The sequence below is a fragment of the Peromyscus eremicus genome, chromosome 3 (genome assembly GCF_949786415.1).
Source record: "Peromyscus eremicus chromosome 3, PerEre_H2_v1, whole genome shotgun sequence".
Taxonomy (NCBI): Eukaryota; Metazoa; Chordata; class Mammalia; order Rodentia; family Cricetidae; genus Peromyscus; species Peromyscus eremicus.
The window spans coordinates 107,959,790-109,024,789 of record NC_081418.1 but is presented as its reverse complement, the minus strand read 5'-3'; the positions used below and the strand labels follow the sequence as shown (position 1 = coordinate 109,024,789).

At 40.4% G+C, this 1,065,000-nt stretch overlaps 3 protein-coding genes, 2 long non-coding RNA genes and 1 pseudogene across 5 annotated transcripts in view; 5 read left to right on the top strand and 1 right to left on the bottom strand.

The window, feature by feature from the left end:
- Eogt (EGF domain specific O-linked N-acetylglucosamine transferase) overlaps positions 1-15,366 on the top strand; it is a 33,737-nt gene extending 18,371 nt beyond the window's left edge. Inside the window, exons 11-18 of the mRNA XM_059258261.1 lie at positions 2,977-3,069; positions 4,473-4,544; positions 4,632-4,718; positions 5,744-5,812; positions 9,260-9,321; positions 12,704-12,823; positions 13,865-13,967; positions 14,455-15,366. Coding sequence (XP_059114244.1) covers positions 2,977-3,069; positions 4,473-4,544; positions 4,632-4,718; positions 5,744-5,812; positions 9,260-9,321; positions 12,704-12,823; positions 13,865-13,967; positions 14,455-14,601 — 753 coding nt within the window. The 3' untranslated portion in view covers positions 14,602-15,366. The remainder of the gene's footprint in view (positions 1-2,976; positions 3,070-4,472; positions 4,545-4,631; positions 4,719-5,743; positions 5,813-9,259; positions 9,322-12,703; positions 12,824-13,864; positions 13,968-14,454) is intronic.
- A 412,026-nt stretch (positions 15,367-427,392) lies between these two features.
- On the bottom strand, positions 427,393-940,662 carry Tafa1 (TAFA chemokine like family member 1). Its single transcript, XM_059258260.1, has 4 exons — positions 940,545-940,662; positions 545,794-545,934; positions 433,474-433,598; positions 427,393-427,620 (listed from the first exon to the last, which is right to left on the bottom strand). The coding sequence occupies exons 1-4, from the start codon at positions 940,660-940,662 to the stop codon at positions 427,603-427,605; spliced, it is 402 nt and encodes a 133-aa protein (XP_059114243.1). The 3' UTR covers positions 427,393-427,602.
- LOC131907231 (uncharacterized) lies at positions 454,880-461,803 on the top strand. The gene is made up of 3 exons (XR_009378333.1): positions 454,880-455,026; positions 459,228-459,306; positions 461,528-461,803. It is a non-coding gene; the product is annotated as an uncharacterized LOC131907231 (long non-coding RNA).
- LOC131907523 (U6 spliceosomal RNA) lies at positions 506,219-506,319 on the top strand (annotated as a pseudogene).
- LOC131907232 (uncharacterized) lies at positions 805,055-812,188 on the top strand. Its single transcript, XR_009378334.1, has 5 exons — positions 805,055-805,150; positions 807,219-807,402; positions 808,693-808,781; positions 810,419-810,515; positions 812,089-812,188. It is a non-coding gene; the product is annotated as an uncharacterized LOC131907232 (long non-coding RNA).
- LOC131907229 (nuclear pore complex protein Nup50-like) lies at positions 883,196-884,946 on the top strand. Its single transcript, XM_059258259.1, has one exon. It carries the CDS (start codon positions 883,400-883,402, stop codon positions 884,711-884,713), a length of 1,314 nt encoding a protein of 437 aa, XP_059114242.1. The 5' UTR covers positions 883,196-883,399; the 3' UTR covers positions 884,714-884,946.
- Positions 940,663-1,065,000: the final 124,338 nt, after the last annotated feature.

Genomic DNA, 1,065,000 nt, shown 5'->3' with positions numbered 1-1,065,000 from the left:
CTTGGTTCCTTTTCTCAGTGCAGCAAGTTCATCTCCTGCTTCCTCTGCATTGCCTTGCAACTCCCAAGACCTCTCTTCCCCTTCTTCTTTACATTCTTTTTTTTGTCTGCAAGTCCCGCCTAACCTCTGCCTATCCAGCTATTGGCCAGTCAGTTTCTATACTAAACCAGTCACAGTGACATGTATTAACATAGTGTAAAGGGATATTCCATACTCCCCTCTTGGTCAAAGAAGTCCTTGCTAACTTCCCAGTCAAGTTCTTCGTATGAGCCGCTCTGCTCAGTCACTCCAGAATCCAGTGCATAGAAGCCTGTGGGTTGCCTGGGGAGAGTACTACATGACGGTATTGTTCACAGTTGAGTTTTTGTTAGCAAAGCCTTAAAGTCAGTGGTTCTCAACCTGGGGTTCATGACCCCTTTGAGGGTCAAATGACCCTTTCACAGGGGTCACCTAAGACCACTGGAAAACACAGATATTTATGTTATGATTCATAACAGCAAAATTACAGTTATGACGAAGCAACGAAAATAATTTTATGGGTGAGGGTCACTACGACATGAGGAACTGCGTTAAAGGGTCACAGCATTAAGAAGGTTGAGAGCCACTACATTAAGTTAACCAACACTGGTACTGCCACAGTGGGTCCCGAGGACCTAGGCCGTTAAGATGTTACTTCACAGAGCTCAGTGCTGTGACTGTCCCCTTTAGGTACCCAGCACCTGGGCAAAGCTGTCAGCCTCCTAAATCATTTAAGGCCACTTCTGATGTTGAGGATTTGGAACATTTTACTATTACTTTTTTTTTTTTTCAAGACAGGGTTTCTCTGTGTAGCTTTGCGCCTTTCCTGGAACTCGCTTGGTAGCCCAGGCTGGCCTCGAACTCACAGAGATCCGCCTGCCTCTGCCTCCCAAGTGCTGGGATTAAAGGCGTGCGCCACCACCGCCCGGCTACTATTACTTTTTAATTATAGGAATAATAACTCATTATCATGAGGTCAGACATTACGGAAGCATGTGAAGTTTTCTTTTAGTCTCTTCTGCACCCTCCAATTTCATTGTCTCCCTGGGGGGCAGGGGGAAGCAGTTAGCATATGTGTAAGTCCCTTCAAGACTTTTTGTCAGAATAAATATAAATATATCCTTAAGCAAAAATTTATCAGAATTTGTATAAAGATCTCTATGCATATCATTTGTATAAAGATTTATTTATATCATTATATAAAATATGCTCTGAGATTACAAGGGCATCTTTCCATGTCCTTTTTTGAGTGGTGGCAGCATTTTTCCATTTGATGGATTTCCTGCATGTGTTCATCTCTCTTCACCCCACACTTCATTTGTTTCTGATTCTGAGCTATCTCCTGGATGCTATAAACGTCTTTTCCATATGCAGTATTCTCCCTGTATCTATGGGGGATTACTGCCAAGGTCCACTCTGGACACCCAAATCCTTAGATGTTCAAGTCCTCTGTGTTAAGCGGTATAGAATTGCATGTGACCATGCATATCCTGCTAGATGCTCCGAAGCTGCCTCTAGGTTGCTTACATACCCCAGTGCATGCAAACAGTTGTTATACTACAGTGGTAAAGAGAAAAGGTTTGTAGATATTCAATAAAGACACAGTTACTTTTCTGAATATTTTCTACCAGTGTGAGTGAACCGTCAGATCCAGAGGGCTGACTGTGTCCTTGTCGTCACACTCACCCTTATTATTCCTGTGGGCAGAGTCCTACAGTAGTGTTTCTGAGGCTCTGGGCATGTTCAAATTTGAAATCTGCACAGGAGGATTTTCTGGTTTGTTTATTTGTTTGTTTGTTTTTTCCCCCTTGAGGAGTACACAAGTATTCTTCAGTGTGAGGTGGGAAGTTGCCCCTCCCACCACTGTGCTAGATAATTTGAATTTGTTTCTAGATGTGGTTATTCTCAAGTAATTCACAAGTTCCCTGGGAAGAGGTCAGTCAGAATCACTCTACTTTATTATTAAAATTCCTTTCAGATGTACCTTATTTTATCTAGAGTATTTTGTCTCAAGAACCTGTATAAAATTACTTCTTTTAATTGCTCTTTATTTATTATTGAGCAACAGCACAACAGTTTGATTGTAGATGGTCATGAAGGGCTTTATTGGACTGTTGCTGGAGAAATCACTTCTGTGTCACCATATCTAATATCTCCATACCTTTGAAATATCTACACTAGAGGAAGCATAAACATTTCAAAATCTTAAAAAAAGAAAAGGATTCCCTAAACACAAAGAGACGTAGCATAACGGACAAGTGACTGCAGACTTTGGAGTCCCATGACTTGACCCTCCTCCGTCCCTTGGCTGAGTTCTTCAGTCTAAGTCACACCATTTTAAAATGGACCGAGCCCCTCCCTTTAACCCGGTAGAGCTCATAATTAACTTCTGTCTTCCAGGAAGGAGATGCATTTGGTAAACTCACTAGGACAGGTTCCCACTGAGAAGCAGCTGTCCTGGAGTAGATGAGCATGGAGTCTGAGACCACAGACTGGGTTTGACCACAGCCCTGTAACTCACTAGCTCTGCAATTTGGGCAAACTATTTGAATTTATATATGGTTTCCTCGTGTATAAAATGAGGCTGAGGACATCAGCTTGCCCATTAGAGTTGCAGGGTTGTTTGCTGAATTAATAGTTTATAGTGCTTAGAACAATGCCTGGGACGTGGGAAGCATCCCAGATACTGTTAGTATTATATGTTGTATAAATGTGATGTTACTAGTGACATTATTAATGTGAATGGGGTATTGTCACGTTATTCATTATTCAATGGGGGAGAATATTCATTTAGTGTTTAAGCTTTCAAGCCATTTGCTTTGAAATTTCTTTCCAAACGCAATCTACTTACTATAATGGATTTTGCTCAGTGAGCATATTATTGTGTGTATAAATGATGTCATATGTATGTGTCCTCTTAAGCACCTGCTGGTGACACTAACTTGTTTCTGCCTTCAGAGCTCTTATGGATATGGTGACCTGTTCTCCGATACCTGGAAAGCATTTACTGATTATGACGTCATACATTTGAAAGCCTATGATTCCAAAAAGGTACTGGAAACCTATTTGAAATGTCTTTAAGTAACTGTCAGGTCCAAGTGACTCATATAATAAATATTTAATTTGAATTTCTCTTGGCTGTTACCATTGATTTCTGGCTTCTCTTTTTTTTTTTTTTTATTATCATTATAGCTAGACTTCTTGGAAATAAACCTTCAATCCCTCTTTCTATAAACTTTCCGAAAATATGAATTTTATTTTCTTTGACATAGTTTGCTAGTTAGACTATTTTGGTAGAAGATGGAAAAGAGTTAGAATTTACTTTCTAAAATGAGGACTGCTATTTTGGCGTGAAGGGTGCACACTTACCATGGTGTCCTGTGAAGGTGCACACTTACTGTGGTGTCCTGTGAAGGTGCACACTTACCGTGCTGTCCCGTGAAGGGGGCACACTTACCTGTTGTCCCGTGAAGGGAGCACACTTACCATGCTGTCCCGTGAAGGTGCACACTTACCGTGCTGTCCCGTGAAGGTGCACACTTACCGTGCTGTCCCGTGAAGGGAGCACACTTACCGTGCTGTCCCGTGAAGGTGCACACTTACCGTGCTGTCCCGTGAAGGTGCACACTTACCGTGCTGTCCCGTGAAGGTGCACACTTACCGTGCTGTCCCGTGAAGGTGCACACTTACCGTGCTGTCCCGTGAAGGGTGGACACTTACTGTACTGTCCCGTGAAGGGGGCACATTTACCGTGCTGTCCCGTGAAGGGGGCACACTTACCGTGCTGTCCCATGAAGGTGCACACTTATCATGCTGTCCTGTGAAGGTGCACACTTACCGTGCTGTCCTGTGAAGGTGCACACTCACCATGCTGTCCCGTGAAGGGGCACATTTACCATACTGTCCCGTGAAGGTGCACACTCACCATGCTGTCCCGTGAAGGGGCACATTTACCATACTGTCCCGTGAAGGTGCACATTCACCATGCTGTCCCGTGAAGGGAGCACACTTACCATGCTGTCCTGTGAAGGTGCACACTCACCATGCTGTCCCGTGAAGGGGCACAATTACCATACTGTCCCGTGAAGGTGCACACTCACCATGCTGTCCCGTGAAGGGGCACATTTACCATACTGTCCCGTGAAGGTGCACACTCACCATGCTGTCCCGTGAAGGGAGCACACTTACCGTGCTGTCTTGTGAAGGTGCACACTTACCGTGCTGTCCCGTGAAGGAGGCACACTTACCGTGCTGTCCTGTGAAGGTGCACACTTGCCGTGCTGTCCCGTGAAGGAGGCACACTTACCGTGCTGTCCTGTGAAGGGGCACATTTACCATACTGTCCTGTGAAGGTGCACACTTACCGTGCTGTCCCGTGAAGGTGCACACTTACTGTGCTGTCCCGTGAAGGTGCACACTCACCATGCTGTCTTCTAAACTGTCTTCCTTCTTAGGTGTGCTTTAAAGAAGCCGTGTTCTCGTTGCTGCCCCGCATGCGGTACGGGCTGTTCTATAACACGCCTCTGGTAAGCATCTAAGATGACCGTCCTACGTTTTCATCTGAAATCCCAGGGCAGGAGCATTCGCTGTAACGTGACCCGCTTTTGTTTCAGATCTCTGGCTGTCAGAATACTGGGTTATTCAGGGCCTTCTCCGAGCATGTGCTGCATAGGCTGAACATCACTCAGGAGGGACCCAAGGTAATGGATGTGCTTTGGTTCTGAGTAGGTTTGGTTATTCATCTCTAATCAATGTCACCTTTGGAGAGAAACACATAACCAAGAGGCAGTGTTTGCTATGATAATGTTGTCTGATCTGGAGTCCTCTGAATTCAGGAGTCAGTAGCCACTGAAAATAAGCTAAAGGGTACTGTAAGAATATGCGTTAGTCTCCTTGTCTTTGTCTATTTCTTTGCCCATATCTCCCTACCTTCTTCCATTTAATTCTTGTTATCCCTGCCAAAAACACTCTACTCTGCCAACCATCGACCAAGTAATAGTGTAATAAACAAGTTTTGTCTTCCATGGCTAAAGTGGATATACTTATGTCTACTCATAATCGACATATAATTGTGCACATTCCTAGGGTGCAGTGTTATACTTTGACACAATATAATTATCAAAGCACTTGTGTTACCTCAAGCATCAATCTTTGTTGTGGTAACATTCCATTCTTTTCTCCTCGCTTTTTGGAAATAAACAACACCTTACTGTTAAGCCTAGTAACTCTACAGGGGCATCGACACAGACCTCAAATCTCCAGTATCTGTAATGTGTCTCTAGTAACCACTCCATCTGTTTCCTTCCTTCCCTCCTTCCCAGCGTCCACTCACCAGTCTATTCTCTACTTCTCTGGTATTCTCCACTATTCTGTTGTATACATTTATGACATCAGCTCTTTTAGCTTCTGCATCTGAGTGAGAGCATGCAGTATTTGTCTTTGTGTACCTGACTCATGTTAACATAATGTTAACATAATGTTAACTCACGTTAACATTTCCCTCCATGCTGCAATGAATGACAGGTTTTTATCCCTTTGTATAGTTGAGTAACATTCCTGAGATAATGGTTAAGAAGTCAGGCTAATAGTCACCATTCTCCAAGTATATCTTCAGTGACTTTCCCCTCTCTGGGAAATTGCATTTGAGATTTGGGGTTCATTTTATTATTATTATTTTTTGTCTGAGAATATCTAATATTATTCTAACTTTTTATTTTGATCGCAGGATGGGAAAGTTCGAGTTACCGTTCTTGCACGCAGCACAGAATACCGGAAAATACTGAACCAAAATGAGGTTAGTGTTTTGGTACGAACTTTTAATATTATCATAATGACTCTGCCTTCCACGGCTAATGTACTATGTTTTTTGTATTGCATTAAACATCTTTATTTGAAATGATTGGTTTCTAGAGATACATAATGGTCGATGCTTACTGCAACTACTGTCGCTAGCATCTCCAAACTCCCATCCCATCCAGATCTGCTTTATTGTAAATGTACACCTGCACCAGCTCTATGTAGAACACAGGCAAAACCAAAGCCAAACAAAACTGTGAGTCCTGTCTGGGCTGCAGCAGGAGGCTGAACATTCTCCCTCCAGGCAAACTAGTAACAACATGCAAGCATGCCTTTTAGGAGATGATTGATGTCATTTGGTACTTCTGTAGCATCCGACAACACATACAATTGGAAGAGATTCCATCCATTTGAATGGTTGAACATCTTGGAAACTGCTCCTGGGCATCCACTTCATTTTAGCAGCACAAGATCATAAATAACATCCGGTCTCATACTGGGCAGATAATCAAGAGAGCCTGGACCTAAGACTGTTCTTCACTGTTGTTCCACTGTGAACCAAGAAGAGGTTGAGTGTACCTGTGAGCCCGGGCCATCAGGAAAGGGCAGGTCAGGGAACATCATCGAGCCAGTGAGAAGGAAGTTTAGGGAAGGCACAGTGCCAGTACCTGCTATGATGCTGGCCTGATACTTTCAGACTTTATGTCGCCTCATCCTCAAAGCACCCAGTTGCTCTGAAGTTATAGGGAAATAGAATGATGAATTCAAGAGATAGGCTCAACATTTGAATTCAAATGAGGTCTAAAATTGCACAAATGTTTTGAGATGAGATTAGTAATTCAGCTCCCAATGGCAAGCCCAAGAGTACTCAGCATGCTGCTCTTCCTCTAAGACAGGTTATGGATTCCAAAGGGTATGCATAACCTGGGCAACAGTACATTGACCACACTGATTAGTGAATAGAGAAGAAGACACAGGTGTGTGTGTAGCCCAGGCTGACCTTGAACCCACTATGTAGGCTTGGCTGGTCTTGAACTCACAATCCTGCTGCCTCAATCTCATAAGTGCTAGGAGTACAGCCTGTCTCCCAGGTGGTCTGGTTAAATGATGGTTACTGCAAACTTGCCCCAGCACAAGGTTTGTTGAGATAATCATGTGTGGTCGGAAATTAGAGAAAGGACTCATTCCAGGACTCTCAGACACTTGGAATTCCTTTGATGTGAGTCCACCTCATTAAATGACTAAATCTCATGCTACCTAATTAATTCTCTCCTGGAAAAAAAAAAGTGATTGTTTGTAGAGGGAAACATCCATCTTGTGACTACACGTGTGTTGTGCAATTGTGCATACATGTGTATAAAATGGAGTCACTAATTAGATTGCATCCGACGATTCATATGTGCTGCTTAAGAACAGAGAGTGTTGTGAGAAGAGCAGGATTTGTTTCCTCCCTCCCTTCCTCTCTCCCCCCCTCTCTCCCTCTGTGCCAGGGATTGAACCAAGGGCCTTCTTCATCTTGGACAGACTCCCTACAACTGCTTCTACTTCCTGCCCAGATCAATGCTTTCTGTGACTGTTGATAGTTGCTATTGCTGTGTAGGACCACCTAGTAGAGATGCAAACCATCACAGAGTCAGGTTACAGTGCTGTGAGGAATGTGCAGAATCAGGATGTTCTCTGATAGCGTATTCCTTGTCCTCTGTTACTTTCTGTCTGCCAGAATGATAGTCAAAGGTGATTTTAGAAATGACATAGAAATAGCAGGGTTTTTTTTTTTTCTGCCAGTACTTCAGTATTTCCAGAGGATGGGGCCCAAACTTGTTGTGGTTTGCTTGAAATGAGACATTGGATGGAAAGAGCCATCTCAGCATAGTGTCTGAAGCATTGTGTATTAGTTATTATGCAGCTCTGTGTTATTCATTAAACGGTGCTGTTTACTAGGTGAGAAAAGCCACGAGGCACCACAAAACCCACTATAAGAGTTTATTAGGGGAAGGAGAACAGAGGAGAGTTCTTAGGCCTATTGAAGATCATGCAGGGAGAGAGAAAAGGGATAGATGGAACCCACTTTTTATAGGCTCCCCCTGTACATGCACATATAGGTTTACGAAGCTATGCCACACATGCACAGAGATTGCATGATCACACTGCATGCAAATTATGTGATCATGAAGCGCGTGGATTATGTAGGACATAAGGCCCTGGGATGACTAAGCTTCTTGCTTGGCTACTGGACGGCACATGTGCGATCATGTAGCTGGGGGAGTGGCCAGGAATTCCAACATTGTGTCACCTCATCCTCAAAGTACCCAGTTGCTCTGAAGTTATAGGGAAATAGGGTGATGAATTCAAGAGATAGGCTCAACATTTGAATTCAAATGAGGTCTAAAATAATAGACATAAATGATGTTTAATGCATACAAATTTTTATCTGCAAAAAGTTAATAAACTTTAGGAGATGAGAGGATGGCACACTGGGTAAAGCGAGTGCCATACGAGCATGAAAACCTGAGTTTTTACCCTCAGAACCCATATATACAAGATCCAGACCTAGGGACTGCAGAGATGGCTCAGTGGGTAAGAGGGCTTATGTAAAAGCCATGCATGGCTGTATGTGCCTATAACCCCAATGTTGGGGAACCGCAACATGCAGATGCCAGGAGCTCACTTTCCAGCCAGCTGAGCCAAAACAGTGAGTTTCCGGTTCAGTGAGAGATCCTGTCTCAGAATGTTAAAGAGGAGAAGGGCCTAGAAAAATGGCTCAGTCGATAAAGTACCTGCTATGCAGGCATAAGGACCTGAGTTTGGATCCCAAGAACCCATGTACAAAAGCCAAGAGTGGTGGCATTCTCCACCATGGCACCCGGAGGCGGGGTGAGCAGCAGGGACAGATGGGTGCCCAAAGCTCACTGACTGACCCGTCTAAATTGGTGAGACAGGGAGAGAACCTGTCTCAGGAAATAGAGTTGAAGAATCATGAAGGAGCAACACTTGTTTTTGCCCTTGGACCTCCGAATATGTACACACCTGCAGGCACACATTCACACATCCACACTGACATGTACGACACACACACACACACACCCCCCACACAAGTTAAAAAAACAGTGATGTAGAAAGTTATGTCCTCTGACTTCTGTTATGTATGAAGACAGGTGAATGCACTTTCATATGCGCACACACACACACACACACACATACACACACACACACACACACACACACACACACACACACACACGGTAGGTGTGGCTGGCTCCAGGGCAAATGAAGTGCATAGTATTTCTGCATAGCAACATGTGAGGCTGTCCTCTGTACACATGGGTACTATATGAACATAAAACACAGGCACAAACAAAACAAATTTTAATTAAAAAACAAACTTTAGGATTTATAAAGGAAAGCAGAAAAGAATAATTCTGCATGTTCTTCTTTTTTTTTCCAGCTGGTAAATGCACTGAAAACAGTATCCACATTTGAAGTCCAGATTGTTGATTACAAATACAGGTAAGCCTCAGCCCGGGCAGATGTTCTCACCTCTAGATTGAGCCCCTCACTGGTGGACACCCTTGGCCCTTGCAGACCAAGATGTGACACCCAGACACTATCATTAAGCAAAACGGGAGTGACAGGGGACTCAGGTTCAGGAGGGCTGCTGAGCTTTCTGAGGTCTCCTGTTCAGGTACAATCTTATTTTTCTGGAGAAATAGTGAATCCAGATTTTCACTTCAAATTTCTGAATTTTTAAAAGTTAGCAGCTAGTATTAAATTTTAACATGCACACACATATATGCATATATCTACATATATAGATATATGCATACACACCTGTACACACACACACACACACACACACACACACACATGGCTTAATTTACCCTGTTAGCTAATGGATTTCAACTTTGAAGACCATTAACTAAAAAAATTTTATAAAGTATTTATATTTCTTTTTAAATTTTGGTAGACCCAAAAGAACATGCTTCTCACTGCTATCTAGTAATTCCTGTTGGTTTGAGAGCAGTCACGCTGTAAAACGCAGTATGTCCTCCAGGTAGAAAAAAATCTAGCAGTGTAAGAAAGATTAAAAGGGGCTGGACAGATGGTCAGTGGTTAAGAGCACTTGTTGCTCTTGCAGAAAACCTGGGCTTGGTTCCCAGTACCCACATGGGGGTGGACCAGCTGTTTACTCCAATTCCAAAGGTTCCAATGCCCCTTTCTGACCTCTCGGGGGCACCAAACACACATGGTACACAGACATACGTGCAGGCCAAACACACACATTAAAAAAAATGAATACATCTAATTTTAAAAATTCAAAAAGAAAGCCCCAAAGAAAAACCACAAAAGTGAAGTTTTCTCTCTGTTCCTCATCTTCCCGTGATCATCACAATCCAAATTTATGACAGTTGATAGTTTTTTTTCTATCACACACACACACACACACACACACACACACACACACACACACACACACCCTGCAGAGGGTACCTGCCATAGATGCACTTCCTGCAGCTACAGAAGCTTGGGAGTGCTGCACTCATTCATCAGCTCCTACTTCCTAAGGGGATGAGTCCTTAAGGATATGACTGTGCGCTGGCCACTGGGCTTCAAAGCTGAGGTCCAGGCATGACGGACAGCGTGCCTCTTGTGTTGAGGACCTCAGACACAGAGTGGAGAAGCTGTGAGACAGCCCCTGCTATTACGTTCCACTGGCCTTCGCTCACCTTACATCTGCAGCAATGCTCTGAGGACGTAACGCTCCCCTGCTCCACACAGTACACTGGGCTGTGGTGGCTTCTTCCATTGGCACACGAAGACATGTGTGGCCAAGATGGAGGCCTGGCATCAACCTGAAGGAGCCAGAGAGGCATCTCTGATGCTGGGCCGTTACCTGCTTTCTAGGCTGTCTGAACATTTTCCCGGTGAAGCAAGGAAAAGTAAATCCATACCTTGTCAGTCTACGGTGATCATTAATAGCTGATTAGCATTGGCATCTGTGACTTCCAGTCCAAGGTGGTTCTCCAGCTGGCAAGTTCAAGGGGTTTACCTCTGTTTACCTGAGCAAACACATCTGTCTTACCTTCCTTTTCTACTGCTGTGGTAAAAATACCTTGGCAAAAACAACCTAAGAAAGTAAAGTTTATTTGGCTCATAATTCTGGCTACAGTCCATCATTTCAGGGAATCCAGGTGCAGGGACTTGTAGTAGCTAGTCACATTGCATTCACAGTCTCCGGAGGAGCAGAGAGCAGTGAACTCATGCCTGCAGGCCAAGCACAGCTTACTCTCCTCTTTTCCTTCAGTCCTGGGCCTGGCCGTGAAATGGCACCACCCATATTCAGGGTGGGTCTTCCCACCACAATTAACCCAATTTAAAAAAAAAAAAAACAAAAATAAAAAATAAAACCCTCACAATCTACCTACGGGCCAACCCAATCTAGACAGTTCTTCCTGGAGACGCCCTTTCTGTGTGATTCCCACAATGGGTCAAATTAATCAGAATTAATCACACCGTCCTTACCTTGGCGCCAGTTCACATTCCCAGGCAAACGGAGACACCTTTTCCCGGTGTGAGACACACAGAAAGATTGTCTTCCTTCCTGTTTCTTTGTTTCGTTTTTGGATTTTTTAAAAAAGCTGATTTAAGAAAGAATTTTCCTCTCCTTCTTAGATCTTTATCAATCTAGACTTTGGGTACAGTGGGGCTGGGAGCATTTGTTCTTCTGTGACTGTTCAGTCCCCCCTCCCCCATATTCCAGTTCTTATTCCTCACTTCAGTACATTTCTGTAGACTGGTTTCCAGTGGACATGTTTGCGTCTGCTGGTGTTACAGGCATAGAGCAGAGCCTGCCGGGCTCTGAGGGGGCAAGAAGGGAGGCGGGGTGGTGGGGTGAGGTATGCAGTGACCTTTTATGGGTTGTTGACATACACCTGTCCCTCTCAGTTTTATAATGGGCTTTTGAGAGGGGGCTTCTTTGGCAGAACGAAGCACACGTAGGCTGAATGCTACTTGTGTCTCCTTTGCTATTACCCCTCCTATGTTCATCTCTGAAGCTCCCCCACCCCCTACATGGTTTCCTATGCTCGCACTCCACTGGTATCTTGACTTTAAAAGAACAACTGTGAAATCGTAGTCTCCTGCAAAGACAGACTACGGCTGGTTGCATCTAAGACCATCTTAGGTTTGTGGCATCGAGTAATGTCACATCATTTATTTTCTTTTTTATGTTATTATTTTCTTTTATGTGTATGGGCGTTTTGCCTGCGTGTATGCCTGCATACTGCGTGTGTGCTGTGACTGAGGGGGCCAGGAGAGTGTCTCCAATCCCCTCGTATTGAAGTTACAGATGGTTGTGAACTGCCGTGAGGTTGCTGAGAATTGAACTCAGACCCTCTGGAAGAGCAGTCAGTGCTCTGAACTGGTGAGCCATCTCTCCAGCACCCCCATTCTCGTTTTTGAAAAGTTCTTTTATTACTTAATGGGAGTAGTTTTCAGCTTGGGCTATTCTGATATCTCTTTAGCACTTGCTCGTTTGCCTTTTCCAGGAAGAGGGAAGAGCAGGGCTTCCTGCTAGCTCTGCGCTGCAGTATTATCTGCCCATTGGAATGGTACCTTTTATTCGAATTCTATCTATTTTTGTAACTATGTTGATATCATGTGTCATGACTTTTTTGATTAATGTTCCCTTGAAAAACAGAAATAAAAGTTTGTGCTTAAAGAATGTGTTAAGTTATCAAAGAATGAATTAAGTTATTGAATACTGAAGTGCACCCGACATTGCCATCACAGCCCAGATGTGGAATGTGACACAGTGTATAAATACCGTCCCAGTGGATCATGAACTAACTCACCCTTTGTCTCGCCTCTCTTGTGTTGTCTCGTATTGCAGAGAACTTGCGTTTTTAGATCAGCTGAGGATCACACACAACACGGACATATTTATTGGCATGCACGGAGCTGGCCTTACCCACTTACTTTTCCTTCCAGACTGGGCTGCTGTATTCGAGCTGTGAGTACAGGTGGCAGCTTTCCACGGAGAGCTCACGAGCCGGGTTCGGAGCTAAGAGTTTCAATGTGGGCACTAGCTAGCCTCATATGCTCCCGTCAAGCTACATCATGGTGGTGTCTGGAAAGGAAAGCAACCTCAGGCTAAAGGGTCTGAGGTCTGCCAGTGCTCTTAGGAAGCAGACACTCCCTCCTTCCCAGTAGCCTCAGTACCACTCGCAAGATGTGAGTCTGTGGTTTCCCGAGTTCCCAGAGTTTCCCAGAGTTCACTACTGTGTGCCTCTCACACTGTGAGCACTCCCCTCCCTGTGACCAGTATAATTACTATGCTGAAAGAAGAACCGGGCTAGGGTGGTGGGCATAGCAGAGGCACCGTCTGCAAAGGTGGATTGCTTACCCAGCATGTATGAGGCAGAGAAGGGGATCCATAAGGAGACCATTGAAGGAAAGGTTGATACGAACTTCCAATACTCTGCACGACATTTTCGAGCTGTTAGTGAGGTAGGAGGTGATTGGGACTTCTGTCTTAAAGAAGTCATTTGTTCTAGAGGAAAGGAGGGGCGGATGGAAGAAAGGAGAAAGGGCGGGGAATTCCAGTGAGATACTGGAGCCCAGGGGACCTGGGGTGGGATTTTGCTTCCTTCATTAAGCAGCTGTTTAACCTTGAATGTGTCACCTCCCTAACTCCATTTTCCACATATGTAAAGATAATATCTTATAAGATAGTCTCCAGCTCATAGGCAGGAGGACCTATTGAATAAGATGCCCACTCCTCGACCTTACTCTGTTCTTTAAAAATTAAGGCAAGGCTCTGAGAATACTCATTTAAATTGTTTTTGCCGTGCTGGGGATGATACCCAGTGCCTTATGCATGCTACCACAGACCTCAGACCTATGTCTGCCAGCCCTGAGCATGTTTGTAAAATTATCTCTCTCTTTTTTGTTATTTACAAACCCTCTAGTAAGACCATATTTGGGGGATGGATTTCCCACCCTAGATTGTTACACATTGGGCAACCCCCTTGTGACACCCCTGTGTCCTTAGGTACAACTGTGAAGATGAGCGCTGTTACTTAGACCTGGCCAGGCTCAGAGGCGTCCACTACATCACCTGGCGGAAGCCCAGCAAAGTGTTTCCTCAAGACAAGGTAACATTCAGTCAAATGGTTTGAAGTCCAGTTATTAAAATGAGAGCCATCACTGAGTCTCAAAGATACACTGTGCTTCTCTTGAATATTGAGGTGTGCTTTATATTTGTAAATTGGAGAAAACCTCCGTATTGTTAAAACAGCTTACATCAGATTATATATAGCAGCCATCAGCAAACAGTAGCTCTATGGTACAAATGTGGCCCACCAATTGTTTTTGTAAATAAAGTTTTATTGAGAGCAGCCACATTTGTCTGCATATTGTCTAGGCTTGCTTGTGTATTTCCTTGGCAGAGCATCTGTGACTGAGAACAGATGGTTGACAGTGCTGAAAACATTATTGGGACCTCTGTGGGAAAAGCTTGCCAGCCTCTGTTGAAAACCATGAGTTAAAATAGTTGTCTTAGCCAAAGTAAAATGATTTCGTTTCTGTAGAGAAGACGTATCCTCAGTGACTTTGGGAATGTGTTCTGGTTTGTCTCTGCAGGGGCACCATCCAACTCTGGGTGAACACCCCAAGTTTACCAACTACTCTTTTGATGTAGAAGAATTCATGTACCTTGTCCTTGAGGCTGCAGAGCATGTACTGCGACATCCACAGTGGCCATTTAAGAAGAAACATGATGAACTGTAGAAATGTTTGTTTACAAGAAGAGAGCGTTTAAACACTCTCACATCCAGACTCACAGGCAAAGGAGCAAAACAGCCTGCCATAGCCTCCTGTAAGATGAACTATGACTTTTGACTTTCCAATATAGCTCAGGCTGGCCTTGAACTAATGATCCTCTGAGCCTCTTGGGTGCTCAGATTACAGGTGTGTACCACCGTGCCTGTCTACAAAATTACTTTTTCTATATGAAAACATACGTTCAGGATGTTTTGTCTTTAAGTCTTCTATGTGTTTATTGTGTCGTTGCTATTTGCCGATAGCGATAGTATTTTTGCACTGAAAAAAGTTACTTTTATAGTTCAAAGTTGGGCCGGTGCCCATTGGTGTAACAGAGCTTTCCTGTCGGGATACCAAAGTTGTCAACTTAAGCAGCTTTAGAATTTATAAGTGTGTTTGTTGACTATAATATGATTGTAATTCCAGAGTGTTCCACCTTGTTGTTTATGTACTTGGATGAATTCAAAACTGATTTTGTACTTGCCATTGTCTGTTTATAATAATGGTTCTAGGGCCTGGGGACATGGCTTAGTTTAGAATGCTGGCCTTGCATGTATGGGGCCCTGGGTTCAATCTCTAGCAACACACATGCTCAACGCACATGCACATCCACACACCAGCATAAGTCTGTGATTCTCAGGACCAAGCTATAAGACTGTGTTATAGATCAGTGTTTAGTCAGCTCCCGGTTATGTGCACCAAGAACCTGAATAAATCAAACTGTTGTATTAATTTGTGTTTACATATCTCATTCCAATCATGTTCTCCCCAAATGTAATGGCAGTGTTAAGAATCCATCAGACCATTCTACAGTACCATCTCTGCAGACCCATCAGCCATGAGAACATTCATGTTGACTTGACATGAAGTGGTAGTTTCCATCAGGCAGGCATTTATAAGCACATACAGCTGTGTGCGCCTACCTCTGGCAGGGGGAAAGTAACCCTAATATTTGTAAAAACTGCAAGGTGGCTGCACGAAGAGACTCTTTGCCTATTAAAGAAAAAAGTAAGGCCATTGAAAAAATAGTAGAGCTGTGAATTACCCAATCAGAATGAAAAGCCCTAAGAAAGTGGCCCTGAGTAAATGGGATGGATGAAGAGCAGGCTTTTCCTTGAATGGCTTCATATCTCCCTGTTGGTGAGCATCCAGCTCAGCAGTCAGAAACCATGGGTTTGCTTTACTGTACAGTGTGATGTTTGCATCTTACTAACATTTGAGTCACCTCACGTAGATGCTACTCTTAGTTTTTACAGTGGATTAAACAAATTGCCCCCAAAAGATTTTATTTTTAAATTTTAGAGAAGTGACCCCCCCCCAAAAAAAAACCCAAAATGTTGGTAACTGTACCTCCTCAGAAGTTTGCTGACTTTTGCTTTCAGGGCTTGGTAACAGAGTTGTACACTGTATTTATTAAAATATCGTTAGAGAAAATAGTGGCGTGTGATAGGCAAGACTTCTGATGGGTTTTAAGATTGTTTGGAAAGAATTGTAACATTAGGAACTGTTAGGTGATGGATGGCTGTTGTTCTCTGTGCAGAGTCCTAAGTGAGCAGCAGGAATGGGGGTGTTCTGTAGGAAAGGGGTGGGAGGAGCATGTTGCCCAAGTCATCAAGGATAAACATCCGAAGACTGCCTCTGGAAAGCTGTTTCATCCTCTTACCTCATTTCAAGCAGCACAGGACCTAAGCTTCCACAGACTACCTGGGACTTCAGTGACCGAGAACAGTTTCATAGTAAAATATATCTGAAGATTTTGCATTTAGACAGAATATACTTTATATAAATAAGAAAGTCATTTAATTAATTAGTTACGGGACTTCTATCATTTTTTTTTTTGTGGGAGCAGAAGGTCTTCAAATTGTTGTAAAATTTAAAATGTAGACATAGCTCTTTTTATTAAGTCTGTAAGGAGATGCCTGGCTTTGGAATAAAGCTTTCTACATTTCATTTAAATATCCGAACGTCTTCAGGGTTTTCTGTGTCTGAATGTCACATCCTTTGCTTTAAAAAAAAATCTGATAGCTTGTACATGATTTAAAAAAGTAATTAGCTCACTGATGAAGGGTTCAGTGCAATCAAAAATTACCTTACATTTATTTAGCAGTTGTTTTATCTGATGCTTCCACAAATGTGGCCCTGCACAAGCCTTATCAAAATGGTGGGAGGACGGTGGCTCCTGATTTCAAGAGCAAGCCAGATGCTATTCAGTGATGTCCCCGAAGGTTCCAAGCCTTGTCATTCCACAGCTGGGTCTGCATTGCATTTGCTTGCCCATGCAGTCCACACCGAGCCAGTCACTACTGTGTACCAGTCACACTTACAGCCTCTAGGAAGACAGCTTAGGTTCCAGGAACTTAGGTTCTGGTAGAGGAGATGGGCATTAAGCAATATTGATGTAGAAAAGCACAGTGTTCCAGACCCTGGTACTGTTGTGGAGAAAGCCAAAGTAAGAAAGGGGTGTGGAGTCTGGGCTTGAGTGGACTTTTGCGTGAGGAGGTGACAGTTGAGTCTAGAAGACTGGAAGGAGGCGGGGGATGGAGGTTGGTTGACGATCTGACAAAGAGCTAACCAAAAATACACAACAGCAAGAGTTAAAGTCCCGAAGCAGAAGCATGTGTGTTGAGTTGGAGGAACAGCCCAATGTAGTTCGTGTGACAGAGGAGTCAGAGGTCACTTAAAGGATAACGCCACATGTTGATAGAAAGGCTCTTGTCTTTTCATTCTGAATGCATCTATACAAAGGAGTAAAGACCTGGCTTTCCCTTGGACAGGGTGACTCTTGATGTTATGCTGAGAGCAGGTAACAGGCAGATGTCTTAGGTCACGTTCTCTGGATCACAGACTCTGGGATGAAGGGTCACAAGATGATGGCTTATTGTGTGTGGATTCTCATGGTCAACACAGGTGAGGAAGCATGGGGTCCAGAAAAGGCAGGGACTGGGCAGGGGGAGACATCACCTGGAGTTAAGTAGAAGGTCTTCAGGGACATGGTAGAACATAGGTTCTTTCAGAGAAGTCCCAGTAGAGGCAGGAGGTGTCACCATCCAGGTTGGAGCCATAGAGGAGGAGAATAGGAGAACCTTGACCAGGGCAATTCCTCCAGCTGTGAGACAGTTATTAGAAGAACACATTGCTGGGATCCGTCAGTGTTCCCCACAACCTGGAGGCTGAGAGCCTGTCTGGAGGCAAGACACACAGTGCAGCTGACAATGTCAGGGAGGGCAGTGTGTGGGCTGGTTCCGTTCTCCCATCAACTTCCTGCCCACTGGAAGTTTGAGTTTAGAGTCTTCATTACATGCCAATTTCATTTTTATTTGTTTAAAAAAGAACTCGTATAGATAATATCATGAACTTCCAACTGTAGATTGTCAAGGGTAAGGAGAGTTCTTATTTTAGGGGGTAATTTCTAGGGTAGGGGCCATACTGGGGCTCTGTTGAGTATTACTAGTTAATTCTCCATTCCTACACTCTTTCAAAAGCCAAAAGATCATTCTCCTATATGTTGAAACAGAGCAGAGAGGAGAAGACGTGTGCCCAAAGCCACTTGGCCAGCAACAGGCAGTTGGATGTAGAGGTTTCTTCGTGAAGGGATTTAACTAGGGATGCTTACATGTAAGGTAGGTAAGCAGGGAGGGAGGGAAAAGTTAATGGGGAACACAGAGAATGGAAAAAATGTCCTAAGGTTTCTTATAATTATCAAGTAGTTTTGTGAAGGTTTATTTATTATGTACACAGTGTTCTGCCTGCATGTGTCCCTGCACACGAGAAGAGGGCACCAGATCTCATTACAGATGGTTGTGAGCCACTGTGTGGTTGCTGGGAATTGAACTCAGGACCTCTGGAAGAGCAGCCAGTGCTCTCAATCTGTGAGCCATCAAGCAGTTTTCTTTGACGTATAGACAATGCAGAGAAAATAGAAAAATGTTTTTCAACTGGAAGCGTGTCAATCAGCCCAGGAGTGATTGCTGCATTAGCTTTTCTCGTTACTGTGTCAAAATACCCTACAAAGGCCACTTAAGAAAGGAGTGAAGAAAAGATTTCTTTTGGCCCAGAGTTCAAGCATGCATCCATCATGGCTGGCAAGTCACGGCCTCAGGAGTCTGAGGCAGCTGGTTGCGTTGTATCCCTGGTCATGAAGCAGACACTGATGAGGGCCACTGTTCAGGGCTCAGCGAGTTTTCTCCTTTATACTCAGCCCAGGACCCCCAGTCCATGGAAAGGTGGTGCCCACTTTCAGGGTGGATCTTCATAGCTCAGTTAAACCTGCCTAGAAACACCCTCGTAGACACAACCATAGGTGTATGTATGTTCCTGGTTATTCTAAATCCAGATATGGTAATGATGGTGAACCATCACACTTGTCTCGGAGTGGAACCAATTATTTAAAGCAAACTACTGGGGATAGGGAAGGAACTCAGTTGGTAGAGGTTTGTCTCGGGCGTGATGATGAATAGCTATAATTTCAGAAGTTGTCGGCAAGAGGCCCAGAAGTTTACACTCTGTCTCAGCTACCGACTTTGAAGCCAGTCTGAGGTACGTGAGACTCTGTCCTAAAAAACACCACTAACAACAAAACATGCCAACCCCTCTCAAGCATGGGATGTTGCCAGAACACTCGAAGACCACTCCTCTCTAGGACACATCAAAAGATGCAGTCATCGTTCTTAGCCAAAGAGAGGCTGATGCGAGCAATTTACTGTTTGTTCTTACTCTCTGTGGGCCGGTGTACCTAGTGGCCACGAGGTGGCAGTCAAGCCCTTCCAAATGGCCTCTGGGGCCTGTACTGCTAGTGAGACTCTCATCCTTCACTCTAGGCTTCTGAGCCTGGAAGGAAGGCCTGACTGCCACTACAGGGTGGTGGTGGTAGTGGTGGTGAGGGTGGGGTGGGGTGGGGTGGGGTGGGGTGGGGTGGGGTGGTTGTGGTGATGGAGGTGGTGGTGAATTCCATTCCTTAAGTGAGGGCACCTGCAGTCACTGGGACAGCTTTCAGGATCACAGGGGATGTATGGAGGATGCCTTTGCTGCTGCCAGCATCTGCATCCTGGGTAATACCTCATCTTGTGAAGCAGCAAGTGCTTGGTGCCCTGTGAGATAGTTCTAGTGACAGAAGCTGTTGGGCAGGATGCATGCTGGAAAACCTGGGAGTTCGGCTGGAAAGTCTGAATGTAGCATGGTAACATTTCAGTTCTGCCTTGAAGCTAAATTCTTGTGTTGGTTTTATCATGGGCCTCACTGCTATTATTTTGTTGGGACAGAATTCTGATTAGACAAGTTCACTGATGGCCAGAAACCCAAGAATTATAGAACATTAAGGACTGCGGTTCAGTGAGGTGGGTGCTAATATTGAGCCCACGTGGGTATGACCTAATGCAGTTCTAAGTGTGTGCTAGTTTTTTGTGTCATTGCTGTGACACACTTCATCACAGCAGAGAAGGCAGGAACATGAGGTGGCTGCTGGTCACACTGTGTCCCCAGTCGGGAAGGAGAGATACTCACCTGCTTTCTCCCTTTTATTAAGTTTGGGACTCCACCCACATTCAGGCCAGCTCCCTCCTCAGGTAAATCTTTCTGGAAATGCCCTTGTAGACATATCCACACCTGAGTTTCTGTGGTGGTCCTAAATCCCATCATGTTGACGAGGACCGGTAACTCTTACACAGTGCTTGCTTGCTGCATTTAATCTTCACAACTTTGGGCTCCAGCTTGGAGGATTGAAAGACACAGTAGTGGTCTTTCATGGTGTTTTTCATTCTTTAATGGTTTTGTTTCCTATCCTGACTCCAGGATGCACTTCAGGAGCAGTATTTATCCACCACTAACATGGACACACAAGTCAGAAGGTCTCAAGCATCTAGAAGATGAGATACTTTGTGACCTTGGTTGTCCAACCCTTAGGAGTTTTGGATTAAAATATATATTTTTAAAAATTATGTGTGTTCTAGTTTGCTTTCTGTTGCTGTGGGAGAATCAAAATAAAACAAACAAACAAAAAAAACCCCTACAACCAAAAGCAACTTGGGGAAGATAGGGTCTATTTGGCTTACACTCCCAGATCACAATCCATCATTGAGATTAATCTGGGCAGAAACTTCTGACAGGAATTTAGAGACGAGAACCATGGAGGAACTCTGCTTGCTGGCTCATTTTCTGATTCATGCTCAACCAACTTTCTTATACAGCCCACGCCTACCTACCTCCAGTTGATGCTATCCACAGTGGGTCATCTCACACCAGCCATTAATCCAGAAATTTTCCTCACAGATATGGCCACAGGCCAATCCAATCTGGGCAAACCCCTCATTTGAGACTCCCTTAGGTGACCCAGACAGTGTCAAGTTGACAGCTGATAACTAATTCCGGCCAAGTGCATAGGATAGAGTGAGGTTGTGCACAAGAGTGCAGTGCCTATGGAGGCCAGAAGAGGACATTGTATCTCCTGGAGCTGGAGTTGAATTGTGAGCTGTAGGACATGCGTCTGGGAACCTCGGATCCTCCCCAACAGCAGTAGTACGTGTTCCTAACCACTGAGCCATCTTGCTATCCCTGGAGCTTTGCTTTTCTTACTTGTAAACTAGTGCTGATACATGTTAGGCAGGATGGATTTAAGGAGGTAAAAAGGAAATAAATCCATGCTCGTTTGTTGCTGCTACACAGCCTTGTTCAGCAAATGCTCTTATTATGTTGTGACTCGTGGATTTATTGTTATTTAGAGGCATAGCACCTGCGGACCATTTCGGTTCTGCTCTTAGGACCTCTTCCCAGGCCTGGCCAAACAAAATTTCTAGGGCACAGTTTAGCTGTGTAGGTTGTTAAATGTCCCCAGGTGTTTCTGATTTAGAGTGAGTTGGGGCTGCTGGCTTAGGAGATATTGGCAAGCTCCTGGGAACAAGTCAGCCCATGGCAAGGTACCTTCCACTGGGTGTCAACAGGATGATATGTTAACCAGTGAGTTGCCTGGGAAATGTTACCTCATTTATCAAGTTAAATAGACTTCATCTTGGGCTTCTCGGTACCTTTGACATACCAGTTGTATGTTGAATTGTGAGCAGGAAGCTGTACTATACACGGCACACATTATTTAACCATGGCATCATTGTCTCAGGGTACACAAATATGGTGTTGTGAGGATCCCCTTGGACAGGTAACACAACTTCCTTCTGGGGAAGAGGACACCAGGTAGTGCCTTCAGCGTGAAGTTGCTCCAGTCAGTTGTACCTTAGTACATACATATACATGTTTATATGTGTATGTGCATATATATATGTATATGAGTCGGTGCGTGTGCACGTGTGTGCATGTGTGTGGAAGCCAGAGCACTTTAGATGTTGTTCCTCAGCAATGCCACCCCGCCCCCCACATACGCACTTTTGAGACAGGGTATCTCTCTGAACTTGGAGTGCATCAATTAGGTGAGGCTGGCTAGCCAGTGAGCCCCAGGCATCTGCTTGTCTCCATCTTTCCAGTGCAGGGATTCCAAGTATGCTGCCACGCTTGTCCAGCTTTCATGTGGATTCCGAGGATCAAATTCGGGTCTTCACGCTTGCAAGGCTTTGCTCACTGAGCTACCACCGCAGCCTCTGCTGCGTGTTGTTGGTTGAATTAACTCAGTTGTGCTATCTGGTCCTTGTTGATAGAGTCAGGATACATAGCTGGACCAAGACCTGGCTAATATGGAGGATGAAAGAGTAATACTGGCTTCTGCTGGGTGTGTTTTTCATTTGACCAAGAGACTGCTAAAGTCCTTTGGCAAAGTCCAGGATCTGTGCATCCCTTTGTATGGGGTCAATTATAAGCCACTTGTCAAGTACCCATGAGGCCATTGGTATGTTCAGATTATAAACTGGGCAATCCAAACAAACAAAAACAAACAAACAAAACCACCCACTGATAACAGCATCGTCAGCCCTGGAGATGTTACTGCCAAACCACACCATGAAATAGAGACTGACCGAAATTGTGGGTACAGGGTCTGGGTTGTCTCACTCCACATTTAACGTCATCTAGATTGCCATAGCTGCAGTGCCATGGGTGATTCAATCAGCAAGACTAGCGTGGGTGAAAAAGGAAAGGGTAGCCATCCTGAGAAATCTGTAAACGAAATTGCAAGGGCCCTGAAATGAATTTGAATCGTGCACAGTTTTGGGCAAAGATCTAAGCTGGGTACAGTGTTAGCCAGTGAAATTAGGCTGATTTGATGAGCATCCGCTGGAAGACAATCAGGAGTCTGTAGGAGATGGAGTTAAAGGTGACTCTTGCAAGTCCCAGAAGCAAACGCAAAGCTAAAGTGGTATAGACATGTAAATAAGGCAGATGACAGGCTAGAACGAGGGCTGCGGACAAGGGCTGCATTGAACAGACCCAAGGCAAGGCAGCCAAAGGCCAGTATTAGCATTTGAAAGCCAGTTGAGGAGCAAAAGGGAAGACTGAAGAGAAGGCCTCACTCCACCCCTGAAAACCTGCAAACTGGAAAGACAGGTGGGGAATGGCTGAAAAGGAAAGCCAGTCCCAATTCACAGCTGGAGCACTTCCTCAATGATAGAAAAATGTAAATGCCCCAGAAAAATATCTTCGTCTATGTATCATTTTTCAAAATTCCGGGTCATATTCTCCAGCGTTCAAGGAGGGAATTGACATGAGGTGCTTTGAGAAGTGTTTATGGATGGGCTCCTGGAAGCAGGATTGAGGGTTTCCTCCTTCAGTTTATGAGGGTGTCACGACTTCTGCTTTCCTGTAAGACTAGAAGATTTGATGATGGAGCTCCTCTGGTCTCTGCTTTGTCCTGTCAGGCATCTCTATGCAAATCAATTCCCGGCCGAAGTCACTCTGTAACCTTATCATATTTACCTTTTACTTGATGCTGTACTCTGGGATTGCCTTGTTTTTGCAATTCAAATAACAGAGTACTGGAAAGAAAAGTTTTATGGTGGATGCTTCTTGGTGCAAACAATAAATCTGGATGACAAAGGAACAAAATAATACCAGAAAGAGGTTCCCACTCATCCACAGCTGTGAAAGAGACCATACTCTGCCTCTTCTGAGGTGCCCACTCCTCCACAGCTGTGTGCTATGGGATAATGCTTTTTTTTTTTTTTTAAGATTTATTTATTTATTACATATACAGTGTTACATCTGCATGTATGCCTGCATGCCAGAAGAGGGCACCAGATCTCATTATAGATGTTGTAAGCCACCATGTGGTTGTTGGGAATTGAACTCAGAACCTCTGGATGAGCAGCCAGTGCTCTTAAACTCTGAGCCATCTCTTCAGCCTGGGGATAATGCTTTTGTACACTGGTTTAATAAAACACTGATTGGCCAGTAGCAAGGCAGGAAGTATAGATGGGGTAAGTGAAAGGGTATACGGCACTGGTTTGGTTGGCGGTGGAAAAGTCATGAGCAGAAGAGTCACGAGCCATGGTTACCAGAGTTAGAATGGGCTTTATTAGAGAGAAGAGGGGATAGGACAGAGAGAGAGACCAAGAGCAGAGAGAGATGCAGCGAGAGAGCGTGGGGGTGCACGTCCTGCTTTTAGGCTTTTAGGCTGGGACGCTAATGACGTCCAGTCATTTTAGTCGCCTGCTGATGACGTAATAAGGATATGGAAAGATAAACAGCTGAGTGCTGTGGAGGGAAGGAATCCATCATAACCATGAGACGTGATTCAGAGTCTGGGATAGAGAACTCAGAAGGTGACTCCCAGCACTTTGGAGCTAACTGTAATGTGTGCCAAGACTCCAATGCTAGCTTGGGCTACATGGATATATCAAACAAACAATCCACTAACTAACCAAGCAAACAAACAAACAAATGGAAAACAAAGAGTAGAGACCGGTATTTAGGTTATACTTAGGCTTATTGAGCTTAAGATTAAGTGACTAATTTTAAAATATGTAAATATCCACATATATGTAAATTCACAGTCCAGACATGTAAAATAGTCACCAGGTAGCCCTGATGGGAAGAGTTTCTTCCGGGGAATATCCCAAAGTCTTTAAAGAAAAAATACATATACATGTATACATATATATACACATGCATATATGTGTATATATATTTTAATCAATTATTTTCATGTGTATGTGTGTGTACTGGCCTACTTGAAGTTTTCTCAAATAGCAAGCAAAACAACTTTGTGACCTGGGGGGGCAAGAGGAGAGCTCCGGGAAGCTGGAGGTGCTGGCTCGTTTTATGTCAACTTGACACAAGCTAAAGTCCTCTGAGAAGAGGGGACCTCAGGAAGGAAAGTGCCCCTGTAAGAAGCAGCCCTTGGAGACCGGAAGAGGACATCGGACATCGGAGTCCTGGAACTAAAGTTACAGATGGTTATGAGCCGTCACGAGAGTGCAGGAATCAAACCGCAGCCCTCTGCAAGAGCAGCAGGTGCTGTTAGTCACTGAGCCCTCTCTCCAGCCCACACAGTTTTGTTTTTTTTTTGTTTTTTTGTTTTTTTTTTTGAGACAGGGTTTCTCTGTGTAGCTTTGCGCCTTTCCTGGAACTCGCTTTGGAGACCAGGCTGGCCTCGAACTCACAGAGATCCGCCTGCCTCTGCCTCCCAAGTGCTAGGATTAAAGGCGTGTGCCACCACCGCCCGGCCAGCCCACACAGTTATAGATGTAGAGTTGCAGATGTAGATGTAGACACAGCCATAGATTCTTAACCTTGGAGTAATGAAGGGATCATCGATCAACTGATATGGAGGCCCACAAAAGTTCCTAGTGAGATCTGAGCTTGCTTTACCCAGCAGAGCTGCAGTAGAGGATGGCTTGACCACATGTGTGGTCACCAGGTGTTTGGAAGGGTCTGCACTTGGCTGTGCTAGGAGGAGGTCTTTTGCTCCACCCCTTGGCATTCCTTTAAAAAGTCCTTTAGAAGAGACGGAAGGGGCCAGTGGATAAGGATCCAGGCTCTCCGGAGCTATCCTGTCTTTCTATCTGTTTCTCTCTCCCCCCTCTATCCTTCTATCTAAAATATTTCTCACTTCTCCCTCCTCAAGAGTACCCTGGGGTAAAAGCGGGAGCGGGTCTCCCACAAACTGAAGTATTTAGAAGTGAGCTGAGACATGAAGGAATCCTGGCAGAATCCAGAGTTTTCAATTACAGAAGGAAAATGACCACGGAGAGAGGGGAAAGGGAAGACCAGAGCTTTTTTATTTTTTTGGCCAACAGAGGTAAATAGTTAGAAGGTGAGGGTGAGACCTCCTGAAACAGCTGTTCCCACTGTGGTGTTGATGACTTAGGCGCGTGGGCAGACAAAGCTCTTAAGTGGAACCTGGTGAGCCATCTCCAAGACAGTCTGACACTGCCTTGGAAATGCAAGGAGAAAGGTCTTCACTCAAAGGGTGAGTACCATATGCATTAATGCCTGTCTCTGTTTCTGACTGTTACTGATGACCCCTGATGAGTTTGTTTTGTGGGACTTCAAGTCCTCACAGGCCATTCCCTAGCATGGCATGGTAGAGATGTGTCCTGCCTGGGATGCATAGATGGTGATGTGTGCCCTCCCTGGGATGCATGGATGGTGATGATGTCTTGGGAGCAGAGTGAAACGTGGGACATGAAAGTTCTATGAGAGCTGTGAGGACAAGACTCCTGAGGCTTTGGTTTGGGTGAATTCTTTTTTTCTTTGAGCCAGAAGAATACTTGGGTTCCTAAGTTGGGGTATAGGAAGTATCTCCCAAGTCAGAGAAACAAAGCAAAAATATCAACTACCACCCAAAACAAACAAATAAACAAACAACAACAAAAACAAAAACAGAAAACCCAAACACATCACATTTCTAAGTAAGAAAGCAGAATACTTGGATGGAATTGTTTTGGATAGTCATGTCTAAATATGTATCTGAATATTTTAAATTCCGACATGTTATAAAATGCAGCACAGTCAGGTCTGACCTTGGTTGATCTTCCAGTCGCTTCCCATTCTTCTTTCAGGCCCCATTGTCTTCTTCAGCAACTCCCGGAGCCCGACTTTATCCTTCTCTCACAGAGGAAAGAGCAGCAGTGTTATTCATCATGCCTGAAAAATGCTGCCCTGAGCCCAAGGGTTGTGTGCGACAGTGATGTCAATGGGAACAATTCATTATTCCATCAAGCACTTGGCATGTCCGTCAATGAAAAAATATGTGCTTTAGAACTGACAGCTCAAAATAGTCTTTTCAGCAATTGGCATGCCAAGATCTTGATAGTGTAATGAATTATTCTTTGAACCTATCATTTCATCACCTCGCTTTGGTCAGATAGACTGTTCTAAAGGGGAGCTGGAAGGGGGAGGATTAAATTACAGAAGTTTTCTCAAATAGCAAGCAAAACAACTTTGCAACCTGGGAAGGCAAGAGGAGAGCTCCGGGAAGCTGGAGGTGCTGGCTCGTTTTATGTCAATTTGACACAAGCTAAAGTCCTCTGAGAAGAGGGGACCTCAGACAGGAAAGTGCCCCTGTAAGATCAGGCTGTGGGCAGACCTATAAGGCGTTTCCTTAGTGATTGATGCGGAAGGGCCCAGGCCTTTTTGGTGGTCCTGGGTTCTATAAGAGAAAGCCAGTAAGCAGCACCCCTCCATGGCCTCTGCATCAGCTCCTGCCTCCAGGTTCCTGCCCAGTTTGAGTTCTGGCCTTGACTTTCCTCAGTGGATGGTGAGTCTGAATATAAAAACCACATAAACCTTTCCCTCCCCAAGTTGCTTTTGTCCATGCTGTTTCATCACAGCAGTAATAACCCCAAGACATTGGATTAAAAGGAATATTCCCCTGAGCAGGCACTGAGATGAACATAAAATTCACAATATATAAGCAAGTATCCTTATTTCCTATGACTCTTGGGTCTGAAATAAAGTTTATTCTCATTGGCCACTCATAGTACTTACTTCCTCATTTGGGCATGGGAAATTTTGAGACAATTTATTACTCTGTTACGCAAGCTTAGTGGACAACAGAGGCCCCGGTAATCTAGGGCACACAGGTGTTTAGGGCAGCCTTGGATCAGACTGCAGGCTGCTTAGGAGACCAGTTTCCCCCTAGTTAGCCTTCACATGGAGATTGTTGCCCAAATGCTGGATATACGGTTTTTCTTACCTTTATGAAGCTAATCAATTCCCTCCATCCTGACTCTTGAAAACCCTGCGCCCATTTCTTCTGCCATGTTTTGATAGCAGCATGAGAAAGCGCACCACTCACTGGCTTTATGGGGACCGCTTAGCACACTGGCATGCGTTTTTGTGTTGACTTCTTTACATGGCACAAAGCATGCTCAGGTTACAGCTGGTCCTATTGCCTTCGTCCTAAAATGTCAGCTTTATCTCTAGGAGTAGCAGCTGCCACATCCCATCCCCTGAATGTGTCTGCACCAAATTGCTTGATGTAAATGGTTATTTTCACTTCTGTTAAATGATGCCTCTCTGTTACAGCAATGGTCATTTGAAATACCATCAAAATAACAGCAGCATTAATTTGTTCTCAGGATTGGCTCTTAATTGTTCAGCCATTGTTTGAAAATAGTGAACTGCCTCATTAATCCACACCAGAATATTAAGCATTTCATTAAAATATTGCCAAGAAAGGAGCATTACTTCAAATCCCCTTTATGTGTCCTTCACAGCCAGCAGTGTTAGCTAGTCTACATTTTTAACTATCAACCTGAAGAAAAATCTGGGCATGCATGACCTTTTAATTTGAGCTTCAAAGAAAACATTTCTTAATGTTATGTAATAAATCAATCATTACTTGCTTAATAATCTTAATGCATGTCTTTGAAGTCAGCAAGCCACAAGAGAGGCTGGGATTTTAAAAAATTGACAACTCTCTGGTCATTTGATGTAAACTGTGTTTTATTGATTAGCTGTGAAACCATATTTGATATTAGCTGCAGGTAATGGTATGAGATCATAAGGAACAATGGAAAAGAAGAATAGATGTGTGCACACATACTTACACATCCATATAGAGCTTCTGTGGTAATAGGGGTAGAGGAAATAGGACTTTTTAGCATTTTAGTATTTAAAATTTATCAGATAATATGAATTTTCCTTTAATTTTGAATTCTTTTTAAATAAAATGTGCATCTGTATTTACCATGATTCTATAAGTGCATTATTTAAAGTGTACATTTATCCAAGTTCTTGCCGCCATTTTTGTCTCCTTGCCTTGATTTCTTAGATCTGAAGAAATTTTCAGTATAGATCTATTTTTGCCCTAAAAAAATATTTTAGTTGCTTATTATTAATGCTCTGTTTATTATACAGATAAAGGAGGCTCTGGGCTTTTATTTCATTTGGAAGATGAGCATCAGATAACTCGGTTGCAGATCCAGGGCTTACTTTAATGACTGACTGCTGAATTACAGGTTTCCTGATTTGAAGTGTATTTAGAAAAAGCAACAAAATGCAATTAATCTGATAGTAATAGGAACGGAAGTTAATATTGGCCTGAAGCTAAATTGCTCATTATAAACATCTAGCCTGAATCATTCACTATCACAAAAGCTTGCTTAGGCTTCCTAAAAATGTCTCCCAGTGTTTGGTGTGCAGCTCAGCTTTATCTCCTTCTTCTTCCAAGGACTTTACCCAGACACTGCAAAGGTCTAGCCTTGGTCAGTAGCAGAGAAGCAATACTGGCCTTCTTTGGGCTTTCTATGTCCCTTGTAGTGGAGCACCACTGAAGGCAGTGTTAACAGGCATCTCAGCTCACAGCCTGCCAGCTGTGTGACTCTGGCATAGCATTGAACTCCCCAGGGTCACTGCTTAATAAGACCTACCTTGAAGGGTCCATAATACCTGCCACATTGTAGCTCATGTAAGTGGCACATTGAAAACAGGGGAGACAGATGTGCTACCATTCCCTGATTTTAAGGACCATCTCATTCATCTCCAGACTCCAGGTGGGCTATTACAAACACTGGCAGAATAACTCTTTGCTCTTTCCTCCTCTTCTTTCTCTGATACCCTTTCCATCCTTTCTGCTCAATAATTAATACTGAAAGGCTTTACTTTGTGGGAAAGGTGCTCCCCAAAGGTTTTGTACGTTGTCTTCTGAATTATTTCACTTTCCTTTTATCTGAACCCTGAAACACATTTAGACAGAGTAGGTTTTGCATGTTATTTTTTCCCCAAGAATATTTATGTGGCTACTACATAAAGTAGTATTTCATTGAAGATGTTTATGAGAATATAGATAGGGAAAAATGACTTCAAAGAAATCATAGTATTTATCAACTCAGATTTAGGCTGTGAACTCCTTCCCAACAGTTCCTCAAACACATATGCATAAGTTTCATAAGCATGGATGTACTTCTCATGCTAGGCTATTCATATGTGCACATATATAAATCTATATCATATGATCATAATATACATAGTTTCTAGTAACCTGATATTTATGAATGGGACTTAATACGAACACTTCACTCTCCATCATCACAACCATATTGACACTAATACTTGTAATGTCTGATGATTTTATTGTGCCAATATCATATGAAGTTAGGTTGCAACTACTAAATACTATTTCAAAATCCTACTGCCTTGAATATCCTTGTATACTATCTAGTATACTTTTGTGCATCTTTCCAGTCATGCTCTTATAATGAATTCTGAGGTCTGACACTTCTGGCCCCAGAGCATGCATGTTTATAGAGCTTTGATTACATACTAATAAATTAGAATGTGGCACTTTTTGATTTCATCCTTAAGCAGAGATGTAAGTATTCCAATACTGAATGTTGTAAGTGGGTGGGGGTTTTTTACAGTGCAGTTGCAGAATGGCATCCACCCAGAAACATTGTAAGAGCATGCGTAGGCAGAGTCTGGGTTTTACACAGGGAAACAATCCTAAGTGCTTTGGTCAGGGACAGTTGTAGCATCAATGGTCGTGACAAGTATCACAGCTAATCCAAAGTATAACAAGCTCTGGAGGGCTGTACCCCACAGCACGAAACTATTGTTCTTGACTGAATAAACCCAATAAAAGAGCAGTGGCATACAGTATTTAGACACCTCAAGTGGCTGTCACTTCTCAAACTAGGTTAAGTGAGAAAGGCTACACAGGTTAATTAAAAGATAACACTATCCAGTGGTTTACAGTGCCTGGGTAATTGTTTCTCCCACTAAGATAAGTGTGCTATGCTAGAAAAAATACACGTGGGTGACAAAAGTGAGACCTTTGTGTTTAAAGCTGGAGGGCCTGTCCTTCCCGTGTCAAGTGAGCATAAACCTGGATGTATAATGAAGCAGTTTCAGAATTCTCTCCAAGCACTGGTTAGCAGTGCTCATCAGTAGACGTGGGTTGTTTGTAACCGTACTAAAAGATGACACTAACAAGCTTTTTAGATTGTGAGTTTTGGACATATTACAAAGATGCCGTGAATAATATAGTTGATATTCGGGTGCCCACTTCCACCTTATCACAGACTCCAGTCCTTGGCCACTCTCATTAGGTCTACAGTCTAATGATTTCTTCACTGGACTGTTTTGAAGTACATCCCCAGCATCATATTGCTTTATTCATCAATATTTTATTAGCATGTAAGGGGATTATGACTGATTGGTCAACTTAATTTTCTGATTGTGCATTATATCTTCAAAAATAGTGGTTAATTATGAAGCTTTCACAAATTATTTGACTTGAAGCCTCAGTTTCCTATCGTGTAAAAGAGATACTTAGATTCATAGTAATATTTTGAGGATTATAGTTTCCAAATAGTATAATATCAAAGCGATGAAAAATTTAAGTACTTATCATCACTAGATCTAGTTTTTGTTAGTATATGACCTATAGAAGCATTAGAAAGATGAGATTTAAGGTGTAGGGACATTAGAAACTGCTGGGGAAGACAAAGGGAAATGTTGCAGGTGTGTTAGTGAAAGATGTGATGGTAAAGCTTGGACAGCTGGTGGCCTGGGCACAGGCCAGGATGTAGGTTTTCTGATGGTCCTACCCACATGCTGGTGCTCAGTTACTAGCAACAGCCTAGAAACTTGGGGAAATGAATATGGAAGAGGAATAGACAGAGAACTGGAGCCTCAAATATTAAGTTCTATTAAGGGTCAAATCTTATCACAGTGATAAATAGTATCACATTGGAGGAGCTGAGCTATGAATGAAGACAATTTTAAAGTCTTGTTTGATGAGCTCTTAATTTCCAGAGATGATGGGTATTCACATTTATATGTGATCAATTCATTCATGTCATCCTTCAGATTTTTTTTGGGGGGGGATTTTTAGTTTTCCTACCTATTTGATCTTATCAAATAAAGATGATTAGATAATTTTGACATTTTGGCTTTAGTTGTTCTGCTTACTGGATAGCTCATATCTTAGTTATGTTTCTATTGCTGTGACAAAACACTATGACTAAGACAACTTATAGAAGCCTATGTCTAATTGAACTTATGGCTTCAGAAGGTGAGAGTCCATGATGGTGGCAGGAACAGCTGAAACCTCACATCTTGATCTATAAGCTGGATGCAGAGAGACACACTGGGAGTGGCAGGAGTCTTTTGAAATATCAAAGCTGGCCCAGTGACATACCTTCTCCAACAAGACCACATCTCCTAACCCTTTCCAAACAGTTCCACCTATTGGAGGCTAAGTGTTCAAACATATGAACCTATGGAGGCCATTTTCATTCAAACCACCACTATCAACTCATTGATGTTGTCCCGCAGAATTTATTTTTTGGGGGGAGATATGATTAGTTTCCTAGTTATCTGATCTTATCAAGTAAAGATGATTTTGACATTTGGTTTTAACTGTTCTATTCACTGATTTGTATTTTGACTGATATCATTTGTTGTGGAATACTTCTTTACACTGTAAAGATGTGTCTCTGCCTAAGGTATCTTCTGATTTGTTTAATAAAGAGCGAAATGGCCAATAACTAGGCAGGAGAGGATAGGCAGGACTTCTGGGCAGAGAGAGAGAAACTGGGAGGAGGAATCTAGGCCTGTAATTTCACCAGCAGACTTGGAGCAAGTCAAATATGCTGTACTAAGAAGAGGTAATTGAGCCATGTGGCAGAATGTAGGTTTAAAAAAATATGGGTTAATTAAGCAATAAGAGCTGGTTGGGAAAAGGCCTAAGTGTGATGATATTTTATTTGTGCTGAAATGTGTTATTTTACTTGTATGTTAATAAAGTTTGCCTGTAGATCAGAGGTCATAGCGAGCCAGGAATAGAAGTCAGGTGGTGGTAGCCCACACCCTTAATCCGATCACGTGGCAGGTAGAGTCTCTGTGTGTTCAAGGACACAGCCAAGCATGGTGACAGGAGCCTTTAATCCCAGTGCCAACCACAGAGACCTGGAGGTCTGTATAGACAGGCAGTGATGAGGAAGTCATGTAGCTTGGCTTAGAGCCAATGAGAAGGCAGAACAGAAAGGCAATAAAAGCACAGGTTAGACAGGAAGAAGACTCTATCTCTCTCTCTCTCTCTCTCTCTCTCTCTCTTTCTCTTTCTCTCTCTCTCTCTCTCTCTCTCTCTCTCTCTCTCTCTCTCTCTCTCTGCAAGCTACTGCATGGTGGTAAGCTAAGGCTAGTTGTAGCTATTCGCTATTTCTCTGATCTCTTTGGCTATTACCCTGTATTTGGCTCTGTGTTTCTTATTTAATAAGACTGTTTAGAAATTCGTCTACACCTAAGCTAAGGCCAAGCTTTCATAATTAATAATAAGTCTCCAGGTCATTATTTGTGGGCTGGTAGTCCAAAGATAGTCCAAAAAGAAAGCTTGCTACAATCATTAGTTACCTGATTCCAGCAATAACAACAAAAACAGAACATAGAATTTCAAAATATGGAGTCTCTCCCAATATTTGCATATTTCACATTTCATTTGTAAATTACTTTGATTGCCATGCATTAAAAATGGCTCCAGACACTGATGCAGACACTCAAAACTTACCTCCTATGACTCATCCCCAAAGGATCAAATAGCCACCAAGATGCTCTGATGAATGTTCTTAAGTAAAAGAGTTAATGGCTGATAAGATGTTAATTGGCTTGACTCCTCTTAGATACCATTTGCAATTAACAAGAGCTGCAGTAGTCTTAACTGGAAGAAACAAATAAAATGAGCATTGTATTGGCAGGGTTTGTGAGAGAAATGTGGGCGGTGGTAAGAGAGCATTTGATGTCTTCAAATCAAATCACACAAGAACAAAATTTATAAATCATTTTAAAGAGTTCAGATTTTATCCTCAACAGCATGTCTTCCAACTAAAATGGTAAGTGACATAATCTTATTTGGGTTTCAGAAAGGTCACTCTGGATCATAGGCAAGTGAGATGAGAGGTAGAGGAAATAGTAAGGAGGGGCTTGATGTCTAAGTGTAGAAAAGGGGGGTGGGGGTGGACTGAAGTGGGTGGAAGTTAGCAGTGACAATCCATCAAATGTGGTTGTCAGTTTAATGTTGGAAGGTGAAGAAGGTACAGAAGACAAAGATGGTATTGACATGGATGCTGATTTGGAAAATGGAGTAGCTGACCATGTCACTTGGTAGTAACAAAGATGGGGAGAGAGAAAAGCTTGGAAAGAATGATGGCCAGCTCCATCTTGAGTTCATCAACTCTGACGTGCCTGTGAGTTGGGCTCTCTAGTGTAGGTACAAGACGGGTTTTGAACTTTGTGACTAGGAGAATAGATCTTGCAGGGAGCTATGGTATGAGCAGGATTGGAGATAGTATTAGATCAAGAGAAAATGGTGAACACATAGGTTCTGAGGCCTGCTTGTACCCTTTTTGGTTTGTAGTTTCCCTTACATAATTACAGTATCCCCTTATCTTTAGTTTTTCTGTCCATGGTTTTCTTTACCTACAGTTAACTGAAACTATTAAATGGGAAATTCAATAAATGAAAAGTTTACATATTTTCTATTACAGTATATTTTACTTCATTGTTAGTTATTAATCTCCTACTATGACCAATTAATAAACTTTGTAGTAGGTATGTTGTATTAGTTATTCCAATGTAGATATTGGCCAAGTATCCAACAGAAGCAATTTAAGGGAAGAAGAATTTGTTTTGACTTACAGTTCAGAAAATATAATCCATTTATGTGGGGAAGGCATTGTGGCTGAAACAGCTTGGTCTGTGGTTGCTGGTTGTACAATGGCTGATTTTTACATGGCACCAACAAGGAAGCAGAGAGAGCTCTGGGTGAAAGAGACTAGGCTATAGCCCTTAAGGCCTGCACCCTAAGGACCCAATTTCTATAGATAGACTCTATTTCCTAGGGTTCCATAACCTCTTAGAACACTGTCACCAGCTAGGGACCAAATGTTCAAACCACCTAAGCCCATGGGGGACATTTCATATTTAAATCATAAGACTTTGCCCATGGTCCCTAGAGGTTCATAATGCAAAATGAATTCAGTCCAACCTGAAAGCCCCCCAAGTCTTCACAGCACCAACACTGCCTGTTCAAAAACTCCAAATCTCTTTCACGGTGATCTCTTAACTCTGAGTCTCTTTAAAATAAAAATCCAAGTTATATACTTCCTGGTCCACTCTCCTTTCCTTGTCAAACTGCATATTTTTATATCTTGCATCTCAGCTTTTCACTATTAACCTGTTTAAAATTCAGTGAGCAATAAGCATGTCACAGCCTAAATGTTTTGCTGTTTTGAAATTCCCACCACAAAACAAATTAGTCCATTACTTTTTAATTGAGCCTTGATCAATTTTTCAGGACCTAAGTAGAACAGAGCCAGATTATTTTCCAAAATGCAACAAGAATTGTCTTTGCCCTGGTTCCTTCCAAAAACCTCATAATCCAGGCCTTCACAGCTTACATTTCTTTTGCATTTCACTCTTCCCCACTCCCACCAGCATGGCCCACTAACCTCTACTTATAACAGCTTAGTAATTTTTTCCTTACAGCTCCAAACTCTTTTATATTCCTTTGCAAACCAATTCCAAAGACCTTAGAACCACATGGTCAGGTGGAGCATAGCAACAACCCCACTCCTGGTACCATTTTTCTATATTAGTTATCTTTACATTGTTGTGACCAAATACCTGATGGAAGCAATTTGAGAGAGGAAAGATTTATTTTGTCTCATGATTCAGAGGAAATATAGTCTATCATGTTTGGGGAGGCACGATGGCCGAAGGATCTAGGTCTGTGGTGACAGGAGTGTGGCAGCTGATTTTATGGAGCTGAACAGTAAGCAGACAGAGCTCCAGCTGGAAGCAGGGATGGGATATAACCCTTAAAGTTCACCCTTATTACTCTTTTTTTTTTTTTTTTTTCAGAATTGCTCCCATGTCAAAGAAGGACCCAAAGTGACTGGGCTGTCATGTTAAATATTTAAGATGGAAGAGATTCTCAAGATGACATGGCAGATTAAAGATGGCCATGAATTCTCTGACATCCTTTTTGTTTGTAGCTCTGCCTCTCAAGCTTGAGTAGGCTCTATGATTGCTAACACCAATGCAGTATGGTAGAAGTGGCCCTGTGCCAGTGTTCAGGCTTGGGAATGAAAGACTGTCATCTTCTCTCATTCATGTCTGCTGGTGTGTTTACTTTTAGGGCTTGAGTTGTCCATTAAGAAAATCTGAGGCCAGCGAGATGGCTCAGTGGGTAAAGGCACTTGCCATCAAGCCTGACGACCTGAACTTGATCCCCAGAATCCAGATGATAGAAGGAGACAACTGACTCTTACAAGTTGATCTCTGACCTGCACATGAGTTCAGTGGCACACAGAAACACCTTCCCAAATGTAAATGCAATGAATTGTTTTAAAGGGGGAAAGAAATCGGATTACCTTGCTGGAAAAGCCCCAAGCTAGGGTGGAGAGAAGGGTCCTGCTGACCCTGGCCTTTCAGCTGTCCCACTGACGTCATCCGCAGATGTGAGTGAAGCTATCTTGACACTTTCACCCACCTACCTGCCAGCGGAAGGCCACAGAACAGCCCCTGGGACCCCAGACTATAATACCACCAGAGCAGAGTTAGCGCTCCAGCGAACCTCAGCTGTTTTCCAGTCTCACCAAATGGTGGGAACCTCTAAAACATCTGTTCTTTTAAGTCACCAAATAATGGGATATTTGTTGAGTGACAGGAAAATGAATCAGTGTTTGGTGTCCCCCTCTCTTTGGATCCAACTTTCTGAGACATCTATCATCACTTGTATCTTCTGTGAGGCCCAAGGCCCCAGATGTTGTACTAAGTAAATGTGTAAATGGAGGGTAACAATACTGGCAGTCACTTCTCAGAATTATTTTAGGGCTCAAGTGAGATGACAGATGTGAATGTACTTGATGAATTAGAAAAGACTCTACACAGAGATGGACTTAAATGGAATTTTACAGCACTGTACAATATGAGTTAATTTAAATAGAATTTTATTGTAAAATTGAAGCCTAAAACTGACATAAATATTTAAAATAGTGTTAAATATACAGCGTTAATGAGTGTGCTTATAATTTTAAGTTACCTTAAGATGAATCAGAATTACTTTGACGCTCCATATTTCTCTCCGGATGCTTTCCTCTGCATATCTAGTGTTTTGTCATAAAGGGGTGGATGTTCACTCTCCTCTTCCACCTTACCTTGGTCTAAAGAGCCTTACTTCCTTAAGGAAGCTGAGCAGCTTCACCCTGGTGGAAAACAAGAAAGAATCATACTCAAATTGACACACAGCAGGTACCGACTTCCTTGAATGGTTTGGTTTTAGCCACAGCTGACTAGCTCTTAAGCATTTGTCAAGTTACCTCGTTAGTAAATTGAATTACAAAATTAGCATCTGTTGCTTGGCGTCTGGTGATCTGGTACCAGTTTCCTTCAGGGTAATTGAATTAATTCATGTAATTTAAATGAACACCAATCTTGCATTTTTCCCCCCACTGTGACGATTTTGAAAAGTAGGTGGACACAGAGTTCAAGCAGAGTTGCCATCCTTAGCAGCAATGCTAAGTGTTGGAATGCTTCCTTGTGTTTTTCTTTAGTTTCACTCAAGTCTCAGAGTCAGTTTCAAGTGGAAGCAAAATCAAAGTCTGTTGTGAGTGAGGCAGGTGCTGGGAGGTCTTTTCCCAGACATTCTCGCTGACTATTTCGAGCTGTTTGCTTCTTGTTTGCGGGGACCATGCTGCATTTTGTAGGTGCTGTCTGAGTTTCTTTTCCCATTATTGGGGTGAAATACTCTGACAAAGGCAGTTTAGAGGATGAAGGGATTATTTTGGCTCACAGTTCGAGGCACAATTCATGGGTCCGTCAGGTCCACTGAGTTGGCAGAAGCTGAGGCAGCAGAAGTTGAAGCAGCTGGTCACGTCATACCCATAATCTGAAGAAGAAAGAAACGAAGGCACACATGCTACCCAGTCCCCCGACTCCACTTACACAGTTCAGGCCCCTCACAAAATTAAGATGAACCTTCCCACATCAGTTAACATGATGGGCAACATTTCCCACAGGCACGCCCAGAGTCCCATCTCCTTAGTGATGTTAGATTTTTGTCACCTTGAGAATTGATATTGGCTATCATAGGACATTGACAATCGACATCTACTATCACAGGAAGTGTGACAAAGCCTCTGACTTCTCCCATTAGAGGCCAATGCGATCTTACTTCTGTCTAGCTGTGGCAACTGAAAATGCCATAGACAACTGTCACCTGTGGGCTAGATTTCGCTCTGTCAAAACCCATTGCTGCGGGCAATAGAAGGCATTTCTCTTGCTAAGGAGCAAACAGATTTCCCCTCGTTTCCCATCGCCACTTCCCAAACCCACCGCTTTGCTTTACTGATTATATATGTTTCTGCTTCATCAGCTTATGTCTGGTGCTGTCTTCCAGGGCAGTGGTGTCTTGTTTATCCCCTTGATATTTGTTCTTCCTTAGCCCTAGTTGGAAACTCACATCCACACTTGAAGGTGAGTTTTAAAAGAAGCCATCCTTTAAAAGGTCATAAAACACTTGGCATTAGGTTCTTAGAGTGTGTGATGAATATTTTAATAGTTAAAAATGTAGCCAGGCAGCACAAAGAGATGATTTAATGTTGTAAATAAATCTCTTTGTGGGATTTAATGTGCAAAAGTGGACAGCAATGGCTTTAAAAAAATCATTCACCAAATGATCATATCTATATGATCGGGCACTCTGTGTGTTGGATCCATATCTGGTGAGAGTGTTCACTATATCTTTCCTAGGTATTAGAAGGAGGCACTGAGATCACTGAGTCTCTTAGGACCTCCAACTGTTATTCTCAAAACTAGATGCCCATAAGGCCGACTTGCTGGGAAGAACAGTCAGCAGACCCCCCAAGAGAGAGGCCTTCATCACTTTCCACTAAATAATAATGATGACCAGTAGCTCAGAGGCAGTGCTTACAGTATGTAGGATCAGGGTCTAAGAGTTTCACTTGTGTTAACACTCAACTCTTTGAACTAAGTTCACAAGCCATGGCTTAAGGGTCAAATTTCACTACAGTCTGTTTTTAAATAGCCTGAAAACTAACACAGTTGTTTACATTTTTAAGTGGCAGGAGAAAAAGATAAAAGAGCAATCTTTCTTGATCTGTGAAAATTATATATAATTCAAATGTATTCATATTCAGATCTATAATTGAGTTTGTTTCTTAGTCAGTATTCTACTGTTGTGAAGAGACACCATGACCATGGCAACTCTTAATAAAAGAAAGCCCCAATTAATGGGGCTTGCTTACAGTTTGAGGTTTAGTCCTCTGTTTATCATGGTGGTGAGCATAGTGGCATGCCGGCAGACATGGTGCTGAAGAAGTAGCTCAGAGTTCTACATTGGAACTGCAGGCAGCAGGAAGAGAGTAACTCTAGGACTGGCTTGGGATTTGAAATCCAAAGCCCACCCCCAAGTAACACACTTCCCCCAACAAGGCCATACCTCCTAATCCTTCTCAAGTAGTGCCACTCCCTGATGTCCAAGCATTCAAATATATGAGCTTATGGGGGCCATTCTTATTCAAACCACCACAGTTTGCTTTTGCTGTTTTCTTTCTAAAATAAAATAAAAAAGAGAATGAAATGCAGAGGCCATGAGAGGACAATTGTTATTTTCCTTTATTGCTCTCCACCTTATTGTCCTGAGACTCTCACTAAACCAGAAGCTCAAAATTTTGGGTGTGATGGATGATCAAGGAGCTCCTGGGATCCTCCTGTCTCTGTTCCATAATGCTAGGGGTGCACAGCAGTCTACAACTGGGATGAACAGCTATGCCTATTTACAGGGGCGCTGGGGATTTGAACTCAGGTCTTCGGCTTACACAGCATGTGCTCTTACCAACTGAGCCATCTCTCCAGCTCCTTGCTTTTGCTTTTGGAGCCAAGATCTCATTATATACCTCAGGTTGGCCTTAACTCTCCATCCTCCTGCCTCTGCCTCTCAAGAGCCAGGATTACAGATAAGATGTTTTTAAATCAAGATTTATTGGGGCATAGCTATACCTTTTAATCTTGTTGCCTAGGTCAGTTTTTACACTGCAGCAATGGAATTGGGAGCTTAGGACAGAGGCCCACTGGCCCACTAAGTAAAAAGTTTTTAGTATCTGACTCTTTACCAAAACAGGGTGCTGAGCTAAGTACTCTCTCATTGTCCTCATTTTGCAGAGAAGCAGTTGATTTAATGAGTCTCTTACTAGGTGGCATAGTTAGGATTTGAACCCCAACAGCCAGGCTGTAGCAGTCCACAGTTCCACTATGGCATCCTAATATGGTGACAAGAGAACCTGCTGGTACAAACCTTCTTGCTTTAAAAACAACCCAGCAAAAAGAACTCTTGGGAACCTAGCTCCTTTTCACTCTTCTCTGCATTCGTTCTTCGTTTAGTTTTGTACTTCTCATCTCGAACAGCGATTGCTGAATGAAGTGGAGAACACTTTGTCCTCCTTGGGCTGTGTATATATATACCCTTGAACACTTCTAAAGATGAGTGTTTATAATTCTGCCTTTATCCAGGGGGATCCCGGCACAGAAGGAAGCGCCCCCGAGGTGCAGTGAACCAAGGGTGGGGAGCTGTGGGCGGAGAGCAGCCTCACATACAAAGAAGCCGGTGGGGAGGGAGAAAATGTCAAGGGCACAAGGACAGTTTCTGGGTCTGCTGAAACTGATGTTTTAATGTCTATGTAGAACAGTTAGGAACAAAAAAAAAAAAAAAATCCCCCACAAAACCTCAGCCAGCAGCCTGGCCCAGAATTGGCCTTGCTTCATTCAATTTATCCATTTCAGAAGCTCAAAGGCTGCCCTGGTCTGCCGGGATTTGGAGTCCGGTCCTAGGGAATTGCTATGTGTCTAACCTAATGTTTGGGTCATGATGCCCATCCCCTAGGTGGCTGGTCAAGAGGCACCTGCGCCCCACCCTGCTCCTGGTTCTTTTTCTTGCCTTGTTAAAATGATGCGGGCTGACACCGGCTGGTCTTGAATAGCATTTAGCTCCTTCAGAAACCAACTTGCCTGTGTGACTACATTCCTTCTGGAATTTAGAGGGGTGTTGGCTTTTAGTAGCAGAGGGTATAATGATGCTCATTTTTGAAAATGGCGGAAAGGAAGCTAGGAGTGGGGAAGGCTGGTTCTACGGTATATGCATTTGTCAAAGCCTATCCAACTGTGCACTTAAGATAGCAGCACTTTGCCTCAATTAGAAGGGCATTAAAGGGGAAAAAAATCACAGGGAAAGCATATATTAAAAAAAAAAAAAAAGAGTGAGAGCAGTTAATTACAGCACTTGTGTGAGGCTGGGTGAGCCCAGAATTACTCTCTTGTAATCACTTCTAATTCTTTAGCTTTCTGGAATCAAGATCAAGGTATTCCCTAGAGGGAGGCTTAAACTCACTCCCCCTGTTTGGTGTTCTGCATTCCTTTGAACACAGCCATTCTAAGGCCACATAAGGATAACTGGTATTTATCCCTGTAAATAGTCTGTGTCAGGAAGGTAATCTTCCCCTGCAAGTCTCTTTATTATGCCATGCTAGATTGACAATTAAGGAAAGGTAACTGGGAGCGCCTTCAGACCTTCTTACTTCATCACACATTGGGGAAATCGAAAGTGTAAAGATACGAAATACGGATGTTAAGATAAGGTCTGTGGCTGCAGCTGGTCAACCTGCCGAAGATACAGATTTCCAGTCTTTGATATAAATATTTCAGGATTGAGAGGCTTTCATCTTTCAGTGCCTTCCAAGAGGGAAGATTGGAGACAATCTTCCTTAAAGTAAGCAGCTTTAATCATTGTTTCTAAATCAACTGAGTGGGGGCTGGGGGGGGGAGGATGTAAAAATCCTGTAATCTCAGGTTTAGTTGTAATGAAATTGTCCAGACTGAGAAGGGAACAGATGGATTTTGATTAATTTCTACTAAGACTCACAAGTATCAGGCTCAATATTCTTTATCAACTTGTCAGAGTGAATGTTAATAGTCATAAAAGGATGAGGGAGAAATGCTATAAAATAAACATGAATTTAGAACTGGGTTATGAATACTTAAGGGGAATGTACTTAAAAAATGTGACCCTCAGCGACTTGACAGAAGGACACATTCTTTGAGGAGGGCCAGTAGAAGCATTTTTAATGGTCACTTAACAGTTGAACATATTTATAACTGTGGTGTGATCATTTGACAGGTTTGTATTGTGTAATGATCAAGTCAGGTGCTTAGCAGTTCCAGCTCCTTAAACATTTATCATTTCTTCATGTTGGGAAACTCTGAACTCCTTTCTTCTAGCTCTTTGTAAACATGTGAGAAATTGTCAATTCTAGTCACCCAGTATGCTGTCCCATTCTAGAACATTCTCCCTTCCCCTCTCTTCCTTTCTTCCTTCCCATACTCTACTGACTGCCATATGACTTTCTCCTTGAATGAAACGGGGACTTCAATTTCCACATACTACATATAACCAGAGTTCTAGGACAGAAGTCTTAACTCAGGAGTCCCAAAGGTCTAGGGTGGCTACTAACCCAATGAACCTGTGACAGAGATGACCAATGGTAAAAGACAAAGACATAGAGTTAATCAATGCCCATTTTGATGAGAAACAGAAGAAGGAGTCCAGGGACCCTAAGTTTTTGTTTAGAGTACTGACATGAACTTTTAGGCTCAACTAGAGGAAGATTTGGGGAGAGGGGGCTAAGATGTATTGCAAAACGAGGCAGTCAGAGTCTAAGTGTAGCTTGGGCAGTCATGAGTTCTGGTTCTTCAATGTGGTCTGAAGTACCTGTTGTTTGAGGGATAAAGCCAGCTCTTAGGAAATGAACACTCCTGTTCCAGGATACAGCCTCACTCCCATGGATAACTGGCCTCATTTTGGGGTAGGGTGGAGGGTGGGGAATGGTCTGTCTTGTAAAACTCTGTAGTTCCTGGAATTAAAAATGAATAGGCTTAGGGTAAGGACTGGAGATCTTTACATGTCTTTGGGCAGTATGGAATACACTCTTGTAAAAAGCTGACAGTTATCTTTGAATCCTCAGCCTCAAAGAGAGAGGATACAGGTTCAAAATTGCCAGGTTTTAGACAGACCCTCCTTAAAGTTATCTGTGTGTGGATGTGAACAAGTATCTGACCCAAAGTCAAGGGACAGATGCAAAATGGGAGCACAGCCAGCCAGCTCTCATCCTGCTCTGTTTACTCTAGGGGCCAAGTAAGGCGCCAATGCCTTTCACCACAAGCAGTTTCTAAGGCCTATTTAACATGAGGGACAGTGTGTGATATTTATCTCTTTGTGGATTCAGGGGAAGTTTTCCAGAGATCTTTTCTGAATCAGCCCTTTAAAAACAAGTGTTTTTTAAATGTCTTCCTATTGCCCTAGACATCCACTAAAGCGTGCCACTGCCTATCAACTGCATGTACTTTGATCCAGAAAGCCGGGGAGCTATCCCCAGATTCTCCACTTATGGTTCTAGCATGATAATTGAAAACAAAGATGAACTTTACCAAGACATTCATTTGCAGTGACTTAGACAGTACAGTTGCCACAGTTCAGTAGGTTTATGGGACGATATTTCGGGTGCGAGGGGGTAAATTCTCAGTTCCCACCACCCTTTGTGGGGGCTTCTCATTCCTCCAGTATGGCAGAGAACTATTGCAGACTGACCCAGATGAGCATGGGTTTAAATTTGGCACTAACTTGAAGTTAGAGTCGAAGGTGACCATAGAGGAAAGATAGTCTGAAGTGGCGTGGGCCTCACATTTGCGTAAGGTATGAGGTGTTTACCTGCAACAGAAAATCAATAACTGCTCGTTTTAGATTTAAAAATACTTCTGCTGTCTTGCTGCTTCTCCTTCCCAGCATAATCTCACGTTTTCCATTTCTCTCGGTCTGGTCTGTGAGATGGGCCACAAATTGAGAGCAAATAGAATCCTAAATATAACCGTCAATATCATTAATACCTAACAAATTGCCAATTGTAGGCAGTATTCAGCATCCAAAAATTCTCAGCTCTCCTTTAAAAAAGGGACAAAGCGAGGCTGAGAAGACGGCTTGTGGGTAAAGCGCTTGTTGTGTGGACTGGCTGGTCTTCTGTCAACTTAGCACAAGTAGAGTCATCAGAGAGGAGGAAGCCTCAACTGAGAAAATGTCTCCCTAAGATGAGGCTGTAGGCAAGCCTGTAGGACATTTTCTTAATTCCTGGGGGAGTGCCCAGCCCACTGTGGGTGGTGCCATCCCAGGGCTGGTGGTCCCGGCTTCTATAAGAGCACAGGCTGAACAAGTCATGGGGAGCAAGTCAGTAAACAGCACTCCTTCTTGGCCTCTGCATCAGCTCCTGTCTCCAGGTCCCTGCCCTGTTCGAGTTCCTGTCCGCACTTCCTTCAACAATGTACTGTGATGTAGAAGTGTAAGCCAAATAAACCCTTTCCTCTCCAACTTGCTTTTGGTCATGGTGTTCCATCACAGCAACAGGAACCTTAACTAGGACATTGTACAAATGTGAGGATCTGAGTTCAGATCCCTAGAACTCATATTAAACCAGATATAGTGCTCACCTGTAATCCTTGAGCTCAGGAGAATCCCCATAAGTTAGGAAACTACCAAGCCAGCTAGCCTGACGTTACTTCACTTCAGTGAACAGGAGACCCTCTCACACACAAGGTAGGAGGCAAGGACTGACCAGGAAATTGTCCTCCGACTTCCATCTGTGCCCTCCCATCTCCCACACAGACACACGTTTTGTTAAAGGAGATGAAACAACAAGGTTGTTTCCAATGCTGGAAACAAAACTGTAATCTTTCTGAGAAGAGATGCACGGAAGATGATCTTGTCAGGTGGGGAGGGATGTACTTACACAGAGGCAGGCGATGGGAGTTACTAGTAAACTATGTCTTTAGTCGCCAGAGGTGATTGGTCGACCAAGTAGGTGTCCACTCAGAGTTAGTTGCAGTATTGTTTTCTGTTTTTATCTTCTTCTTGTAGCTGTGACTTCGAAACAACCTCTGTTTAGAGATGGGCTCACTATAATGGAAACATGCTACTTGGGCATTTGATCCAAGGACTGTGATGCTCACTTGACAGTAGCCCACCTTCCCGGCACTTCCTGTTCAGTGCCTGCCTGTTAGGTACATGGGGAAGACAGACAGCATCTGTCAGAGTAAAAAGAGCAATGCCAACCTCCCCAGCCCTTCGGGGCCTCAGTGACTAGGGCCCAATATACTAGTCTCAGTGACTGGGGCCCAGTATACTTTCAGGAGACAATGAAGATGTTTTAATTTCTTTTAAAACTGGAAGAAAACAATGAATGTAATGGACAGAATAGAGTTTTAAATATATATATATATATACATGTATATAGCCCCATGGAGGCAGGAGCTAACAAGGAACTCATGAAAAACCACAGTGCAGATATGATGGAAACTGATGGCAAGCTCAGAAGTTTTAACTTCGGAGAATGAAGTGAAAAAGGGAACCAGGAAGGGGGGTGGGGTGAAGCTTCAGGGGACAATGGCAGGGAGCTGTCTTAGTTTGTCCCCTGAACCCCATGATAAAAGAAGGTACCCCAACTAGCCAAGCCAAGACGGAACCTGGAGGGGCCACCTAACGGTTCAGGCCACTTAGCCGAGCATCTTAGGGCATGGAGTGGGGCAGGCAAGAGGGAGGACTAGATCAGAGCTGGGATACATGTTGTCAAAATGTGACCGGTACAGAGGCTTCGACTCCTCTTGTCCCCACCTCTGGAACTTTCCATCAGATGTAAGTAACTCCTATTTTTAGTATTGATAGAATCCACATGTGAGTTATAGAAGGAGAGACATATTCTGCCTCAAAACGAAAAACAAATTTGGGAGATGATTCCCCTCTGTGTGGCAAATGGTCCAACCTTTTTTGGTCGTTTGCTTCATTTCCAAAGCATGTGTCCTTTGGTATATATATATATATATATATATATATATATGTGTGTGTGTGTGTGTGTATATATATAGTCTGTTTACCATCAAAGCCCAACTTTTCGTTCTGGCCATTGAGGGGACAGTTTAGAGAGGTGGCTAAGAATGGACCCGTGAAGGGATTGCTTAGATAGCTCTGTTATCAGCTACAGGACTGCCCTGTGCCTCCGTTTCTTTGTCTGTAAAAGATAATGATACATGTTCCTAGGACGGTAGGAAGGAGTAAATGAGAGAGCAGTGTGTGATATTTACTATGCCCTGAGCACTCTAAATGCTTTATGTATGCTAATCATTTACCCACACAGAGAAGAGCAAAGATCAAAATAGGAAGAGGGGCTGTTTGTGATAGCGTTAGCTGTCTAGGATATAACTTCACTTTAAACTCCTATTGGATTTTCTTTTATCCACATGAATCCATAAATAGGCCCTCAGTTCAGGGGAGAGCCACCGCTATCCCTATTTCTGTCTCTCTGTGAACATGTATGTGGCGACCACAGGCCAATATTGGGTGCCATCCTTAGTCGTTCAAGGTTCACTGAACGACTTTTGATGAGGTTTCTCCCCCAGCAGCCTGCACAGCACCCTCCAGGACTTTGAAAGCAAGCCCCCAGGAAGGAAGTTTTCTGGCTAGTCATTTCCAGCTTGATTTCTTTCCGTGTGTATTGTGTCTTCAGCGATGGCATCGTACTGTGTTGTCAGGGTAGGGGACTCAAAACAATGCCTATTGTGCTGTTTTGTTGGGAAAATTTCCCAAAGCCAGTTCGATAGTATTTTCATGGGCTGTAACCAAGAAAGTTCCAGTGAAGCAAAGCTCTTAAGATAGTTTAGGCATGTGTGCAGAGCGAAACCTGTATAATCAAGCTAGGAGAAAATGACTGACTGTGTTTTCTGGCTGTGTCTTTTTCAACTTTTGAGCATGCCGCCATCGAGTCTTTTGCTCTTACTTTTATGTTTTTATTTATTATTTTATTGTATGGGTATGAGTGCTTTGCCTGCATATTATACGTCTGTGCAACACATGAGTAACCCGTGGCCACAGAGGCCAGAGGAGGGTGGCACATCCCCTGGAACTGGAGTTGCAGATGGTTGTAAGCTGCCATGTGGGTGCTGGGACTTGAACTTGAGTCCTCATGGAAGTGCAGCCAGTGCTCTTAACTGTGGAGCTATCTCTCCAGCCAGAGGTTCCTTTATTCTTATCACGAATAAACATGACTTCAGATTTGCTACAAAGCTAAGGGGCCAGGTGACTGTGCACATCTATCTTATTTCAAATAGTGATCACAGCCATTGTGAGAAAAGGAGTAATATGTCTTCCTCCTGATACAGGCGGCTAGGGCTCTCCAGAAGGCTAGAATAATGCTTCCCAAGCCCAGCTTGTGTGTCCCTCCAGCCAGCAGTCAAGCCCCGGGGGCTGGTGCTAGGTCCCTGCACCTTTCCCACCGCAGCCTTCCTCCCACATCATGCGCGGTATGCAGGGGTCGTACACCATGGGTTTCAGCTAATATGATTTCCTCCACTTCTTTCATAACATCAGAGAGAAGTTGTTGTATCGTTGTTTTTTAGGGGGGCCTGCCACCCAACTTTCAAATAAATTCACACACAGTCTTATTATTACTTATGAGTGCCCGACCTTAGCTTGGCTTAGTTTCTAGCCAGCTTTCCTTAACATATCCTGTCTACCTTTTGCCTCTGGGATTTTCCTATTCTCTTACTTCTATATCTTACTCTTACTCCGTGTCTTGCTGGTTGTGTAGCTGGGTGGCTGGCCCCCAATGTCCTCCTCTTCTTTGGCTCCTAGCTCTCTCCTTCCAGTTTTCTGCTCCTGTATATTCTCTCTGCCTGCCAGCCCCACCTATCCTTTCTCCTGCCTTGTTATTGGCCAGTTCTTTATTAGACCATCAGGTGGTTTAGACAGGCACAGTAACAGCTTCACAGAGTTTAACAAATGCAACATAAGCAAAAGTAACACACCTTCAAATCATATTCCCCAACAGCAGCAAAGGATGCTGGTATCAGAGCTATGGTGATGAACATAGCTGACAATAATAAATGAGCTTTCTGCATCTCTCTTGGAAAGGTGACTGCCCCACCTACAGAATAACTGATGCAATAGAGATTCATTCTCCCTCCCCCACTTCGTATCAGAGATCAACACTGGGTATCTTTCTCAGTCACTCTCCACTTTAATTTAATTGTCTCTCATTGAATGTAGAGCTCACTGATTCAGCTAGGTTGGTTGACCAGCAAGTTCTGGGTATCCTCCTGTCTCTGCCTCCCATGCCGAGTTTGCAGGACAAATAAAATAGTACCCTTATTTTTATGTGTGGGTACTGGGAATTTGAGCTCAAGTCATCATGCTTATATAGCAAGCACTTTATCCGCTGAGCCCTCTCTCCAGCCCTAGAGGCCTTTCTTTTTAAAAATTTATGTTTATTTTTAATTATATATATTCATATATGTTTAAATTGGGGGTGTGTGCTTGTGAGTGCAGTTGCCCATGGCAGCCAGAAGAGGGCATTAGATTCCACTGGCACTGTAGTTAAAACCGGGCACCAGTGTTGGGAACTAAACTTTAGTCCTCTGAAAGAGTAGTAACCGGGCTCTCTCTCTCATATATATGTACATGTATGTATACATACACATCTGTTGTTCACTTTGGCATTTAGAGCAAATATTTGCTTATGAGTTGTAGAACAATTGTCTCACTATATAATGTGCTTTGGCAACAACAAAATTTGAATTTGTGCCTACTGGCCAAAATCCAGAAGTTAATTCCTTGATAAAGACTCTTGTTAAGAGACCCGCATCAGGAAGCAGGTCCAAAAGATGGGTGGAAGTTGCAGGGACAGAAGATGACATTTCTCTGGGTTTGAGCACACAGCATCTTGGGCCTCTCAGGGTGGGCCTGGAGAAGGGAAGAACATCTTTCAGCCATTTCTCCATGATTCCCATCTCTCAGCACCAATAATGAATGGTGCTGGTCCAACTTTCTCTGACATCCCTGCCGCAGGTCTACTGCCTATTCCCTTTTGCTACATAGTGAGGTTGAGGCCAGCCTGTGCTACATGTCTCCTGCCCAGAAAGAAAATCATCACTTTCCATTTCAAAGCCTGGACCACTGTATTATTTTGGCTATTGCATGGTGGCACATGGGTAATGCTTGCTGGATCCAGCTGGCTGATCTCAGTGAAAGTACGGTGTTGATTATATCTAGTCTTAAGTAATTTCCAATCAATCATATCAATGGCGTCTTTAGATCTTAGCAGTCACCTTGGACCAGTGAGGGCAAGTTTCTCTCAGTATCTGAATTTTCTACCCAAGTCATTCTTCTGGTTTTTCTTTTTTGCTTCTCTTTATTTTCATTTCTGCTCTCTTTGAACAGCTTTGAGGAGGTACAGCTCATTACCACTGAATTCACCCCTTTAGAAGGAAGCTTTGTAGTTTTTAAAACAGAGTAGTAAAGCCATTATTGCTATTTTACTGCAGAATATTTCCTCACCCCCCTAATGAAATCCTAGAGTCATTAATTATCAGCAACTTTCCAGTTCTCCTTCTCCTCATTCCTGGCCACTAGTTTTGTTTCTCTCTCTGTGGATTTGCCTTCTGGGGACATCTCACATAAATGACATTATATCAAATGTCAGTCCCTGCGATTGGTTTATTTCATCTAGCAAGAGGTTTTCAGGGCTTATCCATGTTATAGCATGCATTAGATCATCATTCCTTTTTATTAGTGCTCTGACTGTGTCGTATTCTTTGATTCCAGTGTCTGTGTTCAGATGGCCCTGTGATTTGATATTTAGTTTCTTTACCAAAATGTGTCACCTCTAATGTATCTCATTCCTCAGTGTCCCAAGGACCAACTAACAACAAACTTAGCATTTTGCCAGACTCTAACACCTGCCTACTCATTTCAGCTCTGTGTGACATGCACTTGCGTGACTGGCTGTCCACTGGGAAGAAAGTCGTCTGGAAGCAACAGTCCTGCAGAGACAGAGATGCACAGATTACTCTGATGACTAGGATGCAATGGGAGAGGAAGGATAACATTTAAAGAAGATTTTATTAAATTGTTTGTTTAAAAAAAAGTATAAGCTTGGGGCATGGGCTCATACTGGTAAGACTCAAATTTGGGAGGCTGAGCTAGAAGGATTGTGAGTTCAAGGCTCACCTGGGATACAAAGACATTTTCAAGAACAGCCTGGACTTCACAGTGAGTCCAAGGATAGCCTGGGCTACAGCATGAGTTTGAAGCCATTCTGGGTTACATAAAGAGCTTTTGTCTAAGAAGAAGAAGAAAAAGAAAATAAACAAGAAGAAAAGCATATACCTAAAAAAGAAGTGTATTTAACTGGAGGGAAGGACTGACTTCAGCTGGAGTCTAGGGAATAGTAAGTCATATGATGTTCTGCTGTATTGCTTTCTGGGTATTATTAGTACAGAAAGAAATTGGTTCAAAGTTTATGCAGAGCTTTAAAATCTAAACTCTCTGACCATGTGTGGCAGTGCAGACCTGTAAACCCAGCACTGGGAAGGTGGAGCTAAGGAGAATTGTCCAGGCTTGGCTATATAGCAAGTTCAAGGCTAGCCTGGCTACTCGAGATCCTGTCTTAAAAACCAAGATAGGAGCCGGGCGGTGGTGGCGCACGCCTTTAATCCCAGCACTCGGGAGGCAGAGCCAGGTGGATCTCTGTGAGTTCGAGGCCAGCCTGGGCTACCAAGTGAGTTCCAGGAAAAGGCGCAAAGCTACACAGAGAAACCCTGTCTCGAAAAACCAAAAAAAAAAAAAAAAAAAAAAAAAAACAAGATAGATAAGTTAAAGTAAAATAACAAACAAACAAACACAAGTCAACCCTCAACCCCACCCCCATGTTGCCAAGACTATTACTTGTAGCCCAATGTGTCTCTAGGATGATAGGGTAAATCTTTGCCGTGACTTGTCTCTCTGAATACAATTGAGTTGTTTTCCTAACTGTATTTCAGAGGTCTAGCTTGTTTCTGTATCTAATCAACTCATTGCATTTTTCCTCTGCATGTTATTAAGGCATTCATTAGCCTTCAATAGCACTGTAGAAGTTTGCTTTGGCTTAAAATTGTGCTCAGGGTAGAAGGAATATTTGTACAAATCACCTAAAACGTTATTAAGCTCTACTCTCTCTCCCATTCTCAGAATTTATTTAATCTCATTAAATCTAAATAATGCCTAAGCAGTGGGCAGCATTTTTACTTTTTTTGTGAATCACAACCTGAAAAAGAATGCAGCATTATGGGGTAATGGACACTGGAGGCACTCTGTATTCTGGCTGCTCAGACTTGAAGTCATACCAAATACTTAGATGGCATTATCTAAGACTTATAATGGGCTTGTTTTTCCTCAATAAGCAATTAATTGGTAATAAATCTGTGTTAGAGTAGAAGAGAAGTAAAAACAGACTGTGCCAACTAAATGTGGCTTCAGGGAAAAGAAAGATGCAGATGTTGGAGTTAGTATCTTTAAATATTTACCCTCCAAGGTAGTATTGAGAGTCTCCATTGGTTGTGCAGTCTGGAGGAGGAGGTGGGAGATGTACCATTCAAGGCTCATAACTGAACTGTGCTTTGGAAAACTGAAGCTCATGCAAGATGTACTTAGAGGCAGGATTCATAGGCAAGAATGCTCCTAGCACCCAGTTCTCAAAAATTTGCATCCCATATGTGAATAAGGGATATGCTACATTTTTATGGCTTAGTTTCAGTTTGGGTAGTACATGTATTACCGACATGAGCACAGATGACATGAAGGCTGGACTCTGGAGAGATGGAACATCGGTTACTTTGCTCATGGTTAGAGGTACTAGAGAATCGGAGCCAGCTAAGTGTGCCTTAAACCCCCGAGGGAATAAATACTACACATTCAAACACCAACATTTATGTTTTCTTTGTTAAGGAACTTCCTTGGGAATTTATCCCAGGAAAACCTACCAAGCAGTGTGGGAAGGTGGTCATAAAACCACTCCCAATGATGGGGAAACATTGTAAATCACCTAAGTCCAATAATAGGGGCTTTGTCCATTAGATGTTGTGGCCATATTGAGGGGTATTATCCCTCTATGAAATCATGACAAGTTGCTAGGCAAAAAGGATTGCAGAACATATTTTATTATTTGTAAGTTGTTTGCTAGACATCCTTTATGTCAACAAACTTTTTAATAAACTTAAAAAGTATAGATTGTGTTGAAGTATATGCATACGCACACACTCACCATACACACACCCATATATATTGGTTTATATATATATTATATTTATTATATAATATATATATTTAAGACAGAGTCTCTCTACACAGCCCTGGCTTTCTGGGAACTCACTATGTAGACCAGGCTGGCCTCAAACTCACAGAAATCTACCTGCCTCTGCCTTCTGAGTCCTGGGATTAAAGGTATGCATAACCTTGTCCAGCATGTGTAGCAGTATTTACCTGTGTGACCTCAGGTTTTGATTTTATAGAAATAAAATGCAATCATACATAGAAAAAACAGGGAGTAGATAAATATTAGCAATCATGTGTAAGGGGAGTATGGGTCATTTTCTATTTGGGGGATAATGTCCTGTAGTTTTGAAGTGGTCTGTATAGATCATAGATAGCTTTTTATTAGTATGTATGTCTGTCATCTATCTATCTATCTATCTATCTATCTATCTATCTATCTATCTATCTATCTATTTATCATCTATCATCTATATTTTTGTCTCATTAACTTTCAATTACAGGTGACTTTTGTACCTTCATTCTCAGTGAATATGTGAGTGTTACACTTGGGAGTTATTCTTGGTATTTTAAGGATAAGTTTTAGGGATGTTGCTAAGCACCCTGCAGAACCCGGGGTAGCCTTGCACCATAAAGAAATATCTAGCCAAAATGTCAACTGTGTCAGGATTGAGAAACTCCGAGCATTCCTCCCAGGCCAGACTTCTACTGTCAGGTTCATAGAGCTAACAGTGACATCTCTGCCCTGCCCCCGACTCTGTTACTTTCCTCTAACTGTCTTGTCTGTTCAGCCTATTCCATCCATATGTTGCTGAGAAGGAAGAAGGGGGGGGTGCTATTTTTTCCCAGCCTAGGGTGGAGGGTATGCTGTGGCTTTTTGATATTCAGAAGCCCGGCTTCAGGGGCTCAGAAATCCTTTCAAAACTATTATCTCTGGCCTGAGTTTCAGCAGCCTATTTAGAAACTCATAAGCCGTGGCTTTGTGTCTTTGTTCTCTGACTTTTGCTTTGGTCTCGTTTTCCCTAGGGCTGTAAGCATACTGTTTAACTGCTGGAATTGGTTGAAGGCTGAGCAGGAAGAAAGGGTCGTGGAGGGAAAGAGAATTGAAGGGGATATTTAAAAAATAATCTCAGCACATTTACAGTATTTATTATTTAAAGTGTATGTGAGTATGCACTGAGAAGCTTGCAAAATAAAGTGCTGACATGATGGATCACACTTGTGTTGTTCTTCGGTATTTTTCCATGTGGTAGGATCTAGCCTTTATACCAGCAGGGGCAGGAGGACCATGAGTTAGAGGCCAGCCTTCTCTACATAAGGAGTTCGAGTCTAGTCTGGGCTATACAGTGCGACCTGCCTTAATGAAACAAATGAAACAAAATCTCAAGTCTGTAAAATGTTGGCATATTCTAAATTCACCAGAGCAAGTTCACTGAAACTGAGAAGCTCTCCTGCTGGGACTGGGTGCCTTGGGGATCATCATACCTGTGTTGACACCTGCTCCTTTGTGCTTTCCAGGCCCCAGCTCACTCTCTTCAGCCTAGCCCTCTGGGTCTGAGCTAAGGTGCAAGACTGTTTTGGAAACATAAGAACACAAGGGAAATTCTCTTGAAATTTTTGCCTGGTGGTATGTAATTTGTACAAGTTAAAAGAAATGACCTGGTGGAGAGGACAAGCCCCCTAAACCAACCAACCACCAGATAAACTACCCAAAGTCCCTTTTATCTTACTACACTTGGGCACATAGTCACAGTGTGTTCCAAATTCTATTTCAGTCTCCCTTTGCTGATAGAGTGCTGTGTAGCTGGAGAGTTTCTCTCTGGGTCCCGCCAACCCCCCCCCCCCCCAGTCCTGCAGCCCACTTATAAAATAAACACATAGACACTTATATTATTTAAACTGTTTGGCCTAATGGCTCAGGCTTCTTGCTATCTAGTTCTTATATCTTAAATTAACCCATAACCCATATCTATTAGTCTATAGGTTGCCATGTGGCTCTTGGCTTACTGGTACTTTACATCTCACTTTTCATGGCTTTTCATGGCGGCTGGCAGCGTCTCTCTGCCTCAGCCTTCCACTTCCCAGGATTCTCCTCTCTCCTTGTCCCGCCTATACTTCCTGCCTGGCTACTGGCCAATCAGTACTTTATCAATCAATCATCCACAGCAGTGCTCTCTTAGAGTTCTCTAAGAAACAGAACTGATAGGGTGTATGTTTGGATACTGATATGCACATGTATGGATGGATATCATGTTATTCTTTATAAAGTACTGGCTCAGGAGAGTGTGAAAGGCATGAAGGTTTCCCAGTCTGCTCTCTGCAAGCTGAAGACACAGCAAAGCCAAATGCTGAGGCTCAGAGCACTGAGCAGCATACAGCTGATGGTTCAGGTTTCTGGAACACAAGATACTTGATGGTGTAGACTCAGCCTCTCAACAGCCTCCTTCCTTTGTTTGACTTCTTTGAGTAACACTCAGGTGTTCAGAGGGTGCTTTTCACATCTGTGTCTCCTCTGAGATCACTGTACTGTTCATGAGATAGCTTGTCCTCTGGCTTCTGCATATGTAGAGCAGTATACATGCACCTGTACTTACACCAATGAGCACACACACACACACACACGCACACACACACAGAGGGAGGAGGAGGAGGAGGAGGAGGAGGAGGAGAAGAAGAAGAGCAAAACATATAACTTAGAAACTTTACAGTCTGACAAAATTCACATTAAGGGTCATCAAATAGGTCCTGTGGGCCTTAGTCTATAATAAAGAAAATGGAAAAGGAAATCCTTCAAGTGAATTGCCCCAAAGTGGACACATAACAATCTGGGTAAAAGCATCACATGGGTTAGCTGTATGTTGCCTCAATTTTCTACACACATCACAAATTTCCAGGCACTGAGGATTTACTCAGACTGGGAAACTGACTTGGCCACTTCACCTTCCAGAGGTGATGTACCTCAGAAGCAGTGTTCCTCTTGCTCCAACCCCTAATCTCTATAGACTGGCTTCTTCATGTCTTTCTTCACACATTGCCCATGATGTGTCTTCTATTTTATGGTGATTAGTTCAACTGTCTCAATGACATGGCTCATTTCTTGCTTCGATTTTCAAAGTCAGGTGGGAGACGTCTGATTCTCACTGGCTACTTTACCAGCTAGAGATTTATGAGGTTGGCCAGTACTTGCCTTAGGAGCCCAAACCTAATAGGCTACTGCCATGAGGGTTAGGTAATACAGCACATGGCTGGTTGGGCAGGCAGAGCTGTGAGTAACGCTGAGTCCTGCAATGGATATCACTTTCTGGGGTCAACATTACTTTTCCAGGAATTTAGCATGCAATTTTGACATGCATTCTGCAATTCTCTTCATGTCCTGGTCATGGGATAAGTTTGTAAAACAAATTTAAAAATTTGAAGTCAGAGGATAATTCTTATTGCATGAAGCTCACATGGGTACAGGAACACTTGAGTCAGCATGGGAAATCTTCCTTGCCATTGGGAAGAAGCCTTTTTGTAAGAGGTAATGAGTCCAATCCAAGCAATGACAACAGACAGTGCCAAGATATGCAAGAAGACGCGTGTACACACACATGCCCTCCCATGAGTATAGTATAAATAGTAAAAACAAAAACACTGTGTGTGTGTGTGTGTGTGTGTGTGTGTGTGTGTGTGTGTGTGTGTACATGTACGTGTATACACTCATGAGCTGCAGTACCCATGTGGATGTCCAAGCACAGCCTGTGGAATTTGTTCTCTCCTTCCACTACATGCGTCCCAGGGTCAGGTCAGCAGGCTCAGTAGCAAACTCCCTTCCCCACTGAGCCGTCTTGCCAGTCTGAGTACTACATTGTTCGCACTGGTGAAGGCTCTCAGCTCCATTGGTGGACAGCTGTCCCTTCTTTCCTCTTCTAGTTTCTTATTTCTGTCTCTTGCAATCAAGGGTTTTGGCTTGTATGCTCACTCCTAAGGGATGCTGGCATGTGAGCAAAGGACTAATCCTGCATCCAGCTTGAAATCGTGGGATTTGAGGTCCACTGTTGGGTTTAGGGTTCCTGGTGGGAAAGTCCCCAGCCAGGAGTATTCCAAATGTCAGATGTCCGAGTGGAGTCTCTTAAATCCTACTTTAACATTTATGACCTTTTACTAAATAATGTTTTTCTAAGGTAGAGGCAAAAAAAAAAAAAAACCCAACCCAACTCAAGTCCAAAAATAATAATCAAATAGCATGTGGGTTTTGTTGCATGTATTAAAATAGCATAGATGGAAAAAAATTGGAATAAAACTCAACATTTATTCTTCTGCTTTGTCCAAAACTTTGCACTAGACGTGTCAGAGAATAAATAGGGCAAGTCAGACTGGAAGTGGGTTTTTCTCTTTTTATCCTTCCTCGGAGACAACATCAACTTGCAAGGTACAGACTCAGCATTCCGAGAACCCAGGTTCTAAAGATGTTTAAGTCAGTCTGTGTGTGTTGCCATCTCTAATAGATGGATTCTTCCAGAGGAAGCTGAGTTGTGGAACTGATATAGAAGCGGTTCTGCTTTAGTCTGTGTGGGGCCCTGGTTCGGGAAGCTGGAAAAGAAAGAGACATCATGGGTGTGGCCAGACTGCCCACGGTGGGGTGTGAGGGCTCTAGAAGCCTCTGGCTTCCTCAGAATGCTCTTCCTAACAGCCATTTCTGCCGATGGAATCATGACTATATTTACAAAGGTCAATCTCTTTCCCAATTTTGCCATAATCTTAAATCACTACCTCTGGAAATCTCTTTAATCAGAAACTCTTCTGACTACAACCTCAGCTGAAAGAACAGAATCTATGAAACCACAGGTTTGAAGTTCTCATGTAACAATGGACAATAAAATGAACTACAACTATTAACTTTTCCCCTGTGTTTTGGGTTAAATCATTTTACATCCCATCTGTGGGATAAAAATTGCATTTTAGAAAATGCTGGGTTAGTACTTAATTTCAAGACAAGATATGTTACTGAAACGTTACAAATGGGAAGGTATCATAGACTTTTTTTTTTTTTTTATATATCTGGGTGTCGCAGGCAGACTTGATAAGGACATCTTGATAGAATCTAGGATGTGAAAATCTGAAGACCCTATGGATATTGACGGAGAGGGGTTAGATGATCTCTCCCTTACTGTTTTCCCTTGCTGGACTATGGAGCATCGGGCCACCTCTATTTATTACTCACCAGTACAGCAGCATGCAGCAGTGAGTCCGGCACATAATAGCTAAAACAAATGTGTGGAGGAGGAAAGCATGTTGTAAATAGAGTCCATCTGGATCAGTATGGTGGCTCTTGTGTGTTCTTTGAGGCCAGACATTTTGAATACCTTTCCCAGCCATCTCTCAAATGCTGGGTGCGATGTCAAGTACACACAAACAGGATTAGGTACCACTCTATAACCAAAGTAGGTTTGAGCTGGTAATCTGTGATTTACGTGGAGTCATATCTTGAAACCTCAGCTCTCGAGCTTTAGAGAGGATGAGAATAACTGTAAAGCCATTCTTAATTGTGGTACATTACTCACATCAGGAAATTTATCATGTAAACGTGTGTAAGTGAAGAACCGGATGGTATCAAGTACATTTATATTTTGGGACAGCTGTCACCATAACACGTCTCCTGGAATCTTTCTCCTTGTATGCTGAAAGTCTGCATGTGTTGAAGAGCAATGCCCCATTGTTCTCCTGCTCACCCAGTCCCAGGTAACCACCATTTCACTTTTTTGTTTCTATAAATCTTACTGTTCTAGGTACATTGTATATAGGAAATCACACAGCGTTTGTCTTTTTGTAACTGGCTTATTTCCTTTTCCCTTTCCATCTCTAAGTTTCATTCATTGTTATGTGTCTCAGAATTCTCCCTCCTTATTAAGGCTGAATATACTCTATTGTACAAGCATACCACACTGATTACCATTTGTCTGTGAACAGATTGGCTGTTTCTCACTTTTCAGCCACTCTGAATCATGCTTCTATAAACATGGGTGTATACATGTCCCTTTGATAAGCAGGAATTCTAAATGAGCTAGTAAAAGGATCAATGAAAGAAAGAATGAATGACAACCCCAATCTTCAGTGAGCTCAGAGGTCGACAACCAGACTGGGAGAGACGTTGGGATAGACGAGGTGGGGAAGAGAGGGCATCATTTCTTTGATGATTCTACACAAGGCCAGGCCTGATCAGAATCTACTTTGTATCTCTCTATACAACAAACAGCTCTGCTGTTATCTCTAAAAATGTGCTCTGCTGTGGGTTCATAAATCCCTCTTACTCTAATTTGCCCTGAAGTGCTGTTCCTCTCCGAGACATAAATTATTGAAACCCTTGTGGTCAGCAAAGGGAAGGGTAGAGAAACCCACCTGAGCCTTCCAGAGCAAATAGCCAGACTCCTTGTCTGAGTTCCAGAAGTCTGAAACAAGCCTGGCCAAGCCATCCAAAGCAGGAAGTCATTAGCAACTGCAGCAGACCCCATACTTCCTGAGAAAGGTGAGGGATTCCAGCCCCAGCCAGAGGAGCTTTACATCTTGTTCTCACTGCAAGTTCAGTGCGCTTTCTCTCGGATCAGGACTGTGGGGAAGCCGTGAGAAGATACTAGTTCATTTTCAGGAGTTCATTCTCAGGCAGGAGGGAGGATCTATTTGTATTTGTGCAAGGAGGGCCAGAGCTACTGCTTTACACTGCATCCAGCATCCTCTTTGGCGAGGGGCTTGATGCCTTCTCCGTTACTTGGGTAAGGGGTGGGCCTGCTTTGTCTTGAAGAGCTGTCAGGGTGTTTGAGCTCTAAGAAGCCTGACGCATTTCCTCAGAGGATGCTGAAGAGCAGATCGGCCTAACCCAAACAAAAAAAACAGACCAGTTGTTTCATTTATCAAAGTCCTCATAGTTCCCAGGTTGAAGCAAGCGGAAGCCACGCAAGTATCTAGCGAGGGAAGTGAACTTGAAAGTTCAAGGGCTGGGGTAAATAAAAAAAGTGAAAGAACGGCACTTTGAACATTTCAAAGACCAGCGCAACCGAATAGACACGTGCTCTTTGCATTCTTGAAGCTTCATCTGTTTCTGCTCAGCCACCTAGCACAGGCTGCAGGGACAGACTGGCCCAGGAACGTGGGCTTGTTACTTAGCCCTTTTGGTGCTGGAGTTTTTCCAGCTGTGGAGTAAGAGAAATTTACTTTTTCAGATGATGAGCATGAGAGCCACATGAAGCACTTAGCATACTCAGACACACAGGGCTATGATTAATATTTGTTATCATTATTAGTCTCCCAAGGAAAAATCATACTCGAAGTACATGAGCATTGCAAAAAAAATTAAATTGAAGCTTTACTAAATAGAGAGAGAGAGAGAGAGAGAGAGAGAGAGAGAGAGAGAGAGAGAGAGATAGAGAGAGAGAGAATATGAATATGAATATGAATATGTAGATGTCAGAAGAGAACCTTGGGTGTCAGACTTTACCTCTTTCCCTTGTCTGAGCCAAGCTGTCGCTGCAAATATTGGCCTACAAGCTTGAGAGAGTCTTCTGTATTTACTTCTCATCTGGCTGCAGGAACCCTGGAATTCTAGATCCACATACTACTGAGCCCAGCTTTTATACGGGGCCTAGGGATCCGAACTCAGGTCATCAGGCTTGAGTGGCATGTGCTTTACCCACTGAGTCATCTGGCCAACCCAGACAATGGGGAGGTTTTTATAAATAGGCTTAGGAGAGTCAGACTGTCCCTTCACAGGCTCAGTCACAAGCACGTGTGTTGTACACCAGCACATGCCCAGTAGTGTTCATGCCCAGTAGTCTACAGATGAGGAAAGAGAACCATAAAGTTTCAAATCACATGAGTTCCTACAGGCACAGAAGGTGTTGTGAACTGCTGTGTTTAAATGAAAAACAATAAACAAACAAACAAAAAAAACAGAAAGCCCTGTTGGCATGACCTTCAGCTAGTCTTACATTAAAAAATAGTCTGACTCATTTTAATAATACAGACATTGATTGATTTTACACAACTTCATAAGGTGCAAAATGGGTGGCCGGGTAGGAGGAGGCTTCTATGAAACAAATGGAGGACTGTTTCTTGCAAGAGGACCACTGAACTACTGCTGGGGATAGCGTCTGCTTAGATGCTTGCTTGCTTGCTTGGCCTTTCATCACTTAGTTCTTGACTGTTACCATGTCCTAGTGACTTTCCCAGGGCAGACGATCTAAATTAAACCCACCACTATGGTTCTCATGCTTATTTTTATATCCTTTTAAAAACATAGTTGCTCTAAAATTGCCTCTTATATATTGGTTGAATTGTTTAATGCCTAACTTTCCCTGTGACTATAGACAGAAGTTGCGCCTGCTGTTTGTCATAGAATCCCCAAGCCTGGCACGCAGACATTTGATAAGCAGCTGGATGAAGAAATAATTGGGACTCATTGAGCTGCCTCCCCCCCATAGCTTACCTTCCTGGGGCAGTGATTTGGCCACATATCTCAGTTCATAGGGCCATTCTGCCTCTAAGGACTATGTGAGACACATTACATCATTGGACATTTCCCAGGGAGTCCTTTAACTGTACTGTGATAGGAACATGCAAGATTGCAAGGGTTGCTCATGTTTGAAAACCCTCTTAGACTGGTGACAATTTAATAGCATTTCTGTCTTTGCTAAGTCCCAATTTTGATAACAAAAGAGCCAAGGATTGTCAGTGTTTAGCAATCAGTAAAATACTACGATATGGCGTGTGTGTGTGTGTGTGTGTGTGTGTGTGTGTGTGTGTGTGTGTGTATGGTAGGAAGGCACAGGGAGCAGAGTTAAGAGTCTGCCCTGGATGAGTTCAAGCAGTAGGGGCAGAGAAGAATGAATACATTTGGATGCATCTCTGGTAGAACGACACATCGTTTCAGCTCAATGCAAAGTAAAAGGACAAGGGGGCTATTAGCCAGTGACAAAGGACAGCATAGTGTCAGAGAACAGTGATTTTTCAAACTGCATGCATATAATAACCACATGGGGAATCTGGTTTAAATGAAAACTCTGGTTCTGGGGTGGAGTCAGAAAGTCCAAAATTCCAACTTGGTTGCAGAGAATGCAAACCAGGGTCAAATGTAATCTGCACTACTAATTAATGCCACAGTCTTCAGTAGGTTATTCAGCCTTTCTGTGCCTCACTTTTCCCTTCTGCACAATGGAGATCAGACAAAAGAAGTTCTGCAAAGGGATTACTAGTCACGTGCTGCTGGTTGCTAGTTACTTCTGTGAAGGAAGAGGGGAAGGGATTTTGCATGGCTGGGGATGAGGTAGAAGGGTATCAAAAAAGAACTGGAGGCATTTTTAAAAACTCATTTTAAGACAGAATATCCTGTAGCCCTCAAACTCACTGTGTAGTCAAGGATGACCTTGAACTTCTGATCTTCCTGCTTCTACTTCTCAAGAGATAGGGTCACAGGATTGTACCACCACATCTGGTTTTATGTTGTGCTGGTCTGTTGCATGCTTAAGCAATCATCCTGCCAACTGTATTATATCCTTAGCCCCATTAAAATTTTATTTTTATCATTCAGCTATTGACATGTATGTCAAGTTTTCTTTTTTTCGTTTTCCCATGCAAAGACATTATACTTGAAGCCAGATGACTTTTGCCCATGCTAGAGGACTCCTGCTTGCAGACTATTGTGGGTCCTCTGTAGAAGAAATGGTTTCAATTGGGAGCTGAACCCCAAATTCTCCTCTCTTATGCAGGGCTCAAAGTGGCTCTCAGGTATTAAGAAGAATTCAGCACCTTTCTTTCAACACCTGCAGAGTGGTGTCCACAGCGAGGCGCTCGGGAGAGGCGCACACAGCAGTAGGGTGGGGAGGCACCGGGCGCGGAGGATCGGCCCACGTGGACTACGGAGTTTGACAGGGCGCGGGCAATAGGGAGGTCTGGCCAATCAGCGCTGTCCGCGGCCAGCCCAGCTCCTCCTGGTCAGCTTGCTCCGGGCTGGTTTCTGTCTGCACAGCCAGCTAGCCTGAAGACACCCTGGACCGGGTGCACCTGCTGGGCGCGGGGCTGTCTGCAGCCCAGGAAACTGGCTGGGGCAATGTCTCTCCTTTAAGACACTGCGCTTCCTACTGTAGCTTCGGCTTCTCTTTGCAGCAGCACCGGAACTTTCCCTCTTCTTGGTCAGACTGAGATGTTGATGGGCTGTTGCCGGGGTCTTCTGCACGCCAGCGGCCAGCTGAGCATCCTTTGACTCCTGCGCTGCGACCCGTGCTTTGCCCTGGACTCCCGGATCAGACTCCACTGCCCTTTCTAGTCGAGTAAGAATGGGCTCTAGAGAAGAGCTGGCGGGAGATGGGGTTGGAGCTGCCTTGGAACGTGGGCTCAAGCGGTGTCTCCAGGGCAGCAGTGGCCTTTTGGGCTAGTATCAGTTAACTGGGCTCGGAGCAGCCCAGATCACTCTCGCATTTGGGGGAAGCAGGGAGAAGTATTTGAATCTGCCGCGTGTGTCCTAAAGTTGGAAGAGACACTGCCAAGTAGGGATATGTGCCGCGAAGGGTATGGGTGGGGATGGCGGGCAGCAGCCACTTCCAGTTTCGGGGTTCATATCTGCGATTCAGAGACTCTGGAGTCGCGCTGGTGCAGAGGCAGCCACTTGATGAATTGGAGTGAGCCCCAGCAGGGCGAACACTCCATGAACAGGGGCTCTGGCTACACTGGCCTCGGAGTTTCATCCTTTTGTATCTGAGCAGGGGGTCCTTACAGAAGTTAGCAGGTGGGGTGGTTCCAGGATCCCTGATAGCCAGACTGGGCCTGGGGGCACAAATGGTTAACTGGGGAGAGTCTCAGAGTTGAGGCGTCTTGGCTTTGTTCACCAGAGCAGCGCCTGGACCTTTCTCTCTCTCCTGCTTCAGTTGCACGGCCAGTTGCCTCGCACAGCAGGGTGTCTTTAACCCAGGCTTGTCCTTGTGGAGTTGCCAATAGAAAGCTTGGTAGCCTGCACCTGGGGAGGCGGCCCAAGCCACAAGCACCTCTCTAGTGGGCTTGTGTGTTTTTCTCTTGATCGTTGAGGGCTCCACACGCCCTGTTGAGAAAGCTTGGCTGAGTTATGAGTCAGCCAGCAATAGGTATGAGCACAAGTTCACAGACTCTTAGAGACCCAGCCATGTGTCGACCCCCACCGAGATTGAAGGCTCCGCTTTGGTGAAGGGTGCTGATCCCCGAACTCTTTGCTTTTAACTTTTTTTAAATGGCCTTCCATTCAAGAGGAGCAAAGTTAATATGATGTGACAGGCAAAATCCCCGCTTGGCAGCCGCGGCTGTGGGAGAGGAGGTATTTCCGTTGAAGCCTTAGTCTGGTATTTTCTGTAATATCCTTGATACAGGCATAGTCCATCTGCAGACTCAGACACCCAGGTGCACATCGGTGGCTAAGCTTTCTAGCAACATCCTGGGTAGAAAAAACAAGCAAGCAAACAAACAAACAGCAACAAAAACCCAATATAATTTAGGGATGGCAGTCAGACAGTGTAGTTAGTGTTTACCGCTTGGTTGTTCAGGAGCAGATGTTTGCCTTGATTTGAAGAATTCCTCAACCCATTCTTGGATGAGAAGCATTTCTGCTAACTCGAGAGTCACAAATCAGGGGGCAAGTCCATGTCCTTTGGGTTGAAGATGGTGAGAGCACTTTCCAGAATCTCTCCAACTGACTTATGTCCTCCCCAAATGACCCAGTCAGTGGGTATCACTCATTGGTGCACAGAGCTTTCTAGGTGTGGATGTTTCTTGATCAATAGTTTGTTTCAACAGTTCGATCGATAGCTGTGTTTCCCTCCCTAAGTTCCTCTTTCATTATCCCATCTTCCTAGACTTCACTCTCCTCCCTCAGTACTAACTACCCTTTGACTTGTCACCATGTGCTGGGAGACTTGAGTCATGGTTTGATTGGCTGGTGTTCCCTGAGATCTGCAACCAAGTTCCCCAGAACAGCAGTTTGCCTGCCGTGTGAATGGCTTTATTAATTTACCCCGTTGCAAAGTACACCTGCCAGTATCTCTTTGACACTGAATATTCTTTATTGGAGGCAGCCTCTGATATTTTTTAGTACCAGACTGTTTTAGGTTACTTGGATTTCAATATTCATTTTGTGATCCCTTTAGAGGTGTGTATTGTTTGGTTCCAGTTAGAAAAGAACAGATCTGGCCTTTGTCCCTCCCCAAAACACCTCCTTTTGTGTGTCACAGAGCCTTTCTTTATAGCTGTTTATCTACACCTCTTGTTTTCTGTTATACTTATTATAATACTTTGTTATGTAAATGATATGTTGATGCATATGATATTAAAACTGTATTCACTGGGGATTAGCCCATGGGTATGATGTCATCACCAGCCAATCCTCTGCCTGATTAGAGCTTGCATTGACAAAAATCACCTTATCATACTGAGTATACTAAGTAAGGGAATCCTACATTGCCTGTGATAAGGGGATGAAGTCTCTTCTGACACTTTCTAACTCTCAATTACTTTGGTTGTAGAGTTTGGGGGGAATTTATATGTTAAGAGGCTTAGCACAATAATGAAAATTTCAGATTGCAGTTTTATGACATCATTAGAAGTTGTCTAAGTGTATTTTCCCCTTTATCTTTCCTTTCTCTTTGGGAGTTTTCAGCTCATCTGTGGCTCTGTTTCCTTGCAGGGATGAGAAACCATCATAGTAAACCAACTGGCTTTGTGTATCTTTCGTCCTGGACACTGCAGCAACTGAGCAGTGGGCTGAATTGTTTGTGTACAGGTGTTTGCGTCTTTGGTGGTTGGCCCTAGGTCAGTCAGGATCACAAGGTGACTTCAAGTCCTGCAGGTGATCATTCGGTGTGATTTACCCTCACTGAAGATGACTCAGGACGCAAGCTGGGACAGGCAAAGCTGTGTTCCATGGGTTTGGGGAGGGCATCTTAGCTACCTTCATCACTTCATGACTGTTTGATTTGGAAATGTTATTTCACAAAGCCAGTGTCCAGACCTTAGGTAGTTCGGACTTGGAGAACTGTCCCACAGAATTGCATTTCTAATAGCCTGCTCAATTCTCACCCTGCAGCATCACCACTTCTCCCAAGAGACCACTAACTCTGTCTTCCCATCTATTTGATATTTGCGCACAAATAAAAATAACTTTCAGCGTTATGGTCAACATTTAAGTTCAGTCCAATCCCTTCTATAAAGCTTGTCCAAGGGGTGATTTTTTCCCTCTTTTTATTCAAACATGAACTTAATTATGCATTCTGGGTTAAGGAAATATGCAGAGGCTGCAGCTGCACATCTGCAAGGTACCTCTGAGCTCTGCTTTCAGAGGGAGGGGGTATTGTGACTTGATCCCACTGTGGGATACAGGGAACAGAGCTGGAATCCCAGAGTCCCGATTCTCAGCCTGGTGTCTGCTCCAAGAAAGACTTAAGTGGAGTAGTTTCTGTGTTGTGGTGGGACCCTTCTCCTGGCTGTCTCTGCAGAGGAGGACCTTGTGGATTTCTTTCACTGGTTTGCCCCCTGCTTAAAAATCAGGTGCTGGGATGCGACAGCTGTGTGCAAGATGTCAAGATCTTACAGTAGTGGGTCGTTTGTGTGAACACAAGTAATTTTAATCCAGCAGTCTGGAGGCATCGGATATTGGGGAGGACTTGTTTAACACGACAGCCTGACAAATACAGAGAAGATGCTGTGACTCAACAGGCAATGGAGTTACAGGTCAATTGCTTCCTTTTTTTGAAACTGAATATTGCTAGCACACATGTATAAAGTGTCCTGCTTAGAAAAGTATGGTGATTGAAAAATAATTAAGTAAAGAGAAAACATTGAATATTTTTTTGTTGTTAAATAAAAAAAGGCACTGGACAAAATATGGCTAAACTGCAAAGCCCTTGCTCATTCTGCGACACTTTAATGATCTGAAGTGGGACAGCTGACAAGATGACTTGTTTGGTAAAGGTACCCACTGATGGGCCTGACAACTTGAATTTGATCTCCCTGGACCTTCATAGTGGAAGGAAAGAGTTGAGTCCTGCACACACACACACACCCCTACATGCGCATGCACAAAAAGTTAAATACAATAAAAATTATTAAAACATGTCAAGGTAGAGCTGTTAGAGTTATTATTTTATCATTTTAATGGCCATTGTGTTTGCTTGGATTCTTCACTTTCTCATCTGTATCATATGTCATTCAGTGTTCTTTGAAATTTTAGTCCTATTACTTTATTTTTATGTCCAACTTTGCCTGGAAAATCAGGAAAACCTAAGTTTCTTTTGTGTGGTATAGTTACTTGCCTGTGACTCACCAGGCTTCAAATCGGAGACTTTTACATTTATTTATTTATATCTATCTATCTATCTATCTATCTATCTATCTATCTATCTATCTATCTGAGAAAGGGTCTCACTGGATGGCCTAGAACTCATTATGTCGAACAGGCTGGCATAGACATCTATGCCTCACAGACGTCTACCTGCCTCTGCCTCCCGAGTGCTGAGTTTACGGATGCGAGGATGCCATACATGTATACAATGTGTTTTGATCATCTCTACCCCTATTCCCTGCTCCAACCACTGCTCATCCTCTACCATATCTCCTTCCATACTTCATGTCTTCTATTTTAATCCAATGAATTCAGTTAGTGCTGTCTGTATGTGTGTGGGTGTGGGGCTGTCCACACATGGACAACCTACAGGTCCACGTTCCTGAAGAAAATGGGTGTTCCCTCCACCAGGAGCCAACAGCTCCTCAGCCAGGGGTGGGGATACCTAGTGTCTATAACAGGGATCCCGGGACTCTTATTGCCTAGACAAGATTTTGGTTTTCATTACTCATGGCTTTTATGTTGAAGGTTTCTTTTATTCTTTCCATAAATTACAAAGATGATACATGCTTGGAGTAGAAAATTCAAATCCTGTAATGATACAGAAAGGAAGGTGAAAGAGCCCACTCTGCCCTGCTACCTAGACACAGCATCTTTTCACACGCTGATCAGTCTCTTTCCACTACTGCCATCTGCCTTGTTCAGACTCAGTCATCTTGATAAGAGGGGTCCTCATCCCCTTTCCCACACTGTTGGGAGGGACTCTGCTGATGTCATGGCAGGAGAAGGAGGGCCACATCATGTGTTCTGTAGACCTCCTGTTGGCCATGGGGCCTCCTCATGCAGTGGCATTCCCATGAGGCTCAGAGATGTTCTGGATCTATCTGAGGAAGGATGGCAAATCAGTCCAGGGTGCATTGTCATTCTTTTTCATGGCCGTATGCTATTCTTCTACAGTTAGTTATCCAATACCCAAAAGTTAAAAGGAATTTTGAAGGTTGTTTTTCTAATGTATTATTTTTGATTTTCTTTTTGGTGGGGTGGGGCTAAGGATCCAAACCTAGGACTTTGTGCATGCTAGGCAAGCACTCTATCATGGCCCATCCCACCTTTTGGCTTTTCAAAAAAGGGTCTCACAGTATAGCTTAGGCTGTAATGAACTCATGATATAACCCATGCTGGCTTTGAGCTCACAGCCTTCTTCCTGCCTCAGTGTCCTGAATGCTGAGATTTCAATCGTGTGCTATTAACACTTGGCTTGTAGTACATTCATGTTTGCTGAAGAAATCGCGTTTTGTGAGTTGGTATCAGAACAAGTCTTTAACTGATGTTCAGTTTAAGATTTTGAACAACCTGAAGGCTCTATCTTGTACAGTGGGATGTTTAAGGGAGTTTGAAGAAAAAGTTACTGGGGTGCATTCTTTTCTGCATGTATCTGTGGGAACAAGGAATCATGGACTGGGCAGGGGGCGGGGGTGCATAGTCTTCACTGCTCTTTAAAACGTTTGGCAGCCCTTCCTGTGGCAGCGGATTGTAATGTAAGCATCTGCTGCCTTCTCTCTGCTTTCAGAGCTCATTATGTAATGCACCTCGCATCACAGACAGGGCTTTCTTCATCTATATTTTTGGATTAATTCTTTCTCAGCACACACAAACTCTTCTCCCCATCCCCCTACCCCCCACAAATATTCATGCACACACAAATCAAAAAGGCCATAAAATTGGTTACTATGGGCCGGGTCCTCCCAAGATACCAAACTCACACCTTTTTCAAATTCTGTCCTGCTCTTTACAGACCACAGGGTCTGTCAGGAGCACGGAGCTGCATTAAGCAAGCTGGAAGATGGTTCTGCGTGTGTCCCTTGGTACCAATCTCATCTTCCTTATGTGCTGAATTCTCCCCACCTCAAAACTTAGGCACTGATGTGCAGCTGAGGCAATTTAGGAAACTCACTGGCTAACATTGGAACACTCTCCAGCAAGGCTGTGGAGTTACTGCCAGCAAGAATGGGGAGGGTGGGCGGAGTTTTTTTTCTTTTCTGTCTTTATTTTTTTTCGAGATTATAATGTAATTACATCTGTTCCCTCTTCCATTTCCTCCCTCCAAATCCTCCTATATAACCAACCCCCGACTCTCCTTCAAATTCATGCCCTCTTTTGTCCCACACATATGTATATACATATATATTTCTAAATATAACCTATTGAGTCTGTGTAATGTTACTTGTATGTATGTCTTCAGGGCTGACCATTTGGTATTGAATAATAAACTGGTGTGCTCTTCCCTGGGGAAGACTCCTTCTCCCTCTCTCAAGATTCCTTGGTTGCCTATAGTGCTTAAAGGAGGTTGAGGCCTCATAGTATTTCTGCTACCCATTTTGGTATGGCTGTTGTTATCCTTCTTCAGCTCATGGTTAGGCAGTCATGTTGGTGATCCTTTATGGGTGTAGTTTTTTTTTTTTAAAGATTTATTTATTTATTATGTATACAATATTCTGCCTGTATGTATGCCTGCATATCAGAAGAGGGCACCAGATCTCATTACAGATGGTTATGAGCCACCATGTGGTTGCTGGGAATTGAACTCAGGACCTCTGCAAGAGCAGCCAGTGCTCTTAACCTCTGAGCCATCTCTCTATCCCATAGCATAGCTTTGGACATTGCTAGGAGACACAGTTTCCTATCGATCTTCCTGATCTTCTGGATCTTATGCTTTTTTCTATGCCTGCTTCTCCAATGATCCTTGAGCCTATGGTACTGGAGATGTTTTGCAGATTTATCTATTGGGACTGGGCTCCACAACTCTGCATTTTGATTCGTTGTGGTTTTGTTTTGTGGTCTCTGTCTGTAAAGAGAAATTTCCTTGTTGAAGGGTGAGGGCTTCACTTACCTGTGGATATAAAGACAAATATTTAGAGTGTAGTTAGGGATTATGATGGTTTAGTAGATTGGCGGTTATAGGTTCTCCTCCAAGATCCATGACTTCATTAGTCCTGGGTGGTTGGCTAGATTTCCAGTACCAGGCACGATTTCCATCCTGTTCAGTAGGTCTCGAGTCCAACTAGAGAGCTGTTGGTTACCACCAAGGTGTGCGCCACTGCTGCACCCTCAGGGTTATCATGCCATCCTGGTCATTGTTGTGCTTTTTAGGTATCATAGCTGGGTAGGACTTTTGGTTGCTTTTTTTCTTTGGAAGTCTGCATGGTGCTTTTTGTAGCATGAAAGTTATTCTCGGGGAGAAAGTGTTCAGGTCAGTACTAGTTCAGGAGCCTCTAGGCATGGAATCTCTAGAGCATGGAATCTCTATAAATAAGGACTTACCTTCAACAGTGTGGGTTCTTAAGGAAACCCCTTGGTATTGGACTGTACGGAGCAAGTCATATGTCTTTTTCTTGAGAGTTTTGGAAATAGGATCTCACAATGTAGCCTAGGCTGACCTGGAACTCACTTTGTAGCCCAGACTGTTCTCAAAGTCAGCTAGCTCATGGCAATCTTCCTGCCTCAGCTTCCTGAGTTTAGGGATTACAGTTATGGGTCATCATGTCTAGCTTAGTGTTTACTATCTATAGATTAGGGGTTGTGTGGTAAATATTTGTCTATTGAGCTTTTAAAACAAATATTAGCAGCAACAATCGCTAGGATTGATGTTGTTGCCTTGTAATATTGCAAAGATTTTGGGGGGGGGCATTGAAAAAATAGAAATAACATAAAATTGAGCATTTTAACTATTTTCAAGGCTACGTTTCAGTAGCATGAAGTATACTCACATTGTTGGGGTATCATCATCTCTTTCTATGCGTGGCATTCTTTTCTTTGTATGAAACTGAAGCATAACCATTAAGCCCCATCTCCTTACCCGCTGCCATGACTGCTTCGATTCAGCGTTTTACTTTCGGTGTCTCTGAATTGCATTCCTCTTTGTACCTTCTGTAGTGGGGCCACACAATATTTGTCCTTCTGTGGCTGGCTTATTTCACTTAGCAAAATGCCTTCAAGGTTCATTCATGTCGCGGCAGGCAACAGAATTTCCTTCCCTCTTAGGGGGTTGTCTCCCACATTTTCTTAGGTTGTCAATGGGCATTTAGGGTGGTCCTATCTTTTTTCCCCTACTCTGTGTAGTATGTTTATTTTTTATTTCTTTTTTAGCATAAATTTACATATTATAGTTCTTCAGTAGGATAAAAGTCACAGGTATAAGATGGACCAAGCACTTAGACAATACAGTAGTTAAAATGTGTAGAGACTGCTGGTATAAATATTCTTTAATTTTTCCCCCCTTTTTATTAAAGTTATTTTCATATCATATATTTTGATCATAATCTTTTCCCTTTCTCAACTCCTCCCAGAACATCTCCATTTCCCTACCTACCCAACTTCAAAATCTTTCCTGCCCCCCCAAAAACCCCTCTAAAACCCCCAAATTGTGTATTACCAACATGCTGTTATGAATGCAATAGCCGTTCTAGTTCCTGCTTTCAGTTTTTTTTTTTTTTTTCAGATATATATCCACAAGTAGGGCTTCGGGACCTGATGGAATTCTGTGCTTAATCTTCTTTAGCGCTAACATGCTATACTATTCATAGTGACTGCAGCATTTTCCCATGCTAGCCATATTGTCTTCAGAGTCCTATAAAGCAGATGCCGCCGTCAGTGTCCTCCATGCAAGAGGAAAGAAAGGCACACAGGGATGAAGACACTCTGGTAGTCAGTGGCAGAGCAGAGGCAAAGCTTTCAGTTGGTCATTCATTCTTTCCCTGCACAAAAGGCTGACCTGACTCCTCTGGTGCGTGGCCTAGGCCTGGGTGGGACAGGGGAACTAATGAATGTGTTATCTCTGGGACAAGTATTGATCGTCCTCATCCGGACACACACAAGCATTTCATGGTGATTTGGATCCTCCAGGCCAAATGCTTATTATGAAATTGTCATTTTATCCAGATAATAAGGGCCCGCTGGATATAGTCTGTGCCTGTTTAGTCTGGTAATAGCTGCTTCCAGTCCTCTGCCAATGAATAATCACGTAGCCCGGGACTTTGTAAATGCACAACAATTTCTGCCTCTCTCGGGGATGGCAGGGAGAGGTGGGTCAGGAGAGGAAATCATCCAGATGAGCCCAAGGTGGGGTCCCAGGGATGATTGTGGGCTTGCTTTCCAGAAGAACTGGGCAGAGGACATGGGCATCTTTCCCACCATAATCATGGCTTGATGGAGTCGCTGCCAAAGAAGGCACGTTTCGTCACTTGGCAGAATTAACAATTGATCAGTTTGGCAGTTCCCCAGTCCTTTGTAAGCACCCCATGTTTATTCATTATCATGATTACACAGTGGAAGCATCTCTGCTTGATGAGACGAGGAAAAGCAAGAGGCAAAGTTATTTAAATACACTTGAAATTAACGTTTGCACAAATAGGGGTCTGACGATGTCCTAATTTGATTCTAAAGATTTAGAAATAAGCCTGTATCTAAGCAGGGAGGGGGTCCCATGGACTCCTGCTTCAGGTGTGTGAAGTTCGTTTGTGAGGTTTCAGTGCCATCGAGAAGGAAGCAGCAAGGGTTGGAACACATGGGTGCCACATTTCTCCCGGGGGAGTGGGGAGCAGGGGGCACCTGTTAGCTTTGCTGTCCATGCAGGATACCTATGTTAAAAACTTCAAGAGCTCTCGATCAGGGAGGTCACAAGTCAGTGTGTCCCAGTGTCTCCATGAACAAAGCCCAGTAATCATCCCTTGAAGTATTAATCAGGAGAGGAGAAGATTCCTCAGTCTGAAAGTTAAGGTCACCCTGAGAGAAGGGACTGGCAGCGTTCCTAAAAAACTGTTTCTTCAAGACATTTTGATTCTGAATTTACTCTCTCCACATTTACAAAAGACCCAGGATCCCCAGTGTAAACTCAGATACTGGTTTGATGTGCAAATATTTCTGAGCCACAGCATAAATAGACATGAACTTACAAGCCGTTGACTACATCCCTGGATGAGTTTCAGTCTTCATTTACTTAGAAGGAGTGGGGATGAAATAAGTTTAGGCTAATGACATTTTACAAAATGTGAAGTCTGGAGTTTTCCAATCTATTTTATATTAATACTATCAGTCTTCTGCTGTGCACTTGCTCCTGACTGCAGTATTATCGCCTCACTTTTTTTTTTTTTAAAGCCAGGGTCAGTCAGTCTGCCTCTGCCTCTGCCATCTCTGTCTCTGTCTCATTCTCTGTCTGTCTGTCTGTCTCTCTCTGCATAGAGAAGCCAGAGGTTGACATTAGTATCTTTCTCAGCTGCTGCCCACCTCATTTTTTGAGACGGTATCTGTCACTGTACCTGGAGCTTGCAGATTTGCCTAGACTGGCCAGCAAGTCCCAAGTTTTCTCTTGTTTCTACCTTTTCAACACCAGGATTGCTGCTGAGATTGTCTGGCTTCCCCTTGGGTGCTGGGATTAAACTCATATTTACAACAAGCATTTTTCTGACAGCCATCTGTGTCCCCAGCTCAGGAGCCAGGGTCTCTTAACTTAACCCCAAATGGCTTTGACCTTACTACGCAGCCCAGTCTGGTCTCCAATTCAAGATCCTTTTGCCTCATATTCTGGAGCTCTTCAATTATAGGCAGTGCCATCATGCCTAGCTGCCAGTAAGTAAGAAAGTAAGACTCATCTGGAGTGCTTGCTGAACCAGGTCCCCCATCCTTACACCCAGAGCTTGGGATCTAGCATATCAATTATAGAACCTGTAAAGTATACATGTCTCACAGACTTCCATGGGGCTAGCCTTGGGCCATACTCTGAGCAACACCTTGTAGGATAGTGCATTTTTTTTTTTTTTTTTTTTTTTGGTTTTTCGAGACAGGGTTTCTCTGTGTAGCTTTGCGCCTTTCCTGGATCTCGCTCTGTAGCCCAGGCTGGCCTCGAACTCACAAAGATCCACCTGCCTCTGCCTCCCGAGTGCTGGGATTAAAGGCGTGCGCCACCACCGCCCGGCTAAGATAGTGCATTTTTCAGAGATGAAAAGTTTGAGTTTAGAGATTTTCATAAAATGGCCATTTTGATTAGCATGGGATTTAGTCAATTTTATAATCCACTGAGAAGCTTGTCTAAACAGTATGACTCTGAAGATTGATTCAAATTACTGAACCCAAAGCATAAATTAATGTGAATGGAGTCAATGTCCTATGTGAGAAACTGATTTTGATGATGTTCTTCAGTTTCTTTTAGAGCACAAGGTGCACTTGCTGTAGTTGAAGGCTTTGAAAACAACCGTACAGTTGTTTGAATGAATGCGGAAGTGGTTTGGCTGTAGAAGGCACCCGGTCATTTTGTTAGTGTTTGCATTGGCAAGGGAAACATGCCTGCTAGACTTTTGATTCTGATTTAGATTATAGTCCTACCAGCAGGGCGTGTGTGGGAATTTGGCTTTGTTCTGGGTCATTAAGACTCCTCTGGTGTTAAGATCTGATGTGGATTTAAGATTTCATTCATTCTGAGAATAACTGAATTGCTGGGCAGGAACAGGAGATGGACCAGTCGATGGAGTTATGGGACATGAGGGCTAGAGAATGCTTTTGCTGCTTTCTCTTGCCACTGGGAGGAATCAATTACCTTCTGTGTTTGCTTAAGTGAAAAGCTTTGATTGGGGTTTTACTTTGTCTCGCATTGTTTAAAGAATTTCGAAGTTTGCAAACTGAAGCCTCTCTTGAATGTATGTAAAATGCGTGACATTTTTTTTTGACCTCAGGCTATGTCTCATACAGCTCATGCTAGTTTTGAATTTGTGATGCAGTCGAGGATAACTCCCACCTTCCTGCCTGCACCTTCAGAGTGCTGGGATTACCGGTGTGTGCCAACACACGCAACTGTATTTACTCATCTAAAAAATGGGGATTGGTGAGTTTTCTTCTTCCCTCTTTCTTTTCGGAGGGAGTCTGAGGTATAGAAACATGGTGCTGTCAGGAAGCTTAGAATCTGTAACCATCCAGCTTTCGGGCCGTGGCAATCATCTAATCTCCCTGCTCCGCGGAGCTGGGTTTTAGTTTCACGGCGGGTGTGTGGAACCCTGGTCTTCTCTCAGAGTTGTGTTCTGTGTGACTAGGCCAGCACTGACATTTCCTTAGGACCCATCAGTCATGGCTTTTCCCTTGGCGAGGTTTCCTTTGGCCATCTCTGCCCCACTGTCCGTTATATTTTCCGTCCTCTCTGGCTGCCTGCCCTTTGGGCCTCTGTCATCCTCCAGCACTCAGACCTGGACAGTCAGGAGTTGAGGCTCCTGACTCCCAGTTCAGTGGCAGAGAGGACAGAACTGGATACAGTGTCCATGTGAGACTAAGTAATAGAAACTTCAAAGCAACTAGTTTTTTTTTTTTTTTAAACATTCTTTAAAAGCAGATACACATTTTAAAGAACCATGGTGGGGGCGGCTGGTTCACACTGTCACAGTTATTCAAGCAGCATTGTGGCACCAGTGAAGCCACCTGCTAAAATGCAGGACCACAGTGACTCTGTAAGAGCCCCACGGGTCACATGAAAGTTAAAAAGATAAAAAAAGTGGAAGTAAAAGGAGCGTGAGAGAAAATATAGAGGTTGCTTTTCATTCTCTTTACAGTACATCTCTCTCCACCCTCAAACACTGGAGGGTTTAACTTCTATCCTTCTGCACACAGGGAGATGTGTGTTTGTGTATGTATAGTGCACACATGCAGGGGTGTGTGTGTGTGTGTGTGTGTGTGTGTGTGTGTGTGTGCGCCAGATGACAACCCTTGGTGGTGTTCCTCAGACACCAGCCACTTTCTAATTTTGAGGCAGGGTCTGTTGCTGGCCCAGAGATCTCCAGGTAGGCTAGGCTGACCCGCCAGCAAGCAAGGGGTTCCCCTGTCTCTGATGCCAAGCACTGGCAATACAGTGAGTGTCGCTATGCTGGGCTATTTTTTTAATCAGTGTTCTGGGGATTGGACTCGGGCCCTTGTGCTCAAAAAGCAAACACTTCGCCAACTGAGCTCTCTCTCCGGCCCCAGGAAATATTTATTATACATTATATCTCAAGTGGCTCTGAGCCTTGGGAGGAAGAATGGACAAGAGACCTGGGTGGATCTCTCTGACCATGTGAAGTGGATTTGTCATTGTCAATAAATCAAAAGAATCAGGAAGCATATTCATCACTGCGCATTAACATAAAAATGCATTAAACTTTCCTGTTTGTTATTTAAATTAAGTATGCTCATTAAATACAACCTTGTAGGTGAACTTTTTCATTTAAACCATATCACGTAAGATACTGGGTTTCACAAGTGTATTTCACTGATTGTTTTTGAGATCTGTTTACCCTGAGATGCACATGGAGCTTCCTCAGTCCTTTGAATGGTTATCTAATGTTCCCCTAAGAATGTACCTTTTATTCACCTGTTCTTCAGGTGCACTTGCAGATTTCCCCCCATTTCTTCCTACTAGGGAGGAGGGTGTTAGGAGGCTGTTTCTGAACAAGTTCATGCATGACATTAACCAAGATGTGGCATTTATTAGGTGAAGCCTCTCAGGATTACAGGTCTCTTTCTACACATGTGTTAAGGGTTTTCTGGGGCAGAAGTGGAATTGCCACCTGAGAGGATGTGCTTTAGAGCAGGTGTCTGGACAATGAGAGACACACAAAGCCTTTCTCAGTGCATCTTCCCCTAGAATTAAGTATGGAAACTCCAGAAGAGGTCAGGCTCTTGGTATCAGAGGTTAAATCTGTCAACTATAATCCTATACATTATTTTCCGTGTGTGTGTGTGTGTGTGTGTGTGTGTGTGTGTGTGTGTGTGTGTGTGTGTGTACACATGTATTTGGGTGTATATGGAGCTGATAGGTCCATGCTAGGAGGCTTCTACTATTGTCCTTTTCCTTATCTTTTCAGACAGGGTCTCTCACAGAGCCTGGAGTGCACTGTGTTGTAGAATATTATTTTAAGGTGTGTTACTTTTGTTTATGTTGAATCTGTTTAACTCTGTGAAGCTGTGTTACTGTGCCTGTGTAAAACACCTGATGATCTAATAAAGAACTGGCCAATAGCGAGTCAGGAAAAAGGATAGGCCGAGCTGGAAGGCAGACAGAGAGTATAAATAGAAGGAGAAATCTGGAAAGAGGGGTTGGAGATCTAGCAGCCAGAGGAGAAGGAGGACTCCAGAGGCCAGCCACCCAGCTACACAGCAAGCCGTGGAATAAGAGTAAGATACAGAAGTAAGAGAATGGGAACAGCTCAGAGGCAAAAGGTAGACAGGATAATTTAAGGTAAGAAAACCTGGCTAGAAACTAAGCCAAGCTAAGGCCGGGTATTTATAAGTAAGAATAAGCCTCTGTGTGTGATTTATTTGAGAGCTGGGTGGCAGGCTCCCTGAAAAGAGTAAAATAATAATAACAACAACAGCACTGATTTGCTAGTGTGCTCCAGGGATATACCTGTCTGTTCATGTAGATGTGCATGACTGTGGCTGTTCTGTCTCTGACCCCAGATAAGTTTATTAGGGTGCACAATATTTTGGGGAACACAATACCACCACATTTTTAAGATTTCTGTTACACATGACCATATCTATATTTTGCAAGTGGGTGCCAAGGAACCTAAACTCATACCTGCTCAATAGGCACTTTACCAATTGAACCACCTCCCCAGCTCCCAATCTTAACTATTCTTGGATAGAACTTTTTGCAAGGATGAGAATGTGTTTGGATTCCTGCTGCCAGGCAGACCCTGGAGCTCACTGGCCAGCTGGTCTAGATTGGCGAGTTCCAGATCAGTGAGAGAACTTGTCTGAAAAGCAAAAGGGAAGGGAGGAAGGAGGAAAAGGGTGGTGTCCCTGAGGAATGACACCTGAGGTGGTCTCCTTGCCTTCACATGCGCACACACATGCTTACATGCACAAATGTATGTACACACTCATGCATAACACATACACAAAAACGAGATCCTCCCTGTCTGCTATTATAGCGTAAGCCACATCCCCCTCGGCTCTGTAAGTGTGCCTATTATGGATAAGGACTGAATGAAAAAAATGAAACAAAAGAAGGACATGTCTGCCCCTAAAGTATGGAGAAGATTTGTACTGTCGCTATCAGGGAGAAAGCAGGCAGAGGGAAGAGTCCAGGCTGAACACGGCTGGCTGACTAAACCGGACTGTGAGGAGGAGGAGGGGGAGGAGGGAGGGCAAGAGAGGAGCCGCCAGGAACCAAGAGGCAGCCAGAGGCCAAGAGACCACCAGCGTAGCCAAAATGGCTGGATTATTAGGGACCAAACTGGGGAAAGGGAAGCAGAAGCCCAGCCTCTTGGAGTGAGAGGTTTAGGGTAGGGGGTGGGGTGGGAGGAGCCACAGGTACTGAGTGAAGGCTGGGAGAGCTAGCCAGCATCCTCTTTGATGTGTTAATAGACACCTCAGTTAGCCATTGGTCCTGGGTTCCTGAGACCTAACAAAGACCTGCATTTTACATTTTATTTAAGTTTAATCAATGTAGGCTTAACCAGTCGTGTGTGTGTGTGTGTGTGTGTGTGGTGGCTACCCTATCAGATAGTGCAGGGAGAAGGGCATGCACCGTTGTACAACAGGCAACCACTGTGTTTTACTAGTCACCACATGTTTTAGAATTATTTCTAAATATTATGGAGAGATGGAAGGACAGTGTGATGTGTTGAGCAAGAGGCCCAGGGATTTTCAACTCTAGATGGGGAGATGAACCAGGGAACGCAAACGAAGTGGTGTCATTAGGATTTATCAGGTGCTGCCTCTCCTTGCTGGAGACGCCTGTCTGCCCTGCTCTGGTGGGGCCTCTGTCAGTTGCTGCACTGTCCTATGGGGCAGCTCTTTGTAAAGTGAATTGATGGCTATGTAAATACTGCCATTAACCTTAAGCACCTCAGACAGCTCCTTGGGCGGTGTAGTTTTCTTGCCCTTGAAAAAAAAATGCTTGAAGTATGCCAAGACTGTATACCTCCCCCCACCACTCCCCATACACACACACGCACACGCACACGCACACGCACACGCACACACATCTCTTTAATTGGATGAAGCAGCAGCCCTATGCTGTTACAGAATAAGGAAGCCCACGGAGTTGAGGGCATACAAGGACCATATTACAGATTATTTAACTTAATTAATTAATTAGAGAAAGGGTCTCATGTAGCACAAGCTGGCCTTGAACTCCCTATGTAGGCTAGAATGGCCTTGAATTCCTGATCCTCCTGTCTCTACCTTCCAGATACTGGGATCATGGGCACTCTTTGTCACACCTGCCTCCGTATACTTAGGTTTGAAAGTACAAACATTGATTTGTAATCTGAAAACTTTGGTTAAAGGAAGTCTGTGAGAAACTTAGTTTCCAATTGAGTTTGGCATATACTTTAAAATTAGGCTTATGGGGCTGGGTAGATGGTTTAGTCAATAAAGTGGCTGCTATACAAGCATGAGGACCTGAGCCTGGATCCCTGGCACCAACCAGAACAGCCAGGCATGGTGGAGTGTGCCTGTGACCCAGCGCTGCAGAGACAGAGCTCCTTAGCTAGGAGTAGGGTGTTGAAGGACTGGAATGTTGACTTGATCTTGTGTAGGCCGCCTCAGTGGCTGTGAGCTCATCAATACCATAGTAATTCATGTCCAGAAGACACTGATCCTCAGCAATCATCCCAGCCTCTGACTCCTACCAACTTTTTGTCACTTCTTCACTGATGTTCTTTGAGGTGTGTGTGTGTGTGTGTGTGTGTGTGTGTGCCATAGATGTCCACCTAGGGTTGAGTACTCATTCCACAGTCACTTGTGTACCTTGACCAGTTGTGAGTCTCTCTTTACTGACTGCTGTTCAGTGCAGAAAGAAGCTTCTCCCATGAAGACTGAGAGATGTAGTAATCAATGGGAAGAAAGGTAAGTATTTAGAATGCTGTTTGATACCATATCTAGTTAGCAGAATGATAGTAGTAGGTTCTCCACTAGGGCTTTTGATCTCCCAGCCACAGGTTCTTTGCTAGGATTATAGTACTAGGTATGAATCCCCTCCTGTGAAGTCAGGCTTAAATCCTGTAAAACCAACAAATTAATGAAAAAGTGGTTGGTTACCCCCTAACTTTCATGCCACCATTGCACCAGTGGGAGTGTCTTGCCAAGCTGCTCATTATTGTAGCACACAGGGTTCACAGCTGACTAAGACTATGCATACTCTCTTTCTCCTCCAGCAGCTTTTATTATACCTTCTAGCACTATGAAAGGTAATCATCACGGGAGAAACTTGCAGTTCAGTGCTAGCTTGATCCCTTCTTGTTCTGGGACCAAAGTGTGCAGTGTCTTCAGCCACAGAATCTTTATCTTCTTGAAAAATACTTTCAAAAGTAAAGGGAATGGGGACCAGAGAAAGAAGACAGAAAAGATCTCCATCCACTTGGTTGGAGGAAAAGCAGAAACTGTATCAAGAAGCAGCATTAACCATTGACGGTTGCTAAGGCTCTTGTTTTCTCTCCAGTTTCCTCTGTGGCCTTTCTTTCTGTGGAGGGCTGTGTATACAAAATAGAAGGTGGTGGAAGAGATGTTATTTGTCTGTATCATAGCCTTTCCTTAGTATTAGAACCCTGATTTCCAGTAAGGCACACACTATGTAGAATCAAGACTGTGTCTCACAGCTTTTATTGTACCTCACAGCTTTTATCGTACTACAACGGCAATATGACTTATGTGTAGAGTGGAACTTTTGAGGAGTTTTCTGTAATTAAGCAGTGGGACCCTTCCTTGATCCTATCATGGCCTAGTTGGTGCTGCAGCAACCATTTTGGACTGGGGAGTGTCCTTGAGGAGGAAAGACAGCTGGGAAGATAACAGGGTGGGGAGTAAGAAGCAGGTTGAGGCCCCAGGCTTCTGTAGTGCTTGTGGAACTAAAATAGGGCATTGAGAAAATTGTGGGAGTCCAGCTCCACCTTTTGAAGGGTTCTCAGGTGGAGGAGAAAGGGATAAGAAAATATCAGAAAGAGACCTAGATGATGAGAAGAAAGACAGAGACTCAGGATAGCTTCGGGAGGGCCTGGGTCAATACCCAACAGCTTTGTCTTTATTGAAAAGGTTTTTTTTTTTTTTTTTTTTTTTTTTTTTTTTTTTTTTTTTAAATAGCATGCCAAGGGAAGAGGTAAAAGATCTCCCCTTTGCAAGATCAATGCACACCATACAGCCATGTGTAGACCCTTCCAAACACCTGATAACCACACCTGTGGTCAAATCATCCCATTATAGAGCCCTGCTGGGTAAAGCAAGCTCAGATTTTCTGACCCTGAGTAAATTCTCACTAGGAGGATTCTGTGGGCTCCCACAGAAAATGCTCTTGCTAAAAAGCATCAGCCTCTCATTTGGGCCCACAGGTAACTAATGCTACATGAAAGCCTAGTGTCTGCCTTCATTTCATGTTTATACTTTGGCTGAAGGTCACCTTGAGTTCCAAGAAGAGCAAGGTGGCAAGACTCTATCCTGGAGTAAAACCAGATTGGTGCCCTCAGAGATGACAGCACCAGACAGGTTAACAATCTCCAGGACCACTTTCAGGTCCTGAGGAGAGACAATGATGGGTCAAGGATGTGTGGGACCACTCCTTGAACAGGATTCCTTAGTTATGCATACCTCTTGATTGCTATGCTATTTAAACCTAAACTTCATGTGGTACCTGAAGAAGGGCTTGAGGTCACTGGATGCCTTTATTTATTCAAACATTTCCAGTGTGGCAATATTGAGTAAGTCTTCTACCTCTGTTTTACACCATCACTGTCTATTTAATCGCTGTATTGGGTGGGTGGCCAACCTTAGTCTATTGAGACCACTAGAGCCCTGTCATAAATCTCTGGTAATAGTGCTTGCCTGGTCTGCCCACCTTGGGACTTAATTTTTGTAAAAAGCCATTTGTGTAGATGCCTTCATTGCTTGGTTCATTGTTCCTTTCAGCGGGCTGAAATGGTACAGCAGAATGATCGGCAAGGTTAGCTACTTACCCTTAAAAAGCTGGCATAGCCACCACCTGGAAACCCAGGCTACTCTTTTGAATGTTAAGTACAGCTAACTTTAGTTCTGTAAAACACAAGTTCTGGGAAAGGAAAGGGTATGGTGGGTTTGAAATTGAAGGAGAGGTTCCACACAGGAGTGAACGAACTGGAGCCATTTCTGGGGAGGCAAGAAGTGAAGAAAACTGGGTCTCAGGATGTAGGTCAGTGGTAGATCACTAGCTCTGCATGCACAAGGACTGGGTTTGATCCCTGACACTAAAGAAAAATAAGACTTAAAATAAAAACGAATAAAAGAAGGAACAAAAAAAAAAAAGAAGAAAAGAGAACCGTCAAGGGTATTAAATACCACCAGAGATTTCTCCAAATTGCCAATCTGGAAGTTAGTTACAACTCATTCTCAAATAAATTGAAGCCTTCTCTGTTTGATGTGTTTTGACAGGAAATGTATATTTACTGCCTGAAATGACTCGAATTGCTGCGCTGTGAGCCACAGTATTTCATAAATGATTAACATTAAATGGAGGGATCCTCACCCCGATTCTTCAGCAGCATTCCGCAGGAAGGGACTCACCGCTGCAAGGTGTTTACTCTATTTCCTAAAGTACACATTTGCCCTTGGAGATTTTGATCTTGTCTGTCAAAAACAGTTATTGCTATTGCAGACAGAGAAATAGTCATACTCGGAAACGATGAGTGGGTAAATTCAGCATATTTTGGTCGATTCAATATTTATTAAAAGACGATAGAAATTCTCTTACACATATTTTTTCTTTCCTCATATGTTCCTCAAGTTCTTGTTTTTATGAGACAGAAGGGTGAATAAGATTCTTAATTTTAGTATGGATTTTGTATCCAGTGAGCTTCCATCTGCTAAGGGGGAATTGACTCCAATGGAGATAGAATGAAGGGTGTTTCACGTGGAGGAAAGAAGTCCATCAGCTGTATGGAAACACCGACCTCCATCCAACTTGGAGACCAAACAGTCTTTTCTTAAATTACTTTAAAGGTTTATTTATTTTTATTTTAAGTGAATGAGTGTTTTTGCCTGCACGTCTGTGCACCACATTCATGCAATAACCTATGGGGGCCAGAAGAGGGCAATGGATCACATTTCTCAGAGCCCAGATGCACACTTTAGGTTTTATGTCAGATGTCGACCAGGGGTGAATCATAGAGACTCTTGAGAACCATCTCTCAGAGGAGGGATGAGAACCGGGATGTGGCTCTGTGGGGAAGCAACACCAGCAATGATGGACGTCTACATCAGGGCAGAGCTTGGCAAATCTTTTCAGGAAATGGCTATGGTAAATATTCACAGTTTTGCAGACACATTCATTCCTTGGCCTAGAAAAAAGGCTAAGGACAATATGTAAATTAATATGTAAATAACATTTTATGTGTGGATGGTGAAAATTAGATTTCATATATTATTTACATGCCAATAAATATTCTTTTGATATCCCCAAATCATTTGATTATTTTTTGGTGGTACTAGGAATAGAACTCAGGGCCTTGTGCACTGAGCTACCTCAGCTTCCCCCCCCCCAACCATTTGAAAATGGAAAAATTATTCTTCCTTTGCAGATTGTTCAAAAGCAGGCAATGGGCTGGGCTTGGCCTCTGAGCATAATCTGTTCTCTCCTAGACTAGAGTGAAGGCCTGTTTGTCTCTTGTACCAGTAATTGTGCTGATCCAAAGTCTACTGCTTTCACACCTGGCTCACACCCCCTGCCTCTGTGTGTGTGTGTGTGTGTGTGTGTGTGTGTGTGTGTGTGTGTTCACGTGTGAACATGTGTATAGGTGGAGGCCGGAGGACAGCTCTGATGTTGTTCCTTAGGAGAAACAACACTTTGTTGTTCCACCTTGTTTTTGAGACAAGGTCTCTCATTGGTCTGAAACGCACTAGGTGTGGCAGCCTGGCCTGCAAGCAGGTCTCTGCCTCTCCATGGTTATTCGTCACCACCCGTAGCTTCCATGGGTCCTTGGAGTTCTGGGGATTGGACTCGGGGACCTGTGCTCACAAAGCAAGTACACTACTGACTGAGCCATCTCCCCAGTCTCTGTAGTGAACAAAAACAAACAAAACCCCACTTTCTTTATTACATGTTTTTATTGAAATAGACTTTTACTTGGTCTCAAATTTAAGACAGTGCTGACTGTGAAGTAATGAGTTTGGTGTTCTGGATTAATGACTAGAGATGACACGTGCATGTCACTATTTAAAACCACAGATGGCCTAAAGTCATGAAACAGAGTGGACTGATGTAGCACTTCCGTGGAATCTGAGGTATCATGTGCCATAAGTGTCTTCACTGTTGGAATTTGGTGGATTTTTACATATTCTGAATCCATGAGGTAGAAGTTCCAGCCCCACATGGGTCCTTTGTCCCCCTCTCCTCATATCCATCCTCTTAGGTGACCACGTGACTGCAGAGCTTACTTCTTCCTCTGCAGCTGCCCTTAAGTGGAAACACAGAGTGTGTACTCTTCTCCGAGATTTTGGCTCAACACTGGGTCTGTTGTTGCCTGGGGCAGGTTCTTGATCCCTGTGCAGGAGTCTACCGTAAAAGAGTTCACTCTCTCCACCCTTGTTTTAAATGTGGGAGGGTTTTATTTGCGTTCTAGCTTTGGCTGCTATGGGTAAAGAGAGCTGCTATGAACCCTCTTATACATGTTATGGTAGATGTTAGCATGCATTTCTGTTGCAGGTCTTTGTTTTGCAGACTAAATGTTGAGTCAGGTCTACATCTTGCTGGAAGTAACATACGATAAAAAAGAGGAACATAGTTACCACTTATACAGGGCTTATTGTGTGCCAAGAATTGTTCCAGATCTTTCCATCCCCTCTCCTGTTCTGTTGGGATGGGTGGGATTACTGTGCACGGGGGGGGGGGGGGGGGGGGATTTGAGGTGAAGCAGCTTGGCAAGAACATCTTTAAAACGCTGATCAGATTAGTAACAAGCAATTTCTCCAAGTGATTACCACGCCACAGGATCACGTGCCAGGGAGAGGGCACAGGAGGAGCAATCAGTAGTGTAAACTGCACTCCAGCAGCTCCCTAACCCCCAGCTGGGCTTGGAACCCGGGCAGCACGGCTTCCAAGGCTCTGCTTTAACCACTGTACTAAACGAAACCGCCTTTTGCTGACCTGACGCCTCAGCCCATCTTGTCCAGCAAGGCTGTCACTGCCTCTCCAGCTCTAGGATTCCCATTCTCAGCCACCAGCCTTTGCTTCCCAGGCTGTCAGTATTGCCTTCCCTGTCCCCCGTTCTGATTCCTAGTGGCCAGCTTCACTTGGCTGTCCTGCCTGGCCACCAGGTGGGAAAGGGGGCAGACGTAGGTGGCCTTCAGAAAACTGGCTTTGCATGCTGGCCTCATCCCTGTAGCCCTTGGCAGACAACGGAGCTCTTTTGTCAGGCCTCACCTTTAGGGCAGAAGTACCATCAGGTGAGAATGAGGTGGGGAGGGGGTGCGTCCTACTGCACAACGTTGGGTGCAGAAAGCTTTTATTATATGTAAGCAGACATGGTGCAGACTATCAGTTTTGGCTGCTGTTGTAACAAGTAGGGTTAGTGCTGGGAAGTGAAAGATTGTCTGAAAGTTGTCTTCATCCCTGTGGGAGTGACAGATTCTCAGTATCTACCCCTCCCAGAGATGAGCTCCTGTAGTGTAAGCTGGCTGGGGAAGTACTTTGGAGGAAAGCATTCCCGCCCCTAGTGTCTTTGGATACTGGGGAGTCATACTTCTCCCAGCTTTCTAGAACCTGGGGACACATCTTACACCCCTGGGTAGGATCCACAAATGGTTTAACAGCCACCTAGATGTTTTCTTCCGTCCACTTCGTTATTCTCCAGCGCTTTTCTGTAACCCCGTAGAGGTTCTTCTTAGGGCTTTCCAGTGTTCAGACTATCCCAGAAAGGAAACCAAATTTGATCTCTTGGGGCTTAAAAGACCATCCGTGGATCCTGGAGCCACTTGGATAGGAGCCAACTGCACCTTGGGCCTGGCGGTCTGCAGCTGAACCCATTTATTAATTCTCTTTGAATGCGGAGGCACTTGCAGACTGGGAAGTGTTGATTAACAGCATCCTGGTAGCCTGCTCATCTGCTCCAAGTGTTTGAATAGGAAAAGCCAGCAGGCTGGGGGGGGGGGGACCACAGTGCTTTACTGGGGGGTGGGGGCACATGGTTTTGCTCATCCTGTTTTACATTCATGCTACTCACTGTTTTGCATTTAATTAGTGGGCAGTAGTTAAGTCAAGCAGCTAATACTTTGCTTGTGTCCTTGAGCTACGGCAGGCTTTTAATCATGGCTTTCCCTCTTCTGGCCCCAACCCTTTTGCTTTTGATGTACTGCTATTCTGCAAGCAAATAAAAGCCACCGATTCAATGGGACCGGTCAAAGTAAAAGGATATTTTGGTTTTGGGGTTTCTTCCTGTTGTTTAATGATTAAAGGGACCAACACAGGTGTAGAAAAGCAAAATTGGCTCCTCTACCCTTTAGGAGTGAGCTTCTCTTTCATGTTCCAGAAAGTGGCAAACAGATGGGAAAGGATGGACCGACCGATTCCTCCTATTGCGTGCTGATGATTTTGGGTGAAAAAATGGGATAAAGGGTGCGGGAAACATTCTGTGAGCCTGGATCCAAAGAATGAATGAGAAGGATCAGTGATTCTCTCAAACGTGGCAGATGAAACATTGATCCGAGAGTGTGGACGGGAGGGAGCAATGCCCCAGAGGCGCGGTGTGGAGAATTAAAATCATTTCATAGCGCTTGGGCCGATGATCTGGGCACCAGAGCCCATGGCATGGGTAAAAATGTGTTACTACTAATAAGGGCTTTGAGCACAGGCACCTGCAACCTGCAGACGTGCACAAGCCACCTGTGCGCTGGCCCTGGAAGGTTCCATTCATGTCATCTTCCCGCTTTATCTTTTTGGAGGTACTGATGTAATGAAGCCTCCCTCCCCTCTCATGCAAGATCGCAGGCAAACTTGTAGCTGCGTGTCCCTCCTGTTTATCGGTGCTCTGGTTAATTTTAAAAGCCAGGCAACAGATGGTGAGGTTCTGCATACAGAAAACTTTTAAGTATTTGTTGAGCAAATGATTCACGTGGGGATTCTACAATGCAGTGATGTGCTTGCTCTGTGTACACTTTGAGGGTGTCGCCAGTGGTTTCAGCTTGGGAGGGTTGTGTGTGTGGCCATCGGCAATCCAAACCCTTCAGCCTCTTTTACGTTTCTACTTCTCTGTCTGTGACACTGTTTATCATGCCCATCATCTGGGAGGGTGTTTGAGAGGTGTCAATGAACCAGCCCAGGGACCTTGCTGAACACAGTACAGGACACAGGTTGCCTTTATTAGAGTCTCCTTTGCTTTGCTGTCTCAATCAAAATACATAGGGCATGTACATGTCTCAGATAAGATTGTGTGATTCTAAATGAACATCACCATCTTATATTTGCTGTTTCTGTCTTATATGAAGATGATAGTGATATGTGGAAATGCTGCTAAGAAAGTCCAGTGCAGTCTTCTATAGGAAGAAAATGGATTATGGAGGATTAATCGCTACAGTTCATTTTATTGATTGCCTTGGCATAATTGCTTTCTTCTCAAGCATCAATGGTGCTCTCAGCAGCACGCTGTTCAGAATGTGAGCAGCACCCTTTACGCTTTTGGGGGCTGTAGTTACTGAAATGTAAATCCCGAAAAGAAAGGTGGACTTGGACTCTCTTTTGAGGAATGAAAAATGAACTAAGTTTTCAGACCAACTCTTACCATCCTATGTTTTCACAGGGTTAGTAGTTTAAAAGGTAGCAGTCGTGTTTCTTAAACAGTTAAATACTAAGCATTGCATCAGACTTTAGAAGGCTGTTTTGTTTTGGAAACCTGTGGTGGCAGAGTGGAATCTCGCTGTTCATGGGGTTTGTTGCTGAATTAAGTGTCTTAAAGAAAAATGAGGGGATGCGAGATGGCCCAGCTGGTCATGGTGTTTGCTGGGCAAATATAAAGACCTGGCTTAGAGTGCCCAGCATCAGTATAAAACACTTCACAAACACCTAGAACCCCAACACTGTTTATGTTAGTAACCCCCCCCCCCCCAGCCTCCACCCACTCACTCACATATATAGTCCCTGACAATCCAGTAAAACATTTTCTGGTACACTCTATAGAAGAATTCTTAGTGCTAAAGTTGGAGTGAGAGTCACTGATCTGGTCCCCAAGCAGAAGCACAAGGAATGTCTCTCACAGAAGTCTAGAAATCAGTTATGAAGTAAGTGGCTGCTGAATGAGTTGTACTTCTAAGTTAGAAAGTTCTACGGTGTAGGCAATGGCTCAAGGGTTCTTTGAATTTTCTAGCTTAAAAGGTTGGCTGTCTTCTCTTTTAACCCTAAGCCTCCTTAGCCGGATTTGATCAGACTTAGTGTTGTGAGGTTTAAATGCTGTTGTGGAGACAAGTCCAGCTCTGGTTCCATCCTAAACTGAGCTTTTAAGTTACCTGTGCCTGGAATGGTACTGTGCCCTCAGCAGCTTCCCTTTTATAGATAAAGATCGAGAGTTTAAGTGACTTGCAGACGTTACTGTCACAGACAGATATTAGGGTGGCCCCTGTGACCCTCGCATCCTAGCAAGGTCCTAGTATGGTCCTCTCCTTTTGCATTTGAGTGAAACCTGGCTTGTTACTACAGAGACTTGTATGGCTGGGATCTCTAAGCCAGTGCTTTGCTAAGCCGATGAGTCTCTGTGAGGGACTGGAGAAATGAATGACACTGGGGAACTGGTGTGTGAAGGGACAGCTGTGACTGTAGACACTAAGTCAGCCTTTCCACCAGAACCAACTAAAAGCCCCCAGTCCTGTGGTCACAAGGATGAGATACCAAATGCCACCAAATACACATCAGAGCTGAACAGTCACTCGGCTGCTCCTCCAGTCCTGGCAGGTGGCTGGGTTGCAGCTTCAGGGGTGTTCCTGAAACAGCTTCTCTCCTTTCTCTCTCCCCTCTCCTCCCTCTCCTTCCCATTACTTTTTTTTAGGGGGGGGGGGGCGAGAGGAGTGAAAGACATTGTTTCCTGTTGTAGCCAAGGATGACCTTGAACAACTGATCCACCTGTCTTCACCTCCTGAGTGTTGGATTACAGACAAGTACCACTGTTCTTTATTTAGCAGTGCTAGGGATTCACCCCAGGACTTCATGCATGGTAGACAAGCAGCCTACCAACCAGGCTATATTCCCATCCCAGGGTATAGTTCAAGCTGGTCTTGAACTCATGATCTTCCTGCCTCATCCTCCTCAGCATTTTCCTACTGGCATATGCTATCACATCCCTAGCCTTGCTTCTGAACAATGCATCTGAGGACTTTGCCTGGGTTTTGTGTAGTACTTACTGGCTGGTGAGTGGCAGAATTTGAGTTTTCATTTCTTTTCCATTGCCGGGAGACCCCGGCTATTCAGAACCCTCTCAGAGTTTCATGGAAGCTCTCACTGCTGCAGACTTCCTGCCCTGAGATGCCTGGGGTTTAATTCATCAGGGCCAGAAGCCCTGGACTTATTTAGAGAGGGCAGACTTTCTGACTACTGGGGCATATAGTTTGGACCTCAATTCCCTCTACCTGGTGTTCCTTGTGCCCTCTGTGGAAGGTGTCCCATTCTTCTTGATGAACACAAATGAACAGTGTGTATTGAGCAATCCTACTAGCTGTCACCAAGTAGCTTCACACCGTGCTCTCCAGCCTCAAGACCCATGCATTTCTGTTGTTCTCCTTGTTTGGAGCATAACAAAAATAGCCCCTTTGTCAGCCTTCTCATTTTCTGCTGGGCTCAGCTCATCCCGGCCCCTTTTCCTTTTTGACATGCGTATCAGAGGACAGGCGATTTTTCATTTGAAGACTGAGGCATTGTCCCAAACAGATGACTTAAAGGGAACCAGCTGCAAAGAAGGCTATTATACTGGGAGTGACAATGGGTACCTATTTTGTCCTCCACCTTCTCTTTGGACAGGGCACATTAATTGCTTTGGGTATGTTGGGAATTAGAGGAAGATCAATTTCTTCAAACTTTCTTTCATATTCTTTTCTCCACTAGGCTGGAATCATTTTAGTGAAACCCTTCATGCTGGGTGTAATGAAGTCTGGAAATGGGTTTTTAGTTGGCAATAAGTTCTGTACAACATCCACAGTCTTCTCTATAGTCAGGGTCCTTGTACCTTCTAAGCTCCACCATCAAGGAAAGTTCTCTCTGGCTACCACTAACCTCACAGATCACTACAGTTTGGGATCCATGAGGGACTGAACCTCACAGGTTTAAAGCCCAGCTTCCCTATGGAGTCTGTTAGGATCTTTCTGTGTTTGGCTGTGCTTTAAGGACATCTCTATCTCAGATGGCTGTTTTTGCAAGATTTACTTTAGTTAATACATGTAATACATATACAAGTTTTTGACATGATTTTTGATAATGTTAAATTAAAAGCTCTTTGATAATAGCTCTTATTTGCATGCCAAAGCCCCCAAGGCTAGAAGACTCCAAATAATTGAAAATTAAAGAACACCCAGCTGGTGAGACCTTCAGGTGCAATGTCTGGGGAGGGACCTATGACATCAGCACTTGCTTTTCTGATCCAGGAATCAGTGTGTATGGCATAAGGTATGAGAGAGATGGAATAATAACTGTGGATCTGAGGAAGGACAATGGCTGCTTTGAGGAACATCTTGACCACATTGACTTCCACATCTGGTCTACTGTGTACCTAAAACCTTACATGTCACACACACATATGTTACACTTTCTGTTCCTTCTCTACCTCAGGTTGATACCTTACCTTACTTAAGCATGACCTTTCTAAAACACCCCAAGTCTACAGGCAGTCCCTTAATCACAGAAAAGTATAGAGAAAAGGGACTGGGATGGGCTAGAGAGACTCCCAACATGCTGACCCTTTTCTCCTTTGGCGTCATAGAAGCTTCACTTTGGTTCGTTCTCTGCTCTGTTCTGTGGTGTCTGAAGCCATGGTTTGATGTACCATGGAGAAATCTGGATGGAGTAGAGCACCTCCTGCTGCCCCGTGACATCACCAATTTATTACAGAGAGACCTAGATGGGGATTTTTCACTTGGATAAGGCCAACTAAAATTCTGGGTTCAGCAATATGTGGATAATAACTTAGCAAGAAGACACACATGCTACACCACACACACACACACACACACACACACACACACACACACACACACACACACATCTTTGGTTTGCCTAGAAGCCTGTTGGAAGAAAGGCCTTGTGACTGGTACAGAACTCATTATGGTCTAAACAGGAATTGCCACGGAGGTTTAGGATCTCCTGGTTGTCAGCTCTTCCGTTTCCCACCTTAGAGGAGGTTACCCTGATGTGTGATCCTTGCAGCGAACCTGAGGGTTCGTCACTTCTGCCTCTGCATTCCCTTTTCATGTGACTCAGGGCTGTCTCATCTTGTAGAATCTAGCTCTGCTGACAGTCATTCTTTCTTCCTGTGCCCCTTCTTCATGCCCCCTTGTTTTTTTCTCCTGTTTTAACAATATCTTTAATGTTTAATGCTATTTTTTTTTTTTTATCTATAGGGTCTGTAGACATAAAGAACTGCCCTGGCTAACTCACTACAGTGTCCCAGTATCTAGCAACCATTGGGCTTAAAAATTATTTAGTGAATGAATGAATCTTAAAATTCACTGCTGAGGAACGTCCTCTAGAAAGAAAAAGCTTAGGGTCTACATTTGTGGTTGTAGAGGCTTCTGGTACCTCATGGCACATCTCCATAGCCCTTACTGAGTTTTAACAAGCTACGAAGGCCAGCAGGTCCCATTCTGGCCCTAGCAGTCACCAGGTGTCTTCCTACCTTCTTCATGGGGGTCTTCTCTCATGCAGTGGCATGCTAGCACAGGCTGTCCAGAAGTTTACATCCTTTAACCCGGAAGTGAATGCTCCTGAGGGAAGCCCTCAGCGTTTGGTGGGGTACAGCTTATAAATAAATGCCTCTGGCAGACCATTCTGCCAGCTGTTCTCTGAGCATCTCTGCTCTTGTGGGGAAGCTTGGTGGAATCCAGCTACCTCGCTCTTGAACCTGACCGTGCGATCCTGTCCCACATCCTTGTCTGAGGGTCTTGCTATACCAAGGCCCCATTGATACTAATGATTTTGCTTCATTGTCACTGGTCTTTTTCTCCTAGCCTGCACCACAGTCACTTCCGAGCTTTTTATGAATCTCTTTGTTAACGTTTGCCTGCTTACTTTCTTTGCCTCTTTCAGGATGACAAGGGTCCCTTTGTTCTTGGACCTCTGACCCCTGTCATCCTGGAGTTCTTAGAGACTTCACCTCCCCTTTCTCACAGCTGTCCACTCAGCAGCCCGCTGGCCTCAGACTCTCCCGGTTTCCTCCTTGAAGAAACAGCCATGGAGTCAAGCTCATGCCGCTTTCCTGGGCCATGCGTATTTATAGCGCTAGTTGTCCAACTGTGGGCGAACTTTCTGAGGTGCCCGCTTTGAAATAGACTTTCTGAAGGACTTCTGTGGGGGATAATGAGGCCATTTCTACACCTGCAAGTTGGAATACATTACAGGAGAGTGGTTGCAAGAGGCACTTGAAACGATGGGACTCTGTACAGGACAAATTGTGTTTTTTATTTTTTATTTTTTTTTTCCTATCCCCAAAGCATTCTGCAACAGTTTCCTGGTGCTTTTGTGACAAGTTGATGTCTTACATAGAAATCATTACATCATCTGCTGGTTAACTTTGAGGCTTAGTACAGAATACAGAATGGATGGTGACAGGGCTAGTTTATGTGGATAGGAGCGGGCAAAGGGAAGGGGCAGCCTAGACACTGCAAATAAAAGCCTTGCAATTCCTGAAGTGGATGCTCTTCATCCCTTTAGATGTGTGATGTACTGTGGTTCCCTTTGGAGATTCAGCAAAGCTGAATTATGGCTATTTATTTTTTGGTCTGTAAAAGTTTTTTCCCCCCTGAAATTATGTTTATTTAGCACACCAGCACACGCATGTGTGTGTGTGTGTGTGTGTGTGTGTGTGTGTGTGTGTGTGTGTGTGTATGTGTCTCAAAAGACAAGTTGCTGGACATGGTTTTCTCCTTATGCCACAAGGGTCCTGTGGCTCAAACTTGGGCCATCAGGCTTAGTGACAGGTACCTTTATCCACTTCGACAAGTACCTTTATCCACAGGGCTTGTGCCATCCAACCAGCCCTGTTCTTTTTTTTTGAAACAGGGTTTTAACCTGCACTATAGACTGGCCTGGAACACACTGTATAGCCAAGGCTGGCCTCAAACTTGTGACATCACACCTGGCTTTCCCAAGCATTATGTTTTGTGGGTGTGGGTGTGAGCATGAGAGTAGTGTGTGTGTGCATGAGTGTGGGTGTGGGCATGAGAGTAGTGTGTGTGTGCATGAGTGTGGGTGTGGGCATGAGAGTAGTGTGTGTGTTCATGAGTGTGGGTGTGGGCATGAGAGTAGTGTGTGTGTGTGTGTGTGTGTGTGTGTGTATGTGAGTGAGTGTGGGCATGAGAGTCATGTGTGTGTGTGGATGTGGGTGTGGGTTCACTTGCTCATGTGTGTATCTATAGAGGTCAGAAGGTACTCTCAGATGTCTTTATTGCTCTTTGCCTATTTATTTACTCATTTATTTTTGAGTCAGGATCTCTCACAGAAACTTAAACGCACCAATTTGGCTACACTAGCTGGCTCGGCTCTGCCTGTCTCTGACTCCATAACCTTCCAGCTCTGGGGTGACAGGTGTGTGCTGCCCTGCATGGCTTTTACATGAGTGCTGGGGATCCAAACTCAAGTCTTCAAGTTTGTCCACATGCTTTACCCACTGAGCCAGTTCCTCAGGATTATGTCATAGAACCTATAAAGTCAAATGCACCAGCTTCCAAAGAAAGCCAACTGTGCAGGAATTCAGTGATGAAACACCGAAGGACTGTGTGATATGGGACATGGGCCTCAGTTGTTCAGGTCCAAGGTGTACAACTGACAGTAAGTCCATTCCTATGGAAGGTTGATGATAAACACACGATTGAAAGTGTCTGCGTAAACTGTAAGGAAACTGACAATACCTATGGCCCCTGTTTGTGACCAGTTGTAGGGACTGCTCAGTACATGTATGTGTTGTCGATATTTACAGTAGGAGAAAAATAATGAACTTCAGAGATTTGAGGAGTTACAATGTTACTTTTTTTCTTCTTCTTTCTTATCATGGTTCGTGGATCTCTGAATTCTACTCAAAGACCTCAGATTCAGGTCATGCTGAGACTGATAGATAGTTCCTTTCCCCATCATTGCTGAAGATGCACCCCCACCCCCCACCCCATGTCCTTCAGAGTCTGTGCTGAACTCCTGTTTTGTGGAGAGTGGGTAACCTGCAGCATCTGGTTCCCCGGAAAGGCTTGGGGCATGTGGACTGAATGAACACATTGGGTCTGTCATCGTTTCTGGTCAGATACAAGTAAGGAAGCGGGGAAGCTCTCTCAGGATTTCTGCCCTTGGTTCCCGCCCCCCTCCTTTCATCTATTATAGAAATGACCATTGATTGGAAGAACCAACGATGTCTGAAATTACTTATTAGATTGAAAACACTTTGGAAAGTCACTTTCCTAACTTGACTTGTCAGGTTTTCTCAGGTTTGCTGATTATCATCCTGCGCATGGAGTTTGGGATGAGCAAGCTATGCTCTTGTTTGGGCATGTAGTGTGTAAATGTCCAGCAAGGTTACTGTTGCTTCTCAGGTGCCTGTACAGAGACATATGAGCACAAATAGAAAGTAAGAGGCAGAAAGCCAGATGACAACATGCTACCAAAGCAACATTTCTCAACTTGTGGGTTGTGACCCCTTTGAGGGGTCAAGCAGTCCTTTCACAGGGGTTGTGCATCAGATAGCCTGACTATCAGATATTTACAATACAATCCATAACACAGTTCTGAAGTAATAATGACATAACTTTATGGTTGGGGGTCACCACAACATGAGGAACTGTATTAAAGGGTCACAGCATTAGGAAGGTTGAGAACCACTGGACTAGAATGTGTGATGGGAAGATGAAATGGTTCAGTTCCTGGCTGGAAAACCGTCCTGGTTACAGTGAGAGGGAGGAGTGACTGTCGCTCTACAGGACACATACTCTGGGGGATGAGGAAGGTCATGTTCCCAGTGCTCAGCCGGCAGACGCTGCAGTGTGGGTTTACAACCCCGCTTCTCCTCTTGATGGCTGACCCAAGTCATGTCACTGCTGTGCCCAACTCTCCTCTGTAATTGGGGGCTCATGGGACCACCCTTCTCCAAGCGTGAGGAGGATGAAATGAAGCAATGTACAGAAGGCTCCAGAGCCCAGGCATTGTTTGGTTGCAGAAGCAACGGTGGCTGTTCTTGTTGCTAACTGTAGTTCATAGTGGTTCGGGCGCATTTGATAGGGTGCTTTCCTGACTCGTCCCCTTGGAACTTCACTCTTGTGTGGCTGACGGTGTTCACCACCTCGTGTTCTTGAGCATGTGACCTGGGGCTTATGCATCTGATGAACTTCAATTCTAAATTCTGTTTAAAGTTTAGCTGCAGAGAATAGATGGAGTTCTTTGACTGTCACAGACACAATTTCCACCTCTGCTGCCCCTCAGCTTTGTACCCTGCAGAAGGTCACGGTGGAGGACTCAGTTTTCCTGTCTATGGAATGGGATACATTCGTTTAGAAAAGCTCACTCTAACAAGGCCTAGATAGGGGAGAATTATTAGTTAGTTGTTTTTTTTAGGTAGTTAATGAAGTCCTCACAGAGTGGAAGGGAAGTGTGCAGGTAGAGTAAGGGAAGTATGGGAACCGCAAAGAGAATGACCTTCTGGGACCTGGATCCTGCTCTCCTGTCTTTTTCCAGGATTTTGTGCATCTGAACCAGTCTCTGTAAAGTTGGTTTCTTTGTTGTCCTGCATGTGAGGATGGAAAAATGGCCACCCCATACTTCTGAAATGTATTTCTGTCCTCTGCAACTTAGTCTCTGCTGTCATCCAGTCCTAACTCTGCATTCCAGGAAGAGGAGGTGCCTTGAGTGGCTGAACCTCACAGAAACCCCGCTGCCCCACCCCTCTGGTAAGCCTGCTGGGCTTCCAGATGTTTACAGTAAAATTTTAGTTATGAACTGGGTTGAGACCAAAGAATGTATCTCCAGTTAAAAACTTAGCCATTAGGCAGAACCTGTGATTGGCAGAACCTGTGATTGGTAAACCAGAATTTTTAGGGAAGGAACATGCAAATCCTGGCTAAGTTTATGTTTTTAAATTCATTAATTTAGTTGTTGCTTCCGCAAGTATTTGTTGAGGGGCCCAGTGAGATGGCTGAGTGGGCAAAGGCACTTGTTTCCAAAATGACCTGAGTTCAATTCCTGGGACCCACATGATGGAAGGAAAGAACCAATTCTACAAATTGTTCTGTAATTATCACGTGTGCATCATAGTACTTACATGTAAGTGCACCCACACAAAAAATAAATAAATGTCATGAAAAGATTTGTCGAATGCTTGGTGCCTGCCAAGTTCTGTGCTAGGGGTCTCTTAAGGCAAATGCTAAGGGTGGATGTCTACAGCTCATCTTCATAAATGGTGTCTTATAGGGAAGACTCCGAAAAGTGTAGAAATGTTGTGAAGGAAAGAGTGAAATGAAAGATTTTAGCTAGTAAATTAAAGAGTGCTTCCCTGCGGAGATGATGGCCCCCTGGGTAAGAAGGATTATCAAGGTGGAGAAAGACAGAAGAAGGTATCTGGATCCAAACAGAACACTGGTGTGTGCAAAGGCCCTGGGGTAGGAAGGCTAGAAAGGACAGGAACAAAAAAGCAGAATAGTATTTGTATTTCATTGTTTTTCTGCCCTTGGCCTTGGCCGCCAAAGGGAATGGTGGACTTTTAGGCAACCCTGTTATTTTAACTAAGGTTAACAATTCTGTCAGTCATGCTTCCCATGTATAAATTTTTACATTACAGAGTAGATTATTATATCTCAGGTTTTTCTTGTGTTTCTGTTTGGGGATGAGCAGCACACTCATTACCTTGAGAGCAAAATCTCATGACTAGGAAAAGTATATCGTTCCCAGCTGACTGTGGTTAATTTTGCTTTAAAAGTATTTTGAAGTATGCTGTGTCTCCTGTGTAGGGCCATCTGGGATCATTGCCTCTTTTTTTTTTTTTTTTTTTCTTAGACATATGTATTTCTGGAATGTTCCTCTGGTACAGTGGTTCTCAACCTTCCTAATGCTGCAACCCTTTAATACAGTTCCTCATGTTGTGGGGACCCCCAACCATAAAATTATTTTCACTGCCACCTCATAATTGTAATTTTGCTACTGTTATGAATTGTAATGTAAATGGTTGTGTTTTCCAATGGTCTTAGGTGACCCCTGTGAAAGCTTTGTTTGACTCCAAAGGGGTTGTGAGAACCATAACTCTGGTATCCAAATGCTGCTTTGATCGACAGATTTATATGTGAATACCTGGAATCACCACAGAGGTTGCTTAAGACTGGGGTTCTGGTTGTGCAAATGTGAACTGCTTATTTTTGAGATGGAGAATAAGAGGAGTGGGCTGCAAGTTTTTGACCGGGGCCGGCGGTACCAGACCCTAGGAGGGGCTTAAGGGATCCTCTGAGAATGCCAAGGGTCTTTTCCACTGAGAGCTCCAGGGGGCCGCCCTGTCTTAGGAGTGTGTAATGGGTGGTTCATCTGTTCATAAAGGTCATATATGAAAAGTTAGAGGCTCTTGAAAGTCCTCCTCCATCACTGTGGTCAGATGTTGTAAGAACTCCATCTTTTTCAGAGGCTCCAGTTGGCGCCAAGGGTTCCGAGCTGGGCTTCTGGTGTGTTCCACACATTTGGCTCCCAAAGTCTTGGCTTAGCACTTCCTGTTCAGTCTCAAGCCTTTCTTCCTACCGCTTTTCTATTTTTCTCTTTTTTCCTTCCCATGGGGTGAACCCCAGCCTAGTTTGAAATCCCAAGTCTATTGCTTCTTGTTTGGGGTCCTTGCCCGAATAGGTGGATTTAATTTTCTTATCCTCTGTTACATGGGAATGTCAAGAAAACAAATAAACAAACACAACAGCAAGAATCCAATGTCTTCTAGTGCTGAGGCCTAATGCCACAAGGTACAAGTGTGTGTGACCCTATATCTGTGGCTCCGTTATCATAATGCTGGATTCTTCGATTCCTTTCTCTTCTTAAATAATATGTGATGCATCCACTAGGGCGTCCATGAACATTTTTCTGCATCATGTATAGCATGCTGATCTTAATCTTGTGGAAAGTGATTGGTTATTGATCACTGCTCGCCAAGATTGATCACTGTAGAGGCTGTCAAACGTGTGTCCTTGGGGTCCCCTGCTCATCGTGTCTTCCCCTCGCTCTCTAGACCACAGGCACTGGGCTTTCTTCCTCAGGTCCTCATTTACCTCCCTCCAAAGCCCACCAGTCCCTTGTCCCAGCCCTCACCATCTCATGGTCTTCCAGGACATCATCCCTGTATCCCATGGGGGACCCGTTGCTTGCATGTCCTGTGCAACATGGCTTTTGCAGCAGTTTATATTTTGTTATTTGGAAGTAGTTCTTTCTCCTCTCATAGCCTCGCCATAGTGGACATTTTGTCTTACGGGGTGGGTAGAGACAAGGGCGTCGGTGGAGGGATATGATTACTATGAGTCAAACTTGAATCAATGAATGCATATTAGTGTCTTGTTGATGAAGTTGTATCTGTTTCCATCAAAGCAGATTTGAGAGAACATTCAGATGAAAGGAGAAGGGGAGATAAGGGAGAGCCAATCAGAAGATGTACAACTAAAGGCCCCATTCACTAACTGGAAATGGACTGTAAAACTGGCCCTGAGCTTCCTAGTGGCAAAAGCCAAGGGAGAAAATATTCCACTATGTGGTAGACAACATCCATAAGATAAAAGCCAGTATCTGGTGCCCTGATCCAGAGCTTCAGCCCTGTGGGTAGCTTCCTAGTTTGCCCCTGCTTTGAGGGAGCGAAGTATCCAGCAGGCATGTAAGAGGACCCCCTGGCATGAAGACCTGGCTTCATTGGTATCCTCTTCTCAGACAGCTGGTCGAACTCATCACCTTGTTCATCTGCTAAAAATCTTAATATGTACTTAAAAATCAGCTAGCTGGTGGGGTTCGTGTCTTGAGGTCATAGGTAGGTCTGCTGATACCTGGAGAAAGTTAATGACGGGTTGGGGGGCAGGGAGCAGGGATTGGCTAAACCAATAGGGAGGCCCTGCTTCTTCAGTCACCTAAGCATCCATCCCCTTGCAGGCTCACAAACTCCACCCTATACACCATGCAGCAGGGTCTCACTCCCAAGTTCTCTGATTCAATGACCCATGAGTGAGCTTCTCTTAGGTATGTTTGGTAGGCATGCACCAGGCTCTGTGCTGCTCAGAGCACCAGCTTTTCTTTGACTTCGTTGGCACTATCCTGCTCTAAGCTGTCACTCCTCCTTACCTGGACCACAGCAGCAGCCTCTCAGTTTCTGACTCTGTTCCCCGTGTGTGGGATTCCTTTCTCCATCCAGCAGTTGAGTTGCTCTTATGAAAAGCTAAGCCACTTTCTGTTTCTCTCCTACGTCACACTCCCACGTCACATTTAGAATCCCGAACTGTGGTTCAGTTGCTAGAGTGCTTGTCTAGAATGCACGAAGCCCCGGGTTTGACCCTCAACACCACACAAACTGGCTCTGGTGGCCCATGCCTGTAATCCCCAGCACTCAAGAGGTGGAGACAGGAGGATCAGGAGTTCAAGGTCATCTTTAGCTATATAGTGAGTTTGAGGCCAGCCTGGGCTACCTGAGCTCCTAGGTATCCCCCCTTTGTACACTCTGATGTATCTTCTTCTGTGCTCGCTCCGCTCTGTCACCCCCACTTTTTTCTTCCTCCTCTGGTCACATATCCATCATGAGGCTGAGGTCCTTTGTGGTGGTATTGTGTTCCCCAAAATATTGTGCACCCTAATAAACTTATCTGGGGTCAGAGACAGAACAACCACTAGATACAAAGGCTAGAAAATGGTGGCACTCACACCTTTAATCCTAGCATTCCAGAGGTAGAAATCCCTCTGGATCTCTGTGAGTTCAAGGCCACATTAGAAACAGCCAGGCATGGTGACACACCCCTTTAATCCCAAGAAGTGAGCCTTTAATCCCAGGAAGTGATGGCAGAAAGGAAAGATATATAAGGCATGAAGACCAGGAACTAGAAGAATTTGGCTGGTTAAGCTTTTAGGTTTTGAGCAGCACAGTTCAGCTGAGAGCCATTCGGGTATGAGGACACAGAGGCTTCCAGTCTGAGGAAACAGGATCAGCTGAGAAGTTGGCCAGGTGAGGTTAGCTGTGGCTTGTTCTGTCTCTCTGATCTTCCAGTGTTCACTCCAATACTTGGCCTCAGGTTTGATTTTATTAATAAGACCATCTAAGATTTCTGCTACAGTCCCTGCTTAGAGAAGCCAGAGCATCCTGAAGTGCCAAGTCCCAGCAGCCACTTTCTCCCCATGCCCAGTCCCACAACAGTCTGCTTTCTCTATAGTTCTCCTCCCAGTCCACAGTGACCTTACTCAGCTGGTTTATGAAGGTGCCTGTCTCCGTGTACTGGGACACAAGCTGCAGGCCTCCCAGGACCGAGTCTCTTCTCTGCGCACAGGGCACGGGTTCTCATAAGAAGAGCCACTTGAACATGCTTGCTGAGGGCCTCGTGTAGAAGTGGTCTGTTGACCACACAGATGAGATACGGATGACCATGACTGTTAGGCAGCCTGTCCCGCATGCTTTGCTACCCTGTACCCTCTCTATTCCAGTTCAAACCAGAATCAAAGAGATCTGATTGGCGACCACCCAGTAAACAAGCTGCAAGCCTTTCCAGCTCTTCCCCTGTTGTCATCTTTTTTAAAATTTTAATTAATTATTTATTTTGTCCTCTTTTCTGGATCACTGAGGGCCTTGCTGATCTTTCTAGGGTTCAAGTCTTAGTTTTCACTCTCCCCAAAGACACCACCATTTTAACTGACCGTTCCTTCCGCTGCTCCATGCAAGTATGTGGTCTCCAGGTAGCTGGTCGCTTCTGGGGAGACAGAGGTCAGTTTTGTTCCTAATCTCCCTAGCATGTCCTTGCACACTGCGTGAATCAAGTCCACTGTCAGTCCGTATGGGTATTTGGAGTATCTTCAAATCACTTAGAAGGCTTGATAGACTGTCGCTGGGATTGTGTTTTAAAGGTACTGTGGAGAAGCAGAAAATAATGGCATCATGTGACACTTGCCTTTAGTATGGATAGGAATCAGTAGAAATAATTGCCATTTCATTTATAGGCTGTTGCTTATTGATTTAACTTTAAAATGGAGAGTCTATTTACTGTGGCATTGTTATTTAAGTTACATCCTATATTTATTTAGGGATGATTTGTGTTCTGTTTTGCAAATGCGGATTTATTAAACATTAAAATGTATTATAATAGAAGTATGGATTGGCAGTTAACATTAGCAGGCAACAGACTTTCTTTCTTTGTCCACAAGAGGGCTCTCTTGTCTAACAAAAGATAATTTTAAAGTTGAAAATTTAATCGAGGTTTAGATTAAGCCTTTAAGAAGCATTTATCCCACTAATGGATTAAAGTAACCAATATTGTCTGCAACAGGCTTTGTCTTGGCATGCCTTTCTGCTATGGCTGAATTTAGTGTGAGGGTCTTTCAAGCTAATCACACTGTACCAGCCTTAAATGATGCTCTGTGTATCAGTTGCTAAGGCTGGAAGACGCTTACTGGGCTCTTAGTCAAATTCTATTAATTGACAGGAGTTTGGAGAAGCCTTGTGGTCAATTGGCCATTCATTTTCTTTCTCTCTCTCTTTCTTTCTTTCTTTCTTTCTTTCTTTCTCTCTCTCTCTCTCTCTCTCTCTCTCTCTCTCTCTCTCTCCTTTTCTTTTGCAGGGGCTACCTTATAAACAACAAGTATTTAAATCCTGTGCGTGCATGACAGCCATCCTGGAGACTGGGGTGTGGGAGTAACACACCGTCCTGTCCCCGAGGGTCACATGTTTTGCCAGCAGTCTTATCCCCCCCCCCCCCAACTCCCCAGTAAGGAGCAGGAGTTCTGTGGAAGGTGTTACAGCTTCCTTCCGTGTTGTTCATACTCCTGACACTGAAGTTAGGTCATGGCATAGCAAGCAGTTTTTGGATTAAGTTTAGAGCTTGGTGGTCCATGGCCCACCCGCAATACGCTATACTGATCTTTTATGAGGGTAGCTAAAATCCTTGTCACTCTGTTTTGATTATTTGAAAAATGAGAAACGAGAGGAACATTTCCAATTACAGACTAGTCTAATTAAAAGGAATCAAGCCTCTGCAGTGAGGATAATTGGGCCTTGAGAGATTTATGGCTAAATGGCCATTACCGGTCATATTTGCTCAGTCCCAGACCAGGCTATTTCACTTGGATGACGAGCTGTGCAGCTGTGCTGGGCGACACTGGATTTCGTGAGTGCATTTGATTTTATGTCTCTCTCCAGATTTCCCTGTTTCATGTGGTCTGGCCCCCACTGCAGCATTGGTGCTTACAGTAACTGTTTCGTGCTCTTCAGGGTCACCTGAAGGCTAAATGATGTTTTCTCAATAAAGAAAATGAAGGGATTGGTCCTGTCTGCCTTAGGAAGGAGTATCACCTCATGGAGATGAAGACGCGGTAGTTAGAAGGAATTTCTCAGGTCTTAAAATTAGAGTGCAAGCCATACAGGGATGTGGCATGTATATTTAATTAATTTAATTCAGCTCCAATTAGAAGAACCTTCTTCAAGAACTCTACCCCATCATTCAGAACAGAAGGTATCGATAACATGCGAAATTAAAATGCCATTTATAAAATTCTTTAATTTTTAATAGACGCAGTTATTGTCTTTAATGGCTCATTTACAATGTACTTTAGTATGTTGTAAAATGATCCAGTAGTAAATTCTTCATTGATGTTTTTAAGGAAGCCGTAAAAAGGCAATTTGTGGCATGCATCTACCACATATTGGCAGAAAAGTAGGCTACTTTAATGTAGCTGATGCCCACACTCTAATGGCAAAGCAATGCCATGCATCATGCCATAATCATAAATGAGAGCTTGGTGGAGGATTCAACCATGTGATACGGCTTGCATTACCCCCGGTCAAAAACATTGGTAACCTGTAACTTTCATCAGCACCTGCTTTAGCTTAAGGAGTTTAGTAATTCCTGTTTTCTTTCAGAATTAATTTGCTGGAGAAAGGTTCCATTGGCCATGTATTCTTTAGTGGAAAAGCTGGTTGCAAATGAGCAAAGGCATTCAATGCAGTCCTTTTTTAAGCAACTGGAAATGGAAACATCCTCCCTAGTTTTCGTCTGGAGACCTGATGGGTCCTTCTGTGTAGGCAGGTTCCCTTCCAGAGTGTCTGGCGGTTGTTGGTGAGGATGTCACTCAGGAGACTGTCTTTTCCCCTCCATTTCTACTCATAAGACCACTGTGGGGTCCCCAAGCCGAGGTTGTGTATTTATGAACTAGTTTTCCACCTCCATCATCTTCCGTCTTGAGTGGGAACAAGTATGGAAAAGTGATTTAACACGCTTGGAGACCCGGCAGCATCTTGCCTCTTAACAGCAGCAGCTAGCACTCTTCTGCCTTGCACCTGGTACCCAAGGGCTGTGACTAGAAGCCACCGGGCTATCCCAGTAGATAGAGCCCTGGAGGTCAGAGCAGATCTGGTGGCGATCTGTAAACAGCTAATGATCGTGTCCTCAGCACTCTGGGGCTGATACAAGAGGCCCTTTGAGACCTTCCCCACCGGTGGCCAGTGGGAGAGGCAATTCGGACTGTTTACTTGTAACTAAGCAAGACTTTGCCTTGCTAGATTCTTGCAAAAATGCTTCTGAATGGGACTGTGCCAGGTATAAATATAAACACATGCACAGAAAAAAAATCCTTTTATTCACTTACTTATTTTTGCTTTGTTTTGGTGCTGGATTCTTTCACAGAAGCCAACACAGATGTGATTCGGTCTTTATATATGCCACTCGGCTCCGCTGTATTTCCCTTGGAATGTTCTAGAGTTCTGATCAGAAGTGCAGCTGTTTTCAGGCCTTTGATAAAATGGTGGCCCAGACCCCTCACAGCCTGTATAACTCTTGCAGATTTCATTTTCACTCGGAATGTGGAGCTAGTTACCTTTCAATGAATCTGTTGTCTTCCAGCAGCCTTTTACGACAAAGCAGAACTAATGTGTAAGGATTGGTGTAAACCACCACAGACCCAATCCAGGGTCTGCTGATGAAGTCATTCTGTCTCTGCAGACCGAGTCCCAGAGGTCACTGCCTTCAGATGCCACGGAAAACTGCCTTGATTTTCAATGTACTTTAAATTCAAGGGAAGAGCTGCATGTTTTGGGAATGTATTAGTAGATGTATAGTCTAGTATATTTCAGACATTTGGTATCTTGGTGCCATGTGGCTAGGATGGGAATCTTAGATCATGTGCTTCCTAGCTGAATGACATTGGATGAATTTCTGGTCCTTTCTAGGCCATAAGGGGGGATAGGAATAAACCCTAATTTTAAATGGAGCTTATTCATTCATGTGTTTGTTTTGCAGTACAGGGGATTGAATGAAGGGCCTTATTCATGCTAGGAAAATAATCTGCCACCAAACTGACCCCAAGTCCATTCTAATTCCTTTTTAACACAGAGTTCCATGTAGTCCAAGCTTGTCTGGGACCTTGGATCCTCCTGTTTTATCCTGCCAAGTGGCTGGAATTAAAGATGTGCACCTTTATATCCAGTGGGGGTTAATATTTTTAAATGCATTTTGCAACATTTGGGTGTTTGGTCTATAGTAGATCCTGTAGGAGTCTATGTTTTTGTGGGGGCAGGGGGCAGAGACAGGAGAGAGAAACTGTCATGGAGCCCAGGCTGGCCTGGAGTTCATTATGTGGTGAGGATGTCCTTGAACTCATAATCCTCCTGTCTTCCTTTCCTCAATGCTGGTATTACAGACTATGTATTTCACCATGCCTAGCAGTATAAGTTATTTATATAATCAAATACCATTCTATTGTTCTGTTGATTGATTATTGATATATCTATCTATCTATATTTATATCTATAGAATGTGGGTATGTATGTATGCATGTGTGTATGTATGTATATATGTACATATGTATGTATTCATGTACCACAGCATGTACTTGGAGATCAGAGGACAATCCAGTTCTCTCCTTCCTCTGTGTGGGTTCCAGGGATCAAACTCAGGCTTGGCAGCAAGTGCCCTTGCCCACTGAGCCATCTTGCTGGCCCATTAAGAGTATTAAATAATAAAACAGGCAGGCCTCCTTTGAGGGTTTGGAGCATCAACTGCAGTGTTCAAGCTATGGATTCTTTTTTTTTTTTTTTAGTTTTCCAGACAGGGTTTCTCTGTGTAGCTTTGCACCTTTCCTGGAACTCACTTGGTAGCCCAGGCTGGCCTCTGAACTTGCAAAGATCCGCCTGCCTCTGCCTCCCAAGTGCTGGGATTAAAGGCGTGCACCACCACCGCCTGGCCAAGCTATGGATTCTTATTGCTTAGGGAAGATAATGGTGTCAATCATTTTTAACACATCTGATAAATGGAAGCCTTTCAAGTGTGGACCTTATTTTGATGTTTCTGACAACGGAGATTTGAAAGAATAGTACAAAGCACCCCCATGTACTCTGTACCCCATCTACCAGGGACCTTTGTACTCACTCATTTATTCACTAACCCATTCATTCTTCTCTTCTCATCTTCCCTCAGACCCCATCTGCCTTGCTCCTGCATGTATCCCCCTTTTCGACTTTTCCCTTTTTTCTTTCTTTTCCATGGATTCATTTGAAATGAGTTGGAGATATTTATCTCTTCATTCTTTAATATTTCAGGACATATCTTTCAACAAGAAAGGCATTTTTTGAACTTCAATATAATCAAAATAAGGAGTTTGAATGTTTACTCAACATTGTACTTTCCATCCTCTATTCAGATTTTGTAATTGTCAAAGTAATGCCCTTTATCGCTGTTGGTTGTACATGGCTTGTCCTCGGAATGACAAGGAATTCATTTCCCTTGCTTGAGATCCAGTGGATGCTACATCTGCCTTGTTCAGAATAACACTCTTTCTTCGAGTGGGTGGGCGTTGGTCTTTATAATCTAGATAATTTTCTTAAGCAAAGCAGGATGTTGATGTTTCAAATACCCCTAACAGCTGAGTTTGAGCTTTTTTTTCTGGATAGGATCCAGGTGCCTGGCCACTCTGCCCATTTGAAAAAGGAACTGATAGGTGTCAGCAGCACAGGTTTTTAGACTGAGAAAACTCGGGATGGGATAGAGATTGGCATGTGTGCTGGAGGCGGTGCTGCACAAGAGAATCAGTCCCCTGGGAGCTCACCCCGCTAACAGGGAAGGCAGGTAGATCAAGAGAATGGAAAGGCGCAGCCTCTCTATTTCCTTGATAAGAAATCAAGGGCAGGCGGCATTCTTTGCGGCGTAACATGGAAATAAATTAAACATCTGAAGAATAGTCTCTTTGGCCTGGAAACCTCAAAGTTTCTCAGTATTGGGAAACATGAATAGACATTCTCCTCTCTTGTGAAAAAATGCCCGTGTCTGTATAACGCCAGCATGTCAGGTGAGAGATGAAAAGCACAGCCCAGCATCCAAATGCTGTCTCTGACTTCTCAGTGCATTCTGAGAATGACCAGACACCGGAAAACGTTTTTAAACATCTTAGCCTCAATGTCGGCAGCGGCTTTCATCACTGAGAATTCGGAAAACTCTTTAAAAATAAATGAGTTTTGAAGCGGACTGATGGCAATGGAGGTGTTGGCTGGGGGTGTAGCTTGTTTGGTAGAGTGCTTACTTAGCAGGGGCAGAGGCTCTGGATTTGGTCCCTAGCACCACATAAAACTGACTTTGATGCATGTTTGTGTCCACTGGGGATGTGGAGGCAGGACCATCAGAAGTTAAAGGTCCTCATTGTTTGAGGCCAGCCTGGATTACAAAAACAACTGTGTCATTGTCGGCATGACCCCTAGTGGATGCTTGGGGGATGTGCATGGCAATCTGGTGGTCTTGATGATAGTGAGGTTTTGAAGGAAGAGTTGATCATTTTTAGAACTTGCCCGAGTTACAGAAAAATCTGAATGAGTCACCTTGCATCCTAAAATTGAACTCCTGGTATTTTGTCTGGCATGGAACTATGCTAATATATGTCTCTTCACTGACAGTGCATTTTTTTAGTGAATTGAAAACAGAACTCTCAGGGTTCCTTCTGTGTGAAGAAAACAAGATAAACAGTAGCCAGGAAAGGTCACCTTTGTTTCCAGTATGTGAAGAGTTGGCTCCGATAGAACATGTGACGCTTGCCTTTCCAAGAGCAGAAGGTCATGTCGTGCCCTTGGGTGGACAGGACTACAAAGATGCTTCATAAAGTTGGAAGGCCTGGGATACGAACATGCTGAGGAACTCGTATTTACACAGCTGTTCAAAGCCAGTTTCCTTTTGTGGAGTGGACTGTTCCTGCCATACTTCCTGTGACTCTCAAAGGGGTTGGTCTTGAAGTCCATCGCCTGAAAGGTTCTCATCAAACTGGGGGACTTACCTTTAAATTATCTAAGGAAGAGAAATGATCTCACGTGGGCCTGACAGTACGTCTGCAATGGATTCGTGAGGATTCCAAGGTAGTGAGGTGGCATTTCAAAAATCGTTTTGATATCTGCAATACCGTATTTATTAAGTACCATATTCATCAGTTTTTTTTTAGTGCAGGTGACTGTTTTCTCTGTATTTCGGGGAGGGGCATGTTTCCCTCAGCAGTATGTGAGGCGGTGCATTCTAGGGTCCATTTTGTTTTTCAGATGCTTTGGTTTGGAACTGTGTTTTTTATTACATGCAGTGCTGGAGACTGAACCCAGGGCTTTGAGCATGCTCACAAAAGACTCCTGGGCTTTTTCTGGTGCTTGGATCATTCAGTTCTCTCTCTCTCTCTCTCTCTCTCTCTCTCTCTCTCTCCCTCCCCCTCCCTCTCTCCCTCTCTCTCTCATGATTCTATTAGGTGTGAAAGTTCTGGTGCATTTGGGGTGTTGAGTGTCAACTATGGACTTACTTGAATTCTTTATAATTTGGTACAATGAGTTACATTGAAAAGACGTTGTCTGTGTGTCTCCCATTAACATTTTTCAAATAGGAGCCTGGAAGATGGTCTCATGTCATCCCAGGCGTCAGTCACCTAGATCTAGGGATTTAGATCCTCAGACTGTGTTCTGTGAGCTTGAGCAAACTGTATACCCTTCGGGACTGATTGTCTCAAATTTCCTTTTTGTCCAATGGTCAGTGAAATGAGGACTGTGAAACTGTTTATCTTAAATGATTTGCGTCCCTCTGTCAAAAAGTGAATGGGTGTGTTGCTGAGAACATTTCTATTTTAAATTTGTATTGTGTTGGGCTGGGGAGGTTGCTCAACTTGTCAAGAAGAACTAGAAATAGATATCGGGAATCCACACTATAAAAACATAAAGCTTTTCTGGGTGGTGGTGGCACACGCCTTTAATGCCAGGACCCAGGAGGCAGAGGCAGTTGGATCTCTGTGAGTTCAAGGCCAGCCTGGTCTACAGAGCGAGTTCCAGGACAGACAAGGCTACACAGAGAAACCCTTTTCAACCCCTCGCCCCCAATACAAAGCTTCATGTGGTAGCATAGTGCTTGTAATCCTAGCTTTGGGGAGGTGGAGACAGATGTATTCCTAGGGTTCGCTGGCCAGCCAGTCTTGCCTACTCAGGGGCCCCCAGGCCAGTGAGAGACCTTGTCTAAAAAAACCAAAAAGAAGATAGCACCTGAGGAACAACATCTGAGGTTCTCCTCTGGCATCCACATGGACAGACACACACCTTCCTACATACCTGCATACAAATGCATGCATACCTGCTTACATGCATGTACACATGCATGTATACCTGCTTACATGCATGCACACACATGCATGTACACACATACCTGCTTACATACATGCACAAATGCCAACACACCTATTTAGATACAAAAACAAACATAAAATTGTCTATATTGTGTGAATTAGCATTGAATCCTCAATGCCCCTGGCCAACATTACCAATAAGGAAGAGTTTGTTCATTTGTGGGCCTGCTACAGACGTCATAGTAGAAAGCCTATTTTACTCCTGGAGACATTACGTGCTAATGGATCCATGTTTTTCTTCTTTCTGTATCCTTTGAAGACAGGTTTTCCAAGCTGAAGCAGTTTTGGGGAGCTGCCGATATGGTTGGTCCCAGCTACGAAGGGGCAGTTGCAGCCACTCTGCAGGACATGCTGGAGTAACTGTGTTTGACGGGACCCACACCCTGTGAACTCTCCAAGGTAAAATGATTAAAAATGATCGTAGTAGACGCCAAGTAGCCAAGAGCTGGCAAAGCTTTCTGGAAGCCTTTAAAAATTTGGATAATTGTCAAGCTGAGCAGTAGTGGCACACACCTTTAATCCCAGCACTCAGGAAGCAGAGGCAGGAAGCTCTCTGAGTTTGAGGCTAGCCTGGTCTACAGAGCGTGTTCCCGGACAGTCAGGGCTGCACAGAGAAACCCTGTCTGGAGAAAAAAGGGATAGTTGTCATTCCTTTTCATTTTAGCACTGTCTTTGAAATGAAGTCATTTCAGTGTGTGAAACTCTCTGGTACATTCCACGGGGAGAAGAGGAGACACAGGATTATGTCTGAATAGCTCCCCTGTCTACCTTGATAGCCAACTGACATTTCTCTGGAAACCACAGCATCTTTTGGGGGATGAGGTGGGGAGAGTGTCTCACTATGTAGACCAGGCTGGCCCTGAACTCAGAGAAATAAATACCTGCCTCTGTTTCCCCAGTGCTGGTTAGAGGCATGTGTCACCATGCCTGGCACTCACAGCTGTTGTCAGCAAACACTTGTTTTAGGAGCAGAGGAACCTGGTATCTAGAATAGTTCCTGTAAGAATTCAGCTGAGGGACCCCAGCTAGGATTTGGAATGTCTCTCCTTGGTCTTCTTATTTGGGGCACTTGCTTGGATTCAACAGGAAAACAGAAACCATTCTGGATGATGTGAAACAGCAGGAAGTGAATTTAGGGGACTGGTTACACATATGCTTGGATCAGAGATGCTGAGCATATGATCAGGGCAGCCCAGCACTCACTTTGGGGAGCTGGGTTGATGCAATCCCCTCCTGAGTGTGGGAAGTACCGTGGTTAACAGGGGTTCACCTCTTTGACTAGGTTCCAAGCACAGGGCAAAGACAAAGCGTTTTGCAGATGTAATTAAGATTTCAGATAATTGACTTGGAGTTCAATGGCATGTGCTTGTCCTCTGTCCAACTGAGTTATTCAAGTGAATCCTAAAATGGGACTGTGATTTCTTTGGAAGAATAATTATAACAGAGACACTCCACCCATCAAACCTCAAGGGCCCGAGAGAGTTCCTGGCCAGTGTTATAACACGACGATCTCAATTCCAAAGCCCAGGGACATGCTTTCTACTATCCCAAGGACCATTTTTCTGGTTGGGCCTCTAGCTGAGGACATGCCCAGCTAAAACCTTTGTTTTCCTACTTTCTCTCCTGGTCCAGGGGTGGTAGGGAATCAAACCCAGGACTCCAATTTTCTCAGGCCTCCAGCGATGACCAGAAGATCCATGCCAGACTCCCATCTTGCATTTTTGATTTACTGTCAAGTGCTAAGTTTAGTCATTTACTTCAGAAGTCTTCAGCACTCTCATCTTGGAGAGAAACTTGGTTCCTCTCTGCTTTGGAGGGCTAGCATGAAAATATGTCCACATCCTCTGCTTCAGTGTACATGCTAAAGGGGACCTAAGCCCTGGAGCAGCTTGACAGGATACAAAGAAATCGCTATGTGAACCTCAGGCCAATCTGAGATGCTGTGATTTATCAATTATGTATAACCTAAGGGAAGCAAAGGGAACAGAAATTTCCTACTTGATCTTTTTGTTGTTGTTGAGACAGGGCCTTTTGTAATCTGGGATAGCCTTAAGCTCATTATTTAGCTGAGGACGACTGAAAACTTCTGACCCTGCTGCCTTCTCTTTCCTAGTGCTAGGATAATAGGGATGCACCATCATGCCTTGTTTTATGTGGTGCTGGAAACCAAACCCTGGGCTCTGTGCATGCTAAGCAAGGACTCTACCAACTGTGACATATCTTCAGCCCCATGATTAACTTTTAGTGGAATATTCTCTTATACAGAGTAATTTAAATTCTGTTAACCCCGCCATCATTATTGAACTAATTTTTTCAAAGGATATTTTCCTCTTATTCTAGGGTTAAAAATCGAGAAGGCTATAAGTTGGGTTGGCAGGGCCTCAGGCACCAGCCAGTGGGGGTGGGGGTGGGGGTGGGGCAGATGGAGACACATCTCTAGGGAGCTGCTGTTACATACCCTCTTCCACGGAAATGTGAGCCTCAGAGTTCCAGAAGTAATTTTTCAAGGAAGTGGAACCTGATCTTCATTCTGCACATTTTATATGTGGGCAACCAGTTTGTTTTAAGACTAGTGCTAACTAGTCAGGTATGGAGGCAGAGGCAGGCAGATCTCTTTGAATTCAAGGCCAGCCAGGGCTACATGTGAGAATGTCTCAATAAAAAAAGAAATTGTGAAAGCAAACAAAGCAATTGAAGGCAGGATCAAGTTCCTTGGTTTCTAATTTGTAGCAATTAGTGATTCAAGCACAGAACACTGGATTCAAGTGCAGAATATTGGCTGAGTGGAGTATTAGTTCCCTACGGCCACAGAACCAGTCACCTAATGTAGCAGTTCCCAAGAGCTTTGCAACAGTCTGAAAGGCGAGAAGTCACTGCTGTGTGTTGCCTTTAACTTGGACATCTTCAGAGATGGTCTTAGTTTCCCATCTTGACCTAGCTGTTTCAAAGGCAGACTCAGTTGCAGATCCATGAGCAATGTGACATCTCTTTTAAAAGATGCATCTGACTGAAATACGAGAATCAGAAGGAGAGGGCTGGGCTAGAACCTGTGCCTAGGACTCTTTGCTGGGGCTTCTGGGACTGAGATGTGACTGTTCCCAGGCATCTCTGGATTGGCTAGCAGCTGGCATCCTTGAGGGATTTTCTTTTGACTCTGAGTGTTACCTAAATGGTGATCCAGTCCCACCTGTCAGGTTTATGTTTTTCATAGAGTCGTTCCACTGTACCATGGCTGCATTTCTCAGATTGACCAACTGCCAATCAAAGACATTTGTAAAGAGCTGTGTCTGTATCAATGTATACAGAGACTTTTCTTCTCAGCATTTCTTAGACACTGCAGAAAGGCAGCGATTGCTGTAGCTTTTCCATCATTTGGGGAATCACGAGTGCTCTAGAGATGATTGTTAAAGTGTACAAGAGGTATGGGTTTATACAGGAGGTTGCAGTTATACAGGAGTGGGATTATGAAGAGATGAATGGTTGTTCAGGTGTGTGGTTAAAGAGGAGGTCTGTGGCTACACAGGAGGTATGCAGTAACAGAGGCAGTGTGAGGTTATCCAAGAGGTGTGAGCTTGTAGAGGAGGCTTGCTGTTGTGCGGAGGTCTGTGGTTGTACAGAAGGGATATGGAGGAGGTGTGAGGTTAGAGAGGAGGTACTGGTTAGGCAGGAGGAGTGCAATTATAGAAGCGGTGTGCTGCTTGTTACAGAGGACGTATGTGCTTGTACGGAGGTGTGCTGCTTGTTACAGAGGACGTGTGTGCTTGTACAGAGGTGTGTGGCTAGGTGTGAGTTTATACAGGAAGTATACAGTTATACGGAAAGCGTGTGGTTGTACAGAAAGTGTGCACTTGTGCAGGATGGATGAGGCTATACAGGTGTGTATGCTGTAGGCAAATGCTACCCTGATTTTTTGGGAGGGACTTGAACACCCACTGTTTCAGGTTTCTGGGAATCAAGCTGCAGAGTTCTGAGGCAGGGTTGTGCATAGAGAAGGCTTCCTCGGTCCATTGTGGTGATAATCGACACTACGAGATACGTTCCAGGCAGAAGCTAGTAAGCACATAGCAGATGCTCTGACTTTTGCTGCACAAGTCAGTTGAGAGGCTGGAGAGGAAAAAAGTGTTTGCTCATCTTGCACAGGACGTAAGTTCAGTTTCTAGCACACACACAGGCCCTCACAACTGCCTGTACCTCCATTTCCAGGGGATTTGTACTCACACATCTCATACATGCACACATGCACACATCTTTTTTGAAAAAGTTATTTGAAAAGTCAAAGTAGAAAAAGTGAATCAACTTTAATTTCCTTACAATATTTAGAAAGTCATAAGAGTAGGAAGTCAGAATAAAGCACTTGATAGTCCTTTATCCTTGTGAGTGTGTATGTGTGTGTGTAGGTGTGCTGTACATGTGTGTGGTACATGTGCTCATGAATGTGTAAGTATGTGTGCCTGTGTGCATAAAAGCAGAGGGAAGACATTGGATGTCCTCTACCACAGACTGACAGCCAACAAGCCCCAGAGTGCCTACCAGCTCTGCCCCCCAACAGCACTGGGGTTACAGGTGTGTGTGCAGCACATCTGGCTTTTTTCTTGGATGCTGAGGTACCAGTTCAGGTCCTCAGCTTGAAAAGCTAGTGGCAGCCATACTGAGCCATCTTTTTAGCCTCTGATGGTTCTTACCGTTTGCTCGTTTTGTTTTAGAATAGAGGGTACAGCCAACTGTGAACGGAATTATCTTGGAGAACTTTTTTGAAACTATCCATGAATATGATGGCAATTTATTTTTTACTTCTGTTTGTTCCAGTTTTGGGTGACAAGCCCTCCCTCCATAGTCCAGGCTAGCTTGGACTCATTAAATTGCCAATGATGACTTTGAGCTCAGTGATGCTCTCATCTCAATGTCTTGAGTCCTGAAATTAAGGTGTGAGTCCCCATACCTGAGACTTCTTCTTCTTTTTTTTTTTTTTTAAATACTGGCTGTTTTTTTTTTTTTTTCCTGGCCTCATTCTGTGGTTTGTGTAATGAACTGTGTGTGAATCATGTCTTGACCAGAGGGTCTTAATATACAGACAGAGAACCCCCAAGTTCTTGGGCCACATGTGTACATTTTTTGGGATTTATTCAGACATAGCGTGTGTACTCTCTTTGAAAATGGCTCTAGGTTTGTTTCATCTACGTTTTGAGGTATGATGGAATATGACTCCATGTTTTATCAGGGCACCTTTGGCTGTTCCTTGGAGATTCCTAAGCAGACTTTCACCAAGGCGTGGTGTTAACTCAGAGAACTCTTAATTATGAAAGACATTTGTTGGAAACGGAGTCAATGCTCAGTGAAAATGGAAGCTTGATGGCTTTGCAGTTTTCTTGGGGGAGGGAGGATGAAGTCCCGTCTTGAGTTCTTCCCCAGCCCCTCTGTTTCCCTGCCTGGGGCTGGCCAAGGAGCTTGGCGTTCCTCACCCTCACTGATTGGGGCCTTGTTTCTCCCCAGGATGAGAGTGTGTGGTAAGTGGATGCTGCTGTCACACTGGCTGCTTCTGGCCTGTGTGCTAATGGTCTGCTGTAAGCTGACATCCGCCTCAAGCCAGCACCTCCGGGGACATGCAGGTAAGCCCTTTAAGCTCATTTATGTACTGCTGAGATCAATTAATAAAATGCTTTGACTTGCCGGAGTCTACACTTTAGACACAGGTGCTTGACAGGAGCTTTGGCTGCTGTGTAAGTAATGGCAGAGCCACGGACAGACAGGGTGTGATGGCTTACCCTCGAGCAGGGCTGTTCTGAGCGTCTTTGCAAGGGGTTGTCTGGGCTCTCCTTTGAGTTTTAACTCTGACTTTCCTGGGTATGCTTCTGTGTTAGTAGTGCTTTTTCTCTGAATGTCAGGAAGTCTGTAGCACTCTGTGTGTGACTGAGCGTGCGTGTGCATATGCAGGCGCTCTTACAGCTCCCTGAAATTCAGAGTCGGGTTTAGGCCTCAGCTGATACAAGGTCCCAAGAGGACCCTTTCAGATAACATAAGTCCCTTCTGAGAAAATATGCTGAATGACGGACATAATGAAGGAGAGAAGAAATGATAGTGACATCAGCATGGATAACCTCTGCATTGTCATGGCCCTCAAAGGGAAGTGTGTCTAAACCTGGAGAGACAGCCGTTCTGGTGATTTCTGGTGAAATGCATGTCTGTGCATTGCCTTTTAAAGTGAATTTCACAGCAGTGTGTAAAATAACAGGTGTTGTGATGTAATCGTCATGGTTACAAATCATGGTGCTTTGTTCATAGTTGCCCTCCACTACCCTTGTGACCCTTTCACCTCTTGTTATTCTCTTCCTTCTCTGCAAACAGCCCCTCCTGCTTCCCAGTCCCATCTGCATCTCTGCAGGAGCTCTAGGTGTCCTTAAGTCAGGCAACTGAGAGAAAGCCTGCCATTTGTCTTCCCTTCTCCATTATTGTCGCCTGCTCGCTCCTCCTGGTTCCCTATCATCCCTGGAAGTGGTTCCCATTCTGGCCTTTTGTCTGCCTCCTATCCATGATGAAGGAGCCTTTGATCTCAGACCTTCCAGGATGTTGTGTGTCACAATGGGCCCAGGAAACTGGGCCCACGTCACTATGGCTTAACCCCTCTGGTGCATCTGGGAGTTCCAAGATGCTGAGAGATCTTAGTTCCTGACCAAAGGTGGGTTGGTAAAGTCCATAGTGTGGTTACTGGAGGCCACAGCATATGTGGATGAAAGTTCTCACTGGAGTCAGATGTAACATGAGATTTTTGAGCTCGGGCAGTGGGTACGATAGACTCCAACATTGTCAAATGCTCAACATTGCTTTTTTTCTTTCTTTAGTATTGGGAACTGAACCTATCACCTCCAAGCACTCTACCATTGAGCTATATCCCCAGCGCTTTTCATCTTTATTTACAAACCACAGGATACAATTTGTCATCCAAATGCCTCGCCTAACTTCCAGATCACATCCTGGAAATTGCATGCTGAACAAATAAAACAGCACATGTCTGATAAGGATAAAATAACCAAGCCTCTAGCTGGCTCACAACTTACCTTTGTGATTTAGGGGGAGTATTTATTTTCTCACTTCCTTTGGCGTTTTCCAAGCCACTTTGGCTCAGGAGTAGAACACACTTAGCCTAATAGAACACAGATGTATCATCTCTCAGCTGATGATAAAAATTGCCTCCAGAAAAATATTTCCCCCCTTTGCCTCATGCATCTATGTTGATAGACGTTGATATATATTTAAATGTAGGTTCTACATGCAAGACAGTACTTGTTTTGAGCAGGGCTCTTGCTATGTGTTCTGTTGCTATAGAAGTTATTTTTTCCTCATTGATGGGACAGAATATTGAACAAACACAGTGTAAGGGAGGGGGAGGAGATATAGTTTATCAGGCGGGGGAAGCTGGCAACAGGCATGTCTGTGGCAGGGGGAGCAGGAGGCAGCTGCTTGTTCCCATCTCAGTGGCTCAGGAAGCAGACAGAAAAAGGGCTGAAACCAAGAGAGGGCTAGAAGCCCCCACCCCCACTCAAAGTGATCCACTTTCCTCAGCCTGCTCCCATCTTCCAGTGGTCCCACAAGTGTCCCAAAGAGCACCACCTAGTTGGGGATCAAGTGTTGCCGACATAGAGCCAAACACATAGCCTGAGAGGAACCTTCCAATCCAAGCCACAGTGTCACCCTTATTAGCCCCAAACACGAGGCTCAAGTGGTCATCCTGCTTCAGCCTTCAGAGTAGCTGGGACTCCTATTGCTCTTCAACAGGAAGATTGTGAGTTCAAAGCCAGCCTGCATTATACAGAGAGCCCCTGTGTTTCCCCTGGTCCCAAGAAACTGAAGTGTGAACCTTAAACTATGTACATGTCAGAAGTGTAAATGCCCCTGTCCACAGACTTCTGTGTCTGGGAAATTTGATGGATGCACTAGGCCACCCCCAGACAGACACCATGCCATGCTTTTCCCTCCCTTATCTTGACGTGTTAAGGGTGGCTGCAGTTTCAGGCTCAAGATAATTTCTTAAGTCTCTCACAACTCAATTTTCTCCCCTCAAGTGACAGTTCGAAGATGAGAAAAATAATGATTGAAGTTTTGGGGAAATCAGCATAAAATCAATACTACTCAACTGTTGTAGAACATCTATAGGTAGTTGGTTATTGTGCTGTGTGTCTTTTGATGAGTTCATTTAGGGGCCAGAGGGTTTGAAATCACTAATCTTATCTGTTTAATGCACATCTGTTTTCTGGAGTAGAGCTTGGTAAGACATGGTAGTGGGTACATTATCAACAGTTTTCCAGGTGCCACGCTTGGTGGTGGGAGGGCAGAGGGAGGGTGTGGAGGAGAGAGAAAAACTTTGAGGAAGGTGGCTGGGGAGATGGCTCAGTTGATAAAGCGCTTGCCATGTAAGTGAGAGGACCTGAGATTGGACCTCTGTCAGGTTCGTACTTATAAGCCCAGTGTAAGGGTGGCAGAGACAGGTAGATCCAGGAGCTTGCTGGCCAGGCAGCCCACTGGAACCAGAAAGGTGCGGGTTCAATGAAAGCGAGCCTGTCTCAAACAATAAGGTAGAAAGTAATGGTTCCTTGACACCTGATGTAGATCTCTGGCCTACAGCAGGCATGTACACACACCTACACAAACAAGTATATATACCACACATGCACGCACACATGCACACACACACTCATGCACGCACGCAAGCACACTTGAAGAAAACAGGTGTGGTAGTTTGAATGTAATTGGCCCCCACGATCTCACAGGGAGTGATTGGCACAACTGGAAGGCGTGGCTTTGTTGGAGTAGGTGTGGCCTTGTTGGAGGAAGTGTGTCACTGTGGAGGTGGGCTTTGAGGTCTTGTATATGCTCAAGCCATGCCCAGGATCCCAGTCTGCTTCCTGTTGCCTGTGGATCAACATGTTGCAGCTCCTTCTCCAGCACCATGTCTGCCTGCACACCACCATGCTCCCCGCCATAATGATAATGGACTAAACCTCTGAAACTATAAGCAGCCTCCTTAATTAAACGCTTTCCTTTATAAGAGTTGCTGTGGTCACGATGCCTCTTCACAGCAATAGAAACCTTAACTTAAGACAATAAGGTGCAGCCGAACTTCCCATTTTATCTGTGACAATCCTTTTTTCATGCATAATTCCAAAGTCAGAAAATAGACAACTCTATAGTTAACTCTCAATTAAGAGTGGAATTCTTCCCAAGAAAGGCAGATGGCATCTTCCATTCTAGCAGAAGTTGGGCTATCAGAAGGGATGGTAAGGGGGCTGCGTGAGGCCTTGGTTAAGTCTGTTGAAGAAATAGCAGCCATAACCTGGGATTTCTATTCAGATGGGTTCCTTTGGCTTCTCGGTACACAGGCTCCACTTGTGGCCTTCTCTGGCTGTTGGAGGTCCTCTGTTGTTAATCTCTGGAATTTTAATGCCTGTCACTGTATATTTAAATGACCACCAAGGGAGTCAGGGATTATCCCTGCCTCACAGGGACTCCGTTTTGTAGCTGAGGTTTGTTCTACCTGGAGAGTCATCTTTTGTAGAGGCCACATGACTAGCCATGGAGATGTCCACATTCCCACTGTGACCTTCACTCTGTCATGCACCTGCCCAGAGTGAGGGCTCCTGAATCCCATCTTAAGTTTTACTGTTCTGGAGGTCTCATAAGCTGTGGCCCCATTTCTGAAATTCAGTGGGTGGTAAACTATTTATGAATAGGCTGACTAATTTTGTTCATTTGTCACTGTGTGATCTGCTATATAATTTTATGCTGGTGGTAAAAACAAAAAACAAAAAACAAATAATTTAGGTAGGTATGAAAGAGGTATTTTCTTTTTGTTGGCTATATATGTGTACACATACAAGAACATGTGTACACACTTAGAGATACTACCATGCACTCTATTTGAACTAACTTACTCTCATCCATTTAACAACGGAGTTTGGAAGTCTTCTGTTAAGGATGTTTGCTGGCATCTACTCCTCTGTGGAGCATGGTATGTTCTTGTGTATGGGTGTACCGTCAGTTATTTGATCACGCAGTGTGGAATAGTTTGTTGTCAGATGTGTACAAGGACACACATCCTGACTGAGATGAAATTGTGCTAGTGGAATGGCCAAGTTAGTGCATGTGAAGGTGTTAATGAGATTCAGTTAATTGAGACACATATATAAAACAAAACAAATATTGTTCAAACAAAATGACATTTTTTTTTTCTCTCATGAGCAGCAGGTCAATATTCCAGGGACCATTAATGGTGTTTTGGGGCCCATGGTGGGTAGGAACGCTTTTGCTCTCAGGTACAGCTGGCTTCTGCGGAGACCCAGGAGGCCAGGAAGGGCTGACTTGGAAAATAGTAATGAGGGATGCTGAGGAATGAATGGCATTGCTTCACTTTCTTGCCATTGGCTGGGGCTTAGAAATCTGATCATATCTGCCATTAAGGGAGGATTGGAGAATACTGTAGCTGCTGGCCCAGGAAGAAGAGGTGAACATAAGTTTTTGCTGAGCCCCAGAGTGCCTTCCAGAACCTTCCAATGTGTTCATACTTCCAGGGACAGTGCCAACAGTGATAGCTAATGCTCCCGCCAATCCTCTCTGTGACTCTGGGTGCTGTTGTCTTGAATTTCCAGTTACTGTAATGGGACTTGGTGTCTATTTGCACTTGCATCTCTCTCTCTCTCTCTCTCTCTCTCTCTCTCTCTCTCTCTCTCTCTCTCCCCACGATGTAAGATGTTACGGTTCTATTTTTATCCTATATCTGTTTTTCTGTTGGCTTCATTCCTTGTTTACTTGTTGACTCTGGAAGCTCTTGCTAATATTGAGGACCCAGCCCCAGAGGATTGGGATGCTCCTTCTCCTCCAACTCATGTTCCATTTTGTACATTTTCCACCAATGACCACCAGGAGAAGAAAGCACCCCTTACCCTGCAGTGGCCTTGCAGCATTAAGGTTTTTATTTATTTTTATTTTATGTGTATGAGTGTTTTGTCTAGGCACCATATGTATACACCGCCCTCAGAAGAAGCCAGAATCTTCTGGAACTGGAGTTATAGACAGTTGTGAGCTGCCATGTGGGTTCTGGAAATCCAACCGGGGTCCCAGAAGAGCAGCCAGTGCTCTTAGCCATTGGACCATCTCTCCAGCTCTAGGTGGCATTTTCTTACCATTGCAGCCCTCAGATGATGGGGAACTGAGGGACCAGGAGAGGTGACTGCTGTATGCTGTGATGCTGTGAATCTCATCTATCCTTACACCTGGGAGTGTGTCCCAGGACATCTGACAGTGGGATTTAGTTGCAAAGTGACCCACAGGCCCCTGGCTAGGATGGTCCAGAAAGGCTCCTGATTGTATCCCAGGGATAATGGCTAATAGTGGGGTGCCAGGTTATTGTGTCTCCAAACAAGGAATTGATCTGTGACTTAATTGCACTAGAAGAGGCAGTTTATGATGAGATGGTCTACTTCTGAGGGCAGGGAAGTGGGTTGCATTAAAAAAAAAAAGAGTTTATCCCCGCCCCCAGGGCCCATTGTGCAAAGGACTGGGACTTTTATATAAGAGGATGGGTACTTTTTGGCTGATTTGCATAGTGCAAGCTTTTATATGTATATTTTGTGCCATGTAATTCTACACACATCACCATGTATCCCTTGTCTCATTAGCATCTTAAATCTCTGCTGAGGGTGTGTGTGTTGTGGTGTCATAAGAAGTCATAGGTTGCTTTTGACACAGAGTTGCCTGTGTGACCACGCCAGTGGTGTGTCCTGGTTCTGTTCACCTTGGGAGTGTGTCTGTGTGTATGGGGGTGCTCTCTTGGCAAATTGGTTTGTCCCATATGCTAATTTTGCAGCCTTTGATGATGGTTTCCAGATCTCACTCTCTGCCCTGCTCTCCCGCCTCTCCTCAGCTTTTCTGGTAGTTCCTGACAGTGAGGGAAGCTGTGTCCTCAGAAGCCCTGTGAAGAGGTTTCTGGGTGGCTTCTTGATCATTGTGTATAACAAAAGAGGTGTTTTCCAAAACTGTCCACTTGGCAGGCTAAGACAGGGACAGAGAAAGGAGGTGGGGGTGTACCAATGCCTTTGGAAGAAGGCATTGTTAGTTGTGGTTCAGTATTTTTAGTTCAAGAATTGAAAAGCAAGTAGGTAATGGGAGTGAACATGGGCAAAGTACATAAGATCCATCATTTAGTACAATGAGCATATGCTAACAATTAAACAAGAACATTCACCTGATTTTCACAGTTGGCCGTTAGGAATCTTTCCTTAAAGCAAATGACACCCCAAACCTCTATGAGCATCTGGAAGTTGTGCTTTGAAGGAATCAAAACAAACAAACAAACAAACAAACAAAAAACCCACAAAAAAATCTTGGTCCCTCGTGTTTTACCGTTCAGTTTGCCAGCCCAATTTGGCAAGAGAACACACACAGGTCCCTGGTAGCCCGAGGCGACAGAGAAAGGGGAAGGTCAGTTTTCTTATTTGGAAAGCAGGGTTCACTCTGGGGCTTTTTAATCCTCCATTGATGCTCTTCCCCAGCCAATAGCACCTCTTCTCCACAAGAGGGCAGCAGACAGCGTCCTGGGAAGGCTGCTGGCTGGGAGGTGGTGAAACCCAAATGACTAGCGGAATTAACTGTTTAAAGGTCTTGTGAAAGTTTTTGTCCTTCGTAGCCTTGGTAGCATTAACACACAAAGCTTCCTAAATCCATGGGACTTGTCTCTGGACATATCTGAATACTTTAGTGTAGATTTTCCCTTTAAAGACAGACATAGCTGCTTTTCTGACGGAGGCGAGGCAGTGGAGATCTGGGTGCTGTGGGTTTCTTCGCTTGTTTTCAAAGTTGCATTTCCTCAGAAAGTGCTGTGTCTGACTTCGGCTGTCTGACTGAACACTGTGGGGCCTGCTTGGTATCTACTCAGCATGCTCCTCACAGAAAGACTCAGAAAAACTAGAGTACACCTAGCAACCAGGCAGCGCAGGAAACCAAGTACTGGGGGACTGGGGTCCAACATAGCTCCAATTCTGCCCAGTCTTGGCTGTGTGACCACGTCCAGGGCACTGAACCCCTCTGAGCGTGCTTTATCATTTATACAATGAGACAGCCGTCACACCTACCTTATGTCAGGTTGTCGGAATGACTGAGGGCGAGCAGGGGGAAGGGCTAGATCTAGCATAGCAGACATGTCAGAAGTGGACACTGTTTTTGTAGTTAGAGGTACACGGACACAGACTCTGAAAGGTCCTGCATCCAAGGAGTGGCTGGAAGCTGTGGGCTCTCAGGGGAGATGTGATCGGTGAGTTCGAAGCTTTATGGTTAATAAGGAAAAAAAGCTTGTTTATCATTGCCTTGGAAAAGCTGATGAGGATGAAGAAAGTCGCTTTTTGTTTGTATAAACACCGAGTTTCTGCTCAAATTGTAATTAGAGGTGAGTAAAGGCCTCGTTATGCTGGGGAGCAGAGTGGCCCGGGCTAGCTTTGAGTGACTGCTAGCTGCAGAAGGGGGCACCTCACTGAGTCAGGGACTGGGTAGATGCTGAGAGCCACGGAAAGCCCACAGTGCCTTCCCACCTGGGAGCGAGCAGATGCTGCTCAGGTCTGCTGGCTGAGGACACACAGGCAGCAGGCGTCTCTTGATTCAGGCGTTTCAGTCTTAGGGGAACCCGGAAGCCTCTTCAGGGCTCAGACCCATCTTCTAAAGCATGAGGATAGTGAAAGAAACTAAAACTGACCCTCCTGGGGTCGTAAGAGGGGTTAGTTAGATGATGCCGACTGTACAGAGGGCTTCTTGGCTGAGGAAGCCCACAGAAGACACTGGCGGTCTTCACTGGATGGGCACTGCCTTCTCTATTTCAATGGGCTGTTTCCCGGCAGCTCCGGGCTCTTTATGTGGATGGAAGATTTTCGGTTTTTCTGTTGTCTTTCTCGTTTATAAATACCAACACAAAACACTACGTGATGTTGTTTTGGTGCCTTGTGTTATTTTTAACTTCTTTGGAAATCTTTGAAGAGTACTGGCTGCATTCTGGTAGTGTCCCGTCCTTCAGTCAGTCACTGTGAGAACACTCTTGCGTGAACTGGCTCATTTACCCTTTACTCATTCTTATGGAAACTCCGTTTCTCCTAAGATACGAATTGTATGGGTAATAGGATTTCTATTACACGAGAGTTCTTTGGTGAGGCTCTACTCTACTGTGTTAGTTTTGCCAATGATAAGCTGCCTCTATCAACTGTTGTTATTTCAGTTTTAAGAAGTGATTTTCCTGCATTGCTGAAGTTTTGACACTAGAGGGCAGGCGAGGCTTAGAATAGTTAATAGCACCTCGGCACACCCCCTCCCCCCAATGTTTTCTGGCCACTTAAAAAAATACAAAGAAAACAGTGTAATTAATTTCACTAATATGTTTTTAAATCCCATCCATCCAAATAATTATCATGTAAACATGCGACCCTTGTCTCTTGAGTAATCAATGACTGGACGTGGCTAGAGGTGATTAGAGAAAATAATTCAAGTTGATGAATTGGGTTCTTTTGTTATTGTTGTTTTTTGTTTGTTTGTTTTTTGAGACAGTGTCTTACTAAGTAGCCTTGGCTGGCCTGGAGCTTGCTATGTAGACCACACTGGCCTTGAACTCTCAGAGATCCATGGCCTCTGCTTCCTGAGTGCTCGGACTAAAGGTGTGCATCATCGTGCCTGGCTCAGGAACTGATTCTTAGCATTGCATTTTTACGTATCAGAGCGATAAGTATTGATATTTGCCTGGCTTATGGAGTGCCTGATCTGTGTCCCTTCATCTCACTAATTCCTCTTATGGATTATGTGTATTATTTCCTCTTCTTCCTCTTTTTTCTTTTCTCTTTTTCTAAAGTATCTGCTGGATTTTAGTGCCAGATAAGCAGGGCTTCCACCTCATTAAGGAGCAGGGAGATGGTTTGTTCTTAGTGAATGGTGTGTGTGTTTTCTGCAAGATTGTGTTTTTGTTTTTGTTTTCTTTTTTACATTTCATTTATTATTTATTAGTGTGTGTATAGCAGCATTTGTGTGGAGTCAGAGGACAACTTGTGGGAGTTGGTTCTCTCCTTCCACTCTGTGGGTCCTGGGGACTTCACTCAGGTTGTCAGGCTTGGTGGCAAGTGTCTTTACCCACTGAGGTATCACACTGACCTATGCAATACCATGTTCTTAAGGAAAGAGTCATGGTAAAATAATTTGAAATAGGATATGCAGAAGTGTGTGTGTGTGTGTGTGTGTGTGTGTGTGTGTGTGTGTATGAGAGAGAGAGAGAGAAGGAGAAACAGAGACAGAGATAGTGTGTGTGAGTGTGTTAACTGGCCTGGCTATGATGAAGGTATTTTAAAGAGAACTTAGTGTTCTTTAATTTGCTATCAGAATACTGAGACAGTGGTCCTGAGAAATTGAAATTCCCCCAAGAATCTCATGCTGGGACAACAGAAAATCTAAAGAGAAACCTTTTCCCTGGGAAGAGATTTATAATTTACCAGACCATCTTACAGGAGATCCATGATGAGTCATTGATGGACAGGATACACCTTTATCAGGACTGCTAATATATGTGTGACTCTGGCCCTTTATGTAAACCTTAACTTCCCATCAGGACACTGAGGATACAGTTGCTGAGGGTGGAGGGGTGGGCGTGCTCATGGATTTCTTTATCCTTCTGCCCAATGTGGTCACATTGAACAGATCTCCTTTTCCCGGCTTCCACTACGAATGTGGCTGGTTGAATTGTTTGAGACTGTGACTCAAAGTCTGGTTATGGCTGTAAAACTTGTCTCCAGCAATCTTACTTTGATCCATATGGACATTTGCCCCTCAGAGTGAAGCCCAATGATGCAATTTTATTTATTTAATATATTTATTTGAGACAGGGTCTCAATATATAGCTCTGGCTGATGTGGAACTTGCTGTGTAGACCAGGTTGGCCTTGAACTCACAGAGAGTCACTTGCCTTCCTGTTCCCCCAGTGCCCAACAAAGGTACAGTTTGATAGAGACTTCTCCCACCATCTCCCTGTCTCCCTTCCTCCTGCCCCTCGACGGCTGCTTGGCTGATGAGTCTCCACAGCAACAAATTCTATTACATTGCTAGGAATTAAGAGCAAGACACCTCCACTCGGTAGGTAGCTAGTCAGAGTCACAGGCCCAAACAAACACAAGTATCTGTATGGCCTAGCTAAACTGGAAGTCAACTCCAAGAACACAGCAATTTTGTAGTAAACTCTGTGCAATCAAAGTTAAGCTCAAGAAACGAAGAGTTCAGAGACTAAAATCCAAAGAGACCCTGACTCCTCAAGATGTGATGGGTCACCAGCCTTTGGTCTTTGGTACCCTGTTCGCTCCTCCTCTCTGGGCCTTTGGTGGACTTTTCCTGAGTTAGCATTTTCACTCCCTGTCCTTTGACCAATCAGAATTCTCCATATGCATTCAAATTAACCAACCAGGTTCATCTCAACTTCATTGACACACTGGTAGTACCAAGTCGACCCATTTCCCAAGATACAAAAGCTCCTCCAGAGTGCTGCTTGGCAACCGGCTCTCGGGACCCTTCCTGCTGCAGGCAGCTGTCAGCCGCCTTCTGGATGGAACCTGCTTGCTCTTTGTTTCCTGCCTCCATGTTCTTCTCCAAGGAGTTCAACTCTGAACCGGGAAACTGGTAAAAACATGAACAGGGCAAAGGAAGCATGGTGGGATGGTTTAGGAAACATGTGGCTTAGTGATGGAAAAGCATCTATAAACTCTTTGTTGTTGTTGTTGTTTTGGTCTGAAGGGGATGGAGCCATCATATTGGAAAATGTTGAGGCCATGCTATAGTGTGTCTACATCTTACAAGGTGGAGTCTAGAGACCTGTCACTTAGCAGCTGTACTGGTCACTTTTCCGACCCTTAGTAAGAGATGGCGAACTACTGCTTTAGAAGGAAAGGGGAGAGGGAATTCAATTCTTGTCGAATTATTATTATGGCCCATGGAGTGATGTGTGTCCTTCTCAGTGGCTCCAAGTCCTGGCTTACCAGAGGAGAGGCAGGACTCGTCTCCACAGCTCCAGAAGGACTGGGAAAACCTTCTTCCTTTTGTACCAGTCTGGTTCCTCCTGGCTGCTAATGTCTCTGGTGTGTGAGTCTGCCATCTGCCCCTGGTCCTGTGTGATTTTTCGCAGTGGCATCTTGATGCATTCATCAGGAGCTCAGTGCTTGTTCGGAGGGGGAAGGAACTTGTTGCTGTGGTTCTCACCCTTCCTAATGATGTGGCCCTTTACTAGTTCCTCATGTTGTGGTGAACCCCAGCCATAACATTATTTCACTGCTACTTCATACCTGTAATTTTACTGTGGTTATGTACTATAATATAAAATCTGATGTGCAGGATATCTGATATGCAACCCCCGTGAAAGGGTCATTTGACCCTCAAAGGGGTTGAAACCCACAGGTGGAGAACCACTGGTTAGAGGATGTTGACATTCTCTTGTGTCCTCGGAAAGTCCATGTCCAATGCCCTTGGCAAGGTTGGCCAGGTGAAGTACCTGGCAACTGGACATGGTTTATTTGTGTCTTTTCTCCCATGGCAACGGAGAGAGGCTGTCACACTTTCTATAGGGAAGAGTAAGCTTTTAACTTCCTACTGGCAGGGCCTGGTCTGCTCCCTCCCTTTTGGTCTTGGAGGCAGAACAGACCTCAGCCTTTGAGCAGCTCTCTGGGTAGTTAGAGGATTTTCCTTCCTGGGGAAGAGTTCTCATCTTTATTCCTTCAAGCCACACACTTAAACTCATCTCCGCAAAGCCTACAATTTGGGGTTTGAAAAGCCATGGGTCAGTGGCTCATCTGTATGTCAGAGCTTGACAAGGAAATCAGAATCCTTTGTTCTCTGCAAGGAAAATAAAACCACTGGTAAAATGCAGGAAGGGAGGAGAGTGGAGAGGGGGCAAGAAGGAAAAATGAGACTTTGTGTTTTCCTAGGCGTTGCTTGGATGTTTTAAATACTTTGGCCCATCTGGTGGTCTCGGAATAGTTTGCTAGAAATAGTGTTATTGAAGAGGCATCTAATAACACATTTGAAATGATTAATTGGCTGTGGGAAGAGGGTGTTTGCAACAGTTAAAAACAACTCCCCGTGCCACATGACATCTCCGTGGTTAGGGAATGTCTGGAAGCTGGTTGCTGTAGGCAAGTTAAAAGGAACAGACACACTTGACCAAGTTGGGCCTGTTTCTCACCTGGAGGAGGGAGCCCTGAGGTCTCCGACCCTGGAAACAATAGAGAAGTTTATTTTTAGGAAACATGGAGTTAGAACTCAGGTGTGAAATGAAACAAATGGCTGTGCCCGACACTTTCCAGTGAGGAACTCCGCAGAGCGTATCACTGACTTGGTACAGCTACCCCTCAGGGGGCGGGAGCGGGGGGGGGGGTGGCGTTTGGATAACTTAGATTGTTTGTAAGCAAAGAAGTACACGGCTCAGGTCCTTGGTCAACATTTCTGCTTTCCTTCCACCAAGTCAAACTTTAGACACTGGAATGCCTAATCTTCTTCAGATGGATTTGTCCTTTGGCAGGAATTTGCAAGGATAGTGGAAGACGTTTCTTCTAAGAAAAGCTTTGTAAGTTCGGTTGGATTTTAGCTCAAGAAAGGAAGACAGGGGCCTGCTGCTTTTCTCTGTCCTCCAGCTCCATAGTTTTCTTGTCAATCCACAGACTTTCAAGTAAAGCGTGTGCCAGCTGGGGGCAGTAATTGCTAACAAGGGACGGTCTTGGTGATTGAGTTATTGCTATCTAACATATCTCATGGGAAGCAGTGGCCCTGTGTGAAGGAAAAGAGTGGCTTATAACTTTGGGATTCCTTCCCAAAGTTGGAAGCATCTGCAGAGTTGAGGCAGGAGTTGAAATGAATAATAAGCGGTGCTGGTTACCGGAGGAAAGGTCATGGTCATGATAGAACTCAGTTGCTTAGTAGCGGAGAGCTTTATTAGGAGGAAGGGGAGGAGGGACAAAAGGGCCAGGCCTGGGGACGAAAGAGAGAGAAAGACGGTGGGGTGGGGGGAGAGCAGAGCAGAGCAGAGAGAGAGGGTGGGATCTGCATCTGGCTTTTTAAGGGCTCCTGGTGAAGTGGGCTTTCGGAGCTACACCACGCATGTGCTGATTGCATGACCATGCCGCGTGCATGTAGTCGATCGCCAGGGTACACAGATGATGTAAGACGCAAGACCCTTTTGCTTAACTCTTGAACTGCGCATGTGCAGTCGTGTAGCTGGAGTGAGGGCACAATTCTAACAGGAGTGTAGGGCAGAGAGCGAGGGCTAGGAGAGCCCTATGCAAAGGGTGTAAAATTGGTGTATGAAAGAGATCAGCTGGCAAAGAGGAGACTGGAAACCACCCCCTTCCCCAACCTGAGGTCTCTAGGTCTGACCGCCCGCATAGGTGTGGCGGCACTTCACTGTGTGTGAAGATGACCCCGGGTGGAGATGAGATGTTAAGGAGAAATGTGGTGCATGAGATTGTGTGTGGAACCACACTGAATGGACAGTATTTGTGAGAAAGCCAGCCCCTGCTGAGCAAATGACTCAAAAAGCCAGAGCTATGTGAGTCAAAAAAGAAAAAGAACAAAAACCCCCAAACAACAAACCCTCAATTCTCTGCACAGCGGTGCCATATTGATTTGCTGAACTATTCCCTGGCTGTATCTCACGTCTTCCTCCTTGGAAGTGTACTCTCTTTTCTCTTAAAAACTTATTTCTTAAAATGTTATGTGTATGGATGTTTTGCCTGAATGTATGTCTGTGCAGCACATGCCTGCAGGGGCCAGAAGAGGGCACTGGATCCCTTCAACTGGAGTTAGGTATGCTCGTGAGTTGCCGGGTGGGCTCTGGGACTTGAACCATCTCTGGGTCCTCTGGAAGAGAAGAAAGTCCTCCCAACTGCTGAGCCTTCTCTGAAGCCCAGTGCACCGTCTCCTAACCAATGGTCTCCACTCATTCCTTGTTCAGGGACTTAAGAACCCAGAAGCCCTCCTGAGGCGTTGTCTGAACCATGGTGTCTTCTGATGTCAGAAGGGATGAGCAATGGTTTGTTTTCTCAGGAGTGTACGTGCAGCATGCATGCATTTGTGGGTCTGTCTGTGTGTCCGTGTTTCTGTCTTCTTGATTTCTCCAGGTGGGAGCAAGGTCATCTGCTTCTCTTTTCTGTCTAATGGTGCCCTAATTTTGAATATGCTCTCCAGTGAGCCTGACTCCAGACTCGATATGGGACACATCAGAACCGAGTGGCTCCCATAAGCCACTGAAACCTGAACTTGAACTCTATTAATTTCAGAATTTGAGATGATCCTGAAATGATAAGGCTGACATTTACCCATGTATCGTTATGAAAAACAGATTTGCTGAGCAAATATATAGAATAAATATGTTTACCTAGCAGCTGTCATTGATCTCAGGGAACCATCCAGGGCTGATTCACTCAGGAAACATTCATTTAATTCCAACATCAAAATGTTTGTGTCTTTGCTATGCAGAGACCCTGCCCTTGTGACTTTGCACAAAGTTATCCAACTCCGAGCCACAGATTAGTATTACTGGGTGTCTCCTCTATTGCAGAGCGTTTTGGTGAGGTGAAATTGTCGCATCCTGTGTGGAAGAGAGACCCTTGTGCTACTCTTTTTGATTAACAGACTACTGAAACAGGGACCTCAAATCATTGAAACCCAAAGAATCTCATGCTGGGAGACGGAAAAACTGAAAAGCTATGGGCCAGGACACAGTAAGGAGGAAGGAGATCCTGCCTTAGGAAGAGGTTTCATGCAGTCCTGAGGACTCATCCTTCACACAGCCCTGAGAGTTCACCTGGTGACCTTGGCATCTGCATGCTCCTGGCCATGGTTTCTTCTTTGTTATGTATGCAGTTACCACATTGCTCTGAGGTGAAAGTAGTAAGAGAGACTGGTTTGGCCAAACTGAAAAGAAATCCACTTTTTTTTAATACAAATTTCTGTTTCCTAATTTCTTTAAAATACTGGGAAACTAGGCAGCAGGTTTACAGACTCAGACAAAATAAAAGATTTGATGTGTTTGGAACTTAATGTATTTATTTTAGCTTTATTTTTTTCTAAAAAAAAAAAAAGCTTAAGTTTAACTGACATAATAAACTGCATCCTTTTAGTGTTTATAAATTTTAATGTATGCAGATATCCTGAAACCATGTCTATGATAAACATAACGAGTATTCATCCCTCATAAAGTTTCTTGTAACTAAAAAAAGTGGTTTTTGCTTGTTTTGTTTTTAACAGAGGGTGGGCAGTGACAGAGACAGAGAGAAACATAGAGACATATGTGTGTACCATGGAACATGTGACGTGTGTACCATGGAACATGTGACTTCTGTACCATTTATTCTTCTCCCCCAACCCCTCCTGCTGTAGGAGTGAAGGGTCACCAGTACGTACTGCATGTCAGGTTGAAGTGGGTTCTGGGACTCTGAACCTGGGTCTTTGCACTTGGATGGCAAGCGCTTTACCCATTGAGCCCTCTCCTCAGACCTTCTGACATACTTTTAAAGTCTGTCACTTTCGACCCTTCCCCAGACCCTGTGGATGAGTGCTCATTTTCTTGAATTGTGTTTAAGTGGAATCAGATAGAATGTATTCTTTTTTTTTTTTTTACCTGATTTCTTTCTGCATAATTATTTTATAATTCATCCATGCCACTTCAAGTATTAATAGCTCATTTAACAACTTTCTAATTAAAAATTATAATAGACATATTATTTATTTTTTGCTGAATAGTATTCCACACACTATATGCCACACATTTGATTGATTATCTAATCGCTTGATGGATATTTTGATTTTTCTCAGGTTGGGCTATGATAAATAGAGTAACTGTGAACTTTTAAGCATTTATGGGATTTGGCTCTTGCTTCTCTTCGGTAACTAAAAACCAAGGGAACCAAGTGGCTAGTCCACACAATACGTGTGTAGTTGAGTTTAAGAAAAAAAAAAGAAGCAAGAAACTGTTTTCCAAAGTGATATGGCAACCCAATACCACTAGCATGAGAATTCACTTCCCCCAAGCTCTCGTCAGCCACCACGAGGTCTGTAGCTCTATTTTAGCAATTTTAATAGATTGTAGTGATATCATTCTTCAGGTTGATTTGTATCACAATGGCTGAGGATGCTGTATGTCTTTTCATTTGCTTCTTTGCCATCCACCTATTCTCATTTTAAATTTGTAGAATGGTTTTATTTTTATTGTTCGTGTGTGTATCTGCCTTTGTGTGAGCATATGCACACACGTATATGCAGCTGACCATGGGTACTGGAAGAGGGCAGCAGATCCCTCAGAGGTGACAAGTGTTTGTGAGGCACCGGATGTAGGTGCTGGGATCTCTGGTCCTCCTGATAGGGTGGCAAGTGCCCTTAGCTGCGGAGCCATCTCTTCAGCCCTGCCTAGCCTCTTCTGTGAAGTGTCTGTTCAAATCATTCGTCCATTTTTTGTTCAGCTGTGTTGTTTTTGGAAGTCTTTCTGTATTCTCTATGTTTATTTATCAGATAATTGGCTCAGAAATATTCAACCCCAGCCTGTGGCTTGTCTTAGCATTTTCTTAACTACCTCTTTTTGAGAGTAGAAGGTTTTTGCGTTCATGAAATCTAATGTATAAACTTGTTCTGTTACTTTTGATGCCTTTTGTATGTTAAAGATGTTTGCCCCCAAATGAAGATCTCTAAGATTGCTTTCTGTCTTCTTTGCGTTTCCATGTAGGCTTTACATCTAGGTCTGTGATGAGTTTTGAGTTACTTTAGTACATGATACACTTACTACATTTCTGATAAATGAAATTTCGCTTATTATATGAAGAGCAAGAGTTTCTGTCCATCACAAGGAGCTACAACTGAGGCATTGGACAGGAAGAGCCAGTCCCTCTCAGAGCTTGATTTTTCAGAAGCCACACCTGTGAAAGAACATTTTTTTCTAAATTAAACTACATTTGTTCATTTTTATGTGTATGTGTGTATGTATGTATGTGGGCACACGTGTGCTGTGGTGCACTTGTGGACACTTGTGGGAGTTTGTTCTCTCCTCCCACGTGCTAATCCTGTAGATTAGACTCAGGTTGTCAGTCCTGGTGGCAAGTGTCTTTACCTGCTGAGTGATCTTGCTGGCCCTAGACTTGTTATTTTAAAGAGCAGAAGCAGCAGCAGCAGCAAAGTTGTACAGTGTAAATTCTCCTCTTGTTATCTTAGTGAAGTTATTAACAGTATTTGAGAATAATACAACAGACATGATATTCTTTTAAATTCTTTTTAATCTTATGTGTGGGTGTTTTGCCTGCATGTATTTCTGTGTACTAAGTGTGTACCTGGTGCCCAAAGATGCAAGAGGAAGTCAGGATCCCCTAGAACTGGAATTATAGACAATTGAGAGCTACCGTGGGAATCAAACCCAGGTCCTTTGGAAGAGCAGCCAGTGCTCACAATGTCTTTGTGGTCTCTCCAGCCCCTAGACCTATCCTAAGGGAATGAGGCAGTCTAAGAAGCTATAAGGTATTCCCACACTGAATAGTCTGAGTAAGGTGGACTAAAGAGTGCAGTGCTAATTTTTTGATAAAAGTATTTTGCTTTTATTTTCTAATTTTCCTTTTTTTAAAATTCTTTGTGTCTTTCACATCATGCATCTCAATCCCATTCATTTCCTGTCCCTTCTGTCCACCCTCTGCCCTTGCAACCCTCCTCCCCGCAATAAAATAAAATAAAATTTAAGAGGAAAAAAAAAGAAAAGAAAAAAGGAAAAATCTCATCATGGAAGTTGTAGTGTGATATAGTGAGTCATGCAGTAAACCTTTTTATCTCTATGTCTTTATGTGCAAATGAAATGGCTGGGGCAATGCTGGAGAGCTCACCCTAGTAGTGAGGACAAGGGAGAGCTGGAGGATTGACCAACCCTGCAACTACCCAGTCCTGTAACCAGGGCTACCAGTTGGCCATATCCCAACATCCACTTCATCTGTGATCTACTGGGGTATTTGAGGTTCTGCAGACCCAAAACTGCAGGATCTCCACAACACAGGGCAACAACAGGATATCCACGAGGAGTTCCAGTGAGAGTCCAACGTCGATAGTGTAGCAGAAACCAGAGGCCTCAAACCAGACCAAGGGCTCTTTGCATTGAACGCTTGCAGATAAAAGTATTTTAATATGTCCATGTAGCTCTGCAGAAGAAGAATATCAACCTGAAAGCTGCTTTCTCTTCCATACTTTGGAATAAACAGGCTGTGCAGAGATGACCCTCACAAACTGCTCACTCTCTCAGCTGCAGTCTCTACCAGAGCAAAGCATGGCAGTTAATGAGTGGATGAACTCACAGCATCCCACCCTGTTGGAGCACTAGGGGTGGTGTCTATGCCTAAAGGTCCACATGTTTGTGTTAGTATGAATCAGTGACCAGATTGAATAAAATAGCTCTTATCTGTATGATATAATTTTTAAAGCACCTATTAATGTCATTTTGATGGAAAAATATTAAATGACTGAAAAAAAACTGTTAACTTCCTATTGATGCTGTGGCCATTTATGCCATATCATGTGATGTGTCTGATTGGTGCTCCACTGTGGATTTTATTCTTACTACTCAATTGTACTGTTCCTTTGAGCAGAAAAATTACTAGCAAAACGATCTTCTGTTAAGGTTTCATTAATCATTGAGGTTCAGTGGGGCCATGATGGAACTGTTTGAAGGCCAGCGAAGGTATTGGTACAACGAGAAGCCAGCTGAGTTCAATGGTTCTACTAGGAGAAGTCAAATGGCTCAATTTTGTTCCCAGGTCACTGAAAATAGACCTTATTCTGTTTGGCCAGATTGCCAAGGGTTCATAAAATGACATGGGCTATGGGTGGAGTATGGTATATTTGTAGCTCAGGCTACCCTGGAATGGTGGAGCTTGACTCTTTTTCTAGGGCGTTCTGTATTATATGGTATCCCAGAATCCCCCAGAAACGTGTTAATAAGCTGGTGTATCAGCATAAAATAAATATGCTGCAGGCCAGGCGGTGGTGGCGCACGCCTTTAATCCCAGCACTCGGGAGGCAGAGCCAGGCGGATCTCTGTGAGTTCGAGGCCAGCCTGGACTACCAAGTGAGTCCCAGGAAAGGCGCAAAGCTACACAGAGAAACCCTGTCTCGAAAAAAAAAAAATATGCTGCAGCCTATCCTGTGGTCCCTGTGCTGCGAAATGTGTCTTGAGCCAGCAGCGAACATGCGTTAATGGCATTTACCAATTATCTGGGTTCTCAGAGTATTTTAATGTAGTTGATTCCCTTTTTAATCCTACAAAGTTTAATTTTATGTACCTACAGGGTGTGTCCTGAGAATGTTGCAGACTTTAAAATAGGTGAAGAACTGGGTTACAGATAAGTTCTTGGTACCTGCCCTTATCAAGTCCCCTGATGTGGTAGGTAATGCTAGTGTCCTGGCACTAAGTGGCATCTCTGCAATGAGTTCCTTACAGGCAAATAATGGTCACTAAAGACACTGCTCTGTCCTGACCTCAAGTGTCAGCCTTATTGAGCTTACCTCATGACAACTGCCCAGAAGAAGTAGAACAGTCAATCATCCACAGTCAGATGGGGAACCAGGTATTGGGCTTTGTGTGATGAGACTTGGTGCTTGCACATTTGGGTACCTTAGTAAAGCTTTGGAGTGGTGGTTCTCAAGCTTCCTAATGCTGGGACCCTTTAATACAGTTCCTCATGTTGTGGTGACCCCCAACCATAAAATTGTTTTCATTGCTACTTTATAATGTTGCTACTGTTATGAATCATAATGCAAATATCTGTGTTTTCCAATGGTCTTAGTCAACTACTTTGAAAGAGTTGTTTGACCCCCAAAGGGGTCACAACCGACAGGTTGAGAACTGCTGCTTTGGAGGAAGCTTCTTGCTTCACATGTGTGCCCAGGAAATCGGACCTCTAGGACTATCTTTATCTTCTCAATCTGCATTTTCTTTCTTTCTTTCTTTTTTTTGTTTTTGGTTTTCGAGACAGGGTTTCTCTGTGTAGCTTTGCGCCTTTTCCTGGAACTCACTCTGTAGACCAGGCTGGCCTCGAACTCACAGAGATCCGCCTGGCTCTGTCTCCCGAGTGCTGGGATTAAAGGCGTGTGCCACCACCGCCCGGCAGTCTGCATTTTCAACAGGTGGGCTTCGAACCCAGGTCACAGCTTGCTGCTCACCCCCCATACCCTTTCCTCTGAATACATGGTGAGGTATGTGAGGATTTGCAATCTTCCAGGGCTGTGGAGCTTTCTCTGAGGGTGAGCCTTGGTCCAGGGGCCTGGCTGCCCCTACCTTCTGAGAGGGTTCACACAGAATGACTTTCATTCCCTATGTCCTTTGGCAGGCTGTTGGAACCTTGGGCATCCCACCTGGCCCGCCATGAGCACCTTCAGTAGCTTTTATCACCGTGTGTGAGAACCGTTTAAGCCTGCCCTCCCAGGATAGCGCTGGAAGGAGCTTTTGTTTCAGTTTCAGTAGTCTGACAGCCAAAGAGAGGGCACAGATGTCTCTCTTTAAAACATCTCCTTTTGACAGATGAGAGGTGGTGTGTGCCTTTAATCCCAGCACTTGGGAGGCAGAGGAGGAGGATCTCTGTGAGTCTGAGTCTAGCCTGGCTTACATAGCAAGTTCCAGGACATCCAGGGCTACAAAAGAGAGAAAGAGATAGATAGATAGATAGATAGATAGATAGATAGATAGATAGATAGACAAGAAAGTCAATGTATTTTTAAACTAACAGAGAGAACAAACACTGAGTAAGTAGAATATTACTTTTTCTAGGGTAAACTTTCTAAAGTCTATCATCTCAACTTTTCAACACTCAAGTGGGAGTGCTGCCCAAATTAGTTCTCAGCAGTGAATGATCCAGCAAGATCTTAATTGTTTAGAATATTCCATAGTGAACATTCACCCAGATGACTTCTTTATTCCCATAGTAAATGGAGAGTTAGGTAGCCTCAATGTTATCCCGAAACCAACAGCAAACCAAACAAAGCCTGGGTGACCATCATGTGCATGCCACTCTGTGGACCTGTCCAGGAACTCCTCTGGGATGTACAGATGGGAGAGGTTGCTGAGTGCTAGGGAGGGCACATGTTTAATGTCACAAAATGCTGATATATGGCTGACTATGGTGGCCATTGCACTTTTATAGTCTAGAGCACTGGTTCTTGACCTTCCCAATGCTGCCACCGTTTGATACAGCTTATGTTGTGGAGACTTCCAACCATTGAAATTTTTTTGTTGCTACTTCATAACTGTAATTTTGCTACTGTTATGAGTTGTAGTGTAACTATCTGATATGTAGAATATCGGATATGTGACCCCTAAAGGGGTCATGACCCACAGGTTGAGAACCACTGGTCTAGCGTGTCTATGTGAGACTTATTATTTGAAAGAAAGGACTTAAGACACAAATATTTCTTAAAGTAATTTTTGGGTTTTATGTAGTTTTGGGATCAGAGTGTAATCGGTATCATATGCAATTAGCATCTAATTTAGAGACCTGAGTGATGGACTTTCAGTCTTTTAGAAAGTTCTTTACCACCATGGGTTGTTAAGTATCTTACATACATATCAGGCAACACATTTTAGGTTTGTTGTGTTCTCCAAATACTGATGTCAGCACTGAAAGAAGTAGTTTTTTTTTGTGTGTTTGTGTGTGTGTATTTATGTGTTCATGTGTACAGGTACACCTGCATGTTCTCATGTGTGTACGTCTATGTGGAGGCCTGAGAACAATCTTCATTGTTCACCTTACTTATTTATTTTTTTGATTTGTGATATCTCATTGACCTGGTACTTAATAAACAGGCTAGTTTGGCTGGCTATTGAGCCCAAGAGGTTAGGCTTCTCCAATACTGGGGTTATAATCAAGCACTCCCATGTCTTTTTTTAAATGGGATTTGGGGGATCAAACTCCCCAGCTAAGTGGTAGCCATTTGCTACTTGTGTTTAAAATATTACCCTCTGCCTTTAGGAGAGTTCTGAGTGTCCACATTGGTTGATCACTGTCTCGACTAGACTTGTTCCACGGGCTGTAGTCTTGGGGCCACTGCCACAGTAGCAACGTGATTCCCTCCAAGGTTGACGTGTGGCGGGTAACTTCTCAGCCTAAAGTATTTTCATTATTTCCTGAGTCTCAGTCCATTAACCAACTTGGTCAAAAGGCCAGGAAGAGGAATGGCATTCTGGAAACATTATTAGCATTTTACGGTGAATGCTAACTATTGTACATTTACGGCCGATTAAGCTTTGCTCTCTCTGTTTTTATTATGGATTATGACAGGGATTTCAAGACTGAGTTCTGTTAAATAATAAATAGAACCGGCAAGGTCATTTTCTACATGACCAAAGAAATGCTTTGCAGCCAAAGGCATGGATTCAGGAGTAGGTGAAGTGTCTCTAGGGAAGGGGGAGGGGGTTGGAATTAAGGTTTCCATAGGGGTGTGAGATGACATTTGCAGTGAGATTTGGTATGACTGTTTATTCCAGGGATTGCATTTCCCCAAAAATTTAAGGCATAGCTTGAAGCAGAGGTCTCAGAGTGGGTGCTCATGAGTAATTTAGGCCTATCTGTGTGTTTTGCAAGATTTAGATTATGTTCATGGTATGATTGTGTGTGTGTTTCTCTGTGTGTGTGTCTGTTGTGTATACACATGCATAGGTGTGCAGAGGCAAGAGGAGAAGGATACTGAGCACCCTAGTCTATCTTATTCCCTGGAGACAGAATCTCCTTCTGAACCTGGAACTAGGCTGTCAGGCAGCAAGCCCCAGGGAATCAGACTCTCAGCTTCTGCTCACATGGCACTGGCATTACAGCTCATGCATGGCCATGCTTGACTGCTGACATGGCTGCTGGGGATTCGAACTCAGATCCTCATGCTTGCGCAGCAGTGCTATTACCTACTGAGTCATCTCCCCCATCCCCATGTTCATAATTTTTAAAATAGGTTTTTAGTAGAGAACGTTGTTTAAAATAATGGGCTTCAATATGACATTTTCACATGTGCATATAAGATACTTTGTTAGGAGCTGTTTTTTAAAATTGGTTGCATTGCTTGAAAAATAATCATAAAATTTCACATAAAAAAGTCTAGATTGGGGGCACCTCTAGGCTCTTGTTCCTTACAGCCTCTGCCGCAGCTGAGTGCTGGCTGCCTCCTTCAGAAGGGGCCATTTTCATTCTCTGTGTCATCGCCAGGCTTGCCTCCCTTATTTTGCTGACCTCCTTGACCTAATAGTAAAGGCAACTGAGTTTGAGAGCTTTGACTGAAGGTAAAAATAACTAGACGATTTCATCCTGAGGTTCAGGTGTCTTTATTACTATATATCACGGTAGTTAAAAATCTGGGCTCCCGGATCAGGCTTGGGATTCAAGCACTGGTTCTGCCCAGGCTGGCTGTGCGGTTATAGACCTGACTTCACCTCTCTGAATGCTGGTTCCCAACACTGGCTGGTCACTTGGCTCCTTTGTTATGGGCATTCCAAAGCATCTACATGGTTATGTCTGCTCCGCACTGACACACATGAACACAGTAGACGACAACTCTTTTTTTAGGCACAGATGAATTTTCATTGCTTGCAAACAAAACTTCTGTTGGTAAATGTGATGGTCAGTCAGTTTTGAATGTTAACACCACAGGATTTAGGATCACATAGGAGACACACCTCTTGATGTATCTGTGAGGCTGTTTCCAGAGAGGGTTAACTGAGGAGAGAAGACACACCCTGAATGTGGGTGGGGCCATTCCAAGGGTTAGAATTGAAGAAGGAAAGCTGGACAGTGGTGGTGTATGCCTTTATGTTCAGCACTCCAGAAGCAGAGGCAGGAGGATCTCTTGTGAGTTTGAGGCCAGCCTGGTCTACAAAATGAGTTCCAGGACAGCCAGAATTGTTGTTACACAGAGACTCCCTGTCTCAAACAAATCAAAACAAAATCCCCCCCCCCCCCCCCCCCCCCCGGCAAAAAACCCAAACCCAAACCAAAACAATAAAGGAGGAAGGCAGCTGAGTATCAGCATCCATCTCACTCTGCTTCCTGACCGTGGGTAGAATATGACAGCTACCTCTTGCTTGTGCAGCCGTGATGGACTGCTGCTTTGTCAGATATATTGCCACAGCAGTAGGAAAAGCAGCAGGCACAGAAATAAAGAGGATGCCTTCTCTTCCTTTACTCCTCATCAGCTGAGGAAGGTAAGAAATACCAGTTCTGCCTCATATAGGCAGTCATTAAAATGGCACATTGCATAGAGTGCTTTGGCTTGAGAGTGTGATTAATCCTTATTTTGGCATTAATAATAACAAAAGGAGAATTCAAAAACCAGTAGACACCATCCTGCCTTGATGCCCTTCAAAGCAGGGAGACGTGAGGGGAGGCGTGTACATAAAGTGTGCCAAGTGTTTCTGCTGAACACCCTGCTCACACGAGTGCCCCTCATTTCTTTAATATGAAACAGATCACACACAATGCAGACTCCTTTCTTCTGCAGAGTGAAGGAAAACAGGCTCCCTATCACTGGGGACAGCACCTTATTGGAAGTGCTGTTTGGTGTTTGATAAGCAGATGGAGACTCAGGGATCAAGTAGAAATAAAGGGGTGATGGGATGTGATGGAGACAGATTGGTCTGTAGTCATTGCATCCCCCCTTAACTAGAGACAGAGCATAATGTATTGTACTTCTTTAGCTAAGATGACTCCCCCTCACCCCCTCCTTTTCTTCCTTTAAAGGACATTAGCTTGAGAAGCTATTTAGTGCTGACACAGAATGGTATTTCTGAGGGCTCTTCATCTCAGGAGCCACGCACTCAGTGAATACTAATCTTAACTACAGAATGGGCACTTGCTTTCCATGATGCATCTTTAGTTGACATACATTTCTGTGATGATATGTCAGCAAAATAGCCATGGTTTGTGATGCCATTTTTAATTCCAGTGATTTGAAATGATTCTGATGGCAATTAAGAGCATTACCAGAGTGATTCAAGGTTGCCAGCCATGGGTCCTCATTAGCTGGCATTTAACCTCATTTCCTGCTTCTCTTTCCAAATTAGCTCCACGTCTTAGGCATTGTTTTTCCATGTCTGCACAGCTGCCTGTGTACTTATGTGCTCAGTGAATCCATCCTTATCATGAGGGACTGTGGTCCTCTAGACCTGTAAAGCTGTTTGGCATTATTAGTGCCACCCAGATAGCTTTGCATCTTCCACAGTGGCTGTGCAGTAGCCATTTCCACAGACTAGCAGAGATCTTTGGATGGCGTTATGGAAGAAAATCCCATTGCTGCTCTGTGAACACGGGAATCTGTGAACTTGGGAAAGTTAAGTCTAATTCAAGAATAATGCTGTTAACATGCTGACCATTTTAATGAGTTGGTTACTAGAACATTCATGGGGGAGATCCTCCACCTAAATGCGGTCTCATTTGACTTCTTGCCCAGTTCTGAAGGACTACTGTTACCTTATGTTGCCCTGAGATCCAGAGGCCTGATCCTGTGATACACCCAAGGTTACTCAGCAGCAGGTCACAGAGACAACTGCCTCCTCCCAGAGCTCATGGACTTCTGTTCTGTGTCCCACAATGCCTCACCAGCCATGAGCTTATTTCCCACAATGCCTCACCAGCCATGAGCTTATTCCTGTGCTGTGTTTCCTTCCTGCATCTCCCCACATGTGAGTGAGGAGTAATTATTGTTCTTACTCGGTCTGTAGGACAGTGGAAGTTATGACTTGGGTCCAGTGGCCTTCTCTATAATGACTGTTGCCTTGCAGTGAAAGTGGCACCTCCAGAACGTGTTTCCAGGTCAGTGTGTCTTCCTCAGTACCACTGTCTGGAGATTCATTTAATGACAGCTACACATGCAGCCTGCAGAAGTCAGAAAGTCTAGAATCTGAAGATGCTGCCTAATGGGTTGAAAATATAGCTTAAAAATGTAGTCTGAATACATGAATACAGCCCGAGAAGTTCCTGGAAGACATTGGGATTTTTTTTTTTTTAATAAGGGGGAAGATCTGGTACTTGTGTTTAGGAACAGCTTAATGTTTGGAGAACGCTATTGTGAAGGCCCAGCATGGCTCCTTTTCTCCTTTGTGTCTTACCAGCATGCCTTCACCACCGTGATGGGCTGAAGTTCTCTGAAACCATGAGGCTAAGCAAATCCTTCAGCCTTTAAGTTGCTTCTGGGAGGCCTTTTGTCAAAGTAATAAGAAAAGTAACTATGTTAGACATTGGCCCTCTTTTATGAATTAAAATATGACAAATTGTTATAAAACATTCTTAGTTAGAACATATTTTAAAGACAGATAAAGCCAACTTAAATCTACACTCACTTGACTTTTTCCCCAGGCATCACCACAAGCTTTTGGTCTGGTATCCAAATTAGTTAGGCTTTCTTTCATTCCCCCAGTAAGTTGTCTAGCCAGGGTAGGCTACTTTTCTCTTAGAACAGGAAGTTTGGAGGGGTGTAACACAGAACTGGCACAACTGTCTGAGGATCCACATCTTGGTTTCTTTCCGCCTTACCATCCTGGTTAAAGATCTGTGTTCTCCTGGTGGCAGGCAGGATGGCCGCCTTAGCTCTACATACTGCATCTGCTCTCTAGTCCAGAAAGATAGACGCAGGCAGAGGGAAAGGAGCACATATTAGGTGAGTCTGGTCCTTTGTGTCAAGAAAGCAATAGTGTCCTGGAAGCCATATTCACTAACAACAGTTTATCTTCTTTGGATTAAAATGGAGTCACAAAAGTCTTAATTCTCACAGTAAGGCAGATGGGGAGAAGAGATGTTGAGTGGGCATTTTCCAGTGTATGGCTATCAACTCAGGATTTCTACATACATTTCCATTCATTTATCTGTACACAAGGAGATTTCAATAGAAATGAAACGTACTCTTGTGTTAGCTACTTTTGTGTCACCGTGGCAACATACTTGACAAAAACAACTTGGGAAAGAAAGACTTATTTTGCATCAATGTTTTAGAGGGTTCATGCCATGCTGAGCAGAGCATCACGGTGACAGGAGTGTGTGGTAGAGGCTTGGTGGGCGAGAAGAGGAGAGAGGGGAATGTAGGAAGGGATCAGTCAAGATGCACCCTCTTCTATACTTTCTTTCACCAGGCTCTAGCTGAGATCCTTTCCTACCTCCCAATAATGCCATTGGATTATTAATCCATTAAGGGATTAGTCCATTTGTTAGTTCAGAGCCCTCAGGATCTGGACACACCCTCACAGATACACCTGGACACGTCAATCATTTCCTCATCCCCTAGACTGCTCTCAGTTCAATCATACTGGCAATTAATATCAACCATCAGAACTCTAGACATTGGTTGGCAGTTTATGTCTTTTGATCAGTTTGACTTGGTAATTGTGTTTCCCGTCAGTTACATGTTTGTAACTAATTTATTCACCTCAGTTCTATTTTCCTACAGCTCGTGGGTCCTGCAACGTTAAACCTCCTGTTCTTGGCACATTAGGCATTTCGGTTATACATTTTCACTCTGACATTGGATATTTAAATGTTCACTGTTGTAATGCTTATGAGAAGTTGGTTTTCAGAACACAGGGCATGTTCTGTATGAGCAACTGATGGAGTTTCATTGTGGAAATCCGTTTTTTCTCCTGTTATGTCTGGAGCATAATAAGTTAACATGTTCCTGTCATAACACCAACACTTTGCTGATTTTTAACTGTTTGCATTGAAATCAGTCCATGGTATTTTGTTTCCTTTGTTAGTAAAGCACAAGATGCAGAACCTAATTGAATCTGTTGGTGTGGCTGCCTTTGGCTTTGTGGTGACTTAGTCCTGTTGTGACTTAGATCCTTTTGTTTCTTGCTTAGCTCTCACACAGTCATTTGTTACTTGTCCTTGTCAGTGTTCAGGCTGCTAAGCACTCTGTTGTCCCCTGTAATGATTTTTAACTGTACTGTCCATTTGGGACCCAAGGGTATTAGAACTGTGTCTTAACTAAGAGTGAACGGATGTGTATCCACACAGTTACCAGGAGAATGTGGAGGTTTCACGTTGGGAAGCCACAGCTCCTCCTTGGAACGCTCAGTGGAGTGTGTTTTGGTCCTTTTTCAAGGCTGCATCCCAGAAGCTTCAGGTTGTTGGAAATGGACTTTGGCAGAGATGGACTTGTTGGCTAACTTTCTCTGAGAACTAGAAAAAGAAACAAACAAAACCCCAGCATTCAAACAAAAGCAGAGAACATATTCGACAATGTGTTGACTGTTTTAAAGAAGGGAATCGCCCCAGAATTTGAGGCCATTCATCCAGCTGATGAGGCTTTTGTGATGTATTTGCTCTTTATCCCACTTGTACCTGAGATTGTAAGAGTCACAGAACCCAGCACCTGCACACAAGGATTCAGAATGCTCGTAAGAGCAACTAGAAAGCACATTGTCTTACACCCGTGAGTACATCCTTCCGTGTGGTGCCTTCTCAGTGCCACAGGTCACGTCACAGTCTGCTCACCTCCTCCAGGTGGCTTCCCATGGTCTGTGTAGTAAAGTCACTTGTCATCTGCAGGGCTCCATGGCCTTGTCCTGCCTGGTCCATGACATCATCTCTTGACATACTCCCTCTTCTCTATGCTTGCCTACACTAGCACTCTTGCTGTTTCTCAGGGAACATTCCTACCTCTGGTCTTCATCCCCTCTCTCTGGGACACTCTTTCTTTGTGGAACTTTCCTGTTGCTTCAATGCCTCTTTTTCAGATTCTCTCCCGCTACATACTTCTCTCTTCCATATACTGCTTTGTCATTCTTACCTGCATTCAAAATTATCTGCTGTTTGGTTATGTTTTTATACTATTTATTGTTTCACACCGAGAGTTCTCATAGTTATAGTCCCTGAATGATAATGATGCCCATGCACAGTACATATTTAGAAAATATTTGTTAAATCAGTGAATGAGTTCTAAATATGAGACAAGCATTGGAGTCTATTTGTTTTGCATTACCATGCAGGACTTTGATGTGCAATAATAATGACAGGTGAACCTTATATCAGTTGATACATGTTACACCCCAGGCCTTGTTCCAAATGCATTTCCAGCATTAATTTATTATTTAAGGAGTCTTTGAGGTATAAGTCCTGTTATTTTCTTGATGTTCAGAAGCAAGAAAATGGAGACATGGTGATTGAGCAGCTAGGTAAATGGCTTGAGGATAGAGAGTTGAAGAACCAGACTGTCTCCACCATGCTCCTTTATGTTTTTTATTTTTTTGAGATGGGTTTTCTATTTCTAGCCCTGACTGTCCTGGAACTTACTCTGTAGACCAGGCTAGCCTCAAACTCACAGAGATCTACCTACCTCTGCCTCCTGAGTGCTGGGATTAAAGGTGTGTACCTCCACCACCTGGCTTACGTTCTTAACTACTGTGTCAGCTCCTCTTTGCCTCCAGTTGGGCAGTCAGTGAATACTGTTCCAATAAAATGAATAGTTCACAAAAGACCATAGAGTAGGGCTGGGGAGGTGCTCAGTTTCTTATGTGTTTGCTATATAAGCATGAGGACCCACCCAACACCCACCCACTCACCCACCTACCCAAATACACAAACCAACAAAAAACAACAAGGAAAACTAGATGAGAAGATATATACCTGTAATCCCAGCAATGGAGAGGCAGAGAAGAGAGGATTCCTGGGGCTGGCTGGCTAGCCAGCCTGGCAGAGTAAGCAAGCCACAGGTTTAATGAATTTGTCTCAAAAAATAATATGGAGAGTGATTGGGGAAGATGCCCAACACTGATCTCTGGGCTCTGTGTGCATGTGTAGCTGCAAACACAATTATGTGCACACGTGTCTGTACTGTGAAAAATAGCAAGAGAATGGAGACGTAGATCGAGAGGTGCTCCTCATGCTTCATAAATCTGAAGGAGGATAAGAGTTCAAACTCTGAAGCATCTCAGGGGAGGGAGAGGTCAGCTCTCCCCATTCTTCCAGTCCCATTTCAAAGGAGAGATGGAGTTTACCTGGGGTTTCAGAATAGTTCCTTCCAGTAGGCAGGGAAGCAGGGAAAGTGGGGCATCCCATGGACTGAACAAAAAGCGATAAGTCATGCATTTCAAACACCTCTTTCAGCAGACTGTAGGTCAAGGAAGGAGGAGTGACATCATGGAGTGACATCACAGCTGCACCTTCTTGTAGTCAAAACATTAGAGGCTCATGTCTGTTAACTCCCGGAGATTTATTTTTAGGATGTTAACAGGGTGAAAGTTTTTTTTTTCTTCTCTTTGCTTAATTCTGTAGTAGATAATAATAATAATTAAAGCTAATGGAGATAAAAACATTGTGACACTCCAGCCTCATATCTGTTTGACATTGGAAATTAGAGTATTACTCACACAGAAATTGCATTGCCGTGTATATCATTACCGTGTTCTCGCAAAGGAAGCACATGAATCACAATCGACCCTTTGCATTTCCCTTGAAGAACCCTTGGTTTTCCTGAGAAGGGAGCAGAGTTCATTAAGGAGGAATTATTTCAGAATACTACTGGGAAGCAAGTGGAGTCTTAGATCCAAAAGGCTTAACTAGGCTAATCTTGAATATGAGATGAAGTAGTTTTTTTTTTTTTCTTTTATTCTCTTTTCCTTCTTCCTAATACTCACAGGAACCTAAAATCTCAGTATTACTGGTTCTCTCTCTCTCTCTCTCTCTCTCTCTCTCTCTCTCTCTCTCTCTCTCTCTCTCTCTGTATGTGTGTGTATGTGTTTGTGTGTATGTGGCTACTCACATGTGGGTACATACACATATATCTACGTGTGTGTGTGTGTGTGTGTGTGTGTGTGTGTGTGTGTGTGTGAACTTGTGAACCACAGGACAACTTGACTGTTGCTCCTCAGAAATTGTTCAAGCCCCCCATCCCAGGGCCTCCTACTGATTGGGCTAAGCTGGCTGGCAGTACTGGGATTATGAATGGATGCTACCACTCCTGGCTCATTTACATGGGTTCCGGGGATTGAACTTAAGTCTGCAACCTTGTAAGGCAAGTACTTCACAGCCTGATCTGTCCCCTTAGCTCTATTTCCCTTTTTTAGATGATGTAGAGGCCAGAATGAAAAATAATGTTCATAAATTATGTTAATGAATTTAAATGACTAAGGAATCAAGTCTAGTAAACCTGAGAAATTGATCATGGGTGTATACTGATTTTAATGCCAATCCAAAATTCTCATACCAATTCCAAACCTTCACCCAGGGTCCTGGGGACTTGGACTTATTTCAGCTGTAAAGGGAGCAGCCACAGGGACCCTTGAGAGGAAAGATGTGCATCAACTTGGGTGCTGGGCAAGTGCCTGGAAAAAGGTCCTTTGGCTCTGCAGCTGGGCGGGTTCACTTCTTCTCCCTGGGTTAATTACTTTTAAAAAGGTCAGCTCTGGTAAGACAGAAAAGCAGTGGTGGTTCCTGAGTCAAGGCATAGGAGCTGTCAGACTTCCGAGGCCGGGGACCCAGCACAGTGTCACACTGCCTTATTAAATTATTTAAAGCTGTCACAGAGTCAGTCCAGATCCAAAGGGAGGAGACGTTAGACCCCCTGTGCCACCAGAGAAGTGTCAAAGCTTGTGTGACCATCTTTAGTCTGGCACATGGAGTTAACATCCTTCAGATCAATGTATGGATCACAAAGAAGTTGAGAGATCTGAGAAGAAAATATGGGTTTTAAGCAAAAACCCCCTCCCCATAAAACCCAAAGAGAGACATGCAGCAGAAACTATACATGCATTATATTTATCAGCAGGAACACCCACAATCCTATTTCCATGGAAAGAGAGCTTATGCTAGGGCTGCGAAGTCTGTTTATTTAAGGGAGAAATTTTGTTTTTATTTTTTCCCTAGGTATTTTTTTAAATTTATATTTTCCTTGCTGAACCTTTCCAATGAATCATGTTGATTTTTGGAGGGTGAGTTAATGAGGTGGAAAGGGGGCAGTCTGCCTCCCTCCGTGCTTCATGAGGTATGAAGGTTCCTATCCCAAATCTGTCATGCCTCGGGACAAGGTAGAGGGGCTGGGGATCTGCTCTATGGCCTGGGTGTGACACAGCATGGCCTTCACTTTCTCTGGGGATGGCAACACAGGTTATTGCCCCAGTCAGTGATGCTAGATGTAGGAAATGTTAAAGGGCACAGGGAATGCAGTCTGATCTCTCTCTCTCTCTCTCTCTCTCTCTCTCTCTCTCTCTCTCTCTCTCTCTCTCTCTGTGTGTGTGTGTGTGTGTGTGTGTGTGTGTGTGTGTAGGGGGAAGAGGAGGAGGTGAAATAAAGAGATTAACTATGCCTGTCTATTTTGGCTTCTAATCCATGTGCTGTATCATTGACAGGAAGGTGAGTTGACCTGCCAAGGTCCAGAGTGAAAAGACCCCTGCATGTGTCTGTGTCACTGATTCAAGATACCTGCTTCCTGCTGAGACAGGCATGTAGGTCACCGAGAACTCCAGCCACTTGTTTCCAAAGGCCTGAAAAAGTAGGAGTGAGACCATTGTCTTGGATTGGACGATACCTGACTAGCTGGGAGCAGAGAGAAGGTGCTGCTGCCTGGTGTTTCCTCTTAACCCATGCTTAGCATTAGACCAGCATGTGGATCAGGACCTCAGAGCAGGCAAGAGAGGTTAATTCTGTGCATGTTCCACTTAACGATGGAGATGGTGGATTTCAACAGATGCAGCCTGCAGCGGTGGGTGTGGCAGCCAATGGCACAGGCAGTGGAGTCCGAGTCAGTGTGTGGAAATCCTGGCTCTGCTGCTTGACAGCTGTGGAGACATCTCAGCTGCGCAATGGAGGCAGTAAGAGCAAGCTCTCAAAGCACAGTCACGAGCACGAAGTGCATGTTGTATGTAGTGAGATATAGCAAGGGCTTCAGTGTGACAGCGGCTGGCAGCATCCGAGTTCATGTTCTGAGGGCTATTCCTAGCGAGCTTTTCACAAAACGTGGGAAGAAATGTTGGATGAATGGCTTCCGATGGATTTCACTTAACCTTTGGAGGACGAATTGAAAGTAGGCACTGCTGACACCCACGTCGAGTGTTTTCAAAACTGCAGGGCACCCAGGGAATTAATCAGGTGTTCATGAGCAGGTGACTTCACTCTGTGGTGGACTCGGAGCTCCCAATTTGGAGCTGGTGGCCTTTGAGATGCCCTGTCGTTCTCAGACTCTGCTAGTAAATCAGTTGGAGGTGACATGGTATGCCTTGGGCAGGGTCATAGTCAGGTGTTCGTAATTCAGCTCTGGGGCAGGTGACCTTGTGCTGTCAGGGAAGAAGAGGGTAAGAGCAATGACAGACAATAGTGACCCTCATAGTCCTCATGCACATTCAAAGTCCTGTGGGACAATGGGGATGTACCCCCCACCCCACCTCTACCCGGGGGAGAGGGAGGGAGGGAGGGAGGGAGAGAGAGAGAGAGAGAGAGAGAGAGAGAGAGAGAGAGAGAGAGAGAAAGTCGGAGAGAGAGAGACAAAGACAGAGAGACAGAGAGACAGAGACAGAGACAAAGACAACACCCCCCTCCCCACAGACAGAGGTAAGACACACAGAAAGAAAGCCCCAAAGTCCCGTGGCTTAGTGTATGCTTCCTTCTCTAGGATCCTGGTTTGAGCTCGATAGATGGAAACTGAGTGGACCTTGGATCTTAATGCTCATTACTATGCTATTAGGTTGACAGCAGATGTGCAGTGTGTGAGGCACACCAAGTTCCAGGCTGCAAAAATTGATGCCGTTGGTCTGTTTGGTCATGATGAGGCCCAGTGTGGTACTTGGCAGGCCTAGTGGCCCCCAAGGGCAAATCACAAAGGGTCCTCATTGGCTATTAAATGGGCACATCTCCTGGAGGTAAACCAAAAGCAACTTTGCCACTTACTGCAATTTTTCTACACAAATAATCCGCAGGACTTGATTTCTGTCTCTATGTCATATACGTATAATTGTCATCCATGTCTAGATATTGATGGATACAATGAGGGAAGTCTTAATTTATTTTGTAAAGGTGTAGATGGAGCATGCATTTTGTATTAACTGCTGATTTAGACTTGTAAATATATATTCTAAACCCAGTGAGTATCAAGACCTTCCTAGGTGGCTGAGGAGTTCTCAGTCAGCATACTTTTATAAGGCAGTGTCCTCCTCGTCATGGTGGTTGTTGTCATTGTCCTCCTCCTTCTTGACGAGAATGTGTATATGTGTGTAGGTCCATGGCCAACCCTAGGTGTTCCTCAGTTGCCTCCCAGTTTTTGAAACTCGAGACAAGGTCTCTCGTTGGCCCACAACTTCGCCAAGCAGGCTAGGCTAGTTGGTCAGCCAGCTCTAGTGATGGGCTTGTCTCTCCCTCCCATCTCAGCAGAGCTCAGGTTACAAGCGTGTGTCACTATGCCTGACTTTTTATAAGAGAGATCAAACTCCGCTCCTCATGCTTTTGAAGCAAGTGCTTAACATCTCAGCCTCAAGAGCTCCCTCCTTTCTCACCATTCCCCATCTTTCCTTGAGACTCTTGGCTAGCGGGAACAAAGGGGTACTTTAAGTGGAAAAAGCTTGGCTTATAATAGTCCCTCTGAAAGCCACGGGGGCTTTTGAAGAATGTCTCCGGAAACTCTGCATCTTTGTGCAGCTTTCCACTTATCTAGGAAATCTCTCTCTGGCTGTGCCCCAATTCCATGGTGGCTCTGACAAGGATCTGTCATCCCCTTACCCCAGCCCAATGTCTTGTGTCAACTGTAGCTGATGGTTTACCTGACCTTCGGCGCTTCTTGCTTCTTTTCACCTTACATAGTCTCTCTCTTGAGACTTTCTTCTTTGACGGTTCCTCTAAAGAGACCGAGCCACCTTTACAACAGACTTCTGTAGTGAGGATCAGTGGATTTCAAAGCCAGCTCAGCTACCAGATAAATGGAGGTGGGAGAGCTGAGCTACTGGTTCTACATCATGGACTCATGGATCCTACCAGAGGCAAGGGGACACTTCTCCATGCTGCCAAGCTTGCCTGGGTGTTAATGAACTCACATAGCCGCTGGCTTTCTGGAACCTGCACGTGGGAAGGAAGCATTTGCATTTAGCCGTATTGTAAATGCTTAGGTACCTGCTTCCCTATTACTGTTGGGTAGCCTTTGCTGCCCACCTCCTCACAAATTACGTTTGTTTGTTAAGGATTGCTTCCTGTGTTCCTACTTCCCACCATACTCCTTTAATGAGAGTCTTGTCATCTTCCAAGAGAATACTTGTTCATCCTCCACTCAGGTCTCTCCTTAAACCCAGTTCTGGGCCTGCCCCATCCTTCTCTCTTGTCACTTAGAACAGTTTTGCTGTGTTTTTGAAGCAGGGTTTCCTGTATCTCATGCTGGCTTTGAATTTATACCATGTTGCTTAGGATGATCTTGAACTTCTGATCTTCCTTTCTATACCTCTGAGTGTTGTGATGACAGACATTTGCTACTGTTCCTGGACATGCTAGGCAAGTACTCTGCCCATTGATATATCCGCAGCTCCTCTTGTCTTTTTTATGGAATTATTTTTCTTCACAGGACTTAATTGCTGTCTGTGTTTTTCTGCATCTATTTGATTACTCTGTGTGTTCCTCAGCTAGCATCTGTACTCTGTGAGAACCCAGTCTCTTTTTACTTTAAGTTGGAGTGTATCTATATTGTTCTGGCTGGCCTTGAACTCTTGTCTCTCCCTCCCATTTCAGCAGAGCTCAGATTACAAGTGTGTGTCACTATGCCTGATTTTTTTACATGACAGATCAATGATTTCCTGGCCTCAGGTCCTAGGAATGCTGGGATCCCAGGCCGGTGCACTTGTGCCAGGCTGTGGGCAAGGTTTGGTCTTTTTTGTTTGTTTGTTTCTCTACACTTATTTTTTTATTTTATTTTACAATACAATTCAGTTCTACATATTCGCCACGGATTCCCTTGTTCTCCCCCCTTCCGCCCCCTCCCCTTCCCCCCAGCCCACCCCCTATTCTCACCTCCTCCAGGGCAAAGCCTCCCCCAAGGACTGAGATCAACCTGGTAGACTCAGTCCAGGCAGATCCAGTCCTCTCCTCCCAGGCCGAGCCAAGCGACCCTGCATAAGCCCCAGGTTTCAAACAGCCAACTCATGCAATGAGCACAGGACCTGGTCCCACTGCCTGAATGCCTCCCAAACAGATCAAGCCAATCAACTGTCTCACCCATTCAGAGGGCCTGATCCAGTTGGGGACCCCTCAGCAAGGTTTGGTCTTTTTATTTCTACTGCTGCAACCATATCACCTAAAATAGATGTTGGCAGACTATGGCCCAAAGACCAGATCTGATGAGTGACTGTCCTCATCCTACCTTCGAATGAAGCATGAGTTTTACATTATTAAAGGGTTAAAATAAAGAGGTTGAAAAACGTCCCCTGAAGTCCAGCTGGGGACACAACTCAACTAGTAGAGTGCTTGCCTAGCACACATAAGGTCCACAGTTTGATCCCCAACATCACGTAAAGCAGGCATGGAGGCACATGCCTGTGGTCCCAGCATTTGGGAGGGGGAGGGGGAGCCTAGAAGATCAGACATTCACACCATTCTCAGGCATCTGGGGAGTGTGAGGCCAGCTTGCACCAGAAATCCTATATAAAAATTCTCCCAAAGTAAAAACGTATGACAAAAACTACATGGGCCACAGAACTCCAAATAATTTACTCCTTGGCTCCTTAAGTTAAACATCTGCCCATACGTGACCTGGAACAGTGGCTGGCCATTAATCAGGGCCTTTCCAAATGAGTAAATGCTCCTTGGGTCACTCAGTTTTAGATTCTATAAGGGTGATTTTTCATTTCTTAGGTCCTTGCTCTAACCTAGAATAATGTCTTGTAAACATTTGGTGTTCAATAAACTTTCTTGAGTAAGGTCCTAAAAACATAAAAATCCATTCTCAACACTGAGCGCAATAATAGTGATGAAGTATTTTCTTATTGTGGAGAGTCACAGCACTTAACCCGTCCATACCCGTGGAGGCATCTAGGGCCATCACTTCACAAAACGAGGCAGGAGGAGGAAATGTGAGAGATCTAGAGTGCAATGTGGTAGCTATGGATAATAGAGCTTTATTGCATCTCTAAAATTTCCTAAAAGGATGAATGTCTGTTTTTCCACCACAAAAAAATGATAATTGTGTGTAGTAATAGACATTAAGTTTCTTAGTTTAGTCATTCCACAATGTGTAATTATTGGAAAACATCACATGATATACCATAAGCATATACAATTTCTTTCTGTAAATTAGGAAACAATTCAAAGGGCCAGAGAGATGGTTCAGTTGGTAACGGATCTGAGTTTCCTCCCCAGCACTATGTGAAAAAGCTAGCTACAGCAGCAGGCATCTGTAGCTGCAGCCCTAGGGACTTAGAGCCGGGAGGATCCCTGGGCCTGGCTGGCCAGCCAACCTATATGCACTAGTGGGCTCCAGTTCAGTAGTAGACCTTGTGTCAGACAACGGGGTGAGTGATTGAGGAAGACACCTGACCTTAACATCTGGGCTCCACACATAGGTACACACACACACACACACACACACACTATATAAATGATTACTGTACTTGTTACTTACTACGTCTATGACCACAATGTCTGGCATAAAGCAACCTAAGCAAGGGAGAAACTACTTATTTAGGCTCACAGGTTCTGAATCGTCAGTCTCTTATAGTGGGGGAAAGTGTGGCCAGAAAGTGGAACAAAGCATGAAGAAACCAGGGTAAGGTATAGGCCCCAAAGACACACCCCCAGTGACCTATTTCCCACCACATGGTCCTTCCTCCTGCATTTTACCACCTCTCAATAATGTCATCATATTATGAATTGTTAAGAATTTAAGCCTTTCATTAGGTTAGGGTCCTTATGAGCTGATTGTTTCTGGAAATACATGTTCAGAGGCCTGTGTTGCTAATTTCCCAGGAGTTTCTCAATCAAAATTAATCATTTTAAGCATCGCTGATTCATCTTTTGGTGGTACTTTAAGTGTTCAAAAGAAAATAAGCAGGCTGAGGTTGTAGCACAGTTGGTAGGGTGTTTGACTGGCATACACAAAGCCCTGAGTTTGACCCCTAGCACCAGATAAAACTGGACTTGGTGATACATGCTCATGATCCCAGCACTTTGGAGGTAGAAGCAGGAGGATCAGAAGTTCAAGTGAGGCCAGCCCGAGATACATGAGACCCTGTCTTAAAATATAAACAAAGAAAATAGTTGGTAGCATGGATATGAATGTTGCTTCTTGATTTTTACCCAGACTCCACAGGATATATAGTGTACTCTTGCAAATTATTGTTTCTAAGATGGTGTCTTGGCGCCTCCAAAGTTTAAAACTCTTCAAAATATTTGTGTGAAAAGTGTGGGCTTTCTGACTTTTTAGCTCATATTCATTTGGTCAGAGTTGCCGCAGGGAGACCCCAGGAGTTTGTGTTTCCAAGAAATTCCACCTGATATTACAATATCCACTGAGTTGGAGAAATCACTGTTTTGAATTCACTTACTGTCTGAGTGGAAGGAAGGAAGGAAGGAAGGGGAAAGCTGACCGTATTTGTGCAGTGTGGGCCACTGACATCATCATGGGCACATTCTAGTCTAGTGTTTCTCTAGTGCCCATGTCATTTAAACCACACCCAAGGGTCTTGTTAAAGTATCCATTCAGGAGTAGTTCTCAGAGTGACCATTTCTAACAGGCTGCTGGGTGAATCCAATAGGTACTCTTTTAGACCAGAAATTTACCTTTTGCTCGAAGGTCAGATAGTAAAACTATTTGGCTTTCTTGGCCACTCAGCCTCTAAAGTAATGATTTAACTCTGCTATAGTGGTGAGAAAACAGCCATAGCTAATGCATGCATGAGTGGATGTACAGGTGTTCCAATAAAACTTTATTTATAAAAACAGATGTCCAGTTAGATTTAGCCAGACTTCTTTTGTTGGTCATAATTTACTGATTCCTGGAGGTTACGTGACCATGGTGCATGTTATCACTGTTTTTTTTTCTTTCATTTTTCTTTATTAAGAAATTTTCTACTCACTCCACAGATCCCCCTCCTCCCTCCTTCCTCCCCCCAGCCCTCTTTCCCAAGCCACCCTGCATCCCTACATCCCCCAAATCGAGGTCTCCCATGGGGAGTCAGCAGAGCCCAGCACACTGAGCCTAGGCAGGTCCAAGCCACTTCCCACTGCACCAAGACTGTGCAAGGTGTCACACCACAGGCACCGGGTTCCAGAAGCCTACCCATAGACCAGGGACAGATCCTGATCCCCCTGCCTGGGTGCTCCCCAAACAATTCGAGCCAAACAACTGTCTTATGTATCCAGAGGGCATAGTCCAGTCCCATGGGGGCTCCACAGCCACCAGTCCACAGTTCATGGGCTTCCACTAGTGTGGTCTGTCATCTCTGCACATCCTCCCATTATGATCTCCATGTCCCTCACCTGCAGTATCTCTCCTCTCTCTCTCATCAATTGGATTCCTGGAGCTCAGCCTGGTGCCTGGCTGTGGATCTCTGTATCTGCCTCCATCAGTCACTGGACAAAGGCTCTATGAGCATGTCATCACTGTTTTTCAGTTACTTAGCACTTTCCATGTGACAGGTGGCTTGCCAGTTGCCTCTGTTTGTGTTCTCGTGTAACACCCAAGACTGAAGGTCTAGAAAGCTGAAGACCTTCTAAAGGACACACAGCTACCAGGTGGCAGAATCAGGAACGCTGACCTAGGAGCTCCAGTCTGGGTGTTTCTTCTTTGCACAAGTCAGGATACATGGTAAGGGTGTTGACTGGTAACTTGACAGGACCTAGAATTACCCTGGAGACAAATCCCTGGGCATGTCTGTGAGGAAGTTTCTAAATTAGATTAATGAAGGTGGAACACCAACTCTAACTGTGTGTGGGGCCATTCCATGGCCAGGGGTCCTGGAGTGCTTGAGAAAGAGAAAGCAAGCTTACTGTGCTTTCTCTTACTGTGGGTGCAGTTTGACCAGCAGATCTATTCCTGTTTCCATGCTGTCCTTGTCTGCTGCCATTTTTTCCCCCACCTTGGTGGACTGTATCCCTGTGAACTGTGAGCCAGAATAAACCTTCACTTCCTTAAGTTGCTTTCATCATGTATTTTGTTACAGTATAGCTCTTTCTTTGGAAATGGCCTTCCTTTTGAATGGCCAATAGACACGAGCCTCCAGAGGATTTTGCTTAGTCTTCTCTGTCTGCACTGCCTGGGAGACTTCCTGGAACATAGTAGGTGCTTAGTATAATTAAAAAAAATTTCAGTGGTGGAAGACTGAGCATAGATGTCATGCATGAGTAAATATTTATTGAAGGAACAGTTATTTCATGGTTACTTATAAGAAACGGATATTTCAAAGTATTTCACTTCTGATGCCCATGATTTTATATGAAGATTTGAGAGGTGAAATATACAAGCAACAAGACATCCAGTTATACAAAGTAAGTCCTAGAGCCCAGATTTCTCTGCACACTCAGCAGTTCACTGACATGTTTGAGAAGCCCCTTTGCAGGGATCTGAATGGTTGACTTAAAGTGTCTTCCTAGTTACTTTGAGCCTTCCCAGATCGAGAACAGTTATGGTTTGGCAAACCATCCTGGTGCCTAGTGGAATGTGGACAATGCTATAGCAAGACACCCATGACACAGCCCCTGTGGTGTATTAGAGAAATACTCCTAAACACAATCATCAGTCACTTTGCATTCTATTAACGATAGGAAATGAGGGTGTGTGCGTGTGTGTGTGTGTGTGTGTGTGTGTGTGTGTGTGTGTGTGTGTATCTTCTTTCTTCTCAGTAGTTTCTTATTTTAGAACACCTGATGCAAGCTGTAAAACAAAATCCTCAGATTTCTTGGTAAAAATACCCCACAATGGGAGAAAACACACTGTAATTTGGATGGACGTCTTCTGATCCCAAGTGAAAGGGCAATTCAGTGGGCGTGTTGAAAGCATCACAACTAATTCTGACTAGAGGTCAGGATGGCAGGCCTGAAGTGAAATTTCCTGAGGTGCAGATGCTGTGGAATGGTGGAGCTGGCTTTGATCCAGAGGATGCTCGGAGGCAGCAGCTGTAGCAACAGGTCACTGGAGCAGTCAGGTAGATTTCTTTAGCATTTCTAAGCACTCTTGCCCTTAGTGACATAATTATGTCACAAGCCGCTTAGCTTTGTACCCATGTGAGACTGTCACATGGCATCTGGGCTTTGTAGTGACTTCGTATCACTTTGTTTCTCTCTCTGTTCTAGTGGAGCAGCTAACTTGCCGAGTTTTTCTCAAGTGGAGAAAATGTAACTACACAGTTACTAGGTTTATGTATTCATAGTATTTATTATTTATTATGCCTCCTAGAAGCCTGCCAGCAGGAAAGAAATGCATTTATTTCTATGGTGTACATGTACCTCATCCATCTACCCACTCAGGAAATAGTCAAATACTGGCTGTGTATCAGGCACTGTTCTCAGTGGAGAGACAGTGAACAGACAGCAAAAAGCGACTTTGGATAGAGTAAGGAGAAACAACTAAATCAAGGACCTGGGGGTCTAGAATGGGTTTAGGAATGTAGTCTTTTCAAATAGGACCGCCAAGGAAGGCCTTGCCAGGCAGGGGTCATTTGCATGAAGCTCTGAGGATACCAGAAGATAAATTCCAGATGGTAGCCTCTTCAGACTCTAGAGAGAAGGGGAGGGGAGAGGTGGTAAGGGTGAAGGTTAAGGGTGCAGACGCTGCTACACCCCACCCCTTGAGGTGCTTTGCCTTCTCCAGTGGGTGACGTGCAGGAGACCAGCTTGGGGAGAATTAGCAGGGAGAGCAACTGGATGGCTTGGACAGAAGTAGCAATAGATGGAGTAAGAGCTGAGCAGTGTTGTGAGGATTGAGTTGGTAGCAGTTTTGTTTGACAGATGGAAGAAGACTGTAAGAGAAAGAGAGGGTGCCAGTAATCTTGCTTGAGCATCCAAAAAAAGAAAGGACTGTTGTGTCTGAAATAGGGAGCTGTATGGGAGAAACTCTCCTCTCCTTCCCTCTCCTCTCCCCTCTCCTCCCCTCTTTTCCTATTCTCTCCTCTCCTCTCCTTCCCTTCCACTCCTTTCTCTTCTCCTCTCTCCTCTCTTCTCTACATGTGTATGTGTGTTTTGAGAGAGGAAGTGGAAACTGAGGCTTTGATTTTGGGATGCAGTGCATTGAAACGCCTATTAGCCAATCCAAATGGACATGTCCGGAAGGCTATATGGCAAAGACCAGGTTGAGAACGATGGTGACAGTCCTGGCCATCGGCGCTGCACACTTACTTGTTGGGATTTTGCGAACACCATAGATAAAACCTTCTTTTACTTGTGACTGAATTGAAAACCAGTGGATAACAACACAGTCGTAGAAGACTGAAGTTCCATGTTCTTGTTGCTAATAGCCTCACAGCTATTAGACAATGTGGCTTTGGGCCTTTGGCTTTCAAGGGGACTTAATTTAGTTGTGCAGTCTATTAGGTGCAGCTGGGGCAGACATTCCTAAGGTGTCTGAACAGTGGTGGAGTTGGATAGATGTGGATGAATAGACATCTTTCTTCAAAAATGGAAATCTTTAGAAATTATAAAGGACTCATTGGAGCTCATGTCTGGTTGTTCTAATGATAGCACTGAAACAGAGGTGGAAGTAATGCTTTAGTCTGCTGATAGCGAAGGTCTTGGGCCTTAGGAAGCCACGAAAGAAAATGTGAACATTTGCACTCAGGTGGTAGATAGAGGTAGATCTGAAGAGTAAGAAAAGCAGTTGAGAGGCCAAAGGACAAGAAAAGGTGAGACAGGTGAAAAGTCCCAGCGACAGTAGGCACCTGAGGTAAGCTGCTGCTGCTAGAGTCTGGTCGGTGAGAGGAATGCTTCTACTTCTGCCCATGCTGGCTGCATGGCACTGAACTTTGAGGTCAGAGCCTACAAATTTTCCCTCATCTGTGAACTTTGATATATTACAAACTCAGTGTATTGTTTTGCCATGTAAAGCTGGTTCCTCAAATGTCTCATGGTAGGGGGATAATTGTCTCCCAAAGAGACCTTCATGGTGATCTTTGGAAGCTGCAGTTATTACCTTACTTGGCTACATGGTGAAATGGATTTTGTATATGTGATCAAGGAACTTGAACTAGGGAAATGATCCTACATCATCCACTTGGACATGATATGAGCAGAAGTATGGGTGAAGCCAACAGACCTCAGTTGCCTTTTAAATCAGAAAATAAAATCAGTAAGAGGACAAAGGGAGCAAATTACACTGAAATTCTGTCATCAAAGAGTGGAAACAGGTGTGTGCGATAGAAGACATTTGTACTTAATCCACACATTTCAAAAGATGGTGTGGTGGGCCTTATGATTGCAGCAATGTTGGACAGTGGTAGGCACATCTGCAGATGCTGATGTGAGGCCCAGACTTGGTGATTTCTTCTAGTTAAAGTCTCAGGTACAGCCAGCACCATTGCCTTTTGTTGTTTATACTCACTGTTGAAGAAGGGCTACATCTGCAGGGACTAGTGGGCTAGAGAAAGGGCCTTCGCCTAATCTGAGTTCAATACTGTGATCTCTTGAGGCCAGAGTACCTCAGGCTAGAATCCCATGAAAGGGCTTTTGAAACAATCACGGTGAAGCATATGGAAAGCACCAGATCCTAATACATGCATTAAGATCTCGTATTTGGGGATGGTGATGTAGCTCAGTTGATAGAATGTAGCATACGTGAAGCCCTGGATTTGGTCCCCAGCTCTGCATAAATCAGACACTGTAGTGTACACCCACAATCCCATCCCTAGGATGGAGTGCAGGAGGATCAGAGGTTCAAGGTTATCACCAATTACATAACAAGTCTGAAGACAAACTGGGCTAGAGACCTGTCTTGGGTAGTGTTCTACTGCTGTGAAGAGACACCATGACCATGGAAACTCTTATAAAATAAAACATTTAACTGAGGGTTTGCTGGCAAATTCAGAGGTTTAATCCATTATCATCATGGCAGGAAGCATGGTGGCACATAGGCAGACATGGTGCTGGAGAAATAGATGAGAGTTCTACGTCTCGATCCACTGGCTAAGAGGGAGACTCTGGGCTTGGCATGGGCTTTTGAAACCTCAGACCCCTCTGATGAGGCCACACCTCCTAATCCTTTCAAATAGTGCCACTCCTTGGTGACCAAACATTCAAATCTACAAGCCTGGGGGTGGGCATTCTCATTCAATTCACCACAAGACCCCATCCCAAAAAAGTGCTTGGTGTGGAGGCACAAGCTTTTAATCCCAGTACTCAAAAGGCAGAAGCAGGAGGGCTCTAGCTTTGTGAGTCGAAGGCCAGATTGTTCTACTTAGAAAGTTACAGGCCAGGCAGGGTGCACAGTGAGATCCCATCTCAAAAATAAAACAGAGGTGGTGTTTGTAATGTATAATTTTTCAGGTTTATACAGTCTATAATGCATTGGGTGAGAATAGGAAATGATTATTGCGATTCACTTGGGAAACCCAAGCCTTTCTTATGCATTTACAGAGTTTATTCAGGTCCCACAGTTATTTGTAAAGTCACTTACCTGGAGAGAACAGCAACAAAGAAGAAAAGTGATAAAAATAAAAACAAAAAGCAACTGTAGTTTAGGCTATGAAGGTAAACATAAAATTAATTCTACAGGTGGAGCCCCAGGAGTCTAATTGGCAAGAAAGAGGAGGGTTTGTATGAGCAAGAATTGTTGAGACCAAGGTTGGAAAAAGCACAGGGACAAATAGCCAAACGAATGGAAACACATATAACTATGAACCAATAGCTGAGGAGCCCCCAACTGGATCAGGCCCTCTGGATAAGTGAGACAGTTGATTAGCTTGATCTGTTTGGGAGGCATCCAGGCAGTGGGACCAGATCCTGTCCTCAGTGCATGAGCTGGCTGTTTGGAACCTGGGGCTTATACAGGGACACTTGGCTCAGCCTGGGAGGAGGGGACTGGACCTGCCTGGACTGAATCTACCAGGTTGAACTCAATCCTCAGGGGAGTCTTTGTCCTGGAGGAGATGGGAATGGGGGTGGGCTGAGGGGAAGGTGGGGGTGGGGGGTGGGGGGTGGGGACAGACGGACAAGGGAATCCGTGTCTGATATACAAAATTAAATTAAATTATAAAATAAAAAAATTAATTCTACAGTATCAAAGTTCCAAAATGAAGAGGAAAATGATATAAGAATTTTAGCAAAGTTTCCTCTTGGAGGTTCTTCTTCTTCTTCTTATTATTATTTTAGATAGGGTCTTATGTAGCTCAAGCGATTCTCAAACTTACTATGTAGCCAAGGCTGTCTTTGAACTTCTTATCTTCCACCTCCCAAGTGCTGGGGTTACAGGCCTAAGCCACCATGCCTGGCCTTGTAGGTGATTTTTAATAAGTAACAATGGTTTGTAAAATAGTATTGAATAATAGTGGATTAAAAAGTTAAGGGAACTGAGTATTATCAGCGGTGGGACATACAAGTGAGCTTCAGCCAGGGTTTATGATAGTTTGTTGAATTGGGTATCATAGAGTTCCTTTGGTACACATTTAGACTTCAATGTTACTCATAGTTTTGTACATAGTAGGCCTTCAAATGCTTTTATTTAGACTCAGTAACATTTATATTATGTTGATTGTGAATTACATGTTTACAATAACATCAGTATTGGATTTCTTTAGGTGACTCAGAAAGCAAGTTAGAGCAGCTACAAGCAGACAGGTTACTTTGTAATCTGCCCACGCCCACTATATAGAGACAACAAGACTGATACATCTTTGGTAACCAATGGGCTCAGTAGGATTGCAAAATTAAGCTGAGGTTTTCCACAGGTACGTCCCACCCTAGGATTATTGGCAAAGTGTTCACAAATTCCTTTTTAAGTGATGGAGTTGACAGTATTGTCTTTTAATGGAAGACAGAGGGCTGTTAAGTTCGTACCCTGGTTTAAATGTGTCGATATTTTCCCATTTTTCTCTTGACTAGAAAGTTACTTATGGGTAAAACACTCGAAGGAAGTGTGGTCTCTGGAGAATGTGCCTTCATGGCTTCAGTCTTTGTATCAAGATGGAAATTTAAGGTGACAGTGGTTGCTTGTGCCTTTGAGGGACTCTCCAAATCCACGGTGCACATCATTCTGGTCCTGTTTTCTGCAAAAAAAGAAGAAAAAAGCATGTGTCAGGGGAGTGTTTGGGTGTCTCCTGGCTCCCCCATCTTCAACCATCACCTCTTGCTTTGATGCTGACTTTATCTCTGCATTTGCTTCGCGGGCTCCATGTCTGCACTCACAGTAACAGCACAGTGTGTTTTGGTCATAGTTCAAAAGGTATTGATTCTGGGCCATGTTTTTCAGCATCACTGAATGTATGGATGACATTATTATGGAATTTTAAAACGATTTTAAATTGTGGGTATTGAGCGTTAAAACAACAGTAGTGAGGAAAATTATTTACAGAATCCGTTTCCACAGTCTAACAAAGTGCAGGGCTCTAAATTGGCACCGTTAAATGGAGTAGCATAAGAAGTGTTTGTCATTCCCAGTGCTCACCAGCTTTGAAATGGAATCCATCACCCCTACTCCTACTAAAATGTGAAGTTTTTACATTGTTTAAAATTATATATACATCTATAGAAAAACTAATAATGTATTATTTACTTATTAGAGAAAAATTGTGTATAATTATGGTGTACAGTGGGGTATTTTGCTATGTACATCCATCATGGAACGACTAAATTGAGCTATTTAACATACACATTACTTCGCATAATTGCCATTGTTTTATTATTGTGGAGAGCATTTAACATCTCTCTGAGGAATTTTCAAGAATAATTATGTGATCAGCTGTAGTCATTGCTGGCGTGCATTAGATTTCCTGAATGTATTGCTGCTGAGCTGAAATTGCATGTTCTTGACCAGCTTCTCCTCAGTCCCTCCCAGCCTCTGGTAAACTCCATGCTGGTTGTTGTCTCTAGGACCTCAACTGTTTTTTATTCCATGTATTAATGAGGTTATTAGATATTTGACTTATGTGCCTGACTCATATCACATAGCACAGTGACTCTCAACTTTCCTAATGCTGCAACCCTTTAATATAGTTCCTTATGTTGCAGTGACCCACAACCATAAAATTATTTTTCATTGCTACTTCATAACTGTAATTTTGCTACTGTTATAAATTGTAACATAAATATTTGCTATACAGATGGTCTTAGGTGACCCCTGTGAAAGGATCATTTCACCCCTTCAATGTGGTCATGACCCACAGATTGAGAACCGCTGACTTAGCATACTAGCTCTTGGACTTATCTATGTTATTATGTAATGACAGGCATTCTTTTCTGGAGGCCAAATTACATTCCATTGTATATTTCTGGGACTAGTCTCTGTTCATCCTTAGGTTGGTTCTGTATGTAGGAAATTATGAATGATACTGCAAGGAGCAAAGGAATGCGTCTTTTTTCCTCCTTTATTTTTATTTTATAAGTATAGATGTTCTGTCTTTATGTATGCCTTTGTGCATCACATGTGTGCAGTTCCTATGGAGGCCAGAAGAGGGCATTAGATCCTGCAAGATTGGAGTAACAGTTTTGAATCACCATGTGGGTGCTGGGAATTGAACTCAAGTCCTCTGGAAGAGCAGCCAGTGCTCTTAATCACTAATGGTTCTAGCCTCAGGAATGTGTCTTTGAGAGAGATTTCAGTTCCTTGGGATATGTATCCAGGGGTAAGATTTTTGGATCTGACAGCCTGTTTTTAATTTCTCTAATGAACATCTGTAGTTTTCCATAGTAGTTAGACTAATTTACATCTCTCTTCCCTACACCCTTACCAAGACATGGTATCCCTCATTTTTCCCATAATAGTTATTCTAATAGGTTTCCAGCATTATCTCATTTGGGATTTTACCTTTCATTTCTCTGATGATTAATAATATTGAGATTTTATTTGTGTACCTGTTGGCCACTAGGATTTTTTCTGGGAAATGTTTGTTCATGTCCCAGAATGATTTTTCATGATTTTTGTTCATTTCAAAAATCAATTTTTTTTTTTGCTATTGAGTTTTTCCTATTCCTTATATAGTCTGGATATTACACCCATACATTTGGCTTGGAAATGCCATCCTGAAGATATATTCACTCAACAAACTAGAGGTCTTGAGTAAGAAGACTATATTTAGTGCTGAAAACTGGAGGCTTCCCCGTGAGATTCCTAGGCAAGATAAAGATGCCCACTCCTCCCTTTGTCAAAGCCACACTGGAGGTTCCAGCAGAAGTGACTAGAAAAGAGGAAACATGGAGGGGGGGCAACTAAGCCCTAAGAATTTTCTTCTTCCTTTGTTTGCTGGTCACATGGTATTATGCATAGAAGACCTCAAAGACCCCACCCCAAACCAGTTAAACATGACAAATGAATTTCGTAAGTTTGCAGAGTAAGAAAAAATCAACATGTACAAACCTGAGGCTGGGTACTGGTAAAAATGCATAGCCATGAAACAGAGTTCAGTAATAAACCTAGTCATTTGATTTCTGACAAGGAAACCTGTAACACAGAATGGAGAAAGGCCAGTGTTTCTTCACTCAAGGAACTGCGAAGGTAAATATCTGTGTGGAAAAGAGTGGAATGAAGCCCCCATCTCACACCACAGAAAAGTCAGCTCAAAATGAATTACGTCTGAAATATTTAAGACTCTCAAATTATAAACCAGAAGGGAAAACAGAGGGGGAAATCTCTGATACTGGTCTGGGCAGTGGCTTTTCTACTTTCTTTTTTGGCAGTGACCCCAAAGCTTAGGCAATGCAATCAAAACCAGACAAATGGGATTAGATGGAACTAAAAACCTCGGCACAGCAATATCTCATCTTGCCATTTGCAATGTGCAGACTTTAAAACTGCAGAATGCAATCAAATCACATTGGCAGAAGTTGTATTTGGAGACACATAACTTGAAAGCCACATAGTGTTAGAGTGAAACTTCAGATTTACGCCCAAATTCCTTTGTTGTTCTGGAATTGCATTGCCTTGGGAAGGAAATTCCAAACCTGGTAGGACAAACAGATATCATTTGTACTGAGCCATCCTGGGCTTTTGGTGCTTTGACTTTTACTGTCAAATAGTCAAATGGCTATCACTGTACCATCAGACACATGCCACACACATTGTTTAGAGGCATTAGAGAGAATGCTTGTAAGGATTCGCCGATGAGTGAACCTTGTACTGTCCTGTAGAGTATGAGAGAATTCTTAGGAAATAATCACTGACTGGGGTGATTTGATCACCCTAGATATTAATATCACTAGTTTATAATATAATAATATAAATAATTAATAGTTTATTAATATCACTTAGCTTGTTGATGTCACATGTGCACAGTCATGTGACTTGCATTATCCAGCAACTTTTGAGGGTAAGTGGCACCTGCATCTTCTGCTTGGAGGTCGGTGGATGTTCCTGTGTGTTCTTTTTCTTCTATCATGTTGAATAGCAATGTTGAAACAAAGTCCTCCTCTGTCATATGTGCCCTTGAATGAGCATAGCACAGAGCCAGGGGTGTTGTTCACCTGTGGTGGACATTTGGGCCAAGAAGGAAATTGTGGCTACCACCCTCTGAGCTTTGGAAGCTGTTTGTTGCCACCTTGGGAGTTACCGTAAACTGATGCCTGTGCCAATCTTCATTACCATCTCTAGGTTTTTAAAGGAAGAAACAGCCACCGAGTGATATGGACTTGTAGAAGTTGATTTGAATCTTAAGGGATGTAGAGAACTTACTATTCGTAGTGAGAATGGGCTTTGCTATAGAGAAGTCAGAGGAGGTAGGGGTGTAAAGGTGGGATTTGGGACTATCTGTGACCTATTTAGCACACAAAGTAAACTAGAATGGGCGACTCAGCAGGCTTGGGTAGACAGCAAATTATTTGGGGGAGGTAGGTTGGGTCTAGATTGTAACTACTTGATGACAACTTGGAAAGGTTTTGAATAAGAATTCGAGACTGGTCATGTTGTTTCTTAGGACAATGTCTCCCATTCAAGTGCTAACCGGCCATATTCCTGCTTAGCTTCCTAGATCAGACAAATGTGGATGTATTCAGAGTGGTAGGGACAATGTAACGGCAGAAAGAGATTAGAAATGAGATAGGAGACCAGAGGTTCTTTCCAGTATTCTGACCCAGGAGAGAGTGTTGAAGGCCTCCGCCAACTGGGAGCTGCCAAGGAAGGCTGTTTGCAGGGGCTTGCTCTTGTAAGTGGAGATGCTTTCTTGGATGCTGTGCTTTCCCACACATCCTTTCTGCATTCCAACTCCTCAGTCCCTGGCTCTTCTGTGTCAGTAATTTTCAAGCAACTCAAGCACAGTCCCATGCTTTCTTACATTTTATAGCCATCCCTTTGCTAGTCTAGCCTCTGACTCATACATATTATAATCTATACATATACATAATTAAAAACCCCTCTAGCATTATGTCCTAGTGTATTATAAAGGAGAAACAGAAAAATAAAATAATTTGTGGTCCAATATGTAAATTTTCAGCTGAGACAACACTAGTGGACATAATAGCTGGATGTTAATTTACATGGTAACGGCACTCTTATCTTCAATAGAAAGCCATTTCTTAAACCTTCTAAACACATCTTTTGTTAGTGTTCAAAGTAGATGCAGGCTCAAAGCTCTAGTAATTACAGTTTTCCCTTATGGACTGTCCTGCAGGGCATTAAGAATCATGTGGACCTTTGGGTAAGCCTTCATCTTAGGATTCCAGATTGCAAGATGTGATCTTCATGGTCCATATCACCTGGTGACCTGGGTGTTTCCAGATGTACTTCATGGTGATTCTGGCTAACGTTTTGAAATGATTATTCTGCTAGTGTAAGGTTCCTGCTGCACGGTACCACCAACCTATCTGTGAGTTCACAAAGATTCACTGCCCTCTTCAGAACAGATGTCGTGAATACCCAGCTTTGGCTACACTTTCTGCTGTCTTCATCGATTGCTTTCATCTTTTTCAAATTTTAAGGACTAAAAGAAGATAGACCCGCTTGGTGGTGGTGATGACGACTGGTGGAGGTGGTGGTTGTGTGTGTGTGTGTATGTGTGTATGTGTGTGTGTGTGTGTGTGTGTGTGTGTGCATGTATGTGTAGATGGTTTAAAATTCTAGTTCCCATTCCTGGATGACCTGTGGATTAACTGCACTAGAACCTTCAATTGTAGCAAAGGAACACACAGAGATAACATGAGCTGCCTCACTATGGAAACATCTGATGGGCTCAGCACTTCATGTCTATCAACTGAGGAAGGCCACTAAATGCAAGAATGAATTTGGCTCCTTCACCTATTTCTAGCTTCTGGAATAGTTTTTGGTGCCTTTCATTATTCAGTAAATGTTGTTTATTTGGGTTGCTTGTAATAGAGTGTCACTGTTGGGTATGATGGCACACACTCGTAATTCTAGCATTCTGAAGCAAAGGATTTGAGTTTGAGGCTAGCACGAGCTTCCTAGTAACTAGGACCCTGTTTCAAAAGCAAAACAGAACACAACAAAAACAAAAGCAAAAACAAAGGGCTTATGAGATGGCTGAATGGGTAAAGGAACTTAGCCCCTAGCATGGCTGCTTGAGACTGATCTCCAGAATCCAGGTGAAGAGAACTGAATCCTGAAAGTTGTCTTCCAACCTCTATGTGTGCCATGCTGCATGCATGCGTGCATGTGCACACACACACACACACACACACACACACACACATACACACACACATATACACACATGCATGCACACACAAACACACTGACACACAGATGCACACACAATTTAAAAACCAAAGAAACACTGCAGACAGGGTTACTTGAACAATAGGAATGTATCTGTCATAGTCTGGAAGGCTGAAGGTTTTGAGACAAGAGTGTCACTTTGGTTGGGCTCCAGCGCAGGCTTGCGTCCAGGTTACCATGGACAACTTCCCTTTGTATCTTTACATGCCAAAAACCTGAAGGGAAGCAAACTCCCTCAGGCCTTCTGTAAGGGCTCTTGGGCTGGCAAGAGGGCTCAGCAGGTAAGGTGCCTGTTGCTGAGCCTGAGTTCAATGCCCAGGACACACATGGTGGAAGGAGAGAGTTGGAGTCTGAGAAAGTTGTCCTCTGATCTCCACACATACACTATATCCTGCAGGTCCACACATACACACAGTAAATAATAAACAAATAAAAAAATCTAAGAGGCACCACTGACATTTGCTTATCACTAATGTCTTCTATACTCTAGGTTGAGCCCTCTGTGTAAAACAATTGTGATGAGAACTTCGCTTCTAACTAGTCAGACAATAGAGTACACAATATACAGTGTGGATGTCTAACAGGTTGGTGAACTGAAAGGCTGGAGATTTCTTGTTCTTCCTTAGAAATTAAAGGAGTTTGTCTTCCCTTCTCTTCTCTTCCCTTCCCTTCCCTTCTTCTCTTTTTTTTCTTTTTTCTTTTTGAAACAGGGTTTCACTATACAGTTCTGGCTGGCCTGAAACTTACTATGTAGACCAAGCTTATCTCTGACTCACAGAGTTCCACCAGGCTCTGACTTCTGAGTACTGGGAACTAAGGGCTAGTTTGTATTTCTTATTTGCTATTTTTAAAGCAGACAGTATGATGTCTGGAAACCAATACAAGCGCAATCTTCTACTTGTTAGTGAATTTGAGAAAACCATTTTCTTTATGCAAAAATAACATACATACATGTCACAGCCTGAAGTGAGAATCTTTATTTATTTTTTTTTAATTTTTTCCTTTCTGATTACCAGGCTTGAACTATAAGATGAAATACTGCCTAAGTCACTGGCATATTGCTTTTCTACAGTGTTCAAATCAACACATCAAGGACACTGGGTACTACATTTATTGTTTTGGAATTACCTTCTCATGATATGGTATGGCATTTTCTATGTAATTAATCCCTTTCATGTAACAACTGACTCAAAGGCCATGGTCTTAGATGGTGAGTAGAGAATCAGAGTTCACGTTAAGAGCTCCCTAAGGGGTTCAGTACAATTCCTGATGCTTCGTCAAGTAGTGGGCTAGACCTTGTTTTCTATTAATAGTTTAATTATGCAAGCAATATTTCAGAACAAAGTTAGAGAATTCCAGATCTTGCAAGATCCCAAGAGCCCTTTGGGGAATAGACCATTTTTTTTAATGGAGCTTGAGGAACCATGAGCCACAACCTTCGTTTTTACTACTGAATCTGCTGGGGAGTAAACATCGGAGTCAGGGAGGAATGAAGACGTCAGTTTTGCACAGGGTAAAACTGGATCGAAGACAGAAGCTCCCCCTAGGCAGATAGGCCTGGGCTGTATAAGGAAGATAACGAAGTAGGCTAAGGGGAGCCAGCCAGTAAGCTGTGTTCTACTGTTTGTTTATGCTTCAAGCTCCTGCTTTGAGTTCCTGCCCCGACTTCACTGGTGAAGGACTGTAACTTGTAAACCGGCTAGGCTCGTTCCTCCCTCAAGTTGCTGTTGGTCATGCTATTTATCACAGCAACAGAAAAGCACACTAGAACAGTGGAAAAGCCAGTCTTGTACAGGACAGAATTATGGGCAAGTATATGCTACTCTTGTCACTTTGCCACTCAAACAAGTTCTATTTCAATTTAGAAGGGTTAGTGCAAGCAGGGAACGGTGTCAAGCCGCTTGTATAATATCACGGAGAGCAGAGGACTGGCCTTTTAAATTATTCATCTCTTTATTTCTAGTGACTTAGCAAGAATATCATTGACATTAACATAGGTGGATGAATCTCACATGCATTTATTTATTGAAACCTAGTAACTAAGAAAGTTACTACATCTACAAAAGGCGTAACATGTGCTACTTGTAATTTTTCAGGGGAGGACATTTTCCCATCCAATTATTAACCAGACTCTACCCTGCTTAGCTTCCAAATTAGAGGAGATTGGGTGCTTCAGTAGATAGTGAAGGGCATTTTCTTTTTAACTTTTAAAATTTTATTATGTACGAGTGTTTTGCCTGCTTGTACGTCTGGGTACCATATCTGTACCAGTACCTGCAGAGGCCAGAAGATGGCATCCGATCCCCTGAGACTGGAGTTACAGATGGTCGTGAGCCACCATGCAGGCACTGGAAATTGCGTCTAGATTCTCTAGAAGATCAATCAGTACTTCACTGAGCCAACTCTCCAGCCCGTGCAGGACATTTTTTAATAAAGATTGTTTTGGATAGCCCTTAGATAGTAAAGGTGAAGGGAGGAAGGAGAAACAGCTCAGTGCCTAGGAAAGGGTGGGCAGGCACACTAAAGCAAGCTTCCCCACCATGGTGCAGCTCCTCATCCTAATAGCAAGCTGGGGTGTTGGCAGCCATTTTGAAAGGCGAAGGTGTGTGGAGCTCCGTTTCAAGCTCTGTATTGTGAAAGCGTAATTTAATTTAAGGGCTAACTTCTTCCCTGTAACCTTTAAGAGATGAGGTTGCCACATGTGTCGGTGCTGTGTAGAAAATTCTAGACGACGGCTCAGCTGTTGTACTAGGGTGAGAGCGCCTACTGTCTAGCGGAGACTGCCATTTCTCTGTATGTGTGAGACAACCTTGTGTGCTCTGTGTTGTTCAACACTCTCATGCTGTGGCTGTTCTCCAGTGTAGTATGTTTATAAGGCTTACATATTTATGATAACTTCAGACCATCTGCTGCTTGCTACTGTTGGAGAATGGAGAACAATTGTCAGCTTAAACCAAGTCAGACCCAGCACACCAATACACTCCCCGTAGAACTTACTTTCATTCTATTCAAATTGGTTGTTCTAAACTCATATTGCAGTGTTAATCAGTACCACCTCCCTTTAGAATGATATTTCTTGCCACCCACAAATAATTAGCAAAACCAAGCAGGCTGCCTTTTATTTCTAGGCCACTGTTTAGGGCTCTAAACATGACAGAGACTCATTTTGACCTTCAGATGTAGCATGAAAATTAGGATACATGAAGCAGAAGGCTCCATATTTCCTTCCAGTTTGTGTGCAATGCCAACAGATTGGTATGAATCAAAGCGGAATACTTAGACACAGATACCATTTATAAAATGTCAATTAGAGACGGCAAAGCTACATGTCTAAGTTGGTTAAGTGGTTGTATCTATTAGAAGATTTTCTTGAGAACCACCATTACCACCAGAGGAAAACACAATGCCACCCTTGTGTTCTGTAGCAATTTCCTCTGGTATTAAAACCTTCCATCTTGGAGGGAAACTTCTTAAGCCATAGAATACAAAAGGGAAGTGAAAAAAACAGGGCCTTTTAGAATAGGATGTTTACAAGGAGGTAAGACAACAGGATGTTCTAGGCATGGAGAAAACTCCATACTACATGGAAGCTCCATTAAGACAGGAAGAAAACAGAACAGCTCAAGACAGCTTCAGAAAGTCCATGAAATCTAGCAGATTCACTAGATCCCTCCCTCCCTCCCCAAGAGTAAAGACTGCTGAGAGTCACTCTGAGGTAGCAAAGCAGCAAAGGAGACTCAGACAAGCCCAGTGGCCTTGATGAAGCAGAGGACTACCCCACCCCCCAACTGTCTTTAAAAACAAAGACCAGCTGAACCGCCTGGAAGAGGCTCAGACCAACTGAGCTACCTGGAAAAGACACTTCCTCCCCACCTTCCCTCCCATCCAGGTCTACTGCTTTTCTGTCTCTTATTAGAAAACAAACAAGTTTCTAGGAGATAATAAAATAAATAAGATAAAATGAAAAAACTGGAACTGGACAAAACAAAGAGAAGGAAAACAGCCCCAGAGAAGGCACAAGAAACAGAGACTCACCCCTTCATCCATTCAGGAATCTGATAAAAACACTCAAGTGGAAGTCGTAACATCTATGGGAAGAACCTGGTGCAGACTCCTGCATGCCCTGTGTGTTCTGTCTTTGCGAGTTCATACGTGTATTGATCATGTTGATTTAGAGGGCCTTGTTGTCTTGGTGTCCTCCATCATCTCTGGCTTTTACACTCTTTCTGCTTCCTCTTACACAGGATTCCCGGAGCCCTAAGTGGAGAGATTTGATGGAGGCATCCTGTTTAGGGCTGAGTGTTACAAGGTCTCTCACTCATTTTATAATGTCTGTGGGTCTCTGTATTCATTCCCATTTGCTGCAGAAGGAAGCTTCTCTGATGATGGGCAAGGTACTGATCTATGAGTAATAGCAGAAGGCCACTAGGAGTCATTTGTTGCTACATTTTTTCTTAGAACAGTAGTATTTGATTTTACCCTAGGTGCCTGGGCTATCTGGTCTTTGGTTCTTGGTCACCCAATCAGTATCAGGTATGGGTTCCACCTTGTGGAGGGGGCCTTAAGTCAAATCAGATTTGGTTGGTTACTCCTAAAGGCTTTGTCCCACCATTGCCCTGGCATATCTTGCAGGCAAGACACCACTGTAGATCAAGGGGTTTGTAGCTGGGTTGGTGTTTATGCTTCTCTTTTGGTAGCATGGAGGGTACCTTACTGTGCTAAAGATGCTAGAAAGTGGGGGTGAAGGCTCTATGGAGGCACCAGCTTGACTTCTCTGTGTTCAACGAGTGAGCTGTGGAGGTGTTGTCTTCAGGAATGTGGGCCTTGCTGTCAGTTTGTAGAAAGCAACCTACAGTCTTGGCAACAGCCTAGGTTGTTTAGGGATTCTCATAACCTAATCCCAGTAGTAGAAGCTTCATTTGGTGTCAAGAGATAGCCAATTAGGACTCTGTCTCCCCATTATTTGGTGATTTCATTTAGATCACCTTCAAATATGTATACATTATAGGAAGTTTCTACTATATTAGGTTTCCTTACTACCACTCAAATGCCCTTAATTTCAGCTGTGTCTCTCCATATTCCCTCCTTGTCCCTTTCTCTCCACTCGATTCTACCCCCTCCATAACTATCTATTCTATTTCCCTTTCCTAATGAGATATCTCTGCCCCTCATCCCCAGTCCCTTTCTCTATTCCTAACCTCTGTATTTCTATGGATCGTGGCTTGATTATCATTGACTTAACAGCTAATGTCACATGTAAGCAAATATATACCATATTTGTCTTTCTGGGTCTGGGTTACCTCACTCAGGATGATTTTTTTCCTACCTCTATTCATTTGCCTGCTAATTTTTATAATTTTTCTTTTTTGTAACAGCTGAGTAATACTCCATTGTATAAATGTACCACGTTTTGTTTATCCATGTTTTTCTGTTGAGGGACATCTAGGTTGTTTTCAACTTCTGGCTATTATGAATAGAGCAGCAATGAGCATGGTTGAGCAAGTGTCTCTGTGGTAGTATGAAGTGTCCTTTGGGTATGCTCAAGAGTGGTATAGCTGGATCTTGGGGTAGATTAGTTTCCAGCTTTCTGAGGAACTGCCACACTGGTTTCCATAGTGGTTGTATGAGTCTGCACTCCCACCAGCAATGGACTCGTCCAGCAATGGACACTCATTCCCCTCGTTCCACATCCTCACCAGCATGAACTCACTTGTTTTACTGATCCTAGCCATTCTGGCAGGTGTAAGATGGAATCTCAAAGTAGTTTTGATTACATTTCTCTGATGGCTAAGGATGTTAAACATTTCTTTAAGTGTTTCTCGGAAATTTGAGTTTCTTCTTTTGAGAATTCTCTGTTTAGATCTGTATCTCATTTTTATTTGGATTATTTGTTTTCTTGATAATCTAGTTTTTTGAGTTCTTTCTGTGTTTTGTATATTAGCCTTCTATTGGATGTGGAGTTGGTAAAAACCTTTTCCCATTCTGTAGGCTGCCACTTTGTCTAAATGATGGTGTCCTTTGCCTTACAGAAGCTTTTCAATTTCATGAGGTCCCTTTAGTTAATTGTTGATCTTAGAGCCTGTACTAGCAGTGTTTTCTGTTCAGAAAGTCTTTTCCTGTGCCAATGAGTTGAAGGCTGTTCCCCACTTTATTCTGTCAAGTTCAGTGCATCTGGTTTTATGCTGAAGGTTTTAATCCATTTGGAGTTGAGTTTTGTGCAGTGTGACAAGTACAGATCTATTTGGAGTCTTCTACATGTCGACATCCAGTTATGCCAGCATCATTTGTTGAAGATGATTTCTTTTTTCCATTGTACAATTTTGGATTCTTTGTCAAAAATCAGGTGTTTAGAGGTGTGTGGATTTATGTCAGGGTCTTTAATTCAATTCCATTGGTCCACATGTCTGTTTTTATGCCAATACCACACTGTTTTTATTACTATAGCTCTGTAGCACAATTGAACTCGGGGGTGGTGAGACCTCCTGCAGTTCTTTTATTATTCAGGATTGTTTTAGCTGTCTTGGGTTTTTGTGTGTTTGTGTGTGTCCATATGAAGATGAAAATTGTCCTTTCAAGATCTGTCAAGAATTGTGTGGAAATTTTGATGGGGGATTGCTTTGAATCTCGAAATTACTTTTGGTAGGATGGCCATTTTTTTTTTTTTTTTTTTTTTTTGGTTTTTCGAGACAGGGTTTCTCTGTGTAGCTTTGCACCTTTCCTGAATCTTGCTCTGTAGACCAGGCTGGCCTTGAACTCACAGAGATCCGCCTGCCTCTGCCTCCCAAGTGCTGGGATTAAAGGCATGCGCCACCACCGGCCTGGCTAGGATGACCATCTTTTTTTTTTTTTTTTTACTGTTAATCCTACTGATCCATGAGCATGTGAGATCTTTCTACCTTATACTATCTTCAATTTCTTTTCTTAGTGTCTTAAAGTTTTTATCATACAAGTTCTTTTACTTGCTTGAGTTGCCCCAAGGCATTTTGTATTATTTGAGGCCATTGTGAAAGGTATTGTTTCCCTGATTTCTTTTCCAGTTTGTTTGTTATTTGTACTAGGAGGGCTACTGATTTGGGGTGTCGAATGCTGGAGTTTGCCTGTGACTGTCTGTGGTCTTGATGAGATGGTCATGCAAGTTAATAGTTGATAGGGGGCTCTGAATTACAGGCAGTGGTTGTCTGTTTGACACTTGAAAGCCCAATTAGGCTTGCTATTGTTGAAGGGGCGACATCTCTCTTCCTCTTAGATGCTTGCCTCTTGTCATGGCTGTAGTGACAAAGCAGATGTCCCAGTGTTTTGATCTCATCGCTCTGCCTTTTCCTTAGCCTCATTTTCATTCACAAGTTGCCTTAATGATAATTCTTGTCCTCAGTGCTTGGCTTCTCATTAATTTGTCAAATATGCACCTGGCAGAACTTGCTTTTCTGTCTCACGTTAAGTCTGTCAAGCCTTCAAATGCACCCTAATGAACATCGGCAAGAGCGGCCTCCTCCCCATTCTGGTGCAGGGCTTTTCGAGCCGAGAGTCAGGTTCAGAGAAAGGCTAGCAGAGCGGTGACTGTGGACCAGGGAGGTAGAGAGCCTGGCTTTCTAAACTGGGACATTCTCCTCCACACCCTGGGACTAAGTTTTATTTTATTTATTTTTTTATCCCCATAAGTAAAATTGAGGGGCTAGTCAAGATCCACTCCATGTGTTCATCATTTTGAAAGTCTGATTCTGTAGTCGTGGGATGGTGGATCCTGAGGATGTCTGCTTGCTATTCAGCCTGTTCTGCTCCCTGAGGAGCACAGTTACTCTGTGTTTCTGTCCTACTGTGGCTCTAACAAGTGAGCAAGAGCTCAGTAGCTTAAAACACCTCCAGCTGCCATATTCTAGTTCTGCATTTCTTTAAGTTCTTGAGTTTGGGTGTGGGGATGGCAGGCTGCCCTGGAGCCCCATCCTTCCTCCTGCCTTTCCCAGTGCTCGACAGGCTTTCTTCCTTCCTTCTCATGCCTTCTAGGGCTGCAAGAAGGGGTTGTTTTCTCCGAGGATTAAATAATTGAAAGGTGGAACACACAAGGTTTGCAAAGCCAAACTTTAAAGCAGAAGTAAATGAGAAAAGACCCATGTTGTGGCTCATGGCTTTAATCTCAGCACTTGGGAGACAGGCAGGAGGATTTGGTGAGTTCGAAGGCAGAGTAGTCGCCAGTGCAAATTTCAATTTCCGGTCAGTCAGGCTACATAGTGAGATCCTGTCTCAAAAAAATAAAAAATAAAAAAAGTGAGAAAGCAGATCCAGAAACTGGGGAAATATATTCCCTCGCCTTTTCCTCAGAAGGTGGAAATTTTGGGTGAGGGCTTAATCAGAATGGGTGATCTTTTCTTATGCCTCCTCCTACTTGGTTTTACTCAAAGATGGAAGGGTTGATGTGGTGATATATTGTGTACCCTAATAAAATTTGCCTGAAGATCAGAGAACAGAACAAGCCACTAGATTAAACATAGATGCCAGGCAGTGGTGGCACACACTTTTAATCCTAGCACTCAGGAGGCAGAGATTCACCTGGATCTCTGTGGGTTTAAAGCCACCCTGGACTACATGAGATTGACTCAGTCTAGGAGAGAAACAGAGCCACACAGTGGTGGCACACACCTTTAATCCCAGTACTTGGGAAGCACACACACCTTTAATGGCTGGGTGGAGAAAGGTATATAAGGCGTGAGGAGACAGGAACTAAAGGCTTTCTCAGGCTGAGGAGTCGGAAAGGTAAGCTGTGGCTTCTTCCTTTGTCTCTTTGATCTTTCAGCATTTACCCCAATATCTGGCTCAGGGTTTTTTTTTTTATTAGAAGACCTTTTAACATTCGTGTTATAGGTTGACTGGTCAGCAGGCTACAGGACTTATGTCTAGGGCCAGCCAGCAGACTACTCATGTCTGGAACCATGGTGAGGTGGGAGGTGGGAGGTGGGACCGTAGGAAAAGAACTTCTACCTTCTGTTCTCAGGGAAGAACCAGGAAGTTGGGACTATCTTAGCCATCTTAGGACACGTGGAGGCAAAACTACGTCTGCCCAGTATGCCCCTTTTCTGTAACTGGCTGCCCATCAACAGGACCAGCCGACTCCTTATCCCTCTCTTGGTGTTTCCCACTCTGCTCTGGGTGTGACATTGCCGTCTCTCTGACTCTGTCCTGTCCACCTCCTGTAAAAACCCACATGACTTAATGGCGATTCCCCTGGAATCCAGGACTGTCTTTCCAAGATCCTGAACTTCCCCTACCTACCATTTTACCAGGGGCTGTGTGCTGAGTATCTGTGTCTCCTGGAATCCACATGTGTACATGGAGATGCCAAGGGGATGGCATTGGGAGGTGGTACCTCTGAGGAGAGTACACTCAAGGAAGGGACCGTGGAGAGCTGCTGGCCCTTTCCACCCAGTGGGGACACTGAGAAGGCACTGTTTCACCTGGGAAACCAGCTCTTGCCAGACACTGAGTCAGTGCCTCGATCTTGGACTTGGCAGCTTCCAGCACTGCAAGGAAAGAGTGTTATTTATAAGATAGCTCCCCAGTGTCTGGTGTTTTGTTATAGCAACTTGAATGTACTGATTCAGCATGTGAGCCAACAAGCTCACAGGTCCGGGGATGAGGATGCTATTATCTTGAGTGGACTAAGAAGGGGACGTTATTCTGCCTACCACATATGCCCACCACTTTTCTGTTTAAAAGCTTTTGATCACAGTCCTGGGGAGATGGCTCAGTGGGTCAGTGTGCTTTCTATGCAAGCATGAGGGCCTGAGTTTAAACCCTTAACACCCGTGGCTGCATATGCCTGTAATTTCAGCATTTGTGGGCAGGAACAGGAGGATCCTGAGATCTACTTGGCTAGCTTGACTAGCTGAAAAGGGAGCTGCCAGTTCAGAGATCCTGTCTCAAAACACCATCTTACTACTTCGGCCTGAAGATGCATATAACATGGTTGTGTGCACTCCCATACTCACATGGGCGTACAGCTCCAACATGTGTACACACACATACACACACACCCCTTTTGATGGTTCCTTGTTGCATAGTGTGTAAAACAGTTTTCTTTCAAAATTCAAACAGGGTTTATAACAAAACAGATTGCAATTTCATTTTCACCTTGGTTACAATAGGAAGCTCTGCGATATATTTGAGCTAAATTATAGTGATTGTGCTGAAATTTAAATGTGAAAACATTATTCTTTTCTTGGATCATTTTAAGATTTTTGTATGATTTTATTTTACTAGTTTTGCTTCCCTGAGGAACTCTGTTATTGATTTTATTGTGTATATAGTTTTTGTGTGTGTGAAAGTAATTATATATTATAAAGTTCATATATATTATATAATTTTATTTTTGTTTTATTTATATATATATATATATAATGAGTTGATTAATACATTTTTGGTTTTTTTTAAAAGATTTATTTATTATGTATACAGTATTCTGTCTGCATGTATCTCTGCAGGCCAGAAGAGGGCACCAGATCTCATTACAGATGGTTGTGAGCCACCATGTGGTTGCTGGGAATTGAACTTAGGACCTTTGGAAGAGCAAGCAGTACTCTTAACCTCTGAGCCACCTCTCCAGCCCCCATTTTTGGTTTTTTATATAGAGTCTCATGTAGCCTAGGATGGCTTTGAAATGATTATGTGGCTGAGAATGAACTTGAATTGTGATCCTTCTGCTTCTGCCTCAGGAGTCTCAGGATTGATTACAAGCATGTACCATCATGCCTGGCCTTACTCGCTCATTTACTTTTTTCAGTAATCAATATCAAGATTCTATACATGTTAGCTAAGTGCTTTACCACTGAGCAATATCTGCAGCAAGCCCCAAACCTTGTGTTTAAGCAATAGTTCAAATATTGCTCAAATGTGAGTATACCATAAACCACTGAATTATATATACTTGAGATGGTTAGATTTTATGGTATATGTTCATGCTGTTGAAACAACACACACACATCCACACGCGTGCGCGCGCGCACACACACACACGTTGACACTGTCTCTCTTGCAACTACTAATCATAGATTTTTGGATGCATGTCTAATAGCTTCCACCTATCAGTTCTGGTGATTTTCATTTCTTTCACATTTGCATTATCAAAAAATGCTGTGGTTTAGAAAAATGGGCTGGTTCGTAATTCTGTTGAAGAGAAAAAGCAATTGGCTTTGTAATTAGAAAACGCTTTACTTTTAGATGGATAAGCACCTGTTAGAATGACCAGTCTAGTGACTTTCTTATTTCTGCCCCTATCAGTTTCCATCCACTCACCTTTGTGCATGCAGCTGCGGTCTGTGTAGCTCCACTTATGAGGGGGATTGAGTGCGTTTTGTTCTCTGGGAATCATAAACAATCATCCGCTGCTTTCCATCTCTCTAGATATGACTGTTCTAGGAACTTCTTACTGGTAGAATTATACAGTGGATGTCTTTTGTGGGAGTGGTTTGTTTCATTTAGATAATGATCTCACGGTTTATTCACTCTGAAGCATGCATCCCAATAATATTCCATTGTGTTATATATGTGTTATGTTTCTTCTCACCTGTCACTGAACCATGGGTTTGCTTCTAACTTTTAACTATTAGAATAGTACTCATGGATTGGATGTATGTCTATAAGACTTTGCTTTCAATTGCTACATCTTTTAAACTCTTTGAGGAAGTGTCATAGTGGTTGGAAATTTTACATTCCCATTTACAGTGTGAAAGGTTCTGCCTTTTTCAAATTCTCAGTCAATGTTGTTTTCTTCTCTCTCTCTCTTTTGGGTGCTCAGTATTTGTCTTAGTTAGTGTTTCTATTGTTGTGAAGAGACCCCACATCCATGGCCCCTCTTAATAAGGAAACATTTAATTGGGATTTACAGTTTCAGAGGTTTAGTTCATTATTGTCATGGTGGGAAGCATGGTGGTGTGCAGGCAGACATGATGCTGGAGAAGGAGCTGAGAGTTCTCTATCTGGACCAGAAGGCAGCAAGAAAGAAGAGCTTCTAAAACCTCAAAGCCCACCCCTACAGTGACACACTTCCTCCAACAAGGTCACATCTACTCTAAAAAGGCCACACCTCCTAATAGTGCCACTCCCTAAGAGCCTATGGGGGCTGTTTTCTTTTAAACTACCACAGTATTCTAATGAATGTGAGGTACATCTTATTCTGCCTTAAGGTTCATTTTCCTTGTGATTGATGTTGACCAGCTTTGCATGTGTGTCTTGGCTACTTGGGTATTTTCAGAAAAACACATATTCAAGTCCTTTGCATGTTTAAAAATTGTTTTTGTTGTTGAGTAATGAGTGTCTTATATATTTGGATGTCACTCTTGCTTCAGCGATATGATTGGCAAATATTTTCTTTTAATTTATGTAAGGTGTCTTTTCACTTTGCTGATTGTGTCTTTTTAATGCGTATGTCTGTTTCTTCTCTTGTTGCTATGATAGAATACTCTGATAGAAGCAATCAGAGGGAGAAAGGACTTATTTTGTCTGCAGGTTCAGGGAAACACAGTCCATCATGGAGAGGATGACATGGCAGCAGGCAGGGAGGACATGTCAAGATCGGGAGGCTGGTGGTCACACTGGATCCTACTCAGGAAGCTAAGAGTGACCAAGAAGTGGAGCTGAGCTCAAAGTCCACCTCCAGGGATGCATTTCCTCCAGGAAAGTGCTACCTCCTAAAGGCTTCACAACTTTCCCACCATGTGGGGACCAAGAATTCAAATACATGAGCCTACATGGGACATTTCTCATTCAAACCACAATAGTATGCGTGTTTTAAATTCTGATGGAGTCTGAATTATTATTTCTCTTTTCTTGCCCCTCCTTTGGTGTCATATTCAAAACTTCACTGTACAATCCAATTTCATGAAAGTTTCCTATGTTTTTTCCAATCTAAGAAATCTATATAGTTTTAGATGTTATCTTTAGGTCCCTTTTGAGTTATAGTATATGTAAATTTAAAAAGCATTGAGTAAACATCCTTGCCATATTCTTTACTCTTAAACGTACACAGTACATCAATGTATAGTTCCTTTCCATCAGAACCCTGCAGCCAGGCATTTGTTCTCTATAGTTTGTTATCAACTTTCCTTCTCCAGTTCCATCTCCTTGCCACTGACATAGACACCCAAATTCAGGCAGCATGGGGTGTATTTAAGGCTCATGGGACATAGCCCAGGTTTTTATAAACTTGTTCCCATAGTCCCTTATTTTACTTATGTCTCTTTCCAATTAGCAGAGACACATTTAATTTGTCTTAAGCAAGGGGACAAAGTAATGAGTCTTGTGACTGCAGAACTCACTCCGGTTACAGCTTGAGCTTCAAAGAATAGCACTAGGGCTCATTTTTCCCTCTCTATTTTTTGTCTCCTCTTTCCTCTAGTTTGTATTTTTATATTTAGGTCCCATGTGGTGACAAGACAGTTGACAACACCTCCAGTCTGGTCGCATGCCTTCGAGTGTCTGTTGAGTGGGATTAAAGTGCCAAACCTAGTCAGCTGGGTCCCAGTCTTCAACTTCGCTCTAGCCAGGACTTTGGGGTAGGGTTGGGTCCTGAGATCATCACTGTTTGGAGTGGCTGTCTCAGTTTCAGACCACGTAGGTCCCCAAGACTGAGATTGGGGAAAGGGCAATGTATGAAGTGGAGATTTGGTTTGTTACTGGCATCAATGGTAATGGATGCCAGTCCCCCCAAATTGTCAGTTTTCAAAGCCTTTTCCATTTAGACTGCAATCTAGAATTTGTTTTTAAGAATCTAGCTAAAGTCCTTATCTTTTATTCATTTATTAAATTATTTATTTATTGTATGTGTGATGGTATATGTGTGGAGGACGTCAATTGTCAGTTCTCACCTTCCATCTTGCTTTGAGGTAGTCTTGCCCTACAGTACTTCTTTGAATGCTAGGCTTGCTGGCCCACAAGCTTCTGTATTCTTCTCTTTCCACCTCTCAGAGTCCTGACAAGCACAGGGATATATGTGCTACTGTGTCCAGATATTCTGTATGTGGATTCTAGAGATTTGAACTGAGGCAAGCTTTATCATCTGGGCCATCTTTCCTGCTCTAGAACCTTTATCTTTTTGAGTTATTCCTGTTGTATTTTCAACTCAAAGTAATCTCTAATTCATCTTAATAATTATACAACAAACATTGAGAACAGATTGATCATTTCCTCCAAGAGACTCATAATGTGTACATGTGTATTATAGATGCATGTATAACATCACATGGAGGTGTCAGAAGGGGATGAGGAAGTGGATGTATACTCAGGTGGTTTTCTGGTCTATGACAGCTCAGTTGTTCATCTGAGTCTGCTTGTGCATGTATGTAGATAGCATTCATCCTGGGCCTGACTATTTGGGATATTTTCACCTACATGTATAGGGTCAGCTGGCTGTTGGCTGGGAGATAGGGCAACTATAACGTGCTCTTCTCATGTAGCCTGAGCTTGTTGATGTGGTCACTAGATTATCCAGCCAGCCAGAAGGCAAGTGAAGAGTGATTCTAATTAGTCTTAACAATAAAAGCCTGGAGTCAGATGTTAGGGTGAAAGCTGAAGGATGAGAGAAGCAGAGCAGCCAGCTACCAGAGACTTCTTACCTCTATGGAATCTCAGACCTGATGGATTGGGCTGTCTACAAATACTCTGAATGGGCAGCTGAGATCCTGTCTCCACCTGCCTTATATTCCTGTCTCCACCTGCCTAGTGCTGGGATCAAAGGTGTGCACCACCACCACCCAGCTCTGTTTCACTTTTAGACTGGTTCAATCTCATGTACCCCAGGGTGGCCTTGAACTCCTGATCTTCCTGCTTCCTCCTCCCAAGTGCTGGGATTAAAGGTGTATGCCACCACCCTCTATGGTTAACTAGTGGCTAGCTCCACCTTCTGACCTCCCGGTAAGCTTTATTTTTCAAAACACAAACAAAATATACAACAGGCAAGCCACAGTATGTGAGCACTTTCCATATATCCGCTACTGTCTCTGTGGCCAAAGGCAGTCACCAGTCCAGTGCTGGTTCAAGGGAATAGAAGACAGACCACCTCTTGACAGGAGCTATCAATCACACTGTACAGATATAGCAGAAAGGGAGGAAAGCAGCAAGTTTTACAACCCACTATGATGAATTTGTGAGACATGCATGTTTAGACTTTGATGTTTGGCGGAATGCTGGAGATGAAAATGAAGGAAGCATGGGGCAGAGTTATGCAGTTTGTATTTGTTTCCAGCCAGAATACAAATAAGCGTTATGATGAAATACAAGAAATGTTACCCAACACCCAACAGAAAGATCTGTACCTCTGAGGCACATCTTTGTTTTTTTAATCAAATCATGGGATGCTGTAGCCTTTGCTGTTTGCCTGAGTATGATGAAGTTGGGCCCTGCTTGTCCACCTGCTAGTTCGCGTTCTTCATCTCCTTCCAACTGAACTTGTTCCAGTCATTTCCATCCCAGGAAGTCCCATCTAAAAGATGAAAGTCTGTAACCCAGTGCGTTTCCTGTCAGGATACATTTGATACATTTATATTTTGAAACTTAACTTTTTGTTTGGGGGCATTTGTTGGCTCTTATGAATAGATGAAAATGGTTTGCAGTTCTCAGAAGATGGGAAGTGGTAGCATCCATTGACAATCTCAGGTTCACCCAAGTAGGCAGCAATGCTGTGGAATAATCTTTTTGTATACTGTGAAGGTGTATCACTCTTAATTTGTTTAATAAAAAGCTAAACGGCCAATAGCTAGGCAGGATTTCTGGGCAGAGAGGCTGCTGGGAAGGAGAAGGCGGAGACTCCAGGAGAAACAGAGCAACAGGATGGGCAGTGCAGAGATGTGATAATAAAGCCATGATGCAGAAAGTAAATGAATAGGAATGGGTTAATCTAAGTTATAAGAGCTAAGGCCAAGCCTTCATAATTAATATAAGTCTCCATGTCTTTTTTTTTTTTTTTTTTTGTGAGCTGGTGGCCCAAAGAAAAGCCAGACTCCACAGCCAGAAGAGCACAGCAATGGTCCCCAAAGGAGGCTGGGGACCAGGTCTCCATGGCTTGCCCTTAGCACAGAAGTCAAAAGAAGAAGACTGTAATTACATAATTTATTGAAAGTGGGAAGATTTAGAATTTATTTGGTAGTTCTTTGGATTTTGACTTTATTCTCTAAAAAAGATATCCAAACCAGGCACGGAGGTGCACTCCCGTAATCCTAGCACTTTGGAGATTGAGGCAAGAGGATTGCCACAAGTTCATGGTCAGCCTGGGCTACATAGTGAGACTTTGCCTAAAAAACAATTGCAACAAACAAGCCAACAAGCTATCCAGAAATACACCAGACAACTAGACTCCATTTTCTTTTGATCACTTTGACCTGATTTTAAGATGTGCTCTACATTTCCCTGAAACATATGCTTTAGGCTTATTCATTTTGTTCTGAAGCTATGGTTAGGTGGAGCCCCATGTTGGCCCAGCATGTGGCCGAGGAGGCTGCTTACCTCACAGCAGTCAGGAAGCAAAGGAAACAAGAAAACTCTAGGGATGAGATATACCTTTCCAGAGCACCACCCCAGCGAACAACTTCCTCCAATGAGGCCCTGCCTCCTTGTTTCTACCATTTTCTAATAATGCCACTAAGTTATGAATCCATCAAGGGATTCATTTGTGAGAGTGCAATAGAATTATTGGGCCATGTTAATTTATGGGTTTGCATCATGCTTTCTAAGATGTGGACTTATGTATACACTCATGTGATGGTTAGTATTTTGTCAGCATGATGCAAGAGAGAACTTCACTAGAGAAAATGCCTCCATCAAATTGGCCTATAGTAGAGGTTCTCAACATGTGGGTCATGACCCCATGGCGTCAAATGATCCTTTTACAGGGGTTGTATATCACATACCCCGCATATCAGATATTTACGTTATGATTCATAACAGTAGCAAAATTACAGTTATGAAGTAGCAACAAAATAATTTGTGTTTGGGGGTCACCACCACATGAGGAACTGTATTAAAGGGTCACAGCATTAGGAAGGTTGAGAACCACTGGGCCTAAAGGGAAGCCTGTGGTGCAGACTTTATTAATTTTTTCTTTATTAATGATTGATATGGGAGAGCCCAGACCTCTGTGGGTGGTGTCACTCCTGGGTAAGTGGCACTGGGGTGTATAAGAAAGCAAACTCAACAAGCTGTGGAGAGCAAGCCAGTAAGCAGTACTCCTCCATAGTCTCTGCTTCAGTTCCTGCCTCAGTTTCCCTCAATGGAATATGAGCCTTGATATCTAAGCCAAATAAATCTCTTCATCACCATGTTGCCTTTGATCATGATGTTTATCACAGAAATAGAAAGCAAACCAAGACTGTATATGTGTGTGTGTTTAAGTATATGTATATGGTTTTCCTTTACCCCAAGCAATTGGCAAATATAATCTTTTTCATCCAACCAGAAGTCCATTAGCTGGCAACTAAGCTTCTAAACATGAGTGTTTGGTTTGGGGCTATTTTTTATCCATGACAGTGAATGTCTTGAAGGCAGATGTTGGGTTACTTTGTAAAGGGCTGTGTGCAGCTAGTGTGGTTATGGTTCTGTGGTCTTGATGTTCCCTGTGACTTCTCAAACTACAAGGAGAGACTTGAAAGCAAACCTCCCATGTACTCAATTAATTCTCCAGGATGGATAAATGGAGGAGGAATAACACAAATTGTACGGTGTTCTCTTCTCTTGGTTTGTGTTTATGAGAGTGGCCACTTAAGGCATGAGCTCCATGTTCCTACCAGAGGAAATAAATCCTTTTGTACCTACCAAGGTTTGCCCTGAGATACTAGAAATTTTAAGACTGCCTTTCATTACAGAGGGAAGAGTTTGAAAAAAAAAATAAGGGGTCGTGTGTGTCAGGATCCTTGAAGCTTCTCAGGGAATGAAAGGTGTTTATATCCATTGATTCTGACAACTGGCCCACTTTTAAATGAGTCATTGGGACCGGGTGTAAGTGGATTGGCTTTGCAATTCCAGTGTCTTGGATGACACATTTTTTGATGACACCATCAAACACAGTAAGGGTGTATCTTTTGAGTTATTGTGTAGACTGGCAGGTAAAAAGATGGCATTCTCTGAATTTCACTTTACCTGGTTTGGATTCCTTCTTCCTACATCTACGTTTGATTCATTGTTACAGAGAAAATTAAACCTTCGTGGGTGACACAGTTCTTAAGATCTAAATTCCAAGCACAGTAATAAAAACGGCAGCCCTTAAAAAAAAGAGGCTCAACATCTCATTCATTCCTTTCACGAAGATTGTGATTGTTACTCTCCATGAAGTTCAGCTAACTGTTACAGGAGAGCGCAGTGGCTCATACTAAATGTTTTCAATGTTCTCTTGCTCAAATATAAGCTGGAAATTAAAACGCCATTTTTGCCATTTAGCTTTATGACTAATTATTGCCTAAGTAGCAATTGGATTTCTATGTTGGGCGGTTTCACTGTGAACCACAAAATAGGATTGCTTATCTGAAAGTTTACTGCAAAACCAAGCCCTGAAATGAATTGCAAACAAGCAATTGAAATTGGGTGTTTTCAGCCTTCCTACCTGCTGACTGTATATTCTCTTAATTACACAGTCTGCTTGGTGGGGCTTACAGACAAGAGTCCATTCTCCTGTTCTCCATGGTGAATTCTGGGGGCATGTCAGTCACCTTTATACACACACACACACACACACACACACACACACACACACACACACACTATATATATATATATATATATATATATATATATATATATTTTTTTTTTTTTTTTTTTTCCATGAATTTGATCAGGTGGTCACAACTGATGACCTATCTTCCAGGGTAGGATTTGGATATCTTCCTTTGTCCCTGAAATCAGAGAGTGATTAACTTTCTGTATTTGTCTGAGATAAGTCTGAGATGCCTTGCAAAGACAAGAATAATGAAAGCAGAAATACAGGGGAAATGTAATCCTGCCATTACCGACAATCTCAGCCCTTGATGTCATGGAAGCAGTGTGCAGCTGTACAAAGATAATGAAGGGAGCGAGGAGGCTTTTCACCTACGTGTAGATGGCCATCCGCTTAATAGAAATATGAAAGCGTCAAACTCATTTCATTTGAGTGCTTGAGATCTGCTTCAATTGAAGATGAAAGCTTGGAGTTTCATTACGAATGGGAGCTAAATTGTTGCTATTTTCAGAACAGATTCTGTTCGTCCTAAGTAGCATTCTTTTAATCTAGTTAATTTGAAACAGCTCAGATGAAAATTATTGCCACATGAAGAACAGTGATTACCAAATCCCTGGGCAACATTAGGTTGGTTTAGGATCGTGGCAGGTTCTCACCAGCTCAAATCAGGGCAGGAGACAGCAGACATCGGGCTGTTCCACAACTTTGAAATCTTTGAGGGGATCATCTGTGTGGGATGCACATGGCTTATTTTGAATTTGAGATAAACAAAGAATGTTTTCATAGTGCTGGGAAGAGTTTATCATTGTGCTGTCTGTGGTAGTGGTTGCAAGCTTGGTTGTGTGGGAGGGTACCAAGAAAGCTTTTCAAAACTCAGATACCTGGCTGTATCCCAGGCCAGAAGATTGGGAGATGCACCATCAAGTTTTGCAGTTCAACTCTGTCTCTCTCCAAAACTTTCCTTGGCTTTTGAAGTAGAGAATGATTATTGTCGGTGGGTGAGCCCACATATGTAATCATAACCAATGTTCTCAACCAAAATATAAGGATGAGGTCAGCAATTTACAATTTTCCCCCACTAATGACAGGAGGCTATTTTGGTCCACCAACTTCTTATCCCTGATAAGATCTATTGAATAATATGTTATCAAACTGGAATTTTATTCTGTGAATCAGTGAAATGAGCTGGCAAGGATGGGTGTGAATGAATGTCTCTAGGGAAGAACAATCAGATTGCTTATTACCCTCAGAAAGTCTTGAAACTAGTGTAAACTATTGATAAGTCACTAAAGATGGGAAGTCTGGGGGTATTTCTGACAGCCCCCAGGTTTTGTTAAAAATGGCATTTCTGCCCTGGGCACAGAGGTGTGCCCCATGACTGAGACTATGAAGTTTATTTCTTTATTTCTATATTGTTTATATGTGTATGTGTGACTGTGTGAATTTATGCGCACTATGAGTGTGCTTGATGCTTGATGAGGCCAGAGTGTGTCTAATCCTCTGGAGCTTAAGTCACAGACAGTTGTGAGTCATCTGGTGTGTCTATTTGGAACCCTGGTCCTCTGGGAGAACAGTGCATGCTCTTAACCACTGAGCATTCTTGCCAGCTCCCATAGCAGAGGTGATAAACTGGTTAATGTAAATAAGGTGGCCCGACCTTGGCCAAGAGCTGTGTTTTCCCATTTGGGATTATCACAACAATGTTCTAATTTGCAGTTTCTAATCTGTAGAGCTGAGAGGCCGTGGCTCCTCTTTGGGATCCCTTTGCTTCCATGTCCCCCCCAGGACACACTGCTTCCCTTGTTATTTACTTCATTGTCTTTGAGAGTTGAGTTTCTTTCTTCATGACAAGAAACCAAGGCAAGTTATTCCAGGTGTGTTTGACATGTGACCTTTGGCCACATACAGCCCAGGATAGCTATAAATGCAACTCAATACAAAATTGTAAATTTAAATATCAAATTTTTTTTCAAACTTCTTTTCTTTTGGTGATTCAATTGCATGATTCTCAAGTGTGAACTCTGAAGATGATATTGGTGTCTCACAATGCTGCAAGGTTAGATGTACCTCTTTCTTGGTTCTTCTGATAGAAACACAGGAAATTATTGTTGTTCTTTTCAAATTACAGTATATTGAAGAAAGAAATATGATCCTTTGCTGTGTTAGTTTCCTAGAATTTCCATAACGAAATACCGCAAACTAGGAAGCTTAAAGCAATAGAGCGTTACTCTGTCTCAGTGTTGGCAATGCCTGGCTCCTCTGAAACTTCTAGGGAGAAGTTCTTCACTTGGACCATCCAGCTTCTAGCGGCCTCATGCCTTCCTTGGCTCACAACCCCAGCCCTTCTCTCCCTGCCTCCTTTTTAATGTGCTGTGCCTCAGCTTTACATAGCATTAGATCACATCTCACTCAAGTCTGCCATGATCTTATTTCCAAATGGGAGGTTAGTAGTTAGTACATCAGCACATATATGTAACTTATGTATAATTATATATATAGGGTTGCAAATACTATTCAACACTCATGCAGAGTTTGACTGGTGTGACCTGTGTCCCAGAATTCTGTGTGGGAGGAAGATAGGGTGGTGAGCAGATGCACTGATATACATTCACAGTGGCCTTGCTTTAGTTTTTTTTTTTTTTATCATGTATGTTACCCATCTGATCATATCTCTATGAATGTCTGCCTATATGTGTCTACCTTGTTCTCCCAGCAGGGTTCTACACACCCTGGAGCTTGTCATAAAAACTTCAAGAGAAAATCAGTGTGTTTAGGAAATGAGCATAGTCTCCATAAACATAGTTCCTGATACATGTGAGTGCTAAGGTGCCGCCAGGAGAGGAGGTCCTTCCAGTTCCTCAGTGGTTCGGGGCCATGTTCTCCATGTTAGCCCCTTGGTAATCATCACTATGCTGCACAACACTATTTCATGGCTTGAGTGTGTCTGAACACATCAGATTTGAAGCTATTTGCACTGCTGAGTCAAGCGAGTCCCACCTCTGTATGAAAACTGACCTTCCTGACAGTTTACTGTATGACTCAAGTCACTTGAGTATGTATAACATGACTCTTCAACTAAAATAAAAAATGAAGTGTTCTTGGGGTCAGAGAGATGATTCAGTGGGTAAGGCACCTGCAACCAAGGTTGTCAACTTGGTTTGATCCATAGGACCAACACGGTAGAAGGAGAGACCTTACCTCTGCCTTCTACAAGTACACCATGGCGTGTATGCACACAGGTGTACACATGTATAGTAAATACATAAATGTAATAAAAATGAAAAAAGCCTCTATTTGTTAAACTATGATTTTATTTTTAGCCTATCTGATTATACATCTTTTACTTGGTATGATTTGATCATTTATATTTATTATAATGAACTTAGGTTTGGGTTAAGGTTTCTGATTGTGCTAATTTTCTGCTTGTCACCTGGTTCCTGTTCCAACCCTCCATTTGACTTACATGAATAATTTATGGCTTTTTATTTTAATGGATTTTTTATTTTATTTTATTTTTTTTGGTTTTTCTAGACAGGGTTTCTCTGTGTAGCTTTGCGCCTTTCCTGGGACTCACTTGGTAGCCCAGGCTGGCCTCGAACTCACAGAGATCCGCCTGGCTCTGCCTCCCGAGTGCTGGGATTAAAGGCGTGCGCCACCACCGCCCGGCTTATTTTAATGGATTTTTTGATATATTGTGGTGATGTATTGTTTGTTATCTAACAAATAAAGCTTGCCTGAAGATCAGAGTGTGGAGCTAAGCCACGAATTAGCCATAGAGGCCAGGCAATGGTGGTACACACCTTTAATCTCAGAGAGAGATGGATCTCTGTTAGTTCAAGGCCACCCTGAGCTACACAAGATTGATCCAGTCTATAAGAGAAACAGAGTCAGGCAGTGGTGGCACACACCGTTGATCCCAGCCCTTGGGATCTTATGCCTTTAATCCCAGCACTAGGGAGGTGGAGACAGGAAGTGATATGGCTGGGCTGAGAGAGGATTATAAGGCTGGAGGAGGTAAGAGCTCAGCTCCCTTTTGGCTGAGGATTTCATAGAAGTAAGAACTAGTGACTGGCTGTTCTGCTTCTCTGATCTTCAGGCAAGCTTTATTTGTTAGATCACAAACAAAATATCACCACAATATATCTCTGAGTATTTATTTAGGGATTGACCTTAGTAGTATTAGATTTTTAGTGGTTACTCTTAGTAGACTTGAATAATAAGGTATGTACAATCTAAGAGGTTAATATTTTCATTTTCTCAGCAAAATCATTCATATATATATGTATGCATATAGACTCTTTTATGTTTTCTTCCTTTCATGCAATAGTTTCCATATATATTGCTTTTATATGTGTTGAAGAAATCCCACTAGAAGATGATATAATTTTTGCTTTCATAGTCATATATGTCTTTTTAAGATAGAAAGCAATATGACATCAAACTGAAAAGTTGGTTCATAGCAAATATTTCTTTAAATAGGGTATCCAAAGAAGACCTCCCTGAGAATAGAATGCTGGGTGTGAAGACTCCAAGGAAATGGGGAGTCAGACCATGCTATTTGGAGAGAATGTTCTAGGCAAGGGAAGAGTTGGTGTTGATGTTATGAGACAGAGCTTGTGTGAGGAGCTGCACAGAGGCCATTGTGGCTAGGAAGTGAGGGTGTGGTGGTGAGAAAGACAGCCACCAGGGAGCCTGAGTCCTAGAGACTGGACTGGGAAAAGGTGGCTACTGGTGCATGTCATTGAGACTAATGGGGGAGTGCTTTGTTTAAATGTCCACTCTTCCAAGGTTATAACAGATAGCACAGAAAATCACCTGAAAAGCATGAGTCCAGTCTCTTACAGAAACATATGCATGCCACTTTTCTAATTTTGCAAGATTAGCTGGATGGAACATTGAATTACTCTGTGTGTGTGTGTGTGTGTGTGTGTGTGTGTGTGTGTGTGTGTGAGTGTGCATAGGTGCATGTGTGTTGGTGCATGTGCCCATGTGTAAGGCCTTGGCTGTCATTCTCAGGAGCCATCCTCACCCACATTTTGCCGTTACCTCTTGGTCCCAGTGATACTGATTAGTTTGGCTGGCCTGCAAATCCCAGGAACCCCGCCTGTCTCTGCCTCCCCAAGCACTGCTCCACAAATGCATCATAACGCCTAACTTCAAAATCTAATTTGCTAAATGTGGGTCCTCAGGCCTTGAACTCAGGTTCTCACACTCGAAAGGCAAGCGCTTTACAGGTTGAGCTACCTTCCCAACTCTATATTACTTAGTTTGATTTTTAAACTGTGAAATTAATTTTGCTTTTAGCAGCCTGGAGGTAAGTGAAACAATGGCAGGGCTAATATGGGGCTACAGTCAATCTGCTTTTGAGTTTTTTTTTTTTTTTTTTTTTTTTTTTTTAAATTACACACCATGATTCTCTAATGTTTATGGAGAACAATTGTCTGGGCATAGATTGCTTCAGATCTGAATTGTGTTCCTTATGCCTTCTACCATTTAAAACTACTGCTAGGACTGGTGCGCCTTAGTGGACAACCAGGTGAAAGCATTTCACTTGCAAGCATCACTGCCCGAGGTGATTAGATGTGACCCGGTGAGGTGAATCACCAGGCTACAGTTTGCAAGTGGCTCAAGGACGAGTCCCATGATGTCAGTGGGTAGCGGCCCTCCCTCTCCCTTCCTCTTGACATGGCAGCCTTTGGACATCCATCTGGCTTTATTGCCTGAGAGGTTTATTATACTTAGCACAGCATTCTCCACAGCCTGGTGATATAATTATGATGGTTATCCTCTCCTTATCTTCCTGCACTCTCCCGTTTATGAGACGAAAACCCCCGGTATAAATATGTGACAATAAGGGCACGTGCTTTTTCTTCTTTGCAGCCTAATGGATGAACAGCTGGGAGCTAATGAGGTTTTAATAGTGAGTGTGGGGGGCTAGTTGGTTACAGTTGCCGTCTCTGCTGAATACTCTGAGGTCTCCTTGTTTTTCTATTCCCTTTCACCATTAGCTTTATGGATACCTGCAAACACCTGCTTAAGATTCACCCAGCATGGAGCAGACATATTTCTCATTGGATCACCTTGGCCTCAGCCGACTCCTCTTTAATTATGAGGCTCCGTGCAACTTCACGGGAGGTTTTATATCTTCATTTTTAAAGGACTTCAGAAATGTTCCATGGGCTAAAATTTGTATTTGGAACAGAAGCAGCTTCTTGCATGAGCTTCCGTATATATTTTTTGACCCTTTACGGTTTTCTGCTACAGCCTTAAGGGCAAAACAAGACAGCAGCCTTCACCCACTAATACAGTTTCTTGCAGCAGTCGGTCTTAGCTTTGAGTCCCCATTCATCTTCTGTTCCCAAATTTAAATTTCCTCAGACCTTTTCATTTTAAATCCTGAGCACCACATCATTTCTTGGAGCTGAAAAGAAAAATTACCATGATTAGCAGCAACATCTTCAGTGCGGTTTGCGGATCACCGTTTAAAGCTCGTGGTTCACGCATCTGTATTTTCACATCTGCTCTTTGGAAGTTACCTTCCGCTTCCATGAGCAGCTGGACAAGTGTCTCTGCCATTTTACAAAGTAGACAGCCAAGGTGCACTACATTATTAGTCAAGATTAAGTGGCAATCCAAGCCAGCCCATAGGCGTGGTTAGACTCAGTGTCAGGGAGATGAAGTCACCAACTCTCAGGAACAGCCGTTTCCTCACACACATTCGGACTCATGCACTTTTTCTTTTTAAACATAGACAGTATTCTTCACAGCAACCTACAACTTGCTTAACCTATTTGTGCAGGATTGAGGTCAAATAGATGTGGCAAGAACCATGTCAGTCCCCCTTTGGACGTGTGTGGATTGATTGTAGTTTATTTAACTAATCCCCTGAAAGCAGCCAATGATTTTAGTTGGTTTTGTATTTTGGAGGAGTGTTCTGAATAGCCATGCCTGTGAACTCTGTGTAACATATTGTACATAAGCCTAGACAAATTCCTGGGAGTAGAACTTCTGAGTTAAGGGTTATTTAAAATTCTGACGCATATTTTTAAAATTACCTTAGTATTTATAGAGTATAAAAGGAACATGAAGGATTATGCCTTCCCCTCATGACTGCTCCTAATGCTTTGCATCATAAAGCCTTCCTGACTGCCAACCTCAGCTGTTTTCATTTGCATTTCCTTGGTTTTTAGTGAGATTGAGCAGCTCTGCAAATAGTTAAAAGTAGTTTGCATTCCATATCCAGTTTTTTGTTTATGATTATTTTGGGTTCTCAATTACATTTTTTCTTAATTGATTTAAAAATAATTTCTTATTTTTGAGATTATAATATAATTTCATCATTTCTCCCTTCCCTTTCTTCCTCCAGATTTTTCTTCTTGCTCTCTTCCCAATATCTGGCCCTTTTGTTTTCATTAATTTTTGTTACATACATATATATGTGTACATGTATATATTCCTTAATTGATTTTTAAAGCTCTTTATGTATTGAAGAACACATCTCCATATATTCTGTTACAAATATTCCCAATTATTCATATATGTTTTTTGATCTTTCCCCCATTTAAAAACAAAATTTTCCACAATAGTAAATAATTACTATAAACTATACTCTGTAAATCTGAAAAAGCCAAAAAGAAGCAACTTCAAGTCCTGACACTGCCATTTATTAATGAGAGCCACACTTGTTATGTGTCCTATCTACTTATGTATGTTTATGTGTATCTGTTATTTCCCCCAATATTTACTTTATTTTGCAAATCCGAGGCCGAAAACAAGTGTGGGAATGCCTGGAACAGATCCATTCGTATCACTGTCTCTTTCCATTTCATGGAGTCGAACAACCTGTATTTGGGAACTCCTTTTCTTGCTGAGTTCCTTCTCGGGAAGCAGAGTTGACTATGTCCTACTCTGTGCTGTCTTCACGGGGCAAAGGCTCCTGAGCAGGGTGATGTACCTTGGGCCATGCTTATCTACATGGTTCTGGGACTGTATGCCTGTGTTTTGGACATTTACACAAATTTGGACATTCTGTCACTTAAAAATAGAGTTCCATTTGCTTTCTCTTTCTTCTCTCCTAGTTTAAAAAAGAACTTAAAATTCAGTGTGTGTGTGTGTGTGTGTGTGTGTGTGCGTGTGTGCGCGTGTGCGCGTGTGCGTGTGCGTGTGTGTGTGTGTGCGCGTGTGCGTGTGTGCGTGTGTGTGTGTGTGTGTGTGTGTGTGTGTGTGTGTGTGTGTGTGAAGTGTGGGTGTATGAGCCGCAGCAGCACATGTGTGGAGGTCAGAGAACTTCATGCGTTGGTCCTTACCTTCCACTTTGAGTCAGGGTCTTTGTTCTTCCCACTGCATGTGCCAGGCGCGCTGGCCTGTAGGCTCCCTGGGGTTCGCTGCTCATCTCAATCATCTCTTGGACAGAGTGCTGGGATTACGGATGCACACTGTTGTGTGTGGCTGTACATGGCTTCCGGGGATTCAGACTCTGGTTTTCACGTTTGTTCATCAAGCTCTCTACCCACCGAGCCATCTCCTTCACCCTTTCTTGACTAATTTTGCGGGTTACAACTCCCATTACACAGTTGAATTCAGGAAGTGAGAGCAAATATTTTTGCTTTGTTTCTGGTCTTAGAAGGGAGTTCACACCTTCTACAATTATGTACATTTTTTTGTTGTTTTGGCTGAATGTGCCTTTTATGTAATGAGAGACTTTTTATTTAATAAATGGATCTTGAGTTGTTTGTTATTATTATTATTATTATTATTATTATTATTATTATTATTATTATTATTTTGCCCTTTTGAGACAAGGACTCTCTACATTGCCCTGGGACTCACTTTGTAGACCAGGCTGGCCTCAAACTCACAGAGCCTGCCTCTGCCTCCCAAGTGCTGGGACTGAAGGCATGCACCACCATGTCTGGCTCAGATTAACTATTTTTTATGCATTCAATGAGGTACTTCTGCGACTTTCTTTCTCTGTGTTCCTTTTTATAAATTACTTTGATTTTTTAAGAAAGAATTTAATGAATTTATTTTTGTTCAAATTTATGTGCCTGTGTGTGTGCATACGGGTGCGTGTGTGTGTGTGTGTGTGTGTGTGTGTGTGTGTGTGTGTGTGTGTGTGTAGGTCACAACAGGGTGTTGTATTCCTTGGGGCTGGCGTTGGGAGCATTTGCAGGACACTCAGTTTGTTATGTGGGTTCTGGGATCTGAACTCTGGTCCTAATAATTTCACAACAAATGCTTTTCACTGCTGAGCCACTTCTCCAGCCCCTGATGATCTAGTTTTTCATGTTGTACGATCTTTGCATGTCTTGATTATATAAACTTGGTCATTGTCTATTGTTATTTCCATGTACTCTTGGACTTGATTTTGATTAATTTTTAAATGATTATTGTAAAATAAATAATTTTAAGGTCATAAATCATTGGTATTTGGAACACTCATAGTATTGTAAGAACAAACTTGGATGGTATTATAATCTGAGGAGGTAAAACCAGGAGCCACTGAGGGCTTCACAGGTGTATATGTCCTTTTGTGGTAATATATTATATACCCAAATAAACTTGCCTGAGGATCAGACAATAGAACTGGTCACTAGATTAGACATAGAGGCAGACAGTGGTGGCACACACCCTTAATCCTTTCACTCGGGAGGCAGAGATCCATTTGGATCTCTGTGAGTTCAAGGTTACAACTGGAAACAGGGCCAGGCAGTGGTGGCACACACCTTTAATCCCAGTACTGGGAAGCACACATGCCTTTAATTCCAGGAAGTGATGGCAGGGCAGAGAAAGGTATATAAGGCATGGGAAAACAGGAACTAAAGCAGTTCAGCTGAGACCCATTTGGGTGAGGACTCAGAGGCTTTCAGTCAGGATTTGTGGAGCTGGTAAGGTGAGGTTGGCTATGGCTTGCTCTGCTTCTCTGTTCTTTCCGATATTTGGTACTGGGTTTTTTATTAAAAGATCTTTTAAGATTCGTGTTACATCCTTTCCCTGGTAAAGGGGCGGGCGTGTCAAGTGACATTCCTAGGAAACTGCATCTTCACAGCTAGAAGGGAGAAAGCCACCAGCAGTTGGCATTTGGGCTGTGTTCTTGCTTCTCTGCAGACAAAGGCTTCAACCAGATTCCTTGATGAGGGGCACCTCCTCATTCTCATGTCCCCCAAGGTTTCCGTTTCTGCCCTGTCTCGATAATGATTTTCCTTTCATGAGCAGTTCTCCCATAATTTTGTAGTTTTAGTTCTAATTGATGTCTCATATCTAAGTGAATGTTTGCATTTATATATAAGTTACTGATTTGTAATTCTGTTTATTTTGATGTCTTTGGTTTTGGCATCACAGTAGTAAGGTCCACACATAATTAGGTAGCAAATGTTTCCATCTTTTGTGCTAAATTGGTATAATAATTCTTATTTCTCTGGAATGTTTTAGCAGTAAGCCCCCCTTCTGTTTTTCCTTGTGGAATGGTTTTAAACTACAAATTTAATTTTTTTGATGGATCGAACATCATTGGGTCCTGGTGGATCCACTACCACCGCTACCAAAATGAACAGAGATTGGTGAAAGAGAGTTTGTTTCAAGTCTGGGTCTGTGAACACAGAGTGGAGACTGTTTCATAACAAAACAAAAAACTCCACATTCTCAAAAGGGAAAAATTTTTTTATGGGGTCCTGGGTGGAAGATTATCGTATATAACAGTCATGCCTGGTGCCCCTTCAAACAGCATGCCCTTTTACAGACAGTGTGAGCGTCTTGCCATAGTGTGATTTTCTTTAGGCTTCTGTTTCCTGAGTCCCTCTTTAACCCACTAGTGAATGTGGTGATATTTTATTTGTGCACCCCACTAAAGCTTATCTGAAGACCAGAGGAAAAAGCCAGCCACTATATTAAACATAGAAGTCAGACAATGGTAGCACATGCCTTTAGTCCTAGCAATTTGTGTTACAAGTGAATCAACCATGTTGGTTGATACAACAACCATGTTGGCTTTATACTGTTGTGCTATCAGAGATTAAGAATAAGAGGAAACTCTTTCATATTTATCCATTTTTTTCTATCTCTCCAGCATTAAAGATTTATGCTATGGGATAATGCTTTTGTACACTGGTTTAATAAAATGCTGATTGGCCAGTAGCCAGTAAGGAAGTATAGGCGGGATAAGCAAACAAGGAGAATTGTGGGAAGGCTGGAAGGTGTCCAGGGGGCAGTATGTAACGGCACAGAGGTAAAGCCGTGGAACATGTGGCAACATATAGATTAACAGAAATAGGCTGAGTTTAAGTGTAAGAGCTAGTCAGTGGTAGGCCTGAGCTAATGGCCGAGCAGTTTTATTTAATAAAAGCTTCTGAGTGATTATTTTATAAGTGGCTTTGGGACTGCAGACCATGGGAGCTGGGTGGGACCAGGAAAACTTCAGCTGCAGATTTATTCTTTTTATTTATGTGTGTGCGTGTGTGTGTGTGTGTGTGTGTGTGTGTGTGTGTGTGTGTGTGTGTGCGCCACCATGAGTCAGTATGCACCACATGTGCAGATGCCCATGGAGGCTATAAGGCATCAGATCTCCATCATTCCTGGAGTGACAGACAGGTGTGAGATGACATGGGTGCTGGGCACTGAACCCACATTCTCTAAGGAGCAGTGACTACTCTTAATTGCTGACCTATCAGTTCAGCCCAAATTCTCAGCATGTTTTTTTTTTTTTTTTTTTTTTTTTTTTTTTTTTTTTTTTTTTTTTTTTTGGTTTTTCGAGACAGGGTTTCTCTGTGTAGCTTTGCGCCTTTTCCTGGAACTCACTCTGTAGCCCAGGCTGGCCTCGAACTCACGGAGATCCGCCTGGCTCTGCCTCCCGAGTGCTGGGATTAAAGGCGTGCACCACCACCGCCCGGCCGCATGTTTTTATTTCATTGTATAAACCTTAATTTCCATGTAGTGTCATTTTTCTTTTGTTCTGCCTGAAGGTCCTTTGTTATTTCCTATTGTGCTGATAATAATTTCTCTTGACTTTTGTTTGTCCAAGAAACTTTTCATTTTCTCTTTAAAGGATCATCACACAGGTCGCGTATGTTGTAACTTCCTTTGCGGTCACTTCTTTTGATTTAATAATTACCTAGCAGTATGTTGTCTAATTTACAGTTTCCCCAATGGCTTTCTCAGTATTATTGGCTTCTAACTTAGTTAGATTGTTATTTTGGTATCATATGCTTTATAGTTTTAATACCTTTGAGTTTATTAAGACTTATTTTCTGGCTGCAGTATTCTGTATTCAGATAGCTTACCATCTACACCACAGTGACGTGTGCTCAGATGTTGCTGGGCAGCCCTCCCCGCATTTGCAGCCCAGCTGGCCGATATTGTTGCTCCACATACACAATCTCTTTGTTGACTTTGCATCATGGTTCTACTAGTTGCTAAGACAGCAGAGTTACAGTCTCCAGCTGCAGTTGTAGGATTTCCTCTTTCTCTCTTTAATTTCCTCACGTTTGCTTCATTTACTTTTTTTTTTTAATTTTTGTTTTTTGAGTCAAGGTTTCTCCTTGTAGCCTTTGCTGTCTTGGAACTTGCTCTGTAGACCAGGCTGGCTTTAAACACACAGAGATCTGCCTGCCTCTACCTCCCGAGAGTTGATTCAAAGGCATGTGCCACCCACTGCCTAGTTTGCTTCGTTGACGTTTAAACACTCTACAATCTTGTTTGCATGACTTATCTTTTTTTTAAAATCCATTTACTCTCAACTTTTTTATCCTAAATTGTAGATTGTTGTGGAATATTTGTTTACACTGTGAAGATGTGTCTTTGCCAATGTGCCTTTTGATTGGTTTACTAAAGAGCCAGATGGCCAATAGCTAAGTGGGAAGAGAATAGGTGGGATTTCTGGGGGTGGGGGAGAGAACTCTGGGCGGAAGAAGGGTGGGATTAGCCAGTGAGAGAGGGAGAGGAAACAGGAGATACAGTATGGAAGAGAGATAATGCCATGTGTTAGAACATAGATTAATGTAAATGGACTAATTTAAGTTATAAGAGCTAGTTGAAAACAAGCCTAAGCTAAGGCCAAGATTTTATAATTAGTAATAAGTCTCAGTGTCATTTATTTGTGGGCTGATGGTCCCGAAGAGAAGTGTAACTGCAGTGGATAATATGTCTGTCGTGAAACCGCTACCTTTTATTGACGCTGTAGTCCTTTACTGCGGACTGTAACTTCTAATATGTTTTGGTTTGAGTCTAGTTTTGTTTTACTGCTTGCCACTTCTCCTTTTCTGTTCTTTTATTCCCCTGGTTCTTGTACATCTTTTTTTTTTTTTTTTTTTTGTATAATTCTTGGAGTTCTGTTCTAATTTTGCTTCTGTATTTCATCTGCACTTTTGAGGATAAGAGTCTGAATTCTGGGCTGGGAAGATGGATATATGGTTAAAGTGCTTGCGGTACAGGCATGAGGACCTGAGTTCGGATCCCCACAACACATGTAAATGCAGATGGAGTAGTGCGCATCTGCAACCCCGGCATTCCTATGGCAAGATAGGAGGCAGGGAAAGGAGAATCCTGGAAGCTGTGGACTAGCTAGCCTTAAAGAATAGCAGGAGAGCCATCTTAGACAAAGTGGAAGGCAAGGAGTGATGCCTGAAACTGTCCTCTGACTTCCGCATTTGTATCATGGCCAAACATGTGAATCTACACATACACACACACTAAAAATTGGATTCTCGGTTTGCTTTGAACATTGCTCCTCCCTCTCCCCTCTTCCCTTCTTAGACACTCTCATTATGTAGTTCTGGGTGAGCTAGAACTTGCTATGTAGACCAGGCTGGTCTTGAACTCACGGACACCTTCCTGTCTCTACCTCCCAAGTGCTAAGTGCTAGAACTAAATGCATGTATTACCATGCCCAGAGCATTTTCTTATGTGAACCTCATCACTCTGAGTCGATATCTTGGGTGTGTATACAGAATGGGAGACTGAGCTAAGCATTCACGCTCAGACACGGGACACATCTGCTCTCCAGCTGTTGGCTTCAGTCAGTCTCACCTGAAGGTGAGTTGTGTTTGTGGTTTCTTGTTGCTCTCATTATTGCAGTCCCCCACAACCTCCCATGCCTTTAGCGGGGGGGGTGTGTGTGTGTGTGTGTTGTTGTTGTTGGGGTGCTGCCTTGGTCTGTGCTCGACCTGCTAGCACATCTCTTCAGAGTTCCTACTACATTCCCAGCTTGAAAGGCCCATCCATCATCTGTATCACAAAGATGTCCTCCCTTCTTGCTCTTTTCCCCATTGGTTGATGGGAGCTGCTTGTTACTATGCACAACCCCTGTCTTAGATACAGTGCTATTTCTTGGCTCTTTTTCTCCAGTCCCATGCCAGGCAGGCCCGAGATGGTGCTTTCTCGATGCTTCTGCTTTTTCTTCATTTCTAGCTGAGCTTTCCCTGGTGTCCAGAGAGAGTTAGGTGTGGAGAGGGAACCAGTTGCTTCCCACCATAACCGACTCTTGTTTTTATCACTGTAGGATCCTGTCAGGGAATGGACTTTCTTCCCCCTTCCCAGGGTATGTTTGCCTTGGGAAGGAGGGTCAGCTGTTCCCCTCCCCATAGGCTCTTCCCGACTCCTGTCATTGCTGTGACTCTTGCAGAGTGTGTGAGAAGATTCAGGAGAGCATGCGTTCCCTGGCCACCTGTATACCACATACAGGACCTTGGGAAAGAGTTGAGTGCACATCCTACCTCCCCCAGCAGCTTGTGTGTGAGGAGGGGAAGGCTTTCTCAGTTTACATTTGGTCTTTAGGAAATTGTTAAAATCTTGTTGCTTTCTTATTGCCAGCTTTTATGGCAGCCTCACTTCAACAAAAGGCAACTCACGCCCTCACAGGCACTCGCCATCCTCTGGAATGGGACTGCCCTCAAATTCTTTGTGATTCTCTGATGGCCTCACAGGGGTTACAGTTTTGCAATTTTTTGAGCTTTGTTTGTGGTTGTTTTGGTGGGAGCAGCTCTCTTTGCAGATTTCTACATCTTAAGCACCAGTGTGGAGCTCCTGTCTGCCTTTTGATTTTTCTTTTTACCAGTTATAGCCATGTAATTTTTTCCACACACATATATAATTTTCTCTCTTTATGCTTTGATTTGATGTTTTGATTAGAAAGGGCTTCCCTAACTGTAAACGAACAGAAAAGAACTGTGTTTCTTCATATCATGTTTACATTTTATTATTTTACAATTCAAAAATTTAACCCACCCGTGCAACACGATATGTTAATTCACATTGACTCCCCTCCAGGCAGCTATCTAGTGGACCCATTGGTTGGCTAAGAAAGCTCTGCTGTGTGACTTCTCCAGTGTGGGCAGTCCCCAGTGGAAGGCAGAGTGGGTCACATGCCCAGCCTTCACTGTGGGAGTCTGCCTTTTGGGGTTATTTTCTGCTTGAGTGGACAACGCATGGAAATGGTTCCCCTCAGTGTGTGCATTCCAGCATTCTGCTGAACGAGTTCACCAGGCCTTTGTAGAGGTAAATGTCCTCTAGAGGCTTCCTTTTCAGTACAAGTGTCCTTTAAGTTACAGCTGGCATTGTTTTTTCTTTCTGTTGTTAGGGTTTAAACCTAAGGTTTCACACTTGCTAGGCAAGGGCTCTGCCCATGATAGGATTGTGTCTTGATCTACTCATTGTCAGATAAAGATAGTGTAAGTTGAACTTGTACTTGGCAGGGTGGAGGTTCTTGGGGAACCCTGAGGCTCAGGGTCCATTCCTTAGTATCCCCCCCAAAACGACCCCTAGAAGATGCAGTTAATAAATCAGGTACCACCACTGCTGAATATCCTAGCAGAGCAACATGTCTAACAGATCCTGGTTGTTTGTTTCCCCTCATGCTTGTGTGGATGACCAGGAGTTGGTCTGCCCAGTATCAGGGAGGGGAATTGTACTACATGTCTTTCTAGTCCAGGGAAAGATCATGATGGAAAATTCCAAGTAGAGTTTCCATTGACTGAAAATCATCTGCACAGCGTGTACCATCCCAAAGTTACAAAAAAGTAAGTTGAACCATTATAATCAGGGGCTTCCAGCATCTCTATGTGGTTAGTATAGAAGACAGGGTGTGAGCTCTAGCGTTTCTTTCAGGCCTCCCACCCTGTCACAGGCCTAGGGTGACAGTTACAGTTCATGTTATGGAATGAGCCAGTGAAGGCTTTCCTAGTTAGAGGCTTGTGCTGACATCATGGTGACAGCCTAGTTATTCTCTCAGTTCCTTCTTTTGTCAGCTTCTCCCTGGCTCATGCTCTTCTGGCTCAGATCTCTGTCTCCCTGCATCCCTCCTTCCTCTCCATGAGCTCCTCTACTAGGAATCTCTCAACAGTTCACTAAGCATTGAATTAAAATTCAATTGCCCCTATTCTGCCATTTTAGTTTACTTGGTGTGATATAACAAAGAGTGCATCTGGTCTTCGTCCCTGCTTCCTGGTCCAGAGCTAAATAAAACGAAACAAAACAAAAAGCAAACAAACAATAAACCTTGAAAGTTCTAGAATGCATTTTTTCCCCCTTAATGCAACTACATTGACTGAAGTTGGGTCACTTTCTGACCTCAGACTGGAATAAAACACAGGATGAGAGAGTTGGTATTCCCGCTCTCGGGCAGAAAGAAGGAAGCCAGAGGGAATTCCACCTCTCCACTGGTGTCCCATGTTTCAGTAGGTTCCAACCAAGTGTTGCGCACTGAGGTTCACTTGAGTTTCATAGGTGCTAAAGGAGAACACTGAACACTACGTCCTTGGAGAGAGGGTGAGAAAGACGCAGGCCTTGCTCCATAGGATTTCTTTATAACAACTCACCAAGGCAAAGAGCTGTCCTGAGTTGAATCATTCTCGGAATTGTCATAACAAAGGCATCTTGAGGACCCCCAAGCCTTCACTCAGCTCCCTTTGCTTATACAGTTCTTGATGAAACATTATCTTCCTTTGGCCCATCCCTCAAAGTAACTTTTTCCTACAGTGTCACCTGCTCTACAGTCTGCTTGACTCTGGCCATCTTAGAACATGCCATCAAAATCTTTTCTACTTTTCTCACACTAAAAATATATGAACCTTCAAGTCCTAATTTTTTTTATAATATTATTCTTTATCGATTGTTTGGGAATTTCATATCATGTACCCCAATCCTGCTCACCTCTCAGTCTCTCCACATCAGCTTCTCACCCTTGCAGTGTCCCCTCAAAAGACCCCCCTAAAATTAACGAAAAACAAAACAAAATAAACAAACCCCCACCTTGCTCCTCTGTCTTTCCCTTCTCTCTAACCCCTCTCTTCATTCATCCTAGTGGCCTTGGGAACTATGGTGTGTCACACAGTACACCCTTTTGTCCAGTCATCCCCACCTGCAAATGTTCACTGTATTAAGTTATTGGTCTGGTTCAAGGCCTCTGGCCTCTGGCATACCATCATCACCGGACCCTCATCAAAACTCCTCTTGGATATCCTGCTGTTGCCCCGAGGCATGGAGATCCTGCAGCTCTGATTCCACGGGACCAGTTCCCTTCACACTCTCTAGGAGGGCATAGATGAGGTAGATATTAGGGTGGGTCAACCCAAGGCCCAGGATTCAGGCCTGGGTGGTAGCTGAGCTGGTCAGTGTGGGACACTGGGACCATCCCCCTCAGGTAAGGGGTAGGCCACCAAATCTTTTGCTGCAGTGACTAGTGTGGGGCAGGGTCAGCTATGTCAGGACCAGTGAAGGGCTGGCTGGCTCAGCACAGCCCTCGGATTTCAACATGTATGGTTTCTATGCCCCCTGTGGTAACGCAGGCCATGGACATCAACACAGACCCCGGACATCAATACAGACCCCAGCTATGGCAGGGGTGTGCATAGACCCAGACATGGCCCTTGGCAGCAACTCGGGCCTGGACATCACTATAGCCCTGGTGGTAGTGCAGGGCACCCAGATCAGTATGGTCCAGGTGGCAGCATGACCCTTGGACACCAACATGGTCTCAGGTAGCTGACCAGACCCCAGGCATCTTCACAGCCTTCAGTAGTAACAGCAGCCACAGACAGCAACTCAGACCCTGGCTGCTGCAGGGCTGCAGATCCAGACATGGCCCTAGGTAGTAGCTCAGGCTGGACATCACCATGGCCCCAGTGGCAGCACAGGCTACCCAGATCAGCATGGCCTTTGGATACCAACATGGTCTCAGGTGGCTGTCAAGTCCTAATTTTAACTGCTGTTGGAAGTCATTGCTATAGCTGTCATAGATTAAAATTTCATAACAACTAGACAACAGATGTAGCTCATTGCTAAAGCTCTGGTCTAGTATGTGTGAAACCCACAGAAAAGTGATTACAACAATATCAAGCTGAGAAAAACAGAGTACAAAATATAATAAGCTAACAACCTCAAATAAAGGGTATAAGAAGCTTGCATTTGAATAGAAATATTTTTGGATTTTTTGTGTATATTTGTATGTATGTATATAGGTACATGTTTATATATTTATGCATGTGGAGGCCAGAGGTGGACTAGATGTTTCCTTAAGTCATTTTTCATCATGTGGTGCTACTCCTGTGCATCTGGAGGTCAGAGGACAATGTAGGTCCTGGGAATCAAATTCTGGACATAAGAATTGGCAGCAAGAAACTTTGCCCACTACCCCCAGATTAAAAAAAGTGTGGTTCCATGTCTACACTAGAGGATAGGCACCCTTGCAGGCTGTCTTCCCTGGGTTTTTATGAGAGAAAGGTGGATTTGCAAGTTAGTCAACCTCCAATGCAGCTTTTTGTGTGACAATTGCTTTCTTGCATTAGTGTAAGCCATGTATGAAAAATAGGAGCTGAAGAATTTAGTCCTTCATCCAAGAACTTAATGACTGTTTTCTGTAGGTATACATCCATGAATAAAGGGGTTATGTTCCCTGTACTGGTGGAGCCTACTGCCTTAGACAGTGCACAGGTAGGGTTCCTAAGATCAGTTAGATACCAAGATGGTAGTTCTATGGATTTCCACTTTTGTCTTGGAGATTTTCATAGTTGTTAGTAGTTAGTCTTCGCAGGAATTGAGTCTGTGTATGGGGTTGTAGGTTATTAAGTAGATCTGACAAAAGTTGTATTAAGATGCTTCTAATAACTTGAGAATAACCTTGGTATTATAGGGGGAAAGTTACTAAAGTTAGAAATGTGTAGAAAATTTCCACATAGTTATTAATGCACAACTCTTACATATATCTATATAGAGCTGAGATAATAATTTTTAAAATAGTTTGCAATGGTGCAAAGGTAATACTCATTAAATTTTCATCTTTTCCTGGACTGGTGGCTTGTAGCATCCTTTAGTATTGGTCAGTAGCAAAATGATGCAACACACTACCAATGTCACAAAGGCAAGAGAAGCTGTGATGTGTTGTATGTGGATATATATGTGCATGTTTGTATGTGAAGCTGTGATAGTTTGAAGTAAAGTTTTGTGGGTTTGGAAACACTTGGGTGTTCAAGATGATAGAGCTGAAAAGTCATTGCCTTGACTTTCTTTATCCTCCGTTCTCCAGCTCTAGCTATTGTTTTCTTTAATTTCTGTATTTTGTATTAACACCCTGTTTTTGAAAATATACATGGATGAGCTGGAGAGATGTTTTAGGGTGTCAAGGCACTTGCACCTCTGACCTCCACATGCATGACCCCACACATACACACATGCAGAATAAACAAAGAACAGGTACATGCTTTAATTACACTATGATTTAGATAAATGCCAATCTTAAGTCTTCTATGTTAGCACTTTAAAAATATGTTTCCTTTCTTAACTTTCCTATTCTAATTGCTTCATTTATCTGCATGTGAAAATGTTTGTAGCTTATTCACTTTACCAGATGCCCTTTTCTTTCAAAGCCCTTCACACGCTGGCCCCCTCTTTTGGTGTATCTGGTTGAGAAACCGACCCGAGCACTAGGTTTTACTGTTATTTTAGTGGAGTAGCCTCTAGATAATGTCTAAATAGCTGTGCTTATGAAAGTAACAGTTTCAGCATGGAATATGAACTATTTTGTCTTAGACATGGACAGTTTGGCTGGGAAGAGAAATCTTTTTTGATGTCTGACACTGCTGGCTTTTACAGAGTATTGCTTTCGTGTGAGTCTAATAAAATTGCTTCCTTCCTTTTCGTTCATGTTAGTATCCCACCCGTGCGTTCCTCAGCTCCCATCATAGCTTTGCTGTCATAGCTGCTGCCGCATCAGTGCCTGAGGACCATAGAGCTCAGGACGTCTGCATAGGTGTGGCTCCGCCCCCATCCAGTGGACTGAGGAGTGAACTGAGTTTACACTAATTTGATCAGGAAGATGTATTATTTCTTTGATTTTTACTGTGTTATTTGTAGTCATTGTTGACTATGTTGAAAATAGGACACTGGACCACTTGGATTGTGTCTCAGTCTTCTCCGTTAACTTTCCTACTTCCCATATCCTTATCTTCATTATTTTTTTCTGAGATATTCTCTTTAGGGGAATGCATTTCAGCTGTGAAATAGTCCCAGGCATGCTGTTACATTGTCTGGTTGACTGTTCATTGGTTTTCAGCTTCTTCACACACCGCCCCATTCTCTGGGAAGCTGCAGGGCAGAAGGTACCAACTTTGTGTCAGGTCTTTAACCTGGGTTGTTTTTTTTTTTTTTTTTTTTTTGCTTTTGTTGAGTAATCTGGTGGGTGTGTTTGGGAACTGTTTCTGGTTCCCTTACTCTACACAACAACAGACTTAAAGCATTTCCAGTGCTTGTGTGCACATGCGCATTCCTTGTTGCACACAATCTTCCTAATGAGGAGGAACAATAGACCTAGGATCCCTGGCCCTTTGGTGAGAGCCCTCACCTCTTCTTCCTCTTCATCATGAGGAGGAAGGACTGCTGTAGCCTGGAGATTGCTGATGAGAAGGCTGGGCACCAGAAGTGTGTTAAATTTAGAAGTTTATGGATTTTATAATATTTGCATAGACTTGAGACCAATTTTTTTTAGTTAAAAAACAAAAACAAAACCAACAAACAGAAAGGGTGAAATACCCCTAAATCTTTCTCTACAATGTTTTGAATCTGCAACAATTTTAGATTAGAGATGTTCACCGTTTACCGTTGGTGCTCGTAGGTCCTTAGACCTTCAGACTCCAGGACGCCTGTCCCTCTGCCCTCTTGATTTATTTGTTTTGTTTGTTTCCTTTGGTCTCTAGCTTCCCCACCCCCACTTTCATTTTTGAAAGGAGATTTTGTCCAAACCCAGTAGCTCTTAGTGAAAACACTGCATCTCACGGTGTGAAAAGGACGTGAGCAATGGCCACCCAGGCCTCTGGCTGTTTGCCCTTTCCTTGAAGCTCAGTTTGAGTTCCTTAGGGGTGAATCATTCCTTTCCCCCTAGAATCTCCTGTGCCTGCCTCTACTGTCCCAGCCCTGCTTCCCATGCTCCAGACATCCACTAACTGTGCTTTACCTGCATGCATTCTTCTCCACTTCTTTCCTGCTCTGAGCATGGATGGGTCTTTTATCGTCCTGTAGATACGATTTTAGTAGGAGCTTCTAAAAGGAAGGGGAAAAAAATCAGCATAGCTGGTTGTTAAATACGGTGCTGTAATCTTTCCCTGGGATTGCATAAACCTGTGTAGAAACCCGTATCTGCTAACTGCTAAGGAGAGACCTATGGTGTCACAGCAGGGTAGAATGCCCTGGCATTTTAATTCTAAGCTTAGAGCCTTAATGATATGTGTGTGTGTGTGTGTGTGTGTGTGTGTGTGTGTGTGTGTGTGTGTGAAAATAACATTTACAAAAGAAAGTTTAAATAACACCTAAAATACTGTTTAGGTTATCTAGTACATTATGTAGTTCATCGTGGGAGCCTTTTTTAACTTAGAAGTAAAATAGAATAAAATTTCCTAAGGGGAAATGTAAAAATATAAACAAGCTTTTTATATTTTAAACATGCAAATGCAAGCTCATCACTGGTTTCTATGTTACACGCACAGAGATTTATATATTTTTGTCCACTGAGAGGGTTCTGCATACAAATGTAATAGAAAGCCAAATAAGAAATCCACCCAACTGTGCACAAGATGCCAGTATCACAAATGTAGGCACTGCGAGAGACCGGAAAGGCCTTCAACAGGGCTTTTGCCTAAGCTGTATCTTTTAGCTGTGTTTGAGTTTATTCTGAATTTAATTTGGATAGTTTTATAATTGGCCCAAGCAAGTTTCCTTCTGTGTCTGTCTCTTTTATTGCTGATGAACCTTGCAGTTTTGGGAAAGAAGAGGTCATGGGGGCTGGGAGGAGAAGAGCCCACTTCGCAGGAGAAGTCACGTGTCTGCTTCACTTGTTCATCCTCCCATTACGTCCGAGTCCCTTCCATGTCTCTGTAATGATGTCCTTTAGAAACATGTTGCACAGGGGCCCCTGGCTGAGCCTGGGTATAAGATGAATTGCTAAATGGTCTTATTAATAAAAAACCCAGAGAGATACTGGGGTGAAAACTGAGAGATCAGAGGGATAGAACAAGCCAAGCCACAAGTTCTTACCACTAGGAAATTCTCAGCCTGAGAGAGATCTACTTTCTGTATATCCACGCCTATTTGCCTTTCTGTGCCCTGCCATCTCACTTCCTCACTCCACCCAGCTATATCACTTCCTGTCTTTTGTACAGAACTCCAGACCTCTATGGTTAACTAGTGCTGGGAATTAAAGGTGTGTGCCACGACACCTGACTCTGTTCCCAGTGTGGCCTTGAACTCACATAGATCCAGATGGATCTCTGCCTCCCGAATGCTAGGATTAAAGGCATGTACTACCATTGCCTGACTTCTACATTTAATATAGTGGCTGGCTTTTTCTTCTGATCCTCAGATAAGTGTTAATTGAGGTGCACAAATAAAATATCACCACACCTGGGAACTCACTTTACTTGATTTCCTTTTCCTAAATGGCACTGCCGAGCCTAAAACCTTTACATTACTAGGCAGTAGTGAAACCAGAAGCTGGACATAGGAACTGGAGTGTTTAGTGCCGTCAACACAGCAAGATGGGGCCACTCAGATTGTTGGACAAACCTTAAATTTATTCTAGGTTCATTTATTTTATAGGAGAATTGAGAGTTCAAGAAGGCATTAAACTAGTGTTTGTGGGGAAAATAATAATGTGGGTCCCGTGACAGGTGAAAATAAGATGCCAGCTCTTCGGATCCCTAAATACAATGAGCATCAATCTGGTAAGAGGGCTACTGTCATCTTGGTTTTTATTGCCAGAATGTGTTTACTCTTTCCTGAGAAGTGTAGTGAAAAAAAAAATGGATTTTAAAGTATATTTTCTTCCTTCCTTTCCTTTTTCTTTCTTTCCTCTTCCTTTCTTTCTTCTTTCTTCCTTTCTTCTTTCCTTCCTTCCTTCCTTTCTTTCTGGGGATCAAATAAAGAGCCTTGAATTTGCTAAGCACACACTTAACCATTGAGCCACACCCCCATCTATGCTTTATTGTCTTTTTGATTGGCATGTATAAATTATACAATGTTCAGTGTAGTTTATACTTTGCAACAATCAAATCAACACCCTCCAACCTCTGGGTGCTGGCCAGCTTTATGTCAACTTGACACAAGCTATAGTCATCTGAGAGGAGGGAACCTCAACTGAGAAATGCCTCTAATAAGATTAGGCTGTAAGGGGCTGGAGAGATGGCTCAGTGGTTAAGAGCACCAACTGCTCTTCCAGTTACCTCTTCCAGAGGTCCTGAGTTCAATTTCCAGCAACCACATGGTGGCTCACAACCACTTGTAATGAGATCTGGTGCCCTCTTCTGGCCTGCAGGGACACATGTAGGCAGAATACTGTATACATAATAAATAAATAAATAAATCTTAAAAAAAAAAAGATTAGGCTGTAGACAAGCTAGTAGAGCATTTCCTTAATTACTGATTGATGGGGGAGGGCCAAGCTCATTGTGGGTGGTGCCATTCCTGGGCAGGAGGTCCTGGGTTTTATAAGACAGCAGGCTGAGCAAGCCATGGGGAGCAAGTCAGTAAGCAGCACCCCTCCAGGGCCTCTGTTTATCACTGACATCAGGACAGGAACTCAAACAGGGCAGGAACCTGGAGGCAGGAGCTGATACAAACAGTGCTGTATAAGACAAACAAGCTCTTTCCTCCCCAGTTTGCTTTGGTCATGGTGTTTCATCACAGCAATAGTATCCCTAACTAAGGCACTTGGTTAACCATTATTCTACATTCCAGCTGATGTTTCAGTCTCTGCCTATGAAAGAAAACACATAGTACTGGTCCTTATGCCCCTGCTGGTCTGATTCTACTTAACATAAGGCCCCCAACTTTCCACTTTTCTGTGAATGGCAGGATTGTACTCTATTGCATGTATTTTGCTTTGCCCATCTGTGCATTGATAGACACCTAGATTAATTCCATCTTATGCTGTTGTTTGTAGCACCAAAGACATGTATGTTTAGGCTTCTCTTCAGTGCATGTGGATTTCATTTTCTTGGGGTATATACTGAGAAGTGAGGTTGTTATATCAAATGGTAGCTTTATTTTTAGACTTAAAAAAATTATCCCCCACACTGTTCTCTATAATGTTTGTACTGATTTAGATCCTCTCCAATGGTGTGCAGGAGTTCCTTATTCTCCATGTCATTGCCAATATTATTGTTATTTTAATAATAGATTCTCTTGGTTTTGTTTCCTGTTGCTGTGATAAAATACCCTGATGAAACCATGTGAAGGGGAATTGGGCTCACCATTCCAGGGTCCAGTCCACCATCGAAGGGAAGTTAAGGCAACAGCAACCTAAAGCAATTGGGCACATCTACAGTGAAGAGCAGAGACCAGTGTATTGATGGATGCGTTCTAGCCTCAGCTCCCTCCTTCCTTCCCACTCAGTGCAGGGTCCAGCCAGTGAAGGATGCTGCCTACATTCTCACCTCAGTGAACCCAATTAAGAAAATCCTTGGGGTTGGGGATTTAGCTCAGTGGTAGAGCTCTTGCCTAGCAAGTGCAAGGGCCTGGGTTCGGTCCTCAGCTCCAGGAAAAAAAAAAGAGAGAGAAAATCCTTTAGTGACATGCCTACTGCCTGATCTAATCTAGACAGTTTCTCATGGACACTCCCATCCCAGGTGATGCGAGATTGAAGCTGACAAAGATAGTCAACATATAGTTATTCTAACTAGGGAGAGATGGTTTGCTTTTGTAGTTTAGACGATCATTTCTGTGAGGGCTAATGATGATGAGTATTTTTCATATATTTATTGTCTATTTTTGTTTTTGAGATGTGTATTCAGAGAATTGAGCACTTTGAAACTTGATGTTTTGACATGGCTATTAATTCTTTGTCAGATAAAGTTTAGGCATCTATCTTTTATTCTGTAAGCTGTTTCTTTATTACTGTGCTGGGTGTTTCCTTAGCTGTGTAGAAGGCTTTTAGTATTATCTAGTCATAGTTGTCAACGTTTGCATTTATTTCTTGTACTTTTAGACTCTGAGCCAGAAAATCATTACCTGCACATAAGTCTTAATTTCCTTTATTTTATTTGAATGAGTGTTTTGCCTGCATGTGTGTCTGTGTACCCACACAAGCCAGAAGAGGGCTGTAGATCCCCTGGATAATTGTGAGCCATCCATGTGGGTGCTAGAAGTTAAACCTGGGTCCTCTGGAAGAGCAGCTCTCCAGCGCTTACACGTATGTCTTAATGTGTTGCCCTGTGTTTTATTCCCAGTAATTTAAGTTTCTTATAATATGGTCTCTCATCTGTTTTGACTTGATTTTAGAAGAGGGCAAAGGCAAGGGTCAAGGTTCATTCTTGTATACATGAACATCTAATTTGTCAAGCACTGGTCCTTGAAGAAGCTGTCTTTTTTATGTAGATGTTTGACACTTCTGTCAGGAGTCAGTTGGCTGCACATGTGTGGGTTTATTTTTAAGATCTGTATTCAGTGCAATTGGTTTGTTTTCATGCCAGGTCCATGCTGTCTTGGCTACTGTGACTCTGTCATGTGCCTTGGAGTTAGGCATTGTAATGCCTTTAGCTTTGTTCTTTCTGTTTGGTTTCTGGGATGAATTTTGGATTTCTGCCTAGTTCTAGGAAGAATGTCATTGGCATTATGATAGAGGTTGCACTGTATCTATAAATCACGTTGGGATTTGAAAAGTGTTTTAGTCTAGAAACAAAGTCTTCTGTTTTTAATGTGTTCTTCAGTTGATTCTATTAGTGCTTTCTAATATTTATTGTAATGATCTTTGCCCTCTTGGTTAACCTGATTTTTACTTAATTTATCACTATTTGGAATGGGATTCCTTTAATGGTTTCTTTATCAGTCTGTAACTTGTTTATACCATGCTGCTGCTTTTGTATGTCGATTTTATATTCTGAGTGTTTAATGAATTCATTTATCAGTTTTAGTATCTTCTATTGGAATCTTAAGATTTTTCTATGTGGAGAATCATAGCCTGTGCAAAAAAGGGTATTTTGACTTTTCTCTTTCCTGGATGTATCCATTGGTTTTTCTTTTACTTGCCTAGTTGTCCTGGCTCAACCTTGTGTTATTGGATTTAGTAACAGTGTTTCTTGTTTCAGACGTTAGAGGAATCATTTTCAGCTTTTCCCTTTTCCTCCACAGTGTAATGTTGGTGATGGGATTTAGATGGTAGAGTCTAAAACAGGTTAGAACATGATATTCACATCCTTAATTTGTTCAAATAGTTTTTCTTTTTGTGTAGTGGCTTTGATTTTTATCAAGTAATTTTCCTTCATCTTCCGAGACAGTCTTAGGATTTCTTATCCTTCAGTTTGTTGCTGTGATGCTTAGTCAGATGTTGAACCATCCTTGTATTCCTGGGATAAGTTTCACTTCATCATAGTGAATTATATTTTTGATATGCTGTTGAATTTGATTTGCTAGTCCTTTGTTGAACATTTTTGTATGTATATTCATCAGAGATAATGATTTGAATTTTATAATTTTTATTGTGTTTCTACTTTTTGTGCGTTCAATTCTGACCTTATAGGATGCATTTGGAAGAATTCCTTTCATTTAAATTCTTGGGAATAAATTGAGGAAAATTGATGTTAGTTTCTCCTGTAGAATGTTGGTGGAATCCATCAATGGATGACTCCTGTATTTTCTTTATTAGGAGGCTTTTTTTAAAAAGTTACTGTTTCTATTTCACTACTTATCAGTCTGTTTGGGTTTTCTGTATCTTCATGGTTCAGTTTTATCAAAGTGTAAGTCTGTGTGTTCAAATACATATTTTACATATATACTTTTTATTCCATTTTAATAGTAATACCTTCTACTCATCTTTAAATTTATTTATTTGGGTCATTTCTGTTGTTTCATAGTTGATTTTGTTTTTTCAAAGATATAATTGTTCAAACTTGGGATGCAGCTCAGTTGGTACAGTAATTGCCTAGCATGCATGAAGCCCTGGGTTTAGTCCCAGAACTGCATAAAATGAAGAACAGCAGTGCATACCTATAATTCTGGCACTATGGAGGTGGTGGCAATAGTGTCAGAAGTTCAAGGATATCTTCAGTTATAGAGCAAATTAGATGTCATCCTGGGCTTTATGAGACCAAGTCCATAAAACAAACAGAAAAAAAATCAAAGCCTCAAGGCTCATCCCCAGTGACTCGTGTCTTCCATTTGGGCTTCATATCAGAAAGCTCCTACAACCTTCCCAAACAGTGCCACCAGCTGGAGACTTATGGGGAATGTTTATCATTTAAATGGCAACAATGTCATATCTCATGGTTATGGTTTGCCATGTTTCTATTTTCTCATCCCATTGTTAAATATAGCTTTTCATTTCTTCAGTGATCTATCATCCATTCAGTGGTATGTTAGCTCTTTATGTATTTTCTACTTTCTGAAGTGCTTTTTAAAAAATCTTGTGTGTGTGTATGATGTGTGTATGTGTGAGTACAGGCACACATGTATGGACAACTTTGGGTGTTGGTCTTTAACTTCTACCTTGTTTGAGGTAGGGTCTCTCTTGTGTTGATGCTACATATGCCACATTATCTGGCCCAAGATTTTCTGGGATTTCCTTGTCTCCACCTCCCATCTTGCTGTTGGAGTTGGCGTTACAGAGGCATGCTACCGTGCCTGGTTGACATAGGCTCTGGGATTGGAACTCAGGTCACTTGCACAGCAGGCACTTTACTCACTCTACAGAATAAATGTAGAGATTAAAAAGGAAGGGTCGTAGTGTTTTCAGAAGACAGTCGGTGTGATTTAGAATATTTTCAATTTATTGAGAGTTGTTTTGTGGCCTGATACATGGCCTGTTCTAGGGAACTTTAAGGATGAGGAAAGGAGTGAGATCATGTAGCTATTGAGGGACTGCTCTGTAAATGTGTTGGGCACATGTGATCTATAGTGGACCTTGACTCTGACTCTCTTTTGTTGACCTTTTTGTTTTTTTTAAACTTACCTTTTGGTATGGATGATATATACATTGGTAAGAGTCAGATATTGAAATGACCAACTATTACTTTATTGTCTCCCACTTCCGTCTTTAAATCTAATTATATATACTTTCAATTCTCTGATATTAGTTGAGTATATCTTTAAATTGTTTTATCTTGTTGAAATGATCCCTTGCCTGTGAAAAATGTACACAGCATATTTTGGGAGATTGCTGCTCATACTTAGGACAAGCTTAGTCTTTCTCCCTTACACTATTTTTATCATTTATTTTAATTTTTAAAACTATTACTCAGGCTTTAAAGCCTTCCAGAAACTCACAGCAATTGATTTCTGTTTTTCTTTAAAACTGTGACTCAACACAGATCTTGTGAATGGTTTGGTGTCTTAGTCACTATTCTATTCTGTGAAGAGAAACCAGGACCAAGGCAACTCATAAAAGAAATCCTTTCATTGGGGGCTTGTTTACAGTTTCAGAGACTTAGTCCATTATGATTATGGGGGAGAGCATGGCAGGGATGGTGCTAAGGAAGTAGTTGAGAGCTACATCCTGATCTGCAGGCAGAGAGAGAGACACTAGGCCTCGCATGGGCTTTTGAAATGGCAAAATCCACCCCAAGTGACAGACACACTTCCTCCAAAAAGCCCACACCTCCAAACCCTTCTCCAATAGTGTCACTCCCTGGTGACTAAGCATTCAAATATATGAAACTGTGGGAACCATCCTTATTCAAACTCCACACTTAGACTCTTTGTCTTCTTTCTCCCTTCCTTCCTTCTTTCCTTCTTTTATTTATTTATTTCTTTTGCACTTTTCAAACCAGACTTCCATGCTAGTCTAATTCATTCAGCTTTTCCAGAGCTTATTCCACCTCGTCAAGATCATATCCAACCATGGAGCTCAGTAAAATTTCTAAAGTTTCATACAAGTCTCAAGGTGTGTGCCAAGTCAGGGTCTTAAGCCATCTCTGAGCATGGTCCTATTGGGCCTGGTGAACTGGTCATCAAATACCATATGTCATTAGGTTATACTTCTCCTTTCTCTGCTGTCTTCTAGCCCTTCACATTCAGAGAGACCTCAGCTGGCAATAGCCAGATTTCCCTAATGGCTGATATGTCCCTTACTCAAGGACTATGTGTAATTAAATCACTCAGTTTCCTTGTTTCCACAGCACTCAGCCTTATCCCATCCATCACCATGCTCCACAGATTCAAGGGCCAGACTGTGAGGGACTCTTTTATTGTTTGCATAGAAATCTTTCGCAGTTCCTGCAGTTGCTTAAAAGTTTTGTTCTCAATTTCCTGCAGTTGAGATGGTGGTTGTCCTAGGTTCTTATATTAGACCTTTATTAAGATCCCTGTCTGTGTGAGAAATCCTTCTCCCTTCATTTCTACTGAAGGTTGCATCGGAGATGCGTATTCCATCACTTCCACTATATTCTCTTGCTCTTCACTCTCTGATTCTTTCCCGGATTTCCAAACGAGAATCCTTTTGGATTCTAAGAAGGATTTCTCAGCTCAGATCTAATTTTCCTTTGCATCCTGCAGCCATGAAAACTTGCAAGCCAACAGCTCTGTTTAATCCCCTTCTTTCCTACTTCTGGTAAATCAGAGGCAAAGGCAGTGGATGGTCTACACATGCCATTTTCCTGTTGTGCTTTCTCCTTGAGGCAGGCATGCCTTCCAGAAGACGGCTGAGCCTTAGCTGCCTCTCATATCAAAGTCCACAAAATTGACCCCAGAGCAGGCTTCTGATTCTGTCTCAAGTGTAAGTCTTTCAGGGGTTGCACTATATTCTCTAGTACACGAGGGGTTGTAGGAACATCCACATACTCAAATGATGGACCCCATTCATCATGGATGCATGTCATTTCATACAAGCAGAAGATCATCTGCTTTGGGTTCCTTCCAGGTGTGCTCCGCTGATGAGCACCTCAGTTCCAGTTGTGTCCTGTCACCCATCTCAAGGAGTACAATCCAGCACAACAAAGCCACACCATTCCATACCACATTGGGAAAGTTTGCCCTGCAGATGTTCTATCCTTAGAAAGCTCAGACACAGTCTCATCACCATCCGACCACCCCGCCTTTACCCATCTTTCGTTCTCTTGGTCCCTCTTTGGGTACCAGTTCTGTTATGTGACTTTTCCTGCAAAGGTACAAACCAATGTCTATTCATCACCAACAGACTAAAGGAACAGTTCTCGTCAACTCCAGCTCAGTGAACCCGTGATGTTACTGAAGTTCCTTACTGTACTTGGGTGAGAGGTCACTTCAGGAGTGGCTGACTCAAAGGCAGCTGCATCACTGAAAATCTTAGCCCAGGAAGGGAGACAACTCAGGTCCCTGGAATCTCCTGGAGAACTGTCAGGCAGCATGGCCACTTGGGGTATCCCCTCCCCAGAGGTTGCTTACTGCTTTTGTAACTTTGGGGATGGGGTTTGTGACTCTCATTTTGTTTATGCTCCTCCATCTGGAGGGAATGCTTTAATTAGGAGCAAATGTCTACACAACAGTGGGGATCTGTGAGGTCCCAGAGGTGAGAATATGCGGGAATCTGACCACGAGAGGATATGAATTTGGGCAGTGGTTTGCATCGTATATGGCACCTAGTAACAGTAGACTGGCGTTCACAGGAAGACAATGTGAGATTCTTCTCCAAAGCAAAACTACCATGCAGGTTCTAGGTTGTTCCATCAACGGGGCTATAAGCCTGGGATGGCTGTGAAAATTTCCCAAAGCTCAGAGGCCAGGGTCTATGCTGACAGAGTGTGCTGGGATTCTCTCCTGTTCACCTTTCTTTGGTGTCCAGCTGTGCATGTGAGGTGACAGTTGTGGGGGAACTTCATTTCTTCTCCTGGGCTCTTACCCTGACACTCTGAGTCTTACAAGGATCTAGTCTACCCCTTGGTGATAGCCAGCATTTCCTATGGCCATCCACCTCAAGACAAGTTACCAACCTGTTGTTGTGCATCTTTGTGGTAGATGAGGCCAGCATTTCACACCTCTATTCAGCCATTTTGAATTTTAAAATGAACAGTCCAAGATCTGCCCAAGTTCATGGTAAGTTCAGTTGGTTTATGGGTGTAGTAATGATGCTACTTATGATCAGTCTGTTATTAAGCTCCATCCTCACTACGTGTCAGGTACCATTGTCAGCCTTTTACCCATGTCACTGTGTATTCTCACATCAGCTCCCTCCCTGGCTTATTATTTTTCAGACAGGAAAAGCAAGGTGAAAAAATAATGAAATCATTTGTTGAAAACCTCACAGGAGCTAGGAGATGGCAAAGCAGCCAGACAGGAGGATGAGGGCACGGGAGTTCTGGAGAATTTATCCTCATAATGGGTTCTAGTTACTTCTTTGTGATTAATTACCCTCTGCCATGCACAATCGTATTTGGAAGGTTTTCAGATTTAAACAAATCAAAACAGACATCTTTATATCATGTACTAGATTTATAACCCATTGGCATGCTACCATATTAGAAGTATGAATTCACTGTGTATCTGCCTCACCATCTATTCTTTTTTTCTGAGGTTGAAAGTGAAGGACAGACCACATGTGTTTCCTAAGAACAAGGCCATCCTCTAATACAATTTGGTATTGTAGTAATCTATATTGATATGAAGTCAATGGCAGACAGGGGCAGAACTACCAACAGTTTAGGACATAGATCTTGACTTATAATTGGAATTTCGCAGTGTACTGAATAGCATCTAAAAAGCCAATTTACCATGCATAGGAACAAGTTGTGAAAGATTTCTCAGAAACCTTAGTGATCCCAAAGAGATTTGATTTGCTCCATTGTGTTTCTAGTGTGATACCTCTTAACAGCAAGCATTTTATCTCTTTTTAGCCTGTGAAGTGATAATTACTAAGTGACAGGTGTCTGAGACTGCCATAACAAAATATCCTAGACTGGATGGTACAAAGAACAGGAACTTACCTCATCACAGTTCTGAAGAACTAGACTCATCTTGTCACTTCTGATATTTATTGGCGACTTTTGATCTTGGACTTGCAATAGTTTGGTTTCTAGTGAGGGCTCTGTTCTCAGCTTGTTGGCAGCCATCATTTTTTTCCCCTGAAAGCTCATATGGGCTTTATGTTTATGTGAGCATAGACTGAGTTCTCCAGGGGTTCATATTACAAGGACACAGGGATGCTGAGTTGGGACCTGGCCCTTAGGGCCTCAACATTAACTACGTCCATTTTACAAAGTCCTCTAAGCACAGACACATTGGGGTTTTGACACATAGATTTTAGGGTGCCACGGTTCACTGTATGGCAGTTTTGTAGTGTAGAGTACTTATCAAATGCAGGAAGACTCAGCACATTGCATCTCACCACAAAGTCAGCTTATGTGTATATAAAATCATCCATGCCATGCATTCTAAAGTCCAATGTTCCTTTTCTTTTCTTTTTAATTTTTCTTTTGCAATACAATTCAGTTCTACATATCACCCACAGATTCCCTTGTTCTCCCCCCTCCCGCCCCCCTCACCTTCCCCCCAGCCTGCCTCCCATTCCCATCTCCTCCAGGGCAAAGCCTTCCCCACAGACTGAGATCAACCTGGTAGACTCAGTCCAGGTAGGTCCAGTCCCCTCCTCCCAGGCCGAGCCAAGGGACCCTGCATAGGCCCCAGGGTTTCAAACAGCCTACTCATGCAATAAGCACAGGACTCGGTCCCACTGCCTGGATGCCTCCCAAACAGATCAGGCCAATCAACTGTCTCACCCACTCAGAGGGCCTGATCCAGTTGGTGACCCCTCAGCCGTTGGTTCATATTTCATGTGTTTCCATTCGTTTGGCTATTTGTCTCTGTGCTTTATCCAACCTTGGTCTCAACAATTCTCGCTCATATAAATCCTTCTCATTCTCGCTAATTGGACTCCCAGAGATCTACTCGGGGCCTAGTCATGGATCTCTGCATCCAGATCCCTCAGTAGTTGGATGAGGTTTCTAGCACGACAATTAGGGTGTTTGGCCATCCCATCACCAGAGTAGGTCAGTTCGGACTGTCTCTCGACCATTGCCAGCAGTCTGTTGTGGAGGTATCTTTGTGGATTTCTGTGGGCCTCTCTAGCACTTTGCTTCTTCCTATTCTCATGTGGTCTTCATTTACCATGGTCTCCTATTCCTTGTTCTCCCTCTCTGTTGTTGATCCAGCTGGGATCTCCCGCTCCTCCAAGCTCTCTTTCCCTCGACCCTCGCCCTTCACTACCCCCACTCATGTCCAGGCTGTTCATGTAGATCTCATTCCATTTCTCTGTCATTGGGTGATCCCCGTGTCTTTCTTGGGGTCCTGTTTTCCAGGTAGCCTCCCTGGTGATGTGAGTAGCAATCCAGTCATCCTTGTTCCACATCTAGTATCCTGCTATGAGTGAGTACATACCATGTTTGTCTTTCTGAGTCAGGGATACCTCACTCAGGATGATATTTTCTAGATCCATCCATTTCTCTGCAAACCTCATGATGTCATTGTTTTTCTCTGCTGAGTAGTATTCCATTGTGTATATGTACCACATTTTGTTTATCCATTCTTCAGTTGAAGGGCATCTAGGTTGTTTCCATGTTCTGGCTATTACAAACAATGCTGATATGAACATAGCTGAACAAGTGCTCTTGTGGTGTGGTTGAGCATTCCTTGGGTATATGCCCAAGAGTGGTATAGCTGGATCTTGGGGGAGATGGATTCCCAATTTTCTAAGAAATCACCATATTGATTTCCAAAGTGGTCGTACAAGCTTGCATTCCCACCAGCAGTGGAGGAGAGTTCCCCTAGCTCCACATCCTCTCCAGCATAAGGTGTCTTCAGTGTTTTTGATCTTAGCCATTCTGACTGGCGTAAGGTGGTATCTCAGAGTTGTTTTGATTTGCATTTCCCTGATGATTAGGGATGTTGAGCAATTCCTTAAATGTCTTTCAGCCATTTGAGTTTCCTCTGTTGAGAATTCTCTGTTTAGTTCTATAGCCCATTTCTTAATTGGACTGTTGGGCATTTTGATGTCTAATTTCTTGAGTTCCTTATATATTCTGGATATCAGTCCTCTGTCAGATGTGGGATTGGTGAAGATCTTTTCCCATTCTGTAGGCTGTCGCTTTGCTTTGTTGACCGTATCCTTTGCCCTACAAAAGCTTCTCAGTTTCAAGAGGTCCCATTGATTGATTGTTTCTCTCAGTGTCTGTGCTACTGGTGTTCTATTTAGAAAGTGGTCTCCTATGCCAATGCGTTCAAGACTACTTCCTACTTTCTCTTCTAGCAGGTTCAGAGTAGCTGGATTTATGTTGAGGTCCTTGATCCACTTCGACTTAAGTTTTGTGCACGGTGATAGATATGGATCTATTTGCAGCCTTCTACATGTTGATATCCAGTTTTGCCAGCACCATTTGTTGAAGATGCTTTCTTTTTTCCATTGTGCACTTTTGACTTCTTTGTCAAAAATTATTTGTTCATAGGTGTGCGGATTAATGTCAGGGTCTTCAATTCGATTCCATTGGTCCACATGTCGGTTTTTATGCCAGTACCAAGCTGTTTTTATTACTGTAGCTCTATAGTACAGCTTGAAGTCAGGGATCGTGATGCCTCCAGAGGTTGTGTTATTGTACAGGATTCTTTTGGCTATCCTGGGTTTTTTGTTTTTCCATATGAAGTTGAGTATTATTCTTTCCAGGTCTGTGAAGAATTGTGTTGGTATTTTGATGGGGATTGCATTGAATCTGTAGATTGCTTTTGGTAAGATTGCCATTTTTACTATGTTAGTCCTGCCTGTCCATGAGCATGGGAGATCTTTCCATTTTCTGACATCTTCTTCAATTTCTTTTTCCAGGGACTTAAAGTTCTTGTCATATAGGTCCTTCACTTGCTTGGTTAGTGTTACCCCAAGGTATTTTATGTCATTTGTGGCTATAGTAAAGGGTGATGTATCTCTGATTTCCTTCTCTGCTTCTTTGTCCATTGTATATAGGAGGGCTACTGATTTTTTTTGAGTTGATCTTGTATCCTGCTATGTTGCTGAAGGTGTTTATAAGCTGTATCAGTTCCTTGGTGGAATCTTTGGGGTTGCTCAAGTATACTATCATGTCATCTGCAAATAGGGAAAGCTTGACTTCTTCCTTTCCAATTTGTATCCCCTTAATCTCCTTATGTTGTCTTATTGCTCTGGCTAGAACTTCAAGTACTATATTGAATAAGTATGGGGAGAGCGGACAGCCTTGCCTCGTTCCTGATTTTAGTGGAATTGCTTTGAGTTTCTCTCCATTTAATTTGATGTTGGCTGTTGGCTTGCTGTAAATTGCCTTTATTATGTTTAGGTATGTTCCCTGTATTCCTGATCGCTCCAAGACCTTTATCATGAAGGGGTGTTGGATTTTGTCAAATGCCTTTTCAGCATCTAGTGAGATGATCATGTGTTTTTTTTCTTTGAGTTTGTTTATATGGTGTATCACATTGACAGACTTTCGTATGTTGAACCATCCTTGCATCCCTGGAATGAATCCTACTTGATCATGGTGGATAATTGTTTTGATGTGTTCTTGGAGTCTGTTTGCCAGTATTTTATTGAGTATTTTTGCATCAATGTTCATGAGGGAGATCGGTCTGTAGTTCTCTTTCTTTGTTGTATCCTTGTTTGGTTTAGGAATCAGGGTAATTGTAGCCTCATAGAAGGAGTTTGGTAATGTTCCTTCTGTTTCTATTGTGTGGAACAATTTAGAGAGTATTGGTATTAACTCTTCTTTGAAGATCTGGTAGAATTCTGGGCTTTTTTTGGTTGGGAGACTTTTAATGACTGTTTCTATTTTGATAGGGGTTATTGGACTATTTAAATAGTTTATCTGGTCTTGATTTAATTTAGGTATGTGGTACCTATCCAGAAAATTATCCATTTCTTTTAGGTTTTCCAGTTTTGTGGAATAGAGGTTTTTGAAGTAAGACCTGATGATTCTCTGGATTTCCTCAATGTCTGTTGTTATGTCCCCCTTTTCATTTCTGATTTTGTTGATTTGGATGCTCTCTCTCTGTCTTTTGGTTAGTTTGGATAAGGGCTTGTCTATCTTGTTGATTTTCTCAAAGAACCAACTCTTTGTTTCATTAATTTTTTATATTGTTCTCTTTGTTTCTATTTTATTGATTTCAGCTCTCACTTTGATAATTTCCTGGCATCTATTTTTTCTGGGAGACTTTGCTTCTTCCTGTTCTAGAACTTTCAGGTGTGCTGTTAAGCTGGAGAAATCTCACACTAGTGACTTATTTATGTGGGCATTTAGTGCTATGAATTTCCCTCTTAGTACTGCTTTCATAGTGTCCCATAGGTTTGGATATGTGGTATCTTCATTTTCGTTGATCTCTAGGAAGTCTTTAATTTCTTTCTTTATTTCTTCCTTAACCCATTGGTGATTCAGTTGAGCATTATTCAGTTTCCATGAGATTGTAGGTTTTCTGTAGTTTTTGTTGTTGTTGAAATCCAACTTTAGACCATGGTGGTCTGATAGAACACAGGAGGTTATTCCAATTGTTTTGTATCTGTTTAGATTTGTTTTGTGGCCAAGTATGTGGTCGATTTTAGAGAAGGTTCCATGGGGTGCTGAGAAGAAGGTATATTCTTTTTCGTTAGGATGGAATGTTCTGTAGATGTCGATTAAGTCCATTTGAGTCATGACATCAATTAAGTCCTTTATTTCTCTGTTAAGTTTCAATTTGGGAGATCTGTCCAGTGGTGAAAGTGGGGTGTTGAGGTCTCCCACTATTAATGTGTGCGGTTTTATATGTGGTTTAAGCTTTAATAATGTTTCTTTTACATATGTGGGTGCCCTTGTGTTTGGGGCATAAATGTTCAGAATTGAGACTTCATCTTGGTGGATCTTTCCTGTAATGAGTATGTAATGCCCTTCTTGATCTCTTTTGATTGATTTTAGTTTGAAGTCTATTTTGCTGGATATCAGGATGGCTACACCCACTTGTTTCTTAAGACCGTTTGATTGGAAAGTCTTTTCCCAGCCTTTTATTTTTAGGTAGTGTCTATCTTTGAATTTGAGATGTGTTTCTTGTATGCAGCAGAAAAATGGGTCCTGCTTTCATATCCATTCTGTAAGCCTATGTCTTTTTATAGGTGAATTAAGTCCATTGATATTGAGGGATATTAATGTCCAGTGATTGTTCATTCTTGTTATTTTTTGGTGGTGATGTGTGTGTACTTTTCTTCGTTGGGGTTTACTGCTGTGGCTTTATCTATTGCCTGTGTTTTCGAGGGTGTATCTGAATTCCTTAGGTTGGAATTTTCCTTCTAGTGCTTTCTGTAGGGCTGGGTTTGTGGATAAATACTGTTTAAATCTGGCTTTATCATGGAATGTCTTGTTCACTCCATCTATGATGATTGAAAGTTTTGCTGGGTATATTAGTCTAGGCTGACATCCATGGTCTCTTAGTGTCTGCATTACATCTGTCCAGGTCCTTCTGGCTTTCAAAGTCTCCATTGAGAAATCAGGTGTTATTCTGATAGGTTTGCCTTTATATGTCACTTGGCCTTTTTCCTTTGCTGCTCTTAATATTCTTTCTTTATTCTGTACGTTTAATTGTTTAATTATTATGTGGCAAGGGGACTTTTTTGGGGGGTCTAGTCTGTTTGGTGTTCTATAGGCTTCTTGTATCTTCATAGGCATTTCCTTCTTTAAGTTGGGAAAGTTTTCTTCTATGATCTTGTTGAATATATTTTCTGTGCCCTTGAGTTGGTATTCTTCTCCTTCTTCTACCCCTGTTATTCGTAGGTTTGGTCTTTTCATGGTGTCCCAAATTTCTTGGACATTTTGGTTCATGACTTTGTTGGCTTTAGTGTTTTCTTTGACTGATGAATCTATTTCTTCTACTGTATCTTCAACGCTAGAGATCCTCTCTTCCATCTCTTGCATTCTGTTGATTATACTTGCATCTGAAGTTCCCAATCGTTTTCTCAGATTTTCTATTTCCAGCATTCCCTCTGTTTGTGTCTTCTTCATTTTTTCTATTTCCCTTTTCAGGTCTTGGACTGTTTCCTTCATTTGTTTCATTGATTTTTCTTGATTTTCTTTCAGTACTTTATTGTTCTCTTCTAGGACTTTATTGATTTCTTCTAATTTGTTTGCCCTTTCCTCTAGTTGTTTACAGCGTTCTTCACATTTTTTTGTCTTTTCCTCTACACGAGCCTCTAGCTTCTTCATGATGACATTCATAAGGCTATTTTCTTCTGCTTCTTCCAATTTCTGATGTTCAGGTCTAGGTGTTGGAGGAGGGCTAGGGCCTGGTGATGCTGTATTGCTATTCATTTTGTTGTATGTGTTTCTGCCTTGACGTCTGCCCATCTCCTTGTGGTTCGTTCTTGGCCTTATGTGCACACTTGGTTCAGACAGAGCTGACAGATTCAGGAAGTCTCTCTCTCTTGTCCAGATGGGAGCTCTCTTGTCCAAGTTGGAAGTCCGGGGCAGGATAGGAGCTCTCCTCTAGAAGGGAATTCCAGGGCAAGATGGGAGCTGGGGGCTGGCCTCTAAGTCTTCAGGAAGAGGCGTGGGGGCAGGGCGTGGAGACTGCAGGGTCTGCCAGGGGTCTTGGAGAAGGGGATCCTTCCCGGGGGGGGGGCTAGAAGGGAACCTGCCCGGTGGCCAGAACCTGGGGCCAAGTTGGGCAGGTCTTCCCCGGAGTGGCTGGTGCCCAGGGATGGGGTCCGGGGCAAACTAGGGCACTCACCTGTGCTTCAGAAAGGAAGTCTGGGGCAAGATGGGAGCTGGGGCCGGCCTCTAAGTCTCAGGAAGAGGCTTGGGGCTCGGGCAGATGGGCGTGGGGGCAGGGTGTGGAGACTGCAGGGTCTGCCAGGGGTCTTGGAGAAGGGGATCCTTCCTGGTGGGGCTAGAAGGGAACTTGCCTGGTGGCCAGAACCTGGGGCCAAGTTGGGCAGGTCTTCCCCAGAGTGGCTGGTGCCGGGGGCAGTTAGGGGACTCACCTGTGCTTCAGAAAGGAAGTCCGGGGCAAGATAGGAGCTGGGGCCAGCCTCTCCCAATGTTCCTTAATAATAAGATCAGCACTAAGCATTTAGTCATTCCATTAGCTGCATCTTTAGAAGTAGCCAGTCTTCTAATTGGTGGTATTCTTGGCAACAAATGGTAGAAACAATAGACTTCTGATTAAGAAAAATTATGGGAGAAACACCCTTAAATTAGACCGGCCGGGCAGTGGTGGCACATGCCTTTAATCCAGCACTTGGGAGGCAGAGGCAGGCAGATCTTTGTGAGTTAGAGGCCAACCTGGTCTACAGAGTGAAATCCAGGAAAGGTGCAAAGCTACACACAGAGAAACTCTGTTTCAAAAAACAAAACAAAACAAAAAAAATAGGTAGTATTTTGAATTATGGAAGATGAAAAAAGTTTGTGATTTATTAGAAATGATAAACTTTGGAAAATGCTTTGTTATCTTACGAAATAGATGTATGATAGTTAATACTTATTTTTATTTTTGAAAAACATTTACTTGTCAAATCTGTGAGAGAATAGTAATAGTTATTCTTGCAGAGTATTCCACACAAATGACAAAATTTTCTTTGAGTAAAGTTGGGAAATAGAGTGTATTTTTTGGAAAGAGGATGGAGGCCCTCAGTGGAAACAGAACAGAGCTGGCATCTGATTCATAAACTAAATTTTGCTGCATGGTTTCTCAGGGAGAGACATGTAGTATATCCAACATGCCCTTCTTTTGACATTAATTTTTGTCTCATGATCATAGGTGTCTGTATCATTCAACATCCCCCATTTTCCTAAGGGTAGCCCCTTTCCACTTTGACTGAATTGTGGACAGGGATTTGTTTATTTTTTTTTCCAATTCTTGACTGATGTCTTCCACACAACCAATAGCTCTGCATGGTATTCAAATAATTCTTCAATACAACCTTCATTGTCTTTATAAATTCTTCATCTTGTGTAGCAAAAATCCTAAAGTGTCTTATTAATAGAATCAAACCTGAAGCCAAGGTATTGGGGTGAATGCTGGAAGATCAGAGAAGCAGAACAAGCCACAACTTCCTCACCTTGCCAATTCCTCAGCTGATCCTGTTTCCTCAGACTGGAAGCCTCTGAGTCCTCATCCAGAATGGATCTCAGCTGAATTGTTGCTCAAAAGTGTAAAAGCTTAACCAAGCCAAAAGCTTCTAGTTTCTGGTCTTTACGCCTTATATACCTTTCTGCTTTCTGCCATCACTGCCTGGGATTAAAGGCATGTGTCACCATGCCTGGCTGTTTCCAATGTGGCCTTGAACTCACAGAGATCCAGATGGATTTCTGCCTCTGGAATGCTAGGATTAAAGGTGTGAGTGCCACCATTTTCTAGCCTCTGTATCTAGTGGCTGTTCTGTTTTCTGACCCCAGATAAGTTTATTAGGGTGCACAATATTTTAGGGAACACAAAACCACCGAACATATGAACACATGTCTATCAAAGCCAGACCTCTCCCCTTGAGCTCCACACATAAATATCTAAAGGTTTGAATTTCCTCGTGTGTGTGTGTGATCTTTGATCATCCTAAACTCTAAATTTCTAGTGGCACCCCCCTATCTTTCTTAGAGCAAAATGACACGTGAGGCTCCATGGAAGCTGCCCACTCTGCCTTCATTACTGTCCACTAACTTTCCCTTCTCACAGAGCTTCTGTCACTAGTGAGAAGCTTTTCTCACTGCCTTAATTTCTCACTTAACACTCTGATGTTAACTTGTTAAGCCCTTCCTATTTTAAATTGGCTCTCTTCTGGGTTTTGCTTCTTTCATCATTAAAATATAAAAGGTCCGCAGGAAGTTAATCTTTTTTTTTTTTTTTTTTTTGGTCTGCTTTGATGCTGCATTTTCATGTGCCCAGCACACAGGAAATTTTAAAAATTATTTATTAAATAAATATAGTTAAAAAGATAAATGATGGGACTGAAGTGGCTTATAATGTTCATTAAATAATTTAAACCCTATATATCACTTACCACATGCATATGATGAAAGTGAATTTTGAGAGGCCCAATCTGGAGCTGGCGTGTGTAGCTCAGCTTTTCCAACTCTGTAAGTCTTCTCCTCTTTCCTTTCTTACATGAGACGATATGCCCATTCCCATCTCTTATAAGATATTTCCATTTGGTATTACCACATATGGAGCCCAAGGTCACCTCCTTATTTCTCTGCCCTCAAGAGCTAGCAGAGAACCTGGAGGGACACTCAGTAGATATTTGTCTCTCTGAGTATTGACCAAATCCAGCTAATGGCTACTAGAGTCTTTGCTTCTGTACTGTGATATTTCCTGTCTTGAATAAACACTTCACTTTGGGATGGGGTTAGGGTAAACAAATTAAGAACTACATTGGAATGCCAGCCATGTTTTTGCCACAGGCACTGATGAGCCACTGCCTCCCCCTGCTTTCATGTACTAAAATCTTGTATTCCTTGTCTCTCTCCTCTATTCTGCTTCCATGGAGAGAAATGCCAGAGAGACCAGGTCTGCGTCAAATCAGTGTCTTTGAAGAAGATGGCCAGGGCGTGAGACTTCTCTCAGAGGGTGTACTTTCGAGTGGTGAGCAGGAGGAAGAGGAGAAAGGATTCAGCAGGAAAGGATGCTGGGAAAACAGTAGTATGAGGAAGCCTTACCAGTCCACGGCCTCTCTCTGTCCTGACTTTCAAGTGTGCTACCCAGAAGTACTTCTGTTGTACACATGGCTTTGTAGTTTATCCATTTTTACAATGGAAGAGCCTTGCTTGACTGGGACAAATGAATATTTTCCTTGTTGTTTGAAATTTTTCTTAAAGGTCTAGTTAATAATACCCCCCATATGTGTTTAATCTATTTACTCTTCAGATAAAGTTAATCCACCCTCCATAGCAATCCTGAAGCAATCAATTTTTATTGCAAGGATTATCATAACCCCTTTCACAGTGCTATACACATTAACTATTCTGGTGAGTGAGGGAAGAGGCTTTTTGTATTTTACAGCCCTGTCAATATTTTGAGTCTTCCCTTTTGAAAAGAATACATGCAGCCCTTGAATGCAACTTCAGGGGTGTGGAAAAGACTTACCTAACAGTTTCAAGTTTCCCCATTTCAACAACACACTTTATAGAGCATCACATGCCACCTAGTCTATTGTCTGGCAGATCGTTGTATACTGTACATAGGTGTGGGTAAAATGGAAAGAAACGAAAACCTCTCCATCTATCCATACCTCCGCCCACAAAGACAAAGCATGGAGGGAAACTGTCCAGCAACTGACATAGTTCCACAGGCAGGGTCGGGGGGTTTGGGCTTTACTTTCTTTTTGTCCGGTGTCCTTTCAGAAAAATCTCCACTTCTGAATTAGTTTTCTCTTCCCCTAACCCATGCTCAAACCCTTATATCCCCTAAGAGAAGTCTCATGCACAACCTGCCACTCATTACTACATTATTAACATGGGCTGTAATATCAGGTGGGCCCCACCGGTGAGAATATTCCCCTGTTATTGAAGGGGAAGACTTCTCTCTGTTGCAAGTGAGCTGGCTTGATAGAGTCTTGCTAATGGGGTTACATATCAGGCACCAGTCCTGTGCATTTTCAGAGGTAAGTTTACTATGAAAGCCACTAGTTTGTGTCAACCTTCATGTTTTCCTCCATCTTACAACACTATATATCACACATAGTCGTATGACATTCGTGGTGATGAGTTTTCTATGGTAACTCGACTTCCCAAGGGGGCACTTAGATACTTGGCCCTGTAGTGTTCCAGGTGAGCACGTTTCTGGATGAGGTTAGCCTTTGAATTTGTAGTCTTACTAGTTCATTGTTCCCAGTGTGTGCAGGCCTCAGCCAACCCACTGAAGGCCCAAACAGAATACAATGGCTGATGCTCTCCTAGGGAAAAAAAAAAATCAAAGACCTTTTCCTTATTGATTTGCTTTTGAGACGGGAAGTCCTTTTCTGCCCTTGGTCTGGAATGGAAGCATTGCTTCTGGTTGAGTGGCTAGATGGTGAACTACAGACCGCGGACCTCCTTTCCCTGTGTGTGTCCCTTCTGTGCTGCTCGTCTGGAGACCTTGCCCAATGTGGTGTTCTAACATGAAGTGGGCAAACAGCCATAATTAGTGAATTCTGTGTGCAGTGCATGTTGGGTTTTTATGATGACACTTGCTCTGGGAGACTGCAGAGGAATGAAGCAATTTTTACTAGCGATTATGGTTCAGTGTCTCCACTACACACATTTCCAGAAACCATGTGTACCTGGAGCCACAAAAACACCATTGTTGAGTCGGGAAGTATCAGTTGGACACTGACATATGCTGTGTGAATGGCTGAGGCAGAGACACCATTTTCTCCCATCCTGCACAGACTGTAAAGAGGTGAGATTCAAATGCAAGTCATGTATTTATATGACCTTAGGGTGAAACAAATTTTGTGTATTTTGTTAAGAAGTAAAACTGGGCTAAAAATAATTCCTATCTCACAGCATTTTTATTAGATCACACAGGATATTTGTAAAATGTTCACAACAGTGCCTGCCATATTTAATCAAATCTGAGATGTCATCAGTTCTCAGACATACCACAGTGTGGGCACTCCTAAGGATTTTAAGCAGTGCCAATTATTGTTGTAGGATGCTATTTGTTGTATTATTTTCTCTTAGGTTAGAAGATCAAATAATAAGTCTTCAATCCATGGAAGTACAATAGATTGATTAGTATAAGTAAATGTAATCTCGAGTCAGGCAAAATGACCATTCAGGGAGGCCTGGAACAATTCTAAGTTTGAATAGAAGATAATCCATTTGTGTTTGTGCATAGTTATCCAAACAGCACCAGAGCACCAACCAGACCATGTTATTACTGAAGGTCCAAATTACTTGTTAACTTTTCTGAGAAGTTATTAAAGCATATTTCTTTCGTTTTCTAAATGAAGCATAGCGCTGCCTTCATTATGGCCTCTCTAGGATCATTTAATAATCTAGTATGGCTTGCTGTTTGTTGTGGTCGGAATGCTGATGCTTTTGCCCGATGTATGTGCTGACTCTCTAACCGTGAGTGTGGTTGCATTCGGAGGTAGGGCTATAATAGCTCCAATTTCATTTGTATTTATTTTGTCAGAGAAAATGACAGTCTTTAGTTCTGTGTGCTATACCATTGTCACACAGACCAGCTCTGGTTCCTTCTGGGGAGGGGTCACTAGAACAGCTTTGCTTGCAAGTTCATGTACATGGATCTTGGTAACAAAATTTAGTTGCTCATACCTAAGAGAGGGATGTGATCAACAGGGACGGAAGCTTCCTGACCTTTGTTTCTACTGCATACCACTGGTGATGAAAACAAGCATGGTATCCATTCTATTCTGCTGTCTATGGACTGTGGAAGTCAGGTTTGTTATTGTTAGTAATGGGTAGTATGAACTTGTGATACTTGACTAGAACTTGATGTCTATGCAGACTCATGCCATGTATGTGTACTTATACACACGAAGAGTCCAAATTACTCAATTGGAGTAGTAACTAAGCCTATATATGAAGGTCATAGTTTCTAAGTCTAACTGCTTCTTAACAGTCACCAAGGCTAGAGAAATTAGAAGTGGGAAATATATTAACTATTTTCTTGTGGGCCAGAAGCTTAATAAATTGTTTAAGAAAATAGAGATCCATGTAAAAATAATACAGCAATCAAGTGTGAAGATTGTCCTCCTGTGAAGATTTGGAACAATTTGAATATTAATAGAGAATCAGTCTTCTAACCATCAAATTAATGATTGATTCAGGTATAAATCATCAATGGGTTCTAAAGTCAGAGGATTGGAGATTGACAAAATGTATAATAGTTTCAATGTTTCTCTTCTCAAACCTTATATTAAATTATGAGAGAAAATAGAATTTCACAACAAAGAAGCCTGACAGATACTAGATGATTAAAGTTAAGAATGTTATAAGAGGGCATCATGTGTCTCCTGATAGGGTACTCTGCTAAAAGTGAATGATTTGAGCTTAAGAAGACTTACCAAAAAAAAAAAAAACCCACAAAGAGAAAGAACTTGGTAAAGTGACTGCCATGTGTTCTTTAAAAATGTCAAGGTCAAGGAAGATTTGTCAGTTTGATGAATAGGTTCTAATTAAAGGAAGCAAATGGTATGCACATGTTGGGACAATGTAGACATTTTACAACAGCATATATCAGAAAGTATGTATATGATGATGTCATTTTTAGAAAACAATTCACTGATGTACTGAGGGGTGAATGAGTGTCAAGCCTGTAATGTTGACTGTCTAGAGAAAACAGGTGAGACAGATTCTGAATGATACATCAAATGTTGTCACATGTAAACTGGTAAGTCTGGTGAACAATTAGTTTCCTATTGCTGCTCTAACAAGTTGCTATCAAGTCGCTATCAAGTCAGCCCCTCATTCTTGGATGGGAAGTCTGGGCTTGGCTCAGTGTTGCCCCAGGCTCTTAAGACTGAGATGTCAACATCCAAGAGATCAACAGGGCTGCATTCCTTTATGGAGGCTGTGGAGATGAATCAACTTTGGGCTCATTTGGATTATGGGTTGAGTTCATGTCGGATGAGATGGAAATCCCTAGTTCATCCACATGCTGTTCTTCCATCTGCAAACTAGCACCAATTCTTAAGTCCATGCAGGCTTTCAGCCTGTCAACTTTTAAGGGCTTGTGGGATTATATTGTCTCTATCTGGATAATCTGAGACCTGCTCCTTTAAAATCAACCAATCAGCAGTCTTAATTATTTCAGTAACATCTCTGGGGCCACGTCATGAATGTAAAACAGTCACAAGGGTTCTGGAGCTGAGTTTCTGGAGTATTCTGCACCTTTCTTATTAATTTTATGTTAGAGATGTCATCAAATGGAAGTACTACCAAGATACATAGCATAGCAGGTGGGAAAAGATAGAGTATCACTAAGTTCTTGGTATCTTGTTCCGTTGTAATAGCACCTGGTCTGTGTTCTCTCTCGTTACCTCCCAGGCCACCATGTAATCAAGCAGGGTACCTGTGAGGTGGTCGCTGTGCACCGCTGCTGCAATAAGAACCGCATAGAGGAACGCTCTCAAACTGTCAAATGTTCCTGCTTCCCAGGCCAGGTGGCTGGCACAACTCGGGCACAGCCTTCTTGTGTTGAAGGTAAGGGCCTTTCTGGTCAGTCTCTCTGTCATTTCAAAGGGGCTGAAAATCAACCTATAGAAATTCAGGGTGCTTTGTGGGAAGTGTCTGTCCAAACGTTAACAGATATCTGAGCTTCAAAATCTCTTGATGAATAAGGCAAGCCTTTAATAATCTCTCTCAAGAGGGCTCATTTTGTGTGTGTGTGTGTGTGTGTGTGTGTGTTCTTCATTATGGGATGGTTTGGGAAGGCATACTTTAAAGCCACTTTTGCTCACCTGTCTCCAAATGCCACTCAGACCAAGCACTTCTTTCTTCAGTCTCCCCATTGTGTATATGTCCCCTACTTTCTTATAGAACTGGTTCTTGGATTCTCTATGGATACCCAAGTATCTATGGAGGCTCAAGAGCCTTATTTAAAAATGATGGATTGTATTTATTACCTGTGTGCATCCTCTTGTATACTTGAAGTCATCTCTCCTATAATGCCTAAAACAATGTAAATACTACATAAATAGTGATTAGTTTATATTTTATGGAGACAAAATTTTGTATGTTTTCAGTACATATATACTTAAAACAATGTAATTTCCATCTGTGATCAGTTAAGTCTAAGGATGTTTAGTCAATGTATATGGAGAGATGACTATTTTCAGAACTGGCAGTGTGGCCTTTTACTTCCTACTTAACACTACACATTAATAACCCCCTTATTACTAATATTATTTTCATTATTTCTAGTTTTTCATGTTCTAAAATTTATTTTTAAAAAATTTTATGTGTATAAGTGTTTTGCTGCCATGTATGTATGTGCACTATGTGTATGCAGTACCAGTAGAGGCCAGAAGAGGGTGTCAGAATCTCTACGATTTGAGTTTTATGTGGGTGCTGGGAACAGAACCTGGGTCTTCTGCAAAATCAGCACATGCTTTTAACCGTGGAGCCATCTTCCCAGGCCCTACTTTATTGTGTTAACAAACATTTATAAAACATCATTGGAGCAACTATCCTAGTAATAGTTTGGGATCATGTATTATTCATTGATAGTCTCCAAGTCCCCTAGCAGAGTATTGTACCAATAACTTGTGTGTGAAAGAGAATGTATATAAAATGAATGACCATTGATGGTTGTAGATGGAGGCCTGGGATTGATTCTGAGTCCCATGGCTCTTATAGCAGACACCTCATTGGAAACACAGTCCCCACAGGAAGACAACTTGCTCCACAGTTGTCTGGAAGCTTCATGACTCTGACCATCCTAAGCTCAGGAGCCTTTGAGATGTCTGTTGAAAGGTCAGCAGTGAAGACACAACCAAACAGATTCTTAATGCTGCATCTTATTGCAGTCAGTGATAATAACTGACTCCATTTCCCCAAACACAGCCAGAGACACTCCTACATTTATGCATTGGGTGGTCATAGTTTAACAATGAACCTCTCAACTACCTTTAAAGGGGGAAAGTGCAAAGGGAAACTTTCCTCACTCTAATTCCTTATCAGAAACCGTGGGGTCAATTGTATTGCTGAATTCAGACTTTGTAAGGGTAACATGGTACATACCTCATCTGTCTTAGTTAAGGGGTCTATTGCTGTGAAGAGATACAATAACTATGACAACTCTTATAAAGGAAAACATTTAATTGGGTGGCTTACAGTTCAGAGGTTCAGTCCATTATCATGGTGGGACATAGTGGCATGTAGGCAGACATGGTATGGGGGAAGGAGCTGAGAATTTTACATCTGGATCTGAAGGCAATAGGAAATGGGCTGAGCATTGGGCGTGGCTTGAACATATGTGAGACCTCAAAGCCGACCCCCACAGTGGCATAATTCCTCCAACAAGGCCATACCTATTCCAACAAGGCTACACTTCCTATGAGCTTATGGGGGTCAATTACATTCAAACTACCATACCATCTATTACCTAACAGATACACTTTCCTCTGCACGTGCACCCTGAAAATTATAGTACAATTTCTGCAATGTAGTATATGAATCTTCATGTAGTATGGCATATACATATGGAGAATAATCTCATGTTAAGGCAAGGAGCTTTCATTATTATCTACAGAAGACTTTTCCTCTTCAGAGCTCTGTAGATTATTGTTAAAGGATTACAGACCCATGGAAGAGATGAGGATCTTTAACATTTAAAAAACAAAACAACCTGACACTTCACAATAGACTATTTAACACAGAAACTCAGTCACTGCACTTTGGTCAGTTTTGAGTGTCTGGGGAGTGCTCCACCAGTGGAACATGCTCCCCTCACCTCAAGACTTGGGGAATATCATGAAAGAGGGGGTGGAAAAATTGTAAGAGCCTGAGGTCAGGGAGGACGGTGGCCAGAGTATCTTCTGGACATGACCATTGCCCTCAAACCCATAGCAGCTGCCTGTATAAGATCAAGGTAGTCAGTGTTCCAGCTTGGACTTGGGGGAGTCAGAAACCTCCACCTCTACCTGAGCAGGAGCTCTTAACAGTTGACGACTTCTGGGGGATGGAGAGTCAGTGTTCAAAGGAAGAGTGGTCCATTGTTGGTCTACCATGGTCCAGAGGATGGCCTCACACCTGTGAGTGTATGGGTAGTACAACCAGGAAACCAGTAAGCTTTCAAAAACAGCAACAAGAGGATACAAAGTTGGGAGGGTAGGAATGTGAGGGGTAGACCTAGAATGAGTGAGAGTGAGGAGTGTCAGTTAATATGATCAATATGAATTTTTTCAAAACATTAAAAATGATACTTAAACTCACTAAGGTACTCTACTTTAATCCAGGACCATAGAGAATAGTTATCTTTTTCATTTACCATTCCAAGTCCTGTGTGTTCTGTCTCCTTCTGTCTCTCACATGAGTTCACTTTCCCTCATCCCTACATTTGCTAATTCCTTACCCCAGGGGCCAATGTACATTTTGTTCTGATGATTTCTTACCTTCTAGTTCCCACCCCACATCCAGAATAGATCTTCTGTAAAAACAGAGTGGACCTGTGGCTCTCATGCTAAAAACCACACGCAGGCAACCAGTCTGTACGATGAGCTCTGGACTGTGTTCCATCCTCAGGAATATTTCCAAGATCTTATTGCGTCTCACTTCCCCTCTCAATTCCTCTGCTTCAGCCAACCCAGAACATGTTGACCTCCACCTGTCTCTGCTCCAGGCCATACATTTGGCTTACTGAATTCCTCTGTACTTTCCCATCTCCTATAAGGTTTTGTTTCTTCCCATACCATTTTTTTTCTGTAAAATTCTGCTGTGTGCATACCCTTCTGATAGTCTACAAGCAGTATTTTCACCTTCCTCCACAGGCTGGCCATGGACTAGTTTTAGCTTGACAGAGAACTGACTCATCCTAACTAATCGCTGAAGGTAACAGCTACCTTTTTCTCTGTGGGCTTGAAACCTCTTCTAGGGGAAGTGATGAATCATAATGTGGACTATTTTTATATCCTGTCTAGCCTAGCATCTTTGGAGAAAAAGTTTTACATGTAATATTTTGCAGTAGTCAGCACTTTTAATGGTACTTGAAAACTCCTGACATGATGATGATTTCTGTTGCCACCTTCATCTTAGTAAAGGAAATACATGAATACCCCAAGTCTCCCCCACAAAGAAAGAATGTGAATGTCCCAGATCTCTCTCCACCTAAGCAAATATATATATATATATATATATATATATATATATATACCCAACCCCATCTTTGGCTTTCACTCTTGGAATAACTATAATATTTGGATAGTGTATTTTTTGGTGTGTCTATAAATTTTAGAGATAGGGTAGAAATTGCAATTATCAATGCATGTTTTATATAGTTTCTTAGGTCCACCTAGTTTTTTCTATGTGTATTGGGTCATAGATATATATGTTAATCTAACTTGGCTTTTTATCTACTCCATAAGTCTACTGAAGGAATTGGCTGTAACTAAGCTATTCCTCTATTGATGTGTATTTTGGCTGTGTCTAGAGCAAATTCAACACACTCATACGCCAGCTACATGCCTGATCCTTCAAGCATTTTAGGATCAGTAAGTGATGACAGACAATCATTTATTTGGCATTTGATGACAGTCTATGCAGTTCTGTTGAGTAATACTTTCTGTGTTGATACAAATCTTCTCTCAAGAGAAATGATTCACATGTGGCTAGTATGAGTTGAAATGGGCACATCTGGCACAAAGCTTCATATTAGATAGTACACCATTTGATTTATGTAATACGCAACTTCAATATAACATTTATGGCCAGAGACTACCAAACAGTATCCCAAAGAGAATTGATTATGTCTTTTTGTTCTGTTCTCCCATACCTAGCCTCCCTTGGTAAATAGCCACGTTCAAGGAGTGTTTATTGGGTCAAAGTCACTGAGGGAGAATAGAAATTCTAAACTTTAGTTAGGATGTACATCTGTTTCCTATCCACCTGGCCATCTATTCCTTATCTGAATGTTTCCATAAGGGCTTTTTAGCTTTACCTGCTTAATCTTTATCCCATAATAATTATGCAGTATCATGTTAATTGGCATGTGGTTGGACCCATTCTCTGCTGATATGTCCTTCTTATCTTATTGGTAAATAAGAGTAGAGAGGATATAAAACATAAAATTAGCTTGAATTTACATTTAAATTAAAACAAAGGCACAGAGATGTTGGAGCAGGGCACTAATTAATGTTGACATAGAAATTGGAATATCCTTTTGCATTATTGTTAATCCACACCACAGATACTTATCTGGCGCTTTCATTGCTTCTCTGCAAAAGCTTATCCTTCATTAGTTAAATACAAAACTCAGATATTTTTACCCAATCACCCCAGTTTTTAAATCACAATTAGCTCTGAATTTAAATTCATCTTCAACACACATTGGGGATTGGGGAAGGAGAAAGGGGAATTATTTTGAGCCATGGCTCTCTGTGTCCTGAAACAGACAGTTGTTCTGTGGGTAGGAGTTCTTTCTTTAAAATCTTATACTGGCATACACAAGGCCATTTTATGATGGGAGCAATGTTCTACACATTTATCAAAACACATCCCTATGGAGATAATGCTGACTAGCTTTATGATAAAGAGAGATAAATGTGTACTACAAGAAAGCTTAATTTATTTTGTCAAAATGGATGCTTTGTAAATATTGGATTTAAAACAGATTAATAAGACAAAAGCTTTGGGAAGGAAGACAGTTACTTTTAAAGGTATTTTTAAATCTTTTGACAAGGCTCCAATTTTTCTGCCTTTTTCACTGTGAGGACTGGTTTAATTATGGAACAGAGTTAATATTTGGACCAGACAGTTCTCATGGCACTGGGGGCTGTGTGATAAGACAGGGTCTCTCTTAATGATGTGTTCTCACTGGGGTTGGTGTTTGAGTTGGGTTATTCTCCTTGCCACTGAGTTTCTATGAGGGGCAGTCAGGACAATGACAGGGAAGGTTATTTCCACCAAGCATCCTGGGGGTTGGCAGGATGTACATCTTGAATCTCTTGGATCATTTATTAAGCTTTAATTGAGCTGCTTGATGTTGGCCTTACCCTACATGCTGGGGATAGGGTAAGAGTGGACTCTGGTACCATTGGTACTCATAGTACCTAAGGAAAGAGAGACAAATAAACCCTCACACATGCAGGATTCTATGGCAGAACAGAGAAGGTCAGCTATGGACTCCATGAGAAGCAGTGGGTCTTTGCTGACTAGGTAGAAGGTGAAAAGATGGATAAGGGAAAGAGGAAGCACAACATATATGTGAGTGGTTGGGCAAGCATGAACACCTGAAGACCAGAAGAACACAGAGCCCTGGAATTGGGGTGGGATTTCAGTGCTTCTGGGAGTTTATGTTTTAGGAGAATGGAGTAAGCAGATTCTGTGCCAGTGGAAAAGATGGGAATTGCTGTAAGCCAAGTTCCTCTAGAGCTCCCTAGGATTGCTGAAAGGGTAAAAAGTGTGTCCTTGCATTTGACAGCCCCATTTCTCAGCACAGGTTACACAGTGAGCCCTGCATTTGTGTTTCTATGAATGATAGCAAGTGAGTACATACACATTTTAGAAGTGCTGTATTGTCCAAAGTAAGGGCAGGAAGGAAGATATAGAATAGAGTTGATATGCCTTTTACTGCGAATTAGGATTCCTTCCAGCAACCAAAGCTTTGAACAGACCTAATAAACTAGAAAAGTTTTCTTCTTTCTTCCTTCCTTCCTTCCTTCTCTGAGTTGGCCTACAAAGTATTAAATATCTATGGCTGAGAAACATAGGTTTTGTGCCCCCTGGAGACAATGGGCAGACTTGGGAAAGAATCTGCTGGTATCTGTTATGTAGAGGCTACAGATGTCCAGATGTTGCCAAACAGTTTACAGTGCACAGGGTAGACTGCAGAAGAAAGAGTTACCTGGTCTCAAAAGGCAATAGTACCAAGGTTGAGAAGCTTGACTTTGAAGTCTCCAATATACATACATATATTTATGAGTCTGTGTTTGGCAATGAGGAATCACTCAGATCATTAAAAATAAAAAAACAAAAGGGACCAGCATGGATTTACATAGCAGCTCATTCAGGGCTATGTGAACTTGTGGAAATGACAGTACTATGTTGCTAGAAAAATAAACAAATACTATTTCTATAAGGTAGTTTAGCTCTTTACTGCTCACATTAGTTAGGTGGGTCAAGCTGCTATGATTTCTTTTGTTGAAAGGCAGAACATAGAATTCATAGCATCATTAGTGAAGAACACATTGAGCATGTTGGAACAGCGGCAACAACCACAGGATTATAATGTATTAGAATCTCAGTGCAGAGTCTCAAAGATATATTCTAGGAAGATATTTGCAAAATTGCCTCATCCATACATTGAGATTAAAAATAGACTGAAAGAAAAAAACAGAAAGCCAATAGGGTCCCATAGACTGTACTCCCTCAAACATTAGAGGCTATTGTCAATGTTATTGGTTACCCTCCAGAACTCAACAATGAGACCCTATGGCTGAAGATACTACATACTAGTACCATAGAACATGGAGAAGTCTAGCTGATACTCACTTGGAAGTTTCATCCTTACTGCCTACTGTGAGTAGTGCTATGTATGTTGCCAGAGGAGAAAAGTAATCAGCAATGCCACCCAGGTATGAACCCTGCAAGCTGCAATAATACCATGCCTGGGAAGATGTGCCCACTGGTGCAACAGTGGCATGAAGGTTATGGGAGTGATTGGATCACTTTGTGATTGTATTTTCAAAGCCTGCTCCACCAGATGAAACCCATACCTGACTGCCAATGAGACCAAGAACTTGTGGCTAAATAGATCAGGGGTACTAGGCGAAAACCTACTATTATTTTGCCAAATGAATATGATGATAATGTCTTATTGATATACCTATAGATCAGTGCATCTCTGAACCCTTATCAGAAAAGCTGCTTCTTACAGTAGATGATGATTAGCACAGAGATGGACAACTGGTCAACCTGCAGAGAATAAGAAACTTTGGAGTGCTCAGTGTTAAATGGGATGTCTATCATTACATTTCTCCAAGGCTCAAGATTCTATATGGAGGAGGTAGTAGAAAGACTGTAAAAGCCAGAAGTGGTGGATGAATTCAAGGAAACAATGTTTTCCAGGCACAGCTGCACATGTGGACTCACAGAGACAATATAAACCAGAGTTATACAAACTGAAGGCAGACAAAATTCCAGCGTGGAGGAAGGGGCATGAAGTCTGACCCCAGCTGAGGAGCCATAGGCACTTGATTGCTATTGAGAGAAAGTCACTTTTCAACATTGGTTTGACACCTGGTACCTTTACTGCAATCCAGGGCGGGCCTTGTGCTCTGAGTAGTTTGACAACACAAACTGGACATGATGGCTTTTAAAGTGTGTGTGTGTGTGTGTGTGTGTGTGTGTGTGTGTGAGAGAGAGAGAGAGAGAGAGAGAGGGAGGGAGAGAATATGAAGTTGGGTCTGTAGGGATGTGGAGGAAGATCCGGGCAGAGGTGGAAGAACTTGATCAAAATATTTGACCTTAAAAATAAAATTCTTAAAGAATAAGTAAAACATTATTTCAAAGCCCAAACAAACAGAAAGGTCTTAACTCTGTAAGTAGAGCTGAACTAAGTGAACAAATGAGAGAACAACTCTGGAGAAGGCAGTCCCTTCTGCCCCAAAGCAGAACAGCTAATTAGTCCCTTGACAATTAGACCTAGAAAACTTTATACAATGCACTAACCACCATTAAAGACCAGGGGTGGCCAATGTCTTGTGTAAAAGAGGAAGTTCATTACAACTTGAAGATGAAGGTATTTATTATGTGTTTTCCTAAACCAGGAAGGCATGAAGTTTTTGAAAGAATTTTACTTTAAAAATAGACACAACAGGGCATTTTCTTGTTTAGAGTAGATTGTAATGTTCTCCAGCAGGAGTGGTAGACATACCTCCCACAAGGCGTTCTCCTGTAGAGAAAGGGCCCAGGAAAGTGGGCAGACGTCATCGACAGTTATTTTAGTAGGATCCAACGTCTAGCCCTTTGATTCAGTTCAGAGCTAGATTCCAGCTGTTGGAGAAGCTCTGCTTTCTCAGTGCTTGTCTCCCTGTGAAGTCCAACCTCAGTCAGTTCTTACTTATGCTGTGGGAATCAGAGGCAATCCTCAGTGGGGAAGGGCATCCGAAACTGGCACTCCGGTTTCTGCACTGGCTCCTTTCTCTTTCCTCTCTTCAGGCACATTTGCTGCTAAGTCATTCACAGAGAAACTCCCTAGGGATAACCTGTCACTAGGGCCCCCTTACTGTGTTCTCCCATTAGATACAAACAGAATTTTTGTTTGTGTAAATGTGGCAATTTAAAATTCCAAAGTAGCTTGTTATTTTAATGAGCATCAGTTTTTAAACAAACAAAAGAAAACTGGTTAAAAAAAAAAGATAAAAGAAAATACAATATCAAGTTCTTATCTAAATCTTTAAAAACTATATTTATAAATAAGAAGAATGACCTGGATGTATACATGCAGATTATTCAAATGTAACCCTTTTATTAATTTTTTTCTATTACAACAAACAAACAGCTGAGGGCCAATGAGATAACTCTATACACAGAGTCTTGCCACACAAACCTGATACTCAGTTCAATCCCTGGGACCCACATAAATGGGGGAGGAGAGAACCAAGCCCACAAAGTTGGCCTCTGAAATCTACACACATGCCATTGCACAACCCCCATCATGCACAAAATAGTAAATAAATATTTTAAAAGGTCAACTCTAATGGATCAAAGAATTTACCATAAGCCCCAAATTTCAGAAACTACTAGAAGAAACAGAGGTAACCCTTGAAGACATTGGTGTGGGTAGTGTGTAGTGGGTAGCCTTCTTATTTAAACAAAAAGGGGAGATGTAGTGGGTAGTCATTCCAGCTTTGATCTGGAAGTTCCAACCCCCATTGAGGCTTCAGTAACTGTCACGCCTACAAGGCAGGGCCAGGAGAGGACCCTGAAGACCCGAGATCTGGATGCGCAGGCTCTGTTGGTGCTTGGACGCTGGAGATAGACTGAGCAGAGTTCTCCAGAGAACACCACCGGACTGCGACACACCTTTCCCAGACCCTGCAACCCACCTATCCCTTCACTTGTAAGTTATGCCACTAAATAAACCTCCCTTTTAACTACGTGGAGTGGCCTTCATAATTTCACCAATAGTAGTGTTTTTCTGGATAGAATTCTCAAAGCACATGAAGTAGAGACAAGAGTTACCAAGTGGCAAAGGAAATTATCAACAGATTGGAAACAGCATCCAGAGTGGCAGGGAGCCTTTGCCAGCTATATATATCTGATGGGATAAATACACAGAATCTATGAGGAACTGAAGAAGAAAGCCCTCAAACAGCAGTCGAATTAAAGCATAGGTAAGAGATTTGAATATAGGGTACTCAATGGAAAGCACAGATAACCAATAAATGCATGAAAAAATATTCAGCATCAGGCTACTGCAAATCAGAATTGTAAGGAGGTACAATTACACCCCAGCTAGAATGTGAATCATCCAAAATTTTAAAAAATTAATAATAGTAAGGATGTATAGAAAAGACAACTGTGATACAGTGGAATACAAATTAACGGAGCTACTATAGAAGCAGTATTGATGTTCCTAAAATAGGTCTCTCTTTTGGTCCACATATCCTAATCCTGGGTATAGCATGCAAAAGAAAGAGAATCAGCTCACCAAAGAGAATCCTGTGTATTCCTGCTACAGCTACATTTCACAGCAGCTAAGGTATGGAATTGGCCTGTGTGTCAGTCAACATGTGAAGATAAAGATCACACAAATGATTCTTAATCAGAAGCATGGAATCCAAGTTGTAGGGCAACTGGAGGTTGTGCTAAGCAGAAATAAGTCACCTAGAGAATCAGAGAAATATTATAAGTTCTCTCTCATATGTAGATGCTAAAATATAAAAAGTAAATTGGACCCTAAATAGAAGAGGGATTGCTATGGACTGGAAAGAATGCTTGGAGATGGGTTCAGAGTAAAATGAGAAGTAGGGTAGATGAACATGATTGATGTATTGATTGGTTGATTCATGATATATGTGTATATAGAAGTTTCAGAGTAATCCCATAAATCCATACATTAAAACCAACAGTACAGAAATGGCTGCAGTAATTTAAGCTTTCTCTAGTTACATGTGAGGAGCATATTTTTTCCGTGATATGAGCCTCAGTACTTTTCTAGTCAAGTGCTGTGGGATGGTCTGTATGTCAAATGTGTTGCTGATTGGTCAGTAAATAAATCACTGATTGGCCATTGGCTAGGCAGGAAGTATAGGCGGGACAAGGAAAAGAATTCTGGGAAGTGGAAGGCTGAGGGAGAGACACTGCCAGCCACCATCAGGACAAGGAAGATGTAAGGTACCAGTAAGCCATGAGCCATGTGGCAAAGTAAAGATTAATAGAAATGGGCTAAATATAAGAGTAAGAGCTAGACAATGACAGGCCTGAGCTAATGGTCAAGCAGTTTAAATAATGTAAGAGTTTATATGTTTATTTTATAAGTGGGCTCTGGGACTGGCGGGACTTGGTGGCGGGAGCTGGAGAAAAATTCTCCAGCTACAAATGGCACCCCACGTTGGGCGCCAGATATTGGTGAACTTATTTAGGCCACTCCACGTAGTTAAGAGGAAATTTATTTAATGGCGTAACTTACAAATTAAGGGATAGGTAGGTCGCGGGGTCTGGGGAAGGTGTATCATAGTCCAGCGGTGTTCTCTGGAGCTCTGCTTGGTCTACCTCAACCATCCAGGGTCCTGGAACCAAGAGAGTGTTCGCCGATCCAGATCTCGGGTCCCCAGGCGCCTCCCTTGGCCCCGCCTTGTAGGCGTGACAGTTGCCGAAGTCTCAATGGGGGTTGGAACTTCCAGAACAAAGCTGGAATGGCTACCCACTACATCTCCCCCTTTTTGTCTAAATAAGAAAGTTCTAACCTAATACAAAGACCTCAGAAGGATATGCTATTTATTTACCTTGATGTTCATTTGGGACCAAACCAAGGTGTTCAGGAAGTAATGAAAAAACTGTTTGACACTATGAGTATAGTAAGACTCTACATATTACTCACTAATCTATTGTTTTATTATTATGTGTGAATTCAGGCATGTATGTGGATGTCAGAGGACAATTTTTAAGGATCTATTCTTTTTCTTTCCATCATGGGTTCCAGGGATTGAACTCACATTGCCTGGCTCATGTAGAAAGAACTTTTACCTGATGATAAGTCATGTCAACCTGGTTCTTACTAATCTAAAATACTATTTTACCACAAGAGAAGAGTTCGAAGGCTTCAGTTCCCAAGTACTGTTAAAGGCATAGAACATGAAGGATATTGATTTGAATATTGTAGTACACATTCATTGGAATACTATCTATGTTAAAATATTTATTTTTTCATTTTTTCCCTTTTATTGAAAAGATTCTTTTTTCATACAGTGTATCCTGATTATAATTTCTTTCTTCTCTACCCCCCCCCCCCAAGTTCCTTGTCTCCTTTCTGGATCTATTCCCTTTCTGTCTAACAGGTTTCCAAGAGACAACAGCCAAACATGATAAAATAAACTAAAATAAGATAAGCAAAAACTGTCATATCAAAGTTGGACATGGCAATTCAACAGGAGGAAAAGTGTCCCAAGAGCAGGCACAAGAATCAGAAACCCATTTGTTCTCACAGTCAGGAGTCCCATAAAAATACTAAGCTAATGGCGAGAACATATACACAGAGGACCTGGTGTAGACCCATGAAAAATTTTAAAATATATAAGGAGACAGAAATGTCAAGCCTCTTTGTTTGATTGTTGTATGCATATATCAAATCATTACATTCCACCCACAAATGGCTACAATGAAAATGATAAACATATTACAATACATTCTGGAAGGCTGCTAGGCAGAGTCAATGCAACACAGCCACAAGTCTGCTACCTTCACCCTTAATTTACCAACTTAGAAGAAAACTGGTTTTTATTTCTGATCCCATCTGCCCTTTTCTGCTTCTGACAGCTTTTGGGACAATCAGAAGAGGAAACATGGGTAAAGGTGCTTTGAAAGGACAGATGTTACCTGCACTTGCAGGGTGAGATCATTATGATATTTGAAGCTAAAACAAAAAAACAAACTTTCTTAAGCTTCATGTCCACCCACCCCAGTTCAGTAGCAGCCTCCCTGATATCATAAACAACCCATGCATAATATACCATTTTCTGTCTTGGCACGTACTGATTTATATAGGGAATGGTTAACCTAGATCACAAATCTACCTGACTCAGATGTAATTGCTGTGGATTGGGGTCATCGGCTGGCAGCCCAGGAACAGTGGCTACATAAGGATAGAAGAAAATCTGACTCTTTTAGCAAGTTGTGAAATGATCCCATGTTCTCATCACATTGTATTGCCATGGCTCGACTGGTCAGTTTTTTAAATACACTGAGTTTTGCATTACTATATTGCTACCTTTTTTTAAAACAAGGGTTTGCTTCTGGTGGACATCTCTAGTGTAAAGGAAGAAGTATGTATTTAAGGGTCAGCATGTGGCTCTGATGTTAGACTGTATGTTGCCCTAGGCCCTTTGTACTTCTGGACACTAGAGTTTTCAAGTTAGGAGAAAAAAAATGGCAACCTCAGTTTTGGAGGAAAATTTAAATGTGATAATACAGGGTAAGCAATTAGCAAGGAGCCTGGCACTCAATGAGAAAAGTTGCCCTAGAGATAGCACACTTCCTAATCCATGTTCATCTCAGAGCTATAGTAATCACACAACAGTATAGGTATGCCATAAAAATAGACAAACAGAACGATGGAACAAGGGAGAAAGCCTAGCAATAAACTTATACACATGTGATCAAAGCACCAGAAATATTCACTGAAGATTATGTCAGCTCCTCAACAGTGGTACTGGAAAAAGTGGATAGCTGCCAGCAAAAGACACCCTCATACCATACACAAGAATAACTCAGAGTACACTACAGACTGCCATGACACCAGAAACTAAAAAACTGAGGAGTACAGGAAAGCCCTCGACACGGGCAATGGCCTTCTAGGTATGATACTAAAAATGCAGGTAGCAAAAAACACTCCACATAAGCGGATGCCCATCTACCCAAAACCTCTGCCAAGGGAATACTGAACAGAAAAGGTGGCCAAGAGAGTGGAAGAGCTTGTCTGCAGACCACACCTCTCTCTCTCTAAGCTCTCCCCACCCCCATGTGTATGTGTGCAAGTGAGCACAGGTGCCCATGGAGGCTAGAAGCAGGTGTCAATCTCCTGTAACTGGAGTCACAGGTAGTTGAGAGCTGTCCTACATGGGTGATGGGAACTGAACAGCAGTCCTTTGAAAGAACAGCAAGGGCTTTTAACTGAGGAGCCCTCTCCAGCCCCACAAATCACATTTCCATAAGGGGTTCACATCCAACAAATAAAGGGCTTGAAGACCTTAATGTATTCAAACCAAAACCAATAAGAAAAGGACCTGACTATCTTTCTCAGAGAAGACATAGAGATATCAAACAGGCATCCAAAGCAGTGTTCCACATCACTCTATTACTTCACTCTGATTAGAGTAACTGTTATCAAAACCACAAGGGATGTGAGGATGTAGGAAAAAAAGAACTCTCATATATTGTTGACAGGAAAGTGAACTGGTACAGACGCCATGTAAAGGAATATAGAAGTTCCTCAGAAAATAAGTTTACATATGCAGTAATCCTCCTTCTAGACATAATCCACGAGACATTAAATCAGCCCTTCCTTTTTGTGTGGTTCTGGGGATCCAACCTAGAGTGTTATTCAGGGTCAACAGATGCTCCATGCTCCATCCCCATCCTTGACATTGGTACCCACAAGGTATCTGTATCACCATTTTCACTGAAGTAGCTGAGTCAGAACAACCCAATAACTTCACTGATGGAGAGAGAAGGAAAATGTTGGCTATGTTCATACTAAACCAGTGTTTGTTCATACAAAGAGATCCTGATACCTGTGAAAACGTGTATAAATCAGGAGGGCTTTATACTAAAGGAATAAACTAGGAACCAAAGGGTAAAAGATCTCATGATCTCATTTATACATAGTTTTCAAAAAGTAGAATTCCTGTTAGTATAGAGAATTGTAGCTTCCAGAGCTGGAGGGTTTGGTAGGATTGGAAACGAAGTGCTGTTGCTCAAAGGGTACAGATCTTCAATTACAAGGTGCACATGTTTTGGGGATCTAGTGATCATGGATGAGTTAATTTATTTAATTCTGGTATCACCACACATTGTACATGCACAGCAAACTGTTATGTTTACCCTGATGCCTCTTTTAAAGTCCTTATTTTAAAACACAAAAGAAATCTATGGGCCACACATCTCTGCAGCTCAGAAACTATGGAATGCAATTGTCATCCAAAGGGGGAACTGCAGCATGTACTTGGGGGATGCTTTCTATGTAAATATTGCTGTTTCAACATGAAAACAGGTCAGTCTTTCTTGACTCACCAACACCCCAGCTCAGTTCTGTACCAGCTCATTGGCTGAATTCACTCCTGCAATTCAGCCACCCTGTGAACCTGCAGGACTAACCATCCTATATAATGGAGACACCCCTACTTCTGTCTGTGCTTAATTACAGAGATCTATTGTGCTTTTTTCTGCTTTATGAACATAAAACACAGTTTCATTGGCAGACTTCTATGTGTGTGCAGATGGTGAGGGATGGGGAATAGTGAATTCACAGGTAAACTGAACATCCCAGAATAATCACAGGTGGACTGTGGGGCAAGGCTGGGTCTTGTCAACTTCAGTTAGCTTTCCCTACATGACAAATTGTGGCTCACCATTCAGCTAGTCACTGCAGTGGTCTATGGAGATGACCACTATGCAGGATGGAAGTTTAATGTTTAGTGTAGATGTTCTCTGTTCATAGCCAAGAATAACATTGCAGTACCATCATCTGCCGCTGGAGCCTGCGACCGGAGGATGGCCACCACAGTGTCTAGCATTTCCTGGAACAAAGAATTGGCTCCAAGTTTCTCCTGATTCACTGAATCCTTTTGCATCGTTGGACAATTGTTTTTTTTACCTCTGTCTGTTTGGACAGACTGAGGCTAAGAGAAATTAGATGATAAGTCCAAGGTCATAAAACAATGAAAAAAGGAACACATTGAGATTCCAATCAGGGCAGGTGCCCCACAAAGCATTGGCTCTTTCCAATTCTATTACATCTGGTAGCCAACTCAAAAACTGCTCTTTCCAGAGGATGTAGAGGTACAACTAAATTCTTTAAATGCACTTACGCAATCCTTCCAGAGCCACATTTGTGTCAGTGTGCTGATCTGTATTCAGCGTTGCCACCCACATGTGGAGGAAGAAAGCATGCTGCAAATACAATGTAACCTTTGTTTTCCAGCTTCCATTGTGATTGAGAAGTGGTGGTGCCACATGGATCCTTGCTTGGAAGGAGAGGATTGCAGAGTGCTTCCAGACTCCTCAGGTTGGTCCTGCAGCAGTGGCAATAAAGTCAAAACCACCAAGGCAAGTATGGCCAAAGGCAACTGTAATTTATAGCTGCAGGAGCTGTTGACTCAGGGACCTTCCTGCTGTGACTGGATCTCCCCAGCCAGCAAGAGAACAACATTGTTTTATGTTGATAAACCAGCCAGGGCGGTGCTAAGCTGTGCCTTCAGCCTTTCTGGAAAGTCTATCTGCCAATGTTGTCCTTTGTGTCAGGGCAGTGATTTGGTGGGTGAGCTCTTACTTTCAGCAGGGCCCCTAAATTCCCTTCTGCTCCTTCATGAGCTCAATTTAAAGTAAAGGTTTCGGAGTCGACAGAGCGGTGTATCAAAGCAACATGGCGAGAATCCATGCCAGATGATTTACGCAGGTAGGAAACACGCTGCCACAGAGATTGGAGGCTGGCCAGGTGAGATTCTTATTCAAGTTTTTTGCAGCTTCTCCCTAGTGGTTCCCCCATTCTGACTTTCTTTGCGCCTGAAGGAAAACATGAGCCATTGAGTTTTTCAGTGAGAAGGCAAACTTCGTCTCCTTATATCCACTCAATTACTTGGATTTTAGAAGTTTTTACTACCAAATCCTTCCATGACTGCTTTCCCCGCTTCCACCTAATCTACCATCACATCCAAATGACTAATGATTTCCTTCCGGTATAGATTCCAATCAGTGGCTATGACAAACAGTATTTGTGAAATGTCAGCCTTCTAATCCAGGCCATCTTAAAGCCTCAGAGCAGCTTCAGTCACCACATTGGCCCTTCACAGACAATCCAGCAAGATGGCTGTTCTTCTTTCTGCTCCAGATCTCCTGGCCTTCTGTTGGTCCCCGTCACAATGCCTTTGAGGTGGTTCTTCCCTGTCATATGATATGCTGCCTTCCCGTCCTTTCTAGTCATCTATTATCCTTCAGGGAATCCATCCTTGGTTGCATCTGGGTTCAGTGTTTGAGTGTCTGTTAGGCTTATATTTCCCATGGATAGCTGTATTCCTTTGCTCCTATCTGGTGTGGGATCTGTGACATTAGGTCCTTGTCTGTGTTTGCATATCTTGGTAGGCCCAGATCCAGCTGATGTCTCCATAGTTATTTCTTGAACACCCATTAATGACAGGTCTTTCTGAGGTTACTGGAGATAGATGGGTTACCATGATGTCCATTCAAATTCCTTTCCCATTAGAACATAATTTGTCCTTATTAGTGATGTTGTTATTATAATAACTTCTGTATTGTCAGGACCTGTGTGGATTCCACCCATCACAGACTAAAATATTAAAAGGTGATCGCATCCCAACTAAACTTGCACAGTTTTCTTTTTTGTCATTATTCCATAAATGATACAGTATACAAACCATTTCTGGCTGGAGCAATGGCTTAGCAGTTAAGAGCACTTGCTGCTTTTATAGAGGACTTACCACACGTGCAGACAAATAAAAAAAGCCTCATACATACAAAAATAATTTTTGTTGTATTTGTGTTGTAGCTGTTGTAAGCAATCTAGAGATGACTTAAAGTAAAAAAAAATTGTGCATATACTACATGTAAGAGTTATACCATTCTAGGTAAGTTTTTAGCATGTACAGATTTTGGTATCTGGGAGATCTTTAAGGCAGTCCTCTATAGACAGCAAGTTACAACTCTCTTTTTACATCTATGTTAGAGGAAACCCATGGAGTTGAAGTAGCAAGGAGGTTAACCCTCCCATTACCCCACTGATCCCACTAGGCCACTCCCAATAAACTTCCAACCACCTAAAGATATTGTACTCGCTAAGCAAATTCTGTTTCCTGCTCCTGACTCCTTTTAGCTGTTCCCATAAGTACTTTCTAAATAAAAATATTGAAGTCTCCTATGAGGTTAAAAAAATAATCTCCCATCTATCAGTGATTAAAATAAACTTTCATTGCATTTCTTGTAGACTAAGAAATAACATTTTAGAAGATTAAATTTGTATTGATTTTTAGATATAAATGTAAAACAAGATTGAATGGAAGCCAAGTGAATCCTGGAAAAAGAATGTGTAAGCCGTTCACTTGGTAGAGTGGCTCTCTCTTCATGTGCAGTTAGTGAGAGCATTAGCAGGAAGCAAACCTTTAGGGGCATTTTGCCGCTGTGTGCTGGGAGTATGAGTTTGCTCTAGCTAAATTCTCAGTGGTAGTGACATTTCATTTATCTCCGGGAAAGATGTAGAAACATAATACAGTTCCCCAAGCCACTGTAATACTTGGGCCTTTTTTTTCAGTGATATGCCTTTTGAGAGTAATCTGGAAGGTATAAAACTTTGTTTCCTTTATTAGTACAAGTCAGCGTGCCTTGAACTGCATAAAACATTTTGTCTGTGATGGCTCATATGCACACAGAAGTTCATTTAGGGAGCTCAGTCTGTCTCCCATGCTGAACTTGGCATTCTTGCTTGGAATGATACTGACCTTATACCTCTGGAGGGACAGCCGTCCTGTTATGGCCAAGCAGTTGCCTCCTTAGAGGAGGTATTAAGTAAACAACCAAACGTTTCCATTCCTTAGAGAATCTGTGTACAACAGCCTTGGAACACAGAGCTCAGGATGTCAGTCTTGAGTCATAAGCCACCTATGCTAGGATTTTATTTCCTATTTAAATGCAAATACAGAAAGAGTTAGCATTGGGTTTAAGATACTAATGGGCTCTGTCTCAGAGATGAAAGAAAGAGGCAGACAAGTCCTTGTCCTTAGTCATCAGCCCTGGATGGAAAAGATTGGCATCCTCTTCATTCTCCCCAGGTGGTTTCCAGCTTCTCCTGAGAAAGCTCAGGAACCACTTCCTGTGGGAAAAGAAGGCTTGCTGTTCTCATGCCTCCTGTCTCATTCCCTCTCTTAGGAGCTTTTGCTTGACACATCCCTATTTCAAACCATCAGTGCTGAGGTGTCTTACAATGACCCAGTGTAGCATCAACAGCAAGAGTTTGTCAGAGCATTTTAATAATTTGTCCGTAGAAGAAAACAACATTGATCTTGAGAAAGTCTATGGTATTTAAGCTTCTTATTTTGAAACTGTGAATAAGGGTAAGACCTGCCTTAAAGGAACAGTTGTACTGGGTGTTTTCTTGCCCTTTGGGGACACTGCATAATATGTGAGGATAGTTTGGGGTTGTCGTATGTTGAGACGGGGATGGTACAGGCATTTATGAGTCAACACCAATGACAGCAATAAGCATTCTATGAAGGATGGGGTAGTCCCCATAGTTAACAGTGCTTAGGCTGGTGCCCTGTTCTAGAGAATGATACATTTTCTCAGGAGCTTTCTGTAAGCTCCCTACTCCATTCTTGAAAATTCACTTTATTATTTCCCTCTACCCCACAGAATTGGGTATTGAATTAATGGCCCCAAACAAGCTTGACAACTTCAACTGAGCAACTAGCCTTATTTCTACTTTTAAAATTTTGAGAAAAACTTTTTTGTATTGAATTCCCAATGGTCTCAGCTTCTCAGTGGCTGGGAGGACAGGTTCACAATAGTGGGTTTGGATGGTGCTTCACTTTATTCACATTTTCTATAAAATTTCTAGGGTTTCATTGGAAATGTGAAGAGGGATGAGTTATGAAGGGAAGTGTCTCATGTATATTTGTCTGAACCTCAAGAGACTTCAGTCTTTCTGATGCTCATACTAGTAGCCTAAGAAACTGACATTGGTAAGATCAGGAATAAAAGTAAAATTTAATCATCTGAAAAATGCAGAAATTCATAAAATAACAGAAACAGCCGTGTTGGCTTCAGAAGTTTCCTTCGTGTTAGTGTCTCATGTGCCCTAGTCCTTGCTCATACCTTCCTCAAGTGACACCTTGATTGAGGCCTTTCTCTTGTGACTACCACCATGGGTCACTGTCATAATTATTTCATCGTTTCATGACTGTAGAGTCTTTACCGGGGGACTTGTTAAAACTGCAGTTTCTGGCCCCATGTCTAGGCTGTTTGGCATATTAAGCCTGGGGCTGGACTTAGAACACAGACTTTGAAAAATGTTATGTTGCTTCAAGAATTGGTACCGTCTTAGAGTGAAATGACAAGAAAAAATATTCCCAGCAAATGGGACTAGAAAGTAAGTAGGAGTTTCCACTCTACTACCAGATGAACCAGCCTTGAAACTGAAAGTTATCAGAAGAGATAAGGGATGACACTACATTCTACTAAAGGGAAAAATGAACCCAGAACACATTACAATCCCAAACATCAATGCACCAGGCTCTAGCACACCCCATTTCATAAAAAGTATACTACTAAACTTCAAGACACAAACCAAATACAATTCAATAATAGTAGGTGACTTCAGTATCTCCTCTCCCCAGGAGATATGTCATTTGGACAAAAATAAACAGAGGTACATTGGAATTAAGTGACATTATTCATCAAATAGACTTAGGAGATATCTATAGGATAGTCTACCCAAACACCAAAGAATATACATTCTACTCAGCCACCCATGGGAGTTTCTCCAAAACAGACAACATACTGAGACATGAAACAATTCCCTACAAATACAAAATAATTGACATAAGTAACTCCATATGTGCTACAGTTCAGTAAAGCTTACAGTCACAAAATAATCTATAGAAACTACATAAACTCATAGATATTAACACATTACTGAATGATGAATGGGTCAAAAATCAAGACAGAAGTTAAAAATCTTGGAATGAAAAACGACAAGACAACACAACAAAACCTGTAGGACATATTAACAATGGTCTTAAGAAAATGTGTAGCTCTAAGTATCTATGTTAAAAAATCAGAAACTACATAAATAAACGACTTAAAAATGCAACTCAAGGAATTGGAAAAACAAGAACAAACTGGAGTAGATGGCAAGAAATAATGAAAATCAGAACAGAAATTAATTAAATAGAAACAAAATAATATAAATAATCATTAAAACTAAGAGCTGGTTCTTTGAAAAGATAAGCATGATCAAAAGACCTTTAGCACAGTTAACTATATACATATACGTGTGTGTGTGTGTGTGTGTGTGTGTGTGTGTGTGTGTGTGTAGAAAAAGGAGAACCAAATTAACAGAATCAGATGTACAGGGAAGCATTACAACAGACACCAAAGCAACACAGTATATTATAAGGTAATACTTAAAAAAAACCCTATACTAATTAAATTATAAGACTTTAAAAGAATGGATGAATTTCTAGATTCATCTAAGCCACCAAAGTTAAATCAAGAAGAAATCCAGTGCTGAATCAGACTCATAACAAATAAGGAGATTGGAACAGTAATCAAGAGTACCTTCTGACTAAAAGAGCACAAGCACAGCATTCTGACACAGAATTCTAGCAGACATTCATAGAAGAGTTACAATCAATATTTCTCATTTTATTAAAGAATAGAAAAGAAAGAGCACTTTCAGACCCCTTCTATGAATGAGTTCTACTCTGTATTACAAAATATGAAAACCAGGTAAAGATACAACAAACCAAAACTACTGGCCAGTATACCTGATGAACATAGATTTTAAAAACCCTATAAAATGCTTGCAAACCTAATACAGACATTTATCAAAAGATCATCCTCTATGATCAAGTTGATTTTGTCAAGGAGATGCAGGTATGGTTTAACATATATAAAATCAATAAATTTAACAAATCATATAAATTGTCTTAAAGATAATAGTCACATGGTCATATCAATAGATGCAGAAAAGGGTTCTGACAAAATTCAACATGAATGCATGGTAAAAGCCCCGGGGAGAGTAGGACTGAAGGGAATATACCAATGTGATAAAGCCTATACCTGACAAACCCACAGCCAACATCATTCTAAATGGAGAAAACCATTAAGCAATCCCACTAAAATTAGGAATGGGACAGGGCTGTCCACTATCCCCACACTTCTTGTCAATATAATACTTGAAGCACTAGCTATAGCAATAAGTTAAAAGAAGGGAATTAAAGGGATAAATAAATAAATAAAAGTAGAAAAATGAAAAGTCAAACTGTCCTTATCTGCAGATGATATGGCATTATGTATAAGAGATTCCAAAAATTCCATCAGTAAGCTTTTAGAAATGATCAATAATTTCAGCAAACTGGAAGGATATAAAAGCAACTTATAAAAATCAGTATGCTTTCTCTGCACCACCAACAAATACATTTGGAAAGAAACCATGGACACACTCCCGTTAATAATAGCTTCAAAAATGTCTAGGAATAAAACCTAATCAAGGAGGTGAGACCTTTACAATGGGAACTTTAAATACTCCAGATAGAGATGGAGCAAGACAGTAACAGATGGAAAGACCTCCCATGTTTATAGATTGGAAGAATTAATATTGTGATAATGGTCACCCTACCAAAATCAATTTATACATTCAATGCAATTCCAATAAAAAAATCCCCATGACATCCCCCCCCCTCCCAACAGGGTTTCTTTGTATAAAAGACCTGGGTGTCCTTGAACTCTCTTTGTAGATCAGGCTGGCCTCAAACTCACAGAGATCCAATTGCCTTTACCACCCAAGTGCTGGGATTAAAGCCATATGCCACCATGCCTGGCTGACATTCTTAACAGAAATAGAAAACCATCTTAATATTCATATGGAAGCACAAAAACCCCCAGATAGCCAAGCAATCCTGAACAAAAAGAATAATGATTGAGAGATTGTCACACCAAATTTCAAGCTATCTTACAGAGCTGTGCTGATGAAAAAAATATGTTATTAACACAAAAATAGACATTTAGATCAGTAGAACAAAATAGAAGACCAAACAAATGGGAATCCACAAAATAATAGCCAATGAAAGTCAACAAAAATGCCAAAAATATGGTGTTGGAAAAATTGGATGTCTAAATGTAGAAGAATAAAATTGGACTCATAGCTATCACCCTATGCAAAAAAAAAAAAAAAAAAAAAAAAAAACTACTCCAAATGGGTGAAAGTCTTCAGTGTGAAACTTGAAATGCTGGAACCAGAATAGAACATAGGCAGTGCCCTAAAAGATACAAGAAGTTTCTGAACAGAACGCCATTTGCTCAGAAATTAAGGCCAACGACTGACAAATGGGACCTCATAAAACTAAAATGCTTTTCCTGTAAAGGAAATAATAGAGTGAAGAGTGAGAGAGAAGCTTTGCTAACTATAATCTGATAAGAGGATTAATATCCAGAATACGCAAAGAACTCAGAAAGTAAAGAATCAAGAAATGACTCAATTAACAACAGGGGCTATAGATCTGAACAAAGTTTTCAAAAGAATAAATAAAAATGGCTGAGAAATACCTAAGTATTCAAAATCCTCAGCAGTCAGAGAAATGCAAATTAAAATTGCTCTTAGATTTTGTCTTTCCCAAGTTAGGATGGCTAAAACCAAGAAAACATTTAGTAACAAATGTTGGCAAGATTGTGGGGGAAGGGGAATCTTCATTGACTGTTGGGCTTGAAAAATGGTCTGGCCACTCTGAAAATAAACATGAAGAATGTTTAAAAAGCTGCAGCTGAATATACCATATGACACAGCTGTACCATTCTTTGATATATACCCAAAGGACTTGATATCCTACTCTCAAGATACTTGCTCCGCCATGTTCATTCCTGGTCTATTCACAGTAGCTAGAAAATGGAATCAATATAAATGTTGTTTAGCTGATGAATGGACAATGAAAATATGTTATATATACATACTGGAATTCTATTCAGCTGGAAAGAAAAATGAAATTTGCAGGTAAAAGGAGCTGGAAACTATGCTGAGTGAAGTAACCCAAATCCAGATATAAAAATGCTGTATCTTTTTTTTTTTTTATTGTTTGTGGACCCTAGCTCTGACTCTTTAGAGTATGTAGCCTGAAGTTTCTGAAGAAGCCAGGAAAAACAGGGAGGGACCATGGGGGAGGAGTGGGAGATGGAGCTCTAGAAAGTGGAACACGAGGAAACAGGTGCTATGGACGGGGTAGTGGGAAAATGGGGGTGGGTAGGACTTTAACTGGAGAAGGGGAGGGGGTGATATAAGAGGAGAGGGAAGGAGAGAACACGAGGATGTCTGATAATGCCCTAGGACAACATATTATTTTAGTACTTGGGCAGGGGTGGGGGGAGAGAGAGAGAGAGAGAGAGAGAGAGAGAGAGAGAGAGAGAGAGAGAGAGAGAGAGAGAGAGTTAGTTAGTTAGTTCCATGAATGGGAAACTTCTCAATTGAGTTGTTTATCAGAGTCTCCCAAAATCATGTTGGCTACTGGCTATTGTCATTGCTCTTGGTTTCCTTCCAGAACTTGAATGTTAGCCCCTGTTGCTGAACTTACCACACAGTCAGAGCACTTGTAGGAATTGAGCTGGAACTGACCTGGACACCTCCTCCCAGAGGGCTGGCTGTATAGTATCCAAACATGTCATGCAAGCTGCCTGGGGAGGGGAGCAATCTGTAGTAGTCAAACCCAGCTGTAAAGCCTATGAACAACAACAATGCTCAGCCCAGAAAAATATCCTACAAGGTGTGATAGTGGCACTTTTATCTGGGGGAGAAACAACAGCTATCTAATTTGACTTAAGATCCACGCAGTAGGAAGAAATTCATGCCTGGTACTATAAACCTAAACCTAGCTTCTCTGGGGTTGTGGATTGTAGCCTGTTCATCCTTTTCTTTGCATCTCATATTCACTTATGGGTGAGTACATACTGTGTTTCTTTCTGGATCTGGGTTACCTCATTCAGGATTTTTTTTTCCTAGTTCCATCCATTTGCCTACAAATTTCATAATGGCTTTTTTTTTTTTTTAACCACTGCGTAATACTCTATTGTGTAAATGTACGATTCTTCAGTTGAGGGACATCTAGGTTGTTTCCAGGTATAACTCTAATTGCTAAACAGTCTTATTTAAAAAAAAAACCCAGAGCCAGATATTGGGGTGAAAGCTAGAAGATCAGAGAAACAGAACAAGCCACAGTCAACCTCACCTTACCAACTCCTCAGCCTCCAGAGCCAGACTTCCTGTTTACTCATGCCTTATATATCTTTCTGTGCCCTGTCATCTTACTTCCTTCCTACTGCTGGGATTAAAAGCATGTGTGCTTCCCAAATACTTGGTAGCAAAGGCACGAGATCTAAGTGCTAGGATGAAAGGCATGTACCACTATGGCTGACTCTATTTCCTGTGTGGCCTTGACATCACAGAGATCCAGATGGATCTCTGCCTCCCAAAGTGATAGGATTAAAGGTGTGTGCCACCACGCCAGACCTCTATGTCAGCTGGCTCTGTTCTCTGATCCCCAGATAAGTTTTATTGGGGTGCACAAATAAAATATCACCACATCCAGGTTCTGGCTTTTACGAATAGTGCTATGAACATAGTTGAGCAAATGACCTTGTGGTGCAATTGAGCATCTTTTGCATATATGCCCAAGAGTGTTATAGCTAGGTCTTGAGGTAGGTTAATTCTAAATTTTCTGAGATACCACCATACTGATTTCCAGAGTGGCTGTAGAAGATTGCATTCTCATCAGCAATGGAGGAGTGTTCCCCTTTTCCATATCCTTTCTCCATATCCTTTCCAACATAAGCTGTCAACAGTGTTTTTGATCTTAGCCATTCTGGCAGGTGTAAGATAGCATCTTAGAGTCATTTTGATTCTCATTTCCCTGATGGCTAAGGATGTTGAACACTCCCTTAAATGTCTTTCAGCCATTTGAGAGTCTTCTGTTGAGAATTCTGTTTAGATCTGCACCCTATTTTTAATTGGCTTATTTGATAGTTTAATGTCGAGTTTCTTGAGTTCTTTATGTATTTTGGAGATCAGCCCTCTGTCAGATGTGGGGTTGGTAAAAGTCTTTTCCCATTCTGTAGGCTGCCATTTGGTCTTATTGACTGTGTCCTTTGCTTTACAGAAGCTTCTCAGTTTCAGGAGGTCCTATTTGTTAATTTTTGCTTTCAGTGTCTGTGCTATGGGTGTTCTATTTAGGAAGTGGTTTCCTGTGCCAATGCATTCAAGGTTACTTCCCACTTTCTCTTCTATCAGGTTCAGTGTTACTGGATTTATGTTAAGGTCCATTTGGACTTGAGTTTTGTGCATGATGATAGATAGACCTATTTGCATTCTTCTATGTGTAGATATCCAATTATGCCAGCACCACAATGCTTTCTTTTTTCCATTGTACATTTTTGGCTTCTTTGTCAAAAATCAGGTGTTCATAGGTGTGTGGCTTAATGTCAGGGTCTTCAATTCGATTCCATTGGTCCACGTGTCAGTTTTTATGCCAGTACCAAGCTGTTTTTATTTCTATAGCTCTATTGTAGACCTTGAAGTCAGGGTTGGTGATACCTCTGGAAGTCCTTTATTGGACTGTTTTGGCTATCCTGGGCTTTTTGCTTTTCCATATGAAGTTGAGTATTGTTCTTTCCAGGTCTGTGAAGAATTGTGTTGGGATTTTGATGGGGATTGCATTGAATCTGTAGGTTGCTTTTGGTATGATTGTCATTTTTACTATGTTAATCCTACCTATCCAAGAGCCTGGGAGATCTTCCCATCTTCTGAGATCTTCAATTTCTTTCTTCAAAGACTAAAGTTCTTGTCTTTGAGCTCTTTCGCTTGTTTGGTTAGAGTTACCCCAAGATATTTTATGTTATTTACGGCTATTGTAAAGGGTGATGTTTCTCTGATTTCTTTCTCAGCCCATTTGTCATTTGTATATAAGAGGGCTACTGATTTTTTTGAGTTAATCTTGTATCCTGCCACATTACTGAAGGTTTTTATCAGCTGTAGGAGTTCCCTGGTAGAATTTTTGGGGTCACTTATGTATACTATCATGCCATCTGCAAATAGGGAAAGTTTGACTTCTTCCTTTCTAATTTGTATCCCCTTGATCTCCTTTTGTTGTCTAATTGCTCTAGCTAGAACTTCAAGTACTATATTGAATAGATATGGAGAGAGTGGACATCCTTGTCTTGTTCCTGATTTTAGTGGAATCGCTTTGAGTTTCTGTCCATTTAGTTTGATGTTGGCTGTTGGCTTGCTATATATTGTCTTTATTGTGTTTAGGTATGTTACTTGTATCCCTGATGTCTCCAAGACTTTTATCATGAAGGGGTGTTGGATTTTGTCGAAGGCTTTTTCATCCTTCCTCTAATGAGATGATCTTGTAGTTTTTTTCTTTCAGTTTGTTTATATGGTGGATTGCATTGACACATTTTTGTGGGTTGAACCACCCCTGCATCTCTGGGATGAAGCCTACTTGATCATGGTTGATGCTTTTTTGATGTGTTCTTGGATTCATTTTTGCCAGTATTTTATTGAGTGTTTTTGCATCAATGTTCATGAGGGAGATTGTTCTGTAATTCTTTCTTTGTTGCATCTTTGTGTGGTTTGGGTATCAGGGTAACTGTAGCCTTGTAAAAAGAGTTTGGCAATGTTCCTTCTGTTTCTATCGTTCAGAACAATTTCAGGAGTATTGGTATTAGCTCTTCTTTGAAATTCTGGTAGAATTCTGTGCTGAAACCATCTGGCCCTGGGCTTTTTTTTTTTTTTTTGGTTGGGAGACTTTTAATAACTGCTTCTATTTCCTTAGGGGTTATAGGTCTATTTAAATTGTTTATCTGGCCTTGATTTAATTTTGGTATATGATACCTATCCAGAAAAGTGTTCATTTCTTTTAAATTTTCCAATTTTGTGGAGTACAGATCTTCAAAGTATGACCTAATGAATCTCTGGATTTCCTCAGTGGCTGTTATTATGTCCCTCTTTTCATTTCTGATTTTGTTACTTTAAATATTCTGTTTTTTGGTTAGTTTGGATAAGGGTTTGTCTATCTTGATTTTCTCAAAGAACCAACTCTTTGTTTCATTGATTCTTTGTATTGTTCTCTTTGTTTCTATTTTATTGATTTCAGCCCTCAATTTATTTCCTGTCATCTGTTCCTGCTGGGTGAGTTTTCCTCTTTTTATTCTAGAACTTCCAGGTGTGCTATTAGGTTGCTGGTGTGAGGTTTCTCCACTTTCTTTACTGTGGGGCGTTTACCCAACCACCCCCACAGTTCCCCAGAGTTTTCTTGAGTGCGAGCAGCAGGAAATATTAGATAGAAGGATTTATTGCGGAGAATATCGCGGAGATAAACAGATAGAAAATAAAGGATAGCCTCGAGAGGACCTGGAACCTATTCCAACGGGCCCCGACTGTCTCTGCCCCAGGGTTTTTATAGAGACGCCAAGGGGTGGAGCAAAAGACCTCCTCCCCCAGCACAGCCAAGTGCAGACCATCTCAGACACCTGCACTTAGGCCCGTGGTCTAATCATCCTCTATGAGGACCTGCTGGGTAAAGCCACGAGGAACCCGAGAACGGGCTCCCACAGGTCCCCCTTTCTTAATATATAAAAAAATAACTAATAATGGCTTACAGCAATCTCCATAGCTGTTACACCTCCCAGTATGGGAGTAGAGGATATAGATGGCATTTCTCTTTTGAATTAGGTCCAAGGTGACTACAGCAGTCTTAGCTGCCTCAAGCCCTTTCTAAGTCAAAAACTCTTAAGGCTACTACAAACTTAAAGAATCCCTTAGCTTCATCATTACCATTAACATGTTAACATAAACATCGCTATACATAGCCACAATTCTCTGTCTTACAACTCAAAGCAAACTCTTAACAGAACCATTTGAATTAGCATATATGGTGCTATATATAGTTAACAATTTTCTCCGTCTTACAACTTTAACTCAATCATTTGAATTTTCTTGCTAACAGAACATAGGAAAAACTTCGATGTATTCACATCAAACTTAAATATTTCCTTAACTCCACAAAACCAGGGTGCATTAATATCAATAGGGTAAATATAATTTCTGCAAACATAATTCAACCTCATAACTCCTCCTTTTCTTTATAATTTTTTAAACAAAATCTAAAACCTAGTTAGAAGAACCCAAACTCATACAATTCCTACAAACCCATATTGAAAAGCAATTTTCTCAATCTAACCATTAACACTTTGAAAACTTAGCAAAACATCCAAAAGCAGTTTCTTAATAAAACTCTTTATACTTTAAAAGTAGTCTCTTAATATACCCCATTTGCATTTCTTACTAACAATAACATGACATTAATCCACTCAAACAACTTTTGAAATTAGACTAAGGAATATTAACTCTCCCCCTTTTCTTTATAATTTAAGCAAAATCTCAAGCCTAGTTAGAAAACCCAAACTTTTCAATTTAAACAGTTCCATTTGTAACACAAAACCAGTTCTGTAAGTAATTTCATTTTTACATAAACAGTTCCACAAAACAATTCATGAATCACCAATTAATAAAGCATATATGCATACACAAAACTGCATCTTGATTCTAGGTAGAAATAAATTTCTTCATTTAAACAGTTCCATTTTTAACCCAATTCCAGAAAACAGTTCCTAGGTCATTACTATAAGTAAACTCAAAATTGTCCCATTGCAATGAAATCTCTACTGTTCATTTCATTTCTTAAGTCCCAAAATTCAAATGATAAATTCTGGTACGAGTCTTCCAAATATGAAGAAATCCATAACCAAAATCTTTTTGTAGTTATATCTCATTTTAAGTTCAAAGAGTTCAAACAAGAAATAAATTCTGGTATCAGGCTTTCACTTCCAAATATGAAGAGATGGTTTTCAACCAAAACTTTTTGCCGTTAACAATTTTACTTCAAACAAGCGTCTCTGCAACTTTTGTTCTCACAGACAGAACTTTTTAGGTACAGTAGTATTCTAAACCGCACCGTTTTTGATCTTAGCTCAGGTTTTTCTGTGTTGCCTTGATTTTCCATGAATCTCAGCTGCGGATGCCTTGTGCTAGTTCTGGCGTCCGCCATTCTTAGCTTCTTAGCGGCTTCTGGAGCTTTTGAAACCATTCAGACTGCCTACTTTGCAGTCTGCTGGGACACTAACCTTCTGTGTCTCGGGTTCTTTCACCATATACATTAGGAATAGATTCATGTTTAACATTTACACTTTCTTACAAATTCACGTATAACATTAACATCTACTTATTTATACTCTTTAAGAGAACTATAGAACTACTTTAGCAAATATATTTCTTACTACTTCTTATGTATTTCTTATGTTCTTATTTAAACTTACATTTACAACTAGCATCTTTACTTATTATAAGCTTATTACTACATGTCTTAGGACTACCTTAGATTCTTCTTGTAAGCTTATATTCTTAAAGGAACTCTATAGATCTATTTTACAAACTTTTATAAGGCTATCATTAGCATATATTTAACTTAGCAAACACCTAAAGATTTCTTAACACAGATCTAACAAGAGAATTTTTACAAACTCACATATCTTATTTTCATCTTTTTCTATTTCTTACTCTTAATTATTAGTACTATCTCTATTAGACAGATTCTCTTAACTAGACAGGAAGTACATACATCATTTCCAAAGTTTAGAGTTTATAGTCAGCTTTGTTATAAAGCACTGGGATTTAGTGAGTGTTGTTATAGAATTGTGATAGTTGTTGCTAGGGGACTATAACCTTCCCAGGATGATGCCACACTCCAAAGTTGCCAGTTCTCTCAGCCGTTCCGGACCGGCAGAGATGCACTGTCAGAGGTAAACGGTTTTTAACTAGAGGCTGTCCCTTCACCCAAATTCATAATAGTTCCCCTAAGTGCTTCAATTCAGACAAACATTTCTATTATAGCAGTACTCTTGGTTTGCTCTACCGAAAAAAACTTCATTTCATACTGAGGGTGAAATTACCATATTTAGCTGCTGTAAGGTCTTTGCCAAATACCGCACAGCTATTAGGTGATATAAAGTATTTTTCCAAAGGAGCTAGTAAAGCCAAAAGCAGCACAGCTCCGAACTCTATTTCCTCACTGTTTACATTAACCAGTGACAAAACCTCAGAAACACTGATCAAGCCACTTTCCTTCTGATTCCTTTGTAGGAACGTCATTGGAGCTGACCTTCCTTAGTTCCACGCTCCTTAGGAAATGCTCCGGTAACCACCGAGCTTCATTCTCCTCTTGTGAAAAAACACAAACATGTCCTCGACCCCATATTAACACAGGATCGGGACCCTTCCATAATCCCGAGCAGGGATCTTTCCATTTCTCATTACCCTCAGCTAAAGGAACAGGAAGATTGGAGTGAACTCTAATATGGCCCACAAAGCATGGCAGCTTTCTTTTGTGAAATAGCGTCTTTAATTTATTGAAACATTTTGACTGGATTGTTGTTAGTTCCAATATTTTCACCAAAACTTACTATTCAAAGGAGTCAAGAACATAGATGTTCTTTCATGAAACATATCCTTCATTAGCTTACTCTGAGAAAAAGCATTTTCAGGATTTAGTATTTTCACTTCATTAGCTTTAACTCCTGATATTAGCAGCTGTGAATATTTAGCATTGATTTCTTATAAGGAACTTTCAGGTGAAGCAATTCTTTCGTAAGACAGCTTTTCTGAAGTTTGTTTCCCATCTATAAAGCAGTCATTTTTTTTTAATGCCTGTTTCTTATCCCCTTAATTAGATTTGCAAAGGAATCACTCATTGCAGGTTCTTTGTTCAAGAGGTAAATAACTTTTAATTTCACATAAGTTTTTTCATATCTAAGACAACATTCAGTGTATAAACTGCTCTCTTGCTGTCTTAAGGATTTTAAAGTGGCTTGTTTGCTCTTATAGGTAGCTTTCTGTCATCCAGCTACCGTTAAAAACTTTGCACAGCTATTAGGGTAAATAAGGCATTTTACCAACCCCCAAACCGCGAAGTGCCTAGTTCCATATCCTTTCAATGTTTCATTGGAACTGACACTTAAAACTTAGATGATTTTCCTCCTTATTCTTTTAAAAGCTGTATTTTAAAGTTTACCATGAATGTATTTTCGAGCTGACAAAAGTGTTTCAGGGCAATGTCGCCATCTTTAGCAGAAAAACTACCTTTCCCAGAATGCATTTCCCTTATACCAGTCCATAATAGTATCAGTCCCTTAAATCAGTCCTTTATATCATTTCCCTTATATCAGTCATTTCCCATAGTTCTTTTTGGGTCTGAGAGTCAACTGGTTCTTTTACCAGACTTGCTTACAAATTCTTGCCCGGGAGGTTTGAACAAAGTTTTTTGCTTTTGCAACGGGAGATTTGAACAAGCATTTTACATTTTCAATTATGGGACATTGGGAGGTTTCTGGTCTCTCCTCAGCTGGCTTTCACAGGTGTTTCTCCTTCATTTGACACGGCCCCCAAATCAGAACTGCACCTGCCTCGTTAGCGCGCATTGAGGTGGGCAATTTCTGATAGCAACTTTCCTCGGGGCTTGTGTTTGTCTTAGCCAGTCAGTGAAAAACATTAACAGAGTTTTTTCATAGCTCTTTCAGAGAGATTTTCTCCCACTGATCTATCTCATTTTGCTTGTTCCTTCCTTCCCCAGATGCAGAGCTTCAAATATCTGCGGCTCTGTACCTCTGCTAGCTGCCCTTGGAAGTAGGGGCTTTTTTTTCTCCCCCCCAATCTGCCTCAAATTCTAGCAGCTTTTTCAGGTCATATTTTTCTGGGGAGGAATCGGTCCCTTCTGTTTCTTTAGAGTCTTTCTCCCAGACAGTTCCCAGTTTGGTCTCAGTTTATCCCCTCTACCCCAGAAACAGTTTCCGACACTACAGTGGTGGCTTTCCCTGCTCCTGAAGGTAGGGTTTTTTTGTCCGTTTGTTTTCGGGGTCTGTGTGGTTTACGTACAGACTGAAAATCTAACAAGGGAGGTTTTTGCCATTTCTAAACTCCCATTAGGACAGGTGTTTTGCCTTATCAGACCTTCACCTGGCCCAGTCCCCCAGTGGGTTGCATTTGCTTGTCTGGGTGCTCAAGGACAGAGCTTATTCCAGAGGCAATCACCCCTCAGGGCTACACTCCCTCATCTCAGGGGAGTCAGTTGAAACAAAGCTTTTCTCAAAGAGGTGTTTTCTCTGACAGAAAAGAAAGCTTTACTCCTGGATAGTGCTGTTCTGCCCTGGCTGGGCTCTTTCCCCAGACAGCGTTCTGACTCAGCAGCACAACTGCTTCAGACACAGTTCAGCTTTACTGTTTTCCCAGAAAGGTCCTTACTGATAGGAAAGCTTTTTTCAGATGTCTTTTTGCAGCAGTGGACCTACCAACCCGGGACTTGTAGGAAAGCAGACAACTGTGCTGTTCCCACTGGCTTTACCTTTGGTTGTTCATTAGCAACCTTCCCCTGGGTCCTGCACCTTCCTGCCTCAGCTCTGTGCTCCAGGAAGTTTGCAACTGCAGGAACCCTAGTATCCCTGAAATGCACCCCAGCTCAGAGACGCTGGCCAGTCGCCTCTGGGTTTTTGGTCAGAAGTGAGGATACAATGCTAACAGTTTGCATTGCTTCAGGGGATCTTTGCATTAGGACCATTAGGAGCACCTTTTCATTCTGAAATGCTCAACTCAGAAACAAAACCCTTGATGCCTCAGCTCGGTTGTAACTGAAAAGCTTGGCTTTTTTGCTTTTCTCAGGTAAAGTTTCCCGCCCTTTTGGGCTCTCCATAGCTCTTTACCCACACTCTCCCAAGCGTTTCCCTTAGGGTACTCTGACCCACTGTCTTTTACTAGCTTGAAGAGACAGAGCTTAGAAGTTTTTTAGGAACTTGTCCCTGCCTCCTGCATTGCAGGGAAGATTTTTAAAGCTTGAAAGAGAACTTAGAGGTTTTGCTGTCTTAAGAGGTTTGTTGTTTTCCCTTAGAGCTAATCACAGGTGGTCCCCATACTAATATCTTCAGGTGATTCTAATTTTTGCCCTTCTGAGAGAAAGTTAAAGGCTTTAGTTTTTAAGTTTGAGAGCTTTTGAGAAAGATGGCTTTTTAGAGTTTTTTCCCCCAAATTTTCCAAGAAAAGCTTTAAGAGAAAGGTTTTTTTCCCCCCAAGAGAAAGAGCAACTTTTCCCCAAACTTCCCAACTTTAAACTTTTTGGCTTTTTACATCCCCATTTTTGCCTCAGGGAGAAATCACTTTCTCCTGCCGCTTGGACTTAGCATTTCAGCTGTCCCCAGGTCAAAAGCTTCCATAGGAAACTTATTCTTCCCCATAAGCTCGAAGAGCTTTTTTACTACCCAAATAGCCCAAAGAAAGATTTTTTCCCCCAGTTTGCATTCAGAGCCCCAAGTTAGAAAATTGAAGAGTTTTTCTGTCTAGTTGCCTTACTTATTTTTTCCTACACAATCTTACACTTCTAAGTTTTTCCTACACTATTCTACTACCCTATGCCTTATTTTTCACAGATAGAAATTGAGAAAGGGATAGAAGATAGAAAATTTTGACAGAAGAGAATTTCGCTGCAGCATCGGACATCCTTCCAGTCCGCTTTCCTTTTCTCTCGAAGATAAAACCCCTGCCTCTCAAAAATATATATAAAAAATATATATTTTCCATAACACCGGCATGCCTCATCCACTGGCAGGGCTGAACTCAGCACTTTCGCCAAAAACTCTGTAATAAAACTATTATTTTCCTTTATCTTTAGTTCCTATTACTTTGTCTTTAGTCCCTGTTCATTTGTCTTTAGTCCCCTTTTTTTTTAGTCCCCCCTTTTTTTCTTTAGTCCCTTTTTTTTTCTTTTTTCTTTAGTCCCTGTTCATGGCGCCATTCTGTGGGGCGTTTACCCAACCACCCCCACAGTTCCCCAGAGTTTTCTTGAGTGCGAGCAGCAGGAAATATTAGATAGAAGGATTTATTGCGGAGAATATCGCGGAGATAAACAGATAGAAAATAAAGGATAGCCTCGAGAGGGCCTGGAACCTATTCCAACGGGTCCCGACTGTCTCTGCCCCAGGGTTTTTATAGAGACGCCAAGGGGTGGAGCAAAAGACCTCCTCCCCCAGCACAGCCAAGTGCAGACCATCTCAGACACCTGCACTTAGGCCCGTGGTCTAATCATCCTCTATGAGGACCTGCTGGGTAAAGCCACGAGGAACCCGAGAACGGGCTCCCACACTTTACGTAGGCATTTAGTGCTATGAACATTCCTCTTAGTACTGCTTTCATGGTGACCCACAAGTTTGGGTATGTTTTGGATTAATTTTCACTGAATTCTAGGAAGTCTTTAATTTCTTTCTTTATTTCTTCCTTGACCCATTGGCGATTCAGTTGAGCATTGTTCAGTCTCTATGAGTTCATAGACTTTCTGTAGTTTGTGTTGTTGAAGTCTAATCTTAAGCCATGGTGGTCTTATAAGATGCAGGGGATTATTCCAATTTTTTTTTCTTTTGTATTTGTTGAGATTTGCTTTGTAACTGAGTATGTGGTCAGTTTTGGAGAAGGTTCCATGAGGTGCTGAGAAGAAGGTATATTCTTTTGTATTTGGGTGAAATGTTTTATAGATGTCTGTTAGGTCCATTTGAGTCATAACATCTGTTAGTTCCCTTATTTCTCTGTTAAGTTTCTGTCTGGCAGACCTGTCTAGTGGTGAGAGTAGGAAGTGGAAATCTCCCACTATTAGTGTGTGGGGTTTGATGTGTGATTTAAGCTTTAGTAATGTTTCTTTTACAAATGTAGGTGTGCTGTGTTTGGGGCATAAATGTTCAGAATTGAGACTTCATTTTGATGGATTTTTTCCTGTGATGAATATGAAATGTCTTTCTCCATCTTTATTGTTTCTTAGGTCCCCTTGATTTGAAAATTTTTTCCCAACTTTTTACTCTGAGGTAATGTCTGTCTTGAGGTTGAGGTATGTTTCTTATATGTAGCAGAAGGATGGATCCTGTTTCCGTACCCATTCTGTTAGCCTGTGTCTTTTTATAGGTGAACTGAGTCCATTGATATTAAGAGATATTAATTACCAATGATTGTTAATTCTTGTTGTTAGTAGTTTTTGTGTGTGTTTTCCCTTTCTTTGGGATTTGCTGGTGTGAGGTTATCTATTGCCTACATTTTGATAGTTACAGCTAACTTCCTTGGGTTGAAGATTTCCTTCTCATACTTTCTGCAGGCTGGATTTGTGGATATGTAATGTTTAAATCTGGTTTTCTCATGAAATATCTTGTTTTCTCTATCTATGGTAATGGAAAGCTTCACTGGGTATAATAGTCTGGGCTGACATCCATGGTCTCTTAGTGTCTGCAGAACATCTGTCCAGGACCTTCTGGCTTTCAGAGTTTCCATTGAGAAGTTGGGTTTAATTTTGATAGGTCCGCCTTTATAAGTCACTTGACCTTTTTCCTTTGATGCTCTTAATATTCTTTCTTTATTCTGTATGTTTAGTGTTTTGATTATTATGTGGCGAGGGGACTTCTTTTTTGGTCTAGTCTATTTGATGTTATGTAAGCTCCTTGTACCTTCATAGGCATGTCTTTCTTTAGGTTGGGAAAATTTTCTTTTATGATTTTGTTGAAAATATTTTCTGTGCCTTTGAGCTGGAATACTCCTTCTTCTATCCCTATTATTCTTAGGTTTGGTTTCATGGTGTCCCAGATTTTCTGGATGTTTTGTGTTAAACATTTGCTGGATTTAACATTTTCTTTGACCGATGAATCTGTTTCCTCAACACCTGAGATTCTCCCTTCCATCTCTTGTATTCTGTTGGTTATACTTGCCTCTATAGTTCTCTGTTTATTTACTTAGATTTTCTTTTTCCTTAATTCTCTTGATTTGTGTTTTCTTTGTTGCCTCTATTTCAATTTTCAAGTCTTTAACTGTTCCCTTCACCTATTTGATTGTTTTTCCTTATGTTTCTTGGCTTTCACTAAGGGATTTATTGATTTCTTCCAATTTTTTGTCTTTTCCTCCATTTCTTTAAGGAAATTTTTCATTTCTTCTTTAAGGGCCTCTATCATCTTTATAAAGTTATTTTTAAGGTCGTTTTCTTCTGGATCATCTGCATTGGGATATTCAGGTCTTGCTGTTGTAGGATCACTAAGTTCTAGTGGTGCCATATTGCTCTTTATGTTGTTGAATGTGTCCTTACACTGCCATCTACCCATTTCTTCCTTCAATCTGTACAGGTGGAGCTCTGGGTCCTCTTGGGGAGGGGCACAGAATGTGCCCCCGAGGCCTAGGGGCTAGAGAACTGGGCTGCCCAGTTAGGATATGAGGCCTCACCTCTTTTTTCCAATGGGTGCAGGAGGGGTATGTGGCTCTGGTAATCACTAGCACTGCGGAGGGATGGTAGGCGAGGGAGTGGAGGGGAGAAGGCTGCTGTCTGGTCTCTGGGGTGCAGTGACTGGGAGGGAGGGGCACATAATGTGCCCCCCTTCGATTGTTTTTATATTACACGTGCAATAAGAATGGACTTTATTAGGCTGGGTGTTGTGGTGTATGGCTTTAATCGCAGTACTCAGTGTGCAGAGAGGCAGGAGGAGCTCTTTGAGTTTAAGGCCAACCTGGTCTATATAAGGAGTTTGAAGTCAGCCAGGGTTACATAGTGAAACCCTGTCTCCAAAAAAAGAGAGCCCAGATCTGGGTGGTAGTAGTACATGCCTTTAATCACAGCACTCAGAAGATAGAGGCAAGTGGATCTCTGTGAGTTAGAGGCCAGCCTGCTCTACAGAGTGAGTTCCAAGACAGCCAGGGCTACACACAGAGAAACCCTGTCTCAAAAAACCAAAAAAAAAAAAAAGAAAAAGAAAAAAATATCAAAAGAGACTATTTTGTAACACTAGAGAATTATGTGAAATTTCCATTCAGTATCCATTGATACTTTGTTGGAACTAAACAATGCCTATGAGCTTAACTATAGTCTATGGCTGTAATTGTGAGTTACATATGAATATAGCCAATGTCCAGCACTCAAAGCTCAAAGTCTGTCCTATACTTAATTCTTTGCAGAGAAAGCATTCCAGTTCCTGCTTAAGAATAAAAGGTCTGTTAGGTCCAGGGCATGATGACTGTGCTATCAAATAACACAGCTTATTCTGAAAATATTTGCATAGTATAAATGTGTTAAAGTGTTATGCTACTTTTCCCCTGAGCTGGTATGTTGACTGTGTAACTTGCAAACTTTCTTAAAGGTCTTAATAACGAAACCATGTGTTTAAAAATGAAAAACACAGTAACTTTCTTAATGGTTGTATGCTTTCATTAAACTGATCATTTCTGTCAAACAATTTTGCTTTTGAAGACAGGTTAACTGCATTTAAAAATGTAACAAAGGTTAAATTTTGATTTTGACATACAGTGACTTTAATCAGTATTCATTTGAAAAACTATTCAGTGCTATTAACAAAGCATGCCCAATTAACATGCATGAATTCATGGGCAGTGACTGTACCTAATCTCATGGCATTTTTATAACCTTAGAAAATAAAAATCAAGGGCACATAATTCCCCATCATAGAAGCCTTTGTATATGTTTTGTTTGCATACTGAAAGTGAGAAATAGAAAGCCTAGTTGGATGTGAAGAGTTGATTTGGTTCAGGTCGGTTACAGACACAGGTTCCAACTGATAAACTGGATACAAATGATCTGGAGGCAGGACTCTCTGGTTCTCTGGCAGGAAGAGTTCTTTTTGGTGCTATAAGGTCAAATGCTCACAGAGTTTCATTTGTTTTAGGTGACGCGGTAGCGGACACAGAAGTGTTTGACCCTGAGGGGCATCCGTATGCAGAGCTGTGCTGTGTGGATTGCCAGTCCAGTGAGAACTCACCTTGGATCTCAGAAATTCACAATTGCAACACATGCATCGTAAACAGTGGCGTTTACCCAGCTGCCCTGCTCTCTCTGCTTTGTGATCTTATCACACTGACCCAAAACTACAAATGGCTACTCAACCGACACATTCCGATCCCCAAAGGACAGAGCGGGAGACATGCTGGAGGGGAACAACAGAGGTGGCTAAGTGGAGCAGCACTGGGGAAACCTGGCTCTTCCCTTTTGCCTTTCCCAAGGAACATGGACAGGAAGTACGAGGGACCCCATCTGCTCTTCTTTCAGATGCATCCTTTAGCCGTTATACGGAAAGTGTGAAGGGAGTCTAAATGACAGAAGATTGGCTAACATATATGTGTTCTAGATTGAAGAACTCAAATTATCTGGTGCAGAAAACTTATTTTATGAGCATTGGAGAATAGAAGGACTCGTTAGGTTATTGTGCGCATTTGTATTTTTTCCTTTTGATAATTTAACATGTTTACCTTTTTAGTTCCATTCCTACATCTGCAGAGACCCAGCGGAAACATTTTAACCTCAGTGTGTCCTCAACTGAGTTCTAAGGGAAATAAACTAACAGCAGAGTTTTATAACCAAAGCTTTATCATGACATTCACAAAGGAACACAATCATGTTGGGGCTTTATGACTTGGGTCTAATCAGGTGGGAGAACCATTTAAAATATAGGACAATTTCTGTTTAGAGTAAGGGTGATTTCTTAGATTCACTTTATGCCAATTCTATGGAAATATTTTTGTTATCTCCTAGGAGTCTTTAAAGGCTAAATATTTACATTCCAGATGATGCTAGCCTAACATGGTTCTTTCTATACCCATTTTCCGGCTCTCTTACCTCTTTAAATGTAAATAAAACCTCATCCATCTCTCCTCTTGTTTTAATGATTTCATACATGCTGTCATACAGAAACATAAGAAACAAAGAAAAATTGGCACAAGTTTGGAAAGCGATATTTATGTACATGCTTCTGTAATGTGGGATTGATTGTATATATTAAGAAATGTTGAAAATATACTTGCTGTGCCAGCTGTCCCTCTTCTTTCACAGTTACAAGGAGAAGTCAATTCCGTTATGTTGTCTATAGTGGTATCAATTATTTGATTTTGTTCTTACAGAAGGAATGGAAATGGGTGCTACCTATTTATTGGTTAAACTTTGGTTCGAATTTGACTGACTGTGTGCCTACCAGAACAGTAACTCTCATATGAATAAGTAAAATATCACGCTGTTGATGGCATATAAGAGCTTGTGATTATTTGGTGCCTTAAGATTTTGTGTTCAGGACACAAGCTGGCAAGTGCTCTTTTAAACATAAATATAAATTTGGGTTACTTTAAAATTTAACTTTGGGAATATGACTAATTTAGGTCACTACTTCATTTTGTCTCCAGTGTGTACAGCTTAGAAAAGGATGCTGAGAATCCAGTGGATATCAGCAAGGCTTGGGCACATTCATGATGTCCTGTGTGTCCTCTGTTGGCTTCCGCTGTTAAAGGGCTTTAAAAATGTAAGGAGGTTTTGTGGTACACGAAGCACCGTGTTAGCTTGCAGCCCTCACATTCGATCTTACATCAGAAAGCAGAACAAGAGAGGAAGACACTACTTCACCTTGGTGAACGTTTTTTGGGGACTAAACTATTTCCAGGGAATAAATGCTCCATTAGGTAAATGGAAGGCCCAGAAAGTGCTATGTCATCCACTACTGCCTCAATATGTGCTTTTTATGTCATTCCAAAGTGAGAACCGGGGCTCTGAGGCTCATCCTAATGTTATCATTGTCCCTTTTATAGGAAAGTAGGTAGGGGACATTTCTGTGTTTTCACAGAATTTAAAAATCAGGTTTCTAAGGGAGTGGTGCAGCTTTCAATCAATCAAGTACCCTTCATGTAGATCTTAAGGTTTTTTTTTTTTTTTTTTTTTTTTAAGAATCTTAAAACACACAGCTGCCCATCTAGAGGTATACCTAAAGCCTCAGTCTAACAAAACCAGTGACCAGTGTGAATTTATAGCTTGCCCTCATGTACAGATGTGTTGTTTCACATGGATAGACCTTTTTAATCACCTGCAGTTGGAGAAGAAAGAACATTAAGTTCAACAAATCTAACCTCTCCATGATTGCCCCGACTTACTGTGATATTTTTATCCCCATACAAATGATTCCTAGGAGATCTTTACGAATATTTCCATTCCATTGAGGAGGATTTCAGACCTAGCAATATTGAACTTGCTTAAATTCACACAGCTAGCTCGTATCAAAAGTGAGTAGCCATGCATGATAAAAAATACAGCAAATTGTAGGCTTAGTTTTGAGTACTTTTAAAATATCACACAGTGTTCCTCATTGCAGCTGTCAAGGGCATGGGCTTAGCTTTAGCGTCTGGCTGTATGTAGTCATGTTTGTACCTGGGTTAGATATGTTTACAATTGGTGCCTGCGTACTTTGCTACCATGTAATAAGTATCAATCAATTGATAGTGAGCAAATTGATAACATTTATAAAGGGACAAATATTCATAGCTAGTTTTCTACTTGAGTTGAAGTAACTATTCTTTGTTATTATTAGTTTGGGAGAGTATCCTGAATTGCCATGTAGTTGGACTTGGCCTATAAACTGCCTATAGGAGTACACAGACTGAACTACCATGTGGCTGGACTTGGCCTATAAGCTGTCTATAAGATTACACATACTGCTGTGTCCACTGTCTAGTCACCAGTGGTGGCATCAATGTTAATAGGTATGTCCTCCCCCGACCTATTTTCATCATCATGTAGCTAGCTCTCCTCATCTGCATTTTTTGCTAATCCTCTTACATGTACTTCCAGAAGAAATTGCTGCCATGTAAGACCAAGGCCCAATTCCGGAAAATGGCAGTAGGACAAAGCTTAGTACCAGTGCCTACTTCCCAAATGGCCTTTCCAGGACTGGGAGCTGACTCTGAATATAATTGTGGGCTATGGGGGCCTCATGAACAAGGACAAAGCCAATGCCATGCTCATGACTACTACCATGAAGCGCCTCTCTGAAATCAGCAAAGCACCATTCTGAGCCATATGTCAAGTATTTGGACTCTCATACACTAGGGGAAGCAAGCTGAGGTGAAGAGGTCAACTCTGGCTGGCTTATTTGTATAAATACAAAATTATCAGAACCAGTCATATCAGTCTTTTATGTATTATCCCTGGCTACTGCTGCCCTACAAAAGCAGAATAAACTGGCCGTAGCAAATATTTTATGACAGGCAAGGCCTAAAATGTTCACTCTCTGCCTCATTGCAGAAGGAGTTTTCCAATCCTTGTTTTATGTAATAAGAAGGCATGACCCTTCAAACTGAGTTCCCCAGAACAGTATAGGAGAGTAGCAAAAGGCTCAAGTGCTGTGGGAAAAACAAGATGCTTTGAACAATGCCTCTACTGTTTATTCCTAAGGCTTTATACTCCCTAAGCCTCAGTTTCTTGAAATGGGAATATTGAGACTATTTATCATCTACCTATCACCTCTGTCTTAGAGAATGGTTGAGATGGGGAAGTGTCCAAAGGAACAGAGGTTATTTTTGTTGCAGCTGTGGAGTCCAAGGCCATAGTGGTGTCTGCAAAAGCTTCAACACAGTGTACAGTATAAGGAGCAGCAGATGCTTGAAAATCAGGCCCCAAAGACATGACAGCTCTTACTTCTAAATAACATGCTCTCACAATAACTAATCCAGGTCTGTGAGAGCAAGGACCGAGTCTCTTGGAGAAGACTGGATCCCTGATTTGTGTGGCAGTTTATTAAGTCTAAAGCCAGACATGTGCCAGATGAGCAAGCCACTGCTTTTGTTAACAACCTAGTTGCCCCCCCCAAAGACCCCCATCTGACAACAAAATGGCAAACCAATCTCAACTTGCATTTTCACTTGATTTTTAGCCCAAAGGCTGAGGATCAATCAACATGCATTTAGAAGGGGACAAACCATAGTCAAACCACAACCACCTCATCACTTTTGATTTCAAAGATGGCACCATAACCCACCATGAGGTTAAAAAAAAAAGAACATATCCTTACATGATTAACTTGTCCCAGACACTTTCTACAAACACCAAAGTGGACAGCTCTTTCTCTACACCGAGGCCACCAATCCAAAGTTCTGTGGCTCACAGAAGCCTGGATATGGACAGGGTGAGACACTTCATTTTCTCCTGCCAAAGACAGTTCAAACTTTGAGACAGGAAGGAAGGGCAAGCTAGAGCAGCAGTTCTCAACCTATGGGTTGTGACCCCTTGGGGAGTCAAAAGACCCTTTCACAGGGGTCGCCCAAGACCACTGGAAAACACAGATATCTGCATTATGATTCATAATAGAAAATTACAGTTATGAAGTAGCATTGAAAATAATTTTGTGGTTGGAGGGTCACCCCAACATGAGGAACTGTATTAAAGGGTCACAGCATTAGGAAGGTTGAGAACCCCTGAGCTAGAGGAACTAAACTCAGGCAGTAAAGCTTCCCATGACCTTGGCTACTAATCTGGCAGAAAGGCAGGAGGGACACAAATTATCCTGAGTTGAGTCTGAGTTGGGGATGTGAGGAATAAAAAGTACTGACTCGGTTCTTTCAAATTCTCCCTTTAAAACTTCCACTTGGGTCCAGCATTCCCGGGAAAGGAAACAATCACTTCAACTTACACAGTAATCTTGTAAACAGAAACTTTGAACAAAAGAGCCCTGTAAATAATGGATGAGCACTTACTGAAGTATGTTGGGCAGTTCTCACAGTATTGATTCAGGACTGTGAACAAAACAGGCTCTGCAAGCTCTCTTCCTTCAGTCTCGTCCTCCCCTGCTCTCACCCATCAATATTCACAGCCCACTCACGTGCTAGGAATATACAAGGCAGTCTTTGCCTTGTACATTGGGGCCTTTGCTCTTTGTAGATCAGGTCTCTGACCCATCCTCTGATGATCACCTTTGATTCTTTTAATGAGGAGTTATCAAAATAGTTCAAGACACTGAATTATTAATTTAATAACTATAATTAGCCATGAGGAAATGGAAGCAAGCAAATGAACTTCAATAGTCTGAAATCGTGCAGTTATGCTCTCTGAAATCTCTTGCCTTCTTTGAATTTCATGTTCAGCATTTATGTGTCCAAACACACATATACAAAAATATACATGCACATACACTCACTCCATGTTCTGTAGAGCACTCATGACATTATAGAAAATAAAATTATGTTCTTCATATTTCAGCACTCTAATAAGATTAGAAGGCATTTAAAAAGATTACCCATAGAGCTAGGTCAGTTGGTCAGGTAGGTTAGCTTTTTAAAATTTATTTACTTTTTAATTTTTAAAATTTTTTATAGTACTTTTATTTTGTAATTAGCTTAATTTCATATATCAGCCATGGATTCCCCATCCTCTCTCCTCCTACCTCCCAGCCCTTCTCCCCAATCCACCCCCCACTTCCACCTCCTCCAAGGCAAGGTCCCCCCTGGGGAGTCAGCCCAGCCTGGCAGACTCAGCCAAGGCAGGTCCAGTCCCCTCCTCCCTATACCAAAGCTGAGCAAAGTGTCTCTGCATAGGCCCCAGGCTCCAAAAAGTCAGCTCATGCACCAAGGACAGGTTCAGGTCCCACTGCCTGGGGGCCTCCTAAACAGTTCAAGCTAATGGACTGTCTCACTAATCCAGAGGGCCTGGTCCAGTTCCATGGGGGCTCCTCCAGCATTGGTTCACAGGGACAAATAGGTTAGCTTTTTTCCTAAGCCTGAGGAACTCAGTTTGAATCCCCAGAACTAAAAGCAGCACGTGTGCATATGCACATACACGTGCATACAGATACACACATACATCACTTCTAGTTTCTCACACAATGAAGGGAAATGCATAGGTCAGTTCAGTGAGGTCCAGGGTTGAAACAAGAATCAGGGCCATGCTTTGGAATATTTAAATATTTATGAGTGCCATGTGTCTGACAGAAGACCAAAACTGATTCTTTATGTCACAGTAAAGAAACTGGGGCAAAGCCACCAAGTCTCAGCTTGTGAAAAACTTACTGACAACCATCAAAACTGTCAAAGTCAGAAACGTTGGTATCTGATACTCGCGTGTACTGTTTCAATCACTGTCTCTCCTGATTCCGTGCTGAAGCACAGACGAGTGGGACCAGGAGGCAGGGTGTTAAATTGCTGTGCCTGGACTTCCCAAGGGAAGTAACTGCCCCTACAGAAAGCCAGTACAGGTGTGCAGGTGGCTCCCCTGAAGTGATGGTGGCATCTGGGATGTCAGACAGACTGAAGAAGACAGGGATTGACATGGGTTTGGGGAGGGCTTTCAATTTACTTTTGATTAGACAGAGATTCATCTGAGACCTCCCACATTTGTAACTCCATTTATCTTTCTGTGGCTCGGAGAGACCCACAACAACTTCTCTGCTCATTTCTGATACAGCAGATGCATAAAGGCAAACAGTGTGGGAGAGGACTGTTCAGACTCAGAATCGGGCTTAGAAGGCAGGGATTTCCAAGAAGAAAGTATGTATAAAATGATATGGCCACTTAAAACACACACACACACACACACACACACACACACACACACACACACACACACACTCCATAAACCTCATATGGAGTGGGATGGGAATCTAGCTCACCCAGTAAAGTCCCTAGAGGCAAAAAGACTTGAATTTGATCTCCAGGATCCACACAAAAAAAGCAGGGTGCAACAGTGTGCACTTGTAATCCTAGCGCTGGAGAGGTAGAGACAGGCAGATCCCTGGGGCTTGTTGGCCAGTCAGTGTAGCCTACTCAGTGAGCCTGGGCTATAAAAAGATACAACTACTTCAGAAAACTTCAACAGGGACTGGGAGATGGCTCAGTGGTAAAGCGCTATCCTGATGAGCTTGGGAACCTGAGTTTAGACTTCAGCACATACATTAAAAACCATGCCTTAGGGCAGGTATCTATAACTGCAGAGTTGGGGGTTTTTGGAGACAGGTGGATCCTGACTCTCACTAGTCAGCAAGTCTAGCCTAATTGTGAGATCTAGGTTCAGTGAGAGATCCTGCCTCAAAAAATAAGGCAGAGAGCTGTAGAAGAAGCCACATGATGTCAATCTCTGGCCTCTTCACACATATACAGGAACAAGTGGGCCACACACAGATGTGTGCACATATACACACAAATCAAAAGTGGGTGGATCCTAAACAGATACCCAAGATTGCTTTCTGGACTACATATATACTTCACACCTCACATATACCAAACCACACAAATTGAAACAAGGGCCAAACTGGGAATAGTATTTATACCCATTAGCGAGCTATCAGAATCTATTTACATAAAGCTTTTCAAAAAACAGTAACTCCTCCCATCCTATTTTCATGTCTTTGGAACTTGGTGGCCCTTCTTGGTGGCCTGACAGATACCCCACAGCTATAACATATGGCATTGACCCAGGTAGGCAACCCATGCTCTCCCACATCTCCATTCTAGTCTCCCTAAATGAACCCAAGTCCAACAGTTACTGACAGTTTCAGCCCCATTCTTTGTCCATCTCCATTTCTTTGGGATTTACCCCAGACCCACTTCCTACCCATCACCACCACAGGTGGTACACTCAGATAGGATAATTTTGCTCTCCCTTCCTTCCTACTCTGCTCAGGTAACTTGTACCATATTCAACCCCCAGGCCTTGCCTAGATAGACCCCATGTCCTATGGCCAGGTCCAGTCCAGTGAATCCTCAGTGAATTCCCTGAACAGGAGTCACCCGTATCCACTTCTAATCTCCAAACATAGCTTAAGTCACACACACACACACACACACACACACACACACACACACACACCTCTTTGCAGGCCCAATATGATCAGTCTTGGCTACATGATCCTCACCCCCTCCCCCAGACTTGGCCCCACACCACATCCTATATGTTCACTGAATCTGATCAGCAACTTCTTCCTTCATCTAACCTTCAGGCCTATCCCTGGTGGCACAGACTGTATCCAGGTCTAGTCTGGTAGCTCACTGAACATGATACTACTTGAACCCTCCCCCATCTCCAGACTTAGCCTTGGTTACAAACCTTGTGCAAAGGTCCAGTTTGATGAGGTCCTCTTCCTGATACCCTAGCCATCCAGAACATATACAACCTCTGGGTCTAGCCCACATCCCACATCTGTGTGAGAATCCACTCTGGAGAGTTCTTGGAATCTTTCCTAATGTGTGATTCCAAGTCCTTGCCACATAGCTTGTACACTGGCCTAAAATCTTACATCAGATGCTCAACCAATGAAGTCCACAGGCTCCAGTCTTATTGTAAAAACAAAAACAATATGACAAAGGGCCAAGACAGTACATCTCCCCCCAAATCCTCCAGTCCTGTAGAAAATTTCTCCAATGAGAATTACCTAGATGATCCACAGGACACAGAACTCAGAAGAGCAATAATAAACATCCTCAAAGAATTCAAGGAGTTTAAAGAAGACACAAACAAAAAGATCAATGAACTTAAAAAAAAATAGCAATAGTGATGACCAAGAAAACACAAATATATGGCTGAAGGGAATGATGAAGATAGTTCAGGATTTTAAAGATACATTCACATGGGAGATAAAAACATTAAAAGACATTCAAACTGAAATGAAGATGAGCTAGAAAACTCAGCAACCCTCTTAGAAAGTACAGAGAAAAGCTTTACAAATGGAATGGATCAAGCAGGAGACACACTACCAGGGCTTGAAGATAAAATAGAAGAATTAGACCACACAAGCAAAGAATATGAAAAAAGTCAAAACACATGAACATGGAAAAATCATGATACACCATGTTAAGACCAAATCTCCAAATTATAGGCATAGATGAGGGAGAAGAATTCCAGGTCAATGGCATAGAGTTCATCTTGAACAAGATTATAGAAGAAAACTTCCCCAAACTAAGGAAAGACATACCATACAGATAAATGAAGCACACAGAATGCTAAATAGGAAAAGAAGAGAAACTACCCACTGCATATCATGCTTAAAACACTAAACATTGGAACAAAGATGGGATAAGAGCAAAAGTCACACACAAAGCAAAACTCATCAAAATAATAACTGAGTTCTTGATGAAAACCTTGAAAGCTCTAACTTTCAAGAATGTAGAGCAGTATCATCCATGCTCTAAAAGACCACAGATGCCAGCCTAGACTACTATACCCAGAAAAAGTATAGCTGAAGGAGAAAGGAAATCTTTCAGTTATATAAACAGGCTGAAAGAACTCATGTCCACCAAACCAGCCCTTTGGAGAATACTAGAAGCAATGCTTTGAACAGAAGAGAGGAATAGCACAGCTATGAGACTGTAGGAAGGGAAAAAAAACAAGCTATAACTTCTAAAACACAAAGAATGACTAAGAATACAAAAATGACCACAGCAAATACATAATTTTCAAGTATAATTCTAAATATTAATGGCTTCAATTTTTCATTCAAAAGACAAATGCCACCTGAAGGAACTAAGGAACAAAAACCATCTTTTCAACCCCTACAGGAGACTTTAGCATTACTTTAAAGATAGGCAGCACCTTCAAAGTGAACAAGTGTTTAAAATGTATTCTAAGCAAATGGGACAAAGAAGTAAGCAGACATTGCTATCCTAATGTCTAAAAAAGTAAATCTCAGACAAAAATTAATCAAAAGAAATAAAAAAGACATTCATTCTAATTAATGGAACAATTAAACAAGTCATTACAATCCTAAACATATATGTATCAAACTATCATGCACCCAATTTCATACAAAGATTACTACTGGAATAAAAGATATGGGTTAACATGAACAAAATAATAGAAGATTATTTTAATACCCTACTTTCACCAGTGTGTTGGTGTTGTGTTCCCCAAAATGTTGTGCACCCTAATAAACTTACCTGGGGTCAGAGAACAGAACAGCCACTAGATATAGAGGCCAGAAAATGGTGGCACACATGCCTTTAGCCCTAGCATTGCAGAGGCAGAGATCCGCATGGATCTCTGTGAGTTCAAGGCCACACTGGAAACAGCCAGGTGTGGTAACAAGAGCCTCTAATCCCAGGAAGTCATGGCAGAAAGCAGAAAGATATATAAAGTGTGAAAACCAGGAAGTAGGGCTGGTTAAGCTTTTAGGCTTTGGAGCAGCACAGTTCAGCTGAGAGGCATCCAGTCTGAGGAAACAGGATCAGCTGAGGAATTGGCGAGGTGAGGAAGCTGTGGCTTGTTCTGCTTCTCTGCTCTTCTAGCATTCACCCCAATACCTGACTTCAGGTTTGATTTTATTAATAAGACCTTCTAAGATTCATGCTATACACCAGTGGACAGATCATTTGGGTAAATAATAATGAAAACCATCAGAATGAAATGACATTATATTTTAAATGGACCTAACACATATCTACAGCATATTCCACCCAAACACCAAAGAATATACATTCTATTCAACAACTCACAAAATTTCTCTAAAATATACCACATTCTAGACATAAAACAAATCTCAAAATCAGAAAAATTGAAGTAACTATACATATTGTATTTGACTGTAAAGCAATAAAACTAAAATCAACAGTCTTTAGTAAGTACACAAACTCATGATGATTAAGCAATTCATAACTGCAAGAATGTATCAAAGATAAAATCAAGGAAGAAATAAAAAAATGTAACTAAACAAAAATGAAAACACAACACAACAAAAACACTGGGGCACATTAAGAGCCACCCTAAAAGGGAAATTTAAGCTCTGACATAAAAAGCCAGAAAGAGTACAAATAAATGACTTAAAGATAAAACTCAAAACTTTGGAAAAACAAGAACAAGCCAAGCCCAAACCTTGTAGATAGCAAGAACTAATAAATATTAGAGCAAAATTAATGAAATAGGAACAAAGAAAAAATACAGAGAATCAACTAATTGAAGACCTGGTCCTTTGAGAAGATAAACAAGATTGACTGATTGTTGACTAAACCAACCAAAAGGGAAGAAGTGGCCCAAATTAACTGAATCAGAAAGGAACAGGGAAGCATCACAACAGACAACAGAGAAATTCAGAACATTATAAGGAGATATTTTTAAAATTTATACTCCATTAAAGTTGAAAATCTAAAAAAAGGATGAATTTTCAGGTTAATCTAAGTCACCAAAGTGAACAGACCTATACCAAATAAGGAGATTGAAATAGTAATAAAAGCCTTCCTATTAAAGCCCAGGCCCAGACAGATTCATAGTAGAATTCTAACAGGTTTTCAAAGATCTACAACTAATATTTTAAAATTTCTTTAAAAATTTTATCTTTAAAATCTTAATTAAAATATAATAGCATCATTTTCCTTTTCCCTTTTTTCTCTGAAGCCCCTTCCATGTCCATCCCACTCTCAAACTGATACCCTATTTTCTTTGATTATTGTTGTTATATACACACACACACACACACACACATACACAGAGAGAGAGAGAGAGAGAGAGAGAGAGAAGTACATAAATACAATGTGATGAATCAGTTTTGTGTACAACTAATACTTTTTAAATTATTATAAAAATAGAAATGGAAGGAATTCTTCCAAACTTCTTCTATGAATCCAGTATTACTCTAATACCAATCTTAGGTAAAGATCCAACAACAACAACAACAAAAATAAAACTGTAGGCCATTGTTCATGATTAACATAGATACAAAAGTTTTCAACAAAAATACAAACTAAATATAGGAAAAAGTGTCACCCATCATGATCAAGTTGGATTTATTCAAGAAATGCAGGAATGGCTTACCATATCTAAGTTATGAAATACAGTAAACCCATGCAAATGGACTTAAAGACAATAGTTACATAATCTTCTCAACAGATGCTGAAAAAAAATAGCCCTTTGACAAATCCAACATGCTTTCCTGATAAAAATCCCAGAGAGAAGCCGGGCGGTGGTGGCGCACGCCTTTAATCCCAGCACTCGGGAGGCAGAGGCAGGCGGATCTCTGTGAGTTCAAGGCCAGCCTGGGCTACCAAGTGAGTTCCAGGAAAGGCGCAAAGCTACACAGAGAAACCCTGTCTTGAAAAACCAAAAAAAAAAAAAAAAAAAAAAAAAAAAAATCCCAGAGAGAGCAGGACTGGAAAGAACATACCTCAACATAGTAAAGGCTAGATATGACAAACCCATAGTCAACATGACCCTAAATGGAGACAGATTCTAAGCAATCCCATTAAGATAGGGAATAAAATAGGGATGTCCATTATCTCCACATACTGTCAATTTAATGCTTGAAGTACTAATTGGAGCAATAAGTGAAGAGAGTTAAAGGGCTGCAAATAGGAAAATAAGAAATCAAATAATCCCTATTTGCAGATAATATGCTACACATAAAAGATCCCAAAAACTGCACCAGAAAACTTCGAGAAATTATTGATGAGTTCAGCAACATGGCAGGATACAAAATCAACTTACCAAAACCCAGTAGCCTTTTCATATACCAAAAAGAAACCATAACTAAAGAGGTGAAAGATCTCTACAACAAAATCTTTAAATCTCTAAAGAAAGATTGAAGAAGACACAGAAAGTGAAAAATAATTCTTATGGATAATAACTTAGTCACGATTTTTATTGCTGTGAAGAGACACTGTGACTATGGCAACTCTTATAAAGAAAAACATTTAATTCAGTGGCTTATAGTTCAGAGATTCAGTCCATTATCATCATGGAGGGACATGACAATGTGCAGGCAGATATGGTGCTGGAGAGGTAGCTGAGAGTTCTACATCTTGCACAGGCAACAGGAACTTGTATGAGACACTGGGTGTGGCTTGAGTATATATGATACATCAAAGCCTGCCTCAGCAGTGACATACTTCCTCCAACAAGGCCATATTTTCTCCAACAAAGCCACACTTCCTAATAGTGCCATTACCTATGAGCTTATAGGGGCCAATTACATCCAAACTACCACAGAGAGGTAGAATTAATTTTGTGTAAATGATCATTCTACCAAAGCAACTTACAGATCCAATACAATCCTAATCAAATTTCTTACAACATTCTTCGCAGAAGTAGAAAAAAATTCTAAAATTTATATGGAACCACAAAAGATAAAGGATAGTCAAAGCAATCCTGAGCAAAAAGAACAATGCCAGAGGGATTACTAGCCAAACCTCAAGATATATTAGAACCATAGTAATACAAACAGCATGGTATTGGCACAAAATAGACATGTAGACCAATGAAAAAAGATAGAAGACCCCCAACATGAGAGGATATAAGTATAGACAGCTGATATTTGATAAAGATGCCAAAAACAAACATTGAAGAGAAGAGCATCTTCAACAAATGGTGCCGAGAAAGCTTGATGTCCACATGCAGAAAAATGAAATTTGACTTGTATATATCATTCTGCACAAAAGTCAACTCTAAATGGATCAAAGACCTCATTGTGAGGTCTGAAATGCTGCTAGAAGAAAACATATGCAGTACCCAATGAGACATAGGTGTAGGAAAATACTTTGGAACTAGGATTCCATTTGCTCAACAATTAAGGCCAATGATTGACAAATGGGACTTCATAAAACCCAAAATCTCCTCCTCTGTGGCAAAGAAAATAATCAACCAAATAAAAACAGATTCCACAAAGGGGGAGAGAATTCTGTCAGCTATACACCTGGAAGAAGATTGATATGCAGAATGTATAAAGAACTCAAAAAATACAGAGTCAAGAAAACAAAAGATCTAATTTAAAACGGGCTTATAGATCTGAATAGAGTTTTCTCAAAAGAAGAAATAAAAATGCCTAAGACATACTTGAAAAAGCGTTCATCATCCTTAGCGATTAGGGAAATGCAACTTATAAGAACCTTGAGACTTTTTTCTTTCCCCAGTTAGTATGGCTAAGACCAAGAAAACAACGAAAAGCAAATGTTGGTGAGGATGTGGGGAAAAAGGAACCATCATTCATCCTTGGTGAGATTGAAAACTGGTGCAGTCACTTTGGAAATTAGTGTGGAGAATGGGCTTTTTTTCTTTGTTTTTGTTTTTGTTTTTTGAGGCAGGATTTCTCTGTGTAGTCCTGGCTGTCCTAGAACTTGCTGTATAGACAAGGGTGGCCTTAAACGCAGAGATTCACCTGCCTCTGCCTCCTGAGTCTGGGATTAAAGGCATGCACCAACGCTGCCTGGCACGAGATTTCTTAAAAAGCTAAAAATAAATCTACCATATGATCCAGTTATATTATACTGAGATATATATATATATATATATATATATATATATATATATATATATATATATATAATTCCATGGTATGTGCCCAAAGGACTTGACATCCTACTCTAAAGATATTTGCTCAGCCATTTCCACTGCCACTCCATTTACAGTAGCTAGGAAATGCAAACAATCTAAATGTCTTTCAACTGAAGAATGGATAATGACAATTTTATATATATATATATATATATACACACACACACACACACATATATGAATGAATTCTACTCAATGTGAAGAAAAGTGAAATCATGAAATTTGCAGGTAAATGAGAAGAACTGGAAAATGTACTGAATGGAGTATCCCAGACCTAGAAAGACAGGCATCAGATGTCCTCTCTTGTTTGTGTTTTAGCTCCAAATCTTTAGACGTGAGTTACCACAGAACCCAGGAAATTAAAAAGGAATCATGAAGAGGAGGATCTAGTGTGGTGATATTGTGTTTCCAAAATATTGTGCACCCTAATAAACTTATCTGGGGTCAGAGAACAGAACAGCCACTAGATATAGAGGCCAGAAAATGGTGGCACACACGCCTTTAATCCTAGCATTCCAGATGGATCTCTGTGAGTTTAAGGCCATACTGGAAACAGCCAGGTGTGGTAACAAGAGCCTTTAATCCCAGGAAGTGATGGCAGAAAGCAGAAAGGTATATAAGGCGTGAAAACCAGGAACTGGCTGGTTAAGCTTTTAGGCTTTGGAGCAGCACAGTTCAGCTGAGAGGCATCCAGTCTGAGGAAACAGGATCAGCTGAGGAATTGGCAAGGTGAGGTGGCTATGGCTTGTTCTGCTTCTCTGATCTTCCAGCATTCACCCCAATACCCAGCACCAGGTTTGATTTTATTAATAAGATACTTTAAGATTCATGCTACATTCTAGAGTTGGGAAAGGCAGGCTATTGGTGTTTTGAATGGATAAACAGGAAAAATGAGGGGGAGGTGCTTTAACTGGAGAGAGAGAGCCAATGGAGAACAGTACAGAAGAAGGGAAGAAAGAGTTAAATTACAGCTAGGATGCTTTAAAAAGACAGAGGAAATGAGCACTTTCTATTTACCTAAAGTTACATGTAATTCACACACACACACACACACACACACACACATATATATGTATGTATGTATGTATATATATATACATATAAAATTTATGTAGGTATAGCTACATAGTTTAAAGTAGTTATATCACCTGGGAAAATAATTCTCTCACAAGAGACTCCTAAAACAACGTGGGCTATTGCTGTTGCCTTTCATTGCCCTCCCAGAATTTGAAGGAAAGGATACAAAGACATACCCATGATAGTGAAATAATGCCACTTTTATCTTGGTGATAACCAACAGCTGTCTAATTGTATTTACGACCTGCTCTACAGAAGGGAAATTGTAGTTGATATATTGTGCACCCAAATAAACTTATCTGGGGGTCAGAGAACAGAACAGCTACTATATTAAACATAGAGGTTAGGCAGTGGTAGCACATGCCTTTATTACTAGCATTCCAGAGGCAGAGATCCATCCGGCTCTCTGTGAGTTCAAGGCCACACTAGAAACAGCCAGGCATGGTGACACGCACCTTTAATCCCAGCACTTGAGATCTCACGTCTTGCTTGGGAAATACACACACCTTTAATCCCAGGAAGTGATGGCAGGAAGCAGAAAAGTATTTAAGGCATGAGGACCAGGAAGTAGAGGCTTTTTAGCTTTTAGGCTTTTAGCAGCAGTTCAGCTGAGATCCATTCAGATGAGGACTCAGAGGCTTCCAGTTTGAGGAAACAGGATCGGCTGAGAAGTTGTCAAGGTGAGGTTAGCTATGACTTGTTCTGCTTCTCTGATCTTCCAGCATTCACCCCAATACCTGGCTCTGGGTTTGTTTTTATTTAATAAGATCATTTAGAAATTCATCCACAGGAAATCATGCCTTATACTACAAACTTAACCAGCTACCTATGGTCGGAGATGTCATAGACCTGAACAACCTATGACTTCTGTTTTCCTAAACCAGTTCTGTGAACAAAGCATATTCATAATACACAGAAGTTGTAGTAAAGACCACAAAGACTCAAGGTTTTGAGAAGTAGCTCAGATTAGTCTATAGTGTATCCGTTTCTCCGATAGTAACAAGAAAGACACTATTGAATAAGAATTGACAAGATGCATATATATATGATATATATTGTATAGTAAGAGCTAACAAGGTAGTAACTCAATATTTCTGTTGGTAGGAATTTATGTATTTGTTCATTTGTGAAAGAGGCAGGGCTTACTGAGAGAGAAGTGGCTCCCTGCAGCAGCGAGCAGGCTTGAGAGGTTCTCACTTACCAACTTGTATGATCTAGGAATTGAACTCAGGAAGTCAGGCCTGCACAAAAGGCCCTCTACTCACTGAGCCATCCTCCCAACCCTGCCTATTCCTGAGATGAACACCATGAAAAGACTCTACTCTTGAACTCCTCTAGTGGGGTTTGTGGTTGGAATACCTTCTTCCAGATCCCCCTCCTCCCATGCTCACACTCCTCTAGTGGGATTTGTGGTTGGAATACCTTCTCCCAGATCCCCCTCCCCCCATGCTTATGCTCCTCTAGTGGGGTTTGTGATTGGAACCTCTTCTCCCAGATCCCTCTCCCGCAGTGCTCAGGCTGTGTTCAGTCCTTCCATAGTACAGTCCTGCATGGCCTGTGATGAACTGATTTCCACCACTTGCCAATAGCAACAAGGAAGTAGCCACTCCTTTCCAGGAAGGACTGATTTCTAGCCTCTGCCTTCAGTCATGAATGCCCCTTTGTTGTGTGGAGATTGGGAACAAAGTTGTGAACTCTCTCCTTTACAGGGAGACAAGAACACCATTTCATCCCTAGCTCTGTCAGCACACTAAAGCCTGTCTCTTGCCTTCACCCTGTAGCAGTGAGCAGCACATGACACAGGATTCCCTGATGAACTTGTGGGGTGGACTCCTATCCTCTATTTTATAGACTACGTAAGTAAGGAAGGTAAGAATAGTGCACCATGCTTTATAAACCAAAATGACAGATGAACTATGACCTTCAAGGTCAGACATGCCTTGACAAACAGGTTATTATTTTCCTTAGCAGATGATTTAAATAGAAATAAGTCTGATAACACAATACACAAAATTGCCAGGATGCAATCTAAACATCATCATCATCATCATCATCATCATCATCATCATCACAGGAAGAAACAATTCCAACTCAATGAGGAAACGGGATGGGTACAAGCCAGCACAGAGAGGACCAGGTGCTAGAGTGTGGATAAGAATGTTAGAGAACAATACTCTAACAAGCAATTATAAACATTCTTAAAACAAACTTAAAAGTAGACCACTCTAGCAACAAACAGGAGGTATAAAGACGAATGAAATTGGAATCTAAAACTACTCACAGTTTAAAAGCTCCATGGATAGGTTGATTAGAAGGAAGTGAGGATAGAAAGGATGAGAATCCTTGAGTGGAACAGTAGGAACCACCCATGTTGAAAGATAGACAGAAAATGGACTGGAACACAATGAACAGATTCTCCAAAAGTGTGAGAAAACAGTGAAACAACTCACATTCAGGTTCTTTGGGAGAAGGAAGAGAGTACAAAATATCTCATACATGAAACAAAATCTTTTAAAGGTGTAGCTAAAGACATGACAAATTTAGCAAAAAGACTCATACCTCCCATTTCAAGAGTGCACATATAGTTAAGTTTTCATTACTGTAGGAAAACCACTCAAAGGCAACACTTAGGGAACAGTATGTGCTTGTACATTTAATTTCATAAGAAAATTTATAACTGTTTCCAGAGTTTCTGTGCACTTCATACTGCCACATGCCATTTATTAGACACCCAGTTTGTCTGCCCCCTCTACAGAAGCTAGAATTGATTTTTATTATTCATAGTAGATATGTCCTACATTATTGCTACTAACACTGAACTGATGAACACTTAACCCAGGGTCCTAGGGGAAAATGGAAGGCTTGATACACAACCTCTGGTCACAACTCTTTATCAACCAATAACTGTGTAACTTTGCTTTGTTTGTGTTTCTATTTGAAGACACCTCATTCAGTGCGTTATTAACTCATGGCCGATAGTACTGTAACTCATGTCTGCTCAAAGCCTGTGCAACACACACATTTTCTCTCTAAGTCCACTATTAGTTAAATCGGCTAATTCCAAGCTGATCACTTACCCTGTCTCCCTCCTGAGAGAACCACAATGCAGTCTGTTGCCTGGGTTTTTCCTCAGTTCTGCCTCCTGGCTAAGATGTGAGACCCTCTCTCTGACCCTGTCTCTGTAAAGTGCGCCACACCCCTTTCCCTCAGGAATTGAAGTAATGAATTCTTCTCTCAATGATGCTGTCCTCCTTATATCATTATTTAGTACCTCCATGAATGACAGTCCTTCTGGTACACACGAGACAGGTAAAGTTGCTTCTTTAGAGACATACTCATCAGTATATATAACTTCTTAGGGGATAGCACTGAAAACTTTTTGAGTCTATCTGGCCATCCCAATCTCAGAGCAAGGAAGACAATCTAAATCATTAGAAATCATATCATATTTAACGATCAAAACTCTTTGAGATCATCCTTAGGTCTGGTCAATAGAGAATTCATGTATCAGAATATTGGGTAAGACTTCTGCAGCTATGCAGAATTTATCTATTAACTTCCTCCTATCTCCCAAGTACCCAGTTTGATGCAATCCTGAAACCCTCTTTACCTTCACTATTCAGAAACCACTGAGGCAAGAGGGGGCCTACCACGTATTGATCATTCACTGTGTGTAAGGCACGAGAGACTCCACCAGTACTTCCAGAAAAAGAGTGCAGAGTGATCTGGAAAGCTTGCAGAGACTGACAGAGCTGACATTCTTCTCTCTTCTCATGTCCCTACTGATACTCTTTCTAATCTGCAATTTGAGAGGAAATATTAGTCAATGGTAGCATTGCAAATTGCTAGCCACTCTCTAGGCCTTCAATGTCAAAAAATAAGGAATCCAGAGAAAAACAAAAGCCTCATTCAAGTGGTGAGAAGGGAACCTGAGAGTGTGATGTTATCAGAAACTCTACAGTGGCATCGGAAAGTCCAGAACCAGAATACATATTCTTAGAGTAAAAAGATTTAAGCGAGAATTACTTAACAAAGAATTTGATGAGACAAAGATTGAATTTCAGCAATAAGAGGCTATGTGAGGTACAGTCCACAAGTCTGCTAGAAGGGGACAAGACACATCTTGAAACACAGTGGAGCATCATCTCACTTGCCAAGATGCTGTCTCAGCAGAAACTAGAGCAGTAGATGCTGAATTAGAGCTGCTTGCCTTTCACAGCCCAACTCAAAGCAAGACCAAGCAAAGCGTGGGTGAACTGCATTGTTTTTGTAGCTATGTGAAAGAAAATGAGCTGTTTTCTGTTTTGGTTGACAAATAGGACTTCCTTGACTGAGCTAAAGGTCTAGCTTGAAGGGTTAGAAAAAGAGATCCCTTAAATCTGGTCCTATACTCCATTTCACTGTCTGGGGAACCAACGAGAACATCCAGGTCTCACTGAAAACTGGAACATCTTCACTGTGATTTCCATAGGAGACATGAGGCCTTATTTTCTTTCACAAGGTTTCTCTACCAAAGAGTCATACTCCCTTTTAAGTTTCTACCTTCAACACTCTCCTTGGAGAAAGGTGTTAAATTTTGTGCTATCTAGAACAATATCAAATTAATTTTTGTGTGTTTATCATATGTGTGTGTACTGTGGGATGTCTTTCTGTATACTGTGAATATGTGTTGCTCTGATTGGTTGATAAATAAAGCTTCATTGGCCTATGGCAGGGCAGAATGGAGCCAGGCGGGAAAATCCAAGAGAGATAGTGAGAGGAGAAAGGACAGGAAGGAGACACTGTGCGCCGCTGGCAGGAGAAGCCAGATGTGAAAACCCTGGTAAGCCACGGCAACATGGCAACTTATAGATTAATAGATATGGATTAATTTAAGATATAAGAGCTAGCTAGCAAGAATCCTGCCATAGGCTATGCAATTGGTAATTAATATTAAGCCTCTGAATGATTATTTTATAATTTGCTGTGGGACCTCGTGCCCAGGTGGTATTGGAGAAACCTTCTGGCTACATGTGTGCACATGTGTGTGTAGGAGCCAGAGATCAATGTCTGTCATCCTCTCTAGTTACTTTCTGCATTAGTTTTTGAGACAGAACTTTTCATTGAGCCTGGAGCTCACAGACCTCTTATGCTGGTTAGCTGGTCAGTTGGTCAATGAGTCTCTGGGATGCTCCATTCTCTGATCCAAAGTGCTGGGGTTATGTATGCATCCCGCTGGGCCTGGCCTCTTACAGCTGGTACTGGGGGGTCTACACTTAGGCCCCTCGTGCTTGTGAGACAAGCACTTCACTGACTGAGCTTTCTCTCCAGCCCTCTCAAATCAAATTCAATGACTGTGTTTAAAATTAAATACAGATATGAAAAGGACAAATTTTAACACCAAGTTCTGTTGTGTGGCATCCCTGTGGGGGGACTATAGCGGGTGTTGATTTACTCAATAAAAGGAAAGTCTGTGTTTGGGGAAAATGCCTAATGACATAATAAGGCATTTGATCCTATGCAGTGTTTGAGTCCCTTTTTAATCTTTCCATGAACATGTGAAAGCAATATCAGCCAGCCTCTTGCCTCATAGGTTAAAAATAGCCAGCATCATGAAGCAAAAGAGATGCATTCCTCTTTAGTTTCCCTCTGATCTCTGGCACAGCTGTTCAGATCAGCGGGTGGAGATGTGTGATAAATCAGATGCACTGAGCCAGATCAAGCACCATTCATCTAGAACAGCAGTTTCAACCTTCCTAATGCCACCTTTAATACAGTTCCTCATGTTGTGGTGACCCCCAACTATAAAATTATTTCATTGTTACTTCATAACTGTAATTTTGCTACTGTTATGAATCTTAATGTAAATATCTGGTATGCAGGATATCTGATATGCAATCCCAAAGGGGTTATGACCCACAGGTAGAGAATCTCTTACCTAACTGGAGGCTAAGGCACTTCAACTCGTCAGCTTCAATTTCCTTTCAGTGTTTTGTCTCCCTTCCCCAAGGACCCCCTCTTTTCCATTTCCATGGTCAGATCACTTGTGTCCTGTGACTGACTGACTCCCTTCTCTATTGCTCCTTAACCCTCCCATCCTGGCAATGGTCCCAATGGTCCTATTTACTTACCTGGTTTCTGTAGTTACTATGTGTTACATACTCATGTCTGAAAATTTGGAGCTAAGAGCCTCCAATAAGAGAGCACATATAACATTTCTCTTTCTGGGTCTGGGTTACCTCACTCAATATGATCTCTTCTAGTTCCATCCATTTACCTGAAAAGTTTATGATTTCAGTTTTGTGTAGTTTAAGATATTTAACTTTTCTGACACCACAAAGATCTGCCCATGCTGAATTTTGAGAGCTCCTCATATGCTCCAGATTTGAATCCTGAAAATGTTTGGCCATTTTATTTGCTAGACAGCTGCTTTTGTCTTTGTGGCTATTATACAGAACCTTGTATTTTGGTGAGGTCTCATCCCCCCTCCCCCTGCTTTCGGCACATCACATTTTATGTGATGTCTAACTTTGTCAAAAATCTTATGTCCTGAATATTTCATCCCTTGTGTATATTTTATAGGTTTAATTTTACTTTTAACATCCATCTGTATAACATATAGGATATAAGCTGAGCTTTTGCCTATGAATATCCAATTGCTTGGTACCATCTGCTGAAGACCTGGATGGAGTTGCTTTTGCTTTACTGCCAAACATCAGATCATCCAATTCGTATGAGTCTGCTTCTTAGTTCTCTATTCTGCTCTATTTAGTTGTGTGTGTGTAATAAATATGAAGTCATCATTCTTACAGAAAATCTTGACATTGATAGTGATTCCTTCTATTTCATTCTTGTTTTTAGAGTTAAATTTAGATATTTTGGGCTTTTTTTCAATATTTGAATGATTTTGTATTATTTACAAGACTACTACTAGAGATTTTTTAGAAATTGTTTAAACTTATTGTGGTGGTTTGAATGAAAATGGTCCCCATAGCCTCATAGGCAGTGACACTATTAGTAGCTCTGGCCTTGTTGGAGTAGGTGTGGCCTTGTTGGAGGAAGTATGTCACTAGGGGTGGGCTTTGAAGCTCAAACCTGACTCAGTGCCTCACACTCTCTTCCCTGCTGCCTTTGGATCTGAATGTAGAACTCTCAGCTCCTCTTCAGAACCATGTCTGCCTGTAAGTCGCCATACTTCCCTCCATGATGACAATGGACTAAGCCTCTGAACTTTAAGCCAGTCCCAACGAAATTCCTTCCTTTATAAGAGTTGCCATGGTCATGGTGTCTCTTCACAGAAACAGGACACTGACTTAGACACTTATCTTAATTTTGGACTCAATATTTACCTTATTATTTGTCATCTTTAATCTGTTAGTAGGATGAATTGTTTTTAACTTTGTAACAGCCTGGCCCCACTGGCACAAAGTCTTCTTGGTCATGACATATTTCTATGTATTACCAAGTTCTATTAATATGTATTTATTAAGGGTTTCTGAGTGTATATTCTCATCATTTTCCTTTTTATTATCTTTGATTTGATATCATTGATTTTATAAACTTAGTGGGTACTGCAAATATTTCCTCCCATTTTGTAGCAGTCTTTGAACTCTGTTGATAGTGCCCTTGGTGTATCATGTCAATTTCCATAAAGTACAATTTTACTCTTTTGCTTTTATTTTTGGAGCTTTAAGCGCCTTGTCTATATAGCCATTGCCTGGTTGAGGATCAGTAACATTGGTATCCATACTTTAACCCTTACTTTTGTGTCTTTGATTGCTGAGTTGGTTCTTGTATATGGTATGAGGGAAGTATACTAGTTACCACAAACCTGGGGGCTTTAATCAACAAAAATGTATTCCCTCACAGTTGTTGAGGCAAGGTGTCTGAAACTAGTTTAACAGGGTTATGTTCCTTCTGGAGGTCCTCGGGCATAATTCAGTCTGTTTCCTCCAGCTTCTGGAGGCTGCTGTCATTGCTTCTCTCAAGATTGCACCACTGCCATCAACACCTAAGTGGTCCTCTGCTCTGTCCTTATTATGTACTGTATGTCCCTCTCACCCAAGGCCTGATTTAGTAGGCCAGCACAAAAGTTCCACACTCCATAAGCCCTCCATAAGTTACTCATATCTACAAAGTCTCTTTGAACACAACGTAAAATTTTCAGGTGGAGAAGCCTACCACAGAAGAGAGACCCCACTGTGTGTACATGTGGGTATCTAGCTGCCTCAGCAACATGGTATGATAAAAAGTCTGTTCTTATTCCCATTAGCTGTCATGTACAATTGTCAAAAATCAGTTGGCTATAAATATGTAAGTCCACCCTCCTTTCCCAAGTTTTCAGTAATTTGAATCTTTGTTTCATCGTGCTTGGCCAGAGAAAGGTTTCTCATTTTCCAAAGAGTCCAGTAGCTGGTTTCTCATCGTTGATCTTTTAACTTTGTTGATTTTCTACATTTTCCACTTTCATTTATTTCAGTTCTAACCATCATCATTCCTCTTTCTATGAGTTGGTGTGGTTCAGTCTCTTTTGTTGTTAGCAGCTTAAGGGGTGAGATGACTCATTTGTGATTTCTTTCTAATAGTTATTTACAGATAAAACACCCTCAAGATTCCCACTAAGTAGTCGAAGCCCTTGCGTTTTTGAAGCTATGTGTGTGTGTGTGTGTGTGTGTGTGTGTGTGTGTGTGTGTGTGTGTGTGGTTTTTTCCCCTTTACTTGCTCAAGGTCCACATATCTCTGAATTCTCCTTTTGTCAACAATTTCTAATTTCATTCTGTTATATTTGGGAAACCTACTGTCAAAGATTACAGTTTTCCAAAATGGATTTTGTCTACCCACACATGATCTTTTCTGGATAATGTCCCCTGAAAACTTGAGAAGAATGTGTGTTTTACTTTTGTGAGATGGAGTGTTCTACTGATGTCTGCTAGGTTAGCTGGCTCACAGTGTTGTCAAGGTCTCCTGTTATTTTATTTATCTGTGTCTAGCTGTTCTATCATTAGCAGTGGGGTACTGATATCTTTAGTTATTAAGGTTGAATAATCCAGTTCTTTTGAGTTTATCAGTTTAGGCTGTATGCGTTTTCATATTCCATTGGAGGGTGCACTTCTCCCTGCTTGGAATGCTTCGACCTTAATTAATTCCACTGTGTCTTAAATATATACAGCAATATTCCAAGTGTATTTTGTACTCAGTTGTCTTTGAAAAGGCAATTTAACAACTAATGTTCTACATAGGGTTTAGAAATGGAGTCTAGGTAAAGGGCCAGAAAATAAATGTTTAGGCTCTGTGAATGAACCGTGTGGTCTCTGTCAAAATATTCAACTCTGCTACTGTTCTGAGCAAATAGACAGATAAACTGTAAATGAACAGAGTGTAGTACAACCTGGTGCAGCCTTATTTTCAACAGCAGACCAGGGGCTGGGCTGCATTTGCCAATCCTTGATCCACAGGAACACTTTCCAGCAAGATACTCATTCCCAGGATGCTTTTAATTAGTATCACCCCTTGTGGTCTTTCAGACCCTTTCCTCTGCATAATTCTACCAAGTAATTTAACATTACAAACTTTGCACACATTCAAGGCTTTTAATCTACCAACTCATGATGAATTTATTCCCAAGGGGGGGGGGACTTTCCTTCTTTAATGTCTATTTCTGAAACAGCTATGAAAAATATTCCCACATTATCTTTACAGTCTCTATGTCACTGGAAACTTGAATATTGACATTTGTCATTTAATGAACTCAAGACAACCTAATTTTCTTATCCTAAACCCAAACTGACTTGATGTATGTATTCTAATGAGTTACATCTGTGTTCAGGCTACAGCTCTGCAAGTCACCTTTAAAAGAGCACCCAAAGATCTATTGTACTTGTCTAGAATGCACGAGACTCCTCTGTTGGGAAGTATGTGGCAAGTTCTGAGCTGTCGAGATGCCAAAAGTACTCCTGAGACTTCAGAGGCGCAGAGCAGGGAAAGGGTGCCATGCCAGTCTACCAGTGTGACAACCAGAAGGTGGAGCTAATTGCTGACTGGCTGTTCGCTGGTGTGAAGTCTGCAGCAGAGACTAAGTGAATGAAGTAATAGGATGACAGCTGGCTGAGAAGAGTTCTGTAATGGGGACAGGTTAGAGCTGCACGGATACCTTCATGCCCTGGGAGGAAATGAGACAGGGATGTGAGGTATTTATCACGATGTTATTATCCCATGACACATTCCTTCCACAGGCCTCGGATCCTGCCACACACTTCCTCAGGGAGGAAGAAGTGGAGGGTGAGGTTATCTGAGTTTAACAGACTCAGAAATGATGGCCCGCCGTCACTTAGTGACAACAGTGCTAAGCTTATTTGCTTCGGCACTGGAGCTCCTTTGGGGACGAGACCTGGACATCTTCCCAAGCTGTCTGCCTTCAACTATGTTACAGCAACAAGTATTTATTGAACTTTTGCTGTGTCTGGAGAGAAGGATAAGAAGATAAAGCAGTTACTGGTTGTGGCAAGCTTATCAATTACCAAGCACTGTGCTGAGGGCTTGAGAAATGTTAGTTCTTTTATTGCTCACAAGTAATGCTGGTGGCCAGGACTAAAATGATCCCCATTTTAAGGATGAAGAAACTGAGGCCATGAAGGGTTAAGGACCTGAACCTTCTTCTTCTTTTTTTTTTCCCCCTGATTCCAAGATTCTTTCGAATGAGTCTTCAGGTCCTCAGCTAGCACTGTTTTGTCTGTCTGGCAGCTACATTTTATACTAATCCACAGTGGAACCATTCTGGTTTACTGGATGGTGTCTTGCAACTCGTAGGGGCCTAATTTAGGTTAAAGGCTGAATAGGTGAATGAATTACATTGTCTTCCAATGATAAGTCACTTGCCATGACTCACACTGATGACCTGGTTTTTATGGACAATGGCCAACCACATCTTGCTCCTTTCTTCTTCTAAATATAGTTAACAACTCCCATGAGAAAATCTGTGTACCTCAATGCTATGTGAGTTGGAAGGGCCAAAATGTCATATAGGCAGAATTCTAAATCCCTCTTCAATAGTTCCTGTTCCCTAACAGGAACAGGAACTTGTATGGAACAGCCTTGTATAATTCCCTCTCCTTAAAAATATTATATATGTAGATTTGATCAAACACATTACATGCATATATGAAATATATATCTACACACATGCATACACATATATAATTTTCTAAAGGAAGCCAGAGAGATGAGTTTTGATGTGAATGCTGGCTGGGATCTGAATTCTTGATGTTTTGGTTGTGATCCTTAGCATTTAACCTCTGAGCTATTGCTCCAGCCTAAATTACATATTGTGTGTGTGTACGTGTAAGAGGCCAGTGGACTACTTGCAAAAGTTAGTGTGCTTCTTTCAAGGTGTCTGTCCCAGGGATGGAACTCAAGATGACTTTCACCTCCAGAGATGTCTTGCTGGCCTTTCCTCTTTATATTGGTGGGACTTGTGATTATGCTGATCTCTCAGTCTCATGGTTAGATCACATTGTTGGGAAATGAAAGAATTCCTCGGTATAAACAATGACTCAGTTTAGTTGTCTGAAAATCAATCAGAAAGAAGATATCCTAGATGGGTCTGAATTAAGGTGAATGTCTTCCAAATAGGGCTGGTCCATTCTGAAAAGACTTAGTCCCTTGTTGACCTTGAAAAGCTGCCATGCAGTGAGATGCCAGACAGTAAGGATAGACATACTGAAGAGGACATCTAGCTGATACTGACTATGAAAATGAAATTCAACCCTGGGATTGATCAGCAACCACATAAACTCCAGGAAGAAATCCAGCCCAGCAAATAGTTCGATTTAGCCCGGTAAGATGCTTAGAGGAGAACCTCTTGATGGTATGTTTGGATTTCTGCCCCGTCGGAACTGTGGGGCTGGTGGTGAGGGTTATTTTTTTATATACACCATTAAGGTTGTGGTACGTCGTGTCCAGCTAACACAGAAGGATCTCTAGAAAGAGGATCTATTACTTCTCTTTTGTGCTTTCCCAAACCCATCGTCCAAGCAGCCTTCAGAGTGCCCTTTCATTACTGCACACAAGAAAATGTCTCTCGTGCAGAAGCTTTCTATGGGCTTCCCCTTGACTAGCATCATCTCCCAGCAGACTTTGCAGCACTGTACAGAACATGGCTTTTTCTCTGCCCGCCCTTCCTCCCACATGCTCCCACTCTATGCCAGGCTCTCCCTTCACTTTCCAGATGATACCACCAAACACATCACAAATATAAAACTTTCACAGTGCTCTCTCCCTGAGTCTGCATGTTACTTAGGCTGGATGATGTTAGACTTGCCCTTCAGGTTGCGTTTTCATAGAGGTCATTTTTAATTCCTCATCTCAATTGGAATCTTTGATTATAGATTTACTCTGGTGTCTCAGAGATTTGTGGTCACGCGTGTCTGTGTATATCAATGATTGCCTCCATCTCCTCCTGTTAGAATCTCAACTCCACCAGGTTAAAGGGAGTGTACATTGCACTTCCTCCAAATTACTAAGAATCCTAAGTGGAGCTGGTGTGTAGCTCATTCATGCTAATGATTGATAAATTTTGTTTCCTTCTAGAACATCAGGAATTGCTCTCCTGGCTGCATATGAGCACGTGACTCATTTGGGTCTTTGAAATTTGGAAGGGCCTGACAAATTATTACTTCTGGGCAGAAACTTTTAAGGGGTAGTGTCTAAGTATTAATGTCTCTCTCTCCCCGATATAGGGCCAGTAATGGCTCTGTCCAATACAGAATCATGGGTCAAATTTTGGTTATGGAAATATGAATTGATTTAAATTAATGTCAAATTAAAATTAAGTTCCTTAGTCACACCAGTGGCATTTTAAGTGCTTAGTTGCCACCCAAGGCTAGGTACCATTTTCCAAGTAGACTTTTTCTTTTATCACAGTTAGACCTCTTGGACAGAGCTCCTAAAAGTGCTTTCTGAATGAGGAAGCTATGGAACATAGCTAGTTTTGTTTCTTTGTTTTTTGTTTTGTTACCCATCACATAGGTTTGCTATTGCAGCAACATGAGCTTATCCTGACTGATCAATGAAGTCATTGAATAGTTTATGAATATTTCATGAAGGGATTGGATAAGAAAGGGGCAAGGAAGAGACACTAAGCAAGGGGAATTACACAAGAAGCAACTTGGGTCTGGGAAGTTGACAAGATCCCTAGGAATGCCAACGTTTGTATGGGGAGTCTTGGATGAGGTAGAGACCTGGAAAAGTCAGTGGGTGAGGAAAGGGTAACTGGTAGATGCCATTCTCACTGGACTCCTGGGGTTCTTAAGCCATTATGATTTGCAGAGCACAGCTTGAATCCAGTTCAATACCTTGACATGCTACATCTACGATCCACACCATCTGTCAACTGGGCATAGGGAACCTACTTGAGAGGGTTACTAACTTGCTAAGAGCCCAGATGGTCTTCAGCAACTAGGATACTGTCCTCACTGTCCCAGAAGCTACAATATTCTCTTTACTAAAGCCAGAGTGAAGACAGTTGCCACCTTCAGTGTACTTTCCCTAAGGGAATCATTGTAAGAGAAATAGTCCCTTCACTCTGAGAGGGCCACAATATCCCACTGATAAGAAATGCACAGGAACAACTATTAACTCTACTTCTCAGGAACACATAGTGGGAGATAACCTGGATTTAGACACAGAGCTCCAGGTATGCCCCTTCCAAAGTGCATGGATGATGTGACTCCTTCATGCACTTCCTGGATGGGGAAATTAATGAGATTCAGGACCAAATGTTCATGCAATGAAGAGAGGGAAAAGATAAGAGCAATATTTAATATCCAAGGAGTCTGAATCTCAAAGTCTAAAACATGTCCATGGAATAAGCACTAAATACTTGAAATTCATGGAAATGTTGAGATAGAAGAGGCTGTTATCAAACTGGGGAAGAGTTGGAGAGGTTTTGCATTGGCTTTCCAAGGGTTCTTATTTGGGAAAAAGATTTTCTTATTTGTAACCAAACAGCATTGGATTTTTCAATGAGCCTGTTACCCTAGGACTGTGGACATGGCTGTCCCTTGATGATCTTTGCAAGTGTTACAGGTTGAGAGATACTTTAAGAATTCACTCTTGAATACTCTCTAGTTTCATCCTTTAAGCTCCAAGTTGATGAAACATAAAATAACCATTAAAACAAAACAGAGGGAGACAATGTGATATTCTTAAAGCATTCCTAGCTTTATAATTATTTCATGGATGAGAAAGCCATTATCTGATAGTATCCAGAAATGTGAAAATTATTTGTTTCAGACAAGCAGCCCTGGTCCCATTATAGGTTTTGATTAAAATGAAAACTTACCACATTTCACTCCTCAAAATATGATAGCTTCATGGGCAATTGATGTCAGCTAGTTCCACTGTTGCATCTCTAATTCCAAAGCTTATAATAATATTTTTTTTGGAGTCAAACATGACATGATGCTAGAAGTCCTGGAGGTGGCAAAGATGATAAAGTGTTTTGGCTGCAGCAGGTGCTCTGCAAAATCTTTTATTAAAAAGAGTTGCCATGCACATGCACAGAGTGTGATGGATTGTGGAGAAATTAAGAGTGACACACTGTACATTTACAGCATTAGAATTTTTTCCACTAATTGAAGCAATGGGAATGATCTCCAAACAGAATCTGGCTGGAGCTGGACAAAAATGGCTGCATTCCACAACACTGCAGAGGACAGATTTTTGACCCTGAGTTTTGGCAAGAATGCTTGAATTAAACTATGAGTTAACAGCAAAAGGTAACTGACATGTTTTAATTAAAAGCCTAACTCTTCAGTTACACCTTGACTTCCATTTCCATTGTGATTCATGGATATTTTCCCTTTCTTTTTAATGTATAATGTGTAATGTAGCTGTCCTGTGACAGATTTCAGAGTGGATGGCTTCTAGATATCACAAGTGTTCAAGGCATCGTGCCAAGGGTGATAGTTGTGGTATGTGTGTTGTATGTGTTATATATGTATGTTATGTCTCTGTAGTACATATATGCATGTATGTTGTGTGTATGGTATATGCATGGTGTGCATGTGTGCATATATTTGGTGTTTGCGCATGTGTTACAGAGTAGTCTCTTTGTACACTGATTAGATATGCTGCTCTCATTGGCTTGATAAAGAGCTAATGGCCATTAGGTAGGCAGGAAGAGGTTAGGCGGACTTGCAGACAGGGAAAAAGAGAGCACATCGATGAAGAAGGGTGGAGTCACCAGGAGAGGCAGGGAGAAGGAAGACGAATATGCCAGGTTGAAGAAAGATGCTGAGCTACACTGAAGAACTTAGATAAATATGAGTTAATTTAAGTTGTAAAAGCTAGTTAGTAACAAGCCTAAGTTATGGGCTGAGCATTTATATTTAATAATAATTCTCCATGTTGTTTACTGGGGAGCTGGTGGTACCAATGGAAAAACCTCTCCTACAAATGGTGCTTAACATCCTGAATCACATACATCTACATAACACCTGAGAAAGTTTAAAGAAAGAAAATTTTGGAAGACAGAGTCAAATGCAGCTTCCTGGTGACTGAAGTCTCTTAGATTGGCTTAGCATACAGAGACTGCCTTTGGGCTGGAGCCAGCCACCAGTGCATGGCACTGGCACCATGCGCTTAGTTGAGCCACACTGGTGGCTGACATAGCAGTTTAAAATTCATCTAATGGGATCAGAGAATTCTATAGATGCTCAGTAAAGACAGATCCAGATGGAAGAAGCCTCTAAACAGGTTGGAGTGTGTTTAAAAATGTACATAGGCTTGAGAAGGAAAGGAGAAAGGGTATAGTCATAAAAAAGAATACTTTAAAAATAAAGTCCTAAAAAATGAGTGAAGTAATATAAAGGAAAAAGCTATGTGAAGATGGAAAATACACAGGGAGTCTAGATCCTATATGCTATGTGGTGTCTTTAAATTTTTTAATTGCTAATGAACAATAGCTGGGAGACCTATTACATTATAGAAATTGCTAAATTAAACCAACCAATATATTTTTAAAGTGTCTTGACTTCAAAATGGAAGTCAAAAGTTGTGTTGCCTTGGGGAAGAGGTTATGCTTTTGTTCCCACAGAAAACAGAAGGCTAAGGATTCATTCAGGGTTGAAGCAGATCAGGTTTGAATGAGGAAAATCCCCTGAAAATCCTGGCTATAGACATAAAAGAAAATAACCTAAAAAATTTATAGGACAGATGACATATGTTTTACCTGCTCAGAAAAAAAGTCATCTTTGGATGACTTGTGTACAATGCACAATTTATACTTGTATACAGATATGTATGTTACCTTTGGAAGTTTATGTATTGTCAGAGCAAAGGGACCAGACACCAGGTGATCTAACATTTTAGAATGCCTCTGCTGCAGTTTCCTCAGAGTTCTGCATCCAGAACAGCTTCAAGGCTGCTGACTGAGATGGTCCAGACTACTCCAGTCAGGACTTGACCATTATCCTGATTTTTCTCAGGGTCCCCTAAAGATTATGGCACCCCCAGACAACAAGAAACAGTCTGGAGAAAACAATGCCTACATTCTGAGGAATGGGATATGGATGTTTGTCATCATTTGAGGAGGGGGTAGTTACAAATTGTCATTGGTCATGGCCAGGAAAAAAACTAAACAAAAAAATTAGATTCAAGGATCTCTTTCTTAAAAAAAAGGGAGGATATAGGAATGATAGAAAAAAGGATAGATCATTGAATCTACTTTAATAAAAAAAATCAACTATTCTCAAAATATTTTACATGGGTATGGATTTTGGTTTATTGATACAAATTAAAAGTCATTTTTGTAATACTGTATGTATGTTTCTACTCTTGTTTGGGGTATTGTGCTTATGCAGCTCATTTAATGTATAATTAAAAACAAGTTAATAGTCATCTATAGTAATCAAAGTTGTAGTCATATTAAGTATGTTTTTAAGTTTAAACAAATATATTAAATAGATATATGGTCTTCAAACACCTCAAACACCTACAGAATATGGCATTTAGTATGATTAATAACCTGAGGCTTTTCATCACAGTGAGACACTTTTGTTCCTGATAGCACCAATCTATTTCAGAGAAGATGATGGACATTGAAGAACCTTAATATTGAGTTCACTTTCTTTGTGGCAAAAGCTAGTTATTTGGGCAAGGAACTGCTCTTGCTTGACTGCTGACAGAATGCTGTCCAAGCTGGACTTGCAGGATGCAAAAGGAAGTGACTGCCAAACTTTGCCAAGACAAGGTAGGACAGTCCTTCAAAACTCCCTGCTTCTGTCTGTCAGACAGATATACTAGGCCTGTATGGTTCCCTGTCCTCTCCTTCTCATGATTCACCTGTCACTCTTATTTCCGTAAGTCAGCACTTAGTCTTATTGTTTTTCTCTAGCAGTGTGGCATCACCACTGACAGGTCCATGATTGCCTGGTTGAATGATCTTGGAGAAATTCTAGAACTCCATCTTACCTTTAAACCCCTCAAAATGTTGCTCTAAGGGTGAGGCTGCATATAGGGGTGATATTCAGTGAATGCCAGCTGTGAATACTTACCATTATCATAGTTATTATCTATGAGTCGAGACCTGGACCCACTCAGGCTCATGCAAATGACATTTGTAGAATTCTAAAATTGGTAAGAAAGCGTAAAAATACCTGAGGAGTTGCCAGCCATCTATCTCAGGAAAACCAGGGGAGATCAATTTATTCTTATACTCCTCGGTAGTTTAAGGGTTAGGTCAAGTGAGAGCAGAGAGGACTAGGCAATGGGAGTAAAGAAAGGTGGAAAAATGGCACATGCAGTAGAAGGAGAAATTTCCTATGGTATAGAATAATAACAGATGAGTGTGTGATTTGAAATACATTCTTAGTTTTGCTCCCTAAACTAAAAGTACCAGTGCTTGTGCTGGGAGAAAACCTTATATCCCCACTTACACATTCTCAAAACCTTCTCCGGATAATTTCCTGTCACCACAGTTCTACCAATGAGCTAGAAATACACTTGTATGAGAATCTTATCTAACTTTTAATCTATTCAAACTGCCCAAGGATGGCAAACAGACTTCATCATATATAGCACTTTCTCCAATGATTTGATAACAGCCATTGTATTACTATGTATATTACCATGTAGATTCCCACATCCACACCAGGATTCTCCAGGCAATACTAACCCCTGCTCCTGTGCCTCAAGTATGGGAGTGAGGAACAGAGGTTTTAGTCATCTATGGCTGCCCCTCTTGTGGCCATTATTAACAGTGCTTTGCCTTAGATGGTTCTCGTCTTGCCTTGAGTTCACTCTTGTATGTGAATATTTTCCCCCTTACTCAACACTTCTTGAGGAATTCATAAGATTTTTTTTTTCATTTTCTCTTTGATCAAAAGTTCCACATGAAAACCGTGTATGCTGTATTGATGATTATATGTTGGGTGATTGACAGCAGGTGCTGAAATTAAGGTGTTTGAGCGAACAAAGGTAAGGCACACATGTCCCCTTTTCCACTGAGATTTTGGTCTCTCACCACCCAAAGCAAAAACTTTATCAACTCACAGAACTCCCAAGGGATCATCTTTTTTTTTTTAGAGGAACTCCTGTATTTCCCATGCATGGGGAAGGAAGATATGCAGTATAGTTCATAGAGAACAGCCTCTGAAACACACAGTGCCTCAATTTGTATAGTTCAGCATCATTTGCCCTGTCTTGAAAAGTGTTGGACATAAGAGGGTGGAAACAGTAGACCTTTTGAAAGAAAACACACATTTACTGCTCTCCACAGGAGTTATATTGAAAATGGTGTTCCAAGCCAGGGTGCACAAGAGCCTAGACCTGGAAAGTATCACATCTAGCTTGGAAAATGAACAACTATACAGTAGTCTCATTCAACTTTCCCTGTTTGCTATTGCTTCTGTCTTTTGGGCTCATGAAAAAGCCATGAAGAACCAACATGGCAGGGCAGGCATACTGACAGCAGTTGGGACAATTACAGAAGCTTCAGACATGCTTTGATATATGGTTGAGAAAGAGGTACCACACTGGGTTGTGCAGAGTGAAGGTGTATGAAAGTGTAGTTGCAATCATCTCAGCCCTCTCAATCTCTCTTGCTGATTCCGAAGAAGGCATAACTGAGGTACGCACTCATCAAATTAGTCACTGAGATGTTGCTTTGTACCGGTACCTGGAGGAACATGCTTGTTCACACAAAAGGATACAAAACAGATTCACCCTATCATTCAACTAGGTCAATGTTTTTGTACTCCAGTACTCTTGCTGTTTCAGAACTGATATGTCTTTTTCAGTTGGGAGCTGTTCTGTGCAAGGGGGCTATTTAACAGATACCTGGCCTTTACCTTTAAAAATCTACTATTACCTACTCTGATCTTTTAAAAATATTATTTTTGTGTGTGTGTGTGAGTGTTTGGCTTTGTGTATGTACGGGTACCATATGCTTGCCTGGTGTCCTCAGAGGCCAAAGGAGGGCATCAGTTCTCCTGGAACAGGGTTGTGAGCTGCCATATTGGTACTGGGAACACTAACCTGAGTCCTCTGCAAGAGTAGTCAGTGTTCTTAACTGCTCAGTCATCTAACTCCAGCCTCTTTGAATTTTGGTAATTAAGTTGGCTACAGCTATTGCCAACCACAGGAAGGGAATCACCTTTTGTTAGGACTATTGGATCAGATGTTTTTCTTTTCGTTACTTGAGGTTGAAAGTGGAAAGAGAATCTGGCATGCACAACAGGAACAAGAGACCTTGTCTCAAGGTGGAAAGTGAGGACTGACAAGCAAGGTCCTATGACCTCCACAAAGTGTGTCATGACATGCATGTGCCAACAATCATCCAGGCAGATACAGGCACAGTTTTTTCCCCCCTTTGGAAGCTGGAAGGGGCATCACATCAACATAGGACTCTTGGTTATGCAGTTTCACAAGTTCTATGCATGGACCTTGTGTTTTCTCATGTAGAACAGCCTTGAGATGTTTTTATCTGTCTCAAGACACAGTGGCATAAACATTTTCATTAGTATTTTAAATCCTTTTAAAGAACACAGGATTTTAATTTTGAGTATATCAGCTTACATTCATCAGAGTATTTTTATATAGACAAATAAGTCTACACATACTAACAAGTCATAGTCATATATCATGGCAGAGCTGGCAGTATATCTAAATTGGAAATGAGTTACATAATAAATGAAAACATGAATAAGTATGTCCCTAATGGTATCCTTTTGGGGGATTGTAATAAATTGGAAAAAAAGAACTACATTCAGTGGGAGTTAGATATATAGTACATTCTACCTGACAAAATACCCTACCATGCATGGATTTACTAGGATGTGTAGCTCACTGATGTTCTCATTAATCTGGATTTAAAAATGTCTCGAAGAAAAAGGCGAGGGAAAACATACAGAATCCTCATTGGCATTAACTGAATAATACAGCAACATGAAAGATGCAGTGTTGCAAGCTTTCAGTCAAAAATCTTTCTGCTGTTTGGTACCAGCCATCCTTTCTGTTTGCATCAGCTACTACTCATTAACTTAGTAGATCGAGATGTTGCGGTGAGAGGAAAAAGACGGGCCAATGAGTTCAAGGGGTTTTCTTTGAAATTCATATATTCTCTCTGATACAAAGACAATCACTAAGTCAAGTTATTTTTACAAAGCAAATTGATCGCCAAACAATTCAGTAGGAAAAGGTAGTTGTTAGTAAATGTACTCCTTCTGTCTGGGCGGAGGAGCACTCAGTCACCTCAGTGTTGTACTTAGACTGGGTAATTCAACTAGTAACTAGTAGTTCTATTAGGTCTAATCATCACATTGTTTTTCCCATCCAAAAAGCAAGGGGATTTTCTACTCCACTTAGAATCATTCTCAAATTCCTGACATTCTTTTTATGCTACAGTGTGTCTTTCTGTCTCTTTGATTTCATGAAATGGTAGACTTTTTAATTCTCCATGTGTTTGGGGGTTTGCTTACTCAACATGCAATACAAGAATCATTGTGCTGTAGCCAAATGAATGGAAACACATGAACTATGAACCAAGGGCTGAGGGGCCCCCAACTGGATCAGGCCCTCTGAATGGGTGAGATAGTCAATTGACTTGATCTGTTTGGGAGGCATCCAGGCAGTGGGACCGGGTCCTGTGCTCATTGCATGAGTTGGCTGTTTGAAACCTGGGGCTTATACAGGGTTGCTTGGCTTGGCCTGGGAGGAGGGGACTGGACCTGCCTGGACTGAGTCTACCAGGTTGATCTCAGTCCTTGGGGGAGGCTTTGCCCTGGAGGAGGTGGAAATGGGGGGAAGGCTAGGGGAAAGGGGAGGGGGCAGGAGGGGGGAGAACAAGGGAATCTGTGGCTGATATGTAGAACTGAATTGTATTGTAAAATAAAATAAAATAAAAATAAAGAGGAAAAAAATCATTGTGCTATATATAAACTCACAGAGACTGTGGCAGTATCCACAAGACCTGCATAGGTTCAAGCCAGATAGGGGTCTCAGCACTGAGATGGGGAAGTGGACATGAGATCCTATGCCTTACCAAGAAGCTACTTGCAACTGATACCTGCTGGCAGAAGGAAAGCCCATTTTCTCCAACGGAGTGTCACTGGGTTTATCAGTCATGCTCCATGGGAGGCCCCATGCCCAGTAAGAGTTGGCCAACACAAACCAAACTGTATTTTCTTGTTTGTTTTTATGTGTGTTTGGGATAGCACATGAAAGCAAGTACCCGAAAGAGTAAGAGTGAGAACATAGGAACATAGAGTTAGTTGGGTGAGTAAGGGTGCGAGGAGATTCTGGGAGGAGTTGGGGGAAGGGAAAACATTTGAGTAATAATAAAAACAATTCTTATGCTGAAATGACCTTCTGGTGTATTAAGATGGTAATTAATCATGCTTCCATTCCTAGTAAAATTACCCATTCCTGTCTTGTGGTGTCTTTAGAACATTGGTCCAGGATACCCACCCTTCTATACTCAGAATATGCAATCTGAAAATACCAAGTCCTCCACATAAAATATGACATTATTTGCATATAATTCATTCACATCATCACATGTACCTTAAATTACCTTCTGATTACTTATGTCATACAATGTAAATATTACAGAAACAGTTATCTAGTATATTAGATATTAAGACAAGAAAAACCATCTGCATATATTCATTCTAGAAATTTATCATTACTATTATTTTAGTATTTTTCTTGTCTCCATAAGACTCAATACCTAGTGGTAGAACTCACAGGAGAATGACTTTATCAGCGTTCATTGGAAAACAGCCCCAAATGGAAGCAATCTACTTATGAATAGATAAAACACTGTGGTAAGAATGAAACTACTCTGCCATATAAAGAATGGAGTCCTGTCATTTTTGGCAACAGCTAGAGACCATTATTTTAAGCCAAACCCAGAGAGATATATACTACATGAGCTCCCTTCTGTGTGGAAATTGAAAATGTTGATCTCATTGAAGCTGATGTAAAATAGTGGACAGAGAATCAGGGAGGGTGAGGAGACATGGGAAAATGGTGATCAATGGGAGTTAAGTTAGGTAAGAACAGGAGACTCCAGCATGCTGTGGCAGAGTCAGGTGACTTTACATAATAATCTATAAGGTGACTACATATCATAATGTACTGTACATCTCAAAAAATAGAATTTTGAAGTCATGCACCATAAATAATAAGTGTTAGCATAGACACATTTACTCTGATTTGAGCATTATGAAAGATATAAATACATAAAAAATTATATGGTACTCATTATATAAATTTATGTTATTTATTAGCTAAAAACAAAAGGGAAAATTGTCTTATAAATCAGGGTCTAAAATAACGAGACTCTAGGTTTTTGTGGGGTATGTTGGTTAAATTAGATATGTCAGTACTCAAACATCATAGGAGACAAAAACAAATTTAAGCTATATAGGAGAATAAGTCACTTGCCTAAATGAATTGAGATGCTCAGTGACAGAACCAGTATATGATTCAGGCAGTCTGGCCCCGGGGCAGGTACTTTCAATCATTATACTATGGTATACAGCCTATCATGGCCCCGCCAGTACGTGGAAATTAATGAGGAGAGAAGGAAGAAAAAGAACAAATGACAAAAAGATGATATTTATCGCTGCTCTAGTCAGAAAAGCAAGGAAATAGAATCAGCCTAGATGTCTGTCAATAGACAAATGGATAAAGCAAGTGTGGTATACACACACAGTGGGATTTTATTCAGCCATAAAGAAAAATGGAATTATGCAACTTTCAGGAAAATGGATGGAATTGGAAAATACTATATTAATTGAGGTAACCCAGACCCAGTAACAAACACATTGCATTCTCTCTTACATGTGGATCTTATCTTATAGTTTTTCCATATATAGAAATCAACATGGCAGTGAGTGAAGATAGATGGCCAGGAAAATTCACTTCCAGTAGACTATCACCCTATAATTAAATCCCAGTAAATGTTAATGATGCTATATTTAAAACTTAAAAAGCCATGATAGATTGAATTAACATCTGGCTACTTATGAGAGATTTAAAATTGCTGATTATATTCTGCCAGGAATTGCTGCTCAGATTTTCTTCCAGATGAATTTCCTCTTCTGGTTAGTAAAGCTACTGAACATGTGGTGTCTGCTTTGCACACTCCTACATGCCTTACTGTCTCCACTGGGCATTGTTTTTATTTGATCTTGATGCCTTTCAACTTTCATTAGTTCTCATTATATACATTTAAATATGCTAAAAGAAAGGAAAATAATGAATAGGAATGTATAGCCATTGAACATTGATGAGTAAATTAATGGACTCTAGTAGTTACAACAGGAACAACCTTCTCTCACATAGGAAACTTTCTTCCTGCTACAGTACATAATGTCTCTATGTGATTATATGTGGAGTGGTTATTAAATGGTGATCCTATTTACTGATTGATTTATGAAAATGGTAGCTAGCATATAAAGCAATGAGGTCCCCCTGGGGTTTTCATGTATATGTCATTATGTTTCGCTCTTACTTGTTCTAAAAGAACAGTGCTGAAGAACTCTTTGTGACATGCACGCAGGACAGCAAGGGTGCCTGTGCTATAAAGCTTAGTGAAAAAAAAAAGAACATCAGGGAGCACAGAGAAGAGTGGTTCAAGCTCTTGAACAGCTAAGGGAAACACTATGTATGGGTAGCAGTCATAAGTTTAATCTTAAACAAACCGTGAAGTTAATTTTTAATAGTAATCACTAATCCTATCTCAACACGTACCAGAGTTAAAATTTTAAATGAGTTATTTCAATTTTTCATAGTCAGTCTTGCTGTGGGATGTTCTGTACATTAAATGTGTTGGTATGATTGGTTAATAAATAAAACACTGATTGACCAGTAGCCAGGCAGGAAGTATAGGCAGGACAAGGAGAGAGGAGAATTCTGGGAAGTAGAAGGCTGAGTCAGAGAGACACTGCCAGCTGCCGCCATGGAAAGCGAGATGTAAGGTACCGGTAAACCACGAGCCACATGGCAACTTATAGATTAACAGAAATGGGTTAATTTAAGATATAAGAACTAGATAATAAGAAGCCTGCTGTGGCCATACAGTTTGTAAGCAATATAAGTTTCTGTGTGTTTACTTGGTTGGGTCTGAGCGGCTGTGGGACTGGCGGGTGAGAGAGATTTGTCCTGACCGTGGGCCAGGCAAGACCAGGAAAACTTTAGCTACACAGTCTTCTAAATATAAAGTGCATATTCTTATAATACATCTCCCAAACATGCTATTCAAATCTCAAAGGGTTCATAGCTATATGTGTCTAGAGGCTACTGTCTTAGACAGTGCTGGTGTAGGATTCTATTATAGTTTTAAAGTGTTTTATATTTGATTATTTGTAAAACACATTTATATCTGGGTGAAAGTCACTTTAATTTGAAATTATACTTATTTATTTGTATATATGTGCTTTTGTATGTGTGGCTGTCCGCATGCCATAGCACATACATAGAAGTCAGAGGACAACTTCTGAGAGTTGGTTCCTTCCCCACACTGTACGGTTTTGGGGATTGAACTTAGGCCATCAGGTTTGGCAATAACCACCTTTAACCACTGAGCAACCTGACCAGGGCCAATGTTCTTGTTACCACAGTCAGTTGGTGAACCCTTCTACCTATCTCTGTTTATCCGCAAGAGGAAAGGGTGGGTAGAGAATACAACAACATGTATTAATTGCAGCTATCTTCTAGTTGAAGGGATTATAGGTACTTTTTCTTCACTCTTAAAAAAAGTTCAGTGGTTACTACTTTTACAATGACAAAAGTATTTAAACCATCACAGTTATGTTCTCTTAGGAAATGAAAATACCATGAAAAATGAGTAAAATAACCTGTGGGGCACAGGAGAGGAAACAACATGCTTTATCTCTAACCATTGTGGAATGAATGCAAAAACCAGGACTCTGAGGACGTTGAGAAGGGAACCAAGAGGCACACCTCCCCAGTGGGAAGGACTGTGAGGGCCTCCAGTTTCTGGTGATGGAAAATGAGCTTTCTCGGAGAAAGTGCCTCATGAAGAACAATAAAAACTGCTGGATAATTACCAAGTAAACAAACAAAGAGAGATGCTATACATTGTATATTACCAGAATATCTACTATACATAGAAATTACCAGGCCAAAATTGGATAGTGAGCTTAGAATACAAAGAAGTAAGCAGGCAATGGGAACTATGGGGTGCAGCTTAGAATACAGAGAAGTAAACACACTATGGAAGTTGTAGGGGGTACAGTGTAGAATACAGAGAATTAAATAGACTGTGGAAGCTACAGTAGGGAGTGCAGTTTAGAGTACAGAAGGAGACAATGGAAGCTATGGGAGGGAAGCTTAGACTATAGGGAACTAAGGAGAAAGTGGAATTATGTCCTGAGAACACACACACACACACACACACACACACACACACACACACACAATTTTACAAGTCTACGGTAGGGCTCTAGGGAGAAGTCAGAGTCCAAGGAAACATCTACATTGGTAACTTCAACACTTAGTTTTGGGACTACCAAGTGCCACACTATCAGATGTGTGTAAAGTCTTTGTGATAGCTAGTGTTGATTGTTATCTTGACAGAATCTAGAATAATCTGGGAGATGAGGCTCTGGGCATGCCTTTGAGGAACTATCTTGATTGCCTTTTCTTCCTTAGTGGGATCATGGATTGCACAAGTGGAGGAAGGGCAGTAAGGAGCAGCAGGAAACATCGCTTGCTGTTTCCTGGCTGTGGAGATGATGTGAGCAGCTGCCTCCAGCTTTTACCTCCTAGCCTTCCTCACCATGATGGGCTGCACCTTGACACAGGAGCCAGAGTCATTCTAAGTTGCTTTTGTAGAGCACTTTATCACAGCAACAAGAAAAGAAATCAGGAGTCTCCCAAGCTCACAGTCTCTAAACACAGAAGGTAAGTACAGGAAAAGGAGATATTAAGCAGGGGAGAGCATCAGAGAATGGGGAAAATTCCGGAAACCAGATAAATTTTACAATAAAAACAATAAACTTAACCCTTTTATGAGACTGAATGTGAAGACAGGCAGCCCGAGTTACTCACAAAGGAATGAAGAGGAGACATTATTCTAGAATGATGAAACAATGTTCAATAATTTTATTTCAGTAAGTTTAATGACAGAATGGACAAAAGTTTTGACAGATGTAAATTACCAAAGCTAACTATAAAAGCAATTAAAATTCTCTCTCTTTCTCTCCTCTTTCTCTGTCTCTGTACTAAAGAATTTTTTACAAACATGCTTCAGGTCCACTTTTATTGTTCTGCATTACCAAGCAGATAATGAAGAAATTAACAGCAACTCTACCCAGACGCCATCAGAAGATAAAGAAATGATGGACATTTCCCACCTTATTTATACCAACATCACTCAAATACCAAATCCTGTAAAGGCATCAAAAGAAAGAAATTTCCATTCAAGTATCACTTAAGACAAAAGACCCTCAAACTGCTGAAGAAGTATTAAATTAAACCTGTATGTATATAAAAGAGTAATATATAATAGTAAGTGATATTTGTCTCAGGATTTCACAATTGGATTAACATTTCAAAATTAATGTAACTTTCTAGACAAACAGAATGAAAGAAAAGGAAAGTGGTTATCTAAATAAAGGCAGAAATATTTCTGAACCTAACCAAAGGCCCATTCATTACATGAATTCAATGCTCATTCATTACAAACCATTTGTAATTGAAGAGAATTCCTTTAACTTGTAAAAGGGTATCATGAAAAAAATCTAGGTTTTAATCAGAGTTGAAGAACTAACAGGAGAAATTTAAAAATACCTAGTGATAAATTAAAATGAAAACAACTCACTGAGATATGATGCTATAAAAGCAGTATCAAGAATGAATTGTGTAGCCATAAATGCATACTTTCAAGAAAAAACTGCCATATTGATAATTGTTAACTGTACTCCTTAAAGGACTAGGACAAAAATTGAAAACTAAATCTGAAGCTGGCAGAAAGAAAGGAGTGAAAGGCAGAAGTCGGGATGAGTGATGGAAGATAAAAACAGAGAGAAGAATCAAGGAAAGGAACTGTTCTCAGAAAGGACCAGAAGATTAACCAAACTTCAGCCAGATTGCTCCGCCCATCCCTGCAGTCCACACTCCAGCCCTGTCATGAGACAGGAACCCCTGACTCTCACCCCTAACTCCTCTGCCCTGAGCCCTGCCTGAGGACCATGAATCCTGTGCTTGGAACCCTTTACAGGACTCTAGAGAGGAACACAGGCCTTCAAACACACCTGATGCCTGCAGAGACCTATGTCAAGTTCTGTCCCATGGATCTTGACATTTCATAACTTTGGGTGGAAGTTGAGTAGTTTGATGAAGTCCCATTGTTTATAATCCTTTATTTGACTTTCATTGGCTGTGCTTTTGTTACCATATCCTGGTGAACCCCCATTCTCTACCCTGAACCCAATGCCAGGGATCTTTTTCCTTATAATTTTCCCCCTAGGCATTTTATGGTTCCAGTATTTTCCACTGAAGAAATGATTCTATGCCCACCGAGTATTCTTCATGTGTTTATCAGAGATGAACTGGCCACATAAATGTTGGTTCATGTCTAGGCACTTCCTTCTGTAGTATTGGTCTTCTTTTATACTAGTAGCACACTGTCCCAATTACTATAGCTTTGTAATACAGTTTGAGATCAGGTGATATAACGCTCCTAACTTATTTGATTTTCTCAAAATTGCTTTAGATTTTTTTGGGTCTATTATGGCTTAGTTTCATGAGAATTTTAGGGTTTATTTCCCTGCTACTGTGAAAAAATATTGGAACCTCATAGAGGTTACATTGAATGTCTGGAATGCTTGAATGGTATAGACATTTTGATAATACTAATTATACCATTCCATAAACATGAGATAGTTTTCAGTTATGTGTTATTTTCCATTTCATTAATTAACATTCATAATTCAGAGTGTATAGATTTTTTTACCTCTTTGATTAAATTTATTCAAAAAATACTTCATTCTTTTTGATTCATTATGTGATTATTTTCTTAATTTCTTTTAAAGATAATTCATGAATGTTGATTTTATGCTCTGTAACTTTATTGATTCATTCCTTAAACTGAGTATTGAAAGAAGAATTAACAGTACATTTCTCCACATAGTTGAATAGGGGAGAACTTGTGTAACTTTAATTTTCTAGGATTGGAAATCTCTACAAAGAAACCAGAAGACTCTATATAAGAAAAGAAAATTACAGGCCAATATTGTGGTGAACACATTAATAGGTGCAAAAGTTCAACAAAATAGAAGAGGATGAATTCAGCATCACATTAAATGGCTCACATAAGGACAGTTCAACATATACTATCAACAAATGTGATATGCAAGTCTGTGTCTCCATGTTCAATGAAGCATTATTAACAGTGGTCAAAATGTGCAAAGACCTAAATGTCTATTGATGAATTGAAAAGCAAATGTGATATATTTAGTATATATATATATATATATATATATATATATATATATATATATGCACACACACATAAAATGTAACATTTTTCAATCAGAAAGGAAAAATATCCTGTCACACGTTGTAAGATAGGTGAACTTGAAGGTCATTATGCTAAATGAAATGTTAGACAAATTAACACAAATAATTGATGGTCTGGCCTACCTGCAGAATCCAAAAAGTCAAAACTCCAGAAGCAGAGAGAAAAGCAGTGGTAATCAGGACCTATGAATGGGAAATGGAAAGACATGTGTCAAAAGGTACCCACTTTTAGTTATAAAATGAGTAAGGTCTTAGGTCTAATTTGGAGTAAGTTTTCTCTAGCATGTTTGGAAAGCCTCTCTTGGAAGACACTTGCATGATCATTAATAAGAAAAGAATGAAAATTAAGTGACGAGTATGTTGTTCTGTCAAATGTGCAAAAGTTAAACGTGAAAACATGCTCAGAAGAGAGAGGGGCAGGAAATGTGCACTTTCACAAATGGGCAGTTTGGTAGTGTGTAAATTGAAACACTATTTCTTGAGACCGTGACTGTGAAGATATAAAGATTCTAGACACAGTTGATCTCGGAATGCATATGTGAAGAAATATACTTTTACTAACACACATGCTTATGGGTGCACTTGTGTGAGTGAGTGCCCATGTAACACACACACACACACACACACACACACACACACACACACACACACACACACTCTGTAGCACTATGAGAGAAGGAGGAAATATTAGATGATGAAATAATAATTGCTACTATTTGGAACATTCATGTATTTGGGTTAAAGACATAAAAATAATGAATTGGTAACCAGGTACTATATCCCTAGTGACCACAGCATTACGATAACTTATAGGGACCAGGAGATGGTTCAGTAGGTAAAGCACTTGCCGTGCAAGCCTGAGCACCTGAATTCAATCCACAGAACCTATATAAAGCTGTATGTAGTAGCACATGTCTGTAATCACAGTGCTTTATGGTGAGATTGGAGGTGGAGACAGGAAAAAACCTTGGACTTTGTGGGCCAACTAGCTTTGGGCATGCAGTGGTAAACAGAAGACCCTTTCAAATAAGGTCAAAGGAGAGGATGACCATTTGAGGTCATCTTTTGATTGCCATACATTTACCGAGGTATGTACATACATGCAGACATCCCAACACACATAAAGATTAAAAACTGAAACATGAAAGTACAACTGAAGAAATGACATGAGTGTTAAACAGATGATCACACAGGTAAACAAAGCCTAGAAGGAGACATTCTCAAATAACCAATACTTGGAGCTGAAGAAAGGACATGACACTAAGTTTTCATTTTCTTGTCTTGTGTCTGGCAAGTCATCAATGGGAAATGTAGCATTTGTAACAGTCATTTTGTATAAAAACGTTTGATATCAAGGATAATCATGGCCTGGTGAGAAAAATATAGGGAAGTTATTATTCCTGATAGAGCAATCCAGCTAAATATGCCTGCAAAATAATAAACACAAAATAAAGGCAAAATAATCCATACAAGTAACAGGAACAGGATAAAAAAAATACAGTCTAGGGATTTCTGAGACAACAGAATTTCTGGGGCAAACTGTGTAACAAAGGAAACAAGGAAGGTCATTTTTCTCTCCTAAGAAAGCCCCAAAGAGAAGTTAATGAAGAAAGTTAAGCACACTCATGCTGGGACTGCTTTCAAATTGAATGATGTTTTCCCCTTTATTTTTGAGATTATAGTCTAATTGCATCATTTTCCTCTTCTCTTTCCTCCCTCCAAACTCTCTCATATATCCCCTCTCCCTGGCTCTCTTTAAAATTCATGACCTCTCTTTTCATTAATGTTGTTACATATGTATATGTATTGCATATATATTCATATATAAAAGTACGCAGATGAACACATACATGCACATACATCCTTATCCATATACATGTGTGTACACACACACCATATATTTGCACATATGTACATGAAAGTATAACCTTCTTGAGATGATATATTGTGTATCAAATAAAGCTTGCCTGAGGATCAGAGGATAGAGCCAGCCACTAGATTAAACACAGAAGCCAGGCAATGGTGGCACACACATTTAATCCTAGCACTTGGGAGGCAGAGATCTGTCTGGATCTCTCTGAGTTCAAAGCCACCCTGGACTACATGAGATTGATTCAGTCTAGGAGAGAAACAGAGCCAGACAGTGGTGGCACACACCTTTAATCCTAGTACTTGGGAGTTACACGCCTTCAATCCTGGCACTTGAGATCCACGCCTTTGCAACCAGTATTTGGGAAGCACACACACCTTTAATCCCAGCACTAAAAAGGAAGTGAAATGACTGGGCAGAGAAAGGCATATAAAGTGTGAGGAGACAGGAACTAGAGAGCTTTTTGGCTGAGGAATCAGAGGCTTTCAGTCAGAGGATTCGTGGAGATAGGATCTCGCCTTCCATTTGGTGTGAGGATTCGGTAGTGGTGAGAAGTTTCTCTAGTGGCTTGTTCCTTTATTTCTCTGATCTTTTAGCATTTACCCCAATATCTGGCTCTGGGTTTTTATTAAAAGACTATTAGCATTTGTGCAACACTTTCTAATTTATGGCTTAAGAAAAACTAGCATGGAAATAAATGATAATTCTAAACAGTTATTAATGTGATCACATAAGGATATAAAACTAATATCTTTGAAGAAAGGACTGTTATTTTATGCATATGTATGTTTTTCTTTCATGTGTCTGTTACCTGCAGAGGCCAGAAGAGGGCATCAGTTTCCCTGGAGCTGGAGTTAAAGGTGGTTGTGAGCCTCCACTGGAACTAGGCATGGAACCCTGGTCATCTGTAAGAGCAGCTAGTGTTCTTAGTGGCTGAGCCACTTCTGAAGCTCTGAATATTTAAGATTTGAAATCATCAGTGTAGTTTCCAGCCTACAGTACACAAGTCAGACTGGGTCAAGTGAAGGGATGACGGGGACTTGACTATGTACAAACACAGTTGTGTTTTCAATGGTGAAAAACTCTTAAGAGATTAGTTTTATTTTTATGCCAAAACCAATCTTTAGAAGGCAGGGTAGAAGAATAGGAGCTCAGAGTAGGTATATGTGAGAAATGACTTTCCTGTCTTTTCTAGAAGTTTGGCTGTACAACTGTTCTAATCTCATCCAATGGTTGGGTATCTTCTCTTCTCACAGGTAATTACAGTAGTTTATGTATCAGATATTCAGTACTTTTGTTTCTAGAAGATTTACTAATTTAGGTAAATAATAAAAGCTCTTTTAGATAAAAAAAACTATATGTACTTTTGGTTTGTTCTCCGTGAAAAAGTTGACTGGAAAAAGAGAACTAGAATAGAGGGCTGTGGAATTTGGTTAGCTGTTACTCTTTTATTATTCCTAGATCAACTCCTATGAAAGTTGTGTCTAACACCTGTACACTCAACTGGAAGAGAAATACACATTCAAAACATTCATAAAACAGTGATAAGCACAGAGGTCTTGTGGATGAGGCTTGCTTTTTCAGACTCATGGGGCCAAAGAGCAGATGTTTATGAATAGGGGTAGATTCAGGGATGGTTTTTAAACAAGCCTCTTGAATTCTACTGCTTTCCCAGGAGATGGCTCTCTTGGGGGGAGGTAGTTCTGTTCTCCACAGATGCAAACTCCTGGCAATGTTCTCAAACAATACAGAGAGCCGTTTTGTGGAGTTGGTTTAGAAGTTAGTATTACCTAGAGACATGTCATTCACAGTCAGATGCTGGTATCCAAAGTTCCAGGACCCCATAAATGCTAAAATCCTAAAATCTCTTTCACAAAACAGCATGGAATTTGCATATAAAATTACCTTTAAGCAATCTATGTAGATGACTTACAGTACCTGCAAATGTTACTTGTATAATATATAATTGCTATACTCTATTGCTGAGGGAATTATAGCAATAAAATAAGTCTGTATAGTCTTAGTACAAATTCATTTCCCTTCCAAGTATTCTGTACATGCACACTTGTGTGTGTGAATCTGCATGTGGGTGTGGGGGCACATGTTTATGTGTGTATGTACATGAAACCCAGAGTTTGACGTTGGATATCTTCTTCAATCACTTCACCCTATAGTGTTTGACAGGGTCTGTCACTGAACTTGGAGCTCACTGATATAGCTTGGCTGGCTTGAGAGGAAAGCCCCCAGGGTTCCCTATTTCTACCCAGCTCTCTGCTCCCAGCACTGGGATTACAGACATACCGTGTCAGCTTTTCTGTGAATGCTGGGGGTTCAAGCACCACTCCCTTTGCTTACACAGCAGACACTTTACCCAGTGAGCCATTTTGCAGCCATAACCCTGAAGTATTTTTGATTTGTGGTTGAATTGGTTAGTTTAAAACCTGTGGATTTGGATGTTGGCCAGCTCTGCTTTAAAGAGCAAAGACAATTCATCAATCCCATGGATGACAAGTGACTCAGTTACATGAGAAAAGTCACTCTTTTCAAGATGGCTAGTCATGAAAAAAAAAAAATCCTACATTATGAGACATGTGCAGAAGGCTCTCCCAACAGCAGGTGTCAGAAGCCTGGCTTCAGCCCTGAGCTTCTCAGTGCCTTGTCAAAGCTACAGAACACCCCAAGCTTCCTCAATTCCTGTTACTGTCTACTTTTTAACACTCTAAAGAGCACCACTGAGCTTATACTAAAGTGTGGTAGTGAGTGGCATGCATGTGTGGGTACATGTATGCATGTGTGTGTGTACGCTCATGCGTATATGCATGCATGGGTCAACTCAAATCCTGATTTGACCGTAAAGAGGCTATGTGATAAATGCTCATAAGCATACATTGAATCTCTCAGTTCTTCACTGTTCATATTGCAAAAGGGCTATGACACAGAGGTAGGTGTGTGTGTGTGTGTGTGTGTGTGTGTGTGTGTGTGTGTGTGTGTGATGTGCAAGTGCTCATACGCTTCAGTGTGAGCATGTGTGTGCCACACCCTACATGCGGAGGTCATAAGGCAACAGGTGTTGGTTCTCACTTTCTACCTTGTTTGAGACAGTCTCTTTGCTGTTCACTACTCCATGCACCGAGCTGGCTAGCATGCAGGCTTCTGGTGATTTATCTGCCTCTTCTTCCTATTGTCCCTTCAAAGCACAGGGATTACAGGTCCCTGAGTTACTTCCTGTGGCTTTTACATGGGCTCTGGCGACTTAGGTCACCTGGCTACCATGGAGAGCACTTAAATTACTGAGTCATCTTCCTAGTCCTCATGACCCACATTTTACAGACTGAATAAACAAATGCATGTTGTATATTTTATGTTCTGATACTTAAGCATCCAGCTATCTACTCCCCTTTGCCATCTTTGTCAGAAGAAAAACACGTTAAAAAATAGTGGTAGTACCAAAAGCTTGTTTTTTTTGCATGTCAAGCATTTCTGTATTCTTGACAATGTCCCATTCAATAGATGCACTTTCTTCCCATAATACTGATCATAAAAGCGAGTCCACAAACTTTAAAGCCTTGCTCAAGTATGACACAGAAACACAAAGTTTCTGTTAGATTCTATGAGGAACTCATTCCAGCACCCAGTTTTTAATCACTATCATTTAATGTCTTTCTGCTTATTCACATATGCAAGACATTTTGCATACATTACATATTTAAACTAAAGAACTACTCCAGGAAGACAAAGCTTTAATTTTCCTTTCTTGATCTTAATTGAGCTGACTGGTTTGGTGACGCATAAAGCTGGTTGCTCAGAGAGTTAGGACAATTATAAGCCTCCAAGGCACTGGTAAATGCTGAAGTTTGTCAAAAAGTGAAGTATTATAAAGGCAGTTGCTATTAATTTTTAAAACAATTGCTGGGTCCCCAAGCTGCCAGCGCAATGCTACATATATTCTGCCTAATTTGATGGGGATGAACTTCAAAAACAGATTAAGTCTTTTTAGTTTTTCACCTCAAACAAAGATAATTAGCTTGAAATATGGGGGGGGGGAGAATAAATCACAAATACTGTTATTTCAAAGACATTTCCTTTCACTGGATTCTGATTTGCCCGTCATCTCAGTTTATAAAGAGTGATGCCCCATCTGTATGCAGGTTTTGCACATTTTGCTTAGCAATACTGTTCTTATGTTTTAGCTCCTGGATGGCAGTTCCTAAGGCTTCATCGTTTCTGAATTGTCAACTATTCAGTGATGGGTCAGAGTCTCATGCGTATATACAGCAAAGTGAAGAAAGAGCACTATGTCAAAGATGAAGAATTTTTTTTTCTTTCTAAGGTTGAGAAAAGGAGCCAGTTCAATTCCATGTGGCAGTTGAAGAGCAGGAACCCTTCAATGTCTTTTCTTGTGTCTTGGATACTGTGAGAGCTTGGAAATTTGAGAAATGTGGCATCAACAAGACATGTGTGTCTGATGGCTTTAGCCAAGGCTTACCTACTGTTAGCAACATAAATAGCTGGATGAGGTATATGTAAATGAAATAAACATTGGTCATGGACACTCAAAATTCACCATCAAGAACTATCATTTTTAATATCAATTCATTCCTAAAAATCCATGTGTACTTGGCCCACATCTAGAGAGCACTGAACAAGGGCCAGTGCATTATCTATTTTATGGGTTTGTCCAATCAGTCACACATCATATCCTTCCTAGTTGTTCACTCTAAGTCAACATTTATTTTGGTAATTAAAGAATCAGTCCTAATACCATTCAGATATTTCAGTTCACCTATCAGTAACAAAATGCTGAATGGGGCAATATTCTCGCTCACCTGTTCTATTAGATTCCCGTGATATCTACCAACACAGTGCTGGCATTTGGGTACTATAGTGGACAAGAAAGGGAGAGAGATTGTGTATGTTTTGGAGATTTACCCACCTTTTCCAAATCATAGACTTCCACTGCATGTCTTTTAATAAAAGATTTCTAATCCTGGCCAAACTGCCGGAAAGAAATTTGTAATGAAAGGTTGCCTTTGTATCGCTTCCCACTTTTTTTTTTTTAACCTCATTACTATGACAAAAAGCATATTAGTGTCTGAACATTTCATCAGTTCTGAGAACCGTAGCTGTAGGCAGTTCATAAAATGGAAATTGGTGACGGGTTGGGCTCCTTATTTGCATGTGCACCACGCCCACAATTGTTTAATTTGCATTGCAATTGCACACTTCCTACTCAGCTCTTCCACATGGTCTGTCTACTGGCTGAGGTGAGGTAGCTTGGCTGTTGGGGGTGAAGGGATCATCTTAGGTTCTTTGAGAGCTCATTGAGAGCTTCTTTTGCAAGAGGTAAAATGAAAACACTGAAAAAATATTGAATTATTCTAAAATAATATGCTACATATCCCCTTCTCGTGTTATTTGTATTCCACCTTCAGGAATTATTTTAGGGCTGCACTGAATACATTATGTCCCTGCACTGAGCAGATGTAGGAATCATGCCTACTATCTATTGGATGTTTGGTGTTGAAATATGTACTCCATGGTAAAATTGATCTGTGCACATTGTGATGACAACTCAGAACAACACATTTTTCCTTCTTCCTCCTTCAGAGATCTGATCAAGTAAGGAGGGACCACAGGGATCTGGCATTGCGGTTTAACCCATGGATAGACTAAGCATCCAGTAAAAAGCTGGTGGCACATAGCAGATGTTTAATAAATGGGACACTGGATAAAAAGAAAGACAAGCCTATCAGGCTCCCTCAGTCTCAGCACTGTGGACATTGTGGGTCAAGTGATTCTGTGCATGGATGTGTCCTGAGCAAGGTACAATATTTACAAATACTTCTTCCCACCACTCCCAGCAGATGCCAGGACCACCTTTCTGCAGCTGTGACATCCACAAAAGTCACCAGGCACAATCAAGTGGCACTGTAGCCACAGCATTCACAGTCTGAACTGCTGTCATGGTTTACCTGCATAAGAGAAGACTCCCAGGACAATGGCTGGCTCATAATCTACATTAAATAAACATTTATGCCCAGCTCAAAGCACTGCCATTGCTGAAAACCGTATTGGAAGCTGAATTTTAAAGATGACCTTCAGACAAATTGGAGAAAGCACACACTTGGGATTTCTCAGTAAAAGGACAGTTTGATGGTCTGCAGGCCTTGTGAGGTTAGATAACTCTTTTCTCCTTCAGAATGGTTATCTGAGTATGGGCATACAAATATTAATTTGATTTCAAGCATCCTTAGTGAAAATCAGGCCCTCAATTTTTAAAAATGTTACATGTTATAATTTATCAGCATGATTCCCATTAAATCAGTGAGGAGTCAATGAATAAATCCATACACAAGACTTGGAAACATAACCTTGACTGTGATCCACTTGTTATATTCATGAGGATTATAATGACTGCCTGCACATAGACACATTCCTCTCTTTCTTTTCCTTTAAAAATTTAAAGGCATGCCCGCTTAGCCAAAGGAGCTCACTTTGTCAAGAAAGCAAATAGAAAAATGAGATTACAAAGTTACTGTTGAGAATGTCACCTTTACTTCATCAGGCAGTAGCAGCCACTCCTGCAGCCTCAACGGGACAATGGACTTTCTCCAGAGTCAGGGAATGGAGGTTGTGACTTGAAGCAGAATGAGAAAATCTTGTGCTTCCTCTAATTAACTGAGAGTATGAGAATTTCCTCAGAAGTATATATGTACTACCTTAGACTGATGCCTGTATTGTGCCTGGGCTTCAAAATACTTGAAAACTTTAGTAAAATAGATCAATATCATGAACACGCAAAAGGAAATCCAACCCTGTATCTTGCCCTTACATTCTAACACAATGACAGATATGGCTCCAAGGGACATGCCAGCAGCAGCAGCAGCAGCAGCAGCAGCAGCAGCAGCAGCAGCAACAACAACAACAACTGTTACCACTAAACAAAACTGGCTCCCACTCCAAGCTCAGTCCCTGCCACTATAAACTGTTCTACAGCAGTTAATGATCCACAGTCAGCAACTACCATTACATCCAAACTGCCATGGCAGTCATGGACACCAGTGTCACAATAAATCTACTACTATTTCTCTGTCTTGTCCACCACAACCTCTGGAAAATGATTGTGTTGAAAATCTACATAATTTTCTAGACTTCACACCAGTGTGAAATGGGTATTATAAAGCCAACAAAGTTCGATGAAGGTGTTGACTGAACACAAATTTTGGTTTACTATTGGTGAAATTATTAAGGCAACTCCACGTAGTTAAAAGGGAGGTTTATTTTGTGGGGTAACTCACAAATGAAGGGATAGGTAACAGGGTCTGGGAAAGGTGTAGTGCAGTCCAGCAGTGTTCTCTGGAGAACTCTGATTGGTCTACCTCCAGCGTCCAGGGTCCAGGAACCAAGAGAGCCGGCACATCCGGATCTTGGGTCTTCAGGGTCCTCTCTTGGCCCTGCCTTGTAGGCGTGACAGTTACCGAAGCCTCAATTGGGGGTTGGAACTTCCAGATCAAAGCTGGAATGGCTACCCACTACATCTTCCCCTTTTGTCTAAATAAGAAGGTTCTAACCTAATACAAGACTATATACAAAGGAATGGTTATCAAATATTGTCCAGGAATAATGAGGGATAATGACCTAGATAAGATGGAACTACAACCAATGCGAACAATATCAAGCAAGAAACACATACTAAAATCTAGAGAAGTCTAGAGCGTAGGTAAATGGCATGTTACAAAGATCATTCCAAAAAGTATCCTATCCTAAAGAACCTGAATCTGATACTTAATATGTTCTATCTAAGACATTATATATATACTAAGTTGTAACTATGATTGTAAAACACTGATTGGCCAGTAGCCAGACAGGAAATATAGGCGGGACTAACAGAGAGGGAGAATTAAGAGAACAGAAAGGCAGAGAGGAAGATGCTGCATGACAAGCAACATGTAAAGATACCGGTAAGCCACAAGCCATGTGGCAACTTATAGATTAATAGAAATGGGTTAATTTAAGATAAAAGAACTAGATAGCAAGAAGCCTGCCACAGCCATACAGTTTGTAAGCAATGTAAGTCTTTGTGTGTTTACTTGGTTGGGTCTGAGCAGCTGTGGGACTGGCGGGTGAGAGACATTTGTCCTGACCATGGGCCAGGCAGGAAAACTCCAGCTACAGTTTACAGGGATCTACTGTTGGCGGGATTCTGGGTTCCAGGTTGATCAAAGTGCAATCACAGACTAATTACCACAAATTCCCTGATGACTCTGACTTTCATTTTCCTAGATTCTAGTCTTCCTGTTTATTGCATACGAAGAACAGGTTAAAAAATATGTAGACAGGTCTCTCTGTTACTGTTCAGGGCAACTGCAATACTACATTCTGTGTAGTACATTCAAGCCAGCAAGACATTGTACCATGACCTAGAACTGAATGTTCAAATGGGTCCTCTCTTGGTTCCCACAGGATGATGGGCCAACAAGCAATAATTGAATTTGTCCTCTCCAGGCCAATAGGAGAGCAGTGATTAGGAGTCCCAGCACCCACACAAAAGCTGGCCATGAAGCACAGAATTTTAATTTGTACTTTGCCTTTTTTGTGAGGTTCAAAAAAATGAGGATTGTAAAAAGCCTAAGTTAGCTATTTTTTCAAAAACATTCTAACTCAAGATAAAAAGACTGAGGGAGGATTAGGCCACAGGGAAAGCAAGCTTGGGCTTGTGTGTGAGCAATGGAAGTGTAGAGAACATCAGCGTGCAATAATAGTGTTGTTTATAACAGCAAAAAATTGGATGCCACTTATATGCCATCAGGAGGGGACTTGTTGAGTAAAGCTACAGACTTCTCCATAACATACAGACGTTAAAATGATGTATGCAGTCTAGGTTTGATAAAGGATGACTGCTTTATAGTTAATGAAATACATTTCTAACTTGAACAATTCCTTAAAATTTCAATATCTCAAACTCCATAAGTACAAGGAAAACTGTTTAAAATACAGACAAAATTAGAAACTAAAGGTGCCTCTTGGTAGTGGGATTAAACCAATTGTAATTTTGTCTGTCCAAAACTTAAATAGTAAATAAAATAATTAAAGTGTAGATGGAGGAGCTACTCCCTGGAGTCTAGTGATGTAGCCTTTCTCTGAAGTTCTTTTCCATAGCATGTCAAATTTGCAAATCATCTGTACATTTCATTTACATGCCACAGGCCTCTCTACAGAGCTCCCAGTCTCCTATCTCTTCAGCCACATTACATGTTAGCTTTGATTCAGAGCAACTGGCGGTGTCTCATTAAAGTCAAATCCTCCCAGAAGGAGATGGGCTTAGCTGGCAGGTGCAACAGCCCTGTGAGTCGTGATAGCAGCTTAGGTGAACATCACCAGAGCAATTGCCAAGCCCCAGCGACAACTATTTTGAAGGAAACAATGCTTATCTGGACATATATCTGATAAAGTCTGGGCTAAGAAAGGCACTTTTCTGAAGCATGTAAGTGCATACACAGAAAGAGGCTGCCGGAACATGCTTTCTTTCTCCCTTCTTAAGCAGGTTTTGTATGATTTCCAAATTAAGGCTTTCCAACCTCCAGGCTTGTCTCTCAGACCCAATTTGGCTTGCTGATCTATTTTCTCCATTGGTTCTCTCTGTGAGCCCAGTGCATTCTGGGCTCATTTTTTTTCTCCTAGAGGCCTAGAGGCATCTGACTAGGATAAGTCAACAAATGAGCTTAATTGATCCTGTTGGGCCCTCATTTATGAAAGGGGAGTGAGGGGCTGCTGGCTCTGGCATCTTCCGACAATTATAATTTTGGAAAAACTCATTTCCATCTGATTTTTTTTTCTGCTGAAGGAATATTTACCTTTGCATTATTCAGTGTATATTGACTGTGTGATTCCAAGCATCCTGTATTGCAGACAGAGGTTTCTCATACCTGCTGTCTTTGTGCTAGAGCATCTGTTGGTGCTAACAGTAGCAGTTCTCCAAAGAGATTCAGTCATATTCAATATCTTCTTACAGACTCCTATATGCCAATGTCAGGACAATTCTGGTGGTGTAAGAGTAAAGGAAAAGACCCAATCAATTCTAAGAGGATCCAACACTGGCCTAAGATTGCCTTGTATAGCACTGTTCTTCAGTCAAACAGCTGCCATTTTCATGAGTTCAGCTGTGACTGCTTGCAAGTGATTATCACAGGTGGCCTTGTTGACTGCTGGCATTCTCTCCTGGAAGGGGGCAGAAAGGGTCATTGGACCCTCACCTGGGTATCCAACCACCTCCTCCTAGCCACTTGTGTGCAATTCTGCTCTAATTGCATGCGGTCTCTGGGTCTCAAGAGGCATGGAGTATGTTGGCTAGGGAAGACTAAGGGATTGTAGCTCCATCTACACAGCATGAAAGTCATCTATCCTGCGTACAGCCCTTTTGGGGGGGTTGCTTTGGGGTTACTCATGCTTGCGCCTATAATCCCTCACCCATTCACTGGCTCTGTACTGGGATTTTTTATTGGAACTATAAAAGGAGCAGTGTGGGAGGTCCTGCCTGGTCCTCCAACCCAGAGCAGAAATTCTCCCAATAGATCAATATCAAATATAGAGCAAGCCGTGTAAAAAACCATTTTTTTCCCCCTCAGGTGTCTTGAAATGCTTCCTGGCCAGGCCTGTCTCTCATCATTTTCTTAGGGTGCCCAACTCAATGATTCAACATCTTTCCCCTGCTGGCCTTGCACACATCCCTCAAAACAATGTCCAGGGCCAGAGGCACTGGCTTTCTGTCCTTTATCCTAACACATAGAGAAAGAAGAAAGCACAGTCATTCTCTTCTTGTCCAACACTCTGGTATCCAGCCACACTACTCAACACTGTTCAGCTAGCCTGCTCACCTTGATGCCTCTTCAAGTCCCAATCCTGACCTAAGAACATTATCATCTCAGGGTTGTCAGTTAAGAGCTCAACATTCTTAGCCGCTCATTTCTGTTTTCTTCTTTAAAAGGATGCCTGCAGTAGAAAGAACACTTCCATAAACTCCCATCTCCCAACTCACCATTTGGCTCTCCTGTCCAAGTGTGCTTTCTCTTTCTTGTTGTAGGAGCTCTGTACAGGTGCCTTCCTAAGGATAATGCCTCTCTTTGAAGACAAAAGTTAACCCGGTCTCTGCTGCTCTAAACCATCACCCTATATTTATACCTTATTCCTCTACGTCATCACTAGCTTGTTCTCAGCTGTAGGAAACCATTGTAGTCTGCCACCTTAAAACAATCTTCCTTGATTTCATCTCTCCAATTAGAGTTCCACTTCCCCCCTGCTCTCCTTTAGTAACGTCTCCTGAAGATTGTCTAGGGACTTGGTCTCCACGATCCTAAAACTTATTCAGGAAGTTTTTCTTAATTTTTATCCAGATCTTTTCACTAATTCTATACTCTCAGCAACAGTGCCAATGAATTCTTTGTTGCCAGTTCAAAGAAACTTCTAAGAAGTTCCCTCCCCACTCCCCATCTTCCCCACACAAGTAATATTCTAAATACAGCATGTTGCACCTCTGCTCAAAGCCATGTAGGGCATGCTCACTGTAGGCCATCCTTATACATACATGAAAAAATCCCACATGACATGGCTCCCTCATTACCTCTGAATTTTCATACAACTGTAGATCCTAGCTCCCCTCTCCACTACTCTATTTCAACCATGTCATCTCCTTGTTATTAGGACATTTACAGGATGACTGCTTTCTTTATTATATACATGCTGTACTCCCTCAATTCCTCTGTGTATCTATTCAGATGTGTTTCTGTTTCTATTCATGAGCGCAACCCCAACTACTCTATTTGTATTTTATCCCCACTGTGGACATGCCAATCCTTAATTAGGTTTTACCAAAAACATTTGTTTTGAATTTTAAATTATGTGTTTATGTGTGTATGCCTGTGTTAGTATATGTGCACATGGATGCAGGAGCTCTTGGAGACCAGAAGAACGTATCATTTTCTGTGGGGCTGGAGTTAAGGGAAGTTGTGACCTGCTCACTGGGGGAGGGGGACTGGGAAGCAAGCAGTGCATGTTCCTGACCTCTGGGCCATCTCTCTATCCCATCAATTAGGTTTAATTTTCCACATTTAGTCATCAGATTTTATGACATTACTTGTATATAGTTGACTTGTTATGTTTATTGTCGGTCTCCTGCTCTAGGATGAAAGCTCCTTGAAGGAAGTGTTACTTGAATTATACTGTAGAAAAATCTTTGGCTTAGTACATGCTAAATAAATAAATTCTCCCCATACAAAATATTACTCAATAGATACTTCTTATACAAAGAGATTCAATCATATTCAAATATTTGAATATCACCATCATCATCATCATCATCATCATCCTTACTATTATTCCTCACACAAAAAAGCTAGTGGAAAAATGGCCAGTGGTGTTCCATGGAAGTGGGTCTCCAAGGACTTCAAACACATGCAGGTTCTGGGTCTTTGCACATATTACCTGATAGTTTCTGGAGGTAGGTCCTGAGAACCTGGTTTGTTCTGTACAGGGAGGCTTCTTAGAGGGTTAAAAAACTAGACCTATTGAATTCTGAGTGACTATTTGGCCATAAACTATGGAGAAGAGAACCACTCAAATGTCTTGACTAGGTCAGTGGTTTGAACCAGGGGGTGATTTACCTCCCTGTCCCAGAGGACTCTGGCAATATTTGGAGACATATTTGGTTATACAAACTTGGTTTGGAGCAGGGAGATGTGGTAGTTGCATCCAATGGGTTGAGGGCAGGGACTATGTTAAATACCCCATGATCCTAAAATGCACAGGACAGCCTCAATTAAAAGAATTATCTTACCCAATGTCAACAGTAGTGCAGTTAAGAAAACCTCCACTAAGTTAGCTCATGTTCTGGGTCCTTCATTTGGACAATGTCTGATGTCTTGCTCCAACAAGAAGCTAGTAAAGATTTACAGAGTAGACACAAAAAAATACAGCAAAGAAAGCATTGTTTAGGAAGTTATCTTGACTTCTAGTCTCAGCTGTGTTTTTAGACTATTAGGGATTCATGTATTCCATCTCCATTTTATGTGTTGAAGTGCTTGCCCTCAATGTGATTATGTTTGGAAATATGGTCTTTAAAGAAGTGAATTAAGGTTAAATGAGGTCATAAGGGCAGGGGTCTACTTGATTGGATTGACAATAATTTTTATAAAAATGACTGATTTTATTTTTTAATTGTACATGTGCACATAACTATTAGTGACCATGGGGACCAGAAAGAGTATTGGAGCCCAGAACCCTAGAGTTACAGTTAGATGTGAGCTGCCAGCAAGGGTGCTAGGAATGGGACTTGGGTCCTCTGCAAGAACAGCAGACTGTTTTAACTGCTGGGCAATCCTCTCTATCCATAGTGATGTTCTTATAAGAAAAAGAAAAGAGTACCTAGTAAGAAAAGACACATCACATTGAGAAGGAGCCATCTGCAAGCCAGGAGCAAATCTGCACTAGAACCAACTTTGCTGACATTTTGATCCTGGATATCCAGTTTTCAGAACTGGGAAATGATAAATTTTTGTTGTGTGAGTCCTCTAGGCTGTGGTGGGTGATTCAGCAATTAGTTGACTAATATAGATGGCAATGGACATTGCTGTTTTTGTTGCCCAGCATCTGCACCCCTGTTTTATAGATTCAGATTTTCCTGGGGAGAGTACCACTTTACATCTACCATCATTGCCTGGAATTCAGATGGGCTTGGCCTCATTGCTAGATTTAGAAGGCTAACCTACAATCCAGGCTTGATCAATCAGAGCACACTCTGTTTCCTTGAGCACAGTGACCCAGATCAATTTAGTAGGAATTCTAGGATTTCAATGCATCAATTGGAGAAGAGGCTTGCCTTCTGCGGGCTTGAAGATGGAAGAATCGACTATGCAGCTGCCAGATTTCATAGCAAGGGTGGTTTTGAGTGAAGGAAACACAGGGAAATAGATATAGATACAGATATAGATATAGATATAGATAAGTAGGTAGGTAGACAGAGAACTAGAACTAATGATTTTTGAAGCCTTATTCCTAGTTTTAATGATGAATAGATGAGCAGGAGTCCTGAAGTTTTTATTTGTAAGAATAAACAAATTCTTATTCATTGAAATCTTCTTGTTGGAGTCATTAAAACCTTTAAACCAAGTAAGTCTTGTCTCCAATTTCCTTGACTATAAATTAAGGAGGTAGATTGGACTCATGACTAAGAACTTATGGAATACACTAAATCATATTAAGGACCATTTTTTTCACCTGTGATAACAAGTAACAAGATGATCCTGTGTAGCATGAGCCATTGCCCTCAAAGAGATATTGACTGTGAATCAAGCTTGAGGAATACAGTGGTGATCAGAGTCTTCAGAACTCTTCCTTTGATGGTTAACTTGAAAAGAGTAGGTTTGCAAGGCACTGTAGTCCTGGAATTGTGGCTAATTGTGGCTTAGTGGACAAGATAAGATGGGAAAGAAAATACTACTATATGGTGGTTTGAATGAGAAATTTCCCCTAAAGGCTTAAGTATTTGAATAATTGATCACTAGTTGGCAGTGCTGTTTTGGGAGGTTAAGGTGGCACAGCCTTGCTGGAGGAAGTATGTCACAGGGGGCAAACTTTTAGCCTAATGGCACTTCCAATTCACTCTTTCTGCTTTCTGCTTGTGGTTGAGGGTGTGAGCTCTCAGATTCTTGTTCCAGTCTCCATACCTGCTGCCTGACACTATGTCTTCCCACCATGATGGACTCTTAGTCATCTTGAATCATAAGTCCAAATGAACCCTTCCTTCTAGAAGTTGTTTCTGGTCATGGTATTTCTTCACAGTTACAGAGAAGTAACTAATACAGATTATGAACCAGGATTTCCTGTTTGGGGTCAGTTGTCTCCAGTGGTGAGGAATCAGTTCTTGCATAGATTTCCTTAAACACTCAATATGAAAACAAAAGTTATGGTGTCTTGGGGAAAGACAATCATAATTCAGAGCCACTAACAAAAATATCAGGGCTGGTTCCCCAAGTATTTTTTCTTCGAATGCCCACTCACAGTCCACCTCATCCAATTTAAGCAATGTCATGAGTCAGAACAGATCCCTATCAGCTCTGGCATGCTTGTCATAACACACCATTCGAATAGAAGACATCTCTTCCCAAGAGAAATCCCTGAGAAGGAACTGTGCTATTTAATGGGGCTTAAAGATTCCCTTTAAGTTTCAGAACTGGTTTGTCCCAAGTTTACATTGGCAAAAAGAGCTGCTAGCTGGGCTCAGTCTTAAGATAGACAGGTTTTCTCAAACATCAGCCCTACTATTGTAATTAGCTGGTGATGGTGACCCTGGAGTTTATCGTGGAAATGAGGGAGCTTGTATTTGAATTTGGAATTGTGCAGTTTTCTAGAAGCTACTGTCAGGGATTCTGAGTTATCTCCAAGTGACTTTGTGTGTGCCCCTCACAGTGCTATTCCCCTGGCTGAGATGACAGGTAGACTTCTGTTTAACATTGGCCATCAGATTCTCTTAGTGTTGGAAATGGGACAAGTAGGGATATGTATGTTTCCACCTTGAACTTGTGGCATGTGTGTTTCTTTTTTTAATTGAAAATAAGCTTTTTTCATATAATCGATTATGATCATGGTTTCCCCTCTCCAGTGTCCTTCTAAACCCTCCCCAGTTTCCCACCCATCCAACTACTTGCTTTCTTTCTCTCCCTCATATTTCAAGAGACATATGCTGGTGGAGTTGTCAGTCTTACATTTTTGTTAGTTTGGAAGTCTCTGAGATAAGATAGAGAGTCTAGCCTACCGGCAACTGAAGCCTATGGTTTCCTTAGAAGTCACAGAGAAAATTCAGAGAAAGAATTATGACAAATTCTTGAACAAGTTAGTGATTTCATATCTGTCCTGTGTTATCCAATTCCCTTCATTTCAAAGAGAAGCAATATATCAGGTGTGGTGTTGCAGGCCTGTAATCTTGGCATTTGAGAGATGGAGGCAGGAGGATCAAGAGTTCAAGGCTATCCTCAGCTACATAAAGGAATTTGAGACCACTCTGGCCTACATGAAATCCTGTCTCAAAACAAAAGAAAAGAGCAAATTGCAGATTTTTTTCTTTCAGTTCCTAATAGTGTCAAATCCACAATTTTGCTAGAGATATTTAACCACAGAATTCTTGAGGTATTTTGTTTTTATCATTTTTGAATTCTTTCTTTCAGTCTTGATTTTCAAAAGAACAGTCACTTGCTTAGAAAACAAATTTTTGAAGATTTATTTTAGAGTGTGAATGTGTGTATGGGTGTGTATAGGTGTGTGTGTGTGTGTGTGTGTGTGAAGAAGGCAAGGGAAGCTAAGGATGAAATGCACCATCTGAAATATTTACAGTTGACCCACTATCATGACTTGTAGAGAGAAGGCATTTAAAAAATATAAATCACTAACAAGAGCCTTCTTTCAATTTGCAGTTTTTCTGACATGAAAAAAAAACTTTCTTTTATTACTTAGCCACAAAACAGCCTTTGTGAAAATGTTCAAGGCCATAAGACACTTGGATAGTGACCCAGCCCAAGACATGAAGAGCAGTGCAGAGATTTAGGAACCAGCCACATTTGGTTCCTAAATCACACACACACACAGACTTGTTCATGCCTGTACTCATCCTGCTCTTGAGTGAGTGCAGGAGCCTCTTGAGTGAGTGCAGAGGCCAGAAACATCAGACCTTTCCAGAGTTGGAGGTGGTTGTGAGCCACAATGTGGGTGCTGGAGACTAAGCCTGGATTCTCTGCAAGAGCAGTATGCAATCTTACCTACTGAGCCTGAGCAGCCCAGGAAATATTATTTAATGGAACTGTTGAAAAATTAGCAAAAGATATACTCAAGTAAATAATACTGGAACCATCATAGCAAGAGTTAGCCTATTAACCCACAGAGGAAGATGGCTGACCACAGAAAAGCCGACTGATTGCAAGCACACTCAGGATGCCTTGCCTGTAGCCTACAGCATTTTCCTCAAATGTGGCTGGTTCCTAAATCTCTGCACTGCTCTTCATGTCTTGGGCTGGGTCACTATCCAAGTGTCTTATGGCCTTGAACACTTTCACAAAGGCTGTTTTGTGGCTAAGTAATAAAAGAAAGTTTTTTTTTCATGTCAGAAAAACTGCAAATTGAAAGAAGGCTCTTGTTAGTGATTTATATTTTTTTAAATGCCTTCTCTCTACAAGTCATGATAGTGGGTCAACTGTAAATATTTCAGATGGTGCATTTCATCCTTAGCTTCCCTTGCCTTCTTCACTTGTTGCTATTTCTTTTACTCCTGATTTGAAAAGCTAAACAAACAAACAAACAAAACAAAACAAAACACCCCCCACCACCACCACCAAAAACTTCTCCAACATGATTGTAGGAAAAGTACTGGGGTTGGCCCTTATGGAAGAGAACATCAATTGTGTAGGAGAGAGAGAAATAGCTCTTAATGTTTTATGTTTGTGGTAAAAGGAGGTTTCCCTCTGCGTGACATTGGAGAAAGGATTCTCCCTGTCTATTAGAAAGGGGTGTCTTAGGTCTGAGAGCTTCAGGAGATAGGCTGTTCTTTTTAGGAGACTAGGATACTCTGGTTAAGAGTGCCAGTGGTTTTTAAACAAAGATGATAGTCAGCTTGCTATGCCTACACAATGATGGCAGCTTGGTTGCCCAGGCACTTATCCAAACAGATGCTATCCAGTGTTCCCAGTGGTCTTTGAATATCAGCCACAGAGTCTTTGGGCAGAAAAGTCTTATTCATGTACACAGGTAATTTTACTACTAGGCGATTTTCAGAAATCTTTATGGCAGAGTACATTAATTAGAAGCCTTTTTTGTTGTTGTTCTTGGGGGTAAGAGATACTCAACTTGTTCTGGCTTAGACACGACACAAATCCTGAGAATCTCACAGGACCAAGTGGCTCCACGAACAGGCAAGTCCAGAGACTCACCCTCCTTTGTCTCTTTTCATTTTTTCCCCCTCAATGACTCAAGCATCCGATCATTCCATCATGGTGGCTCCTGAGAGGGCTAGGACTCAGCTGCACATAGAACAACCTATCACAGCAGAAAGGGAACTTCTGCCTTTCCAATAGTTATTTGTCACAGCCAAGAGGCTGAGAACCCACAGGCCAATGCGCCAGTATGGCTGAATTCTTGCTGATTGCTTTCTTGGTTTGTAGATGGCTACCTTATTACCATGCTCCCAGGGGATTCTAGTTACTTCCTCCTCTTATAGTTCCATTTGTTGCCTCATGGGTGCTCCACTGTCAAGACTTCTTTGAAATCCATTCCCCACTGGCCTAGTCTCCAAATGTCGCACACTGGGGACTAGAGTGTCAAGATCCGAATTTGTGTTGGATGACAGACATTAATTCCAAAGCCTTTTCCTTCTTTTATAGCCTGGCTACTCCTGACCTTTGGTCATTTATTCTCTTTCCTTTTCTCTAGTTCTGGCTTCTTATCTCTCTTTGCTAACCTACAGCAGGAATTAATTTTTGGAAAATGAATTGGAATCTGTCTCTCCCTCTGAGTTCAAGCCTCCCTAGGCAGTCATGTTAATACAGAGAAGGGGAACTTGGCTTCTTGAGGCTGGCTTTACTTTCACTTCCTATAATATGCACATCTTGGAGCCAACAAAGGCACAGAGCCCCCACCCCTTATCCGAGTTTACTAAGTTTCGTCCTAATACATTTTGGGATTTTGAAGCAGTAGTAGTTATGCGTAGGATCCACAATTAACTTCCACAAATAAGGAAGAGGAGCACAAAGCCACCTGACTCAATTTGATATAAGGCTTTATTTGGCATCTACTGAGAGTAACAGGCTTAAGGTGTTAGAGGGCTAGGCTGAGCAGATTAATAACTTGCCTTGGGTTATCAGCCAAGCTTCATCCAGAAATAAATCCTGTCTGATCTCTTGGTACAAGCCAGAGATTATTCCATCTAGTCTAGAGGCAAGGATTTTTTTTTTTTTTGCCTTGTAATTGAGCAGCAAAATGTCTCTGGCAAAAGCATATGTTGTGTGTCTTGGGGTTTGGCTCATTTATGAATTAGGACCATGGGGGAAAGATGAGTTGCTTGCTGTCATCAGAAATTTCACATCTGAGGAGCATATGATGAAGCTGGAGCAGTGGCCATAAGCCTGGGAGCAATTCTGCTGTCCCTTCTCTCCACAGGGGACATTTGGCACTGTCCACAGACATTCTTTGTCTTAGCACCAAGAGCAGAGAGTGATACTGGCACACAGTGGGAACAGGCTAGAGCTGCTTCTGAATGCTCTGAAAGGCACAGGGAAGCTCCAAAGCAGAGAATTACCTGGCCTGCAATGTTGATAGTGCTGATATTAAAAAGACCTCAGGTACATTCTAAGCAGCCAAAGAGGATTCCCAGGCTACCAATCAAATCTTTTCTCAGGAACTTTTCTTAGAGAACTTAGCTCTTAAGTGAATTTTCTGCTGCTACTGTAACAGATTGCTGTGACCTACCTGGCTTAAATGATACAGATTTTATTATCTTGTACTTCTGAAGGTCAGAAGTCTCCCTTCTGTAGGTGATAATAAAGAGTCTGTTGCTTGTCATCCCAGCTCCTGAAAGCTTCTTAGTGTCTCTGATTTGTGGCTCTTACATCCCAAGATGAGAAGTCTCATCATTCATCTATACTTGGTCATATGTTTCTCAGACTATAACATTCCTGTCTCTGTCCTAAAAGAACGTTTATGATGACATTGAGCTCCCTTGCCCCTGAGTAACTGAGGATAGGACCACCACCTTGAGATCCTATTCACACTTGCACATTCCCTTTTGCCAGCTAAAGGACTTGAATACCACCCTCTTTTAGGGTCATATTTCGCCTCTCATTCAGCCCTTTTCTTCAGCAAGAAGAATTACAAGCACTTCGGAAACACCCCATTCTCTAACCTTTCCTACACCACTGGAGTCTTATGTGCAAAGAAAAACAGAAAATCAGCTTAAGAAAAACCAAAGCAAACCACAACAGCCTCAAGAGAAGACAGCTCTGTGGAAGAAGTTCCTAGGCAAGTGCTACAGCTACTTCTGCCCTACACCTGTAACAGTAACTATTATGTTCAGGATTATAAAAAGACTGGAGAATTGAGCTTCAACTTGGGGCTTCTGCTGTTTCTGTTTCTGCATATGGACCAGCACTAAATGGAGTCCTTTAAAAACATCATTCTCTCACCCTCATTGGTCAAATGCTTCAGGGTCTTTCCTACCAATTTCTGTCAGATCCAGGCAAGTCTCCAACTTGGTCTTACACGAATCTCCAAAATGCAGATTCTGAGCCTGAACCTTAAACTATAACCAAGTTTCCTCTGGGGCCCGTATTTATTGTACTGTTTGGACAGCCCTATGCCTTCCCCAGTGACTCAGAGTGGCAAAGTGGGCACCAGAAACTACTAAGCTCTCTTCAGCAAAGGGCTCAAGGTATTTGGCTCCACCTAAAGAGGTAGGGAGCCAGGAGACCATTCAAGCCAGTCGAGCAAACACTTTTGGAGCATATACCCTGTATCAGCTTGGGACAAAACACACGGCTATAAAGATCAGAAAACAAGTTCCTCTTGGCCTGAAGATCCAGAAGAGATTTGCCATGATCTTTTCTATTAGGCTTACTTCGCACAAGTATTCCCTAACAGCTTTCCCTAAAGGCTTCAATTTTTCCTCATCTTTAAGAAGAAACATCACATTTCTACCTCGTATTGTGCAAAGCAAATAAAAGCCTTGTTTCCAATGGCCAAGCCTTTGAATCCAGCATTTCCCATTTGATCTAGAGACACGGTGTGACGGAGGGAAAGTGCACCATCTCCCCAGTCTCCAGACACAGCAGGACCCCATTTCAGGCCTTTCCCAGACAGTGAGCCTCTGCAATGCTCTTGTCGCCTTCTACATTCAGTTTCCACTTTTGTTAAATGGTGCTCCTAATGGCCCAACTGTCAGGAGACACTTTGGAGGGGCTTTGCCTGGTAGCAGGAGCATAAAGAGGTGGGAGGTGAGTGATGGCTAAAATAACCCCCCTCCCCGTGAACTCCTGATTGCTAGACATGATACTATCAGGCCGATATACCTACTTTCTGTCAGGTTGCAGGAGCTTCCTATGCAGGCCAGTTACAGGTGAACACTCAAGTTTGGAATGATTTTCTCCATACCTTTAAAAGAACCTCATTTGCCATATAACCTGATGCCATGAAACCATCCACCATTTTTCTTTTACATAACTGCCTATCTTTGTAGAAGGTGCTGGTACCGAATCTCTAGCTTCTAAATTTTATTACTTAATGAAGTTATTTTTCACATTGGGAACTCTCCCTCATCCTCACAGTACACGCAGCCAGTTGGAAGCTTTTAAAACTCATTACTCTGTTCACATCACCCCTATTTGGAATCCTTCTTCCAAGAGAACAAGTTGCTATTAGTGCTTTTGGTCACTCTTGTATATCTAGAGAGTGTGAGCCTTGGCATCTTCATTTCATGACGTGGCGGTTCTGTGGTTTCAAATTGGTAGGCAGCTGAGAACTTGGGGTATGGAGTCATAGAGGAATGACTTTGGCTCTTAGCTCTGTATCTTAGCTGCTGTGTGGATTTGGGCAGGATGCAGAGCCTTTCTGTTTTCTCAGCTTGCTCATCTGCAAAATGAGGATTCTGAGAATTCCCTTAATAGATTGCTATGAGATATATCATAATTCTTAATACAGTGCTGAGAGTATGTAGCCTTACTGCCACCATTAATGCTATTATTATATGCATCATTAATATGCTTGCATTTCTTTCTGTGTGTGTATAGCTGTGGTGTAAGTGTGTGAGTATTCACATGTTTATAGGCTCATGTGTGTGCTGGTGTATATGCATGTATGTGTGCATGTGTAGGGGGCAAAAGGTTGATGTTAGGTGTCTTCCTCAATTGATCTCCACTTTACTTATGAGCCAAGTGAATCTGAAGCTTGCAGATTTAGCTAGTCTAGCTACCCAGGTTGCCCCAGCATTCCTGTGTATGTCTACAGGTGGGCCATCATACCTACTTAACTTTTTCTGTGGGTGCTGAGGATCTAAACTTAGTCATTTTGGTTATGCTTGCACAGAAAGGCATTTATCCACTCAGCCATTCATCTCCCTCTATATTACAGTATTCATTGACTAAGGGTTGGAATAATTTTAGATAGTAAATGTTAAATGATTAACATATAGTCTGGCAGAAGGGAAGTTGTTAGTAAATAGTAAGTATTATCACTCATTATTTTTTAACAACCCTGTCTATGCTTCTATTTTCCCCATTTATAGATGGACATATTGAAGCACTAAATGATTAATATCTTGCATAAAGGCAAATAGGCATTAATTGACAAAACCAAGACTTGAACTCATGCAAATATTAAACTGAGAGTCATATCACTTAGCTACAAGATTCTGCTCCATCTAGATGTGTTACTACAGTTATGGCCATCTAGTTTAATTTTCCAAAGCAAGACCAGATAAACAAAAACATAAAAACACTACTGGCTTCATAGGGCTGCTTTTCCTACAGGACAGTATTCCAATCAGAGTAGGCAGGAAGGCAAGATCTGGCCTCTTTGGGTGGTGCAGCCACAGATGAAGGGGGCGGGGTGGTGTTGGCTGTGGATGAGCCAGCTATTGATTCTAGCAGACCTGTTGTTTAGTAAGAATGAACAAGCCTGTCAGTTTTTCTGATGGCAATTTAAACAGCTTGTGATCAGCAGTAGCCCTACCACCTTCAGAAGGAAGAAGGCCTGGCTATGGGAAGCTTCTGATGGGAACCTGAAGCATGAGTATGTGATAGTGTTGCCTGGCACCATAGTGAGAGGGTTGGTGGGACGATGCTGAGAGCAGTCATGTGGTGTGGTGTCCACAAGTCAGCGGATTAGACTGGATGATTAGATTCCTGAGCAAGATGCTGCTTCCCTTGAAGACAATCCTCAGCTAGACGCAATGCCCCATGTGACAGCCTCTGTTTCACAGGCAGTTGCACAGCAGTGAGGGTGTAAGGAGTTGATATTATTATTAAGATTTTTTATTTTTACATTATGTCTATGAGTGTTGGTGTGCATGTGTATGTACCATGCAAGTGCCTAGTGCTCCTGTGGTCCAGAGGCAGATATTGGATTCCCTGGAACTAAAGTTACAGTGGCTCAATTGTGAGCCAATATGTGGATGCTGTGAATTCAACCCGAGCTCTCTGAAGGAGCAAGTGGTATTACGCACTGAGCCATCATTCCAGCTCCCTGATGGTACTATTCTTAATTAGCATCATGTTAAAAATTTACCAGACGTTTGCACTGAACTCTCATCCCACCGTTGAAGAAAGAAATGTTTCACTGTATTACACATGAGGAAAGGGATACATAAAAGCTTGACTCCCATGCTCCTCCTGTGTTTAAAAGTAGTTTCATTTTTCCTGTTGATTATTTTTCCTATTAAATTTTTGTCATGCTATTAAGGTGTGAGGTACATTTGATGTCTCAATCCATGCATATATTGATTAACCACTATTGTACCCTAAACTTCTATGAAATTAGCTTTTCATGTTGTATAGCTAGAACATAGTAGAATCAGAATTCAAACCCAAGTCTGCCTGACTCCATCATTTGCTGATGCAATTATTCAACCACATGGGCATCCAAATGCGATAGAAAGCACCAGACCAGAAACACGTTAACTAGCTATGAAACCTATGAAGAAGCATTTTGGTTTCTTCATCTCTCTACAAAGGAGGGTATGCACAAAATATCCTTGCTCAGTGTCCTTGTCCTTTATATGATTGTCCTCAGGGAATGGGTATCAACACCCTTTAGAAATAGGCAAAAGCATTATAATGAACAAAACACAGCTACATTTAAAAATACCTATTAAGATCAAAATACTGAAACTTGAGTGAGGTACAGTGGTGTAGGCCTATAATCCCTACCCTTGGGAGGCTGAGGCTGGAGAATATCTAGTTTCTGGCTGGCCTGTGCTACATAGTAAGATCCTGTCTCAGAGAAAACCAACCAACCAACCAACCAACCAACCAACCAACCAACCAACCAGATGAACAAAAATATCCAGCAACCAAAACAAGCCAACACAAACCAAATTTGGGCCAGCTTTACTGAAGAAGGTTCGCTTATGGTACAGGATAATTGTGCTTAAACTAAAACAGATGATTTCTATCAGCTAACTGCATGAGCCAACACCAGTGGTTATTAAACTTTAGCGTATACTAGAATCCTACAAAGGGTTTGTTAAAATGCAGATTCCTGGGGATACAGTCCCATCATTTACGTGCTTGTCTCAAATGCTCGATAACCTGAGCTTGATACTGGAACATACACAAAACAGCTGGATGTGGTGGTGCACAGCTGTAATTCCAGCTAAGGAACGGCAGAGACAGTTGGATCTCTGGTGCTCAATGACCAGTCAGCCTAGCCTACACAAAAAGCTTTAGTCCAATGATAATTCCTTTTTTAAAAAAAAAAAAAAAAAACTAGGTGTGTGTGGGGGGTGGGGGGCTTGGCTAGAGAGATGGCTTAATGATTGAGAGCACACAGGCTACTCTAGTACCCCACTAGAGGCTCACAACCACCTGTAACTTTAGTCCCAGAGGATCTAACACCCTCTTCTGGTCCCCATGGACACTGTACACATGTGATACAGAGACACTGCAGGTGACCCTTTCCTGACAACAACAGTAGATGGATCATATCTGAGGAGTAATATTGGAGACTATCCTTTGGCTTTCATATAGGTGTCACACATGGGTGCCTATGTACACATAAACATGCAAATACAGAGGCAGATTCCCGGGTTCTTCACACAAAGATCAAACTAACAAAGTGTGGAATGAGGACGCAAGAACTTGACTTTCTACCGAAGCAGCATAGCTTCTGCTGGCGAAAGGACCCCATGTTGGAAACCACATTGGAAAATGCTGGTAGTTTATGTTTCAGATGAGGTTTGACTCACAGACAAGTGTCACCAACGCCCACAAGGCTCTCCATTTCTCTTCTGACATCTGCCAACTCTCCTTCACCGTGGACTTTGCATCTGCCATTAACACTAGGAATGACATCAGTGTGTTTGGGGTATCACTTGATTCCCTTTCCTCTTCCCAGCCTTTCTAGGGGGGTGAGAAAGCAAGTGTGAGCCTTTCCTAGCAGCCCTGCTGTTTCCTACAGTGTCTCTGGTATTGGGTTGGCTCTGACGTGGCCAGGTGCTCATTCTAGGGCTAGTCTCTGGACAAGATTTGCTTGAATCAGCCAGAGATTCTGGCTGTAACTAAGGGGAACATGACTGAGAAGGACAGAGGGGTGAATTTTACAAAGACATCTCAAAGAGCTTGGTTCTCAGAAGGACTGAAGAGATAGGTATTGGAGACGTTATCAACATACTGCCAAGATTTTGTAACTTGATGAGATCCTGTAGTAAAGCCAAGACTGAAGCTAGAATGAGTCCTCATATATTATTCTAGAACACACACACACACACACACACACACACACACACACACACACACAGTCTCTCCATGAAGTCCAGGATCCCCAGGAGTAGGGTTATAGACATGTGCCCCCATGCCCAGCATGGGATATTAATTCTTTAAGGATGTATCCCTAACTTATCTTAGAATACTAGCTGTGCTCAAGTAGGGTCCTGTTCCATTTTTCTCACTTATTAAGTAGACATCATTGAATCAAAGGTAAATTCTGTTTCCACTTATATAGCTCCATAGACTTAAGGAAAAAATGGTACCATAAAAACAATGATGTGACCAATTTTTGTGTGAGTCTTGAAGCAGTGGCTATAACCCTACTGGTAACTGAGTGTGAAGGAACTCTTTGCCATGCCACTTCCAAGGCTCCACCAACTATGATGCAAGAATAGAAAAGCCCCTCTGGCAGTTCAATGGGTAAAGGGAAGGACTGTGTCTGTCTTTTATAGTCATTGTATTGGTGGTCAGCTTCTCTGTGGTTAGTGCTCAAGTCAGCAAATGTTATTGTTTCCCCCATTAGGACATATCTAAGTTAGGCAGGGCAAAGGGCCTGTGATGGCTAATATTTTCAACTTGACAACATATAGAATTACTTAGGAAAGAAACCAACAAATCTAGTTAGTCAGAATAAGGAGACCTACCCTAAATATGAAGGTCACCATTCCATAGGATGGACTCCTCAACTGCATGAAAAGGATAAAGTGTTGCTTGCAAGTGCAGTGGTTGGAAACCCTTTATTAATGCTGGAAGATGCATTGACTAACTGCCCTACCTTTATCTTCACTGACCAGAGAGCTCAGTTTCTTGCATCTCCACAGAGCTATTTGAGTCCCTCCTCATAACACACTAGGTGACTTCTCTTAGAGTGGTGTTGGCCTGAGAAAGAGGAAGTGGGAAGCCACCAGCCCCTTGTGACCTGATATTGGAAATCACACACTGCTGGTTTCCATGACTCCCTGTTGGCATTACAGTCAGCTCTATCTTCATGAAAGGGACAGCACAGGGACACAAATACCAGGAAGAGGTCAGTAGGATCACTGGAGGACATCTTGGAATATTGTATCACATGGTATGAAGTTACCTCAGAGTTAAACTTTTATCAAGGTCAGCATAGTACATACAGTTTGCTTCTGATGGTTCTGGTTTTAGAAATATGCATATATATATCTGTGCACACATACACACATGTATGCTCTTTCTCAAAGGCTACCTAATAGAGGGGTGACCAGAATGGCCTGTGAAATGTGAGTTCATGGGACTAGGAGTGTTAGGCAAAAGGGTACCTTCTATGTTCCCTTTTTTACACTTTGATGCATGTTTATTTTTACCTAGTATTTAGTTGAAACATTACTTGGATAAAAGTCAAATAAATATCTAAACTTAAATAAAACAAAACAATAAGATTCAGGAAGCAATAGTAACTCAAACTTTTGTCTAGTATACAACTACTCCTTTAAAAAATGTAAGCTAGCATTGTTAGAGTTTGCTATTACTTATTTCTCTCTTAGACTAAACACATATTATAAGTTAAACAGTTTATATTTTAAAAGATTTATTTATTCATTATTTATTTATTTATTTATTTATTTATTTATTTATTTATTTATTTATTTACGTGTGTGTGTGTGTGTGTGTGTGTGTGTGTGTGTGTGTGTGTGTGTGTACTATGTGCTTGAAGTACCTACAGAGGCCAGAAGAGGGTTGGATCCCTTAGAACTGGAGTTACAGATGGTTCTGACTCAAGATATATGTCCCTGGAACCAAACCAGGTCCTCAGCAAGAGTATTCAGTGCTCTTAACCCTTAGCCATATATGTAGCCCCTAAACGGTATAATAATGAATAATGTAGTCTTCCAAAGACATGGTTCAGTTGAAGAGTTAACATCTTTGTGATAGTATATAATATTTTGAAGTTGAAGGAAAACAGCAGTGTCATCAAAAGACAATGTGTTCTCCATACACGAATAACCAAGAAATATAATAAACTCCATATCTCACTCTTACAGGAACAAGAACAACTCCTTTCATGCCACTAAAGGGTTTTAAAAGGCTCTTAGTTGAGACCTTTTTTGGGGAGGGGGTCTTAAAATAAAGCAGGCAGTGATTATAGAACAGAGCTGTTTGTAAACAGTGCACATGCTCCATTTTCTGAACAACTTCACTGAAACTTTAGACTGCGTTGTTTAAAAGGAAAAGTGAGATTTTTTTTATTTAGATAAACTAGCTAAGGCAATTTGTTGGCAGAAATAATAACAGCTCATTATTTAGGACTCAGGGATTAGAGTGTTGAATGAGGAATATCTAAATAACTGGGGTGGGGGATGGGAGACAAGCCTTCCCTTCACATGACCCATCCCAGGGGAAGAGCATCAATGCATCTCAAATGACCTGGGAGTGGAGTTTTTGAAACTTTCCAACCCATGGTTTCCAGACTCACTGAGGACAATTCCAAGCTTATCTCTTCCCTTTCAGTGAAGTCCATTGTAGACATGCTTTGTTTCCCCAGCAACGTCAAATGACTATGGAATTCTCTAAAACTTATTTTCTGTGCCCCAAATTATTGTATCTCAGACACACCTAGAAGATTTAAAATGACATCAGGCTGGACTTTACTGCTAAACCAGATCATAGTCAGTGGGGGAGATATGATTTGGGTAAAAGAATAAAAGAATGGTTAGAGGTATGTTTTTCATAAATACATTCATTGAAATGTGTTTTCCCTCAAATGTCTAAATCTGAATCCTTGGTGCCTGGAAATGTTATCTTATGTGGAAATAGTCTGCACAGATGCCATATGGTTGAAATGAGATCATAATGGGACAGGATGGGGCCTAAATTCAATAGCTGGTGTTTTTTTGTTTTTTTTTTTTTGTTTTTTTTGTTTTTTTGTTTTTTTTTTGTTTTTTTTAAAGAGATGTGTGGAGATCAGAAGAGATGCAGAAGGAAGACCATCTGAAGACAGAGGCAGGGACCGGATGATGCAGCTGCAAGCAGAGGAACATCAGAATAGGCAGGAATTGATAGAAGGTTAGGAGAACCGAGGCAGGGTCCTTTCCTTCTACAGACTTGAGAGACACCCAACCCTGATGATCCTGTCATTTTAGAGTTTTTTGTTGCTAGAACCAAATTTCTGTTGTCTCAGTACTCAGTTTGTGGCTTGTTTATGGTAGCCATCACAAATGAATCCACCAATCAAGAATGGATTTTATTTATTTATTTATTTATTAGGCAAGATCTTGCTGTATATCCTGGATCTTACTTTGCAGATCAGGCTGGCATCTAACTCAAGGGATCAAACTCAGTTCCTCGTGCTTGCAAAACAAGCACTTTACCAACTGAGCCACATGCGCTTTACCAACACACACAAACACAGGCACACACACACGCACAAGCACTCAGAGATCTCCCTGCCTTTGTCCCCTAAATGCAGGCATTAAAGGAGTGTACGACCACACCCAGCCAAGATTGGATTCTATGCAGCAGCACTTTAAATGATGGTTATAGAGACAGGAAATAACAGGTTTTCATAGCTTAATACATTTCACAGGAGAAAGTTAAAGATTATAGTTTTAATTTTTTTTTTTCCGAGTGCATGGACTGGAGAGATGGCTCAGTTTAGGTAAAGTGTTTGTTTTGAAAGCATGAGGACCTATGTTTGATCCCGTGGGTCCACATGACACTCCTGGGCCTGGTAGTATGCTCTGATAATTTCAGCACTCAGGAGGTGGAGACAGGAGATTCTCTGGGGCTTGATGGCCGGCAAGTGTCACCTAATGTGTGAGCTTCAGGTCAATGAGAACCTCCATTCAGAGGAGGTGGATGGCATTCCTGAAGGTGACATGGAAGTTGCCCTCTAGTGTATACACACACACACACACACACACACGCACATGCACATGCACATACACACATGCACGCACACACACGCATGCACACATGCACACACACATTTTTATTGATAGATTCTGACATAATATTAGCAGATGTTGCTGTCTGAGCATTTAACATCCTTCTCAGAAGATAGGTGGCTGGATGCCCTGTTAACTCATTTGATCATTATGTCAAGTCTATGAAGTTGGGAACGGTTACACTGGCCATTTTTATTTATTGTTCTTTTTCATATGTATGGGTATTTTGCCTGTATGTATGTCTATGTACCATCTGGATTCCATGGGAGCAGAATTTCAGACAGTTGTGAGCTGATACATGGGTGCTGGGAATTGAACCTGGGTCTTTTGGAAGAGCAGCCAGCGCTCTTGACTGCTGAGTCATGTCTCCAGCAGCACTCTGTTCATTTTTGAAATGATAAAATGAAACAGAAACATAGAATAGTTGAAAACTTGCATAGTGATAGGGACTGAGAGCCAAAAACCTGTATCCAGAATCTAGGCTATTCTGGCACAAAAAAAGGCCACTGGAAATCTCAAAGGACCCTGACAGCAGAATGATTCCTTGTGCAGAGGACTTATAAAATTAACATTCTTTGGAGAGTAACTCCTGACCTGTCGTTGGACACTCTGCTACTGACAGACTCCAGAAGCTTCCATGTCATAGGAAAATTAACTGACATCATTATCCATGGCCTCTAGTGCTGGCAGACACACTTAAAGAGCTAACCAAATCATGTTTATAATGAAACATTTCCTCTCAGAATCAACTTTCCTTATCCCTTTAGGACTTGGGATTAGAACACAGAGGCACACACTGGTTAGTAATAAATACAGCCTGACAAAAGCCCTAGAAAAGTCTTCTCCAGCACATGGAAAACAAATCAGCTGAGAGCACAGCTCAGCTGACTCAGGTGGGAAGAAGGGACTTGCCTGTGAGTCACGCCATGTTATAGAGGATGGGAGCTTGCTTTCCAAAGGTGATCAGCATAAAAGGAGTCAGGGGAACCGTGACACTGAGCAGGGGGTGGATGAGTGGGGTACGGAGGATTCAATCATGGAAAAGAAAAGGAATATAAGAAGTGGTGATCCTGAGTATTTCATATTTTAAATGTTCAGAGGCTGAAGGATGAGTCACTGCAAAGAAATAAAAGAGAGAGAGAGAGAGAGAGAGAGAGAGAGAGAGAGAGAGAGAGAGAGATATTTGGTTTTAGAGGGCAAAGATACGTGTCCCATTCTTCCATGATGACCTTGCTAATTCCACTGAGAAGGTAGGAGCAAACAGAAAACAGCCCCTTTGTATACACACTAGCAACACCTTCTCCTCCCTGCACCTGCTCCCATTTGCTTTCCTGCTCTCCTGGTAATGGAATAAACTTTCCCTTTGGTACCCCCACTATGGTCTTGGGTGCTGTGATCTTACACCCCTGCTGCTTCCCCTTCCACTTTCCTTTTGTATCATTAACTGAAACCCTGTAGGATCACTACGCTCTTCAAAATGATGCTCCTGAGATGCAATGCCCTTCCACTTGCCTTAGACCCTCCTTCCCCTCTAAAGGGGAGCTGGAGAACTCTTTTCTTTTGTTCCCACTTTACACCTCTCATCTGTCTTGAAAACACTCCAATCACGTATTTATCCGGACTACCCCATCGAATCATTCTTGTCAAACTGGCCACGTCTCTGTCTTGCCAAATTTGATTGCCTCTCTGTCCTTGTCTTGTTCAACCTCTCAACACATTGACATGACCAATCACTTCTTTAAAACTTTCAAGACTGCCTGTCCAGGTCACTGAAGTTGCCTGGATTCTCTTTTGTTTCCTGGCTATTCCTTCACTCTCCTTCATTGGGATTTGTTATGCTGACTTCTAAATGTTAGGGTCCAGCCTTGGAAAGTCTACATCTATATGTATTTGTCCCTCAAGACTTCATCTCAGGTGGGCCTGGTGGTGCAGGCCTGCTATTTAGGAGGCTGGGGCAGGTGGATTCAAGGTACAAGGCCAGATTGGGACTTTTTGAGAGATCCTTTCTCAAAATAGAAGATCAAACAGAACTGGAGATAGAGCTCAATGATAAGGAGCTTGCCTAGGATGAATAAGGCCCAGGATTCAACCTCAGTACTAGAAAAGTTCTCATTACATCTCACAGCTGTACGCACCCCTGTAAGGTTCTGTCCCTCACATTATATCTCTAGTCTTACCATCTTCATTAGTATTATTATTAGGCACTGATCTTCCTTCAGCTGTATAAATGTGTACTTGCACACCTCTAATATACAACAGAACTCTCATTTTTATTGCCTCTTGGCCCCTAACGCTGCCTCTGCAAGTTGGGTTTTCTAGAAGATATTGAAACAGTTTGATGTGCAGAAGATTCATGAAGTATCTAAATACCTAGTGAGGGAAACAGATTGAAGAGAGGGAGACATTTCTTGAGATGCTGGCCCCTCACAGTCTTGAGTCACTCTCTGGAGAGCCCTGTGGTAAACAGAGCTCATGAAATTTGTCCATGTGGAATTTAAGTGAATGGGTCTCCTTTATGGTAAGTCCCATTTCGTGGGTCATTGTATGTAGAATTTCTGAGGAAGAGGAGACTCCAGGATGAGGCAGTAATCTGTAGCCAAGCCAAATTTAAAAGAAATTGATGGCACATCATGAGGCTGCTTCTCCAAGTCCATTTCTCTGCCATTACTAAAACACTTTGGGTCACCTACCAATTTTCTAGGGCACAGCAGCACCTTTGTGTGTCAGTTTGACATGCACTATGCTTTGTGAATCTGGGTATTTTGCTAGTTTTTGGTATTTTAGCTTAAGCTCAAAGTATTCCTTATATGGTATTAGGACATTTCCTCCCACTCAGTCTTCTCTGATTATGCCTGTGACCTTTGTAAAAACACTGCCCATTTTATTTAGTTTCAAACACATATTTTAAGACCTACTTATGACACTGAATCTTGGCCATCGTGATATTCCTATTTCTGGAAATAAATACTCAGTCCTTATATAAAGATAAGCAGAAAAATACAGTAGAAACCAGTGTTGTGCAGGGATTTCTATAGATATCTTTGTTCCATGTATACCTGTAGTTTGTGTTCATGTGTGCATGCATGTTCTCCAGTGTGTGTGTGTGTGTGTGTGTGTGTGTGTGTGTATCCAGAGGTTGATGTTGAAGGTCTTCCTTAGTCAATTTCCATCTCATATATTGAAGCATGACTGCTCATTTAAACTCAGACCTTGCCAATTGGCTAGTATAGCAGGCTAGCCTGTTCCAGGGAATCCCTTGTTCCTATCTCCCCCATACCATACCTAACCAACATTTACGTGAGTGCTGGGGAGCTCAACTCCTGTCTTCATTGTTGCACAAGCTACTTGCTCATGGAGCCATTTCCCCAGCTCCACCTATAATTATCACCATCTATAATTGGCTTAGCATCTTTCATGCTAGGTTTTTCCCAAATCATATCTTTTCCTACTGAAGTTAAGAAATTGAAAAACTCTGAAGAGTGGTACACAAGATGACTCCATACTTTCTTAATGCTGAGTTTTGGGGAAAAATACACTATCTTGAATTCATCACATGTCTTATTTAAGTCTACATAAAAACTAGATAGAGCTGTCTCAATGGGTAAAGTAAATCTTACTTCATATACTGAAGTTAATTCCTCATAGGCCCAAACAACAAAACCACTACTCTTCAAAGCATTGCATCTTGAGAAAACTCTGCATTCTGTCACTTGCGTGCATTTCATTTTCTATATAAAATTTCTTTTGAAAACCCAAGCCCCTCACGCCAAAGTGACAGACCTTTAATGCAAAGTGCCAACTTTGTATTTCATTACACATGGGCTCAAAAATCCAATTTCATGTCTTATAACCCACATTGAGAAAGTGTGGCTTTTCCTCTCTTCTGGAGTTGTTTTGCTCATTGGGGACAGACAGATTCTCTTCTCAAATTAAGAACCAATAACGAGAGTACCCAAGGGAGTTCTTGCTTTCAGCCCAAGTCCCAACAGTGCACACAAAGCACATCTATGTTCTACTGGAGTCTGTGTGCATTTCTGTCCCCTCACTCTGCCAAGACCTCAGGGATGTGCAAGTACAAATATGATAGATGAAATGGTAGAGAAGGTGTGTCCTGATTAGAAAGCTCAACAAGTGGAAAACATTGAAATAATTCTTTAAAGTGTAGACGAATTTCTAAACAGTCTTATTAAATAAGAAACACAGAGCCAAATACAGGAGTGCAAGCCGTAGAGATTGGAGCAATAGCCACCAACTAACCTTAGCTCACCACCTCGCTGTAGCTTCCCAAGAGAGCCCCTTCCTGTCTAACCTGCGCCTTTATTGCCTTGTTGTTCTGCCTTCTCATTGGCTCTTAACCCAGCCACCTCACTTCCTCATCACTGCCTGTCTATATAGATCTCCAGGTCTCCATGGTTGGTATTGGGATTAAAGGCGTGTTTCATCACACTTGACTGTGTCCTTGAACACACAGAGACCGCATGCCTGCCATGTGATCAGACTAAGAGTGTGTGCTACCACCACCTGACTTCTGTTTATGGCTGGCTATGACCTCTGATCTCCAGGCAAACTTTATTTATTAACATAGAAATAAAATATCACATTTCAGCACAAATAAAATATCACCACATTTCCCCTTTTTTCTAATAAAAATGAAAAAGAATAAAAAGTTATAACTAATATAAGAAAAATTATATATAATAAGTACAATAACTGTATATAATATATACAAGTAATAAATACATCAACAATGTCTAGTCCATTTGCATTTGAAAAACTCAGAGAAAATATTCCATTATCTATCCTATTTTGGTAAGTCCAAATGTACCTCATTCACTTTCTATCCTAACTTGTATTACCAACAGAAAACTATCTTATAATGTCTTTCAAATTTATACACTTTACACCTCTTTAGTGACTTTCTTTTCTGAAATTCTTAGCAAGGAAAACTATAACTATCTAATCTTCAACTCCCTCAGAGACCCAAGAAAGAAATAATATTACCTAGTAAAACAGAAATTGCAAACAAGCAACTTCTAAAAAATGTGAGTTATGACAGAAATAGCCAGCTGCCTGGACAGTCACCCAAGGTTTCTCTGCATGTTGGGGCATCATCTCGGCCTACAGGCTTAGCATACCTGACAGACTCATTTGTGAAGTAGGATGTACACAAGATCTACAGTTTGATCTCACATTTGGTGCAAGTCATCCATGTACCAGATAAACCTGAATTCCACCAGTGTCCTGTCATGATTCAGGATTTTAAATTCTGGAAATTGTTTGTGTTTTTGGAATTTGGCTGTCTATTCTTTTTGGCTTGTGGGTGACTTCATCTCGGCATCCCATTCTTTGCATCCCATTCTTCTGGACTTGTGGGTGGCTTCATCTCTTTTATTAAATGCCATTTTACCACTGAGAGGTTAGACTCCATCAGCCTAGTTACTCTTTCAAGAATAACTGTTTCAGCTACTGTTCCACTGCACACCAGAAGCCATCAGTCCATTGCCTGTTCAGCTGCCTTTGAAGAAAGGGGCACTGTACCTTTTCCAGACTGCAAAGCCACTTCAGCGATGGTGCCATATTGTCCTGGCCTCAGAGGATGCCTGTTGCTAAAGCCACAACCACATTTGTCTGGGAAAGGATTGGTAGTCCTTTGTTTTGTGTCCTGCTTGTCCATTTTGGATGGCATACTGTCAGCAGTCAATTCAAGGGTACTTTGTTGTCCAGTGGCTAACTTTTGTTACAATGAAAGTTAACTCCATATGCAGTTTTCTTCAATGCCCATATCTTCTCTGAAGTAGATTGGTGCTGCCAGGAACCAACATTTCTCATAGTCATTAAAAAAAAGAAAAACATTCTAAGTTATTAAAACATTTAAAATGCCATATTCTGTAGATCTGTGAAGGGTTTGAAGAAGACCTGTCTATCTAATAAGGCTCTGCTTAGCCTTAAAACATACCTAATATGACTACAAGTTCGATTGTAATGTCTAACTACTAACTTCCATGTCTTTATATCCTAATAGTTGGTAATAATAACATTCAAGGATTAGTAAATTGCATTACATTGTTAAATGATCTATATAACTACAATATCTTGAACAAGATTAGAAATATATGTACAGCATTTTCTAACAACATCAATCTCTCTCTCTCTCTCTAGATATCTATATCTATATCTATCTATCTATATATCTATATATATAAATCCAATATATATATATAAATCCTATATATATATAGGATATATATATATATATATATATATATCCAATCCAATGTAAAGTATTTAAAACTAGTAACAGTCTTTTAAAAGTAGATTCAATAATCTATCTTTTTATCTATATCGTATCTATATCCTCTCTTTTCTTTTTCAGAGTAGACTCAATAACCTACCCTCTATTCTATCATTTCTATTTATTTATTTTTCTTCAAATAAAAACCTTAAATCTAATCTCTTTTGTTTATCCCTTTTCCTAACCATTAACAACAACAACTTGTAACCAACCCTCTTAAACAATGAAAATTTTCCCAGACCTGAAACCCACTGAAAGACCAAAAACCACCCGCCCCACACCACAGTTGGAAATGTGGGCATCATGTTCTTAAAATTGCTTCCTGCTGGTTGTGGGCAAAGGCATCTTTAGGGGATTCTGAAAAGCAAAATTTTGGGTTAATTGTCAAGTTCTAGGAAAGGTAGCTATATCATTTGTTGTCCAGTCTCTGCATAATGCCAAAGGTCAGGGCTTATCGCAAGTCCTTGGTTGAGTAGTCTGTGAAACTGGATCATCTCAGCTAGCCATCTCAGAATTGTTTTGAGCAGTTTGTAGTCCAAAGCTGATCTTTGGGTGATGTTTGCCAACTTAGTGGGATTATTATTGTCCATGTGGAATCGTTGTTGTGGGGCCCCATCATCTTTCTGGAGACTTCAAATTCGATGTTAGGCCTGGTTGTGATTCCCTGCAGAAAACTGTTAGAGACTTGAATACAAAAATATGTCTAGGCAGCTAATTGAAGCCTTTTTTCTAGAATTAGTTAGTACTCTATATGACCATTAATATCATAACAAAAGTTTAAACAATATAATGTTGAGGTAGATAATATTGTCTTTTAGGCTTGATTCTTGCTGTTTCCTCAATTGCCCTCATTTTGCTCTTAAACTTAAGTTTAAACTGTAAACTTAAAGAGTAGTCCCCTGAAGAGGGACTGGCCACATGGTCTAATTTTTTTCCCTTGGTTTAGAGGGGCCTGTGTTATTACATGGAGCTCTACTCAGCCTGACCCAGGCACATACTACATAGCCCTTTTCTGCATGGGTTGCCTCCCATCTAATTTCTCCTCATAGCATTTTCTGGTCTAAAGAATTTTAAATCCCATTCATTATTAGAAAACAACAACAAAGAGTACCAAATATTTATTGGCCAGATAGAATGGCATAAGGTATATGTAAGTGTTTAACCTGAATTGTCTCTGTGTCCTGTAAATTCAATTATCAACTCTATTTTACAGATGAGAAAACAGAGGTTAAAGGAGTTAAGGGGTCAGGAGACACAGCTCAGTTGGTGGAGAGTTTACTTAGCATGTGCACAATGCCCTATGTTGGATTCTTAGAATTGAATAAAACTGGGCATAGTGGTGAACTTGTAATTCTAGCACTTGGGAGGTAGAAAGTGGAGGATCATAAACCAAAGGTCATTCTTGGCTACAAAGCAAGTTCAAGGCCAACGTCAACTACATGAGACCTTGTCTTAAGAAAGAGAAGAACTATACCAGGCTTTCTTTTGGGCCACCATCCAGCACCCCAAATCATGACAAGGAGACTTCTTATTAGTTATGAATGATCAGCCTAGCTTAGGCTCATTTCTGGCTAGCTCTTTAACTTAACTTAATCTGTTTCGCTTTATCTACCTTTTGACTCAGGGTTTTTTTTTTTTTTTTTAACCTTCTTTCTGTATCTCTTACTTTCACTGCTTCTTGTGTCTGTCCGTCTGTCAGCTGCCTGGATTCTTGCCCTGGGTGTTCCCCTCTCTTTCTCCCTCATTCTCTTCTCCTTCTTTCTCTTATTAGATTTTTCCTCCTATTTATTCTCCCTGCTCACTAGCCTGCCTATCCTTCTCCTGCTTAGCTATTAGCCATTCAGCTTTTTTTTATTAGAGCAATTAGGTGCCTTAGGCAGGCAAGGTCAAGCAAATGCAACACATCTTTATATAATTAAAAAAAGCACCATAAACAAATGTAACACATATTTACACCATTAACAAAGGCAGCAGAAACAAATGTAACATACCTTCACATCATTAAAGTAATAGTTCACAGCATAAACAAATGTAACACGGCTTTGCCTAGTTAAAATAATATTCCACAACAAGGCATCTAAGTGATGACATGAACAAAGATTAGGTGGGGGGTATTCCTGAAAATGAGGATCTTGGTCTGTGCATAGCATCCATTCTCAGTTGAAGTGAAAAGTAAATTAATACTGTTTCAGGACAGAGAGCCAATTCCCAGAAGTCTAGCAACTCATTTGTAAGCCTACAAAGCTAGAAAAAAAACAGAGCCTGGATCCTTCTATTTAAATCTGATGGGATAGAGCCAACATGATACTGCCCCCAACTTTATTAGAATTCTGGAATCTAGAATGCAGGGTCTCAGCAGTCTCATTGGCTTTGACTCAAAGCAAACTTCTGTGGAATTGTAGTGACCACAATTTCTAGAAGAAAATATAGTGAATGTGAAGTACTGTTTACACCTCAGCTTTTTATCCTCCATTCCCATTATGTTAAGCTGGTCTTAGCTCACACTGAGTGCTGAAATTGGTTTAATTTATAACTATGGGGCTTTTTTGGCAAGATAGAGGAGGACATCTTTTCTGTTCATCTTGTTCTTTAAAATTCTGCTGTAACATTGTTCTACGTCATTTTTTTTTTTTTTGGAAAGTGAGAACAATAGGGTCATCAACATGCAATTTGACACATTTTTATGTGACACTTGGCACATGATCATTTTATCAATCAGACTTTGTCTTTCCATCCATCCATCCATCTTAAATAACTTTTTATTTTTGTAATAAATAGATGAAATGAGATTCATACATCCAATCAAATACAATCAAATACCTGCATGTCTTATAGAGCCAACAGCAAGCTTCCTGTATACCCTGACTCAACTATATTTTTGTTAAAGCGTTGTACTGAGTTTGACGTGGAATTACAGAACTGCTTTTTAGGTTGACTGCCAAACACACAAATTAGTCAAATAATAGGAATAGTGACTCCATGCAGTGATGGCAAGAGAGAGGCAATTACATAGGGTATATTGCTGCTTTTGATGTGCAAAACTCTTCTAACAGATTGCCTCACTGGAATTTCAATTCTTATTTTCTTACGGTATTAATGCATACTATTTTTCATGGGCAAAAACAAACGATTGTGTTGAGGAATAATTTGCCACCTCTTCTAGCAGAGTTTGAGAGAACTGTTCAAAGCCATGCGATTGATGAATTATTTATAAACTATAGCACTAACATCTCATTGCACTCCGATTGCTAAGGGTCTGTCTGGCTCTCCAATAGATCCTGTCTTTTCTTTTTCTTCCCTGGGCATAGATCACTTGCCCATTTTAAATTGTAACAAGTACAAATTTGGTGGAGAGAATGACATTTTATTTCAAAAATCGCCAATGGCGCAATAGACAGCAAAGAAAATTGCCCTTGCCCTAGTCACACTGAAACTTCCAGGGACACAAAATTAGGAGGCAATGGAGTTGAATAAGCAAACACTTTAAAATAAAGTCAAGATGATTTCCCATCAACGAGAATGATATCCTATGTTTTATATAAGAGTTCAGATTAAATGAATATAGGGATGAAATGCTAGGCAGGCTAAGGGTTTACCATTTCATTCTCACAGCGTCTGTTATGTATTTATTGGAGTCATTGCTTCCTGTCAGACCCACACCAAATAGCACTGCCTACCAACTCTCTTTTTAGTTACCTAAACTGCCCAGCATAGGAGTCATCAACTATGGTATTGTTGTAGTCCTCTTTTTTCTGAACTTTCCTTGACCAAACCATACTTCAGTCCTATTACGTGTCTATCTTGTGGTATTTATAGATAATGTACTTTACCATCCCCATTTTATAAGAAAAGCAACAAAAATATGGAAGTAAATAACCAGGCCAGGAGGCAGACTGCAAATCTTGTTTTATATAAGTTTAAAATTAGTTTGTGTCAGGAACTATTGGGACAGTGAGTAAAAAACATATTACTCCAGTTCATTAATCACTACACAACCACTACATGCATACACACATACATACAATAACACACATGTGTGAATATATATAATAGATACAACACAACATACAAAATATATAATATGCATTATATAATGCATATTATGTATAAGCATATATATGTACTCAAATGCATTTGTTTATTAAAAAATAGTGCACCTAGTTCAGGATATTAATATCACTAAAGCTCAATAAAAATAGGATTATGATACATGGGCCACATATTACAAATTAGATTTTAAAAATAGCCTTATGTACTTAAATGTATTGTATTTTCTTCACTGCTCCCCAGTCTCAAGGAACTACCTGGACTACTGGAATAACATCCTAACTCATGGATTTTTAACCTGGTTCTATATATAAAATTCAGGGGAATGTTTGAACTTGTATGAAATTAGAAATTCTTCATTTTCACTAGTGTCTGAACAGGACATTGGGCATTTCATTAAAAATTGACTCTGTGTTGATACAATAGGACTTTAAGTTGAATCTATGACATATTAACTAAAACCATTATAGAAAATTTCATGCATTACAGAGGTTGACGGTATGTTGAGTATTGATGTACACCATGCCTTTGGCATAATTGTTGATTTATCACTAATATCCTACTATTTGATGGGTTCATAGATACATATTTTACTGAGTGGCAGATTTTATTTAATATTTCACTAACTGCATTTTGTGCAACTCTCCTTGTATTTAATCTAAGTTTTGTTAGTGACTTGTAAAGGCAAACCCATCAGAATAACACCTGATTTCTCAATGGAGACTTTGAAAGCCAGAAGGGCCTGGACAAATGTAATGCAGACACTAAGAGACCATGGATGCCAGTCTAGACGAATATACCCAGCAAACTTTCAATCATCACAGACAGAGTGAACAAGACATTCCAAGACAAAGCCAGATTTAAACAATACTTATCCACAAATCCAGCCCTACAGAAAACACTAGAAGGAAAATTCCAACCTAAGGAAGTCAGATACACCCATGAAAACACAGGCAAGAGATAACACCACAGCAGTAAACCCCAAAGAAGAGAAGCACACACATACTATCACCAAAAAATAACAGGAATGAATAATCACTGGTCATTAATATCCCTTAGTATCAATGGACTTAATTCACCTATAAAAAGACACAGGCTAACAGAACGGATACGAAAGCAGGACCCATCTTTCTGCTGCATACAAGAAACACACCTAAAATTCAAAGATAGACACTACTTAAGAATAAAAGGCTGGGAAAAGTCTTTCCAATCAAATGGTCTTAAGAAGCAAGTGGGTGTAGCCATCCTGATATCCAGCAAAATAGACTTCAAACTAAAATCAATCAAAAGAGATCAAGAAGGACATTACATACTAATCACAGGAAAGATCTACCAAGATGAAGTTTCAATTCTGAACATTTATGTCCCAAACACAAGGGCACCCACATATGTAAAAGAAACATTACTAAAGCTTAAATCACATATAAAACCCCAAACATTAACAGTGGGAGTCTTCAACATCCCACTCTCACCATTGGACAGATCTCCCAAATCAAAACTTAACAGAGAAATAAAGGACTTAATTGATGTCATGACTCAAATGGACGTAATCGATATCTACAGAACATTCCATCCTAACAAAGAAGAAAATACCTTCTTCTCAGCACCCTATGGAACCTTCTCTAAAATCGACCACATACTTGGCCACAAAGCAAATCTCAACAGACACAAAACAATTGGAATAACCTCGTGTGTTCTATCAGACCACCATGGTTTAAAGTTAAATTTCAACAACAACAAAAACCACAGAAAGCCTACAATCTCACGGAAATTTTTAGACAATTGAAAAAGCTGTCAGATTCCATAGAGTTGCACAAAGTTTTGACTTCACTGTTATTCATTTCACTCATTTTGGTCATCAGCTCTTCTTCATGCAATGACCTCAGTGCTTCCTGTCACAGATTAAATGTACCATGTATCTCTCCCACTCATCCCCTCAAAGACTTCCTAACACTAAGTGAAAGCTAAAGTCCAATGCTTGAGCCATATAAGAAGCAACATAAGCCATGGTCTTCTACCTTCCCTATCTTCACAAACCCATCTGCAGACGTCTGCCTCACAGATGACTCTACTTGGAACCTTGCACCAACTTCTTTGCAGATGCTCTTCCCAATGGCTGGAACAGGTTATCTCCACAGATCCCAGTGTTATCTTACTAAAGAGATTTTCCCTGTCTTACTTAAAATAATTTCCACAATCTTATTATTCTCATGTCCTCATAGACTGTTGTCTTTCTCTCTGAGCATTAGGGACCATTTATGCCAAAAATATGAACAAATAAACTGCGTGTAGGGAAAACCAAGAGATGAACAATAGATCAGTAAGATACAAAATGAGACACCCAAGGACCTATCAAAGGAGATTCAAGATTACTTCCTATTTTGCCAAGGTTTCTGCAGGCCACATGGAAGAGTAAAATGATCTACATGATTTGACAACAGGCCAGGTGATTTGGCCTCAGTACTTAGCCAAGGGAATACTGAGAGATCTGAGAAAAACCAGCATGTGGTCTCCTGTGGTTTGGGAGAATGAGCTTTTAGCTTATTGAGCTGGGGATTGCTATATAAACTCTTGAAGGCCCATGTTTCTCAACTGTAAAATGGAGATACTATCACTATCTAATCCTTAGGGAAGTATAAGAGTGGAATGAAATAAGGCAAGCGTTTAGCTTCGCGCCTCGTACATGGTAAGTGCTCAGTAATGGTTGGTTATTGTCACCTTTATTGTTTCCATTATAGAAATGAATCATCCATCAGTAGTGCTATAAAATTTCAACTAGGGCTTCTTTACCTGAGATCTCACAAAAGGCTTCAAGGGGTTATGGGCCCTTGAATGTAAATTCCTATACACTGGGGATAGGAATGTATACACACACACACACACACACACACACACACACACACACACACACACACACATATATATATAATTTTGAAATGAAAGCATGATGCATTCCTATCATACCCCTCCTTGCCACCAGAGAGGTCCAGAATCAATGTAAATATGTAGATTGGTTGTGAAATAGTGTGGAATGAGATACAGGAAGCTGCTGGCTATATATACAAAGTAGGGGGACCCTCTGCCCAACTCAGAGATGAAGGAAACATCCCTGTCATGGAAGTAAATACATGGGGGAATAGAAATATACATATTAGTGGGATTTAGAGAAAAACATCAAAGTTCCAAGAAATTTACCACCAAGGGGACAAAGGATTCCAAATCCCAACAGAGTAAAGGATCTCTCACACCTGATAGCGAGTGGTAGTGATGGATGGAAGTTAGTATAAAAGTCTGGGAAGCAACAGTGGTACTTAAATTTTAGTATGCATCTAAATTCTCTGTGATGTGTGTTAAAATGCCCAGAGATTCTGATTTAGTCTGTGAACTGAGACTCATAAATCTGTCCTGGTAATAATCACCCAAAGGAATTCTGATAGAGGTGGTCTAAGGTTCACTCCAAAACGGATGGGACCAAAAAGAAAACATTAAAAGCATGCCTCTCAGCTTATCTCAGCCAAGCTCACCAGGAGACACAGCCTAGGTATCTAGGTTCAAGTCTCTAGGAAGAACAGAGATGCATTTGCACTGAGTGCCTTCTGTGTCTAATGTGCTGGAGACCTGTGTACTGATGGTGGTTGACTGAGGCTTAGAGATTTTAATCATCTCCTTTTTGGGGACCTAGCTCATATACACTGTGTTTTCTATCATTCATCCATTGTCTTTTTAATCCTAGGTCATCTTTTCCTCTGTCCTGGAATCCTAGATAGGTTCTAAATTGTCCCTGTGCTCATGTATTTGGAAGGAAGACCTCCTTTATAAATGCTATTAAATAAGCAAAACAAAGCATGGTCAGATTATTCTTGGTGGGAACCTCTTTGCCTCCTTTCCCCCGACCTCCAAAGGAATAGTGCATTTCCAGCCTCATGGATACCTGGAATGGCCCCATACTGGCTTGGCACTTGCAAATTCTGGGCTTATTTTGGGAAAGCTTTCCATGTTTCTATGCATCCCTCCATGTACGTATATTAATTAGTTTTCCGTAGCTGCTATGGCAAATGGCTAAAAAATTGATCATGTGAAAAGTAGACATTCTTTCATTGTTTTAGAAACCAGAAACCTGAAATCCTGATGTCAGCAAGTTGCACACCATCCAAAATCTTTAAAGAACAATTTGTTCCTTGTCTACCATCTGTGGCCTCAGAGCTTCTTCACTTGTGTTTGTCCAACTCCAACATCTGTCTTCATAGTCACATGGCCTTCTCTGTGCCATCTTTTCCATTGGATCACTAGATTTAGAATTCAGCTGGATCACAAATGATAATCTCAGTTTGAAGTTCTGCATTTAATTGCAATAATAAAATACTATAGACTGGGAGACTTAGACATTTATGTCTCACAGTTCTAGAGAATGCTGAAGATCTAAGTTCCCATAGGACAGTGTCTGCTGAAGGTCCTGTCCTTGGTTCCCAGGCAGCTACCTTCTTGCTGTGCATTCAGATGGTAAAGGAAGAGAAAGCTCTAGTCTCTCCTTCTTGTCAGGACACTAATACCATCACTGGATTGGTTTGAATGAGAAATGTGCCACACAGACTCAGGCATTTGAACACTTAGACCGCAGTTGGTGGTACTGTTGGGGAGGTTTATGAGGTATATTCTTGCTGGAGGAAGTATGTCACTGGGTCTGGGCTTTGAGAGTATATGGCCTCATTATACTTCCAGTTTGCTCTATGTGCTTTGTGCTTGCACTTGAGATGTGATCTCCAAGCTTCCCGCTCTGGCTGTCTGGTACCATGCCTCCCCACCATAGTGGCCTCTTATTCCTTAGTAACTGTGTGCCCAAATAAATTCTTCCTTCCATAAGTTGCTTTTGCTTGTAGCATTTTATCACAGCAACAGAAAGGTAACAAATACAGGGCCCCACTCTTTTTTTCTTTTTTGGTTTTTCGAGACAGTGTTTCTCTGTGTAGCTTTGCGCCTTTCCTGGATCTCACTCTATAGACCAGGCTGGCCTCGAACTCACAAAGATCTGCCTGCCTCTGCCTCCCAAGTGCTGGGATTAAAGCCGTGTGCCACCACCGCCCATCAGGGCCCCACTCTTTTCTAAACCTAGTTACTTTCCAAAGGCTCCAGTTATAAACAGAACTACTTCAAGCCTTAGGACTTCAACATATAAATTTGAGGAGGATACAAATTTTCAATACACAGCACCCCCCTCTCCAAATATATCTATATTCAGAGATTCCAGGAGTTAGGAATGCACATGGAATGTTGCTCCCCCCGAGTCAAATTCAACTCACTACATACCATGAGCTTTTGGTTCCTGTAGTAAGTACTCTACCCTATTCTTCAATTTGTACCTGCCTGTGCACACTTAAACACAAGCCTCATCTCGACGCTGACAGTACACCAACTGATCTTGCAAATTTTAACACAAGGTAACTGTTGATTACTGAGTACTACTGGGACTAGGTTATAGCTTCTTGCAAAACAACAGCTTACTAATTCATCTAGATAAATAATACATACATGTACTCCCCTGTTGTGGGATATTTGTACACTGTGTGAAGATATATTGCTGTGATTGGTTTAATAAAGAGCTGAATGGTCAATAGCTAGGCAGGAGGTATAGGTGGGACTTCTGGACAGAGAGAAGAAGTAGGAGGAGATAATCGAGGCACAGAGGAGACACCAACAAATCATGGAGGGAGTTAAACATACACAATGAAACAAAGGTAAAAAGACACATGATAAAACATAGATTAATAGAATTGGGTTAATTTAAGTTGTAAGAGCTAGTTAGGAACAAGCCTAAGCTGTAGGCTGAGCTTTCACAATTAGTAAGAAGTCTATACATCAATATTTGGGAGCTGGCTGGTAGGACAGAGAAAGACTCATTACACTCCCCTCCTGGCAAAAGGGAATATGCAGACTATGCAACAGATATGGCAGTAAGAGGCTATATTCTGGAAGTTCTTAGGGAGCCTGGTTTTGGATTTTTGTACCAGATCATTTACCCCCAAATTGGCCTGAGACCATTCATCCTGCCTTAGAACTGAACCCTGGTGATAGAACTGCTGGATAGGAGATGGTTTCAGGAGAGAAGAATAGATTTTTAACACTCTTTACCTGCTTGCTCATCACTAAAGCAATCCGCAGTTGCAAATGGTGATAAGATTCCTTTGGATAATTTGCATTTTCTTTACAGTGAAAAATTGACTTTTGGGAACCCAATAAAATACATCTTGCTGTGGAACATTTTTAGCTGCCTCTATGCCAGGCCTAGCTCAGCCAGGAGAAAGGGGCTATTAGTCAGATTAGAGAAGGTAATGGATGAGCTTGTGAAAAATAGGTGTTCCCACCAAGCAGGAGAAAGGCATTATATGGAGGAATGGTGGAGGCACTCAGCGGTGGAATAAAATTACAGCCTCTCTCACTCATAACCTATGGTCTTTGCTCATATGCTGAATTAAATCAGACTTTTATTCATTTCACGGCACCCTCTATAAATAACTACTGAAGAATCTCTGAGTTGAAGAAAGGTCCAAAGTTTTTCAACTTTGTGTATCCAAAAACCTAGTGTCAAGCCTGATGCTAATATATGGCCACCAATGTTGGCTACATGAACATGTACATCGAAGCCATAGCAAGTCTCTTAAAATATAAGACAGACTGGCTTCTCTTATGCTGCTCAGAGATTAAACTCCAAGTCCCTTTGATGACTTTCAAAGCTTTTCCTGGTCTGACTGTGAGTTCCCACATCAATCTCACCTACTCACTATTGTCGTACACCTCTCATTCTTTCCCAGCTGCTCCAGCTTACTGATCTTGTTCTTGCCTCAGGACCACTGTGCTTCCCAACTCCCCTGTCCATTCTCCACTTCCCTTAAATATCTGCATGGCTTACTCCCTCAGACTTTTTGCTTCCACAATCATCATACCTATATCTGCAATGTCCAGCCTCACTCCTCAACACTTTTTGCTTCTACTCATTGCTTTAATTTTTTTATTTTACTTATTCTTTATTCATTTTAAGAGTGAATATATATATATATATATATATATATATATATATATATATATATATATGAAAGAAAGAGGCCCCCATAAACTCAAAGGGAGTTGTATTATTAGGAAGTGTGGCCTTGTTGAAATAGATGTGACCTTGTTGGAATAGGTGTGACATGGTTGAAATAGGTTGTGTCCTTGTTGGAGTAGATGTGGCATTGTTGGAATAGGTTGTGACCTTGTTGAAGTAGGTGTGGCATTTGGTTGGAATATGTGTGGCCTTGTTGGAGTAGGTGTGGCCTTGTTGGAGTAGGTGTGGCCCTGTTGGAGTAGGTATGGCATTTGGTTGGAATAGGTGTGGCCTTGTTGGAGTAGGTGTGACATTGTTGGAGTAGGTGTGGCCTTGTTGGAGTAGGTGTGGCATTTGGTTGGAGTAGGTGTGGCCTTGTTGGAGTAGGTGTGGCCTTGTTGGAGTAGGTATGGCATTTGGTTGGAATAGGTGTGGTCTTGTTGGAGTAGGTGTGGCATTGTTGGAGTAGGTGTGGCTTTATTGGAATAGGTGTGGCCTTGTTGGAATAGATGTGGCCTTGTTGGAATAGATGTGGCCTTATTGGAATAGGTTGGCATTGTTGGAGGAAGTGTGTCTCAATTCACTAGCTACTATTTGCTGATCAAGATGTAGAACTCTCAGATCTTTTTCTGGCACCATGTCTGCCTGCACACTGCCATGCTTTCTGCCATTTTGATAATGGACTAAACTTCTGAACTGTAAGCCAGCCACAATGAAAAGTTTTCCTTTATAAGCGTTGCCGTGGTCAGGGTGCATCTTCACAGCAATAAAACCCTAAGACTGATATATTTGCCTTTTATCTCAATAAAGTGTAAACTCCTCCAAAGTAGGAGACTCGTGATTTTTGCTTACTGTTGTATGTTAAAATAGTGCCTGCAACAGAGCAGTTACACAATAAGGATTTGCGAAGTGGGGAAGCGTCGCAGTTTGTGCAGTTTGTGTCAGACAACTAGTGATTGCATGAACAAAACTGTGAGTTGGCACCGAACACTGTTGCTCTAACTTAGGACCAGGATTTTCTACAAAATTCATCTGGAAGTGATGCAAATATTGAGCCAGCTGGGAGGTGTGCAGGAAAAAATTCTGGAATTATTTGTGATTCTCCAACCTTGACAGCTAGGAGGCTTTGTGCTAATGTGCAGGTTGGAACAGCAAGTGCAGTCTAGCTCAATATTACAAATCAGCCTACGACTTTGTACTGGTCAACAGGAAACAGCCAGATGCATGTTCTGATTTATTAAACATGTCTTCATAATTAAGATGAAATAGCTGGTACAGGAGTAGTTCCCTGCCTGCTGCCTGGGTCTCAGAAAAAGTTCAGTGAGAAATAAGCTCTTAAAACTTAGATGAGCTGCCTTGGGGAGGGCCATGTGGCTCTTTTCTGGTGGAGAAAAGTAGAAAAATATTGTAAAATTCTGAACTCCAGGATGGACTGTAGGTGCTTATTTATAAATTTAATAAGACAGATAAATTCTCTGAAAAAAAAAACCTATGCTATTTCTTTGGCTTGTTCGGCATGGAAAACATGGGAACACATGTTACTGGTTAGGAAAGCTTCATTAAGGGCTGGAGAGACGGTTCAGCACATAAGAGTGCTCACTGCTCTGGTAGGGGACCCGAGTTTAGTTTCCAGCACCCACATGGCAGCTTACAACCTCTAATATCTCTGGTTACAGGTTATCTGGTGCTATCTTCTGACTCTGGTCTCTTACACACACATGGTTTACACAAACTCACACAGGGTCATACACACACACACACACACACACACACACAAATGCTTCATTACTGTCATTTCCTCCATAGAGCAAAACAAGACATAGGGGGAAGAGACCCAGGCCATGTCACATCTCATGAGTATATTCTGTCTTGGGGTCAGGGATAGGAGAGAGAGGGAGAGATAGTTACATCCAGACATCCATTGAACAAGACTTCTTGGGTAATGATATTAAAGAATGCCAACACTGGTCAACCCAATGCCAGGAACAGGAGAACTCAAATACATTCTAACCCAGAATGTCTTTTGAATGATACAAATGAGGGTGAATAAAATGCATAAAGATAGTGTGAAGAAGGAAACTCTCAATTTATCATATTCTGGAGCATAGACTGTAGAGTTCCCTGCAACCAAGAATCCAAGAAAATTTTATGTAGTGAATAACAACAATGGATGGGAAATTATATTAATTGTGCATGTCATTTAGTGCGGTTCTCATCACAATCTTAATAAGCAGGCAATGGTATCCCAATTTATTGATAATCATTTGCACAATAGTGCTAAGTTGGAGCAAGTTTTTAGATTAATAAGAAGTAGTTTTGGAAAAGCCAGCAATTTTTTAAAGTCAAAGCACTGGTGTTGGCAAAAAGTATGGTGTGCACCTGGGTCTCTCTTTCTAAGTCTTTCCTTGTCCTATTATTATTTCACAGGAAGCTTGGGAAAATGGAATGAGATTACACCTTCAAGAAATATAAAATTTTCTAGAAAATAACTCATTTCAAAACTCAGTCACCAAGTATGGCATAGCAGGAAGTGCAAAGTTTCAGTCATGATTGTGGATAAATTCACATTTCCTCTCAGCTTCAACTATGTCTCTTAGTCTATTTGGTTTTCCTTACAAATAATATTCTAAGCTATACTCCTAATTCCAAGGTTTTTGAATGTGAACTGTTGTACCCAAGTGAAATTCCTCAACTGCCATGGACAGACACTATGTAGTTTCCCAAACTTAGTGTTTCTGCTCTTTGCAGCCATCTTGCATTTACTTGGGAATGTTACAAACCACACTTGAGAAAAGGCCTGTTTCTGATTTATTTCGATTTGTCATAATAAATTTTGGGAGCATGAAAATAATAGGATAGTGTGAAAATAGATTACAGTGCTATGCTTAGCAAGAACTGGTGGCCAGATATGCTTTTAAAGATACACCATATGAAGTTGAGTATTGTTCTTTTGAGGTCTGTGAAGAATCATGTTGTAATTTTGATGGAGATTGCATTGAATCTGTAGATTGCTTTTGGTAAGACTGTTATTTTTACTATGTTAATCCTACCAATCCATGAGCATGGGAGATATTTCCATTTTATGATATCTTCTCGAATTTCTTTCTTCAGACTTAAAATTCTTGTCATACAGATCTTTCACTTGTTTGGTTATAGTTACCCCAAGATATTTTATATTATTTATGGATATTGTAAAGGGTGTTGTTTCTCTGATTTCTTTCTTAGCCCATTTATCATTTATCATTTGTATATAGCAGGGCTATTGATTCTTTTGAGTTAATCTTGTATCCAACCATATTACTAGGAGCTCCCTGGTAGAATTTTTGAGGTCATTTATGTATACTATCTTATCATCTGCAAATAGTGAAAGTTTGACTTTTTCCTTTTCAATTTGTATCTCCTTGATTTCCTTTTATTGTCTTACTGCTCTAGCTAGAACTTTGAGTACTATATTGAATAGATATGGAGAGAGTTGGCAGTCTTGTCTTATGCCTGATTTTAGTGGAATTACTTTGAGTTTCTCTCTATTTAATTTGATATTAACTATCAGCTTGCTGTATATTGCTTTATTATGTTTAGATATTTTCCTTGTATCCCTGATCTCTCCAGAACCTTTATCATGAAAGGGTGTTGGATTTTCTCAAAGGCTTTTACAGCATCCAGTGAGATGATCATTTTTTTTCCCTTTCAGTTTGTTTATATGGCGGATTACATTGACAGATTTTCATATATTGAACTATCCCCACATCTCTGGGATGAAGCCTACTTGATTATGTTGGATGATTTTTGTATGTGTTCTTGGATTCAGATTGCCAGTATTTTTTTTTTTTTTTTTGGTTTTTCGAGACAGGGTTTCTCTGTGTAGCTTTGCGCCTTTCCTGGAACTCACTCTGTAGCCCAGGCTGGCCTTGAACTCATGGAGATCCGCCTGGCTCTGCCTCCCGAGTGCTGGGATTAAAGATGTGCGCCACCACCGCCTGGCATGTCAGTATTTTATTAAGTATTTTTGCATCAATGTTCATGAAGAAGATTGGTCTGCAATTCTCTTTCTTGGTTTCATCCCAGTTTGGGTATCGGGTAACTGGCCTCATAAAAAGAATTTGGAAATGTTTCTTCCATTACTAGTGTGTGGACCAATTTGAAGAGTATTGGTATTAGCTCTTCTTGAAATTCTGGTTGATTTCTGTGCTGAAACCATCTGGCCCTGGGCTTTTTTTTTTTTTTTGTCTGGAGACTTCGTTTGTTTGTTTGAGACAGGGTTTCTCTGTGTAGCTTTGGATTTTTTTTTTTGGTTGGGAGACTTTGTTTGTTTGTTTGAGACAGGGTTTCTCTGTGTAGCTTTGGAGCCTTTCCTGGAATTCACTGTGTAGCCCAGGCTGGTTGGGAGATTTTTAATTATTTTTCTATTTCCTTAGGGGTTATAGGTCTCAACTTCATATGGAAAAACAAAAAAACCCAGGATAGCTAAAAATAATCCTGTATAATAAAGGAACTTCTGGAGGTATCACAATCCCTGACTTCAAGCTCTACTATGGAGCTATAGTAATAAAAACAGCGTAGTACTGGCATAAAAACTGACATGTGTCTCAATGGAATCAAATTGAAGACCCTGATGTATAGCCACACACCTATGAACAACTGATTTTTGACAAGGAAGCCAAAATTATACAATGGAAAAAAGAAAGCATCTCAACAAATTGTGCTGGCATAACTTGATGTTCACACATAGAAGAATGTAAAAAGATCCATATCTATCATCCTGCACAAAACTCAAGTCCAAGTGAATCAAAGACCTCAACATAAATCCAGTTACACTGAACCTAATAGAAGAGAAAGTGAGAAGTAGCCTTTAATGCACTGACACAGGAGACAACTTTCTAAATAAAACACCAGTAGTACAGCACCAAGATTGACAATTAATAAATGGGACCTCCTGAAACTGAAAGTCTTCTGTAAGGCAAAAGACACTGTCAATAAGATGAAACAGTAGACTATAGAATGGGAAAAGATCTTCACCAACCCTACATCTGACATAGGGATGATCTCCAATATATATATATATATATAAGAACTCAAGAAACTAGACATCAAAATACCGAATAATCCAGTTAAAAACAGGGTACAGATCTAAACATAGAATTCTCAACAAAAGAATCTCAAATGGCCAAGAAACACTTAAGTATTGTTCAATATCCTTAGCCGTTAGAGGAATACAAATCAAAATGACCCTGAGATACTATCTTATACCTCTCAGAATGGCTAAGATAAAAAACACTGAAGACAGCCTATGTTGGAAAAGATGTAGAGTAAGGGGAACACTCTCCCACTTCTGGTGGGAGTACAAACTTGTACAGTCACTTTGGAAATCAATATGGCAGTTTCTCAGAAATGTCAAGACTCAGCTATACCAATCTTGGGCATATACGCAAAGGATGCTCATTCATATCATAAGGACACTTGCTCATCTATGTTTATAGCAGCATTATTCATAACAGCCAGAACTTGGAAACAACCTAGATGCTCCTCACCTGAAGAATGGATAAAGAAAATGTGGTACATTTATACAATGGAGTATTACTCAGAGGCAAAAACAGTGACATCATAAAATTTGTAGGCAAATAGATGGAACTAGAAAAACTCATCCTGAGTGAGGATTCAGAAAGACAAACATGGTATGTACTCACTCGTAAGTGGATATTAGATGTAAAGCAAAGGATAACCAGGCTACAATCCACAACCACAGAGAAGCTAGATAACAAGGAGGAACCTAAGAGGGACACATGGATTGCTCTGGGTAGGGGAAATAGATGAGATCTCCTGGGTAAAGTGGGGGCAGTGGGGATGGCTGGAGTGGAGGGGATGGGAGAAAATGAGGGATCAGGTTGGTCAAGTTGGGGACAGGATGGAGAGGGAGAGTAATGAAAGAGATATCTTGATAGAGAGGGCCATTTTGGGGTTGGGGAGAAACCTGGTGCCAGGGAAACTCCCAGGAATCCACTAAAATGACCTCAGCTAAGACTTCTAGCAATAGTGGAGAGGGTGCCTGAACTGGCCTTCTCCTGTAATCAGATTGATGACTACCCTAATTATCATCACATAGCCTTCATCTAGTAATTGATGGAAGCAGATGCAGAGATCCACAGCCAAGCACTGGGCAGAGCTCTAGGAGTCCAGTTGAAGAGAGGGGGGATTGTATGAGCAAGGAGGGTCAAGATCATGATGGGGGGACCTACAGAGACATTTGACCTGAGCTTGTGAACTCTGAGCTGACAGCTCCAGAGCCTGCATGGGACTGACTTAGGCCCTCTGCATGTGAGCGACAGTTGTGTTGGTTGGTCTGTTTGTGGGGCCCCTAGCAATGTGATCAGGACCTGTCCCTGGCACATGAGCTGACTTTTTTGAAACCTTTTCCCTGGCTGAGATACCTCCCTCAACCTTGATGCAGGGCAAAGAGCTTGGTCCTGCCTCAACAGTGAGGCCTGGCCCTTTCTGAACAGAGGAGGAGTAGATGGGGAAGTAGGTGGAAGGTGGGGGGAGGGGACTGGAAGAGAAGAGGAAGGGGAAACTGTGGTTGGTACATAAAATAAGTGAAAAAAAATAAAAAAATGAAAAACAATAAAGACTCACCAATAAGTCCTTTATCAGCACCTTGGAGAGCATCCCTGCCTACCAATCGTCACCATGGTCATCCCCCATGGGGACCAGAGGCTTTAAGTCCCCCCCCCCACTTCAAAAATGTCTATCTTTCTGTCTGTCTGTCTATCTATCTGTCTGTCTGTCTGTCTATCTTTCTATCATTTATCTATATCACGTGTGTGTGTGTGTGTGTGTGTGTGTGTGTGTGTGTGTGTGTGTGTATGTGCATGCACACATGCCAAGGCATGCATGTGGAAGTCAGAGAACAACCTCAGATGTGACTCCTCACCTTCCATTTAGTTTTGATGTGAGGTCTCTTGTTTGCTAGTGTGTAAGAGTTTGCTAATTCTCCTGTCTCCACTCCCCATCTTGCTAATAGGAGCTCTGGGATATGTGGGTTCTCATGCACAGAATGAGGCAGACTTTGTGGCAGACTTTGCCCACTGAGTCAGTTCCCCAATCTTAATTACATATTTAAATTAGCACACAGAGTATTGGGTTTCATTATGGCATTTTCAAACAAAACTTGTTTTAGTTGATTCTCCTCCCCTCATCTCACCTCACTGTCTCCTTTCATCCTTCACACGCTCTCCTTTCCACTTTCCTATCACATGTAGCCTCCTGTCCCCCTCCTCCTTCCCCAATGCCTCTGCTTACTTATGCCTTTGTATAACATCTGTGTGTGCTTTTCCAAATCTCTCTCCCTTGTTATCAAGTAGGTGCAAGTGAAGTCTGGAAGGTGATTTGCAACGCTGGATTTGTCAATTTTGTAAAACCTTGTGCACATCAAACAAGCCCTTGATGGTCGTGTTTCCCATCAGCACATGCTACAGAATCCAGAGAAAAACTTTTCCTTAGAAGCCTAGCTGGCAGTTTTGTAAGATGGAATGATATTAGCTGGGGAGTGGGTGAGGGGAGGCATGGCTACTGTTCCAGACACACTTTTCTAGGAAAGTTAATTTCATCAGGCTCCAATTCCCTCATCTATAAAATATCCGTCTGTCTGCCTATCTATCTATCTATCTATCTATCTATCTATCTATCTATCTATCTATCATCTGTCATCTATCTATCTATCTATCTATCTATCTATCTATCTATCATCTATCTATCTATCATCTATTTAATGTATGTGTGCATTCTTGAATGTATGTATATGCATATGTGCAGCATGTACATGCAGGAGTCCATGGAAGTCAGAAAAGGGCATATAATCCCCTGGAACTGGAATTACAAGCACTATGAGCTATGCTATGGGTACTGGGAAGCAAATCTGGCTCTTCTGCCAGGGCAGTAAGCACTCTTGACTGTTGAGCCATCTCTCTAGCCTTGGGGCTTGTTTTTATAATCATGTAACCAGCATACCTGATCATTGCATCGGCACATTAATGCAGTTTTGTTGGTGTTCTAAGAAAAAACAACAAAACAAAACAAAACAAAACAAAACAAAACAAAACAAAACAAAACAAAAACCCTCCATAGCATTTTAAAGAACACTCTCATACATCATGTTATGGAACAACCAGCCAGACAGCTGGATATGTCAGATGTCAAAGAATATTGAAGCCTACCAAAACATCAGATTTTGTTTAAATAAGTTATCATCTTATTTACAAAGTTGCCCCTGTGCTACAGTACCATGAGATTAAAATCCACCAAATACTTTGGTCTTTTTTTTTTTTTAATTTAAATGTCTCACAGTTGAGTTGAGAGAAAAGGTGAGTCCATGCTGAATGTGGATTATTGCTCCTTAGGGTTCCAGCTCAGCATGGAAGACCATGTCTTGAGGATTTTGACAGAAGATAGAATAACAATAATTAGAATATTGGGGGTTCATACATATAGGTGAAATAATTCCAGTGTGTGTGGCAGCTCCTTCACTCTGGTAGGAAAATACACTGGGAAAGAGAAAGGTTTTGTGCGCTGTGAGAATATATTTAAATGTTAGGATTTTCTTCTCCGCTTGGGAACAGAAAGAGCTGTTCTGGGATTGGGAAAGACTTTGCAAAGGTCTGAACTTAGATGTTTTCCCATTCTCTCAGACTCATACACAGTTCTTCACCTCTCTACTCACAGCCCCTGTACTGCCCTGTGGGATTTACTCTGCCTTTTAAGCCTGCCTTCAGGAGGATCGCTGTGGCCCACACAGAATTAGTACTCACCATTACCACCCTCTTCATTGCTTTCCTAAGCAAAGGGAATGTTAATGTAATTGGTCAGATTCTAGGGTACATTAGGGCTGATTTACTAAGGGATTGGTTACTGCAAGTTAAGGTTTTCCATTTGATTTTGAGATGTAGTATCAAAACTAAAAATTAAAAAAAAACTGTTGTGCATCTGTGTGTGTGTGTGTGTGTGTGTGTGTGTGTGTGTGTGTGTGTTCATAAATGTGATTGCAGGAATCTGTGTGCTATAGCACACACATGGGAATCAGAAACCACAGCGGCAGTGGTACCTGGAGTTGGTTCTTGCTTTCCATCTGGTTTGAGAGAGGCTCTCTTGTTCACTGCTGCACCTGCCAGGTTCGTGGGCTCACTAACTCACTTGCAGAGACTCTGCTGTCACTCCTTCCACAGGTGCACTGAGATTACAGTTGAGCACAGCCATGTCTGTCTTTACAAGGGTTCTGAGACCCAAACTCAGGTGCTCACTCATTCTTGTCAACACTTAACACACTGATCCATCTCTCCACCCCCACAGTGTCAAACTTTTTAATTTCAAAAATTAAAATTGATTGAACTAAAACAAAGTCTAAACCTCCAACATTTCTCTGAATATTTCTCTTGTCTCTATACAAATAGACACTGTTTCATAGTAAGATAACACAGTGAATTTTCTTTTTCTTTTTTTGTTCTTTCCTAGATACACACTTTGATCCTCTTCCTTATCTGTTCCTCCATCTCAGAGACCCAGTTATGGCTCCTTGTAAACAAGGCTATTAGGTATGAATGGGGGATTGTTTTTCTTGTCTGGGAATTTGTTTTTGAGCTGTCACGGTTAGGTGCTGACTAGTTTATTATATCTTTGCAATATCAAATGATAGGTTTTTACTGTACTTTACCTCACCCCATCCTGCCACAGAGATGTGGGCAGAAAGACTTTGAAGCAGCTGGTGACTTATTCTGGAATTCATAAAATCCTTGTGAAAGCCTTCCTCTCAGAGTCAGCCTTGGATTCGACCCTGCTTCATCCAAAAAAGCACAGGGTGTACCATGGGGGAGGATGATGTCATATGGATTTTTGTAACTTAATGGTCTAACGGTTCTGTTCTTTGTGATACTGACTCTGGTGAAAAGGTGCTACCACTCCCTCTCATCCTCCCCTCCATTTCTTCTCTCCTCTTGATGTAACTTGCAGCATAAGTGTGCACCAAATCCCTGAAAAAGGTTGGGATAGGATCTTGGTAAATTGTACATTTGACCAGGAGGTTTGAGGCCAGAGACTCTGCATTTCTAAGCATCTCTCAGCTGATGCAGAGCTGCTGCTCTGGGAATCACACATGGGGTAGGCAGTGAGAGACTAACTCACCAAAGACCTCTCTGAGCACCAAGGCTTCATCAGCCTGGCTTGCTGGAGTGCAATGTCCTACAGTGGAATAAGGCAGGTTCTCCCCCACAGTTTCTTCAGGTTCTATCCCTTGCAGGTGCAGCTACTTCAAGCTTTCTTTGTGAAAGGTTGAGGAAGAACACAATAGTGTCTCCCTGTGCAAATACCACATTAGTTCCCTTAGCTATGTTACCACCATGCCTACTAAAATCCCATTTAAATGTCTAGACTTCAAACTGTATTTAGCAAAGGGAATGCTCTCTAGGGGATGCTGACTTCTGGCCAAAAGGCTGTCACTGTCACTTTTAGTCTTCATTCTCTTTTGATTTATATTTAAATGTCTTAAGAGATCTGGTCTCCATGGAAGTAACTACCAGTTAGGCTGCTGATATCTTCATGCAGGGGATAATGAGATTTTTTTGAATTAATGATATCTGAATTAAAGTAGTATTCACCAACACCAAGGGAAAGTAAACAAAGCCACAGGGGTACATTAGCTTGTTTAAGAAGTCAGACAGGCAGGCAGGGCAATAGAGAAGTACTCTCCTTCATTTGAGGAATCTAGCCCCATCTGTCAGATGTGTGTTCCATTCCTTTGTATCAGTTGCTTTTCTGGATTGTTTTTCTGAATGAGATGGTTTGTGCATACATACTACTTAACATCTGTTTTGTGTTAGGAACCACAAAAGGTATTATGGGAATAACAAAGTTATTATGGGAATAATAAGAGTATTATGGGAATAACAAAGATGAATAAAAGAAGTGCCTGCTTTACAGATTTCTAATGCAGGCCAGAAATGACACATTAATTACTGGATTTTAAAGGATTTACTAGAGGCCACTGATATATGCATACAATAATAGTTAGTAAGCCATGATCATAAGCCAGGAAAAGCAGTCAAAATAATAGATATAGTACCTCCTTTCATGCAGCATATTAAATAGCCAATTGCACAAATAAATAATGCATGAACAATAAATATAAGTTTTGTGAAGGGTAGATAGGCTATGAGGATGCAGGAAGAGACTCCTGTTTGTGAATTACCAGAGCTTCTCTACAGAGAGATACTTCTGCCAAGACTTTGAAGGATACAAAATAGTTTTCTGAGTAAAGAGAGAACACTTTAAGAGCAGAGAATATCATGTGCTGTGGTTCAGAGGTAAGAAAGAACTTGGTGAGATGTAGAATTCAAGGCACACTAGCATGGCCAGAGGGCTATAAGGGATCAAGGAAGGAACTTGGTGTGTTTGGACGAATGGAGGAGGCTCATGTTGAAGCATCTCAAGGGATGTCTGATGGAGTCTGCATTTTCTTGTAAACCCAATGGTCCAGTTTGCATTCTGAGAAGATGCCTGTCAGTGCAGCATTGACAGATGTTGACCGAAAGGGCCTGAAGAATCTGTCTGCTGAGCTGCATCTATCATGGTCATGAAGAACATTCAACACAGGCTAAAACTAATTTGGAGAGTGGTTTGGTAAAATTGTTTTATTCACTCACTTGGCTATCATCTCTTACTCATTGGGCACTGCAGGTCTAAAAGGAAACAGACCCCAAAGTTCTTCATTCCATCTTCAACTTTACCCCCAAAATCTATCCAAAAATTGCTGCTCCATTTCACAAAACCTTGTGGGTATTTATTTATTTACAAACAATTCTCATAAATGTCTGTAATGTTGGGTGGACCCAAGTAATTTGTCATTAGCATCTATGTGTGTGTCCTAAGGTGATTCTTCCTATGAAAGTTTGTCACTATTATTAATAGTCAGCAATTCCTATGTCTTCCTCTATATTCTAAGATCAACTTCCCAGAGAGGATTCAGCTAGAGAAGGAATTTATTAGCATGTTTTTTAGGGAAGAAAGTGGGATTTAGGGATGACCTAAAAATACATGATAAATCTAGTTACCCTTTTGGATAAGAATAATATAATATTAGGCAATAGGGGATTTGATTATCCACCCTAATGACATCATTTATAAATTATAACCTTGGGACAAATGATTATTTTTCCTCATATGTAAAGTAAAGGTATTGAATCAGGTGATCCCTTGAGCCCATCTGAAGTACAGATTTATTTTGTGGAAATGAACATGGGATTTAGATTCCGAAAAATACATACTGTTGATCATGCTGTGACTGCAGCCAAGTCATTTAAGGCCCTGAAGGTCCCTGAATTGAAGATGGATTTAGAAAATGATGGCACATAGAACTGTAAGCCCAGCATTGAACACAGTGCCTGGCACTTAGTAGGAACCAAAAACCTACTGGCAATGAAACAATACTTGTTTCCTCTATGAAGACTAAGTGATATTAGTCTTTTCAAAGAAGTTTAGGGAGGCTGGGGAGATGGCCCAGTAGCTAAGAGTGCTTGCTCTGCAAGCATGAGGACCTGAATTTGGATTAATAGCACCCACAGAAAGATGGGCATAGTCACAGCATGCCTGTAACCTCAATGCTATGGCAGGTAGAGACAGGAGGGTTACTGATGCTTACTGCCTCTTAGCCTAGCTTCAGGTTCAGTGAGGGACCCTGCACCAAGGGAACAAGGCAGTAAGTGATAGAGCAGGACACCTGATATGCCCTGACTTCCATGCATATAGGAATCTTCACACACATGTGCCCCTGCATCACATGCATACATGCATACATACATACATACAAAACATACTCACACAAACACATTTTTAAAGTAAAGTGTATAGCTCAGTGTTAGTACTATTTCACACACTCACCAGCATCCCAATTCACATAAAAATAACCTCTCCCGTGCTCTGGGATGAGCATGACTTTTTATTCAGCATTAATTGTGAACATAAGGGCAATCTCCAAATTCTTCAGCATACATGGAAATAGAGGCTGGAAAAAAATGAGTGTGTGTGTGTGTGTGTGTGTGTGTGTGTGTGTGTGTGCCATTTAATAAGCCATTAAAATACCCATCAGAAAGATGGAAACTCAGAGGGAGTCCAAAATAGCAACTCCTGCACAACCAGCCAGATAATGAGCTACTTTTAAGAGCCTAGATTCATTTTCAACATGCCTACAAGATAAGGTAAACAGAGATGAAAAATAAAAGCAAGCATTGCCACACACTTCTTGGTGCGGTAATGGAATTCTTCATCTTCAACACACGCACTTTCTAGATTCCTAAGCCATGGTCTCACTAAGATTCACAGGCTTCATGTGAGAAGGATCAGTGGTTAAAAGTATGTGAAGCTGCCTTGACTGGAGAGCACCCGTCTAAGGTTCAAATTTTCTTAGTGTGATGGCTTGATTTCAACCTGTCAACATCATTTCAATGTCAGCTCTCAACTCCAAGCCTCTACCATTCTATCCTTCTTGTTTTCCAATTGCTGCTTTCCCATTCTTCTGAGAGTTGCCAGGGGAATTAGTGGCTTAGCTTGCCTTTGAATTTTAGGAAGACTTCTCATGCTTCCCATGAATGACTTCCCTTATTGAGAGTTACTTTGAGCTTCAGATAAGATTCACTGTTCCCAGAAAACAAAACAAAACAAATCCTTCCAGATATGTGAGATGAAGAAAGAGACTCTTCTTATTTCTGCCCAGCTCTTCCACCTATCTAGAAGTCTGGCCAGTGGGAAGGCTGGAACAAAGGCTAGACTAAATTAGCACTCTGGATACATTATTCACTAGTTATAATTGTACTAGGAAACCTGCTGGTAGCCCCATGGATGTGGCTGGAGAGAACACAAAGATAGCTGGAAGTAAAAAAATAAAGTCATGGTAGATAAATACATTTCCTCAGAGGTTGGTATTTTATTAATAAGAACACCAGCAAAGGGAGCAACAATACCAGCACCAAAAAACCAAGCAGCACTAAACTGAGTGCCTACTATGTGCTGGGCATGCAAGGTCCATTCACTATTTGAAAATTTATGTGCGTTTTAAATTAGGAAACAGAGGGAAACAGGGCTGCTTTGATTTGCCCAAAGCTGCTTAGCTAGAACAATAGAGAATTGGAATGTGAACCTGTTTTCATCTTAGTCTGTAGTTATTCCAATAATCATGCTCTTGGGTACCAGAAGGAGCTTATAAACTTCTTCACTGGTACTTGTATTTTTCTATCTCTCCTGGTATTCAGGATGTGTTTTTAAGGAAGATGGAGCTGGCTAAAGGCTAACAAAGTAACCTTTTCAGCTGACACAGTGAGGAAGCTTTTTGTTGTTGTTGTTGTTTAAAGTCAAACTCAAATGAGTTGTGATGTGTTGGTAAGAGGGAAGAGAATTGGTAAAAAAGGTGGCTGATGTAACCTAATAGCAGGCACACAGACATGTGTGGTGCACATTTTCTCAAACTAGAAGTGCAAAGTTTTATTAGTTTAATTTATTTAGGAAGGGTTAAATTTTAATATGATTGAGTGAGAAAGATGGACCTTGTAAAGGCTTCATGGTAGAGGTAGATTTTATATGCATATTGAAAAATGCAGACTTCTAGAAGGGATGGTTGTGTCCTAAAATGTTTAATAATGGAACTTAGTTTCATTGTAGTCAATAGGATGCTGACATGGCAAGGAGACATCTTTATGGCCAACAAAAATGTTGGCTTGAGTGGTATGCTACAATGACCACCACTACACTCTAGTGGAAGAACCTTGAACTTAGAGTAAAAAGATTGTTTTCAAGTTTTAATTATGGCACTGAGTGGGGCTTAATTTCCCCCAAATTATCTTAGTTCCTTTTTTATTGCTATGACAAGATGTCTGCCAGTAAGAACTTAAGGTAAGAAAGATTCATTTCGGCTCATGATTCCAAATGTTCATATCACTTGGTCTCAAGTAGGATGCCATACCATGAAACAGGAGAAAGAGGAAGTTCTTTACATCACTGTGATTAGGAAGTAGAAAGAAAGAAAGGGGCCAGGGACCAGGCAGGACCTGTAAATGCTCACCCTCCAGTGACCTGCTCATCTAGAGAGGGTCCACCTCCTAAAGCCTCCCCCACCTTCCAAAACAATACTGTGAATTGTGAATTGATGATCAAGTGGTCAACATATGAGCCTTCTAGGGGAATTTCATGTATGAACCGTAATAGACGTGATAGTCCTTCAACTGTGAAGCTATACAATAAGTTGTGTCTTCTTTTATAGTCCGATAAAGGGTCAAGTGAGAGAATGTGGATGCAAGATTATAAATTGGGGAATGATCATTTTCTTTAACAGATTTTTCCTGTGGAGACCATTCTGACACTTAGGAGGTTAGTGATTTCTACTGGAAAGTTCCTTTAAATTCCATTGGCTATTTGACTTGCCTTTAGTTGTCTAAATAAGATCTTTAAAGATGCTGGAGTTTCTAAAGCCAGGAAGTAATCAAAATAAATTTGGATATTCAACTTTCTGCATATCAATGGGTAATAAAAACTGTCAAGTCCATGTATGAAACATGCAGTACACAAACATGCACCACAGTCTGCCTTTACCAATCTTGCTTTAAAGGTAAAGGTTTGCATCCCTTAAAAATATTAAAGACATTACCTCCGTAATAAGTCAGTCTTTGAAATGGAGTAAGTGAAGTTTTAAGGAAAATTTACTGATTTTTCTGTCTGCCACAAGAGGTGAAATTGTCATATCGTGATGGTGTCAAATTGGGGCCTGATTTCTGACTTCCTACAGAGGCTTCCTAGGGACAGGCAATTTTGTTTATGGGTTAGTTTATTTTAGTTGTCCCTCTTTATGCTGCAGGAGATAAAATCTAGGAATTGCTTTTCTGTAAGTAGAGATAGTTTAGAACTCCTGAAGCATCCTTTGGCTATGTTAGATTGTGAACTTGTTCTGGAACACAGGAGACAATGTTTGGGAAGGGGAATAAGAAAGTGACTCACTGCGTTTATTAGAAAAATTGCTGAGTTTGGCAGGTGAAAGGAATTGTAAGATGAGGCATGCATGTGTGCATTTAGTGTATGAGCTGAGTACAGACTGCTATTTTCTTAACCTCCCCTGTAGACCCAGTCTCCAGCCCAGCATCTCCTCAAACAGGCAGAGGTTAAGCATTCTTACAAGTAAAGGCATGTTAGTTTTTGCTGTATATTTATTCCACACTGCTCCAAATTTACTTGCTATGCTAAATAATGAGGTGTTTGAATACCTACATATGCAGATCATAGATGGTTTTGGTCTCATCCTTTAGAAGTTCTCACATTTTGATGGATTTATAATTACAGCATTGTGCATGTAAAGTCACTGATCCAAATGAATTTTGATTAATTTATAATCTTTAATTTCTGCTTACTATACTTACTCATACATATACTGTACAATATTTTCTTCCCAAGCAAATGATAAATTTGTACTGATCATTAGGCTTAAACACCACAGGACATGGATGTTTCCTGGCAAGTAGATGAACTGTTGATGGTTAACCCAGAAAAATGAGGAAGAGAATACAGAAACTCAGAAAGGAATATAGGAGCCCCTAGTCTATGTTTCTGAATGGATTAGTTGGTTCTGGCTACAGTGATGCTATGTGACAAATGTCTCTTGAACTCAGGTGAGTAAAGCAGCAATGACTTCTAGGGAATTTGCATCAGTAGTTCACACTGTCCTAATGGTGATCACCTGGGTACAGACAGTCCCTAAACATTTTTTTTTCCAGAATAGAGCAAACCCACACTTGAAGGAACAATTTTTATACTAGTACCATGTTTGCTAACCCATTGCCAATGCTGGTCGTGTATCAAAAAAGGTCAAGAGCTGAAAAATACATTCCAACTGGGGTCATGGGAGAGGTCACTGCAGAAGGCTAAAGAATGAGGTTCAATAACTATACTATGACAGAAAGTGCAGATATACCATGGAGAAAGACTTCCAGAGGATAAACGGGGAGGACTTTGGCAAGTTAGGTTCTTACAGCCTCCTGAAGGCAGTGACTTAATATTTTTCTCACTCTATATTTTCTCTAGCAAGCTTTACTTTTATTGCATAACTGTGGAATTAAAATACCACATAAAATGCTTGCCATGCAAGCATGAGAACCCTAGTTCCATGCCCATAACCCACATTGAAAACATCAACTGGACAGAGTGACATGTATTGTTATGCCTGGGGGCTATCCTGTTGGGGGAGTGGAGACACTAGGGTCCCCAGGGCCTCCTGGCTAGCCAGCCTAGCCTACTTGGCTAGCTTCAGGCCAACGAGGAGTGTCTCAAACAAACAAAAATGGACTGTGCCTAAGGAACAATATTCAAGGCTTTCCTCAGGCGTCCACACATATTTTGCATACATCTCTGCACCTGCATATGCATGAACATAAACAACATGAATTCATATGTACACAAACACAAACACATACATACACACATACACACATATGCGGGATTCACCATAAAACTCTGGAAAAATCTAAACCTTCCTCATTTTTACAGTTTGATTTGGAAATGGAACAGTGAGGCCTTGAGTCAACTTTCTTTTTTTTCTACTGACAGAACATTTCTCTCAATAGGGTTACAGAATAGCTGAGGAATAAAACTCTAAGGGTATGCAGGTAAAGCAATTGCTGTAAAAGATTGTGAATAAATGCTTTCTTCTTGCTACTGTTAGAAAAGCATTCCAGGAGGTACATCCAGTAGAGGAACCATGGGAGAGATTCCAAAAGCACCATCACAAAGCCCTCTCAAGAAGACTAAAGAGGGGAGAGAACACAGAACACTCTTGTAAGTGACACTGTGTGAGAATAGAGAGCAGAAGTGGCCATCAAAACACAGGGGATCATTTCAGTGTGGCTGCTCAGTCTTCAGAGCTCCCGTTTCTACCTTCCATCGTTAGTTTGACTGCTGGTCTCATAGTCTTCAAGGAATGTTGTTAGAACATGCTGTCAGAGATTTTACCAGCAGAGCAAAGCGGCATTGGGACACACTGTTTCACAGGGTTTGTGAACATCATATTGGATTTTGCCACGCTCTGAGTGGCCATCAGAACTTTGAGTACATGGGACTGAATTTACAAGAAGTATCATTCTGAGAAATCTTTTATGAGAGTCAGACACCTGTCTGGACACAGTGACCTGAGACATAGACAGTTCTAAGGAAAGATCAGAACCTCCTCAGGCACTGCAAGATTTTGATCAAATGCGGGGCTGGGAGTTTTATACAGGGAAAATATTATTGTCTGTGTGATACTACCTCAGGAGCAATTATTGTCATTGGAAATAAAAATCAAGGGTTCAGCTCTCCTTATTTTAGTAGCTCTCAAAGGGGATGCCACAATATTATACACCAAGAATTACTTACTTCTGCCTTCAGGTTTAAATCAATGTGGACAATGAATTTTTGTTACAGTTTAGAGTATGTATTATTGTAATGCCTCTGTAAGATAGAAGTCTATGTTGAGTGAGTCTTAGCTCTGTAGAGAAAAACCAATAAAAACAGATTAACCACAGTTCCAAGTCACTATCAAGAAGGAAGCGTGGGTTTGTTAGAGAGCTAAAGAAGTTTGAATGGTGGATATTTTAGGGATCTCAGTCAGGGAACTAAACTAGTCTTCTGAGATGGTCTGTTTTGGGTTGAAAGGCAACCAGAGGGTATAAAAGCATGACCCAGTCCACACTGTAAAGTGTTAGACTACTATAAGAAATGGTCCTGTAGTCACCAGTGTGGTTGATTACTACTGTCAAACTTATGATTGAATTAATGCCAGGTCACAATGTCTAGTGTCTTAAAGGCTGACCTAGCATCACAACATCTCATCCTTCAAATGCTTTAGGGACAGAAACTTAGGGTTTTCTGAGTGAGTGGGAATCCGCCATCTATGTGCTCCTCACAGATTCTTTTTTTTGTGTGTGTGACAGGGTTTCTCTGTATAGTTTTTGGTGCTTCTCCTGGATCTTGCTCTGTAGACCAGGCTGGCCTTGAACTTACAGAGATCCACCTGGCTCTGCCTCCTGAATGCTGGGATTAAAGGCATGTACCACCACCTCCCAGCAAATATTTATTTTTATTTTATGTATATGGGTGTTATGGGTATGTCTGTGTGCCACATGTGTGCCTGGTGCCCAGGGATGTAGACAAATTTTTAAACAGTCTTATTAAATAAGTAGCACAGAGCCAAATACAGAAGTGAAAGCTGTAGAGATCAGAGAAATAGCCGTCAACTAACCTTAGCTCACCACCTCTCTGTAGCTTCCCAAGAGAGCCTCTTCCTGTCTAACCTGTGCCTTTATTGCCTTCCTGTTCTGCCTTCTCTTTGGTTCTAAGCCCAGCTACATCACTTCCTCATCACTGCCTGTCTATACAGACCTCCAGGTCTCTATGGTTGGTACTAGGATTAAAGGCATGTGTCACCACGCTTGGCTGTGTCCTTGACCATACAGAGACTCTGCCTGCATGTGATTGGATTAAGGGAATGTGCTACCACTGCCTGACTTCTGCTTATGGCTATGACCTCTGATCTCCAGGCAAACTTTATTTATTAACATAGAAATAAAATATCACATTTCAGCACAAATAAAATATCACCACACAGGGAAGAATCAGATTCCCCCAGAACTGGAGTTACAGATGATTGTGAGCTATCATGTTGGTGCTGGGAATTGAACTCAGGTCCTCTGGAGGAAGATGACCAGTGCTCTTAAATGATGAGCCATCTCTCCTTCTCCTCACAGATTCTTAGGGTAGGAGTTTGGTTTTAAGAAGTATAGAAAGAGGCGAGAAATAGAAAACTGGAAAATTCTTCACATTAAAAACATAGGAGGCAATAATGACAGAAAGTCAAATGCCTTAAAAATAATATAGACTAATATATAAGTAATAAAAAATGATCCTATGAAGGGGCAGAGGAGCAATGGTTGGATAAGGTTAGTTGCATTAATGCATGCATGCATGAATGAATGAATGGAAATAATGTTTGCTCTATGTTACAGATTTGATATGCTCTCTTAGATTACTTCGAGGCAGATACTATGTGCCTTTCCCTATCCCCATTTTGAGTTTTAGAGTTAGGGATTAACGTATTTAAAGTAGGACAGTAAGTGACACAGCTGGGACTTGAACTCAGATCCAGTCATGGTCAAGCAAATTTGCCCTAGGCTACACTTTGGGCAGAAAGGAACATTTCCATCAGGACAAACAGTTAAAGTGGTGATGGCCTTCACATAATAAACTCTGGGATAGGTTCTCATCACTCAGGTAACAAAACTCCTGACCTGGGCCAAGGATGTATCATAAAACCCATCTCTGCCCATTTCTGACTACTTATCTTTTGCCCAGGACTCTGTTTTACTAATCTTTTTTTTTTTCTTGCCTCTAAGAAGCTTGTGTGTGTTGTCTATCTGGTCAGAGATATTCTTTCCTTTAATCCTTTTAGGTATCTTTACAAATCCTATCTCTTCATAAGATATTCAAGGACTACCTCATACAAGAACATGCTCAATTTTCTAACAACATTGCCTTATTCACGTTCCGAAAGTAGGTGTTTGGATTACTTGTTTATTATCTCTTACCTCTAATCTTATGTGACTTCCGATGACTCCCATAAGTCCTCCTCTAGCAATAGCAGACACATAGTAGATACACAGCACTCAAACAGTATTATCAACTGAGTGAAATATTCATTAACTGAATGAACAAATTCATCCATTGGGACAAAAATGTAGTGGGTGTCATTGCATACATTTCCTGTGTCTGAAAGACAGATGATATCTGGCGGGGCAGGGAGGTAAAAAACCATGTCTGAATGAATGTTGTCATTTCAAGAAAGCACAAGATTGATCAAGGAACATAGACCCTTAGCCTGTAAGGACAGGGCAGCAAAAAGATGAAGTTGAAACACAGGACTGAAAAGGTTGGAAATGTGTGGTCATATTCTCACTGGTCACGTTAAACTTCATGCCCTGAACACGGTACAGGTAAAAATGAATTCTGGCTCAAGTTAGCTGATGGCAGATTGGGCCATGGGGTCACAAGGCAGACACGTTCTTAATGTAAACAACCCTCTGTGCTCAGAGCAGCATCGCAAATGTGAGTGTGACTTCAAGGTAATGCCTCAATGGACATCAGCAATTGGGAGCAGACACAAAGTGATCTGAGTCCCTAGCTGAGTTGAAATCACGATGGAATTCAGAATGTGCTGTCTGAGCATCAGTTTGTGAGTTCTCAGCTCCAACAAGTTTTAGGAGACTAATCAGTTCTCACTCAGTTCCCCACCCCAAGGTTAAAGTACCTCAGAGGGATGCTATCCAGCCCTCAAATGCAGTTTGGAACTTAGTAGTTATTGTTTCAGGTTAGGAGTATAATCTAATGAAGTGTGCAGTAATGTCCTGCAGTGGGCACCTGAGCGTTGATCTGCTTGGCGTACGGCAGTGGATCTCAGCTGACCTTGTCATCTCTATTGAATTTAACACTCCCAGTGAACGCATTTCAAGTAGCACACCTCAAATGGATGTCATCTATTTTGATTTTCATTTTTCCTCCTAATAGTTTAATACAGCTGAGTAACTCCAGGGGCCTTGGTAAAATCAGCGGTGCTGCTCCCCACTGCCAGTTAACTGGAGGTTTGTATGTAGCTTGAAATTGACCTTCATACAACACCTCACGCTATCCCTACCAACATCCCAATTCCAGGAGGTGATCCACAAACCCGGCAGCTAATTCTTTGCCCACTTGTGGTCCCCACTGAGAGCCATGACAGATGTAGGGATTGCATGAGATGGGACCTGGCAACTTCTGTTTTCTTTTGTATTTAGAGCTTCATTGATGAGAAATAGTTAGATGCTGTGAGGTAACACTGAGTGGTTCCTTCTGGTTTCTGTATTTTGCAGAGCATAGGAAGTGAGACACATATCAAACAGTGACCTCCGACCTATTTGCTTAGAGGAAGTGGTGATTACCAGTGGATAAGAAAAGGCATTTCTGGACTGGAAGGATGCCTTGCTGGTTAAGAGCTTATGTTGCTCTTCCAGAGAGCTGGGTTCAGTTCCCAGTACCAGCATAGTGCCTCACAACCGTCCATAATTCCAATTCCAGGGAATCTGACACCTTCTGCTGACCTCCACATGTACCAGATACACACATGGTACACATATAAACATGTAGATGAAACCATCATACACATACAATAAAAATACATAAAATCTAGTTTAGATAAAGAGACATGATATTTCTTTTGTAATGATATTGGCAGGATTACTATGCCCAACTGTCCTTTTAGTAAGCCATCCAGAGTGTGGGGTGAGAGCCTTTTCTTAAACTCCATTGCAGTGAATATTAGCTAATTATCTACCTAAATGTCACTGCAGAGGCAGCAAGAGATTTCAGGCTTTAGGAAAACTGCTGCATTACAGCTCAGTTGACAATGAGTACACAATAGAGCTCCTGTATCTGTGCGGACACACGCATTTTTAATTTTTGAAAATGTGTGTGTATGCATGCATACATGGGCACTTGAATGTTGTGTATGGGGGTGTATAAATCTGTGTGTACACATGTGTGTGGTGGCCAGAGGACAACTTGGGGGTGCCATTCTAATGAATGCTATGTACTCCTTTGAAACAAGGTTTCTCACTTACCTAAAGCTCATTAATTAGACTAGGCTAGCTGGTCAGTAAACCTCAGGGATCTTCCTGCCTCCATCCTTAGTGCTAGGTTTATGACTGTGTGCCATCACATCTGATTTTTAAAAAATGATCCAAAATAATAAATAAACAACCGCGAGTTCTGAGCTCATCCCTGTGAGAGATACATTCTAAGATCCTGAGTGGATGCCCAAATCCATATTTAGAACCAAATTCTATATGCATATCCTGCTTTTTGTTATACATATACACCTGAGGATGCATTTTCACCTCTTCACATAAAGGAATTACTATATGACATCTCCTTGGCATATATGACTGGATAGTATTGCTACTCTTCACATTGAGAATGTTATTAAGTTACACAAAGGTCATTTAAGATAATAATTATGGTACTGTAAGTCTTAGAACTAAGATGGACTCTCCAAAGACTATCAGGCATGTGGCATATACAACCTAAATGTGCTGGACAAAAGGGTGATTCATGTCATAGGTGGTATGGTGTTGGGAGACACGAGATTTCATGGTGCTCAGAATGATGCACCATTTAAAACTTATGGACTAAGCCGGGCAGTGGTGGCGTATGCCTTTAATCCCAGCATTTGGAAGGCAGAGCCAGGCAGATCTCTGTGAGTTTGAAGCCAGCCTGGTCTATAGAGCAAGATCCAGGAAAGGAGCAAAGCTACAGAGAGAAACCCTGTCTTGAAAAATAAAAACAAGAACAAAAAACTAAAAATTATGGACTGTTTATTTCTGGAATTTTTCACTGATTATTTTTTCACTTCTGTTGATTTTAGGTAACTGAAATCATGGAAAGTGAAGCCATGGTTAAGGGAAGGACTATAGTATTACTCTAGAAAGCAGAATGGGTAACTTATGGCAAATACATTGTTTGAATTTTAAAATAGGATATATTTTAAATCAGATGGATCTATATTAATAATAAAGACTGAAAATGCATTTTCCTGATACAGTCTACATAATTTTACTCTTTCAGTGAAACAACTTTAAAAGAAAGCAAAAATTGGAGCAAAAAGGTCACTTTAATCATTTACGAGGGAGTGAGATGCACTGAGCCCTATGCCAGGGATCGTGGCTAGCTCTAATAAAATAAGTATTTTATAGATGAAAAGACTAAAGTTCAGAGAGTGTAAGTGACTTTTCCAAGGTCCTAAGCAATGACAAACCCGATTTGGAAACCAAGTTCATTCTCACTTTCAAGTCTCAGCTATTTCCCCAAGCTCCACCTGCATTCAAACTGTGGAGTCCAATTCTCCATCAATCCATGGACTCTCTAAATGGGTACTCTGTGTCCAGGGTAATGTCTTTGAGGAACCTTCTAAGGTGTGGCCATTTGAACATGGTGTGCTTGGAGGACTATCTATGTGCATTTTAAGCTCCACAAGAATGCAACATGCATCAGTTTCATTATTTATGGCTCTGGGTATTAAATACTTAATAAAAGGGTGCATAAATGAATGAACAGGTAAACAAATGGTCCAAATATATAAGATTCTACATATCTTCCTAAATAGGAAAGACTTGAGTGATCAGGACTGGGCAAGGCATGCAAAAGTCCACAGGAACAGGAAGAAGCAATCTGGAATATCCCCAGCTAGGGGCTTTCACCTTGGCTGTCTGAACTGCTTGGATAATTCTGCCCATGAATCTTTGCATGCTTGGCTCCTGTTTTGCCTTTAGATGTTATTATCTTCAATGCCATCTCCTCAGATGTGCTGTCTTTGTCCCCATCTAGAGTTGATCTCAATTCTAGTTACTGTTCTTGGTGCTGATTTTGATAGAACTTACATCACCAGGCACACCTTAATTACTCATTTGTGTGTGTATTTCATTCTTGTGCATGGTTTGTTCCCCATATTTGGAACATCAGCTAGCATTCTGCTTATTTTTGCTACTGTATCCCTCTACCCAGGTATTCAGTAAACAATTATTCATGAATGAAGCCAAAAAAAAATTGGCTCATGACAGGATTTCAGAGGCCACAGTGCATGGAAAGGGTTGAAGTCTAAGAAGCCAGAGAATAACTGTAGAACAGAACTGACACCATGGAACCTTATGTACTCATCCTTCCTGTCCCAGCCCATACCCCTTGACTTAGCCTGATCTCTAGCACCCTCCCCATAATGCCTGCTTGGGCTGGATGATGCTCATTGTGGGTCTCTCCTGATTGTTCTTTGGAAAGGGAACACAAAGGAGTGAGATAACAAATCCTGCTCTTCTCTTCCCTCAGTTCCAAGGGGATAAGATGGACGATGTGTCTTTGGTTGGTTGGATATAGAACTCTGTCTTAGGAGATACAGTGCATGATCTGTGTGCTTCTTGTGTCCACAAACTTCAGGAAGCATTGTGTGCCACTATCTATCCAGCCAAGATCATCATTCTCTCTCTAGCTATTGTTACAAGGCTGAGTGGGTACCTTTGGTCCATTTTGGCTTATCCATCATCACCATCTCTGTGTTTTAGAGGAAGGAACAGAGGGCAAAGAAGCAGAAGGCTCTGACCCACTGTCACAGAGGTGGGAATTGACACTGGAACAGTTTTGAACTTAGGTTCATCTGACTTCAGGAAGTACACTTCTTTATCTTAACATGTGGTGCAAAGCTGCACAGATGTCCAAAGGCGACCTTTTTGTGTCAGCACTAGTTACAATGAAGTCCAAGAATGGTCTCCCGCTTTCTTTAATCTATCTCCTTCCAAAAGTTCAACTGTATGGTGTTCTGTGTTATTTTTCGTACTACACTCAAAGTCCTTCACAACAGAGAGCTTCCTACCCAGGCAACAACAAGGCCAGGATTCTGTAAAATGGAAGGTTTAAATGGTTTAAACTCCAACTGTGAATAGTTAAAGGGCAGTTTGGAAACTTTCTGCAGATACGTGTCTTCAGATTAATCTCGTGTCAGGGGCTGCCATCTCCTGAAGCCTGCTCACATCATTTCTGCATCCCTGTTCTTCACCCAGATGGATAACTTCATCTTCTGCTTCTGCTACCACATTGCCTTTCTCACCACAGGATTCAATAAAAGAGTCTGGCCAAAGTAAATCAGACACAGGCAGGTCGGGCTGTCTCCTATCCATGCAGGAAATGCCACTGTCGATCATGGTTTGGACTTTTCCCGAGAAAGGCTGCAGGTGCAGGGGAAAGTCAATCATTTTCTAAAAGGCACCATCTCTTTTTCAAGCTAGAAAGCACAGCTGTCTAAGCCCAGACGGCCTGTGCAGTAAATTTTCTGGAACCTTACCAGTTAGAAACAAGTCGAAAGATGTCAACAGCCTATCACTCACATGAAATGAATTGGTAATGATAAATGTCATAGATGGCACCATCACATCTGTCATTCATCAACTGATTATTAACTGACACTCTGTCCTTCCCATTACCTTACTTAGCAATCATACTGACACTCTGAGGTAGGTCTCCATTTCTTCAGTGTGTCTGCAATATTAAAGCCTTTATCTGAGGACACAATTAGAAGGTAGGTGGTAGACATGGACTTGAACCCAAATATACTACAACAGTACCTCCCAAATCATATGCTTCTTTGGGGACATACACAAGATCCATGACATGTGTTTTAAAAATTAGCTTTCCTGTTTATTTTTTGATTAATGTGAAATCATTTAATATATTTATTTGGTACAGTGTGGTATTTCCATACACATGTACAGCATGAGCTGAACAACTTAAATCAAATTAGCATCTCAAATTCTTATAATTTCTATGTGTTTGATGGCTTCATGCCCCCCTATTCCAGTTCTTCATCAAATATATGGTGGGATATTGCGAACTAAAGTCTTCCCACTCTGCTGTAAAACACTAGCACAAATGAGCCATCTAACTATGTTTTGTTTCCAATTATCAAACCTCCTCTCTCTGCCCTTTGCAACCTCTAATAACCCTTTCTCTTCATTCAGTTTAGCTCCCTCATGTAAGAGAAAACTCTTCATTTTATCTTTCAGTATCAGGCTTATTTCATTTAACACAATCTTGTGTATTCCCAACTATTTTGCAGCAAGTTGTCATTTAATTTTTTTTAAAGCAGAGTAATTTGTTATTGTGCTTTGTATGTGTGTCCATGCGCGCGCGCGCACACACACACACACACACACACACACACACACACACACACATTTCTAAAAGGCACAATCTGTTCTTCAAGTAAGAAATCAAATCTTGCTGGGTGGTGGTGGTGCACTCCTTTAATCCCAGAACTCAGGAGGTAGGAGGCAGAGCCAGGTGGATCTCTTTGAGTTCGAGGCCAGTCTGGTCTACAGAGCAAGATCCAAAACAGGAACCAAAACTACATGGAGAAACCTTGTCTTGAAAACCCCCCAAAAAAAAAAAAAAAAAAAAGAAAGAAAGAAAGAAAGAAAGAAATCACATCTCTCTAAGCCCAGACTGCTTTTGTAGTACTTAGTAGTACTTGTTCTGGATCCTTATTTATCATCCATCCATGGCCATGGGGATTCTTTCTAAACTGTGGCCTCTGTGAATAGTGCTATAATAAATTGTGCAGGTGTCTCTATGATGTGCTGGTTTAACTTCTTTTGGGTATCTACCTAGAAGCAGGGTAGCTGGATCACATGGTAGGTTGAATTCTAGCATGGTAGGTTGAATTCTAGTTTAGTGAGCAATGTCTATACTGCTCTCCACAATGATGTTTGGACACTCCCTTCTGTCTCTCTACATCCTTGCTAGCATTTTTCAGTTTTGTCTTTTTGATGACACCACTCAAACTTCAGTGCAATGATATCTAATTGTGGTGCTGATTTGCATTTCCCTAAGAATACTATCACATTTGTTCATTATTAAATTGGTTTATTTGTTGTTGGTGAGTTTGAGTTCTTTATGTACTGTGGATATCAATCCTTTGTGAGATAAAAATTTACAAATATTTCCTCCATTTTTTAAGCTTTCTCCAGGCTTCTCAATGTTTCCTTTGCTGTGCAGCACCTTTTCAGTTGATATATATATATTTGTGTGTGTGTGTGTGTGTGTGTGTGTGTGTGTGTGTGTGTGTGTATTTGCTACCAATTATTTGGGGTCTTATTAAGAAACATCATTGCCTGTAATAATACCTTGAAGAGTTTCCACTTTTGAAGCTTGCTCTCTGATTCATCTAAACTTGGCTTACTATGAAGTGAGAAATAGGAGTTTTAATCCTTTGCTAGTCCATGAGCATGGGAGGTTTTTCCATCCCCTACTGTCTTCAGACATTCCTCAATGTAGTAAAGTTTTCATTGGCTTTTACCTCCCTGGTCATTTACTTATCTCTACGTATTCCTTTTCTGAAGCTATTGTGAATGGGATTTGTTTCCTTGATTTATTTCTTGGTAGGTTCTTTATTGCTATATAAAAAACTACTGATTTTGGATATTGATTTTGTAGACTGCTACTTTTGCTCAAGTGGTTGATCATGTCTGAAAGTTTTCTGGTAGAGTCTTTAGGGTCTTTTAAAGGATTATGCCATCTCCCATTAATATATATACATATACATACATATACAAATACATACATATACAAATACATACATATATACATATATATATATATCCTTTTATTTCTTTCATTGTGTAATTTATCTATTACTTCAAACACTATATTGAGAAAAAGTGGAGATAGTGGGTACCTTTGTCTTGTTTCAGATTTTATAGGAAATGCTATCAATTTCTCTTCATTTAGCAGAATGTTGGCTATAGGCTACATCATATATAGCCTTTATCATATTAAAGAATGTTTCTTCTAGCTCTAGTTTTCTCAGGGTGTTTTAACATGATATCTTAAATTTTGTAGAAGGCCTTTATTGTATTAATTGAGATGATCATGTGATTTCTGTTTTTAAGTTTATTTATCTGCCATATTATAGTAGTTGATCTGTGTCTGTTGAACCAATCTTTCACCTTGAAATAAAAGTAACTTGGTCATTGTGTATGATAGTAATATCATACTGACTTTGGTTTGCTAGAATTTTTTGAGACTTTACTAGGATCTACACTCATCAGGGAAATTGACCTGTGGTTTCTTTTTTTTTTTCTAGTTTTCTTATACCCCAGTTTGTTTTTATTTTTATTTTTTAATTTTTATTTTTTAATAAATATTTTTATTTTATAATTAATTTAATTTTACATATAAACCACAGATTCCCCTGTCCTCTCTCCTCCCACGCCCCAGCTTTGCCCTCCCCAATCCACCCCCATTCCCACCTCCTCCAAGGCAAGTTCTCCCCTGGGGATTCAGCCCAGCCTGATAGACACAGTTGAGGCAGGTCCAGTCCCCTCCTCCCTGCACCAAGGCTGAGCAAAGTGTCTCAGCATAGGCCCTAGGTTCCAAAAAAAGCCAGCTCATGCACCAAGGACAGGTCCCAGTCCCACTGCCTGAGGGCCTCCTAAACAGTTCAAGCTCATCAACTGTCTCACTTATCTAGAGGGCTTGATCCAGTTGGGGGCTCCTCAGTTATTGGTTCACAGTCATGTGTTTATGCTAGTTTGGCTATTTGTCCCTGTGCTTTTTCCAATCATGGTCTCAATATCTCTTGCTCATATAATCCCTCCTCTCTCTTGCCTATTGGACTCCTGGATCTCCACCTGGGATTTGGCCATAGATCTCTGCATCTGCTTCCATCAGTCACTGGATGAGAGTTCTATCATGACAGGTAGAGTGTTTGGACATCCGATCACCAGTGTAGGTCAGCTCAGGCATTCTCTTGACCATTGCCAGTAGTCTATAGTGGAGGTATCTTTGTGGATTTCTGGGGACCTCTCTAGCACTCTGCTTCTTCCTACTCCCATGGGGTCTTCATTTATCATGGTCTCTCTTTCCTTAATCTCCCACTCTGTTCCTGATCCAGCTGGGACCTCCAGCTCCCCTAAGCTCACTTTCCCCCGACACTTGCTCTCCATTACCCCACCCCCACCCCCAGTTTGCTCATGTATTTCTCTGTTGCTGGGCAATCCCCATGTCTTTCTTAGGGTCCTCTTTACTAGGTAGCCTCCCTGGAGTTATGAGTTGCAGTCTGGTTATCCTTTGCTTTACATCTAGTATCTACTTATGAGTGAGTACATACCATGTTTGTCTTTCTGAGTCTGGGTTACCTCACTCAGGATGATATTTTCTAGTTCCATCCATTTGCCTGCAAACTTCATGATGTCATTGTTTTTCTCTGCTGAGTAGAAGAGATAAGACCAAGACTCTTTAAGTTGTTCCACACAATAGAAACAGAAGGGACATTACCAAACTCCTTCTATGAGGCTACAATTACCCTGATTCCCAAGCCAAACAAAGACACAACAAAGAAAGAGAACTACAGACTGATCTCCCTCATGAACATTGATGCAAAAATTCCCAATAAAATATTGACAAACAGACTCCAAGAACACATCAAAACAATTATCCACCACGATCAAGTAGGCTTCATCCCAGAGATGCAAGGGTGGTTCAACATACAAATGTCTGTCAATGAAATACACCATATAAACAAACTGAAAGAAAAAAAACCTCATGATCATCTCACTAGATGCTGAAAAGGCCTTTGACAAAATCCAACACCCCTTCATGATAAAGGTCTTAGAGAGATCAGGAATACAGGGAACATACCTAAACATAATAAAGGCAATTTACAGCAAGCCAACAGCCAACATCAAAGTAAATGGAGAGAAACTCATAGGGATTCTATTAAAATCAGGAACAAGACAAGGCTGTCCACTCTCCCAATATTTATTCAATATAGTACTTGAAGTTCTAGTGAGAGCAATTAGACAACAAAAGGAGATCAAGGGGATACAAATTGGAAAGGAAGAATTCAAACTTTCACTATTTGCAGATGACATGATAGTATACATAAGTGACCCAAAAAATTCGACCAAGGAACTTATACAGCTTATAAACACCTTCAGTAATGTAGCAGGATACAAGATTAATTCAAAAAAATCAGTAGCCCTCCTGAATACAAATGACAAATGGGCTGAGAAAAAAATCAGAGAAACATCACCCTTTACAATAGCCACAAAGGACATAAAATACCTTGGGGTAACTCTAACTAAGCAAGCGAAGGACTTGTATGAAAAGAACTTTAAGTCCCTGAAGAAAGAAATTGAAGAAGATGTCAGAAAATGGAAAGATCTCCCATGCTCATGGATAGGTAGGATTAACATAGTAAAAATGGCAATCTTACCAAAAGCAATCTACACATTCAATGCAATCCCCATCAAAATCCTAGCACAATTCTTCACAGACCTGGAAAGAACAAAGCTCAACTTCATATGAAAAAACAAAAAACCCAGAATAGCCAAAAGAATCCTATACAATAAAACAACCTCTGGAGGCATCACAATCCCTGACTTCAAGCTCTACTATAGAGCTACATTAATAAAAACAGCGTGGTACTGGCATAAAAACAGTCATGTGAACCAATGGAACCGAACTAAAGACCCTGATATTAATCTGCACACCTATGAACAACTGATTTTTGACAAAGAATCCAAAACTGTACAATGGTAAAAAGAAAGCATCTTCAACAAATGATGCTGGCATAACTGGATGTCAACATGTAGAAGACTGCAAATAGATCCATATCTGTCACTGTGCACAAAACTTAAGTCCAAGTGCCTCAAAGATCTCAACATAAATCCAGTTACTCTAAACTTGATAGAAGAGAAAGTAGGAAGTAGTCTTGAATGCATTGGCACCAGAGATCACTTCCTAAATATAACACCAGTAGCTCAGACACTGAGAGAAACAATTAATAAATGAGACCTCTTGAAACTGAAAAGCGTTTAAAGGGCAAAGGACATGGTCAACAAGACAAAATGACAGCTTACAGAATGGAAAAAGATCTTCACCAACCCCACATCTCACAGAGGGCTGATATCCAGAATACATGAAGTACTCAAGAAATTAGACATCAAAATACCCAACAGCTCAATTAAAAAATGGGCTTTGGAGCTAAACAGAGAATTCTCAACAGAAGAAGCTCAAATGGCTGAAAGACATTTAAGGAATTGCTCAACATCCCTAATCATCAGGGAAATGCAAATCAAAACAACTCTGAGATACCATCTTACAGCAGTCCGAATGGCTAAGATCAAAAACACTGAAGACAGCTTATGTTGGAGAAGATGTGGAGCAAGGGGAACACTCCTCCACTGTTGGTGGGAATGCAAACTTGTATAGCCACTTTGGAAATCAATAAGGCATTTTCTTAGAAAATTGGGAATCAACTTCCCTCAAGACCCAGCTATACCACTCTTGGACATATACCCAAGGAATGTTCAATCATACCACAAGAACACATGCTCAACTATGTTCATAGCAGCATTATTTGCAATAGCCAGAACCTGGAAACAACCTAGATGCCCTTCAACTGAAGAATGGATAAATAAAATGTTGAACGTATACACAATGGACCTGTGGTTTCTTTGCTGTGTGCTCATCCAGCTTCTCTGTTAGGATAATGCTGGTTTTGTAGATGAGTTAGATAGTCTTCCTTCCTTATTATATGGAACAGTTTGAGAAACATCAGGATTAGCTTTTCTGTAAAGATATGGTACAATTCACCTGTGAATCAATGTTTCTTGGCCTTTTCATTTTGGAAAATATTTTATTACTACTTCAATTTTGTTAATTGTTATGGATCTGATTAGGTTGTTTATATCTTCTTGATATAGATTTGTTAAGTCACATGTATTTATGCATTTACACACTTATTTCAGAATTTCTAGCTTTTTGGAAAACAAATTTAGTGCAAATGTCTATATTAGCTAAAGTAATTTATAAATCCAACATAATACCAGTGAAAATCCCAATGGAATTCTTCACATAACTAGAAAAAATCCTAAAACTCATATGAAAACATGAAAGACCCCAAATAGTCAGGGTGATCCTTTTAAGAAAAAGCCATGCTGAAAGTATCATACCCCCTGAGCTCACATTATATTACAGAGCCATAGTAACAAAAACAGCATTGTACTGGCACAAAACAAACATACAGACCAATGGGAACCATCTAGAAATTAACCTACACTACTACAGTTATCCAATTTTTGACAAAGATGTCAAAAACTGTCCAGGAGAGAAAAAGAAGTCTTTTAAAGAAATGGTGTTAAAAAGTATTTCCACATATGGGAGCATAAAATTAGATCTGTATCTTTCACCTTGCCAAAAAAAAAAAAATGATTCAAGGATTTTAGCATAAGACCTGAAACTTTGAAGTTGTTAGAAGAAAATAGGTAAAACATTTTAGAATATAGGCATAGCTTGTAAAAATGGAAAACCCTGCCATGTTCACAGGCATTAGCCATGTGACCTTAAATATTACTGTCTGGATTTTATCTAAATTTTCTTGGTGGAAATGTAAGAGAAGTAGAGGTTCAATTCTTGGACATCAGAACTTTTCTCATCCAAAGTCTGATCAACTGATGAATAGATCAAAGATGCATTTTTATTTGCATGAATGAGTCATTTGTCTTTCTTGCATGCTTTAGAAAAAAAATGTATCTGACCAAAGGAGGAAAGCGCTTTCCTTTCTTTCAAGGCAGAGCACAAAAGATCGAAAGAACAGTGAACACATACATGAATATAGCATTCCTTCCATTAAAAACAAAAGTTTGTATACCTGATATATGAGTTCTATTATTTGTCTATGTGGCCAAATTCTTGGCAGAAGCAACTTGAGGGAAGAATTGATTTTGGCTCCTGGTTTCAGAGAATTTTAGTTGATAGTAGGGAAGATGTAGCGGTGGTAACAGCTCAGTCTGTGTGGGTGGGAGCATAAGGTGGCTGGTAACACAATGGTAGCAGACAGAACGCAGGGGAAATAGACTGGACTGGGCTGGGATATACCTTTAAAGGCCCACCCACAGTGATCCACTGTAGCTGAAACTTTTCTATGCTTGCCTGGTGCCAAGATCCTTCAGGCACTTATAAATTCCTATGTCCGCCTGGCTCCCACAGTCCCACAGTCCCACAGCCTCTCAGACCCAAATTAACATACAGAGGCTTATATTAATTAAAACTGCTCGGCCATTAGCTCAAGCTAACTACTGATGAGCTCTTACACTTAAACTCAGCCCATTTTTGTTAATTTATATGTTGCCATGTTTTCCGTGGCTTTACCTATGTGCCATTACATGCTGCTCCCTGGACAGTGGGCTGGCATCTCCTCTCTCAGTTTTTTTTTTCCTTTCCAGAATTCTCCTTGTCTGCTTCTTTCACCTATACTTCCTGCCTGGCTACTGGCCAATCAGCATTTTATTTATCAACCAATCAGAGCAACACATTCACAGCACACAGAACATCCTACAGCAATTCACCTCAACCAGTCAGGCCTGACTTCCTAAAAGCCCCATGAGTGCATCCCCCTTCCACAATACAGAGACATCCACTGGGGTCTAAGTGCTCAATACAGAAGCCTGGAAGTGACTTTTCATAGAACACTTGGATAGCTTCATTGTGGTTTTCTCCTTCCCTTCTAGAAAGTTCTCTTTTGCACAAAGAGATAAAATTCTTCTCTAATTCTTCTTTTAGACTATTTTAAAATTTACTTTAGAGAAATGACATTCCTGGAAAACACAGCAGTGTACACAGTAAGAGGGGCAGGTCTTTGGTGGGTTAGAGCCTTGTCTTCACTCAGCATAGTAAGCTTAGACTAGGCAACAGTCATCTCCTTGTCATTGTTGTCCAGAGTTCCAGATACTTGTTTGTTTCAATTTACAGTTTGAGGTGGGTTTCATGCTGTTATAACTTTGGGTGGTTGAACTTGCACGCACTCCTTTGGGCACACATTTTCTTTCTTTGGAATAAGATGGGTGGTTTATCCATCTGACTCCAGCCATTAGTTATACTTGGGAATGTAAAACATGCACATTCTTGTAAACAAGAGACTAAAAGAACAAATATGTGAAAAAAGATCACACTTGATCATGCAGAGCAAGCCCATGCTTCTGAAGCACACTAGTTGAGTCTTTGGTACACCATGCATGCTTTTAGCAGACTGAAACACAGTCAGAGGGAATGAATGAATCTAACACCGTTCTTTCTTTTGCCAGGAAGGATCTTTTTTTTATTATTATTATTGTTTTAGTCATTCCCTACCTATGTGATCCAAGGTCAGTCATTTAATCTTTTGGAGTCCTTCTTGATATTCATTAATGATACTCACAAATGAAAGAGGCTAGGTTTAGCAATTCTCTTGTAGGCTAATTATAACTACAGAGTTTTGAGAATTAGGGATTGGTGATTGCATAACATATCTCAGTGTTACATGCAGTAGACATTCCATAAATCACAGAGCAGACCTGCCTTTCAATACACACACCTGCACTGTTATGGAGATAAGTAGAAAAACACATTTTTTGAGAAAAAAATGAAACTCGGGCAGGTTAGTTCACTGCTGTTGGTCTTGGTTTCTTCATTTCTAAGTGATAAGATGGGACAAGACCATTCTTAAACTTTTAAAGTTTCTAAGATTCTAAAGCCCCATGCTTTTATTAAACATGCATTAAATTAACAAGCAGAGGCACTCATATATAGAGGGCTATTATTACTCGTAATAAGTATATATAGCTATTTGCTGGAGATGTCTTCAGATTTCAGTCATTCTCATGGGACCCCCTAACCAGATTACAAAAAGAGGACACACAGATTCTCTTCTTATCTCATCTCCATGGTTTAGTTCTTCTCCTCCTAAGAAAAGAGATGCAGATTTAGCAAAACACAAAGAAGTACAGACCCAGGGGCCCATGGAGAGCAGGAGGGTTTGGGAGAAGTTTATTTAATTTGTGAAATGCAGATGTAGCAGAAAGAGAAGTTTGGGTTTGCAGGGTGGGGCATGGAGCAGCAGGCAGAGGTGTGCGTACTCTCTTGCAAGCATTGTACATATGAAGAGAAGAGGAAGCAGGGGTATGGTACTGTTGAAATATTTTTATTGTTCCTGCTAGATTTTCTTATGAAGTTAGGCTGAGGATGGACCTTCAACTTTTAAACAAGACTACATATCTGCCTGCTCCATGTTGCTTCTTGAATTGTTAGTGAGCATCTAAGTACCCATAAAAAAACTAAATTACAACTCTTTCCTCCTAGACAGCTTTTCTCACTGTCTCTACTATGTCCACATGAGTTACTTTGATCCTTTCTTACAACAAAGTCTTAGAGTCCACTTTACTGTAAATTTTCTCCCATACTCGTATCAATAGAATATAAAATATTGTTAAATGCCGGAATAGAACCTGACCATTTCTTACCATCTCCACTAACAACACTTTTGTCAAAATCATCATTCCTTCATGCATGCAGTGTCGCAATCATTTCTAGATGTCTTCCCTGTTTCTGCCCTAGCCCACCAGCCAGAGTAAGATGTCTAACGCATACATTAGGAAATGTCTCAGCACTGATCATAATTCTCCACTTGCCTTCTATCCCATGCAACGTGAGATGCTTGCTATTATCTGTCAAAATAGACAGGTGCGATTTTATCAAACTGAAAATCTTCTGTACAGTAAAGAAGCTAGCCAAGAGGAAGACTGAGATGGTCCGGACTGGGGAAAATATTTACAAGCCACACATTTTATAAGAAAGTATTACCTCAAAATAAAATAAACACAAATAATTCAACAATAGGTAAGCAAATAATCTGTTTAAAAACTGATAAAAGACCCGAGTAGACACATCAAAAGAAGTTATACAAATGACTAACAGGGATTTGAAAAACATGCTCTGCATCAGTAATCATCAGGAAAATGCAAATTCAAACTATAAAGGGCTTTCACTTCATACCTGGTAGAATGGCTATTATCAAAAAGATGGAAGACAGTATTAGCAAGGATGTGATGGGAGTGCAGATTGGCTCAGCCACTATTGGAAAACACTATGCGGGTGCCTAAAAATTAAATCAGAACCACCCTTTGATCTAGCAATTCCTCCACTCAGCATTTATCCAAAGGAAATAAGATCAATATCTCAAAGATACAACATCCTCAACATTCATTGCAGCATTATTCACAATAGCCAAGATATGGACTCATCTTAAGTGTCTATCAATATATGAACCAATAAAGAAAATGTATTATATACTTAATGAAATAGTATTCTGTCTTCCAAAGGAATGAAAGCCTGCCATTAAAATGTTTTTAGTCTTAATTGATGCATAGTAATTATACATATTTATGAGGTACTGTGAAATTTCAATAAATACATATAAAGTGTAATGATCAGATTAGGGTAATCAGCCTGTCTATCACCCCAGACATCTGCTATCTCTTTGTGCTAGAAACATTCAAAATCCTCTCTACTAGCCAGTAAATCCTCTCATTTGTGGCAACAAGGATAGACTTGAAGGGTATTACGGTAAATGAAATAAGCTAGAGACAGAAAAAAAAATCCTGTACGTTAATGCTCTGTAAACTCTACAAAAGTCAGATGCATAGAAACAGAACAAAATGTTGGTTAATAAAGGTGTGGAGAATGGAGGAATTAGGGGTTAATGGTCAAAGGACCCAGACTTTCAGCGGGGTGAGAGGAACAAGTTTAAGAGATCAATTGTGTATCACGGTCAGAACAGTAAGTAACAATAGCCTGCCTACTAGAAAACTGCTGAAAGGGTAGATTATCGTCATTGTTTTTATTGTATATTTTATGTTACTTGGGCTCTCACTATGATATCCAGATTGGATTTGAAGTTTTGAACTCAATCAATCCCTTTCCTTCAGCCTCCCTGTTGGTGGGATTACAAGAATGCATCACATTTGTGAGTAGGCACTAAATGCTTTTATCACAAGAAAAGACAGTGTTTTGTGCTGATCCAAACTATCACAACTGCCATGAGTTAGGTCATATACTCTTAGGGGACCACTGTCACACATGTGATCGATCCATTCATTGCTGGCCAAAGTGGCACTGTGTGTCATGTAACTATGTGTGGGAATCCTATAACCTGGGTAGGTGACACACAGTTATTTAATTGGTGTGATATAATTGTGTATGTGTTTATGGAATACAACACGATGTTTTAGTATATGTGTGCATGACAAAATAGTTAAATCAAGCTATTTAGCATGTTCTTTGCCTCATATACTTATCTATTATTATTATGAAAACATTTAGTCCCTACTCTCAAATTGGATGCCTTCCTGTAATTCTACCAACTGGGATGCTGAAGGAAAGGGATTGCCTGAGCTCAGGACTGCAAATCTAGCCTGGATGCCATAGTGATTTAGTCTGCACACTCTTCAGAATATACACCCATGATTATGTGACCCATGACTGGTCAGACATGACTGTGGGTGTGGCTGTGAGGGCAATTTCTAATACTTTAATTTAAACAGATATTTAAATAGGTAGACTGAGTAAATCGGATTGTCTTTAAATGTAAGTGAGCTTCATTCAGTGTCAAAAGTTGACCCTTCAAAGGAAGAGCACATTCCTTCCACCAGACTGTCTTGGGGTTAGGCCATTTTCTTTTCTTCCTTCAGGACCTGAATTAAAACTTCAGACTTCCTTGGCCTTTGAATCTTCCAACTTTCAGACTGGACCAATGCTTCATCAGCTTTCCTGATTCTTAGGTCGTAGTTCCCAGACCATTTGGTCCTTACATGGACTCCCCTGTTCTCCAGGCTGCTGTATGTATATACTTGGCTTTGTTATTCTCCATAATAATATGGACAAATCCTATTTCACACACACACACACACACACACACACACACATACACACACACACACACAGATCTGTTTCTCTAGATAAGCATAAGTAAAGATGGTTTGAGTATGAAATATCTCTCACAGGCCCATATAAATGTTCATTAACACATTGAATCCAATCTTACTCGACCAGAATCACAATAGAAATACATTCAACTTCCCCTACAAGAACAAAGAGAGGCTGTCTCCTTGAGATGTTGCAAAGTTTTCTTCTAGTCTCTTTTGACATGTCTCTCAATCTCCCAAACATGCTGAATCTTTGCTCCCTCCCAATATGCCTTCACTTTCGCCACTGAAACCACATTGGTTCCTCCTGTTCTTATTATCTTCTGAACCCTTTCTATTTGTCCAGACCACCTCAACTCTTATCCTTTAACTCCACTTAGCAAACAAGAGTGGAAAGAGTAAACAAGACAGAGAAACCTCAAACATATGCTGTGGACAAGCCTTTTCCTGAGGAACAAATACTCAACACCACGCCACTGTCAGAGAGCTTCGGCGAGCAGGCTGGGAAACTTTCACCATGCTTCACTGAAGTTCTTACTCATGGCTTTGCATGGTTTGGATGAATGAAAGGATTGTGGGGATTTTGGACCATTCTCTGAAGCCCTCCATTACATTCTTATTTAATTATGTGTGCAATAAGAACCAATGCGTTTTATACACATATTTTATATCTAACATGTTATTTCCAAAGACTCCTCATAGGTGATGGAAGTCTGCAGATGCCCATCTCTAACACAAAGTCAGGGTCATATTTACCTGCAACCTTTACAAATCCCTCTATATAATTTACACCACTTAAAATATCTTATGCAATGTAAATGCTGCCTAAATAATTGTTACACTTTTTTTTGGTCTTTTTTGTTATTTTGTCTTTTTTTTTTTTTTTTTCAGAGCCGAGGACCGAACCCAGGGCCTTGCACTTGCTAGGCAAGCGCTCTACCACTGAGCTAAATCCCCAACCCCTAATTGTTACACTTATAAGGAAATGAAAAATTGATTTGTACATGTTCAGTGAAAACATAATTTTTTAAGCATTGTCTGCTTATAGCTAAAATGTCCATGTGTGCTTCAGGCACAGTACAATTCAAAGCTGACTCGAATAAGCTGCTGATTTCTTTAGAACCCTAAAAGGGTGACAAACTCAATTCCATATAGCAAATCGTGTGGGTGTTCCACCCCTTATCTCTTCAGAAGGTTCTGGCATCCGTGTCTGTCTGAGGCCACCCTTCTGTGGCTGAAACTTCTGCTCTACTGGAACAGCTGTCTGCTGATGACTCACATAGTTGTTTCATGCTCCTCCTCTGGCTGACTGAGTCCCCTGAACTGCACCGTCTCCCAGAGTTCCTCAGCAGGAAGCTCCATTCCTCTCTAGAGTAACTTGACTGTAACACACACTTCACTGAGTGCTTTCCTCTTTCCTCCCTTTTCTACTTCTTAGGTAAACCACTGGCACTCAAACTGTTGTCTCTGGGTCTACTAACTGGAGATTCTTCCTGACAGAAATGGTAGAAATCAAACAAATTGGACCACTTCCCCATCTTTACATGAGTCACTGTTGTTCCTTCTCTCCATCCCTTCCCCCCTTCTTTTCTCCATCCCTGTTGTGCAGAATTTTGCGAGTTTTCTTAGACTTCAAAAGGGCTCTCTCTGGTGTGAGAACACCTATTGCTGACCAATTGCTGAGTTTGAAGCAGGAAAGAGTAGGGATAGCTGGATAGCTTAGCAACTGGGGACACCACTTGGCTTGAGCTAAACACATATCCCACCCTCAACAATGTACTTAGAAACTCGGACCACACTGGCATTGAGCTGCACACATATACCTCTCCAAACAAAGCCATCTGTGTTGCCCTTAGTAGCCATTAGTAACTCTCCTTTTATGGCCAAACACCTACTGAAACGTATCCTGAAAACAGAGGCTGTCAGCCAATCCAGTCTGGACTGGCTTTATTTGTATATGTAGTTAAGCAAATGGTGTCCTCTGAGTGATTTTAGGGGGGATCTCAATTTAACATATTACAGTCTCTATTTAACATATTAAAGCATGTGCATTATTGGAGGCATGTATATCATTAAAATCAGATGTACCACAGGTAAAGACATGTGTAGTGGACAAAGACAGACCCAAGACATACATTCAAAACAGAAAGTCACCCTCACTCCACCCCTTGCAACCAACTTCACCTCCTGGATCTAGAAAAGATAGTGCTAGGCAATAACCAGGTACTCTTGAATAAATCACACTAAAAACTTGTTTTCTTGCAGCATATCTGGCTTTTATGTTTGCTTTGTTTCAGAATAAAATCCCTTGCTATTCTGACTTTTGAATGTGCTTCTTCAATTCTGTGAACAAGAGGTCAAGAACCTGAAATACCTGGTCCAGACAGAGACCATTGGTTAAAAAAAAAAATCATATATGTGTGCTGTGGAAGACAGTGGTTTTCTCCATGGTGGTAGTGTGACCTATTTCTGTATTTTGGTTAGGCACTTTATAAGAAGAGAGTTTACTATGCTGACTGAGCCAGGGGCTGTCTTTAAGCAGGTGAAGCCATGATGAACTTGACTTTGCATTTTATAAAGAGTCTATAAGTAGATAAATCTGTCCTATTGCCCATCACCATCACTGTCAGAAGGCCACCATTTTTCAGGGAGTTCCTTTTTGGTTGGCACTGTACTAACAATGATCTCAGCATCTTTATCACTTGGTATATTATTTACTTCTATAGAGATCAGGGACATGTGTATTTGTAAAGACTAAGTGAAAAGCCCAAGGTCATGGACTGTCAGGTTATTGTTTTACCCACTGCAGAATAATTTCTCACTATGGTCTCTACAGGGTAATCTGAGAGGTGCAGTCATCTTTTGATGATGTCTTTGGATCCATGAAAATAACTTGGGCTCCATGAAGGACTCTCACCCTATTGCAATTCTTTCTTGAACCAAAAAATGGACAAAATTTCTAGAATAATAGTCTCTCTACAAGCTCACTCTGATTGAGCAGTCATATATTTCCAGGGACGATTTTACTACTTTCCATCTTCACTGCTGGGGTTTGGTTCCTTGTCTTCACTTGACAGCTGAAAGGATGAAGCAGTGAGGAAGTGCTGGTGTTTGTACTCTAGAAATGCAGCCGTGTTCTTTGGGTGGATAGACATGATGCCTCTCACTGTTTTCTTCCTAGTATCAAGGTCTCCTGGATCCTGCTACTCAGAACAAATAGGACCAGGGTTTGCTTTTCTAAAAGTGCATCAGAGAGTATCAATCCTGTTGGATAAAGACTTGGAGTGACTCTGGAATCCTTCCTGCTTTCTGACACAAGGATTGAGGGAAGTCTCTTGCGCTGTGAAACAATTTCACAACTCTTCCTTTATTAGAAATCACTGAGGAGAGCTTACCCACCTTCCATACCATACCACTAATCATTGGAATATATCCAAACCCGAGACCAGAGATCAAGACACTTTGGAATCCCAGGTTGAAAACTTGAGCCCAAATGAAAATGAGGAGAGATTTCAAAGATGATGGGGGAACAGGTGTTTCCTGCAATTGAAATAGGTAGGATACACTGAAAACAGAGAGAGAAAAACAGGAGAAATATGGAATTATAGGTTGTGGTAGCTAGGGAGTGTTAGCTTCTCTTGTTTAGAGATACCAGATCAATTTAGTGAATTGTTCTATAGCAGCCCCCACAGGGAGGGATATGGGAAATTAGTACCATGACTTCAATGAGTCTTAGTTTTAATCTCCCAGACCTGTTCTCTGTTGGCTGAGCACAAATGCCAGTCAGAAACTAAGGAGACCTGCTGATGTCCTACACAGGCATCAGTCTTAAGCCAGAGATAAGGAGTAGATGCAAAGAGGTGAAAGTGAGTTAACTGTGTCTCTATGATTGGAGATGAATTTCTAGGTTAAGAATTAGAGAGGGCTCCTGAGTCTGTAACTACAGTAAAATAATAGGTGAGGCTTTATGATGGCTGCATCATACATAAAAGGTGGTCACAATAGACAGACTGAACCCCTTGGTATCATCCCCCGCCCCACCCTGCCCAACACCAGTGCAGAGACTGAGGCAGCATCTCCTCTTCTAAGCTCATGGCTCATTTCAACCAATGCATGGAACTAAGAGTTTACCATTATTCATGAGTCATATGAAAAGCCAGAGTAAGCTGAAGAATAGTAGCTGAAGAAAACCATGTTTGGTAAGTCATACAACCTGTCTGCCTCTAAGAGTGAGCAGTCTTAAGAACTCAAGATATTTAGTCTTCCTTTACTTGCACACTCAAGCCTAGCATCTCACAGAATTTCTGAACAGAGTTCTATTATCTCCTTTAGTCTAAACCATAAAGCTGTTTTTCAATATAGGAAACATTTCTAAACAGCATGAGTATATGTGTGTGTGTGTGTGTGTGTGTGTGTGTGTGTGTGTGTGTGTAGTTCCTTAATATGTACTTTGTGTGCATGCACACTACTTTTCAATAGAAAGTTAAAATGTCAGTCTGAAAAAGTGATGCTATTACATAAAATATATGCATTTTTTTGCAATTGGAAACGCTAAAATGTGGGTATCCTAAGGTTTGCTCCTCTTACAACCTATTCTTATGGCAGACCCATATTTTTCCTCAAATCCTTTTTTCCTGTTCTTTGTATGATTTTGTGTGTGGCTTTCCCAGTTCCCTGAGCTCAACAATGAACACAGAATCCAGTTCTGCTGAATGTGACCATCCCTCTGGCTGCAGCAGCTAGTTTGAGGCAGCTGATCCACCTAATGGGCTGGTTAGCATGTTCACTGTGCAACTGGGCTGGAATTTTGGAGAAGAAGTATGTCCAGATGTTTGGATCACAGACTGTGAGAAGGCTTGATGTATACATGGCATCCCTAGTTAACTGTCTTCCAATTATAAAATTATATGGCAGGAAGATGAAGATGAGAAAGACCAATGTGTACCAGAAGCAGAGCTAAGAGACAGAGAAAGAAAGGCATTCAAAAATCAGCTGAGGCCCTGGACCTTACTATGCCTAGTATTTAAATGTCATCTATGGTCATAGCTACACCTGCCCTTTACAGAAGATGAGCAAAAACAACAATGTGCATGTGTGAGTTTGTTTGTGTGTGTATAAGTTCTTGTGTGTACAGGTGCTCATGTATGTAAATGCATATGGAGGGATGGAGGAGAGGAAACAATCTTGGATGTCATTCCTCAAGTGTATCCTTCTTGTTTTTAAGACAGTTTCAACTGCTTCCATCAGTTACTGGATGAAGGCTCTATGATGACAGGTAGGGTATTCACCAATCTGATTACCGGAGTAGGCCAGTTCAGGCACCCTCTTGACTATTGCTAGTAGTCTAAGGTGCCATTCTTGTGGATTCCTGGGAACTTCCCTAGCACCCTGTTCCTCTCTATTCCTATGAGGTCTTCATTTATCATGGTATCTTTTTCCATGGCCAAGCGCCAGGCCGAGCTCCAGAAGTCCAATTGATGAGAGAGAGGAGGGATTCTATAAGCAAGAGACATCAAGATCATGATGGGAAAACCTACAGAGAAGGCCAGCCAAACTAATAGAAACTCATGAACTGTGAACCAATAGCTGTGGAGCCCATGTGGGACTGGCCTACGCCCTCTGGACAGGCGAGACAGTTGTTTAGCTTGAACTGTTTAGGGGGCTCCCAGGCAGTGGGATCAGGATCCTTCCCTGGTGCATGAGTGGGCTTTTTGGAGCCCAGTGCCTATGGTGGGACACCTTGCGCAGCCTTGGTGCAGGGGGGAGAGGCTTGGACCTGCCTCAGCTGAATGTACCAGGCTCTGCTGACTCCCCATGGGAGACTTTGCCTTGGAGGAGGTGAGAATGGGGGGTAGATTGTGGGGAAGGCTGGGGGGTAGGAGGAGGGAGGAGAGGGGGGATCTGTAGTTGGTATGTAAAATGAATAGAAACTTTCTTAATAATAATTTTTTTTAAAAAAGGAAAAAAAAAGATAGTTTCACTCATTGACATGGAGCTTATCAAGTACAAAGAATGGCTAGCAAGTCTGTGTTTTAGATATTGAATCCTTGGGGTACATAAGTGTGTCTGATGGTCGAATGCGCCAAAAATATCTTTAGAATGAGTATGTGTATAGAGCATATGTTTAAAAATGGAAAAAAAAACATGGAGGCATGGTCAAGAGGTAAGATGAAAGTGTGTGTGTGTGTGTGTGTGTGTGATTTTGTGTGTATGTGTGTGTGTGTGTGTGTGTGTGTGATTTTTTTGAGGAGGTGTTGTGCTAGACTGGGGAGGGGAAAGGGGAAATGGCTTTAAAGAGGCAAGGAGCATACACACGAAGTACTTGGGAATCAAAAAAGAGGTTGACAATAGTCTATATTAATGCATTTGTGCGTGTGTGTGTGTGTGTGTGTGTGTGTAACAATGATAATCAAAGAAAAAGATTTGAAATACTTTTATTTAGGAATGGGATGACATGAGAGGGAGTAGAGGAAGGAAAGAGGAAAGTGATGTAATTATATTTTAATTAAATGTATAAAAATAATAAAAAGGTTGACATAAATGTACTAACATAGAACAATGTATAAGATAGACTACTAATGAAACAGACCAGTTATTAAAAGTAAGGCTAGCATTCTGTACATGCATTTGTACACACACACACACACACACACACACACACATACACACACACACACACACACACACACACACACACACACACACACACCAAGCTCCATCCTGTGTCCCCACAGGTGGATTCCTGATCCAGGCTTCCCTTAGTGCTGATGAGGCCAGTGGCCTGGCAAAGACTGTGTGGGTATTTGGGGAGTGAGTTGTGTCCTTCAGATGTTCTTAATTATTTAGATATTCCCCCAGGGGAATATAGACATGAAATTCATGGATAAATATGTGGGAAACATAAATAAATTGTAAAAAAAACCCAAGAGAATAATAGACATTCAAGGAATATCTATAGATTAAATGACTATTTTAAATGAGTAAATGGATGTGTAGATTCGTGTATTCCCAGTCTTTCCCCATGTTTTGTATGAAAGGAAAATAATAATTTTGAAGGCTCTTGGGATTTCTGAGGCAGGACCCAAGGCAGATCTGTGAGACTTGCAACCTAAGATGTAACCACTATCTTTTCCATGGTTATCCATTTTCCTAATATTAATGCTGAAAATTTCATATAGAAACCAAACCCTTTGAATGAAAGCCATTTTTACCAAGTACATTGATCCTTGATTTGTATCAGATTTGGGTACAATACAGAATAGGAAAGCATCAAGTAGAAATCAGTTATGTCCACATTTTGTTTCGAGCTTAGGTGAGCATACTGGGTAATGAATATTTATTCATATTAAACACGCTTGTCAAGGTATGAGCTGCTTCACGGGCTCAGTATGTCAAGACTTTGGTAGAATAAGCATTTGAAATGTTTCAGGTTTTTTTTTTTTTTTAAACAAAACCTATTATTTGATGGCTTCTTTACAAAGAAGCAAAACCAAGCCCATGTACCTGTGTGTTTCTTTGTGGGGGAGACGAGACTGACTTCACCTGGCTTTGTAATGATTTTCACTCAGTAACAGGGAAAATTTATAGTGGGCCTCAACATTAGTGCCTGAACTGCTAAAAATTGTTTCCAACATCTCCCCTGCCACACGTTAGTACCATCCCATGTGGTTTCACAAAGTAGCCTATTTGTTATCATCAGTGTAAGTCTCATTAAAACAACAGGCCCCCATCTGTACACCCATTTGCTGCTATTCCAAATGTTTTTGGGGAAAGGAAAATAAATATATGTCTGAGAAGTTCTTTAAAAGCCCCTATTGAGAATTCATCTAATATGTGCAAGATTTTCATTTCTTAAATATTGATGCTTCCCCCATGTTTACGGAAAATTTCACTCTCTCTTGCATTTTCTGATTTGATCTTTTTAAAGTGTTAGAAGTCCACATTACTCCATTCTGGGCTACGGTAACAGTTGTCACCAGAGAGCGTCTTTGACATGAACTTTCATGAACTTGGCTTTGAACACCATTTAAAATACATGTGGAAATACAGTCTTAACTATCCATGAACAAATATCCTACTTGATATGCAAATGCCTCAACGTTTTCTTATCATCCTAAAAGGTGTGAATTAAATTGTAATACAATGAGAAACTTGCAGTTTGAAGTCAGGCTAAATATGGCGAGTCTCCACCAGCACACACAGGCTCAGAAGTGGTAAAGCTCCTGCCTTGGAGCTTTCTTCTAACAATCAAAAGCTTGTCGGCATAAAGCAAGCATAGCCAAGCATCCCATCCTTGAAGCAGCTTATTGAATTAATAAGATAAGACAAATAATGCAATGCTCTGTTGCTTTGGGATAAAACAAGGCAACAGGACCATACAGAGCTGCTCACCATATGGGGGTCAAGCAGAGGGAGAGAATGAGCAAAATGTCCCCCTTTCTCTGAGTCTTAAAGAGCTCAGTAAGGATCCTGCTGATTCATGTGCTGATAGCCTTCCTGAAGCTGAGACCCTTTAAGACAAATACAGCTCCTCATGTTGTGGTAACTCCCAGCCAAACAATTATTTTCATTGCTACTTCATAACTGTAATTTTGCTATTGTTTTGAACTGTAATGAAAATATCTGATACACAGGATATCTGATATGTGACTCCAGTGAAAGCGTGGTTTGACCCCCAAAGGAGTCGAGACCCAGAGGTTGAGAAACACTGCCTTAGGTGCTCTTGTTCATTCTTTCTCTCCCCTCTCCTCCCCTCCCCAACTGCTTTCACACATTTACAGGTGCTGTATACCTCAGGAGCTGAGCTGGCTAGCAATTTTTATTTGTGTGGTATGGTATATATGTGTGTATGCATGTGTGGGTGTGCACACCTGTGTAAATAAGTGAGTAGGAGCCCAAGGTTAATGTTGGGTGCCTTTTCTGTTGAGTTCTACTTCATTTGTCTCCTCCTTCACAGATCTTGGGTCACAGCTATATCTCACATTTTACTTTATATGGGTGCTAGAGAGCTCAACTTGGATTATTAAGCTTTCACAGAACACCCCAGCAACTGAGCCAAATTCGTAGTGCCTACCCCCATCCCCACATCTTGCTTTGGATTTCCCACATTCCAGAATTGTGTAAGTATAAAATTTTATTTTTTAAACTACCCAGGGAAGACATCTTGCTATGGCAGCTGGCTGGAGTTGCCTAATAGAGGTTCCATCACTGTTTTGTTCAGAGCTCTGGGGAGGATGCCTTTTGTTTGTGTTGCTGAGAACTGCTGAGAAGCCTCTTACCAGGCTTCCTTACAGTTAGCGGGGACAGAAGCCAAAGATCTACTCAAAATGGCCCTTGAACAGCTAAGTCCCTTCGGAGCTCTGAAATGGTCTCTGGGATTGTTTTGCTTGTCTGCTGTGGGGAAACAGAAGCTCAATGGAAGAGTTCATGGTCCACAAGTGTATGTGTGTGTGTGGGGGGGGAGGGCACTCTCAGGTCTTTATAGATTGGTGTACATGAATTTTTTTGGTGCATAGATGGAGTTCAAGAAATCTTCAGTTTGATTAGAAAAAACAATGTATCTGTATTTTCAGAAAAGGTAAGTTTGGGAAGCTCTTCTATCATGAAAGTGGGTAAAAGACCACCGTGACATCAACACAACCCATGATTATGTTGTGTGGAGATACCAGATATTTCATATCATGTCATGGCTGTAGATGTTCCAAAATTTTGGTGATATACTGTACATGCTAGGCAAGAACTGTAGTACTGAGCTATACTATGATCCTCTCTAAATGTTTTTACACTCAACACTGCTTTAAAATTGTGAACATTATTAAAACTGCTACTGGATTTTGTTAACATTTTAATAAGGAAGCATATTCACCATTACATCTCAAATTTTTTTCAGATATTTGATTAATGAGTTTTAATATCATTTTAAAAAAATTCTATGTATTTCATTTTATGCATTTAAAGACTATTATCCTGAAGGGTGTAACGGATTTCTGCAAATCCCCAAAGGAGTCTAAGACAAAGAGAAGAGCCCCTTGACAATTATTCAGCTCAGCTCTTGCAGTGTGAAGTGGCCATAGGTAATATGTAAATGAATACAGTGTGCTAAGGAAGCATTATTTATGGACATTTGAATGTAAATTTTATAGACCCTTTTAAACATATTAGCAGTATTTTCATTTTTTTTTGTTTCAACTGTTTAAAACTCTAAAAGCTATTCTTCATTCACAGTCTACACACAAGCAGGCAAAGGGTCATGGTTCTAATATAGAGAAAGAGACAGTACATAGTCCACCATGACACCTACACAATGGTGCACCAATATTCTTTCAATCTCATCCCTGTTTTGCAAATATCTAGAAGATGCCAAAGACTGTTTGCAAGAAGAGCTCAGTGGTAGTCTGTGCTTACTTGTGTGATGTCCAGAGTTTGGTTCTGGAGTGTCACACATGAAAGGAAAAGTGGGGAGGGGGAGGGAGGGAGGGAGGGAGGGAGGGAGGGAGGGAGGGAGAGAGAGAAAATAAGAATCATGGAAAATAATAGGACACTGTGATACAGTTGCCTACTGTCCTCAAGAGTCTTTAAATCAGAAGACATGACATCTCACTACAGCTTTCCATGAAGAAGTCTTAGTGACCCTGGCAGAGTGGCTACCTTGATCTGGATCATGTGACTTCCTCCTACAGTGTAGACAACAGCATCTGGCCTGTGACAGCTGACCTCCTATGCTGTGACTTTGGAGGAGTCTGAATGAGATGAAAGAGTAAACTTCCTCTGCAAGGACTCTGCTAAGCAGGAAGCCCCTGAATTACTGGAATTCTCTTTATAAGTCTCTGGCCAGACCTCAATAAATTTTAGTTGGTTTAAACATGGAAGAAAATCTGACCATCACTAAGAACATTAGGAACAAATGATTTAAAGACATCAAACACATTTACTTCCATAAAGTTACAGTAATATTGAAAATCCATTGGTCATTTTGTAGGTTGCAGGTGAAATATATCAATAGTTTGAAGGCTGATAAATCAAGCACTTAGTCTGTCTTCTTATAAAATTTACTTCTGTACAGTGACATATAAAGTTTCTCTTTAATGATAGTCAAATTCAGCCAATAATCAAAGGAGTGAGAGAAATTATAACATTAGCTTGGGCCAGATTGCATGCACCCACAATCTGAGCACTTAGGAAAGTAAGGAGGAAGAAAAGTTGAAGGCAAACATGGAATATGCAATGAGTTCAAAGGATAGCCTGGGTTCCACAGGGAGTCCTGTATCAAAATATAAATAAATAAAAATAAAGTCATTGTTTACAACTGTAAAACAAATTCACATATCTGAGCCATGATCATCAATGACTGACAAAGTGGAAAAAGAAAACCTGATTTTATGTTCTTCTAGATGGAAGTATACATCTGCAAGTATGAAGAAGTCTGATGCAAACAAAGATTGGGGGGCGCAGCATGTGAATCTGATTAGAGCTCTGGTACTGCCTGGCAACTGACAGAAAGTCAAGAAGTGATCAAAAATATTGTCAAAAAAAAGCACGAAGATGAAAAACTCAATAGACAAGTTTCTTCTTAAAATGATTTACAAAGAAGGGAGAAGGAAAAATAGATAGATGAGATGATAGATAGCTATAGATAGGGATGATAGATAGATAGAGTCATCTATACATTAAAAGAGAAAACAGTATGGGAGTCATCAGCATCCTGGCTGAAGCAATTTACCTAAATCTCTAAGACCATCTTGCTACTGAAAGTGTCATTACTTGACAGCTGCCATATTAATGCCTTGTTAACAAGTATCACTGTCTTGATAATCTCATTTTGCTTATGGTTATAAAACCTCATCTGTTACGGATACAGCCTAATAAATAGGATTTGCTTCAAAATAATCTGGGTTGGGAGGTTGCTGAGGTCACAAGACAAACTGCTACTAGTATGGCTTCAAGATGGCTAACAGATATAAAGGATTAGTTTTGCAATTTTATCTAATTTAATGATTGAAAATTTCCAGAATGGAAAGCTAAAAACAACAACAACAACCCATATGTAGCTATGGTATGAAACAAGTAGTGGATGTAGAAATCTTTATTCAAGTTTAAAGGCTTTGTCCTTAGAGCTGGATAGACTTCAATTTGTTTTCTACTAAACACATAAATTAGGTTGTGCTCAGTCACCTACGAAATTCATAGAACTTTAAAGCTGTCCTGGGTAAACCTCATGTGCTACATGTATGCACACTTGTGCTAGTTTGAATGTAACTGGCCCCCATATGTCATAGAGAGTGACACTATTAGGAGGTGTGGCCTTGTTGGAGTAGGGTGTGGTCTTGTTGGAGGAAGTATGTCACTGTGGAAGCGGCTTTGAGGTCTCATATATGCTCAAGGTACCACCCAATGTCTCATTTCACTTCCTGTTGCCTTCTGGATCAAGATGTAACCAGTACCATGTCTACCTGCACACCACCATTTTCCCTGCCATGATGATAATGGACTAAAACACTGAACTATAAGCCACCACCTCAATTAGATGTTTTCCTTTAAAGAGTTGCCATGGTCATGGTGTCTGTTCACAGCAATAGAAACCCTAACTTAAGACAACACTTTTCAAACATCATTGGCATCTATTAAAAACATCTATCAAAAGTTACAAAAAGAATACAATGCCCATCATTTTCTTGCACACTGAAAGACTGTCCCCCAAGACATCTTCCCCCAAGACAGGATTATCTTCAATCCTGATCATTGAATCCATGATCATTGATCATGCTTGATCAATTTTTTTCTTTTTAGATACAGTTTTGAGCAAGCATGAAAGATAGAATGGTCAGTTTGAATACTAGAGTCTACTTTATTAAAAAGAGATCATTAACTACTTGTTAACATTAAAATAGTTCATTAAGGAAATTTTAATTTCCAGTTGTGGACTTCTTGGCAATGACCAAATGGAAAAATTAGAGACCTGTTTCTCACTACAGGATTGGAATGGTCTCCATGGTATCTAGACAGATGATGATTGTGATTGCTAACTTTATGTCAATGGGCCACAAGCCAGAGTCATTTGAGAAGCAGAAACATCAGTTGAGGAGATGCCCTCAAAGACTGTCTTGTGGGCAAGTCTGTGGAGGCATTTTCTCCCTTGCTAATCGATGTGGTAGGGTACATATCACTCTGGGCAGTTCCATCCCTAGGCTGGTGGTCCCAGGTGTTATAAGAAGGCGACTAAGCAAGCCATGGGGAATAAGCTAATAAGCAGCACTCCTCCATGGCCTCTGCATCAATCTGTCCCTGCCTCTAGGTTCCTGCCCTGACTTCTTTGGATGATGGACTACAAGCTGTAAAATCAAATACATCTGCCTCACCCCAAACCTCCCAAACAAAGCTGCTTTTGGCCAAGGTGTTTTATCATAGCAATAGAAATCCTAAGATAATGGTATTTTTTAAATAAAGCATGGCCCTTTGGGACATTTTAAATAAAACATTCCTCTCTTTGGGACAATGGTCATTGTTTAAACTCAATACTTAGGTCGTGCAAACTTCATCCTCCCTGTGGAAATGGCCATAGGAGCTTCAGGGGGCAGTTGTCGGGTCCTGCAAACAGTGGCCAGCCCTGGGACCATTCTTTGTGAAAGCCTGGGCAGCACTTCCCACCTCTTCTAGTTGACTCTAGGGTTCCCCCCCAAAAAAAGAAAACCAATGCAAATGAAGCATTTTGAGAGTGTTAGTTGATACTGGAAAAAAGAGATGACCTTGGTGTGGGCAAACTTGGCTCAGGAAGCATGGAAGTAGACCCTGGAATTCAGCCCTGAGCACTTGGCAGAGCCAATAAGGGCAAAGAAGGAAGTGCCTCTTGGCCTCTTCCCAGATCTCAGCTTTGCAGGCAGACAGGCAGACAGAAAGACACCGAGCACAGCCTCTCTTTTCCCATCTTTTCCCTTTTACCTTGAGAGTCCCTTAATTGCTGATATAACGAAAAATAAAAGAAAAACAAAGCAGAACAAAAAGCTCAGAGAAACAGGAAAACCTCTGGCCCCAACAACAGCCCTTCTGTATAAATAGCACAGAAAAGAAAAGTTTTATGTTTTAGAAATCTTTTCTATGGCAGCATTGGTGCCTCGCTCTCCTGCTTGAGACATGTGTGCAACCACGAGGGCTGCTGAGAACTCAAAACGCTCCATGTCCCAGCTGTAGATACTCAAGAGCAAACCCCAAAATACTGCCACTACCTTCCTGGGCCCCTGCAGAACTATGCACACTGCTGTCTTCAGTTGGATGGGCAGGTAAGGAAGCACAGATGAGGCCAAGGGATAGCACTGAAAGAGCCTGTGAAGGGGTCTCAGCACGGTTGCTGCTCAGTTTGGAAATCCTAGAAGCTGCTGCATTGGGCAACGTACTGTTTAGATCCTGTCTCCTGATAATAGGGAGGTGGTTGGAAATCAGTGTAGAGACCTTCAGGCTGTCACAATGGTTGTGGGGTGGTATTATTAAAAGAGGGGGATGCTGCATGTCCTGAATTTAGATGACCAGTTCTGCCCAATATAGAATTAATTGCTGTCCTAAGGAGTTTTCAGTGTCCCACTGAACATGTAAGTGAAAACCCTTTTATGATAACTGGAGTCTGGAAGTGAGGTCAGTTTGCAAACAGCTCTGAAAACAATCGCAATGCAACCAGTACAGTTCAAAACTGCATCCTTAAAACTCACTGCTGATAGGACTAGGAGAATGCCCCCTTTGCAGCCCCTGGGCCATTTCCTCGTGCATGATTGATCTTCAGGAAATGGCTAGTAAGTTGAAACATTGATGGCATCCCAAAGATCCCAGGGGGGGAAAAACCCAGTTTATTTAAAAATATAATTTTCTTTCTAATTTTCATAGAAATAATTTCACTCTGTGAAATGTGTGCAATGGGCTAGGTTCTAGAGTGCTCACTGACTGACTGTCCCACATCACCACTGTGGAGTTGCAAACTTTATCTCTTAGCACAGCCAATGCAGTCATTCCCTCATCTGCTGCTCTCTAGCCCCTGGCAATTCATCTTTCTATCTATAGGGTTGCTAATCTGGATATTTTACATCCTGGAGTGAAACAATGTGTGATCATTTGTATCGATTTTCTTTCATTTAGCTGAATGTGTTCAAAGTTTATGTATACTGTGGCATGTATCTGTTCTTCATTCCTTTCAAAGGTTGAATAATATTCCGTTGTATGGATGAACCACGTTTTGCTTTATTCATTTATTTATCAATAGATGTTTGTGCTGACATGATTTGGGTGTGTACTATTCAGGAGTGAAAGAAACTACCAAGTACATGTGGGAAATACTGCACTTTTAAAAGTTTACTAGTAATTGTTCACCGTTTTAGAAAAAAATACATTATTAAGAGCAACATGGGTTGTGGACTTGAATCTTGAATGTATCAGCTTTGTGCAGTTTGTATGTGTATGTGCTGAGTGTTTGTTTTTATGTATAAATACCTAAACATATACACACAATTTCCCCCTAGTTCTGTACTTTAAAACACAAAATACAATGGTATTTGTATAAGTTTTACTTTTCCTAAAACTAAACGTGATTCACTGAAGTATGTTCAATCATCTCATTCACCCTTACCTGTTAGAGACAAATTAGACATTTTCAAAAGTTATTCTCAATTGCTGTTAGAGAATAACTAAGAAGTATATTGATTTTTGTATTTTATATATGTAGGGAAGTCCTACAGGTCATGAATTTCATTACAGGAGAAGAAAATGATGTCCAAAGTACCTATTATCAAAAGGAGGAGCAGCTCTCATAGGGTTGATAATCACTGAATTAGGGAATGAGTAGCGAACTTTTCTCATGGATTCACATCCCATTGCTATTCGTTGTGTACACACAGGCACGTTTGTGTTCTCTGGCATTTGGGGAAGTGAGCTATATTTCCTGTTGTACCAGGTGAATGTAGCACAATGACAAGATCCTTAACAATGGCATTGCCTTGTGTGTGCTTGTTCCTGATGAACATGTTTCCCAACAAAAAAAAACAAAATGTGTAGCAGGACAAAGAAATACTTGATGGATGTCTTTTTCCACTACTGAAATTGCAATCAGTATGCTAAAACTACCAGGTGAAATAAAATTGGGAGGTTTTTGCTTAGGTGAATTTTCTCTGGGTATCCAACAATTCACTTTCGTTACTGCATTTTGTGGGAGTGGTAAAGTTTAGGTTCAGAGCCCTACCTGGTCTGGAACTCATTATTTGGGTGACGCTGGTTTTGAACTTGCGGCCATCTTCTTACCTCAGCCTCCTGAGTATTGGGATTACAGGCTTTTATTACCAAACTATGCTGGAACTGCTTTTGAAAATCTGGCGTAGACTTGATGCTGTCTGTAATCTGACAAAGGGTCACTTTATAGGTTATAAGTATTTCTGGCTAAGATGTTCAATGGCTGGCTTGTTTTGATACTTTTGAACCAATTCGTGTCTTTAATCATATTCTAATTTGGGCCAATTTGACTTCTGCCAATTTGTTTTTGATCTATTTCCTGCTATCAAATGCTTGTTTCTTCATTTGTACCTGATTAAATGACTGAGTCTTTTTGCTATTCTATATTTAAAGGGAATCGAATGTGTTGAATTCCTGGAGGTCATTATTACACCATTGCTTTAATGGACTAACAGAGGTGAAGCTGGCTTCCATCAGCATGGTCTACTCACTTTGAAGAATTAGATGCCCATGGTACTGGGAGAAGGAAACTGTTATTGCTGGCAAGCAGCACTTTTAGGGCAGTTAAGAAGTATTTGCATATCTGAACCAGGCCACCCAGTTTTCTGTAGTCTGAATTCTTGTTCAGTTTCTTGAGTTATAAAATTCTGATGTTAGTGAGTGGGTCTAGTGTTATTGCTTTTACACCAGCAAGGAAGTAGGCCCAGAGAAGGACACATTCTGAGAAGGGCAATACTGCTTAGTCATGAGCCCTAACACAACTCTCCTAACAGCTCTCCTGAGCAAAGTTTCAATACCAGGCATGACAAGATGCTCACAACCACTGCTGGTACTTTGTTGTTACAGTGACTGAAGCATGTTTAGCTGAAAATTTCCATGCACTCTTCAGAACCTGACAGAGCTATAAATACTTTCATGTAGCTCCCATTCCCAACCCACTTACTCGTTTTCTGAGAGTCTACACATGTGCCCTTCCACTGTTCATACTCCTCACAACATCTTTGGAACATCTGTCTGTTTGCTTGAGTCCCTTTAATCATGGAAGGTGGTCAATGACTGCTTAGGCTGTCAATCGTTTGCAAAGGCAGTCTGCATACAAAATCAAGCCTCTCCTTCACATGCCTGAGGATAAAACACTGTGCAGACAGAATCCAGAATGTGGTTACTGAAAACCCTTCTCCAAGATACTCTTGTCCAGGAATTAGACACACTAGGGTATGACTGTCACCATGGCTGTGAGCCCACATGCTTGTTTCTATCATTTCGCTCTCTCCATGGTAGACCAGGTGTCTAAAATCTTTCCTTATACTGGCTCATACAGCAAGTGTTCCAGCCTTTCAGAGCTGTCACAACGATTCATTTGCTGTTGTAGCACAGAGGCTGATTTGTTAACAGGCAACTGTGCTAGAAAAAAAAAAACTTTATTTAAAAAAAGGCAAGATTTAGTAGAAGAGCCATAGATAATTTGGAAATCCTGGATCTAGGGTTATATCTTCCTCATTCTAGAGTTAGGTTCATCATTTTCTTTTAATACTTTAGACTAGTTTCAAACAAGACCACTGCAAATGGTATTTGGATGTAATTTTCTTTTAATGAAACCAAATTATAGATTACTATTTCCCTAATTATTCACAAACAATCCACTCTAGATTTTTGTCCTGGGTTGATCTCTGAGTCTCTGGATTTTAGGTTTTGGGACCTATGTCTTTTTGACAACAGTAGCTATATTAATTAATTCTAGTTTTTGGCCCCTCCCCCAGCAAGCTCAGAATTTCCCATACACTAGTGTGTTTGGGTAAATTCTCTTCTTTGGCATGAAGAATGAAGAGTGTAATTTCCCTCATGCAGGAGTGATGCACAGGAAACTCTCCTTCCCTGGCTGTGGAAGTGGGCTACATGCATCATCCCTCAACTACACATTCCCGCTTGGAATCAGCTCTGGTGGGAATATTTACACACAGATACCCATAAGAACAAAGCACTCCTGTCCCCTTCTCCCAGCACGGCACCTGGGGGGTGGTGGTTTGAGTGACAGAAAAGAACTGGTTTGCAGTCTTACAAATCTCCTTTCCTGTCCTAGGTATATTTTTTTCTTTACAATATTCCTTCCAGGTATTTTAGCATGACGATAATTTTTATTGACACAGAAAACAGGAACAGTAGCCGCTTGAGAGAAACCTAAGTTCCCTGTTGCCCACACAAGATCAGATCCTGGCAGACGTTTGCTCTTTCTTTGTTTTTCTTGCTTTGAGCAGAGATATATAAAGCTTTTGGGGTTTTGCTCTTAGTATTTCTGGAAAGAATGCCAATGGGAGAAAAGAACCTCTTGACTTGATTCTCAGAGGTGCTGTCACTCACACAGTGTTTCTTGACGATTTGAAGAATCTTTTGTCCAGGACTTTCAAAATTCTAAACGGGTACTTAAGCTAACTCACCGTATTCCCAGCATTAGCACTGGCTGTTACTGTATAGGACGCCAGTCTTTGAACCAGTGTCATTGTTTAAGTGACGCTGATGTCAGGACCCAAATGCACTTACACAGATGCCACTTTATTTTCATTTTTTCCTAAGGTAGGGTCTTGATATTGTTCCAGGCTGAACTTGATCTTATGATCCATCTGCTTCAGCTTCCCAAAGTGCTGGGATTACAGGCATACACCACTATGCTCAGCTTACTCTAGCATTTGGGAGAACAATATGATACTTTCAGACCTTCTCACTAGGAATTCAATTTGAACTTAGTTCACTGCTAATGAAGCTGGGTCCCACTGGAACAGAATAAATAAAAGGGAATTAAACCTTTATCACTAGGGCTTGTCTCTGAGACACTGCACAGGAACCCTCCACCATATTCTTTGAGGCAGAGTTTCTCACTGGGACCTGGGGATCATCATTTTGAGACTAGGCTGGTTGAACAGAGGTTCTTAGACACCCTCCTGCCTCTGCCTCTCTAGTGCTGGAATCACAAGCATGTATTATCACACCTGCTTTTTACATGGGTTTGGGGAATTGAACGCAGATCCTAATGCTTGTCAAACAAGCACTTTACAGCCAGAGCTTTCACTACAGTCCCACATACACTTGTTTGTTATCTGCATTGTCTTAGCAATTGACTGGGAACTGCATCAAAGACATCAACTCCTCCTCAAAAGGATCAATAGCATTCATTGTTCTGTCTTTAGGCTCAGATGAGGCAATATTCCATGTGTATAACTAAACACTGGTAACCTCAGTTCCATTTGTGTGCTCTTCATTCTCATTCCATTTGACTCTCTTAAAAAAAAAAAAACAAAAAACTTTTGAGGCTTTTCATAGGAAGACCTTGACACAAAGATTTTGGGGTAAGGAGTCTGTTTGATGAACTTGAGACACACTGGTAAGGAAGCAAGGAAATAGGCCAGGAATCAAAAGCAAACCAGTTAAGCTTGTTTATGAGCAGGCTATGGGTTTGGTCACCTCTGACCTACTTAGGACTCAGGATGGACAGACAGACCTCTGCTGTCCAATGCAGTAGCAGCTGGTCTAGTCAAAATGAAACCTAATTTTTAAGTCAATGACAATTCTAAGCAGAAGTAAGTTGTTCTTACACTATGGTCACCTCATCTGAGAGCTTGAGAGCCATATGTGCCAACAATTTCCCAACTAGACAGCTCAAATGGAGGGCATCTTCAAATTGTAGAGTCTTTCTTTTCCACAGAGCTGGAACTCAGCATGCTTCAGATTCTCCCACTTGGAATGGAGGAAGTTGGAGGTTTTATCCTCTAGTCTCCTCTGTTAGTGGTCAAGGATTGCTTTCCAAATCCCCTGTACCACACCTAGTTTTTTATAAGGATGTAAGTGGAGGATATGACTGGACCCCAATGATACCTATTACAGGTATAATCAGACTGGGCAACTCCCAGCTTCTAAGCCCCCTTCAGATAGAACTCTATGTTTTAATTGTGTGTACATGCTGCATGATGTGACTTCAAGCTCCCTTTCCCAATGTCATAAAGTTCTAGAGGTGCTTTAATTTTTGCAAACACATCCAGCTTTTCCTTGACAGGCCTTGGCCACCTGGAATCTACATAAAGCCTCTTCATTATCACTCCCCTCAACTCTCTCATTTCCTGCTATGCTCCTGTTCTCAAACCAAATGCTACATCCTCAAGACATTCTGTGAGTATTCTACTTAAAGCTAGCATTTTTCTCCCATCATTTACTCTCTTGGTACCTTTGGAATTTGTGTCATGATTCTTGGTCATTACTTGTGTCTTTCATAGACAGTATAATGTCATTCTCAATATTCACTACTGTGGTGACATACAGTAAAATCTCGATAGATGATTGTTCCTTGAATGAATAAATTACTGAATGAATAAATGTGATCTTTAACAGCGAGGTGGGTATGAAAAAGACCCAGAGGCCATACTTCTGGAGTAATAGAGAGTGCTATATGATCTGCTTGGCCAGCTAGACTGAATGAGTGACAGCTATGTGTGGAGAAGGTGTCTGGTCATGATATTTGTCAATGACATTGTTCAAGTGTGGCTTACACTGGCATTTTCCAGTGGCTGAAAAATATTATTAGTGGTACTAGTGAATGGAAAATTCTAGACAGTTCAGTATGGATCGATGCAGTCTTTGAACATTGTAGAAAGTGAGGGTGAAATAACATTGTGGCTTTGCTTTCAGTGTTTGTCTTGAGTGGGGACCCTGACACAGAGCTTCTAGAATGATGATATCATAGTAATACCACTGGTATTATTCTCTGGCAATGATACTCACAGTAAGGCTAATTACTCCTATCACTTTGTTTATGTAAAATATTTCTGCTTCTTTCTCCCCTCGTCCTCCTATAATCTTCAAATTTTGTGTAGTGATATCCATCTTGCGCATATGAAAGCAAAGAGAAGGTGCACATGCTTTTCCAGGCTGTGGGTAGAAAGTGAGGACTTGATCTATTAGGTGCTTATCATGTCATGTAAGGGCTATTTTCAATGTGTATAGTGTTTGGGGCCTGAGATGTGAAAGGGAGCAGAGAGGAAGAAATATGCGTAAGTGACATGGATAGGACAAGAAAGAGGCCTTTAGACTTTCTCAGTCTGACCCCTGTGACAAAGTTCAGGTCAGAAACCACATAAATGAAGTATCCACATACAGTCCAGGTATGAGTGGAGAGGGTCTTTTATGGGGAGGAAGGAGTCACACACTGAGTTCACATGTAGGAGGTTGTGTGCACAGCATAGAAACTTATGGGGAGGCCCTCTTCACTGGCCTACATTATTTTGAGTAAATACATAAGCTCCTCTAGTCATATGAATCTCTCAGGTTTGCAGTACCTTCTCTCAGTCCCATAATTTTCCTTTCCTACAAGTTTTATTACTCTAAAGTTGGAGTAGATAGAAGTTGAATCCGCTGTGTGTGAGTGTGTGTGCACACTCACTACCATGGATTGTGTGTAGAGGCCAGAGGGCAACTTGCCAGGGTTGCTTTTTTCCTTCTACCACATGGGTTCTGAAGATTGCTCATCAGGCCTGCTAGCAAGCACCTTTATTTTCTGAGAACTATAATAATGGCCCATTATATATATATATATATATATATATATATATATATATATATATATATATATATATATATATATATATTGGTTTTTCGAGACAGGGTTTCTCTATGTAGCTTTGTACCTTTCCTGGGACTCACTTGGTAGCCCAGGCTGGCCTCAAACTCACAGAGATCCGCCTGGCTCTGCCTCCCGAGTGCTGGGATTAAAGGCGTGCGCCACCACCGCCCGGCTGGCCCATTATATTTTTTAAGTAATACAAACTCACTGGAATAAGCAGAATAAACCAATGGGAACCAGCAACAATGTAAGGGTGTCATGACAGCCAATGATGTCTCTGAACTATCTTTCAAGGGGAAAAAACCCAGCCTCCTAAGCCTAAAATCATAAAATCTTTAATAGGTAATTTAGTGTGTGAGAGAAGGGAAGGAGAGAGAGGGAAGAGAAAAAGAGGGAGAGGAAGGGAGAGAGAGATTGATTCTTGGCCTCTTTAATTTACTTTGAAGTATAACCAGCATTCTTTTTTATCATTTTAGTATAAAGCCCATGAGTTTTAGGGAATTCGATTCCATCCCTAATGTCGCTTGTCCCAAACACCCCCATTTCTAATCCTGCCTTTTATCATGTCTTCTTGTATTTAGAAAATATATGCAGATGACTTCAGTCTTACAATCTTACTAAACACTAACACTGCCATTTAGAAGGTAACAACTCATGAAAAAGGCATGACACATTGCTGTGTCAAACAGACTCCAAGAGTTTTGGAAACGGACCTGCCCGGCTTAACTAGTAGAGAAGCTCCATGGATGTGAGGAATGGTGATTCTGCTCCTATAAACAATATTTATACCTTCCATAACTTTCTGTATTAGTGACAATGGCAAGGTGGCATAATATAGTGCGCTATAAAATCACTATAGTGCTTTGTGAAAGCTACATGATTTAATCGAAAAAAGATGTTGGCTGTGTGCTGGTGAAGGTACTTGTCGCTCCATGCTAGAAAATGCCGAGCAGTCAACTTCCCAACGTGCTTGTGGAGCCAATGAACAGGTAAATCTAAGTACCCCAAAACGTCAGCAAATGAACTTGACTCAACTTCAAAAAAATCTTTGAACAAGCTTCACTTTCTCTTTTATCAAGAACAGAACTCTGGCTGAAACTTGGTATATATATTCCAATATGTTACCACATTATTCATGGTACATGGGGCACAAGCTTAAAATTGATATTAGTCATACACACTGATCCCTTTATTACCATATGCATGTGATAAAATTTTGTGCACCATAAATGTGCAGGCTCAGTAGGCAGATGGTAGCGACTGAATTCCCCAAATTTGAACAAGTTAAATTTAAACACAATTTGATGGTTCACACATTTGTGTAAGGGGCTTGGATGAATCCAAATTGAATTTGACATTTACAAATATTTGCACTGTCTTATTGGATGGCTGCCCTGATTCTGATGTGGTTTCTTCCTCTAGGTCTCTCTCTTCAAGGGATGCATGCTACTGCATGAATTCATGGATGGGTGTGAGCTAACAGATGCAGCCCCTCCGCTAACTCTTGCATTGGGTTAGAGCTTCTGGTGCTTCACATACTGTGTGTGTGTGTGTGTGTGTGTGTGTGTGTGTGTGTGTGTGTGTGTGTGTGTGTTAGCAGAATTGTCTTACAAAGGAAGGTTTTGCAAAATAGAAGAGCCTGCTTTCTTCTCACTGGACTCTCATCTGGGAGCAAAACTAGCAGAAGACGACTCCAGGGGACACTAACGTCATAGCTAAGTCCACCCTTCAGAGAGTGACACAAGAATAACGTTTGCAGCCATTTAAGTGAAGTTGGCTTACTTGGTTTTAGGAATATTAGGGAAGTTTATACAAAACTCTAGATTTCTGTGTTTCCTGAAAAATTGAAGATGTGGCAATATGGTTGTGGTAAATTTGCCATAGAAGTAAATTTTTGTAGGCTCCCATTTCACATGATGTGAACTCTCCTATTTAGCAAAGAGATACCCCAACATGCCTGAATCCTGGTTTATTTATTTATTTTTGTTTCAAGCTTGGCTTTCTTGTTTTAGTCTTCTCTGATGCCATACTGTCTTTTGGTCTGTTAAAGGCGCTGCCAAATTCTCTGCCAAACATTTTTATTTTATTTTTTTCCTTAAATATATAATTCTTAGGGTTCATGGTTTTAATTTTAATCTGAAACTAACAGATGAAAAGTTAAAAAGTGGTCTTTTTTAAAAAATATCTTGCTTGGCACTTGAATCTGTACTGTAAAACTCAGAAATGATTGCTGGAATGAATATTTTTGTTTATTTGGGGGCAGGGGTCTGGCTCTGTATCCCAGGCAGACTTTGAACTCACAATCCTCTCATTTCCATTTTTCAAGTGCTGGGATCTCAAGTAATGGCTCGCTATCACTTGCCACCACACCTGGATACTGGTATGGAATTTTATGTTACCTTTTTAGCAAATATCCACAGACCTGTTTGGAAGTCTTGATTTTACAGTCAAGATTCTATTACTTTCTCCCGATGCTTTTTACAGGTCTTTAAGATACAGAATCAGATTTTCTGGTTAGAAGTTCACACATCCAATCAAACTTCAGGCTGTCTGGGTAGAGTTCAAGGGGTGTCTTGAGTTTTTCTTGAGGTTTGATACTAAAAAGTCCAGATTCAGGGGCCGCAGGGCTGTTGATTTAGTAAGAGGCTCTAACAACACAGACGCCAGAGAATAAGTTTAGGAGCAAACAAAACAGAAAATCTGCACTTCTGAGATGACATCATAATGGGCATGTAAAGTTCTGTGAAAACTTTCCCCAGGAAAACTAGATCTTGAGTAGATGTTTACTCTTAGCTCAGTAACTCCAAAAAGATGGAGAGAATGGCTTTTTGGTGGGGTGGGTGGATGAGCCCCATGTATATTATCAGAGTGACCCACATGGAAGCCCCATATATTGTCACTGGATATTTCACTATGACCACGTTAATGAACTTCTAATTTTCAAAATATTATTGTTGGAAATAGTAGCCTCTGTAGTTTCAAAGACCTTCTAGCTTACTACAAATACAAGCAGGGTGTTCTTGTGATTGAGTTAGAGCCAAGTCTGTAAAACTAAATGGCAGACACAGAGGACAAGTGGGTTAAGAAAGAAGTTATTTACCACTTTAATAGGGCTGTCCAACATTTGGTCACATAGATCATTGGGAAACCTAATTGCTTTCATAGCCTTCCTATCTCACCAGAGGAGATGCGAATACTCTAGGAAAAAGCAAATCAAACATAGAAAGAGGTGCCATGATAAGACTTGTCACTACAGCACTACGTCGTTAACGATGTCAGACTTTGGATTTAATCGGAGGACACTTCTGCAGTCTAGGACAGCTATACAAAGCCCTAAGACATTGTATTTACAGGACTTGTTAATATAGGGATCTACATCCTACCATCCTGCCAGAGTCTTAACAGCATGGTGGAGCAGCTCCCTCAAGAATCCTCATTTGCTTATCTGTGGAAAAGCTAGTAGTTCTAAAAATACTTTCCTGGAAGAGGTTAGAACGGTTATTATATATCAATCGAATATAAAGTATGGTTATGTAAGCCAAGCTTGCATGCTAATATTGCACAGGGTAGAAAGCAATAAAAGAAGACAATAAGCTTCCTTGGGTCACCAGGTAGAAACAGAGGGAAGCTCTTGACTCAGTATTGTTAGGATGCCTCAGATTCCAGGAGTCCGTCTGCAGCTGGCCTTCCAGGGAGAGTGCCGTGTTGGATTCTCACACGGGTGTGTATCTTCCCCACCAAGAGAAAAAGAAATGGCAAATGAAACAAAACCGACCAAATATCCAAAACTGAAAGGGATACACCAGCCACCTCACATTGTGGTACTGTTCATTTCTCGAAGAGAATATATAATATTTCAAAATATTATATATATACATATATTTCAAATGGTACAAAGTAATGGTAGTTCCAAGTTAGAAGACGGTTGATCGTTCCTCATGATCCTCCAAATTTCACTGAGAAAACTCGTTTTTTTTTTTTTTTTTAAGCCATTTTTCCATGATGTTGTCAGAAAATCCCGAGTCTTCTTATGGGATACTTTGTTTCACAGAGTAAATGCACTGTGATTATCTGGTAACCAGTCAAAGTGCAAATAAGAGATCCATTTGGCTTGCAAGTTCGTCAGATACTTCACCTCCTCACAACGTATTTTCCTGTTTTATATAATGAATGCTTCTGTTAGGTTCTTGGGTGAATCTGAAACCAAAGGAAGAAAGGTATTTCAGTAAGAAAAGTAAGAAACAAAGGCACAAAGAAATGTGTTCATGCAGAAAATGAGGATGCCTTTAATTTTATTGTGTTGCCTCATTCAGGTGGTTGTCAACTTATGCTCAAAGCACGTGGAGAGATCCTTCATATTTCCATAAACCCATTAAGCTCCTCTGTGTCAAAACTGAGGAGAAAGATTCTTAGAGAAATGTCTATCCAGAACTGCCTTCATGGATATACAACCGCTGTCCAATTCCATGGGTTCTGTACCAATAAGGGTCCCACAGTTGGTTTTTTTCCTCAATGCTGCTATCTTGAATTTACTAATAAATTTTTAATGAGGACCTTGCATTTTCTTGTTGCACTGGGCCATGTAAATAATGTAACCAACCCCTGCTCCTATGGTGAGAACTTGAACTAGTCACCCCATGGCCTTGTGTAGTTGTCCTGTTGTAAGCCATTAAGGAGTGGCCATTGGTAAAGTCATCGCCTAGGTTAGTCCATGTACATGAAGGAACAGAGGAAGACCTTTATAAGATGAGGAACTATTACATCCAATGATGAGTGTTAACTGGAATCAAGAAGATGCCTGTATCTATACAAGCCAATTAATCCATCTCAGTATGGACCCAAAGAATCAAATATTAAGGATAAATGCATGCTCAAGGAACTGCTGGCTGAGAATATGAACAAGAACTCTAGCAGGCAGAAGCCAGCTTAAGGAAATAAGCTATTGTTCTTTATCATCTCAATTTCTTGTGATGTTTGGATCAAACTTAGGGTCTTGTGTGTACCAGGGTATCATAGAAGTACATTCCAAGTCCTCTTAATTATTTATAGCTTTGGAAAATGATCCTTCTGAGTCTAGGAGTACAAATAAATTCAAATCTTTCAGCGTTAGGTAGAACAATAATAAAAATTTGCACTCAAACATTGCTTGGTCCAGGTGGAGAATTGTATTTTGTATTCTATTCTTACAAATAAAGAGAGTTTTTTAAACCATTGTTTCCTTTATTCCAATGGTGGATGTAACCTTTGGTTGACAGTGTCCTCTTTTCCACCACAGAAAGGGATACAGTAACATCTACCAAACTGAATTGAAACAGCCTTTCTGTCATCACATCTTTCCTCCTTCCCCCAACACAGAAGACCAGGGACTCTTGTCCTGCTGCCATCAAATCCTGGAGACATTGACATTAAAATTAGACACCACAGGCTTACCCGTACTTCCAGACTAATATAATGATGGAGTTTATAATTTCTGAGGCAACTGTTACTGTGTAAAATGGTTTGTCTTCCCTTCCTGCAATTCTCTGATTCTTTCAGCCAGCTCCATGTCTAACACCTCTCCCTTCCCTTTCCATTGCTTTTTCATTTAGACAGCAATTTGATATCACTTCTTCGGAGGTTGGTATCCTCATCTCCCTCCCTTTCTGTATTTCAACTAGAAATTGAATGAAAATCAGAAGTGTAATGCCATAGTCTCTTAAAACATTTTGGACCTGGTAGAATTTTAGTAAAGAAGCTAGAAGGTGTCAAAACTGGTATTTTGCTCTTTCTTAAGTATAAAAAAAGTTGAGATAACTAGAATGGACATATATTGCCAAATTCAAAGTCATCATCTGAGGGAAAGACCAGGAGACCATGGATTCATGTTGGCCAGTCACAAGAACAGTGACTTGGCAAGATGGTTATTATGTTTTGTTGTGTCATTTAAAGTCTGATAACTCCTGGCTTAAGTGAAAAGAACTTGAGTTTACAAGACACACTAATTACTGTTTTTCCCCACTGATTTGCGCAAATCCACAGTTGATCGATTCTTCCCAAGGAAATCAATCAGACTACATTCTGCAATCTTCATCCTTTTGTTTTTCTTTCCAATTGACTATAATTTTCTCTGAATTTCATCTCTTTCCCTTTAATATCTTCAAAATACATGACATTCCATTTCCAGGTGTAGTTAGTATATTATTGCCAAATAGTTTGTTTCCTTGGTGGGGAATTCTGCTCTTCTAAATCAAGCCTATGCAGGGTTTCTATGTTCCTGAACATGGGTACAGCTTCACCAACATTCCAAGTCTTTGATATGCTATTTTAAATAAAAGAAGGATTAAGAAATATCTGGAAACCAAGAAAACGATTTTAGGCAATATTTAGTCTAATTTTGCTATTATACAACAATAAGAAAATTCAATCAACTAACTCGACCGATGATCAAGGTGGGGCAGGGTTAGTGTTTGCCATGGAGCTTTGCTTCTCCCTAGTGTGGTACCAACACTATTTTCCTTCACACTGAATCTTTGACAACATCTCAAACATGAATACTTCTTTTCTGTATCTTGCCTTCCAGAGATCTTCATTCTTCTTAAGATTTATCACTCCAGAACCCTTAGTAGAAAATGCTTTGCGTTATTCCACCTATCTTTTCTACCTCCTTAATTTATACTGTCTCTAAGACCCATGATTACCTAGAGTTTCTTTCACTGTGGTTTGCTACTCCATTCTGGCTGTAGTTTAGATGATACTGGGATTTCTACTCTCCAGACCTCCTTTAAAAATGAACACTGGAAATCTTTAAAGTAGACCACACAGTGAAACATCTTATCAGAGTATTCAAGAGATTTTCTGAGGTCCCTGCCACCCCCGGAAGGATTTTTCGTGGTTTTTTTTATTTCCCAGGGAAAAGAATCAAGTCTCTGGGAACTTTCTGGCAAAGACCTTTACCACGGAATTTATTTTATTTATTTTTATGTGGTAATGTGTACACACATGTTTTCTGGAGAGTGTGTGTATACACACACATGTGCATGGAGCTCATGTGAACTGTGTATTTTGAGTAATTTGTGTATTTTGAGACAGAGTCATTTATTGAAGCCAGAGCTCATAAATTTGGCAAGAATTATCACGCGCAAGAATAATCGGCCAGCAGGATACAGACATATGTCATCATAGCTTTTTATGTGGGGCATGGGAATCTGGATTTAGTTCTTTACACTTGCACAGTGATCACTTTAGCAACTGCACCGTCTCCCTGGCCCTAGAGTTAATATTTAAACCAACAGCTTGAAAGAAATGGTCACTTGCCATTTTAACAGTTAATACTTTAGAGTATCTTCTAACTTGTTCTTTTTTAAAATTATGGGCAGTGTTCTTTCTCAACCAGTCTTACATGTAAGAAGAAAATAAGTGGTTTCTTTTATTTTTCTTACCTCTTAGATAACAATAAAAATTGGACTCACAATAATTGACGTCCCTCTGTGAATTAAACTACTTTAAAAGTTAAATTGCTAGAGTCAATATTTGAAATGGGTAGGCACATATGTATTCTGATGAGGAAAACACACAGGGGTGTATGAAAAATTAGCATAGACCTTGTTTATCTAAGAAGTGATGTTAGTTTGCCACCTGCTCAGAATGTGGGCTCCTGGATGAATGTTCAGGCTCAGTGGCTATGTTTTCTGTTTAAAAGTTTTTTTTTGTGTGTGTGTGTGTGTTTTTTTTTTTTTGAATGTCTGGGAGCTCTCGGGAACTGAGCAGAGAAAGGGTGAGAGCAATGTTTGAATCCTCTCGGTGTTTATAAGCATAGCTTTACCCAGCATCCTCTTTGCCCACTCTAAAAGTAGACTTGAGAATTCTCAGATGTGCACACGACAGAACACATACACCCTCAGCTTTCAAAGTTGTAACAACCATGGTGTGTTTCTCTTGCACCTTCAGCTGCCTGGGTCGACCTCAGTGCACCCAGGGGGGGCCAAACAGTTGCTACATCCTCAGTGACAACAATCAGGTTCTGCACGAGCCTCCTTCGAGGTGGAAAGTGTCTGGAGCTGCATTACAACATGCCTGACAGTTAAAATAAACTCCAAAATAAAATAGAAGCTGAATTTGAATAAAAGTTGGACAGCTCTCAAAAAAGTAGCATGAACTATTTCTGAATGTTTTCATTTTTTAGTTAGTTTCACTTTTATTTTGAGCATAAAGTCTTTCAGAGAGTCTCTGAATTGGTATTCTTGGAATTTTCTATACTTGAATACTGAAATCATTTGAGTTGGATTAATTTTCATTAATGAGTTTTGGATTCTAAACCACTCTGAGAGCAATGGGGTACCTCCCATATAGGATACCAGTCATCAGTTGAATAAAGACTGAGACTTGGCATAAGACACATAAATGATGTGCTCAAATCAAAAGTGATTGGACTCTAATTCAGAGTAGCTTCAAGTGTTCTAGTTTGTCCAGGTATCTTTCAGAGAAAACATAACCCTAGCTAAATCTGGCTTCCTCCATCAGCTAATTAAAACAATTTCTTTTGAGGGTAAGTAACCCAAGCCTGCCTCACTTCTTTATGTTTCCTTATTTAAGTGTTTAATTGCAATGTGAGACAAAAATCTATGCTGAATTATTCAGAGACATAAGGATGCATATTAATAAGCTGAGGTGGTTCAGAAATCCCTCTTGACCACAGGTCAAGGAATTATGGCCATTTATTGGCCGCTATAGTCCATATGAGTAACCATATTTGATGCACCATTATTTTGTATCTGAAAAACTTGAGTGTTTTCATATACTATTATGTAACTTTATTTCTGATTTCTGTATCACACAACTGTGAAAACCACTTTTAGTAATTGACAGTATAATATTGAGAAGATCATATTAATGTTCATGATGTAGTGGCTAGAATTAAAAAAATTGAGTCACATTTTGTTAGAGAAAATCTAGAGTTTATCATGTGAACTTCACAACTGGTAAAGACCACTTTTAAAATGCCAAGGAATAAATACACACACATACACATACACACACACACACACACACACACACACACATACACACACACACACACACACACACACAGAGAGAGAGAGAGAGAGAGAGAGAGAGAGAGAGAGAGAGAGAGAGAGAGAGAGAGAGAGAGAGAGAGAGACTGAGACTCTCCAGGGCTGATATGGTGAAATTGGGTGGTACACAGCATAGGATGAAACTAACTGTTAAATTGTTTTCATGCAGCCGGGCGGTGGTGGCACACGCCTTTAATCCCAGCACTCAGGAGGCAGAGCCAGGTGGATCTCTGTGAGTTTGAGGCCCGCCTAGTCTACAGAGTGAGATCCAGGACAGGAACCAAAACTACACAAACTACACAGAGAAACCCTGTTTCGGAAAAACAAAACAAAACCAAAAAAAGGTTTTTCATGCCTTTGTACTAGTGGATAATCTCTCTTAAGTATCTAGAGCTCCACCCACTTTCTCCCCTTTAGGTCATTCCAGTTTCTACATGGTTAGTGGTTGGCTTAGCCACGTCACTCTATCCTGGTATAGCACCATAACACTGATTTTAATGGGTGAGGCAACCTCACCTACAGACTTCATTTTAGGAAGCTCCTGGTTTAATCAGAGAAATCAAGGAATAATTAATGACTTCACAAGTCTCTTTGTACTTCTTCAAAATGTCATTAAAATTCCAGTAAACATGATTGTTCTTAAACACAGTCTTTTTCAGCATACTGCCTGGATGAATCAAGTAAGTCAGGTGCTTATCACTCTGAGCAGCATTTTTGGAAGATGCACACCCCAAGTAACTACCCTACTGATGTCCCTCCCTTGCTTTATTTGTGACCCTGGAACATAAATAAAGAACCACGCCATGCGAACAGAACAGGTCAGGTTCTAACTCTAACTTCTAATTCATGGGTGGACACTGACATACCCAGTTCAGAACATGTCCTGTTAAAGGAAATCTCTCCTCCTGTCTCATTCAGAGCTCTTCTGACTGCTGCTAACACAAGAGCGAAGTGAGTAGTACAGTTTGAAACAAGGACACAGTATTTGAAGTGAACTTACTCTTGTGGTCTTAATTTTGTTGCCTGTGGCACACATCCATCCAGAATTGTCAGGGAGTGTCTTACATTCTTCTCCTTCTAGGCAGGGCTCCATCTCACACCACCATTTCCCAATCACTATGGAGGCTGTGGGAAAACAGGAAACAACCGTATTTGTACTTTGCCAAATAGCCCTGTGCTGATGCTGTATCTCTCTTCAGGTTTTAATATTCTCTGCAGTACAGTGGGTCTACTTCCATCTTCTAAGACTGGATAGGAAATGCATATCAAGAAAACAAGTATAATACACAATAATGAAAATATAATGGTGTTATCATCCTGTCCAAATTCACCGCTTATAATTCAAAAAGATGAGGAATGAGAACATTTTTTCCTTGTGTCGCTGTGTCTGAGACAGGGTCTTGCTATGCAGCTCTTCCTGGTCTGAAGAGAGACTTACTCTCGGATTTTGAGGGATTTTGACTCACTGCTTTTTGTAGGTCAGGCACCCTGTGCTATTTCTTGCTAGTTAAAGGGACAAAGAGGTGAGTATTCTTTAGAATGACTAACGTATTCTTTTCAGAAACACCAGTTTATCCATCCAGCATTAGGTTTATCCCTTAGCCTAGGGCCTTGGAGAATTTCAAAGCCCCAGCAAAAGAAAAAAAAAGTGAACTGAAAGCACAGAAGCAGAGTTGTAAAGTACAAATCGAGAGTAATGATAAAGACAGGTTGGTTCCTTTGCAGTCAAAGGTACGGCTGGTATGGGGTGTGCTGTCCTTTTCATGGGTTTGACGAGCTGTGGAAGAACTATACAAGCCAAACCTCAGATGAAACTGTCTTTCTGGGGTTATATCTAGGATGGTCATATTAAGACACTGGCAGGGGATATTTATGAACACACACACACATATCACATTTTTTTTGATAACGAGACTTTATATACTAGTGAAAAACAAGTGCCTGTTATCTCTGTGGCTTATCACTGTGTTAGTTCTTCACAAATCCATCTGGGTTTGCTCCATTCAAAGGTCTCCAAATAAAGGCCCAGAGAGAGAGAGCTCAGTGGTTAAGAGCACTTCCTACTCTTGCAGAAAACCTGGAGTTCAGTTCCCAGCACTCACATGGTGGCTCACAACTGGAGTCTATAACTTCAGCTCTAGGGGCTGCAATGTTCTCTTCTTGCTTCAAGGGCACCAGTCGTGTGCACAGTATACATACATACATGCAGACCAACACTTATATTCATAAAATAAAAATAAGTAGATCCCCCAAACAACAGTAACAATAAACACACTCAAATGGTGGCCATGATTTTTTTTTTTTTTGGTTATTCTAATTTTATACTGGGTCTTCAGCTACCCATCTGTCCCACCTCCCAACCCCAAAGGTATGTCTACCATGATTTTAAATCATAGTGATAAAGAAGCCAAACAATACTCATATGTGTCTCAGAAGATGAATACTAACAAGTAGGGAAGGAGGAACACATTAAAATTCTCCAGGCTTCCTGTGTTAACTACAGGGATTAGATTTCTATCTCAAAATTATGTGGTATACACACCCAAACATCCACTTGCATTGAGGCCTTCCTTCTTTCACACTTTTTTAAATTAAAAGATTTATTTATTTTTATTTAGTGTGTATGGATGTTTTGCCTGTATGTTTGTCCGTACAGCACATGCATGCAGGCATGCAGTACACAAAGAGGCCATAAGAGGGCATCAGATCCTCTGGAACTAGAGTTACAGATGGTTGTGAGGAACCCAACCCCAGTCCTCTGGAAGAGTGGTTGGTGCTCCTAACTGCTGAGCCATGTCTCCAGCCCCACTCCACACTTCCTTTAGCTCACTCTTTCCCTCCTTTAGATTTCACTGTGTTACTTCCACGTTGCTTTGAATTAAATCACTGGACAGGGTTATATAGACAAAATCATATCTGCTCCTTTATAACATGAATTTAAGAACATTTTCAGGGGCAATTTTGCCACATTTCATGATTTTATTTCATGTGGAACAGACCAATGCAACTATGATGCCTAAATCAGACATAGTAAAAAGGTATCCGAGGTCAAAGTTCATTAAGCCTTCTATCTACATACAGGATAGCATGAAGGTAAGACAGACAGATAAAAATCTTCCACATGGTTCAGGATGATGACATGAATGTCTAGTTATTTTCCTCGTTAGTATCAGTGCTCTACAACAGACATGGGGAAGGGTGAGGTTTTTATGGCACATGTAAAAGAGCTTATCCATGCTGATGAATGGATAAGAGTATTAAGTAAGAGAATCCAAAGTTTCTACAACAAAGAAACAGTGTCATGTTGAGAAGGAACAAAAATAAATGATAGAACGTCCATAAATGTGAGATAAAAATAAGGCTCTGCTGGTATTTATTGAAAACCTGTATGTAATATGTGGTTCCCTTCAGCCGATGTTTAACCACAGTTTGTTCACATTTATTGCCAAAGCCGATGTTTCTCTTTTAAAGCCTACCCCGTATTTCCATACCAGGTCCCTAAATTGAAATCACTGTGAACAGACACTGTCCGACCTTCGCTCTGAGGAGAAGGCTGCTTTCTCAACAATCCTTTACCTGGGCATGTTGTCACATTTTTTTTTTTTCTCATGGAGGCATAGTAATAAGGAATACCCAGCCATGAGGTCAGCCTGTAACATGTGTGCCTGTATCCAGTGCCCTGTGCTCTCCCTCTTCCTTCAGGCAGCAGCTCTCTGCCCTCTTTGAGCTGACCTACTTTGCTACAAGCTACTACCAAAGCAGTTTCCCTTTCTCTGGGGCACTGGTGTCTCTAAGTAAATGTATAGACAGACAGACAGAAAATAATCTTTAAACTCATGTAGTACTTTTAATGCAACACTTTAAAGAGCTGCTGGCTGTTGTGGGAAAGGCTCTATAAGGATGAAAATGTCCCCAGATGTGTTTATAATAGTGAAACATTTGTCTTGTGGCTTCCTTTTCAGAATGAAGCTGCTGATCCGCCTTTCCTCTCTAAGTGTGGTTCATCATCCAGCACTGCTTTGTTTGATGGACCATCTCATCATGTGGACATCTTCATGCACACTTCTTCACATCCTATGTCAAGCTGCAGTCCCTAATTCTGATCCTTTTCATACACTCATACTTCCTGCAATATCTTTTATATGATTCACAAAGAGAATTTCAAACTATCCTTTTCCTTTATCCAAACTGGAAGTTATTTTAAGCCTTCAAACTATGGGAACAGTTAGAATCTGTTAAACTTCCTAAAATAAGCTTGTATCAATGCGATTTAGCTATTTATATGATATTTGAAAAAAAGGAGGTACAATTACAATAAAAATATAAATATAAAAATTATTTTTCCTGCTTGGTACATATTTATGAAGTAATATAGAAATCACTGTATACATTTAAAAATATTCTAAAGACTTTGGTAGATTTTCTGAAATGTATTCAAATTTCATTTCTTAATTGTCTCTTAATTTTAAAAACTACATTTGTAATTAACACAAGTTTTTGCTTCCATGCTCATTTTTCAACATATTGATTTTTATATAGATATCATAGATTTATCTCTGAAGATAAGATTTGGAGAATGTGTAGGAGTTTCTGTGTTGTGCCTCAGCTTAAGAGATCTGGCCCTGCCCCTCATCTGCCACAAGGTGGTGTGAGTGAGGGAGAGAAGGCCCCCCTGACTTCTAAAAATTCTTATTAGTATATGTAAAACTGTTTTTTTCCAAACTGGAAATTTTTAAACTTGAAATGCTTTTTATTTTCTTAACTTCTATTTATTTACTATGCAAATATTTACTTATTTATTTTTATGTGCATGAATGTTTTGTCTGCATATATATATATGGACCACATAGGTGCTTGGTGCCCACAGAGGCTAGAAGAGGGTGTTGGATCCCCAGAAATTAGAGTTGCATATGACTGTGCGCTGCCGTGTGGGTTTTGGGAACTGAACGTGGGTCATCTGGCCAGGGAGCACTTGTAACTACTGATCTATCTCTCTAGTCCCCCATTTTCCCCCCTTCCTCTTTTTCCTTCCTCTTTCTTCTTCTTCTTCTTCTTCTTCTTCTTCTTCTTCTTCTTCTTCTTCTTCTTCTCCTCCTCCTCCTCCTCCTCCTCCTCCTCCTCCTCCTCCTCCTCTTCCTCCTCCTCCTCCTCCTTCTTCTCTTTCTTCATCATCTTCTTCACTTTTTATATTATTTATTTTATTTTAGGTGTAAATACTTTGCCTGCATATATGCTGTGCATGCCAGGTGAGCAGTACCCTGTGGAACTAGAAGGGGTGTAGGATCCCACAGAACTGGAATAGCAAACTGTGAGCTGCTATGTGAACACTGGGAAACACACTCAGGTCATCTGCAAGAGCAACAAATGCTCTTAACTGCTCAACTATTTCTCCAAGCCCTTCAGCCACTTTAAAAAATTTTAGTTATAATAAATCATTATGGCTTTCATTTTGATATTTTCACACATAAACACATTTGTATATGTACTGCCCGCATATCCATACCTGGTACCTTTCCCTCCCCTTTCTTTCCTTCTTTCCTCTGGTCAATTTCCTCTACCCCAAAGTCCCCTTTCTATTTCCCCCCCCCCTCTCTCTCTCCGTTTTCCTCCCCCCTCTCTCTCTCTCTCTCTCTCTCACACACACACACACACACACACACACACACACACACACACACACCTAGATTCTACTCATGAATGAATAAAACGTGTTTGTTTTATTACCTCTCTTCCCCCCCATACCTTCTTTTTAGACCCTTCCACCCTCCAATATAGTCTACTTTCATTCTTCATACTTAAATATATATATTTATTTAAATATATATATATTTAAAAATCTAGATTCTACATCTGAATGATGCATAATTGTCTCACATTATAGTAGCTAATGATACCAATAACTGGTACTTACTGAATGTCAGTCATGTGTTTCTATATTAGTTTTTTTTTTTTATCTTGAGGATCTTTATTATGTAGTCCAGGTTGGCCCACACTTATGATCCACCTGCTTCTGCCTCTGAGGTTTAACATTACAGTGGTATGTCACCACTCTTGGACTCTGTACTAGGAACTTAAAATGTATTACATCATCCTCACAGTGGTTACTGTGGAACCCTAGTGGTTAGCTTTCCCAGGTTTACAGGTAAGAGTGGCCCCAGGCCAGCTTAAACACAATCCTTGCAGAGCTCACCTTTTTATAGTTTTGTGTTCAGAATTTGGAGAACTTAAAACAATTATTGATTGCTGAGTGAATGAATTTTCCCTGCTATATTACTGCTGAAAATAATTTCATGTCAAACAAACACCTACAGAAAAGAAAAAACGTTCAGTGTCTGATGGAATTAGTTTTGGCACACTTGCTGCTTCTCAGGTCTGAGATGCTCTGTGCTCCATTTCATTAGTTACAACATTGTAACAGAAATCCCCACCAGGGAACAATTTTGGGAGTGAGGGATGCTGTGTGGCAGATATGTAACTGTGACAAGGTCTTTTCATCTCTTAGAAAAACCGAGTTAATTAAACACCATCCACAAAAACGACTTCCTCTTATCTGTAGTGATTATGAAAGGGGGCCTTTAAGGTCCCTTTTAACCCCAGGGTTCTGGGATTTGCTCTGTGAATGTGTCACATGCAGGAAATATCAGATCTTCAGCTCTTTTAAGGACGTTCATGTCTCCTGGAGAGCTTCTTAAAAATCACTAAAGCCCCTTTAATCACGAGTCCTGGATTTCTCCCTTAAACCAGATCATACTGCCACGGAGCCAAAAAGATAACTGTAAGAGGAGAATCAATCCGCCCTTCAGTGAGAACCTAGATGGGCGCGCATGCTTTTCCAACGCTGCTCCTGATATCACTATTGTCATTGATGAGGGGATATAGTGAGAAACTAATCGGCACTAAGTTTAATAAATATAGCACATGAGGGTCATATCGAACAAGAACAGAAATCCCCTTTTTATCGTCTCAGCAGACGGCAGTTGACTCTCAAGCCAGGAAATGCTTATCGATGCACTATCGGTATACTGAGAGTGATAAAGAACACAACAGAGGCCCGCCCTACAGCTTCAGTCTCGATCAAGTTTCTTCTCAGAGACACTGGTGTTGTTCGGCATGAAGAAATGGGCACAGTGATCTTCTGAGAGCAAATATATTACTATGCTAAAAGAGCAGGCTGGCATGGGGCGGGGTGGGGGGTGGCGGGGTGGGGGTGGAAATAGGAAAACGTTAATATACTCTGGAAGTTCTTCAGAGCGGGAAGCTAGCCTTTTGTTTGTTACTTTTCTTGAATGGGGTGAGTCACTGAAGATTCTAGAACCTAGATTCCACAAGCAAAAGTGAGACCTGAGTAAAGGGTGCTTGAGGAAGATGAATTGGGCAGCGCTGTGAAAGAAGGAAGAAAAGACCAAGAAGGAGCAGACGCGCCAGTGATGTGTCACTGCTCTGAAGACAGACCTTCAAGGTTTTTGCTGTTGCCATTGTTTTTTCAAACATTTGTATAAAAGATATTTTTTTTCTAATTTTTGAGACTATGATATAGTTACATTTCTACCTTCCCTTTCCTCCTTTCAAACCCTCTACTATACTTCTCCCCAGTCTCCTTCAAACTCCTGACCTCTGGTAGGTGTTATTGCCTGCATATGTATATTCCTATGTATAATATTAAGTGTTTTATTCAGGGCAGACCATTTGGCACTGGAGAACCAATTGGTGTGCTATTGCCTCTACTGCCTGGGGAAGACCACCTCTCCTGCTCCCAGATTTCCTCAGTGCCTGTAGTCCTTTGTAGAGGGTTGTGGCCTCGTGGCTTTCCCCCATCTATTTAGCATGTCCATTGCTCTTGTCTTTGTTCAGCCCCAGTTTGGACAGCCATGTTGGTGAGACTTTATGGGTGTTGCTTCTGATGTTAGTAGGCACCAAAATCTCATGCCAAAGTCCCTAATTCTCTGATCCTCACAATCTTTCTGTGCCCTCTTTCAGAACATTCCCTGAACCTTAGGTGTGGAAGAGTTTTATAGACGTATCCACTTCAGCTGAGCTCCACAACTCTGCATTTCAATTGGTTGTGGTTTTCTGTATTGGTCTCTGTCTGACAGGGCCTTCTTGAAGTTGCTGCCTCCCTACCTCAGCCTTTCAAGTATCCAGGAAAGCAGGCACTGCCATTATGCCTAACTAACACAAAGGCTTGATTTGGGGTTCCTGCAGTAAAACACCTAAGAAATGCAGAGGTAACAGTGTCAGAAGCACTGGAGAAAACAGTGTGGTCAGGAACGCCAACACCTCAGCTGCCCCTCTCATGGCAGCGCACAGTGGAACAATGCACCCACCTATTAGTTCTAGGTGTCACACTTCAAAATCAGGCAATCTGTATATATTTGTTTTCAGGGCTAACCATTTGGTATTATACATACAAGCAACAGTATATGGATTGAGCAGGTTGGATTTACATATTTAGGAGCAATATAATTTGTATGTGTGTGTGTGTGTGTGTGTGTGTGTGTGTGTGTGTGTGTGTCAAAACAAAGAAAAAGAGACAATTTATTTGAAAGAGAGTAAGGGTGTTACATGGGAGGGCTTAGATGGTGGACAGAAATGGCAAAATGATGTAATTATGTTATAATCTCAAAAATAAAAAAAATGCACCCAATCTTAAACTTCCCTATATGAGGGGTATGAATAGCTGATGGTAGGTTAGCAACTTACAAATGAATGCATAAAATCTGAAACAGAAAGAGAAAAAAAAAGTGCCCCAAACAATGGGTTCTGAAGCACAAGGCAGACGGTGGCATTTAGTAAATACTCAATACATTTTAGCTGTCATTTCCACTGGTGTCATCATGTTTAAGAACTCTAAAGAATAAAATCACTCCAGGCAGAACAGCAGTATGTCACAAGTTAGCAAGTAAACTACTGATCTTCAGTATTATGCCAAACTCCCAGCTTGTTTTTATGGCTTATGAGAGTCTGAGACTAAATTAAGTGGTTGAACATGTGATCACATTCATGTCCCTAGAAGATTGTAAGTACATCAATCAAGACAGGTTTCCACCCTCATTTTTATCCAACCTGTCATACAATGGAAGAAACAGCTACAATTCCATAGGGATGGGACAGCTTTCCAGCCTGCCTTTTTGCAGTTGTTGGCACACAATTGCAGTGTTTTTCCCCCCAAGGGACGTGTAGTAGCTCTGTGTATGTCACTGTCTTTATCAAAGCAAACAGAAAATCAAAGCTCTGAATACCCATCCCTGCAATTTCACCAGACCCCTCTTCTCATGATCACACATTTAAGGATATGATCTAGCCTAGAGGCATTATATATTGTCAAGTTCCATGGTATGTACTGAATGATGTGCTGAATGACATGTCTGTGATACCAAGCCTCAAGTTTCAGTCTTTACTACACCATTCATTAGCAACATAAATTTCAAACATGGCTTGGTTCAAGTCTGAGGTTCCTCACTGGTTATTGTGAATTTTAAATGAAATAAAGGACTTAGCATACTTCATAATAAACAATGTATTCATCAGATGGCAGTTATTCTTATATGCATGTTCATTATATACTGTGCATGAATTTACCCATGAGTTAATGCTTGATCTTCAGTGGAAGTTTATACGAGTTCTAATATACATACATCACCATATCTATAATATAACATGTAAATTATAACACATATGTTAATATTAAATATTCCATAACATCCATGGAATGAATGGGTGAGGATAGGTTTGGCTATCATTATATTCTTCCTGCAATTTTTTTCTAGGACTTTCCAGACATTTCCAAAGGTAATTTACTTTCAGAAAGGTGTCAGTGAAGGTGAAGAATGTAAAATAAGTAGGACAAAACCACAAAGACTGATACAATGTCTCTGGGTGATATTGTTCCCCGAAAGTATTTGGAGAAAAGTATTATACCTTATGCATTCAAAAACTATTTATTGACTTTTGTCCTAGACATAAAATAAAGAGGCACAGTTTCCAACTTTCAGCCACTTCTTACAGGAGCTACATGGGGTGTAAAGAATAGATAATATTGAGAACCAAACTGTGCTGCATAAAGATACAATATACTTTTGGGAGCATGATAAGTGGATCTGATTTAGATAAGTAGGGTGGTAGTGGCAAGAGTATTTCTCATTGATGAAATTATTTCATCATTAAGAAAACTTCATAGTAGAACACACAAGCATATATTTTATAAGAGAAAGGGGTAGCTTTGCATGGATGAGAGGGTGGAAGAAAACCAGAGTCCTTTCTTATCGTCACTGGCTGTTCCGAGCTATCTTACCAGTTGCTGGGGCACATTTATTGCTTTCAAAAGCATTCCAGTGACAGAATATTCCAACTTCTGCTACTCAAGGGAGAACTCCAAACTCTTGTCACCAGTAAGTTTTTCCTTCTTAAGCTGGACACTGAGTCCAGGCTTACTCTGCAGTTTCACTCCAGGATAACTCTATTCATGAGTCCAGTAAAGATCCTAACACTGTCTTGCTTTGTTTGGGTGGGCAGCTTTCTATAGAAGTAGGTTCAGCTAAATGTACTTTCACATCAGTGTAGGTTCAATTTTGTGTGTGTATGTGTTTATATGTGTACAAGCATACATATGTGTGTTTACCTGTGGAGGCCAGAGGTTGACACTGAGTGCCTTCCTTAATCTTTCTCCACTTCATTTACTGAGGTGGGGTCTTTCTCTGAACTTGGGGTTCACTGGTTTTATTAGCCTAGTAAGCCAAGCTCTGGGCATCACTTGTCTCTGCCTCCAGAGGACTAGGATTACATTTGGTGCCTGTCTGGCATTTATGTGGGTACTAGTGCTGTGGGATGTTCTGTATGGCAAATGTGTTGCTAATTAGTCAATAAATAAAACACTGATTGGCCATTGGCTAGGCAGGAAGTGTAGGCGGGATAAGGAGGAGAATAAAGCTGGGAAGTGGAAGGCTGAGTCAGAGAGACACTGCCAGCTGCCATGATGACAAACAGCATGTGAAGATGCCGGTAAGCCACGAGCCATGTGGCAAGGTATAGATTAATAGAAATGGATTAATTTAAGCTCTAAGAACAGTTAGCAAGAAGCCTGCCATGGCCATACAGTTTGTAACCAATATAAGTCTCTGTGTTTACTTGGTTGGGTCTGAGGCTGTGGGACTGGCAGGTGAGAGAGATTTGCCCTGACTGTGGGCCAGGCAGGAAAACTCTAGCTACATACTAGAGATTCAAACTTTGCTCCTAATGCTTGTACAGCAAATGCATTACTTGCTAAGCCGTCTCCACAGTCCTAGTATATGATTTTTAATCAGTTGCAAGAGGAACATAAGGATCCATGACTATTAAATAAATTTCATATTTCATATATCCCGAATCTCAAAATTTAATATTCCATAGTTAAGACATTAAAAGTATCTTTGAAGTTCACAGACTTTGTTTTGTTGAGGCATAAATGTTTCCAAAAGTTCTTCCATTGTCCACTATAACAAACTTGGCACTCTTCTCCTCTGATTTTAAAGCCAATATATAACTACTTTCTAACATTCTGACCATAGAGATAAATATCAATAGAGAAGGAGCATCACCCATAATCTTGTATGGTGGAGGCACACTTTTCCATTTGGCTATGTTTTCTTACAACTTTAGAAATGGCTCCTTGGAGGACTACATTGGTATACAAGTATTTTCTCAATTTAAAAAAAGTATTTTGCAAAGGTATTAGGCTCTCTAATATGGTTTTTGCTAGAATTGCTACAGATTTACTATAATCAAATAATGTCAGTTAAGTATGCTTTCTTCTTTTCATATGCAAAGTAATCACTTTTATGGTTATTGATATATTAAAATATCACTTTTGCTTTATTTTGCTTTGCAACTGATCCGGAATACTAAATCATGCCCAGAAAATTCCTGGCATCAAGTTCATTTGCAAACCCAGCACTCATGGTGTTGGCAGTAATGGGAAAGTGGCACACTGATTGTAAGGTCTTTCATTTTAATCTCACTCCCACTAGAGAAGATTGATATAAATAAAATTTAAATAGAAAACACATTTCAGATGCCAGCAGTGAAAAAGACTTTGTCAGCCTAATGAAAAGGTATCAATTTTCTCCACTTTATTCAATAAATTGTAAGTCATTTTCTAAATGGATTAGATTAAAGGAAAGTTCAAACTCCCAGGGAGATGTTCCTGGCATTGACAAGACTTTAGACAAGGGAGAAAGAACAGGGTGAGCAAAACCTCTCAGGCCACTTCAAATCTATAAAAATTGATACCAACGAGGGCAGAAGTGTCTCTAACCCCAAGCTCACCTACTGCCTGCACAGCCAAATCCTGGAGAATTGAACAAGACACACTGCTCTCTGATTTCATTACGATGTCATGGGTGGCTGAGTGAATTACAACTGAGGATGGAATCTTGGGAGAGTGAAGTCGAATCAAAGCAGGCAGGTCTCAGTGTCATACACGCCTTTCTCATAGACACGTGTGAATGCATTAATTCAGATGTTTTTACAAAACAAGAGAGCAACATGCTTTAACACTGCTCTGGTCCTGGTGTCTCTGGGGAGACCAATGCCTTTGGGTTTGTGGCAATGGATTTAACTTCAGAATAAATAATGTGACTTTCATGTGAGGATAAAATGTTTAACCAAGGATCATAGAGCAGTCAGATCTAATTTAATTTGTGTGAAATATCAACATAATTCTCTGATTACTTATTTCTGCCACTTTGAAGTAGTTTCCATTATCTGTTCAGAATGAAATATCTTCTGCCATCAACCCCTTGAGAAGTAGAAAATCACAAGTGATGATTTCATTTTCCTCTACACAGTTTGATTCAACTAGCATGAATATTTATTTTTTAAATAATTTGTTTAAAAATGGTATTAGATGTATGGGTATTTTGCCTGAATGTATGTCTGTGCACTATGTGCATGGTGGAGACCAGAAGAAGGTGACAGATTCCCTGGGACTGGAGTTACAGATGGTTGTGAGCTGTCATGCAGGTGCTGTGACTAGAACTCAAGTCCTCTGGAAGAGCAGCCACTGCTCAAGTATAAGTTAGCTAAGTTGGAAGGCAGACATAATGTTTTTTTTTTTAATCAAAGTTCCATAATCAAATCTAGAAACTAGAATGGCACCTCATAATATAAGGGCAAAGAACCCTGGGAGGCAGGAGAGCTGTGGGGCTTCTGTGCTTTTTGCTTTTTAAACTCAATATACTAACAATAGTGATTTTGTAATGGTGATAGATTTTGAAAAGTCACCATCTTCTTATGTAATATGACACTAATTTTCCATTTTTGAATAATGAAAATGGCCAAAGTCTTCTTTGAAATCAGTGCTCACGTCTTCACAAAGTAACTTCAAGAAGTGGTCTGTTTCCTCAGCTCTTCTACCTGGCTTTGGCCATGTGACTTTCTCACTCAATAGCAGATTAGCAAATATCACATGGGAAGAGGATTAAAAGTGATGGGCTATCAAAGGGTCACATGAGCAGAGAGTAGCTAGCCCAGGCTGGGCCCTCCTAGAAAAATCAGATGTGTTTCAGGGAAATGGGATATATTACAGCCCAGATGAACTAGGTAGTCAGCAAATACAGTTCTAAAATGAGCATGTCTAAGTAAACATAAAGAAACAGATCAAGCAAAGAATAATAAAAAGAGTGTGGCTATATAGCAAAAATCTGATGCTGGTATAAAAGTGACGAGTTAGAAAAGAATTGCTATAGAAATGTCAAGAATCCTCCACGCAAACCCCAAACAAGGGTCCTCACAAACTATAGTTTGGTTTTCTTGGTGCATTTTGAAGGGATCAGGATAAGAAGCCTGTGCAAAGGAATCAAAAGTGTTTAAAAGGAAAATAAAACAAACTCCAATATTAAGAGCCTCAAAGAACAAAAAACTGGGAGGGTAAGAATACACTGGGTCCTAATTAGGGATGTTATTTTAGAATGTGTAGTTTTGGGGATGGGGGATTTTCTTTCCATCCAGTGCTGACATTACAGTTACAGAATTCTGTCTCTGAAGGCACTGATGCAGGAATTAATCAACTTCATCCCCTAATTAACCTCCACACACACTCTGAAAGCAATCCCAAGCAAATGATTTGGGTAACCAACAACAACATCCCTAAAAACAAATCACAAACCAAAAAAACCAAAACAAAACCTAGAAGAGGAACTAGCTGACAGAAGGAAGAGAAGGGCAAATGAGGTGATGTGTGTGTGTGTGTGTGTGTGTGTGTGTGTGTGTGTGTGTGTGTGATCGAAACACATTACATACATGCTTGAAAAATCTCACAGGGAAACTCCTCATTATGTATAATTAGTATATACTTGTAAAAAACTTTAAAGAATTAAGCAACTTATGGCAGGGCATGTCCCAATGACACCTGGAACACCAGCCAGTCCCTTTCCTGGCAGAGGAGGATGTTCTTGGTTTGTGATCATGGTGATCCTAAGAAATTATGAAATGAATTTGACTCAAAGGTCAAAACTTTGCAGCTTGTGCACTAAACCCATCTGAAGATTCTGCTTTCCTCTCTGACACAGTGGTTTTTAATAGCTGCATTTAATTGCCAATGTTGAGCTTGTACATTAAGTTCCAGATTTCATGTTCTGAATAAAGTGGAAAAATTGAGCCACTCTGAAGTGGCAAGTTCATAATACCAAGTAGTGTTTGTTTACACTGTCCACTTGCTCAGTGGTTTCCCCTTTGTAACAGCCCTGACACTGACATTGTGTGCGTGCACCCCTCCACACACACACCACACACACCCCACACAGATGCAACCTCACTCCACAACATTTGCTGTAAGTGCTCAAATCCTGGTTTAAGTGCTGTTCCCTAAACACCATTCCAAATGACTAGAAAACACAATTTCCTTTCAAACGAGCAACTATGAGTGGCATCGTGTTCCTCAGACCCTTGCTATTCCTCTGCTTTTCTCCACACATTATTCTCAGAGCTTGCATGGATTTCTGGTCATTGGCCATGTAGTCTAGACTCCATGACTTCCTATCTCAAGTGAGATGCTTATTTTCAATGGTCATGTAGTAAGGGAAAAGAGTCAGAGATGAAGAAGTTAGAGAGAAAAACACTTGCAGACATCACAGGAAATCTATCCATCTTCCCTTTCCATAGCTAGTTCCTCCGTTTTCTAGAAAAATCTGCAAATACTTATGAAGATATTTAGTCTTCTTGTTAGCTTACTCAAGAACACAAATCTGAGTCACACATCTGTGTGAACACCAAAGAGAAACAAATTTCTTGGGGCCCAGACCCTCTAGAGTTCCTCTTTCCCTTCCCCACTCCCTTGTGAGACTGACTGAATGTGAGTGGGTTACTTGACCTATTCCACCACTCAATTTGCACAAGAGAGAAATAACTGATTGTCTCAAGTTCCCGAACAGTGTAAGACTTTTCTTGACCAACTTTTGACCAAACTTCAGTCTTCTTTTAGGCTTTTATTGTATTTTTCCTGCTGCTTCAAAAGTTTAGGCATTTCTGTCCCCATATATCTCCACACTAGGCTGTACATTTCTGAAGGCTAGGGACTGCACGTCTCCATCTGTGTGTTTAAGGTTCCACACAGAGCAGATGACACACTGAAACTGTGGCCAGAACTGTAAATTGGCTACAGAAAAGCCATTTCCCAGCCCTTTCTCCCATTATAATTCTTACCCCAGAATCTCGACACAAAAATAATTTCCTTGTGGATGAGGCTGGGCAGTTCTGCTGTATAAAAGCAACTTAGGTCTTTTAGGGAGAGTGCCCTGGAAAAGTCCTCATTTCCTGTCAGCAAAAGGCATTTACTACTGGCCTGGTTTTCCATCTTCGGACTCCTGGTTTTGTAGGTGTATCTACTGAATGTAGAGATGGTAGTTGTAACTACAGCCACCTTCAAGGGAAATTCATAAAATTGCTCAATACGGGCACTTAGCTTACTAAACTCCTGTTGATGGCTGATACCTATGGATTTCTTACATAAGAATTATCAGTTCCTATTGTGTAAGCTGCTATTATTCAAGCATCCTAGGACTTACTGCTAAACAGAATCCTATGTGACACCCATGTACGCAGGGAGCACTTGTGGACTCACTGCAAAAATGAATGGATCTAGGCATACGAAGTACAAAGCCAGAACACTGCCATCACCCCTCCTTTAACACTGAATGTGCACAATGAATATGATTGAGGACAGAATATTTTAATACTACAATTCAGACATCCAGCTGGCTGATTGACAACCCCGAGAGTGGCTTTCTGTCCTTATTATTATGTGCGCCTCCACTTTGCATACATAATCACAATGTCCTTCTCAACACAGCAGATGCAGAAGATGCAGGATGGGCACAGCTGTATGTCAATCAGGCATTTTCGTGGAACACTTGAGTGTCAGTGGTGATGCTGGCTTTTCTTAATTACAATCTAGTATGCTCACAATGGAGCATTTCTAATTGTTATGATCTAGAGAAGCCAAATTCAATTTTGCTAAGCGATTAAGATCTATTTTTCCATTCTCTGCTATGATCCCAGCAGAAAAGGACACCGCATAAAAACTGGTGCCAGGGGGGAAAAGCTCTTCCTGGGTCTGGCTGCATCTTGGGAAGAAAATGGGAGACAGTATCAGCCATCAAAACAAAAATGGAAAAACAGCAACCAGAAGAAAGTCTGGTAATATTTCTTAGCTGTTAGTTTAATGTTATTTTGACTCTACCAGTATCAGGCTGAAACCTTCCCCTGCTGCTGGAGTCACGGAGAGCGAGACTGAAGATCTTTGGGACCTGACAGGATTTGTAGGGAAGGCAGGTGTTCAGCATTGTCGCTCGTTCTTCCCCTGTGCCCTTAGTTTTCAAGCTGGCTTCAGCTCAAACACTGAAGGCAAAAGGCATTTTCATTCCATGTTTTGAGATGACAACTTTCCTCGAGGAAAGAAATGCTCAGTGGGGAAACATGACTTAATGTGAAATGCTGAGGAGGACAGCAGCTGGGATGGTCATGAGGTCCTCTTTCAGAAATCTCATCCTTCCTGTTATGAACCTTACTGCGGCACTCATCCAGAATAGGGATGTCCAGGCCATAGACTGAGTGTTTGTCTTCCCCTCACTTACGAGTTCCTATGTGGAAACTCTGATCTGAATTGTGATGGTGTGAGGTGGGGCCTCTGAGAAGAAATTAGGACAGGAGAACAGGTCTCTCAAGGATAGAATCATTGCCCTTATAAAAGAAACCCCAGAGAACTTTCTCTGTTTTCTTTCACACGAAGATAGCAGTAAGTTGGCAGCTTATAACCCAGAAAAGGCTCCTTACCAGAGGTTGTCCATGCTGGCATTTCAGTCTGTTTGGCCTGGGCAAATAGGAGACATGGATTTCTGCTGTGCAACAGATTCCTCAGGCTATCATGCTTTGCTAGAGTCACCCAAACTAATTAAGGAAGCCCACAGTATATTAAAATTCTTCATTTCTGAATGTATCCTCCTTGGTAAACCAGTTACTACAAGACTATTAGATAGCAATGAGCAATTATCTTAGTCCATTCAGATGCAAAAACAAAATACCATAAGCTTGACAGAGAAAAACACAGAATTTTATAGGTCACTTCTGGGAAAGAGAAGAGTGAGTCACTGGCATGTTTATGGTCTGACGCAAAGCCACTTCTGGTTCATAGATAGTGTCTTCTTGTCACATCTTCAAAGGACAGAAAGAGACAGACGGTTCTTGAGGCCTCCGTGATGGGAAAACCAATTTGTTGTTGATCTGATTTCCATTAAAGCTCACATCTCCTAACATCATGCCAGTGATTGGGAGTCAATAGAAAGTCTTCAGACGGATACTGAGACTTCAGCAGTAATCTTCTAGGCTCCATACTCTGTGTTTTAGATCAAGATGATGAACAGCTGGTTTCATATGGACACACCAGTACATATTATTTGGGAGTAAAAGAAGAATTTTTTGATATCTAAAATTGAATTTGATTTTATCACTGATGTTAACTACAGAAGTAGTTGCCACATAAAAGCTTAAGAGTGTCATTGACAAATCAAAATGATCAGAAACCAACTTTGTGGTCAGCTGCCACTGGCTATCTTTCTGCCGAGCAATAATTCCACATTCCCCACTCTAATAGAAACCATTGACTAACCCTTAAGGAAAGCTTGTCTCATGCTCTCAAATCAGGGTGGCTTAGTGCTGGCCTCATTGCATATTCCTTCCTCCTTATCTCAGTGATCAGTGAGGATGTGAATGGAAGCAGTTAATGAGTCAATCCTGGGACTTCCATTGGCTTCTCAGAAGAGCAGCACTCTCTTTCTGGATTGGTTGCCAATCAAGTATGTTGTGAGCCTAAGCATCCTGCACTGCCCTTCCCCCCTTGGAGTGGTCCTGCTAGAGAGTAAGAGTTTGCCAAGTGATGGTCCAAGACACTGAGTCCAGGAGTACCTGAAGCTAACTTGATGTTTGGACTTTTAAAATGGAAGCTACCAGAAGCTCATGTTTTACTTAAGATTATTTGTGGCCTCTATAAGTATTATTGGGAATGGTCCTGAAGAATTTGGATGCAAATAGTGGTATCACTGTGAGCTTTATTTAAAAATTTATCATCTGGGGCTAGAGAGATGGCTCAGCAGTTTAAAACACTTATTGCTCTTACAGATAATTTAGGTTTAATTCCTAGCACCCACATGGTGGCTTGCAATCATCCATAACTCCAGTTCCAGGGGGCCCTATTCCCTCTTCTATTCTCTGTTGGCACCAAAACTGCATGTGATACACATACATGAATGGAAGCAAAACACTCATGCATATAAAATAAATAATCCAAAAAAAAGATAAATTGACAGAAGTCTATGACACACATACATACAGATATACACCTACTACATCAACTTGTAGAGTATCAGATCATTATAGCACAGTTAACAATGGAATATTTGGACTCAGACAGACTTTGACTTCAAATCCTTCATTTGCCGAAGGATCTTAGGCAAAGTATTAACTAATTTAAGCCTCAGTTTTCTTGTTTCCTTTGTAAAATACTTCTTTATTTTTATGTATGTGTATGAATGTTTTATCTGCATTTATGTCTGTGGGCCACACATGTACAGTGCTCATGGAGGCCAAAAGAAGGTGTTGGATCTCCTGGAACTGAATTACAGATAGTGCAAAGTGCTGTGTAGGTGCTGAGAACAGAATTCAGGTCCTCTGCAAGAGCAGTAAGTTCTGTTAACTACTAAGCCATCTCTTCAGCCCATGTTTTATTTATTTATATTTAAAAATATTTATTTATTTATTTAAAAACTTTTATTCTTCTCTCATAATTACATCTGGACCATAATTTCCCCTCTCTCCACTCTTCCTACCTCCCTTTTCTCCAAGATCAACTCCTCCTCTGTTTCACTTAAAAAAAAAAAAACACCAAACATGGCCTAACAAGATACAGTAAAGTTGGGCACAAGCTCTCATATCATGGCTGGAGGAGGCAAACCCAGTAGATGGAAAAGGGTCCTATGTGCAGGCAAAAGAGTCAGAGACACTCCTGACTTCCACTGTTGGGAGTCCCACAAGAATACCAAGCTGGTAACCATAAGGTATAGGCAGAGGACCTAGGTCAGACCAATACAGGGTCTATGTTTTTGTTGTGTTAGTCTCTGGGAGCCCCTATGAGCCCCACTGAGTTAATTCTGTGGGCCATGTTTTTATGGTGCCTTCGATTCCTCTGACTTCTACAATCTTTCCTCTCTCTCTTCAATGGGTTCCCCTGGCTCTGTCTAGTGTTTGCTGTGGATCTCTGCATCTGCTCCCATCAGTTGCTGGATAACACCTCTCTGATGACGATTGGGCTAGGCACTGATCTATGTGTATAGCACAATATTATTAGGAATAATTTCTTTGACTTTTTTTCCCGCAGTTGTGTTTGGTTCTATCCGGGGTCTCTGGACTGTCTTGCATCTGGTTCCTGGCCATCTAGGCAGTGTCAGGTGTGGGCTCCCTCTTGTGGCACAGGCCACAAGTTGAACCAGTCTTGGGTTGGCCACTCCCACCAGCTCTACACCACCATTGCCTCATGGCTATCCTGCAGGCAGGACAGATGATAGGCCAAAGGTTTTGTGGTTGAGTTGATGTTCTAGTCACACTGATAGGAACCTTGAGCATGTGGAGCAAGGGGGAGTACTCCTCTGTTGCTGGTAGGAGTGTAAACTAATAAAGCCACTGTGGAAATCAATTTGGCAGTTCCTCAGGAAATTGCAAATCTATCTACCTTAAGATCCAGCTATATCACTCTTGAACATATACCCAAAGGGTGCTCCATCCTACCACAATTTTTACACTCGCTCAACTATGTTTGTTGTAGCTTTATTCATAATATCTGGGAACTGGAAACTACCTAGATGTCCTGAAGAATGGATAAAGAAAATGTGTACATTTACACAACGGGGTATTACTCAGCTGGTAAAAACAAGGACATCATAAAATTTGTAGTCAAATGGATGGAACTAGAAAAGACCATCCTGATTGAGGTAACCCAGATCCAGAAAGACAAACATGGTATGTACTCACTTATAAGTGGGCACTAGCTGTTAAATAAAGGACAATCATGCTACAATCTACAGATCCAGAGAGGTTAAGTAACAAGGAAGGTTCAAGGGAGGAAACATGGATCTCCCTGGGAAGGGGAAAAGAACTGATTTGTGGTAGACTGGTGGCTGGTAAGGATGGGAACAGGAGGGATCAGGTGGTGTGTGGTGGGAGAGACAGAGGTAGAGAATTACTGGGAGAGGAGACTGGAATTGGGGGACGGGGGTTTGATGGGTAGTGTAGAAACCTCATGCAGTGGAAACTCCCTGGAATATATGAGAGTGACCCTAGCAAAGTCTCCTAGTAATGGGAGATAAGGAGCTTGAACTGTTCTGTTTTATTTCTATTTAAGGATCCTATTTAAAGGTCACAGGACTGACAACATTACTATTCATAAAACTCCAGATCAAGTCCTGGTCCAAAGCAAATGCTCAATGACCAAGCATGGTTGTCACTGTTGTTTAAGTATCACCAATAATCATCAGGGGACCTTATCTAGACAGGTTTCCATGCAGTTCAGTTAAACACATTCCTGGGGCTATGTTAGAGCTGAGTATAAATGGATTAATTTTAGTGAATGCCACTAAGAAGCTCTCAGCTTAATGCAAAATATAATTTAATTGCCATTAATGTGACCAGTGAGACAGCAAAATGAATAGTAGTTTGAAATCATAATAGTTATGTAGCACTTACTATGAGCCAGGTATTGCACTAAGTGAACGGCATGAGCTCAACGGGTCAAATCTCCTCTTGGTCTTGGGATGCAGATATGACTATTGCTCTGTTTGGAGAAGTGGAGAGGAAAGCAGAGGAAGAGGCCATGACTGGCCCATCTTTACACAGCCAGTAAGGGAGAGGAAGAACTGCATACCTGTGGTGATATTGTGTCCCTCAATGTATTGTGCACCTTAATAAACTTATCTGGGGTCAGAGAACAGAACAGCTGCTAGATAGACATAGAGGCCAGAAAATGGTGGCATATATACCTTTAATTCTAGCATTCTGGAGGCAGAGATCCATCCAGATCTTTGTGAGTTCAAAACCACACTGGAAACAGCCAGGCGTGGTGACACACGCCTTTAATCCCAGGAAGTGATGGCAGGAAGCCGAAAGATATATAAGGTGTGAAAACCAGGAGCTAGAGTCTGTTAAGCTTTTAGGGTTTTGAGCAGCAAGCAGTTCAGCTGAGATCCATTCGGGTGAGGACTCAGAGGCTTCCAGTTTGAGGAAAGGAGATCAGCTGAGGAATTGGGGAGGTGAGGTTGGATGTGGCTTATTCTGTTTCTCTGAACTTTTACCCCAATACCTGGCTCCAGGTTTGTTTTTAATAAGACCTTCTAACAATTCATGCTACAGGTACCAGTCAACACAAACTGTTTTCAAAGCTGATTAGAGAGTAAAAAGGTAATGTCTGAGATAAGTACTGAAGGAGGAATTAAAATATTTTAAGAGACAGGTACTGGTGTGTGTGTGTGTGTGTGTGTGTGTGTGTGTGTGTGTGTGTGTATGTGTGTGTGTGTGTGTGCTCACTGTTCTGTGTGACAGTACTGGTGTGTGTGTGTGTGTGTGTGTGTGTGTGTGTGTGTGCTCACTGTTCTATGTGTGAGTGCATATGTGTGTAGATGCCAAAGGTCAGATATCATTCCTCTGAATGCCATCCAGCTTGTTTCATGAGACAGGATTTCTCACTGGTCGAGCGTCTACCAAGGAGACTTGGCTAGCTGGCAGGCCAGCTGCAAGGACGTACTTATCTTCACCTCTCCCAGTGCTGAGATTACAAACACAGGCCACCATTCCAGGTTTTGTGATGTGAGTTCTATGGATTGAACTCTGGTGCTCAGGTTGCCATGGCAAACATTTTACTAATCTCTATCTCCCCAGGCTGAGATACTCTCAAGGGAGGTAAAGTTTGTATATAACCCAGAGATGTGAGCAAGCACATTCTAGCCAGTGCTGGTTGTTAGGCATTTCTGAAGCAAAAGGAGGTATGTGTTTGTGAATGGGTGGCATTAGTGGGGGTGGGTCTATTTGGGGTGTCAGTGGACTTGGATAACAACCTTCCACATAAAGTAGACTCCACACTGCACAACTGCTGTGGCAAGCTAATGGAAAGGATTGCTTTACTTTTTTTTTTTTTTTTTTTTTTTGGTTTTTCAAGACAGGGTTTCTCTGTGAAGTTTTGGTGCCTGTCCTGTATCTCACTCTGTAGACCAGGCTGGCCTCGAACACACAGAGATCCGCCTGGCTCTGCCTCCCAAGTGCTGGGATTAAAGGCATGCGCCACCACCGTCTGGCGGAAAGGATTGCTTTTTAAAAATTGAATCAAAAACATTTAGATTTTAATGTTATGTATATGAGTGCTTGCCTCCATGTATGTGTATGCACCACATATATGTCTGGTGCCTGCAAAGTCAGAAGAGAGCATCGGATCCCCTGGAACCGGAGTTATGCATGATTTTAAACCATCAGTGTGGTTCTGGAGACAGAATCCAAGTCATCTGTCAGAGAAAAAAGTGCTTTTGACACCTGAGATGTCCCCAGTGGTGACATCATCGTTCTTAGAGCCAGAGTGGCTCTCTCTCTTCCCAGGCTATAGTTTTCCTTTGTCAGATGAACTTTCTTTCCCTGGCCACTGTTCTGTGTTTGAAGAATACAACTTTGTTCTAGCTGGTGCTGGGAATGCATTGGTTTATTTAACAAGAGCATGTGGTCTGTTCTCTTTGGTGCTTTCTGGAATCTGGATTTCCACCAGATGCTGCCTGGAGGAGGCTTGCTCAGCACTGACTGACTGCTCACTTTGCTGCAGGTTGCCTGGCTGTGCTCTCTGTACCAATATCAAAAAAGGGAACTAAAAGCTGTGTGAATTTCTGGTTGACTAACAGGAAGCCCAGACAAGGATACTGTATAAGGGCTTAAGAGAAGCAAAGATCTCCCCTTGGGTTTTAAACATAGTAAGACTAGACATCTGTGTATATCAGTGGTAGATCACTGCCCTAGCATGCATGAAAAGGACTCCGGTTTTGAACAGCACACACATACAGAGAGAGAGTGAGAGAGAGAGAGACAGAGACAGAGACAGAGACAGAGAGACAGAGACAGAGAGAGAGAAAGAGAGACAGAGAGACAGAGAGACAGAGAGACAGAGACAGAGACAGAGAGACAGAGAGAGACAGAGAGAGACAGAGAGAAAGAGAGACAGAGAGAGAGAGAGAGACAGACAGAGACAGACAGAGACAGAGAGAGACAGAAAGACAGAGACAGAGACAGAGAGAGAGACAGAGAGACAGAGACAGAGAGAGACAGAGAGACAGAGAGAGGAGGAGGAGGAGGAGGAGGGGGAAGTGTTTAGTTGATTCTAGTCTTCTCTATTATTTAACACCACCTCAATTATTACCACAAATGATCTCATTAATTATCAGTGGCATGACGCCTACACACTGAGCACAGGGAAAGATTTCTGACCTCCTGTGCTCTTTTTTATTGCCCTTTCTAGGAGCGGGATAAAGAACTGTAGCTCTCCTTAGAAGCCACATAAAACTCCAATTGCTTTCAATCCAAGATCACTTGTTTTCAGATCAAATTCAAGAGCTAGATATATTAATTGAACATATATACAGAGGAAAGCTTGAAATATGAAAGAGCTGCCATGTCTCTATCTTAAATGTTCCATCTGGCATTCACATTTAAAGATGTAGAACCCTAGGATAACATTTTCTGAAGAGCATTTCCCTTTCAGAACTGTCTCCATGATGAAATGCACCAGACTGAGAAGTCATGGGTCTAGTATTTGAAGCCAAATTTAATCACAGGATTTTGGTGACAGTGTCTAGTCACTGAATGTCCAGGAAAAAATATTAAGCAATCAAGTTTTATCAGCGACGGCCAATAAAAGAAAAAAACAAAAAACCTAACCTCAGCCCCTGATCCCATTATGAAGATGGGTTTAGCGGCCCTCCAGTGTTGCAAGAAGAACCACTGTCCCTGAATGCTTTGCATTCTGAGGAGAGTAACTAACAAAGGTCAAGAAGGAAAGTGTCGCTTCTGAGATGCATAAAAGCACTCTCTTCTGTGAATGGAGAGGGAGCTCCAGCTGCTTTTACAGATCAAAGGAAAATGGTGAACTACATCTGGGAATTAGTGCCCAGACTGGGAGAAGCACTCCTATGAAAACCCAGGTGCTTCATCCAGCAGTTTCTCCTCCCCTAGGGAGCAGTTATTATTATCCACAGTTTATAGAAAAGGAAGGGAAGACTAAGAGTCACAAAAACTAGCCTAAGCTAGTAGATGGTAGAGCCTGAGGTTCAGCTCTTCACCCTGGAGTTTGATCTCTTTTTCATTTTATAATGTCTACTGGAACCACAAGGTTGTGTGATGTCAGCAACCACTTGTTACAGAGCTGTTGCTTACATGTCCACATGCACCAATTTCTTCTTTCTTTTCTTCCCATGGGAAACATGTCTGACTTTGCTTTAGGAAATATTGGCCATAAACTTTAGGTAGAGCTGACCCTAGCCCTTAGAGATAGGACAGTCATGGGCCCAGACTTGTCATATCAGATCAATCTACCTCCTTGTTAGGTTAAAGACTATTGTAGGGAAAAAAAAGTTAGCTTTGGGTCCCCCTTGGAGGTGGAGCATCATTCCCCAGTGACCTCTTTTCCAGATGAAAACATTCAGAAGGACCTTCTAGGATTTCCTAAAACACAGCATAAAAAGTCTCTTAAATCTTCTCTTTAGCAATCAATCATGTTCCTTCTGAAACAATCTTACTACCCTCCCCATACTATACTAGAAAAGAGGCCATGTAGATACCAAACTGGATAATCCCAGCTGAGCTCTGCTTTCCAGTCCTTCTCTAGGCCAATGTGCTTTTTTCCTATGTTGTTTCCAAACTAAAATTTCCAGGGAACAGAGAACAACATGAAGTGACCTCTGTCAACACCATGTGGGACAGAAAAAAATTATCCCTCTGAACTTCATCCAAATTACTGACGAATAAAATCATGAGCTGAAATAAAATGCCAGTTTTGAGCCCCGAGTGTTAGGGGTGTTATGTAGCAATTAAAAATTGGGACAATCAATTTCTCTGGCCACAGTGAATAATCAGAGACCGACTTGTGGCATGAGCCAACCAATTACCTTCAATTCCAGGGTTTTGCAAACATTAATGAGGAGAGGATGCTTTCTGTTTATTGCTAAGGGTGACTTCGAGAGATAGAAGACTGGGATATTGTTGGTACTTGGGGACAGCTTGAGGAAGACATCAATAGAGAATAAACCACAGCAGCGATACTAAGAGGTAGTGACATCTGGAGACAGCCATTGCCTTCATTTTTAACATTATGTTTAAACCAGTTGAATTTTGATTTTTGCCACTGTGGTTGTTTCATACAAGGAAAGCTGTACCTGGGAGAAAAGGCAACATCTCAAGGACAAGGTTGTGGGCAATGAAATGAAAGCTCACTACTCATGCACATCTCTTACCATGAACTTGAAGTATTAATATTAATTGACACTAACTGTTTCACACTTGTACCATACAAAAAGACCAGTTTAAGGATACACAGAAAGTATTTTGCCAAACCTGTGCAGAATGGTCTTAATTCAAAGGTATTGTACTTTCTAAATGTACTTCTGAAACAGATTAAAATTTAGTCACTAGATGTTTATTTCCTTCCATAATTTATTTATCAAAATCCCTAGTAGTTAAGGTGTTAACTGTTTTACAAGGTGGGAGGTTGGGAGATAATGGATTCATAGAGGTGGAGCCTTCTTGAACGGGATCAGTGGCCTTGAGAGGCAAGTGCAGAGACATCCTTTGTTCTGCCCACTCTGTCATTAGAGTGAGAAGACCACGTTGATGCTAATGCAGGCACACACAAGGCTCAAGCTGCTGGCGGCTTGATCTTTCAAGCTCTGGCCTCCATCATAGTTTATACATTTATGTTATTTGTAGACTTCCCAGCTCATGTTATTTTTGTTCCAGTAGTTCACAAAGCTGGAAATAACTTCTACACATAAAAATGAAGACACATTGTTTGATCAAAAGATATTGGGAAAAATAAGCAGAATAATTCAATGGCCAGAATTATTAGCTTATGCATTAATGGATGAGTTATTTCATCATTAATATATTAATTTTTATGTGTAAAATGAAATTTTTTTATTTGTCTTACTTCCTTAACAGGTTTGATTTGAAAAAGGATCATGCCCAGACTGGCTCTGAACTCCTGGACTCATGTAATCCATCTGTGGAGTAGCTGAAGGTACAGGCATGTGCCACTATTCCTGGATTTTTTTTTAATTAAATGAGTTATTGTTTGGGTAGTCACATGGGAACAGACAATTAAAACCATATCAGGGCTCACAACTGTGCGGTGTTGACTTGGCTGCACTAGTCTTTAAGTGGATAGTGGGTCTGTTTCAGCAGAGAAAAATGAAAGTGACTCTAACATAAAAAACTGGTTGTTAGCCATGTGAGCTTAGATTTATAGTAGTTAAGATTTGGTAAAAATAAAATTCAGCTCACGTATATAAGTCATGTCAGAAAGACATTACCCTTAGCCAGTGTCACCACACTGAACAGCACAGGACAGAATATTTGCACACTATGGAAAAATGATACTGTGTTGGGCACTCTTGGCATTCCCTTTGCTGGAAGCTATGGGTCATCACCTGGTACACACCCATTCACACCTATGTGACCTCACTCCACTGGTCTTGAGGAGTCATTTAATCTGACCCTCAAATTCCTGCAATGTCTATGTTCACTGCTCTGGAGGCATGCAGGTAAGAGAGAAGGGATGATTTGTCTTCACACATGAAGTTCAGGTTAACAACATCTTCACAACATCAAGTGCTTATCCAAGAGGGACTCTTTGTGATCTAATTCCACAGTTAATGTAGCTAGCATAATCACGATAAGGAACTCTGTGAAAGGGAGCCATTTTAAAAAATGTATTTTTTTATCTCACTTTATAATTTACTACTTATAAGAACCTAGATAATTTTAAAACTCTTTTCAACCTATTTTATTTTTTAAATGAAGGAGCAAGAACCACCTCATCAAATAACTAAACATGTTCCTAGTGTTGGGAATATTACACCTAGAATGGGCTAAAAAGATCTCACTACCCTTCCTAGTCTTCAGGCCATTGCATAGCCTTTAATCAACACATACTTGAGATGGTTAGAGAAATGGATCTGTGCTTTTGAGGATGGGTAGACAAAAACTGATAGTGCTATCTTTGCTGTAATACCATTTTATCAAACCAGTTGTATATAATTCTTCATGCTGGTAAGTCATTGCATTTAAGAGTTAATGAATGTATTGAGAGTAGAACTTATCTTTTTTTGTGGGGGGTATACCTCAGTTTTACTTTCAAGAAACAATCAAGTTCCAAGTGATGAATAAAACATAATGAAGCTTGTAAATGATCCAACAATGGATGTGTGCATCACGTGAAATGATCTCACCAAGGCGTGGTCAACTGCGGCCAGTGAGGCTGAGGCCTTTAAAGACCTCAGCTCAAATACTTAGCCTGTGAAAGTCTCAGTGTCCTTGTACATTAGATAGTGATATTTACAACACTCTTACCTCCCAAGGTTGCTAAGGTGATTGTATATGCAACAGGCTAATATAGAAAGAGCTGAGGACACTACTTGTCATATACAAGTGCTGTGTACATGATCCATGGTGCTGATGCTGGCCACTGGTATCACCCTCCTCATTTAGAACATCTGCTGCATCTCAAGTGTTTAATTAGATATTGCACATTACTCATCATTCTCTACTATAATTCTAAAATATATATTTGGTTTTAATTTGAATAAGTGATATTGAGAGTTGTAATGAAGACAGACAAGTCATTTTAATAGATTACATTTATCTAGGGTTACGAAGAGTACCAGGGAAACGTTGAAAGAGCATAAGCCTAGAGAATATTAATCTGTATTTAATTAACATTTTAAAATTGTAAAGCTATGTAGGTTTATTTTTTTCTCATATCACTTTGAATATTTACTGATCTGGAGCAAGGAATTCCTTACAATAGGAAAACCTCATGGTAATCTATCCCGCTCATCTTTGACTGCCTCTGTTCACAATCAAATTCAGGTTTTTATTGTTTTGTTATAAGAAAAATGGTTACCTTTACTGCTGTATTTCTAACTGAGGTCTAAAGGGAATAAGTTATTTCAACTTGTCTGCTCCTAGAAATACATGATTAGAAACCTATTGAAGCTCTGCAGATAATTAAGTTAATAACGTTTATGACAACCACACTTGCTAATGGTATTGTTTTCACACCTATTACTTCATGTATAAAATTTATCACAGTGAGAGGCTGAGCCTTATTTCCATATTTATTGCTACTCTGATATCTGTACTATATGCTTATTTAAAAAACAGCAATGGATGTAGTTTTGAATGAGCAAAATGAGTGAAACGTGATTGCAAAAGCTCTAATGAGATTTTTCTCCTTCCAGGGCCAAGGAAAGAGCCAGCATAGCATGGAAAAACATTTGCTTCCAATCCCTTTTAATATGCACTCTGGAAAACCAATGCAGCAGATACCTGACCTTCCTTGTGTTTTTCTGAGCAAGAAAAGACCTGAAATCAAAAGGTGTAAAACCATAGGATTGGAATGAACACGTTCATATCAGAGGGAAAATTTCCAACTTACATTTACCTGAAAGCCAAGGAAGAATAATAACCTCCTGTTCCCCTTTCGTAGAGCTCAGTAAATCTGTCATCTTCCTGCATTTTTATTTTTCTTGTCTTCACTTTTTCCTTTACTGTGTGAAATGATACAATGAGAAAAGTGCTGAATTGGGACTCAAAGCTCCACTGGGTAACAGCACTCTGATATTAACTACTGTGTCACCTCACTTGACATTTTCAAATTTCTGAGTCTCAGTTTCTTTATCCTAATGAAGTGTGCAGACTCCAAATTTTAGATGTAGTATAAAACTTAATAGTATCGTGTGGATGGCTGGGAACAGAGGTGACTAAGGTACTTACCCTGAGATGCATAGCTGGGGAATGGATGTTGCAGTTAGTCAACAATGGGTGGCAACCATGTAAGCTATTCCCTAGAAAATAGGCACACAAACCAGAGCTTCCTGGAGTGTAAGGTGACATGTCTTAGCTTCAGTTTCTCACTTATGAATTAGTACTGAAAATGGGATAAGGTGAAGTACTCTCTATTCTCTTCCCACGACTTGCTCAGAGTGTAGTGGGGAAGGTCAAGCCTATAGACAATTACAGTTTAATATAATACATCCTGTAGAGGAGAGAGATAACAGATACTAACCCAGTACAGCAGAGGGGACCAGCGAAGGAGAGAAATGAGGGAAGATTGAGGTTTATGGACATAGGAAAGTCCTTAGTCTTTTTGTAAACTCAACACCAGAGGGAATATATATATGCATAGCCTTGCTATGAGCCCAGGAAAATCACAGACTAGTTGTAACAGCCCTCTTGAACCTCTGTGTAGAGCACCCAGTTTTCCTCAGCCCTATTTTACTCTACTGTTCAGGAACATTCCTACCCTCTGCCTCCCAGGAAGCATCTACATTCTGGAGACCTTTCTTTAGCTTTCCTTACTGCTATAGTTTGAATGTGGAATGTCTCCTACAGGCTCATATGTAAGACATTTGGTTCTTAATTTTGTGTTATTAGAAGATGTTGGAATCTCTAAGAGATGGGGTCCAGTGGGCGTTCTTACATCTCTATGGGCTCACCCTCTCTGAGGACTATGGGAAGTGCCTCTTCCCCTCTGTGTCCTCACTCTCCTCTTCCTTTTCTTCTTATCAGATGTCCTGAGGTGCACTCATGTCATTAGGCAATGCCTCATCACAGACCCAGAAGTGGCTAAGCACAGTGACCACAGAATAGAACCTCTGAGACCGTAACCAGGGCAGAGCTTCCCTCTTTAAAAGCTGTGTAGCCTAGCTGCTTTGTCACAGTAATGGAATTTTACTAACACAGTTGTTAATTTTCTACCATTCTCTGAAATCAAACTAATAAATTACCTTCTAATTACTAATTACTACTAATTACCCAGAGTAATGGCTGATGAGAAGTAGATATGCTATCCTCTTAAGGACTGTGAGTTTGAAAAACAATTGGGATTCAATACTGGTGCTTATTTTATTTTTTTAAAATCCATTTTCATGGTTCTTATTACCATTAGCTATAAGCATACCCCATTTTTAATTGATTTAAATAAAAATGGCATTTTAAATCTTCTTAAAATTTACATAAAATTGGAAATTTATTTTTTTCTCCCATGAAAATGCTTAAGTTGGTAGATGGGTGGAGTGGATAACTTTCAGGTTATGGGACTTCAGAGGATCAATATCCACATAGGACCATGAGGGAAGGCTGCCTGGTTTCCTTCAACATTAAGCCATTGACTTCCTCCATCTTCCTGAAGGGTAGGATAGATATGCAAATAGCTTCAACAGGCTAAGGCTGATATCACCTCATTGATTAATCTGGTGTGTTTTTAAAAGACCATACAACATTGACTCTCCTGCAGATTCCTTTGGTAATTTCTTTGTGATAATTAACATAAAACCATAGGTGGAGCACTGTGCTGAGCCGGACATGTAGCAGGTGATCAGCAAGTATCCTTCTTCCTCCTATAGAAAGAAATTTTCTGAAGTATGTAAGTACTGAATTCCTTGGTGATTTCCAGGTTAGAACTTGCCTGAGCATTTGCACCATGATCTTGTTTCCAGGTGTCTGCTCTATTCTTCCTGCTGCTTCAATTATGCCTCCAATTGACCAACCCTGTTGTCTTCCTTCTGTGTCTACTCCATAAACTGGAGATCTAGAATTGCTGTATTTCCTTATTTCATTTAATTAATCACCTCTTCTTCCCTCACTACTCAGAGTCACCTTAAGCTACTCAGTTTTCTCGTATACTTACACTTTTCTAACTCTAGTATCTTTGTGTGCATTGGGTTTCATTTCTCAGAGCATAAGCTTCCCAAGGAGAGGGGTATTTTCTGTTTATTTTGTGACTAGACTTCAAGTATTGAAGATTGTTTTTAGCATAGAGGAAAAAGCTACAAAATATTGTTTTATACAAAGAAATGTTTAGTTCATGAGTTCTATGATCATGGGACAGAATACATGATATTTCTAAGAATCTAGAGTATGTTAATAATCATAACATCGACTAGCCACCAACATAGAGTTTCTACGAAGACTAAATGAATTTAGAAACAAAAAACCTGATATCCAGTTGTCTTGGTATGTTTTGTTTCTTTTTCCAAATTGACACCAGCAAGATTCATTTGAAAAGAGGGAACCTCAATTAAGAAAACATTTCCATAACTAGTTTGGCTTGTGGGGTATTTTCTTGATTAGTGACTGATGTGGAAGGGCCCAGTCAATGGTGGGCAGTAAATTTCCTGGTTAGTGGTCCTGGATGTTCTAAAAAAGCAAAAACAGGCTGAGCAAGCCATGCTGAGCAAGGCAGTAAGTAGCACTCTTCCATGGATTCTGCTTCAGTTCGTACCTCCAGGTTCCTACCTTCCTTGAATTCTTGGCCTTACTTTCCTCAGTGATGGACTGTTACCTGGAAGTGTAATTAGAAATAAATCCTTTCTTCCCCAAGTTGCTTTTGGTCATGGTGTTTGTCACAGCAATAGAAATTCCAAGTAAAACACCAGTGGAAACTTGTAACACTTTATAAAAGAAGGAAAAGCCAACTCAACATACCTTTCTATTTAACTGAGATTCTTTTCATAAAGTTATAACTGTATGGTTTCCAAAATCACATATGTAAGCTGTAACCACCAGTATCACTGACTATAATTGGATGATACAGGTAATCAAAGATCATATGGGTAGAGCCCTTACCTAATAGGATTAATGTACTTAAAGGGAGAGATACCAGAGAGGCACAATCTCCACATCCCTGCACACACCAAAACAGGGCATGTGAAGCTACTGCAAGAAGGTTTCTATCTGCAAATCAAGAAGAGAAACTCAGAGCTAGAGAGAGGGCTTGTGGGTAAAGGCCTGCTATGGATGCATTAGAATCAAGTTCAGATCTCCAGCACCCACATAAAGACTGTAGCATGATGGTATACATCTGTAACCCTAGCACTGGGGGTTGGAGACAGGCAGATCCAAGGGGCTTGTTAGACAGCCAGTCTAGCTGAAGTGAGCTCCAGGTTCAGTGAAGACTTTGTCTCAGAAAACTAACGTGACAAAGAGGTGAAGAAGGACATCTGTGGTGGTTTGTAGAAGATCCTTCATAGACTCTAGCATTTGAACTTTTGGTTCCGTGTTGGTGGTTCTGTTTGGGGAGGTCTAGGGGTCTGGTCTTGCTGGAGGAAGTGCATCACAGAGTAGAGGTTGTGAGCTTTCAAAGCCTCATGCCTTTTCCAGTTCATCCTTTCTGCTTCCTGATGGTGGTTTGAGATGTAAACTCTCAGCTTGCTGTTCCAACCACCACACCTGATGTTTTTGTTCCAGCATCATGGACTCCCACTCTCTGAAACCATAAACCCAAATAAACCCTTCCTTCTATACATTTATTTGGTCATGGTACTTTATCATAGCAATAGAAAAGTAACTAATACAACAGCCTGATGTCAATCTACAGTCTCCACACTCCTGCAAACAGGTAAGCACGCTTACACATACATCTGAACACACAAAACAATAGAAACTTCTTGATATTGAAATTCTGGCCCCTAGAATTGAGATGAAACAATGTTCTGATGTTTAAGCTACTTGTATTGTATTGTTTGGTTATGGTAGTATGAGATCATGAATGTGTGTGAATTTGTATTTGTGTGTCTGCTTATCTTGCAAAAGAGAATAAAACTTCTAAATAAATACTGCTTAGTAAAATCACAACATATTTCTGGTGACATCAGAGTGTTTTCTCAGAGCTTACATTATGGATCCTCACCATCACCATATTCTCTGTAGGAGCCACACGGGTTTTCTTCTTCACATTTTATGTGTGAAGAAATGGGTTCAGGCTGGTTGAAGGGTCCACATAAAATCACAGTGACAGACACTAAAAATCAGGACTTCTGTTCCAAAGGTGCCTTCAGCAAAATGACTTGACAAGGGCAAATCTATTCTTACCAAAAGAATAAATTTTTTCTTTTACTTTAAAAATCTTTTGAGCCCCACAGTTATTGCAGATACCAGTCAGATGAATGGAAGACAAAGGGAGAGGACATGTGAAAGAAGAGAGAACGTGTATGAGGAGAGCATGTGTGTAAGAGGAGAGGGCATGTGTGTAAGAAGAGAAAGCACAGGTAAGAGAAAAGCACATATGTAAGAGGAGAGCATGTGTGTGAGAAGAGGGAGCTTGTGTAAGAGGAGAGAGTGTATGCAAGAGAAGAGCATGTAAGAGAGGAGAAAGCCTGATGGACTGTAGTCACCAGCTTTAATTCAACTGATTTGCCTGATCTGATTTCTTGGAATTTGTGTCATAAAATTTAAAAAACCATACTGAGGTATCTCATTTTAATCCATTCTATTTAACAGTGTATCTGAGGAGATACAATATGATCACTGGATACATGCAGAGAACGTGTAATTCAATATTTCCTTTACTTTAGATAGTGTGATCAAAACGGCAATTGTGCATATTTATTCTGCATTTCGTGGTATTTCGGTACAGGTACATAAGGTGTACAGATCAAATCAATGTGATTAGCATTTTACAGCAAGTTAAATCTGAATGTTTTGGTGGTAAGTAACCTAATACCTTATTCTCTGAGTCTTTGATTTTTCTCTCTTCTGGTTACTAATAAAATAGAGTTCTATGAACTATAGTTACCCCACTGTTCACTGAGCACAGAACTTACTGCTTCAACTTAATTATATTTTGGCATCCTTTACCCAGCCTCCTTCTATCCTTCCTGTTCCCTACTCACAGCCTCTAGCTATCACTACTCTATATCCAGGTTGATGTGTTGGTTTTTTTTTTTTTTTTTTTTTTTGATTTGTATCTTCATGTATGAAAGAACATGGGATATTTGCTCATCTGTCTTATTTTTACATAAAGTATTGTCCTCCAGTTTCAGCCATTTTCCTACAAAAGACAGCAATTTTTTGTGGCTGCATAATATTCAACTATATATTCAGCATTCTCTTTATCTCATCTTTCTTTGAGATCTCTTTAGACAGATTCATGTCTTAACATTTGTGATTAGCAGGGCCATGTTGCTACTCCCTCTCAGTAGCACAGATCTCCTTTTCCACTCCAGCTCATGTCCTCTGATTCTGCCTCCTTGTTTACTATTTTTTGAGCAGATCAAGTCATCTCAAGTTCAGTATTTGAGTGAGGGGGTGGACCTACAGTATGGGAAGTTAGGGGGCTTATCAAACAAAGACTGAACATTCTATGACACACTTTAACCTTGTTCTTGCTAGGGACCAGTGTGCTAGACAGCAAGGAGGTGTCTGCCCTTGAGGCAAGAACTGTGATGGACTATCATTGTCTACCATTGTTGAGAACAGAAACACAGGATAGAGGTGATGATTTACTCTGTGTGGCTTAAAGCCTCAGAGTCCTGAGACTCTCAGTTCTCCGCAATGAACACACTTTCTGCCCAGAGGAAAAGTAATTTAAAAAGTTTTACTGCTGTAAGAACATGTTTTGGGGGTCTTGAGTCCACCACCTTTGTGAATGATTTGAATGCAATAAATGAAAATTTTTCAGGCATCTCAAATGGAAGGACATTTTCATGAACAGTTTATATGAAAAATTCTCTGAAATGGCATTATGAGGGATGAGTCACCTGAAAGCCATCTTCTATTACAATATTAAAATGTGAACAATTTTCTCAACTCAAGAACATTTGCCCTGTATTAGAGGTCATCCTTGACGAATGTCTGAACAACAATGATGGAGTATCACAGTGTCCTGCTTATGCCCATAAAACTAACACCAGCTTCTGGATACTGGTAGTAGCTCTCCATTATGAATTGGTGAACCATCCATATGGTGTATGTCAATAACAGACCACCCTCAGATGGAATCCCACCATCACATCCTTGTGTAACCTCCTCTCCTGGACAGGGCCTATAGGTTGTTGTTGTTATTGTTTTTGGTAATATGGCAGAGGTGCTATAGGCACTGCTCTCATAATTCTGTTTATTTTATAAGATTCAATCTTGGTGCCTGGACAAAGTAATTCTCTTCCTTCTCTTGAAGAAGCAAGCTGCCATGAGTTGTTGGTCTATGCTGGGCCTGTGTGGAAGGGAAAGGTGGTGTCTAGCATTGGAAAACAGCATCCATCAGATATCCAATGACAGGTGGTCCCTCTGCCAGGAAGTAAGTGCTGTTAACAGTCTGAAGGAGCTCAGAGATGGACATCTGCAGTCAAGGCTCCAGATAAGGATCAGCCCAGTTATCACTCTCACCATAGCTTTGAAACACATTAAGAAGCATCATATTGGCACAAAACAGACATATTGATGGATGGATTCAGTTTGAAGACTGAGATATAAATCTACATGCTTATGGACACCTGATTTTGGAAAAACAAGACAGCATCTTCAATAAATGGTTCTGGTCATGCTGGATGGCTGCATGTAGAAGAATCCAAATAGAGCCATACTTACCACCCTGCACAAAACTCAAAGACCTCAACATAAATTAGATACACTGAACCTGATAGAAGAGAAAGTGGGGAACAGTCTTGAACTCACTGGCACAGGAAAAGACCTTCTGAATAGAACACTGTTAGCATGAGCACTAAGTTCAACAATTAATAAATGGGACCTCAAGAACCTGAGCAGCTTCTGTATGGCAAAGGACGTCGTCATTTGGATTAAGATGAAACTAACAGGATGAGAAATGATTTTTACCAACTACCATCTCATATAGAGATAATATCAAACCTAGATATCAAGAAAATAAATCTAAATAGAGAATCCTCAAAAGAGGAAACTCAAAGTATTAAAGTAGCACTTAAAGAAATTTTCAACGTCCTTATCTATTAGGGAAATGCAAATCAAAACTGCTTTGAGATTTCATGTTACACATGTCAAAATGGCTAAGATCAATAAAACACGTGGAAGCTCATGCTGATGAGGATGTAGAATAAGAAGAACACTCATCTGCTGCTAGTAGGAGTGCAAACTTGTACAATCACCATGGAAATCAGTGTGGCAGTTCCTCAAGAAGATGGGCACCAATCGACCCTGAGATCCAGCTGTACCTCTCTTGGGCATAAACCAAAAAAAAAAAAAAACAAAAAAAACAAAAAAAAAAAACCAACCAACCAACCAAACAAACAAACAAAAAAACCCACAAAAACAAAAACAAAAACAACACTTCATCTTACCACAGAGATATTTGCTTAACCATCTTCATTGCTTTTCTATTCATAATAGCCAGAAATTGGAAACAACCTAACTATTCCACAAAAGAAGAATGGATTAAGAAAATGTGATACTTATCCATGACTAGGCCCCAGGTGGATCTCTGGGAGTCCAATTAGCGAGAATGAGGAGGGTTTATATGAGCGAGAATTGTTGAGACCAAGGTCGGATAAAGCACAGAGACAAATAGCCAAACAAACGGAAACACATGAAATATGAACCAATGGCTGAGGGGTCACCAACTGGATCAGGCCTTCTGAGTGGGTGAGACAGTTGATTGGCCTGATCTGTTTGGGAGGCATCCAGGCAGTTGGACCGGGTCCTGTGCTCATTGCATGAGTCGGCTGTTTGAAACCTGGGGCCTATGCAGGGTCCCTTGGCTCGGCCTGGGAGGAGGGGACTGGACCTACCTGGACTGAGTCCACCAGGTTGATCTCAGTCTGTGGGGAAGGCTTTGCCCTGGAGGAGATTGGAATGGGGGGCGGGCTGGGGGGAAGGTGAGGGGGGCGGGAGGGGGGAGAACAAGGGAATCTGTGGCTGATATGTAGAACTGAATTGTATTGCAAAATAAAAATTAAAAAAAAAGAAAACGTGATACTTTACTGTGATAATTTACACAATGGAATATTATTCAGACATTAAAACATGAAATAATTAAATTCATAGGTAAATGGATGGAACTATAAAAAATCATCTTGGGTAAGATAATCCAGACTCAGGAAGACATACAGGGTATGTATTCACTTAAATGTGGATATTAACTTAATAACTTAAGAGTAAATGACCAGGGCATACAGATACATCTCATTATGAAAGGGAAATAGAATAGATAATTATGGATAGACAGGCAGGGGTCTGGAATGTGAGGGTCAAGTGGGGAGTGGGATCGGAGAGGGGGACAAGGGAATATAGGTAGAGACAGCTAAAATTAAGTGCCATTTGAGTGGTAGTATGGAAACCTAATATAGTAGAAGCTTCCTAAAATACATGCATATATGAAGGCAATCTAAATTAAATAGCCAAATAATAGGGGAGACAGAGTCCCAACTGGCCATCTCTTATAACCAAATGAAACTTGCAGTACTGAGACTGAGTTGTATATCTAATTGAGTTGTTGACTAAAAAGGTTCCATGGGAATCCCCAAAGAACCCAGGCTGCCATCAACTATATACAGCTATAGCTGTTTTATACAACTATAGCTACCAGCAACTATAGGTTCTTCTCCACCAACTGATGGCAAGACCTCATTGATGAAGAAAACTCCTACACAACTCATTAAACATGGGGAAGTCAAGCTGGTGCGTATATAGAGTCTTCACCCCTATGTTCTGGTGAAGTGATTATCAATCTGTGGGTTGTGACCCCTTCCTTGGTGGGGGTTGAATAACCCTTTTACAAGGGTCATCTAAAACCATTAGAAAACACAGATATTTACATTACAATTCCTAATAGTAGAAAATTACAGTTATAAAGTAACAACAAAAGTAATTTTATAGTTGGGGGTCACCACAACTGTATTAAAGTATTGCACCATTAGGAAAGTTGAGAACTACTGCCCTAGTATCTTTGGTACAGGGAGGTGCTCTGCAAGCTATGAAAAGAGAAATGTAAACTCCAAGCCAGCCATAAAACTTTCTATATACAATTGTGTCCTGCCTTCAAGAACCAGAGAACTAGATAGCCCAGGGACCTAGGGTAAAACCAAATGGTGTTGTTCTAAACAGCAACAAAAATGTAGCAATAAAATAACTCCTAATGATTTTCTGCTATACTTATAGATCAGTGCCTTGCTCAGCCATCATCAGAGAAGTTTCCTCCTGAAGCAGATGGCAACAAATACAAAGACCCACAACCAGGTATTATGCAGATGATAAGAAACCTTGGAACTCTCAGCCCTAACTGGAATGTCTCTATCAAGTCCCTCCTCTCAGACCTCAGGCTATCCCACAAAAGAAGAGACAGAAAGAGTAGGAGCTAGAGGGGATGGAGGACACCAAGAAAACAGGGTCCTCTAAATCAACATAATCAAAGCTTCTATGAACTCACAGAGACTGAGACAGCATGTACAGGGCCTGCATGGGTCTACACCAGGTCTTCTGTGTATATATTATGGTTTCTAGTTCATTGTTTTATGGGATTCCTGAGTGTGCAAATGAATGGGTCTATGATTCTTCTACCTTCCCTTGGCTTCTTTTCCTTCTTTTTGTTTTTCTTGTCCAACTTTGATGTGTTAGTTTTTGTTTTATCATATTATATTATTACCCACTAGAAGCATGCTTGCTTTCTAATGAGAGACAGAAAGGGAATGGATCCAGAAGGGAAGAGAGGTGGGGAGGAACTCAAAGGAGTAGAGGAAGGGGAAACCATAATTGGGATATATTATGTGAGAAAAAAATTCTCAATAAATAAAAAAAAAGAGGAGCAAATTGAGTCATGCATAAACCCTTGTGCCACACATTTTGAGTTGATAAATATTGTTGTTTCAGAATGTTATATTTGCATAATTTGTTACAGATAAAGAGAAAGTAACCTAAGGGGACAGTGATGAGCCTAAAATGCAATCCTTGAACTTGAAGGATGTGAATGTAAGGGAATGAAGAAATCGATGAGTATGAAAAATGGGGACTGGGTAGACAGCTCAGTTAGCAAAGTGCTTGCTGTACCAGCACAAAGATCTTAGTTGGAATCCCAGAATCCACATAAAAATCCTGGGGTTAGAGTGTGCATTTCTAATCCTAGTGTCAGGAGGTAGAGGCACAGATTCCCGAGAATCGTTGGCCAGCAAATACAGTTGAATCGGTGAGTTCCAGGCCAGTGGGAGACCATGTCTTAAAAAACAAGAGGGCTGGCTCCTAAGGAACCAAGGCTCACCCATGGTTACCACGTACATGGGCACACAGGTGAACGTACTCCCTGCACAGGTGCATCTAGACACATGATAGCATGAACAGACACTTATACACAAGTGAAAAGTAGTATAGCTTGGGGAAGTATCATCATATATCATTGGCCTCTAGGGAGTATACTTTTAATTTAAATTATATTTATTAAATATTTCTAAGCACTGGGCATTTGATTTAATAATCGACAGCCTTCAATTATCTCTTTCTCTGTAGTTTCCTCATTATCTACCTGAGCATCCTCCAAATACACACTGCCAAGTGGAGCATGTACTGCCTGGACTCTGCCTTGTCATATGTGGGGGAACTATCTGTGGCTCTTCTGTGGCCTTGGGTGTCTGCTCAGAATAATTCAGGATTTCCCATCTTTTCCATTCAGGAAGATGCTCTCTGCTTTATCATTCCACATGCTCCTTTAATCTTACAGTCAATTCCTTTGATAGCCTTGGTTTTTGAGGAGATTTTATCATCTCTAACAGGAGTCATCAGTATTCCTTGATCAAAATTGAATCCACTTGAGTCCTCATTACATACCTGTACACACAGCACAAGGCAGAAACCACTATTGTTTGGGTTTCCTGTTCTCTGACAGACTTATTTGTATTGGTCATTGATATTCTTGTAGATGTAAATGGGGGAAAATTCAAGCATATTAGCTGAACCATTGAGAAATGGATGATAGTTTTGTAGTGATGAGGACATGATTGAGAATCACAATTTATATCAAGTATAGGATTTTCTATTTCATTTCAAGATACCAAGTTAAATGTGGGGAACCCAAAATTGGCTGTGACAGCTACAGATTGCTGGTGGTTGTACTTTTGTTTGGATCAGGTGAAACTAATCAAGTCAGGTAGGCATCTCAGTGGCAGACATTGCAGGAGGCATGTTACTGTCATGCCTGGATCCTGGTTCCAGCCCTAGCTGGGATGCTCCAGGAATGTCAGGGTTTAGTGGGGCTCCTCCAGGCATCAGGCAAAAGCAAACTGCAGACTCTTGGAACAATGTGTGCTTGGAGTCATTAATTTAGGGTGGCAGTTAAGGAGCCCTGCTGGTTTGTAAATCAAAGATACTGCCAGCAGCTTTGCTTTGGATCAGCCTGGTAAGTTGGACTAGGGCAACTTGATTTTACCAGAAGGATTATTGTCAACCAATGTCAATGATAGACTAAACGGCTAAGCAAACGCCTCTGCTTGAAGAAGCTACTTTGTGTTTTGTGTCTGGTGATCCATAAATGATACTAAGATGTGGCTGTGGCTATTTTTCTTGTCGCTGCATCAAAAATATATGCTGGAAAGATGTAACACTTAAAACGCAGCAGTCAGTTTTGTAAGTAGTAGAATTCTATTCATGTACATTGGACTGCTTTTTTTCTGTAGCGATCCAGCTTACCCAATTATCTGATAATGACACTGTGTGATAAGGAGCAAGGTCAGAGTTACCATGAGTATGATCATCATCAACTTTTTACTTAATGATTTTCTCAGTATTCAGTACCTTGTGCAAATATTATATATAAATCTGGGGCCGGGAAGATGGATCCATGGAAAAGGTGCTTGTTGTACCATCATGAGGACTGGGGTTTGGATTCCCCAAACCCACATAACAAGCTTCAGGTGCAGTGAGGAAACCCAGACTCAAAAGAAAAGAAAAAGAAGAGGGTGACAGAGTAAGACATCCCAATATCCATCTCTGGCTTCATAGGCACACACACACACACACACACACACACACACACACACACCCCATACATGTACACATACACCAAATTCATACATTCTGTCCCATATGCTCTACTTCCAGAATCTACATTTTCATGGGTGGTTTCTCTCCTGGAGAAAACATTCCGTGAGAAATGTTTTCATAAGAAAGATGTCCCTAAGAAGAGTACTCTTGGAATAACAGTTTTTAAATTGTTGACAGAAACTTATCTGACTAGAACATGGCATTGTGATCAACTCAAAGCAGACAATCCAGGGTCTTTTACCACCTTCACAATGTATAACCATCTTCACAAAGCTATTTCTAGAACATTTTCAGATCTCCAAGAGAAACCATACCCAATAAGCATCTCCTCCCTCTTTTCATGATTCTGATAACCATTAACATACCTTATGGGCTCTTTCTCCTTTGGGACTAGCATGCATAATGCTTCTACAGATGTCTGTGTAAAGTGTCAGCTTGAAAATATGTGTACAATTCCTTGGCATCTTGGAATGACTTTATGGCTTGATTCTGTATCTTTTTGTATTAGTTTTAAATTATCATACAGAAGTTCCATTGTGGTATTCCCATAGGGCTCTGTTATTGCTGATCCTTCTCCCCAACCTCCCTTCTTCATTCCCCTGTCCCCCTCCTGCTGGTCCTCTTGTCCCCCATCATTCCCTGTTATTTGCATATGTCATGTAGTCTATTTTCTTTTCTTTCTCCTTTCCATGTAAGATCTCATTTTTCCCTCTTATGGTCCCTTTCTTGTTTCCTGATGCACACTCCCTAAACCACATATACGTAAAATTAAAATTTAGGATCCACATGTGAGAGAAAACACTCAATACTGGTCCTTTGGAGTCTGGCTTATTTTGCTTAACATAATGTTTCCTAGTCCCATTCATTTTCTTGCAAATGGCACAATTTCACTTTTATTTCTGGCTGATTATGTATGTGTACCCCGTTTCTCTTTTCCATTCATCTGTTGATGAACATTTAGGCTGGTTTTGTTCCTTACCTATTATGAATATTACAGAAAAAAACATAGATGTGCAATCTCTCTGTACTAAGACTTAGGTAGAGAGTGACAGAGGAAGATGCCTTCACACTAGTTTTTGTCTTGATATGGTCCTTTGGGTGCATACCTAGGAACAGTGCAGTATATATTACTTGTTGGGGGAGGTTAGGTCTGGTACAGAATGGCCATGACAACACGTAGCATTTTATGTGTCAGAGTATCAAGGAGAGCTGTCTGATTTAGCTGGGAGAGAAAAGACAGCAGGTGAGAGGACCTGGGAATAGGCAAGTGTAGAGAGTGATGCAGGAAGATGAGCTACAGCATCTGTGATGTAGTCCTAAGTTCTCATCATCACTGATCGTCTGTGCACTGCCTTCACAGTGTCTACTTAGTGGTTGTCTTCCTTCATCTGTGTGTCCAGGAGCATGATCATTACCTTCCCAGTCACTCAGTGTTTAGTGATCAAGGAATGTATCCTATGTGGAATGATGGGGATGTCAGTGTTTGACTTAACACTTGTTTGCAGTAAGTAGCCTAAGGTTTGCTGACTGAATTTGCTTCACTTTGTGTGTTCTCAAGAAGAGTGGAATTTTCCTAATGTAAAACAAAGAGTAATTATAATGCTTATGTGTAAAATTAAAATAATAACAGGGTTGCCATAGGAAATTAAGTTACTTAGTGCATTTAAATTACTTAGAATATTGCTATTAATTCTAGTCAATCAGTATGTCACTATCATTACCCACTCATTGTGCAAAACCAAAGGTGCTATTTTCAAATGCAATCTAACCATGCCATTCATTTGCTTAAAGCTCGCCACTCTCCACTTTTATAAATCAAGAAAGACTATGTGTACATGAACTCTGCCCAACAATTCAGATTCTAACCTCTCAAGTGATTTGGGACTATTTTTTCTTAGCTCACTCTTTTTAAACTACTTCTTTTCTTTTCTAAAAACTGATAAAAATTTCCTATTACAAGGGATCAAGAGATTTCCCTTCCTCTGCCCACCAATACAGTAATTCTCTGTGATATGTCTACACAGCAATTCTTTCTAATGTGTCTACATAGCAATTCTCTATGATGTTTCTACACAGTAATTTTCTATGATGTGTCTACACAGCAATTTTCTTGGTTAGCTCCTTCTGCTATGGAAATTGGCTTCAAAACCACTCTTACAAAAGAGCTTTGCTAAAGGAAGTCCTCTATTATTAATTTTTATTTCTAATCTCTAATAATTATTTCTACTATTTTTAGCTACAGTCCTTATGTAGCCTAAATACAATGTGCAGTTATTTTATGTAATTACATGATTGTAGTTTTGTCTGTCTGGCTTTCAACTTTCTTACAGGGATCAGTTTATCCTATTCATTCTTATGGTTTTCACATTTCACAATGTTTAGCTATTTGTACATATTCATGAAATATTTGATAAATAAATACAAAAGCTATATAGCTTTCACTTCCATTTCTAGGAAATAGAACTAAAGATTCTCATTTTATATACTACCATGTCAAGTATTAGTAATTCTCTTATTTTCATTAAAATTGCTAGTTTATTTTTTGTATAGTTTTACCCTCTCTCTTAGGCAGTGTTCTATTGCTATGAGGAGACACCATGACTATAGCAACTCTTATAAAGGAAAGCCTTTAAGTGGGATTTGCTTACAGTTTCAGAAATTAAGTCTATTGTCATTATATCAGAGAGCATGATGGATGTAGGCAGACATAGTGCTGGAGAAGTAGATGAGATTCCTATATCTAATTGTACAGACAGCAGGAAGAGAAAGAGCCTCTAGGCTTGTCTTGGGCCCTTAAAACCTCAAAGTCCACCCCTAGTGACATACTTCCTCCAACAAGGCCCACACTAATCCCAACAATGCCACACATACCAATCCTTTCAAATAGTGCCACTTCCTTATGGTTTTCACTATAAAATACATGAGTTTTACCAAACAGTATTTCAACTTTGTTAAGATTTAAATACTTTTTTATTCCTGCTTTATGGTTAAATTGAAGGTATTTATTTATGCTTCAATTTATAATGGGTATGATATTCAAGAATTTTTGCTTACGACGCTTATTCAAGTGAAAAGAAAGGGAAGGAAAAGACAGCAAAGTCTGAACTAAAAACAAAACAAACTAACAAACAAAAAATCACAATACCCTGTATGTAAAGATCCTTGATCTGGTTAAGTAATGCAACTGCCAGAGTATGTCGAGGGTGATTGGACTGTACCAAGAAGAATATTCTTTACAATATTATTATATAAAATTTTTTAAAAACTTTTATTTTGAGCTTCATACATGAAATATGATTGTATATACCCTCATCCTCTCTATTCACTCTGTGTTTCCCCAACTTGCTCTATTATCAACTTTATATTCACATGTGCGTGTGCGTGTGCGTGTGCGTGTGCGTGTGCGTGTGCGTGTGTGTGTGTGTGTGTGTGTGTGTGAGAGAGAGAGAGAGAGAGAGAGAGAGAGAGAAAGGCAACCAATAGATTTGGTTAGTGTTTTACACTGTGGAGCCATCCATGGATAAGACACTTGTTATTAATATCAGTTTAGCTTCCTCCAAAATAAGATGAGTTGCTTAGTATAAATAAAATTCTGCATGTATCTCAAAAGAGGATTGTAATACCCAGGCTGCTCTATGAGAGTCAGGAAAATGTATCTCTTTGAGGAGGTTTACAGTTTCATTTCAGTAATGTAAGGCTGGCCACTGAAGCCTCTAGCCGCATAAAGGGAAAAGATTACTACAAAGGTAGGAGAGAAGAAATTTACTTCTAGGCTCCAGCCAACACATTCCCCAAATCCCTTTAGCTGCAGACAAGCTTTCAAGGCTTCATTTCCCAAGAAGTGTTAAAAAATAAATCTCGTCTTCAGAAAAGTCCCTGAAGATCATTTTGGTCAGTCACCTGGCAACTGACCGTCTGTACACAAGCCCTACTTGAAATGCTGCCTTCTGCATGGTGCGCCATTAAAACATATTTTTTTCCTTCACGGGGAAAAGAAAGCTGCTCAAAAACTTTTGGAAGAATTTTTATGTTCTAAAATAGACTTCTTCTTATCTGCCATTGGAATCAGGAAAGACATCTTTGTGTCCTCAAGCTGTCTTGCATTCCCAGTGACATCTTGGGCTCTATAACTATCATATTTAGTCCTGACGAGACTTAGGATTGTTTTTTTGTTCCCTAAGAAAAAGAAAGCCTTCTCTGTTTTAGAGAGAGGCAGCTATCTGTGCCCACGTCAACACAGCACACTTTCCTATTGTCCACACTGACAGAAGGACCGTGGCTTTCACCCCCCAGGCCCACTTATCCTTGTTCTGTATGATAACCCAGCGCTGCCAGCATTATATAATCCATCTAATGGATTCATCTTTGCACCCCCAGTTCCTGGCTCCTCTGTGGAGCTAGAAACTTTACAAAACCATAGGGATTATTAAGGAGTCTCAGCTCTCCTGTTGTCTCTCAAAGATACTTGATATATGACCTATCCTTGCTGCAATCCCAGGAAGTAGGCCCTCCCTTTACGCTATATTACGGATGAGGAAACAGGCTATAATGGCAAGGAACTGCTGAGCCAGGAACAAACTCTTATCTGGAACCTCTTAACTAGCTAACAGTGCTGTGTTCTGAACACCAGGCTGCTGTTGTTAAAAAGTACATTTACTATCAGGCAGGAGATTTGTATCTCGGTAAGCATAAAATTCAAATGGATTTGTTGGAAAAAAATGTTAGAATTCAGACTCTCCGCTGTTAAGTACTAGCTGGGCAGCAACTGTTCTAGTTACCCACGGCTCAAAATGCACTGGCCCCAAACAACATGCTACCTCAGTAGTGTGTTTGGCTTTGTTCAGCTGGTGGTTCTTGCATTTGTCTCATCTCTCAAGAGCATATCAAAGCTTGTCACTGGGGCTTTAGGTATCTGGGGATGACTTACTTGCCAGGCTGGCAGCCGTGGGCTGGGAGACCATTGAGACTGTCAACTAGCACACTTAAATATGACCTTTCCAGACAGTTTGTGATTCTCACAGCATTGAGACTAGATTTTGATAGGAAATATCCCAACAGGAAAATCCAACACACCAGAGACAGGGCAAGAGTACATGTTGATCTGGCAAGTCTGAATGGGACTCCTTATACTTCCTCGCTCAGGGAAGCACTCAGCACTCAGGACAGTCCAGGTCAATGGGGATTAAATCCAATATTTCAGTAAAGACAACAGCCATTTATGAATACCAAGAGAAGCAGTGAAAATTGTTATTTTGAAACTATCTACAACATCCTATTTCCTCCCCTAATTTAGGCACATTTATTACTGGTTCTCTGTAACACAGAGGATGCTGGGTAAGAAAGCCTGCCTCGATACTCTCCTTGAATGTCCCACAGGGCAATGACTTCAGGTATCCTTTTTGAACCACAGTTTCAGTAATATTGGATTGAGTAGGCCCGTTACTTGTCTTTATTTGCTTGAGGGAATGGAGGTTTGCTAGCACTGTATTTCAAGAGGTGGGTAGGAAAATCCTGCAGAATAAACAGCCGACGCACTTCAAAGGATGCCTCTTAAACCTCTGCCCATGGAGATAGCTTTCCCCTTCTAGCCTGGGAGGGAAGTTTGCTGGGCATTGCCTCACTTGCTTTGATGTAAATTCTTCCTTGGTTTCCTTTCTTTCTTGATCCATGTATGAGTCTGGGGAGCTTGTGTCTTTCTGCACCCTCACAATCAAACCCAAGTTGCTTTAGATATCTGTCCTTGGGCTATGCCTGCAGCAACACTGACTTTGGATGGGATTTCAAATGTGCCCCCTAATCCAAAATGAAGTGAGTTGAATACTCGGAATAGCCATTAAGTAAGTAGGAAGGAAAACTTATAGATTTTACTGTAACTTAAAACAACTAAATGCATATTTATTTGTCAATTTTTTTTTAACAGTAAGGTAAGGGCTTTTCTTAGACTCAGGATTCCCACACTGAGGTTTCACCTACTCAGTGATTCCTGCCTAAGTCACATTTATTATGTATTACCTGAAGTGGCTAGTTTTGATTTCTTTGAAATCAAAATGAATAAGATAGAAGTTGGGGCAGATTACAGAAATCCTTTTTCTCCCTGCCCTCACCCCCTAGATGATCTCACTATATAACCTTGGTTGGCCTGGAACTTATAGAACTCTCTATGTAGACCAGGCTGGCCTTGAACTCACAAAGACCCACTGCCTCTGCCTCCTGAGCACCGGGATTTAAAGTGTGTGCTACCATACCAGGCCTTCCATTTCTTTTTGAAAATGAGCTTGCCCAGATGAAAAAGGATGACATTTCTGACTATTACCCAACCTTCCTGGAGTATTTAACTTCCTTTCTTTCCTATCTCAGGTTCTATTGGCTTATAGAATAATTTATAGAGTTATGTGTCTCAATAGCCAGTGTCACACGTAACACAGGGCTGAACATACTGTATCTTGCTGAGTGTACAAGGCAACTGGTGAGAATAAAAGTGCCCATAGAAGTCCCAGGGCTGGGCATCTCTGTGACACTCTCACTGACAGAATGGAGGATGCTGGTTAGCCCATCAATTGACTGCAATTTTGAAGAGCTTCCATTGCATTCTGGTTCTCACTCTGGCTCTCAGCATCTTACTGAAAACCCCACTATCCAAAGTCCATAGGAGAAGCCAGGATTTCAGCATAAACTTTTTGGTAATCTAATATGGAAGCTAAGCTTAACTTGAACACTAATTATTTTGAAAGGCTATTCTATGTGCCAGACACTGCTCTAATTGCTTTATGTATTTTATGTAACACGGGGGTGTAGCAGGCTGTGAATATAAGAAGAGAAGATACTGTCAGGGGGAAGACTTAAAAATCATGTTAAGACTTGGGCTAGGAGTCATCTGAAATTTACTATGTGTGACTTCTATTTTCAAGATCACTGCATGATCTAAGAGGACCCTGGAAAAATCTGTAATTACCTTTTAGTAGACCAAGAAATGAGTGGAAAGTTCTCTAGGAGACTTAGCATAGATCTATAATTAATAGGCTACACCTTATATGTGTAGTTTTAGTTGAGCAAACTGGTCCCCAGTGTGGCATCTGCATTTTTTTTTTTACAATAGAGACAGGGAAAGAATAGTAGGGAATCACTAGCAAACTAATACTCACATTTATCTTCGCTATCTGTTTTCTAAAGGAGGGAACTGAGGCTCGATTTCTAAGTAGTAAGTGAAAATCTGGACATTAATGTCAAGGACAGTGTTAACTCTTAAAGACAACTGCTATTTTCCATTACTATGTTCAGGAAAGTCAAACTTAGATTAACCACATGAATACACAGCAAGTGAGATCAGAGTCTGAAACGGGATCCTAGCTCATCAAATTCCAAAGCAGAAGCTGCCAGGCAGCATACCACATTGTCTCATTGGTGCTTGGTGGGAAGAGTCCATAGATGCCACAGGTTGCTCCATTCTTGGTTCATGAAGCATAGGGGAACAGTACTCAGCTCAAGAAAACAGTTCAGACTTGCAGAAGCAATGCCCCATCAGCCTTAGATCAATTCCAAACTTGGGAGTCATTCAGCATCAAATTGCATCAGGTATTACTTGGCCATGTATTAAACCAGAGCAAGCATATGACTTGTTAAGATGGCTACTATAAAAGAAGAAAACCAAGGAGGAAAACATGCTGATGTTGACACAGGGAAAGAGGAATCCTTAAGTTCTTTTAGGAAAAAATACAATGGTAGAGCTGCTTGGGCAAACAGAATGGAGGGTTCTCAAAACATTCCAAGTAGAACTACCATATGATGGAGCAATTCCATTCTGGGAATATACCCAAGAGAGCTTAGAGTTAGTATTTGAAAAGGGATTTGTACACATATGTTCATACAGCACCAGTCATAATAGCCAAAAGATTGATGCAAACCAAACTTTTCCACAAGAGGAATAAATAAAACATAGAGGGAAAGTGGAAAGGAAGAGGAGAGAGAGAGAGAGAGGTGGAATATGACTTAGTTCTTAAAAAGGAAGAAAATCTGACACACAGCACAACATAGTTTCTAATTCTTTTTTCTTTTAGATGCTGTTTAGTCGGCCTGGAGTAGAGTCAAGAAATCTGTGTATTGGTAAACTACACCATCTTGGGTTTGTGTCTACCATGGTGTGGAAACACATACTGCAGAGAGTTTAGTCAGAAACTTAACTCCTTTAAATGAGTCCACAGGGATTTTTCCAGGTAAAAATGTCTTCACAATAGTTTTTCCCCAAGTCTTTCCTTTCAATAGAAAGAAAAGAAAAAAACAACAACACACAAAATGTTGTTTATCCTTGATCTTTTTTTCCTGTACAAACTAAATATGGGAACATCACAAGGAAACTACCACTCTAACTCCAAAGCAACTTATGTTGAACCTTCAGGATTAAAAACTCATCCATAAGTAAAGTCAAGAAGGAAAGGCTTCTGTAAACAACAAAGAGCTTGAGCAAACACTTGTACTGATTCATTCATTGGCTTCTTCTTTCATTCACAGAGAGGAGAGATCAGAGGGATTCCCAGAGGAACTTGGACATTCGGACTGCCAGGGAGGGCACTCACATCAGAAATTCCCTCTGTAGTCTGGTTTTCCTGTGCTCTGCCTTTATTCAAAAAAAAAAAAAAAAAAGCCTCTGTGGCAGGGAACCTCCACTGAGAATTTTGGCAAAAATCTTAATTCAAACAAACAAAAAAACCAATGGTTGAAACAGAAAGGGTCAGAAAGAACTATCTTAAAATATTAAGGCTCCACCATGGGGAGAAAGGAAAGTTTTGTGAATCTGTTGTCTTTTCACGGTTCAATTCTAACTATGAGCCTACATGGGTTAACCTCTATGCAGAATTTTGTGGATAGAGGAACAAACACCTCATCCTCTCATCTCTTTCTTTTTTTGGTGCACATGTCAGTTTTTCATGAGGTATTTACGACACGAGTGTAGCATACTCTGCACATAGACTAGACTAAGAAGTGTGCATGAACAGAAAGTACATCCCCCCAGTTTCTATCAGTGAAGATGGAGTATGTTAACATAGTGTGAGGGAGACCAAAATTGTTGTCTTTAGGATGCTTTGGAGTTACCTGGCCTGTGGGCCAAACACCCGTTTCTGATTCACAAGTGAGATTCTGATTTGGTAGGTCTGGAGTGGAACACCTCACATTGTATTTTTAACTATTTCCCCAAACCTGCACAGATCAGTACTATTCTGAAGAGTAGGTACCATTCAGTTTTTTTTCAATATTTAGTTATTTATTTATGTGCACATGCCTAAGGAGGTCAGAGGGATATCAGATTCCCTGGAACTGGAGTTACAGATTGTTGTGAGTTACATTGTGCGGAGATTGGTGGAGACTGGTTACCATTCAGTTTTGACTTCAGGATCCTGTTCCACTCTGAAACATCATTGAGGGTCCTTGATAACTTTGGTGGTATATATTGGTGTTTACTGAATTAGAAATGCAAAAAGGAGAAGTTTCACAAACATTTTAATTTACCTAAATTAACAATAACCTCACAGATTAACATAAATAACTTATTTCAAGGGAAAACAACTATATTTTTAAAAAGAAATTAGCCAACACAATGGCTTATTTTCTCATTTTTGATAGCTTTAATGAGTGTATTAATGTGAGAAAATAGGAATTTCATACATGCTCCTTCATTTAATCTGTTGTAATTTGTAGTTTTGCTTAAAATCTGTGAAGAATGTCTCTTCTTGTCCAGATATATGATAAGACAGAGAAGGAGTGCTACATTGTAAGACACTAAAGCAGCATTATCACAGCCATCTAAGGAAATTTAGAGCCAGATATAATGTCTTACATCTGTAATCCCAGCACTAAGGAAGCCGGGACAGGAGGGTTGTTTTGAATTTCACACTAGATTGAGCTACCTAGTAAGTTCAAGGTGAACCTAATCTATAGAGTGAGATGTTATCTCAAAAGCTAAACAAAGGAAAAAATAACAATGAAGAAATAATAGACACTCGTTGTACGTTTTCAAAATGCAAAGACATTCCTGAGTTTGTTTAACCAATGCAGCTTTGGAACCAATCAATGAACTTTTTATGCTGTTACTGAGAAGCCTTTGTTCTCTTTGTACCATGAGAGAACTAATATCCAGGCAAGATTTTGTCATATCATTAATTGTTCACTTGGAAATGTATGTTCACTGAGTTAAACAGACTTTGAAATGTTGGCACATTTCATTATATAATATCCAACCCAGCATTTTAATACACCACTGCCAATCACGCCAAGAAAGTCTGCATGTATTGGGAATCTGTCAAGTTAAAGTTTCCCTAAATCAGAATTTTTCACTTGAAAGCTTGAGCTTTTTCATTGTCATCAAATACTGTCAGTCATTGTCCTTAGAAACAACAGTCTCATTTTTTTCTGGGTGTCGGGGGGAAAGGTGTACTGACAAGTATCAAATCTGCATAACTATATCCATCAGCATTAAATGAATTAAAAGTGGTATTCTGTAAACAGGGTGGCTAATCAAGCCGTCACGAGGGGACAATGACAATATAAGTCTTTGCTATTTTGTCACATGGATTACTTGTGTGCTTAAGTGTTTAGATTAGATGAAATTAACATGTACACATATATGTTAGTTTAGTTAGCTACAGTCTTGAGTGAGTGTATATTATTTTAATTTATTGTAAGCATGTGGAAGTGAATACTACAATGACTACTGGTGTATTCTGGTGTCACTGATTGATCTGATTGTAATGGGAGTTCTAATCAACATTGATTTCAAACCATGATTTTTGAAAATAATTTTGAACACTTGGAGCCTTTATGAGAGTCAGAGAATCACTAGAGAACTGTGCTAACAGAGATCATCCAATCCAGAGAGCAACATAGAAAATGGAAACTCACAAGTCCTCATAGAGATTGAAAATTAAATTGAATTTGCTACATTTAATAATCAGGAGTTTTCTTTAGAAATCTGGATTCCACAATATGGCAGTTTCTCATTGGGACTAGATCTACCTCAAGACCCAGATTCACCATTCCTGGGCATATGTCCAAAGGACACTCCATCCTACCACAAGGATACTTGCTCAACTATCTTTGTAGTAGCCTTATTCATAATTGTCAGAAACTGGAAACAACCTAGATGTCCCTCAATCGAAGAATGGATAAAGAAAATGTGATACATTTACACAATGGAGTACTATTCAGCTGTTAAAAACAATGACATCAGCCAGGCGGTGGTAGCACACACATTTAATCCCAGCACTCGGGAGGCAGAGGCAGGTGGATCTCTGTGAGTTTGAGGCCAGCCTGGGCTACTGAGTGAGTTCCAGGAAAGGCGCAAAGCTACCCAGAGAAACCCTGTCTTGAAAAACCAAAAAAAAAAAAAAAAAAAAAAAATGACATCATGAAATTTGCTGGCAAATAAATGGAACTAGAAAAGACCATCCTGAGTGAAGTAACCCAGACCCAGAAAATAAACATGGTATGCACTCACTTATAAATGGATATTAGCCATAAAGTAAAGGATAATCATGCTACAATCCACAGACCCAGAGAGGCTAAGCAACAAGGAGGTCTCAAAGTTGAATGTATGAATCTCACTGTGAAGGGAGAATAGAATAAATATCACCAGTGGATGGGGGTGGGGATGGAAACAGGATGAATCAGGTCAGTGGAGGATGGAGGGGGAGAGTACTGGGAGAGAAAACTGGAATCGGGGGCATCTCTGGGAAGAGCGAAAATGTAGTGCAATGGAAACTCTTGGGAATTTATGAGGGTGACCCTAGCTAAGACTCCTGGTAATTGGGTATACAGAACCTGAATCAGCTATCTCCTGTAATCAGGCAAGACTTCCAGTGGAGGAAGACTTCCAAGTCAGCCACAAAAGCTTCATTCTACAATTTGTCCTGTCTACAAGATGTGCTGGGATAAAGGTGGTACAGACCTGATGGGAGTGTCCAACCAATGACTGGTCCAGCTTGAAACCCATACCATGAGAAGGAGCTCACCTCTGATACTGTCTGGAGAGCCAGTACCCAGAGGTAGAATAGCCCAGAGACTTAGGATAGAACCAAATATGACTGGTTCAAAAAAAGTCAATGAAATGATTCCTAAAGATATTCTGCTATACCCATAGATTGGTGCCTAGCCCAATGGTCATCAGAGAGGCTTCACCAAGCAACTGATGGAAACAGATTCAGAGACCCACAGTCAAATATTAGGCAGAGCTTGGGGAATCCTGATGAAGAGAGGAAAGAAGAATTGTAGGAGCTAGAGGAGTCAAGGACACCACAAGAAAACCCACAGAATCAACTAATTAGGGCTCACAGAGACTGAGCTGACAACCAGGGAGCCTGCATGAGACTGACCTAGGCTCTCTGCATATATTTTAAAATTGTGTAGCTTGGTCTTCTTGTGGGACTCCTAATAGTAGGAGCAGGAGCTGTCTCTGATTCTGTTACCTGATTTTGGGAACCTTCTCTCCTACTGGGTTGCCTTGTCCAGGCTTAATAGAAGAGGATGTGCCTAGTTTCACTGCAACTTGATATTCCATGACTGACTGATATCCATGGGATGCCTGCCCTTTTCTGAAAGAGGAGGAAGAGTATATGGGGGGAAGGAGGGGGATGGGACTGGGAGGAAAGGACAGAGGGGAAACTGAGATTGGGATGTAAAAACAAAACAAAAATTATAATAAATAAATCCAAGACATAAGTAAATAAATAAAATCTGGATTCCAGACATCTCTTAAGATGATACAGGATGTGACAAGGTTCTTTCCTCCCCCTTTTCTGAAAATCCCAGCTAGTTTAGTTCATTCATTACATTTACTTCCTGGAGCACATGTGAGCTTGAATCCCCTAGTCCTGCCATTCCAACAAAAATGTGGCAAGTGTTTGCTTGCATTAGATGTGCCAGATTAACATCCTCTATTAGGTCTACTTACAGTGGCTGGTGATGTCCTTTCTCTCTCCCATAACTCCAGTTTCCTTGTCTTCCAAATGGAGACACAGTTTTGTTCTCTAGAACAGTGCTTGTAACAATGATACAATGGATAGGGTGCTTGCTATGTTGCAGAGTGCGGTGGTCATTCTTCACTGTCAACTTGACTGGATTTAGAATCACCATCCACACATCTGGGTGTCAATCAGGGTCTTTCTGGAAAGGTGTAACTGAAGATGAAAGACCCACTTCAAGTGGGTGTGGCACCATCAATGGGCTGGGATACTGGACTGAGTATAAAAGAAGTGACTTAAACATGAGTAATAGTCACTCTCTGCTTCCTGACTGAAGCCTCAGGCTCCTGAGGATATGCCTAACCTGCCATGGTGGACTTTATACTCAAATACTGAGACCAAATACACTCTTCCTTTGAAAAGTTGCTTTTGTTGTATTTTGTCACAGCAATGAAAAAAGTACCTGATATAGAGATGCAGTGTAATCATGTCATGATCATCACCTTCACTTGGTATTTATAATACCCTGTAATGGATATATTTTATTGACAAACATGCATGGAACAATAGAGGTCCAGGAAATTTATTCTAAATCAATAGAGGGGGATGGATTTGATCACATAGCATGGATATGGCTGCAAATTTTTGTCCTTAGCACTAAGAAGTGCATTCATTCTAAACAGATGCTGAAATATAGTTTTAACCAGCTCTAATAGTCACCAGATTGCTGATGGTTTGAGGAGGGGAATATTTGCAGAGGAGATGCTACATGTGCTACTGTGTTGTCTGATCATGAAGATGTGTCTATTTGAGGAAGCCCTCCAATACAGATCAATGGGAACAACAAGAGAAACAGCCACAAAGCTCAGTATTTCAGTAGGACCAATGTATAATTTATCACATCATCGTGTTCGGTAGAGAAAACAGTTTGAAACTGACAAAAGTTTTAACAGTTATAGAAATAAAAATACACTTCCACCTGTGGAAAATTAAATACCACAAACATGGATATTTTCTTTAGTTGAATTAAGTAAAATTTATAGTTTAAATGAATAAAAGATCTTGGGGCAGTTTGACTCTAGTTAGAGCCACCCAAACTTTGTCACTGAGTTCTATTAGGCTTCTCCCAACTTTACCTAACAGCAATTAAGTCTTTGGGATTTAATTGAAGGCAATTGACATTCTCTCTCTGTTTCTCTGTCTCTCTGTCTCTCTCTCTGTCTCTCTGTCTCTCTCTCTCTGCCTCCCAAGTGCTGGGATTAAAGGCGTGCACCACCACCGCCTGGCTCTTATTTGCAATTAAACTATGAGGTTTTTCAAACATTTGGGGACCCATCATAATATTTCCATCTTTTCATAATTCTGAGAATGACCTTCTTTGGGTTAATTGGATCCCAAAGGTCCTCTATTTTCTGATATTTTTACTTCACTTCATCTTTAGTTTACTGTCAAAACATAGTAGAAATGAAACATCACAATAAACTCCTATCTAATTTAGAACAGTTTTTAAAATAAGCAACCAACACATAGATAATATCAATGTGGCTGAGAAATTTCTCAAAAAACTTTGATTCTGATATCAAAATACCAAGTGGTGCAAAGAGAACTCATTTTTCTAAATGCTCACATTTCTACCAGCTAATTGACTCAGTGTTCATCTTGTATGGACCATTGCTATAGACAACATCCAACAAAGGTTTACTTCACAGACCTTAGTGCATCATTGTTCACCTAGCTTTGCCAGGTAACATGCAATGGTAAGGCAGAGTGCATTAACTCTTACACCTACTTTACAAGTACTATACAACAGGATGAACTAGTAGTCCTACTTGACAGAACAGAAAAATGGAAGCATAGAAAGTTCAAGAAACTTTTTCCAAATCACAAAGCTAGTAAGTGGAGCCTGAAACTTCAACCCTTGTCTTGCTGATCTCAAGGTCCAGGCTTTGCTAATATTCAAGGCATTGCACAGCTCATGGGCTGGTCAGATGGCTTGAACAACATGGGCATGTTTCAGATCAGAAAGAGTGGCTTTATCTGTGAAGAACTAAAGATTGCGCATCCTACCTGATGGTTTTCAATCCAAAAATCTAAAACACATGTTTCAGGCAAATAAGTCATCATCACCCTGTTTTTCAGTTTGCTTCTCTCATGCAGACAAAATCAAGCAAGAACAATCGCATCCACACTGACTTCTTTCATTTAGCAACTAGTTATCTAGGCAGCTAGAATTTCTTTTAATAAGAACCTACCAATGAAGGAAAAGTCTACATTTACCAAATTTAAATGAAATGTAGGTAAAACAGTTTTAAAAAATACTGAGAGGAATGAAGTCAGAGACTCCTAGCTCAAGGCATATTTGCACTAACATTTCATTACAAGACGTGCTCTGTAGAATTTAAATTCCCTAGAAATTATAGTTCAAGGTGTCAATAACTGAGCTACTGGAGGCAAATGGCTATGGAGAAGATCAGAATAATTGACAGGTGTCAATAACCAGCATCCAAATTCAATAGACTTAATAGAGTTTTTTTTTTTTCAAATCAAGGATATACTAAGCTCTCTAAGGTAATGATGAGTTACTTACATTTACTGTGATATCAAGAGAAGAATTAAAATATCGTAAGACACTTCCCATAAAATATATTGACTTGTTTTCACAATTGCAGAATGTGTTATGGTTTTGATGTGATATGTCCCCCTCAGACTAATGCTGTGGGATGGTCTGTATGTCAAGTGTGTTGCTGATTGGTCAGTAAATAAATCACTGATTGGCCATTGGCTAGGCAGGAAGTATAGGCGGGACAAGGAGAAGAATTCTGGGAAGTGGAAGGCTGAGAGAGAGACACTGCCAGCTGCCACCATGACAAGCCGCATGTGAAGATCCCGGTAAGCCACAAGCCATGTGGCAAGGTATAGATTAATGGAAATGGATTAATTTAAGATATAAGAACAGTTAGCAAGAAGCCTGCCACGGCCATACAGTTTGTAAGCAATATAAGTCTCTGTGTTTATTTGATTGGGTCTGAGTGGCTGTGGGACTGGCGGGTGAGAGAGATTTGTCTTGACTGTGGGCCAGGCAGGAAAACTCTAGCTACAGACTAACATGCTTGAACCCTTATTTTGCTAGCTAGTGGCACTGTTTTGAGAAGTGGTAAAATCTTTTAAACATGGGGTACAGCTGGCAGCCGTGGTTACTTAGGGGTAGAATTTAAGGGCTATAGGCGGCTCCACTTGTAGTCCCAGCTCGTTCTTTCCTGATCTGCTGAGGTGTAACATGTACTATAAATTCCCACCACCGTGGACCAAAACACCACTGTCATTCTTTGCCACCAAGATAGACTACACACCCTTAAAGTATGGGCCAAAAAACACCCTTCTCATGAGTCACTTCTCTCAGCTATCTGGAGCAATGATGTGATTGATAAAGATAACCGGTATCATAAGTGAAATCCTTGTGTTGTGAATCTGACCAGGCAGTTCATATGTTTATATCTGGTTTAGGAGAAGAATGTGGAAGAATTTGGAGCTAGAAGAGTTATAGCCTTCTATAAGTAGAGCTCATTCTGGTGAGAGTTTGGAAGATAATAATCCTGAAAAGAGTGTATATTGTGAAGACTAGGCACATGAAGTTATAGACAGGAGTAAGGTATCTATTGGTAATTGGTATAGAGGCCACTTTTTTACAACTTGGCAAAGAGTCTACATTCTGCCTAGGTTCTAGTCATTTAAATAATGTTTAAAAAATGGACTATTTTGTTTGGTGGAGTAAATTTTAAGATCATATAGCATCCCTTTGTGGCAGAGTTATTGCCATTGCAGATAAAACAAGACCAGGACACATCTCAAGAGAACAGCAGAATGTACTGTCTTCCCATGGTGCTGATTCTACAGGAAGCAGAAGTAAATATAGTAGTAGAGACTTGTGCTAAGGGTCTAGAAAAATCCTATGAAGCCTGAGAATATGAAGGTCCTAGGGAGTCATCATGAGATGCCATTGTGTGAGGCTATGAAGGTGAAGGGTAAGATGCAGTGGAAAACCCATGATGCTGGGGACAAGGCACTGTATGGAGCTGCCAAATGAAAAATCTCATAGCTGTAGGTTAAGGTTTTCCAAGCCATTCGGCCCTTGATGCCAGACACAGAACAGCAGGACTTGGTGTTCTTCCTCCTAGGGTTTTCAGTCTTGCTTTGCTGAAGGATTTATTTGCCACTCTCTCATTCCTTCCTTTGGAATGGGAAAGGTTTCTTTGTGTCATTTTTTTATTGGAAGTTTGTAACTTGCTTTTTGACTTTTACATGGGCTTATAGTTTAGAAACTGACTCAAGTCTCAGAAAACACTGAACTTCTTAGCTATGCCAACACTTAGGATAATTGGGCTAGTAAAATGGCATGTTTTAAAGTTGAACTCCATGCAAGTTGTATTATGCAATGGCCACAAACCTATGGGGCCAGGGAGAGAATGCTGCAACTTGGATATGAGACATCTCCAACAAGCACATGTGTTTGAATGCTTATTCTCCTGATTGTAGACACTATTTTGGGAGGTTGTGGAATCTTTCAGGGCCTTAGATAGCTTATAAAGGGCATTATGGGTGGGGCTTAAGGGGTAAAGGCTAGCTTGCTAAGTGCCTCAGCTCTCTGCTCCTGACTTACACTCTCTGCATCTCAATCCACAATGACTTAAGAACCTACAATATACGCCCCAGTCCTAGGCATCCCTTCCCCCCCACCATGGGCTGTATCTGTTTAAATCATGGACCAAATGAGTCGTTCCTCCTTTAAGTCACCTCTGCCAGGTACTCTGTTACAGTGATATAAAAGTAATGAAAACAGAATGATTTGGTGTGGTGCCATCTAAGACATCATGACTTTATCAGTAGGTACAAGACAAATTGCTTCCCTTTCCTAATTCTCTACAGGAGCCAAGAAAATATAGGAAAAACAAATAGATTCATTTAGACCACTGTTACATAGACAGTGTGGGTGGGATAGAGTAACAATACAAACAAATCATTATTTTGGAAACAGCTGGCTGGAATGAATCAGTTACACATCTGGCAAAGTCTGCTGGAGAGTTAATGGCAGCTGCTCTTCTCTCCCCGGTCCCCAGCTAGCTTAAGTGGGATAAGGTGTTGAAGGTAGCCACCAAGAGAGATGGTGCAACTTGTGACCTTACTTGTAGAAAGCATTAAGAACAGACAGTTGCTTGTGCTGGGTGGATTTGAGGCATGGGGTGCTGGGGACAGTCATGACGTGGCCCTCCCTTGAACAGTGGCTTTGTGCTTGTGCAGACATGGCCATCTCCACTTCCTTGAAATTCCAGCAATCTCTCTTTGTATGCAAGAGCATGTGTCACATGGAAAGCAATCGAGGCCAGGTTTAAAACAGCCCTGGTTATGATTCTTGCCTTGAAATTAAACCTCAGCAAGCAAATTGTTTCCTTTTTCCCTGAGAAGATTTTTAAATCCAATTTATTTGAGATTTCTATTTAAATTGAAAATACTGTAGCATCTCATGCAAAGTGAAATCAATCTCTTCAGAAACAGGGGGAGGAGAAGGAGGCAGGGAGGATGTGGGCCAAGCATATGTAGATTAAAACTTGCTTCTTCAAAGCCTCTGCAATATGAGCATCTACTTCTGCCTGTAAGATTAATGGTGGATCCCTGGGACAGAACCACTCTGTTTAACTGCTTTTCTGGTTGCTTAATAAGCATCTCCAACTTAATATATCTAAGCCCAGGCTCCTTGGAGTGCTTCTGCCAGCTCCTTTTCCTGGGCTTTGACTATTTAGAAAAGAGTCAACACATTAGCCTCTGAAGCCAGTCTCAGATTCTCCTTCTTTACTGCACTCTCCACACCCAATTAACAGCTGCTTAGCTGCACAATAGCCCCTAATAATTGCTGAAAGAATCAGTGAAACCATTGTTAATATGTTTTGGACCTCATGAAGCATTATGCAGATTTGGGTATATGTGGTTTATGAGTTTCTTCCTGCTATAGGGTAGAGTCTACAAGTTTTGACAAAGACCAGATGAGATCTCTTGACCTACAAAGCCAGAATATCTGCCCCACTGCAGAGAACATACATATTCTAATATTTATATATCACATCATTTTGTTTGTGTGGTCTATGCGATTGTATGTATGCATATAGACAGTATGTGAGCACATATGTGCATATATATATGGAGGTCTGAGGTTGACATCTGGAGTCTTCTTCAACCCCCTCAACCCTCATACATGTTTAAAAAGCTATACAATTTTCTTCATGAACTGACTCCAGTATCTCTATCCAGTCTCTCTTAAGCTGCTTTCTCCATCTACCCAATACAGCAGCTAAGAAATAGCATTGCATCTGGAGGACTGGGTGGCCCCTTTCTCTCTGGCACATAGTTTCCCACTTGCTGGGTTTGGGGCTGAGAATGTCTTTCTTTTTTACTTCTGGCAAAGACCCCAGTTGCTGTCAAGAGTCAACAGAATTGACACTTTCATAAAGAAAAGCTGAGTCCAGTGACTCCATTATCTGAACAACACAGAGATAGGACTGACTTTAGAAACTTCTAGGTCCAGGAGCTGAAACTGGTATTAGATCTGGTCTCTCCTCTCCTCTCCTCTCCTCTCCTCTCCTCTCCTCTCCTCTCCTCTCCTCTCCTCTCCTCTCCTCTCCTCTCCTCTCCTCTCCTCTCCTCTCCTCTCCTCTCCTCTCCTCTCCTCTCCTCTCCTCTCCTCTCCTCTCCTCTCCTCTCCTCTCCTCTCCTCTCCTCTCCTCTCCTCTCCTCTCCTCTCCTCTCCTCTCCTCTCCTCTCCTCTCCTCTCCTCTCCTCTCCTCTCCTCTCCTCTCCTCTCCTCTCCTCTCCTCTCCTCTCCTCTCCTCTCCTCTCCTCTCCTCTCCTCTCCTCTCCTCTCCTCTCCTCTCCTCTCCTCTCCTCTCCTCTCCTCTCCTCTCCTCTCCTCTCCTCTCCTCTCCTGCTCTGTTCTTTTTCATTAGCTTGAATACTAGGCAGATTTTCCACTTGAGATTGCAGGCAAGCTGTGAGCTTCCAGAGATCCCAGGGAATTTGTCACTGCATTGGTTCCAATCAGACCACATGCCCAGCCCTGAACATGTGACTTTGGTGAGAAGAAAGGTAGGCTTTTATTGGGTCAGAATAATATCAGCATGAGCCTGCTGAGTGAGGTCTGAAGACAGTTCTGTAAAAAGGCTGAGAGCAAAAGCAGGTGGTTTTCCTGGGGGAAGTCAGGGTATTGTAAGGAGGAGAAATAGAAAATGGGAGCAGTGTGGCAAATTTGTACACATTGGCTAGCTTGTCCTTGACGGCACAGTAGAAACCCCATCTTCTCCGCTGACCTTCACTGACCCTTTCATTGCTATTTTTCCCTATTTACTTATCCATTCTGGTTCCTGAGGCCATGGACATTTCTCTGTGTCAGCACTGCCCATACAATGTGATAATAATTTACAATAAAAACACCCCCTCTCCTACTACAGAGACTGCCATCTTAAATGACCTCTTCTTTTATTCTGTGTGCTTACAACATTCAAATACAGGAGTTGTAATGCAGGAATACAATAAGTGCTAGATGATCATAAATGTATGCTAGACACATATTTTCATCAAATAAGGGATGGCTGTGTAAAAGTTGCATTTTGGGAAGATTACCCTGGTATTGTATGCTGAAGTTGGGAGTGTTGAAGTTGAATGATCATCACTGTGTTCTGTAATAAAATAAGTTGAGGGCCTGGCAGGAGGTTACTGTCAAGGAAGGAAAGATAGAACACAGAGGTATAAGGATTAAAGGGGAATACTTGAACAGGAAGGTTCAAATCGGGATGGGTGATGGGAGGGAAGGGTAGAGGGGGGAATATGAATAAAGGATAAAGGAGGCATAAATAACACTAAAGACCCTTTGAAAAAGCCATGTGGAAACCCGTTAGTATAGTAGCATACATATATACGTAGGTATATATAATCAAAATAGAATTATCCCATAGTGGGGCAACAATGTCTCTATCAGATAACACATGCTAACAAAAAAAAAAAAAAACCCAGTGCCATGAGTGGTCTGCCTCTTTTTAAATTATTGGACAACAGGGTTCCATAGACTCCAAAACATTACAGGTTATTGTCAATGCTATTGGTTACCCTTCAGAACTAATCAGTAAGACCCTATTGCTGAAGATACCACATGCTTGAGTCACAGAACATGGAGAATCCAAGCTGGTACTGATCTGAAAGCTTCATCACCACTTTCTAGCTTATATAATGCTAGAAAGAATTATGCACACTATCAGAAGAGAAAAGTGACCATCAGTCTTATCCAGCTGTGCATCCTGTGGAATACACTGACAACTGACCTGGTAAGACATGTTCACTGGTTCAATAATGGAATGAGCCTCACATGAGTAACCAACCACTCTCTGATTGGATTTAAGTCTTATTCTACAAAATGAAACTATTGCCAGGCCAGAAATCTGTGACTGTATGGATTATGGACTATAAGGGAGAACCTATTAATATTATTATGTTAAATGGCCACAGTATTATACCAACTCCTAATGACCTACAGCTCTACTTATAGAGTAGTGCATCTCTCAACCCTCATCTGAGGAGCTTTTGTTTGCAGTAGATGGCAATGAGCCTAAAGATCCCTAACCAATCAGCATGTAGAGACTAAGAGATTGGAGAATGCTTAGCCTTAAATGGGATCCCTTTACCACATTCCTTTCTTCCAGGGATCATTATGGAAGAGGAGGTGGAAAGATTGTAAGAGCCAGAGAGATGGTAGATGATGACAAGGAAGCCATGTCTTCAGGACCTAGCAGGGTAGTGGCACATCTGAATCCACAGTGGTTGTGCCTGTGCAAGCTCAAGCCAGACAACATGCCATCATGGAAAGGGGATGTAGGAGTGAAGTCCTACCCTTAACTGGGATGTTATTGGTAATTGATAGCTGCAGGGAGAGAGAGGGTCATTCTTCTTTAAGCATGTGGTTCTTGGTAGGTTAACCACTCTCTGCTGGAAAGAAGATACACACAAATATAAGAGCAGCACACACTTGTCTCAGTAGGTTTCAAAAATAAAAATAAAAAAAGGACACAAAGTTTGGTAAGTATGGAAGAGCATGGATCTGAGGGAAGTTGGGGAGTAGTTTATATGATAAAATGCATTCTAGGGGACTCTTAACTAAAATGAGAAAAAAAGTTTAAGGGGGGGAAACTTACTGTCTTGAACTTATATTATCATGTCTGTGATCTAAAAATAAATGTCTACATCATCTTTATTTCCTGAGACAGTGTCTCATTGTGTAGCTGTCACTGGCCTGGAACTAGTTATGTAGACCATCCTAGCCTGGAACTCACAGAAATCTGCCTGCCTGTGGCTCCTAGGTGCTATGATAAAAGGCAGGTACCACCACGCCTCACTTAAATTTCTAATATCATTATTAATATTTAATATTATTAGAACTGTGGAACTGCCTAAACTAATCATGTAGCTCTACTGATGAGATACAACTTCATACATAGATTTCTTAAATTGGTCAAAACTGATAAAAAAAGTTTTGACTAAAAAATCTACTGTTCATTGGTCTATGGGATAGACACTGTCATCCACTTTATATAAATTAACAAATTAGAATCTCTCAGTATCCCCAGGGAATCTAATTTTAGGGATAAGGAAAGAACATCAGCAGCATTAAGCTAGCTGTGTAAGGTTATACATAAGCTGGATGTGCATTAGACCTGTCTGAATTGTCATTAAAGTCACAGGAAGTAAGTAAAAGCACCTAATTCTTCAAATGCTCTTTAGGTTCCAATGTGGTTGACTTTAGATTAGAGGTCCATATCAATTTTAATAATCAGTGAAACTGCATTTGTGTTTGTGTGGTTGTATTAATTATTTTTTCTCATCACTGTGGCAAATCATACAAATCCACTAGGAAGAATTTGTTTTAGCTAGAGATTTTAAAGGGTTCACTCCATGGTCACTTGGCCCCTTGTGGTTGGGCCAAATGTCATGAAGGAAGAAACAGATGGCAGAGGAAGGTCTCTTACTTCATGTTAGACAGGATGCAGAGAGCAAGAGAGGGAGGGGCCGAGAACAAGATACCACCAAGAACATGTTCCCAAGACTGATCTTCCTTCAATTAAGTCCTACCCTGTAAGTTGTCAGAAATACACTGAATAATGCCACCAGCTGGGAACAGGTTCCAACACATAAATCTTTTGTGGGGATAGTACATATCCAGATAACAACAGCAGATAATGCTTCCCAGACAACTAACAGGTCAGAAAAACCATTAAAGACTTCCGAGTTTCTGTTTCTATTGTTAGAGCCAAGTCTCAATGGATTTTCCTGACAGTATGAAGTCATGACAGAATTCAGGTAAGAGACAATAGCTGGGCTGGAGCGATGGCTCAGAGGTTAAGAGCACTGGCTACTCTTCCAGAGGTCCTGATTTCAATTCCCAGCAACCACATGGTGGCTCACAACCATCTATAATGAGATTTGGTGCCCTTTTCTGGCATGTAGGCATGCAAACAGGCAGAGCACTGCATACATAATAAATACATAAATCTTAAAAAGAAATAAAAAAGAGAGAATAGCTAATGAAGATCCCCTGGCTCTGTTGTGTGGGATAGTCTCCTAGCTGACAGTCAAGCATATTGAATAAAAGCCAATCCTCCTTATGCACCAAGAGGAGTTTACAAGCTGACTATGCTTGCAATGTATTCCTTTAATACCCATGCTCTTGTTATTTGTTTTAGAAAGTAATAGCTCTGATAGTCAGACTTTGCTCCTGCTTTTTGCTTTTATAAAACTTACTATCTGAAAGGTCAGAAAGGCTTCTAAAGTCTTAGAGATCTGAGAGGGTCTCATTACATTGGAAGGGGTCCTATAGAGCATTAGGTGAGAGCTGCCCAATCTCAGTGTGCTTCCAAATGACCCACAAGACTTGGTTGAAGCGTAGTCTACTGAGTGTTCTTCCTAGAGTTTCCATTTCAGTTAGTCCCTGAAAATTTACATTTCTAACAAGTTCCTAGGCTATGATGATGCTACCAATTTAGGTTCAGTATCTCCCTTTTCATTGAACCAATCCCCAGAGAAGTAAAGGCCTTGTCTCAACCATGTTAGCTAGGCCACAGCTGAAAAGTAGGTGAGTAGAACTTTATGAGGTTCTCTGTGACCTAGAGAAGTTGGAGGGGTATGTATGTGAGGATGGAAGTTGTGTGTACATTGGTGCATATGTTCTTGACATGTATTACCATGTTTTCAGGTTGGAACATGCCTTTCACCTTCTTAGTTCCTATCATCTAAATGGAATGATATCATGCTACATGTAGAGAGACAATTATGCAGAAAAAACACTCTAGAAATACCTCCAAAACCTAAAGTCTCCAATTGAACATGCTAATAGAACCATCCTAATAATAAAAATTCATGTGTTAACAAATTATTAAATATGGAGACTTATTCCAGCATTTTTTTAGTAAAGAAAAAATAATGAAGAATCAGAAGACCTGTCAGGAGAATACAGTTCTATTGAATTATGATGGCTATATAAATTTTATTCTCTTTGTATTAAAAATTAATCATGATTTGAAAACTTTTGCTTTTTAATGAAACCTTACATAGCTATATAAAAATATAAGAGACCATGTTCTACCACTGTTCCCTTTAAATTTTACAGAACCTTCATTTTTGGACACTGAATGAACACGAAGATCTAAGGAGATAAAGCAAGATACCAGCAATGTCCGTTGCTACTATTTATATGGAGCAGTATTCTTCCACACACATATGAAAACACCACGCATGAAATGGATGTGTCCTCAAATTTGCCAAGTAGAACATACACTATATATTCATATAAATGTTCACGTGCATAATAGATGTGCTTATTTGTGACTACTGAAGAACAATATATATTTAATACTCCATAAAATTAATTTTCTATTTGGAATTTGTTTTATACAGAAGTAGAGAGTTGATATACATCGGTATTATGCCTACATGTGTTTGTTCAGAAGCTTTTCAGTCATTTAAATGATATGCTTTCATTATACATATATTTACATATTGTCGTTCAAGCTACTCTTGATTTTCAAATTGCTAGCTGTTTCAAAATGGAAAGGAAGTTGAGGACCACGTTAAATAATGTCTGAGAAATGACAGTCCCATCTACAACAGCTCCTACTTGTTGTTCCTGTTTCATAGCTCATCAATTACCATGTAGTATGAAGATGATTCCAGAATAAGGGACAAATTACCGTGTCAGATTTCAGCACCTTTGTGTATGTGTGTGTGATACAGGTGTGTGTGTGTGTGTGTGTGTGTGTGTGTGTGTGTGTATGTGTAAATATCTGCTAAGAGAGTTCTGTTTCACAGACCCTAAGCCTTAAAGAAAATAATTCTCATTTGAAAAACTTCCCTTTTATGTTATAGAAGTTGCTAGATGTTATCTCAAATATTGTTAAAAGTCTTTTTGACTTCTCCTTTAGGAGGGGCCGGCTGGCTTTCTTGCTGGAAGTCTGAAGAGACCAACTGGATGTGCACAGGTGTTCTGACTCCATTATAAGCATCACTGAGAATTCTCCACAACTCTTCTGTCACCTTGCCATACCATGTTCCGATTTGTTAAACAAAGACAGTGGCAAAGTTGAGAATACCTAATGAGACAGAAAATGCAGCTGCCACCACCCAGGAGTGCTCAAGAGTCACAGTGATGTGTCTGCTCAGACTTCCAAAGACTGACTTTAGCGCTGGGCTCACACACTCCTCTTTGTTCCCAAATCTCATTGGATGATTTAAAAACTCTGTCTCTTTTCTGGGCAAGGCACAAGACTCAAATATTCCATAAATAGAGGAATAATCCCTTAGCTACAAGTTGAACTATTTCTGCGTGATTTGTGTTTCCTGCTCCTAATTTTAAACTCAAAATAAATGGCAGTGAGATATGTCTATACATCCAACAATGTGATTTTTTAAAATAATGCCTAAAGCAGATAATACTGAACACTGTGGCTAGGGAGACTGCTCAGTAGGTAAGGGCACTGGCTGTGAAAGCAGGGGGCATGGGTGTGAATTGTAAACACACATGTAAAATCTGGGCCAGGCCAACCTTCCTGTAACCCCATCATTAGGGTATGGAGACAGGAAGGTCCAGGGAGCTTGCTGGCCAGTCAGCCCAGTCAAAGCAGCAAGCTTCAGGTTCAGTGACCCTATCTCAAAAATGAGGTAGAACATTATGAGGAAAACATTCAATGGCTCCCTCTAGCCTCCGAATACTTGTGCATTGAGTACACACACTCCACCCCCACATACATACACACACACAAAGGCATGCCACAAACACATATGAACTATTAGTATGTACCAGTCTCTTTAGCTGAATCTTCTAAAACTAGACATATTCAATCCAGCAATTCTACTCTTAGTTTTATAGCCAATCAAAATACAAAACTTATATTTGCCATAAGATGCGTATGTAGATGCTTATAAAATAACACATAATAGTTCCAAACTTATTCAAGAAAGGTTGGATAAATTTCAAAATGTGAACTATTGTGGTGGATTCAACATGTGGAAGAAATAAGTTATTACATGGAACCATATATATTATCATCACAAGTTGATTTAAAAATACACTGTAGAATTGCACTGTATGATTACTAGTCTGAAAAGAAATAAACCAACTCATGATAACAGAAGTAAAGAGTAGACATCAGTGAGGGTAAAGGAGAAGCTGGAAGGACATAAGGGATCAAAGACGCAGGTGCTATTGTTTGTCACAGGTTCCCTGGAACATGCGTGTGTCTATGTTATGTCCATTCCAGAAGCCAATTAATATTCGTCTTGCATAATGATAAAAACAAAAAATGAAGGTCAGGCGGTGGTGGCATATGCCTTTAATCCCAGCACTCGGGAGGCAGAGCTAGGCGAATCTCTGCGAGTTCGAGGCCAGCCTGGTTTATAGAGGGAGATCCAGGACAGGCACCAAAACTACACAGAGAAACCCTGTCTCAAAAAAAAAAAAAAAATAAATAAATAAATAAATAAATAAATAAATAAATAAATAAATAAATAAATAAGACAGTTACTGTTACAAACTTATACACTCCACTTTAATATTAATATTAGGAATATTAATAATTATAGCTAATATTGGTATGACATTTGTATCTATGTCCTTGTCAAAAATTTGGGTCTTGATAACAAATCCTATGAATTTTAAAAAACTGATATTAGAAAATAATCCACTCAGGCTTATGTAGGTGAGACTTCAGATCTTATTAAATGCTTTTTAGCAATGAATATTTGACCATGAAGTCATCTTAAGCCACAATTAAAACTGATATTAGTCCTGTGAAATTGCTAATTATAATTCTCTATTTTCAGATATGTAGGAAGTGATGTGGGTTTTTTTTTTGTGTGTGTGTGTTGTTGTTTTGTTTTGTTTTGGAGTGAAAACTTCACAGTCTTCCTACTCCAGCTTCCTAAGTGTTGGTATATGTTACCACATCTGGCTGAGACACAATAGTTAAGGCATTTAAACATGAATTCTTCATAATTCCCAATTCTCAGGTTCCAAGTTCCCAATTCTCAATTTCTGAGACAAGTGGGTGAAGTTTCAGGCATGTTTCTCAGTGAGTTGAATGGCTGCTGGTTTCTGAAGACTGGAGCTCTCTTCATCTGAACAGCTTAAGATCGAGCCCCTTAAGATGAGACCCCAGCAATGAAAACATGGTTCTGAAGGACAAGAACAGAAGCTTTTCACATCTGACCAGAGCAGGACTTTCAATCCCAATGCCTAGGGTAAGCACAAAGAACCAGAATGATTCTAAGAAGGAGTTAGGACCTTAGGTCATAGGTTAAGCAGATCACATCTCAGCTGAGAGGAATTCTTCACACTTCTAAAAGTCAGTAGGAAAACAGGCATTCTGAGGAAACAAAGCCACTAACGCAATAAGCAGAATTGGGTCCCGAGAGTCGCAGTTATCTTTTCCATTTTCATTGCTTCTCTCTTATGCTATTTTTTTTAAAACCTGTACCAGAGACTATGTTGAAGTGATGATTTATCTAGTTCACTTCATTATAGTCTCTCGTAGGTTTGTTTGCGTGTCTGGCCACTATCTAAATCTTCTTTTCATGGAGAACAGAAATGGTTCGGAATGCAGTTAAAGGGATAATTTCCGAAGACTTGTGAAACCAAGATAAAGAACCAGTGACATTCTCATGGGAATATCACGGGATGGGTAGTCACTGTTCTCAGAGTCTACACGTAGTCACCTCATGCTGGTGGGTCTCCATCTTCTCCCCAGGGTCATGCCTTAATGAGCTTAATGGTTCCTTTCCCTCAGACTACTCCTGAAGCTTCCAGTTGTGGAGAAAGCAGCAGCCAGGGAATGGCTCTCGTGTCTTCCTAGGAGTGGTGTGGCCAGTGTGCTGCAGTTTCCAGGAGTAGGGCATGAGTGTGGAAATCCACCCTTGTGTCAAGCTTCAGCTTCTCAAATGGTCAAGTGTGACAAGACTGCCATCTCACCACTGTGAGGCATCCAGGGAAAATGGTAAAGAGAGGCTCCTGTGGTTTAGAAACTTCAATTTAATTACTTGAGCTTGTGAGCCTCCCTTTCCTTTTTATATAGGATTCATATACCTGCTAATCACATTGTAATATTATAAAAAAGCTACAGAAAGTGCCTATGAGATGACCTGACACTTAAACTGTGGTGAGGACTTGTGTCTTGGCATTTTATTTACTAAAGGTGTTAGTTACACTGTCTTATACATACTGTTTAACACTAAACTCTGAGTGTCTCCACTTTTCTCATGGTGACCTCCTTGAAGCCTTCCTTTATTCAGCTGTTTATCTATTGTACCATGTTCATGTTTCAGGTACTTTTAGGCCCTGAAAATATAATTACAAAAAAGTTAAGAAAAAGTTATGCTATCTGTAGGAATGATATTTTGGGGAAAGGGAGAGACAAGGGATAAGCAAACACAAATATAAGCCACTATAGATTTTGCTCAAGAAAACAAACACCAACTACAGCAACACTATTGGGTAGAATCACTAGATACAGGGCCCAAGTGAAGAAGGGAAGGCCACTCCAAACCCTGTTCTGAGCAGTTATCAAACCAGAAGGCTGAGGGGTCAAGACACGATATTTTCTTTGCATGGGCTACTTGATTGCGTTCAGGCTACCATGGCAGGTGGATATGGACTCTTATCTGAGGGAACCGTTCTACCATTGTCCAATGTCACCAGAGAAGGAAGCAAACCAAACATCACTGTTGCTGTCTGCTGGGCAGCTGTACTTTGGAAACAGTGTCGCCTCACAATAAGACTTCTTACAAAGAAATGCTGACCATACAAACAGGTAGGTTGAATTATCTATCATTAACTCACATCAACATAGTGATTCTTCACCATAATACCTTTTTATATTTCCTCTTCATCACCAGGAGAACCTTAAAACCATACTTCCTAGCATGTTATGCTGTGTGTTTCTGGCTTAGATATGGCACCCGGAAGCAGAGGAAGATGGAAGAGAAATAGTAGCCATTATTCTCCGGTGGGATTTTCTGGCAGACAATTCATTGCAGTAGCTGGCTGGAAGACTAGAGAGTTCCTGAGTGGCTGAGATAATGGGCAGTGGCTTGCCTTCACATCTGTGGGCTCTTCCCAATCAATCAGTCTGATCTTGAAAGCTATGGGGACCATCGACTCAGTTGTGTTCACAATTACTTCAAGGTTTCTTGGGTGTGGGCTACCAACCATTTCCTTATTTGCCCTACCCTAGCCATCCTGTCAGATGTCTAACCATGACATTCATTTATTCCATATCTATCTTATCTGACTATCTAGAGTGGCTCCTATGTTTCTATTTAAAGCCAAACTGAAGTACTACGCACCCCTCTTCATCAGTCAAAGTAACCCATTAGTCAAATGGGTACTTTACCAAAAAGTTATTATCACTAATTGACTGGAAAATCCTAAGTGATTTCCAGGTAGTCAGCTGTTAACTGCTTCACACACATTTTACTCAGATAATTGCATGTAATTGAGAAACTAGTAAGGGGTCAGTGTTTGTGTATTATGTATCCATGTTCCAACCAGAGTGACTGTTCCCTCAATTACAGTACAACTCTGCATCCAGGGTGCCAATGTTAATACCATCATTTGATTCCAATCCCTCCAGCTCTACTTGTGCATGGGTATTTAGTTCTAAATAATTTCATCCCATGTTGTGCTTTGTACTGACCATCATCATCAAGATACTAATTCTGTCAGCAAGGACTCCAAGCATACTTTTGAATGTCAGTCCCTACAGTGTCCCTGCATGTGGTAGCAGCCTCTCCGTTTCCCAGATTAAAGAGACTAAAGCACATAGACAGCTTAAGTAGTTAACTCAAACAACTGAAGTTAGAAGATAGCAGAACCAGAATTTGAATCCAAATTATCTTATACCAAAGCCGGTGGCCTGGCCAGCAGCAGAGTGAAGCTGTCCCTACCCCTGCTCCCGGGACAGTCACTGTAACCTTTCCTGTCTTACTGGCTATCTCTCACACTTTTCAAAAAAAAAAAAAATGAAATGAGAGAGCCATTCTTGACTGTGAGCAATAAATGAGGCATAAATTATGCCTTTTCCTTATTTTTTCCTCCCCTGTGACTTTGCAAGGAACTAACCACTTTGACAAAGAGCCATTTGACATCTTGTGGAATTCATTTTTTTTACTACAAATGATGTAGCTATTGCTGAGTTGGCAGTCGTTTTTAAGTTGAGCAGGCAACAAACATGTCTCTCTTAGAAACCAGATTCGAAGATAATAGAAGAGTACTGATCCTGTGGGCCCCAGGTTGGATACATTAAGCAGGGAGGTAGCCTTATAAATCTCAACAGCATTGCCAAACCAGCTATGGATGTTAATAGAGGTCTGAAAGAGCACAAATACTGTAATTGAAATCCTCAGATAATCTCAAATCCTCATTTTACCCAATTGTTTCAGTGCCCTCTTGGGCAAGCCTTGATAGGACTGGATAACAAGCAGTCCTGTGACTGATACGTGTTTCTTTTGCTCTTTCTTGCCCCAACAGAACCCAGCCCCAGGGATGCTCAGCTTGGTTGGGAGGAGCAGAACTGGGGAAGCAAAGCCTTTTCAAGGGGCTGAGGAGGAATTTGCCTCCTCTGTCACAAATACAAATACTGTCCATTCATCTTTTTGACATCTCCAAGTCAAATGTGTAACATACAGTCTCAGAGTCACAAGGTGGGACTGAAAGAAAAAGATGCTCTTTACATATCTTCTAACTGATACACCATTGATGTGCCACTTCCCGCCTAGTCTAGGGCTCAAGAATCACTGGTTTAGTTTGTACTATCATGGTATAAGCAAATTAAAAGCTTGGATTGATTATAAATCCGAAGTTAAAGGAAATCTTGAAACCTTATGTGTTTGTGTGTGGGTGTGTTTGTGTGTGGGTGTGTTGTGTGTGGGTGTGTTGTGTGTGGGTGTATTGTGTGCGGGTGTATTGTGTGCGGGTGTATTGTGTGCGGGTATATTTTGTGTAGGTGTGATTGTGTGTGGGTGTATTGTGTATAGGTGTGTTTGTGTGTGGGTGTGTTGTGTGTGGGTGTATTGTATATAGGTGTGTTTGTGTGTGGATGTATTGTGTGTGGGTGTGTTATGTGTGGGTGTGTTATGTGTAGGTGTGTTTGCGTTGCTGTAATAAATAGTGCTGATGAGACAACTATAAGGATCTGAAGTTTACTTTCTTAAAGTTTAGAGTCCAGCTTATATCCTGCAAGAATCTTCTTCATGTGTCCTTTGATAGGGAGGAATACTATGGTCTCAAGCCCCCCCAAAATAAGAAAAGCAACATGGAGTCAGTTATAACAGCATTAATGTGTTGAAGGTGGGAACACATAACCTAATCATGGCCCACTAGGTCCCACCTTTCAGCCACCTTGTACTGAAAATTGACTTGCTAGCACATGGATTGGGGGAGATTGATTATTTTGTGAGGTTCGTATAAAACACAGCACCTCATTTCAGCTTGTTTTAGATATAATGTATCAAGACCTCAGAAAACTGGAAATGGCTTGCAACACTGGAGGAAAATTCAAGCATGACTGTATAATCATATCTTGCACATCATCACAGCAAGGAGTCTGTGTTATCTTTACTATTCAAAAGACATGGCTAGTTTTGGCAGTACAGTTATTAAAACTAGAATGATACAGAGATTAGCACGGCCTCTATATAAGGATGACAGCCAAATCTGTGAAGTGTTTCACATTTTTATCTGGGAGTAGTGGGTTACTATTGTAACCCCAGCATATGGGAAGCTAGGTCAGAAGGACTATTGTGACTTTGAGGCCAGTGTGGACTATTCAGTGAGTTCCAGGCTAGACTGTGCCTGGAAGACCATATATAAGATCCTGTCTCAAAATTAAACAAGCATAGGGGCTATTCATTAAGTCTTTATTAAAACACATGTACACACCATATACACATGCACCACACGCACACAAAGCACACGACACCACACACAGATAACACACAATACATACATACAGCAATATACACTATACACACATATACCACATATACACCACACATTTTTACACACACATACCACCACCACCACCATCACCACCACCCCCAATACCATCACACATACACATGCACATACCATATACACAAACATCATATATACTCATCTCATACCTCCCACATACACTACACATATAAATACACCCCCATATCACACACAAACACTATACTGCATACACACATACCACCACCACACAAGACATAGACACACACACACACACACACACACACACACACACACACACACAGAGAGAGAGAGAGAGAGAGAGAGAGAGAGAGACAGACAGACAGAGAGAGACAGACAGAGAGAGACAGAGAGACAGAGAGAATACTAACTTTGGAATAATCACTGATAAACATTCTGATTGACTAGACATTATTTCTGCTCCCACAAGGTTGATTCTAACTAGGTCTGACATTTTATCTCTGCATTATCCAATTTTAGCAAAAATATTAATTCAGATAACCTGATAACCCTAAAAAAACCCTAAGTATCTAACCATAATGCTTGGGGGATGGCTTCAAGTGAGACTCAATGTATTAAGGAATGTTTGGACAAGATGTTAGGTTTCAAGAGTGTGGTTTTATCTCAATATTTCTAAAATGGGGATGGTGGTATCTACATTTTAGGGATAGCTATGTATCTCTCTATATAATTATATATGGATAACATGTATATATTATATCCATGATTATAGGCTATGAAAATAATCTTCACATTTAAAAGGCTTAAAACACAGGAGTCCGTAGTAGTTTGGTGAGGGTTTCTTCTCCTTTTCAATGCTTACTTTATGTGAATTCAAGCAACAGAGGGATGGGCCATCGATCTGGACCGTCACCAACTACTGTGTCGCAGGACTAGTCTATGTGGTCTCATTTTAGTAAATATGCTCTGTTAAACCCTAAAACATGTTACTTCACCCACACTTTGTACAAGCTCTAGAATTCCAGGAAATATAAAACTGTACAATACGTCTGGAAATACCTAGACTATTTGGCAGCTTGTTCAAGTACATAGCCTTACATATTCAATAAAAGTCGGTACTACCAGGTAAGCTATACAACAGAATCAGTCCCCAAAAGACGGGCGGCTCCTAGTCTTTAATATACTTGTTGGTGATCTTGCCTTCCCTCCTCCCTCCTCAGTGTACCATCTTCCTCTCGCGGTAACTGATTGCCCAGCTTTTAGCTAGATATGCAGTTTCCTGGTAACAGATGATATTTTCTAGGTAAGCGGATTCATGAGACTAAAATAGGGCAGAATGAAAAGTAAGTGGAAACGATTGTCCTTAAGGGAAAAGTCATGCCCTCTGCCACCCTTCTTTTCTATTGGTTGGAATAGGAACCTTATAGACAGAGGTAGAATAGCCACCTTACCAAGGAGGCCTATGGTCCAAGTAGAATCCCATCAGTCTGCTCTAGGAATTATCTGGATCTAGACTTCAACTTGAGATGGAATTTTCTGGGTGACTTATGCCACAGCTATTTGGGATTTTTTTCTTTCACTTTCCCCTGTGAAGAACTGAACAGTGCTCAGAAAATTTACACAGAGCCTTCAACTCCCAGTCACTGAGGAGCTTGGGATGTAACTCAGTGACAGAGCATCTGCTGAGCATGTACAAGGCCCTAGGTTCATCCTCAGATCTGCAAAGAAACACCAGTGTATTGGTCTGCAAGAAATACAACATCAAGTTAGTCATGGCTGAAGCTAAAAAAAAACTGGACATGTGCAGATGTGGAAGGTCTACAGTTCTGAGATTCTGTCTTCCTAACCTGTGATCATCAGCACACTGAGTGTAGTTTCAGGTACAAGCTGCAATGATGATATTTTTCGCATTTTACATAGAATTATCTCCTCCCCCATTATTTCTATTTAGATCAAGATTAAACAACCTCTACAAAACCTTACTATCTCTTCATGCTTCCCTAACCTTGTCCCACAAAGTAAGCCATATAGATACCTCTAAACCAACAAAAAACCAAGTAGATTGAGAATAGAGAGCATCATGACTCACTTCCTGCATCTGTCCTCCTGAAAGCTTCCTTCCACCCAAATACAATAAAGATTCTAAAGTTCTACATATTCAGGAAGAGAGGCATGAAAAAGTACATGGATCTGATATCTTAATAAATAAAATTGTATAAGCTAGGGCAGGGAGGAAGGATGCTCATTGTCATACTTTATGTCTATCCTTCCCAATAGCAGATGTGGACTTCTATTTCCAAAAAGGTCATACATTACAGTCTTCACAGGAAACTCAATTGCTTAGATTAAACACCCCCACCTCTGTCTGTGTTCTACAAGCCCTCTTACTTTATGAGTGAGACTTCTCAATGATGCATAGACCATGCCACTTTCTCCTGTCTCTGTGTGACAGACAGAAATGGCTGCCTACTATTCTTCCGAATATCTCACATTCATCTTAGAAATGGGAACGTGTTTGATGTTGCTATCCATAGTACATTTTTACCAGTCATTCTCATCCATTCATTTTTTACTTTGAATATTTATTTTATATTTGTGTGTGTGTGTGTGTGTGTGTGTGTGTGTGTGTGTGTGTGTGTGTGTATCCATCTCCATGCATATATATGAAGAGGCCTGCAGAGGCTACCAGCATGAAATTCCTCAAGAGCTAGAGCTATAGGCATTTCTCACTTTCACTTAGAATGTGCCCTCTTTGTCCATGAAGTTTAAAAGACAGCTCTCCAGCCAACTCTCTATCCCTTTACCTATTATTATTTACCTTGTGATAATTTCATTATGTGAAATTATCTTACTTTGACATTTATATGCTTCTTGCATTCACATTTCTACTTTATCTCCATTAGGTTGCAAACAGATTTTTGTCTGTTTGCCTTATGTACATATGACTTCACTAAGTATAACACCCAATATCAATCAGCAGGGCTTATTCCTATGTCTCAATTGATATCGAGGTATAATTTTTGTGAAAACCTCGAATACAAGACACTGATTCAAATCAAAATTCAAAATGGAATGTGAAATGGGTTTATAGGGGATGAAGATGGAGTAGAAGAGGCAACACAAATCAATAGTCAGGGAAAGCTAGGGATGGGTCTGGAGAGAACACCAAACTGATTGAAAAATAGAACTCCCATCTGCGTGTCTACAGAACAAGCTAATCAAAACCATGCAAAGTGAAGCCTTTTGACAGAGCCTTCGAAGTGACTGCACTGCATGGCAAGTTGTTGGTATCAAGCCTGAAATGAAACAGTGGTTTTTACATTATGCTCCGGGAAGTGATACTTGCTAAAGAACTCCTTCAACTTTTTTTTCTGGCATCTATTGATCATATCCATAGAAATTAAGAGGAGAAGGCAATTAAGTTTAAAATTTAATGGTGTTCTGCTGTTGTTAATTTACTGGCTGGCTCGATCAATGCGTCACCCTAGATAGAAATCTATGCACCCCCATGTGCTAGAAAATTCTGTGACGCCCTTTTAGCTAAATTTATAACAATAACATGTAACCAGTGACTAAGTGGGTACTGCATAAAGAGGCGAGAGAGTGACTCCAGGTGCCCACGAGATTTCAATCCATATTTTAAAGGAGATCATTTAAACAGGAAAAAAGCTTTTGGAATTATATTTACTTTAGTACTTGTCAATTTTGGGATTCACCAAGTGTTCCATGAACCACATTCATCAGAAAAAAAAGTATGTTTTTCCTCCAAAAGAGTGCTAAAAAATATCTATGTGCGTGGACATTCACTTTCCCTGACAAACAATAACAAGAGGTCCACACATGTTATGGTTTAGTCTGGAAAGTGTTATTTAGCATACAACACGAGTGGACTAGGAAGCTCCAAAGACTTACTCACTTTCCTCTGTGCCAATGGGCTTTCTTATGGAAAGACATAAGATAAAATTCCTGATAATTATATATAAGTAACTAAAATATTCCTTCCTGCAAAATCTACCTAGGATAGGTTATATATTGGTTAAACCTAACTTTTACTTCCTCTAAATTAACTGTAGACATATATTTATAACTACTTAAAGATATAGAAAAATATAAAGTAAGTTTAAGTGTTTTTTCCTATTATTTTTATATGTCATCCTATTCTGAATTTCCCAAAGGTCTTCAGAAATATAACTTACAATAGCAAAAATATATTCCATCTTATCAAGGATTTACCATTTACTGCTATTGCACAGAAAATGTTTCTTGCTTTCACATTCTTTCTGAAGTCCTGATAATTGCTCTAGGAGCAATTGATTTTCTTCAAAGGTGATAATGCGTTGTGCATGAACAGCCAAGAGCAACCCCTGGAAAGCTGGGCATGAAGTGAGAAGGGAACCAGAGGTAAGCAGAGATAGACGGGGGTAGAAGCATGCTGAGACACAGGACAGCATAGACAGAAGGAACCACTCCAGGGGAAGAAAGGCTTTTTGTCTCCATCTTGAGACCAGATTACTGTAACTGAAATCCTTTTTCATTCCCACTGACATTAGGAGGAAACTTGTGCTCTGTCTACCACTATAGTATCCACAAAACCCATGGTGGTTGTAGTTATGGAAGGGCTACAGCAATCAACGCTTCAATTGTTCTTCATATAGTCATCCGCACTAAGATCACAGATTCAGCACATTAAGCACAGAACGGATGATGGGAACAGCTAAAAAGCATTGTGTGGGATCTGTATACATACAGTAAGCTGCATTATACTGGTAAATAGAATGTTATGTTTAAGATGGATTAAAGCAGACTCTGGCAGTGAGGAGACCCTGCATTTCAAGTCCCAAGCATGTTTATTTGAAAGGTCCTTCCAACCTAGGCTGATCCCCCAATCCTGTGTCAGAGAGAAAGACAAACAGTGAAGTGGCGACATCCCTGAGCAAGAAAACAAACTATTTCCAATAGAGGTTACTCTGTTTATCCCATGGTATAAAAATGTCAGAGAGAGGATCAGGAAATGGGAAGCTCTTCGACAGAAATTTCATAGGGAGTTCCTTCATCAGGAACTCTAGCTGATGGCCTCAACCTCTCTGGTTGATTTTCTGGAATGTTTGTAAATCTCCAGTTTGGTGATGGTATTTTTGCTCTCTCAACCTGACTACTCCAGTCAACTCTGCCACAGGCCATGAACTCCTGATCTGTGATCTCTTTGCTGCTTCTATATGCTAACTGTTATTTGTTCATTAACTTTTGCTTACTATATACTTACTAGATGCACTCATTCAAAAATAGGTATGATGGATCCTTCTATGGACTTTATGGAGCATAAGTCCAGCGTAATTGGTTTGGGCTCCTTCAGAAGATTGGAGCTAAGTTTTTTGTACTCATATACCCTATACTGGACCTGAGGAGGTGCCATTTTTGTTTATATCTTGGGCTACAAAGAACTACTTCATTTGAGCTGTGTTTCTTTTTAAAACACATTTTAACTTGTTTAAATTATATGATGATTATCACTACTTAAAAAAAAAATTCTCGTACAGTGGTTATGCAGGTATGAGCCCCAGACCAGGAGCAGGAACTATTTCTGGATAACTGCTGGGAATACACAGTATTGGGCACTAGCCCAAGTCTATGTAATCAGAGACCCTGATAGGACCAGGATTGAGGGCAGCCATCCATGTCAAGAAGCTATTCCTGGATCTGTTGTCTTCTGTCAGACACATCTGATTAAATATTTGTTCTGGTTTTGGTTCCACTGTGGGGAAGAACAGAAGGTGCTTTGGAGTCTTGAACACAGAGATAAGGGGGCTAATGTTGTCACAGATGGATACAGATGACCACCAAATGCAATACCCAAGACTATATCTCAGCCACTTCTAGTAGGCTGTTTATCATGTACCTATTGGCAACTGCTTTGCTCTTTATTATGCTATCAGTCTATCTGTTCTCTGGACATAACTGATGATATTTAAAAAAATTCCTTTATTCATGGAGTAGCCGATCCCAAGGAGGGAATTCTAAGAAGAAAGATGAAAAGTGCTATCCTTGGAGACACCTCCCATGACAGAATGGAAGAGGTGGGCTATCAGACTTTGAGGATGGTAGAGGTTGCTCAAATGATCCCTTCAAAAGCTGCCATATTGAGATTTGTAATAAATTTTGTCCCATTTAAAAAAAAATACTCCACAAATGAATTCTCAGCCAGATAGTTTTGTTGTTATGGAGAGAAGAGGTGACTTTTAAAAAGCCTCAGTCTTTATTTCTTACAGAGACCAAACACTAACAAACAAAAACAGAAAACTATTTTTATGTTCATTTGTTATGCTTTTTTGGATGACAGGGTTATACTAAAGCCACTCTTTCAGAAAGGATGCCAATTATGTATCTTTTATGTATCTTTCTAGGCTTCCCTTCTGATATGCCTATGTAACAAAGCAGGTGTCACTTACAGTACCAATCTGGACAAAGGAAAGAGCACTGAAAACACAATCAAGTTCAAGGGTAATGAGTGAAACACCTTAATTAAGTTTTCCTGAACTGCAGGTCTCTGTGAAGGTACATGAAGAGTTTGTCTCTATTTATGTATTGCTTTGATTTCACTGGGGATGATGTCGCTTCACGAGCATCTTAAAATGAGAATCTTCTATGGGCAAATGGGGAATTAGGGAAAAACAGAAATGAGATTTCTTTGTATCGATCTTATCACTCATTTCAAAGATGAGATAATACTTGCTATCAACTGCAAACACATTCATTCAACTCCCATAAAACTAGTATTAGTCCCATTTGATTTTGTGCTTGAACCAGGATTTAGTTATATTTATTCAATTCTCAGAGCTTGTATTTTGCAAAAATGAAAGATTCAAGTATGAAACATTGCTTACTCCCTGTCCATTAAAAGATCAAGTGAACGAAAATTACTTGCTTTCAGAATTAGTCCCTGAATAAAATTCTTTATTTCTTTCTCTCTAAGATACATATTTTGAACTCAAAATCAAAGCAGAACCAGAATTTTCAACACTTTAAAATAATTTCATTTTCTTAACCTGCCTATTACTTTTCTTAGTAAAGAAAGTTGCTTGGTAGCTGAAAGGCCAGGATCTTTGTCCATGCAGTGTGTGTAATGGTCTTGCTTTCCCTTAGGAAAGATGTTCATTTTCCCAGCTGCTGCACTGGATCACTGGGAATGGTCCTGCGCCTGAGTTTTGTTTTGTAAAGGCATAGCCATATTCAGGGGAAGCTTATGTTTCATGACCATAAAAAATGGTGAAAGAATGTCCTAGACCTTTGCCTAACAAGAAGGGCTATCACCACATTATCCACAGTGTGATTGTCTCTCAGTACAACACTTCTGTCTGCCCATCAGTGGCTTCTTCTTTCCCACAAAGGCTGATTCTTAAGATGTTGCTCCACAAAACTTCAGAAAACAAATCTGTTTTCAGAGAATTTCCCAAGTTATTACTATACATAATGAAGTAACATTTAGGTTTCCCTTATTTTAAAAGAGTAGGTTATACAGGAAAGAAAGGAAGTAAAAACATCTCTACTCCACTCATACAAGATTGTAACTCAAGCTGTTCAACATAGCCTTCAGATGGTATTTTTCTCTGGAAAGCATCCAGAGATATTTTAACAGTCATCTCAATGTTATTAGTTTTTGAGAGTCTACAGACCCACTTTGGGACTCTACAGACTCTCTTAGAATCAGAATCCTGTGTCCTAACATTGGAAAGAGCACAAAAGTATCAATGAAACAAATAGTTGGTTCCTAGAGAAGATAACATGATTGACAAATTAACCAAAAGAAGGGAGAGAGAAGAGCCAAATTAATATAACTATAGACGAAAAGGAAACTGCCACAGGTACCAAATGAAATCTAGAAAAACCACAATGATACACTAAAAACTTTTATCTCCCTTAATTTATAAAACCCAAAAGAAACAGATGAATTTCTAGTTGTATCTGACCTATCAAAGTTAAGCCAAGATGAGATCAACAAATTAGAAAAGTTATAATAAGCAATGAGATTATAGTAACTGAAAAAATCTGGGTTTACTTTAAAATCCTGTTTTGAATTTTGGTACTGGGGTTGAACTGAGGATTTCATATATGCTGGCTAAGTGGCATACCACTGAGCCACACCCTTCTAGTCCTGAGCTAATTGCTTTGGAGAGATGATTTACCTTTCCTAAGTCCTTTCAGAGATTACACAACAGTGAACTGTGAAGTAGACCTTGGGAAAAACAAGTTATAGTTTTGGCTTATTAACTACTCATTACTAACTCATAACATATGTTCTAGTTGTACAACAAAACCATATGGTAAATACTTCATATCTGCCTCTCCTAACCCACAAGCAAAGGTTAAACCATTTAGAAGCATGGTCCCTGGGACAAAGTTACCAGAACTACTTAAGGTGTTAACAAAACATTGTAGGCATTTGTATCTCAGTGCTCTGTGCATTCTAAAACAGTCACAAACATGTAGATGTGTAAGCAGAGTGGTGGTGACCATGGGCTTAGTGACAATTGTAGTCAAAGTATGCACAATTTCAGTGAGATATAAAGAATAAGTTCAAGAGATCTATTTTTACGATACCACAACTGTGTTAATAAAATATAATGCATTCTTAAAAATCATTAACCAGCAGTGGGACCGGGTCCTGTGCTCATTGCATGAGTTGGCTGTTTGAAACCTGGGGCCTAGGCAGGGTCATTTGGCTCGGCCTGGGAGGAGGAGACTGGACCTACCTGGACTGAGTCTACCAGGTTGATCTCAGTCTGCGGGGAAGGCTTTGCCCTGGAGGAGATGGGAATGGGGGACAGGCTGGGGGGAAGATGAGGGGGGCAGGAGGGGGGAGAACAAGGGAATCCGTGGCTGATATGTAGAACTGGATTGTATTGCAAAATAAAAATTAAAAAAAAAAGAAGACAGAAAAAAAATCATTAACCAGTTGCATTTTCACCTCCCTGGAATCATTAAATTTCTGAGGCTAATTAGCTACATTTAACCATTCTACCACATATACGTATTCCCAAACAGCATGCTGTAGATGATAAATATGTGTAACTTTCATCAATTAAAAAAAAATGAATACAAAGAGAACAGTTATAGATTCCCAGCTTTCATTTCAGCCTTCTGAGTCTTGAATCAACATTAGGATATAGCTTTTAGGTAAACATTCTTGAGGTCCCCCCTCACCCTCTCTCTCCCCCTCACCACGTAGTCTAGGTTAGCCTTGACTTCTTATATTCTCAATCCTTCTTTCTCAGCTTCTTGGATAACAATGTTTTAGCAATCCTTTGTAAACTCTACTGAAGCTGTACACAAGGGTGGTTATGGGTACTTAAGAAGCAAAGCAAGAGTGTGAAATAACAGTTGCTTGAATGGGCATCATCAATAAAAAAAAAACAAAAAACAAAAACACTGTCACTGAGCACTGCTTAAGATTCCCAAGTCTTTTCAGAAGGTCAGAAAAGGACTTCCATGTCTCTATTAACCAGTGGCTGGGCTTCATCATTGGAATACAGTGAATGGACATAGCTGCCTGCTTCTGAGTGCATGACGCTAGCATAAGGAGGTTTGAAATAGCTAATCTTGAGATAGAAGACAGAAAGAAGGACATTAAGACTGCTGGGAACAACTGTTAGGCTGGTGAATAGAGAAACCAAGATGTATACAATCAGGTTACAGTACAAACAAGTGCATATGTGGGTAGGACAGGCAATGTTTGAAGGTAGAGAAGAACACTTGAGAGACTCCATACATGTACTGGCTCTATTTCTTACAAAGAGAGCAGGATAACCCAGAACAGCTGCCCTATTCTTGTGTAATTCATTTGTTGACTAATGCCACATGTTTTGAAGTTACCAACTGTTCTTCAACACCACAGCGGCCATTATGCTTTAAAGGTACAGTCGGAGCCCTATTGGTAGAAAGTGTCTGTCAACTGCTCTACTTCGAAGGGATGTATGAAGAATTCATTTCTCATTTCAGTCCTTCTTCTTAAGCCTTTATTTACTAAGAAATACCCAAAAGTTAAGCTTCAGGGTGCCAAGACGAGAGGTCATAGACAGCCACTAGTGCTTCTATCAATAAAGAGTAAGCATGTGGAGGCCTGAGAGGAATGTGAATGCTTTGACCTCAACGTAACCCTTGTAGTTAATTGTCATTTGAATCATGATGTTGGCAATCAACATCCCAGGAATAATGAGTGTAAAGCCTGACAAATAGTTCCTTAAAAACTATCTAGCACAAATCTGGCATATTGCTGTTTGTCAAATTAGTCCTATGCCAGATGCTTACACAAAGTCTGTTGCCCATTGACAAATGGCCTTGCTGCACATTTTCTCATTAGATAGGATTGACATTCTTCACAGATACTCGATCAAATAGAATTAACGACAAAGAGATTCATATTTGCATTCTGTAACTACCATGTCTGTTGCCTCTCCACACCCTACTCACCTGCTGGTTCAGGCTCATTCTTTTTTTGTGGATCTGGAATGTATCAGAATTGCCAAGAACAGAGTTACAGTTTGCATTTTGATCAGAGAAAAAGCAAAACAGTGTGGCACCAAGAGGAGTTGCCTTTCTAATGTGCACCCTTTCTGTCATGACTGAAATATGCTGCATTTTCACATTGCACACATTTTCACATCCTAATGTAGGGCCTGTCAATCGCCAGCACAAATTGCAAAAGGGTAAAGGACTCTGCAATGGCTCCTTTGTCAAGACAGAGTGTTTGGGACACTACATCTGACCCACTCAAACCCCGTCATTCTTCAAAGAACTCAAAAGCCTTGAGTCGGCTAGAGCTCAAGGTCAGCAAGTGCTCTTGTCTCTAGAGATTAATCCATTTCTCTCCCTATCTTAGTGAAATAAAGCATTGCCATAGCAGCCAGGCCAAAACGAACAGCTAGACATGTGTACTGTTTCCGATGAAAATATATTATCATTCAAACAGGGAATATGTGAGCTCAGGATTGACAGCTATGGTATTCAACATTCACAATTCCCTCTTCAGGGATATTCAGCATCGATTGAAACAGAATGCAGTGTTTAGGAACTACTCAGGGGTACTTTCAATAAAATGCTTCAAATAATGATTGTCCAAAGCTTGCTAGACACTTTGTAAATGTCAGAAACACATTAAATATGTTAAATGAGCATGTCCAATATCCAGAAAACAACACGAGTGATTTACAATCAATTTCACACATGCCTGAGAATGTTTCCCTGATGCAAGACAAAAAGGTCCTCTCTGACCAGGGCGTACCAACCCCAAGTTTGGTTCTGAGGCAGTATTTAAATTCATTAGTCTGCTCAACATAAACTGTGGAACACTTTCTTATGGGTAAGTACATATGCTTTGGGGCTCAATAAGAGATTCAAATTGAATATGGCTTCTATGCCTGAGTAAGGACTAGAGTAGATGCCATGCTTCATTAAAAGTAGACGAAAGAGAAAGCAAGGGTACACCTTAAGTTAAAAGATTCTGGCAATAACCCTCCATCCCTCAGGCCCTTCAGACTTTCTCCACATCCAGGTATTCTGGCACTTAGTCCTTTCATCTCTCTCATGAGTCCTCTTGTGCATTCTTGGGGAGGGACCACCAGATCACGCATCACTTAGATGCCTTCACGATTTCCACCACATGTGTCCAGGAAAATCTTGCCAGTAAAATTCCACTGAGTCCATCTTTTCAACATACAATTCCTAACCTTAGGCTACCATAGATCCTATTTGCTCTGTGTACTTTAATTTTTTTGATTTTGTATGTTCAAGTGTTTTCCCTGTATGTATATGAGTGCAACACATGCATTATGGTGCTTCTTAAGGCCAGAGGAGGGTGTTGGATCCCCTGAAATGAGTTTATTTAGTTCATATGTATATGTTGTTTTTCATCTGTATATATTGGCATATGTTTGTAGGCCTGACAACTTGAAAATAGATGACTGAAAGGCTGGTCCTCTTTCTCTCAGGAGTCACTAATTGCATGTAACTCTTCATCTAGTTTGGGCCTTTGTGCAGTCTCCACTAATCACACTGGCATGTCAACTGGTATCATCACTGTTCTTATTAAAGCAGCCAGGTTGTTGTAATTTCCTGAGTGCAGCTTTTCTGTCATATATAGAGGACACAATCTTATAGCAGGTGTTTTGGTCTTCTGGCTCTTACAATCCTCTTGTCCATTTTTCTTCACTGTTCCCTTGAGGAGTTGGGTTGTGAATGTATCTATTGGGGCTGGGCACCCTGTAGTTAGTTGTTCTTAGTTTGAGCAGCTATGGTTTTCTGTAAAGGACCCCATCTGCTACAAAACAAGCTTCTTTGATGTGTGTGTGTGGGGGTGGTGGTGGTGAGAGTTACCCCTTTCAAGTTGGATCTGGGCACAGGACGATTGTCCCATACAAAGGCTGGAGGTAGGATGTGGTACAGGTGGACTAAAGTTGGGCAAGCTGGCCAGACGGGGCTGGCACACAGGATAGGCAACTGATACTAAGCTTGGGGTTTGGGGAAGGCACAGACAGGATTGACCAGATTGGTTTACCGAGACTGATGTTTTAATGGAGTGAAAATATATAGTGCTTCAGATTCTACCTGCCATGTATTAAGTGTTGTGCAGTCACCATTGTTACCTGGTGTGGTCCTTATAGATCCACTGAAATTCATCAATGTCAACAAGGGAGTTCAAATTCCCAAAAGATGGGCTTTGCATTAACCATATTTGATGCTTCATAGAAATCTACTTATTTGCCTTTTATACTCCCCACACCTCTGAATTCACTTCAGTCGTATTTGGTTATTTTTTTTGAGGTCCGTTTTCTCATACTGTTGCGTAGGCATCTGTCCATGAGCCTTCATAAAACTCAGGCTCACAGGGTGGTAGAATTCATTCCCAAGGCCTTCCCACCAACTGCCCAAAGCTGGTTACTTAATCCCAAACCGTTAACCCAGACACATCTGCTGGTTTGAGACTCACATACTCAACTTTCTGTTCAACATTGATAACCACAGTTATCCGGAGTTTACTTCCTATTCCACATGTCCTCAAAGGATAGTATCTTCCTTACCATAAATGTGCCCTTTCCTCCTTAATCCCCATGATAGCAGCCCCCAAGAACAAACTAGAAAGCAAGGGACTCCTCCTGCCCCTCTTTTTCTCAACATAAAAGAATCTTGAGTAGCTACAGGATCCTCAGCAGCAAGAAAGAAAATATGGTATCTTCAACTTTTTCTAAAAACACATAGAACTTTCAGGATCTCATATTCCTACCTTTGGTCTAGTTTTGAGTACTAAGGTATAGTTCTGTACTCGACAAAAATGTGCTATAACTCTGATAATAAATGGATATTTCAATGGGGCTTTGTGTTGGTAAGGAAAGTAGAGGAGTCCTTGTCTCCAGGACATTATGCGCTAAATCAGACATCATTACTCAGCTATGGCTAAAAGACGCCTTGGGTCATGCAGATTTGGTATTAGATCCTCTAGTTTATTTGGAGGAAGTGTAGTGTCCTGATTATTTAAATATGAGAAGAGGAGTTGAAATTTAATGGAGTAGCCAAATACACACGTATGCAAGATTTTTCCCACAAGTTCATTAACTTTCAATTCCATTATAAAACATAAATGATAAACATATAAAGGCTGTATTAAAAAAGCTTGTATCCCTCTCCCACAAAATATTGTTCTATAGCCTAATCATGAATGGTAAGACCTTCCATATTCTGTCCATTCCATCTCCCTTCAAGTTTAAAAAAATCAAATCAAATCAAAATAAACAAAAAGCCCACCTCTGCTTCTTCTCTGGCACTTTGTATCACAGTAAAAATGAAGTGAGTGCCTTTTCCTATATCATTTCCTATATGCCCGAGTCCACAGTTTACTTTTAGTTTTTAAATAATCTTCCTATAATTGGAGCATAAGTACCTCTGTCTTTCATCACCAACTTGTGACTTTGTGGATCATCTCCTACAAGAAGCTCCCTCTCTTCCCCTCTTCCTCTCCTCTCCTCTTCCTCCAGTCCCTCTCCCTTCCTCCATCTCTGCACTTTCTTTAATAATGAAGGTGGATCATTGTTTTTTCATGGTAGACTTGACTTCCTTGCAGGTGAAGGCCTACCTCATGCATATTTGTGCCCTAGCATGGAAGCCATTCTAGTGTGGACACACACTGAACGGCTGAGAAACAAAATATGTTGTAAACATCTTGATTAAAGTGAAGTAGCAGGAAGATTGTCTCATACTGACACGTGATTCTTTAACCTAATCATCTCCAAGTCCTCTAAGGATGAAGAGCTCACAGATCTTCCGACTAGATTACTTTTCTCTTCTTTACAAAAGACCTACAAGAGAAGTTTATTTCTGTTTTACAGCAGACAAATGGAAACTTAGTGGTTTTATTCAGGTTACATAGTAACAAAGCTTGCTGAAACTTCTCTTCATGCTTTACTGCCTCGTTTTCCTTTCGCAAGACAGAAGCCATAGTCAGCATACTTTAGCTTTTTTAGGTACAATATGACACTTTTTTTTATCAATCACTAACTCAAATTTAGCATTCTCCTTCAAATTATGTAAGATAGACTTAGCACGCCAGACTCAGTAGTAGCTACTGTTGGCACATGCAGAAAACACAGAAGTTTGCATGGAATCCCATAGTTAAGGTGGATTCACTGAAATGTTGTTTATCTTCTTCATTATTTAAAAGCTACCATGACTGTGGGACTCAAGGGTGGAGTTTGCTATTTACTCTCTGCAGATGGCACATCTCCATCACACTCACAAATAAACATCTGAAATACTTTGAAAACTGGATTTTAATATGACTCGTTTTCTTAGCTACTTTGTGTATTTCATCTTGTACCTTTAGGAAGCATGGTACTGGGAAGGGGTTTGGGGCCTTGTATCACTTGGTTTGGGCTTCAGAATGAAAAGCAGGTGAAGAAGGCTGGAGACTTGCTCCTCACTTGACTTCCACTGGGTGAGCTACCCAGTGATGGAGATGTCTGCTATGTGCCCTGCACCCTCTGCTCTCTCTGGAAAAATGGCCCCACCCCTTCCACACTCAGGTGAGGCTTCCCCTGTCTGTCCCTACCTTGTGCTTCTTACTAATATGACATGGTGATTGCTTCTTAGTAATGTGACATGGTGCGTTGGGCCACCATTTAACCCCAGGGCCTTTGCTCTCTCCTTTGGCTTAAAGGACATTTGTGGGATGGGCCAAAGCAAACAGACTTGCCAGCTGCTGTCAGAGCTCAATCTTGTGACTATTATCTACAGTACTTTTCATTCTAAGGACATGGCTTCAGAATCCCCAACACACAGCGCCACAACAGCCATTAACAAATGCCTAGAGTTGGCTCTGTAATAGAAATTATTGGCTAGCCTCAGCATTATTCAGTTCATGAGAATGCATCTTTGTGATTGAGTTATACTTCTCTGTGGAAACTTAGAAAACCTTTAAAACTTTATAGTCATCATCTATACTTATCTACCTGTTATCTGTATCTCTGAAATGAACTTGTGGCTCATTGATGGTCATACAAGAAACTAGATAGTCGGAAGCAATGGTCATGGATAAGTGGAACACGGGTGGGTTTTTTTTTTTTGTTTTTTTTTTTTTGTTTTTTTGTTTTTTAACAAAAGGCTCACCAGAAGGAGGAGAGGGTGCAGAGCAGGTAATGTAATAAATAGTAGGTGGAACTAGTGACATGTCTATAAAATCTAAGAGAGGGACTTGACAGTGGGCAGAGGGAAGCAGTCAGCTTTTGGTTGTCACACCATGCTGTCAATCACCTGTTAGGATGGACTTGAGTCAGTCCTTTAATGTTCTCAATATCAGAGTCTCTCACTATGGGATAGAATGCTACCACTAATCTCACAATGGTGCTGTAATGAGTATTGGAGTTGAGAAAAACAAACCATGCAATTAGTGTAAACATTCAACAGCTTGCTTTGCTTTTACTCACTTTTTAAGTATGTTGTACCATCCAGTGCCATACACATCCTTTTAACCCTTCTTCTAGTGACAGAAAATGATTCAGCACACTAAAGAGAATCTGATTCATCAACCTTTGCTGTCACACAGACACAGAAAGGCAGCAAACAGATAATTAATGTCCCTGTGCTAAATCTCTGTTATAAAGCCAAGCAGCCACAAGAATGATATGGACCTATCCCTGCTGACTGCTCCACTCCACTCCAGACAATCTCATTATGGAACAATTGTATTCAGATTAGTGTGTTCTGTGTAACAGACACATGGTTCCACTTCTTGTACTTCAGTTTCAGATGAGCATGTGTGTCTAATTAACTGGACATGACAGTGAACCATTCATCACACCGATGGAGGGAGCCTCTGCCACCCCTGAGGAAAACGTTAACCACTGCTTCTTTCCTGGGAGGGATGGGTTTGCCATGAAAGCTGCCTTTGTGATTCTTTTTTGGGCCTAAGTCTTCTATCTGGATAGTAGAAATTGGGTACTGAAGTGTGTAATTCAATTCCCTTTCATTTTCAGTCTTTAGTGACAGGCATATATAAATGATTTGTCCTTATAACTGAATGTGCACTTATGGGCTTGTAGAGGATCCCCAATTCAAGGCAATAAAGGGAATATATTCGAATGTCAGAGGGAAGGAAGGAGGCTGGGCCTCTCTGTTCTCTTTACTCACATCTCTTTTCATTAGCCAGAGATCAAGAAATCTTTTCTATAGGTTTTTTTTTTCTAAAGACATTATTTTTGGCCTCCCAGGCTTATGACTTTATTGTGAATATTTTCGGGGTTTTTTTTTTTTTTGTGTGTGTGTGTGTGTGTGATTTAGTGCAAAAGAAGACATAGGAAATGTATAAGTAAATGAGTGTAGCCATATGCCAATAAAACTTTACAAAAACAAGCAGTGGGACAATTGAGTGTGTAGGGTATAGCTTCCCAATTCCTGTATTAGGTGTGTGGTTCTAAGAGTGTGATCTCAAGGACACTCACAGATGCATTGGTGAGTTATTTAGAAAGGCAATTTCTTAGCCCCTGTCTTAATCCTACTCAGTGACACATCTTGGAGATGAGGCTCTGAAATCTGTATTTGAAACAGTTTTCTAGGAAATCCTGATGAATACAATGTTGAAGAACACTGGGTTGGGTCAAGGGTCCATACCTATAATCCAAATAGAGAGTTTTCTTCTACCAAATTTACAGATAGAACTCATCTCAGAGGCTTTGTGGTCAGTTTAGTTTCATTGATTACAAGAGCATCACTATTTATGTATTTGTTCAATATAAATACAACATATAGAAATATAAGTCTGTGGAGAATTTCTCAGAGACTATTAGTTTGCTCTTCCTTCATTGCATAGACTACTTGTTCATTTGTTGACTGACAAAGACAAGCATCTCATAAAGCAGATAATCCCTCAGTGCTGGCTTCTACAAGGGTGCACAGCTTCACAGACATGCATGTCTGGATCATGGAGTTCAGAATCAGAAGATTTTTTCCTCCAACTGGATTGGAGTGGTTGACATTCTCAAAATGCAAAACTAAAAATGGCAGAAAAATAGAAAAGGCACTCTACATAATCTGTTAAGCAGATGTCACAATAAGTCAGATAGATTTTCAGAAAGGCAAATAAGGCTCTCAAGTATAGGGTTTATAAAATATGAAATGCCTCAGAGATGCAATCACCAGCTCTGCAAGTCTTAGGTGTAATATCTTTGTGTTATGACAAGAACTGAACGCAAATATGAGCTGCAGACACCAAAATGATGTTTTACTCTTTCTTTGAATTATTGGACCATTGTTGGTAAGTCAGGTACATATATCACTCTAACAAACCAAGCCTATGGAGTAAATAATGTTATCAATATTTTATAGCTAAGCACATGTGATGTTCAGAACGTGTAGAATAGTGTTTGACATTACAGAGGTTGGAAATGGCAAAAGACGAGAGTCCCATCTTTTTATACGCATGTGAATATTCTTAGAAAGTTACAGTACAATGGTCAGCTCTGCCCCACAGATACATACTCTCTTCTATGGTCTAGTGTTGTCATGGAAAGTCCAGGTAAAGACTCTATTTCCAGGCTCCCTTCCAATAAGTGAAGTCACTTGACTGCTTTCAGACAGTAATATTATGCAACTAATAACACATGTCATGTGTGGATAGGGATGAAAAAAGTACCAAAGAGTAGAATTAGTATTATGGAGGCATGATGGACCAGAGTATTCCTTTCAGCAACCATGTCAGGGAATAGCACAATGCTTGCATGGCAGTATTGCATATCCTTAGGGAATGCCATGCTTTTCCTTTCTTCTCCCCATGATAGTGGTTATCCATGTGTTTGTTCTATTCTGTTTTGCTTTGTTTTTTCATTGTAGTTCTCCTTCCCTTGCTTGTATGTATTTGGTATATGGGATTGGATAAGGACCACACATCTGAGGTTTCAGTTATTAAGACATCCCAGCTATGAGGAAGTATCACCTTATATCTGATGTATTAGAGAGTATTCCCACCCTGAACATCTTAGGAGTTGGGGTCATCTGAAGACTGCTTTTGGGGTGCCTCCTTGGGGGGAAATGGAGGCTATGTTCTATGTGCGAGGGTGGTGAATACAGATGTTTGTGGCTGCAAAGAAGTTCTGTAGAAAAGATAGCCAGTGTTGCCCAAAGCAGAATGTTCTCATTTCCTAAGGGAGAATGACACCACACACACACACACACACACACACACACACACACACACACACACACACACACCTGCCTTATTTTTAAGGCCTTTTGTAATGAGGTAGGACCCTTCATCAAAGAAATGTGGAGTAGTCTAGATGTGAAATGTCTACCATAGCCTCAGGGGTCAGAGGTTTGGTCACTTGGTCATTTGAGGAAGTGATGGAAAATCTAAGTGGCCACTTGGAGCACGTCTCTAGGAAGATGCACTTTGTCCTTAGCCCTTTATAGTCTCTCTGTTTTCTAGGTATGTTGAGGTGAACAGCTGGTCTGTCACATGTTGCCACTCCCATGAGCTTCTGCCTCACTTCAGGCACATTGTAGAAGCCAATCAACCATGTGCTAAAGCCTTTGAAACCGTGCACCAAAATAACTTGTTCTGAAAATCTAACACACAGTGTGAATGTAGCAATGTGATCAATTTCTTAATCAGGTTGGTTAAGAGGTTGATGGATCTGTCCTGCCATGCTCCACATGAAGTGTTTGCCCTTGGTGGTCGAAGAGGACAGAACCACAGTAAGGACAAGTGGAGGATTCCTAGAATAAAGTATCACACATGGAGGGCAGTCACTTGCTACTCACATCCACCTTAATTTTCTTTGTGAATGAGAAGTGAATTTCTATTGAATGTCCCTTTCAGCTTTTAGTAAGAATTATCTGTGAGATATTTAATCTATTCTTGTCTCCAGATATTTAGACTTATTTCAGGCTGGTTGAATGTTAACACCCACACTGCACTATTTTGGGCATCCAAGCTCCAGTCAGTTTTATTGAACTATGAGAGGCAACCAGCCCCCAAAGAGGGATAATGGCAAAGCATCCTGTGAGCCTTAGGAATTACAGGAGAGGTTCTTCCTCATCTTCCCCTCCTTGCCTCCCTTGTCTCCCTTTCTTTACTCCGCCATCCACTGTCTTTGCAGCCTTTAGGCAATGTGCACTGTATTAGCATCCTAGGAAGTGTGAGACCAATGCTGCTCATATAGTGTGATGTTTAACACCGTTTGACAGAATGACAGGATGTTCAATCACCTAGGAGATGAACCTCTTGGTATATCTCAGAGAGACTTCATAGATTGGGTTAACTAAGGGGAGGAGGGTTAGACCCTGAATGTGGATGGTATTAACCCATGGGTGTGATCCCAGACTGAATAAAAAGGAGAAAGTGAACAGAGCTCCAGCACTCATTTCTCCTTAAGCTTTCTGTCTGTGGGTGCAATGGGACCAGCTGCCCCACACTCCTGATACCGTGGCCTACCCGCTGTAATGAACTGCATCTTCATATCTTTATCATCCTTCAGTTGCTTTTGTCATAGCAACTTGAAATCAGAGTATGCACTCAGCATACTCTTGGCCTACCCCTGGAACTAGAGCTTTGTCTAGTACTCTGCTAGGAACAGCTGCTTCTCTCTCAATCAGCTGTCTGGATTAACCTTACAACAGTCTCACTCTTGCAATAAATCTTATTTTCCACTCACGGCTGCCTGTTGGCAGGTTTAGCATGGAATCAGCATGCTGCAGGTTTACTCAGGCTCCCACAGCCTCCTCTCAGTTTACTGGCTTCCCTCCGACTTCCACTAAAGCTCGCCAGTCCTGTTCTTCTGCATCTTGGTTTCTTACTTACCTAGATCGAATTTCTCTTTACTGTGTGTGGGATATATCCTTGTAAGTGACTTCTAATCTGTTCGGAATATGAAAAGAAAAGTGAAAGGACGAGGAACAATTGGAGGTACCACGTGGGGTTTCCTAATAAAGTGGGCAGAGATGCTGACAGCTGGCCCCAAGCTGGTTCTGTCTGCCAAGAAGATGCAAGGCATTAGAGAGGCCTCCCTGCCCCTGACCACCAAGGCTTACTAATACCCACTGGTTCTCCACTCTGTTTTAAAGCTCTTGGATGATTGAATTTCAAGTTTTCACTTAGACATCTGTTGGTTCCACATTTGGGTTAACTTCAAATCAGAACTTCAGTTTTGAAATGAAGTCTGAGCAGACCACTCATTTATTCTCTTTTGTATAATACACACCTGGCTTGCCCCACCTGCTTGGGGGCTGTGTTATTAGATGATCATTAATGAACATTTGCTGAAATTTAAGTATGAGCCTCGAGCTCAAGAAAGCCATTTGGCCAAAACATGCCTTTGTAAATGTTTTTCTCTATTACTCCCCCAGGCCCCAGGCAAACTGATTTGTGTCCTTGGAATAAGCCTTGTGATTTCTCTCCCTTCTATCCTGATTCTGCTGTCACCTTCATCTATGGTAAGGACAACAGCTACATTTGTGAAACACAGGGCAGGAATTTGTAAACTACCGAATTAATATGTCATTTAATTCTTACATTGATCACATTGGGCAGGTGTTATTATTATTCCCAGTTTACATATGAAAAGACTCAGGTGAGAGCTAAATTTCTTTAGTATTTATATTATATTCTGTTTTCTTTTCTCATTGTGTTGGAAATACTATATTTTTTGATACAACGTCTCAGTGTGCAGCTATAACTGTCCTGGAATTCACCATGTAGATCAGGCTGGCCTCAGATTCAGAGATTCACTTGCCTCTGCCTCCCCATGCTGGGATTAAAGAAATGTGCTGCCATGCCAGGAGAAATATTCTTTTAATGTTTTATGAAATATTTATAGATAAAAACTTTTAAAATTAAGATAATTCTGCTTCCAGAAAGGAGTGGAGATCCAGCCCACTTTTCTATACTCCATAGCCCTATACCTTTAGTTATTCACATCTTAGTGTCATCAAAAAGTATTTTAAAATGTCCAGACCCAACCTTGGCCCAATTAATACTTATAAGAATGTGCTCTTTAGAAACTCAATTTCATGAATGAGGGATATATGCAAATGTGGGCAGTGATTAAAAACAAACAACACCTAGGGGTAAGGACAAGAAAGGGCTGATTTTAGGAACCTCCTTAGGTGATTCTAATGGATAAACTGGTAGAGAGTTAATGTGTTCTTCAATTCTCATACTGTAATGTGCTTTCTCTGCCTGGTTACGATATCTTTATCACAGACCTCAACTGTCTCCTTACTGTAGTGATCCTTGACCTAACAAAAGAGTTTTCACAAGAACTTTGGAGTGTGTGTGTGTGTGTGTGTGTGTGTGTGTGTGTGTGTGTGTGCAGGTGTGTGCATGTATTTGGATGCAGAAATCATTCCTTAGCATGTCCATCTTGATCACTCTCACACTGACTAGAGTAGGCTGAATGGCCAGGGATTCTCAGGAATCATCCTTTCTCTGCCTTTCCAGCACCGAGATTAGAAGCATGTGCCACCAGGACAAAATGTTTTTTAGCATCCACTTCTATTACCTTTGGACAGAGATACATTTGACTCGCCATTGTACCTGTCAGGGTGTTAATGAGCTCACCTCCTTGTGAGAACTCTGACCACCTCTTTACAGACTCATCTCTCAGCCTTTACTTCTTTCAGTATATTACTGTCTCATCATGCCCTCTCCAATTTACTTTACATTTTTTAGGTATTATTCCCTCTGATTCAACCATTCTATGCTGTCTCCTCCAAGTTTCAGTCCGGATATGAACTCAAATCATCTATAACTTGCTCATTCTCAGAGCATTCAGCTCACCCCCATAGCAGCACACTTCACATGACAGTAGATGTGCCATCTGCCTTTGGCTCTGTAATAGCTGGAGGGATCATGTCTTTGGCCACTCTAGCTCTGAGGCTTAGTGTCAAAGAGGATGCGTATCTGTGGAGTAAGTTTCTGATAGGAACTTTTCTTGAGCCTTTATCATTTTATGGCTTAGAGATGAAGTTGTGTTAGACATGTTTCTCCCAAGTCTCAGGGTCTACAAGTTGAAATTACCAAAAATAAGAAGTTGTAGAGAAATGGCGTTAACTCTGAAGTGTACACTGGAATTCTAAGAATCCTAAGAATCATTCTGCAGCCTGGAAAAGCCATTTACAGAGTTTCTCTGGAGGAACAGTCATCAGACATATTAAATCATTCTCCCTTTGATCCTCTGTGTGAATCCACTCTATGTGTTTTGTCTCCTATATAGGACAAGAAAGCTATGTCCACGAAATACCAACAATATGGTTTTCTAAACAAGACTTTCACAGTGACAATACGAGGCGACATACTAATGTGGATGGGGACATCTTACAGAGATCCATCCCTAAAGGAAAAGCAATAGGCAGTTAATGGCCATATATATATATATATATATATATATATATATATATATATATATATATATGAAAGTAGAAGGATGTCTTGGAAGTAGAAGAAAGGGGACAGTGGAAGGGGAAGGAGAATATGACAATAGGGATTTGGAAACAATCAAAGTATATCATACACATATGAAACATCATAATTAAACCCATTAGCTTGTATAATTAATAAAATCAAAACAAAAAGAAATGAATTGGCACCAATGAGGGAAATGAGACAGGGAAAGATGAACTGACATGGCTCTACAGTTCCTTGCCGTGTTGAAATGTACCCCAAGGCTCCCTGTGCTGATTCCTCTTTGTGAAAAAACCTCCCTGCCAGTTAAAATATTATCTAAAATAGGAAGGTGGGCTTGAAAAGCAATAACTGGAATTCCATCCAAATGTTTGTTTTATTCGATTTAGGGGTGGCTGTGAGGATTATCTGTGGCAGGGTGAGGAGTCAGAAGTGAAGAGTGTGTGAGACAGGCGGGTGATAGCAATCATAGGGAGGATGACATGTGTGAATGCTACTGATGTCAAAATGGTAATACTGCTTCCTTTGCTTTGGCATGGTCTGAAATAATATTGCTGAGGTTTTGAAGTCTGTTGTCAAACACTGCATAGAAGTTTTTGTCTTAGCAAAGAACTCTTTGTGCTGTCTCCTTAATCACAAAATCTCCTGGTGGGCTCACTAGCCAATTTCTCACTGCAGATTCCTCTTTTGTTGTCTTGATTAACACATCTCAGACTTAGGAATCAAATCAGGAAGTGGTGACACCCAGCTTAGTTATGTCACTCTTTAATGTGTGGCCCCATCTGTCTTTCCCACCTGTTCTTGCATACAGTCTCATAGTTCATTGGCTTTTAGCCATTACAGCTTTCTCTCAAGGTCTTGATCAAAACCCATGGATTTTTCCCATGCTGTTCTCTCTGTCTGGAATGCTCACTCTACTATCTATATCTGTATGGCACATCTCAGAGTTTTTATTATAGAAGTCTCCTAGCTTCCCAGAAGTATTTCCTAGGAACACTCTTATAACATTTTCCACAACTTAATAGGTAATCTGTCAACTCTCACTATTCTCTGCTAGAGCGATTCATCCATCCATCCATTTATTAAATAATTATTAGAGAACATTGCCTGTGTGCCAGGAATTTTTCCAAATTTTCAACACATAGTGATGAAAGGAGAATACCCTATTTCCATGTAGCACATAATCCAACAGGAGAGACAGATACTAATCTAATTGTGTTAAAGTCAATGGGTAGAAATCATACATTGTGAAAGAGAAGAAGTGAGTCCTTAAAGAGGATGGATAACATATTCTTGAGTTAATACAAGCTGGCTAGAAAGGAAGAGTCAGATAGAGTGAGAAAGGGTCACCAAAGACACATTTTACATGGAGGGATTAATTAAAGTCAAGATAAGTGTTTTGTGAAGTTTTGAAATCAAGGCTTGGGGAAACATGGATGAATTTGAGATTTTTTAAAGGTAAACAATGACGTGCATGTGTTGGAAGGAAGGTATAAGGAGGAGCCTGGCATGTTTGAAGAGTGATGTTCTCTGGAGAGATGAACATGAGAAGTGGGCAGGTACTCTCAAGATTCTTACCAGTAGTACAGTACCTCCATGTCCTGACTAGTCAGTCTTTCCAGGAGCTCTCCACTAGAGGACCCACTTGAGTCTCTACCATGCCCTGGAGGAAGCTACCAGGTTCCTTTTCCATCAGCAGTGCTTACCATATACTCAGCTTTGAAAGGATTTATGAAACAATACATATAACACATGGGGTCCGGCACAAATGGAGAACCCAGTAATTATTATCTTTTTTACTTTCAGGACTAAATAATTATAAACAAATGATATTACCAATCTTAATATCAAATTATAACAAATGGCCCATGTAATTAAGATTATTTCCAGCTGCTATGGACAGCTGCCTCATTTGTAGAAGCAAAAGAACATTGTAGTAATCTATAAGGACCCCAAATAAAAGATGGTATCATCCGTGAAACACAGTGAACATAAACTGGCTCCAATAACGTTCTGGTTTTAGCTGCCTCATAGCCTGTTCTGGAGCAATCTATGATTTTGAATTTTATGATCCTAGTAAACTCTCTCCAGTATAATATTCCTTTTTCTTTGATCAACTGCTGAGGTGGTAGTTTGTGTTAGTTGTACCCTGGAGCATATTGGTGAGAACAGGTACCAATGTAAAGAAATGTTCGTGTATACCAAAGGAGAAAATGAGCCACAATTTCTATATTAGTACATGCAAGTCATTCTAAATTTAAAGAAATGTGGCCTTCCTTTGAAAGAGTGGCTGGTTAATTGCCCAGTTGCTTTTCCTGATGTAAGTACTATGTGCTCTGACAGTTCATTGGAAATTCAGACTCAATGTAATAAGAAAAATATCAAATAATATCAGGTATTGTTGAGCTTACTCTTTGTCTTGGTTGCTTCTCTGCTTCTGATGTTAAATCTAATGACAAAAGAAAAAGGTGAATATTGCTGGGGAGAAATATGAAGGGGACTAGCAAGGCAAAGAATAAGCTATCTGAAGGAGAAAAATGGGAAAATGGAGGCTGTTAATTAGGGAGGGAGATAAATATAGAAGGAGGGAAGAGGATAAGGTGACAGTAAGGCACCCAAAAAGGTGGTAAGAATCATACTATCAAGTATCTACCTATAATGCATGCAAATTGACATATAAATATACATACATGGTTTAAATGAAAATTTTCCATCTGGGCTAACAATGCTTCCCCTGAGAGCCACAGACCAAAGAACGAAATCCCCAGCACCAAGCAGGAGAAGCCCTCTTTTGAGTTGTTGGTCAGGATTGTCTAAGAGATTTCCAAAATATTATAGACTATTGCTATTGTCCTTGGTTGTCCCCAGAGAAGGAAAGTAAGTCCTTATTGCTGAATACATCATGCACTTCAGACACAGAGCCCAGAGGACCAGAGCTGGAGATGATCTGAAAACAACTTCCCTGAGGACTAGCTTTCATTATACCAGAAGGTGCCATGCAAGCTTCCAAGGGAGGGAAACAACCAAGAGTCCTACCCATCATGATACTTATTAATCATAATCACCATCATTGCATGATAGCTCTAAAGGTACAATGGTCATGTGTATATCTTGGTTGTAATCAATGGCTCTCTAATTGGACTCAAGATCTACTCAACAAGAGGAAATTATGCCTGGTACTGGAAGCCTTGCAAACTACAAAAGGCTAATGAAGTCACGGATCTTAGAGGAAAACCTACAAGCATCACTTGTTAAACCAGCACAATCCCTAACTATATTCTAAATCCTTATCCTTATGCCCACAGACAAAAGTAGTTCTTACTCCTTATCAAGGAAATTTTTTCTCTGCAACAGAGACCATTACATGAAATCACAACCTACCAAAATGCAGAGTTGTAGAGCCTAGTCCCAACTGATACATCTACAACACAACTCCTCCTCAATCTAAGGCTAAGGGATCATTTCAGAAGAGAGGGCAGAAAGATTGAAAGAGCCAGAGGAACAGGAAGTTTGTTGTGAGATTGTGTTTCCTAGAAATGTCTTAAGCTACACCCAGGAAGTTTCACCAACATAACTGCCTAAACCAGAGTGCAGGAGAAACAGCCTTCCCCAGGGAAAAGCATACCAATTGTCTATCCAACATCAAATGGTCATCCATGAAAACATATACATACAAGTAACATTATATGGATTGAGTAGTTTGAATTTATATATTTAGGAACACACATATACACACAACTACAAAAATTAAAGAAAAAGAAGCCATGAATTTCAAAGACAGCAAGGTAGGGTACATCAAAGGATTTGGAGGGAGGAATAGGAAGGGTAGAATGATGTAATTGTATTAAAATGTCAAAAATTAAATATTTTTGTAAAGTAACTTAATCGGCTTTTTTTCTCTCACAGTTTCAGGTAGGGAATTCACAGCAGAAGGAGTTTGAGGGAGCTGATCACATAAGAGACATGTGTCCACAGTCAGGAAGCAGCAAATAATGGATACCTGAGTTCAACACTTTCTCCTTTCAGTATAACCCAGGATCCCAACCTAGAGAATGGCACCATCCACAGTGGGCAGGTCTTCCCACCTCAGTTAACCCAACCATGATAATATGCCACAGGCATGCCCACAGGTCCATCTCTTAGGTGATTCCAGACCTCATCAAGTTGACAGTTGAGATTAACCATCACACCCTCCGTTTTACAAGATAAACAAGGCAAATTGGGGATGATGAGAGTGCTGTACCCATGTTATTTGTCAGGTAGATACCCCAAACCCATCCAGATAGCTCTGAGAAGTTGGGGCATGAGATTGCCTCTCTGGCTCCTTTGTACATCTTGGAACCCAGGTCCCTAATCTCATTTTCCAAAGATCACATATGTGAGATAGAAAAGGGCTAGGAGGTTCTGAAGTGCTGGTGGTTCTGACTCCTGTTGGAGAATTAATGTGCCACATGCTATCTGCTATTGAGAGTCCACTAAAGGGCAAGGGAGAGGGCACAGAGTGTGGACCTAATGTATATGGATTTCTTGTGGCATAAGATTATAGAGCTGGTCCTACAGGTGAGGATAATTAATCTGCTACTGCAGGCAGATAGCCATGGTTCTAGAGGACCACATTCCTCCTACCAATGAGACTTTCTTGCCTATCCTGGCTCAGCTCACAGAAACCTAAAGTGGAGAAGAAAATAAATCCTGCATTCTTCAATCTTATAGCTAAATAATTTTGAACATAGATATTTCTGGGTCTCTGCTGTCTGCTTAGCATGTATTGTAACTCCCTGCTACTTTGTCAAAGGAATTTCACAAGCACCTAAGGTTACAGCTTTGTTTATAGTTCAGGGGGATATTGCCCATAGTGGGGATGTCATGGTGGCAGGAGAGTGAGACAGCCAGTACCATTCCATCTATAGTTTGGAAACAGTGAGCAATGAATGCAGTATTGGATCATTTATGTAGTCTTGGATCATAGCCTATGAAAGGGCATCATTCACATGAAATGTGAGTTTTCCTACATTGACTAGCCTAATCCAGAGACTCCCTCACAGATGGGCTCCGAGGCTTGTTTCTTTGATGTCAAACTGACAGTCATCATTAACCATCACAGTAGGCAACTCATGCCCTGTTTGCATTAGGGCTAAGCCTTCAGAGATTCAATACACTTCAGAAGATGGAGGAAAGTATTAATTTTTTAAAGTCTTACTCAACTGTGTGAATTTGTATGTGGGTGTCAGAAGGGGCCATCTGCATTGCTGTTTTCTTAGATGACATTATCAGAAGGTGCTGCATAGAAATATTCGACTCTCCCCAGCAGTGTCCAGCAGCACTGCAGAGGACAGGGGCATGGATTTTCCCAGAAGTCTGAAATAATTCACAAGGCTTGCTTATTATTCATATGGTCAGAGCATTAATAACACAAGACCCCAAAACCCTGCCTTCTTGAAGCTTAAGCCCAGCTACAGGAAGGAGGAGCTGACTCCTTAGACTTAGAGCAGTATTTTCCTTCTGCTTTGGGAAAAGAAAGGGAATGATTAAAAGTGAACTCATATCAGAGAACAGCAGGTCTGTGCAAACACCTGGGCTCTTTAGAGATAAATGATAACCAATGACTTTGGGATTGCTTTGGAGGAAATACATTCACTTATGAAAATGGTATTATGTGTCACCAAATTTATAGCAGGTAGATAACTGACAGGGATTGGATGTAAACCATATCATGATCTCTTTCTCTGTCTTTGTGTCTCTCTCACACATAGGAACACACATATGCTTACATTCATATGCACCCATACATGCACACACATACACACAGAGATGCATGCATGTACACCTTATACTTCATGACATTTATTTTATGATTGCTATATGTCACAAACTTGTATTATGTACCAAATATAATTTCATACCTAGTTTTCCCACTGAAATGATACCAATTTCTCTGATTTTTTAGCTGCTGTCTAGATCCATGGACGCAACATGTGTGAAAACACAAGGAATTAAATGCCCACGAACTGTTTCTAAATAAAAGTAGGCACAAGCAGCTATAACACATCCAATTTCTATTATGTTCTCAAAACATCCAGTCTCATTACAAATTTCTGTATTTATCATCCTCCCTTTGGTGAGCCACACAGAGAAGAGTGGCTAACTAATTGAGTTTGTAAGCCGTTTGTCATTGAGTATGATTTAAATGTAATTTTTCTCTCCTCCCTCCTTAAGACTGGATATTAGCAAACTTTTCATCTCTGCCGACTTGATTGATGAAACTGCATCTCAGTGTTTAATTTACATTTCTCTAAATGAGTAATGTCCTGTGATTTTTTTTTCAAGCTTGGCCATCATTTCTATTTCTCTTCCAGTGTCTTATCTGAAGTATACCCCTACGCTATGCTATAACATTATAGGCATGGATCATTCTATTTACTATGATAAAATTTGATTTATAAAGTTTTGTGTATGCACATCATAGGCCTGTGTGTGCCTAACTATTTTCTGTAAAGATGTAATGGTTACTTCTGGCAATTACACTGTAAAATAATTGTAGGGAACGGGGAAAAGAGAAAATTATTTTTATTCTCCCTTTGCTGTACCTATATACATAAGATCCTTTTGAATTGTTCTCATTGGCAAATAACTGTGTATTATATGTGGTACAGTATAATGTTTTAACATATCTGTACTATAGAGTTTATACACATATTCCTGTATGTATCATGTTGCTTATTACTTTACACTAAAAAGTAAATTATGAAATAATTTTCTTTTAGCTAGGAAATAGTAGAAAAGTGACTATATGAGTCACATGCCACTCATTCCCCAGTCTTTAGGGATCAGTGTAAGGAGGAATGGCGGCTGAGGGGAGATGGGGTGTCCCATCCAAATGCAATTCCAAAGTTATGGTACTCTGCTGCCTAAGGACTGATGTGTGAATGGTTCTTCTCTCCATTGGTAACACTTCTACAAACTGGAAGAGAAAGATGGGAAGATAATGGAGAACAGTACAGTGGCTTCCACTCTGAGAATTGCTGCTAACCAGCTTCCTGATCTTTCCATCATGGAAAGGAGCAAATACAGACTGACCTTCATTTAGGAAGTCCAGCCCTATGCTTCTCTCCTCCTGCTTCTCTTATGAATGCAGGCTCCAGTTCCTTTAGTGCCTGCGAAGGTACTGGTCTGATGTTGGGGACTCAATGCTGTTTCAAAGAGAACTTGCAAATAATTTAAAATCCACATCTGCAAGTGTCACCTTTTACACAGGATGACATCCAAGATTCTCTTCTAATGGGAGCCGTGGGCTCTCCTTTCAGAAATGGCATCTCTCATTTCTGATGAAGCCACCTGAATTTGGTGGTTCTGTTTATTAAGCAAGCTGGAGTTGCTCTTTCAAGAGCAAGGCAACTGTTAGAGGGAGGTAGTGGGGAAGGGCATCTCTGGAATGTCACATCAGCTCCTTCACATGGTGCTTCCTTGAGTGGATACAAGCAACAGTGGAAAATCCCAAAATAAGTGCTTTTTCTGTCACCAAAATATTTAACACTTGTAAATAAAAGCAAACAATTTTTCATGCTATGTTTTGAAAGGTCTCCAGATGATTTGCAAACCGCACCTGACCCTGACATGTCAGGTAGATATTGGAAATATTAGGGGTCTAAGGAAGAACTCTGAGCCACAGGCACAGGAAAACCAAAACAAAACTATAGCATCTACAGTGTCATAGCCTTGTGTCTATCATGGAGCAAGCACATGGCGTCTATGTGAATGCTTGTAACAGAACAAAAGTTTATAGTGTAAAATATTTGACATATATTGCAACTTTAACCAGCTACTTGTTTGTAGAACTTCTCAGAACTTTTAATATGATAGCACAGTTTGGCAGGCTACCAAGGGTGCTATGTAATGTCAAATTGTATATATAAGATTATTCTATGAAAAAGTTGCTGAACTTAAAATTTATCTCTGTTCTCAGGCTTTTTCCCACCATATTGTGTTTTGGGATTAAGATGGTATATGTCAAGTGTGTCAAGAAAATTTTATCATGTCTTTCCCACACAATCAATCTCCATAAAATATTTGAAAAAATTCCGGTTCTGAATCTCATGTAATACAACTGTATGAAACTGTATATTGCAAATCTAACTCTGTCAAGTAAAGTTGTTTGCGACAGGAACTTTATATGTAGCCCAGGTCAATGTCAAAATTGTGATCTTCTTGCGTCAGCCTTCAGAGTGCTCAGATTATGAACATACACTGTAATGTCTGCTAAATTTTTCTTTGTTATAAACTGTTGTCCTAATATCCACAGATAAGTGTAGTCTTCCATCAAGAAAGTTTCTCTTTACAACAGACAGAGATCAATATAGAAAACCACAACCAGTCAAAATACAAAGTTGTGGAGCCCAGGCCCAAAGGATACAGCTGTAAAACACCCCCTCACCTCACAAGCCTAAGGGAACATTTAGAAAGAGGGGGCAGAAAGATTGTAGGAGCCAGAGGTTCAGAGCATTTGCTGTGAGATTGTGGCTCCCAGTAATATCAGATATTATACTCATAAATTTTTACCAACTTGACTATCTAAACATGAGCTGAGTAAGGCTGACATCAGTAGACATGATAATGAAGATAGAGAAAAGCTCATGAGGCCTTAACCCTACACAAAGAATTATGGGCAACTGAGGAAATCTGGGAGTGGGAGTGGTGGCCTTCCACAGGGAAGAGGACACCAAGTGGCTGTCCAGTCCCAAATGGTCAGCCCTGAAAACACACAGTTTGCGGACTAAACAGTTTATATTTAGGAATATATATGTACATACATATATGTATGCAATAACAATTAGTGGAAAAATACGCCATGAATATGAAAGAGAGTGGGGAGGGAGGAAGATTTGGAAGGGGGAAAGTGAAAGAAGGAATGGTGTGATTATATTATAATCTCAAAAATAAAAGCATAACACCCCAAAAGAAACAATCCCAAAACAACAATAGCAAGACTGAATAGGCCAGTTCTTCAAGACCATGAATCAAGCGATTTTGTGGTTAGATCTGTCTAGAGCTAGTGTTTAGTGTCTGTGGAATACCCTTTCTAACTCACTACCTTTCCCTTCCTTCCTATGTCTCTCTCCCTGTGTGGCCTCTCTCCTCATATCTACCAGTCTTCTATCCTGTCAGATCTTTGTGTCTCTTTCTTTCCACTTGTTCTTGTCTTGTATGCTTACAATAAGCCAGGAGCAAATCGTACTGACATACAATGGCTTTGCTGTGTCACAAAAATGGCTAGGGATGTAGTGACTGTTTCATTGTATTAACAAAGAGTTTAAGAAGACCCTGGGATGCTCACGGGTGAAGAATACAAAGATCTCTAACAGAAGCTTGCATCTGCACTCTTCCCAATGCCTGGTGACAGAGGGTGAGACATAAGAATATAAGAGCCTCAAGTCAAAGTCACCAGGAATAGAGTCACTGAAACAGTCATCCTCTTCTCTGGAGGAGAAGAAAGGCAGACAAAGTCAAATCAGACTTTGAGTTTTTTAGACTGAGACTAATATTTACAATGCATTAAAAGCACCCCTATTGACCAGCAGTAGACCTTTCCATCACATATTTACTCAAGTTAAAATAAATATGCATTACTTTAAATATTATATATCTGTGTCTTTAAAAACTCTTACAATGAGCTTGAACTTCTGAGAGGCAATTGATACTATTCAGGATGATTGGAAAATTGTAGCTTGAGTTTTCCTGCCTTGCCCACTGTCAGGGCAAATCTCTCTCACCTGCCAGTCCCACAGCCACTCAGACCCAACCAAGTAAACACAGAGACTTATATTGGTTACAAACTGTATGGCCGTGGCAGGCTTCTTGCTAACTGTTCTTACAGCTTAAATTAATCCATTTCCATTAATCTATACCTTGCCACATGGCTCGTGGCTTACCGGCATCTTCACATGCTGTTTCTCATCGTGGCGGCTGGCAGTGTCTCTCTGACTCAGCCTTCCACTTCCCAGCTTTATTCTCCTCCTTGTCCCGCCTACACTTCCTGCCTAGCCAATGGCCAATCAATGTTTTATTTATTGACTAATTAGCAACACATTTGCCATACAGAACATCCCACAGCACTTCCCCCCCCCTTTTTTTTTTGGTTACAAACGTTGGGCGCCAAATGTAGATGTAACCAACCTTCTTATTAAATAAGAAACACAGAACCAATGCAAAGAAGAAAGCCAAGAGGTCAGAGCTAAGAGCTAAGAGCTAAAACCTTACCCTTCCTCCTGCAGTGGTCCTACCTCTCCGAACTCACTACCCCTGTGTTAATGTCTTTATATAGTGTTCCTGTTCTGCCTTCTCATTGGTTGTAAACCCAACCACATGACCGCCTCGTCACGGCCTGTCTGTATAGGCCTCCAGGTTTTCCTTGCTTGGTATTGAGATTAAAGGCATGTGTGTCCAATAATGGCTGTATCCCTGAACACACAGAGACTTACCCAGCTCTGCCTACCAAGTGCTGGGATTACAAGTGTACGCCACCACTGCCCTGCTTTCCTATGGCTTGCTAATAGCTCTGACCCCCGGGCAACTTTATTTATTAACATACAAATAACATTTTAATACAAATAAAATATCACCATAGAAAATATTCTCAGAACACATTGGGCCAAGATGCTACCATGGTGAATTAACATGATGTTGATGTTTCTAACAATTACCCACACTTACTAGTAAGAAATAGAACCTATAATTTAGAGAGTACTTGAGGGCAGCCAATGTGAAAATCTAAATAGAGAAACTTGCATGAACATCTCACTATAAAACAGGTCCCCTCCCCCCACACACATGGGAGTCTGTGGGAGTCCAGCTCTGACCTGCTCCTTTTTTGAAGGGTTCTTAGGTAAAGGAGAGAAGAATAAGGAAATATTAGATAGAGAGATAGACCTCGATGACAAGGAGAAAGAGAGAGACACAGGACAGCTTCAGGAGAACCCAGCTGCCTAGAGCTTTATTCAAAAGGGCCTTTTATAATATGCCAAGGGGAGAGGCAAAAGACATCCACCTTGCAAGATCAAAGTACACCATACAGCCAAGTGTAGACCCTTCCAAAGACCCAGTAAACATACCCATGGCCAAACCATCCTATTATGCAGCCCTGCTGGGTAAAGCAAGCTCAGATTCTCTGACCCTGAGAAAGGTCTCACTAAATGAACTCTGTGGGCGCGCGCACACAAACACACACACACACACACACACACACACACACACACACACAGAGAGAGAGAGAGAGAGAGAGAGAGAGAGAGAGAGAGAGAGAGAGAGAGCTTGCACAGTAAATCCTCAGTCATTATTTAGAACTAAAAGCATTGTTTACAGAAGCTTTTCTACCTAATTTATGGCAATGACCCCAGAAGGCAAAATCCATAAGATGTATAATAGGAAGAGGCAGGCATTGCTCAAAGTATATGATGTTTCTATATCATTTGGCTGTACTGCCTTTTTTCTACTTACCTAGATATTTGAATCTTACAAGAAAGTCTTTAAAGCTCAATGTTTGGTTATATCAGATGCTGGTTTAACTATATTTGATGCATGAGGTCTCCCTGGAGCTCCACAGCCCAGGTTGATCTTTTGTCTCTGCCTCTTAGGGAAGAGAATAAGGGAAATTCAAAAAAGATAGTAAGGGTGCCAAGGCAGAGAGGAAGGTTAAATTAATGAAGGTATTTACCATTGAGAATGCTATGTAGCTGTCAACAATTAGTTTGGAGGAATATACACACATATGGGAAATATTTATCACATGTTAAGTGAATTGAGCCCTCCATCAATCAATATCACAGCATTAAAATCTAGTAAATATCTCCATTGAGCTTTTACTTTTTAGTGCTTGGCTTAGACTACAAAGCAATCATGAAAAGGCATGGCCATCTCTGGGAAACAATGTCATGGGTGTTTTTAATGTATGGATATTATATAACTGTGTTTTTAAAAATCCTTCCAGTGAGCTTGAACTTCTGAGAGGCAATTGGTGCTATCCAGGACGATTGGAAAATATTCTCAGAACACATGGGGGCCAAGATGCCACCATGCTGAATTAACATGATGTTGATATTTCTAACAATTACCCATACTTGCTAGTAAGATAAGAAACAGAACTTATAATTTAGAGAGCACTTGAGGGCAGCCAACATGGAAATTACATCACAAACATAGTTGTATTATTCCTCAAATACAGAAATCCTTCACATCCTCACTTTGGAGAAGACAACACACTGTGATTAGACAGACACACCTTGCCTAAGGTTGTTCTATTGGTAACAGGTACAGCTGTGATTCTGCCAAGGTGCAATAGCTCAGCCCAATATTCTAGCAACTGCATCAAAATGATTGCTTCATATTTATTTTTTTCATATAGAGTGTGAGGTACCCTAAATAAGTTTAATGATAGCAACATGTACTTGTCCATATGTAACCATAGATTTGAGAATGGAATGTTATTTAAATATGAATATTCATCATAGGACTAAAGAACTTTTTTATTGACTTTTGCTTGGAATACAGAGGTGGTGGTCCTTTTGTTTGAAGCAACCACATTGACAATAAAGAGTTTCCAAAATGAAATAAACTTGTCCCGAGATGAAAATATTGCTGTCATACAGTTTATCATCTAACACAAAGTTAGAGCCAAATGCCATTTCCCACTCTCTCAGTATATCCATTACAACATACTTTTGTGTTTTTCATCTAAAATCTGAAGGCAATTCCATTCTAGATCATTAGCAATGAAAATTAACTAGAATAGAGATGGTGATTTATAGGTAACAATCTCAACGCTTTCTTTGGCCAAGAATGTAAGAGACCATTGTAGCTTTGTGCTGTATGATGCCTCCTGCCTTCTAGGCAAGAGCTTCTTCCTGGAAGAGGCCAATATGGCTTTAGTAGGCTAGTTGCCTTCTTTCCCATTGTTAACAATGCCTTATGGCGTTCACTGTGATATGGAACAGTTTGAGTCACAGTCCAAGTCAGTCAACCTCAGTACCAGTGACATTACTCTTGGATATGTATTTTTTTGGTCAGGTGAGGAGTCCAGTGTATTATGGATGCTTAGCAGTATTCCTTGCTAGGAGCCAGTAGTAGTAACACTCCACTTATTGATAAATATCTGGAATAAAAATGTCTCCTGATATTACCAAGTGACTCCTGGGAGAAACTGTTCCAGTGAAGAACTGATTGCATTATATTCTCAAACTTGGGCTAGTCACATCCTTCAAGACTAAAGACTTTTCCATTGAACTGGAAAACAAATGTGCTGGCCAGCTTGTCTCTCTGGCTGTAGTTGCCCAGGCAAAAGTAGACCTCTTAACCCAAGCTAGACCAATCACACACACTCTGTTGTCTCAGAAATCATATTTACAGCATGGGATCTTGGTTAAATATGCTTTACTGAAACTTTATTATCATGCCAAGTGAGATCAGGGTGGTGCCTTCTACCTGTTTCTAATACCTATGAGAGTGTGAAGCAAATGCTTGAGGAGGGACTTAGGCCCTACAAAGGAGAATGAAGTAAGCCAAGATCAGAAATCAAAGGAAGAAAATTGACAGCAGCTGCCTAAAGGATTTCCCACAGATGGTTCATGCAGAATTCTTTTACTTCCTAAAATAACTTATGTTTTCTTTGTTGTAGCTTGAGTGTGCTTCTCTCTCAACCCCTTACTGATCTTTAAAGAAAACTACAAACCACAATCTTATCTAGGCAGTGTCCTCAGCCTTCATATCCAGATTAAGAAGAGTGGACATAGCCAGAAGATAGAAGTTCTCAGTCCTGCTCTATGACCCTGAACACATGGGTCATTTCCCTGAGTTCTAACTCCCTTGGTGAAGAATTAGGAAATCAAATAATGCCTACAACTTTAAATTATCGTAACAGCAGAGAACCATGGGCTCACTGCTTGGCCATAGTATAAAAGATTATCTTAAAGGTGGTAGCAAGATTTAGGATTCAAGTCTGTGATACCAGCCTTCAGAGTCACAGAAGAGGTGATTTTCAAAGCATGTACCAAGGGGATTATCCTACTGTCCCTAGTCTGTTTCTTTATGCTTGCATTGGGAAAGAAACAAACTCCTCTGTTATCTAGTCTCCAGCATGGCCTCTGATGATCTGTGTCTGTTTCTCTTCATGTTCTGGCCACCCATCTTTATATTGAACAGGTAGACTGGTGTAACCAACAGGATAGCAACAAAATAATGACACATAACTTCTAAGGAGCTTATGTTTGGTTTTCTGGTAAGCACTCTAGGGAAAACCTACTACCACGATGTAAACATACCAAGCTCCAATGGAGAGGTCCACATGGCAGAGAATAATTAGCATTGGCCAAGAGCTATGTGAGCAAGCCAGCACCAGTCAACATTTTAGAACTCACATGCAGCTACATGAGAGCTTTTAAGCCAGATCCTCCCAACTAAGTTTAATTTTTTTTTAAATTTATTTATTTATTTATTTATTTGTTTGTTTGTTTGTTTTTTTTCTTCCGAGACAGGGTTTCACTGTGTAGCTTTGCGCCTTTCCTGGAACTCACTCTGTAGCCCAGGCTGGCCTTGAACTCACAGAGATCCACCTGCCTCTGCCTCCTGAGTGCTGGGATTTAAGGTGTGTGCCACCACCACCCGGCTGGAAGGAGGTCTTAAATATAGGCTTACAGCACAATGGGAGAACCCCAGAGGGCAGAAGTTCGCTATTGATGTTTTACAATCTTGCCTCTAAGCTGTTAACACCCATTATGCAGGATACACAGACAAGGAACTTCCCCTAAGCATTCAGGAGGTTGAAACCCTGGAGGGAATTAGCATAGGAAGGATATCAAGGTCACGGTCAGCAAGCAAGGCAACAGTTACCCAAAATGGGTGCCAGAACCCTACAGGTCTCCCTTTTACTAATAAATGAGCTTTTGACTTAGGTTGCATGGGACGTCAGCAGGTCACCTTACCCGTCATAGAGATGCCTGCCCAGGCCACACAGGCGCTCTGTCTTAGGTTGGTGAGTGCCCCCCTAGGCATTACCCATCTCTGAATATTCATTATCATACAGGCTAATTTTAATTCTTGATTCATAGACAGGCTAGGATAATATTTGGAATTTAATCTATTTATTTAAGACAGGGTTTTGTATAGCACAGGTTGGTCTTAAACTTCCTATGTAGCCAAGGACAATTTTGATCCTGTTTCCACCTTCTGAGCATTGGGATTACAGACATGCACAACTACACTAGGATTATGCTGTGCTGGGAATTGAACCCAAGGCTTTGTGCATGCTAAGCAAGCATTCTACCATCTAAACTATAATCCTCATCTAATGGCTGGTATTTTCAGCTGTTAAATTTGCATGTGACTTATTACACAGAAATAGACAACTCATACAATGCTAGTAAGATTTTTTTGGTAAGATTAGATAAAATAACATATGATCAATATGTACCATATTTTGGCACATACTCAAGGCAACAGGTTCATTCACATATATATCCAAATCAACCAGAGTGATACCTGGCAGATAATTATTGCTCACTAATTATCTTTTAAATGAACATTAGGTACTGCCAGTTTTCCTATCACTAACACCATCGTCATCCCAAACAGAACACTGTCCAAATAAGTTGAATCCATACATTTCTTGTCCTAAAAATTCCTTTACTTAATTTTCTTCAGAAATATCAAAACAAAAATGTTATTTGAAATTCCTTAAACCAGATGTCTCTCTCTTCCTTCCCATGCTCTCTCTGTCTCTGTCTCTCTCTCTTTCTGTCTCTGTCTCTCTCTCTCTCTCTCTCTCTCTCTGTGTATAGTTTGCTGCTATAACAGTATACCTATGACTAGGCAATTTACAAACATAAATTAATAAATTAATTCCCAATCTAGAAAGTTGGATGTTCAAGATCAAGCCATGAGCATCTGATAGAGGCCTTTCATGATACATCACCACATCGTGGGAACCAGAAAAGGAGGGGCACTAACCTCACTCATGGTTAGTGATGGTACAGACTTCATGGCTCAGTCACTTCTCAGATGCCTCACCTTCCTACACCATCAAAATGGTAGTCTGCTTTCAATATGAATTCTGGAGTAGACATTCAAACCTAACACCGGAGGAACATAAGTTCCACATGTATGCTGAGTTCTGGCATTTAACTATACAGCAGTTTAGATATGCCTTGTCAATGGTCCAGAACCACAGTTAGTTTACACAAGAAAATTCACTGTATGTTGTATGTAGTGAACTCATGAGTGAACATTCGTTAGAGAGTGCTAAAACCCATTACTTACCATCCACACAGGAAGGTCGGTTTCTTGTTGTCCCAGCCACTTTCCCAGGTAGACAGGAACACTTCACTGTTTGCGACCGCTCCTCTATACGGTTCTTGTTACAACACCTGTGGGCTGCGATCACTTCACAGGTCCCTCCTTCTGGCAAGACAATAAAAAGATGTATATTGATTAGACCCAACACAGGGGTTAGTTAGGCATATTAGAATACACAGACAGGTTTGGAGAAAATGACAGGAATTATAGAGGCTTCCTGTGACATACAATTACTAAAGAGCTCTCTTCCATGGTCCATGCAGCCTCAGAGAACACAGGCATTGCAGCATTACACTCAAAACAGCGACGAATGCCAATGAATAAATGGATATCTCAAGATGTGATGATTCCAGGTTGGACGTAATAGGAAGCAGTGGAGCAGCAAATGCCTGGAGCTAAAATGCCAAGTAAAGAGACCACCTCATTTAGATGGACTGTGCTGAGCACTCTTACCTGTGCTATCAGCATTTAAGGTTCTCTGAACACCCACCAATGATGAGTAGCAACAATACAGTGATACAGAACCTACAGTACCAGGAAAACGGCCAGTAATCAGTTCTTCCCACTGCCTACCCATGTTTAGGGGGCTAAACTGGATGAAAATCTAGCCCAGAATCATTGCCAAGCCCAGACGGCATACACAAATGGAAGGCAGAATTTCTAGAAGAAATGGTATGTGCTTTCCACAGCACGGCTAGACATAGGACTTCATTTAAATTGTTAGGGCTCACTTATGCATGCATCAATGTGGATGGGCATCCTAATGGATTCTACACTCTACTAGCTTCTGGGTATGTGAGCTCCTGGGTCAGTGTAAAGTTGCTGAATATTCAAGTCACTTTTTTTGCTTTGGATTTTGCTATGGCTGTTAAGCTGCCCATAAGCTAGTCATCTTTCTCCATTAGCCCCCCAAAGGCTGAGATTACAGGTATGCACTGCCACAGCTGGCTTGAATCAGCCTTTTTTTTCCCTGCTGGAAGCAATGAGCTTTTTGGAGCTATAAAATATACCAGGAATTAACTTTCCCACCAGCAAGTTTTGAAATAAGAGGCAACAGGTTTTTTTTTTTTGTTGTTGTTGTTGTTTTGTTTTGTTTGTTTGTTTTTTAAGCAAAATGGGCTCCTGACATTTAGAATTCTTGACCTGTGGCATTCAATCAACAGAGATGGCAAGAATTTATTGAACAAGAAGTCTACATATTGCTATTATAAACTCTAAGGGGAGTGTATACTATCCAGATACATAGAAGGTACATATTGGCACACAGGAAAGCAGAAAAAGGGGACAGAAAAAAAGTGGATAATTAAGACACTTTGTTCTCTGAGAATTTAGTTGTAGCACAGTGTTTTAGGTTCGGTGGGAACAGGGCATGATGTAGTTCTCTCCCATCAATAATTGGAAAGTTTAGAGATCGTTTGTTGCCTGTGATAAGTAGGAGGAGCAAGGTGCTACTTGAATCCTATAGGTAGAAAATAGGGATGCCATTAAACATCCCACAACGCTTCCTGACAGTCTGCTGCAGCAAGGGAGGACCTGACTCAAAAATATTAATATTGACAGTGTTGGAAAACCTTTGTCTTCTGTTGAAGAAATACACCAAAGTGACCCAACATTAGGTAGGTAGCTCTGTCTCCTGCAAGACAAGGGAAGCAGCTTAATCCAGCTGATTTTCATTTGAATTTCACTCCTTCTACTTAGTATTTGAGTCTTAGTTTCCTCATCTGTAAAGTGAGGATAATAATCATAGCACCTACATAGCTGTGCAGATATCAACTAGATAGCATACCCACCTAATGGGGTTATCAGTGAGCCTGATATTATTGTTGTAGGTCCAGAGTCCTACAACAATAATATCCAGTTGCAGAGGGGATGCCTGCGCTGACATTCCTCACCTTTGTTTTTTGTTTGGTTTTGGCAGTGATGAGGACCAAAATCAAGGCCTTGTGCATGCTAGGCAAGCAGAGTTACATCTCAAGTCTACTTACTCTCTTTCCTGTCTCAGTGTATATGGTCTTTTCTGAAATGTTCTCCCTTAGCTCCTATCCTCCTCCATCACTACAGCACAGAGGCAGAGCCCTGGAGTATTGTCTCTTAGTGTCTATCCATTTAATATCTAATCCCACCTCCCTCCAACATGCACATACACATAACTATGGAAAAAAGAGAAAGGGGATGATAGAGAAGGGGATACACACACGTGTGTGTGTGTGTGTGTGTGTGTGTGTGTGTGTGTGTGTGTGTGAGAGAGAGAGAGAGAGAGAGAGAGACAGAGACAGAGACAGAGACAGAGATATCATGAATTTTCTTTAGAGCTCAATGCCAAGATCAATTCCTTCGAGAACGTCTCATCATCTCCACAACTATTCATTCTCTTAGTGCCCCATACATTTCCAAATACCCAGTAGTCAATGTTTGTGGTTCCTCCCAGTCAAGCGGTAAACTAAGGCAGGATCAAGGTTATTGTTTATTTCTTCTCAATCCCATCAACATGGAGGGAGTCTAGAAGTCTTTCTAAATGACTGAATAATATAAATGAATTAACTGACATTAATAGGAACAGGGTATGTCCCAGGTTCTCTAAACATAGGTGGAATGGGAAGTCCTTTTGTGTATGGAGACTACAGAAAACTTCCAAGATTCTGAGTTAAAAGATGAGGGTCCATCAAGCTGTTATGAAGAGCAGGACTTGTAGTAACATAATAATCTGAGGAATTTTTAAGAAGTCATTTTATTATTACAGAGTAATTTTACATTTCCAGAAAATTTATGAAGATGATACTGAGAAGCCCCAAAAACTGCTCACTCTACTATTTCATGCTTACATTATCTAATTATTGACATCTTCAGTATGGTGCATTTGAAGTTTATTTGTCCCTGGCATTATGATCCAGTCCTATGTTACCTGCTTGCTTAACCTGTTTTGGCTTTGATGACTGGGAGCCCTTTTATTGACTTATGCATAGCTTTAACATGTGGTGACCATTGTAGTTTGTTTGACTTTTGTTTTGAATACTCCCTAACGTTTTGTCTCTTCAAGTTGCTCCAGGATCACACTCACTAACATATTTGCATTAACCAAAGTCTAAGCTCTCTTCTACTTTCTTAGTTTTAACCTTTTCTACTCCAGGGTTCAACCAGGCAGATGACATTGTGTTCACTTCCCTTATCTCTCTGGGTGTCTCATGGCTGTGACATTTTCTTGAACATTCATTGCTTTTCAATAACCTTGGCATTTGGGGGTAGACTGGTCAGGCATTTTGCAGAATGTCTTTCAACTGGGCTTTGTCTAATGCTTTTCTTATGATTAGAGTAAGGTTATGTGTTTTTGAAGGAAGATTGGAAAGGTAAATGCCACTCTGGTTCTAACCTATCACAGGTATACACTATCAGTCCAGCTTTGCCTTATTGATGCTGAATCTGGTCACCAGGCTGAGGGAGTAGCCGTCAGATTTCTTCATTGTTATCGTATTTTCTCTTCTTTTCCATTTTGTAGTATATTCCTTGGAAGGAAGTTGCTGTGAACTGTCCACATCTAGGAACTGAGGAGTTATATTTTGTGTCCTGAAATTATGATAATACATAAAAGTATTTAGGATTCTTCTGCATGAACGTGGTCTCTTTTTCCCCATTTTCATTTATTTATATTTATGTATACTCATAGATTTTATTTATGCATGATATTATGTAGTATGAGGTCACTTAATTGCTTCAAACATTTCTGCTTTGACTACTGTGAGGTTTCTTTGGGCTTCTATTCCTCTTTGCCACAGTGACCATTGTAAACTTGGTTTGTTTTTGTCTTTATCTGAATTCTTCCTCACTTCTTGGCTCTTCAAAATACTAAAGGATATTATAGATGTCCTGGCCTTAAGCTATAATCAGCCACTTCTCCAGAGCAATTATTGTAGCATTTCAAAAATGTACTACAATCAATGAATTAAGGCTTCCAGGCCAGGTAAGACAGGGTTAAATTGGAGGGAGCCTTCTCCTCCCTCTCTCTCTCTCATCCTTTCTGATGCAGTATGGCAAGCATAGAGATTTGGAAAGACAATGGCCAGTTCCAATGTGGGGGTTCAGTGCCATCTCCCTGGCAGTTGTGTACAGGAAAGATTGGAGAAGAGACAAGTGGCCAAACAAGAGGGACAAATCACACTGCACAATACTGAGCAGGAAATAGAAAGACTTGAGCTGGGGCCAATGGAAAGTATCTCCCAATCTCCACACTCGTAGGCCTGGGATCAGAGTTAATGGAACAGGTCCAATGGTACGTTTCACTCTCACCCAGTCACCCACGATCATGTTGCTTTGGCTAGCAGTTGTCAACTACAACTACCTTCAATCAATTCGGTAATAGCTAGGTTTATACTTCATAAAAATACCACAATTTTAAGTGACTAATTGGCTCTAATACCAGACAGCAGCAGCATTTGTGATGGAAAATAGCACAAGGCATGTGGATGCTCCCAGGAGGTACTTTGAATCTCATTTGATTTACACTCACGTCAGCAGTTGTGATAGATGCACAAGATCATGAGTGTAGCATGCTGAATCCCAGCAACTTTACACGACATCACCCCCAGCATAAGAAAAACCAAGTCCCAGATACAATTGATTACTTGATTAGATGCACACAAGAGTAACTGCAGTCTATCAGATTCCAAAGCTCATGAGGTTTGCATCTTGTACAAAAAAATAGTGATTCCTTATTGATCAAAAGCATCCAGAAAAGAAGTCTGTCCTGTCTCTCGGGATGGCTGTCAAAGCTAAGGATCCACAATGCCTCTTCTCCCATTCCTGTCTGTGCCCTCATTTGCCACCCCTCTCCTTTACTCTCCTGCCTCCTCTGCAGACACTGGTCATAGGCTGAGGAAATCAAGCTAACATGCCAGGCATGTGCTTTCCCAAGGATTCCCACATTACCTGGGACACTATCCCTGCAGATCTCTGGCTCACTCTTTATCTTCTTCATCTTTGTTCAAATGCCACTTCATAAGAAGCCTGATTGATTACTCCATTAGAATAAATCCCAATTTCCTCAGCAGGCACACATGAGAATTTTTCCTTTGATCTCTGTCTGACCCCCATCCTCTCCTAGAGGACCTGCTACTTCAAATGCTAGGTGCAGTTTCTTTGTTGTCCTTGCTGTCTGTGTGTCCCTTACTGGAGTGTGAAACTATGGAGAAGGGCCCCTCTCAGTCTAGTTTAGTTTTCAGAATTGCTTAAAGATGGAGCTAAGGCTATTTATTGCTACCCAAGTTATCTGAGGAAGATGAACACCTAGAGAATGACACAGTCCTGTAACTAGTGGTGACATCAGTGCCATTAAAGCCATCAACTGGGGCTACAGAGCTGGCTCAGTAGGCAAAGTACTTGTCACACAAGCCTGAGGACCTCGTTCAGGTCACCAAGACCTATGTAAGAGGGGAGGGTGGTAGACATCTATAACCCCAGCACTTCTGGGGCAAAGATAGGTAGATCCTAGGAACTCTCTGGCCAGTTTGTCTAGCCAAATTGGTGAGCCCCAAAGCAATTCAATATTCAAATCTATCCTGCTTATGTAAGTCGAATTCACTTGCTTGTGCTGACAAAATAAAAATATTGAACATTTTATAGGAAAAGTTTTCCTTACGCTAAGTGATGATTTGTGGGGTTTTATAGGCCATATAAAGGGGTCCAGCTGCCTTCATGAAAGCAAGGAGTCTGCTACCGCAGTTTCTACAAATTTAGTAAAACAAACTATACTTTAATGATAGTACTCTGCTAAGGAAGAATGAAAAGAATTGTAATTATCCCATTACCAGCTATCCAAAGCTAGTACTAAATGACAAGCATTTGATGGATGGACAGACAGGCATATGGATACAGAACGTAACTGAGAAAGGTGGATGTCTTCAGCATAGCAAATAACGTATGGTAAACATGGAAAATGTAGTTTTTCCACCCAGATCTATATTTAATATTTCTTAGTGATAGCAGAATCCCACATTTAATTTAGCCCATGTAAAATTTAGTGAGAAATTCATGAAATTCTATGAAAGTAAAACCCTGGTTTTGTACCATAACCACAGAGATTACAAAGGCTATTGTTCACAGCAGCTGGATGCTCGGAAAAGAGGGAATGGACACACACACACACACACACACACACACACACACACACACACACACACAATCTGTTCAAATCAAAGGGAAGAATTTGTTTTATCATAACTTTTTCTAAAAACTAGAAATATGGACCCCTTTATTTAATATTATTTGCATTTTAAGGAGTACCTAGTGAACTGTCCCTTTAAATCTAAATTCCAAAGTTACTTGAAAATCACAACAATATTTATCATGTAAATGCTTCTCAGCCTTTTCCGTGGCGCCATTGCCAATCCATTCCCAAATTTTATCTTCATCCAAGTCTAAATGATTTCAAGATGATCTATGGCTTGTCAAAGCAGAGTCATTTAAAAGCTCAGAAAATCAGACTTCTCCTTTCTGCATATGGATTATTTGGAGAATGGCTTCTTCTGGATTGTGCCCAGCATCTGTACACCCAGCCAATCACAGAAGGAATAACTGATTAACTAACGGCAGAAGATACAACACAAATAACAAACAGTTTGGATGCTGTCTGTACTATTCAGATTTCCAAACTGCTGCTCATTTTGACTATAGAAAACAAGTCTCAGATCAAAATATTCATAGAAATGCAGCCCTATACCCTAAATGTACTTTTATAAAGGGTTGTGTTGTTTTCCAGTTAGGACCTAATACAGAATGTACCTGTAGGTCAATTTGAAATAGCCAAGTAGGTTCAGCACATAACAACTGCCTAGTTCTCTCCCCAGCATGTACCTTCAATAGAGTCTCTTGCCTCTCACCCTCTTCACCTACCTTCACCCCAGTGCAAGGCAAAATCCCTTTCAAGGACATACTCTTGGGGCATCACTCTGTTTCCCATCCCTCTCTATCTCTTCAGTTTGTCAGAGCTCTGAGTGTATTATCAACTTTATTCCTAACAGAAAAAGAAAATTTCTAATGCTCTCAAAGGTGAAAAGAAGACACCATTTTAAGATTATTTTAGGCAGCATCAACTCTCTGCAGAGTCCAAATGCTCCAAGCAAGAGATCTCTTACCTAGCTCCATGCATCACTGTCTTGCTCTGTACAGGAGAGGAAGCCCAAGGGAGCTGGATTTCTAAGGATAATGTTTCTTTTAAAAGGTCTCCCCACTGATGACAATTGTGCATCATGATGGAAAGGGAAGGAAAAGGCTAGGAATGACTGGCAGGCTGATGATTAAAAGCTGAGCTGAAGATTGTCATCATAACCAGAATTTGTCCCAGATTGCAAATCTACTAACAGTAGCCTATACTAAGCAACTGATTCATTCCGGGTTATAAACTGGGAAAAAGCAGTTTAAAATGGTCACCCATGGGAGGTTCCTCATGTCTATTCCTTTTCATATGTCAAGGAATTCAATGTTTATCTGTATGCTGATGGCTTTACAAGCAAAAAGAAGAAGTGTAGTGGAACAATTTAAATTATCACAAGAGCAGGCTTTCTGGGAAAGAAAAGAATACTCTAGGCAAGAAGATATAGTGAACTGCTTTTCTTTTCTAGAAAGCCTGCTTTTGTGTGGTAATTGCCTCAAAAACAGAGCAAAAATGAATACATGCAATTTCTTCATTTGCTCCGTGTGTGTGTACGTGTGTGTGTGTGTGTGTGTGTGTGTGTGTGAAAGAGAGAGATTCTAAACTCAGTCTTCTTTGAATGCTCTTCCTGAACTGATACACAAATATTTTCCTAATATATGTTTATATAATTCACATAATTCTCCCATAACAACATTCAGAATGCATGATTATGATTTTTAAAGTAATGCTTACTTTTGCTCTAAAGGGTTGGCACAGCTCATTTTCTAAGTGATGGAATTGACTAAACGTCTGTGATAGATAGAAAAGAGAAAATAAAGAAGCAGAGAAGGGAAGAATTGATGACAGCGAGTAAAGAAAGAAAAGAAAAATTCGTATATGAGAAGAAAGGCTAAATATTAATTTTTATTATAAAATATTTTCATAAATTACTTGAGGAATTCTTTCATACATGCACACAATGTATTTTGTTCATATTCAATCCACACTTTCTCCTCCTAAATCTTCCCAGATCCTCATCTCCTTACCCTTTCCCAAATAAACTAATATTTTGGAAACTTTTCTAAAATAGCCTTTATATGATCTTTTTCAAGGCTCAAATTGAATGATAAATCATAGCTTTTCAAAGATGTGACTTTCTAGTACATCTAGAAAAACCAACTTGAAACTTTGGTTTGAGGTAGAGTCAAAATGTACGAAAGCTTTTTATTCTAAATGAAATAACTTAGAAATGAAGTAGCAACTAACACACACACACACACACACACACACACACACACACACACACACACACACCATGAGTCTTATGAGTCTTTGTAAACAGCCAAGCAAAGATATGTGTTTAAGGTCTATGATGGCTAACTTTGGTTTGCATCTGGAAGAGAGGGAACCTCAATTGCAGAATTATGCTTTGTTCATAATGTTTATCACAGCAACAGTAAGCAAATGAGGACACAAGCAAAGCAGTATTTGGAGGAAATTAATAAAAATCTAGGCTGAAGTATGTTAAGATTGACAAGATTAATTGGACATTTAGATTTTCACTTTATTTCAAGTAGTTCCTTTCTTGAAAAGCTGTAATATGTAAGATAAAGCAGAGAGCCTTTGAGATTCACTTTTATAGGACTTCCTGATCAGAGCTTAAAAATAGCTCTTTAGGAACCTATTGTAGCGGATGTCAGAAATGCATATTTAAGACACTGTAAAAAATGCTTTATTGACCCAATGGGCTGGAAGGAAGCTCCAAGTGTCTCTGTCTGTGAATCATTGACAGGAGAGACACTAATGGATCTTTAGGCACAGTCTGGTCAAGCAGGGCAAAATGGCTGTTTAATGTGTTTAGGCTTAAGATTAAACAAATTACCATCTTTTCTGTTCTCTGGGCATGTATAAGACAGATTTTTAAAAAGAAGAAACCTGGGAAGGATAGCCAAGTCCGATGCAACATACAATGGGAAGACCACACACAGAAGCTATTTGCTAAAATTCTAGTCCTGGTATATGGTATTTCCTCTTATTTTTCCTCCAACACTTTGGTTTCTCAACTAACAAGTAGATGATAAAATCAGCTTTATAAAGGTGCTTTGAGGACTAAATAGGTGTGGGGGTTATGTAGCTCAGACAGACTACAATAATACTGGGTTCAAAGTAGGTACCAAAGGAAATCTGATGCTACTGATGCTTTTGGGATGATCTTAGACTAGCTGGGAATATTGATGGGAGAAATAGTTTCCCTGTGTTTTCCCTCTTTTTGCCAGCATGAAGTATGTGCATCTTCTCCTTTCTACCTAGTCAGTGACGAAGTGACTATATTCAGTTCTCAAACTCCCCCTGAAATGAAATACTAAAGTAACATCTAGAGCAACTCATCTTATTCACTAGATTCCTCTTTTACTAAGAAAGAAATGACTTATACAGTGGATGCAGTAGGACTCAACTATATGAATCATTTTTATTAATGGCTCTATTCACATGGAAAGACAAAGAATCTCTGATTCTTGACTATTTCTTAAGTAAGGTAGGATTTTGATTTCTTCACAATAAGGAAAGCTCTCGATGACACTGAAGACTGTAGCCCCTGTTATGGGCTGAACATCAAATTGTCATTGTGTTACTCTCAGGGCTATCAGAGGATTTTTATCTGTTAAAATGGAGCAGAGACTATCATATATATATATATATATATATGTATATCTACCTCTCTATTCTTCATCCCCAAAATATGCTTAGTCTGGACTTACCCTTAATACTTTGTAAATTACTGTCATGTTAGAAATTATTTATTGTCCATAACATAATCATTCAAATAAAATAAATATGAAATAAAAATAAATAAAACAAATAAATGGGACTCTTCTCTGTCCAAGATGCATTTTCACCCTGGATGACCATGAATGTCTCTGGAAAACTGAATTACAGTGTCTGAGCTTTTTAGCATCCCTGGGCTATAATCTACAATAATAAGATATAATCTACTTCCATTGTTAGGACTCAAGATAAGAAAATGTCTCTGCCTACCATTCCATTACAAAGTAGGGCAGCTTTGGTCTAAGTCGTCTGTAGACCTTCTTCAGCCACACAGTGAACCAAGGTTACTGACTCAGCTAGGCAATGGCAATCTGACTTTCCTTCTCCTTTGGTAGCCTTCAAGGCTGAGTTTGATACAGGGACAATTTCTAGACAAGACGCAGGCTATCCTATTTCATATGAGGAACCCTTGTGGCTATGTTAATTTCCCTAGGATTATATGAAAAAGTGGCACTGAGGTTGAATATTTTAACACTGAAATGATATTTCAAATAATAAGCCTGTCTTGAGTTACTCAGCTCAGGGACTGAGGTTACAAAGTTGTGCCTTCTAAGTCTTGGACCCTCAGAAATAAAATGTTCTCTCTTTAAGGAATATTAAGAGTACTAGAGAGTTGATGGGAAATTAATAAAATGTGCAGCATACAAGTTCTTCTTACCAATATAAAATGCACTTTAGTTTAAAAAATACCACTGAAAGAGGGGCATTTGGACCAGGTGATGGTGGAAAGACAGATTTCTGAATGGTGGGGATGACTGCATCTATCTTTCAGGTGCTGGGAGCCTCCTATCAGGGGCCACATGCATTTGAATTGTTCATCTGCGATAATGGGTCATCTATGTGCCTCTTCACTGTACTCTTACATCGCCTACTTACCATGTCATTCATTTGGGGTCTATATTTCCTCATTACATACATTTAATGACATCCAAACATGAATATAGCTTGAAATAAAAACAGTATAGAAGTGCAACAATAAATATGTATTTTAAAAAATCTCTTTGAAGGAGTTCCTCCCATTATCCTCCTTGGGGTGAATATGATGGTTGTTGAATGGAACACAGCACTGATAATACACAAGTGTCTTCATGACAACATAAAAGAACAACTAATTAACAATATGATGCTCACAGCCCATCACTGCTACACCACAGCTATTTTAAGACATCTCCTCCAGCTAAATGACAAACATACTCATAGAACAGTATCACTAAGTTGGCTTAGGCTGAGAGGATAAAACCATGATGTCAAATAACTTAGGTAAGGTGGTTGGAAGACATTGTCCTCTGGAAGATACAGTCTCACTCTAGGGCTTGATGCCCATTGGTGGCCCTTCTTACCACAAACTGACCTTAAATTGCAAGCCCTTTCTTCAGCACACATGAAACATGAAAACCACATACAACACCCCACACACTAGATTTTATCTGTGGACTAATTATTAGCAACCTCTTAAGCAAATGAATGAACAAACAAGAAATTAGTATTTTGGTTACATCTATTGCTTTCTATAATAAAAGGCTTTGTCAGGAAGCAGTTTATATGGCTATGGTTCTCAACCGTCCTAATGCTGAGACCCTTTAATAAAGTTCTTCGTTTTGTGGTGACCCCCCAACCATAAAATTATTTTTGTTGCTACTTCATAACTGTAATTTATTTTGATACTGTTATGAAATATAATGCAAATATCCATGTTTTCCGATGGTGACCCCTGGGAAAGGGTTGTTCGACCCCCAAAGGGGTCATGACACACAGGTTGAGAAATGCTGCTCTATGGTACCAAAGGCTATTTATTTATTTATTTTTATTTATTTTTTAATCTCAGATATCCATGTCTAGGCAGAATGGTTAGAAACATAATGTTTGAGACTGGAAATTAGACCTGGGAGCCACGCTAACAGGATTTTGATACAGCTCCCATGCTTTATCAGATGTACTTATCTCAAGAAAACCATGATGCTTTGCTTACCTATTTTGCTCATCTGAAAAGTAACGAAGAACAATCTTTCATCCCTTATGAGGTGTCCTGAAGACGAACAAGTGAACACAAACAAAACATGGGCAAAGGTGGAGACTGGAAACCATCACGCAACTGTCTGCGACGGTGATCACTCTCTCTCCTCTTGTTCCAAGGTTGGCTACGAAAGCTTGCTAGGGGGACACAACTGGCTGTTAAGGGAACTGACATGTCACAACCATGCTGAGAGTTAATTGACTGTGCAAAACCCTCCAGAGATCCCCTTTTGCCGTTGCAGCAGCTAGCAATATTTCAGATCAGAGGTCAGCAAACTTTTTCTGTAAAGGTCCAGACTGTAAATATTCTCAGCTTTGTAGGCCTTCTGGTAAGGGCAACTGCCAAACTGCCATTACATCATGCAAATAGCTTCGAGCAATATGTGAACAGGTGAGCGTGGCTGTCTGCCCACACCGGTGTTGTTTATGGAAACAGAAACTCGAATTTCATATAATTTTGATGTGTCATAAATCATCTCCATTTGATCATTTTTTTCCCTAGGCATTCCAAAAAGCAGAGTGTTCTCTTAGCCTTTAGATCATACAAATCTAATGGTGAACCAGGTCTGCCTGATGGGCCATAGTTTGCCATTCTTAGTTCAGTTAGTGACCACTCTAGAATTCTTGCTGATTAACTGAAAACCCAAGATGTCTTATAATCAACTAGTAAACGTTGTTACTTTTTTTTAAAGCCAATGATGAAGGAATGAGTTGTTGCTGACAATACGCCAAGGTCCATTCACTACATTATCTTTTAAGATGATGAGACTAAATAAGATACATTCAACCCTTGGTGTGCTTATGTAACTTCCACCAATGTGTTTAATCACAGTGATAATGATGGCTGGAGACATCTCCAAAGCTTTTGCCCACTGAAAAAGTCTTCCAAACCTCTGCCTTCTGTGAGTCACTCCAAGGAGATAGATAATTCTGCTCAGCTCTGGCTGAGGGTCTGACCCTTGTCATCCTGGTATTTTATTGGCTTGGCTGAAAGGTAATAATAAAAGTCTGTATTTATTTATAATGTGAGACTGAGCTTCACAACAACAGCCAGGGAGATCAAAACATCACAGACATTTAAGGGGAAAAGAGGCAAACAGAAACGGATTTGTGTTACACATGGTAGAAGTCATTAAGGATGACTCAGGTAGAAAAACTTATTACTTCTCTTTTTGACAGTGATGACAATTTAATAGCATTTGACTCCACCAAGTTGCATATGGCATCCGGAGGCATTGAAAGGGGTGGTTTATCAAGATGATAAACAAGGTTTCATTTCCTCTCTGGCTGCATGGATGTGATCAGAAGCCTAAGGCCACCTGAATTCACTTAGGCTGGCCACAGGCAGACACTAAGCTACCAAGGGACCATCTGTGCTTGAAATGAGCCTCCCTTTAATGGACCTCCTCCAAGCAGGCCAGCAGTTGCAGAGGCAGGCATGCTTGCATGTGTGCATGCACACTGCTTTCAGGGTAGGCTGAAGGGCAGAGGGAAGAATGTTAATTGTTTTAGAAACCTCGTTATGTAGGAAACTCATGCAGCCCAGTTTCAAATGACAGTTAGTTTTGCTTTGTGGATGGGGTAGCTATTGCAAAGCAGGGTGTTTAGAATCTCATTTTGTGAAGATAGTAGAATGAATTCGTGTGAAGAAGAATATTCAGAGACACTTCTAATGAGGTGTTTCTTTGTATGACTACGATCATCATTGCCATATGTCACTGTCACCCTACAGCAGACTCTGGCCTGCTACACCTATTGTTTTCTGTTCCTGTGAAGCCAGTAGCTTTTCTTCCTTGTTCCCAGCTCCTGAAGTTGGATAGGTGCTGATTTTAGTCCCAGTCCCATTAAGACTCAGTCCTGAATGTGCCGATCCTGCCATCATCTCCAGATGCCAGGAGCTTCTAACAGTTCTGGCAATTTGACTCAAATTATTCACTGTGAGACCCAACCATGGAACACATATACCTAGAAAATAATAAAGTTTTCCTGTCTCATTGTTGGAGAAATATGGCTGGAGCTTGCTCATACCTTAGCACCAAGGTAGAAAAGTCTGTAAGGGAATGGAATCAACACAGGAGAGGGTTGGAAGCCTCCCCAATACTGCTGTTAGTGCCCTTTGCTATTTCCTACAGAAATCCCTTTGCTATTTCCTCTTGACTTTGAATTTGTTTTTTTTCTCCACTCATAATGCAAAGAGCCATGAAGTGCATATGTATTAAAAAATATCAGAAAGATTATATTGTATTTCTCTTTTCTTTGTAGATAGGCATTGAAGTTGAATATTTGTGTCAGCTTCCATTTCCTCAGAGAATTCTTTCTTACTCTCTCAGGTCAATGATACCTTGTTCCTCTGCACTCTCAAATCACTATGACCTTCACTTCGGCACATCCATAATCACATCTTTACAAGTATGTGTTAAATATTTTATCACTGTTTCCAGTAAGAAATAAAAACCTCGCAGGGCAGTGGTCATGCATGTTTTCACTGATGGTGTTGCCTCAAGTGGTCAGCAGAATGTCTGATTTTGGAAATTGTTTTGGCCAACATAATGCATTCCTCAGTGTCCATGGGGAATTAGTACTAGACTCTCCACAAAGATATTGATATCTGGGGATGATAAGGTCATTCTGTAAAATGTTGTGGCATTTACATATAATTTACACACACTTTGAACTTCTGTGTATTAGAAGAATAACTTAGGCCAATGCAGAGTGTAGTGTGGCCTCACATTCTTTCCCTTTATAATACTTTCTTCTTGTCAAGAATGGAATTTGTGACTTCCTCCCAGCTAACATAGTATAGAAAGAGTGATTGCATGTGACTCTCAAAACTGGGTCTGAGATGATGGTTTATTTGGTAAAATACTTGCCACATAATCATGAGGACCTGAGTTCAAAGCTCATAACCATATTTAAAAAGAGCCAGCCCTTGAGATCTGTACCTGTAATCCCAGTACTGGGGAGTGAAGACAAGCAATCTAGTTTGCTGACCAGCTATCTACTCTAGCTGAATCTGCAAGCTTCAAGTTCAGGGAGATATCCATGCTTGAAAAACAAGGCAGAGAGTGTAGATTGAAATTTCTCTGGTCCTGCCTTGCCCAGTAGTCCAGATAAATCTCTCCCACCCGTGGTCCCACAGCCACTTATAAAATAATCACTTAGAGGCTTGTTATTAACTATAATCTGTATGGTCTATGGCTCAAGCTTCTTGCTAGCTAGCTCTTTCATCTTAAATTAACTCATTTCTATAAATCTGCTGACATCTTGTTGCTCCTTCAGCAGCAGGCTCGCATCTCTCCCCATTCTACCCTTCTTTTCTCTGTCTCTGCTTGGATTTGCTACCTGGCTGTAAGCTTTCTTACCATAGGCCAAAACAACTTCATTTATCATCCAATGGGAGCCACACATATTCACAGCATACAGAAAGACATCTCATAGAAAGAGGATGACTGAGAAAGACACCTGTCATTGAGCCCTGGTCTCTGCACAAACATGCACACATAAAAAAACAAAGATCAAAATTAGGTTTGTGTTACCTGTCAAAATTGATATAGTGCACCCTTCTGATAATACATCATCAGATATAGGTAGATGGATTCTCTATTGCTGGTGCTAAGTCAGTTGTGGCACTCTAAAGCAATGTGCGTATGGAAAGGAACTAAAGACAATCTTTCAGATTCTTGAGTGGTCCCTGGCCCCTTCAGCAAGAAAACAGAAAACCAGTCATTCAGACAGAAGATCTCTAGACATCACCCTTGGGAGGAAGAAGTCTTCATTTTCATGCTGGGGCATTTGATTAGAGCATAGTCTGAGCCTGCCCCTGAGTACAGTCTGGTAATACTCTAAGAGAAAGTTTCTAAATCATGCCCAGAGTCTAATCCATGGGCACTTTGAGGTAATAAGTGTGTTATTCTAAGACCTATATTTGCTGTGTAGACACCTAATGCAGGGTTTAAGTGAACCCATGTGTCTTTCAGCTTGCCTCCACCTCTTTCTTATACCCTGCCCATGTGTTCTTAGCTATGGATGAAGGGACTTCAATGTAAAAGTGGTTGCCAAGTTTGACATTTGAATCTAATTACCAAGAACATCAAGAGTCACTAGTATTTGTTTCATTTTTCAATTGTGTATACATAGATTTTGTTATTGGAGAATTTGTTCAATGAGGAAAAAGATTTACAGTTTCTACTTTACTGGTTGTAACCCTTTGTCCCATTGTGGATGCTAGGATGACCTTCAAGAGCTGCGTTTACTCATTAGGAGTGTGATAAGCAATCGTGATCGCACAGAGTCCACAGGGATGGAGAGGGGCTTACAACTATCCTAAGGATCTTTGTGTAGATTATTGGCTTTATGTTTTATATCTGGCAAATGCCAACAACTGTAGCATCATGTACCTTGATCTCCTTGTCTCTGAAATAGAAATGCTGATGAGCACCATTGTTTACATTTACAACCACTGTTCCTGCTTATCTGTGCCTTATTCCCTTTTTTTTTTTTAGTGTGTGTTTCAAATTTTTTTTTATTAAGGAACTTTTTATTCATTTTACATACTAACCACACAACCCCCTCTTTTTCCTCCTCCCACCCATCCAGCCTTCCACGTTCCATAATGCACCCCCCATTCCCTCCTCCAACAAGGTATAGCCTCCCATGGAGAGTTAGCAGAGCCTGTACATTAAGTAGAGGCAGGTCCAAGTCCCTCCCCCTGCATCAATGCTGTGCAAGGTGTCCCACCATAGGTAATGGGCTCCAAAAAGCCAGCTCATGCACCAGGGATAAATCCTGATCACACTGCCAGGGGGCCCCTTAAGCAGATCAAGCTACACAACTGTCTCACTTATGCAGAGGGCCTAGTCCAGTCCCATGAAGGCTCCACAGGTGTTGGTCTAAGTTTCACAAATTCCCATTAGTTTGGTTTGGTTGTCTCTATAGGTTTCCCCATCATGATCTTGATGCCCCTTGCTAACTGTCATCATAGAGCCTTCATCCAGTAACTGATGGAAGCAGATGCAGAGATCCAGAGCCAAGTGCCAGGCTGAGCTCCAGGAGTACAGCTGAAGAGAGGGAAGAGGGATTCTATGAGCAAGGGGCCTTATTCCATTTTCTGGTAATAGCATAGGCATTTTCCTGTCCATCTTTAGTTTACACTGTGCAGTGGACAAGAACTCTGGGATAGTACTGTAACTTAGACATGGCCAAACAGTATAGTCTTTCCCTAGTCTCAAAGAGTGGCCAGAAGGTGGGGTTTTGACCCAACTTGACTCAATCAAACTCAACCTGAGGTCTGTGTGGAAATACTGGGTTTAAAGAAGATTTATTTCTGTTGAACTTGAAGACATGAGCTGACCTTTGGAAAGGGCTTGAGCTGATGCAGAGAAAAGTGAGAGAGATTATAGCTCTTGTGACCACTTTCATCTCTCAGTACATTGTTGCTGGTCCCTCTCTGAAATTTTCAATTCAGTGTGCCAATATATTCCCCTTTTATTTGCTTAATCCATTTGGAATTAAGTTGTCAAGAAGTCCTAGGGGTTGGTAAGTAAAGACCCATAAAGCATTCAGTGCAGTGTTTAAAATGTCCTTCAAACTGGGGTGTTTTGTTACCACTGTCTTCTATTGTTATTATAGCTGCTATAATAAAACGATTGAAATTTTATCATGCTAATATGCATATGGGCCTGGCAGAATTACTAATAGTCTCTAAATTTACTGAAAGAGATTGAGAGAGAAAATCAAGTAGGTACCAATTTCCTGAGATTTTTAGTACAGGCAAAATCATAAGAACATACCACATCAATTATAGAAATTGATAATAACCAGTTGAACTGACCTTGGTCAACTGGAAGGTTGAGCCACTGTTGTTATCAAGGAAATGGCAAACAGCAGAGTCAACGATGGTGGGGAAAGGATAGGGTTAAAGACTACTGAACTCTGTAATTTGCCAAACAAGGGTTCAAATCTCAACTCTAAAGCTTGTAAATCATGTAGCATGAATTTGTGCTTTAACCTCTGTGAGTTTCATAAAATGTGGCTATAAGAACATCTCCTAAGATAATTGTGGAGAATCAATGGAATAGTAATTATGAACTGCTCACTATAGCCTGGCCCTGATTGTAATTCTCCATGGTATTACTTTTGATATTTAAGTTATACTGACCATCATGGATAAAGGATCTCAACTTTAAGTAGATGTAAATTAGACCTTAACATTTTAATGGACAAAAATATGGATTAACTATTATTTAAGAGGTATTAATATGATACATACAAATAATTGAAATGTTAAGTTGTGAGACTAAATGACAATAGCATTTTGCTATATAATCTAAAAGAATGCAACTTTGAAATGGTAAACACACCCCTATGTATAAGTTATCAATGTGTGACTCCTGCAATGAGCTGCCTGAGAATATGGTACTCTTCCTCAGTGAGCTGTAAGTCGGCCGGCAAACAGTTAAAGGATGGTAAGCTGATGAGCAGAATATGAAGTGTTCAGCTCCCTGAAGATACGTTCATGAAAGTTAGTGATGGTAATGAAATAACACAGGGAGAAGCTGGCCGAAAAGTACATATGCTTCAACCTCAGGCTAAGGTTTTCTTCTCCATATTATGTTCAGGTTAATGGGGTTAATGTGGGGTTTGGAGCTATGGAGATAGCCCAGATGGCTTATGTTCAGCTTCTACTCTAGTCAATACTACATGAAGGACATGGAGAGAGATGCTAGCTCTGGATGGCACTTGGGAAAATGTAAGGTCTTTATGACGACAGCATTTGAGATGGAACTCCTTTCTCTAGCCCCTTCCTAGTTTCGCTTGATCCTTTCTTGGTAAATAAAAAGGTTTCCCCCGAAACAAAATAGAAAGTGACTCATAAATGACAGTGCTCAAGTCAAACCTGGGGAAAGTTGTCATTAAAGATGAGCTGAAGGGGAAGTATGAAAGACAGTTTGGTGTGAATATATAACAGACATTAAAATCTAAGTTAAATGGTCCCCTGTTTATTAGAAGGACCCCGGGTAGTTCATAAAAGATGTCAACAGGTAAAATGACATGAGCAAGGTAGTGCTTTCACCTCTGTGGAAAACCGTTAGCTCTGCTGTAGGCATGCACCCAAGAATAATGAGGGCAACCAGGCAAGAAGCACATGAAAATGTTCACAGAGGCTTTGTTCATTATAGTCCCAGAGGAAGCTACTCTAATGTTCAACAGCAGCAGAGCTAAACTGGTGTGTTTATACACTAAGACAATAGGCAGAATGGAAGCAAGCCATCTATTGCTGTATTCAACAGTACCAATTAATTAAGCCAATACAAAAGAGGAGGTAGTATGTAGATCAGTTTTAATAAAATTACTTGTAAAGGTAAAATGAATCCATAGTTACAAAAGCAGTTTCCTCAGAAAGGTAATGGTGCCTGGAAAAAGTCTTCAAGGGGTTTTGTAGATTGCAGGTTATGTTGTGGTTCTTGTTTGAGTTGCATTGTTGTGGATGAATTCAGTGAGTGAATACTCACTGGATTGTGACTTGAAAGCTTTTATCCATTCTATTATATTCCAATTATAAACATGCTTGAGGCAGGCCTGGTAATACATGCCTGTAATTCCAGCTACCCAGGAAACTGGGGCAGGAGAATTCTAAGTTCCAGGCTTGCTCTGGCTACAGAGTTGAGCTCGAGGACAGCATGGGCAATTCAGTGAGAAATGTGTCTCAAAGTTTTGCAAAGTGAAAAAGGGCTCAGAATGTAGCTCAGTGGTAGAGCATTTACTAACCCTCTGTGAGGCTCTAGGATCAATCCCCCACAATATCACTCTCTAAAGCAAGAAGAAAAGAATGGAGAACATTAGAGCTCCCACTTAGAACATGCAGCCCCCACTTCAACAGGGTTTTTTTGTTTTATTATAAATTAATAAACAAAATACTTAAAATTCAGTAATATAATTTAGAAATCTTTTCTCTATCTCGCGAAAAAACTCCAAAGAAAACTATAATTAAGAGTCAATGAGAGTATGTAGAAATGTACACATCCCGAACCAACTGGGGTATAAGTCAGATGTCAACTTTTAAACATTTTGAACTACCTGACTCCACTACTGAGTTATACTAAATATTTAAAGGATAAACAACACTATGACACCTTAGTTAATTGAATAAAGAAACCCTTGCAAGCACATTCTACAGGCCTAGCTTTACTCAAATACTAAAGCCACACAGAAAGAAAGAAGAAGGAGATATTGAAGCTTGGAGGACAAAAAAACTACCATCTAAAAATAGTTACCATGTCATCATTACCCTATGGTAAATTATCTGGAATAGAAATTAAGAAAGTAACCCTGCCTATAATAGCTACAGAAACATTTAAAGAAATTAGGAATAAACTTAACAAAAAACATGAAAGAGCTCTCTATAATGAAGATCATGAAGCATTGATTAATGCAATTGAACACACACACATACAATAAATGGAAAGATACCTGTGTTGTTCATGGATTAGATGAATCAGCACTATAAGAAGGTCCATATTGACCACAGGAATCTACTAATTCAGCAAAAATATACTAACAATGTTTGGTATTCTGTTTACAGTAGGGAGTCTGCAGAAAACTGTTCATCCACTGTCCCATTTCAAAGGGCTCCAAGAAAGGATCTTTATCACAAAGAAGCAATCCATGTGTGGTATGAGGAGACAGATGTGTTTAACCTGAGTTAAACACTATTCTACAGTGTAATATGGGCTGCTGCTTCAGAGGACTGAGGTTTAGTTTCCAGTGACTACATGGTGATTCACAACTGTAATTCTAGTTCCAGGGGATCCAGTGCTCTCTGGCCTCCATAGGCACTAGGCACTCAAGTGATGTACTTATACAGACATCCAGGCAAAACACCCATACACATACAATACAAATAAAATTTAAATATCTTTTAAACTAGGGAGTCTTTCTTTAACTTTTTTTATTAAATAGTGGGAGGAGACGACCAGGGAGGGTCAGGAGTAGCAGGGGTTGGGAGAGACAGGGTGTAGGAGAATCACTAAAATATACAGAGTTTGAAATGTCATGATGATATTTAACACCTTATATGCACACTGTTTAAAACTTTGAAAAAATAAATAGCTATTTATGGAAGAAAATAATTGAGAGTAAGTGAAAGTGACTTATGTATATCATTTATATGTATGGAAGTACCATAATGAAACAGTGGTTTGTAACGTGAAAATAGGTCAATAAAAATTGTTTTGGGGGCAGGGAACTGGAGAGAGGTCTCAGTACTTAAAAGCATTGGCTGTTAACACAGGTGAATTCGCAGCATACACATAACAGCTTATGACTCTCCACAACTCCAGTTCCAAGGGATCCAAGGCCCTCTTCCTGTCTCTGCAGCCACTGAATACATGTAGTACATGGACATGCATGCAAGCAAAATGCCCATCCACATTAAAGAAAGTAATTTTTTCAATAAACATTTTGTCAGGTAGCACAACAACCTACATCTCTAAAGACAATGCTATGTTTTCAAAGACTGTGCTGAGAGATGGTACCAGGAAAACTTGCCTGGGCAGTGATGTGCTTTGTTCTGCTTTATAAATTAACCTATTGAAGGCTCAGCATGGTGTGTACTTGACAGGGTTTTTCAAGCTCATGGATGTTTTTTAATCAGATAAAACACTTTTCATTCTTTTTAAATCAGTCCAACCTTGTTAAGACTAAAAATATTTATTTATTTATTTATTTATTTATTTATTTATTTATTTATTTTGGTTATTTGAGATAGGGTTTCTCTGTGTAGCTTTGGTGTCTGTCTTGGATCTCACTTTGTAGACTAGGCAGGCCTCAAACTCACATAGACCTGCCTGGCTCTGTCTCCCAAGTGCTAGGATTAAAGGCATACACCACCAACGCCAGGCTCAAGACTAAAAATACTTTAATCATTTTATGTCATCTTCAGTAACTAACTCATATTTTCCTTATGAGTAAATTGCCATTGAACACAAAGCTTTGTAAACATTGGCAGGCATCAGTGAAGGAGCCATTCAAAGTTGCCACTCCTGAATCAGAGGGTACATCCACTATAATACTTATAAGAACTCTCCAATTATGTTATTTGGGGGTTTGTTTTTAATTCAGTTTACTTTTAACTAATACATGAAAACAAGTATTGAACATATTGATGGGGTAACATGCTGTTTTAATACATATATTTTGATTGTTACACTGTATAATATTTAAATCAGGTTAAACACATCTGTCTTCTCACACTACACATGGGTCACTCTCATTTAAGATAAGGACCCTTACAATCCCTTATTGGAGCCTTTTAAAATGAGACAGTGTCTTGCTGTCATCTTCATTCCCCTACTGTTAATATCACACCAGAAATTGTTATTATTTTCATACTACAACTTAGTATGCATTGGTCAACCTTTCTCCATCTGTCCTTCTTCCTTATTCTTTCCAGCTCCAATTTCTTTTACTTTTTATTTAAAAGATAGTGTGTTGTTTTACCTATGCTGAGAGGTAGCTTCATCTTTAGGGTGAAAAAAAGTCATACAAAAAGTTTAGCTGAAGGGACTTTGTGATCATTAACTTCCACATCAGAAAATCCTTTTCTAAACCACTAGCCAGTTTCCAATCTAGACATCCCTTAACAGGGGGGTAAAATCAACCCACTCTTCCAAAGAGACAAGGTGTTTGGTGAATCCACAACACTAAAAGGCCACCACATACTGCTCTCTCTCTCTTTCATCCTGACAGAGTTGTTAACTAATGTTTAGAAATGGGTCGTCTTCTCCTGCATTCGCTGCAGGATACAGGTGACTGAGTTGGGATGGCCAATGAAGAGCAAGGAACAGAGGAAACAGAAGATGAGAGAGATGAGCAGGATATAGATGAGAGTGAGGTTATTGGCCTTCACAATGGGAGTGTCTTGGTGCTTGACAAAGATCCCAAGAACCAGAAGGGTGAATGCAGACAAACACATGGCCATACAGGACAGAGTCATCCCCAAGGGGTCATCAAAGGCTAGAAAGGTCACATCTTTGTACAGGCAGTGGTTCTGCTCTGCATTGGCATACTGGTCCTCTGGACACTTCAAACACTGATCCATATCTGATGCAGAAAGCAAAAGTATTGTTAGTGCAATTTCAGCATTTCTTATGGACAGGCCACTCCAGTGTATTTTGGAAGCTTTACACCATTCACATACTTTATTGATAAAGATGTAATTGAGACTTTTCTGAAAAGCAGTGCTTCCATTTCATAATGCTTGTTTTCTTCAAGTACAAACACAGATCCTATTGATACACTATAACATGAACCTTCCTGTCTGAATTAGAAGTGATGCCCTCATGAGAGATGGAGACTTGGTCTTATCCAGGATGAAACTTCTTATAGCTTTCTTTTCATTCCCATATGATCATTACCAAACACATGAGTAGCCGAGCAACAACAAACTGAATGTATTATGTGAGTGCATGTCAAGTACATATGTATGTGAAAGCAGTAAATGAAAATGAGTGCTTGAAAATAATAAATGAAAAAGAAAAAAAAAAAGAAATGAGGTGGCCTGAAACTTGTTAAATGAAACATAGAATGTCTTCATTAAGAATGCCTTGGACTAGTGGAGTTGTCAGTTTTGGAGTTTTGGAATACAGGCCCGATGGGGAATGAAGGGACTTGGCACACTGCAGCTGCAGCTGGAGTGGTTTTAGTAAATGCTGGGGATCTTCTGGAAATAGCATATAAACAGGATGGTGGTGGTGAAACCAAAGAGCATTCTAGGCAGTAGGGCAGGCTGCACAGAAGGAGACTAATAGAGATAAATGTTCAGCATGACATCTCAGAGAAAAAGCAGAGAAGGAGACGGATAAGAGAGGTGATTTACAATTATGATTTACAGAAACCGAGAAGTATCATTTGATAGTGATTTCAAATAAGGCCTCAGTGGGATGTGCTTTTTAAAATTGCTTGGGTGGTTTCAGGTTTCATTAGCAGAAGTTTATTGACTGAAGCAAACCCAGCTGATGAACACAATCATTTTTCTCTACATCCATACTATTTAAAATATATATATATATATATATATATATATATATATATATATATATATATATATAGTTTAATTCTAGTGTTCCAATGTGTTCATTCAGTGTGATATGCCCCCAAATTTCATAAAGAATCATTACTTTTCTACATGTTTTGCCAGGTAATTTTTTATCTTAAATTTTGAAATATGAACTTCAGAGAGGAATTTTACATATTTTTCTAAAACAATATTATGTTGAAAAATTGAATGTAAATTGTATGGGATGTTCATTTGGGGACTGGATGGCTACCATTCATTCATAAAGCAACACGACTTCATTTAAGGAAATGAAGCTAGGTTAACTGAACTGAGGAATAAATATTAATGACATTAGAGTTTGGGGGACTAAAGTACGAATTTCTTTATCTTCTAGTTTTCAGGTCCTCAGCTTCCATCCTAGTGCCTGCCATTGAGTTATTTGTCAGTAAATGCTGAAGTTTAAAAAGAGTAAGCCCTTACCAAGATGCTCCATTAGACCAATTTCATGGTACAATGGTATAAATTTTCATGCACAAAACTTTCCTAAGATGGCACTATCTAATATAAAAAGCATGAAAAAGGATAGAGACTGTTCAGTGGGTAAATACTTGCTATGCAAGATTGAGGACTATTAATCCACATAAACTAGGCACAAGGCACTAATTTACAATTAATGGCTCTATGGGAAGAGGGGGCATAGAGAGGAAAATTTCTGCATGGCCCATGGGCCAGATAGCCTGGTCCATGGTATACACACAATGGAACAAGAGACCCCATGTCAATCAAGGTAGAAGGAAATGACCAACATGTAAGGTTGTCCTCTAACCTCCACATGATGTCATAACACATGAACATGCATTAGAGAGAGAGAGAGAAGAGAGATTGGAAATATAAATAAATACAAAATAAACTATAAACATTATATATATAATCAATAACCCTAAAATGATTCTTTTTATTACTGCATTCCAATTTATCACTCTGCTTTCCAAGGGTTTCCTAGTGTTTGAAAACAAACCTTCTTGCAAACTGAGCTACCATTTGGAGCCTAACACTGAGAATATCAGATATGTGAGGAAATATAATTATCACTAGAAGAATATAGTGTGGGTTTATGGTGACCCAAATTTCTGATTCTGCTTCAGCTGTCACAAAGAGCTTCCAGAAGTGTGGGCTTGAGATTCATTTCCCCTTTCCTGGTACTTTAAGACTTCATTCTTCAGAAGTTGTCTATAATGACAGTTCCAAGGAAGGAAGACTGAGGCCCAGAATGCGCTGTGTAATTTCTGCTTTTACAAAGAAAATCTTGAGCACACTAACAAATCGATGTAGGGCAAGCACATGCATTTCCATATCAAACCAACAAACACACAGGAGAATGATCTGTCTTTGTAAACTAGAGAATCTTGTAAATTGATCTCCTGGGAATGTTTTCCTAGGACCTGAATCTTATGCATACATTTCAAAAATGAATCAAAGGGAAATGGAACCATCTCAAATAAAATTAGCCTTAGGCAGGCAAAGTTCTGGAATCACACATTTTAACAGACTTTACACCTACTAGCTACAGAGAAGACATCCAAAAGGCTTGCAGAAAAGGAAGTCACAGTCTACAGAACCAATTCATCAGCAGCACAGCTGGTGCTCCAGAGGTCACTCTGTAGGTGAGGGCAGAGTGCCCTCAACATGGAAGGCAGTAGCAAAGCATTTCTGTAGCCAGGCTGTCTCACTACAGAATGCCAGGCTAGATTGTGTACACAGCACCTCACCTGAGTCCTTAATGCAAGTGAAATGGAACTGAAGGTGGACTTGCTAGATATGTGTGCTCTTTGCACTATCTACATGAGAAGGTCATGGTAAAACAAAACTAGCTATCAGTCTACCTGGTTACTACATCACCAAAGGAGGGCTGCAGAAATGTAATCATGAATATAAATGTTGATTCTTAATAAAGAACCTGGAGCTCAGGCTGTCAGTTGTTATTTTTCACTTTGGAATGGTCACAGGATAATTCGTATACTTCTGCTTCCTCATTGGTAAGACAGCAAGACCGACAGAAATCAGTCCTTAGATTGCAAGAACTCAGTCAGGCACACTGCTTTGCTTATAGTAAAAATAACAACCTTTTCTCTCAAAGTCCTGATAGTAAGTAAGTGTGTGAGGCTCAGGAGGGCTTGTGAACTGTCAAAACTACACACTGTACTCTAGTGGAGCACAAAAACAGTCACAGAGAAGTAAATGATGGATGACTGTGTCTCACCAAAACTTTGAACACAGTAGAGGCGCATGTTGCTCAGGCTGTAATTTATGATGGTTATAGACTGCCTAATAATATTATTATATACTTGATCCAATTCCCAGCATTACAAAAGCTTGGCATAGGCACACACTTCTAATCTCAGTACTTTGGAAGTGGAAACAGGAGGATCTGGAGTTCTATGTTATTCTTGGCTCCACTGAGAACTTAAGGCCAGCCTGAGCTAGAGAATCTGTCTCAAGCAGGGTAAGAATAAAAATGAGAAAAAAATCAATAATATCACAAATAAATCCTAGCATGGCAAATATTTAAGATTGTTTACAACGCTTCACAAAATGCACTAAGTGTTTTTATCTACATGAATTTATCCTGTCGGGCTTGGAATGCAGCTCAAGTGATCAAATACTTCCTTAGCATACACAAGGCCCCAAGTTCAGTTCCCACCACCACATTAACAAGGATTGGTACTGAGCACCTGTAATCCTAGTACTCAGTAGATGGAGGTAGGAGTTCCAGAGGTTCAAACTTATCATCAGCTGCACAGTGAAGTTCAAAGTCATGCTGCATGAGACTGCGTCTCAAAAAACTAAAACAAATACATAAACTAAAATGTATTCAGTGTCTGTCTCCTTTAAAGTAGAAATGCATTCTATTTTTGTTTCAACAAGGTGACACACACCCAGGGACTTTAAGCAATTAATATAATGCTACGCAGTTGCTGACCTGAAGTTAGGAGGCTCTAGTGAAGTTCCTCAAGCTCTGTTCTCCGTACTCTTCCTCATTCTTTCTGACTGTGATGGAGAAGTAACTTGGTTTACAGAGATCACACTATCTAACCAGCTTTACCCTCAGGCCGTTTTATCTAGTGTGTATCACTACTGAGGCTCTTTCAAAACAACAAGTAAGATTCTTTGTGTGTGTGAAATGATGTGGGGGACAGTTCTTTTCTCATCCCTCACAATGGCCTCCATGCTTGTGTTATCTTACTTAATCGTGAGTCCCCAGGGAAGAGCTTCTGTTAGGATCTCCATTTGGCAGGTGAGAGAGTTTGAGGCTCAGTGACATTAGCTTTCTCACCTCAGGTCACATAGAAAATTACAGAGCAAGGACAGAATCCCAAAATATTAGATTCCAAGGTCTAAATGTCGAGGCCTTTAAACTCGGCACCAAAATGTCCTTTTCAGCTCAGAAATATCATATAATTGATAGAGACTTGATTGGGTCTCAAGGGCTCACACCCTGATTGTTTTTGAAGACCTTTGGAGATGGGCTGACATACCACACACTACTGTCCAAGTCAGAAGACAAACAAAAGATAGAGTTTGAAGTCCAGTGAAAAGTCAGAGGGAAAAGATCATTCACTCAGTGCTCCTAGTTCCCTCCTTGCTCTGCCTGAGCAGCCTGTGGGAAGCTTTCAGAAGTGCCGGAAACTGGCCTGCCTCTGCACAGACCCCAGTCATATGGACTGAGGTGGGAGATGAGGAGAAGTTCCCCTAGTCTGCCTATTAAGATAGACTGGGACACACGAACGGGTGTATACCCCCCAAATTGTACAAATTAAGGAGTAATGTCTTCAAACTTGGCTGTTCACTTGAATCACTTGTGTATGTAGAGTACTTAGCACAAACCCTGACACGGAAGCACTTTTAAAGTTTTTAACTAGAAATGTTAAGAAGGATAAAGCAGATGTCATATCTGTATTAGTGAACTGAGCAGAACAGGGAAAAAAACAGTTCATCGTGCTCCTTGGAAATCACATGCAAGTAAATTTGCCATTGACTTTCCCCAGACCTGAGAGAGGTATTTGTATACAGAATACATTGATTATGACTCTTTAAGGTTAGGCATGGCATCCGATTCCATTCCCTTTGTTTTTGCTCAGTGACTTGCATGGAGTAAAGATGCCAGGAAGTCTTGAGCTGACTCCAAGTCTGTTTTGTGCAAGTAAATTGTATTTGAATCAAGAAAGGCTGAGAAATTAGTTGCAAGGTAATGCAAAGCCCTTGTAGATACAGACATAAATTCACATCACTTGCCAGAATAGGGTACACAATAGAAACCAGTCTTGGTGGGAACAAAGGCAACGCTTGCCTCTGAAGATGACAGCTGCTCAGCAAACAGAGTGAGAAAGAGGATTTGTGTTTGGAAGGACTAGAGTCCAGGTGGGAACACTGAAAAAACAAAACCAAAACAGTCTGGTGGTATCAGGTCAACGGAGGATCTGCTTATTTAAGGACTGGGTCCCAGTAAGGGGGCCAGATACACATATCCCGGGTATACCATAATCTTAAAATGTGATAAGTCTTAGATTGGTGATGACCTTGTCAAGAAAGAATGATAGCTAAGGATGATGCTTTTCCTTCACTCTCACACTGAAGTATACTTTTTGTGGAGATATGAGGTGTTGAAAGTTACGTGATCCATCAAGAATGCAGTCTGAGATCACCTAGATAACCAGAAAAGGATAGGTTGGAGGTCCTAGCAGGGATGGGACAATTTTTCTCACAAGAAAGCATAAGTAACTTCACTAAATGACAAAGAAGTAAGCTAATTTCATCAAAACACAATCATATAATAAGGTGAAGACTTAATATAGTGTAATGAGTTTTAGAAACATGGGGGAGGGGTGGTTATAGAATGTAGAATAGCTAAAAGTCACTTAGGTACGAAAGCCTATGGATTCCAGAGTATCTAAAGAACCAGCTTCCTGCATTGATGCATTAAACTTTCACAGTCAGCGAACTTATACCTCAAATTTTCTGTATTTGGTTTCACACAGTAGGGAAAATTTTCTTTTTGTCATATGGGTAACAGCAGTGAGCAACTGAGAACAGATAATGTGCTCAGGATCCATTGTTCCTCCTCTCTCTTCTTTGCAGAGATGGTCCTTTCATATTCCTCCATCCTTATGATTACCACACAAACAAGTATGTCCATGAAGTAGGCTTTCTGCCTTCCAGCCCCAATGGTCTGCCCAGGACTGGTCATTGGACCCAAGCTAGAAGGGCATGTGGAATTCCTAGTTCTGATGGTCTCATGAGTGGAGAGATAAAATCATGGAGTGGATGGCTGTTTTACCGTGAGGACTGAGATATAGAGAATGTATTGACACCTCACACAGTCTGGTTCTGAAATTCCAATGCATTGCTGCCCTGGGGCTCTAGGAGACACTGTATTTTCTTATAATAAATTTCCTCCTTACATTTTATTCTTGCTCAAGTGGGTTTCTACTCCCATCAAAAAAAGAGCCTGAACTAATACAGAAATGGGATTGAGCTATTTGCAGAATCCATTCAGTTTTACTCATGAACAAGGGTCCTAACAAAATGAATGTTTGCTAGGCAGAATGACCCAAGTATTCAGTTTGAATACTGATAAGCATTTTCCACACATTGCAGTTAGATTTAAAAAATCTGGTCTTAAATTAAGATTGGCATATCTGGGCTTCCAGATGGTGACTCATATCTTGAAGTAAAATGAAATGACTTCTGTCTCTTATGGTAGTTTTGACATCACCATTTATTACAGAGCCAGGGTGTGCTGGTGGCTGCTGGGTAAAACCCTCTCAAAAGGGACTTTTGTCAAGATCTTTAGTGGGGGATGGGGTGACAAAGCTGATTTGGGGACAGGGTACCACAGAAAGGGCAGGAGTTGAGAGCAAACAATTTGGGTGTACCTTTTCTGTTTCTCTGAATAGGATGAGTCACTGTGGATATTCTTATTTGGATGATGATAAGCAAATGGCGTAAAGAGAAGAATATGCTTTTAGAGTCGACTAGTCAGAGGTTCATGTCTTACTTCTTTCATGCAACGTTAACTCAGTTACCTTTATGAGCTTCCATTTCCTCATTTGCAGAATGAAAAACCATCCATTTTTTCTCTGTTATAAAATTTTAATAAGAAATGTAATAGAAACTACTAGCATGGTATATATTCACTAGATTGTAGTTACTATTATTAGGCCAAAATCAAGTTGTTTGACTTAATTCCTATAATAATTCATTTGTGCATTCATTAACCCCACAAGTTTTTTCCCCCTGTACCTACGATGTGCAAACCCCTGTATTAGAGGCTGGAGGTGCATTAATGAAGAGAAGCAACATTGATTTCCCCAAGAGTCATAGACTGTCTAATAAAACCCCAGGACCAGGTATGAGAAACTCCTTTTCAAGTTGTTGCTCAGTAGTGTCCAAGAAATCTCTCAAACAGACTGTAGCTGTTGTCTTTGGTTTCCCACCAGAGGTTGAAGGGGATCCTTAATCCTGAAGGCACCATGCACTTTGACTCCAGGACTCAGAGGATCAGAGGCTGATCTGATCTGAAAGCTCCCTTTCTGAGGAGCAGCTTTCATAGAACTGCCTGATGCTTTTCAAGCTACCAAGGGAGGGAAGTAACCAATAGTCATACATCGTTGGAAGCCTGTAAACCACAATGGCCAGCATGGCGAGATCTCTCTAAAGGTGCAATAGTGGCACTCTTATCTTGGCAGAAACCAACAGCTGTCTAATTGGACATGAAGCCTGCTCAGCAGGAAGGAAATCATCCCTGGTACTGGAAACCTAGTCAACTACCCAGGGTTAGTGAGGTCTTAGTGAAGAGCCTACCACAACCAGGAAATCTGCCATGAGATTGCGTCTTCTAGAAATGATAGGGAAGCTTTACCCAGGCTGCCTAAACAAGACTTGAAAAAATGTAACACCAATAGACAAGCTGAAATGGAAGGAGGAAATCTCACAGTACCTCACCCATAGACAAAAATAGACAGGTAACTAAGAAATGCTGAGAGTGGGAGAAATAATCTTCTCCCAGGACTAATCCCTAACTGGTTATCCAATACCAAGTGTTCAGTCCTGAAGTCACATTTATACAAATGACACTAAATTCAGTGAGAAGATTGCATTTATATATTCAGGTATGTAATATACATACGTGTGTGTGTGTGTGTGTGTGTGTGTGTTTGTGTGTCTACATATATATGTGTACCAGTAACAATTAGGGAACAGGAGGCCAGGAGTTTGGAGGGAGTAGTGGGGAGGTGTGGGAGGAATTGAAGGAAGAAAAATGAATGGAGAGAAATGATATCATTATATTTTAATAAAAATGCTAATTGAAAAACTTACAATTTAAACTGACAACAAGTAATGTGAACTTTACATATTCAGGGATCAGTTCTTCCCTGTGGAAACTGAAACCAAACAAATCAATTTCTGTCTCCAGTAAGAGGTTTGCCCAGGGAGAGGCTGGGGACCTTGGCCATTGGCATCATTTTTAAACCTAGACAGGTTTACAGATAAGTTTGGTATGTTCCAAAGGATCCCTGGATCAGCTTCTTGTTGATGTTGTTTCTCTTGTCTTCTACCTCCTTCTTCTTTAATAGCTATTCCTGCAATACTGGATCTACTGCTTTTCCCATCTGATGGGCTATGTTATTTTATTTTATTAATTCATCCATTCTTATATATGGGTCTTGGCAATTTGTTGGCAAACAATGCTTGTCTAGTTTGATTTTCATTGGCCTCTGTCTGACAAGGCTGTACTGAGGCATTATGTCCTGGGATATCTTTACCCTGCAATTTCATATCGCCTGTGGGATCCACATGGAACTCTCCTTGTCACGTGGTTAATAACCAGTCAAAGAGGTCTTTTGAGCACAGGCTCAGAGAAACACAAAGACTGGTAAGCAGGCTCGAGAACCATGCGGCTCTCTTCACTGAAGCACGCTTCAGCCCAGAGTTTGCGTGTTTGAATTGTTATTCCCAGCGTCATCCTTTTCCTCTGGACTCTGGATCGACATCCACAAGTCTTATTTCTCTTTCTTGCATGTGCATTTTTAGTTTCAGTCATTCTACTACCAGCAGGCCTGAGGCATGCCCCCACACAGTCCAAGGTTACATTCTTCAGAGGTTCTCAGCAATTTGGCCAGACCATAAACATAGTCAACAACACAATACCATCCTTGTCACTGTGTGTGTGTGTGTATGTGTGTGTGTGTGTGTGTGTGTGTGTGTACATATATGCACACAGGTACAGGGGCCTAAACTTGACATTGGGTGTCTTCCTCTATCATTGTCTACCTCAGTTTTGAGGCTCACTCTCTCACTGAAGCCGGAGCTCAGTGGTTCCTAGACTGTGTGGCCTGCAAGGCCCTGACAGCACCTTCCTCTGCCTCCCAGCTCTGAAGCACAGGCACACGTCACAGGCTCTTTTCACAGGTGCTGGGGATCTCAACACATGGCCCACTGAGCCATTTATGTAACTCAACCCTTGTAATATTCAGAAAACAAATACACGACACATACCTTCTCTGATTATTGGGGACATCTTAAGTAACTTATATATTTATCTGATAATTATTTAAAAAAAAGTAGAAAAAACTAGGAGGCATTTTTCAGTAAATACATTCATGTCTTAGAACAGGGATCTTAAACTGTCTGTGCTTTAAGTTTTTCCATAGATGTAGGTCAGTTAAAATATAATTTCATATGTTTTAACTAGCTTTTTTATTCTCTTGAAAAATATCAGAAGTTTCTCAGCGTGGGACCGTCATGCATTCATAGGGACAACTAACTGGCGGTGACAGTCATTAGTGACCTCTTCCCAATTAAAATCAGCATATGATCTTCAGCTTACATTCTGTCACTCCATTCTCTCTCCAATTTGGCCACCTTATCTATTTTTACTTTTCTGAATTCCTTGTGCATTTGAAGTTGCAAACTCTGGCTTAGGTGATCTCAAGCACGATAATTTAATAAACTCCACAGAAGTAGCACTTCAGATCGCCAATGGACAAACAGAAGCCCCACAAGATTATATTTAGGTAACAATGGACCCATGCTGATAGAGACATGGTATCAGAGAGAGGAAAAAGTAATCACCATCTTCTCTTAAAAGAAGCACCATTAGTAAAAATTGTTTTCAGTGTGTTTTTTCTTTTTATATTTCTTACTAATTCTAGGTTATTTTGATAATTAAATTTACAATTAAGGAGTATCTGAAAGTGGGGAAAAGTAAAACAATGTTCAAGAAAATTAAATTCCAAATCCCTTCTTTACACTATAAGATCATACTATGATTTCAGTTAATTAAGTCGATTTATTTTCCTCTTTCCACTGGACTAGTGCAGGTGTCTTGGCCTGATGGAAGAAGTATGGGCATGGATCTGATGGGTCTGAGCATTAATATGAAATGCTACATTGCTGTGGGATGTATGGCAAATGTGTTGCTAATTAATCAATAAAACACTGATTGGCCGTTGGCTAGGCAGGAAGTATAGGCGGGGCAAGGAGGAGAATAAAGCTGGGAAGTGGAAGGCTGAGTCAGAGAGACACTGCCAGCCGCCACGATGAGAAACAGCATGTGAAGATGCCGGTAAGCCATGAGCCACGTGGCAAGGTATAGATTTATGGAAATGGATTAATTTAAGCTGTAAGAACAGTTAGCAAGAAGCCTGCCACGGCCATACAGTTTGTAAGCAATATAAGTCTCTGTGTTTACTTGGTCGGGTCTGAGGGGCTGTGGGACTGGCAGGTGAGAGAGATTTGTCCTGACTGTGGGTCAGGCAGGAAAACTCAAGCTACACTACATCATAGTTTTCTTATTGGCACTCTACAATGTAACATTCAGTAATGATGAAATCAAGACAATTAAAATCCAAACACAAAAGACCAAAGAGATTTAACAAACCAAACATCTGTTCTCCCTTTTTCTAGTAGCAATTTTGACTTTTTTTTTTTGCCATTCCACAATGGCATTTCACAATATCACCTTTTTTTTCTTCTCCTGCATACTTAAAGTACAAACTATACTATCCTATATGTAACCTCTTTTTCACTAAGTAGTCAACAGCCCTCATGAGCAACACACACACACACACACACACACACACACACACACACACACACACACACCTTATAAAGATCCTAGAATCTTCAAGGCTCTTTCTGATTAGCGGGGAGCCTGGCATTCTAGCTATTGATTGGTGTTTCATATTTTGGATGTTCTCTTTCCTTAGACTAGGCTATTTCTATGGTCCCTAGAGGTGAAAGAAATTTGAAGACTAATAGAAAGGGTTCTGTGGCCTAGTGATGATGTTGCTGGACATATAATACCCCATATTATTTATCATTATTATTTAGGAATTAAGAAATTACTACTCATTATTTGGGACATAGACCACAAACCTATTTGTTGATCAAATCTAGGACAAAATGATGGGTTTATCAGATAATTCCTATGATAATCTAATACCAATTGACTAAGTTTGCTTCATCTCATGAATTTAGTTTGATTACAAATAGACATGAGTTGGTGATTCAGGCTACACAAGTTTTCTATTACTAGGGAAAAAATAACATCTGTAGCCTTTGCACTGGGCATGTGGACAAAAATGAAAATTTCAAGCCATTAAATGGCAGAGTTGCATGTATATTTACCCACAAAACGGCTTATTTTTCATTGTAATTAGCTTGTAGAGCATCGCTGGGGACTGCGAATAAATAGATGGGAATGTCTACATATAAATAAACTGTTTGCACTCGAGTTAATTTGCTTCACCACTAGATACAGGCAGGAGCTAAGTGAGCCATTAATGTTGAGCATTAGTTTTGCAGACAATAGAAGGAGCCTCCATTCTAGCAGCTGCCCTTTGTTTTCCTGTCTCCATGCTAAAAATTGTCTTATTAACATTTCCCATCCCATTTTTTAAACTGTACTTTATCATTTAACCACCAGGGAGTTTTAACAGAAGGAACAGAGGAAATGCGCGGGTCCCACCAGAGAGCTGTCTCTTTCATTTGGAGGTCCAGTTGGCTTACGTGCACATCTGAGGTGTGGTGCTTATTGCTGACTCCCACTGTAACTCATATCAGGGTTAGGAGTAGCTCCTTGATGCCCACAGCTCTTCTAGCCACACCTCCTCGCTCAGAGGTGCCTTTGTGTTCATCTGGAGGAAGTGTTAAAGCCCACTGAACTTTGATGGACATTAAACTAACACTAGATTTGAGGACAGAATGTTTCTTAATCTAATTTTCGCTTCTTTTTACCTCATTTTTTATGTTGCTGCTACAATATGATTAAAGCCTAAAGAGATTTTGCACACTTACAGACAACAGTACCAGTTAATCAAAGGGCTGCTAAATAGATGGAGGTGACTTAAGAGCAACTTGGGTCATTCATGAGAATTTCCATGGGTGAACAAGAGCACATTTCTGGCAGAGAGCTTTTTGTGCCATAGATACGCATATACCTTCAGGTGGGACCAAAATGAAATATAAATAATACCACCATTTCAAAACTGGTAATATCCAAACTGATTTGTGGGTAGCAATCCCCTAAGTTCTCAGATGTACTCTGTGACATACATAACTTGTTATCTCTGTTTAAGAAATGGGAAAACTTGAAGTAAATCTAGAAGAGCTGGAAAGTGGGCGGTGAGCTCTGAAGCCCTGGATGAGCTACGGATAAGGTCGAGGGTGTACTAACTGACATAGAGGTCAGAACACAAATATCTTTGAACATAATCAGGCTCTAGAAAGGCAGCTATGATTCTAATTTCACCTCTCATAATTACATTGGGTCCTATCTACGAGCACAAACTATCCATGTACACTTCATGTCTATTAATTCACTTAATCTCCACAAATCCTAATTAAGTACAACCATTCTTTCTTATTTATAGATTATTTAGGCATGGAGACATTAAATAATTTGTCCAAAATCTAAAATTGTGTTTGAACAGCAGAAGGCCATCGATTGCTTTATGTTTCAAGATTCTGAGGGAGGTCAGTAGTTATTATAGGTAAACAAATACATGGTTGTCTTCTCTATAAGAACCAGGAGAGACCTTCCAAAATAATCAAACAGAAGGTATTTTTTTTAAATAATAAAACATTCCTTACTTATGCTTCTTCCATTTTGCATTTTATCAGGAAACACTTGCTTGGTGAAGATTCTGACTCATGTTGTGGATAAGCCAATAAGGTGTAGAGGTCTGGAGTACATGTTCTAGACAGTAAAATGGCATTTTTCTATGAAGACTATGACACTGTGCAGTCTCAGAAAAGTCACCAGAGTCTGAGGGGAGGGAAGTGGATCTAGAGAGTGGGAAGGTTGTAGGGGGTACTGAGAGGATTGTCAGGAGAGGAAGCTGTGGTCTAGATATATTGTATGAGAGTAGAATAAATAAAAATAAATAAAATTAGCAAGTGTGTCGCAGCATAATTACAGCAGTGTCTTCACTCACAGTGCCTGTGTGGAATCCTATGAGAGCTTGTGTCCCACATACCTTGCAGTTACTTGAGGCCTGAGAATATCAAAGGCAGAAAGACTATTTCTTTCTTGCCTAGAAACCAGTTTAGAAGTTTGCACATCGAGAAGGTGTCCAATAAGAACATGTTCAAGCACAAACTTCATGCCACTAAAACCTATTCCAATAGTATAGTTTTATTTTTGTTTGATAGACAAATGTAAAGAATGTATTTACTAAATACCCAACCTAGTATTTTACATTATTTAATGATAAACTGGGGTACTATTTGGCAGGTAAGTGACAGAATATTAATATAGCGTCATTGATTTTATAATAGACACCACTGTGGCTTTAGATATTTGAATGCAGATAAATTCTTTACCTTTTCAAACATTCAGTGTCACTCCACAAAATTGAAATAAGGCACATACATTTGGATCACAGATGAATTAAATAATGTGCTTAGTCACCTGATACAATGTGGTTAGTCCAATTGGCACACATTGAGAAATGGTGGCTCTCTCTCTTTGTCCCAATTTCTCAGGCCTTACCAGTCTACAGGTAAGCCCTGCTGCCTCTTGCTCTGCACCTCGTGGAGGCAGCTGATATATGCTCACTCCCCACTTACATAATCATTACTTCAGTACTTCAAGACTGTCATGAGAGCAGTCGGCATATGATAACAATTAATTTGCCCTTACAGCAAACCTCTATTTTGCCTTATTACTTCTCTAGTATAAAACCATACCCCACTTTAATCCATCATCATACAAAAGACTAGAAACATAACATTTACTTCCTATGAACATTAAACTTAGTGATTTAAAATCCTCTCACCCGCTCCCCGAATATTTGATGAATATTAACAGATACCAATAAATTTTAGTTTTTATTAGAGTATAATAAAACTTTTCTCATGGCTGCAGTATGTTGACGGTGGGCTAATGTCTGGCACAATCATTTCTGTCTCTGCATAAACTGTGAGCATTTCCATATGAATCAGGGATTTTCACATTGTTGTGTCTTCATGTGAGGCCAAGCTGTGAATTTAAATAGCAGCATATGTCATACTTATGTGTACAGACAGTATTTCAAGTGACTAACTGTGACAATATTAGTGCTATCAATTTGAAATTTTCAACCTGCAGAGTCAGTATTTGTGACTAAGGAAAAGAAATCAACTCTGCTACATGAGGTAGCAGTTGAATAGTTAATATGGGGAATTCTGACCTTGCCTGCTGATTCCTTTGTCAGAACACATTGGATAACTGGCTTCCTGTGCCTTGAGAAAAATCACATTGGCTATTGTAACCATGGCACTGGAAAAGTAGGATATATATCATGGCACATATTGTGACCACAACCTGGCAAACAGCCTCAGAGAGAGGAGAGATGCTTATATCACTCCAATCTGCCTCACTGTTTTCATAAAAGCTTTCTGGTCAATTGAGTGGCTACTGACAGAGCCAGGTATTTCTTACTGGTTCTGTCTATAGGTTACATGGTGGTGTGGTTCTCTATGAAGACCTGTAGAGCAAACATTTTCACCAAATCACTAGGGTACCTGAGCAGGCAAAGACTAGAAGAGCCCCTGAAGTTGGTTTTTTACTCTCATTATTGGAGAAGACAAACCAATTAGTGTTACAACCATAGCTGAAAACAGTAGGGGACATACATTGATCCTAATTCCTATGATCTGGGGTCTAAAACTATAATCACCTAGAATGGGGCAATCAAGACCTTACAGGGGAGCAAAGATCTGTCATTTATTGTTCAACATATCTAGCTTTGTTAATGTGTCTCTTATCAAGGTGCCAACTGCTAAGACTCCACAACAGGACTCCGTGGAAAGGTCACCACTTTTAACTCTGCTTTGACCTTGAAAATTTAGTTCCAACTATGACTTAGTACTCTATGAAGCAGTGTTTGGTGGTGGTTATAACAAATTACTCCAAACTTGGTTGCCTGAACCACCATGACACCATGCATTTTTAGTTCCTAAATTGAGAAGTCTGGCATGGGTCTTATGAGGCTAAGCCTGAGGAATAGACAGGCCTCTGCTCCTTCCTGGGAGTTCTGGAGGAGAACCTCACCTCTCCAGCTTCTCTGGGCTGTCTACACTCCTTGGCTGTCTGTCTGTCATCCTTGGCTTGAAACTTCTTCTTCTATTAGAGACAGCAAGGACAGGTTGAGGTATTCTATACCATGCCATGCCAATACTCCACTTCTTCTCTTCTGTCTCCTATTTTATTTTAAAGGTTTATGTGATCATACTTGACTGTTCACAGAAACCAGTATACACCCTTTATGGTATAGTCAGCTCCGACAAGCTTAATTCTACCCACAACTTCAAGATCTCCATACAAGGTAATATATTCACAAATGCGGGAGGTTAGTCATCTTTGGGAGGGTCATTATTCTGTCTATCACTGAGGCCAATCCAAGAGTTACTAGAAATTTCTCTTCCAGTGCTGATGAACATGATTTTAAGAACATAGTTATTTAGGTACGGATTCAAGGGAGAGGTTAATAACGTTAAATACATTTCAAAAAAGTAATATGGAAACCTAAAACTCACTTTGGGCTGTTGATGTCGCAAAATGGTAGAGTTGTATGCTTTATAGGATGAACTATATGAAACAAACTCAAGACAAACACACAGTAAATCTTAGCTTTTTGTAAGTTGTGGGTTTCTTTCAGCTGATGGGCTGTTCAGAAAACATTAATTAACCGCTAGCTCTGGACTTTCCACTTAAATGAGATATTGATATAATTATCTTAGTAGCTTTTTTGGGCATTTTAAAACCAGGAGCCCAATAAGAAAGTAGGAAAAAATATCTAGCATACAAAATTAAGGAAAATTAAGATATAGAACTGGAATAATGGCATTTTATAAAATAACCCTTTAAACCACATATACAGAATTCAGTAAGTATAGGAGGCTGTATAAAAACAGACATACTAAGTATGTGTCAGTTATTGCTGGAACAGGATCAGATATGGGGCTCTTAGGCTGTTACTTTTATTACTATGATAATGAAGACATTTGTGAAATATTGGCTCCCTGAAAATAACACCAGGACAACCAGTAGGCAACGTGATTTATTTAACAAATAATAATACTTTTTGGAAGGAAACAGTCTATGAAATAACATGTAAATATACCCAGTGCTATTTACTTATTTATTTTTAGGTTTTGAGACAGTATTACTATGTAGACCAAGCTAGCTGCCAACTAGAACCCGCTCTGCCTCAGGTCTCCAAGTGCTGAATTTACCATCATACCCCATCTTTTTTTTAAATTTAGTTTTTTAAAAACAGGGTTTCTCTGTATAGCTTTGGAGCCTATCTTAGAACTCACTCTGTAGACCAGGCTGGCCCTGAACTCACACAGATTCACCTGCCTATGCCTCAGGAATGTGAGGATTAAAGGCGTGTGCTACCAACGTCCAGCCACAACCCATCTTTTTTCACTATATCATCTTTTAAAAAAAAGTCTCTGACTGAGCCTGCCTGGACTGAGTCTACCAGGTTGATCTGAGTCTGCGGGGGAGGCTTTGCCCTGGAGGAGGCGGGGATAGGGGGTGGGCTGAGGGGAAGGTGAGGGGGGCGGGAGGGGGGAGAACAAGGGAATCCATGGCTGATATATAGAACTGAACTGTATTGCAAAAGAAAAAAAAGAAAAAGAAAAAAAAGTCTCTGATTTCCAAGATCCAAAAATCTAATATGTATTGGGACATCTCTTGTTAGCTCAAGAATACCTGAACAAATATAAGTAGGAATCCACAAGGTCAAACACACCTCCACCTGTATGCTGGATATGAACACAGTTCGCCACCCCCCTCTGGATGCCTGCACAAGAAATAGCAGAAAGAATTCAGAAAGAACACAACTGCTAACAGCTATTTTCCCTGTACTTTGTCTCCTTAACAGAACTTCTATAACTGTTCCTCTGACTCCAGTTTTCTATGCGGCTGTCTTAGCAGAGACGCCAGACCTCAACTAGTATGAGTATTTTCACTGTACAAGACTAGAAGCTGTCAAAAAGTAACCACAAGTTATAACAGCCTTTTAAGAAATTAAATGACAAAATAAAACCAAAGGGATGATGCCGGTCCTCATTAGCCAACAATGCCTCCCTTGCCTATACTACTTAGGATCCTTCTGAGAACAAGCAGTCCCTTCCTTCTTGACCACAGGCATTCGTCAATAACCCAAGTGATAATATAATGGGGTTTGCTTTGTTACATCAACGTGGACAAGTTTCCCTGAATCAAGCCGCTAAGGAAGAGGCAGTTCTTGGTTACAACTATCCTTTTTAGAAGATTTACTTCCATCCAATTGTGTAAATAGTTCCTGAATTCTTGTGTGTTCAGCACAGTTCTCGGACGGATAGAAAAAAAACAAAAACAAAAACAAAAACAAAACAACAAATGTTGTAGACATAATTCTTGTCCACTGAGAGCTTACAATGTCATTGGCAAGAGGAGACATGAGCAAGGCATCTTTATCTCTGTGTGAAAAAGGACATGGTGTCATCAGCCCTTGCAGATTTCCTCACATATCTTATAAACAAGGCAGCTCGGCTGAAAGCCCAGTTGTAAAACTCTTAGTCCTAGACAGAATTGTATCCCTACCCGAGCCATGCCTGCCCTGAATGTGAACTGCTAAAGCACGCATTTAAATGGCAAATGTGCTGCACAGTCTCTGTTGTTTGTGGATCCTAGCTGTGTACCTTTAGATGTGAGTCTGTCACCTAAAGGAACCACAGGAACCAGGCGGGTAAGGACTGTGGTGGCATGAAGAAGGAGCTCTAGGGAAGGGTAGGACGCAGGTGCTAGGAAGGTGGAAATGGGAAAATGGGGTGAGATTTACCTGGGGAGGGAGAGGGAGAGTAACATGGAGGGAGAGTGAGGAATGAGTGATAAAAAACAAAACAAACAAAAACGTTAAGGATATCTGAAAGAGCCACATGGAATATATTGTGTTATGTTTACTTAAAAACACACATACAGTATATATGTTTATGCCCACATACACAAGGTATAAATAAATAATATATTTATGATACTTGGGGAGACAATGTATAAAAAGCCATAGACTAACAAAAATCCCAGTGCCAGGCATGGGAAACTTCCTTTTGAGTCATTGGTCAGAGTGTCTAAGAACTCCAAAAACAAATGGCAACTCCACTGCCATTGTCCCTGGTTTCCTGCAAGGACTTGAAGGCAAGATCCTATTGCTGAAGACACAACACATGTGAACCCAGGACTTAGCAGAATCAAGCTGGAGGTATCTGGGGAGCCTCATCCTGAGGACTGGCTATCACAGTCCCTGAAGGTGCTATGTACACTGCCAAGAGAGAAAAGTTGTCAATGTTCTCCTCCATCTGTAAAGCAGCAAACAACCATGTCAAGTCCAGCAAGATATACCCAATGGTGCAATAATGTCACTTTTATTTGGGGAATAACCAATAGATGTCTATTTGGACTTAATATCTGCTCAAAAGGAAGAAATTCATGTCTGATACTACAAACCTAGACAACTAACTATGACTAAAGAGGTGGTACACTCTAGAGAAAAACTCACCACTTGTCATTTTCCTAAACTGATACAATTTAAAACTGTATTTCAAATACTTATCATTATAGCCACATAGAAGATTAGCCCTCACCTCTCATCAAAGTAGCTTCTTTTGGCAACAAACTACTGCAGAGGACCATGATTGGTGAAAATGCAGTGAATGAGTGACCATGGCATGCCCAGTCCCAAATGATACATCTACACAGAAACTCCTACATCTAAGGCTCAGGAAAAATCACAGAAGAGTAAATTGCTTGCTATGTAAACATTAAGATCTGCTTTGGGACATGCATATTCACATTTACATGCACAAACATGTATATGTGAATTGGAGTACATACATACCAGGATGTCTGCTTCTAGATAGTTTCTTCTAGACATGGCAGAGAAGCTGCAATCATCAAATCTCTACAACACAGTTGCATAAACAAGACATACAAAATGACAATAGGAACTGGTATGCCAATATGGATGGGGGAACTTTTACAAGGCCCAGACCCTGGATCAAGAGCTAAAGGCAATTAATGGCTGCCGAGAGAGGGAGAGTCAGTTTTCTTCAGTGATGAACCTCCTGATAGGCTATCAAAGTGGTTAATCCTAATCAGTAGCTTGTGTGTGTGTGTGTGTGTGTGTGTGTGTGTGTGTGTGTGTATACACATAATCATAAATACGTGTAACAATAATTAAAGAAGCAGCAATATATTTGAAACATAGTGGGGGAGTACACAGGAAGAGTTGGAGGGGAAAAAGCGTTGAAAATGATGTAAATTTAATATTCATGTATGAAATTATCAAATAATTAAAAATTATTTATTAGGCTGGGAAGATGACTCAGTCAATACAGTGCTTGCCACATAAGGCCTCAGTTTGGTTCCTAGAGTGGATATTTGAAAAAAAAAAAAAAACAGCTGGGCATAGTGATGTATGCTTGTAAGCCTAGCTAGCACTGGGGAGGCAGACCCACATTAATCCTGGGGGGTTTCTTGCAAGCTAGCCAAATCCACAGGCCACTGAGATAACCTGACTTAAAAAAACAAAACAAGGGGGTGGCGGTGATTTAGTAATGACAGCTGAAGCTGTTTTCTGATGTCCACACACATGCATGGGTACATACATGCACACCCTCCACACACACAAATAGATTATATATACATGTGTACACATGTACACATATACAGGGCTACAGCATTAAGTGAGACTATAGATTAATGTGCTTAGCACAGTACTGACACACATATAAACATGTATGATTCCATATTTACTTTCATAAATTGTTTCAGTAGCAGAATAGAATGAGGTGCCAGGTTTAAGCAGTCCAGCTTAGTGTTGGGTGCACTGTTTGTGTTCCCTGGGGGCAGCTCTCAATTCTGAAATGATCTGGCTCTTTGCTTGCTTTTCTGTAGTAGAGGCCAGTGGGTCTACATGTTTCCCTCCTGCTGTGGAACCAAGCTCCTGTGTATCACACCTGGTGCTGGATGCAAAGCCTGAAGTTCATCCGGTTATACTCACAATCACCTTATGGGGCAAGTTTTAGTTCTACAGTTGGGAAGTTGAGGCTCGAGACACCTCCTGGGGTGATGCTGTGACTCAAATGTAGACCTCTCCAGGCAAGTGTTTCTCCACCCAATTGCTTGAGTTCCCTTTTTACAATTCCTACTCCATGCCTCCTGCCTCCATCTTTCCCAAGGATTCGATTTAAAGTGGAGTTTTCCACCCAAATTTGCTGCACTGTTTAATAAAGCAGCCCCAGCCACTGCCATGTGTGGCTCTTGCTATTAGCAATTGACACGTGAGTAGTGTAACTGAAGAGCTAGCTGGACTTTAATTTTATTCCATTTCAAGTCAATTTAAGTGGCCACATGTAGCTTGTGGATGACAGTGTGGATAGAAGCCCTGTGGCATTTTCCAGGCACAATCATCTAGCTTTGCTCCACATTGTAACAATGGGTCCATCTCCTGATTTCTCTCTCCAACTAAAAGAAAACTCATCATGATGTTGAGCCAACATCTTTTCCTAAATTCTACTTACTTCCTCTTAATTTTCCCCTGAAGCTACATAAAGTATTTCTAATCAATTTCACAAAACAGTATGTATTAATACTCATTGCCATATACAAATGTTGGCAATTACAAAGCACTCTGAGTTCTGGGTTTTTATGAGGCTGCAGTGGGGATTCAGAGTGAGAGAGAATGGCGGTATCAAGGTTGTGAAGAAACTCATCATTGCATGCTAGCTAGCACTCATTGTGCATGAAGCCTTGCTCGATACCTTCTAATAGCTCTTCTCTACTCACCATAATAGCTCTACAGATCTAGTGCTAGGAAACAGGATCTAAGACAAGTGTGTATGCATCCCCATACATCTTGAAAGAGATGAAGCCTAGTTCAAAATTACAGAGTTTGAATTCAAAGTTCACATATTTAATCATGCTATAGTCTGGCTTCCAAGACCAGAATCAAAGACACAGAAAAATAGCACCGTAGCGACAAAAGACCTTGGGCCTGGAACTCCTACCACCAGGTAGCAGGAGGATAGAGAACATTATGGCTCTGGGATGCTGCCAAGACCCTCACCATTCCCACAGAACACTGGCTTGGTTGGCAGAAAGCTAGTTCTCAAATGTCCAGAAGTATCCAGAATTGGGAAAGATATTCTTGGCAGGCACAAATTTCAAACTGAAATGTTTATGGTGTCTAGGAAGCTCACAGAAATGAGTATGGTATGTTATTTCTTTAAATGAATGCACACATACATGTTTGTGCATGTAAATGTGAGTATGCATGTCCCAAAGTAGATCTTAATATTTACATAGCAAGCAATTTACCATGTGAACCATCTCCCCAGCCCTTCAATGAATCTTTGCTTCTTCAATATTTTCTTTTCCTATTTGTCTTTTTATCAGACTGCCTCTGAGCACAGTAATTGTCACATTGCCCTTGCCTGTGTCATGACAAGAGGAGGACTGTGAGAATAATGGCTATAAATGTGGACCATTGTCTAGGAAGCATTAGAGAGTAGAGGAGATTATGGTAAAATGAAGGTCCATACCATGTATACAGCGGCAATAGTAAGCTGGAAGAAAATGGGATTTTTGCCATGTGTTGCCTAAGTTTCCAAAGGAAATATTAAACCAATGCATTTTATGTGAAATGTTTTACTTTTGAAATATTGGTGACTGGTTAGACAAAAATATGACCCTGTACTAAAGCATTATAGTATATATACTTGAGTCTTAGAATGAAAGAGAAAACTTCTGTTTTTCTTTTTGAAAAAGTTAAACAAGAAGCAGGCTGTGACCAAAGCCTGAGGTCAGTGAATATGCATGGAGTACCCAGCCTGTGATGTGTATGCTCTGTTCAGGTCCAGGGACCACATCTCATGGTAAAAAGTTGAACCCAAGAGATCAATAATACGTTGTGTGAAGATATAAATCAGTTGCATAATTTGGCTTAAAACCCCCATTTGTTAGTGCTCAGGCCAGGGCTGATTAATACTGGAATGGTAATACAATTATTTTTGTTTAGACCACACTGGATAAAGCACATCTTAGAGATCTCACTTGTGAAGATAATTATAGGGACAGAACCTGAGTGACCTTGCTGTTGATGAAGACCACTCTGCTTCTTCCCTCTCACTGGCCTTCCTTCCCTGCTTTCTACCTCAGGCTTAGTTTTTCTGTCTACTCTATGTTTCTGAGTATTAAGAGTTTTCCCTACTTGGTCATAGCCCCTGTGGCATGGAAAGCCAGAGTGTACATCGAGTATTGGCCATAAATACAAAACAATGCACTTAGCCACAAGCAGACTAGGAAACACTGTTAAGCGACAACAGCTTTTCAAAGCAACAAGGAAGAATCATTGCTAAAGTGTTCATGCCACAGAGGTCACATGACCTGCTCACAGCTGAACACACAAGATAAGGCAAGGATCCCCTATAAATGACTAGCAGACTTGTCTTAATGAAAGAAAAAGACAAGCAGTCCATCTTCACAGTGTAGCTCCCAGGGACAGTGAGGACCAAAGAGAGATAAGTACTAGATAAGACACAGACATCTAATTTGTCCTAAGATGCAAAGAAGTCTAAGATCTGGACAAGTTACATATGACACATGGGAGACAGAATGAGAAGTCAGAGTCTCTGGAGGAGTGAAACACTGTCTGAAAAGGAGGGAGATGTATCTACGACATGTTCTTTCTCCCCTGCAGGGCACAGTTCAAGGACAAATGGTGAGTAACCTCTTCTGAGGAAAGGTAAGATTTTAGCAGTTCAAAGAAGCATTTTACCAGTGTGCTACCTTGCTACTAGCACAGAAGATGGAGTGGAAATTGGCAGGGCGCTATGTGCATTCTGAAGGTTGTCCTAATAAGAGGTAGTAAGGGGCTGGGAAGATGACTCAGTCAGCAAAATCTTGCCTCGAAAATTTGAGGACCCAAGTTCTGTGCCCAAGACCCACACAAAAAGCTAGGCATTGTTTCAAGTGTTTGCGATCCTGGCACTGGGGAGGCAGAGTCAGGAAAATCCCTGGTCTAGCCAACCTAGTCTATTTGGAGAGCTCCAGGTCAGTGAAATGGTGTATCATAAAACAAGGTAAAGAGTGTGTGAAGAATAACATCAGGGTTGACCTCTGGCCTCCACATGCTTACATAGGCACCAAGTGCACCCACATGAACATGTACCTGGCCTTTTCCTTTGGTTTGCCACTTTTATAAACACTGGATGCATATCCCTGGAGAAGCTGTACAAGCTGGGATTCAAATCTGAATCTGAAGTGTTTTCATTCTCTGAGTATCTCCTATTTATGTAAGTTGCACACATGCTAACAGTGTCTGCCTTTTATTAATCTGTCTTTTATAATAGAGTCCATTCCAATCTCAAACCAGTGTTGCAGAAAAGCCTTTGTATAGGTGGAATCAACTTGGAGTGAGCATCACTTTGATATGGCTTTTCCCATCTTTACTTGATCACAATCATCATCTTGATTAGTAATCAGATCAGCCTGGAAATCTTAGGTCAGGGGCTGAGATGCTGCCCTTCCAGCAGGCATCTGGTGGCTCTTGTAATCAAGTCACTTTGGCTCTCCTTGCTTCTGAGCTGATGCTCTGATGTTGGCTGCTCCCTGGAACCACCTGCAGACCTGGCTTCCACCTCTGTAGATTTGGATTTCACTATTCTGGAACATGAACCCACCCCTAGGAATTTAAAGAGCTTATTGGAAGGTGTCTGTGCATGGCCAGGGGTGGAAAGCTCTGCCTTCCTTAAATGAGTGTGAGCAGTGAGCAGCTTAGAAGCAGCAGGTGCTCTCTCCCACCTCACCAGCCCACCAAGAAGATGGGCAACAGCCAGGGATATGCTCATAACATTTACAAGTGAGTGTTCCAATTACAAGTAGCCTTGATGGTTTTTAAGATGGAGAGATTTTTGGGGGGATGGGGCTAGAGTAATAGAGTGCACAACATGAAAGGAGAAGGGTAGATTTGGAGGGAGTGGAAAGAGGGGTCCAGCAAGAGGGAGGCAGGCTGGACGTAAAGTACAGTGGGGGAAGGAGGATGGATCAGAACAAAGAAAAATGACATGTAGGTATGAAAATACCATAATGAAACCCATTACTCCCTATGCTAATGTAAGAACAATGAAAAGGAAGGAAGGAAGGAAGGAAGGAAGGAAGGAAGGAAGGAAGGAAGGAAGGAAGGAAGGAAGGAAGGAAGAAAGGGAGGGAAGGAGGGAGGGAGGGGGGACCGCCTCATTTCTGCTCTTAGATTAGAATGGGGAGACCAGAGAGGTTAAGAGGCAAGTCTAAGGACACACAGTTACTTAAAGACACAGCGTGGAGCTCACTGCCACAGACAAGCAGACTCCTATCAATGCTAATGGCATCTTGAATAGATGTCCTTAAATGTAATTGACTCTATCCTGAAGATGCACCCTTGAGCTTTTCTGTTTAAAAGGAATTTAAAGTATGTCTCCTGAATGGGAAATAGAATACTATACTTGCTTTACACTGGCAGTTCTGTAAATTGTGCAGTGAGTAGGAAACATTTTGGAATGCTTTTAAAATGCAAGATCCCAGAGGACTGACTCAGGGAATCTGTGTGTTGGACAAAAGTGGAGTTGATAACCCCAGCTCTAATCCAGTCATAAAGTCATAATCCTCATCACTCTCATAATTCCAGGGATCAGACTGAGAAGCCCCTGCCCTGTCGTTTGATCCCTGTCACGGGTGTAAAATACAGTAGAGGGGTGGGTCTGTCTTTCTATGTGTGTGTGCATATGTAAGTTTAAGTCAGAATACAAAGCAATGTGTTTTATTATGGAATTTTCATATATACATTTCTTTTGTCTTTTTTCTCATTTATCCTCCTCCTACACTGACTTCTCCATCCTCCCTAAGTCAGAGTGATAGAGACAGTCCTTCAGAGGGCAGGCAAACATTGCTAGTGAGTCAGACAGACTGGGTTAGGAGTTCAGAGGGGCTACTGGGGACCTTTGCAAACTGATCAGCTCATGCGTGTCTGAAAAAGAACTGTTTTGGATTGTGTCAGGACCATTATTATGATGTGGAATATGTACTCAAAGGTGCTAATCTTTGCCTTTTCCTGTACCATTCCTCATTTCCAGAAGCAGCAGCGATGATCTACATCAGGGTTCTATAGTCTATAACTTGAGGGCCTCCTCTACACAGTCACTTCTCTCTCCAAATAAAGTTTTATTGAAACACTCACAACACTTGATTAACACATTTCCAGTGACCTTTGTCTCCCTACATTGACACAGTCACGTATCTGTAACAGGCCTATAACAGGTCCTGTAAGCCTAAACTACTTATTATCTGGACTTTTACAGATAAAACTTGCTGGTTCTGATGAAGGTACTTTTTGTATAAAATTTTAAAATTTAAAATAGTCAAAATTTTGAAAGACTGTATGTCCAAATAGCTGAGGACTTAGAACTCCATAGGGTAAAGTATACACAGGACATTCATTTCAACAATACTTTTTCATAAGAGAAAATACCCCCAAAAACTGAGCACTTGAGTTATGCTATCTGATTAAAACACTTTCAGCAATTAAAAAACATTTTGCTTGCAGGAGGAAAGGGGAAAAGTGACAAGGATAACTTTGGATTAAGATAGTAAACACGGATTTAAAATTTTCAAATAGAAAAGAAACTTCAAAGAGATTCAGTCTAGATAAAAGAGCCTGTAGGAGGATCCACCACAATTTTTATGATGCTCTTGGAAAAACAGAAAATTCACCCCAAAACATACAGAATAATTCAGGAAGGGTTTTCAGAAAGGAAAAAATAGCAGGTCCCTACAGAAGATAGGTACAGGAAGCAGATTGCCATCAGCCTTTTAATAAGATGTTCACATAAGAAGTCTGGTTTGTCTTAGAATCAAAGCCTTCAGAATGTTTATCCATCATGTTTTAAAATTATTGAAAGCCCTTCCAATTGTTTTCACCCCAACCATTAATTTTAGGAGTCCTGGATCTTCCTGCTGCAGCCTTCCAAGCACACTGGTTCTCATGAAGGAACACGATCCCTGTGGCTGTGGAGGGATTGCAGTAATTCATTCTCACAGTTCATGTTGAGTTTTAAAAATTGCTTTCAGAGGTGTCAGGGAATGGAGGAGGAAAGGAAGAAAACAAGGGTTATAAAGAAGCCTGTGTTGAAATATTTCAGAACAACAGCAAGATGGAATTCTCTCAAAATTCATGGGCACTTGCAGGAAACTTACCTAAATGAATATGCACAGAAGTAAAATTAGGAAAACAGGTCTCATGTGATTCACAAATTATATTTCCTATTTTCATTTTTGAAAAATGTGTGTGTGTATACATCTATATATTATGTATGCATCTGTGTGTCACGTGTGTAAAGGCCAGAGGTTAACTTTGGGTATCATTCCTCAGAATGCCATTCACTTTTATTTTTGTTTTTCAGCTTTTGAGAGAGGGCCACTTATGGGACTGGGACTCATCATGGAGGTTAGAGTGGCTGGCCAGTGAGGGCAAAAGCCCCTCCTGTCTCTGCCTCTGCACTGGAATTACAAGTGCATGCCACTGCCATCATGTCTGGATTTTTTTCTTAAAGTGAATTATAGAATTAATTATCAGGACCTCATGTTTATTGGACAATCACTTCACTGAATGAGCTGTCTCTGTAACTCCTTCCCCTAAATTTCTAGCTCAGTTTCTAGGAATAATACAAAATATACCGACCTATTGACGAGTCCAAATCTACTTAAAATAGAATGCAATTCAATGTGTAATAACTCCATGCACTCCCTCTTGAAACTTATGAAGCATCCCTCATAGGTAGAATGATAAACACAAATAAAAGTAATATTAGTCATCATGCACTTCTGCTGTGCAAAGCTCTGAATGAGCATGTTATACAAATTACCTTCTTTAGTTCTTTCAAGGTTGTTAGATCTTACAAGTCAATTGTCAAGTAATTTGCCATATAGAACACAGCTAACAAGGGGTGTAGACCAGACCCAAGCCTGTGCTCTTTAGAACATTTGCTTTTCAGTGACCTTGTGAAGAGTGGCTTCTTTACAGAGTAGAGTATAAATGCTCTCTGGAATCGCCTTCTTCCAATTACTTAGCAAATGGCAGCACCAGAAAAACCAGTGGCCAGCCTCTTGGTTTTGGTAGCCATTGAATTATGCCTCCACACAGGGAATTTTTTTTTTTTTTTTTTTTGGTTTTTCGAGACAGGGTTTCTCTGTGTAGCTTTGCGCCTTTCCTGGAACTCACTTGGTAGCCCAGGCTGGCCTCGAACTCACAGAGATCCGCCTGGCTCTGCCTCCCGAGTGCTGGAATTAAAGGCATGCGCCACCACCGCCCGGCGGGAATTACTTTTAAATACATTGAAATATAAGAGAATCCTCTAAGAGCTTGCTTCCTGGAAGGGTTACTATGAACAAAAATGAAGAGGAGGGCTCTGATTTCCTGTTGGTTGAATATTCAATGTGATTACAAGGTATTCTGTTGTGTCCACTGCTAAAAATACGTAAGGACAGTAGGGATTAGAAGAGAGTAAAGAAGGAGTAGAGAGCCTCATCTCAGGTCCAAATCAGTTCCTATGAGCCAACTATATTGATATTGGACTTGTTATTGTAAATTTCCCTGAAACAGCTAATGCATGTACTTTACGTATCATCTACAGTGTTCTGTATGGTCTAAAGAATGATCTATGACAGCCACACTTTCAGTTTTGAAGAGTGAGTTTAGAGAGCACAGAGCAAGAAGAAGTGAGAGAATACATAACCAGGGAAGACAGGTAGAAGCAGCAGGCAGAGAGCAAGATGTCATCCAACCAGAGGTTTAAGATCTTTCAGCAGAAACCAACAGAGGAACCCCTTTGAGACAATCAGATCGAGTTTCCAATCAGGACAGACTTCTAAGTGAAATATTAAATAATAGCAGCAGCTAGATATTATAAAATCGGGTGTTTACAACATCTAACAGAAACCAACTGGACAAGTTGAAGCTGGTAGTTAGAGTTCCTATTGCGCTTTCTCTGCATGGCTGAGCTTTCCATGGTGGCACTTCCGGCTTCCCTTTCCCACTACGGACATTTTCATATCTTGTGATAAACTATTGTAATGTCTGTTGAAAATGGTTGACCCTCTAGCTGTTTTCAAGGACACAATGTTGTTACTTGGTTGTTTTGCTGTTCTCTTCCCTCCCTGCCTCAAAGATAAGGTGTCAGTTCACCACTAGAAAAGTGTCCTTGGAAGACACTTTAAGACAAACATGTTAAGGTCTGAAATTCAGGGTGGGGGAATCCAACAACTTCTCAGTGAGTTCAAAGAGAGCATGCCAATTTCCTGTTATAATGTATATGTCATATCGCTCTGTGCATGGTGTTACAGTAACAGGGACTGTATAATTGCAAGAAGCCTGCAAAATATAAAATCCTATCTTTTCCATCACAATAGGAAGCAGCTTAGCTCTGCTTTAGAGAAACCCTGACTGTGTCATAGAGGAAATGTTTACATGCTGCATATAAGAGAACCATTTCCAGTTATGACCTGCTGCAGAAAGTGAGATTGACTGAAGGAAGAATTTTTAAAAAATGTCTAAGCCCCAGAGATCACTTATATCAGTAGGTCTATAGTGAGAGAGCAAGAGAAAGGATACTTTGCATAAGTGTGGAATCATTTAAGGCATTGCTGTTAATTGCTGTTTCTAATAACTAGTAACTAGAAAGCAAAATCTCTCATAGTGATTTAACAGTGAAGATCAAATGCTCTGCAAATATGTAATTCTAAGAACATTCCAGAAAGAAGTAAGTGGTGCATATTAGCAATGGTGGCTAAAGAATTGGAGATGAGTGCAGGTGGCATGAGATAAGAGCAAATTCTTACCATCCAGTACAGAAACCAGATCAGGCCTGATACCTCTCCTGAGGTGAGAGGTTCTCTCCCTGGAAATAAGAAGAATTTGGCAAGTTGCATCATGCACATTGTAGCTTGTGGTACTCAACCCACTAGCCCTTTACTTTAACTCTTTGTATATCTTTATCCCAACTACCATACATTTCTTTTTCCATTCATTATAGGGGGAAATGAAGAGCACTGTGTATAATTCACCACGTAAGGCTATGGAGCAATTCTATTCTGAAGACGTAAGCTTGTGTAAGCTATACTGTATAAGTGTGTGAGGCTGTTTTAGCATTTGATGGAGGTAGTGTAAACCAAACTCTGTAGGATAATGGCCAAACAATATAAAATAGAGAAATGTTAGCCATCATTGCTAGCAGTTTCTGCTGTCTTCATAAAGATAGAGTTCAATTATCTTGGTGTAAGTCTCTAGTCCTAAGACTTTAGAGGTGGCGGATGATAGGAAGGTCTCAAGTTCAAGGCCAGCGTGAGCATTTATGAAGACCTTGCTTCAAAAAGATTTGGGGCTTCATGGAATGAAAACACCAGGTAGTCAGCATTCTCTAATGAAGCACACAAAGCACATTAGTGCACATTACCACACAAAGCTTGACTCTGGCTGAGTGGACCACACATTCTTCTTATATTTCTCAGTAGCTTTGCTTCTGAATTAGATAAATCCAATCCCTATGTAGCTAGAGAGGTCACAAGGCTACAAACAATAGCAACTAAACATTCAGCCATTCCCTTTTGGTATCACCAGGTCTGTGACTCAGTAAGCTGCTGACTCTCATTGTGCCCAGGATAGGGAGTAGATACTTTAACATCAGTTTCTTCAACTCATCTTTTGATCCACCCTTTTGTACCTCCTTCCCTCAAATGCCATTATATAAATTTACGACAAGATATATCTGATTTTTACCAGAATCAAATTCTAATGCTTACAAACATACCATTTGTAGAGAAGATCTGGGTTCTACCTCTGTCTCTGAGAATAGATAGTTCCCAAGCAAGAACAAAAGGTTGGATGAGATATTATCTCTCTACCCTAAGGGAATACTGGCCCAGGTCTCCTCACCTTCCTTGTTGAGCTGAAATGCACTCTGCTGTTCTTATCAGTGGATTGCTGATTTCTCACATATTTTACTTGTCTTTTTATATCCTGAGTACTGTTAATCCCTTTTCTATTTTCCCCCAGTCAGAGGATTTTCCTGTGCAAAAGAGCAACTCTATTCTGAATTCACTGGTTATCATGTGAAGCTGCATTCTGTAGAAGAAAGAACAGCCACAATGAGAGCTACAGGCATGCGGGAGATTCAGAGCAGGGGCTGGCAGGTCTTTGATGAACTTTTCTCTTCTGGACCTCTTTGTCTGGACCAGAGACTTTATCTGTCCCACACTGCCCACTCTGTTATGACACACCATCAGTTCTGTCTTGATGCCAATTCTATGGGAATTTCAACAGGGTGCAAGCAAGGTGTCTCCAGAGGTTGGCAGTTGGTCTCATACCAAACAGCAGTGTCTTCTTGTCCTTGGATGCTGACTGTCAGCAAAGGCTGACATTATACAGGCTACATAGGCCGACAACAATTTCCTTTAGTCAGCAGGAACTGAGCATCCTTTTTCATTTTGAAGACTGTAAAGGAACCTTAGATCAGCTTGTCAATCATGCAGTTGGTGAAAGAGAGCACTAGTCATATGTTGAATGTCCTCTGAGTTTCACCTGCCTCCATCTCACTTGACATGTCTTTGATATAGAGAGAACAAAAGAACCTACTTCCAAGATATTAATAAATCAAACAAAAATAATGACACAAAGAGTGGTCACAGTGCCTGGGAGCTAAAGACCCTATATTCAGCGGCCCTTTCTCTTTTTTTCTCCATGCTGTGAAATAAAGCTTAAACTCAGCTCAGGTCTGGGCTAGAACCCCAATTCCTTGCCTCTCAGTTTGATCTGATCAGTTTGGTGGAATGAGAATAGTTAATTGATGCTAAGTAGCCAGTGTGGGTTTACAGGCATCCTTGTTCTCTGGAGTGCCTCAAGACTGCTGTGGTCCAAAAGCCACCACTGAGTAGAGAGGCCCATTTATGAGAAAGACTTAGTTCTGTAATTCCACAAATTTATGCATGAAAGCAGAGGTCTCCAAACCTTCTAAAGCCAAGTGGCACCTTTGTGGCATAGTAGACTCTCAGCTGCCACATCATACTTCCCATTTAGTTAGCACTTGGTTCAAATATCTCCATAGATATGTATACCCTAAAATTTAGAAGTCACCAAAACTACCATATATAGTAAAAACATTATAAAGTATACCACACTTTGCACACATATTAACTTTTATAAAAATAAAACCGTGTTGTTATGCAACTTGTAAAACACCAGAGTCAGATAAGACAGCAGTACTGAAATGGTCCATTTGTAAACATTGTCTCAGTCATTTTAAAGTCTACTGGATGACCTTAGGCCCTCAAATTGCACAGCAGTGCATAAACACACAGTTTGAGAACCATGGATTAAAATCAAGCCATCTTCTTGTCTCTGACTGGCAAGTCTAGGAGGCTAATAATATTGTGTTTAACACTTACGCTGATGAGAGCCAAGAGCGAAACTGCCATGCACAGAGGACAACCTCCTTCAACCTTTACTGTGCATAAGAGTAACACTTTACTGTGCACTAGAGTAACATGGTTTCTTTAAATCATAAATAAATGGTTCCCTATTCCAGGAATTATGATTCAGTAGAGTGAAGAAGTACCTCTTGAATCTGTGTTTCTCATTTTACCAAGGGTTTTATATGTGGGTGGTCTGAAGGTTACAGCTGGAAAGAGACTGCTTACAATATAACATTTATTTACTAGGGATATAGCAAAACACCAGCAATTTAGGAAAGAAGAGTTAACCTGTAGCATTTTCTTCTGAATGGATAATAAAAAACCTTGAAAGGACCCCAGTGGCTGGCTCAGTAATATTCTCTGATCTGATTCCCTAGATAATCGATCTATAGATTCTGACCCACCCCCAAGCAGGCTACCCAAAAGCTCTCTGTTAAAGCAACTAACCTATAGAAAACTTGATCTTTTATATAGAAAAAATGTTGAAAAGAAGATGCCCTGTGAGTGAAGGATCTATGATTAAATCCTAGAGGCTGCTCTGTATAAAGTGAAATTATGGTTATTAAATTCACAGCAGATTACAGGGTAACAGCACCTCACACTGCAAAGGCCACATTGGGTCTTTGTGATGTGTAATTCACGAAGCACGAGAGGAGCAGGCTGTACCTCTTGAAGGATATTTGCCTACAGCATAATACCAATAATGGAAATAATATCAGATCATATAAAGTTGAGGCTTTTATTCTCCACAGAGCTGAGAAATGATGAGAGAGGCACTCTGGGAATTTTCCCTGTAGATTAAATATTTGAATCATGACTGTCGGAGACAATCACATTCAGTTTGAAAATTACTTTGCTATCTCAAGCATGCTGAGAAGAAGAGAGACTTTCAGTATCACAATTAAGACATGAAAATTTTATTTTCTGTGGGATTTGTATAGTTAAGAAAAGAGAAAAATATTTGAATGGTACTTAATGTTTTAGCTAAATTTAACTAGCTCATTTTCTGGCACCCAGACAGGATAAACAAGTTCACAGCCTTTGTGAGCTGATTAAAGATATTCTATTGAAGCTCTCACCATCCTGAATAGGATCAGACGGTAAAACAGAACAAAAGCTAACTGGAGGAGCATTTTTATTCTTAACGGAAGTGGCAGACATCACATTTTCTAGTGCCTACTTTTGCTTGCATCCAAACTGGCTTGGACTTTGCTCTCTGCTGAGACTTGAGAAAGGCTTTGGGGGCAAGAGGTGACATTTTATTTTTTTGTCGATTTATTCTTATATTCATTACCTTTCTGTTGCTATGATAAAGCACCATGACCAAAAGCAACTAGCAGAAGAAAGAGTTTATTTTGACTTTGGGTTCCAGAGGGAGAGTCCATAATGGTGGGGAGGGCAGCATGATAACAGGACCAGGACTAGGACACCAGCTGATCCCATGGCACTCACACATAGGAGGTGATCACTAGGACACCAGCTGATCCCATGGCACTCACACATAGTGTGACACATAGGAGGTGATCACTAGGACACCAGCTGACTCCATGGCACTCACACATAGTGTGACACATAGGAGGTGACCTTTAGGACACCAGCTGATCACATGGCATTCACACATAGGAAGCGGAGATCAAGCAAGAAGTGGGGTGAGGGTATAGACTAAAGCTTGCCCCTAGTGAAGCTCTTCTTCTAATGAGGATCCACCTCCTAAAAGTTCCATAATCCGCTCAAGAAGATTAAGCCTACAGAGATGTTTCTCATTCAATACAATGCAATTCCCTTTTTCTTATCTTTTCCTGGGCTAGTGGTGATTTTCTATGGATGCTATCAGCGTGTTGAAAAGGGTTTGGAGGCATTCCATGGATCCATAGGTCAGCTAGGTCAGCTTGATTTCAAGGAAGATGGTAACTATCTAATTATAGATGGATGGATGGATAGAGAGATTGGTAGGTAGACAGGTAGGTAGGTAGATAGGTAGGTAGATAGATAGATAGATAGATAGATAGATAGATAGATAGATAGATAGATATGCAAGATTTCCTTCTCAAAATATAACCTCTTTCAAATATGAACTCACAAAACCACCTGTTCCCCCAGCCCCCCTTGTGCTCAAATCCCTTTCATGTTGAGCCATCATTCCATACCTCCTCATCCCCGCTTAAGCTCCTGCCAAGTACAATCACTGGTGTTTCTTGTTCCTCTTTCTGGCCCATATCTCTGCTTCCATGACTCTGCTTCCATGACTCAGCCAGAGGACCAGCTGGCTGCTTCGCGACTTCTACTCACCAGTATCTCCCCTGGTACTTCATGCTATTTTTTTCTAAGGCTTCTCTGACTCCAGTGTCTGCATCACAGAAGCCCTTATCTTGAATGAGATAAAACAACAACAACAAGACTTGAGTGCATAGCCCTCTCCGTTTAAAAGAATCATGGATTCCCAATGGCACTGACCGCTCTACAGCTTTGCCAGCATGTGACTAAGTAGTCACCATTTTGTTCTTAATTCAGTTTATTCCCCGTCCAAGGCATTTTAAATGGCTTTTAACAAAAGAGATTTCTCTATACATAAATTGCTTGTTTCTCTTGAAGAATATTTCATAAGCCTCAGATTTGTCTTTCTTTCTCAAATTTGGCTGACGTTCCCTTCCACATTGGTGCAATTCTTTTTAAATTACAATCATGGACTAAACTGAATTCCTATCCCTAATAACTCAGGACTTACTTTACCTATAACTACATTTTCTGGGGCAAATGTTAGTGAAATGATAGAATAGCTTTAGTAAGACATATAACCAAATACTACTATACTTTGAGGGAGAAAAATCAGCTCTTTGATGCTGTGTTTAGAATCTCACACCATTTCTACGACACTAAAACAACAAAGTGTGGCTCTGGTATATTGTCCCAATCTGTAATTATTGAAGGACTTCCTCCTCTCCTAGGATCCACACACACTGCCATTCTTCTCATCTCACTGAAGTTGGTCTTTTCCATGTGACTTGCTTTAGCCAATAGGATGTAGGTAAAAATCTACATTGCGTCTATCTAGTGCAAGTTCTCAAGAGATACATATTTTTTGTTGTTGTTGTTTGCCTTTTTTCCCCCTACATGTTACTGACCAGGAAAAAATCACATCCTAGGTGTCTGCTTTCTTTAAAATTGATCCCTGGGGTGTCTGTATTAGTCCAGTTTCTATTGCTGTAATAGAATACCTATGATTCGCTAACTTATAGAGAAAAAAAAACAAAACAAAAAACAGGCTTAGTCAGTTCTGGAAGGTCAAGACTGGGCAGCCATATCTGGCCAGGGCCACATGTTGCTACATACATGACAGGAAAACAGGGACCATCAGACGTGTGAATTGGAGGAAGGGGCACAGGAGATGATGTACTATGTAACAGCTTGGCCACAGTAACTAATTCAGAACTGTAGAGTAAGAATTCACTTCCATAAAACAGTACCATTTCATTCAGGCACGCTGCCTCATGACTCAAGTATCTTCTACTGGCTCCACCTCCCAGTACCTACATACTAAAGAGCTGGGTCTCAACATGAGTGTTAGTGGGAACAAACAATACTTAAACCATAGCACGACAGTGACTTCAGCTGTACACAAAGCCTGGCTGTAAGCCCAGATAAGCCTGTCTGGGATCAGCCAAACCCCAGACAAATCACCAAACCCTATGAGTGAATTACAGAGGCTTGTTTGAAGTCAGTAAGGTTTGCAGTAATTTGTTATACAACAGTTAAAGTACCAGTAAATGACTAATGCAATTCTCAAACATTGAATAGGCCTAGAACAAGTGTGAAATATTTTTTTCACAATAATTTAGAAAAATCTTTTTTTTTTTTTTTTAATTAAAGGCAGAGCCTTGTATATCACAGATTGGTCTCTAACATACCATGTCTGAAGATGTTCTAAAATGTCTGATCCTCCTGCTTCCACCTCCCAAGTGCTGGGATTACAGTCATGCACCAACTACCATGCTCCATTTATGCAATGTTGGGGACCAAACCTCATGTATCCAGGTAAGCACTGTGCCGACTGATCTACATTGGCAGCTCTCCTCATTAATCCTGTATGTTTTTAGAACCAGAAAGAAAAGTTTTGAATCCTAACTTAATTAGTTTAAATCCCTCTAGCCTTGGGTTTACACACACACACACACAAAAGGACAATGATACTTATTTTATAAGATTTTGGTGCAGATAACAGGGAAACGTGGTGAACACACAATGTTATATGACCGGGGCTTGACCTAGAATTTGGAATATAATAGATAAAAGATTACACAGATAAAAGATGAAACTAGACAATAAGTGGAAGAGAGAAATGTGGTGAGCATCAGCATTACTTTTGTTAGACAGCATTTTGGCCACTTTACTGTTCACAGAATCACTAACTGAAACCTAGTGGAAAATAAGGAAGGATCTTTTTGGTTGAGAGTCAGAAATCACTAAAAAGCAAAGCCACCTGCAAGGCCCCTTATTCAGTATTGACAGTAGAGCACAGCCCAAGGCGATTGCTTTGGAATTAAACACAAGTTTGAAACGAAGACTTATTTTTTGAACATCAATAAGCACTGACCATGTCAAAAAGGCCCTCTGAGATGTGATGGATGAGTTCCATTATTTAAGTAGAAATTAAAGCCTGGCCTCATCCAAGTGTTGTTAACAATGGGCACAAAAGATCCATACCAGGTAACCCAGAACTCACCAGGGAGAAGAGTTTTCAATATAAGCTTGTACAGCAAAAACAAATACCCACATCATTAAATAAGCTCCAAGCCAGAAGAACTTTAGGCATTGCACTTGAACATGGGCTAATCTCATCTGACAGAAACCCAGTAAGTGATTAGAAACCTCCACCATGTGAGCTTCAGTGACTTCATGACACTGGTTCTGGGCTCTTGTCTAAGGCATGCCACGCTGATCTTTTGTTTTTGCTTTCATTTACAATAGAAAAGAGAAGACAGGCAACAGAAAAGAATGCAAAAACCTAGGGGGATGTGGACTTCATGAGCAAGGAATCCCTCAGAAGTGACAACCTGCTCACCCCTGGGACTTTCACACGCGAGTTCACGATTTCTTTAAAAATACCATGTGTAAACACTTGGCAAGGAGGGGAGATGGTTCTTAAATATTTAAGAGACATTTACACACAGGAACAACATAAAACAAAAATAACAAATAGACATAAGAATCTCTCTCCCTCCCTCCCCCACCTCAGTATATGTGTGTTGTGTGTGTGTGTGTGTGTGTGTGTGTGTGTGTGTGTGTGTGTGTATGTGTAGGCCAGTAGTCAACTGCAAGTGATTTCTTCCATCATTCTCAACTTCCATTTTTAAGACAAGATTTCTAAGTGGGACATCCATCCAGTGAATTCCCAGGATCTCTGTCTCAGCCCTACTTGTGCTGTGTTACAGATGTATACCATCATATCCAGTATAAAACTATTTATTGTTTGAAAACATTATAGACATGTTGAACATGCTTTGATCAAATCCACCCCCAGTCCTTCAGCTCCAAAACCTCCCCCATCCTATCCTACTGCTTTTCTCTTCCAACTTCATGTATGTGCTCCCTCTCTGTCCCCCTCTCCTTCCTCCCCTCCTCCTTTGTTTTTAAACCCACTGGGTCTACTTAGTGCTTCCTGCATATTCATGGATATAAGACCACCTATTGGAGCATGGGTAGCCTTTCATGGGCTGCATCCCATAGTAAACTTACTCTTCCTCCTTTGGTAGCCTTCAATTGACAATAGCTTCTTAGCTACAGATGGGATCAAGGCAGCCAAAAGCCTTGATCTTATGCAATCACAGATGCCATGAGCTTATTTGTGCAATGGCCCTCTTGTGTCTATCAAATATTGTCTTGCTGCTGATATCCACTAAATCTGACTCTTAAAGTTGTTTTGCTCTCTCCTCCTTAACTATGATCTGTGAGCCATGGTGTGTGGGTGGGTGGGGCGAGGAAAGGAGGAATAGGGAGGGAGATGGAGAGAGACAGAGACAGAGACAGAGACAGAGACAGAGAAAGGTGTTTGATAGCTTTCATAGTGCTGGGTTATTCTGTTTATACTACTGGGAAAAAACAATTCAACAGTCTTACTCAGCTGTGGACTCTATGAGCTACAACAATGACTGGCCTGGCAAGGTGTGCCCACAGGCACTGTAGTGGCCTAAATGTTATGGGAATAATGATCCACTTCAGAGCAGGTATAAAGCTTGATCTAAAGGTGAAATTCATGCCTGGTACTATTAAGTAGGCCAAGATCCTGTGACTGGTTAGGTCATAGGCCCCAGGGGAGAACCTACCCCTATTATCTAGCTTTTATTTATGTGGGTACTACAGATCCAAACATGGGTCTTTATGATTGTGAGAGAGGTACTTTCCTACTGAGCCATCTCTCCAGCCCAGACACAAGGAAACTTTTGGAAGCTTTGGGTGTTTTCATTCTCTTGATTGCAGTGATGATCATTTGAAAAACAAAATATATATGGCTAACAAATTGTATACATTAACTATGTATGGTTATACAACAATGTAGTTTTTTGTATAGCAATGATATAACAATAAAGCTCAGTGAAAGGACAGTGTTTCAAATAATCTAAATTGTCAAACATTACAAGATATATTAACAAATGGACAACTTGCTTAAAATACCCATCCTGCCTAGCTTCCTAGTAATGAATCAGAAAGTGGTCATAGACTTCGATGAATGGCCAAAGATGTGATTTTTTTCATAAATGTATTTGATATTTAAAAGAATAGGAATGTCTATATCAGTGTTCAGATTTCCGGATTTTCTATAAAAATTGAATAGATAGGCTAAGTGTGAGTCATAGAGTGTCAGGGAAGCAGGTAAGATCCCCAATGCATAAAAATGAGATTCCAAACCCACAGTAAACAGGATGCCACAGTGACCAGTTCCAGAGGCTGCCCATTCCAATAACATTGAAATAATCATGGTCAACATCTATGGAAGGGCTCTCAACTAGCTTTTTTACCTATATTACCTTTAATCTTCAAAGCACAAACTGGATGTTATGTTCTTTTAGCATAATCTTTGAAAGCTACTGATCAGTGAGACTGTTTTACCTAAGGCCACACAGCTGGCAAAAGGTGTTGATGGGCTTCAAGCCCAGGTCGGGCTGGCTCCAAATTTTCCTGTCCATGGTGATCTACCACTTTCCCAACTCAGTATATTCAGGAGAAACAGAAATACTGACAAATGCTGAAAGTAGTGGGCAAGGATTCAGGAACTGCAAAGAAAGTTTACAAATCAAAGCTTGGCAAAGCAACTAAGCAATATTTGCCATGAATAAATATTCCATGTTGCCAGCAGTACCAAGGGGATTCCTTACTTTCTAAGGACATTTTTGTTTCAGCAAATAATTCATGAACAAATTGATATTCATCCTAGGGACTGATATCTTTCATCATTTATTTTTAGAATAATTTTTAGAATTTTTAGAATCAACAGAAATTATTAAACCAAGTACACTTAATAACCTTCCATATTAGATATAATTATTATATCTTTGGAGATTGTTATGTGTATGAAAAGGTATGTCATACATTTTGTAGTATATTATCTGATTTTAAAAAAATGGTTACAATGTGGGCATAAACCATTGGAAATGCCTGGAAATCTCAGTCAGTCAGATACTCAAGTCAGTTCTAATTCATCTCTTTTAAAGCTAAAAGAGTCACAAACACCATCATAAGACCAGCATATAATCATAGACATGGAAAATTTGATCTCTGTTTGGATAATTCAATTCTTGCCATTTCTTGGAGTTCAAAATAGGCAAGTGATACCACGGGAATATTCAGAGTAGATACTTGGATAACTGGACACTCTCAGATCTGGAAAACAATGTGCGTACTGTTATTATTCTTACTCCTTTTATTCCCCTAACTCTGAATTTAAATAAAAGAGTTGGTAATAAATTCAACAGCACTGCCCAATTCCAGAACTCTATCAGTCTGGAGGAATTACTAGCTTATTCTGTGAGGAGAAAGGAAAAACATTCTAAACTCCCTTCTAAATCAAGGTATGTAATTGAAACCTTCAATACAAACATATTCCTTTTTCTGAAATATGAAAAACAAGAGTCACATTTACAATCCTCAGGCTCTGTCCCTCCGCTGACAAGTTACTAAGATTTACTAGTGCGGGAGGGTCAGCACACCATGTCTGAAATGCTAACACCAGACGTTTTTGTTTTTGTTATTTTGCATTTTGGAATGCTTTTTGAATTTTACAATATTTGAATGTACATAATGAGACCCCTCATGGGGATGAAAGCCAAGTCAAAGGCAAAACACATTTCTGTTTCATCTCTACCACATCCATGTAGCTCAAATCTATTTTTTTTTTTTTTTTTCTTTTTTGAGACAGGGTTTCTCTGTGTAGCTTTGCGCCTTTCCTGGATCTCGCGCTGTAGACCAGGCTGGCCTTGAACTCACAAAGATCCGCCTGCCTCTGCCTCCCGAGTGCTGGGATTAAAGGCGTGTGCCACCACCACCGCCCGGCCTCAAATCTAGTTTTATATACTATTTTTAACAATCTCGTCTATGAAGCAGTTGTTGATGTAATAGTTTCCACACGCATCATGTAAGAGTTCAAAAAGTCTCCTGATTTTGGAGCTTAAAGGGTTTGGGGTTTTTGGATTGAAGAATGCTAATTTGGGTTAACGAGAGAAGATTTCTAGATGGTATGGGATACCTTGAGGTTGAAGCATTTAGTTGCTGAGAATTGCTTTTCTAACTGTCTTGTTTTCTATCCTTCTTATTATCTAATCCCAAAGTGGCAGGTCCACCACTGACAAAGATCACTGAATGAATGCACAGCTGAGGATATCATTGACCCACCTTAGACATGTAAACAAGGACATATAGAACACATAAGACTCAGGGCAATAGTTTCAAAACACTGGCTTTCAATGGTGATATTGATATAACTTGGGAATTTGTTAAAAATGTAGGATTAGAGCTACTGAATCAGAGAATTTTTTTTTCTGTTTTATTCAAGACAGGGTTTCTCTGTGTAGCTTTGGTGCCTTTTCTGGATCTTGCTCTGTAGACCAGGCTGGCCTTGAACTCACAGAGATCTGCCTGCCTCAGCCTCTTGAGTGCTGGATTAAAGGTGTGCGCCACCATGCCCAGCTCTGAATCAGAGGATATTACAGAGTGATCTGTACACACAATATTTAGTAAGTAATATTTCCACAAGAAACTTCTCCATTTGAGGATCTTCTCAACCACATATTCAAGTTTTCTCACAATCTAACAAGTGCAGCAATGAAATAATTGAAACACTATGTTCATTGCATCAACCTACCACATACGATAGGGATGTTTTCTCTATCTGTCTATCTTTGTGCGTTTGTGTGTGTGCATGCACCTGTGTGCAGGTGTATATGGAGGCCAGTGGCTGGCATTCAATATTATTTCCAATCATTATCCACCTTAAGTTTTGAAACAGGGTCTGTCTGTGCAGGCACCTGGAGATTCCTCCTCCTCTGCATATCCCCCAACACTCATGTGTTTGTTTCTTGCAAACCGCCACTGTAATGAGTGGGAGGTGATACCTCACACTATGGCTTTGACTTTTTATCTCCTCAGTGTTGAGTATTGTTGATTCAGTTCCACATGCCCATCATTCATCTGTGTCTTCCCTGGGTAATAGCTTCTCAGGTGTTCTGTCAACTTTTAAATCTTTTCTTCTGTTGTTATAGAGCTGTGTAAGTTCCTGGTATCTAGGATCGAATTCTCAAGCATTTTATTTTTTTGCAAATATCTTCTCACATTCTGTAGGTTGCCTTTTAATTTTATCAACTTTTTTCCCTTTCTTGTAGAAGCACTTAAGCTTGATGTAGTTTTCACCTTCTACTTTTGACTTTGTTGACTGGCTTTCAGCAAGACTTGTAGTACCTTTCATCTTATTCTTTTTAGGAGTATACTTCTAGGTATTATGCTTAGGTCTTTACCCATCTTTTTTAAAAAGAAATTTCACTATATATACTTTATAGATACATTTCAATAAGTTTTGACACATACATAATTTGTTATATAGCTAGGCAATCAGTTATAACTACACATGAGAAACTATAAATAAAATTAAGTACTATCAAATATTTACTTTAAACTCTTTTATAAATTATATAGGATAACTTAAACCATTACTCTACATTTCACAGTGCATCTATTTCTGTTCCTTAAATTACAAAGTCTCTGAAGACTGTAAACTGGACTAAATGCTTTCCATTGTAACAGGAAATAGACAACTGGCTACTTAATAAGTGCTTTCTTTTTATTTTGATTAAATGCCACATAGTAATATAAGCATTTAAAAAATATTTAAAGTCTTCCATGATCGCAGTTCACGAGCACTTTACTCCAGTCTGCACACTGACCATAGATAAATAGATGCTTTTCTGCGCAGCAGCTGCTGCTGGTGGTGCCATGCTGTTTGACCTCACCATTCTGAATCCCCATGATCAAGTCTGTGCTCTAGAAGGTGGACAGGCAGTGTGTGATTATGATGCAGGTGTGGCCTCATTTGGCTTTGCTCAAGGCCTCCTGGACAACCCTTTCACTTTCTGTATCCAGAACTGACGTCGCTTCATCCAGAAGAAACATATGACACTATCAGACAAGGGCACATGCTATGGCGAGGCCCTGCTTTTTCTGCCTACCCAACAGCTGAGCTCCTTCGTCTGCTACTCTGCTGGTGTATTTACCATTCTGAGTTGAGTTTTGTATGTGATTAAGATGTGGCCATTTTAAACATTACTTTGCACATGCTTACCCAGTTTTCTCAACACACAGTTTTTTTAAGAGTCTTTATTTACTTTGTCTTGGTGCCTTTGCAAAATGTTAGTTGATGATCAATGCTCAGGTTTACTTGTAGGCATTCTACTGTGTTGGTCTATGTAACACAGTAACACATGCCTATAAGCTTTGCCATATAAATGAGTTCTGGCTGCTTCATCCTTATTGTTGAAGATTGCTTTAGCTATTCCAAGTATATTGGTTCTGTATGAATCACACTAGTTTCCTAATGATCTCATAGAAGATGAGTGATCTTGGCTCCAAGTTACCACAATGAATTTGTTTCTTTGTCATTTAACTTGTTCATATAATTTGGAATGAGCGAGGCTTAAGAAACCAGACTATTTTCATCTCCGGGCACAAAAACCTCTTCATAAACATGTAGCTCAGAGATATCTCAAACACAGCCACAGGCTGTCTGAATCTCTCCTATTTCCAGCAATACCTATACAAAACTCTTCCCAAGCTTTAACATTAATCAATAGCTTGGATTGAGAATGTGTGACTGGAGTTGGATGAAAATTATAGTAACACTCAAACAAAAAAACCACTGCTGGGGACAGTTGTTTGATTAAAGCAAAAGGGCTTTTATCATAAGGATCTGTGACCTAAGTATCAAAGCAAGTTTCCAAAATGCCATTGACCATCACCACCTCCTACAAGGCTTTCCTGTGATAGAACTGGTTGTGGATGGTTTTCCTGGCACAGACAGCCTGAGGAGGAGCACAGAGACTGAAAGCCAAGACACCACAAATTCAAGATGTACCATTAAGTGTGACTACAATAGACTATGTTCTGCATCTCCATGGAGACTACAGAGAGGTAACCAGGGTCACAGTGAGCATTATAGGGCTGAGTAACATCATGGAGTTAAGATTTTTCCATTTTGTGTAGCTTGGACCCCATCTGCCTTCCACTTGATTTTCATTTTATTATATTCTATCAATGTTCTTGTTTTCTGTCTAATCCTCTTCTGGATTTCCGTTTCACTGTTTTCTGCCACTAGGTTCTAATTTCTGGCTCAATTTCATCAGTCTCTGTTCTTCAGAGGTACAATGGCTACATATACATTCATTGTGGGTAAGCAATCTATTCCCTAAAATGGATGAATAAAATAGGAGGTGTACAGAAAACAGTGTTATCTGTGAGCTGATGTTCAGGCCAAGTGAATTCTAAAGTGAGCTCAACAATATAAAAATGAATAGATAATGCATGTATGCCTGGCATCTGCCTGCTGTTTTATGCAAGTTCCCGGAAAAGGCTGTAAACCATTCGCAATGCCCCACCAAGGTTGAAACGTTTGTTACTGCCTTTCAGCAAACAGTTGAAATGCTCAGACTGGTTTCCTGGCCCAGCAGACAGTTTCCCCAGCAATCGCAGCCCAAGGGGCCTCAAAACTGTGTAATCACTGCTTTCCCCAAACACAAATCTGAAACTAAATAGGATCATCCAGAGGAAGAGCGTGTCCTCCTGAAGCTGGGGCGGCAATTGCCGTGCTCAACAAAAATAGCATCTTACCCAATATCAGAAGCAATTTTATGAAATTGGTAATTTCAGCACTCACAAACATCCCAAGCCGGGCACTGGGAAATGTAGCTGAGAGAACAGCACAGAATCCCAGTTGATCCCCAAGCAGCTGATTCATGAAAACTCAGCATGGAAAAAACATAAAAGTCGAAGCTATCATTCCAGTTGAGAAAGATGAGAAAAATGTGAGCCTTGGTAGCATCAAATGGTGATGTCCTTTTACACTGAAGATTCACAGATCAGAGTCAGGCAAGATGAACCATAAATACACCCTTGTAGACACTGTTTATTCTGGAAAAAACGTTAACATTCCTCTGATCCCAATTACTCTTTACACTTAGATGCCCATTTAAAAACCCTCCTCATATTGTATGACAGGCTGTTGAGACAATTCTCAAGGATTCAGATTGTCTCCAGTTTTGGGGGTATTTGAATCTACTTATTTTCCCTGATAGATGCTAATCAAGGAGAAAGTATCTACATCTTGCATTAAATATGAGCCACAGAACAGGCTTTGCAGAAAAGCCTCCTTCATTATAACAGTCCTATCATTCATCTCAGTTTGGAGATTTCCATGCACTTTGGTTAACTATGAATAAAGGACGCTGAACCATGCACAAGTGGTAACAATACTCACCAAAGTACTCTGTTAAGTACTTACTTCTCGCCCAGCACTGTGTCAAGGATTTGCATGAGCCTAAGTTCATTTGCAATCTAATGAAGCTATACTACTATCCCCATTTTACTGTCAAAGGAATGAAATCTTAGTGATATTTGCTATTTTGACCTATTTCATGCTGTTAATGATTGTAGAAATTAGCACTTGAATTAAGATTGGCCTAACATCAAAGTTAATAATTAACTCATCTGGTGTCTGCCTAGTTTTATATCCATTTTAATTCCGAGCCTATATAAAATTATTTGTTGCTGAAATTCTGATAGTCCTAAGATTCTAAACTAGTCTTCCTGTTAACACTCAAATACATCTGGATGAGGTAGCAGTTTGGCAATGGAATCCAGAGCCTAGAGTGTGCAACTTTTTACTTAAAGGCAGATGTTCTTACTCAGCTCTGAACTCTGACAGCTACAATAATGACCAGCCTGACAAGATATGCCCATTTGTGTAACAGTGATATGAATGTTTCAGGGGTATCCATTCACTTTCTGATATTATAGAACACATACCTGGTACTATTACCTGGGTCAAGATCTCATAGCTGGGTAGGTCATATGGCCCTAGGAGAGAAGCTACAATTATGTTGCTAAATGGACATAGTATCAAATTGTCCTTTAAATACTGCCTTTATACCCATAGGTTAGTGCAGTGCTCAAGCATCATTAGAGAAGCTTCTTTTTGTAATATATGATGCTTAATATAAACATCTACAACTGGTCCAAGTACAGAGCATAAGAGACTTCAGAGTACTCAGCCCCAAATGGGAGATGTTTCACCTTCCCCTCAAAGCTCGGTGATTATTGTGGAAAACGGAGAATAAAGGTTTATAAGAACCAGAAGTTGAAAAATGCTACTGAACAGTGTTTTCCAGACAGGACAGGACAGTTGTACCCCTGAACTCACAGTGGATGTGGCATGCACAACACATGCATAACATAATCAAGCCAGATGAAAATTCACCGTGAGAGGGCTACAAAGTCCCAACCCTAGCAGATGAGCTATTGGCAGCTGATGGCTGCTGGAGGAGAAGCATCAGTTTTGTTTTGTTTTTAAGAGATGTAGTCCCAAATAAGTTATCTGTGCTCCAGTGAATGGCCCTATACCAATGCGCATCGGCAGTGCTAACTGGAATCAGTTGAGTAGAGATGAAGTTGGGAGGGAGATGTTATGGAGGAGGACCTGGAAAGAGTTGGAAGAAAGTGACTGGAGAGTCAATTTGGTCAAAAATAAAAACAAACAAATTAAAAAACTACATACATGCATGCAATTATAAAAGAAATCTAAAAATAAAGTGAGATGTCCAAACTCAATTATAATATTTGAGTTTTGCCTCCTAATACCTTGTACCCTTTTTAAAAATTATTTCACATGCCTTTAATCTCAGCACTCAGGAGGCAGAGGCAGGCGGATCTCTGCGAGTTTGAGGCCAGCCTGGGCTACAGAGTGAGTTTCAGGAAAGGTGCAAAGCTATACAGAGAAACCCTGTTTTAAAAATCAAAAAAAAAAAAAACAAAAAAAACAAAAAACATTTCAAAGGAGAAGATATTTTCTTTTCCCAGAGTTGGAAGAACTGAATAAAACAGTCCTGTGAGCTATCGCCAGCATTGTGTCTATCCAATAATCAGGGCTCTTAACTTCTAGGTTCATTTCCTTCTGACATGATCATGCTTTACTTCATGGTGGTAAAATTTGTATGTCCTTTCAAACACGAGATTCTGATACCACAAAGGCCAGGAGAGGCAACACAAAAGACAGACTGAAAGTCAGCCTTCTCATTGACATGCCTTGGCAGATGTGACTGTGCAGGTAATTTGAAGAAAATTCAAGTGCTGGCCTAATGTCACTAATGCATCCAACCATTCCTCCCTCCCGGTTCCTCTGAGTATTGTGTTGTATCACTTCTCTCCCAGGCTTGATTTGTAAAAATAATTTCCAGTGACACAAAACCAAATGCGGCAGCATGCAAAGCTCATCTGGAAGAAATGCACACACCCAGGAGTTTCAGAGATGCAATGTCAGGCACACTTCAAATGTTGGTTTTATTCACTGGCAGGATCAGCAAAAAGAAGAATGATTACAGAAAATTTTAAAGATCAATCCTAGAAGAATATTTAAAATGAATAGCCAGGATGCTCGACACTGGTCTAGAAACTTCAGTTCCTTGTTTGACACATGAAAATGAGAAAACAACACATGCAAGAAAATGGCATTTGGGATTTGAGATCTCAGTGAATTTCATTAAGTATTTTATTTATATTTTCCTGGAATTGCTGTTTTCTTGAATTCTCAGACGCTCTAACTGACTCCAAATCCATTTCCTTTTATATAGCTAAGATCAGATACTATTCAAATCTCTTCCCTGTAAAGAGCCTTCAGCATAGCAGCTCCTAATCTCAGAGCAGTTGGTGAGAATTGGGGATATGTGTCCAAGTTACTGCAAGGTATGGTGACTGCGCAAGTTATTAATGCTGTATCAAGTCATGGCCTTCTAAGTCATAAGAAGAACCTGAGAAGAGCCTTTGAGATTCTTGGAGCATTATGACAGCTTGATTAGCACAATAACAGATCTTGAAATCCCCACTGGTTCCTCTCAGAGTCCACTGACACTGAAGAAGCTCCAAGATTTACCTGGGACCTTGTAGTTCATGAGAGTACTGCAAAGAGGTTAATGGGCTTGTCTACATTACACAGATAGCATGCGAAACACGATGTATGCACAATGAAGAGTGAGGGGCCTCAGTACCATCACCTACAACAGGCCCTGCTGATGCCCCACATGCTTGACTGCTGCCACACTCGCTTTACAATCTTCACAACCCTGACCTAATTGCATCATTACAACAAACTCAGAAAGTAGATGCCATTACCATCCTCAATAGTGAGCAAGAAGTCAATAACTAATACAGACGTCAATTGCGGGGTGGGGGAGGCAGCAACAGCCAAGCAGACAACACTGCTCTGAGTCTACACTCCTAACTACAGCACTCCACAGGAAGCACGCATGCTTCTAACAATCTCCCTCCTATAATCAATGACACTGGCATCTAGTGCAACTAAATGATTTCCCTACAGTCACACAACCAGTTACTGACATATATGGGTTTCAGACCTCACCCCCCCATATCCTCTGTTGCAATGGTTCCCAACCTTTTTAATTTGGTGAGACGTTAGAGACACAAATACACTCCCTGGGTATGTCTTGGAGCCAATGGGGCTCTAGCAGCTCAACCATGCTGTTCTCCTGTGAAACGATTTCATAGGGGAAAAAAATCACATTACACAGGCTACTCTTTGTGAGGACTAATGATAAAGAGATCACAGATATACAGACAACAGGGAGAATACAGCCCAAACTGAGAGCAAGCCTGGGTCTCCCTTTTTCCTAGCAATGAATGAATCATATTTCTTTGCTAATTACTGCTTTGGCTCCACTTTATTTCCTCTCTAGTTGTAAAATCTGAAAACTTCCTTCCAAAAGAAGTCTATCTAGAGCAATACCAAGACCTGCCCACTCCCCCAAAGACCCTGTCAGTCCAAATTCCAGGACAAACTCCATTACATACATGTCACCCCCACCAGTGATTCTCAGCCATCCCCAGGGCTTGCTGGTCCCTCTGTTGCAAATAGGAAACTTCTTGTTTGTTGAGTGCCATTGTGTTTATTATGCTTTTTGGTGTTTGGGCAGTTCTGGTGTAGAATTTTTCAATATATATTGTATTGCATGAAGACTTTTTTGTTAACTATTATCTGTGGGCAGTGTTTCTAAAACGGTGAGCATTCATCAGCAAAACAAAACAGGGAAATAACCTCAAAACCTGCCAACAAACAGAGAGCAAGGCAAGACCTGTACAACTCTGGCCAAAGTCAACCATTTAGCTTTATGAAAAGAAAATCTCTCAATTTTTATTATTTAATTCTGTGTATCTCTAAAAAATACAAATTTGGGGTCACAAAAGCTCTTCTAAGAATTGGGGTATGGAAAGGCTGGGAATGGTGGCTCACATCTACAATCCCAATGCCAGGACTAGGAAGGCAGACATAGGAAGGGACTTGGAATTAGGCTGGACGTGGTGGCTCCTGACTCTATTCTCAGCACCACGGAGGCAGAATCCAGAGGATTACATTGGTTTTGAACCTAGTCTGGCCTACAGAGTAAGGTATTATCTCAAAACCAAAACAGAAATATTTTTAAAGCAACAAAAAAACCCACATAAAAGTAGGAAAACTGATAATTACTGACAATAAAAGGAAGCAAAGCTGTAATTTCTGGAGCCTTGGAGACCTAGGTACCCCTTTGTTGATGTCCCTTTGGGTAGTGACCTGGTTAGCTCTAATTGTCAACTTGACACAACCTAGAATTGTTTGTGAGAAATCTGCTTGGTCTGTGGTCATGTCTGTTGGAGACTGTCTTGACTGTCGATTGGTGTACGAGGACACAATTGACTGTGGGCGGCACCATTCCCTAGGCAGGTGGTCCTGAACTACATGAGGAAACTAGCTGGGCATCAGCCTACCCTCCAGGCAGCAAGTAACATCCTTTATGGTTCCTGAAATATTTCTTTGGATGTGAAGTTAGTTCCTTTGTCAGAGGAAATGCTGTGTGAAACAGCAAGCAAGCCTGACTTCAAGTTGTTGTTTCAGTGATGGACTGTGACCTGGAACTGCAATCCAAATAAATCCTTTCTTTCATAAAGTTGCTTTTTGTTAGGGTATTTGCCACAACAACAGAAATAAAACCAGAGCAGGCTTTTATCAGAAATGCTAAGATGAAAATTATTCTGGATTACAGTGTGGCTTCCCCCTCCTGAACACAACAAAGGGGCTCATGTTTAGTGGAGGGCTCCAAACTCAGATTTCATTTGTCTCACAGTAAATCCACAGGTTAGCATGCGCCTTGTGCCATGCTGTTTCTGAGAACTGCATTTTAAGAAATGAACTCTAGGTAATCTCACAGGTTAGAGGAATAAGCAAATGTTTGTATCATCAAGGTCCTCTCACTAGCTGGTGGCTATTTTACTTCCATCCTTTTCAGCTTAGCATAATAGTGTGTGTATTTCAGTTGTGAGAATTGTAGTTTTGATGACTGAAATTATCTAGTTACACAAACAAGGACAGTCAGCTCAATACATTTGGGCCAGACAATTGCTGTCCACTGACCTGTAGTTAACCCAGAAGCCTTTACATCCTTTCTTCCGGAGGCTGAGTGCTTTGTTTGGTTTGGTTTGGGTCTGACTCCCCTCAGCTATTCTTTGCATTTGTGTTGGCTCCTATTCCCAGGCTCCTCAATCTGCTCCCTACTTCTGGCCACTTTAGCCTATTTATTTCAGTGAATTTTGCACAGCTGGGTAGGTCTGCAGGTGGCAGCTAATGTATTGTACAGGTGGCTGCATAAATCCTGGTTTATTTCATCTGGAGGAGATGCTGTTTCTACTGGAATATGTTCAGTTCACCAGGATCTGGGCACATGGCCCTGGTCATACATATGAAAGCGGATATTTAAAGTGAAATGATACTTGCCAAATGCCATGAGGATTTTATGTAACAGTTGTTTTTCAAAGCATCTTTTAAGATAAGCAATGGCACATCTTCTCAGAAATTATGATTATGGACCACAATAGATCCTGACTTTTCTTTGGATAGGGAGGCTCTGCAGTGACTTGGTACTTACAGTGGATTTTTAACTTTTGTTTGAATGTTGTCTCTAACTCTATGAACAGGGTGGGGCAACGCAAGTGACTGTTTTAAGTGGGAATGTCAGTGAGGTGGAGACAATAGCATTGATGTCTAAGGCTATGAAAATGAAGAGCCAGAGTGCTGTGCAGAGTCCAGCTCTGAGGAAGACCAGCAGGGTAACCAGCAGATTTCTCAGGGATCTGAGGCCTTCTCTGTAGGAGGGAGCTCATTCTCTGTATCAAGGGCCTTGTCAAAAGCCTGTGGCTGGGGAGGTCATGGACACTAAGGATGAACCTCCATATTGCTGGTCAAGGTGCTGAGAACAACCGACTCGAGTGTTCAGCCTTGAACATATTAGTCTCCCCAAGGCTCAGGGAACTTCACATAAGGATTCAGAAGAATATAAGTGCTGGGAAGAAGAATGTGACATTCAGTATTACAGGTATGGCAGATGAACTACTCATGAACTCACAGCAGATAGTACAGCTTCATGGCATCTGCCTACCACTGAGCACCAAAATATTTAGTCACAGGCCTAAGAGGGGCTCATGGGGCCCAGCTCACGCCTAAGGAAGCTAATAGGAGCCAAGGACTGCTGGGAGAGAGAAAGTCATTCTCCTTAGTGATGTAGCCACTGCTGCTTTCTCATGCACCACTGGATAGCTCCACATCTGTGCCCTTGCAGCTGACCCTGGTTAAGTTCAGTAGGTCACAAAGTAAATGCAAAACCAAAACCAAAGGACATGTAAGTGGGATGGGGACTCAGTGGGAGGAAAAGCTGGTAAGGGTGGATGGGGAAGAAGAGACGGTGTGCAGATGAGGTGTGCAGATGAGGGTGTATTACACACATATATGAAGCTGTCAAAGAGTAAATTAATCATCATAAAGAAAACGAGAAAATTAACAGCTATAAAGACACAAGCTTATTTGTGCATGTTCATGAGTTTGTGTTTATTTGTATGTACATATGTGTGCGTTCATGTGTATGTGGACAACCTGAGTTCTTATTAGGTGTCTTTCTCTGTCTGACTCTCAAAATCTAAAACTCATTGATTCAGCTTGACTAGGACCAGTGAGTTCCAGGGATCTGCCCATCTCTACCTTCACAATGTGAGGACAATAGGTGCATGACATAGTGCCCCCAAGGCTTCTTTACATAGGTTCTGGGGTCTGAGTCCAGGTCTGAATTCAATGCTCATGCAGCACTCCTTTACTGGCTGAGCCATCTCCCCAGCCAAAGACTATGAACTTGTTGAGTGAAGTACAGGTCTAAGTGTATGTAATAATTTTGAGAGAAACATCACCTGAAAGTCAAAAAAATCATCCTGGAATATTAACTCTACTTAAATATTGAGCTTTAAAGAACTGTTCTAACGTATTTTTTATTTAAACAACTATCATGGAGTTTGACATGAAATGCCTATACTTATGGTAAGGTATTTATAAGACAAGGTCACAAATAAGTTGGTAAGTTGGACTTTAACTTATTTCCTGTGAGCACAAAAAAAAAAAAAAAAAAAAATAAGAAAATTAGCTTCTTTTGCAGTTAGGCAGAGTTTGATGTAAAACTTAACTGTGTCATTTAAAAAATTTGCAGTTGAAAAGTGTTCTACGATTTCTAGAAGAATCCTTGAGCACACTTAGCCGTGAAAGAACACGTCTTTGGGAATGGATGTAGCCGAAATGTCTGGAAATAGGTCTTTATAAAGATAGTAACCAGAGAAAGGAGAAAGTCATTATTCATATTTAGGCTTTTTCAGAAAACCTTGGTGACTGCAGTTGGCTATTTCCCTTAAAATATCAGACAACAGTCCTCCTGTGGCTTTCCAAGCCTCTAAGTCCAGATGGAGACTGGAGAGGGATGACAGAGGTAATAAAACTTAAAAGTTTAGGTGAGAAAAACAGTACAAGAGAGAGACAGAAAGAACTCGGTCAGAAGGAGAGGGCAAATGAGCAACATGGCTACTGGTTAGTCAAATGCTTAAAAAGCAAGTGGCTTATTAAAAAGTCCCAGAATTTTTTAATCCCAGGTTTATATTTTTATTGCAGGCCTTTCTTGTGGTGATACGATATTTTATTTGTGCTCTAACAAATAAAGCTTGCCTGGGGATCAGAGGACAAAGCTAGCCACTATATTAAACACAAAGGTCAGGCAATGGTAGCACATGCCTTTAATCCTAACATTTGGGAGGCAGAGATTCATCTAGATCTCTGTGAGTTCAAGGCAATACTGGGAACAGAGCCAGGCATGGTGGCACATGCCTTTAATCCCAGCACTAGTTAACCATAGGGATCTATACAGACAGACAGGAAGTGACAGAGCTGGGCAGAGAGAGGAAGTAAGATGGCAGGGTACAGAAAGGTATATAAAGCGTGAGTATACAGGAAGTAGCTCTCTTGGGCTGAGGATTTCCTAGTGGTAAGAGCTTGTGGCTGGCTTGTTCTATTCCTCTGATCTTTCAGTTTTCACCCCAATATCTGTCTCCAGGTTTTTTTTTTATTAATAAGACCATTTAGCAATTCGTGTTACACATTCTTATACATCTAATGATTTCCAAGAAACCAGGACAATTTTTTAAAACTCTTTGGATTAGCAAAATGACTCAGTCAGTAATATGCTTGCTATGTAAACATTAGGACATTGGATCCCCAGTATCTATGTAAAAATCCAGGCACAGCAGTCCACACTTGTAATCCCAGGGCTGAGATGAAAATAGACAAGAAGAATCCTGATTGCTGTGGCTTATCAGACAATCAGCCCATCAAATTGGTGTTCTCGAGGTTCAGTGAGAGACCATATCTTAAAGAAAGATGGAGAATGAATAAGGGACAGACACAATGTCTTGTTTCCATACCATAAATACACAATTCTAAATAGTTGCTTCTTATATATTTAAATATTTATTCACTTATCAATAACTCCACTTCCATATATCCTTTTCTCCACCATTAAGGGAAGTCATGGTTAAAAATATCCCAGAGGGGATGTCAATAGTAATATTCATTTTATTGAGGACTTATGATGGGCAGGGATAATACACTAAATGTTAAACGAACCTAAAAAGTAAACATTGTGATTGTGTCATTATATATGCAATCCCTAGTATATATGTGACCAAGAAGAACCTAAATAATAATAATCATGTTATGGAGGGCCTTCCCCTATGAGCCAGGCAATGTTCAAACTATTTCTCCAAATTAGATTATGGATAAAGCATAACTCCATGTATCATGAAATGTTTATTCTCTATCTGTCAGAAAAGGGTACTCAAAGAATATAAGTTAATTGACTTGCCTACATAATAGAGTTGGAACAGGCAGGTCAGAGACCTGGAGCCATCTGGACAACTGAAGTTTGTTGTGCCTCCAGTGAGCAGGAAAGGTAGTAACTCCCAGTCCACTCTATAGGTGATGATGCAGAGGCCAGGCCTTCCCCAATTCTCCCTGCCATATTCTCTCTTCATCCACTTGAAAAGAAGGCACTGTCTGTCAGAAGACTCTAGTTCCTACTGAGGCCATGCCTACTCTTGGAACGCATGCTATCTCTGTTTAGCCCTAGGTCCTGCCCCAGGAAGTGAAGTCCTATTCCATCTAGAATGAGAAGAGCCATGCCTTTCATCAGAAGACTAGTTACAGAAGGGAGAGAAATGATTTGAAGCTACAAAGGAAATTGGAATGGATCATAGCAGGGAGACACAGACCTGAGTGAGAAGGAGAGTGGAGGATCAGGGGAGGCAGCTTTACTGGGACTGAGTTTCAGAATCCAGCAAGAGAAAGTGGAACTCCAACAGGCCTTTCCAGCAGGATCTACTGCAGAAGACAGAGAGCTCTAGTATCCCCTTCCCACCACCTTCAGGGCCTCCTGTTTGCTGATCCCACCCAGCATGCTCAGGACTCAGGAAGTGTGGCAGACAGCCCTTTGCTGCTCCAAGGAGAGCAGGAAGAGCGCAGCAAGTGGACCTGAAAGGCAGGCAGAGTAAGGAACCATAAACCCAATCTATTCAAATCATGCAAGAAGCCAAAGAGGTCATCCTGTGGCCACATACCCAATCCTTGTTCTCAAGCTGCCATTGTGGGAAGGATGCCAAAATAGGATTTTAATTGTCACTTATTTAACTTATACTACCATTCAAATGCTTCAGATTTTCGTCAAGAAAGAGAAAAGGCTGAATTATTATACTGCTACTTCAACTGAAGCGTTTAACAGCGTGATACACACCACACATACACAAACACCCACACACATACACAAACACCCACACCCACAAACTCACAACCCACCCCCCCCATGCACATGAAGTAAAAATTTTACTTAGGTAAGAACCATCCATTTAGAAGAAACACAGTTTCAGTAATATTCTCATTAGAAGCTGTATCAAAGTTAACAACCATTGTAGTCTTACTATGAAAATAACCAATTATTTTTATGATAATGAAGACTTTAAATAGCTCATGAGGATAAATTAGATCCGAGCCTAAGCTTAGTCAGTTCCTTCCATCTTTGGAATACTAAACTGGAATGAAAGATTCAATCCCTCTAATACAGACACATCTCTTTTGAACCTCAAAGAGAAGAAAACACTTACTCTGTTTCGAGGATGATGAATCAATTCGAAGCTAGGGTTAGGAAAATGTGATTTTTACTGAAGGGACTAAGGAAGCTAGGAATGAATTGACTTTGCAAAGTCATTAGTGGTAACAATCATCAACATCAACACTGAGGATTAATAAGACAGATCTAATAAACATGAGCAATTCACTTGGACATGGTCTGGATACAGCATGTAGGGCATTTTCCTTGGCCTCATGGCATTGACATTTTGGGGCAGATAATGTTTGTACTGGGAACCAGGCAGTACTGAGTAGTGCAGGATATACCCCTGGGTTCTATCTACTAGGTGCTAGTAACCCCCTAAACTCTATGCCTCAGTGAAGACAAACCCTGTCTTTAAGTCATTTATACAATAGCTCCTGGCTAAGAGTTATTGTTCTAGAGGTTTGCAGTTATCTTCCTTATGCATATTTGACTATGACCATTCACTATGTCTGCTGAATTAGTTCTCCTTTGCATTGATTTTTAATTCTCTATTAACTTAGGACCATAGACTTGTTGGGCAAGCACTGTACCACTGAGCTGTATCCCCAGCCTTCCTTTTACTTTTTAAGAATTATTTGTTTTGACAATATCATACTTGTATACAGTGCACTGTGAAGACATTCACCTCCCACTACCCTCTCTCATTCCCTTCTCATTCCTGATGAACCCTTTCTTCCCAGCTAGACTCCTCACTGTTCTCAGGATTCCATTCCCAGCTCCTCATTTGGGGCTTCTATGCAGGCAGTGTAATGATTGCAATGGCCAAAGTATGTCCAGAAGATGGCGCCCCACCACACTGCTCCCCATCCTTGAGCTCCCAAAGTCCTTTCAACCCTTCTTCTGTGATGTTTCCTGGGGCTAAAGGTCAGGGTGGTGGCTGTGGTGTGGTAGACAACCTGTTTGGGACTGAGCACTCAACAGTCACTCATTCTTAGTGCTTTGAGCAGCCGACTGAGAGTCCCCTCTTTGGGCATCAGTTGCTGAAGATGGAGGTACTAGGACTAAGACTGAGAGTTGTGCTAGGGAGGTCACGAGCCTTGGATCTTCTGCTGGTATGTTGCCAAGTTGACATGGACTTAAACCAACAGCTTAATACTTAGGTTTATGCAAAAGATCTCTGCATTTATTTATTTTTGAGGTGGTATCTCCTTAGGTTGGCCAGGCTTGCTTTCAATTTGCAATCTTCCTGCCTCAGCTTCTGAAGTAGCAAGAATTACAGGCCAGTGCCACCAGGCTAGGCTCAACTTTAACTTAAAAATCATAGCCAATAAGATGACTTTATTAAAAGTAGAAGTTATGTACAGGGGTTAGTCTCTGTGTAGGATTAAGCGGTTTCACAGATACCTCTTATGTGCTCTTCAAATGAACAAAGTTGTTTCCATATTCTTAAAGGGACCTAGAACGCATCAACTACCCTTTGAAAAGCCAATGTTGAGACATAAGCGGGGGAGAAGAGGAAACAAAATGCTGTGCTCTGGGCTGTCTGAGTCATAGTAACTCTTTTAAGAAGTGGCCCCTGGAGTTGGAGAGACAGCTCAGAGGTTAAGGGTACTCTTTTTAGAGTACCTAAGTTCAGTTCTCAGCACCCATGTGGACTGGCTGACAACTACCTGTAGTTCTAGCTCTAAGGGGTCTTTTATCTTCCGTGGGTGCCCCATACAGGGGGTATTCACTCACTTACACACACACACACACACACACACACACACACACACACACACAAATATAAATAATAAGAAACAAATCTTTTGAAAAATAAACGGGATTTGTTAGTGCTATAGATTCTGTTTCTACTTATGAATTTATAGTATTGGGTTTCATTTCTTTATTAACAGGGACATTACACAAAGTATTTTTTTGAAGATCATCATTCAAAAGGTTTAAATTCAATTACTTTTCAGGCAGTAAGCCTACTTAGAACAGATTACATCCAAATCTTTTAAGCAATTATGAGGAAAGAACATGGTTTCACATAAAACATATTTCTCAAACAGTTTAAGGAAGATACTCATTCACTTGTATAATTCTTTTTTTTTTTTTTTTTTTGGTTTTTCGAGACAGGGTTTCTCTGTGTAGCTTTGCGCCTTTCCTGGAACTCACTTGGTAGCCCAGGCTGGCCTCGAACTCACAGAGATCCGCCTGGCTCTGCCTCCCGAGTGCTGGGATTAAAGGCGTGCGCCACCACCGCCTGGCTCACTTGTATAATTCTTAATGGTGATTAGAAACAAAAAGCAAAATAATATTCAAGGAGGAAGAAAAACACAATAAAAAATATAAATAGTATAGTGTTACATGGAAAGGCAGGAGCTGGATCCTAGCCCAGACTGTAGCAATGCACACTAGGTGACCTATGGTACACCACTCTGCATCTTTGGGAATCAGTCCTTCCCAGTAAGTTAAGGCAATCCGCTTGATGACTTTGGAGATCCCTTGAACCTCAATGGCTTATGATTCTACAAATAAATATCTACTAATGCATCATCTCTTTAAAACTTTTAGCCTTCTAGTTTCAACATACAATGACTCAAGGACAGTCAACTACAGTCAGAACTGGTGACATTCTATGCATCCTTCAGCCTAGGTTCTGGGAGGGGAGGCAATGTAGAACAGAATTATTGCTGATATGTAGCCTAAGTAAGAAACAGCACTGGCTATAGGAACTAGCTGATAGGAGGATTGTGTATTGGGGGAGGGTGGGCATGTGCACATGCACTCCTGTCCCATTCATGCCCAAGCTAAGGGCACAGGTCTTGTACCTCTGTCCACCTTATTTTTTGAGAGAGAGTTCCTGAAGCTCATCATCTGGGTTGGGGGGGGGGGGCTAGTCAGTGAGATCCCAGGGTCTTTTATCCCTGTCCCTCCTCCAAGACTGGGCTTACATGGCTAGCTTTAATGCAGTTGATGAGGATTTGAACTTAGGCCCTCTTGTTTTTATAGCATGTGTTCTTTTTTTTTTTTTTTTTTTTTAAATCTTAGACCCTTTAATTTCTGTCAGGTTCCTCAGGAATAGAAGGAATTTTATGGTGGTAGTTTTATTATAATTTGGTACTATAAGACCAATTTTTTTTTTATTTTGCAATACAATTCAGTTCTACATATCAGCCACGGATTCCCTTGTTCTCCCCCCTCCCATCCCCCCCCTCACCTTCCCCCCAGCCTAACCCCCATTCCCACCTCCTCCAGGGCAAAGCCTCCCCCAAGGGCTGAGATCAACCTGGTAGACTCAGTCCAGGCAGGTCCAGTCCCCTCTTCCCAGGCCGAGCCAAGCAACCCTGCCTAGGCCCCAGGTTTCAAACAGCTGACTCATGCAATGAGCACAGGACCTGGTCCCACTGCCTGGATGCCTCCCAAACAGATCAAGCCAATCAACTGTCTCACCCTTTCAGAGGGCCTGATCCAGTTGGTGACTCCTCAGCCATTGGTTCATAGTTCATGTGTTTCCATTCGTTTGGCTATTTGGCCCTGTGCTTTATCCAACCTTGGTCTCAACAATTCTCGCTCATATAAACCCTCCTCTTTCTCGCTAATTGGACTCCCGGAGATCCACCCGGGGCCTAGCCATGGATCTCTGCATCCAGATCCCTCAGTCGTTGGATGGGGTTTCTAGCACGACAATTAGGGTATTTGGCCATCCTATCACCAGAGTAGGTGAGTTCGGGCTGTCTCTCGACCATTGCCAGCAGTCTGTTGTGGGGGTATCTTTGTGGATTTCTGTGGGCCTCTCTAGCACTTTGCTTCTTCCTATTCTCATGTGGTCTTCATTTACCATGGTCTCCTATTCCTTGTTCTCCCTCTCTGTTGTTGATCCAGCTGGGATCTCCCGCTCACCCAAGCTCTCTGAGATACCACCTTACGCCTGTCAGAATGGCTAAGATCAAAAACACTGAAGACACCTTATGCTGGAGAGGATGTGGAGCTAGGGGAACTCTCCTCCACTGCTGGTGGGAATGCAAGCTTGTACAACCACTTTGGAAATCAATATGGTGCTTTCTTAGAAAATTGGGAATCCATCTCCTCCAAGATCCAGCTATACCACTCTTGGGCATATACCCAAGGAATGCTCAATCATACCACAAGAGCACTTGTTCAGCTATGTTCATATCAGCATTGTTTGTAATAGCCAGAACATGGAAACAATCTAGATGCCCTTCAACTGAAGAATGGATAAACAAAATGTGGTACATATACACAATGGAATACTACTCAGCAGAGAAAAACAATGACATCATGAGGTTTGCAGACAAATGGATGGATCTAGAAAAAATCATCCTGAGTGAGGTAACCCAGACTCAGAAAGACAAACATGGTATGTACTCACTCATAGCAGGATACTAGATGTGGAACAAGGATGACTTGATTGCTACTCACATCACCAGGGAGGCTACCTGGAAAACAGGACCCCAAGAAAGACACGGGGATCGCCCAATGATGGAGAAATGGAAAAGATCTACATGAATAGCATGTGTTCTTAACCCGTGAGACCTCTCTCCACCTCCAGGAACAGTATTAACTGTTCCTTAATATAGCATTATAGCTGGGGTTATCTCCAGTCCCACCCAGGCCCTCAGCCATTCAGATCCAAATAAACACACAGATGCTTTTATTATTTAAACTAATGACTCAGGCTTCTTGCTAGCTAGATCCTACATCTTAAATTAACCCATTTCTATAAATCTATACCTTGCCTCGTGGCTTACCGGTATCTTAATTGTTGCTTTTCATGGCGGCGGCTGGCAGCATCTCCTCCCTCAGCCTTCCACTTCCCAGAATTCTCCTCTCTCTTTTTCCCACCAAGTATACTTCCTACCTGGGTACTGGCCAATCATCACTTTATTTATTAACCAATCAGAGCAACACATTCAGAGCATATAGAACATCCCACAGCACAGTGTACTCTTATAATTTTTACTAATTTATGATTGATAGAATTTCACTTGTGGAAAGGAATTTCTGTAGAATTTAACATAAAGTATGATCTATAAATGTATTCACCTTCTACTATACTTAGAAAACAGCAATCTATCAAGTCATTGGAGTTTTTTTACTTAATTCTCACCTCCCAATCAACCATGTCTTACCACCATTCTCTTTAACTTTCAACATAAAATTATTGACTTCCCAATTAAAGTATATTTAGTTTGAATTTTTTGTCTTATAAAGAACCAACTATGAATAAGATATATATTTGAAATAACTCATTTCAGTCTTCATTAGTATAGTTATGGAACAAAACAGTAATTACTCAGCTTGATTAGTGAGCGATTAATTACAAATGGAAAGGTTACCAGCTTTTTATCAAACACACATTTTCTGAGCCTGTATTATGCACATATCACTGTCACCTCAAACTGTAAAAATATAGTCAGAAATAATAGATGCATATGATAATGTTTCCCTCAATCAAAACATTTTAGAAGCATTCACTTAGTAATTATGTCGCCTTCTTTAGCTTCCTATATTAGAGACGTGGACCAACAAGTACCCAATCCACAGAATTCAAGTACTCATATGCAGCTCCATTTCACTTACTCATCCAGTACATATGTCTATTGAGACTTGCTATGTAATGTCAGACACCAGAGTAGACAGTGAATCACTAGGGCCTAAGATGGCTCTGGGTATGTACAGAACAATCAATAAATACTTGTTAAAAATAAGACTCTAAGGAATGCTTTCAAACCACCTCATAGAAGCCACAATGTTTTCAGCATTGCTTTTCATTGTCTGAAAGGAAATACGAAGGAAAAGTAGAGTGAAAAAGTCGAGACCATGTAGTTGGAATCCTAACAGGCAGGATGTTATGAAAAAATCTAAACAACATTAAAAGCACACTCAATGCAACATTTATAACTACAGCAACATGAAGCAGTATTGGTTGTAAAATTTTTTTGTTCCATTTCCATCTGAAGATAGATCCTGAAATACTTTAGGGCAAGTGAATTTTCTAAGCCACTGTCATTTTATTGAACCACTCTAATCATTTCTCAGGGAACAGCTTCCTACTGGTGGGGTGAACCTCCTTCTGCACCCTCCAGGGTACCATCAGGTTGTCAACTTTAAAACTCAGGCCATGGCATGCATATTTAAAATAACCCATTTCAACAGAGCATTAGGACAGTTATGCAATGAAATAGTCTTCACTCGACTTAGATTAGTGAATCCCTCATTTAATTACAACAGGAAAGGTTAGAAACTTTTTTTTTTTATCATAGACACATTCTCTGGGAATTATCTGTCTTTGGAATATAATTAATCATCCTCTGTCATGCTTTCATTATATACAGTGCTCTCCAGAGCCCTGGCTTTCTTCTCTCTACATTCATATTCCTCTGGCCTTCCCCTTCACTGTTACCACAGCCCTCAGGTGAAATTTTGTCGATTGCTCAGAAATGACTGGATATTGTTAAATCTATTTGTCAACCCCATTATCAACTCACAAACACAAAAATCTCTGCATATGCTTAGCCTATTCCATATATATCGGTCCCAGTATTAACATGGATGGCATCTGTCAATGTTGACAAAAATTGAATTTCAAAACTACTGTAAATAATAAAGCAGTCATAGAGAGACGTCTCTCTGGAGCAGGAGCTACTCGTAAACATGATTTGCATATTGTGCTTACAGCTGTTTCAACATGAGCTGTTTGCTGTGGCTCATTAGAGTGATTTGATTTGTCAGGTTCTAGGGTTGTGGGAAGTTTGCATCGAGAACTATTGAAGGGAGCTTTGTGAAATTTTTTATTTTTACAGCAGTACATATTGCGCATAATAATACTAAAGTGCATTCAGGGGTGAGGCTGTAGCTCAGTGGTAGAGCACCTGCCTATAATGCATAAAGACCTGGGTTCAATTCCCAGCCACAAAAAGCTGTAGCTCAGTGGTAGAGCACCTGCCTATAATGTATAAAGACCTGGGTTCAATTCCCAGCCACATAAAAATAATTCTAATGAAATGAATTGAGTAATGTATCTTTAGGAGAAATTAATAGGGATTCAGTTCATAAGAATCATCATTAATTAAATGCCAAGCCATTTTCTCTGTCTCTGTAAAGCTCCCAAGATATTCCAGGCACAGTCCAGTTTAAGTCGGAGACCTCCTTGCCTTGCTGAAGTCAAGTGGGGAGGAGATGATAAACTTGCTCCAAGACTGTGCATGGCAGAATCAAACACATGCTCACTGATCTGATTACCACTTTCTGTGGAATGGATTTAATTCAATATCTGCAGCCTTCCTATTACCACCTTCTGACCAGATATCAAAAAACCTCATTGCTCACTGGGACTGGCAAAGGGCACACAGGTTGCCATTCTGTGTTCCAGGAAGAATTCAGCTAATCTGTTGTTTTTTTAAAGTTATAATTTGCTTTTTAATAATTTCTGAGAAACAATACCCCATGATTTGTTACTTATGGGAAACATTTTTCTTCTAAGGCAAATCTCTTTAATATAACCTTGTGATTTTTGTGATTTCTTTTTTCCTAGTTATGCTGGCATGCACATAGTATAATCTGTGTTTGTATAACCATCCTAAAACTCAAGAATAAGATTCAGGCATTTGTCAAAGTTTAGCTGACTTCTAACTGTGGAATGAGAATCCCTATAAATACCGATGGTCTCTCAACGCTGGAGCTTTTACTTGTTTTGTTAGCTGCAGGAGGTAGGGTGAGTTTTGCTAGCCAAAGGTCATACATTTAAAAAGAAAATATGAAATTTCAATACAAATAGAGTAATTGTCTAGCATGTGCAAGATGCTGCAATGCTGAATTGAAAAACGGAAGTCATTGTCAAATTCACAATTGAAGTACCACTATAAGTAAAAAGTATCCCAGTTATTGACTGGTAGCCAACAGAAATAGTGTGTGAGTGTGTGTATGGGTATGTATATACAGAAAACACATGTATGAATACTGAAGAGTGATGCTTTCTTTTTCAAAAAACAGTCTTATCGAGAGAAAGCATTGCCAAACATTTGTACCTGGGTGTGTGATCGACAACAAATTTGTGGAATATTAATGGCAGATGAATCCGAAGGGGGCTGAAGAAATGAGAGGAATGACTAGGCATTACTGCCATGGCTTTGCCATAATTCCACTGCAAAGCAGCAGATATCAATTTGCATACTGAACAAGTATTCAAATAAAGCCTCACTCTGAACATACAGCCATGTCCTCCATGGACAGGAACAGGTGTTCCTGTTTGAATTTTATAAAGAAAAGTACGTTTGTGACTTACTCACATGTCAAGTATTGCTATCTAACTGGGTCAGGTGTTCAATCCTGAGGGTTGGTCTCCTCCTAACTACCTTTCACAGGCTGTCATAGGAAAAACAACAATTAAACACCCAAAGGAACAACAGCCCTCAAGCCTTGAGAAACAAACAAGAAGGACAGGAGGCACTTTAGCACCATGTGAGGCACCAGGCAGATGTGGTGGAATTGCTGCTTTGCTTAATGCCCAGGGAGAGGATTCCTCTTACAGGTCTCTGCTTGAATCAAAAGTAAAGGCACATTTATCATTTCTTCAGGCTAGTATTAATAGCCTAGTTTTCAAAAGGAAACATCCTATTGCCGTGAGCCCAGAAGCTTTTATGGAAGTTGACTTCAGCCCCACTGGGATCTGGCAGGAGTGGCAAAGTCCAGATTAAGACCACAACCTCTTCACAGTGAGCATGTAAGCAAACACCCCAAGACTGCACAGTGAGGGCCAAGTACAGTAAGGGCTGCAGTGTGCTTAATCTTTTCATGAAAGTTGTATATAGATATCCAGGTTCTTTACTGCAAAGGGGTCTTACAATTGAGGAGCAGCATTCATATTAAAATACCTTCAGTAGTTTGATATTTCTTTCCTACTTCAGTATAACTTTTTCTACTTAAGCATATGTGATTTACATATTATTTGAACAAACTTTATGGAAGATGGCATGAAGGTGTTTTATTTTAAGAAGCTCCTCGTGGTAGAATAATTTTCCAATGAGTAAAGGTAAAGACTGGTTCTAAGGAAGTTCTGTTGAACGTTGTGCTTTGAACTAGCCACATTTGTGCTGCAGGACAGGGCAGTAAACACACACAATAACATGCAGCACGAGATTGTCAGCAAGGGGTTTCCAAAGTAGACTATGCAGGGAAGACTCAGAATGATTCACTTTCATGTATATTTGTTCAGTTTTAATTTGGCATAATGCTTTAAGGAATGAGAATACCTCAGGCACATGATAATCATCAGAAGTTTCAGGCACACAGCACTTGAGAGGACACGAGGACACACACACACACACACACACACACACACACACACAAGCAAGCAAGCAATAAAGCAAAGTTTTAAAGATATATGACTAAAATATATATCAAAGTCTTATAGCATTAACAATGACTTCTCCATAATAGAAACATTACTTATTTCAAACATAAATCCAGTGATCACACCATCTACAATACAGAACTGACTTTTAAGATAAAATTTGAAACTATAATGAACACAAATGACTTCAACACACAAAACTATAAATCTGAAGTGAGCCAAGAAACACAATGCTACAGTACAGAGGGAGCAGTGCAACTTAGTGACGGCATCGCACATATAATTTCTATACATTTAGAATGGTTTCTGGTGAAGTAGTCAAAGACACGGTAATAATTCCCCTGTTTAAAAAAACTCTGTGTTTGTTTGGTTAGGCTTGTTGATGCTGTGTCTCACTATGCGGACCAAGATGGTCTCAAATCTATGATCCTCCTGTCTCACCCTCTCAAGTGCTGAGGTTACAGATGTTTATTGCCACAGCTGGCTCTAATATTTTATTGAAAAATATTCAGAATATATTTAGCTTCATTGATACTGATCTCTAGTGAAGACCTTGGCTTCTCAGCATAAAAACAAAAACTTTCTCAAGTCTCCACGCAAGCTAGAAAGACAGTAAAGTAGGACATTCAGTTGTGGGTACAGGAAAAATCTGAGAATAATATAGTCTGTTTTCCTCATTGGAAGACAGGAATTTTATAATAATTAGCATATAACAATGTCTTTGAATTCTTCATTTCTCTGACAAAAATGTATATACTCCATGATTTTCAATGGTAACTTTTATGTGATTTCTATGCATGTTTCAATAATTTTTATTGCTAAATAAATCATACACTAACTTTGAAGACTTCTTGGAGCAAGAGGTATCTCTTTCCGATTTGAGCCATATGGGCTGGCCACAGCCTTGGCTTTCAGGAAAACAAACTTCTTCCCACTAACAAGAGAGAGAATCTGTAATGCCGGGGGTGGCTGGAACTCCCATCTTGCCAGGCTAACATTGAGGGCATGGAGTATGAAAACAAAGAGAAAAACTTGAGTCATGTCATAATTCGAGGAACAGATTGAACCTCCTTTAAAGCTGGAACCTCTTGATGGGTTCCATTTTTGTGGGCTAATAAATTTCCTTGTAAATTTCCATCATTGCTAACAAAGACTCTGGTAGGAAACCCACCCGAAAGAGAACAATTATTTGCAGAAAGCCATGCAAGAATTGTAGCACCCAGGGAAACTTGTCTTTGGGTGTTCCACTACGAACATCTGAACATCTTTTCCACATTTGCATGACGTGTTCTTAGGAGCACGCTTTTGTCATTAAAGTAGGGAGGGGTTCAAATCTTTCTTGGCCACTTGGAGCTGTGGTAGGTCCCACGTGAGAATTAAATGAGATAATTTAGGCCAAGTGCCTTCGTTTTAGTGGGTAGACAGTAAATAATAATCATTATCATGGCTTATTTTCTCCTTTTGCCTTCTAAATGATTGGGTTTGTATACTAGTTGTTACTTTAAAGTTTATATTATTATCTACATTCGGTGTGTGTCCTGAGCAGGGACTTCATGCTTGAGTTGCACACCCAGGGTGTAGGGGTGAGCAAAACAAGCAGAACAAACCCTCCATTTGCACAGATCTTGTGGTGGTGGGGAAATTGAATGACAAAATAACCTTCAATGGATGCTAAGAATTGATTGAGATTTATTCAGATGCTGAAACTAGGCTGTGGAGTTCAGCTTGAGGGATTAAAGGAGGCCTGAAGAAGATAGGGCAAACTGTTGAGAAGACTAGGAAAGGTGAACTGTGGCCCACAATTTCCCTTTAATTTAGTATAATAGTCCCATCTAGATGAGACTGATGTGCTAAATCAAGAACAAAGTGTGTTCAAACATTTCAGTCCTCGTCAGCCCTTTAGCTTATGAAGTTAAGCAAATGTATAGTAGGCACACAGTAGAAATAGTTTTAGGGGAAAGTGGAGGCAAATTTTTAGTATGTTAAAAAATAGTTGAAATGTGACAATTCCTCACATCTGGTAATTGAGAATACTAACATACCAGCTCACATGTACATGCATGCAGACACCACCACTGAAAGCAGTGACTGAGGAGGCACCCAACCCCAAATTTGTAACACTGAATTGTCAGACTTAGTGCTTCTCTTGTACCATTCAGACAGGAATGAAGGTATTATAAAGAAACAGTTATGACCCTCCCCCTTGGCTATTAGACCATTGAAACAATGGACACTCCAAAATTGAAATTTCTTCAGGAAACTCATATTAGGAAAAGAAAAAAATGCTGAAGGCTGGGATCAGCCAGAATGGGTACAAAACTTCTGGAAAGAAAATTACAACTTGCCAGATGACTTCACAATAGAGACTGAAGCCAAGATAATGATGGGCCAGTCAATGTTGAATGGGACTACAGCTTGACTAGGGTTTCTGCTTAATCTTGACCCTCGTGTCAAGATCCCAAACACAGACTTGCTGAATGGGTACTGGAGCTCTTGGTTCCTATTCTCAAATGTGGCCATGTTTTCTCTATTAATTTGTCTCTTTAATTGGTTTTTGGAGGATGGGTGGCTGAGTCTGGCTTATTAGGCTGCCAATGTCCAGAATTTTATCTTAATAACACCAACAATATCCAGATACTTGAATATTATCCTGCAAGATTATTTGGACTAGTAATAAGATACTACCCAAAGATTTCAAAGTTTCTGTCATGTCTTTGATTTTGTATCCCATGATTGTGCAAATATTTCTGATCTAAGTTAACATAAATATTTTCAAACTTTTGAATAGTGAGTTATAGATAAACATTTTAGTGGTTTCTCTCATCATTTTATCATAAAATCATCTTAGGAAATGTAGGCTGACAATCTAGGGTTTGAAACCATGGCTATGTTTACTGATGTATTCTTGGCAATGTGTTAACCTAGTAATTATCCATTATCTCAGTTACACACTATTAGCATTTATGTAGAAATCAAACTCCACAGATGTGATGTTAAAGATCTTTCTAAAGTCACACAGCAGACATGATACAGGTCCTTGTTTGATCCAAAGACCACTTTAAAAAAATCACTGCAGAATTGTGTCTTGTATTCAAAAGAGAGAAAAGGGGTATTTTTTTATTTTTACTGTTTTACCATAAAGAAATAGTAAATATTTGGGTAGATATATATCTTCAGCCTAATAGAATAATTTCATAATGTATGAATGAAGCAAAACATATGTTAGCTCATTAATATGTGTAATTTTGCTTTTATGTACCAATTAAAAATCAATTAATAGCAATAAAAAGTGTTCAAAAAAAGGAAGGTAAATATTTGGAATGGAATGATTAAAATATGTTAATTAAGTCAAAATTAGTCTTGGTGCAAACTAGAAATGAAATTGTTGCTGTGATACAAACACTAGAGAAAGATTCATTCCACCCCACCCCACAGCTGCCTACTGCATGTTCAGCACAAAGGACAGCAGCACCTTAGACCAGCGGTTCTCCACATGTGGACTGCTACCTCCACAGCAGTGGCATACTGGATATCCTGCATATCGGATATTTACATTACGATTCATATCAGTAGCAAAATTAGTTATGATGTAGCAATGAAAATAGTTTTATGGTTAGGGATCACCACCACATGAAGAACTAAAGGGTCACAGCATTAGGAAGGCTGAGAACCACTGCCTTAGACACAGACATGGAGAGAGCCAAATGCTGTGTTTGAAACTTTCACACAGAAAAACTACAGAGTCAAGTTTTCATCCATTGAGGTCTGGTTCAACCCAAAGGTTGGACTCCTCAATGAATTTACATGAGACAAAATTTAAACTATAGAGTCAAAATATACATTTGACAGCATGTAACTTTAAACAACACACAGAAATGTGGTGATATTATGTTCCCCAAAATATATCTTGCACCCTAATAAATTTATCTGGGGTCAGAGAACAGAACAGCCACTAGACAGACATAGAGGCCAGAAAATGGTGGCACTCACACTTTTAATCCTAGCCTTCTGGAGGCAGAGATCCATCTGGATCTCTGTGAGTTTAAAGTCACACTGGAAACAGCCAGGCATGGTGACTCACGCCTTTAATCCCATGAAGTGAGCCTTTAATCCCAGGAAGTGATGGAAGGAAGCAGAAAGGTACATAAGGCGTGAAAACCAGGAACTAGCTGGTTAAGCTTTTAGGCTTTTGAGCAGCACAGTTCAGTTGAGAGGCTTTCAGTCTGAGGAAACAGGATCAGCTGAAGAATTGGTTAAGTGAGGTGGCTGTGGCTTGCTCTGCTTCGCTGATCTTCCAGCATTCACCCATGGCCTCAGGTTTGATTTTATTAATAAGACCTGTTAAGATTTCTGCTACACAGAAATATATACACACACATGCTCAAATGCACAAAATGCACCCATGCACACAAAAAACTGGTGGTTTGAGAGTTTTTTTAAAAGTGTTTATGCATGTGTGGAAATTAAATTCAAGCAAACTCTCTGGGGTGGGATGCGAGTCTTGAATGCTTCAAAGTTAATAGCACTCTGATAATTACTGTCATTTAATTAAGTTTTTGCAAGGTCAAACCTGCAGAGAGACTTGTTATTTCCCTTTAGGCCCTAAGCCCACTGAAAGAATAAGCCCACATAGAAGGAGGAAATGCGAAGGCAAAAGATGAGCACATTAAAGAATCACTGCAGAGTAAGTGCCAACCCAGATGTTCCCTCCCTGAATAATTTCCAGGCACTGCTCAATGAACAGAGGCTTCCCTTCATCCACTGGGTCTTCTCTGGAATCTCAAGTTCACTAGATTATATTTTCTGTGTAAGAATTGCATCAAACATTTAACTCATTCAATTGCACAATTGCATATTTTCCTGTTTTCTTCTCTCTGTTCCAGTCATTAAAGGTCTTTAGTTATTGATTTAATTTTATTGTTTTTAAACTTTAAAACCTATATGTTCCCATACAGGCATTTATTCATTAGTCCCAACAGTCCTGGCTTGTTAAGAGATCTAGTTATCCTGAAGAAATTGAGGCGCAGAGGCTACATGTAACATGTCCCTCTTGCACATAGAGGAGTAGACAGATGAGAATGTGGGCCAGTTTTTCTTTACCTCTTGTGTTTGTTTCTTAATGGCTCCACTGTGGTCTTTCTATATTCATATTGTGTATACACTTCCAATGACAGAATCTGCTAGGGGTGTATGACAAATTCCTCTGCCCTAAGCACCAACTTCTACTTAATAATTATAATTATTCACTCTGGCTAGGAACTTATTAGAACATCCCTGTAATTCTCAGGTCTGTAAAGTGCCTACTATTTCTGGACAGAAAACTATTATCCTTTTCACTTTTCATCCCTTTGATCTAAGATTTTATTATAGTTTAATTTCCCTCCCACTAAAAGTAGATATTGAAGTCCTAAACCCCATACATTATATTGTAAGTTACCTTGGTAAATTGCCATGTGCTGTTTAAGCTTATTGAAAGTGGAGTCTATGAGTGTGGTGGGCTCTCTTATCCCAGACTCCAGCATGTTTAAGGACCCTCCAAGAACTCACATCCAGGGATGAGTAGGGTCCCCTGTATCTGCAACATAGAGAAGGAAAAACAACGCAACAGCTCCAGAGTGAAAACACGGTGTCCTTGAGAACAGCCGAAGGCAAATCATTTCCAGTTATGGTTGCTATTGTTCACCACATGATATAAAAATGGCTGCAGTGGGAAAACGAAGGCAAAGGCTCACCAGAGACAGGCTGCTTTGCCCTGTTGGAAAGTCTCCATTAGAATCTCCAGTAAGACTGTGCCAACAGGGCTTTGCTGCTCATCCCTGCTGCACATTTGAGAGTGCCAAGTTTGATGGAGCTGCTTTTCTGCCCCCCCCAATCCCTTTTTAACTGCTGGATTCTTAATCAGGACTCCAGCCAGTTACCTCAATGGAGCTGGATATTTATAAACTCTGGATTTGAGCATATTACCTGTAGCTTGATTTCTCAGTTGGACTAGTTCAGTTGTGTCTGCTAGATTTTGCAAGCGCCCAGTTTGATGATGTTTTACTATCTATCTGCTACTTCCCGATCTGCCACTCACTGTTTATCTTAATTTTGCTTGATGTGTGACTAATAAACTCATTTAAACCAAAAGCATGGCTATAATAGATAATTCTCTGGATTGCATGGACTACTTTGGTACCTGTAATTGTGACTTTTCTTGGAATGTCTCTGTGGATATAGTTGAGGTTACTAGAGTGGGCTCTAATCCACTAACACCAGTACCCTTGTAAGAAGAGAACAACAGACAAAACACAGGAAAATCTGGGCTTGATGACAGAGATAGAGATTGGAGTAATAGAGGTACGAAGAAGTTTCAGGTGAAAGAGGGTTAGAGGAACATAAGTAGATAGGTAGGAAAATAAAAAGGCAGGCTCCCTGAGATGGCAGCTTCTTGTTCCCTGAAGACTTCGTGAGGTAGAATGTCAGGAAGGCATGGGGTGGGTATCTGAACAGGACGAACTGGGGAAAGAGAGGGACCCAGGGGCCCTGTAAAATGCCTGAGCTAGAGCCTGCTTAGCAGACGTCCAGCTTTAGGAAGGCTAAGGCTGTTGGTCTCCTTTTCTCTGCAGCTTGGTTTCCTGTCTTTACTGGTTAGTCAGTTCTTTGTCAAGGAATGAGCTTGGCAAAATCCTAGATAACTTCCAGCACAACCATAACATCAGTGACTCAGGAGCAAAAGCTTCAAAAAGCTAGAGAGAATTTCCCACAGAGTCTTAAAGGGGGCACAGGCCTGCCTGTGAACATTAGTTCTAGGCTTCTAGCCTCTAGATTTCTGGAATAAATTCTAAACTAAAACTACTCAGTTTGTGGTTCTTTGTTTTAGCAGTCATAGCAGCCAAGATTCTATTTGTGTTATACATGGAGACATGACATAGAAAAATCTTGTCAGGTGCAGTTACAATAAGAATTTCAAAAGCAAGTGAAAAAATCCCAAACAACCTAATACAGTTTCTTGGCCATCATTTCATCTGGTAAGTTCATCTTTCTTCTTATCCACTAACAAAACAATTCATTATCATCCAATTGGATTTCATTTACTTATTTCATCATTCATAGCTCAGACCTTGCAACATCTCTCTTCAGATTTTCAAAATATTCTTTGTAAATCATTTTAGTGGTTGTTCAAAGAGAATAATCTAAAATAATGTCACACAGAGCTTATCTTACTTCCTAGGTACCATAGGATGATTGTCACTCTGTGATTAGCACAGATCCTGGGGATGAGCTATTATCTTCAAACTTGATGGACATCCTCATGTTTTGGGGGTACATAGGCTTTGCTGTCAGAACCAAGTCCCATTCTTCCTTTGGCCTACTTAGAGAAAGGAGGTATACACTAAAAAGCTAGCCATGCTGTCAAAAGATAAACTGATAGCCAGAAATGCCTTTTTCCTCAGTTCAAATGTAAGTATAATTTCAAAAGAAATCTCATTATAGTTAGAAATTTGCTTGTTTGAACTTGGGCTTTTAACAAACAAAACTCTACATCATTTGAAATTTGGATCATTGATTCTAAATGCAACATTCTCCTTCACATATGCCCATAACAGGAGTATATCATTTAAATCACCCAGCTATTGAATATTTTCTACTTTAATATGCAACAGGATGAAAATATGGTTAGAATGCTTCCACATGCTTTTAGAAACCTTCATTTAGCCATATTTAAATATCCAATTTCAGATTTCTATCATTTTGAAATAGCTCTGCCTTATTCTTTGCGGGTAAAATGATTACCGTACACTTCAATTTTCCACTAATGCAGTGTCTACCTTTGTTAAGCAGACACTACAATGTGGATGCAGCTTAACAATTGAAATTCTAGTGAGTGTATTTCCAGTGTGACAAAAGGAAACAAAATCCTTTTTAAATATTTTTTTTGTTCTAAAACCTATTTTGGTACAGTAAAGGGCTGTGATTTCCTAACCACTTTTCAAACATACACGGCCAAACTGATGACTTTTGTGTGAACTTTGGTCCTTGTGATGTGTTTTGAGTTTTTCTAAGGGATTTTTCTAACAGGAAGAACTGAGCAAAAATTCTTTGTTTCATCATTCTTCGGGGAACAAATGGGTTACTCTGTGGATTATGTTAGGGTCCTCCTTTCTCTAATCTCTCTCCATCTGTATGTCACAATTTGAAACTATTTTTTTTTTATTAAATCTATGAATCTTGCTGGGAGCCCCTGGTTCTCCAATCTTCTTACACCAAAACAAGTGTACATTCTCAGCAAAGATGAAATCAGTGATACTATGATGTGAACACATCTTGTGATCACATGTACTGGGCACTTAACCATCAGCACAATGGTGCTCAGTGCTGGGAACTCAACTGCCAGTGTCGCCATCAACATCATTAGTAGTGTAAATTTTGAGGTGATTGCATCATAAATGCTCTTTCTAAAAAAAAGTTTAATGTCATCATCTTGAAAGTGTTTCATCATGAGAGTGGGAAAACTAGTGAAGGGGCAAGTTCAGTCCTTCTCCTTTTTATCTCACACATGTGCTTGATTGTGTGAGACACCCTCCACCATGGGAGAGTGTCCGAGGACTGGGCACTTATCCTTAGATAGCACACCTTCCAGAACTAAAATAAACAAACTTCTGTTGTTTTAAAAAGACTTACTGTATTTTTATTTATGTGTAGGTGTCTGTGTTTCTCTGTGTGTTTGTGCGCATGAGTGCAGGCAACTATGGGGAACAGAAGAAGGCTTTGGATCCACTGGAGCTGGAGTTACAGGTGGTTGTGAACCGAGAGGGGTTCTAGGAATGGAACTCAGGTTCTCTGCAAGAGCAATAAGTATCCTTAATCATTGAACTGTCTATTCATTACAGTTTCTGATCTTTTGTTACCTCCACTAATGGACTAAGACATACAGCAGTCTGGAAATGTCTCGCTGTGTGGATCTATTTGTTAAATAAAAGATTCTTGCAACAATGCTAGTTATGGAGATGGCCTGTATTTACTGAGCACTTACTATGTACCAACCACCTGGCTCTATATTTTCAAGGGAAATGAGGTTATCATAACTACTTGATTAGCTACAGTGAATGAGATCTACATGAACAGCCTGGACATGAGTGGGGGTAGTGAAGGGCGAGGGTCGAGGGAAAGAGAGCTTGGGTGAGTGGGAGATCCCAGCTGGATCAACAACAGAGACGCTTTTCTCATTTAATGAGAAAACTGGAGTACAGAGGGTGTGTAGCCTCACTGGGATTACTCACAGCCAGTAAAGATGGGACACAAGTATTTTGAATCTAAATCATTAGCCTCATTTACAACAGCAGAAACTGAGGTTCTGAGATCATTTTCCATGCTTGTTCATATAGTTAGCAAATGTAAATGTGAGCTTGAGAATTCTAGTAGACTCAACTGTATCGTATGCCCAATTCATTCAAAAATGTTAATTGAGTTCCCCATCCTATCTGTCGGTGGATGTTACAGATGTCAGCACACAATAGCAAAAAGCCAGCCAAGGAATCCGCACTTGAGAACTTGGGTAAAGGGTTAAGTGAAATGGGAAATTTTTAGAAAGTTTGGGTAAAGGGTTAAGTGAACTGAGAATATTTTAGAAAGTATGTAGAGAAGGAAAAAAAAGATGAGGGAAAAAAGAGCTAAGAAGTAAAACAAGGAGCAGGATGGGTAAACGATGTCATTGTCATCAGCTATGAGCTCTATCTACTTTTTTTTTCTGAGCAGTTCCCTGTCATTTAGAAATGTGAAGCATGAAGAGGTCATGGTGGATCCTGACAGGAGAGCCTAGGGAATTCTTTGAGGGGGAAGCCATGTTGGATGTGCACTGTGATTGATGTGTAAGATCCAGTCAATGCATTTTCATTGACTTTCTGGTAGAATTTTTTATTCTCAAAAGCATGTGGTATGGCTGCAAAGAAATACTTCACTATGCCTAGGACTTTTGTTAATGTGCTAAGACTTCATGTAATCATTATTTGGTCTAGTAAATTCGCCCTAGAAATATTTATCTCTTCCTTTACAAAGTAGAGACAAAGAAAACATTTGATCTTTGGCAAAGAGCATCAAAGTTATATTAACTACATAGTGAAAGAGATGCTATGTAATAAATTTTTAATACTTTCATTTAGTACAAAAATAAAAAATGGGTAGCAGCAATACATGAAAAGATTAAAGTGTAGTAACTGCAAAGCTGGCTAAACCTACCAATGAACTACGGATACAATTATAAGCGAACTGGAGGTATAAATCTGAATAAAATTATCATAAAAAGTCTGTCTCCAAAAAACATACATTTACTGAATGCCATCATTCTGAAACATAATCTCCCTTTTAATGTGGGCCTAGACAGTTAAGTGATGCTCTTTCTTGCTTTCCCACAGAAGCACCAGCTGTCAGTCAATTCAGAGTTTTGACAGTTTTCAGTGTTGGCTAAATCTGTTTTGTTCACATCTCAGTTATGACCCCTTTATCATAAAGAGCTCAGATGATGCTCTTTTTGATTAAAAACAAACACATATCTTCCATAGAGATATATACTTATTGCTTTTAACTTTCCTTTACCTTGGGTGGCCCAGCTAAAAGTCACTTTGCCCCCTATCATCTGTTAGACTTCCCCAAGTTTATTGTTCACACTTGGATCACTTCTCTTGAGCTTTGATGAGACTTGTTTTGTGAAATATTAGTTCATCTTTGGTTTTTCACATAGAAAGCCACTCGGTGGGTCCTAGGGAGACCGCTTATCTGGTAAAGTACTTGCCTTGCAAGCCTGGGGACCTGAATGTGATCCTCAGAGCCCATGTAAAGATATTTAGCATATCACTTAGCACTAGCAATGCCAGAACTGGAAAGGCAGGGACAGGAGACCCCCTGGAGCTCACTAGCCAGGTTTGAGGTGGGAGGCATATCTAAGAGTGTCAAGGCAAGCCCACGTAGCTGGAGCCAAGAGAGAACAGAAACATATCCTAGAATGGCAGAGGAGAAGGAAAAGAGGGCAGATCCCACAGAACTTGGTAACCTCTGTCAGAGTTAGCCATGCTAACCTGAGGCTGCTCAATATAACTGCAAGGGTCGCATTCCTTCTCTCTTATGATTCAGTGAACAACTCCCACCCCCCCCCCCTCCATACTCTCAGTATCAGTTCAATCAGAAATTTCCAGATATTCCCAGTTAGGTCATTGCCTTAGTTACTTTCTGTTGCCATAAGGAAACACCATGACAAAGGCAACTTATAAAAGAAAGCATTTCATGGGAGACTATTTATAGATCCAGAGAGTGAGTTCACGATCATTCTGGTGGGGAGCAGGCCTGAAACTAGAGCAGTAGCTAAGAACTATACTTCTAAGTTGGAGGCAAAAGAAGAAAAATTGGGTATGGTATGGGTCTTTGAAACCTCCAATCCATCCCCAGTAACACACCTCCAACAAGGCCACACCTCCTCATCCTTCCAAAAGAGTTCCCCAACTAGGGTGAACTCTATATGAGCTTATAAGGACCCTTCTCAGTCATACCACCATAGTAATTTCATCTGAAACCATCCAGTATCACTGTTCTTCCTACCTGTGTGGTGGTTATGTGATGCACAGTTCTGCCCAATAAGAACAAGCAGCATCCATATCTTTCTCTTATATTCCAAACACCAAGTATAAAGTTTGCTCAGGGGAAGGGTTCAGTATGAGACATAGGAGCATGAACACATGGGAGGACAGTTCCTAGGTAAACCAGGAAGTACATCAGCTGTACAAGAAGTCAGTTCCACAGGGACCTGGGAACCAGTTGGATGAATTCCATAGAATAGAAAGATATTTGGAGTAATCTCTTTTAGAATCCTTATAACATCATTTGGTACCTTGTCTTCTTTTCATCTGAATATATCCTGTCTTTCTGTGGCTGCTTAGCCTGAACATACTTGGATGGATTTTTCATCAAATTCCAAGGATATGTTTGGGATTAGGAGATCTAAATAGAAATTTCAAGGCATATGTGACAGAAATTCATTTAGGGGGCTCTTGGGAACAATTCAACTGAGAAGCCAGGATTTCTTCAGAGAGTCTAAAACTGAAATTTAAAAACCATTCACGTGGAGAGGCATAACACATGCTCTGAAAGACTGTAGATAGGAACAAGTATGAGTCTCATATGGAAAGCTAAAGAAAGGCCAAAGAGTACGAGATCCAGATTTCTGTGGCTCACTTGGGCTGCTCTGGGTTTGGATTCTATTTTACTTGTGTGTGTGTGTGTGTGTGTGTGTGTGTGTGTGTGTGTGTAGCAGGGTTTGTGCATGTACATATGTCCATGTGGATGTGAAGGCCAAAGTTGATGTCAAGTGTCTTTGTTAGTTGCTATGCTGGTTAGTGTTTGTCAACTTAACACAAACCTAAATGGATCTGGCAAGAAGAAATCTTAACTGAGAAAATGCCTCCATAAGGTTGGCTTGTAGGCAAACTTGTGGGACAGTTTCTTGATTAATCATTCATGTGGGAGGACTAGCTCCCTGGAGGCAGTGCTAGCCCTGGGCAGGTGGTTCTTGATGGTATAAGAAAGCAGGCTGAGCAAGTCATGGGAGGCAAGTCAGGAAGCAGTGTTTCTCCATAGCTTCTGTTTCAGTGCCTGCCCTGACTTCCCTCAGTGACAGAGCATGACCTGAGAATCGTAAGATGAAATAAATTCTCTCTTCTCTAAGTTGTTTTTGGTCACGGTGTTTTATCAGAGCAATAGAAACCCAACTAAGACAATTGCTCTCCATGTTATCTTTTGGGACTTCGTCTCTCATTGAACCCAAGGCCATCTGGCAAAATTGGCTAGCTAGTCACCCCCAGAATTCCTTCTGTCCTCACCTCCCAGTGCTGGGATCATTGCTACTCACTGCCATGCCCAGCGTTTGTACACAGATACTGGAGATGTGAACTCAGCTCCTCATGTTTTGGAGAGCAAGCACTTTACCCACTGAGCCATCTCCCCACTGACTTGGATTCTGAGAAGAGGCAGCTACCTAATTACTGGAGTGTCTGCAGCAATTCCCAAGTGCAACAACAATGGTAGGGCTGCAAAGAGAGCTAAGTTAATTTCCTATCTAAAGAGGACCATTCCTTTGCCATTTGCACTGATTTTTATAGCATGTATATGTATATGTGTATATATACACATATACATATACATGCTATAAAATATATGCCTGCTTAATTAATAATTGAAACACTAGAGAATGCTACGGAGTGAAAACTGGGAGGCACTTTCACTTTCCACCTATCTCTGAGGGAATAAACAGGGTTGACAATTTTATATATACATTTTCCTTTCATGTACACACACAAGTCCATACGCACATACCCTACTGTGACCATCTTGTCACTTCAACTTTTGCAAAAGACCGAAGTCTATTTTTAATTTAAAAACACATCTTAGAACTTATAATCAAGATAAAAGCATGGATTTTTCTATCAGGAAGCATGGAAAAGTGTTACTTTAAAAAACTACCAATCCACTGCTTTTTAGCTATAGGATTTATAATCAGCTCCACAGGAAGGGAGACCAGACAGTTTCCTTCGTCTTCTACAAATGCTGTAGGATTAATTTTAAAAATCTCTAAATAATTAACTCTTTCCATGTTGTTGCATTTAAAATGCATTGTATTTACAATGTATTTTTTACAGGTCAGTGGCCATTTAATTGGCATTACCTCCCTCAACTCTCGGAGCAAATTTATGCATATAGAGGCCTGGGTCTAAGGGAACAAAACAGAGACTCAGAGAAGGTAGTTGACTCAATGGAGGATGCACAGTGAGGAAACAGGAGAGGCAGGATTCAGACCTAGGGCTGAAGAAACAGGATTCGGGCCTAGAGCTGAGCTGAACTGAGATCCTTTCCCATACACCTGTGCAGTGACCATTAACTTTATTGTGGCTGCTGCACCCATGAAACTTGGCTAGGTGACTACGAAGCTACAGTTTTGATTTTATCTAATTGAAATATGAATTTAAAGTAGGTTTTCCATAAGTCTTTTTTCTCAAATACAAGGTTTACTGCTCCATTCAAACTGCAATCGGATTGTATAGTAAAAAATTTAGTGGCAAAAAATAATACACTGGGAGTCTCAAACACATAGGATTTCAAAGAGTTTCTTTATGAACTCAAAATATCCCTTTAATAAAACTTGCATTGTGTGTTAAAATTGTATTTTAAAAAATGTACATTTATATTTTTCTACTTCTTTAAATGTGGTTACATGAAATTTTAGAATTATATGTTGAATGGAAATTTCCACATACTGGGCAATACAGGTCTGACATACCTTGTCCCATCAATTCTTGAACCTCTGGAAGAGCTATGCCTACAGGATATTGTAATTTGAAGTTTGTTACTCTGACTGCATAATTTGGCAACTCAGGGTATTCTAAAATCTTTCTTAAGATAAAGAAGATCCCAAACAAGCACCATGCCAGAGATGATTTTCTTCACTGCTAAGAGTTTGTTTCTATAATGTTTGAGCATATTTCACTCCAAATGAAGAAAATCCCTCTATCTCAATCAATAGCTTCACAGAGATACTATCTGTTCTCTGATCAAAGCCTGTTCTTTATGTGTTTTGACAAGACTTGCCTTTTTCCAAGACCTTGTTCATCGGGCAGCTTTAGGGAGTAGTCTCTAGGTGGACCTAAAAATGAAATGAAAAAGACCTTGCCTGTCACAGTTCTCAAACGTTTTCCTTGCAGGTCTCCAAACACGGGGGGTACTCTCCACCAACTTCCATTCCCTTGGAAAGTACTGAGGTGCCAAGTCTGAATGTCTCAGGGACAGCAAGGAGGCTCACAATGATTAAGGGCCAGAATGAGGCACACTGTTAAGTCTTGGTATATGCAATATCGAATTCAATCCTCATGGAGGCTCAAGATGAAGATTCCATCATTAATCATGGGGACTGGTCATTGTTAGTTTGTCTAGTATCAATTATCCAGAAAGAAGAATTGAGCCCTTGTCTATCTGAGCCATAGTAAACTTTTTAATGTTTACATTTTCATCAGTTCTCAAGATGCTGGCAAGGCTTCATCTAGCAAAGATTTTCTCTATCTGAGACCCTGGATTAATGTCAGAAGCAATGCAGGTGTTGGTGATACTGTGGCATGTTTTCATGCTTGGCCTTGGGTGAGGGTCTATAATTTTCATTATTCAATCAAACTAATCCATCACCTTGGTTTACAGAGTGGTGAAACTTCTGGTGAGTATTTTCAGCCTTGAGTTGTGGTGGTTAATACAAAACAAGGCAATAAAATAAAATAAAATAAACCTTCAGAGTCATCATTCTATATTCCCAATTTAAAGATGGCACAAAACTGCCCATGTAGCTTTTGAAAATTCATGACAAAACAATGAAAAATAATCAGGGAACTCCCTCTTAATCTAACCTGCAAATGAGAGTAGGGAGGTGACTAAGGATTTTTTTCTCCTTCCAGTATCTCACTGGAGGTCAAAAAGAGAGCCAAAAGGTTAAGAAAACATTTACATGAAACCTAATTCCTGTGCATATTAGACTCCCAAGAGCTCTGAACTGGTTCAGAGATGATGTATGTTGGCAAGCAAAAGGTCAGGAGGAGAAGCTGTAGAAAAATGGCATAGAAATGAGGACACACACTTCTTTAAAGCTCCAGCTAAGACTGAGTATGTAGAATTCTATGTGCATAGGTGAACTAATATGGTCTAAACACGTTTGAATGAATATTTACAATACGCAACATTTTATGTAACATATTTAGAGGAAAAGATAATGTCTATGTTGATTGGGTTGGGAAAAAGACAGTCATGAGAAATGGATGAAAAAATAAAATTACATTTTCAGGAATACAGGTTTCCTGGTATATTTCTGAGAATGTTTTGCTACAATTCTGCATTGGAGCCTTACTATACTGTCTAGTCTTTTGCCAACTTGACACAAGCTAGAGTCACCTGAGAGGAGGGAACCTCAATTGAGAAAATGTTTCCATAAGACTGTCTTGTAAGCAAGTCTGTGGGGGCATTTTCTTGATTAATGATTCACATGGGATGGCTCAGCTCACTGGATGTAGAATGACCCATGGGCAGGTGGTTCTTGATGGCATAAGAAAGCAAGCTGAATTGAATTTCAAATCTGTTCAAATGAATGCCCATTTCTTCTAAAAGACAGTCTATACATACTCAAATTTTCCCTTCTTTGCTTCTCTCAAGAATAGTGCATGCCTTTAATCCCAGCACTTGGGAGGCAGAGACGGGTGGATCTCAGTGAGTTCAAGGCCAGCCTGGTCTACAAAGTCAGTTCCAGGACAACCAGGAATGTTATACAGAGAAATTCTGTCATGAAAAACCAGAAGGAGGAGGAGGAGGAGGAGGAGGAGGAGGAGGAGGAGGAGGAGGAGGAGGAGGAGGAGGAGAAAGAAGAAGAAAGAAAGTAAAAGAATGGTTTTTGCTACTTCCTACTTTACCTTGTGGCTCTATACTCTTCTGCATTGGTTTATAATGAACTCATTCATGAAACTTTAAAAAATGTGGAGAAAACATTGATGCCTGGTACCATATTGCACCAACACTGGATTGTAGGGAAATGACTTTCTTTTCTGTTATGGTAGCCAGAATTCTCTAAATAAATAAATAGGTACTCACTGGGAAGAAAATACTTAAGTGTAATATGTGGCTTTTAAGCACATCAACATCATTTTTTCTCATAATATTTTATGCATTGTTTAAAATATCCCATACTCCTTTTGTGCAAAAAACACAGAATGTCTCCATCCTGAACTCCTTGAATGTGCATATCTTGCTTTCCTTCTACTTTCTCCTTTATATGATGACTTATTTTCACAAGGTTATTTTAATAGTAGCACTTGAAGTGGCTCAATGGACATGCTATGGGGCAGACAGAGCCATGGCCACCATGGTAGTCAAGTTTGGCCTTATACAGACTTCGACCATAAATTTGTTGTTTAAAAAAAAAAGATAAGCAACATTGTCCACCTTGCAGTACTCCTGTAGAGTTTAAAGAAGACCATAGCTATAAAGAACTTAGCAATAACTAGCCATATGAAGAGTACTCTATACACGAAATACAAACCATTCTGCCCCAAAGCACCTTCTAGACACACTGGCTAGTTATCCATCATTATACTGTTATGAGTGTAAGGCTAGACATCATGTTATCGAATAGAAGCCTGGTTCTAAAATCTTTCATTCTACTGATGCAACAGAGAAAACCTCAATGCAAACTAGCATGACTTCAATCCAGCAACCTCATACTGAGCCTGTGTTGTAATTTCCACAACTTTATTATCAATGAGGTAGATAAAGATAGCTTTTCTTTAAAATTTCATGAGTCAGATCAAGTTGCCATCCTTTTACATGTATCATTTTTATTTGACATTTACTATGATCATAAGATTGTTATTTACTATACTCCATAAGTAAAAAAAATCAAAGGGGAAAACAAAAATAAAGGTTTAGCAGAGTGGAATAAAACATGCGAGAGTAGCTAACTATTAAATAGAGTGTGGGTTAGATCTTGAGGGAGAAAATAAGGTTTGTTTCTGGGGAAAAAGAGTTAAATTTTCAAAAGCAATTTTCACATATAACTATTTGTGGCTGATAACATGAGTAATTTCTTCTTTAATTTATTTCCCACATGCAGATTAAAGGTTACAAATTAATAGTTAAACACATCAGACAAATGCATTCTTTCTAATGCACCAATATAGATATCAATTAAATCGTAAATTAGATATACCTTTTGACTTCTATGAAAATAAGAGAATTACTACACTATTAAAGAGTTTTAAACTACTGGGTAGTCAGTGATTAGGAACCTGTCAAAGCCTGTTATGTTATCTCGTCTTGGTTACCGTTCAGAATATTTCTTGCTACTTCTGGACGGAGTGAGATGTAGTTAACATGCAGCTTCAGTTAACAAAAGTTCAAAGGGGACAATTTAATTATGACTCTGTAACTTCTTAATTTTCAATTATTATGACACAGGGGAACTGCCCTTGAGAGAGGGCAGTTAAGAGACTTTTTTTTTCACTCAAAAAATTGTAGAAATAGATGAATTTGAATAAGAATATTTACTATTCATGTATTTTTAAAGGTTGAAGTAAGAAAATAGAGTCTCCAAAGCACACAATGCATATGAGCACACACACACACACACACACACACACACACACACACACACACACACCAGTTTTACATGGTAGCATTGAAGAATACTAAAGCCAATTCTATTGACCACTACTCTTAGCGCTGTGTGATGTTACATGCTTTTCTGAAGGATACTTTCAAGGAAAAATATTATAGAAATGGATGAGTTAAATTAAACTAAAGAGATATTTTTCTGTGAGCAGCACTTTTCAGAAAATGATATCTAAAATAATTCAAAGGAACTACTACATAAAACATCCCAAACTGTGTATTTTGTTTTGCCATACTAGTCACATTCAATGGACTATTCTCTGGCTTATGCTCACATTATGCAAAAATGCCCTTAGCATCGAGTCAAGACACATGGATATTCTAGTTACCCTACTTGTTTGCTTTTATTTGTCAGGGGCAATCTGTCTACTCATTCCAGTATTCTTTCACTTTGAGTTAAGTGAAGAAGCAGACCAGTGGACTTCATGTGAGAAATGAAAGCCTTCAAATTTAAGGAGAGCCAAGCTGAGGGCTTCTATTTACTTCACCAAACACTTTACTTTTCTTCTGATCAATCTGAGCTGATGGTACCATCATTCACCCAGATCCTCACATCCAGAACCAAGGACATACTGGTGATTTCTTTTCCCACCTCATCTCCCACATTCTATTCATCTGAAATGTTTGAAGCCTCAACTTCTGAAACTAGATTCCATTCTGCTTTTCTACGTTTGCACAGATGCTGTCCAGATTTTACCAGGAATCATGTCCCACCTGCACTACTGCATCAGAATATTCTAAGTGTTCTGTTTGTTTCCATTTGTGTTCATTATTTAGATCACTGTCAAATATAAGTAGTTTGTGCCAACGTTCTTCTAAGAACATTCTGGCACATCCCATGACTCTTGCACTAACCCCAAAACCAGTTTCTGAAAACATATAGGTCTAACTATGAAGGCCATACAACAGGGCGTCTGCAGGCATGTGTAGAGAGTGTTTATGGCCTTGAATTAAGGAGTGATGTTAAGATGGAACAAATCAAACACTAAACAAAGAAGAGAGATTAGTAAATTGAACTACATTAAAAACTAAAACTCTCTATTCATTAAAAGATACCATTAACAAAGGGCACTTTGTTAATGTTTACATAGTCTTTTAGTAACATATGAGAGAGAAGGTTCAGTATATATATATATACATGCAAATAGCAGAAGTAATACAATAAAATATGGAATACTAAGATGAACCAGCTTTGTAAAAATCTTATTCCTTTGCGATGGTAATGGATATATATTTTGTGATAATTCATTGAAGTGAAATTTATGATATAGGGTTTCATTTTAATAAACATTAGAAAGCTAAGATGTTCAAATACTTCAAGACATGAGATAACGTCCTTGGAGAAATGTGTCCCGGTTTTAATACTTAGTAATTGCTGCAATGATCTTCACAACCCTAGTCAGTTTTTCCTACAGGGTGATACTAGTAGAGTAGTTTTGCATAAAAATTAAGTGATTATACAGAGTCCTATCTCACTCTTATCATGACACAACCATTACTATATCAGTTCAGCTGCTCGTTGACTGGTATTTAATACAGATAGAGGTCTTGGTGTTGCCTTTTGTGAAAGGTGAATAAACAAAGAGTAAAAAAGTAAGGACATTAATGTTTTAAGTGTTATATTTAATTTGAAAAACAGGACAGGAGGATAGTCCTTGGAAGCAGAGGTGGGAAACTGCCTGGATGAGAAGTGAAGAAGAAAGTGGACACTGCTAAGGTGTGACTAGGTAGAGTACAAACGGAAGGAGGGCTAGAATCCCTTAACAAACAGCCGCTCTCACTTAGCGAGAGTGGCAACATCATCTGCCATGGGCCAACTCTTCAGGCAGCAAAGCCAATGAAATGGAAGTTTCCAGATCAGATTTTAATTTCATTTCCTTCATTTTTATGCTCACTAACTCCTTTGGATTCAACACAAATACAATTCAAAGATAGCTGAACCTTAGCAGAGCTGCTTAAAAAGTTAAACGTTTGGGGATGGACAGATGGCTCAAAGATTAACAACAGCATTTGTGTTCTTACAGAGATGCTGGGTACAGTTCCCAGGACCCACATGGCATTTCCTAACCTTCTGGATATCCAGTTCCAGAAATCTGATGCCCTCTTTTCGAGGCACCTGACACATGCTAGTGTATATACCTATATGTAGGCAAAATAGTCATACACATAAAAATAGATCTTTGTAAAGAATGTTCTTTGTGTGCCTGTGGACAGGCTAGGGCTTACAGGTGGTCCTAGAAATGTGGTGTGTTCTGAACCCCGGCATGAGGAGCAGCGTATGCATGAGGAGCAGTGTATACAGGAGGAGCAGTGTATGTCTGAGGATCAGCCTGTGTAGGAAGTCTGTTTCCTTGAGGAGCATGCTTTGCAGTTTATGTGAATTCTAGTTTAGAAACACATGTGAACTCTCAGCACCCATGGAGAAAGAAGATTACTCATGACTAGAGAGCAAAATAATGAGAAACAAGACCAAAGGAGGCTTTTGAGCCCAAGCAATAAGGCTTTACTCACAGTAACTGTGGCCATAAAAAAAAGTATTTAAAACATTACGAATGTTCCAATCATGTCAGAGTTTTTAGAAAAAAATTATAATATCCCCCAAACAAAAACAGAAACAGAAACAACAAAACCCATTACAACAAAGGACCTCCAGGTACACGAAGTGAGTCAGATGAGAAATTCAAAAATGCCCTTCACTCCAGCAAATGAACAGATGTAATTAGATTTCACAAACAGGTCTTGCTCCAGGGCGCAGGAGGAAGGGGTGAGCATTCCTAATTGAAAGTTTATATGGTATCCAGTGCAGGCTGGAAAGCATTCATGATTAAAATAATTTGCCCAGATGTATTTTTAAAGCATTAAAATGCATATGGTAACATCAGGAGGTACTTTGAAGCCACCAGGAGAAGAGGGCTTTGGGACTGAAGATGTGCTAAGAGGGCTCTTCCTGAGCTTTCCTTTGGCCAGATCCACATTTGATTCTAGTTGAATGTGAAGTTAGAGGGACAGAAAACAGTGCTTAATTCTCTCAGCTCAGTAGAGAGGAAGAAAAGAAATCTCAATTGGCCCTGACTATGATTTTCCATCACAGTGACTTCAACCCCAAATGGAATGCATCTGTTTACTCCTGAGCATGGTGGAGAGGAGCAAAGGTCAGGGCAGAGAAGCTGCCAAGGAAACAGAGCAACCCAATGAGGCTTTCATAGTTAGCAGGTGACAGATGAAGGGCAAAGAGGAGCCTACGTCTTCTGTAATAGGGTGATAATAGGAGTCTCATTTGAGCTGCTGTATTCCGCTTCAGCTTGTGTCAGCTTTTCCATTACACAGGCAGCTTTTTAGCAGGGTGATAATTCAATTCAGGGGTAAGGAAAAATAAGAGGGAAGTAAATTAACTGTGAGCTGAGACTTAGCAAATGATGGTCTCCATTTGGGTATGCAGAGCCCAAGAAAATGTGAAAGCAAATCAGATCACATTTAATTCCAAGCCAGTTATTTTTCTGAATTTTCTGTACACACACACACATACACACACACACACACACACACACACACACACACACACATACACACACACACACACACACACACAGACAGACACACACACACACAGGGCCCAGAGACTGCCAAGTTTCTCCTTCTTCAAACACACTGAGCCCCTTCTCCAAAAGTCCAAAAACCAAGAATGGGTCTGTTAAAAGCTTGCAGCCAAGGGGCCCAACTTACCTGTCCAGATCCCTCTCCTTACACAATAACCAACAATGCAGTGCCTGGCTCCACGTCCTTTCACTGGCTCTTCACCTCTGAGTCTAGAACGAATCCCCAATGTCATGATTGTTCTATGGAACTGTTACCTTGTGCTCATCCCCTAATATACCTGGAACATCTCAGAAATGACCTCTCAGTCCCTAGAGACTAAATGCTCAGCAATATTTGCTAAATGAATGTCAAAAATATTCTTCCCCATGTCTAATTTTCTTGAGTGTTCTGTTATTTCTTCCTACCTACTTCCCATATGACTCTTTATCCTCTGCCAGGCACTCTGGTTCCAACTCCAAGTGGCTAGACCTAAATACATATACATATGTCCAACACTAAATAGACTCAGCAGGGTGTATTTGTATAAATGTGTTTGCACATATTCACATATATGTCTCTGTGTGTGTGTGTGACAATAATAACTAAATAATAACTAAAATAAGAAGAGGTCATAATTTGAAAGGGAGTGGAGAGATACAGAAGGAGTAAGCAGGGGTAGAAGTGATATAAACACAGTACTGATGTATGAAAAGAAAAAAAATCTATCTTTCAGAAGTGTCCAGTCATTACTCAGAACACAAGCTTTATGGTAATATTTTCTGTTATCACTAGAACCTCCAACAAACATGTTGGGGCTAGAAAACACTTCAAGACGACACACATTCTATTGGAATGTGGCCTCTTAAAGAGGACATCAGTGCAGATTCAACATCAAAACCCAATGACAAGTTGATTAGCTGTAGATGGCCCAAAACAATGGCACATTCTCTACTGGGCATTTTCAGGTCTTGTATTCTGGTTCTTAACATGATTTGGCTTACACCATTGAGTTTTGTCAGGATGAGCAAAACTGTTTAACTGTCTATCCCAAGGAACCAATGAATACTAGACAAGTTATACAACACAGCATATTGACAGCCCAGGACTGATCACACTGACTACTTTGTAGTGTGTGATAGGCCATGGGGAAGGACAAACTGCAGAAGGAGGTTGTACTTACTCAGTCCTATGACAAGAGCTTTTCCATAAACATCACTTTGAGCTTCAAAAACTCCAATACAGGTTTTATGGCTTTACTGAGGAGAACTGAGGCTCAGAGGAACTGAGGGTTTTTCATATCTAGCGCCCAGGTTAGAAGGCATGTAGATAGAATAGAATAATGGCTTGAAGTTTTATCTTGATGCAGAATGTACCAAATTTAGAGATTATATGCATACACTGCTGTAAATATCCCTTTGAATTTCCCAGAGAGTAGAATAGACTTGGTCTGATGTAGATAACCCTAGGGAACAATATATATATAAGTATAGGAAGGCTTGAAAACCAGCAAGTTAGACAAAAAGAAATAACAGAACAAGCATGTGTGGATTCATGGCTCTCCTCTTTACATTTTAAGACATCCATCAATTCTTCAGTGGGAATCAGTTATGACAAAATGGTCGTAAACACTCCTACTTATGTGCCAAGTTCACGCATTTGCTTTAAACATTAATCTCTATGACAATAAGGTACATTGCATCTTCTCTTAGAACACAGTGAAGTCACAGTTCCAATAAAAAAGTCATCTTCCAAATGGGCCAAAAGTAAAACATGCATACAATATGATGATTCCTCTATTCCTACTGTATTAAAAACCAACCTGATGTTCAAAATGTCATATACCTAAAACCCTTGTAAAAACTAGAGCATGGAAATGAACCCAGTTCATCTCACTGCAAACTCAAATTTGAAGACCTCTCCCACCAATGACTGAGCAAGGGAAACCAATTAATCTGGGATGTGCTAGACTGAAGATTGCCATATTTTAACAAAAACAAAATAATGAGGAAACTTAAATCCCTAAACTCCCCCATGCCTTGGGCTTGTGCCAGGGTCACAAGACAATAAAAGCAATGATTCTGTTCTTTCTAAGAAGACTCTTTAGCACTGCCCTTACCCATCAGGCCTCTGCTGTGATGCTCAAAATGGCTCACTCTATTCAGAGAGCAGGCAGGATCCCTGGGGAATGTCCAGATTGGGGCCTCCATTAGTCTGCCCCTCCTCTCACACTCAAGAGAACACATTAGGATGCAAGGTGTGTAAAAAGGTGTTGCCCGAGGAACCTTCACCATCCTTATTTTTGTAGTAAAAGATAAAGCATCTACACATGACTATTCAACAGTTTTTTATGGATTATTTTTTATGTCATAACCATAACTCATCATGACCCCAAGAGAACTTTTGTACACAGAAAAATGTGGAAAAAAAGTTTCCCGATGATGCTGTCTCACACTGATTTTCAATGGCCAAACTGGGACCATTTGACACTGAGCTAAAGAAGAGAGCAACTAAGGGTCAGAGTTCAGGTTAAATGCCACTTATTAGACCTTGACTAGTTTAAACACGCTAACTACTCTTGCCCTTCTCTGTAAAATGAGGATGATTGACAGTTGTGTCTACTTCATTAGAGCATCATGAAAACTGAATAAAATGTGTAACATCATATTCCAAGCACTTAGCATATAGAGTTCACTGTAATGAGTAAGAAAATGGAGAGTGGACATAAGCAAGGATGAAATGATTATGTATGCAGTCTATCCAGGAAATTCTATTAATAAGCAGCAATCATCAGCATTAAAGAGTAAGCCTATACATTGAAAAGCCTTAAAGAAGTGTTGACTGCCCCAATGCACAAAGAGATTGTTAGAAAGATTTTAATGAGAAGAAAATCTGACAGCATCATGCATATGGTCATAAAGTCTCATGGTATAGTGATGTCAGGATAGATCTCTGTGCCTCGGCTTGGCTTCACAGCATATAGGGGAGATACTATAACAACGGTTCAAGAAAAAGTGAGTAGAGTCGTTAATCCTGGTTCTGTTACACACTCTTGGGTAAGCCATTAACCCACTCCTAATTCTGAGTTTCTCCATATCTGAAAGGGCCATAGTAGCTGGCTAGTTCATGAGATAGTTGGCAAGATCCCATGCAAATATGCACAAAGTATTCAGAACAGTGTCTGATCCACAATAGGTGCTGGACATCTGTTGTCTCTGAGGACCATCAATTAGGAACAAGAGCAAAGCACAAAAACAGATGCCACTTTGGGGCTGGCAAGATGGACCAACAATTAAAAATAATTGCTGCACAAACCAGATCACCAGAAGTCATGGAGGAAATAAAGGGATCACTTCAAAAGATGGTCTCTAACCTTCACACATGCCTGTGGTGTGTAGAACCTCTCCAATTCTCCTCCTCCTCCTCCTCCTCCTCTTCCTCTTCCTCCTCCTCCTCCTTCTCCTTCTCCTCCTCCTCCCACTACTACTACTGAATACAAATTAAAATAAAAGTAGATACCACTCATTTCTGGGGATCAAAAATTACACTGCTAATTTATACTAAGGCAAATCAGAGAAGTATCTTGACAGAAGCACACATGCATCCAATCATGTCAGTATCCCAAGCAGTATTAAAAACTGTGCAAGGAAGAAAACATGAAGATATATCTACTCCAATGGAGCTGTCACATCAAATAGAAGGTCCCCATGCCCTTGCTGAATTTTAAAACTGTGGACAGAATTCAGAGTGAACAATGGCTCTGATCATTAAAGGATCTGAATATGAATTCCAAGTTGATTGCAGTTCACCAGTGCCACTATTGTGCCATAAACAGAATTAAATGCCACAACCATATTTCCCCTGGCCTTTCTTGAGAACAGTAGTATATACTCCATTAGAACGGTTAACATAGAAATCAACACCCAGAAAATCAAAACATCTTAAACAACTGATTCTAGAGCTTGCTATCACAGCATGTGCCCAGCATTCCTGATTTTTAAAACACTAAAAACACAATCTTCAGACAGTCTAATCTCAAGGGCAACAAGGTGTGGTGGTATCAAGAGGATTCCAGTATTGCAAAGGCACACGGCTATGTGCAAATTTCCTTTGCCACATATAAGGCTCACAGAAAATGTGCTCCTACCTTTTGCCTTCCCCAGGCCTTAGGTATATCCATTGTTCTAATTTGTTTTTCTATTGCTGTGATGAAATGCTGACTAAAAGCCACTTGGGGAAGGAAAGTGCTTCCCTGGCCTATACTTCTTCACCACAGTCCATCATGCAGAAGAGCCAGGGCAGAAATGTAGCAGAAGAGACCAGGAGAAAAGCCATTCACTGGTCTGCTAGCTCGGGCTTGTTCAGCTGCCTTTTTTGTTGTTGATGGCAGTGAATTCCATTTAATCAAAGACAACCATGACAAGTTCATTCACCAGAATATATATTGCATATACGAATGACTAAATGTTTTTAAAGACAAAGGTTGTTTGAATTAAACATAGCTTTTAATAATTAATGGATTTGTCATGATAGTCTTTGGTTAAAGAAAATTCAGCTACCTTTCTCATACAGATCAGTCCCATCTACTCAGGGATGGTACTGCCCAAAGTGGGCTTGGCCTTCCCATCGTCAATCAGCAGTCAAGGAAATACATCATAGACATGCCCACAGACAAGTCTTATGGAGGTAATTCTTCGGCTGAGATTCCCTTTTCTCAGGTATGTTTAAGTCTGTGTCAAGTTGACAAAAACTATGACATCCATAAAACCTTAATTTAAATATTTACTACCCCCATCCTCTAGGACTATTTGGAAAGAATCTAGGGAACTGACAGTGAATTAAGTAGACCCATAAAAGTTAGTACTAATATTTTATAAAAAAAATTGTGTTGATTTCTGATTGCACAGAATAAGAAATGTTTATACTATCATCATCTTAATTAAAATCATATGTTAAAGTATATGCAATTTTCTAAAACCTTTAGCAAATCATGAGTAGCACAGAAGTATAAGATCAGACAATATGGACTACCTGATAAGGAGGACAACACTGATAAAAGTGAAGACTTGAATTCATCTGAAGGAACACAGTATTGTCCCCAAAATAAATACACTTATATTACTGTCATTTCATTTCTATTTCTTAGATGACTTAAACACTGAACACCTCCACCTTTCTAATATGTTCAAAATCCCTGAAACCTATGATCTAGATTTCAGATACGTAACTGTGATATAATGTCGGTTTTCTTTTGCATCAACATATTTCTAAGCATCCCACTGTGTAGAAAGGGGCTGCTCAATGCATTGCCAGCTCCTCTACAATTAGAGACAGGGTTCTTTTGTAATAATGTAAGGCTGAAGTTATACTATTGCAATGTATTGCCTGAAAAAATCATTCTCTGTCACCTGAGAATTTTCCTAACTCACTTACCAAGCCACATTCTTCAAGAAAGAGAATATTGAGATTGCATAACAATGAACCACAAAAGAGGGTACCACTAATCCAGTAACTTACAAAGAATGATTGCCAGCCAAGGTTGTTAAAGGATCAATGGTATTGAAAGAATGAGTTGTGGTGAGCAGAATATTGACCACTGAAAAGAATGATGGACAATTGCAGCCCTGGTCCAACATCAGTGCTAAAAAGGCCATTGCTATAAGGTGTCTCAGCCCACTCCCCTATGAAAATCCTTTTATGTTTGATTACAGCCTTTCCCCTCCACCTTCTTAACTCTGTTTTCTCAAGTGATTCCTTCATAATGTTAATGGCAGCAAATAGCACTATCCAGCAGATGGAAAAACATATCACTTACATTGTTAGCATTATTAGAATTTTACATCCTGTATGGAGAGCTATATAGGAGAATTTCAGCAAATGTGCTTTGCAAAACTACCATTGAACATTACTTAAAATGCAAAAAGCTACAGTTGTATATCATTAAGGATACTAATATAAATTCCTCCAAAGTCCACGAATGAAAGAAGTTATGTCTCTCTAGATGGTGTTCAATTCCCTGTTGCCACATGTACCATGCAATGCAGAATGTGTTGTGTTATACTTACAAGCTTAGCTATTAACCAGGAGTACAATCCATGCACAAAGCCCATATTAGAACTTAATGTTACTCAGAAAACCATCTCCTAGCTGTTCTATGATTTTATGAGATTTCTACTCAAAATGGGTAATTTCCTATTGAGTAAATGTTCTGAATTGAAATACTAGATTGAAGGGCAAAGAGGAGAGAGATGCCCTTTTCTCCTCAGATTGCCTATAACAGACATAATGTATTCATTTATGTCTATTTCATTACTCCGATTATCACATCCAAAAAACAAATCCATACACAGTTCATCTCTGCAGAGTCTGAAGCATCTACTGTAAAATGTCAACTGATACGTATGTCTTGGTAAAAATAGATGATTCAGGAGTGGAAGGGAGAAGCAGATAAACCCAAACATGAATGAGTACCTGTGCAACATCTTTTACAAGCCAAGTCATGGCTACCTTCCTATGGCCCATAACTTAAAAATAATGCCTGGACCTTCACCTAGTTTTTTTTAAATAAATAAATGTCTGGACCTCTCCGAAGTTTTGTCATGAAGCACAATGCCTCATATTAGGATGCAAAAGTTTAAATTTAAATTTAATTTCAGTTTCTATATGGCTCTAGCCCATGTAATGATGTTTAGGAAACATTGCTTTGACTCTGGTCAGACATGGCTTACAGTCTCCATTTCAGACAACTCTAAGGAAGAGCAGCTATTGAGGACCTGGGTGTCCAAACGAGGCCATAAACAGGCAGCAGCACCTGGAGCTTGGTGGCAGTAGCACCTAGAGCTTGGTGGCAGCCATCAGATCTCAGCCTTTGCAGCAGATCTACTGAGATCTGCACCTGAATTTGATTCCTTTTCACAGGACAATTGGAAAGCACTCTTCGAGAACACTGTGAAGGAAGTGTGCTGTGTGGACAGGAAGCATCGAGAGTAGCATCACTTGGAACCTTATTAGAACCAGAATCTTAGTTTCTGCTCCAGACCTGCTAAGCAAGCTTCTGTAGGAGCAGGGCTCAGCATATGTAATTCAGCAGGCTCTCCAGCTGAGGCTCAGGCTTGCTAAGTTTGAGAACCACTGATCGAAAGCCCCATGCTGACAACAGTTGAAAGGGTACACCTTGGCTTAAACAGGAAAAGGTATTGATCAATTAATATGATCCATGTAGGTGCACAGTTGCACAGTCAGACTTATGCCACACTATTTACTATCCCTTCTCTAGACAGAAAATCTGACTCATGGCTGTGGTGCTTTAAACACATATAGGACTTTTCAGGAAATCAAAATGGGAACTAGGATGAGAAATAAAAGTTGAACAACCACATAAAGGAAAGGGGGGATGAAAGCAATCTAAGAAAAAGATTAAACCCTATGTAGATAAAATGAGTGTAGGATATGATATAAATTTTCAAGCTGGGTAGCAAGCAAAGGGAATGGGCTAGCATTCTTTTTACTTTTGAGTATCATAACCCTTCCTCTCTTGTGGGAGAAACAATTGAAGATGCCAAGTGGATGGTTGAAATTGCACATAGAAATTGCCAGAACTCCATCCATGCACACCCTGAATTTTCAATATGTGCATACCTATGACAATGTTCCATTTATAAATCAAGCACTATAAGATATTATTAGTAATGAAAACAATACATTGTAACCAAAGTTAGAACATGTGATTTATTCCCTCAGCTCTGATAGCATCCCTCTTGGTTGAGAGGTAGGGACAGACACTGCTGGGAGGAAAATAAATGATTAGCATTTTTGGAAGGCACTTTGATGGTACTTAATGAAATACTTAAATATCTTTCACACAAATTGGCCTGGTAATTCTGCGCATAAGATGCTTACCTACAGGGGGAAGAGAATAGCCATTTTTATAAAGTCATGATACAAATGTTTATAATGTTTCTTTATTTGTAATGACAATATGAGGAGAACTGGCGCCTGTGCACCGACTGAAACAGAACAGTTCAGCAAATGTGATGTGTTCATAGTGCAGTTATTTCTAAATGTATTGACCTGGAAAGCTGTCAATAATATACAGCTCAAGAAGGAAACTGTCCATCATTCTTTCTTAATGGGCAGAAAAAAATGCTTGAGTGTGCATCAGTGTGTACATGGACCAGCGTTTGGAGGACTAACAGTGGTTACCTCAGAGAAGGAGGAAGGGAAATGCCTTTTGCAGGGAGGATGCCCATCACTTTCATGTTAATCTAGTTTTGTACTAATGCACCTTGGGGTCAAGGTGACATAAACCCAGCCAATGGTAATCCCTCGGGAAACTCACTTATACAGTCAGATTACTGTGCCTTTAGCCTTCTCATCTTTTCCCTCTCCCTGCTTCAGCCTTGAAACTAGAAAAAAACCTGAAGATGGGGGAGTTGTTTGTAATCTCTGAACATAGGTCCTCTGTTCAGAAACGGCACAAGGTGAAGCTGGAGGCAGCCTGGGTTCTAGTAAAAAAAAGAGTAAACAGATGATTTAACTAGCTCTTTTCAGATTGTATTGCAATGCACATGTAACAGTGTCCTCAACATTTAATTCATTATTTTTCAGGTTTTCTTCTCAGATGAGTTCTTAGACCAAGTACCACTTAAATGTCCAGTAGCCAGGTGCATCTGGTATAAGTAGACACAAGATAGATATATATGTGCATTTATGTAAGGTACATATATGTTTATAACACACATCTGTGAGGTATATACTTGTCTATAACATAAATGCACACATGTAGCATAACTAATATGTATTTACATGTAAATGATATGCATGTGCTATATTCCCATGCACATAACATTACATATCATATATATATATATGCACATATACTACTACACCAGTAGTATACATAGAAGCAGATTTAACATAAAGAGGTACCTCATATATCTTACATGTATTCTCAGCCTTAACATTCTGCCTGGCACATAATTTAATGAAAGATTAAATGAATCTATAAAAGAGTAATATACACACTTATCTTTAGATTGTGGGATTATGGATGATTTTAATTTCCTTTTGTGTACTTGCCTCTATTCTCTGAATATTTAGCATCAAGAAAAAACAATGAAGTTATTTAAAAAAAAACTATTAAAACTGTATAAGAAAGCAGCGTGCTACTGCATGATAAAGTACAACTGTGTATGCCACAGATTTCAAAACACTGCAAATCACATGTCTCCCCCCCACCCCATAAGCTACTTAAAAAAAAATAGAATAAAATCCTGATAAAACTCAATATACAAGATGAGTATTAGTCCGATCCCCCATCAGAATGATAAAGGAGGTTTACTCTACAATTATATTACATATTTATAAAGAAAAATTTGGAAAGCGAATTCTTTTACATTGATGGATGTGTGAACACAAACCATAAGAAATAATAAAAAATGAAGCATCTTTGTTTTTTGTTGCCAGTAACGCACATATGATGTACAATACTTCAATTCAGGGAATATATTTATCATGCCTCTTGGGGAAGTGTGCACACAAATCAACTGAAAACCCTCTGGGTAGTGTAAACCACCTTCTGCATGGTTCACTTCTGGGACATTTAGAAAACAACTCTGTGTAAATACCTTCACACCATTGGCCTTGACTGGGCCACTTTGTTAAGTCTCAAGATATTTGGGGTTGTCACAAATGGGGGATACTACAATATCTTACAGGTCAGAGCTAGGGGTACTGCAAGACATCACCCAGAACATCACCCGTGGCCATGGACTATTGAGCCCTGATGTTAACACTATTGAGGTTAAAGCACTCCTCCAAGTCTGTTACCAGACCCTTGCTAATTATTTGACTGGACTTCCACCTCTGCTTTACTTGCTGACCTATTAAATTAGGAGTTGGATAACTGAATTTCAAACTAAGTTATTTTTCCTAGTCTTAGAATTTTATCAGTGCCCTGACTCTTTATCTTAGAGATGCCTTCAATCAATGGATTTCTAATTCACAGTCCAGTGATGGTTCTTAGTATTGCTGCTGGCTCCAGGTTTGAGGAACTGAGAGACCGTGTATCCCAGGCTCAAGTGTTATTCATTGTCTAGTGAAACAAACAAAGCCCCACAGAGGAGTCCCACTTGGAAATGTTCACATTCTATTACCCACTGTCTGCTTTCTGTTTATGAGACAAACAATAGTAGACTTTTGTTGCTTCCCAGTCTCTGCACTGTTTTTGTTTTGTTTTGTTTTTTTTCTTCGTGAGGTATCTTGCTTCACATCTCTTCTTAGCTGGCTCTTTTGTGTCACTTAGGTCTCTGCTCAAATGTCACCTCCTCAGAGAGGGCATCATTCTGCCTACTGTCCCCTTTCCACTCTCTACAGCCCATTGTTGTTGCATACCCTTTATCTTAAATTATCTTGCTTTCCTGTTTAGTGTTTGTCTTGAAAAAGTGACCTTTGATGACTTTGGGGGAAGGGGAAAATACCTTAACCTCAGAAGACCTGAGAAGATGCCATGGCCAAGGACACAAAAGTCACCCCAAAGCTGTTTCTTTTTTTCTAGCTGCACGGGTCTGACTCCTCTTCTCACAAAACACACTTGCTGTGAGTATCTGTCTGCATGCCTAGAACTCTTTATCCCCTACCACTCACCTAATCACTACTCAGTCTTCATTGCTCAGCACTTCTGCTTACTCAGTCTCCACTAACTACCTAAAAGCCCCATGTGTTTCTCCCCAACCTCACTGGCCTTACCTGCTTCTTTTATGTGTTCTCTCTCTCTCTCTCTCTCTCTCTCTCTCTCTCTGCATGTGTGTGTGCACACACACACACACACACACACACACACACACATATATATAATGCAGCGCTCTCTCACTATATATCAGATCTTTCTAGAACACAACCTTCTATTCCAGCAGTTCATGGGTTCATACCAGGATTTCTTCCCTATAAGCACAAAACACATAAAAAATGAGTAATTTAATCTATGGGCAGAACTAAATGAGATTTAAAAATACTATCAAACTAAGCATTTACTCAAACTTTTCTAGCTTTATTGGCCACCTATCCAATATGCTTCTGCAGATTGTGTGCACTGTGCACTCTATATTAATTTTACATCAGAAGTGATACAAAAATCTTTAGCTAAAGGAATACTTTCTAGGGAAAACAACTAAACCAACAGTCATTATATCATACGGAAGCAAAGGCCCATAATGATGCTTTTGACTAAAGCTACTCACACACATACAGTTATGCACTGAGACATGCATGCACATGCATATATATGGAGAGACTTATACACACATACATGCATGTACATGCACACACATAGGCACATACATGCACATGCATGCACACATGCACCTTGCCCACAAAGAAGGTACTTGTAAAATGAAACATAAATGTTGAGTCATGCTGCATTATTTTGACATTGTTATGCTACGATTTATGGATGCTGAAACTATCTGGGATCTCAAAGTCCTCTCAGTGGAGGAAATCACTTCTCACAGCACTTTGGGTAAGCTCTTAGTGTAGCCAGCGTGGGCCATGCCTTGTTCTTGAGGATATTATCTGTAGAACGATTTTTGCAAACCGCACTGTGAAGTGGGCATTGATTGTCTGTGTCTGATTCTATAGGCAGAAGTGAACTTCGGCTTTCCCTTGGATATATTGGCATCCCACACTGTTTTGTTCTTCTATTAATTTACCATTTCTCTAAACACCAGCAAGAGAAATAGCACAGGAGGTTTGGAGAATTTTCTCCTTCTAATCATTCATTTAATAAAACTTTCATTGTAGATCTTTTAAATGCTTTGCCCTTCTCCATGAAGACATTCAACCTGAGCACATGTTACAGAAATTTAGATTCATAACCTGGGCTTCTAAAATTTATAGTGTGACTTTGGAATCAGAAATTTATTTGTGTATCAAATTAATGGGCTCTTTAGAAGCTATTCTGAGTTTGAAGGAGAGAAAATAATTCAAGACTACCTAACTCCCACAACTCTCTCTCTCTCTCTCTGTCTCTCTCTCTCTCTCTCTCTCTCTCTCTCTCTCTCTCTCTCTCTCTTCCTCCCTCCCTTCCTCCCTCCCTCCCCACTGTCTCCCTCTCCCTCCCCACCTCTGCTGCTGAGATCTTGAATCTCTACCTCAAGTCCAGGCTAGAAAGCTGCCCAGAACAACTGGGGTGTCTTAGGAAAACTATCTATATCTAATAAAAGACTGATAATGATATCCATAAATCAAATGAAATGCAGGTATAGGAGGAGTGGAACTATGTCCTAGGTAGTCACATCTTGGACAGGGAAATTGAGTCCCAAGGATTTAATTAGATTTTGAGTAAGTCACATAGACAGGGAGAAGGCTGATATTTTTCTTTCTTATATTATAATGCTTTCATTTTCCCTCATGTCATCTGTTCCCTGGACTTCTTTTCCTAACTAGTCTACCTATTTCTATTCTTACACCCTCCAAGTGACCATACCACCCAAGTTAGAGGCATCTCAAGAGATAATCTATGTCTTTCTAGGTCCATACAATAGCGCCTCTGCACTACAGAGATAGCAAGGCCTTCACTTTATAAAGCTGTGTTTGATATAGTACCTTCCTCTTCTCCAACACATGTCATATCCCCCTCCTTGCCACACTCACTGATTGCAGCCATGCTCGCTATTCAGTTCCCCAAACATACACAGAACTTACTTGCATCAGGTAATTTTGTATTTGCATTCTCTCTATTTTGGATAATTTTTTCTCTTTCTTTGCCTGGTTATCTGCTTTTCAGTCCAAGTCTTAACTTATTGCCACCTCTTAGAAGCCGTTCTAGATGAAAAGGAGGCTTTTCCCCAGAGTAGCAAACCCTGAGTCTCTTGTTTTATTTCCTCTAGCGCATGTAGTACAATTTATAATTACTTACTTTTCCATTGTATACTTCTATTCCACTTCCTCAGTCAAAATATTACCCTAGTGGGGATCACAGAAGTAGGGACAGAGCATAACTATAGTTCATTCATTGTAGTAGAATGGAACTTAAATTCAAAACTCAAACCAGCATCTTAACGCATATCTGATAGTATAAGGCAGACAATATTAGACAGCGTGCTTGGCCCAACCAGAGAGAGTTGGCTTTGGCTTGACAATATAAGCTTATCTTCACAATGCATGACAAATGAAGTCACTGAAATATTCTACTCAGAATCCTAGACACTGTTTGAGTCCTGTTTCCAATGAAGACCCTAATGCACAGGCAGAAGAGGGACAAGTGTCATAAAACTGCTTGCTCTCTCAATATCTGGCCTTTAAAAAGATTTTGGTCCTCAAGAACAGAATAAAAGCATCATGTATAAATTGCTTTGAATAACAACAGTCAGATGAGGCTAAGACAGGACAATCACTGGAAATTTGAAGCTGCCCACACTATAGTTTGAGGCCATGTCTCAAAACAACCAAAAAAGAAAAGAGTTTTGTTTATAATCCCATATATTGAGAAGTCATGTACCTCTCACCACCGTTTTGACTTGATTTCTGAATAGGCCACATGTCTTACGGACTTTAGATCATTTTGACTTCCTAACTCCATTTGCTTCAGGAACTTTATCTTAGCTATTGAAGAAGCAAAGAAACTCAAGTTGCATGAGCTAAGTAGGTAAAGTCACCTAGACAAGGGAAGGAACAGGAGGTCTCTGACTGCCACCCTGCCTGTCTAATGGAGTTGCAGTAGAGCACAGAAACTAACACTGTTCTTCACAGTACTGTATTTTATTACAAAAAGAACCATTTCACCACTGAGAATAGGCTCTTTTATGTAAAGTGATTTTTATCTTTGGCAGAAAGCAACTGCAGTACAAAGTCGTATTTCACTCAGCACAGAGCTCAAATCTACACATACATCTCTATAAGTCAATAGAATTGGGAAAAGAGACTGTCCCCCTGAGCATCTATTTATAGCTACATGGTACAAATCATTGTATGCTTCAAAATAACTTAACCACATTTCAATCATGTTAGTGACACCCTCCAGTGGGCATTAAGTCCTCATCTCTGAGATGAATAAGCTTTTATATTGTATGTATTTAAATATTTGTATATGCGTGTATGAGAGAGAGGGGGGAGAGGGAGAGGGGAGAAGGGGAGAAAGAGAGAGAGAGAGAGAGAGAGAGAGAGAGAGAGAGAGAGAGAGAGAGAGAGAGAGAGAGAGAGAGACTTAATATGGAAAGTAACAGACAAAATACAGAAGGCTCTCCTCCAAAAGTCTCCCAATTCCTATCCATAATGCATCCCCCAAACACTGCCTGTGACATGCAACTGACATCAGCAAACAATCCTAATAATTTCATGCAAAGCACTGGACTCTCCATCTTCACTCTGGTTTCTTAAAGGAATATCTTGCCTTTAATTTCTGGTTCATTCTTCAAACTCCAAAGCATCTCCTTTCCTCACCAGTCTTCCTTCTTTCTTGGACAGCCCTGTGTGGTTGGTTCTCCATTGTGTATTGGGTTGGGTTGCTGTGGCCAATGCCATGCCACAGACCACATTGTTGGCTACTGGATGGTAAGGGTGTGGGGGGAGACAGAGCTATGAAACTGGATCCCAAGACTTCTGTGGCTACAGCCAAGCAGCAGCAGCTGCGCTTGTTGGCTGGGTTTGATTACCTTGTAGAAAACAGACCTGAAATCCTGATGGCAGTCACTGATGCTACCTCCTGGGGAAATCTTCCCAATGCAGAAGAAAGTCACATGGAGAGATGGGGGCCAAGAGGGATGGGCATAGATAGGACTAGACACTCCAGTGCATTGCATTCTAGTCCGCATCAAAGCATCTATAGTCTTACCTGGTATAGTTAAGTTAATCTGACAATTCCATGTCAATTTCTGTTTCTCAAGCAGTTTTGCTTGAATTTCTATAATTTTCTACAAGGACTCTTGATGACTGCAGATTGAAAAATCAATTTTCTTAAGTTTTCAGTAGAAACAATACATCCGGTTAGCGTTTCATCACTCATGTGCTAAATTGCTCAAACACTTACACATGCAAAATGGTCCCTATGTGCTTTTTCCTTAGGAATTTTAAATTGAGATTTGATTTTTCTCTCCTGCTGAATCCATATCCCTCCCCTATAGCAGCCAGGAGACTACTTGCCACACAACCCGGAGGTGATGTCACTTTTGCTCTTCTGCCCAGAGGATGAACTCCACTGATGAAAGCCCCAAGCCACAGAGAAGGGTAGCCATGACTGTCCCAGGTCATGTCGTCATCCCATGGAAACACAAATCCCCATGACAAATCCTTTACAATCCCAGTAACCGAATCCCAAAGCATTGTAGTGGCATGGGAACAATCCTCGAATAAGCACAGCCAAGCACTCCTGAATATGCTGAAGAATGCCTGGTGTTCTTTGCTGCACTTGACACAAATACTTTCTAACTCCAAATATAAGCAATATGGAAAGACTGGAAATGTTCTTGCGTCTTCTTACTAGATCCAGACATACCAAATGGGCTAAAAATCACCAAAAGCGTGTGCAGGTGATATTTCTAGACCTCTGTGTTGTGACCCATGCTAACTTCCTGTCACTGAGGGCCCTTCACAGCCCCTTGAGAGACTGCCACTTCCATTGTCATTTTCAGGAGGAGCCTAGAGAGAGGCTAAGTAATGTCTCTGAGAAAGTGAAGGAGCAGAGTCTGAGCTCCAGTCGGAACTGAGTCAACAGGCTCCATCCACTCACCTCTGACAAAATGAAGGAAGGGATGCATTTGGATTGGCTTGGATGCACTTCTTTGTAGCCTGGCTTTCAGCAGGAGTGGGAAAGGAAACAGTATTCCCAGAGCTATTTAGCCAAATGCATTTCTGGGTAACAGCTTCCAGAATAGTCTTTGGTTATGTTAAAATGGGTTAATTCTAATTGCAGTAGAAGTCTAAGCCCTGATGTCTGGAAACTCTTAAAGCATCTTGTGTCAGCCAACAGCATCATCTTTTCCTTGAACACTGTAGGGAGGCAAACTCTCAGGTCCCACACTAAAGGTATTCAATCAGAACACACAATTTAAAAAGGAGCCACAAGTAACTCACATGCACGTTTAAGTTAGGGACACACTAGTCTGGACTAGGACTGTCAAAGTGTGACCCTGGGACAGACTCCCGGTATCAATGGCAGTGTGTTAGAGAAGTGATAGCAGAGGAAAGGAAGGGAGAAAGGGGACAAGAAAAGGGAATCTAAGGGAAGAATTGCATAAGAAGACATACAAGAAATATCCACATTAGTTACAAATTCTTACATGGCAGGTATAATGGGGTATTGGAATTAATGCTGGGTTAGTCAGGCAAGATAGCTCAGTGTCAGCCACTTTAAAGGTTTACATCTTTTTAATTATCCTGATTGTCCAACTGACTGGTTTCTTTCTCACAGCAGAAAAGAGAAGGCTATGCATGAGTTAAGCAACATTAGCAGCACTCATGGAGCATGTGTAGGAAAAGACAGTGAAAATGTCAGGCAGGCAAAGGGTGGATATTTTTAGGTTCCTGGAGGAAAACCAAAGGCCTGGGTTTGGACCTCTTCCCCTCCTGTCAGGGAGTCTGGCCTCTTCCACTATTCATCCATTCTTATGCTTTTCGTTCCTTTCACCTTTCATTCTCTTCACTGCATTTTCCCTCAGGGAGGAGGGGCGGTGGAGGTGACAATGCCTGTCAAAGAGAGGTCAACCATCACAGAAGAAAATATCTCAAGGACTTGAACTGCCCACCCCACTCCCCTCACCTCCTCTTTACAAACCCCTGATGAGCTGAATCACGGGGCCAGCAATTTTCAGTCTTTGGTTTCAATGTGCTAACTCTCAAGAATGCCAAAGTTTGGATAATATCCTAAACTCTTTTTTCTTCATTTTTACCTGAACTGTCTTTTTCTTTCTTCCCATTTAGTTTTTTTTTTTTAATCCTCTCATATAACTGTTCTTTTTTAGAATCCCATGATTCAGAAACAAACTTTGGTCATCATCTTGATATAGGGAGAACCTAGAAAGCCAAGCAAAGATCTTAGAACTTTGTTTTGGAAGCTGGTATTGTAAAAGAGAATGCCTATGATTCTGAAAACACATTTAACCTCTTACCAACTCTTAAACAGGCAGAAACTTTCAACAGAAAGAATTTTTCTCTGTGTCACCAGTGTCAGGAGCAACAATCCTAAGAGTGCACCATGAAGAAGAGCATCAGAACTCATAAATGTTTGCTGGCTCATATTTATAATTGTGTTGAGTGGCCCTGATACTATCTTATAATTGTTCAACAGAGATTTATTGTGTGTTCATGGGTTTCCCATTGTGATGTAAGTGGAGTCATTGAAAAATGCATTCAGAGGAAAAGATAAGTTTGAGAAGTTATAAATATGTAGAGTAATAGAAAGCTAGTGTCTCCCCCATTTCCCTTCAACTCACAACAGATATAGTTTAAATAACCTGTGCAGATTGAACAAGATTTCAGAGGTTGACAGAGAAATCAGAACATAAGCAATTGTCTATTCCTGAAGAAAATTTCCTGGAAACTCTCTACACAAGTTCCCTTAAGTCAAGGTGTCAAGAGAAAGCTCTTCTACCAATTGGGGGGGGGGGTGATACTTAGGACCAGGCATGGATGACCCAGATTGCCCTTCAAATTTTGGCTTCATGTCTGGTCTTCTACATTATCGTTGGAGTTACTTAAACTTTAGATCTTACTTTCCTTGCCTGAAATGACTATGACATACATAACATACATACATCCACACCACAGCCTTTCATGGGATATTTTGCTTTAATAAAGTTATTTGTGAAAAGTGACTAGTATATGTGAATGGGTTCAGTAAGTCCTTTATTTTTGTGCTTTTATTTTGAATAAAATAGTTGACAAACAGTAAGAGCAAATATTTATGGAATATAACTTGGTAGCCTGGTGTTGTTTGCACTGTGAAATGACTAAGCAGGGTAATTAACTCTAAGTCTTAACCTTGTGATCCACGGACTGTATAGACAATGGGTGGGGATAACATGGCTTAGCGTGGGGAGAAAAGCAGCTTTCTCTTGTTAATACTTCCCTTGGGGAAAAGGGTCATTTGCATGTTGGAAGATTATCTCTGGAAAACGTGTTTTTATTGGCACCCACAGCCCCCAATGCCTTGGCAAAGGCTTCAGGAGAAGCTGGCATTGTCTGAGTCTAACAGTGGCTATGCCTCATTAAGGTCCAGCCAGGCAGGACACATAGCCTGAAACGATGGTAACAAGCCAATTAAAACCACATTCATATCTCCCAAGAGCTGGGTGGCACCTTCCAGTGAGGAGGACACAGAAGGCAGAAAAACCTCTGAATGACAGCATCCTGATTCTCTATCTTCCATTCCTCACCCTCCCCAGGTACCCAAGCCTACAGGCACAGTCAGTCAGTCAGTCTCTCTCTCTCTCTCTCTCTCTCTCTCTCTCTCTCTCTCTCTCTCTCTCTTCTCTAAGAATTTCTGTTTACCTTTTTCTAGAATTTCCTATGCCTCTGATTTACATCAAAGGGTTTTCAGCCTTGTATTTTAGAAATGCAGACTCTGCAATCTGAACAAGTGTTTGTAAAGGAAGAAGAAAAATCCAGACAGGCAATAAAGAGCAACTAAGTTTGTTAGTTTAAATTCTTTGGGTCAGAGAAAAGGTTCATAGAGGAAAGTCATCTGCCACCAAGCCTAAGGACCTGAGTTCAGTCTTAGGAAACCACATGGTGGAAGAAGAGAAGACACTCCATGAGTTGTCCTCTAGTCTCTATGTGAAATAATAAACAATAAATAAGTAATGTAGTATGAAAAAAGAAAATTTCTGTAAACAATAAACAATGAACCAAATGTTAGCATAAGGAAGAAGATTCTGGGGCTAGAGAGATGGCTCAATGGTTAAGAGCACTGTTGATATTGCAAAGGACCTGGGTTTGGTTCCCAGCACTCATGTGGTAGCTCACAACTGTCTGTGACTCCAGTCTTGGGGGAATCTAATGCCCTCTTCTAGCCTCTGCAAGTACCAGGTACACATATGGTTCACATATATACAGGCAGGTAAAACACCCATACACCTAAAATGAAATAATTATAATAAATGAAAAATCAGAAGGAAGACTCTGGAAGGGAGCTAGAGGCTGTCTTAGCACTGGTCTGTCCATGCTCTTCTTCTGCAGAAGAGAGTAGTTAAATCTTACATTATAAAACCTTCAACTTCACAACACCCATGACACACATCTCTTCAATTAAAAATATGTTCTCCCTTAATCTCATTCTTTAAGCTAGATACCAAGCTGCACTTTTTACCAACTGCTGGATACCTACACTGCAGCAAGTAAAGTATAAATGACCATGTTCGGCTGCATGAGAGAGATGACATTCCACTTCTGTCTACGGCCCAATCATTTTTCTTTAATGCTGTCCAGATTACAGGGGCTTGCTTTGGTCAAGAGATGAAATGACTGATGTCCTGAAATGCAGCAATGAGGCACAGTCAGGAAGAATAAGGTCTTGCTACCATGTCCTGGGAAAACATCCAACAGCTCCCACACAGAAACTCAAGACTTCAGCATCCCACTAGTCACAGAATTTTCTTCTTTCTCGATTAATTTTTCTTTTCTTTCTTTCTCCTTTTAAATGTCAGCACCAGAAATTGAACCTAAGGTCTTCTGTATGCTAGGCCAATATCCCACCATTATGCTATATCCCAGCCCTTTTCTACTTTTTCAGTTTGAGACAGTGTCTCAATAATTTGCCCAGGCTAACCTTAAACTCACTCTATAGTGCAGGCTGACCTTGAACTTTTGAATAGCTGAAGTTACAGATCTATAAGACCTAAAGGCAGGTAATAGACAGAAGTTACAAAAGAAACTATAATGTTGACTGTTTTTCTAGTTCCAATTTTGTTGTGGATTTTTTGGTTTGGGTGGTGGCTAAGTACATAAAATACATTTGATACTGAAAAGTGCAAAATATAATGTGGACCTCCATAGCTTTTGACCAAATGCCTATTCTAACCCCATAGAAGTTCACTGAGTTGTTTAGACTTTGGGTCTGGTTAATTTTGGTATGTGAAATTTTTATTTATTTGAAAAATTTTTAATGATAAAGTTTATATAACTAAAAAATAAGTTAAAACATTAGCAACAAAAAATAGTCAGAAAGTATGCATCCAGGTGTTGGAAGAACTGGAGTCATGAACTGTTCCAGAGAAGTATACCAAGATATAGATGACCAACCTTTACTGCAGTACTAACAGTATACAGACCATGGGAGAGAAGAGGGTTTGAGTGTCTTGGGCAGCCTGTTCTATCAAGAGCCTCTTATAGGAAGGTTCTTTATAACCAGCTTCAAGTCCCTGTTTTTCATTCATGTGATTTTTTTCCCTCAGGCCTGGAAGTGAATGCAGATACTGAAAGCTTCCTAACCCATCCAAACTCCAGAAAACTGATCTACCCAAGGGGGCAGATCAAAACATCTTTCTGAAGCTTTGGAATACAAAAATAGTTCCCACTGAGAATTCCCACTTGAGTTTTAAAAAAAGAAAAGAAAACACCCTGATCTTGGCAGCATGCTGGACCAGTGTGCTAAATCGTCCTTAATTAACAAACGAGTTGCCCTTGATGACGGCAAGCCATATCCACATGAAAGACCTCTCAATTAAGTTGATGTTGAAAGCAGCAGGGACTGGGGCCCTTTTGAATACAAGAATTCTGTGTGAGACTCTTAGAAATGATTAGGACAAAGAAAATGAAATCAACACATGTTAATAATGGTAGAGGGAAATCAAATAGGAAATTGAGCCCTGAATGATGAGAACCTTAGAAGAGGGTTTCGATGAAGGTTTTTTGAACAGAACTCTCAAGTTAAACAGCACCATGAGGAGGTGAAAATAAAACTCTGACATTATGGAAATTACTCTGAGTTGAACACATATCTAGCTTTGCCAGTAAAGCAACATGTGAGTTTCTAAATTCAATAATATATAAATCTATTCCAATCTTTTGCATACATTTTCATATAAGGATGCCAATTCTATATAGAGATGTGGAATCTTAGACAAAATTTTATATAAAATCTTAATGATTATCAATATAATCTTACCATGCCTTACTTATGCATGTGTTATAAAAAAACTTTGCATGTCTCCCTAAAATATAGCACTAAATTTGTCAAGTTTTTATTTTAATAGAACAATTTATGATTAGTTGATTGTCGTTAAAACAGGTTTTTTTTGAGTCATTTAAGTAAACTTTCTTAAAAGTTTTTTTCCCCCTCAGGCAGATTGTTTCTTTAAAAAATATATTTATTTTTATTTTATTTGTGTGTGTGTGTGTGTGTGTGTGTGTGTGTGTGTGTGTGTGTGACAGAGAGAGAAAGAGAAAGAGAGAGAGAGAGAGAGACAGACAGACAGACAGACAGACGTGGGCATCCTATCAGAGGCCAGAAGCTAGAATTATAGGAAGGTGTGAACCACTGGGTGTAAGTGTTTGGATATCAAACTCTGGTCCTCTGGAAGATCAATGAGTGACCCTAACTGCTGAGTCACCTCTCCAGTCCTGATATAACATTTCTATAAACAAGTTTATTGACTGTGTTAAGCTTTGAACAGAAAATTACAGTTTTCTTCTAACACTAAGATGATTCTAAAGTTTGATTTCAAGAGGATCCTATTAAAAAGGTTTTTAGATTCTATTATATACTGGTCACTCACCTCAGTCCTTGACGTTATGAAAGTTAATTGAAGTGATTTAATGTGGCTGCTTCTATTTATTTATTTTTTTTTCTTTTGGAGGGGGTAGGGTAACCAAACAGAACCAGAGCCAAATGAACATTGGAGACACTCATGGATAATGGAAAAAAAAAATTTGGGATTTCCAAAGTTCACTGATGTGGGTAAAAATATAGTGGCCATGGCCACAGATTGTTGGATACATTGTTCATTTTAAAAATAAACCAAATTTTAGTGTAAATAATCTTTTCTAAAAAACAAAGATATTTCAGATAGCTACATACCAGGAAAACTATTCTTATTTTATTATTAGTTTTTATTTTATTCTTTTTCCAGTCTTGGGCATTGAAACCAGAGCCTCCTATGCTAGGCAGGAAGGAGCTCAGACACTGATACACATCTCAATCCATGATTCTCATTTTAAAGTAGCCAACAGATAATAATAGATATTAAGATAAATGACTTATTTAAAAATAAGTATTTGTCTGCATATGATGTTCTCTCTCTCTCTCTCCACCCTCTTTTCTCCTCTGTCTGTCTGTCTGTCTCTCTCTCTTTCTCTCTAATGTTAGAGATGGAATGTCTGCCTCTTGAGTGTGAGACAACCTCTCTACCAATAGCTACACTCCAATCCATACATATGATACTTTCAAATCAGCTTGGGTATTTTACTTCTAGAAAGTGATATCAGTGGTGTCAAAGAAAGACCCAAACTGAGGTCAGATTAAGTTTGTGCCAGGAATGTCCCTGGTCTTGAACAGAATACAGCAGACCCTGTTGAGGGATGAGAGGTGGTGTTGTGGAATATTTAACTATGTAAAGATGTGTTACATTTTTTTATGCTGTGGAATATTACTTTACCTGTGTAAAAGTGTGTTACACTGGGTTCTGCTGCATTTGTTTAACAATGTAAGGATGTGTTATATTTGTTTATGCTGCATTTGTTTAATTATGAAAAGATGTGTTGCTGTTTCACCTTGCCTGCCTAAGGCACATGATTGGTCTAATAAAAAGATGAACAGCCAATAGTTAGAAGAGTGATAGGCAGAGCTGGTGGACAGAGAGAATAAGTAGGAGGAGAAATCTGGAGAAGGAGAAAAGAAGAAGAGAGGAGAGAATGAGGGAGAACCAGAAGGATACATCTGGAGCCAGAAGTCATGTAGCCACCAGTCAGACAGACAGGAGAAGCAGTGAAAGTCAGACATATAGAAGGAAAGAAAGGTAAAAAGCCCTGAGGCAAAATGAAAATAAAGAGAAACAGGTTAAGTTATAAGAGTTAGCAAGCTAGGACAAGCATTCATAACTAATAAGTCTCTGTGTAGTGATTTGGGAGCTGGTTGTTGGCTTAAAAGAAAAAGCCTGGTACAAGGTTGTGTCCACGTGGCAGTAGGACTCATCTGTTTCTAACTCATATGCTGTAGCACTTGGGGAACAGGACTTAAGTTCTCCACATTCTGTTCTTTCTGCAGTAAGGTATGATCATCGGACTGGATCTCCATCAAATGTCAATCATTTCATGCATTGCAGAACATCTCCAGGCCTCAGTGAAGCCATTGAAAATGTCTTTAATGAGGCAATTTTCTATGTACTAGGCAGAATTATAGTCAAATTTTGCGTAACTTTCATATATGTTCACTGAAAACTAAGAAGGGAAAATATAAAAATGAGAGAGATGACATAGTATATTGTGGGTCAGATACTGTCAAATCCTACTGAAGGTCCATGATGTGATATCCATGAATGTTTAACGATGAAACGTACCTTGGATGATTTTCTCAGGGATCAAGATTCTGTGTGAGGAACACTAACATTCCTCATTGAAATCAAACTTCCATTTCCATACACAATACCTTAAGAATGTTTTCTTAACAAATCTGCTTTCTCTGCTCCAAAGCCATACTATGCTGAACAATAAGAAACGCTGTTAGGCCAAATGGTTGTCTCCCCAGACACACAACCTGGTATCAAATATCCATCATAAATGTTTTCAATGACCCTGCCCAAGTTATGAAAATAACATAAGGTTTGAAGGTTTAAAACACATACAAGTAATCGACCAAATCTCTAAACGTGTTGGTCAAATTCTGAAATGTGGGATTTAGTGCTTAAAAATAAGGGAGGTAGGGAGAATATGGGAGGAGCTGGAGAAGAAGGAAAGCATGACTAAAATATATTGTATGAAAAATATTTAGCAGAACAAAAAGAAATTCTTCTGGAGAGAAAAAATACCTAAGATACTTAATTAGCAAATAAAACTAGATTGTTTGGGGGCTCAATGAAAAAACTATTTGGTTTATCTGGAAGTCAGACAAGGAGGAGTTCTCAGAACAAAGATCATAAATGATTTTGTATTAGGAACAAATCACTCTATACAAGTCAGACTTTGAGCAGGCAAGTGATCAAATTTTATTTTTCCTATCAAGTCCTAGTGAAGGGACATCTCAGTGAAAACCAAACACTTCTACTTCTTTATTTTACATAGCTTCAGAAATTCTGCAAATTTGAAAGTTCCTGAACCAAAAGGATTAAGTTCAAAAGAGAAAATGAGATTGGAAAATGCAGTTAAATCCCTGAAGATATGATTTTAGTTTGGGTATTATATTAATCAGCTTTTTATTATCATAAGAAGTACACAAGATGGGCTAATTTATACTACAGTACCAAGATCTCCTAGCTTACAATTTTGGAGGGTAAATATACCAACGATATAGAAAGTCAGTCTGAAAGATCTGCTCACATACATTCAATCCTCTGCTGATACATTAACATAGCCCCCAGCACAGGATTCCTGGGTTCCAAGAATATGTATAAACATATGGGGTCATCAGGAGACACTGAGAATTAACATCATTGGCAGCTGGTCTTTATTGGGAAAAGTCACTACAGAGTCATGTGGAATTTTGATTTGCATTTTAGGTGCAAATCATATGGAGATATTAAGTATTTTCTGAACACTCAGATTCACCATGGCAACCACTAAGTTGAATAGAATAGTCTTAATACAATTTCGTGTTTTGAGAAAAAAAACACAAAAGAATGCACCTTTAAAAGAGAATACTTTAGAGTACACAGTGCAGGGTACTGTGTACTTACCCTAGTACTTATTGAATTAAGGGTTTATTTGTTGGATTGTCCACTGATTCCTTAACTACTGGTTGAGCAATAGCCATGCTTGAGGTGATCTCCTAGGAGTTAAGGTACATAACTGAGGCAAAAAAGACGACAGTCCCTGAGTCCATGGACTTAATTATCTTTTGAGTGATAAGTCATGCCAAGGAAAAGATGATAGTGCTATCCTGGAAATTAAATGGAGGCTAATTATTGGTGTGGCATAAAGATGCTTCATAAACATGCTGCCTAGGAAAGTTAGCTAAGTTTGAAGTAAAAACAGTCCCAAGATATGGAAAGCATGAACAGAACATGCTATGTCTTGAACAGCATGTCCAAATTCCCTGAGGTGGGAATGGACATCATGTATTCAAGGACCAGGGAGGAGGATTGTGAACATAGAGAAATGCAAATGAAGGGGGATATGAGACAAAGCCAGAATGGGGATCAAGAGCCTGATGCTTAAGCTGGGTGGTGGTGGCTCACGCCTTTAATCCCAGCACTCCAGAAGCAGTGGCAGGCAGAGCTCTATGAGTTCAAGGCCAGCCTGGTCTACAGAGTGAGTTCCAGGACATGAAGGGTTGTTACACACAGAAACTCTGTCTCATAAAAAAAAAAAAAACAAAAGAAAAAAACAAAACCCAAAAGAGTCTGATGCTTTGATGCTACCTCCTTATCCCTTGAATGGTGCTAACCACAGGAGTGACAAGAGCCAGCACAAAATGGTGAGAAATCACATTGACTGCATTGTGAACACAGCAATGAAACAAAGATGTGAGAAATTGGCTATAGTGGTCAGTAGAAAGCTTCTGGAAAGAGACAGGGCAGCTGAAGAACAGAATGGACACATTGCCTTGATACACATGTAACCATAGCACTTCTTCCATGTCCTAACCAACCCCCAGTCTTCTCGACAGTCTCACATTTTCTTCTGGCTTTTCAGTGTCCCAATGATGTGGCACACAATGCCACGGACATGCACATTCGGTTTTGTACACCATTAAACATTTTTAAACAATTCAATTACAATTTGCAGGCAGAATGCTCTCAGTGATATCTTTATCTCTCAGGAAAGACAACTGAGATTTTCTGTTAGGAAAGAAAACTACAATTTATGAAAATAAAAATATCTCACAGACATTGTCAAAACCAGACACAGATCAAAATAGGACTTTGCACTGCAATGCCAGGAGCTAGGTATCATGAGGAGGGCCACCTGTACAGACGACAATGACAACGGAGGCACAGACAGGGTAGATAGCTTAGTCAAGACCTTAGTCTCACAGACAGTATGTTTGCTCTGAACAGCCATGAGAAAACCCAGAAATAAAAAAGGTTTTATTTGTGAGACCCCTTGTAGTGAAAATGTACTGTGTCCCTTGTGGCTGAAAGCAGGAGTTTCTGAGCTGACACTGTGCAGCTAGAAAACGTAGACACTGTTCAGTAATGGTCAGCAGGGCCCTTTGTCAGGGTCATCTAAGACCAGGAGGAAAAATTGCTTCATCCTATTACAACCTGAAAGAATTTTAGCAATACTTCAGTGTAAAGACAGCTTGGAATAGCTGCCTGCCATATCTTAGATTCTACTATTTGGAAAATGTTGTAGTACAATTTTCTGTCTTTGATAAATAGTTTATCCTACAGATGTTAGATGTAGGATTATGAGGCAGAACAATTATTAATAAGAGGATTCATTAAGAAATTGATCCACTAGTAAATTGATTCTTTGATTCCCTACTTTATTGCTCATGAAAACAAGGTCTCCGGTGGTTCCAGATTTTCCTGCTGTCAGTCACAAGAAGTGGCCAATTGCCAACCACCTTCTTTCTCTTCATAGTCAATATCCTCTGAAAAGAGCAAATCCCAAGCAGTTCAGGGGCTTTTAAACAGATAAATCATTATCTCACAAAACAGACAGGCAGGTGAACAAATCAGAAAAGCTATAAAATCTAGATTGTAGCATGGGCTTCAGTTTTCTCTCAGTGATTCCCTGGCCTATGACCACAGACACTTCTAACCCCCAGACGGATGTGTAGACAGTAGTTATCTCCAAACAAAAGAAATAAAGGAGCACGATATGAAAGTGATTGGTGATGATAAAAAAAAGTCCTCAGTTTTAAAAACTTTCTTGGTAAATATTAGAATTGGTAGATTTATTTCTCATAATCTAGACTTAGTGATTAATGTTGACAGAACCAAACCAATGAATATAAAATGGATGTTTTCCTTAAAATGGTAAGTAAACTAGATTTATAAATATGTTTGTAAACTGAATTTAATAAGAGAAAAAGAATCCTATTAACAAAAGCTCATTGAGAACTAAAGAGTGCCCTTCATTCCATCTTTATCCATTCACATTTCTCAGACTGGATCCTTCCAATTTGATTCAATTAAGTGAGGCTGCAGATGACCTGAAGATGAATGAAGACATTTCATCTGTTGTACTAGCAACTATTTGATTGATTTCTTCCCCTTTGGCCCAATGGCCACTGGTTAGAATAGTTTGTTTCCTGTTGTGAACCAGGTATCTTTTGAGTGACAAGCAATTCATGACAAAATTCATTTCCTCCCCACCTCTTTGAATGAGGGCAAGTAGTTGCCACTTCTGGGGCTAGTTTCAGCCAGAGTATCTACTTACCTGTTCTATCTATCACACTATGGAACCTGGCAATGTGTGCTTGGCTTACTGCTGGCATAGTTAATTTGACATCTTGGATCCAAGAATCACAGGACTCCATTGTCCCTTGGAAAAGCAGGACCAGGCATCAATGTCCTAGAAAGAATGTCCTTGCAGAAAACTGAGACTTGCTTTCTGGCATGATGCCTTCTGTAGAGAACTACAGTTATCTGTAATATTCCTAGTCCCCGCTACCGCTGCCACTCCCCCCCCCCCCCCCGGCTTTCCTTTGCATTACAGTGATGTCCTTAGAAAATCTCACTGCTTCCTATTGGACTAGGTCCCAGCACTGCTGTTCAGAAAGTGCCATCAGTGCTTACAGCTTCCCTCTCAACACGGAAAGGCAGATAGAAAAGTATTTCACTTCTGAAGTACAAACGATACCAAAAAAAATCTTCTTTTCTGGTTAAAAAAATATATGAAATTTTACTGCATTTAAGGCAAATGTAAGTCAGTATTAATGCAGAAGAACATTGGAATGTTTCACCTCCACTTACCCTTCTTCAGTGGTTCAACATTAATGGAATTGAATTTCATACTTTCTCAAATATTAGTTTCCATACCATATATATAATTCTTGTATTTTGGTTTTTATCCTTATTAAAGACCAATGCCTTGGATGAACCTTAATAATTATATGTGTATGTGTAACATTTTGGATAAAATTTGTAAGTACAAAGAAACTGATTCCCTAGTCATTTCTGTAGATTTTCCACATGAATCTAGAGTTCTGCAAGGTAGGAGTTAAGTCAAAGCATAGACTGCACAAAGTAAAGGCCTTTCATCAACAACTAATGCTACATTGACCTTCAGTCATCAACAGCCTATATGTCAGCACTGAATAAGGTGTTTTGACTTCAGAACCTTGTTATTAGAACTGGCTACTTATTTCCATATTCTACTGGTAGAACAGAAACCCACCTTCTAGTTTAGTGTTGTTGGCCAAGCAAAGTGTAATGATAAACTGCCAAGCATAGCACGTTGTTGAGGCTGTCTGCCAGAAACTTGATTCAATCATTACCTACCTTACATCTCATTAGAGTTCTGTAGTCCGGTTGGAGGGATAAGGCCTCAGCACAGACAGTTAAACAGCAGTGTGTGCAACAAAAGTTGTGCACAACAGCAGAGCTCCAAGAATGGCGAGGGGTGAAAACTGGTATCTAGAAGGATGGCTGAGATGGATTCCCAGAGGAATGAAATTTCAAGTAAGCCTTAAGAGACAGGTGCCATTCAATTATCACAAAAGATGGGCGAGGCTTCAGCGAAGAGCAAGGAAATGGGATTGTAAAGGCATGTTCAATTTTATGGGAAATGAAACTTAGTAAGTACACTCATCATTCAGTAGATAAATCATCAGTAGATAATTCTAAATGTACGTGTTGTGTCATTGCAAATATGATTTCAAAAAGTAAACTTTATTGTGCTCTTTTTCTAAACATAGTATTTTTATTAATTATTTGGGAATTTCATACAATGTGTCCTGATCGCACCTGCTTCCCATTCCTCCCAGGTCCACTATCCCACCCTTGTGCTCTTTCCCTCCCCAAAAGAAAACAACAACAACAAAATCACCAAGTCCAATTTGTATTGCCCAAATGACCAGCTGTTGTTCTAGAGCATTTTGTATGTATGTTGCACAAATTCTAAAGTGGTCTTACAATAATTAAAAAAAAATGGAGCCAGATATTGGGGTAAATGCTGAAAGATCAGAGAGACAAGGGAATAAACCACAGCTACTTCTCACCTCACCAACTCCATGAATCCTCTGACTGAAAGCCCCTGAGTCCTCCGCCAAAAGGGGTCCAGTCAAAAAGCCTCCTCAGCCGAAAAGGGCTTAGTTCCTGTCTCCTCAGCCTTATATACCTTTCTCCACCCAGCCATATTACTTCCTTCCTAGTGCTAGGATTAAAGGCATGTGTGCTTCCCAAATACTAGTAGCAAAGGCATGAGATCTCAAGTGCTGGGATTAAAGGTGTGTGCCACCACTGCCTGACTCTGTTTTTCCTAGACTGAATCAATCTCACGTAGCCCAGGGCGGCTTTGAACTCACAGAGATCCATCTGCCTCCCAAGTGCTAGGGTTAAAGGTGTGTGTCACCACTGCCTAGCCTCTGTGTTTAATCTAGTCCTCTGATCTTCAGACAAATTTTATTAGGGTTCAACAAAGTATCACCACACACGTGTTTGTCCATTTAACCATTACACTCGTAAAACAAGCGAGTCATTATTATCACCTTCATTTCACAGGCAGTCATAGAGCTTTTAAACAACTAGTCAGCATCAGAGTGGAGAAGGGGTCATATCAGAATCTGAACCTACACAGTGCTGTAAACAGTAGGTTCTAAGCCATGTTGGTCAATTCAATGAGATCCCATCTCAATATCAAATGCAAAAAGAAGGCCAAATATCTAACTCAGTGGCAGAGTGCTTGCCTGGCCCTAAATTCAATTTGCAGCATCTACCACCATCCACCTGTCTCTGCAAGGAAAGAGCCTTGTGGCAGGGGGAGGGGCTTAGACCCGCCCCTACTGAATGGACCAGGTCTGCTGACTCCCCATGGGAGGCCTTACCTTCTTGTAAGAGGGAATAGGGGGTGGGTTGGGGGAGGGGAGGTTGGAGGGTTGGGAGGAGGGAAGAGGGGGATCTGTGATTGGTATGTAAAATGAATTAAAAAAGTTTCTTAAAATAAAAAAAGAGAGAAAGAGGAGAACATGTAGCTCAAAATATAGACTGTAGGTGGCCAAACTAAGACAGCAGGGAATATGGAAGGATTAGAATGAAAAGGTGGTATGAGATTGTCATAAGCCTCAACCGTGATCAGAGTGACAGTGGAGAAGAAGGAAATGTGTAGTGAATTTTATAAGGATAATTTAAGTGGACCCACAATTCTGCAGAGTTAGAGCAACATGATGAGAAAGAAGCCAGTCAAGTGAGCTCAATGCAGAGATGTAAGTTTAGAGGGCTAAGCTTAGTTCTAAAGCCAGTGACAGAGCACACCTGGCTTGCCTCCTGGGGATGAGAGCTCAACTATGACAGTAAATGATGAAGGCTTTGGAGCCTCAAAGACCCTAGTGTGAATCCCAGCTGTGTGGCTTCTATGTATTTGATGTCTGTGACTGAATTAACATCCCTACAGCTTCAGTGTCCCTGCAGGTAAATCATGCTACTTCTCGGTAGTCACTTGTGTGACTTTCAGCCTCAGGAAAGAACCTAGGTTTTAGCTGTTATGTAAGGACTTGGTTTCCTCTTCTGGCTTACATCTCTCTCATCTGTCTCAGCATATTCCACACAGAGAAGCCATGACCTGTCCTCACAAATCCTTCTTCCTTGGGACCTTTGCATAGGATGGGTTCATGCTGGAAACATCATCTCCCTGAGGTAACTCTATCCCTCTATTCAACTCTCTCTTTAAATTTCACCTAATCCTTCCACATGTCCTTTGCCTCCACTAACACAGAACCTTTGTTTTCTTCATGGCTGTATCCTGATCTAGAACAAATGATTCCACAAATATTGGTAGAAAAGGATGAATGGAATGAAAAATGACAAGAGAATTATAGAACCCCTAGCAGTGTAAGTGAATTAGATGGGAAATCACTCCTAATACTTAGCAAATAGTCTTATCTTTGCAAATGTCAAGGAAAAGCTATATGACAACGGGGTCAGGTAATTGAAATGTAGTGTCTAAAACTGTGAACAGGCTTCAGGCAGTCTAACCTTTATCCATAGTCACCACCTACCTTCTCATTCATTTCTCGTCCAAATTCTTGGGAAGAACTTTGAATGCTAACCAATGAGAAGTTAATTATCATTGGCGTATGAAGAACGAATCATTTGTTGTGTTTGCTTTATTTTTTTAAACACCATCTACCAGCCGCCATTTATTGCTGCTCTGTGGATACATTGGAGATTTGGGAATGGTGTGGTATTAAACTAACAGCAATGAGAAGTTGAAAGAAAGCAACTGCCATTTCTATCATATGAATTGTAGTTATTTCAAAAATTACCATCACATTACCATAATAAGAGAAATGGGGTTCCTTTTATGATTTTTTATGTAATTATAGCCTTTATGAATAGTAATTGACTTGAAAATAGATCCTTGTCCTGCAGGGTCAGGCTCCAGGGAAGAAGGAAATTGCCAGGAAAATGATTAAGGGATCACTTAGGCTTGCCCAACTAGGCTAGAGAATTTCTTTTCTTTTGTGAATTTCTGTCCACATCCCCATTCAAGTGGTTTTTATTTCGCCTTAGAGGCTGGTCATCTGTAAGAAAGAGTGGGTGAGAATTTTAAAGTCTGCAAGATAAGTTGTTACTATTTCAATGTTTCGGGACTAGAGCCAGCCAACCTCTGGAAAAGAGACAGCATCCTGATTTATATTTAGGAGGCCTGAACACACAGGGTAGGGCTGCCCTCTGGATATAATAGAGAAGGGGAGAGGAGGCCTGGACACAAAGCAGAGCTGCCCTCCAGATGTAATAGAGATGGGTAAGAGGAAGAATTTAAGGGTCCATACCAGCCTGGAAGAAATATTACCCTTAGTTCTGGTTCTCCAAAAATCCTTTATACTGAAGGCCTGGATTAATGGCTCATCCATTAACAGTGCTTGATGTTCTTGCAAAGACACGTGTTCATTCTCAGCCACCTGTGTGGTGGCTCACAACCCTCTGTAACCCCAATTCCTGGGGCTACAAAGACCTCTTCTGACTTCCCTGGACACAAGGCACATGCTGGATACACATACATACTGAAGGGAAAATATTCATAGACAGAAAAATAAAAATAAAAACAGCAAAAACCAAACAAACCCTCATGTTGAGCATTGGTGTATTATACCTTCTCAGTCTCCAATAAGCAAATATGTATGTGTTAAGCTAGAAGATCACAGTCTATAAACTTATTCTTAAGACCATTTTCAAATAAAGCCTGTATGCTTGAATGTTAATAGTATAGGGTCTCATACACTAGCTATATAGAGAATGCTAAAAGGATAACAAATGTTTAAAGCCATTTGTCATTGTTTGGAGTTAGTCTAGACACATGGCTTTGAAGAAAACTGAATAAAACATGCATTAAACTAAAGTGTTCTACCCTGTGGTCCTCATTCTACAGCTGGTTCTGGATATTCTCAAAACACCCAACAAATCTTGTTTAGGCTCCATATCCACTCAGCAATGAACCTTCTCTATCTCTGCCAACCTTAATTCTGTATGGGCAAAAGGGCCTCAGTGGGGATGTCTTGGGCTTCCTTTTCTTTCTCTTAGGCCCTGTTTGTTCTTAGAGCTGCCTTTCTTTCTCCTACTCAGTGCCTCCCAAGTCCAGAGCTTGGCAGGTCAGTGATGGAAGATTCCAAAAACTGGCACTGCCTCTTGTGTAGCTAGTCTCCGTTTGCTCTGGAAAATCATTCCTCTTCCATCCATAAGCCTTTGGACGTAAGGACCAAACAGAATACCTCAAGCTTTGAATGATGATTCTCTCAGGGCTGATGTTCCAACCACAAGCAATCACTGTGGCTATCAGAAGCATGCAGGGAAGGCTTTCCCAAGGGGATTTGATGAACCAGGAAGCTTAAGTCAGGAACTCTCGAGGCTAGTTTGACCCACTAGAAAAGCCATGGCTAAGAAGGACCAGGAGAGATCAAGTCCTGGTGACAATATCCATGTTCCTCCAAATAGTCATTTTCTGGCTTGTTCTATCACTTCAGCTGGTGTTTAAGGCATTTGAGTGGGATTGTTCTGGTCACTTCTCTGGTGATTAAGGCATTTGAGTTGACTTTCTGAAGTCAGGTAACTTGTACACATTCTCTTCCAGCTAGTTCTGTCAATGTTAAGACACATTTTGTGTCACAGTGACCAAGAACCTGATAGAAATGATATAATGGGAGGAAGGATTTATTTTTCTCATAGTTTCAGGGCCTGGAGTCCATGGTTGCTTAGTCTAAGTGCTCGAAGAACCCTGTGGGCAAAAGTGCTCCTTACATGCTATCACTCATGAATCAGAGTGCATGGCAGGAGGGGAGCCAGGGACAAGATACTCCTAAGAACCAGGGCCCTCTGTCACCCACTTCCTCTTCCAACCCAGTCACACATCCTAGAGCTTCCAGACACTCTGGAAACAGTGTAACCATCTGGGAACTGATCAAAGGAGGCTTCTCCTGGGTATTTTGCATCCAAACTATAACATAGGCCATTTTCCCCAATGGCTGGTTTGTTATTTTACAAACTATTCCCTCTCCAAGTGATTTGTCTAATTCTTAATCTCATCTCAATAATTTTATTTTACTTCCAGAAATAGTGAGCCTAAGGCAGACTCAAGCCTTGTCCCCAGTGACGATCTGAAATTGCATTGTTTCATCAAGTGTTTCCACTTAGTGGTTCTTCCTGAGGTTTGGATTTGCCAAACCATGAATTTCTTACATTTATAAAACAAAGAGCCACAGCCTCTGACTTTGCAGATAAATCATTGCAAACTAGTTATTAGAAATTAACATGAATAACGTGTTAGAGCTTTGTGATCCTCTTAGCAGCTTTACTTTTTTAACAAGCACTCTCTCTGCTTTTAAAGTCCATGTCTTAAAAGAAATCGTAGAGTCCCAGCACCCCATGCCTTTGCCACGCCACACGAGGTCATTCCTAAATCTGCCAGTTAGAATGCTATTGAATTAATATTCAAATTGTGTTCAGTACAGAAGAGATATAAACCATAGCCTGGGAATTTATATCACCTTTCCAAAGTTACACCACAACAAAATGGAATTTCTAGAAACAGGATAATCAGGGTGATTCATGCTCAATGCAAAACACTAAATGCCTAGAGCCCAAGATGCTCGCCATGGGTTCTTATGACCCAGTAGAGGAGACATTCTGTCCTTCACACTCTGTCATAGGTTCATGAGCTGTGCTGTTTTAGAAACCTCGTAGGTTTGGGTCCTCTAGCCCTACGCAGTGCTGTGTTGACATCCTCATTGAGTGGAAAAACACCCACAAAAGGGAATGGAAACCAGAAAACAGAAAACATAAATGAGAATGGTATGGGTAGTGGCAGGGAATTGTGGAATGTGCCCACCCTTATAGCCCTGTAGCACTCTGGGCCCCTGTGTGCATGGATGCTAAGCAGCCTGTCACCTCCAAGTCTCTCAGAGTACCTGTGGCACCAGGGACTTGAGGTGGCTTCAGGCAAAAAGCATTGGGACTCTGACAAGCTTCCCAATGCTGTCCATTTGAGGAAATCTGCAGGAGTCACCAGAGCTGGAACTGGGCCAGGTGTTAGCTCTGATGACATTTAGAGACAAGAAAAACAATAATACTGCACATGATAATATTTTTCTTAAAGCAAGAGGAGAGAGAATTGGAAAATTCTAAGAAAAACAGAGGGTTTTCTTCAAAGAATGTATACAAAAGAACAGTTTATGTTGTAACTGAAGGAATATTCTACGTAGATTTCAGGGCAATAGAATTTCTTGTTTCTAATCATATTCAAGTAATAGGAACCAGGAAGAAGAAAAAAGAGATTCAACTGTCCTCAACAGGCTTGCTTAACAATGGCTATACATTGATTTATATTTATGAATGTTTTTTATGATCCAGGTATGCTGTGAGTCATTTCTTGTAATTTTTTAAATTATTTCCAATCAACCCCAGGAGATAATCAACTCCAGAGAGATGCCTCAGGAGGCAAATGTACTTGCTGCCAACTTTGAGGACCTGAGTTCAGTTCCTACGCAGAGAGAACCACTTCCTTCACACTAGTAGTGTGGCACACATGTGTGTACATACACACACAAGTCATATGTAAATAAATTAATAAAAGAGAAAAGATTAAAATGAGAAATTAAATAGGCATCTTTATTGTCATATCCCACAGCACTTAAGTGACAGAAATAGAGACACAATGTATTTCCTTAAGTGGCAGAACTAGGTGTGCCACAAGCAGGCAACTCAACATCAAACCTTTCTCAGTCTTCTATAGCCGCAGACTAGCATGCCTTACTTTACATGTGGGAAAAATGAAGTCCTTTCAACTTTCAATGTATTCTAGTCCAGTTATTATTTAAGTGGACTGAACAGTCAGTCTGAACAGACATGGAGCTGTAGAGTTGAGAACAATACTAGACTGAGGTTAGTGGTTTGGAAAGATCATTTCACTATTTCATTTTATTTCACATTTACAACAGACCAAAGAGTTTGGGAACTATTTCTTCAATTTGCAGAATGGAAGCTGTGACAAAAAGAAGGAAAAAGATTGGCCAAGATTATCTAAGCTTCATTTAGTCTTGATCTTACATGTTTCCTCACAATGGTTGTGACCATGAGAAAATGTTTGTTTGGCCACAGTGTAGGCACTAGATGCCTAGAGTGAGAGACCACTCTCTGGAGATGCATGGAAGATTCTGTTCTGCTTTTCCCATTGTGTTGCCAAAACACTGGAGAGTGGCAATCTATGGGATGAAAACCTTATTTTGGCACATGGTTCCAAATGTTCTCAGCCCAGTGTGATGAGGAAGGCCTGGCAGTGTGAGTGGTTCAGACCTGGTAGTTGGAGCTTGTGACTAGGGCAGAGACCTGGACCTAGAACCAGTTCTCTGCCCTAGTCAACTACTTCAGCTAGCCTGGCCCTATCCTTTTAAGGATTTGCAGCCTTAAAAACAGTATCATAAGCTGGGGCAAAGGGTTAAAAACATGAGCCCATGGGGGATATTTCAGACTTGGATTGCAGCAAGTTCTAGGGCATACTTGACCAACTTCGTTGGACTTCAAGTTCTATATGCTGGTAGAGAAACAGGGTCATAATAGCAAACAGAGGTGAGTACCAGACACAGTGGTCGATTCTGGAGATGAAGCAGAGACCAACAATCTTAGGCTCCCTGTCCTCGGAGCTTTCATTACTGGAGACTGTTCTGTATCACATTAACTTTACCTATGTAGCCAGTCCTGGATGGATCATTACTTAAAGACTCTTACAAAAACCCAGCATACTTTCTCTTTCTTCCAGACAACCAGCTCATATGTTTCATAAAACAAGGAAACCATAAAAGCTAACCCTAAAGAGCAAAGCATTTATTTTCTCTGTGATCTGTACTCTCAGAATGGGCAGGTTTCAGGTGGGAGGCTGTTCAAGGTCATTTCAGAGGTAATCAGGAAAGGAAGCAAGGCAATTCATCTTCTGATTCCTGCTCTGTCCTTAAGATTTTCTATTTGCAAAAGGTGAGCAAGTATCAGATGTATGTGAAATAAACTATGGTAAAATAAAAGCCCCCTAGCAGTTCTTCTTTAAGAACCAGCTGGTACCAGGTGAGCCTTTTGTTCACTTTGTTTTAAGATGCAATAGCTAAGCAAGGCTCCATGAAATGAGAAGAGGCACATTAGGAATATATGTAAATTGCAGGTGCAACATGTAAATCACAAAGAAATCATTACTACAGGTTAATGTCCAGGAAAATAACCTATCAGCATCTTTAAAAGGAATTAGAGACTCGATAAATAAGGAAACTCATCCTTAGTTATATGACCTTTGTTAAAATCAGCAAGTCTATGGAAGGAGTTTGATCAAATGGACACCCAGTAATAAGGATCAGAGTGTTGCTGGGTGCTTTGGCTGTATGTACTGGCATGGCAGAGAGCATTATCAACAACTAATCCTGAATGAAGGCTGCCACTTAGTTTCCCAAAGTGCTTGTAGATAATACGGCTAGCACTTGGCTGAATATCATCATCAGTTTCCAAACCCTCCTGAATCCTTGAGATGTGGAAATGCACTTTTAAAGGCCTATGAAAGAGATCATCTACTCTGAAGATGTGTCAGAGAGTGTCTGAGAAGGAAAAGCCTGATTCTATGCCTCCTTTACCAGGGAAATAGTTCCATATTAAGCACACTGTGGGGTTTCAGTGCATGCACACATGTCATCTGATTCTATATGTGTATCTGACTGGCTTAGTGATATTGGGAAAGTTACTTGATCTTTCCAAGATGTAGTTCTACACAATTATGAGTAAGGCAGTAATCCTAGCCGTATATGCTTTGCTTCCTGAAAAGTAATTGGGTAATGATGCAGGTGGAGCCCTTGGGAATACACCTGGTACAGAATAAATAGAAGCTTAAATATTCCTAAGTACTATTATTCGGGTGACATGATTTATTAAAAACACTATATGCTTTTTAAAAAATGCTATAATTCAATGGATGAGGAATAGTCTTGTCAATAATCATGCTGGAGCAACTGGGCATCTTTGGACAACAGAAACAACCCTAAACACAAACAACACAAGCTTCTAAACAATTAACTAAGGGGCCAGCCATATGGCTTAGGTGTGAGAGTGCCTTCTTTGCAAGTTTTAGGACCTGAGTTCAGATCCACAGCACTCATCTAAAAAACTGAGCATGGCTGTACCTTTCCGTAGCCCCAGCATTAAGAGTCAGAGACAAACAGATACTGAGCACTTGTTGCCCAGCAAACCTAGATTAAAAAGGCAAGTTTCTGTCTCAGTAAGAGACTCATTTCAAAGAAGTAAGGCAGAAAATGATCAAGGAAGACACCAACCATCCTACTCTGGTCTATTCATGTGTGAGTGTGTACTCATGTGCACAAGTGTACACACACAGAGAGACGAAGATACCTTAAACACACTACACTACACATAGAACTGACTGAAAAGAAATGATGAACTTTGATCTAAAACATCAAATGGTAAAAATTTCTAGAGAAAAGAGGAAAAAATTCTCATCATCTACTTGCAGCCATAGAATATTTAGAGATGAAACCAAGAGTAAAGAAAAAGAGCTGATAAGTTGCCTTGTCAACATTAAAAACTATTGCTCTGAAAAATAACCCATTAACTAGAGATGGGACTGAAGCATTGTTAAATCAAGTATGTGGCAATGGATTTTAATCTGGAGCCTGATCTCTCAAAACTCAGCATTAAGAAGAATCTAGTTGTAAAATGGACAAAAGCCCATGAACAGACATTTCCCTAGGAAAGATACAATAGTGGTTAATCAGAACATTTTAAAAAATGCTCAACCTCTCTCAGGAAAGTGAAAATTAAAACGGTTGTGAAATTTCACATCTATCAGGGTGTCTGAATTGAAAAAAGTCACCACATCAAATGCTGGTGAGGATGCCAACAATCTGGATCACTCTCACATTAGTGCCAGAACTCTAACATAAGACAGAGACCGGCACTCTAAACAGAAGTCTGTAAATTTCTTTAAAAACTAAAATCTACTTATAATGTGACTCAGAAATTGAATATTTAAATATTTTCCTAAGCTTGTTCATGGTATCATAATTTATAATAATCAAATACTGGATGCTGCCCCAGTGTTCTTCATTGGGTCGACTGCAACACCAACAATGATTATATCTCTGATTATTAACAGAAATGAAAGAGAATCTTCTATCTGCAACTTGAATGAGCCCCAAGGAGTTTATGATTCTTGAAGAAAGGCTGTTTTAACAAGTTACACAGTGTATGATTATATTTATATAATCTTTCTAGAATAATATAACTATATAGAGAAAGATTCATGATTGTTGGACGTTGGGTGGGGAGGGTATTGTTTTGAAGGAAGGGCTCAAGGGTGACTTGTGATCATGATATATTGTTTCTTTACTGTGGTGGGTGAATAATGAAGCTGCGCATGTGTTAAAGCATAAACCAACATGCACATAAAACACTCACCTAAAAAAGAACTCAAGTGTAACTGGGGACATTTGAATGTATTCTCTGAATTGCAACAACATCAGTTACTGGTAACCATATTGAAACTGTATCCATGGTGCTAACTGGGGAGAGGCTTCCTGAGCTGTGGAACTCTCTGCTTCTTGGATGATACTTAACAGTAAAATGTTAAATGAATCAGGTTGATTTTTTAAGTAAGACCTCTCTAAACCTTTAGCTTTACACCAAGTGTGAAATCTGAAGCTCACTAGTGTGTGTGCTGAGACTGAACTACAGGATCCAGTGTTAGGTCACCCCTCTCCATATTTCATCATCAGGCACATTCCAGGGACTCTGACAACTACAGAGTCCCATAATCCATCCAGGGTAAGTTGATGTTTTTCTCCCCTTTGTGGGTAGAATAAATATCAACTTAGAATGCTTCCAAGGAAACAGCAAATGAGAAAAGTAGCTTATTTTATCACACTTCCTCCAATACGCATGCTTACACATCTCAGTTACTTACCAGTCACCATATGCTAAGTGTTACAGACAACACAGATAGTGAGAAATACTGTACTGTCTACATCAGAACTTCAGTTTATATGTGTACACTTAATTCTCACCAACAGCACTTTAGTAGGAAAAATATAAATGACAGTTTTCAGTTCCACACTCAATTTGTGATATTAGACAAATTACTTTAACTCCTAAAGTAGATTTTAATATGGGAATTAAACTAGGATTCATAATGATATTCATAATTAAATAACATCCAATTTCAAAGAGCAAAAAGTCATCAAGCACAATACTCAAAAGGTATTATACTTAATTTAAAACCTCACTAATTCAGACATGATTAAGGATGGTTGCTTTATATATAACTCCTAATGTTCACAAAAAAGAATTTGCTATCTAAACAAGTCATACAAATACAAGTATAACTATAAGCAGACTTAAATATTAAACTTTTTAAGGCATCAGTGAATAATTCAGACATTCTCAAATACATACAAGAATAGAAGAGTTCATTACAAGTTATGCAGGAGCAGGGGCTAAACTGTAACAAAGGAGTTCTCTAAACTATGGCATTTCAAAGTAAGCCTTTACAAGCCCCAGGCTGGATCCCAGCATACTGAGCTTGCTAGTCTAACAATTTTGTCTGGGGCTGTATTGCTACAGATTTAGGCAGGATGGGGAGTTAGTAAGGCCAATAGGATCTGAAAACAAGAAAAATTAGCATAATAAAAAGATGAAATATTTGAAATTATGCCACTTGGTGACAGTGCTCTACCCCAAGACCATTGACAAAACAAAAACCCCAATGGCAGGCATGGGAAACCTCCTTTCAAGTTGTTAGTCAGGGGAGTCAAAAAGACACCCCAAAACAGTGTAGGCCCTTGCCACTGACCTTAGCTGTCTTTCAGAAAAATAAAATGAAGACCCCATTGTCAATGACAATTGCCAAACTTCTGCCTCAGAAATGACAACTGCCCTAGATGAATGTAATTAATGGCTACTGAGAGAATTCTCTAGAGACAAGTTCCCTGATATGTAATCCAGTCTTAAGATGCCAGTCCTACACACACACACACACACACACACACACACACACACACACACACACACACAGCACCACTAAATGAACTCAGCAAGTTGTATATATAAAAATGTAACAATAATAAAATTAAAAATAAGAGGTCACAAACAAATGTCTTCCTTATACCTTAAGTGTTGTTTGTTTTTGCTCTTTTGGCTCTTTGGTCTTTTGAGGGGCCTGCCACCCAGCTCCCAAATTAATCACACACAGAAGCTTATTCTTAATTATAAATGCCCAGCCTTAGCTTGGCTTATTTCCAGCCCACTTTCCTTAAATTATCCCACCTACCTTTTGCCTCTGGGCCTTTTCTTACTACTATATATCTTACTCTGTGGCTGGCTGTGTGGCTGGCTGGCTGGCCCCTAGCATCCTCCTCTCTTTCTCTCTTGTGCTTTCTTCTTTTCCTCCCAAATTTCTTCTTCTATTTATTCTGGCTGCCTGCCAGCCCTCCCTATCCTTTCTCCTGGCTTGCTATTGGTTGTTCAAGTCTTTATTAGACCATCAGGTGTTTTAGACAGGCAAAGTAACACAGCTAAACAGTTAAACAAATGCAATGTAAAAGAATGTAACACAGCTTTGCATCATTAAACAAATGTTCCACAGCATAAACAAATATAGCACATCTTAAAATAATATTCTACAACACTTAAGTTTCCTTTTGACTTTCAGCTTTGGCTCCAAAATCAAATGGAATGTCAGGAGTTGGGGTTCTGAAGCACATAGAAAAATCAAGTCTTTGCATCAAGCCTTAAACTGGGCCATTGGTGATCCTGTCATACCCTTGCCTTTGTGTCTTCACTGGGGTTGCCTAATAAAGAGGGAGAAAAAGCTGAGGCATTCAACTAAAGAGTCATTCTGTAGGAAGATGTAACAATGGCCCACTCCATGAAAAGCATACTTTACAAGAACTCAGGATTTATGTTCTGTGCTTTGTTCTGAAGGGAGATTCTTTCTCCCCTTCATTAATTTTGACACTAAAAAAAGGAATTCTTTGTAAGTCACAAAAGGTGGGTTTTTCAGCATAGTTTCTCCCATCATGTCCTTAATCCCAAAAGCCTTGAAACAGATGTATGGGCACAGCAGTTTTAGCACATAAACATTAGAAAGTAACAGCTTTCTGGGAAAAGAGAATTCCATCATCGGGTAACTGCATAGTACTTTTTTTCTACTTAAAAATCTTCAATCAAAACAACTTCACTTGCTTTATACCCTTCCCAATAGGATAAGGTGCAAACACCTTATATAAAATTAATCGAATTAGCAATTTTATAATAAATAAGAGCATTATTTTGCAACCTCATTTCTGCATACCCTCACATAATTCACCTATTTGTTATCAAGACCAACTTCTATTTTCTTTCTTTTTTTGTTATTTATTGTTTGTTATTGTTGGATTTTTGTTTTTTGAGACAGGATTTGTTTGTGTAGGCCTAGCTGTCCTGGAACTCACTCTGTAGACCAGGCTGGCTTCAAACTCACCGAGATCCACCTGCCTCTGCCTCCCAATTGCTGGGGCAAAGGTATGTGCTACTACTGCCCTGCTATCACAAAATTTCCATACACTACTTTTAAACAGAAAATATATTTGTGAAGGTATGTCTTTTCCCTTTTTGAAGCAAAATTTGAGTATACAGACAATGGAGCTGTTTTTATAACCTCAGATCTTTTTCTGACAGAGGTAACTGTGGCTAGACCTAATCAACACTTCTACTATTGTAGGTTCTTGGCTTTTCATTTCTGTGCAACAAGGCTTAGGATGATAATGGAGGTATGCTAGCTTCCCTTGAGGCTGTACTGATCACCAAGGCAATGCACATGAGGGTTTTTAAAAAAACTGGCCTTTATAAAGCATAAGGTAGCTTCATTAGGCACTCAGACCTCCCAAGAACAGGAAGAAAACAGACTTTTTCTCTCCCTACTCTCTGACTATTTTGTCCATTTCTGAACAAGAGTGACATAACAACCCAGATCCAGAACCTATATCTAGCTTACAGTGTTTTATGTTTACTAACGGTATCATCAAACGTCATATAAACATGACAGAAATATCAGCATGGTGCTCCTCTTCACATAGTTGGGGTGAAAATAATGATGATTATGATGATGATGATGATGATGACGATGATGATGATGATGATGGTGATGGTAATAATAATAGTAATAGAAGAGGAAGAAGGAGAAGGAGAAGGAGAAGGAGAAGGAGAAGGAGAAGGAGAAGGAGAAGAAGAAGAAGAAGAAGAAGAAGAAGAAGAAGAAGAAGAAGAAGAAGAAGAAGAAGAAGAAGACGACGACCATGATGACAACAACAATGGGGACGCAGGGTTGCACTATGTTCTGACTGCTGCCACTTTCTGGTAGTCTCTTCTCCTTCCTCTTAATGCTCCTGTGGGGTTGACTAATGTGAGTAACTTCAGCTTTGTAGTATATTTCAGAGAAAAGTGCTGTATTTGGATGGATGGCGCCCTTGGCTGGCTGGCACTGGATTGACTAGAGTGTGGCTTGATGTTTCTCACATGTTCAGGTGCTGGTGCAGGCCTAGTGGGCCTTAGTAAACAGCTTCACTTATTCAATAGTACTCCCCCAGAGAGCACCATTGGTAGTGGCAGGAATCTCTGAGTAAAAGAAAGGAGTATTCCTGGATCACTGGCATATTTTGGAGCTTCCCTCCACCATTTCTTAAAGCATAATAGAGAGATCACTGACTGGTAGCCAGACCACGAGAGGCTGAGATCACAACTCAAATACGTGCCTGGACAATCTCGTCACCTGGTGCACCAGAGAGCTGCTGTGAGCATCCTATTTTCCAATGCACCAGAGAGCCTTCTGGTGCCAACACACTATTTATTTATAAGACGCTATTATATATTTAAAAGGAAAGCCCATTTTCAATGAAATCATCTGTCTTCCCATCCATAAATGTGTCAATGAGGTTGTTGCAGGACAGAGGGGCTGCAAATGGTTCTGACTAATTGTCTGAGGTTTCAGTGGATTGCGGCCTGCTTGTTCTAAACAGCACAAAAGAAGCAGATGGGCTGCCTCCTTCCCCCTCACTAAACCTGCTAACTGTTTTGGCAACTGAGCATTCAGGAGATGAGAAGCTGGACTAAGTACTTCTTCACTTTGTCTGGCTGTGGAAAAGCCATGGAGCTGGCCTCAAATGTGACCTGTGTCAAGATCAGGATACTAGCACCAATGGGTTGTTTGACTTGAGGCCGGAGTAGTGTGGTGGGGGAGTGAGCTCACCCAGAAATCCACAGGCTTCTGCTAGGGAAGGATCTAAGACTTGGAGAAGAATATGCTCTTACTGAACATTAAAGGAGAGAGACAATGAAATTGCTTTGTCATAAACTGGAGTTGAGCACAACTGGGAAATGGAAACACAGGTTGTTTGATTGTGGACAGATGTCTCAGTTCTGATTCAAGACCCTTGAATTCCCAAAACCGATTGACAATTGTTTTAAAGTAAAATCAAGTCAGTGCTCTCATACTGCTTTCTTTCTTATTAGTTTGTTAAAAATCAATTATTGGTAGACGGAGAGTGAGATTAAAAAGATAGAGAAGTAAGGTTTCTTATTTATTTGATTCACAAAGACATAAACTTTAATTTTGGCCCAAGCAAGCATAAATACATACCCACTTAATTCAAATGCTTCAAAAATTTCTCTCCAGTTAAAATTTAAGCTGCATTAGGTAACATTTAGTTAAGTTGGCCCATCTGGCAAAACAATCTTAGAAATTAGACTAAATAAACCAATAAATACAAAGATATATGATATAAAGTCTTCATCCAGAAGAACAAACACTATTGGTGATTCCTTTCCATATTCAAACTTAAACACTGATAAAATTCAGACTGATTTAAACTACATAATCTAGAGTTCATTAATAACTTATAATTTCTCTTTAATGTCAATCTTCTCTTATAAAATTAAGTATACACTGATTGGGGCTCAGGAGAGAAGAAAAAAAGACTAAAAGAGAGGGCTAATATTACAGTTGCCTGAAGTGTCCTTGTTTCTTTTAAGATGTTACAAAATATTTAATCATCAGCCATCAGTTTGGCAAAGGACATGATAAACAAAAGCAAGTCTACCCTTCCTGTGGGATTATTCACTTGCTGCCAGCATTTGACTAAACAACCTCATCTAACTCCCTACCAAGTTGTCACCATCAGAAACAGAAAATGATCAAAAGCATCAGTTGAATTAGCAGGCCATATAAATGTATTCTGCACTTCATTTCTGTTCTGTTCACCTACTGAAAACCTGTCACTGGCAGTGGTTCCTGTGGCCAGAGCTGACATTTGATAAGATGTTGCCAGCTCCTCCTCTTTAGAGAGAACTGTAAGTGCTCTTTATCCAAAGCAGGTAAACAGTAAGGAAAATTAGGTGGTCCATGAGATCCAGCAAAATAGGTAGCACAACCTCAGGATGGAGGTGTCTCTAGGTGTCATGTTTCAGCCTAGGGCAGTGGCTGCTTTCTATTTGCCGTCTGGTACTATACTGATAATAATCTTGAATTATTGGTCATCAATCTCCTGATGGATCTATCTCCTTCGAAGTCTTCAGACTCAACTTTCTATTCAAACTACTGCATAGTTTCTCATTTCTGATTGGATTCTGACACATCTTTGCATATGCTTTACTTTTTATAACAAGTATGGAATACACTCATAATTATAGATACATACATATTAAATATACATATGTGTGTATGCATGTATATGTGGTAAAACAGAGTCCAAAGAATCGTTTATCATTATATGCTAGTCTTCTCTTCAGGAATGTCACATCCTAGGATATGATGAGTTATCCTTATGAACACAGAAGCACAGGAACTCATAAAGATATGCTTAGTTATCCTTCCTGGCACCTATGGGCTGCATTTAGATTAGACTGGAGAATGATCATGTGCTTGAGGATCAACAGCCTGTGCCATTCAAACATTCATTCCTCTCAAATTTGTATCTCAAAATCACCATCTTCAAGGCAACCTTATTGGAAGGCAAAGTCTCTGAGAAGTGACAATGTCATCATATATGATCTTTCAAGAATGGCATTAGTGGCCATTTGAAAGATATTTCAGAGTCTTCTGCCATGAAAGAACACAGTGAAGAAGGCATCATCTATGAGGCAGAAAGCATGTCTGCTCCAGACAAGGAGTTTACTGTGAAATGTGGGAAGTGAATTTCTGACCGTTCTCAGCTTCCTGGGATGTTACAGGCATTTGTTCACAGCAGCCTGAGCTGGCTCAGACAGTGTGGACTAGCCATTCTTGCTATTCACAGGTACATTTGGACATCACCTAATTGTGAGGAGAGCCATTGAGTCCATGTCTAAGAACTCTACTGAGGCCACATTTGCTCCAGCACATCTTTCCTGAGATCCACACTGTTCTCTGATCATGCTCTCAGGGGAAACTGCCACTTCTGACAAGAGAACTCATCTGGGAAGTCCAGGGACACAGTTTCACTGACACCATTCCCCAAAGCTGTGAAAAGATAGGGATGGCCAAAGGACATTCAGTTGTCGGCTCAATCAAAACTTCCTCTAAGATATACATTTCCCTGTGAAGAACATTACTTTAGTCTGAATATGGAAGACTGTCAGAGAAATATTTAGAGCAATCGTGAAGCTTTCAGTCCGATCCTATCATCTCTCCTATATTGTGTTTGGCTAATTTCTGTCTCCTTGGTTCCATCAATATCTCCCTGCACACCTGAGAAGGATAACTCTGTCACTAAACACATTATAAAATAAAGAGGGAGAGTAAGCTTCAGTGGTCAGAGTCTAGCATTTTTTTCTATATAAAAATGCCCAGTGCTAGGGATGTTGCCAGGAATCCCTAAGGACGACCCCAGCTTGGACTACTAGAAAGAGTGGAGAGGGTGCCTGAGCTGAACTGGCTTGCCCCAATGATGAGATCCGTGAATACCCTGTCATCACAGAGCTTTTCTCCAATGGCTGATGGAGGCAGATGCAGAAATCCACAGCCAAAAACCAGGCAGAGCTCCAGGAGTCCAGTAGGAAAGAAAGAGGAGGGATTCTTTAAGCAATTACATCAGGATCACGATGGGGAAATCTGCAGAGATGAACAAACCAAACTAGCAGGAACTCATGAAAGTTGGATTAACAGCTCTGGAGCCTGCATGGGACTGGAGTAGGCCCTCTGCATGGGGAGACAATTGTGCAGCTTGATCTGCTTGGGGGCCCCCGATAGTAGAATCAGAGAATCTATCCTTGGTGCATGAGGGAGCTGTGTGGAGCCCACTACCTATGATGGGACACCTTGTGCAGCCTTGAGGACGGGGGAAGGGCTTGGACTTGCATCTACTGGATGTGCCTCCCCATGGGAGGCCTTGCCTTCTTGTCGAAGAGAGTGGAGGGTAGGTTGGGGGAGAGGTTGAGCGGGGAGGAGGGAAGAGGGGGATCTTTGATTGGTGTGTAAAATGAATGAAAAAAATTTTCTTAAATAAAAGAAAGAAAATGCCATTTCCTGGGCTGAGGACAGCTCAGTTGGTAGTGCGCTTGCCTGGCACTAAGTTTGATGCCTACCGCTTTTACCAGCCCTAGTGGTACATTCTGGTAATCCCAGTATTGGGGGTGGGAAGTACAGGAAGATCAACGTTTCTCAATTTCATTAACAAGATAAATATATAGATTCCTATTGAGTGTTTTGTGGATATACACTTTTAAATGTATGTATATATATATATTATATATATATGAATCAAGCTATAATCATAGCACATTTTACTTTACTGAATATAATATTAGAATTTTATCAGTGAATTAGAAGTGAAAGTAATTAAGTATCTCCAGAATGCCCACCTATCTTACAAGGTGACCCATTCTCTTTATCTGATTTTACTGTGAGCTTGGGAGTATTTAATATTTCCCAATCATCAACTTTGTGCAAAAAAAAATTAAAAAATAATTATTAATAGCAAAAATACCAGTTTTGCATTTATAATACTATGTCAATCAAGATTTCTGGTTTTATAATTCAAAACCACACTTAGATCAAGTTAAACAAATAAGGGAATTTGTAGTGTCTCTTACTGAGAAAGTTCTGGAATGGCTCTAATTCCAGGCTTGTCTATGAAATAACCGACCCACATGAGAAAACTTCAAATTTCTCTTTCCTTTATCTCAGCTTGCTTCTCTCTGCTTCCCTCTGAAGAAATTTTCATGTATGCCATGGTTTTCAAGAGACACAGGTTGATAACTTCCCAGCCTTAAGTATAGTTAACACACAGTTTTCCTTTACCAAAATACTGCAGTTCATGAACTGAGTCCCACTGGCCTACTATGGGTCACAGAGAGCTTAGAATGGTCAGGCATGATTGATCCAGAGTATAGGGTAGGATTAGCACAACAGATCAAAATGACTCCACAGAGAAAAATCAAGAAGAGAAAGAGCATTCCACTAGGAAGAACAGAAATAGGAACTGGGCAGACATAAAAGCGACATCTCTGTTCCCAGAAATTTCTATTTATTTTAGCTAAGTGCCACCTATGATACTGTAGCTAATTCTAAAAATACCACCCATTTCTTAAAACTGGAAAAGAGTTAGTGCTCCAAAGGTATATAACATTCATGAGACTTCAGAACTGGTTTGTATTAGGGCGGCTGTGAGTATGGTTATCCTTCAGTATGCTCTCAGGAAATCTGGGAAATATAAATTTGCATACATCCACACACACATGCTCCATATACTTGGAATGATTGTTGGATATTAGTATAATACAATGTAAAGTCTATGCAACTAGATATTATATTGTATTATTTAGAAAAGAGTGACAAGAAAAAAATAGTCTGAATCTATTCATGCTGATGTAATTTTTGGAACACATTTGATCCCTAGCTGGCTGAACCAGGGGTGCTGAACTTGTAATACCAAGACCCAGCTGGATTAGTAGCTGCTACTAATGTAACAGAAACAAGGACACATTTCACAAAAAGTCCCAACCTGTAAGATGACTTTCATAATTAATGAAGGGGCTGTGGTGGTTCGGATGATATGTAACAGAGAAGTCACGGGTTGGAACATAATAAGATGCCTACATAGCTAGCTAAATTGGACATCTCTTCCTAAGTTGCAAAGTTTGAGACAGAAAAATGGTTCTGAGCAGCAAATACACTCTTTATTTTGAGGTAACATGAGAATGCATATTGGCCTCTGAGGTTAAGCCCTGGGAACTCGAGAAAAGGTGTGTGTGTGTGCTTACTTTTTTGTGCATGCATATTTGCATGTGCATTATATACAAGGATCAAGAATGGTCCAAATGTTTATTGAAGATGACCAAGTTCACTTGTTCTATCTATACACTCATTCATCAGATTGTATTACATATCCATGTGGTCCTAGGGAAGCACGAGAAGCTGAGTCTGAAAGAACTACAAACTGCATCACTTGAATGAAGGATCACATGCTCCATCACTTTGATTTAACTGTCATTTTCAGGGACTAAATAATCAGAGCAAGGCTAAGAATATTTACTAAAAATGATAATTGCATTGTTTGTTGGTTTTGTTATCTAAGAATAAAACGAGGAAGGAAAATGTAGACAAGCCCACTCCATCTTGGAGGGCCAAGAGGAGCTTGGTGGGCCAGGTGCAACAGGAACTAGAGCACTGTCACTTGTGAATGAATCAGAACCCAATCTGTCTGAACTACTAGAGTAGAACTGTGTCTGCACAGCATGCTACAAGAGCCGGTGCTTTCTACACTTTAATCACACCCAGAGCTGATAAGCCCTAAACGCCCTCTTCTGGGTTAGCACCTGCAATTTCATTTCCAAGAGAAGATACTCTACATGAGAAGGTGGCATTTTTGAGGCTCTCCTTCTTTCCACCCCCATGTGTATATGTTCTGGGTATTTAATCTGAAAGAAACTGAAATCTGCTCACTTGGAAAGCTGCCACCGAAGTAACTTCCCTCTGAGAATGCCGTCAACTTCTCTCATCACCCACGAAGTCAGTATCTAGCAGCTTTCTGTAGGAGGCCAATTCCAAATTCAGTTTCCAAACACCTGCCACTGCTGTTCTTTGATTTCATTCTCAAATGCCATCGTGGGGAATCTGTTCAAGCAATCACCACCATGGTTGAAAACCCACAGAAATACAGCTGCTGTATAATCTGTCTATATCCTCCAACCCAGTGGTGTTAGGAGAACCACAGTGCTGTTCAGCCATCCCCAGCCCCAGCGTGAGCCAAGGGATGAGCACAACGAGCTCCTAATGTGAATTCTACCTTTAGCACTTCATCCTTTCCATATTCACTTCTGCCCTTTTCCTCTTCCTTACCTCATTTGTTCTCATCAGTAAAATGGGGATGAACCAATCTACCAGATTTAAAGAATTAGAGAAAGTGTAAGCATAGAGAATGCTCCTTATGAGATTAATTTTCTGTGCTGTAGAACCTCTGCCCCCATAGAAACGTAAGTTCTCTTAACTCTAGACAGTGTTTTTCATAAGTTTGTGATTTTGGAAATCTTGGTTTAGAGGCGCTCTGTGGAGTCTTATTATGTTGGTTACAATGTATAGCTTTTCAAATCTACAGAGACAGAAAGTAGATGAGCTGCCTGGGGCTGAGGAGAAGGGCATTGACTACAAATGAACGTGGAACATCTGGGATGATGGCAGTGTGCTCAAATTTGGCTGTAGTGAAGATTACGTAGTCTGTAAGTTCTAGCAAAAAAAAACCATTAAATTTTACCTTTGAAGTAAATACCTTTTATGGAATATAAATCATACTTTAATCAGCTGTTAATAAAAAACAAGATGGACTAGATAGGTAGATTGACAGAGATGTAATAAAGCAACTCTAATAAAGTATTAATTGTGCAAGCTGTTTAGGATAATTGTTGACTAATTAGTGTTAGGTATTTAATGTTCTAACTCCTCCATTCATTGACATAAATAGCTGGTCAATGCCAATAGTCACTCCTTGCAGTTTCCTGCTTCTCTTAGTGCTAGAAATATTCATAGAAAAATCTCATAGAAGGCAGAAGTGTGGATAACTGAAAGCTCTAAGCTTGTAGAAAGAGTGGAGCCTTCTACTTTGTGGAAATATATAAATACACACATGATTAAATAACACAAATCGAAGTCAATCCAAAACTCTGGCTCTCATTGATGAAAGTATGTCACATGTGCTGAAAGTCTTGGGGAAAGCATTATAAATATCTTCATTATACACCCATATAATGAGACCAAGTCTAAATCATGTTGAAATGGGCATAAATGGAAGAGTTTGAACATGACACACCTGGCAGAGAGGTGTCCTGGCTTAGCCTCTGGTCTAAGGACCACATGCTGGGAGCAGTTCACATGTTCGCATCACAGCTTCATTAGTCTGACACTTTCTTCCCTTCACGTGGGACAGAGAGAATAAGTGGGAGCATGACTCTGAACTGACTGTACTATAACTAGCTTGGCCACACTAAATTCCAGGCTCTATTCAAAATGAAAATCACTTCATGTCTTCTAGAAAGATGGAAAAGAAGGTGTCTTTCGATGCCGCTGTGGTGGCTGTAAGATAAGGGGGCTGATGTCAACCACTACCCATGAGGGTGGCTGAGGAATGACATTTTAGACAGCACACCAGGGGCACATTCTTCCTATTTTTCACAAAGACCTCGACATTTTTAAGCAAGCATGTAAGAACATCATGTATGTGTCTATTTCATGGTGGTAAAGCTGTTGTTGCTGAACATGGAGGAAACTCAAAAGAGCAGCTGGAAATGGTACCTATTTGCCTGTCAGAAAACCGAAAGAAAATGGTCAGCAGAAGTTGCCACAGCACTACACACTCCTAAGACTCTTTTGCCTACATGGCTCCAGACTTTCCAGTCAGTAGCCAAGATGATTTGACTGAGAGGCATGGGGCTGGTTCTTTTCAAAGGTTGAGTTAGATGCCATATTGGAGGGTGCAGGTAGTGGGTGGCCACATGCACAGAGGAGAATGTGAGTGAGAAACATCTTGGGTAAAATAAACTCTGGAAACACTATTTATTTAACCCCCACTCCCCCGCCCCGCCATCATACTCCTTCTTAGAGATCCTTTTGTATTCTGCTTCCTCCCAGCTCTCTTCTTTGATCTTAGGTCTTTGATTAAGGGCTCAATATAGGCAGAAATGGAGAGGTGGCACTCTAGTGCATTTCCTTTGCAAATTCAACACCAGATCAGATCGTTATAGTAGTTTAGATTCAAAGGATTCTCCAAAGTGGGTTTTGGGGGAAAAAAAATAGCCACCTCCAGGCAATATAGCTTCTATAGGGACAACAAGAAGTGAGTCCACTTCTGAGGTACTCATGGAACAGTGGGAAACATGACCATGTAAGTGAAGTAATGACTAAGCAATTAAGCAAGAGCAAATGTCACAATTAAAAGCATGGAGCCATATGTGAATGGGATACAGAACAGAAAAGATGCAGTCATGGTACATTTTCTTTAGAAATATCTTTGAGTCTGATTATCAGTCCCCACAACAGAGCTACTATTTATCAAGTGTTTCTGCCACACCCAGGGGATGTGATACAGTGTTTTGGATCCACAATTTAATCCTCACAGTGAACCACCAAGTAACTATTGGTCTAGTCTTCCCAGCTTTCCAAATGAGCCAAGCTCAAATGCATCTGCTAAAACAGGCTACAGTCTACAGCTTCCCATCCTGGAGGCTTAGCTGCAAGCAACATGATTGTGCACGTGTGACCCTGTCTCCAAGTTCAACCATGGGATGTCTTCTCCACAAAACATCCCCTAAGTAAATCATCCCCTCAACACAAAATTAGAGCCAGTCAGAAAAGTTCTCCTTCTGGGGGAATCACTTTGCCTGTGCAGATCTGTGGTTGGAAAAAAGAAGCATTTTAATAAAAAGATACTACCAATATTGTATAATAAATTCTCTGAGCATCCAACATGGGTTTAAGCAGAGACTGGGAAAGACACTTTCCTTCTCTGGTCAACGTTGGGTGGAGAGGGGCCTAGCAAGTGCTGCTGGGAGCTGGAGAGATGGCTTGGTGATTAAGGGTACTTGCTGCTTTTGAAGACGGCCTGGGTTGTTAGTTCCCAGTAACCACATGCCAGCTATCAATGGCTAATAAGTCCTTCACTAGGTGATCCAACATACCCCACCCCCGGCTTCCATGTGTATCAAGCACACTTGTGGTGCCCCCACACACATGTAGGAACTCACATACATAAAATAAAATAAATCTTAAAAAAAACCTAATGTAACACTCTCTAATATAGAACTGATCACTATTATTTTTTCTGTCTTCCTTTGGGCCTTTAGCTTCCTCTCTCCCCTCTCATTTGGTGGTTTTTAATGATCACTTCTTCCCCACATTGCTGTAGGAGGCCTCTCTATGTGGGAAGTAATATGTGGTGTATGTTCTCCAAGTTTACCTGTCTCCAACTTGGAAGGTTGAAAGGGACTGGCTGAATTTCAGCCCTCCTAATTATGTTCTAATTTGTCTTTATTTCTCCTCCTCATTTCTCATATAATGTTCTTAACACAACTCAAAACATATAATTGCATTGCTTTTTTGTGCAAAAGAAAATAAATGGAAGCACTGTGAGTTCCTAATGGCATGAGCTCTATTTTAGCTCTATCCCTGCTGCAGGAAACCTAGGCAGGGATTACTAAGATACAAGCTAACATACGTAGGCATGTATATATTTTTCTGTAGGAATATTTGTATCTAAAAGAAAGGAAAGAAAAATTGAAAAAAGAGGAGGAGGAAGAAAATTGTAGGAAGTGGAAGAGAAAAGGAGGGAGAGAAGGAAGTAGTGAAGAAGCGAGAACTCTTAAATTATCTAAAAGCAGCAGACTAGAGTGCTGCCTCAGTAGGAAAGAGTGTTTACTGCTCTTGCTGAAGATATGGTCTCAGTATCCAGCACCTACACTGGACAGCTTAAAATCACCTTTAAGTCTAGCTCCAGAGAATCCAATTTCCTCTTCAGGCCTCCACATGCATGGACATGGTGCACACAAATTTACACACACACACACACACACACACACACACACACACACTCACACACATACACACACACAAATGAAAGATAAATAAATCTTTAAGAAATGTATGGAAAGACCATTTGATGTGCATCTGTGACTGCTTGACCCTGGACTCTCAACAGCTCTTTGCTTCATACATGTGCATCCTCCAAATGAACAAAGTCCAAGCACTTCTTCTTTGTGCACTATAACTCCCAAACCAGTTTGGAGTCCCTAAATTCTCTGACCTCCATGGAAGCACTCACTAGTGATCATTGCCTTGTTTAGGCAATGGCATAATTTCAAAAGCATGTTCTAGGGACCAGACTGGTTCTGTGACTTGAGACAGATCACACTAAACTTTTGTTTTTCAACTTCAAATGAAAGACAATGATTGGTAGTCCGTCAACAGTTCTGGCCAAAATGATCACCTTAAGCTGTATAATATACCTAAAAGATAACTTATAGCATGTTCTAAATAATGAGTTAAAATGATAAAGAAGTGAGCAAGGAAGTGAAGAAATACAAATTCTTTTCTATTCAGATCATAAATTCATTGATAAAAGGCTCACACCCTTAAAACACATTTGTTTATTGTTTACCTATTTATATTTGGTCTGTCATGTAGCCCAGCTGTCTTCTACCTGACTATGTAGCTGAGGATGACCTTGAACTTCTGGCCTTCCTTGCTCCAACTTTGGAAAACTAGGATTGCAGGTATGTATCACTCCACTTGGTTTATGAGGTTGATGAGAACTGAACTCGGGGACTTCCTGCATGCTAGGCAAACAGTGTAACAACTGAGCAACATCTCCAATCCTAAAGTTTTATTTTTATGACTTTTATGTTTTCCACATTGGAACTTCACATGAAGTTATCACAAGACATAAAGTAAGTGGAGGTAGAATGGGAAGAGGTCAGATAAACATCTTGAAGTGATCATTGCCACAGGCATACAAAATCATGCCTCTAAGAAGCATTCATTTAGATATGAAAAAAGAGCTGCGGAAAGTCTGTGGTTATGAAAATACGGCAGCCACTCTTCCTTTGTGACTGGTCAAGGAAGCATGTAAGACAACTGAAGCATGTACTTCCTTGGAGCAAACAGCCCTTGCACATGACACAGAGTCCCTTCACGCTTAGTTGTCTGATCAAGAAGTTCTAAAGGACGGTGGGGAGAGCATGCACTCGAGACCGAGGAGATCACATATTTTCCATCAAGGAGCCAGTCTCTGTTGGAACTCAGGAAACTGGACCTGGAATCTAGCTGTCCTTGTGACTACAAGCTGCACAAGCATTTTGATATAAACACCCCACTTTTGGTAATTAGGACTTTCATATATTGCTTCAGCTACATGCTATCCACTTAACCATTATAACATCTCTCCCCGTGTTCATGATCTTCTATAGTAACAAAGACAGGGTTAGGAACTAGGAAGATGGTTCTATACTCCAATCTCTTGCTCTCATGCTATCTGCTCTACATAGAAGAATCTTATATAGGATTTGTTTGATACATAGTAATTGCTCAGGAAATCAATATTTCAACATACGTGAGTTGAGCAGATTGACTAGAGGAGATCTGACCTATCCAAGGTCACCAGCTGGCCCTCCTTCTGTGGTTCTGCATTGTCACCACAGGCAGGAACTATCAGGCTATCTATTTTCTTTGCCTTTCTCAATGGAGTCCTTTGGTGTGGGTTTATTATTTTAAAGAGAAGGACCTATATAACTCACAGTGACTACATAGGCACATGATTCTGGTTAGATATTATCAGTTGTTGAAAACTTCCCATTCATGCCTTTTCTTTTGAGTCTATATGCATACGTGTGTGTGTGTGTGTGTGTGTGCATATGTGTGTGTGTGTGTGTGTGTAAATGTGTGTGCCAGCATACATGCTGAGGATTGAACCCAGGCCTCATATATTTTAGAAGAACACTCTATCCCAGGCCTCATCCCTCATGTCTCCTCTTGAACAAGAGACTTCACCAGGCTTAAGTCAGGGAAATAAATTATTATTGAATCAATTCATAAATGATCACTACCCAGAGATGTGGACAGTAAACTACCAAGGGTTATAATCAATGGCCCACTCACTGCTTCCCTTTCACCACCATCTGGCTTAAGTCTGCAGGCTCCTTTTTCTGTTATATTAATATGAGTTCAATTGTCTTTTTAAATATATCTAGGATAAATAGTTGACTGGAAGTATAGGCAAAGTGACCCCTAGAGCCAACAATGGGAACCAGTGAGCCTTAGTTAGGAGAGTGACTAATGGCCAGTTTCTGTTAAGACTCATTTTCACTAACTATATCCTATCTCTTACATCAAAAGCCACAAAATAGCATTTCCAGGAAGCATACACCCAAATCTCCAAGTTGACACCCCTCTGAGTAATGGATTTACAGAAAGCCAAACAGTTAAAATTAAAATCATCACCCCTTCAGCTAAGGTTGTAAAATGTTTACAAACAGAAGGATTAAATTTTCATTTTCAGTCTGGGTATCACAGGATGCACAATTAATTGTAATTGTTTACATTTGAAGTGTCACTAAATCGGTCATGGTGGGGCATCATGGAGCAGGGCAGACAACCAGAGGGATAATGCTTATGAAGGACATGTGGCTACCTTAGTCTCAATTCGTTCTTACAGGCAGCCAGGCTTCCATTGCTTCTATCTACTTTCAGTGCCAGAGGGTAATTTGTACATGTATTCAATTCTCTACAAAATCTACTAGCCTTCATGTTGACTGTGAGCAACGAACCAGAGAACATTGGCTGGTGTGTGAGACAGAAAATACTCAATTGCAGCAGTTTCCCAATACTGGCACAATGAATCTGTGCTCAATTAATTGAATTCTCATTAACTGCATTCAGAATAAAGGAAACAGTGAATAAGGGTTAGTGAATTCTTGTGTTTGATTTTGAAAACGTCATGTAAGCATGGCTATCAGAACTTTCACTCATTTAAAATGCAGAAGTAAAATAAAATATGGTGAAATACACAAAGTTTGATTGGTTACAACTTTCAGCTCACGACTGCTGAAAATTTCATTTTCCCTGACTAGTGTCAAGACCTTGGATTAAAAGAACAGAACAAAACTATATTGGCAAACCTTTGCCATTTGTCTCAGTGCCCCCCTGCTATCAATGGGTAAAGTGTTTGGGACAGGTTTCATGAAGCTTAGAGACTTCTGAAGAATTCTGTCATATCCATCTGCTTGTTGGTCAAACTCTTTGAAGGCTTACTTATTTGTTGAAATGCAAGAAAATGATAGGAAACTTGCATAAAAGGCTTCTGGGTGTGCATGTACACATTTATTTACACATAAATGCAGAACACACACACTTCTGGAAGACAATTAGAAATTGTGTTAGCTTTGCCTACTAATCCATGGTTTCATTACTATGGTTGTAAATAAGAAATTTTTAGAAATGTTAGTATCTGGGACATACATAGCAATTGCTCATTTATTTAATTTTTTTCTGAATGGGAACTTCAACTTGCTTATTGGCACAGATTTTTCTTGCAAGTGTAAGTGGAGAGGCTTGATAAGCTAGCTCAACCTTAAGTAGCTTGAAAGTACTTGAGTAATTATTTAATAAATCCTTGAGGAAATCATGCTGGTAACTTTGGCAGGAAAGAGGACTACCCATTGACAGCCCCTACCTTAGTCACCAAAGTTGGCTCTGAAACTTCTGCTTTCTTCCAAAAGACAAATCAAGCTTCAAAGCAAGAAAACATGTCATAATGAAGGGCATTCAATAGAATGGGACTTGTGTCTCCACATGCATTACAGACTTATAATAGCATGATCCTAGAAGCTCATAAATAGATGACTGAATAGTAAATAAAGACAATGTGGTATATGAACACAATGAATTTATGAATGAAATTAAGTCATTTGCAAGACAATGGATGAAACTGGAGATCATTGAGTTAAGAGCTATAAACCAGACTCAAAAAGACAAACATGCTTTCCTTTTATGAGCAGAACCTACATTTGAAACACACACACCAGATATGCATATATCTATAAATAGTCATGAAAATAGAATGGTGGCCAAATAAGGAAAGGAATGGTTCTAAAGGAAGATAAAGGGATGACATGGTAGGTCAGTGGTCATGAACATGAGCATGGACAGTCTGATACATTATTTTGTATGCTAATTCAAATGTTAAAATAAAAATATGAAAACAATATGTCTACCCCTTAAAAAGATAATGATCAAAGTGTGCTTTACAAATTTAGAATAAATGCCTCCTATGCCACATTGAAGGGAGAAGACCCTTTACATATAAACTCTGGAAAGTTGATTAAGCCAAACTAATGATCAATAGACAATAAATACCTGCTTGATTGTAGCAAGAATTGTTAGAAGGTCTTATTAATAGAATCAAACCTGAGGCCAAGTATTGGGATGAACACTGGAAGATCAGAGAGACAGAACAAGCCACAGCTAACCTCACCTGGCCAACTTCTCAGCTGATCTTGTTTCCTCAGACTGGAAGCCTCTGTGTCCTCATATCGGAATGGCTCTCAGCTGAACTGTGCTGCTCAACACCTAAAAGCTTAACCAGCCAAATGCTTCTAGTTTCTGGTCCTCACGCCTTATATACCTTTCTGCTTTTAACCACCACTCCCTGGGATTAAAGGCTCACTTTCTGGGATTAAAGGTGTGAGTCACCATGCTTGGCTGTATCCTTGAACACATGGATTTCTGCCTCTGGAATGCTAGGATTAAAGGCGTGTGCTACCACTGCCTATCCTAAGTATCTAGTTGTAGCTAGAGTTTTCCTGCCTGGCCTACAGTCAGGACAAATCTCTCTCACCTGCCAGTCCCACAGCCGCTCAGAACCAACCAACTAAACACAGAGACTTATATTGGTTACAAACTGTATGGCCGTGGCAGGCTTATTGCTAACTGTTCTTACAGCTTAAATTAATCCATTTCTATAAATCTATACCTTGCCATGTGGCTCGTGGCTTACCGGCATCTTCACATGCTGTTTGTCATCTTGGCGGCTGGCAGTGACTCTCTCTGCAGCCTTCCACTTCCCAGCTTTATACTCCTCCTTGTCCCGCCTATACTTCCTGCCTGGCCACTGGCCAATCAGTGATTTATTTATTGACCAATCAGCAACACACTTGACATACAGACCATCCCACAGCATCTAGTGGCTTTTCTGTTCTCTGACCCCAGATAAGTTTATTAGGGTACACAATATTTTGGGGACCACAATACTATGGTGGTATTTTATTTGTACTGAAATGTGATTTTAATTGTAATTAATAAATAAAGTTGCCTGGGGGTCAGAGATATTAGAGTCATAGCAAAAGCTGGGCATTGGTGGTGCACACCTTTAATCCCAGAACTTGGTAGGCAGAGCTAGGTAGATCTCTGTGTGTTCAAAGATACAGCCAGCATTGGAGACACATGCCTTTAATCTCAATACCATAGAAGACCTGGCAGGCTGTACAACAGACAGTGATGAGGCAGTCTTGTGGTTGGTTTTACAACCAATGAGAAGGCAGAACAGAAAGTCTATATAAAGATAAACAGACAGGAAGTACCTCCTTTTTCAGAGAGGTCTCTTGGCTTAAGAGGCTAGCTGCAGCAGGTGGGTAAGGCTCTTAGCTCTGATCTCTTGGCTGTCTTCTTTGCATTGGTTCTGTGTTTCTTATTTAATAAGATGGTCGGTTACATCTACACAATACCACCACACTTGATGGGAGAACCAGCATAGCAATTGCGTAGTTAAGAGGTGACAGAATTGTAGAGATAAGTGGTCCCCTCCCCTACAGGGATTAGATGTTATCAAAGGAGCCATTCAGGTAAAGGGCCAGCTTGAATCCCTTTACTTTTACCTCCACAAATAAAGATGTATCAGGAGTGGAAATAGGGAGAACAATGCAGCAGTTTCCTGTCTGGCATGCAATTCATCTTGTGAAAAGAGCAGCTACCTAAAGGCAGACTTCTTTCTCAATGACATCAGATAGTTTGCTTGAAAGGACAAACTGAACTCGCTAATGTTCAGCTTGTAAATCAGAGCAACAGACTTCAATGGGCTGAGTGTTCTCTTCCATTCTTCCCACCCTTGACATAATCAGGAAAGTAAAATGAAAAAGTTACAGGATTTGAGGGGCCTGAGCCTCACCAACAGTTATGCATCTTGCAGGAATGGGTTTCCAGCAGCTGGCTTTGAAGCACCTTCTGGTGTCATTCCCTATTGTATTTCCACGTTTAATAAAGAAAACATGAATTTTTATTTCACTACAAAGTTATGTACCAGTAGTATGCATTTAAATCACAATGAAACATAATTTTTAGTGGTGCTTTTGAAGTGATTAAAGAATCCCAATGACATAATGGTCCCCTAGCCACTGTAAGTCACACTGACAGGCCTTTTCTACTGTATGTGTGTTCATTCTATACCTTTACCTAGATTCCATGCTGGTTGAAATACTAGTTACCTTCGTCAGTATGATTTTAAAACCACTAATGTACTCCTCTTTTCATATTCTACGTCTTATTAGATGTGGGCCACAGGAGTTCCACTGTGCACATCTGTCTCGGGGTGGAAGGGCAGTATCAGAAGATTCTGAGAGTGAAGCAAATTTTGCTTCAGACATTTAAAGATTCAGTGCAGTTGTAAAACACTTATCTTACAAGTCCTGTTATTTTCTTAAGCAAATATAATATAAATTTTTTTCTTATTCACCATATGAAAAGGCAATTTAATCTTTAACATGCAGTGTTGGATAACGAAGATCCAAACAATAGGAATGATGAGTGAAGACTCACTCTCCACCTTAAGGCTCTACAATTTAACAGGAAATTCAAAACTAGAAGGTAAGACAAGCAAAATTGAGTCCCAGTGTTCTACTGTGAACCATAGTCCAATGAGTGAAAGTAATCAGATGATCAAGAGTAATACTGAAGACAAACATTGGCTTTGTCACTGGAAGGGGATAGACCATGGGCATTTTCATACAGCAGTCAAACAATGCCACAGGACCACAGAAGAGCAGGGAGAGCTGAAAGTTCAAATTATTGCACTATCCATGCTTCCTATGATGTCAAAAGGACTAGAAGCTGCTAGGGAATTGGGAGGCTCTACCAGGGTGGCTGTAACAAGACTAAGATGACCCTACTTTAGGGATATTAATCCCTGACAAACTACCTCTTATAGTCATTATGGTCAATAGGCAGAGGCAGCTATAGTATCATAGAAGATCATCAAAGACTGAGTGGGAAGGGGCATCAGGAACTATAGCCAATGGAAAGAATCCTGGTTGAAAATGCCACAAGTCACCTGAGTGTAAGCTATGTATGCAAGAGACAGATGAAGAAGGGAGACTGCTCAGCAGATAGAAAAATCAGAGAACACCATGACCCTCAGACTGTAATCTATCTCATACAGAGACTTAGTCAACCACATTCCTTCATCCAGATACCTTGTATGCCACTTGAAAAAATACCTTTGGCATGGGGGACCAAAAACAGAGGGGTCAGTTCCTTTTGTCTATTGATACTGATCATTTTAGTTTAAAAGACTAAACTCCACATCAAGGGACTGAACCAACAGATCAGAACTACAAACTTGATTGCATCTTCATCAGCAGCTATTTTCATCATTAATTAATAATGGTCTTGGAAGAATTATATTAATTACAGACAAAAAAATTACATATTCAAGTTGTAATGAGTACTAAACTTATTACCCTGACTTGCCCCCATTCTCAGTACAAATGCTCTGCATCTGTGAGATTTAGCTCATTTTAATTTAATCATGTTTTTACCTGAGATCCACGGACCTCAATTTGCTTTAGAACTGCCTTTACTTGACTCTGTGTGACAGGCAATATTTATATACCATTGTTACAAACATTTAAACTCTTTGAAAGTGTCTATCCTTGTGATTAAAAAAAAAATTCTATCTCACTGAGTTAACGACCCATCCAAATTTAGATGCTAAGTTGCATTTTTTCTAATTAAGAATGTTTTGTTTCAAAGACCTAATCCTTATTCTATTACAAATACAGTTCATCCTGTGACTTGCATAATTATGTGAGGTCATATAAACCTTATAAACCAATTTATCATATTAAATCTTCAGAGGATGAAAAAGGACAAACCGGTTTTATGTACTGATAATTGTTCTAGCTATTAATTCTTTGTTCAGTATGGATATGGGCCACTCATTCTTTTTTTCTGTTAACAAGCAACTATCATCAAACATGACCAGGGATGAGATAAATCTGATAGCCATCCATAGCAGGTAGGTTTTCAAATGGTTCGCAGGGTATGAACTCTGGTACATACACCCTGTCTCTTCCTGTTCAGTATAGGCAAAAGCAGTAAATATGATGGGCTATTTAAGATACTAATAGTTTGAGTTTGACTAAATGTAAGGACACATTATTTTGCATGATCTTGACCAATTAAATGAGTTGCTCAAAGTATAAATAATCAGGAACATGCTTACTGGGAGGAATGGAAATAGCAAACAGCTAGAGATGATTAAGGAAGTCACTTGGGGAGTGGAGAATGACCCATGGCTAGCTGATTGTAGAGGCAGGAAGACCATGACTGACAGTTTGTGAAAGTGCCTGCCCTTCTTCACAAGTGCTGCAGGCATTGTTGCAAATCAAACATGTGTTTGGATATGTGTGTGTGTGTGTGTGTGTGTGTGTGTGTGTGTGTGTGTGTGCGCATTGCAGCATCATCACTTGCTCCCTAGACCCCATGTTTCAAACTTGTGTTTTGATGTTCAATAATGTCCATATCAGCAAACCACATACACAGGTGGGTTGAAATCCCCAGTTTTTTATGTCACCATTTTATGAGTTCTTGTCAAATTAAAATACTTTTAATAAATGTCTTTGGGTTATTGAGAAACTTGTTCTAGTAGGAAATGTAAATGCATTTCTCACTGTCAGGCTATGCTGGAGACTTTTTTTTTAAGATATAATAGCTGCAGCCATATTTCCCTAGTGATTAAAAGAAATCCCCTTAGTAATCCATACAAAATCCTGAAGGGCTAAAAAGCAATGAAGAGGATTTCTAATGGTAAGTTATAAATCCTTTTAGAGAACATCTTGGTTTAAAATAATTTCAAAAAAAGAATGCACAGGAATTGAGTGGCACTATTTAGAAATCCAACAGCAATATCAAGGACACTCGAAAGGATTTCACTTTCAGAGTTGAGAATGGAAAGGAAGTTATGGTTGTGGTGCTCATGGGTAGGTGACAAGGAACTGGAGTTATCAAAGAACTCTACATTCTCAGAGTTCCGTGGAAACTCAGTGGCCAGGTCTAAGTGTGCCTCAGTTTGCTGCACCTGCAGGGGCAGGTGAGGGTCACAGTGTCTTAAAAGCTATGCATTTCTCCAGTGCATAAGGCAGGGATTTGGCTCTCCCAAGACTATTATCACATCAGGACATGTTTTAACTTTTTGTTTTTAGACAATTATATCTTAAAACAAATATTAAAGAAGACAACCTAAAATCTACATCTGTTTACATGCATACAAATGGAAATTGTGGGAACCTTCAGTGAATTTCTACAGTTCTGATCTAAAAGGCTAAATTTTTGACATTGAATTAATGTTGAAAAATTGAGACATCAAATTGTGTGGTGTCTGTCAAATAACCCTCTAGGAAACACATTATCCAAAGATTTATTGGTAATTGAGACATAAAGATAAGGGGTTATGAGCACAATTCAGTGATAGCATGCTTGACTAGCATCAATGAGGCCCTGGATTCAGTCCCCAGCATCAGAACAAAACAAAACATTTACATTTCACACAATCTGGAAACAAAGGAGCACTTTGGCCACTGTCCTCAGAAAGAATACTCATGCATAGGCATAGTTGAGAACATTGTGGGCAATCATGGCCCCATGTAGGATATTCATATTCTTTTTACTTAAATGTCCTTGAATGAAAAGATAATAGGGATAAAAGCTAGCACATTAGACAATAACAAGGGACACTGTAAAAACTGAGATAGTTAAGTGCACTTATTTCAGATAGTTTTATAAGCAAAAACACATCTATTACCATACCAACCTTCCAGTGAAATTTATTTTAACAACAATTTTAGATTTAAACAAAAAAATTTGAAGATAGTAGTTCCTGTATAGGCTACACCCAGTTGTTACTATCTTACCTCAATATATATATTTGCACTGTATTGTATAATGACTCAATATTGATGTTCTATTAATGAAAGTCATACTTTTCACCTAATGCTTTTCTTCTGCCTTTAGATCCCATCCATAATAATCCAACCATCTACCTCTACAATGTATAGTGTATTGGCAAACTGTGCTGTTTGAGGTCACTGAGAAGCTGGCTGTGAAAGCAGGGTTATTCTCTTACTTCAAACCCAAATATGTTTGTCTCACAGTGTTCTCCAAGGTCCTTTGTCTGTGTGTGGTATGGCTGCCACATCATCCCCCCAACAACATGACAGGAAGGAAAGATATAGCCCAAGAGTGTCCTTGAGGACAGCTAGGCAGTAAACCATTTCCAGCAGATGTTGTTATGATTTATCCAGTGATATAAAGGTAACTATGTGGGAAAGAGAAGCTGAATTGCAGCTATGGGAAGCTCAGCCATGAAGAGAAAGCTCATTATGGAACTCCAGCTACCTACCTCAACCTCCAGGTCAGTTTTTGCTCTGTGTTGTGAGTGCCCAATTTGATCATGTTAGTTCTATCTGTTGCTCCTCATTCCTTTACTTGGAAGCTGTACCTAGTGGGATATTCTGCTATGCCTAGGACATTCTCTATGGAAAACTCCAGCTGGCTACCCCAGTCAGTTACTGCTGAATGTTTTGAACATCTGATTTGATGATGTTTGTCTATGTGTCTGCATGTCTGTCTGTCTCTATCATCTCTCTGTCTATCCATCTCTTTCTCTGTATCTATCTATCTATCTATCTATCTATCTATCTATCTATCTATCTATCTATCTATCTATCTCTCCATCTATCCATCATCTCTCTCTCTCTCTCTCTCTCTCTCTCTCTCTCTCTCTCTCTCTCTCTCTCTCTCTCATGCTTTTTGACTTGCTGGATACTTAAGCTCGCTCATTTGAACCAAAAAATGTGGCTCTTGGAAATTATTCTCAAGATGGTGCAGAATAGTTTTCTTGGTATTTCTGAGTATAATTTCTCAACAGTTTTCTTGTTTTGAAGAGTTTGACAAATAATTTATAGAACTCCACTCAGTTTTTATTTGTCTCATTTTTTTAAAGATTATTCTGAAATTTTAGGTGATTTGGAATAGAACTCCAGAGGCAGTCATTTCATCTCATTGTATCAAGGGCACAACTGCAATTATGCTTGGTTTATGTAAACCTTAGTCACCTGACTGAGGCAGTATTTCCAGTAGGTGTATATACATATGTGTGTGCCTGAAGGGCAGAGATCAATTCTGGGTGCCTTTGTGTGTGGCTATTGTTTTTGGAGACAAGATCTCTCACTGAACCTGGAGTTCATCAGTTCAGTTGGGTTGGGTGGCCAATGGTCACCCGCCTCTGCCCTCCAGAATTAGTGTTACACAAGAAACCCACTGCACTTGGCTTTTGTATGGATGCTTGGGATATAACAAGGCTCCTCAAGCTTGTGTATCAGGCACTTTACTGGCAGATCAATTTCCCCATCCCTACTTCATTCATTTTCCCATTTGTTATCTCACCTTCTGTCTACTGGGACCTTGTTCAATTGGCTCCTGTGTCCTTTGAACCCATCACAATGGAGTGTAATATTTTTTAAAGTATTTCCTTACTTTATTGTACCACGAGGTATTCCAGGCTCGCCTTGCATATTCCCTGACCCTTTCTAAAATTATTCCTTTTTCCAAGTGTAGATGGTGCCCTTTATTGGAGAACAGCATTAAAAACAAGGCCCAAGCCCTTAGTGTATTCACTGTAACTTTAAGAAAATATTTATGTGTATATTAGTACATATTTAGTACAAACCCCTACAAGATACAATTTTACTGATTCATCTACAGTACTTAAATGTAACTTATTTACTCTTTAATTTTACAGACTACACTTACTTCTGAGTTTAATGCAGCATTGTTCACTCTACTCCTTTCCTAGCTGACTTCTCTGTTGCGATGATAAATCACCATGACCAAAAAGAACTTGGAGAGGAAAGGGTTTGTTTCAGAAAACAGTTTTTAATCTGTCATGAGTAGAAGTAAGGTCAAGAACTCAAGCAAGAGCCCAGAAGGAGGGACTAAACAAGAGGCCAGGGAGGAACAAATGAATGCCGCTTACTGGCTTGCTTTCATATATGGCCCTGGACTAACTGCCCAGACATGGCAGCACAGAGTAGGCTAGCACTCCCACACCAATCATTAACCAAGAAAATGTCCTAGACATTTGCTTATAGGCCAGCCTTATGGAGACATCTTCTCAGTTGAGGAACCCTATTTCTAGATGACTCTAGTTTGTGTTAAGTTGACAACAAACCCATTTCCTTTCTATGAAGTCATTTCTGTATTTTAGTGAAGTTTCATCTCTTCCTTATTTTGGATCCACAGTGCTTACTTCCTCTGAATATCTATCTATCTATCTATCTATCTATCTATCTATCTATCTACCTACCTACCTATCTACCTCTCTCTCTCTCTCTCTCTCTCTCTCTCTCTCTCTGTGTGTGTGTGTGTGTGTGTGTGTGTGTGTGTGTGTGTGTGTGTGTGTGTGTGCAAGCTGGTATCTGGGCAGGAAGTTAGGCATGAAATCCAAACTGAGAAGGAGGGCAGAGTCTAGAGAGATGCCAGCTAGCCACTGAGCAAGCAGAAAGTATAGAAAATGAGGTAACAATCCATGAGCTATATGGCATAGCATAAATAGAAATATGGGTTAATTTAAGTGCAAGAGTTAGCCATTAACAAGGCTGAGCTATCAGTTGATCATTTATGAATAATATTAAGTCTCTGTGTGGTAATTTGAAAGCCACTACTGGAACAGGGAGTGGGCGTTCAGGACAGGAAATATCCTTTTACATATGGCAGTCCAATGTGGAGTACATACATCCACATAAAGCCTGAGAAAGCTTTCAAAATGGGTTCTAGATGCACAAAAATGGAGCCAAGAGCAGCTTCATAATTCATGTCTCTCATGCAGACCATGGTATACAGACATGTCCCCTGGCTGCAGCATGCAGGCTTGAGCTACAGCATGGAGGATTCCTGTAGTCTCACACAGGCTGTGGTGTAGAGAGGCATCTCTCAGCCTCATGCTGTATGGCAGATTTAGGGGTTTTGCTCATACAGACAGAAAGGGTTAAAGATATACAGTAAGGACAGATTCAGACAAAAAGGCCTCTAAATGGGTCACAGTATCCTAAAAAAATATGCATAGGCTTAGGAGAGAGAAGAAAAAGGGTAGAAACAGTCATAGATCTAAAAAAATGATTTAAAAATAATAATGAAGTTCTTAAAAAGGAAGTAGAGTAATAAAAAATATGTTAAGTCACATAAAGATGGAAAATATATAGAGAGTCTGGATTCTATATTTGATTGTGTTGTCCTTGGATTTTTTTGACTGTTAATAGGTGAGTGCTAACTGCTAAAAAATATTTGATTGTGAAAGCTACTAAATTAAATCAACCTACATATTTTAAAATTATCTTGACTTCAAAATTTAAGTCAAATGATAAGTTACTTTGGGAGAGAGATTATGCTTTGTTTCCACAAGAAATAAAAAGCTATGAATTCATTCCTGGTTACGGAAAACCAGGTTTGATTGAGGAAGATCCCCTGAAATCCTGACTACAGGTGTGAGAAAATGAACCTAAAGTAACTATAAGACATGTGACACATATTTTACCTGCTCAAACATAAAACAAAAAAATCATCTTTGGGTGACTTATGTACAATGCACATTTTATATTTATATTAATATGGATATGTATGTTACTTTTAAAAGTTTATATATTTTCATAACAGGAACCAGACACCAATAAAAAATGACCCAGATGATCTAACATCCAAAATGGCTTCAAGACTGCTGACTGAGATGATCCAGCCTCATGGAATACCCCAGCCAAGACTTAACAATTATCCTGATTTTCTCAGGGGCCCTCAAAGATTACCAGCACCCCCTAATAAACAGAAAGTAGTTTAGAAAGTTACATCCACATTCTCAATATATTGGCTATAAATGTTTGTTTTCATTTAAGGGGGCTGGTTATAAATTGTTATTGGTCATAGTTAATCTCTTTCAAAAAAGAAGAAAGGAGGATATGATATAGAAATGATGGGGAAAAGGGTAGATTATTGAATCTATTTTAATTTAAAAAACAACTGTCAATCTGAAAATATTTTACTTTGGTATGGATTTTAGTTTATTGATATAAATTTAAAGTTAATTTTGTTATACTGTATGTATATTTCTACTCTTGTTTAAGATATGTTTATGTAACCCATTTAAACATGTAATGTATAATTTAAAAATATAGATTAACATTCATCTATAATAGTCAAACTTACAATCATGTTAGTTTTCTAGATATACAAAGATATATTTCAGATAGATAAGTAATCTTCAAACACTTCAAAGACCTACAGAATATGACATTTAAAATGTTTTAATAACTTAGACTTTTCATGATAGTGAGACATGTCTGCTTCTGACACCACCAATACACTTCAAAGAAGATGATGGTCAACAAAAAACAAACAAACAAACAAAAACTCTGCATGAAGTTTGTTTTCTTTATGGCAAAAGCTAGCCATGTGGGCAAAGAAACTTCCCTTGACTCAATTGCTGATAATATACTGTCCAAACTGGACCAGCAGGATGCAACAAAAGTGACTGCCAAACTTTGCCAAGACAAGGTAAGTCAAATGATTAGTTACTTTGGGAGAGAGATTATACTTTTGTTTCCACAGGAAATAAAGAGCTATGAATTCATTCCTGTTATGGAAAATCAGGTTTGATTGAGGAAGACCCCCTGATATCCTGACTAGAGGTGTGAAAAAATGAACCTAAAGTAACCACAAGACATGTGACACATATTTTTCCTGCTCAAACATAAAACAAAAAAATCATCTTTGAGTTACAGGTAGGACAGTCCTTCAAAATTCCCTGCTTCACAGGAAAGTCTGTCAGATATGCTAGGCCTGTAGGCCAAAAATGGATGCCCCAATGTTACAGAAAATTTTTGAATGGCTATCTAGGCAGCCTGATGTCCCTGTCATTAGGTAACATTTCATCCCTCTGGGGTCTTTGATGAAGCTGAAGACTAAATAGTTATAATTACAGTTTTCCTTAGTTATAATAGAAAGTAAATTAGATACAAAACTTTAGACTCACCAAGATAAGATAGATAATTAGGTATTTTCTCTAATTATGCCAAATGCAAATGGATTAGATATTGTTATTGTAATTCTTAATAACTATTTTGGTTGTATATACTTTTACTATGTTAAGCTTAAAAATCTTCCTTTTTAATTAGACAAAAAGGGGGAAATGCTGTGGAACAATCTTTTTCTACACTTTGAATATGTATTACTCTCATTGGTTAACAAAAAGCTGACAGACTGGTAGCTGGGCAGGAAGTTAGGCATGAAAGCCAAACTAAGAACATTGGGAAGAAGGAGAGCAGAGTTTAGAGAGATACCAGCCAGCCACTGAGCAAGCACGAAGTATAAAAAATGAAGTAACAAGCCATGAGCCACATGGCAAAGCATAAATAGAAATATGAGTTAATTTAAGTGTGAGAATCAGGTAGTAACAAGCCTGAGCTGTCATCTGAGCATTTATAAATACCATTAAGTCTCTGTGTGGTAATTTGGAAGCAGCTACTGGGACAGGGAGTGGGTGGCCAGGACAGGAAATGTCCATCTACATGAGTGTGTATGTGTGTATGTGAGTTTTCATGTGTTAAGGCCTACTCTGTGTGCTGAGCTGCTCAGTGGATTTTGACAGATGGAAAGCATCCTGTGAGTACACTTACAATATGGATGACAGTAAGTGATGATCTTTTAAAAAATTCTCCTATGCATCACCTTCCACTCTTGTGTCCTGTTAAACCTTAGGCAGATACTAATCATTTCACCATCTGTAAAGTTTAACATGTTCCTAGATGTCTTACAGTTTTAAGTATTCAGAAGATAGCCTTTGGGGGCTGTTTTCTCTTATTTAGTAATTTGCACTTAAATTTCCCCATGTCATTTAATGGCTTATTAGGTCATTTACCTTGGGGCTGAGTAATATTCATTTTTATGAAATATTACCATAGTGCTTTTATCCATTCACACATTGAAAAGTATCTTGGTTACTTCAAGTCTGTAGTAATTACAAATAAGGTGAATGTAAACATATGCCTGCAGACTTGTGGGGCTACAGATTTTTCAAAGAACTTAGGTAAATACCGGAAAATATGAATGGAGGATATGAGGGTGAGATTGTGTTTAGCTTTGAAACAAACTGCTAAATTCCTTTCCAGAGTTGCTGCACTTCATTGAATTATTGATTGCTGATTGACTGATTGCCACTCAAAGCATTCATTAGAGAGTTTCCGACAGGGGCACAGTGCACTGCTTTCTAATTCCAGAAGTTTCCAAAAAGCATTGCCAGGACTCCACTTTACTGCTAGCACTTGGTATTGACAGTTTCAAAGATGTTAGCCATCTTATGGCCTGTTGTCCTTTGTCCTATGTATCCTAGGCCACGGCTTGTCTTTTGTCTTACAAATGCCTTTCACAGAGCAGAAGCTGGGGGTTTCAATATACTTTAATTTATCTCATTTGCTATTGTTATTCATGAACCATGCTTTTGAGGTTCTGTCACTAAACAAAAGGTCACCTTCATCTCCCTAAGATGTCTGTAAATCACGCACTTCATCTTTTTGGTGGTATAATTGAAATGTGAAGAGTGACTGGGTCAAGATCACATGAGGCAAATTTCAGCCCAGATAGTCTGGCCTCCAGCCCTGTACCCTTACTCATGCTTATGCCGATTGAGAACTATAGCGATGGTTCCTTGTGTCAACTTGATACAGTTGAGAGTCATCAGAGCAGAAAGTTTCAATGAAGCAATTGCATTGGGTGCCGTAAATGAGGTGGGAAGCCCCACCCCAAGTTTGGTGGCATCTTCTGGTAGCAGGCCAGATAAACGATGTGGCAGAGGAAGATCATTCCCCTTTTGCTCCCTTTCCCTGTCCTCTTGCTACAGAGGAAATTCACTCTGTTGCTTCTGCAGCTGCTTCCTTCCCTGACATCAGCACCAGTGTTTTCAGGCTTCCAACTTGGACCAAGGGTGGTTCTCCTGTAACCTTCCAGGGTTTGGGTACCAGATTGGGACTGCTGAGGCCCCCAGCCTGAGGAACTGAGCAGCTGCTGTGTTCTTGGCCTCCGTGGTATAAGTCAGATGTTGTTGGTCTGCTCTGACTAGTGAGAACTGTCCAAGTGTGATTCTCTGTTTCTGTGATAAAATGCTGACCAAAGGCAACTTGTGGAGAAAAGGTTTATTTTATTTTACATTTCCTGGGTCACAATTCTTCACTGAGGGAGGTTGGGGCAAGGATTCAACAGAGGAAGTGAAGCAGAGGTCATGAAACACTGTTTCCTGTTGTATTCCACTGCTCATATTTATCCCGTTTTCTTATACAAGTCAATAATGCCTGCCCAGAGCTGGCCCAGCCCACAGAGGGCTTGGCTCTCCTACATCAATCATCAATTAAGAAAATCCTACAGACATGTCCACAGGCTAATAAGATGAAGACAATCCCCCAATTGTGGTTCCCTCTTCCCAGGTGACTACATCTTGTGTTGAATAGACAAAAACTAGCCAACATAGGCACCAAGCCTCAAGGATCAAGAAACTACCAGGTTCTTGGTCTCAGATATGTGAGAGAGCCGTTGTTCACCATAAGCTGAATTAATAAATTCACATACACACACACACACACACACACACACACACACACACACACATTATACAATATGGGCTCTCTTCTTGAAGACTCTGACTAATAGAAGTATGTTGTCAGCTTGAGTTAAATGGGATCATGCATGGGAAGCACCTTGATATATTTCATATCATATTTACTATTATTGATGTTAATAATATTATTGTCAGGCATTTATATCACCTCCCTTTTTGCTATAAGTCATAACCACACTAAAGCATAATAAAAGCCCCTGATACACTGGGATAATGATGCTTCACTGCATCTAAGACAGTATGATTCAGCTTTATATTGGTATGACTAAACAGTGCAGAATTCTACAAATCCTTCATTTCACTCATCAGCAGGAAGACATGCAAGACCTAAGTAACTCTGCACCTTTCTTTCTTAATAAGAAACTTGAACTAAGATTTCAAAGCAGTCTTTACTTGTCCCCTTGTTTCCTTATCACTCTCAACAGAAAACCTGCAATCTAATAAGACATGGACAATAAATTCTCTTGTGGATGCAGTAAATAACCAAAAGCAGTTTATATAAGAGGGGGCAGGACATCTGTGGTGCACCTATAAGACATGCTGCTGACAGCATCTACCATTTTTGAGCCTTCATTTTATGCTAGACTTGGCCCAAGCACTTAGCAACAACTCTATTGATTAAATTCAGCTATTAATACTTGTTTGTTATTTAGAAAGGAGGAATCCAAAGACCAGAGAAATGAAGGCATTTACCCAAAGTTATATGAAGCTTGAGAATGAACTCTGCACCCAGAGTCTGTGCTCTCAAGCACTGTGCTTTTTTACCTAATGGAAACCATGGCATTAGCAGGCCAAATTTCATTAGCATTTCACCCTGCCAAGTTTCTTGAGAAAGAAAAGACTCTATAGTACCTAAGAGAACAGATGGAGAATTTTGGAAGGTTATCCTAAAGGCTTTGTGTATGCCATTTGGCTAAAAGAGTGACAACACACCACTGCTTCTATCAGCATAGCTCAAATCCTAATAGTTTAATAACTGTTAAGTACACTTTGGAAGACTAGGAAAATGACCAGAGTCTATAATCTCTAGAAAGCAGAAGGACAGACCAAAGCATTTGGATCATGTTGCCTGCCAACCTGTTGATGTACATCTAGGAAAAGACCAATACTCAGTCGATCTATTCCTTCTAACAAGCCAAGCCAAGAAACTGGTGCTCCTGTGTTTGAGTGAGGAAGTTGGAGTCAATTAACAAACAGCTTGTTAGTGCATATTCCCCTGCAGTACTGCAAAGAGTATTATCTGCTTCAAAGTCAACTCTTCTTTATGTAGTCTTTTTACTATGTGTGTATAATAACAAGCAGGTAAAAAGACAGGCAAAACTCAATAATACTTTATGAAAGTCAAGGTTGAATTGATTCAATATTGTAAGAATGTGCTAAAGGCTCTATTGGCTGTACTCAGAACTTTCTGTCTAGCTCAGAGAATAAGGTTTCAGCTGGATACACTCCCGGGTCTCAAACATTTACTGTGAGCCTGATTCCTAAACTGGGAGATGTAATGCAGAGAAATTTCACCTGTGACTTCTCCTGCCTTCCTGATCAAATTACTCTGAACATGTAAGTTGGGCATCTTCCTGGAAAGTGGAAGATTGATAGAATCTACAGGTTTTGTTGATATTTCCTCTAAGATTTAATAACTCTCACACACTGAATATCCTACTCCTTGACACTTTAGGGAGATTGGGGGTGGAAAAGTGAAAGCAAAAGAAAGCTATAACTTTTGGTAACAGCACCCAGATTTCTTTGTGGACTATGTGATTCTCCTAACTATATAGGAGCAAACTAAATCAATGGACTTTATGAGATTTTTTTTTAGCTCCAGGCTTAGAATTCTCTATACATCTTGATCCCCAATATTGGATTATAAGTGTTGTTGCCACACCCAGTTTATACAGTCTTAGGGAAATCTTACCCAGAGGGTCATTTCATCATGGAAGTAATCACTTGAAGCCATTATGAAATAGCTGTTGCATTTTCATGCATGGATAGGTGCTGATCTTTCTCACCAAACACTGTTTACCCAATAAGCAGTTTGTCAAGTCTCCTGATAGTCATGGAATAAATACATTTTAAAACTTGAACTAGCTGGATTTCATTTTTTTTTTTTTTTTTTGTCATGGACATCAAAGTGTTAGAACTGATTCTATTGTCCAACAGGAAAAGATGCCAATTTCCCTTGACATGAAGAGGAGTAGCCTCAAGGGTATGTGTTACATACTCTCCCTCTCCCTGGACAGATTTTCATAAATTGTCACTATTTATAAGTTAAGGTTGCTGATTTCAGAAGAGGGTTAATGACTGAGCAGGAGGGAAATCCTCCAAGTTTTTTAAAGGGTCATGTTTTCCTTTTGCTGGACTGATGTCCTGACATCCCACCTGTCTAAGTGGGCTAAATGGAACCAAGGGAAGTGAAACACAAAGTTACAGAGCGTGTGGTTCTAGAGCAGCCACCCTTTCCTTCGTCTGAACTCACTATTGTTATTGACTGGCCACATTTAGATATACTTTGAAAAGTGACGCACCTATACAGATAACATTCAAAAAGGAAATCCCACACAAAGCACAATCTTGAAAAGGGAAAGAGCTGAATGATGTAAGAAAGGGATGAATGTGTACACTGTGTGAGTAACTCGTGATTTTATTCATCGGCCAGTGGAAGGAAAAATGAACAGCTCCTCATCACAAAAAGATGTCTGCTTTGAAACATAAATATGTTTGTATCTAAAAGAATTTAAAAAAGACAACTAAAAGTAAGAGGAGCTGAGATAAATACCCATTTTCCCATTGGAAACAAGGCCACTCCACTCAAAGCCTAAAGAATATCATATTCAGTTTCTAGTGAGAATGTCTCAGTGTTTCCAACTGCATTTACAAAGGACTCAGTATGTGGTCTAGCCATTTTCTCCACCCCCAAATGTCTTCTTTGTCCCTCTTACAAGTCAGTTTGCTTCATTCATAGGAATCTTTCCTCTGTCTGTGAGTTGGCCAAACTATTTTCCTCATGGTCATTGCCCATGTTCTTTCCTCCTCCTGACTTGTTCTCCCTACCCACCTAGATCTTCCCATCTTTCCATCCATTCTTCATCACACTGTTAGTCTCGAGTTAAGTACCTTCTCCTCGGGGTTGGGGATAGTCAATGTCCCTACTTCCTTCTGTGTAAACACAACTTCCCAGGTATTTCCTTCCTCGGTTCTTCTTTTCTTCTGGTGCTGTTCAGTGCAATGTCAATTTACAAGTTTGTAATTTTTCCCTCAGAAATAGAAGCTTGACCAAGGCTGGTGGTCATTCCCTGGCAGTCATTCCAGTAGAGTGACTGGAAGAAAAGATAATCTCCATAATTTTTTAAAATCTATATTCAGATGGATTCAGATTTACGAATCCTGACAGTAAAGGTACTTATCAATATCTTCAAAATCTTCTCTCTTAAATGTATCTTCCAGAACAGAAAATTTAATACTCATAAAGATGTATGTAGCATGTAGATGGTGGAAGAGAACCATTACTGTAAGTTGTCCTCTGACCTCCATACATTTACCATGACACATGCTTACTTTCACCCATTCCTACACAGAATAAATAAATACCTTAAAAGAATAGTAAGCAAAAATATACTTTATAAGCACCAATTCTACAATATTCCTATATCTGGTAACCATGACCAAGATGGTCTTTGCACAGTTCCCTCCCATAAGGAATAAAGCTAACCTACTTTCAAAACCAATAAGCTATTGCAGTGATGGCAGTGTATGGGTTCCAGGGCTAAGTCATAAAATACACAGCTCCCTAGGATGACCCCCTTGGGGAAAACTTTCAGCAAAGTTGGGGAGATTCTACCAGGCTCTGAAGCAGTCCAGAATGAAAAAGCAATGTTTCCTTTCAATATTAAGCCCCAGCTGTTCATTATCTTAACATGGGATCCTTTGGCCTTTATCAAAACCGTGTGAGGTAAGCCTTGCTCAACAGCTAAATTTACAGAGTAGCTTTACATGATAGGAAACAATATACCGTTTCCCAGTGTCTACAGTGTAGGAACTATCAGACAAAAGGGACCTAGTTGCCTCAGTAGCAGCAGTAACTAGTAAGTTGCACTAGAATGAAAAGAATTATTGGGTATTTATAGTGCTTGGTCCAGAGAAACTGTGACAGTGTATGTCAGACATCAGAACTGATTCCTTTCCTCTTGCTAGGCCAAAGGGTAAATGGAATTGACAGAGTGGGAATTTAAAGTGGCTCAGTTTCTATGAGTTGGGTAACTCTAGGGGATACAATCACATGGGCACAAGTTCCAGGTAAGTACCCATCAGACTTCACTGGGCAAGCAGCTTGAAAAGTCTACGATCATAGGAAGTCTACCAAGTGTGTATTCATGCTGAGAACTATGGTGAGGACACCTGGTCTCTGAGGATGGTCCCCTACCACCTCTGTGTGGCCAACCTTCCTTTTAGAGAAAATATCCTAAGAAATAGGCCTCACGACAGTTGGGTTTTCCAAGTTGAGACATTTGTGATGAAGCCTTCTGAGTTAGATTTCATTTTCTTCAGCTTCTGAATAACTGAATCACACATCTAAGGTAAAACAAATGGAAGGTGTTAAATAATAGAAAAATCTTCAAAAATAGGACTTGGTGGTAATAGAAGAGACAGTTCCAATTATTTTCTCTCTTTCTCTTTCTCTAAAGCACAAACTCATTACAAATCTAGGGCAGCAAGAAAAAAAGAGTAGAAAAATTTGTGATGGAGCTTGGTGCTTTCAGAGCATCTTTAAGCATGCTTAAGAAAGAAAACAAAACTGACACTGATGAGATTAAAACAGGCTCCTCATTCCAGCTGCCATGGGTTTCATATGCATCGATTTAGACTCAGAACTGCTGAATTCCAGTCTCTGAGATAGTAAGTTATATATAGATCGTGGTGTTTTGTTCTTATTATGGTTGTATCTGTATTATAGTACAGGAAGAAATTAAATTCTCTAACATAGGCAAACATGAAATTCTTTGGGATGTGGTAGCATTTGTGGATAGGATAATTCAAAAAAAGTCAAGACTTACAACTAAGAATTTAAATCAATGTCTAAACACATTGGGAGCCAGAAAACCATGGGCTGTGACTGCAATGAACAGACGTGTAATATAATAATACAAGTGGGAGAGAGCAAATAAACTAGTTAAGGAGCAAGAAGGGATGATGATAATGCGATATGTCACCCTCTAAATTTAATTGTCCATGAGAATCACAACATTTCTGTGTTGCTTTCCATGTGTTTCGAAGCCACTGTCCATTTTCTTGTACATCAGTCATAGAAATTACTACTATATAATGTAACATTCTTCAGGGAGGACTAGGCATGTTCTAGGCTGTATTAGTCTTCTATTGCTGCATAACAAATTACCACAAATCTAACTACTTAAAATAACAAATTCATCAGTCTCCTTGGGTCAAGAGTGTGGTGTGTACCAGCTGGGTTTCCTGCTCAAGGTCTCCCAAGGCTGAAATCAAAGTCCCCGATGACCGTATCTTCAAATCTGACTAAGCAAAGACCTAGCTCCACACTACCATTGCTAACAGAACGCATTCCCTCACACTTGTGTAGCTAAGGTTTCCATTCTTGCCAACTATTAAGTGGAAACACCTCTTAGAACCCAGAGGTCAGCCTCAGGCCTTTCTGTGAGTCCTATTCATGAAAGGGAATTTGTTTTATCAAGGCAAGAAGGAAGGCACCTCCACAGGTTGGAATTTCTCATGCTTTTCTGGGCTCTGACCACTAGACCTATTTCATCCTGCTTTATACAGTATGTGCCTGATTAGGCTGCACTTGTGCACAGCAAGAAGACCTCAGCATTCAGAGAATGCCAAAGAGAGAATTTAAGGAGCATACAATCTGCAATAAATTTTGCACAAATCAGAAGACTTGGTCATAGGCTTGTGCACATGACCAGAAATCATGGCTTGGTCCTTTCTTCTTTAGGGAAAGACACATCCTAGGAGCACAGACTATGAGCATGTCATGTCAGTTATCAGGACAACATGCCAGATGGAGGTTAAAATACTGTTTGGGTAAATTCATACAATATCCACCAAAATACGAATGGGACCTTGATGGATCTGAGTTTGGGGCAAGAACTGGCAGAGACCCACATTTGGGCTAATTCTTTGAGAAAAGAACTCCTTTGGTGTAGCTCTGTCCCTACTGTGGACTTAAGCAACACTTGAAGGCTGCTTCTGACTCCAGCAATGTAGCTTGGGGGATGGAACTGCTTGCCCAATGACCTGAGTTAAATCTCTGGAACCCATGTGATGATCACATATTACTACAATGTTGTCTTCAGGCTTCTATATGTATCCCATGGCATGCGCATGCACTTTATGACACTAAAGCAAAGTACAGTAATATGATTTACTTTAAAGATGCGTCCGTGAAGAAAGGAACCAGGTCTTTACTTGAACTTGGTGGATAATATATGCAAGGCAAACAGACTCCAGATGTTGTTCAAGGCCAAAAGAAATGTTTTGCCTAACACCAACTCAGCTTGTTGTAAGCATAACCTGAAAGAACTAGGACTTTGGCTAATACAGTGAGTGTACTGAGCTCTGAAGCTATAAGCATGCTGGTTCTGGCACTGCAGTATGCTATTGAAAAAAAAATGACTAGTTTTATACTGGTATGTGCATTGTGGACAGTAGAAAAAACTGGCTCCTAAGTCTCTCCATGCATTAGACAGCAGTGATTGGCAAACTCTGTCTTAGCAGCAAAAATCAGGCAGGTGTTCCTTTTGCTTTAATTAATTCCTTCCTCTCCTCTTATGTCCTACATCTAAATTTGCATAGGTACTGAGTTTACTTTCAAGTGACTATAAAGCAAAACAGTGAAAATTCTTCCTGTATCTACAAGTGTGTGAGTGTACTGTAACTCAGTTGCCTCTGAGGTTGAGTGTCTTTAGGAATCTAAATTACAGAGGAGGATGCTGGGAAAGGAAGCTTTGCATGTACTAGCCACATTATCTTGACTAAACACTTCACTTTTGTTCTCTTTTCCCCTTTTGCAAAATATGACTAAAAAGATCTCCTAACTTCTATAGTTCTGGTCATCAAATAAGTTCCAGAAACTGTCTGGCATATGGTCACAGCTTAGCAAATAGCATTCCAACTTCTACAGCTTGTATTGGCAGAATACAAATTGTAATGGCTTTTTATTTTTGTTTGTAAATCATTGTTGACATCACCATCACCTGGTAGATTTGACTATACAGATTTCTAGGACTGTCCCCAGAGGCACAGATTCAGTAAGTCTAGCATGATGCCCTGAGAATTTACTTGACATGTTTATTGTCCCTGTGGACTGTACAGCTTGGCACTTCATTGACAGAATAAAAAATTACCAATCTAAGTAGTAATATGACATTCCGTTGTATGGGCAACATGTGATCACATATTTTTATTAAAGATTTTTTCTTATCACTATAGAAACTTACCATTTTTAATTAATTATTGTTTGTTAATATATTTTAATTGGGAAAATGCATTGAAAATTTAAGGCATAGAATATACTGGTTCAAAAAGAGAAAAACTTCAGACAATGGTAAATGGATAGATCTTGATTGTGAAGACGCCACTCCATACTTGTCAGTAGAGAGCAACAATTTTATTTCTATCTATTTATTTACTACTAGTTGGGGCTAAAAATTAAATGTTTTCTAAATGCCACGCATCATGTAACTTGGCAACCCTCTGGGTAGCCTTTGACAAAACTAATATTATTCCTAACCTCAACCCTTTGGTTTATGCATATATACATATTCATTTTTAGATACTACTGATGTTGAATTACTCCTACTATCTCTAAAAATCATCTGACCACTTTAGGTGGTCAGGTCATTTTAGCTCTTTATCACTGTGGCTTACTGTGGCTACACTGAGCTCCCAGTGTCTCTGGATATCATATGACTCAGGTTTGACCAATTAATACCAAAGTAGAGAATCTGATTCAGGTAAAGTCATAGGGTCCAAGTTAGTCCAGAGACAAAAGCCCAGAATTTTATGCAGGTGCTTGTGAAAAGGTTCCCTTCAGGAGCTAGATGTATACTCAAATCTGGTCAGAGAAAACCCATACAGAACAATGGAACTCAAAGGGGGAGCTTGTGACTCATTGTGATGCTGCACAGGAGGAACCCACTGCATTTGAAGCTATGATATTACTGGTTTTTAATTCTATTATGTCAATAAACTTTCTTTATGCTGAAGCCAATTTATACCTATTTTCAACCCATAAAGATTCCTCAAGGATGTGATTTGTAAATTAGTAGCTCTATAAGAAATGAGTGCCTTATAATCAACACATATTTGGGAATATTTCATGACATTTCACAAGAAATCAGAAATCAGATTACTAAGGGGACATACACTACCACTGATCTCAGTTTAAGACTGTCAGCAGGCTATCTATCTGCGACTAGTAATCATGTTAAATGTTCATTGTTGACAATATCACATTCTCTATATTGACATAGAAATAGATTTGAATCCACCATTATCTTATATCTTTAAATCATGTCTATCTATCTATCTATATATATATGTGTGTATATATATATATATATATATATATATATATATATATATATATATATATATATATATATATCTTGCTGTCATGGTGTTGCACTAGCTTTAAACCCACATGAGATCCTTTACTGTTTATCAGCAGTTGGTTTCTAATGTATAAATATGTATATTTAAAATAAATAATATCTAAAATTATCCCAATATTCATGAAGCACATGAAATAATGACGGAATTTAGGCTATGTCCTTATTGGGAGGTTATATCAGATGACTACATTCTTCTTTATTCTGCAGCAAATTTAAACACATCATGACCATGAAGCGTCTTCACCTACTGTTGGTTGGAGAACTCAACCAACAGGAGAAAGTCTGAACTGTAATTCATAGCAACACATCTAACATATTTTCTTATTAATATGATGAGAATCAATTCTGTGAATTTATTGTTATTTTTTTCTTTTTCCTTTGTCTGTCCTTAGATTCAGGACAATTTTGGTCTTATGCGACAGTTTCTAATCATTTTGACATTGCTTATGGTCTGTTCCTGTGAAAAACCACATCACCTTCAAACAAACAAATGCAGCAATTTGAAGAAACAAAAATCATCCTGGGACATTTCACAGTCTCCCTGGATCTACAATCATGTGCAATTTACTTTCGTCCTGATGGAATTCTACTTTTTTGAGCTCTAAACATCTATGTTTTACACATGCAGTCGGGGGACGGGAACCAGAGATGGCATGCTTTTTCCCGGTACACAGAGTCCAGATGGACTCCTACCTAGTCCTGTCTTCCCTTTCCTGACCCTTACAGTTGTTTATCTCTTTGACCTGTGGTCTTTCAGGACAAGGTCTACAACATTACAGTGTACGCTGGCTGGATGTGAGCCCCTAAGACAGCCTGAAGTGAACACAGCCCCAGCTTGCCTTCTTGCAATAATTTTCATTGCATTTATCGACTAAGAGTTTCAGCTCATAAGGCACAAACCCTGGTTACTGAACCGAGTCAAATCATTTTGCGGGAGAATGTGAGTTCTAAAAATCATCCATGTCTTTCAGACTAAGTCACAAAAATCTCCCTTCACACAATCCACGCACTTCAGTGTTAAGTCACAGTTCATTTCCTTGGGCTAGCCCGCATTAAGGAATTCCAATATTACACACAAGGTCAGTTTTATATTATGTGTGGAACTACAACTGGCCACTCAACTTTATAATTCTGTAATAAGATGTGATTTACTAAATGGGAATAGTTATGCTTGAAGTGAAAAGGGGTAAAAAGGAAGTGGGTTTATAGGACACCTGGGAGGCCAAATGATACAATGAGAACAGGTATTTACAGGAGGAGACCATAGACCTCTGTTACTGAATAAATTAGTCATTAACTCCCTGGATGACCTTGAGCAAATTAGCTTCACCTTGAGAACTTCAGTTCCCTTGAAGGGATTTGAGAAAGACCACTGATAAAATCAATCAGCATTCTTTACAGAAAGTTTGTTAGAGGGAATGTGGTGGACATTGAATATAGACAACGAATGTCTTTAGCAGTGATTTTTTAATCTATCTGGCACTTCTAATGGACTTCTAATTCTGGTTACACTTTCTTGGCCCCAGCAAAGGCATGGTGATTCGGACTGACTTATAAGACTATCCCTTCCATCCATCCTGTGGATAATTCTATTTATCAAGAGCTGGGCATATTATCAACCAGTGCTAATCAGTGTCACCATTGAAAAGTCATATTGACAAAGGAGATGAAGGAGCTAGCTAGTGTAACTGATGGATTGATTGAGGATTAGTATTGGTGAAATTATTAAGGCCACTCCACGTAGTTAAAAGGGAGGTTTCTTTAGTGGTGTAACTTACAAATGAAGGGATAGGTAGGTTGCAGTGTCTGGGAACTGTTCGGCGGTGTTCTCTGGAGAACTCAGCTTGGTCTACCTCCAGCGTCCAGGGTCCAGGAACCAAGAGAGACGGCGCATCTGGATCTCGGGTCTTTAGGGTCCTCTCTTGGCTCTGCCTTGTAGGCGTGACAGTTACCGAAGCCTCAATGGGAGTTGGAACTTCCAGATCAAGGTTGAAATGGCTACCCACTACAGATTAGTATGGATATGGTTGAGAGCTGAAGCTCTGTTATGCAGGCACAGTAAGATTCCCACACTTTTGTGAGTTTCACAACCATGTTTTCACAGTAAATACTGGAGGAAATCCCTGGGTAATTGTGATGTAGACAAGAAAAAGAAGGACTCTGACATATACTGAAATAATCATTCTAACAAGGCTCTCCTCAAGAGTATTTTACTTAAAGCACCATCGGATGTGGAAAGAACCTGCGTGGCCTGGCAGAAAGAAAATCCCTTAATCCAGACAGCCCTAGCTTTCCAGGAGGGAGAATAAAAATACTCAAGTCCTATCACCTATGATATGAAAACAAAACTGAGAGTCACTTCTGAAGCTCAGAGTTCAGAGCCATTGGCTCACAGAAGAACAGAGACCTAAGGGGTCATTGGACCTACAGACACCATCAGCCACAGGACCTCTCCCTCTCTGAATTTTACCATGACAGTACCAAAAGCTTATTTATAGCAATTCCTTTGGCTACCTTCCCAATTCTTAACTATATTCTAAAAACTTATCCTTATGCCCACAGATAAGTGTGGCTCTCATCCCTCATCAGAGAAGCTTATTTTTGCTGCAGATAGAAACAGAGATCTATGACTGGTCAAAATGCAGATAATAAGTGACCCTGGGATCTACAATGCAATTCCTGGACATAAGGCTCAGGGAACACCCTGGATGATGGGGAAGAAAGATTCTAAGAGCCAGAGGACCAGGACATCTGCTCTGAGACAGGGCCTTCTAAGCATTACAGGGAAGCTCCACCTGTGAAATTCAACAATATGGTTATCTAAATAAGACACGCATAGTTAAAAGGAAAGTTAATATGCCAACATGGATGGGGAAAATTCACAAGGTTCCACCCCTAGATGAAAAGCCACAGATGATTGATAGCTGCTGAGAAAGGGAGAAGTATTGTTTTTCAGAGACAACCCCCCTGATAGGTTATCCAGAACCAAGTGGTAAGCTCTAAACACATGTACATATAAGCAACATTTAATGGAATGCACACACACACATACACACCAATGATAATTGGAGAAGAGAAGTCTAATTTGACAGAGAGTTGTAGGGAATAAAGGGCTGCTTGAGGAGTTGGAGTAAAGAGAGAGAAGGGTGCAAATTATATCAATACAGTACTTAAGTATGAAATTCTCAGAAAGAAAATATTTTTCAAAGAAAAATGAAAAAATGTAAAACTACAACAACAACAACAAAAAAAAGAAAAGGGCAAATAACACAGACTGGAGAGCAGAGAAAATATCAAAAGCAAAAATGGCAGAGATGGTGGAATGACAAGGCATCAAGCCAAAGACAACTGTGATTCCTTTGCTATAGGCTATAACAGACAAAGTAGACAGTATGCAAGAAAAGAGGGCCAATGTAATCAGAAAAATGAAGAGTATAAGAAAGAATCAAATAAATACCAAAGTTAAGAACACTAACACAATTGAAGAATGTTTCTGATGGGGTGACTAGTAGTCTATATATGAGGTAAGACTCCCTGAACCTGAGGTCATTTCAGCAGAGACCTATGAGAGTCAGAGGATCCCAGAGAAGAAGGGGTACAAAGATCAGAAAAGCCAGAGGTCTGGGAATACTGCTTGGATATAATGTCTTCTGGACATCATAGAGTTCATCCATTTATGAACTTGCAGCACCTGTGGGTGATGATGGCACAATACCTACACATGATTAATACAATCAGTATTCCAACACAGAAATGGTGCCTAAGAGTCCACACCTAGTTGAAGAGCTACTGGCAATTGATAGCTTCCGGGGAAGGAAGAGTCAGGTTTTTCTCCAGTGGTGTGTTCCGTGCTAGGTTGCCCATGTTTCAGTTGATGGTTCTCTACTCACATGCCTAGATGGGCAGGACTAATTGGACTCTGTGAATTATTAAGAAAAAGGAAACATGTTGGAAGAGGTCTGGGAAGAGCTGGAGGGGCATCTAGAGGTGGGTACTATCTAAATACATTGTATTTGTATATGAAATTTCCAGGATTAACAATTTAAAAATGAACACTTGAAGGTGAAAAGCAAGAAGAAAAAAAGGCTAGCTAAAAAGCACAGAATGCCAGGCGGTGGTGGTGCACGCCTTTAATCCCAGCACTTGAGAGGCAGAGGCAGGTGGATCTCTGTGAGTTCGAGGCCAGCCTGGTCTGCAGAGCGAGATCCAGGAAAGGTGCAAAGCTACACAGAGAAACCCTGTCTCAAAAAACCAAAAAAAAAAAAGTTAAAGAAATATAATTGTTATGAAAAGAAAAGAGAGAAAGCAGAATTTTAAACACTCAGTTAAAAAGAATAATAGCAAAAATAATACCAGATTCTGTGTAGCAATTTCTTCCAAAATTAAAACCTTCCATTGGAAAGAAATTCTTAAGACAGGATGTTCTAAGGAGAGATGAAATACTGCAGGGAAGCTCACTGAAACAGGAAGTAAACAACAATTCAAAATAGCTTCAGGAAGTCCCTGAAGCTCACCAGATTTGCTAGGCTCCTTCTTCCTCAAGAATATATAAACAATAAACGCTGCTGAGAGTCACTACCCATCAAGCTGAGTTGCTTAGAAGAGGCTCAGGGCAAGCAGTCAAGCACGGACCAACCAAATTGCATAAAATATCTGAACTACCTGGAAGGGGCTTACATAGACAGAGCCACTGCAAAAGGACACCCTCCAACCTGTTGAGCTGCCTGTAGGTTGTACAGTGAACTCTAGGTTTCCAACTCGGGAGAAGTGTCACCCACATTGGGGTGAGACTTGTTGGAACAGTCATCTTTGAGTCATTTATACTCCTGCAAGTAACTGCTTGCCCATATTTCAGTAAATAATCCTAATGAAACTCATTGATTCACCAAGTTGGACTTCATGCTGATACGTTGTCAGTTTCCTCTCTGGGGTGAGTAGACATTCATTCATGTCTCCCCCTAGGAATAGTGTCACACAACATAAGACAAAACAACAGGAATAAAAAATGAAGAGTTACAGATAAAAAGTGACAAATATAGAGGTCTAATTACACTAATATAAAACAAAAGTTGCCAGGAATGGTGGCACACACCTTTAATCCTAGCAATATTTCAGGGAGAGAGGTGGACCTTTTTGTGAGTTCAAGGCCAGTCAAATCATAACTCGGGCCAGTCAGGGCTGTAGTGAGAGTCTGTCAAAATAAAGCACACAAACAAAAACCCAACAATTGTCCAGATGACTGGACAAAAAAATGATGCAATAAAGTGGAATTTTATTCAGCTATCAAGAAAAATGAAATTCTGACATCTATGTCATTTAACTGAACTAGAATTGTTCTGTTACAGCAAAGTATTCCAGACTCAGACACATATATACCATGCTCTCGTATTTGGATCCCAGATTTTGATTTTTAACTGTAAGTGGTTGGGCGGGGTACTTCTAAGTCCTGAAACTAGAAAAGGTATGATGAGAAGAGAAAAAGATGTCTTAAAGGAAGGAGAGGGAGGGGTAAAAATGATAGAATACATGAAACATGATTTTCAATGTTTTGATAGTACAACAGTAGATTAGTTACTTTCATTATTGTGACAAGATGCCTGAGAAAGTCGAAGGAAGGAGGGAAAGGATTACTTTGGCTCACAGTTTGAGGATTTAATGTATTATAACGGGAAAGCACAGTGGCTGGTCACATTGTGTATCTAGGTTAGAACGTGGGGATGGATGAATGCTGGCGCTCAGCTTGCTTTCTTCTTTTAATTCATTTTGTATCCTGGCCCACAGAGAAGTGCTACCTGCTTTCATGGTTGATCTTCTTCCTTAGTTAAACCTCTTTGGAAAACTTAAAAAAAAGGAAGTGTCTAGGCATCTATCTCACACCCATACCAAAGATGAACTCAATGTGGAACAGAGACGTAACGAGAAATTCAAAGCCACAGTCTTGTAGAAAATAACACAAGAAAAAGTCAAGGTGAGGTTGGGTTTGGTAATGACATCTTGTGTGACATCAAAGGCATAACCATGAAAAAGATAATGGCTAGGGTGAGCATCATTAAAAACATTTGCTGAGCATAGAAAGAATGAACAGATAACCCTCATACTTGGAAAAAATGCTTTTTAAAAGCACTCTTAATTCAATAATAAGAAAACAATTAAGTCTGTTTTAAAAACAGAGCAAAGATCTTAACAGATACTTCACTAGTGAAGCTATATAAATGGCAAATAAATATGGAGAGATGCTCCATAGAACATTCTATCAGAAAAAAGCAAACTAAAGCAATACTGGGTTATTACTACACACCTGTCACAATAGCCAAATCCCGAGCAGGACATCTGAAAATGCTGGCAAGACTTTGAAGAGACAGAAACTTGGAGGGTATGTCTCCTAGAAATGACAGGAAAGCTATGCCTATGTTAACTCAACAATATGGCTGCCTAAAGAATACAAAAATAATGACTACCAATAGACATACTAAGATAGAAGGGAGAAATCTCGCGGGGCACCATCCTAGACAAAGAACTTACAGGCAACTAATGATTGCTGAGAAAAAGGGAATTACTCTTCTCCAGGGAACTGATCAGTCCTGAAATCACAAACAGTATATGGACTCATTAGGCTCTAGTCATATAGTTATACATAAATGTACATGTAAGTCTATAAATACACACGTGTGTGTACTTGTATTGTCAATAGTAATCAAAGAAAAAGAGAAGATAATTTTGAGAGGGAGTTGGGGAGCCTGGGAAGGGTTAGAGAGAGGAAACATGGGAAAAGACTTGGGGTAGAAAATGGAAGAGGAGAGATGATATAATTATATTTTAATTAAATAAAAATCAAAAACAAGAAAAGCAAGAACTCTCTTCTTTGTTAGTGAAATATAAAATTATACAGCTATTTTGGAAAACAGTTTGATTTCTTATAAAACTAAACATACTTATACCATAAGACCCAACAACTGTAAGCTTTAGTGTTTACCCAAAGGTGTTGAAAATTGTGTCCATATAAATGCAATGCAGAGATGTTTATAGTAGCATCAATCACAATCACAAAGCTTTAGAAGCATTGGGATGCCCTTCAGGTAAGTAAGGATGTCATTCAGATAGATCTGTACAATGGCATATTACTCAGTTGTAAAAAGAAGTTACTACAAAGCCGAGAAAATCATGAAGGAAACTTAAATACATTTTATTGTGAAAAACAATTTGGTTTGCAATGGCTTTGTGCTGCATGACTCTAAATATTAAAGACATGCAGGACAAGGCAAGAGTTTGGAGACAAAGATTTTCATTTTTAAATGACTAATATACACGTTCATGGATCTGTTCAATGAGTACTGGTTAAACAACTTTCACGTACTAGATCTTGAGATGGCAATAGTGGACAGAACAGAAAGTGCCCAGTGGCTGAAACTTGCATGCTAGCAGAACCAGAATTGCATTATGTTTAATTACATATAATTCAGTTTCAGAAGCACTCAACCCTCCTGTACTCGGGAATAATTACATCCAGAATGAAAAATGAGACCACATAATTCACAGATCTCAGATTTCCTAATGTTTCTTCCAAAGTGAATTTGGAACCAAGTTTATTGCAAGAGCCCTGAAGGTATAATATTTGTGAAGGTTTTTCTTTTTTAAATAAGGGCTCCTTCTCGCTGTTTTGACAAAGATACATTCATGCCTTGTTTGATGGAACTTTTCTGCAGGAGATAATTTTGAGTAGTATCTGCCAACTAGAGTTCTATTTAATACAACCACCTGCCGGCAATCAAAACAACACAAAAAAGCATTACCATTTCCCCCCTTCTTTATTATTAGAGGCTACAACTGACAGGGAGGCAGAAGAAGCCACAGTCCTGGTCCACTGCTGTCTGGCAGAATGCTCACTATATTCTCAAACAGCAGAGAACTATACTAACCAAGCCACCATAAAACTTGCCAGGCAAAATTGAGATCATGCCAAAGACACATGTGATCCAATGAAGACATATAATCCATGGCAGGCCCACTTAACTTCCCCTAAATGTCACCATTTTGTTAAGAAAAGCAGTCAAGTAAGCTCAAGGAATGCTTGTTTTAGCAGAGCATAAATGTTCTATTTATTGTTGAGGAAATTTTTCATTCACTATGCTGGCAAATCCTTCTAAATAAACCAGAATGCTGACAATATGTAACAGAGTAAATCATTATACTTGGCCTTCAGTTGGTAACTATATACACATATACTTTTCAGTTCTGGCTGTAGTGTAAAGCACAATTCTAGGCCTTGTAGAAGAAAGTGGCAGACATTGAATCTGTGATAGATCTTCTCATATTGATGATCCCATAATGTTCTCTTGTCCCGGAGTTCTTTCTGCACATTCTCCTAGTTGCAAAATGTTTGTCCCTTTTCTGAGATGTATCCCACATAGTTGAATCAGCTACAGAATTCTCTTCCAGCCAGAGGGATAGGTCCATGGTTGGTGCTAATGAAACTGTTCAGTCTCCTTGGCTAAAGTAATCAGTTCAGGTGTTGTTAAATGACTCAAAATAGGTTAAAATTGTTCTTAGGACTTATTTAATGTAATTATAAGGAATGGTCACTCAACAAAGGCTAGAGATAACCGTCTTGTCTATCATGTTAAGCCATCTACGTGAGCTGGGCAAGTATAGGAAGCACTGATCCAAATCACATGTGAAACATCCCATAACAGCAGAAGTAGGAATGAGAAACAGAAGTGTGATGGTTTTCTCCTATATGCCCCTACACAGATCTCCTTTTATTTTATCTTTACACTAATTTCAACTGTATTTTCCTCAGTTAAGAGGGTGTTAAAGCACACTGGATGACAGCAAAGTCAGAAAAAACTCAGATCTCACGTACGTATGCAAGCGGAGTGACTGATTTGAAGAATGATTGGCTGCCAGACTAACTTATCCACTCAGTCATGCACTGAGCACCCACCACATGTCAGCAGCTGAGGGAAATAAAGCAAAGCCCCTGAGGGAGTCCAACATGTTTAAGGAAAGACAAACAAACCAAGAAGTTGTTATACTACAATGCGGCCAAAGCCCAACTCCAGCATGTAGACTCTCTCTAAGACTCAGAGAGGCCCTAGAAACTGAGGCAATGAGGAAACACATCCAGAGGAAAGGGACATGGTACAAGGAATAAACAAAACACAAGTTGTCCATCGGTATAAAAATATCCTTACCACTTTTGAAGGCTCAGAGAAAACTTCTAAGTTATGTAGATGGAGGCATGTCAACACTCTATAAAAGATGCTTATCCACAGGGGGACAAAAGTAGAATCAGATTCCTGACTTTCCATGTACCACGTAGATTTTTTGCAGGAAGATCAGTTTTCCTAAAACCTCAATGACTTATGGTCTATCTTCTGAGAACCCAGTGTGCTCCAAAACACCATGAATTCCTGATGCAGTTGAGATGAGGAAGAAGGGAGACGGTAAAGTCTAGAGCTGCAAGTGGTACCAAGTGCACATTTTTATAACTGTAGATTCCATTCATGAGTGATTATCAAGCACTTACTACTCTCCAGATGACTCATAGGAACTAAAGGAATGCAAACATGTGTACCATATGAGACAAAGGAAAAAAGTCCAATACTGCCTGGAAAGAGCATTATGAATAGTAGTAATCCTTGTGGCCTGATGCAGTCACATTTACTTGTCTAGAGTAGGCATAGCTGAGAGCAGTGTTTTCAGCCTTAGAGGTATTGACTTCTTGGGCTGAATAATCTTTTGTGATGGAAAGGCTGTCCTATGCATTATAAGACATAGAATGGCATTCCTGAATGCTAACCTAGCCCCCTCTGGGTGGTAGAAGTACCCTCATATATGACACCCAGAAATGCTTCCAGATAATTTTAAATGTGCCTTACACACCTGTAGTAATGAGGTAGCAATGTGCAGAGACAGGGTTGCCAGTCTGATCTTCCAGTTAGGACATCACCATACACCTCTATATTCTGGGAGTTCTGAGGTTGAATCATTTAAGTACGGTGTTAATAACTCACTGAGATTAAGGGTCATGTCTGGCACTGAGGTCCTATGGTTTATCTTCCCAGGACATTGACCAACTCCTTCAGAATCCTGAAGGAAGTTAAGCAACGTTACTAGTAATTAGAAATGCCTATTTTTATCTTTAAACAAATGTACATATAAATCAGAGTAACCAAAAATTAGCATAAATCTTGAAAGAACATTTCCAACTACTATGGGCTATTTAAGGCTGTAGTCACAACCCTTCAGGCATACATTCATCCTCTTCTGATATGAACATAATGTGGAAGAAGTCCACAAGGATTCCAACACACTGGTAATTGAGGGGCATATCTTTAAGCAAGACTATAGGAAATGAAATGGCTGTACTTAAAAACTGACAGTTACAAAGAAATATATGAGAAGACAGCCATCATGATAATGGCAATGGTAGCACATCCTCACCGTGACAAATGCTTCATATATGCTATCTGGATACTGTAGACTTTACATACAAAATCCATACCATCCCTGTGTCATACCTACAGGTGTCTTTGTCATTGTGTGAGAATGGGAAAACCAGCTTTATATACTCAAATCATTTGTTCCAGGTGCAGAGCCAACAAGAGTTTCCTCTGACTCCTGTATTGTTATCTGAAATAGCTTGAAACAATATAAATTTATTCTCTCATAAGCCAGAGCCTCAAAGTTTGGAGCCACAGTCCTTTCTTACCTGAATATTAATATGCCTTCTCCCACCATCATACCTCTGTGTACATATACACACCAACACACACACACACACACACACACACACACACACACACACACACACACACATACACACACAGAGAGAGAGAGAGAGAGAGAGAGAGAGAGAGAGAGAGAGCTTGAACACATTTGGTTCATCTTTTAGTATACTGTATCTTTCATAACAATAGCACAGCCTTCACTAACTAGTTCTCATCAGATTTTCTACTAGCATAATTAAAAAGTATATAGTTATGCTTATCTCATTCAGTTGGTCAAGGTGGATATAGAATTATAATCTTGCACATTGGGAAAATTGAAGTGGAGACAGCAATGGAGACTTGTGTTTAGTGATACAGGAGCCACCAAGGCACACTGGATTGTCTCAACACCGTGCTTTCTCCCTAACACTCCTCTGCCCTGGGTCTTGTCACTTGGCAGTGAATTCTCTTGTGGGAAGAAGCATGGGTCTTCCCCACTGCCTTTGAACTTGGGTATTTTATGTTTTAAGTAGTGAGCAGTAATGGCGATGCCTCTACTCTAAGCCATGATTTCAGTATTAAAGATTCTTCAGGTTCTCTTGAGCCTCTTCCCTTTGCCATGGGAAGAGTGTAGCCCAGATTTACTGATTTTCTGAGATGAGTCTCAAAACAATGAAGCTAAGTAACAAAGACAGAGACCTGACACAGAGCCTGACATGAAGCCTAGCCTACCCAAGTGCAGTCAAGATCAGCTGAAACATAACTACTGTTCAAGTCCACACACATTTAGGACCATATGCAGCTGGGTAAACCTGGAGCTCAGGACTTGCTCATTACACAGCCTTACAGCAGCAGCAGAGACTTCCTAGCACAGCTACCATACAGGATACACCAAGAGGAGAAGGTTTGCATTCTCAAACTCAGCTGTAGAGCATAACTTAGGGGAAAACAGACTTTCTCTATGAATAAAAATACTTTTCTACTGATTTATATTATAATTTCAGAGTTATTTTTGCCTGGAAGAAAATGTTTTTTTAAAATAATGATGACAGCCATAGTCTCAAGAAGGCAATGGACTCATCATACAAAAAGTCGACTAAAATTTCTATCCTTCACAATGCAAGCAACTTCAAAGTGTTGGGAACAGGCAAAAAGCACCTTGGCCTAAGTACGGCCATTTTGACTTCAGACTCCATTTTACAGAAACAAAGTTCAAGTTCCCAAGCCCTAGGGGAGCTAGGAGCCTTCTGACCCACTTCCTCCCTAAACCACAGAAATAGTCCTTATGCATCTTAGGTTCTCTAGTAACATCATGGCTGGTCCTAACAACAGAAGGAACAAATGAATGTGATTGGTTTAACTGAAAAGCTTGCATTGTATGGTGGTTGACATTCAAGGAAGCCCCTAATCTCTATATCCTGATTGATGAAAATTTTAACTGTAGCTCGACAACAAATGTTTGTAATTTTTGTGCTTAAATACTTACTTCAGCTGACATTTGGGGTTGCAGTTCCGCTCCCGAGTCTGTTCTGTGGGCCTGATCGATCAGCCCTCCCCTTCCCTTCCCTCCTTTTGTGCTGCCCTGCATTAAATCTTGCCTTGGGGTAAACTCTTGTGTCTGATTGGGTTGATTCTGAGCCTCAGATCACAACAAAAGTAGCAATGCTTAGAGAGGACAGAGGCTTATTAATGCAGAGGAGATGTGGTTGGACTTTTCTGTTTCCTTGTTTAAATTTCAAAGATAAGTGGTTTGGATGAGTTTTCCTGTTATGAATCCTATTTAACTTGGTTATTTTCTTGACATTTTTTAGTAAAAATATCGAACCTTGTGGACTTAAACTAGGTATTTAAAAGCCTTTTTAGTATAAAATAATACTTATATGAATAATATAAAAATATCTAAGATATCTGTCTTCTGCCAGATCTCAGCCCCTAAACACCATGGTGACTAACTGGAGTTTGTGGTTTTCTTTAGGTGGAAGAGACAGGTACTATGACTAATTCCTCATTCTGAAAACATTTCAATGGCTCTTAATCCTCATTATCTTAATGAGGCTTCTGAAGATCACAATAGAATCTAAAAATATAGACAGCTCAGTGATAGAACAATGCCCAGCATGTGTGAGGTCATGGACACTGGAAAAAAGATACATTGTACCATCGGAGCTATCTAGTGAGACAAGGTTTCAAACAAAATCAAAATAAATAAATGGGACACAATCTCCTTTCCTACCATCCACTCTGTGCTTCTGCCACAAAACTCCCACTTTTCTGTAGATCCCTTGCTTTTTAATCCTCCTAGGCTCCCTTTGACACGTTGCACTGTTTTCCTTCTATTGAATTGTAACACAGATTTTTCTATCTGGAGGAATATTCTTGATCAAGCTTAAGGTCCCACGTAGCCCATCAAACCTTCTGCCCCTTTAAGTCGTTATCAGAGTCCCATATGCTATCAAACTTCTCAATCCCACTTTAATCCCACTCATTTCTTTGTGGTTTCCGAGACAGCAAGAGTTCTATCACTAAGTACTCAATGAAAAAATCACTAGGCTACAAGTGAGCATACATCTCACAGATCAAAAGACAAGAAATACTATGAGCTGGGGCAAATGACACCTATGGGCAGGACTTTGGGAAGGAAAGTAGGGGTCAGGGAAAGAGCAGAAAGATGGACACAGAAGGAACATCCCGAGTGACATATTCCATGACCCTTCTGGCATGAAAGAAATTGCTGAACTGCCACCTAATCAAATATATCCTGGATTATGATGGCATCAGTCAGACTTCCTAAATTACCTACAGTGAAAATTGGGTATCTGTGTCATGTGCTTCATGGTTCACCAATATTTTTGGAAAACCTTGTAAAATAAGGATGCCTCCTCATTTCACTATCTTAATCCAAGTAATGGTCCCATTTTAAAGTCACCTCTCTTTTCCCTGGAGTCTATTGCCTTTACTACAAAACAACAACAACAAACAAACAAACAGCATTAAGGTAGAGTGATGATTAAAGTCTAGGTTACGAGTCTCAAACTTATCCTAGCCAATAAGCTTCCTCTGGGATACTTTATTCCATCACTTCTACAGATAACTCTGCTACATCCATTCCCATTAAGACATAGAAAAAACAAAAATTACTGAATTCAACTTCTAACTCGACTTCCTTTGCATACCACATTCTGTTCCAGTTTGCTATGAAGGTGATCAGTGGCATTCAAGGAAGAGTCTTGGTTTTCTACTGCCTGAACAAGCTTAGTAAATGCTTCCATGACAACCATCCCTGGAAAATGCTGTGAAACTGGACCAATGATGCTCTGAAGATGTCCTCAGCCTGATATCATCCTAGGGATGTCCAAATAGGGTATTATAAGACTGTACACCATATAGAAAAATGGATACTAATATGTTTAACATTGCATTTTAAAATGAAACAACAGAAAATAAATCAAAATCAATATAAACACACAACAGTCTCATTAAAAAATCAGCACTTCCTTCTTCCTTCTTTCCTAGGAATTCCTGTAGAGTTCTTGTGAATTCATCATCCAGGCCAAATGAAGCAGAACCTGTGGACTCAAGCAGCCCTGGCTGATGGAATTTTAAGAATCCTGAAATATGAAAACTGTATTACAAGCAGTATCTAAAACAACCCAAAGATGAGAGATGCTTATTAAAACTATGATGGGGGTATTACATTTATATACCAGGGTATTTCATTTACATACCAATCATATGCTAGTTTACTTCTCTGCCACTAAGGTAAAACATAGACCAAAACAATCTTAGGAGAGGAAAGGGTGTGTTTAGCTCACATGTCTCAATCATAGGGATAGGTAAGTCAGGGTAGGAACCCAAGCAGGAACTAGAAGCAGAGACCATAGAAGAATACTACTTCCTGTCCTACTTTCTATGGTTTTCTTAATTTGCTCTCTTATGCAATCCAGGACCACCTTCCCAGGGGTTGCACCACCCCTAGTGGGCTGGGCCTTGCACATCAATCATTAACCAAGAAACTGTTCCACAGACTTGCTTACAGGCTAATCAGTTGGAGACATCATTTCAGCTAAGGATCCCTCTTCCCAGATGACCATAGCTTGGGTCAAGTTGATAGAAAACTAACCAGCACAGTTTCATTAGAAGTCCACAGTATTTTGCTATGGGAAATACCAGAAACACATTTAATTAGGAATACCTGAAGGGTTTTTTTTTTTTCCTGTTAGATACAATTCCATAAGAAGAATTAATGGTCCATGTGGAGGATTATCTCTTCTGCTCCCACAAACTCCTCCCTTTATGCATACATGTGCTTAGCACAGGAGAGCTAAGGCTCTCCCTCTCAAACTCAATGCACAGAGGATCATGTAGGCATGTGGTAGACATTCATATGCTCCCACTGAGGCAGGTCTGGTTATACTGGGGTCTGGCTGCAATTCATTTTGCTCTTTCAATAAAATACCCCAAGGCAAATGGTGTGAAGCACACAATTTGAGAAACATAACAGGATAATGGTGATGTGGTTCAGAAAAAGACACTGTGGTACAAAGTTTCTTGGCATCTGAGTACTTGGATCTGAAAGACAGCAGGCCTCAAATACAAAGCTCCCTCCTCATCTCCAGCTTCCTTTAATATGCACCCATCTCTTACTCAATGCAGGTCATAGAAACAAAGAATTCCCCTTCTCAAAGTAGGGCAGAAAAGTTATTACACTTTGTCTTAATTAGAGTTCCTATTGCTGCAATGAAACACCATGCCTAAAAATCAGTTGGGGGACGGAGGGAGGAAAAGGTTTATTAGGCTTACACTTCAGCATTGCGGGGTCATCACTGAAGGAAGTCAGAACAGAAACTCCTGAGGGCAGGATCCCAGGGGAAGGTGCTGATGCAGAGGCCATGGAGGAGAGCTGCTTGCTGGCTTGCTTCCCATGGCTTGCCCAGCCCACCTTCTTATAGAACCCAGGACCAACAGCCCAGGGATGGCACCACCCACCATGGGCTGACCCCTCCCTCTTGATCACTAATTGAGAAAATATCTTACAGCTGGATCTCATTGAGGCATTTCTTCAACTGAGGCATTTCCTCAACTGAGGTTCCTTTCTCTCTGGTAACTCTGGTTTGTGTGAAGTTGACACAAAACTAGTCAGTAAAACTAACCCCTTGTCAACTTGACACACAAACATATTACTATTAAGCCACAACTCTTCCTTTCTTATTCACCCCCAAGATTTCACATTAAGAACATAAATAACTTTAAAAGCCCCACAGTCTTTGCAAATCCAAACATACTAAAAATTTAGTAACCAATCTCTTTTAAATTCCAAAGTCTTTCAAAATTCAAAGTCTCTAAACTGTTGGTTACAATAAAATACGTTTTGACTTCAAGAGGGAAAAATCAGGGCACACTCACAATTAAAGCAAAACAAAATTCCAACTGTCCAGTATCTGAGTTCCAGGCACAATCTTCTGGACTCATTCAGAAGCCGTGGGTTACTTCCCTGGCTCTGCCCTCTGAAGCGCACACAGCTTGTCTCTTAGGCACCGGCTGGCTCCACTCCACTGCTGTTACTCTTATTAGCAGTCTTCTATTGATACTGGCATCTCCAAAATGCTGGGGTCCCGTGCTGCAACTGGAATGTACTTTCACCAACAGCCTCTCATAGGCTCTCTTCATGGTGTCAAGTCTCAACTTCTTTGCAAGACCCATTCAGTCCTGGGCCTTCAAATGCCACTGAGGCTGCACCTTCACCAATGGACTTTCCTGGCCTCCCATAGTGCCAAGCCTCAGCTGCTCTCCATGACCCCTTAATGCCTTCAAAACCAGTGTCACCTGGGTTTCACTTACACATTACCAGGTCTGGATGCCAGTACTAGGTACAACCTTGGCCACCTCTGGAATATAGTTTCTCTGTGCTCTCATGAAACACTCCCCAGAAGATTTCACCTCCGTAATTCTGGTCTCTTCTTAATCACCACTAATCTCTTAGCTCCAGCCGACCAGCATCAAATATCCCAGCAAGGCAACGTTTTGCTTTAGTAGTTCTGATATCCTGTTAATCACAGCAGATTCTTCAGCAACAGCTAACCAGAACCACAGGATCTTAATTCAAAATAACAAATAGTCCTGACAGTGTTTTTAAACTTCCTTCTGAAATTCTGCAGTCCAGGCCTCCATCATCTGTACTCTCAATATTCTTATCTTCCAACTTCCCAACAGAACATCCCACTGAGGTCTCAACACTCAATGGCTTTTCTAGCCCAAAGTTCCAAAGTCCCTCCATGATCCTCCAAAAACATGGTCAGATCTGTCACAACAATACACCACTCCTGCTACCAATTTTTATTAGTTATGTTTTCTATTGCTGCAATGAAACACCATCACCAAAAAGCAAGTTGGGGCAGGGTTATTAGGCTTATACTTCAAATTGCTGTTTATCACTGAAGGAAGTCAGGACAGCAAATCAAACAGGGCAGGATCCTAGAGGCAAGAGCTGATGCAGTTGCCATGGAGAAGACCTTGCTACTCATGGCCTGCTTAGTCCAACTTCTTATAAAACCCAGGACCAACAGCCTAGGGATGGCAACCACAGGCTGGGCCCTCCCCCACTGATCACTAATTGAAAAAACTGCCTTATAGCTGGACTGAGGCATTTCCTCAACTGAGGCTCCTTCCTCTCTCATGACTTTAGCTTGTGTCAAGTTGACACACAAAACCAGCCAGTACACCCTTTTCTTGCCAAAGCAGCCACAAAACCTAGAGTATTATCTTCTCCTTAGCACCTTTTCCTATCTTGAAGGTGGCTATAAAGCAATCACCTAATGTACCTTGTCTGCAGGTCATTAAGACTCTTAATCCAGAAGAGGTCTTGCCCCACACCTAAGAGGAAGAATCCTATACAGAGAGGCCAGAAGATTGTGGACACATGGAGTTCTCTTGATTTCCTCTTCTCATCCTACCAACATAGATAACACTCCTTCACAACAATCACCTTTTTACATGGCTATCTATGCCATGAAGTCTATGATGCATACTGATGAAAAGTCCACCCAAGCTCTGAGTCTTCATTTGTGAATGCTCCTGTGTCAAATAAAACTTGAATTAATCTACTGTACTCTTCCCTAGTTAACAAGTCATTTTATAGGAGTGTATGTTGTGACCCTTACATGTGTGGAGGAAAGGCCCTTACAATGGAGTCTGACAAAGCATAGGTTCCATGTTAATGTTTTGCCTTCAGAAAACAAAACCCATGGAAAATGAGTTCAACTTGATGAGTAAAACCGTCTTCTGGAAGGACTTGGTTCTTGTCTTCCAGTGACGACTTCTTGCATCATCTAGAATATAGTCAGAAAATTGTTCAGTCCTAGAGAGGTTTCCAGGCTGTCCTGCAAAGGATGTAACATAAGCTGTGATCTAACTAATCATTTCTTTCACTACAGGGTAATGCAGATATAAAAGACTGACAACAAATAAGGAGTGGAGAACAGAATGACAAAATGTTAGAATTCATTCATATCTCTTTCTGACACCATTCAAGGCAGAAAGTAGGCTGATTCCACATGACTAACAGCAGTTCTTTTGACAGATTCTCCCTCATGTAGAGCAAGACAATTCATTTCAACCACAGTAGCTTGGTATAATAGCTTTGAAGTTCACCAGCTTCCTTTGTTCTAATTCATTTATATCAAACAACCTGCTTCTCTCTAACTGAGGCTTCAAAGTTCAGTCACACACTAGGGGAAATTCCCCCATGCCAATGACTAATAATGCCAATGGTGACACTGGGAATTATAGCATTGACAGCAGTGGTATTAACGGCAGCCCCTTTATGCCTGGTATCACACCACCCCTTATCCTGAATTATCTCATTTTAAATTTAAAGCATCCTAAGAGAAGGAAAAGCATTATTCTCAGTGTAGAGCTAAAGAATCAGAGGCAAGGGGGGATTAAAGAGTTTGAATACAAGTCATATAGTAATCAAAGAGAAAAGCTTTGATTCAGTTTATTATTATTGAAAACAAGAATTTATCTATTGAATTTTTTTTTTACCTTGGTAACACTTCCTTGATAGAGTTCTGGTTATTGACTATGAACTATGAAAGAACCAGTGTCAGTGGGGGAAGTTCCCAAAGCTAAGATGAGGCAGAGCTTTAGTGGGCAGTCATATTTGATAGAGGCAATTATGTGGGTCTATGTTCATGTGTGTGCAGATACAGGTGTGTGTAAGTACAGGTAAGGGGGTCAGAATTGGATATTGTTCATCAGGAGCCATCTAACATGGATTTTCGATTATTTTATTTATATAGAATATCTCCTAAGCCTGGAGCTCACTAAGTAGGCTAGGCTGGCTGGCTAGCCAGCTATTGAATTCCACTTGTCCTTAATATGGGAATTATAACTGTATGCCACCGTGCTCACCTATTTTATTTTGTATTTTTACAAAAATAACTTGTATTCTGGAGAAGGAACTCATATCCTCATGTGTGCAAGGCAAATATTCCCAACTAAACTATCTCTCCAGCCATAAACAGACATCTAAAGCAGTATTTCAGAAACAGGAATCTATGGAAAGGAGGTAGGAAGAACAGGAATGGTTTCAAATATCATTAAAGACAAGTTTGAAGGAAAAATTTAAGCATATTTCTCTCTTAGGCAACATGGTGTATTCCAGGAATACCAGCATGTGGGCAAGCATGCTGAAGAGTAGAAGCCAGGGACAGGATAAGAGAATGCTACTCCCAATGCCTGTTACATCCTTCCTTTTCTTTCCTGAAGACAACAGATGTTGAGCATTTATATACCTGGTCATTGAGAATATGATAGTGAACAACACGTAATCTCCACTTTCCCAAAACTTCCATCGTGTAATTTTATATTCCAAAATTTTGCTCTACTCACCAGAGATTACTTATATCAGTCAGTCCTGGATAACACAATCATTAACATCTATCCAAACTGAATCTCACTATCTAGAGCTAATGGCCAGAGTCCGAACCTAGAAAGCCATGAGATGGTCACATCTCCATCCCATGACATACAAATCCATTAAGGAAGTAAAATGGCAGGGCATAAGACCATGCTTGAACAGCAGAGTGCCAAGTTAAATGCTGGATGGCATCACAAAGCCATCTTCCTTCCACTGCAAAGTTGTCCTCAGTGCAAGAAGAAGGAATTCTGAGTCAAGAAAATGCAGTAATCTGTCTAAATCAATTAGATTAATTCTTAACAGAAACACAAAATAGATATAGGAGATGGCAAATCTCAAATGAATATAAGAAATTAAATTGGGAAATCTCATAGGGCCCCACCCCTAGATGAAGAGATACAGCCAACTGATGATTGTGGATAATGGGAACATCCATCTTCCTCAAACATCTTAATTTTTATTCCAATCCCAAATGGTCAACCCCAAATATAAATAAATGGACTCAGCAGTTGTATTTATATATTTATTCATGCATATATATGAATATGTGTATATAGTAATCAAATCATGTAGCTAGTCTTTCTCTGTCCTGCCTGCCAGCTCCCAAATAACTACATGGAGACTTATTAATTATGAAACCTCAGCTTATAGCTTAGGTTTCTAACTAGTTCTTATAAATTAACACACTTCTATTAATTTACTTTCTGCCTTGTGGCTTTATCACTTTTCTCTATACTGCCCATGCTGCTTTCCTACTTCTTCTTTTTCTGACTGGCAACTCTGCCCTTCTTTTTCCCCAGTATTCTCTCTGTCTGGAAATCCTGCCTAGCTATTGGCCATTCATCTCTTTATTAATCCAATTAGAGTGACATGTCTTTACACATTGTAATCAAATATCAAAAAAATCAAGGGCATGGATTTAAAAGTGAGCAAGTGGGATATGGGAGGGTTGGAGGAGGGAGGAATAGTGTACATACAGACACATACAGTATACAAGTGCAATTTAAAAAGTAAAACAAATTAAAGGATAAAATTGAGTGGTAGTATCTTCCAATGGCAGTACATATATTTATACCACAGATATTTATGTTCTGTACACAGAGAGATAATAGTTAAAATCCTCCATAGAAAAGAATACAAGTCAAAACTTTAAAAACCTGAAGACTAGGTAAGAAGTGGAAAAACCCACTCAAAGAACTTTAAAGTCAAATGACAGTTCAGTGTTGCAAGAGACTCAATCTTGTAAAATTATTCCTACTGTTATCTGGGAATGTTAGATAGTCTGGGATTTAGTCACCTAATTTAGCTTCCACAAAACAAGGTGCCAAACACACTTAGAAAACTGATAACAATAAAGATAAATTTTTTTCTGTTCAATGTAAAAGCAAACAAATGCACACCCTTATGAAAATAAGGCAACCCACAAAATAAAAAAACATGCAACACAGATAACAAAGGAATTATGTTCAGAATATGAAAGAACTTTTGCACTTCAATGAGACAGAGCAAGGGCTGGTGAGATGGCTCAGTGGGTAAAGCACGTGCCTCCTAGCCTAACAACCTAAGTGTGCCCACATGCATTGTCATACCCATTCACAAGTAAATAGTAAATGTAATTTAAAAAAATCTAAAAAAAGACAGAGCAAGATTATGCAACAGAAGAACGGGTAAGACTGAAACAGCAACCGCAAACCATAATATTCCAACAGCCTGTAATTACATGAATAATCACAGGAGTAAGGGCTCAATTTTATTACCTAATGAAACACAAATCAAACCCTCAATGCAGCCACAATGCTCATTACAATGGTGAAAATTAAAAAGATTGACAGAACCAAGTACCTGGAAGAAGTTAAGTCAAGGATCACTGTATACTCTTCTTGGCCCGAGTACAAACTTGAAATGCGTAGGAAAAATATATGGCATTTTTATTAAAGCTGCACAGGGCTTTGCATGTGAAAATCCCAAATCCTTCCCCAGATTATCTTGCAGTGAATTTTCTTAATTAGTTATTGATTTAAGGGAGCCCAGAGCACTGTGGATGGTGTCATCTTTGGGCAGGTCCTGGTTTACATAAGAAAGCAAGCTGAGCAAGCCATGGAAGCGTTCATAAGCAATGCTCCTCCGTGGCCTCGGCAATGGTTCCTGCCTTGAGTTTTCCTCTGACTTCCCTGGATGATGGACTACAAGGTATAAAATGAAATAAACCATTTTTTCCCCCCAGGTTGCTTTGGGTAATCTGGTTTATTGCATCCTAAGTATCACGTGTTAACTATGACACACTCTCAAAGTGTGGACAGAAAGCTCAGGAGACCGTTACTGTCAAGAGCTCCAAATGGAAAAACAGTACTACAGGAGTCCTCTAAATATGTCCCTGTGATTCTGTCATGCACTGGTGAGCTACATCATCCCACACAACCAGGTTCACAAACATTCTATGGAATTGATGAAGTCATATTATACAAAGCCATTGTGTAAAGTTAAAAACAAAACCAAAAGCAGACAAAGCTAATGTGTAAAGCCAAAAGGGTAATATAGCCTTTGACTAGGCGTAAGGACTAGAAAGCACATGTAAAAGTCTTCTATATAGCAGACTTGAATTTCATTATCTGTTTGCAGCCACTTTTTGCTAACCCACTGAGCCTTGTGTTTATGATTTATGAAGATTTCTATGTACTGTTGTCCCATCAACAGGAATCGCAAAGGCACCTTGATAGGCTACTGATGAACAGAAAATGATACTGAGTTATGTGTGGAGTAAGCCACAAGGCTGTGGCATATATATATATATATATATATATACATATATATATATATATGTATATATAAATATATATATATATATTATTTGTGCTGAATAAAAACAGGTAGACTGAATCCAGCACAGCATTTGAGGCTTCAGTTCTCCATTGAAGTTTGGTATGAAGCATAGTAAAGGATGAAGCAGGGGGTGAGCATTTAGGAATAGTAAACTGGCTTGACTCATTGTTTTCACACTTTCGCAAGTTTTTAAGAATCTGCTAATTATCCACAGAGGCAAGAAGTGCACGTGACTCCTGGAGCATCATCTGTGGGCTATCCTCATGGAGTGCCTTGATATGCCAACTGATTGTGTGTGTGTGTGTGTGTGTGTGTGTGTGTGTGTGTGTGTGTGTGTGGTGTTGTGAAGGGGTTGCACATGCTGTTATCAAAAGCTTGAGTTTTCTTAGGAGCTGAAAGAAATTTAAATATCTTGGCTACCTAGGAAAAGAGCTGAAGGAATGAGTAAAATGGAAGCTAGAAATCAGCAGACATGGCCCTGGCAGGTTAGATGACTGGATGAGGAAGGAAGTGGAGGAGATGCCTAGGGATGCTCACAGGAGAAACAAGAATTATTTCTAGATCCAGGTGAGGATGAGACAGAGATTGCCCTCAGCAAAGGAAATAAATTTGACAAAAGGGCCAATTCAAGAAAAGCTTAGTACTTCTGTTAAATCAAGAAACGAGGAACTGAAGCCTCAGGACTTCAGTGATTGACACTGCCAAAGACTTCTGGGAAGTATATAATAAATAAATAAATAAATAAATAAATAAATAAATAAATAAATAAATAAATAAATAAATAAATAAGTAAGTAAATAAGTAAGTAAATAAATAAGTAAATGAATGAATGAATGAATGAATGAATAAATAAGATGACTATGCATGGGCTATGCAGAGCCTATTTTTGTTCAGTATAAAGAATTAAATGCACCAGATATATGATTTTCAAAACCAAAAGAACCATGGCAGAGGCCATGAAGTGCATCACAAACACAATGCATGTGTGTGTTTATCAACAGATGACATATTCGTGTGCCTGTGCACATATAAGAGATGAAAGAGTGCTATGCTGAAAGGAGAGAAAGTCTTCATCTCTGCTCTTAGTGTTCACATCTTACCGAAATAGGGTTTCCAGTCACAGTCCATTACTATTTTAATGCAAAAAGTCAAGTTAAGCTTCAGAGCACAAATTATTGGGAGGTGTAAAGCAGCACACGAAAACAGAAAGACATGTTCAACTTCCTTCCATGGCTCCAGGCCATTCAGGAAATTTCCAGGCAAGAATTAGGAAAGAATCCCATTGAAGTGTTTAAGATTCACCAACGGTTTCTAGTGACCTCTAGTACAAAATTCAAAATCTGTATGAGGTATAATAATTATTAATAAGTAGTGGAACTGCGTACTAGGAGAAACTCAAGATAACATTAGAAAGGAAACTCAGTGGCTGGAGAAGGCCCAGGAGAGTATGAGTTAATGACCAGAAGGTCATTTTCCAGCTTTATTCCAAGGGAGAATGAATCCTGTCTGAGATATCCTTGCTGACATGTATTCACCTCCCTACTTGACAAAGTGCAGCTCTGCAACTCCTGCTCAGAACAACTCTGAATTAGAAACTTATTTTGTCTTGATTTGGGTTCTTTTAAAAGTTCTCATCTATTTATAGTCAGTATCAGATGCTGGTATTGCACATATGTAAAGAGTCTTTCAGGATAAGCGAATTTGTGATGACATAAGGAAATAATAGTACAAGTGATCCAAGGGTAGCCAGCTACGAAAGTGCGATGAAAATGTCACAACCTGGAAGACAGGCTCGTGATACCCGCTAGTTTCCGGCCCTTCCCACTCCCTCCAGGCTGCGGTTTTCCAGCCATTAAGGCTTTCTGTGATTAGCTGCCTCTGAACTCACAGAAATGATTTGCTCTATCAGAAAAGATCCTTGTCCTTCTCCCTCTTTGGGCTCCCTTACTAGCTCCCAGTGGCCCTTTTAGGGAACATTCAAATGTGACTCCTTCGAGGATACCCCTCTCCTATCCTCCCAGGCTACTCAGGTCCCCCAGAGACACACACCCAGAGTGTCTTCCCTAAAAACCCAAAAACTTCAAGAGAAGAGAGACATTTAGATAGTCATTGTGAATGAAGATTCCTGAACGGGAGCTATGCCTGGCTGTAAACAAAAAAAAAGTTCCTGGCGGGAGTTTCTAGGTCTGCAGAGACTGAGGAACCGATTGGAACTTCAGTACTGTGGAGAGATTGGAATTCCGTAAGTTCAGAAGCTAATTACTTTATCTCAGGCTAGTTTTAGCCTTCTCAAACATACCTTGCCCCACTCTGTATCTGAACTAACACCTTGTGATAATAAATAAAAACCTCTCCAAAGCTACTAGCAGAACACTAGCTTCCACCAACCCAAGAGCTAAGGATGTCATCAGCTAGCATATCAGACCTATAACAAAGCTTCCTCCCTCTAAGGGTATTTGCCTCTCTGGTGCACCCACCGATGTATTTTAAACTTGCCTTGATTTATGACTTTCTTTATTCTGTAAAACTATAAAACAAATCTTGTAAAAGCACTTCCATGTTGGAACACGGAATTTGGGGTAACCTAAATCTGTGTTCCTGGAGTATGGTCCATAGCAGCTCCAAAAATAAACTACTTCCTATTCCATTTAAGACGAGAGCCACAGCTTTTATGTCAGCACCATCTAGACAGATTTCCTGTCACATAACAAGGTGAAACACTTATTGATTTGAAATAAATGGGATAAAAGTGGCATTTAACATACAGAGATTAACAACTAAATGAGAAAAAAACGTTGATATGCCTTATATTTATGGCATTCCTAAAAAAGGGCTCTAGTAATTGTTTTTGCCTTTTCCCCTGTGAAGATCAAGGAAGATAATATTTGTTTTCAGGTGAGAGTCATGTGATCTTTTCCCATCTATCCCATCAATCATCTGAATCATGATGAAGTGTCGATTTAATCATTTACTCTTTATTCACAGCAAACTGAAGGAAGAACACAGCTCAGGAGGCGGACTGTACCGCCCAGTTCCTCTCTCAGGCACAGCAATGTGACACGTCATGCTGCCATATCGGCAAGAAGCAGTTTAATGCTAGTGTTTGGATAGGCAATTTGAGCTCTCTGCTTGGGTTACAGATTAGGGGTAATTACATTCGATTGTGATGAAGGGCAGTATCTTTTTTTAATGTATTAGCTTTGTGCTACAGAAGACCAAGGTCAGCTCATTACCCCATCCTGCGGTTATCTCTGAAGCACATGGCATTATACTACACACTTGTGCATTCGTTCTCCCTGACATGTTAATGGCAGTTACTACTGTTTTGTATGCATGTGTTCCCATCCTAGGATCAGAATGAGAGCTGCAGAGTGGAGTCTGATGTAAATAGAATATGCTTACTTGCAAATATATTATTTTCATTTAGTGGACTAGAAATTACCAACCACAGAAATGAGGGAATAGACAGTCTCTAACTTCAAAAAAATATGCAGGAACAGGAAACTGTTTCAAGTAGACTGTACACCCCAGGGAAATGATCAAATAACCTTGTCTCTTGTGACTGAGGGTAGCTAATAAATAATAATAAAAGATAAACAGCATCCAATCATCTTCTAAATCCTAACAGTTCCAATCAGAAAGTCTGTATTAAATGAAAATATGGTTCTTCTCAAAACTGGAACTTAACCAAGATATTAATATGCACCTCACTTTATACCTCAGTGGAGACAATATATCTGAAACATAATAAGTGGCTGGAGTGTTCCAGTGCATGATAATGCATGGCTTCTAGTTCATTATTTCTTGATGTTATGACATTGCTGTCCAATCCTGGGGTGTAATGAGGAGCTCCAGAACTTATATTACCACTTAATGAAGTCCAATTAAGTATCATTAACCTTTGATCTACTCCTCACACTTGGTGCACAGTGAGTGGTCCCAGGAAAACTGGAAAAGGTGAACTTGGGCAAGAATTAGTCAGTGAAATTTTTTTTGAACAGCTAAAATCCTCCCAAACCAACATTTTTACCTGAAGCAATGAGGCAGGTGCTATTATTGATTGATACTAAGACCACATACATACACCTCAAGTCAAATGTATTGAATATTGCTATGTTTCGATGATAGAATAATTATTTTGGAGAATTTAGCCAGTTGATAATAAACCTGGCTTTGAAGATTTATTGTTTTATCTGTGAACCTCCTGGACCTAGACATAAATTATATTTTGTTTCCATTTTCAATTCAGCCTAACCCATAGTGATTGTCATCATATGCATAAAATATAAACACCATCCATAGAACACGACACTACTACTAAAAACCAAACTGAATTGGCTGAAATTGCTAATAAATGTATACAGTACACAGAGCAGTGTGCCTTTTGTAAGAGTCTCAAGAAGACGAGGTTTATATAAAGAAATGTGTTAGGGACACTCCGTGAAAACACACTCTAAAATATGTATGTTTGTTTGTCAAAAAGAACATTAAGCAGCTGAATGCAGGTCTGAGTAGAAGGCTTCCCTAGCATGTATAAGGCTCTAGGTTCCATTCCCAGGACTGCACAAACAAGGCAAAGTGAAACAAACGTCTGCCACATGTGGTGGTACATTCTCACAATCCCAGCACCCAGGAGGCTGAAGCATGAAGCAATCAAGTAGGAACAAACTAGCAGCTGAAGCAAGAACCTTAGCGCTAACAGCCCCAAATTCCCATTTCTGATATTTGAATATGTTAAGCTGTTAACGCATTTTTGAACCAAATACTAGTGCATTGTATGTAGCATTTAAAACCTAAATGTCATATCCTCAGGAACTAAAGACGCCCCACGGCACTCTAATCACATTCATTTTCATCTCCATACCCAGCACAATACCATGGAGGTGTTGACAAAGCTCACTGAATAGAGTCATGAATGGGACCTATTTTCCAGCTGAGAACCAGATAGGGAACAGTGTGCTAAGGGTTACACAACTTATCAGTCAAGAACGGCTTTCATGTCTCACATAATCTTTACCATGATTTAGCCCTGTGCCTTTTATCCTCAATGAGACTGCTCCCCTGTGTTTCAGATGAACGTTGCAACTATTCCTTTTCCTAACTGGTGCAAAAAGAAACCTGTTTTTGATGTCTGCTGCATTTCTAGGCAGGCACTCTGGGAGCTTGTCTGTCTGTGACATATTTTTGATAATTAGAACATTTGAAAGTGTATCTGAAGGGACTGAGAAATTAAGATAATCAGTGTGGGTATGTGCTGCTTAATTCCAGGGAAATTGACTGAGGGCTGTGATATTAGGCAGACATCACAGCATATATACACTTAGAGGGTGTAGGCCTATATCTCAGTCTAGGCTCTAGATGTACTCAAGAGATGATCAATATGGATACAAGATTATGAGATGGTTTCTGGTAGCATGCATGCTGGGTTACATGAAACACTGTACAAGCCCAATAAGTACTTCCAAGAAATGAAGTATACAATAAATATGCAAGCTGTTAATACAGTCTTTTATTATCATTATCAAAAGTTTGTACTAACTGCATGTGCTATGTTTCTATATGACAGGCACTGCAGTGGGTTTGTTGATCCCAGCATCATCACAAACAGGAAGTCACGCCTTACGTGCTGCAGTGTTACACTGACTACAGTGTCACTAGATGATAGGAAACTTTCGGCTCCCATTATAACCCCAAATGTCGTGTGCCACATGACTGGACATTGAAAGAGTAATTTTCATACAAACAACATATTAGTAGGTCACACTCTATGGCTATTGACTCACCCACCATGAGTCACTGTTATTCATTTAAAATCATAGCTGATGAGTAACTCTGATATCAACCTTTCTCTAAAACTATAGACAAAGGAGTAACAAAGTTCATAGTTTTCACAGAGAACCCTCAGGGAAATGTCTTTGTGTTCTACTCAATGAGCTGCCTTTTCTAGAGCAAGGTATATTGTTTATCTGATGCTACCTAATGACTTAGAATAAAATGTAATAATATAAAGTGTAGCGTGTAGCTGTTCCAGCTTTGACCTGGAAGTACTACCCCCATTGAGGCTTCAGTAACTGTCATGCCTACAAGGTTGGGCTGAGACAGGAGCTCTTGAGACCTGAGATCCGGATGTGCCAGCTCTCTTGGTTCCTGGATCCTGGACGCTGGAGGTAGACCAAGAAGAGTTCTCCAGAGAACACCGCTGGACTGCACTTCACCTCTCCTGGACCCTGTAACCTATCCCTTTACTTGTAAGTTACCCCACAAAATAAACCTCCCTTTTAACTATGTGGAGTTGCCTTAATACTTCAACCAATAATAAAGCAATACACAGTTTCTATAAACCAGGGATCTAGGTACAATTTAGCTAGGTCCTCTGCTTTCTAGGTATCTAGTAGGGATGTAGCCAAGGACTTAGCCATAGCTAAAGCTCTTTTCCACATTCTCTAGGGGAAGGAAAGACAGGCTCACTCTTGTGGCTTCTGGCTGGATTCAGTTCCTAGGCTGTTCGATGTAAAGCCTGCGTTCCTCATCAATTCTTGCAGAGGGCCCTCACTTTTACATCTTTTTCAAGGGCAGCTTGCATCATGAAAACAAGCAAGCAGGGAACTGCAGGAGGAAGCCTCTGCATTTTCCAACCCAAATTCAGAAGGGAACTCCCATCACTTCTGCTTTATTCTGGTAGTTTTGGAAGAAACTCATTAGACCCAAATCATTGTCTAGGAGAAAGAAGGCACCTGGGCATGAAAATGAGCAAAGGATCCCTGAAGCCCAGTTGAGAAGCTACCTCCTCCCACATAGGCATTGTCACTGTCCTGGTGACTGCACACTTGGGGGTACAGAGGGCAGACAATGTTATAAGTGGCTGAATCCTATCAGATTCCAGGGAAACTAAGCAGAGGCGGGGATCTTACCAAAGAAGGAAGACAGGCACCTCCTTCATCAGAAGCATGGAGAACTCAGCTCTTGTTGACTTTTTTCCAACCACGTGAGTTTTCAAAAGGTACAAAACCCAGTTTCTGTGTTAAACCACCAAATGTCTTACTCAGAGGCAAGTTGTCCAAACAAAACTCGCCTGAAGGTGAGGCCCTGTTCTCATGCAGCATCCTTTCTCTCTCACTTACTGGAAGTTTTCCAGTTCTTCTCTTTTAGGTGATAATGCATAGCCTAGCCTCCATGAATCAATAACCAAAACACTGCATGCCTTAAGTGGGAACCAACGTCATGTGAGTTTGACAATTTGGTATGTACCGGATGAATCAAAGTCTTCTGACATTTAACCATGTATATAATTACTTTGCATTTACAATAACACACAGGTAAAAAAACAAGGTGGATGAACCACAAGTGAAGGGTATGGACTACCAGATACCATGAGCATCTCTTAAAGATCCTGAGTGTGCCTCTAACATAATTTAAAAGAAGGTATGTCTTCTACGTATCATCCAACTTCTTTACTTGAAAATAATAACTGTAGCATCCAGAGAGTAAATCAAGATGATGAAGACCAAACAAAATTACTTTGAAAAGTTTACAGAGAATACATTTCCTGTGTTCTTTAAGTGTGGAGTTGCAAATAAGAAGTCTTTGAAGAAAGCACCAGCCAACTGCTTGCTGCTATATTATTATTTAATAATCTAACACCACACCCAGAGCAAAACCAAAAAACCCTCAGTGCAGTATTCACAGTGAATAAAGAAACCAACACACAAAGCTGGGGCAACATGATGCTAACAACAACAACAAAAAGAAATTCTCACAAAAATCTGAATTCCATGTTCACCTTGTGATACTGGGGCACTCAAATTAAGTTCTGAAGGTTGTTTAGAAAAACCATGATGTAACAAGCCTAGACATATTGTGTGTCTAGAGAGGAGAAAATGAGGAAAATATGCTGATCTTGTACATGTCCTTGAATTTTAAATTTTAAAAGCACCACACATGGTATTTTATACAGGGGAGGTGTGTGGGAGGGATACAGAACATTATTTTCCTGGACGTGAACAGGTTACAACCTGATGGGATGATACCATATGTGTTTTCAAATTGTAGCACCAAAGTATTGAATGGTTCTGCCATCAGAAGTGACTTTCACCAATTTGGACCCCTGCTAGCACCACCCCCTGCCATCTTCTGTCCACTGAAAATGAGAACATCTAACATCTCCAAGTGTATCTATCACACAGCACACTGTGATACAAACAGCCCTGAACGTGGTTGTTTGCTCATAACCCTTTTGCTCAGTGACGAAGATCAGAGTTATCATCGTCTTTCTGAAAAACAGCTTTCACTGACCAACTTGAGACATGCTTCTTGAAGTTTGACTGAAAGAGCTGGAAGTGAGGATCCTTCTGTGTTTAAACCCTTTCTGTTTTTAAAGCAGCCAGTCTACCGTCTACCATGTTTTACCCCCTAGGTGCTTGGACAGAAGAATATCATGGAGGCAGGAGCCTATGGGATGTTCACCTCATGGCAGACAGAAAGTGTGGGGGAGAGCAGTGGAGACAACAAACTCTCACATACCCACCCCTAGTAATCTACTTTTCTCACCTCTTAAAGTCCCCCCAACTTCCCCAACAGGCACAGGCAGATAAAATTTTATTCAGCATAGAATACTTAAGTGGGAGCCTTTGGGAGGTGTTTTGTATTTAAATCCTAATACCACCTTCCATCATCTCTACTGGGCTGCACATCACACCTCAAATGGAATGGAAACTCCTTTCATGAATGAAAAGCTGTTGTTACTCCCCCTGGCCTTTCCCTCTCCAAGCTATTCATAGCTTTTTATTTTTGCCAGCCTAAGCCCCTAAAATACTGATTGCTGTCACCCTGCCAGTCAGATGCCTCTTGGTTGCAAAAGTTAAAATCTGGATACTGAAACCCCATGATCTCAGTTTTCAAATACCGAGATATCATATATATCTACCTCATTACCACAGGGGACTCCAAACAAGATTGCTTGGATCTGAATGCCATTTTAAACTCCAGATCACTTAGTTTCATTATAACGATACCAGACAAATTCAACTATGTCCAAATTATGATGCCTGGGCTGCCAGAGGTCAGCTTCCTTCCCATGAGGAGTTTGGCGGCAGCAGGAGTATCACACTCCCTGATAGCCCATTCCCAGATCCATCAAGAAGAAGGCACCCTTAGAGTCTGAGTTTCCCTTGTCATCAAAAGGAATGCCTTCTTGCTCCAGGAACTGTTGGTTATTTACTCAGGTTATTAGTTCGGAAAGAATCTGAAAATTCTAACAGCCCTAACCTTCTGTGGCCCAGTAAACCATCCCTCTCTCAGATAACTGAGCATTCCAAGCACCTTCCACCACAGGATCCTGCTGGTCTGAGGTGCCTTGTCTTGAGTGGGTCTTCATACTCACCTTCTCCTGGAAGACACCCCTGGATGTTCCATATCATCAGCATTATACATATCTTCTTTTGGAAGGCTTCACTGGATGTTATGTATCCTCAGCAGTATACACATCTCCTGGAAGGCTTCACTGGATGTTATGTATCCTCAGCATTATACACACCTTCTCCTGGAAGGCTTCACTGGATGTTATGTATCCTCAGCATTATACACACCTTCTCCTGGAAGGCTTCCCTGGATGCTGGGAATTTAAACTCATTTTGATCTCCTGGTTGTTAGTCTCCATCATAACCTGTGACCTGTTTCCTTCTTAGCACCTGTCTAAATTTATGATTGTTTTATTTGTCCAATCCCTTTTTTGTCTCTTTGACTAGAGTTTTATTTAAGAAATAAAAGAATTACACCAATCCAGATCAGCATATTCTCCAGCATCACATCAGAGTGTCTGGCACAGTGGCAGCAACTCCATGAGGAAATGGGTGAATAAACAAATGATAGATGACAAGTTAAAAAGCCATTCCAATTAGGCCAAATACAAGTTGACATAATAGCCACTATGTCATTAAGTGCTATGCTTTGTAGGGCTGTCAAATTTTATATTTTACCCAACTCCTTGTATGCACCTATATATTATAAATGAGAAATGGAAGCTTAATGGCATTAAGTCATTTGTCCAAAGCCAGACACATAAAAGAAGTGGAAGAATGCTTGAATCCTATTTCATTTTGCTGGAGTTTCAGCTTGTAATTATTACACATGCCATTAATAGTCAATCCTTCACTGAAAAATAGTATGGGTTTTTAATTATTTGGATAACTGCCTAAGACTACATTTAAACTTGTACCAAATATGGCAGTGTATCTAACCACAAATTGACTGTCAGAGGAGTGAACTCCTGTTCCGTTCTTGAGTACTATAGTCAGGTGTCTCAAGATGGCAACATCCACCAAAGAGAAGATGAGAATAAGACCCTATTGCTGAAGACAGCACTTTGGATGCATGATATAGAGAAATCCTGCTGGAACTAAGCTGGGAGCTTCCTTTCTGTTAGATAACTTTCATAATTCCCAGAGGTGCTATGCTGGCTACTTGGGAGAAAAGGCATCAATAATAGTCTTATACAGCTTTTAATCTATGATCTTAAGAACAACCTACCAGAGAAGATGTGTCCACTGTGGAACAATGGCACTACTGTTATGGGTTCAACCAACTGCTGTCTAATTGGATTTGAGACCTGCTCCACAGGGGGAAAAAAGCATGCCTTGTACAACAACAACAACAACAACAACAAAACCCAAAAAACAGGACCAAGGATATCACAGGCCCTAGGGAGGAATTGAATACTATTGTTTAACAAACTGACACAGCATCAAACTGCCTTCTGTATATTTATAGGCACACTGTCCTTATAGCCTTGGTCATAGAAGCTTCTCTTTCCAGTGAACATTGGTGAGTGCAGAGATTCATGGTGTTGAGAGCAAGTGATGGATGAATGCTCAGCTATAAATAAGACATTTATCCAGTCACCTCAAAGATTTGGGAATGTCTTGGGGAAAGAGGGGAGAAAGAATGTAAGAATGAGAAGGCTGAGAAATGTCATCTCCTGGGCAAAACACAACCATTACAATCAGGAACTGGCAGCAGCTGCAGATGCCTGGACTGAGTCGGGCAACATTCAGGACTGGATGGAGGATTGGATAAGGAAGCTCGACCTTCACTCCTGGACTATTTGCTATAGATATATTCAAAGAAAGGGGTAACTATTACCTTGAGTTATAGACTCGCTGAGGACCCCACCAGGTTCCAATGGATAGTTCCAACCTAATGCTTGCACAGACAGCCTTGGCTAAACCAAATGAGTCATAAAACAAAACCAAACATTCATGGATCTGGAAGAAAGACTGAGACCTATGAGGGGATATTGGTAGCAATAGGAGGAAGAGACAAGGTTGGGGAGTGAACAGAATGTATTTTATACATACACAAAATTTTCAGATAACAAAAATAATATAAAAAAGTAAAGCCACTAGGAAACAGCCTAAGGATGTACAGAATTCTGGGGCCTTCCAGCTGGGAATTTTCTCCTGCAGTTACTATGAAGTGTGGGTTGTGGTTTCTTTCTTAATTTTTATTTGTTCTTTGAAAACTTCACACATATATGCAATATGTCTTGATGGTATTCACTCCCCTCCTCCAACTTTCCCAAATTCCACCATCACACCCCTTCCAACTTCATTTCCTCTTCTTATGATTATTGATTTTTTGTGTTTACTTATTTATTACACTGAGTCTAATTAGTGCTCCTGATGTGCACATGGATGCACAAGTATGGGGTCATCCATTGAGGTACTGGGAAGCTCCCAGTGAATACACTGGTCCCCAAGCAGCCATCAACTGCTCCTCAGCTAGGAGTGTGGATAGCAGTTTTCTAACAGAGCTGGATCTAAACCTTTCTGACCATTTGCAGTGACTTACCAATTACATGTCCCAGAGCAATTTGCGGGTGCCTGCCTCAGTATCTGCTTGACCACTGCAGAATTCAGTGCATCTGCTTAAATGAAATGACACAGTTCTCCTCTAATTGGAGTAACTCCTGCTTCATGTTAACTGCACTCCTATACACACTGTCCCCATTCCAGGCACAGAAGCAGGAACACTGGCTGAGTCACTGTAATATTTACAGTCTGAGTGAGGACCACTAAGACACTGGTGAAAATGTCAGTACTTGATGATCACCAAGCTATAAAACATCCCAATTCAAATGGCACAAAGAATCCGATGAGCAGTACAGAGAATCATAAACAACCAGATCAATCCCCCCATCCCCAGATCTGGCAAACGATATATTCCCAGGTTGAGCTTTTGTGCTGACTTTCATCCCAGAGAACAACTTTACAGCAGAGTTATAAACCCTGAAATTGCTGATGCAGCCTTAATTATAGCTATGCTGGTGACATGGTCCTAATGAACTCTTCGCTATGTTATGTGCCTGGGGATCCCAGAAGGAGCATTGTGGAAATGTGCGAACACATTGGTCAGGGTTCAGTGGGATATTTTTGGAATGCAGAAGTAGCGAATGTGTATATGAATGCAAATATGAATTATGTATATTTTAATGAGTATGATACCAAAGTAGTAATAACATTAGTCATCATCATAGAAAAGAATTAATGCCAACGTGTCCAATTTAAAAAATACCTCAAGATCAAACGGGAGACGAAATGTGGTGCAATTTGTGCTTCTATTTACATTACATCCTTTATTGCACTGGACAACAACTTGGCTTTCAAACCCAAATATCAACCATCTTTTTCTATTCCATGCAATCTGGTGCTTTTGGAAATGCTATGTGCTTAAGAAGCACAATCTAGTTCAAATTCTGAGTCGGGTCTATAGATCAGAAGTATGGCTTCTCTGAATATCTCACCAACTGCTGGCCCACATCATTATTTATTTGCAATGGAACTTCTGTGAGAGGTTGTGGTTACCACTGCACTGTTTTTATATCAGATGCACTTTAAAAAATATGTGGGGTAAAAAATTTGCACCCAAAGAGATACTGTCATTGCATATGATCCAGATTTTTTTAAAACGTAAAGCATCCTAAACCTGTTTCTTGTCTAAATACCTATAAGTGGTGGTTTGAGCACTGTTTTAAAACTCAAGTTTTCTAGAAGACTATGACCTTGAAAAAAGGAAGAGGTCCAAAAGCACCATGCAGAAAGACAGGCAAGCAGATTGTCACCTCTGGTAGTGAAGCACAAATGTTCTAGAATCCCAGTCAAGCCAATCAGACTAAAAAGAGCAATGTCTTCCATCTTTGTCAAGTGGTAACTTCTTTCAAATGGAAATGACCCTGCCTAGAAGATACAGTGGGAGTCTTGAGAAAAAGGAAGCTGAGGCCACTTGCAAGGCTCAGGAAGCATAGGGTCACAGAGCTTCTCCCCAAGCCTTCAAAGCAGGAAACTCACTGAGCTGTCTGCAAACTGGACAGGAAGTGCCAGGGATATAGCTTCCCAGAGTTGCCATTCATTCTGGGATGAATGGCAGCTGCCTTTGAGTTACCCCATGCTCCCATGAGAACCAAAATAAACTTCTGCTTCACCTAGCTAGACTCAGGTGGAGTAATTATTGCTTTGGTGCGTTGTTGGTGTCCTACTTGGAGTGAACCGACATTTGCTCACACCTCCTCAATAAAAGTCACACAAAAATTGTCTTCATCTTGAAAATTAACTCTTCTAGAAGGCAAGTCTTGCAACCTGAAAGCTGTAAAAGTGCTTGAGGTTTCCAAATAGTCACCATGCCTATAATATATAATATACACACACTTATAATCCAGCTAATGGTAAGATAGGCATATCAAAGGAGAGTGTTTTCTTTGCTCTATTTTCTTTCATGTGCAATGCAAGGTGATAAGGGTTTGGTTTGAATGTACCCAAAGTTCTTGTGTTAGGAGGTAGGGCCTAGTGGGAGGGATTTGAAAGAAGAATGGGAGCAAGCCTTCATGAATGGATTATTCCATCATCCTGAGACTTCTCTCATAAAGAGTTTTTCTGTCTTACAACACATGTTCTATTTCCTTTCTTGCTCTTCCCCACCCTCTGCCATTGGATAACACAGCAAAAAGACCTTCCTGAGATCAAGGCCAGACACCTTGATCTTGAGTTTCTCAGCTTCAAGAACTGTAAGACAATAAATCAATGAATCTGGTTTTTAAAAATTAGTCAGAGTGAGGTGTTCTGTCATTGCAGCTTGACATGGACTGAGACAAAATATTTTCGAAGTATAAAGACAGTGTTTGTGCTCACTGCTTTCAGGGAGGCCTGAGGAAATTCTAAAGAGCAGTAAAGGGTTAGATCATAACAAAAGTCCTTATGCTTAATAGGAAAATTATTGTGCAGTTTATATTAGGTATATTAAATAGTCGTGAAAATAAATGAATTCCACTCTAAAACAAACATACCAACATCACAAAACAAGCTATTAAATTTGGTGAGTTACTCAAATTATGTAGCTGTGGTCTTATGCCCCAGGATTGAAAAGTAGACCTTTAGAAAGATATGAAGAACCACTTCAGTGCACTACAGAAAGGAATATGCATCTTGACACATTTCCTCGATGAATTACACCTCCAACTTGTCAGAAAACATATATATTCCTGGATGTAAACTGCCACTTAAATATTTGTGAAGTAGTTTTTGAATGACTCGTATGATTCACAATTTTGACATTCTATCACATGGGATGTGAGTGATATGACCACATGTCCTGTGGCTGGAGTTCTACCAACATAACATTGGTGAGAATTTAGGTACTTTAAATTTTAGGTACCGTAAGAAATGTGACTATGTTGGAAAGGAGAAAATGCAAAGGCTTCCAGAAAAATACTCAATGCTGTAAGAGGGTTGGATTTATATAGAACCATCCTATAGACATGTTTTAGAGAGGGACAGCTTGATGTCACTATGACGGTCATTTAGCCTGAAGAATTTGAAGCTTGCCTTTCAGGAAAACAAAGCATTGTATGAAACACAAAACAGAATTTTATTTTGTTCTGGGTGAGGTCCTCCACTCTCTTGGCTTTATATACCATGACCCCCCACCACCACCTGACACGCACACCATATTCTACTCACAAATCCCAAAGGTGATTCTCTGGAGTGAGTATTTCCTTCCTGCCCTAGTTCAGGTGCCACATGTCACTCTGGAACATTGAAACTTTGGCTAAATAATACACATATACTTGCCATTTGGATTTGAGCTAGGAGTTCTAGCTGGCTCTCCCTATAGCCTAGGGGAAAATGCAAGTGGATGTTAGCAATGAAATTCTTAGCCATAGCACCTTTGTCGCATACCAAGGCAAAAAAAAAACAAAAAAAAAAAACCCTCAAATGTCTACAGTTTCAATGTGTATTATTTAAGATGTCTTTTTAAGCAATAGATTTATTGAACTATAATTCAAATGCTGTAAAACTGAGGGCTGGCAAGATGGTTTAACAGATTAAGGTGCTTGCTGCCAAATCAGATGACCTGAATTTGATCCTTAGAGTTCACATGGTGGAAGAAGAGGACTGACTTCAGCAAGTTGTCCTTTGAACATCTTCACATGCACATGATGATACACACGCACGCGCGCGCGTGCACACACACATACACACACACACAGCCCACGGATTAATAGATGATAATTCTTTGGGGATATATCTAGAGTGAAACTGCTGCGTCATATAACTCTATGTTTTGCATTCAGAAGAACTACAAATCTATCTCTAAAACCTGAACATCTTCTCATCCTTCACTGTTTATATGGTATCTTTTTTTGTAGAGATGTTTATTCAAATCCTCTCCCCAGGTTAGAAAATTAGGTGACCTGTGTACTATTGAGTTGCAAGGACTCTTAAATATCCTGGATTTGAGGTATATTTCAGGTATGTGATTTAAAAATATTATACCCAGTGTGAAATTGTATTTTCACTTTCTTAATGATGTCCTTTGAAACATAAAAGTTTTGAATACTGATAAATATTTGATCTTTTCTTTCATCAGTTTATCTTTTCATTTAAAAGAAATAGTACCTAATACAAAGTTAGAAATATTTATGTCTACACATTCCTCTAAAAGCTTGTTAAAACTTTAGATCTTATGTATTAGTTGATCATCATGATGGATGAAGTTCTATATGGTGTGAGGTAGTGATCCAAATTAATTATTCTATAGAAAACTACTTGTTGTTGAAAACCTTAATTTTCACACTAGCCCACTTTGAAAGTCAATGATCATAATATAAACCTGTGTAGGGACTTATTACTATGTGCATTCATGTATCTTTATACATGACAAATACACTGTTCTGAAAAGTGTGATTTCATAGTTAGTTCATAATTGGGACACATTATTTCTCCAATCTTTTTAAAGATTATTTTAGCTATATTGTGTCTCTTGCAGAGTGCACAAGAATCTGAGAACCATTTGACAAACTGTTGATAAAAGGGTTTCCAGAAGTTTGGCATAAATTACACTGAATAAGCAGATCAATCTGCAGAGGGCTGCCATCCTAGTTATCTTCCAATCTCTCAAGCTTGATGACTACCAACTTGCTTATAGATTTACTCTCTTTTATTAATATTTATACTTTTCATTATCAAAGCCTTATACTTCTTTTGTCAAATATATGACTAGATGCTTTCTCTTTAGGATGATATTATAAATGGAATTATTTCTTATTTAATAGAAATGTCACTATTGGATTGAATGCATTTACCCATTAGTACTTTCAAAATGGTTTTGTCTGTCTCTGCTGATGTCATGTAATTTGGTTTCTTACAATATTAACAGACTTTGTTATACTAATTGATTTTTCTTTGTTAGCTCAATCTTACTTTCCAGAAGCAAGCCCCCATTTTTATAGCATATAATCTCTTATAATATATATGTACATAGTCCCTGCTTAGTAGAATTCTGTTGAAATTTTGCATATCTTTATTTATAAGGTATATTGGCTCTTGTCTAGTGTTGGTATCAGGATAGTTAGCTGCCCTTATACAATGAACTAGGAAACACTACTTTCTTATTTAATTTTTTTTACTTATATTTTCATTGATATGTATGGGTGATTTGTCTGCATGCATGTTTATGCATAACATGCATACAGTGCTATGCCAGCCAGAAGAGGGTGTCAGATACCCTGGATCTGGAGGTGCAGATAGTTGTGAGCTACAATGTAGGTGCTGGAAACCTAATATGGTTCTTCTGGAAGAACACCAAGTCCTATTAACCAATGGGCCATCTCTATAGCCTCCTCTATTTTAAAGGCTATGTGAAGGATTACTGTTCCTTTTAAAACATTATACAGACTGATTAGTTTATATTTAGTAATGTGTGTGTATGTGTGTGTGCATATACAATCACTTATGGAAATGTATCAAAAATCAATAAAAAAAGGAGGCTATGAATTTGAAAGAGAGCAAGGAGGCAGATTATGAGAGGGTTTGGAAGGGAAAATGAAGAGGAGAAATGAAGAAATTATCTTATAATCTCAAAAATAAAAATATACATTAGAGGAAAATGCTGTATAGAATTTAGTAGTGAAGGCTTGTAATCTGAGTTGTGTTGGGGAAGACAGTGGCTAGTCATTTAACGTTCGCTGTGGGTATATTCACATTTCTATTTCATTGACGGTTTTGGTAGTTTGTATCTTTCTAGGCATTTGTTATTTCATTATGTTATCCAACTTGCTTGTATGTGGGTCTTCATGGTTTTTTATCCTTTTCAATTCTATGAGATGAGGAGTGATGACCCCCATTCATTTCCTGATCATAGTAATTTAAATCGCTTTTTCAGTCTAGCAAAGGCTTTGTCAATTTTGTTCACTTTTACAAAGAACTTTTCTTTTTTGCTTTATTGATTTTCTTTACTGTTTTCCCACTCCTTGTTGTTTATTTGCACTTTAATCTTTAATTTTCAACATTATTCTTTATTTAGATTTTCTTTGATACTCTTAAAAAAAATCCCTGAGTAGAATATTGAGGGATTTTTTTAATGCTTATTCTTTCTAAATGTAGGCATTTACACATATTAATTCCACTCTCAACATGGCCCTCACAGATTCTACAAGTGTAGATACATTATATTACATTACATTAATCTCAATGTATTTTCCTAAAGGGTGTGTGTGTGTGTGTGTGTGTGTGTGTGAAATTTTTATCCTTGACTCTTTAGTATTATGCTGTGTAGTCTCTCTCTCTCTCTCTCTCTCTCTCTCTCTCTCTCTCTCTATATATATATATATATATATATATATATATATATATATATATATATAAAAACTTATTTATACACACACACACACACACACACACACACCAACTAGGGACATATATTTATGAGCCTTCAAACATTTTCTATTATTTCTAGTGTTGAGGAAAATACTTGGAATGATCTCAATATTTTAAAATGTTGTGAGATTTGTTTCTGATTTAACAAAGCCATCCCTGAGAATGTTCCACATGGTCTGGTAAGGTAAAGGAGAATTCACTTATTGTTAGGTGGAAATTTTTGTAAATGTCTGTTGATTCTGGCTAGTGTACAATATTTTTCAAGTCTTGTTTCTTGGTTATTATATCTAGCACTGAACTCCATAAGTATTCTTAGAAATGTTTATGCTCCCTTAATTATGTAAATTTTGTGATGTGAGTTTACTACTAAGTACAGACATGACTATAATTTTTCTGTCTTCCTTGTGGACAGACACTTATTATAAACTGTCCTGTGTCTCCATCAGCACTTTTTAAGCCTATTCTGTCTTACATCTGTATAGTACCTCCAGATCCTTCGGTTTATCTTTTGACACTGTCTCTTTTCCCATACTTTGACTTCCAACCTTTTACTTGGAACTAAAATACGTCTCTTATAAACATCATATACTTGAGTCCAGCAAGATGGTTCAGCAGGTAAAGGTGCTTGCTAAGGAAGCCTAGGGACCTGAGTTCAATCCCTGAAAGCTAGGTGAAGGTTGAAAAAGAAAATCAACTCCACTAAGTTCTCCTCTGACATCCACACATGCACTGTGGCACGCATCATCCCACCCATATACATCATGTACACACACACACACATACACACACACACACACACACACACACACACACACACACAAAGTATAGAAACACTGTAAAATAAAAATAATAAAAATTTATAAAATATAATTGAATTGTATTTTATCACCTCTGACAATGTCTGTAATTTAATTGAACTGTCCAGTCCAGCTTGATTTGCTGTAACTTATTGTAATTACACATAAATTAGGAGTCAAACTTGCCATTTTTATTTGGGTTTATACCATTCTTTCTTCCTTTATTTTTTTCCTAAATCTTTATCTCTTCTCTTTCTTAGCTTTCTTTCTACATGTTGGTACATCTGATGGTATTCTAGATGTTGGAAGTCTATTCACCTATTTTTTTTTTTACTATTTTTATTACTCAACCTAGATGATCTCATTTGACCTATCTCAAGTCAATGTTGTCTTCCATCAATTTTTCTCCCTCTTCCACCTCCATGGACTGTTGGAAACTGCTTTGGTATCCTCAAGTAAAACTTTCATTTCAGGTTTTTGTACTTCACAACTTGAGAATATCCATTTAAAACTTTTATAATGCCTTTATCTCTATTGAATATCTGTATTAGGCAAGATATTGTTGTTTTATCATCCATCAATTATTCAAGACAGTGTCCTGTGGTTCTTTTATCCTATCTATAATAGCATATTTAAAGTCTTGGTATAAGCAAGTCCAACATACACATGCTGGGGACACTTTCTATCATTGGGCTTACTTCTTGTGTCTGAGCCTTGAGCTCCTCAACCCCACTTTGGTAACTACACATTTCAAATATGTAATCTAGAAACTGAAAACAAGCTCCTCCTCATGTCCCAGAAATATGCTGGAATATTTCTAGTGCCACTTGTGGACATCTCCTGACCCACATTTCCCTTTGAAGTTCATGGTCAGCCTCTTTGTTGTTTGTTTCACTGTGCCACTGCTTTACAGAGCTGTAATGTTAAACAATTGCAGCTGATTTTTTTTCCCAGATACCCCAGGGAGAGAGCTATTTGCACAGTGAAACCTGAGTCAGACTAAGTCAATCAAGCTCCCCAAATAGGGCATTCCAAGGAAGTTACTAGATGAATACAATGGTGATGCACCTTTGAGAAAGTCCCCTAAATGGCTTTGATCCCTCCAGTGACTGACACACTGCTGGATTTTACCAGTACTATAGTTGTGAAGTTGTTGGTTTCCAAGGTGACTGGAAACCTGAAAGAGGGTGATGAGAATCTGGCAGGTCAAAAAGTTAGAAGAATTGTGCCCTTCTTACTGATATTTACTTGTTTCTATGAATAAATGTCCCAACTATTGTAATAAGCATTTAGTTCACTGCTTGATCTGTAAGATTTGAAGGATAAGAGTTCTGTAAGATTTGAAAGATTTTTGCTTCAGTTTTTGCAGACTGAGGGTAGAGCCTAATCCTTACTTGCCCACTCTAGAAGGTCTCTCTGAAAGCCCTTTTTTTCAATTTGTATAGTTTTTATTTCTGCCAATTTTGCCTTAAGTTTTTTTGTCTTTTTTTATCTTATTAAATTTTCTATTCTTTTTACACACCAACCACAGATTCCCCTCTCCTCCCACCTCCTGCCCCTCCCCAAGTCTAACCCCACAACCCACCTCTCTTTCCCACCTCCTCCAAGGCAAAGTCTCCCATGGGGAGTCAGCAGAGCCTGGTACATTCAGTTGAGGCAGGTCTAAGCCCCTGAAAGCCCTTCTTAAAACCTCTTATCTCTCCATTTTTTCTTTAACTAACATACCCATCGATAACAGGACATCCAGCTTTCTGACCACCCACTAAAGGCAGATAGCTTCCCATCTGACAAATGTTTGAAGCAGATACATCACTTTTCCCTGCCTCATTATCATAATCTTCCTTCTAAAACCTTGTTAAAAACTAACGTGTGTCAAAACTCTTCACATGATCAACACTGTTAGAGAGACTCATCTCTGTCATGGATTTTGGCTGCATCTAATAATATAAGCCTTTTATTTGTCTTCCTCTTGCTTTTGATGATAAAATTCTATACAGGTTGAACATGCTTTATTTATTTGAAGTGCTTGGGACCAGACATTTTGGAGTTTAGATACTTTATACTTTTGAATATGTACATAAATAATAAGATATTTAGGATTGTGATCCAGTATCTATGTAAAATAATTCATGTCTCAAATATACCTTATAAATATATACCCTAAATGTAATTTAATGTGATACTTTCAGTGTGCTTTCATTTTGATTGTGACCTATCTGGTCATACCTTATTAATGCTCAAAAAGTTTCATAGTTCAGAACATTTCAGGTTTTGAATTAGTGGTCCAACTTATACTTGTTATCAACTTATAAACAGCAAAACTCCCAAGAATTATTGGCATCATTTTTTATCATTCCTTCCTACAATGTCTACACCACATGGATGCTCAGGGTTAGTGATCAAGCAGCTAGTGCTGCTACCTGGAAACTGGGACACTCTTTGGGGAGATTACAAAGCATTCCCTCCTGCTGTAGTCAGGGAATGATTGGGTATGGAGGGTAAACGTCCTAGGCTACTCAAACAGAAGGCAAGTAGATAGTCATTTCATTTAGTGGCCCAGTTGCTCTGTACACGGCACCATCAAAGGGTTATCTGAAAGTCATCATGACATAGCAGCTGGCATCTTCCAAGTATGAAAACTCCAGCTTGGAAAGGTTCTCATCATCACACTTGTCACCTTCTGGTCATCTGAGGCCAGACTTGCTTCAATTGGAGAAGGGCACAAATTAATGGTAACATAAATCATTCATAAGTATCTTAAAGAGCATCTGTCATAGTATCTAACTTATCCAGGACTATTTTGCAGGGTATAAATATTTATAGATGTAGCCACCTCTTAAACAAGTGCCAATCTCTATGCATAGGAATAAAAGCATGCATCCAGTACAATACAACTCTACATAACTCATGTGTCAAAAATGAAAGAAAGATGATACACTTTGAAAATTCAGTAAAAGTAGGAATTGCATCCATTTTTCAAAATAGGAGTGTAGGCTGAGAGGGCCTCAGCTATGACAGAGAAATCAGAAAAATCACTGTTCATTTTATATGAGACAAGTGCACTGTCTGCTCCTGTAAAAAGACACTACAACATCCACTTTTAACCCAAATAAGGTTTTTTTTTTAATTTAAAGGAAAATATGCCTATTGGATTTTTTAAGATCATGAGCAGTTTTATACCTTTTGGTTGGTAAAATAATTTGCAGTATCAAAGAAGGGCCCAGGAGAAATCAAACTTTTCAGGAATAATTTGGGGACTGACTTACTAATTACAACTAGAATCTGCTTCCAGAATCTGAAGAAAAGATAATAGTTTCTAAATTTACCCTTCTATGATTAGAATACAGATAGATTAACCAGATATTGCTGATAACTAACCAGTATATAAAGAATGATGACTATCTCTACAAACAGGAAGTTATGTAGCTGTCAGTATTGAAAACCTACTTGTATTCTTATATCAGGCTTCTACAATACTTACTTGAGGAGTCAGGGATTTCTGTAACTGGTATTGGCTGTTGACTGGATACACAGGCCAACATTCACCTATCAGAGTTTCCTATACATAGAGTAAATGCAGTTGGGCTAAGGGCAACGGAAGCCAGAATGAGTGTTTAACTTACTTTTTTCTTGCTGTGACAAGATACCATGACCAAGGCAACTGATAAAAAAAAAAAAAAAGACTTTATTTAGGCCTTACAGTTTCAGAGGTTTAGAATCCATGACTCTCATGGCCAGGAGCATGGCAGCATGCAGGCAGGCATGGCACTAGAGCAGTAGCTGAGAGCTCACATCTTAAGATATTTCCAATGTCTTATCACAAGGCAGAGAAAATACACTGGAGATGCATGGGCTTTTGAAACTTCAAAGCCTGCCCCTACTGATATACCTCCTCCAGTAAGGCCACACCTCTAAACCTTCCCAAGTAGTTCCAACTGGGGAGCCACTCCAGTTCTAACCACCACTATGAGGAGCAGTGTTCCCATGATTTCCATTGAATCAAAACACAACAAGTCTTTGTTATTCTGTGTGTGTGTGTGTGTGTGTGTGTGTGTGTGTGTGTGTGTGTATCTGAAGTATATGAGAAAAAATAAACAAAAAATAATCGAAATCCATGCTAGCCATGAGTTTCTTCTAATTTTTTAGTGAAAAACTGAATGACAAATAGAGGATAGTATTAGTATTCAGGCCAGCATGATCTTTAGAAATACCTCTGAATGTACACATACAGTTCCTCAGAAAATAGTAAGATGCTTTTCTTTTATTTATTTATTTATTTATTTATTTATTTATTTATTTATTACATCCCAACTATAGTTTCCCCTCCTCTCCTCCCAGGCCCTACTTCTCACCTCCCCTACCCCATCTCCTCCTCCTCCTCCATTTCTCTTCAGAAAAGGGAAGGCCTCCTGTTGATGTCAACCACTATGGTATATCAAGTTGTGGTGAGACTAGGCACCTTCTCTTCTATTAAGGCTGGATAAGGTAACCCAGGAGGAGGAAAGAGTCCCCAAAGCAGGCCCCAGAGTCAGAGACAGCCCTTGCTCTCACTGTTATGAGTCCCACAACAAGACTAAGCTATACAACCGTCAGATATATGCAGAGGGCCTAGGTCAGTCCCATGGAGGCTCCCCAGTTGTCGCTTCAGTCTCTGTGAGCCCCTATGAGCTCAGGTTAGTTGACTCTGTGGGTTTTCTTGTGGTATTCCTGACCCCTCTGGTTCCTACAATGTTTCTTCCCTGTCTTCTGCAAGATTCCCTAAGATTGGCCTAATGTTTGGCTGTAGGTCTCTGCATCTGTTTCCAGTAAGATGATTTCCTATAGGACTGTTGGGTTTGGGAGAAAGGAAACCACCTTGATATGGAGTTGGATGGGGAGCAGTTGGAGGAGGAAAGAGAAGGAAGTAAATGGTACAATTTAAAAAATAAATATGAAGAAGAATTATTTTCATTTCTTAAGTCTGTGTGTGTGTGTGTGTGTGTGTACGTGTGTGTGTGTGTGTGTGTGTGTGTGTGTGTGTGTGTGTATTAGTGAGATACACATGCTACAGCCTATGGAGTTCAGAGGACAACCTGTCTTCTAGCTTGTTTGAGAGAGGGTTCCTTGCTGGCCATGGCATATACAAGGCTAGCAGGCCTGTGAGCTTCCAGTTAGCCTGTCTCCACCTCTCATTTTTCTGTGGGAACACTAAGGATTATAAACACTTGCTTTGACATCTAGATTATGCGGGTGATGGGTGTCAAAACTCAGGTCCCCTTGCTTGTGTGGCAAATACTCTATCCACCGAATCATCATCCCAGCTCTTCTTCAGTTATTTAAGCTTTACCTTAGAATGAAACTGGACTTCTATAATTTTATTAAATATTTCTGACTATAGTGAAATTGTTTATTTTTGCATAGTGGTCCTTAAACTCTGATATGCTAAGAATTCCTCAGCACTCTTGTTTTTCAAATGCAGACCAATGAGAGAGCCCTTCCAGAATGGGTAGCAGAGGGAAGCTCCAAAATCTGCATTTTTAACTCTGCCAGGGTCATTCTAAAGTAGTCCTCCAGGACAATGATGTGAGGAGCTGAGTATCACAGCATGAGTCATGTTTTTAGAGCACCAAGGGAACATTCAACACAGAGATTTAGCAGACCTGAGCCCATGTGTCAACTATGGTCCCAACCAGTCACGTGACCTAGGGTAACTTTACTGGGGTTCCAGTGAACAGTGAACAATTGAGAAAACTGCTGAGGTAGATGACAAATTCCAAGGGTTGGGACTGTGAGCGGAGTACCAGCATGCATCTCTCTCTGCTTCCTGACTGAGAATGAACTATGACCTCCAACTCCCGCTGTCAGCTGTCATCCTTTCCCCACTATGATGGGCTCTGCCCCAACACTATAAGTCAAAATAAACCCTTCTATTCTTCAGGTGCTTAGCTAGGTGTTTGTAATGTCAATGGGAAAGTAGCTATACAGTAGAAAAGGACACAACATTCTCAAAGGCTTCACAAACTTCCACGCTCCTCAGACAGCATTCTCACTGCAGAGGCATCGAGCATAGGTGAACAGCTCATATCCTCACCCCTCAACATTCAGAAACTGTGCCCTACATGTCTAGTCTGAGGCTTTGTGGTCACTGTGCTTTCCCTGGTCCTAACAGATGCCTGTAAGGGAATTGTAAGTCCATGAATGGGAAACTAAACCCTCAACCTCTTTCTGAGAGTCTTGTCCTCCATTTAATTCTAGAACTTTCCTCTGATGATTCAATTGGCACCTCTATACAAAATGTTCTCTTCCTGTCCTCACGGGAAGGTTGCTTCTACCATTATGGGCTTCACAAGGGAGGCATGTGACAGGCTTTGTTGTGCCTTTCAGAGTGTTAAATTTTAATGTGGAACATCAAATTCCTTTGGCTCCCTGCACCATTGTGAGCATTCTGTTGACCTCTCGTCTACTTTGTGAGGCACATCTTTTAGCTGTTCAAGAAAGTGGCTTTCTTCTTCTAGGATTCTCATGGTGGCCTATTGTTATCTCAATAAAAACACACAAAGCTTCTTTCTGTTCCTTGTATGTTGTTACTGTAACCAGAGAAATACGTAAAGAGTTATAACATGACAAGTAGAAGACTGTCTGAGAACAGATAGTACCCTGAAAGGAAGCAAGAACACCAGGATATAGAGCCCATAAAAGAAGAAACAAGAAATACACATGCATTCAAGACCAATATAGTCAGATGTAAGGCATAGTAGCCATGCCTATAAGTTTAGCACTTAGAAGGTAGAGGCAGGAAGAGTTCTGGGCCAGTCTGGACTGTATAAGATCCTAAATTTTTGTTTGTTTGTTTTTTGTTTTGTTGTGGTGTGTATGTGTGTGTACATGTGCAAGTGAGTGGCATGCATTGTTTTTGTTGTTTTATTGTCATTGATTTTTAAAAAATGAACAAGAACAAGAAAAAAGAAATCTTAGCTGTTTTCATCTCAGTAGGCTAGCAAAACCTTGTCCTTGGCAAATAAGAGCTTTGAAATCATGTTCTATCCCACCGTGTGGTCTCTGAGCTCTGACCACACTAACTTTTAGGAGTAGGAAGTGCTATGGTTTGTCATGACTTTACTTAGAATTCTCTCTTCGTTTGTCATTGCTACTTTTCTTCACACCATTTTCAATAGTGTAGAAAAGTCCAAGGTGAGATTGGAATTTGACCTGGCCCACATGGTAAGAACAAATAGTTCCTTGTTCTGTTCTTTGTGACTACGTTGCCATGAAAATATTTCCTCATTCCTACTACTGTTTTTACTCAATTATTTGAATTCAAGTTTCAAAATAATTATTGAGTACATGCTATGTGCCAGACTCTGTAGTTCACTCTAGGGACACAGCACTGGCCAAAACAGAGCTGCTTGCCTCCTACCCAACCTTATTTTGTATTGTCTACCTTTTCTGGGAGACAAGAGGCAGGTCTTGTATGTATATCACAATGCTGTATACTCACAACTTAGGAGAATGTATGGCACTTGGAAAGAATTTAGTAGTTGAATTTTTGTTGAATAAAAAAAGCCTTTAGAGAACATCTACCCAGAAAAATGATGTTTTGCATAATAGACTTAAGAGAGTTTGAGGGTAAAGACGATTTCATTTTCACCTCTTCCATCTGTAGAGGAAAACATAGAACTGATGTGGAGCAGATGTTCATGAGTGAACAAATTATGCTTAGTACTCTGACAACTTCAGAATACTCTGTATTCAGACTCTACAAGACCACATTAGAGAGCAACTTATCCTGAGAATATATAGTCAGGGTCTTCCCCTACAAAAGCCCTGTCTAATCATAAGAGTCAGTCGGGACTGAGACAGAATCCATGGGGAGTTTCATCACCCAGCATGGATGCTGATTAAGCCTGGTGGGTATCCACCTCACGTCTGAGATATTACTTCAAATTTGATCACTACTTTTCCTTTTTAGAGGTGTTTGTGTGTAGTGTCACACACTAAACATAAGGTAGATTCTGAAAAGGTAGTAGATAAAGGCTTTCCATGAACACAACACTGTAGGCTTCAAGGCTATCATCCATTGTTATATTCTATTTAGTCTGCTGCACCTAGGCCTGAGCTTACTTATCTTGAACAATTGTGAGAAACATTCATGTATGAATAGCCTCCATTGTCTATCTGCAAAATGGAAGAAAGAAGATGTGAATATTACAAAGTAGTGGTAGGTACAGAGAAACATTAGAATAATTAACTTTGGACATATTTTATGAAGTTTAGAAATTACATGTATTATTATTATTGTTGTCGTTGTTGTTATTACTTAGATGGGGGTGTGAGTACAAGCATACCATAATGCATGTGTGATGGTCAGAGGACAATTTTTAGGAGTTGGTTCTCTCCTTCCACCATGTGGGTCCCAAAGATTGAGCTCAGGTGGTCAGGTTTGGTAGCACCTTTACCCAGTGAGCCAGTTTGCCACCCCATTTTTTAATGAAGATTTGAGGGGAAAACACCATCCTTAAATGATACACCTAAGAGGACCATCCAAAGACTGTTACAGCCACTATGTGTGTCTTAGAGAATTAGAGATGACTCATTCAAGTTATCTTCTAGATGTAAGGAAAAATTAGACTACATGAGAGAATAAGTAACCATATGGGAAACTGTGAGCTGACTCCAAGAACTGGATATTAATCTTATTCTCTCATGTAGTCTTTATACACATAAATACATACATATATACATACATACATACAGAGAGAGAGAGAGAGAGAGAGAGAGAGAGAGAGAGAGAGAGAGAGAGAGAGAGATCATAGTCAAGGTCAAAAACTGGCTGAGCTCAAAAGCAGATGGACATGAAAACAAGAATATAACAAAAAAGAAGAGATTCTGCAAAAGCAAGAATTTGTCTCTTCCTGAGACTGAAAGAATGCACTATTCAACACAATGTGCCTGGGACAATTTCCCAATGGGGAAAGAATTTAATGAATTTGGCTGTTGACACCTCCAAGATATAAAAGTCAGATGATCACACAAATTCCTATGTTAAGGGCCTTTCAGAATTTGGATTGACTATCTGTGAACCTCACAACAGTTCATGCACATTAAATAGTCTACTGTGAGATCCAGTTTGAAAAATCCCTCATGGAGAAGAAAGCCCTTTCTGTGTCAATTTTCTGCCCTTAGTGAAGGTTTATGGCCAAATTAAAAACCCTGGGAGAAAAAAAAAAAAAAAAAAAAAAAAAAAAGACTGTGGTAGAGGGTGCTGACTCAGCAGTGAGCTGCAGAGTGGCAATGAGACACTGTTTTAATGATGTTGGAGCTGCAATGCATCATTCCTGAGATTAGCATATCTGTTAAAAAATAAAATAAAAAATAAGACTATCCAGCCACCCAAGCCAAGGCATTTTGCTAGTGGTCAGCAGAAACGACATTTTTACATAAAGAAGAAGGTTGGGAGACCCAATCTGGGAATTTGAAAGGGATCTCAGCATTTATAGAAGTGAGTTAAAACTGAAGAAGTCTGGATGAGTCATCTGTGCACTCCCAGCTTATTTCAAAAGAATGTGTTTAGTGAGAGGTCAGGTAGACTGACTGGGTCCACCATCAGCTCACACACACCCTGCTGTCCTTGTAGTAGATTCTGAAGCTTATTCACTAAAATTTGTCTCTTGATTAGTTCGTCCACAATGAACTTAGCACCACACTCTTCCGGGCACTTGGAATCTATTGATAATCAACACTTAAGAATATCACAGTTTGCAAAGGGCCACAGCTAACACGGGTCGTAATTTTAGCCCAGAATAATTATGCAAAGACAGAGTTGAGCAGACAGGACTATGAGGAGGCAAAACATTGGCTGCCCATGTTTCAGGATTGACTTAGCTCTTAGCACACTTTCCTAGAATGATTAGCTCATCCAAGTGCAGCATCGACTTCTTCAGATGCTCAGTCCATTTTAAATCTTAAATTTTGGAAGAAACAACTACTAACATGGAAAGATCATGTATTGGCCCAAGGTTATACATCAAGGTCATAGCATGGTTTGTTTAGAAGAGCTGGTGGTTAACCTCTAGACCAGCATACCTCTCTGGAGTCACTGAGTGACATTTCAAACTTCAGTAGTACTTAGTGAGAACCCGGCAGCCATTGAGTGACATTTCAAACTTCAGTAGTACTTAGTAAGAACCCGGCCAATACACTGGAACGGGCTGATCAATACATAAAGAAGAAAGGCCCTTCAGAACATTACATGGAAAGAAAAATAAATCACAGTGCCCTTGACAGAAAAGCTACTTTTATTTAAGTTAATAAAGCTTTATTTGTTCTCTAGCCGTTAAGTTTATAGAAATTAAAAGTCTTGACTATTTGTCTTTTGCCAACATGAATTTAAAAGTAGCTTTAAAAAATCTCATTAACATTGTGCTTCTTTTTTTTTATCCCAAGCTGATTCAATACAAAACACATTACCTCCTGTCTGTGCCACCAAAGTGCACATAAATATTTCACAAACCAATTTATCTAAAATTTTTGTCATTCTTCATTCTGAGTCTGGACACAGTGCACACTGTAAAGCACTTTGGTTTTTCAGATTGCATCATCGAGAGGCAATAGTACATTGTATCCTTTTAGGCTTCTTGTCTGGACTCAAAATATTCCTCTTGGAGTATTTTCACAATTTCATTATGTCAGATTGAGACACGCTCATGTAATGATACTCCCAAGAAGACTTAATTGTGATAATTTAACAGAATACTGACAAAAGACTACACTACTGAGCCTTAGGGGAAAGAGTGAATAAATTTAGTTTTACTAATTCAGGTGGGAAAAATTATAGTCCTCATGCAAAGAATGATCTGGAAAATTGAGGGACATATTCAGTGAAGAGCTGGGGGAGTCTTTGATATTGAAATCAAAGGTGGGAAACTGAAGCTAATAGCCTTCTCTTCTCTTCTCTTCTGCTGTCTTACTTGTAGAGATTATACTTCTAGACAAAACGTAGTCTTTATAAAGGAACACATACCAAAGAACTTCTGCTGTCTGAACTAGCCAATATCTTCTGGGACTCTGCAGGTTTGCTGGCACAAGGCATGTTTGATAATTTAAAAATGAGGATGATTGTGCTCCAATAATACTTCATTTATAAAAAACAAGCCATGGGCAAGATTTGGTCCACAGGGCTTTAGTTTTTCTTATTCCTGTACTACAATAAGAAACTATGTATCTCAAGATAGAAACCAAAAGGTGTCAGCATAATCTGGCTAGTCCAAAAAGGAAAGATCAAGTCTCCATGCCAACAAGACTAAATATAAGCAAGCAAGGAGGCTTAAGAAGAGTAGAATTCGAACAAAGGGATTTGACTGTAATCTTCTCCTCATCAAGTCTACTCACTAGAACAACAGCATAAACAGAAATTGGGAATGTTTTAGGATGCTTTAAAATAAGCAACAAATGACATTAGTATCATAGTTATTTGGTCTTTGTAACTCAGATTGCTGGGTTCTGCCACCACATTCTGGGTGCTATAGTTTCCAATTCAGTGGGTTTGAAATGGGACCCAACAGTTCACATTGCTCACAGTTCTCAGGGGCTCCTGTTGCTGCTTATCTGGAGACCACTTATTTCTTAGAGGTGAAGTCACAGATGGAATTCTAAACCAGAATAGTGAGGGCTACTTAGAGGTTTGAGTCTTTTATACATAATAAGAACCTAAAATTGAAAGGTACATTTTTGGTCACCATATCAAACATTTTAAGTCACAGGAAAGTACGTGATTCTATGATAAACACAAGCTTCCTTCTACAGCTTTCTAACAGACCCAGAGAAGTATATTTGAATTAACTTTACTTCCAATTACTACCATAATATAACACACACACACACACACACACACACACACACACACACACACACACACACACACAGATAGAGAGACAGAGAGACAGACAGACAGAGACTTAGACAGAGAGAGTTATAGAATATAAAATTTCATTAGAATCTCTAACAGAAAGAATTAAAGGCATGGTTGGAATACACTTAGGATGTAGTTCTAAACAAATAGTGTCACTCATACTCTGAACACATGGGCTTTTAGACCTACAAAGTTTACCCACCATAAATAAGTGATCAGAAGTCCTGTTTAGCAGCTTGGGCTCTGGGCTTAGACAAACTGGGCCAAATCCTTTTGTCAAGCCCCAGGAAGGCAGTAGAAGAGTCCAGAATCTGACTTCTTGAGTAGAAATTCTGTCCATATGTATTAATAATCATGTGAGGCAGAGAAGCTGGTAAAGTTCTCTGAGTCTTACCACTAATGGCCAATAAAACAAAAAAATTCTAGAAGCTTGCACTACTCCGATTATTCTATATCAACTTCTATCCTCACATTGACTCTGACATTTCTACTATTGTTACATCCATACCATAGGTTTAAAAACAGAATGGTGGGGGAAGAGAACATCCTATGTTGACTCACAAAACCAGAAAGAAATATACCTAGAGCTATTTACCCAGCAAACTATGACCCAGTGGTTAAATCTGGTCCCAGAGAAAATTTTGTCAGTGAATCTGTACTGAGACACAGCTATACCAACTCAATCACATATAACCTATGCTTGCATTCATATTCCTTAGCAGAACTGAGCAATAGCAACAGAGAATTAATGGACCACAAAGTTTTAAATATCTTCTCTTACTTTTTCATAGAAAAAGTTCACTGGCATCTGCTCTAAGAGGCTCTAGAATAAAGAGGCATATTCTCTGGAAAGTTATTTCTCCTATCTTAGCTTCTCTCTACTATAAAGTAAGGTTCACACCTTACTTAAGGGACTCCAAGAGTTCTCCACACCTAATGTTCATACACACGCTGTATATGTTGTCTTGTTTTCTAGTGTTCTTGCTTTCATAGGTCTGTTGGTAAAACTATAAAGAACTATTGCTGTGGGCAGCACAACCTGGAAAATTATGGGCTCATGGTCTAAGTGGTTCTCAACCTACCAGTCATGACCCCTTTGGCAAACCTCTACAAAAATATTTACATTGTGATTCATAACAGATGAAAAATTACACTGATGTGGTGGCAACAAAAGTGCTTTTATGGTTGGAGGGGTCATCACATGGGGAACTATATTAAAGGGTCCCAGCATTAGGGAGGCTGAGAACCACTGGTCTAGCTGTTTCCTTCTAGATGAAGAAACGACAGCACATTGCTTAAAATCCTATTGCTAGTTAGATGGGGAGGAGACTTTAATCACTGCTTGTGATGTCAAGAGGCTCCTCCTATGTGGTCAGCTCTGCTTTTTAGTCTTTACAGGTGCATGGTTCTCTACTCATCTTCTAACCATGGCTGCCTTCAGCTGACACTGTGACCCGGGACCCGAGTCCATATCCTTACCTATGCTCCCAGAAAATTGTACAATGTGCATGATGAGTCAAACTCTTAGTAACTTTTTCATTATCAAGATCCCATACAGAGTTTTTGTGAGCAATTCACACAATTAATACCTCATAAGTTGAATTTCAACAAAGATAGCATTCCATTACACTCTATGTTCCAAAAGGTCCCTGTGTACAGAGCTATAGATAAGGGGGGGTGTGGGCTTCCAAAGGTTGCTAGGAAGCTAGATGCCTGGCTCTCATGCAACAGAAAGGGCAGATGCTTCTGAATTGGAGAGGTTGCTGAGAAATCTCAGCAGTATACTGATGAACGCTATTGTAAAAGATGTACTGAAATCAGAAGCCCTTTCCCTATCAGTCCAGGACTGGCAAGAGAATAAAGGTCCATCAAAGCCCTTCTACCAGAAGCCCCAGTATTAGGGCTGCTCTTGAGGGGCATATTTTCTAAAGGGCTTGAGTGAAGCTTCATGGCTGGTTTTAATTTCCACTGATTCTAGCAGGAAGGTATTGATCTGTGGAAATGGTTAACCCTGTGGAGGAAAGGACAGATCAACAGGGAAGAAACTAGCAATGAAGCCTCCCAGCTCTCTGCTGTGGGCTGAAAAGTAAGATAGTTTTTCATCATCTAATCAAAGTCCTTATATCCAAGGAGCCCTGTCTTCATTAATACAGGATCTGAAGGTGGTGAGCTCCTTATAGTGCACTGTATGTACTCAGGTACTCAGACAGCCTGAATGTGAAATGTGCAGCCACAGCTGCCTGGAGATAAACTGGAGGATGCCAGCTCCACTTAGAAATGACTGAAGAGACCACATGTGAGGTTTCATCATCTTGGGTAAATAAATATGAAGCATAAGCCTGGGAGATGAGACTGTGGGGTTTCTTAGTCCTGTCTATTGATGAGAAGACAGCTCCAGAAAGACTGGAAACTATTTCAAAAATAAAGAAGCTGTATCTTTTCATGTCTGCCTGTATGCCTTCCAAGCAAGGTTTTAGCCTCTCCTATTTCAGTTGGGACAATTCGTTTCCAGTAAAAGAAAAGCTTATCTATCAGATTTTATGGACAGGGCTGTGATCATGTTGACTGTGATAACTCTTGATACCTCCTGGCAATATTCTACTTCTGACGTAGGATGATGGACCCACTGGTTTTCTGTCAATCACTAAATGTGAACCTCAGCCTAAGTTTCTATAGGATGCTCTAGAGCAGGGATGAAAGCACAAACACCACAAAAAAAAGAGGAAAACCAATAACTAAAGGACACTAGTAATAATTCTCTCTGCTCCTTTCTGAACGCTCTCCAAACACATGTCTCCTGCCCCACACCGATTGCTTCTAAAATCAATCTGAATGGGAACACAGCAGGTAGGATAGGACAGCCCAGAACCAAAGTCTGCAAAAAGAACTCAAGAACATTTCTCTCTTTCCTAAATTATGGTGGTAGTATTTGTCATTCCAAAGTTCTGATCACTGTCAATCAACCTTAACTGACTATTAAGTCACCCAACCACTTACTATTTTGGAGACAATAAGGTAAAAACAGTTTCCTGTGAATGGATAATTTATTGTGCAGCCAGCATTGCACTAAGCCATGCTAATACATTTCTTCTTTAGTGAGCAAACTGACCACCCATCCATAGTAACTAACCATTTCTTTGTGACAGGTAAGGCCCAGAAAGCAATACAATTTGTAAAAGTATCACATTTAATAAGAAAACCCAGGAAGAAAAAAACCCTACCGCCCAGACAAATAAGTCTACCTGATTTCAAAACTGACACATGGGACCTCTACACACAGTGTCCATATCCTCAGATCACAGGCCTACTTCTATAACTTCATCCTTTATGCCCAGCGAGCCTGGTTCAAGGGGTAGCCTGGTAGTCAGAGAATTCACAGGCACAGTGGCCATTGATCCAGCAGGTTTTCCTTCTTGTAGACTTCATCTTTCTCCTGGAAAATCTCAAGGTCTGGTATTTCATCCCTCAAGCCTGTCTTCGTATGGCAACTTTGGTACTGGGATTACCTCATCCCACCTACTAGTTATTCTTGCGACTATTCTTAGTTCCTTCAAAAATAACTTCAGAATCAGAAATGGTACCCGTGGGCCAAATGCAGCTTGCCTGATCCTGGGGTTTGGACCACCTGGTACTTGAAGGGGGGAAAAGGCAATAACCTCATTATTGCCACCACCTGCCTGGTGTCACTGTTGCGTTCCTGTCTATTGCCAGGTGTGATGCTGGCAGGCTTGGATCAATTAGTAATTGTAACTGAAGCTGAATGCAATTAATTACATAACTTTAAGCTGTTCAACTTTAATACCCTGAAAGTACTGCATAAAACTGGTTTTTCATGAAGCATTGCTGCAAACCAAGGAACACAGATCTGAATGAGGCCTCTCCAAGTGTTGTCTTTAGAGTTGGACGCTGATCAAGCCTCAGGCAGCTTCTTCAGATCTAACCCTTTCCATTTGCCTATTGTTACTGAAACGCTTTGTTAATTTTCAGCTTGTGGCCCCCCCAAAGTACAAGCTATTCTTCTCAGATTATAAAGGAGGATGACCAAAGTCATCCTCCTGTGCAACACATTGTAAAAGGAGTCCTGCAAGGCACACAGACTGGCATAGGGTCTGACCTGTGGGATGACAGTGGACAGGCACGGATTAGTTTGAGTCGTGGCTTAGATCTTAAGTAAGACATAACTGATAACGGCACTCCACTTTTCCTTGCCTGTAAAATAAGGATAATGTCAGTGCTGGGAAAGGCAGGAGAGCATCCATTGTCCAGCAGAATGCTGACGACTACAGTGCCATGACTCTCTGCTAACACTGGACGAGGCCAAGGGATTGTCAGGACTTCTTAGACTCCTCCATTGCTGTACCCTGCAGTGTCGGCTCTTCAGTGTGATGCCACTATCGGTGAGTTAGGACTAGAAGTCTGCGCTGCCTGGGTTCTCATCAGGAATGCCACCTAATGCAGACTATGTCTGAGGAGAATTAGTGTAACTTCTTCAAGTCTCAGCTTCACAACTTAAAATAGGGAAAACACAACCTACTCCATGGTGTCAGCTTTTTAAATTATAATAAGACAAGTAATTAACATTCTCAATATATGTTGGCTTTTATTTATTGTATGGCAGTTCATTGTTAGAGGTTTTTTTTTTATATTCCCTCTCCTATTTTTATTGCACAATGGTCATCAAGCCCTTCTTTATTTTCTTGCTCTAGGAATTTTCTGGCACAGAAAGTAGAGATTAAATGTTTAATGTGCATTGGATTGATAATATAAGAAGTGTGTGTGTGTGTGTGTGTGTGTGTGTGTATGTGTGTGTGTGTGTGTGTGTGTGTGTGTGTGTGTGTGCTTGCCCATTCCCATGACTGAAACAAAGAAAATTATGTGGAAATAAATTTTGGAGAGAGTAGCAAGATCTGCGACCTCCATCCAGGCCCCTCACGACAAGACAACCAAAATAGTCTTCAGGTGCCCAGAGAAGGAAAATCCACAGTGTTCACTGGTAAAGCCCAGAGTAGGAGGGAATGAGAAGAGACAACTATGAGCCTCATGGAAACAGCACAAGTTTGGATAACATAGTACAAAGATCAGCAGCTACAGACATAATTTATACACAGGGCTGATTTTCTAACTAAATTCCCAAAGTTGTACAATAGTATAAAGCCAAAGGAAGCCCCAGGAATGATTAAAGAAAAACTTGGCTGAACGTTCACAGAACACATTTCTTCCTTTTTTGGGAACTCAGAGGAATCACATTTAACATCACAGCTTGCAGTATGTTGTGGTCAATGAAGAGACTCATAACTAGTCAATGTGCCAAGTATAAATAACATTAAATACTCAGTTGTGGATGGGTCACCTGTATCCATTTCCCCCCATCTAAGATTCAGTGAGCTTTGCTGAAGATGAGGCAGCAAGAGTGTAAGAGCCAATGGGATGGGAGGAGAGCTGTGAAGAGCTGACTTCTGGACATAGCATACCTGTTGCAAGCAACAACCCACTGCAGCTGTAATCACCTGCACAAGACCTTCGTAAATAATACCAAACCAGTTAAAAAAATGAGCATGGATAGCAGAGGGCCCCTGAGGCCCTACTCCTAGTTGAGGGATTATTGGCAGTTGGTAACTGCTGATGAAGAATCACTCTCCATTAAGTCTGTGGTCACTAGTCATTTATGTATGCCCCAATGGATGACCATATATGCCTGTATATACAGGTAGCACTAACTGAACTCAGGGGTTATTAATAAAAATAGAAAAGAGACACGAGGTTGGAAGAGAGGATGAGGGATATACTATGAGAAACTGAAGGGGTAGATGGACATGATCAAAATACATTGTGTGGTGGTATTGTGTTCCCCAAAATATTGTGTATCCTAATAAACTTATCTGGGGTCAGAGAACAGGAAAGCCACAATATTAAACATAGAGGTTAGGCAGTGGTAGCACACGCCTTTAATCCTAGCATTCCAGAGACAGAAATCCCTCTGGAATCTCTGTGAGTTCAATGCCGCATTGGAAACAGCCAGGCATGGTGACTCACACCTTTAATCCCAGAAAGCAGCCTTTAATCCCAGGGAGTGGTGGTAGAAAGCAGAAAGGTTTACAAGGCATTGAGGACTAGAAACTAGAAGCATTTGGCTGGTTAGGCATTTGCCTGGTTAAGCATTTGGCTGGCTAAGCTTTCAGGCTTTGGAGCAACACAGTTCAGCTGAGATTCATTTTGGATGAGGACTCAGAGGCTCCCAGTCTGAGGGAATAGGACCAGCTGAGGAAACAGGACCAGCTGAGGAATTGGCAAGGTGAGATAGCTGTGGCTTGTTCTGTCTCTGATCTACCAGCATTGACCCCAATAACTGGCCTCAGGTTTGATTTTATTAATAAGACTCTCTAAGATTCATGCTACAACATTGTATATATTTGTGAAACTTTCTTTCAATGAATAAACTATTTAAAATAATAGAAACAAATGAAAAAGAATTATATGCCATGTATTAGATGAGCTAGCACTGATCATTCTTAGTAGTCAAGTGACCAATACAAATTCTTCATAACTAAAAGTGAAAAGCTAGAACATGGAAGCAAATGGATTTAAGTAAACAATGAACATAATGTGAGTCACACTTAAGTCTATGAACTGGTTTCTTGAAAGGTGGATTTTCTATGTATCAACCCAAGCAATACTAACGTCAAAAGCACATGGTCTCACCCAGGGCTCTTTTACTCAAGGAAAATGTCAACATCGGAGTGTTGTCTCTTAGACATGAGAGTTCCATAGCATCATCAGATTGATGTGTGAATCTTAACTGCTCTATGGAGGTATCTCTGCAAATACAAATGATGCTAATACTTGGAACCTAGAGGTATAAAATAAATAAAACATGAACAACAAAAATAAAGCAGCCTTTGAGAGCTTGATTCTAAAGCCATTCAAAGCTCTAGAGGAGCTTTTCAACTTACAGTGAGTCCTCATTTATCCTACCTCTTCCCACTTTCTCAACAAAACATCATTCTCTCTACTCCTTTGTCTTTCTTACCAGTTCCCAACCATGACCTTCCTGCTCTCCAACTGTAGCAGTTTCTAAATGGTCCTTGAAAGTGTCCTGTGACACATCGTAAACCACTTTATTCATTTCAGTAATTTGAAGCATCTGGGAAATAAATACAATCAGAATACTAATTGGGTCTGATGTGAATAGTTTTGTATTGATCTATGTAGAGACACAGCTGTCACAGACTGGATTACTAGATTGGGCACCATTTAAAATATTTACTGAGAAAATTTCGCTAAACTTAACCATCAGGGAGAAATGACTGCTGAACTATGAGCAAAGAGAGAATAGCTCATTTTATCTAGTGATGGGTCAGAAGGGCAATGATTGATTTATCTACCCAGCATCCAGACTCTTTATTTTTAGAGTTAAAACCCAGCCTTCCTTTGGAAACCAATCTCTCTTGCCCCTTCCTCTATGTGGATAATGAGTGGTTGATTCCATCCTGCACTGCCTTTACCCTCCAGTCCCAAGACCACAAACAGCACCCATGGTACTTCATCACTTAAGCTTCTATTTTGCTCAGCCAGGTAACAGAAATCATCTGAGCCACAAATCCTTTGGAAGTAACCTTGTTGAAATATTGGCTCTTGTGATTGGGAGGTATAATCTGCTAGAATACACTCCCCACATTAGTGAGGACCTCCTCATGGAAGTAGTTACTTAAGACTAAACTTAATATAAAAAGAAAAGTGAGCTAAAACATGAAGAGGAGAGAGAGGTACCTGGACCTAGCTATATGTTACAAAAGCAAACAAATTGCCTTTTATGCTTCAGCCTGCTTGAGCTGGTATCTCTGAAAACGTTGAGTCTTAAGTCAGGAGGCTGATGCTGACTGCCAGCAATGGAAGAAGATCTTCACAAAATGCTCTGCGGTTTGTACAACAGGTACAACTACATAAAGGGGGAGGTCAGTGGTGACAGGTATAGAAGGGATGATTAGAATCTTCATACACTAGGAAATGGTGGGTAGCATCATGATAGGGAAGGTGGTTATGAGAGATAGCCAGCCTGGATTTAAACCAGAGATCCCATTTGCCAAGTGAGTCACTTAGTTTCTCTAAATTCTGGATCCTGAGTACACATAATGAGGAAAGTCACTACCATTGGGTGATACTGAAGACTCCACATGTTGACTAGGATGCTGGGCATGTTCTCCCAAAGCAGAACTGTAATTGTTACTGTTTTTTACTAGGAATCCTATTTTTAAGGAAATAATAAGATATGGAGAGAATTTGGTAGAAAGAGCACAAAAATCATTGAATGCTTTATGGAGAAAACTAGAAACAAACCAACTCAACTATTTCAATTGGTGGGAAAGAAAGAAGAAAATGGCAAGTTAAAATAAAGATACCCTGCTAATCTAGTCTTGTGAGACCACATTTCCAAGATATAACCTCACAATCTGTGTTGTCTTTCCCCTTGGACACCAGAATCTGCCAGCACCCTCCATGGCTGTGGTGGTAGGACTTCCCAACATTCATTTTCTAAAGATTTGCCTTTATTGGCACAACAGTTGCAAAAAAAAACCTCATTTTACAATTTTCTCCTTTTCCTAACTGCCCTGGGCTTTGACTGATAAAGCAGTGATGTACTGCAATGTCTGAGAGAGCAGCCTTAGCATGTGCTTCAGGGATAATCACCAGACTTCTTCTTTAGATGAACCCTATTTTTAACCAACCCCCCAACCTCTGAGTGTGGTAATTAAACGGGAGCACATGAAACACAGAAAGTGCAAACTGAAAGCTATGTTCACTTGGCGTTGTGTCTCGGGTAACTGCAGGTGTGAGCTAATGAATTACAGGACTGGTAAAATGCAATTAAGGGCAGCTGTGTGTGTTTACAAAACTGCAGCCGAAAATTACAGGTATCTGTAGCATCCATAATTCATCCATAATTGACAATTTTCATATTACTGTATAAAGAACCAAGTCATGTGGATGATTACAGCATTTGCCTCACAGTGCTAGAGACTTCCTTCGGTGCTGGAACCTCTGCAGCAACTCAAATGAAATAAACATAGCTTTTCAGGGAAAGTCCTCAAGGTAAAGGCAACTGCAGGTGACTCAGCCCAGAGCTCCATCCCCACAGCTTCATCCCCACAGCCCCACCCCAATAGCTCCAGCTTTCCTGACAGTAGAGAAGCTAGTGTACACCACACTTGACCTCTACAATACAGTCTTCATCTGCTTTTGACACCCTGACTTAAATCTAGAATACTCAGGTAAGTTCCTTAAAGCCCCACACCTCAGTTTCATCTTTCATTAAACAGGATAACAACATTGACTAATACTTGGGTTTGTTTTAGTTAAATAAATTAAGATTATTGACTTAAGTGATGGAAAGTATTTGAGTAATGGCTAGCACAAAGTAAGCACTTAGTGAATATTAATAAGGGCAAGCATTAGTTTCCTTAACCATAAAGTGTGGGGAAAGTGTGGCTTAGTACATATGCTTGGCAAGGGGATGTAGTGAATGACACATCCTGAATGCTTAGCTGACTCAGGCACATGAACACCCCAGTTTACTCCTGGAAGTGGCTGTACCTTACATGACACTAATACAAATAAACTTAAATAAACAAATGTTGCTGCTTTTGAAAGAGCATTTTGTTTCCAAGTCCCACATTTTGAGTTTATTTTATTTGAAAGTATCTTTTGCATTTGGGAACTTGGGTTTGGATTTTTATCACGCATCTTGGACTTGAATCATATAATACTGATTTAAAAAAAAAAGTCCCTGGTATAAAGACTGCCCTGTGCATGGGAAGAAGACCGCTGTGCTTTTGCTCTAGGGTGGGAGCTGGACTTCTCAGTGGCTTAACAGGAACTGGGAGCTACTTAAGACAGATGATGGAGTTGGGAGAAACACTGAACACCTCAAGGGCTGTGAGCAAGTCAGAGCAGAGAAGCGACAAGGATCCAGGCCACAAGCCAAATGCTATTTTGAATCCTCTGAGATACTGTCCAGAACTGACTTGTTCAAGTGCATGCCATTACAGAGGTGAGAAGCCGAGGGTCTGAAGGAAGACCATGCAGACTACAAATATAAAGCTAAATGTCTGAGGCAAACAGATCTGAGTGTGTGTCCAAGTTTATTGCCTATTAGTTAATAAGGGACCCAGCTGGCAGAATACACTCATTCAAAATGCTGCAAGAGATTAAACGAATATGCTCCTGGGAAAGAGCCTGCTCCTCTGGCCTTCTGAGACCATGCTTTTAACCAATATGGAGCAAATGTGAAAGAATAATACTCTGCCATTGTGGGACAACCCTTAAATCTGTAAGAGATGCAAAGATTTTTTTAAAAAGGATCTTTGACTGTTCATTAGATAAACCAGCTAACCAAGTTTCTCTTGTCTTTTCCCACACAGAATCAATCACACCCAGACCCTGGACAAAGGCCAAATATAGAAACACTATCAGAAGCAGTGTCCTGATTTATCATTTCTAATTTCTATGCTGTATAAATGTGGTCAACAACTTCCTTAATTCTAGACAGTTTTCTTTCCAAGCAATAAGCTTGTCTCACAACAACATCTTAAATGTGTTTAGAATGCTGCTCTACCAAGGGTTTTTAAGGTGTTTATTTTGTACAGGCCACAGTAAATTTTCACAACAGGTGTAAACAGTAGGCAAAGTAGGTATAGCCCTACTTCCTTCACAAAGAACTGGGAACTTTAATTACAAAGCACTGGTTGTGTAGACAAATTTCTCTCTGTTTCATGTCTATCATCAGATGGGTGGAAAGAGCAAAGAATGGACTCATTTGAGAAATAGCTATAAAACAATTGAAATGCTTCATTGAAGTTGCCAATGATCAGAATCAAAGGTGGTCACAGATGGTCATGAATTCAATGGCATTTATTCTAAGGGTATTGTGTATTGTTTTATGTTTGGATCCATTAGCTATGGCTACTAGAGCAGACAGCAATTCAGGAATGTGCTTTACTACATAGCCATTCCCCAACTTACAAGAAGCTCAATATCAAGTTTTGCAGACTTACGTGATATGAAAGTGATACCCATTGAGGAGACACTCTGCTTTGGATGATGAATTTTAATCATTTCCTGGCTTCACAATCTCTAGTGATGCTGAGCAGTGGTGGTGAGCTACAGTTGTCAGCCACCCCTATCATGAGGAGACTACCAAGTCTCAACAATGGTCTGTGTTGACAATATTTCTGGATATAGGTATTCAGTAAGTTGTTGTGGGTAGCCATTCCAGCTTTGATCTGGAAGTTTCAACCCCCACTGAGGCTTCGGTAACTGTCACGCCTACAAGGCGGGGCCAAGAGAGGAACCAGAAGACCCGAGATCCAGATGCCCTGGCTCTCTTGGTTCCTGGATCCTGGACACTGGAGGTAGACCAAGCAGAGTTCTCCAGAGAACACCGCCAGACTGCGCTACACCTTTCCCAGACCCTGTTACCTATCCCTTCACTTGTGAGTTACCCCACAAAATAAACCTCCCTTTTAACTACGTGGAGTGGCCTCAATAATTTCACCAATATTAAGTTATGTGGGCTATTTAACACTGTTATAAAATAGGCTTTGTGTAAGATGAGTCTGCATGCTGAATTCAAGTTTTCCTGGCATGTTTAAGGTAGGCTTGACCAAACTATTCTCTTTGGAATGTCAGATGCGTGGAAGGAATGCAGTTTCCACCTAATGATGTTTAGGTTTATCAGGACTCAGCCCCAGTTTAAGTCAAGATGAGTCTTTACTTACAGCTACTAAACCTGGGAGGCATGCCACGCCATACAGAGTTCCTTGGGAAAGACACCAGGGCTGGGAGGGTCCCAAGTAAGAAGACTGCAGTAGATGGCAGGGGACTAGGAGTTCTATGAGTTTTATTGGGTTTCCTTAGGAATGTAGAGCAGAGTGAACAGTTTAAGATTGTCTAATTTGTTTGTTTTCTTGTTTGTTTTTTAAGTTTTCTATATACCATAGTGATGGTGCCCAGTTGCTGATACTTGACCCTTGGATGATACAGGTAGAAGATCACTGTTCCTTAGACATCCGGGCCAGGTGGCACAGGTACACCTCTGTACTAATTAGTCTGCAAATTGAAAGTCTATCCCTGATGCATTCTTGCTGTTTCTTAGAATTGTCTGGTGTTGTTTGAATTCTAAAATGATCTTATAATAAAAAAACAGGACCAGATATTGAGTAAGTTCTGAAAGATCAGAGAGACAAAGGAACAAGCCACAGCCACCACCTCTTACCTCACCAACTCCTCAGCCTGAAAAAGCTTTCTAGCCAAAAGGCCTCTAGCCGAAAGGGGTTCCTCAGCTGAAAAGCCTTTAGTTCCTGTCTCCTCACACCTTATATACCTGTCTTCACCTAGCCATCACTTCCTGGGATTAAAGGTGTGTGTCACCACTGCCCGGCTCTGTTTCTATCCTAGACTAAGTCAATCTCATGTAGTCCATGCTAGCTTTGAACTCACAGAGATCCAGATGGATCTCTGCTTCCTGAGTGCTAGGATTAAAGGCGTGTGCCACCACTGCCTGGCCTTTATGTCTAATCTAGTGGGGTGTTCTTTCCTCTAATCTGCAGGCAAATTTTATTAGGGTTCACAATATATCACCACATTCAGGTCCAGTGAAATCAGGCACACCCCAGCCAGATTTCTATCAAAACATCACAATATAGGTTTTTTTGTTTTTTTTTTAAATCTGCTTAATGAGCATTTAAAGGTTTTTATGATTTCTACTCATTCTGTTTCAGCTTGTGTCCCCACATTCCTAAGTTGATTTCAGTAATTTAAGTCTGTTTAAGCAAGAAATATATTATGTGAATAGTCCTACCCTTTCAGAAGATGAGCATGTACACATAATCAATAATCAACAATATGCTATATCAGATAAACTATTTTAATTAGAGGATCTTCCCAAAACTCTGTAAGTATTTCTTTCCAACTACACACCAGGGTCAAGTGCTCCAGGTCTCCCAAAGGGGACTGTGATCTAGTCTAAAGATATATGGGAAATCCAAGGGAAAATCTACATTAAACCTTGTCAATCATGCTCTTGTTCTTACTCTGTTTCAATTGCTTCAGAGTAGGACATAGAATCTTTTTGGACTCATTCATACATCAAGTGGGTACCAAGATGGGAGCCATGGCTTCTCTGTTTTCCAAACTTCCATCATCATCCTGGCTTTGAGGAAACCTTCCCAAGGTGTCCTGAGCAGGTCTTTCTGTAGGACCTCTTCACTCCCTCAAAGAGCCATAAAATCTAGGAATGTTGCAGGCTATATACCTACACAAACAGGCAGCAACATGGTCCATACAGTACATGGTGTCTTGTGTGAACCAAAGCAATATTTTCGAGATCTGTACCATACTATATGAAAAATAAAGCCTTACATGGGTTTTGTCAAAGAGCATTAACAAATGGCAGTTCATCAGTAACAGCTAACAAGCTAGGCAATTGATGGCACCTACATCATTGTTGGATATTGTCACCATGCCAACGCTGTAACATGGTTTATTATTATCCTACTTTCCAATGGAGTTTTCTGTGGGTTGATGAAAGATTTTATACTTAAGCTCAAGGTCAAAGATCGGGAAGAAAAATATCAGGAGTTGCGATTTGATATGAAATCTAATTACAGCAGCTGTGGTTTTCATACAGAAAACTAGGTGAAAATTTTCTTACTAGACAAAGTTGGAAATTAAAAAGGAACTTGGGGAACAATATTTCAAGAGAGATTAATGTAAAGTGTGTGATCAAAATGTGTTCTTAGTAAACATAGTCTTGTTTTCCTGGTTCGAAATAAAGAATACTGTCTAAACAGACAAGCTGAAACAAACATATGTATCTCCACCATGAAATACATATTAGGTATTTAAGAATGAAAGATGAGCCAAGCCTCTCTTGGCCAGCCCAGCCTCACAGACAGCAGAGAGCAAATGAGAAGGTTCATGGGAATGAGGTGATAAAACAACAATAACAAAATTTAGGAAATGCCTTCCAAGAATTTTTCACACCCCAGCAGACACTTGGTTCTAACAAATGGTCGATTCTGGAACCTAGGAGCACAGAAAGTTATTTTTCCACAGCCCTGAAATTTGATTTTTTTTCCCTCTTTCAAAAAGAGTGCTTCTGCCAAGTTTTCTCAAAAACAAAAAGATCTCTAAAAAAAAAAAAATTGAGTCCTCCAGCTTCTGGTGACATAAAGGGCATGCTGAAGATAAGCTGCCTATCAGACACAATTTTTGTTCTAGTGACAGTTAAAGGGACAGAGAGGAATGGGGCTTGGCTATAGGTTTAAACAGGATATAAAATTCAAGGGTCATGCAGGATCTTGAGAGACCATTTAGTCCATCCCTCTGTCTCCAAGAATGACTCATCTTCCCAATCACTTTCTCGGGACCCTCAGAGAATCAAATTCTTCCCATTTTAGAGAACACTGGACTAAGATTAGAAATCATTTCTCCAATTTCACTGTAAACCCCCTACCTCTCATCTTAGTTTAACTCCGTGCTTCTCAATCTGGAGAGAGTTCCCCTCTTTACACCCACCCTTGGGGACAAGTGACAGTGTGGGGGGGGTCCTTCTTTGTTTTAATTGAAGAAACAGAGGTTACTAGTGCCACTAAGTGGCTGATTTCAAGGATGGTGAAATGCCTGAGATAGACCTCACAACAAGGCGCTATCTGGGCCCATAGGTTAATGCTTGAGAGTGATAAACTCTGCAATGATAGAATCATGGTGCTGCTGGCAGGAGGGTAGACAATGTGATGTTTGTGCTATTACTGAGGCTAAATTTCTTGTAATTCATGGACACATTGCTTCATAACCCACAGTAGAAGCCTTTATTAGACGGTTTCATTTATTTTCATTTTATGTGTATGAGTGTTATACCTGCATGGATGTCTGTTCATGACATGTGTACAGTGCTTGGGGAAGCTAAAGAAGGTGACAGATCCCCTGGAACTGAAGTTACAGATGGTTGTGGGCCACTGTGTGGGTGCTGGAAATTGAACCTGGGTCCTCTAGGAGAGCAGCCAGTGCTCATAACTGCTGGGCCGTCTCTCTAGACCCTGAAAAACCCTTTTAAAGTAATGAGAAAGATTAATCAGCTAGTCTTAGTTGCTGGTAAGTGCTTTCAGAATAGAAGTTACATGTTGCTAATCCGTAATCCCCTGGGACATAACAGAGGGAATAACATATAGTAAACGTAGTTTATTATACATCAACATAGTTTTTCATACATCTCTATATTAAAATTTAACTCATCCCGTTTTGTGAAAGATTTCTTTTTCACAGATTTTGAGCATGGGCCTGAGATTGTGTTAGAATAGCTGCTCATCCTGTGTACTTAATACCATTGGCGTAACCAAGGAAGCCAGCTCAAAGAGATACATGGTCTTCCTGAGTAGCTGAACCCAAGAACTCTGTGGCTATAAATGGAACTTAGCATTATGATATATGAAGATTTCACAGATTTTTTTTTTAATGGGGTAACTTCGCAAGTGAATGTCAATGTGAAATTCACAGGGCTAGATCTCCAAATTGTGCATTTTGCTCTGCTTTCCAGACTGTAGCCCTGTCAAGTTATGTATTGGTCCATTCTATGGAGGAGAGCTACTTCTGGGAAGAATGTCTGGAAGTGAATGTAAGCTAGGCGATTCATGACATGGGTATATTTAAAGTGTTCTTGGAAAGCTGCCAACCACCACCATCATAGACACAACCCATTTCTGTCTTAACAGGAACGTCTTTAGCCCATCCTGTTAGAGTAGGAGGCTTTGCCAACTTCCTTTAGACTTTAATTGATAACACACAAATCTGTTGCCACAGATGGTTAGGTGGGCAGCATCTGAAGCTGAGGTCTGGAGAAAGGCTTCCCACCCCCAAGCAAATGCCAGAATGTTCAAGGCACATCAATGTACAGTGCACCATGGAAACAGAATTAAGGAAAGAACTATGGATACCACCCTAGAGAATAAGGAGTCTGGATGTAAAGTGTCCTTGTATGAGGAAGGTTAGAGGTTCCCAGTTTGCCTCCCTATCACATGCAGGTGAGAATACACAATGTAGGATCCCAGTTTTACTCACTAGTAGCCAGCATAAGACCTTGGGCAACTTACTTAACTTTAACAAGTTTTACTCCCCTCACACCCAAAAAAGAGATCAATACTAACACCATCTTTAAGAAAAAAATGAAATAACAAAAATCAGGGGACTCTATAGAGTCACATCATGGCCAAAAGGTAAAGGAAACCCAGGTTGAAAAGATGTGAGATGAAAAAACTTTACTGAACTGGTCCTTTTTGGTGGCAGGGAACTGAAAGTCAACTGTGGCTATCTTAAGGATTAAAAAGGAAGACATCTATACATTCTTACTAATCACAGATGAGTTGCCTAATGAGCTGTCTCAATGAGGAAGAATCTAGCTTCACAATAAGTTACCACAAGCTGGTCCTTCCAATTGCCTTTTTTGTGTGTGGGCTGCAGTATTCTTTCTGAAGGCTTCCTGTAGGGGCAGCATCAAGGACAGCCAAGCACACATTGTTTGACTGGCAAGGCCCACTGACCAAACAGATTTCTCGAAACCACCTGCGAAATCAGAATGTATTTTCTTTTGCTCGTGCCTTGATCTTGTGTCTCCTCTTGCCATCAGACCAAGCTTGAGCCCAGTTGGCTGAGAAGGCAAGGAATTAACTAGAAACCAGCAGAATAGATGCCCGTCTTCTTGACTGTCTTGCCCAGCACTCCAGTTCTCTTTGTTAACAAGGATCCTTGCAACTGCCTGCCTTCCTGTCGTATGATGTGGGAGGCTCCAACTGAATTGGGCATGGGCTGAAAATGAGAGGAGAGTGGGAACAGCGGGACTGTTAAAGTGCTTTCTGTGAGATCACTAAAAGCATGTCCACATCAGGACATACCATATCACCTGTCTATCAAGCAGCAGTTTGGCAGCCTGAGGAAGCAGAACCTCATGAACTACTGCTGGACACTGAGCTTTCTCTACATTTTAGTATTCCCACACTTTACAGCTAAGGCTCTTAGAGAAGGAAGGGAGGAACAGGCTGGGTACAATAGTCTAAGCATCAATCCATGGTCAGCTAACTCCATGGCGAGATGCAATCTAACCTAGGATACTTCCACCATGTCCTTCTCCAGAGCAGGCTCAGTGAACTTCTACATAAGCCTGAAGAGGTCATTCTGAGAATGAGGACTTTTAAGGAAGATAGGCTAGCATATGCATAGTCCTGAAAGGTGGATTCTAGGAAGCATAACAATAAAAGGGCTATGTGTCTAGGTTTTATGGTACATTTAGTGGGGAAACCCCAGAAAAAAAAAATGGTTCAACTGTCCTGAGATGATTCGCAGTCCTATAAAGTAGAGGTAGTGGTTATACTGAATGTTGCTGACTTTCTCTAAGTGCTATTTATTTATCTATTTATAGTGTGTGAGGAGTGTGTGTGTGTGTGTGTGTGTGTGTGTAAGTAAGGGACCAACTTTATGACATCCTTTCCCTCCTTCTACCTTTATATGGATTCCAGGTATGGAACTCAGGTTGCCAGGCTTGTGCAGCAAATGCCTTCCCCAGCTGAACCATCCCACTGACCTCCAAATTCCTTCCATACATAAAGATAATCTCAAATCATTGGATGTCCTCAAGATGAGAAAGACTATTACTTGACTGGAAAACACAGTAGTTTAATCTAGAAGGGATATTTGAAAGGGAAAGTGCTGTTCAGAGCAACCTCTAATAATTCTCCATCTCTTGCTTCAAAGTGTGAGACAGGCCACATTTCTGCACAGAAAGTGCAGAAAGGCACTTGTCCCCAAGAAAGTGCACTGACAAATCAATGCCAAGGACTGCCATCACAAGAATACCTCCCACCTAGGCTGAATGTGCTTGGCTGCTATGGCAGGCTGTGGTGAAGCTGCTTTAAGTCCTTTCTAGTGGGTGTTACTCACTGTAGTTTGAGATGCACGACTGAACTTAAGTCAGATCACTCATAGCTACATCAACTTGAGTGGGCCCTAGTATTGATGTATTTAAATTTCTATATGCACCGTTTATGTAATCCTTACAACTCCTCCATGAGAAGAAGAACTATTATCTCAACTTTTCAGGTGAAACACTGAGTACCACTGAGGAACTTGACCCAATATTGTATACAGTGGGGCCAGCCCCCAGTGAAGTGCAATATGCTCCATTTTGTCACAGTTTAAGATATAACACTGCATGGATCCAGACAAGTCAGATGAGGCTTTCTACTGATTGGAATGGATTCCTATTCCAGACTCCAGACTTAATGTAAGTATAAAACTCAGAGCTAGTGTAATGGAATGAGTTCACTTTTTCATGACCTCGGGGTACCCAAGTCATGGGGGAAAAAAATTGAAGCCCAATAAATCTTTTTATTCTATAAAAGGATGCAATCTAAACGTCTTGGTTACAGTAAGCAAGTCATATATTTAGTTTTTTTTTCTTTAAAGAAGGAAATGAAAAAACAAATGGCCACAGACTGTCTTTATCATAACAGGACTCACCGTGCCCACAGTGAATCAATATTTCCTCATAATGTTACTTGTTTCCCACTGAATTCCTGGCAGTGTCTACAGGGGAAAGCAGTACTTACAGCACATTATTACTTTGGTGTTTGGTGGGGAATTATTCATCCCCCATATATTATTGAAACTGTGTTCACTTTACAGAATCTATTCCCAACACTGACTTCCGTGGTGTGTATTTCTCATCTTACTGCTATTTAAATACATAATTAATTCCTAAGGCTGATTGACCTGGCATTTGGTATATCAATATTTGCATGAGTTAACATAAACAAATACTATCCTTAAAATGAAGGCTATAACAATGCATCAGAAATCCTACTGGAATTCCTTAACAATTAAAAGGTGGTAATGACTCTCAGAATTCTCCCTGCCAATCTGAAATAGAGTGCTACAGTTAAAGGCAGTAACTCGTAAGACAGAAGCACTGTCACATATTGGTTCATGGAAATTGTCTCTCATCGTGGAAGCCAACTCTTGATAATGACACATGAGGAGGATGACTATCAATGTGACTGAATCCATACCATGTACTAGAAGTTTTGCGCTGGTCCTTTCACATGACTTGCACAGGGGTAAGGAGTTCCTATCAGATACAAAAGGAAATAGTAGCACAGTGTCCTGTGTTCCATCAGGGCATAAGAACTACAGCTAGGGTTCCACTTCAACACTGTTTGATTCCAAAGTGTAGTTTTAGCAAGCACTCTATCTGTTCCTTTATACTATACAAACACAAACCTTGGCAATGCACATTTCATGATTATTATAATATGGAAGCCACATATCTACACAATGCTCCTGACAACTTTGACATTGTGCCTCTCCCATGCCCACTGCTGTCCCGATGAGGGTCATGATCCTTGGAGTAGAGGGGTGGGAATCTTGAACCTTTGGCTCATAAGTGCTTCAGCCTTCAAATAAATATCAAATCTATCTTAGTTTAGTAGATGATGTCTTTACATAGCACAGCTTCAAGGAGCTTAGAAAGATGAAAAGGAGCATATGCATCCTTTGATATGCTACTCTTATGTAGTAGGTGACATCCTGAACTGTTCTATACATTGGGCATTTGCAGAGAGATTCATGAAACAATTTCAAGTTCTTCACCCTAATTTTTAGGAGGTAAGTAATATGTTCATTGACTCTACATTTTTTTTCTTTACTAGCTAAGATTAGCATATGTGGGCTCAGTCAGTAAAACACTTGCTTCACAAAGGACATAGTGTGATCCCCAGAACTCATGTAAAATGCCACTAAGATGGCACATGCTTATTAGTCCATTGATGGTAAAATGGGAAGTAAAGACTGGTAGATCACTGGAGCTTACTGATCTCCCAGCCTAGCCTACTTGGTGAGGTTCCAGGTCAATGAGAGACTGCCTCAAACACTAAGTGGAAAGCACCTGAGGAACAACATCTGAGGTCATCCTCTGACTTCCACATGTACACATGTACCCACATGCATGTGCGCACTCATAAACACACTTAACATGCACACACCAATCAAACAAATAAAGATAAGGATATGTATTTTCAACTGGAATAGTTGACAATATGCAAATATTTTTGAGAAAGGTAATTACAGAGTACTAAGAAGCAGATTTGGACATCTTCAGACCATTAGTGCCTACCAGCAGAACTATTACTATTTCTTGCTAAAAATCACAGCTTCTATTTCCTCTCAATAGTTTTTATGGGAAAGTACCAAGCGTAAGTGCCAGACAGATATGAAGATGACCTTTCTGGACCTTTCCCTACATGCCTGCCATGATTTAATGTTTATATTCTCACTTTCTGCCCACAACTGACCAACACAACTGCAGGTTTAAGGGGCACCTACCAGGGTCAGCAGCCTGTGTGACACTCATCCTTCATCATTCTCTTTCTCTACTTCACTGAAACAAAAGCAAGATCTCAGAGGAGAAAACTTCCCGAAGCCACTGGTGTACTTGTCTTTGTTCCATATGCCATTTTTGTATTTTAAGAACCTAACAACTTTCTAGAACTTTCTATTTTTTGCAATATGCACCTGTCCTCTACCACAATTGTTACTAACAAGTACACTACAATGTATTACACACTCCCTGAATTTAAAATTAAATATTGTCTCTGAGTATAATCTCATAGGATAAATTATTTTTAAAAGCTGAAGTGTTGATGGAAGGAGGAGAGGTGATGGTATGGGGAGGAACAAAAATCAGCTCAGGGCATTTGCCTGAAGTAGTCTGAAGAACTGGATGCTGAGGGTTTCTTTGTTATCTGTGCCTTGTTTTCTGTGCTTACTCCATGTGAGCAAAGGGAAGATTTCGCTACAAAGAACTCCCATTTTAGATCTTCAGAAAGACTTCAGCTAGCAAAATATTCTGCCCATAATGGAAAAGTCATTCTGGGGCTCTCAGCCCTCCCTGTCTGTTGAAAACTCCTATCTTTGAAAACACTGTATTGAAACTCTTTTCTGGCCATTGAGTCCTCAGAACTTGTGTTTTGGTGAGCAGTCTTTATTGAGCAGGTGGAGGGAGGCCAAAGTGTCCTTTGACACTTCAGCAAATCACTAGGCCAAAACTTAAGTGACCAAGAACAGTGTAAACTAATTGACCCAAACCATGTCTCATAGGGATGCTCACTGATGTCATCTACAAAGGGAACTTTAATCTCGTCTTTCCCACCTATACCCAGCCAAGAAGAAATGTCAGAAATCTGAAAGAAAACAGACACTTGACTCTTTCCCGGGGTCTGTAACTCCTCCTTTTCTCTACTTAGGGACACAAGCCTCTGTTTTCTACTTCCTTCCCAATGTGTATGTTTTAAAAAGACAGAAGCACCCTGGGAAGAGGTTGCCATGGAGAATCCGTTCCAGGTAAAGAACAGTCACTATGGAAAAGTGGCATGCAACTTGTCAGCAGACATGCAGCAGCTGCCCTGCAGAGCTCATAATTCCTGTCCCTGTCACATAAATGCAACATGACTCTGATGGGCCAGAAGGGGCTCTGTCCTTTTGTGAATGTGTCTTGCTTTACATCTCTGGAAATATAGACTGAAGTCGAAGCACATTTCAAATGCACATGCGTGGAGCCGCGTCCAACAGAACCCTGAGGGTAATGCTTTGTCCCGTGCTTTCTTCCTTCTGTGGAGTTTTGGTGTGGTGGGGTTCTTCCACGTGGGATGAGCTTGTGAAATTCTGACTCTTGCTCTCTTCAACTGTGATGAAAATCCAAGTCCATCATCTCACATTCTTGAAAAGATCTATCAGTCAAAACCAGAATGTGCACACATCTATCTTCCTCAAGTCTTATCTGCTTTATGTCCTGGCTGAGAGTTGTTTAAGAATGTGAAAGTTAAATTCAGTCCATTTGTTAGACTGCAGCCAAACTGCCTGGGTTTGAATGAAGCAAAGTGTAACTGCACAGGAGATACGTGCACACAACCACTACATGACAAAAAAGAATGTACCTTCATCCTATTGGTAGTTGCTTAAATGTAATAAGAACTTTTTAATTATTAGGAGGTTTTTGAGTGAGTGTGTGTGTGTGTGTGTGTGTGAGAGAGAGAGAGAGAGAGAGAGAGAGAGAGAGAGAGAGAGAGAGAGAGATGTGCAGGTGAGTGTGGGCATGCCATGATATATATTTGGAGGTCTCAGAACAATGTGGAATTGATTCTTTCCTTCCACCTTTACACAAGTTCTAGGGATTTGAACTCAGGTCATTGGGCTTATATCACCCTTACCCACTGAACCATCTCACTGGCCTCAAAGAATCTTGACAGATTTAAAGGAATAAGAAAACTAAAATTTTCATTCCATCACAGCTGTTTAAATAAATGATCTGGCAAGTCCAAATGCTATGATCCTTAAAGAACAACCTCCAACTTTGTGTATAAAAAAAAAGTAACACTGACATTTATCAACCATCTATTATGTTCCAATTCACAAAGCCAAGTCATTATACTTTTAATTCATTCAGTCCTCAAAACAATTTATCAGAGATGGTGCTGTGTGACCAGAAAACACAGGCCTAAAGTTGCTTAGCAACCTGCCAAAGTTCATTCTTCTGCATAAAAGCCATTCCGGCGTCTGCTTCTTCTTCCACACTACCTGGACGTGAGAAATGTCAGCATTCAAGTGTGGAACCCCAGACACATTAGGCATGTGTCCTAGACCATGAGTTTGGATGCTGCCAGGGAAGAAATCATAGACCTTTTGGCTTCAGCAAGCTAAACATGCATTGTGACAGATATTGTTCAGTGGTGTGGGGTTTAAATGAGAATGCCTCCCATATATTCAGATATTTGAATACAGGGTTCACGGTTGGAGATATTGTTTGGGTAGGTTTAGGAGGTGTGGCCTTGATGGAGAAAATATGTCACTAGGGAGGATGGGCTTTGTGGTTTCAAAGGAATATGTCATTCCCAATTTTTCTCTGTTTCTTTCTTAGGTTCAAGAGGTAAGCTCTCAGCTGCCATCTCCAGCCCCTATGCCATCATGTACACTTTTCCCTCTGGACTGTAATTCCACATAAACTCTTTATTCTATAAGCTGCCTTGGCCATGGTGTTTATCACAACAATAGAAAAGTAACTAATAGACATGGCTACCTTAATTCTGTTCTCTTCCCCTTTGAAAGCAGATGGATGTGCCCAGCCAAATAATTACATTTGCAAGGCTTATGGAGAGATGTCTAGAGCCAGTGAGATGTAATAGGAAACGGATCAGTTAAGTTGTCAGCAAAGCTTTTTTCAAAGAATCTTGTTTGGTTGTAATGTGCGCCTTTAGCCCTCTCAAATCCTTGTTCTATGTATTTACAATGTTATACAGGTGGCTGAAAGGTGAATTCATAACCATGAAGGAACTCAGAAGGTAAAAACAGAACCTGAAGAAACCTCTTCTGGTTCAAACTTCATGCTCTATCAGAGAGAAAGTATGGGCCAGGGAAATGATGCAAGAAGTAAGAATGCTTGCTGCCAAGACTGAAAACTTGTGTTCTGTCCCTGGAATCCACATGGTGGGAGCAGTAGCTACAGTGCTGTTCTCTGACCTCCACACATGTGCTGTGGGATGCACTCATGCATGCGTGTATACATGTGTGTGCTCATGTGTGTATGATGTGTGTATGTGTGACCTGTAGTTTCATTTAAGTCATAATCAGCTGAAAGATCTGCTCCATGAAGTCCATATTGGTTTCAGCTAGAACTTAATGTTGTTAGAGTAAGGAAGAAAAGGAATCAGAATTCATATCCTCATCTTACCACAAAACAGAACTTTCTGGAGATGTAAAAATCTACCTGTTGCCATCTTTGAATGTTGCCCCCAACGTGGTCAACTATTCTAGGCAAACAGCATGGGCCCACAGGTTCTTCTCCACTCAAGCCCATAAATACTTTAGAATCTCTGATTAAAGTCTAACTTTCAGGACATCCGTGTTTCAAAGTTAACTCAGTTCAAATACTCCAGCTCTTAGGAAATGTACTTGGGGTGGATTCCAGCAGGCCACTGACACTGACTGACAGCAAGAACCAAATGTTCCTCAACCTGGTGCAAACAGCCACCCAGCACTCAATGTGTCACTCTAAATGACAGCAGCTAAATAAGGAGCCTGTGGACTTTGAAATAATTACAGTTGACAAAGGAACTGCTACAGACTTCCCTTGGTATCCTGGGGTTTGATTCAAGACTTCTGCGGATATTAAAGCCCACCCAGGCTGTCAAGATTCTTGCATAAAATCATGCAGCATTTTCATGTAGCCTACATGCAACTCCTGCTCCCTTTGTATTATCTCTAGATGGTTGTCTAATATCACATAAATGCTATACAAAGATTGTTATACTATGTTGTTGATGTAATAATGACAAGAAAAAAGCTTTTATATGTTTAGCACAAAAGCACTTTTTAAATATATTCACTGCAAATGAATCTTTTTGGCATGTCTCTTGGTGGAGGTGTAAGACCAGTTCTTATTATGTAGTCCAGGCCACCATCAAACATACAGCACAACTACCTTAGCCTCACACATGCTAGTATTACAAATGTGTACCATGCAAGATTTCAGGCGAATGTGTTTCATGTTGTAGTTGGCTGATTCATCTATGATGAGGTAACCACTGTATATACCTCAAGGATCCTTTCAAATCCTTCTCTCATAAAGAATTGGAAGACAACCTATGTCTCCTGAGGCAACCCACTCCTGCCTTTGCAGGATTTCTGTGCCCTTCCCCTCACATCAGGACACTTGTTCTGGATACTATGACCTTGAGTCTCCCTTCCATCCTACTGCCCAGTTTACATGGTCACTCTTCCTCTTTGTATATACCATTCTAGAAAGCTTGCTTCTATAGCCATGTGATCTTCTCTAGAGAAACCATCTCCTCCACTGGTAACAGTGAACTCAGACTGCTAACTTCTTTAGATTACCACACCTGATCAAGCACATGCTACCTGGACTAAGACACCTATCACAGGCAAAAATGATTGGGCTTGTCACCCAAAAGTCAATTCTGCAGGGCCAACCATTTCAGCATCCTCTTCGATCAATCCATAAATTAGTGCTTTCCTTTCCCATTATCATCACAGATTGATGTCATTTTAACTGTATCCAACCCCTATTCTAGTATCCAGCCCAATTCTTACATCTCCTAAGATGCTAGGTGTCCACTATGACTTCAGAGGTATGTCCATGTTTTTCAAGTCCCTTTTCCTTAACTCTCTGTCCAATTAATTGTGTCTTGACCTAAAATTATACTTTTTGTATGTGCATGTATGTTGTTAGGGTATGGGGGTAAGTACATGTGTTCGTGTGGTACAAGGACAATTTCTGTGTCATTCTTTTGGTATCATCCATCTGTTTTCCTAGAACAGGGTCTCTCACAGGCCTGGAATTCACTAAGTAGGATAGGCTGGTTGGCTAGCTAACAAGTTCAAGGGATTCAATAATATCTGCCACCCAGTGCTTGGCTTACAAGCACAGGCCACCTTGTCTGGCTTTTATATGCCTGTTTTAGGAATCACACTCAGGATGTGTGTGTTCTAGGAAACACGCACGCGCACACACACACACACACACACACACGCACACACACACACACCCCTACAGCTCTCAGAACTATTGTTTTATCATGTGAATAGTGGCAGTCTCATGGAATTTTTCAAGGCAATTCTGTGTCCTCACTCTCCTTGATCCTCATTAGCTAGCGTGGGACATAATATCCAGTAAGTATTCTCTAACTGAAGCCAGCTTGATTGCTAGCATTGGGAACCTACCTTCTCTGAAACCAAGGCTATAGGAGCTGTTAGGATCAGGAGTCTGAAACTCATACAATCCAAATATTAGTGTTCCTCATTTCCCAAATTGTGTCTAGAGAGCTTAGCAGGTGCCAACTACTGGGTCAAATGTTTCCATAGACTACCTCTATCAGATGAGGGGGTTCTGTAATTGTTTCTATATTACAGATGAAGAAACTGAAGCACAAAATCCACTAAGGAGTCAACTCCACATACAGGTTTCCATTCCAGGCTCTAGGACTCTGGTGTACTTGAACTCGAATACCACATGGCAGTTATTCTAAATCATGAGTTTTGAACACTACTGGTTGGATGCAGCCCCACCCCCTACAGCAAGGTTCACATACCATCCAACAGCCCAGGCAAGAGATAAGAAATAGACAATCATTGTAAACTGAATAGCTCACAGCAACAGCTACAAAGTTCACTCCAGGAAGACACTAATAAAGACAGCTGAGGGTTGAGTAAGGGAAACAATGTAACAACAGGAGGCAAGTTGAAAATAAAAGCTGGGATGCAGGAGGGGGAGGCTCAGAGGTAATTAACCTGTACACCCTCTGAGGAGAAAAGAAATCAACTAATTGGCCAGCAAAAACAGCTTTGACAGCCAGTAGTCGTGTGTGTGTGTGTGTGTGTGTGTGTGTGTGTGTGTGTGTGTGTGTGTGTGTGTGTGTGTGTGCATTTGTGCACAGAGATAATCATGGAGGGGTGGTACTGTCCATAACCCAGAATGGATAGGACATAGATAAATTATGGGAGTCATTTATAAGCAAAAAATAAACACCTCTCAGTCAGGGTTTCGAAGACCACAAATGACCTACCATACGTGGTGCTTGGAACTTGAAATCTTCCTGAAGGAGCACAGTTCAAACAAGCATCCTCTTTTTTTTATTTTATTGAAAATAGATTCTTTTTTAATGTAATACTGATTTTAGTTTCCTTCCCATTTGCTCCCCCCTCCCCTCCATATGGACTCCCTTTCTGTCTCTCATTAGAAAAGAACAGGCTTAGAAGAGATAACAATCAAACAGGACAAAATAAAATATAATGAGATGAAGCAAAAAACTGTCATATCAAAGTCGGACAGGGCAACCTAGTAAGAGGAAAAGAGTCCCAAGAGTAGATACAACAGTCAGAGACCCACCAGTTCTCACAGTCAGGAGTCCCCTAAAAACACTAAGCTAGTAATTCCAGCATATATTCAAAGGACCTGCTATAGACCCATGTAAGCCCCGTGCTTATTGTTTCAGTCTCTTGTGAGCTTGTATGTGCCATGCTTAGCTGATTCAGAGAGGGCCCTGTTCTCCTTAGCTGGCCACTCTTTACATACTAATTTATTCCACAAATTAGATAAGGTACATTATTTAATAAAAGCATACTCGGTTACACGCATTCCACAGTTCCATGGTGGCAGCAATACAGAGTTAGAATAAGACTCTGCTATCTCATAGATCTTGTCTTCTGTGTGAAGGAGGCAGACAATGCATACGCCAATCACCAGAGAAATGATAAAGTAACTGAAAGATGATGATGGAACAAACCAGAAAAGAGCCAAGAGGAGGCCTTGGTGGGGAGAAAAAACAGGGATGTTTCATAACAAAATGACATGTGTGCTGAGATATTCAGGAGGGGAAGGACCCACCTCGGCTACCTTCTAGCAAGGAGGGAGGCTTCTAGACAAATAACACCTTAAGGGCAAAGGCCCTGAGGCAGAAACTGGTTTAATAAATTGGAGGGAGAAAAATGCTGCTTGAACATAATATGGAGAAAGAGAGGTGAGAGGAGGTCGGAGAAGAGGACAAGGAGTGGAAGAGCTTCATAGCCTGTGATACAAGCTTGGGATTTTATTTTAGAAGAAACAGATGCTTTCAGAGGGTGAGGGGAATGAGAGAGCTGTGCTGTGCTGTGGAGGATGAGGATACATCACTCCTGAAGGGAAAAGGGGGCTCCCTGAAGACAGGAAGAGGGCAGGCAGACTTGGAAGAGGTGGCTGCTATGGGAGGGTAGATGGTTAGAGAGGGTGTGAGAGCAGCAAAAAATGGAAATCAGCAAAAAAGCCTGGAACAGCAGCTTGGAGCAAAACCTCTTGCTTACCCTTTGGCACAGTGTCTAAAATTCTTAGAATTAAATAATTTAGAAGGTAGTGATTCTATCCAACACTAATTCAAGAAAGGATTTCAGATAGCTGTGTTCCCAGCTTCTTAAATGGAGGCCTCCACTGCAGAGGGTCAACTCCTTAATGTCGCTGAGACTTGGTGGTTCTACAGGCCTGGGCATCCCTGTTCCTAGAAGAGTTGCTATGATAATTTAATTAATCAGCAATAAATAAGATCAAAGTCTTTAAGCTATCATGCTGGTATCTCTTAAAATGAACCATGTGTTGCAAAACATTGCTCAAAGAATGTGAAAATAGGCATGTCACTGAGCAAGGTTTCTTCAGAAGCTGCATTGTGGGACTTCTCAGACCCTGCAGTGGGTTAGTGTACATGGGAGGCTTCAGTACCATGCTGTCTTTCTCAGACTGATTTCAAGAAAGAACTTTTACTTTCTCTGTCATTATATGAGCCATGGAACCTGGTGTGCTAAACCCTGTACCACAGAGATGAAAAGACTACTACTAGGTACCAGAAGGTCTTTAGAGGTTAAAATTCAAAACCTCCCAGAAGGAAAACATGTGAAAATTTATTTTTTATGAACTTGGAGAAGATTGATCAGCTGAAGGAGCCATTGCCTTGATGTGAGCATTGGTCAGAGAGCAAAATGCAAAGAGACACTCCTGTGGGGTAGCTGGGGAATAACATCTCCCTTAATCCAAGAATCCCTCAAAGCTGGCTATTAGGATTTCCATTTGATTGAGAAATGAGAGCTGGGAGACATGGAGTGATTTACATAGGTTCATCTATCCTACTCACAAACCAATATGTAAACCTCTACCCATTACACCAAGTCCTTCTTTTTGTTTCTGTTCTTTGTATTTTAGTTTAGGAGACAAGGTTCCTCTGTGTAGCCCAGGCTGGATCCATATTCTCAATCTTCCTACCTTAGCTTCCCAATTACTGGGATTAGAAGTGTGTGCTACCATGCTTAGTTTGCAGTGTTCTTTCTAAAAGGTCTAGATCCAGTGGACCAGTGCTTTAGTTAGTTATAACTTCTGTTCCACTTTGTACTACAAGCAGCAGGACAGAAAAGTCAGGCAAGGGGTGCAAATCTTGCCTTTACCTCCCCAAGTGCTGACTAACTCACCTGTATAGGACAGATGGCAAAGTACTTGTCATGAATATTTATTGAGATCTTACCTAGGAGTTCAGTACCTGGCATGCTCGTATCATCTACTAAATATTTAGAAATCCTTATTATTTTATGCAATATTAGTTGTGTATTCTTGGAGAATACACAAGGACCCCACAACATTGGGATTCTTGGAGAATGATGGCATCATTGAAGATGAGAACAAGGCTAGTCCCCCACTTTCAGTTTCTTTTAGCATTATTTATTCATATGTGTACATTTAAGTTTAAATGACAAAAGGCAGAAGCCACATATTTTCACTTACTCTAGAAAGTAAGTTAATGTTTCCTAGAAATGAGCTTTCCATAAAAGCTGTTTGTTTTGTTTTCTGGAAATACTTCCCTTGGTGCTAACTCATGTTACTGAGTAATGTGGAATAGTGGAATCCTGGCAAGAGATAAGGACTTGGCCACTGAGGCTGCATAAGCCCCTAGGTAGCTCTAAGTAGTAGGATTTCCTCTCTGTAGAGTGTGAGACAGCCTGTATTGTGTGGATCCCAGAGCAGTAAGAATACTAGAGCATGCCAGAATAGGGAGTCTGCTCAGACAAGGCATAAAGCCACATTGCACATCTCACCTTTTTCTTGACTTACTTAAGTCTACAGGAAAGCAGCTTTTGACCTTTAAAACACATCATCCTATTCACAGTCCCCTTGTGAGTTGCTTGTCTACTTAATGAAATTGTTGCTTGGATAATAAAGTTGTGGTTTACAAAGTCCTGCCTCCCAGCCATTAACCCCAGGATCTGAGCACAATTTTCTGTTCATTACACTCAGAAGTCCCTTAGCAGTGGGATATAGGGTCTTGCTTAGAACTGAATCTAAATGGTCCTGAGCTTGATGAGTTTAAATTGGAAAATAAGATGTTAGATTAGAATAAAGGCTATGTGGAATTCAGCATGTGGCCTTTGGAATCAGCCTGTCTGGCTTTGAGTCTGGGTTCCATGGCATATTAATTGTGGGACCTCTTGAGGCTTGTTCCTCTAGCTTTAACCTGAACAATAATTTTAATGAGAATGATACCTACCATAAACTTTTGAGTGATTATGAAGATTAAAAGACAAGGAAAGCTCCTAAGGCAAAATAAATATTAGCATCATTTCTGTTACCACAGTAACCACAATATTCATCACCATTAATATCAGCATCACCATTGCCTACTTTATCATCATCACCAGCACTGATATTTCCATTATCAATACTACAATCATCATCATTACCGCCATCACCAGCACCATCATCATCATCATCATCATTGTCACCATCATCATTACTACAAAGCCATTATCATCAACACTGCCATACTTATGATGACTACTATCATCATCAACATAACACTATCACCATCATTACCACCACCCTCTAACGCTTATCACTGCCACCATCTTAGCAACCAGCACCATTCCCATCATCCACATTTCCAGCATCTCCATCATCACACCACCACCATCATTCCTACAACCAAAACTGTTACCTCCATGATTAATGCTATGATCATCACCTCTACTACCACTACTACCACCCTCAATATCACTATCACCCACATCATCACCAGCAGCACAAGCGCTGTCATCATCATCATCAACATCATCAACATCATTACCACCACCATATCCACTACTACGTCGTCGTCGTCGTCATCGTCATCATGACCTTAGCAACATCACTAACAGCCATGTTCTACCCAAACCCATCAGCCCAAATCTCCAAGAGTCCTTAACATCTCTTTGGAATCTTAACATTTCCCTTCCATTGTAATTTGAGCCAGGCTCATATTTTGCAATGTGGTAACTAAGAACAGTTTTAAAGTCAGCCAGAAAGATATTAGATGAAAGCCTGAATAACTACAAGCTTAGATCCTCTTATCTAGATTCAATTGTCCTGAACTTTGTTCATCATCTGCCTTATACACTGTCAGGGGTTTTAGTGCCTTACTATTAAACACTAAACATGGCCCATTCCATAGCCATACACATCTATAAAGATATCCTCCTTGGTTTCTACCTCCTCTTTAGTGACCAAGTGGGTCTCTCAGCTGTGAAGGGAATTCTAGAATTCTGACAGGAACTTTAACTTGTGATCTCGTTGTGTCCAAACTTGGCTGATAAAGATCCACCTTGAGTATGCAGCTTGTATTGATTGTTCTTGCAGTAATGATCTGCTAGCCACACTGTATATCAGCAGTAATACCAGCTGCCTCTCATCAATATCTGAAATCATGGGGGTAGGTAGATTCTATAAAGCCTAAATTCAAATCTGCCCTCTATTAAAAAAGTAAAATTACAAACTTACCGCATTGAAGAATTTATGCCAGGTGTTAATTTGGAACATATGAGGCAGGAGCATGCCCATGCTAAGGGAATGCCTCTCATTCTTCAGTCAGGTGATGATGAGTCTGGTCTAATGATGTTAGCAGGTGTGGGGGATGGTCACCTGAACCCACACACAGCAAGATGTACTTCTAATGACAGCTTCTCTCATAGTCCTCATCTCTCACTATGATGTATCCTTGACCATGCATTTGATCTTCAAGCTTCTTCTTACAAACTGTGCATCAAAGCATTCAACCATTTCTACCCAAAGCAGCCCATTTGATGAATATTTGACAACATGTAAAACTATATATGTAAAACTATACATATGTATATATACATATACATATATACATATATATATATATATATATACACACACACACACACACATATATATTCTCAGAGACAGCTTTTGGAGACAAAGAACTGGTATATTTACCAACTTCCCCTTCTTTGTGACCATAAGGAAAACAGAAAACAAGCCATGACTAAAGATGGAGCTAAACAGGCATAACATAAAGCCCTCCAAGGAGGCTTTTGATATCCTCTTGCCATGTCTCCAATGCAGTGCTTAGTAAATAAAACCAAACAACCCCCAGCTGACCTGCTCATTATCAGGGTCCTAGGAGCATGTTGGTTCACTCACTCTCTGCCTCAATCATTTAGGCAGCAGTTGATGATGCTTACTGGCTGCCAGACACTGGGGCACACCTCGGGGAGTCAGTACCGACCAGGACAAATGGCATTTGTTATAGATGTACATTGTCGCCGGCTTCTGCATTAGGATTTCAGAGACGTACGCTTCAGTTTGGGTCCCCACAAAGCAGAGCCAGAGACAGGCCTTCAGAACAAAAAGTTTATTTCCAAGGTGATCAAAGGACATAGGATCAAAGCAGCAGGGACAGTGATGTTACAACAGGGCAAACTCAATCAAATAGTGTGTCCTGGGGTTTCTGGTACAGACAGAAGGGGCTGTTGGTAATCCTCTGGGACACCCTACAAGTGCACAGAGCACTTTCTAGACTCATCTATCTGAAGGACAGGAAACTGCTGTATTTACCCACTAGCCTTCATCCTCATTAACTAGGGTTATTTGCAGACTAATTTTGTCTTCATGAGGGGGCTTCATCAGGAGAACATGTAGCCCAGATACAGTCTATGTGCATCTGTGCTAGGGGGTTACTCATGTGAGGTAAAGTAAATGTAAGCCTGTAGCTAGAGTTTTTCTTCCTGGCCCACAGTCAGGACAAATCTCTAACAACCTGCCAGTCCCAAAGCTGCTCAGACCCAACCAAGTAAACACAGAGACTTATATTGCTTACAAACTGTATGGCTGTGGCAGGCTTCTTGCTAACTGTTCTTATACCTTGAATTAATCCATTTCTATAAATCTATACCTTGCCACGTGGCTCGTGGCTTACTGGCATCTTCACATGCTGCTTGCCATGTCGGAGGCTGGCAGTGTTTCTCCCACTCAGTCTTCCACTTCCCAGAATTCTCCTCTCTCCTTGTCCTACCTATACTTCCTGCCTGGCCACTGGCCAATCAGTGTTTTATTTATACAGAATGATATCCACAGCATAAGCCTCCCAGAGTACTGTCTACCTTGATGGTTCAAAAGAGGAGTGAGTTGAAGGAACCATGCGGGATACTAATGACAGAATAATATTCCATTTTTTATGACAGACACTGTCTATGTAGCCCAGGCTGGCCTTGAGCTAACAGCCAACCTGCTTCAGTCAACCTCCCAAGTACCAGGATGACAACTATGTGCCACCATACCTCACTCTGCAGCCACTCTTTTAATAAGAATGCAGTAAGAGTCTCCTCCTGGAGACTACAGAGAAAGTCCTATGCTGGGTTCCTGTCTGTGAGCTTCACAAAACCAAGGGCTTCTGATTCATGGAGTTTCCACATCTTTAAGCCAAGGCCACATTTCTCTAGCCACTTTCAACACACAGCAGTGGTAACACTTGTATTAGCATAAACACAATGGAAGTAAGGGTAACTCCACATTCCAAGCTTCGCTCTAGCACTTTATAGGATGCATCTTAATCCTCACAGTAATATAGTAGCATAAGTGTCCTTATGATCAGCTCAGTTGTACAGGTGAGGAAATTAAACCTGAAACAAGCACTGAGATTTCCTGAGACTGAAGTTGCTAGTGAGCTCAGGGCAGGAATTCATAGCCACAAAGTTAGATTACAGATCCTGCACTCACTACATTCCACTTCTCTAAGCTTAGAGGAAGGGGCTAGGGTGTAGCTCAGTGGTAGAGCATTTGCCTTGCATACAGAAAACTCTAGGATTCAGCAGTATTGCAATACACATACGCACAGAAAAAGAGAGAGAGAGAGAGAGAGAGAGAGAGAGAGAGAGAGAGAGGATAATGCTGTGATCAAGCCACTTTTGGAAGTGCATGTACACACACAATGTTGTACACAATCCCAGAGACATCTCCACCCCATGGAGATCCCCTACATAGTAGCCAGTTCACAGAAATTTTATTCAAGGAAATTTCTTTGAAAATAAGGAATGACCAGAGGCTGCTCTCATTGCTAAGAGGAAGAACTTCTTTTTAAATTTCTCATCCCATAGCCCCTGCTAATTATAAAACCCTTGTTACCACTGAGTGGCAAGGCTTACAGCCAACACAATTAAAATTGTAATTAATTAAGCTGAAGGCAACATTAACTTATAAAAAAAATAACCCTGAAACTCTCTACACAGGAAGATTAGCAAAAGATCACGTCAGTCGATACGGCAACATTTTCAACATTAAATGGTCTACCATCCTTTGCAACTAACACTGGAGACCTGACTTAGGAAACATTGACAGAATTCAGAGATTCAGAAACAGTGGCAACTACAATCTCTAAAGATCAAACACATTAATTAAAAAAAAGTATTGTCCTTTGTTTGTTTTAAATCGTAGTTTAACTCCAAAAATATTTTTATTAATTCTTGGAGAATTTAATACATTACATTTTGAACATTTTCATCACCCTCCCTCATCTCCTCCCAGATCCAACCCCTATTCTGTATTCACCCAAACTCATGCCCTCATTTAAAAGTGAAATAAAAAGAACACAGAGTCCCACTAGTGCTGCCTACATACTCAGGTGTGGGGCCGTGCATGGGGGGGGGGGCTGTTTTAAACACTATTGTTTTCTTCTCTGCTACTTCTACTCAATGATTCATGAAAATGTGCTGTGTACATGTCATGTGTGTGCATATATGATATTACATATACGTAAAGTGAAAATTGATGTGTATCTGCACATTATATTTATGCATATGCATACATACATACACAAATGGTGTCAAACAAGTTATGTGAAAGCATGTGAAGTCTTAATAAATGAATTTACCATTTGTTTCTAATTCTGTTTATCAAATGAGAAACAACTTGGTTTTTTTTTCTAGGCTTTGTGTTTTGTGAAAAATACATGAACCATATCCCTGTCAAAAGTTACTCTGAGGCTTGTTTCAACACCATTTTCACTACAATATGGTTTGAAATTCATGTTTAGCTCCGTTTTCTCCCTATCCAGGAGTAAGTGGGCTGTAGACAAATCTTAAAAGGTCTTATTAATAAAAACAAACCTGGAACCAGGTATTGAGGTGAACCCTCCAAGATCAGAGAAACAGAACAAGCCACATCCAACCTTACCTTGCCAACTTCTCAGCTCATCTTGTTTCCTCAAACTGGAAGCCTCTGAGTCCTCACCCGAATGGATCTCAGCTGAACTGCTGCATATCTTTCTGCTTCCTGCCATCACTTCTTGGGATTAAAGGCATGTGTCTTTCCCAAGCAAACCATGAGATCTCAAGTGCTGGAATTAAAGATTTGTGCCACCATGCCCGGCTTCTGTGTCTATCTAGTGGCTGTTCTGTTCTCTGACCCCAGATAAGTTTATTGGGGCACACAATATAGCAACCAACCACAGTGGGCTGTTTATGAAGTCACACAATATATTTTGCCCTGTTGAGTCACTCAACCTATTTATTATCTTCATTTCATTTATAATTCTTTTCAACCTTTGTTTTTCTTGATTTTATTTATGCTTTTATGATTGACATTATATACAAGGCAGCATGCCTTATGATCAAATGTGTTCATAAACACTATGAAATTTACACATGAAAGGATTGCTCCATCCAGTTCTGATGTCCTTATCAGAAGCAACAGAAAGATGGGTTGTAACCAGAATGGCAAATCCTCAGTATCATTAGAAAAGTTAATTAATATAGAAAGCCCCAAAACTAGTATAAAGAACAGTAGCATTGGGGACCTGACTGGGAAAGGCAGCATGAAATTTGACTCAGATTATTTGGAATGAGATTTGAATACCAGACCCATGCTTAATGGAAGACCCTGGTTTCTTTCTTTGTAAAATGGAGACCGAAAGAAAGATATGTGAGATGAATCAAATAAAGAAACTGATGTATACACAGGAAGTTTCATTCAGCCATGAAGAAGAATGAAACGTCATTTGACAGAAAATGGATAGAAGCAGGGATCATTATATTAAGCAAAATAAATCAGACTTAGATATATATCACATTTTCTCTCATTCTGAATCTAGAATAAATATGAATAAGCATATATATCATATTATAAATATGTGTAATACAAAAGCAGAAAAGGAATTATGTGGAGAAGAAAACAGACCAAAACAACAACAACAAAAAGTGAAAAGCAAAGCCAGATATCGCATGTTCTCTCTTATATGTGGAACCCATGGGACACACACACAATTCCAATACATTACTCGTGGAATATATCTGTCTATGACATGAAATCAAAAGGGAGACTGTTTGGGGGGGGGCAGAAGGGGAGCAACAGGAAGATGACCTGTAGCCAATGACAGTAGAGTATAAGATACATGCAGAGAAGTGCCACACTGAAAGTCACTGCTTTGTGTCATTTCCAAAAATCCATTTGAAAAAAGAGGTAGTCTAGATATAGAACGCTGCTTGTGGATACAGCACTCTGCTAGGCTTACAGAGAAAAGAGTGCATTCGCTAAACCACCGTTGGCGTTAATAATAGACATAACGGCCCACAACACAGATGCAGACATCTCATACAACCTGCCGGCCTCCCATCCTGCTGGGATGACCCTACAGAATTACATGGCTCCCGTCTAGGAATCACCCTCCAACTTTTGACGATACCCCCTCTTCAGTTCATTGTCGGTTGTTCTTGGAAGTCACAGTGCAGCCTGTATTTTGATTGATCTAAATGACAGAGTCTGATACTGAACAAAACAGTAAACCGTACCTATTTATCTCAGGCTTTTTACTTTCAATCATGGATACTGCCTTGTTTGGGAAGAATGGGAAAACCTGTGATTATTGAATTAGGGACACCATGGAGAACTTAGTGTCCCAGCTGGTTCATTCACACTCCAGACACACACTGTTCTTACTCAACTGTAGCCCGTACATTCAGTTCAAGAGTGTTCTTCAAAAGCCTTGTTAGTGAACTTCAGATTTCTTAGAACACCAAAAATAAGCCTGCATATGTGAAAGCTCCGCCAACACAGAAGAATGAGTCCTGCCAGAGTTGTCAAAAACACAAGACAGTCATCTTTTTTTCCTTTGTGTCATTAATAACTGTTGAAGCAGAAGACCCTGATTATACTCCTGGGAAGCTTCAACCCTGGTGATGAACGCATACATACAAAGACATCATATATATGGAATTATGTATACATTTATCCACATAGACCAAAATATGCATGGACAACATTTGAAAAGTCTAATTAAAATGCGTTCTATGAATAATTAGAATGGAATGTATTATCCAAAGCATTTTTCAGCTTCCACTAAAATCTGAGTAGAAGGGATCGAAGATCAAATTCTTCCCTTATTAATACTTCATGATCTATCTGCTGCCTCTTCATCCTCATGCTACAGGCCTAAATGCAGCTCAATGATACTAAAGAAAATGCTACTGTACGAAAGAAGACTGTTGATTCCAGGAAGGGTTTGAATTTCTCATTCAGCCCTTGGCTCAAGCTGTGTAAGCGTTCTTCAATGATCTTGAATTAACGTTCAGGTGTGTGTCATATAAAAACCAGAACCGGAAGCTCAGGGCATAACTCAGAGGATGAAGTACTGGCCATACAAGTGTGAGGACCGAAGCTCAGATCCCCAGCACCTACATAAATGTCAGGAGGGTATGGTAATCCACTTATAATCCCAGTGTAGAGACAGAGGAAAACTGGGGCATCCTGGGGCAAAGTGGCCAGCTGTACTAGTTGAGTTCAAGTGAGAGACCTTGCCTTATGACGTAAGGTAGAGAGCAATAGAAGATTTTCACCAAACTCAGACCTCCACATGCATGTGTGCCTACATGCACCCACGCACATGTGAGCAAGTACATTACTCACATACGCATATACACTGAAATAAACTAATTTTTTGGTTTGTTTTTCTAGGCAGGGTTTCTCTGTGTAGCTTTGTGCCTTTCCTGGAACTCACTCTGTAGCCCAGGCTGGCCTCGAACTCACAGAGATCCGCCTGCCTCTGAAATACATTAATTTTAAAAATAAAACATAACTAAAGACCAGAAGCAGGCAGTCACATCCATAGAACGTGTCAACTGTCTATGGCTGCAGATACTGCCTTTTATTCTTCAGAGATCATAAAGAATTCTTACCACAAGTTGTGGAAAAATCAGTCCCCAGGGACTCATGGAAATGCAAGTTTCTTTCATGAATTTTCATGAAACAGCAGGCACAAAATAAATACCTGTTGCATGAATCATGAAGATGGCAGCAGTGTGTCTCCAAATGACCACCTTTCCCCAGGATTACCGCCCCCACTTCACAAGATGAGACCCTATCATTGCTGGGACCCTCACTAGGACATGAAGAGGAGTCTCACTGTGAAAGTCACAAAGTCAGATGAGCTGGACTTCTGCATTCTCTAACACTTCTGTGCTCTCTCCCTCTGTTAAGGATTTCATAGTTCTCTTCAAAGAAGAATTGATTGAAAACAACCAACAGGCATTTGCATATAGATGTTCCATTTTCCCCTTCTTTTAACCTAGATGAGTGGTTCTCTAACTGGAGCATATTCAAAATTCACTACATACAGTTACAAGAAAGTGTGCATATATAAAACTATATAGATGATTCCCTCCAAAAAATAAAACCTTGAAAAGGAAAAACAAAGTTAGAGATCCCATACTTCCAAATTTCACTTATGTCAAAGGCACAGCAATAAAAGCACAAGGCAATAACAGCAGAATGGGCAACGTCTAGCTAGACCAGTGGAGTGGAATAGAGAGCCCAGAATTAACTCCTGACCTACGTGGTGAAAGGACAAAACACAGAGACTCGGTCCTTTCAACAAATGCTGGTGGGAAAACTGGATAGCCACATGCAGAGAAATGATGCTAGACTCTTTCCTTTCACTGTGATCAAAAATAATTCAAAATAGATCAAAGAACTAACCTAAATCAAACTTTTAGCAAAAGCGTTTAGGGGTAAAGCTGTTTGACACTGAGTTATCAGTTGTTTCTTGGACATGAAACCAAAAGAACTGGCAATGGGTATAAATCCAGATAAACTGGGCAACATAAAAATTTAAAACTTCTGTGCATCTGTGGACACAATCAAAAATATAAAAGCAACCTACAGAATGGAGGAAAAAATTTCAAAATTCCTATCTAACAAGGTTTTCATGCCTGGGTCACAGAACTAACCAAGAAGAACAAACACACAAATGCAATTGAAACCTGAGCCAACTTCAATAGGCTCTTTTCCAAAGAACACATACATAACCAGCAAGGGCATGAAAAGGTATTCAGTATCAGTAATCTTCAGGGAAATGCAAACACAAACCACAGCAAGCTGTCACCTTACAACTGTAAAGAAACTGCCATAAAAACCAACTGGACAGAACTTTAGAAAATAACAAAGATATGGAGAAGTAGGAACCCTTATTCACTGTTGGTGGGGATGCAAAATAAAGTAGTTTACATAAAATATTACAATAGTTTCTCAACAATCTCAACTACAATAATAATAGAATTACCATTCAATTCATCTTTCTCACTTCTGGATATTTACCCTAAATAATGAAAACAGAATCCCAGGAAGATGTGTGTACACCCATGTTAACAGCAGGGTATTCACAATAGCAAAAAGGTAGGAGCAACTAAAATGTACAATAGTAAGCAGATTGGATAAATCAAATACAATATATACACACAACAAAGGAGTATTTGGCCTTAAAAGCAAAGGGAGGCCTTCCATGTGTTGATGAACCTTGTAGATACTATGGGAAGTGAAGCAAGCCAGTCACAAAAAAAGACATGGACTGTATTATTGTACTTCCATCAGACACTTAGGATAGACGTGGTTAAGGAAAAGGCATTATGTACTGCCTTTTCTTTGACTCCAGGACAAGCACACACAGTTTCTGAAAAGTTGCAGATACCAAGGATCCTGGCTTTGCAGGCCAGGCAGACTCAGCTGCCAGCTGCACAGCTCTGCCTCTCACTGAAGCATGAAGAGAGCTATAGATAATATGTAAATTGTTGGGCAACATTGTGTTCAAAAACAACTTTATTTATAAAACCTGGCAAACAAGTGGATTTGGCCCAGACGTCATGGTGCCAGCCTCCATATTGCCTGTCAGAAGCCAGGGGTGAAGGTCCAGAAGTCTTTATTTTCATAACTTTCTGCCCAAATACATGGGTGATGAAAAAGCAAACAGAAGTTAAACGACCACCATATTCCTTCAAATGGGGCAGTTTCAACTCTTCCAAACTATTGGTTTCCAAACCTGACAAATCAATAGAAGTTCAGTGGGATGAGCTAAAAGTTCAAAATCTGGTGAGGCCAGCTATGACGGATAAACCTTCAATACAAGTCCTGCACCTAAAGCTCAGGGAATATCACAAAAGAGGAGGCAGAAAGATTGTCCGAATCCCAGAAACCCTGCTGTGAGATTGTGTCTCCCTGCAATGACAAGGAATCTTCACATAAACAGTATGGCTGCCTAAGTGACGACACAGATAGATGACAATATGGGATGGGGGAAATCTCACAGGTCACTACCCCTAGACAAAAACCTACTGATAAAGAGACTGGCAAGATGGCTCGGCAGTTATGCGCACTTGTTGCTCTTCTAGAGTAACCATGTTTGATTCCCAGTACCCACAGGGAAGCTCACAACCATCTGTAACTCCAGTTCCAGGGGATTTGACATGCTCTTCTGGCCTATACAGGCATTTGGCATACACATGGTGCACAGACATACATGTAGACAAACCACCCATATTCATATAATAATAATAATAATAATAATAATAATAATTAATAATAATAATAACATACAGGCAACTAAGGAATGCTGAGAGTAGGAGAATTAGTCTTCCCCTGGGATGAGTCCCCTAACTGGTTATCCAGTACCAAGCCTGAAATCATATACATGTAAGTATACAGTCAGCCCTGAAATCATATATACATAAGCAACACTTAATGGAATTAGAAGGTTATATTTAAATATTTATGTATGTGAGTGACAATAACATTTACAGAAAAAGATACCATGAATTTGAGGGGGGTATGGGAGGAGTTGAATAGAGGAAATACTGAACATTAAATAAAAATCAAACTCTTTAGTCACATTTAGGATTTTGGTTCTGTCTTTACTGTAGGGGTAGTAGAACACTAATTCTTTTTAAAATAATTTTTATTTGTATATAGTAACTGTGCTTACTTATGGGTTACAGTGTAACCTTTCAATATACACATGTCATAACTGGATCAGAGTAACTGATTGTGGTGGTATTGTGTGCCCCAAAATATTGTGCACCCTAATAAATTTATCTGGGGTCAGAGGACAGAACAGCCACTAGATAGACATAGAGGCCAGAAAATGGTGGCACACACTCCTTTAATCCTATCACTTGGGAGGCAGAGATCCATCTGGATCTCTGTGAGTTTAAGGCCACACTGGAAACAGCCAAGCTTGTTGACTCACGCCTTTAATCCCAGGAAGTGATGTCAGAAAGCAGAAAGGTATATAAGGCGTAAAAACTGGGAACTAGAAGCATTTGGTTAGTTAAGTATTTGGCTGGTTAAGTATTTGGCTGGTTAAGCATTTGGCTGGTTAAGCATTTGGCTGGTTAAGCATTCAGGCTTTCGAGCAGCAGTTCAGCTGAGAGCCATTGAGATGAGTACTCAAAGGCTTCCAGTCTGAGGAAACAGGATCAGCTGAGGAACTGTCGAGGTGAGGTGCCTGTGGCTTGTTCTGCTTCTCTGATCTTCCAGCTTCACCCCAATACCTGGCCTCAGGTTTGATTTTATTAAGACCCTGTAAGATTCATGCTACAACTGACTGTGCTTGGAACCTCAGATATCTACCATTTCCATGAGCTAGAAGCCTTCAAAATCTTCTTTGCCAGCTATTTGGAAATGTTTGGTCAATTACTGAAAATAATATCAGCCCTACCATGCTGGAGAACATTAGAAATCACTTCACTATCCCGTAACAATTCAGCACCTTGTCTTCACTCCTCCTTTTCTCCTTCTTCTTCCCAACCTTGGGTAACCACTGCTCCATTCTCTAGTTCTTCATGATCAAAAATAAGGATTTGTTCAAGACATCTTACTTAGAAATATTTAGGAAAAAATAATTTACAAAAAAGGCTCTACTGGCGAGAGTTCTGGCCAAATAATCTTTTTCTTCTAAATATAGTTGAGAATAATTTGTTAATTTCGTGTTCAAAAGAAGCAGAGAAGCAGTGATGTTGAATCAGTGATGTACTTAGAAATCATTTCCTCCTTCACAAAGGCTAACGGTGCCCGTGTATGACAAGTAGCTTGAGATACTAACATTTTACTTATCTAAGAATGCTAGATATATTTGCATAATGTACATGTCTAATTCCATGTTAGTTCTTAGGGATACTTCAGAATGATTCAGACTGATATATTTTAATAATGGCTGGTCTTAGACATTGGTACTCAAGGGTGGTTCATTCCTAAAGTTTGTTTTTCCTGGGAATATTTTACGGTGACGAAAGACATGGTATGCACAGTATTGCAAGGCTTTGCATCAAAAAAATTTTCTTGTCACGAAATGAGATAGGGGCTGGAGATGGCTCAGTCAGTAAAATGCTTGCCATACAAGCGTGGGGACCTAAGTTCAATCACTACCACCTACTTAAAGAGGGCAGGTATGGTGTTAAATTTGTAATCCCAGAACTGAGTGCACAGAGACAGGAATATCCCTAGCCGGCTGGTCTGGCCAAATGGATGAGCCCCAGGTTCAAGTGAGAGATCATGTCTCAAAAACCAAGGTGAATCCACAGTAACTGAAGAGAAATAAATCCTGAGGTTTCCCTCTGGCCTACACACACACACACACACACACACACCAAACACATACACACACCAAACACACACACACCAAACACACACATACCAAACACACATAAACATCCATACATGCACATGTGCATGTACACACTCATATGCACACATACACATATGCATACACGTACAAACACATATGCACATACAAGTACCTTCTGGTAAGTATCTTGATGGGTTTTCTGCTCACACTGACAGTTCATAAAATTAAAAGACACAGATAAACCTTCAGCATGACAGAAAACACCCAGGGAGCAAAGCACAAAACATGCTGGGAGGTGTCTTAACTACTGTGAGTTTCTACCCAGACATATCAAAATCTCCACCTGGTCCCTCAGATAGCACTGCCATGGTGTGTGTGTGTGTGTGTGTGTGTGTGTGTGTGTGTGTGTGTGTGTGTACATAAGAGTCCATCATGGCAGCAGGCAGCAGGTGTGGTGATTAAAACGGAAGCTGAGAGATCACATTTCAACTCCGTTATAATCACCACACCTGCTGCAGAGGAGACTGGGAGGGGTGTGGCTCTCAAAGCCAGTGATCATTGTCCTTCAGCAAGTTTGTACCTCAAAGCTTCCCCGAACAGTGCCACCAACTGGGAACCAAGTATTCAAATACCCAGCACTGAAGGACACTTCTCTTTCAAGCTACCACACATTGAAAAGAGACTTGCATTTGTATTCTATGAAACACACAAAATTGTACATATTGGCTTTATTTATAAGAAGCCCTAAACTCAAATTAATGCAAATCTCTATCAGTTAGGAAATGGGGAAATAGTGATGAATATTGATGCAATAGTGATGTGTTCATCATGGAATGCTGTATTGAAAGCTTAGGGGCATCTTCACCGTTCAAGTATCAGAAATATCAAAACAGCACCACACCATGGTCTCATTTACATGAATGGCCCACTGGGTTTAACTGTATGTTTGGAGATCAGCATAAGGAAGAAATGAGAGGTAAAGGAGACAGGACAGGGATGTTGGTGCAGCTTGAAAGTTGTCATGGACTAAGAGTATTTTCTGGAGGTGGAGCCCACAGAATCCGATGACAAATTGCAGTGGGACAATAGGAGGAGGCAGATTATGATTACCTCTAGTCCAGAGGAGGAGATGCTCAGACAACCAACTGTGAGAGGTCATAGTCATAAAACAGAGGAGTTCAAAGCCTACCCAAGTGGGTTCCATTACAGGCATTTCCTGCTTTGGCTTGAAATCCCAAAGGTGACACTCTGGGATGGGGAGGGTAAGTGTGAGCTCAAAGAGAACCAAACTTCACATGGATGGTATCTCAGTGGGAGTTGACTGTGAAGACATCAAGCTCTTGATGTCTAACACTGTAAATCATATGATCCTGCCTCTCCATGGCCAAGGCCTGTGGCTGGAATAATATCACCCTATTTGAAGAGATACACAAAGTTTCTAGGGCTCCAGTCATTTCTACAAACACTTCCAATTCAATGCCCATAACACAGTCTAAGATAACCAGGCACACAAGAAAGCAAACTATATTGCTGCTTCCTGGCACACACACACACACACACACACACACACACACACACACACACACACACACACACGCACACAGGCTTTTCTAGTAACAGAATTCTGGTCAAAACTAATAGGTAAGAAGTGGACTGAAATGATAGTCTCAATGTACTAAAAGAAACCTGTGGCCAAGAGTGAATTCTATGTCTAGAAAAAGGTCATCTTCAAACCTGCAGGCAGAATAAAGGTAGAAGGGGAAAATTGACTGTACAGAGTTCTCCCCTTCCACCTTTATGTGAGTTCTGAGGATCAAACAGTCACACTTGCACAGCAAGCTCACTTACCCATTAAGCCATCTCTCAGGCCTGATCGCATCAATGTTATTATGGGAACATTTTCTATGGACAATTTCCTTTATTATGAGCCCTAGAAATCTTGGATATTTCTACAAGTATGGTGATTCTTAACCTCTGTACCATCTCTTCAGGGCCCAAGTATGGTGATTGTATTCCAGCCCCGGGGCCTAGGCCATGGCGAAGCAGGATTATATCACTTACAGTTAAAACCAGGCAGCCATTCGTGTGAATGAGATCATAGTGGACTGTAGTTTTGATATCTCTGATAATTGCACAATGAAGATATTTCTCAATCTGCAATACGGCAAGCAACACTGTTAAGCTATAACCGCATTTAGTACATCTAACATCCAACATCAGAGCTTGTCCCACAGTCCACAACTGATATGGAGTATCAGCTGTCCACTCAGTGCCATAGTATGACTAGGAGCTGTACCTCACTGGGGCCACCCAGCATTGCAAGAGAGGCTTACACCAAATGTTACTAGCCTGAATTAAAAGCAAAATTGAAAATATGAATGGTTCCTATCCAACTGTCACTTTCATACCATCACCTTCTTACTCTGGTCCATAGTTTCTCACTAGAGACACTCTTCTTGCCTCAACATCTATTTGCTCATGGTCTAACTTGTTTGTGAAGACTTTTGGTGACTTGGTAATGGCTGACTCTTCTGATTCACATAAACTCTTCTCAGACTCTCCTTCCTAAGAGGCCTTAGCTCAAGGCCTCAGCAAATTCTCCCTCAGCAAGTCCGCTGTGCACCACTCTAAGTTTGTTCGCAGTGGACTAGGGATGTAGCTTAGTGGTAGAGTGCTTGCCAAGCATGTATAGGGCCTTCAGTTTGCTCCCTAACATCACCCCCCTTGTATATGTATATACTCCTATGTCCATATGTGTGTAGTCATGTATGTGTGTTACAGATATGTGTATATATTATACATTTATAGCTCTTGCAATACTGACATTATTCTTTTAAAAATCTATGCAAACTCCTCCAGTCAAAGATAATAAATCCTTTTTATGATATGGAGAGACTTGCCTAAAAGTGTCACAATTAATTACCAGCTGAAGGGAATATAAAGGAAGTGATAGCACACAGAACAGAAGCCCAGTGCTGGATCACAGAAGGTCCACTCAGTATTTCATAAAGTTGACATAACAAAGCTCTGGCCAACACATGGAGATCATTGACCCAGTCACGGCTTTATGAATGTATTCTTTAAGGAGAGGAAGCTGGTTTTCTTTCCTTTTACCCTTCATTCCAAATCTCCATTTTGAAGTCATTCAATTTCTCTCCCAAGAGAATATTTCCTTTTTATTTTCAACCAAGGTATCTGCATTTAGCGTTGTATCCAAAGACACAGCAGTGGGTGCTAATTTAGTAATTGAGTACAGGAATCTGAAGCGTAAGAAGAAAAGACTAGAAAATCTAAATATTCCTTTACAGGGAGTTGGCTTTCTATACTCTGAGAGCCTAATTGTGGGTAGCTTTTCAGAAGATCTGTAGGTGTTTCTTAATGAAAGAATGCAATGTTAAGTAACCATGGGGATGGCTGAATAAATCATGCAAGCTATGTGATAGATTACAGAGATGAATGTGTAACATCATGTAGCTTTAATTTGAAATATTTCTCTATAGATACTTGTGTATTACTTCTATAGAGTAAAATAGAGAGTAAAGACTATTATACTGTATTTCTAGGCCTTTGCTTTATCTTAATTTTTTTTACCTATTTTTATAATAACAGATTCAGATAACAACTCGGGAATTTTTCAATTGTGTCTGTTTAATTTTGGCTATTTCCCTTGGGTATGTTTTTATGTCTACATCTAATCAGCAACAGTGCTCTTGGTGTGTGAGAAATTACTAAATATGCTTGTAAAGGTTTGTGCTGCCTGGATTAACTTGTTCTCATTTAATGTCTGAAGCCCTTCCAAGAACCTGAGTCCTTGGGTACTCACCAATCAGCCAGTGCCATGCACTTCTCAGTTTAACAGGGGGAAGAAGGGGTTAGGGGCCAAAGTCTAGAACACATCATGATACTTAACTCTTTACACATACACAAAAACTTTAAGTAAAATATCACTTCCACTACCTTATCTTTAAGTTACAAACATCTGTGGTCTCAGTTTGTCTTTGATTATGTTAAGACCTCTTGATTTATTAGGAAAGTATTTATAGTACAATTTATTTCAAGTGGCTTCCCACATTTAAATTCAACTCTCACAGCCCTTATCTGAACAAGTTTCTACATTTTACCACATAAGATAAACACCTTAAAGGAAAGAAACAATAAATTCATAGATATAATTCAGCACAAAGATCCTATAAGGTTATACAATAATTATCTACCAAGAGTTATTTGACTTTTGCTAATATAGAAGTCTTAAATTTTGGCCAAAAATATTAGAATGTAATACCATTTTTTTAAAAAGAGAAATCACCCAGCCTGTCAGTCTCTGCATTTCCTCATCTAGGCACTGAAGCATAAGGTTTGGCATGAGTCCATGATTTAGTCTTAATAAGTGTTTAACAAAATTAGTACTTTAATGACTAGGGTAGAACCATCCAGGAGCCTCTGGAAAATCAATAAAAACACAAGCAGCAAATTGAAATTGACAATAAATTATGTGCTAAAAGACTTTTGCCCTTTGAATTTGAATTTGAATCTGCATGCTACTAATTGGTGTTATGTGAGAGTATCAGAAATCATATGAAAGCCAACCACTCCAGGCACTTCATGGAAGGGAGTGCCCTGAGCACCTCTTGAGCCTCCATGAAAGATGCAGCCTATCTGTGAAGTCTATTGGATGGTTAATTGTAACAACAACCTATCTTCTAATTCATAAGTACTTTTCATGATCTAAGAAAAGGGAATGTGGAAGATAAGAACAGATATAGTAGATCCAGTTCCTGTCCTCTAAGACTTCAATTTCTTCTTGCAGTTTTTTTAAGACATTATTCTTATTTGATCCTTAAGAATTTAGTTCAATGTTCTTTAATCATATTCACCTGCCCCGGCTCCTCCCATACCCATGCCCACTTCTCTATCTACCCAATTCCATGTTCTTTGAATCCTGTTTGTGGAATCCAATACTCTTGGGTGTAGGACATGCCCTGGAGTGTGGTTGACCTACCAGAGGTCACATCCTTAAAACTGACTCTCCCTCTCCCAAAAGCTATCCAATGGCCAAGAGCTTCTCCATGCTGGGAATTTCTGGCTTGAGCTTGGGCAGGTCTTATGCCTGCTGTCATAAGCACTGAGTTCATATGTACAACACTGTTTCACTATACTCCTCTGGCACCTCCAGCTCTAAAAATCTTTCTGCCCCCTCTTTTAGAAAGCTCCCTGAAGCTTAGAAGGAGAGATGTGATGCAGCTATCCCGTTTACTCTTAATCCACAGAAAGTCTACGTTTGTAGATATCATTTCATATGTTGGTAGTTTTGTTTGCTTTGTTTTGGGCTGAGCAGTATTCTGTATGTGAATACATCACTATTTGTTCATCCATTCCTGCTGCATAGAGATTTTGGTCATGTCTGGTTTGTCAAGGTCTGAATGAAACTATTACAAACATTAACATACAGGCATATGAATAGATACACATTTTAATTTGTCTGGTTCTAGAATTGCTGGGTCATGTGTAATGCTATCATGGTAAACATTTAACATTCCCTCTCCCCTCCTCCTGGTCTAAGTTCCTAATTTCAGCATTTTCTAATTACTGTGATATAAATAAATACTTCCATCCTGTTCTACTTCAAATTTCCAAAAGTGGCCAGACCAGAATATAAACGCAAATATATACCCATTTTTTTAAGAAAATGCCAAATTGTTTTGCAAAGGGGACTTTGGCTTCTGCATCCCTACCATGAAGTTCATGAATTCCATGTACTCAGCATTCTAGCCAGCAATCAACACTGACTCCTTTTAATTTAGTCATACTGTTTGGTATATGTTTTATCATTTTGGTTTTCCTCTGACTGTCCCCGTGACTGATGATTCTTCTCTTATACTTATTTGCCTTTTTACTTTAAATGTCTTTCTATTATTAAAATGCCTTTTCTCTTAGTACTGCATATTGACAGTTCTTATACTCTAAATCAGGAATTTTGGTTAAAGGTGTTTGTTTTTCCACTCATACCTTGTCTTCATTGTCATAACTGTCTGTTTACAAAGTATGACTTTTGTGCTGACAAAGTCTCATTTATGTTTAAAATTTGTTACATCTATTTATGCAGAGGGCTTGGGAGGCTGTGGAGAGCTGTGTCTGAAGGTCAGAGGACGTCTAAAGCAATTTCCTTCTAGCTGAAACATTCCAGGTGGAGGGAGGCTCCTTCAGTCCACAAAGTTGCAAGTTCTAAGCCAAAACCTTCCCCTAGGAAGCAGAAAGGATACCGAGGAGACCTGAAAAGCAAACCATCACCGCATATCTGGGAAAGCTGAATGAGAGTCAGGAGGCCCTTACCGAGGGTTATGAAAGCAGCAAGCACCTGCTGGGGGGTAGGAGGAACGGGCACAGGGACGGACACTCTGCCCTGTCAAGCTGCCTGCCAGCTATGCAGACAGCTCTAGCATTGCAATGCAGACAGCTCTAGCGTTGCAGTATTTCTGACTTGTTGCCCATGCTAGGGCAGGTCTTTCAGTGGTCTAGCTGTCCTTTGAGTTGTCCCCCTCCAGTACGTTCCCTGCACCCATGTGCCCATTGGCTCTCCAAGATGGACTTTGGTACAATTGTTATTTTGGTTTGACAATTTGCAAAATTTGGTCCTCTCTTTCCATCAGAGAGATCCTAGAGTTTGAACTTGGGTTGTCCAGCATGGTGGTAAGCTGCCTCACCCACTGAGCAGCACTGCCTGCCCTCATATACCTTTGGTTGCTGTAGTTGTTATTGTTCTCATTGTTTGCGCTTTTTATGTTAAAAAGTATACTGAACTAAAACATAGTTGTTCCTAAAATGTCTTCTAGAATTTAAAAGTTGGATGCAATTGGCACATGTAGTGACTTGACATTTGGTATGAAAGTAAATAAAAGTAAAACTTTAATTTGATTACATTTCTATCCCCAACTGATTTATTGACTAGGTTCTATTACATAAGGCAAGGTACCTATTGAACATTTCCCCCATTGTTCAATGTCCTTTATGGACACCTTCTGCACAAGTTTTGTTGTTTCCAGTTTAATGTGACGGGAGGTATGGTACACTGTTAGCACTTGCACATGGATTTAAAATTGTCCCAGCTGCATTTTGAAATATTTCTGCCACCATATAATTCTTTTGTGTTTGAAAGTGCAACTAAAAAAAATGTTTTTCAGCATTTAAAAATTCCTTTCAAAGGGGTAGGCATGCCTGAGAATAGAAGATTAGATTCTAGCAATTGTAGCTGAATTGTGCCCACCGAGTTTCCTAAGTAACAATCGTGTTACCAGCTGCACTTCATCTCTCAGGCCAAACTCTGGTCCAGATAGACTGTCTACAGGTCTTGAGAAAATGATCTCTGACACTAGGTAGGTCAGACCTAGAAGACACAGAGAGGCAGTCTAAATGCACGAGGAAGTCAACTTCTTCCTAAACAGAAGCTACTGAACCACCAAATCATGGGAACAAAACCTCACTTCATCTGTAAAGCATAGACAGGCCTCTGCAGAAAACCTTAGTGCAAAGGGGACGCTATGAGCTTCCCTAGACTCTGTCTCTTCTTTTCCCCATTAGTTTATCTAGTGGGTATATTGGTTAGCTTCAGTTGTCAACTTAACACAACCTACAAACCCAGGAAGTGTCTCCCTAAGGAATTACCTGGTTTGGGTTGGCCTGTGAGCAATTTTTTTGACTGATTTAATTAGGGTAGGAAATCCTGCCCTAAATGTGGGAGACAGTGCCTCTCACTGGCTGGACCCTGCACTGCATAGAGTGATGAAAGCTAGTTGAGCATAGAATGGGAACAAGCTGGCACTGTGTGAGTTCTCTCCCTGCCCCTGACTATAGATCAGATGTGACCAGCTGCTGGAGTTCCTGCTTTGACTTCTCTGAAATGACAGATGGTAACCTGGAATTATAAGCCCAATAAACCCTTTTCTCTCTAAAGTTGCCATTTATCAGGATATTTTATCATAGCAGCGGATATGAAATTAGAATTGTAAGAAGATGATTTTCTCACACAGACTTTGGTATTTATTTTTCCTTCTCTTTATTTAGTGAATTTTGATAAACATATTTTATGATTAAAGACCAACTATGAGACTGAGATAACCTCTTAGTCTTTTTCAAATCAAGCCAGGTTTCAATTAAAAAAAATATTTCTTTAACTAGCTAAACATTTTAGACTATTCAAATTATTTTGAAATGAGAGTACTTTGTCCATCTGGAAAGTCTCAAATAATCAAAGATCCTAGGGAGTTATAGGAATGAATATCTATAAACATTTAGCTTAAAAGAAATTATTTAGATCAGAAGTCATCAAATGTTATGTGAATATGCATCTATAAACATTCTAGCTTGAAAGAAATTATTTAGAGCAGACGTTATCAAACTTTTCTTTATGAAGGATCAGATGGAAATTCCAGGTTTTGCATGGCAGAGTATCTTTGCCGCTGCTACGTCGCTCTGCTGTTGTGGCATAAAAACAGCCATAAGCAACATGTGAACCAGTGAGCATCATCATTGCCCAACAAAATCGTATTCATAAAAAAAGGCTCAGGATGTGGTTTAACTCCAGGTTGTACTTTTCAGAACCCTGGTTTGGATTGACAGCTCATTAATCTGAGCCTTTCTAAGAGAAAATTCATTGCAATACAATTTGTGTAAAAATAAATGAAATTTAAGGATAATTCATCTCATTTAAAGACCATTTTATATATTCTAGGAATGTGATATTTTAACCATAATATGAATAGAATGAATTCTGTCAGAATACTTTATAGTTTTTACATACTTTGTCTCATTTAAAACTTCTGTGTTTTGCATACATTTGAAAAGATAATGAACATTTAATTGAACAATGTAAAAATTCATAAAGAACCATTCTTGAAATGGTTTGATATAGGGTTATTACTTCAGTGCTTAGCTAAGTAAATACAGTAGATACATTTCAACTTGGCAACCCCCCAAGTTCCTTAATGACCAAGATAGGACACTGGTATAAAGTGGCTACTGAGTCCACATGTGATGATTGTAACAAGGGCAATAAAGATTAATTATTATGAGAAAGCTGTCTAAAAATGAGCCTTCAAATCCCTGATGCATCTTGGAGGATATAGGATACATCAATAAACTGGGATGCCAAAAGACACATGTATGCATGTATATGCCTGGGAATCTTAAGCCAACAACCTGAGTTCAAGTCCTCACTATGCTGCTGCCTCTTGTTAACTTTCAGTTACAGGAAAATCAGTCTCTGGACTTTGTCGTCTGTGTGTTAGTGATAATAAAAGTAGCTATTTTGCTGTTTCCATGGGCATTGCATGCTATAACCCACACACGGTGCTCAGAACAGACGTGCACATAACAAATAAGCAGTGAGTGGAGGCTACCAGCAATTACTGCTTCTATTATTATTTGATGGTGATGATTATAGTGCTCAAATGCACACTCAGCAGACCCAGAGAACTCCAAAGTGGTCCTAGACACTTCATAATTCACCACCAATGACTGGCTAATGGGGTGGATGCACAGAAAGATGTTAATTGCTTTGAGTGTATAATAAGGATGTATTAGCACTAATCTGATTGGAACTGTTCAGATTTTTAGCACAAATTCAACATCTAAACTAGGGGAATTAATCAAAGAGGCTAGAATTATCAATGACATGTCATTAATAGACATTCAAAGAGAAAGAACATTTAATATGTATCTATACCACAACACTTAGACCAGCCCTGGTTACAGCTATTTCCCCTATACTTCCTTCTAACAGGTAGGCAGGGATAACTCTGTAGCTGGAGAATTTCTCTCCAGCTCCCGCCAAGTCCCGCCAGTCCCAGAGCCCACTTATAAAATAATCACTCAGACATTTATATTACTTATAAACTGTATGGCCATGGCAGGCTTCTTGTTATCTACTTCTTCTATCTTAAATTAACCCATTTCTATAAATCTATACCTTGCCACGTGGCTCGTGGCTTACCAGCATCTTCACATGCTGCGTGTCATGGAGGCGGCTGGCAGTGTCTCCCTCTGCATTCCTGTTCACTCAGTTCTCCTCTGTTAGTCCCATTTATACTTCCTGCCTGGCTACTGGCCAAACAGTGTTTTATTTATTGACCAATCAGAGCAACACATTTGACATACAAACCATCCCACAGCATAACTCCATCTACCCAATACTTTAAGGGATGAAAGCAAGAGTACTGGTACACACACACACACACACACACACACACACACACACACACACTCCTTCTCTCCATCATTACCCATGACTCCAACCTATACTATGGTGAACTGAGCACATAATTTTAAGGCTGAGAGATTTTCATGTCCACCCTAGTAATCACCCTCTATAATCATCCACATATACCCCTAGAATGCTTCTCTGGCCTTGGGGAGGTAAACTCTGGGAAGAAAGAAACTTCAACAACTTCAAAGCCACTTGTTCTGAGAAGTCTAAGGCCTTAGTACCCAGAGAATGGTGTGGAAGCTGAATATGGGTTCATGGTGAATACAGCTTTATACTTAAGGATTCCCAACTATAGAGAAGGGCATGACTAGAAGAAAAGCAGAGCCCAAGACATGGCCTAGGGTGAACTAGCTGACATATAAATGAACCACGGATTATACATGACTGGAGAGATAAGAATAAACAAGGTCTTGTGACTGGCCTTCTGGGAAATGGTAAAGGTCAGCAATTAACTGAAACTATGTGAGAGTCCAGGTATCAAGATGTTCATCAATAAATTGCTGAAAATCATGATACATAATAGCAAGTTGACTAAATGCTACAGGGGCATGGGTCTTAAACTCAGTCCCATCCAAAGGCCCAATCATCCAAGAAAACAATAAATAAATCAAGATGATAGCTTCTTGTGTATACTATCAGTTAGCTGACATTAAAGTTCCTAGTTGGATCTCCTATTAATTAGGATAGTTTAACACCCCTGCTATATCAATGAATGCTGGGTCAGAGAGATACAGGATGTTGCAAAGTTGTGATATCATAGTTCCATGAAAAGTAGATAATGACTGGTATTAAATGAACAGCCTTTAAAATCCTAAGCCCAGGCTGCTATCTCTGAGAAGTATACAGCCATGCTCTGAGGTGTGCCTTTCTTTCTGAATGCCTCTTTGCCTCAACTCCATACTTAGGTCTATATTAAAATACCCTTATTAAACCCAACCCTGCTTTGGAAAGAAATCCCAAGTCCAGGTTTCTTAAAGAATTGGGAGTCTGGGGTACTTAAAGAATGGGGAAGGCAGTTTAGAACTTGCCTAATTACCTTCTGTTGCTGTAATAAAAACACTGATCAACAATCGTATGGGGAAAGGAAGGGTTTGTTTGGCTTCTAAGTCCTGATCATGATTCATCTTTGAGAAAAATCAGGGAAGAACTCAGGTAAGATCAGAGGCAAGAGCCACAGAAGAATGTTCCTTACTGGCCTGCTCTTCGTGGCTTTCTCGTTTGCTTTCTTATGACCCAGAAACATCTGCCTATGAGTGGATTGGGTCCTTCCACACTAAACATTACTCAAAAAAAATGTCCCACAGACTTGCTTAAAGGCTAGCCTGATGCAGGCATTTTCTCAGTTGCAACTCTCTTCCTAGGTGGCTTGGGTTTCTGTCAAGTTGATAAACGCTAAACAGAACAGGAAGTTTATAGTCTTCTCATCTTTAAGAACGTTATCAGCCTCACAGGCCAGGCCAGCCTCATGTCTCTATGGGGAAAGAAAGACAGCATCTTCATCGAATCTGAAGGCAGGGCCTGACTTCCAGAGCAGAATGTCAAACATACGACTACCCCAACACATCTATCTTTATTGTTGTTTGCAAAGAGGCTGTAAGGAATTTTTATCTTTGATGATACAGGTGATCTTTTTAAACTACCTATCTCTAAACCCAACCTTGAAGAAAAACCGAGCAAGACTCCTCCATGCAGAACCATTTGCTTTGAGATGATCTATATAAATGTGAGTTTCCTGAAAAGTGCCCAGGTATGAAGGACCAAATAAGAAGTAATCCAAAGCAACCGTACTTCTTCCTAGAGCAAAGGAGATTTGCCAGATTCCTTGGAGAGGGTGCTGTAGCATGAATCTATAAATTGCAATGATATGCCTGAAATCTCAAGGAGAAAACATCAGTCATCTATGTTCAGGAGAAAATAGAATACCACTTTTCAGATGTTATCTCTCAGCCTCAGCCCACTCACAGGACCCAGGAGGTGCTGTTACCTGTCTTTATTTGTGCTCTCCTTCTCTTCCTCAAAACCAAAAGGCTATTCTACCTAATAATCCGATTTGGCATCCCAGGCCAATCAGAGTATAAATATCTTGAGATAGGTTCCTTGTCTCTTTCTGTCACATGGATAGAAGTATCTAGCTCCTTCATCTAGCATGGCAGGTAATTAGATGTATGGTGCTGGTTAGATGTGAAACAGGAGTACAAATTCCTTCTCAGTCGTGGTCTCTGTTTGTTGATGTATGGGCTATATCATTTCCTTGACCAGATGACTCTTAAGGAGAGAGAATCTTGCTCAACTCTGACTTAAGAGCAGAAAATTGGAAACACGACACACAAGAAGGGCTTCGTGTTGAATGATTGGACCCATGAAATAAGGAATGGTGAACAACCAGAAGAACTGCTTAGGATTGGTGCAGTCCAAATACACAGGAAAGGTTTATTGATAAGCAGAATCAGACACTAAATTGGGGATCAAGATTCAAAAGGCAATGCATCTACCTAATAGCCCCAGAGTACCAGAATGAGCCAAGACCCCAAATCCACACACCTATAGCCTTTAGTATCTGTCTTTCTTAGACAGTCTTTCTTACTTCCTACCCCTTGTACTCATTTGCACATCTGTCTTCCAACCAGCATGCTTCCTCAACACATGTTCTCACTTATCAGGTAGCTCATTCTTTGGCTACCTTACTGCTTTGCATCTAACCAGAGACCAGTGGCTGTTGATGGGTTGATAAAGCAATGGGGGAGATGCAAGGCAGACATGTGCAGAGTGAGGCTTATGTTTGGAAACTAAAACTCTGGGAGGTACAGGGGCATCTCCTAAGTCACAAGCTGAGATGCAACACAGTAGACTAGAAGAGCTGGCTCTGCCTGAGAAGATGCCAGTCATTTTCAAGCCCGTGGACACATTTTACAAAACAGTCAGACATCAAAATGGCATCAGTTGAGTGTGCTTTTGTTTCTATCTTCTATTTGATGCATCCAATTATTGACTTCCATTACAGTGCTGTTAAGGCACTGAATTCACTTAGGTTTCATTTGAAAGCAATGGTGTAATTCTGTGCAGCAAGAAGCCAATCAATCTTCAGTATCAATGGCAATTACAAGTATTGACTGCCCAGCATGGTCTAGTCCCTAACAAAGAGCACCCCATGGAGAATTTCCCATTCTGCATATGAGAAAACTGAGTCTTCACAGGGACAACATGCTGATGCTTTCATATTCAGTGTGGGAAGAAGTGGGCTTTAGACCTGTATTTATCTGACAATGGAGGCCAATGTCAGGGCCACAAAACTCTGGGGATTCTCTTTTTAAGGACTTCTTTCTCATCTTTGTATCCTTCCCCGACCCCAGGAACTATACTTTATTATGTATATCTTTGTTCAATAAGTTTTTATTGAGCACATATTAATGTCAGGTCTTAGGTACAACAATGAGTAAGTCTAACAAAATAACCTATCTTGTCTTCTTGCTGGACTTGAAGGTGCATATAGGAAGGCAACATGCTTGCCTTTTTCTCTCTCATACTGCAGAATGACTGAGACAACTGAATATATATGGAATCAAAACTTGAATAATTACTCTGAGACAAGGAACACTAGCCAGAGAATGTGTGGGGGAGATCTGGCCCCACCCCTCATCTGCCATAAGATGGAGTGGGCAAGGGAGCCGCCCCCTGAAGATGTGAGAGCATAGGAGTTGATCTCATACCCCACTTCTGCCATGTGGTGTCATCAGTGAGGGAAAGATGCCCCCATCTTCTACTCCCTACCCCCCCCCCCCCGCCACATGCTTCCCTTGCCATCCGTGGCAGTCAGGAAAGCTGGTTTCGTGGGCCATGAGAGCAGGAGAGCTGGTCCTGCCCCTCACCAACTGCAACACTAAGGAGAGTGGGCCATGCACCTCGCCTAGGCAAAACAGTAGAGCTGGCCCAGGTGGTGTGGGTATGGATGAGTCAGACTACAGGGCATGAGAACAGAACTGGTCCCTCTCCTTGCTGCCTACTGCATTGGGTGAGTTATCCCAGGAAGGGCTAGAGAGTTCACCCAGTTGGTGACTATGAGGGAAAGCTGGTAGGTTGACTAATCCAGCCACCACCTAGGCTCAGAACCATGGCTATGAGTTGGCCCACCCCAACATTCACCTCATCTATGATCTGCTGGAGCTTGTGAAAGGGCAGGACCTGCAGATCCAAAGCTTCAGGATCTCCAACAGGAGTCCCAGTGGGGACCCAGTATCAGTAGTGTAGCAGAAGGCAGAGGCCTTGAAACCAAACCAATGATTCAGCAAGGAACACTTACAAGTAAAGATGTATGCACTGAAGGGTATACTGTGTGACTCACTGGGCCACAGGACAGCATCCATGATCAGATTTTTGTTGTTTTGTTTTGTTTTGTGGAGATGGTTTGTTTTGGTTTATATTTTTAATTTTATTTTATTGGGGGATGTGTTTCAAGGGCAATGGGCAGATACTATGAAGGAACAGGGAGATAATCAGGATGCATGATGTGAAATCCACAAAGAATCAATAAAAAAATTAAAAAAAAAAGAATCATTTAATCCAAAGCTCATTTTAGGGCAGAAAGGGAATGTTGAGTACTGCTGTGCTGGCTGATAAACACAGAAGCAAATACAGATAGAGAAGGTAAACAGCCAGAGACAATCATTTATTTTGTTTACTCTACCATAAGCAGAAACTAACTGCTCTTCAACCCGACATAATAGTTGTGGCCCTGGGGCTGAAAGGTGTTCCTTTCAAATGAGGGTTATTATGGGAAAGGAGCGTCTGGAGTAAAAGCTGGTGTTAATGAAGCTGAGATTCTGTCTTTGTGATTACAAGAAACCCAGCCCCAGGTTACTGTCCCTATAGCTTGTGTATGAGGAGATCATTTCTCTCAGGATATACTCCTGGCAGATGCATGCATGGGAAATGCATCTATGTCGACAGACGACACAATTCTTTTCCTTTAATAAGAATGAGCCCTGAGTGTCTGTTATCTAAATCCCCTGGCTTGCAGGAACAGGCTGAAGAGAGAAAAGGAGCATTTACTCAAAGAAGTATTTCCAAAGATCCCCAGGTACCATTTACCTGCTGAGGGTGCCCTGGGGTACACACCTGCTGGATGGTAATTAGATGTTTTCAAAAACCTTCCAATCCATCTGGTTACTCTCTTCCATTACCTGTGAGAGGAACTTTGCCAAGCTCTCCTTTAAGTCTTACAAAAGTGTCCTGTGGTTCTACTTTCTTAAGATACATGGTGTATATATACGAGTGTACGCAAACGCTCTTATGTGCATCTGTATATCTGCATGTGTTTGTGTGTTTGTATATTACCCAGACACGTCTCCTGTAGCTGTCAGCATCTTTCTGTAGGACCTTACGCCACATTACACCTGAAGCTATTTCAGACTGGAAACTCAGAGCACTGTGTTTGTTGTTTGAAATCCCAGCTTTGATTCCAAGCTGTCTGACCAGGGAGAAGTCTCCTAACTTTCTCCTGTGAGCCTTAGTGTCCTTGGCTGGAAAAGTAGCTAAAGCGCTGACCTTATGGAATTGTAGGGGGAAAAAAAAACAAGACACAGACAAATAATGGACCCAATGCATCTTTAGTAAAGGAAATTCTCTGAAATTTGCTCTAATACTCTGGCAGATCATTTAACCTTTCTGAACCCACTTCCTTTATGTACAAAATAGGGGGGCTAACAGTCCTTAACTCACAGGATACTTTGTCAGGATTAAATTATTTAGTGTATGGCAGGTGCTGGACAGTGTTTGGAAATGTAAGATGCTCTCAGAAAGTGCTGTCCATCACAGCTACTTCTACAACTGCCATCATCATCATCATCACTGCCATCCCAGATAACCTGGCCAAGTGAGTGCCCTACAAACATTTCCTCAGCCCAGATCTTCAGAACTAAAAGTTCCTTAATATTTTGTGTCTAATTGCCCACAGGCTTGAGCTACACCAGGCAGAAGTAGCTCCTTGCACAAATGTCTCTCAATATAACTTTTTAAAAACAAAATGCATTTAAAAAATGAAAATACCACTCAATGGAAACATTTCTCTATTTACTCTTATCTGAAGTACTATCAAGGGAAGGGTAGTGGGTCTCATGGGTCTGAGGAAGCAGAGGCTTTGTAAGGAGCAGAGTCAGGTCTGGAGAGCTCCAGCCAATATGGACACAGCAGGCATGTCCAAAAGCTGTAAGCAAATTTGGAATACATCCAATCACCTCCCATTGTGTGAAGACAGGGTAAGAATGACACAGGCCTGAGGCCAAGACACCAGAAAGCCTGAGAGAGGGTCACAGGCCATTTCTGTAATTGCCAGGTGGCCTTGTACAATCCTACGTGTACTGCCACAGTTCTGCAAGATGTTCCAAAGTTGCCAAAGTAATGTGCAATGAGGAATGAAGACCAAATCCCCATTCATTTTCATTACCTTTTAATTCTGTCTCTTGACACCAGACTAAAGGTTAAAATCTGGGAAGTGAAATCAGAAGGATATCAACATTCACTGAAGAACCATAAATTTCTGAAAAAAAAAAACGCAAAAAAATCCTATTTTACTCTTGTGAATGTTGCCATTGTAGCAGGGATGAAATAACTCATTTTCCTCTTTCCCATCTTCCATGAACTGACAAATGTCTCTCCCATATTATAGACCGACATTGCCTAAGCATCCTTCGATCAGAATGACAAATCACTTTTTCACCTATGTACAAGATCTGAATTTCTGTACTTGTTACTAAATGGGTAGAAACAAAGTCTGCTCTTCGTATTCACTGAACAATTCTAAGTCCCAACTGAGTGTTCTGGGCACCAAATACGTATCAGGACACAAAAGAGACTAAGAAACCCATCCTTGTGGATCTCATATTCTAATGGAAGAAATAAGACAGTGAATTATAACCTCAACAGATAAACAAATGATTTTAAATGTCAGAAAAAGATTCATTGGCTCAGCTGGGTGGTGCTGGCACATGCCTTTAATCCCAGCACTCTGGAGACAGAGCCCGGTGGATCCCTGTGAATTTGAGGCCAGCCTCATCTACAGAGAGAGCTCTAGGACAGGCACCAAAACAACAAAGAGAAAAAACCCTGTCTCGAAAAAACCAAAAAAAAAAAAAAAAGATTCAATGGCTCAGAGGAGATGAATAATTTAAACATTATAAGCCCACCAAAGTTGGAAATCATAACTAGATAGAATTAGAGCTTTGATAGATGTAATGTTTTTAAAACTATTAAACTTATGTATTTTTCATTCATCTTTAATCATAATACCCTGGGATCCTCAATCCTAATGGTGTTCAATGCCATAGAGAAAGAGTAGGCATCATCTGGAATTACAGAATTCTTGCTCCATGAGGACTGTCAGATTAGATTTATTTTGAGATCATAACAAGACAATAGCTCTGACAGCTAGGTATTGTCAAAAGAGGGGAAGTTCAAAAGCTCACTTCCTATATGAAAAGTCCTAGCAAAGATGTCCAATACGCTGTATGTCCTAGGTAGAGGAATCCCAAGAGTGAACACAAATACACATTGATGGGTGATACAGAGAATGCTTCCAGGGAGGTCAGAGAGACGAGTTTTTATTTTTTGTCATCTTTTATCTGCTTCTGTGGATCAGTCCTCAAATGGGGTAGTGAAATCACACAATGGAGCAATGAGGGTTGCATAAGTGTCCCCCACTGTAACTCCAGGAGAACACTACTGCTGTGTATCCATCTTCCAAAGATCAGGTAAAGAAGAACATGAACGGCCTCATGGCATAGTCAGACAGAAAATGACTACTTTGTCAATCCAGATCCAAACACCCCGTTTTATGGCTCACTGATAATATGGGAAACATTTAGAAGTTTCCTGCATTTTCCTTTTTTGGGGTTATGGGGGTGAGGAAGCAAATGGTAGGTGCCAGGCAAGAAGGTCTTGGAACAGGTCTGCTAAGATAACTTTCTATTCACAGCCAAAATGTATGGGTGGTGAACATTAGTCTAACCTCATAATGGCAAGACAGAGCCACACCAAACCAAGAAATAAGGTAGAGAGGGAAAAGTGGTAAGGAAAGCTGCTATGAACAAAACAAACACACCGATAGAGAGACAGACAGACACAGACAGATGTCAGCTTCATCAGTTACAACCTAAGAGACATAATAAAAGGATTCATAGAGACAGGGCTGGAAAGAATGCTGTCAAGAAAAGTCAACAAAAGTCAACAAAAGTTCCCTAGAAACTGCAGCTTTCATCATTTTTTTTTCTCTACACCTATCACCATCTTTTTGATTTTGAAGAAGGGAAAACTTTCAAGCTGACATAAACCTTCACAAAAGTGGATTTCTCCATCCATTGGACTGGACATTTACCTATTAGTGACTGAATTAATCTGAAACACAGTATTTAATGAATGAGAGGATAAAATATTAACAAAATAATCTTTTCACAGTTGGTTTCATTCACCTAGACAATAAAGCTATGTGGGGTGTAAATCCTAATCCCTGGTCTAAGCACCAGTTACTCAGCCCTTAGGACTTATCCTGCAATCTTCTACATGCACATGGAGTCAGCCGATTTAGCCTTGGCACATGTGGAGAGTTCAATGACTATTCTGGGATGTGTCTAGAAAATTAAGACTTTCTGTTTAGGACTTCTTAGAATTGTTTGTTGGAAGGAAGAAGTGTTTTTCTGCCTATGGATATGCCTATAAAACCTTTAAGCAAAATATTTAATAAGTCCCACAAAAGATATGCCTGAGATAGAAGAATAAATTTACTAGTAGCTGCAACTCAATTTCTTCCTTCTTTCCTGCCCAATTGTCACAAGAACTCTCTCAGTGATCAAAAACATTACTTTGAACAAGTTGAAATCTCTCCCTATTGGGGGGGTCTTTTTAGAGCTCCTTACCAAAGTGGCTGCCCCCACCTTCTCAGCACCTTCCTCAATATTACTATAGCTATCAGGAAGCTGGCATAATTCTATGACTGGGTATCTTAGTTACTCTTGCATGCTGGATGAAAACACAGAACAATGAGGTGGTATCTGGTCAGCAAAGAAAAAAGAAAAACCAATATGTGTTGCATTTAGAATACAAAGGAGATGATAGATTCCGTGTTTTCATCTAAGTTTAGATGTGATCCATCCCAGCTACATATTGACCTTGACTGAGGGTGGTCTTTTGTGAAAGTGTTCATGTTATGTAGGAGAATATTCATTGAAGCTGGCTGTGTGCAGGCCACCTCCATCCCCTCAACCTGCTTTTCTCACTCACAACTTGTTCAAGAATTTGAATTAGCTTAACAGAGTTGATAAGCTTTTGAGTCTCCTTACTTGATATCTTGTCTGCTCATCAGGTTTGGAACTAAGCTTTCAAATGGGGCTGTAATGGGTGCTCTGTGTATATAGTATAGGTTTTAGCTTAGTATTTTTATGGAATTCCTGACTGTGAGAACTAGTGGGTCTCTGACTCTGACTCTTGTGCCTGCTCTTAAGATACTTTTCCTTCTATTGGGTTGCTGTGTCCAACTTTGATAGGATAGTTTTGCTTTATCTTATTATATTTTATTTTGTCATGTTTGGTTACTATCTCTTAGAAGCCAGTTCCTTTCTAATGAGAGATAGAATGGAAGTGAATCTGGAGAGGAGGGGAGGTGAATCTGGAGAGAAGGGGAGGTGGAGAAGAACTGGGAGGAGTAGAGAAAGGGAAAACTATAATCGGGATATATTATATGAGAAAAGAATCTATTTTCAAAAATGGAAAATGAAAGAGGGGTTGGAAATAAGTTCTTTGAAGACAGACACTGCAATGCCTTATTCATTGTTTTATCCCAGTGACTTCTCAGTGCTGAAGGAACAGTGCATGCAACAACCAGAGATCTTACAAGGTCTCAAATTGGAACCTAGAAACTTAAGTCCTTAATATTTGGCTTAGAGCACTGGAGAAAGATACATGAAGAAAAAACAAGCCAGTTATTCCAGGCTCCAAAAGGGCAGAACAAACAAATGTAGAATAAGCATTTAACTTTGGGACCTACAAGGTAGCTCAGTGGGTAAGGGCCTTGACTACCAAGCCTGACAATCTGAGTTCCCATCCCAGAACTCACAGAGGCCACTAACTCCATCAAACTCTTCTTTGACCTCCACATGCGTGCTGTGGTATGTGTATGTGTGTATTTGCACACATGTACATGCACCCCCCCACACACACACAAAATAAACAAAAGAAGAATTTTTAAATACTACTTTATAAAACTATTCCACATGTGCTCAGAGTGAGACAGGAGGATGGACTCCTTTATCAGAATTTATTTCAGATAACCTGCCAAGACACTCAAAATGCCCAATTCTCAGCACTCTACTATCCCTAGAAAATGAAATGTCTGTGGAGCCTTGGGTGGCCACAAGGAAGGTTTAGGAAAGCATTGACTTGCACCGTTGTGACATAGAGAAATCATTTCCTGAAGCTTGTCCAGATGACAAGATAACACTAGAGAGCAAAAGATATGTTCTCCATTGAGAAAGCAGTCTAGGAATGATCACAGTTTCTGACTTGCTCTCAAGATATTTTGGGGTCTAGCTATTTGGTATTTAGCTCCCATTTGATTGTTTTGAAGAATAATATTTTCCCATGTATCTGAGCACATAGATATGTACTATGTGGGATACATGGAAACCTTATGAAAGGATCTAGATTTAGGCTCTTTTTAAAAAAATCTCAGTGCTATTTATTTTTTTTTCTTTTAGTAGCACCAACACTCACAATCTGGTTTTTCTCTGATCTAACTCTTGGCAATGCAATCATCTCAGCTGGGGAAGAGTAGCTGATTTTCTCACCCCCCAAAAAAGGCATCCAGTTTCTCTGCATGATAGATACCTTGCCAGATGCTATAGAAACTGTGGTGAGAGCAGATAGAATGTTTGTCCTCTGAGGTTATGGTCACAAAGGGAAACTAACACTGAAGAAGGAATTACTGTTGAGCTGAGTGTTACAAAAGGGGTACACCAAACTGCTGTATATATGAGGACTAGCCACACCTGCAGGGAGATACACATAGAGCATTAAAACAGAGAAAAAGTGTTAGCTAAGATGTCATTGCATATCTTTAGAGTTAAGAATTCAAATTTGCATTTGTGATTCTAATTACACCAAGTTGTGTTGGTGTGTATGTCTGTGTGCATGTTAGTGTGTGTGCAGATGCACGCCTTGGTGGGTGTATGTTATGTGTTCACACATATAGAGGTCTGAGGGCAGCCTTAGATATTTTTCATCTGGTGCTATACACTTTGTTTGTTGAGATGATGTCTCTCATTTGTCTACAACTAACCAGTAAGGCCCAGGGATCCATCTGCCTCTACAGTGCTAGATTACTAGTGTGTGCCATCACACCTGGGTTTTTTGTTTGTTTTTAAGGTGAGTTCTGGGGTATGTTTGCAAGGTAAGTATTTTACTGATGGAATATTACTCTAGCCCTATGCAAAATCTTAATGTAAACAATGAAGCACCAGTAGCTGGCTGGGATAGCCTATTGTAGTTTTTAAAGAAGTTATCATAAATGACGTAGATACATTACTTTCAAACATTTTAAAAGTATAATTAGAAAGAGAAGAACCTGAGTTAAAAAGTACATAGGATCTTTCTCTACTATTTTTTTACAAATATGTTTCAATCTATAAATCAATGCTTAATTTAAGCAACTAAAATGTAAGTCTTATAGGGCTAGTTTAAATGAACTAGTGTTGGATGAAGATGCCTGGGTGATCTGACAGTTTTTACTAAGATATCAAGATTCCAGCAACATTGGGTGCTTGGTCATCAAGACTTCTATTAGTTGCTTTTCATATTTTTAGTGACTGAATGAGTGAGGAATCCTTTTATTTTTATTTATTTATTTATTTACTTACTTACTTACTTACTTAGTTTTGAGACAGGATTTCTCTATGTAGTCCTGGTTGTCCCAGAACTTGCTCTATTGACCAGAGTGGCCTTGAACTCAGTGATTTGATTTGCCTGTCTCTGCCTCCTGAGTGCTGGGATTAAGGGCATGTATTGCCACATCCAGCTCCAAGGGAATTCTTAGTGAACAGAAAGTCTCAGGCTGCTAACCTCAAGTGCAAAGTCATGGTCATTATAATGAAATATTCACCGAGTGTTTAAGAGGGCCTCTTAGGAGGTCAACCAGCCAATCTCATTTTCAGAGATCACACATATAATAGCGCCTGTGAATCATGAACACATTTTAAAAGCAGAAATTGTAATTCAGTGTAGGATTGTTTATATTTCTCTCTTTAATATTTTATCCTTTATTCCTAACAAGACCTAACTCAGACATCAAGGAACCATGTAAATACTGGTTGAATTATTAAACAGATTCTCTCTGAGCATCTCAAGGACTCTACATGCTCTCCCAATCTACATTTCTATCTAGGCAAAGATGGTCAGAACCACATTTCAACCACAAAACCTAGAGTTGGCATAGTCATCTGGATAATGTGGATCCTGGGATTCATAGCTCAGATTTCACTGGAAGGTGTAATTAACAACCACTTATTATATTCAATTAAATATGTTTCCTTTTTCTCTTAGGTTCCTCCACTATACCAAAAAATCGGAGAAGCCCAGTTTTAACTTCATCATCTCTGAGATTGGTCAAGCCTCTGGGACTGAAATTAAGAGCATTCATGTTCATTAATTTAGCACCTACATGTTCCTTAATATACCCTCTGTCACAATGAAAAGAAAGAGCCGATGCTTATTACTTAAATAATATTTGTTAAGCAGTATTATACATACTTTATAAAGCTTTCACTCTTTATTTAACCTTCACAAAACACATTTAACTTGTAGGTAACAAAACTGAGGAATGTTGAGATTGATCACCTCAGTATCATTTTGGCAATGTTAACATTTCCCACATTTAAATCACAAGCTTATCTTTCTCTTGAACTCAAGACAAGTATGTCTAACTTCATACTTAACCTCAGTCCTCAAATACAAGCATGTATAAACCAAAATACTGAGCATGCTCTCCATACACCACCATGATAACTTTTGGGCATCCCCATAGAAATCTTAGTAACTTTCATATCAGGGAATGGCAACTACTGTCCATCCAGTTACTCAAAACAGCAAATACACCCCTTCTGAACCCCCCTTTCACTCTTGCTCTGCATCCTAGCTGGGAGCATGTTCAGTCAGCTATACCACTAAATGGAATCAGGACTATTTCTTCTCATCATTCATGACACTGCTATAATTCCTCAGTGTATCAACTGAAATAATCTTTGGATTTTGACTATGATGTTAGACTTTCTACAGTCTAATTCAAATACACGGACTGAGGATAATCCTTTAGAACTTGATATATCAAGCAGACCCTTAGTTGAAGATTGTGGTATTTATTTTGTTACCTCTCCTTGCATTGGTAAATGTAATGAAAACATATCCAGTTAAAATATCCAGTTATTGCCGGGCGGTGGTGGCGCACGCCTTTAATCCCAGCACTTGGGAGGCAGAGGCAGGCGGATCTCTGTGAGTTCGAGGCCAGCCTGGGCTACCAAGTGAGTCCCAGGAAAGGCGCAAAGCTACACAGAGAAACCCTGTCTCGAAAAACCAAAAAAAAAAAAAAAAAAAAAAAAAAATCCAGTTATTATGGTTTAAATTAAGAACACACACATTCAAAACTATAAGATGTATATAAACTAAGAAACTATCTAGCAATATGCTTTCATTTTTGCAGGGCAGGAAACAGAAGCCCAGGAATATTGGATGATCTCCGAATGTCAAGCTGCTTATAAGCAGCTGAACTCAGATTAGTGCTGAGAATTGCCAGCTCACGGCTAGTGCTTCAGATATGACTTCACAATTTCTACCTACTTGGTTGGTATAGCACAAACCGCTGGGCATCAAAACCACAGGTGATTAATAAAACCAGAATCTTTGGAAGGATAAAGCCAGTGTGCATGCATCACTAGTTCACTGTGGCTGTGGGATTTCAGATTTAATATGATTGCCCCGTGATTTTTCAGATGCTCTAGTCCATGGACACTATATGAGTCCATATTATTTTAAAGTTCATATTATACTGGTATTTATAAAAAAAATTTTTTATAGCCCTGGAGAACAGTAACCAGTAATAGTAACTCTCAATTGATGATGAAAACCATCTCAACAAAACAAAACTTTACTCCTAACTAAATTTGAATGATTTTGTTTTATTATTTATCACAAAATAGATTTAAAAAATGGGTTACATTACATACAGTGTGTTAGGGTATGAATTTGAAATGCCTTCCCCATATTGGTGGTGTTATAAATGATAGGAGGTGGGGCTTATTTGGAGGAAATAGGTCATTAATGACATGTCTTTGTGGGCTGTTTCTTTCCTTGTGTTCTGTTAAAGTCTCTCTGCTTCCAAGATGCTGAGGTGAACACCGTTGCTTTGCTACACTCCTCTGCCATGACATTGTACTCCACCATGGTCCAGGAACCATGGAACCAAATAACCATGTCCCCAAACCTCAGAAACAGTGATGGAAAAATCAAACTCTTCCTTTAAATGTTTTCCATGACAAAAAAACTGACTAACACATGGTTATAGTCCTGATACCTGCACATACCATCAGTTTAAGATGTGTTTACTGAATTAGTAAATCAACATATATAAATTATTTCCAAGAAACAGAGTTTCACTATGAAACCCAGGATGACCTTGAACTTCTGTCCTTCTGCCTTGGAAGTGCTGACATTAAAAATATATGCTACCGTATCCAGCCTTACATATATGAACAGATAAACAGAAGCTAGGTGAAAAGTGTGTGAAGGAACAAAGAAAAGAGAACAATAAGAAGTCTGGGAGGTATTTTCTAACATGCTTTCTCTACATGACATCTATCAAGAATCTGGTTTTTGTGTGTCTGTGTTAACAAAATTAATTACTTGAATTATTCTTTCATAATATCTAGTACACACAATGTAAATTAAGTGTCAATTCCATGTTCTCTAAATGAGAGACAACATTTTGAGACTAATTCCTTTCTTTTAACACCATCATCAACAATAAAACCCCTCTAAGATGAATTCTCATCTATTCCCCAGCACTATTAACTATTGTCTCCGACTATCTGGGCATGAGAGCTTATGGATTTTGCAAATCAGACTTAATTCCATTCCAAATGTAATTCCTGTACAACAGTGGGTATCCAATGGTAACTAAGCAGGGTTATTTGAACAGCACATAAATATTTCATAGTGTGCAAAAAGCCACAAATGCCAAACTCTAAAATGTCTGCAAACATGCAAGATTTTCAGTTCCAAGAGTGTAATTGTTGTCTTGGGAATTGCGGGGTGTCTTGTTGAAAACCCTATTCATTTTGATAAAATGATGATCCTGCAAGAATAATTCTCTAACATCCCACATTGACCTCAGTGGTCCTGATCAAGGGGGAGGATTCTTTTAGTAAATCATTTAAGACAGCATTACCTAAAACCTTTTGTCATCTGCTAGCATCAAAGACTACTCTCCACCAGGACACTGAGAGGAAAGTGGGTTTATAACATAATAGGTTACTTCACTTCAAATTTCACAACTTCAAAATCATTGTTATCAACAAGCTGCCCTTACGCTTTAGACTACATTAAAAGGAAGGAGCGATATCTCATCTTTCTTCCCCCTCACTCTCACTTCAGAACAAAGAGCTTTTACGAAATAAACCAATTCAGGTATAAATTTTGGAAACAGAAGGGAAAATTATAGTCAGAATGCTTTTTATATAGTTGGTTATGACTTAAAAGGAAGTGAAAATGAAAAAAAAAAAAACAAGAGTGTTGCTTTAGCACACAGCAATTAGAGATAGTTTCAGCAATTGAGATAGACATGCAAGTTGCCATTCCATACTGCTAAAATGAAGGATCAAAGAAAAGGGTGAGCAGATGCTCTAGAAAACAACACCAATCTCCAAGCTTTCAGCATAACTTGACCTCTACACAGTTACTGACACCTGATACCCTATCCAGACTGAAAACCATGGACAATACCCACAACAATCTGGAGAACATCTTGGAAGCATCTGGTTTCCTAGAATACTTTAAGAGAGAAGAGGAAAAGACTATATGTGTTTCTCATTCTGGATCACTAAATTGGTAAATCCTCACTTGTAGACATATTAATGATTGACTATAATTTAGACTATCAGTATCTATCAATGTCCTGTGCTGCCTGAGAAGAGAGAAAGAAAAAAAAAACCCAAAAACCCTGGAGTAGGAAGTACAATGATGGGTTTTGTCAAGTATCAGATGTCAGTTTTCTCAACTACCTACATTATTCCTCAGTTTCTGCATTAAACATCAATACCCATTGTTAGAACCTTTCATACTGGAAACAAATGTTTTGACATGTCTGTGTTTTTGCTGCTGTTTCATAACCAAATATGGTAGAGTGGGATGAGTGAGTATACTCTTAGGAGCCAGGGTAAGGCTTATAAAACAAATCAAAATCCCTTCAAACCTGTGCAGAAAGCACCATCTTCATCTCTACTCTTACATGGGTCACAGTGATAAATGTATACAAGGAGGTGCGGTAAAGAAACTGTGACATGACCCTTCCATGGTAAGGTTTTTATTGTAAATAAGAGAGACAGAGGAAGACCAGAGGCATCTGGAAGAGTCTAAAGTACAGAGAGAAAATAGACTGAACATGGCCAGCAGACTGGACACACTCAGGCTCATCTGCAAAAAGGGAGAACAACAGGGGATAGAGAATGGAAAGAGCTTAGTAAGAATAGCGGAGTTACAAGAGGTCCCATTGATTGATTGTTTCTCTCAGTGTCTGTGCTACTGGTGTTCTATTTAGAAAGTGGTCTCCTATGCCAATGTGTTCAAGACTACTTCCTACTTTCTCTTCTAGCAGGTTCAGAGTAGCTGGATTTATGTTGAGGTCCTTGATCCACTTCGACTTAAGTTTTGTGCACGGTGATAGATATGGATCTATTTGCAGCCTTCTACATGTTGATATCCAGTTTTGCCAGCACCATTTGTTGAAGATGCTTTCTTTTTTCCACTGTGCACTTTTGGCTTCTTTGTCAAAAATTATTTGTTCATAGGTGTGCGGATTAATGTCAGGGTCTTCAATTCGATTCCATTGGTCCACATGTCGGTTTTTATGCCAGTACCAAGCTGTTTTTATTACTGTAGCTCTATAGTAGAGCTTGAAGTCAGGGATCGTGATGCCTCCAGAGGTTGTTTTATTGTACAGGATTCTTTTGGCTATCCTGGGTTTTTTGTTTTTCCATATGAAGTTGAGTATTATTCTTTCCAGGTCTGTGAAGAATTGTGTTGGTATTTTGATGGGGATTGCATTGAATCTGTAGATTGCTTTTGGTAAGATTGCCATTTTTACTATGTTAGTTCTGCCTATCCATGAGCATGGGAGATCTTTCCATTTTCTGACATCTTCTTCAATTTCTTTTTTCAGGGACTTAAAGTTCTTGTCATATAGGTCCTTCACTTGCTTGGTTAGTATTACCCCAAGGTATTTTATGTCATTTGTGGCTATAGTAAAGGGTGATGTATCTCTGATTTCCTTCTCCTCTTTTTTGTCCATTGTATATAGGAGGGCTACTGATTTTTTGGAGTTGATCTTGTATCCTGCTATGTTGCTGAAGGTGTTTATAAGCTGTATCAGTTCCTTGGTGGAATCTTTGGGGTTGCTCAAGAATACTATCATGTCATCTGCAAATAGGGAAAGCTTGACTTCTTCCTTTCCAATTTGTACCCCCTTAATCTCCTTATGTTGTCTTATTGCTCTGGCTAGAACTTCAAGTACTATATTAAATAAGTATGGGGAGAGCGGACAGCCTTGCCTCGTTCCTGATTTTAGTGGAATTGCTTTGAGTTTCTCTCCATTTAATTTGATGTTGGCTGTTGGCTTGCTGTAAATTGCCTTTATTATGTTTAGGTATGTTCCCTGTATTCCTGATCGCTCCAAGACCTTTATCATGAAGGGGTGTTGGATTTTGTCAAATGCCTTTTCAGCATCTAGTGAGATGATCATGTGGTTTTTTTCTTTGAGTTTGTTTATATGGTGTATCACATTGACAGACTTTCGTATGTTGAACCATCCTTGCATCCCTGGAATGAATCCTACTTGATCATGGTGGATAATTGTTTTGATGTGGTCTTGGAGTCTGTTTGCCAGTATTTTATTGAGTATTTTTGCATCAATGTTCATGAGGGAAATCGGTCTGTAGTTCTCTTTCTTTGTTGTATCCTTGTTTGGTTTGGGAATCAGGGTAATAGGACCTCTTGAAACTGAGAAGCTTTTGTAGGGCAAAGGATACGGTCAACAAAGCAAAGCGACAGCCTACAGAATGGGAAAAGATCTTCACCAATCCCACATCTGACAGAGGACTGATATCCAGAATATATAAGGAACTCAAGAAATTAGACATCAAAATGCCCAACAGTCCAATTAAGAAATGGGTTATAGAACTAAACAGAGAATTCTCAACAGAGGAAACTCAAATGGCTGAAAGACATTTAAGGAATTGCTCAACATCCCTAATCATCAGGGAAATGCAAATCAAAACAACTCTGAGATACCACCTTACGCCTGTCAGAATGGCTAAGATCAAAAACACTGAAGACACCTTATGCTGGAGAGGATGTGGAGCTAGGGGAACTCTCCTCCACTGCTGGTGGGAATGCAAGCTTGTACAACCACTTTGGAAATCAATATGGCGATTTCTTAGAAAATTGGGAATCCATCTCCCCCAAGATCCAGCTATACCACTCTTGGGCATATACCCAAGGAATGCTCAACCACACCACAAGAGCACTTGTTCAGCTATGTTCATATCAGCGTTGTTTGTAATAGCCAGAACATGGAATCAACCTAGATGCCCTTCAACTGAAGAATGGATAAACAAAATGTGGTACATATACACAATGGAATACTACTCAGCAGAGAAAAACAATGACATCATGAGGTTTACAGACAAATGGATGGATCTAGAAAAAATCATCCTGAGTGAGGTATCCCAGACTCAGAAAGACAAACATGGTATGTACTCACTCATAACAGGATACTAGATGTGGAACAAGGATGACTGGACTGCTACTCACATCACCAGGCAGGCTACCTGGAAAACAGGACCCCAAGAAAGACACAGGGATCGCCCAACGACAGAGAAATGGAATGAGATCTACATGAACAGCCTGGACATGAGTGGGGGTAGTGAAGGGCGAGGGTCGAGGGAAAGAGAGCTTGGGTGAGTGGGAGATCCCAGCTGGATCAACAACAGAGAGGGAGAACAAGGAATAGGAGACCATGGTAAATGAAGACCACATGAGAATAGGAAGAAACAAAGTGCTAGAGAGGCCCACAGAAATCCACAAAGATACCCCCACAACAGACTGCTGGCAATGGTCGAGAGACAGTCCGAACTGACCTACTCTGGTGATGGGATGGCCAAACACCCTAATTGTCGTGCTAGAAACCTCATCCAACTACTGAGGGATCTGGATGCAGAGATCCATGACTAGGCCCCAGGTGGATCTCTGGGAGTCCAATTAGCGAGAATGAGGAGGGTTTATATGAGCGAGAATTGTTGAGACCAAGGTCGGATAAAGCACAGAGACAAATAGCCAAACAAACGGAAACACATGAAATATGAACCAATGGCTGAGGGGTCACCAACTGGATCAGGCCCTCTGAGTGGGTGAGACAGTTGATTGGCCTGATCTGTTTGGGAGGCATCCAGGCAGTGGCACCGGGTCCTGTGCTCATTGCATGAGTTGGCTGTTTGAATCCTGGGGCCTATGCAGGGTCCCTTGGCTCGGCATGGGAGGAGGGGACTGGACCTACCTGGACTGAGTCCACCAGGTTGATCTCAGTCTGTGGGGAAGCCTTTGCCCTGGAGGAGATTGGAATGGGGGGCGGGCTGGGGGGAAGGTGAGGGGGGCGGGAGGGGGGAAAACAAGGGAATCTGTGGCTGATATGTAGAACTGAATTGTATTGCAAAATAAAAATTAAAAAAAAAAAAAGAATAGCGGAGTTATAGGGATGGTGAGGAGCAGGAATGGGGGGATGGCCTTGGGGCTTTAAAATGTATAACAAGTACTTGTGATGCTGAAGAAGCCTGGAGGCTGGCATGGGCTTTGATAATAAGCCACCAGTATATGCCAGTGGAGAGCCATATGTCCCTTCTGCCAGAGGTAAAGGAAATGTCTTCATTTGGCAGGTAGGAATTGGTTTCACAAGTTCCTGAGAAATTCTGGCTCTTATCTAACCACCAAATATCCTCCTATAGTCCAGGTCGAGCTTGTTTCTAGATATTTGAACTGCCTTTTAGTTTGGTGAATTGGAATTTCCTTTGGACTTGACAATAGTAACACTTAAGAGCTGCATGGGAGCAATTACTAAAGAACGCTAATGCTATTATTTCCCTTGTCTCTAAGTGCCACCTCTATGCATTAATCCTAATCACATGAGTGAGGAAGTATTGTATACAGGGGGTCCTTCCCAAAGATTCCCAGTGAGTGCTTCTTCATTAAGACCTTCACAAACCCTGTTGTAGAGAAAACAAGTTTCACTGTTCATCTTCTCATTTCTTTTCTGAGGGTTTTTTGTTTGTTAAGACAAGGTCTCTCAATATTGCCAAGGCCAGCTTGGAAATCACAATCCTCTCCAGCCCTCCAGTCTCCCAAGATTGCAGGCTTGTACATCATGCTCAGCTTCTAAATGATTAAGCATAGAATTTCTTCACTAGTTATTAATTTTGAAATTATAATCCCCTACCCTATTAGAAAAAGAACATACTAACACTCAACTCTCAGAAGTCATAAAAAGTGTGTTTACACATAGCAGGTGAGCAATGCTAACCCATGATTATTTCATCGTTCCTACATTATAATGCCAAGTGCTTAATTTGAGCTTACATGCATAGACCACTCACTTGGTGCTAGGGAGGATGGGAAAGATGCAAACAAAGAAATAGAATTTTTTTTCATGTGTGTGTGAATGTGGGTTTGTGTTTATATGTGTGTGGGAACAGGTGAAGGCCAGAGGACAACCCAAAGTATCATCAGGAGAGATCTCCACATCATTTGGAGAGGGACTGTCATTGGTCTGGAACTCGAAAACTAGGCTACAGTGGGTGGCCAATTAGCTCAAGAGTTCCACCAGTTTCTACCTCCCCCGTGTTGGAATGACAAATGCATATCACTATATTCAGAATTTATAAGTACATGCTGGAGATGGGACTCCTCATAAGATAAGTGTTTTACCAACTGAGCCATCCCTTACCCCATGCCCCCTGACCAAACCACCAGCCCACAAGCTACAGTTTCTATGACCCGGACCTTGCAACATAGGGAAGGCAAATATATGCAGCAGTGACTCTAACACCAGGCACATATTAACAAGCACTATAATAAAGGCTGGAAGAACTATAATGTGAGAAGGCAGCTAATTCTCACTATCATAGGAGAAATAACTCTCAAAGAAGGCAAAATGGTTAGAGGTAAAACTTAAATTTTAGAGATACACGTAGAGAAATTTAGAAAAACCTCCCAAGTACTAACAATATCAGCATATGAATGAAGTAGGAAATAGCTATTAATGTAATAAAGTCATACATAAAGAAAAATGGCCTTTTTTCTAAGCTATGAACAAATTTAACCTAATGTTAAATATATATTAAATCCATAAAAACAATGTAACTATACACTGTAACATAATCATATGCACTTACATAAAAATATGTATTATATTATAATGACATTATAATTAATATATTTATATACAGCAAATGACAATAACATAGTAACTATAGGTCTACAATCCACTATTCTCCACTTAGGGAAACTTCCTTTCCACAGTCCGTACGGTGGCAGCTATGAAGTCTATACACTAAGTCACATGTCAGGTCACCTTCAAGACTGACAGAAACAGTCAGTATCTGTCCATCCGGGAACACGGGGATGCTGGCGTGGAAGCACTGCCAAGAGTGAAATGGGCCGGGATACTGATGTTCTCACTCTCCAAAACTAAACCGGGAAATATGAATGATCATCCTGTTGTGCTGGTTTCATGGGAGATTGTGCAGGAGAAAAGAGGCTTTTGAGGTGGTTGAGAGGGACACTGCCAAGCCACACTGGTGGATGAGCTGATTTAGGGAGAAGTAGAGAAGTAGGGGCCATGGAAAGTCCAAAGCACATGCACACACAAAAAGAGAGAGGGGGGGGGAGAGAGAGAGAGAGAGAGAGAGAGAGAGAGAGAGAGAGAGAGAGAGAGAGAATGAATCAAACACTCAGTGCTCTCTAGTTAGTAACTGACCAGAAGCAATAAAAAAATGCCAAAAATAAAAGCTAAGACCAAAAATAATTAAAGCCTAAACCTACAAGGACATTCAGGAACTGCTGTTGAGATCTACAGCGATCCAGCTGTTCATCTCCATTTTCCATAAACCTCTGGAGTGTCACAGTGCCAGTTCAAAAATCCCAAGAGAGCCCATTGGCCTGTTGATCATGTGCTAGCCTTAATGCCTCTGCTCCATGCCACTCAAAGAGATGAATTAAACCAAGTTTAGACTAAGAAAGAACAAAGAAATCAACTATAATCACACTGCTCTCATGCAATGACCATTTTGGAACATTCTTGTCCAGTCTTTCTGCTGTACAATTTTAGTTTAAATGATTTCCATATAAAATCTACAGAAAACAGGCAATTAAAATCCAGATGATTCATACAGAAACAATGTGATTACCGTCAAAGCAAAGTGATTACCACCTGAAATATATAACTACCTAGACATGAATAAGGTAGGTCGAAGGCTGGGTACAGGTAAGCTCCTGAATTAGTCTCCTTGCTACCCAGAACACTGTTTTGTCACTAGACGGAACTCTCATCTGATTATAGAGGCAGTCTCTCATTAGGCACGTGCATGCCACAGCCGTGGCCTTCAGCTTCTTTCATTCATACTCTTTTCTGCTGCTGAGCACTTTGCAACTACAAAGAAAAGAGTTCAAAGGAAGGCCATGAACTTCATTAATATTAAATATTAATTCCTGGCAGATTAAGGGAAATTCTCTGTTAAATGTTAAATACATTCTTACAGAATCCCCAAAGGGCAAGTAGGATACCTCCTCCTTCTATATGGAAAAGTGGATAAGCCAAGAGGGGCAGTGACTTCCTCAATGTCAAACAGCAGGAGAATGGAGAATGACAATCATCGGGTTTTTACAGCACGGAGACTCAAATTCTTTGGATTCAGGACTCCTACATTTTTCAAATGAACCTGAAGCAACCAAAATGGTGTCTGTCTCAGGGAACACTATATAAATACAGCTTCGTTCCTACCCTCAAGCTACTCACTGTGTAGTGGAACAAGCGAACCTAAAATAATTATTATGACACATAGAACACTAACTCCTCACCACCATCACCCACAGCCTAGTGTGCTTGGCTGCTAGCTTCAGTTTTCTAGACAGTCTTCAGCAACCAAAACTGTAAATAGTGCTTTGGAAAACAGTTTACCTTGTAATAAACAACAGTTCATAAACAGCCATAATACTAATTTTCCATCCTATTGATATTGAAATAATATTTTGAGAAATCAATAGCTTACTTATACATATGTATGTATGTACTTACCTAGAAAAAGTCATCCTTAGGACCTAAGCCCATATGCAATTTGTTATTGTTCTACCAAAATAGACTTTATTTAGAATAGTTAAATGCACTATTCTAGCTAGCTTTTCAAAGTTCTTATCAAAGATCCCAAGTTTATTTCTGAATTAGTTTATGAGAGAGGATCATAGTGGAAGGAATTACATTGATAGTGCTTAAAAGATGATTATCCCAAGAGTAAAAACCAAAGTCACATAGACCCCAGACTACAATGAAAAAAAAAAACCAAAATGTAGCTAAGTTTATGCCTACCATCATCAGTGCGTCCAAACATAAATGTAAGCAGGAGTCATGTGGTCCATACAAAGCAGTACCCAGCTGTGACAGTCTCAAGGCAATTCTTTATAAAAGAAAGTCAGAGATTCAAATACTCTTCCAAAAATATTATTTATTGACCCTAGGTCTATGTCACACAACCATGTCAAGGAGCCATATAAAGTATGTGCCTTTTGTTATCTGTCAGCTTTCTGACATGATTTGAGAGAAAAAAAAAATTACAGTGGGGAAATCTTGTTGCAACAATTCCAGGGGATTTTGAAATAGAATGCTAAATGAAAACCATTCTGAGATATCAAACAGTAAGTATATTAGGGATAGTAGCCCAGGCTTGTGATCCTAGCTGCTTGGTGGAATTGTTACAGGAGGATCATGAGTTTGAGGTCTACCTGGGATACATAGCAAGTTCAAGATCAGTCTTGGTAACAACAACAACAAAAAAAACTGTTTTAAACTAAGAGAAAAGAGAGAAATAATGTAGCTCAGTGGCAAAACACTTGTACAGCATTCATAAAACTTTGGAGTCAATTCATAGCTCCACCAAAAAAAAAATCAAACAATAAAAAGCCTAAGAAAGATGCATTTTCTGGATACAAGAGCAATTTTCCTGATTCAAGATTGAAGTGACTTATCCAAAGGAAATGTACATGGCAGCTACAAACAAAGCTAAGGGTTCTGTGCACCCGGCTGATATCTCAGCTCTACCGTAAAATGAACTATTTACTGTTTCACCTCCTAGAATCTCAGTCTTCTGATATGTGGGGATAAAAGGCCTCCCTTGCAAAGTTGGGGTTACAAGCTTTGCCAAATGCTTCTTTCTTTTTCAATCTAATCATATTCTATTAATATAGACAGTTATAGTTCTAGTTTTTATTAATGAGCTTGAATAATTTAAATATTTGTTCAAGGTCACATAGTAGGTAAAAGCCACCCTGGGATGCAATTCCAGGAATTTGAACTTCAGGTTCAGAGTTTGGGATTAAAATTTTTCACAGCCTTGAATACATACAAAACGTCAGCCACACAAAAATCACACACCAAATGTGCTGTCAACACCATCATTTTTACTAAAATCTAATGTTCTGTAAATGCATAATGTGTTCCTATCACAAAGCCAAACCATGGCATAAGTAATCCTTCAAGAATCCCACAAGTAGAAAAGGCTACCCAAAGGAAGTCTTTCCCATTATGTATCTACTCATTTTCTAATTAACACAGAACAAGGATGGCCTGTCTGCTAATTTCCTTTGGAACCCTGAAATTCAAACACCTGTCATTGAACAAAGATCCTCTCTACAGAAATCCTTCTAATGAGCTGGGGGAAGAGAGCATTGTTCCCTTTTAGGAAAATATCACTGGAGTTCATTGTACTCTAATTCAAATTAATGAATGCTGAAAACAGCACAAACACATCCACACTGCTCTGCATGCCTTAAGCCGGTAGCGTTCCTTTCAGGTTACCAGACCCTCATTGTCTCTTAGGCCCCATGTTCCAGAGTTCAGACAAGACCCATCCCTCACTCTTCGGTCCATAATGTCCAACTGAATGCATGTATCTGTCTAGTAACATCCCATGATACCACAGATTTCACAAAAAGCCGCCAATCCGTAAAAAATGTGTACATTATCCGTCACTGTCATCGCTCTAGTTCCAAGGCCAGAAAGTTGTTTTTGTGGCTCCCTTCTTACTTCTAAGCATAAAATTGGAAGGCCTGCTCTTTTCTGAGTGGAAATGGAGAACCAGTGCATCTGGGGAAGAGGGGAGGTGGGGGTGATTAGGAGAGAGGATTCAGGGGAGGCTGCAGTTGGGATATATTGAATAAGAGAATGACTAAATAAAATGAAACAAGATGTATCAATTTCATTCACTCCTAAACATTCCCTGCTATCCTTTTATCCATCAACCATGGTTTGAATGTCACCTCAAAAGTTCATGTATTGGAAACTTTATCCTCAAATGGTGCCTGGAAACCAGGTGACTTCCGACAGCTATTTAGCTGAGGTCATGAGTATGAGGTCCTCCTGATGACATTAGTGATGTATAATGAAAAGAGATATGAGCTAGCACACTGGTATTGTGTCATCACGGGGTGTCCTCTGCCATGCCACCATGCCTCAAGAATATTTTTGCTACCTGTTGAAAGAAGCCAAGGCCACACTCTTGAAAGTCTTAGTCACTGGAACCACAAGCCAAATGAACTTCAACTCCAGAAATTACCCAGTCTTGAGTATTTTATAACACTATCCTCATTCTTTTTCTACCCCACCTTGCACCTGACATCCTATAGGACCAACCAACTTCTCAGCCTGCCTGCAGTCTTACTCATCCAACTCCATGTTCCACATCTTCCACCTAACAATAGCTGAAAAATCACACTTTCTCATCTTGAGAATGCATTCACATCACTTAAAAATCTGTAATACAAAATTAAGAGCTATAGTGTGACCTCAGCCCAGTTCTCTAGCCTCCCATCCTGTGCTTTATGCTCAAGCAACATGAGGCATTTTCTCACATCTGTGCTTTTGCTCATGATCATAGCTCTGCTTCAAAAGCCACCTGCTATTACCACATCTGGTCCTCTTTCTGGCTGACTCTTCCTCATTCTTTAAGCCTCATTTCAAGGATTACAACCTCTGGTAATGGAATTATAATGAGAATGAATGTCAAATAGTGCTTACAATATTTCTGATAGTGTTCTAAGAAAATTATGGTTTTAACTTATTTATTCCTTGCAATGATTGCACCAATTTTTAGATAAAAATCTAAGGTGCAGACAGGTTAACAACTTTGCCATTGCATGGGAACATGGCTCTCCAGGCTCTACAATTTTAAAGTATATGAACCTACCTCTCAGAAACTTTCCTTAATTTCCTCCCATAGCCTCACCACCCCACTATCAAGATATAATCACTAGTTGACACAGACCTCTTAATTTCATCCCAGGGACATATCTGTTATGGTTCATATACCTGTCAGTTCCCATTGTCCCAGTATCGCCTTCAGTAGAGCATTCTAATAAACATGTTGAAAACTACAGGGTTTATGTTTCTCCCTTTCTCAGAATTACCCCAAATTCAGAATTCTACATAGAATTCTATACATGCTGAAGGAAATCTTCAAGGAAAGAACCCAGGACCCTACAGCACTAGCAATCTTTGTAAAAGACTGTGTGTTCAACATTATGAGGGACTGATTTTTTAAAAAATGTAATAATGGTACTGAATTATTCACAGCTTCTTATATAATGAATACTCAAAAATATATTAGCCCTCTGGGATGAGGAGATAATGACACTGTCCCCCACCAAAGATTCAGGTGTTTGAATATATGGTCTCTGGTTGGTGACGTTGTTTGGGAGGTGTGCCCTTATTGGAAGTATGTCACCGGAGGAGGGTTTTGAAGTTCCCAAACTTTGGGCCATTTCCAGTACACTTTCAGTTTTGTGATTGCAGTTCAAGATGTGACTTCTCAACTTCCTGATCCTGCTACCACACCTTCATTGTCATTATGGACACCAAACTTCCTGAATTATAAGCCCAAATAAACTCCTTCTTCTATAAGTTGCCTTGGTCATGGTGTTTTGTCCTAGAAATAGAAAATTAGCTAATACAGTTGGTAAAGTGTAAGCTATGTAAGCATGAAGGCCTGAATTCAATCCCCCAAGCATCGTGTAAGAAAGCTTAGTGCTATGCACTTGTAATTCCAGTGCTAGCGGCAGAGACAGGAGGATCCCTGGGGCTCCCTGGCCAGCCAGCCTACCCCAATTGATAAGTTTCAGATCAGTCAGAAAGCCTATTTCAAAAAGCAAGGTTGTAGTACTAATGAATGATATTCAAGGTTGACCTGTGGCCTCTATATGCATGTCCATACACCTGCACATGTACCCCCCTACACATGCATGCATAGTTGCACACATATATGCAAACATACACACACAAACATGCTACTCCTATCATTCTTTTGTTCTCTGAATCATTTTGGATACAAAGAGAAGAAAGCAAACAAATACCTAACAAATTTCTTATTAATTCCAAAGAAAGGTAGGGCGGGGGAAAGAGAGAGAGAAAACAGTCTAGTTAAAGCCATAATGCATAAGCCCTTTTTGATCAAAGTGTAATTTTGGAGGAAATAAGAAGTTTATGGTTTCCAGTTCCATGCTCTTGGGGTTTGTTTCAAGCAAACCACAGGGGAAGGAAAGACACAAATATGTTTTTATCTCAGCAGTGCTATTCCTGAGAATAGTGGCGCCTATTTAAGTAACATGACCCCAAGTGCAGGAATTAGAGTGATTAACGATTGAAAAGCTTAGAGCCATCAGCATGGTTGTACTATGAGGTCTCAAGCCTCAGGACGACAGAAAAATCCAGTGAATATAAACAAGAGGGATCTGTCTGAGCTGCATAGAAATGTTATTTCTAGAACGGGTCCAAAAGAAAGCCCTAGAAGAAAGCCTATACGTTAAAGTCTTTTATGAAAGCCTCCTCCCTGAGGACTAGCACTCACAGTACCAGGAAGAGCCATATAACCTTCCAAAGAAGAGAAGCAACCAACAGTCCCACCCAACTATGGCACCTATGAACCACAACAATGACTAATATGGCACAACAACCCTAAGGGTGAGGTAGCGTCATGCATACCTTGGCATTAACCAACAGTGGTCCAGTCGCATTTAAGAGCTCCTCAATAAGAGCGAAGTCATGCTTGGTACTGCAAACCTAGCCAGCTACCTAGGGCTAGTGAAGTCATGGATCTTAGATGAAAGCTTATAACCACCTCTTTACTAAGCCAGCACAAACCCTAACCATATTCTAGATATTTGTCCTTCCTTATATCCACAGATAAGTGGAGTCTCACCCCTCATCAAGGAAACTTCTCTTTGCCACAGATGGAGACCATTATACAAAAAGCACAACCAATCAAAATGCAGAATTGTGGAGGCCAGTCCCAACTGATTAATCTTTTCTGGGCAAAATGACATGTTATACAATGTTCTCCAGAATCCTTCTTGTGGCATTTCTCATTTTATGTGCATCACATCCTGAGACTAGTTATTTAGTTTATTTATCATCTCATAGCCAACGGGAAATGTTATGATTGAAATAAGGTGGGAATATTCATTATTTCCCTATCTCCAGTCACTGTCCTCCAGAGCCAAAAGGCCAGCCATGGCTTGTATTTGGTTATTGACGACACTGCTACCAGTGACGAATGACAAGAATGGTAATGTCAGAGGAAGCCACAGGAATTGTGATAAAGCCCCTGCAGCACAGCCACACCTATCTTCCCAGTTCTATCTGAGCATTCAGAGTTGTTTCAATAGAAAAATTTTCCTTTTAGCTGTCCTAACTGTTCATGCATCTGCCCTTCTGTCATTCCTGCACAGCAAGGACACAGTCTCATTCAGATTTCTGTCATCAGAGCTACTACACAACAGTCAATTAAATGCTTACTGAATTGAATGGAAGGAAGGCAGGGAGCAAGGAGGAAGGAAGAAAGGAAAGGATGCATAGGAGGATGTGAGGATGGAGAGAAGGAAAATAGCTGATTGGTAGAAACTGCATTTAGCAATTTACAATTAAAACCAATGTTATTCCCAAATTTAAAATAGTAACACAATACATTATTTGTTATACTATAGTCTAGTTTTTCCACCTGATGGTAAACTCTTTGGTTGTATACAATTTGGAGCTAATACAAAGAGATGGGTAAATAGATGATTGGCATATATATATATATATATATATATATATATATATATATATCATAGATGTTCATCTATATTTTTGTACACACACACACACGTACAAATCCTAGCGTTAAATGAAGCACTCACATAGTTCTCCACTACCAGTTTGTGCCCTCCACCATGCTTTGGGCTCCCCTGTAAGTTCTGTGAGGAAAGGAGTTTTGACTGTATTAGATTTGGGAAGCCATCAATACAAATCAAGCACTAGGCAAGAAATGTTGTTCAATAATGTCAGAAGCATATGTTAACATAGAAGGTAAGACATAGCTACTTCCTCAGCGGCTCACTACATACCCTAGAAACATGCTTTTGAAACACAGAATTCATTATCCATTCCAGTAAAGGTTCTTATTCCAGTTAGGAAAGTCTTCTCTCACAGTTTAAAGACCACAAATCAGATTTATATGATCAGATGAAAATGTATTCTGCCGTTATACTAGAGAAATCCCAAGGAAAACAAACAAAAAGTCCTGTAACACACAAGGGAAGCCCATCAAAATAGAAGTGGTGCAAAGGCAAGAAAATCAGTTAAAATGCATCTACGTAGGTAGCCATTCTCTTCCAGGCCAAAGTAAGACTATCCTGAACTTCCCCAAACTGTAATTTAGATAAAAGATGACAAACACTAATTCACGGCATTTACAATATACAGGAAGTCACCTGTGTAGTGCAAATCTAGGTTTATGTGTGATGCTGTTTTCTTGGATGGATTTTGATGTCTTTGTGAACCACAGCTCTGGACCTATCTTAGGATCCACCAAGGAAAGTGACACTAACTGAAATGTACACATTATGAATTATTTTTCTCAAAAACACAGATAGTTCCCATAAATTTAATTAAAAGCCTTTAAATGAAGAAAATGGAGATTCCTAGAGTCTGCAAATGTGTCCAATCTTACTAAATTTATGAGAGGCAATTTTATTATTAAAATTATATAACAACAAAACCATAATCAGACACTTTTCAGGCAGAAAATGACAAAAAAAATACACAAAGTATGAAATGTTTTCAGAGGCATTAAGAAGCTTTCTTGGGCAAGTTATGTTACAATAAAATATTAATGTGTGCTCATTTGTCATGTGTTAATTAGCAGAATAAGCTGTAGGAAGTCCGGATTACCATGCAAATGTTAATTAGGTCATAATTTATATCAAGCATTTCTAAGTTTAGGAGAATTGCATCTCATTTAGCAGCAGATGAACTTTAGAAATAATTTGCATGTGCAACTACTCCTTTTCTACTTTAATATGACAGTTGCTTCACTTTAATAAATACAAAAACCTACATTCAATAATAGCAAATTCTGGGCTGATTTGCTCAGTGAGAGGATACCTCTGAGAGGTAGGAGACAAGAGTGGTTCTTCGGTCACCGCCAGGCTGAAAAAATACTTCAGAAGATAATTTTCCTATAAGAACTAGTAGACTGGCTGTGGAAACGGATCAGTGGGTAGGAGAACTTGTAATGCAAATAGGGGGACATGAGTTCAAAGCCCCAGCAGTCACCTAAAAGCAGGGTGTGGTCCCATGTGCCTGTAACTGCTCATTGAGGGGAGGGAGCAGAGACAGAAGGACCTTGGGAGCTTGTGGGTCAGCCCCTCTGAAAATGATGGGGGCTTCAGAATAAGATCAGTACCCTCTTCTCATCTCCAATGGCACCAGGCACATACATGGTACACAGACTTACTTGTAGACAAAACACACACATACGATTGTAAAACAAATAAATCTTTTTAAAAATCTTTTTAAAAAAGCTGGGGAGTGACTGAAGACACCCAAACGTCCTCCACCATCCTTCAAGTATACCACAAATGCAAACAAATGAACAGATAAACAATGAATAAATACATAGAGCTAAGAGGGCGCTTCCCAGATCCCCACCACCTACCCTGTTCACTCATCCACCCATCATTCAGTCATTCATTCATTTGTTCATCCCAGCTGCTGTTCTGTGCTCCAGCTTGGCCATCTTTCTGTCCCACTCATTTCCTGTTTTCATTTCTGTGGCTCCAACTGCTGCAAACCCACCCTCACAGCAGCACCCTGTTAGTCAACTCTCTTCCACCCTGTTTCTGGATGTTGAAATTTAACATTGAAAATTCCTCACCTTTTAAAGCTTAACTTTTGTTGTTTCAGAATGATGAATGATTCTGCCTACTCTTAAATCCCTCCCAGCCACAGAAAACTGAGTGCTAGCAGTTATAGCCTGACCTGCTTCCAAATGGTTTGCTCCTTCTGCCTTGCAAGCAAACCAAGAGGTGATCAAGCCACCTCCAGCACATACTGTCACAGCCTGTAGCCACCACATCATCTAACCTACCCTGTTAGGATGGACTATGTCCTTAAACTGTGAGTCAAAACAAATCCTTCCTATCTTAAAGCGCTTCTTTTTGATATTCTACTATAGTGATAAAAAGAATAGCTCCCACAAACTTCCATCATAAATTTAGAGAAGACACTATCCTTTTTGAGGTGTCATTTTCACATTTTTAATATTTTTATAAGCTTTATTTTAAAAGGAACCTGCTAACAAAAAAAATCACACATGGTAATTAATTCTTTTATTGTAAATTCATTCCTTCATGTGCCAATAAAGAAACATCCCTGTCTTTGATGAGCAATAAATAGTGCAATTAGAAAAAGCCAAAAGGCAAAACCACACTGAGTCCATTGCTCACCTTCCTACACCACCCTGAAGATCCTTCCTGAAGAAGACCTGATCTCACTCTCAAAAATAAGAGGCCGCTCCTGGATCCTCTGAATATACTTTCATCGTTAGCTAGCTCTGTTCTTCACTTACACATCTGTTCTACTTAGGAATCTACTCTCTCATGACACTATGTATAATCCTGAGTGCTTATATCCTGTGTAAAATACATCCGTTATTCAGGCTTAAATCCCATCTTTTCAAACTTCCAGTGAGGTGGTAAACAGGGCCCTTCCTGATGCCCAGCTCATTTCTAACATTGTAGCACAAGATGTGATTCCTGCTTAGACCTCATGTTCCAACATTGATTGCTACTCCATCCCAGCCAACCTAGTTTCTTTTCTCAAGACTTCTGCTTTTCCACTCTCTCTGAGACATACCAACTACATTAAGGGTGGAATTATTCATATAAGAAGAAATCAATCACCACATTTCTTTAAAAAAATTATACTCATGTCATTTTCACCATCAAAATGCAGAACCCAGATTTTGATGAGAGACTCATTTGATGTCCTTTTCAAAGTCCACTGCCTGTCATTAATATTTTCATCTGTTTATAGCACGGGTGGTAATGGGCTCTTACGCAGTGTAGGGTGGAGCTTTCGACTACAAGCAGCATGGATGGGACAGACACACTCCGGTGTGGACTGCTGTGGCACTGTCCACTGGGAAGTTTCATAGTGCTGTTGGTGGCTGCTGTCTACTCTGCTTAAGCCAAATTCCGTTTCAGGGAGTAGCTCTGTCCAAACAACTCTGAGAAATAAACTTGACATATACAGTCGAGAGTCAGGGGAAAGAGAAAGTGAGACATGGAAAAGGAACATGCAGCTGGTACAAAGACGAAACCTATGCCAAGGCCATTGCATGATCAAGTCTGTGGTGGTTGGAATAAGAATGGCCCCATAGGCTCATATATTTGAATGCTTGGTCACCAGGGAGTCGAACTGTTGAAAGGAATAGAAGGATTAGGAGGTGTGGCCTTGTTGGAGGAAATGCATCACTGAGGGTGGATCTGGGGGTTTCAGAACCCCATGACAGACCCAGTCTCTTTGCTTATGGGTCAGGATGTAGCTCCCAGCTACTTGTCCAGCACGATGTCTGTCTGCCACCATGGTCCCTGCCATGAGGATATAGTACAAGCCTCCGAAACTGTAAGCAAAGTCCCAACTAAGTGTTTTCCTTTGTAAGAGTTGCTTTGGTTGTCGTGTCTCTTCACAGCAATAGAACAGTGACTAAGACAGTCCAACCATCCACCCTAATATGATGGCTTGTGATGGTGAGATTCCAAGAATCCACCTTTTCATTATGTAGTGCCTACCCACTAAAACGAGCAATCAAAAGCTACCTAATTGAATTATCCATGAGTCCATTTAAAAAAGAAATATTGCTCAATAAAATTATACAGCCTCTCTCCATCCCACCTCTTCACTCTTTTATCTTTCCCCTAAGGCATATGTACCTGACATCCATGAGAAAAGAAAGAGCCACAGCTCAACAGGAAACTAAGTCCACATCACAGTGGACACCAGGGTCTCCACATTCACGGGGCCCCAGAGTGACGCCATTCATGAACAAGTAAGTTTGCTATAAAATCTCAGTGCAGAGATTCTTGGCAAAGTATCTGCAATCAATTGCTGATCTGGAATATCCCCATGCCCTATATGTTTCTTTGCCTGAAATTACACCAGTTTAGCTTTATTTCTTCCAGATCAAATGTCATGGCCTTAAACACTATTAAAATAAAATCATTTACCCTGGAGTCACAAAATGAAGTTTTACTAGTCACTGTACACCCAGGGTCTGCCTGTGTGTGATTTCTCCATTGGAACCAGTTGGTATAAAAACTATAGTGATGCAGTTGTGGTGGGTGAAGCAGCTATACGTGTGCTGTGTAATAGTAGAGCACAGTCACTGCCAGGAGGCAGGCAGGCACTGACCACTTGGGGAGTCCACACCTCGAATGGAAGAAAAGGATCCTTTGTAAGGACGTATAAGAGTATACACATATACATACATACACATATACAGACATGCATAGACTCATGAACATAGACACATACACATGCATTGTTGATAGGTAGACTCCTGAGGGAGTTTAAGGATAATACTAAGACATCACAGACAAACATCTCTTCCTTTCCAGGTTGACTACTAGAAGAATCAGGAGCCAATTGTTTCTTATATTTTCTGAGTAAGATGTGAGCAGCAGATTGGCTATAACTGTACCCATTTAAAGAATCTAAGAATGTGTGAAGGTATGTGTGTCTATGCGTGTGTCTGTGTGTGTCTGTGTGTGTATGTCTCTGTGTGTGTCTGTGTGTATGTGGTATGTGTCTGTGTCTTGGTGCTGAGGACCAAAGGGAGGTCTTGAGGATGCTAGGTGTGTGTTCTACCATTAAGCAGTATGTCCTAATTTGTTCTCTTGCTTTGATAAATACCATGACCTAAATGTCCCTACCCTGTATCAGGTTAACAAAACCTAAACAGCACACCATATAACCCTAGTGACAGGAACAGATTCACCTGGACCTAGGAATTTCAGCTCAGACACCTAAGTTTAAGCAATTACTCTCTCATGGCACTTGAATTCAGAATGCCTAACAGTCTGTAAATCCAAGTAGTACACTTCACAAAAGTCCTTATTTCATTCACTCTTTAATTCATTTAGTTAGGCTTGGCCCTTTGCTAAATTGTAGACTAGATAAAGATTATCCATAGGCCTTTTTGTCTGAATTTGGCTATTTTTATCCAATACCATGCACAAAAGTATTCCATTATCCCAACACTGCTGAATGATCAAGTCACATATGTATTATATAACTACATATTATTAACGTAGCCTTCAAACACATTCCTATATGTACTTTAATATGGCATTTCTTGATTGCATATAACATTAAGTGTCATATAAATAGTACATAAATAGTGTACTGTATTGCTTAGAGAATAACAAGAAAAGTCTGTATGTGTTCAGTACACATGCAACTTTTTTCCAAAATAAGTTCAGTCCTCAGTTGAATCCATGGGTGAGGGAGTTGTAAATAGGGACCCAACTATAATGAGTGCCTTGTGCTGTCAGAGAGGACAGGGCTCTTTAGTGGCACTATTCCTGCAATCTCCCTTCTGACTGCCAAAACTCATCTGTCCTTTGTTCAAAGTTATTAGAGATGTGTTCTCTACCTTCTTTGATAAGGAGTTAAGGCCAGGCTGCCTGAATTCAAATCTCACCTCTGCCACTAACTCTGTGACTTTGAGGATGATATTTATCCTTTCTGCCTCAACAGTAGAAAGCTAAAGTACAGAGTAAGAGTAATAACTGTATATGTGACAACACTTTGTGAACTGTGAAGTGTTCATAGGAATAAGGGTTGTTATCATTATGTTGCAGTAAGCCTATATTTTAGTTCTTACTATATGCCAGAAACTCTGTGATATACATTATATAGATTATAAATCATCTTGCTTGATGTTCATAACAATATGAGATACATGTTATTATTACTCCCATTTCACAGATGAGGAAACAAGGTTCAATGCATTAAGTAACTTTCTGAAGGTCACAGAGTTTATGTAATAGAGCTGTGAAGTGTGATTTCACTAACTAAATTTTGCACCTGTATCATAATTCACAAAGAAATCATTATCAATGTTACCACTAATATGTATGATCTATATACTAATGAATATTTTTATTGAGGCTACACCACTGTATTAGTTACTGTTCTGCTGCTGTGAGAAAACACCATGACCAAGGCAACTTAAAGAGTTTATTTGGGCTCATGGCTGCAGAAAATCAGAGTCAACGAAAGTGAAGCAAAGATATGGCAGCAGGAGCAGGAAGCTGAGGACTCACATCCTGAGGCAAAAGCACCAAATAGAAAGTGGACTCCAAAGTGAGTAAGTCTTTAAAATCCCAAGGCCTCCCTCCAGTGACATGCTTCTTTCAACAGGCCTTAACTCCTAAGCTTCCTCAAACAGTGTCACCAACTGGGGACCAAGCGTTCAAATGTCTGAGACTATAGGAGACATTTCTCATTTAAAGCACCACAATCATCGAGAAACTACAATATTCAATGGTTTAAAACACAAACACATTATTCTATGGTTCTGGAGATTAGATGTACAAAATGGGTCTTAGGAGACAACAATCATTGTGCCATCAGGGTTACATTCTTTCTAAAGGTTCTAAGCGGCAATCTGCTCCTTGTTCTCTCTGCCTTCCTCTCCAACTTCAAATTACCACAAGGCCAGCGCTTCCATCATTGTATTTCCTGCTCTGATGCTGAATGACTCCGAACTCATTCAATGATAAGGCAATTATAATTGCTGTGTTCTACCCACTTACATCAATACCCTTTCATTCTCAAATGAGCAAAGTCCCCTTTGCCATGTAAAATATGGTATACACAGGATCTGCCCTAGGGATGCAGAAGGAACATCTTTGGATAGACCCAATATTTTGTCTATCACACCTTAAAAATATCAAGCTATGAAACTACACTTAAAGAATTTTTTCTAATATTAAAATATATTTCTTCCATCCTCCCATATTTTATGAGCATAGATTTATGTTTAAATGAGATTGTGAACTTGATATTTTTCTCACTGACTTAATGAATTAAGCTGTCAGTCACAGGAGGGTAAGGAAGATACCCAGTGTCATCTCTTTCCAGTGCTGATGCAGGAAGCTGGCGTTGGTGGCTATGGGAGCTCTGCTTTAAGTGATGGGAATTAGCCCACAAAACAGAGAGTGAAGCTGTGGACCATAGACAGCATTTGAGCTCTCAGACAACAATCCACAGAGTGCATATTTCTATCCAGGGTTCCCTTTGCAGAGTGCAGAAGATACATGGACTCTGAGCCAAGAAAAAGCAGCTCTGCCCTCACTCAAGGGAGAGAACTATTGGCCAGGGTTAACAGGATTCTAAGACAAGAGAGGAGAGAAAGTGGTTTCAATGCAGCTGTGTTAGAATTGTCAGATTCACACCTCTTTATCATTAAGCATCTTATTATAAACTATAGTCAATGAGAAACTCCTTTGTTGTGATGAAATCAGCTTCACATGGGCTACAAGTAGATCTGGGTACAAACAGAGCTCATGGGTGATAAACGCTCTTTAATGCCTCCATACGCCCATACTTGCAATGACTCCTCCAAAATTGCAGCTGCGGCTTCCTGGACCACATGTTGCTTTTTATACTGGAACTCAAATCAAGTCACCCTGTCCAAGGTCAGATGACTGAAAATACTAGAATTTAATGGTGTCTGAGAAGAACTCTTAGCCAATGAATCTTGGGAATTGATTTGCCAGTTCCCCAGCATCTTCATTCCCTGTTGGGAATTTAAAGAAGTTTGTATTTTGCTGTAGTTCTCAGTTTCCCATGGGATTAAGCCCTAGCTGCTCACTGTGATACTGTATTGGCCTCCTGACCAGCTGTTTTACCTCCACTGTTTCAAACTAATATGTCCTCCTGTGTCTTCTAGGTAAACCAAGATAAATTTCACCTTAGCATATACACATGGCATCAAGACATTTGGAATTAGAGAGATTAAGGAAAGTGAATGATCAAATTTCAAAACAAGATCCTATAAAGAAAAGCAGCCCAAATTTATCTGAAATTGAGAAGGTTTTTTTTTTCCATTTGGTTCTATTTTAGTCTTGTTTTTGTATGTTTGGGGATATAAGGCTTTCTGTGCTTACTGTGTGAGAAAGTCGTGGGGGAAACAAGAATGAACTAGACACTTCAGTTGTAAACCAAAATGGTCTTAGAAAATGTTACCTTAAAAAAAATTAAATTTGCACACACAGACACACACACATACACATGCACATGTGGCAGTCAAAAGACAACTTACAGGAGCATCTCTCTCCACCATGTGTATCCCTAGTATTGACGGTGTTGAACTCAGGGTCATTAGGCTAGGCAGCAAATGCCTTTACCTGCTGAGCCCATCTCACCAGCCCCAGGAAAGGAATCTTTAAAACTGACCCTTGAAGGAGATGAGGAAATGGTTCAGTGTGTAGGATACTTGCCTTGCAAGCCTGAGGATTAGAGATCAGATCTCCAGGACACACTTAAAGCTGGGCAGGCATGGCAGCTGTCTGTAATATCAGCACTTGGAAGGCAGAGACAGGGGACCCCCAGAACAAGCTGGCTAGCAAGACAAGCCAGAATAGATGATCTCCAGGAAGTTCAGGAAGAGATCATGCCTCAGTATATAATGTGGAGAATAAGCCAGGTAAGATACAAGATGTTAACTTTGGGCCTCCACAAACAAGCACCCCCCATCACATACACATGGCAGGGGGTGGAGATGTAATTAACCTTAGAAGCTTGAAACTGGCTAACTCAAACAGAATTGCTCTTATTGGTTAGGCCGTGTGTATGCTATGCTATCAGAATTGCCATGACTCTTACCTGGGGTAACCTGGAATGGGGTGTAGCTGGAAGAGGATGCAGTGGTTTGTGTTATCTCTGTGGCTCCTGAGGAAGACAGTGGCAGTGGTCATTGGAATGATTGTGGAATTCCCGAGGGCTGTCAAGTGTCACCCATGAGAAGAAAGAAGGAAATGACCTAATAAAGTGCTCTGAATACCAACTCAGGGAAAGAAAGAAAGCCAGCAGGTTTGAAGGACAACATAAAAAGAGACTCTCATTTTTTGCAGGTGAGAGATCAGACTGGAAACTAATGGGAGGAAAGAGTGGGGACATCTGATGTGATAGAGAAAAACAGCTACCTCTTGCTGCGTAAGAACTGAGCAGAAGTTTGACCCAAGAAAAGGCCTCTAAAGATGACCATACCACTGTCCTCAAGGTCTACCCCATGGTCTGATAACCAAGGTCAAATTTCAACTTGGCTTCATGAGGACAGTACCAACTCTGTATCATGAAATACAAATTATTCAATGAAGGCATTTCACAACCAAGTGAACAGATTCCTGTGGAACTAATGCGCATGTCTGGAAATGGGTCTTAAGACATGTACCTTTGGGTAAGGGAAAGGAGCAACATATGGTGAAGGAAAATTTGCTGCTATCAAGGCTCTGACTACATAGAGAGTAATAGAAATTGGACTTTCCCGTCTTCTGCCCTTGAACCCATGGGTGGCTTTCAACTGACATTTTAAAGTTGGGAAACAAATGTCCCCACTCACCCCACTTAGGTGGGCCATCTCTGATGATGAACTTTACATATTTTCTAGACTTTATCCACAGAGGTCTTAACCTTGTCACAAAGGATGATGGGTGGCTTGTCAGATTGTGTTGGATGTTTTGTTTTTCCACCCAGTGGAAGTTCTGGAACCCAAATCTTTGTCTGATGGCTTGCTTGTAAGAAAACCCAAACCAAGATATGGAGATGAAAATCTCAAAACTAAGATTTAAGAGCATCCTTTATCATTACCAAAAGTGAAACAGCAAAGGAATACACTAGTATCTGATTAACAACTTGAGAATCTTAATACTTAAGGTGACTGGCAGTTCACCTGCAAATTTTAGGACATAGTCTGAACTTTAGTAGCTATGTTAAATATTGGCTGAATTAATGACTACAAAACAAATAACATTAACTCTAACTTCTTTCATATCTCACAGAGCAGCAAACTTTGCCTGTAAAATGATGAATGATAAATAGCTGAGGTTTCACAGGGAACTCAATGTCTGTTGTAACTATTTATCTCTGTTCCTGTATAAAAGCAGCTGTGGACTATATACAATGAACATAGATGCATTTCAATAAAACTTTGTTTGTAACCTTATGCCAGGCCACAGGGCATAGTTTACTAATTCCTGGTATAATCAAGTTGGTTTCACTACCAAGTAAGTTGGAATCCAGAAAAGTTCAGGTGTCCCTGATGGCTATTTTGATATTTTAAAATTTTTATTATTTAAGATGCTTTGCTGGAAGCTTCACTGATCATTTGTGTGACTCTACAGCACACAAATTATGAAGAAATAAATTGTTACACAATAAACAGCAAAGGCCGATGTGATGCCACAGTTGGCTTGAGAGGAGAGTGAGTCAGTGGCCCTCTCTAAAATGCAGTTTCAACTTCTGAGTTTTCAGTTATAAGCAGTTAAATGTGCTCTAAAAACATTGAATAGAAAATTTGAGAAATAAACACCAGATAAGTTTCAAATAACTTTGTAAAGATGAATTACGTTTTATCACTGTTGTTGGTATCTTAAACCTAATTTTAAAAAACTATTTTTAAAGGATATATATATATATATATATATATATATATATATATATCCTTTAAAAAAAGGAAGCCATGGCTTATATTTACCTATACATGCACATGCATACACACATATATGTATGCAAATTTAGTTCAGCTATAACTACAATTGCAGGCATTCATTGAGGGCCTGGAACTATTGCCATGGTAAAAGCGGAAGATCACTATATACATGTACCTTAAAAGTAGACAGCAAAATTAAGGAGGAGAAATATAAGAAGATGAAGCAGCCAAAAAGGCAGATGTGGTGTTCTCATTCCTATTAGAAAAATCCTAGATTTTACTTGTTTCCCTCTTGAATATCCAGTTTCTCGGGCATACAGACCAAAGTCCTGAAAAAGGTCCGTTAAAATTTAAATAGCCCCGAGATTCTAGCCTGGAGCGTGCTGTGTGGTCGCCGTTCCCCAAGTGGTATCAGGCCCAGAAGTCCCTTCGCTCAGTGCGGGATACAAAGGAGGGCCATGGACATGTTTTCGAGACGCCAGATTTGCTGACAATCAAATCTCTCCCGGCTTCTGATAAAGACAGCTCTCAGGACCCACAAAGATCTGTGGGGTCCCTGAGGGAGAGTCAACATATATGGCCAAAAAAAATGCCAAGAAGGAAGTGACAGGCAGAAACTTGCATCAAAGCGCCGAAGAGGAGGGAACATTCTCACTGGCCAGTCAGGATGTCCTGAGGAATAGAACCATAAAGAGAGCCAAGCGGAGAAACACCAGACTCGAGCCCGATGACGGAGGAACTTCCAAAGGGATTAAAGGTCTGGCTGTGCCTTCAGGAGGAGGGGAATTTAGCAGTGGCCCTGGAGAGGAGCCTTGGAAAGGACTATCAACCAGAAAGAACACAGCCAGGGCTGCTGCAGAGCCCACGGCAGTCCTGGGTTCTGTTACAGCGAATGTCCCCACCTCTTTGGACCATGAACAGATCTCAGATCCCCAGACTAACGGCCACAGTCAGTATCCCGCCTTCTCCGGCCTGGCTTTCAGTCAAGCCTACGCTGGGAGTGTCTACCACAGGCAGTTGACTGGCCTCAACTGCTCTGTCCGGGACTGGATAGTGAAGCATGTGAACGCAAACCCGTTCTGTGACCTGACGCCTGTGTTTAAACAGTATGAGAAATACTTGGTTGCCATCGAGAAGCAGCTCCACAGCAGCTGCGGCTGTCTTTTCGAAAGAGATCCCAACAGGGGCTGGGCTGGGACACAGCCTCCTTCCCGAGATGTTGCGGCTGATCTACAGCCAGAGTCAGTCACGTCTGAAAAGACGGAGTTTGTAGCTGAGAAGAAAGCGGACCCATCCCAAGGAGCAACAAGTGCCTCGTGTAACTTTGGCAAGAACACGACTGAAAGCCAAGATTGGGTTTCCTTAAGCTCTGGTCCCATGAATGGAGTTTCGTCATCTACCAGAAGCTCCAGTTTAACAGGTAAAGGTACCACCCAGAGGAAACCAGTGTCTGCAAACGTCCTGGACAGTCCAGCACAAGGCAACAGTGATGAATTCAAAGACAGAAGGGATGAGCCACCCAAGGCGGTCCTCGTGGAAGAGAAGGAGGAGGATGTTTTCTACTCCAAAAGATGTAAACTATTGTACAAGAAAGACAGTGAATTTAAAGAAAAAGGTGTGGGCATACTGCATTTAAAAGCCACGGCCAACCAGAAGACGCGGCTCTTAGTGCGTGATATCAAGGTAGGCAGCGTACTCCTGAATGTGGTGATCTCTGCCAATACGCCATGTACCCGGATGGGGAAGAATAACGTCCTCATTGTCTGTGTGCCCGATCCACCGCTTGATAAGAAGAATGCCGCCATCGAGGTCACCATGCTAATTCGGGTGAAAACAAGTAAGGATGCAGATGAGCTGCACAAAATTTTACTGCAGAGAAAGGATGCTTGAACACACAAACTCCACAGCGGAGCTTGCCAACTTCCTGCTTTTCGCTCTGCCCCCAAAATGTAGTTTTTCATCTGTCTTTGCTTATGACACCCTAAGAATTTCCATATAATAGAAATTTTGTGAGGAAAATTAAGGCCAACAAAAACTTCAGATGAGTGTGGAGAAAGTGTCCTCCCTTATTAAGAGTCGCCTAACATGCAGAATACTTTTGAATAAAAAGGTTTTGGAATTTTTTTTGATATTCATTTACTGAGTAAATTAAGTATAGGTGATTTCTTGGAAAAAATAAGTAGCCCATCTAGAAGACGAGTGGCATTTTAAACAATTTAGACTAAGATCCTCCTTGACTTGGTCACCTAGAAGATTTCCTACTAATAGGGCTCACCTTCTTCCACACCACACTGTGTCTGTTTTCATTCTCATCCTATCTGCAGTGGCCATCTCTGCTAAAAATGTCAGAGGCTATGGCCTAGACCAGGGATGCTACTGCAGGGTGCTGGATAACATATACCAAACCCTTTAGAACAGTGGCTCTCAATCTTCCTAATGCTGCAATACTTTAACACAGTTCCTCATGTTGTGATAACCCCAACCACAAAATTATTTTCGTTACTACTTCATAACTGTAACTTTGCTACAGTTATGAATCATGATGTAAATATTTGTGTTCTCTGATGGTATTAGGAGACCCCTGTGGAAGGGTCATTCAATCCCCAAAGAGGCTGTGACCCACAATTTGAGAACCATTGCTCTGATTCTGATCCCATTCCATCAGTATACATCTACTCTGGCTCTTTTTTACCAATCTATATCTCCAAGGAGAAAATAAGCTGTGGATGATGCTGGTGACATAAATATCTCCTGTCCAAATCAAGGCTAATGGTTTCTGCTCATGAAACAAAAGTGAGTATCCCTGATGGAGCGTCATTCTTTGTAAGTCCAATTCTCATTCAAAGGAACTGTAAAATATTATTATCAAACTAGAACTGGAATCAAATCTTTGAGAGTCATTTATTATCTTAGTGAGTCATGACTCATCTTTTCAAAATGAGCCATTAACAGTTGACCAACATCCAAACGGGAACCAGATAGGAAAAACTATATGGTTCAATATTGTGTCAGGCACACTGTGGGAATTATAGATGAATAATTGATCAAACAGATTGACAAGTAAGATGAATGGGTTTGACCAAACAAGATATGAAGCCAGGAGATAGAGCTGGCTAGAGTACAACTTTCAAATATGCCTTATAAGAGTGCACTGGTTGGGAACTGTGCAAGACCTCCTGATCAAAACCCCATGTCTTGGTTGTAGTGAGTCTTCTCAGAGGATACTCTTCTTTAATCATCACAAAGCTTCCATGTGGTCTGCAGGAGGGTGGAAACGCTTCATAAGAGCATTAGAAGCCTCACAGTAGCCATGGGAACCTGCTGATGGTCAGGTGAAAGCTGGCTGTCAAAAGAGGAGTCATTAAAAAATGACTTTTGGCAGAAGTAGCCTACTGAAACGCACTTCATTTTTTGACATTTCCACAAATGTAAACAGATCTTTGTCACTTTTATACCCCTTTACCCTGTTATCCCACTCCATCTTCTGCTGAAACCTTTTCTTCTTCCCCCTTGTACTTTGATGGCTTGTGGTGGGACGGGGGCAGTGAGTGTGTGTCACTGAGTTTAATTATAGTTGCTTGGATGAGCATGAGTTGGGGGCTAATTTACTAGACTGTGGACAACTTATCAGTGGCTATACCACTGAAGAAAATGACAACCCTCCCCCAGAACTCATTAACTGCCTATAGTTTCTAGATGAGGGGTGGGGCCTCAGAAGTCCCTCCCATTGCACGATGAAATGGTGATAGGCCCAATCTGGTATAGGTATGGTGCAAGTGAGCACAGTTATGGTAAATCCATGAGCCTCAGAGCAGGCAATAAAAACATCCTGTTTAGGGGTGATCACCCCATTGTTACTGAATGTTCACATTCTAACCATTTCTGAGTCTGCCCTCTGCAAAAGGTATTTCTCTGGCCAATGCTAAGAGCAGTGCTAGAGGAGACAGGAAGCATGAAGAGCCCGGGGAAGCAATCCTCTAGGTATGGCACAACCATTGAAACCATGATCTCAGGGGAGCCGAAGTTATCAGCACCGAGGCTGTAAAAGAAAATTAGTCACAGACGGGAGAGAGACTCATGGGGTCCTAGTCCTCCATGCTGAGCTACTGGCAATGGACAGATTCTGGAAAAAGGAACTCATTGCCTTAGTTGTATAGCTACCAGGGAGTCTACCAAACTCCAATGAACAGTTGCAAACCAATGATCACATGTATTATCCTGATTAAACTCAGTCTGTCACAAAACAAAACCAGCAAATATGAAAATATGGGAAAGAAACTTAAAGAGAGAATAGAGGGTTGACATGAGTGAGAGAGAGAGAGAGAGAGAGAGAGAGAGAGAGAGAGAGAGAGAGAGAGAGAGAGAAAAGAGTAGGGATGAGAGTAATTCAAATGTGTTATATACTTACATTAAATTGCCAAAGAGCAAATTTAGAAGGTAGTTTGACACTGTCCATTTAGCAGAGCATTAGTAGTAGGTTCTCCCCCAGGGCCTATGACCTCCCTAGCCACCAGCTAGACGTGTTTTTTTTTTTAATTAAAAATTCTCTTGCAAGTATATCTGTCAAGTTGAAAGATCTCCATATTTAGAAATAAGAGAAAGAGGTCGTGGTGAGATTTTGATGGGAAAGAGCTATTAGTAATTGCTCCAGTGTGGTGAAATTGAGAAGAGAGAGCATTTGAATGGGGGTATTCCACTTCAAAGCCACGCTGTCATAATATTGAGGGTTCAATAGTTAGGAATAACAGTCTCGCAGGCTTTCCACTGCCAGACACCTCTGTCATTTATGGAGAAAAGGCTTCTTTAAATCTCAATAAAACCAGCATTTGGGGGGCTGTCCTCTGTCAGCTCCAATTGTCCTGGATTGATAGAAAGATATGGAATGCAAAGGACACCACTCCTATTGTCAAAACAATTCTGCAATGTTTAAATTTGATTTAGGAGAAAATAAATTACACAGTTTTCACCAACTAGGCACCCGACAAGAGTTTTGTTCAGTGATAGTGCCATTCAAAAAGAGAAAGAAAAAAATTACCCTCCATGACTGCATGTACTTATCTTGACAAAATATTTCCATCCATCTTTTCAAAGCCTGTGAGCCAGAAAAATTATGATGATAATTTATAAATCATGTGTGATATTATGACATACACTGTGTCAAATATTAGAGGTTAAGAGTTCAGTAGTGGCATGTCTAATTTAGGGGTTCAGTCTGGCATTAATGCCAGTTTAAAGCAAATAAATCTTGCCACAGAGGCTAGCATCATTAACTTCTACACATGGCATGCCAATAGCTCCCTCTTCCATGGTTAGACCAACCTGCAAAGCCTCTAGAATTGTCAAATGGCCTTTTGGTTCAAACCCTACAGTTCTTAAAAGTTACTCATATGTTTTAGTAAATAACTGTACCAGATATGAATCTTAAAGAGCTAGGAAATGATCCTGTAGTTTTCGCTCCAAAATAATTCCAATAGATTTTCAGTAAAGACAAAAGAGAAGAGAAAGGAAATCTAAATAGGTGTAATATAAACATTTTTTCAATTTTAAATGTGCCAGATATTATTTCAAGCCATATATATAGATTAGCCTATGCAATCATCCAAATGACCCTATGGAATAGGAGCATTCATCACCTTCATTTCATAGATGAGAAACATAATGGTGAGATGATAAACATTTTGCATGAAGTTTCTACAGAGAAAACCCTTCAACCCCAAGTTCAAAAGCAGGCAGGGTTGTACAGAACATATTTCATGCCTCTCTCTACTGTGTCTTGAGAAGTAAAAGCCCTTTTAGCTAATGGTATACAGGTGTAGAGGAAGGGACATTGGCTTTTGAGCAAAATAAAGAACAACCTTTGATATTTCATGAATTTTCACTGAATCAGGGTCACATCCACATACAGATATACTGTCTATAGCTGTTTTCACGCTACAAAGCCACACTGAATAGAAGTAACTTATTATAAGGCCTGTAAAGAAACAATTACTATTCTTATTTTTTTTAATGTGTGTATGTTATAAGCCTGTGTGTGTACATAGATGTGCTAGTATACTCATCCACACATGTGCATGTAGAGGCTAGAGGTTGACCAGGTGTCTTTTTCTATCACTCTTCTTAGTATTTGAGACAGGGTCTCTCATTGAACCTAGAGTTTATTGTTTCAGCTGTCCTAACTGAACAGCAACCCCTGGGAATCTACCTATCTCTGTTTCCCAGCTTTTACATATGTGCTGGGATCCAAACTCCCCATTGAACCATCTGTCTAGCTCCCAAATAATTATGAATTGGCCTTTTACAGAGTCTGTCACTGATTTAGACTTTGTCACTGATTTAGACTTTGTCCCAGAAGCGGAAAAGCTGTTCACTCCAGTGGTTACAGAAAGAGGCAGGACTTGAATCTAGGTCAGTTCCCTTCCCAGGTTCTCACACAGAGGACTAGCTCTAATGATAACACAAACATCCATGAGCAGAGAGCTAGAACTTTCTGTGGGCCATTCTGGAAAGCATATATTGATGTAAACACCATAGCCCTCTAACAGTGAGGTACCATTGCATGGCATGGCAGAGGTAAAGGGACTCAGCCTGGTGCCCTCTCCATTTCTTGCTATGTAGAGAGGCCTTTTATCTTAATGTCCTGGGAACAGTTTACCAAATGTAAGGCAAGCGGAATGCTCCAAAGACCACACCTCTAATCATACTCGGGGAGCCCCCTGAGACGAATCAGTAAGGAGTCCCTCAGTCTGAAACTTAACTGAGACAAACCTGAAATCTCAAGCCTAGCCTCCATTTCCGGGTTCTAGGACTAGCTAGTTTGAGAATGCATCCTTTATTGGATCTCTCCCTTTCTGATACCTCTTCCTCATTTCCAACTCGCATGTCCTGTAACTGTCTCCTAAAAGAACAATGCTTGAACTCTGACTTCAAGGTCTGTTTCTGAAGAAAATGAAACTAAGGCTTGTCAGGTTTTCTGGCAAAAACCCTGTGGTGGTTATTCTTGGTTTTCAACTTGACTATATCTGGAATGAACTACAATCCAGAAATGAAGGGTACACCTGTGATCTAGATCTTGAGTTAGGAAGACAACAGCCTTTGTTCCAGATTTTGAGGTGGGATGACACACCCTGAATCCAGGCCACACCTTCTACTGGAATCCTATATAAAGACAATGGAAGAAGGAAGAGATTGTTCATTCTGCACCTGCTTGTTCTCATCTTGCCAGCACATTTAGCCCTTCACTGGCATTGGAGCCTACCTCTTTGGGATACGTAGGCCTATTTGAATTCTGGAGACAGCACATTCCTTACTTGGGTGTGTTATCCCAGCTCATATACCAAGTGACTTGAAAAGCTGCTGGCTTTGTATGGGGCCTGGAACAGGAAATGGATCTTCAGCAGGTCCAGGATGCTGTGAGACTGCTCTACCACTTGTACCATATGATCCAGCAGACTCAATGGTACTTGAGGATGCAGTGACAGATACAGATGCTGTTTGGAGCCTTTGGCAGTCCCCTATAGGTGAATTACAGAAGAGATCTTTGGGATATTTTGGAGTAAGGCTCTAACACGATCCGGAGACAACTATTCTCCCTTTGAAAGACAGCTCTTAGCCTGGTATTGAGCCTTAATGGAAACTGAACATTTGACAATGGACTATCAAGTTATCATGCAACTTGAACTGCCCATCATGAACTGGGTGTTATCAGACCCACCAAGTTGTAAAGTAGAACATGCACAGCAGCAATCTATTATCAAATGGAAGTGGTACATATGTGATCAGGCCTAAGCAGGTCCTAAAGTCACAAACAAATTACATGGAAGTTTCCCAAATGCCTATGGTCCTTATTCCTATTATAATAACTTCTACTGCCAAGCATGTACCTACAGCTTCATGGGGTGTTCCCTATGATTGGTTGACTGAGAAAGTAAAGACTAGGGCCTGGTTTATTGATGGTTCTGAATGTTATGCAGGAACCACCCAGAAGTGGACAGCTGCAGCATTTCAACTCCTTTCTGGGACAACTCTGAAAGATACTGGTGAAGAGAAATCTTCACAGTGGGCAGCACTTTGGGCAGTACACATGGTATAACAGTTTGTTTGGAAGGAGAAATGGCCAGATGTACAATTGTTCACTGGCTCATGGGGTGTAGCCAATAAATTAACTGGATAATCAGGTACTTGGAAAGAGCATGACTGGAAAATTGGTGAGAAAGACATCTGGGGAAGAAGTATGTAGATAGAACTCTCCAAATGAGCAAAGGACGTGAAGGTACTTGTGTCCCACGTAAATACGCATCAAAAAGTGACTTCAGCTGAGGAGGAGTTCAATAATCAAATAGAGAGGATGACTCATTCTGTAGAAACACCCTCTGTCCCCAGCCATTCCTGTCATTGCCCAATGGGCCCATGAACAAAGTGGCCATGGTAGCAGAAATGGGGGTTATGCATGGCCTCAATAACATGGACTTCCACTCATCAAAGCTGACCTGGCTATAGCTGCAGCTGAGTATGAGCTCTGCCAACAGCAGAGACCAACACTGAGCCTCAGATATGGCATCATTCCCTGGGGTGACCAGCTAGCAACCTAGAGGCAGATTGACTTCATTGGACCACTTCTTCCATAGAAAGTAAAACAGTTTGTCCTTATTGGAGTAGATACTTATTCTGCTTATGGATTTGCCTTTCTTGCATGTAATGCTTCTACCCAAACCACCATCCATGGACTTATCAGAATGATTTATTCTTTGACAAGGTATTCCACACACTATTGTTTCTGACCAAGGAACTCACTTCATAGCCAGAGAGGTGTGACAGTAGGCCCACAGTCAAGGAATCCACTGGTCTTACCATGCTCCCCACCACCCTGAAGCATCTGACCTCATAGAAAGGTGGAATGGCCTTTTGAAGACACAGTTACAGTGCCAATTAGGTGGCAGCAGCATGGAGGGCTGGGACAGGGTTCTCCAGAGGCAGTATATGCTTTGAATCAGCATCTAATATATGTTACTGTTTCTCCCATAGCCAGAATCTATGGGTCCAGAAATCAACAAATAGAAAAGGGGATAGTTTCACTCACTATCACCTTAGTGACCCACTAGGAAAGTTTTTGCTTCCTGTCCACAACTCTAAATTCTGCTAGCCTAGAAGTTTTGGTTCCAGAGTGGGTAGTGCTCTTGCCAGAAGCCATGCATGACAAATAGTCCATTGAACTGCAAGGTCAGACCTTCCCCTGGTCATGTTGGACTTCTAATGCCCTTAAACCAACAGGCTAAGAAAGGAATAACAATGTTAGGAGGGGTGATAGATTCAGATTACCATGGGGAAATTGGATTGCGTCTCCACAATGAAGGTTAGAAGGATTATGTCTGGAATACAGGAGATGCTTTTGGGCATCTCTTGGTGCTACCATGCCCTGAGATTAAAGTTAATGGGAAACTAAACAGCTGAATTCAGACAGGATGACAAAGGGCACAGACCCATCAGGAATGAAGGTGTGGGTCACTCCTCCAAGAAAAGAGCCAAGATCTGCTGAGATGCTAGCAGAAGGTAGAGGAAATACAGAAGGGGTAGTAGAGGAAGGTAGATATAAATACCATCTAAGGCCATGTGACCATTTGCAGAAATGAGGATTATAGTTGACATGAATGCTTCTGTTGTATTTTGTTAAGAATGCACTTGTGAAGATATTGTGTTTTCTTTTGATTTCATTGACATCAATTAAGAGAATGTCAATGGTTACCATATTTAAGTTTGAGATAGTAAAAGAATGTCCTCCAAGGGATATTGTCACATATTCTAAATTTATAATATGTTTACAGTTGTACAAGGAATAGTTATGTCAAGTTAGGTGTAATTATGACCTGGTTAACTATATAATGCATTTGAGAGCATGTGGGATAGTTATATTATGTTTAGGCATCATTATGACCTTTTTATTGTTTTCATTTGGAAATTAGTCATGACATAAGAATATCTGATTGTGTGTCAAGTTGGATTGTGATGGCTATTCTTGGTTGTCAGCTTGACTATATCTGGAATAAACTACAATCCAGAAATGGAGAACTTGTCTGTGATCCAGATCTTGAGGCAGGAAGACAACATGCCTTTGATCCAGATCTTGAGGCTGGATGACACACGTCTTTAATCCAGATCTTAAGACAGGAAGACATACCTTTAATCTGGGCCACACCATCTGCTGGAAGTCTATATAAGGACAATGGAAGAAGAAAGCCTTCCTTCCTCTTTTCCTGCTTGCCTTCACCTTGCCAGCACATCCATTCCTTCACTGGCATTGGAGCTTACTTCTTTTGTATTCCATCAAATACAGAAAACCAACTGAGGCACCCAGCCTCCTGAGGCTGATCAACTACTAGATTCTTGGACTTTCCATTCACAGCTAGCCATTGTTGAATTAGTTGAATTGCAGCCTGTAAGTCATTCCAATAAATTCCATATATATATATATATATATATATATATATATTGAGAGAGGGGTAGAAGAGAGAGACAGAGACAGAGACAGAGAGAGAGACAGAGATTCATTCTATAAGTTCTGGGACTCCAGAAAACTCTGCCTAATATAAACACCAAGATCTGGGAAAGTTATATGGGGGACCCAGAGTCCTAGAGCTGGGAATTGATCTTATCAAGATTTGAAGCAGGAACATCTGGCTCCAAAGTCTTAGCCAAACCCTTTCCTCAGAACAGCTCTGTGTAGGTATATCCAAGTGTGCCTGCTCAGCTTCCTTTGCTTAACAGGAATCTGGAAGAGCATCAGGACAACCTCTGAAAGCTTATTTGGGGAGAGAAGAAAGTTACTTCCAGGGGGGAGATTAAATATTCTCCCCCCACTCTCACAGAAAAGACAGGGCTTCTCTCATGACAACAGTTTCTATGCCACTACCTGAGAGATGGGAAGAGGGACCTGTCCTCCCCTGAGTCCTAGGAATTGGCATTTATACCTCCCCTTGCCTCTGCTCCACTACCAGCCCCAGGTGGAATATTCCCCCGAGCTCCACACAATCAGTTACCTTTCCCCGGGCATCAAGACAGACATAAAATCTCCACTCAGGTGCTATTACTGACACACAGAATTCATGTGTCCCCAGTAACACAAATCATGCTTCTATTCCTCTTCAGTCTGGAGAAACAGTGAGACCATCATCCTCTATTCTCTAAGGGATTAAAATAAAACACATATGTGATTGATACACCATGGCCGTTATTCTTCATCCACAGAGCATGAGCCTCCTTTAACGAGAGACATTCAAATAATTTTGACTGTCACACACTTATCCTGCCTGGTGGATGAAAAAGAGCTGGTCCCCAAGAGGAAACATCCTCTGTCAACAGACCCCTCTGCACTGGCCCTGCCCCAGGCACTACAGACAAAGGCGAAGGGTTTATTTTCTCTGAATATCCTATGTATTGAATAAAGAAAACTAAGAGCATTTGTGGTCTTCTAAGGAGAAAACAGGGGACTGAGGCACAGCTATGACATACAATATGGAATTGGTGCCCCTAGAATTGCATGGCAAAGAGTCCACCCAGTAGTACATGACCTTCATTCAGCCCACCTTCAAGATCTATGAATCTCATATGGACGTGTCTTGTCCAACACATTCATATAACCATAGATGTTATGCTAATTAGTATGAATTATTTACTAAGAAAAGAATGAGAATGTGTCTGACCAGCAGAAATCAATCATTCAATTAACAAGAGTTGTAATTCCTAAAGCAGGTTATTCTGGGCTTGTTATTTCAGTGACTCCATGGGACCTGGGTTCCTACTTGACTTTTATACAGTTACGTCTGCCTCTGTCTCTTGATGTGCAGATGGCTACTGTAGCTTGGGCACCATTCCCCAGGGACACCTGGCCAAATGTACCCACTCACAGAATCCAAAAAGTCAGAGAACAATTGAACCCCCATCTCCTACAGGAGAGCAATGGTCTTAGAGCTCTGGAAGCTTCTAAAGCCTTTAGATCTGTCACCTGTAACCACCCACCAACCTTGGTTCTATATTGGTAAATATTTCCAGTACATCCTCATTCCCCATTTAAACAATCTTAGTGAGCATATGTCTATTTCTTCCAATCAAATGGCTTAACCAACTTTTTTACCTGCTACTAAGAGAGAGAGTTCCCATCTGGGCAATTACATGGCACCCAGAGGGAAAAAGATCCATGACTTCATTTCAGAGAGGACAGTGCCCTTCTTAATTAAACGTAATTACTGTCACTTCTGTAAGTTAGATAAGCTCAATGGAAAGCTTTGTGACTGGTCAGAGTATGGAGACTAATTGATTACTGGATGCTTAATCGTAAGTGAGACATCTATATCACTCCCTGCAAGAGAACATTGCAGAAAGAGGGGTGGAAAGAACACATGAGCTGAAGGATGAGGAGGAGTGCTATAAAGTGGCACCCTCCGGCCATGCTATGGCTGTTGTACCCATGAACTCACAGCAGCAGGAGCAACCAGCCCAAAACCTGATGAGATTGGGACTATCAACACTCCGTCATGGATGGGAGACAGGCTCATAAGGCCCCACTCCTCCCTGGAGAACTCTAGGCAGCTAATGGCTGCCAAAGGAGTGGGGGTAATAGAAACCATCCAAAAAAGGCTGTTGGAAATCATATGTTTGAGAGCCTCATATACCAAAAGATGGCAGTGTCTCATTCACATCCAAAAGACAGACAATGGCTCTGGCTGTGGGTGCTTAATAAAGATGATGTATGTAGACCCCAGCACTCAAAAACCTTTATGAGAATAAGGACACGTGAGGAGAATAAACTCAACTACTAGAATATTAGAACAATGGTTTTTCATAGATTCTGTACAGGGTTAATCGAGAAAGCAAAAACTTTATCCAAGTATTTATTGAGTACAGTGTTATATAATAGTTCTGATAACATATGGTGGAAGTAGTACATATTTAATAGTATTTTCTTGCAAAATATCAATTTGCAGTACAGTCCCAATAGTAAAGTGTTTGTCTAACATTCACAAGACTATGAGTTTGTTTCCAGCACCAGAAAATAAATCCAAATATGTGTACATAATAGTACTTATAAAATACAATATCACTAGGTTTAACTTTTATATATACATGTATTCTGCCTACACAGTACTGTCCACTCAGGGTCTGGAATCAAACTACCTGAATTCAGATCTTAGATCTGCCACTTGTTGGCTATCTAGAAAACTAAGCTATTTCACCTCTCTGAACTTGTGTCTCTTTATAAATTCAGTTGGTGCATCCTCCACACAGGGTGCTTTGTGGATTAAATGGGATTATCCATGTGCCATACTTATCATGATGCTTGAACACAGTAAGCCTTCAATCAATACTTATTGTCACCAAAGAAGCAACATACTCAACATTGATCTTATCAGTAAGACAATGAGACCTTAATAGACAATTTTACTGATTTATTTCTAGGGTTCTTGTTCATAGCCAGCCTGTTGCTTTAAAAGTTTACAAAAAATGTATCATTCCAAATTGGGGACACAGTTATAAGACAGTATTTTAACAATGAATCTTTAAAAGTTGAAATTCAGTGTTTTCTAGAACTAATAGAACAATATTCTTAAGGGTCTGTTTAGCTAATTTTTTGGTTAGAGGGTGAATTATTTTACACTGATACAAACAGCCTCTAAAATACAGCTTTTCATACCAGGCAACAACAATAATCATTATCTGCAGCTACATAACAATACTCCATGTAGTACAGAAACTAAATGAAGACGTAAGTTTGCTTCAAATTGTGGAAGTCAATGCCAAATTAACTATATTATACTCAACACCTCAATTGAAAATGGAGTATCCTCAATGGGAATATGACTTACATAAGCCATGAGGATAAGAGAAAATGAATTCCAGTTGATCTAAGGGGAGTGTAAACCTATTAGGACAAAGATGTTGCCAGCAGAAAAATGTAATTAAAATATGCCACTAGGCAAATTCCCAAAACTCAGTGATTATGTCAGTATCCTAAAGTTGTTACTTTACATAACTAACAGTTCTTGGTGGCTTCAAATTCCAGCCTTCATTAGGATATGCAATGTGTTCTCTCTAGAAGAGAGACCCCCTTTGTTAATTTTAGTGTTTGATTTTCAAAATAAATTAAAGCTCATGCACATGACTTTGTCTGGACAATAGATTATGCACATAAAGGATGTGGGGCCAGTTCTGAGCCAAGGTTCTTAAGATGCCTCATTTTCGCTTTTGGTCTTTGGAAATGGCAAGAACTCTCTTCCTACGGCTTGTGTTCATCAACCTGAACCAGACGTGTTGAACAGATCTGGCCTGGCTGGACCTACAACTTAGAACAGAACTGTTGAGGTAAGCCAATGCCTTCTTACATAACTAAGCCAGCCAAGGTTAGCAGAAGTACCCCTTGCCAACCTGTAGTGCCCTGCCCGGTAAAGTATGACAATGTCCTTTTACCTGAGATTGTGTAGATATTTCATAACAGTATCTGGATGATATATTCATGATCATTGACAGTAATGATTACTATCTGTGTCTCTATGTCAAGCCCAATCACAGGACTTTTGTCAAGGCAATATTTTTTTTTCAATTTTAGAAATGGAGAATTGAGGGCTAGAAAATCTTTTGCATCTTTCTAATATTTAAAAGTAAATGGCTAGTCTGTGGTTTGAAATTTGGTCCACTTTAACATTCCATGTTCTCTGCCTCTCTCTAAACAGTATGTCAATGTAAGTCAGTAGAACTTTTCTACAGAGAGTATATATGTTTCTTGGAAGGTCAAGACTGGAATGAAGTGTGCAAGGGGAGAGTAATAGGCAGTAAACTCAGGAAGGTGGACACAGCCTGGCTCACCAAGACCTCTTGCCATCGTAGAGAGCTCCTATTTTACTATGAACAAAAGCTGAGCATGGTGACACATGTCTGTAATCTTAGCACTTGGGAGGCTAAGGCAGGAGGATGGAAAATGCCAGTCTAACCTGGTCACCATCAGAGACTAGAAAGAAACAAACACAAATAGACACCCACAATGAAAGGAAAGGAATTTAGATGTTTTAACCCAATGGATATTTTATAAGCACTTTGCGGGACACAAGGGTTTCAGTGGTCAACTGTAAAAAAAAAAAAAAAAAAAAAAAAAAAAAAAAAAAAAAAAAAAAAAAACAGAAAGCCCTACTACTATTGAGTTTCCAAGCTAAGTGAAAAATAAAAATAGCCACAACTCTGGCAGAAGGCTCCTGCTCCACCAGAGGCCATGCTGACACCCAAAATCCCAGGTATACCCCTGCTTGCAGACCACCAACACTCCCTCACTGCCTGCCCTGCCTACCTCCAACTGCCTCTCCTTTCCTCCTCACCATATTCTGACCCACAACTCCTCTGGCAGAAGCCCCCTGCTCTACCAGAGGCCATGCTGGCAGCCAGAACCCCAGGTAAGGGTCCAACCCGTGGACCACCAACATTCCCTCAATGCCCACTTAGCCTACTTCCAACAATCCCCCCTCAGCTCCTCACCATTTCCTAGGCCACAACTCTGGTGAGAAACCCTCTGCTCCACTAAAGGCCAAACAGGCAACAAGAACCCCAGGTAAGCATCCCATCCTAGAACCAACCCCTCTCTCTCTCAGTTCTGCCCACCTAACTACCCTCTTCCATGTGTCCCAGCTCAAGCAGAGAACCTGCTGCTTGACCAGAGGCCACACCTGCCATCAGAACCATGAATAACACACCTGCCTGAACGCTGTCTCCACTCAGTTCCTGCCCAGCCTACCTCCAATCACCCTACCCTCCCAGTCACCATATCCTGGCCCACAACTCCTGCAGAGGACCCAAAGCTGGACCAGAGTTCAGACCAGCTGCCAGAACTCCAGCTCTCAACTCAGCAGAAACACCTGCTTGACCAGAGACCACCCCCATCATCAGAAGTCCAGCCTTCAGCTCAGGTAGAGACCTTCTTCTCAACCATAGGCCATTAAGGCCAGAAGACCAGAGAAGAAACAGCAACCAATGAACAAAACACCCATCCAATAAATAATAAATCACAATTCTGCCCCTAGACCTATAATCACCCCAAACCCAGATGCCTAAACACCAGTGTAAGAATACAATCAACAATAGCCAGGATAGTATGTGGCCACCAAAGCCCAGCTATCTAACTACAGCAAGCCCTGAATATTCCAACACAGCTGAAACATAATAAAAATGATCTTAAAACCAACTTTATCAATGATAAAGGTCCTAAAGAGAAAACTAATAAATCCCATAAAGAAATGGAGGAAAAGAAAAAAATGGAGGAAATCAATAAATTCCTTAAAGAAAACCAAAATAAAACATTAAAAAAAAAAACAGTTGAGGACACAAACAAACCTGTTTAAGACCTGAAAATTGAAATAGAAGCAATAAAGAAAACACAAAGTGAGGGAATTCTGGAAATGGAAAATCTAGGTAAGTGAATGGGAACTACAGATGCAAGCATCAGCAACAGAAAACAAGAAATGGAATAAAGATTCTCAGGTATTGAAGATACAAATGAAGAAATAGATACATCCTTCTAAAAAATGTTAAATCTAAAAAGTTCCTGACAAAACATCCAAGAAACCTGGGACACTATGAAAAGAACAAACCTAAGAATAATTAATAGAAATAAAAGAAGTCTAATCTGGAGTTGTCCTTGTGGATTCCTGGGAATTTCCCTAGCACCAGGTTTCTCCCTATCCCCATAATGTCTCTCTCTATCAAGATAACTCTTTCATTGCTCTCCCACTCTGTTCCTCCCTCAGCTCAACCATCCCATTCCCTCATGTTCTCATCCCCCACCCCTCCCTTCTATTGCCCCACCTCATCCCCAGTTTACTCATGGAGTTCTCCTCTGTTTCCCCTTCCCAAGGTGATACATACATTTCTCTTAGGGTCCTCCTTGCTTCCTAGCTTCACTGTAGCTGTGGGTTGTGGTCTGATTGTCCTATCTTTACATCTAGTATCCACTTATGAGTGAGTACATTCCAGGTTTGTCTTTCTTAGTCTGAGTTACCTCATTCAGGATATTTTCTAGTTCCATCCATTTGCCTGCAAATTCATGATGTCATTGTTTTTTACAGCTGAGTAACACTCCACTGTGTATATGTACCACATTTTCTCTATCTATTCTTCAGTGGAGGGGCATCTAGGTTGTTTCCAGGTTCTGGCTATTACTAATAATTCTGTTATGAACATAGTTGAATAAGTAAGTGTCCTTGTGGTATGATTGAGCATTGCTTGAGGGGGAGCGGGAGGAGGGATAAGAAGGGGAACTGTGGTTGGTATGTAAAACGAATAAAAAAAAAGAAAGAAAGAAATAGGGCCAGGTGGTGGTGGCACACACCTTTAATCCCAGCACTTGGGAGGCAGAGCCAAGCAGATCTCTGTGAGTTCAAGGCCAACCTGGTCCACAGAGGGAGATCAAGGACAGTCACCAAAACTACACAGAGAAACCCCATCTTGGAAAAAAAAAGAAAGAAAGAAAAGAAAAGAAATAGAAGAAGAATCCCAGCTCAAAGGTCCAGAAATTATCTTTAACAAAAACCATAGAAGAAAATTTTCCTAATCTAAAGAAGGACATTGCCTAAAAAGGTACAAGAAGCTTACAGAACACCAAATATATTGGACAGGAAAAGGAAGTCCCCATGCCATATAATAACCAAGATAAAAATATAAAAAAGAGAAAGAATATTAAAATCTGCAAGGGGAAAAGGCCAAGTAAAATACAAAGGCAGACCTATTAATTTTACACCTGCCTTTTCAACAGAGACTCTAAAAGCCAGAATGGCCTGGACATATGTCCTGCAGACTCTAAGAGAATACAGATGCCAGCCCAGAATACTATACCTAGCAAAACTTTCAATCACTTATAGATGGAGAAAACAAGATATTCCATGATAAAGTCAATTTTAGACAATATCTATCTACATATCTAGCCCTATAGAAGGTACTAAATGAAAAACTTCAATTCAAGGAGGTTAACTACATGAAAACACAGGAAATAAATGATCTCACACCAACAAAACCAAAAGAAGAGTGCGCACATGCACGCGCACGCGCGCACACACACGCACCACTACCACCACAAACAACAAAATAATAGAAATTAACAATCATTGGTCATTGATATCTCTCAATATTGATGGGTTTAATTCTCCAATAAGAAGAAACAGACTAACAGAATGAATGCAAAAACAGGATCCATATGTCTGCTGCATACAAGAAACACACCTCAACATCAAAGATAGATATTTCCTCAGAATAAAGGGTTGGAAATAGAATTTCCAAACAAATGGACCTAAGAAGCAAGCTGGTGTAGCTAACTATTTTAATATCTAACAAATTAGACTTCAAACAAAAATTAATCAAAAGAGACAGGGAAGGAAATTTCATACTCAAAGGAAAAATCCACAAAGATCATCTTGCAGTTCTTAACATTTATGACCCAAACACAAGAGCATCCAATTTTGTAAAGGAAGCATTACTAAAGCTTAAATCACACATTGAACCTCATACATTGATAGTGGGAGACTTCAGTACCCCACTCTAACCAAAGAGGAGGTCATCCAGTCAAAAACTAAATAGAGAAATACTGGAGATAACAGATATTATGAACCAAATGGACTTAAAAGATACCTGCAGAACATTTCACCCAAACACAAAATAATACACCTTCTCAGCACCTCATCGAACATTTTCCAAAACTGATGACATACTCAGTCACAATGCAAGTCTCAACAGATACAAAAAAACTGAAACAACCCCCTGTATCATATCAGACAACACAGATTAAAGCTGGATTTCAACAACAAGAGAAAAAAAACCTACAAACTCATGGAAATTGAACAACTCTCTACTGTAAGACTACTGGTCAAGACAGAAAAAAAATTGCAGAATTTCTATAACTCAATGAAAATTAATACACCACATGCTCAATTTTATGAGGCACAATGAAAGCAATTCTAAGAGGCAAGTAGTTCATAGCACTAAGTGCCTACAAAAACAAATTTTAAAAAAATTAATATTTTACCCAATAGATACCATTTACCATAGTTAAATGAAGATCATATGAACGACTTAAACAGACCTATAACCCTTAAGTAAATAGAAGCAGTTATTAAAAGTCTCCCAATCAAAAAAGCCTAGGGCCAGAAAGTTTAATTGGATAATTCTACAAGACTTCCAAAGAAGAGCTAATGCCAATACTTCTCAAATTAGTCCACAAAATAGAAACAGAAGGAACATTGTCAAATTCATTTTATTAAGCTACAGTCACCCTGATATCCAAACCACACAAGGTTTGACAAAGAAAGAATTACAGACCAATTTCCCTCATGAACATAGATGCAAAATTATTCATTAATTATTCATTAAAATACTTACAAACTGAATCTAAGAACACATCAAGATCATCCACCCTGATCAAGTATGCTTCATCCCAGTACAATATATGAAAATCTGTCAATGTAATTCACCATATAAATAAATTGAAAAAAAACACATGACCATCTCATTAGATGCTGAAAAAGTCCTTGACAAAATCCAACACCCCTTCATAATAAAAGTCTTGGAGATATTGGGGATAAAAGGGACATACTTATTGTAATAAAGACAATTATTTACAGCAAACAGCCAACATCACATTAAATGGAGAGAAACTCTAAGCAATTCCACTAAAATTAGGAACAAGACAGGGCTGTCCACTCTCTCCATATATACTTATTATAGTACTCAAAGTTCTAGCTGGAGCAATAAAACAACTAAAGGGGATCAAGTGGTTAAATACTGGAAAGGAAGAAGTCAAAGTGTTGCTATTTGCAGATGATATGGTAGTATACATAAGTGACCCCAAAAAATCTACCAAGGAACTCCTACAGCTGCAAATACCTTTATCTAAATGGCTGGATACAAGATTAATTAAAAATCAGTATCTCTCCTATATATAAACAACAGATGGGGGAGTGGAGAATGAAATCAGGGAAACAACACTTCACAATACCCACAAATGATATAAAATACCTTGGGATAATGCTAAGCAAGTGAAAGATCTGTATGACAAGAACTTTAAGTCTTTAAAGAAAGAAACTGGAGAAGATATCAGAAGATAGAAAGCTCTCTGATGCTCATGGATCAGTAAGATTAACATAATAAAAATGGTCATCTTACCAAAAGCAATATACAGATTCAATGCAATCCCCATCAAAATCCCAACACAATTCTTTACAGACCTTGAATGAATAATACTCAACTTCATATGGAAAAAAATAGGATAGCTAAAATAATCTTGTATAATAAAAGAACTTCCAGAGATATCACCATCCTTGATTTCAAGCTGTACTACAGGGCTATAGAAATAAAAATCGCATGGTATTGGCATAAAAACAGACAGATGGATCAATGGAATTGAATCAAAGACCCAGATGTAAATCCACACACCTATGGACACCTGATTTTTGACAAAGAAGCCAAAGGTACACAACAGGAAGAAGAAAGCATCTTCAATAAATGGTGCTAGTCTAACTGGATGTTGGCATGTATAGGAAGAGCAAACAGATCCATATCCATCACCCTGCACAAAACTCAAGTCAAAGTGGATCAAAGACATCAACATGAATCCAGATACACTGTACCCAATAGAAGAGAAAGGGGAGACTAACCTTGAACATATTGGCACAAGAGACAATTTCCTGAACACAACACTGATAGCACAGGCACTAAGAACAAAATGAAAAAATGGAACCCCAGGAAACTGAAAGCTTCTGTAATGCCAAGGACACTGTCAATAGGACAAAAGAGCAGCCTACAGAACGGGAAAAGATTTTCACCAACTCCACATCTGACAGAAGGCTAATATAGAATATATAAAGAACTCAGGAAATTAGACATTAAGAGACTAAATAACCCAATTAAAAATGGGGTACAGATCTAAATAGAGGAATCTCTAATGGTTGACATAAAGTTAAAGAAATGTTCAACATCCTTAGTCATCAAGGGATTGCAAATCAAAACTACTTTGAGATTTCATCTTACATCTGTCAGAATGGCTAAAATCAAAAACACAAGTGATATTTCATGCCCGTGAGGATGTGGAGCAAGGGGAACACTCCTCCATTGCGGATGGGAGTATATACTTCTACAGCCAGCCACAATGGAAAGCAATATGGCCATTCCTCAGAAAACGAGGACTTGAACTACTTTAAGATCCAGCTAATGATACTCTTGGGCATATGCCCAAAGGACACTCCATCCTACCACACAGACACTTGCTCAACTATGTTCATAGTGGCTTTATTCATAATAGCCAGAAACTGGAAACAACCTATTAGATGTCCTTCAACCAAAGAATGGATAAAAAAGATATTTACACAATGAAGTATTACTCAGCTGTTAAAGAAACAATGACATCTGTCTGAGAGGTTTTGCCCAGCAACTGATAGAAACAGATGCAGAGACCCACAGTCAAACATTAGGTAGAGCTTGGGGAAATCCTGCAAAAGAAGGTGAGGAAGGATTGTAGGAGCCAGAGAGTTGAAGGACATAAGAAAATCCATGCAATCAACTAACCTGAACTCATAGGGGCTCACAGAGACTGAACTGACAACCAGTGAGCCTCCATGGGACTGACCTAGGCCCTCTGCATATATGTTACAGTTGTGTAGCTTGTGTAGAACCAAACACAACTGGAAAAAAACATGAATGAAATGATTCCTAATGATATTCTGTATACTCATAGATCAGGCCTAGCTCAATTGTCATCAGAAGAGGTATCATCCAATAAGTGATGGTAGAAGATGCAGAGACCCACAGCCAAACACTAGACAGAGCCAGATGAACCCCACAGAAAAGGAGAGGATAGATTGTGGGAGCCAAATGGATGGAGGACACCAGGAGAACATAGCCCACAGAATCAATTAAGCAAGGCTCAAAGGTGCTCACAGAGACAGAAGGGACAAACAGAGTCCCTATATGGGTCTGAGCTATGTCTTCTGCATATATGTTATGGTTGTGTAGCTTGGTGTTCTTGTGGGAGTGTATCTCACTCTTTTGCCTGTGCTTGGGACTCTGTTCCTCATATTGCATTGCTTCGTCTAACCTTGATATGAGAGTTTGCCCCTAATCTTAGTGTAATTTGTTATGCCATGTTTGTTTGATATCCCTAGGAGGCCTGCTCTTTTTTTAGAAGGAAAATGGAGGAGGAGTAGATCTGGTTAGAGGGGAGGTGGGAAGGAAGGGTTGAGAGGAGAGGAGGGAGGGGAAACTGAGAGGATATTTTTTAAAAAGAAATATAAAAATATAGTTGCTATGAGTCGGGAGAAGTACATACCACTTTGAAGGTATAAACTAGGGGCAGGGGTTGAATGAATGAAAAAAGACAAAGTGATAGAAACGACTCCAATCTGGGACTAGAGAAATAGCTTGGTGGTTAGGAACACTTCCTGTAGAAGTCCTGGATTCAGTTCCCAGCACTCACATGGTGGCTCACAACTCCAGTTCCAGGTGAATCCAATGTCCACTTCTGGTCTCTGCTGGCACTGCATACATGTACTCAGGTAAAAATACCCATATACATAAAATAAATACTTTTTAAAAGGCAGGAAAAAGGAAGAAAGAGAATGAGAGAGGGAGGAGGGAGGGAGAGAGAGAAGAGAGAGGGGGAAGGAAGGAAGGAAGGAAGGAAGGAAGGAAGGAAGGAAGGAAGGAAGGAAGGAAGGAAGGAAGGAAGGAAGGAAGGAAGGAAGCAAAGTTTAGGGACTCATATCTAAGGACATATGGTACCAAACCAGTGGCTTTCAAGACCGGAATCCTAAAACTAAGGATAATGAATTTTCTTGTCTTTATATATTAGTGAAAAGTGATACCTGAAATGATGGGGATAGGAATTCTAGGTCAGAAAATGGGGAAGGGGATTTCTGAAAAAGTTCTGTATACATCCATTGGTAAAAGCCTGCTTCCAAATAAATGGCATTATCAACAACATAGAAGATTTGACTCTGGCAAACAGCATCTGAGACATGCAGAATCACCTAGAAAAAAATTGATGTAGCAGAAATCTTAGAAGGTCTTATTAATAAAAACAAACCTGGAGCCAGGTATTGGGGTGAACGCTGAAAGATCAGAGAAGCAAAACAAGCCACAGCTACCTCACCTTGCCAGTTCCTCAGCTGATCCTGTTTCCTCAGACTGGAAGCCTCTGTGTCCTCATCCGAATGGGTCTCAGCTGAACTGCTGCTCAAAAGCCTAAAAGCTTAACCAGGCTATAGTTCCTTATCCTCATGCCTTAAATACCTTTCTGCCTCCTGCCATTACTTCCTGGGATTAAAGGTGTGAGTCACCATGCTTGGCTGTTTCCAGTGTAGCCTTGAACTCACAGAGATCCAGAGGGATTTCTGCCTCTGGAATGCTAGGATTAAAGGCATGTGCTACCACTGCCTAACCTCTACGTTTAATATTGTGGCTGTTCTGTTCTCTGACCCCAGATATGTTTATTAGAGTGCACAATATTTTGGGGAACACAATACCACCACAAATTGAGGAGAAAGAACTACTTGAATTCTGCCAGCTGCTTCAGCCTCATTCAGAATTCAGGGGAAAAAAATGTGAATCTTCAGTCTCATGCTTAGATACCAGAGAAAAAGAATTTTAACCCATTACTTTATTTTTTGGGCTATAATTAATTTATTTTATTTTCTAAAATAGCAAATGCTTATGTTTGCTGTGGGACAATCCTTCTGTATGATGTGAATATGTATTACTCTCATTGGTTAATAATAAAGCTCTTTGGCCTATAGCAAGTCAGGATAAATTTAGGTGGGACAATTAATCTGAGGACTGAGAAAAAGAAGGGCAGAGCTGGAGGAGATGCAAGCGAACTGCCCAAGAAACAAGATGCCAGAGGACCTGGTAAAGCCACAGGCCACGTACCAATACATAGATTAATAGAAATGGGTTGATTTAAAAGTAAGAGCTAGTTAATAATAAACCAGAGCTATTGACTGAGCGCTTGGTAAGTAATATAAGCTTTTGTGTGTTTCTTTGGGATTGGGCAGTTGGGACAAAAAAAACTCTGCCTCCATTTACATATGCTGTATCTAGTGAATCTTCTAATTATCTTTATTGAAATCATAGATCCAAATAAGTATATTAATATTTCCCCAAAATAAAAATGTCTTTGATATTGAATTTCTTGTTACATAGTGCTTTCTTGTTTGAAAGATTTTTTTCAAGCAAGATAGTATTTTCAGTCAATTCTTTTCTTTCTTTTTGCCTGTTTAAACAGAATCTCACTAAATTATTTAGACTTGTCTCTAACTAATTATGTAGCCTACGATAGTCTCAAATGCTTGGTGATCCATAGGAAAAGAAAGGCTTTTTGTTGTTAATTTACCCAGAGAAGTAAGGAATTTAATTTGGATTAAATTTCTTTAATAAAAAGTACTCAGAATTTCAAAACAATCTTTAAGCAAAAACCATGAAGGAATACTGCTGTCTCACTCACTCACAGATTCATAATTAGTTAGCTCTCTTATACAATCCAAAAGTGTCTGCCTAGGGATGGTATCACCCACAGTGGGCTGGGCCCTCTTACATCAATTAGCAATTAAGATAATCCTCCAATGCCAATCTGAGCTAGGCAATTTCTCAGTTGAGACTTTCTTAAGATAGTATTTTACCCTTGGGCTCTTCCTCTCTGCTTCCTGGGGACCATGAGGCTAACCTATCATGATGTTCTACATAAAACAAGCCTACATAAACAGGGCTAAGAATCATAATGGTTCATATTGAAACCACTAGCCAAAATAAACACCTCTTAAAGTTGCTGTATTTTGTCACTATGATGAAACACGATGAATAGACGCATCATCAGAGTACCAGCAGAAATACCTCTGTGTACAAGAAAGCACAATATTTGTAGGACATGCTCATGGTGCCCTACCATCTTAGTTCAGAAGTCTCTATTGTCATACATGTGGAGTGTCTTGAGGACTTCCTATGAATATGAGCACATGACATGCTTAGCCCTCAAGTCAGAATTGTGCAGTTAATACCTGGGAGCAAGTTCATGGCCAGTGACAAGGTAAAATAATTAGTTTATTCCTTAAATGGGATTCCCCTGAGGCATGTTTTGCAGAGACCTCAGAAAGCTTTAGTGGGCATGAGCCCCTACTGTCCCCATCAGTAATCTTCCTATTGATGCAAAACATAATAGTTGTCCTCTCTTTCCTGCCTCACTTCTCTACCACCACCCCTCACATCTCTTAGGATAACCAGTTTCTTCCCACTGAACTATCAAAACTCAAATCCTTGTTTCAAAAATACTTACATCTGGGGCAACTCAACCGTTCTCTGAAAGGTTGTTTAAAACAGTAGCAAAACAATTATCTATCATGGATATTTGTCAGATGGAATTCTATGGTCTCACTGAGTAGGAAGAAACTGCAGAATAATAAAGGCAGTCTCTTATTAGTTGTATTAAATGCTCACACACACTCAGCAGCATAGATTTTCTTCAGTGTGTTCATTCTACATGAAAACCTAGAAAATGGATTTTCCCATGAAAGTACTTAAAACCTAAAATTCCATCAACAGAAGGTTGGGGAAATGAATAATGCGATATCCAGAAAATAAAGAACTATGCCACTCACAGAAATAAGACAGTGCATATCCATCAACAAGTGTTCAAGTACAGACTGACAAATGGCAGAGGCTAAGTAAGGATGAGGATGACACAATCCCTGCTGCCCTGGAGCTTGGAGTTTAACTAGGGAAGGAAGATGCTGAAACAGAATCTGGTACAATGCAAGTAATACAGAATTTAAAAATTTAGAGAGTTGCCATCTAACATAAAAAAGGGTTCCAAACAAAAGATACAATGCATCTCATTTCATGAAAATGCATGGAAGCTGTATTGTATGGATTGTATAGGACATGGGAGGCTAAATAATGAAATGTTACCAAGTAATGATGACTGGATAATGGAGATTTATTTAAAACATTTTTTTCCAGTTTACTCAAACATCTCCAATGTATTATGCTGGTTGTTTTTCTATTAATGCCATTTTTTAAACCTATAAACATTGACCTCTGTGTAGTGTGTTTTATTTATATTTTTATTTTGTGCCTATGAGTCTTTGCCCCACATGTATGAATCTCATGCATGCCTAGTGCTTATGGAAGCCAGAGAAGGCCAGGAACTGAACCAGGTCCTCTGCAAGAGCAGCAAGTCCTCTTAACCCCTGTGCCATCTCTCTATGCAGTTTTTTAAATTGGATTTTAAAGATACATTCTACCACAAATAACATGTAGTTCAAAATCTTGACCACTCAACTCTGGATTCTATATATTAACAATGCAAACATAAAAGCATCATTCATTCAGACAAGTGATGTATGACAAGTTCTTACTATAGTCTGAGCTATACACAGTGTGCTGTGGGTTCAGTAGGAAGAGATATCGTTCATGGCCTCAGAGCACTTGCATCTAAGTCCAGAGCAGAACACAAATGAAGCAAAGTTGTATGAAAACCATTGCACTAGTGATGCAAATTTCCTGATCTGGTCTGCCAAAATTCAGACTTCCCCAGTAAATTGGCTCATGATTCCTTTGACACAAAAGTTTGGTGTTCAAAGGCCTAGATGATTTGCCTCAATTTTTTCAGTTGCCTTTGTATCTATCATTTATTCAAAATGACTCATTAAAAAATAAAGCAGAAGGAAGATGTTGTGGACTCTGGGAGCTATTGTTTTAGTGTATGACAGTGATGGTTTTGACAAAATATGACAAGGTAGTATATAAGTCAAAACAAGGATACATCTGCTAACAGCATTCCAGACAATATCCAGCAATGTTCTGGAATTTCCAAATGCTCTTCTGTGGCCTCCCGATGGTATGATCAGTTTAGAATCATGTGGAATACAATAATTCAGATAACACTGGGCTTTTATGCAATGGTGTGCACAGGTACTTCATGATTTTCCTTTGCCTTTTTTCTCTTTAGTCTCTCAGAAAGCAAAAGACAAAGGCCACACAATTTCCTTTGGGCTGTACTCCCACTTACACAGAAATGGCAGACGGTGAGAATATTTTTTCTTGCTCTGTTGTCCTGTCTGGCCATAAGACGCTTAAAATGGATTTGCTTAAATTGAGCCTCCAGAGCAGTAAAATCTTTCTTGCCAGAGTCCTCTCTCCACCTTGCCTCTGGAGTGATGCTTCTAAAATGCAAATCTTACTGTGTCTCATCCCTGCCAAAAACCATTTAAAAGAGCCCCTTCCACACACCAGAGGAGAAGATTAAAATATTTACAGGCTGAATATTTCCCCACTAAAATGGAAAATCGTTTTACTGAGTCCCATGGATGAACTGTATTTCTTCTAAAATGGATTACCTCCTATATTGAGTAGAAGAATGTCACTGGGAAAAATTGAAACTGCAGTTTAGACATAAAATGTTAATACCTAGACATTTTTTTTTCAAAAGAAAAAGAAAAAAATTAGCCTTCAAATCTTTTACATTGAATGGGTCCTGTGGGCTGGGGACAGTCATGGGAGACTTGCAGCCTGGAGGTTCATCATCACAGCTTACAAGACAGTGCCATCAGTTCCTTTAGTGTGATAAGCCAGGGCCTGCAAATGCAGTCCTCACCACCCTGGTGTCATCTCCAGACCACAAACTCCTTTGTGTCCCGCCCTCCAGAATGCTACAGTCCTCATATTCTCCAAGCACACTGCTGTTCATGTTCTCTTGCTCTTCTCTGTGTTCATTCCTATCTTGTGCCCTTCTCTACCCTTCTTTGTTGGGATAAACACTTTGCCTACCCTTTAAGACAACACAGTTGCTACCATGTCTCTCAGTTCTTCCTTGACCTGCCCAAAGAAGTCACTCGCCATCTGCTCATGGGTTCGTGTCCTTGCTCTGGTGACCACACTGCATCTAAACAGCAAGTCTATCTGATGCAAGAGAACAGACTTCACAGAATCTGACTGAGCTCTACTTTGCTGACTTCTGACTGGGGACTTAGCTCTTGGCAGGTGTTAGACATGTGATCAACAAGCAAATAATGGCATCAACACAAAAAATAAACACCAAAGTGTTAGCTGAGTACTCAAAATTATGTTGATCTTGAATGGCCACAGACTAGGTTCTACGTATGGAATAAGTGGTTTTATTATCATTTTCTTGAGCTCATAGGAATTACTTTGACAAAGAGGAGGAAGTGTCCTCAAAGTCAATATTTATTTGGGGATCAACAGAGTAATTGTCATGCTGTAGTATTTACTAGGGAGAAATTGGCCAGGATTTGGACAGGGCAGATAGATGAATACAGGAGTTGTGTGATACCTATGCTGCTAGCCTAACCTTACATGGACTTATCAAGCCTGTATCTAATCATCACCTAAAGAGAAACACGACATGTTTAAAAATCACTGGGCTCAGAGACACTTTCCCCCAAGGAAAATTGTTAAAAAGGTTAAAATAATAAGTGTCAGGCTCCCTGACATTAAGCAAGATAGGAAATCAATAATAAACTTACAAATAATGTCATGAAATCTGTTTTATGCTACAGTCACTATTTTTAAATTTACTTACAGTAACATTCATTCTTTTTGCTGAATTGTTTTGAAAAAACCCAACTGTCACCTCACCATTAGCACAATGTAGAATACTTCCATCCCCCTCAAAATACCCTTGCACTGCCCCATACTTAGCCCCAGCACCAGCCCCTGGGGCATCACTGTAAGTTTTCCATCACTCTGATTTTGCCTTTTCAAAATACTGCATATATGAAACTCTGAAGAAGATGGTCTGGAGTCTGCCTTCTTTCACTTAACGTGACACAATGTCGGCACATGTTTCAATATTTTGTACTGTGTTGCTATTCCATTCTGCGGATACACCATAGTTCACTGGTCTACTCACTTGTTATGGTACATTCGTAGAGTTCTTGATTCTTATTTATTTTGAATAAAACCTCAATTAAATATTGTTGCATGGTGTTAGGTGAACATCAGTTATAGTTTTCTTGAGCCAACATGAAGAAGGAACACCAGTGAACCATATTAGAAGTATCCATTTGATAAGGAACCTGGCACACTGTTCCGGTTTCTGTCAGGATTTGTTCCCATGCCATTATTTCTCATTCTCTTCAGCAGTTGGTATTATCTGTAATTTTTTTTCCTGCTCTAGTCAGTGGTTCACTGAGATTGGAGATTTGGTATTAGAGGGTAGGGTTTTGAAGATATAAGAATTATAGCCCAACCTGGAATATGAGGGTTGCCACGTTCGAGTTAAAAAAAAAGACCTGGTGGATACAGCTCAGTGGGAGGGAGCTTGCCTAGCATATGTAAAGCTCTCGACTTAATCCTCAAATCCTGAAAAAAGTTATCCATGACATCATGAAATAGCTTAAACAAATTAGTTTCAATACAAGTGGAAGCCACTCATTCTGTCATTAAATACACTAAGTATTTAATATAAAGAAAAACACAAGGAACCATAGAGTCTTGGGTTTGGAAGGACAGAAAGTTACTAGCAAACAGAAGATATGTGCATAGTAAGAAAGTGCCTCAAAACTGCATGTAAGAAACAGTAGTCATGGGCTGGGAAAATCACAGATAGAACTGTGTCACACACCACAGGAAAAAGAGGTCTAGTTACAACCCATAAATCAGAGAGAATTCTTGGCTTTTCAGAATCATACAATGGGATATGAACAATGAATAAGGCAATGGTTCACAACCTTTCTAATGCTGCAAACCTTTTCCTCCTGTTGTGGTGACCCCTAAACACAAAATTATTTTTGTTGCTACTTCATAACTGTAACTTTTCTACTGTTACAATTTGTAATATAAATATCTGTTTTCCAATGGTCTTAGGTGACCTCTGTGAAAGGGTCATTCAATCCCCAAAGGGGTAGCAACCTACAGGTTGAGAAGCACTGGAATAGGGAGAAATGAATGCCTGCTGTATCAACAGCCTTTTCTGTAAAGGTTGGATGGATTCCTGAAAGGCAAAATCTTCAGATAGAACTGAAGAGCCTTTATGAGCAAATCCTAGGACATCTCTAAGCTAGCTGCCACTACAAGGCAGAACAAACACAAGAATGGAAAATAGCCTGTTTGCAATGGGTTTTTATTTCTTCCACTGTGGTAGTATTAGGCACTTCCCAGTTTACATATTCACCCAAACATTCACACAAATATCCCTGTCCTCTCCCTTCACCATTATTTCATATAAACAACAACAACAAAAAAAAGGAGACTCTTAGGCTCCACATCCTGGCATAGGAAGTGTTAATACTTGCCAAGTGAGGACATGAAAGACTGATAGCAACTTCCTTGTCTTCAACTCAAAAAACAGCAAGAACTAAAAACAGAAAGCATCATTTTGTGACACTCTTTTTTGAATCTGTCTATGTGTGTTGGAGGGGTGCAGACGTGTGTTTGCTACAGCACGCACGTGGAAGTCCGAGGACAAGCTCCGGTGTTGGTAATGCCCTCCTCATTTGAGACAGGGTCTCTTGTTCTCTACTTCTACTGCATATGCCAGGGTAGCTGGCCTGTGAGCCTCTAAGGATTCTTCTGTCCCCACCCCCCACCCCCTACAGTAACAGTACTGAGACTACAGACATATGTTATGAGAGCTGGTTTTCAAAGCTGAGGGTTTGAGTTCAGGTCCTTACATTTGCATGGCAAATACGTTACCCATTGAGCCAGCTTCCAGCCTAGGAACCTCTTACAGGCCTACTACAATACGCCAGAGCATAATACAGGTGATTTAAGGTAACATTTCAGAGCCCCAGGTGAGAAATCAGACAGTCTGTACACAAACTTGATGCCTCTGCTTGCTAGGCATCTGACGAATATTTTCAGGAAAGATGAACTACTTTGCAGTTCCTCTTAGATTAAAGGGATCAATAGTAGTGGGATCTTATAGGTTTACATAACAGGTAATGTATACTGGGAAGGATAAATGAATTTATATAAGCAAGGAGATTAGTATGTGAATCATAAGTGCTGAATATCAGCTGCTACTACTTTCAAGTTTATTACCACAATTAAAATGAGCTTTATCATCTGTCAAGGGAAGCAAGCATTCAAGAGGACCCAAAGTTCATTTCCTCCTAACTCCTATACCCCCTTTTCTTTATACTATAATCATTTCTTTATTTAGCTCAATCTATAAGCTGAGCCACACACTCAGGAGGCAGCTATGGATTAGCAAGCAGGCAATGCCACACCTATGAAAGACACTAGTGTCTCACACATCGTATCACAATGAACACATGTGCTCCTCTGAGTGAACATGCTGCCTGTCTTGTCATTAGGTGATCAAGTTCTCATTTACCTGACTGCTCTGTTGCCACCTGTCTTCTTTTAAACCAACTGATCTGAAAAGTGAACTCTTAACTGAAGGGTGATTGATGAAATGCAACATGGTGTCTGCCTATGCACTAGCACATTAAAAACTTTATTTTCAACATTTATCAGCTGACAAAAATGTCTATAATAAACAGTTTTGAAAGGGAAAGCATCATTCAATTCCACTTTCTACAGAGAATAAATGTTTCCTATTTGAGAAAATACTTTATATGCTAATTTTCCTTTTATCCATTCCTTAAGAAGGAAGCATCCAACATAGGTTTGATCCAGCAATTCATAAGCTAATATTTGTCATATCATATTAGCTTATCTGCATATAACAATGCTGTGCTATCAGGGGAGCATTTAATTTGTATATAATTTTTTTAAAAGAGCAATGTCTGACATAAAATTGCAAAGTAAAAGTCAGTATCAAAAGTTAAACCCATGCATTGTACATAGTTTTCTTGCACTGTCCATAGTTTTCAAATAGCAAAAATAAAAAGGAAGACAAAGAAAAGTAATACAGAAGAGTAAAACCCCCCTGATTTAATACTTGGAAGAGAAAGGCACAAAAAGGAATGACCCTGAGGTAGAGTGTTCCAGATATGTCAGCTGTGCAAAGTCAATGTTCAGTCCCCAGCTGTGAGGACAGAGAGACGGTGACGATGGGGACAGCTGACCAGACTGTCAGGAAGGGAAGTGAGTCTGAAAGCTCCCACACAGGAAAAATGTGAGCCCAGGCTGCCACACAAGGAAGTAGCAACTAGGTCAATGGGAAAATGCAGAAAATTACTAGAGGCGTTATCTATTTTCCTCAAAAATTGAAGGCAATTTGACCACTTTTTCATTATTGTAAAAGTGTTTCACAACTAGGCATTACCTGCCTAGAGAACTGGTAAGTATATATATTTTCCATCGACCATATAGAAAATTCAGGTTTTCTCCTTTCACTTAATTTTGATAGAAATGTAAGGATGTTCTATGGGAAGAAAGAAAGCAAAGGAAAAGAATGAATGATAGATTGGAGGGAGTGATAGAAAGAACAAGATTGAGTGGAAGAAAATGGAAGGAAAATACAAGTAATAATTTATGTACAATATTAGCCCTCTGTAACCCCAGGTCCTGCACCTGCCAATCAACCAAGCACGGTTGAAAATATTTTAATGAGAAGGAGGAGGAGGAAGAAGAAGAAGAAGAAGAAAAAGAAGATATAATAGAAAAATAATGCAAACTCAAAAATACGGTCTAACAGTTATTTATGTCAACATATACTATATTCACTTCTGCTGGGAATTGGAGTTCCCAGAGATAGTTTAAAGTATATGAGAAGAGAAATGCTGCACTGTTCTATATAAGGCATTTGAGCAGCCAAGGAGTTGGGTATCTGTGGGGATCCTGAAACTAGTATCCCTATGCTATCAAAGGAGGACCATAGGAACAATCTCACAAGTCACTTAGTACGTAGGTCCAGAGGAAATTCTTCTCATCTTACTGAGCAGGTTGGCATGAAAGGGAAACTCAAAAAAGTGGGTTTCTGTAGTAAACAAATGACTTGGGGTTCCTCTTACAGTTGTAGACAAGGAATTTGACAGTCAGGGAGAGTAGGATAGACATGGGGTTGGGGGAGAGCTAGGTGGGTGGGAAAGAAGTGGGGTGGGAGTTAGAGGAGTGTGGATGGGCATAGGCCAGGACTCAGAGCACTGGGACCAGGTAAAAGAGAATTTACCAAACCCATGCTTCCTTTTACCTGCTGCCACTCCCTGTGTGCTACCTCTGTAAGACCGTCAGCAAAGGCATGAGGTAGCCTGGCAACCTTACCATCCTCTCTTTTCCAAATGTTAGTGGGATCAGAGGAGCTTTGGGTTGGGAACTAAACACTTTGGATTTAAATGGGCATGAGAAAAAAAGCAGGAAAGAGAGGTAAATAATAAGAATAATCAAAACAGGCACTGACTAATCCTCTGCCAGTTGATCGTGTTAGCACCTCTCCTTACACACTCCTTCCTGGTGCGTTAGTGTATTCACTTATCTAGAGGGCATATCTGTTTGGCCATTGGCTCGTTGTGATGGTAAAAGAGCATGGTGAGAACTTTAGCTGATGATTCTCACACAGACCTGATACTGGTTTGTTTTATGAGAGTTCAGAAAGACTTGAAGACAGGAGCACAAGGCTTAAGACCTAAAACGTGAGGAAATCTCAGAGAAAATACAAATACTAAGACTTAGATTCAAGCATGGCCAATGAGTAAATAAATAAGCCCCACAGGCCTGAGAAGGAAAATCTATAAGAAGATTCAAATAGGTATAATTTAGAGATTAAGTCTAAGAGAACCACGTCCCTCTGATTCTGGCTTGGGCTTATCACAATAGGATATGTCTCAAGCAGTATGTACATTTAGAAATGAAAACAAAAGCCACAGGAAGTACAATAGATGATAGAAGTCATCAGATCTAACCTTCTGAGTTATGCAGTATAGCTCAGTGTTACTAGGGATTCAGGAAGGGATGTTTATATAATGAGGCCCCCAACTTTTTTAACAAAATTTTCTGACTTTCTTGTTTCATTTCCTCTCCATCCTTTTCCATGAGCAGCCACCGTGCACTAGCTTCTGGTTTTATGACTAGTCTGCCGCCCAAAAACAACTCCACAAACGAAAATGACTATTTTCAATTGTCTTCCAGACCCATTCCTCTGCCGTTTCCTCCACTTAGTAGGCTTTGCCTGGCTCTTCTAGGTCAGCATCCTTGTTCTTTCTTATTCCTTGCTCCTTCAAGCACTGACTTCCCCTTGCTTTACATCTCTTTTTCATTTTTGAGCCTCACCTACAGTTTTGTAAGTACTTTGGAGTTAAAGTAGACTTTTATTCATCTTCTCTAGCACCTACCAGCATTAGCACAGTATCCCACAGAAACATCTGTGGAATGAAATGAGAATCCAGAAGGGATGTAAAATTCATCACCAGGCATCCCACAAGGAAAGTACTTGTATATCAGTCTCTCAATATGGTTAATTCCAGGCCTTAGTCCATATTGAATATTTATATTCTCCCAATAATGATTGTATTAAGATATTCCCAGTTGAGACCTTCAAGTTTCTATTCTTAAATAAGAAACCTTTGGGGGGAAAAATACTGACATTTTTAAATAAGACCTAGTTGTCGTAGGAAGCAATTTCAACACCTAAGTGATGCAATGCAGTCAAAGGACCAGGAGACTTCGGAAACTTGACCATCTCAGAAGCCATGGCATCATTTTTGCTGGTGTAATTATTTCTGGTAGGGAAGTTAAGCTTGTATGACTCATGTAATGCATGAGCTTTTTCACAGTCTCTCTGAAGCCTCTGAAGAGGGGGCATTCTTTCTGTATGAAGGAGGGTATATTTCAGTCTGCGGTTGCTATTGGAAGCAGATACTCAGTGTCTTACTTAAGAAAGCTCTTGGGCAAAATACCATATAAAAGATAGATAGCTTAAAACACCATTAAGTGTGGGCTGGTCTAAACTTGTTTTATCTTTATAGCTTGTTTTACTGATAGGACATTACTGTTTGCCATTATTAATAACACTCTCCATCTCATTTTTAGTTATATCCATTCTCTTGACATTTTAACTATAGTCTCCTATTTCTTCATCTTAAAAAACATCAAGTTAATGTTCTGAAAAGATGTTAATTAGAGGAATAGAGAAGGGCATTTGGCTCCTGCCTGATGGAAAGTGGAAGAGTTCGTTCTTCTGAAGTTCAGACCACATGGCTACCAAAGACTTGATACACGACCAGAGGGACCAACAAGATGGAGTTTTAATCTTCCTGGATTTATGTAACTTAAATTTTCAAACTGGCCTTTAGTTTCCTTAGAGGAAAAAATTCAAATATAATTAGAATAACTTCAGTGTATGAATAGGTCCTGTTCAACTAAAGAATTTATGGTGAATAGTGAGTATTTGCATGCCAACATACTGCCAGTACAAGACCAGATATCAAAACATTCCCACAGAAAAAGTAAACAACTCCCAAAATAATTTCATATTGTTAATGAAGGCATGCATGGTCATTTTAATAGACTGAATAATGCCCCCTAAGTAACATGTGCATGTTCCCTGACTCTAGTACTGACATGCGGAAAGAGCCTACAACCATAACTACACACAGGGAGTAAATATTACCTTATAGGGCAGAGAGGGAGGGAAAATAGCAGTGATTACAAATCTTGAAGAAGAGCTTATCCTGGATTAGATAGTCTTAAATCCAAAGACAAGTGTCCTTCAAGTAAGACTGAGAGGTTTGATAGACAGCAGAGGAATAGGTAGTATGGACATAGAGATCTCAGTGATGTACTCAACACAGTCAGAGTCCCTACAACCAAAGGAAGCTGGGAGAGACAAAGGAGGCACTGGTTCTCCCCTTGGAGGATTGTAAGCCTGTAGTGATGCCAGACCTAGCTTCTCCATGTCTGTGAGACAACACACTCCTACCGCTTTAAGCAGTGAAGTGTACAGTAAGTATAGAAGTGAAGTAAGCATTAGGCACAGGGAAAAAATTAAAACTAACATTGTGAATATGTTAGGTAAAAAATAATATTCTAATTGCATATTTTTAACTAACTATAAAAAATGTGGTTCCTAGAAAACTGTGCTATATGTGACTCACATTGTACTTCCTTTGCACTCCCTCACTCTAGAATGAACTATTTAATGTTATCTTTTAGGACATTTTTGCTGGAGTTCCCATCTTTTGGTGTGTGTGTGTGTGTGTGTGTGTGTGTGTGTGTGCGCGCGCGCGCGCGCGCGTGAGTACTCCCACATAGATGTGTGGAGGTGCACTTGTATTACAATGTGCAGGATAGATGTTAATCTCATGCACCTTCCTCAGTTGCTCTCAAGGCACTTCTAACCTCTCTAATTGGCTAGACTGGCTGGCCAGCAAGCCCCAGGCATCTTCCTGTCTCCACTCCCCCAAGGTTGAGTTACAGACATGGAGCATACCTGGATTTTCCATGTGAGTGCTAGAAAACCAAACTCAGGTCCTCCTACTTACATGACAAACACATTTGCTATCTTCCCACCCCCAAACACAAAATGATAAAGTGCTCACATGGCATCAGCATGGTAAATTCTCAATTCTTGCTTAGAAACTAATTTATTAATTATTAACTTACAGATTTCTTTATTCATTCAAAACCATTAAGCTGAGAATTCAGTGGCTCTAAGAGTATTGAAATTTTTGACAGTTTCTAATGAGAGGAAATGAAGGTTGAAACCTAATGAGATAGAAAGTAACGGGAACAAACTCTGAGTCCACACTTGGATCCAAATAGTCAGCTGAAGAGATGGGGGAGGGGGAACATGATGTCTGTGTGGCATGTGTGAAAAAGGCCTGGGGGTCTTCACTAATAGAGAACTCGATAAGAGTTGGCAGGGTGATACAGTCACCAGGGCAACTATGTGGACATTTGTGTAGTTTAAAGAAAAATCAGAGTATCACAGCAAGAGGCCTGTTCCAGTACACAACTCTCCAATATCATATGTTAGGCAACTAGCCTGGCCAAGGGAGGAGTTAGTGGGACACACTGACTCACCATCTCTGAATGGCTCTTGTCAGAAAGATATCTTGACTGTTTAACCTCCCACAAACTTAAAATCAACTAAGCTCATCTTCCCTACCTCCAATTTTCTTACAATTCATTTAAATGTGAGGAGGGGATTTGATCCAGCCAGAGACACACCACTGGAGAAAAATGTTTTTCCCTTTGCCAACAGGTATCAATTGCAAATAATGCTCCAGGGCAGGCCCATGTCCAATAGTTGATCAACACAAACAAACTCCATGCTTGTGTGTTGTTTTGTAGTTTCGTGGTTTGGTTTTGTTTTGTGGGCTCTTGGCTTCATTTCTGCATTTTTAAAAAATTGCTTTTTGTTTGTTTTGCTTAGCTTTTTGTGGTTTTGTGGTGTTATTTTTTCTGAGGTGGGGGGAAGAAAGAGAAAATAAACAAAGTTGGGTGGGTGGGGAGGTGGTGAAGATATGGAGAAGTTGAAACTTGGGGAGGGAAAAATATGACCAAATACATAGTTTGTTAAAAAAAAAAAAACAAAAAACAAAAAAAACCTTTAAATAAAAAGAGAGCTGTTCCCCAGGCAATGGTGACACACACCTTTAATCTCAGCACTCGGGAGGCAGAGGCAGATGGATCTCTGTGAGTTAAAGGCCAGCCTGGTCTACAGAGCAAGATCCAGGACAGGCACCAAAACTACACAGAGAAACCCTGTCTTGAAAAACCAATGGGGCCGGGGCTGATGTACTTTGAGCTATCAAACATTGATCCAGTCTGTCCCAAAAGGTGATGAACATTACCAAGAATGGTATCCCAAGAGAACGGTGTATTGCCTTCCATAAAGAAAGTACACATGAGCCAGCATGCCACACTGGTTAGGGGCACACACTAGAGTCAGACCAGCATGCCGCACACTGGTTAGGGGCACACACTGGTTAGGGGCACACACTAGAGTCAGACCAGCATGCCACACACTGATTAGGGGCACACACTAAAGTCAGACCAGCATGCCACACACTGTTTGGGGGTTCACACTAGGGTCAGACCAGCATGCCACACACTGGTTAGGGCACACAATAGGGTCAGACCAACATGCCACATACTAGTTAGGAGCACACACTAGGGTCAGACTGGGTTTTAGTCCAGCTCTGTGTCACTTATGACTTGTATGAAACTGGAAAATTATTTTTCTCATCTGAAAAAATTAAGAGACTGAAAGTCTCCATCCCTTTTGGTTATTGTCAAGATTTAATAGCAAGGATGGGTACTGGTGTGTTCATGCACAGTGCTCTTCATGTAACACATGACAAAAGCCACATAACAGGCAAACACTACTGAGTTAGAAGAAAAAGACACATCACCAAATTTCCCTCTTTACAACATCTTAGTGTTTGAAAATCATATTAATTTCTCTTTCAGATTTTCTTAGGGAATCAAAGGGAAATGAAACTTCTCTGGGTGGGGATATGACTTGGCACCACACTGGCCATAAACATCAGCCTAAGGACACATGTTCCACATCCTGCTCCTTCTTAGACCAACCAGCTCACACTCAAACACATTTGTTCTTGGGATAACCCCCTATACTCACCCCTGTGACCAGCAAAGACATTGCAGTTCTTGGGGACAGGACCATTGAGATAGGAAGGTATTCCTTTTTTGAGCAAAGAGCTGGGGACAAGGGTTTGGGGCGAGGGCTGGGGGAATAGTTCTATATATTTAATAAGAAATCGTAGGAAAAGTTTTCACATAATGAGACTCCAAAATTTCTTTTCCTCATTGATTCGCTTCACAGATATTTAAGGGACTTACTTCTCACCCTGTGGTTTATCAGGTGATAAAAAGGAATGCACCATAGCCCGTGTGCAACTCACATTTTAGAGGAGACAGGCAAACATAAGCACAAGGGAGTGGTAGTAAGTTCAAAGTAGCAAATGCTACTGCCACAAAAACAGAGTAAGAAGTGGGGAGATGGAGACCTCTGGGAGGATGGAGAAATCGAAAAATCCATAAAGGGGCCTACAGGATCACAGAGTCCATATACGAAGCCAAACAAAAGAGGGCGAGAGTGTGCATCACGTAGATATGGAAGAGACTGTGCTCCAGGCAGAGTAAAAGCCAGTGACACAGGGGTGTGTCTGTCTTTTAAAGGAAAATCAGGCCATTGTAGGTAAGGAAGAATCAGCAAAAGGGGAAACAGCTAAAGACATCAGTGATAACAGGGTCATGGGTTTGGAGTATACTGTGTAGGATCATTGTAAGGACTGTGGCTCTTACCTTGAGGGAAATATGAAACCCATATAAGGTGTGGAGCCATAAATAAATTAAAATGAAGTCTAACTGTATAGCTCTGCCGCTGGAAAGAGAAGAAAGTAAGAGTCCGTAAAGGGCTTATGCAACAATCCACCTTGGGGGACATAATAATCAGCTGTAGAGGTGAAGACAAGTGACTGGAGTCTAGACGTATCATGAAGTTTATGGGTAGATTCAATATGAAATCTTGGAGAAAGCCCAGAGCTGAGAGCAGTGCTAAGGTGTTAGTAGAAGCAATGGGAAGATTGGGGCTACCATTCACTGTGATGAGGAAAGCTATGAATGGAAGCAGGTCAGGGACAGCTCAGCTTCATGACCAAAAGAGCCTTTGCTAGGTAAGACAACGGAAACTCCCCAAATCTCAGCAGCATACACCAAAACAGCATGACAAAGACCCTATCATTAGTGAGTCAACAATCACTTGGCAGGCAATGATCTGAGGCAAACAAGGAATCCAACGAAAGCTTAGTCTAGGTGGTTGCTAGGATAATCTCCACCCTGTTCTTTACTGAAATATAATTTTATAGTATCTTAACAGCATATGGACACAATGTGTGCGTGTGCATGTGTGTGCGTGCGTGTGTGTGCGTGTGTGTGTGTGTGTGTGTGTGTGTGTGTGTGTGTGATAGTCTAGTCTAGAGAGGCCTTTAAAGTCATGACAAAAATAATTGCCTCTGTTGAATTCCACTCTTAGGAGATAGGTCAGATATTAAAGTCACGTTTCACAGAACTAAACCCGGCAAGCAAATGCCATCTTCTTAAACCATCCACAGGAAAACGGCGTTTGGTAATGACATTTGTGACACACAGAAGTGTTGGCAGACCGAACTAGTGTTCCTGTTTTTAATTCTCTTCCTTTAGCTACATAGCGGTGAATTTCAGCTCCTTCTGATCTGTCCATGAGCATGGAATTCTTTTTTTAGGTAATAAGGAAAAACTCTGTTAGTTAAATAAGAGTTCTGAAGCCTGACTCCCCAAACAACTCTCCTTCAGTGGAGGTCACCGTGCATTATGAGAACACTTAGTTACAGGAAGGAGGCGAGGAATAATATTGCCATACTCCTAGGGTTTGAAAATAAGTCATTTAGCACCTAAAATTGCAATGTTCTCTGCTATCGCTGTTTTCCAAGCTTCATTAATTTTTTTCTCCCCAAGTCAGCATCTACGCTCACAAGCCCCTGTCTCCTGCTGTCATCAAAGCATTTGCATGCATTAATCCATGACACATGGGTGCATTTGATCCATAACTGATCTCTCTGCCCACCAACCAGGAAGAAGCACAGTTCTAGAAATGAAAATAAGGAGTTTAAAAAAAAAAGAAAAAACATAGCCAGGAGAATAGAAAAATACTTCCTTGCTAAATATGCCCTACCCCAATTTTCTCTAAAACAAACAGGAGTATCCTAGATGGTGTAGTAAGTAGTGAATGCTTGGACCTTCGAGACCCATATGGAAATTTTCCTTGAATTGGGTATTAGTTCCCAGATTGCAGTCTCACCAGTGAGGAGGAGAAGGGAAGCAAAACAGAGTAAGCAAGGGAAAGCATGACACAACCATGACAGAAAAGACATGCAACAGATTGAAGAACAAGAGTACACATGGCCTTTCAAAGGCTTTCCTCACTTTCATGCCAAAGAGAAGGTAAACCTTGACACTCGGTTACTTACAAGCAAAAGCAGTCCAGGGGCATCAGTGGGGTTTTTGGTTTGATCTGGGTTCACTAGATTATCTCTTTTGCCTCACCAAAGTATTAAGACAAACTAAGCGTTTAAGCAGGGATACCTACAAATGGAAGAACCTGCCATTGGGTTGAGCCATACAACCAGGTCTAGCCAGAAAGTTGTGAACAAAAACGATTTGTGGTAATTCCAAACAGCAGCCCTGCTGTTCAGACCCTCCCCAACTCTTGTCTGCCACAGTGAACAGCTCTGTCTCCTTTACGTGCCACCCAGGACCCAGACTGGAGGGAACTGCTTAAAGTCAATCTCAGCAGACAGCCACATAAACAGTAAAGGAGCTTAAGCCGCTGACACTGGGAAGACTAGATGCTCTGGCATCACCTTCCCTGGTCTGACATACATTTGTTTCCATCTTTAATGCTTCCCACCCCAACTCAAGCTAAGCATACTGCCAGAGGCACAATTTCCACACTGTCATTGCAGCAAGCATGGCATCTGCTTCCAGATGGTCTGCTTCAAATTCTGCCTTTCTACTCACTAGTCTGCACTTTGGGAAAAGATATGTAACTCCTGTGAGCCTTATGCCCCTTATTTGTAGAAAGAAGAGAGTAAATATCTCAGAGGGGTAAATATGCAGCCTAATGAAATGATTTGGAATGCTTGGCACTGTACCAGCCACACAGCAAATGATTAGCAAAAGTTTGCATTTGGTATTCATGTAAATTTTAGGTTTAGCAAATGGAGAGGAGAGCTAAGTCACTCTTTTCCTTCCAAAGCCAGCTTTTCCTCTGCCTTCTGTATGTGGCCTTCAAAACATTTGCATGCACTGGTCCACAGCAAGGCAGCACCTTTCCTCTGACCTGATTGTTCCTCTTTAACTTCCATCCTTCATCCTGACTAAAACACCAAAGAGAATGCTGTGGTCTTCACCAGGCAGTTTTTTTCTTGCCCTTTGAACCCTATCATTTACTCTTGGAACACTCACTCGACCTCTTCTAGCTGCATTTGAAGCAAGAGAGGACTTTGCCCAGATCTTAGCCATTTCCTCCCATCAAACAAGTCAATAAAGGAAGGATAGGATGTATGGCTGCTCCCCAGGGACCATAGAAGTAAGACAGGGATTCTGCCTTGATGCTACCCCACACACATACTTTAACCACCTAACACAAAATTCAGTGTTACAAATAGTAGGGGAAGCTTCTATTTCCAAATTTTCCATCATGACGACATCCTTGAATTAGCATCTTTATATTGCTTTTCCTTGATGAATTGCATGATAGCCAGCAGAAAGAACTTCCCACTAAGCCTTATTCAAACAAACAAGTACATCAATAAGGCTTTCTACTTACAACAATAATAAACTACTCTTACTTGTTTTCAACAATTTTAATTAAACACAATTAACTCTAGTTTGTTTTGGCAACCTATTAATGTCACAATTGAAAATAAATAGACTCATGAAAAGATTATAATTAATAAATCCTTTACACTACTGTAAAATTACTCAGCTGCTCTGCTTGCCAGAAATCCTTAACAGCATTTGTGAAGTATGTTAATGAGGACAGTAAAAGGGAAATCATAAAGCTCCAGGAAGAACTCAGGAAGGCTTAATAATGCCTTTGACCCCTTCAGTACACATCTGATGACTGTTGGATACAGTTAGTAAGAGAATCTGAGAAATTAACTGCAAATTTATCATCATTTTAAAATAGCCTTAATCTATGGTTTTGCCTGTTCAGGATATTCTCTCATGGTAGCCCAAATTCCCTAAGCTCTTAAAACATGAGAAACAGACCATTGATACCTCTTTTTTTATTTTTCTCTCTGCCAAGGTTCAGAATTTTAGATAGCATACAACTTAGGCACTTAAATTTTTTGAAACAGGGTTTCACATAGCCTATGTTGTCCTCAAACTCACTCTGTAGGCAAGAATAACCTTGAATTTGTGGTTATGCTGCTTTCATTTCCTAAGGTCTAGGGCAATAGACATTTATTTATCACATGCCATTCATGCTGGGATCATCCAGGGTTTTGTGTACATTAGACAAATACTTTACCAATGGAACCACAACCATGGTCAAAGTAATTCTTGTGTGTAGTATAAAATGTATGCTGATTTATGTGTGTGTTTGGATGTAAGTGCATTGTGGACATGTATATGTGGAGGTCAGAGGTCATTGTCAAAGGTCTATTCTATCGTCTCTACCTTATCTTTCCAAACAGGGTCTCTTGATGAACCAACTGCTCACGAACTGTCTGACCAGTGAGCTCTGGGGACCTGCCTTTCTCTGACTTCACAGTACTGGGAGTATAGATGCTCACAACTTGCCCTGCTTTTTTACATGAGCATCCTGACTCAGGTCCACATCATGCTTGTATGGCAGGTATTTTATCAACTGAGCCATCTCCCCAGCCCCAGCTTGGGCAAGTCTTAATATACAAAGGTAACATTTTATACTCAGAAAATTGTGAGAGTATAACTTCAAAACACAAATGGCAGGCTAGGATGAATCCCATGGACGTTTAGATGGCACTGTGTTTATCAGCATATTTATGAGTATCTTCCTTCAGTAGTTGGGCTCTGTGACAAATAGGAGATAGATTATCCTAGGAACAGCACGATCAAAAGAAAGGGGCTCAGAGATAGAATATAGGCTTAGCATTGGCAAATCTTTGAGCTCAATCCCCAGTGCCTCTGAGATAATTAAAGTTAATAAAAAGCCAAGCCACACAAGGAAGCGTGGATACATAATATAAGATTTCATGTGACTAGTATCTGTTTTAGTATGATTATAATAGAGTTGGGTTATCTTCTGAGAGTAGCAACAGTATTAACTTTCAGAGTACTTCCCTTTGATAGATTATTAATTAACTAAACTTCCCTCGGGTGGCACCACACAGGCACTACCAAACTTAACTAGAGCACTTTCCTAAGTAATTACATATATAGTATATTATTAGGAGAAGGATACTAGAAACATTGATCTGTTCATATTGACTTAGAATTCATGGCTAACTATTGAGTATTGTAAAGGAGAGATTCACCATAAAACCTCTATTATTTGTTGAATACATGGATTTTATTGTTAAGAGACTCAAATATGACTGTGATTAATTAAGGCCAAGTTTAAAATTATATGTGCATCTTCATTACATGATGAAATATTAAGTGCATTGATGCCAATAACAAGTATTCCATCTACCTCATTTTTTCCTGACAGTCACATAGTTATCTAATAGTATAATAAGATACCACATGCTGAGCACCTATTTTGGAGGAGATATACAACATACATTTTCAATATTTCCTGCTCACGCCTGAAAGCTGGGATTTTATAAAAAGGGGTTCCCCATTCAATGAATGAAACAGGAAGAATTACTTATCTTACTTATCTGTACTTAGAGCCAATAAGTATAATAATAATGGAAGCATAGTGTGAACTTCTGGTTTGTTTAGTATGCCATGCTGTTCCATCCCACCCCACTCCTTAAACCAAAAATAATTAACAGGGTGAAGTCAAGACATACAAAATAAAATCAGCTCTCTAATTCCCAAAGATACAGGATGATGCTTCACTCATGCTTAACCTATTCTGGGATCTATTCTAAGCACTAAATACGAATCAGCTTTTTTGATCATTTAAAATTGTTATTTTTATTTTTTTAATTTGTTTAATATGTCTAGGTATTTTGCCTATATATATATATGTGCCATTTATGTTCATGCAGTTATGTTCAGAGGCCAGAAGAGGGCATTGATCCCCTGGAATTGGAGTTATAGATGGTGGTGAACCTCCCTGTGGGCTCTGGGAATAGAACCCAGCAAATAATCTTAACTGATGGGCCATCTCTCCAGTGCCCAATTAATTAATTTTAAACAAATACTATGGCTCACACTGAAAGGACATGTGATGTACATAAAAGAATAGTCTAAACCAGAAAGAGCCAATGCTCTTTTGTAGCTAAATAGACAAGTCTATGATGCAACACATGGTATGTAGTAGCAGCTGGGTGATGACTGTTCTGGGGGCAGTTGTTGTGGTTGTCTTTAAAATCATTGTTGACATATTTAGTTATTCAGTGATTCTGAGATAGAACCTTGATTCAATGTAAAATTTTCTGTGATTGATTAATGATGCCTGCAATGATATTTCCAGAGTAAGAATGAGCTGGTTGTCTGTCAAAAGTGTGCCATCACTGGTCATGGGGATATTTTTAGAGCAGAGGAAGATATCTATTTGATGATTACAGGGATAGGAAAGGAAGATTTCTTGTCTGATTCTACAAGCAATTTCTACCAACCATGTTACTGGGCTGTTGGCCTTGCATGTTTTATTTGAAAGTCAGAAAATTCAATATTTTAGCAAAAAGACGTTGCTGCAAATGATCAAATCACTTGCCAGAAAGGTCAGTCCATTTTACAATATTCTAAATAATTTATAAAGTCTCTACATGATAAATGCCAAAAAATATGGTATCAGAAAAGTTAGATTGTAGTTTTCAAGAATTCTTTCCAAGTGTGAATGATTTATAACTTCATTTTGAATATTACAGAAAAAGTCTCCACTTAAGACGATTTCTCCTCTGCTGCTGCTTCCCTATGTGTAATAAAGAAGGGTCTCCAGAGTCTGCTGGTAAACAATATGCCTGGAAAAAATACCTGCAGATGAGTTGCTGTTCATCCAGCAAAGAAAGAACAGGACACATGTGCCCCAATTTGCCCAGCAAAATAAAGACAAATGCATTCCTCAGCCATGTCATCAAAAGTACTGCCTGATAGAGACTAAGAAAAGCTCTCAAGAAGCAAGGTACTTAACTAAAATAAAACAATGGTCCTTGCACAGGAATTTGTTCTCTAATTTCAATTGGTTGAGAATACCTTGCTGGTATTCCTAGCATTATGTGGCTGTCATGGAAGCATGGCTTGACTAAGAGACCTTGCATAACCTAAGTTTTCCTCACACAGTTAGCATGATCTCCCACATTTTGCTGTGTGGAACAATGAGGATAACAGTAGCTGACACGTAGGGTTGTGTTGCAGGTAAGATGTGATGGAGAAAGGATTATTTCACAAGGGACTCTGTGTACAGTAAATGGAGGTACCACTCAGACACTGGAAATATTCTCCAGCTTGTCATCCTGTGCCACGCCTCAAGCTATAGGAAACTCAATCAAATCAATGGACTTCTTATTCTAGGTTTTCTTCGTAAAATGAAATGATGTTCTACCTCACAAGGATGTGAGGACTAATGTTTAGGCTCATTTTCTCATTTATTCATCAGCAAGTATTCAGTTGACCTTGCTATGTGTAAACACAGTCTCTAGCATGACCAGCATTTGCTACCTCCCAGAATGTATGAGCTTATGTTAAGTGGATATTACTTTAAAAAAAAGTCATCTCTATTATAACAGGAAAAACACAGTTCACTGCACCCAGTAAATGGCCAGAAAACATTTGAGGAGTATCGTGTATTAAATGTACTGTATGTTAAAAATAAAATCGAGAGGGGAAGTTTTAGGGACAGAGTATGAATAGTCGATTATAGGTAAAATGAAAGTAGATAAGAATTTTAGGGACAGAAATGTTTAAGTTGGAGTAGGCGTGAGGGATGGGGACAAGAAAGGGAGCTAACCAAAATGGAGGGTTATGAAAAAGCCATATAGACATTTACTATATTGAAACCCAATTAAAAGTGTAACTGGAGGAGATAGTAGAACATATGCCATATGGAAGCATAAGGAAGGAATACTGAGTGCTGAAAATAAGTGACTATCCAAGCCTAGCCCTAAATAGGACATCTATGTTATTCCCCCTGCCCCAAGCTTCAGGGAACATCAAGGACAAGAGCGTAGAACGTGATCACTTACTGATCTTGTAGGCCTGATGAAGGACTGGAGATTGGCAACTCACCAAGCCCTGAATTTACTCCATCTTCTCAATAATTCTGGAAGCAGCTGTCAAAAATGCTGCCCTACAAATGTTCATCCAGTGACCTCAATTCCGGAGTACCATTTTGCATTCTTGGCAGGTGAAGAGATGTAAGGAGCAACCAAACCATTTCCATTTGGTGTAACTGTATCTTGGAAGCTTCCAAACACAGCGTTCCTCTGCCCTTTATCATTTTGTTTCATAAAAGAGGATTGATTGGCTGCTTGATTGATTGGGTTTTCATTATAGCAGTTATTGTTTCTAACTTAAACTTCTATGAACACTAATCTCTAGTCACACAATTGTCTTGACAAAAGCAGTCTTCAAACATCTATAATCATAGCTTGGTAAAGAAGAGAAATATCCAGTGCCCACCTATTTCAACTTTATAATGGAAAGAGTCTTAAGAGAGAAAATCTTGGAAAGAAGCCTGTATGAAATGCCATTTTTTGTTTTTTGTTTGGTTGTTTTTGATTTTTTGGTTTGAGATAAAATGAATCTATTAACAGATTCTTATAAAGCAATGTTCTAGTTCTATGGACATAAAAACACCATGAGAACACATTGCAGAGGTCCATAGTTAGTGTCTACATAGTGTCACCATACAAATAATACATGCACAAAGAGTGATGAGATGTGCAAGTTTTACCAATTAGAATTGAAATTACCGCATACACCCCTTCTGTCTCCAGGGCCTGTTATAATCTGGGCTATCCTCAGTCTTGCTAAGTGACTTGGGATGATCTTGAGCATCTAACCCTTTGCCTCTATCTCCTGAGGGCTGAGGTTACATACAGGTATGTGCCACCACACCTGGTTTATTCAGTACTGGGGATCAAACACAGGGCTTTATCTCTGCTAGGCAAGCTTTCTACCAGGTCAACTCAGATCAACCATAATTCAGGATTGGCTTAATGGCTAGTATTCTACAGCAATTTAAAGTACAAAAGAAACAAATATGCATCATTCATACTACAGGGTTAACCAAATAACCCACAATAAACTCACTGATAATGAGAAAACTAAACCAACAGTGATTTATAATTAAAAAGCAAGACCACAGCAATTGAAAATCACTAACAACTAAAAACAACTCTCACGATACACTGATAACAAATTGTCTTTTCTCAAACGGGATGAATTATAATTATCTGCATGCAGGAACTCCGCTGTGTTTTCTAAGAGCTGGCAGCCAGGTTTCCTACGAGGACACTAAATTAAGAATGCTCGGGACCTCAGTTATATGTCATCTGCAGAAGAATGATGACATAGGTGTCTTTCTAATAAGTTACCTTTATTCTTGCATGAAATAAATGCTCATGCTTAAAGAACAACAACGAAAAAGAAATAATATTGGCTTTCAAGATATATTTATGACATACTAGTGGGTTGCAAACTAGATTCTGAGAACTTTAATAAAATATTAAATTAAGAGTTTTATGTGGGCATCACGGTACTTCTGAATGCTTCTTCCATTTTATTACATTTACCGATTACCATTCCTTCCAAGGCTTAATTTAAAAGAAAATTAATGGATTTTTTTTTAGCTGAGATTCAAATGAGACCTCTGATTAGAACAATGGCCTCATTATATAAAAACTCTCAGCTGACTGGAGCCCCTGAAATAACAATTCCAGAACATGTAAAAAGCACAGAGTCAAGTGTTTGTGCCTGTTGGGCAAAACTCAGGGCATGACTCAAGTGTACACACAATTTTAAACCAAACCAAGACAGATGTGCCTATAATGCCCCCCTCAGTAACTATTGACCTTGTCTTTCTTGACTCATCTTACATAAATGTATTTGATAAATTCATGAAGAATCAAAAAATGTTGGAGCTGGAGATAATCTTGTCTGGCAGTCTTCAGGAAGGATGTCACTCTTAGTCAAGATTTGTTGTGCCCACCTGATATTTACAGGGTAAGGAAAGTACACATAAATGTTAAGATTGAGGATCACTTTCAAATGTCAGATAATCTCACACTGGGCTGGGTTCAGAGGTAGCTCTGAACAATTTCATTCCACAAGATGTGTGTCTATTCTCTGGTTATCTCAGTTGCTAGCATCTCCTAATGCCCTCCTTCACGTATTTCAATCATTTCTGTTACCATGGGGGATTTTGTCTTTCTCACATATGAATTGTCCATAATGTTTAATTAGTTTCAGCCAATGACTCTTTGAAAGAGGTAATTTTGCAATGAATCTTTCCATATGGAATTGATAACATGAACAAAACAGTTCTTGAGGCAGTTTAAAGATTCATTATCTGACAACATACATCGCTATTTATGGAACATATAGATTGCCTTCTTGGAGTGTGAACAGTGTTCATTCATTCCTTCCAACCATTGCCACTGGAGCCTTAGTAACTGACAGCTTAGGAGAGACACTACAAGCTCAGCCTCTGACTCCTACTCTATGGTCATCTCTCCTCACTGAATTGGATCATTTCTTAAAAAGCTATTGTGGTCTTTTTTACCAGTATGTAAGTGTTAGGATATACAAAGATCTTGTTTAGATAAAGCCTAGTTGACCAGCAAATATTTATTGAACCATTATTCAATATTTCTTCAATAGAAAGCTTAGCCTGCTGACCCTAACTTAGGATGTGTGGTTAATTACTAGAGCATGGTAATGCTTTCCTTCGATTTAGGTGCTTTATTGGAATCTAGGAGCTGGAATTCTAAAATATGTGCAACTCAGTCTGTCCATTCTTCATCTGCAGAGCTGAGAAAAGTGACAATCTCTCTGGATAGGTATACTCAGATGGTTTTGATTTAGGTTTAAGTGGGATGGAGCATCCTAAAAGAGAATGTCTAGTCAGGATGTAGTAAAAGTAAACTTTGGTGATATCATGAGAACAGTGACCACACTAGAGGGCATTAGGGTCTTTTGCCCTTTAGGACACAGGATAAGACTTGGTTTGATGTCTTTCCTACATTAAGGAAGGAAGTCTTTAATCAACAGACAGACTTTCTGAGAGGAAAACTTCATGATAATACCATTTCTGTTTTCATTCTAGAGGCTATTATTACATAACAGCAAGAAGGGGAAAGAAAGAGTGGGCTAAGAGAGTTCCCTGTGTACTTTAAGGACATTATTTTTGTGGGATTCAATTAGTTTATACAACTTGTTAACAAAATAATTCATCTTTTCTTTACCCCCAAAGAAGGGGGAAATTGCCTGTCTGCTGCTCTCTTTGCTACAAAGCTGAAGTGAATTTTTTCTCTCAAAATCAAAAGATTTACACAGTGAAAGGCTTTTCTCTGTCTGTTAAGAGGTGTTTTTTTCTTTGGTTCCCCAAGCTCATCCCTATGAGAATTTTTCAAACCCAAAAAGGGAAAAGAAAGCACATTGTTGAACATAAAATTCTTAGGCATTTAATATATGACTACATTTATAAGTATAATATCTATATATTCTACATCTATAAGTACATTGTAAAGCAGTAGTTCTTCAGATTATTTTGCTTACAAAAATAGTTATCAAATATCAAACAGTTAAGTATCTACAGAAAGACATATATACCTATGCTATACTGAGTATTTGCTATTTGTATTAGTATCCATTTGAATAGTATTCACATTCTAATCACACATACAAATAACATAAAACTATAATGTCCTTATGCTCACACACCCAAATACACACACACACATACATACACACACACACACACACACACACCCATACATGCATACACACACACACACACACACACACACACACACACACACACTCATAACAACTAGTGAAGAGGCTACAATTCTACCAAAACTTTCATTGATTTTTTTGATGAATAGTTTAGTAAATTATAAAAGAATAGTTTATCTCTGAGCACCTACTACATGTCAGGTACCTTAGTCATACTGAGATATAAAGGATGAAGAAAATTTCAGAATTCTCCTCTACATTTCTCAATGCATGTGATGTGAGGATACACTGTCAATGCAGCCCAAGTAAAAAGTAATGTTTGCAAAATAATATATTGTTTTTTTCATCCACAACTGTTTCCAGAATTTTCATCACTTACATCATACGTGTCCTAGAGAAAAATAAATCACAGAGCAATTATTTCCCCAACATCCAACCCTATTTTCCCAATAAGAATCTTTATAAAGCATAATTTGGTTAATACTGATCTACAGTTCCTATTATTAGAATACTCTTAGGAAAGAGGCCTCACTATAATTTCTTACCCATCCTCCTTTATTTTTGTTTATGCAGAAATAACATTTGTTTTTCTTCTAATTTAATCATTAAAATTCTATACCTAAATTGTTGAGACTTTTTTTAAATAGCCATCCATGCTCATCCAAAATGAAGTAAAAATACAGCCAAACAATAAGTAAAAGTTCTAAGCCATGACTGTGGCACTCTTGAGCGCTCAGCAACTGTAGTTACCTGCACAAAGTCTACATAAAACTGGACCTATTAACACTATGACATAGATTGGAATGGGCATAGGATACCTTACTCCTCCCTGAAAATCTATAGGTAGTTCCAAGCTTCTGGGGGAAGCAGAAAAGCTTTCTTCAGTGGTCTAGCAACTGGTAAGTTGTCCACGTTCAAATAAATAAACCCTTCCTCCTACCCTCTACCCCACCCCTGTATTCTGGTAAGCATCCCTCGTTAAATTCATTTGGTTCACACATACTTAAAAAGTGACCTAATAGGGCTGGAGAGAATGCTCAGTAGTCAAGAGAATGTACTGCTCTGGCTGAGCAGCAGAGTTTCCCAGCACCCACACTGAGCAGCTCACAAACACCTGTCACTCCAGCTCCAGGGCATTCAACACCTCTGGCCTCCTCAGGCATCAGCACTCATGTGTACCTATCCACCCATAGACAGACACACACACACACACACACACACACACACACACACACACACACTTAAAAATAAAACCTAAATCTTAAAAAAAAGACATGAAAAATATAAGGAGAAGCACTTGGTAAGAAAAAGGTAAGTGAGAATGCTAGGATGATGGATCATAATAGGGGGGTGGGATATAAACCACATCATTGTATACAGACATGAAAATGTACAAGCAAAGCCCATTATTATGTATAACTAATATATACAAATTAAAAAATGAAACCATCTTAAATCATTTAAGAAGTTTCTTCAGATTTCACTAGTACTGCAGGATGTTCATAACCTTTTGGTATTCTTTGCATCTCTTCAAATTATTTTGAAATAGTATTCCTCTCCTTGTTTTCTTCATTCATCAATATCTTAGGGATTTTTCTGCATGAGCACACATAAGCACAACTCATCCTTTGTAATGGCCACACTGAATCCCACTGGGTAGATGATCATTTATTTTATCAATCCCATTTTGATGGAGCTGAAACACTGTTGTTGCCATTGTAACCATTCTTGCAATAACTATACCTCAACATAAATTTCACACATGTCCAAAATTTTTCCTGGTAGTAAGAGTCTAGGAGTGGAAGCATGTGTCAAATTCACACATTCCACATTCTAAGAGATACCATATTTTAAGAGACAGTGCTGTGGGAAAATGGTTCACCAGCTTTGGTGTACTCAAACTAAAATGGTCTGCAGTGTTTCAAGTTGAAAGTTCAGATCATCATCTCCAATGAAGTTTAAGAAATTAGTAATTGGCAACTAATGTTCATTTGTGCCACTACTAACTACTTTAGTATGCAGTGTAATGTAACATCTATTGCCCTTAACTATGATTTGAAGGCATAGTCTTGTACTTAAATCAGTAGCCATTTGTATGGTATTTTCACCATTCTGTTCCGAGTTCATGGCAGTGACAGGAAATATGTATTTATATCTCTACTTGGCCCTGGTATGTTGGTGTTTTATTTGATGTCCATAGCTTCACTGTGCCTCTTGGAGGAGGTCAATATCATCCATCAGATGATCAATGCATTATCACTAGCACCAGCTTATACCAAATAACAGCCTGTCTGCTCCAATCCTAACACCAATCCACTATACTTAGCAACTTTAAGCTAGTAGGCATTCCTAAAAGGAAAATGTGCAACCACAGTTGTACCCACTAGTTCTTACACACTAAAACTATAAAACAACCCTTTATTGAGAAGCATCTGAAATATAAGTCCCAGGCAGTTTTCTAAAATGCTGTTTTGAATAGTAGAGTAAAAATTAACGTAAGGTATGTACACATTTTAATTGATTTACCCCAAATCCTCACATTAAAATGGATGGTGATGTTCACTATATAATAAAGTCATAAATGAGGACTTCTAACATACACAGTTTGCTTAATGCTGTATTAAATCTCATCAAGTATAAATTAGAGATATTCTATTCAGAGCAAGCTTTTATATATCATTTCCAACGTCAATGAAATCACATTGACTCAAGAGCAAACGATTCATTGTTTACTTCTAACTTCTGTCTCATGTAATTCAGAGACATGTAATTTTATTTTACTAAAGAATCCCAGGGATTCTTTTCTTGCTAAAGAATTTTGAGAAGACTCATATTTTATTGTTTCAAAGACACATCCACCCATCTACACACACACTCCCATATCCACCCACATACCACAAATAAAGCAAACATTAAAATTGCCATCATAATCCATATATCCATACCAGGAGCAAATATAATCTTAAATTGGAAGACTGCATTTGGCAGGCCATTTATCCTTTTCTCCCCCTGTGCACACACTGTTAAGTGTGAAGAACTTAGACTGTCCTAATTACTAGAAACCAAAGAGATGCTACATCTGAGTTTTCATTGTTGAATCTGTCTTTTTAAAAATAACTGTCCTACCAAAGGTTTGGTACAGGGGCGGGGGGAGGCACAAATATTTTTCAAGTTGTCATAGTAACTTCCTACATCATTCCCCAGATAAAAACTATTCCAATATTCAATTATTGAAATTATGAATCTGTTCATCTATAGCACATTTTATTCACTTATGTAATTTTAAATTTCAGTTTCATTTGATTGACTGCTTTAATCTTCCTTAACTAGTGAGTAAGTGAAAATAAATGATGCATTCTTAATACTATAAATATGAAAAATAGGAAGTACTTAGGGGCTGCAGGCGAATACATTAAAAATCAGTCAGTTTTCTAGTTAACATATCCTCACTCTGTTTGTGCACAAACCCACTACATCAAGGAGACAGATCACAAATGCGTGGCCTTACGAAAACACTGTCCCAATTTCACGTTATGACAGCAGAAATTGGCCCAAATCTCTAACCATTTCCCCTAACGGGCCCTGACTGGCTGGTGCCATCCAGGGGAGGCACACTCTCAACAAGGGGAACGGCTCATCCAATTCCTCTCATCTGTCAGTGGAGTGGATTATTTCTTGAGAGACTGAAATTGCCTGCTTGCAATCGGAACACCATCAATCTTGCTGTGGATGGGGATGGGGAAGCTGCCTGTGAGGTGTTGGCCTGAGGGGAAGAGAATTCCATTCCTAAGCAGGTGAGGGTGACTATAGAGCCCCCCCACACACAACTCTCTCTCTCTCTCCCCCCCCCCCAGTGAAAGGTTTGTCATTTTGCACATTTCCACATGCTTGGCATGCACACCGAGTCCGCTGCTCTGCCTTGTGAAGGAGGTGATTTTTCAAGCTTAGGCAAATGTGGCAAGGCTGGGGTCGGCTGCTGTCTCATTTTTTCTCATCATGACACTTATTTTTACTGATTTGAGCGAATGAAATTATGTTTTCCTTTTTTGCTCATTTATCCAACTATGTCTTTATTTATTTGCTCATTTAGGGGTGGAGTGTCACAGATAACTGTCCCGTGGTTTGTTTTTGGTTCTGTTTTCACACACATTTCATTAGTGTCCCTGAAGATTTAAGACCCACAAAGGAAAATGCCACACTTATATGAGAGAGAGAGAAAAAAAGACACATATTTTTACTCTTAAATTCAAAACAGAAGAACACATTAAACAGTGACTGTAATAATTTGGAAGATTGCTATGACCAAGATCTATCACTTTAATCTCTGCCGCTATTGTAGCAATCCTAAGAAAGTTGAACTAGCACATTACACAGACCCACTGGACTTCTGAATCAACATTATTTTAATCCCTCTGTATCTAGAAGAAGCATTTATAGTTCTTCCTTTTCTACAGTAAAGCTGAGATAGGGCTCAGAGAGTGAGTACTTGGGGGCAGAGTTGTTGGTAACAAAGTTCCTGAGGATATGTAATTTCCACATATGTTGGCTGGTAATGAGCAAACTCCGTGGTAGATAAGGAAGAACATGAGCGGTGGTTTTAATTTCAGTCAGAATCAATTTTAAAAATATGGTATTTTAATAAGACCTACGATGATATGAATTTCTTTGTTACACATAATAGCCCCAGTTCCCATAAGCCAATAGACGTGCTCTACGTGAGAGTTCACTACAAACTATCTGAGCTCTTTTTTTTTTTTTTGGTGACTACACACACAGCATAAAGTAAGAGAGGTTCTAATCACTGGTATGTCCTAGCCATGTATCACATGCTTAGAAAACAACAAAGGCATCAAGCTTTGCCCTGGCTAAGTGGATCTATTAGTAGTGGGAACAGTAAAATTTGACTCATTCAACATCCCTGTCTTACAGGTTGCAGTCCCTTAAAAAGGATGCTTGATATTGATATGGGGAAATTCACTTCCCACTTTCTAGGAAGTCATCCCCTCATCCTCCCCTCACCTGTCCCCTCCCCAATCCCCTGATGGGGAACTCAACTCAGATACGGAAAGTCACTTATCCAAGTTCATGTTAGGAAAGTTCAGTGACAGAGGCGTTGACCAGTCCCTGGCCCCCACCACCAGCCACCTGCTTCAGCCACCTCCCAGAACTGACTTGCAGTTTAAATGAGTGTGCGCATGGATCTGACCTTAAAGTTTTCATAGATTATGTTCGATGCTCCTTAAGAGGCTATCTGGTATAGACAATTTGTGTACTAGGGGACAGTTTTAGAATCACCGGGCATGACCTCCATCTGCAACCATTCTTTGGATGGTTTCCGACTGTCACACCCCACCCTCCCAAACTTCCACTTCCATTCTCTGGGCAAAACGGGTAAATTATATCCACTTACACAGTGGTTAAACTAATAATATGAATTAACCGTGAACACGGTCTCTAACACTGTCGGGATGGATGGTTCTTTTATCTCATTGTTGAGTATTGCAGAGAAACTGCATTTCCTGGATTATTTGTATGACTATGTAACAAGCCGAAGACTTTTCTTGCCAGAACAGATTGGCGATTAAGTGGTTGGAGGTAGCTCAGGGATCCCCAAATCCACGATTGTGTTCCCTCCATGTTGGCACTGAAGCTTCTGGCAGGAATCTGGCGCTTCCCGTGCCAGGGTCTGCACACAGGACACAGAAAACACAGGCAAGCAGCACCAGCGGCAGCAGCGTGGTTTCCATGCCCACCCGCTGGGGCACCAGCGCCCCCTCGCTCTCCTCGCTGACCTGGCTTATGGAAGGAAGGAAGGCGGATGGGACCCGGGGACAGCTGGCCTCCTCCGCCCCCAGCCCTCCTCTGCGGCTGAGGGCTGCAAACCCAGCAAGCTCCGCTGGCATGCACCCTGGCAGCTCTATTCAGTCTGCCCCAGCTTGGAAGCTGAACCCAACCCCGGGAGGGAGGCAGCAAAAGGCACCCGGAGAAGGACTGGAGAAGGCCAAAACAAGAGTGCAGGATCACAGTCCAGGCTGCAGAGCCAGGAAAGACAGAGATGCAGACTCCACTCTGGACCTGGACCTGCTGCACTGAGAAGTCCTGTGGATGGCAGGAAGCCAGGAGAGGATATGGGGAGGGTCGATAGGGAGGGCGGCAGCACTTCAGAATTGAGGAGCAGGAACTTCAGTGTGCAACTGGTCCCCAAACGTTGAACTTGACCCTCCGAGGGGGCCACCAAGGACGGTAAAAGTAGGGCGTGCGAGGAAAGGACACAAAGGCTAAACACAGCTACAGCTACGGGAGGAAAAGCGGAAGGAAACCTTTCTGAGAATCAACCAGGAAGCGTAAGGACGATTGAACTGGGGGTGACTTTGCGTGAGAAAGCTGGACAAGCAAAGAAAGGAAAATCAGGATTGAAGAGTGGGGCGAGGGAAGAGTTAGAAGCCGGGGGAGAAAGCAAACTGCACCCGAAACTAAAAGAAAAAAAAAAAAAGAAATCAATAAAGAAAATTTTCAGAAGCACGCCAGAGCGAACTTGTTCCAGAAACTGCCAACAGAGGGAGGAAAAAAGGGTGGGGGCGCCGAACATACTGGAGGAACCAAAGTGAAGGAAGGAAGGGAGAGAAGACGGGATGCAAATTAAACCAGACACGACATAGTAAGTCACTGCTTCATTTTCTTTTTCATTGACAACTTCTAAAGTTAGTCTGGTCATTAACACATCCCTGGAGCCCTTAGCCACACAGACTGAAATGACAGTATCTACACTAGGTATAAACTCAACCCGGGAAATACATGACTCCTCTCTAAATCACCCCAGTCTTGAAAGTTACTCCACCGTTTGTAGAATATTTTGCTATTGTCCAAAACCAAATCATTCTCCTAAACAAGGTGTGTGGAAGACGGTAGCGGGGGGGGGGGGGGGGGGGGTAAAGGGGCGGGGGAACCGATTCCTTTGAAAAATAAAATCCACCTTTTCTGAGACATTAACAGAAATACCTCCAAGGCATTTTTTGGTACACTCTCCATCCCCCAGAGCATCCAGCCCACAACATGTCTTAGAATTCAAAGGCAAACTGCCCACACTATAGCAATTTCTGTCACTTGCTTTCCGCCATCTGTTGAAGAGACCACGGTGAGGCTGGAGGAGCCTGCTGTGGAGCAAGCCCCCCCCCCCACAACACACACACACACACACACACACACACACACACACACACACACTTACCTGGTCTGTGCAGGTGGTGCTGCTGGAAGGTGTGCTGGAGGGATCCATGGCAGAGCAGCATGGCACATGCACTTATCCACAAGTACAGGACCCAGGACATCGCAGAGACCATTGCCATTCTCTAGAGAGAACATGAGATAAGAACAGGTTACCCCTGGCTTCCAGCTCACAGTGCAATAGTCCCAGTGAGGAAGGAAGGGGGATTATCAGACGTGGTATTCTTTTGCAACTTGGTGGGCTAGAAGGAATGTTCCAGCAGAGGTCATGCCAGGGAGTAGGATTGAAGACCCTTTCCAGAAGCTCATAAATATGTCCCTTAAGGTCTGGAAAACAAAAGGCCAATGATTGCCTAAAATGCAAAAACAAAGTTTTTGACTGTCAATCAGGCCGATGAAAACATTGTCTGCCCATGAAAACATCCAGTTTTACATGAAGAGCTGCAAACTAGTTTTCCCAGACATTCAGAAGCTGCAGACTTGCTCATTCTAACTTCATTGCAAGTCTGACATAAGCCTGGAAGAAAAGAGTGGGCTCTTTTTTTTTTCTCTTTAATTCTATAGTCATGAATTTTTAATGGCAATGCTGTCCTCTAAACTAAGTAATCATTTTCTCAGAGGCATGTTGTAATCTCCCGATAGAACTGATCTTTCTGACTGGACTGGAAATCAGAAGGAAGTGTGTCTTTAGCCAGAATGAGTTTCAGAGGCAAGGTCTAGGCATCTATCCTACAGCAAGCCATAATTTACAGTATTGTTTTGCCTCCTAAGATCCTATTGTGGCATTTGCTGGAGCACGGATGAATATGCATATGCAGGTGGTGTGTATATTTATGGGTGAGCATATACCTTTTCTCAGGCGCTGAAACTTTGACAGTCTTATCTGTACCTATGGGCATCTCAGGAGCTACAGAAGCTCAACGGCGCTACATATTGTCCAATTTCCCAAACAACACCTTATGCTGCATTTCATATTGCCAAATTAATCAAACTCGAGGCATCTTCCTTAGTCAGCCAGTGATAGGAGGCATCTTCTATACAAGAATTCAGTTAGCAACGTGCCTTCCTCTTAGAGAGCTTAGAAAGGGTTTGTGCAATTAAGGTTGTGTTTTCCTCTTTCGCTCTTTCAAATGACACCCTTCAAGAATTTCCACTATATATTAAAACCCTGCTGGTGACCTCCCAGTATGCCTTCCTGATCTGTGGAAATTGGTACTCTTTCAAAACCAGTGGTGTTCAGCAAAAATAAACATTATATACATATATATACATATATATATATATATATATATATATGCATAATTCTGGGTAATTTGCAGGTTTTAGAGGGGTGGAGTGTTTGAGAAAGGCTTTGAGGATAACAATAGATAAACATGACAACTGTAATTAAGTGCGAAGTGGGAAAACATTCTTTTCGACCACATGGAGCCATCAATGCCCCAGGCAGCGACTCAGATGGACCACTCACTTTCTAATTAGTTTCTAGTTTGGTGGCCCACTATTTACTTTTGTATACAGCATGCTTTGCCTCATTGATTTTAGAACTAGCAGGATAGCCTGGATTCATTCTTATCAGCAGAGATAAATAGCATCTCCCCTCCCGTGAATCCCCAAATGAATGCCTTTTAGAGCCTTTCAGAATAGCCTGCAAATTACAGAAAGACAAAACAGAGGTGACCCGGCATGCATTTGCTGTGTTTTCAATCACTGTTAAAATGCACTGGGAATTTAACTCAGGAAAAAATACAACCATCCTCAGAACTTAACAATTCTTCAGAGCTCTGCTCTCTCTTGCTCATTTTTAACCCACAGTAGACCTCAGCATGCAGAAAGCTGCTCTGAATTGACAATCACAGCACCTCCCTTTTTCTTTGCTTTTTCCTGTTAACTTTCTTTAAATCCCAGCATCACTTCCCAGGCTCCTGAATACCCCTTTCCCTGCTCGCTCTCCACTCTCCCACAGAGCTCTGCTCCGCTCAGTGGCAGTAAGTGTTTTCCCCCCAAATAATGCATCTAGCCTTGCGTACTTCTCTGAATATGTTTCAAATCTGCTTTCTGGATCTTAAATCTACAGAGGCTTTCTTACCTGAAAAATCCAGCCAAGAGCAGGGCACTCTCCTAGTGTTCATTGGAAAGAGCTAACACTTTTTAAAATCCATCTGTGCCACAATTCTCAGATATTCAAAGAGAATGCTTCCCAGCAGTTCTTTATCAAGAATTAAAGAAGAAGAAAAAAAAGGCTTTCCTCTTCCGATCCTATTTCCACAGTTAAGAAGACGTTGGGTTCATTCACTGTATTGTCAGAAAAGGAACCAGGGTTTGAGGGGTGGAAACCTTGTCATTTTCACCTTTAAATCATCTCCTGGCGTCACCTCTGTCTGACGAGACCTTTGAAGTGATGGTGAGCTAATGTAGTTTCCTGATGAGAAGCAGTTTATAGCCACCGACAGACCATCCCCACTCCGGCACATTCAGGACAGAGTTAGGCAGCGAAATGTAAGAGCAGGGCTGCTATACCTCCTGTAAGGAGCAGGAGTCTGTTTCAATACACCCCTCCTCTCTAAAGTCTCACATGTCTTAAAGTGACATTACCCTCTATTAGAGATGAGGTAAATTTTAATAACTGCCCTTAACTCTCCCTCGACCCAAGCAGCGCTTTAACATGCTTTATTACCTGATAGTCTGCAGTGGAGGTTTTTGTCTTATTCTATTCTCATGCCAGGAGACTGAGAAGGGAAAGAAAATGAGAGAGAAGGAAGCATCATACAAAATATTGACAGTGTTAATGACTGTTAGGCTTGCAACAGTAAATGGGAAAGTGAAACATACACCAGGTCTTACCTCTGACTGTTCTTTTTGCCAGCAAGTTATACTGTCAGGCTTAGCCTGATTTTCTTTCTTTCTTTCTTTCTTTCTTTCTTTCTTTCTTTCTTTCTTTCTTTCTTTCTTTTTGTTTTTGTCAGTTACCTGTTTTGTAAGCTAAATCTTAGAATATAATTTATCTGGAATATAACTGATGTTTGTGTTCCTAAGCCAAATAAAAATCTTTGGAGTTATTAACATGTTTAATAAGTAGAAATATATCATTGTTGGTACCCAAGACTGAGATATGATGAAGAAAGATGCTCAAGGTTCTTTGTCAAAGTATTTTTGCTTTCTTTCAATAGCATGCTGAGATGGAAAGGGAAAACACACAGAAGTTCAGTAGCATCTCGAGTACTATGGTGTGAACCTCGGCTTCCCTGGAAATATACTATGATTGTACTTAAAGTTCGGAGACGCATGGGAGATGACCTACTTTTCTTTTATAGGCTGCACCGGTGATAAGTCTCTGAAATACTCATTCCATTGCTTCACAAGTCGCTTACACTACACCTACTATGTGCTAGATGCTTTAAAGCAAAAAGCAAGACTGCTATGACCCCCACTGTCAAAGGTCACTACCTCAAGTCTGCTACATTATTTTCAGAACTGAGATGGTTCTCACAATTTTCTTGCCTTGAAAACTTCAAAGTTTCTTAGAATCTCTTTACCTTTTGCGGGTATTATAAAGAAGGCTGAATGCTAGGGTGCATCTTTGAGAAAAAGTCTTCTTTCCTCTGCTCTACAAAGAGTGACACCTGCTTGGTGTTTCATCAGTCTTTCCCACTGGTCTTTCAGTGATCACACACACACACACACACACACACACACACACCTCCACAAACCAAATTTCAAAATAACAATCAAATGAGATAAGAATGACAAATTTTTAGTTTGGGTTCTTCTGTCTTATTTCTGTGGCTCATTATTCCTGTCTTAATTAATGGGTGTCTACAGAAAGTTTATACTCATGCTGCAGAATCAAGGTAAAAGTAGAAACAGCCACAAGAGCAGGAGCCAGGGTTCATCAGATCTTCCCCATGTGCTTGCACTACTCTGAACTCTATCTTATAAGGCATAACCTACAGTGTTTTACTAACCCAGTAGGACAGGCATTGCCATTGTCTCCATCTCACAGATGAGGTGTGTGGAGAGATGCTAAGAAAGCAAAAAGTAGCAGAAGCACCAGGTGGTAGAGTGGATTCTGAACTCAAATGCTCTGCACAAAAGACCATCTCTTCAATAGCCCAATAAAGAAATTATGAAAAAGTAATTTTAAAACCTGCCTTTATATTTTTATTTGTTTTACAGTAAGGTGGTTTCCAAACTTATTAGCCATTTATTCTAGAGACATATTATTCTAGACATTTGAAACATTCAGATATTCAAGACAGTCTTTGCCCCATGATTTTGGGGGTTTCTGGCTTTGGTTTGCAAATGAATTTAAATTAAGAGGAAATTCATATATGCTAATAAATGCTAGCATTTTGAAATGCTATACCCTTATATTTTCCATTTCTAGGGATTAAACAATGGATCAACATAGTTGCTAAACTCTAATTCAATGCAATTTAATACAGTTGAAGCATGGATTCATGGGTCATGTTTAAGACACCATAGACAAATTTTGAGATATACGTAACATTCTGTGGTTGTCTATGATAAGTGGAAGGAAGGAAGGAAGGAAGGAAGGAAGGAAGGAAGGAAGGAAGGAAGGAAGGAAGGAAGGAAGGAAGGAAGAATTCAGTACCCTCCATTTATTTCTCCCCATCTGATACTTTATAGTCCCTTACATTGCAGGCAGTGATCTTTTCCTTCATAATATAAACATCAGCAAATACCGATTGTTTGTGTCTGCATAGATGAGTCTGTGGTGTGGGTATATGTGGTGCCTGTGTGTGCATAGAGGCCAGAGGATGTAAACTGTTTTGCTCTGTCATCCTCCACTTTATTCCCTTGAGAGGAGTTCTTATGGAACCTGGAGCTAAGCTGGTGGCCAGCAAGCCCTGGCAATCCTCCTGTCTCTGCCACTCTAGAGCACTGGGGTAACAGGCATAGATAACTTTTGATATGGGTGATGGGAATTTGAACCTAAGTCCTCACCCTTGTGCAGCAAGTGTTTTTACTCACTCAGCCATCTTCCCAGCTTCAACAAACACTGAGATTTATTTCAACTTACCAAAGTGCCTTTCGTGCCTTTCAGGGAAGCTGTGGCTTTAAATCTTGGTAGGATGACCATGGTAGGATGGATAGCAGGTACCCTTTGGGTTGGTTAGGGTTTAAAGCTTTGGTCAATGAGGACAGGTGCAATCACACTGGGACTGGGGTTTTAATGTTTGGAGAAATACCAGTACCATCCAGATCTCTCTTTGCCTCTCTAACTGGGACAAGCTGTACTGTCAGCCTAGATCAGATCACTGAGGGACCACAGTGAAGAGGCCCTTCCTCCTCCCCTCCCAACCCAGATGGAAACATGCAGTGAATAGGAAGTAGTTGCCAAAGCAACTGAGACTTGTAACTTTATTATAGCATAAAATTGACAATTCTGATTGGTAAAGACCTAAACCTGTATTAGTCATTTCCTAATTAAATTGTTTTCTTCCATGTCCTATCCTAAGCTATCCCCAAGGAGACAGCAGTGTGCCTATTCAAACTCCTGTCTTCACAGAGACCACAGCAATAGGAATCTAGTGGCTGTTTTTTGTCAAAGAACTGATAACCACAAAGCATGGAATATTGGGACTAGAGGTTCTGGGGTATCCAAGTGAGGAATGAAGGATAAGTTGATCCCTCATATGAGTGATGATGATTGGCCAGTGTCATGCCAGGACAGTGTTTGAAAGAAAGGGGACAAAAACAGACTATAGACTTACTATTTTTAACTTCCAGTTTCATTAATTAAAAATAGTCTAAGCATTGTGGGGTTCAAATCATGTCAAAGTTCTAAAGGTAGACATTTCAAATACAGTACTATATATGCATACGTAATTGTATATATTTTTTAAATATCCTATACACTAGAATTCCTCCCAAGGAAAAAACCACGTGTTCAGAAAGAAGGCCTTGCAGAGACATTGGAGGTAAAATTGAAGCACCCAGAATGCTTAAATAGCCCCAAACTTTCAGCAAACTGCCCTGCACAAGGAAAGGTGGGTAAGTAGAGGGAGAAAGGGAGAGGACTAAGGCTGTAACAGGTCAGAAACCTGGGAGGAGGAAACATCGGTGGGAAAGAGGTGAAGGCTGAGGAACAAAAGGAACCAAGTGAGCAGAAACCATCCAGTCCAGTTGTCTCAACTAATTATTTTATCTGAGTATTATGCCTGCTTGTATGTATATACCTGGTACCCACACAGGCCACAAGAGGACATCAGATCCCCAGGAACTAGAGTTACAGATGGCTGTAAGCATCTATGGGGATACTGGGAATCAAGCCCAGGTCCTCTACAAGAGCAGCCAGTATTCTTAACTGCTAAGCCATCCAGTTGTCTTGGAAAACTACAACTGAAGTGTAGGATAACACATTTCTCCAGATGAAACTGTAGCTCTGAGTGATGACAAGTCTTTATACAAATGTTCCATACAGTGAGTGTGATTTAAAAACTAACCCAGGACCCTACTCCTCTTACTGGGTTGCCTGGCCCAGCCTTAACACATGGGGAGGTGCTTAATCTTACTGCAACGTGATAGGCCATGTTTTGTTGATACTCATGGAAGACCTGCCCTTTCCTAAACAAAAATGGAGGAGTGGATTGGGGGTGGGAACAAAAAGGGGTTTGGGGGAGGGACTGGGAGGAGAGGAGGGAGGGTAAACTGTGACCAGGTTGTAAAATAAATAAATTAATTAAAAAACAAATCAAAACAAACCTGGGAAATCTATCTGGGGAACTAAGTCCCATGTAGAGAGAATAGGCACCAGTGTTTATTTACTCAAAGACAGACATTCCCCATTTATCTCATTCCATTTTTAGTTTCTGATCACTGGAAATGAAAGCTGTCCTTACTTCAATTTAAGAATAAGTGAATTAATAATTCAGCTAATTTTAATTCACAAACATACAGAAGAAAATGAGGCATGTAAAAATTTATGTGCGTACTTCTAGATTGAGAACCAATGAAAAGAATTTTAAATAAACACAACCAGATTAAAAAGCACAGCAAGTTTTAGTCTAATGCAAAGTCAAATGGCTTAGACGTGTGTCAAATATTTCTTGAGAAAACACATTTTGGCTGTGAGTTCACAGTTCTGCTTCCCCCCCCTTTTCCATTTCAATTTGTTAATGAAAATGATGACATAGGCAAAAAGATTATGGAGAAGATTAGAATCCAAATGTTATCAGTACCACTAAAGCCTATTTCCTCATTTTGTTCCTTTCTCTTTCTTTTTCTCCCTTCTTCGTTTCTTCCTTTCTTTCTCTCTTCCCTTCTTCCTGTTTTTTTTTTTTTTTCCCAGCTATTGGGACTATCCACCAGTTCGTCTACAATGTCCATTTTAGATCCCCCCACAGGCTCACATGTTTGAATGCTTGGTCTCCAGCAGATAGCCTTGTTTGCAAAAGTTGTAAGAACCTTTAGGAGATGTACTCTTTTTTTTTTTTTTTTTTTTTTTTGTTTTTCGAGACAGGGTTTCTCTGCGTAGCTTTGCGCCTTTCCTGGAACTCACTTGGTAGCCCAGGCTGGCCTCGAACTCACAGAGATCCACCTGGCTCTGCCTCCCGAGTGCTGGGATTAAAGGCGTGCGCCACCACCGCCCGGCAGGAGATGTACTCTTAATGGAGGGAGTTGGGCAGTGCCTGGAAGCTTTACATCCTGGCCCCATTTGCTCTCTACTTCCTGAATATAAATGTCATGTGACTAGACAATTCCTGTCTCTGCTGCTGTGTGTTTCCATGGTGGACTCTATCCATCAGTAACTGTCAGCCAGAATAAACCATTTCCCCTATGAGTTGCCTTATTTTGTTTTGTTTTTGGACAGGTTCTCACTATGTAGCCTCAAACTCACTCTGTAGACTAGGCTGGCTCTGAACTCACAGAGATCCACCAGCCTTTGCCTCTTTGTCTCCCAAGTTCTAGGATAAAGTCATGTGCCACCACACCTGGTTCCTTAAGTTGCTTTTTTCAGGGTATTTTATCGCAGCAACAGGAAAAGAAGCAAAGACAGTAAATTCTCTATTATATACTGTGTTATATCAAAGAACATTGGATGAGGAAATTATTATGTAAAGAAATCAGGTAAAAACAAAGCTAGGCTATGTGGATGATGGTGCTGATTAAATGCTCATGTGTCAACACATTTAGTGGGAAAAGAAGAAAGGTGTATACTAGTCTGGGCCCTTTACACACTGTTGCATTTAATACAAAATGCTAATAGATGGATTTTTTGGTTAAAGACACCTAATTTCAGAGAAACTGGATGATTAAAATAATGTCACATCTCTGCCTAGCAAGGCTAAAGAACTATGACTCAGATTCATTTCTGATTCCTCCAGCCCAGGTGCTAAGCAACCAAATTCTAGGCAAACAACATTAGTAAGAAACAATAAGCTTAAACTCATAATTATAACACCATAGGTCTATTCATAAAAGTGAAAGAAGCCAGATATGAGAGAAGAATACGACATGTAAGACATACAGCCATTCAAAGATAGCACTATTGTTATGCTAAGTAAGCTCCCCAGTAACCACAATGAAGGAAAAAACTATTCTCTTAAAATCTAGAGCAAAATGAGATTAAAAAAAAAAAAAGAACACAAAAGTAAAATAAAACAAATGAAAATGGTAATAACAAAGAAATCTACTATTGCTTAGGAAACAATAAAACATTTGAGTAATAAGAGCTGAAAAAAATGGCTCAGCAGTTAAGAGCACTGGCTGCTCTTGCAGAAGACCCAGGTTTGGTTCCCAGCACCCATGTGGTGGTTCACAACCATCCATAACTCTAATTTCAGGGAATACAACTCCCTCTTCTGGCCCCCGCAGGCACCAGGCATGCACATGGTACACATACATGTAAGCAGGCAAAACACTCATACACCTAAAATAATAAGTTTTAAAAATTAAACAAACTGTCAGTAATAAAATATCATTAGTGAGGCCAAATTACTTGTTATAAAAAAATGATAGTCTACTATTCAGATCTGAATACATGAGACAGAATTTTAGTAATTATAAGAAAAAGAAGATGGAGGCAGGATTGTTCTGAGGCCTGATGAAAAGGTAACCTTCATGTAGGAGTCTCATTTTTCAACTCCAGCAGCCTATCCCTGCAATTACTTATCAAGCAGAACTGACTGCACACTGCTTATCATCTCTGTCTTGTAGGCAGAAGATAAAGAAAGAATGAGGTCATTTCCTTTGTTCTTCAACTCCTGATTTCTTTATTGTCTTTCTAGGACACAGATAATTCTGGAATTACAACAGCTGCCCATCCTTTTCTCTAAGTAAAGTATTGGTAAAGCAGAGACTGGGGCGGGGAGGTCTCTCTTTTCATTACAAGGGGGTGAACATGAACTATAAGCACATAAGGATTGTAACAATTATTACTTTGATAAACTAAAAACAATCACATGGTATTTTTCTTTGTGAAAACCTCAGATCCAGGTCTGGTGTCATGACTCAGAAGGTAAAATGCTGTGTACCCACAACCCATACAAATGCCAAGTGAACCAAGTGGATCCCTGTAATTCCAGAACTCAGAAGGTGGAGAAGGTGAATCCCCAGAACAAGCTAGCTGACCACACTGCATTTTTAAGAGAGCCTCCCTCAGTGTATAAGGTGGAAAGCAATCAAGGAACATACCCAACGTTTGTCTCAAGTCTTCATATGCACACACGCCCATGTGCACAAGCACCTGTGCAAATAACTCCACACATGCAAACATGTAAACACATGTATACCATTTGCAGACACATGCAAAAGAAGTGTTAGTGCTACTTAAAAAAAATCCCTCAGATTTCCAGTTGATCTGAAATCAGATCTCCCCCAGTCCCTCTAAGATTAAATAAATAACTCACTCACTTATTGATTTGTGCCTGAAATGATTGCCACATCCCTTTCGATGAATTTCTACATCTGGTTGTTCCTATCTATTAATTCTGCTTCCCAGCTATGTTTCAGATTATTCATTGTTTCCTTCTTCCTTCAAACACCATCACCCAAGGTACATGCATCATCTTTATCCAACCCTTAACAGTACCTTCCTACTGAGTCAGTCCACTTACCTGAGAGTGTACAACTTCTATCCACATCTTCTTCATTTTGTATGTAACTGGAATGTGTCTGATACCTATGATGATCATGTTGCTCCTGATAGTTTAAAATTTTTCAAAGATTTCCCACTGAGTTTTAAGTAATGTCCAAATTTCATGACTGTGATTGGCAAGGATCTGCTTGAGCTGGACCCTCTATACTTCAACACTTCCCTGTTATAAACATGTTGTGATGGTTAATGCTGTCAATTTGACAGCATCTGGAATCACCAAGGAAACATGTATCTTAGAGCACCTTGGGGGATTACCTAGATTAGGTTCATTGAGGTAGAAAACCTACTCTACTCATGGGCAACACAGGTATGGACTGGGGTCCTGGCCTTCATAAAAATGAGAAAGCAAGCTGAGTACCATCACTCAGTGTTTTCTACTTCCTATAGATGCACTATGACGAGCTGTCTCCAGTTCTTGCTGCTATTATGGACTGTTCCCTTGAACTGTGAGCCAAAACAAGCTATTCTTTAAGATGCTCTTTGTCAGTTACTTTGTCCCAACATGAAGAAAGGTGGCTAATAGACTTGTCTGCTCTTATTCCTGCTGATGAGTTTCCTTAGGAACTTGAATGAGACAGGGAAACTGTTCTTCAGACACCTTCCCCACTGCTCAGACAAGATCAGGTGATTATTGCATCATGTGTTCCTGAAATCTTTGGGGTGTCACCTCTACAGCCTTAACTAACAGTGTGAACAGTTATTTCTGAATTTATCTGTTTAATACCTGCTTTATCTCCTTACTGAAATGAACAGAACAAGCATTTGTTTGCTGCTGCCTCCTCAGAATCTAATATACTGCCTGGGATGTAGTAAACACTGAGGTGTTTGAATGAATAAATGAATAATGATGAATGAACTAAGGACCAAATACTAGATCACCATCTAGAATGCATGTACACTAAACTATTTTTAATAGGATTATATTGATTTTGTCATTCTTTCCTCTCACCTCTGTTAGACTCCTTGGTGAGCAATGTATTCATTTATAAAGTGGTGACACAATCAGGGTGAGTGCTGTGCCCTTTGTGAGTCCTCTGTTCTGATACTAAGTAAAGGAAATTGGTCCATACATTGTTTAGACCTGGGGTGGTTTGAATGAGAATGGTATCTATAGGCTCATATCTTTGAATATTTGGTCTCCCATTGGTGGAATTGTTTGGTAAGGATTAAGAGGTGTGGCCTTATTGGAGGAACTGTGTCACTGGGGGCAGGCTTTGAAGTTTCAAAAGACTCTCGCCATTCTCTGTCTCTCTCTCTGTCTCTCTCTCTCTGTCTCTCTCTCTCTCTCTGTCTCTCTGTCTCTCTCTCTCTCTCTCTCTCTCTCTCTCTCTCTCTCTCTCTCTCTCTCTCTCCTCTCTCCTCTCTGCCTCCTACATGTGGATTCAAAGGTGAGTTCTCAACTGTTCCAGAAGCCATGCCTTTGTTCTGCCATGATAGACTCCAATCCTCTGAAGCTGTAAGCCCAATTAAACACTTGCTTTTCTAAGTTGCCTTGGTCATGGGTTTTGAGACAGCAGTAGAAAAGTAACTTATACAAATCCCTACAACTAAATTTATTTTTGCTGGAAGAAAATTGTTCTCAATTTGCAGGCTTTGCTCTCAGCATTTGATATCCAAATATGGTCCAATACCACATTATACAGAAGCCCTAAAGAATGGAAAATCTACATATAAAGCAAAAAAATACTTTGAAAATATTAAAAGAAATTAAACCCAGAAGAAATTCCCAAAGCCTCCTACTCTAGTGTCTCTCTTCTAGCAGAGATATGAAAATATAAGAAAAAGAAAAAGGCCCATTCAAGGGAACACAGAGGGTTATCTGGCACATGAGTGGTATGAGAACACAAGTTTCCTGGGCTGAAGAAATAGTTCAGACTGTATAGTGTTTGCTGCGTGTCTTAGTTAGGACTTCTATTGCTGTGAAGAGACACCATGACTCTCAAAAGGAAAACATTTAATTGGGGTAGCTTGCTTACAGTTTCAGAGGTCTAGTCCATTATCATCATGGCGGGGAGCATGGTGGCATGCAGGAGGAAGTGGTACTAATTACATCTTGATGAGAAGGCAACAAAAACCCCTCTATATGTTACGCTGAGCAAAGTGTGAGCAAGAGACACTTCAAAGCCTTTCCCCTGCAGTGACACACTTCCTCCAAAAAGGCCATGCCTACTCCAACAAGCCACACCTCCTAAGAGTGCCACTCTCTTTGGGGACCATTTTCTTTCTAACCACCACACTACAGAACCATGGTTACCTGGGTTTGATCCCTCAGAATCCACATGAGCTAGAAATGGGGGCATGCACTTGCACTCTCAGTACTACAGGAGTGATCCAAGAGGGCCCCTGGGCCAACCAGCCTAGCCTACTTAGTAAGTTCCGTGTAAATGAGAGAACTTGTTTAGAGAGAGAGAGAGAGAGAGAGAGAGAGAGAGAGAGAGAGAGAGAGAGAGAGGTGGATAGCACTTCAGAAATGACATCTGAGGCTCTCCTGTGGTGCGCGCGCGTACACACACACACACACACACACACACACCAGATTTCCCACTCTAACATGCCTTCCCCTCTTTTTTTTCTCCCACACTCCCTGTCTCCCATCCTCTTCCTTCTTCATTGTGCCTGACAAGCAGGTATTCACACATCACTGTACATACAAGAGAATCTCCTGCAATACTGGAAATGCTTTCCTTGTACACTGGCTAAGATGGTAGGCAACCCACAATCCCACTAGTTGTTAAGCATTTGAAGTATGGCTAGTACAGCTATGGAAATCAATTTTAAAACTTCTACTTAAGTTTCATTTTATTTCAATTTAGATAGCCATATTCAGCTAGGGTCTACTGCATTGGAAAGCATAGCTCTGGAACTCACTATCAAGGTCAAAAAAACCCAAAACCCATGCCTTTGGATAACTGGCAGGAAGTTAGAAAGAGAATAGTAACTGCTATGGCTTAAATGTCCTCATCAAAGCTCACATTGAAATAAAGTCCCCCTGACAGGCTGTGGAGGCACACACCTTTCATCCTAGCACTCAGGAGGCAGAGCCAGGTGGATCTCTATGAGTCTGAGGCCAGGCTGGTCTACAGAGCAAGATCCAGGACAGGCACCAAAGCTATACAGAGAAACCCTGTCTCAAAAAACGAAACAGAAAAACTAGCAAAGTCCCCATTTGGATGTATTGAGAGGTGAGGTCAGGTAGGAATCTTAAGAGATTCTGTCCCTATAAGTGGGTTAATCCATCCAGGGAACAATGGATGAATGAGTTAGTGTATTATCTTGAGAGTAGGTTGTTACAAAAGCCAGCTCTGTCTCTTGTACATATCCCTCTCATAATATAATAGCCTCTGGCAGGTCAGAATTTTGCAGATTCCCTCCCCCTCCCCTCAGCAAGAAGACCTTCAGACCTTCACCAGATACAGTACCTTGAGCTTGGACCAAGCAGCCTCCAGAACCACATGCTGATTAAACCTTTATTCTTTATAAATTACCCAGTCTACTGCATTCAGTTATAGGAGCAGCAAGCAGACAAAGACATCAATCTTCCAAGATGCTAATGACACAGAAGAAGGATGTAGGTTGTAAATGATGATTGCTATTCGCAGAAGAAAAAAAAAACCACGAAAACCATTTCAAACATGAAAATAATAAAGATGTATGGTTTCTTAGTGTTTGACAGCCCACAAGTGAGCTCAACTCCAGGTGAGTTTGCTTCTGCAATTCCATTGTGCCGTCAAAGACCTAGCTGTCTCATTTCTAATTATCTCTTTGCCTTTCAGGATATCGGCTCCAAAGTAGTCTCCTCATCACAGATGAATCAGGACTGCTAACAGGTGTCTGAGCTCTGTGCTTCCTCATCCGTGACATGAGATTTTAGCAAGACTAACCATGGCAGCTACTCTCGGGTCATTCAAGATCTTCCAGTTTGTTGCCAATTATTGATGGCACAGGTTGCGCTCTCCTTGACCTTGCTGGTGTATAGAAGAGCTGTGCTTTTCAATTCAGCAGCCATTAGTCACCCATGGTCCTTAAATCTATACAGGCAATGGCAAGACAAGGGGTTATTTTGAGCTAAGCCACATAAACAAGGATTTCTCCATTTTAGCTTCCACAGAAAATCATTTCATGTCTCAAGACGTTAGTTTGAGTCAGTATGCCTCCTTGGGCTACTGTCAAGACCAGGAGGAAAGATCACAGTGCTAGGCTTAGAGCTGAGTAATGCCCCATCCTTCACCAATAAGCTAAGAGAGATATACAGAAGAAAGGGAGGGGCACACAAGGAAACATTAGAATAATAACAAGGCAAGGGGAACAAATATTGAAGAGATAATCCCTTTATGATCAAAGCTGTAACATTTTCTATAGTTTCGTATATTTATAATTTTCCTACTTATAAAAATGCATACTCAAGTTTTTTTTCTTTAGTATCTCTTTAGTTAGAATTATTTTTTTTTAGTTTTATTGTGACACTTTCATACATATATATGATGAATCTCCCCCAACTGCGCTCCCCCATACAGCCTTTCCCCCACTTGTTTGTGCTGTTCCTGCCCCTAAATAGCCTCTCTTTCTGTGTTCATGTCACACATACTCATCATTTTAGAAAGGTAGAAAGCTCAAGATCTAAATGGAGGATTTGAAATCATCTCTGATGCACCACAGCAAGGTTGGCAGTATTCGCATATAGATGTGCATGTACCTAACACTTTTCTAAGCATATCTATTGGATTCCTTACTTTTCTAAATACTGAACTTTTAACATTAGCTATACTGAGTCATGTATAGTGACATTCCTATAATACCAGCACTTACATGCTAAGGCAGAAAGATACTATCAATCCTGGGGGCAACCTAGACTATGTAGCGAGTACCAAGTATGCCAGGGTACACACTGAAACCCTTTCTTGACAAGAGTAAAACCATTTCAAATAAGTTCTGTAAGTTTTTTCTTGGGATATTGCATTTTCCAAATCAGTAATCCTTCCTTTAATGGTATCTTAACCAATACAAAAAAACCTTTTCTTTCTCTAAATAGTCCATATCTATGGGTTATTTCTAACGTGGTTGCTTTTACTTTTGATGACTCAGAGCCAACAAGGAGAAAGTTTCTCTGTGGGATCCTACATGCTCCTAATTGTTAACTCCAGCAAAAGTCCCCCATCTCCTTCCCCTTTTAGGGAAGAAACCCTATTAACTTTTCTTGACTGTGTTCCTATCAAATTTCTTCTGAGTTTCCTTTCAATATTATCTATTCTCTTTTGTCTGGTTTCAATTTTAATTCTGGGAACTATACAACTTCCAGTAATAGGACAAATTTGTTTAAATGTATATTTTAACCAAGATCTCACATCCTCTAGACAAACAGTCATCTGCTGAACCTCACTACCAGCTCCTTCCTTGTTTCTTCTTCTTTTTAATTCTTTATTATTGGTATGGTCAGTAAGACAGATGATAGAGATGACCAAAGAACTCTGGAGCCTGACCCCATTCTGACCCCATATGGAGGGAATCATTGGAAGATGACAACCAGAATGCCTAGTATGCTGTTAGTCTTGATAATGAGTTTCTTTGTTTTAAAGATTTTTTAAAATATTGTACAATTTTTCCTTAGACTTTTAGGATGTTTTCTCACTTCTCTTAACCCTTGCAAATTCAACTGAAGCATCTATACAACACACTCTCTTCTATTTTCAACCAGTGTCCTCCCTCTACTTTACTTCTTTCAACTCAAATTCTTTAGACTTGGTACTTGTAGGTCATTTTTCCATTAAGTTTCACTTGGCCCCCGAAGTCTACACTAGGCACTGTTCCTAATATCTCTGAAAGTCAGTACTACCTCCATTTGCGTTAGTGTCTACTGCTCTGTGTCCTGAGCCTGCTGCCCAAATTTATACCATCTATACAATACCTTTCAGCCCCTCAAATGTATCACATTCTTCTTGATACAAAGCATTTACACATTTTATTACCTTTCTAGCATCCTATTCTTTATCCAAGTTGATTTTTAGCACCTCAGGTGTAAACTTTCTCTAACCCCATCATTCCTTGCTTGCAAATATGCATTACCTTCCCAATATGCACAGCATATAATGACATCTGAGGTAGGATTTCTTTCTGTTTTGAGACAATTATCCTGCTGTGTATCACTGACTGGTCTGATTCTCCCTGTCCCTGCCTCTTGTGTACTGGAGCTGTTGGATGTGCCACCAAACCCAGGTCTACTTGATCATTTTAAAACCACAGATCACAAGACACAAAATGACATTCTTCCATATTTTCAATCTAACATCATTTTACTCCACCCTACCCATCTGCCTACTCATCACTCTCCATTTACCCCTGCCTTCTCTCAGTAACTTATTCAACTACCCATTCATTCAGCAATGTGCAGAGACTTGAACTCAAGAACTCATGAAAAGATGGTAGATCATCATGCCCAGGTTCATTACCCCAAATGCTTTCCAAATTCATGGCTTTGGTAAAATCTGAAAGCTCCTGTTGCGATCATGGCTGCTTGTTTGCTACCTGCCAGCGTGCCTGTTCCGTAGTGGGTACTCAATCAATAGTTATAGAAACTACGAATAAATCAATGTATGAATGAATGAACAAACTCAGTCACTTCTCATTTATTCATGTTTGAGATGTTTTATAAATTCTCAGGAAGATGCTAAGTGAGTGGTTGGCAGTGGGGTGAGCAGGAGGAGGCTGGCAACAGTTTTAGATGATGTGTCTGTGTGAGCATGGGTGTTCATGTGGGATGCTGAGACTCAGAGTGCCTAAAAGTGCCTCTCCAACCACATCCCAGCACCAGAAGGAAGTGCTCATTGCCTCCCTTCTCACTTTCTCTTTCCTCTCCTTTCATCCCTTTCTTCTCACATGCCATATTGATAGTGGGCCTTCCCCACTCTCATTTTCCACCCTCACATTCAGCATTTTTCATACTGTAATGGAGAGTGTGTGGTATTTCTGACAGTGCCAGCTCAGACAAGAGAATCTAGCCGTTACTAGTTTAGAACAGAGGGAAAGAGTGCTGTAAAAGAAAGTCAAGGAAATCTTGGGCACTACTCAAGAGGAAGAAATGGCCATACTCATATTCCCTAAGCTAGAGGTCCTTAGGCCTGGCAGTGAATTTCAGTAAGGGATGCAGTACCTACCTCCATGTTCTAAGACCCCATCCTGAGATCTATTGAATTATCATCTTTGGATGGGAGACTCTGGCAATAGTATTTTTCACAGCTCCCTAGTTAGTTCCAATATATAGCCAAGTTTGAAAACCACTGTGCTAAAACAAAAACTTATTTTGGTAGATTTTGTGTCACCATGGCAACACCAGAAATACCTGCAATTTCTTTTTAATTAGTTGCCAACTAAAAAATACATTTGCAATGTTTAACAGATGTAATGCTAGCCCAATGTAGGCATATTTATTGAATACTTACTATGTGCTTTGTATGGTAATAGCTATAATATAAAACCTCTACTTTGTTATCATGTTTTTTCCTGGATCTTATTTAAGTGCATAGAGTAGGTGAAGAATATGTGTTCCAAGGAATGTCTATCCAATTTCAAGGTTGCTTCCTTTAAATATATCTCTTGTCTTGATTTTTCACTCATGTTAATACAATTCCCCTGCTGAGTTAGCTGTGGTTTTAGTAGTCTCTCCTATAACATATGGAAGACCCAGTTCCTGGTCATGAGTAGAGATGGGAACTAAAGTCAATTTGGGCCTGCCAAGGATATGCCAACACAGGATTGCAAATATCTCTTGGAAAGATGTCTTTCTTTCATCTAAGACAACTTCAAGAAGGAATTTTCTCTTTGTAGCTAGAGCTGGGATGACAGGCATGTCACTAACTATCTAACTCCCAGTCATTTTGAAGGAGTGCTAATTTAGGATGAAACCAATACTAGGAAATCACAATGAACACAAGTCCTCTTTTATGTTTAGGAAAAAAAACACAGTTTTCCTTTGTTTAGGAAAACCAACTCCAATGTCCCCTCAACACCAGAGTGTTCCTACTAGAGAGAGGATAAGGCACTTAGATTTGGGGTACCAGTCCTCACCTTCTCTTGTTGTTTCATTCTGAACTACCTGTTCTGGCTGGACCATGAGCTTCCAGAGATGCTCCTGTCTCTGCCTCCCATCCCACTGCAGGAGTGCTAAAATTACAGATTCATGCTGCCACGTCTGGCTTTATATGGATTCTGAACATCTAAACTCCGGTACTTACACTGGTGCCACAACATCTTTACCCACTGAGCCATCTCCTCAGCCTGCAAACTCTCATTTTTTAAAATAAATAAATTAGGATCCAAAGATCTGAAGTGGTGTATGCAAGGTGATGCAGTCTTCCCGTCCTGAGTTATGTAAAGCTGGTGTGGCTCTCAAAAGTCTTCACTGCTACACCATTGCTCACTCCACTCAAGCTCCAGAATCATCTTCATTGAGAATATTTGCCTAAACGTTCCAATGTGCTAAGTTAGTTGTGATGACCATAGTCTTTGAAATGCCTTTAGATTTCCTTGGAAGAAACTCTCTCTAGAAATAGATATTCTCAATTCTTTCTCAAAAGACATACCCCCAAACCTATGGAGGCAATTTGGTTTTCAGATGTAGACACCATGAAATAATATGTAAAGCTGTTGAAAATATAGATCACACAGCTCACCCCCAATCAAGAAAAACATTAAAAATTCTACCCAGCTCAGCTGCTTCAGTACACTTTTACACTACACATGATGTTGCTGAATATATAAAATACTTGGATCTAAATTTAAAAATGCTCCCCCTCCCCTTGATTAACCAGATTGTCCCCTCCCCTATATATAGGAACGCTATGTGCCTGAGCCCACTTGCCATCTGTCATCATATTTTCCAAACTTCTCTTCCACCCCCTCCTCTTACACAATTTTATCACATAAAAATATTAGATTTCAGGGATTTGTATAATTTCATGAAATTTTCTGAGCCAAGTGAAAATAGAAGAACTGGTACATGAAATTGCCTCAGCTTTTCAGTGCCCAACCCATATCCACAGCAGCCATGATACCTTTCAGCACAACTTGCATGGCCAAGAATAGCAAGTCAGTTTTCCTCTATTGTAACATTTCACATTAGGAATTTGCAAGTGTTTCGAACATTACAAAGTAGAATTCAAATTGCCAGAAGTTTCTGGCTCACAGAGAGTTGTAATGCTTTGTTTATTACATTGGTGATATTTAGTGACTTTCCCCACATCATTGGGAAACGTTCACAAGTCAACTAGAGATTGTCCATTTTGTGTGCCCTCTAATGGTTGGGAGATGAGTTTTACCCACCTAAGTACATGATACCTCTAAGGCCAAGGGCTCCAACTAGAGGCCTAAAAGCCTACCTTGGAAGTTTTGTTTCTACTTCTCACATGCAACCACAAGAAGTCTCAGCCAATATTCTTGTTTCTGAGCCACAGGAAGTCAATGAGGAATGTCCATGGAGATTGACTCTCAAGTATAAAGCTCACAGTGAAGGGGCTGGTTCTCTTACTATGTTCTCACCTGTCTTTCTATAAGATTTAAAAAAAAAAAAAAAGATATTAGTAATGAATATCCTGAAATGATTACTAAGTATCCTAATCTCTCCCCTATGCTCCCTGGGTTAGTTCTAAGGCCTCATGGATCTCAGTCACATGACTTAAGCTTGTCCAATTAGGAATTCCTGTGCTCTATCACCAGATAATGGTCCAAAGGTGGGAACATGACCAAAGAAGATCCTTACACAGAAAACAATTGACTTTCTGGGCTACTAGAATCTTTTTTTAAATTTTGTTTTTTTTTTTAATCTATGTAAATGTCTATCCGTGATTATGGAGAATACAAGCAGACCGACAGATAAAGGAGAAAAACTAGACACAGGCAGTACTATTGTTATTAACAGCCCGCTGCCCCTTGCAGTGTTCTCAGTAAACCTGTTTTCTTACAGACACACACACACGGGGAGGATGGGTAGGTAGATACACAGACAAACAGAAAGACAGACAGAAGCTAAAAGGTAGAAATGGGGGAGATAAGGGGATTTTTAAAAAAGATTGATTTTATGCATATATATGTGCCTATGCATGTGCACCATATGTGTGCAGTACCCACAGAGGCCAGAAGAAACCATTGGATTCCTTGAAATAAGAATTATGAGTGGGTGTGAACTGCCTGGTACAGGTGCTGGGAACCAAAGTTGAGTTCCCTGAGTATCAGCAAGTGTTCTTAACTAACGAGCCATCTCTCCATCCCTAAGATTAGGGTTAAAGAAAGAGTTTGCAAACTATGACCTGCCTTCCATTCCATAAGCTTTAACAAATCATACAACCCATCTAAACAAAGGGCTAATGGGATATGCTTAGAAGAGGAAGAGTTGGAAATATTTCGAAAATGCCCTGAATACTCACCCAAACGATTATTATTAGCCTCACATTTCCCATGAAGGAGTACAGTGTGAAAAGATAGGAGACTTCCTGAAGGCTTGACACTAAGAAGTATAAATGGAATCAAAGTGAGTATGACTCTAAACACCAAACTCCTTTATGTTCTCTCATATCAATGTCCTTTCTAATCAGCTCTGCATTCTGTGGTTGAATGGGATTCTAGGTTTACATGACAGAGGACCAAGTAATGGATTTACAATGTTTAAGTTTGATGAGCTGAGAAATGGGAATCCCTTTTGCCTTTTTAATAAAACACATTTACGTAATACCACAGTACTTAAGAGTAGTGTGAGTCTTTAGCTAGATTTGGATCCAGGGTACAGTATAGAATCTCCCATAAGATAATATAAGGAGAATAAAAGGAAGGTAGGGATGAAAGAAAGGTAGGAAGAAGGAAATAAGATGGAAAGAGATGGAGAAATGAATAGGTAGAGGGCAGGGTTTAGACAGACACCTTCCCTATTCTTGAGTACCTTAAGTATAATTCTTTCTTAAAAGGTTCAGGTTCAAATATTTATGAGACAGAATTACTATTATTTTTAGAGGCTTTGTCAAGTGTAAAAGAGGAGGACAAATCTGTTTGTGAAGGAAGTTTACAGTACACTTAAAAGTTTATTTTAAAAATAAATAGGACTTGATAGATAGGGCAATAAACAGTAGACCCTGTCTGCAACCTGCCTACAGCAGTGACAGGGAGCTTCTGCAGGCTGCCAGAGCCAGAAATAAGAATGAACACTTCTTCCTGTCACAAAGTTCCAGGAATATCCACAAACAAAGAGGGTATTTGGGATGTGGCATCTGTAAGCCAAGTGGCTCTGTCATATCACAGTTTGTGTGGAACACACCCACACAGGTAGTCACATCTGAGTCAGATGTTTCTGGATCTCTTTGCAGTGAGTTCCCATTTTTGTTTTAGGTAGAAATAATAATACCATATGCAAGCCAGGGAGGGATTTTTTAGAAAAATCAAGGGCCAGAGGAAGATTAATCTTTGTAACACCTCAATAATTACGTGGTCGAAACAAGTCCTTCTGTGTTCGCCACCCCAACACTAGACATTATATTCTCATTTATTGGACACACAGGGGCATGAGTAGTTATTTACATGTGCCTCCTGTATACTGAACAGGATTATAGGAAGAAGTAGGCAAGCATGAGAAAGAAAAGCAATTTCTGTCTTCATGAAACTTCATATTTTATTGAGGAGAAAGGTGTAGAAACAGGTATACAAAGTGATTACACACAGGAGTAATAGGCAACAATCAAAATCATGATGGAATTGACCACTTGGGCACAGGGTGGGATGTTCTGAAGGGAATGGCCCACAGCTCTTTGGGGTGATGACCTTTGTGCCAGAGCCTGAGCCATAAGGACTGCTCATGAAATGGAAAAGTACAATAGATATGCAGTCCTGTTTCAATTAGTAAAGACCATGTCTAGAGATAAAAATATCATGCTATAGGGTTATAAAGCTCCTTGGCTTGGGAATCTTCTGGTCTGAGTCCATTTTGTCACTTAACAACTACATGCCTTTCAACTAGCCATGTACATTTTATAATCTGTATCTTTTTATCTATGAGATGTATGGTGGGGGCTGGGGAGCACTGCTCTGAAAAATTATGATGCTTGCTTTCCTATTCCCATGGTGTGAATACACATTCTCCCTTTTCCCTTTCTCTCGAGTGCACATATGCACACACAGTGACATATACACAGACCATATGTGTTATGTCCTCTACTTTCCAACTACTATCAGAAATACACATTGGGCAAACTAAATGTTCATTCAATAAAATTTGACTATAAGTGAAATATAACATGTTTATCTTTAGCCCTTTCCAAAAAGTCATCTTTTCTGAAATACCTCATTAGCAATCTGGAATGATCCCTGGGTACATGCCTGTAACTACATTGTCTAATAAGATATCTCACATCTTCTCAAACTCCTGTGGTGATACTTTATTTGTGCTTTTATAAAGCTTGCCTGGAGATCACGGAGGAAAGGCCAGCCATTTTAAGTAAACAAAATTCAGGCAGCACACGCCTTTAATGCTATCACTTATCAGGCAGGGTCTCTGTGTGTTCAAGGCCATACTAGGGAACACAGTCAAGTGTGGTGACACACACCTTTAATCCCAGTACTAACCATAGAGACCTGGAGGTCTGTACAGACAGACAGTGACAAGGAAGTGAGGCAGCTGGGCTAACATAGCCAATGAGAGAGCAGAACAACAAGGTAACAAAGGTGTGGGTAGACAGGAAGTAGCTTGTATTTGGAAGCTGCACAGTTGGTGAGGTAAAGTTGTCTGGTGGCTTTCCCTATTTTCCTTACTACCACCATACTAGGTAGCTGCTTTGAAATTCCCTCATACTTCTATTAGTCTGTGCAGTTGACAGATTTGGTAAGTCAATTAAGATATCTTAAAAGGTGAAATTAGTTAAGAGATTTTTTCCCCCACATTAAAAAATGGGAAACATTTTTACAAGGGAATGAACTTGGTCTCTGTTTGATAACACATTAGGCAGTCTGACAATGGAACAATTAAATGAGAGGATAATTAATGTTGATGGGATGTATGTAACGTCAATTATGAATATTATTTGTTTAATCACTTTTATTTTAGTATTAAAAAGGTCAGTCAATTTAAGAGCCAAGATAAAAGCTTTAGAAAAACCTATTAAAATGAATTATAGAGAAATTCAGATCTAGACAGGAGAATTTAAAGGTGAAATTATTTCAGGATTGAATTATGTGGTTACAGAGAGACAGTCTGTTTTCAAACAACCAAACTTAATCTATCCAGTAACCTTACAGGAACTACCTGCTCAAGGGCATGTACAAGCTAATTGGACACCAGTGGAAATGTTAGATTTAAGGGGATTTAAAGAAGCTATACTCACATATGGTATGCTGCTATGGGATAATGCTTTGTACACTGGTTTAATAAAATGCTGATTCTCCATTTGTAAAGTAGATGTTAAACTCATGGTCAACTTTTAATAGAATGGTCCCTCAGGACTGGAAAGAATTACTTACAGCAGTCCTAGAGGCCAGGGTACAATTACAATGGAGAACATGTTTCAAAGAGGAGACTAAAACAATAGAGCAACAATGTGGGACTAGAGGTGTGGAAATTTCCCAGGATCAGCTTCTTGGTGAAGGCAAATACACTGATATATAAAGACAATGCTTATATGATAACCAAACCTTAATTCTATGCCACATGGCAGCCATGAATGCATGGGATAGAATTGAGGAAGCAGAAAAGAAAATTGAATCATTTACAAAAGTTAGACAGGGCCCCAGAGAATCCTTCACAGATTTCTTACAAAGGCTGTCTTCAGCAGTAAATAGAATGATACCAAATTCAGAAGCTAGACAGATAATAATTGAATCTTTGGCTTTTGAGAATGTGAATGCAGGATTCAAAAGAATAATCAGGCTGTTAGAGACAAGATCATCACCCTTGGAGGATTGGATTAGGGACACAATATTGAGTTTCATGACCATGGTGAGATGTGGATAGGAGAGGTGATTTCAAAAGCTTTGAGGAAAAATGTCAGATGTTTTGGATATGGTAAACAAAGTCATTTGAAAAGGGAGTATAAATAGGGTGTTCCTAGAAAGAAAGTTTATTCAAGGAAAAAAGAGCAACAGAATGTCCCTCCCTTCTGTAGTATGCAGAAGGTGTGATAAGGGTAAACATTGGACCAACGAATGGAGATCAACAAGGGATAGACAATGTAATTCTTTGCCTGAGCCCTCAGGAAACTCCCAGAGGGGCCTCATGCAGGCCCCCACAGCAAATTTAGTTCAGACCTTTCCTGCCATCATAGAAGAAACCCCTTCTCAGAGCAATTAAATAACCAAATGCCTATTGAAATAAACCTGGCTGTTTGGGGTGATAGACCAGCTGTAGCAGAGAGAATAGGAAATTCAGGAGAAACCGTAAAGTGAATTTTTTGGCAAACTTCTATAAATGAGCAAAGATCAAAATTAAAAACATGAATAATTGACATTTTCTTGGATGGTTTAGTAGACATAGGTGCAGATGTTACAATAATTGCACCAGAATTTTGGCATTCAAACTGGCCTCTTCAGGAGGTAAATGTTCAGCTAGTATGGATTGAAACATTATCTAAAGTGAAACAGAGCACAAGATGGCTTGAATGTATAGTACCAGAAGAACAGAAAGGAAAATTAAAGCAATATGTAGCTAATATAACCATGAATTTATGGGGCCACAATCTATTACAACAATGGAATACACATATTAACATTCCTCCAACCTCAGAAACAAATCATAAACTAACATATGTTTCTAAGAGAAATATTAGGAGATGTTATTATTATAAAGAGCAGTAACCAAACATCCAGATTGTACAAGAACAAGGTACAACAACTACTGATCTTTCAAAAACATCAACAGCTCTACCTTTAAAATGGTTAACAGACAAGCCTATATGGGTTCAGCAATGGCCTTTAACAACAGAGAAACTGCAGGTTTTAGAAGAGCTGTTACAAGAGCAGTTAAATGCTCAGTATATTGAAGAATCAAGCAGCCCTTGGAATTCTCCTGTATTTGTTATTAAAAAGAAATCTTGTAAATGGAGAATGGTAACAGACCTAAGAACAATTAACAAAGTAATTCAGCCAATGGGCTCTCTACAATCTGGAACTACTTTGTCTATTCTGTTACCTAAAGGGCGGTCTCTTATAGTTATTGATTTAAAAGACTCTTTCTTTTCAATACCCTTACAAGAAAAGGACAGAGAAAGATTTGCCTTCACAGTGTATTCTTATAATAATTCTCAGCCAGTTAAGAGATATCAATGGACGGTTCTCCCACAGGAAATATTATATAGCCCAACCCTGTGCCGATATTTTGTACAACAGCCATTGGAAGTAATATATAAACAATTTCCTAAATCTATAATTTATCATTACATGAGCAATATTTTACTAGCTGATTCAAGTCCAGATGCTTTACAAAGAATGTTTAAAGAAGTATAGAAAATTTTGCCCTGTTGGGGATTACAAATTACTCCTGAAATGATACAAAGAGGAGATTCTATTAATTATTTAGGATGTAAAATAGGTCTACAGAAACTTAGACCCCAAAAGGGGCAAATTAGGAGAGATGATTACAAACTCTTAAGGACTTTCAGAGATTATTCGGAGACATTTCCCATCTACAAAGTGTTGCTGGGGTAAAAAATGATAAACTGAGTAATTTGTTCAAAACCTTAGAAGGTAACAAGGACTTAAATAGTCCAAGAGAATTATCAGCTGAAGCTGAGAGATGATTGGCCTTGATGGAAAAGAAAGTACAGGAAGGACATGTGGATTTTGTAGATCCAAAGCTTGACCACATTTTGGTTATTTTACCCTCTAAGCATTCTCCTACAGTAATTTTAATGCAGAAGGAAGATATTACATTGCAATGGATTTTTCTACCAAATAAACAGAGTAAAAAATTTAAAATTTATGTGGAAAAGATCTCTGACTTGATTTTAAAAGGAAAATTGTGACTGTCAACTAGCAGGAATAGACCCAGCCGAAATTGTCATACTTTTAACTAAGGATGAAATTGAAAAATTATGGAAAGAAAGTGAACCTTGGCAAAGAGCTTGCATTAATTTTTTGGGAGAGATTAATAGCAAACATCCCAAAAGTGATAGAATTCAACTTATAAAGAGATCTGATTCGATTCTGCCTCAAGTTGTTCAGGAAACACCCATATCTGAAGCCCATACATTTTATACAGATGCAAACAAACAAGGAAAGGCAGGTTACAAATCAGAAAAGTGGTTCAAAGTCCTTATAATTTGGTTTAAAAATCAGAATTGTATGCTATTCTGTTGGTATTAATGGATTTTTCTGAACCTCTCAACATAGTTACTGACTATGCTAAAAGAGTGGTATTACATATTGAGATTGCAGAATTTATCCCTGATGAGTCAGAATTAACTTTATTATTTATTCAGTTACAAGATATAATAAGGAATGGGCAGCATCATTTATATATAACTCACATCCAATCCCATATGGGTCTGCCAGGCCCTCTAGCACAAGGTAATGATGAGATAGATAAATTATTGATAGGAAATGTGCTGGAGGCCTCAGAATTTCATAAAAAAAAAACATCATGCCAGTAGTAAAGGCTTAAAAAAGGGTTTTTACATAACCTGGCAACAAGCCAAGGAAATTGTAAGGAAATGTCCTACTTGTTCCTTTTACAATCCGATGTCATTACCAGCAGGATGTAACCCAAAGGGTACTCAGAGGAATGAAATCTGGCAGATGGGTGTGTTTCACTTTGCAGAATTTGAAAAATTGAAATACGTACACCATACCATTGATACTTATTCAGGATTTCAATGGGCAACTGCTTTGGGTTCTGAAAAAGCTGATTCTGTAATCATTCATTTGCTAGAAGTTATGGCCATCATGGGTATACCTGCACAAATTAAAACTGACAATGCTCCATCATATGCCTCTGTTAAAATGAAACAATTGTTTGCTTATTACAATATAAAGCATATTACAGGTATACCACATATTCCTACAGGCCAAGTAGTCATAGAAAAATAAAATCAAACTCTAAAGGACATGCTAAGTAAACAGAAGGGGGTAACAAAAACCCCAAGAAATAGATTACATAATGCTCTATTAACTTTGAATTTCTCAGTGCTAATGAGAAAGGAACAACAGCTGCGGAGAGACATTGGATAATAGAAAAAACTACAGATTTAAATCAGCCTATATATTTTAAAGATGTGCTGACCTCAGAATGGAAACCAGGATATGTGTTACGTTGGCAACGAGATTTTGCTTTTGTTTCTACAGGAGAAGATAAGCTGTGGATACTGTCAAAATTGATAAAGGTTCGATTTGAACAAGAGAGACCTTTTAATTAGAAGTGGTGATAGTTCATCAACCAGCATGACCATCCAATTTAAACTAGTTTAGACCTCTAACAAATGCTTTTCATTTAATCAGATATAACTTACCAGAAGGGAACCTCCCCAAAGTTAGGCTTGGGGAAGGGTTTTGTTTTTGTCTTTCAGGAGAATGACGGCTAAGGAATCTGAAGAACACTGGACAAATGAGACATCTGAATAAAAAGGACAAATCATCCAGAAAAAATGTCCCAAGAAAAAGTGTAAATTGGCTTATTGGTATATTACCTATAAAATTTCATAAGTCTTCCTAAATGTTTGTTTCTGCTGTTCTCTACAGACACTTAACACAAATGGTCTTTATGTAGTTCCAGGTCAATTAAAAATTAAAGCTGGCTTTGGAGTTGAAGAATGGCTCTCTCTTTCTTTAATTCCAAGTATGTTGTTAAAAGAAAAATGCAAAATCTCTGTAGCATGTCAGAATAAAGAGCCATCTGATATGGGACAAAAGAAAACCAAAAAATTAAGGGACTATTCTATTGCCACTAATCTCAATTCTTTGGTTCTGTTTTGATTCTTTAAACTTTTCTTAGGGTATGAATTTTACATCAAAATTTATAAGATTAAAATATGTATATTTTAAACTTTCATTATGGTATTAATGGTCATATAGAGTACTAATTAATTCTAGAAAAGAAGGCTTCATTTAGCTGCCTATACATGTTTTTTGTGTTTGAGTCTCAGTTTTCTTCATGGAACCATGACCAGGTCTAACAGTGAATTTGAAGTTTCCAGAAAGATAATGGAGCCTCACAATGATCATTTCACATGGACAATAATAATCCCACTAAACTGACAAACATCACCAAAAGATCGGCTTTGAAATACAAACTGCTCAGGACAATTTCAAGATGGCTAGCTGAGATGATCTAGCCTCACCAACTATTTGAGGGATGACTTGAGATAAGTCCTGCACTTTTGCATTATGCAGAGACTGGACAACAAATGATACAGCTACCACTCTTGGGTTGCCAATTAACCCAAAATTTGTCTTTTCAGGATCCCCTAAAGATGTCTTCACCCATAGAAGGAAGTAATTTTTTTTTTCCTGGGGAAAGATAACATTTTATTGGATCCAGGTAAGGAAAAATTTTGCTGTGATGAGAAATATTATGCATCTTACATTACACAGTTTATAAAGATGAATTAATACATCTCAAGTTGTATTTCAGGTTGATTTAAGAACAGGATGCCCATATTCCCAAGAGGTGGGGTGAGTGGTTTTTGGTCTTTCAGTGGGTTTCAGGTTTGGGATAGTTGTCATTGTTTAGGAGGGTTAATTACAAGTTGTTGTTGTTAATGGTCAAGAAAAGGGCTAAAGAAAAGAGATTAGATTTAAGGTTTTGGTTTAAAACAAAGAGGATATAGATAAGTAGATTATTGAATCTACTCTGAAAAGAAAAAAAGAGGATATAGCTATGATATAGATAAAAAGGTAGATTACTGAATCTACTTTTAAAAGACAACTATTAGTTTTAAATACTTTACATTGGATTTTTATATATTGTACACAAATTATATATATTGTGATTGCTATTGTTAGAAGATGCTGTACATATATTTCTAATCTTGTTCAGGATGTTGTACCTATATAGTTCATTTAACAATGTAATGCAAATTTGCTAATCCTTGAATATTACCAAATATTAGGATATAAAGAAATGAAAGTTAGTAGTTAGACATTATAATCACACTTATAGTCTTATTAGATATATTTCCAAGGTCAAGCAGAGATACATTTTTAGATAGACAGGTCATCCTCAAATCCTTCAGAGATCTACAGAATACGACATTTAAAATGTTTAAATAACATAGATTTTTTTTTTTATGACTATGAGATGTGCCGGCTCCTGGCAGCACCAATCTACTTCAGAGAAGATATGGGCATTGAATAAACTGCATATGGAGTTAACTTTCACTGTGGCAAAAGTTAGCCACTGAGCAATAAAGTGCCCTCAAATCGACTGCTGACAGTATGCTATCCAAAATGGACATACAGGACACAAAACAAAGGACTACCGATCCTTGCCAAGTGTGGTTGCAGGCATCCTCTGAGGCCAAGACAATATGGCACCATCACTGAAGTAGCTTTGCAATCCAGAAAAGGTACAGTGCCCCTTTCTTCGAAGGCAGCTGAACAGGCAATGGACTGATGGCTTCTGGTGTACAGGGAACAGTAGCTGAAACAGTTCTTCTTGAAGAGTAACTAGGCTGATGGAGTCTAACTTCTCAATGGTAGACTGGCATTTAATAAAGGAGTTGAAGCCACCCACAAGCCAAGAAGAATGGGCAGCTGAATTCCAAAAACACCAGCAATTTCCAGAATTTAAAATCCTGAATCATGACAGCACTGTTGGAATTCAGATTTAGCTGGTACATAGACTACTCGCACTGAATGTGAGGTTGAACTGTAGTTCTTGTGTACATCCTACTTCACAAATCAGTCTGTCAGATATGCTAAGCCTGTAGGCTGAAGATGATGCCCCAATGTGCAGAGAAACCTCAGGTGACTGTCCAGGCAGCTGGCTGTTTCTGTCAACTCACATTTTTTTGGAAGTTGCTTGTTTGTACTTCCTGTTTTACTAGGTAATATCATTTTCTTCTTGGGTCTCTGAAGGAGTTGAAGAATAGTTATAGTTACAGTTTTCCTTGTTAAGAAATTCAGAAAAGAAACTCACTAAGAGGTGTTAAGTATATAAGTTTGAAAGACATAATAAGATAGTTTTCTGTTGGTAATATGTTAGGATAGAAAGTGAATTAGGTACATTTTGGACTCACCAAAATAGAATAGATAATGGAATATTTTCTCTGAATTTGTCAAATGCAAATGGACTAGACATTGTTGATGTATTTATTGCTTGTATATATTGTATATATTGTATATAGTTATTATACTTATTGTATATATAGTTTTTCTTATATTAGTCATAACTTTTTTAATTTTTTTATTTTTATTATCAAAAAGAAAAAACGGGAAATGTGGTGATACTTTGTTTGTGCTTTAATAAAGCTTGCCTGGAGATCAGAGGGGAAAGGCCAGCCATTTTAAGTGAACAAAAAGTCAGGCAGCACACGCCCTTAATGCTATCACTTATCAGGCAGGGTCTCTGCATGTTCAAGGCCATACTGGGGAACACAGCCAAGTGTGGTGACACACACCATTAATCCTAGTACCAACCATAGAGACCTGGAAGTCTGTACAGACAGACAGTGACAAGGAAGTGAGGTAGCTGGGCTAAGAGCCAATGAGAGGGCAGAACAACAAGACAATAAAGGCCTGGGTAGACAGTAACTCACATTTCAGAGCTGCAGAGTTGGTGAGGGAAGGTTGGCTGGTGGCTTTCCCTATTTCCCCAATCTCTCTAAGGCTTTCACCCCTATATTTGGCTCCATGTTTTTTTATTTAATAAGACCATTGAGAAATTCGTCTACCAACTCCTGTCACTGATACTCTGTGTGATACTTTTTCTCCATCTTCTTGCCTCAGTATGCATCAATGCCAGTGCAGCTGATCAGAGCAGGAATGAACAATGCCTCAAAGGAGGTCAGCTATCATCTTTCTCCTGCTAGACATTGACATTGTGGGCTAACAGTTTGCTTCCAAGATGTGGATTTAGAGAATATTGACTAGGTTGGTAACAGGACCAAAAATGAAGGGCACTTAAAAGGCTGCTACAGTATCACCAGTGAGCACTGGGGTAGAGTCTGTGGACTCAGTAGCTGATGGCACTCCCTGAAGAGATTCAACACTGATTCCTTTTCCAGTGTCATTCCCTTTGAGGCCTTGGCACCATGGCGCTTCTTGCTCATGATTTCCAAGGAACTTCTTCCTGTCCTGTCAAGAACCCTGTTTCTGCCTGGACTTCTATAACCAGAGTTCCTTCAGCCAAATTCCTTTCATTGAAAAGAGAGGGCTCTTTTGACAAATGAGTTGAAATTACACGGGGATGTTCAGGTCAGCCAGATAAATGAAAAGAATAGTCAATATAAATGGAGCAAAGGCTGTCTTTTAGGAGACAGGTCAATGGATGTGAGCTGTTGCTACTGCAGGAGATACAAGTGGCAACTTCAAAAGACAATAAGTTTGGGGGTGAGGGTGGAAGGTAACCAAAACTGATCTGGGAGAACATTAGAGAGAGACTGAGAGGTGACAATTAGACTTACAGTTCTGGTAGCAATCAGTACACAGCTCCCCATAGGACATACACAGCCCCAGATCTTTTGAATGTTTATACCCCCCAATACTCAAAACTTCAATGAGGAGGTTTGAAATTTTGTTCCATTTCCACATAAGGAAATCTTTTCTCCTAGTCATTCTTTGAAGAACACTCTCTATAGAACTTTCTGTTGAAGTGGAGAAGACCATAGATTGGATAGTAAAGAAAATTTATAAAGAAGAGAAGCTGACAATTATGGAGGCAGGGGAGGATAAGAACACAGTGATGGCACAGTGCAAGGACACTCAAGCTGCGTCATGACATGGTGGAAAGGGACAGGGAAGTGGGCATGTGCAGGAGAGGAGGCAAGAGAGGCAGACTTAATCTTGTAAAACAAACAAAACACCTTGCTTTTTGTGATTAAGCAATCCACTCCTCTGACAGCAGCACTGATTCACTCACTAGGGCTTCTTGCTCACAACAGAACCACCAGTCACCCGGTCCCACTTCCCAAACCCCTGCACAGGGATCGAGCTCCTAAGACAAGGACTTGGAGGACATGACTAAAACCCAGCCACACTGTCACTCCTTCCCTGCAGAATTCTTTCCAAATTTCTTTTAATTCTGTAGTTTATGCTCAACTTAGGGATTATGGGTAGGCTGATAAAGCTTGTCATTTTTAAAAAGAAAGTGGTAAGGAGTGATCAGCCAATAGTCACTTCCAACTGCCATCTGTGACAAGTCTGTAAAGCATTCCGTTTGCATAATACATGGGAAGTCTATTAAAATACAGCACACTGCTACAAGAAGGTGGAAAAAGTCTAAGTCAGATTATGTTTCCTTGTAAAATAGTCCCTCTATTACTGGCAACAAAGCTGAGTGTTTCTGTATTGCTTTAAATTGAAAATCCACTGTTCAAGGAATCCTTGAATAGATGCTATATCTAGTTTTGTCCAATGCTGCAGACATGTTGCACCTCCATAAGGAGCAGGGTGCAGAGCAGTGGGCACTGAACAAAGTGGATGCCTGTTTAACTGACAATCTCTGTTCTAGGGTAATCAAGGACAGATCCTCAATCAGTTATAAAGGCAGGCAGTGTGTTCACACACAATACAGACCTATATATATGACCCAAAAAGGCCACCTCTCGTGTTGCCAGAATGGGAAAATATATATCAAATACTTTACCTGTGAAAACAGAGTTTTCTGTGTCAGAAGTAGGCCAGCAAGCCAGTATCTTGACAGCGTGCTAGAGGCTCTAACAGAGGGGGACTAAAGGTATGTGCTTTTCACTCATTCCCAACCTCGGGCTCTGAAGCATAATGTCATCTCTGCTCTAAAAATTGACACTTTTCTGTTTGTCGGGGCTCAGTTTTTAAACACATGCAACTCTTCTCACAGCTTCAAGCCAGATTGCTTGCTACAGGTATGGCTTTTGAAAGGGTTTGAAGCTGGGAGAATTGTTACTACTAATGATGGATAGTTTGGCCCCCAACCTGCTCTCCAAATTTTGGTGATTCTTGCAGGGAAATAGAAAGGACAGAGGAATGGAAGAGGGTTTCTTATCTTCAGTATCTTCAGCATTTTAATTAATCTGGTCTAATAAAGACATTGGATTTTTCAGCAGATGTCATCAACTTGATGCCTGAAGCTTTTTTTTTTTTTTTTTTTTTTTTTTTTTTTTTTTTTTTTTTTTTTTTTTGAACTACCAGCCCTGGAAGTAACCTCAGAAGGTATTTTTGAATAGTTTGGTTCAACTCTGTGTGGAGTGTTCAATCAGGACTGGAGACACTTATAAATGGCTTTCCTTTCCAAGCAGCCTGAGTGACAGTCACTCCTATATCATACTTCTTTCAAGACAGATGGTGAGAACACAGTTTGCTGTTCAGTTTCCATTCACTGCTGTCTTTTCTAAGCAGCATGGAGAAGCGAGCTGCAAAAGAGAAAGGCCTTCAAAGCCACTCAGCCTAATTTTAACAATGCTGTGGAGAAACTGCAACTCTTCCGTTATGACTCTCTCCCTGAGACAATGAGAAGTATGCCTTAGATTTGTCATCCAAGGTTCACAACCGATGAAATTTAGGTAATGTCCTAAATCTAAATACAGGAGACACTGCAGTTTCCTGCGCTGCACAGATTAGACCTATTAGTGATTAGCTGGAGTTACCAATAATGCATTGGTGTTGCATTAAGAATAGAACTAAAGCCCTTCCCCTTGAAGTCCTTTAACTAAGAGTGAGTCTAGATTTGAGTTTTCCACTTCATATCCCTGGGTCTTCCTTCCTGAGTCTGCTGCATGAGTCTAAATCTCTACCTGTCTGAAGGTTGTCTTGTGAATCTGTTTGTCTCTCAGTCTGTGTCTTCTGTCTGTGTGTGTCTGTCTGTTTCTGTCTGTGTGATTGTATGCGTCTCTATGACTATCTGTTGTGTCTGTGTGAGTCTGTCTGTGAGTGGTCTGACTGTCAGTGTGTGTTGATTGTATGTGTCTGTGTGTATATGTATGTGTCTCTGTGTGTTAATGGTGTCTGTCCCTAACAAGAGGCTTTGCTCTGTCTTTATTGAACAGCACAGAATGCATCACATGGGAGAAGGAATGCTATACTTTACAGAAATCTTTAACAGAATTTTATAAGGGATTAAGTCACTGGCTCCAACTGATCCCAGCTGACCCAGATAATAAGCATCATCGTTTATCAACCAATATCTGTACATGAAAGCTCTCAACTATCATGGTAAATTTTAGGAAGTTGCTTTCAACTTCTCTATTTGCTGCTTTCAGCAAACGATGCACATGTAACTCTGGGTGAGGGATATGGAACGGTATGTAACTTAAGATTGCAGCTATGCACTACCTTAGGTTGTAAAAGTTCATCACATGGGAAATCCAAGGCAAATAAGATTGGTTGTTACATTGTTCTCTTAAAAGCAGATTAAACAAAGAGTTGGAATACCCAGTATGATAGCAGTCTTAAGTGACCTCAAGGTGTGTTATTAACTTTGGCTGTGAGGTCCCCAATCTCTTAGAATGTAAGAGATGCTTACAGAATATTGCCTTGCCACACAGTGCCCTTTGTAACACCATCATTAGCCTCCCTGCATGTGGGCATTACCACTGGAAGAATCTGATTCATACTTTCTTTTGAGTTGATTCTTTTTATCCCATGATGCCACAAAAGAAAAACAAAGATCTACCAAACTCTTGGATATGCAACATCTGAATGTATGTTTTCCTTTAATATCCACATCGAGTGCTTAAGTGGGCTTCCCACTGTGCTTTGCTGAAATTCTTCATGTTAATATTACAATACCAAAAGATAAATGTGGTTTTACAGATGACACAGATCTCATATATTTCCAGACGTCACCTGGCTCATTTGCTGCACAGTAGAAGTACAAGGGTAAAGCTCTGCATTCTAACTCCTGTCACTAAATAGCTCGTCACTGCACTCATTGCTCAAGGTGATGCTGGAAACACTAGCTTTAGTGACAAGACCTGAGCACCTGCAGCCTCACCTTTTAATCCAATCCAGTCTTCCATTTTGATGAATTTCCACTTCACTGATCAATACCTGCATTATGCTGTGCTTGAAAAGGAAGCTGGTTTTCTTGGGAGCAGATGAAACAGAGTTCAAGTAAGCCTTACCCCATGAAAACTATGGTTATCTCAGTAACTCTGTGCATTTGTATGCTCAATCAATTTACAATGCACCTCTAGAAAGTTCAAAGACCCAGTCAAGTACCCTAATCTTGGAGTCCACAGTTCATTATTTAGTCAAGTATTGGATGAATGGATGAATGGATGGATGGATGGATGGATGGATGGATATGATAAATGGAATTGAATAGCTATATTGATAGGATGAAATGGATGAGTGTGTGTGATGGACATATATATTTATAGATGGAATAGATGAACAAATTAACAAGGACATCATAATGCAGAAACAAGAGTTCTTAGTATAAGATCCTTTTCTTCTGTGTCATGCTTTAACCAACTATATTTCTGGCACTAGTCCATTCCTGATGCTGACTGCCACCTTAGTTACTAAACTCATAACATATCCAGCTCTAAAAGCTTGGGTTTATCCCTGGTAAACAGCCTGGTCCATCTGGAAGCTTGTCATTAGTTTAAGAAATGAACTTTACTTTCCTTGCATGGTATATATCTATATTCCTCTCTCTGTTGCTAGCCCAAAGAGCATCAGAAAATAGGGAACCAGCTTTTGTGCTTCAAATATAAGATAAGAATTCTGACTTCTTAACCACAGAAGATGATTATGCTGCGTTATTATTTCCATTCACATAGCCCCGACTGTTTGTCAGGTATGTTCCAAAAGTTGTTAATGAAAAGAAAATGGACAACAATCCTTGCTCTGATGCAACTTTCATTCCAGAGGAGGGAGCCAAACAGTAAATAAAATAGACGTGCAAATTGGAGGGTGTATGAGGGGGCATCTCAGAAGTATGATAGCAATGAGAAGGGCAGGGAGCAACTTTTAACAGCGTGGGGCTCATATGTTTCCCCACTGAAAAGCAAGTTGAAATCTTATCTCTAAGCACCTCAATATATGAGTTTTATCTGGTAATGGAATAAATAGTGAACTAATTCCTTGTGGTATGATCATAGGAGACTAGAATGGGCTCCTGAAACAGTTACACTGCCATCCTGAGAGACAACAGGAAGACACAACAATGCTTGAACTTCAGCTGGGGGGGGGGGGGATCATATTCCCTGGAGGATTCATCAAAAACACAGGTGTCTGGACTGAGGACCTCTTCTCCAGGCACTCCGATGTGAGACCAGTGAGCATATATGTATAACAGGTTGCCTGTTGATGCTGATAGTTCTGTTCCAGGGTCTGCCAAATGGATTAATTTGTAGAGCTTCAACACGACCTGGACCTCTTTCTGTTCTAAGCTGCTGAAAGCCATTCAGAGAGTTAGAATTGAGAAACAACAGATTCTGACTTCCTTTTTAGCAGCACACTGGGCCTGCTGGGGTTGGGAACAGACTGTGAGGAATGAAGGGAGGAAGGAGAAAACCCCAGTTATGAGATAATCAAAATAAGAAGTGTACAGTGTGCAACAGCTGTGTAGAAGCAGCTAGGAGCTGAGCTCTGTTGCATGTGACCAAGGTTTCTTTCTTTTTTTCTTTTCTTGTTTCTTTTTTAATGTCAACAGTTTATTTGTGATTTTGATAGAGAAAATGCATTTAAAATTTAATGTAGGCTACTCAAAACTTAAGAAATAGAAACAGACCTTAATAGGCATGGAGAGTTGTGGGACAGGATCTTTGTTCTTATATTTTGGGTTGTGAGCCTAGCCTTTAACAGCCAAGCCATTGCTCCAGCCCCAAGGTCTTTGTTCTTTAGGAAGCTGACAGACTGCTTATAATGTGAGACAGCCAATGTGTTAGGGTCCAAGGTGCCCATTAAGGCTTTGTAAGTAACAACTCAACTTCACTGGGCTCTGAGTAACTTTGGGTAGATAGATGGTTTATGTTCAGATTCAAATGCTGCTTCTGCCTGGTTGCTTGACTTCATTCTTTCCTTCCTCCTTCTTCCTCCCTTCTTTTTCTTCCTTCTTTTTCTTCTTTCCTTCCTCCCTTTTTTTCTTTTTCAGAAGCCAGAGCAATTTTAGGTATTTGTTTTGTTTTTTGAGATTATAATATAATTACATCATTTCTCCCTTCCCTTTCTTCCCTCCAAACCCTCCCATATATCCCTCCTTGCACTCTTTCAAATCCATGGCCTCTTTTTCATTAATTGTTGTTGTTGGTGGTGGTGGTGGTGGTGTATGTGTTTCTAAACACATAAATCCAACCTGTTCCGTCTGTATAATGTTACTTATATGCATATATTTTGAGAGCTGACGATTTAGTATTAGATAGCCAATTGGTCTGACATTTCTCTCCATCTCAGCATTCCTTAGTTGATGCCTCCTGGGCTTTCTCCTATCTGCAGGAGCATGCCTATTGTTGACACTCTTGCTCAGCTCATGTTTAGGTAGTCATGTTGCTGAGACTTTATGGGTGTATCTTCTGAAAAAAAATATGCATATATAGTTTGAATGAAATTTTCAAATCCCAGCTGACAATGTGCCTTCTAAGAGCCAAGGGCCATCTAACAAAAATCCCAACACTATGAAAAACACTCTTCTAAGTTGTTGGCCAGGGTTGTCCAAAAGATCCCCCCACACACACAACATTAATAGGCTATTGCCTTTGGCTGTCCCCAGAGGTGGAAGGTAAGTCCCTTTGCTGAAGATACCATGTACTTCAGACACAGGGCCCAGAGGCCCCTTAGCTGAACTGACTTAAAAGCCTCCATCCTAAGGACTAGCTTTCATGGACCCTAAGGTGCCTTGTAATCTTTAACAGGAGGAGAGCAACTACCAATCCTACTCAGTCATGACACTTATGAACCACAATAAAACAATCACCAGCATAGCATGATAGCACTAAGGATGCAGTAGTGACACTCATACCTTGGAGGTAACAAATAGTTCTCTAATTGAACATAAGACACACTCAACAAGAGGGAAAACATGCTTGGGACTAGAAACCTAGCCAGTTACCCAGGGTTAGTGAAGTCATAGATCATGAAAGAGAGTCCGTCACTTTATTAAATCACCATAAAGCCAGTTACCCAGGGTTAGCGAAGTCATGGATTTTGAAGGAGAATCTGTCACTTTATTAAATCACCATAATACCTAACTACATCTAAATACTTACCTTTGCACACAGAGATAAGTGTTGTCCTCATCCTTCATCAGTGAAACTTATCTTTACAACAAAAATAGACCATTACAGAAAACCATAACCAATCTAAATTCAGAGCTGCTCAGCCCAATCCCAATGGATACATCTAAAACAACACTCCTGTACCTAAAGCTCAGGGATCATTGGGGAAAAGACAATGGGAAGATTGTAAGAGTCAGAGAATCGGGGAGTTTGCTGTGAGATTGTGACCCAGGTTGCTTTAGAGCACTGAGAAGTACTTGGGTATAGTCCACAGAATATAAATACATGAGATTTGATTTACCTGGCGCCTTGGAAACTCAGCATTCTCAGAGAACAGCACATATTTAACATGAGCTATATTGCTTCTGAGTGGTTTCAGGTTCCCCTCCACTCATCCATTCAACAATCCAACTCAATTCATGTCTTGAAATTCTGAAGGACTCCAGGGGCCATTCCTTGGAGGTATTTCCTAAATGGCTGGGGAAGGAAGAAAGGGTCCTTTTATTCTACCCTGTCACTGCCTCACAATCCTATGAACTTAAGAGCTTTTGTTTCAATGGCTAATGAGGATGAAAGCACACATGTTCAAGTCCTCAGCCCATTCATAAGGTGACATTTAAGATGGTCTTGAAACAGAATATACATCACCTCTTTATATACACCCCAGGTCTTACAATGAACTGTTTTCAAATGTGCAGAAGATAAATCCTACACGTTGAGTGACTGAAAAGTGCTGTTTAGACAAGCCCAATCCATTCATTCTCTGAAGCCTGTGATTTCTAATTAACCTGCCCTTCTGTCACTCCTATGAACTCTCATTTTCCTGCTGATCTATCATTTTGACAGTATGCTCATCACATCCACCCAGACCACTTCAAAAACACAATGATTTGGCGTTTTTTGACTGTTTGAAAGACATTTCGAGCTGCCTCTTTTGGATTTCACCAATGCCCTGTTTTTCATTTTTATTTTCTTCTCTTTCTTTTCCTTTTCCTTTCTTTTCCTTTTTTTCTGAATAGTCTGTTTAAATAACTCAGATCCTGAAGGAAGATAGAGGCTGTGACCTTTTCCTTCCATGGCAAAAGTGAAGAATCTCTAAATTTATATTCAAACCACTTACGTGCAAGTACACTAAATCATTACCTAGCTGAGCATGATCAAACTAGCTTCTCTCTCAATGGGTCTCCCTAGCAGCAAGTTAAGGATATTTAGACCGAATCTTAGAGGCCTTTGTGAGTACTAGAAACAGCTGCCAATCAGTGTCCCATTTTAGCTTTCCTTTCTAGTGGTGATGGCGCTGGGTTTTGAGCATCATTAAGTATGTGCTCTGTCATCAAAGTCATCTTGCCTCCTGATTTGGCTTGAAAGGAAGGCAGTGGTTTTAATTTGTGTCCTCCGTGATATTAAAGCCGAGGTCCCAATCTAAGCCCAAAGGGGCTGCTCCAGGAAGGAAAATGAGTGAAGCATACATACATAAGCAGGAAGAAACACAGCTGAGAATCAGAAACTCACAGCCCGGAAGGGACAGGGCAACTCTAAATGAAGAGGCCCTGCTGCTACCCAGCACCCGTAATGCATCATGGGGAGAGAAATGAAGGCTTGATAGAGCACCCTGTGTCCAGAATCTCACAAAGTTCATTTGTGCTTATGGTGCTTCAATCCTTAAGTAACAAGTAATTCTAATTAAAAAAAAAATTATCTTCACTGCTTGGACCAAATCAACAGGTTGGTCTTTCAGATGACTCTAACCTATACACTAGGAGTTTGCATGATGAAAGCCGTACTGAACAGGATTTATACTTTGGGGATTATTTTTGCATGCTGAGTTTCGTAAGAGGAGGATCAGCTTGCATGAATCCTTATTTTAATTCTCTCTCTGGAAAATAACCACTAAACCTTCCTATGCCCCATCACAGAAAAAGTAAATCAGTCATAATATCCTAAGCTAAATAGAAAGGCAGGTGACCAAGGATACTGTAAAATGCTAATAAGAAAGTATGAACAATTTTCCAATGAAGCCCTATACAACTGCAGTTTGACCTGCTTAAGACTAAATAGATAATGTATTCTCTATTTCTTATCATTTCAATTGGCTAAAGACCAAAACAGTAAGTATAAATAACAAGAACAACCTAGAAAGTGAAAAATAGAAGACAGACAATACTCTAAGTAGAATACTTCTATTTCATAGAGAAACTAAAATTATTAAATTGTAAGTACCTTTAGAATATCTCAATAGTTTTTTTAATTGATATTTCAGTTAATATGTAGAAGCCTATAAAATTTTCAAGAAAAAGTACTTAGGTTCATGGATTTTTCTGTATAAATAAAATTAGACCCCTGTCAGTTTATACTGTGGATATTGCACCACATTCAAAAAAGTATAGATGAATTTTCATCACTTTTGGTACATAAATTGGATGGTCTAAGCAAAAGTGTAGTGCTATGCCCAGAGTGACTCCAGGATTTGACCCACCTGGGGTGGTGAGGGAATGAAATGTGACAAAACACAAAGCAGCCGGGATCCGATGGACTGGGTTCTTTGACAGAGCAACCACAGCAGTCTGGGAACTCTGCACGTTTACTGTGAAGAGTCGAACAGGGTAGCTGGGTTATTGTAGCCAGCTGAATCAGCCGGGTTGAGGAGGCAGATTTATCTAATCCCCGCAGGAAGAATCTCTCTAGTGGAGCAGTCTTCAGGCCATGAAAAGCTACAGTGGACATTTTCTGCACACACTATCAACATCTACACACAGACCAGAGGAAGGCTTTATCACCCTCTGAGCCTCACCCGTAGTCGGGTAGGAGGATGTGGGGGAGGCTTTGCCATTTTCCCAGGGTTATGAGGCTCTGGTTGTTGATATGGCCATGCCCATGTCAATAGCACCCATTCACTCAGGATATCATTCATTCAGGTCTCCCTCCATTTGCCACAGTGTATGCTGTGCTTTGTATCTCAAGTTAGGCTTTTCACAAAAAAGCCAGGGGAAATAATCTTGGGGAATTTATCTCAGACATGATTCTGACAAGCAGGGAGGAAAGAGAACAAGCCAATACAACTGCATTATGGAGCTGGAGGCAACTATTAGCCACTGAAGATGTCTGAGAACCACAGAGGATGGCTTTGACTATGCTGCCTTCAAAAGCCCAGGAAGTCGAGTTTCACTTTCGAGTCTCATTTTCCACAGATATTGTCTTCCTTGAATATTAGAACTAATCATGGCTTTGGGAGAAGTGGTGAAGCAAAAGAGTAGGAAGATACTGAGGAAGGTGGCAGGGGTGGAATCTATGACCTTAAACTGAGCATGCTCAGAAATGTGCTGGTCCCATGTGGGTTTTGTGAGAATATGTGTGGGAGCTCCAAGAGAAGCTCCCAGCTCTCTCAGAAGAGCATTGCTGATAAATGATCCTGGTGTTTTCCGTACTTGTTGCTGGTCACAGACTTTTCTGTTTTCTTTTAGTTCTAGTCTTCCTTGGCTTTGTACCCACCCGACCAATTGCATCCCATTAGAATTCTATGAGAAGCACATTAACAATTAAACTGATTAAGCTCTGATACTTTATTATACCAAAGAGATAAACACCAGTTGTTCTTCAAGCACATGCCCAAACCTGAAGTCACAGGTCAGGCACTTGTATCTAAGATTTGTCACAAACTGCTTCATGTGCAGGCAACCCTGGAGACCATTTCTAAACTAGTAATCATAAGCTCTTCTTTATTTATGATTTATTGTTTTCCCTCCTCTTCCCACTCAGTCTATTGTTTATTCCTTTAATACATAGAAAGCAATGGAACAGAATCAAGCTGTTTGGTGGTAAAAGGAATATGAATTTTAGGAACAGAGATGTTACAAGCAAAAAAAAAAAAAATGCTTTCTCAGCCGAAATACATGTAGAGTTACCTCATTTAGTGCTACCAGGCATAAACTATTTAGACAGAACACTGTACTTTTCAAAAATAGTTTGCATGAAATATACACACACATGTGTAAGTCCTTCATGGCACACCAGTGGCTCGTGATTCTCCTAGGCAAGAGAAGGCACACCAGCCCTTCATCAATCACAAGTTTTCTGAAAATGTAATTGAATTCTCCGAGTGAACAGGAGCAAGTTAGGAATGTCTCCTGGGTATTGAGCACGGAAGGAACCCACCTACTGTGTATTACAAGATCCACTCTTACAAAAAACAAGTGTTTATGCATGTGCACCTGAAGTGAAACTCACACTAAAGGGAATTATTTTCTAAAAAAGAAATTTCTCCCATGCTGAGTGTCACCATTGTTGGGACTTTAGCACAGAAGCAGGTGTTTGCAATTCAGGACCTTGGAACCACCACTTGAGTACAAGCCTCCTGCAGAAATCCTGCTAACTAATGACTCCCTCATTCTCTGCTCTCAGATTCCAATAAAGGTTTTGAATAACAAAGGAGAGAGAATGAAAAAGCAAGTAGAGAATGAAAAGGAAATGCTAGAAAATAACAGGTGAAGTTATATCATGTCACAGTGAGCATGTTCATTCTGATTTGTATAATTTTATTTACACATATCAAGTGGGTAAATGCCGTGGGCATAGTCAAAGGAATCCTAGCAGGTAAAATGGCTTGAAATATTCTTAATGATGCCAACCAAACTGTTAATAATTGATACCTGGCAATTAAGATTTTCTCCACCTACGTTGGTACCATTTTCTTCACTGTAGTTGGAGTTTCAATTAAGGCTCAACCAGGGAGACATTTTGTTAAACTTTTCAATTTTATTCTATTAGTTAGCTGGCTAATTCAATTTCCTAAGATTTGGAATCATACAGAGAAACAGATATATACACTGTAACAGGAATCCTGACTACAGAGTTTTAAAATGTAAAAGAAATAAAGAGCAGACACCTAAAAAGTACAGATATAAATGGCAGTGGACTTGCAGTCTGAGAATTGTTCTGTCCAAACCCTTAACAGACTATCAAAGATTCCAATGTCTTTCCTCTTCCTCATTTCTTCTTGGATGCTTCTAATTTTCAAAGCATATGGTTCTTTTAATAACTGGCCAAGGAATATTTGCAAATGAGTTTTTTCTTTTAATCAGAGCCCACAACAGTGTGTTCTTTGCTGCTCAATAATTAAAAAGAAGATAGCTGCATGAATATTCATGACAGGAGGATTATATGAAAAACATGAAGTTTCTCTATTTTTCATGATAGTGTAGTGAGGGGGAAGTAGAAATCTTGGGATTTCTGCTTGGCCCTCAGAACCTCTTTGACAACTCTGAGAGTTTATGCCAAATTATGAATCAATGTATAAATGTTTATCTTTCTGGGGATGGGGGCCATAGCTGTCATCAAATTCTCCAAGTGGCCTGGCACATCTCTCCATAGTACACACAAAAATATTTCAAAGAGGGGACTGAAAAATGGTTCTGTGGGCAAAGTCCTTGCAGCACCAACATGAGGACACAAGTTTGGAATCCCAGCACCCACATAAAAAAGGGGGGCATGATAGTATATGGCTGTAGTCTCAGCTCTGGGAAACAGAGACATGAAGCTCCTCGGGGCTTGCTGGCCAGACAATCTAGCCAAATCAGTGAGCTCCAAGTCAGTGAGAAATCCTCTCTCAAAAAGCAAGGTGGAGAGCAATTAACTTCTGGCCTTCATATGTAAGTGTGACTTTCCCCATGCATACATACATTCACAGTAAAATAAACAATAATAAAAATTTAAAAGAGGGCAAAGCATTCTCAGAGATAGTTTTGTTCTTTTTTAATTACTCTTTATTTTTCAAATGTTAAAACATACAATATATTTTGTTCATATTCTTTTCCTTCCTCCAACTTCTCCCAGAATTTCCAGACTTCTGACTTCCATACCCACCTAACTCCATATTTTTCCTCTTAAAAAAATCCTATACAAACAATAGAGTATGCACGTGCATGCATGAGCACGTGCGCACGCGCACACACACACACACACACACACACACACACACACACACACCACCACCAACAACAACAACAACAATAATAACAACAAAGCCATGAATTCCATTTTGTGTTGCTGCCCAATTATTCCTGAGGCTGGGGCATGCCTCAAAGCTAAAAATAGATCTACCACAAGACCGGCATATACACAAAGGACTCTATCTATATCTTACTATAGAGACACTTGCTCTTCATGTTCATTGCTGCTCTATTCACAATATTCAGAAATTGGAAACAGCCTAGATGTCCATCAACTGGTAAATGGATGATGAAACTGTGGTACATTTTCAAAATGGAATATTATTCAGCTTTTAAGAAAAATTAAATTTTCAGGGAAATGGCTGAACTAGAAACACTCATTCTAGGGAGGTAACCCAGACCCAGAAAGACAAACAATGCATGTTCTCTCTCGCGTGTGATGTTATCATGTTAAGGTGTAGATATGAGTGTACCAAGCAGAATATCCACAGAGTTTAGGTAGTTTAGTTTAGTTTAGTTTAGTAAGGGCCCAAGGGAGGCAGAGGGAATCTTTCAAGAAAGGGGAAACAGAATACAGTGTTATAAAGGATTTTGTTCTTCAACAAGTGAGGTGATCTGGTCTTAAGTGATGAGGGACTAGTCTTCACTGAGCAGTATTAGGAGGTATCACTTTGTCACACACTGCCCCATACAAGTGCATCTTTCTGATACCTCTTTGCAATGGGTGCTTACAAACACCTAGACAGCAGGTATGTTGAAGACAGACTTCTTGATTTGGATATTTGTTGTTCCTTTGGCCAGTAGGCTCAGAGATAAAACTGTGCAGAAATTGTGCTAGGCCATAAAGTTGCCATGTCTGGAGTCTAATTTTACCATGGGATGTAATCATTTTTCTAACCTTGTGCTCAACTCCCTTAACATGTCCTTATAAGCTGTCCCAAATTCCCACACATATGAAAACCATAAGAAAAAGCTTTTTTGGAGGGAAGATGAAGCCCAAGGCAATTAGGTTACAAACAGGACTTTTAAAAATGATCTTGTGTAATTTTTCCTGGTAGCGCTTAGACTTAACCATCCAACAGGATATTATATATTGGTTTGTTGATGAATCTTGTTTATTACCCTAATAGAAATAAGGTAAATGCTACTGGGACACAGACTTTACCTAGCATGTCCACTAGTGTATCTTCCACACCTAGTCATCACAGGACTAGTGACTTACTCTGTGAACTTTACTAATCAGAGTTCACACAGAAAAGGCTGGGAACCTCAGAGCACCTCTAGTTAACTCTCCCCTGTACCACTTCAGTTTATTCGAGTGAGTTTCCCAAAGCACTCAAATAGAATTATATTTAAGTGTTGCACTCTCCACAGCTTGGGCAGAAATCCATTCAATATCCATGAATGTTGCCTATTCAAATAACAATATAATTCTTGCACTTGTTTTAAGTGATTCTAAAAGGAGGAAATCATTGGCTTTACAAGACTTTTATAATTGGAAAGCTGGGTGCATTTTAGCAGAGGCTAATGGATATATATTTATTTTTTCTGTGGAGTTGCATTTCCAGAACTCCAGGAAAGGAGCTCTTATTAAACTTTTAAGCACATTCAAAACAAGCTTTCTTTTATGTTTCTAAAGGAAATTTACATACTGTTCCTGGTTTTATACCAACTTCAGTTTCATGGCCCTTAAATCATCATTTTACATCCTCAGCATTCAGCAAAGAACAAAATATGTGTCCCATAGAATTTGTGGCTTGTTTTAAGGATGCAAGAGGGTACAGTTGAGAGCTGCACAGCTCAGAACAAATTCAATCTAGACAAGACAGTATACTGTTAAGTGCAGCTTCATCCCTGTCCCTTCTCACAAGAGACTACAGGAAGAAATTTCTCCCTCAAACGTGAAATTCATGGAACACTTTAATTCTGCAACAGTCATACACTAGGCAACAGAAAAAATCATTTCATCTCCTAGTGTTTTCGAGACCCCAGGCAAATGTAAACTGTAGATGCTGTTAGACATTAAGTATTCATTATGGGCACTAAACAGCTAAACTAAAAACCTACTGATTTATTTGAAATTCCATCTGATTCTAGTAGGAGATTTATTAAATTATTTACCAAACTTCAACAGGAAAAATTACCATTGATTGACTCTGAATGTACTGTTTATGAAGGTATATTTATTTCACAGCATGGTTTATATTAAGCAATAAACTATGTCGCAAAATAATTTCTCATGTCTACCATTAATTCACTTACAATCCATTTTCATGTAAGACTATAATGCTTCTATGAAAGTACTCATTGACGATTATGCATTTTAAAGATCTTCTGATAAGATTTATCTTCTTTTAGTAATGGCAATATGAGTTCAAGTCCAAGCTTGAGTAGTTGTACAGAGAGAATAGTCCTCCATCTACCAACATCACAGAAAACAAACAAAACCCACACAATAGTATTATAACTATTTCTATATGATACATCTTCAGATCTTTCTGAATAATCAAATACTATTCTCTTAACTGAGTTTTTTAACTAGCAAATATTGATGTCTACATATAGTTACATGTATATCCACCCCTTCACCACCACCACCCTCAACAGGCATTGTAAACATCTGGACACTTGGTAAACTGGAAATGCAAGAAGTAAGGCAGTTAGTAGCAGAAGTGAATGGAAATAATGGAGTGAATGTCACTGGCAGTGACACACAACTACTACACAGGAAGCAGGTGTGGCAGTCCAGCTAATAAGGTGGCCCAAACCTCAGGGAGACAGAAGCCTAAAGTGAGGATCTCAGGTGTTTCCAGATAGTATATGATTGCTGGTTATAAGCATGTGCAAAGTTCTACAAATGAGAACAGGTCTGGGTGGAACCTGTGACCACTAAGAATTAATGACAAAAGATAGAAAAGAAGGATGGAGGAACTTGAACACAAAGAAGATAAAGTGCAGGAGACATCTTTGTGATGATGGCTACTTGTGTCAGAGCTCGGATGAGTAAAAATGAAGTGAGGAGAGAGTGTGAGGTCTGAGGGACTGGAGGATGATTTTCTTCTGGCCTTCAAAACAGATCATGGAGTCATAAGCCATGAAATGTGGAGCTTCTAGAAGGGAGCAACAGCAGGGATCTCTGGGAATACTACAGTTCTGCTTACAACTTTGTTTTTAGCCTTATAGACATATGTGGTAAAGCAAGTCTCTGAAGTCACTTTGTAGTCATCTTTGATAGCAAAAACAGAGGACAATACCCCACTCTTAACAGGAATAGCCTCACTGTGTGTGTGAACTTTCTAGCTCACCTATTTTAGCCAGTGAATTAGAGGAAATAGTTTTGGTTGCTGACTTCTCATCTAACCACCAACTCCTTCAATGTAGGGCCAATTGGTTTCATTTTTAGGTTTCTTTTTTCCCTTTTCTAGATAGCTAGATAGAATGAATTCATGGCATCTCAAAACAACATTTTGCTATTTAAATAATTAAGGCAAGTAGGTCTCATATTATCATTATAAATAAATTACTGAATAGAAAAAAATTAAAAGCTTGGCAGTAGAGTTAGTTCTTCCATTTAATTAGTAAGCAGTGAAAGTAATTATTTTTTTGCTCAATTCTAAGGATATTTTAATATATTTACACTAGTGATGTCCAATGAGATAAACTGAGATTGATCTGATAATGTCATGATCCTTTTGGGAGATAGTAATAACCTCTTAATACTGTCACTAGACAGAAACAATGCAGGCATGTTCACAGTCTATTTCCCCTACTCTATGTGCTCAAATCAATAACATGACTCTTAAGGAACTATATGTAAATGTCCTGCCCATTATTCATTTCTCATCATCTATTTATTCTCACTTAGGTTGAAAATACCAAGGGAACTCTACTAGGGTCTTTGTACTGGGTCTCATAGCCATGAAATGAGCCTTTAAACCCCTTCATCTAAGACTGACCAAAAGGAGATGGAATGTCACTACTTTGTAATCCACCCATTTCATCATTTAGCTTTAAAAACAAAATAGTGAAAACCAGCTTTCACAGTCTAATTTGCACACCAGCTCTCAGCCTACTGGCCTGTGCTTGCACAACTCGCCTAACCTCTTCAAGATTCCACCTCCTCACCCAATGCCATGCGAACAGATGCAGCACTGTAATCCTTGCTATGAGAGTTACATGAGATACTGTCTTCAGAGTTTTGAGCTGGTGCTGGCTGAGGTGGTTGGTAGAGAAAATACAGGACTCATTCCCCATCTCTGAGGAAGGTATTTGAATACAAGATACATGATGGAGCATCTTTGGATGACATCATCTTCATTTGGTAAGAAAGGAAGTCTGGCTAACTCATATTCTGTCATTTCTCATTCAGTTGTAAAATTCTGCAATTTGGGAAATAGTACAGATATAAAGTATAAACTTCCAAAGAGAATGGATAGTTAGATAAAAAGATAGTGAAAGACAGAAATGCATTTAGCTATTATTCTATAGTCACCTATGTTAATATTTATTCTAATGTTAGCTAGAAAGGCCCATTGAGACATGGACCAAGCATTATACTGGTGTTTCAGGCATCTTCAGTCAACATTTATGATCAAATAAAAACCAATTTTTGCTTCCTCAATGGCAGAAACAGCTCTAAGGGTTTTCTGTGTATTAACACTCATGGACACACACACAAAGTAGAAGAAATCCAGGTAGAACATTTCAAATGTAATTATTCAATAAATGTACATTAACTTCTGATCTCACAATATAAAACCATTTCTTCTCTAATGCTTTCTTCTCAACTTTTATACTGCTTTAGTTCTTAGTTTTTAATTTTTTACTTTAAAAAATGGTGTGTGTGTGTTTTGCCTGTTTGCATATCTATGCACCTATGTATGTTTAGTGTCTGTAGAAGCCAGAAGAGGGCACTGGCTCCATCATGTCAGTGCTGGAAATCAAGCCCAGGTCCCCTGGAAGAGCAAACAATGCCAAGCCACCTCTCCACCCCAACATACCACTTTTATTCTAAGAGTATCAGAACATTTAATATAAGGAACTTATAACACACTTGGACTTAACCTGAAAGTCATTTCAAATATTTAAGAATTTTCAATTTTTTAAATTATGTTTTTGGCATAGCAGGATCTAGATTCAAATGTCAAATGCCACATATAGGAAGTTAAATAGATGACCATATTATTTTTATATAATTTATTTATTTTTATTTTATGTCTATTGATGTTTTGCCTCAGGTATGTCTGTGTGAGGTGTCAGATCTTGGAGTTACACACAGTTGTGAGTTATGTGGGTGCTGGGAACTGAACCCAGGTCTTCTGGAAGAACAACCAGTGTTCTTAACTATCGAGCCATCTCTCCAGCCCCAGATGACCATATTTTAATGAGGCTTAAATACAGGCTCAGTATTTAACACTCAGTCATTCCTAAATAGAAGGGATATGGGATAAAGAATGAAATCAGAAATTAGGTTCAAGAAAAGTGAAGCTCTAGCTGCTTCATAAGATGATGGGAGGCTAACATATAACCCAAATAGTTTGTGTTCCAAAACTACAATAAGAGAAAAATGTAAATCAGTGAAATTAGTTTTAGGGATAAGTTAAATATTGTACTTAAGCTATTTCATTCCAGCATGTGATCAATATTGAATTATTGAGATATTTTATATTTTCCTTCTTCAAATTAACTTATGTTGACAAAAATGCTTATGTTTACTGTGATTAAAATTCATGTTTATCATATACCAAGTAATGCTGTATGTAAGCATGACATGGCTAAGGTAATCCAACTAAACAATGCATTATCTCACATTCTTAGGTATTTTTTATGGTGAGAACTCTTTAACAAATTTCCCATCTTAGCAACTTTTGAAACCAGAAGTATTGTTACCAACTGTAGTCACTATGTTCTAGCACAGACCTCGTAACTCCTGACTCCCTTCACACTGAGAATCTCTTGTCTGTTAACCACTGTGTTGCCTGTCCCAATCCCTGCCACACTGAGCCCCTGTGGCCTGTTCTACTATCCGCTTCTGTGTGTTCAGCTCTCTGAAGCTCTACACAGAAGAGTGATCGTGTGATGGTATTTCACTTAAAAGAACATCCTCTGGGTGGATCTGCTGTGTCGCAAATGACAGACCTGCCTTCATTTTTAAGGCAGGGTGGAATTTGCTGAGTGTACTGGGTTTTCCTTATGCTCTTCTCTGTTGAGGGACACTTTGGCCAATTCCCTCTGTCACTTATTGTAAACAAGGCTACAGTGAGTGTGAGAGTGTGGGTGTCTCTTCTAAGTACTGACTTCATTTCCGGTGGGATTGCTGGCCCATACAGCAATTCCATCTTTTAACTTTTGAGGAGCCCCACCCTGTTTTCCCCGGTGCTCTGATAAGGTACTTCCTGTAGTAGACAGGGGCTCTATAGGTGAGACACTTCCACCCATTAGGTAAGAGTCATCTTAACAGAAGTAATGCGGAATCTCATTGTGGTCTTAACTTGTATTTCACTGGTGATATGAAGCGCCTTTACACACCCGTTGGTCATTTGAATAATCCTTTCAATTAATCTTAGTTCAGAACCTTGGATCCATATTGGATTGGGGTATTGGATCAAGTACTGAGTAGCCTGGGTTTCTCACATGTTTTGGATGTCAGCCTCTTACCAGATACACAGATTGTAAATACATTCTCTCATTATGTTCATTATCCTTTCCCCCTGTTGACTCTCGCCTTTGCTGTCTAGAAGCTTTATGGTACAATATTACTATCAGAAGAAACTACAGAGCATCTCTGTTTACAATGTCTACACATCAAGTGTTAACACTCACATGTAACTACTGACTACTGTGTTGGGTGAGAAAGATCTAGATAGAACAAAACTTTGACCAAAATCCAAGATACATCAATAGGTCCATATGGAAATTCAGCTATAGAAGTCAGGATCATCTTCAAGAGCTAAGAACTATCTGAATGACGTATCTGTAGAGCACATAGCAGTTACTTTTTACTCTAGGTGACTGGTTTGGATTTCACAACTATTTCAAATGCACAAGGTGGAAAGAATACCACTCCCAAGTTGGAGGCCTAGAATCCAGTCTTAGTTTGCATAAACCATGTTCTAGACATATACCCATTTCCTCAGCTCTAAGCTGTTTTATTTCCAAGCATTGGTTTGACAATGAAATGAAATCATTTTGTTCAACTTACAGAGAAAAAAGAAACAAAAGATATACTGATCATATTGCTGAGTTAATTTGGGCGATGATATGGTATCTACATTGTTCTTTGTAAACTAGAATATATGTTAAAATTCCTGCATAAAATACTTCTAAGAAATAGGACTTTTATTTAAATCATTAAATTGTTAAAAAAATAAGTCACAAAGAGTAACATAATTATTAGGTGTACCTAATTGTCTCTTTTTATTGAGTCAACAAAATTACAACTTTAGTTCTAAACAAATGGTCAAGAGCTAAAGGAGAGACACATGAAGAAGATGGATTTATATTTCTAGCTGCCTAAAGTAGAAGTGAACTCAGAGAAAGCCATTTTTACTATATTATAATAAATCATTGTGTCAACATTTTGTGTCAATAAGAGAAAACTGTTATCCTTTCTCAAGAGGCAGGAAAATTTTAAGGGTGAATTAATTAGTTGCATTGATAATCACTTATTCTAGGCTGGTTCATCATAAATATGAAGTTATCATTCATAAAAGAATATATGATTATATAGGTTGGAAAATGCTAGAAAGTATACAATGTTATTCCGCAGTTCTTTTTGATGGCTGATGCTTGTGTTCTGAGCACACAGGAGATGAAGGCAGGAAGATTTAAAAGTTGGAAACAACCCAGACTCTAAAACAAGAGTCTCAGGCCACCTGGAGCTATACAGCAAGACTCTGCACTAAAACAAAATTCTTTTCCAGAAAACCATATCATTGAGTAAATTAAATTGTTCCTTATCTAGACTAACTTCTTTGGAATTTTTTCAATAAGCATATATCAATTGTTCATGTTTATTGGGTATGCTGCAACATTTCACATGTGTATATACTATGTAATCAGATCACATGTGGGCCACTGTTATATCTAACCCCTCAGATACTTGTCACTTCTTTGCATTGGAAACATTCAATGTCCTCTACGTGCTCTTTGTAATATTCAACTAATTGTTCTCAAATAGTGGATTAATTTTTTTCAAGTTTCTTCAGGAAGACAAGCATGGTAACACAAACCCATAATCCTAGCCAAAGGGAAACTGAGGCAGGAAGATTGGGAGCTCAAAGCCAGCCTGGGCTCACAATGATACTCTGTTGGGAAGAGAAGAACGGGAGGGGAGAGGAAGGGACGGGAAGGGAGGGGAGGGGAGGGGACGGGAAGGGAGGGGAGGGGAGGGGAGGGGAGGGGAAGGGAGGGGAGGGGAGGGGAGAGCAGAAGAGGGAAGGAGAATTTTAAATTTTCTGTCCAGCCAGGGCCGTGGCAGTAAGGGAGAACAAGTTTTATGTTTCTTCTTTAAGGTAAAGCAGAGTTTACACTTGATTTAAGACAGCCGCAGTATATAATAAGATTCAATTTCAAAGAATAACAAGCAGGCAACGACACATTTAAAACCAAAATATATCTTTCCTTCTTTGGATTGGTTTGCTTAGAAGAATTTCTTTCTGAACTAAAATATTTTTGCAGAACCTCAATATATAAAGCAAACTAAAGCCATATTGTATGAGCTTAAGATAAATGATGTTACATTTGTTTCTTCTGATGCAAATCTAGCAGTATGAAGAGAGCTTTGATCAGTTAAAATATTTTACTTAACTATAAGAGGATCACTACCTGTGAGGGTCTCATATCCCTGTTTGTACTCTTACATGCATATGGCTATAAACATGAATATAGACTGTTCAGAATTAACGGTAATGAGCCATTTGGAATGGAAAATGACAATATTGATTTAATAGTAATAATGGTGTTTCCTTGTACTTCTGTTTTATTATTTACTCTCTGAAATTTTCACCCATGTATACAATGTACCTTGATGATATCCACCGCCAACTCCTTTGCTCCATCTTTGTGCTTCTTAAACATCCTGGTCTGTGATATTTCAATTCTCTTTGATGTGTAAGATCCAGAAACTTGAGCCGGGCGGTGGTGGCGCACGCCTTTAATCCCAGCACTCGGGAGGCAGAGCCAGGCGGATCTCTGTGAGTTCAAGGCCAGCCTGGGCTACCAAGTGAGTTCCAGGAGAGGCGCAAAGCTACACAGAGAAACCCTGTCTCGAAAAAAAAAAAAAGATCCAGAAACTTGAGGTAAATACACAGTGAAACTTGTTTCAAAGTTTAATCAGCAGTAACATCAAGAATTTGTTTCACATGTTCTACTATAAAACTAAGAGTCACATGACCAAAGCTAATTACTGCTTTTTTAAAGGGCCAAATTTTCACTAAGAAATGCTTCACAATACATAGACCAAGCACAGGGAAAATTACATCACGAAGTCTAAATTGTAAGGAAAAAAAGGTAGTAAGTATGGCATTGGTAGTGAGATATATATATATATATATATATATATATTTCTACATATACATATATTCTGAGTGTATATATATATATAATTATAAAGTCATCAACATACAAAATATAATTGTCTGATTTGGGAAGGATTAAAACTAAAACATGGGATAATAGTAGTATTTAAGTTTAAAGGGATATGATCTGGATGGATCTATTGTAAGATCCTGTATTATTTTATTCTGATGTATGGTAAAGACAGTCATTAATTTTATATATCATTAAGATAGGCAATCCTATTAAAATATCTTGGATAATTAGTAACACTGACATCTGACTTGTAACTACCAAAAATAAATCTGAATGAAGGGGAAAAATCCTTCAACAATTTAAAGAAATAAAAGGAAAAACGAAACAAACTTGTCACAAATTATTAGGTGATGGCAAAAATTCAGTAGCTAGTTTGAAGCCAACTTAAGCTGCGTGCAGACTTCACTGTCAAGTCCAGCTACATAGTAAGACCATGCCAAAAAAAAAAACCCAAGGCTGGGAATCTGGCTCAGCGATAAAGCACTCATGTGCAAGGACCTGGGTTGAATTGACAAATCAGAAAATAAAATTTTAGGACACACACTTACTTGGGAACTCAGATTTCAGTCGAGTAAAGAGTTAACAATAAAGAATGTGGGTGAAATAATAATACTGGATAAAATAGGCTTGAAGGCAAGAGAAACACACAGAAAATAGTATTTTAATGCTAATCTTGAGTAGCTTTAATTACTAAGAAGGTATAAAACTCTAAACTAAGGTGAAACTGAAAGCATGGCTTCAAGCATCTAGAGGGATGGCTCAGTGGTTAAGAGCACTAGCTGCTCTTCCATAGGACAGAGGTTCAATTCCCAATACACACATGGTGGCTCACAACCGTGTAACTGTCACAGGAAATCTGACACTTTCTTCTGGCCTCTGTAGGCACCATACATACAGTGCACAGACATACATGCAGGGAAAAGCCAATACATATAAAAACAAAATAATACAAGATTTTAAGCTGGGCAGTGATGACACACACAATCTCAGCACTCGGAAGGCAGAGGCAGGCAGATCTCTGTGAGTTTGAGGCCAGCCTGGACTATAGAGTAAGTTCCAGGACAGGCTCCAAAAGTTACACAGAGAAACCCTGTCTTGAAAAACAAACAAAAAACAACAACAACAACACAAAAAGATTTTAAAGGCATAACTTCAAAACACATCAAGTAGATAAAAATGACAATTACCATACAGAAGCAAGTTCACCAGCACAGGAGAGAATGATAGACCATATATACAAGAAGAAAAAATGTGACTGGCTACAGAACATTTGAGCAACATAATTAACAAACTTGATATGATATATCTGATCATTATACAGCCTTCTAAAATTCTTCACCTTTCTTCCCAGAAAAGTTGGGGTGGGACACAGCACACCTCCCTCGTTCCATCCATTTGTCTCCTCTTCTACTTACGTGGCAGAAGAGTGATGGAGACACAATGGACCCTTGTCAGAAACATCTGGCTAGTGCCCATTAGAACAAAAGGTGCACGGTGCCCCAATTCCATGATAAATAGTCCAGTTCCACATTCTAGGAGGCTAAAAGTAGCAGCTAAAACTATTCAAAACAGGACAGAGCCCATGTAGGCCAAACAAACTCTTCTTACTGATTGACCCACTATTCTGTCCCTGGGAAGGCCGTGCAAAGAGAGATGGCATCAACTCTTTGTGGATCCATTACCACCTTCCTGGCTTTAGTTAGGCAGAGAAGTGTATCTGGATTTTAAGCAGGTGATGTTGAAGTTGTGCATAACCCTTCAGCATCACTGTGTTCACAACACTGAAATAGAACATGTACGTTAGGGGAGGGCAGTTGTATTCTAAATTCCACACCTAGGAATGTATTAACCTGTCCCACAACGGCAGGCAAGAAGTTACAATGTGTTCAGACAGTTCTTGTGCTTTCTCAAAGTGTACACTGATTTTATTAATTTCTAGATAGTTAAAGTACAGTTAAAAATAAAATGAGGATGAAAAGTATTTGATATCGAAGGACAGTACACAGCACAGTTAAAAATAAGTCTTGTGACAGACACAGGAATTGGAATATTTCTACAATGGATATTTTCTATTAATGAGTTCATTTTACCCATCATGGTTATATCCCTGTCATAAAGTCTATTATCTTCAAAATATATAACAATAACCAAGACAAAATGCAGTGCAAGCACAGTGTGGTCAAATATAATGCACAGCAACACATAGTTAACTTTTCCACTGAGATTTGCCATGGTTTTATTAATTCAACAGATACTGTTAATGTTCCTTCCAAGGTCATGTTGTACAAAGTAGACAATGGAGACGCAAAAGTGATGAAAATGATAAAATATTTTCAAAAATGTTCAATATCCCTAACAATGAAAATTAAAACTACTTTGAGATTTCAATGTCAGAACAGCTATAACATTTTTATTATCATTTTTAGTAAACAACCAACAAGTGCAGGTGAGGATGCTTCAGAAGGGGACTGCTCCTTAACTGTGGCTGGGATTGCAAACTGGTAGTAGCCACTATGGAAACCAGTGTGGATAACCCTCAAAGAGCTAAAACATAGATCTACCATATGACCCAGCTATACTGCTCCTTGGCATCTGCCCAAAGGCCTCCACATTACTACAAAGATATTTGCTCAGCCATGTTCACAGGTGCTCCCTTCACACTAACTAAGACATGCAAACAACCCAGTTATCTCTAAACCAATGAATAGATAATGAAACTATGGTATGAATTCATAATGAAATCATTTTCAGCTGTAAAGAATAACAAAACTTTAAAATGTTATCTAAATGGATAGAACTAGAAAATAATATACTGATTGAATTAATCCAGAAGGACAAGCCTGCATGTTTTTTCATATTTGTGGATTCTAGATCTGAATCTTTGTAGGTGACTACAAAACCTGGGGTAATCAAAGAAACTAAGAGAGACAAAAGGAACCACTGGGGGAGGGAAGGAGGAAGACTGAGCTCCAGAGAGGGAGAAAGCAGGACACAGGTGCTATGAATGGAAAGGTGGAGGAGAAACGGGAGGGCAGTTTAACTGGGGAGAAGGGAGAGGGTTTAATACAGAGAGGGAGGGAGGAGAGATAAATAACACTAAGGATGTTTGGAAAGGCCATAGGGAAACATTTTATAAGTAGTTTACTTTATAATACACATAAATATAAATATATATAGTTCTAATAACTATATATGTGTATATCACAACGATGATTATAGAAGAGATCATGAACTCCTTAAGGGGTGGAGCAGGAGATGGGAGTTGGTGGGGGAGGGGGGGAGAGAGAGAGAGGGGGGGGTGGAAATGGTAAAGATACAATGTGCTCAGGTAGGAAATTTCAAATAAATTTTTAAAAAGACAAGATTCCTATTTTCCTGGCATTTATATTCTAATTCAGAAAACATGTCAAATCAAGTTACAAATGAATGATGAATCAATCAGTTCCTCAAAGTGCCAAGCTCCTTAAGTAAAGACTGTGCTACATGTGATCTCTCAACCTCCATACATTAACATTTGTGAGAGACAGTGGACCATCCTGAGCATTTTACAAAGTTTGGAGTGCGTCTGGCCTCCATCCTTGTCCCTTCCAGTGTTATAAACAAAATTATCTACAGAAACTGCCAAATGTCCCCTGGAGGACCACAAAACTCCTAGTTGAGAACCACTGTACAAGAGTGATAAGGCCACAGATTATATTGTTTGTGATGATGTCCTGTTCACTAAAAAGGAAAAAAAAAAAAACTAATGAGGCAATAATTTAGTGAGAGGATTCCAGACAGAGAGAAACAAATGTCAAAGCACTAAGTAGGTAATGACCTTGTACTGTCCAAGGTTGTATGGCCAAAGCACATGAATGGAGTGAATTAGACAAGAGAGGAAAAACGATCTGGATTGCATAAGTTTGCTAGACCATGCTAGAAAGTTTTGATTTAAACTTGGTAAGTATGTATTGAAAAGTTTAGAAGAAGAGAGTTGCTGACTGGCTGTGGACTGAGAAATGCTTTGGGCTAGACCTTAAATATGCACAGGGCTGAGCTTTTCTAGCCTGAGAAGAGAAATAGCAGTACTCTGGGTGTGGATAAGCGATCAGAAATGATATATACTGGCTTTCACTGAACCAAGACTGCATAGAACAGGTTTTCTGAACTGTCAGAAATCGAAAGTCTACGGCAAAACTTGGGGAAACAACTCAGAGTAGCCTGCAAGGACAGTATGTTCTAGGTGACACATGGGCAGCAGCTGGGAGCCATGGTACCCACTGTGTGTGTATGGACTCTGGCTCAGCCCCAATCAGGTCTCTTTGAGAAGAAAGGGCTCAAAGCCAAGGGCAGGCCAGGTTACCCAACAGGAGCCAGGCACACAAACCAAGGCCTGGCAGTGATAGCACAAAGATGTCACTGGATTGACTTTGCAATGTTCTTGTTAGAGGTTTACAAAGCCAAGGTCTTTCTCTTAGACAAACAAGACTGAAAGCAGACATTCACTGCTGCATCATTGCATGTGTAAAGTACTGCCCAGTGTACTTCATGCTTAGTCTTCCAAAAACACAGGAAGCCACCTTCTCCTTTCAGCATGCAATTTTAAAAGGTGCTACAGCCTGGAGTTGTTCTACTGCTGGTTGATAGAATATGAAATCTAAGCAGTCCCAAGGCCTAAGTACCTGGTTCTAACATAAGCTTTGCAAACTGTTCAGATAAGGCTGTTGAAAAAGATGAAGTCAAGGGCAGACCTAGCTAATTTCAGCCATTAGAACAGCAACCAGAACTAGCTGTTTTGATAAGCTCTGGAAATGAATGTTTAATATTTAATAATGGTTTAATCTTCACAAAGACCAAAGAAAGGTCTTACTAGCTGTCACATTATATACATAATAAATCTGAGGTTTACGTACCATAAGTATCTTGTCCAAAGTCACATAGCAAGTAAGTGTTAGGAGTGAAATCTGAGTCCAGGCATGTAATGGCACAGCTCTTCAATCCGGAACTGAATCATTGATCTCTTCCAACAAAGAATTATTAACAACTCATATTTTATTGTGTAAAAATAAAGTGTATAATTTAAAATAATGCAACATTATTTAAAGGAATTTCACCAACAAGAACATCTGGTGATATTTTAAGTAGGTAATTCTTTGGAAATCTTCCATCACTGTCTGTTAAAAGAAAAAAATTTAAGGAGAAAACAGCTAGTCCATTCATTTATTTATTTTATTTTCTTCTTAATTTGCAATCAAGTAAGTGGGAAGGAGTTGGTTTGTCAATTTGTTAATCTTTTCTTCACTAATGAGTTCAAGTATTTCCAGAATAACAGGTTAAGATTCATCCAAACCTCATCTGTACCCTCACCTCTAGATCTTCTAAGTCCAGTGATTCTCAACCTTCTTAATACTGTGACTCTTTAATATAATTCCTCATGTTGTGGTGACTCCCAATCATAAAATTATCTTCATTGCTATTTCATAACTATAGTTTCACTACTGTCATTAATCATAATATAAATATTTTGGGATACAGAGGTTTCTCAAAAGGGTCATGAACCATAGGCTGAGAACTACTGTTCTAGCCAACTACAGTTTGGGACATCAAAACAGTCTAGAACCATAGACATCAATGACAGCATTTTAGGACCCATGTGTCTGAGTTCAAGTAGCTGACATGAAGGATGACATAGGTACTTTCTAAATGACAGCATACTTCCTATAGCTCCAGGGTGATATAAGAGAAGGACCCAATCTCCTTGTGCTAACAATGTGCTAAAAAGTGTGTATTCTCTCAAAGAAAATTCTAGCTTTAAGAAGCAACTGTGGAACCATTAAAGAAGTTCAAGACTTGGAAATGGAGGTTTAATGTTAGAACCTTGGACGAACAACTATACTACAAACCATTTGAGATTAGAGACCTTCATTAGACAGGAAGGGGCACTCCCTGGCCCTGGTCATGAGGCAGAGTAGAGTGCAGGTCAAGAAGATAATGTATGAATGAACCATTTATGGACTGTGCAATGTTCTGACAAGAGAGACATATACAGATCTAGATCCTATATCTCAGGCTTGTGAACCAGGGATATGATGCCTCCCTTGTGTCCTCAAGTTTCTTGGAGAGTAGCAGTGTATGCTGGTGCAGAGACAAGACCAGTGTATGAAATGTATTTCTGCTTTCTGTATATGCTCAGGACAGACACAGGAAATTCTCCACATACATAGCCAAGTATAGTGGCTTGGGATGCATTTCAGAGACTCAAGGGCATTTGTCTTAAGAAGTTTTTATATCCAATGATAATTACTATATAATGGGGCCCCTGCTGTCATTTTGCAGAGAGCAACATTTTGTCCTAGCAACAGCCTGGGTTGTTTGGGGTTTCCATGGGATCCTCTTGGCCAACAACTCAATTAAATTCAACCTACTTTGGTCACTGGAAGCCTCACCTGGTTATAAGAAATAGCCAACTGAAACCCAGGTGTGGTGAGATATTGTGTACCCCAAAAAAGCTTACCTGGGAATCAGAGGACAGAGCCAGCCAGTATATTAGACATAGAGGTCGGGCAGTGGTGGCACACACCTTTAATCCCATCACTCAGGAGTCGGTGATCCATGTGGATCTCTGTGAGTTCAAGGCCACACTGGGCTTCATGAGAGAAGCAGAACCAGGCAGTGGTAACACACTCCTTCAATCTCAGGAAATAATATGGCAGGACACAGAAAGGTATATAAGGCATGAGGAAACAGAACTCACTCTCTTTAGACTGAGGGTTTCGTAGAGGTAAGAACTAGTGGCTGGCTGTTCTGCTTCTTTGATCTTTCAGCTTTAACCCTGATATCTGGCTTTGGGTTTTTTATTATAAGACAATTAGAAATTTGAACAACACCCAGGTCCCCATCAAATCCCTCCCCTCAGAGCTCAAAGAATCCCACAGAATAGGAAGTAGAAAGAGTACAAGAGCCAGAGTGGATGGAGGACACCAGAAGAACAAGGCCTTCTGAAAAACAATGTAAGGTGCATATGAGCTCACAGAGACTGAAGCAACAAGCAAAGGGCCTATACAGGTCTACACTAGGTCCTTTGTGTATATATTATAGCTATATGCAGTTTATACTATAAATACTATACTAAAAATACTATAGCTTAGTATTTTATGTGACTCCTGACTGTGAGAATGAGTGGGTATCTGACTCTCATGCCTGCTCTTAGGACTCTTTTCCTCATGCTGTGCTGCTGAGTCCAACTTCGATATGATAGTTTCTGCTTCACCTTATTATATTTTATTTTTCATGTTTGGTTGTTATTTCTTAAAAGCCTGTCCTTTTCTAACAAGAGACAGAAAGGGAGTGGACCTGGAGAAGAAGGGAGGTGGGGAGTAACTGGGAGTAAAGGAAAACTATAATCAGGATATATTTATTTTATGAGAAATGAATCTATTTTCAATAAAAGAAAAGAATATAAAAATAGGTTACAATATGTTGATAGAAATATGTAATTTGAAGAGCAATTTGGGGAAATATAATAATGCAATGGAAAGTTGTAAAAAGGAAACTGAAAAAATAAAACTTTCTTAATTGGAGCTGACACTTGGTTTTTTTCTAGACATCATCTTTGATATATGAGGTTTAAAGTATTTTAATCAGACTTAGTGTAGGCTGCTTGATTAAACCTGAATACATACATGTGTTCATCTATATAAATACAGTTTAGTGAAAAATAATAAATAAACCAACACTTTTTATTACTAAAAACATTGATGATTTTGTATGTGTTATATGCTGGGACATTTGTATATGATACAAATGATGGTCATGACTAATGATGAACACTGAATCTACCTCCAAGAGCTAGTCTGATACTTATATCTTGGAAGGCTACTTCTCTGTCTTTTCCAAAAACTTATCATTATCTTCAAGCTTGTATTACTCTTGCTTTCTAGAACATAGATCAGGTATAACTGTATCAAGAGTTCTACTTGAGCCCCAAATTCTGTTGTCACTTATACAACTTGATTCAACTTTAAACTAGCATACTGAATGAATATATCACAATATATCAGTTATCAATGAATTATTGGATTGCATCTAATGTTTCACTGTGGTAAGTAATGGTCCCATGAACAACAGTGATGCATGAAGATTTCTGTTACAATGAGAGGTGTGACAATATTTCATGTTGTCAGAGTCCTTAACACAGAGATAGTAAAATAAATTTTATCATAACTTTAGTTTTCATTCCCTATTCACTAGACATGCTTAGAGCCTCTTTATAAGAGGATGGGCCATATGCGTTTTCTCTTCTGTAAGCAGCTTATTTGTGATCCTTGCCAATTTTCCCATTGGGTTATTTATCTTCCATACTGATTCACATCAGTTATGTAAATATTTATGCAGCATATTTACATAAACTTTGTCCATTTATATATTATTAATATCCCTTCTTGTTTTGTGGTTTAGCTTTCCATTATCTTTATAAGCAGTGAGGGAATTTGTCAAGCTTTTCCTTAATGATTGTCCTGCATTGGATATATCCATCTCAAGCAGGAAATGTGCTCTCATTTGGAAATAGAAACTTTGAAAATATAAACAATTTTAGCTAAGATTATATTGGATTAGAATGAACTCTCAAAACAACCATTGTTATTCTTACTTAAAAAAATAAAGGAAAATTTAGAAAAGGGATAAAGAAAATAGAGGGAAGAATTCCAAGCAATAAAGGAATTGGACATTGAACGGCACCCCTATAACTTAAGGAACACCAAGGAAGCTTAGCATACATCTATAGTTTATTTTACATTTTTGAAGCATAGAGTAGGGATTCCATCTTGATTGTTTTTCTATTTTTCTTCCATTTATACAAAAAATTATTCTTGTACTGTGTATTAGAAGGTCCATCTTTTCTCCCTACAATTGCAAAGTCTCTGCCATGCAGCAAGGTACCAGCTAAGTGTGGGTTTCGTATTGAGAGCTTGAGCCTGTTCAGTTTGCATATCATGCTAATCTCAGCTAATTATTAACTATTAGAGTTCTCTTCTGGGAGTGCTAGTCCTCTCAGCTCCTTCTATTTGTTCTCTTCAAGAGTCTCTTGGTTATTATTGGGCAATTGAATCTCCACTAAAATTAAAAATTAGGTCATAATTTGCCTCTTAAATATCTTTTGGTGTTTAAATTGGAATTTCATTTAATCCATAGATCAAAACAGGAGAAGTAACATTTTTATGTTATTAAGCTTTTGCATGAATAAAATTATTTTGTTTTTTAATTTTGGTATAAAAGATTCTACTAGTCTTGAACTTCTGGCCCTCCTGTCTGTGGCCCCAAAGTACTAGGGTTATAGGCATATACCACCACACACTGTTCTCTTGTATTTTCTCATAAAGTGCTAAGGTACTCTAATTCTCACTACATAAATTATGTCACTATTAAATGTCTTCCTAAGTACTACAAATACTTGGTGACTAGCTTTTCAAAATTATATTCTAGAAAGTCTTTGTATATAAAGTCTGAATTTGGTTGTTAATGTTACATTTAGTTGCCTCACAAAGCTCTGTTACTACTTTGACTTATTTACAAATATCATTTAGTTTTATATTTGGAGAGATGCATGCCCCCTCTCTAAAAAATGAAGAGAAATCTGTTTTCTTCTCTTCATATATTACTTTTTTTTTGGAGTCCTGGAGACTTAAAGCAAAATGGCTACAGTAAATGATACATACTTGAACCTTGCTGAGAGGATAAATCTTCCATTTTTAAAGTATCTTCCCAACTTTTTATTTTGAAAGATATCAAGCCCTTAGAAGTAGAAATAACAATATATTTTGAAGTACTTGAAATTTAAATTTCCTTCCTCCTTTTTAATTAGTATATACTACTTATGCAAAATAATGGGCTTCAATATAATATTTTCTTACATGTACATAATAGAATTTCATTGCATTCTGCCCCTAATATTACATTTTTGATCCATCTCTCCCTGGTCTCCTTCCCACATCCACATAGTTTCTCCTCCACTTTCATGTCTAGAATTTTACCTAGATTCTGCATGAGATAAAAACATGCTGCATTTGTCTGAGTTTGGCTTACTTCACTTAGCATGATGATCCCCAGCTCTGCCCATTTTTCTGGATATGATATTATTCATCACATTTCACTTCTATCTTTCTGAAACCCCTTTAGCATTACCTGATACACTAATATCAGCACAGCGGTCATTCACGTCTTTTTCGAAGAAACTATTAATTCATTGAAAATTTCATTCATGCATAATCATATTCAGCCTACTCTTTCCCATAATTCTTGCTTAATCCATCCTGCATCCCCTCATCCCCTCCCAACCTCATGTCCTTCTTTTTTTATAACCCACCCAGTCCAATTTGTGAGTTCATGCACTGGATACAGTCAACCTACTAGGAGAAACATCCTTAAATAAACTCTCTCTCCCCCAGGAGTCCTGAACTGTCAATATCTCTTTGGTCAAGGGTGGGAGCTCATGATCCCCTCCCCACTTTCTCTTTCTCTTAGTTCAGTGGTTCCCAACCTTCCTAATGCTGTGACCCTTTAATACAGTTCCTCATGTTGTGGTGACCCCCAATCATAAAATTATTTTTGTTACTACTCCATCACTGTCATTTTTCTATTGCTGTGAATCATAATATAAACATTTTAAGGGAATAAGTTTGCCAAAGGGGTCATGCCCCACAGGTTGAGAACTATTGGTCTTAGTTATTTCTTTTTTCTATAGCCATGATGAGACACCAGGACCAAAGCAACTTACAAAAGAAAATGTTTATTGAAGTTCACAGTTCCAGAGGGTTAGAGTCCATGTTCATCTTGGCAAGGAGCATGGAAGCAGGCAGGCAGGCATAGTGCTGAAGTAGTAAGTGAGAGATTACACTCTGATCCATAGATAGGAAGAAGAGAGAGTAAACTGAAAATGACTTGGACTTTTGAAACCTCAAAGCCCACCTCTAGTGACACACCTCTTCCAACAAGGCCACATCTCTTAATCCTTCGCTTTCATTAACTGGAGACCACGTATTCAGATATACGAGCTTAAGAGGGCTGTTTTCATTCAAATTACCACACTCTTTTATGTCCTAATGTTCACAGCCTTGATTTTGTATAAGCCTTGGGCAGGCAGTCACAGCTGCTGTGAGCTCATGAACATAGCACCCCTGTTGTATCCCAAAGATACTGTTTCACTCTAGTCCTTCCTGACTCCAGCTCTTACAATCTTTTTGTTCAGTCTTCCATAATAGTTTCTGAGTTTTGGAAGAGGGAATATTATATGATGTCCCATTTGTGGCTATACATTCACGGACACTTGTTCTCTGCATTTTGATCAGTTTCTGCATTAATCACTCTCCATTGCACAAAGAAACTGGTCTGATGAGGTCTGAGAGCTGCACTAATCAATAGGGAGAGAGATCCAAATTTAGAAAGCAGTTTGATATTGTGTTCATTTAGCAAAAGAATTTGTTTACTCCTGGGAACTATGCGATATCGAATCATAGGTTCTTGGTCAGATATATAGTAGCAGGTATATGTTTCCTTCTGTTGGAAAAGGCCTTAAATACACTAAGGAAATAATTGGTTTATGTCACTATTGCATTAATGTGTATATCTTGCCATAGTGGTCATTATCGTAGTTCACAGTGATCAGAGCTAGATGACTGCTGAACCCACATGCGTGCGCATGCACACGCATGCGCGCACACATACACACACACCAGAAGTCTGCATAGCCCCTTCCAGTACTAAGACATAAATGAGGAAGGAATCCATAGAAAGCAAGCCATTAAACAGTATAAATTCAGTTCCTGCCTCCAGGTTCCTGCTTGTGGTCCTGCCCCACTTCCCTCAATAATGGACAGTGATATGGAAGTATAAACCAAATAAACCCTTTCCTTCCTAAGTTGCTTTTGGTCATAGTGTTTTATCGTAGCAATAGAACGCTAAACAGCCACCAAGAGCAATAACAAACAATAGCCTGTATTGTTCTGGGGGTGTCCAGTACACCTCTGACCAAAAGCTAGAGGGGAGGTATCCCACACCAGGAACTAGACTTTTTATTTGCCAACCTATGGCTCTAAGAGGAGCATTATTCCGTTTATAGGGTAATGTCAGTTAAATTCTCTTGTATGTATATGAAATTTATAAAGTAGAATTTTGTATGGATATTTCAAACATTCTGAATGTTATTTAGCCTTGCCCTAACCCCATCATACCTAAGCCTCCACCCCTTTCCCAACTTAAACTTCCCTTCCATTATTCTTCCTTTCCCATTCATATAGTCAATGTTCTACTGTCTCCCCACCCCTACAATTATTCTTTCTCCTCCCTACCCATGTTCCCTTTCTAATTTTCTAGATTCTACGTATACTTTAAGCTTAACACACAAATCTAAACATTTGACACTAGGATTGACATATAAACTAGAACACTTTCCATTTTTCTTCCTGGGTATGAGTAAATTCACCCAGTATGTTCTCCAGCTAAATTTATTGGAAGAGTTTGTAATTTCATTTTTCTTTAATGCTCACTAAAATTCCATTGGGAACCATGTTTTTATTATCCATTCATCAATTTATGGACATCTACGCTTTTTTTACATGCCCTAGCTATTGTGGAATAGAGCAGCAATGAACATGGATGAGCAAGTAGTTCTATAGTAAGATATAGAGTCCTGTGGGCATATGCCGAGGAGTGGTACAGCTGAGTCATATGATAGATCTATTTCTAGTTTTTTTGAGCAACAGTCACACTGGTTTCCACAGTGGCTGCACCAGTTTGCACTCCCACCAACAGTGAATAAGTGTTCTCTTTCCCCACATCCAACCTGCATTTAATGTCTTTTGTTTTGTTTTGTTTTGTTTTTTATAGTCTTGGCTAGTCTAACTAGAGTGAAATGAAATCTCAATGTAGTTTTAATTTGCATTTCCTTGATTGCTATGGATGGTAAAAACTTAAAAATATTTTATAGTCATTTGCACTTTTTCATCAGAAAATGCTCTGTTGAGTTTCACAGCCCATTTTTAAGCTGGGTTGTCACTTCTCAGTGTTCTGTTGGGTTTCGTTATTGTTGTTCTTTGTATATTCTAGACACTAATCCTCTCTCAAATGTACAAATGCCAAAGTTTTTTTCCCCGACCTATAGGCTGAATATTCAGCTGATTGACAGTTTCCATTGCAGTACAACTTTTTAATTTCATGAAGTTCTGCTTATTGATGGTTGGTCCTATTTTCTGGGTTACCAGGGTCCTATTCTACAAGTCATTCCCCGAGTCTATATCCTGAAATATACTCCATACTCTCTCATCTAAAAATTCCTAGAGCTGTAAACACTTTCATCAAAGTGGCGGGCTACAAAATTAACAAACCCAATCAGTGCCCTTTCTATATACTAAAGACATGCAGACTGAGAAAGGAATCAGGCAAACAATCCCATTTACAATAGCCTCAAAAACAACCTAACTTGGAATAAACAAAACCAAGGAACTGAAACACAGTGAAAATTTGGAGACAATGGAAAGATAAATGAAGCAGACACCAGAAGACGGAGAGATCTCTCATACACTTAATTAGTAGGATTAATAATGTAAGAATGGCCATGTTACCAAAAGCAACACAGAGATGCAGTGCAATCCCCATGAAAAATTCTAATGCAATTCTTGACTGAACTGAAAAAAAACTTAAATTTCATAGAGAAGCACAAAAGACTCTATATAACCAAAACAATTCTGAAAAAATAAAACCTCTTCTGGAGGTATCACCATTCCTGAGTTCAAGGCACACAGAGCCATTGTAATGAGAACACAATGATACTATGACAAAAATAGACACATTGGTCCATGGAATAGAATTGAGAGTCCAGATGCAATCTGGGGACCCTTGTCTTATTCTTGGTTTTGAGAGAAATGACTCTGCTAAAGAATTATATTTTATGTAAGTAATTTTAGTACTCATTAATAGATTAAAGAATTTTTCTTCTACTTATAATTTGATACATTTTAAGCAAATGGACTTGAAAATAAGTGTTTATTTGATGTTTTGAAATCATGTGGCTTTAAACATATTAATATCAAAAGGTATGCAAATGGACTGAATTTCTAGCAAAATTAAGCAAACTTACTTTTGACGTATTGCTTTTTGTATAATTGTTTTGACTGATACCTTTACATTTATCAGTAAAATTGCTTTATTTGCATTTAGGTTCATAAAATGGAATTAGAGAGCAGATTTCCCATTGAATTCTGTGGATTTTCATGACATTGGAAATATTTTTGTTTCTTAAAATGCTGTAGAATTTGCTGACATAGCATTTGAGCCTCATATTTTCTGGTGTGAAGAAACTTGCAAAATTCTATAAGGTTTAAATAATGCACTTAATACAACTGACTGTGTAGAAGATACATAGTAAAACCCTTCTCAAAACTAGGTAGGCTGGCCTTCTTAAGCCAACATAGAACTCAGAAAAACTTAAAATGCTCTAGTCAAAATACCAAGACTTACTGTCAAAGAAACGTTTGTACATAAGAAAATCGATAAAATAGCCAATTATTAATAGCTAATTAGCTGCATATTTTTTGAAGAAATGAGACAGCTATGCTAGTTTCTAATCTGTAGTTCTGATTATTTTTTGAGATAAGCTCTTATTGTATGTTGAAGCTGCTCTCAGAGGGCCAAGCCTCCTACCCCAGTCTACCAAGTATCTGCATCTCAGGCATCCACCAGCTCACAATTGTATGTCAAGTAGTTTTAACTTGTGTTTTAAGATTGTTTTAGATAATACATACATGTTTAGAATAGCTATGCCTTCCTAATTAGTTGAGACTTCTATTTCTGTTTAAAGAAATTTTTATCCTTAATTTTTTGTTATTTTTATTTAATGACTTTTTAATGTTATTTTACTTATTTTATCTGTAAATATTCATATGCATGAACCACACATCTGTGTTTTATAATGCAAAACTGAGTGTAATGCAAAAACTGCATACTGAGTATAAAAATAGACTTTTGCTTGTCAGTTATCTTTTTAAAAAAAAATTCCTCTGTCTTGCTCATTTTTATTTCTTTATTTATTTCATATATTAATTTTATATCCTGCACCTGTTATTCTTCTATCTAATAATTGGATATTAAGTCTGATGCATTGTTTGTTGGCTTTTGTTATTTCTCACCTCTGGTGGTTTGTGCATTCCTACTAATTTATCTTGAATTGGTAATTTGTGGGGACAGTGCTACTGGCTATGACAGCAGCATTCATCTTTATTACTCTGGTTCTTAGATATAATGTGACCACCCACCTGTGTTCCTGCTGCATCCCTTCCTTGCCATGATAGAGTATATCCCTTAGAACTATAAGCTGAAATCAACACTTTCTAAATAAAGTTTCTTCTTGTTGGGTATTTAGTTACAGTAATTGTAAGATGAATTGCTAAACAGTCTTATTAATAAAAAGCCTGGCGCCAGATATTAGGGTTAAACTGAGAGATCAGAAAAGCAGAAAGAAGCCAGCCACATTTTTTGAAATCCTCAGCCAAAACGACCTACTTCCTGTATACACATGCCTACATGCCTTTCTGTTCTGCATCTCACTTTCTCTCTCTACCCAGCTACATCATTTCCTGTATATCTGTACAGACCTCCAGACCTCTATGGTTAGTGCTGGGATTAAAAGCATGGGTCACCATGCCTGGATATGTTCCCCAGTGTGGCCTTGAACTCACAGAGATCTGGATGGATCTCTGCCTCCTGAATGCTAGGATTAAAGGCATGTGCTACCATTGCCTGGCTTCTATGTTTAATATAGTAGCTGATTTTTTTCTCTGATCCTCAGATAAGCTTTATTAGGGTGCACAATATATTGTGGGACACTATATCACCACAAGCAATGAGTAAAGTAATTAATACACTAGCCATATTTTCCACAATGGAGGATTCATTTTTGCTGAGAGCCAGGAGGTAGTCCTAGTCTGAGACAGCTTTGGACTTTCACCAAGCCACAGGCTTGATCTATTAATTTCATGCTACACTTTTCTAAATTGCTCTCACGGTCATGTGCTCATGAAATCTAGTGATAAGCAGAATGTAGATGTCGAACATTAAGGTGTTCTAATGACCGATGCTCCCTTTAAACTCATATTGAAGGTCTACAACCCCAGTATGACTTTTTGAGAGGAGCTAAGGCATTAGAAGGCCCTTAAGGTGAAAGGAAGTCATAAGAGTGTGTGGATTAGAAAAAGATGGTGCTTAACACACTGTTCTGTTCCCCTCCTCCCTTTGTATTAGAATTATCAGATAGAGCAGTTAGACATATAGAAAGATGTTGACTGCTTGCTGGTCAAGAGACTAGTTCTTGAAATGAAGTCTACCTAGCTAGTCCTTCATCTTGGATATATAAGCCTCCAGGATTGTGAGATATAAGTTTTGCTATTTAAAATAATAAGTCTGTAATATTTTATTGTGGCTGCTCATACTGACTAGGATGTTTTTTGTTTTGTTTTTGTATTCACAGAGAAAAACAAATAACAAAAAACAAACCTCACAGAACCTTCTCAAGCACAAACAATGCTTGCCTCCTGCTGGTTGTCATAAAAGATCCTGACTCAGATCTTCTCTGTATTCTGGCAGATTATTATATCACTTTCAAAATCTGAAACACTTGCAGGATAGCTTTCCATTCCAGTGCCATGAACTGTCTTGCAAGTGTTCTTTCCACTTGAAATTTGCAGATGTCACTTCTCCTCTACATGACCCTGTTTCCCTGGCACCTTCTCTCCCTGTCTATGTTGATAAATTCACCTTCACTGAGTTCCTTGGGATTCACATTCAGGATCTCTCACAGCTTGGACGTTCATACTCCTCTAGAAAGGATTTCCTTTCTAGTTTCATATATATTGTTTGAATTTCACCTCCAGTGTTTTTCCTTTCCATTTCCCTCCTTTACTGTTAGCTTTATTGGCTGAGTGGCTCCTCTGACTATTACCTAGAAAATGGATAATTTTATCCATTTCTATAAAATGTCACTCAGCTCTATCAATGAGAGACAAACGGCAACAGGTTACCTGCACTCCGTTGTCTGCACATACTTTTAATACCAAGCACACTGTGACCAATCACCAAGAGGCTGTGAGAGAAGTGACGCGATTGGTTAATACACAGTTTGCAGCTGTTGTTTATGTCATCACTAACCAGGAAAAAGGATTGGGCTAAATGTGATGACAGCAGCTTTTCTTTGGCTACTGGACTATGGACCATGCTGGTGGAGATGTGATGACAGAAGCTTTTCTGTGGCTACTGGACTATGGACCATGCTGGTGGAGATGTGATGACAGCAGCTCTCCTGTAGCTACTAGACTTATGGATCATGCTGGTAGAGATGTGATTACAGCAGCTTTTCTGTGGCTACTGGACTATGAACCATACTGGTGGAGAGCTGCTGTTATTAGCCAGCATGTGATCACTGATAACTGGAAGTTGGTCACATGCAAAGCAAAGACTACCTGCACTGTAATGTTTTAATCTGTAACATCCAGATAGTCTAAAAGATGGCATTTTCAACCAAGGGGCTGAGGCAGGAGAAATCCAATTTGAGGCCATCCTGGACTATATAGGAGAAGGCTGTCTCATAAGGAGAGAGAAAAGAAGGTATAATTTCTATTACTTTATAGCTTTAAACTGTATTATTAAATTTTGGAAAAACAATTACTTATTCTAACCCTTTCAAATCTCCATGTTATCCTTTATAAATCATAGCTACCAATAGCATTTAATCAAAATTATTGTTTTTGCCTTCTAGCTATCATTGGCTATTACCCTACTCCTATTAATATGCTTTCCTTATCAGCATATAATAAATATCCAGCCAATGATAGTACCAAGAAATGGAAATAACATAAATGTTCCTCAACTGGTGGGTGCATAAAGCTATATATGTATGATATGTACATAACTATATATGCTATATATAACATATATAATGAATACTATTCAGCCATAGGACGAATGAAATTCTGTCATTTACGACAACCTGGATGGAAGTGGAGGATAAGCCGCTCAGTTAAAAAAAAAAAAAAAGGCATAGAAAACCAAACACCCCCTTTATTTCATTCATATGGAAAATTTTAAAAATTGGTATTCTAGAAGCTGTGAACAGAGTGGAAGAGTGGATACTAGAGGGTGGGAAGGTTAGGTGTGGGTAGGGAAAGGTTAGTTAGAAGGTATTACATTGTAAACATGACCAGAAGTTCTGACATGTCACTGTTCAATAGGATCATGACAAATCATCCCACAGTATATTCAAAGGAGATTGAAGAGAAGGTATAAAATATTTCTACCAGAAATATGTGTGACTATGAAGACATTGATACACCTACTGACTTGAAAATTTAATACTGTGTACAGGTATCAAAATACCACACAGTAACCTATAAATATGTATAACTTCATGTGCCAATTGAAAAACTGAAAAGAAAAAGAAAATTTATACTGACTCTTTCCTTTTACTTGGGGATTTTTTTTTCCATATCATTTGGTAAAGGGTTTTTCTGATTTCACCCAAAGATGGCTTACATATTTAACTACGACTCCCACTAGTTGCTGCTATTCACCCATAAAACTGGAATATACTGTTCAGGAAAATTATAACCTGCATATGAATACAATGTCACTTTTCATGTGGCTTATCTTTAATGAGTAATTAAAATAATTAGTGGTTAAACTGCGAATGTCTTAATACTTCTTCAAACCTTCCCCTAAGTTCAACAGAAATGAACCTACCCTTATAATCAAATCAAAATGATTAGTGTTATCCAAAAATGACTCTAGCTTTAATTGACACAGGCTTTGCCTTGTAACACAATACTTACAACTGATGGGAGGCACTATGTTTTAAAGTCACACTGCTGCTGGCATCGTAGCCTTCTAATAACTTCTTACTCTGGCATTCATTTTGTATTAATAATTTAGTTGAACAAATCATTAGAATGCTATTATTGATGGAAAAAAATCATAGTTCCCAAACCAGATACTGATAAAAATTTCAATTGTCCAAAAATTATTCTCTGAACAGACTATAATTTGAGAGAGTTTTCCTATTTTGGAATGGAAAAGAAGTATTTGAATACATAGACTGATTCTTTGAGCCAAGCACTAAGCAAACAAAGCCACAGGTATTTCTTCCACATAAAATTATGTCAGAGGATGGCACACAAGGGTACTTAGGGGAAAAAAGTTCTAACCATAATTGGACCTTGATCATACTTGATAAAGGAAGCCAAGTCACTGGGTACAACAGAAAAAAAAGAAATTGTTTGGCATAAAAACTATTTTTAAGTTAAGGAAGGCACATAGGTTATGCATTTCTAATGCAATATAATAATAAGAGGAAAGGGCCAAAGAATAAACACAAATCACCTGCCATCATTTAATAAGTTACAGTTTCACTCATGAAGTTGAATTTGGAATAACTTTGTTAAGAACAACATTTCCCTATAATCAAAAGGAGTTTATTTTAATAATCATCTCAGTGGGGTTGTTAACCTGAAAGTCTGAAGTTACATATCTTTATCAAAGGAAATTTCAATCTTTGCAATTAATTCAGAAAAGAGAACCGAGTTCACTAAAGTTAAAAGGTGTAAAATACAAAGTAGTAGGAATTTTACTTGTGATGTGAGTTGGTAGCCATTTTTTAACTACAAATATACACAATCCAGCCCTCCAATCTCTATTCTTAGGTATTTTCACAGTAGAAGTGTAGTGTGTGTGTATGAAAACATGTATTAGTGTGTTCATAGCAGAAGTATTGATAAAAGCCTCTCACTGGAAGATTCCTAAAGGCTCATCCCAACAGAATGGACCAATCATGGTACTTACTGGTAAAGAGATCAAACCAATGGCAATGACACATAGTCTCATAGATTAATCTTTTGAATTTCATGCTGAATAAAATATGTCAGACACATAAAAAACAGACTATAAAATCATTCCATTATACTGAAAAAAATGTAGTTCAAAGTAATTTTTACATCCAAATAAGGGTAGAGCAGATGGCTCAATGGATAAAAATACTTGTCTTGCAAGCTTAGCACCCTGAGCTTGACCCCCAGAATCTAAATAGAATGCCACATGCAGTAGCATACATCTGTAATTGCAGAGCTTCCATGGGGAATTAGCCTCTGCCTCAAAAGCAGAGTAGGGCAGCTGGAAAGAGTGCTCAGCACTTAAGAGAAGTAGCTGGCTACTCGTTCAAATGTTCTAAGTTCAGTTCCCAACACTCACATCAAGGCTCACAATTGCCTATAATTCCAGCTTTAGAGGATCTGATGTACTCTTCTGACCTTTGTGTCACACACACACACACACACACACTTTTCTTTACAAAAAAAAAGGAAAGAAAAAAAGATGAAAAGGTGAGGTTGGATTCCTGAAAATTGTTCTTTGACCCCCACAAGTAGATCATAGTAATACATACACACATGTACATACATTATATAGACATTTTGACCCCCAACAAGTAGATCATGATAAACATACACACAAATGTACACACATCATGTAGACAGTCTGACCCCCACAAGTAGATCATGAGTATACAAACATACATATACACACATCATGCAGACATATATATCGTACATACATACCACTCATACACACATATGCATAGATTATACATGCACATATACCATACACATATGAATACCATTAACAAGTGTGTGCATTAACAAATATGTACATACATACACACACACACACACACACACACACACACACACACACACAATATAATTAGTAGTTAGTGTGGGTCCAGAGAGCCTGTGTCTAGAAAGGAAGGACCTTATAAATAAAGTGCTTGCTATGAATGAGTTGGGTCCATTTTGACTCAGAAAGAATAGTTTGAGCTCTCCACTTTGCATACCTAATTCTCCATGTATTATATTTCAATAAAAATTTAACATCAAAATTATATAAAAACACAAAGCAAAGTCCACTCCTACAAAACACCATGGTAGGAATATTGTCATGGTAATGTCACTTTTTCATGTTTAACTAATCCACCTGAAGAGTACAAAATAAATATTTTATATCCCACTTTAGAAATATGTTTTACTACAGACACATTTAAGCCACCAGAGAATACACCATTATTAAATGGATTTGGATCCAAATGTGTTTCTGAGTCAGAATTTGATTCTTAAAATAAAAATTAATGAGAGTCAAATCTATTCACTGCCTGGGTCAAGTTTCTTTCCAGCTCACTGACACTCAGTCTCCTGTTTTCCACAATGGCCCCTCGAGACTGGATCCGACCCTGAAGGTGTGGTCAGGCCAGTGAAATTCCAGTTCCCCACTGATTGCAGCTCTAGTCCTCGGGGTTCTTTTTTTTTTTTTGAGAAGAGTTTCTCTGTGTAGCTTTTCCTGGAACTCGCTCTGTAGCCCAGGCTGGTCTCGAACTCACAAAGATCCACGTGCCTCTGCCTCCTGAGTGGTGGGATTAAAGGCATGCGCCACCACCGCCCAGCCTCAGGGTTCACTTTTAAACAATGGATTCCCTCTCAAGATGACACATAACTACTGCTGTCCATCTAAGTCATACAGAATGGCAAATTGGGATCCCTCTCTCCACTTCTGGACTATCCACCAGCAGAAAAACTGTCTCAGCCAAACCTGAAGCTGGAGTTGTGGGTTCTGAAGGCTGTGAACTTGACCTGAGGGTATAACTGCTGTGGCCACCAGGCTCACCTTTGGGGTGAGGCTTCTGTTTCCCTCTTTCTGCTGTCATCTGCATGGGCGGAACTGGGCTCTATTGGCTATTTCTCTGTCTTTCTTTTCCTGAGTACTTCATCACTATTCCATCTCCTTCTCAAGTTTCTAAAGCTCTTCTTTCTCTCTTTGAAGTAGTCTATTCTTGCTTATACCGACTCTTTCTTGCTCAGGTGTGGTGCTTTGGATGAGAAATGTCCCACATAGGTTTGTGTATTTGAATACTTGATTCCAAGCTGCTGGTGCTGTTTGCCAAAGTTATGGAACCTTTATGAGGGGTGTGTGTGTGTGTGTGTGTGTGTGGAGAGAGAGAGAGAGAGAGAGAGAGAGAGAGAGAGAGAGAGAGAGAACGAATTCGCATAAGCCTAGAGTTGGCTGCATAAAAACGCTTCTGATTGACTCACACTGGGTTTCCCTGTCTTTTATCACAGTTCTCTAATTGAGCTCCAGAATGAAAGAGGTAGTTAAACCCCCATTACCAGCCTATTCTAGTCATTTCTCTGTCGCATCACAAATAATTGCTTAACTAACATCTGTGTAAAAGATTTTGGCCAAAACAATGGAGTAAGTACCTCATTCCAAACTTAGTACATAATTAGACACTTAATTAGCAAACTACCTTAAAATAATAGCATAATACTGTGTATAGTTACACAGGGAGTTCACTTTAATCTCCCTCTTAAATTTAAATATGTAATAATGAACATATACTGACAAATTATCATATCTCAGAGCCTATTCTAAAATCAGTGTCATCGCTAAGACCTTAGCTATACCCCCTCAGGTATGTTATGTTATGCCCTGTATGGACATTGTTCCTGTATGGAAAAACTGAATTTATGGGTAGGCATGTATCTTTACTCCATTTGCTCCTTTCTTTTCATGTGACAGCTGAAGTCCTGTATCAATGTGTGCAGATTTGAAGAAAGAGACCTAACATGAGGTGTTCCCATATCAGGGAACAGAAAGGGTCACGCAGCTGAGTTATTGTGATGGTCAGCCCTCCCACGTCTGCCAGATTTAGAAAGATGAAAAATCTGGATTTTTCTATTCAAGCTTCAATGTTTTTGTGTTTGTTTTTGTTTTCTTTTCACTGGGAAGAGAGAGGCAGTGTCACAACCAAAGGTTGGATTCTTTTGTTTTGACAAACACCTTAGAATCACCTTAGGGGAAAAATGAGTTAGTGTCAGCTTACAGATTATAGGCCATTGTTGAGGAAAGTCATGGGAGGAATACAAGTGGGAACTTGAGCAGAAACCATGGAGGAATGCTGCTTGCTGGCCTAATAACAAGTTCATGCTTAGATATCTTCCTTATATAACCCAGTACCTCCTGCCAGGGAATAGTGATGCCCACAATGAGCTGGGCCTTCCTACATCAAGACAATGCCACCACAGACATGTCCACAGGCCAATCTGATCTAAGCAACCATTCCTTTATCAGGTGACTCCAGGTGAAGTCATGTTGACAATTAAGACTAACAAGGACACAAGGTGGTCTTTAATGTCCCTAGGGAATTAGGGACATTAAAGACCACTCCCCTTTTTTTAATCAACATCTGATGAATCTATACGATGTTGTTAACCTTTCAGTAGAAAATAATTTAAGTCCAAAAATCAGCTCCCAGAGGCTGGAGAGATGATTCAGTGGTTAAGAGCACATGCTGATCTCCCAGAGGATCCAAGTTCCAGTTCTCAGCACCCACATTGGGTGACTCACAACCTCACAACCACCTATAACTCCAGCCCCAAGGAATCCTGCTCCAGGAGATCTGATGCCTTTGGCCTCCATAGTTACCTGGCTCTGCACACATGTACACACACACAGACAAACAGACAGACACACACACACACACACACACACACACACACACACACACACACACAATTTTAAAATAAATTTAAAAAGAAAGCCAGCCCCCAGGACAGAAAGATTGAACTTCAATTTCAATCACAATTTCTAAAAGTCTTAAATCTTTGTTTTTAAAAGTATTTAATTGTATTAGTGATATCAGCCTTTATTTATTTTTGAGAAATACCTTGCAATTGGAATCATTTTACATGTTTAAAAGAAAATTTAGACCCAACAACAAAATGCTGAGAAAAAACACTTATGCCTCCAAATGTCAGAATGTCTGCTTTACAGATGCAAAGCCCAGATAATCTGGTCATTCAGGGATTGATGCTACCAATAGGAGTTGTTTGGTGTTCCAGGACCAGAAGTCAAGTGTATACAACTATGGGCTTGGTGTCCCCCAAAGGAACACTCACAACCTCATGCTGACACCGTGGACCTCCCCAAATCAGCCTTAAAAGAAGTGCATCACAAATGCAGAGAAATCACTTGCAGCATTCAGTACCAAGAAAAAAAATGTCAGAGTGGGATTCTGAAATTCTTGAACCTGATGTCAGTTTATTATGTATTGAACAAATACAGCTTTGGGCTGGTGGTTTTATATTATATTCCAGGTTTCTTCCTCCTCCTTATGACTTCAGCTAAGTCCTCAAGATGTGGCGTCTATACAATTGTAACGAGTTATTATAAGAAATTGAATCTGCAGCTCTCTTTTAAATAATCAGATTAAATTCAGGGTACATTTCCTATCATAAGAATTTCAAAGCGCTTAAAATCTGGGACAGATTTTTTTTTCTGAGCTGTTACAGGAACTAACGTGGGAGGAAGAAAGAGAGGAGGCAGCGGAAGTGAAGGAAGAGGAGGAAAAAGTGGTGAGGGAGGAAGAGGGGGTGGAAGAAGAAAGGGTGGAGGGGTGGAGGGGGCAGTCAAGAAAGCCTGCTCAGAGAAGTCATGTTCCCATGAGGAAGGAATCCTATAAAGGAGTTTGGCTTGCTGAAGAGCTAGATGCATTTTTTTCCTCTGGACTTTAACTTGGAAGATGACAGTGTTTTATCACACATAAAGCAACGAACTTTCTTAGAATACCAACAAGTGGGATTCAAAGAATTATGTTCTGAGGACATAATGATCACTACAAAAATAAACAAAAAACTTCTGGTTTATTTCTCACTGGAAGGGAGCCCACAAAACACGGGGCTTTTTCAAAAGAGAAATCTGATGTAGAAAGAAGCTCCATCTAAGGAAACCATGAGCTTGAACATCCGGGAAGGTGGGAGTAGGAAACTGTTCACGCTATTTTTTTCTCCTCTATTATATTTTCTCTTCCTGATAATTTTGGGAATAGCATCATGTCCCAAATTCCTCCTGCTACTGCCAATGTGCTGAACTTCCTGTTCCTGTGTGGCAGGAATCCATCAATCCTTAATCTTTTCATTATTAATTCTATTCCTCAATATAGGTCACTTGAGTCTAAAGTACTCAGTTACAGATAAAATATAACTCTCCACTAGAGGGACATATTTTTGTCTCCACATTCAAAGAGTTGCCTTTTCCACATGTCAAGTGTTAATGGGGTGACACTCGTAACTCTTCAGGAGGATGCCATAATTTAGAACTCTACTTTCCCTTTGGGAATTAGACAGAAGTCCCATGAACATAAAATGAGAATTATGTGACTTAAAGGAGGCAAGATCAGACCCTTTAGCTTAATATAACGATGTAAATTGTGATTCCTACACAATGTGGAAGTCTCCTCTGAAACCAGATCAACACTTATGGAAATGTCATTATAACCCCCACAGCTGTTCCTACACCCCCAATGAGTGCAGGGTAGATTAGGAAACTCCCCATCCCATCTATATGCTGAGAATCTCAGTGAGCTTCCTTACTCTTCTTTGTATTTATTCCACTTATTTTTTCTGTGGTGCTCTGCCACTGAACCATGCTGTTCCCCTGTTCTTAATTCTAACCAATGGCTTACTCTAGTTTTAATAAGAGAAAATCACTTTATTAGAGTGTCATTGACTATAAGTAATAAACACATTATAATTAAATTTATGGCCACTTGAAGAAGGGTCCTGTAAAGCATCTACCTCAAAACCTGACCTGACTGTAAGTCACCATACATATGGACTATTTCATTTATTTTGCAAGATTGATATATAAAGTTGTGCATCCATTGGGTATTTAGCAAAGACCACAATACTTAAACAGTGCTGATGAAAATTAATTAATATAAATTGCTGAAAAATCCAGTAAAAATCTTACCCAAGTGGCACATTGTAGATATTATTTAAAAAAATTTTTAACTTTTAAAAATTGATGCTTTTCCTAAGATGTTACATAATTTTTTAAAAATCCTATTCTATTATCCATATAGTCTGTGAGAAGAAAATAGCACCAAGCTCAGTCCACAGAGGAGTGTGTAAAGTTGCTTAAATACTTTGTAACAATGGCTCACCAGATGAAGATACTTATCTGGGCTAAGTGATAGATCAATCAGTAAGTGCTTGCCTTGCAGTCATGGAGCCCTTTTTTTGAACTGACATTAGTTTAAAAAAAAACTGGGATACTGGCACACACTTGTAATCCTAGTCCTAATTCCCAACAGGTAGAAACAGGTAGATTATTTGGTCTTACTGGCCTGGTCCATCATCGCAGTCTACTCAAAGAGATCCAGACCAGTCAGGATCTTTAGCAGGGAGGGGGCAGGGGAATGAGAGCTTGAGAGATGACACTGTAGTCTAAAGTGCTTGCTGCTCAGTTACAAAGAGCAGAGTTCAGAGCCCAGTCCGTGGAACAAGTCAAGCATTCCACAAATGCCTCTAACTATAGCTCTAAGGGATTTAGAGATCTGATGCCTTATTCAAGCCTAGTTGAATGCCGCTGTGTATGTCCTCATACAGACATATATGCACATAAATAAAACAAATATTTAAAGACAAAACAAAACAAGATGGCCCAGTGTCTGGGGAACTACTGAACTACAGCCAGGGTTATCCTTGGCCTCTACATGCATGCGTACTTTCACACACACACACACACACACACACACACACACACACACACACACAGAGAGAGAGAGAGGGGGGGGAGAGAGAGAGACAGAGAGACAGAGAGAGAGAGAGAGAGAGAGAGAGACAGAGAGAAAGAGAGACAGAGAGAGACAGACAGAGAGAGTGTAAATCTATATGTGGGCTGCTACTGGGGGGATTAGGTTAAATAAGGCAGCAGATGGTAATCAGAGGCACTGAAATGCGCAAAGGTCACCAATGAATATATTTTCTGCTTAGGACGAATATACACTGATGACTTACTCTTATTTTAGACATTTCTTCAGCAAAGTCATTTCATTTCCTGGAACATTACAGATTATAAAGAGGAGAACAACTGTTGAAGTACACTTTTGGCAAGAAAGAGTATCTGACACTAGAGGGAGGGACCAGACATGATACATCATCCGATGCAAGCATTCAAAGGGCATAGCTCCCTTGATCGGTAAGTACATCTCACCATGTCTTTACTCTCCATGTGGGAGAAACAAAAAAACATGTAACCCTAGCTATCATACACAGCATCAAATTCTATTCAAAATGTTGTTGCCAATGACAATGAAAGCCATTATCTACTATATAAAGGCTTCTGTTGTGACAAAACTTATTATTGCTAAGTTTTTGTCCAAAGAAGAGGCAGTTATAATGTGCTGTGGGATGTATGGCAAATGTGTTGCTAATTAATCAATAAAACACTGATTGGCCGTTGGCTAGGCAGGAAGTATAGGCGGGGCAAGGAGGAGAATAAAGCTGGGAAGTGGAAGGCTGAGTCAGAGAGACACTGCCAGCCGCCACGATGAGAAACAGCTTGTGAAGATGCCGGTAAGCCACGAGCCATGTGGCAAGGTATAGATTAAAGGAAATGGATTAATTTAAGCTATAAGAACAGTTAGCAAGAAGCCTGCCACGGCCATACAGTTTGAAAGCAACATAAGTCTCTGTGTTTACTTGGTCGGGTCTGAGAGGCTGTGGGACTGGCAGGTGAAAGAGATTTGCCCTGACTGTGGGCCAGGCAGGAAAACTCCAGCTACAATAATGAGCTAATTAAGTCCCTGCCCAGCACTTGGAATTCCAGTGTGATAAGGAAAAGCTGGTTACCCTTCATGCTTTACCTATGAACTATCCAAAATTGATCACACTGACTCACACTGGGCCCTAGTCTAGGCAGGACACTACTCAATAAAGATTATGGAGTTAAAATGAATAATCTTATTGTACATGTAAGTGGGCTCTGAGACTGGCCGGACTTGGTGGCGGGAGTTGGAGAGAAATTCTCCAGCAACAATAATTAATGATAAGTACTAGAAATTCTTGATACATAGGTCTCATAGGTCTCACATACTTCTCCTTCCCCATTTCAACACAATTTCAACAGGGAAAGAAGGTGGTAATAATAAGAGCTAAGAGTCAAGTGCTCTCCTGAACCACAATGACATGTTACTTCATTTGGGGCCAGGGGGATGACCCAGTGTTTAAGAGCACTTGATGCTCTGTCATGCAGCCCCAAGTTTGGATCCCAGCACCCATGTCAGACAGCTCACATATGCCTGTAACACCAGCTCCAAGAGATGTGGTTTATCTTCTGGCCTCTTTGGGTATACACATGCACACACCCAGAAACACACATACATAAGTAAAGAATAAAAAATAAAAAATATTACTTCATTTGGTCAATATAGCTACAAAACAGCTACCAGTATCAGTCTTATTTTAGAGAAAACAACTGAGCAGAGTGATTTTGGAATTTGTGCAGGGCTTCCCAGACACTAAGTGGGGGAACTGACTTCCTAGAGGAAATGGATTATCAGCATTCTCACAGATAGGATTGTTTTAAATTTATTTATTTTATGTATATGACTTTTGCCTGCATGCAAGTCTGTGTACCATGTGCGCAGTTCCTGCAGAGACCAGAAGAGGGAGTCTGATCCCTTGGGATTTAAGTTACACACTGTCCTGGGCTGTCACATGGTGCTGAGAATTGAACCCAGGTCCCCTGAAAGAGCAGCCAATGCCCTTAAGCAATGAGCCATCTCTCCAGCCCAGAGATAGACTTTTTAAAACGCCCATAAATGAAATGCTGTCAGCATCATGAGTTCCAGGCACTGAGATTCAGAGCCATCACCACAGTGTGCTTAAATATATTAACTCTCCCCAAACTGTCAGAGTTTGCTTTGCCCTGAGTTCAGATGCAAAGGGATCCAATGGCCCAGATGCCAGAAATGCCTGATCATTGTATGTGCAGTGACCTTAGAATATTTTCTTTTAAAGCTGAGTTTCTCACAATATTCAAAATTGATCATCAGTGTAGCATCAAAATTAAAATTTCAAATAAATAAGAAAATGAAGTCAGCCACCCCTTAAAATAGTTTTGTGCATAAAGAATAGTTGTTGCCTAAAACTAGTGTTTCAAACAGAAAATTTTTGGTCACAAATGGCAGAAACTCCATTCCAACAGTGTCAGGCAAGGGAGATGCTTGTTCAGACGCATGCAAACCTGGGGGCCACCTTTCCCCAGGTGCTCTCAGCTTGGATTTCCTTCCTCTGGCATGAGGGCTTTCCCTGGGCATTTCTGCATTTCCATAAATGCAGAAGACAGCAAGATCTTCAACTTTCACCTTCATTGATAAGCCACTTTCTTGTTCCTCTTCCTTTATTGCTTCAGAATTTCACAGTGTACGTAATAAGTTTTGATTACTTGTACCTGCCATTTCCTTCTCTTCTGATTCCTGCCCTCCATTCTCCACCTCCAATGTTCTCATCCAAGCTTATGTACTCTTTCTGTACTAACTCAGACTCTACTCAGCGCTGCCTACATGTGCATGGCTGTCAGTCTATATAGCATGGGTAGCATCTGTGGAGCCACATCCGTGAAGAAAACTTACTCACCTTTCATAGCAGATATCAACTGCCAATCACTCCTCATCTAGAGTGTGGGACTTTGTGACACCTCCCCTCAACAATTTTGAGGTTTTTGCTGGTTCCATCTTGGGTGGGTCTCATGCATATAGTCATAGCCACTGGGAGTTTACATGTGCAACAGACCTGTCATGTCTGAAAAACAGTGCTTTGGTGCAGTCATACACTGTCTCTGGCTCTTACAATCTTTATGCCCCCTTTTCCATAAGATCCCCATGCTTTGGGAAGGGGGGGAATGTGTGATAGGGCTGAACATTCCATAGTCTTTTAGTCTCTGTCTTTGACCTATTGTAGGGCTCTGTATAATCACCACTAGAGAAAGGAGCTTCTCTGATGAGGACTGAGAGATACACTAATCTATGGGTATAGAGATATGTGCTTGGGAGGGGTAGTTTAATACTAGCAGAATAACAGTGGTAAGATCTGTTCTAGGGTTCAAGACCTACCTAGTCATATGTTCTTGGGTCAGTTAACAGCACCAGGCATGAGTTCTGTCTTGTGGTAGCTCAGATTAGTATCTAATTTCCTTGAACAACCTTGGGCTCAGGACCCCTCACTGACTTAGTCACTTCACCCTCAAGCTCAGATATTGGAGGAGCCCTACTTAAGTGCCCCTTTGTGAGACCAACTGCTTCAGTAGGATGGTGTGACTGGGAAAGAGAGAGCCAGCCAAAGGAATACAGGGTGGTTTGCTTTCTGAGGACAAGCTCCATTAGCCAGGTAGAAATGCCTGACCCCTGGCTTCATGTGCATCCCTCCATAGAAAAGGCTCAGTTTCACACGTGCTAACAAACACTGCCTTCTGTGTGGCAATGTGTGGCAATGCTGTACTAAACAATTCACACATCTCATTTCATTTAATCCGCATAACAATGTCAAGGCAAACACTATTGTGATTTCCAGAAATGAGATATATTTAGATACCATTTCACCTTGGCCAGCTATTTACACTAGGAATTCCAATTATTGAAACTAAAGAAATTCAGACCACAATGAGAGCAGTACGTGATCATGCTTTAGCCAGACTGGGAAGGACAGCAGAATACTGATAATGTAAGGTGTTGGTAAAGATGTAGGAAACAAACGCCTGTTATTTTACATACATTTTCAATCATTCAAGGAACATTTGACAATAAATACCTATTACTATTAAATATGTTCAAAATGTTCCAATCAGTAATTTGGCCAGAAAAATTAACCCTTTATAATAATAATTATAAAGATAAACAAGGTAACACATATGCATTCTGAATAGTGGTTTAAATGAGAAAAATACTCTGAAGATAACTAAATATCCATCAATAGAGAATGAGGCAGATAAACTATGGCACATCACTAAAGTAAAACCCCAAGTTGTCACTTACATGATAAACAGCCATATTCTTGATGTGAACAAAAAAATCTGTATTTGATATGTTCTCAATTAATAGTAAAAATTTAGATGTGAATGCATAAAGAAAAATTCAAGTGGTGCTGGCTGAGCAGTGCTACACTAGGCAATCGCCACTTTACATCACACCAGACTTACTAAAATTTTATCCACATACATGCCACACACAATGAGGAAGAAATGTGCTGGAAGAAAAATTACTTACGAGAAACTAAGGCTTCTCTGAAAGCACGTTGTCTTCTAAACCATTGTGTGTCCTCCTGTGATTGTTGGTAGTCCCACCTCAGCCCCCAGGCAGTTGATGCTTATCTACTTGACCCTGTTCATCCTGGACATGGACTTGAGACTTAACCTTTTTCGGCCTCTTTTTCTCCTAGAAGCATTTCTCAGGTTGCCTTGTTTGCTTCCCATTTGTCTCGTGTATGGGAGGATGGGGTTTAGAGGAGGAGAAGGAAAGCCCTTCATCAACAGTAGGAGCCAAAGGAAAGTACCTGCCCTAACGCCCTTCACAAGCCCCTCCCCACCAAGGCCACATCTTGGTATTTTTAACTCTGTGGTCTCCATTTGCAAATCAGAAAAGGAATTGATTTAGTGTGCTGCTGACAAACTAAAACAGAAAACATCAAAGTGCTTTTGGATCTAGTTAGTGTCCCACAGTTAAAAGGTTGGATGACTACTGGCCAAAGTGTGGAAGTAATTAGGAACAATTCTTATGTCTCGAGAATGACAGTGCAGCCAGAAGACCTAGCTCTTTCTAATTCTGGGATTCTTCCCCAACAAATCCATCAAACCACAACGAATGCAGAAAAGAAGAGCAAGACTGAGACCCCTTAGGGTGAGCCTGGTTCAGATCCTGGAAGAGTTCATAAGGACACCCTGATAGTAAAGCAGGATCACGCGTATCAACTAATGTTTTGATTTGAATCTGAAAAAGTCTCCCAAACACTCATGTATTGAAGTCACAGCCTCCGGTACAGCATCAGAGATGAGGCCTGGGGACACGATCAGATCAGTTCTTTAACTTCACTGATGAACTAAGACTCTTAATAATTTCTACCTTAATGGGATATTGAGAGGAAACTTTATAAGATCTAATTAGATGAAGCAAGTTATTGGGAATGTAGCTTTGAAAGCTATCTGCTGTCCCCAGTAATTTCCTCATTCTGTCTCTGTCTCTCTCTGTCTCTGTCTCTGTCTGCCTCCCTCCTTCCTGACATGAGTAGAACGGCTCCTACCTCCTCATGCTCCTCTCACCATGATGCTTTGCCTCAGCGTAACCATAGTAATGACACCACCTAGCCATGGGACTTTGTCATGACAACCAAAAGCTTACACATGGAATTTTTACCTGGAAGAAGGGACTTAAAAGATGAAGGATTGATCATGGCTCATGGTTTCAGAGGATACATCCCATGATAGTGAGGAAGACCTGCCAATGGGAAGAGCTTCAACTGTAGCAATGGGAGCCCATGGCAGGAGCCTCCCACACAGCAGTCAGAGCAGGAAGCAAGTTACACTGAAGCTGGAAATGCATATAATCTTTAAAGCAAGCCCAAAGTGGCCAACATTGGTCAGCTAGGCTCCATGCCCCCAAACGTTCTGTAACTTGCCTAAATGCCAACAGCTGGTAGCCATTGTTCAAAACAGGAGCCTGTGGGTGTGGTGTAGCTCCAAGCCACAGCAGTTCCAAATTTCTAGTTCTAAGAATTTTACTTCTATTGGGCATGATAAATTTAATTCAATAGTTATATACATTTTGATTGGCTTTGAAAATTATAAATTTATAAACTCAAGTTCCATTTGCTTTTGGGATACCATCTTACAAGGACTCATTAAGGAAGGGAATGGCTCAGTTGCCTTTAGCCTACTGGCTATGGGTGGGATAGGACCTCTGTTGGTCTTTTCTGTGTCGAACACACAGATTGCAAGCCCAGTGCCTTTGAGATCTTTGGCAGCAGTTAACTCTGCAGCTCACACATGATTGAGCCTGTATGATAATGAGTATACAGAGCCGGGTAATGCTTGGGGGGCACTCACCAACCTAAGACAGAGCACCTGTGTGGCTTGAGCAGGCGTCTTCATGACGGGTAAGGTGACCTGCTGACGTCCCACGCAACCTAAGTCAGAAGCTCATTTTTTAGTAAAAGGGGGACCTGTAGGGTCCTGGCCCCCATTTTGGGTAACTGTTGCCTTGCTTGCTGACCTTGACCTTGATATCCTCTCTATGCTAATTCCCTGCTGGGTTCCACCCTCCTGAATGCTTAAGGGAAGTTCCTTGTCTGTGTATCCTGAATAATGGGCATTAACAGCTTAGATGCAAGATTGTAAAACATTGGTAGCAAACTTCTGCCCTTCAGGGTTCTCCCATTGTGCTGTAAGCCTGTATTTAAGACCTCTTCCCTCCTTCAATAAACAGCATTCGGCATAAATAAATAAATAAATAAATAAAAATTTTACTTGGCATTTTGTTTCTGGTTCAAGTTTTGTGGAGTGTGTGGAATCCATTTCTCTTATTTAGAATAGTTTACCATTAAGGCCTCTTTTGTGTCACTCTCAGTCTAGGAATACTTTTCTCACCTCCAGTACACTGGAGTTCTTTCCTCCTTTTTGTTAAGAATCCCAGGGCATTTGTATTTTCATGAGTTCATAGACATGAACTAGGGAGATGAAATACAACTCTACTTTCACCATGAAGAAGAAAGGAAATAATACACCATCTTTAAAGAGTAGTCTCAGGTAGTGAACCAGGGTATGTGAGTTAGTGTGACTTCTATGATGCATGGTAGGATCAGGCTCTATCCATTATGCAACATCCAGTCATCGAGATCACCATGCAAACACTAGGGACAGTACAGGGACAGGCTTTCTGAACCTCTATGACTTGGACAGAGTAGAAGGGCCAGGTGGATGCACACTTACCCCAACAGTATCTTGAGATCAAAGATGGCCAGTATGGTTAGCTCTGCCTTTGAACTATGCTTGAGTGGGAAAAGACACTTCTCGCATGCCACAGTGACCATCCATACTCCACACTTGTCTTCCAGTCTTTCATCATTTCCTTCCAGGATCCCTGTGTCTTTTTCCTTCAGCTCTTACAAACAATCCAATCTAATATTTGCCTTCCAATATTTATCCCATTTATACTTAGTGTGATTGTTGTGTACCAAGACTCTGATCTGTCATTGTGCTCTGTGTTTTCTATTTGCTCCATCCCCTTTCAATGCCCTTTTCCTCCTTCCATGTCTTCCTTCTTAGCATCTTAGAATGTCAGTTTAACCCCCATGAGCTTTTAACTACACCTTTGAATTTCCTTTTCAGAGGTTGCTTATGGGGTAACAGCATATGTTGCTAACTCAAATGCATGAGAATTTGTTTACATTTAATACTGATTGTTTTAGATTAAATTGTCACAATTGTGAAACAATAGAGTTCTATATTTTCACAATTTATATGATATTTGAATTCTATGATATCTTGTATTTATAATTAAGGAGAAACGTTAATATGTAAGTTTTATATATATATATGTTTATATATATACATGTATTCATCTTTTCAAATGTTTCTCATTTCTGTCTGCATGCCCATGTTACAATATTGTAAGGCTTCCCTGGAACTTAAAGAAATTTCTTCAGCATTTCGTATACTAGTAATCTGCTGGCTACCAATTTTCTAGATATAGAATAGTCTTTTAAGTTTATTTAACTTTCTTTTTAAGATTATGTGTTTATTTTGTGTGTCTGTATTTGTGTGTATCACATGTGTGGGAGTGCCCTTGAGGGTCAAAGAAGGTGTCAAATCCCCTGGAAATAGAGTTCCAGGCAAGTTGTAAGCTGGGTGAGTGGATTCTGAACAATCCTCTGAAAGAGCAGTAAGAACTCCTAAGTGCTCATCCATCTCACTAGCCCATATTTAATTTTATTTGCAAAATAATTGCACTAATTATGGCATGCTTGGCTACCAGGTTTTTTGTTTGTTTTTTAAATTTGATTCTGGTTTTGTTTTTGATTTTTAATTCTTCAGTCTGTTGAATAGGTGAAGCCAGCAATCTGGCAAGATTTTACATTCAAATTTTACTCCTCAGAGTCTGTGTCATTCTATGGTTGTGTCTGTGCATTTTCTTTTATATTTCCAGTCGTGTTTGAGTCTCAAATTCACACCTCTTATAGTTCCAGATGAGCTGGGGTGATTAAGCACATGCTTTTTAAAACTGCAACAAAGTCTTAACCTTACCAGCAGCAGTTCTGAATTTTAGAGTACTTAAAGAGTCCTACTTGACTCCTAGTTTCCAGTTCATTTTGCTCTGGGGCACCTACTCAATGCATATGTAATGTGTGTTCAGCTAGGGATTTGCAGATAGTTCATATTCAGAGTTTTGACTGCAGCATAGCTATTGCTTTCACATTTCCAAACTATCTGTCTAAGGACACCAATTTTCTCCTTCCCTGCATATCTGCTCTTTTAAACTAGTCATGAAGGCTAGAACAATTTACAAAGTAAGCTGTAAACACAATAGCCATCGACACATCGGTTTATCAGTCATCACTGGCACAATTCCCCAATTAAAAAATTATCGAAATCAATATAAATTCCTATGGAGTCACAGAAGTAATAAACAGAGACTCTGCATATATACTTCACTTAATTTTTCCAATGGTGACATTTTGGAAAACAACTTTGCTATATAGCAACCAATAAAATTAAGATCTAATTAACATTTTGCCAGTTCATTTCTGTGCATGTCCATCAGTGTTCATGTATGTGTGTGGTAAAATTTTATCATAAGCATAGACTTACTGTGTCCACCCCTGAATTCAACCCATAGACCCTTCACCATAAGGATGCTTTTGATTGTCCTTCTGTTAATACACCCATCCCCTTTCCTTCCATCATGTTCCTAGCCTCATGTTGACCCATATCCTTAGCCCCTGGAAAGCCATAGTTTCTATTTAATTTCTGTAATTTTGTTATTCCAAAATACTGCATAAGTAGAACTATATTGTATATTATATGCTAGTATTGACCTTTCTCGATATAATCCTTTAGGAATTTATCTAAGTTGTAACATATATAAGTATTATTTCATTCTTAATATTGGATTATATTCTATAAAGTAGGTATACCACATTTGCATGGTCATTCCTTCACTGAAGTGAGCTGTAATACATTTATATACAGTTTGAATTTTTTGTTTGTTTTTCTGTGATTTTGTTTACTTATTTATTGGTAAAGATAGGTTTTTGTTGCTCTGAGATACATACCCAAGAAAACAGTCACTAAGTCATTTGACAGCTGAATACTTGACTTTTAGTTTTAAAAGATTAAACTGTTTTCCCAGGTGACTGTGTTCTTTCCCAGTGTCACCAGCATTACACTTCCTCCTGATTAGAAGCACTATTTACTGTTATTACAACGGTTTTCTAACTGATATCTGATCGTGGGCATTAATCTGCACTTATTTCAAGAGCACATGCTCTAGAGAACACACAAAATACTCCGAAAACAACTTCAAATCCTCACTTAGAAACTGGGCAAGAGGCATGAGGAGACATTTTACTCAACACGCAAGTGCCAATTCTAGACATGAATCTATTTAGGCGGTTGTTTTCAGAATTACAAAACATTCTCAACACTCTCCCATGTTATCTTCTGCTTTTAAAAATTTGTTTTTACTTCCAATTCATGTGCACCTGTGTTTCCCTGTGTGTGCACGTGCACATCTGTGTAGATGCCCTTGGAGAGAAGTGTGCAGAGTCCCCAGGAGCTGGAGTATATTCGTGATTGTGAACTACCCAACGTGTGCTCCTGACTGAACTCAGGTCCTTTGCAAGATCAGCAAGCATTCTTAACTTCTGAGTCTGCTATACAGCCATTTTCTATAGTTATCTTTATTATATATACGAAGACCTTGAAATTATATGAGAAAATACTTATAGCATAAGAATAACGTAAAATTGAATGCTGGGACAAAATCTAATATTGCACTATTAAAAACATCAATTATATGTAAAGACTAGAAACAAATATACCAAAGATAGAATAATTATCTTTGATAACAGTAATGAGTAAACTATGTCTATTTTAGATTTCTTTGTAATGTGGGCGGTTAGAAATTTATCTTCTGATATTACTGTTATTTTGCTAATTTATTGGTTTATAACTTAATTACTATTAAAATGTATTTTTCAAAGATACTAATGAAAATATCAATTTGAATGTTTTAGTTACAGTAATATCTGTCTAGTTTCTCTATTCTACTTTGATAAGTTAATACATTTCCCTAGCTCTCCAAAAATCACAAGATAAGGACAGCGTGTAACTTTTTTATATAAAACAATGTAGGTGATGATTTCTATTATATTTGGCAGTACCATCAACAAATAATATGCATAAAAATACTATAAACTATAGAAGTAACTCATGAATAATTTTGAGCCATATTCTACAATAAAGATTTTGTGGCAGCTGGGCAGTGGTGATGCATGTCTTTAATCCCAGCAGTTGGGAGGCAGAGGCAGGCAGATCTCAGTGAGTTTGAGCCAGTCTGGTCTACAAATTGAGTTCCTGGACAGCCAGGACTATTAAATACAAAGAAACCCTGTCTCAAAAAAATATTTTATAACTAGTCTTCTAAAATTTTAGAATTAGTAACAATTAAGCAAGAAGACATTACAATCCTAAAAATATGGGCAATGAACTCTGACACATGCAATTTAATAAAGAGCATACTACTTGACCAAGACATGGGTCAACCCCACTGAAATAACTCCATGTATCCCATCTAACAATAGTGCAATAAAGTGTGAACTCAATAGCAAAAGAATCTCTGGAAATTGCATGACTTCATAGACATTTAATACTGATTGATGACTGGAAAAATGAAAACGCAACAAAACCTCCAAGACACATTAAAACTCAGTGCTAAGAAGGAAATTTATGGTGCTAAATGGTTACATTAAAAAACCAGAAAGAACACAAATAAATGAACTAATGATGCAACTCAAGAATTTGGAAAACAATTAAAAAAATCCAGTAGATGTGGAGAAATAATAAAAATCAAGGCAGAAATTAACCAAAAGAAAGACAGGAGATGCAAATAAATAAAATCAGATACAACCAGGGAGAGATTATAATATTCAGAATTTCTTTGGTGTCTATTATAAGAGAATACTTTTAAAATGCTAGTTAGAAATTTAAAAGAAATTCCCAAATTTTTAGATTCATCTGAACCACTAAACAGAACTTAGAATAAAACAAATAGATTGAAACAGAAATAAAAAGCAATCTAGCTAAATAAAAATCTCATGTCCAAATGGATTCACAGCAGAATTCAACTTTCAAAGTATTATTGAAACCAACACTTCTTAAATAATTAAAAGTAATAGAAACAGGAGGAGTACTTCTAAACTCCTCTACAAAGCCAGTATCACTCTAACACACACACACACACACACACACACACACACACACACACACACAAAGAAACAAAAAAGGAAAACTATAGGCCAGTATCCTTGATAAACAAAGATAAAAAAGTTTTCAATAAAATACTGGCAAACTGAATATCAGCATATGCTGGGGGATGTCTTTCTGTACACTATGAATATATGTTGTTCCCATTGGTTAATAAGTAAGCTGCTTTGGCCTATAATAAGGCAGTTTTGAGTCAGGTGGGAAATCCAAGGAGGGAGACAGGAAAGAGAAAGGCAGAGTCTGTAGAGATGCCAGCCTGCTGCCCAAGGAGCAACATACCAACAGACCAGTAAAGCCAAAGAACATGTGGCAAAACATAGATTGATAGGAAATGGGCTAATTTAAGATATAAGAGCTAGCTAGCAAGAGGCCTGCCATAGGCCATACAGCTTGTAAATAATATTAAGCCTCTTAGTAATTATTTTATAAGTGGCTACAGGACCGTGAGACTGGAGAAAACTTTCGACTACAAGCATATATCAAAAAGACCATACAGAGGCTACCTCTGCTCCTCTTTTCAGTCCTTCTTTGTTCTTTTCACCCCGAAGTCCTATGGGTACTTTCTAGGGACTGACCCCTCCTGCTCAGCCCACACTATCCCTCTGATATTCCATTTGTCTTATCTGACCTTGAGACTTAGGAACTATCTACACCAAAAGGGGAAAATTCTTCCAAGCTTCTTTCTTGACCAAGCCACTGAAGGCAACAGATTAGAGCAACAGAAAACCATAGATAGAGGCCCCTAACTAGCAGACAAACAGAAGAAATTGATGTTCTACCTTGCTATGAATAAACCAAAAAACTCCAGATGTCAGATGTTAGTTTTTGCAAATTCCAACATAAAGATAACAACATACACACACACACACACACACACACACACACACACACACACAAACCCCACACACGTAGCTGGAATTTTCTTTGGACTGCTAACCAGCTCCCAAATAAGGACATGGACACTTATTAATTATAAATGCTCAACCTTAGCTTAGGCTTGTGCCACTAGCTCTTTTAACTTAACCTGTTTCCATTTATCTATGGTTTGTCTTGGGGCTGTTTACCTTTCTTCCATTCTATATGTTCTACTTTCCTGCTTCCTTTGTATCTGTCTAGTTGGCTGGCTCTTGGTGTTTCCCTGGCATTTCCCTCTCTCCTTCTGTCTCCCTCTGTCTCTGTTGAGCCTAGATTCTTCCTCCTGCCTACTCTCTCTGCCAGAAAGTCCCACCTATGCCTCCTGCTTAGCTACTGGATGTTAAGCTTTTTATTAGACCAAGCAGGTGCCTTAGGCAGGCAAGGTAATCAAATGTAACACACCTTTATGTAGTTAAACTAATATTCCACAACACACACACACACACAAACACACACACACACCTCAAAATAACATGTCTTCTCCCAGAACTACAAATTCCATTGTGATGGCTCCTAATAAATGTTGGAGGGCTCTGGTGCTTAAGGTTGCAGTCCATAATGTCTGGACAGTTTTCTAAGCTCAGCACCAAATGGAAGACTCCCTTCCTCCAGCAGGAATTCCTGTTCTCTGTCTGACCCTACTTGGAAGGTGTCCCTGAGCCTTGATGCCTGACTTAAGTATGACCTTTCACCAAGTTCCCTGCAAATGTCCCCCCCGCAACTGTCCATATAATAATTAGGTATTGTGCTCCAGCTATATGGTACGACTATACTGCCAATCACAAATTATGTGATGCCCCAGATGCTGTCCCCATCCTATATATTCCCCCTATTCTAAAATAAAGTTGAGTTGTCTCACTGAATCAGACTCCCAGAAGTATATTTCCACCATATTCATAGGCCTTACAAAGCCCTGAACATTGCCTCTGCTTCCCTTTGTCCTCTAAAACTGGTAGTCAATGGACCATGAGGAAAAAGGAGACCCCACACATAAAAATGATCCAGAGCAACTACCAATGAACTCAAAAGAATAATTACAAGTATGTTTTTTAAAAGATACAGAAATGAGTGAAATAAAAAAGTACATGAAAACAAAGTTTGAGTTTTTAAAGAAAACCTAAACTGAAATAATGATAGAAATGAAAATCACAAATGAAATAAAAACATGGGGATTATACAGTCTCATCAACAGAACAGATCATGTCAAAAAACAGAAAGACAGGAATGGAAGCAAAGTAGAGGAATCTGGTCACTGAATAAAGGTCAGTGAGAATTCTGTTTAATTATGAATGAAATGTGAGAGAGTTTGGGGACACCATGAAAAGACATAACCTCCAAATTATAGGCATAAAAGAGAGTACCACAGCAAAGGTATATAAATATACTCAGTAAAATCATAGAAGAAAATTCCCCAAGACCATATAGGAAGAGATTCTCATCAAGGTATAAGAAGTCTACAGAACACCAAGCAAATAAGACCAGAAAAGAAATTATTTTTGTTTGTTTTGCTTTGTTTTGTTTTTTCAAAACAGTGTCTCCTTGTATAGCTCTAGCTGTTCTGGAACTTGCTCTATAGACCAGATTGGCCTCAAGCTCACAGAGATCCACCTGCCTCTGCCTCTCCAAGTGCTGGGATTAAAGGCATGTGCCACCACTGCCCAGTTCAAAAAAGAAATTCTTCACAATACAGTATAGCTAAAAAATTTAAAATATAAAATAAATAAAGGATATGGAAAGTTGAATAAATATAGGTATTGAAAGCTGTAGGACAGAAAGGTCAAGTCACTTAGAGGTGAGCCCCTTAGAATAATACCAGATTATTTGACAGGAACATTTAAAGCCAGGAGGGCCTGGAAAGGTGTACTCCAAGTACTGAAATATCACAACTGTCAATTTAGATTATTATACCTAGTTAAAACTAACTATGAAAATTGGCCATCCTATCACCAGAGTAGGTCAGTTCGGGCTGTCTCTCGACCATTGCCAGCAGTCTGTTGTGGGGGTATCTTTGTGGATTTCTGTGGGCCTCTCTAGCACTTTGCTTCTTCCTATTCTCATGTGGTCTTCATTTACCATGGTCTCCTATTCCTTGTTCTCCCTCTCTGTTGTTGATCCAGCTGGGCTCTCCCGCTCCCCCAAGCTCTCTTTCCCTTGACCCTCGCCCTTCACTACCCCCACTCATGTCCAGGCTGTTCATGTAGAGCTCATTCCATTTCTCTGTCATTGGGCGATCCCCGTGTCTTTCTTAGGGTCCTGTTTTCCAGCTAGCCTCCCTGGTGATGTGAGTAGCAGTCCAGTCATCCTTGTTCCACATCTAGTATCCTGCTATGAGTGAGTACATACCATGTTTGTCTTTCTGAGTCTGGGTTACCTCACTCAGGATGATTTTTTCTAGATCCATCCATTTCTCTGCAAACCTCATGATGCCATTGTTTTTCTCTGCTGAGTAGTATTCCATTGTGTATATGTACCACATTTTGTTTATCCATTCTTCAGTTGAAGGGCATCTAGGTTGTTTCCATGTTCTGGCTATTACAAACAATGCTGATATGAACATAGCTGAACAAGTGCTCTTGTGGTGTAGTTGAGCATTCCTTGGGTATATGCCCAAGAGTGGTATAGCTGGATCTTGGGGGAGATGGATTCCCAATTTTCTAAGAAAGTGCCATATTGATTTCCAAAGTGGTTGTACAAGCTTGCATTCCCACCAGCAGTGGAGGAGAGTTCCCCTAGCTCCACATCCTCTCCAGCATAAGGTGTCTTCAGTGTTTTTGATCTTAGCCATTCTAACAGGCGTAAAGTGGTATCTCAGAGTTGTTTTGATTTGCATTTCCCTGATGATTAGGGATGTTGAGCAATTCCTTAAATGTCTTTCAGCCATTTGAGTTTCCTCTGTTGAGAATTCTCTGTTTAGTTCTATAGCCCATTTCTTAATTGGACTGTTGGGCATTTTGATGTCTAATTTCTTGAGTTCCTTATATATTCTGGATATCAGTCCTAGGCCCCGGGTGGATCTCTGGGAGTCCAATTAGCGAGAAAGAGGAGGGTTTATATGAGCGAGAATTGTTGAGACCAAGGTTGGATAAAGCACAGGGACAAATAGCCAAACGAACGGAAACACATGAACTATGAACCAATGGCTGAGGGGTCACCAACTGGATCAGGCCCTCTGGGTGGGTGAGACAGTTGATTGGCCTGATCTGTTTGGGAGGCATCCAGGCAGTGGGACCGGGTCCTGTGCTCATTGCATGAGTCGGCTGTTTGAAACCTGGGGCCTATGCAGGGTCGCTTGACTCAGCCTGGGAGGAGGGGACTGGACCTACCTGGACTGAGTCTACCAGGTTGATCTCAGTCTGCAGGGAAGGCTTTGCCCTGGAGGAGATGGGAATGGGGGGCGGGCTGGGGGGGGAAGGTGAGGGGGGCGGGAGGGGGGAGAACAAGGGAATCTGTGGCTGATATGTAGAACTGAATTGTATTGCAAAATAAAAATTTTAAAAAAAAAACCAAAAAAATAACTATGAAAATTGAAAGAGAAATAAAAACTTTCCGTGATAAAAACAAATTAAAGGAATTGATGCCTATGATGATAGCTCTACAAAAGATACAAGAAGAGATATTTTATTCTGAAAAGAATGATAAACACACCCAAGGGGACACAGAGAACAAATAAACAATGCCAGGACAGGTAGTCAAAAGAGATCTGAGAAAACACTGCAAAACCAACAAAATGACAGGAATTAATACACATCTTTAATAACTCTGATTATCAATGGCCTCAAAACTCCAATAAAAAATACAGACTAACAGACTATATTAAAAAACAGGATCCATCTTTATGCTGTCTCCAAGAAACACACCTCCCCATCAATGATAGAAAACATCTTAGGGTAATAAGAACAAAGTATTTGAATAAATTGGAACTAAGAAAACAGAAAATCTAGCTATTCTAATATCTGACAAAATAGGCTACCAACCAAAACTAGTCAGAAGAGATAAGAAGAGAAACTTCATACTTATTAAAGGTAAAAAATACACCAACAGAATATAACCACTCTAAACATATAGCCACCAAATACAGGGGCACCCAATTTCATAAACAAAACAATATTGTAGGTAAAAACCTAGATTGGCCCCCAACACAGTGATAATGGGTGACTTCGATAGCACATTCTCATTAATAGACAGGCCATCAAGAAAAAAAATAAATAAAGGGAGAAACTCTGGCATTAAATAACACCATAAATCAAAGGGGCCTAATAGATGTTTAGAGAATAGTCCATCAGACACTAATGAGTACAGATTCTTTTCAGTAGCCCATGGAACTTCCTTCAAAATCAACCACTTATTACAACACAAGAAAGTCTCAAAAAATAGAACAAAATTAAAACAATATCCTTGCATTCTATCTGAACTCCATGGGAAAAAGGATGGATATCAATGGTAATAAAAACTATAGGAAATACAGAGTCATAGAAACTAAACAAAACACTATGAATGACAACAATGTCTAGGAAGAAATTAAGAAGAAAAATATAAATTTCTAAAATTGAATGAAATGGGAATACAACATAGTAAAACTGATGGAAAAAAACAAAGGCAATGTTGAGCAGAAAGTTTATACCAATGAGTACCTACACACAAAAAAAAGAAGATCACAAAGTAATAACTTAATGATATACTTGAACTCCTTGGGAAATAAGAACAAACAACACTGGAAGAAGACAGAAAGATATAATCAAATCGTGGACTAAAATTAATGAAATACAAACAATAAAAATTTCAAAAAAGCAATGAAACTAAGAGTTGCTCTTTGAAAAAACTGACAGATCTTTAGCTGAATTAACCAAAAGAGAGAGATACCAATAATGAAATTTGAGATGAAAGGGGGGACATTACAATGCAATGGGGAAATTAAGAGAATCATAAGTACATACGTTAAAAATCTATAGTCTACCAAACCACAAAATCTGAAAGTAATGGATGAATCTATAGATACATGTGGTCTAGCAAAGCTAAATTAAGAAAAAATAATTTAAATAGACTTATATCATCCAATGAGATATGATTTAAAAAAAATCTACTTTCTAAAAACAGTCCAGGGCCAGATGGACCCAACACAGAAACCTACCATATCTTAAAAAAAAAAAAAAAAAAAAAAAAACTAGCACCCATACTCCTCAAATTGTTCAGTAAAATAAAAAAAAAAATCAAGGAATATTTTCAAATAATTTTTACAAAGCTAGCGATCATCCTGATATCAAGAACAAAAGTCCCAATAACAATAACAAGGAAAATCACAGGTCAATATCTCTGATGATCAGAGACATAAAATTTTTCAACAAAATAATTATAAACCAGATTCAAGAACACACCAAAAAGATTATTAACCAAGATGATGTTGCCTTTATCCCAGAGATACAGGGATGGTTCAATATACATAAATCAGTAAATATGATCCCCACATAAAGAGACTAATGGACAGAAACTACATGATCATCTCATTAGATGCTTAAAGGACTTTTGGCAATGTCCAATTTCACTTCATTACAAAAATCTAAAGCATTGGTTCTCAACCTTTGGGCTATGACCCCTTTGGGGTCACATATCAGATATCCTACGTATCAGATATTTACATTATGATTCATAACAGTAACAAAATTACAGTTATGAAGTAGCAATGAAATAATTTCATGGTCAGAGGTCACCACAGCATGAGGAACTGTATTAAAAGGTTGCAGCATTAGGAAGTTTGAGAAGCACTGGTCTGAGAGAATCTAGGGATACAGGGAACATTTCTCAACATAAAAAAGGCAGTACACAGCAAGCCTATAGCCATCTGGCTAAACAGAGAATCACTCAGAGCATGGACAGTAAAACCAGGAGCAAAATGTGTTCAACATGGTATTTGAAGTCTTAGCTAGAGCAAATAAGACAAGTTAAGTAGACACAGGTGCTACCACCAACAGGAAAGGAGGAAGCCAAAGTAACCTTATTTTCAGATGATTTAATTCTACACATAAAAGACCCTAAAGATTCTACTTCGGAAGCTGATTTAAAAAAAAAAATCAGCAAAGTAACTGGATACAAAATTCACACAGAAAACTCAGTAGCCTTCCTACATATAAACAATAAATAAATAAACAAATAAATAAAGGAAGCAGTATCATTCACAGTAGCTTCAAAAATAAATATCTAGGAATAAATCTACCTAAGGAAGTGAAAGACACACACAATAAAAACATTAAGACAATGAGAAAAAAAAAACAGAATGTAGAAAGACCTTTCATGCTCATGACTTGGTAGTATTAATACTGTAAAATTATTCATCCTGCTAAAAACAATCTATAAAATTCAATACAATCCCCACCAAAATTTCAGTTTAATTATTCACAGAAAAAAAATCTTAAATTTCGTATGTAAATGCAAAAGATCCAGGATAACCAAAACAGTTCTTAACAACTGCAACAAAAATGTGCTAAAACCATCCCAGATTTCAAGCTGTGGAACATAACTATAGTAATAAAAAGGGCATCACAGTGACATAAAGATCAGACACATTGATGAAGACCCACATCAAAGGCCACACTCCTACAGCCCTCTGCTTTTTGACAAAGAAGTCAACAATACATATACACTGGAGAGCCAAAATTTCAACAAATGTTGCTCACCAAACTAGACAGCTATATGTCAAAGAATGAAATTGGATCTTATCTCACCCTGTAGAAAACTCAACTTCAAATGGATCAAGAAGTTCCACATAAAGTCTGATAGAGGATAAAGTCAGGAATACACTTGAACTCATTGGCATGGGAAAGAACTTTCTACACAGGCTCTGTAACTCAGATAATAAGACCAAAAAATTAACAATGGGACCTCGTGAAACTATAAAGCTTTTGTACAGAAAAAAAAAAAATCACTAAAGTGTACCTAGAGGAAGCCTATAGAATGGGAAGAAGTCTTTACCAGATATACATCTGGCAGAGTTATTATCTAGGATATACAAAAAAATACAAGGGGGGTGGAGAGAAGGAGGGGATGAGGGAGGGAAGAAGGGAGGGAAAGAAAGTGGGAAAAGAAAAGAAAGAAAAATTGATGTTGGCTATGGACTTGCTATAAACTGACTTTATTATGTTTAGGTATGTCTCTTGTATCCCTAGTCTCTCCGTGACTTTTATCATGAAGGGGTGTTGGATTTTGTCAAAGGCCTTTTCTGTATCTACTGAGATAATCACAATTTTTAAATTTTTTCTTCCAGTTTGTTTATATGGTAGATCATATTTATTAATTTTTGTATATTGAACAATCCCTGCATCTCTGGGATGAAGTCTACTTGATCATGGTGGATGATCTTTTTGATGTGTTCTTGGATTTGGTTTGAAGTATTTTATTGAGTATTTTTATGTCTATGCTCATAAAGGAAATTGATCTGTAATTCTCTTTCTTTGTTGGGTCTTTATGTGGTTTGGGTATCAGGGTAACTGTGGCCTTGGAAAACAAGTTGGGTGATGTTCCTTCTGTTTGTATTTTGTGGAATAATTTGAAGAGTATTAGTGTTAACTTTTCTTTGAAAATCTAGGGAGTAGATCCAGGTGGGAGAGGAGGTGGGGGGAGCCAGGAGGAGGAGAGGAAGGGCAAACTATAATCAAGATATACTGTATGAGAAAAGAGTCCATTTTTAATAAAAGGGGGAAATTTCTTTTATTTATAAAATTATAATTAAGATATTTTAAAGATTTTGCTTTAAAAAAACTAAACATCAAGAAAACAAACTATACATTTTAAAATGGAGTATAGAACTAAACATAGTTCTCAAAAGATAAAATGCAAATAGCTGAGAAATAGTTTTTAATATTCTTAGACATCAAGGAAATGTAATTTAAAATTACTTCAAGATTTCATCTTAGCCCAGTCAGAATGAGTAATACGATTACAAGAACTGGTTTGGATGTGATGAACAGGAGACTCTCACTCACTACTGGTAGAAGTATGTTCTGGTGCAGTCACTACAGAAATCAGTGTTGGAGTTCCCCCAAAAAACTAGAAACAGATCTACCATATCATCAGCTATCACTCTATATCTACCACAGGGATACTTGCTCATTCATGTTCATTGCTGCTTTATTCACAATAGACAGAAAATGAAAACTTTAGTGGAAAGAAATTCACACCTAAGACCTGGAGAGGTCATGGATCTTAGAGGAGAACCTACTACTGTTTCCTAAGCCAATATAATGTCTAACTTGGGATCCTTATGCACAAAGTTTGTAGGAGTCAGAAGACCAGCATGCCTGCTGAGATATTGTGTCTTCTGTATAGGTAGAGAGGCCACACTCATGAAATCTCAACAACACAGTTGCCTGAGGCTTGGAGAATGACACCAATGTTCAACTTGCTGTTGGTGAAATTTCAGACAGCTGAACCCCTAGATGAAGGACACAGGCAATCAACGGCTGCTCAGAGGGAGAATCAATCTCCTTAAAGGCTGAGTGCCCTGATAGATTATCCAATGTCCAGTGATCAGTCCTAAACACATGCACATGTAAACAACACTAAATGCACTCAGTAGGTTTTGTGTGTGTGTGTGCACGTGAATACATAAATGTCACAATAATAATTATAGAAGAGACCATTAATTTTAAAAGAAGTGAGAGTAGACATGTGAGAAATTGGAGAGGGAAGAGGGAAGGGTTGAATGATTTAAATGCAGTACTTATGTAATGGAAGTCTCAAAAAGACAAAATTAAATACATAAAATACTATAATTAATGTATAATTAAGGGAAGTATATCCAAAATACTATCCAAATATGAAGTCAAATATTATGTATTTTGTTATCTTTGTATTGTATATACAATCATGCACACATATATGTATGCATGTATGTGAATGAGGGCACATACATACAGTGGTCAGAAGAAAAGCTGTAGTGTTGATCCTCACCTCCTACCTTGTTTGAATCAGGTTCACAGTTTGTTTTTGGCTGTGTGCACCTAATTAGCCAGCCCACAAGTGTCCCATCTTCCTATGGCCACACTGACATTACAAACCTGTGCTAGAGTGCTTGACTTTACATGGATTGTAGGGATTCGAACTCAAGTCCTCATACTTTCACAGTAAGTAACTTTACCCACTGAGACACAGCCCCAGCACTTGAGTTAAAAATTTTAAGTTTCAAGTGCAATAAATGAAGCCTAAGGTATAAACTAAAACCTGTGTAGACAGTCAGTCGGCATCTCACAGGATAACCTGGGCCCTAGGCAATCTTTCTCATTTGCTGACTCACGCTCTTGAGTCAATTAGTGTGGTCTCTGAATTTGGCTCAGCAATCTGGCTTAAATAAATAAATCCATATAGTCTATTTAAATTTTTAATTTTGGTTCTTTCTTTTTGTACAACCAAGAAGAAAATCTGTCCTCCCTACTCCAAATCATTAAATATAACATATTAAATACAGCCTCAACTTAGTCATCACACACACACACACACACACACACACACACACACACACACACACACACACTATTTCAGGTATTTTTTACTTGAAATTTATGAAACTTCATAAACACCTATAGGTAATTAAGAGAAAAGTGAAAGTGATTTACGACATCATGGAGGCATTTCTATGGCCGGATGCGAAATTCTAAAATCTCCAGGTGGGAAGCATAGACCTTTTGTCTTCACCATAAAGCCATTAACATTTAAAAACTGGCAAGGCTGGTATTTCGCGTAGTAAATAACTCCTGATACAACCATCCACACATCAGTGTCAGAGGCTCACGCTGCTGCAGTCTGACTTAGCCATGTGTCTGGGAAGTGGCCGAATACTAGTTCATAGCATTCTGTTCTGCTGTAATAAGAGCTGGGGAGAAAAGTCCTCAGAGTGCAATATTAATAATTAGCATGCTGATGACTAGTGTGCCTTTAAGAGCTCATAAATTAGAAGTTCATGTCATGAATACTGCAAACACCCCACTAACACATATGCTCCTGAAAACACAGTGGGCCATAATGAGGGAGGTAAAATGGGGTAGCTTTTATAATTTATACATTATTCATTTCCCATCGGTTTTCATAACAAACAACTCCTAGCAGGAAATGAGCTGCCAAAGAAAAGTTACAGCAAAGGAATCTTGGGGCTGGAGCTAAATCAGCTAATAAGGAAAAAAAAATTTTTTATTAGTGTTGAAGAGTCTGTTGCTACCAAATAGAGGGGTCTGAAGGATGTGGGAGAGCCAGCTTTCACCCTTAGTCCACAGGAGATGAGAGTGAAGAGATCTCACTCTCTGCTTTACTCTGTTTCTGAAAGGATTTTAAGTTATTCAACAGGAAGGGAAATTGGCAATGTGGTTACACTATTACCTACCTCAGAAAGTCCTTCAAAGATTCCTCTGCAGCTGATACCCTCCATGCATTTCATCTAGCAGAATGTTAGCTTCTGCTTCAGGGGACTTGTTTTAATTTGCAAACATCCCATTGAGAACTGAGCCTGTGTAAGGAGTTTATGCCCGAGGAGTCTCCCCTTCATGGTACCATTTTCATTTTGGAAAATGCAGCAGAAGAGGTCCACATTAGAGCTTGATGGAAATGCCCAGCTGTTAGCAAGGGGATAGGCCAGTGAGGTGTTTTTTTCTTTCTTTTTTTTTTTTCTCTCTCTCAAAGACTTTCCATTCAGGGAAATGGCAATGTTTGGGTGTTCTGAGGGCTCTCAATCATTACAAACATTTAGCTTGCCCCCCCACCCAGTGGTGATGCTCACTAACCTGAAGTGAACATCTTGTAGCGAACTCTCCTAAGAGATTCCAGACATTCACTCCATCCTCACCCCAGCTGCACTATGACCTTGTAGACAAGTTGATGTCTCCTCTGTTCATTATAGTATCCTGCTAGTTTCACACCAAATCTGCTGTTTTTACAATAGTGCTCCAAGGGTCCTAGGCTACAGAGGGAATGTGCTCCTACAGAATTTATATACCAAAGCCCTGACCTTCAATGGGATGGTATCTGGAGACAGGTCTTTGAAAATTACTTTGATTGAGGTGAGGTCCTGCAAATGGTCTTCCATCACCATGACAGGAGAAGAAAAGATATTCGATTCATTCTTTCTCCCCCACCTCCTCTCTGCTCCCTTCTTTCTTGTCTCCCTCCTCACCCCTTCTGTGTTTCTCATTCTTTGTTTCCTATAAGTAAGCAAGCCCTCTCAAAGAAGCTGATCACCTGGGAGCCTGGACTTGTATTTCTAGCCTGGGGGACTGTAAGAAACAAATACAAGCTGTCTATGTCTCCCAGCTGGTGTCTCTACAACAGCACAAAGAAAGGGCTATAATTTTGAAATTTAGTAGCCAAAATATCAAGTTACCTGTAACATTTTTCCTCTTTTGTTTCCTTCCTTTCTTCTTTCTCTTTCTATAGTACTAGGGAATGAACCCAGGGTCCTTCATATTCTAAGCAAGTGTATTACCATCAACCTATATATCCAGCCCTTTTGATATTTTCTAATTTAGTGGCAGGATTTACTAAGTAGCACAGACTGCTCTTAATCTTGCTTTGTAGACCAATCAATCCTTGAACTTGCAATCCCTCTGCCTCAGTTCCCAAATACCTGTGATTATATATCTGTACCACCAGGCCTAGCTCCATCTATAACTGTTGATTGGCAGGACCCATTTATAAAAAGAAATGTGTTCAGAATATCAATGGTGTTTAAGCCAAGGGACAAAGAGGTGAAGAAGAAAGGGAATTGAGTCAAGGAAGGAGAGCAGTACAGGCAGGGCAGCATGCCTGAGCTGTTCTCAAGTTCCTAAAGAACAGCAACACTGTCAGAAGCCACATGGGAGAACAGTGTCCAAGCACATCCATTGACTGGTTTCCTGGTTTCTATCCTTTCCTTTCACTTACTGGTCAGAGGTCTCCCCTCTTCTCTTTTGGGACGAGGCTCAGGGTAGAAATTGGGAAGCCAGAGCCCTGTGCATCCAGCTCTGAGAGCAGGAACCGCTGTGGCTCCTGCCACAGTGAGCACAAGGAGATTCAGCCACTCATCCAGCTTTTGTCGCCAGGAACAGAAGACTTCAACCTTATACAAGAACTGTAGACCCATAAGAACAGAGGCCAGCATAGAGGCCAGTGAAACAGAAAGTAGGGTGAGCAACTGAGACTAATATGAAGGATGAGATAGACTGATCAGGTAAGCCGCGGGCAACATCGAGATGGGATGGAGCACCTTCTCTGTCCTCCCTCAGTGATGGGAACATTTAAAGAACACATACAATGCAGGAAGGGAAGCCCAGCCAGTAAACTGCTTATTGAAAAAGCATGAGAACCTCAGGCAGATCCCCAGAAAGAGCTAGGCATGATACATGCACTTGTTATCCTCGTGCTGGGGAGGCTCAGACAGGCAGATCCCTGGGGATCACTGACCGGCCATTCTAGACTACTTGGCAAAGCCCCAGGTACCAGTGAGAGACACTGCCTCAAAATATGATAGGCATTGTATAAGGAATGATACACGATACCTCTGGTTGACCTCTGGTCTCCACACTCATTTCCACCACCACCACCTCCCCACAAACATGCACACATATACACACAAAAAGTATATATGATTCATGCTCACAGAAGACTCAGGCCAGAGCAGCATAGGACAACTACATGACCCTAGTCAGTGACAGCCCTCTGCATTACTATTGTCAGGATGGAATTACAGAAAGATGTCAGCAGTCCTCTTGACTGTTAGGGCTCTTGACCCTTTAAACTCCTTCCACAAACGTTATCAGCTCAAGTCAAGCATTTCCACACATTGTGGCTGAGAACAAGGCATGGCTGCTAAGAAGCAGGGGACGCATAGGACGACTTCTGCTACTATTCTATTTTTAAGAAATGTTGCAGACATTGCTATGGAAAGCAACAGGTAACATTCTGTATAAAATATGTTCCGCCAGCTGGCGCCACCAGCCAGTCCTCCTCCTGTGCAGCTGCTTTACTTCCAAGACTCTCCAGGGGCCGATGGGGCAAGTCACTTTTTGTGCTGTGCCTGTGGTCTCTCTTCCAACTCTTCTCCCAATTATGGACTGACCCTCTCAGCCTTCTGCTTGATTGCACTTGCCCTCAGCCTCCTACTGATGAGAACAGCATACTGACTTGGAGACGCGTACCTACATCAGCATGTCTGCCTGACACTTCCTGCTTCCTGACTAAATCAGTCTTTGGTACAGTAAGGAACCTAATTCCTACTTTTGAGCAATGTCAGGGAAGTTGTGGGTGGCCACAAAGAAAATGGTACCTAAAGCATTTGTTCCTTTATGTGCCACAAATTGAAAGGTCTCCCCCAGGGCACAACCATTCCTTGATGGGTTTGGAAGGCTCAGTGTGTGAGCTGGGATCTGCCTTGCCAGGAATAGTTAAGAAATATCTGCTGCCCAGCTCCTGGTGCTGACAGACCTGGGCTGTTCTCAAACTTGTCAGAAAAGCTTCCTTTTTGCAATGGACAACAGTCAATGCATAACTGGTCAAAGCATTGAGAATAAGGGACTGAGTGTTCAACCATAAACAGGGCATCTACATTAACCCCACATACACACCACTCAGGCTCAGCTAACATGGAGGAGGAGAAGGCAGAAAAAATGGAAAAGCCTGAGGATGGAGAGGAGTGCTACAGAGTACTCTCTTCTGGATATGACGTGGCTCTCATTGATAAACTCAGAGCTGCTATGGTTACCTGCACACGACCTACACAAGATTAAGACAGCCATGATCTCAGCCTAGGTGATTCGAGCCTCATCCCTTTGGCAGCAGGTAATGGTTGGAGGAAGGATAATCATTCTTTTTTGAGGTTATGGTACTGGTAGGTTTCCCATGTTTTTGTGGGTGGCCCCAAACCTACGCACATAGGTGCAGAATTTACAAGACTTAGGTTATAAAAAGGGGAGGATGACAAAGTTGGGAAGCATTTATGGAGAATATATAGGGGTTTGGGGGAAATGGGGTAGGTGTGATCACATTTCTTTGTATATATAAATGAAATTCTCAAAAGTAAAGTAAAATTTTTAAAGACATATCTGTCAAACCAAGAGGAAAATGGATAGAACAGGAAATCATCATGTTAAATCAAATAGGCCACACTCAGAAAGACATATGCTGCCTGTTTTTTTCTCATATATGGATCCCATATTTTAGTTTGGGGTGTGTGTGTGTGTGTGTGTGTGTGCGCGCGCGCTTATATGACACTCACCACTAGCTCTGGTCTTGTGTCTTTGCTTCCTGATTGGCCAGGATGTGAGAGGCCTTGCTATATAGCCCTACCATAAGAGAGTCACCCCGCCAGGTCTTCACCACTATGTTAGGCTAAGCCTTCTGAAACTGTGAGCCAAACAAAGTAGATCCTTCCTCCCTTAAGTTGCGTTTGTCAGGTATTTTGTTATCGTCTTGAGAAAAGGAACTAATACAGACATTATGAAGAGGGCTGAGGCCAGCTGGAGCCAGTACATTTTCATCTACCTGGGAACCCGAGAGATGAAATATGCTCAGAAGCCACAGTATCCATGTGTTCTGTTGATATGTAGATGTGTTTGTCTCTTCATTTCAGGAAAATTCTTTAGCATCCTATAGCCGAATATAGCATTTATTTTTTAATCTTTGGGTGGAAAATTCATCTCCTAGATCACTTTTTCTTATCCTAGTTTGTCCTTTTCCTTGTCTTATCTGCTCACTAACATTTACCTTGTTTTGTTCTTATTTGGATTCACAATGATTATATACAGTCATCTCTAGGTTAATAGTAAACATGTAAATATAGATTATTTACTATTACTCTGGATTCTGACTTTTCTTTAATGCCATTGTTTTAGGACTAGATTTTGTGTTCTTGGGTCTTCAAATCACTCTGTTGTTTTGATAACTAATATAGGAAAAAAATGTTAGACTTGACGAGCACAATCGTAAGACAAATTTGACAGACTTCATCCTCCATCTGCCACTGCCTGTCAAGAGATTCTTGCTCTGAAAAGTTGGACAAGCCCTGCAGTTTCTGTGGTCCCTTTCAAGTCACAAGAACAGCCTCATTATGACAGAATCTGATCCTAAGTACATAATCGTCCAAACACTAAGTTTCTCTGCTCACCCATTTCAAACACACTTCAAGCAGAGATGTCAGTCATGTATCCAAGATGTCTGCTTTTCCCCAGTCCTTTCTATAACTTGGTCTAGGCTGGGATTCTGAAGCCTGAAGTCTTTCACTCAGGAAAAGGCCTTGTTCTACTAGCTGAGCCCTCTAGAGAATGGCAGGACCACAGTGCAGAATCCTTCCTTGATAATCCTCAGCAGTTCCCAGGGACCTTCCTATGGTGGCTTCTAACCACTGCTCCCAGAACGCTAGTGATGACCCCTTCCAACTGACCACATTCAAGTTTCCTATCCCCAAAATTTCTGGTCTCCCAGCCCTTTCTGGATCATTCCACCCCACCTAGAAGTCCTTTCTGGTAGATACTCTTTCACATCACATTCGTGAAGCCAGACTTTTTTTTTTTTTCCTTAAGTCTATGAGCCAATCTCAGAAGGTACAGACATCCATTTCCAATGTTTCCTTTGTGTTGAATTCAACTGGGGTCAGGGAGGATGCACAGCTCTCTCCTGCCCCGTGTGGGGAGGGCATAAAGATGAGGGTATAACCCACTGGCACCTTTTCTTCATCATTCCTTTCAACCTCATCTACATTTCAAACCTGGAGGTAGTTATCCATAAAACCTGGCAGGACTACCAAAGAGTGTATTTTGTGTTGGAGGTTTTGTTTATCTTTGTGCAACTGCATTTAGCCTATGATGACACTGAGCACCTATTGAATTTCTAATATGGTACTAATGTGTGTTGTAATAAATAACTTCCAAAATGGCAGTTCTAGCTTTCTCTTGATTTCATAACCATTCTCACAAGCACAATAGTAGCTTAAAACAACACAAATTTATTGCCTCACAACTCTGTAGGGCAAGATTATTACATGGGTCTCTGTGAATTAAAATAAGATTTTGCTTCACAGGGTTTGAATCATTTCTGGAAGTTGGCAGGGGTCTCCAATGTGGGGAACACTCTCTTTATGACATCCTGCATCTCAAAGGACAGTCAGCACTTTCCCTCAGGTATGTGAACATCAATGAATGTAATTCAAAATCAGAATCTACCTTTGGGATTTTATTGCATCTCTCAGTCTGTGTCTCCTAGACCCCAGGGCTTGGCCCCATTTACTGGGCTTTCTCGAGTATACATGTTCATCTCACCTGTAGATTCTATGAGCTATCTCTAACTTGCTTCCCTAGAAGATTTATTTAATTTTGTGTTTATTTTTGTGTTATACCGAATTTGCCACAGTCTATTTTAGTGTCTTCCTGTCAAATAATCTGGGCTAGAACTTGGGGTTAATGTTCCACAGAAGCAAAGATTTCATGAACGTAATTCCGAGCCGTCGATTTCACAGGCAAGGAGTGCTTCTATGTGTCTGTGACGTATTGGATACTAAGACTCAGGGATCAATAATATCTCAGTAAGTACAATACTTCATTTTGCCTCGCTCGAGGAAGGATTCATTTTGTTTGGAAGAAGTCAATGAAAGAAGGCTAACTAATAAAAATGCGGTGTTTCCTTACAGTGATTTAGGTTTCTGCTGAATTTGAAATTTTTATGCCAATACTCCATGGGTCACTGATTTAGACAAATTAAAGACATAAATCATATGAGTGCTATAATTGCAGGCATGGTTTGGTTTTCACTTTACATTTATAGAATCTATTTGTTTTGCTCTGTTTTATTGCCCAGATTTACCTGTTTTCGTTGTTATGCTAAGGCAGTGTTCTCCTTAGGATATCCATTTGTCTATGCCTTGCTTATAGAGTCCCACTAGGTGGGTGTTGGGCTTCAGCAGCTTTTTAGATAGTGCAGATCTTTTGCAAAAGCACCAGTTTCCAGCCATCACACTCACAGTATCATCGACCTATGAAAAGTCCTTAGGGAGAGGGTCAGTGGGTAACTAGCCAATATTTTACTGTGTGGAATTAATCCAAATTATTCTTTCACAAATGAGTAATTATAAATAATATTTTATGAATGTACCATATACTAGTTCAAGACATTATTAAATTCATTTTACCTGTAATGTAGGGTTTTCATCCTCGATTTACAGCTTAAAAAACTGTAAATTTTTTAAATCCTAAATGCTTCAGACACATACAGAGACAGGGTAAGAACTGAAACCAGGTCTAACCTACTCAGAGCTCACTCACTGCTGCCAACTACTCTAAAATTTTGACTTCTGCTCAACTTTCCCATTTGCTTCCTAACTAATTCAAACTGTGTTTATGTTCATTTTTGACACTTTTATCAGAATGAAAACACAAATCTTTGTATGAATTATCACAGAGAATTCAGAAAAGTTGGGGGTTGGCTCTTAACACTGGGCCATCCATCTAATTTTAGTCTGGTAATTGACAGTGGCCACTGTAGAGTCCCCTTAAAACATAAAGTGAAGGGAATCGCTGCTTAAAGAGGCCTCTAAGAGCAACGTGGGAAAGTGTATTTTTGCAGGTTCAAATTATGGCCCTCTCATTCTACCCCGTTAGGGCAGGAAGAAAGAGACACCAATAAGCAAGGTTTTCTTTGACTAGATCAAATTTACTGTAGAATAAAAATGAAGTTAAATGACAGAACTTGAGGTCTAGGAAGATTCTCAACACAGCCCATTCTCTTTATTTCCTGTTTGATGATACTGAACAGATATTTAATCTATATTCTTCTTGGCTTTTCACGAGTGTTCGTATTTCTACATAGGTATGCAAATGTGTGCACTAATGCATGTGGCCTAGTGGGGTGTTGTAGATGAATTCCTAAACAGTCTTATTAAATAAAAAACACAGAGCCAGATATATGAGCGAAAGCCTGGAAGAGATCAGGGAAATAGGGAAAGCCACGGCCAGCCTTACCTCACCAATGTGTGGTGATTAGGGGCACTCTCTGGCTCCAAACACGTGGCCCCATTTCTGGTTATGTCTTTTGCTAGTTGTTTTACTAAAAATCAATAGATTTAACTGTTCTGAGCCTTATACTCCTACCTATGAAAAGGATGTTATAATGGAACCAATGTCACAAGGTTGAAGACTCGTCTTAAAAAATATGTGCTTCATAAGTATGTACTTGTATGTGTATGGGAGCTTTGCCTACATGCTCTTATATATGCTTGTGTACTCATGAAGTACATATAAAAAATTTTAAAGACTGGCCTTTGCTATTCCAGGCTGGCCTTGAACTCACTGTATAACTGAGGATGATTTTGAATCCTTAGTCCTCCTGCCTCTGCTTCCTAAGTGTTAGGATTACAGGCATGGGCTGCCTTGCAGAGTTTATATTGTGCTGGGTATTGGTCTTAGAGCCTTATGCCTCTAAACAGTACTCTAGCAACTGAGCTACATCCACAGTCCCTAAAATTTTTTAACATATTATAATATATAATTGACATAGTTGACAAACGTCAATTACTTTTATCTTGTATGTACATTTAGATATTCATCTCCACTTTTATGTTTCTATTTTTAATTTTATTTATTTGGGAGCTTTGTCTTCATGTATGTCTCTGTACCATGCCTGGTACCTGCAGAGGCCAGAAGAAGCAACAGTATTAGACACCTGTGAACTGACATGTGGGTGTTGAGAATAGAGCCTTGGTCCTCTAGAACAGCAAGTACTCTTAACTACTGGGTTGCCTAACCAGCCCCTGTATCTTCAATTTTTAAGAGCACACTTGATATTAAAAAGTATGCCTTCAAAAATAACCTACAACTAGTCACATGCAGAAAATGAGAGACTATGGAGTTATGAGCCCTAAGTGGAAGGTCTACAGCACACTCCTTCCATCGGGGCTCCAGGAATCTTCCAGGAAGAGGCTGTAGAAAGACTGGGAGAGCCAGGGGTAATAGATGACTTCTGGGAAATGGTGTTTCCCATACACAGCAGGGCAGTTGCACATCTGAACTCCCAGCAGTTGGAACAGCACGCACAAGGCCTACACAAGTCACAGGCAGACAAAAATCCCAGCATGGAGAAGGTAGATGGGCACAAAGTCCACCACCTCTAGCTGAGAAGCTGTTAGCATTTGATAGCTGCTAGTACAGGAAGAGTCAATACTCATTAATTGTGTGGCCACAGATAGGTTGACCATATCCCCACTGTAGTCTCCATACCCACGATCAGTTAGCCAATACAAACTGGACTTTGTGGGTTTAAGAGTGTTGGGAGGGGTGAATGCAATCAAAATGCGTTGTATGAAAGTCTCAAAGAAGTAATAAAAACACTATTTTGACTAAAAAATGACTCTTGGTGGCAAGAAAAACGTGGGGAATAAAAATGAGTCACTATATACCCCCTATTAAGGTTGTGCGTCACTTAGCTTACAGTAATTTTTATGATTTTTTTAAAATCCTACTATCTCCTAATATCTCATTAACTTGCCCCAAAGTTTTATTTGTTGGTTACATTTTACATCTTTGCCTTATAACTAAAAGCTGAACTGTAAGTCACTCTCACATACATCCTGTCTAATGTAGCAGGCCACGCTTGGTCCTTTTGGGCATCATAGCAGAGAGGAAGGAAAGAGTTGAGGAGCCAGCCAGTGACACCAAAGATCCCAGTGACAGTAGAGTTTTGTCTCTTTGTCACTTCCTTTTGCATTTCATTTGCCCAATCCAACCACACGGCCCAGCTAACTTCCCAAGGCCCAGAGTTTGTAATGACTTGCACACGTTTCAGTAGGGACATTTTGAAGTATAAAACTTTTTCTACTCTCTCTAATAAGATCTATTGTTTGGGGAGGCTAAGGAGAGGGTTCGGTCAGTAAAGAGCTTGCCACATAAGCGTGAAGACTTGAATTCAGATCCCCAGCAGCCACATAAAAAGCCAGGGATGGGTAGTACTTAGCTGTATTCCTAGTGCTAAGCAGGCAGAGACACAGGATCCTTGGAGATCTCAGCCAGGTAGTGTGAACAAATCAGTAAGCTCTAGATTCAGTGAGATAGCCTGTCTCCAAAATAAAGTGGAGAACTGAGGAAGTCAGATGTCAACCTCCAATTTCTATATGTACACACACAAATATACATGTGCACTTATACACAAACACAAACAGCACACACACAAATCCTATTTATTAAGCAGCGTTATATATATATCATACATGTGTATATATACATTATATGTATATGTATGTATATATGTGTGTGTATATATGTATATATGGAACTAGGTTGTACATGCTGATAGACACACTTTTTCTCTCATCACAAAATCCCTCTAAGTCACATGTTGTCCATGTCTCTGAGAAAGTTTATACACTTTCTCATAAAAAGTCTTATTGTGATGAATTCTCAAGAGAGGTACAATGATGATAGACAGCCATGAACTCTGTCTGAACGGAACTTGAGATTAGAAGGGAAGAATATTTAACATGTAATGACTGGACTGTAACTGTGATGCTCAAAGACAGGTAGAGGGTGCCTCAAGAGAACAAGGACCGAGGGTCAAGGACAGTTTCTTTGAAGGTGCTGTGATATGGCTCACTGGTTCAAGTGCTTCCCACACAAGTGTGAGGGTCTATGTTTGGATCTCCAGGATCCACATACAATGTTAGCATAGCAACTTACACTTGAAATCCCAGCACTTGGTAGGTGGAGACAGGGGGATCCCTAAAGCTTACTGGGCACTCAGCCTAGTCAGCTGGTGAGCCTGAGGTTCAGTGAGAGACCCTACATCAAAAAAGAAAAAAAAAAAAAAGGTGGATAGCAAGTGAGAAAGATACTCTCTGGCCTCTACCCAAATGCATGCACACACATTACAGGTACATGCCATGCACACAAAAGAACACGAAAGGAAAGGAAAGATGATCTTTGATCTGGAATATGACTAGTGGACTACACAGTGGTACAAATGTAGACGGGACTAGTATGCAGAGGGCTGAAAAGGGAAACGACAGTGCTGATTTTTAGTGCACAGTTGGGTGATGGAAGGGACTATGTCAGAAGCCACAGGGGAAGAAGACCAGGTTGCTTAAGGAAAGCAAAGAAGTTATGCTGCCTCCTGGAGTGGGGAAACACAGAGTTGGGGCCTTTGTTGTCTGAGTTTTGAATCTTTCTTTTCCCACTTCTCTGTGAAATACCAAACAAGTTATTTACCCTTCTGTTTTAGTTGTTCAATTACAAAAAGGGAATAGGGGTGGTGCCTACCTTAGAATTTTGTTAACTGGATACTTTTTTGCAAAGCATTTAGAACAGTCTAGTGTAGGATTTTCTCCATGCTTATTCCCAAAGCATGGAGAGCAAGAAACAGTGGCACAGTGGCTGAGCCGTCATGTATCAAGGCAGTCCAGTCAGGACAGCAAGGCTGACCAACAATAACCAACCAACCTTTACACACTTACTGTATGATGACATGAAGGAGCAAAGGAGCCATGTGAACTTCCCAGGTTTCCATTTAACCCCACAGGACAGTGGTGGGTCATGGTCAGGAAGGAACTGGGGGAACCTCTCCCTGCCGTGAGCCAGGAACACGATGCTCCTGCCTCATTTTGGGTCATGGACCAAGGAAGGGAGGAGAGAACAGGAAACAGCAGCAAAGCAAAGTGGAGACAATTCCTCAGCCACAACTGAGAAGGAGGATTCAGAGACAGTGGCCAGAAAGCAGCTCAGCTGAGGTATGTGGTGAGGAGGTCTCCAAGGGAGGCACCTGGTGACCAATGAAGACGCACCTGGTGACCAATGAAGATGCACCTGGTGACCAATGAAGATGCACCTGGTGACCAATGAAGATGCGCCTGTGGGCTTGGTGGTCTCAGGTGGGGCTGATCCTTAACTGTAACACACCTCAGAAAACTGAACCCCACTTATTAGACTGCTTGAGTTTAGGGAAAACAGCATCCCCAGAGCCAATAGGCACAGCCTGTTCATGACTGCCTGATGAAGCTAGGGGGTCACATATACGGTTTGGTTTGGAACAGATTCCTTAGTATCCTGTCAGGAATATAGAGAGAGATATAGATATATGTGCATATATATGTATACATATATAAATTTACATATACATATTTGTTTATATGTATACATATAGGTATATATATGTTTACGTATATGTGTGTGTCCCTGTGTATACATACACACACACACACACACACACACACACACACACACGTGTATGTATATATACATACTCACCACATACACACACACATTCATTAGCCTAAATGGCTCTCTGTGAAGTTCCTCAGCCACTGATAAGACAGTTTGGAGTGAGAACAGCAGTGGGCACCCTGGAAAGAACTCTACTTGCCAGTCTCCATAGGCCCTTTTTAAAGTGCTTGCTGCCCCCTCAGAAGTTTGTAGACTAACATCTGCAGCTTCCAGCTTGTGGCCATTCAAGATAATTTCCCAGATGTCTCTACCCCTCAGCATTCCAAACAAGTCATGTGGCTCATTTCAGTAAACAAACCAAAAGATCAGTGTGACTGAGCGTGTGGCCCCTCAAGACAAAGCGGAGTGACAGAAAGGGACCAGTGTAAAATGTAAGGGGCTGGGCCAGCGAGATGGCTCAGCCAGTAAAGCGTGCTTACTGTGCAAGCATGATTACCTTTGTTGAAAAGACAGAGGAGGCTATAGGAGTCTGTAAACTAGCAGCGAGGAGGCGGGGACAAGGGGATCCCTGGAACTCACTGACAGGAGAGGAGCCTAGCTGAATCAGTGAGCACCAGGATCAAGGAGAGACCCTGTTGCAAGAAAGAAAGAAAAGCCAAAGAGTGACTAAGGACTGGAGAAAACAAGTGACATTGACCTGTGACCTACACACAGAGACAGACGGACAGACAGACAGACACACACACAGAGAGCATTGTAAGGGACTACTCTAATGGTCATAGAGCTAAAGGAACCCACCCATCAGGGTCAAAAACCTCACAGTCATACATACCTACTACTTTTCTGCTCCCACTAAGCTAGATCAGAAGGGGGAAAGATCATTTGAAAATGATGATGACCAAGGCATTTTTTTTTTTTTTTTGCTATTTTATACTGTACCCGAGGAAAGCAGTAACAGTAATCATACTTCACTGTTATTTGCTTGGGATCCTAGAAAGCAATTTTGATCTTTTGGTTGTAACAAGAGAGACAGGAGCTCATCTGGATGGGTGACTTGAATCCGAGAGTCTATCGATACAGATGTGTAATATCCTCTCCAGCATTTAGCTTTTCCATGTAACATAATGAGGGGTAAAGGAAACCTGAGTCAATGATACATCTGCTCATAAACTTCCATTTGTTAAATGTGAAGCAAAATCTTGACAGCCATAAAACAGGGTGAACAGTTGTGTGTTTGTATTAAAATATCATCAAGATAAGCAATAACCAGCTATCCGAGCAAAGGAACATCTGCGATATTATCTCGCTATTTCTGGCTGAGTCATCTCATGCTGGGAGGAAACACAGGGAAATGGAGTTATCACTTGTGGTGTTCTTAATTGAGTTAAGGAAGGGTTCTGCTTTGTAGCTTCCTAGGGTCTGTCCCTATAGATGCAACAGGTTTCTTTTAAAAATAATTTTTTAGCTGATTGCTTCAGGTCATGGAGATCCGGAACTGTAGACAATTTTAAAATAAAGAAATAAAATTCTGGCCGGGCGGTGGTGGCGCACGCCTTTAATCCCAGCACTCGGGAGGCAGAGCCAGGTGGATCTCTGTGAGTTCGAGGCCAGCCTGGACTACCAAGTGAGTCCCAGGAAAGGCGCAAAGCTACACAGAGAAACCCTGTCTCGAAAAACCAAAAAAAAAAAAAAAAAAAAAAAAAAAAAAAAAAAAAAAAAGAAATAAAATTCTGTTCTGATAATTCTTAGAATAAAATGAAAGCATTCATAGCCTTACAATGAATAAGTCTGCCTCTGCTCTATGGTTTTTATTTGTGTGTGTGTGTGTGTGTGTGTGTGTGTGTGTGTGTGTGTGTGTGTGCGCGTGCACATGCATGTGCATGCATATATTTCCACCTGCGTGTGGAGGTCAGAGGACAACTCCAGGTGTTGCTCCCTATGAGCACCACCTACAGGTTTTCATTGCTTGTTTTAACATGTGGTTTGGGGTTTGAGACAGCATTCTCGGTGTGCAATTTGCCAAACACTTAGGCTGGGTGGCCAGTGAGCCCCAGGGATCCTCCTGTCTCTGGCTCCCCAGCACTGAGGTTATGAGCACATGCCAGGACACCAACCTTTTTGACATGGGTTCTAGGTGTCAAACTCAGGTCCTCGTGCATTTTATTTCCTGAGCTATCTCCCCAACACGCTTGCCTTTGTGGAGGGGCTTTTTGTTTGACCTCTGGAAAGGGAGCTAGCTCATCCGAAGCATTTGAAAGTGCTATCTCCCAGGCTCTTACTAAGAGAAAGCCAAGGCAAAACTTTCTCCTTAATAGATCTTCTTTAAAATGCTTAGTAATTTATGAACTAAATATTTTGGGTAGAGGTAAAGTCAAAAAGACACCAGAGAAATACTGAAATAATGGGATCAAGATCTGGTATTCTTGAAGGCAACTCCTGAAGCAGTTTGCTGCTAACCTCTCATTACAGAGGTGGTAAACGTGTACCTACAGCACTGCATGTGTGTGATTGGCAGGTAGAGGCCATCAGTTATAGTGAAGGACCAATGCGCTTGGATTTGATATTGGATTTTATGTCTTGAGCAAACCACTTAACCATCCTGAGCTGTGGGTTAAATTTCTCTCTAAAAAGGAAGAGCATTATACAGGCTTGTCCTGTAGGCTTCCAGCAAAAGTGAAACATGATATTTAAACTGCTCCTTAAAGATGCCCGATTGGTGGTTTTTATTACTTTGAGTAGAGTGGAAATAGTGGATTCCAGATAACCTGTTCATTACATTAGAAAGCAAATAGGTTCATTATGAAGAGAGTGAGAAAGTCAACGAATTCTACCTGTCAATGTTCCCAGATAGGTCTGGCACATTTATGAAAAGCATATCAGTACACATGAGACCATCCACAATTGAACCACGGGCTTTAACTAGACCTGTGACAATCCGGGCAATGCAAACACAAGGCAGTCTTAGCCTGGAGGCTGACTGAGAACAAAGAACTAATGTAGAGAGTCTTCCAATGTAAAGCTCCATGTGACAGACAAATGCAGGTATTTTCACTCTAGTTCCAGACAAGGTAGCTCCTGCCAACTGGTATTTGATTTGGGTACAGTCATCTTTTGTACTCACAAAGTCTGATTCATACATGTCCCCAGTCCCCTGCACACAATCACCAGAAACAAACATCCAATTCTCAGTGAGCCTAGAAGTCATTTCTAGAGGCCAATTCGGAGCGAGCCATGCAAATAGGATACAGTCTGAATTTTAAAGACAATGATCTCTGTGGGCATCCATTAGATATGAAGATCCCTTTGAAAACTTCCTTCAAACAGAAAAATATAAAATCAACAGCTGGTAACTCCGAAGAGAAATTTACTTTAGTACAAACCACAGTCATCAACCTAAATTTGTGTTATTTCATAGCGTAAGCTATAGCTTTGTAGAATGCTTTTTATCTGTACTTTATTGATCACAGAGCACATCACAAACATAAAGCATTAAATAACTCATTAGAAATGCTGAGTGCTTAAAGGGATTATTTTACTTCTAGTGCACAGTTCCTATCTAAATAGAAACGGCCTGACACAAAGATGTAATAAATGCATACCTTTCTTCCAAATGTTCAGCCCCTTTACAAACAAATTGATCTTTATGAAAGCTTCATAAAATGCGAATATGGCGTGTGTTACTTTCATTTTTATACTGTATAGGATGGGACTAGGGCAGTTAACGCCCCCTGAAGGTGTGTGGCATAACTGCTGTTTGCGTTCCAACAAAGCTGCCTTCGTGTTAGACATGCCATTCTAAATCATTCTCTGATTTTACTGTTGGAATTTCCACCCTACAAAGGTTGCTCTGAAATATACAGCAGTTATGTCATCGCTCTGTGTGAATTCTTAAGACATTGACTTCAAGTCCGTTGATAATGTCAGAGAGATGCCTATCAGTCCTCCAAGTTCTAAGATCCATACACATCAGGGAACTACCTGCCCATGCATCCCACAGGGATGTCTCAGAACCCGGCGACCCTATCCACACAGCAACTAAACTCACATCAAGAGCTGGCTAAAATGAATCGTCTGTACGAGGGAACTCAGGGTACCTTTAAAATATCACCCTAAGGCTTTGGGGTCACTTACAGATGTCCATCAAAGTTTGTAGTGAACAGCAAGAGTGTCTCCAGCAGGCATCTCTCTGATACCAATGCCTTGGCGTGTGTGACTTTTGATTTCTATTTTTACAAATGCATTATTTAACACCATTCAAGAACCTATTTGTCAACCTTAATTATGGCTTACATTAGAGTTTATATTGATTGGTTTTTGATTGGCTCTGAACTCTTTGTCCAGGGACAAAAAAAAGTAATTTCCATGAGAAATTGCCATTAGTTTCCTTCTGGGCTGCTTAAAATACACTGTTTAAAAATGCATGATTTTAGGATGACTTGGGCAACAATCATTTTTAAATACATATAACCTCTTGTTATTGAATTGTATGAGCAAAGTAATATAAGGTTTAGATGCAATCTAAAATAATTTAAGATCCATAGCTCCCGGTTTGCATTAATCTTTTACAAAGTCTAATTATTTTTCCTAATAATGTAATCACTTTATACTCTCTCAAAATGTTAGGTTTTATATTTATGATAAATAAAAAACATTAGGCAGCATGCCACTTCTATTTTTCTACACATAGTTTGGGATCTCTGGGGGTGGGGGGTGTTTGTTATAATGTCTGGCCCTTTCTGTTGTTGTAAGGAATCAAACACTATGTTGGTTACTATGGTGGAGTAGTTGTTGGTTGCAACACCATAGTAAATATTGTTTCTATTTGCTGACATTATTATTTGTGTCTTAAAACTGAGAAAGCTGAAATGCATGTTAGGACAACAGGACCAGGATTTAAAGTCATGTGTATCCAATACCAAAATCTATATCCTTAATACAGGGCTTCAAGATTATAGCGATTTTAATGAAATTTATAAAAGTGTATATGAAAGATCTGCATAGTAAAGAGGTAAGATAAACAAAAGAGAAAGTGTGAAAATACTGGACAATGAAGTTTTCTGAGGAGATTTAGGAAAAGCTGGTACTGCCCTTCTGCTCTAGGGAGCTCTTCCATATCAAGAAGCAATTGAACATATCATAAAGGAAAATGCTGGTGAGCAACACAGCGTTCCAATCTGAGAATTTCTCTTGACTCTCCCAGTTCAAGCCACCATCACCTCACCAGGATATCATGGCCACTTTCTAAGTCATCGCTCTGACCTTGGTCTGTCTGTCATATAGTGTTCACTTGTTCCATAGTGAAAAATGTCATTAAATCTTCCTGAAATCCATTTTGATTCCCCATTACCCTCAGAATAATGGACTCGGAAGGTGTAACACAACCTTTTCAAGTCAGGTCCAAGCACATCTGACTACCTCTTCCCTATTGATCTGATGTCCCCATATCCACCAGGGCTTCCCACACACCCAATGCACATGATGCCAGACTACATAACATTCTTTCATCTCAGGACCAGACCAGGAGCTTTCCTACAGTGTGATCGTCACACTTCCAACCCCTGCTGCACAGAACTTTTAAATACTATCATTCTGATAGTGTTTAAATCACTATGTTGGTTACTGTGGTGGAGTAGTTGTTGGTCGCAACACCATAGTAAACATTGTTTTATTTACTGTAGAAGCTGCTGATTCTAGCTTCCCCTTCATTTGGACCTCTCTGTCTATACCCATGGTACCATCACTAACCAACCAACCCAGGCCCGCTGTATATCACTGCCATGATTTATTCTGGCATTTGCCTCTTCATATCATAACAAGTTTTATGCTTTTCTAGAAACCTTCTTAGGGGACAGTACCTCTTAGGGTGAACTTGAATCCTATTTTACTAAAGAAAGAGTCTCTAACTACTGTCGATCAGTCATTGCTCAGCAAATATATTTTTTTTCAAATAAAAGACAGATGAACAAATGAATGGTGGGAGGTATATGATAGAACAGCTAAGAAAAGATGAGAAAGGATAGATGTGAAGAATATAACAGTAATGTAGTCACCTTGAATACAATAAAAAAGAATAATATACTTAATATCACAGTGTATCAAAGCATACTTTTACAGTGAAAAATAATATCAATTTCTTTAAATTATCTCTACAGGGTATCCATAAAGTCTAGAAACACAAATGGTATCTTTTTTCACTAGTTGTTTCTTTGATGGCATTATTTAATAAAACTAAAAAGGTATATATTTGCCTGAGTTTTCTAGAATTGGGGGCACCCACGGATACAAGTACCTCTGTAAATGACTTCCACAATCCCTGTCTCAATCTCCACCTGATCTGTGAAATCTTGCTTTTTTTCCCCTCATGGAAAAGGGAGAATGATGGGAACAGGCCAAGCAGAAACCTCCTGTCAATGTGGAGTTTGAAACCCATTGGGATGCCTTGCCCATCCTTTAGGACAAGCATGCTCGCCCTGAAACCTGCAGGTGGCAAGTGCCCCGGGATAACATGAATGTGGCCTGATACCTTGTAGATACCATCATGGCATTACCAGAAGTTTGGACAATCCTGCTCTAGGGGCTTCATGTGACAATAGAGTCTTCTGGTCCATAGAATGGCCTTTAGTGATACATATATCTGGACTTCATGTGACAATTGAGTCTTCTGGTCCATATGATGTCCTTCAGTGATACGTATATCTGGATTCAAAGTCCTCAGAACTTGTGCTACCTTTAGGTCTGTCTCTTGATTTGGAATATGAAATAAGCAGGTATTTTTAGGAAAGAGGGATAATTATCTTGATATTTTTAAGTTGGTTTCAATTGACTTTCCTTAATTCTTCCATCAGTCTTACCTCTCAAGGTAGTGAGAACCAAAACTCAGCTAGATCTATCCCTCTTCTTCGTGTTCCAGACCCCTGTTGTGAGGCCTGGTTCTGACTTAGGGTTTCCAAGTTTTCCTCTAAAAAAATTTAATTGCATTTTAATTCGATATATTTTGTGTGTGAGCATGCGTGTGCTCATATTCCACAGTGTACACACGGAGATCAGAAGACAGCTGGGAAATCAGTTCTCTCCTCCCAGGTTATCAGGCTTAATGACAGGCTTCTTTACCTAATGAAGTATCTTGCTGACCCAAGGTCACCAACTGTTTTCTTTTGGGAACTTTGTTGCTCCCAACTTATGCTTAATGTTGGAATCCAGTACCTTCCATCTTGCATATCCAGCTGCTTGTTCTAAAGCAACAACTTCCTGATACCCAAACCTCACACAGCCTTTCATATTCAAGCCACATTTTCTCAACACCCTCGCCCTGAAAAGTGGTCCATTCCTTGATGATAAGCACCATCCCAACCCTTCCACTCACTTCCATTCCCATACAAAGACCATGAGAAAAATGTGACTTTTCCCCAATAAAGCCCCATATTGTACTGTAAAAAAATCATAATCAATGAAACTCCAAACTATCTCCAGGATATAGGAATAATAGGAGCAAAAGCAAATGGAAGAAAGGACTAGAAATCAAGAGAAAAGGAAAATGACCAGTTGTAGATCAGGGACAAAAAGGAAACAAGGATCTAGATTTTTTCACAGTGAATTAGAAAATAGGACATATCAAGAAAAATGCCCCTGTGTGCAACCACCAATGTTACATATGCATACAAGCATCTAAAATGACAGTCACATCTCTGTTAACTGGTGGTCTCCTGGTGAGAGAACAATGTTCCCATTAACACCCTGTGATCCATATTAAGGTTAGTGTTTTCATTGTGTGTTAGTGTTATTGAAAGCAAATAAAGGGCCAGAGTATGACTGTGCTTGAGCGTTTGTCTGGCATGCAGAAGGCCCAGGTTGGAGCCTGGGCACTGCAGTAATGGAAAAAAAAAAGAAAGAAAAGCACCGTGGCAACATGTAGGGGCCATGTTCTATTCTTCGGCCTTGCAGTTCAGGCCTGAAATTCTTCCCATTGACTCTAGTTCCATATTTTGAGGGGCAAGCACTTTGAGACATTCTGCTATGTCTCATTTTCTTTAAAAATAACCTTTCTGTATCAAATATTAAATTCTTGGGCTTTTTGTTAATGCTTTGAATATTTCAGAACTGTGGGTCATGCTTCACTGTATCAAAGGAAGATCACTCTTTGCCTCTGCTGCAGTTAAAGCAAGGAATGTACTTCTCCTCCAAATTGCCTTTTTTATTTTTACCGTTGTGTTACAGCACAACCTTCTGTGTGTAGCATACAAATGATAGTTGGTAAAGAGATTGTGGGCTTGCATGCATAATAAATACGGTTCTATTTGAGTAGTTGGTGAGTATTTCATAACACACAAGTAGGAAATGGGACAATTTAAATATTTTGGGAGGCTTCACTATATATTCACTATGCATGCATGTACATATTTACATACCATTTTCAACACTCTTATTTATAAGCAAATAGCCAAACAGGCAATTATTTGTATGTGGGCCAATATGACACAGTCAATGGTCTGGAAAATATAGGGTAGTTAACGAACTCATTATTGTAGAATGGGAAATGCCAGGAAGGTATACCAGCTATTTGAAACATAAGCCACTGAAGAGAGAGCAATTCCCTTCAAACAAAATTTAGGAGAAATAACTAGATATAAGCCCTCTCATTTTTGTAATATGTAAAAGAGCATAGAAATATGAAACATCTAAAAAGCCGTTTTAGTCAAAAATGTGGTTCAATACCTTTCTGTAAAAGGGCTGGAAATCAAAACCAACATATTCTTTGTAACTTATATTTCAATTCTGTGAAATGCTGTGTTCTGTGGGCTATGGCTTCCCTTGCAGCAGCTACTTGGTTCTTAAATAGAAATACCTGTAGAGGGTGGTCAACTAGCCCAATGAGCTTTTCTACTAAGGACAGAGACTCTGTGGAAGTATTTGAGATTTACTCAGAAGAGGCAAAAAAAGGAGACAGGCATGCTCCAGGCTGGGTCGTTTGGGTGAGGGAAGGTATCACAGGAGAGTGAAGGATGCAGCC

Coding starts and splice junctions, on each gene's coding strand:
- Tafa1 (XM_059258260.1), bottom strand. CDS start 940,662: ATGGCAATGGTCTCTGCGATGTCCTGGGTCCTGTACTTGTGGATAAGT. Junction 545,935..940,544: donor GCACCACCTGCACAGACCAG/GTAAGTGTGTGT, acceptor TTGTCTTGCCAG/AAGGAGGGACCTGTGAAGTG. Junction 433,599..545,793: donor CCGACCTTCCTGTGTGGATG/GTAAGTAATGGG, acceptor GTTTTCCCACAG/CCTCCATAGTGATTGGGAAA.
- LOC131907229 (XM_059258259.1), top strand. CDS start 883,400: ATGGCCAAAAAAAATGCCAAGAAGGAAGTGACAGGCAGAAACTTGCAT.